This window comes from Triturus cristatus, chromosome 3_1, assembly GCF_964204655.1.
Source record: "Triturus cristatus chromosome 3_1, aTriCri1.1, whole genome shotgun sequence".
Classification (NCBI taxonomy): Eukaryota; Metazoa; Chordata; class Amphibia; order Caudata; family Salamandridae; genus Triturus; species Triturus cristatus.
Window position 1 is genome coordinate 448,975,620 of NC_140583.1, and position 1,071,842 is coordinate 450,047,461.

At 46.2% G+C, this 1,071,842-nt stretch overlaps 1 protein-coding gene across 1 annotated transcript; it reads right to left on the bottom strand.

Moving 5' to 3' along the window:
• Window positions 1–228,317: 228,317 nt before the first annotated feature.
• USP8 (ubiquitin specific peptidase 8) lies at window positions 228,318–952,602 on the bottom strand. Its single transcript, XM_085644251.1, has 19 exons — window positions 952,081–952,602; window positions 878,107–878,251; window positions 822,294–822,367; window positions 785,408–785,561; window positions 748,048–748,096; window positions 742,511–742,673; window positions 701,462–701,624; window positions 675,929–676,073; window positions 648,595–648,821; window positions 607,314–607,862; window positions 569,939–570,016; window positions 531,532–531,603; window positions 530,754–531,016; window positions 452,585–452,797; window positions 392,706–392,916; window positions 360,070–360,306; window positions 316,436–316,578; window positions 231,521–231,650; window positions 228,318–229,544 (listed from the first exon to the last, which is right to left on the bottom strand). The coding sequence occupies exons 1-19, from the start codon at window positions 952,182–952,184 to the stop codon at window positions 229,359–229,361; spliced, it is 3,306 nt and encodes a 1,101-aa protein (XP_085500377.1). The 5' UTR covers window positions 952,185–952,602; the 3' UTR covers window positions 228,318–229,358.
• Window positions 952,603–1,071,842: the final 119,240 nt, after the last annotated feature.

Consider the following 1,071,842-nt stretch of genomic DNA (forward strand, 5'->3'; position numbering starts at 1 on the left):
CATTTCTACTGTTGAGCGGGGATGGCTCCTTCGTTGGAGAGGAGGAGCGTCACCCCAATTAAAATCTCTCCAAAGCCCTCAGAGAAGAAAAATAAGATGTTAATTTATTACCATTTTATTTTTCATCCCTTGTTCAAAACAGAGCATCAGGGGGTGGGTGGGGGCGGCGGCACTGCAGAGTGACAGCAGCAGGGGGAAGGGTGGACTGTCTGTGCACTGTTTAAAGTGTGCATGTCTTTTTGTCTGGCCGCCTTGTGATATCCAGCTACACATGCGCACTTTAAACATTTCTAACCAAGCTGTCTTGCTCATCCACTTCCTGTGGAAAGAACAGAACCAGAGCGGAGTTTATTGCGTTCCGTAAGTTTTATTTATTTAAATTTTATTTTGCTCTTGCACCCATAGATGCCAGCTACCACTGCTGTCACACGTCCTAATGTGATCACACTATCATAAAAACCACCCATTTCTTGAAATTCTTTGCAACAATAAGTCTCATTTTGATCCAGTTCTTCTAAACTCTCTCTCTATTTCATTGGTTTTCTTCTATATCTTATCTCTGCAACTATTTATTGCTATTTGTTTGCTTCATAAACTACTTCTTTCTCCTCACTCAGCCTCCATTTTGCTCTCACTTGCCTAACCTTTTTGTTTCAACTGGTTGTACATCCACCCCTGTCATAAGCAATCTTTCTTTCAGCATTCCCTCTTGAATTCTTGAATTCTCTGACCAGTCTAGCAGTTTTGATCGATTGTACTTCCTCCTGCGTTTTTGCAGTTTCTCTTTCAATCATTCTTCTTGATAGGCACTGAAGTTTTGATTTTTATAACTGTTGCTCATTTGTATCTCTAAAGTTATACTCTTTACACTCTGTTCTATAAAATCATGTCCTCTCGGAAGAATTTCCTGAACGATAACCGCAAGATAACTCAATTTTATCCTTGTTATCTCATTCCATATTAGAATCCTTTTCATAGTAGAGTTAGTTATTCTGTGCAGCGCTTTTATACTATGCAGTGGTAAAATATACAATAACCATTTACATGACTAAAAAAATGAAAAGTAAATTATGTTGAGTCCTAGTCAAAAAAGTTAATTTTAGATACACAGATTTACTCACACACCTTGGGGTAAATCTACACTTTTTTACTATACAGCATTCCCGAGTGTAGATTTACACTTAAGTGTAGGCTCACATGTCTTCCATGTCTCCACCCCTGAAACCAGGGATTGGAGACACCTAAGGCTGAATTTACAAATATAAAGTTACTGCAAGTAACTTTTCATTCTTCGAGATCTTCAACACAAGAGTGGAGTTTTCCCAATTGCAAAGTATTGTGAAAAATAATATAGTTTATTATTTATTGAAAAAATAAATGAACAACAAAAATGTAAATTACATTTAAATACGTATTATTCACCTATAAACAATACAATAAAATGTTACAGCAGATTAAGATTAACTTTACATTAACATGACAGCAGACTAACATAAATGTAATAATTAATAATTACAATATATTATTCTAATTCATAAATATTATTTCTTTAAAAAAAAAAATTAAAATCTCAGCCACATCAGCATTTATGATGCACCTAATATTTAGTGCAAGAGAAGATCTTACTGGAGATACGAGTTGGTGATCGTCACAGTGGATGAGTCTTAGCATAAGCTGGCCAGTTTGTAGCCGTGACAAGCCCAAACTCTAGGATTCTCACCTTCTATCTCAAGAGGAGGTCTCCCTGATGCCAACCCGAGGGCACCTCTGAGGGATCAGGAGACACTCCATCAGAGACCAGCAGGAAGGCTTAGGCCTGTCCAGACAGATCCAGTTGCAGCTGGTCAGCTGGGAAGTTTCAGGAAAGCCTCTGGAAGCTTTTTGTCTCCCTGTAGCCTATGCAGGAGGTCAACCAGTTGAACTTTGGAGCCACTCTGAGTAGCTTGGACTCAAGGCAAGGAGGTCCAGTCTTCCTTCCTCAGACACCACGGCAGACCTTTAAGCAGCGTGGCAGTCTTTCTGGCAAAAGGGTAGTCTTTCCTCTGAATTTTCACAGGTCCAGGCATGTTCTGATGAGTGCTTCTCAAGGTCCCTTTTTATACCTGGTGGCAGTCTGTGTGGGAATTCACTGGCCTGTCCCCGAAACTGAGTGTGCTGTGGGCATGGTCCTTGAAATGAAATCGGGGGGAGGGGTGCAGCTCCTCCCCAGCCATCCTGCTAGTAAGATCCTCTCCCAGCTACACCCAGGTCCCATTGCTCACCGTCTAGACCCAATACAGAATCTTTTTTTATTTTTATTTATTTTTATTGAACTTATACATCGACATGCAATATACGAGACAGAGGAGACAAAGCGCACTTGTTTCAGCTGATACAGATTCAAATAGATTCGTGCCACAGTACATAGTGGAAACATTTTATGGGGTAGGGGATTCGTCCTGAGCATCACACTGCGGTGGGTTGCAGATGTTCCCTCGGTAGCTATTCCAAGGACTCCATATCCAGGCCCACTTCCTGGGGCAGCCCCGGGCAACATAAACTGCCTTTCCCTGAACATACACCAGTCTAGATCTTCTTTCCATACCTCTACTCTAGGCGGTTGTGAGACTCCCCACAGTTGCACAATATTCCTCTTTGCTAGCATTCATCCCAGTGTGACCCATTGTTTGTTGTAGGTAGTGAGGTCGGTGGATTCCCACACATTAAGAAGTCATCGCCGAGCCTCCAGGTGCAGGTCTAGTGTGAGCACTTCACTGAGAGTGTCGTGTACGCTACGCCAATATGCTTGTATGAGGTCACACTCCCATATTATGTGCATAAATGTTCCCTCCCTCCCACATTGTCACCTGCAATCTCCTACTTCTGCTCTACCCATGCGAACTAAACCAGGCCCTGTAATGTAGACTCTGTGGAGAATTTTAAGTTGGACTAGTCGCAGTCTAGCCTGAATGGCCACCTCTCACGGGGAAGACACTGCCTCCTGCCACTCCTCATCGTCCAGCTCGATCCCATCACGTATCCATTTTTCCCTGAGTGACTGAAGCGGGTCCTCCATACTGTTGATTAATTTTTTATAGGTCAAGGAGATGGCCCTCTCAGGCAGGTAGCCATCTAACAGTCTATCCTCTAGTGGCAAGGCTTCTGGGGGGAATGAGCCTCTTGGGAGATGGGACTTGATGGCATGGCAGATCTGGGTGTATCTTAAAAGTTCTGATTTGGCTAGTTCATGTTGTTGCAGCAAGGAGGCAAACGGAATCATTTCGCCTTTAACCCATACATCTCTAATATGTGAGATCCCATTTATCGAAACCCTTCATCCTCCACAGGTTCCCCAGTCTCTCAGAGTCCTACAAAGGAGTTGCCAACATGAGTTTTCGGTCCCAACCCAAATGCTTATTTACCACGTGCCAAATATGGACCGAGTGTTTAGTTGGCCCAGTTAATGAGTGTTTTCGGGGTCGCGAATAGAGTGCTCTGTTATAGTTCCCTCCCAATAGGAGCCACCGATCCATGGCATCCCCCGGATCGTCCGTGTGTCCATAGGTGCCCTGATTAATGGCTGCAAGATGTGTCGCCCAGTAGTATTTTTTTATATCTGGGAGGCTAATTCCTCCATCATACCAATTTAGTGTTAATTTGGTTAAGGCTATGCAAGGCTTACCATCCCACAATAATTCCCTCTGTAGGCCTTCGATTTCTTTGAGGTTAGTTGATGGAGGTTCGTACCCTTTGGTTATACAATGATTTGTTTAGGAAATAAATTTTCCACAAGATGTGTTGCGTTGAAAAATAAATAGTTCCTTTATTGTCTTGTATGCCCAGGTTAACAATGTCAAAGAAACAACCGACACGTGTTTCACTCAATTGCCAATCAGCCAGGGGCTTTTTCAAGGCTGATGATATGGAGCACAAGTGTCAGGTTCAGCAGATACAGCATATTACATCATATAACATGTGGGTGAGCCACAACCAGGTGCATGAGTGAAGAATAATAATATTAAAGATAAAGGTGCGAGTAAAAGAGTGGTAAGTAAAGATACAAGAGAGGCAGACCGGATACACTTAAGAGATCAGAGGTAAAGTCAGAACAGAGAAATGAGAATCATAGGCACAAATAAGAAGTGGGAAAAGTAAGTGAGAGGGTAGCAAGGGGAGAAGGAAAAAGGGAAAGGAAAAGAAAGGAAGATGTTTTATTTTATGTTTGATAAAGCTTTGGAGTTGTCCTCATGCCTCTAACTTTATTATTTGTTATCTCGCCATATTTTCCTATTCTTCCTTTATTTTCCTTTCCTTTTTTCCTTCTCCCCTTGCTACCCTCTCACTTACTTTTCCCACTTCTTCTTTGTGCCTATGATTCTCATTTCTCTCTGTTCTGACTTTACCTCTGATCTCTTAAATGTATCAGGTCTGCCTCTCTTGTATCTTTACTTACCACTCTTTTGCTCGCACCTTTATTTTAATATTATTATTCTTCACTCATGCACCTGGTTGTTGGTCACCCCACATGTTATATGATGTAATGTGCTGTATCTGCTGAACCTGACACTTGTGATTCATATCATCAGCCTTGAAAAAGCCCCTGGCCGATTGGCCACTAGGCGAAACACGTGTCAGCTGTTTCTTTAACATCGTTAACCTGTGCATACAAGACAATAAAGGAACTATATATTGTTCAACGCAACACATCTTGTAGACATTTTTTTTCCTAAACAAATCATTGCATAACCAAAGGGTACGAACCTCCATCAACTAACCACATTATCTCTCTTCCAATGGCTGTTGGGTGTAGCCATTTGTGAGGCACGTACCAGGAACATATTGGGTCTCAAAGACAAGGGGTGGAATCCCAGTTTTGCACACCCTGGTTATCCTGCACTTCGATTTCTTTGAAATATGATGCCGGAACTGGGTCTAGAGAGTTCTGCAATGCATATAAACAGCGTGGCAACGCCATCATTTTAAAAAGGGCCACCTTGCCCAGCAACGAAAGCGGAAGCTTTTTCCAGCTTGCTATGTCTTGTTTCAACCTTTGCATGGGATGAGCAGATTACAATTAAAACGGAGTGTCTGGTCTAGAGAGATAAAGATACCTAGATATTTAAAGCCTGTTGAACTGATTTGTATTGGGTGGATCCCCTTGTAAGACGTAGATGAGGGGCTTACCCCAATTAATAGAAAACCCAGCATATCTCCCAAATACGGCCAGTATATCCAATACCGCTATTAACGATGCCTTCGGGGAAGCCAGGTAGAGCAGAATGTCGTCTACGTAGAGCGAGATACGGTCCTCCCATTCAGAAGACCAACGCAGGCTTCGTATGAAAAGGTCCCTACGAATCCAGGCAACCAGAGATTCCAGGGTATGGGCGAATAGGAGAGGGGAAAGGGAACACCCTTGACGGGTCCCCCTACTCAGTTTAAACACCGTCGATTTCTTATTATTAACTACTACCTGTGCCAGGGGCTCTGAGTATAGAAGCCTTACCCATTGAATGAAACTCGGTCCAAACCACATTTTAGCAAGGACTGCAAAGAGATATGGCCACTCGATAGTGTCGAATGCCATAGTCGCATCTAAGGACACTATTATTGCTGCCTCTTGAATCAACGCTACTCATCCTAGCATTCCATGCACTCGTCGTAAATTTAGTGCGGTGTTTCGACGTGGCATGAAACCCGACTGATCGGGGTGTACCAGGTCGCCAATTACCTTCACCAGGCGATTTGCCAGGAGTTAAGCCAGGATTTTAGGCTCAGCGTTGAGCAGAGAGATCGGCCTATAGGAGGCGCAGTCAGTCTTTGGTTTACCCTCCTTATGAATGGTGATCAAAGTGGCCACCCTCTGATCTTCGGGTAGAACTCCCAGCTCCCTGCTTTCCACAAACATATTTCAGAGGTATGAGGCTAATCTATCGGGTCTAAGCTTGTACAACTCAATGGGAATACCGTTGGGTCCTAGGGCCTTGCCTGAGTGTAGAGACCTGATGGCTTGCACTATTTCGTCATTGAAGAACTCACATTTCATGAAGTGTCGGTTTTCTTCTGTCAGGGTGAGAAGTGTTATGTCTCGTATTAGAGATTGGGAGTCCTCCTCCATGAATGACCCACTGGTATGGTAAACCTCCCTGTAGTGGTTGGTGAATTGATTCGCTATGTCCTGTGGATCAAGTATGGATGTTTTGTCAGCACCCCTCAACTCCGTAACTATTCTACTAGCTCACTCCTTCTTGTCGAGCCATGCAATTAACTTCCCCGCTTTATCCCCGAGATCATATATTTGGCTCAGTTTTTCTCTCCCAAGGATTTGAGCCCTATTTGTGGCCAACGATCTATACTATTCCTGTTTGAGTTGTAGAGTGTGGAGTGCCTCGTTAGTGACCCCTATTTCAAGCCCCTCCTCCAGCTGGAGGACCACACCTTCAACCTCTACAATTTTTTTCTATCTTTTTTCTTGCCTGCAATTAATGACAGTGCCTCCCCTCGTATTACGGATTTTAACACTTCCCACAAGGTCTGGGCCGAGTCCACCATTCCCTCGTTTTCTTGGGAGTAATGATCTATAGCTTGGAGTAATGCTTTCCGGACTCCTGGGTCACAGAAATACCAGGAGTTAATGGGAGCAATTTTACCTACCCTCATCCGATCTGGGATTATACATGCCCATACCAGAGAGTTGTCGGAGATCCCCCTTGACAGATGTCTGATCTCTTGAATGTCGGACACCTGAGACGCAGGAACCAGGAGGTAGTTCATACGAGAAAGGCTATGGTGTGCCCCAGAGTGGAAGGTATGCTGAATTCAGTCAGGGTTGTATGTCCTCCACCCGTCCACCAACCCCATTGTTCCATAAAGTTAGACAGCCATCTATAAGAAGATCCAATCTCACGTGGCGGGTGGCGGTCTAGGGTGCCTGATACCACTGCATTGAATTCACCCCCCACTACCAGGAGACCCTCCGGGAGTGATAATAGGATTGTCCCCAAATCCTTAAAGGTCGGTCTGGAGGCCAGGAGGTACATAGACCAACATAAGCGTCAATACGTTCTCTCCCCAACGCCTCGAGACTCCTATGTATCGTCCCCTATCGTCCGTCCATGTGGAGTTTATGGATAGAGGGAATGAGTTTCTCACCATTATGCCTACACCTCGTGAGCTAGTCGTGAAGGCGGTGTGTGCTACTGATTTGTAGCCACATCTGTTTAACGCCTTACAGGAGTTGCCCACCCAATGAGTTTCTTGAAGCAGTATAATGTCTGGGGCCAGCCTCTTAATATATTGTAGGATTATGGCTACGCTTGACCTTATCCCCAAGCCCATTGACATTCCAATTTAGGATTTTGCCACTTTTATCCCACTGTGCACTCATTAGAACCTACGTGACTTCCTGTCTCCACTGTATCAAGGCCGATTTGATTTGTCAACATAAGAACTACAGCATTCAACCCAATACACAATCTTGATGGGAGAACCGACTTTACCATTAAAGGGGATTTTATATTACAGTTCATTTGAGTGCAAACAGAATTGATCTGTCAGCTCCCCAATCTGAAGTTAGCTCTCATTAATTGAAATAAGGTAACCCTGTTTTAACCTATAGGAGAGATTGGCCTTAAAACAGTGAAAAACTATTTTAGGAGTTTTTCATTGTCAGGACATGTAAAACATAAATACACTTGTCATGCTTGTTAAATACCATGCACCCCAATCTATTAGCTTGTAGGGTCTACCTTAGGTTTGGCTTGTAAATACTAAAAAGGAAGGATTATGCCTGACAAAAGGTTACTTTTTCCAGCTCAAAATGTGGATGCATTCAGCAATATGAATGAATAGGTTGAAGCAGGGTCTCACATGCTTGAATATGAATGAATAGGTGGCGACAGGGCTCTCGCATGCAGTAATATGAATGGCTAGATAGCACCAGGACTCTCGTATATGTAGGAATATGCATGGATAGGTAGCAGGAGGGCCTCGCAGAATTGAGTATTAATAAATATGTGTCAGTAATATGCATTGATAGGTAGGAGTAGGGCTCTCACATGCAAGAATATGCACGGATAGGTAGGAGCAGGGCTCTTACATGCAAGAATATGCACGGATAGGTAGGAGCAGGGCTCTTACATGCAGGAATATGCACGGATATGTAAGAGCAGGGCTCTCACATGCAGGAATATGAATGGATAGATGGCAGCGGGACTCTCGTATGTAGGAATATGCATGGATAGGTACCAGCAGGACCTCGCATACTTGAATATTAATCAATATGTGGCAGCAGTGCATCTTACACGCAAGAATATCACTGAATAGGTAACAGAAAGGTTCTATGTGTGGTAGTGTGAATGGATAGGTAGTAGCAGGGCTCTCACGTGCAGGAATATGCATTCATGCAGGAAGCAACAGGGCTCTCGCATGCAGGAATATGCATGTATATGGAGCAGCAGGGCTCTTGCAACGATATGTAATAGCAGGGCACACGCATACAGGAATGTGCACTGTTAGGTAGGAGTAGGGCTCTCACATGCAGGAATGTGCATGGATAGGTAGGAGCAGGGCTCTCACATGCAGGAATATGCACGGATATGTAAGATCAGGGCTCTCACATGCAGGAATATGCATGGACAGGTAGGAGCAGGGCTCTCAAATGCAGGGATATGCACGGATATGTAAGAGCAGGGCTCTCACATGCAGGAATATGCACGGACAGGTAGGCGCCGGGCTCTCATATGCAGGAATATGCACGGATATGTAAGAGCAGGGCTCTCACATGCAGGAATATGCATGGACAGGTAGGAGCAGGGCTCTGGCATGCATGAATATGCATGTATAGGGAGCAGCAGGTCTCTCACATGCAGGAATATGCACGGATGGATAGGAGCAGTGATAGCACGTTTCACTGCTGCAGGAATAATAAGTGATAGGATTCAGCTGGGTTCTACCATTGCAGTATTATTGAATATGTGACATTGGCGCCTTGATGCCTTTGGGCTTAGTCTGCGCGGTATAAATCGTCTTTCATTCATTCATTCATTGGGAGTCTGCATGTGCAGGAATAATAATGGCAAGTTGGCAGCAAATAGTAATCTTCAGCAAAGACAACTCACTCTGGGACTCCACCTTGAGCCCTTCTGAACTCGGACCCACACTCCTCCCAGGAATCCATGCAACACCTCAGAATAATCATTGACAGCTAACTCACCATGAACGGCCAAGTGAATGCTATTCCATCTCCTAATTCCTCACATTCAAAAATGGGGAAAACATCTTCAAATGGCTCCCCACCAACAATCATAGTACTGTCACTCAAGCCCTCATCACCAGCAAGCTGTCCTACAGCAATGCACTCTATGGTGGAATCAACGCTCAACTGACCAGAAGACTTCAAACCTTACAAAACTCAGTCACCAGCCTCAACCTACCAGCCTGCATGCTTAGCACATTACACCTCAAAGAGCTCCACTGACTCCTAATTTGCAAATTAACATTAGCCTTATGTACCTCAATGTGAGAAGGTGGCCTGATATATGCTGTCCACTAGTTCTAGTGGGCACCTTGAATCAGTCCAAACAACCCCTTATGGTGATAGGTTAAAGACAACCTTTATTGAAAGCTATCCTAGTGGTAGCTATGGAGAGCAGCCTTCAGGCTAAGTCTTAAAAGAATGTAAAGCAGCTTGTTTTACCAGTCTATAATCTCTTGAATGATCAAATTAAAAGATAACCACACCATGTATATATTTAAAATATATGTATTTAGTATAAAACACACCCCTCTAGCCTTTTTATGAGACTGGAGTTCGAAGTAATTAGTTTACAAGTCAGCAATTATCAGTAATTGCACAAATACATGTTTGGGCCCTATGGGCGCACCAAACCATATACCAAAAAAGTGATATAACACGACTGGGATAGACACTAGGCCTATAGCCTCTATAATCGCTGGGAGCCCAAGGAACCGCCCACGGTAGTGACACAGGGGATCCATGGGGACTTTATGCAGTGTGTAAACACAACCGCGGGTTCCCGTTATCTTCTATGGGCAATGTCGCGGTTGGAAATTTAAAGATTAGGGACACTTCTAATCGAGTCAGGACCAAACCCTTTTGTACTTAGGAAGTTCTAGGGCTAGCACCCACGTGAGCACCGGAGTACTCGAGTTAACTCACCCAGGGAAGCCGGGTGCATAGGTGTCTTTTGGTGTCGGGTCGCGTCGTCGATTTCAATGGGAGCCTGCAAAGAACTGCTGCTGCCGTGAAGAGGAGAAGTGTCCGCAGAGATCCAAGCCTGGATCTAAGATGTAAGGAACCTGAAAGCAGAGGAGACAGAGTCTGGGTCACTTGCCAGTTACCTAGTACAGGATGGACCAATGCCCACAGATGTCAGGTGCTTCAGGTGAGTTGGTGGGTGTCTTGACTCTTCAGCCACGAGGTCCAGGAGGCGTTGACGAAGTCCACGAGCCGGATTCGAGCAGTCTCACGAAGTCTGTCGAGTGCTGCGGTGTCGGCAACCAGAATGGACTCAACAAGCCTTGGCAACGGCAAGTCACTGGAATTTAGAGAAAGGACTGCGGTGCAGACCAGCAAGGTCTGAGGGACTCACCCAGCGAAGGTAAGTAAGGGCACGTCTGGAGCAACCAGGAAAGCCCAAGCAGAAAAGGAGTTGCCTTCGTGGGGACCTGTAGCCAACGAGCTAGTGATCGCGAAGAAGCCTCAAGTGGTCGCACTTGAAGCTGGCCCACGGGTCACTCGTGGAGTGGAGGCCAACAATCTTTGGTGCAGGAGATGCTGAAGGCTGGGGCTACTCGGAGCCCAAAGCACAACTTCGAGGAGGAACAGGAAGATAGTGTTGCTGCAAAAGTTCACGGTGTCCAGGGGTCACGGTTCCACATCACCCACGATAGCCACGGGCCTCAGCTTTGCTGTGGACTCAGGGTAACCTCGGGAAGTCTGGAAATCTACCTCTGGTGATGCAAAGACTTCGGCGTCCGGCGGGAGCTACAGCGATGCAGACCCGTCAGTTGCTTCTTTGGTGCCTGCCAAGCAGGGGACTCACTTCTTGACCCCAAGGGAGATTTCTTCAGTCTTCTAGTCAGGATAGAACGTCGAAGGTCCAGGATATATGTTGCAGAGTTTCGGCCAGGGTAATCTAAAGTCCTAGGGACTGGATTCCTATACTTATAGTAAGTTTAGGGGATGGACTAACTCTAAGGCCCCACCTATGGGTGGGCTTGGAAAGATGGGTGGTTACACCCATTTCCTTTGCCCAGTTTCGCTCCAGAGCAGGGGCAGGCAGCCCCTGCAACTAGTTTGAACTGGGCTATGCAAAGGGACAGCAAACGTGCCCCCAGTGCAGGACTTCAAAGCACCAGAGAGTGCTCCCGCCCAGCCCCAATACACATCTGCCTGTCTGAGGAGGTGATCACACCTCCCTTCGACAGGAAACCTATTGTCCAGGCCTCCCCTGCCGGAGTTTCGGTCAGCTGCAGGAGGCCAGACCCGTGTCTGTGGCAGAGGCATCCATTTTGTGATGCCATGGCTCAGGAAAGTCCTACCGGGTTTAGCCAGTGTGAACATGTCTCTCCCTCTAGAAGGGTGGAATGCTACCCCCGCCGCCAGAATTGGCGGGGGGTAGTATTCCAAAGCGTTCGACACCAAACACAACATGTTTTGATGCAGCCATCCCAAAGTTACCATTTACCGCAAGGTTATAATGCACTTAAGAGTATATGATATGGCTGTATCACAGAACAGAAAATGTTAAAATAGTCAGCGCACTCAAACTTAATACAAAAGAATCAATGGTTTAAGTACAAGAATCAAATATCTCACTTCATTATAGAAAAATCTAGCGTGCAAACCAGATGAGGTAGCCAACCTAAACAACAAAGGAAGAAGCAGGGGGCATATGTATCAAACTCCCGTTTAGCGAATCCCAATTTGCGATATTTTGCGATTAGCAAATTGAGATTCGCAAAACTGGATGTAAAAAATAAATCGCAAATATTTTGCGATTTCTTAAAAATCGCAAAATATTCTCAGAAACCCCATTTGCGATTTCCTAATAGCGAAATTCGCTAATTAAGAAATCGCAAAAACGGGAATCTGCAATCCAGGTGCAGCCTGATGACATCACAAACATGAAACTGTAGTGATTTCCTGCACCTGCTCACCTGAGCCACACCCAGAGGCTGCTTGGAGAGTGTGAGGAGGCATCCCAGGAGAGAGCAACCAGCAATGGCTTCCCACAAACAACAGGAGGGCAAGGATGCAGAGAAGAGGAAGAGGAAGCAGGAGGTCCTCATTGAGGAGATGGTGTGCAGCCATGAGCTCCTTTTTGGCAAGAAGGCACTGCGTGTCCTAGAGGCGAGGAAAAGGAAAATTTGGCTAGACATCCAAAATAAGGTGAATGCAGTGGGGGTGACCAATCGTACCATTGAAGAACTGCGCAAGCGGTGGTACGACATGCGCCAGAGGTCGAAGGAGAGGGTGGCAGCCAGACTGAAGGACGCAAATCAGACTGGAGGAGGACCATCCACAGCAGAACAGCCAACACCCCACGAGGAGCTTGTGGAGTCAACTCTCCTGCCTGAGAGCGTTCGTGGTGTGGCTGACATAGACAGCTCCGACCCTGCATCCAGCAGCCAAGGTAAGATGCATGCAAAATCAACCTGCACTCATCCCCATCCCATGCACACTTCCCCAAATGCGCATAGTAACCTCCCAAAATGTCATTCCAGTCCAAGTCTTACAGCACACCCAGCAATGCATCATGGGACTCGTAGTACTATGTCTGACAGTGTGTCCATGAGACAAAGGAAATTTAATGCAACATGTGGGTTGGGGATAAGCGAATGATACAGTGTCAGAGGTTAGCCAAAACAAACTGTAGGAACTTTATTGATTGCCAAATGCAGACAAAGACACAAACTCATGTAGTCCCCTTTACATCCACAGCACAATCCAGGGCACGGGAAGACAGCGCAGAGGGAGAAGAACCTGCACAGCCTGAGGACACCAGTGACGAGACTGAGCAGAATCCAATCCAGCGCAGGAAGCGCGCACATGTGCCCCCACTGCCTCCATTTGAGGACGAATTACCTGCCACAGGGGATGACAGTGACAGGAGAGAGGGGAGTCAGGGTGTGTCACACATGCCCATTCAGGACACAGAAAGGCCAAGGAGTAGACCACAGGACACACGCAGGTCAAGGCCCAGGAGCAGCACTGCGACTGAAGCCGAAGGATCCGTCTTCTCAGGCCTGGAACATAGCATGCTGCAGGAACAGCGCCTGCAAAGCAAAGCACTGAGGTCAATCAATAGGCAGCTATGCCGTATACACAAGGACCAGAAGAACATGGGGGAGGGCTTCATGGCCATGGCAGGGGCGATCCGTGAGCTATGTGACACTTTGAGGCACAACCAAGCTGCCAGTGATAGGGCTGGCCGACGTGCCAATGCACGCCTCAACAACTATACAAAGGCCGTGAACCGCCTCTGCACCACCACCAGCACCCTCACACGCAGAAGCGTCACTATGCAGGTCGAAATGGTGCACTGCTGCCAGGATATAGCCAGAGGACTGGCACAGGTAACCACTGCTGTGGAGCAGCTGCAGACGGCCAACGCAGGTGGCAGCGCACTCCTGGCCTCTGCCGAGAGTGAAGACACCGCCAGTAGGAGCAGCATCACTCCTACATTGCCAGGGGACAGACGACGCAGTGCCAGACAGGGTGCAGGACAAGGGAACACCATGGGGGACACTCAGCCTGGACGTCACCGAAGGAGGTGAACATGTGCGGTGACACTTACTGCAACACGGGTGAATGAACCCTACAATGCTGTTTGCACAGTTACTTGTGCCTTACCTGCACTGTGTGCATAACATGTGCTGGGGACAGCTACAATTTTCTTTATTGTGAAGTGTGAATAAACACTTCACACATTATCAAGCTTTTTTGTCTCATTTCATCATTACTCACCTAGAAGTAGTTTTGTGTGATCTCAGTCCGTCTCTGGCGTCCAGCAGCTGCCCCAACTCCTGATGCAGGTCTGGCAGGGGGAGCAGGGCGCTCGTCATCCGATGTGTCTGTATCGGTCACATCAATTGTGGTGCCTTTCCTCATTGCCATGTTATGTAGCATTGCACAGCTTGCCATGATTTTACAGCAGGTCTCAGGGCTGTATTGCAGTGCGCCTCCACTTTTATGCAGGCACCTGAAGCGGCTCTTCAGGATTCCAAAGGTACGCTCAATGACGCAGCGTGTAGATCTGTGTGCCCTGTTGTAGCTCCTCTCACTTGCATTTGCAGGATCCAGATATGGGGTCAGGATGAAGTCCCGCACTGCATAGGCACTGTCACCTGCAGGGACAGACACAATAGGTATTTCAATGTCCCCCCCCTCAAGTGATGTAGTGGATGTATTGATGTGTGCCATGTATTTACCTAGCAGGTATCCCTCCCCAAACTCTCCAGCACTCAGACGTCTGTGTATTCCACTGTGTCTGAAGATGAAAGAGTCATGTGTACTGCCGGGGTATTTTGGTACGATGTCATTGATGATATACTTTGCGTTGCTCACAATCTGTATATTGAGGGAATGGTAGCATTTCCGATATTTCTGTAGACATATTCAGTTGCTGATGGGGGTGTGATGGCCACATGGGTCCCATCGATGCAGTCAATGACGTGGGGTATATGTGATGTGAGAGCCTCTGTAGCATTGCATCTAGAAAAGCATGTAAAAGCGCGAAAGTGCACTCTGTGACACCCCACCAACCTCCGCTATTACCCGTTGAAAACTCCCTGACGCCAGGAGGTGCAGGGAGCACAGGACCTGCACATGTGTGGGAATTGTTTGTGTCCTGCGTGTAGGGTGCTCCAAGTAGGGTTTCAGCTCCTCAATCAGGTCCATTATGGTCTGTGGGTGCAGTCTGTACTTGTCATAGATGTCCTCTTCAGTGTGCTGGAACAGAGTGACGCGCAGCCTGAATATACGTTCCTGTCTCATTCTCCTCTGTGCAAGGGCCCGAATACGCAGCCTCCTGGCTATCACGAACATTGCTGCCATTGTGGGTGGGTCTGTTGCATTGTGGGGTGGTTTAAGTACCTTGCACCAGTTTACCACCTGCATGCAATTGGTGTTAATAGCGATTTCTTAATTTGGGAATGTCGTGAAATCGCAATTAGCGACTTTTTCATACATGTGTTAGCGAATTCTTATTTTGCGATATCATTTTTGCGATTTTCGCAAAGTTAAGAAATCGCAAATTTAGTATTCGCAAGGAAAATCGCGGTTTTCATGTTTCGCAGCCTAAGAAATCGCTAATTTAGCGATTTCTTAGTTTTCACTAGGGATGTGTGTCATACATATGAAATTGCAAAAAATCAGTCAAAAACGCTGTTTTTTGCGATTCGCAGTGTTTGCGACTAATATTTGCTTTCATACATATGCCCCCAGATGAACTATCACCTGTATACCGGATGCACAGCGATGAACAGAATTGTTATAAAAAAATTCACTCTCCTTAATGAAGAAAGGCAATCGTATCAACTATAATACAAATGGACAATATATTTATATTTCTGTGATTCAGAAGTATTCAAAGAATCAACAATTAATGAAAAGAATGATGTACATGAAAATAATGCTTGCGTACATCAACAAAATTACATGACTTCAATGAGTTTTATATACAAAACAACAACTTCAGCAATAACATAAATCACACAGCTTGTTGACTGTCTATTGGTTGTAGTCAGAAGTAGTCGCAACATCTCTGCACAGGCATACTACTTGAGTCTATTGTACACAATTTGTGACTTCAAGCAATGTCATCATCTAGTCTCAATAAACAGATGTGAAGATAATTTCTTCTTTCAGTAAATTTTCATCAATTGAACAGTAGCCACCGCATTTCGTCCACCAAGAACTTTCTTCAGGGCTCAGTACACATGTTGTCATCATTTATACTTCTTAGTTCGATGAGTATTGAAGTTGGTTGTTGTATATAAAAGTTTAAAGTGCAATTGCTCCAGCTGTTTGCCAGTGTGGCGTCCGGTTCAAGTAAAAGACCATGGAAATGAGGCAAACTTTTGCCATTGCATCCAAGCTGTATTACAGATGCAGTAAAAGAGGCAAAGGCATAGTAATTGTGCACTGTGAGAAATCAGGACCTGTTTGTAGTGTCCCCCACTTTTAGCGCCCATATTTCCTACTAGGTGCTCGTTTTCTGACTCTGACTGCTCCAGGGCTTTGCTAACCAGACCCAGGACCTCTGCTCTGATTACAAGTATATTGTAATTCCGTATAATTATAATTGGCAATGAGAGACCCCTGTAAGTCCCCAGTATATACTATGGTAAGGGGGATTCAAACTACCTATAAGTCCCTAGTCACCAGAATATAATGGAGAAGGGAGGTTTAGAGGCCCAGTAGATTTCCCACACAGGAGTGTGCACTGCTGTGTTGCCTGCTTTGCAGACTGTCTTTAAAAATAATTTAGATGCAACTTCGACTTTGGAATTAAAAGGTACTTCTAAAGGAGTGATCTACCATATTTATACATGTAAGTCACCCCTACGGTTTAGATGCCCCAGGGGTAGGGTGCCATGTAACTATAATCAGGGACATTATAAAAGATGTTTTAGAAGTCCTGGTGAGAGACAAACTGCCAAAAGTGTTTTCCCCATTGTAGATAACTGGCTCCATAGGCTAACATTGGAATATTTTATTTCAGCATCAATATTGATAAGAAGCTGGGGCGTGGGGTAGAATTTGGGGTCAGTGGAACACCTACCGAGGTAACATCTGTACGCCCCCTTTTGTGGATACCCCGGACATTTCTCTGTCCCCCTGATCCTGATGTTCCTGGAATACTGTACCCTTTTGGCTGATTGTTCTGACTTCCCCGCTGCCTCCCCCCCCCTGGTCATCTCTATTGTCCTCCTGATTCTCTACCTGATGTGGTGGGATCCCCCCATCGGCGCTCGACACAGTCTAGACTGTTTCTCGCCTTGAGTTTTGTTTTATTGTTTCTTTGTTTGTTCTTTTCTTTTAAAATTTAAAATATTTGTATCCTGCCTAGCTTCTGAGTTGCCGAGAATATCTCCTCTGGGGATCAGTTGTTGCTTCGTGATGTCACGCAATTGACATGCATATACTAGTGGCCGGCCCTGGTGGTTGTAGGCCCATATTTGTAATGATGCTATTTTGCACAATAAAGCATAAAAAAAAAAATATATATATTGATAAGAAGTTCAAAATGTCATTCAAGGACTTAAAATGATAGTAATGATAAATCCACAAACTTGTCACTTAGATTTATAATAACTATCACAGAAAATAAGTTATTACATTTTCTTTTCTGTAAGCCAAAATCCAGCCTTCCAGCTCCCTTTGCCTGATTGGCTAGCCTTGCCAGGGTGAACCAAGCTATCTTGCAGTGGCGGAAGTGAAAGAGAGGATCGGGTGAAGTAACCAGACTAGTCTTCAAAGGGAGAATGAGACTTTAGGGCAGCACAGGGTCACCCCCACATCCTGCAACCCCAGCCACACAGGAGCCCCTTAAATTAGATTAAATTAGATTAGGGAATGGGATGGAAGAGGAGTGTTAAGGAATATGAGCCACACCAGTGGGTTGGCTTAGACAGGTCTAACCTCCATGGAGAGATTTTCTCCATTTTGGATTTTGGAATAATAGTGCCTTCTGAGACAAGAATACGCCACACGTTGGAGGAAGTGCATCCCATTCTTCAGGAGTCCCCCCCGCTTCACACCCAGGACCACTGCATAAATATGGAAAAGCTGCATGACAACTCCAATCTGCTTCCTGAAACTACGAGAAGAAATTACAAAGGTCTGCACTCTAAGTACTATGCCTTCCTTCAAGAAGGATTAAGGAGTGGACCCTCTGCAAGCTACAGGTTACCTGAGCCCACCTGCATCATCTCCACCAAGATGTCCCTAGCTTGGAATGTGTCCAGTGGATGTTTAAGGATTTGGCCAGGTGCAATATGGGATTTTATGGCACGACACGCAGTACAATATTATGCAATCTCCTTTTATTGCCAGCTCACACAGCAGCAACAATTAGTAAGAATTTAGAACTTTCAAATCATTCTGAACATCTATATGGTCTAGCAACAGGCAGCCATCTTCCTTATTTTATTGCTGCTGCTCACCAGATAAGTAATCCTTATTTTGTCTCCTCTCAATTATTCTGATTAATGCTATTTAAGATTTACTACTAATATTTTATTATATGCCTAATTGACTATTTATGCTATTTGCTGTTATCTGTATGCCTATGAGATGGTGATCTAAACACTTTAGGGCTTTCCACATCTTTTGCACGTTTATTTTCCACCTTTCACCAGTCAACAACTTTACCGTCTCTTTCAGACACCAATTTTATTTTCCCTCACTGTTTGCCCCTTCAGGTTTCAAAGACGCACCGGGGCCTCGCTCCCCCTCTTCTTTGAAAGACGCGCCGAGACTAGGCGTGCACTGTCTCCGCTTTCGAGCTGATTCACGCACGCACTACACACTGGGGCCTCGCTCCCCCTCATTTTTCAAAGACGCGCCGAGGCCAGGCACGCACTATCGCCGCTTTCGCCCTGACTCACGCGACCGGCTCTGGGACTGCCGGCGCGTAGACCACATGGCCCGTAAATGTATCTAAATACATTAAAGTGTTAAAGGCTTACCTCGCACGATATTCCTCTCTCTCCCGGTGCGGTCGCTACCCCAAACGCGACCGCACAGGGGCCCTCATTTCGATATGCCCACCTCCCTACAAGTAGGAAATAAGCCTCGTTTTCAGCATCTTAGAGGACGGCCCTTCCTAAATCTTTGAGCACATTGTCAAACCCTGATTCCAACCGCGAACGACAGTTACAGCACCAAGGAAAGGATCTGCCTAACGCGGCTGCCCCCTACTGGCCTGCATTTTAACCAATAACTTATTGGCAGTTTTTTAACCCCTTATACTCCTTCTATATATATTTAATCTCTACCTAGCTACCTGCATTTAGTCATTTTAAATAATTATTAATTTAAAAAAAAGGGGGGGAATGTCTGAGCAACAGCTAGACTCATTAGTTGAGAATAGATTGGAAGATTTTGTAAATAGGGCTTTAGGCATACTGATGGGGTCGCTGGATAACACCATCAATAAAAATTTAGAAACCCTCTCCAATCAGCCTACTAACGAAGCCGGTTGCTCTTCTTGGCCTGATAAGTCTCACAAAAAAAGGCCATCGGGTGACCACCCTCATAAAAAGTCAAATAAAACTAAAGGGGTCATTGAGGGTCTAACCGATGGACTCAGTGTGTTCGACACTGCGGATGGGCATGACGGCCCGCTTGTCCCTATAGACAGTGAATCTGATGAGGACCAAACTTATGAGCCATAGCTGGATTTGTCCTGCTCTTCAGAGTTCAACTCTGATTATGAAGACACACCCACGACAAAAAAGGGACATCTGATGAGGCATCTTCGGCCTCTGGTTCTAAGATTCTTGACCCACTTGGGGATAATGTGTTTGACCCCCTCATGATAAAACATCCCCTGTCACCCAAATGGACCCCCTCACAACATGTGGCTAAATACATTACCTTCTGGTTGAGGAGAGAGATGCCTAAAGAGATCAGATCTCGTTTACGGTCCGAATGCCCTTGACCATAACTCCCAGATATGATAACTAAGACACCCGAACTCGACCCAAAGGTTGTGTCTTTGATTAACAAGGGAGAAAAAGACCCTAGAAGAGGCCTAGACAGAGGCTTAAAGTCCTGCCAGGACAGACTCCTGGACATTATTGGCTCGCTTACTAAAATCTTCGAGATGGCTGAGACAGCCTACCTAAGCGACAGTGAAGTAGACCCCAAAAAACTGCGAGAGTGGACGCAGAGAGCTGTTTGCCTTCTTGGCAACGCGAACACGGCCCTATTGAACAAAAGAAGAAAAAGCATCCTTTTAAAATTGGACCCCAAATTCATCAAGCTCGCCAATAAAGAAGGGGGACCTTCTTCTCAAGACCAACTTTTTGGCGATGACTTCATTAAAGGGATGGCGAAGTATGTGGGAATCTTCACTTCCATAAAGAAGTCCCAAAAAGAAATAAGAAAGGTGTTCCATGATAGAGTTTTTGCAAGGGCTGGGCGAACAAGGGGTCGGTTCCCCGGCCGCGGTATACCTTCCTCCAGACCCTACATGGCACGAGGCAATAGGTCCTTCCAAACCTATGGTTCATATGGCTATTCCAACTTCTATCCCCAAAGACAGAGAGGAGGTTTCTTCCAGAATACCAGAGGCGATAGAAGACAGAAAGGCTTTACTTTACTTTCCCCTATAAAGGTGGGAGGGAGACTAGCCCAATTCTCTGGAAACTGGAACTTAGTGACACAAGATCCGTGGGTACTACAAATGGTCAGGGGATACCGAATAGAGTTCATAGACACTCCCTTCCAGGACAAAATCCCAAGGGAAATCATTTTCTCTCAAGAACACTCAAAACACGAAGGAGATGCAAGACCTCCTAGCCAAAGGTGCCATCAGAGAGGCGACTCATCCAGGGTTTAGCTATATCAGCAACATTTTTTGGGTGGAGAAAAAGAACAAAGAGATGAGGCCAGTAATAAACCTCAAAGATTTGAACGAATGGGTGGTCTACCGCCACTTCAAAATGGAAGGCATATACCTCTTAAGGGACATCCTAAGGAAAGGAGATTGGTTAACAAGATTAGATCCCCATCTGGCCTCCACACCAAAAATACCTCCGCTTTACATGCCAAAACAGAATATGGGAATTCTCCAGTCTCCCGTTCGGACTATCTTCAGCACCCTGGTTCTTCACAAAGGTACTCCGGCCGGTAGTAGCATGGCTCAGGTCAAACGGCGTAAGGTTAATAATACACCTAGACGATATCCTAATAATGGGTCAGTCCAAAGACATAGTATCCCTACATACTCAGTGGGAGATAGAGATATTAGAAAAATTAGGATTTGTAGTAAACTTAAAAAGTCATGCCTAACTCCAGCACAAGACACTCAGTTCCTGGGGTTCATTGTAGACACCCTCCGCACAGAGCTGCGCATACCCAGACACAAACTAAAAAAAGTTACAGAAGGAAATAAAGAAGGTCTTATTAGGGAAGACTATTACACTAAAGGACTTAGCAAAAATCCTGTGTCTCCTATCCTCAACCATCCAAGCCATATTCCCGGGCCACTCTATTATCGAGCCCTCCAAAGACTAAAAAGAGATACCTTCGCACAAATCAATCATACTCTCAAATTTTCTCCCTAGATCAGGACTCAAGGGAGGAATTGGTGTGGTGGCTCAAGAACGCACAAGCGTGAAACGGGAGGGCAATCTTCGGGGAGGAACCCGAATTGGTGATAGATTCAGATGCAAGCCTAGAGGGTTGGGGAGCGAGATGCGGAAATTCTTCGACTGGGGGACGCTGGTCAGATCAAGAGAGGAACATGCACATCAACTGCTTAGAACTCCTAACGGGCTCCTTTGCAGTCCGCAGATTCACTCAAGAAAAGACGAAATGTTGTGTAATGCTTCGCATGGACAACATTTCAGCAGTCCAATATGTGAGCAAGATGGGAGGACCACACTCCAAAGACTTAGCGGAAGTAGTGAAGGACTTTTGGGGTTATTGTTAAAGCAAAGGAATTTCAGTTGTAGCACAACACATTCCTGGACTGAGCAATGGAGTAGCCGACTGGTTTTCCAGAAACTTCAAAGAGTCCAGCAACTGGAGACTGAACAGGGAGATATTCCTACACATCCATCACATATGGGGCCCTCTCAACATGGATCTCTTTGCCAGACAGGCTGAATACTCAACTGACACAGTTTTTCAGCTGGAAACCAGACCCTCAAGCAGCTGGGGTGGACGCTTTCCTACAAGACTGGAGAGGTCTAAGGCCTTATGCCTTCCCGCCATTTGTCATGCTACCCAGGTTCCTCTTACATACACGCAGATTCAGGTAAACAGTAGTAGTGGTAACTCCCCTTTGGAGATCCCAAGCATGGTTCCCTGTAATTCTAGAAATGTCAATAGACTTCCCCTTACTAATTCCCCACTTCCAGACCCTAGTTCTGGGCCCTTAAGGGGAAATACATCCTCTGATAGAAGAAGGCTCCCTCACACTGATCTCACAGAAGATTTCCGGAGACAGTGGGAAATCCCTGGCCTTTTGCCAGATGCTTTCAGACTCATATCTGAGTCATGGGCTTCCGGCACGAGAAAGGCATATAGACTGGCATGGAATAAATGGATTTGCTGTGTATTCAACGGGATATCAATCCCATTTCAACTGATGTAGTCTATGTAATAAATTACCTAACAGAATTATTTGAATCTGGTTTATCCTATAGGACAGTAAACATCTATAGATCAGCCATCTCTGCTGGTCATTCCTTGATAGACGGACTACCTGTCGGTCAGAATGCTTTGACAAGGAGGATTATGAGAAGCATTAGGGTCCTTAAAACACCGATACCTAAGTACACCTCGCTTTGGGATGTTAAACTGATCCTTCAAGTTTTACCGAACTGGGGTGATAATCACTATTTATCACTTAAAAAACTCTCTTGTAAACTCACAACCCTCCTATGTCTCGTTTCATTTAGACGTACATCTGATGTTAGAGCTTTAGATGTCACCAGTAAAGCGTATCAACCTGAAGGAGTATGCTTCTATATTAAAAGAAGAACTAAGATTCTTTCCTCAACCATTTTCTACTCTTACTTCTCTGGAAACCCTAGACTGTGTGTGGTGCAATGTTTGAGAGAATATGAAAGGAGAACCCTTATTCTGAGGAACGACGTCACACAACTTCTTATATCTCATAAAAGACCTCACAAAAGCCGTTTCCCCCCTACCATAGCTAGATGGGTGAAAGATGTCATGACTGAAGTGGGTGTGGGCACCTCTATTTTTGGAGCTCATTCACTTAGAGGCGCCTCAGCCTCCAAAGCTTTCACCTTGAGAGGGAGTTTACAGGACATTTTAAGTGCAGGCGACTGGTCTAACGAAATCATGTTTAAAAGCTGCTACTTTAAACCAATGTCTATTGTAATTGATAATGTATTGAATGCACTTTGAACTTGCCTAATATTGGCCTCCGTGTCGTGCCATAAAATGTAGATTTTCCACAGCCTGCTGAACAGAAAATCTAGATTTTATTAAGGACACAGAGGCTAAGATTATCCCACCACTAATACCCGCCCGGGTAGACTAACCTATTATTTACTCTCTTTCAGAGTGACGAAGTTTGGTCATGGAACCTTTCTTTTCCTGGAAATATTCATCAGGAATTTGTTTGGATTAAAGTTTATACCGTTCGCAGCGCAGAATAAAAGAAGGAAGATGGCTGCCTGTTGCTAGAGTATATAGATGTTCAGAATGTTTTGAAAGTTCTAACTTCTTACCAAATGTTGCTGCTGTGTGAGCTGGCAATAAAAGGAGATTGCATAATCTTAGCCTCCGTGTCCTTAATAAAATCCAGATTTTCTGTTCAGCTGGCTGTGGAAAATCTACATTTGTAGTACCAACATCCCAAGAACCATCTCAGAGACTCCAAACCACTGGAATGGTGTTGTGGACACTTTTAATCCTCATGGGGAACTTCTGCCGGCGACCAGGCCGGAATTTCAGATTCGTCCCGCTGAAAGCTCCGGAGCTGCAGACTTCCAGAATTGGGGCATCACAGAACACCTAGACGATGACTTTGATACTAATCTGTCCTGAAGAGGAACCTTGTTTGGCGTCGAGAGAAAAAGTTCCAGGAAAATGACTAAGTGAGAAGGTAAAATTTGGACTGAGGCCTCCAGCTTAAAGTATTGGGGATCCATCGTGGTTGATCTCAAACTTTGACTCTGTCCCGGCCAAGTGCGAGCAGATGTCCTAATTTGGCGCTATTGTTTTTGGGCACTAAAAAGTGTTTATTCTTTAAAAATTCATATCTCCAGTTCCCTACATTGGATTTTTGTTGGTTTGGTGTAAATTCCTTCATAAAAATACAAACTTTTTTTATAAATTAGTTTTGGATTTTTATTGTGTGTTGTGCCTTATTTGTTCAATGTATTGGTGTGTTTGAATGTATCACACACCTGTATACTGCCTGCTCATTGCCAGCTACCAAGGGTTCAACAAGGGATTCATTTATTGAGACCCTATCTGTACCTGTTATTTTGTTTGTGGACTTTATACTAGTGGTAAGTCACTACTTATCACTAATATTAAACCCCTTTCCAACAAAAACAAAATGTTTTTTTAAAAGTCTTTACCAGCCATCATATCTGACTCTACTGTCCTTCAAATAATTTGTGCATAGATGGGAACTGCCATGATAGCAGTTCCTGTCAATCTAGAGAGCTTTTCACAAGTCAACGGACAACTCTACATTTTCTGTAGGCGGAGGTCTCTCAGGATGTCAGTGGTATTGTCCTCATCCATCCTGACTGGGTTTACTCCGTCTTCGAAACTCTGAATCAAGCCCATAGTTGTTTTTTACTTCTGTCATGAGATTGGAACGAAGCCTCTTAAATATACTATGTAGGTCACTTCATAAGGAGCTCTATGCAATTGTTTAGATATTGATAAAATCATCCTAAATATTAGATGCCCCTATGTTACTGCGATACCAATTTTCCATTTCTGGTTATTACTTTTACAAATCATTGTTTAAGTGTTTTAGTCTGATTTGCTTACTTGAACTGAACCAGAATGAATAATTCCAAAATGCACAGATTTGCTGCAGAAAAAGAGATGTATCGGGCTCCTGTACATTCCCAAGGCTTTGTGATTAAAAGCGAGTGTATAGCTTTAGAAGAGTAAACAGCTTTAACTAGCCTTCCAAAGGTTCTGATCCTCTTCATTTTTAGTCGCATCTGCAGATAAATGTAAAGAAGTAAGAACATTTTTGGAACACTAGACAACTCTATGAAGGGCCTCCCAATTTGCCATGTCTTGGCCCACGGTGTAATAGAGTGGCATTCTGTGCCATGCCGTTTTCAAAATAACTTGGAAACCTTCAAATATTTGGGACTTTTAGACTTAAAGGGTAGTGCCTGCATCTGTCAGTTTTAGCACGAAGGGCTTCATGTTGCAAAAGCACACAGTTTGTGACCACACAAATACTTATCATTATGCTCAAAACCCTTTTTTATGAGTTGAAGATTTCTTTAGACTAGTAAAATGACATTTACGATTGTTTCTGAATTGCAAATAGGAGGGTTCATGAAAGAGGTTTCCTCCCTCCCTTTTCCAATTCAGAAAGGAATTGATTGATAATTTGTGACTGCAAAAGTTGTTGCAAACCATTGATGAGATAATGGCCCCTAGTTGGGGTGGCAACCAATTTGCAAAGGGGAAGGCATCCCTTTAGGACAGATGCCTCATGGAGGGAGAGCTTTTCCAAAAACTGCCAGCCAATCGTGCAGTATCTCTACTATTTTCACAGCTGCTGGACAAACAGGCAGAATCTCGACTTTTCAGCCAGCAGCCACGTAAATATTTAAGTTTTCCTGCTATTGGCACAGCTACCAGATGCTCAGTGCAGAATATCTACTATTTAACCAGCTGCAGGGTAAGAAGTGAAGTTTTTCTGCTATGTGCAAGGCCGCCAGCCACACAGTGCAGAATCTCTACTGTTTATCCAGCGGGTGAGTAAATAGTGACGTTTTCAGCTAATTGCATGGTTCCAGTGAGACAGAGCAAAATCTCTAAGATTTAGTCAGCAGTCATGTAAATATTTAGGTTTCCTGTTATTTGTACCGCCACCAGCAAGATAGTGTAGAGTCTCTACTGTTTAACCAATTGCTGGTTAAATTGTGATTTTTTTCTGCTATTTACACGGCTGTGAGCCAGACAGTTTAGAATCTCAACAGTTTAGCATGTGGATGGGTAAATGGTGAAGTTTCTCTGCTATTTGCACAGCTGTCTGCAAAACAGTCAGACTATTAGTTAGCCAGTGGCCAGGTAAATAGTGAAGTTTCTTTTCTATTTTCAAGGTTGCCAGCCAAATAGTAAATCATTTCTACTATTTAGCCAGTGGTTGAGTAAATAGCAGAAATTAAATCACCATTTACCTGAAGGCCTGGTAAATAGCCGCTAACATTTATTAATTATTGGGAAGCAGGAGGGACATGCTTGTGGGCACTGCTAGGCCTGATTATTAAGAGGTTCAGATTTTGCAGTTTAGTATTGATCACTGCCAAAGAACGTTCGGCAGTTTATACAGCAGTTATTTGCTTTTCAAGGATGTGTGTTTGTCGCAAAAGAGCTGGGGTCCTCATGTTCAATGCAGCTGTTATAATTTTCAAGCTACGCGATGTTTCATGTGAAATTATTAGATTTTTCTGAAATGATAATGATGTATAAATATGCATGAGAAGCTATAAATTCTTTTGTTTTAAAATATTGGTTTCATCTCATTCATTGTTTGATTGAAATGTTAAAACACTGCTAAGGGTTCTTCAGAAATCCGGTGCACAGTGCACAGTGTATACTACCTCGCCGGTTAGTAATTCCCTTTCTTGATAGTCGACGCTTGCACAGACAGCAAGCGTCACACTGTAGCACCATTGTTTTTAAAATACACTTTTTGGTTTACATATTGTAATAGGTGTGCGCCTCCCCTCCTTTCACATCTACTATAAATATTGGGACAGTTGTATGAAGCATCTGATTAGTGATTTGCTAATTGCGACAAATGGCACCTCGCAATTAGGAAATCGCCATTCGGAATGCATGATAATAGTTGCATCAACAATTTGCGAATCAGTATTTGTTTGGTGCGCTACTTAGGTAATTGCATTCTGCAATTTCCTAAATTGTGAATCCTGTCAGAATTAGTGGCCGTCGTATTTTGGCATAGCCTAATGACCACACAACCGAAAAGTGCTGCTCAATAGGAAATAGCAGAGTGTGCATGCTGGAGATTGTGGACAGAATCCAAACAACATCGTCCTGTGTGTGTGTGGCATCCACCCATTAAGACATCAAATGTCAAGAAAGGACACAGAAAGGACACAGAGAAGGAGGCTGGGGCCTGGAAATGCAAAATAAAATATTCAAGAAAAGAGCTGGAAATATTGAGAGAGTAGTGTGCTGGGCACCATGACAAACCTTTTGGGAAATCATCCCTCACAGTGCCTTTATCAAAAAAGTATTAAATATGGAAAGCAATACAGAAAAAACCCAACTCTGTTGGTGTGATGCAGAGATCCATTGAGGGAAATCAAAAAACGATGGCAAGATCTCAGATCATGGACAAACGAGAAGGTTGCAAACTGTCTAATTGAGGCGAGAGTTACTGGAGGAGGTTGTAGTATGGGTTAACCACTCCCTATGTACAACGCTAAGTTAGCATAACCTCGATGGCTGTTAGAAAGCCAGCTTGCCGCTTCTGCTGCTTTTGCATGCAACACTGTTGTTACATGTTATTCATTCGAGAACTGCTGACTCGACTTTGCTTCACATGAGAACCGTCTGTTTTTTAACATCCTTAACAGCGAGCTGTGACCTTGGTCTGTACACCGTGTAAAGAACGAGTCTGGGTCACTAGACGGTGCAGGTTGTTGTGTTCAGGTTGATCGTACCACTTCTTAGCCATAACATCCATACAGCTGCCAATACCTGAAAGACGAGCCCTTTAATATTACAGAGCAGCATGTTTTCTGTTATATTCGAAACGAAGAGCTGTTGCAGGAGAGAGCCTAGCTGATCCTGTGATGTGATTCCACTAAGCTGATCTATAAGGTATGGGGTCCCCCATGCAAGCCTTAGAGACCTTCTATCAGTCTAATAATACCTTATTAGTTGCTAGAGAAAGGAGGGTGGTTGCGTTCCACTGTCCTTATTATTATGATTGCTCCTTTCATTTTCTATGGTATTGTAACAATGCTGATGGTGCTGATCCTAACCATTTGTCTGCTTGTGTTAGCCAAAGTACTGCATCTTAGGAGGTTTATAAAATAAACTCTTTAAACTTTACTGTGTCTTTGTTATTCTGTTGTGGACTGATATATAGCTACCAACGGGTATTTCGGATTCCCACCACTCCTGAGAGTATCTAAGTCGCTTGTTCTGGGTTGTCTATACATTGGGACCGCCGAGCTAAATCTCGGATAACGAATGTGACACTAAGCTAGTCGGATAGGGGTTCTTGGTTCTGAGAGGAGTTTCTGGTACACCACAATTCTCTGAGGTCCTGGTTTCCTGCGCATAGTTCTGTGCATAAGCAGAATCCCTGCAACATGGCGCACCTAACGTTTGGTCTTTTGATCTGAGACGCCTTAGTAGTGCTTTTATTAGTCCACAACGCCCTCACTCTGGTTTCCGGACAACGGGAGTGACGGCTTAACCTACCTAGGTTTCAACTAAAGGTTCTTTCAAGCTTGATAATTAAAAAGGTTTTCTTTTTCTGAACCCCCAGTGCTACAGTAGAGCTCTTTGTTGTTCTTCTGAGTGTCCCGATGGCGGTCAATGTTGCCGCGCATAGTCGGGTTCCCCTTACGGGTCTATGGGGTCCCTGATGATGGCTTGGCTGTTATCTTTGTGGTAGGCGCTGATGCGGCGTTCCCGTATGAGTTGTTTTACTCTTGGGTGACGTTTGAGGCAGTGGATGCAAACGACAATTTGTTCCACGACTATACTCACACAGCGATGCCTGCAGCCTATGCCCCTTATCGGACACTTGAGATTCCTCTCACTGCCTGGCAGCATACTATTTGGTTTAATGGCGCCCTTCCCCATGCGGTAGTGCCGGCGAGAATGGGCCCGTTGTCTATTGAAGGGGCCACATGGCCGGTGCTGGCCGGTTATACACCCCATCCCTGCTACATGACTGTGGCGGTGGCGGAGTTACGAGTGCTACACACTGCCCTGATTACGGTCCATAGGGCGTTAGTGCAGTACGTGTCTCGCAATGTACAGGTGGGGGCACCTGCGGTTGCGGGCCACACGACTGACCATCACGCGATGGTCATCAGTCCTGTTATGGTTAATGCGGTTGTCGGCAAGCGCCCCCAAAATAGGGATGAATTTCCTTACTGGCTTGCTGAAAAATTTGATCAATTAGAAGCCGTGTTTCCACATACTTCTCCTGTGGATAAACACAGGATACTCACTATTACTTTGCCGAAAGATCTGGTCCCGGATATGGTCGACTGTGACAATTGGGGCAAGGTCTTTGCTGCGACCTATGCGAAGTGCTATGGCACTCCGTCTATGTCTGTACTGCCCCCAGTCATCAAGAAGGTCCAAGACAATCATGGTGCAGAGGCAGCAATTGAGTTGGGAATGAGGCTTGTAGACAGCTTCGATATTGTTTGTTCCATGGTTATGGGCAACCTCAAGGGAGATGCCATGCAATTCCAAGTGTGTAATATGTTGGCACTACTGGATCCGGGCGACAGGCCAAAGGAATTCGCTAAAATTATAGCGAAAGCCTACAGAATGGTGGGACGTAGCGCCTTGGGTGTGAAACCCACCGTGATCATTCCTACTGAGGTGCAGCAAACTAAAGTGAGTTCGTCTACCAAAGACGAGAAGCCCAACTTTCCAAAACAAAGTTGGCGAGCTAAAAAACAGGGGAAGCAGCAAGAGAAATGGAGGTCTCGTTCTGCGTCGCCGGTGCAGGTACAAAGTGAACGCACTTATGATTTGCGCGATCGTTCTAATATTAAGTCACCTGATAGATTTCAGGTTTCTGAACAACACTCTCCTCGTTCTTCACAGGAAACATCGGCTTTTCAATCCGGTGGCGGAGATCGTGGGAAGGGAAGGGGTGCTCAAGGTCGTGAGCAGCCCCGTCAGACTGACGGTAAAGGCAAGCAGGACGAGTCTGCAAGTCAGAGACCCCCGTTTCAAAAGAAGAAAGTTGCTGCTCTGACTGCGAGATATGCCTCAGATGGTACGGACACAGCTTCTGAACCAGACATGGGCGCTAACGCTGCTAGACAGCGTGGCGGAAGTTACAGTAGTGCGACAAGCGCTGCGTCCGTTTCTGGCGGCGACAGCAACTGATACATTTGTAAGTGTTGAAACTGCTGATACTCGCGTAGCTCCCCCTGAACGGATGTTTGAAATTGTCCTTTTAATTGAGGGTGACATCCAACGTAAAATGAAAGTGGTATTTTGGGATAATCTGACCACCACCTATGATATCCTTTTGGCGGAGGCAGATTGGCCCCCGGCTTTCGTGTTAGAGGCTCCTAGAGGGGAGGTAGTAATCCTCCCGTCCTTTGGGCACACAGTGCCACTGGAACATTCTAACAGGTTAGCCGGGGAGTGGGCGCAGGTGCTCGCACCTGCGTTGTACCGTACTCAGGTGGGCTGGGACAAATTTTCTCCCAATCATACGATTCCGTTGCGGTCGGAACCCCAGCCACAACCCCAATACCCCATGCGTCGCGAGGCTCTATCTCACGTCGCGTCCATCCTTGAGCAATTGGAATATCAGGGAGTAATTGAAACATGTGTGTCACCCATGAATAATCCTTTATTCACTGTGACGACGCCTGACGGATCGTACTGCCTAGTTTTGGATTACCGGCACTTAAATTCACACTGCCGGACATGTGCGGTCAGAATACACACAGTTCGGCTCTCGTCGATAGTCTCGTGAGAAAACGATTTAAAACTACTCTTGACATCTCCAATGGCTTTTATAGCCACAACCTGTCTCCTCATAGCTATGAGTGGACGGCGTTTACCTCGGGTGGCAAACAAAAGAGGTCAAAAAGGCTCCCGATGGGCTATAAAAACAGCCCCGGGGTCTTTGCTGCTCGTGTGGTCTCACTTTTGGAGATGATTGACCCGGAAGCATATTCGTATGTAGATGACATCTACCTGACGGACGACGAGTTGCTTCCACACCTTGCTCGCGTGGATAACATAATAACTATGTTTGCTGACTTTGGTTACAAGTTCAACTTTGCCAAGTCCCACATTGCCGAGTTCACAGTGTTGTTCTTGGGGTACGAACTCAATCATGAGGGTCGAGGCTTGGCACCGCAGTTCCTTGAGAAATGCGCACACCTTAGTACTCCTACGACACTGAAGAAATTACAATCTTTGCTGGGTTTTCTGAATTTCGGTCGTACCTACATTCCTGATTATGCCCAGCGTATCAAGTCGCTTTATGCCTTGGTACAACCTACTTTTACCAAATCTTGCTGGCTGCCTGAGCATTCAGCTGCATTGCAATCTTTGCAGTCTGATCTTCTTGCTTCAAAGTTCTTACAAACTCGTGATAACCACACTAACCTAGTCATTAGAATCGTACCGGGTGCAGTGGGTTTCACCTACTTAACGTTCAATGAGGGCGACACCGTCCCCATTGCTTACAAATCTCATCTGTACACTTCGGCTGAGCTGCGCTTCTCCGCTGTCGAGAAAGTACTGACAGCCGTTCAAATTGCGATCCTGAAAGAGCGAGCACTATCACAGGGGAAGCACATGCTGGTGGTAACACCGTACGCTGCCCTTGAGGCGGTCACTAAAGCCAGTGTACCCAATTCTAAGGCTTTGCATCCAAGGTGGATACAATGGGCAACCTCCTTGACTTCGCCAGACGTCACATATATTTTTGACGCGGCATTACAGACACAGGAGTTCTTGGAGTATGAATTTGTTCATCCGGCTCCTCTGACTTTGCGCCCGCTCGAGGAGTACCATTGTGTCATTTACACTGATGGGTCTGCGCAACCCGCAACTGGATCAAAGCACGCCTATTCAGTGGCCTGCGCAATTGTAGTGGGTACTTTCGTGAACGGTGAGTTCCAGTCTGATGTCGTGCATACGCAGTCATTGGGTGATTGTACCGCGCAGTTGGCAGAACTGAAAGCTCTGGTGCTTGCACTGGAGTTTGCTGATCCTCGAGTCACCACTCTTATAGTGAGTGCCTCGTTCTATTGTGTTCAATCATACGAGAATCTACACTTTTGGAGTCACAATGACTTTCGTGATTCGAAAGGCAGCACAGTAAAGCACAAAACGCTTTGGGTTCGAGTGGCAGAACTTAAAGAAGGTCTGCCCCTCGTGAATGTGATTCACACTCTTTGTCACCAACGTGTTGGTGTCCATGCTGTCGGTAACAGTTTGGCAGACTAGGCAGCAAAAACCGCAGTGGCGACATATTTAGTAGCAGCAGTTACAAGATCCAAAACTAGGATTGATGATGACATTTTGGCCGCTATTGCTGCGTCTGAGACAGGGACGGGCTTTCTGAAAGGATTCCCTTCCCGCTACCATTATCGTTTAAGTCCTGATAACGTCCTGTTAGTGAGGATTAACGACGTTGGTGACAGATTGATTCCCTACGCGGACTGCAGACCATCTCTGATTACAGCTGCCCACGAAGGTGTTGCGTCTGCGCACGCCGGCGTTTCGGCGACTGTATCTCTTTTGCAGCAACGTTACTGGTGGTACGGTTTGTACAAAAAAGCGTGAGCTTATGTTCTTTTATGTGACATTTGCCAGCAGATTAACCTTCTACTGTCGCGCGTCCACCACAAACGCAGCTGTATATATCTAATCAACCACTTGCGTGTGTTTATTTAGATCACTGTGGTCCTTTTTCCTCTGATACTGCATACAAGTACATCTTGGTTGCAGTGGATTCGTGCAAACATTTTCTGTGGGTGTGGCCGCAAAGGAGTACTGATGCCCGGACGGTCATCAAGGATTTGCATGTCTTTATTGGGAGTTTTGCATGTGGTACCCTTCATTCTGACCAGGGCCCTGCGTTTGCCTCTAGGGCTTACAAAGAAGCCATGAGAAGTTTGGGGGTCCAAGTCAAATTTTCGTCTCCATACCGACCTGAGGGCAATAGTGTTGTGGAGCGAATGAACCGTGACCTAAAGCAATCTTTGACAGCAAGGGTTTTAGGTACAGGCCGAAGCTAGCTAACCCACTTGTATGACGTGCAACGTGCACTTAATAATCTCCCTAGAAGGTCTCTGGGTGGGCGGACCCCATACATGATGCTCTTTGGAGTGCGAATGTTTGTTCCGGACCTTGAGGGTCTAGACATGGCGGCGGCTGCTGCACCTTTTGACCTAGATGATCACTGTGCTGTATTGCAGAATCTACAAGAAGCAAGAGACACTCTGGCAAAGGAACACGTACCCTCTACATGCGAAGCTGAGCTCCAGATTCCGGTAGTCGGCTGGCTACCTCGAGTTGGTGACCTGGTCCGTGAGAAGGTGGAGAACAAGAAAGAGTTTGGCCCCTCTTATCGTGCACCAGTCCCGGTGCTTGGAGTCCAGGGTACACGTACAGTTATTTTACCACCACTTCCTGGACGTAAGGATAACAGGTACATCTCGATTGACAATGTCAAGCTACAGCGAGTGGTGATACTTCATAGTATGACACCTTCAATTTCTTGCCCTTCCATTCTGCGAAATTCTGTTGTGATGCCGCCCTCGAACATCATGCCTGAGGTTGCCGTTGAGATGCATGCTGTTGCTGCCCCTCCTATGCCGCCTACTGATGGTGGTTTGCCTGATGATCCTGAGTATGCTTATCCTGCAAGTGTCCCGTTGCCTCTTTTACATTCAACAGCGATTAACCAGTCCCGTTCTTCCTTTGACACTGAATCAATGACTTCCACTGCCCCTTCCAAAATTGCATATTTTTTGCATGGTTCAAGAGACATTTTTTGGTGGCACCATGGACTTACATCTGGCTGGTACTAATATGTATTTTTTTGTTCATGACAATTGGCTTTGTGGTAGTGTTTTTTAAACTCATAAATGGACACTACCTGACTGAAAGATCTACGATTGGATTAATTGATGGATCTTTGGCCCCCCATTCCTCATCACACATTATGAAAAGGGACCAGACTTTTGTGAACATTACTGCCTGGCCTGTGCGTGATGGGATCGCTTGGGATGCTGTTAAATTTCAAATTCATGGACCTACCGAAGTGATTAATGTGCCTAATGTATTTCGTGTTTCTATGGGTGATGTAGTTAAACAGAATATCCGATCTGATGATTGGATGGACAAGCAATGGAAGCACTATTTTCTGATCTAAAATATTATGCTGCATTTGATGCTGAAGATTTGTATTTAAATTCTGCTAATTATGGTGAACAATTTTGTTATCAACATTATGGCACACATTTCCTACACAGAGCAAATACCTTTCGAAATTTTGTTAATTACACACAATGGGAACATTGTCCGGCCCCTTCTCATGGCAGTTCTGCCACGTTAGTGAACAAATTCACATACTTCTCGGATTTTAGTGTGTCTAAACCGGCCTCCTTTTATTTTAAAATGGCGTCTGAGACCGCCTCGAAGGTAAGGTTGACACATACCAAATTATTATATTCTAAGTCCTTTATGGACGAATTGGCTGCCGGAGGCTATGAGCTATGGAAAGCTACTATCGATCTTAAATCGGTTTGGGGTACTAAACCATGGCAGGTTCAGGGAACAGAAGCTTTGCATCGCGCCTGTCTTATCCCAAACCATATTTTATTTTTGAATTCATCTATTTTTCAGACGACTTGTTTTGGTTTGGCAACGTCTAAAAAATTGAATTCCCCCACAATCCCGGATCTGGGTGCGTACCCCGGCTGGGGTAATTACACAGATCTTTCCCTTACTAGGTTGCAGTCCCTCATTTCCAACACCACCTTTAATGTTTCGGGGTTTAATCCTGAGGGGTGGTTGGTATGGCAAACGGGTTCAGATTCTTGTCAACGTCAATTTTTAGCCTTGGCACCTGGGTACACTCAAGTCAGGGTAGATCCTCGTTTTGAATCATCACACACTGTAACTACCTACTCTGTGGGTAAGTTATGCCAGTCGTGGCTGCAACATTCCACATTAGCATCTGTTAAAATTCATTTGTCACGTTTAAACGACAAAATTGATTTGAATGATTTTATTAAAGGTCCTTCAATAGGCAGGCCCAAAAGATGGGTATATGCTATTTACAACGAAGTTTGGAAATTGTCACAAATTGAGGCTGCCTCCAGATTACGTGCTATTGAGGAGGCGAATATGGAAAAAGTGTTGGCTGTGATTGATAATAGTATAAATACCTTGTCTTCTAGAATTTACACTTTAGATAATATTGTTTCATCTGTCGTAGACATTGTGCAGGATGATTTGTCTGTGTTGTACCATGGCCAGAATCAGTTGCGTTCTGTTATGCAGTTTGCATGGACTTTACAAACGTTAAAGGCAGGGAAGGTCCCATGGGATTACATGAATGTTTCCTCTTTGTTCCTCCCTTTTAATTTAACTGCGAAACAACAGTTTATGTCTATGAAGGATGCGACTTATTCATTGCTGCACATTGAGAAATTAGAACCATTGATTTTCTCTATTGCTGAGTTAAATTCAGCCGTGTGGCTTATCCACGGCGTGATCACTTTACCTTTTTCGCTTTTTAAATTTAGTTTGTGCATGAAACATTATGCTCTTGGCAGATATGAACAACTTGGTAGTGCGTTCCTGCGCGAAGTTTGGTCGCTCCCGTTTACATATAGATGCATGCGGGAGGGCACAGAGGTTTATCTGAAGGGTGAGGAATGCACTTCTGCTCCTGATCATTCTGTAGTGTGTAGACACATACAATTACATGGTGCTTGCAATGTACACGCTCCTAATTTGGCTTGCGTTCTGAAAGGTGTACCGGTGCCAGTTATTACCCCTTCATTTACACTGCTTGCTAACGGTAGTTATTTGCTTTGAATAATGAGAATTGCTGTGGGATGCTAAAGGGCATACCATACATAGTCACTGTTTCACAGCGTGTAGTTTGCTGTAATAATGTCCTTTTCCCACCCCCGCATGGCCGGCTCGATGTTTCTATCTGGCCTTCGATTCCAACCTTGAGCGTAGAGTTCAACCAGATGAGCAGAATAAGGGCTCTTTTGTCTCAAAGGGAGGTCGCTTTAACTTCATCCCGTGAAACCTTTCTTCTTCACGTGGCAAACACCCGCACGGAGGTGCAGGCACTTTTGAATACTGACCTCCCCTTCCATTTTGGAACATTGATACAGACTATCTTTAATGCCTCGTCTACGACCGGCATAATTCATTTTTTTAAACTAGTGGGCTCCGGCCTCGTGACCTCCTTTCAGACTATTTTTGGTGTGATTCCCGCATTTTTTCATTCTATTTTTTCCAGCTTCTTCAGAGGTCTTCCTTTGCTTCTCGCCCTTATAGCTGGAATACTTCTGTTGGTTTGCGTCCTACGCAATGGCTGCGCGACTTGAGTACAGAGACAACATGCCCCTGGCGACTTTAAGTGTCGCGTATGGATTGTCCTTCCGGTTTCCCTTCTTTACTTGTGTGCAACCCGTCTTTCACTGCCTGGATTGTCCATTCCAGTGGGCTCTGGATTTATGCCTGTCAACCTCGGTGTCACCTGTACCGGATTTTGGTCAACTGATGGACCCCTTAACGGCTCATGAGTATGAATGTTCTGGTGTTGGGTTTATGGCCTTGGGTGCGGCACATGGAGTCCTTGGAAATTGGGCCATTGAAGAGGTTGCGATTGACTTTCTGGAACGAAGTTATATCGAGGAACCTTCCTGTTGTCCCCGTGTGGTGCTGGAAGCTCCGATTGTGAGTGAACACGTGTGTTCCTTTCCCTTGCTGAATTGGATGGCAGATACTTTTGCGGAACGCTCCAATGATTTCCTCTTGGAGGCTGTTGCAACTTATTGTGCCCATACCTTTATGGATTGACTTTTTGTCTTGGTCGACCCATGATGTATCCATCGATGTCGTTTTTTCCCCATTTTTTCATGGTTTGTTTCCACCTGACGACATCTTTTTCTGTTTTGAAATTTTTTTTTTTCCCTTTCGAACTTTACACTTACCTTATATGGGCTTATAGTTCATGCCCTTGGTTCCGTTCTTTCTAACTTGAACTCTACGTTCTTGATAAGTGCGCCCCTAGTGGTTAGTAGTCCGATCAAAGGGGGGTGTAGTATGGGTTAACCACTCCCTATGTACAACGCTAAGTTAGCATAACCTCGATGGCTGTTAGAAAGCCAGCTTGCCGCTTCTGCTGCTTTTGCACGCGACACTGTTGTTACATGTTATTCATTCGAGAACTGCTGACTCGACTTTGCTTCACATGAGAACCGTCTGTTGTTTAACATCCTTAACAGCGAGCTGTGACCTTGGTCTGTACACCGTGTAAAGAACGAGTCTGGGTCACTAGACGGTGCAGGTTGTGGTGTTCAGGTTGATCGTACCACTTCTTAGCCATAACATACATACAGCTGCCAATACCTGAAAGACGAGCCCTTTAATATTACAGAGCAGCATGTTTTCTGTTACATTCTAAACGAAGAGCTGTTGCAGGAGAGAGCCTAGCTGATCCTGTGATGTGATTCCACTAAGCTAATCTATAAGGTATGGGGTCCCCCATGCAAGCCTAAGAGACCTTCTATTAGTCTAATAATACCTTATTAGTTGCTAGAGAAAGGAGGGTGGTTGCGTTCCACTGTCATTATTATTATGATTGCTCCTTTCATTTTCTATGGTATTGTAACAATGCTGATGGTGCTGATCCTAACCATTTGTCTCCTTGTGTTAGCCAAAGTACTGCATCTTAGGACGCGAGGTTTAACTCTTTAAACTTTACCGTGTCTTTGTTATTCTGTTGTGGACTGATATATAGCTACCAACGGGTATTTCGGATTCCCACCACTCCTGAGAGTATCTAAGTTGCTTGTTCTGGGTTGTCTATACATTGGGACCGCCGAGCTAAATCTCGGATAACGAATGTGACACTAAGCTAGTCGGATAGGGGTTCTTGGTTCTGAGGGGAGTTTCTGGTACACCACAATTCTCTGAGGTCCTTGTTTCCTGCACATAGAACTGTGCATAAGCAGAATCCCTGCAACAAGGTCCGCCACTGCCCCGAACCAACTGCAATAGACGAACTGGTAAAAACTACTCTGAATTCAGAATCAGTCAATGGATTCAGTAAAATTGATGCACCTGACATTCCAGAAGCCCATCTAGGGAAGTATAAGATAGCATGGTTGCATTCAAAAATATATGTGGTTAGGCAGTGTCAAAACACTTATACATTATACAACCTTTTTAATTCTTGTGTATACATAAATAGGGAATGGAATCAGCATATTAGTGTACATTAAAAAAGCAGTGATTGTTCATAGTGTATCTTGGTAGATGTAGTGAAAACACATTAACACATTAGCTTGAGTACAACAAATTTATTCATCATGATTCCATTTTTTAACAGATATCCAGGCTCATGGAAGTAATGTGTCAGAAGCCGAGGGACATGTGAAATCTCACGGACCAATTACTCTTCATAGCCAGGGCACAGCACTCTAAGCGGAATATATAAATGACAGAGTCACAGACCATACACATTTAGTGCAAGAAGAGTGTGGAAGACACACACAGAGTGTCACCCAGGAAACTGTAGGGAGGCGAAGACAAATCCAGTCGATGTGGAGCTCGCACTCGCCATGTTGTCAACACACAATCCTAACAAATTCTGGGAACTGCTCATAGTGACGAAAATGTGCAATTCTTTGGAGGTTTGAAGGCATCAATGCTTAAGGATCAGTACCTGGAATGAAAAGACAAACATGAAGAAAATCATTACATTTGGTTTTCAAAACATTCGACATACTCATGCTTGAACCCAGATTTTCATGAAGGAAAAGCTAGACATTTTATTTGTCATTTGTTATTTTTGGTGTGTTTAGGGTAACAACACACATGTTATACCTTTTATTTTATATTATTATATAACACATATTATACCTTTTGTACCTTATTATTTACATTTTGTGTCTTAGAGTAATGTTATATTACTTTGCTTACATACGTTACCATATGTGAAAGTAAAGCGAGACTATGGTTTACCAACTACAAAGCATTTGTATTATTATGCTAAAATGATTTGGTATATTTATAACTTATCCTGTAAAACAATTATTTGTTACATTAGTCGGGCATACGCGACCTCGGGCTGTTCTTGAGTCATCATCTTGTTGAGGTGCTGATGGCTCTTTGCCCTCTTCATCTGACTCAGACATCCAAACTTCCAATTCTTTCAGAGTCACTATATTGTGTAGAATTGCACATGTTGACACCATTTTATGACTGATTTCTGTAGGATATTGTAAGACATCTCCACACCAATGGAGATATCAAACTTTACTTTTTAAAAGTCAAAAGGTCCTCTTGTACTTCTATGTGCAACATTGTGCCGACGCTCAATCCGTGTAGAAGAGTTCAGATACCAGTAATTATCCATGGGCTTAAGGCATAACCGCTATTACCTACAGCATCAATGTACATATTAGCACACCATGTTCTAGATATATGTGCCTTAAAAAATAGTTAAATACTTAAAGCTAATTTACCCAGCATATATCCATCTTCATTTGTGTCTTATGAAATTACTTTTTAAATGCAGGGCTTATCCTCCTTTTTTCTGTGGCTGATTTCCTTGATTTTCTACTGCAGCAAAATCCCCATCGTTTTTAGTCGGTTCATAGCTGCTTGTTGTTATACATGCAGAATAATTTGCCAAAGGCAATAAATTCCATTGTTGAGGTGGTTTATGGATCGTTCCTCAAAGGTCCAGGCATTTTCATGGGGGTTAGGTTGTTTTGTTTTTTTCCTCTTTGGTGTGCACTGTAGGCACACCGTTGGATAGGAATCAGGCTCCATGCACCAAATTAGAATGTCCCACTTGGCAAATGGTGATTTTCGTAACATAACGTAGTCAAACTCATGTTTGTATTTTAATACAATTGTGTTGATTTTTCTACATTTCTGTGCAGAAAAAAGATATATTTTATTGATTCTTCATAAAACATTGGGGAAATACGTCAGGAGACTGAAAATGTTGCTTTAGTTCAAGTATTCATGTGAATTCTAAAGTTCTATTAAGGTTCTAATAGTGTAACAAAAGTCTCAAGCTCTGGGCTTACAGCTGGTGGACTTGTTGAAAGGGTGTTGATTTTTCTTGGATTTTACCTATTGGGTGCTCCAGGGCCTGAGTGCTTCCACAGATTGCTTCCCTGTCTGGTGCTGTCAGTGTGCTAATCTTGCTGGTAGTTTGGAATCCTGTTTCCATCAAGGAGCTCGGAGATTCTCCATGCGCGTGGTATGAAGAGAGAGCGCTTTTTTTTGATGGACTGATGAGGATTGAGGTAGTGCTGGCGTATTTTGATGAAGGTTTTTCACACTAATGTCTATGGTTTCCTTGTGCTTTATAATAAGGATACCCTGTAGAGACTTATCGTTTGTTATGGAATTATTTATAGGAGGTCAACTTGACTCTTTTGTTTTAACGGTTGAGTTGCCTCGTCCTTTCTATTATGGGATCTTGTTGCTTGAGCTCATGTGGAAAGTCTTGTTCAAGTGTCAATGCTTTCTTACCTTTTCCAAATCATCCTGAAGATGCTGGTGGAGATTGGATGAGGAATATGTCAGCTCAATATCATGCTCCTCTGAAATTGTTAGATCACAACTATCAATGTGAGTAGTATATGAAGGTGGGTTGTGGCTCAGTTCCTATTGAAAGGAGAGAATAACAATTCATTTTGAGCCTAAGGCTGGGTGCTGTTGGATTTTATATCAAAAATGCATTCTTTGATTTTGAGTCATTTGCAAAAAAAATTTTAAATGCAAGGATTTCAAACTTTTTTTAATTTATCATTGTGGGGCTGGTTTCCTTGATTTTCTGCTTCAGCAAAATCCCCATCTTCTTTTATCTGTTTATATCTGCTTGCTGTCATTGTATTTGAAGACTCATTTGCCAAAGTCCGTTGTTGAGGTGGGTGATGAATCTAACCAGACAGGTCCAGGCATTTTCAGGGGGGTTTAATTTATTGATTTGTTTTTTGTGGTGCACTGTAGGCATATTGTTGGATAGTGATGAAGCTCAAGGTGCATAATTAGAATGCTCATCATGGCAAATGTTGATTTCATAATGCAGCCAATCTCAACTTTGTATTTTAGTACCATTGTTTTGATTTTTCTACTCTCTCTTTTCTGAGCAGAAAGAAAAGGCACATGTTTATTGATTGTTCAGAAAACATTTTTTGGGCATTCAAGGGATACTTCAGGAGTTAACAGAATCTTGCATTGTATCAAGTAAACATGTGCCCTCTAAAGCTGTATTGCGGTTCTAGTAGAATAACAAAAGTCTCAAGCTCTGGGTTACAGCTGGTGGACTTGCTCAAAGAGTGTTGATTTTTCTTCCATTTCACCTATTGGGTGCTGCTAGGCATGAGTGCTCAAACAGATTGTTTCCCTGCCTTTTGCTGTCAGTGTGCTAATCTTGCCGGTGGGTTGGGATGCTCCTTCCCTCAAAGAGCTTGGAGACTTGTACAAGTTAGGTCTATCCATGTGCGGGTGATGAAGAAAGGGCTCTACTCCAGATTTAGTTAGTGTTATTGATGGAATGGTGAGGACTGAGGACAGTGCTGGCATAGTTTGCTGAAGGTTTTTTCACTAACTTTTTAAAAAAAAATGTATACTTTATAATAGGGATTCCCTGCAGAACCTCATAATTTGCGATAGACATAGTTACAGGAGGTACCCTTGCCTCCTTTCTCTTAAGGTTGAATTGTCTCTTCCTTCCAATTTTAGGGTCTTGTTCCTTCTGTTCTTGTGATAAGTCTTCTTCAAATGTCAGTACTTTTTTTTTTATGAAATCAACCTGTAGATGCTGCTGGAGCTTGAATGAGGAATGTGTCTGTTCAATATCATGCTCATCTGAATTTGTTAGATCACAGTTTTCAATATGATTAGTATATATAGGGGGTTGGGGCTCAGATTCAATTTTTTTATTTCCTATAAAAAGGAGGGTGTAACATTTGGTTTTTGGCCTAAAATTGGGTACGGTTTGATTTCATATCAAGATTTCATTTCTTAGCTTTTTATTCATTTGTCTCATATGCAATTCTTTTTTTAAATGCAGGGCTTAAAGTCTTCTTTTAATGTTTCATTGTGCAACTGGTTTCCTTGATTTACTGCTGCAGCAAAGTCTTGAACTTCTTTTGTCTGTTTATAGCTGCTTGCTGTCGTTGTATTTGCAGACTCATTTGCCAAAGGCAATAAGTCGATTGTTGCGATGAGTGATGGATCTTCCACTAAAAGTCCAGACATTTTCATTGTATTTCGATAGTTTTTTGTTTTTTTGTGTTGCACTGTGGACATATTGTGGGAGAAAAATCAAGTTCCAGGTGTGAAATTAGTATGACCCACTTGGCAAAAGTTGAGTTTTGTATCATAATGCAGTCAACCTCATCTTTTAATACTATAGCTTTGGTTTTTCTACTTTCTCCTTTCTGTGCAAAAAAAAATAATGTTTTTATTGATTGTCTAGAAATTTTTTGGGACATTCTGGAGATACCTCAGGAGTTTGAGAATGTTGCCTGGGTTCAAGTAATCATGTGACCTCTAAAGTTGTATTGTCGTTTTAATAGAATAACAAAACTCCCAAGCTCTGGGTTATGGCTGGTGGACTTGCTGAAAGGGTGTTGATTTTTCTTTCATTTTACCGATTGGGTGCTGCCAGGCCTGAGTACTCACACAAATTGCTTTCCTGTATTGCACTGTCAGTAAACTAATCTTGCTGGTGGTTTGGGATACTCCTTACCTCAAAGGACGAGGAGACTTGTATAAGTTAGGCCTATCCATGTGCGGGGGATGAAGAGAGGGCTCTTCTTCAGATTAAGTCAGTGTTATTTGATGGACTGGTGTGGACTGAGGACAGTGCTGGCATAGTTTGACGAAGGTTTCTCACACTATTTTCTTTCGTTTTCTTGTGCTTTATAATAGGGAGTCCCTGCAGAACCTCATAGTTTGCAATGGCCATAGTTACAGGACGCCCACTTGGCTCTTTTGTTTTTAAAGTTGAGCTTTCTCTTCCTTCCTATTTGGGGTCTTGTTGCTTGTGTTCAGGTGAAAAGTTTTGTTCTAATGTCAATACTTTTTTACTTTTTTCGAAATCATCCTGTAGTTGCTGTTGGAGTTTGGATGAGGAATGTGTCTGTTCAATATCATGCTCTTCTGAAGTTGTTAGATCACAGCTTTCAATGTGATTAGTATATGAAGGGGGTTGTGGCTCAGCTTCTAATGTTTTATTTCCTATGGAAGGGAGGGGATAACATTTTGTTTTTGGCTTAATGTTGGGTGCAGTTTGATTTCATATAAAACTTGTATTTCTTTGCTTTTGAGTTGTTTATCTCTTATGCTGTTCTTTTTTTAAAGGCAAGGCTTAAGTTTGTCTTTTAATATATCATTGTGCAGCAGGTTTCCTTGATTTTCCGCTGCTGCAAAATCCTCATCTTCCTTTGTCTGTGTATAGTTGCTTTTTTGTCGTTGTGTTTGCAGATTCATTTGCCAAAGGCATTAAGTCCATTGTTGAGGTGGGTGATGGATCTTTCCCTAAAAGCCAGACATTTTCATTGAGTTTCGATCATTTTTTGTTTCTTTTTGCGATGCACTGTAGGCATATTGTTAGAGAGCGATCTGGCTTTAGGTGCGAAATTAGAATGCCCCTCTTGTCAAATTTTGGTTTTTGGATCGTAATGCAGTCAAACTCATTCTTTTATTTTTTTACCTTTGTTTTGGTTTTTCTACTTTCTTTTATCTATGCAGAAAGAAATGCAAGTTTTTTTATTGATCCTTCAGAAAACAAATTGGGACATTCTGGAAATATGTCAGGAGCTTGAAAATGTTGCCTTGTTCAAGTAATCATGTTCCCTCTAAAGTTGTATTGCGGTTCTAATTGAATAAAAAAAAAGACTCAAGCTCTGGGTTACAGCTGGTGGACTTGCTGAAAGAATGTTGATTTCCCCCCCCCCCCATTTTACCTATTGGGTGTTCCTTGGCCTGAGTGCTCGCACAGATACCTACCCTGTCATGTGCTGTCAGTGTGATAATCTTGCTGGTGGTTTGGGATACTCCCTATCTCAAAGAGCTTGGAGACATGTATAAGTCAGGTGCATCCATGTGCGGGAGATGAAGAGAGGACTCTTCCACAGATGTATTCTAGTGTTATTTGATGGACTGGTGAGGACTGAGGATAGTTTTGGCATAGTTTGTTGAGGCTTTATAATTACATTGCACCAGAACACAATGAGGACTATCGGTTAGATACCTGCATCTGCTCTGCTGGGCGAAAGGATGGAGGGACAAATGGTGACTGCAGGGAATGGGATGAGGGAGGACAAAGCTGAAAAGGTTCCCAGTACAGCTTCTGTGGCCTGAGAGGACACAACAGGCGAGTTGGGGAGGCCAAGTAGTTTTAAGCCCAGACAGCAAGGTAGCAGGGAGGGACAAGGAGATGGGGTGGTTCAGAGGGGAGTTATTCAAATAGCTGCTGTCATTGGTCTCAACTGAGAGCGTCCTCTCCATTGTCTCAGAGACTCCAGGAGACATGGGAAGCCAGACAACTGGGCAGTTCAAGAGCAAAGAAAAGCTTCTCACTGTGTATCTACACAAAGCATGCAGCGGAGGGGGCAAATTAACAGGTTGTCCTGGAATATAAATGGACTTGGGAACAAAACAAAGAGATGCATAGTGGTTCAGTATCTAAAACACTAGTGACATGAAGTGGAAATGTTACATGAAACACACCTGAAGGGAAACAACTTTGAGGCACTGAAAAGAGGGATATAAAGTGCTGGCGCATGTGGAACACACGTCTGACTCAAAGGGAGTAGAACTTCTAATTACGAAGTCAACGCTCATCATACGTGTGTCGACATCCAAGGGTTAAAAGTTGAAGAGAGGGGCTGCTAGGACAGCATACAAATCAACCTTTGCTCCCTATGCGTCCTACCTAAACTCCTTGCATAGACCTTGAAGACACTGGGCACCCTCCTATTGCACCTACCTGACTGGGTACTATTTTTAGGCAACTTCAATCTAGTGATGAGTGATGGGGAGGAAAGATACTCACAATGACAGGAAAGGGCAGGGGAGATTTCTTTGGTGGGATTCCTTTGGGCCAAAGGTCTATCTGACATCTAGACAACCAGCACCCCAGGGCATGACAAAAGACTTTCCACTCCAGAGCATGCAACAGTTTACCAAAAATCTATTATTATATTGGGAGATCCACTACAGTAGACTGATTGCGAACAGGACCTCAAATCACTCACAGATGTGGGCCAAGCTGCAGGACCCATATGGAGATAGAGACAGGGCCTGGGCTCAAGACCTATGGTACCTCAAAGATAGAAGCATCACTCAGGAGTTGAGAAAGGGCACTGTCCACTACTTTGAAGAAAACTTGGGTACCGTAACCTCAGAGCTCATAACATGGGAAGTCTACATGGGGGTCCAGAGGGGCAGGCTATCTGTCTATTAAGCGGGTTGAGGAAATGGAAGAGAAAACAAGCCGTTAAACTATGGTGTGGGATCCTACTCCTTGAACAGGGGTCTCAAAAGTATGTAAATAATAAAGTAGGCCATTACTGAGGCTACGATAGGAAGAGTAAGGGGACCTGGCTGATAATAAAGAGAGAACCACCGCCATGGCCTTGCAGTATCGACTAAACGAGGTAGGCAATAAACTAGGGAGGTTCCTGTATGACTGAACAACAGAGGGATAGAAATTTGGTATAGGAAATACGGAGGGAGAAGAAGCTGCTGTCAAGGGGCAAACAGAAATAGTGGCAGAAATTGCAAGTTACTATCAAGGCCTATATCGGTCAATCACGAGCAAGTTATTAAGTGACACAGGAGGCTTCCTCAAACATATATGCCTCCTGGTCCTCATGTCAGAGGAAACAAATTAACTAGATGAAGACATAGTATAATGTGAGATAATTAGGACCATCAAAGACATTCATCTGGGAAAGCTCCAGCACTGAACAAATTTCCAATAGAACTATATAAAAGCATGGCTTAGCGCCGCACAAGAGACCGATGTTCCTTGAAGCCAATGAAATAAGCCAGATACCCTATGACCAGCAGTTATCCATGATTGTGGCAGTCCTGAAAGACAGGAAACCAGCAGATTGTTGTGCCTTTCTATAGGCCTATATCACAGCTTAATCCAAGCAAAAGTACTGGGCACTCGACTAAGGCAGGTCATCTTTAAACTGGTGCATCTGGGCCAGTTGAGCTTCAGGCCTCATAGGGGCACTAAGCTGAACCTCAAACACCTATATGGCAACCTTACTAGATTGAGGATCACAGAGAAGACTCAGCCGTGCTATACCTTTACACTGCAAAAGTCTTCAACACTCTGGAGAGGACATACCTACCTGAAGTGTTGTAAAAAGTGGGTAAAAGGTCAATCTTCCGGCAGTGGATAAAGCTGCTATATCCTCAAGTAATGGCAAGGGTAAATGTTACTATATTGTACCGGACTGGAGAGAGGTATGAGGCACAGATGTCTGCTATCCCCATTGCTATTTAGGCTATCGCTGGAACCCCTGGCCTGCTCAATCTGGGAAGACATGCTGGTTTGGGGACTGGGAGGAGAGAAGCTCACTCTACGCTGATGAGATCCTCTTGTACATGTCGCACCCTAATGACATCATCCCCAGGCTCCTACACATTTTCCGCACATACTTAGAATATACCATCAACTGGGAGAAATCCCTATTCTATCCATTACAGGTTGTCCGTGGGAGGTGAGGTACAGAGAAACCAATTGTTCCGGAGGGATTTAAACATTTAGGGATATGTGTAACATTTATTCTAGGCCGGGCCACAATGTTGTAAATGGTCATCCTGTCCAAACACATACAGCAGCCTATACGTAGTTGAACCCACAGGAGAGGCCTCCTGATTGCCTTTTCCTCCTTGGCACTCATTCCCTGAACACATGATGACGACAGCCATCTTACAGCCTACTGAGTGATTGCTTAACTGAAAGAGAGAACATCGAGTAGACCTTTTGTCCGAAGATGCAAAAAAGGTGAATACAGCTAAATTAGCCTTGCAATCCCTAACCACAGAATACAAGAAGATCTGTGGGGACTTTTTTCTTTATATTCTTACCTCCCACATTTGAACTAAAGGACTTAGCAAACTAGATGTGAGCGGTTGCTCAGGTGCATTTGCCCCAAATGGGGCCTGTATAGTACGGATGCCTCCTTGTGCTTGCCTATGATGTCCTGTGGGCTTCATACCTTTGACTGATACTGCCCCTGAGATTTGGCTAAATCATTCTGGATTTCGTCCTGGATAATCCCTTCAAGGCAAGACTACTAATTTGTCGAATGCCAAGTAAGTCCGGGAGACAGAAGTGGCTTGGTGAGTACTGAGGATCCTCTGACCCTGCTGCAGACCAGCCCGCCAAAATTGCAATTCCGCTGCATTAAACTAAGGCCCCATGATGGCTAGCAACAAAGAAGAGTTGGGAACCCTCATAACAAATAAGAATCTAAACATTTGCCTAGGACACCAGAATGATAAACTTTCCAATATGATGACACAAATGCATAAGTCCTAAAGGACGGCTTCGATCTCTTATGAGTGACTAATGAAATAGAGGCATGGGTGACCTGGTGGCAAACAGCAAAGATGACATAATTGCCATGAGAAAAGAGGTCAAGAACATACTGGATTCCCAATCCAATAAGGTTGAAGAAATCAAGGCGCTCTTAGCAAATTGTACAGATTTGGTAGACAGATCACGGTGAGATAATATGCTGATCCGGAATGTTTCGGAACAAAGGATTGTGATGACAACATCCTGTACTATAAGTCTCTTTTCCAAATTGTATTAAAAGAGGGCCAACCACATGAGATTCCCATAATCCAGGCACAGCGAGTAAGAGCACCACAGGAAGCACCTGGGGGCATATTAACAAGCCCATTATCGCCACTTTATTGGCCGTTTTCGGCCGAAAAGCGGCGATAATGGCATCAGCAAGGACACGCTAGCGCATGTTTCCTTGTCGTAGCACTGGTTTTGCTTACGCCTTGCATCGCATCTCTAATGAGATGCAAAGTAGGCGTTCCCGAGCAAAACCACAGGGAATAGGTCGCTAACCGCACATTGCGATATTTACAAGGCCTGCCCTGACACCCATAGCGATGTCAAAACCTGTGCTAACCGCAGTTATTGCTGATAGCTAACGTCTGCAGAAATTCAGACTTAGCTATATGTGTAATGGGGGGTGGAATCTCAGGCTACAACCACCATGGGCTATTTACAAGTAATTCCCTATCGCTGCAGGAATATTGCTGGATTACCAGCGATATTCCTGCATTTTGCCGGTTATCGTTTGATTCTTATCTCCTGGGTGATAAGCGTTGTTGATAACGCGCTACCCGGGCGATAAAATCCAGCGGTAGCCGGCGATAAGTAAAATCGCGCTACTCGCGCATAGCGATATTTAGCACCCGTTGTTGGTAAAATGCCCCCTGGTGTCTGCCCTTGCAACATTATAGTTAAGCGGGCGTCCTCCCACCTACAGGACATTGTTAATGTGAGAAGTCAAAAAATGTAATCTGCTAATTTTTCGAGAATATTCAATAGGCAGATATTTCCCTTTGCATTGTGGTTTCAGCTACACTGTAAATCTGCACAGTAGAGGAGGTACAGAAATTGCTGGGTCTATGTAGAAGCAGCCCAAGTACCATTGAAAGGGCCAATGATAGCCCATCAAGGGAACAAAGAGAGAGCCCACCATCCTGTATAAAGGGGGGAGTGAATCGCCCCTGGAAATCGTAAGACAGTTTGAAGAATATTTCTGCTACCCACCAGACAGCTCGAAAATTGGACACACAAGGAAAGGGACTTTGAGGAGGGTCACAGGTGTGCTACAGGTGTATAGAGAGCAGAACTGGCTCTCACTGGGCATGTACTATTCTTCCTCCAACCTCTGGACCAAGAAAGGCTCACCAGACTAAAGATCTATTTCAGGATCCAACTGCAGAGTCACAAAGCCCAAGCCCTCAACTCTAGGTGCTTCTATCCGAGCGACAGTCCGAGTGCGGTGGACCAAACTGTTGAGCCGATGCACCCATCCAGCCCGGTGTGCTACTGTATGAATATGAGAGATGTAGCTTTGGCTTTGGCTGGAGGCAGCCGGGGGGCGTTCTGGGATGGGAGATGGCAGGCTACATTGCGCAAGAGGGATATGCTGGTTCCTCTTCCTATCGAGCTAGGGGTTTTTGAGGGAGAGGACGATGTTGGGGAGTTGGGGGTCGGGGGAGGGAAGGGAAGGGAGTCCAAGTTTTGAAATATGGTATTGTATCACAGGTGATACCAGGTCTGACCCAGTGCCCCTTTCAATTAGATTTGAATATCACATCAGGCACACATTATCCATTCTATTCTATTAATAAGGTATTGTAAATCACTTAGCTACCCAGAAGGGCGCTGAGACTAGTAACAGATGATGAAGCTGAATGAATAGAGTTAGTTGAAAAGATGGGTTGGCAACAATTTCTTGAGTTAGAGTTCAGACTCCATTTTCCTAATATGCTGGGGGAGTGCGTTCCATGGCTTGGGGGATATAAATGCAAAAGAGCTTCCTCTACTTCTGGTTCTTTTTACTCTGGGCATAGCAAATAGTTGCTGGTTGGTGGAACGCAGTCTTCTTGCGATGTTGTAAGGAGTGAGGAGCCTCTGGATTACCACTGCACCCTTTTTATACATGGCTCAGTGGGCATAGAGCCTTGAACTGTATTCTTTTAGTCACAGATAACCAGTGTAGGCTTGCCAGGACCGCAGTGGCAGAGTGAAATTTGAGGATTTTAAAAAGTATGCTGGCGGCGGAATTCTGGCTGCTTTTTGCAGTTCGATGACCACTCAAGGGGGCCTCTGCCGAGCTCAAGGTAATGAAACGTTGGCTAAAATGCTTACAAAAAGCATGGAAACAGTTCCAGTACTCACCTGATATACACTTACACATACTAGATGAACTACCCCAAGGGTTATACTGGCAGTAATTGTCACAGCAGACAGCTGCTGCCATAGCTTGAATAGGTACTTTATTTTGTGCAGATGAGTTACTCCCATTCTAAGACTTGAGACTAGAATTTGACCTCCTGAAGGGGCACGTTTTGCTCCATAGAGCAATGTCAGCAGCGACTAAGGAAAATTGGGGGGGTGGGAAAACGGGGAGCCTCCAACAATTCGGAGTTGCCAAATAACATGCATGCCCTCTGGCACCTTCAAAGCCATCTCCTGCTTTTATAGTATGATCAGGGCAGATATGCTGAAATCCCTGGATTGCCTTCAGGAACGACGGGAGGTTGACTGGGGGATGGGGGGTGGGGGGGTAATCAAACACTTATTGTTTGGGGGTGAGTGTTTTAATTAGCACTAAACTAACTAACTAGACACTAAGGTACCAGAATGCTTTACATGAGCACCAGTTGTGTTACAGACGGACACATTCACTTTTTGTTAGGCATGGGAGATTAAGTGATTTGCTGAGAATCACAGAGTGTTGAGCATCCCTACCGAGACTGGAACCTGGTTCCCCAGCTTCGAGGTGGACCACCCTAGCCGTTAGGCCACATCGTCTCCCTTGAGGGTGGCTGGGCAAAAAATACTAGAGCTAATCCTGAAAGTGTACAAAAATGGCTGATTTAAACTACACAGGACATACTTACCCCCGGCTAGATGAACAGATGCTTTCAGGCAGTAGGAGCCACATGCCCCAGTTGTGGAACAGTGGGAGCAAAGATATATCATATGGTGTGGCCCTGTCAGGCCCTAACGGAATACTGGGTAGAGGTTATGACAAATGTGGCAGATGTTACACAGATGAAGGTCCCTTGTTCACCAGGTGTCTGCTTTTTAAGCTGGTTAACTCATATAGCTAAAACTAAGGTTACGAGTTGGTTTCTGGACCTGGCTCTAATACTAACTGTAGGAACTCTGACTGGGATCTTGCTATATCTTGCTATTCAAGATCCCAGTCTCTGTGCTTTCTCCCCTAAATGGGACGGTGAGTTCTTAGGCACATCCCAGATTGGTTACTTGTGTACCCAAGTATGTCCCTAGTATATGGAACTGAGGTACACAGGGCATAGGTGCACCAGGGCCCCTCCATGGGCTGAAGCATGTATTATGCCACCCATGGGAGACCACTCAAACTGTGACCGCAGGCCTGCCATTGCAGAATGTGTAAGATGGTGTTACCACCACTTATGACAGATATACATTTCCTTATATCTGAGGTCACTGCACTTAAATCCTATAAGTCACCCCTCAGGCAGACCTTTCAATCCTGAAGGCATGGTGCTCAGTTCTAAGTGTGAGTGTGTCCGTGCTTGAGCAGGACACCCCGTCAACCTTCAGAGGTCATTCTCCCAGGTTGTAAGTGCATCCGCCATTACGATATATAGAGTGGCCATGCGTCATTACGCGATGACCATTTCTAAACTGGCTGTAACGAACTCAGTCATATTTGGTATCTAACATGTTGAATCATATCTCCCACACCATAAATGCAGTGGGAGGTATGATTCCAAGCACTGTAAAGCTCCTCCAGGAGGCCCTCAGTGCTTCTGGTACCAGTCTTCCAGAACCAGACATCAAGCTAGGGCTGCTGCCAACCAGAGACATGTTTCTGCCCTCCTGCTGAGCTAAGCTCGAGCAGGGGAAGGCAGAACAATAGATATCCTGACACAGGGAGGTGTGACCACCTCCACCTCCCAGACAGGGTTTAGGGTATTGGGGCAGGGTGGTAGTACTTGCCAGCGCCACTCAAACTGCAATAAGGGCTCACTTGGTGCCCTCCTTGCATACTCCAGTTCAAACCAGTCCAGGAAGCCGTTGGCTCCAGCTCCGGCTCGAAATTGGACAAAGGACATGAGAGTAACCTCTCCACCGACCAGCCCCTCCTCTGGGAGGGACCCCTGAATCGTCCCAACCCTTTCCTTAGGGTACTTAAGGGCTTACATGTGGGTGGGTCCCTAGATTCGTCGTGAAAACAAGATTCAGATCAAGACACCATCTTATCTTCAACCGTCTGGGCACTCTGGAGTTCACTGGACTTTGCTCTGGACCGAGACTCCTGCTGCTCCTGGTCTCGTCGTCCTGCAAGTCTGCTGAAACGTCTGTGCCTCTCCTCCATACAAGATCCTCACAAGGCCCGAGGACATCCAAGACACCTGAAGGAATCTCCCTTGAAGTGAAGGAGTCACTTCCCTGCATGTGCATGCACTGCAATGCAGATGACCGGTCTGCTGATCCTGAGCTTCCACGGACTCCGAAATGCTCAGCAACACAGGTGGTGGTTCTGCATCTCCCTCGAGACCTGCACTCTCTTCTCACCGAGTTTGAGGCCAGTATCCCTCGTCGGAACAGGTTGAACAGAACCCCTGTGCACCACATCGAAATATCGTTGCAAAGGCTTGTTGGTTCTCTTCGTCAGAGATCTTTAGGCTCCAAGAAGCTACAACCTCAAGCATCTCTGCAGCGAGATCTTTGTCCTCACCGCAACCTTTGCAACGTGGGCCTGCATTTTTTGTGAGCTGCCAGATGTCCTTTTGCGACTTCTGTGACTCCGGCCTGTGGGTACTCTTGAAGGTCTTCTTTGACTCCAGTGGGCTCCCCTGATTGTTTGGGGCCTACTTTGACTCCCCTGCTTGTGGTGAGTCACTTGGACCTTGCTGGTCCCGACACTGCACCTTTTTTGCTTGCCACATTGTTTGCAGTTGCCAAGGGTTGTTGGTGCTCCCGGCGGACACCGACCCCTCAACTCTTGACATCTGATGTGGGACCACTTGTGAACGGCTCCTGGTCTTCCACAGCGTCGCCTGGTCCACACAGCTGCAGCTCCAAGGTCACCTTCAATTCTCCTGCAACACAACATTGGTTGGCATTCACCTTCCATGCCTCCTGGTCACTCCTGAGTGTCCCCTCTGCTTGCAGATTTTTCTCATCTTGAATCCACCTTTGTGTTCCACCAGACACTTTCACCTTCTTAGCCAGCAGCAGCTTCCTGAAGTCCTCCATTTAATCCAAAGACGGTTTCTGACGCCACTTGGCACCTATGCACCCGGCTTCCCTGGGGTAGGTATCCTGGTTCCTAGTGTATCCACGGAAGTAACATCACGGCACGTGGCATTGCAGGAAGTGACATCACAGGAAGTGAGATCACTGCGCGTGACAGGTTTCTTTACCCAAGGATTGACAAACTAACTCTGCTGCCAGCCTACCCCACCAGGCGTAATGTTACATGTGCAGCACATTTCTATGTAGATATGATTGCTTTAGCTGTCTAGTGGTTAACACATTTGATGGAAAGATCTGTTTTTGTCTAGTCCTAGTTTTGACTTAAAGTAGCATACTGGGTAATGGGCCTCCTGCAAAGCATATCATGTAACATGCGGATGGCAGATTTTATTTTATGTAGATAGGTATGTGGGCTACTGCTTTGAACACAGAGATCCTTTTGTTACACACAGTTGCATTGTAATCCTTCTAGTATAGCAGAGTGAGCTCTGAAGGATGCTATGTGACTCCTACACCCAGTAGCACATCCTGTGCAATGATTTACAAACATGTGATTTATTGTCAAAATAATGTGTATGTTTGCTGTAAAGTGATATTACACCCTATATTGGGATGAATAGCGCTGTAAAACAAATAAATACTGGTATTTAAATTTTTATTTTGCACTGGGACAGAGTAACACATCTGACATTCTTACATGGGCGTACTTGCTATACAAATCCTCGAGGATATCGAAAAGACAGTAGAAGACAAGGTTATCCATCATTCTTCACCATGGGCAACTTCAATGGGAAAATATCAAATGAGCTACATCAAAAATGGCAAACTGGCACAGAGAAGAGGCCCTAGCAATCTCCATTCCACTATTTCCCAAAGAAAACCAAGCTGATAAAAGAGGGAAAATTCTATTAGCCTCACTCCCATTGTTAAGTGGAATAATACTACATGGCAATGTAGAAGGAGACATTCCCGCATCAAATACAAGGCAAGGGAATTGTAGCTCCTCACTTCTGGACTACATGATTTGTAGCTCGGATCTGTTCGGAACAGTTTCACACCTTAAAATTAATTTTGTACATGGCAGCGACCATGCTATCCTGCAAGCAGATCAGAGTGGAAGATACAACTTTCTTTTTCAAGCCATATTATGTACATTCATAGCACAGTTTTGGTAAATCAGGCCCAAAGACGGATTCAGTGGAATTCAATAACACTCAATAAAATTATTACCATAATCGATACAACACAACTATTACACATAACTCACTCTATAAATCCAATAACAAACTTCGAAACGGCCATTAAAAAGTTATTACAAAAATTACAGGAAAACCTAAAACAACAGGGTCCAACAAAGAATCAATACGAAAAAACAAATTTATTTACAAAAATAAGACAATTAAATAAATTGATAAGATTGCAGTTTCTGGAATACTCTGTATCAAAACAGCTAGAAATTAACAAATTGAAAAATCAACGCAGGAGAGAAAAGGCAAAAAACAAGGGAATACCCCAGGACAAAAACTGGGTAGACATTCAGACAGCAGCAAAACAAAATAACCAACGCGCCTATTGGAATATAATTGCTAAAGAAACAGGCACGAAAAAAGCATTACAAGCCATCCCGGTGCCTCTAGCTGAATGGGAATCATACCTTGCCAATCTATATAAACTAAATACTAATTCAGAAATGTCTAATAAACTGGCTAGCACCAAGTCCCTTTCCAATTGAGCTAAATATATAAAAAAAGGCGAGAACGACGGGAGCAACGGGTCCTGACCAAATTTCGATCAAGGTCCTCCAATGCAATCCTAAAGCATGGAGCAAGATGTTATCTCCCCTTTTTAACCATATCTTTACCACTGGGGAAATCCCCAAATCTTGGAAGGGGAGCATTGTAATACCTATACACAAAAAGGGTTCAAGGCTGCATCCTGGCAACTATAGGCAGATAGCCCTTCTAGATGCAACAGGAAAGATTTTTACAGCAGCAGTATTAGACCACCTTAAGGACTGGGCTTTTTCATCAGGACTAATCCCCCTATATCAAGTCGGATTTAGATCAAAGCACTTGGTCACTGACAATATTGCTGTTATGCAAACCATCTTAGACAAATATGTGGCTATAAAATCCCAAGTTGTTCATGCTGCTTTCATTGACTTCACCACCGCATTCGATAGAGTGGATAGAGGAACACTTTGGAAAAAACTCAGCAAAATGGTTATCCCGGATAAATTACTCCATATAATAACATTCAGTGACAGCTTTTGGGCAGTGCGAGCGGTGCCACCGCACCGGGTGCCAAGATCAGGGGGGCGCCATTCGTGCTCTGAAATCGGCACCAGTTGCATTGCCCAAAAGCCTGCACTGTCGAACACTGTTGTCTCTCTTTCTTTTCCACAATGTTAAACTTCGTTGAAATAGAAGAGAAAAAACGGAGTTAAATAGATCAGGAGGCACGCTTTTATGCCCACACATACGCTGCAGTTAAAGATTTGCGTTGCTTATGAATCATAAAATAAAATAAAAGGTTTTGCGTGAACGTTCGGGGTCTTTTATTTAATTGATCTAGGCACATAGAGCCGAGCTCCGCTCTCTACTTTCACTATCAGTATTTCTAAATTAAAACATGTAACTGTTAGGCAGGGCCGGCTCTGTGGAGGGGCAACATATATTATGGTTTATAAAGCACCTGCTGCTGCATTCTTTTCTTCCAGCAATTTTCATGTAACAATAAACATGTCACGGTAACTCCAGTGATTAAAATTCATTCTGGAGTGAGAGACATTGGAGCTTTGTTAAGTGGAAGTTTTGATTCATCGTAAGGTAGCACAGAGTGTTAAGATGCCTGCTGCAAAGAACATGTACCATGCACATCACAAAGACCCTATAATGTAAATAAGTCAGTAGGTTACTGCTTTTGTCAAAGAGATCCTATTGTTAGTTGCAGTTTGTAAGTTCAAATCCTAATGTAGAAGAGGGAGCTATTAACTGTCATCATACAGCTGCATGCAAACTACAAGTTATAGATTGCAGCGTTATGATTTTTCCCTGGTCTTTCCTTATCCTAATGTTGCAAAATGGGTTCATTTGGGCAGAAATCAATTCTTCTTATTAAAGAGAACCCCCAACCACGGTGTTACGTTTTATATTCGAAGTTTCTGCTTCTCCAGACCAAACACTCTTAAACTACACTGCCTACGAGTATGGATGACATGACTCCTTTGAAGTCCTCTGTCTTATGCAATGTTTCCCATACACTGATTTACACATGTATAATTGATTCAGTAGTGTAGCAAGGGGGGGCAAGGTGGGGTGGTCCTCCCCAGGCGGCACGAGTTTTGGTGGCAGCGGCCTCCCCCCACTCTTACCTGTCGTCTCGGTGCGGAAATCCCCACCACTCTTCAATCGCCCGCCGCGGTGTAGCAAATGCAGTGACTGCCACTGGCAGCCAAAGGGCTAGCTACGCCACTGGATTGATTGTCTCAGTTTAATATTTGTGATGTAAAAGGGTCTGACACACTAAACTGGTATGAGTGGCGCTATAAAACGAATTTAATGCATGTGTGAGAGAGTTGTTATGGAGAGTTGAGGGAAACTGTTGAAGAGTGGTAGTGAGGGAATCCCTGACAAAGGTGGTCATTGGGGGGCGGCAACAAACATTGTCGCATAGGGCGCCACCAGCGCTAAAGCCGGCCCTGATAACATCATTACATTCTGGAACCTGGTGTCAGGTTCAAATGGGGAGGGAAAAGGGTCTCACAAGCCCTATCCCAACCCCAAACGGCCTTAGGCAAGGATGCCTTCTTGCTCCCCTATTGTTTTCCCTTTGTATCAGCGACCTTCCTGAATGTTCTAATCAGATCTGCAACTTTCCACCTAAAATTGCCCTCCACAAAATTCACACCATGATGTATGCAGATGATGTAATCATTTTAGACCTAACACCATTCGGCCTGCAAAGAAGCCTGCAAGCACTCCACAATTATATGGAGGAAAGTTATTTAATACCGAACATCGCGAAAACGAAAACAGTTCCGTTTTCAGGAAGGAAACAGAGTGCCAAGTTCGACTGGACTCTAGGAGGAAAAATGTTGGAAGTGACAAATGAGTATACCTATTTAGGTCGAATCTTCACTAAGGGCCTCATGTAGGTAGCCAAATACCGGTCGGTAACGGCCGAAATTCGGTAAATTTCCCGTTACCGACCGGTATTTAGTCAAGTGAGATGTAGGAGGCCAAAAACCGAAAATCGGTAAATATGAAGCGATAAATACCGATTCATATTTACCGAGTTCTAAAATACGATTCATATTTACCGAATACATGTTTACCGATTCGGTAAATATGAAGTGGTAAATATGAAGTGGTAAAACGGAAAAAGACATGTAGGTAAATTCGGTATTTTAGAAATCGATGAAATTCGGTAATTAAGAGTCGGTAATTAACACAGATTGAAAGCAGGTGGTAATCATCAACAGTGCATAAAAGAAATCCCAAAATGCATCAGCGTGGGCAACATGGCCGCTCTGTATGTCATTGCAAGGCGTCTACGTCTACAGGCAGCAGGACTGAGGATTTGGAGACGGGAGGGACGCATTTACAGACAGCGTATCACACTATTCCAACTGACTGAGGATGAGATACATGAAAGGTACAGGCTACACCCCCAAACCATCATGGACCTGATAAGGGACCTGCACCCACTCCTGGACCAGCCAACACCAAGGGCGCATGCCATACCACCACATCTGCAGGTACTCTGCAGCCTACATCTCCACGCATCTGGCAGTTACCAGGGGGTGATAGCTGCGGTGGGCGGTGTATCCCAGAGTTGCCTGTCCCGTTTCTTCAGGAAGTTCCTGGATGCCATGATGCAGAGAATGCACCACTACATCAGCTTCCCAAACACACAGGCTGACCTGCAGAAAACTAAAACTGACTTTTATCGCATGGCACACTTCCCCCATGTAATTGGCTGTATTGATGGCACACACATCCCAATCTACCCACCAGCTGCCACTGAGCACATCTACAGAAACAGAAAGTCCACCCACTCCATCAATGTGCAGGTTATCTGCGATGCAGGGAACATCATCACTGACATTGTTGCCAAGTTTCCTGGGAGCACCCACGACTCCTACATCTTCCAGAACAGTGGGATCTACACACGACTGCTTGCCGGAGAATTTGGAGAGGGATACCTGCTAGGTAAGTAACAGTGACGCACCATGAAACTAGCAAATCAAAGTGTATTGAGGCATGTGACTGATGGTTCCCTTTCACTCACCCAGGCGACAGTGCATATGCCGTGCGCTCATTCATCCTCACTCCCTACCTACACCCATCAACCCACAGTGAGAGACGATACAACGTGGCACACAAATCTACTCGCAACGTGGTGGAGCGCACGTTTGGACTATTGAAAAGCAGGTTCCGCTGCCTCCACAAGAGCGGAGGCGCACGCCAGTACACACCCATCATCTGTTGCAAGATCATCGCCACTTGTGCAATGCTGCACAACCTTGCCACGAAGAGAGGTACAGAGGTGGAACTAACAGATTTTGAGGACAATGAGGATGATTCAGGACAGCCAGAGGCCAACGCAGATGGAGTGCCAACAGCAACAGATGGGAGAGTGAGACGGGCAGAGATCACATGCAACTATTTCTGAGTAAGTAAGGGGACACAGGCAGTTGTTGGTTGTCATGTAGTAGTTTAATAATGCGCCACTACGCCACGAAACCAAGATTATGCAATTCTGGTAACATTGCTCATTCACAAGTGTGAAGACCAGGGTTACGTCACCCAATAGTCTATTGCTACGCGGTGCAGCATCAAAGTTTGCGGCCACGCGCTACATTGGCACGGAATCAGCCTCCTCACTGGTGCCAGCCCCATGCCGCCTGCTGCTCCTGCGTGTTTCTGGGACAGGGGGGTGTGATGCTGCTCCTGCTGCTGGTGTCCATGCTTTCAGCAGCATCCCCTGCACCACTTGTGGCCGCTTGACTGGTCAATAGGACCTCCAGGGCACTGGTGACCTGCACCATCCCCCTAGTGACGTCGCTGCTGCAGTGTGTCAGGCCCTCCTGCATGTTCACTGAGCGCCGGCAGAGAAGTGATGTTGCAGTTGCCAGGCGGTTGAGTGCCCTGGTGTGCCTGTCTCCCCTCTGCCGTTCCCGGCGCCTTGCAGCTCTCTCTGCGTCCAACTTGCTGCACAACAGCTGCATGGACTGTGACACGTCCCGCAGGCCCGCTGCCATGTCAGAAATCCCCGCCGCCATTGCGCCGATGTTCCTGTCCATGTGTCTGAATGTTGTTCTGAGTCCCCGCACATGCCGCTGTACTGAAATGACTGCCTTTGTTTGCAGGCGCTGTTGTTTTAGCATGTTGGCCTCAAGGCCCCCAAAGATCCCATGGCTGAGATGGATTGGTGGTGGACTTTGCTCACGCGACCTGCGGCGCCGTCCTGCACCCGTGTCTTCTCCCTGTGAGGTGGAGGGCACAGTGGTATGTCTACCATCCTGGGGCATAGTATTTGGCTCCGGGCACCTGCTGTCATCAGATGATGTGTGTAACACGCGCAGCCTGGCAGCAGCACGCCTCCTCGACCTCACTATTGCAGGCGGTGATGTGGCCGGTGACTCCAGCATGAGTGGTGATGCTGGCTCAGGTACTGGGGATGCTGGCTCTGTTACTGGGGATGCAGGCTCAGGTACTGGGGATGCTGGCTCAGGTACTGGGGATGGTGGCAGTGGCAACGCTCTCTGGCCAGAACTTGTGCTGCCCGTAGCTGAACTGGATTGACGGTGTGCCCCCTCTCCTGTGCCATCTGCAGTCCTGCGCGATGTTACGTCTGTGGACAGAAATGCAACATCAGCTCAGTGTATCTGAAGGCATGCATTGCAAGCATGACAATAAATTGTTGTAACACTCTCACATTGTCCTCTGTCTGCTTTAGGCTAATGTCTGTACCATGCATCATTGTTCTGTGCTATTCTGTTCATGGTGGGGGATCCCTGACTACATCTCCCATAATGCATTGCCTGTCTGCAGTAACACATGGACTGGAGTGGGATACTCATTTCACAATGGGGGATGTGGGATAGGGGTAGGGGGGGCTACATTGCTGTGCATTCCTCTTACCTTGTTGGGTGGCGGCTCTGGCAGAGCTGTCGGCATCCCCAAGGCCCACGACACGATTGTCGACTGCACCAGCTCCTCCAGTTCGGTGAGGGCAGGTGCCCTGTTAGTTCCACCTCCTGTCCGGCTGGCCTCCTTCTGGATGTCCCCCATCTTCCTCTTAGTCACGATGCGCAGGTCGTACCAGCGTTTTTTTAGAACGTCAATGTCCCTGTGGGTCACTCCCACGGCATTTACCTGCGCCTGGATTGCCAGCCAAATGGTGCGCTTCTCGCACTCTGCCACTTGCAGGGATTGCCTCCCAAAAAGCTTCTGGTGCTGATTCACCACCTCCTCCACTAGCACCTGGAGTTCCTTGGGGCTGAATTTCACCTTGCGCCTCCTTTCCCCTCCTGTCCTCTGGCTGGACATAGTGTAGTTTGGTCTCAACAATCAGCCACTGGCTCCCTGCCTCTCCTCTGCACTCCAAGCCTCTCCTGAGTCTGTTGATTGAGTGCACCTGCCTGGGTGTGGCCACTTCCTACTTGGGTGGGGTTTGGTTGCACAGGATTGGCTGTTTCAAACAGTCATGTGATTTCGTTTTTCTGATTCGGTATTTTCCGATTCGGTATTTACCGATTCGGTAAATACCACCGCGGTATTTACCGATTCAGTAAATAACACCGCGGTATTTACCGATTCGGTAAATTCCGATTCGGAAAATACCGAATGTTACCGATTCGGTAAATGTTACCGACTTGTTACCTACATATAACTTACCGATTCTTAATTACCGATTCGGTACGGTTCGGTATTTAAGAATCGGTAAATTTTATTTACCTACATGAGGCCCAAAGTCTCTACAAAACGTGCTCCATACTCAGAACCGGACTCGTAAATCCGACGTTCATGTGGGGGCACTTTCACGCTTATATGCTTCAACTGGACAAAAACACTTTTCTTCACTGCGTCAGGTATACAGCGCCAAGAGTCCACCAGTGCTGTCATATGCTCTTGAATACATCCCAATAAGCCAATGGAACTATCTAGACCTAAAAGAAGGGAAGATCTTACGGAAACTAACAAAGCTGTCTCAAGCTGTACCGGTACAAGCTCGCCGTTTTGAGTTCTCATTAACCAGCTCCTATGCCAGAGGAATTACCAATATCATCAGATGGGCATATAACCTCCTCCATGCGGAAGAAGGAACGCTTCGATCTCTACTTAAAATAGAGACATTTGGAAAAGATACTTCGAAACATGTATTTTCAAGGAATGTTTTAACTGCTTTTAATTTATCTAATGTTAATACTAATTTGTTACCGTCATGGATTCCTGCTCAGCTGAAGCTCTTTTTAAAACACTTTACTCCAAGACTCAGCTTTGATCTTGACTCTCAACACTGCGCTAAATTGTCTTTATATAAAAAATTTGCAGAAACTATGGTCTTTAAGAAAACACAACAGTATATTAATTTTAACCTAAAGCATGGGGTCAGGAGATCGATTGTACTGCTTCGATTTGGGATACTTCCTTTAAAATCTTTTACATATAAGTGGCTACGAAAAGAAAAATCAAGTATTCTTTGTAACTTGTGTAATGGTGGGGAGCAGGACTTGGAACATTTGTTGTTCACTTGCCCAAATGCGACAGTGGTAAAGGCAAGAAAAAAGTTTTTACAACCAATTTATATAAAATGTAGAATTAATTCTGTCCAGGAGTTGATCACACTATGTAAGGCTCTGCCAAATGAGTTTGTCTGCTACAGATTATATACATTTTTAAAACCTATTTTTACTTTGTATGAGAATGAAAACTTTTCTTTTTTAATTAAACTATTTAAAATGTTATATTATGTATTGAATATTTGTGGTTCTCAGTTGAGAACTAAATCAAATAAATAAATAAACTTGAACTTGAAACATTGTTACAGTACATGAATATCTATTATATATGGAGGACCGAACAAAGTCAAAATCGTGCCTCTCTTATGCGCCTTTGAAGTGTTAACAAGCTGCTGCTTTTGTTTCCCTTCCTCTGCATTTACATCTAGGTGTAAGGCTACAGGCAGGCCCCAGCCTGGTTACTCAGACAAAAGAAGGCCAAATGGGCCCTTAAGTTCGGCCTTTGTTATGGCCCAGCTGGAGACTCAAATGACAAAACTCCCCTCCCCGTAGGCACGTTACTGCTCGGAAGGAGAGCAGATAACGAGCAGGCGCTATTGAATGTATCCTGGTGTCTCAAAATTACATCGGGAAGTGTTCAGCATATTTTACAGTGGGGCTCAACTTCTTGGCAGGGTGGACAGCATCCACCCTGTGAAAAGAGTGGGTGGACACCGTCCACCCGCGTGTACCCCCAACTTGAGCCCTGAATGTAGGTGAGACAAGTCTTGCAGACCAGGATCTGCTGTGGTTGAAGGGGCACAGATATTGTATGATTCTGCTCAGGGAGGAGGGTGGGACAGTTGAGGGAGAGAATATTGGGCACTGGGAGTTATTGATGTGGAAGTTATGAAACCAACAAATTGAAAGTATGGCTTGATATATATGTACGAATGTTAAGAACCAATAAAATTCTATTTAAAAAAATTGTTAAACTGGGTCATCCTGACCATTTGGGCTTCATGCCTTATAGGAGAACTACGCTGAACATCACACACCTTTTCAGTTGCCGGAGTAGATTGAGAGATCACACAGCTGTACTATCCCTTGACTCCACGAAAGTCTCCACCACTCTGAAGTGCACTTACCTGCATTGAGTATTGGAAAGAGTATGCATAGGCCCCTGCTTCTGGCAGTAGATAAAGCTCTTCAATAGTCAACCAATGGCCACGCTAAAAGTAAATGGTATTATATAGTGCCCTCTTCAGGTTGGAGAGGGGTATGAGGCAGGGATTGCACCTATCCCCAATGCTATTAGCGCTTTCGCTGGAACCCCTGGCCTGCTGGATCCGGGAAGACAGGCAGGTTCAGGGACTGGGAGGGGAGGGGAGGGGAGGGGAGGAAGAATGTGCGGCAGAATCTCTCTATACACCGATGATATCCATTTGTACGTTTCATGCCCTAATGACCAGACTCATACAGATTTTCGGAACATACTCAGGATCTACTTTCAACTGGGAAAAATGACTATTAAATCCATCAACAGGTTGACCCTGGGAGGTAACGTACAGAAAAAACCATATCAATTGTTCTTTAGGGATTTAAATATTTAGAGATACATGTAATGGATAAAAATGAAATCTTACTATTAAAAATCTGTACCCCATTTATGATCAGCTTCAGGAATGAGGGTAGGCATTGGAGGGCCCTGCACCAGCTACACTAGGCCAGGCCGAAATGTTCAAAAGGATCACCCTGTCCACCCACTTTTACGAGTTCCAAAATATCTCTTACAGGATCGTACTAGAATTCCTTCGAAAGCTTTAGGCAGGCAACCTGCGCTCGGACATGAAATATGTCTGATGAATGAGCTCCGGACTTGGGCTACCCATGTGATCTGTCTGAGGGGAATTGAAACCAACCCTGAGGCAGCACCCGCCAGACATGTCAGGCTGAATGTCTCAGACAGCACCCAATGTACTGTTTAACCCACCTGGGTGGCTTCCTTAACAGCCTTTCCTCCCAGGCACTCATTCCGCAAGCACATGAAGCCATATTGCAGCCTACTTTGATATTGTTGAATTGAACGAGAGGCTGACATCATGTAGACCTTTTGCCCTTAGACACGACAGAGGTGTATTCAGCTAAATAATCCTCATGACTGCTAATAACATAATATAAGGAGATCTGTGGGGACTGTTTCCTTTATACTTTTATCTCCTAACTTTCAATCAATCCATATGTGTAGGAAAGAAGGATCTGCTTTCATGGTAACACCCAATTTCTGCTGGTATCATTGTGGTTTACAGACTAGTCTGACTGCGATCATGCTAATCAGCACCCCAGTCTCTGTACTTCTTTCCTAAATCAGACATGGTGAGTACTTAGGTACCCCCGAGATAGGCTACTGATGTACCCTTGTAAGTCCCTAGTATATGGTACTATGGTACCCAGGGCCTAGGTACACCAGTGGTTCCCCTGGGCTAGTGCATGTATTATGTCATCCATGGGAAACCATTCAAATTGAGGCTACAGGCCTGCCATTGCAGCCTGTGTAAGCTGGTGCTACCACCACTTATGACAGATATACGTTTCCTTATATCTGATGTCGCTGCACTTAAAACCTATAAGTCACACCTAAGGCAGGCCTTTCAATCCTGAAAGCAGGGTGCTCAGTTATAAATGTGTGAGGGTGCCCCTGCACGACCAGGGCACCCCTAAAATCCACAGAGTCCATTCACCCGGGTTGTAACTGCATCAGCCATTACGATACATAGATTGGCCATGCGTCAGTACGCGATGACCATTTCTAAACTGCCTGTAACGAACCCAGTCATGTTTGGTATCAAACATGTTGAATCATACCTCCCACACCGTTGACGGTGTGGGAGGTATGATTCTATGCACTGTAAAGCTCCTCCGGGAGGCCCTCAGTCCTCCTGGTACCAGTTTTCCAGAACCGGACAGCAAGCTAGGGCTGCTGCCGACCAGAGACATATTTCTGCCCTCCTGCTGACCCAACCTCGAGCAGGGGAAGGCAGAACAATACATATACTGTCACAGCAAGGTGTGATCACCCCGTGGATAGGGTTTAGTGTATTGGGGCAGGGTGGGGGCGCTTGCCAGCGCAACTTAGACTGTATGAAGGGCACACTTGGTGCCCTCCTTGCATACTCCAGTTCAGACCAGTAAAGGGAACCATTGGTTCCTGCTCTGGCTCGAAACTTGACAAAGGACCTGGGAGTAACCTCCCCACTGTCCAGCCCCTCCTCTGGGAGGGACCCTTGAATCGTCCCAACCCTTTACTTAGGGTACATAAGGGCTTACCTGTGGGTGGGTCCCTAGATTGTGCATGGGACAAGATTCAGATCAGGATACCACTTCATCTTCAACCGTCTGGGCACTCTGGAATTCACTGGAATTTGCTCTGGGCACCGAGACTGCAACTGGGAAGACTCCTGCTGCTCCTGGTCTCATCATCCTGCAAGTCTGCTGCAACATATGTAAATGTGCTCCATAAAGGATCCTAACAAGGCCTGTTGAAATCCAAGACACCTGAAGGAATCTCCGTTGAAGTGAAGTAGTCAGTTCCCTGCCTTGCAGGCACTGCAATGCTGCTGAAAGGTCTGCTGATCCTGGGCTCCCACAGACTGAGAAAGGCTCAGCAACAAAGGTGGTGGTTCTGCAACAACCTTGTCGTAACCCGGGGCGTGGCCTGGCTTTTGGCAAGATGGCTGCACAGTAGTGTTGCTCTGCCGGCCGCCGAATTCATCCTTTCAGAATCCTGCTCCAACTGGGCTATTTATTGCTTTTACCTGCGCGGAGGTGCTTGCTGACACTGAGGGCGATCTGGCGATGTGTTTATCGGTGGTGGAGCTCCTTTCGGAGGTGGTGAAGGACTTGCGGCGCACCCCGGCTGGGATTGTAATGGCGGCCGCGAGGCTGAGGCCGTGAGGAATCCTGTGAATTCCTAGCAGCTACCGCGGTGTCGGAGAGGGTGATCGAGTGGGCCTAAAGAGCTGCGAGGACATCGGCGGCTGAATAGTAAGGCGCGTTATTGACTGCATGTGAGGGCCGGCGAAATTAAGTGAGCGCGGGCGGACGCTGGGACGCACTACGCAAGTGGCCGGCGTTGGCCTTTGATCGCGGAGGCTGGGTTCCGCTTGCGGTGGGGCTCCCTGCACCTGCTGGAGACTGCTGTGGCCCGAGTGGTATCTCGACGTGGGATCGGATACCGAAGCTCCCCATACAAGGAAGTGCCCCTTTGCTGAGTGCTATATAGCCTCAATTCTGCCTGTGAGAGGGGCTTGTTACACGGAGAGAAGATACGTGTCTAGTGAGACTGGACACCATCGGTGTCTTCGTCTGTGTGGGTCACGTGCTGGGAGCGTTTATAGTTGCATCTATTGTCCCTTCCTGAATACTACCTGGGCCCTGTTGCCGGCTTAGGAGCGAGTGATTGTGGTGATACGGTCACTATATTGAACTATACTACAGTGAAGGGGAGCACAAGACGCCACATTCTTCCTGTTACAGGATACTGGAAATAGGGGGCACAGGGACACAGTTGTTTGCCCTCGAATTGCGGGAGCGTCCTTATTTTGTGGAGAGTGTCATCATTGTTTTGCAAAACTCAATTACAATTGTCATCCACAATGTTCATCATAGCAGTGGCCTTCTCCCGCTTATAGAAACCGTTGCAGAGCACAATCTAAGCCACTCCCAACTACCAATGCGCTGTCCCCTAACACCCCCCTAAACAAATGCGCCCCCCCACCCACATGTCAGTGTGCCATACTGGCAGGTACCAGGATAAGTCTCTCTTGTAAGTAGCCGTGTTAGTGGCCGCGGGCTACTCACCAGTGGAGAGTGTCATCATTGTGCAGGTTTAGTGCGAAAGATAATCCAGCATCTACCTTACGGATCGAGGCACTTATTTTGTATGGCACACGCACAACTCCCTCTGCACCTGCCACAGGTGGTGACACATTTCATCTGGGCAGGTTTCTGTCTCCTGAGAGCATCATGGGCAAGCCTGATCGAAATCAGCCTCGGCTAACTTTCGAGCTGCGCAAAGGCGGTAAGTCTTCGCAGAATGCAGCCTCAGACTCAGAGCTGGAATCGACATCATAGGCCCCCACAGCACTAGAAAAGACATTATCTGCTATACAAGCCAGCCTAAAGGCCATTGACGGTAAGATAGAGGCCCTTAACGGCAGGATGAACCATTTCTCTGCAAAACTAGACAAACACGCGGCGCGGATCAGAGAGGCGGAGCAGCGTATATTGGATGCCGAAGATGGCCTTCAGCAAGTTGCTGCGAAAACCACTGACATCACGAAACTCTTGGCTGTCATCCAGGCAAAGAATGAGGACATTGAAGCTCGCTCTTGGCGCAAAAACGTGCGCATTTTGGGTTTGCCGGAGTCGACCAATGTTGGGCGCCTGGAAGACTATGTGGAAACTCTCTTGGGGGATATCTGTGGCGCTGACAACCTTTTGGCAATGTTTGCGGTGGAACGCACACATAGATCCCTGGCGACGCGCCCACCACCTGGCGCCTCCCCAAGACCAATCATCACTAGATTATTGAATTTTAGAGACCGAGACACCGTGTTGCGTATCACCCGCCAGAAGGGCACAATCACCTACCAGGCAAATGTGTTATCATTTTATCCGGATTTCACGGCTACAGTACAGGCAGCACGTAAGGAGTTTCAGGGAGTTAAGAAACTGCTTATGAAAGACCAGGTTCCATATGCCATGCTTTATCCGGCGCGACTGCGCATAGGCGAGTCTGACAACGCCAAGATTTTCACGAATCCGACAAAGGCAATGGAATACGCCAGGTCCCTCTGCCGCCGGCAGAACTCTCCGGCCCCCACATCAGACATTGACGACTGAGTAGTAAGGGGCCCTGGGCTCTGATTGTTGTTTCCTAGTGCACATGTTTGTATATTAGTGTACTATGTTGTATAACAGAGTTGAATTGCATGGCTGCTTTACGGCATGTGCGGAATGTAATGGTGCCACACTGTGCATTCGGGGGGGGGGGAGACCTCTAGGTTTGCTGTTTCATATTGAGTTTATGTCTTATCGTGCTTCACTGCTGGGTAAGAGTGGGTTAATATCTCATTCATAAAGCTAGTTGTGTTCCATATCTCTGTTGGGCTACGCCTCATGTGCCTTAAAGATGTGGAATTTCGTGTCCAGTGTCTTCCGTCATACCTTCGCCCACAGGTTAGGCAAGATGGCTAATGAGTAGGAGACCATCATGTCTTATCAGTGGCCCCATCCCTACTCGATCTGGGAGTGGACTTTGCCACTACGTCCCCCAATGGGTATACCCCACTTGCTGCATAGCATCACTTTGTTTCTGTTGGGATTGTTTATAATGGAGGGAATTGTCTTTGGCAAATTGGGGTTGCTAAAGTGGGTGAGGGGAGTTTTTTTCTTTCTTTTTTTAATCTTTTAAGTTGTAGGTACTGTGGTCAGACTTTAAGTCGTAAATGTGGTCTCTATCGCTATTTGTGCATCCTATCTGTAATCCAACATTCGGGGAAGCGGTTGGCCTGCCTGTATAGATAATAGGGGAAAAGTATAAATGCATAACTTGGACTATTCGTGGTTTGAACACCCCAAAAAAGGTCCGACAAGTGTTAGCACATCTAGATAGACACGTTGTGCAGATTGCTTTTTTACAGGAGACACACCTGAGCAAACAAGCAGAAGTCAGGATAGCACATAGATGGGCATCTTTCCGATTGGCCTCCTCGTACTCTACTTATTCCAGAGGAGTGCTTATCCTCATTAAAAAGGGAATACCATTTCAGCCTGTACATACCTGTACAGATACTGAGGGTCGGTGGGCCATGGTACAAGGCAAGCTGGGAATGGCATTAGTGACATTAGTAAACATGTATGGTACTGTGGTGGATGATCCGACTCCTTTTCTGCAAATATTTAATGTTTTGCGTGCATGGCCTGAATCTGCGGTCCTGTGGGGAGGCAACCTAAATACCCATCTTAATCCACAAGTGGACAAATCCAACCCTTCAGGCGCATGCACGAATAGGTTGCCGAGTGTATCAGGGATGCCATGGTGGAAATGGGATTGATTGACGTTTGGCGTTTGCGAACTGAGGGGACACTGGAGGGTACACATATCACCCCTGCGTTTAATAGTTGGTCTCGACTAGACTATTGGCTGCTGATCGACAACGCTAATGGGTGGGTGGAGGGGGGCCATACGACCCCGCGTACATTATCTGATCACAACCCTCTTGTCCTTACCATCTGCATTCCCATAAATCCTCATCGCCCTTTCACGTGGCGTTTTCGGGCGGAGGCATTACTTGATCTGATATATAACGAAGCCATCAGAAAAGCTATTGCACAATACTTTGACTTGAATGTGGGTTCAGTGGATAGTCAGGCCATATTGTGGGAGGCATTTAAAGTGACAATACGGGGGGCATGCATAGGTACCACGGCGGGGATCCTAAAGGACACTAGAGGTCAGCTGTCCAAAACGGAACGGGCTCTGGATGTGCTTGAGAGACAATATCTGCATTCGTCATCTTCAGACACGTTGGCGCGCATTCATGATTTACTAGCGGAATACAACAAACTATCTGATACTGAGGCGAGGTACATAGTTAAAAGGCGTGTGGCCCGAGCATATGGTGAAGGGGGAGACCGGGTAGAAATCTAGCCGAAAAGTTGCGTTCTAGGACTGACACTCCCTTAATTGACCACATTATTGACACTCACGGAATGGCGCACTACACACCACACGCTATAGTGGGTCTTTTTCAGCAGTTTTATTCATCTAGGCGGGATGGATGATGAAGCTATGGATGAATACCTAGCAGATACGGCCTGTGCGTGGCTTTCGGATGCCCACAGAGAATATTTGAGCCAGCTCATAGATGAAACTGACGTTAGGGAGGCTATTCTTTCTCTCCCTAATAATAAGGCCCCTGGGCCCGACGGCCTAACGGCGGAGTTCTACAAGGCTTACGCAGATCTCCTGGTACCCCACTTATTGGAGATGTACGCGGAGGCCCATGAGGCTGGGATACTTCTTCCTTCCTCACGCCAGGCCTTGATCATCACTCTCCTTAAAAAAGACAAATCGCCTACACGTTGTGACTCTTTTCGCCCCCTTTCGTTGATAAACCTTGACGCCAAAATACTGGCAAGATTCTGGCTACAAAATTCCAGCCTCTGATGCCTCTTCTGGCACTCCCGGACCAATCTGGGTTTATTCCAGAACGGTCCACTTCCCATAATCTGCGCACTATTTTTGCTATGATCCACGTTCTTAACCCTAACTTATCTTCTGCTGCGGTCATGCTAGATGCCGCTAAAGCATTTGACTCCATAGAGTGGAAGTATATGTTCCACATATTGCACAGAATGGGATTTCCTTTTATTTTGACACGCTGGATACAGGTTTTATATACGGACGCCTCAGCGAGAGTGCGTGTGGGTGGGCTCACATCAGAACCCTTTGGTATAGAATGTGGTAACAGACAGGGCTGTCCCTTGTTTTGGAACCTTTGGCTTGTAAAATCCGGCAATGTCACAGAGTCGCTGCTCTTAATTTTAATCACCGTCCGGTCGGGATCTTCATGTACACGGACGATATGGTCCTGTTTGTCCGCGATCCCCAGATTCATTTGTCTCCGATCATCCGGGAATATATTACATTTGGTCTATTCTCTGGACTTCGGATTAACTGGGAAAAATCGGTTATTATTCCGCTAGCGCTAATTACGTCTCCGCCCCAGTTAGAATACCCATTAATATGGTCTGAGGATCCAGTTAAATACCTGGGCGAATGGGTGCACCATGATCCTGATATTGTGATCAAAGAGAACTATGGCCAAGCATACAATACCTTGGTGCAACAAGTGGATAGGTGGTCCCACCTTCCATTGTCCCTGGCCGACCGAATTGCAGTAATTAAAATGGTCATACTACCTAGGTTTTTAGACCGGTTTTGTAATATTCCAATCAAGCTGACCAAGCATTTTTTTAAAAACAGTGCAAACTCAGTTATTGTGATTAGTATGGGGGAATAAGCAGCCTAGAATTAGTTGGCTCACATTAACGCTTGCATATGACAGAGGTGGATTCGCTGCTCCTGATTTCTATGTCTACTACCTCTGCGCACAGGCCCAATATGCTCATTATTGGTTTAGGTCCCATGACTATATTCCACACGTGGCTGTAGAGGATGGGGATGCTCAACCTGTATCTCTGATGAGTGTCCTCACATATACGCGTAGGCAGACGCCCAGGGCAGAGATCAACACAATTGATACCATAGTTGCGGCTTGGCAGGCGATTGGCAAGCGCACACACAAACTATCTTTATATGCTCCTGCGTTACCTCTTGTTGGGCACGCGGCTTTATCGGTCACTCAGGAAAGTGGGCCCATAACTGCGTTGAAGGAGGCTGGCATCACGCACATGAGCGATCTTTACCCGGGGGGGCAGTTATATTGCGGATGAGGACCTCCATTACATCCAAAATCCCACTCCGCTCTTTCAGTACACCTGCTATCGATTGAAGCGCGCGGTAAGAGATCATTATGTTGAGTTCCCCGCTGAGCCGAACACATTTAATTCGCTTCAGTTGTTACTGGTAGCCCCAACCAAGAAAAAACGAATTACTAAGCTATACAAGGCAGTGCAGGATGAAACGGTCCGTAGACCAGATAAAAGCTTGGAGCGATGGAATGCCATAGTGACTCCCCCGATTAATTCAAAAGAGTGGGAACAGATTTGCATGCTAACGGGTCGCCTTGCTCCGAATGGTAATTTGCAAATTATTCATTTTAAATTCATTCATCAAATGTATCATACTCCTGTTAAGCTACATAAAATGGGTCTTAGGGACACTGATCATTGTCGACGATGTGCGGATTTCCTCCATCTAGCATGGCAATGTGATCCTGTGTTCCCCTACTGGGAGAATGTTACCACACGCATACATACTATGACAGGTTAAGTGTTGCAATGCACGCCTCTGGAGTGCCTTATTGGGTATGTCCCTCACCTGAGGGCTGTCATGGGGAGGTTTGTGCGAGTGGCCCTCTTGCTTGCCAAGAGGCGAATTCTGTTCACGTGGGAGAGTAAACTGGCTCCGAAAGTAGATGACTGGGTTAAGGATTTGGTGTACTGCCGTGAGCAGTTGGACCTCTATGCTGAGGAGATGCCAACGACATCTAGACCCACGGACATTTGGGCTCCGTTGAGAGAGTATTTGCTAACTCAGACTGATTACGATTCTGTGTGATATTGTATGATAAACTATGCTTGATGTACCTCGGTATCACCCGAAATGTTCAACATCGCAGCAAGTACAGGATAATACAGATGCACATGTGACATCTTCTGATCACGGAAATGTACCTCGTATTGCTTATTGGTTTTGTTCCCATTCCTTTTTTTTAAAATTTATTTTTTTTAACATTTTTCTCTCTCTTCTTTCATATTGGTATTTTTCCTTGCAGTGCTTTTTGGTATGTTTATATGCTGTATATGTATGCAATAACTTTAATAAAAATAGAAAAAAAAAAAAATACCTTGTCGTTACCCCTGGTACAGAGCCCATGCGCACCACATCGAATTCTCTTTACAAAGGCTTTTTGGCTCTCTCCCTCAGAGATCTTCGGGTTTCAAGAAGCCTCAACCTCAAGCATCTCCTGCAGCCAAGATCTTTGTCCACTTCGCAACCCTAACACAGTGGAACTGCATTTTTGTTGAGCTGCTAGAGGTCCTTTTGCAACGTCTGTGCTTCCGGCTGGTGGGTCCTCTAGAGGGTCTCTTTGACTCCAGTGGGCTCCTCTGATTGCTTGCGGCCTACTCTGACTCCCCTGCTTGTGGTAATTCACTAGGACCTTCCTGGTCCCGAAACTGCACCTTTTTCGCTTGTCACGTTGTTTGCAGTTGCCAAGGCTTGTTGGTGCTCCCAGCGGACAACGATCCCTAAAATCTTGACCTCGTGAATTGCTCCTGGTCTTCAACAGTGTCGCCTGTTCCAAGTAGCTCCAAGGTGACCTTCAATTCTCCTGCAACACTCAACATTGGTTGGCATTAGACTTCCATGACTCCTGGTCACTCCTGAGTGGCATAGACTCTGTCCCCTCTGCATTCAGGTACTTCACATCTTGAATCCACCTTTGGGTTCCACCGGTCACTTTCACCTTCTTCACCAGTAGCATCTTTCTGAAGTCCTCCATGGAGTCTGACGGTAGTTCCTGATGCCACTTTGCACCTATACATCTGGCTTCCCTGGTGTAGATATCCTGGTTCCTAGGGTATCCACGGGTGGGGAGGCTCTCCAACCTTCTGTCTTCCATGGAATTTCTTCAGGAAGCTTCTCTCTTATTTAAAATTGCAACCACAACTTACCCATTGACTTAAATTTAGCACACGGTCATGTTCCCACACTGCAAACAGCCTCCGTGGGTTCCTGGTTACTCACCTTGGGTGGTTCTTTCGGTCCCCATGCCCTTCTACATCTTCTGGGTATAGTCTTGACTTGAGTCGTGGTTCGCTTCCCACTATTTTAGTATATGGTTTGGTCTCCCCATGGCAACCTCTGTGTATTTGTGCTCCTTACCTGTTTTATTTGCAAAGTATTGTGTGCATTGTGTTCTATCTATATAGGAGCTATATATATGTGTTAGTGAGTGTCTTATAATAAATACATATTTTGATAAATACACTGTGTGGTACTTTTTCACTTAATCTAATCCACTTACAGTCCGTTCTGGTAAAACAGGCTGATTGACAATCATTCTAGACAAAGCCTGAAGGCGGCTCTCCACAGCTACCACTTAGAGAGCTTTCTATGGTTGTCTAAGACCACTAAAATCACCTTAAGGGTTCTCTGGATCAGTGCAGGATGCTACACTTACATAAGTGAGCACCATATACTAAGCCAGCCTCCTACACTAACAAAGCGGGAAATTACTCAGAATTCTCTGGTGTAGGTATACAGGTTCCCAGGGTATCTATAGGTGGGGTGGCTCTCAAACCTTCTGTCTTCAATGGGATTTCTTCAGGGGATACTGGGAAGGGTCTTTCATCTTTAAAATTGTACCTACGACTTACCTATTGACTTGAATTGAGCATAAGTTGTGTTCCCACTCTGCAAATGGCCTCCTTGAAGATCCTGGTTACTTACCAAGGGTGGTTCCTTGAGTCACCTAACACTTCTACATTTTTCGGGTATAGTCTTGACTTGAGTTGAGGTTCGCATCCTACTATTTTAGCAAATGTTTTTGTCTCCCCCTGGCGACCACTGTGGATTTGTGCTACTTACCTGTTTTATTTGCAAAGTATTGTGTGCATTGTGTTCTATTTCCGGATGGGCGCTATATAGATATGTTAGTGAGTGTCTTATAATAAATCTATATTTTTATAAATACACTGTGTGGTTCTTTTTCACTTAATCTATACCAATAACATTCCGTACTGGTAAAACAAGCTGATTTACACTCCTCCTGGACTAAGCCTGAAGGCTGCTCTCCACAGCTATCACTTAGAGAGGTTTCTAAGGATGTCTAAGACCACTAAAGTCACCTTAAGGGTTCTCTGGATCAGTGCAGGATGCTACACTTACATAAGTGAGCACCATATACTAAGCCAGCCTCCTACACTAACAAAGCGGTAAATACTCAGAATTCTCTGGTGTAGGTATACAGGTTCCTAGGGTATCTATCGGTGGGGTGGCTCTCAAACCTTCTGTCTTCAGTGGGATTTCTTCAGGGGATACTGGGAAGGGTCTTTCATCTTTAAAATTGTACCTACGACTTACCTATTGACTTGAATTGAGCATAAGTTGTGTTCCCACTCTGCAAATGGCCTCCTTGAAGATCCTGGTTACTTACCAAGGGTGGTTCCTTGAGTCACCTAACACTTCTACATTTTTCGGGTATAGTCTTGACTTGAGTTGAGGTTCGCATCCTACTATTTTAGCAAATGTTTTTGTCTCCCCCTGGCGACCACTGTGGATTTGTGCTACTTACCTGTTTTATTTGCAAAGTATTGTGTGCATTGTGTTCTATTTCCGGATGGGCGCTATATAGATATGTTAGTGAGTGTCTTATAATAAATCTATATTTTTATAAATACACTGTGTGGTTCTTTTTCACTTAATCTATACCAATAACATTCCGTACTGGTAAAACAAGCTGATTTACACTCCTCCTGGACTAAGCCTGAAGGCTGCTCTCCACAGCTATCACTTAGAGAGGTTTCTAAGGATGTCTAAGACCACTAAAGTCACCTTAAGGGTTCTCTGGATCAGTGCAGGATGCTACACTTACATAAGTGAGCACCATATACTAAGCCAGCCTCCTACACTAACAAAGCGGTAAATACTCAGAATTCTCTGGTGTAGGTATACAGGTTCCTAGGGTATCTATCGGTGGAGTGGCTCTCAAACCTTCTGTCTTCAGTGGGATTTCTTCAGGGGATACTGGGAAGGGTCTTTCTTCCTTAAAATTGCAACTGCGACATACCCCTTGACTTTAATTGAGCACGCGGTTGTATTCCCACTCTGCAAAAGGCCTTTGTGGGGTTCCTGGGTACTTACCTAGGGTTGCTCCTCAGGTCCCTAAGCACTTCTACGTCTTCTGGGTATAGTTTTGACTAGAGTTATGGTTTGCATCCCACTATTTTAGTATATGGTTTGATCTTTCCCTGGCAACCACTGTGTATTTGTGCTACTTACCTGTTTTATTTGCAAAGTATTGTCTACATTGTGTTCTATCTCTGGATAGGAGCTATATATATGTGTATGTATGTATGTATGTATGTATGTATGTATGTATGTATGTATTTGACTCTTATTAAGCGCATCTGTCACCCCGAGGGTATCCTGGCGCTGAGACCCCAAATTAAACCACCGGAAGAATATTTACATTGCCCTAGGGAACAGATAGGTCTTAAGGTCCCTTTTAAAGGAGGTCAGATCTTGCTTACCCCTCAGCACTAGCGGGAGGGAATTCCATAATGAGGCGGCTGTGTGGCTAAAAGCTCGGCCACCTGATCTTAGGAACCCGCACCAGAAACGCCGATGAGGATCTCAAAGGCCGTGCAGCTTGATACCAAGAAAACAGGCCCTGGAGTGGTAATGGTCCAAGTCCATGCAGCGCCTTGAATACCAGGCATGCCGCCTTGAAGGCGATCCTCTGCTGAATCGGCAACCAATGTAGCTCAGCTAAAGCTGCCGAGGAGGAAGCAGAGCGTGGGCGCGATAAAGCCAGTTTTGCCGCCATGCTCTGAATCCTCTGCAACCTGTGGTAAATAATTGAATTACCGGGACTTAATTTGGTGCGGAAACATAATAAAACAGCTCAGTAAATAAGAGGCAGAATCCGTGGTATTAGAGGTTCGGAATGGGCTTTATTCCAATGATCGATTATAATCGGTTGCTCCAAGTTCCGTCACCACGAAGGTTCAGGAAGTGAAGTACATACATTATTGACAAGAAATGACTTTTATAGAACATACATTACAATGAAGCGAATGTGGTAGGCGTAACAATTGATAAGGAAAATGACGATTCACATGCGTAACCGAAAATAGGCGTAATGAGGAGTAAAAAGGAACATAATTGGTTATGATGTCATATATAGGTGGATCTATAAGATTATACTTGGCATAGATGCGTGCGCAGCAGCATGACGTGTGATTGACGTGCAGCTAGGGGGTGAAGGGGACTTGACATTTAGCTCTACATGTGGAGACAAGAAGTCTGGGGGGTCAAATCAACCTAATCCCAAATCATATCTAACATCCTATGTTTAAAGAACTATGTTATCCACAAAGGGAGGTCTCTTCGAGTAGAATCTTATTCTATACTGACTATACTGACCATTAGTGCGTGTACAAGCGTCTAAGTGTCTACACTAGATGCGAGGGCGGAAATCTTCCATAGCAATAGAGCTATGAATTACTTTCATAAAGACAGAGAAGCCGAGCCTTTGCTCGGTAGCTGGAAGAATGTTTACTTAAACTACTAGACAGGAATGCATCGGGCAGGGAACGGAGCAGATAATTTCGAAGGTGAAATACAGTTTTTGGCAGGCAGCAGGCTGATGTCAGGCTTCGTGAGCCGCGCAGAGAATGAGGCAAAGTTCATGGTCACAGTTGCAGGCTCAGACTGGAGCTTTCAGAGGCAGAAGGCAAGAAGAGTTTGATGACAGAATCAGGGCCTACTTGCCTGGACTGTAGAATGGCATAAGTGAACCATATAAAGCCGGTGGCCTTTCATACTTAGGAATGGAATATCCAGCCTATTCATGGCGGATCTGACAGAGGACAGGTTGACGGTGGACGCACATGTATTCGCGTCTTCATAACTGGAACTGGAGGGAACATACATGTACTTGTGATTCATACATGGAACCGTTGGGGTCCAAGATAGGGGACATAACTGATCAGAAAAATCCATATTTCCACATTCCCTCCTTGTCCCCTACTTGCCCGTTAAGAGATATCAATCTTCATCAATCCATTGATCTGTTCATATAACATCATTTGTTCTTCTTTCTTCTTCCGTGACGAATGAATTCTTGGTGGTGTAATACACGATGTGGCACACAGACCACAGATCGCTGGTCCACATTGTAGACATAGACAGCAACTGAATAGTATGAGAAGACCAATACCTAGGAAAGATAGGACCTTCCATCCAAAGGTAGATAATACACTCCAAAACCAACCGGACCAAGTCCAGGTGCCTGGGTTCTGGTGTATCTGGCTTACAATCTTATGAAGGCGAGTTATGGCCTTATATACAGATGGCGAATTTTCTGGTATGAAAATGCAACAGCTTGATCCGATGACCCTACAAGCTCCGCCCCTATCAGCCAGGATGACGTCAAGGACAAGACGATTTTGAAGCACAACAATCCGCATAGCAGACTGCTCTTCTGTTAAATTGCCTAAAGCGGAAATAGTTTCATTCACTACTGCTTCAAGGGTTCTAGTTAATCTACGTATCAGCTTACTATTAGTAACAGTACCTATATAGGGAAAGAGACCTTTATTGAAATCTGTGTATTTTTCCCATGCTGTTTCAGTGTAATCGACTATCGGGAGATCTCTCCTTACTCTACTATTTACTAAATGAATATTTCTGTGATAATCAAGAGGAGCTAAAAAAACAGGCGGCAAAAGGAATCCAATATAGCAAGTACCATCCCAGTCTAGAGGCAAACGTACATATGCCGTCTGACCACATATGAAATAGGAATGGCGGGAAGCTCTAAATGTGGACTTGCCTTGATCACTGAATTCTACTACAGTCGTGCATTTACTATGGCCCATATGTATGGAACCATTTTTCCTTACACATAGTTCACCCTTTACTGGAAATATTGACATAGCGGGCAAAACTGGAGTAGCTTCGGATTCGACATTTAGGATCATAAGATTAAGCGTGAAATTACCTAATCCATACACTTCATTTTCTAGATCAGTTCCTGTTCTCTGGGGAAGTCCCTCCTTGTTGGGGTAGCAGACCTTAAGCAAAATTAAGTTCAAATTTCCCCATACCCAGCTATCTTGATAAACTGCAGAATTCGAATCTAGAGAATTAATTAAACTAAACCATGCTCCACAGGAGCCATTGTGTGTGAACGGGTATGGAAAGAAAGATAAAATTCCTTTATAATTCTGATAGGGAGGGAGTCGGCCACATATCCAACAATTTGTAGCATTGCTAACCTGATGGGAATGATGTAACATACTGATAAACGTGTTATTTCGCAGCGCAAATCTATAAGACAACTCAAGCGGAGGTAATTCACTAAAAGAATGTTCAGCAGTAACATTGTAAACATGCCTAGAAATAGGATAATATATGTGCAACAATATACTTGCAGTAATTATTAAAAGACTTAAGAAAAACAAAATTAATAGCGTCATTATGCAATGGCTACGCAGTGATTTACAGTACGCATGTCGTTTCAACATTTTTCGCGATTTTCCATGATTCAGGTCTAAGGGATACATGTCGGAGACAGATTCAACCGCTTCACCTTGGAGAGGACTTAAACAATCAAATCATCCGACGGTTTAGGCCTGAGTTTCAGTTTATAAAGTTCCTGACTGTTGGCCTCAGCCAAAGGTAGTTTTGAGTCAATGGGTGAAGACACACGAGGTGGGCTATTTACATCTGAAAGAAGTCCATGAAATTTCTTGATATGACTTGAATGCACCCATCCTTTTCTGCCTTCGATCTTCACGGCTGTCCTTGTGGTGAGCAGGACCAATTTGGGTGCCTTCCACCTGGGCTCCAGCTGAGTCTTTCGGTCGAAATTCCTCACAAGAACGAGGTCTCCCGGAACTACGTCAAGGGGTTTCACCTCAGTGTTGTCGGGAAAGGCTGCAGCTACCTGTGAACGACAAGATTGTAGTGCAGACATCAAGGAAGCCAAGTAATCTGTCAGCATATTACAGTCAATATCAGTTATTTTTCGTGGCATAGGCGTCCCCCACATATTTGGTGGTCTGCCAAAGATCACTTCGTACGGGGATAGCCCTGTTCGAGAGTGTGCTACCATTCTCGTGTAAAAGAGTGCAACTGGTAGTGCTACTACCCAGTCGACCCCTTTCTCCCTGCATATTTTGGACAATCTAATTTTCAGGGTCTGATTATGTCTTTCTACGAGACCTGCTGCCTCAGGGTGTCGGACACAGTGGAATTTCCACTGATAACCTAACAAAAGTGAAACATGTTTCATTAATTCGGATGAGAACGGCTGGCCGTTATCTGAGTGAACAACACGTGGTAAACCGTATCGTGGGAAGAATTCTCGAACCAACTGTTTGGCAGTAGTCGGGGCAGTGTAATCTGAAACCGGGTATGCCTCCGTCCACCGGGAAAGAGCACAAACAACTACAAGAACATATTTGAATCCTCGACATCGTTCCATCTGGATATAATCCATCTGGAGGACTTCAAAAGGGTGATTAGGAGGATGAAATCCACCCTGTTCTACGGGAACGCTTTTTCCTGGGTTGAACTGGCAACAGATCATACAGGTACGGACCTTTTGTTTGGCTGCTGCTCGTAAATGTTTATTGAACCAAATGTGTTGAATGCTATCCAGCATAGCTTTTTCTCCTAGATGTGCTGGACTATGTATAGTGTTAATTATAACTTGGACCATTGAATCAGGAAGGAACCACACAGACTTTTCCTTCATCATCCATCCTTGATCCGTTTGGATCCCTCCTAATTCGGTCCATTTCTTTATTTCCTCTGGTGTAGCATGTGTCTGGATGTCAATTACGTCAAAAGTAGGGTCTTTAACTGTCATACAATGTGTCGGCATCGGGACTATTGTCTTTGTCATGTCGGATGTTTGTGTTTGAGCAGTCTGTTTAGCTGTTCTGTCGGCTAGATCATTGCCTTGAGAAATGATATCAGTGACTTTCGTATGAGCTTTACATTTCATAATTGATATTGCATTCGGTAGATGTATCGCATCTAATAAGGCATGAATGAGGGGTCCGTGCTGAATGTGGGCACCGTGGGAAGTTAAATAACCTCTCTCTCGCCACAGCACGCCGAAGTCATGTACAACTCCGAATGCATAACGTGAATCAGTGTATATGTTGACTTTTTTATTTGTGGCTTGAATACAGGCTTGTGTCAGAGCGATGAGCTCTGCGGCTTGAGCTGACAAAGTATTTATACGATTTGTTTCAATGACTTCAGTATCTGTTGTGACTGCGTAAGCAGCCACTAACTCTCCTGTATTTGTTCTCATACATGAACCATCTACATACAATGTCAGGTCTGGATCTGACAATGGGACATCGGTTAAGTCTTGTCTGGGTTTCGTCGTTATAGTAATAACTTCAATACAGTCATGGGCTAGTGGGTCTGTTCCGATTACTGGCAAAAGTGTGGCAGGATTCAATGTGTTACAGCGTCTGATTTCTATATGTGGCTGGAACAATGTAAGTTCGTACCCTGTAAGTCGCGCTATAGTCAAGTGTTGTGTTTGCGTTCTATTTACAAGAACCTCTACTGCATGTGGTACTTGAACTGTCAATGGATGTCCTAACACTATGGCATCGCTTTGTCTGATTGCTAAAGCTGTCGCTGCCACTGATTTCAGACACGCAGGCAAAGCCTGAGCTACTGGATCTAATGTACTAGAAAAATGAGCACATGGTTTGTGTGCTCCTGCTTGTTCCTGTGTGAGTACTGACAAGGCAGTACCTTCGCGTTCTGTAACAAAGAGTGTAAACTGTTTTCTGTAACATGGCGTTGCTAAAACAGGTGCTTGACATAAAGCTTTCTTTAGGCTTTCAAAAGCTTGTGTATGTTCCTGAGTCCAAGGGAGAACAGTTGATGTGGCTGCCTCCTGTGTTGTCAACTGAATGAGCGATTTTGCTAGAAATGCATATTGAGGGATCCACTGCCTACAGTATGAAGTGAGGCCTATGAAAGCCCGTACTTCCTTTTGTGTCTTGGGTATTGGCATGTTAGCTATTAACTGAATGCGGTCGGGTGTAAGCTGCCTTCCCTCCTTGGACAGCGAGTGTCCAAGATAAACAACTCGCTGGACACAGAATTGCAGCTTAGAAGGGGACACCTTGTGTCCCTTTTCAGCTAGGAATTGTAAAACTGTCAGTGATGCTTTCTCACATTCGGGTTCGCTTCTAGCGGTGATCAGCAGATCATCGACATATTGAAGCAAGGCAGTGTTAACTGGCATGTGGATACTGTCAAGTTCTCGTTTCAGTGCTTGGCTATAGATGCTGGGGCTTTCTGTAAATCCTTGAGGTGCGCGTGAGAATTTAAAGCTACGTTCATTTAAACTAAATCCGAACAAATATTGGCTTTCCGGATCTATTGGGACGCTGAAAAAGGCATTCTTGAGATCAATTACAGTAAAGAATGTTGCTTCGGAATCAATGGCCGTCAATAATGACGAGATATCTGGGACCACAGGAAATTGTGGCACAATGCACTTGTTTAATTCGCGCAGATCGATAACCAATCGGTATACTGGCGGGGCCTTTGGATCTGTTCGTTTAAGAATCGGAATTATTGGTGAATTACATACATTGGAGTCTGTTTCCACAACTACTCCTTGGGCAATGAGCTCGTCAATGATTTGTAGTAAAGCCACTACAGCATCTGGTGGTAACTTGTATTGTCGCATTCGTGGAAGTACCACTCCTGCCTTTAGTGTGACTCGATATGGTGTAATATTCATGCAACCAACATCAGTAGGGCCTTGTGCCCATAGATGTGTAGGTAAAGTCTGCAGTCGGGGATCCATGTCTCTAGATACATAGTGACCTTTAAAATCACGTAGAAACAATCTTACTCCTTCCGGAGAACAACATATTATAGCTCCTAGAGCTTTCAGTGTCTTTATTCCTAACAAATTTTCTGGACATGATTTAGTAAGCAATAAATCTGTAGTTCGGGTCAAAGGTCCTATCGTAAGTGGAAGAGGTTGTGACACTTCATTAACAATAGGTTTTCCTGAAAAACCAAGGGAAATATTCTGAGAGCCTGAGAGGGGTGCCCCTGGAACTTCACTACGTTTTATGGTTGTTCGACTTGCCCCTGTATCGAGTAAAAATTTTCTGTCTTGGCCTAATAATTCACTATGTACATAAGGTCCTTCTTGATCTACAGGGATCTCGATAAGGGGTAAGTCAACTTCCCTCTCTAGGCTGGTTCATGCGTATCGTTGGTAATCAGGATAGTCGTACTGTGCGGTCTGATACAGTTGTCGTGTCGTGGTTTGTGTGGCAGCAACGGGCAGCGCTGGTGCAGCTGGCACAAACTGTACAGACTGTGGTGGAGCTGGCATGGACTGTGCGTGCTGCGGGGCTCCTTGTTCATTCTGATCCTGTCTAGGTGGCCGTGGTCTTTCTTTTGTATTACCTATGGCGATATTATGTTTCAAAACTGGACAATCGTGTACGTAATGACCTGGCTTTTTACAATAATTGCATGTCCCTTTTACAGGTCCTGCTGAATCACCGGAATGTGTCATACCCTTTTTATGTCCTTCAGCTGGAACTGTCTGAGAAACTAGCATTTTCATTTTCGTGTCTTTCATGCGTCTGTGTTCATGTTCTTGTTCCTCTCTAATTCTATTGTGATGGTACTGTAACATTTGTAACATTTGTGATGGAGTGTTACCTTGCCAGGTACTCTCGAATTTTAATACTCTATTCTTTACTTGGGGCAGGGCATTTTCTACTAATTTTGTTACAAACAGATGTGGGTATGATTCGCTACTTGCTTTTATGCCACTATTTATACCAAAACATTTTTCAAATCGGGCATAGTAATCACTAGTGTCTTCATCTTGCTTCTGTTTACAGGCTGAAATTGTACCCCAATCTTCTTTTTTCGTAGTTAATAAACGTGGCAGTACCTGTACTAATAAACCTGGCAGTGCTTTAGTTCTATCCCCGAGTCCTGCTCCTGCAGTTCGGGCCTTTTCTTCTGCTTCTAATACGGACCATTCTATCTTTTGGTCTCCTACCTCCCACTCTTTTTCCCTGAGTTTCTCATAAATGCCAGCAGGCATCAATACCTTTAATATAGTCATAATGTCGGGATAGGTATACTCTCCCATGAGTAACATGTCTTTAATTTCTCGGTGAAAACCCGCTGGATCTTTGTCATGACTGGGTACCACTTTCTTCATTTCTAACAATTCTATTTTCGATATGGGCGTATATACAAATACGCGTTTAAACTCATTGTCCTCGCCCTTTATTGGGTGTACTTCTCGTAAAGGATTCTGTCTGTCCATGTAATACGTGGTTCTTTCCTTAATGGGTAGTGAAACATGTTCTGAACATACAAAAAGAATGTACTGCTTTCTTGATTCTAGTATTTCTTTAATTAACTTAGTACCTGAACCTCTCCATCTATTCATGAGTAATTCAGTCAATATATCAGGTAAGGGACCAGGGTCCGAATGCTGACTCTGATATAGTATAAGGAGTTGTTGAATCATATAAATCCCAGCTAAACGCTGTTCATCTGGGGTGAGATTCAAAAATGTGCGTGTTACTGTATCATCACTATACTTTCCGGGACTGTCAATCCGATGGACAGCTGACCTGGCTAATTCTTGTTCATCCATAGAATCGAGAAAATGATAACCCCTTTGTTCTCGGAGTAATTTGTCAGCGGCTTGAAACGAATGCTCGTTAGACCTTATATGGACTATGGGTGTTGGGAAACTCCTGTTATTGTCTGGACATATCGGACGTATCGGGTCAGTAAAACATCTATTACTATTACAAGATCTTCCTCTACCTACATAGGCTATGGTGTCTGACTGTCCTGTGGGCAGTCCTGATCCTTCTTCCTCGCTTTGCTCGAACTGGTCTACCGCTAATCTTTCTTCGTGTAGGCGTTCTATTTCTTTACGGATCTTTCGGCACATGGCTATTATACAATTTTGCTTATCATGTCTTCCTTCTGATATATTCTGACTCCATCTGGTAAGAATTTGCATTGCTTCCGGGTCTACCCCTGGTCGGTCTTGATTTCTGATCACACAATTTATGAGGAAACGTAACAGTTCCCCCTGTATCTCCACTTTCTGATATTCCATAGCTCTGTTAATACATTCAGAATCTCGCCCTGTTTGAACAAAATGATATATATTATCTAGATGCGCAGTCATTCCTGGTAACTTCACTAAATACACTGCGGCTCGCCTGATACGCAATGATGCCAGGATCATTTCGTCCTCTTTGCCGGGCACAGGGTCATATCTACAATCTACAAGAAGTTCCTTAAGCGTACGGGCGTTTATGAGTTTGGGTGTACGTGAATGTGCTGACTCTTGAAAAGTAAGTTTATTTATTCTGGGTGGCGTAGAAAAAATGTTGCTAGTACCTCCCGTAGCCCCATCTGGGGTGTCGGGTGTGAAAGGATTCGTTGAACGCGATACAGCAACTATAGGTGTGGACACAGCTATAGAAGTAGCTGTAGGAACAGATGTAGAAACAGATGTGCTTGCCGGAACTTGTTGCTGTAGAGATACGGGTACTGGATCTTGGCGTTGAACCTCCCTGGCAGGCGGTCTATGTGGGGCGGAATTAGCATATTCGGGAGCTGCGTCATCTAAATATGAGGAAAGAAAAACATCTTCTGCGGTTTTAGGATGCCCCTTAGGATGTACCTTTATTGGAAACAATGGGGTTGGCAAGTCTTTTGGTATCTCTGGAGTAGCCTTAGGTAATCCTTCGGCCAGAAGGGGATACATACCATTCATAAGGGCATTTCTTTGTCTGTCTACTTGTTCTGATTTCACTCGGATACCTTCTTCAATTAATAGATTTTCTCGAACTTTATTTGAACTCTCTTTATTCTTCTCTTCCTGTCGGAGTGCTTTTTCTGTACGTCTATGAGATTCTTTACGCCATAACTCAACGGCATCTTTCTGTGACTGTCTGACTTTCCTTTTCCATAACTCTTCCTCGACTTTCATGATGCACTCTGCATCCCAGGTCCCCGCTGCGGGCCACCTCTGACTCTCTGGTAATTCCTTGGTGTAGTCTACCCATAAATTAAGAAATAATATAGCGTCTAAGCCATGTTTATGATACATGAAGTACCCTGGAGTGTCCCTAGGAGGAATAGGAACGGCTTCTTCGAGTACCCCTTTTCTTGTTGTGATCTGTCTTAGTTTCGAAAAGAGCGGCATATTGAGAACTGATCTGATACTTGATTTTGAACAAACTTAATACAGTAAACACGATAATGAACAGTCATTCACACCACAATATGCAGAACGTACTTAAAACATTTAACATTTAACATTTACCTGAACAATCAATAATGATGACGATCTAAGGAAAACTTAAATCACTAAACATAATACTCGACATTAACTGAATCATTCTGAATTATATACTTGATATACTGCTAAACAGTACAGATACACTGCTGAAACAGTGCAGACCGGATTTGTGTACCCCAAACCCGTCTTGACCGGCACAAACTATGTGCACGTCAGAAAGCCTCCCCAGTAATGGTACTCACCGGGTAGCTCGGAAACGGAAGGCCTCGGAAACTGAACTGAACTTGAACCGGACTGGACTGGACTCGAACACTGCGGAGACTGGACTCAACCTGGGACTTCGGAAACTGGTGGGCTTCTGTATACCTCGGATCTTGCTCTCTCAGCTAGGCTCTGGTCGGGATACTTCGCACTTCTCACCGCCTCGTCTGGGTGTTGATCGCAGCCTCAGTCGCCCCCGCTTGACCGGAGGGAGATACAGGAAATCCTGCTGGTACGCGTTATTGTCCGTCCAGCTGTGGCAGGAGACCGGGCCTGCAACTCACCGCCGGCGCGTGAGATGAGAAAGTGTCCCTATTCGGGCGCCATTCATGTGGTAAATAATTGAATTACCGGGACTTAATTTGGTGCGGAAACATAATAAAACAGCTCAGTAAATAAGAGGCAGAATCCGTGGTATTAGAGGTTCGGAATGGGCTTTATTCCAATGATCGATTATAATCGGTTGCTCCAAGTTCCGTCACCACGAAGGTTCAGGAAGTGAAGTACATACATTATTGACAAGAAATGACTTTTATAGAACATACATTACAATGAAGCGAATGTGGTAGGCGTAACAATTGATAAGGAAAATGACGATTCACATGCGTAACCGAAAATAGGCGTAATGAGGAGTAAAAAGGAACATAATTGGTTATGATGTCATATATAGGTGGATCTATAAGATTATACTTGGCATAGATGCGTGCGCAGCAGCATGACGTGTGATTGACGTGCAGCTAGGGGGTGAAGGGGACTTGACATTTAGCTCTACATGTGGAGACAAGAAGTCTGGGGGGTCAAATCAACCTAATCCCAAATCATATCTAACATCCTATGTTTAAAGAACTATGTTATCCACAAAGGGAGGTCTCTTCGAGTAGAATCTTATTCTATACTGACTATACTGACCATTAGTGCGTGTACAAGCGTCTAAGTGTCTACACTAGATGCGAGGGCGGAAATCTTCCATAGCAATAGAGCTATGAATTACTTTCATAAAGACAGAGAAGCCGAGCCTTTGCTCGGTAGCTGGAAGAATGTTTACTTAAACTACTAGACAGGAATGCATCGGGCAGGGAACGGAGCAGATAATTTCGAAGGTGAAATACAGTTTTTGGCAGGCAGCAGGCTGATGTCAGGCTTCGTGAGCCGCGCAGAGAATGAGGCAAAGTTCATGGTCACAGTTGCAGGCTCAGACTGGAGATTTCAGAGGCAGAAGGCAAGAAGAGTTTGATGACAGAATCAGGGCCTACTTGCCTGGACTGTAGAATGGCATAAGTGAACCATATAAAGCCGGTGGCCTTTCATACTTAGGAATGGAATATCCAGCCTATTCATGGCGGATCTGACAGAGGACAGGTTGACGGTGGACGCACATGTATTCGCGTCTTCATAACTGGAACTGGAGGGAACATACATGTACTTGTGATTCATACATGGAACCGTTGGGGTCCAAGATAGGGGACATAACTGATCAGAAAAATCCATATTTCCACAAACCTAAGGATCAATTTTTTAGGAGCTCCTAAGAGCAGTGCGTTACAGTAGTCTAACCTACTGAGTATAATACTCCGCACCACCTCTGCTCTAAAGCCTTTGGGGAGAATAGGCAAAATTTTGCGTAGAGCGCGGAGCAGGCCCATACAAGTCGCTACGGTCTTATTAACTGAACCATCCAACTGTAGGTCCGGTTCAAACACCACTCCCAAATTACGGGCCGATTTAGCTCCTGCCACAGGGCCAAGTATGGAAGGTGGCCAAAAGTCATCAGGCAACGCCCGAGGAAGGCGGTCAGGAGAGCAATGGAGAACCTCCGTTTTAGCCCCATTAAACTGGAGTGAGTTGGTTCGCAGCCATTCAGCCGTGGCCGACATGCAGCTATGAAAGATATCTTTCGAAACCGACTCACTCCCCTCAAAAGAAAAAATCAATTGAGTGTCATCGGCATAATTGATGACTGATATGCCGAATGACTTAATCAATGCTATAAGGGGTCGAAGATATAAATTAAACAGGATCGGGCTGATCGCCGACCCTTGAGGAACTCCCTGCTTCACCTGTCAAGTGGCTGATTGAAAAGGTGGTAAAGCCACTGCTTGCTGTCTGTCACTGAGATAGGACGTTAACCAGTCTAAAGCTAGACTGGTTACACCCGCAATACGGAGACGCTCCAGGAGAACCGCATGGTCAACCGTGTCAAACGCGGCCGACATGTCCAGCAGTACCAGAAAAACTGAACTGCCCTTGTCGACACGCGTTCGCAGATCATCTAACACGGTGACCAATGCGGTCTCCGTGCCATGTGCCGGCCTAAAGCCATACTGAGCTGTATCCAGGCAGGAATTTAATTCCAGATAGCTGGACAAGGCTTTTGTGACCCATCTCTCAAGGACCTTTATTACAAAAGGCAAGAGCGAAATGGGCCTATAATTAGCTGGACAAGATGGATCTAAAGAAGCCTTTTTTAATAGTGGAGTTACTATTGCCACTTTCCAGCTATCTGGAACTGTCGCCGTCATCAATGACTGACAGCAGATGGAATAAAGTGGAGGGAACAGCTCATCCTGAAATGCCTTCCAGATCTTATGAGGCATTGGATCCAGCGGTGAGCCCGAGGACACTCCGTTGGCCAGTGAATCAAACTCCTCCGATGTAGGAATGGGAAAGCAAGGTAAACAGAAGGTATCCACCTCGTTATTATCCCGGAGCGATACCGAATGGCGAAGAAATTCCGGTGAAGGAGGAGGCGGCGATTCCAGTTGTCCGGGCACTGAAAGTCCATTCAAGATAGTTCTTATTTTCTCCTCAAAAGCAGCAGCCAACGAATCGCACAGCACCTGAGAGGCTGGAATGGTAGGAGCTGTACAGGACGGATTAGATAAATTGTTGACCAGCTTGAACAGGGTTTGCGATTTATTTGCGGCCCTATCCAAGGTATCTTCCAAGAACTTTGCCTTAGCACTTCTCAGCTGGTTCTTATATACCTGTAAGGCCACTCTATACGCTACCCTGTCCAACTCCTTATATCCTTTCCTCCAAGTACGCTCAGCCTGTTTACAGCGGATCTTATGCTGTCTCAGATCGTCGCTAAACCAGGCATTAGTCGCTCTAGGTCTGTCCCTCACCCTCCGCAGAGGAGCCAATTCTTCTAGGGAGGCCGAGATTTGCTGACAGAGTGCAGCATAGCTCTTATCTACACTGTCCTCCACCCAAAAACCCCTAGGCAGCAGAGTAGGACGAATTGGCTCTCTAAGCAGTCGGGCCCATTGGCGCTTAAACTTAAAGCCACTTGTAGTATTTGATTTTAACGGCCCAGGTACACCAATGGACATAGTGATCAAGAAATGATCTGTCCAATCCTGTTCCAGGATCTCATTCACCACCACCACCTCCGGCTCAGCAAAGATCAGATCTAACACGTGTCCCTTAACGTGCGTGGGTGATGAAATCAACTGTGTAAGTTGAATATTACCGCACGATTGGCAGAGCTCCCTATAGGCCAGGTCTTGAGGGCCGGACGGCCAGAGGTTAAAGTCTCCCAATATTAAAACTTTAGCATGGGAGTTTGAGAGATCGTAAATTAAATCAACCAATGGCTGAATAAAGGTTGTGGTCGAGGAAGGGGGCCTATAACATAGTAACCCTGTAATCAACGAACCACCCTGGGACATAATGGAAAAGCCCATAAGCTCAAACCCCATTACTTCCCTAACCTCTAGCTCCACCAGGGAAATCGAGTCTTTAAAGATGTAACCTACTCCACCTCCCCTACCAGAGGTACGAGGTACATGTCTGATCAGATAGCCCGGTGGGCAAGCCCAACCTAGTTCCAATCCACTATCTGCCGTGGCCCATGTTTCCGTAACGAATAGTATGTCCAATTGCGAGGACTCCAATAGCAGGGCAATCTCGGCATGATGCTTCACCAGAGAGCGAACGTTCAGTAGACCGCAGACAAGATTATTGGCCGCTAAAGAACGCGCTCGATGTTGAGCCACATCCCCAGTATGATACAATAAATTGTTGACAACCTCGTGGTTGTCGACCGGCAGAGTGGCCAGAGGCGCCCCCAGCGTGTTAGTGAGTGTCTTATAATAAATACATATTTTTATAAATACACTGTGTGGTCTTTTTTCACTTCATCTATACCAATAAGATCATTTTCTGGTAAAACAAGCTGCTTTACAGTCCTTCAGGACTAACTCGGAAGGTTGCTCACCACAGCTACCACTTAGAGAGCTTTCTAAAGTTGTCTAAGACCACTAAAATCACCTTAAGAGTTGTCTGTATCAGTTCAGGGTGCTACACGTACATAAGTGAGCACTATATACTAAGCCGGCCTCTTACACTAACAAAGCGGGAAATTACACAGAATTCTCTGGTGTAGGTATTCTGGTTCCTAGGCTATCCATAGGTGGGGTGGCTCTTCAACCTTCTGTCTTCAATGGGCTATCTTCAGGGTATACTGGGAGAGGGTCTTTCTTCTGTAGAATTGTAACTATGACTTACACATTGACTTGAATTGAGCATGCGTTGTGTTCCCACTCACCAAACGGCATCCGTGGGGTTCCTGGGTACTTACCTCGGGTGGTTCCTTCGGTCCCCATGCACTTCAATGTCTTCTGGGTATAGTCTTGTCTTGAGTTATGGTTCGCATCCCACTATTTTAGTAAATGGTTTGGTCTCCCACTGGCGAACACTATGTATTTGTGCTACTTACCTGTTTTATTTGCAAAGTATTTTGTGCACTGTGTTATATCTCCGGATAGAAGAGATATATATATATATATATGTTAGTGAGTGTCATATAATAAACACATATTTTATAAATACATTGTGTGGTTCTTTTTCACTTAATCTATACCAATAAGAGCACGTTCTGGTAAAACAAGCTGCGTTACACTCCTTTAGGACTAAGCCTGAAGGCTGCTCTCTACAGCTAACACTTTTTTTGTGTTTTTCAGGGTGCGCGCACTGTGCGCGCACCCCCGCGATTTTTAAAAAAAAAAAAAAATTTGTTTTGCCTTCGGGGTCCTTCAGGGACCCCCTGACAAAGGCTAGGGTGTCAGGAACTCTCTACCCTGCCCCCTTTTCACGTTCGCCACCTTCCTTTTTCACTCTCGCACTGAAAACAAACAAAATGGCGGCCGACACTTCCTGATTTCGACCGATTCGAACGTTGACTAACATGTAACCACCAATCAGAATTACGCTCGCGCACGTTAGGGTGCTCGCACGGTGCTCGCACGGTGCGCGCACCCTGCGCGCATATAGATATATATATGCTTTTAAATGCTATTTTCTCCGGAAATACTGAACAGATTTACACCAGACCTGCAAAAGGCACTTCCTTGACCTTATGGCTACCTCTCTGCCAAATTTCAAGTAATTCTGTTCAGCCGTTCGGGCTGTAGCTGTGTCTAAAGGTCCTATGGAAAAATGCATGGGAAAAACGCGTTTTGGGACCCCCCTTTTATCTCAGCCCCCGCTTGACAAATCCCCCCGAGACTTTCAGGGTAGGAGCGGAGCATAGCGCCCCACCTATTTTGAAAAATTCGCGAGGATTCGTTGACCGGCGCCAAAGTTATTCAAAATAGAATGTTGCGGATTTCCTATGGAAACGTGGTCCTAACTATAACTACCTACTGGCGACCGCCAGTAGGTAATATATATATATATGTATATATATATATATATTCGCAAAGGGCTCCATTTACTGGGGGCCCCCGACCCTGCAGGGCGGGCTCTTTGTGACAGGAACGGAGAAGCCTGGACCACATGACCACTAGGAGGCTACAAATTACACTCACCTGTGAACAAGGCGAGGTCGCCGAAACCGGTCAGGAAGTTAAAAAGAGTGTTTTGATGCTGCAGAGCACTTGACGAATAAATGTCTTCTTGCAAGCAAGTCGGAGTTGGGCTCTATTCTTTGATGCTTTGAAACTACAGGCTTCTCCGTTCCTGTCACAAAAAGCCCGCCCTGCAGGGTCGGGGGCCCCCAGTAAATGGAGCCCTTTGCGAATATTTGATGGAGGGGGCATGACCCGCTCGTGTAACGTGCCAGCCACAGGATTGCCGAGGATATTTGGCAACGTGAAGGAGAAAGGGAGATGAGAGAGACGTTTCTCTCTCTGGGACACCGCATTGCAAGTAAATTAATTTGTGCTTTGCAGCGAGGGGCACTGTGCCCGTGAATGATTTTGAACACTGTCTGCACTTGAATTGACATTTTCACTAAGACATTGATCTTCACACTATGGTGCATTCTGGGGCCTGCAGTATTTTACCGTGGACCACATGACCACTAGGAGGCTACAAATTACACTCACCTGTGAACAAGGCGAGGTCGCCGAAACCGGTCAGGAAGTTAAAAAGAGTGTTTTGATGCTGCAGAGCACTTGACGAATAAATGTCTTCTTGCAAGCAAGTCGGAGTTGGGCTCTATTCTTTGATGCTTTGAAACTACAGGCTTCTCCGTTCCTGTCACAAAGAGCCCGCCCTGCAGGGTCGGGGGCCCCCAGTAAATGGAGCCCTTTGCGAATATTTGATGGAGGAGGCATGACCCGCTCGTGTAACGTGCCAGCCACAGGATTGCCGAGGATATTTGGCAACGTGAAGGAGAAAGGGAGATGAGAGAGACGTTTCTCTCTCTGGGACACCGCATTGCAAGTAAATTAATTTGTGCTTTGCAGCGAGGGGCACTGTGCCCGTGATTGATTTTGAACACTGTCTGCACTTGAATTGACATTTTCACTAAGACATTGATCTTCACACTATGGTGCATTCTGGGGCCTGCAGTATTTTACCGTGGACCACATGACCACTAGGAGGCTACAAATTACACTCACCTGTGAACAAGGCGAGGTCGCCGAAACTGGTCAGGAAGTTAAAAAGAGTGTTTTGATGCTGCAGAGCACTTGACGAATAAATGTCTTCTTGCAAGCAAGTCGGAGTTGGGCTCTATTCTTTGATATATATATATATATATCTATGTTAATGAGTGTCTTATAATAAACACATATTTTTATAAATACATTGTATGGTTCTTTTTCATTTAATCTATACCAATAAGAGCATGTACTCCTACAGGACTAAGCCTGAAAGCTGCTCTCTACAGCTAACACTTAGAGAGCTTTCTAAGGTTGTCTAATACCACTAATATCACATTAACGGTTGTCTGGATTACTGCAAGGTGCTACACTTACATAAGTGAGCACCATATACTAAGCCAGCCTCCTACACTAACAAAGCAGAAAATAATCCGGAATTCCCTGGTGTAGGTATCCTGGTTCCCAGGGTATACACAGGTGGGGTAGCTCTCCAACCTTTTGTCTTCCACAGGATTTCTTCAGGGTCCACTAGGAAGGGTCTTTATTCCTTAAAATTGCAACTGCGACTTACCAATTGACTTGAATTGAGCGCGTGTGGTCGTGTTCCCACTCTGCAAACGGCCTCCTTGGAGATCCTGGGTACTTACCTAGGGTGGTTCCTTGGGTCCCCTAGCACTTCTACGTTTTTCGGGTATAGTCTTGGCTTGAGTTGAGGTTCGCATCCCACTATTTTAGTAAATGGTTTGGTCTCCCCTGGCGACCACTGTGTATTTGTGCTACTTACCTGTTTTGTTTGCAAAGTATTGTGCGCATTGTGTTATATCTAAAGATTGGAGATGTATATATATGTTAGTGAGTGTCTTATAATAAATACATATTTTTATAAATACGTTGTGTGGTTCTTTTTCACTTAATCTATACCAATAGGCTCACGTTCTGGTAAAACAATCTGCTTTACACACCTTCAGGACTAACTCTGAAAGCTGCTCTCCACAGCTACCACTTAGAGAGCTTTCTAAGGTTGTCTAAGACCACTAAAATCACCTTACGAGTTGTCTGGATCAGTGCAGGGTGCTACAATTACATAAGTGAGCACCATATACTAAGCCAGCCTCCTACACTAACAAAGCAGGAAATTACCCGGAATTCCCTGGTTTAGATATCTTGGTTCCTAGGGTATACACAGGTGGGGCAGCTCTCCAACCTTTTGTCTTCCACAGGATTTCTTCAGGGTCCACTGGGAAGGGTCTTTCTTCCTTAAAATTGCAACTGCGACTTACCGATTTACTTGAATTGAGCCCGCGGTAGTGTTCCCACTCTGCAAATGGCCTCCTTGGCGATCCTGGGGACTTACCTAGGGTGGTTCCTTGGGTCCCCTAGCACTTCTTTCTTTTTCCGGTTTAGTCTTGACTTGAGTTGAGGTTCGCATCCCACTATTTTAGTAAATGGTTTGGTCTCCCCCTGGCGACCACAGTGTATTTGTGCTACTTACCTGTTTTGTTTGCAAAGTATTGTGTGCATTGTGTTATATCTCAGGATTGGAGATGTATATATATGTTAGTGAGTGTCTTATAATAAATACATATTTTTATAAATACGTTGTGTGGTTCTTTTTCACGTAATCTATACCAATCAGATCACGTTTTGGTAAAATAAGCTGCTTTACACTCCTTCTGGACCAACTCTGAAGGCTGCTCTCCACAGCTACCACTTAGAGAGTTTTCTAAGATTGTCTAAGACCAATAAAATCACCTGAATGGTTGTCTCTATCAGTACAGGGTGCCAAACTTACATAAGTGAACACCATATACTAAGCCGCATTTTACACTAACAAAGCGGGAAATTACCCAGAAATCTCTGGTGTAGGTATCCTAGTTCCTAGGCTATCCATAGGTGGGGTGGCTCTCCAACCTTCTGTCTTCAATGGGATATCTTCAGGGTATACTGGGAAGGGTCTTTGGTCTGTAAAATTGTAACTACGACTTACCCATTGACTAGAATTGAGCATGCGTTGTGTTCCCACTCTGCAAACGGCATCCAGGGGTTCCTGGGTACTTACCTCGGGTGGTTCCTTCGATCTCCATGCACTTCTATGTCTTCTGGGTATAGTCTTGTCTTGAGTTGTGGTACGCATCCAACTATTTTAGTAAATGGTTTAGTCTCCCACTGGCTACCACTGTGTGTTTGTGCAACTTACCTGTTTTATTTGCAAAGTATTTTGTGCATTGTGTTATATCTACGGATAAGGAGGATATATATATATATTCCGGCAGAACATTCAAACGCACTTTAGAGGGGATATCTGCATCCCTCTGGAACTACAGGTACCAGCAGACAATGCGCAGTCTTATTTAAGCAGCCTATAGGGGGCGCGCAATTAAAGAAATCTCTCACCTGCAGTTCCGGACTGTGCGTGTTCCTTTCCACGAACAGCCTCTGAGGAAGATTATTGAAACGCGTCAGGCAGTGGTGGTTGGGCTGCCAAAGGTATCGGAAGTCCGGAGTTCCTGACACAAGATTGAGCTGCCGCTTGAGGCTCGTGTCTGCGCTCGAGTGCCTCTCACTGTGTTGGAAACAAGCCCGAGCTGGATCTATAGGCGGTTGCCAAGCCGCCGAGAGTGCACCACCCCGGGAACCTGGGGGCCGCAGAGGAGTACATTCAGCAGCCTCGTGATGTGGGGCGTAAGACACTAAATTGAGGGAACCCCCGACTTCTGAGGCTCATTGGGGGCTTATATATTCCGGCAGAACATTCAAACGCACTTTAGAGGGGATATCTGCATCCCTCTGGAACTACAGGTACCAGCAGACAATGCGCAGTCTTATTTAAGCAGCCTATAGGGGGCGCGCAATTAAAGAAATCTCTCACCTGCAGTTCCGGACTGTGCGTGTTCCTTTCCACGAACAGCCTCTGAGGAAGATTATTGAAACGCGTCAGGCAGTGGTGGTTGGGCTGCCAAAGGTATCGGAAGTCCGGAGTTCCTGACACAAGATTGAGCTGCCGCTTGAGGCTCGTGTCTGCGCTCGAGTGCCTCTCACTGTGTTGGAAACAAGCCCGAGCTGGATCTATAGGCGGTTGCCAAGCCGCCGAGAGTGCACCACCCCGGGAACCTGGGGGCCGCAGAGGAGTACATTCAGCAGCCTCGTGATGTGGGGCGTAAGACACTAAATTGAGGGAACCCCCGACTTCTGAGGCTCATTGGGGGCTTATATATTCCGGCAGAACATTCAAACGCACTTTAGAGGGGATATCTGCATCCCTCTGGAACTACAGGTACCAGCAGACAATGCGCAGTCTTATTTAAGCAGCCTATAGGGGGCGCGCAATTAAAGAAATCTCTCACCTGCAGTTCCGGACTGTGCGTGTTCCTTTCCACGAACAGCCTCTGAGGAAGATTATTGAAACGCGTCAGGCAGTGGTGGTTGGGCTGCCAAAGGTATCGGAAGTCCGGAGTTCCTGACACAAGATTGAGCTGCCGCTTGAGGCTCGTGTCTGCGCTCGAGTGCCTCTCACTGTGTTGGAAACAAGCCCGAGCTGGATCTATAGGCGGTTGCCAAGCCGCCGAGAGTGCACCACCCCGGGAACCTGGGGGCCGCAGAGGAGTACATTCAGCAGCCTCGTGATGTGGGGCGTAAGACACTAAATTGAGGGAACCCCCGACTTCTGAGGCTCATTGGGGGCTTATATATTCCGGCAGAACATTCAAACGCACTTTAGAGGGGATATCTGCATCCCTCTGGAACTACAGGTACCAGCAGACAATGCGCAGTCTTATTTAAGCAGCCTATAGGGGGCGCGCAATTAAAGAAATCTCTCACCTGCAGTTCCGGACTGTGCGTGTTCCTTTCCACGAACAGCCTCTGAGGAAGATTATTGAAACGCGTCAGGCAGTGGTGGTTGGGCTGCCAAAGGTATCGGAAGTCCGGAGTTCCTGACACAAGATTGAGCTGCCGCTTGAGGCTCGTGTCTGCGCTCGAGTGCCTCTCACTGTGTTGGAAACAAGCCCGAGCTGGATCTATAGGCGGTTGCCAAGCCGCCGAGAGTGCACCACCCCGGGAACCTGGGGGCCGCAGAGGAGTACATTCAGCAGCCTCGTGATGTGGGGCGTAAGACACTAAATTGAGGGAACCCCCGACTTCTGAGGCTCATTGGGGGCTTATATATTCCGGCAGAACATTCAAACGCACTTTAGAGGGGATATCTGCATCCCTCTGGAACTACAGGTACCAGCAGACAATGCGCAGTCTTATTTAAGCAGCCTATAGGGGGCGCGCAATTAAAGAAATCTCTCACCTGCAGTTCCGGACTGTGCGTGTTCCTTTCCACGAACAGCCTCTGAGGAAGATTATTGAAACGCGTCAGGCAGTGGTGGTTGGGCTGCCAAAGGTATCGGAAGTCCGGAGTTCCTGACACAAGATTGAGCTGCCGCTTGAGGCTCGTGTCTGCGCTCGAGTGCCTCTCACTGTGTTGGAAACAAGCCCGAGCTGGATCTATAGGCGGTTGCCAAGCCGCCGAGAGTGCACCACCCCGGGAACCTGGGGGCCGCAGAGGAGTACATTCAGCAGCCTCGTGATGTGGGGCGTAAGACACTAAATTGAGGGAACCCCCGACTTCTGAGGCTCATTGGGGGCTTATATATTCCGGCAGAACATTCAAACGCACTTTAGAGGGGATATCTGCATCCCTCTGGAACTACAGGTACCAGCAGACAATGCGCAGTCTTATTTAAGCAGCCTATAGGGGGCGCGCAATTAAAGAAATCTCTCACCTGCAGTTCCGGACTGTGCGTGTTCCTTTCCACGAACAGCCTCTGAGGAAGATTATTGAAACGCGTCAGGCAGTGGTGGTTGGGCTGCCAAAGGTATCGGAAGTCCGGAGTTCCTGACACAAGATTGAGCTGCCGCTTGAGGCTCGTGTCTGCGCTCGAGTGCCTCTCACTGTGTTGGAAACAAGCCCGAGCTGGATCTATAGGCGGTTGCCAAGCCGCCGAGAGTGCACCACCCCGGGAACCTGGGGGCCGCAGAGGAGTACATTCAGCAGCCTCGTGATGTGGGGCGTAAGACACTAAATTGAGGGAACCCCCGACTTCTGAGGCTCATTGGGGGCTTATATATTCCGGCAGAACATTCAAACGCACTTTAGAGGGGATATCTGCATCCCTCTGGAACTACAGGTACCAGCAGACAATGCGCAGTCTTATTTAAGCAGCCTATAGGGGGCGCGCAATTAAAGAAATCTCTCACCTGCAGTTCCAGACTGTGCGTGTTCCTTTCCACGAACAGCCTCTGAGGAAGATTATTGAAACGCGTCAGGCAGTGGTGGTTGGGCTGCCAAAGGTATCGGAAGTCCGGAGTTCCTGACACAAGATTGAGCTGCCGCTTGAGGCTCGTGTCTGCGCTCGAGTGCCTCTCACTGTGTTGGAAACAAGCCCGAGCTGGATCTATAGGCGGTTGCCAAGCCGCCGAGAGTGCACCACCCCGGGAACCTGGGGGCCGCAGAGGAGTACATTCAGCAGCCTCGTGATGTGGGGCGTAAGACACTAAATTGAGGGAACCCCCGACTTCTGAGGCTCATTGGGGGCTTATATATTCCGGCAGAACATTCAAACGCACTTTAGAGGGGATATCTGCATCCCTCTGGAACTACAGGTACCAGCAGACAATGCGCAGTCTTATTTAAGCAGCCTATAGGGGGCGCGCAATTAAAGAAATCTCTCACCTGCAGTTCCGGACTGTGCGTGTTCCTTTCCACGAACAGCCTCTGAGGAAGATTATTGAAACGCGTCAGGCAGTGGTGGTTGGGCTGCCAAAGGTATCGGAAGTCCGGAGTTCCTGACACAAGATTGAGCTGCCGCTTGAGGCTCGTGTCTGCGCTCGAGTGCCTCTCACTGTGTTGGAAACAAGCCCGAGCTGGTATATATATATATATATATATATATATATATATATATATATATATATATATATGTTAGTGAGTGTCTTATAATAAACACATATTTTTATAAATACATTGTGTGGTTGTTTTTCACTTAATCTATACCAATAAGAGCACGTTCTGGTAAAACAAGCAGTTTTACACTCCTTCAGGACTAAGCCTGAAGGCTATTCTCTACAGCTAACACTTCGAGAGCTTTCGGAGGTTGTATAATACCACTAAAATCACATTAACGGTTGTCTGGATTACTGCAGGGTGCTACACTAATACAAGTGAGCACCATATCCTAAGCCAGACTCCTACACTAACAAAGCAGGAAATTACCCGGAATTCCCTGGTTTAGGTACCTTGGTTCCTAGGGTATACACAGGTGGGGCAGCTCTCCAACCTTTTGTCTTCCACGGGATTTCTTCAGGGTCCACTGGGAAGGGTCCTTCTTCCTTAAAATTGCAACTGCGACTTAACGATTGACTTGAATTGAGCGCGCGGTCGTGTTCCCACACTTCAAACGGCCTCCTTGGAGATCCTGGGTACTTACCCAGGGTGGTTCCTTAGGTCACTAAGCACTTCTATGTCTTCTGGGTATAGTTTTGACTAGAGTTATGGTTCGCATCCCACTATTTTAGTATATGGTTTTGTCTCCCCCTGGCGACCACTGTGTATTTGTGCTACTTACCTGTTTTATTTGCAAATTATTGTGTGCATTGTGTTCTATCTCTGTATAGGAGCTATATATATATATATATATATATGTAAGTGGTGTCTTATAATAAATACATATTTTTATAAATACACTGTGTGGTTCTTTTTCACTTAATCTATACCAATAAAATCACGTTCTGGTAAAACAAGTTGCTTCACACTCCTTCTGGACTAAGCCTAAAGGCTGCTCTCCACAGCTACCACTTAGAGAGCTTTCTAAGGTTGTCTAAGACCAATAAAATCACCTGAATGGTTGTCTGGATCAGTACAGGGTGCTGCACTTACATAAGTGAGGACGATATACTAAGCCGCCTCTTACACTAATAAAGCGGGAAATTACTCAGAATTCTCTGGAGTAGGTATCCTGGTTCCTAGGCTATCCATAGGTGGTGTGGCTCTCCAACCCTCCGTCTTCAATGGGATATCTTCAGGGTATACTGGGAAGGGTCTGTCTTCTGTAAAATTGTAACTACGACTTACCCATTGACTTGAATCGAGCACACGTCCTTTTCCCACTCTGCAAACGGCATCCGTGGAGTTCCTGGGTACCTACCTCGCGTGGTTCCTTCGATCTCCATGCACTTCTATGTCTTCTGGGTATAGTCTCCTCTTGAGTTATGGTACGCATCCAACTATTTTAGTAAATGGTTTGGTCTCCCACTGGCGACCACTGTGTATTTGTGCTACTTACCTGTTTTATCTGCAAAGTATTTTGTGTATTGTGTTAGATCTTCGGAGAAGGATATATATATTGTGAGCAAGGGCCGAGTGGCCCGAAACGCGTCATGGACTGAGCACGTATCGTATATTGAATAAAGACGATTTGTAAGCATTGGCGAATTGGAGTTGTCTGTTCCTGTTGTTGTGCGCGACTGCACAGTTGGAAAGTTTCTTGTATATATATATATATATATATATATATATATATATATATATATATATATATATATATGTTAGTGAGTGTCTTATAATAAACACATATTTTTATAAATACATTGTGTGGTTCATTTTCACTTAATCTGTACCAATAAGAGCACGTTCTGGTAAAACAAGCTGTTTTACACTCCTTCAGGACTAAGCCTGAAGGCTTCTCTCTACATCTAACACTTGGAGAGCTTTCTAAGGTTGTCTAATACCACTAAAATCACATTAACGGTTGTCAAGATTACTGTAGGGTGCTACACTTACATAAGTGAGCACCATATACTAAGCCAGCCTCCTACATAAAGAAAGCGGGAAATTACCCAGAATTCTCTGGTGTAGGTATACTGGTTCCTAGGGTATCCATAGGTGGTGTGGCTCTCAACCCTTCTGTCTTCAATGGGATTTCTTCATGGTATACTGGAAAGGGTCTTTTTTCTTTAAAATTGTAACTACGACTTACCCATTGACTTGAATTGAGCATGCGTCGTGTCCCCACGGTCTCTATGGGATTCCTGGTGCTTACCTAGGATGGTTCGTTGGGTCTCCAAGCACTTCTATGTCTTCTGGGTATAGTTTTGACTAGAGTTATGGGTCGCATCCCACTATTTTAGTATATGGTTTGGTCTCCCGCTGCCGACCACTGAAGTATTTGTGCTACTTACCTGTTTTATTTGCATATTATGTGCATTGTGTTCTATTTCCGTTTAGGAGCTATATATATGTGTTAGTGAGTGTCTTATAATAAATATATCTTTTTATAAATACACCTTGTCGTTCTTTTTCACTTAATCTATACCAATAAGATTCCGTTCTGGTAAAACAAGCTGATTTACACTTCTTCTGAACTAAGCCTGAAGGATGCTCTCCACAGCTATCACTTAGAAAGGTTTCTAATGGTGTCTAAGACCACTAAAGTCACCTTAAGGGTTGTCTGGGTCAAGGCAGGGTGCTACACTTACATAAGTGATCACCATATACTAAGCCAGCCTCCTCCACTAACGAAGCGGGAAATTACCCGGAATTCGTTAGTGTAAGTATACTGATTCCTAGGGTATCCATAGGTGGGGTAGCTCTCGAACCTTTTGTCTTCCACGGGATTTCTTCAGGGTCCACTGGGAAGGGTCTTTCTTCCTTAAAATTGCAACTACGAGTTACCAATTGACTTGAATTGAGCTCGCGGTTGTGTTCCCACCCTGCAAACGGCCTCTTTGGAGATCCTGGGTACTTACCTAGGGTGGTTCCTTGGGTCCCCTAGCACTTCTACGTTTTTCTGCTATAGTCTTGACTTGAGGTTCGCATCCCACTATTTTAGTAAATGGTTTGGTCTCCCCCTGGCGACCACTATATATTTGTGCTACTTACCTGTTTTGTTTGCAAAGTATTGTGTGCATTGTGTTATAGCTCAGGATTTGAGCTATATATATATGTTAGTGAGTGTCTTATAATAAATACATATTTTTATAAATACATTGTGTTGTTCTTTTTCAGTTAATCTATACCAATAAGATCACATTCTGGTATAACAAGCTGCTTTACTCTCATTCAGGACAAAGCCTGAAGGCTGCTCTCCACAGCTACCACTTAGAGAGATTTCTAAGGTTGTCTAAGACCAATAATATCACATTAACAGTTGCCTGGATTAGTGCAGGGTGCTACACTTATATACGTGAGCAGCATATACTAAGCCAGCCTTCTACACTAACAAAGCAGGAAATTACCCAGAATTCCCTGGTGTAGGTATCCTGGCTCCTAGTGTATACACAGGTGGGGTGGCTCTCCAACCTTTTCTCTTCCACAGGATTTCTTGAGGGTCCACTGGGAAGGGTCTTTGTTCCGTAAAATTGCCTCTGCGACTTACCCATTGACTTGAATTGAGCACGCGGTTGTACTCCCACTCTGCAAATGGCCTCTGTGGGGTTCCTGGGAAAATAGTTTGGGTGGTTCCTTGGGTCCCCAAGCATTTCTACATATTCTGGGTATAGATTCAACTTGAGTTGTGGTTCGCATCCCACTATTGTAGTATATGGTTTGGTCTCCCCCGGCAACCTCTGTGTATTTGTGCTACTTACCTGTTTTATTTGCAGAGTATTGTGTGCATTGTGTTATATCTCCGGATAGGAGATATATATATATATATGTTAGTGAGTGTCTTATAATAAATACTTTGTTTTATAAATGACTTGTGTGGTTATTTTTCACTTAATCTTTACCAAGAAGATCACGTTCTGGTAAATCAAGCTGCTTTACACTCCTTCAGGACTAAGCCTGAAGGCTGACTTCCACAGCAACAACTTAGTGAGCTTTCTAAGGTTGTCTAAGACTACAAAAATCACATTAACGGGTGTGTGGATTAGCGCAGGGTTCTACACTTACATAATTAAGCAGTATATACTAAGCCAGCCTGCTACACTAACGAAACAGGAAATTACCCGGAAATCCCTGGTGTATGTATCCTGGTTCCTAGGGTATACACAGGTGGGGTGGCTCTCCAACCTTTTGTCTTCCACAGGATTTCTTCAGGGTCCACTGGGAAGGCTCTTTCTTCCTTAAAATTGCAACTGCGAGTTACCCATTGACTTGAACTAAGCATGTGGTTGTGTTCCCTCTGTGGGGTTCCTGGGTACTTACCTAGGGTGGTTCCTGGGGTCCCCAAGCACTTCTACGTCTTCTGGGTATAGTTTTGACTTGAGTTGTGGTTCGCATCCCAGTATTTTAGTTTATGGTTTGACTCCCCCTGGCGACCACTGTGTATTTGTGCTACTTACCTGTTTTATTTGGAAAGTATTGTGTGCTGTCTCCGGATAGGAGCTCTATATATGTGTTAGTTAGTGTGTTATAATAAATACATATTTTTATAAATATATTGTGTTGTTCTTTTTCACTTAATATATACCAATAAGATTCCGTTCTGGTAAAACAAGCTGCTTTACACTCCTTCTGGAGTAAGCCTGAAGCTACCACTTAGAGAGGATTCTAAGGTTGGCTAAGACCACTAAAATCACCTTAAGGTTTGTCTAGATTAGTGCAGGGTGCTACACTTAAATGAGTGAGCACCAGATACTAAGCCAGCCTCCCACACTAACACTAACAAAGCGGTAGATTATCCGAAATTAGTAGCCAGCTAAGGGGCCCAGAATAGAGGGCTGGTGCAGTGAGCTTGAGACGTGGGAAGGATATGAAAGTGGAGTGCTGTTTCGAGAGGCCAACTGAAGCCATAGCTCCCTTGAGGGAGCACGAGCACGGGAGGCTTTGGTGGGCTGTATGAGGGAACTGGACCCTACATCGGCAGTGGCATCACAATGGAATATGAGATAGCAGGAAGGGCATGGGACCTAAACGAAGGATCATGCTTATGACTGCTTAACACAAAATGTAAAAAGAAGCTACCTAACGATGTGGGACTATGAGAGTAGGTGAGATAAGTCTTGCAGGCTGGGATATGTTTTGGTTGAAGGGGCACAGATATTGTATGATGCGGCTGGGGGAGGAGGGGTGACAGTTGAGGTAGAGAAAGTTGGGCACTGTGAGAGTTTTTATTATGGGAGTAATGAAACTAACATATTGAAAGTTTGGCTTGATATATATGTACAAATGTTAAGAACCAATACAATTCTGTTTAAAAAAAATCTCTAAACTGGGTCATCCTGATCAGTTGTACTTCATGCCTCATAGAAAAACTACTCTGAACATCACACGCCTCTACAGCTGCCGGAGTAGATTGTGAGATCACACAGCTGCACTATCCTTTGACTCCATGAAAGTCTCCACCACTCTGAAGTGCACATACCTGCATTGAGTATTGAAAAGAGTATGCATAGGCCCCTGCTTCCGGCGGTGGATAAAGCTCTTCTATAGTCAACCAATGGCGACTGTACAAGTAACTTGTATTATATAGTGCCCTCTTCAGGTTGGAGAGGGGTACGAGGCAGGTATGGCACCTATCCCCAATGCTATATGCGCTTTCGCTGGAAACCCTGTCCTGCTGGATCCGGGAAGATCTTCAGTTTCACGGACTGGGAGGGGAGGAAGACTATGAGGACAGAATCTCTCTATACACTGATGATATCCTTTTGTACGTGTCATGCTCTAATAACCAGACTAATACAGATATTCGGCACATACACAGGATCTATATTTCAACTGGGAAACATTACTATTCTATTCATTAACACGTTGACCCTGGGAGGTAAAATACAGAAAAACCATATCAATATTTATTTAGGGATTTAAATATTTAGAGAAACATGTAATGGATAGAAATGAAGTCTTACTATTAAAAATCTGTACCCCATTTATGAACAGCTTCAGGAATAAGCATAGGCATTGGAGGGCCCTGCACTGGCTATACTAAGCCAGGCTGAAATGTTCAAAAGGATCACCATGTCTTTTACGCGTTCCAAAGTATCCCTTACAGGATCCAACCAGAATTACTTCGAAAGCTTTAGGCAGGCAACCTGCACTCGGACATGAAAGATGTCTGAAGGATGAGCTCCGGACTTCGGCTACCAATGCGATCTGACTGAGGGGAATTGAAACCCTCCCTGAGACAGTACGAACTAGACATGGCAGGCTGAATGTCTCAGACAGCATCTAATGTACAGTTTTACCCACCGGGGTGGCTTCCTCAACAGCCTTTCCTCCCCAGCACTCGTTCCCCAAGCAGATGCGGCCATATTTCAGCCTACTTTGGGATTGCTGAATTGAACGAGAGGCTAACATCATGTAGACCTTTTGCCCTTAGACACAACAGAGGTGTATTCAGCTAAATAATCCTCATGACTGCTAATAACATAATATAAGGAGATATGTGGGGACTGTTCCCTTTATACTGTTACCTCCTAACCTTCAATCAACCCATATGTGTAGGAAAGTAGGATCTGCTTTCATGGTAACTCCCACTTTTTGCTGGTGTCATTGTGGTTTACGGACTAGTCTGACTGGGATTCTGCTAATCAGGACCCCGGTCTCTACTTCTTCCCTAAATTGGACATACTTAGGTACCCCCCAGATTGACTACTGATGTACCCTTGTAAGTCCCTAGTATATGGTACTGAGGTACCCAGGGCATAGGTACACCAGTGGTTCCTCCTGGGCTGAAGCATGTATTGTCCCATCCATGGGAGATCATTCAAATTGAGGCTACAGGCCTGGCATTGCAGCCTGTGTAAGCTGGTGCTAGCACAACTTATTACAGATATACGTTTCCTTATATCTGAGGTCACTGCACGTAAAACCTATAAGTCAAACCTAAGGCAGGCTTTTCAATCCTAGGCAGGGTGCTCCGTTATAAATATGTGAGGGTGACCCTGCATGAGCAGGGCACCCCTGCAATCCATGGAGTCCATTCTCCCTGGCTGTAATGAACCCTGTCATGATTGGTATCAAACATGTTGGAATCATACCTCCCACACCATAAACAGTGTGGGAGGTAGGATTCCATGCACTGTTAAGCTCCTCCGGGAGGCCCTCAGTGCTCCTGGTACAAGTCTTACAGAACCGGACAGCTGCTGCCCACCGAAGACAAGTTTCTGCCCTCCTGCTGAGCCAAGCTTGAGCAGGGGAAGGCAGAACAATAGATATCCTATAACAGAGAGGTGTGACCACCTCCCGAACAGGGTTTAGTGCATTGGGCCACGGTGGGGGTGCTTGCCAGAGCAACTTAGACTGTATGAAGGGTACACTTGTTGCCCTCCTTGCATACTCCAGTTCATACCAGTGAAGGGAGCCATTGGTTCCTGCTCTGGCTTGAAACTGGACAAAATACCTGGGGAGTAACCTCCCCACTGTCCAGCTCTTCTTCTTGGAGGGACCCCTGAATCGTCCCAACCCTTTCCTTAGGGTACATAAGGGCTTACCTGTGGGAGGGTCCCTAGATTCTTCATGGGACAAGATTCAGAACAAGACACCACTTCATCTTCAACCGTCTGGGCACTCTGGAATTTGATATGGGCACAGAGACTGCAACTGGGAAGACTCCTGCTGATCCTGGGCTCATTGTCCTGCAAATCTGCTGCAAAGTATGTGAATGTGCTCCATAAAGGGTCCTAACAAGACCTGTTGACATCCAAGACACTGGAAGGAATCTCCTTTGAAGTGAAGTAGTCACTTTTCTGCCTTTGCAGGCACCTCAATGCTGCTGGAAGGTCTGCTGAACCTGGCCTCCCATGGACTAGAAAAGGCTCAGCAACACAGGTGGTGGTTCTGCAACTCCCTCGAGGCCTGCACTGTCTTATTCCTGAGAATGAGGCCAGTATCCCTTGTCGTAACCCCTGGAACAGAACCCCTATGCACCGCATAGAATTGTCTTTGCAAAGGCTTGTTGGCTCTCTCCCTCAGAGATCTTCAGGATCAAGAAGCTCCAACCTCAAGCATCGCCGGAAGCCAAGATCTTTCTCCTAAACGCAACCCTTACACCGTAGGCCTGCATCTTGGTTGAGATGCTCAAGGTCCTTTTGTGACTCCTGTGCCTCTGGCCGGTGGGTCCTCTTGAGGGTCACCTTTGACTCCAGTGGTCTCCTCTGATTGCTTGGGGCCTACTCTGACTCCACTGCTTGTGGTGAGTCACTTGGACCTTGCTGGTCCCGACACTGCGCCCTTTTTGCTTGCCAAGTTGTTTGCAGTTGCCAAAGCTTGTTGGTGCTCCCGGTAGACAACGACCCCTCAACTCTCGACATCCGACGTGCGACAGCTCGTGAACAGATCTTGGTCTGCCACAGCTTCGCCTGGTCCACACAGAGCTGCAGCTTCAAGTTCACCTTCAATTCTCCTGCAACACTCGATATTGGTTGGCATTCGCCTTCCATGCCTCCTGGTCACTCCTGAGAGGCATGGACTCTGTCCCCTCTGCTTGCAGGTATTTCTCATCTTGAATCGACCTTTGGATTCCACCGGACACTTTCACCTTCTTCGCCAGCAGCATCTTCCTGAAGTCCTCCATTGAGTCCGACGGCGGTTTCTGATGCCACTTCGCACTTATGCACCAGGATTCCCTGATGTTGGTATCCTGTATCCTAGTGTATCCATGGGTGGGGTGGCTCTCCAACCTTCTGTCTTTCATGGCATTTCTTCAGGGTCCCCTGGGAAGGTTCTCTCTTCTTTAAAATTGCAACTGCAATTTAAAATTGCAACTACAACTTACCCATTGACTTGAATTGAGTAAGCGGTCGTGTTCTCACACAGCAAGCGGCCTCCATGGGGTTCCTGGTTACTTACCTTGTGCGGTTCCTTGGGTCCCCATGCCCTTCTAGGTCTTTTGGGTATAGTCTTGACTTGAGTCGTGGTTCGCATCCCACTATTTTAGTGTATGGTTTGGTCTCCCCCTGGCGACCTCTGTGTATTTGTGTTTTATTTGTGTTTTATTTGCAAAGTATTGTGTGCATTGTGTTCTATCTCCGTATAGGCGCTATATATATGCGTCAGTGAGTGTCTTATAATAAATACATATTTTTATAAATACACTGTGTGGTTCTTTTCACTTAATCTATACCAATAAGATTCCGGTATGGTAAAACAAGCTGATTTACACTCCTTCTGGACTAAACCTGATGGCTGCTCTCCACAGCTACCACTAAAATCAGTATTTGTGCTACTTACCTGTTTTATTTGTTAAGTATTGTGTGCATTGTGTTATATCTCCGGATAGGATATGTATATATGGGGTGAAAAAGGTGCGCGTGTTGGAAAGGATTCGCGGTAATGGACTATTACCGACGATCGTGCTGGCAGGAAGACGCTTTTTTCAATCCATGTGGAAAGATGCTGCAACCTTGAAGATACTGACCTGGCTACCTGGTATTATTTCCAATATTAGTGTTGCACCACCATAAGGGTATGTAAAATGCACTTTGCCACAAACTTGAGGACTGCCTTAATATATTTGTTAAAAACGGTGCAGCATGGGAATTGTATTTTTCATCTGTAGGCATGTGACCAAAAGAATTTTTAAATGCACGCAGAAACGCACTTGGCATTCTGAAGTTATTCCTTCCACCTGTGAGCAAGGCCGACAGGGGCCAAAACGTTAGGATATTGGAAGGCTTTTACTGCGTTGGACGAGGTTGCAAGGTGTTGAATAAAAGAACAATCCTGCGCAGTATTGGGCCTCCAGTCTTTGGTGTATTTGATTGAGGGGCTCTCTCCGTGCTCATTGTTTAAAGGAGGCCGCCTTGAAGGGTCGGGGGCTCCGGTAACGGAGGACTTTTGTTTTGGATATATATATATATATATATATATATATATATATATATATATCGCTGCTCCGTTGGTCTTGCCTGTTACCGCACTTGTGAGCGGGTGCCCGGTCCAGCGGTGGCAGACCGCTATATATCCAGCTCCTTACTTTTTACAGTAAATTAGGGCCAGCACTCACGTTAGGTGTAATCCGTTATAGATTTATTCACGAGTTACAATCAATAGCAACAAACGCGTTTCGGCGTTAGCCTTCGTCGGTGTCGACGGGCGCCGTTGTCGTGGCAACTTAAATTACAAAACAATAGCATGCAACAAACAAAGGAAGCCAATAAATCTGAAACAGGGCTACAGAGATTACGTGGCTCTTTTCCCTGTGGCAGGTGCAGAGCATGTGCCACGAGCAAACGAGTCATGACATACAAAATTTGGAATGAATTGAGAGCGACATATTAACAAATTCATGACAAGTAGTACCCCATATGTGGTTTACTGCCTGGAATGTCCATGCAGTCTAAGATATATCGGGAACACTATAAATCCTGTGAAGATGAGAATTTTGGAACACCAAAGGGCAATAACTAGTAGAGACACGAATTATCCGGTTGCACGCCACTTTGCGAGTAAGCATAACAGTAACAGATCTCTGTTACAATTTTTCTGCTTGGATCATGTCCCGAAGAGTAGCAGGGGAGGTGATAGAAAGAGGAGTCTGAGGAGATTGGAATCTCGCTACATTATTGACCTCCAAACAAAATATCCAGGTGGTCTGAACAGTGGGGAGGAACTTGCAGTTCATTTATGATGAATAATAGGAATAGTAATTGGTAACCCTCATTTGGTATAATTTTGCATGCGATCACCAAACTGGAAACGATCTGGTAATACCATATAGTGATTTTAATGACAAATAATAGTCCTTGGACATATCCAAAAACACTAATATAGTAAGCCCATATAGGGCGCTATGTAGACATTAGTGGACTAGGTAACATGATTGATACCATATGCTGCGTGTTAGACTCATCACATATTGTAATATGTATGTAAACATGTTCAAAGATGGTGCTCTACCGGAACAACAGTCCCTTGTTCATTACATTGAATCATTCAAGTTATTCTGTAAAAGGCTTTCTGAGCAGTACTAAGATATGGTGGGAGTTTATGTCCATACTGCGCAAGCCCATCCAGGGCGACATCACGCTATTTAAAGAACGCATTTGAATAGTGCAATTTCAGTCAGGCGCTAATACTACTAGTCTTGTGAAATAGCCCGTTATTAATTGTGGCTATGATTAAATTACTGGATAATATGACCAGAAGAATGTATTCTGTTATAAGTTGAATCACTTTGCAAGGCACGATACGTGATTAGTAACATACTCCAAGATGGCGCTCAAAGCTGAGCATGAGTCCTTTGTTTGTTGCATGCTATTGTTTTGTAATTTAAGTTGCCACGACAACGGCGCCCGTCGACACCGACGAAGGCTAACGCCGAAACGCGTTTGTTGCTATTGATTGTAACTCGTGAATAAATCTATAACGGATTACAAAAAAAAAAAAAAAAATGTTGCTATTGATTGTAACTCGTGAATAAATCTATAACGGATTACACCCAACGTGAGTGCTGGCCCTAATTTACTGTAGAAAGTAAGGAGCTGGACATATATATATATATATATATATCTCATCATCATCATCATCATAGTCTTTATTCAAATAAAAAAAGATTCATACAAGACACAAACATGTACATAAAACAGAATTGTAAAGAATCCCATTTGCTAAAAAATGTATAAAATCTTTCTATAAATAGCTAAAATTTAAATTTAAGAAAAGAATTAAACATTTCAGTAGACTTTAGGATGAAGTGCAATACAGATATATAGTAAACCATTATATAAAACTAAAAATTTATGGGAAATAACATCCAAGGATGAAGCCCTACTAGAGTGCCTCCTCGGTACCCCGGAGGGCATTACATCTTAAAGACCATGCCCAACCCAAATATTTGGCTAAGGCAATTGAGTGGACTGGGAAAGTGCTTGTGCTTAAAACTCTAATAGCTGTAGCGGAACTCCTTGTGCCCAGTAATTTACACAAAGGAGAAAGCCAAAATCGTCTAGGTTTGGCGTATACGGGGCAGACAAACAGGAAATGGGCGACAGATTCTTCTTTAGCACCACAGACAGGGCAGGTACCTATACTTACACTAGACCACCCGTAAGTTAGAGCCCTAAGTGGGAGAGAGCCTGCTCTAAGTTGGAAATAGAGTTTCCTGTCTCTTGGTAAGGTAATCAAATCCCAATACGGTTCGAAAAGTGGGCTTGCCTTTGCCTCTAAGAATCAACTGGTCATCGTATAAGAGATAGAGTCGCTCCACACCCTGTAATTTACCCGCTCCCAGTAGAGCGTTTTCAAAAGCTTCTTAGCGGGAAACCCAGCAGCAACTGGGTCGTTCCATAGGCCTTCCAGTCCCAGGTCTAGCAGGGTTTCTCGGAGGTTCCTAAGCCACCCAATCTTGTGGAACTTGTCGGCTTGCATTACATCCATAATGCTCATTGCATAAGGCCTAAGCTCTGGTGTAACCCATAATCTCCTCCAGTATAAGACCGGGCGAAGTTTGGCCAAATCCTTAATGGCCTTTCTACCTAGGTCATAACGTAGTGGGACCAGGGGCGTGCTTTGTGGAAGACCAGTTATACAACGAAAATGTTTATTTTCGACGACTGTTAGGGATGATAATGCATCGAAGCCCCAAAGCTCAGCCCCATACAACACTGAGCCAAGGGCCTTTGCCTCGTATACTTGAAGCACGGGTTTTATTGGCTTGGTCAGGGATTTTTTGTGCTCGTTAACCAATGTTCCCGTGATCTGGGTAAGTTTCAGCGTAGACAGTTCCAAGTGTCTATTCCACTTATTATTTTGGGTCACGTTTATACCCAGATAAACAAAGTTTTTTACCTCCTCAAGAATTTGGCCATTCATTATAAGCTTGCCTGATCTATAACTAGGGTGCGGGTTCAATGTCATAAGTTTGGTCTTGGTCACATTGACCTCCAAGCCATGTTTTTTACAAAAATCTACGAAAACTATCAGGGCCCTTTGCATGCCACTCGGAGTTTTGGATACTATAAGAGTATCATCGGCAAACATTAATATTGGAGTAGAAACGCCGGCCAACTTGGGTGCGTCGGTGTTGACTTGAAGCATGTAATCGACCACTCCATTAATGTACAGGGAGAAGAGCGTGGGTGCCATGGCGCAACCTTGGCGCACACCTCGCTCGACCGGAAACTCAGGGGTTGTATCCCCCGGGCCTCCCCACTGTATTTTTGCAAAATTAGGCTCGTGGAGCCTCCTAATTAAGGTCAAGAGTTCCAAGGGAAGCCCATGCTTTTCGAGGACCCTCCAAAGTTGCTCTCGGGGGACAAGGTCAAAGGCAGCTCTTAAATCCACAAATGTGACATAGAGACTACCTTTGCCTAGCGTGACAACCTTCCAGAGGAGTTGCTTAAAACGAAACACCTGGTCCACCGTGCTGGTAAATTTACGGAAACCAGCTTGGAGACTAGAGAGAATCTGATTACCTTCAATCCAGACCAGTACCTCGTTCAATACCATCCTCCCAATGACTTTTTGAATTGTGTCGATTAGGCTGATGGGCCTATAGTTTCCTGGGAGGGTTTTATCACCCTTTTTAAATATTGGGATTATAATAGCGCCCCCCCAAGATTTAGGCACTGGGGCTCCTTCGGCCACAGCATTGGCCACTAAGGCGATATACTTGCTCCAGGAAGTCTTGTTGGTGAGGAAAAGGTCGGATGGAACTCCATCCAAACCTGGTGCCCGCCCAGCGGCTACACAGGCCAAAGCGGCTAGGACGTCCTTAGGGCAAAAGGGGCCAGACGAGTAGAAGACATACGAGGTTAGTTCCAAACTTCTATAAAGGGGGTCACAAGCATATTGGGGTTTGAAGTACCCGAGCCAATCTTCTTGGGTTACGTGGTTTGAAGGGTTTTCGGGCGAGCCACCTCTGTTCCATTTGATCACATTCCAGAACAGTCGGGAGTCCCGAGCATGGCAAGCTTCCTTCAGGTCAAGCCAATACGATTCGTCCCATCTTTTTTTTGCTTGGACAAGGCACTTCTTGTAGGAGGATCTGGCTAATTGGATATAAAGCTTGTTCCCACTAGAAAGGGCTTGTGCCAAAATTCCTCTCGCACATTTGCATTCTTTGTCATACCACCTCAATCGCTTACACAATGGCTTGTTGCCCTTTTTTGATTGTTTGAAAAAGAAGCCACGTAAACCCTCAAAGAAAGACTCGTGTAATCTAGTAACTTGATCATTATTTTCTTTAACCCTCAGAGCATCCTCCAGTCTCGCAATGATTACGGAGAGCTCGGTGTCAATACTAGCAATAGCTGTAGCATTGGACTTTACCTGGATCCACTTTAACCTCCGCATATCGTTGGTTGGAACGCAGCCAGTGGGAGCCAATATTGGTTCCTTGCTTGCCAAGCGGGGGTTCCCCCACCAGCTGTGGGAGACACAGATAGGGTTATGGTCGCTCTCTATTCTTGGCTTGACCACCATATCAATAGGTTGGTGCCACAGCCTCGAGGAACAAAGAACGTAGTCGATCCTGCTTGATGAGCGGCCATTATCGAAGGTGGGTGCTCCCAGCTTGTCCCCTAGAGTTCTGCCGTTCAAGGCCCTTAAACCTTTCTCGAGACAAAATGCGTTTATCTGCACTGCTACCGTGGACCACCTTTTGATGGGGGAAAGTGAGAGGGCTGGTATGCCCCAAAGTCGGTCCTCTTCGGGGTCTAGGCCCCATTCTGAGTCCGGGTCTAGAAGGGGTTCAAAAGTGACATTAAAGTCACCCGCAACAATCAGGTCCCTATTATAACGGATTACAAAAAAAAAAAAAAAAAATGTTGCTATTGATTGTAACTCGTGAATAAATCTATAACGGATTACACCTAACGTGAGTGCTGGCCCTAATTTACTGTAGAAAGTAAGGAGCTGGACATATATATATATATATATATATATATCGGAAAGTTCAAATTCCTGCTACTTCCACTCGGCGGCGGCGAAGAAGGAAACTCGGACCCCGCTGGACTTCAGGTAGGATGTTTATTGCAGTTCACAACCCACGCACGACGCGTTTCGGGCCTCAAGAGCCCTTGATCACATGCAAATTCACCATTGCCTTTCCACTTTTTAAGTGTATGTTAAGTGTACCACCCACTTCCCCTATTCTGTCACATGGTAATAGACATGGTAGAAAGACTTACGATCTATGCTGAGATAAGCTAAGTCCATTGTAGGAATATGTTGCCTGTAAGTCTTAATACAAGTGTATATATATTTTTTACATATTTGCCTTGTGCAATCAATACAATTTCAGGATAAATCCATAAAATTATAAAATGTAGCAGCAAGTCAAGATAAAAAACGAACTCATCAACTGGATAAATCCAGTACCATGGCAGAAAAAGAAAGTGCATAAGTGCAATAGCAGCAAGATAAAATTTAGAAGTGTTGATGTGCAAATGTGCAAAATGGTGCAAAATGTGCAAAATATTTCATTATACGGTGCAATAGGCAAAATACCTCATAAAACCAGTTACAATGTAATAAATATGTAAACAATCATGAATATTGATAACAGTAAAATTACATTTTAAAAAAATGTGTATATAAACTGCTAAAAAGCATATACTATGAGATTGCACATAAAGGAAAAACATATATTCTTTTTTACTCTAGAAGCTATTTTGTCATAGTTTTTTTGATTCCTTTTATGTGTGAATGGCGACAGGTTTTATTCTTTTATTTCTCTTTCTCCAACGCACATCTTTTTATATATACTGTGTTTAGATAATCTATAGTGTTGTTGTTGGTAATTTAAAAGTTAGAACATGGATCATGACCAGATTGTGTTATCATATGTTCCCATACCCTCTCCCATTTTGTCTTATGGGGTGGCTCTGTGTTACACATGCCGGGTATCATTATGTATCATTACTATATCTTTCTCAATGTACCCATTCATAGGAAGTTGTGCATATCCTCTGTGTTATTCAACCCATTTGGCCACTTACTGTCGAACTCCAAAATGATCCTGGTTTCCAACTGTCTTAATTTACGCTCCCTATTCCCACCCCTTCGTGACTTCGGGACAGCGTTAATAACAAAGTATGTTAGACAGTTGATATCGTTAGCATGGGTTCGCTTGAAATGCCGTGCCACCGGGTAAGCTGGATCACTATGTAAAATGGCCCTAATATGCTGCAATATCCTGACGTGCACCTGTAGCTTCGTACTACCGATGTAGTTAAGGCCACAAGTGCACGACAGGACATATACAGCATACTCGGTTTTGCAGTTGTAATGGCCACGTATTGGTATTGGAGATTCACTGAATGGAGTTGAGTAGTGGGTCTTATTACAGCCAAACTTGCAGGCTCTGCAAGTTGCACATTTTCTAAAACCGTTGCTGGGTTGTAACCAGCCAGCAGTTTTCCTGGTCTCTGGGGAACTTTTCTCTAAGATAGATCCCATGGTTTTACCTCTTCTGAATGTGATCATCGGAGTTTCTGTTAATCTGTTGAAAAGCACGTTATCAGTCATCACTATAGACCAATGTTTTTTGACTATAGCTCTAATTTTGCGTTCTTCATTGCTATAGGTTGTAATTAATCTTGGACCGTCAACCTTGAACGCTCTTGTATCTGATACACATTGAATCTCAATATTGGTGTTTTTAAAGAGACTCTGTCTCGGACGTGTGCTTGCTTTCCTGATAGCTTCACCAATGATCTTATCACTGTACCCTCTAGCTTTTAACCTTCCCACAATTTCATTAGTGCACACATTAAAATCTGACTCATTATTGCAGATCCGCTTAAGTCTCAGAATTTCTCCATAAGGGATGCTTGCAATTAGATGCCTGGGATGTGAACTTTTTGCATGTAACATGATATTTCCCGATGTTGGCTTCCTATATAGTGTGGTAGCAAGTTTCCCTTCCTTTATGTGCACTAATACATCCAAAAATTCAATTTGTGTCTTATGGATGTGGGATGTAAAAACAAGGTTCATGGTGTTTTTGTTGATGTCTTCAATAAATGCATGGGCTTCTGTCTCGTTCCCTTTCCATAGTATAAATACATCATCTATGTACCTCAAGTATGAAACTATGTGTGTCCCAACCACTGCCTGGTGTGCCTTGTTGAGAACCTGTTCCTCCCACCAGCCTACATGCAAGCATGCGTAGCTGGGGGAGAAACAGGCTCCCATCGCCACGCCTCGTTGCTGTTTGAAAATATCTTTATCAAAAAGAAAAAAATTGTTGTTGAGGCACCATGAGATGAGCTCCAGAATGGCTTTGTTGTGTTCATAGAATTCACTAGATCTTTGATCTAAAAAATGTTTTACCGCTTTTAGTCCCTGGATGTGGTCTATACTGGTATATAATGATTCTATGTCTAATGTGATAAGACACAGATCATCAGTCCAGGTTAGATTTTCAATTTTTTGTAGAAAATCGCCTGTATCTTTAACATAGCTAGGTAAATCTTTAACTATGTTCTGTAAGAAATAATCAATATATTGGCCAACTTTTTCACTTACGCTGTTAATGGCCGATATGATGGGCCTACCAGGAACGGGCATGACATTTTTATGTATTTTAGGAATTTAATATAACACCGGTAATACTGGAAACTCATTATACATAAACTTGTACTCCTCAGTGGATATGAGACCTTCACGTCTCCAATGTGCCAGCTTTTTTTGTAACACTGTCTTGGCTGTGTTGTATTCTTTAATGCTAGATTTAATGTAGCAACTTTCATTATTTAACTGTCTTTGTGCTTCTAAATGTAATCATTTCTCGGCCATAAAACCAAATTCCCACCTTTGTCCGATTTCTTTATAACCACATTATGATTTTCCCTTAGTTTTTTCATTAATTTCTCGTATTCTCTTTTTTTGAAAAATATATTTCTTTGTTTTCTAGTTTTATTAATTTTGTGGTTCAACTTTTTTAGATCATTGCTGACCATATCATGATATATGTCAACAGCATCTTTCGGCATTAGTGGTATAAAACATGATTTAGATTTAAAAGGACTGATCCCAGCCCCTTTCTGTATTTGGTTGATTTTTCTTAGCCTCTCTTGAGTGTTCAAGTCTGTGTCATCATTAGAAATTTCAGAGTCTGATTGTCCATGTAGATCTTGTAGTGTGAGCAAAGTAGGAATGTCCGAGGCTGCCAACATCGGACCTGGAGTAGTGTTCTGTTCTGAGGTTTTATCTTCTTGTTGTTTGCCTGATTGTAACGCAAAAAATTTCTTAAGTTTAAGCTTCCTAATGAAGCAGTAAACGTCAATGCGGGTGCGTGCATAATCAAAGCTATCACCTGGGCAGAAATTTAAACCGAGTGCCAGTAGTTGTTGCTCCGCTTTGGTTAGTTCTATTGAAGATAGATTGACTATACTGTTATCTTTTAGCGCCGTTTTCTTTGCCACTGTGTTTTCTTCTTCGTGTTTTTGTTTGCACCTTTTGCGCCTGTTGGCTCTTCTCTCTTTTCTGTGTTTTCTGTTGGCCTCTTTTGCTGCCTCGGTCGTAATGTTAACAGTCTTCCCTCCACTAAAAAATCAAGTTCTTGTTCCACATTTAGTTTAGTTTGTTGTTCATATGGACGGTCTATTTCCACACTCGATCCACTTGTCAACGAAACAGTGTCCGCGCTGGATGAATCTTTGTCATTGTCCACCTCGATATGTACACTTGCAGTGTTGCACTTCGCTTTTTCACTGTAATGTTGTCTTCTTACTGTGTCGAACTTGCGGGCAAAAGTAAAGATTTGGCCATTTTCATAGTCCGCTAGATCACGAGCGAACTTGTGTGACTTTCTAAATTTTATTTTTTCTTCATGTTTCTTTACTCTTTCTTTTATTGCCTCCTTTGTTTTAGTGATCAGTTCCGTTGTTTCAAATTTGCTCAATTGATTGTTTATTTCTTCAATTTCTTGTAGGATTTCCAGACGATCAATGTTGGCATATTTTACCAAAATATTAACCAGATTCATGGAAGCGGCTAAATTACTTTCTCCCCACTCGCGTAGCATGTGGGGGTTTGGTTTGTCGAAGCTGGGCGCCAAAAAAATACGTAATCCACGTGGGACCCTTCCTACTTCGGCATATTTTGAAAGTGACTTGTGCTCCCACCATTTAGTGGTCTCCAATTTCATTTTCTTTTCCAGGTTTTTTAATAGGGACTTGACATCCAAATCATGGTCACTCTCCCTGTTTGTCATTTGTGCTATGTTGTTTGAGGTGCTTGGAGAAATTCCAAACACCTCCTCTGCCGCCATTTCCCTCTCTCGCACCATTTCTGCCGACATTGTGGGTTGTGAAAATTCGTTGGGTTCGTGCAAGTCAATAGACTCTAGACTTGTCGTTACACAGCCTTAATGTACAGTCTCTCCCCACCTACAACATTTGCCAATAAAACTCACCGGCGAAGTACGTTTTCTTGCGGGTCCTCCGACCCAGCCGATCGCGTCCTCCAGCCGATGCTCGTTTTATTTCGCAATGGTAGGGGGCGGTCGCCAAAGTTCCACCACGGATCCTCGTTGCGTTTCGGTCGAGGGCGGCCGCCTGCTTTAAGGGGAGGGGGTCCGGTGACGGAGGCAACCGACCTCCGTAACGATATCGGAAAGTTCAAATTCCTGCTACTTCCACTCGGCGGCGGCGAAGAAGGAAACTCGGACCCCGCTGGACTTCAGGTAGGATGTTTATTGCAGTTCACAACCCACGCACGACGCGTTTCGGGCCTCAAGAGCCCTTGATCACATGCAAATTCACCATTGCCTTTCCACTTTTTAAGTGTATGTTAAGTGTACCACCCACTTCCCCTATTCTATGTCACATGGTAATAGCCATGGTAGAAAGACTTACGATATATGCTGAGATAAGCTAAGTCCATTGTAGGAATATGTTGCCTGTAAGTCTTAATACAAGTGTATATATATTTTTTACATATTTGCCTTGTGCAATCAATACAATTTCAGGATAAATCCATAAAATTATAAAATGTAGCAGCAAGTCAAGATAAAAAACGAACTCATTAACTGGATAAATCCAGTACCATGGCAGAAAAAGAAAGTGCATAAGTGCAATAGCAGCAAGATAAAATTTAGAAAAGTGTTGATGTGCAAATGTGCAAAATGGTGCAAAATGTGCAAAATATTTAATTATACGGTGCAATAGGCAAAATACATCATAAAACCAGTTACAATGTAATAAATATGTAAACAATCATGAATATTGATAACAGTAAAATTACATTTAAAAAAAATGTGTATATAAACTGTTAAAAAGCATATACTATGAGATTGCACATAAAGGAAAAACATATATTCTTTTTTACTCTAGAAGCTATTTTGTCATAGTTTTTTTTATTCCTTTTATGTGTGAATGGCGACAGGTTTTATTCTTTTATTTCTCTTTCTCCAACGCACATCTTTTTTATATATACTGTGTTTAGATAATCTATAGTGTTGTTGTTGGTAATTTAAAAATTAGAACATGGATCATGACCAGATTGTGTTATCATATGTTCCCATACCCTCTCCCATTTTGTCTTATATATATATATATATATATATATGTATATATGTTAATAAATACATATTTTTATAAATACATTGTGTGGTTCTTTTTCGCTAAATCTATACCAATAAGATCATGTTCTGGTAAAGCAAGCTGCTTTACGCTCCTTCAGGACTAAGCCTGGAGGCTGCTCTCCATAGCTACCACTTAGAGAGCTTTCTAAGGTTGTCTTGGACCACTAAAATCACATTAACAGTTGTCTGGATTAGTGCAGGGTGCTAGACTTACATAATTGAGCAGCATATACTAAGCCAGCCTCCTACACTAACAAAGCGGGAAATTACCCAGAACTCCCTGGTTCCTAGGGTATACATAGGTGGGGTATCGCTCCAAAATGTTGTCTTCCATTGGATTTCTTCAGGGCCCACTGGGGAGGGTCCTTCTTCCTTAAAATTGCAACTGCGACTTACCCATGGACTTGAATTGAGCAGCGGTGATATTCCCACTCTGAAAACAGGATCTATGGGGTTCCTGTGTACTTACCTCGGGTAGTTCTTTCGGTCCCCATGCACAGCTACGTCTTCTGGATATAATCTTGACTTGAGTTGTGGGTCGCATCCCACTATTTTAGTAATTAGTAATGGATTGGTCTCCCCCTGGCGACCACTGTGTATTTGTGCTACTTACCCGTTATATTTGCTAACTATTTTGTGCATTGTGCTATATCTCTGGATAGGGTATATATATATATGTATATATATATATATATATATGTTAGTGCGTGTCTTATAATAAATACATATATTTATAAATACATTGTGTGGTTCTTTTTCTCATCTTTACCAATAAGATCACGTTCTGGTAAATCATTCTACTTTACTCACCTTCAGGACTAAGCCTGAAGGCTGCTCTCCATAGCTACCACTTAGAGAGCTTTCTAAGGTTGTCTAAGACCACTAAAATCACATTAACAGTTGTCTGGATCAGTAGAGGGTGCTACACTTACATAAGTGAGCAGCATATACTAAGCCAGACTCCTACAATAAAACAGTGGGAAATTACCCGGAATTACCTGGTGTAGGTTTCCTGGTTCCTAGGGTATACACAGGTGGGGTGGCTCTCCACCTTTTGTCTTCCACGGGATTTCTTCAGGGTCCACTGGGAAAGGTCTTTCCACAGCTACCACTTAGAGAGCTTTCTAAGGTTGTCTAAGACCAATAAAATCACCTGAATGGTTGTCTGGACCAGTACAGGGTGCTACACTTACATACGTGAGCACCATATACTAAGCCAGTCTCCTACAACCAGGATTTATATATCGATGCTAATACCCAATACGGTATCCAGGGACTTGCAGGTCCCGGAAGGCTCAAACTAGTTCTCCTGACTGTCTTGAGGGTATTTCGGAATTCTGGAAGTGCGGTAATGGTGGAATGCGGACAAGTGATAGGGAGGTGGAGCCTAATCATCTCGACAGCTGGGGGAAGTTCAGACTGTGGTTAATGTAGGCACGTCCTTGGTTGTGAAGAGCCTTGTGTGCATGGGTCAGCAGCTTGAATTGGCATCTCTTCTGTAAGGGGAGTCAGTGGAGTTTCCTGAGTTGGGGTGTGATGTAAGTTCATCAGGGGAAGGTCAAATTTGACTTTGACTGCTGAGTTCTGTACGGTCTAAAGTCTCTGTAAGAGGTGTGCGGCAATTCCTACGTTGAGGGCGTTGCTGTAGTCTAGTCGGATGGTGTTGAGGGCCTGGTGCATCTCGGGTGTAGGGGTAGACACTTGAAGATCTTATGTAGCAAGAACAGAGTGAGGAAGTAGTTAGAGGAGATGGCGTTGATCTGTGATTTCACGGTGAGCTTGTTGTCAATGATGATTCCGAAGTTTCTGGTGTGGTTGGCGGGTGTGGATACGGGTCCTACGTCTGTAGGCCACCAGGAGTTGTTCCATGGGTTGCTCTTGTAATTGAGAGCAGGACTGCTGACTGCCACATATGTACAGGAGATGGACATGGATTGGGGATTACTGGTTATCCCCAGGGCCCAGGGCACAGAGGGCTACCCAATGCGACTATTTGACTGCATTAACAAATGCCCCACAATGGCTTGCAAGAATGGAGAGTTGAGGACTCCCATAACGAAGGGCAATCTAAGTAGTTGTCTCAGTGACCTGTATGATAATTCTTCCCATATGATGACAACATAAATGGTGCCCTGACAGCAAACTTAGCTTCCAGTCTCTCAGACATTACTAAGGAAAATCCAGGCACTGGGTGGCATGGTGACATTGTCAATATGAGTAAAGAGGTCGAGAAAATACTGGATTCTTAAACTAAGATGGAGGAAGAAATGAAGGCACTCTGGGATAAGTTTACAGATTCGTAAGACCTATCAAGGCAAGATAATTTGCGGATCTGGAAAGACCTGGAAACTGATGACATAATCCTGTACTGTAGGGCCCTTTCCCAATTTGTAATTACCCAGGGCATGAGATTCCCATAATCTGGCCACATATAGTGGGACCACCACGGGAAGCACTAGACTGTGTGACATAATAGTCGATCTAGGGTCCTCCCACTTAAAGGACAATATTATGTGAGACGCCGGAAAATGAGATCAGCTAATTTTCCAAGATCTCTTCCAGGATATTCCACAAGACCTTGACCGTGAACAGACAATCCATGATACCATCAGTGACTGCAGAGCTGCTTAGAAGGCAGATATGCTATAGGTAGATATTTCCCTTTATATTGTGGTTTCAGCTATCCGCACTGTAGAGGCGGCATAGGAAGCCTTGGGTCATTTTTACACAAATTTGTATTTAAAAAGTATACAACTTTTCTGTATTTGTTTTTTGTATTTGTATTCTTTCTTTTGATCAGTTCTTTGGGAATTATTTTGATTAATTTTTCAATTTATTTGTAAGAAGCCATTAGTTTGAGTTCTCAGAATTTGTTTTAAAATCATTACTATTTTTCCGTTTTGAAAAAATCCCATGTAGGCACTTTTACCCTATACAAAGAGGACAAAGACATTTTGGAGTATAAGTATCACACCTAAAGCCCCAGGGCTTTATATTACTTCAATGAACAAGAGTGAGGGGTGGGTTGGCCTGCAGTTGCTGCTTCTGTTTGTGGTGGATGGAAAGGACTCACTCTTTTTGCCCTGCTGTGGTATCCTGCTTGTGAAGAATCTACAAAGGCTTGTGTGTGCTGGCCTCCTGGGATACAAAAGACTTCAAGAAAGACACTGGCAGTTTGGAGCTGGGGGAAGGAGTGGATTGTTCTTCACCCTGTTATCATAAAGTGCATGGAGAGTGCTGTGAATTTGCCTGAAGAGCGCTTCCCCCCTTGTTTATTTTGGGCCAAAGAGAAGGAAACCTGGCCAAAGTGCTTTCTTCTTGTATGTGGAGCGCTTTGCTTTTCACTAAAGGCTGAGGAAGGCTAAAACTAAACGAGCCTTAAGAGGCACGTGGTGAGTGCTTCCCTTTCCTCATATTTCTTTTTTTTCTGTTCATCCTGCCCTGGGCCCAGCGCTCCCCCATGCCATCTTTCCTTAAGGTTTACAGCCGGGGCACTACCTTTGTGGCCCCGGGCTGTTAAAGATCACTGCGCCTGAGAAGCACAGGCCACAACGTCGAAGGCCCCTCTTGTGGGAATCCGTCCTCAGGAAAGCTTCACTATGGCCGGCGGGTTGCCGTAGCAACCAGGGTGCGTGCCCGGAGACACAGAGGGAGATTGTGCTGCCTTCAGCAGAGGAGAAATCTGCCGCTGCCTGTACGAAGTCAAGGAGTTCCTAGGGGCTTGCCCGAGTTGCTCCTGCACCACTGAGGAGATTGAGCGGCGCAGCTGCCAACGGGTAGTTAGCTCTGCTGTGGCGCCACTGGTGAAGAACAAGGGAGGACTCTTGAGGCCGCAGCAGGACACGCGGAGGCCTCCGATTTCACCACCCCAGAAGCGATAGGCGCTGCCGGCCAACAGGCATCGGATGACAAAGGCTGCACCGCGTGGTAGTTGGCTTCCCCATTTGCCTATGTGCATTGTGTAGCTGCACTGCACACGGGGGCAGCTGCCTGTGGATCATCTCATGAGCGCGGGGGGCTGGCTGAGTGTCCCCGCTGATGTGGTCTATGTCTCCCTCTTCATGTCTGAACTTACCTGGCAAGGCACCAAATCCTGACACGTGTACCGATTGCAGGGTGAGCGCAGGACAAGACCCATATCTGTAACTAGCATCGACGGAGGCGCCTGAGTGGGAACTTGCTGATAGGACCCCAAGTTACTGTTGTCCCCAGAATGGGCATGCAGTGCTTCTGGATCTGCACAAAGCCCACAAAATGAATGCATAGCCTGTGATAGGAACACAGGCTCAACGTTGTCATTAATTTCCTGGTGCCCAAGGCTATAAGAGTGATATCCAGTGAGTCGTGTTTCTCTCCCTACAAAACTGCTACACGTCATATTCTGATGTAATGATGTAGCTTTGGAGGGTAGGATATACACAGTAATTATGTCTTTCATGATATTCCCATGACGTGCAATTTATAAGTATTTGCTTTATTACACAAAATTAATTTTTATGACAATTGCCTAGTTGGCAAGGTGATTTGTGGTTCATGTAACTTATCTATGTAACGTCATGACAAGCGCCTAGTGGCGCAGTGAATTATATGATTGTGGTCTAAAGTGTTTTACCTATAATACAAAGTGATATTTTTATATAACATTTTGTGGAGTTTCTTTTTGTGGTGTGCTTAGTGTGCCACTGGTGTGGGTGTGTGTTGCGCAAATGCTTTACACATTGCCTCTGCGATAAGCCTGACTGCTTTGCCAAGCTACCATAGGGGTGAGCAGGGGTTATCTTTTGTGAGTAGCTCCCTTACGCTGACTAGAGTGTTGGGTTCTGCCTGGCTTAGGTGCATACCCGAGGCAACCAGAAACATCATTTCTAACAAGCATGTTTTGAAATATGGTGTAGTATTAAATGTGACATCCAGTTAGATTTGAAAAGTGCAACAGGCACATGATATCTCAACACTCCTATTATTTCATGGCTAAAGTAATCACATCAAACTTAAATGGATTAAATTCCCCGGTTAAGTGACAAAAAATTTGGAAGGTAATACAGGAAGCTCTCCCAGAGGTTGTGTGTCTTCAAGAGACCCATTTGAGAAACCTCTGACATATACTTTATGAAACACCGCTTATACACCACACAGTACTATGCGGCTATGGCTAGTAAGAAAGGGGGGTGTAATGTTTGGGATACATAAACACTTTCATTACTAAGTACTATGGGTCCAACATGACTCAGCAGATGGTCGCTTGATTCATTTGGGTGCAGACAACAGAGACTCCCAGTGGATGGATATACTCAACCTCTATATCCCCAATCAAGGTCAACAACAATATATTGTTAGCCTCATACTTAAGATAAAAAACTGGGCACCAAACAACCTTTTGTGGGTCGGGTACTTCAACATTGCGCCAGATGCTTTCCTGTATAGACACCACCATGACAGGTCTACTTAGGGAGTGCTCTCCCAGGAGACAAAGCAGGTACTGACAGACATAAGCCTCATCGATATTTGGAAAGCTAAAAAACCAGATGAGAAGGAATATAGTGTCTACCCTCATGTCCATAGATCCTATTCATGGACAGACTTAATGGGGCAGTCAGGCATTGGTCGACAACACAACCTCCATTGTGCACGGTACCATAGTGGTCTGTGACCACACAATGATTTTTCGGGAGTGAGAAATTCAGCAAGAGAAATGTAGAACAAATAGTTGGAAATTTGATAGAACATTCCATAAAGATTGACTAAGCCAGCAGACATTGAGGGATGCAATTAATAGGTACTTTGAGGAGAATGACCTGAGCAATCTCTTTCCTTACGTTATGGGACACATGTAAAGCTGTCTGTAGGAGCAACGGTGTAGTGGACAGGGCCCAGAAGAGTGAGACAGGAAAGTCTTACAAAAGATTGTTGGAAGCTGAGCTTAAAGTGGCGACTGAACAACATATACACATAGGTTCCCTGAAGGCTCAGCGGAATATCACCTTTGCTGAAAGTTCTGGTTGACCCATTGGCCACACAGAGAGTAAGAAAAGTTCTAAATTATACCTACAAGAAAGACTTATTAGTGCAAATGCAGCTAAAGCTGAAGATTATAGGGACTAATGCAGAGTCCTCTAGTGTGCAAACCCTGTCTCAGTGAATGACAAAGTCCTGTCTCAACGATAGTGGAAGTCAGTGGCGTAACGAAAGTTGAGGGGGGCCCCCTGCAAAGTACACGGAGGGGGCCCCCTCCCCGGACCACCACCTGCCACTTTTGCAGAGGAGGCCCCCTGGAGCTTGAGGCCCCACCCTGCATCGAGGGGGCTGCGGGGGCTTATCTTACGCCACTGTGAAGATGCCAGAAATGCCTCTTATTTCAGTTATGAACCTATCTCATTAGAAAAACAACAGACCTACAACTTCGGGCCATAAGACATCCACTTTAACACCAGGTAAAAAACAGAACTAATTGATTTTGCACTGACATAGCAACAATAATTAGCCCATAGTAAGCTTATTCTATTTTGGCCACAGCACAAAAATAGAAAAACGTTCAGAGGCCCCGGCAGTGAGGTCTGTGGGACTGGCAGGTTTCTGTGCCCGGGGAGGTCTGTGGGACTGGCAGGTTTCTGTGCCCGGGGAGGTCAATGGAACTGGCAGGTTTCTGTGCTTGGGGAGGTATGTGGGACTGGCAGGATTCTGTGCCTGGGGAGGTCTGTGTGGCTGGCAGGTTTCTCTGCCTGTGGAGGCATGTGGGACTGGCAGGTTTCTCTGCCTGGAGAGGTCTGTGGGACTTGCAGGTTTCTGTGCTCGGGGAGGTCTGTGGGGCTGACAGGTTTCTGTGCTTGGGGAGGTCTGTGGGGCTGGCAGGTTTCTGTGCCCGGGGAGGTCTGTGGGGCTGGCAGGTTTCTGTGCCCGGGGAGGTCTGTGGGACTGGCAGGTTTCTGTGCTCGGGGAGGTCTGTGGGACTGGCAGGATTCTGTGCTTGGGGAGGTCTGTGGGGCTGGCAGGTTTCTCTGCCTGGAGAGGTTCGTGGGGCTGGCGGGTTTCTGTGCAAGGTGAGGTCTGTGGGGCTGGCAGGTTTCTGTGCCCGGGGAGGTCTGTGGGGCTGGCAGATTCTGTGCCTGTGGAGGTCTGTGGGACTGCCAGGTTTCTGTGCTTGGGGAGGTCTGTCGGGCTGGCAGATTCTGTGCCTGTGGAGGTCTATGGGACTGGCAGGTTTCTGTGCTTGGGGAGGTCTGTGGGGCTGGCAGGTTTCTCTGCTTGATGAGGTCTGTGGGGCTGGCAGGTTTCTGTGCCCAGGGAGGTCTGTGGGACTGGCATGTTTCTGTGACCTGGGAGGTCTGTGGGGCTAACAGGTTTCTGTGCCTGGGGAGGTCAGTGGGACTGGACGGTTTCTCTGCCTGGAGAGGTCAGTGGGATTGGCAGGATTCTGTGCTTGGGGAGGTCAGTGGGACTGGCTGGTTTCTGTGCTCGGGGAGGTCTGAGGGACTGGCAGGATTCTCTGCCTGGAGATGTCTGTGGGACTGGCAGGTTTCTGTGCCCAGAGACAGTAGCGTAACGAAAGTTGAGGGGGCCCCCCTGCAAAGTACACGGAGGGGGCCCCCTCCCCGGACCACCACCTGCCACTTTTGCAGAGGAGGCCCCCTGGAGCTTGAGGCCCCACCCTGCATCGAGGGGGCTGCGGGGGCTTATCTTACGCCACTGTGAAGATGCCAGAAATGCCTCTTATTTCAGTTATGAACCTATCTCATTAGAAAAACAACAGACCTACAACTTCGGGCCATAAGACATCCACTTTAACACCAGGTAAAAAACAGAACTAATTGATTTTGCACTGACATAGCAACAATAATTAGCCCATAGTAAGCTTATTCTATTTTGGCCACAGCACAAAAATAGAAAAACGTTCTCAGAGGCCCCGGCAGTGAGGTCTGTGGGACTGGCAGGTTTCTGTGCCCGGGGAGGTCTGTGGGACTGGCAGGTTTCTGTGCCCGGGGAGGTCAATGGAACTGGCAGGTTTCTGTGCTTGGGGAGGTATGTGGGACTGGCAGGATTCTGTGCCTGGGGAGGTCTGTGTGGCTGGCAGGTTTCTCTGCCTGTGGAGGCATGTGGGACTGGCAGGTTTCTCTGCCTGGAGAGGTCTGTGGGACTTGCAGGTTTCTGTGCTCGGGGAGGTCTGTGGGGCTGACAGGTTTCTGTGCTTGGGGAGGTCTGTGGGGCTGGCAGGTTTCTGTGCCCGGGGAGGTCTGTGGGGCTGGCAGGTTTCTGTGCCCGGGGAGGTCTGTGGGACTGGCAGGTTTCTGTGCTCGGGGAGGTCTGTGGGACTGGCAGGATTCTGTGCTTGGGGAGGTCTGTGGGGCTGGCAGGTTTCTCTGCCTGGAGAGGTTCGTGGGGCTGGCGGGTTTCTGTGCAAGGTGAGGTCTGTGGGGCTGGCAGGTTTCTGTGCCCGGGGAGGTCTGTGGGGCTGGCAGATTCTGTGCCTGTGGAGGTCTGTGGGACTGCCAGGTTTCTGTGCTTGGGGAGGTCTGTCGGGCTGGCAGATTCTGTGCCTGTGGAGGTCTATGGGACTGGCAGGTTTCTGTGCTTGGGGAGGTCTGTGGGGCTGGCAGGTTTCTCTGCTTGATGAGGTCTGTGGGGCTGGCAGGTTTCTGTGCCCAGGGAGGTCTGTGGGACTGGCATGTTTCTGTGACCTGGGAGGTCTGTGGGGCTAACAGGTTTCTGTGCCTGGGGAGGTCAGTGGGACTGGACGGTTTCTCTGCCTGGAGAGGTCAGTGGGATTGGCAGGATTCTGTGCTTGGGGAGGTCAGTGGGACTGGCTGGTTTCTGTGCTCGGGGAGGTCTGAGGGACTGGCAGGATTCTCTGCCTGGAGATGTCTGTGGGACTGGCAGGTTTCTGTGCCCAGAGACAGTAGCGTAACGAAAGTTGAGGGGGCCCCCCTGCAAAGTACACGGAGGGGGCCCCCTCCCCGGACCACCACCTGCCACTTTTGCAGAGGAGGCCCCCTGGAGCTTGAGGCCCCACCCTGCATCGAGGGGGCTGCGGGGGCTTATCTTACGCCACTGTGAAGATGCCAGAAATGCCTCTTATTTCAGTTATGAACCTATCTCATTAGAAAAACAACAGACCTACAACTTCGGGCCATAAGACATCCACTTTAACACCAGGTAAAAAACAGAACTAATTGATTTTGCACTGACATAGCAACAATAATTAGCCCATAGTAAGCTTATTCTATTTTGGCCACAGCACAAAAATAGAAAAACGTTCTCAGAGGCCCCGGCAGTGAGGTCTGTGGGACTGGCAGGTTTCTGTGCCCGGGGAGGTCTGTGGGACTGGCAGGTTTCTGTGCCCGGGGAGGTCAATGGAACTGGCAGGTTTCTGTGCTTGGGGAGGTATGTGGGACTGGCAGGATTCTGTGCCTGGGGAGGTCTGTGTGGCTGGCAGGTTTCTCTGCCTGTGGAGGCATGTGGGACTGGCAGGTTTCTCTGCCTGGGGAGGTCTGTGGGACTTGCAGGTTTCTGTGCTCGGGGAGGTCTGTGGGGCTGGCAGGTTTCTGTGCCCGGGGAGGTCTGTGGGGCTGGCAGGTTTCTGTGCTCGGGAAGGTCTGTGGGACTGGCAGGATTCTGTGCTTGGGGAGGTCTGTGGGGCTGGCAGGTTTCTCTGCCTGGAGAGGTTCGTGGGGCTGGCAGGTTTCTGTGCAAGGTGAGGTCTGTGGGGCTGGCAGGTTTCTGTGCCCGGGGAGGTCTGTGGGGCTGGCAGATTCTGTGCCTGTGGAGGTCTGTGGGACTGCCAGGTTTCTGTGCTTGGGGAGGTCTGTGGGGCTGGCAGATTCTGTGCCTGTGGAGGTCTATGGGACTGGCAGGTTTCTGTGCTTGGGGAGGTCTGTGGGGCTGGCATGTTTCTCTGCTTGATGAGGTCTGTGGGGCTGGCAGGTTTCTGTGCCCAGGGAGGTCTGTGGGACTGGCAGGTTTCTGTGACCTGGGAGGTCTGTGGGGCTAACAGGTTTCTGTGCCTGGAGAGGTCAGTGGGACTGGACGGTTTCTGTGCCCTGGGAGGTCTGTGGGGCTAACAGGTTTCTCTGCCTGGAGAGGTCAGTGGGATTGGCAGGATTCTGTGCTTGGGGAGGTCAGTGGGACTGGCTGGTTTCTGTGCTCGGGGAGGTCTGAGGGACTGGCAGGATTCTCTGCCTGGAGATGTCTGTGGGACTGGCAGGTTTCTGTGCCCAGAGAGGTCTGTGGACTATCAGGTTTCTCTGCCTGGGGAGGTCTGTAGGACTGGCAGGTTTCTGTGCCCAGAGAGGTCTGTGGGACTGGCAGGTGTCTGTACCCTGAGAGGTCTGTGGGACTGGCAGGATTCTCTGCCTGGAGAGGTCTGTGGGACTGGCAGGTTTCTCTGCCTGGGGATGTCTGTGGGGCTGGGAGGTTTCTGTGCCTGGGGAGTTCTGTGGGGCTGGCAGGTTTCTCTGCCTGGAGAGGTATGTGGGACTGGCAGGATTATGTGCCTGGGGAGGTCTGTGTGGCTGGCAGGTTTCTCTGCCTGGGGAGGTCTGTGGGACTTGCAGGTTTCTGTGCTCGGGGAGGTCTGTGGGGCTGACAGGTTTCTGTGCTTGGGGAGGTCTGTGGGGCTGGCAGGTTTCTGTGCCCGGGGAGGTCTGTGGGGCTGGCAGGTTTCTGTGCCCGGGGAGGTCTGTGGGACTGGCAGGTTTCTGTGCTCGGGGAGGTCTGTGGGACTGGCAGGATTCTGTGCTTGGGGAGGTCTGTGGGGCTGGCAGGTTTCTCTGCCTGGAGAGGTTCGTGGGGCTGGCAGGTTTCTGTGCAAGGTGAGGTTTGTGGGGCTGGCAGGTTTCTGTGCCCGGGGAGGTCTGTGGGGCTGGCAGATTCTGTGCCTGTGGAGGTCTGTGGGACTGCCAGGTTTCTGTGCTTGGGGAGGTCTGTGGGGCTGGCAGATTCTGTGCCTGTGGAGGTCTATGGGACTGGCAGGTTTCTGTGCTTGGGGAGGTCTGTGGGGCTGGCATGTTTCTCTGCTTGATGAGGTCTGTGGGGCTGGCAGGTTTCTGTGCCCAGGGAGGTCTGTGGGACTGGCAGGTTTCTGTGACCTGGGAGGTCTGTGGGGCTAACAGGTTTCTGTGCCTGGGGAGGTCAGTGGGACTGGACGGTTTCTGTGCCCTGGGAGGTCTGTGGGGCTAACAGGTTTCTCTGCCTGGAGAGGTCAGTGGGATTGGCAGGATTCTGTGCTTGGGGAGGTCAGTGGGACTGGCTGGTTTCTGTGCTCGGGGAGGTCTGAGGGACTGGCAGGATTCTCTGCCTGGAGATGTCTGTGGGACTGGCAGGTTTCTGTGCCCAGAGAGGTCTGTGGACTATCAGGTTTCTCTGCCTGGGGAGGTCTGTGGGACTGGCAGGTTTCTGTGCCCAGAGAGGTCTGTGGGACTGGCAGGTGTCTGTACCCTGAGAGGTCTGTGGGACTGGCAGGATTCTCTGCCTGGAGAGGTCTGTGGGACTGGCAGGTTTCTCTGCCTGGGGATGTCTGTGGGGCTGGGAGGTTTCTGTGCCTGGGGAGTTCTGTGGGGCTGGCAGGTTTCTCTGCCTGGAGAGGTCTGTGGGGATGGCAGATTCTGTGCCTGTGGAGGTCTGTGGGACTGGCAGGTTTCTGTGCTTGGGGAGGTCTGTGGGTCTGGCAGGTTTCTGTGCCCGTGGAGGTCTGTGGGACTGGCAGGTTTCTGTGCCCTAGGAGGTCTGTTGGGCTAACCGGTTTCTGTGCCTGGGGAGGTCAGTGGGACTGGCTGATTTCTCTGCCTGAGGAGGTGTGTGGGTCTGGCAGGTTTCTGTGCCCGGGGAAGTCTGTTGGTCTGGCAGGTTTCTGTGCCCGGGGAGGTCTGTGGGGCTGGCAGGTTTCTCTGCCTGGAGTGGTCTGTGAGACTGGCAGGTTTCTGTGCCCGAGAGGGTCTGTGGGGCTGGCAGGTTTCTCTGCCTGGAGAGGTCTGTGAGACTGGCAGGAGTCTCTGCCTGGAGAGGTCTGTGGGACTGGCAGGTTTCTCTGCCTGGGGAGGTCTGTGGGGCTGGCAGGCTTCTCTGCCTGGAGAGGTTTGTGGGGATGGCAGATTCTGTGTCTGTAGAGGTCTGTGGGACTGGCAGGTTTCTGTGCTTGGGGAGGTCTGTGGGTATGGCAGGTTTCTGTGCCCGTGGAGGTCTGTGGGACTGGCAGTTTTCTGTGCCCTAGGAGGTTTGTTGGGCTAACAGGTTTCTGTGCCTGGGGAGGTCAGTAGGACTGGCTGATTTCTCTGCCTGAGGAGGTCTGTGGGTCTGGCAGGTTTCTGTCTCTGGGGAGGTCTGTGGGGCTGGCAGGTTTCCCTGCCTGGAGTGGTCTGTGGGGATGGCTGATTCTGTGCCTGGAGAGGTCAGTGGGGCTGGCAGGTTTCTCTGCCTGGGGAAGTATGTGGGACTGGCAGGTTTCTCTGTCTGGGTAGGTCTGTGGGACTGGCATGTTTCTCTGCTTGAGTTCTGTGGGACTGACAGGTTTCTGTGCTTGGAGAGGTCTGTGGAGCTGGCAGGTTTCTGTGCTTGGGGAGGTCTGTGGGGCTGGCCAGATTCTGTGCCTGTGGAGGTCTGTGGGACTGGCAGGTTTCTGTGCTTGGGGAGTTCTGTGGGTCTGGTAGATTTCTCTGCTTGATGAGGTCTGTGGAGCTGGCAGGTTTCTGTGCCCGGGGAGGTCTGTGGGACTGGCAGGTTTCTGTGACCTGTGAGGTCTGTGGGGCTAACAGGTTTCTGTGCCTGGGGAGGTCAGTGGGACTGGCAGGTTTCTGTGCCCTGGGAGGTCTGTGGGGCTAACAGGTTTCTCTGCCTGGAGAGGTCAGTAGGATTGGCAGGATTCTGTGCTTGGGGAGGTCAGTGGGAGTGGCTGGTTTCTGTGCCCGGGGAGGTCTGAGGGACTGGCAGGATTCTCTGCCTGGTGAAGTCTGTGGGACTGGCAGGTTTCTCTGCCTGGGGAGGTCTGTGAGGCTGGCAGGTTTCTGTGCCCGAGGAGGGCTTTGGGACTGGCAGGTTTCTGTGCCTGGGGAGGTCTGTGGTGCTGGCTGGTTGCTCTGCTTGGGGAGGTCTGTGAGTCTGGCAGGTTTCTGTGCCCGGAGAGGTCTGTGGGGCTGGCAGGTTTCTTTGCCCGGAGAGGTCTGTGGGGCTGGCAGGTTTCTCTGCCTGTAGAGGTCTGTGTGGCTGGCAGGTTTCTGGGGCAGGATGCTGGGTGATCTTGTCACATCCATAGAGTCAGGGATTTGGAGCCATTTATGGACCAGAAACATTGATCCTTTTACTGCTACTGAGTGGAGTACGACAGCTTCAGGGCAGAAAAGTGCACGGAGCGCCCCACAGTTCAAAGGTCGCAAGTGAGGTAGGTTGTGCTGGTGTTAAAAAAAAAAAAAAAGTCCAGAAAGAGAAGAGTTACACATGCTGGTGCCTGTTTCCACGGAAGTCACATGCAACCTCTGGTAGGACATGCATCCTGACGTAGAAAGGCTGTAAATGTTATTTTTTTCCTTTCATATCAATGGGGTAGGATTGGTGGCTCTTTGCGACAGCAGTAAACAGAGGGGAAGTACATGGTATGCAGTGCCATGAGAATGATGCTGCAGGTACTCAATTATGCAGCAGGAAAAGGCAAATTGTGTGGTCTAATGCCGCACATTTTGTGATACTTATACTTAATTTTTTGTAATTTTTGCACCTCTTAAGACTGTTCTGGCACATGTTTCACCTCAGTCTCAGTTTAACAACCAAACAGCAAAGAGTGGCCTGTCAATTTTAGCGAAGGGCATTCGACTGTGCAGCAATGCATGTTGCTGTATTTTAGTAACTTTTATCTGTTTCAGCTAGAAACCATTTTTTCTGCAAGCTGCAATTTATGTAGCACCACTGCCACCACAGCCCCAATCCTCCCCCTCTCTACCCCAACCCTCCCCCCCACTCCACCCACTCACACCCTGATGTCCAGTTCAGCTGGACCCGCCCCTTCAGAACCGACATCACTCGACAACTAGAAATCAGCGGCAAGAAATCGGGTCAGTTTTGCCTTGACAAAGTCGGGCGAAACCAGGAAACTTCTCCCAAAGTCACAGATGAATGTGTAAATTCATAGGTGAAGGGTACATTTTCTTGCGCAAACAAACTTCAATGACGATTTTTGTGTTTTCTGTAAAATCCGCAAATCAACATAAATCGCAGGTGAAACTGATGACACGCACTTTTAATCTTTAACGTGTAACATAACCGTCATCCCCTCTATTCCAAACAACCTTCATGTACCAAAGGCGCCTTTGTTTTACTAAATGCCTTCACTCTAAACTGGAGACCTTACGCACACAAGTGGTCGTCGCAATGAATTTTGGGTGGGGTGCACTTGTCTGCGGGGGGTAGCATAGACTGGGCGAACAGACAGACTCACCTGCGCGGGCCGCAGAAGACAGGGCAAACAAGGCTAGCCAGAGAAATAATTAAATTATGGCAGGTAGTCGCCGTCGCACGTTACCTCTCAATTGTCTCCACTCTGGCCTCTGGGATACCTCCTCGCTTCACCAGTCAGCAATGCGCATGACAATTGGTCACCAGCCCCACCCTAAGGGTTAAGAATAAAACCGCGCAGACGCAGCGGCGGCGGAGACATCTGCACGCTGCGCAGTGTGCACCATTACCATTTTTAAAATTTGACCATTTAAGTTATAAAGAAAAGTCTAGAGCGAGCGTAAGTTACATAACCTACCTATATGAATTAATTACCTATTCCAGACAGTCACGGATGTGTAGTGCTTGCTGGCACCGCTGAGGGGGCCTCTGGAGCACTGGGGCTCGCCAGCAACGCAGGAGCTGCGGAGGCCTGTGTTACGCCCCTGGGATCTGTGTTAAGCCCGTGCTTATAATTCCACACCACACAATTCAACTATAAATAATTTAACCCTACAACATTCCATACCACATAATTACAATCCTAAAAATACACATATTTCCACTTCACTCCATACCACATAATTCCACATCACAGAATAACATTCCACACAACTTAATACCACTCCCAACCACATAATTACACTCCACACAACTCAACTACACCTAATTCCACTTCAACCTATATAATTACACTTCACACATCATATTTACACTCAACTATAAAACATATAATTACCCTCCACAAAATACAACTCTGCAACATGTTGCATAATTCCACTCCGCATAATTATACACCACACCATGCCACATAATTCCACACGTAACACAATTCCACAATTCATCCCCACACAATTTATCACACAGCTTAATAACACTCCACATAATACCACTCAGCTCCACATAATTAACCTCCACATAATTATGCTTTACTCCATACTGCATACATACACTCCACATAAATCCATTTATGCCACGTAGCAACACTCCACATAGCTACACTTCACACCATGCCTCATAATACCACTCAACATAATTTCAACTCTACATATTTCCATTCCACACCACATAATTCACAACAAACTACATAATTCAGACTAACATCACAAATGCACAACACACTACATACACCCAATCTACACCACAAAATTCCCCATCATGCTACAATATTTAACAGCACACCACATAAGTAAATTCCACTACATACCACTCCACAACACAAAATACCATTCCAGATAATCCCACTCCAAAACACACAATCCCACTCCACTCAATACCACATAATTACACTGCACACCATACCACATTATTTCACTACACAGATCCAATCCACACAACACAATTCCATAACTAACAATTCCAATCCAATCCATATATGTCCACTTGACACCACACACATTCCCTCCACTCCAAACAGAAAACGCATAGGTAAAATACATTGTCCATTACAACATCAATAGCTCTAACTCTCACCTTCTAATGTGTCCCAGCAGATCCTGGTTCTGGAGCTGCAAACCTTCTGGCTGAAGTCAGCTCTGTGCTGCCTCAGAGGAGCAGTGCCCTCTGGTGAATGCTGTCTCTGGGGCCCCCACCCCCATCCTTTCCCCTGTCAGCTCTCCTCTGTGCTGCATCCTGCTGTCTCTGGGGCCCCCACCCCCATCCTTTTTCCGGCCTGGCTCGTGGCTCTGACTGAAGAGAAACAATGTAACTTGTTACTTTGTTTCTCTTCAGTCCTGGGTCAGCCCACGAGTAGCTCAGTGCAGGCTGCTTTAGAGGCACCTTTAGAGAGAGAGAGGCTTGCTTAAGAGCAAGCCTCTCTCTCACAGCTCTCACCGAAGAGCTGAGGGGGCCCTCTTCACACACTGAAGACTGGGGGCCCCCCGCACTGCGGGGGCTGCGGGGGTGTTTGTTACGCCCCTGGTGGAAGCTGGCAGGGAACTGGGGTGATGGGGCGTCAAACAAATCCCCCAAAAAACTGACCTTTTGCCGGCCACCATCTCTCCTCTGCTTTGGTCCCTTCCCATGCCGCCTTCTCCTCAGTTTCAGTGAAAGCAGGAAGCACACAGGCTCTCTTTCCTAAATCAATCACAACGCAGTAGTTTTATGAAAAGTCTGAGCGGTATATTCCTCACCAGGCTGTGTATTGCCCAAGAGGACAGGCCAAGCATTCATGCACACTTAGGGAGTGCAAACCATTCCTCCACCTGTGACCCCTTGCCCCGACCCGCCCTAACCCAGCCCAGTAATGAAAAATAAAATGATAATAACTGGGTTATCATTTTATTTTCCCTTTCTCCTGCTCTCAGAGCAGTGGGGCGACACTTCTCCACCTTAGCGGAGGAGCCGCCCCTGCTCAAAGAGGCCACTTATGTGTGACTGACCATGGTTAATGCAGCTATCTAAGAAAAAATACACCAGGAAAGAGGACTTGAATGCAATATTTACCATGATCCCTGACAAAGCCCAGGGACCGAATGGTCTCACTAATTGCTTTAACAAACATTTTGCGCCTGAACTAATCCCCACTTAGTAATACTGTTCCATACTTTCTGTGATCACGTATGTTTATGCCCTCAAGGTTGATATTACTCTCATTCATTAGCCTGGCAAACCAGCTGATAAATACAAGTCCTACAGGCCAATAGCTCTTTTGAATTCGGATATCAAGATTTTCACAAACGTGCTGACCAATAGATTCATACCTCATTGGCCCATTCCTTATTGACTCTGATCAGGTTTTTGGAGACAAGCTGCTGATAATATTTAGTGAGTTCCTCATCTGGTTGAAAAGGCTAAGTTCATGAAGATCTCCTACCCTTTGATATGGCCAGCTATACATTTCTTTATCAGGTGCTAGAAGCGATCAAGTTGGGCCCCAACATTCTCCCCTGGATAGCGGCTAGCCAAAAGCGAACTACACAAATGTACTGGTCAATGTGGCATACTGGACCACTCCCCTATCAAGAAGGATGAAACAGGGATGCCCCCCTTGCCTTTTAATTTTGTATTGGTATTAGAGACCTTAGCTGCCATTATGCACGTCAGTGATGACCAACATAAAATACACTTTTTCACGACAATCTCTTATTAACGCTGGTAGACCCTGAATGCTTGATCCCTAAAGTTATGGAAGTTTTGGAATCCTATGGGAAACTATCTGGATTCAAAGTCAATTTAGATAAATCTGAAATGCTCATCTAGGTATACTGCCAGAAGTCAAAACTAGACTCTTAGAGGTCACACCACGGAAGTGGGCTGCAAAGAAATGTGAATATTTAGAGGTCTACATTACTCCAAAACACCACTTAATGTGTGTAGCAAACTACCCATGCCTGCTTAATGGTATCACTAACTATTTGCACAAGTGGAGCAATCTCTTTCTTTTGTGAATGGGCAGGGTGGCAGCAATTGAATAGAATGTATTGCAGAGATTCCTTTACCTTTTTCTAGCACTCCCAGTGATTCTCCCCAAGTCTGAAATAGGGACTAGGAAAAAAGTGATCAATGCCTTTATAAGGGTGTGTAAACAGGCCAGGGTTTTGAGGAAAATATTGAAAGAGCACCAAAGTTCAGGTGGATTGGGGCTACCAGACATTAAGAAATACTATTAGGCCTCTCAGCTTACAATTCTTTTTTTAACGGTCCCTTGACAAAACTAATCGCCACTGAATCCATATGGATGCCACAGTGATGAATCATGCGCCATAGCTGTTCTGTGGTTGCCCAAGAAAGATAGACCATCAGTCTGCTATTAATCCAAACTTCTGAAACCAGCTAGGATAGTGTGATGGTAAAATCTGGCTTCCTTTCCATCTCCCTATACACCATTGGTGGGTAGCATAGATTTCACTATAGGTATTGGTAAGAGAGACTTTAAACGCTGGATGGAAGGGAGAGCTGGTTGCTATGAGACTTGTTTCATGGGTCTGCTATTAAACCTTTACATGTCAGCAAGATTACAAACTCAAAGAGACAGACTGCATCCACCAATTCAAGTTGCATCATTGGACTCTTAACCATGAGAATACAGCTGTAGCACATAGACCACTGACTGCCTGGGAAAAGTGTTATGCTACATATGATGGTCCTACAGGGGTCCTTTCTAATATATATGCTATTTTGCGAGATATGGGAAAAGCACCGGAGTGTTCTTATATGAAGTACTAGCACAAGTCCTTGGGAATACAACTCTCCTCATCTCAATGGCAAAAACTATAGGTGGCTATCCCATAGTTATGCAAGAGTTTGCAGAATAGAGAATTACTGTATACGATAATGATGGGATGGCATGCCACACCAGTGAAATTGAAACATGTGTACGATATGCCAGCTCTGCTGGCTGGGATGTGAGAATGTGGGGATACGCTATATATATATATATATATATATATATATATATATGCGGTGGGCTTACACTTGCCGTATGCTCTTTTGGAAGGAAATCCTAAGTCATATAGAGTAGTGGTTGGATATCCCTTACAAACAATCCCGGTGACGGTGGTACTTAATTTGAGGCTACCTGACATTAAATGCATATCGAAACAGGACACGAGACAGACATTTGCCATGAGTCTGGCACTTAAATGGAACTCTCCTCTTATTCCGGAAATGCAAGAATGGGCGGGAAACCTCTGGATATTGTTGGCAATGGAAACATTTATCTGGGGCATTCTTGAATTGGAGCATAAAAATAAAAAGATGTGGACTCTCCAGGTACATTTCTTGCAAGAAAGAGTTTGTGTATGGTTGTCTCAAGTTGCTGTGATCCCTACACCTGACATCGTAAACGAGCAGCTACTGTGTAACCTATGGTTGATTTATTGTTTAATTTATTAAGTGCCATATGTGGGACCATTTGTTTGACCTTCAATGCTAGGTAAGATAGTGAAGTCATATCCATGCGGTTCTACCTAGTGGGAAAGGGAGGGTCGAAGAGTGGGGGAGGGTCAGGGGAGTGCGGACAGAAATTTATTTTGGAAGTGTTTTGTATTCACTTTGACTGATGGTCCACACTGTTTTATCCTATTCTGGAGGAAGAAATCCCAATGTTACTGTGTGATGGAGGGGAGGTGTAGACAGCCTTGCCAAACACCCAAGGGGAGTCTATGACAGTGGAATTGTGCTACTGGATAGCTGGAAATACTACTCTGCATCACAATGAGCCATTCCTAAAAGTAGATACAGTGATTCTGGGATATAGGGGCTACCCAACAGCTTTGCATGGACCTGAGACAATGGCAGAACTAAAGGTACATACCAAGTCCATGATTTGAACATGGAAGGAGGCCACTAGATAACTGCATGGGAGAAGGCATTAGTGAATCAAACCCTGGTATGCGACAGTGTGGCACATACTGAAGTGCAGAAAACGCAGAGATCTGAGGGATGGGACTAGAGATGAATCAGAAAATTGGGAGCTGGTGCCAAGATGGGAGGCTGAAAAACCGGGGTTGTCCTTTGGGAGGACTGCCAGATAACTGAGACTGAGGACTTTTTCTAGTTCCAGACAGACCATGCTATGTCGACTCACATAGTAGTTGGAGTATAGGTTGCAAAGACGCCCCTGCTGAAAGACCACCCAGCTATCAGAGCCCCTTACCAAGAATCCATCGCACTTACTTATAGCTGCTCAACAATTACTGAATGCCCTAGAGAAGCTAAAGAGGAGGGTGGGATTAGGCACTTAGCACCCTCGAGAAATAGTGATCTGGGTTAGCTTTTGCCTGGTCCAGTTGCTCTTTCTACATACATCCTACTAAACAAAATCTAGCTTTTGTAAGATGGGGAAAATAGGGTCAGATCTCTGTGCCAGAGGATGCAGCCGATTGGGAACCTTTCTTCACACACAATGGGGCTGCCCAAAGCTAACTGGCTACTGAAGGCTGCATGGGAGTGCCAGAGCTATGTCACTCGATCCCAGTCAAAACAAACTGTCTCCCAGGCTAGAGGTACTCAACATTTGGAGAGATTGAACACACCTCCCACACACAGAACTATCACCACCTTGGGGCTGAAAATAGCAAAAAGGAACGGTGGCAAGAAATAAGGATCGGATATGCCTAAAAATATGACCTCTGGGTAAAAAGACATGGATTGGTGTATGTTTGTGGAAAAGCAGGTCTGAGTGGAGGGGCTGCCCCTATAAGTGAGAAAACATATGGCAGCAATGAAAAATGTAATAGGGACAATAGTGGTCTGGCCCTTGTCTAAGGCGAAAAACGGAAACCATCGACAGGATAGTGGAGTATGGAAACGACAATTTGGAGCTGCCAGAGCACAAAGGTTTGGTGTGCTAATCTTGCTGGGTGCATGAGGTACTCCTTCCCTCAAGAAGCTTGAGGACATACACAAGTGAGGCCTATTCATTTGCAGGGGATGAGGATAGGGCTCTTCCACAGATTTAGGTAGTGCTATTTAATGGACTGATAGAGCGGGAGTAGAGCTGGGGTGTTTTGATGGAGATTTTTGCACTATTTTTGTAGTTTTCTTGTGTCGAATAAAAAGGATGCATTGCAGTACCTGACAGATTGGGATGGATTTAGTTACAGGAGGTCCTGGTCACTCTTTTTTCTGTTAATTTGGCTCTTATTCCCTAATATGGGGTCTTATTGGTTTTCTCCATGAAAAAAGTGAATGCTTTCTCCATCTCAACCAGTAGAACTTGATGGAGGTGGGTGAGAATTGGGTGATCAAATATCATGCTCCACTGAAGTTGTTGGATCACAACTTTCAACATGATTACTATTTGAATATGATTGTTTTTTTAAATGTATGACAAATTTTTTTTTTATTTATCATTGTGCAGCTAGTGTCCTTGACTTTCTGCTGCAGCAAAGTCCCCCTCTTCTTTAGTCTGTTTGTTGCCAATGTATTTGCAGACTTGTTTGTCAAATGCAATAGATTCATTGTTGAGGTGGGCGATGAATCTACCCCTACAAGCTCAGGCTTTTTCACGGGGTTTGATTGTCTCATGCTGTAGGCAATACTGGACAGTGAGTCATCGCAAAACTTGTGAACATTGGTCTGCAGAGGGTTATGTTAGGTGAGCCGTAGCTTGGTATCTGTATCCTGTTAGTTGCTGTTGCAAATTGTGTCACATCAATGTCACTCAAATCTTGACTTTGCGCAAGATGGTAGTGGTCTCGGCGGAGTCTTCAACTTCCCTAGTTTGCTCTGATTTTGTCAATTTTGAATCAGCACAATAATGCTGCAGTTTTACAAATTTAAAGTCAATTGTTGGAGTGGAATTTGGCTGGTTGTGTGGGAGATTCAGTTTAAATGTGCCCAACACAGATTGGAATATTGATGGAACATTGCCAATGTGTAAAGTATTGGGGGGCAGGTACATGCCCATGGCACTGGTTGGCCTTATCTTGCAGCCAAATTATTAAGGAGTCTAGATTTTTGAGAACGTTCTGCCCTTAATGCAGTGGTTAGTTGAAAATGAGATGTCTGGACTCCGGCAGAACTCTAGAGAACTATAATGACAGGAGAAAGGTAAATACTGTAAGTTAATTTTAGTTAGTCACATTAACAAGAGTAAATACAACATTTAACAAGAGTAAATACAACACCTGCCCTGATTAACTGTATGAGTTTCTCATGGTGTGGACTGACAGGGTCAGTTAATTCACTCAAATATACACAATAATTAAGGCAATGTGCTCTAAGCCAAAGAAGAACACTGGTCCAGTTATAGATCCTGCAATATGCTGGCTTTTTACTGACCAATAGTAGCTGCTTCTATCTGAGAAATTATATGCCATAGGTGGCCACTTTCCCCAGGAAGGCAAATGCAGTCTCAGTCTTTGTGTAGGGAAGGAGCCAGTGGAGGACAGGAATGGCCATGTCAGTTTCGTATCAGTCTCTCACATACGATCTTACATTAATTTCAAGTTAATCTTGTGTATTACAATGTACCTTTAAACAGAAGAGCTACTTATTTAACCACATACGGCCTGATGTACAAAGCTTTTGTGAGGTCGCAAACGTCCCAAATCGCAGATTAGAGTCATTTGCGACCTCCAAATAAAAAATTTTAATGTACAAAGGCCCAATTTGAAATTCAGTAATCTATTACTGAATTGCAAATTGGGTTTGTGATTCGGTATTAGTAAGGGGCATGTTTTGTGTGTCCCTTCCTAATTCCCAATCGCAGTTGTATGTGTGAATGCTTTGCAACAGAAATGAGGTTGCAAAACATTCACATTTTTCTGCCTACTTCAAGTAGGTGGTAACCCATTTACAAATGGGAAGGGGTCCCCTCGGGACCCGTTCCCCTGTGAGAATGCAAAAACATTTTTTAAGAGCAGGCGGTGGTCCCACGCACCACTACCAACTCTTAAAAAATTAAAAGAAAGCTTTTCATTTTTATTTTTGAAACGCATCCCATTTTCATTTAAGGACAAAGGGCTACATTAAAAAAAAAATGGTTTATTGAAAAACAATCACAGACATAGTGGTCTGCTGGCCACCATCCCTGTGATTTTTGCAATACCCAATTGGTCGTAAACAGAGACCTACCTCATGAATATTAATGAGGCAGGTCTACTTGGGGAGACAGCGTTTACAACGCAGTCATTACATCGCAGTCCCTTAATGACCACGTTGTTGGAACGCGATGCCTCTACAACGCAAGTCATTAAATCCACTTGCTGTAGGGGGCGCTCTAACCTAAGGAATAGTATAATTTACTATTCCAACACCTTCCCTACTGTTACGCAGGCTGGAGTTGGAATATTAAATTATACTATTACTAAGTCCAGCGCGCCCCCTACAGCAAGTCGATCTAATGACTTGCGTTGTAAAGGTATCGCGTTCTAACAATGCTGTAGTTGTAACGACCGCGTTGTAAAGGAATGAGATGTAATAGCATGTGATGTAACATGCTATATTAATCCACTTGCGACCCACTTGGAATCGCTAAATGCATCTAAGACACGTTTGTACATTGGTGTTTGTGATTACCAAATAGCAAATCGGAAAAATTCACTATTTGGTAATTGCAAACTATACACAATCTACATCTGGAACTTAGACGCCCACTCTCAGGTGCAATTTCCTTCCTCCTCATATTCAAATATGCCCCTACTTACAATAGGAGATCTGCAGTAGAAATGTCAATGTATTACCTGACAACACTTAGAAATAGAGTGTGACCCTTTCAAAGCCTCATTCACAAGCAGCTACAAGAAGTGAGATTTGATTGCAAAGCATGCAAATAAATGATTCCATTAACTTAATGAACCCCTTCACTGCTAGGCCTTTTCCCACCCTGTGCTAAGCCTTTTTTTGGCTCTTTGGGGTGGTTTGCGCTTAGGCCCCTTTAACTTTTTGACCACATAAGGTATCCACGCCAAATTTGCGTCCTTTTTTCCAACATCATGGGGATTCTAAAGGTATCCAGGGTTTGTGGATTCCCCTGGAGGGGACCGAGAAATTAGCCAAAATACAGCAAAATTTTGTTTTTTGGGGGAAAAATGCGAAAAAAGGGCTACAGATGAAAGCGTCTGTTTATTTCCCTGCAAATGGTATCAAAAAAGGGGTTGTGGTGCTGAAATCACCATCTTCCCAACTGTAAGGGACAAGCAGACTTTTGTCAGAAAACCTACATTTTTTACACAGTTTTGGCATTTTTCTGGGACATTGCCTATTTTTGCTATTTTTGGTGCTTTCAACCTCCTTCCAGTTAATGGTAGAAATGGGTATGAAAGCAATAATGGATCCGGGAAAGCTATACATTTTGAAAAAGTAGAAAAAATTCTGAATTCAGCAAGGGGTAATTTGTGTAGATCCTTCAAGGTTTCTTTATAGAAACTAACAGTTAAATATAGGAAAAATTGAAAATTAGTTGGAAAAAAAAACAGCCTTTTGTGTCAACGTTTTCACATGTAACTTCTTCTAATTATGACAACTCTTTGCAAGCAATATACTGTTACATCCGCTGGACCTTACTGGTTGCGGGGATATATAGGACTTGTGGGTTCACCAAGAACCCGACGAACCCAGAGCCAAAAACTGAGCAGCGACATGCAATGGTTTTTTATTATGTACCGGGTATATAGCAATTATTCTGGGAAAATAGATACATGGAAAAATCGGTATGAAAGACACCTATGTATTTCTGAAATGGGAACAAAATAAAAAGTTTAGAAACAGTAGATATTTGCACATTTCCAAAATTGGGAATACTCATGATAGCATGAGAATTATTGATCAATTTTCAAAATTACTTCTTTTTTACACAATGTCTTTTATTTGGAAGGCAGGAATGCATCAAAAGTCAATAGGTAATAACAGTTGCTTTATAAATCTGAATTACCCTAAGTCTCCCGATACAAATGGTACCTCACTTGTGTGGGTAGGCTTAGTGTCCACGACAGGAAAATGGCTCACAACGCAACGTGGACACACCACATTTTCACAATGAAAAATTACCCTTTTTTTGCAAAGTGCCTAGCTGTAGTTTTTAACCCTAGCTCTGCCGGCACCTAGGGAAACCTAGCAAACCTATACATTTTTCAAAACTAGACACCCAGGGGAATCCAGGATTGGGTGACTTGACTGCATCTCACCAGGTTCTGTTACCCAGAATCCCTTGCAAACCTAAAACATTGTAAAACAAATAACACATTTTCCTCACATTTCTGTGGTGGAAAGTTCTGGAATCTGTGTGGATCCACAAATTTCCACCCACCCCACGTTTCCCAAAGTCTGCCAAGAAAAATGATACCTCACTTGTGTGGGTAGGCCTAGTGCCCGCGACAGGAAAAGGGGCAAAATGCAATGTGGACACACCATAATTTCACAGCGAAAAATGACCCTTTTTTGGCAAAGTACTTAGCTGTAGTTGTTTAACCCTAGCTCTGCCGGCACCTAGGGAACCCTAGCAAACCTATACATTTTTTAATACTAGACACTAGACACCCAGGGGAATCCAGGATGGGGTGACTTGACTGGCTCACACCAGGTTCTGTTACCCAGAATCCCTTGCAAACCTAAACAATTGTCAAAGAAAACACATTTTCCTCACCTTTCTGTGGTAGAAAGTTCTGGAATCTGCATGAATCCACAAATTTCCACCCACCCCGCATTCCCCAAAGTCTTCCGAGACAAATGGTATCTCACTTGTATGGGTAGGCCTAGTGGCCGCGTCAGGAAACGGCGCAAAACGCAACGTGGACACACCACATTTTCACAGTTAAATATGACCCTTTTTTGGAAAAGTACCTAGCTGTAGTTTATTAGCCCTAGCTCTGCCGGCACCTAGGGAAACCTAGCAAACCTATACATTATTGAAAACTAGACACCCAGGGGAATCCAGGATGGGGTGACTTGAGTGCCTCTCACCAGGTTCTGTTACCCAGAATCCCTTGCAAACCTAAAGAATTGTCAAACAAAACACATTTTCCTCACATTTCTGTGGTGGAAAGTTCTGGAATCTGCGTGGATCCACAAATTTCCACCCAGGCCGCATTCCCCAAAGTCTTCTGAGAAAAATGGTACCTCACTTGTGTGGGTGGGTCAAGTACCTACTGAGGCGACATCAAAATGACCTATCACAAAACAACCTGGTTTTGCAAGGGGGGTCCCATGAGTTTTTAGCCCCGGGCTCAGCCGCCACCTAGGGAAACCTACCAAACCAGCACATTTCTGAAAACTAGACGCCCGGGGAAGTCCAGTAAGGTATGACTTGCGTGGGTCCCCCCAAATTTCCCTACCCAAAATCCCCTGCAAACCTCACATTTTGTTGAAAAAATCAATTTTTCTCACATTTCTGTGTGTTAAAGTTGTAGAACCACTGGGCTGACACAAATTTCCTACCACCCCGCGTTCCCCCAGGTCTACCGATAAAAATGGCACCTCACTTGTGTGGGTAGGCATAGTGGCTGCAACCGGAAATGGCCCAAATCGTACTGTGGAGACTTCAAAATTACCTATAACAAAACTACCTGGTTTGGGGGGAGGCACCTGGGGTTTTGGCCCCGGGCTCGCAGCCATTTAGGGAAACCTACCAAACCCACACATTTCTGAAAACTAGACACCCGGAGGAGTCCAATGAGGTATGGGTTTTGTGGATCCCCCAACGTTTCCCTACCCAGAATCCCACTCAAACCTCAAATTTAGTTGAAAAAAACCAAATTTTCCACATATTTTTGTGTGGATTTACTGTGGAAGCGCAAATGTCCTACCCCACAGCGTTCTCCTCAGTGTCCCGAGTAAAATGACACCTCACTTGTGTGGGTATCCAATGCAGAATTGGCTAAAAACATATATATTTTTTAAAGTTAGCGCTTAGAATTTTCGGTGCTATACCCTTATTCCCTATGTTTTGGGCTCTTCCCAGTCACAGGCCCTTGACCCACCCACACAAGTGAGGTATCATTTTACTCGGGAGACTGAGGGGAACGCTGTGGGGTAGGACCTTTGTGGCGGCAAATGATTCCACCCAAAAATATGTGGGAAATGTGTGTTTTTTAGCTATGTGTGAGGTATGCAAGGCATTCTGGATAGGAAAACGTTGGGGTATCCACTCAAGCCATACCTCGCTGAACTCCTCCGGGTGTCTAGTTTTCAGAAATGTGTAAGTTTGGTAGTTTTCCAAGATGGCCACCGAGCCCGGGGCCAAAAACCCAGGTGACCCCCCTTGCAAAACCAGGTTGTTTTGTGATAGATCATTTTGAAGTCGCTTCAATAGGTTTTGGGCTCTTGCCTGTCGTGGGTACTTGACCCCTCCAACAAGTGAGGTACCATTCTTCTTGGGAGACCTGGAGGAATGCAGACTGGGTGGAATTTTGTGGATCCACACAGATTCCAAAACTTGCCACCACAGAAATGTGAGGAAAATGTGTTTTATTTTTACAAATTTTGAGGTTTGCAAGGGATTCTGGGTAACAGAACCTAGTGAGAGCCAGACAAGTCACCCCATCCTGGATTTCCCTAGTTGTCTAGTTTTCAAAATAGTATAGGTTTGCTAGGTTTCCCTTGGTGCAGGCAGAGCTAGGGTTCAAAATCTACAGCTAGGCACTCTGCAAAGAAAGGACCAGTTTTCACTGTGAAAATGTGGTGCGTCCACATTGCGTTTTGGGCTGTTTCCTGTCGTGGGCACTAGGCCTACCCACACAAGTGAGGTACCATTTTTCTCGGAAGAGATAGGGGAATGCAGAGTGGGTGGAATTTTGTGGATCCACGCAGATTCCAGAACATTCCACCACAAAAATGTGAAGAAAATGTGTTTTTTGGACAAATCTTTAGGTTTGCAAGGGATTCTGGGTGACAGAACCTGGTGAGAGCCAGTCAAGTCACCCCATTCTGGACTCCCCTGGGTGTTTAGTTTAAAAAAATGTATAGGTTTGCTAGGTTTCCCTAGGTGCTGGCAGAGTTAGGGTTCAAAATCTAGAGCTCGGCACTTTGCAAAAAAAGAGTCTGTTTTCACTGTGAAAATGTGGTGTTTCCATGTTGCGTTTTGGGCCCTTTCCTCTTGCGTGTCCTAGGCCTACCCACAAAAGTGAGGTACTATTTTTCTCTGAAGACGTTGGAGAACGCGAGGTAGGTGGAATTTTGTGGATCCACACAGATTCCAGAACTTTCCATCACAGAAATGGGAGGAAAATGTTTTTTTTTAAATATATTTTTAGGTTTGCAAGCGATTCTGGGTAAGAGAACCTGGTGAGAGCCAGTCAAGTCACCCCATCCTGGATTCCCCTGGGTGTCTAGTTTTCAAAAATGTATAGGTTTGCTAGGTTTCCCTAGGTGCCGGCAGAGCTAGGGTTCAAAATCTACAGCTAGGCACTTTACAAAAAAAGGGTCAGTTTTCACTGTAAAAATAAAGTGTGTCCACATTGCGTTTTTAGCCGTTTCCTGTCACGGGCACTAGGCCTACCCACACAAGTGAGGTACCATTTTTATTGGGAGACTTAGGTTGACACAGAATTGTAGAGCAAGTGTTATTACATATTGACTTTTGATGCATTTCTGCCTTCCAAATGAAAGACAATGTGTAAAAAATAAGTCATTTTGAAAAATGACCTATAATTCTCATGCTAGTATGGGTACTCACAATTTCGGAAATGTGCAAATATCTACCGTTTCTAAACTCTATATTTTGTTCCAATTTCAGAAATACATAGGTGTCTTTCATACCGATTTTTCGATGTATATATTTTCCCAAATTAATTGCTATATACCCGGTATATAATAAAAAACCATTGCAAGACGCTGCTCAGTAATTGGCTCTGGGTTCATCGGGTTCTTGGTGAAGAAGTCTTATATATCCCCACAACCAGAAAGGTCCCGCAGATGTAACGGTATATTGCTTTCGAACAGCTATCATAATTATAAGAAGTTACAGGTGAAAACGTTGACACAAATGGCTGTTTTTTTCAACTAATTTTCAATTTTTCCTATATTTAACTGTTAGTTTCTATAAAGAAACCTTGAAGGATCTACACAAATGACCCCTTGCTGAATTCAGAATTTTGTCTACTTTTCTAAAATGTATAGCTTTCTAGGATCCATTATTGCTTTCATACCCATTTCTACCATTAACTGGAAAGAGGTTGTAGCACAACAAACTAGCAAAAATAGGCTATGTCCCAGAAAAATGCCCAAACTGTGTAAAACATCTTGGTTTTCTGACAAAAGTCTGCTTGTCCCTGAAAGCTGGGAAAAAGGTGATTTCAGCACCACAACTCTTTTTTTGATACCATTTGCAGGGAAAAAAGCAGACGCTTTCACCTGTAGCCCTTTTTTCCACAAAAAAACAAACAAATTACCTGTAGCTTGGCTAATTTCTACAAACCCTGGGTACCTTTAGAATCCCCATGATGTTGGAAAAAAGGGACGCAAATTTGGCGTGGATACCTTATGTGGTCAAAAAGTTACAGGGGCCTAAGCGCGAACTACCCCACATAGCCAAAAAAAGGCTTAGCACGGGGGAGGTGGGGGGAGGACTGGCAGTGAAGGGGTTAATATATGTGTTAAGTTTTTAGCAGTTATAAAAAAAAAATTGCGCTTTTAGTTCGGTAGTGGGTCGTGGGTTTACAGGGGAATACAGTGGGAAGTAATTTAATTTAAAAAAAAAATGTTTAATATGAATTTTGTGCTTTTCATTCCATAGCGGGTTGTGGGTTTATAGGGGAATAGGGTGGAAAGTAATTTAATTATATTAAATGTATTACATTTTTAAATATGAATTTTGTGCTTTTAGTTCCATAGCGGGTTTTGGGTTTATAGGGGAATAGGGCGGAAAGTATTTTAATTATTTTAAATGTATTGATTAACATTTGTTTTATTGATAGTTTGTAGTGTTAAATGTGTTAATTAATTAATTATTTGATTGTTAATGACTTCTACTTAATTAATTATTAATTAATTATGGTAATTATGCAATTAATTTTAGGTGTGTTGTGTTTGTAGGTATAAATGGTGGGAAGTAATTTAATTTAAATTTATGAATTAATAATTGGTTGTTAATTACATTTAATTAATTGAATGTCAATTAATTATGGTAATTGACTAATTAATTTTAGCTGTGTGTTGTGGTGTTTGCAGTTGTAAATGGTTGGAGGTAATTTTTTTTAAATTTATGAATTAATAACGGTGTTCATTTTAATGAATTAATTGTTAATTATGGTAAGTGTGTAATTCATTTGAGGTGTGTGTTGTGGTGTTTATAAGTGTAAATGGTGGGAAGTAATTTGTGTTTAATTAATATATAGTTGTTAATTAATGGTAATTAATAGATATATATTTTGGGTAATTCTTAAATACTTTTTGGTATATTTATGTTTAAAAGGGGTACAGGGTGGGTATTAAATACATTTTAATAATTTAATTATTAGTTAATAGTACTTGATTGTAATTTTAAGATAAGTTTTAAATGTGTTTTATTATCTGATAGTTTAATTTAGTTTGTGTTGTGCAAATTATAGTGTTAAGTGTGTGTGGTAGATTAATGTTCATAATTGTTTTATTAGTAATAATGTTTTAATTGTTTATTAATTATGTAAAATATGTAAATACATTTGAGAAATTTGAAGTGTTTTATCATTGGTGTGAAAATTAAATACATATATTTTGTCATTATTTTAGTTTGTATATATTTTGTATTTTAAAATAAATATTTATTGGTAAATGCATTTATTATTTATTATATATAGTCTGTAAGTTTTGTTATATGCAATTACTATTGGTATATGTGTTCTTTTTATATGTTTTAAACATTTTATTTTAATTTTTAGAATATTGATTATTACTTTTATTATATTTTTGACTTTTTAATATATATATATATATTTTTTTTTAAGTGTTTCAGTGTGAATTGTAATGTTTTTTTACTACGTTATACAGCACTTTCCCTACTGTTACACTCATTGGAGTGGGAATAGTAATTTTTTCCCCTCCGCCATCAAACACTTTCCCTACTGTTGCACTGAATGGAATAGGAAAAGTAATGTTTACCCCCCCCCCCCCGCTGTCCAACACTTTCCCTACTGTTGCATTCTTTGGAGTGGGAATGGTAATTTTTACCCCTCCGCTATCCAGCACTTTCCCTACTGTTGCACACACTGGAGTTGTAATAGTCATTTTAACCACTCCGCTATCCAACAGTTTCCCTACTGTTGCATTCTTTGGAGCGGGAATAGAAATTTGTACCCCCCCTGCTATCGAGCACTTTCCCTACTGTTGCACTCACTGGAAGTGGGAATAATAATATTTATCCCTCCGATACCCAGCACGTTCCCTATTGTTGCACACACTGGAGTGGGAATAGTATTTTTACCCCAGCGCTATCCAGCACTTTCCCTACTGTTGCATTCACTGGAGTGTGAATAGTAAATTTTACCCATAGTAATTTATACCCACTCAGCTATCCAACACTTTACCTACTGCTGCACTTACTGGAGTGGGAAAATACATTTTACCCCCCCCCCCCCCCCCCCCCCGCTATCCAGCAGTTTCCCTACTGTTGAAATCACTGGAGTGGGAATGGAAATTTTTACCCCTCTGCTATCCAACATTTTCCCTATTGTTCCACACACTGGAGTAGGAATAGTAAGTAATTTTTACCCCTCCGCTATCCAACACTTTCCCTATTGTTGCATTCTTTGGAGTGGGAATAGAAATGTTTACCCCTCTGCTATCCAGCACTTTGCCTACTGTTTCACTCACTGGAGTGGGATTAATAATTTGTATCCCTCCAATATCCAGCACTTTCCCTATTGTTGCACACACTGGAGTGGGAATAGTAATTTGTACCCCTCCGCTATCCAGCACTTTCCCTACTGTTGTATACACTTGAGTGGGAATAGTACAATTTAACCATAGCAATTTTTACCCCTCCCACCAGCTATCCAACACTTTCCCTACTGTTGCAGTTACTGGAGTGGGAATATAAATTTTTACCCCTCCGCTATCCACCAGTTTCCCTACTGTTGCACTCACTGGAGTGGGAATAGAAATGTTTACCCCTCCGCTATCCAACACTTTCTCTATTGTTCCACACACTGGAGTGGGAAAAGTAAATTTTACCCCTCCGCTATCCAGCACTTTCCTTACTGTTGCACTCACTGGAGTGGAAATAGTAATTTTTACCCCTCCGCTATACAACACGTTATCTACTGTTTCATTCACTGAAGTAGAACATTTTATTTTAAAGACTTTTAAATACTTTAATGTTCTAATTTATAATATAAAGGTTTTTTATTAGATTTTATGTCATTGGTGTATATATATATATATAGTTATCTATGCATTTTTATGAATACAATTATAAAAGAAATTAAAATAAATAGTTTATTCATTGTTTTAAAGTAAATATATATTACATTTTATATACGTATGTTTACATTTTTTAAATTACATTTATTTGTTATATTTATTAAAATGTATATTAATTCTAATATTTATTGTTTAAGTTAATTTTATTTTTTATATATTTAATATTATTTGTTATATATATTAAAATCGATATTTTGTACAACTATATTTTTTACACTGATATCTTTTTCTCGATATTTTTGACATCGATATTAAAAAGTCGAAATTTGTTTATGGGGATATTTTGGGGATCAATATTCTGTCAGTGAACCCTATTTAACTCCCTCTTAAGACTCCGAAGCCAGGTCCACATGGATTTAAGGACTTCGTATGCTCTGAGATTGCTGTCCATCATATGTAAACTTTAAATGATTCCGAGATGGTTTGATAAGAGGCAACTGACCCTACATTCTGTTCAAAATATTCATCTATGGCCCGTCCCCTTTGCTCTAAATACTGAGTCCCTTAATGCTGATGATAGAAACACCCAAAGTTCATGTCTTTATAGTAAGTTGGGTAACATAATGGCAAGTGCAACGGTTAGTACTCAAGAGACTGGACCCTGGGGACCTCCTTGGGGGATTAAAGCAAGGAATCAGTCCTCAAATATGTGTTGTGGACAGCGGAGCACTACGAGTAGGCCTTTGCTTCCCCCCGCAGCTTACACCATACACCCAATAAACCATCTAGTCATGTATCTGTGTCTGCAATCGAGTTCTGAATTAAGAACTAGCTTAAAGTTTTAACCCCCAAATAACACTTATGTCACCATGTCTACGATAATGCTGCATAATGTCCTCAAAAAACTTTAGAAGTCGAAAGATAGGTGTGTAGGAGCTTTTGACTATGATGGCAAAGTCACAAAGTAAGCCAGCTAGATAAATAAATCTGTCCAAGGAGTCTCAATGAATATAATTAAATGAGAAAGGCAATGTTTAATGGATTAAGATTACAACTCTAGCTATAGGAAGCAAAGTAATGTGTGGTTCCCCAGTGATGCACAAAGTTAGCCCTGCCCCAAGATATCAGGGGGCATTGCTTGAAGAAAAGCCACTTCTGCCCCATGTATTTCCAAATATGCAAGTATCAATCTGCATTTTAAGGATTACCATTTTATTGTACATTACATGTCATACGCCTAATTATATTTGACTGATAACCTAACCATCAGTGACAACTGAAAAACTCAGCAACTCAGTTCAGAACAGCAAACTTGTGCTTAGCACAGGAGACTAGAAAGTTAGAGCCAGCTATCGACACACAGCTCAGTGCAGCACAACTGTGATTTGAGACTAAATACTTGGTGCATATTTACAAGCCCCTTGCGCCATAGGAGCATCATTTTGTTATGCTCCGGTGACGCACAGTGCAGGCCAATATCTACAAGGCTCCGTAAAGCCACTCTCCGTGGCTTTTCTTGGCTTTGTAGATAAGGTGAAAGACCACGCAGCACAAGTTGCTGCGTTGCCTTATATTCCTGAAGTTAGACGTGCCCATGCAACACCCATGGATTTTGACACTGCCCCAGATTTACAACATAGCGTAAATCTGGGGCAGTGCTAAAAAAACATATGCCTCCCCAGAGCAGACCTAGCGAGAAGAAATTATTACATTTTTCGTAGTTTTTTCCACTTTCTATAAGTGCTCCATTATGCAGCACACATAGAAAGAGGATAACACCTCTTGTGATTGTTTTTATGCAGGAAGGTGTCCCTTCCTGCACAAATATAATCATGCCAAGAACACAGACACCTTGCACCATGGTGAAAAAGTGCCTACGTTGGCGCACATCTGCAATTTATGATTTGGCACTGGCTGAAAGAATAGGAATGCACTGTATCTTCTAAATGCAGTACATTTCTGTCCTTTCGAATTTGCATAGGGCAGAGCATCAAAATGAGTTGCGTGCTGCCCTACGCTAATTCTTTGTAAATATGCCTGTTGAATTTTGCAAGAAATGACTATGGTAGGGTGGAAAATCACGTTGTCATAACTGTTATTGTGCGGACCAACTACAGGTGTATAGCTGAGACACGCTGCCCTTTATCACTGCCAGCACATCAGAGCTAAGTGTCTACTCCAGGTGACGTATTTTGATAAGGAATAGTTAAGGTTAGGCATGACTATGGGTCATTCCTGGTAAGAAAACAATCACTGATCGGCCACCAGCAAAAATACAGCCAAAACAAATAACTTCATCCCTGCAGTGGATTCTGGTGAAAGCAATCAATCTCAGCAAACGTGGTCAAACCTGAGACAGCACATGCAATGGACATATGTAACTGCTATAACTATATGAAAATAACCCAGTCTCATAAAATTACATCCCATATCCCACATACAGTGGAATCAGCCAACATAGAAATGTGTCAGACATTGCATCATCTCTCTACAATCAGAAAGCAAATATAGTGGACTTTCACAAGTAAGAAATTACTGTCCGGCAACGATTAGCATTAAAACGAACGTGCAGCACATTTTTACAAACGTAAACTTTCTAGCTATTTAAAAACCTTCAGGTAAGTAGTGTAACATCAGAAAGTCGTTCCTGATTAAAATCTTCGAAAACATACAATTTTCAGTTAGGTAAACATAACAGCCCACTTAACTTCTATCTTATCTTGTTCTGGGACAAACTCCTGATCAATAAAATTGATTTAAAACCTACCAATCAAATTTGTGATCTGAATCCGAAGAATCCAGCAACCTGCAACCTTGCTCTATGAAAAGCAGCGAGACACTGGTAACTTGAAGCACATTAACAGGTATTGTTACTGCTTATGCTGAATAGGTCACAATGAGGAACGCATCATTCATACTATGATATCATCAAACTTCACAGAGTTAAAGGCTAGCAGTGCAGGCTCCCTAATGCCATGGCAACAATGGAGCACTGGTACAAGAAAGTTCACCTATTTTTTATGAATTATTAGACGGATTTTCATTTCATATTTGTTGTCAATTTATAAATCACTGTCCACAACTCAATTCAATTTAGAATGTACCTTAAATAAATGCCCCTGGCACTTGTTAATATCAAATTAAAAATAATTTAGTAAAAGGAAGACCAGTGGATAAAAACAAAAAGATTCTAAGTGACTCATTTACAAACTTTTGATGCATGGCAGCACTGCAGGCCTTTATGCTGCACTTCCGTGCGTCAAAAGAAAATGGCAGGAATGTGCCGTATCTATAAGATACAGCGCATTCCTGTCCTCCCCTGCACCAGTGAACAAACAGCAGCCGTGCGCCAACGCAGACACCCTTGGGTCATGTTGCAAGAGTGCCTCCATTGCTGGTATTACTGGTTTTGTGCATGAAGGGACAACTTCCTGCAAAAAAACAATAATTCATGGCATTTTCCTCTTTCTATGCGTGCTGCAGAATGCATCAAGCATAGAAAGTGGAAAAAACTAGGAGTAAAAGTATTTCTCCTTGTTGTGCCACTCCCACGCCTCCCATGGGGAGATGTAGGATCATAACGCATTCCTAGGTTTGCGATTCCTTGTAAATATGGGAATGCTTCAGATTCCATGGGTGTTGCGTGGGAACACCCACAGCAACACACATGGAACTCACCTTCAGCGAAGTGTCCTGCATGAAAGGGGCACATATTTACAAGGGCATGAAAAGCCACGTATTGTGGCTTTGCGTGGCCTTGTAAATATGCTGTGGCACTTTGTGCCACCGGAGCATCAAAAATGTGATGCTCCAGCGGTGCAAAAGTGCCACTGGGGCCATGTAAATGAGGCCCCAAGTGTCCAACCAATACACCCACAGAAGATGTAATAATCACTTTTCATAAATGACACTATACACCACGGCTGTCATGGAAACATACCCAAGAAGAAGAAATCCTTACATTTGGAAGTGCTTCTTTTCATTCACAATTAACCACATGCGGATTTATGCTGCATTCAATGAAATACCTGATATATTTTTTGTTAACTATCGTGCAGCTGCCCGGTAGAACCGCAACAGCTTGACTTCTTAATCTGGTGCTCATGTAAAGCACACTAATCCCCCCCGGGCCAAGTTCGCACTATATAAAACTTCAAGAAGATAATGATAAAAATAAACATATTAGAAAATCCAACTTCAATGACTCAGTAGAAGCAAGTGGTGAGCAGTTGCACTCATTCCCACTCTGAACAAGCGGAACGTGCATCAGTACCCTAGACATTGGCACCACAGACTCCCAGGAAAGGCACCTATGTGCTGTCCCACATGCCACCTAGTTTCAATCTGTGATCTTGCCTAAGTCCCTGACAGACTGTGGGGCTTTGTCGGCTTACATACTACTGTCCACATAGGATCACTTGCAATTCTGCCATCTCTCAGTGGTCGCCAATAGGTTTCAGGCCTGCTAGTTACCACCCTCAGTTCATTAAGTGCCTGGTGGGTCTGTGAAATACCACAGCCACACCCTGGGAGAGGGGAGTATCGGGGGCTTCCGTTCTTTGTTTCCTCAAGCAATGAAGTACGTCAGAAGGACCTGGTACTATTAGTAATAATACCACCTGTCTGTCTACCAGTGCCTTGAACAAGTGAAGAGGTAGGAAGGTGAGAGCCGTAATGCACCCTAGTATCACATAAAAACGATAGGCATGAAATAGCAAAGAAAACATTGTGTGGTTGAAAATTTAGAAAAATAATGCTTAACATAGGTTTGGTTCAATTAGCATAACTAGGCCGCAACAAGTCGCATTACTGAATATTGGTTGTTTATTTATTGTGTATGAGCTGTGCGTATGCATGTTTTACATTGTCTTTCAGAAAAACATTGAAATTTAACTGCAACCAGAGTGTCTATCTTTGTGTTTTGAACTGTAAAACTGTACTTATTTCTACCTTCTACGGCTGAAGCTTTGTGATTTGCCACATTACAAGGCTTGGAGCTAAACGTCCATTGTTTTGTTGATGTCATAACAGTGCAGAAGCAGTCCACTGTATTCTATAGTTTTGCACTAATAAAATGTACAATTTATTCAGTGCAACACGTTTGTGTTTGCGAGCTGTGTGAGTGACAAGGTTTTGGCACTAACGTGCCAGCTCGTAGTCAGGAAGAGCCCAAGAACATCAATTCAAGTCTACTGAGGCCACATCAAGGGTCCAGGACCTGTAGGGCACCACTGGCCGGTCAGGGGCTGGCTCGATTGATTTTGGTGCTGGTTCAGGTGGTTGGGAGCCTCTTATGTCCCTGTGGCTCTGAACAGGATGCCAGCAGACTAGTTATTGGAGTCACTCTGGGAGTCCTGGGTTCAGATGAAGATCCAATCAGTCTGACTCACACAGGAGGGCAGCTGGGTAATTGGGCAGCAGTCCAACAAGGCAGTAGTCCAGCAGGGAAGCAATCTAGCAGAGTGGCAGTTCAATCAACAGCCCAGCATTCCTTCTTCTTGGCAGAGCCTCTACAGGTCCAAAAGAGTACTGAAGAGCTGGTGTCTGAGGTCCAATATTTATACCAGGTGCCTTTGAAGTGGGAAAAGCTTCAAGAGGTTTCCCTTTGAAGTGCAGAGGCTTCCTGCCTCCCCAGCCTTTGCTGCAAACTAGCTACAGGGGTATGTCGCTCCTTGTGTGGAGGCAGGCCACAGCATATTCAAGTGGATTTAGGGCTGTGCCCAGCTCCATCCTCCCATCGATGGCCCATCCAGGCACACCTAAGCTTTTTATTGTGTGTGGAGGAATACACAAAGCCCAACTGTCAGCTACACCCAGTCATGTGACCCAGAGACAGGCTGAGAAAACTAAATGGTTAATGCAGGAAAATGCAACTTTTCTAAAAGTGGCATTTTCAAAATTGTATTGTATGTAAGAGAGGATTTTTCATTTCAATTCCAAAGACACAAAACATGAACTGGATACCTGTTTCCATTTGGAAGTTACAGCTAATTAAATGTAATATGGTAACTCCAATGTTCTCCTATGAATTTAAGAGTTTTTTACTACCAGGACAAGCAAAATGTAAAAGTACATATCCAAATTTAAAACCTACTTCACCTTGCCCACTGAACTCTCCAGGGCCTACCCTAGTGGTGACTTATATGTAATAATAAGGAAGGTTTGGGCCTGGCAAGCAGTTTATTTTACCAGGTCGAAATGACAGTTTAAAACTGCTCACACAGGCTGTTATTGCAGGCCTGAGACAGGTTTGAAGGACTACTCAAGTGTTCCTGGGTGCATGTAATATCACTTTACTAGGGAATTACAAGTAAATTAAATATGCCAATTGGGGATAAGTCAATCTTACCATGTTCTGGGGAGAGAGCACAAGCACTTTAGCACTGGTTAGCAGTGTAAAGTGTACAGAATCCTGAGGCCAGCAAAACAAGATTAGCAAAAATGGAGGAGAAAGGCAAAACGGTTGGGGGTGATACTGCAGAGGGGGCCAGCTCCAACACTTTGTCTCGCCACGTTTTTCTCTGCCCCACCCATGTCGTTTCTGTACCCTTGTTGCTTCCCCTGTCTCCAGGTCGGTCTATCTCTCTATGAGCTTCTGTGCTCTCTCAGTGTCAGTGCTTCTCTGTCTTGCCGCGTCCTTCAGTGCTCTCCTCTATGTTTCAAGGTCTCATCATGTGCTTCTCTGTTCCTCCCATGTTGTATTTGTCCCCTTGTTGCTTCCCCTTTCTCCATGGTGCTCTATCTCTCTATGAGCTTGTGTGCTCCCTCAGTGTCTGTGTTGCTCTGTCTTGCCGTGTGCGTTAGTGCTCCCCTCAATGTTCCCTGGTCTCATCATGTGCTTCTCTGCCCCTCCCTTTATGTTTCCGTCCCCCAGGTTGCTTTCCCCTGCCCTCCCCAATTACACTTCTGCATCGGGTCCCCTGTTTGCTTCTCACCCCTCCCTGGCATTTTTAGTTACTGATACAACTCTGTAAACATCAAAAAAATCATTTTGTGGTATGCATACCTACAACATGACGTGGCTATCCACATCCAAAGTTTGCTTTGTTTTTTTAATATTTTCTTTATTTATTTATTCTTTAAAGTGCATCCACAGATTAAACTTAAATACCACAACAATCAATAATAAATAAATACAGTGAATTAAAAAATACATGTAATTAAAACAATACAAAACTTGATTAGAGCAAGCAAAATACATTTTAGTGAATACAAATAGGTCAATTTATTTCAAGAATGCACCCATAAACTTAACTAAATGATAACAAATATTAATGGTAGGAGGGTTTAAAAAAGTCAAGTGCTTCTTTGTGCGTTACTACAGAATACCTTAAAATCACAGGATTAAAAAAAAAAATCTGCAGATAAAAAAAAGGTCAGCACAGAATAAAATGCACATGGTTCAAATGATGTTTAACAACTCAACAATATTGACAGCATGGATGTGTGGAGACCCCATCCTTCTTGATCTACACATTATCACCCAAGGGCATCTGGTTAAATCTGAATTTCATGAAAAATCTACGCCCACTGGGACATATGATGGACTTTAAATTGCATCTCACCACTTCTTGTGAACATACAGACCAGCTGTAATCTTCTTATTTCTAAACAATGTTGCAACTCAAGCTGGAAACTTCCATTTCTACCATGCTTTTTTAAGTGACACTTTAAGGCGCTACTATGGAGACACAATAACACCCCATCATTATTTAAGGGAAACTGTGGTATACAATAGGAGTAAACAGCCCCAAATGTGTAAATCGTTTTAATATCCCACGCAAGTTCCCACCAAGTTACATTTTTTGATGCATTTGTGGGACTCCTGAATAAATATTGAAAATATGAAATTATTTGGCAGTAGGCACGGAAGGTAATACCCATCGAGCCCAGCTCAAGACACACCATTTCAGTAGAGCTCGAGGAGCTTACACCAAGGTAGCTCTTCCATAAAACAGATTCAATATTGGGGATAAATGAAGAAAGCGACCTTGCTTATATTCCATAGAAAGCAACAGGAACCACGTTAGGAATATACACATTTAACAGCAAAAACATTACCCTCCTTCTCTGTACATTAAAAAACTGTAAATGGCCAATTCTCATAGCCTTTGATTTTGCAGCCTGAGAGGTATTATATGGGACCCAAGAAACATTATTTGAGATGTTTGCACCTAAATATGTGTTTACTTTTACCACCTCCAATTTTTTTCAATGAAAGAAAAATCTGGGAGACTTTTTAAAAATCTGAGTCCCAAATCCGGTAGAACAGAAGAAGATATGTACAGGGTACAACAATGAAAATATAAAAGTAGGAGTTTTGATGTGATCTCTGCCCAAACGTCTGGTTATTATGAGTCAGAATTTATGCATATTGCGAGAAGAAACCGCAGACTGAAGATCAGACCATAACTTTGCGTCTTTGGTTGATTTATTAATTTTCCTTTCTAACTTAGAACATTTGGTAGCTTTAGATCTCTGAGAGATATCCAGATGCCTAGGAGTCCTGGCATACTTTTTTGTTTCATTACAAAGGTATCCTGGTGCAAGCACAGGAATGCCTCAAATTTAGTGACATCCAGAGACGTCTGGGGGTATTACTTGATCGGCACCTTAACTATAAGCCATATATGGTATCAAGGCAAGTAAAAGCAAAACAGTTGTTATTTGCATTTGAAATCTTACAAAAAAAACCTCAGAGACTGTTCAACAAATTATTTGCTGAAGGTCATAGCAGCTAAATTCTTGCCCACATTCTCGTACGGATCGGAACAGCTTAAAACGAATGATGCATCAGGTTTGAACACCGCTCAATCTAGCTTTTTCAAGAAATTATTTTTAGTCCCACGATACACATGACAAGCTCACATCAGGCTGGAGTTTGGATTAAAAAAACAGATTCAGGCAAAACAAGGCACCCTCATAAAATTTTACTGGAGAGTGAGGGCAGCAGAGGCAAACTCCCTCGCCCATTATTGTTGGCTGGAAATCAAAAAAACAATTTACACAAAAGAACTCAGCTCACTTTGTTCTACTGCAATCACTTTTATCTCTATAGTTAGAAGAGGCCTGGCACATAGTATCCGCCTACTTTGAGTTCAAACAAACTACTAACAAAGCCATCAGACTGCAATCACTGCTAATAGACAAAACAACCTTGATGAACAAAAGCAATGCGTGGGTGGTGATGCCAACATTTAAAACTCTTGGGGCCAGATGTACGCCCCTCTCATTTAGCGCCTTGCAATTTTCGACACATTGCGAGTCGCAAATTGCGAGGCGCTAAATGAAATGGAAAACAGTGTGTTTGCACTGTTTTGCGATTCCCAATGGAGTCGCAAATTGCAAGGCTCATTAATATTAATGAACCTCTCACAATTTACGAGCCCATTGTGAATGCCAGCTCTCCCAGGGATGGTAGCCTGCTGGGCACAGCAGACCACCATGTCTGGGACTGCTTTTTAATAAAGCAGCTTTAAAAAAAAAAATGCAGCCTGTTTTCCTTAAAAGAAAATGAGATGCATTTAAAATAAAAATAAAAAGAAATGAAACGTTTTAGTTTCATTTTTTAAGGGCAGCTTGCCCTTAAAAAATTATTTTGCATGCATTTGCAAAGGGGGAGTGGGTCCCCGGGGGACTCCTTCCCCTTTGCAAATGCATTACCACCTGCTTGATGTAGGTGGTAATTGCGAGTGTTTTGCAACAGCAATTGCGGTTGCAAAACATTTGTACATTGTTTTGAAAGCCCATTCCAAATAGTGAGTCGCAAAACCTATTTAGCGAGTCTCAAACAAATTGCGACTCGCTAAATAGGCTATGTACATGGCCCAATATGGTTTTGCATGCTTAAACCGGTACGCAAACCCGTTTGCGCATGCAAAAACGGGTCGTACTTCTGGCCCTTAAACCTCAACTGTACTTCCTGGACCACTTCTCAAGATCAAAAAAAGTTCAACCTGATGTTATTGAAGCTCGGAGTCTGCCCATCTAAAGATTTAACACCAAAGTGGAAACGGTCTTGGCCAACCCTGGACTGTCACCTCTGCGGTTATAGTAACAAATCATTGCTCTATCTATTGTGCACTTGCCCGGCGTTACTACCCATCCAGAAAACTCTTTTACTGCCAACATTGAAGTAACAACAAATAAGAACCTGCAGATCCGCCGTTATAAAATCATTAGGAGGATCGACTGTCCAACTGGCATGCAAGGCTGTGAAGGTTCTGAGATAAGCAGCAAAGGAACTAGAAAAGAGACACCGATGAATCAAGTCTGCCCGTTAGGGAACTTTTCTTCTCCCGTTTATTTTAAGCTATAGCTAGGACCAGCATTAAGCCTCGTAAAGCCATTTAAAGTTAGCAACCCGATAGTTACTGAATAGAAAAAGAAATGCAGAGGCGCACTGTTCACACAGCCAACATCAAACTTGAACAAACCCAAAGCGAAATTAGAGAACTTGCACAAGGACACAAGCAACCAACAGATAGGCACATTGTCTCCTTTGGACAAACATTGTCAGTCGATATGATTATTGCATCAGCACTTTATTCCTTATTTACGTCACGGTATCACCTGCTAGGTTTCACTTGGGTTACGATGTTGGACTGTGTGCGGTTGGATAAACTTGTACGCATTAGATGTTTTGTCTACTGACTTCAGGGCTGGTAGCCCTAGGTTTATAAGAAGTCATAGGAAAGTTGTTGCATTATCAGCTTTAGACCTTATGTTAACTAGATTGTAACATAATATTTTAAACCAGCACAAATGTCTAATTATTCTAAGTACATCTTTGGCTGTATCGCATTGCTTTTATGATTTTAAATGAAATTGAATAAAGCATATTGTTTCATCTTCTTCATGTCTTTCACCTCTTCTTTCACTTCAAACTGACTTTTCTTAGCCATTTGTATTGGGTCCTTTACTATTCTGTTGCCATTTTTCACCTGGCCATTAGGCGGAGAACTCTAAAGCTGTGTCCTCACATGTTTGATGAAATGCTAACCCAAGAAATCTCTCATCTGGTTGGAGATCAACTGTATTCCATTGTCCATAATCAAGTACTGGGGTACACAAATATATCCATGAGTACTTTGATAGTACTGGTGGTGGTGACAGTCCTCATAAAAACAAATCCCAGCAATTTGGAATGAATGTCTACAAAGACAGCAGCATAAAGTTGGTAATCCGACATGTAAACGGTTCAATGAAATCTAGAGATACCTTCACCCAGGGTGCACCCGGATCACCAAGATGTTGCTCCTCCCCACCGGTGGCTACATTTAAACTTTTCTCACTCTCTCTGCATACCAGATATCCAATCACATGTCTGAATACCTCTGTCCCCATCCACCAGAACCTCTCCTTCAGCTTGTTCTTTGTCATTGGCTGTCCCAAATGACCTTGATGTGCTAATTTAATCCTGAGGAGGCACAGATCTTTCTCCTCTCATGATCAGTTCTTCACCACATATTGTCAACTCCTCCACCACCTTGTGATATGGTTTGAGAGACACTGAACCATCTCTCCATATACCCTTGTGAATCGTCTTCCTGGCTTTATTCAAAATCTTGTTCTTATCCATCGCTGATGACCATTCAGCATTAGTGACAGCTTTATACACACCATCCTTTCCATCATCCAAACATGCCACAACCTCCTCAACCTCATAACCCCCAATCAATTCACTCTTATTATGTAGTCATGAAAGGCAATCTGCCATTGCATTTCCTTCACCCCAGAATGTATTCAATTAGACAGTTAAAAATCTGCAGTCTGACTGCAAATCTTGCTAACCTACCAGAACTTTGTCAGTGACTGCATGCCTCAGAATAATCAACAGAGCTTTGTGATTCGTCCTGAAGACTACATTGGTTCCCCATACCTACATTCTGAAATGTCCCATTCCCCGTCAATACCTCTCTCTCTCATTGGACAAATAGTTATTTTCTGAAGAATTCAAAGCTCTAGAGGCCAAGGCTACAGTCATGTCTCTGCCATTGTGTTTTTTGGAAAGAATGGCCCCAATCCCAGTAGTATCGGCATCCACCATAACTATGGATTGTCTGTTGATGTCAGAAGGTGTGAGCATGCCCGCTTCTGCTATCTCACGCTTGAGTCCTTGACTTGCCCAAATGTATTCTTTGCCCCAAGAAAATTGAACTTTTTTTTACTATCACCCTGAGATCCATTTGTTTATTTCTGCAAACTTTGAATTATATTATATTAAATCCATGAAAGATCTGAGCTGATCTTCGTTGCATTAAGTTTGGCCTCTTCAGCCTAGCAAAGAGTTTCCTATCACTGTCTCTTTGAATTTTTTTTTTTTAACTTCTTCCAAAGCATGCACTTCATCATCCTGGTCATACTAGATTTTAGTAGTGATATCTTTAAAAGCCGCATCCACTGATCCCACTCTGCCTCTGTTTTCATGACATATACAGGTGAAGTAACATTGTTTCCTACACTACCTGAATTCTTTTTCAAATTTGTTGATTCAGAACCATGATATGAGCTACCACGCCAATGACAGTTCCTTTGAATAGATATTTGATTTATACTCTGATGTGTTTTATGTCCGTTAGCTTCAGCACTAGGATTCTTGTACCATGCATTTGAGTGTGCTGCTTATTTGTGTGCCCTTAATTGCTTTGCTGTCATTCCTCAATTGAATGAGCAGGTGAACGAGCGTACGCTCGTGCTTTGTTTGTCACTTATATAGGGAAGTGGGTTTCTATTGCAGTAGCCCCCTCCCCCCCCCCCCCATTTTTTGCCTGCCTTGTGATAGAACTTTGATTGTAGAGCACTGGGATCCTGCTGCAGCCTGCTGTTTTTGGTGTAGATAAGAGTGAAGAGTCAACCTGGCGCACATCCCTGTGTGCAATGCCTGACAGCACTGCAAAAGGCATAGGTAAGTCACTTCTGCAGCAGACCTCACAGCCCTATAGAAGGCTGCACCATACCTCTTGTGAGGGTATAACTGCATGAGCAGATATGCCCTTATATAGTGTCTAAGTCCATTCTTAGACATTATAAGTGCACAGTGATGCCATACTGAGTGCATGAGCTGGAAGCTTGTCATTATGAGTTCCACAGCTCCATGATGGCTTCAATGGTATCAAACATCTCAGCTTAATAAACCCACACTGATGCCAGTGATGGATTTATTTTAAAAAAAAATGCACCCAGAGGGCACTTCAGAGGTACCCCCTGAAATCCGACCAACTCGCTAGTGTGTGCCTGACTGGTCTTTGCCAGCCTGCTACCTCTAGACATCTTTCTGACCCCCTCAGGTGGGAGCCATTTGGTCTCATGGGCCAGAATCAAGCCTGTTCTGGGTGGAGGTGCTTCACACATACCCCCAAGCAGGAAAAGCATAGAAAGGCAGTGAGCCTCAGAGGCTTCCTGCCCCTTGTTATGCTGACCAGGGCCTCTCCAGCCAGTGTAGATGCCCACGCCCCTAACCAAGGCCCTTTTGGTGGCGATGTTGGCGAGAAAATTACAAAGCATGAGATATATGTCTCCTCTCAGCCAAGACCACCCTACGGTGTCCTGAGATGAAGTGACCTACTCCTTTGAGAATCCTCCATCTTTCTCCTATCACGATCAGTTCATCACCACATATTGTCTACTCCTCCATCACCTTGCAATATGGTTTGACAGACACTGAATCCTGAATCCATATACCCTAGTGAATCGTCTTCCTGGCTTCTTTCAAAATCTTGTCCTTATACATCACTGCTAGCCATTCAGCATTTGTAACAGCTTTATACACGCCATCCTTTCCATCATCCAAACATGTTGTTTTGGAGGACTCTAGCCAAAAGGGTTAAGGGATATGCCCCTTCCCCAGGAGTGGACATGCAAAGGTTGTAAACACCCTAGAGGTAAGTAGCCCATTGGCTACTATCTCCTGATGCCGGTATTACCCCTAAAATTAGTATTTAATCCTGAGATTACTGATGACCTACGTAGAAGAGGACAAATGAGAACCATGCAGCAGCGAAGACTGAAGGCAATAACTGACTTGGCCCCAGGCCTACTGGCCTGCCTGCAGTCCTCAGAGACCCTATTAAAGAAGAGTGAATCATCATCCAGAACCCTGGGAGGGCTGCATGCCTTCTAAAAAGACTCCTAATCTCTTTTGCACAGCGGACCTGTCCAGAAGAAAAACAACTTTAAATACTAAGTGTTCTGCCTGCGGTACCACGAAACCGACTACCTCTGCACCAGACGCTCACAGCACAAGTTCCAGTGGCCCACCGATCCAGCAATGGTTCTCTAGCAATTAAGAGGAAGAGTCCACCATTGGTTGAACCCTTCCGAACTCCACTATGACACCTGCAGCCTCTGCACGACAACCCCCCCAACCATGACCTGCACTGGTAAGCTGATTTTCGACACAAATGACACCCATGCACCCGGAGCCCCTGGGCCTTGGGGAGATCATATGATGGTGTTCCGAATCTCCAGCACAACCAAACTTACCTGTGCAGCTGTAGGTTTCTGTTGATGGGTCTACTGGCCTAAGCCTGCAGCCTTTTTCCACATCGGGCGCATGAGACTGTGTTGGCCTTCTGCACCCAGCCGCCCCTGTGCCGCTGAGTCCCCCCGTGCTTAACTTAACCCTCAGAGACTAGGTTTCAAAACTGTGCTACTCACCTACACGTAGCACAACTTTGATTGCCCTTTATCCGTGGTATAACAATAGAACCAGGTCCCAAGTTTGACCTCAGCACCCGGTTGCCCCAGTGGTGCAGTTTTGTCACTAACCAGTACACTGCCTGGTTCTATCCATCATACAAAAGCTCAATAACGTACATCGTTTACTTACCTGCATATTGCGGATTGTGTTTCCTCTCATAGGATAAGACTATTGATTGAAAGATGCACCGTGCCCAGTTTTTACATTGAAAAACAGTGATATTGCAAAACATATTTCACTGCAACAAAGTATTATTGGTTCTAAGAAATAAATATATAAAAAGTAATATTTTTACAAACCATTGGTCTCGGATTTAGTCATGAAGTGTGTGTACTCATTTCTTGCCTGTGTGTGTACCACAAATGCTTAGCTTTGCCCTCTGATAAGCCTAACTGCTTGCCCACACTACCACAAAAAAGAGAGCATTAGTATTATCTCCGTGAGCCTCTGTAAAGCCTCTGGAGACCCACAGGACAATGTGCAAACTATACCTTACTTTGGCATAGTATATACAGACCCAGCTTCCAACATTAGTGGATCAGCTCTGGGGTCTATGACTTTGCATCTGCTGAACCACTCTGACAACAAGTGACCACATGACTACAATCCAACATTGCCTTTAGATTCAACTGCATTTTTGAATTGACAATTTTTTTCAAAATTTCCGAATTCTTGTTAGGCCTTGGTAAGGTCCCTTTCGCATTTTAAAAAGTTAAAAGTCTGCTTTATTAGTTATGGGATAAAAGTGCCTAGATGTTTTTAGTCCTTTATAAGGACCCAACTTTAGTAAAATAATGGGAGTTACAGATTATGTAGTTGTGGAACTCAAGCTGACACCTTACCTCCATCTTTAAAAAAAAAAAAAATCTTTTATTGATTTTTGAGCAATTAAACATACAGTTTCACAATTTTCATACATTGTGGGAGTGATGCTATTACAGTCCTATAAATACAGAAATGAATGCTCCCATCATTAGAATACAACAATATATACAGTGGTGACGTGTACCTTCATACATGTACAAAGTATTACTTTCTTCGTCTGACACCTTACCTCCAGCTTGGCATAAAAGCGCTAAAGACCTTCTGTAGACTCGCAAACCTCCTCCCAGAAGGAGAAAGTAGGGATGAGGGGGACCATTCCCAACCACCTCACCTAGACAGAGAAGATATGGTCCCTATATCCATCTTTTCAAAGAGTAGTGCAAAGAGTACCTAGCTCCCACACAGGTGGGTCATTCACTCCAAGCAGTGCTGAGGACAGCCTCAATGAGGAGGACATCCTTTTAGCAAGGATAGCTCGTAATATAGCCCTGGAGGAAAAACGCCTAGCTACAGAAAGAGAAAGAGCAGATATGGGCCTAGCACCCATAAATGGTGGCTGCAGCATAATTACTAGGGACAGAGTGAACCTTTATGACCTTAAAATCCCCAAAGGGATTGTCCCCAAATATGAGGAAGGTGATGACATCACAAAATGGTTAACAGCCTTTGGGAGGGCCTGTGTATGGAGACATTTAAAGAGGTTACACTGAGGAGCATTGCTTTGGGAACTGTTCACCGGGAAGCGCAAGGAAAGACTTCTAACACTCACTGTGACAGATGCTGAGTCCTATGACCACATGAAAGGTGCCCGGATTGAGGGGTTTGGACTCTGGAGAGTTTAGGAACAAGCTCGGGGGCTCAAAAAACCTCAGTCCAGGGTTGACTTTGTAGATAACTCAGTAAAAACACCAAATGGCTGGTTAACTGGAAGTAATGTGCATGACGATGATATGCTTTATAATTTCATAATGAAAGCACATCTAATGAGTAAATGTGTGCAGGAAAAGATGCATCAATACTTAGAAGACCTAGGGCCAGTCTCTCCCCAAGAGTTGGGGAAGAAGGCTCATCATTGGGCAAGGACCAGTGTCCAAAACTAGATATGGTGGGGGTGACCAAAAGACTGAGGTCAAGAAGACCCTCCTCCCCCCAGAAAAGACAGTAGGGCACTCTCAAAAAGATAAAAGTAAGGAGTCCCCTGTAACCTGTCCCCTTAAACCTGTCCAAGAGGGGACCCAGAGACAACTCACAAACTGAAAATGGATTCCAGGGTAAGAACTGGGGCCCAGGAAGACTTGGTGCCCTAACTGTAACAGGACAAGGCACCTAGCCAAGGACCCTTGCTGTCCTAAAAACCAAACTCCTAGTGTAACTTCAGGGGTTGCCAGTATAGCCTTTGGGGACGGTTCCTCTGATGAGGAAGTCCTCCTAGACTTTTACTGGGAAAGGGGCCCAAAAAGTGAATTGGAGATTCTTGAGGGTAGTAGAAACTTCCACCACCTACTGGTGAATGGAACTCCAGCCATTGCCCTGAAAGATACCTGTGCCAGTCACACTATGGTACATGACAGGTTGGTACTCTCAAACCAGTATGTCCCAGGGGAGACAAAAAGAGTAAGGGCTATTCCAGGGGAGGTCACTGTTAGGCCTGTTCCTGTAGTGCCCCTAGAAATAGCTGGGTCCCTTAGTTAGAGAAGGATGGTAGTCAGTAGAGACCTCCCCCTTTACTGTCTCCTTGGGAATGACCACCCACATGTTGGTCTGAGTCAAGGTGAGATACTGGTCTAGTTCCAGTTCTCACCCAAGGAATCTGGGGTTTGAATTTGCAACTAGTGTAGGTAGGCCCCAAAAGAAAAAGAGAAAGTGTAGGAAAGGTAGGCAACTGTTAGCCACAGTTCCAGTGAGGGAAGGAGAATCTACACCAGTAGGAAAGACCTCCAATGTTGGCACTGGTGAGGTCCTACCTGACCCACAAAAAGACCCGACTAGTCAGGCACCAGTCCAACCTGAGTTAGTGGCTCTTCAGCTGACAGAAAAGAGAGTGGAAGTAGGGTGCTCACTAACAGAAGTGGTGACACCCCCACTCTAAAACAGCAGACAGTCAACCTGAACCCAAAGAAGCCGGTAAATTTGCTCCTTCGCCTGTCAGTGAAGAGCTAAATGTGTGGTTCTGGGCACTGACAGCTGTCAATGGCCTCTGCTGGGTTTTAGCCTTAATGGCGGCACTATTCGTGACATGGTGGCCTGACCATATGCCAAATAGCAAGTTAGGGCTTCTGACCCTGTTTTGGTGGGGTTGATCAAGTTGTGGATGACCTCTTTGGGTAAGCTGGGTTTTGTCCTGGCTAAGTACTAATTTGCAGAGGTGGACATCTCTGACCCCAAACTAAAAAGAGTAAATACAGATACTAACAAGTTAGAAAAGGGGCATTGTAAGTTAGGTCCTGAAACTGTTGAGGTAGGCCAGCTCCCCACAGGAACTGACCTGGACTGAAGGATGTAAGGCAGAGTAGGCCCTGCAACATTCAGACCACTTCTTCTACTCTTCCTCGCCTGACAGATTAGTAAGACTATCCCAGGTTTGGCTGAGTCTCCTGGCCTATGGGCTTGTGTATGAAAAGGGGTTTCTGTTGCAGGCCCCCCCACACTTTTTGCCTGGCTTGTGATGCAACTTTGACTGTATAGTACTGGGTCCTTGCTAATCAGGTTCCCAGTACCAGTGTTCTTTCACCAAAATTGTACATTTGTTTCCACAATCGGCACACGTCTGACTCACATATAAGCACCGTGTAAAAGGCACCAATGGTACCAAGGGTCATCTGACCAAAGAGAGTCTACATGTGCTGTAGCATGTATTGTGACACCCTAAGAGACTCCTCACCAAACACAGACATACTGCCACTGCAGCCTGCGTGTTTTGGTGCAGGTAAACTTGAAGAGTCGACCTGGCACACATCTCCGCACTGCGCTTACACCACCTGAGGTTCCAGCATGTGCAATTCCAGTGCCCTACTGTAAGTCTACCGGCAGGTCACACTTAAAATATTTGTCGCGAATAATCATAGTCATGTTATGTCAATTGACAGGTCTGCCACAGTGTTGATGGCTCATGAAGCGTACTTAAATAAATTGTTTCTTACTTGTCTGATGATACAGCGGTTGGCATCAAACAGCAAATGGTCCGAAACACATTAGTGGCTTCACTCACTAACATCCCGAAGGTGATGCGCAGGCCTCACCATTGTTGCTAAAGTTCTATACCCAATAATCACACTATGCCGGTTATGAAGTTAAATGCCAACAGGACCTCTGTGATGCTCTCTGAAGGTCAATGCAACGCAACTGTTCTCCAAGGAACCACACATGCGATTCCAAGAATAATAGACATTCTATGATCTCTTAAAGACATAACAGCACCCTTGCCAAGTGAGCACCTTTTCAATCCCTTGATGGTGGCATCGATGCACAGCTCCAGTTGCTAAATGTGGTTCTGGCACTGTGCAGCAGGTGTGGTGAGGTAAGGTTGCAACCATTCTTCCAGTTCCATTATCTGGTGATTGTTACCGTGACGAAACCTTACAAGTGACTATTTACACATCCTCTCCCCTTTGGCAGTCATTATTATTCCCATTATTTCCAACTCCAGGCTAAATACGTTAGCGTTCAAAAGGATTAAAGAGGAAAGTTGATTGATTAAATGCGAGGCCAGAATGAGGTCGGATGTGTGGCATTTGAAAAGAAGGTGATCAACTAGAAGGATAGTGCACAACAGAGGTAATTTCAGCTGCTAAATCTGAATTCCACACACGCCACTCAACTAGAGAAGACAGTTATCCAGACAAATTTTACAAAACAACTAAGTCTCTGCAAGTCCAGTGCTCAAAAGATTTTAAGGAAGCCCAAATCTCTGACTACCTGAGTGTCCTATCCAATAAAAACTCACATCCCTACTACCTAAAGCTGGTAATGATCCTCTCACATGCCCAAACTATAGATCGATATCTCTCATTAACGTGGACATTAACATTCTTGCAAAGAGCTGATCTACTAGGCTTGGAAATGTCCTACCATTGGTAGGCCACAGATCACATGTTCGTTTCATACCTGGTAGGTTTTCCAGGAACCACCTTGCATGCTATCACATCTTTGTCATGATATCATGGACCTCTGGATAGAGGTTCTGGCCTCCTTGACTGATTCGAAGTGGGCTTTGGTAGGGTCGAGTGGGTATACCTTTTCCACACCTTCGAGAGGGCCACTGTGAACCATCATTTTATCTCTAAAGTGCATTAGTTGTATGTAGCACTGATGGCAGCTTCAATCATTCATTCATCAATGATATCAGATTTGCCCTCATCCACTGGAACTATTAAATCATTCATGTACGCCGGTGACATTCTCTTAACCATTGTGAACCCATTAGCCTTGCTGCCCAGAAAGATGCCCCTTATCCTGGAATGTTCCCAGTTTTCTGGATACAAACATAACTTGAATGGAATGTGACGCTCTATCCCCAACAAAGATCATAAATAAGGCGAGTATCCATGGTGATCTAGTGAGATGGATTTCCAGGGCCCTGACCTACCTGGAACTGCCTCAGTCCATCAATCAATCACTCAACAGCATGTGTAAAGCGCACATTGTCCCCATAAGGAGTACCTGGGTGCTGTGTCTTCATCAAAGAGCCAGGCCTTCAATCTCTTTCTGAAGTCTGCCAGTGAGGGGGCTTTGTTATATTATTGCTAGATGTGCCTAGAAGCCTTCACTGCATATCGTTTTTATTCTTTGGCTATATTGGTGCATCTTATAACTAGGTGGGATTGGCAGTACTCCTGACTGCCCCTCCCTTTTTGCCAACTTCTCCTTTCCAAGTAATCCCATCATCCCCTTCTTGCCCATGACTTCGTTATTTGTTTCCAACAAAGAGTTGTTAAAAAAAATAAAATAAAAACTGAAATTTTTGAACAGTACAGATCCTGACTCGTACGCGATAATGAAGAAAAAGGCGCTAAATAATTGACTAGCATCACACAATTTGGTGATGGGGGGAAACTGTGTTTGAGCCACGTTTTCTTATTTGACATTGTGCGATTCCTCCACTAGAAGGGCATCTCTTCTCTTTCCTGTTTTACATGAAAGGTTTGTTTCTGGTCTTTAATTCGTGGTGCATGAGGTTAGTGGATGGTTGTTAGGAACAAGCCACATAAAGGCTCAGCTCTTTGGATTGACGGGCTCAAGAGAACCACATGATTCCACCATCTAAGACTACTTTTTTTTCCTGTCCTATCAGTCATCACCACAGCTAGCCAGCCGGCCTAGCCTACCAGCCTAACCAACGAGCCTAGCAACTCGGCCTAGCCATCCAGCCTAGCCAACTAGCCTAGCCGGTCAGCCTAGTCCGTCAGCCTAGCCATCCGACTTAGCTAGCCAGCCAGCCAACTTAGCTCACCAGCCGGCCAGTCAGCTACAATACGTGATCTTAGCCAAAAGGCTAAGACTACCTCATCATGCACATCGCAAGCAGACTGGGTTTCTGTGGTGAAATCAGACAGATTGCAAGGGTGCACTTTTGTTCCGGCATTCCCCTATCAGTTGGAATGCAGTACTGGTGTTGACATTTTTCACCAAGGTATTCACTGTATCATATGTATAAACCAACATTTTGTACTCATTGTTCAGTCCAAACCTCAGTGTACAAATGCACCAGCGCAATACAAGATCCCAGAGCTCTTTGCCTTAATTTGCATAGTTCGTGATATGATTGCAAAGAATTGGCGCGAAATTCCCTGGGCGCACATACAGTCTAGTTACACCGACCCCTTTGCACTTTCAGTACCCGTTTTTTGATATTACCAAATGTACTGGTCCCCAGAAGATGTAAGGCAGAGCTTCCCATAGTGAGAGTCAAATCTGTGAGCTGCACATATGTTTACCTTAGCAGCAGGCACTCCAACCATTCGGCTATTTTAACATATGTATTGGTAAGGCAAACATTCACCCCTTGGGACATTTTGGCATTGAATAACAGACTTTTATTGATTCCATACTTAATCTTATTCATCTCATTGACCTTGGAAGGATGAAAAGCAGAGTGGACCTTCGAGGACCACGAGGCCAACGATATCTGGGTGGACGCAATAATTAAATGAGTAACCGGGCCGATTTTGCCGGGTTTTTGGATGCCATGCCTCTCAGCGCGGGTGCTGTTTATTCACGACCAAACCCAGTTTTCACTTTTGCCCGTGGTGGTCTCACTAGCGAAGGGGTGCCCCGTCTGCACAGCTCATAATCCAGACAAAGAGACCCAAAGGGTGTGTGCCTTGGGTATTTGAACTTGCAACGAAGGTGGCACAACAGCAGAGGACACTCCAGGCCTTTCTCTGGCTCGTGAACTTTCCTTTCTGCCTTAACTAGGAGACGCTCTGCCCTCCTTCCCTTATTCCAGTGACAAGGTGACCAGGGGCCCGCAGAAGCCTGGAATGCCCAGCAGAGGCGACCCTCCCTCGTTGGCATTTCATCCCCTTGTCCCTAAAGGCTGGTTGCACAAGATGTACAGCCTGTATCTGCGGATGTTCAAGCAAAGCCCTGGCTTCGGGCACTGGCATTGATCATGGCAACCGAGCACTGACTCAGCCTCCTGCCTCTGCTGAAGGAAGAAAAGCCTCCTGCCTCTGCCGAAGGAAGAAAAGCCTCCTGCCTCTGCTGAAGGAAGAAAAGCCTCCTGCCTCTGCCGAAGGAAGACAAGCCTCCTGCCTCTGCTGAAGGAAGAAAAGCCTCCTGCCTCTGCCGAAGGAAGAAAAGCCTCCTGCCTCTGCTGAAGGAAGAAAAGCCTCCTGCCTCTGCCGAAGGAAGACAAGCCTCCTGCCTCTGCTGAAGGAAGAAAAGCCTCCTGCCTCTGCTGAAGGAAGAAAAGCCTCCTGCCTCTGCCGAAGGAAGACAAGCCTCCTGCCTCTGCTGAAGGAAGAAAAGCCTCCTGCTTCTGCCGAAGGAAGAAAATGTCGGAACATCTATTAGATATGAAGGTCCCTGCACCTGTTCTACATTGTTAAAGGGGCAGAAGGAGGGAAACAGCTCGGGCACTGAGAGCTGTTTCAAAGTGCCCAGCTTCCAATGAGAATGGAAGCCTTGGCAGTCTCCAAAGCAGTGCTGCAGCCCGACACGTGAAAAATGGTTATTGTATCCAAGAGTTTTGTTCTATAGTCATATTTTATTTGCTAAACTCAATAGCATTTATCTTGTTACATATTAGGATGTTCTCACAGCAATCGCGCATGCTGATGGAAGGGAATACTTGAATTAATCTTAGTCACTGTTAAATACTCTAGCTGCCAGCTTGTCTGTGCCATTACAGACTGGAGTCATAAAGCGTTAGTTATAATGCACAGCACAGTTATAGGTAATACATGGTGGAAATCCTGTTTACAATCTTGAGACACCACACCTTTCTGTTCCCAACCCCACTAATGGAGTTGGCAGAGTCAGTAATCCCTGGCATCTAATCTTGGAGACTGCACTGATCAGGTACAGGCTCTGTTCACTCAGTTACTCCCAAAGCATATGCACCCAACAGTTCAGTTCCCTTTTCTGTTCGTGGATTTATTCTTAAACTTCGGTCTGCTGTTCAGTCTTTGTTCTCACATAGTTTTCAAGCCCCATGGTTACCTGCATTTGCCAAGTTTTGCTGCTCTGATGCAATTGTATTCCTCTATGAGAGCCTAACGCTCAGCAGACTTGAATCTGGCCTCCATACCCCATCAGAGAAGAGCCAGAGTGGCTGCAGTTCTTTCTCTGTCCTTGCTCCAGCACTATAGAACTCTTTGCCAGCTTCGCTAAGAAAGACTCAAAAGCACTTAATTTTTCAGAAGCAACTTAAGACCTGGTTGTTCTCCTACTTGGCCTAGCCTGCCTTCCTCTTCTGCTGTCGTCTTACTTGTGACTGGTACTAGAAAGCCCTCTTCTGGGGGCAGTCGTTTGCTTTAAAAAACCTTTTAACATAACATTTGCGTGTTGCAGTTTGGGCAGGAGTGTGATGCCTGCATGCTATGGTCCTGCTCTTGCAGCTTCTGAGCCTTTAGGGCTGAGATGGTGACCTCGCTTGGAACTTGCATACTTCAGGGATTTCAACACGTCATCTCTCTGAAGCAGCTCCCTGAGCATTCACTCCGGACCACCTACTGACCCCTGCCCGCCGCACATCTTCCACAGGGCCGCCATTGCACCTGTCAACATCCAGCTAGCACACTACATAGAAACTACCAACATCCTAGACATCTCTCAATCCGAATTACACAGCAACCACAGCACCATGACTGCCCTCATTGCTGCCACTGACGACATTCGCGCCCTTCTCGACCAAGGCCACACGGCGTTCCCTCGTCGTCCTGGACCTATCAGCAGCTTTCAACACCGTCTCCCACTGCACTCTAGCCACCAGGCTCCACGATGCCGCCATCCGAAGAATAGCCATAGACTGGATACGATCTTTCCTCTCAGGCAGAGCAGAGAATAAGACTACCGCCCTTCCTCTCAGAACCAATAGAGATCAGATGCGGAGTACCCCAAGGATCTACCCTCAGCCCCACACTCTTCAATGTCCACATGACCCCCCCTCACAATCATAGTCAGAAACCACAGACTCAACATCGTCTCCAACGCCGATGACACGCAGGTGGCCCCCGCCCTCGGAAATCCACCCACCCCAACAGACCATGCATGCAACCTCGGTATCATAATCGACTCTTCACTCACCATGAATCGGCAGGTCAATGCCGTATCCTCTGCATACTTCAACACCCTCCACATACTTTGCAAGACGTTCAAGTGGATCCCCCCACCTTGTCCTGGAAAACAGTCACCCACGCACTCATCACCAACAGACTGGACTACGGAAACGCTCTCTATGCCGGAATCAACAAAAAACTCCTCCGCAAACTACAAACCATCCAGAACGCCAGACTTTTCCTAGACCTCTCATGACATGACCACATCACCCAACACCTCTGCGACCTCCAATGGCTTACCGTCAAAAGAAGAATAACCGGAGCTCTTTACAACCCAAAAAGAGGCCGCGTTCAGGCGGGGCCCGCAGCCCATACCCTCCAGATATGGCACGCGGCGCAGCGGGCGATGGGCTGGGCTGGGAGGATTACCCAGGCAACGCCGCTTTGGGACACTAAGCAGCTCGGGGTACTTCGCACTACCAAGGGATTCCACCAGTGGGATCTTATTGGTATTTCCAGGGTTGGAGACCTCTGGCGTAAGGGAGCGGTGATCACTTTTGCCCAATTGCAGGCGGAGTACGACTTGGCGGACACCGAACACTTCCGATATTTACAAATCCATCACGCTCTTCGGACGGCGATTCCACATGAGACTCGGCTCCCTGAGTCATCGCCCTTGGAAGACCGGCTCCTCATGGAGCATCTGCTCCAGAGAGCGACGTCCCTAACGTACCGGAAGATAATAAATAACCGCCCGACCCTTTTTCCACCCTTAAGGGGAAATGGGAGGCAGAGCTTGGAGAATTCGATGAGACGGATTGGAATTCCGCGCTCTCGTCCCCCAGGGAGGTGGGCATATCTTCCAAGTTAAGACTGGTCCAACTTAAAATTCTGCACCGCACATACTATACCCGTACCCTCCTATTCAAACTCCACCGGGTGGAGTCCCCGCAGTGTCTCAGGAACTGTGGCCTCGAGGGGACCTTCCTGCATACCCTCTGGGAGTGCCCTATCATAGCGACTTATTGGAAAGGGGTGTTGCGTATTCTTTCCCAGGTAACCAAAATTCCCACGCGGCCGGAACCTCGGCTCTGTCTCCTTAATGTCTGGGAACAGACGGACCACAATAGAGTGACCCAGCTGTGGGTGACATTGGGGCTCATGCTTGCGAAACGTAATATAGCCCAGAGATGGGGATCGGGGCAGGTGCCTACCTTGGCGCATTAGATCCGGGATATGGACCTTGTAATGGTGACTGAAAAAACTGTGTATGTTCATAGAGGGTGCCCCAAGAAATGGTCCCAGGTCTGGGGTGGATGGAATGTTTACAGGGGGAACATCTGTGAGCCCCCACCGGATGCAGCAGATTCGGACCTCAGTGACCATGACTAGGGGCTCCACCGCCGGCGATGGGCGGGGAGGGGGACGACGGTACGATACCTGTGGGCTGTTTATTTCTCTCTGTGACACCTGTGCTGCCATTGCTGCGATAACTCGAAACCTCTGTATGCCATGCCTTGCACTATACGAGTGGTGTTTATTTTCTGTGTTGTTGAAAAACTCAATAAAAATATTTCAAAAAAAAAAAAAAAGAAGAATAACCTTCAAACTGCTCAAAAATGCTTACAAACCCCTCAACACCGGACCCCAATACATCAACGACAGAATCTCCTTCAAAGCCCCCAAGAGAAACCTCCGCTCAGCCGACCTCACCTTAGCCACTGTATCTCGTTTCTACAGGGCTAAAGCAGGTGAAAGATCCTTCTCCTACTTTGCAGCCAAGACCTGAAATGAACTCCCCCTTCACCTCCCACGAAGCCCGACACTACACCAATTCAGATAGAACCTAAAGACCTGGCTCTTCGAATGACCCCAACAGAGGCGCTCACACCCTCCTCCTTCAGCTCTTTGAGACCCTCACAGGTGAGTAGTGCGCTCTACAAAACCCTGATTGATTGATTAAGCTCTGGTCTTCCGCAGTTGCAGTCTCTCTAGGCCAGGTTGGAATGGGATGAGCTTGACTAAGTCAGCTGTGGCCTCACTTGGCCATATGCTGATGGAATAGTGGCCTCTGGCTGATGACAACTATTGTGGATGACTTCTGGTAGTTGGCCAATGAGTGTGCGCTTCTCAGCAAAGACAGAGCACACTGACTTCCAACATCAGCAGTGGGAGCAATAGCATTTTAGTCTCGGCAGACTGTAGGAGACACTTGATATTTGTAGAAGGCTTGATGCTGTTCTTGACCAAAACTATTTTGGGAGAAAGGGAGATCCCTCCACTCAAGGGTCACTCCTGCATTTGCTCCTGGTAGTCGCTCACTCTCTCTGGACTCTTCCATGCTCAAAACATGCTAGGTTTCTCCCCCTTGAAAGTTTATTCTCCTACAGTGCCAGGCGCACTCCATCCATTAATTAGCAAACAGGCAGAGTTCTACGTTCTAGGCAGACCCTCAAATCCTCTAGGAGTAAGTGCACCTTTCTGGTGATGTCCCCTCATCTCCCGGAGACTTGCCCTCATACAGAAAGTTCTTTGAGTACTCTGCAGAGCACTCCTTTCCAAGTTTTTCATTGGCCATGAAAAACTTGGAACAGGACCAAATTAGGGTGGATTGGATCACACTTTTGTGCACATCTTCTAGAACGAGATTGTGGATCCACTGGGTGAGGCTTTCATGATCGGTTTGGTTGGGTTCTCCTTTAAATGTGTTCGTCAGACACAGCCCTTGTGCAAGGATGTGGTTTTCACAGCAGGTGGCAATGATGCTCACTCCAAGCAGGAGTATCTAATACAATGGCACAATGAAGCATGAAATCTCTACCCCCGGCTGTCACCAATTTCTAAGGGGAGCTCTGTCTCCATCCTCCTTCACTTCAGGTTCACAGTCTTCGCACTCCAGTCAAAGAAATGCAGTCTGTAGTATACTGTCTGGGGAAGCTGTATCCACCATCCATATTGTACCATGGTAAGTCAGGGGTCAATCATAATGAATCCCAATGGTCCCAGTACTCAGAAGCCCACTATAAGCAGAGTCCTACTACCATACATGTGTCACACACTCACAACATGTGCACAACACACAGCTAGACAAACACACATACGCACGCACACACACGCTTTTGAAGCTTAAAATGCAGTGGGATAAAAAATATGTACTTGCTAGAGAACTGAAATATGAAAATATTTCACGGTTCCCAGTGAGATATGGGTTTCATCATCATAATAACAACCCTCAAACCACGCTGCATAGTTTGACCGCTCTCAGGGCTACTAGACATGTGTCATGGAGACCCAAATTATGCAACAAGGTGATGTAAAGTATAATGCATAAAGGCAAATTAAACCAGAACATTCTCTGCCAGTGTTATTTCCAGCCATTTAAGCTTGCAATTATTTTTGTGAAATCTGCAAATTATGCAAATCATATGGTAAGAGCGATACCCCCATAGTAATGTAGTAAATGCTGTAGCGGTACAAAAGGGGGTGGTGATGGACGGAGCATCAGAACCAATCAAACACTCACACCCAGTCAAAAGATCTGGGTTTGATCCATCACCGTTCTTTAGCCCACTCTGCCACCCCAGTTCCGACATGGGCATATGCAAATCAGTCTGACCCTGTGCCTCATGGGAACAGTCCAGCCCAAACTGCCAAGCCATGCCTTCCCTGGACCGGAAACAAGGTTCCTAGGACCGGTTTCTGGCATTTCAGCCGTCTTCAGCCAGGCTTGCTTGAATCCAGTGGCAAAGTGAGCAAGGGACTCACGTCTGAGCATGCCCTGCAACTTATGGCGAACAAAGCAGTACAAAAGGGGGTGGTGATGGATGGAGCATCAGAACCAATCAAACACTCACACCCAGTCAACAGATCTGGGTTTGATCCATCACCGTTCTTTAGCCCACTCTGCCACCCCAGTTCAGACATGGCCATATGCAAATCAGTCTGACACTGTGCCTCATGGGAACAGTCCAGCCCGAACTGCCAAGCCATGCCTTCCCTGGACCGGAAACAAGCTTCCTAGGACAGGTTTCTGGCATTTCAGCCGTCTTCAGCCAGGCTTGCTTGAATCCAGTGGCAAAGTGAGCAAGGGACTCATGTCTGAGCATACCCTGCCAACTTATGGCGAACAAAGGGGTACAAAAGGGGGTGGTGATGGACGGAGCATCAGAACCAATCAAACACTCACACCCAGTCAACAGATCTGGGTTTGATCCATCACCATTCTTTAGCCCACTCTGCCACCCCAGTTCAGACATGGCCATATGCAAATCAGTCTGACCCTGTGCCTCATGGGAACAGTCCAGCCCGAACTGCCAAGCCATGCCTTCCCTGGACCGGAAACAAGCTTCCTAGGACCGGTTTCTGGCATTTCAGCCGTCTTCAGCCAGGCTTGCTTGAATCCAGTGGCAAAGTGAGCAAGGGACTCGCGTCTGAGCATACCCTGCCAACTTGTGGCAAACAAAGCGGTACAAAAGGGGGTGGTGATGGACGGAGCATCAGAACCAATCAAACACTCACACCCAGTCAACAGATCTGGGTTTGATCCATCACCGTTCTTTAGCCCACTCTGCCACCCCAGTTCAGACATGGCCATATGCAAATCAGTCTGACCCTGTGCCTCATGGGAACAGTCCAGCCCGAACTGCCAAGCCATGCCTTCCCTGGACCGTAAACAAGCTTCCTAGGACCGGTTTCTGGCATTTCAGCCGTCTTCAGCCAGGCTTGCTTGAATCCAGTGGCAAAGTGAACAAGGGACTCACGTCACGTCTGAGCATACCCTGCCCCCTTAAGGGGCAAATTAAACCAGAACATTCTCTGCCAGTGTTATTTCCAGCCATTTAAGCTTGCAATTATTTTTGTGAAATCTGCAAATTATGCAAATCATATGGTAAGAGCGATACCCCCATAGTAACGTCACGTCTGAGCATACCCTGCCCCCTTAAGGGCAGGGTATGCTCAGACGTGACGTGAGTCCCTTGCTCACTTTGCCACTGGATTCAAGCAAGCCTGGCTGAAGAAGGCTGAAATGCCAGAAACCGGTCCTAGGAAGCTTGTTTCCGGTCCAGGGAAGGCATGGCTTGGCAGTTCGGGCTGGACTGTTCCCATGAGGCACAGGGTCAGACTGATTTGCATATGGCCATGTCTGAACTGGGGTGGCAGAGTGGGCTAAAGAACGGTGATGGCTCAAACCCAGATCTGTTGACTGGGTGTGAGTGTTTGATTGGTTCTGATGCTCCGTCCATCACCACCCCCTTTTGTACCGCTTTGTTCGCCATAAGTTGCCAGGGTATGCTCAGACGTGAGTCCCTTGCTCACTTTGCCACTGGATTCAAGCAAGCCTGGCTGAAGACGGCTGAAATGCCAGAAACCGGTCCTAGGAAGCTTGTTTCCGGTCCAGGGAAGGCATGGCTTGGCAGTTCGGGCTGGACTGTTCCCATGAGGCACAGGGTCAGACTGATTTGCATATGGCCATGTCTGAACTGGGGTGGCAGAGTGGGCTAAGGAACGGTGATGGATCAAACCCAGATCTGTTGACTGGGTGTGAGTGTTTGATTGGTTCTGATGCTCCGTCCATCACCACCCCCTTTTGTACCGTAAATGCTGTAGCCACAGACTCGTATAAAGCTGGCCATCACCTTTGCTATATCAACCTTTTATTTATGAAACCTAAACAAAGCTGTAGCATTCAAATTCCCATCAGTGAACATTTTGAGCTGCATTCTGAAGAAAACAGTCAAGCTAAACACCCAAAAAACACATGTTACATAAAAATACATAATGGGTAATGTGTAACATGGTCTTATATTGCCATCTCCAAGTTCTGGTGAGATTTGCAACGCATGTGGACTTTGCATCATGGTTTATGATGGCACCAGAACTCCTAAATGCAATCTTGGTTCTTAATACAAAGTTACCCGTTATCGCTCTTTCTCTCTCTGTAAATGCAGAAATGCAAAGAGTAATGAACAAGTTACTTACCTTTGGTAGCGATATATCTGTAAGAGACATATATCAGTTATAGATTCCTTACCTTAGAATTACCCCCAGGTGTCAGAATGGATCCAGAGAATTTTTTTTGTAGCAGTACTCTTGCATGTCGGGAGGTGGCGTCAGTCGACTCCGCGTTAGTAGTCAGCATAGTGATCGCCGGGATAACGTCGCGGTATCTACTTAGACGCCGACCCTGCGCGCTGATGTCAGTTTTTTACACGACATTCCACGCCAGAAGCGCAGAGCCATGCAAGACACTGACCGCTGGTGCACAAAACTAGGGTTCTGAAAGGGAGTGCATTACACTAAAAGTCAGTTCGCAGAACGGGGAGGATGGGTGGGGCGATAAGGAATCTATAACTAATATAGGTCTCTTACAGATATATCGTTACCGAAGTTAAGTAACTTGTTCATCTGAAATAGACTATTAGTTATAGATTCCTTACCTTAGAATAGATACCCTAGCAATATTTCCCCGGAGGTGGGTCTGTGAACCAAGTTCACACGAGAAAGTCCTGGAGAACTGAACGGCCAAAGAAGCCGTCCCTCCTGACTTGGCTGTCTAGGCAGTAGTGTTTTGTGAACCTGTGCAGGGATGCCCACGTGGCTGCCTGGCAGATGTCACTGAGGGGACTCCACGTCCCAATGCAGAAGTGGCTACCGTTGCCCTGGTAGAGTGGGAGCGTAGTCCTACCGGAGGCTCCTTTCTCGCCAAGGAATAACATATTATAATGCAAAGGATGACCCACCAAGAGATGGTCTGTTTTTGCATGGCCCAACCTTTCTTGGCGCCCACATTACCAACAAAGAGTTGATCATCCACCCGGAATTGTTTTGTGCGATCCAGATAAAAAGATAGCGCACGTTTTGGATCTAGACGGTGGAGTCTCCCTTTCTCCTTGGACGGGTGCGGGGGCATGAAGGTGGGCAAAGTGATGGTCTGTCCTATGTGGAAAGAGGTAACCACTTTGGGAAGGAAAGAAGGTCGAGTTCGAAGGACAACCTTGTCTGGATGAACAGCAAGGAAAAGAGGTTTAGAAAAAAAGAGCCTGAAGCTCACTCACCCTGCGAGCCGAGGTGAGGACAACCAGAAAAGCAGTCTTGAGAGTCAAGAATCTGAGAGGACAATTAAGTAATTGCTTGAAAGGAGCACACATAAGGTACGTTCGAACCAGATTCAAGTACAACTGGGGCATTACGAAGGGAATAGGAGGGAAGAGGTGAGTAATGTCCTTAAGAAATCTATTTACAATAGGGGACTTGAAAAGAGAAGGCTGATCAGGAAGCCGAAGAAAGGTCGAAATGGCCAAAAGATAGCCTTTGAGGGTGCCCAGAGCAGAGCCCTGCTGGGCAAAAGAAAGAATCAAGAGGAGAACCTCTGATAGAGGAGCAGAAAGGGAATCCACAGCCTTTGCTGTGCACCATGCCACAAATTTGTTCCATCTACAGGTGTATACCGTTTTAGTGGAGGGACGCCTGGCTGCCAAGATTACATTACAGACTACGGGAGGAAGGTCGAAAGCTGTCAACTGTCGCTGCTCAATCTCCACGCAAGGAGGTGGAGGCTGGACAGGTTCGGGTGGAGGACCATCTCCTGCTGCTGCGACAGAAGATCCTCCCGAAGAGGCAGTCTGATCGGAGGATCGATGGCAATGTGCAATAGCTCAAGATACCAGACTATTCGTGCCCAATCCGGAGCCACAAGAATGACTTGGGCCCGGTCGTGTTTGTTCTTCTTCAGCAGTCTGGGCAGGAGTGGTATAGGCGGAAAGGCATATAGAAGACTGCAACTCCACTCGGGACGAAAAGCTTCACTGAGAGAGTGCTGCCTTGGAAATGCCAACGTGCAGAACTGCTGACATTGCGCGTTCTCTTCAGTGGTGAACAGATCTAACCAAAGCTCTCCTCACTGCTGAAAGAGATCTTGCACCACCTCTGAGTGAAGATGCCATTCGTGATCCTTCATGCAATTGCGGCTGAGTTCGTCCGCCCTGGTGTTCAAGGAACCTGCCAGGTATTGAACCACCAGGGACAGGCCATGATGTTCCAGCCATGTCCAAAGGCGGAGAGCCTCTTGACATAGGGTCCACGACAGAACCCGCCCTGTTTGTTGCAGTACCAAATGGCGGTGGTGTTGTCCGTGAACACCTGTACTACTCTTTCCCGAATAGAGGGAAGGAATGCCTTCAGTGCAAGACGAATCGCCCGGCGCTCCAGAAGGTTGATGTGGAGCCCGGACTCCGCCGGAGGCCTCTGATGTCCGCCTCCCCCATGTGGCCAACGCACCCCAGAATTGATGCAGCTGTCACCACTATGAACTCTGGTTAGAGAAGGGAGAGGGATCTGCCGTTGACCCAATCCTGGTTCGTTAGCCACCACTGCAATTGGTGTGCAGTGCCCTCGGAGATCTGGACGCAATCGGAAAGATTCCCCTGGTGCTGTGCCCACTGGAATTTCAGGTCCATCTGCAGAGCCAGCATATGCCACCTGGCATGGTCTACTAACAGGATGCAGGAGGCCATGAGGCCCAGCAGCCTCAGGGTCATTCTGACCGAAACACGGGATAGAGGCTGAAAGATCGGAATCATAGCATGAATATCATACTCGCAGTTTGGGAGGAAAAGAACGAAACTGCGCTGTATCCAGAACCGCCCTGATGAAAAGGAGCTTCTGAGAGGGAATCGGTGTGACTTCGGCATGCTGATAGTGAACCCCAGAGAATGCAGGAGGTCCGCCGTAGTCTGGAGGTGGGAAGACCACAGCCTGGGGCGAACGGCCTTTAACAGCCAGTTGTCGAGATAGGGGAAGACTGGAACCGCTGATCTGCGCAGATGAGCTGTGACCACAGCCATTACTGTTGTGAACACCCGAGGGGCCCTGGTAAGGCCAAAGGGGAGCACGGTAAACGGAAAATGCTTGTGGCCTACAGTGAACCGTAGGTAATGCCGGTGGGACGGGGATGTGAAACTAGGCGTCCTGCTAGTCCAGCGCTACCATCCAATCCCCAGGGTCGAGGGCAGACAAGACCTGAGCTAATGTCAACATTTTTAACTTCTGCTTCCGGAGGAAGTGGTTAACGTCTCTGAGATCCAAGATAAGACACAGGCCTTTGTCCTTCTTGGGTACCAGGAAGAAGTGGGAATAACAAACTCGACCTACTTCTGGCACAGGGACTCGCTCAAAAGCTCCCTTGGCCAAGGGAGCCGTACCTTCCTGACAGAGAAGGGCCAAATGATCCTCCGACATGCGATGGAGTGTGGGTGGCATGGGGGGGAGGGGTAGTCTCGAAGGGGAGGGAGTAGCCCCTTCGGACTATCTGCAAAACCCACCTTTCCGACGTGATGTTGTGCCAATTGGGGAGGTGATGGGGAATCCTGCCGCCCACTGGCAACTGGTGGCCCTGAAAAGTCGGACTAGTAAGGTTTGGAGGCGGCTGCAGAGGGGGCGCTGATGGACTGGCCTGCACGCTGGCCCCCAGACCCACAACGCTGGGTCCCACATACCCGGCCGCGTAGAGGCTGGGCAGCTTGCGCAGGCCTGTGGTTCTGGGTGGAATGTGGTGGGGCACCCCTTCTGTAGCCAAGAAAGGGGCGAAAAGAAGACTGTGTGGGGCGAGAGATGGTAGAGAGAAGGATCTGGCCGTAGCCCTAGAATCCCCAAAGCGCTCAAGCGCGTTGTCCGCTTGTCGGCAAACAAGCGACGGCCATCAAAAGGCATGTCCAAAAGAGTCAAATGGACATCGCCCGAAAAGCCAGTGGACCTCAGCCAGGCGTGGCATCTCAGGGCTACTGACGTTGAAATCGTCCTGCCTAGTGAGTCGGCGGTGTCCAGCCCACATCGTATGGCAAACTTCGCTGCATCTCTACCGTCAGCAACTGCACAGGAGAGAGCGGCCCGGGCCTTCTCCAGACACTGTGGCAGCACCTGCACGACCGTGTCCCACAGAGAGTGGGTGTAACAGCCCAAGAGACATGCGGAGTTCACCCACCGCAGTTCTAAGATGATGGAAGAAAACATCTTCTTCCCAAGATGATCCCGCTTCTTGGATTTCCTATCTGGGGGAGCAGTAGGGAACGCGCCTTTGGAAGTCGAGTCTTGGACCACCAAGCTCTAAGGGGTAGGGTGTTGGGAGAGGAAAATGGGGTCGCCCAGGGAAGGGCAGTGGCGTCGGGCAATCCTCCTATCCCTGTGCTGGGCTTGGACCAAGTGCCCACAAGGATGTCCATGGGGGTCACATTGAACAGCAGCAGGGCTCCAAAGAGGCTGCTGCAGGTTGAAGCACCTCAGTCAGGAGGTTGGTCCTGACTGTCACCATAGGGAGCTCGAGGCCCAAGGCCTCAGTCGCTCTACGCAACAACACAGCGTAAGAGGCTCCCTCCTCCTTAGCCACGGTAGGGGGAGAAAGCATGCCAAGGTCTGGGGAGGTGTCCAGACCACTGGCCTCACCCAACTCCTCTCTCCAGTCCGGTTCATCCAACTGGTCTGCCAAAGGGTCAACAGACCCCTCCCAGTCCTCCTTACCCTCCTCTGGTTGCCACTCAGGGCGATAAAGAACACCAGGGTAAAACAGTGGTACAAAAGTACTAGACGGGGCCTATACCGGCGTCGGTCGGCGCAGGTACCGATGTCGGTCGATGCCTGTCCGGCTCTGTGTCCAAGTCGAGGAGGAGGCCGTGGTCGACACCGGTTGAGGACACAATGGGCAGAGGTGGCGGATGTGTCGTAAGGTCAACCGGTGCCGAACCGGATCCAGGCCTGGATCCCTAGGGGTCCACCAGCGCCAGGGCTGAAGCTGCTGACATCGAAGGCCTAGAGCCCCTAGCCGAGTCCAGGGGATCTGAATGCGCGCCGTCGGAGTCGGGCTGCCCAAAGATGGAGTGGAGGGCTTTGTAAAAACTACGAAGTTGGGCAGGGGTCGCTCCGGCTCCCAGGAAGCTTGGAGCCGACCCAGTAGGCTCCGTGGACGGAGCCGATGGACTACGACCTTCTGCATTCCGTGTCGCGTTGGCCAACGGACAGGGGGAACGTGAAGAGTGACAGTGCTTCTTCGCCTTCTTTTTTGTGCTTCGACTTACCCGAATACTTTGAAGAAGAGTGTTGGTGGTGACTCCGTGACAGGTCCCGTGACCTCCATCTCGACTGGGACCTCCATCTCAACCGGGACCTCGAGTGGCGCTGACTGCCAAGCCTCCAGAAGCTTTCGGGACCGCTCCAGCAAAGACTTCGAATTCATGGCCCGACAGTCGGAGCACGACTTCGGGTCGTGGTCGCGCTCCAGGCACCACAGGCACACAAGGTACAGGTCCATACCTGACATCAATTTATGACAGGAATCACAAGGTTTGAAGCCGGTCCGCCAACGTGACATCCCTGTGCACCTGGAGTCTAACTCCTCGAAAAAGATGTTGACAAAAAGTCGAAAAATGCTAGTCAAAAAGTGGCTAATGCACCGCTCTCTCCAGATCTCCACTGGCTGGCACGGAAAAAGAAAGAACTGATGTCAGCGCGCAGGGGCGGCGTCTAAGCAGATACTACGACGTCATCCCAGCGATCACAACACCGCCGACGAACGCGGAGTCGACTGACGCCACCTACGGACGTGCTAGGGTACTGCTATGAAAAAATGTCGCTGGTTCCAGTCTGACGCCTGGGGGTAATTCTAAGGTACGGAATCTATAATTACTAGTCTCTTTCAGATATGCTATTTACTACCAGTATTGAGTATTGTGAGGAGCAGTAATTTGTGGGCATCAAGCCTTGAGTGGGTCATGATGCCCCACCCCACCTCAATAGGTAATACAATATTACCACTGGTGAGTGTGGTGACGGGGAAATAAATCATGAGGCGAAGTCTCCTGTGGGTCACGATACCCCCCTCACCTCAACAATGGTACTAAATAGAACATTACACTCAAATGGATCTGCATATATGATTTATACCATGGCATTTTGTCCGTTGCTTCTTATTTCTAACACAGATGGCTATCAAACAGAACACAATGGGTTAAACAAGTGCAGTGAGGAAAAATCACAAAAACTAGACCTTGCGAGAGTGGCCTCGGGTGTGTATATATACACATGCATACACCTACAGATATTACAATTATTTAGGACTACAAAAAAGTGCACCCATCTTATTTTTATCTACCAATCTTTTCTAGGATGCAGATGTGTAATCAATTTCCAATTAGATTTGCCTGTGCAGTGGGAATAATACAGTATTCCTATCTTTCACCTCACACAATTCATTACATGCGCATTGAACATGCTCTTTATGAATGCAGGTAGAAACTTTTTCATTGATTACCGTCTGATATATACCTCTACCTGCAGATTCCACACATGCTGAATATCTCCAGGCAACAGATAGGATCCGGAAACTTTCACAACTCTCATGAGCCAGTAGTGGAGCACTAGCTCAATCACTATGGTTACATAACTGGAGCCTTATATAACACCCATGCAAGTACACTCATTTTCCTTTTTTCTGCGTACTTGGAAATGGATCTGAAGCTTTTCTTCAGAGATTTTTCTCAAACCTGACAAATTGGAGTACAGTGCTAGGGATGTTGCTTCTATAAAAGTCAGCACCCAATCCCTGTTGGGACTGGAATGGTGAAATGTCGATTTAGGACCTGCATGAAATGTCGCTATGGTGCCTGGGATTATGCATGATTCGAGATCATGTGACAAGTGTGGCTTCATGCACCCCAAGACCATAAAAGAGCACAAGCCCAAACGTTTTAGAGACCGCACCTGCGACAAGTGCAGATCTCAGCGCAGCTCGCACTCCAGGACTAATCCTGCTACCAGGTTTTCTCCTGTGTCAAAGTCTTGAAAGGAAAAAGAAAGTGCAAACAAAAAGCAAAATCATAGGTATTCCTCACCTAAGTGGTGTTCCTAATCTAAAGGCCACTTATCTTTACACACTCTGTCCTGTAGAGTCATCCTCTGAGCCAGAACTGGTGGAGATAATTCCTCCTGAGGAGTACCTTCCAGCGGAGCAGCTGGTGCCAGGGTTCATATTAGCCCCACAACTTTCAGCGCCTTTCAGAATGTCGCCTCAGACCAATCAAGACTTCAAAGTGCTGGGAGCCAATCCAACATTCTTTATGCACTCCGTCTTTGTGATATTTAAGCATGAAGCTGTCCACTATGGAATGCCTGCGGGGCCTATGGGACTTTTTGGGACTCCGCTTGAATTTCTGCCAGCAGGTATTCCATCTGCACCACTTGTCCTCTCTGTTACACACAGAACGTCCTCAACATCATGATGAAGTTTTTGGGCAAAGATATCTTCACCCGTTGACCTTTCCTAGGTACTGATGCAGATGCCGCAGATGCAGACACAAAGGTCTGCTATCAAGCCCCTGTCAAAGACATCTACAAAACTTCAGGAAGCAGGCGCAATGAATTGTGGAAGAGGTAACATACAGGGAGGAACAGCAGGACAAATCTTGCTACCACTACAATGTATGTTGCATTGGGGTCTGATTCCGAACAAATTTAAATGCCTTACCCACCACAACATGATACCTATGCTATAAGCGAAGCAGCCAATGTGGTTGCACCACATTGTGACACAGCAAACTACTGGAACTTACAACAGATTACATTGCTTTCTTGTCCATCAACCTATCTCTGGAAAGCTTGGTAGGGCAAGCGTCACCATGTACAAAACAAAACCTGGGCTCCTTCCATGCAGCCCTCCCCTGGACAGAGTCGAAGAATCTGGCGGTGCTCGGTAAGAGACCTTTCAGTCTGGCACACTTCATGCTCTCCTAATGTGGCTTGTTTATTTGGGAAGTATATGCACCCCTTTTGGAATACGGCGCAAATGATGGTACCAAACTTGCCTGACCACTTAAAAGACCACCATGTAGAGGTGAGTCGGTATGAGCAAGATGCCTCCAGGCTGGGCTGATTATTAGATCTGGCTGGGCAATGGGCTCCTCTGTGGCCCTAAGGAGGCATGCTTGGCTCTGATCAACCAGCTTTCCCCAGGAAAGCCCAGAACACCTTGATGGTCATGCCCTTTAATGAGATAGGCTTTTTAGGGATAAGGCCAATATTGTGTTTGAGAGATCAAAGGCAGGCACAATGATGACCCAATCTTTGGGCCTTCCAATTCCTGGCAAAAGGCTACTGTCAGGCTCAACTATTTCAGGGGGTGTTTAGAGGCTTTTATTTGCATTAGCCAGTCTGCCAGCAACAAACCAGCTCTTCAGGCGATACAGGGGCAGAGCTAAGGGCATGGGATGTTAGACCAACCAAAACTCCTCCTCTAGGCGCCACTTGGGAAGCCGCTTTAGATTTCTGTTGAAAGAGTATGCGCAGCCCATGGCAGGAGTGGTATCCCCCTTTATACATGCCATGTCTTCAAACCAATACACCCTCGAGATTGTAGAAAAGGGATATTTGCCTTACCCTTCTAACAGACCACTCCTCTTATGCTACCCCACCTTCCCCCCACAGTTCCTTTAGTCATGAGAACAATGAAAACAATTTTCCAATACTGCAGCAGGAGGTTACAGTAATGCTGCTGAACGGACGAGTGGAATTGGTGCTAGAGCCGGAAACTAGGCAGGAGTGTTATACTCTGTACTTCCTGGTTCCTAAGAAGGACTGCAGTCTTTGTCCAATCCTAGAACTCAGTCTCTTGAATTTTTACCAATTCAAGAAGCTATCCCTGGCTCAGGTTCCTCTGGCACTGGAAGACTGGATGGCGGCCCTCGACTTGCAAGATGCTATTTCCAAATATGGATCCTGCAGTTGCAAAGGAGGTATCTGTGTTTTTTTGGAGGGGTCTATTCACTACCAGTTCGCGGTCCTCTCGTTTGGACTAACATTGGCGCCTTGAGTCTTCACAAAGTGGATGGCGGTAGTTATTGCCAATCTCAGGAAACCAGGAATTTTGACATCCCCTACCTGGACAACTGGCTATTCCTTTGCAAAGGATCTGAGATATTCAGGATAAGATTCCAGTGTTTACGAAGGGAGGTCTGATTTCTAGCTGATGAATCTCTACCTGCTGGGAATGTGCTGTCTTCTTGCATCCTCCTGATCACATACACTGGCATACATGGGCTCTCCTGTGGTGGCAATGCAGGTTCCAGCATCGGAGAAATCTGTGGAACACCACTGTGTTCTCCCGGGATACTAAAACAAACTTGATTTGGTGGTTGGAGGAGGAACACCTATCTCAGAGGATGACCTTCAACTCCCCGCCAGCTATCGCCATAGAAGTGACTGACTTGTCCTTGTATGTACAAACAAGGTGCCCCCTAAAAAAGCACTTTGTAAGGTCTGGGACATTGGAAAAAACAACAACAGTTACAATGTACTATCCCACCCGACTTGTATTGCTTCCTATGGGGCCCTAATTAGCTCCCAAACTGGTCATATTGTGAACAAATCTATAAGATTAGACCCTTACTTCCTTGCACAAATTTCATTTTATTTCTTTTATGATTGTTGTCGACTTTTCTTATTTTAATTTTTAATTTCTTTATATATTATACTTTGCTCAATAGAAGAAATGAAAAGTGAATACAAACAATATATACAGTGCTGTACAATTCTACTTACAATGCAATACAATGTAGTACAATAGATCTATCAATTCATTTCATATACAAAGACCTTATTTGAGACACAAGAAACCATTTCCATATATACACATTTTTTCTTTGAAAAATACTTATTTCTGACAACATTACACCCCCACACTAACTGAACCACTCATTCTTTATACTCACACTCATTAATTCCCTCATTTCTACCATTCATGCTTGTTCCAACTCCTGTTTACAATCACTGTCTGGGAACAACGGGGAATAGACTATTTTTTCAGCCGCTGCTGTGTTATAGGTCATAATCTTGTATAGTTCGGTCTACGATCGTTTCGGTGGACAGTATGTTAAGACTCCACATTCTTCAGGACCACCTGAGATAGTACCACATGAAATGGCGGATCAACTAAAGGGGGTATTTTATAGAGCCTTCTCTTGTCTACAATGAGCTGTAGCTTTGGGTATGTCATAAACCAGAATCCGATTTTGGTCCACATTCAGAAGACTACAACTCTGCTTTTATTATTTTCTGTGCTTTGTGCACATTTAGTATATCCTGTGCAGGGTATGTTCTTTCTGTGTAGAAAACAACTTTAGACAACTTCGTTCCTAAACCCATCATCTTATTTAAGGCTGGCATCCGTTCCTTACACAGCAAAGGTCTGGCTCTCTAAAGCTTCAGTCTGTCGGATGGACCCTTATCCGAACAAAAAGGTGACTGATACATTCATCTTCAGGTGGGGGTGTTCATCTCAAAGAGCTTGAGCGCAGAGACCGTGGGTCTTCAGAAGTGCAGGTTCTGCACATGAAGCTGCTCAAACTGCGGGCAATTCAGCTGGCATTGAATACCTTCCTTCCTTTCATTTGCAATCAGTCTTTCAAAATCTTGACTAACACGACCACAATAGGGTATGTAACAGTAAGGAAACAGGGGGGCGCTAGAGAGCCCGGCAGCAAGTGGCCGCCTTCTGGTGAGGCTCTGCTGGCAGAGCAAAAAATCCATAATTTATCACCCATCCGCGGTCAGCATCATCGCCTGCAAGTGTATGTGGGGAACCCCTCTGAGTCTGACTGCTCGATTGATGCCTGGTTTCGAGGTCGGCATAACCCCAAACACGTACTGCTACCCGACTAGACGGCGGTGCAGCCTAGTTATGAAGCATGGCGTGATGGTGCTCTCTCCCTGGGAGGAAGCGCTGCTTTGTATCTGTGCTGAGCACAGCCCTGTGGGCGAGCCTTCCCTGCAGTGGCGAGCCTTCCCTGCAGTGGCAACCCGCACCGTGAGGACAGCTGCCGGTCCACGAAAACCGAGATCCGCCATGTTGGAGGTGTGAGAGACAAGGAGGAACCTGCGGCCACTGCTGTAAGAAGTGGGAAGACCCCCTGAAGCAGGTAGGCTGGATGCTACAGTAGCGGGAGAGAGGAGAGCCATGGGTGGCCGTGCTCAGGCTCTGATCCACCCATCCTACCCGACAAACTGCCTGCTCCGGCAACACCGATTTCATGACGCCCCTCGTGCGACGGAGGGACCAGCCTGCGGGATCGTACGTCCCAGCCCCATGCAAGTCTTAGAAGCCATCTGTGTATGGGGCAGGGACCCCAGAGAACTGCGCCATCGTTAGCCTAGATGGAGGGCGCCCCTCCCCCCATACGGCCTTACAGAGGCGCAGTGGCTTCCATCGGCACAGGAACACTGGGAGGCACCCTTGAACTGTCCTTGTGCGAACTGAGGGTAGAACTGGGGAGCAGCTCTCAGTATACTGTGGCCAGTGTTCTACCACCCATATGCCCATACAAACAGCACCAAACCCACTAATGAGATTAAGGGGCTGCCCGAGGCGCTTGTGGACAGCACACTATGCCCGCTCACCTGCTGTACGGTGTAACCGCCTCCCCCCCACTTCCCGAGGTAGGAAGGACGGAACAGCCTTGCAGGGGAGCTACCATTTTGTGGGCGATAATCCTTGGCTCACCCCACTGGATCCTGTGCTCATAACTGCGGGTGCACAGTGACCCCATCGCCTGGCCGTGAGCAAGATGAGGGTGTGTGGGGCGTGTGCCCCCTTCAGGTATCGGAGCATGTCCGTCCCCCTCCGGGACTGTTGTGAATAGTGCTATCCCCCCCTCGTGAACGTGTTGTGGTGCCCCCAGACTGTGGGGGAGCTGGTCCTGACCTGGCGGCCCCTCAGCTTGGAAACACTGGGGGACCGGCTGGCGGCACCAACCTGAGACCGAAGACAAGTACGACGGTGGGGGTGCAGCCTGGCTGGGCCTGGAGGCTCATCAGCAGATTAGGGAAAACCGATATCAAACAAGCAAAACTGGTCTTTGAACAGCGCAGGCCCGTCCGGGACCACCCTGCAGCGGAAGATGGCCAGCCAGACTTGAACTTGGATGGTGCAGCCTCTACCAAACCGTATATTTACTAAATGTTCCGTGACCTCAAGCAATCTCTAACCGCCATCGACAATAAAATGGACTCCCTTGCGGACAGATTCGATTGTCCCAAGGACAAAATCATCAACAAAGAAGAACGCCTTGTACAAGTCGAACAACGCACCTTGGCGCTGGAGGACGAAAGCGGGGATGCCAGGTAAAAACTCCTCAGAATGGAGAAGGTACTAGAGGTCGTAAAGAATAAAAGCGAAGATTTGGATGCCAGATCACCCCGCAATAATCTGCGTACCGTAGGATGGCCAGAGTCCACTGCAATGACATGAGTGGAGGATTATGTGGAGGAAATGCTGCGTGCTCTTTTTGGTGAATCACTCTTGCCGGTATGCATTGTGGAAAGAGCGCTTAGATCGCTGGTCCCCTGGCTCTCCCCAGGTGCGTCAGCCAGGCCATTCATAGTGCGCCTCTTGAACTACCGGGACACAAACACGGTGCTACAACTGGCGAGAAACCAACAGAACGTCGTGTACCAGGGGACTCCATTGTTCTTCTACCCGGACTTCACCTTAACAGTACAGGCGGCTAGAAGAGAATTTCACTCGGTGAAACGCTCCCTGCAAGAGCTGGACGGTAGATACTCCTTGTTGTACCCCGCAAAATTGCAAGTGTTCCACGCCGGAAAGACTACATTATTTACTGATCAGAAAAGTGCAGCCTGGTTCGTGAAGGATCTTCGGACCCTATCCAATCATTCCGCGGTGATACTCACGCTGGACATCCTTGAGTACCGTACCCGAGCATTCAGGTTGATGCTTCCTCTTGGGGCGTTACAGGATCAGGCGTTCCGGGAAACCATTAGAAATGCCGTATCTGAATACTTCGCAAACAACAGGGGATCTGTGAGTTTCCCCTCAACTCTATGGGAGGCATTTAAAACTGTCATAGCGGTGAATGCATCGCAGGGGTGCTCCGATCGGTGAGAGGGGACCTTAAGAGCTTGGAAAAAGAGATACAAGCCCTAGAACATGAGCTTGTCAGTAAAAACAGTACCCTGTTGGGCCAGATTAGAGTTAAATTGGACGACTTTCACGAGGCCGCCAAGCGCAAATCTCAACTCCTCAAAAGGGAGGTAAGAGCCCGTCGATATGGGGAGGGCGATCGCGCTGGACGGACTGTGGCGGGACTCCTCAGGAAACCGTGGGCCAGTGAATACATTCCCGAGCTACTCACCGATGATGATAAATTGGTAATGGGTCAATCAGCTGTTGAGTCTGAAATGATCTCCTTTACTCATCCCTCTATAGAGCCCATCTGAGTTAGCCCCTCCCCCCGGAGTTGCAATTGCTGTTGCTGGGGGAGGGGCAGAGAAGCCTACCATGACGAACCGTTCACCGAGGAGGTGGTAATCAGAACTATAGATCACTACCAGGGGATAAGACACCCAGTACTGATGTCCTAACTGCAGCTTTTTATAAAGAATATGCAGCATTGCTGGCCCCACACCTCATTGATATGTATGAGGACTCCCTGGAGTGCGGGGTACTTCCCCCATCATTAGGAGAAGCCCTCATTGTAACAATTCTTAAACCTGACAAAGATCACTTGAATTATGAATCATATCGGCCGCTGTCCATGATCAACGTTGACAACAAAATACTCGCTAAGCTCATAGCAGCGTGACTCTTACCCTTGCTGCCTCTGATGCTGCGGCCGGACCAATGCGGATTTGTTCCGGGCAGAGCTACGGCCCATAACCTGTGAACGCTCTTTGCCACAATGCAGGAAGATGACCCACAGCTGCAGGCAGCTGCAATTTTCCTGGATACCATCAAGGCATTTGATTCACTTGAGTAGCCTTACTTGTTTGCCCTCCTTGTCCGTATTAAGCTCACCCCTAAGTTTCTTAAGCTCATCGCCCTCTTATACACCCTCCCTACAGCGGGGATCAGAGTGAACAGTGTGATGTGATATCTCCTTTCCCAGTCTCACGAGGCACACGCAAAGGGTGACACCCTTATCACCCATACCTTTTGCAGTGGCCATGGAGCCTCTTGCGACTCGACTAAGACAACATCACGCCCATAGAGGGTTAGCATTCACCCCCAGGTGATCCTTGCCTTCATGTACACGGATGATGTCACGTTATATGTGAAACATCCTGAAAATAACTTTGATCCCTTGATCACAGAGTTTCTTAGGTTTGGTGGGCTCTTGGGGATATTCATAAACTTGGTTAAATTAATGATTTTTCCGCTGACAGAGGCCACAAACCAAATCCGTTCCGAATTCGCTCTGCAATGGGCCTGCGGCCTGGTGAAGTACCTGGGCATTTGGATCAGCTGCAACCCTGAAGAGCTGTGGCGATCAAATTATGGATGCCTTATGGACTGGCTTGAGCAGTGCATAAAGAGCTGGACTACCCTGCCTTTGTCCAAGACCGGACGGTTAGCCATCGCAAAAATGGTGGTTCTGCCCAAATTCCTTTATCTTTTTACAAACCTCTCGCTCCCTCTCACCACAGGCTTCAGGAGAACACTGCGCTCTAACATGATCACTCTGACATGGGCGGGCAAGCAGCCCAGAATTTCCTGGGAAACCCTCACCCTTCCTTTTGAACAGGGCAGACTTGGGGCACCCGACTTCGATTTATATTACTACTGTGCCCAAGCGCAGTTCAGCTTTCATTGGGTATATCCTACGCAATTCATGCCACACACTGCACCCGAATACGATCAAATGGCCCTCTGCATTTAGCTATGTACAGGACTCAGACTCACCCTTGTGCTAGGGTGAACATGGTGGGCTGCACGGTGTGGGCGTGGCACGAGCTGCGTCGCAGAACGCGACTGAAAGTAGTGCATGCTCCTTCAATCAGCCTAGTTAGACACCCGCACTATAATCCCTGGCAGATGAGGGCCCCTGTGCTCGCTTACGAAAACTCCAGCTCACCAAAATAGGGGACGTGTTCCTGGAGGGTAACTTTATTGAGCCACGACAGGTGCGGGAGGGGGAGGATCTCACCATACTAGAACAGATGACTTACTACCAACTGCGAGCTTCCATTAGCGCTTATCTCCCCACCTTCCCTAATGCCGCGCCACCCACGTTCCAGGCACATAAGCGCTTCTTGGGGAATCCTTCACGGCACAAACGCGTTGATATACAGATGCACAAGTTACTACTTGTGTAACGATATATCTGTAAGAGACATTAGTTAGTGATGGATTCCTTACCTTAGAATAATCCCCAGGCATCAGACTGGATCCGTAAAGTTTTGCTAGCAGTAGCTCTGCGCGTCAGTAGGTGGCATTGTGCGGCTCCGCGTCCGTCGCTGGCGTCGTAAGCGCTGACATTACATCATGGAGACTACTTAGGCGCCACCCATGCGTGCTGACGTCAGTTCTGTACATTACTTTCCGCACCAGGAACGCAGCGCCATGCAAGAAACTGACCACTGGTGCCAAGAAACTAGGACCCTGAAAGGGATGACCTTAACCCTAGAAATCAGTTTGCAGAACAGGGAGAATGGATGGGGCGGTAAGGAATCTTTCACTAACTAATGTCTCTTACAGATATATCGTTACACAAGTAGTAACTTGTGCATCTGAAAGACACGTTAGTGATAGATTCCTTACCTTAGAATAGATACCCCAGCAATACTAACCCTGGTGGTGGGTCTGTGAATGGATGACAACAGAAAGTCACGGAGAACAGTACGGCCAAAGAAGCAGTCTCTCCGGACTGGACTGTCAAGGCAGTAATGCTTGGTAAACATGTGCAACGAGGCCCACGTAGCTGCATGACAAATATCCTGCAAGGGAACGCCACGTCCCAAGGCAGTAGTGGCTGCAGTTGCCCTGGTAGAATGGGCACGCAGCCCCACAGGAGGCTCCTTCTTAGCCAAGGAGTAACATGCTTTGATGCACAGAACGACCCACTGCGAGATGGTGCGTTTGTGCACGGCCTGACCTTTCTTGGCGCCCACGTAGCCAACAAAGAGCTGGTCATCCACCCGGAACTGCTGTGTACGCTTCAGATAGAACGCGAGCGCACATTTGGGTCCAGACGGTGGAGCCTCTCCTCCTCCCTTGAAGGATGCGGAGGCGTAAAGAAGGTTGACAAAGTGATGGTCTGCCCGATGTGGAAGGTCGTGACAACCTTTGGCAAAAAAGAAGGATGGGTCCTTAACACCACCTTGTCCGGATGAACAGAAAGGAAAGGAGGTTTGGAAGAAAGAGCCTGGAGTTAACTCACTCTTCTGGCAGAGGTGATAGCTACCAGGAAAGCCGTCTTGAGAGTAAGAAGACGTAAAGGACAGTTATGAAGGGGCTCAAAAGGAGCGCACATCAGATAGGTCAAGACAAGATTTAAGTCCCACTGAGGCATTATGAATGGCACGGGAGGAAACGCGTGTGTAATGCCTTTCAGGAAACGGTTAACAACCGGGGACTTAAAGGGAGAAGGCTGATCTGGAAGTCTGAGAAAGGCAGAGATGGCCGAAAGATGGCCTTTGACAGTGCCCTGAGCAGAGCCCTGCTGGGCCAAAGAAAGAAGGAACAGAAGGACTTCGGAAAGAGGGGCAGAACGAGGATCCACAGCATTAGCTGTGCACCATGCCACAAACTTGTTCCACCTGCAGGCGTATACCGTTTTAGTGGAGGGACGCCTGGCTGCCAGAATGACATCACAGACTTCGAGAGGAAGATCGAAAGCTCTCAACTGTCGCCGCTCAATCTCCACGCATGGAGGTGGAGGCTGGACAGGTTCAGGTGGAGGACCGTCCCCTGCTGTTGCGACAGAAGATCCTCCCGAAGAGGCAGACAAATCGGGGGATTGATCGCCATGCCGAGTAGCTCGGGATACCAGTATCTTCGTGCCCAATCCGGAGGCACAAGGATGACTTGGGCCTGGTTGCGCCGAATCTTCTTCAGCACTCTGGGCAGAAGTGGTATAGGCGGAAAGGCGTACAGCAGACCGCAACTCCACTCGCGACCAAAGCGTCGCTTAGCGAGTGCCGCCTTGGAAATTCCAACTCGCAGAACTGAAGACATTGCGCGTTCTCTTCTGTGGCGAATAGATCTAACCAAGGCTCTCCCCACTGCTGAAAGAGACCTTGCACCACGTCCGAGTTCAGACGCCATTCATGATCCATCAAGCACCGGCGGCTGAGTTCGTCCACCCTGGCGTTCAGAGAACCTGCCAGGTGTTGAACCACCAAGGTAATGTCTTGATGTTCCAGCCATGTCCAGAGACACAGAGTCTCCTGACATAGGGTCCAGGAACCCACCCCGCCCTGTTTGTTGCAATACCACATGGCGGTGGTGTTATCCGTGAACACCTGCACCACACTTCAACAGACAGAGGGAAGGAACGCCTTCAGTGCAAGTCGGATCGCCCAAAGCTCCAAAAGGTTGATATGGAGACGGGACTCTGCCGGAGACCAGAGTCCTCTGATCTCCGCCTCTCCCAAGTGGCCTCCCCATCCCAGGAGGGACGCATCCGTCACCACTGTGTGCTTCGGTTGGGGAAGGGAGAGGAATCTGCCATTGACCCAATCTCGATTCGTGAGCCACCACTGCAATTGTCGTGCAGTGCCCTCCGAGATCTGGACATGATCGGACAGGTCGCCCTGAGCTTCTGAGGGGGAAACAGGTGCGACTTCGGCACGTTGATGGAGAACCCCAGTAAATGCAGGAGGTCGGCCGTAGTCTGAAGGTGGTTGACAACTGCCTGGGGCGAGCCCGCCTTCAACAACCAGTCATCGAGGTAAGGGAAGACTGATACCCCCGACCTGCGCAGGTGAGCTGCGACCACAACCATCACCTTTATGAACACCCGAGGGGCGCTGGTAAGGCTGTAGGGGAGCACGGCAAACTGAAAATGCTCCTGGCCTACCGTGAACCGCAGGTAACGCCGGCAGGACGGGGATGTGAAAATATGTGTCCTGCAAGTCCAACGCTACCATCCAGTCTCCAGGGTCGGGGGCAGCCAGGTCCTGAGCCAGAGTCAGCATTTTAAATGTTTCCTTCCGGAGGAAGCAATAGATGTTCTGGAGGTCCAAGATGGGGCGGAGGCCCCCCCCTTGTCCTTCTTGGGGACCAGAAAGTAGTGGGAATAACAACCACTCCCTATCTCCGGCCCAGGAACGCACTCGATGGGCCCCCCTTGTCCAAGAGGGATGTGACTTCCTGCTGGAGAAGTACCAAGTGATCCCCCGACATGAGGTGGCATGGCTGAAGGGTAGGACTGAAAGGGAAGGGAGTAAACCCTGCGGATGATCTGCAACACCCACTTGTCTGAGGTGATATCGCACAAGTGGGGTAGGTGGTGGCGGATCCTGCCACCCACCGGCGTGGGGTGCTCCACAAAGCTCGGATTAGGAAGGTTTGGAGGTAGAAGCAGCGGTGGGGGAGGTGGACTGACCCCAATGCTAATTCCCCAACCCGCCCCTGCGGAAGCTGCGGCCGCGCTGAGGTTGGTTCTGCACAGGCTTGCTGAAGGAACATGCCTGGGCGCCTCTGGCGTGGACATGAAAGGAACAAAAGCCAGGAGTGGCCGGACTCTTTGTAGAAAGACCCAAAGACTTGGCCGTGGCCCACGAGTTCTTAAAACGCTCTAGTGCACTGTCGGCCTTATCGCAAAACAGGCGAGTGCCATCAAAGGGCATGCCCATGAGCGAGCTTTGGACATCTGGCGAGAACCCAGTAGATCTCAACCAGGCGTGGCGACGAAGCGCCACAGTCGTAGAAATCGCCCTACCAAGTGTGTCCGCGGTGTCCAAACTACACCGAATGGCGAACTTAGCCGCATCCTTACCCTCAGCAACCGCTTGGGACAGCACAGCGTGGATCTCCTCAGGACACTGAGGCAACAATGGGAATAGCGGCCCAATAAGTAGGCGGTGTTCACTGACCGCAGCCCCAAGCTGGCCGAAGAAAACAGCCGCTTACCCAGCTTATTAGAGTCCTTATCAGGCGGAGCCGTGGGAAAGGCACTCTGCGACATCGAAGCTTGGATAACCAGGTTCTCAGGCATAGGATGAGTGGTCAGAAAAGCGGGGTCACAAGGTGCCGTTGGTGACGCCTGGCAACATTCTTATCCACAGGGGCCCCTGTGGCTGGCCGCGACCAAGTGCCCAACAAGACGTCTGTGAGGGCGTCGTTAAATGGGAGCAGGGGCTCCAACGAAGTGGACGCCATCTGGAGCACCTCAGTGAGGAGATTAGTTTTAAGTGCCACTGTAGGAAGATCAAGGTTTAGAACATCCGCTGCCCGACGGAGCACCAACGTGTAGGAGGCGCCCTACTCCATGGTAGGCAGGGGGGAAGACAAACCCCGGGTCAGAGGAGACGTCGAGGTCGTCGGCGTCCTCCAAGTCATCCACCCAGTCCTGCTCGGAGTCACACTGACGTGCAAGAGGGTCCTCAGACCCCTCCCAGTCATCCTCCACCTCTGTCGCATGGGGAACAGACCGCAGCGGCAGAGCTGGGGTCGGAGAAGGAACAAACAGCGTCGGAAATGGCACCGAGAAGGGTGCTGGCCGGGGCCAAGCCGACGCCGCGTCCCAGTGCAGATCCCAGGCCAGAACAAAATGGTCCTGGAATCCCACTGCGGCGCCGGGGGCGGAGCAGAGGGTGACGCTGGGGCCGAAGCCAGCAGCGCTTTTCCTAGTGGTGCCAGAGCCAACGGCGCAGGATCCTGTGGCGCCGAAGCTGGATCCACTGGCGGCGCCGGCTGCCCAACAGGATCCGGACATGGGATCGCGGGCCCGAGGCCTAAAGAGGCGGTCCATGGTAGCAAGAAACTCTTGCAACTGTTCGGGCGTCGCCAGCGGACCCGGGTAAGGCGGGTAGGCCGCAGGACTCCCAGGCTCCAAAGGAGCATAACCCCTGTCCCCCTCGTCCGCTTCCGGGGACCGACGGGGGGACATCAGAGAGTGAACTCGCTTCTTTGACTTCTTTTTGTGTCGTCTCTTACCCGAATCCGAGGGCGAAGACTTGGAGCCCGAGGAGCGACGACTGCGGCCCCGCGAGCATTCCCGGGAAGGGTCCCTGGACCTGAAACGGTGCTGGCACGAGTACCGGACCTCCAGCAGCTTCCGATGCCGCTCCCTCGAGGCCTTTCAGGGCCATGGCCCGACAGTCCCAGCAGGAACGGGAGTCGTGGTTGATCTCCAGGCAGTAGAGGCAAACATCGTGGGGGTCCGCCACCGACATAATCCGACGGCAGGCCCCACAAGACTTAAATCCAGGCATCCCTACGTGCACCAAGGAGAAAGGGAGACAAAAGTCTCAGAAAGGGTAGTCAAAAAGTGACTAAGGTACGTGCTCTAACCGGATCTGCCCTTGCTGGCACGGAAAAGAAAGAACTGACGTCAGCGCGCATGGGTGGCGCCTAAGTAGTCTCTGTGACGTCATCTCAGCGCTTACAATGCCAGCGACGGACGCGGAGCCGCATGACGCCACCTACTGACGCGCAGGGGTACTGCTAGCAAAACTTTCCAGATCCAGTCTGACGCCTGGGGATTATTCTAAGGTAAGGAATCTATTATTAACGTGTCTCTTTCAGATATGCAGCGCACGGCACCTATAAGTTCAGGAGTGGGAGCCCTCAATGGGAGTCACAATCACTCTAGAGCAATGGACCTTCTGCTGCGCGCAGTCACAGGCACTCTCCCCGAACTATCGTCTTTGTCTCATTCACTTCAAATTTCTCAATAGACTATATAGGACCCCAGTATGGCTTCATAAAGTGGGACAGATTGACGAGGCGAACTGCCAGAGATGCTGCACTCCCGCGGCCACCTTTTTACACTTAGCCTGGGAATGCCCCAAAATCCAGTACTATTGGATGGGTATCTTTGATGCTATAGAGCAGATGCTTGACACAAAACTTGAGAGATTCCCCCTGCTAGCACTGATTGGCTATGTGAAAGACCTGCCATCGAATGTCAAAAAACTGGCGGCGATGCTTGTCTTGCTTGCAAAGCGGCGTATTTTGAAGAACTGGAGGAGAGACCATGTTCCACATAGAGAGGAATGGCTCCGAGACGGGGCGTTCTGTCAGGAGCAACTGGCAGCGTACTGGAACCTCCTCCCCCCACAAATCAGACCCAGAGACATATGGGGACCGCTGCAGATTTATATGCGGTCTAAAGCTGAGACTGTGAAGCCCTCCTGGGCCCTTCCCTCATGTGACGGCGAGCAGCACGGGGAACATTAACTGAATGACCCCATGAGACCCGTATGCATTTGACATGCAGAAGAATAAGGCTGGTCGCCCCTCTCCTCTTTCTATCTCTGCTCCTTTTTCTCTTTCCCTCCATAGTCTATTTTGACACACAATTAGTTTGGTTGTTTCTCATAATGTTACACTGCACCTTACTCTGATGATCTGTGTAACACAATGGCGACACACACCTTTTGGACTTTGGCCCACGAGGAACTAAGTATGGATAATACATGGCAAGTCAGCAGACCGAATGTACAGGGACCAGATAAGTTGTTTTCTGTTATAGTGCAATGCAAGGTGCTTGTATACCTTTATTCTTGAAAATGTAGAATAACTTTTTTTTTTTTTTTAAACAGTAAGGAAATAGTAAGGATTGGGGTCTAACCTTTCCTATACAGAACCACAAGTTTCGGGAAATGGGAGCTATAGAATGGGAAACTGACTGGTTGCTGACCATCTGGCCAGCTCTTTGACCATCAGAGCCGATAGACTGAGCCAGCATTATCTTGCTAAACACGAGTGGCTTCTCCATCCGAAGTCTGCACACTGTATCTTTTCCCAGTGGGGGATCCCTCAGCTGGACTTCATTGTCACTCACAACAGTGCCCACTGCCATCGGTTCTGTGCCCTCTAGCACTGGGTGCAGGGAGCCCCTGGCGGATGCATTTAGATTAAGGTGGAACTTTCCACTTCCTTACATGTTTCCTCCCACATCCTTGGTTCTACAGGTGTTAAAGAAGATTCACCAGGGCCAAGCCATAGTCATTCTCATTACCTTGGACTGCCCAAGAAGGGTGACACCCGACAGAACCACTGTTTTGCCTATACCCGACAGAACCATTGTTTTGCTTTTACAAGAAGGGTGTGGATCGCAGACCTTCTGCACCACTCCCTGTGCCCCACGGTCTCTTCCCATCAGTGCAAACTTCCTCTCACAGTCAGAGGGGCAGGTTCTGCAACCCCAACCTCCAGAGTCTCCACATTTGTGCCTAGAGATTGAGCTGGGGGCACTTGTGAACCTTCTGACTGCTACCAGAGACAGTTGGACTTGATCTGTTTTGATAGTTATACCTCCGCTAAATTGGTCTATTCATGGAAGGAAGAACCGATTTGTCTTATGGTGTGCAGAGCATGAGGTGGATCTCTTGAGGGCTCATTTATCGGAGGCCTTCTGATTCACACTTGTGCTGGCCCACCACGGCTGTGCAGTTGGGACCATTAAAGGTTTGCAGCTCTCCTGTTTTCCTCTGACTTCCAGACCAGCCTTCCCTGGTCAAATCTCCAATAATGATGTGGGTTTTGAAGGGATTGGCAAATTAGTTTACACCCATTGCAGCGGTCCCTTTTTAAATCTCCAGTAATTATGAGGTTTTTGAAGGGGCTAACAAATTTGTATCCAACCACTCATCATGTTATTCCCCAATAGAACGTGAGTGTTATTTTGACTTTTCTGAAGGGTGCTCCTTTTGAGCGGTAGTGAAAAAAGTGCATGGCGAGAACCACTAATATGAAGTGAGTGATTGAACTAACTGTGGGCAGATCCCTTTACAGGACGAAATCCCTCACTCACCAAAGGTGACATGCTTCATCATATGGGATTCTCCTCCCAAAGGAAGCCCCTAGTTCCTTTGAGGGCTACAACCTCCTCTCTGAGAGGGAGGAGTTCTGGAATATTTTAAGAGTTTGAAGGGTATTCTAAACCCACATATGAAGAGAAATAGTGCGAGTGAGGGTGCAGCGCAAACAAAAAGAAAGTGTAAGAGAAGTGAAAGCTAAAACTAGCTAATGAGCACAAAACTTATCATTTATTCGGATATGCCCACTGCCAGGATTAAAAAACAGTGCACCAGCGGTATGGATTTAAACCGCTTTGGTGTGGTGGAAAATAAAGGTCAACATGTTTCAGCCTCAAAAGTCCAAACGTGGACAGGGCTTTCGTCAGGACCTAAAAAGATGCTGCTGCTATTGTGAAAGTGATTTAAACAAAAAAAGGATATAGAATGCAGACGAAATCACAGGTCCGTCTGTATCATGAGGAACTGTTACCTAATTAAAGAGAAAAGCCAGGAGTCAAATATCATAAGGCTATTCATTCAGATGTTTTAACATATTGATTCAAATAATGATTCTGCGGAAATGAAGAAAATATGAATTCCTTACCCGCAACTGCTGAGTAATGGACCTCACCTCAACCTGGCAACAGCTCAGAAAGGGAGCACCGCTCTGAAAAAAACAGTGCATGTGTCATTGTCACACCATGTATCACCATACAGGCCCAGGGGTATCGTAAGCCTTCAGAAGACCTGGGGTAGACATGAGAAATGGAGAATAATTAAAAACAAGGGAGCCTAGGGGGAGGTAAGGAAAGGCAAGGTAACCAGCATAAGAATGTTGAAAAGGGAATTTAACTCTCAGAGCCCTGAGAGATTACCCTTATAAATCCAGATGGATCATTCATCCAGAAGAGAACTGAACTTACTTCATAAGGGAATTATATAATAAAGGACATTAAGTACAAAGAGTACTGCCAAAAAACCCAAATCTCAGAGTTAGAAAAAGATTCCAAGGGACTTGTGCAGAACTGAAGCCAGATAATGAAGGCAGTGTCAAAAATAAATAAGTAATGAAAGACGCATAATGTCAGCCCCAGCACAACACTCACCTCTCCGTCGGTACTCCAGGTCCGTAGAGCCTGTAACCGGAGGTGAATGTCTCTGGTATTGCACACTCCTTTTATACTGTCAGGAGAACAAGTAAACGAGCCACAGGTGGAGCAGTGACTCGTGAAAATGAAGCCTTGGCGCACACTCCGTTATATGCATGCTATGTGTAATCGCATGTGCACACAAAGTCAAATGGCCTAAGTATCCCCACTCTGCTCCTCGATGTATAAAAAAGTGAGGAATCTGTGTCGCCCAGTAAAAGTGCAATACTGTGCTGTATGACTAGTATAATCGCTGAGTTTGACAAATATTAGGAACCTGAAAGTACACCAATCAAAATATTTTTGTGAGAAGAAAAGTGCGCATGCGCAAAAAATTCTGGTAACCAGGGAAACGTAAACGCCGAACAATAGCCTTGTGTTGCGCAAAAAGAGCAAGCGCCGTATAGACACACTCTCCGCAGGCGCATGTAGAAATGTAATAAAAATTGTCATGGATCAAAACCCGTGTGTTGCTTGTTGCACAAGTTCTAGAATAAGGACAGGTTTAGCCGAGCACCAAATCTGATCTTTCCACTTTACAGAGACACCCAAGAGATCTCATTGTTAAGGCCTGTGCTATCACCGTAAAGTTTGTGCACCCACCGCTGTTCTTTTCTAAACAGAAAAGTAGAAATATCCGTAATATGTGTTGGAATAAATGGTCTTTCTAACACTGTCCATTTCAGATCTTGCAGGGAGTGGTGGAGTGTAAGAAAATGGCTAGTCAGTTTTGTAGAAGCCTTTTTGCACCCGATGGTGCTCTTGTGTTCCAAAATCCGTGTTTTAACGCGACGTGTCGTCATGCCTTCATATCGGAGTGTACAGGGCAGGTGATTAAATAAATAAAGTTGTTGCTATTACAATTCGTATGACTGGTCAAGACCTAGGGTCTAGGCGTGCCAGTGTCAATCTCAGTTGTATGCATTGTATTCTCTGAGAGGGAGGAGCTCTGGGATGTTTTAAGAGTTTGAAGGGTAGAGCTCCTCCCTCTCAGAGAGGGGGTTGTAGCCCTCAAAGGAACTAGGGGTTTCCTTTGGGAGGATAATCCCATATGATGAAGCATGTCACATTTGGTGAGTGAGGGATTTCGTCCTGTAAAGGGATCTGCCCACAGTTAGTTCTGTGGGCATTAGCGAATGATTCTGTGCTGATTCAATCACTCACTTCATATTAGTGGTTCTCGCCATACATTTTTTTCACTACCATTTCTAGTTTAGACCCAAGGATTTCACACAGTTTTGTATCTATTTTTTGGGGGATATAATCCTATGCAGTCTTAAAATTGTCACTAGGACCCTCCTCTTAGAACTCTTTTGTTTATTAGTGCTCCTTTTGAGCCCCATCAGAGTTGTCATTCAAGGTTATTTACTTTTAAAACTGAGTTGCTTGTGAACATTTCTTTGGTGAGGCATGTCAGTGAACTGGAAGCACTGAGCGTCCACCCCTTAATAAACATGCTTCTTTCAGGGCAAACTGGTCCTTTGAACTAAAGCGCCTTTCCTTCCCAAGATACTGATTCCTTTGCATCTGGGGCAATCCATTACCATCCCCACCTTATGCCTCCACACCATCCCACAGAGACTACATTGACTTGACCCCAAAAAAGTGGCCAGTTTTTACATCAACTGCACTAAAGACTTCAGGTCTGACTGCCAGCTCTTTTGGGGTGTGCATAAGCAGCAAGAAAGAGTAAAACTGTCCAAAAGAGGACATTGTCTATAATATAGATAATCTGAAGCATCAAGATGTGCTATGCCCTTGCTAACAAGGAACCGCCACAAGAAATCTGAGCCAATTCCACTACGGCGAAAGCATCCCTTTCGACACTGGCCAGGGGCATTCTAGTGCCTGAGATACATCAGACACTGACATGAGCTTCCCTTCACACCTTCACCAAACCTTATAGCCAGGATTTGGAGGTGAGAAGGGCTGACCATTTTGTACAGTTGGTACTTCAGGACTTCCTGGTTGGACCACTCCCTCAGACCCTTCACCTAGTGAGGTAAAGCTTTGGAATCTTTTTAAAAGGAGTGGAATCTGCAGGTAGAAGTGTCCATCATAAGAAAAACTTACTAACCTTCAGTAAGAACATTTCTGGTGGGACCTGTATATACTTACAAATTTTTTACTGATCCAACCCAACTCCCCTGCTCTCAAGGATAGTAATAGGCTGCAGTAAAAAAGGTACAACCATTCAATATAATTCCTCACCTCAGGCTCAAAGGATACAGAAAAAACAGATGGGGAACAGACGTTGGTGCACCGAAGTGGGTGCCATATGCCCCCCCCCACCACCCCCATCATCCTGATGTCGCTTCCGGCGCCAAGCACCCATTTCTGGCGTAGGAGATCTATGAAAGTTTCTGGATCCAGTCTGATGCCTGAAGATATTTACCAGGTGAGGAATCTTCAGGTAGACAAGGAAACCAGCAGAAGGCAAATGATACTTACCAGTATGCATCTGTTCTTGGCATGTAGAGCTGCAGATCTACACACTGTGCATACATCGCCATCTGGTGTTGGGCCCGGATGTTTGCCGTTGTTTTTCCTCTTGGAAAGTCTTTGGAAGTCACAAGGTTTGTGACTCCTCCTTTGGATCGTATTGCGCATTTTGCTTTTTGCCAGCGGGGAAAGATGGAGCGTAGTAATAACATTGAAGATGCCCATGTGTGTTGTATCTAAATAAGATAAACTGGAACAGATAAAGGCTGCCGGGGAGGCGGGTGGGTGTGTGTAGATCTGCAGCTCTACATGCCAAGAACAGATGCATACTGGTAAGTAGCATTTTCCGTTCGAGGCATATGAGCTGCAGATTACACACTGTGCATAGATTAAATAACAGTACCCATCCTTAGCGGCGACCACCCGTATCTGTTGCAGTGGTTTGAAACAATGTCTTGAGTACAGCCTGGCCCACACTAGCCTGTTGCTTGGTTTGCACATCTACACAATAGTGTTTAGTGAAAGTGTGTGGTGTTGACCATGTAGCTGCTCTTCAGATATCATCTAAGGGAATGTTCCCTAAAAATGCCATGGAAGCCCCTAACTTACGTGTAGAGTGGGCTTTAGGGGGAACAGATAGCGTTCGTTTTGCTTTGTGGTAGCAAATCTGAATGCATTTGACAATCCATCTAGATATCCCTGATTTGGAGATGGGGTTGCCTTTATGTGTTGGTGAGAAAGACACAAACAGTTGTCTGGTCTTACGAAAGGGTTGTGTTCTCTCGATGTAGTAGAGCAAGGCTCGTTTGACATCTAATGTGTGGAGAGCTCTTTCTGCAACGGTCTGTGGTTGCGAGAAGAAAACTGGTAGTTCCACAGATTGGTTTAGGTGAAAGGGAGAAATGACTTTAGGGAGGAATTTTGGATTAGTACGGAGAAAAACCTAGTTATGGTGCATTTGGAGAAAAGGTTCTTGAATAGTAAGGGCTTGTATCTCGCTGACCCTTCTGAGGGAAGTGATGGCTACAAGAAAGGCAGTTTTCCATGTTAGGAATTGAAGTTCACATTTGTGTAGAGGTTCAAAGGGAGGCCCCATTAGTCTGGTGAGAACGATGTTTAGGTTCCACACCGGTAAGGGTGGCACTCTGGAGGGAATTATTCTTTTGAGGCCTTCCATGAAGGCTTTAATGGCAGGTACTCTAAAGAGTGATAGATGTTGCCTGTTTTGTAGATAAGCTGCTATGGCTGCAAGGTGCAGTCTAATAGACGTGTAGGCTAGATTGCATCTTTGATGGTGTAGTAAATAGCCTATGATGTGTTGAATGGTCACATCTAGGGGATTGAAGTTATTGTTGTTACAATAGAGCACAAAACATTTCCACTTGGCTGCGTAGCAAGCTCTAGTGGTGGGTCGCCTAGCATCTCTAATGACGTTCATACAGTCAGGGGGAAGATTTAGATAACCGAATTCTAGGATTTCAAGAGCCAGATCGCAAGGTTGAGCTGAGCTGGGTCCGGGTGCCTGATCTCTCCATGGTTCTGGGTTAAGAGGCGTGGAGAGAGGTGTAGCTTTTGGTGCGGTACTACAGATAGTTGCAGTAGTGTGGTGTACCACGGTTGTCTGGCCCAAGTTGGAGCTATTAGTATGAGAGTGAGGGAGTGCTGTTGTAGTTTGTGCATCACTAATGGAATGAGTGGGAGAGGCGGAAAAGCGTACGAAAATTTGCCTGACCAATTAATCGATATCGCATTGCCTTTGGACAATGGGTGTGGATATCTATTGGTGGTGAAGCTTGGGCATTTGGTGTTTCATGGGTGGCGAAGAGGTCTATCTGTGGATGCCCCCACCTTTGAAAGTAGGGGTGAAGAACTTGTGAATGGAGTTCCCACTCGTGAATTTGTTGTGTTTGTCTGCTCAGCAGATCTGCCATAGTGTTTTGGACTCCTGGGACATGTTAGGCTAGGAGAAAGATTTTTTGGGGTATGGCCCATCTCCATATGCTCTGTGCTAGGTGAGAGAGCTGCAGAGAGTGTGTGCCGCCTTGTTTCTATCGCACCCTTTTGTAGGAGGGAGATTACCTCCTGCTTTAGTAGTGCTAAATGTTCCCGTGACATGGGGCGTTGTTTGGGTGGAATGTTTGGGGGGGGGGGGGGGGGGGGGGAGTAGATGTTAGTTCGAGGCAGTATCCTTACCGAATTATTTGAATTACCCATTTGTCTGAGGTGATAGTAGTCCAGACAGGAAGGAAATTTTGGAGTCTGCCCCCGACCGGAGTGGGATGGTCTGGGGGGAGTGAAGGGAAGTCATTGGGTAGGGATGGAGGCAGAGCGGGAGGTGTTTATCTTGCCTCTGCCTTTGTTATTGTTGCCCCTGTAGCCACCTCTTTGGTAACCCCTTGTAAAGGTGGATTGGGTAGGGGCTTTATAGGAAGTGGAAGCGGTGTCAGAGGAGTAGCCTCTGGATGTGCTTCGAAAGTAGGAGCGGCGAAAAGAGCGCCTGTAAGGCTCCCATAGATTTCGCCGTATCAGTGTCTTTCTTCATTTCTTCCAGGGCCTCATCTACTTTTGGGCCGAACAGATGTTACTGGTCAAAAGGGTGGTTCAGAATGGAGGCTTGCACCTCTGGTTTGAAACCTGAAATCCTTAGCCAGCCATGTCGATGGAGGAGGATGCTGGTGTTAATAGCCCTAGAGGCGTGTCAGCTGCATCTAGGGCACAGTGGATGGAGGTATTGGTGATGGTTTTGCCCTCCTGAATTAACTCATTGGCTCTATTTTGATAGTTGTCAGGGAGGTGTTGCATTATGGCTTCTAGTTCATCATAATGTGCCCCGTCATATCTTGCCAGAAGCGCTTGTGTATTTGCAATGCGCCATATGTTGGCAGCTTGGGATGCAGTGCGCTTGCCCGATGCGTCCAAGAGTTTTGACTCTTTATCAGGTGGTGGTGCCTCGCCTGATGCTTGGGAGTTTGCTCGCATTCGTGCTGTAGACACTACTAGGGAATCTAGTGGTGCTGGCCCTCTGATGTAGGCGGGATCTGTAGGGGCGGCTTTATATTTTTTGTCTATGCGAGGGTTAATGACCCTGGCTCTGACTGGGTCTTTAAAGACCTCCGGTGCGTGTTTGATAACTCCTTTGAGCATGGGCAGTATGGAGATGGCCCTATGTGTGGTGTCGAAAGTATCAAGGAGGAAGTCCTCCTCCACAGCTTCGAGAAATGGGTGTCGGTGGCCTTGTGTATTTTGCTCGGTTCCAGGGACGGTGTCGGTACCGAGGAGCTGGTGCTGTTTTTCGGCGCAGAGTGTTTCGGTATGGAGCTTGGTGCCGAGGAGGAGGCCATTTTCTTTTTTGTCGTCGGTGCGGAGGAGTGTTTCTCGGCACAGACTGTGGGCTGGCTCGAGCCCGAGCCACCGGAAGGCTTAATAGGCTTCTTTACTGGTCCCAAAGGTGCGGTGCGGGAAGCAGTGTTCTTGGTCGTGCCTAGGCTCGGAGGCAAAGGCATGACCGAAGCCTTTTTCGGTGCTGTCGAGGGTGTGTGTGGGGGTTGGGAGGGGGGGAGTTGATTTTGGTACTCACGACCCTCTGTGCCGGAGTGATGTCCTCCACATCTGAATCGTCGGCTTCGGAGGCGCGTCAACCCCTTCCCCGGAGATGTCGTCTGGGATCGCCGTCGACGAGTGTGCCATAGTTCTTCGTGCCCTTCGGTCTCAAATGGTTTTCTTGGACCAGAAGGATTTGCACGCCGAATAGTCTCGAGCCTCGTGTTCAGGGGAGAGGCAGAGGTTGCATACTTCGTGAAGGTCGGTGTGGGGGAATTTGGACCCACATCAAGGCCACTTCTTGAAGGGACTCCTTTCCATTAGCCAGGACCGGAGCTTGGGTAGGCCCGAAGGCCGTCGTCGTCGACTGGAATCGAAGGTCTTGATCGATGAGAGCCGCGTCGAGTGTGGAGATCGCGATCGAAAACAATACCGCGAAAAGGGGTGAGGATTGCGCGTCGATTAGAGAACTGGAAACTGTTCAGAACCGGAGCGCGAAGATCACATCCGAGCCCGATGGCGGAAAAAAACAATCTGAGCATGGAGCCGAAGACCATGCGCAATACGATCCAAAGGAGGAGTCACAAACCTCGTGACTTCCAAAGACTTTTCAAGAGGAAAAACAACTGCAAACATTCAGGCCCAACACCAAATGGCGATCTATGCACAGTGTGTAATCTGCAGCTCATATGCCTCGAACAGATTGTTAACTTTACCTTTTAGGCTGTCTTTGTTCACCTTCTCTTCCTCTATTATGCTAAAATCATTAGTCCAAGATAGCACTCCAAAGATCTATATTAGGCATTTTAGCTTTTTTTTCCCCTCCATCTCATCTTGCCTCCAAGTAGTCTCACTTTGCGGCCATCTTTGCTTCCCTGATATATTTAGAAACTTTTGCATCAACTGATTGTAATAACAACAATAACAATGATACCAATAATAATGACAATTTAATGCTTTTTGCGGATTGCTTCTCGATCTGTAGAATTTATTTCATATGCTATTCGTTTTTGGACAGTACTCTGATGAATTTTCTGACATTGTGCTTTCAAACACTAAAATAGATTAAACACATACAAACACGGAAATCTTCCTTTGAATTCTCGCTTCCAAGTAATGTTTTCCTCTTTCACAATGCAATGTGGATGTTGTTTATGTGAATGATCAGGAATAACTCCAGTCATTAATTCCCACATTTTAATGACAGCAACCCTTTGATGCACTCCATTTATCATTGCAGGACTAGGATACACTTTTCTGACTAACAGAATTGCTCAAACATAAAAATAAAAATGTTTATGAGAGGCAAATAACGAATGAGTTACTTATGTTCAGTAATGCATTATATGGTAGAAACAAGATCTAGCCGCAGATTCCTTACCTTTGAATTTCCCAGGAGTCAGACTGGATCCATATGATTTTGGGTGAGCAATACCCCTGTGTGCTGGTAAGTTGCATAGGTCGGCTCCATGAGGCATCCACGCCGGAAGGGACGTCCGCGTCACCTATACAGGTGCCACCCCGGTGCACTGAGGTCAGTTACTTTTCACGACTTTCCATGCTAGGAGCGCACAGCCATGTAGTGCACCGACACTGGTGTGTCCTAACTAGGGCCCTGAAAAGGATCAGCCTGACCCTAGAAAGCTGTTCACAGAGCAGGGAGTATGATTGGGTGGGTAAGGAATCTGCAGCTAGATCTTTTCTCTACCAGATAATGTATTACCGAAGGTAGGCAACTTATTAATCTGATGGAAACATATAGCCTCAGACCCCTTACCTTTGAATAGATACACAAGCAATATCATCCACGGTGGTGGGCTGTCGACAAATAATAAACTAAAAAGTCCTACAGGACCGAACAGGTGAAGTGCCCATCCTTACGGATCCGACTGTCCAGGCAGTAGTGTTTGGTAAATGTGTACAGGGACGCCCATGTTGCCGCCTGGCAGATGCCCAGACCTGGGACTCCACGTGCTAATACAGTAGTAGCATCTTTATCCCTGGTGGAAGGAGACCTTTAGTCCTCAGGGGGCTGCTTCTTGGCCAGTGCGTAGCAGATTTTTATACATAGAACAAACTAGCTCAAAATGGTTTGTTTCTGTACCGCCCGATCCTTCCTTGCACCAACATACATCACAAGGAGTTGGTCATCCACCCGAAACTCTTGTGTGCGGTCAAGGTAAAACGACAACACCCTTTTTGGGTCTAGCTGGTGGAGCCGTTACTCTTCTTTTGATGGATGTGGAGGAGCGTAGACAGTGGCCAAGGTGGCAGATTGGCCCACATGAAATGGTGTTAACCACTTTCAACCAGAAAGAGGCCCGAGTGTGAAGCACTAGTTTGTCTGGAAACACAGACAGCAATGGAGGCTTGGAAGATAAAGGCTGCAGCTCACTCACCCTTTAGGCAGCTGTTATTGCCCCTAGAAAAGCAGTCTTGATGGTGAGCAGCTGGGGGGGACAATTATGAAGAGGCTTGAACGAGGCACAGTTTAGAAATGTGAGAACCAGATTAAGGTCCCACTGAGACATAATGAAGGGAGGGTGGGCATATTTACAAGACCTTTAAGAAACCTATTCACAATAGGGGATGTAAATAAAGAGGGTTGTTCAGGTAGCAGTAAAAAAGCAGACCGCCCAGAGCTGATCCCTGCTGGGCAAGAGTAAGAATAAAAAGAAGGACATCCGAAAGAGGGTCAATAGTCTTTACTGTACAATACAATACAAAATGTGATCCATCAGCAGGCGTACACCGTCTTGGTGGAGGGACGCCTGACTGCCAGAATAACATTGCAGACTTTGGGAGGAAGGTCAAAAGCTGCCAACTTCTGCCAATCAATCTCCACGCAAGGAGGCGGCGGGTTGACAGGTTGGAGGGGGGAAGGAGGACCCTTCCCTGATGCTGTGACGGAAGATCCTCCGGAAGGGGCAGCCTGATCAGAGGATTGATAAAAATGCTGAGAAGCTCGGGATACCATACTCTACATGCTCAGTCTGGAGCCACAAGGATGACTTGGTCCCGGTTGTTCCTGATCTTCTTGATAACTCTGGGCAGAAGTGATATGGGCGGAAAGGCGTACAGGAGGCCTGAGCTCCACTCAAGATGAAAAACATCTCAGAGCGAGTGCCGCCTTGGAAACCCCAACTTGCAAAATTGCTGACATTGGCGTTCTTAGCGGAGGCTAACAGATCTAACCAAGGCTCTCCCCACTGCTGAAAGAGACCTTGCACCACCTCCGGTGCCATTTGTGATCCGCTAGGCATCGACGGCTGAGTTTCGTCCAACCTGTCTTTCAGAAAACCTGCCAAGTTTAACCACCAGGGTTATGCCCTGCTGTTGCAGCCATTTCCAGTGATGCAGGGCCTCTTGACAAAGGGTCCATGACCCCACCCGCCCTGTTTGTTACAATGCCACATGGTGGTGGTGTTGCCTGTGCACACTTGTACCAACATTCCCTTGATGGAGGGTAAAAAGGCTTTCAATGGCAATCGGATCGCTCAGAGCTCAAGCATGTTGATGTAGAGTCTGGTTTCCACCAGAGACCAGAATCCTCTGATCTCCCCCTCTCCCAGATGGTCGCCCTATTCTAGGAGCGACGCAACTGACACTTCTTTGAGATCTGGTTGTGGAAGGGACAGAGTTCAGACTCTGATCCAATCGCATTCATTAACCACCACTGCAGGTTCTGTTCAGTTCCCTCTGAGATCTGGACCATGTCAGAGAGATTCCCCTGGTGCTGTGCCCACTGGAACTTCAGGTCCTAATACACAGCCCGCATATGCCATCTTGCATGTGTCACTAGTAGGATGCCGGAGGCCATGAGGTCCAGCAGTCTCAGAGTCATGCTCACCGAAATCCAGGATAGAGGCAGAAACATCTGTATCTTAGCGGTAATATCCTGGACTCGCTGCTCGGGAGGAGAAGCTCGAAACTGCACTGTGTCCAGAACAGCTCAGATGAAAGGGAGCGTCTGAATGCAGAAGGTTCACCATAGTCTGGAGGTGGGAGACGACAGCCTGGGGCTATCTCGCCTTAATCAGCCAGTAGTCAAGATAGGGGAAGACTGGCACCCTTGATCTGCGCAGATGACCTGTGCCTACAGCCATCAACTTGGTGAACACTCGAGAGGCGCTGGTAAGGTAAAAGGGGAGCACGATGAATTGAAAGTGCATGTGACCTACCATAAACCACAGATGAGCAGGCAGGGCAGGGCAGGAATATGAAAATGGATGTCATGCCAGTCCAAAGCTACCAGCCAGTCTCCTGGGTCCAGGGCAGACAATACCCGAGGCAAAGTGAGCATCTTGAACTTGTCCTTCGTGAGGAAGAAGATGAGGGTTTTCAGATCTAAAACAGGGTGAGGCTCCTTGTTCTTTTAGGGAACCATGAAAGTAGCAGTGTAGGAAAAGTAGGATCTGCTTTCATGGTCACCCCTACATTTTGCCTGGTGTCAGTATGTGTTTGCTGAGTTCCCGCTAATCATGACCCCAGCATCTGTGCTTTCTCTCCTAAATTGGCTTTGGTAAGTACATTGGTACATCCACAATTGGCTACTGGTGTATCCTTATAAGTTCCTAGTATATGGTACTGAGGTACCCAAGGCAGAGGTACACCAGTGGTCTCCCATGGGCCGCAGCATGTATTGTGCCACCCATGGGAGTCCACTTAACTTTTGACTAAAGGCCTGCCATTTCAGCCTGTGTCAGTTGGTGCTTGCACCTCTCACTACAGATATGTTTCCTTATATCTAAGGTCACTGCACTTACAACCTATAAGTCACCCCTATGGCAGGCTCTTCAGTCAGGACTGCAGGGTGCTTGACATAAGCAGGACACCCCTGAGTCGATTCTCCAGACTTTGTGAGTGCAGTCAGCCATTTTAAGCTATATAGAGGACTTCAGTCATTACGAGCTGTCTAACTGTATAATGGCTGCACCTAACCTGGTCCCGTTTGGTATCAAACATGTTGTAATCGTACCCCAACACCGATTCCGGTGCTGGAAGTATAATCCCATGTACTGGGGGGCTCCTCACCCTGGTAATAGCCTTCAGAGTCTGGAAGCAAGCTAGTCGTACCGCCGACCATAGACACAATTCTGCCCTTCTGCTACTGAGCTGAGCTTGACCATCTGGACACTTGGACCTCTTGGACTTCAACTGGAAACAAGACTTCATCAAGGAAGACTCCTGCTGCTCCTGGTCTCCCTGTTCAAGTCTTCTGCATTGTATGCGTCTGTGCTTCATCCAGGTTCTCCAGAATGCCAGAGGGAATCAAGGACATCCGAAGTAATCTCCCTTGGAGTGAAGAAGTCAATCCCCTGCATCTGTAGGCACTGCAACGAAGCTGGCTGTTCTGCTGCTTCTGTTGTCTCAATGACTTCCAAGGCCCAGCAACACAGGTGGTGAATCTGCAGCTCCCTTCGGGCCTGACCTACCTTCTGAGCCATTTTGAAGACAGTATCGCTCATCAGGACCACTGGGACCAAAACACTGTGCACAGCGGCAACTTGCCGTTGCCAAGGCTTGTTGGCTCTGCACTCTCGAGATCTTCAGGCTACAAGAAGCTCCAGAACCTCATCTTCCAGAAATCAGCATCCTCACTGCATCCTCTGCACCGTGGGCCTCCATCTTTGATGAGCTTCCTGACTTCTCTTGCGACACCTGTGCCTTCGGCCTCTGGGTCCTCCTGAGGGTCTTCTCCTGCTTCAGGGGGCTCCCATGTTTTCTCATGTTCTGCTCTGATGCACCTGAACCTGGTGTGTCCCTTGGACCTTGCTGGTCCCAACAACAGCATCTCTTCCCTTAACATGCCAGTTGCAGCTACCAAGGTTTGTTGGTGTTCCCGCCGGACACCGACCACCTGGACACCGACACCTGACGTGGGACAGCTCGTGCACGGCTCCTGGTCTTCCTCAGCGTCACCTGGTCCTTACAGCTGCAGCGACAAGGTCACGTTGTCTCTTCTGAATCTCTCAACATCTGTGGGCATTGTGCTTCCGTGCCTCCTGGTCACCCCCAAGTGGCATAGACTGTCCCCTCTGCTTGCAGGTTCTCCACTTCCAGAATCAACCCTTGGATTCCACTGGACTCCTTCACAGTCTTCTTCAGAGGCATCTTCTTCAAAGTATCCCATTGTCGTCTACGCAAGTTCCAATGTAACTTCACCCCTATGCACCCGACTTCCCTGGTGCAGGTAGCCTGGGGCATCCACAAGTGGGGTGAATCTCCAACTTTCTGTGTTCCAAAGGGTTTCTTTGGGGTCCTCCGGGAAGGGTCCTTCTTTATAACTGCAACCGTGACTTCTCCATTGAGATACATTTTTTTATTTTTTTTGTAAAATATGTTTATTAACATTATAAATCACTCAAGAACATTACAGTCAGGGGCCAGCACTTACGTAAAACATCTGAACATACAGCTTCCCTTATAGAGTCATGCCCACTGTTACCTGATGATATACTATCTGAATTATCGCTCCCCCAACAAACTTTGCAGTGTAGTCCCTAGTAATTCCACCATCAAATCTCCATGTAAAGTCCTACTGTAAACATATGAATAGAAGAGACTTCACTCAACAGTGCCATTACTTAATTAATGCAACTAATCCGAAATCTAGCATCTATACCATGGAACATCCCCTCCCCCCTCCCTCCATCCCCTTCCCACAACTCCTCCGGCATGACTTATTGGCTGGATATATATCAAGGCACTCAGTTCCTTATAAAGTACACCGTAATCTTTCCTACCACAGGACCTCTGATAACCCAAGTGAGATAGTATCTCATCCCCCAACACGCTTCTAACCAGATTCAGGGGAGGACAGGCTCTGCGCCTCTCCAATCTCCGAGACCCTATCAGAGTCTGCAGTTCAACAGTACTGCCAGTGCCCCCAGGCATGGGCTGATTCCAATGCCCTATCGCTATGGGCGCGGGTGGCCGTCTGCAACTGAATAACCGTTTCACAGTCTGCCCACCGAGTAAATTCCGCTCTCCACTTCCGAAATCTCGGCCCACGCTGCGCCTTCCAATTAGCAGTAATTTTCCGCTTGGCCAGTACAAGCCCTAGATCTATAAATTTACTGGTTATTTTAGTCTTTGAAGTGTGAGGGAACCAGTGTAACAAGCACAAACTCACACCAAATTCGAACTCCCGGTCCGTAATAGTGCAGAGTAGTGACCACACCTCCCACCAGTAATCCCTAATCCGAGGGCAGCTCCACAGCATATGGCAGAAGTCAGCTCCCTCTACTTGACACCGGGGACAGGACGCCGTGAGCGTGTGAAAGTAGCGTTGGATTTTGACTGGAGTAAGATAAGCCCTGTGCAAAATAAAAAATTGGATTTGTTGGAAACGAGCATTCCTGGAGCATTTCCAGGGGTGTTCAAGCAATTCCCCCCATACTTTATCAGGGATGTCCCGTTCGATATCCTCCTCCCAGCACTGTTTCAGCCTGTCGAGGGGAGCCAGCCTTTCGCAGGTCATTCGGCGATACAAACATGCAACCGCTTTAATGGTACCCGCCGCCAGCACGACATATTGGCAAGCCATGGATGTCCGTGGCTCAGACAGTCCTCCCTTCCACCGCCGCTGAATAGCCGACACCAAGGCCGCATGGAGCAGGTAGTCCCCACGAGGGAGGCCGAAACGCTCACAGATGGATTCGAAAGGCAACAGAACATTGTCTTCGTATAGATCCCCCACAACCAACAAGCCCGCATCACACCATCCCTCCAGCACCGACCAGTTGCCCCCATGCGGCAGCTGCTGGCACATTAATATTGGGATCTCTGGCGCATATGGACAGGAGATCCGCGCCCTTTGCTGACTTCTATTCCAACATAACCGAAAGGTCTGCACTTCGGCAGAGAGATCCCCAAGACGGAGCGGCTGTTGCAGAAAAATCCTGGCCAGTAGGCAGGCAGGGATCCGCCCCCCCACGGCGTCTCCTACTCCTCGAAACTCTCGAGCCACCGCCTGGGTCAGCCACTGCAGCTGAGCGGCTAAATAATAGGACTCCAGATCTGGAACCGCCAAACCTCCCTCTCCCCACGGTCTCATCAGCTTATGCAAAGCTACCCGGCGCCGGCCAGCATTCCATAGAAACCCAGTTATCATCTGTTGAAGTCTCTTAAACGTCAACGCGGGGATCCAAACCGGAAGCGTTCTAAAATAATACAACAACCTGGGGAGGGCCACCATCTTAAGAAGCGCCACCCTCCCCATCAAAGACAGCGGGAGTGACTGCCAAAATTCCATACTGCCCCAAAGACCTCGCACGGCCCTACCGATATTGCCCTCTACCAAGTCTTTGCGGTCGTGATAAATACGAATCCCCAAATATGTTATACAAGTATATTCCCACTGTACCTCCTCTGTGGACCGGGGGCCCTCCGCTACTTTGGAGGTGGGAAAAAGACACGATTTGGACCAATTCACCTTTAGACCTGCCAAGTCCTCGATACAACTAAGCAGCCTCTTAGCTCCCACAAGCTCCCCCTGAGTATTTTCTAAAAACAAGAGGAGGTCATCCACATATAGGGCTATATAGTGTTGTTCGTCATGTACCCGGAGTCCCCCGAACCACCTCCCCGTTCGGGCCTGGGCCGCCAACGGCTCCACGGCCAACGCGAACAGCAGCGGCGAGAGAGGGCACCCCTGACGCGTCCCCCTACCCACCGCACAGGGAGAAGATATCAGACCACCCGTTTTAGTGCGGGCCGTGGAATCATTATACAACAAGGCCGTCCAAGCCACGAAGCGGTCCCCCAGCCCAAAGGTACGTAGTACCTGAAATAAATATGGCCATTCCAGGCTGTCAAAGGCCTTTTCTATATCTACCGAGAAAACTGCAGCAGTATGCAATTTGTCCATCTCAGCCTCCAACACACGAAGCAGGCGTCTGACATTGCCTGCTGTATTTCTGTTTGGGTATAAACCCTGCTTGATCTCCATGAACCAGTTGGGGCATATACGGCAGGAGCCGAGAGGCCAGTATCCGACTCAAAATCTTATAGTCGGTGGTAAGCATAGACAGTGGACGGTAAGCAGTTACATCAGAGGGGGACTTCCCTGGCTTCAGCAACGGTATTATCAGCGCCTCCCACGTCATGGCAGGCAGTCTACCCACCTCCCACGACTTATTATAGAGGGTCACCAGCCTAGGAGCCAAGACATCCACATAAGCTGCGTAGAACTCAATCGGGAGCCCGTCTACCCCAGGAGCCTTTTTCCGCGCCATGTGTTTTATTGCGCTCCGGACTTCCCCCAGCGTGACGTCCTGCCCCAACAAATCCGCCTCCCCTGCGGTAAGGGCCGGTAGTTCCCCTCCAGCCAAAAAATCCCCCAGACGGTCCACATCTAAGTCTACTCTACTGGTATAAAGTCTCTCGTAGTACCCAGCAAAGAGACGATTAATGCCCTGCTGAGTGTAACACACATCCCCCGTTAGGCCATTTAGCGCTAATACACGGACCGACTGCTTCATAGGATTCGCAAGCCACGCCAGCAATGCACCAGATTTGTCGCGCTCCGCGTGGGCTCTAGTCAGATACCGCTTATAATCATAACATCGTAATTTCTCAACCTCCACTGCCACGGCCTCCCGGGCCGCCAATACGTCCCCCTGCCCCTCTGGGCGCTCCGGACGCTCACGTTTCAAGACGCGCAGTCGCTGGTCCGCGGCATCTATGTCCTGAAGGAGGACCCTCCGCACCCCAATCTTATGCGCAATGCTTAACCCCCTCACTACCACCTTAAAAGCGTCCCACTCTACCCCCAGCGAAGAGGCAGTGCCCGTGTTCTCCTGGAAGTACTGAGTTACCCCTTTTCCAATTGCCTCGTGGAATACCGGCAGCTCCGGGTCCAGCCGCCACGCAGGGATCACCGGACGCCGTGGGACCCAGCACAGCCTCAACAACAGGGGATTATGATCTGAAAGCGTTCTGGTCAAATACTCACTGTGCTGAACCGCCATGTGAATATCAGGGGAACAAAGGATTGCGTCTAATCGCACATGTAATTCATGAAGCGGGGAAAAAAAGGAATAGTCCCTTTCATCTGGATGATGTTCCCTCCAGGTGTCCAACAACCCCCAGTTGGCCTGCCATGTGCCACGAGCCCTGGCAACCACAGCAGTCGGCACCGTCAATAGCGGCGGGTGAGACCTATCCAGAGAAATGTCTACAACTGAATTAAAGTCACCCCCAAGCATGACTGAGCCAGTTAAGTACGAGGACAGTTTACCGGACAATAAATCAAAAAAGGCTTGCTGCTCAATGTTCGGGGCGTATACACTGCCCAGTGTGATGTCCCTCCCATTCAGCCTGCCCTGCACTAGTACATAACGCCCTTCTGGATCCACAACTTGCTGCACCATTTGAAAGTGGACTCCAGCTCTAATCAATACCAAGACTCCACGCGCAAAAGCAGAATACGAAGTATGGTATACCTGTCCCCTCCATCTGCGCCGGAGCGCCAGCCCTTCCCCACCTGCAATATGTGTCTCCTGTAGGAACGCTACCTGTATCCCTCTCCGCACCAAGTATGCATGTATCTTATGTCGCCGGCCCATGGTATGCAATCCCCGGACATTCCACGTGATACACTTTAAGTCACTCAATGTCCCCATGGTATATGATATGTCCAGTGCCTCAATAACAACTCACTATGGTCATGCCGGAGACCTCGATGAACATCCCCCAATTCCCAAACCCCCCTCCCAAGGACAGTTACCTCAAAACTAGTACCCATCCAAACAAAATGTAACTTAACAGATGAGCAAATTCCTCTGACTACTTCAGAGGTAGAGGTGAACACAGCTGACCCAGGGTCGGCTCTGCAGTCAGCCAGCCATCAGGAACCGCACATGAAAAGGCTACCCTCCAATGATCCCCCCCCACCCCACTCATAATCTATTTCCTGCAGCTAGGCACCCAATGCATTCCAACCATCCCATCACAATATCAGATTATCTCATCCACACTCTGAGGTGTGATCACCAGAAGTTTCATACTACTAGCCGAAGAATTGTCTGTTTCACTCTCTGCAGAATCCTCAGCTGAGCCCCCTTCCTCAGCCCGCACCGACGGACCTGGAGAGCCCGACACAGACTACACCGCTCTCAGAGCCGCCGCCCTCTCCAGCTCCGCCTTCACAGTGGGGGGCCCCGTCCGGGGACCCCGTCCCTGCCGCCGCACTCCAGTTCTGCCAGTCAATCTGCCTCGGGGCGTTGACCTCTCATGCCGATTCGCGGCTGTCAGACCACCTGTGTATTTTTCAAGCCACTCCCAAGCCCCCGTAGGAGAGTCAACAAAAATTAGATGTATCATCAAGGGTGACTCGTAGCCGCGCCGGAACGAAGAGGGAATACTGCAAGTGCTCCTTCCTCAGTGCTTTTTTGACCTCTAAATAAGAAGCCCGCCGGCGTTGAACCTCCAGTGTGTAATCTGGAAACAGTGTCACTTTACCGTTACCCACAATGAAGGGACCCACCGTTCTCGCCCTTTGTAACAGTAGGTCCCGATCACGGTAGTGTAGAAGTTGTGCAATCACCGGTCTCGGCGGTCTTCCCGGTTCAAGGGGTCGAGCCGGGACCCTATGGGCCCGCTCCAGCGTATAGAATCCAGTCAAACCCTCCGGAGCCACCACAGCTTTAAACCATGACTCTAGGTACTCCACCATGTCCGTCCCCTCCACTCCTTCCGGCAGCCCTACCACGTGAACGTTATTCCTCCTATTTCTCCCCTCCGCATCGTCCGCCCTTCGTTCCAAGATATTCACCCTCGCCGTAAGAGTGCGCAACTGTTGGGCCGTATCTGTATTAGCCGGTAGCAACTCCGCTATACTAGTTTCAACGTCCTTGACCCTCCCCGCCAGCTTCTTATGCTCGTCGCGCAGCAGCCCCAGCCCAACCGACACTGTAGCAATGTCCTGATGAAGGGTAGCCTTCGTGTCCGTTATGGCTGCTAGTATCTCCTGGAGCTGCCACTGTATAGGGTCTCCAGCGGCCACTTGCGACAAATTAGGGGGCACCTCCTCTGACCCACGACCCGAGTCAGCGTTCTTGGGCCTAGGCTTACCCATGGCGACAATCCAGCAAATCGGACTCCAGGAGAGGCACTACTCGTTCGGAGGGCAAGAGTTCCCAATCCGGGGGGCCTCGTCGCTCCCCTCGGCCCGCACCACGCGCGGACAACCAGGGGACCCAGCTGATAAGGGCCTCCGACCACCGCTCGTCCTTCCAGCACACAGTCCTCACCTGCCCGATCCAGAGAAGGGGGGCCCCCCCCCCCACAGCGCCCGCAGGGAACAGGCAAGCCACAGCAACCCGCAGACCGCACGTAGGGCCAATAATTTGCGCCGCCACGAGTGGCCCTGGACCAGGCGGAGCGCACCACCAGCTCCACAGCAGCCCCCAACTCCGCCGATCCAGCTAGTCCCTCAGCAGCCCACAGGACACCCCCAGCCTCGATATGTAGCCTCCACCGCCAGAAATCCAGGGGGAGCCGCACCAGCAGCCTACCCTCGCTGGTTCATCCAGAATCGGCCCTCCAGCACATATAACAGTCCTTAACCCTCTTCTCAGCGACGAAGGGTCACTCCACTCCGGGCTCCAAACAGCTACGAACCTCAGCAGTGCCTGTAGAGGGCAGCCGGCGCCCCGATCGCTCCACACCGCCACAGGGCCAGCGCCCGAGTCCCGGCGGCAACTCCCAGTGCACAGGCAGCACCGCTCCTACCACCAACAACACTGCCCGAGTGGCATCCTTCACAGTGCGGGCTGCGTCGCGGCGCCGCTCCCAAGATACCAGCCAGTCCGCAACACGGAATCCGGGAGCCTTCACCAGGAGCCACCCCGCAGCATCAACTTCGGCCCAGGGAATGCCACAGTAAGCCCTGTCTCTGTCCTACAGGCGGGATATCCCCCAGAGCCGTACTCAGCCGGGGCAACTGTGGCGCTCACCCCCCAGGTAAGGCAGGTCTCAGTCCGCAGCGGCCAACGACCCCTCAACGGTCTTCTCAGGCCAAGTCACCGCAGCGCAGCGCCGGACGCGCAGCCCTCCGTCTCACCAGTCGCCAGCAGGGTCAATCACAGGCAACAGCCAGGGCCTCCTCTCACTTATGCTAGCGGTGCATGCGCAGCAACCATCGGTAGTCTGCCCCAAAGGAGCTCCTCCAGCGCAGCCGTACCTCCACTCCGAGCACAGGACTCCCAGCTCCACTTCTCCAGCAGCGGCCCGCACGCGGGGACCACGACCTCTCGCGGCTTCTCGCGCCGATCTTCAGCTCCAGGCCAGATAGGCGGCGCCGCGGTCAAGATCCGCCGAGGGCGTTACTCCGGCATGCCTCGCTCCTCGCAACCCAGGATTTCAGCGAGGGTGTCAATAGTCTTTAGCTCCTTACGGTAGAAATTGGGAGGGAGCCACAGCCGTTAATCAGGAGTAATCAGCAGTATGATGTGCCGACCGGCAGGAGCCTCACCACTGCGTGGCCATCTTGTTCTAGCGTAAAAAAATATCCGTCTTCTCCATTGAGATCCATTGGGAACGCGGCTGTGTTTCCACTCAGCACACAGCCTCTGTGGGGTTTCTGGGTACATACCTTTGATGGCCCCTTGTGTCCCCAGCTCCTCTCAGTCTTCTGGTCCAAGTCCCATCCTCCTTTACAGTTCGCATTCCACTTTCTTAGTATATGGTTTGGTCTCCCCCTGGAGATCAGTGTATATGTGTGCTACTTACCTGATTATTTTGAAGTATTCTTGTATATTGTGTTGATATCTGTGGGTGGGAGATATACCATATATAAATAGACTTCTTTTTTTATAAAACACTGTGTGGTTCTTTTTCATCTAATCTACACTGACGATTAAACGTGGTAAAACAAGATGCTTTACACTCCATGATTAAACTGAAGGCTGCTCTCCACAGCTACCACTTTGAGAGCTTTCTATGGTTGTCAAAGACTGCTAAAATCACCATAAGTGAAATAAGTGTGCACCATATACTAAGCCAGCCTCCTATAAGTGGGAATAGCAACCACTGTCTACTTCTGACACCAGAGCTCTCTCTATGGCTCCCTTGGCCATGAGAGCCCTGACTTCCTCAGGGAGCAAGGCCAAATGATCCTCCGTCAGCCGATCGTGAGATGGAGGCAAAGTGGGTAGGCGAGGATTTGAAGCGAAATGAGTAGCCCCTTTGAATAATCTGTAAAACCCACCGGTCTGATGTTAAGGACTGTCAGTGGAGGAGATGATGGCTGATTCTCCCACCAACTGGCTGCCCATGCTTTTGTAGGACAAGATTAGGAGGGCTTAGAGGCTGCGGCTGTAGGGGGATTGGTGATTGTGGCAGACCTCTAGCTACCTGACCCACGAGATCGGTATGAACCTCATCCTCGCCCCAGCACGAACAGGGAAGCTTGCATAGGACAGTGCCTAGAGTAGGGCTGATGCAGTCGAAAACCTCCTCCTTAGCCACAAAAGGGGTGATAGGCAGGCTGGGGTTGACATGGGCAACTGAGAAGCCCAAGGACAGGGTCGTAGCCCGAGAGTGTCATAGCGCTCCAGCGCTGAGTCTGCCTTGTCTAGAGAGGGTTGCCATCATAGGGAATGTCCATGAGGGAAGCCTGGTCATCCCCTGATGAGCCAGATGTTATCAGCAAGGCGTGGCGTCTAAGCGCCAGCGTCGTCGAAACTGTTCTGCCCAGCGAGTTGGTCGTATCCAAACCATACCTAATGGTAAACTTTGCTGCATCTCTCCCATCTTTGACCACTTGGGAGAACACAGCCAGGGCCTCCCCTGGGACCTGTGGCACCACTTGCGCAATTGTGTCCCACAAAGTGTGGCAGTAGCAGCCCAATAATCATGCAGTATTTACAGACTGCAATGCAAGGCTGGATGGAGAAAACATCTTCTTCCCCAAGCTGTCCAGTCTTTTGGATTCCCTGTCCAGAGGTGCGGCAGGGAAAGCGCCATGGGAAGGAAGGGCTTGGGCTACCCAGATCTGAGGAAGCTCGGGTCTCCCGGTGTGGGGTGGCGGCAGGGGGCAATTGTCCTATTCACAGGAGCCCCTGTGCTGGGCTTGGACCAGTTTCCCAGTTTCCCAGTCATTAAGAGGGAGCAAGGGTTCTGAAGAGGAAGAACCCAGCTGTGGCACTTCTGTCAAGATGTTAGACTGGACTGCCACAGAGGGCAACTCGAGATCCAGGGCCTCAGCTGCCCTCTTCACCACCATTGAATATGATGCTCCCTTCCCTGTACCCAAAGTAGGGGAAGAAAGCATATCAGTATCTGGGGATGTGTCCATATCACTGGCATCCCATAGTTCCTCACAGTATTCGATTTTGTGGCCTTTTAATTGGTATTCTAAGGGGTCCAGTGACCTCTCTCATTCCTCCCTGAAGTCTATCCCTTTACAAAAGGCTCTGGCATCGACCTGTGACTCATGGGTTCTGCCAGCAATGATTGACGCTGTTCTGGTTCTGTGTCCAATTCGTTGATGTAAATGGGGCTTGAGCCGCCGATGGGCACTGACACCGTATGGAGCATCGGCGTCGGGCCGGGTCGCTGTGGCATGACCAGTGCCAGTCTGGGATTGGATCAACATGGGCCTGCCGAGGCCTGAGCCGTCTGCTCAGAACCTGATGAGACCTCCTCCGGCCGCCACGGGGCCTAAAGGCTCGCCGGTGGGTCGGCCCGCTCAAATATGTGGTGCATGGCCTCGTAAAATTCCATTATCTGAGCGGGGGTTGCTCTGGCTCCTGGAAAAGGTGGGAGGCTCGGAGTCGGCCCTGGCAACTATTCCGAGGAATGTCGATGCTCCCTCATCGTGCCAGCTAACGGACAAGGCAAAGCAATCTTCGACGACTTGTGCTTCTTCCCCGAATGTCCTGATGACCTGGAGTGGGACAAAGATACCCTGAGGCTCCTGGAGCATTTCTGCAGCTGCCCTCTCGACCGAGATCTCCACGGCGTTGCCAGCCAGGCCACAAGCAGCTTCAGGGACCTCTCCCTCAAAGCCTTCGATGCCATGGCCCAGCAGTCAGAGCACGACTTGGAGTCATGGTCGCGCTCGAGACACCACAGACACACTAGATGTGGGTCCGTAACCGACATGGCGGCATGACAGGCGCCACATGATTTGAAACCTGTCTTCCTCGAGGAAATCACCTTGACACACCAGGAGGAAAAATTCCTCAAAACAGAATTTGACAAAATGTTTTTAAAAAAGTCGGTTAAAAAGCGACAGAGGGGTAGCTGTTCTTCCGGATCAGCGCTAAATGGCGCAGAAAGAAAAGGACTGACATCAGTGCACTGAGGTGGCACCTATATAGGTGATGCAAACATCACTTTCAGCACGGACAACGATGCGTAGAGCCGACTGACACCACCTACCGGCACAAAGGGGTACTGCTCACGCAAAAATCTTTTGGATCCAGTCTGACGTCAGGGAAATTGAAAGGTAAGGAATCTGTGGCTTGATGCCTCTATCAGATATTGTCTCTATGAATTAAAGAAATTAAACAAAATAAACCAACTTTCAGGACTTTTTTTTTTGGCCTTGACTGTACACAGCGGCTACAGATACCAATTGCAGTCATTAGTTTCAGTGACAGTTGTAGGAACGCCAGGACTAAAAGGTCTTTACACAGCGGCTACAGATCCCGATTGCAGTCATTAGTTTCAGTGACAGTTGTAAGAACACAAGGACTAAAAGTTCAGTAAAATAAACACATCCTACCATCACCATTGTTCCTGAATTAAGTGGCCATACATTGTTCAGCAAAGACTATATTCAGTTATGGTTCCTGCTTCCAACTGGAATAAGTATATAAGTAAGAAGTTATAGTGTGAGGAACTATAGAAGTGCTTGCCTATGCCACTCCAAGAAATAACTTTACCTGATTTTGTTACTTTAGTGAAATATCGTTGTGAAATCTCTTGTAATGGCAGAAAATATCACACACACAACAATTTAAAAAGAGCAGCAGGCATAGATGATTTGATATTCTGTTTACTGATAAATATTAAGGCAGCATAACCGACAGGCTGAGATGCCATATGAGTGTGTTGTTATCTTCAAGAAGAAAGCAACATAAAATGTGCGCTGACCAGTTCTCAGATTCCTTAATATGACAAATGAAGATAACTGTATCACAAATTCAATCTGAAGAAAAGAAAATGCATAAATATTAGCAGACAGAAAAATACAGCTCTGGGGTTTTCTACAGTTAGAAGTCAAACAGGTCTAAGCGCATTAAAAAATTCCATGGCATTTCTGAATAAGAAGCATCCACAGAAAATGAGGTAACAGTGCAAACGGGGTTAAGAGTTTCAGATTATCCGAAGCAATGACAAAGTGACATACAACGGGTAGACCGGTTTAGTCTTGTTGGCTTCTTTGCATATGTGATCAATACATGGACATTAAGTTGCTTTCACTCTCCTCTCTCAAAAGGGACTTAAATGTGATCGATGTTTCAAATAGGATAGTATTTTACAAAAAGAAAACACTTTTCTGATTATATACAGTTTTTAAGTGCAATATGCAATCAATATGTACTCATACATTCCAACACGTTTACATCATTCTAGCGTATTCACAGTAGACAAAAGCATTAAGGTTATTAGCGTAAAAAGGCCTCGTATGTGGAAGGAATGTGTAAGTCAAATTACATTATGGTTTTAAGTTGAGAAGCTCAAAATTCTAGAAATGAAATAGTTAAATGGCTTACTCAATGAAATATTTGAGTTAGAAAGAATGGATGTCTTAAAACAAGAAGTGATCAATATTTGCTTTTCCACCTTAAACTGAAATATGGTACTGGATTACCATGACACCCATTTGACAGCATCAGTGTCACCTACTTGAAAAAAAGAGGGGCAGCTAAGCTACAGCATCTGTTTGGCATCCATTCCAATAACATCAGTTTCTCCAGTATTGCCCATACACCTGAAACCATCTATAGTAAAGTTAAGTTCTTTTGTATTCCTCCACTGTTTATGAATGAAATGGCTAGGTATTGGCCGTCATTTTCTTCATGTGGCCAGTTCAGCAGGCTGCAGCTTTACAGACGAGTAAAAGAGAATATACGCGGCAGAAGACTTCACAGATGATGTTGAAATTTCAGACACTTCATGGTCATCAAACTTGAACCAGTGATGCCTACTGGCGTTCTTGCTGTACGCAGTGTAGTGTCCACCATCCAACCCTCCATAGTGATTCTGTATGAAACAAAAATATCATCAATAAACACCTGACGCGCCTTTATACTTCTCAAGACACAGCCTTACCATCCTAGCATTGACCACCGTCGGCAGAGGATGACTGGAGGCGAACATTAACATCTCACTAGTATCTAATGCCTTTTCAGCTTGACCAGAACTAGTCCCATGCTGTTGTATGGGGGTTAGAGACATCGGCAGACATTTCCAAACTCTAGTGGGAATACTATAGACCACACTGACAGGGGACTGAATCTAATCAGAATAAAGAGAGAGCTCAACTCAAATTCAGCTTCATCAGGATGGAAGCAAGTCATTTATCACTGTTGACTCAAGTGAAACATTTTAACATAGTCGTCTCAAATGTCAATGTTCTAGCACAGGTGGCTCCGGTGATGTTTGGTCAAGGAACAGGAGATTTAGCACAATTGGATCAAATGCAAATATGTCAGCAGAGCTGGTTCGAATGAAATGTCTACCTTGAACATGTTCCAACCGACACCTTTCTGTAAACGGGAAATATCAAAGCTTTTTAACAATAAAAAGAAGATACCGCCACATTCATTAATGAGATGTTTTATCGGGAGAATGCTTGCCGGATCTAACTATTTTTGTTTCTTTTCCTTGAAATTCTGAAGACTAACATGTTTGACAAAAATTCCCTACAGGTATTGTGCAGCTTTACAAACATTGGAATATTGCTCTGCATCAGAAAGAGTCCTATACTTCAACAATTCTTGACGTACTTCATGAAGCCTATTAAAGTGAATGGAAACTCGAAACAACTGACGCTACTCTCGCGATCTCACTGTTGTGCCTCGTGCAGACCGTTGGACGTCAGACCATGGATTTTTCATGAAAGGGCAGAATGTTCTACATTTTTATCCTGAAGCAACCAAGTTGAACTGCTTTAGGTACACAAGGCTGCAACATTTATTCAACGCTGGAGAACACTACACTTTTCTACTTTTCTTCTCCCTTTAAGTGAGGGCTGTAGTAAAGACTTGAGCAATGCTTATTACTTGCAACCTTGTAGTTTGGCAAAATGTGTTGAAATGTATAGCGCACCTAGGGCCAGATGTACGACCATTTTTGCATGCGCAAACGGGTTTGCGAACCTGTTTGCGCATTCAAAAACAGCATGTGGAATGTACAAACCTTATTTTGCAAATCACAATTTTTTGTGACTCGCAAAATAGGGTTTTGCAACTCACTATTAGGAAGGGGCGTTCCCTTCCTAATAGCGAGCACAACCCTATGTAAGAATGTTTTATGTCCGCATTTGCGGGCCCCGAACACTCGCAAATTACCACCCTCCTCAAGAGGGTGTTAATGCACTCGCAAAAGGGAAAGGGACCCCAGGGGACCCCTTCCCCTTTATAAATGCAGGGGAAAATATTTAAGGGTAGGCAGTGGTCCCAGGGACCACTACCTGCCCTTAAAGAATGAAATGAAACGTTTCAAATTGTTTTATTTTATAAAACTGCTTTATTTAAAAGCAGTCAGAGACATAGTGGTCTGCTGAGTCCAGCAGTCCACCATACCTGGGAGGGCCTGCCATTCCCAATGGGGTCGCAAATTGCGAGAGGCTCATTAATATTCATGAGCCTCTCAATTTTGCAAACCCATTGGGAATCGCCAACAGTGTGAAATACACTGTATTACCATTTGCGAGACGCTATTTCCACGGTCGTACATCTGGCCCTTAGGCATGTTATCAGGAATTTGGATCATTTGTGACTAGAAACTTAAATACATGCAAGACAAATGGATCAGCTGGGAATTCTAATGCAATCAAAGCTACTGCAGAGTTGGTCACATTCTGGTAGTGTGCTGAATGCAATTATTGATAGGTTACTACTTCCTTATTTCTTACTGCAGCACGCTTAAAGCAGAATGTGGCATACGGATGATTTTGAATATTTTGTTGAAGCAATGCCTACTGAATTAGGTATTGTTTAGTGAATAGTACTTACCGACACTGCAAATAAGTTGTATTTGAGGTTATTCTTTGGGCCAATTACATACTGCGATAGGTCAAGACATTCCAGTGGGAAATCTACAAATGTTTGAAGCTTTTGTTTCCATCTTCCTTCAAAAGAAAATCTAAAAAAATAAAAATGAGGCACACGTTTATATTTTCCAATTCCAACAGCTTTATTCGATCATTAAAAGAAATAAGCATAAAGCACATCATCAATTCAATCATATAAAAAGACAATAAATAGCAAGTACAGATTGAGTTAATATGTATAAAAATAGGTTTAAAGTAGCTATCTAGCAATCTAAAACAAAGACTGTCTATGTTGAAGGGCAGATTTTAAAAAGTTGCAATGCATACACACACACCTCAGGTGTGGGGAGCATCTGTAAATATAATAACGCAGGGATGCATCTAGTCACCAGACCACTCCTAAGTAAGAATGAAAAACCTTTTGGTATAAATATGATACAGTTTACAAAACAATACCAAATATGCCATAGTTTGCAAGGAATGTTCATCGCAGACGCAAATTGGTCAAAGTGGCCCAAAAGAAAGGAGAGCCAGCATATAATTAAACCAAACCGAAATCTGGCCAGGAGTACCTTGTTCTAGGTATTAGGCACAATGTTGAGATACTGCTCCAGCTCTGGATGGGGTTTGGGTCAATAAGGACTCTGTTAGCAGGTTTACTAATTCAACCCGCTTTTTCCTCTTCCCTGGCTTCATAAAGCTAGTTGTCAGGATTTGAAAAAATAGAAGGTCTGTCTAGCTTATTACAGACCTACTAAATATATCTTACCTAAGAGATATAATGACCCCTATCGCATGAGAGGCAGTCCATTATGATCTCCTTAATAAAAGTAGCCTCTGGGTTACACCAGATGGAACACCACAACATTAAACCGACCACGTTAATACAATCCTCGACATAGGGTCCCACAGTTCTTAATGGACTACATACTTGGAGACCTAGGTGGAACACCAAGGATATGCTTGAATATTCTATTTTCCTCATCATGCAGGCATTTAGCAGCTTTATAGCCCCAAACCTCGAGCCATAGGTTAAAATAAGTTGGTACATTCTTTTATACATTTCTATGACGGGCGCAATAGTTTTTTTTCCCAATTTTAAAACCACGCTACATAAAAAACCAATGGAATTGCAAAACATCAGTCTTCTCTGAGCCAGGCAAGGCACCCAGGATTCCAGAGAGTCAATCGTGACTCCCCCCAAAGAGGGAAATGCATGTGCTCTTACAATAAGGGTACCCCAAAGCGCAATGCATCGCGACTTAAGATTTTTTGGACCAGAGACCATATCAAAGTTTTTAGTTAAATTAGTGGCCTGGCTGAAACCATCAATAAAACAAACAAAAGGTATCTAAAACTGTTGGGAGCCCACTGGGTGTTTTAGACATTAAAATGTCATCATGTGCATATGGGTTGGACTTTTACAATTGATAATATCACTGCCCCCACTGGTTAAGGTGGAGTCTAGCCCTTTAATATATAATAAAAATAAGATACATCCTTGTCAGACTCCTCGTCCCAAACCAAAACACTATGTGCATTCGCTGCAAGGCCCGAATATCACAGTGCTTTAAGATTTAAGTGGAGGGTTCGCAAAAAAGCCACCAAACTACTTTCAACCCCCAATAACTAACATTATTTGAATCTGACCCACACTGTCAAATGCACATAAGAGGCCCTTAAAGGGTAAATAAACATGGCAGCTTTTGGCTATTGTGCACTTACTTATTAAAAGATGCAAATTAAGGCACTGCTCCAGCATGTCTAGTCCAGCTCTAAATCCGTACAGCACAACATAAATTACACGTTTATCAGTAACCCACAATGACTTTCACAGAGGAATCCCAGAGGAAGATAGGCCTACAGTAACTAGGCGATGAGCGATTTCCTATTTTTAAAAACGGGAATGATGATGGCTGTGTGCCAGGACCCAGCTATGCCATTCTCGCAGGCCAAATTGGCATAGTTAGTGATTAAGGGTGTCCATAGATCCACCTCCAACCTGTATAGATTTATTGGCAACCCATCAGTGCTGGCTTAGGTAGCTTCAGCCAATCGAGAGAAAAATCAATACCAAGGGAAAGGGTTGGCACCACAAGTTCCATACCATCATTGACTAAGACAGCAAATTTTAGTAACATGGGCCACCCATTCATCGGGGCTGATTGACACCCACTAAGTTATGGGAAGCATTAAAACGTTTGTCATTAATGGTGTGTCAAAACAGACTAGTGTTTCTAGTCCTGCAAAAAGAAACCAAATTATTCCATGCTTCATCCTTCAGCTCTGATTTCTTCTTACTTATAACCTGCTTCTATAACCTTCCACATATGGCAACTGTCTCAATATTCCTTGGTATGGCCCACAGGGACCTAAGTAAACGTTTGTTAGCTTCCCTACAAGCTTTATCAAACCTACAAGATTTATAAAAATGCATTAGTATGTTTATGCACCTTTAAAAAGACGGCTCTGATGATGTGCACTAGGGTCACAAAGGTGTCCACGTGCAGATTAGGCCTGGGGCCTTTTTGAAAAAGTTATGCAACAGAAAAGTTGGTCACCTGTGAGAATAGATAGAAGTCTAAGTATGCTAGTGAGCTTAGTACTTGGTCACTGGTCTGGTCTAGACTTACAAAATGTTATTTATTTTCCTTTTAACAAAGTGAGTCCCCAAACTCCTAGGCAGGGGTTTAAAAAACAATGTATATACATATAACCATAAAAAATCACATATCTATTCACAATACAAAATAAGGCATATTTTTATCTATACATCACTCCTCGTTAAACACAAATCATAGACAAATACAGTGTAGCATAGCACACATATATTCAATGTCCCTATACCAATAGTAACCGTCTTCCTTCCAGGTTTTTTATATAAACAAATATATGGCTACGACTTCTAAATATTAAAGGCAATCCATATTAGAGGTAGTCCTTTGTGGTGACATCCATAAGGGAACGTCCTATCCTCGATGTTTTTTTAGATGTCCCTTGTGGTTGATGCGTTTCGGCCCTTTTATTCGGGCCTCTTCAGGACAAAGGAAGTGGAGAAACCTGTAATTAAATGCATATGCATGTTTTACTTATAAGTGTGATACTGCTCTAATCTTCAAAAATCAGTACCGGGGGTCCTAAATTCCAAACCTCAAAATTAACACCTCCAGAGGCGTATCGCAAATTTGTAATCACAGCCAGCCACCAGATACAGCAACCAAGTTGAGTAGTGCAAGAGAAATTAGTGCAACGGAAATTTAAGGATGCCACTGATTATAAGCTGTGGATCGTGCAGATTAATTCTGTGTAGTCACTACAGTGTCTATTAGATAGTGCAGTCTGCATGCTCAAACTCAGTAGGCAGTACTCACGTTACTCATGATAACTGGGGCTGCGCTGGAAAATTCCAGCCAGCTTACACATACAGTGCCTAGCCGCAAATGATCATGTGTCTGCTGATAATGTCGTGCGAATGGAACGTGTCCAAGTAGCGCGGTCCTCGTCAGAGCTCCGCAGTGCAGTCTACAAAGGGAAAGAAAAACCGCTTAATCTCGAGTCTACTGGCAACATATCGGCCAGGCACGGTGTCTCTATAATGCTGACCCAACCGGCCCGCATGTATGCTTGCCCTGCGCGGGGTTATTGTGCTTTGGGAATCCTCCTCGCGGACGTCCGTCTCGAGGCTCAGATCTGCCACAGTCGTTGGCGTATACTCTAGTGGCATAATATGTAAACGACCCGTTGGATATACAACAAATGATGGGTGGCTCTAAGTATAAATTCTACATTGTGCTGACATCAAGAATAAGTTCTAGATGGGGGGCGTGGCCAGGCGCCGGCGAAGATGGCCGCCTAGTAACCGAGCTCCGCCGGGACCGCTGTTGTCCCCACGAAATCCGGCACTAAATCCTAGTTGGCGCACACCCTGAACGAAGCGCCGACTCCCTTGGGCGAAGAGCTGGTGATCGGCGCTTTTGAGCGCAGTTGGAGCGCCCGGCGGGGGCTTATCGCGGCGATCGGCGGTGCCGCGGCGGGCCCGTGGACGCAGCGTGGAGCCTGAAGGCCGGGTGCGTTGCAAACGGAGGCCCCGGCTTGCGGCCTTTATCCTGTGCGGGGTCGGAGCGAGGCCCGATTTCCGGCGGCAGAGTGAGAATCTGCACTATCCGGGAGACGCCCCTGGGAAGGGGTGCTTCAGCCGGTGGAGGACTACGTGGACCTCGCCCTACGCCGCGGCCGGCCCGAGGATGCGACCGGCCTGCCTCTAGATGGGCCTCGCCGACCAAGCATGCAGAGCGGAAGACCCTCACCCCAAGCCAGTGAGTGGAGACACCTCCGGTCGTGAGTGAGGTTAATTGAGGCCTGGGGGCTATCGACTGTCTGGGTGCGGCGCCTTGGCGGTGGGCGCGACGGCGGCGCTGGTGACCTGGTGGCAGTGACGTTCGTGAGACGGGAGGACCCCCACGAAGGGTGAGAGAGCGGGTTGCGCGCCCGGCCCACACACCTGAGCCCCGGTCCGAGGGCACTGAACTGCATTTGGCGCAAGGCGAGCCCCTGGGCTGCTGGCTGGTGGCCTGTTGCGGCGCGCCCCGACTCCCCACACGGTGACGGAGCCAGCCTCCCGCACAGAATAACGGCCTGCCCAGCTGAGGAGGTGGTGACGGGGCGCGACTAGCGACTGCCGCCGCCCGGGCCGGTGCCCTGACCCCGGGGGTAGGGGAGCCTGTTTTCAACATGCGGCCCAAGGCGGGAACGACGACACAAACAAACAAACTGGATAAATACGCGGTGCCCACTGGTCCGACACAGTCTGGAGCGACGGTGGGACACGCCACGGACCAAACTGAGCCCTCCCTGACTTCTATAATGGCCGCAATACAGACGCTGGGCACGAATCTCGAGTCGAAAATGGACAAGATCTCCATTGAAGTAAACTTGCTGCGCACGGATCTGGGCAAGACCACGGAGAGATCGAGAACCAACGAGACAGCCATCAAGGCACTACAGGCCTCGGAAAAGCGGCTCGAGGGGCGAATAAACGAGCTCGTTCTCCAACATCGCCAGATGGCTCTGCGGCTCGAGGACCAGGAAGGGAGGGCGCGCCGGAGTAACATCCGCGTGGTTGGCGTGTCGGAAGGAACGGAGGGGCAAAGTGTGGAGTTATTCCTGGAAGACTTAATTCTCAAACATTTGAAGCCCAAGAGACTCTCTACGCTCTTCACAATCGAGCGTGCGCACCGTGCCCTGCTCCCTAGACCCAGGCCGGGGGCTCCGCCTAGAACAATAATCGCCAAGATATTGAATTATCGGGACCGGGACGCCATCCTCCAGGTGGCCAGGCAACAGGGGGACCTGCACTATGGCGGGGCAACTATCCGATTCTTCCCGGACTTCACGCTGCGAGTCCAGCAGGAACGTCGCTCCTTCATGGGAGTCAAGGCAGCACTCAGGGAACGGGGCATCAAGTACATGATGTTCTTCCCTGCAAAATTGAAGATCATTGCGGGGGGCAAGTCCCACTTCTTCACCTCGCCAGAAGCGGTACAGGAGTGGCTCGACGCGGCGACACCGGAAGAGCGGGTTGGGCACGACCGTGACCACTTGAGAGACGCCAGGGCCGCCTCCCCCGGTTCTGCGGCGGGGAGGCAAGCAGCAGCCGAACAGAGCCAAAGGTCATGGCGTTCAAGGTCGAACAGTCCCCGCTGGGACTCGCTCCCAGATACAGCGACGCGATGAGGATTCAGACGGTGGAACCATGCCTCGTCGAACTGTAATGTATAACACTGGCACCGGGTAATGGGTGGTGTCAAGGGTGTGGGAAGCAGACCCGTCTGTTCATTGCCTCCGAGACTTTGTTACTGATCCTATAGTGCACCATAAACTTAAGGGACTTATAGTCTGGGGCAACACTGGTACGGCGGCCGGAGTTGGAGCCGGCCCACGTTCTCCACACGGAATTTCCTCCGGGGGGGGGGCGGTTTACTCTCTCCGGGGCGGGGTCGGGCGACAGGCGCTCTGCTAATTGGGGTAGTGGGTAGTTTGAAACCTACAGAGCAGGGGGCAGGGTGGGGGGGGTTGGTTCGAAGGGGCGGGAGGGGATCTCCGAAAGGGATGACACTACAGAAGGTGTCGGGCCCACAACATGGGGCCCCAACCACTCTATGTATCGTATTGATTTGTTGGGAGGGGAGGTGGGTGGGGGGGGAAGTTGGAAGGTTTTTATGGTCACGTATTGTTGCTATGTACACAGTTTCGGACAACACCGATGCACAGGGACAGGCCAGCTCCTACAGTAGCGGATATGGCTAGTAGATGGGAGAAGAGTCTTAGGGTCCTCAGCTGGAATGTGAACGGGCTGGGTGATGGGCTCAAGCGTACCGTTGTCTTGCAGTTTGTTAAACGACACCTCCCTGATGTGGTCATCCTGCAAGAAACACACTTGATGGGTAACACATGCCAGGCCCTCAACAGAGGGGGATACACATTGGCGGTCCACTCCGGCTTCACCTCCGGTTCTAGGGGCGTAGGGATCCTGCTGCGCCGCTCCTTATCCCTCCACATTGACCACTTGGAAACAGACCCGCTGGGCCGCTTTGCGGCGCTGACAGGGCGGTGGGAGGGCCGTAGTTTAACTCTCCTTTCTGTTTATATCCCCCCTGGCCTTCAAACCCAATCCTATACCGACCTGGGCAAACTTCTACTCTCCCTCCCTGACGGGCCGGTGATCATTGGGGGAGACTTCAACGCAGTGGTCTCTGGGAACCAGGACAGACACCCTCCCAGGGACACACCCCAGGGCCAGCAGTGGCTGTCTGACTTCCTCGACGCCTTTGGGCTTACGGATGTGTGGCGGCTGAAGCATCCCGCGGATAGGCACTTTACCTTCTACTCCGGCCCGCACCACTCCTTCTCCCGCCTGGACTATATATTGACTCCACTACACCATGACATGGTCATACGGGAGGCCTCCCACCTGGCCCGCGGTATCTCCGACCATGCTCCGGTCTGGACGCACATCACGATGGGGAATGGCCGGGAGGGCTGTGTGCAACTCATAAACGCCTGGTATCTTAAAAACGAGGATCTTAGGAAAAAGCTTTCCAGCTCCATCACTCAATATTTTGAACACAACGTCGGGTCGGTGAGCTCCTCGGTCACTCTCTGGGAAGCCTTTAAAACGGTGCTCAGGGGAGAGGCCTTATCGGCCATCGCGGGCAGCCGTAAGGAACGGGTGGCACAGATTACCTCCGTGGAATCGGACCTAGGGGGGTTGGAGGAGTCGGCATGCGCTGACAGTGAGCCGGAGGCGCAGCACCGGCTGCGACTCAAAACTGCAGAGTACAGGGAGCTTGTCGCGCAGCCTGCCCAAGCGGCGGCCAGACACAGGGCGGGTAGGATCTACGACCAGGGCGACAAAGCAGGCAAACTAATAGCCTGGCTAGACAAAAAACAGCGGACTAACAAAGTGGTACCAGAAATACGAACGGCTACCGGGGACATGGTTACAGAGCCCAGGGAGATCACACCGGAATTCGCAAGGCACTTCCGGCAGGTCTATAGTAGAGGGTCCGACCGTCCGGAGGAGGACTCGGTCGCCCTGCTTACTGACATTCGTATGCCAAGCCTGTCGGACGCAGACCGGGATGCCCTGGAGGCTCCACTCGCCACGGCCGAACTGGAGCGTGCGATAACGGACCTTCGCTCGGGCAAAGCTTATGGACCTAATGGTCTCCCAATCGAGCTTTACAAGCTCAAACCTGACGCCCTTAGTCTACACCTCAAGCAGATGTTTGAGGAGAGCAGAGCGACGGGAAGACTGCCGCGGGACCAACGCCTGGCCACAATTGTGGCCATCCCCAAAGAGGGTAAACCGAGGGAGTCCTGTTCCTCATACAGACCCATCTCATTGCTTAATGCAGAGCCGAAAATACTGGCCAAAGCACTCGCCAACAGGCTCCATTCCGTCCTGCCCACGTTGGTCCATCCGGACCAGTCCGGCTTCATGCCCCAGCGCAACACGGCGCTTAACATTCGACGCCTGAATGGTGTACTGGGGAGGTGCCACATGATGCAAGAGGACGCGGTGGTGGTGTCGCTGGACGCCACCATGGCATTCGACACCCTAGAATGGCCCTACATGATGGCGGTTCTCCGCAAACTGGGCTTCGGGCCACACTTCATAGCCTGGATCCGTCTTCTCTACTCGGAGCCCCTGGCCCAGGTGGTTGTTAACAACAAGGTCTCCGAGGTCTTCGCCCTGGAGAGGGGTACCAGACAGGGCTGCCCGCTCTGACCCCTCTTATTTGCGCTCTCCCTCGAGCCGCTAGCGGCGTGGATCAGGCAGGATGTATACCTCACAGGGATACAATGGGCGGATGGCTGGGAGGACAAAATCTCCCTCTACGCAGACGACATCCTTCTCTACCTGTCCAAACCACGAAGGTCTATTGTGGTGGCAATGGATATTCTCACCAACTTCGGGAAGAACTCGGGGTTCCGCATCAACTGGAGCAAGTCTCTCCTATACGTCCTCCATGGCAGCCCCCCCAGGCTGCCTAGCGACTGCCCGCTCACCGTTGCGGAGGACGGATTCAAATACCTCGGAGTTTGCATCTCCACTGACAAGTCCATTCTGTATGAAAGGAATTCACTACCCCCTTTGCGCCGGCTCCAACGCGACTCAAGGACTTGGCAGAAGCTTCCTATATCCCTGCTGGGCCGTGCGGCCCTTTTCAAAATGATGGCACTCCCTCGGTTTATTTACGCCCTCCAAAACTATCCGGACCTAGTACCGAACTCTTACTTTACGGCAATAGAGGCGGCGCAGCGAGCCCTCCTCTGGTCCGGTACACCTAGAATAGCGTTGCATAAACTCACGCTGGGATGGTATGACGGAGGGATAGCACTCCCTGATATCCGCAAGTATTACTGGGCCGCTCACTTATCTGCGATAAACCAGGGGACGTACAGTGACGGTAACGACCCGGCTTACGGGATGGATAGATGGTTACTCCCGGGTGGGAACTATGAGGTTGCGCTCTATTCTAAACTTGGTAAACATCAGCTCACTGGGCCGACGAAACATTCTGTGCAAATATGGCATGCGGCACAGCGTAAACTAGGTTGGTCCGATACTCTTACCTTGGCCACTCCATTGTGGGCATCGGAGAGACTGGGCAGCTTGGGGCACACCAAGGGGTTCCGTAGCTGGGACCTTATTGGCATCTCCCAGGTCAAAGATTTGTGGCGGCCCGAGGGGATCAGACCCTTTTCGTACCTTCAGGACACATACGACCTGGCCCGCACTGAATACTTCAGATACATGCAGATTAGGCACTCCCTCCAGTCCCACATACCACCAGGAACTAAGCCCCCACAGGCCTCCCCACTCGAGGACAGGTTGTTGGGTGGTCACATGCCGGAGCACGCCATCTCCCTCACATATAAAAAACTAATCAATAATTCCCCTGACCCACTCGGGTCCCTAAAAGAGAAATGGGTGGCGGATGGACTTGAGATTGACGATGAGGAATGGGTATGGGCGCTGGCGTCCCCTAGAGAGGTGGCAATTTCGGCCAGATTCCGGCTCATACAACTGAAGATATTGCACAGAGTATACATCTCTTGCACTAGACTGCAGGCGATGGGACGGGGGGGGGGGGAGGGATTGTGCAGGCGGGGCTGCGGAGAGACCGGCTCCTTCTTCCATATCCTGTGGGACTGCCCGAGTGTGCGGAGGTACTGGAGGAGGGTGATGTCTTGCATGCAGGAGGTATGGGAGGTAGAGATACGCCCGGAGGCGAAGAGATGCCTCCTCAACATATGGGAACCCACGGACCTGCCGGTGAAAGGGAAACTCTGGGTCACACTGGGGCAAATGGTGGCTAAAAGGAACATTGCCCGCCTCTGGGGTGCACCCGCTCCGCCGAAATTGGCCGAATGGCAAAGAGACATGGACTGGTGTATGCTGCAGGAAAAGACTGTATACACGGCACGAGGGTGCCCCCGGAAGTGGGGGGAGGTGTGGTCCAAATGGAATGAATACAGAGGTTACATCTGTGAGCCCCCGCAGGCTCGCCGCTCCGGCTTAGAGGCCATAGACTAACATATTGACCGCTCCTAGCTAATTCACAGTAAACTCTAACTCATACTGTCTCTGTGTGTCACCGGTGTTCGAATGACGTTAATGCGATTCCATTGACCATGTTGTTGATTTGTTTATTTCTGCAAATAAAAAGAAATTTAAAAAAAAAAAGAATAAGTTCTAAACTGCTCGTAGATATATATTATAGAGTTCATAATCAATCCCATATAATTAACATGCAAAAGGACAATCTTGAGGGATTTGGAGAACAACATTGCTTGCAAATCATCACCACTCAAGTGTTTACATAGCAGTACCATATATATATATATATATATATATATATATATATATATATATATATATATATATATATATATATATATATATATATATATATATATATATATTACCTACTGGCGGTCGCCAGTAGGTAGTTATAGTTAGGACCACGTTTCCATAGGAAATCCGCAACATTCTATTTTGAATAACTTTGGCGCCGGTTGACGAATCCTCGCGAATTTTTCAAAATAGGTGGGGCGCTACGCTCTGCTCCTACCCTGAAAGTCTCGGGGGGATTCGTCAAGCGGGGGCTGAGATAAAAGGGGGGTCCCAAAACGCGTTTTTCCCATGCATTTTTCCATAGGACCTTTAGACACAGCTACAGCCCGAACGGCTGAACAGAATTACTTGAAATTTGGCAGAGAGGTAGTCCTCAAGTCAAGGAAGTGCCTTTTGTAGGTTTGGTGTAAATCTGTTCAGTAGATTCTGAGAAAATAGCCTTTAAATCAATATATATATCTGAGCCAGCTTACGGTGCGCTTACCGTACGCGTACGGTGACGTGCACGAGCGCGGTTCTGATTGGCCCTTAGATCTTAGTAAACATTCGAATCGGTCGAAACCAGGAAGCGGCGGCCGCCATTTTCTCTCTCGCACTCTGACAGGGGGTGGAAAAACAAAGCCCCAAAACATGTAAAGGGGCTGTTTAGACAGCTCCCAAGCACCTAGCCATGTCCATGGAGTCCCCAACGACCCCCCAAGGGAAAAAAGGCAATTTAAAATTTTTCGAAAATTTCGCCGATTACGCTTACCGTACGCGTACGGTAAAAAATTTAAAAAAAAAAAAAAATATCCACACTCTCCCCACCCCGTGTGCAAAAGGTGCCCGAAGGTCACCTTTTGTGCATGGCTTATTAGAGATAAAAATAACACATATTTTAAATATCACAGCGATGCTCATCATATTTCCACCATGTGCGCACGGTGCGCAAAGCGCATCGTGCGTTCATGGCCCATGTAGCGTAACGTGGGCACACGGTGCGCGAAGCGCACCGCGTGCTCACGGTGCGCGAAGCGCACCGTGCGCGCACGGAACGAACTGCGGTAAGTGGGCGCGCACGCCACAAATGGCGTAAAGTAACTTAGCATTTAAAAAACCGTACAAATTCACTGAAAAAACCATAGGTTTCACACACGTTATAGTTAGGAATTAGCATTTAAAAAACCTTGCAAATTCACTGAAAAAACCATAGGTTTCACACATGTTATAGTTAGCTGGACATTTTACTGATAAAAAACCAATGAAATTCCCCCGTTATAGTTACTGTAGGCAACTATAACTCACGCGACCGTAATCCTCTGCTGATGACATATGTGTCTTTATGAAAAAAAAATATTTGTAATATATGTATAGCTAAAATTTAATGGAAGAAGACATGGGCAAATAAGTGTCTAAATACAGTATTAGCAACAGCAGAGGATTACGGTCGCGTGAGTTATAGTTGCCTACAGTAACTATAACGGGGGAATTTCATTGGTTTTTTATCAGTAAAATGTCCAGCTAACTATAACATGTGTGAAACCTATGGTTTTTTCAGCGAATATATATATATATATACACACACATATATATATACATATATACACACACATATATATATATACATATATATACATATACACACACATATATATACATATATATATATATTACCTACTGGCAGTCGCCAGTAGGTACTTATAGTTAGGACCTATTTTCCATAGGAAATCCGCAACATTCTATTTGGAATAACATTGGCGTCGATTGATGAATCTTCGCGAAAGTTTCCAAACTTTTGGCCAGCTCCGGTCCGCTCCTATCCTGAAAATGTCACGGTGATTCGTCAAGCGGGGGCCGAGAAAAAAGGGGGGTCCCAAAACGCGTTTTCCCCATGCATTTTCCCATAGGACCTGTTGACGCAGCTACAGCCCAAAGTGCTGAACGGAATTACACCAAATGTGGCAAAGACATAGTCCTCAGTTCAGACTCGTGCCTTTTGCTTAAATGGTGTAAATCCGTTCAGTAGTTCCTGAGAAAATCAAAAGTAAAATCACATATTAATCTGGGCGGAGCCTAACCACACATCTCATCGTGAGATCTGATTGGCTGTCAGCACTTCATCCAAGAAGTGTTGGCAGCCATCTTGGGACCAATATACATGATAGCACCTCATTAAAAAGCATTGCAGTTAATAGAAGGTTTTAAGACTTTAGTTATATTATAAATCATTTGTTGATGGTACCATACTCATTTTAGGAATTGTGGTGTGTTCTAAGGTGATTTTACCATGTGAAAAAGCCTTCTGCTGTGATATCATGAATCATGTTTGAGAGTTTGAGAGAAAACTATTTTCTCATGCTTTTCCCACAGAGGTTTGGAAGGTGATCTATAAGCTAAACTGAGAGCATATTTTCTGTAAATTCACATTATCTTTCTCAGTCATGTGAGAATGAAATCTGACATTCTCAGTAAAACATGTACATCCAACAAGGGCAGAGACTGTCAGTTGATTCCTTTGTGTTCTACTGCAGCTTCTCAGAGTGTTCTAAAGAACAACTAGAGCACTAACAGTCCTACTTATGACAAACGTATGGCACACCTGAAGCCATCTTGGTTGGAATAAAGTGGTAACTCTTAAAACATTTAATTTAAAAAGGAACCAAATGAGGGGGTTCATTTTGGCATAGAAAGTATGATTAGTGCTGCAGAAAGAAAAATTAGGGCACATTTTGAGTGACTTCTCAAATCCTATTTTATTTCATTAAAAAATTCTGACATGCAGACTGAAACATGCACTTTCAATACCAGCAGCAGACTTCCCGGGTGAGCAGTAGCTTTACTACAGTGATCTAATAAGCAACTAGAGTGCTAACATTCTGAATTTATGGCAAATGTGTGACACATCTGAATGCCTTCTTTATGGAATCAAAGTAAAAAACTGAAAGTATTTCCTATTGAGGAGACTGTAGTAAATGAGGAAATTAGGAAACATCATAACAAATAAGTCTCCCAAAATGGCCACCAGAGACAAAAGAGCCCAAATGTAGCCCAAATATCACCCAGATGTAGCCCAAGTATAGCCCAATGACAGAATGTCCCAGAGTGTTCTAACGAACAACTTGAGCGCTAACAGTCCTACTTATGACAAAAGTATGGCACACCTGAGGCCATCTTGAATGGAATAAAGTGGTAACACTTAAAACATTCAATTTACAAAGGAACAAAATGAGGGGGTTAATTTCGCCATAGAAATTATGATTAGTGCTGCAGAAAGAAAAATTAGGGCACATTTTGACTTCTCAAATCCTCTTCTATTTCATAAAAAAATTCTGACATGCAGACTGAAACATGCACTTTGAATACCAGCAGCAGACTTCCCTGGTGAGCAGTAGCTTTACTACAGTGATCTAATGAGCAACTAGAGTGCTAACATTCAGAATTTATGGCAAATGTGTGACATATCTGAATACCTTCTTGATGGAATCAAAGTAAAAAACTGAAAGCATTTCCTACTGAGGAGACTGCAGTAAATGAGGAAATTAGGAAACTTCATAACAAATAAATCTCCCAAGATGGCCACCAGAGACAAAAGAGCCCAAATGCAGCACAAATATCACTCAGATGTAGCCCATATGTAGCCCAATGACAGAAGTGTGCAAAACACTTATTTTTTGTGTATTTGCAGTTTTATATAGTGCAGACTTGTCAGGTATTGGAGTACTTTACATGAGCATTGGTTACATCACACACGATCAAATTCATTTTGGTTGTAGACATGGGGAGATCAAGTGATTTGACCAGAATCACAGAATGTTGAGCTGAAGCAGAAACTCCAACCTGGTTCCCCAGTTGCAAAGTCTGCAGCTCTGGAAGTAACACCACATCCTCTCCCCTAGGTGCAACATTTAATCAAGTGGTCAACTGGATAAAAAAACAAAGATTACAAATAATGTAAAAGTTCTTTGTCGTTATTTGAAAACTCAAAAAATATGTCCTCATTTTAGTTTTTTAGAGCACTAACCATAATTTTGATGCAAATAAGACCCTCTCATATATGTAATGTCTAAAGGAAATACTGTAGGTATTACAGTTTTGATTACATCAAGATGACGTCGGGCGTTCCACACTTTTGTAATAAATATAGAATGTTAGCAATCTAGTTGTTCATTGGGATACTGTTGAGAGGCAGAGGCCAGGGGCACGGACTCTGAAAATTGAAGGCAGGTAGGAGAGTGCAGAGGCAACAATTTGACAACACTGGGCAGGCAGGAAGGGCAGTGGCAGCACAACAGACTATGGAGGGCAGTGGAAAGGGGGGCAGGGGCAACAAACCAACAATACAGGACTGGCAAGAGAGGCTGCGGCAATATAATAGACCATTGTGGGCAGAAGGAAGAGGCAGTGGTAGTACAACCATACATGCCAACAGACCCGTTTCAGCAAGGAAACGCCCAATGTTTTTAAGCTCAAATGAGCTTTACTTGATCTGTCTCCTGTCTACAATCTCTTCTTTTTCAATGTAACTCAAAGGGGAAAATCAATACCCCAGTTTTTTTCAAAATCTCCCTCTTACCAAGTTCAAAATGTTCGCAAGTATGGTACATTGGATCATGGTAGGCAGGAGGAATTGGGGTAGGGACATGGACTCGGATAACAGAGGACAGGAGGGACATGGAGAGGTGCACCAAACTGACCCTACAGGGCAGGCATCAGGGATAGCAGCAGCACAATACACCACACAGCGCATGCGGGACGGGAGTGCAGCACAACAATCCATAGAAAGCAATAGGGAGGGGACAGGACCATGCACATGGACAACAGAGAACAGAGGGGAAAGGGGCAATGGTAGCTAGCTGACCATAATGGACAGAAAGGAGAGAAAGCTGCAGCATAACAGACCATAAAGGGCAGGAGGGACGGATCAGGGGCATTAATATGGAACAGACAAGCCAGGAGGGAGGGAATAGGGGTCTGCACATGGAAACAGAGGGCTGGGGGCAAGGGGGCAGGGCAGGAGCAGCAAGATGACCATGGAGGTCAGGCAGGATGGGCACTAGAAACAAGACACACCATGGAGAGCAACAATGAGACTATGATGGCATACACACAGACCATGTAGGGAAGGTGGGAGGGGGTCAGGGGCTTCTAGCTTACCACACAGGGAAGGTGGAGGGGCCATGGCAGCACAGAAGACCATGCATGGCAAGCGGGAGGGTAAGTGGCAGCACAATGGCTATGATGGGCAAGAAGGAGGGTGCAGGGGCATGCACAAAGGACCATGGAGGATAGAAGGGAGGGTCAGGACCCGGGCACAGACAAGAGAGTTCAGGGGAAGGGGCCTCACAGCAGACCGTGCGGGGCAGGCAGGAGGAGCAGTTGCAGCACAACAGACCAGAGAGGGCAGAAGGGTGTGGCAGTAAAATGGACCATGGAGGACAGGAAGAAGTGGATAGGGGCACGGCATGTGGGCAGGCAGGGTGGAGGTGGCAGGGACAGGTTACAGTCATCTGACAATGCTAGGCAGGTGGGAGGGGAGTGGCAGCTCAACAGAACACTCAGAGTAGATAGGAGTGGTAGGTCCATGGAACATGGTGGGCAAAAAGGATGGAGCAGGGGCATGCACAAAGACATCGGAGGGCAGGGGGAAGGAGAATAGGGGTAGCAAGCTAAGTACAGAGGCTAAGCAGGAGGTCAATGATGGGCCATAGAATTGGGCAATGGAGGGCAGGATGAGTGGACTGGTACATCATGCTAAATGGAGGGCAGTGGCAGCACATCAGACCATGCATGGCAGGAGGGAGGAGGCTAGTCCATGGATTCAGAGAACAGAGGATAGGGAGGAGGTGAATGGGGCAGCAAGCTAACTGTTCAGAGAAGGTGGGTATTAGGAACTTTATTGTTTTTAAAATGTGTGTCTGTACGAACTACTTAAAATATGAACAAGTATGCAGCATAATCTCACTTTTATTCAGGAAGAAAAGGACGTTTGTGACTGTGACTCCGGGCTCACTTGGCAGAAACACTCCCTGACCCTCCACCCCCATCGCAAAATGTAATGCCCGTGAAAAGAGTAGGAGGACGCAGTGTTATATAGAACATAGTCCTGAGAGCACGATTGAAAATGAAAACTAGATATAGTATATGGTATAAACTATGCACCAAAACGTGTGATATAAGATGAACCGGGCATGAAATATAATATGCAATACATTGTGTGCAATGACAGATTCATTGGAGAGCACGAGATAGCACAGGCACTAGCGCGTGCTATGCGATATGCGCCTTGGAGTGTAACATGCACAGGTGTCAGGGACATAAGCAGCCCAATCACAAAAGACACGGAAACTCTTCCGTTTAGCGCCGTAAGACATAGAGACTACATCTCCCATGAACACTAGCGTTTCCGGCGTGCGCGCGCTGACGCGGAAGGGCTTCAAAGAGCCCTTCCGCGCTGGCGGCGTTGCCGATTATTCTGTGAACAGAGAAGACGCAGCGTGTTTCGGTTGCAGTCTTCTCCCCCCGTTTGTATCCTAAAGCAGTCCTTGGATTTTGGGTATTCCGCACTGAACTTTGCTCCAGTGATTTGGTTCTTGGTCCCTGTTCTTAAGCAGCCTGGTGACAGCGGACATTGTGTACAGCAGCCTGGTGGCAGCGGGCGACGCAGGTAACAGCCTGGTGACAGCGAACATTGTGTACACAGCCTGGTGGCAGCGGGCGACGCAGGCAGCAGCCTGGTGACAGCGGACATTGTGTACAGCAGCCTGGTGGCAGTGGGCGACGCGTGCAGACCTCTTCGTCCAGTTGTGGTATTGGTAAGGGTGCTGTGCACCGCCTCGTAGTTTAGCACCTATCACCGTTTTTGGTTACACTTGTAGCGATTCGTGGATACGCTTTACATTAACTGAACTAAGGTAGGCTTTGAGGGGTATATTCGCACCAGGTGTTCCTCCTTGTTGGAGGGCCACACGTTTGTAGGCTATTGCGAGTTGTAGGAATACCGGTGTAGGATACCCCATTTTTCTTCCACGAACAGTTAACTTTTGTGGACCCAATATCAAGACCGTGTGGAGTTAACACGGAACTTTGTCACGTATATTCGACACACAGGAGTGTGGAATTATTATTTGCTTGAGTTGTAATATCACTTTAAAGAAGATCATTGCACAACTGTTCCTATTGTGTTTTCCTTAATAGGGGTATGTGGATGACAGGTGAAGAGCTCATACTACCCCTGTGATGCAAAACGTCTATAACACAAGGGTACGTAGGGGATTAGAGCAGAAAAGTAGCGAATACTCGAAAGAGTGGTAGGGGCGTTTAATCCAGTCTGTGCTCTCTCTTTTGTAGTGGGACCTCATTGTTATTATTCGTACAAAACTGGTCATCCGGACCCTCGAGCTGAGGGTAAAAGACTGAAGGCTCCATTTGCTGAAGATTGTACTTCATTATTTTCCTTTACAGGTAGTGTGGATAGTGAGGGAACTACATGCACATACGACCTAGTAGTGGAGAGAGAAGGGGGAGGATCAGTGTTTAAACATATTGTTCTTATATCGTTTCAGATCTCCTTCCCCGCTGTCCCCTCCCTTTCCTTCCCTCACTCGACCACTTCGATAATCTGCGCTGTAATAGCTATCAGAATTGAAGCTGTCGAGGGGTGGACCATAACAAGCATCGTTCCGATCCTGAGGAGCTGAGTAACCCGACAGAATAATCGGCCCAAGGTGTTAGCTCCTCCTGATCGAAACCTCTGCTCTAGTATGGCTACCCTGGATGAAGTGGTGGCCGCCCTACAATCAGTACAACAGGAATTGGCTGCCTCCAGATTAGAGACGGCTAATTTACAAGCTAAAGTAGACCGTTTACAGAAAAATCCGTTCAACGCGGGGGGTTTTGCCATGTCTCATCCTTCCCCCATTACAGTGGAAGTCCCCACGCCTATACCCTTATCACCCCCGGAGAGATATTATGGAGACGCCAATAAAATCCAGGTCTTCTTGACGCAAGTCATGCTGCATTTTAATTGTAAAGCGAAGGCTTTCGCCACTAATAAAGCTAGAGTAGCTTTCCTTATCTCCTACTTAGCTGGAGATGCTGCATTGTGGGCCGTTCCATTAGTACAACGAGACGACCCCCTTCTTTACGATTGGGAGGGCTTTAGAGAGGAATTCGAGAACATCTTTGATCGTAGGTCGCATACCCTCTCAGCAGACCGTGAACTTTTGGAATTGCGCCAAGGCAGTAAGGAACTGGTGGTCTACCTTACTACTTTTAGGCGTTTGGTAGCTGAAGCTAAGTGGCCTGAAGAGAAACAGTTCGCTATTTATTATCAAGGGTTAAGAGATGAACTCAAGGACATAATTGCGCAAATTGATCCACAACCAATAACTTGTACGGATCTTATCAACTTAACCCTGCGATTAGAACATAGGTTGGGTGACAGAAAGAGTGACGTGCGGAGGAAGGAACGCATTCCCCTTCGAACTGACAGAGTCCGCTCCAGAGACACACCACCGAACCAAGTCGAACCAATGGAGATTGGAACAGTGAGAGCTCCTTTGACCAGCGAAGAGAAAAATTTGAGACGGAAAAATGGCCTATGCCTCTATTGCGGTAAAAAAGGACACTTTGTCCGAGATTGCCTCCAGAGACCCCAGAACTCTAGGGGAACCATGGGAAAAGGAACAAACACTTCAAAGGAGGCGGAAAACTAGATCGCTCGAGCGAATTAAGAGGGAAACCCTCGAGCGCTACCTATTTGCCCTCTTTGAATGCGGCGGAGGTGAAAAGGTTTTTTTACATCACCATTGAGGTTAAAATCGGCGAAGAATGGAAAGAGGCACAAGCACTAGTGGATTCCGGTGCAACAGGCACGTTCATGGATGAGGATGTGGCAGTACGGTTGGGAGTCGGTCTATTGAAGAAAGCGATACCAGAAGTCGTGGTAGCGTTCGACGGAAGGGTACTAGAATCTGGCCCTATCCGCTTTGTAACGGACAGGATTGAAGTCCGATGCAATCACCGACATGAAGAAGACTTGGAGTTCAGTATCATCCGGTCCCCCCAACATGGTATTATCTTGGGGCTTCCCTGGCTCCAAAAGCACGACCCTCATATAGGCTGGATCACGAAAACCATTAGCTTTGATTCAGAATATTGCAGCCAACATTGTTTCAAGGCAGTGGAAACTTCATCACAAGCTCTTTCAGCGCGACAGTGGATCGCAACTGCTGCAGAAAAAGACATCACCTTGCCCGCTAGTTACACAGCTTTTCAGGATGTTTTCAACGAAATCCAAGCAGAAACCCTACCCCCACACCGACAATACGATTGTCAAATCGATCTGATACCAGGAGCAGTAGTCCCTTGCGGTCGCATATACGCCTTAACAGAGAAAGAGAACGAACACCTAAGACAATACTTGGATAAGTATTTGGAGTTGGGATTCATCCGCCCGTCCAAGTCACCCGCGGCCTCGCCCTTGTTTTTTATTCCCAAGGCGAACGGAGAGCTCCGCACATGCATCGACTACCGAGCATTGAATGATATCACTATCAAAAATCGCTATCCCCTTCCTTTGATCCCGGTTCTCCTGGAACAGGTGAAGACTGCGACCATTTACACCAAATTGGATCTCAAGGGAGCTTACCACCTGGTTAGGATGCGAGCTGGGGATGAATGGAAAACCGCGTTTAAAATGCGATATGGCCTTTACGAATATAGGGTAATGCCTTTCGGCCTTTGCAACGCCCCAGCGGCATTCCAATTTTTCCTGAATTAAGTTTTACGCGAATTCATGGATAAATTTGTAGTCGTTTACATCGACGATATACTGATTTACTCCGCATCAGAAGAACAACATGTCCACCATGTGAGCTCAGTATTACAAGCTTTAAGAGAGAACAACTTGTACTGTAAGCTCCGAAAATGCGAGTTCCATGTGGACAATGTGGAATTTTTGGGAGTAATGCTTACTCCGAAGGGGCAAGTGATGGCGGAACGGAAGGTGCAAGCGGTTAAGTCCTGGCCGGAGCCACAAACAGTTCGCGATGTTCAATGTTTTTTGGGCTTCGCCAACTTTTACAGGCGCTTTATCCATCATTTCTCCAAAACAGTAACGCCCATAACGAAGTTGCTCAGAAAAGGAACGCCATTCAATTGGTCAACCGAAGCTCAAACAGCTTTTGAAGAATTAAAAACAGCGTTTGTCACGGCCCCCGTTTTGGCACATCCCAACCCGGAAAAACCATTCATTGTGGAAGCCGACGCCTCCGAAGCTGCAATAGGAGCGGTCCTATCACAGAGAAACGCCACGACCGGACAATTACATCCCATCGCATACATGTCCCAGAAATTAAACGAGGCGGAAAGAAACTATACAATCGCCGAGAAAGAGCTGTTAGCGATAAAAAAGGACTTTTCAGAATGGCGACACTTCCTCCTAGGGGCCAAAGAAAAAGTAACGGTATACACCGATCATCGGAACTTACAGTTCATGCGCTCAGCAAGGCATCTGACACCCAGGCAACTACGTTGGATGCTTTTCTTTGAAGAGTTCGACTACATGGTTTGCCTCATCGCATAGTGTCTGATAGGGGGACCCAATTTACTGCTAGATTTTGGAAAGTTTGGTGTGAGGGCCTACAAATTCAAGTAGCCTTGTCCACTAGTTTCCATCCCCAGACGGATGGACAGACAGAAAGAGTAAACCAAACTCTCAAACAATACCTAAGGTGTTATGTAGACTCCACGACAGAAACATGGGTAGATCAATTGGGGGTAGCAGAGGTAGCATATAATAGTGCTGTACATAGCTCCACAAAAGCAACCCCATTTTACAACACATATGGTTTCCATCCACGGTTTCTTCCCTTTGTGCATCCCGAGACTGGAAACAACATTCCTGAGGTACACGCTAGAGTCAAGCACATCAGAAACACACTAAAAAGAACCCAAAATCAGTTGCAGACCGCAAAAATGCGCTATAAAAGAGAAGCAGACAAACACCGTCGCAGTGGTCCCCAGTATAAAAAAGGTGACATGGTGTGGTTGTCCACAAAAAACATCCACTTCAAAAAGAGATCCATCTTCAACCCCAGATACATAGGGCCATATAGGATATTAAGGGTTTTAAGTCCTATTACGGTAAAACTTGCCTTGCCTTTGTCTCTTCGCATTCATCCAGTCTTCCATGTATCCCTCCTCAAACCTTCCGTAGCTCCAGTAACGAAAAGACCCAATCCTATTTGGATAAATAGTGAGCCCGAATACGAAATAGCTAAAATTCTCGACACAAAGACACGAGGAAGGAATAGATGGTACTTGATAGCTTGGAAGGGATATGGGCCAGAAGACAATTCCTGGGAACCCGCAAAGGCCATACACGCCCCCCGTTTACTTGCAGCATTCCACAAAAAACACCCGTTACCAAAGACCCGTTAGGAAGGTGCCTAAGAGGGAGAGGGGTGTACTGTCAGGGACATAAGCAGCCCCCTCACAAAAGACACGGAAACTCTTCCGTTTAGCGCCGTAAGACATAGAGACTACATCTCCCATGAACACTAGCGTTTCCGGCGTGCGCGCGCTGACGCGGAAGGGCTTCAAAGAGCCCTTCCGCGCTGGCGGCGTTGCCGATTATTCTGTGAACAGAGAAGACGCAGCGTGTTTCGGTTGCAGTCTTCTCCCCCCGTTTGTACCCTAAAGCAGTCCTTGGATTTTGGGTATTCCGCACGGAACTTTGCTCCAGTGATTTGGTTCTTGGTCCCTGTTCTTAAGCAGCCTGGTGACAGCGGACATTGTGTACAGCAGCCTGGTGGCAGCGGGCGACGCAGGTAACAGCCTGGTGACAGCGAACATTGTGTACACAGCCTGGTGGCAGCGGGCGACGCAGGCAGCAGCCTGGTGACAGCGGACATTGTGTACAGCAGCCTGGTGGCAGTGGGCGACGCGTGCAGACCTCTTCGTCCAGTTGTGGTATTGGTAAGGGTGCTGTGCACCGCCTCGAAGTTTAGCACCTATCACCGTTTTTGGTTACACTTGTAGCGATTCGTGGATACGCTTTACATTAACTGAACTAAGGTAGGCTTTGAGGGGTATATTCGCACCAGGTGTTCCTCCTTGTTGGAGGGCCACACGTTTGTAGGCTATTGCGAGTTGTAGGAATACCGGTGCAGGATACCCCATTTTTTTTCCACGAACAGTTAACTTTTGTGGACCCAATATCAAGACCGTGTGGAGTTAACACGGAACTTTGTCACGTTTATTCGACACACAGGAGTGTGGAATTATTATTTGCTTGAGTTGTAATATCACTTTAAAGAAGATCATTGCACAACTGTTCCTATTGTGTTTTCCTTAATAGGGGTATGTGGATGACAGGTGAAGAGCTCATACTACCCCTGTGATGCAAAACGTCTATAACACAAGGGTACGTAGGGGATTAGAGCAGAAAAGTAGCGAATACTCGAAAGAGTGGTAGGGGCGTTTAATCCAGTCTGTGCTCTCTCTTTTGTAGTGGGACCTCATTGTTATTATTCGTACAAAACTGGTCATCCGGACCCTCGAGCTGAGGGTAAAAGACTGAAGGCTCCATTTGCTGAACATTGTACTTCATTATTTTCCTTTACAGGTAGTGTGGATAGTGAGGGAACTACATGCACATACGACCTAGTAGTGGAGAGAGAAGGGGGAGGATCAGTGTTTAAACATGTTGTTCTTATATCGTTTCAGATCTCCTTCCCCGCTGTCCCCTCCCTTTCCTTCCCTCACTCGACCACTTCGATAATCTGCGCTGTAATAGCTATCAGAATTGAAGCTGTCGAGGGGTGGACCATAACAAGCATCGTTCCGATCCTGAGGAGCTGAGTAACCCGACAACAGGGCAGTGTTGTGTAACCTAACTAGCCTCTAACGTTGTAATATAAAATATGTGCTGAGGAGTGTAACGTTGCATATGCACTGTGACAAAGATATGGATCCCAGATTGTAATATGTATGGCATAGCGCTGTGCGTTATAACATAGGCATCGAGGAAGGCACGTTAGATGGGGCAATATAACACGTGTGAAGGCAAGTGTGGCATGACATATTCACGGGGTGGTGTTACAGTGCACATGGGCTAGAGAGTGTCATAGCATACGCACTAGCTGGTGGAATACAACACAGAGGTGTGAGGCACTCGGCGGGCACTGGTGGGTGTAACACAGCATTGGGCTCAGCCAGGAGCACGCTGTGACTCTCAAGTGAGGTTTGTTTCCTTTCCAGAGAGTAAAATAAAAAGTATTACACATCCGGCGGTGGATGTGTATTTTATTAACTGTGAGGGGGGTTTCTTGCATAGTTTGGTCGAATTTTTGTCGAATCCCCTTTGAATGGCTTAGTGTGCGTGTATATTAAATGTGCCCGTCAATAGCTACCCATGTTTGTATAAATAAACGACAAGGGTGTCTACTTGGAGAGTACCCACCGGCGGGGGCGCCGGGATTAGGCACGGTAGGGTATCAGACACGTCAGAGCTTCACTTGCGGTGTAAATGCATTCCATGTGGATTCATTCTATGCATAGTCGCCTTTTAATGAATATCACGCAAATCGTCATGGTGATAGGTACGTACGGTTTGTCCAGCATGTCCTAGGTGTTTCTATAAATATATATTTTTTTTAAATAATAAAAAACAAAGGCCGGCCCCAGGGGATGGGGTCCCCGGGGCCATTAGTGGCCTGAGGAGGGGGGCAACGCAGCCCCCTCCTAAAGATTTTTTTTTAAAAATGCCATGACCCGGGCTGGGGTTGGGGTCCCCGGGGCCGATTAAGGCCTTGGGAGGGCCAAATTAATTTTTTTCAACAAAAAAAATTAGGGTGCAGGGCCTGGGGGATGGGGTCCCCAGTGCCAGTAAATCAGAAAAAGAAGGGGGGGCAACACAGCCCTCCCTCTTAAAAAAATAAAATAAATAAAAGACTGTCATCGTGCCAAAGGCCACGCTCCCTCCTTGCAGCACTCTGCAAACGTGCCCCCTGGCCAGTTGTAAGTTGGGGAATTCATTCCCCTTCAATACTGAGGGTCCCTGAGGGCCAACTAGCCCAACAGGTATCTCCAGTATGCGCCAGGGAGCTGCGTTGCAGACAGGTGTTTTGAGGCCACGCCCCTTTTTACACCTCTATGCAACGCAGCTCTGTGGCGCTTACTGGAGGTACCTAGTGGGCTAGTTTGACCCTAGGGACCCTTAGGATTCAAGGGGACTTAATCTCTCAACTTAGAACGGCCACAGGGCGCGTTTACACAGTGGTGAAGGGAGGGGACGGGGCCTGAGGTGACGTGTGCAAACACGCCCTGTGGCGCGTTTTAAGTTGGGGAAATAATTCCCTTTCAATCCTGAGGGACCCTGGGGGCCAACTAGCCCACCAGGTGCTTCCAGTAAGCGCCACTGCTCTGCGTTGCAGAGAGGTAGTTCAGGACGTGCCCCTTTTTACACCTCTCTGCAATGGCGCTTACTGGACGTATCTAGTGGGCTATTTTGCCCCTAGGGATCCTCAGGATTCAAGGGGACTTAATCTCCCAACTTAAAAAACGGCCACAGGGCGTGTTTACACAGTGGGAAAGGGAGGGGACGGGGCCTGAGGTGACGTGTGCAAACACGCCCTATGGCGCGTTTTTTTGGGGAAATAATTCCCCTTCAATCCTAAGGGCCCCTGGGGGCTAACTAGCCCACCAGGTGCTTCCAGTAAGCGCCACTGAGCTGCGTTGCAGAGAGGTGGTCCAGGCCGTGCCACTTTTTACACCTCTCTGCAACGCAGCTCTGTTGCGCCTACTGGAGGTACCTAGTGGGTTAGTTGGACCCTAGGGACCCTCAGGATTCAAATGAACTTAATCTCCCAACTAAAAACGGCCACAGGGCGTGTTTACACAGTGGGGAAGTGAGGGGACGGGGCCTGAGGTGACATGTGCAAACAAGCCCTGTGGCGCGTTTTAAGAGGTAGTTTTAATCCCCTGCCCTATGATATACTAGGGGCTTACAGAAGAGGTCATGCTGATCACAGGGGGACCCCAACGCATAGTGTTCCCTAGTGTATGTAGGTGTTTTCACTGTATTCCAAGTGTCTTTTACCATAGCACTGGCTCTAGGACTGGTTATTCAGACTCAGTTACCACCAGTATCTGTCTGAAAAAGTGGAGGGTACAGGATGGTTTTGCAACAAGGCTTCTTTCTGCTCTTCTGTTTGTTCTTTATGCACGTTATCCTTCTTCCTACACTTTTCTTCGTCTTTGAGGACTTCTGGTGCTTCTTACTGCATTTCTTTTTTTCTTTCTGTGCGTTTTTTCTTCTTTCTTCACATGTCCTATCTCTGTAGGCATAGTTAGAAATTAGCATTTAAAAAACCTTTGAAATTCACTGAAAAAACCATAGGTTTCACACATGTTATAGTTAGCTGGACATTTCTCTCGTAAAAAACCAATGAAATTCCCCCGTTATAGTTAGTGCAGGCAACTATAACTCACGCGACCGCAATCCTCTGCTGATGACGTCAGATATTACATCACTGTATTTAGACACTTATTTACCCATGTCTTCTTCCATTAATCTTTAGCTATACATATATTACAAATATTTATTTTTCAGAAAGACACATATGTCATCAGTGATGTAATATCTGACGTCATCAGCAGAGGATTGCGGTCGCGTGAGTTATAGTTGCCTGCACTAACTATAATGGGGGAATTTCATTGGTTTTTTACAAGAGAAATGTCCAGCTATCCGGTATCCATTGCAGTAGTTTGAAACAGTGTCTTTAGTACAGCCTGGCCCACACTAGCTTGTTGTTTGGAGTGCTCATCTACACAGTAATGTTTTGTGAAGGTGTGCGGTGTTGACCATGTGGCTGCCTTGCAGATGTCATCTAAGGGTATGATCCCTAGAAAAGCCATAGAAGCCCCTATCTTTCTTGTAGAGAGGGCTTTAGGTGGAACAGATAATTTTCTTTTTGCTTTGTGATAGCAAATTTGTATACACTTTACAATCCACCTAGCTATCCCTGATTTTGAAATGGGGTTGCCTTTATGCGGTGGAGAAAAGGAGACGAACAACTGTTTAGTCTTTCTGAAAGGTTGCGTTCTTTGTATGTAGTACAGTAAGGCCCTTTTAACATCAAGTGTATGTAGAGCCCTTTCCGCAACAGATTGAGGTTGCGAGAAAAAAAACGGTAACTCCACCGATTGATTAAGATGGAAGGGGGAAATGACCTTGGGCAGAAATTTTGGATTTGTGGGAAGTATCACCTTGCTGTGATGTACTTGTAAAAAGGGTTCTTGTATAGTGAATGCTTGTATCTCGCTAACCCTTCTAAGGGAAGTGATAGCTACGAGGGAAACTGTTTTCCAAGTGAGGAACTGTAGCTCACATTTATGCATTGGTTCGAAAGGCGGACCCATTAGCCTTGTAAGAACTACGTTTAGATTCCATACAGGTGAGGGTGGTGCCCTGGGTGGCATTACTCTTTTAAGGCCTTCCATAAAGGCTTTAATAGCAGGCACTCTGAACAGTGATAAATGCTGTCTGTTTTGTAGGTAAGCAGCAATTGCTGCTAGGTGTAGACGGATGGATGAGTACGCCAGGTTACACCTTTGAAGATGGAGCAGATAGCATATGATGTGCTGTATGGATACATCTAAAGGGTTGATTGTATTGTTACGGCAGTAAACAACAAATCTCTTCCACTTTGCGGCATAGCATGCTCGAGTGGTAGGACGTCTGGCTTCCTTGATAATGTTCATGCAATCAGGGGGAAGGTTAAGGTATCCAAATTCAGGAGCCAGATCGCAAGGTTGAGCTGAGCTGGGTCCGGGTGCCTGATTTCTCCATGGTTCCGAGGCATGGGGACAGGTGCAGTTTTTGATGTGGTACCACCGATAGCTGTAGTAGTGTGGTGTACCACGGCTGCCTGGCCCATGTTGGGGCTACCAGAATGAGTGTGAGGGAGTGCTGTTGTAGCTTCCTTACCACTAACGGAATTAGTGGGAGAGGTGGAAAGGCGTATGCAAATCTGCATGACCAGTTCATCCATATCGCATTGCCTTTGGACAATGGGTGTGGATATCTGGCGGCGAAGTTTGGGCATTTTTTGTTTTCGCGGGTGGCGAAGAGGTCTATCTGAGGATGCCCCCACTTGTGAAAGAATGGGTGAAGAACTTGGGGATGCAGTTCCCATTCGTGCATTTGCTGCGTTTGTCTGCTGAGCAGATCTGCCATGGTGTTTTGTATGCCTGGGACGTGTTGTGCCAGGAGAAAGATTTTTTGTGGAATTGCCCATCTCCATATGCTCTGTGCTAAGCGGGCGAGCTGGGGAGAGTGTGTCCCCCCCTGTTTTTGAATATAATACATTGCAGTCATATTGTCTGTGCGAATGAGGACTGCCTTGGCTGAAATTTGTTTCTGAAACGATTTCAGGGCTAGAAAGATCGCCAATAACTCCAGATGGTTGATGTGGAGTAGCCTTTGTTGTGGCGTCCACAGACCTTGCACCGTGAGGTGTAAGAGATGCGCTCCCCAGCCGGAGAGCGATGCGTCCGTTGTTAGAATCACCTGAGGAACCGGGTCCAGGAACAGTCGCCCTTTGGAAAGGTTTGTGGTGTTCCACCACTGCAGAGATCGATGGGTGCGGCCGTCCACCAACACCAGATCCGTCAGCTGTCCCTGGGCCTGGTTCCACTGGCGTGCTAGGCACTCTTGGAGTGGACGCATGTGAAGTCTTGCATGGGGCACTATGAAAATGCAAGACGCCATCATCCCTATTAGTTTCATGAACACTCTTGCTGGGAGAGAGTGCTGAAGAAGGAACTTTTGGCGCAGGGCTTGCATGCTTGCGATTCTGGCTGAGTTGGGATAGGCTATAGCTTTTGAGGTGTCTATAGTGGCACCGAGGTATTGCTTTGTGTGAGACGGTATCAAGTGGGACTTTTGGTGGTTCACCGTAAAGCCTAGCTGGTGGAGTAGTTGGATGGTAGTGTTTGTATGTTGCACACACTGGTGGTAGGACGCAGCTTTTATGAGCCAGTCGTCCAGGTAGGGGAAGACGTGAATGTTTTGTCTTCTGAGGTGTGCTGCCACTACTGCCAGGCATTTGGTAAACACCCGTGGTGCGGTTGTGACCCCGAAGGGGAGAACCTTGAACTGATAATGTTGGCCGTCCACCACAAATCGGAGGTACTTTCTGTGAGCAGGGTGTAATGGAATATGAAAGTATGCGTCTTTCAGGTCCAGTGTAGTGAGAAAGTCGCCCTGACAGAGGAGTGGGAGAACTTGCTGAAGAGTTACCATATGAAAATGGTCTGAATGGATGTATGCATTTAGAGGCCGGAGGTCTAGAATGGGCCGTAGGGTCTCGTCTTTCTTTGGTTTGAGAAAGTACAGAGAGTAGACCCCTAAATTTTGCTGATTGACGTGTACCTGCTCTATAGCCTGTTTTTGCAGGAGGGAGAGTACCTCTTGTTTCAGAAGTGTGGTATGTTCTTGTGACATCGCACGGTGTCTGGGTGGAATATTTGGAGGGGTAGAAGTTAGTTCGAGACAGTACCTTGACCCAATAATTTGGGTCACACATTTGGCTGACGTTATGGTCTCCCAGTTTTGAAGGAAGTCTTGTAGTCTGCCCCCGACCGGAGTGGAATGGTCTGGGGGGAGCGGGGGAAAGTCATTGTGTGGGCGGTGTGGCAGAATGGGCAGTGTTGGTTTTGCCCCTGCCTTTATCATTGTTTCCTCGATATCCACCTCGTTGGTAGCCCTTCGTGAAGGTATTCTGAGGAGGGGACTTATAGGACGTGGAGGCGTTATCGGAAGAGTAACCTCTGCCAGAGCCTCGAAAGGAGGAACGGCGAAAAGAGCGTCTAGGGGTGTGCGATTGTAGGGCTCCCATAGACTTTGCCGTATCTGTATCCGTCTTCATTTTTTCCAGGGCTTCGTCTACTTTTGGGCCAAATAAGTGTTGTTGGTCAAAAGGGTGGTTTAATATAGATGCTTGGACCTCTGGTTTAAAGCCTGAGATCCTGAGCCATGCGTGGCGGCGAAGCAGAACACTGGTGTTTATAGCCCTGGACGCCGTGTCTGCTGCGTCAAGTGCACATTTAATAGAGGTGTTGGTAATAATCTTTCCCTCTTGTATCAGTTCATGAGCCTTATTCTTATATTTCTCTGGGAGATGTTGCATGAGAGCTTCCAGCTCATCATAGTGTGCTCCATCGTACCTCGCCAGCAGCGCCTGCGTGTTGGCGATGCGCCACATATTGGCAGCTTGCGAGGCAGTGCGTTTGCCTGACGCATCTAAGAGCTTGGACTCCTTATCAGGTGGTGGAGCCTCACCAGATGACTGAGAGTTGGAGCGCTTCCTAGCTGTGGAAACCACTAATGAGTCTAGGGGCGCAGGTCCTTTAATATAGACAGGATCCGTGGGGGCTGCCTTGTACTTCTTTTCTATTCTGGGGTTTAAGACCCTAGCTCTGACGGGGTCTTTGAAAACCTCTGTGGCATGCTTGGTCACCCCTTTAAGCATGGGTAATATAGCGGTGGATTTATCTGCTATGTCAAATGTGTCAAGTAGGAAGTCTTCCTCAACTGGATCACTGTGTAACTCCACCCCATGATAATGTGCCGCCTGTTGTAAGAGGTGGTGGAACCCCAGGGAGTCCTCTGGTGGAGATGGCCTGGATGGATAGAGATCATCCTGAGGCACATCTGGGACATCTGGATTGTGATAATCCTCCCATGGGTCAGGTGTTCCCGGAGGAGTGGGGTCCTGCGGGGCATCTGTGGGATCATAGAATGGATCTCCGTGGTCATCAGGGTCTGGAGACGGGGTTGGAGAGCGATGCGGCAAGGGTGGAGAAGGTGGGGGCGGAGATGGAGGGGGTGGAGGGGGTGGAGGGGGTGGAGGAGGTGGAGGTGGTGGGGAGGGTACTCTGAACGGGGATGTTGCAGAGTCCTTCCGTTTTGGTGATGGAGGAGGAGTTGGCTTGTGCAAAAGTCTTTTCTTGGAAGACAAAATTAAATGTCCAGTCCTTGGATCCTTTGTTAAAGTCTTTTGAAGAGGATCCGGTGTGAAAAGCTCCTCCGGCGCCAATTCCTCCATCGGTGCCGATGTTTTTGGAACCGAAGACTTCGTTGATTTATCCGCGCCATGCTTTCTCGGGGTGTCCGATTTTTTGGTCGGCGCTGAGGCAGGCTTCGACACGGAAGCGTCGGTGCCGAGGGATTTGTGTTTGGTCGGCACCGAGAGGCCAGGTTTCGACACCGATGGCTTCGGAACGGAGCTTGTTTTCTTCGGTGCCGAAGAATGTTTTTCGGCACCGCTAGGAGGCTGGCTCGAGCCCGAGCCGCCAGGAGACTTGTGATGCTTTTACACCGGGCCCGAAGGTGGGGTGATGGAAGCAGTATGCTTGGCTTTCCCTAGGCCCGGAGGCGAAGGGGTAACCGGAGTCTCTTTTGGTATGGGCGCGGGAGTGGGAGGGGCTAGAGTACTCACGACCCTCTGAGCCGGTGTGATCTCCTCCACGTCGGAGTCGTCGGCCTCGGAAGCGCTGACGACATCGTCCTCCTGCTCGGTGTGCTGCTGTCCCGAAGCTCCGGTGTCTTCTCCGAAGATGTCAGGTGGAGCCGAGGTCGATGAGTGCACCATGGTGCGTCGAGCTCGTCGATCCAGAATAGTCTTTTTCGAACGAAAAGACTTGCAGGCGGGGCAGTCTCGGGCCTCGTGTTCGGGAGAGAGCCAGAGGTTGCACACCTGATGGAGGTCGGTGTGGGGAAATTTAGACCCACATTTTGGGCACTTCTTGAAGGGAGTCCTTTCCATCGGCCGAGACCGGAGTCGAGATAGGCCCGAAGGCCGCTGACGATGCCTGGAATCGAAGAAGTGCCGAAGAGAGAGATGAAGAAGTTGATTTCTGTCTAAAGAATCTCGATGGCCGAGGATTTTTCGTCGAAGGTCGAACTGGAAAGGTTCGAAGCCGGAGCACGAAGTATTACATCCGAGCCCGATGGCGGAAAAAAACAATCTGAGGATGGAGCCGAAGCCCATGCGCAGTACAGACCGAAGGAGGAGTCACCGAACTCGTGACTTCCAAAGACTGTCCAACAAGAAAAACAAACTGCAAACATCCGGGCCGAACACCAGATGGCGATCTATGCACAGTGTATAATCTGCAGCTCATATGCCTCGAACTGTCTGTTTAGGAAACCTACTGATCGCAACACCCTGCTCCATTTCTATAGTAACCACTTGTGTTCCCTCAAAGAGAATTTGCCATATGGACAGTTTCTCAGAATCAAGAGAAACTGTACTAATAAAGATGACTACTTTGAAAATTCTGATATTCTGGTTAAAAAATGAATCAATAGAGGGTACCCCAAACAATTGGTTAAAAATGCCATGAAAAGGGCTTGGTTTACACTCAGAGTCATTATTGAGTTCTAAAATGCATACTGAAACCCACCCACAGACGTGTGTTTTGACATACAATCCTAAAGCCAGCAAAATCAAAAATATAATATTACGTCATTGGAATATCTTAGAACATCTTAATATTCCCAAACCCATGTTTTCATTCCAGAAGAAACCAAAAAAGACTTGAGAGGAATGCTCGGACTCCCGCCAGTCACTGGACATTACAAGTGTAATAACTGTGCAGCACGCCATTTAACAAAAAAACACAAAATGTACTGACATAAGAGGTTAAAGACCTATTCAAAGTGGGTTTTAAAGTTTTTAGTGTTGCAATTTGGTTTATTGTTTGCAATGCCCATGTGACAGGTCATGTATTGACCACACCACCCAATCAGTGAAGTCAAGAATTCTACAACATAGGTCCAGAATTAAATGCACAGTGCATGGTGCGCCTCTAGTCCAACATTACTTAGATCGTAAACATTCAAAGGATGCTATCAGTTGGACAGTGTTGTTTGTAATACAGAATAATCAAAGTGTGGGCAATGTTGATTCTGTACTTGACAGAATTGAAGCAAAAATGATTGAGAGATACGGAACAGCCATTCATGGCTTGAATGAATTTGATGAACGATGGGCACTATAGTAGAACTCTGAACAGTATTGATTTATTGCCTTCTGTGAACCATCTTGATGTCAAATTACAGTTACCAGTTGGTGTATAAGTTGGTTGCTAGGTGTGTATATATATATATATATATATTATATATATATATATATATATATATATTATCTACTGGCGGTCGCCAGTAGATAGTTATAGTTACAACCTAGTTTCCATAGGAAATCTCCAAATTCTATTTTGAATAACTTTGGCGCCGGTTGACGAATCCTCGCGAAATTTTCAAAACAAATGGGGTGCTCCGTTCAGCTCCTACCCTGAAAGTCTCGGGGTGATTCGTCAAGCGGGGGCCGAGAAAATGGGGGGGTCCCAAAACGCGTTTTCCCCATGCATTTTTCCATAGGACCTTTAGTCGCAGCTACAGCCCGAACGGCTGAACAGAATTACGTGAAATTTGGCAGAGAGGTAGCCATAAGGTCAAGGAAGTGCCTTTTGCAGGTCTGGTGTAAATCTGTTCAGTATTTCCTGAGAAAATAGCATTTAAAAGCATATCAATATATATACGCGCGCCCCGTGCGCGCACTGTGCGCGCACCCTGCCGTGCGCGAGCGCAATTCTGATTGGTTGTTAGATGTCGGTAAACATTCGAATCGGTCGAAACCAGGAAGTGTCGGCCGCCATTTTGTCTCTCGCAGTTTGAGGGGGTGAGAAAAAAAGGTACAGAACGTGAAAAGGGGGCAGAGTGGACAGTTCCTGACCCCCTAGCCTTGGTCAGGGGGTCACAGAAGGACCCCCAAGGGAGAAAAAAAAGATATATATATATTTTTTTTAAATCGCGAGGTGCGCGCACCGCGCGCGCACGGCACGCACTGCGAACCGTGGGTGCTCGGTGCGCGAAGCGCACCGAATGCCCACAGCGCGCACACGGTGAAAAATCTGAAAAAGAAAAAAAATTAATAAATACATAACTTAGCATTTAAAAAACCGTACAAATTCACTGTAAAAACCATAGGTTTCACACACGTTATAGTTACGAATTAGCATTTAATAAACCTTGCAAATTCACGTAAAAAACCATAGGTTTCACACATGTTATAGTTAGCTGGACATTTCACTTGTAAAAAAACAATGAAATTTCCCCGCTATAGTTAGTGCAGGCAACTATAACTCACGCGACCGCAATCCTCTGCTGATGACGTCAGATATTACATCACTGATGAACAAGTTACTTACCTTCGGTAGCGCTTTTCCTGGTGGATACAGTATCTGCCTGTGGATTCCTCACCTTATGAATATCCCCTGCGCCAGCATTCCACGGAACTTTTCTTTCCCAGCCCTCCACGTCGATGTGGGCGACGTCACAATGCATCAGCTCCGCACACGACTCCCTACGACATTATCGGAGCCATAAGAAGCCCACGTCGGCGTGATGACGTCAGTTCCACCCATTTTTTCCGTGCCTTCGAGGCGAACAGGTGAACCAACGACAACTCCAAGTATACACAGTATACAGAATACCAATACATATACATAGCATACAAAGCAAAGGAATGCTAATCAAACAAGCAAGTAAGCATACAAACATTTCAAACAAGACCTATTCCATGGTATACAAAGATGGACAACGGGGAGGCGGGTGGTTCAGTGAGGAATCCAGAGGCAGATACTGTATCCACCAGAAAAAGCGCTACCAAAGGTAAGTAACTTGTTCTTCTGATGGATACATCTGCCAGTGGATTCCTCACCTTGTGAATAGATTCCCACAGCAGTCCCCACTCCAGGAGGAGGGTGTCCACCTTCCTATACCAGAAAGTCTTGCAAGACAGAGCGCGCAAAGTGGCCCTCCCTCCTCATCTCAGAGTCCAAGCAATAATGCTTTGCGAAGGTATGGAGGGAGGCCCAAGTCGCGGCTTTACAAATGTCTGCCACAGGAACACCCTCGGGCCAAAGCAGATGTAGATGACTTAGCTCTAGTTGAATGAGCCCTAATACCCTCAGGAGGGGTCTTACCAGCCAGGGCGTAGCAGATCTTGATGGCAAGGATAATCCATCTCGACAACGTGCGCTTGTGCACCGCTCTCCCTTTGGAATGTCCAACATAACCCACGAAGAGCTGATCGTCCAGACGAAAGTCCTTCGTTCTGTCCAAGTAAAAGCTTACAGCTCTCTTTGGGTCCAGGCGATGAAGCCTTTCCTCTTCCTTGGAGGGATGAGAAGGCGGATAGAAAACAGGGAGAGTAATGGACTGCCCCAAATGAAACGGAGTGACAACTTTTGGCAGGAAAGCAGCCCTGGTCCTGAGAACCATCCTTTCAGCATGCAAGGTTAAAAACGGGGGTTTAGAACTAAGAACTTGAAGCTCACTCACCCTCCTTGCCGAGGTTATGGCTACAAGAAAAACCACCTTAAAGGACAACAGCCTCAAAGGATAGCTATGTAGAGGCTTAAAAGGAGACCCCATCAGAAAGGTTAAAACAAGATTAAGGGCCCACTGAGGCATTACAAATGGAGTGGGAGGAAACATGTTTGTAAGGCCCTTGATAAACCTCAGAGCAACCAGAGATTTAAATAATGATGGTTGATCTGGAAGGCATAGAAAAGCCGATAAGGCTGAAAGATAGCCCTTGACCGTGGCCACAGCACAGCCCTGCTGAGCCAGGGAAAGAGCAAACTGGAGCACATCAGAAAGATGGGCTTTTAAAGGATCAATGAATCTCTCTCCACACCATTTTACAAACTTGGACCACCGGTAGGTGTAAATGGACTTGGCGGAGTGTCGCCTGGCCGATAAAATAACATCCACAACATCTGGCGGGAGAGAGAATGAACTCAGGTTGCCCCGTTCAATCTGGCATGAGGCACAGGGTCAAGACTGATTTGCATATGGCCATGTCTGAACTGGGGTGGCGTAGTGGGCAAAAGAACGATGGATTTAACCCAGATCGCTTGACTGGGGGAGAATGTCTGCATTGTCAGCATTCCGTCCATCATTTGTTTGTTGTAACGCCGTTCAATCTCCAGGCATGAAGGTGTAAGCTCTGGAGGTGGGGGTGTAGAACCTGCCCCTCCGACTGCGAGAGGAGGTCTGCCCTCAGAGGGAGACGGAGCGGAGGGCACGAGGAGAGGTGGAGAAGATCTGTAAACCACACCCTTCTTGGCCAATCCGGGGCGATCAATATAACTTGGGCCCGGTCTTGGCGAATCTTCCTCAGAACCCGAGGAATAAAGGGTATGGGAGGAAATGCACAAAGGAGTCGTGAGTCCCAACTCAACTGAAACGCGTCTCCCAACACCCCCTGCATCGGATACTGGAGACTGCAGAATGACTGGCAGTGAGCGTTCTCGCGGGTGGCAAACAGGTCCACCCAAGGTGTCCCCCACGTCCGAAAGACATGACGAACCACCTCCGGATGGAGCCTCCACTCGTTATCGGCGGAGAACTGCCGACTGAGACTGTCCGCGCGCACGTTCAGCACCCCGGCCAGATGATTTGCCATCAGACAAATCCGATGGTCCTGAACCCACTCCTCCCTGCTTGTTGACATACCACATCGCAGTCGTGTTGTCTGTCAGGACTTGAATCGACTGACCGCAAAAGGAAGGGAGGAAGGCCTTGAGCGCCAAACGAATCGCCCGCAGTTCTAAAAGGTTGATGTGAAGCAACCTCTCCTCTGGAGACCAAAGTCCTTTGATCTCCAGATCCCCCAGATGCGCACCCCACCCTAAAGTGGATGCATCCGTTATCACTGTGGCCACCGATGGAGGCAGATGGAAGGGCTTTCCTTGAGACAGATTGCCCTCCACACTCCACCAAGACAGATCCGCTGCAGCTTCTCCGGAGATCTTGATCGACTCCCCGAGATCCCCGTTGTGCTGATACCACTGCTTGCGGAGACACCACTGGAGCGCCCTCATGTGCCAGCGTGCGTGGTTGACCAACAGAATGCAGGAGGCAAACAGACCGAGCAGGCGAAGGACCTTCAGAACTGGAACAACCGCTCCACTGTGGAATAAAGGGACCATCTCCTGAATGTCAAGAATCCTTTGAGAAGGAGGGAATGCTCGACACACAGTAGTGTCCAGTACTGCCCCTATGAACAGGTTGCGTTGAGAGGGCACCAGGTGAGATTTGGGCACATTGATTGAAAAACCCAAGTCGAATAACAGCTGAGATGTCACCTGCAGATGACGCTGCACTATCTCTGGGGACTCCGCCTTCAGAAGCCAGTCGTCCAGGTAAGGGAAAACCGGGATCCCTGACCTCCTGAGATGAGCAGCCACCACTGCCATCACCTTTGTGAAGACTCGAGGTGCGGTAGTAAGACCAAACGGGAGGACCGCAAATTGGTAGTGTTGCGACCCAACCGTAAAACGGAGATACTTCCTGTGCGACTTCAGGATTGGGACATGGAAGTACGCGTCCTGCAAGTCGAGCGACACCATCCAGTCTCCTTGCTGCAACGCTTGAAGAACCTGCGCAAGGGTCAGCATTTTGAATTTCTCCTGCCTCAGGTAAAAATTCAAAATTCTGAGGTCCAGAATCGGACGCAATCTGCCGTCCTTTTTGGGAATCAGAAAATACCGGGAGTAGCAACCCTGACCCCTTTCCTGCTCCGGAACCACCTCTATCGCACCCTTCTGAAGCAAAGCTAGAACCTCCTTCTGCAAAAGAAGCAGATGGTCCTCCGAGCAATAACCTTGGCAAGGAGGGTAAGGGGGAGGAAACTCCCGAAAGGGAAGGGCGTACCCAGTCTCTACGAGGTTCAAAACCCAAAGATCGGTTGTAACAGATTTCCAACCTCGTAGAAAGTAGGACACCCGGCCCCCCACAGGTCTTACATGATCCGGGATGGGGGATCTAGGGCTGCTTCCCTGAAGCCTCATTTGGAGCAGAGGAGGAGGAGGAAGAAGAGGGGTTGCGTCCAGAACCTCTCCGACCCCTTTGCTTCCCTCTATAGGACCTATAGGGATTCTGCTGCTGTTGTTGCTGCTGCTGCTGCTGGGGTTGTCGGAAGGAACGAAAGGATGATCTTCCGAATCCCCTAGCCTTTCGAAATGTTGAACCCCTAGCAGGAGCCTGCAGACCCAAGGACTTCGCCGTCCACCTACTGTCCTTAAATCGTTGAAGGGCAGAATCTGCCTTCTCCCCAAACAGCTTCTGTCCGTCAAAAGGCAGATCCACCAGCGTGGCCTGAACATCCGCTGAGAAACCAGAAGAACGGAACCGAGCCTGTCTCCTTGCGGCGATGGACGACCCCATAATTCTCGCCACCGAGTCCGCTGTATCCAGCCCAGACTGGATCACCTGCCTGGCAGCTGCCTGAGTGTCCGCAACAACTTCCAAGAAGGACGACTTATCCCCCTCAGGCAACTTAGGGGCCAAAGTTTTTATAGAGTCCATCAAGGCATGAACATAACGCCCCAGCAAGCATGTGGCATTAGATGACTTCAACGCCATACTTCCTGAGGAGAAGGTCTTCTTGGCCGCCTGATCAACTTTCTTTGACTCCCTATCAGCCGGAGACTGAGGGAAAGCACCCGAAGCATGTTTAGAACATGAAGCCTGCACCACTAGGCTATCCGGAGAAGGATGCGTGGACAAAAAATCCGGGTCTCCTGGTGCAACTCTGTACCTCCTTGCCACCTGTCTGCAAACCGCCGGAGCTGAAAGAGGCTTCCTCCACACCTCCAACACTGGTTCCAAGATAGCCTCATTGAAAGGCAACAAAGGCTCCGAAGCCGACGTCGGAGAGTGTAACACCTCCGTAAGCAGGTTTGACTTGTACTCCACAGAGGGCAGCTGCAGATCTAACAACTCTGCGGCCTTCTTAATCACCACATGGTAGGGTGCCAATTCCTGTGGAGGAGAAGACCTTGCAGAAGCATGCTCCCACTCAGGGGTGGTATCCAAACCACTTGCTTCCTCTATTCCTTCAAACTCATCCGAAGAAGAGTCGACCTCACCTTCTTCCATCTCTGCCCGATATCTTCCTTCCTCCAACACCCTTTGGGCCTCCCGCCTCGACCGGATCCAGGGAGCCGGCGTCGTCGACGTCGTACGCGGTGTCGGTGGAGCCAAAGGCACCGGAGTCGGAGGCGCCATAGGTGGAGTCGGCGGCGCTGGACGCGGCGCCGATGGAGTCGGCCTCGGCGTCGAAGAAGGCTCCGAAGACTGACGGTCCATCCGAGGTCGAGTCGGATCCCCAGCCGGCGCCGGAAACTGCCAAGAAGGCGCCATCGGCATAAAGGGCAGAAAAGGGGCCTGAGCGTAATGCTGCGGCACCCCCAGCGTAAACGCCATCGGACCCACGGGACCAGTTGGTGCTCCGGATGGGAAGGATGCCCTATTAAAAATACCATACATGGCATTCAGAAATCCAGAGGGATCCGTACCTGGAGCCGGGAATTGGGGATAAGGGACCGTCCCTGTATCCCCTTGTGGAGTCACCGGCGTCGGCTCCGCAGAATCATCCATCGGAGCCGCAGAGTAATCCGGCTCCAGAACAGCCTCCTCCTGTTCTTGCCCATCCAAAGGCACATCAGACTCCACTTGACCCGGAGTCGAAGCCTTGGACGGAGCCGTGACGGCGTCGGGGAACGAGCTGGAGCCCGCTTCGGCGAGGGAGATTTCGGAGACTTAGCAGGAGAAGGAGAAGGTGACAAGTCCTTGTTCCGACGTGGACGGGGCGAAGCCGACCTCGACCTCCTAGACTTCGAGGACCGACGCCGAGAAGAATGCTTCCTCTTCTTGTGGTGTTTCTTCGACTTCGACGACCTTGAAGTCGGTGACTCCCGCCTGGACTTCTCCTTTTTTCTCCCTCTCTTCTCCTCACCGATTTTCTTCATGAAGAGCTTGGTCTTCCTCTCCTTCAGCGCTTTAGGATTCATGCTCCTACAGCAACCGCATTCTTCCATGTCATGATCAGAAGAAAGACACCATAAGCAGTCCTGATGCGGATCCGTCATGGACATCAGGCCTCCGCATTCCCTACAGGACGTAAAGCCCGACTTCCTCGTCGAAGACATACTGAATTTAACACAGTAACACCGCTAAACTACAAAGTAGCTAGAGAGCACAGGAAAAAAACCGTTGCGCGTCGACGGCGCGGAAAAAAGGGAACTGACGTCATCACGCCGACGTGGGCCTCTTATGGCTCCGATGACGTCGTACGGAGTCGCGTGCAGAGCCGATGCATTGTGACGTCGCCCACGTCGACGTGGAGTGCTGGGAAAGAAAAGTTCCGTGGAATGTTGGCGCAAGGGATATTCACTAGGCCTGGGCGTAGTTCGCGAAGTAGCACTTCGCGAAGCTACGCAAAGTGAAGTTCGCACTACGCGAGCTACGCGTAGCACTTCGCGAACTGCGTAGTACCTTGTTCGCACTGTGCCAGATGTCGTTTTCAATGATTGCACAGTGCGGACAAGCAACCGGCACTGTGCAATCATTGAAAATGGCATCTTGCACAGTGCGAGCTGTAGTTTTCTGCTGCTCGAGTAGATTTTTACTCGAGCTTCAGCTTTCTCAACGCGAACTGGTAGTTTCTCATCGCGAGCGGTCGCGAGCATACGCGACCACTCGCAATGAGAAACCTGACCTCCTTGCGTTGGGAATCTCGCCAGGAGGTTTATTTTCCATGCTCGCGATCGGCAACTTGAAGTTGCTGATCGCGAACAACGATAAAGTCTCGCCGGGATGTCATTTTGCTTGCTCGCGGTCGCCAACTTGACGTTGAGGACCGCGAGCAAGCAAACAATTACCGCAGCACTACGCAACACTACGCTACGCGTGTTCGCACTGTGCTACGTGCAGTTCGCGTAGTGCGAAGTAGCGCGAACTTCGCAAACTACGCGAGCGTAGCGTAGTGCTTCGCCCAGGCTTAATATTCACAAGGTGAGGAATCCACTGGCAGATGTATCCATCAGAAGACATATGTGTCTTTATGAAAAATAAATATTTGTAATATATGTATAGCTAAAGATTAATGGAAGAAGACATGGGTAAATAAGTGTCTAAATACAGTGATGTAATATCTGACGTCATCAGCAGAGGATTGCGGTCGCGTGAGTTATAGTTGCCTGCACTAACTAGAACGGGGGGAATTTCAGTGTTTTTTTACGAGTGAAATGTCCAGCTAACTATAACATGTGTGAAACCTATGGTTTTTTAAGGGAATTTGTATATATATATATATATATATATATATATATATATATATATATATATATATATATATATATATATATATATATATATATATATATATATATATATATATATATATGCCCATTGTTACAGAGGTCGCCCTGTAGGGTTGGGGGCTCCTGTGCGCGGAGGATTGTTGTGTGGTACTATGAATCTGGAGCATGACCCACTTGCAGCAACATGCCTACAAAAGGAACGCTATTCAGCAAAACTGTTGGCCTGCGAGGAAGGGATTCAGCGCTGAGGAATCTCCGTGCTGATCGGTCCGGAAGGCAGGCGATGTCAAGGACAGTTACAAGATCTTACTTTGAGCACTCTGCATGAAAGCCGACTCACCTGACTGTTTTCCATTGGGATTTTACAAACAACGACAGTGCTTTGTGCAAGAAAAATAAGTAAGCACTATGCTAATTACAATGAGAACTTTTCGCACGTACTTTACATACAACAGCACAATGCACTTTGGGAAATGAAGTATTTGAACAGTCACGTGATTTATTTTGTGTTTTAAAGCGCACACGTAAGCACTTTGCAAAGGACTTCCACCTGTGAGCAAGGCGTCTGAACGCCGAAACGCGTAAGGGCAAAGGAAACAAGTCGTGCTGCTGTGTCCTTAATAAAGCCATGTCCCCGGAACTGGGCCTCTGAGTTGTGTTTATGGAGTTAAAGTGATGGGCTTCTCCGTGCCCATTGTTACAGAGGCCGCCCTGTAGGGTTGGGGGCTCCTGTGCGCGGAGGATTGTTGTGTGGTACTATGAATCTGGAGCATGACCCACTTGCAGCAACATGCCTACAAAAGGAACGCTATTCAGCAAAACTGTTGGCCTGCGAGGAAGGGATTCAGCGCTGAGGAATCTCCGTGCTGATCGGTCCGGAAGGCAGGCGATGTCAAGGACAGTTACAAGATCTTACTTTGAGCACTCTGCATGAAAGCCGACTCACCTGACTGTTTTCCATTGGGATTTTACAAACAACGAGAGTCTTTGTGCAAGAAAAATAAGTAAGCACTATGCTAATTACAATGAGAACTTTTCGCACGTACTTTACATACAAAAGCACAATGCACTTTGGGAAATGAAGTATTTGAACAGTCACGTGATTTATTTTGTGTTTTAAAGCGCGCACGTAAGCACTTTGCAAAGGACTTCCACCTGTGAGCAAGGCGTCTGAACGCCGAAACGCGTAAGGGAAAAGGAAACAAGTCGTGCTGCTGTGTCCTTAATAAAGCCATGTCCCCGGAACTGGGCCTCTGAGTTGTGTTTATGGAGTTAAAGTGATGGGCTTCTCCGTGCCCATTGTTACAGAGGCCGCCCTGTAGGGTTGGGGGCTCCTGTGCGCGGAGGATTGTTGTGTGGTAATATATATATATATATATATATATATATATATATATATATATATATATATATATATATATTACCTACTGGCGGTCGCCAGTAGGTAGTTATAGTTAGGACCCCTTTTCCATAGGAAAACCTCAACATTCTATTTTGAATAACTTTGGCGCCGGTCGATGAATCCTCGCGAATTTCTCAAAATAGGTGGGGCGCTACGCTCCGCTCCTACCCTGAAAGTCTCGGGGGGATTCGTCAAGTGGGGGCTGAGATAAAAGGGGGGTCCCAAAACGCGTTTTTCCCATGCATTTTTCCATAGGACCTTTAGAACGAGCTACAGCCCGAACGGCTGAACAGAATTACTAGAAATTTGGCAGAGAGGTAGTCCCTAGGTCAAGGAAGTGCCTTTTGTAGGTTTGGTGTAAATCTGTTCAGTAGATTCTGAGAAAATAGCCTTTAAATCAATATATATATCTGAGCCCGCTTAAGGTACGCTTACCGTACGCTTACCGTAAGCGTACGGTGGCGTGCGCGAGCGAGATTCTGATTGGCTCTTAGATCTTAGTAAACATTCGAATCGGCCGAAACCAGGAAGCGGCGGCCGCCATTTTGTCTCTCGCACTGAGTGTTGTTTATCAAACAAGATGGCCAAAAACATGTTACGGGGCTGTTTTGACAACTCCCTCCCATATAGTCATGTTGAGGGAGTCCCCAAACATCCCCCGAGAGCAAAAACGGTTTTATTTTTTTTTCGGCAATTTCGCCGAGTACGCTTACCGTACGCTTACCGTAAGCGTACGGTAAAAAAATAAAAATAAAAAAAAAACTATCCACACTTACCCCACCCCTAGGTAAAAAAAACTAAATTTTGGCAACATGAAATTATAAAATCGAAATAAAAAAAACACTATCCACATTGACCCCACCCCCTGTGCTTTTGGTGGCCGAAGGCCACCAAATGTACAGGGCTTATTAAAGTTGATAAAAACCGTGCACGGAACGAACTGCGTTAAGTGGGCGCGCACGCCCCGAATGGCGTAAAGTAACTTAGCATTTAAAAAAACGTACAAATTCACTGAAAAAACCATAGGTTTCACACACGTTATAGTTAGGAATTAGCATTTAAAAAACCTTGCAAATTCACTGAAAAAACCATAGGTTTCACACATGTTATAGTTAGCGGAAATTTTACTGATAAAAAAACAGTGAAATTGCCCCGTTATAGTTAGTGCTGGCAACTATAACTCACGCGACCGCAATCTTCTGCTGATGACATATGTGTCTTTATGAAAAAAAATATTTGTAATATATGTATAGCTAAAAATGTATGGAAGAAGACATGGGCAAATAAGTGTCTAAATACAGTATTAGCATCAGCAGAGGATTGCGGTCGCGTGAGTTATAGTTGCCAGCACTAACTATAACGGGGCAATTTCACTGGTTTTTTATCAGTAAAATTTCCGCTAACTATAACATGTGTGAAACCTATGGTTTTTTCAGTGAATATATATATATATATATGGTACTGCTATGTAAATACTTGAGTGGTGATGATTTGCAAGCAATGTTGTGCTCCAAATCCCTCAAGATTGTCCTTTTGCATGTTAATTTTATGGGATTGATTCAGAACTCTATTATATTTATCTATGAGGAGTTTAGAACTTATTCTCGATGTCAGCACTATGTAGCATTTATACTTAGAGCCACCCATCATTTGTTGAATTGATATGCACGGTCCATAGCTGATAATCAGCAGCATCTTTAATATAGAAAATTTCCCTTGCACTAATTTCTCTTGCACTACTCCACTTGGTTGCTGTATCTGGTGGCTGGCTGTGATTAAAAATGTTCGATACTCCTCTGGAGGTGTTAATTTTGAGGTCTGGAATTTGGGACCCCCAGTACTGATTTTTGAAGACTAGAGCAGTTTCACACTTATAAGTAAAACATGCCTATGTATTTAATTACAGGTTTCGCTACTTCCTTTGTCCCGAAGAGGCCTGAATACAAGGGCCGAAGCGCGTCAACCTCTTTTGATTGGAGTCCGATTTAAAAATTAAACCTGATATATGTTACAAGAGACATCTAAAAGATTTCGAGGATAGGACGTTCCCTCATGGATGTCACCACAAAGGACTACCTCTAATATGGATTGCTTTGACATTTAGAAGTCGCAGCCATATATTTGTTTATATAAAACACTTGGAAGAGAGATAGTTCATATTGGTATAGGGACATTGAATATATGTGTGCTATGCTACACTCTATTTGAATCTGTCTATGTTTTGTGTTTGACTAGGAGTGACGTATAGATAAAAATATGCCTTATTTTGTATTGTGAATAGATATGTGACTTGTTATTGTTAGATGTATATACACTGTTTTATGTACCCATGCCGAGGTGTTTGGGGACTCGCTGTGTTAAAAGGAAAATTAATAATATTTTGTAAGTCTAGATCAGACCAGTAACCAATTAATAAGTTCACTAGTATAGTTAGGCTTCTATCTATTCCCACGGGTGGCCAACTTTTCTGTTGCATAGATTCCCTGCCCAGGTCCTAGAGGGATTACAGAGCCAACCCCTATTGATACATACACATTTGAAAAAGTTAGTCAGCAAGTCCAGATGATGGACACAAAACTTGCGCTGAATTTCTCTCAAATTGTCTTCCTCCATGCTAGCCTACGGCCATAGTCCCCTGAATAAGCATGAGTACCCCCATACACCAATAGCCCGGGATTTAGCCTTCCCGAGTAATAGTAGGTTATGATCACTATAAATACTAGAGCATACAGTCCCATCCATATTGAGATTTTGAAAAATCCCTGGAGGAAAATATATAATCAATTGTTGATGTATGCGCTTCCCCAGTAAAAATATCCATCAAGAGACATCTAGGCGCAACCTGTTTGAAAACATTACAGAGGTCAAACTTGAGCAGGTTGATATATAACATTTTGCCTCTGCAGTCAGTAGGACAAACAGAACCATCCAGGGTATGTACCTTAAATATTTGTCCTCTACTGATACGTCCCAGGTACCATGTTTTGCATTGAAAGCCCCCCAAGAATAATGTTCATGTCAATACCTCTATTATTAGGGCTATGCTCTAATTCACCAATAAATTCAACAAGCATTTGCAATGCAATCGGTCTCGCCTTTGGGACCTCGTATGCATTTAGCGATGCAGCGCATCAGCCTGGGCGCTGAAACATCTACTGTTATTTAACATGGAGGGAAAGTAAGCACCAAACTGTAGAACATGCCAGATATGGTAACACATGGAGAGAAATACTGCCCATCAGTGGAAAATTGTATTGTCCAAAGCTCTGTTTTTAATATAAAATCAGCCCCTTCGGTGGTCATATCACTGAAAATACAAGATTTGAAAAAAATATTATCGTCTATGGGTGCTCGCTGAATACAAGTTTCTGTTGCCTGGAATAAAGGGAATGCTAAAGTGCGTCTGGTATTTTACTGACCTCTGATGGGACAATGAAGCAGCATACAGTGAAAAAACAGAAGGTAATAGTAGTTCCTGTTGGCATTGCAATATGCCCAGGTTAATCTATTTAAACACGCCCAGCGGAGCCATTTTTGCTGCCAGAGTTAAAAATATACAAAGCACCAATTTCTGTGCTGTTAACTTCTTCACCGACGAGGAAAAAAATGAGATTAAGAAACTCATTAGGGTCCCACAAAACTACATTCATGCCCTCCAGACAACCAGCACTATTGATCATATAGCTAACCTCAGAACTCCTTCAATGCCACATCCTATGAAGGTATCAACCCAACCCCAATAGTGAAATCCATCGCCCTTTGGGCCATGTTCGTGCCTTAAAAAACACTATCAATAAACAACCAGCAATAGAACTAGCAACCAGTTCTCCGGCGGTGGAAGAAAAAAAAGGAGAACGTGAGCAATGCAGAATGAAAGAACAGTGAGGGAAAGAGAATTAAATATTATACACATAGGCGGAGAGTGTGTGAGGGAGAGAGAATAAAAGAGTGAATGGGAGACCGAAATAAAGAGCGAGACACTGACGAGGATAGGTGAGAGGGAGGGAGGAGAGACTTGGGAGCCCAAGAGCAGGAGCAATTAGGGAACAGAGAGGGGCTTAAAGAGAATGAATAACCGTGAAGAACTGATCGAGGCACTTTATGAGAAGGAAAGAAAAGGTTCACTACTGAGAACCAGTCAGAGAGAAACTGAGGGAAACTAAGACAAGTGATAGACGTAGATAAAAAGAAAGAGACTGAGAATGTGAGAGACTTAGGGAGAAAAAGAAAGAGTAAGGCTGACCAAGATGGTGACAAAGAAAGAGAGCAAACATTGAGAGAGAGAAATAAAACAGACATTAAGTGAGGTGAAGAGAGAAGAGTTGGGCGGTAAGAAGAGAAGAGACACCGAGGGAGTGACTGGGACAGATAAAGAGTCAGGATGGGAGACAAAATAGAGAGGGGCGGACAGCTAGCAGAGGAGGCAGAAGAATGGAGTGGCAGCTTGAGAGAGATTGTGGGGCGCCCACTGAAATCAAGGGAGTGGAAAACATGTTTGTAGTGTGAGGAGAGTAATCGAGCAGTGCCCGAAGAGCGGTCTGTCTGGCGTCACAGGTTATTGAATGAGCTCATTTTGGGGGCTCTTTGTGCGCCTGTTTTGTGGTCTGCTGTGTCTGGTTTTACTGTTGATTTTCCTCACAATAAAAAATTCATTGCTTGCAGGCAGCTAAAATCAATCTTCCATACCTTTTAAAACACGTATACAGCAGGTTTTTACAGGTTTAAAGCTGGCCCAGTTTGCGAACATGGGACTTTTTTTTACCTATCTAATTCACTAATGCGGGACACTTATTGTGGTTCTCGGGTCTACTCTCTGTCCCAGATCCACCCCGGAGGCTCTCAGAGCAGGGGACCCCTTTGAAGTCTAATGGCTCGTCTAGCTTGTTAGGAGGGCGGAGATGAATGAGTTCATGGGGCGTAACACCATCTAAATGAGGCTGCGTTGAGACGCGTTCCCTTGGTGCAGAGATGGTATCAAAGCCCTACTCGCTGGTTGGAACCCGCTGCCCGGAGCACGCAGTGTGGAATCTACTGGGTACTTGAAGGAGCGGTGACACAATGTGTTTGAGTATGTGTGTGTGTGTGGGGGGGGGGGGGGGGGGGGGGCGGGTCTGGTCTGCTCAAGAATATTTGAAACACCAAACTTTGTGCTTACAAAAATGTAAAGTTAAAAAATACACAGTAAAAACAGCACTGTGACCTAGCCATGCCGATCTCAGGAGCAACGAAAAGACGCCTCAGCTTGTTACCCATACAATATACGGCCTCTCTGCTCACATCCGGAACTAGGTAGGCATGGAGTTAAAACACAATGCTGTAGGCCACCGCACCGGTTTCTCTCTTTCAGATGGTGGATGCAGTAATCTTTATACACTTGCATGTTGCCTACCTCACAAAGCTCATACATGCCCTGTGGATACATGCAGCGAGCTGTTCAAGTACCATGCAGTCCAGTGTGCCTTAAAAAGCACTTAGCACAGGGTTACGAAGTTAGACACATTGGCTTTGACACTGTTTGAAAGCAGGAAATGAAGTTTCAGTCCTACGCTATCCGGAGCCTGCACCGTTGCTTACAGCAGGGCACAATCTTCCATAAACAACTCTGCTGCATCCGCATAGGTGTCCAGAGGCTGTGAGCTGTTCGGTGCTGTTTGTGTTCACGTGCGCACAAGTCCAGGCGGGGCCGTCCAGTGGCAGACAGTCATTGGACACACACTCAATGACGTCAGCCTGAAACCAGTGTCTCTAACCCTGTCCTAATCACATGCGCAATAGAAACGGCTCTCTTACGCATGCGTGGGGATGTCTTTCTGTGTGTTCACGAAGCGTTAGGGCTTTACCGCTTTGTGAGCAGTGCACACAGAAAGACATCCCCACGCATGCGTATGAGAGCCGTTTCTAATGCGCATGTGATTAGGACAGGGTCAGGCAAAATATAGTGCAAAGTCACCCACCAATCACAGCCCAAACAAGCATTGAAAATGCAATAGGACTCGTATTTACGGGAGACCTATTGCATTTTCAACGGAAGTGCGGGCATCAGAGAAGGCACGAGGGGGAGGGGGTGGGGGGGTAGTTGTGGTCCAAGAAGGTACAGACTGTGGCAGGGTACAGGGAGAGGAAGGGGAACAAAAGGGTTTTTAAAGTAAAGGGGCTGATAGCCTCGGAGGAACAAAAATGACGACATGGCCATCAGGAGGTGGGACTACCAAGCGAAAAACCAATCATAATGCTGAATTTCTGACTAAAGCCAATCAAAAATAAGGCCGGAAAGTAGGCGGAGCTTCCCCCCATTATAGTGTATACTGCATGTCTCGCAAAGCGAACAGCGCGTTGCGCTGCAACGCTATGCGCGACCTAAAAAGGGATACAAAATTAGGATTATCATTGGTAAAGAAGCTATCATTATAACAAATATCAAGGAAACACTGAAATATTATTTATAGGGACAGGCAATGCTGTACAGTCAAGGGTAGTTTTAAACCAGACAGTTAATCCTGTGCAAGCCCTCCCAGCCTCAGAGGGCATAGCAGGGGCTGAAAAGCAAGTAAAGCCATCACAGAATATCTCGCTTATAGTCCATGTATCCTGAAGCATAAAAATATCAGAAAAGCTAATAAATCCCACCCAATTCTTCAATCGACATATAGCAGCAAGCCCTGCAATATTCCAACTCAGCAACTTAACATCTTTGGTAGGGCAGTTGGTTGCGGATTAGCTAAGGGGAAAAAACACATCCTCCACAACCACATCTGAGTCGGAAGACCTCAAATTCACCTTATGAGTGGTGGAAACACCACTGGAGACTTCAGAAATGGTGAGTGGAGTTGCCCCCTCCTATCAATCATTGCTGCACTCCCCAGCCAGAACGGAAAAGCGATTGTTGGCAAGCACAGGAAAGGGCACAACATATGGCAGCACAGGAATGGACAGCTCTGTTAAGACTCCGGACTTCTTTCTAAGGTCTCTATGTAAATAACCTAATGGAAGTAACTTAACTCCACTTTGTCTGTCAAGGCATGAATAGGATGACTGAATCAGTTCCCCTGCAGCAAATGGGTTAGCAAAATTGGCAATAATAAGGTCCCCCACATATTACTTTTTCATGGTTCCCACTCAACCCACTTGCCGCACAAACAATATATATGAAAGCAGTTGGACTTTACAGTGGATATTAGGGTGTCGCCAATGCTAGACCTGGTTTGTTAATTGTTCAGTACTCTCAGTCACCCAAGATGGCAGTCTAGGGACTTTTGGCCAAAAAAAACAACAAACGAGAATGCAGCTGGTGGTAGATTGCGTGTCGAAATTTCACCCTTAAGTCTGCTCAGGGCTGACATGCTTGATATATCAGCCTGTATGTTGTTTGGGAGGGCTGGGATCACAGTGACTCTGATGACACTCGGGTTACTGAGTGGGTTGTGATTGGCAAAGATCCGTAGGGTAGTGTCTTTAGAAATTGAAGGGAGAGTCTATGTTGAGGTGGTAGTGGTGATTATATTAGGAACTTCCCTGCAACAGGCCGCTGGCATATGCCCCAACACCTCTTTCGATTTGCTTTTGATGGCCTCTAATTACTGGAACAACAGGCGGAAGCCGTCAGACAAAATAGATTTAAATGTGTTGTACATCCAGATAAGAGATTCGTTAGTATCATTATCCGTCAGGAGAGGATCAAGGGGTTGTATCGCAGATTTATCTGTAACAATGTCCATCCATTTTAACTATTTCCCAAATATTTTACAATTGGTGATCTAGCAGCAGGAGGCAGGGTAGGTACCATTGGCAGAAGTAGTTTGGAGAATTTAAGCTATTAGTAAGGGTAGGTTCTGAGCAACAACTTTGAACCCCTCCTGCTAGAGCAAACAGATCACTGGGGCCAGAGAAAAAGGGCTGTCCACAGCTGTCTTATGTAAGGGAAAGAGTCCTTTCTTCTAGCTGTATGCTTTTGTCTATGACACCCAAGCCCGCTAAATAAAACCAGCCAGGGTAGAGTTCTTCGCTTTATTTGGGTTGGAAAGGTCCAACTTGAGCTTACCCATATTTGTAATACCATGAGAGCTGGCAATTTAAAAAATAAATTCAAGTCTCAATCAAAACTACCGCCTCAGTAGCTGCAAAAAATACTACGGCTCAGGGGCACATTACAGCCAAGATCCCAGGCCAGCCTTACTGTATCAGAGTTGAGCCTGGAGAGTGATGAGAAGCAGGAAGCCAAGGGGGGAGGGAAGTGGGGAGGAAATGTGACTCCTAGCTTCTCTGGTTAAGGACAGGCGAAGATGGCACACGCGACGGGAGTGTGAATCGTGTTTAATACGCTGTGGTCCTGCCTCCTTTACTCCCTTCCCTTCCAGGAAAGACCTGGGGGCCGTTGTCCTACAAATTCACTCCTGCAAGGTTCTGCGAGGTGGGAAAGCAATCTGCGCTTTATGCGCTGTGGTCTCACCTACTCCACTCCCTCCTCCTACTACTATTACAGGCAAGGCACTCAGTCCCTTAAATCTGCTCCTAGAAGGTCCCGCGTGGCAGGAGAGTGGAGTGGTCCGCGCTGTTTCCTGCCTCCTCCACTGCCTCCTCCTCCTCCTCCTCCTCCTCCTCCTCCTCTTACAGGCAAGACACTCAGTGGGCTGTAGTCCACCAAATCCGCTCCTGGAAGGTCGCCAAGTTTGTATTTGTGAATAAGAGGTGTAAAATACTTACACTTGTTAACTATAAACATTTTTAAAACTTTTATAAGGCAGACTACTAATGTTTCACATTAAAAAATACTAACCGCAAATAGTGATTTGCTTGTGACTTAAACCATCACGCCATTGAGGCTGAAGTATATCCAAGGAGGTCCCAAACTGAAGATCCTCAAGAGATCTAGGGTGAAGGCAAAGCTTTCCATGTACTGCTTTATGCTGCACCTCAATGATTTAGGTGAACAAAGACATGCTTGTTTGCCTACGACTCAGAGAGGACACATCCCAAAGTTTAGGCTTGATTCTCTCTTTTGAGGCAGGGTCAAGAAAGCTTTCCCTATGGTTGGTCCCTGTGTGTATAGGCACACTGAGGTTAAACAATGGAATGGAATGCGCCCCATCGCAATTAACAGGCCTTAATAATATTTCAAGCATGCTTACCACTAACTGTTTTTGTCAGTGAGTTGCCATAAATAACATGGGTTTTCCCAAATGTGGGTCCATTGATTGTTATGCCGTAAGGTTTCAAGAACGAATGTTAAACTGTATGGCTTGAGTACTATATTATGTACAAAATATTAGATAGAGTTATATGAATATTGTTTTTACATTTGAAAACTACGGTGGTAAGAATTTGTGGTGCAAGCAAAATTAGACTGTCTTAATAAGATTGCTGATTATTGTATACGCATAAAAGTTTTAAAATTACTGCTACGGAAGTGTACCTGGCAGGAATATAGGTCTTTTTTCCCGCATGGAATCTCAACGCGGTCGTTACAACGACCGCGTTGTGATTCCGCATACCATTACTCCACAAGTCAGAACAACAACTTGCGGGGGGGGGGGGATGAGGGGGCGCTGGATGTTGGAATAGTATAATTTACTATTCCAGTCTGTGCGGACACTAGGGAAGGTGTTGGATTTTAAATCCAACACTCCCTACCACCCCCCACCCCCCCTCCGCAAGTCGTTGTTCAGACTTGCGGAGAAATGGTATGCGTAATCACAACACAGTCATTGTAACGACCGCGTTGTGATTCCATGCGGGAAAAAGTTTCGTCAAACGCTGATTACCACCTGGCAGTCATGGTTTAACCCAAGTGCCCTCAACACGCTGTTTCTCCACATTCGTGCCCACGTGGCACCTTATGTGTGTATATACGTACGTGAGTGAGTGTGTATATGCTTGATTTGAAGATATCATGCTTTCCACTCTTTCTGAAATATAATATAAATTCTGTACTTTCTCCATACCCTCGAGGTTGTGTCCAGTATGTTTGCTTGGTCTTTTGGCAAATCATTCTGGGCAATTTATTTACGAATTAAGTATGTATTGGGAAATAGTATTGCTCTGAACACAAAGCTATTCATGTGATGCATGGTTTGCACCAAAGACTGTACTTGGCATTATGGGCCTTGTAGTTGTGTATATTTGGTAATCACTTTTCATCCAATTTGGGACGTCAGCGAAATGAAGCAATACAGTTAAGCTAGTCTGATAGCACTCCTCTGTGAGGCATCAGTTCACCATGGGTTTGCAGCATCTGTACCTACAAAACTAATATTTGCTCACCGGCGACTCCACAGCCTGCATTATCCTCGGTGATGTCAACTTTCACCTGGAAGACAGAAATCACCCGTTGCGCAGCACTCCTCAAAAGCTTGAGCAACAAAACCCAGCTCGCCACAGAACCAACGCACACTGGACCCGATCTTCACCACAAGCAACAGCATCAAATACAACTCCACCACATAGCTCACAGGGACCAACCACTCCACGATCCACTTCCAAATCAACATACCTCAAGTCAACACCCCTACCAGATTCAGCACTCCAAGCCGCAGCCTGGTGGCCGTTGGAGTTAGGACTAACACCTACAGACCACGCAGAAATCTAGAGATCATCCTAAATGAGAAGCTCAACATGAATGCTCAAGTCAACGCAGTGTGCGCCTCTTGCATCCACATCCTACGCATGCTGGGACAGATCTTCCAATGTTTGCCTCAGAACACAAGATGGACTGTCATGCAATGGACCCATGCCCCCACCTCATCTACAACCTGGGAACATTGCCAATCAGCACCACTCTGATCCACGTCATCAACACCTCCATCACGTCTGCCACTTTCCTGTATGAATAGAAATTTGCAGAAATCAATGAGGATTAAGAAAGAACCACAGCACAGAAACAGCACTCATAGTGGCCATCTACGACATTTGAAACATACTGGACTGAGGAGAAACAGCAACCCTCTTCCTGCTTGACCTCTCCATGGCCTTCGACACAGTCTTCCACAGCACCCTCATCAGAAGACTCCATACAATGATCCACTCTCAAATGGATCTGTTCCATCCTCGCGGAAAGAACTCAGGGGTCAGACTGCCACTCTTCACATCAGAGACCAAGAAACTGATATGCAGTGTCCCACAGGCATCATTACTAAGCCCCACTCTTTTCAAAGTATACATGACACCACTTGCCAACATCATCTGATCACAAGACATCTCGTATACCGATGACATCCAGTTCATCCTCTCCCTGACGGGCAAGACAAACACTACCAGAATCAACTTTACCAACTGCATGACCATGGTAGCAGACTGGATGCAAACCAACTGCCTGAAGCTCAACACTGACAAGACGAAGTACTTGTCTTCGGCAATATGACTTCCCCATTAGATTCCACCTGGTGGCAGTTGGATCTAGGACCAACACCCACAGACCATGCAGAAATCTAGGGGTCATGCTAGATGACAAGCCCAACAGGAAGGCTCAAATCAATGTTGTGTGCGCCGCCTGCTTCCACATCCTATGCATGCTGCAAAACATCTTCAAATGTTTGCCTCAGAAAACCAGATGGACCATCACGTAAGCACTCATCACCAAGGGGCTGGACTATAGCAACACTCTACGCCGGAATCTCCAAACAATTCCTATACAGACTCCAGACTATCCAGAACAAAGCCACAAGACTCATACTCTACCTCCCACGCAGAATCCACATCACACCGCACCTCAAGAAGCTTCACTGGCTCCCCATTCACAAGTGCTGTCAATTCAAGCTTCTCACGCACACATAGAAAGCCCTACACATTACAGGACCAGAATACATAAACAGCCGCATACACTTTCACCAATCCACCAGACACCTAACCTCTGCCTCACTCTCACTCGCACACATTCCCAACATCTGCAACAGCAATTCTGGAGGTCGCTCAGTCTCCTACATCACACATGGAACACATCACAGCCTCCTCCTCACTTGAGTTCCATGAGAAGCTGAAGACCTGGCTCTTCATATAAGCACCTCGGGACCACACACCTACACACCTTGCCCAAGCTCCTGGATACCCTCTTAGCTGATCAGTGAGCTATACAAATCAACGTAACATAACAATAATGTATGCCAACGTAAAGTCTGTATTACAAGTAATATGGAGGGATTGGGCTAGTAGCCAAAACTACAAGATGTCCCGTGATCGTGAGAACAATTTTCTGAGTTTCAAGGTGTCATAGTGTGTACATGAAGTGTGTGGCGTACCCCCTTTGGCAGACATACTCTGCATGTGGGGGCATTTTAAATGTTTATGGGGTGTGTAGGACAGGTCAGTCCTTGGTGGCACTAACTTATTTTTTGGAGGCCCCTTTGATGGTGGGCCACATGTGTGTGGGGAATCACTATGAATGAGTTCGAGTGGTTACGTGTGTGTGTGTGTGTGTGTGTGTGTGTGTGTGTGTGAGTGTGTGTGCCCCTGTCCTATGGGGACCCAATAGTTCATGACCATCTTCTCCTCTGTGCATCTGCCTTTATGTCCTTACTCTTACTAATTTACAAAGCAAGATTTACAGACCTGTTTTACAGGTCACAGTGCATACACTAGTATAATGCATACAGAACAAGGTACTTACCTTCAATAACACTTTTTCTGGTAGAGACTGTATTTAACCACAGGTCCTTTACCATAGAATATTCCTCCGGTGTCAGACTGGATCTGGAAAATCTTCAGCAGTACCTCTACGCACCGGTAGGTGGTGCTGATGGCTCCACCTCAATATCCTCTACGGTCGGAAGTGACGTGTGTGGTACCTACATAGGCACCACCCTAGCATGGTGACATCAGTTTCTTTTGTGACACATTCTGCACCCACAGAAGCGGAGCCACGTCAGAACAGTTGTGACCAGTATGCTGAAGCCAAGGTGGATTTTCCAGAGGAAGGAGTCCAGTTCGCAGGGTTGGGAGGGATGATGGGTTGATAAGGAATCTGCGGTTAGATAGACTCTCTACCAGAAATGAATTACCAAAGGTAACTAGTCCTTCTGGAAAAGAATTCTAACCGTAGATTCCTTATCCTAGAATAGATTCCACAGCAATAAACTTCCCGAAGGGGGGCCTGTGAACTGACTTAAACCAAAAGGCCTGGAGGACTGAGTGGGCAAAATGCCCATCTCGACGGACCTGACCATCGAGACAGTAGCGCTTCATGAACATGCGGAGGGTCATCTACAAAGTCCCAGTCAGATGTCGGGGACAGGTACCTGGAGTGTTAAGTCAGTAGTTGCAACCTTGACTCTGGTGGAATGAGTCCTAAATCTTTCTGGAAGCCGCTTTTTCACCAGTGCGTAGCGGATTTTTTATACAGAGTACGATCCCTCAATAAATTGTGCTTTTCTATACAGCCTTGCCCTTCTTTCCTCCGGTGAATCTAATGAAGGGCTACTCTGTGCTTTGGGTCTTGTGTCTCAGTGCTGCACAGCGGCAGTGGCAGCGGTTTGAAGACTTTGGGCTGCTACCTTGCCCCAACAGGCTTCTTTAGCTGTTGTGTCCAACTGCTGTAAACAGGAGGCCAGCCAGCTGGCTCTTGGATTTCTCTTGGCTTGACTCAGTTCAGGAGACAACTTCTCCTTGAGCAGGACGCAGCAGGAACATTTCCTCTGCTCACTACCCACCAGGTGCAGTCTTCATTGGTGCAGCCTTTCTTTGTTGGTCCCTTGCTGTAGTAGGGGAGTCCTACTTCGGTTCTTCTTCCAAGTTGATAAACATCTGAGGTTTGGGTGCCCTCTTTATGCTCGGTGAGTGCCCTCATGACAGGATGTGGTTGGTAGCAAATGGGCTACCAGGTTCCCTCCCACCTGTAACAACTTCCTACGGAGTGAGGCATCTGGCTTTCCCAGGATGCACCTGACTTCCCACTCCCAAGACAGCGAGACCCCTTTCTTGGTGTTCAGACCTCACTAGCCTACCCCCAGGGTGTGGCTACCTCAGGGCTAAACACTCCTGGAGAAATCAGTTTGGTAACTGGTTTCCCCTCTCTGCCTGCCATTCCAGTAATTGGTCAGCCCTCGCCCCTGGTGTCACACATCTTCCCTTCAAAGGTGGCTTCACCTTTGAAGTCGGGTTTTTGAGGCTAACACCAAAGTAGCTTCCTGCAGGTGGGAGGTGACACCTCCCTGATCTGTAGACCCTCACTATTCTCCTCCCTGAGAGTAATTAGCAGGTCTCTCCAGGAGAATGGAAAGCTGTCTCGTGGAGCAGGCTCCATGCGTGCTTGGGAAGACACAGAGTTGTAAAGGCAACAAAGCAGCAGCTTTGTTAAAGCTGCACACTGCAATAAGTTACATTAATTTGGCCTTGAGATACAAGTCGTGCTTACTGTAACAAGTTGTTCGATGCCTTGAGGTGCCTGCTTTGGTTGCACAGATCAGGAGTTAGCAAAGCTGATGGGCTAGCATGCAACTCTGTACCCGCCAACTGAGCTACCAGTCTTTTCACAGTAAAAATGGTGGTTTTGCGTGTTTTACTGTCAGGACATTTAAAGTACATGTCCTGCCTGTGTCATATGTTGCACCCAGCCTTTAGGGTTTTGTAGGCCTGCTGGAGGGGTGATATATGCACATGTCCAAAGGAAGTTGTGGGTTTGCTATTGCTTTCAATGGCAAAGTTGGGCTAGCAGTGCACGGCTACACTACCAGCCTGGGGTGGCAGACTGTGGGACTTGTTTTACTTGAGGGACCTCCAGGGAGGCACAATCAGTGCTGCAAGTCCTGGGGTACTCCTATGACTTAAATCCCCTGGGTACCAGGGTATCTTTAATAGGGACATATTGGTAAGTTAGACATTTCCAATAGGGTATTGCCATTTCGACATACAGTTTAGGGTCAGGGCATTGGCACTTAGGTCTCTTTAGCACTCTCAGAACCGAAAACCCAGCATCATCAGCCAAAAAACCTAGGGGGTGACCATACAAAAACAGGTATTTCCTCACAGTTGGTCAAATTGCTTGTCTGAACACCAAAGCACAAACTTGTTCCAACGCCAGGCATATACAGATTTAGACGAGGGACTCCTGACTGTCAAACATCAACCACTTCGGAAAGAAGATCGAAAACACTAACCTGCATCTCTCAATCACCAAGCACGAAGATGGGGCATTCACTGGTTCGGGTGCAGGACATGGCCCTGCTGCTGCAACGGGAGATCCTCCTGAAAGTCCAGCCTGATCAGAGGACAGATGCTCATGCCCAAGATTTCAGGATCCCATCCTCTCCATGCCCAATCTGGAGCCACTAGGATAAATAAGGCACGTGTCATGATCTTCATGAGGACTTAAGGCAGGAGAGATATTAGCAGAGAGGCGTGCAGGAGTACCTTGTTGCACTCCAAGCAGAAAATGTCTCAGAGAGAGCCACTTTGCAAACTCCAACAAGCAGAAGAGATGACACTGCGTGTTCTCGGCGGTGGCATATAGATCGAGCCAAGGTTCTCCTCATTCACGGAAGAGACCTTGCAACAACTCTGGGCGTAAACATCATTCGTGGTCCGCAAGGCACAGATGGCCGAGATTTTCTGCGTGGGTGTTAAGAGATCATGCCAGATGTTGTACAACCAGGAAGATGTCCTCAAGTTACAGCCATGTCAAGAGGCGCAGGGCCTCTTGGCACTGGGTTCACAACCCCGCCCTGCCCTGCTAGCTACTGTACCATATGGCTGTGGTGCTGTCCATAAACACCTGCACCAGCCTCCCCTTAATGGATGGCTGGAAGGTTTTCAACACCAAATGGATGGCCTGCAACTCCAAAAGTTTGATTTAGAGCTAGAGTCCTCTGGTCACCGCTTCTCCTAGGTGGCCACCCCATCGCAGAAGCCATGCATCGGTCACCATTGTCAGCTCTGGGAGGGTAGGGAGAGGGGTCTGCTGCTGAACAGATCGTGATTCAGTAGTGACCCCTAAGGATCTCTTGTAGTCTTTGACATCTGTACATGATTGGAGTGATTCCCCTGATGGGAGAGGTGTGGCGCAGCGGCCAGGGCGGCTGATTCCAGAGCACGGGGCTCACAGTTCGATCCCCAGAGCCAAGAGCAGCACAGCCCAGAACCATGCGACTCTGGGCAATAGCTTGCTTAATCTTTCTGACGGCTCCCAGCGCCTTGAGACCCTTAGGGGTGATTAGTTCATGCTTTACAAATACTGGGTTATTTATTTGTGCTGTACCCACAGAGCCTGTATGTGTAATCTGGCATACTGCACCTGCAGGATGCAGAAGGCCATCAGACCCAGCAGAAAATCAGGATCGCAGCCCAAATGTCCAGAACTCTCCATGCAGGAAGGTAGGCACAAAACTTGAACATGTCCAGATAGGGTCAGATGAAAAGAGGCTTTTGAGAAGGAGTCAGGTGTGACTTCAACAAATGAAGAAGGTTCATTATTGACAGGAGATGGGTGACTACTACCTGATGTGAGTCCACCTTCAACAGCCAGTCGTTAAGGTACGGAAAACTGGAACCCCGAACCTCCCAAGATTAGAAGCAACCACCACCATCACTTTCGTGAACACCTGAGGTACACTCGTAAGGCCAAAAGGCAGAACAGCAAACTGGAAATGCTCCAAGACCACTGTGAACAGCAGATAACATCTGTGTGCCGGGAAGATGGAAACATGAAAATAAGCGTTCTGCAGGTCCAACACTACCATCCATCCTCCAGGGAATACCGTACCTGGGAAGGGTTGAGATTCAAAACCTGTCTTTTTTCATGTAGGCATTAAGAGGATGAAGGTCACTCTAGGGCGACCCCTGAGCAGGGTTTGGACCAGGACCCGTGGAGGACATCTGTCAGGGCTTCGCAGAAGCAGGGGCTCAGCACTGGTGTGCCCTGGCTGAAGCACCTCAGCTAAAACATTAGTTCTATCCTCAACTGATGTGAGCTGGAGATCAAGGGCCTCAGCTGCCTTTCTCATGACCATGGCGAATGATGCACTCTTCTCAGTGGCCGGAACAGGTTGAGAGACTAAATCAGAGTCTGGAGTGTTGTCTAGCCCCTGGCATCATCTAACTCCTCATACCAGTTTTCCTCAGAGGAGGACTAAGCAATGTCATCAGTGGAGTCAAACTCTGCTTCATCCTCATTACCGCAAAAAGACAGAGAAACCGTATCTGGACATTGCCAGTCTCGACTTTCAACAGGGCTGTTGCAGCGCCATCTCAAAGTCTGACAGTGTAATAGGATAGCCCTTGTCATGCAGTGTTAGGTGTAGCGACATCGAGGGACCGAATTCTGAAGGAGTCATGTAGCTTGAATGGTGCTCGGGACTGGAGTCGGTTCGGATCCAGGAACAGATCCAGAGGGTCCAGGTGGCGTCGGGGAAAGACCAACCAATGGCAATCTGGGTGGAACACCACTAAGCTCCCCGGGTCCAGAAAGCGCGCTGGAGGGAGTCAGTTACCCAAAGATGATGGCCATAACCTCATGAAACTCGAAGTTGGGCAGGAGTCGCTCTGGCACCAAGAAACTCCGGGAGGCACAGATAAGTTGGTGCCGACTCTGAGGGTGGGGTTCAAAAATGGGCAAGAGGTACAATGACCCCCCCACCGCCCACCTTCCGGTGACTTGGAAGAGCACAGTTAAGTCGAGCAGTGCTTCAACTTCTTTTTTTGACGTACCCTATGAAGACTTTGAGGACAACTGGGCTCGGGAACGGCTCCGGGAGTGGGCCAGAGATCATCCACATGACAGAGACCATCCCCAAGAGCAGCATGGGGTCTTTGAGGGCAGTCGGAACAGAACTTGGGAGTTGTGGTGCCACCTCAAGCACCACAAACAGACCAAGTTGGGGATCAGTCACAGACCTCTGTCTGTGACATTCCCTGCAAGTCTTAAAACCCATAGGTTTTGGAGAGGACATGCCCGTAGCACACTGAGAACACCAGAGAAATGATTTGACAAAGGTTGAGAAAAGTTTGGTCAAAACGTGACCTCGGTAGCTCTCCCCGGATCCGCAACTGTTGGAGCAGAAGGAAAGGAACTGATGAACAAAAGTTACATTCCTGTAAACTGTGGTTCTTCAGTATTGGTATCTTTCATAGATTCACATGCTTGAATCATTCCCCGTCGTCGGAGTGGGAGTCCCACGGTACATAAAAATAGCAATAAAAATGCATAAAATAACCACATCATAGGTAAATAGAAGCAGGAAGTAAAATAGCTAGAAGTTAGTAGGAAAAAATCTTCCACTTTCATGACTCGTCCAAGTCATCATATATAGTCCAAACTACAGCCAATCAAGCGACAGCACCCACCAGAATGTTCTCCCCAGAGGCTCAGGCTCTCAGATTTTCCAGCACAAGTGTGATAAGAGTAAAAGAGCATAGGAGAGCCTCTGAGAGGAGGTGGGTGGGTCGGCCGCATGTGAATCTATGGAAGATACCAATACTAGAGAACCACAGTTTACAGGTAAGTAACTTTTGTTCTTCTCCAGTATTGGGATATCTTTCATAGATTCACATGCTTGAATCAGAGTAGAAAGCAGTAATTCCATAATAATGCTCGTGAGATCATCAAAGAAATATATATATATATATATCTAAAAAACACACACATACACACACACACACACACACACACACACACACATACATCAGTATCACATAAAATAAACGTATGTATATCTGTATAAATATACAAGATATGTACATAAGAATGCATCAAAGAGGAGGAGGGAAGAACAGAGGCTCACCTTATTTAAAAAGATTACGGAGTACCGATTGTCCCACAGACGTGTCAGCATTGCTGACAGCCTCCAGGCAGTAGTACTTGGTAAAGGTGTGCCTGCTGGACCATGTTGCAGCTCTGCAGATTTGATGAAGAGGCACACCAGCAAAGAGAGCAGTAGAAGAAGAGATTGCTCTAGTAGAATGTGCCTTCGGAGCGGCCTGTAGAGGTCTACCCGCTTGCTGATGACAGAAAGAGATCGCAGCAGAAATCCAACGAGCAATGGACTGTTTGGATATTGGGTGACCTTTACGCATTGTTTCATAGGCTATGAAAAGCTGATCAGATTTTCATATGGAGGATGTCCTTTGTAAATAAAATTTTAGACATCTTTTGACATCAAGTGTATGTAAAGTCCTTTCCGCAGGTGATTGAGAATTAGGAAAGAAAGTCTTTAAAATGACCGGTTCATTGAGATGGAAATCAGAAGGTACTTTAGGCATATAAATGGGGTTAGTGAGGAGCACTACCGAGTATCTGGTGAATTGAAGGAAAGGCGGTTTAATAGTGAAGGCTTGAATGTCGCTGACCCGCCTGGCTGATGTGAGAGCCAACAGCAGAGACATCTTCCACGAAACAAACTTCAAATCAGCCCTATGAATAGGTTCAAAGGGGTGATGCATGAGTTGTGAAAGAACAATGTTAAGATGCCAGGGTGGAGGTGGGCGGTGGATGGGAGGAAACATACGAAACAATCCTTTGAAGAATTGTTGAATGATCCTAGAGGAGTACAGAGTGTGTGAACCATCCTGTCGGAATCTTGAGCTAGCCGCTAAGAATACCTTAAGAGCAGCATGGGAAAGGCCTGACCTTGCCATATGTAACAAGAAAGGCAAAAGTTGTTCTGGTTTTGCATGGATTGGGTTAATGTTGGCAGCTTGACACTACAGGCAAAATCGCTTCCATTTGAGCATGTAGGTTTTGACTGTGGAGGGCACTCTAGCGTTAGCTAAGACCTCCCACCATTCTGAAGGAATGTCTAAGTGAGCAAATTCAAGGTGTTCAGGCGCGAGGCCGCTATGCACAGAGATGCAAGATCCGGAAGGCAGATCTGCCCGTTGTGGATGGATAGGAGATTCGGTATTGGTTGCAACTGAATGGGATCGCATTCGGATAGAAGGAGTTCGTAAACCAGAACTGGCGAGGCCACCTGGGAGCTATGAGAATTAGGCGACAAGGCTCTTTCTTCATTTTCCGGAGAACCCTGGGAACCAACGGTATCGGCGGAAAAGCGTAGGCATAGATCTGCGACTAGTTAATCAAAAACGCATTCCTGCACGAGTCTTGGTGGGGAAGCCAACTTGCATAAAATAGGCATTTGCGGTTCAGACTGGTCGCGAACAAGTCCAACTCGGGTCGACTCCACTTCTGAAATATACGATCCAACGTTGGTTGATGGAGCTCCCACTCGTGGTTGGACACTGTCGACCTGCCGAGGGAGTCCGCGAGGATGTTGGATACTCCCGGGACATGGACCGCTGCCAGAGATATTCGATGTCTGATCGCCCAATCCCAGATTTGCTGGGCTTGCTGGGACAGCAGAGTGGATCTCCTCCCTTCTTGTTTGTTTAGGTAGTGCATACTTGTTGTGTTGTCCGTCCGGATCAACACTGATGCTAAGACCTAGGACGCCAGTTGCTCCTGAGGCGGAAGCCGGGAGTTTAGTTAATTTTAACTTTGAAGCGCTTGTTGAACTTTACCTTGACCTTTTAATCAAATTGTATTAAATTGAATTTTTACCTGTTTTATTCGCGCTCACGCCCACCGCTCGACACCTTCATAGCGCTGTACCTCTGGGGCCATCCTAGCTCCTCGTATCGCTGTTTGTTTGGTGCCGGGACGGAGAGGGGCAAACTCATCACAGCGGCCATCTTGGGGAGGACGAGGTTGGCGCGCTAGTTGTTGGGGAGGTAGGGCGGGACACGCAGGCAGAAGGCACATAAATTGACTGCTACTGATCAGCCTGGTAAGACCTAGGACGCCAGTTGCTCCTGAGGCGGAAGCTGGGAGTTTAGTTAATTTTAACTTTGAAGCGCTTGTTGAACTTTACCTTGACCTTTTAATCAAATTGTATTAAATTGAATTTTTACCTGTTTTATTCGCGCTCACGCCCACCGCTCGACACCTTCATAGCGCTGTACCTCTGGGGCCATCCTAGCTCCTCGTATCGCTGTTTGTTTGGTGCCGGGACGGAGAGGGGCAAACTCATCACAGCGGCCATCTTGGGGAGGACGAGGTTGGCGCGCTAGTTGTTGGGGAGGTAGGGCGGGACACGCAGGCAGAAGGCACATAAATTGACTGCTACTGATCAGCCTGGTAAGACCTAGGACGCCAGTTGCTCCTGAGGCGGAAGCCGGGAGTTTAGTTAATTTTAACTTTGAAGCGCTTGTTGAACTTTACCTTGACCTTTTAATCAAATTGTATTAAATTGAATTTTTACCTGTTTTATTCGCGCTCACGCCCACCGCTCGACACCTTCATAGCGCTGTACCTCTGGGGCCATCCTAGCTCCTCGCATCGCTGTTTGTTTGGTGCCGGGACGGAGAGGGGCAAACTCATCACAGCGGCCATCTTGGGGAGGACGAGGTTGGCGCGCTAGTTGTTGGGGAGGTAGGGCGGGACACGCAGGCAGAAGGCACATAAATTGACTGCTAATGATCAGCCTGGTAAGACCTAGGACGCCAGTTGCTCCTGAGGCGGAAGCCGGGAGTTTAATTAATTTTAACTTTGAAGCGCTTGTTGAACTTTACCTTGACCTTTTAATCAAATTGTATTAAATTGAATTTTTACCTGTTTTATTCACGCTCACGCCCACCGCTCGACACCTTCATAGCGCTGTACCTCTGGGGCCATCCTAGCTCCTCGTATCGCTGTTTGTTTGGTGCCGGGACGGAGAGGGGCAAACTCATCACAGCGGCCATCTTGGGGAGGACGAGGTTGGCGCGCTAGTTGTTGGGGAGGTAGGGCGGGACACGCAGTCAGAAGGCACATAAATTGACTGCTACTGATCAGCCTGGTAAGACCTAGGACGCCAGTTGCTCCTGAGGCGGAAGCCGGGAGTTTAGTTAATTTTAACTTTGAAGCGCTTGTTGAACTTTACCTTGACCTTTTAATCAAATTGTATTAAATTGAATTTTTACCTGTTTTATTCGCGCTCACGCCCACCGCTCGACACCTTCATAGCGCTGTACCTCTGGGGCCATCCTAGCTCCTCGTATCGCTGTTTGTTTGGTGCCGGGACGGAGAGGGGCAAACTCATCACAGCGGCCATCTTGGGGAGGACGAGGTTGGCGCGCTAGTTGTTGGGGAGGTAGGGCGGGACACGCAGGCAGAAGGCACATAAATTGACTGCTACTGATCAGCCTGGTAAGACCTAGGACGCCAGTTGCTCCTGAGGCGGAAGCCGGGAGTTTAGTTAATTTTAACTTTGAAGCGCTTGTTGAACTTTACCTTGACCTTTTAATCAAATTGTATTAAATTGAATTTTTACCTGTTTTATTCGCGCTCACGCCCACCGCTCGACACCTTCATAGCGCTGTACCTCTGGGGCCATCCTAGCTCCTCGTATCGCTGTTTGTTTGGTGCCGGGACGGAGAGGGGCAAACTCATCACAGCGGCCATCTTGGGGAGGACGAGGTTGGCGCGCTAGTTGTTGGGGAGGTAGGGCGGGACACGCAGGCAGAAGGCACATAAATTGATACGGTCCACCTACGCGCTAGCGTACGCGTTTGCGGACGCGCCGTTGAGCGCCGAAGGAGCGCCTAAGGAAAGCCCGTCTGTGCCCGTCCGTGCCAGGCCGGACCAGGACGGGGCACAGGGCCAGCGCAATGGATTTTATCCTTCCCAAAACTATTATTTACAATGGTGAGCAGTTAAAGGCATTTAGTAAGACGGAGAGGCCCAATTTCCCGATAGAGGCTCTACCTGAAGATATTTGCACTGTCTGCCCCCACTGTAAGCCTATGAATCCTGGGAAAGCCAATAACGTTTGTTATTCATTTGCCCTGCTAAATTGTAGATCCCTTCCGAAGCACGCCCTGGAGATCCATCTTTTGTTAGAGGAATGTGATCCTGACATACTCTTCTTAACGGAGACATGGCTGACAGAGTCATCTGACCCAGATGTAGTCCAGGCGCTCCCGCCCAACTACTCTATCATCAGACAGGATCGCCTGTCAGGTCGGGGAGGCGGAGTTGCAATCATTCATAAAAACGCCGTCAGATGTAGAACCTATGAAAGCCCACTTATTGATTGCGAAAGTCTTGGTTTCTCCATTTCCCTTTCACCCACATGTACCTTTTCTGGGATCTTGGTTTATAGACCACCGGGCGCCCATCATAATTTCTGTCTCAACCTTGTAGACAAAATCTCTCACTCTATCAGTAACTCTCCCAACTTCTCCATTCTGGGTGACCTTAACATCCACCTTGATGACAGTGATGCTGCTGCCTCGCAATGCCTGCTTGATTCTTTGGGATTAGTACACTTGAAACAAATTGTGACAGAGCCTACACATGTTGCTGGTCACTTATTAGACCATTGTTTCACTAATCTCTCGAACTTGGGATGTGAACAGCCCCTCTTTGTCCCCTGGTCAGACCACGCCCTACTTTCTTTTAGGTGGTTGCCAGAAACACAATACCACAGAGTCACCCTCTCTAAGAAAGTTAGTCGAGTGTGGTCCAGACTCCCAGTTGGGGAGTGGGAGACTGCCTTGAAGAGCTGTCCGCCTTCTCCTCACGAGGATCCAGTGGTTGCGAATGAAGCCTTTGACAACTGGCTCAATTCCACCCTCGACACCACTCTCCCTAAGAAAGAGATACATCATCGGAAGGGCCAAAACAAACAACCTTGGTACTCCGATAAACTCAAGGAACTTAAGCGGGTGTGTAAACGTGCGGAAAGGAAGTGGAGAAAGGATTTTGCACCAGTTTTGAAAACCCAATACAAAGCCTCTCTCAGATCCTATAAAAACTTATTAAAATCTACTCAAGCAGCATACTATCAGGGTAAAATCTCAGAAGCAGCTAATGCTCCTAGAGAGATTTTTAAAATCTTCCAATCTCTGGTGACTACTCAGAGACCTACTTATCCAGCTTTGGATCCCCAAAAACATTGTGAGGATCTAGCCGCTTTTTTTGCATCTAAAGTCTCCAATATCTACTCGAGTTTTGCAACAACTTCACATAGTCTAGATGACTTGGAGATTAGCCCTGATACGTCGGCTGTGGCTACCACTAATTCAGCTGGAGCTCTCCAGATCTTTCCGCTGCTTGATTTGGCCAATGTTGAAAGGCTCCTTAACCACCTCAAATCGGGCTCTCCACAGGACGTTGCCCCGCCAACGGTTCTCAAACAGGTCTCTGAAACAGTATGCCCGGTGATAATGCAGGTCATCAATGCCTCTTTAGCTTCAGGAGTTGTGCCCCCCAATTGGAAGAAGGCAAAGGTTCGTGCCCTATTGAAAAAACCTAATTTAGACCCTGAAGATCTGGCGAATTACAGACCTATCTCGCTTCTCCCGAGCCTTGGTAAAATAGCCGAAAAACACGTTAACCAGGTTCTTTCCTCATTTGCTGAGGCCTCTGATGCATTACATTCATCCCAGACTGGATTCAGAGCGAAGCAAGGAACAGAAACTGCACTGGTGGCGGTAGTGGAGGCGACCAGGACTATTGTAGATGCGGGAGGCTGCGCTGCGGTGGTCCTATTGGACCTCAGCGCAGCCTTTGATACTGTAAACCACTCTCTTCTGCTGCATAGGCTTCGTCTTGCAGGGATTTCTGGTTTGGCTCTTAAATGGCTTCAATCCTTTCTATCAGATAGATACTTTTCCGTCTTTGAGGATGAGGTGGCATCAAGCCAGCTGCAACTGAGTCACGGCGTTCCCCAGGGTTCATCCCTCAGCCCTACTCTGTTTAATATCTATATGAGACCTTTGGCTGAGGTGGTGCTTCCTTGGGGAATTCAGCTTGTCACCTACGCCGATGACACGCAGCTGGTTGTTTCCCTGGTGAGAGACGATACCTCACATCAGGGGATTAACAATCTTACCCCTTGTCTCTCCAATGTACTTGATTGGATGACCTCGTCCTGTTTGAAGCTGAATGGAGCCAAGACAGACATCATGCTGCTGGGCTATAAAGCCCCAATCAACCTTGACCCTTGGTGGCCGCAGTGTCTTGGACCCCCTCCGAAGCCCAAGACCAAAATAAAAAGTCTAGGGGTCTGGCTGGACTCTGCCCTGAACTTCCAGCATCAGGGTAATAAAGTAGCCTCGACTTGCTATGGGCTCATGAGAGTTCTTAAAAAAATCCTAGACCTGCTCCCTTTTGAAGCCAGACGCATATTAGTACAGTCGCTGGTTCTCTCGCGACTGGACTATGCGAATGCTATCTATCTGGGGGCCCCTGCTACTACAATAAAAACTTTGCAAGCTGTACAGAATTGTGCAGCTCGCCTACTCATGAAAATCCCTAAACGTTCATCAGCTAAACCCTCAATCAGACTGCTACATTGGCTTCCAGTCCATGAAAGGATTGTGTTTAAGACTATGTGTTTGGCAAATAAGTCTATTCACAACCTTGGCCCATCCATTTTGGATCCTCTCTTTCGGCACTATCATTCGGTCAGATCTCTTAGATCTAACCAACGCAATCTGCTGGTTGTGTCAAAGGTCAGACTGGCCCGCATGGGTGGCCGTCGACTTTCGGTCCTAGCAGCTAAAGAATGGAATAAACTCCCATCAGGCATGAACTAAATCATACTGCCTTTAGGAAGCAACTAAAGACATTCTTGTTTAAGAACATCCTCTAATGCCTGACAGCGTCCTCGGTCTTTAACAGCGCTGGGATGCTCTAGGGTAGCCATGCGCTATATAAGTAGGTATTCATTCATTCATTCATTCATGCTCCGAGAATGATGGTGCGAAAAGATTTCAGAGCCAGGAAAATCGCTAGCATCTCCAAAAGGTTGATATGCCAAGTCCTTTGTTGAGCATTCCATTTGCCGTTGACTGCGAGTCCTTGAAGGTGCGCTCCCCACCCTTCGAGGGAGACGTCCGTGGTGATTACAAAGCTTGGAACTTCCACTAGGAATGAGAGGCCAGCTGCAACGTTCCTTTTGCAAGTCCTCCAGAGCAATGCTTTCCGTATCTGAGGATTGATGCGGATGAGATCATCAAAGGACCCTGAAACCTGTAGCCATTGTTTGTTGAGCTCCTCTTGCAAGGGTGTCATCTTAAGATGACAGTTGGGGAGCAGGGGAATGCAGGATGAGAGCATCCCCAGAAGTGACGAACTGTCAGACAGAAATGCACCCTCTTGATCGTAGTAGTTGGGCAAGCTTGCAAAGCTTTTGTTGTCTTTCGTTTGAGAAAAAGGCTTGTGTCTTTAGAGTGTCTATGGTGGCTCCTAAGAACGTTCTTGTTTGCGAAGGGATGAGTTGAGACTTGTCTAGATTGATGGAGAGACCCAGAGATTGGAAAAGTGACAGACATCTCTGAGTATGGGTGTTTGCGACTGTGAAAGAATTCGCCTTGATAAGGCAGTCGTCTAAATAAGGAAAAATTTGAATCCCCTGTAGTCGAAGGTGTGCAGCCACTGGTGCCAAGACCTTGGTGAAGACCTGGGGCGCTGAACATAGTCCGAAAGGAAGGACTTTGAACTGGAAGTCCCTGCCAGCCACTTGGAACCTCAAGAACTTTCTGTGTCTGGGTTAAATCGGGACATGAAAGTAAGCGTCTTGGAGGTCGAGGGTGGTCATGTGATCTTCCGCAGTGAGGAGTTGAAGGACTTGGAGAGTCAACATCCGGAAGGATTGCTTTTTGAGATATTTGTTCAGGGAACGAAGATCCAGAATGGGGGCCATTCTCCCGATTTCTATTTTATTAGAAAAAATCTGGAATAGAAACCGGTGCCTCTTTGTAATCTTGCAACTACTTCGCTCGCTCCCTTCCTTAACATCAAATTTATTTGGGAGAAAAGCCCTGTGAGATGAGCTGGAGGCGAGCCTTGGGGAGGAGAAGTCGGAGGAAGTTTGACAAACTTTAGAACATGGCCTCTGGCCACAATGTCCAAGACCCATTGGTCTGTGGTTATAGCAGACCAAGTTGAGTAAAAACGGGAGATCCTTCCTCCAACTTTGGTAGGAATGAGCGGTAGAGCAGGTGGCAGTTGTCACTGCTTCTTAGATGTGTCACGTCCACGGTAGGAGGACTTCCTTCTGTTCTGTGGATATGATGCAGTTGGTTGTTGCCTGAAGGATTGTTGTCTTTGAGAAGAGTAACGTTAGTTACCTTGATAGGACTGGTATTGTCTCGACTGGTTATAGCCTCCTCGACCGGAGAAGGATCCACGGACACTAGCGCCTCGAAAAGGCGCTTTCCGAAACTGAAGCGTACCGGGAGATCTTGCTGTCTCAGTATCTTGTTTAATGGCTTGGAGGGCATCAACAACATGCTGGCCAAAAAGAGACTCGCCGTCAAAAGGCATGTCAATTATTTTCGTCTGAACTTCCTGACGAAATTAGGTGGATTTCAACCAGCCCTGCCGACGCAGGACTGCAGCACCTGCCATTTGCCGAAAACCTGTAGACGCAACACCCACAGCAGAATCGATAATCTCAGCCGAGATTCGTTCTCCCTCCTGGAGGATTTTGAGCGCTTCTGACTTGGAGGGCTCAGGTAACATCTTGATGTAGGGAGATATGTCTGACCACATCTGCCTATCATAGCGGCCTAAGATGGCCAGCGAGTTAGCTGCACAGACAGTAGTGGCCGCCATGGTCGAAACTTTTTTCCCCAATGGAGTCTAGATGTCTCCCATCCTGATCAGGGGGAGCCGACATTGAAGAGGAGGGATACTGTGCTCGGCGTTGTGCTGCTTGAGAGATAACGGAATCTGCCTTAGGCTGACCTATTAGACATGCAGGTGAATTATTCGGGGCCTTGTATTTCATTTCTAGACGAGGCAGGACCGCAGGAATGGAGGCAGGAGTCTTCATGACCTTCAGACCTTCCCGCCAAATAAAGTCAATAATAGGAATTGTTGTACTTGTTTCCTCGGCTGGTCTTTAAAATCGTAGGAAACAATCATCCTTCTTGGTTTCCATAGGAAGGAAGAACCGTTGTGCCGCTCTCTCCATCAGAACATGAAAGTCTCCAATGTCAACTGGAGGTGAGTCAGCAGGAGTAGAAGGAGACTGAGTTTTTTATTCGATTGTCATCCCATTCCGTAAGGAGTGATCTGACATCCAATTCTCTTTCTTCCTTGTCATCGTCCATGGTGTGAGCTTCCTGAGGGTGATGGGACACCGAAGCCACCGGAGAAACTGGTCTGGGCAACCTCAGCACTGATGAAGAATGAGGAACTGGTGTTGGTGGGACAGAAGAAGCCAATTCAGATGGAGGAAATCAGCGATAGTAGTCGTCCAACATGTGCTGCAAATTGTTTAGAAGAGATATAGGCATTTGTGCAGTAGGGTTTGACTCTGGAGCTGAAAGCGCAGTCTCAGGGTAGTAGTCATCGTCTTGCTCTTCATCATGATATTTAATGAAGAGCTCTGAAGGGCTCCTGGCAGTACGAAATCTAACGTCCTCATCAGATTCTTCCTCATCGGCCCCATAATCCAACAACTGCTCGGGCAACGCAAGAGGAACTCTACTAGGGGAGGTGTGAACTGGAGAAAGGACCTCCAAGGAAAATTTGCGCCTTTGACGCCAGGAAGGCGCTGCTGTCGATGGTGGCAATTGTGTAGACGGTACCACAGATGACCTTGAGGATGCTGTGACTGTAGACGAAGACCAAATCTGAAGATCAGTGCATGAAGATAGCAACATCGACAAGGCAGCAGTCGACGAGGCAGTCATCGACGAGGCAATTGTCGACGAGGCAGTCGTGGACGAGGCAATCCTCAACGAGGCAATCCTCCATGAGGCAGCCGTCGACGAGGCTGATTTATTTTTCGTCGATGAAGGGACGTCGACGGCAGACTTCAACTTCTTCGTCGACGACGAGGAGAAAGATGTGACTGAAGAAGTTGGTCTCACGGAGACAGACACCAGCGTCGCCGGCGAGGAAGCCGACGACAGAATCTTTGAGGTTGACGTCGTCGTCGTGGCGACGGCAGGCTTCGTCGACGAAGACATCGTCGTCGAGCTTGTCGACGAGGGACCCCGTTTCTGATGTAAATCTCTGTCAGAATTGAGTTTAGAAGCCTGAGATTTCACAGTCTTTCTCGGGGGTGTAGAGGGCAGAGTTTTACCCTTACTAGTTGGAGGAGCCTTTTTTGAAGTGGAAGGCAACTCAGCACTTTTAGAGGTGTGCTGTTTTTTCAACACCTTAGCCCCAGGAGAAGTCAAATCCGTGTCGTTGGTCCTCTTCCTAGAGGAAGCAGTCCTGACAGAGGAAACACTTCCAACTTCAGACAAGGGGTTGTCTTGGTCCTTACTCTTCTGTAGTCACAGAAGTAAACGTCTCTCTCTGTCCCTCAAGATCTTTTGAGGGAAACTTCTGCAAATGTTGCAATCTCTCACCTGGTGGTCCGGATACAGGCAGTAAATGCACTTCTTGTGTGGGTCTTCAGAAAACAGCCAGAGATTCCCACAAGACTCACAAGGTCTATAGAGAGATTTCTCAGAAGAAGACATCATAAAATGAAGAAATTCTGAAGAAACCTGAGAAGTACTTAACAGAGCTCCGGGAGACTCCCTTCACACGACGTGCGGTAGAAACTCTGAGAGCCTGAGCCTCTGGGGAGAACATTCTGGAGGGTGCTGTCGCCTGATTGGCTGTAGTTTAGACTATATATAATGACATGGACGAGTCATGAAAGTGGAAGATATTTTCCTATTAACTTCTTGCTATTTTACTTCCTGGTTCTATTTACCTATGATATGGTTATTTTATGCATATTTATTGCTATTTTTATGTACTGTGGGACTCCCACTCCGACGACGGGGAAGGATTCAAGCATGTGAATCTATGAAAGATACCCCAATACTGGAGAAGTAAGCGTGCTGGAGTGGCGCCTGTATAGACACCATGCATGTCATATCCGATGTGGACGACATCAATGCGGAGTCACTGGCATCAACTACCAGCGCACAGAGGTACTGCTCAAGATTTTCCAGATTCACTCTGATGCCTGGGGAAAGTTCTAAGGTAAGGAATCTGCAGTTAGAAGTCTCTTCTAGAAAGGTAACTTAATTTTATAAAGAACATATTGTTACAGTGTCTCATCATGTAACTGCTCAGGGGAAGAAATTTGATAGCATTAGGTGAATCTCACCTCAAATGCCAAGTGACCAGAAGCCCAACCTCTTAGATAGTTCATGCTGAATAAATCACTCATTAACACTGCTTATTTTTAGATGTGACTTAATCGCACTTGCATCATTCACCTAAAATTATTTGAACGTGATATGCACATAGGGTTCTGATATGTGGAATTTCTGGACTGTGATTGGCTGGGCTAGAATAGGCAAGTTATAGACCTGAGGACTATAGTGTACTTTTTTGACAAGCTAGTACATTATTTTCATTGGGGGCCCACTGGTGCCAGTATAAACAAAAGTCTGTTACCTCTCCCATCCAAGTACAATAAAGGAAATTTTTATCAATGAAAAAAACTTTTAAAAAATTATTGTAGTCAAGCACAGCAAAATAATTATCAAGAATCTATGCATTTGCTTTTTTCCTTAATGTTGCCAATGCCACAATACATATAAATAATTTGAACTACATGTTTATTTCAACACAGCATATGAATGAAAAATAATGTGTGTAATATTTTATTCTTTTCCCATTGCTGACAAATGCCAAGTGATCTGTTTTTAAAACAAACAAAAGTAAAGCATTGTTATGAAAGTCTGCTTAACCGGACCTGGAGCCACGTTTTAGGGCTGAGCTTTCCATTGACAAATCTGTGAATTCTGGGAGTTGTAGCCTTCGCTTACTTTAATTGAGGCACCCACGCAACATAACAATCTGCACAGAGGAAGAAAGTGTAGGTCTGCACAGTTGTATTTCCAGCAATCTGGCAAGCGGATGAGCATCATATATTAGTGTTAATTAAATGAAGTTACTGAATTTCACTGCTTCTTATATTATGATTATACCAAAGCGGTCAAGGATATGCTCAGTATACAGGCATGGTTGCACTGTAAATCAGCCTAAGTATGTGGATCTGTGTACATGTGATCTATGCTCTCTCTGGCAAACTTCTTAACACTATACGATGGTTTCCTAAATCATCAAGCACCAGTTCCTTGCAGTTTGTTCCTCTTGCTTTTTTACGACCTCCTATATCATACTCCATTATTCTCTTGCTTGTTTCCTTCTTGCCACCCATTTGCTTAATGGTCAGGTGTATACTAATATTCTGTTTTGTAGATTGTATGATTTGCAATGCTATTTATTATTCCCTTTCTTGTACCCATGTACTCTCCTGGCAACTCCTAGCAGCCAACATAGCAGGTGTGTAAGCAACGGTACAACCAAGTCAGGTGGGATAAGTTACATCTACTTCAAATCCTGTTTTTCTCAGGCCTGTATGTGTTTTGGACTCTGTGTGCAAGAATGTCTGTAGGTATATTGATCTCTTTGCATATGTGCATGGATGGATGGATGTATGATGTACATCAATGTATGTGTCAAATAATTCAAGCGTACTTGTTTTGTCAGTGCTTCTTTTACACATAATTTCCAATGCACTCTCTGTAAAATAAAATCACAATGTTAAGGGTGTGGGTTACTGAATATGTGAGCTCCACAGGTGGTGGTGGGCCACATTACTAGGAAGTTGGCAAAAGTATTTAGCAAAACAGCAGAAACCACCTATTTAACAAAACTGGGCTACCAAAAATACCTACATTCACTCTGCTGGCAAACCTGAAAAACAGTCAGATTTTGATTGTGTCTGGTGGTTTGTGTACTTTATATGGTTCTATCCTTGAAAACGAGGTATAGGAGGAACCACGTGAACAGCCAATGAACCGGTGAGCTTGTAGATTGTAGGCAAGATGCCTCCCAGCTATTCACCTATTTCTGTGACAAATAGAAGCGAATTTCTGCACAATTTGCTTGCGCATACCGTAGAATAACTTTTCTTCTGCCCAGCCCTACACATAATGTGTATCTATTAGAGTAAATATCAAGTACAAGCAGAGTACAACTTTAAGTAATATCAAACTAAAGGGAATATTGTTCCTTTTCTGATAAAGGCAATATAAAACGACCTACAAACAAGGGTGCCTCCTCTGTTGGAGCTGAGGAGCGTCGCCCCACCTAAATGCCACCCAAAGCTCCGCTCATCCCCCTCTCCCCCGATGAAAAATAAAATGGTAATTCATTACCATTTTATTTTTCATAGTCCCGTCCTGAACCGAGCATCAGGATGGGGTGGGGCCAGCTGAGTGACAGCAGGGAGGAGTGGTGGGCAGAGGCTCTTTGCACAGTTTAAAGTGCGCCTGTCTCTTTGGTGGGTCATCTTGGGCCAGCCAGCCAGACATGAGCAATTTAAAGCTCTCAGCTGTCTTGAGACAGCTGGGCTGAGAGTAAATGCAGGCCTCTAGTACAATTTACAGCAATAATGACCGTCTGACCTACATTCCGACATTATAATGTAAGCCATTGAAACAAATCCCAAACTAACTATCCACCCTCCCTCCCCTGCTATTGTATAGATCCCTTAGAGAAAAGAAAATGTTTACGGCATAAAGGGTGTAAACAATCACCACAGCCACATGTCAACTCTCGACAGACCCCAATCCACCAACCTTCGTCATAGCGTTCTAGTGATTGCCGGGCACGTCTTAATTTTGCAGACATGCTTCGTGCGTACTTCTTCAGCTATCACCCATTCACACATATCTCTTAGCCAGTCCAAATATTTTGGGTGTTCTCCCCGAGCCATTTTATAGCTATGCAGCGTTTTGGTAACAGTTGGCCTAGCAACATAAATTTTGTACTAAGTTTCTTATTAGAAGGAGATGGGATCAACCCCAGCAGTACCTGGCTCATCGTGGGCTGTATAGTCCAACCAGTGGCTTTGTTAAGGTTTTCTAGCACCGTGTGCCAGTAGTATGTCAGGGACGGACAGGATCATTCCACGTGTAGAAAGTCCCCTGCCAAGCCCGTCCACATATTTTATATGGTATGTAACATTTTAGGAGAAAGATATGTTTGATGCAAGTAGTTGTACTGTAGCAGTTTAAATCTAGCGTTGGAGATTTCTCCAATTTTGCGTGGATACGAAATATTGTACCCGGAATATTCGCACACAGTGCCCTATAGATCTATCAGTTTGCGTCCCTTTGAAATGCCCAGCAGTGTCACCAAAGTACTGGAAGGTCAGCCACAGACCACACGCTGTTGCAGAGATCTTTGCATACTGTGGGTATTGACCTATTCCGGGTGTAAAGGAGTCTACGGCACCCTCCCTCGTGACAAACAATCTGTCATGATACAGGTGCCCCAGTGTCCCCAGTCTTTCCAATGTTGTATTGACATACACTAGACTATTGTAAGGAACGGCTGAAGGGACCACAGCAACATATTTGCGGCATATGGGTCTCCCCGTGGGCATATGTAGCACCTGTGAGACCACTCCAGTCCACAGACATGTCGTATAATATACGGTGTTCTCGGGGGGACCCTTGCACGCCCATCAACAAGACGAGCAGCAGCCTTCCATAGTGAGAACACTGCAGGAGTCTTTTTTTTCCTAGTTGTCATCGGGATCCAGCCAGTGGACTGCATGCTGTGTGCTGCCATATAGTATAGCTACATGTTGAGGACCTCTCACTCCCCCGATTCCAAGTTCTTTTGTTTGTGGACAATCCAATGCTTTTCCACTTGTTTACCTACAACAGGTAAATTTTAAATCTATCAATAATCTTAAAGTAGTGCCTGGGAATCACATATAGAGTGCCCTTAAGGGCATATAGACACCACAGAAGCATGATCATTTTATCTATGGCTATCCTACCCATCAATTGCTGGGGGAGATCTTTCCAGAGTCATACTGCTGCTCGCATCACTTTGACCACCCTCTCAATATTGAAATACAGGAACATCTGTTCTGTATGTGCCAGTCCGATTTCCAAGTACTGCACTGTGCCCAGCTCCCAGGGGAGCCCCGCCTACGGTAGTGCCCCAATTGGAACCCCAGCCAGGCGCCCAGTGGAAACAGTTTGGATTTAGCTTGGTTAACATAGAGTCCTGATATTTCCCTGAACTCTTGCATCACGTTTAGGATTATTGGTGCAGAATATTCTGGCTGCCTCAGATACATCAGGGCCAATTCCTCCAAAAATGGGAAATGGCATCTATCCTTCCCTTGCTCAAAAAACAGACCCTCGACCCCAAAGACCCGTTACAGACCTATCTCCCGCCTCCCACTACCTGCAAAAATTATCGAGAATGCCTTGAATTTGCAACTCAGCCGGTTCTTGCAGACCAATAACATTCTGGAACCAACGCAATTTGGATTCAGAGCTGAACACAGCACCGAGCTGGCTCTGATCAAGTCCACCGAGGAGGTTAGAGAGGCCTTGGACCAAGGAGGCGCTGCAATCTTGAACATGTTAAGATATTTCGGCGGCCTTCGACACGGTCAATCATAAAGTTTTGATGGACCAGTTATCAGAAAATGGAGTTCAAGGCACGACCTGGAACCGCCTTAAATCATTTCTCACTGACCGATCGCAATGAGTGGACCTGGACAAGGCTAGGTCTAAGCCCTTCTCCCTGCTGTTTGGGGTGCCTCAGGGGTCGTCCCTGAGTCCCACACTTTTTAATATATACGTGTCACCGCTGGGAGCCCTGATAAGGACATTCGGATTTCAACTGACGTCCTGTGCAGATGACACGCAAATAGTACTGTCTCTTCAGTGCGGCCATGAATCTGAAACCGGAAGGAAATGTCATGAAAGCCATCTCAGGTTGGATGGCGTCCAACTGCCTGAGACTGAATTCTGGAAAAACTGAATCTATCATTTTCGGGAATAATATGAATAACTGGACACCGGAATGGTGGCCAAAATTTGATTGATTTGATTTACAGACATATAGAGTGCACGTATGCCCGAGGGCGTCTTGGCGCTATAACCGACGGGTATGCTGACTTGCAGATTAACTATACTTCTGACCTTCATTTCTCAATTAACCATGTTTTCAGCAGCCCTCTGAATGACATTAGTGACTTGTTTTTTATCGACATAGGTAAAGAATTCCAGGTCTTTGCTGTTCCCAACATAAAGCTCCTGCCCCCCCAGCAGGCTTGCTTGTACCTGGGGATTGACAGTAGTTGTGCCTGAGCTGACCTTAAGTTTCTAACAGGCATATATTTCTTAAGATGTATTCTGAAGTACAGTGGCCCTTTTCCCTGTAGTGCCTTATATGCCAGGCATTGAGACTTAAATATAATTCTTTTACCCACTGGAAGCCAAAAGAACTGGGAACGCTTCCTGAACCAGTAGAAAAGTTGAAGAACTTAGGGGTGATTGTGGACAAGAAACTCACTTTCGGAGATCAGATTAATGGGGTTGTCTCTTCATGTTTCTATCTCCTCAGAATTATGAGGAAAATAAAGTTTCTTCTTTCCAATGACAGCCTGAGGACTATAGTTACGGCACTTATCATGGCACGCTTGGATTATTGTAATGGTCTCTACCTGAATATCCAAAAGAGACTCCTGAACAAACTCCAAGTAGTGTAGAACGCAGCTGCCAGGCTATTGACGGGCACACCTAGGTTTGTTTCAGTCAAGAGGGAACTAAGACAGCTTCATTGGCTCCCTGTGAAACAGAGGGCTCAGTTTAAAGCCCTTTGCAAAGTTTTCAAGGCACTAAATGGAAATGGTCCTGACTATTTGAAACAACAATTTCAATGGTATGTCCCTAGAAGAACTTTTTCGCTCTCTGACAGCAAAACAAGTGATCATTCCTTCAGTTTAAAAAGCTTCCTGGGGTGGCAGGAGTTTCACTACCTCCACCGCTAAGGTTTGGAATAGCCTACCTTTTCACCTAAGAAGTGCAACCGAGCTCCTCACCTTTAGACGGGAGCTGAAAACTTGGCTATTTACATTATAGCTGCCCCACTTTGCGGGAACTAATTAGGCAGTACTTAGCACCAGGACACCTTAGAGTAACAGTCGCGCTTTCGAAATTTTAATAACATAAAATTATCAGAAAACAGGGCGACCATGTACTGTAACCTCTAGAGGCCCAGCGCCCTTCACAACTTTTCTGCCATCGAATCCATTGCCAGCGCAAATAGGAGCAGTGCCAATGGGCACCCTGCCTGGTTCCTCTATGTAAGCGAAAACCTTCTGAGACCGCCCCTCCCATCTGCACTCTAGCACATGGTTCAGTGTACAGTAATCTGATCCACTATATATACTTAGGCCCTAACCCACCTTCTGGAGCACCTGCCAGAGATAGTTCTAATCCAAGGAGTCAAACGCCTGTTTGATGTAAGGCACTCCCTTTAGCTGTGGGACATGATATATGTGTGAGAGCCTCCTCACATTGTGGAGGGTACATCTCTTCAGAATGAAACCAGATTTGAATGTGTGTATTAAAGCCGCAAGACGAGGGAGCACTAATATGCCGCTAACGAGCTTCACATCTACATTTAATAGTGAGAGTGGCCTGTATGAGGGGGGCCTCCGTTGGGCCCTTCCCAGGTTTCAGCACCATCACAATCAGTGCTTTGTGCATTGTGTCTCCAAGATGACCCTTTTGGAGGGCCTCCTGGTAAAGTTCTAGCAAACAATCAGCTACCGAATCCACATAGCGGTGGTATAATTCCACAGGCTGACCCCGTTCCCCTCTGCCTGGTAGTTGTTCGAGGCCCTCCTCCACCCACAGGCTCCTGCCTGCGCCTCATCCCTGGTGGTCCAGTGGGAGAGCCTTGCTCTTCTGCTGGTCCGCTGTTGTCTGTCCTGTGTCTGTGCCCATTTTTCTGTCTTTTGTCTGTCTTATGTTAATTGCGCCTGTAAATTGTCTTTTCTGTATTCTGCTGATTATGCCTGTTTTATGACTTGTTTGTACTGTTGTTACGTGTGTCGTAGTTGTGCCTATTTCATCGCCCTTTTCTGCCGCTGTTGCCTCCGCGGCCCCTCCTTCCAGCCTGTTCCCGCCTCCCGGCTGCGCTTCCCTCCCCCTTCCATATTTAAAGGTGGGCGGGCGCGCGAAGCGGGCGCGCCGCTGGTGTGCCAAAGGCAAGCCCGTCTGCACCTGTCAGCGACCCGACCGCAACCAGCGCCAGGGACCCTGGATCTCCGACTACTCACTGCTATGACTCAGCTGCCCTCCCCGCACTCAACCCCGGAAGGAACACCAACTGCTAGCTATCCACGATGAACACCACCCACGGCCAGGTATCCTGCCGTCAATGTTGCCAGACCTTCACCACCCTCCGCACCCCAACTGCCACCGCCCCCACGTCAGACACAAACACCAAGGAAGCCCTGAGGTGCTTCATCCTCAACATGCACTCCCTGCACAAACCAGCTGTAGAGATCTGGGATCTCCTCGACACCCTCTCGCCAGACGTCACCTTCATAACAGAAACTTGGACCAACTCCAACTCCACCCCAACATCACCACCGCCATCCCCGATGGGTACAAGATCCAGAGGAAAAACCGCCCCAACCACCCAGGAGGAGGACTTGCCATCACACACAAGAGCTTCCTCCGACTCACGACCTCTAGCCTGAGCGACAGCCCGCCCACCACCGAACACCTCCATTTTCAGATCCAGACCAGCCCCAGAATGACCCTAAGAGGCACCCTCGCCTACAGACCCCCCGGACCTCGAACTGCGTTCACCACCACCATCGACATCCTCATCGCGCCCCATGTCATCAGCTCCATGGATTACATGCTCATCGGAGACCTGAACTTCCACCTCGACAACCTCTGCAACCTCAACTCCACCACCCTCCTGGACAACCTCAGACTGAAACAACTCGTCACCACCCCCACCCAAAAGGCAGGACACCCGCTCTACCCCATCTTCGCAGGAGGTAACAACATCCACTTCAGCCACACCACGCAATCCCCATGGACGGACCACCACTGCGTACACTTGCACGTCAACAAACCAGCGCCGCCCAAACCTGCACCCCACCCTCCACGAAGAAACTGGAGCAAGGTCACTTAGGAGCACCTCAATTCCACCCTCTGCCGATGGGCCCCCACTATCTCGACCAACGCCAACCTCGCAGCCAAATAATTCCACAGATGGATCACCAACTGCGCAGACACGCTTGCACCCCTACGTAGCCCTGACAGACAGCATCCCAGAAAGGCCACCTGGTTCACCGCCGACTTCCAAGAATTCAGACACACGTGCAGATGTCTCGAGCAGAACTGGAGAAACAGCAAATCCTCGGAAGACTGCACCACCTACAAGAACGCCATGACAGAATACCACCACTGCATCAGATCCACCAAAAAGACCTTCATCCAGAACAAAATCCTCGCCAACTTCAAGGAACTCTACAGCGTCATCCATGAATTCACCAAACCCCTTAGAGAAACAACGGACATCACCCCCCTCCCAGGACATCTGCAACAAGCTCGGCTCCTACTTCCATCTGAAAATCAAGGGCCTCAATGACAACTTCAACGACCAGACACCTGACTCCGAAACCACTCCATCCTCCAGCAACGCCAACCAGCCCACCATCTCCTCGTGGACCCCAGTCACCACCGAAGACACCGCATCGACCATGAAAGGCATCCACTCAGGAGCCCCACGAACCCCTACCCCCGCACATCTTCCACAGAGCCGCCGCCATCGCTCCGGAACTACGACCCACCATCAACGCCACCTTGAAACTGGCATCTTTCCCGACAACTGGTAACGAGTACAAGTCAGACCCCTACTCAAGCAGCCCTCATCAGATCCCACGGACCTCAAAAACTACCGACCCATCTCTCTCCTCCACTTCGCGTCCAAAGTCACCGAAAAGACCGTCAACGTCCAACTAACGAAATTCATCGAAGAAAACTCCATCCTCGACCCCTCCCAATCCGGATTCCACAACAACCACAGCACCAAGGCCGCTCTACTCGCCGCCACAGATGACATCCGCACCCTCATCGACCAATGACACACCGTAGCCCTGATCCTACTCTACATCTCTGCAGCCTTCAACACCGTCTTCCACCACACACTCACCGCCAGACTCCACGATGCCAGCATACAGGGAACCGCCCTCAACTGGCTCCGCTCCATCCTAACCCGGCAGAACCCTAAGAATCAGGCTGCCACCCTTCCTCTCCCAACCCACGGAAATCAACTGCGGAGTACCCCAAGGATCATTGCTCAGCCCCACCCTCTTCAACATCTACATGCCCCCCCCTCGCCACCATCATCAGACAGCACGGACTCAGCATAGTATTCTACGCCGACTACACCCAGCTCATCCCCTCCCTCACCAAGGACCCCATCACCGCCAGACTCAACTTCTAGGAAGGAATGAAGGACGTTGCATCCTGGATCAGCAGCAGCTGCCTGAAACTCAACTCGGAGAAGACAGAGGTCCTCGTCCTCACACTTCACCCTCTGCATGGGACAACACCTGGTGGCCCACCACCCTCAGCAATCCCCCCCTCCACGGACCATGCCCGAAACCTCAGCATCGTACTTTACTCCTCCCCCCTCCATGACCTGAAAGGTCAACGCCGTTGCCTCCACCTGCTTCAACACCCTCCGTATCCTCCGAAAGACCTTCAAATGGATCCCCCCCGAATCAAGGAAGACAGTCACCCATGCATTCATAACCAACAGACTGGACTACGGAAACACCCTCTATACCGGGATCAACAAGTCTCTGCTCTGCAAACTCCAGACCATACCGAACATCCCAGCCAGTCTCGTCCTCAGCATCCCTCGGCACATTCACATCACCCAACACCTGCGTAACCTCCACTGGCTCCCCGATGAGAAGAGAGTAACTTTCAAGATACTTACCCACACCAACAAATGCCTCCACAACACCAGACCCCAATATCTAAACGATAGAATCTCCTTCCAAGTACTCAAGAGGAACCTCCGACACCCGACCTCACCCTCGCGGAACCCTGTGCATCCCCAGAGCAAGAACGGGTGGAAGAACCTTCTCCTACATCGCGGCCAAGACCTGGAACGAGCTCCCGATTGACATCAGACGCACCCCCACCCTGCACAACTTCAGGAAGACCCTCAAGACATCTCTGGCTCTTCGACTGACCGTCGCTGCTCCCCCCCAGGTGAGTAGCGCGCTTTAAATGCTCCGATTGATAGGCAAAACCATCGCTCCCTAGAGTTTTTGCATTTTTACACCCCTTACTTGCTAAGAGAATCTCTTCATGAGTGATGGGACCATCCATAACTTCACGGTCCTCTGAGTCAAGTTTCAGAAGCGGTGTCCCCACTAGGAACTCCGCTTCCTGACCCTCTGGAGCATTCCTTCATGCAAAGTAAATCTGACTCAGATGGGTCCGGAATACCCCACTGATAGCTAATCAGGACCCCGTAGTATCGTATATCACCAGAACTGCTGTTTGTTGGTTCTCCTTTCTAGCAAATCAGGCAAGCATTATTCCGGTCTTGTCGCCCTCCGCAAGTAATCTTTGTCGGTACACGGTATAGGTGTATTTCTCGAGTCTGCACCAGTCTTCTAGCAATTTTTTGTGGCACTCACGCCAGTCCGTGAGTCAATCAGGGTGTGTAGGCAGTATTAACTCCAAGGTCTTCCTTGTGTTGTTTAAAATCTCATTCACGTTGGAACCTAACCCCATAAGTTATCTTGAGGCATACCCCTGGAGCACCGCCTTCATCGCCCTAGTGCCCGCGCTGCTCCAATTCTTATCAAAGTAGTGTGACAACGTCTCACTAACTGTCGCCTCAAACCGGGGGTCTGCCCGCAGTCTCCACAGCGGTATCGCCAGGCATCTACGCTCCCTCTCAAAACTCATTAAGGCAGGGGAATGGTCGAACAAATAGCAGGACTGTTAAGGAATGGTCCAGTTTTGGATGAATTACAACTACTTTAAGCTTAAAACAGTTTGTTGGACCTTGAGATCCCATGGCACTACTTTAGCCCACTTTTGACAATCCAGCCTAGGGCATACCGATAGTAAAAAAACACAAAAAACTGGGGCATAAAAACAGATGCTGCATTAACTTTACCAGACTAAGTGATGGCCTGGACCTCAACTACACTCACTTAAGTGAGTGATTCATCTATTTACACCATCTCAACAAAAACGTACATTTTAAATGTCTCCATAACCCAGTCGCTGGATTATTGTAACTTCATCTATTTAGGAGTGGTCCACTTTCCGAGCCATTCCCTTCCCGGGTCTCGCTTTAAATGGTACTATACTACCTCTTTATTACAAGGTCAGCTTTTCAAATGAACTTTGTAATCCCCAAATTTGCATCCAAAACAATTGGTGATAGGGCTTGCTTGGTTACAGCCGCTCAAAAGTGGAATATGTTTTCGGACACACTCAAAAACATGACTCTGATCTTTAGAAGTTCATGAGGAGTCTTAAGATCTGACGCTTTCGTCATATTTATTTTTGGACAATTGATAGCAGCGCTCGAAATGGGTTTAAATCTGTTATAGCTCCATGGTAACCTAATGGGGTGATAGATGAGCTTTAAAATTAAATGAACAAACATAAACAGGCTGTAAGCCACACATCTTTAACAACTTACATGGAATAAAATCACATTAGGTAACAGTCAGATCCAGTAAGAGACTGCAGGGAATAAGTTTTATTTCTAGTGGGTTGCTAGTTTTCTTTCTCCCCAAAAGATATGCACACACAAGAAATCCACAATGTTATTTTCAACGGCTTTATTTCCCTTTTTAGTCCACAATATATGAAAAAGTGTAATTGCAGATATACCTATTTTGGTGATTACTATGAAGGCATAACAGGTATACAATATGAAACTGAAAGCATAACAAGTGACAACCTTTGACTGAATCTCTGCTTCCTAGCCCAAGCTAATGTCAACTACATTTCTACCAAAATCTTGCCAAAAATAAAGGCTTCCCAGATGGAACCGCAGAAGCATACCCCCTCATCATTCATTTTTTTGAGTCTGTGGCATGAAAGTTTCGAATGCAATGGCGGCTGCCTTGGGATGAGAGTGGTGGGGTAGGGGGATGAAAAAAATTACAAATAAACTAACCTGCTGCTTTTTCGCCGCTGCCGCATGTCTCGCCTCCATCTTCTTCTCTGCTGCACTGGAAGCACCAAAGCTCCCGGACTCCTATTTGGCCACTCAGGTAGTACCTGGGAGGCAGGGTATGTTCTCCACAGGGCTGTGCAACACACCCCAGTGGAGAACATGCCGAGTGTGCATGACTGTTTGGCCGGACCCAGAGATCCGGCAAATCCGTCCTGTGCATTTAAGGAGGTAGTGCAAATCACTCCTGCTCCCTCTGATGACGGGGAGCCCAGCCCGGCCCGACCTGACTAGAGTCGCAAAGAAGATAAAATTTATAATACATTTCTTATTATCAGTTTATTTGTATTTTCCACTGCTCAACATGCAGTGGGGCAATGCTCCTCCACCTTAGCGGAGGAGCCACCACTGTTCAAAGGCAAAGTCGGTTTGTTTCATTTATGCACTTACTTGAGCAAGAATGAGCTAGTATGTGTGAGAAGAGACTACAGACTGCCGTAGATGCTCTTTCTGGAATGTATAAAACTTCTCTCTCCTGGACAGATCTGTGAACACATCTTATATAATATCTTCAGCTTTACTTTGGGAAAAACGAACCCCGTTTTCCGCAATGTATGAAAGGAATAGTAAAAAGTGAATTATTTTTCACCTTCGTTCAACTTCCATATGCTTTTTCTTAACTGTCAAATTTTATGAACATATGACATATTACCTAGAAATGCATGATACAATATTGCTATATGTACTAAAAGATTGTTATACTTTTGAAATAGCAGTCATACATGAGAAGATATATGTGAAGCCCGAGGCAACAATGGGTCTAGCAAACAAAAATATGTTGTGAGAGGGGCTCAAAGGCAGATAAAAGGCAAAGATTACAACACTTTCTTACCGTTTAAAATGCACCAAAAGAATAGGCGGCAGCTTCCAGATTTCTATTTTTTTAAGAGAATCCCTTCGAGTTTTGCAATGGCTGCAGTCAAATCTATTGTTGTCTGTAAGTTTTTCCTCTTTGGAGAATGATCTAAGGCAGTCCTACAAAAAGTGCATAGTTAAAATTAAATAGTTTTTACCAATTAAAGGCATCTTAGAGAAGATTGATGCAATCGAAAAATAGTTGCCATATATAAATGTTTTAGTTGACAAAACGCTTTAGGATGTGAAGAGTAATTCATTTTTTTTATTTTATATTTTTTCATAATATGATCAGGAACTGGTGAAGATAAACTTTACCAAATTGCAACTTAGGGACAAAATCAGAACTGGGGAAATTAAGCATACATATGAAGGTCGGTCCATGTAAAGGAAGATCACGAAACCACAACAAAATACGAGCCATCAGATGCCGAATGACACCCATAAAGTACCCCCCCACCCCCAAGAACACCTTACCTAACAAATATCAGTCAACCTGAGCGCACAGATAGTCTTTGTATTGTCCAAAATGTCCAACAAACTTTTGATCCAAGTTCAAATTCTTTATTCAAATATATCACGCCTCCAATGCAGCCAAGTAGCAATTTCAAAACACAGCTTGATCCTAAGTTCTAATTGCAGAGAGACAGCAAACACGTGTTTCGTTGTGCAGTATAATGCACAGTAGACTTCTTCACGCCGCCGAGAGGATAGGATTATCGGGAGGCGGTAATCCAAACAGGACTTTGGAGTTGTGTTTTTTTTTACCGGGGAATCCTAACGTATGGATTTTACGAGAAGGTTACGAACAGGCAGATTTGGAATATAGGCCCTGAAGAAGTCTACTGTGCATTATACTGCACGACAAAACACGTGTTGGCTGTCTCTCTGCAATTAGAATTTAAGATCAAGCTGTGTTTTTGAAATTCCTACTTGGCTACATTAGAGACGTGATATATTCGAATAAAGAATTTGAACTTGGATCAAGCGTTTGTTGGACATTTTGGACAATACAAAGACTATCTGTGTGCTCAGGGTGAATGCTATTTGTTTATATATCACCTCGGATGAGGTGAATAATGAGAGTGAATTGGTAACCAATCTATTCTCCCTTTGAAGCACCAAATATTTTGACAATTGATTATATACCTAGCCCTATTAAGTGTTGAGCACCCTTGGAACTGACTTTTTCTGGTTTCCAAATTTAAATTACCTTACCTAACAACACATTGCCTCATACATTATCAGCCCACAGATATGCCACTTGCTCCATGAACTGGCAGTTTGACAAAAATAAACACACAGATACAAAGGAAAGGCACCTATTCTAGAACATGAGGACTCGCCTCATACTCATGATAAGCGGTCAAACAAACAGGAAGAGGCGCTGCTGGTGTCAGCCCACACATGGTTCAGCACCGAAGCTAAGCCTTCAATAACACTGATTAAGCACCGCAAAAGCACATTCATATATACTACCTAAAAACAATAATAAAAGTGAGTTAAGTTTGACAAAAGTGTTAATGTGGGCTCCACTCATACCAATATTGCTATGTACAATGAAAAGAAGTTAAGGAAACGGCTCAACCTCATCTAACAACATTCAGTAATAACTTAACATTAATGACCATCTCAATCTCTTTTGGAAGACAGAAAGAAGACACAAATGAGTGACTGAGAATTTGGTGAAGTGAAAAAAGTTTGTACGATTGTGTGACTCAGTAGCTGGAGTGAGACAGATTAAAAATGGCAATTGTAGAATAATTCCTTACGAAGTGAACGTGTTCGTATTTTGTGAAAGTCTGACATGGAGGACACAATATCTTATTGTGCTGCTTTGGCTATGAGTTATTATATGTTATACATGTTATATGCCATTGTATGATATTAATTTGGGTATTATATACCTGTGTACTACATTTTACTTCTTATAAATGTAGACCTGATCAATACATAAACGAGTTTAGCTGTAATTTATATCATACAATGAGATCTGTTGAATTTTGTATGTGTATAAATGTTTAATGCTGGTAAGATTATATTCAGTGCTGGAGACTTACTGTATGTTTAACATATTTATTTGATGATAGTGTATTAATCTAATTTGGATATAGTATGAAGCAGTAATGTGCCTCTGGGTTTCCAATTTTTTATTACATCCACTACAATTTTGGATTACATCCATGGGTAGTGATTATCAATATTGTTCCTTAAATTGTACATTGTGCACTGTGTTACATAGTTTGTGACCACTTACCCTATAATGGCTGTACAACAGAGAGTACGAGTTAATGTTAAATTATTATGGTAATGTTGTTAGCCAAATTTGGGCATTACCTTAATTTGTTTTAATATCCTTAGCATTTTTGATATAATAGCAGAGCTCACATTAACACCGTAGTCAATTTTAACTCTCCCCAATCAATTTTGCGAAGGCCTGAATACCTTTTACAATTTACCTGCGCATGCTGGATAGGTGTTTTCAATCCCAATCAATTAAATGTTAATGATAAAACAGTTTTCTATGTAGAAGTTGAGGCTAGGTTGTTGCTGAGCAACAAGTACGTACAAGAAACCCCACAAGGCCTCTTTTAGAATAGTCTACATTATCTGTCATGCTAAAGTCTGCTCAGAGACAGAAGATGACACAGACAGGGAAAGGGTTATAACTGTGCCTCATATCTTTGACTCTCTTTAACATTACAGAGTCACAGAATGTTTGACAGGTCTGTTGGGTTTATATATAACATTTGAGGTGCACTTCAAAGAAGAGAAACAGAATACCAAAACACTTTGTGTGTATCCACTGTCTGGTTGCTGATAGCTCAGCTCTGACCTTTACAAGGTATCGGTTTCAGAGTTTGCTGGTGGTACAGAAGCTGCCTAAAACTGGATTTTAGTGTTACTTGTGAAATTACACCAAAGGTACTATAATACACCCTCACATATACCCCAAGCCCTCAGGGCTCAAATTTAGTGTCCATCTTGAAAATGCCCAAACCTATGGTGCCCGACACGTCAATGCTATTTGTGATTACATGAACACATAAAGCTACTTTAACAACAGTATCTAAACACTATGATGTTCCAAATAATTAATTTTGCTTGAAAAAGTCTAAAGGTTGGGTCACACCCGGCATAACCTACACTATTGCCCAAAACACTCAGAATTAACTCAACTTTCCCAATCCTGGAGTAGAACCAGTCTCCCAGTCAGCATTAGACTACCTCTGTGCATAAAGGATGCATTTTGCAGCTTTTCACTCAAGTTTGATACACATTGGTGAAATGGCCAAAAATATTAAGGGAGCCAAATTTAGATTCCGTTGGAGTGAGGTGGCATTCTTAAGTATAGAGGTGTGTCTGGCACTCCAGATTTATGCATATTCACCAAAGAAAAGCGCACTTGCCATGGGAAAACCTTAATAAACTCATAGAAAAATAACAGGTAACATGGAGTTATGGTTCTACAACAAAACCTGAAAATCCCTGCAATGCTCCAGTTACGGTCCACCACACAATTTGTTTTCTTTTTAAAAAAACATTAGGAGTGGGACACAGACTCGACAACTGTGTGCACAGATCGTAAGCCAGGCCCTTCACTAACTCACGTCTGCTTCCTAGCGGCTGCATGTTAATGTTAATGTTAGTGGTATTTGTAGAGCCCAACTGCTACCTGAAGGTGTCCTGGCGCTATGTGAAGGCCTGCTGTGGGCTAAAGAAGTGTGAGAGTTTTAGACAAGCCACGTTTTTAATGCTTTCCTGAAGGCCATGAGATTGGACATTTTTCTCCTGGATAACGGGAGAGAATTCCAGGATTTAGCCGCATTAACAACAAAGCTTCTGCCGCCCCAGTTAGCTTTTTTTACCCTGGGCACCCTCACTAGCTTTGAGTCCGAAGAGCGCAGTGCTCTGTTTGGTGTGTACCAGCCGAGACGTTGTTTTAGGAATTCAGGTCCGGTTCCCCATGCAGGGCCTGTAGTGAATATCTTAAAGTTCCTGAATTTGTGCTCATGACCTTTGGGCAAATTTGTAAGTTCAAATCTGTATGAAACCTTTTTTTTAATGCTCATTCAATAATGGTCTGGTGTGCTGTATGTATATTCACTTTTTGCTATGAATATGCAGCTAAATCCGAGAGCTCAGCCAGATGGGTCACCTTTCCCAATATAAAATGGTACCCACATCTTTGTGACTTTCCAGGAATTCAAGTTTGTCTGATTAAAAATGGATTTTAAAACATTTTTTGCAATACTTTTGCCACACCACTATTTATTTAGCGCTGATTAGGCACAGAAACAAATATGCCTGCCCTTCTGTCTGATTTTTTCCCACAGCGAGGAGCTTGTCAGCTTGGCATAACTTGACATCTTCAAAATAGGAGGATAATATTTCAAGCTCTTCATCAATCAAGCCCATCTCTAAAAATGCAAATGTGATTCACAGAAGGTGGTTTGAACGTGCAAAGTAAATCAACAGGATTCACATAGAAATTAAATCTTCAACATACGTCTAACACCTTTTTTCAAACTCAAATCTCAAAAGCTATTGTGAGGATTTACACCAAGCGACAAAAACCATGCTTTCGGAGTAAAGATCTATTTTCGTGTCACATGTACAAATATTCACAGGTTTGTACTGAAGCGGCAACCAAAATTTCCTGCAAGAACTAAAATCCAAAACATTTTTGACTCCTCCTTTCTCAATCTTGTTACCTTTGAATGAATCTGCATGAACACATGCATCCAAAACTTAACTGAATGCACCATTGAAGACCAAGAGGGCCATCCAGGAGCTTTAACCAACATGTCTGACCAACTATGGAATGCCGATCTAAGATCATACGATGCTGCTCTAGAATTAGGCCATTAAAAAATCCAGGCTACTAAAGACCCATATGAGATAATATATCCATATGAGATAACATATCCAAGAGGTTTCTGCACAGAATCAACACAAATGCACAGTCAAACTTTGAAACCAACTAGCACTAGATGAGATCATCAATGAAAAGGAGGCTCAATGAGTGGTGTGATGTTGGCCACCACCCAGCAAGCCTATTAAACTGTACCACAACACCTCTACCTTACTCAGTTTGCACAGGTGCACACGCTAGTCCCATATAAAAGACGATCTTCACTTTAGTATGTTTCACACTACTGAAACTACCTTGCAAATGGGAATAAGAAGCCAGTGATTCAGCTATCTATTCTTTTAGGACGCTGATGGATGCCGCTATCTGGGTATTCACATTTGCCACCCAAACAAGAACATCCTTTGCATCAACCATGCCGGCTCTTCTATAGTGCTTTGCCGGAACAGTACCAATTTGAAAAAGGTTCCCACTTTCCTTGATAGGCCATGTCTGACTAGTCAAAATGGTTATTCTCCTGCACCTCCTCCACATGTCTTATAATGACTCAAGTCCTCATTTGTGGCCTTGTGGCACATGATTATAGACCTGCTTTATGCAGGTTAGACCCTAAAGTTAAAATCTAAGACATTGCTACTCCAGTCATTTGAAGAGGGACTTATGCTTACTTGGCAAATTGGGTCGATCTAGTTTTCTGCTGCACCTTTTTTATCAGTTCAAAATTAATAGACAATGTTAGAACTGGGGGTCTCTAGTTGGCAGAGGTAGGTACCTTTGACCAAATAGGGACCCTTGCTTCTAAGTCAGGGAAAGGGGATTACACTACTAGATAACTCCTGGTCACCCCCTTGGTAGCTTGGCACGAGCAGACAGGCTTATCTCAGAGGCAGTGTGTTAAGCATTTGTGAACACATACAGTAATAACACTACAGATTGACACCACACAGGTTTTATAAACAATAAGTATTATTTATATAGACTTAACACAAGACCACAAACGACAAAAATCCACAATACTGTACTTTAAATTGGTTTCAAGATGGTAGAATTAGCTTAGTTCAGGTTGTTGGTAAATGCGACACAGTTCTCACAAAAGTACCTGGATGTGTAACGCAAAATAAACCAAAGGCTCGCAGCGTTGGAGATGCGTTGGTTCCTTGCTTCGGGGGAGAGGATGCGTCGCGCCTCAATGCTTGCACAGAGTAGGGGATGCGTCTTGATCCTTACCGGAGAATAGGTGATGCGTAGATTCTCGTGCTGCAACCCAGTTGCGATGCGTCGAGTTGGCGCCTCGATGCGATGCGACAATCTGGTGCGATGCAATAAGATGGCGCCCTTGATGTGACGACGTTGAGACTTTGCGACACGCCCTGGCAGCCTTGCGGCGACTCTGTACTTTGGAGCCGCGACAGGCCCTGCGACACGCTTCTCCGATGATGCGACGGCGACCCTCACGGTTGCGAGGCCCTTCTCCGGTGATGCGACAGCAGACAGCTGCGACAAAGGCACGCTTCTGGGAGATGCGGCGGCGGCATGCTTCTCCGGCGATGCGATGACTACAGCTGTGGTAATTCTTAGTTCCCCTGGTTTACCTGCCCGCATCCTATCTCAGGGGTCCCCCTTCTTAGTGGATATACAGCTGCGGCGGCGACACGTTTCTTCTTGTTGCGTCTCGCTTTCAGGTCCCAGAGACACGCAGGCTTCTGCAGATAGAATTCCCAGCAAGGAAATTCGGAAGGGAGCTGGTGGTGAAGTCTGTTGTCCCTGAGACTTCAGCAGGAGGCAAGCACAAGTTCAAGCCCTTGGAGAAATATTCTGCAAGATGATGAAGTACACACAAAGTTCCTTCTCCTCTCCTTGGCACTGAAAACACCACTGTAGGCCAACCCGGCAACACAGCACACTGGCAGAGGGGCAGTCCACTCCTACAGCTTCCTTTGGTTCTTCTCCTTGGCAGAGGTTTCTTCTTGTTGTTCCATTAGTGATCTAAAGTCTTGGGGTTTGGGTCCCCATATTTATACTACTTTTCTCTTTGTTCTCTGAAGGCAGAGAGGCCTTTGCCTAGTCCAAACGAATTCTGGTCAGTCCTGGAGCACTTTGTTTACATGACTCCTTCTTTCCTTTCAGAGTGCAGGGCAGAGACATCAGACACACCACAGGAGGTGGAGCCAGCATTGTGGAGGGAAGGCCCAGCCCTATTCAGGTCCCAGGTGCAACTCCTCCCTCCCATCTAGATGCAGATCTCTCTATTTGCCACTGGGCTGCCTCGCCCTGTCTCCTGGAATTCCCCAGCCCTGTCACTCAAACTCCAGACAAGGAATACACAACCTAGCAGAGGTAGGCTTGGACAGTGAAGCAAGAAAATACCTACTTTATAAAAGTGGTATTTTCAAACACAGAATGTTAAAACCAACTTCACTAAAAGATGTGTTTTATCATTCTGAGTTCAGGCATACTAAATTCGAATTTCTACCATGTTCCCTTAGTCAGTTAGGATTATAAGATGTAATAATCAAACTGCCCATTCTGGCCTATGGAGAACAGGTAGCCTTGCAATAGTGAAAAATGAAAATGGCTGTAATTCACTATTAGGACATGCCACACACACCAGGGCATATCCTACCTTATACATACAATGCACCCTGCTCTTGGGCCTACCATCGGGGTGTCTGATATGAAGATAAGGGAAGGTTTAGGGACATTAGCATGGCAGTACCAGACTGCACATAGGCGCTGCATTGGCAGGCCTGAGACACACTTTACAAGCTGCTTTTGTGGGTGGCACAACCAGTGCTTCAAGCCCACCAGCAGCATTTGATTTACAAGCCCTGGGCACACATGGTGCACTGTACTAGGGTCTGACAAGTAAATCAAATAGCCCAATCATGGAGACACTAATCAGTACATCAATTTAACATAGGGAGCACTTGCACTGTGCACTGAATAGCAGTGGCACAGTGACCAAAGCATCTAAACCAGCAAAACATATCAAAAACAGAGGAGGCAATCAGTAAAAAATGGAAGGGAGACTCAGGCCAATGGTATCAGATCTAACAGACAATCTTTCACAAAAGTGAAATGGGCCCATGGCATTGCCCTGTCTTCCACCTTAAGGTCCATCACTATTGGTGAACATGTCATGAGTACTCGTTTGAGTTGATGATCACGTGTACCACTATCCTGTCTCACACTGAGTAGCAGCTTATCATCACTTGCAATCAGATTTCACAGCTATCCATTCTTTTAGCTTTTCCGTTTTGCAGTCATTAATAGTGATGTCACCAGCCTATATTTCGAATACTGCCATAAAGACCGATTACAATACAAACCATCCATCCAGCAGACATCAATATGTACTATTGCTAATTTGACCTCTAGCACTATATGTTTAAGTGAACACCTCGAGTGAGATCTTTCTCCTATACTATATTTTTATACTTTAGTATTAATTTCTGTTTCTCAGAATAGTGAGGTGGTTAAAAGTCTTGTTCTATCAACTCCAATTCTTTCTCAAATTCAACTCTACCCAACACTGTGGTCCCATGAGCACCACAACTGGATACACCAACATAATATTATGGCCTGCTACAAGCCCACTCCTTCCTTAGCACTCTCCTTTACCTGTATGACACTAAAGGTGTAACAAGGGAAACAATATCTTTTTCTTATTCAACCAGACTCACTTGTACCTCTTAGCACTTCGTACGGTATGCGTCTCTTACAGCCTTGAAAAAGTCATAGTGGCAAAACACTTGGCAGCTGTATTGGTTGTTCTTCAGAAATCTACAGTGACCTCCCCTCAACTTATTACATCACTTAATATAAGGAGCAACTCCTTCGTAACACATCTATGTTATTTGTGTACACATATATTATAAATTAACTGTTTATTGCCATCAGGAGATCGACTGTAACAAATTTATCAATTGAAATTGTACAGAATAAACCACTATCCTTGGTTTAAACAAACAGCAAGTCAAATCATATTACTTTATAGACTGGACAGAGGCTAACTGTGTGCTAGACACTCATTGTTTTGTTATGTGGGGGATGCTCTTGCAATCATTGTTATTACGCTCTCTGCTATCAAACATGTCTGTTGAAGCAATAGCATAACTTGCTCTTCTTTCTTTTTTAGATACCAAACACTATTTAAATATTAGCCACTAACTAATAGGGATGTACACTTCACTGAAACCACTGCTACCATTGCAATTACCTTATTGTTTGGGATTGAAACTCTTTGGGTCCTCCCAATGGTTGTGGTTTCACCAAAATGCCAGTGGTCGCGGAAGTGACATCACTCACTCATTGACCTTAATGGCATCCTAGGACCTTAGACCCTGTGCCTTCCCAGGAAGTGAGGTCATATGACTTTACCTTGTTAAAATCACAATAATTACCATTGCTGAAATTCCATTATAACTACATGAATAACATAGCACAAAAATGACTATTTAAGACATCATTTATATGAGGGTGCCAAAATGATATTCTAAGGTTAGATTTACCTGAATTGTAGTGAGTAGTAAATTGTAGTGACCTCATCTAGGGAGAGATTAGTGAGAGGGGCGTCACCTCTGAAAAAATGGTGTCTAGCAGTGCATTGTAAGGGACAATTTCACGCAAATTAGCTAAAAAAAAACATAGGTTCAGAAAAGAAACTCCTTAAATATTCAGGTCCTTTCGTGGTGTGTCAAGCCAATGAAACCCGATGGTTCCCATTAGTTGTCCCTATTTTTAAAACGAATGTCCTATGCGTACCTCCATATATCAAAAAGTACCTCCAGTATCTGGTAATGGGAGCCAATGTATCCCAAGCTTTACACACAACATACCAGTGCCTGACTTTTGCCATTACTGCTGCCTAAATGGGTGACCCTTATGCCAACAGTTACCTCCTCGTATGTCACATACAGCACTTTGCAATGTATGTCCCCCACCCATATGCCGCCAGTATGTTTTTACAGGTGCCATAAGATAAGCTTTACCTCTAGTATGCCAATGCTAGTATTTTGCACTGGGTATCTTATATGTACGTATTGCCTCCAGTATGCCCGTATCAGCATTTTGCTCTGAGGGCCTCTATACACCAAAACTTTCCTTGACTCTGCAAGGTCTAACAGCATACTTGCAAGCATAAGAACACATGCTCACTTACATTCATTCTCGCTCATTTGTACTCATTCATTTTCAGTCACTCGCACTCACACTCTTACTCACTAATTTGCACTCACTCTAACGAACGAGTTAATTACCTTCGGTACTGCTCTTACTGGTGGATACTTTATCTAACCGCATATTTCTCACCTTGTGAATACCCGCAGGCACCAGAATGGATCAAGAGATTTTTCACGAGCTGATAAGTGTTGTCGTGCGGCTCTGTGTTGGATTCGTACAGCCCTGGAAGTGATGTTGGATGCAGGGCTCATAGTAATCTGATTGTGCAGGTTTTTTGATTGAAAACATTTTAGTTCATTCCACAGAAGTGGGAGGAGGTGATCCACCAGAAAGAGCATTGCCAAAGGTAAGCAGCTTGTTTTTCCGATGGATATGTTTAACTGCACATTAATCTCCTGGTCAAAAAATACCAAAGCAATAGCTGCGGAGGTGGTTGATCTGTGGAATGGCTCATACCAGGAAATACTGCAGGGCTGAACGGGCAAAGTGCCTCTCCTGTTGGACCTGGCTATCCAGGTAGTAGCCCTTCATGAGTGTGTGAACTTAAGTCCAATGTTAAAAGGCATTGCAAGATCTGGGAGGTTTACAGTTGCTAGACAGAAAGTGCTTGTTTTTCACTCACATGAATTCACAGCCATGAATCTGGTACTGCCATCTCACAAACCCTTTCCTGAGGGAGCAGGAGCTTCATGCTCTGTAGTGCACGGAGCTGGAACTTGCTTCCCTTGGAAATAAAATCTGCTTCCTCACTCCTGAGCTTTCGTAAGCTTCTAAAATCCTGGCTGTTCACTAAATGCTAATGTGGTCTGACTGATCTCTGTTTTTTGCGCCAAGATGCATCAGTGTATTTGTTCGCACTTTATAAAATGCAAATCAAACATGATGAGCAGACGTGATCACAACGAGGTACACATTATAACACAAGCAACCTTAGAGAAAAACTGTGCATTGTCCTGGAATGTGGTGCCCATCAAGAATGTGAGGACCAGATTGAGGGCCCACTAGGGCATCAGAAAAAGTTTGGACGGGAACGTTTAGGTCAACTCTTTAAAAAAACACATAAAAACAGGTGATTTAAAAAGAGGAGGGATCAGGCAAAAGTACAAAACCTGATAAGGCTGAAAAATAACCTTTACCTGTTGTTAGAGCTAGGCCTTGCAGAGCTAGAGACAGGGAGAAAAGGAGAACATTCAACAATTGGGAAAAACACCAAGCAATCAAACTCCCAGCATCCTGCAGAGGTGGTCTTACCAGAGGAACCCCAGCTTCCACTTCGGAAGCAAGACTGGAGGCAATTAACTGTCACCACTCAATCTCCAAGCATGGAGGTGCAACTTGAGCAGTTGCGGGTGCAAGACCCTGCTCTGCTGTTGTGACAGTCCGTCCTATCGAAAAGGAACTGAATAAGAGGACAGATGTTCATGGCCCAAGGTTCTGGATAACACAATCCCCTGCACTGTCTGGAGTCACTTGAATGACCTAGGTCTGGTCGCTCCGAATCTTCTTCAGAACTTTGGGCAGGAGAGGCAGGAAGGCGTACAGGTATCCCAAATCCCAGTACAACCGAATGGCATCTTCGAAGAAATGATTTTGGACGTTGGTGAAGTGTGTCGCTGCACACTAAGTCCTTCCACAAAAATGGGTGCTCTAATTTCCTGGGTTATTTGCATTTGTCAGGCTGGTAGTGCCCAGCTAAGAGAATCTGAATACATTGTGCTCTTATTTGAGGAAGGAACATGATGTGATGCAATGAGCAGCGTCTTGCCAGGGTGTTTATCTCCATGCCCCCACTAAAACGTTAGCTTTGTGGCTCTGCATGCCACTACCCTAAAAGGTGCATGAAAATATGTCAAGTCCTGTATTAGGCTTCTTTTCAAAATTGAGGTTCCAGATCCAAAGTATACAAATATAGAAGCAAATAGAAAGTAGTTGTGGATAAGGAGCCTTCAATATCAAGCCTAGACTATGAAAGTTCTCTTTTTGAGTAAGATATTGCAAGAGAACGATATATTGGCTGGAAAACCTTTGAAGGGAAAATCGACAAATGAAGTTGTCTTTCCACATGTCATCATAATTCCTTGATGCTATGACGGTCTAGAGTATCCCTGTGTCCGTCTTGTTTTTTGTGGTCTCCCCTGATTCCCGTGACCTAAAGTAACTTCTTCATTTAGAGACACATGCTGTTGGATGTTATTAACAAAAGTTATTAATGGACCAACCTTTCATGAAATCTGGACACTAGATGTCCGAAAATGAGACAAGGACATTTTTATTTGAGAAATGCCATTCCTCATGTCTGAGTACATGAGAACTGATGTGTTTCATTTAGCCCTGAAGAAGTCCCTTCTGTTCATTGGGACAAAACACATTGGGTGCATCTTTCACCCAGTTACGAAATGAAATTAAAGATATTTTTAGAAACATATTGAGTGTTCTGGACTACTGGCACTTTGGATCTATGTTGCCGAATTTTATGAATGGACTTATTATTCTGTTATTAATTATGTGGTGTGTCCTTTCCATTATTTTTCTTCTGAGAAATGCCTTTTGGAACTCAAAGTGCATTACCGGCAGTGACAAAAAGATCGATACAGGGTTCTTCTGAATGCTCAAAGTTGCCCTGTGCCACTTCTGTGTGTAGCCGCTATTCGTCATCCTCTAGGCAAGCCAGTTGAGTTTGTCTGCTCTGGTGTTTAAAGATCCTGCATGTTACCTTTTCCCAGCCTGAATGCGCTTATGACTTACACAGCTCCAAAGGCGAAGAGCCGCTAGCATAGGACCCACAAACCCAATCTGCTCTGCTTGTTGCAGAACCGCATGGCAGGAGCGTTGTCTGTAAGGATCTACTCTCGTTCCCCCTTGATGGACAGTAAGAAGGACTTTAGTGCCAAACAAATCACCTGCAACTTCGACAGGTTAATGTGGAAGAGGTGTGCGGCCAGAGACCAGGGTTCTTTGATCCCCCACCTCTCCTAGATAGTCTCCACAACACATCAATGATGCTTCCATCATGACCATTAGCTCTCGCTGGGGTTAGGAGAAGGGTCTGCCACTTGTCCAATTGCAGTCCAGCAACCACCACTGCAGATCTTTTGTAGTCTCCTCTGAAACCTCAATGGAAATTGAGAGGTTCTCTTGGTGCTGAGCCCACTGAGATTCAGATCCCACTGCAGGGCCCTCATGTGTCACCTGGTGTGGTTCACTATCAGAATGCAGGAGGCCAAGAAGCTTTAGGGCCGTTCTAAATGAGACACAGGTCAACGGTTTAAACATCAGGACCACAGCCCGAATGCCATGGACTTGTTGAGGCAGAGGAAAGGCTTGAAACCGCATTGTGTCCATAATGGCTCCAATGAAAGGGAGCCTCTGTAAATGAGATAGGTGTGACTTTGAAGCATTGATGGAGAATCCCAGCGATGTGAAGAGATTAGCTGTTGTCTGCTGGTGGCCAATGACTGACTGTTTAAGGGGAGCTCCCCTACAGCAACCAGTCTTCAAGGTAGAGAAAGACTGGTATGCTCAACTTTCAAAGATGGGCAACGGCCACCATCATTGCTTTCATGAACACCAGCGCTGGTAAGGCCAAATGGGACCACGAAGAACTGACAAAATCATGGCCTACTTGGCACCGCAAGTAGCAGCTGTGGGACGTCAGAACTGGAACATGGAAATAGGCGCACCTTCAGATCCAATGCCACCATCCAGTTGCCTGGATCCAGGGCAGACAGAACTTGAGTCAGAATGAGCATACTGAACTTATCCTTCTTTAGGAAGAAGTTCAGGGGAGGAGGTCTAGAATAGAATGAAGGCCTTTGTCCTTCTTTGACATCAGAAAGTAACAGGAGTAGCAACCACCCTGACTTCTGATGCTGGAACCCTCTCTGTAGCTCCCCTTTCATTGAGAGATTGAACTTCTTGTTGGAGAAAGGACAAGTTGCACTCCAGAAGCCATTGTGGTGTACCTGATATATTTGGAGGGGAGAAAAGGAAGGGTAGGGTGTAACCATGCTGTACAAGTGGAAGCACCCATCTGGCTGATATGATGCACTGCCATTCGTGGATGTAATAACTCATCAGATCTCCAACTGGGTGATAATGCGCTAGTTAGGGCAAACTAAAGGAATTTTTCAGTGGTGGCACCAGGAGTTTGGGTAGGTCATTGCCCCTGGGGGTCTGGACGCTAACGACCTGAACCCCAACCCCTCCCTCGAAAGTGTGGGAGGTGCTAGACAAACAAGTTACTTACCTTTGGTTGAAATATCTGTAAGAAACATCAGTTAGTTATAGATTCCTTACCTTAGAATTACCCCAGGCGTCAGACTGGATCCGGAAAGTTTTTCGTCAGCAGTACCTCTGCGCGTCGGAAGGTGGCATCGGTCGGCTCCGCGTTTTCATCGCTGGCGTCTTGTTGCCGGGATGACGTCGCGGCAGCTTCTTAGACGCCGCCCTCGCGCGCGGACGTCAGTCCTGTACACGACTTTCCGCACCAGAAACGCAGAGCCATGCAAGACACTGACCACTGGTGCACAAGACTAGGGCCCTGAAAGGATAACCTTAACCCTGGAAATCAGTTTGCAGAACGGGGAGGATGGGTGAGGCGGTAAGGAATCTATAACTAACTAATGTTTCTTACAGATACAACGTTACCGAAGGTAAGTAACTTGTTCATCTGAAAGAAACACGTTAGATTCCTTACCTTAGAATAGATACCCCAGCAATACCAACCCCGGAGGTGGGTATGAAAACCAAGTTCACACCAGAACATCCAAAGAAGCCATCTCTCCGGACTTGACTGTCCAGGCAGTAGTGCTTGATGAACATGTGTAGCGATGCCCACGTAGCCGCCTGAAAGATGTCATTCAGAGGAACGCCTCGTCCCAGAGCAGTAGTGGCTGCCGCCGCCCTGGTGGAGTGGGCGTGCAGCCCCACTGGAGGCTCCTTCTTTGCAAGAGAATAGCATGTTTTGATACACAAGACGACCCATCGGGAGACAGTCCGCTTGTGTACGGCCAGAACTTTCTTGGCGCTCACGTACCCAACAAAGAGCTGGTCATCTATCCGGAACTGTTTGGTGCGATCCAGATAAAAGGAAAACACCCGTTTTGGGTCCAGACGGTGGAGCCTCTCTTCCTCCTTTGAAGGAGGCGGAAAGAAGGTGGACAAAGTGATGGTCTGCCTGATGTGAAAGGCAGTGACAACCTTGGGCAAGAAGGATAGACGAGTCCTGAGGACAACTTTGTCTGGATGCACAGACAGAAAGGGAGGCTTGGAAGAAAGCGCCTGGAGCTCACTCGCCGGTCTGGTAGAGGTGATGGCCACCAGAAATGCAGTTTTAACAGTTAACAGCCTCAAAGGACAGTTGTGAAGTGGCTCAAAGGGAGCACACATTAAATAAGTTAAAACCAGGTTCAAGTCCCACTGAGGCATAACGAAGGGATTAGGAGGAAAGAGATGAGTTATGCCTTTCAAGAAACGATTTACAACTGGGGACTTGCAAAGGGAAGGCTGATCTGGAAGCCGAAGGAAGGCAGAGATGGCCGAGAGATAGCCCTTGATAGTACACAGAGCAGAGCCCTGCTGGGCCAAAGAAAGAAGGAATAAAAGAACCTCAGAAAGAGGGGCTGAAAGGGGAGCCACAGCCTTTGCTGTGCACCATGCCACAAATTTGTTCCACCGGCAGGCTTATACAGTCTTAGTGGAGGGACGCATGGCTGCCAGAATTAGATCACAGACTTCAGGAGGCAGGTCGAAAGAGGTCAACTGCCGGCGCTCAATCTCCATGCAAGGAGGTGGATGGCTGGACAGGTTTGGGTGGAGGACCGCCCCCTGTTGCTGCGACAGAAGATCCTCCCGAAAAGGCAGACGGGTCGGAGGATCGATGGCCATGTTGAGCAGCTCAGTATACCAGACCACCACTGCAGTTGTCGAGCAGTGCACTCCGAGATCTGAACGCAGTCAGACAGATTCCCCTGATGCTGCGCCCACTGGAAACTTCAGGTCCCACTGCAGAGCCCGCATATGCCACCTGGCATTATCTACCAGCAGGATGCAGGAGGCCACGAGGCCTAGCAGCCTCAGGGTCAGTCTGACCGAAACCCAGGATAAGGGCTGAAAGATCAGAATCATAGCCCGAATATCCCGGACTCGCTGTTCGGGAGGATAGACCCGAAACCTTATTGTGTCCAGAACCGCTCCGATGAAGAGGAGCTTCTGAGAGGGACTCAGGTGTGACTTCGGCACATTGATGGGGAACCCCAGCGAATGCAGAAGGTCGGACGTAGTCTGGAGGTGGGAGACGACTGCCTGGGGCGAGCCCGTCTTCAACAACCAGTCATCGAGATAGGGGAAGATTGAAACCCCTGATGTGCGCAGATGAGCTGCGACCACCGCCATTACTTTCGTGAACACCCGAGGGGCGCTGGTAAGGCCAAAGGGAAGCAGGATGAACTGAAAATGCTCGTGGCCTACCGTGAACCTCAGGTAACGGCGGTGGGCCGGCAGGACGGGGATGTGAAAATAGGCGTCCTACAAGTCCAACGCTACCATCCAGTCTTGCGGGTCGAGGGTAGACAAGACCTGAGCAAGCGTCAACATCTTGAACTTCTCCTTCAGGAGGAAGCGGTTGACATTCCTGAGATCCAAGATAGGACGCAGGCCCTTGTCCTTCTTGGGAACAAGAAAGTAGTGGGAATAACAACAACGACCTACTTCAGAACAGGAACGCATTTGATGGCTCCCTTGGCCAAGAGAGACGTAACTTCCTGCTGGAGAAGGGCCAGGTGATCCACCCCGGAACCACGATGGTTGTTTCCCACGTCCCTGGCCGCACAAAGGTTGGTTAACTTGCTGCGGCCTGTGGCCCATAGCGGGGTCGCCCCTTTCGTGGTTACTGGGCGGCTGGAGAGGCCCAAGGACTTAGCCGTGGCTTGTGAGTCCTTGATACGCTCTAAAGCGCTGTCCGTTTTGTCGCCGAAAAAGTCAGTGGATCTCATCCAGGCATAGCGTCTAAGAGCTACTGACATAGAAATAGTTCTACCCAGAGAGTCGGCAGTATCCAGTCCACAACGGATGGCAAACTTGGCCGTATCCCTCCCGGCAGCAACAGCCTGGGAGAGCACTGTCCGGGCCTCCCCTGGACACTGAGGCAGCACCTGCGCAACCGAATCCCACACAGAGTGGGAATGACGGCCCAATAGACATGCAGTGTTTACCGACCGCAGTCCCGAGCTGGCGGAAGAGAAAATCTTTTCTTTCCAATATGATTCAGCTTCTTGGATTCCCTTTGCAGCGGGGCGGTATGGAAAGCACTTTTGGAAGTAGAGGCTTGCGGTGGGGTGTTGGGAAAGCAAAGTAGGGTCGCCTGGGGCCGAGCGGTGGCGTCGGGCAATCATCCTATCCACGGGAGCCCCCATGTTGGGCCTGGTCCAAAAGGATGTCAGAAAGGACCAAGGTGAACGGAAGCAGAAGCTCCAAAGAGCTCACCGCCGGCTTAAGCACCTATGTCAGGAGGTTAGTCCTGATTGCCACGCTAGGGAGTTCGAGGTTGAGAGCCTCGGCTGCCCTACGCAACACCACTGCGTACAAAGCTATCTCCTACGCAGCCACAAAAGCGCGCCAGTGGGTCCAGGCCGCCCAAAGATGGCATGCATCACCTCGTAGAACGTACGAAGCTGGGCGGAAGTCGCTCTGGGTCCCGGAAAGTTAAGGAAACCTGGAGTCGAATCTAAAGGCTCCGCATGCGGAGCCGCGGTTGTGGCACCACCCGCATCCCTCGTTGGATCGGCCGACCGACAGGGAGAAGTCGAAGAGCGACAATGATTCTTCGACGACTTCTTATGCTTCGACCCTGAGCGCGAAGACTTCGATGACTTGGACGAATGGTGGTGGCTCCGCGACCGGTCTCTCAACCTCCCTTGCAACCTCGAACAGCGTGGAGCAGACTGCCGGTGCTCAAGCAGCTTTCTGGACCGCTACCGCAAACCCACTGGCAGTCGGAGCACGACTTGGGGTAGTAGTCGCTCTCAAGGCAAAAGAGGCACATGCGGTGTGGATCTGTCACCGACATCAGTCGGTTACAGGAACCGCAGGCCTTGAAACCAGGCATCCCTCGTGCACCAGGAGTCGAAGACTCAAACAAGAAGTCGAGAAAAGTCGAGAAAAAAGTCAGTCAAAAAGTGACTGGAGGTACCGCTCTTCCCAGATCTGCACTGGCTGGGGCGGAAAAAGAAAGAACCGACGTCAGCGCGCGAGGGCAGCGTCTAAGTAGCTGCTGCAACTTCATCCCGGCGACACGGCAACAATGACGAACGCGGAGCCGACCGATGCCACCTTCCGACGCGCAGAGGTACTCCTGACGAAAAACTTTCCGGATCCAGTCTGACGCCTGGGGGTAATTCTAAGGTAAGGAATCTATAACTCACATGTTTCTTTCAGATTGAGAGAACAAGCAGTTGTTTTGCTCTCTTTGAAGTACTACAACTCTGAGTCTGCTTTGTCTCAAAAGAGACAGGTGCTGTCAAGGGGCATGTCAATGTGTGATTTTTGGACATCACTCGAGAATGTCAGGATCGGTACACGGAGCGCCGCCCGGACTACGGGTCCCAGAATCCCATGGGCCTGAAGGGGAGGAGCCATGGGCATAAAACGCCCGGATCGCGCACATCAGGTGTGCGTAATTGATGTATTTCCGGATTTGGCGGGCGGAGTCCCGTAATCTAATTTCCCGCGGCTTTCGTGAGAGGCGAGGGGAGAGCTGCACCTTTGGCCGAGCGAGTTCGGCATCAGGGTCTCTAGGATAGGAGACTCAGAGTTAACGTTCCTGTTGCCATTAGTACTGGGGTTTCCCTGCGGCGGTTACGACGTGTTGGGTGGCGAGCCCCGGCATCTGAGTCGTCTTCCGGACAATTCCCAGGCGAGAGGCGAGATCCTCGACTTCACGCATTTTCCACGGCGGAGTTCCGGTCTACGCCGACAAACAGCAAGTATCTGAAGGGGTTCATTACCCAAGGAAGGAAGAGCGTGTACCACGGACACGTTTCTCATGGCCGGATGGCCATTGACAAAGTCTGTATTGATATGTAAAGACCCTCGTAAAGGTCTGGAGTAAGACCTAGGGATACTGATGTTTGAAATCATTTAGACCTCCGTTTCATAGCACAGAGGATTATTCTGTACCGAATTAGGTGGGGGTCATTCGTAATTCATTTCGGAGCCCGAGCTCCAGAGTATTTTGCAGATGTCGTGGTATAACATTCACAGCACACCGACATCATAAACTTCCAAAGAAATACGGAAGGGGAGGAGTCCCCGTTCTACTCGGTGCTGCTTCCATATGTGGAGCAACAACCAGGTGTCAAGATAGACGCCACATGTTACTTTCTTAATCTTTAGGCCACTACTAATACGGCAGAAAAGGAGACTGCCAATATTCTTTAGTTTTCCTCCATTTCAGGGGTACAAGATTACAACCCAGACTTGTGGGTTCTTTATGGTTTACCAGTTTGCAAGTTGTGTATGGATACGTCCCAGAGTGGTGGTATGAGTGGGATGCAGAAAGTAGAAGCTCTTTACCATATCGGTGCCCAGTAGCGAGAATTACTGAGAGTAGGTGTTTGGATAGCAACTGGTATTATTTATTGTTTGTGTATTAACTTTACTTTACAGGTTCTACTCCCCGCTGTTCCCATCCTTCCCTTCCCTCGCTTGACTGCTCCAGTCTTCCGTGCCTTTAGTGCAGGAAGTTGGTGACGTCGAGAGGTGGACCCCATATAGCGTCGCCCGAATCCTGAGGAGTGTTGGACCTGGGACGGATTCTTGACAGAATTACGCACCCACGTATTAAGACTCCTCCCGGTTCGGGGGGTGGTTAGAGACGCATTATGGAAGAGGTCTTAGTTGCACTTACCGCCGTACAGCGAGAGTTGGCAGCCTCTAGGGCAGAAACGGCGGATTCACGGGACAAGGTGGAGAGGTTATCAAGGAATCCTTTTGATGCCGGAGCAGGTGTACATCCGGTACAGGTCACAATACCGCCCCCTATTCCGTTAGCAAACCCCGAGAGGTATTCAGGAGATCCCCATAAGATACAGGTGTTCCTTACTCAGATCTTGATGCACTTCTCGTGTAGGCCTTCCTCCTTTCCTACCAATCATTCGAGGGTGGCATTTGCTATCTCATATCTGGCGGGAGATGCAGCCAATTGGGCTGTTCCCTTGGTACGCCATAATGATCCGGTCTTATCTGACTGGGACGAGTTCAGAATAGCTTTAGAGGGGGTTTTTGACCGAAGAACTACCACGTTCAGTGCTGATACAGAGCTTTTGGAATTAAAACAAGGAAGAACAGAGTTGGTAACTTATTTAACCACGTTTAACCGTTTGGTAGCGGAAGCGGCATGGCCTGAAGAGAAGAGAATGTCTCTTTTCTATCAGGGTCTATGCAACGACTTAAAAGACGTAATAGCCCGAATTGATCCCCAGCCCAGAACGTGTGAGGCTTTAATCAGTCTGGCCTTACGTTTGGATGGTAGGATTACAGACCGGGGGGGCGATCGGTTTAGGGGAGAAAGAATGAGTAAGGAAGCCGTGGGAAGTGGGGCGGCCTCTGAGCCTATGGAAGTAGGCGCAGTCCGTGCTCCATTGTCAAAGACTGAAAGAGAGTGCAGACGTACACAAGGCCTGTGTATGTACTGCGGTAAAAAAGGTCACTACGTCCGGGAATGTCCTGCCCGTCCCAAAAGACCTGGGGGGACTTATCGGAATAAAAAGGCGATTGCCACAGTGGCGGGAGGAAACGGTCATTCAAAGGGGGGTGAAGACTCCGAAGATACAGAGGTACACAGGTGGACGATTCCGTCCCTTGCAACCGCTCAACAGGGTGAGGTGGAAAAACATTTCGAACTGATTATGCGGCTGGAGACCAGTCGACAAACTCATCAGATCAAAGCTATGTTGGATTCGGGGGCAACTGGTAATTTCATCCATAGTGGCCTGGTGGACAGGTTAGAGATAGGAAAGATCGCTCGGAAAATACCAGAAGAAGTGTTAGCGGTGGATGGCAAACCTCTCACCTCAGGTCTCCTCCTCGAACAAACAGACCTACTAAGGTTAACTTGTAAAGTAGGTGAGATGTACCATATCGACTTCTTGGCCTTGAATATTATAGACGCTCCTCAGTACGACATAATTTTGGGAATGCCATGGTTCAGCCTTCACAATCCCACCATCGATTGGAGAGGTCGAACCGTTCAGTTTTTGTCGGAGGAATGTCAGGAGCATATGTTGGTAGGAGGGAGTTCGGGGGCCACAGCCGTGGCACACAAGTGGGTAGCAGCCACGGCCGCCGAAAAGAACATTAGCCTACCCGAGGAATACCGGGGTTTTGCGGACGTATTTAGCAAGGAACAGGCAGAGTCGCTTCCCCCACATCGGCCGTATGATTGCCAGATAGATCTGGTGGAAGGAGCGGTGATTCCTACGTGTAGGGTCAATGCTCTATCAGAACCAGAAACGAAGCATCTCCGAGAGTATCTTGATCATTTTTTGGAGATAGGGTTCATTCGACCATCCCGTTCACCAGCGGCCTCGCCTTTGTTTTTTATTGCGAAGGCTAATGGGGATTTGAGAGCCTGCTGTGACTATCGCATGCTCAACAAGAACACAGTCCGTAACCGGTATCCGCTACCCCTTATCCCAGTCCTGTTGGACCAAGTACGGGAAGCAAGGATCTACACGCGGTTGGATTTGCGCGGTGCGTACCATTTGGTGCGCATTCGTAGAGGGGACGAGTGGAAAACAGCATTTAAAACCCGCTATGGGTTGTTCGAGTATCTGGTAATGCCGTTCGGGTTGTGTAACGCCCCGGCGGCATTCCAGTACTTCTTGAATGACGTTCTTAAAGACTTCGTGGATAGAACAGTAGTCGTCTATATAGACAACATATTGATTTATTCTGAGTCGGTCAACCATCACCATGAACATGTGTCACAGGTTTTACAGGAGTTGAGAAAACAGACTGTATTGCAAACTAAGCAAGTGCGAGTTTGGGGTGACGGAAGTGGAATTCTTGGGAGTGATACTCCGTCCGGATGGTATGAGTATGTCAGAGCGAAAGGTTCAGGCGGTACAGGACTGGCCGGTTCCCCAAAATGTGAGGGATGTACAGTGCTTCCTGGGGTTTTCCAATTACTATCGGAGATTTATACAAGGATTCTCCCAACGGGCTATTCCTATTACCCGGCTTCTCAGAAAGGGCGTGGCATTTGCCTGGACCACCGAAGCTAACCAAGCCTTTGAGTACCTGAAGGAGGCGTTTACCTCTGCACCGGTCTTGAGGCACCCACAATTGGATGTGCCTTTCATAGTTGAGGCGGATGCGTCCAATGAAGCGATCGGGGCCATCCTTTCACAAAGAGACAAACACACAGGGCAGCTTCACCCGGTGGCCTATCTTTCACAGAAACTGTTACCGGCCGAGAGGAATTATAACATTGCGGAAAAAGAACTCCTCTCTATTAAAAAGGCATTTCAGGAATGGCGCCCGTATCTATGGGGGGCCAGGTTCCCGGTAACAGTGTATTCCGATCATCGGAATCTACAGTATCTCCGAACCGCCCGACGTCTGTCACCCAGACAGATGAGGTGGATGCTTTTCTTTGAAGAGTATAATTTCGTCATCACCTTCCGCCCCGGGGTCGATAACCGAAAGGCCGACTCTCTATCCCGAGTACTGGCAGTTGAAGGAAACGAGGAAGACATAAAAGAGGCTATTATACCGCCGTCAAAGGTGATATGTGCCATACGCGCTGAAGAATATCTGGACAGCATCAGAAACAACAGGAGTCAGGAGGCTTGGAGCAGCTGGGCGGACAAAGGCCCGGAACGCAAGATCCAGGCTGGGCTGCCCTTTCAAAACAAGACCTTGTTCCTACCCACACCAGCCCTTAGAAGACGAGCCTTTGAATGGTGTCACACCTCTCCTCTGGCAGGGCATCCGGGTATTCTAAAGACCACACGGTTGATGCAAAGATATTTTATATGGAAATCACTAGTCCAGGATGTAAAGGAGTGGGTGTCGCGGTGTGAGGAGTGCGCAAGGGGGAAGACGGACACCTCCACCCGCAGAGGCCAACTGGTTCCCTTAACAACACCACAGGCCCCCTGGCAAAACATCAGCCTGGACTTTATCACAGGCCTCCCGGTGGATCAAGGACATTCGGCCATCTTGGTAGTCATCGACAGCCTCACCAAGATGGGCCACTTTATTCCGTGCAAGACACTACCTACCGCTGGTCAAACAGCGCAGCTGTTATTACAAAACATAGTGAAGCTGCATGGAATTCCGCAAGTTATTGTGTCCGACAGAGGCCCTCAGTTTGTGGCACGCTTTTGGCAAGGGTGGTGTAAGGCTTTGCAGATCGAATCGGCGGTGTCCTCCAGTTTTCACCCACAAACTGACGGACAAACCGAAAGGTTAAACCAAACGGTGAAGAAATATCTGAGATGTTATGCTGAAAGTGCACACGAATCCTGGGTGGCTTTGTTATGGATGGCGGAGTTGGCGTATAACAACGCATCCCACAGCTCCATTGGGGTATCCCCTTTCAGGGCCAACTTCGGGTATGACGCTAGAATATTGCCGATAGTCATGCCAGGTAGGGTCTTGAATCAGCCTTTGCTACAAGCTCATATGAGAGAGGTTCGTCAAGGTCACTCCAGAGTGCAGAGACACTTGGTGGAGGCAAAAATTCGATATAAAAACTGGGCGGATAAACACAGAGTTGAGGGCCCACAGTACAAAACAGGGGACAGGGTGTGGTTGTCCACGAAGAACATCCACTTTAAACTGCGAAGTGTTTTCCACCCCAGATACATCGGGCCTTATCGGGTAGTGAAACAAGTGAATCCTGTGGCGTATAAATTACGGCTTCCGGGCTCCTTGCGCATTCACCCAGTGTTCCACTGTAGCCTGCTGAAGCCAGCTAAAGGTGGAGTGCGCCAACCTCCCCCTGCGGTTTCCACAGATATAGGTCAGGAGTATGAAGTGCGGAGTGTGTTGGATTCCAAGTACAGAGGGAGGAACTTGTGGTACCTGATCTCCTGGAAGGGGTACTCGGCTGAGGAGGATTCATGGGTGCCTAGTAGCAATGTACATGCGCCTGCAAAACTCAAGGTGTTCTATAGGAAGTTCCCTGATAAACCTGGTTCTAGGAGGCGCCTGGCGGGGGACCTACTGTCAGGATCGGTACACGGAGCGCCGCCCGGACTACGGGTCCCAGAATCCCATGGGCCTGAAGGGGAGGAGCCATGGGCATAAAACGCCCGGATCGCGCACATCAGGTGTGCGTAATTGATGTATTTCCGGATTTGGCGGGCGGAGTCCCGTAATCTAATTTCCCGCGGCTTTCGTGAGAGGCGAGGGGAGAGCTGCACCTTTTGGCCGAGCGAGTTCGGCATCAGGGTCTCTAGGATAGGAGACTCAGAGTTAACGTTCCTGTTGCCATTAGTACTGGGGTTTCCCTGCGGCGGTTACGACGTGTTGAGAGGCGAGCCCCGGCATCTGAGTCGTCTTCCGGACAATTCCCAGGCGAGAGGCGAGATCCTCGACTTCACGCATTTTCCACGGCGGAGTTCCGGTCTACGTCGACAAACAGCAAGTATCTGAAGGGGTTCATTACCCAAGGAAGGAAGAGCGTGTACCACGGACACGTTTCTCATGGCCGGATGGCCATTGACAAAGTCTGTATTGATATGTAAAGACCCTCGTAAAGGTCTGGAGTAAGACCTAGGGATACTGATGTTTGAAATCATTTAGACCTCCGTTTCATAGCACAGAGGATTATTCTGTACCGAATTAGGTGGGGGTCATTCGTAATTCATTTCGGAGCCCGAGCTCCAGAGTATTTTGCAGATGTCGTGGTATAACATTCACAGCACACCGACATCATAAACTTCCAAAGAAATACGGAAGGGGAGGAGTCCCCGTTCTACTCGGTGCTGCTTCCATATGTGGACCAACAACCAGGTGTCAAGATAGACGCCACATGTTACTTTCTTAATCTTTAGGCCACTACTAATACGGCAGAAAAGGAGACTGCCAATCTTCTTTAGTTTTCCTCCATTTCAGGGGTACAAGATTACAACCCAGACTTGTGGGTTCTTTATGGTTTACCAGTTTGCAAGTTGTGTATGGATACGCCCCAGAGTGGTGGTATGAGTGGGATGCAGAAAGTAGAATCTCTTAACCATATCGGTGCCCAGTAGCGAGAATTACTGAGAGTAGGTGTTTGGATAGCAACTGGTATTATTTATTGTTTGTGTATTAACTTTACTTTACAGGTTCTACTCCCCGCTGTTCCCATCCTTCCCTTCCCTCGCTTGACTGCTCCAGTCTTCCGTGCCTTTAATGCAGGAAGTTGGTGACGTCGAGAGGTGGACCCCATATAGCGTCGCCCGAATCCTGAGGAGTGTTGGACCTGGGACGGATTCTTGACAGAGAATCCTGGAGAAGGTATGCAGACGTGGCGCCAAAGCACCACACTGCTACCTACAGCCCTACCTAGACAGTTTGTAATTGACCAGACCAGGCCTAATTATGCATTTTGCTGCGCCTTGGCCATCTGGAATGATTGGTTAAAGGTTGGCATGAAGATCATCTGGGACCGCTAGCAAACTATCAGCCACCATGTACAAGAACGTATGCAAATAGAACCCTAGGAGCCAGCTTAAAATGACGTATCGGAGTGCAATGCTGGTAGATGAGAACATGCATTACGACTCTCAGACTGGCGGAGTGGACCTTGGTTTACGGAGTGGACCTTGGTTTACACCTCTACTGATGGCAACTGTAATTCAAAGACTTTTGCTGCCCTCCTGATGACCACTGCAAAAGAAGCAGATTCCTTCGAAGAGGGGCTAGGCAGAGAGTTGAGGCCAATGTCAGGGCATTTGTCCAGGCCACTGGCATCCTACAGGTCCAAAAACAGGTTTTCGTCATCATAAAGCTGGGATTCATCATCCCCGTCATTGTGGAGATCGGGATTAAAAAAAAATTCTGGGAAGGGAAGCGTTCTATCTGAATCCGTTTGAGGCGGTGGTCGAAGAGGGATTGACTTCATCCAAGGGCCTTGTGAATTTCGTTCCTCCTCTGCTTTGGGAGGCATCAGTGCTGGCATCGACACACGGGGAACCGGTGCGGTCTTCGTGCTGTGTGAGCAGTCGGGTATAGGCGTCAGCCCTGTAGTCGGGCACAGTCAGGAGGAACAGTCGGCATCAGTGACTGATCCGCTGGTGGAAATCCTAATGGAGGCCGTCTCGGGTCAGTGAGTCCAGAGGTATACCAGACACAGCTAGTACGGTTTTAAAATGCACAGCATGGCTTCTTGAAAAGCCCAGATCAGCTGCTGCTATACAGATGATCCCGGAAATTCAAGCTACATTGGGACCACCTCAGGAACCGGGTCCATGAGGGGAGGGATCAGGATCGAGACCGTGAAATACACTAACGTCTGCTTGACTTCTCCCGATTAGAGTGGCAAGAAGAGGGGTAGTTATGTTTTGACTTCTTGTGTTTCTTTTTGGATTTGGACTTACCTCAAGTGGGATGATGACCTCTCTCATGATTGGCTTCGGACTGAGCATGCAACTGCATCCTCAAATTCGACTGGGACTTCTTTGCTTTTCTATAATCCTCCATGACCCAGATTTTGGGGTCTAGGTCCTGGATGGCCTTTGTATTCATTTGAAAGCAGGCATCGCATGACTTTAAGTCATGCGAAGAGCCCAGGCACTAGACATTGACCTTGTAGGGGGAGGTCAGCCACTGATGTCTGTTTACAGCAATCCTTGCAGGGTTTAAACCCTGTAGTCCTGGTGGGGAGGGGTGGGACAGGAGGGACATGTCCCTGGCACACTGGAAACATTTTGGAAAAAAGTTTTCTGTCAAGTGACAGAAGGCTGGGCGCGAGCTCTGGATCTGCATCGGAAGGTGCAGAAGGAAAGGAACTGATGTTAATGCTTGGAGATTGGTATATTGTTAGCTGAGGTCACATCCGGGGCGGGATGGATCCAACCACCACCCGTATGATGCCACAGACCGGCGAGGGAATTGCTGAGAAAAATCGCATCCAGTCTGACACATGGGAATATTCGCAAGGTGAGGAATCTGCGGTTACAAGTATCCATCAGACTCACTCTTACTCTGATTAACTGACACTTACTTGCACTCACTCTTGGTCTCACTCATTCTCATTCACTCTCTCTTCCTCACTCAGTTATACTCCCACTTCCTCACACTCTTTAACACTGCCTCACACTCATTATTATTCATGCTCGTTAGAATTGGATTATTTTTTGGGGTGACAACCCACCTCAATGTATAGTCACAACCCTTGTCAGGGTAAACCCTCAAAGTCACTACATAAACCTCAGCTCTACTCCCGGTAGTTGACACAGAGGAGACAGGCTAAACCTAGGGTAATGTGTAAAATATTTATGCAGCACCAAAACAGTAATAAAATCAAAATGCAAGACAATAAACATCCCACAACAAATAAGATAAATAGAGTAACATTTAAGAAAAAGACACCAAAATGACAACAACAAAAAACTCGAAGAGGGACGAGAGAGATACATTTTCTAAATTTTAAGTAGAAAAAGCACAAAGCGCCAATGATAGACAAAGGGAGAGGTAAATCAGGTCATTTTGAATCTGACCGCAATGGAGCTCGGGCCAAATACACCAACCAGCAGTGCTTAATTTGTAAACTATTAAGTGCCAGGGCTCTGACCAGGAGGCCACTGCAGCTTGCACCACCCATTGTCCTGGTCATCGCTGCTAAAACAACTACTAACCATCTCTCTCGCATGTCTATTGCAAGTAAATGCGACAGTTCAGATTATTCCAGGTCCCCAAAGCTAAAGGAATTGCTGGGAAGGCAGGTATTAGCAATTTTAGTGTGTATTGTATTCCTAAACAACCGTTGTTCTGCTCATCTCTAAATTAGACGAGCAGCGCCACCATGTGGTAGACTGTTCTAAGTTTGGTGTTGAAAATTAGGTACCAGTGCCGAGCACCGGAAACCAATTAAGTGCCGGTGGTGAGCACCGGAAAGCACCGTCACAAATTAAGTACTGCCAACCAGGTTCATTCAAGTGAAAGAGTTTTGACTTACTCGTTTAAGTCCCAATCCACCACAGAAGTAAATTTCTAAAGCCCCCTGGACCTTAGGGTGGGAATGACTCCTGGCCAATATGGTCAAAGTTCCTGTGTCAACCCTACCAATTTTGGTAACTTTCAAGATTGCTAAAGTCTTCGGTCACACTAAACTTGAGCTCCGAGTGCTGGGGGAGTGTACTATGGTAATCCTAGTGTCCTCCCACATCTAACACCAAAATTCAGTTTGAAGCAGCCACTGCACCCAAAATAAACCCATAGACGGGCGTCTGGTAGGACAGAGGCAGAGTCTTTCAGCAACCAGGCAGCGGATCCACATGATTTGTCTTTGCATGTGTTCTCTCCCCATTCAAATGTGTTGCAAGTGTTATACGTGAACCCAGCTGATCTCTCAAGAAGATTTTGATACACTCAGGATTTTACACTGTATTGTCAAAAAGGATGCCCACACTCCCAACCCTGTAAATTCTGCACAGTTTTGGGGAGTCATCTCCGCAAATTGAGGTCAGCCTATTGTTTGCTCCTGGGAGACATTCTACACATGTTCACACCTATTCAAGGCTAACTGCTGGCTGGGAGCTGGCAGAGACTTATGTTAATTTAATTATGGCAGTCTCAATGGCGGAATTCTGGTATTAGAATATTGTATGTAATTCTTGACAAAAGGGTATTAATAACAAAATGCTGACATGGACACAATGAAGAGTATTCTTAATATATGGGGAACTCTAAAGTTATATTTTGGGAAAAATGGGGTGCACTCATGGCAAGTATAATTCCCCTCCACCAGCCACCAATGAATAAAAATGCCAATAAAATGGACTACATTAAAAAAAAAAGAAGCAAAAGAAAAAGTAGAACACAAAATAACACTGGTTTGCTGATTCAGAATATAGGCTCAAGCAATTCTAAATTACACATTTGTCTCTCACAGACTCCAAGTGTAGTTGTAGCGCATGTCACCTGGTCTTACTGTGAGTAGTCAGGGTTTTTGTAGGCCTTGCCATACATTTCAGATTTTTTTCTAACCATTTTTGAAAAATGTACCATATTAAAAAACTATTTTCCTTTAAGTTGGTTAGTGCAATTTTGTAATTTGAGACCCTGACAATATTTATATTTTGTTGTTCCACATTTACCATCACTTTATAGTTTGAATGGGTAAATCTGCCTCTAGGCATACAGGAGTAGAAAGTCACTATTCATCCAATAATTTCATTCCTATTTTTCCCATCTCGACCTTGAGAAGTTTTCCTTTGCAGTCTTATTTTCTCCATATATATCTTCAGCCTTCCAATTAACCAAGTTCAGTTCTGTATAGTTCCTTTTCCTGCGGTTCCTGGACATTCACTAACAGTAAGATCTATTGTTATCTCACCAGCCCAGTCACAGTAAGCAGTCTGGGCCTCCTTGTTCACAACCACTGGCATGCTGAGCAGCCTTCAGCTCTATCTGTCCAGTGCCCATGACAGGGTAGTTGAATGGGGATTAGAGAACTCTAGAATCTTCACTGAGACCTTTTCTTTCTGGATTGCATATTATAATTCTTTCAGTGGAAGGGGTGTGACCACAAGCCCTCCTGCCTGGTTTCCAAGCCTTGGGAACGGGCAGGTTCGCTTCAGCCATATTTCAGGCAGAACATTGCACTTCCTTTTGTCCCTTCTTGTATGTAGGACCTTTTGTGGTGGGCAACCCATTTGCTTCCCTGTACAGAACAGTTGCAGTAACTGTTTGTACTAAATTGGCATCACAATCTAAATTTTGTCTGGTTACTTAGGTGACAGGGAAAGGATTAACAAAGCACAGAAATACAATGTATAATTTCCTTTACTGAGCATCACAGAAGCTTGCATGGCTGAAGGAGGTTAACATCATTTATGATCAGTCAGTGTGGCAAGAATGATCAAACGTGCAGCGTGTGGAAAGCAAACATTCACTTACTGCTTAAGCTATGAGGCCAATGAGTGTGTCACAAGGTGGAATGATGTATACATTTCTCAAAGCAAAGGATCATCTAGTCATTACAATGTTGTAATGTTGCTTTTAGAAAGCAAACAATACAGTTGCCAGCAAATAGATTTACCCACATCTTTCACAGCCTACACCACCCAACAGATATGAGGTCATTCTGCATTTGCTGGCACTATCTAGTGGTTTCCAGAGATATTACCAATCAATGAAAACAAAAAATGGAGGGAATCTGCATTTTCTGCGTGGTACCCTGGATTTTTTGCCCTTTTGCTAGACCCTATATTTTTGCAGGCTTTACTACTCCGTGTACTTTACCCTGGCTAACCAGCAGTAAAGTGCATGTGCACCCCCCTTTAAACATGATCAAATTGGCATACAAATTGGTGAAAAAATGAGTTACTTACCTGTAACTATTGTTCTCCAGTATTGGTATCTTTCATAGATTTACACGCTTGAATCATCCCCGTCGTCGTACTGGAAGTCCCACGGTATACTTATAAAAGCAGTAGATAATACTACCATAGGCTACAATGCAACGAACAGTCACTGTAATAGCCATTCTACTTTCTTTTGTAAAAAAGAACCAAACTTAAGTAGCAGCCAATCAGGCGACAGCACCCTGGAGCACACTCCCAAGAGAGGCTAGGTTCCTCAGATTTTCAAGCACATGTGTAAAACGTTATACCATGAGGAAATAAGGAAGTCTCTAGGGGAGGGGGTCGCATGTGAATCTATGAAAGATACCAATACTGGAGAACTGTAGTTACAGGTAAGTAACTAATTTTCTTCTCCAGTATTGGATCTTTCATAGATTCACATGCTTGAATCAGAGTAGCTAGCAGTTACATGGACAAATGTGTATTGAAACAATCCAATATATACATAGCTACCCTTAGAGGATGGTGGGTAATAATATACATTCATATACTGAAACATATATAAAATACAATGTAGCTATTTACCATCAGTATATAAACCAAGTAACATGAAAAAAATAAAACAGCATACCATCATTTTAAACTGATAAAGACACTATGCCGAAGGAAAAAACACCTCTAAGAGTAGAGGCTTACCTTATTGAAACAGATGACGTAGAACAGCCTGTCCTACCGCTGCTTCGCTGTAAGTTGCCATATCCAGACAATAATGCCGTGTGAAAGTATGTGCACTCTTCCATGTAGTGGCACAGCAAATCTTGTCCAACGGGATTCCAGCAAAAAGAGCAGCAGAAGAGGAAACTGCTCTTGTAGAAGGTGCCTTGGCCTTGATTGTAAGTGGTTTACCCACTTTAGTATGACAGAGCTGAATAGTAGCAGAAATCTTTGTGGCAGCAGAATCCTACTTTGAGGCCCATAAGAGACCAGCAGTTGATCTGTTTTGCATAGCTGCTTAGTCCATTGCAAATAGAATTTGAGGCACCGTTTAAAACCCAAGCAGTGGAGAGGTTTTTCCGTTGGAGAAGGAGGATTTGGGAAAAAGGTGCGTAGGGCAACAGGTTCATTAACGTGAAACTGAGATGGAACCTTCGGGATGAATTTAGGATTTGTACTTAGTAAAGCATAGTCTTCTGTAAATTGTAAATAGGGTCCTCTTATGGTGAAAGCTTGAATTTCACTTACTCTCCTTGCGGAAGTAAGCGCGAGAAGCAATGCCACTTTCCAAGTGAGAAACCTAAGCTCAATTTTGTGAATTGGTTCAAACTGTGGTTTCATTAGTTGAGACAGGATCACATTGAGGCGCCACCCTGGCGGAGGAGGCCAAATGGAAGGAAAAGTCCTGAATAACCCTCTCATGAACTGTTTGATGATGCGAAAGGAACAAAGGAAAGAAGCGTCGGAAGTGGGTCTGTATCGGGAGATGGCTGTGAGGTGGACCCTCACTGACGCATACGCCAGTCCTGATTTTGCCAAAGAGAGTAGATAAGGCAAGATTTGTTCTGGAGATGAGAGAAGAGGGTGAATGTCGTTCCTAAGGCACCAATAGAAAAACGTTTCCATTTTAGTTTGTACGTCATAGTGGTTGACTCAGTTCCAGCCTTGGACAATATATCCCTACAGTACTGGGAAATGACTACGTTTTTGAACTCACTGAATTCAGGTGCCTAGCATGCAACTGAAGAGAAGCTGGGTGCGGATGTAGGATTTGTCTTTTGCTCATGGTCAGTAGAGTCGTTACTTGCAGGCAATAAGGCTTGGATTGCGATAGCAGAAGTAGCTGCATGAACCAATGCTGGCGGGGCCAACGTAGAGCACTGAGGATTAGCTGACACAGTTTCATTTTCATTTGAACTCTGGAGATGAGAGGGCAGGGGCGTAGCTAGAGCTTGTGGCGCCCGGGGCTAACCCTCAGATTGCCGCCCCTGGGGGGGGGGGGGGGTTGCTGGGGAAAAAGGACGGCAAGCACTTGAAAGAGGACCGAGAGACACGTAGTATCGCCGCTAATAGTTACCTCGATCATGCAAGTTACATGCACATACATGACACGGTCCAAGGCTACACAGTTGAATACACTGGTGACTGGCAGTGACTGGCAGTACAAAAGAGAACACACAGACTGCATGATCTATCTGGGGACTCAGAAAAACCGCATGTGACATCCATCAGAGAGCTGCGTGAACAATTACCTGGTAATCCCCTTCACACAATGCAAACATGCACATACATGACACTGTTCAGGGATCCACCATCTACAGCTGACATTAAATGACCATTCATCATGGTCCCCCCATTAAAGCAGTGCACTTTGTGATCTGCATGGTACATGTTCTTTGCAGCAGGCATATTAACCCTCTGTGCTACCTTTCCAGGAGTCAACCCTTCCACTAGACAAAACTCGGATCTCTCTCTAGGAAGAACATTAATCACCGAAGTTATCATGACATTTTTATTGTTTCTGAAAATTGCTGGAGGCCAGGAAGGTGGCAGCAAGTTTTTTTTAATCCATAATATACTTGCAAACACTACGCACCCACCCGAAATTGGTACCCAGTGCGGTCACACCGTTTGCACCGCCCTAACCTGCTCAAGGTTCATGTGACCTCAGTGACAGAGTCACAGTGACTGGATCACTGTTGCTCTAGGGTGTGCTGCTTCGTAGGCCTGCCCACAAGACTGGAGATGAACTTCAGTATGGATTGTGGTGGACAGGCCTTCAAGGTTAACTCACAATTAACACCACTAGGGTACACCTGCTTGTGCTAAGACATCAAGCCTTCTAAGATCTAGTGGGGCCTTGTAAGGTCTAGCATGGGAATATGCTCCCTCAGTAGAGTGGTCTGGTGGACTGGTCATGAAGGCTGAACTCAGTTCCCCAGTTCCAAATTCGACAGCTCTGGCCATAGTGCCACATCCTCTCCCCCACTGAACACCATACTGCCCCACTGAGAGAAACTCGCACTGCCTTCAGCTACAACCTAATTGTGCCCGCTATAAACACTTGGATGTGGCTCAATTCAAATTATGCACTTGATAAGAGTAATACGCTGCCTACAAAAAAAAAAGTAAAAGCAAACACTCATAGGGAATGCAAGATTAAGTAAAGCATGTGAAATGTAAGCAGACACAACATGGTTACCTTAACGATCTCTCACTCACTATTCAGAAATCAGTGAGTGGTTTTACCTGAAAAGTTAAGGACATTACTACAGGGCCCTGAAGGGAACCGTTTCAATGTCCATTGCTTATATCCTTAATAAACGTAAGCAGTATGGTTTAAAAGACCACATCCATTAACAGAGCCAAGGTACACATTTTGTTTTCCAATCCATCCATCAACCAGGTATTGCAGTACCTCCTGGAATGGTGCACTTCCCCACCTGGGGACAACAATGCTGTTCAAAGAAAGACGAGAAAACAAAAGTAGCGCTTCACTGCAAAGTCTGTAAAGTGAGGTTGATGAGTTTGGGTGTGAATAAAACCAAACTGGCCACTTTGCAATCACTCTGTCTTGCTTTATTTAGTTATGTATTTATTTTTCATATTTAAAACCTTCTATTTCTGTCCATCCCGCTGCACCTCTTTTTTGGATCCATTTCGCAGGGAAGCAACTAAATGAAAGAAGGAAAGAGGTTGTGAACCGTTTGTTCAAGTTATGGTTTTCAGTAAGTGAGGAGCAAGACAGAAAGAGAGGGAATAATAGGAAGATGGGGTGTGGGGGGACAGCTGCCAGCACAAAAAAGAAGAGGACATTGCCCGAGTCCTATTCCTTCTCTGCCCGTCCCCGAACGACCACGAAAGCAAGCCGAGCCTTATCTGAATGCCTTTGTCCGCCCCCAAAATGGTGCCGCCTGGGCCGGATGGTGCCGCCTGGGCCGGACTGCACCCCCCCCCCCAGCTACGCCACTGAAGCCAATTGGCAAAATGCCCTCTTACAATTTCATTTAAAAATCTCCCACTCCCCTCTTTGAAAACGTTGGCATGTATGCAGTGTTTAATTTGAGCCGATGGTGGTCGGTATGGGCCACGTTTTAAGAACTAGCACTTATTTTTCAGACATTGTGCGAGAGGTAGGGAGGGTAAAACACACACACACTGTAAGCAAAAAGGAAGAGAAAGATGGGAAAGCTGTAATTGATGTTTTGACTGATCATAAACTAGCTCAAAGGTTTATTATGCCTGCTGCAAAGAACTTATGTCATGCAGATCACAAAGTGCATATAATGTAAATAGGTCAGTGAGTTACTGCTATTAAAAGAGACATCCTTTCGTTACTTGAAGTTTATAAGTTAAAATCCTAAAATAGAGCAGTGAATTATTAATTGTCATCGAAGAACTGCATGCACACTGCAAAGTATAGGTTAGAGCATAGGTTAACGTTGCAAAAAGGATTCATTTGGGTTGAATCAATTCTTATTATTAAAGAGAACCCCTAACTTTGGTGTTCCGTTTTCAGTTTGCACTTCCCCAGACCAAGCACTCTTTAACTAAATGTCACTCATACACCTTGTAGTCCTCTGGCTTATGTAACATTTCCTATATGCTGATTAACACACGTATGATTGATTGTCCCTATGCAATGTGTGTGATGCAAAGTGCTCAGACACCCTACACAGGCATGAGTGGCACTATATAACTAATTAAATGCGTCTGAAAAAGATTGGTTATCGAGACTTGAGGGGCTCTGTTAAAAGGTGGTGGGGAGGAAATCCTTAGTGGAGGTGGAAATCACCTTCACCATGGATGGGGGAGACACCAACAAACATTGTCACACATGGTGCCACAAGCACTAAACCGGCCCTGGACACAGATCACACCTTCCCACATGGGTTTGAGCAATGTGAGATCATATCGGCCTCAGCAGTGAAATCTGTGCCCTCTGATTCAGTTCATGTAATCCTCACACACTCAAGGCAGGCGGTTACCCCGAGCCAGGATTAGATTAGGATAACAAATCGGCCAGGGCACAACCAAAAAAGTGGCCCACATTTACGTATTGCCTTTTCGCAAAACAGTGCTTCAGCTAAGTGTTGTGAAAAGAAAGAGGGCGGGTGGGGGGGCATGTTTTATTAACTTTACTTGGATAAAAAAAAATGCATAGTTTAGTTCACACTGCTGAGCGCCATACATCATTGCAAGTGAGACCACACTTCTGCTCAGGCCCCCTGCCCACCTCAATCAGCATACGTTAATGGGCCGGCCCAGCAGGAGAAAGGGAGGGATATCACCGCCCATCTGCCTCTTACCTCACTCGTGACTCGCTCCAGGGTCTCTATGGCAGGCAGGGGCGAGGTTGGTTCGAACTTCTTTAGCCGCCAGACCTGTCTCCAGAGCCATCAAATTACCCAGGTATCAGCACTGACTGCCCCAGGCCAGAATGAGCGCGAGAGCGCGTAGCGTGAAGTGCGTGACGCATCACTGCTACGTCGTTCTCATCGCGAGGGCAGGGCTGGCAAAAATAAATTCATATTTTTTTTTAATGTTTCCGACGGCCGTCATTGGTAGCGCTCGCGCTACAAGAGTGATTGACGGCCCTGGAGGCTGGTCAGTGCTAAGTGCGCTCAGCGCACACTTTCAAACTGGGCCGCGCGCGCGGCACTGGTGCCCGGTTGCGGCCGCGGCAGCCGTTATAATTTATTTGGGGACACAGTGTACCCAAATAAATTATAAAGGCCACCGCAACGGGCGACCAGTGCCGCGCGGCCACCCCCAAAATTGTGCCGCCTGGGGCAGACCGCCCCCCTCGCCCCCCCCTAGCTACGCCAGTGTGAGAGGGCATGGGGGAAAAGTGTATGCAAAGAGTCCTGGCCATCTTAACAAAAACGCATTCCCCCATGACCCCCTTTGAGGTCCCCTGCTGGCGAAGAACCAGCATTTCTGGTTCTCTTGAGATGCAAATAGGTCTAAGTTGGGTGTTCCCCATTTCTGGAAGATGGAGTTGAGAATTACCTGATCGAGTTCCCACTTGTGATTTGCTTGACCTAGTGTGCTCAAAGTGTCTGCCTGGTTGTTCCTTACACCTGGGAGATGTTCCGCCTTGATGGTTATGTGATGTTGTAGTGCCCATTCCCAGATCGTTTGAGCTTCCAAAGATAGAACTGAAGACCTCGTTCCTCCCTGCTTGTTGAGATGAACAAGTTACTTACCTTCGGTAAAGCCTTTTCTGGTGAATACAGTATCTGCCTGTGGATTCCTCACCTTTTGAACTACCCTTACGCCAGCATTCCACAGTGTCACAATAGCACAACTCCGCTTGTGACTCCGTAGGACGTCATCGGAGCCATAAGAAGACCTCATTGGCGTGCTGACAAATGGGTGAACCGACAACATTTTGGAAATATACACAGTAAACAATATAAGCAACAATATACAGAGTATATCTTACAAGGAAGAAAAGAGACTGAAAATGCTAGACATTTCATAGCCACAAGCTACATAGCATTTCAAAAGACAAAGAAATACTAGTCATGATATACTCAAAATTATTTTCGGTATAGGTAGGCAGACAATGGGGAGGCGGGTGGGTCAGTGAGGAATCCACAGGCAGATACTGTATCCACCAGAAAAAGCGTTACCGAAGGTAAGTAACTTGTTCTTCTGATGCATACATCTGCCTGTGGATTTCTCACCTTTTGAATTGAATTCCAAAGCAGTCCCGCTCCCGGAGGAGGGTGTCCACCAACCTATACCAAAAGTTCTTTCAGCACAGAACAAGCAAAATGACAGTCCCTCCTCACCTCTGAATCTAAGCAATAATGCTTTGCATAAGTGTGGAGGGGGGCCCAAGTTGCTGCCTTACAGAGGTCTACCACAGGGACACCTCTAGCCAAAGCGGTAGAAGTCGTCTTAGCTCTAGTAGAATGAGGTCTAATACCTTCAGGCAGCTCCTTTTTGGCCCAGGTGTAACAGATCTTGATGAGAAGATGATCCACCTAGAAAGTGTTCGCTTGTGGACACCCTTGTCCTTCATTCTTCTCACATAAGACTGGATGACCAGCTCTTCGTTGGTTAAGTCCCTGGTTCTGTCCAGGTAGAAGCTGACCGCCCTTTCAGGGTCCAGGCGGGGGAAGTCTCTCCTCCTCCTTAGAACGGTGAGGTGGAGGATAGAAAGTAGGTAAGTTGATTGACTGCCCTAAATGGAAACGAGTAACCACCTTAAGCAGGAAAGCAGCTCTGGTCCTGAGAACCATCTTATCCGCATGAATGTTTATAAAAGGAGGTTGACAACTAAGAGCCTGAAGCTCACTTACCCTCCTGGCATAGGTAATAGCAACCAGAAAAGGTCTCTTGAAAGTAAGCAGTCTCAAAGGACAACTATGAAGAGGCCCAAAAGGAGACCCCTTCAGGAAGGTAAGAACCAAATTTAAATTGCACTGAGGCATAATAAAGGGAGTGGGAGGGAATCTATTAGTAAGGCCCTTAATGAACCTCATGACTATGGGGGACTTAAATAATGAAGGTTGATCTGGCAAACAGAGGAAGGCTGATAAAGCCGACAAGTAGCCCTTAACAGTTGCCATAGAAAAACCCTGCTGGGCCAAGAAAAGTGAAAAACTAAGTACATCAGACAAATGGGCCTTCAAAGGATCAATTGAACACGCCACTTAACAAATCTGGCCCATCTACAGGAATAGATAGATTTGGTGGAGTGTCTCCTGGCTGATAATATAACATCCACCACATCCAGCGGGAGAGAGAAAAAGCTCAGGTTGTCCCTTTCAATCTCCAGGCATGAAGGTGCAGGCTCTGAAGCTGCAGGTGTAGAACCTGCCCCTGCGACTGCGAGAGGAGGTCTACCCTGACAGGGAGACGGAGTAGAAGGTGCGATGAGAGGTGAAGTAAGTCAGTGTACCACACCCTTCTTGGCCAATCCGGGGCGATCAAAATAACTTGGGCCCGGTCTTGGCAAATCTTCCTCAGAACCCGAGGAATCAAGGGTATGGGGGGGAAACGCATAAAGGAGGTCTGAGCCCCAATCCAACTGAAACGCGTCCCCCAATGCTCCCGGCATCGGATACTGGAGACTGCAGAACGGCGGGCAATGCGCGTTCTCGCGAGTGGCAAATAGTTCCAACGGAGGAAAGCCCCACATCCTGAAGATGCAATGGACCACCTATGGATGAAGCAGCCACTCGTGATCAGTCAAGAATTGCCCACTGCAACTATCTGCACGCACATTCAACACTTTGGCCAGATGATTTGCAACCACACAAATCTGATGGTCCTGAGCCCAGGACCAGAGATGCAGAGCCTCTCTGCAGAGACGATATGACCCTACGCCTCCCTGCTTGTTTATGTACCACATCACAGTGGTGTCGTCTGTAAGGACTGACCTTGTTGTTTCCATCTGGGCTGTCTGTAGTAAGCAGCCTTTGGCGGTGCACGAAAAGTTTGTTGGTGCTGGTAGGAAGGGCAAAATGAGGTGTAAGCCTGAGGTTGATATTTCTGGTAACCTCCTTGAAATGAATAAGCTTCACGAAAGGGGGTCTTCCTGTATTGGTGCGTTCCCAAAGCTTTAGCTGTTTCGGTATCCGCCTTAATGGTCTGTAAGGCATCATCAATGCGTTTGCCAAAAAGCGCATCGCCATCAAAAGGCATATCCAGTATTTTGCTTTGCACCTCAGGGGGAAATGTCATTGTTTTCAGCCACCCTTGACGCCTAAGGACAGCAGCTTCAGCGAGCTGACGAAAGGCTAGAGAAGCCACATCCATAGAAGCATCTATTATCTCAGATGCAGATGTCTCTCCTTCCAAAACAATTTTTCTTGCCTCAAGTTTTTGGTCCTCTGGGAGAAGGTCCACGTAGGGCGCGATATCGGACCACATTTGGCAATCATATCTTCCTAATATCGCCAGTGCGTTAGCCGCGGGAACAGTACTGCCTGAGGTGGTGGTAAACCTCTTGCCAATATTATCAAGGGGCCTTCCCTCCTGGTCAGGTGGTGCAGTGATAGTTGCTGAAGGATTTCTTGATCTTCGTTGGGCAGCATGTGAAATGACAGATTCCGGTTTCGGATGCCCTACCAAACAAGCTGGCGCATCATCAGGAGCTTTATATTTTTTGCCAATCCTCGGAAAGACTTGAATAACCGTAGCAGGTGTTTTCATGACTTTTACACCTTCCTCCCAAATATGATCTAAAATGGGTATCGCTCTCAGTCTTTCTAGATAAATCTCTAAAATCATAAAGAAAACAGTCAGACTGCTTGACTGTCATGGACAATTGAAAGTGAGCAGCTTCTCTTTTAGTGAGTGGAAGCCGCCAATGTCCTCCTGCGGAGAATCCGCTGTCTGAGGAGATGGAGAAGCAGGTGTTGAAATAACATAGTTTTCCCACTCATTACCTGTTTGACTTTCACCTCGAGGTTCACCCTCCTCAATGTACCCATCATCAGAGGTATCATGTTTTTTTTGACGGGTATAAAGGCATTAGTTGCAACGTCGACGGTCGTTTACAGCCAGGTTTAGGATACAGCGTTGTCAGTTTCGTGTACGGCAGCGGTGTCTGTGTCATCGACGAGGACTTGATAGGAGAAGAAGGTGAAATCGTCGTCATTATTGTCGATGACGCAGGAACGGTAGTCGTCGACGTGGACTTAGACGAGGCAGAGGTTGGCATCAATGGAACCAACGTTGTTGACGAGGATGTCGCTGTTGACGACGAAGTTGTCGTCGTCGTCCGAGTCTTCATCGACAAAGAAGTCGTTGGCAGAGATGGTATCTTGGCAGTCGCTGGAAGGCGTCGGCGGTGGGGCTGCAGTTGACGGCGCAGTTGTATCCGTAGTCGATGATGCAAATTTTGCCGATGAGATTTTCGATGACGATGCAGTAGAAACATGTTCCGATGGTGATTTTTGCGTCAACGGGGACCCAGAGGATAGTGCTGTCGACGATATAGGCTTTTTAGAGACTGTAATCTTAATGGATGGTTCTGAAGATGTTTTTTCTTGTTTAGATGTTACATGCCTTCTCTCCTTAGTAGGAATTGAATGCTTTCCATTTTTACGAGAGTTTTTGGAAGCTTTTTCCTAGAAACCTCAGGAGATTCAGGGGATCTCTTCTTTTAGATGTTTCCCGATAGGCTTGTGAGGTAGAGCTCTCCTCATCCTCAGAGATGACATCAGACTTATTTTTCAGTCTCTGAAACCAAATCAGCAACCTACACTCTCTATCTTTAAGGGGTTGGTTGAGAAGATTCTACAAATCTTGCAGTCCTTTACCTTATGCTTGGGGTAGAGACAGTAGACACATTTTTTATGGGGATCTTCAGTATGCAGTCTCTTCGTACTGCATGTTCCACACGACCTGAAGAGACTTTCCTTTGAAGAATCCGAAATTTTAAGCAGAATCTGGTGAATTGAAGAATAAACTGAGCAGAGCTCAAGGAGACTCCCTGTCACACGATGTGCAGTAGGAAATCTGAGGAACCTGGCCTCTCTTGGGAGTGTTCTACAGCGTGCTGTCGCCTGATTGGCTGCTACTTAAGTTTGGTTCTTTATTACAAAATAAAGTAGATGGGCTATTGCAGTGACTGTTCATTTCATTGTAGCCTATGGTAGTATTATCTACAGTATAGTATACAGTGGGACTCGCACTATGACAACAGGGATGATTCAAGCATGTGAATCTATGAAAGATCCAATGCTGGAGAAATTTATCTTGCTTGTAACTCCCAAGTATATGGTACAAAATGTACCCAGAGCCTAAAAATTAAATTCCACTAGTGGAATGCAGCATATATTGTAGCAAACAATACGGTGAAAACATGCTTCAGCTTTACCATTGTAGCATGACCATAGCAGCATATAAACTGCAATTCAATCTGTAAAAATAAAGCTTTTTGTCAGGTCAAAATCTCCTTTCTAAATATTAATAAGTCACCCCGCAAGGTAGGGTGCTTTGTATTTAAAATGATGACATGTAGAAATGTAAAGTTAATGTCCATACACTGACAAGCACCAAAAAGGTATTTTCTATGCAGGAAGGCTGGCTGGCCCACAGAGAAAACCAGAGGACAGATTAAAATACTAATTCTGTATCTCAGGAATAAGATTAGCTAGAAAGCTAATTAAACAATTATTGTTAATAGTCATTAAAATAAAATTCAATGGTAAAGTCTCATTTTTAACATAAAATTAAGAAAACGTAACTAAGAAAATTACCTTCTCCCAGCCTGAAATTCCTGAAGGTGGATTTGCATTTGCTCACCATTTTCTCCCAGCCAGTGATAAGCATTTGAATAGGTATGAAAAAGGGTGTGAAAATCCTTCCTGGAGCAAACAATAGGTTGATCGGAATGGGCAGACATGACTTTGCTGAACCTCACAGAATATATAGGGATGGGTCTTCGTTTGACAGTACAGAGTCAAATCCTGCTTGAGAGTCTGCTGAGGTACATATCAAACTTGAGGAACACTTGAAAAGAAGGACAGAGAATGCCAAGACAAATCTTCTGTATCCGCCACCTGGTTGCTGATGAATCCTGCTTTACCATACCAAAAGTTTGCTTCTGGGTTTGTTGCAGGTACAGTGGATGCCTTATACTGGATTTTAATATTAGATGTGGGAGGACAATAGGATTACCATAGTGCACGCCTCACACACACAGTCAGCCCCAAGCGCCCAGGTTTATAGAGGCTGAAGACTTTCGGCATCTTGAAAATGCCCAAAGTGGGTAGGGTTGAACCCCGTAGCTTATAATCTATTGGTTAGGGTTTTGTGTGCCCATGAGTCATTTCCACTCACTAGCTAATGCCAGCCGTAGATGTTGCATCCCCAGGCAGCCACTTCAGAAGACTCTAGGATCTGAGGAAGAACAGACCTGGGCGACGTTCTGCCCTCTGAGAGGCCTTGGCCTGAGAGCAGCCCTGAAGGACTAGACCTGCTCCCTCTTGTACCCAAGAAATATAAATGGCCTTCAAGGGTCATAGGTCAAGTAACAGAGATACAAAAAGCTAGAAGAGGCCTTTCCTGCAACAGCCCAGCTGACCAGTAGCAACTAGACCCAGAATGGATCCTGCTGTTGGCCTTTCCCTGACACCCTGTGAGTCTTGCATTGCCTCCCCTGAAGTCCTAAGATGCTTTAGAAGTGTACTTCTGTGATGGATTGGCACTTAAAAGACTAAGGTCATAAGGTAAAATCTTAGACCGGGATGAACCTGGTTGGTGTATCCAACACATGCTCCATCGCAATCAGTGTCAAATTGTGCCTAGGTCCCAGTCTAATGCGATCTTTGACCATCAATGGCCTTTTGCGCCATTCCGACCTAAAACTTAAAGAATTAATCAAACTAGTTCCCCTTATTGGAAGTTTTTTTTGTCATTTTGGGGTCATTTTGCTTATAAAATTTTACTCTATTTTTCTAATTTGGCTTGGGATTTTTATTATTGTGCATTTTGACTATATAATGTTTTGGTATTGCATACATACTTTACCCATTGCCCTAAGTTAAGCCTGTTTGCACTGTGCTATAGCTACGAGGGGGCTGAGCGCAGGTTAAGTTATTGATTGTGAGCGCTCAACCTGACTAGGGTTGTGATTATTCCTTGAGGTTAGTAGTCATTGAACACAAGTAATAATTCAATTTCTTACAAGAAGAAACATAAGAATCCAGTATTTCGATGAGGAGGCAGTTAGGCAAGCTTATGAGTCCAAATGGACAGTTTGCCCAACCGCAAAGGCTCCTTTCCTGAACCCAGTTTTCTCCTCAGCACAGGATGCCCTTACATAGAACCCAACACCACAATGTGACACTTAAGTTAATTTTGCTCAGATGGGGGTAGTTCTGTATGGTATCAATTCAGTGTCAGTTAGTATTACCTAAAAAACTGTCAGGACAAACAAATTTAATCTTTTGTGACCGGACAACACAGAATATTGATGCCAACACTGCAAATGGTTCAACACGCAATAAAAGAGTAATCAACTTTATGAACAAGATCAGGACATATTGTTGTTTTAAAATAGCATTAAAAAAGTACCTGCAGTGAGCATTTGTTTGTAGATGGAAGAGGTAAGGACAAATACATAAATGCCTCAAAAGTTCGAGATTTTTTCCGACAAGAAAGACACTCTACTGTAGACTTGAACTGGCCTTGGAAAAGCTTCACTATAATGGACTCATTGAGCTGCATGTGCTTCATCCAGGCTAACTCTGCTGCTTTGAAATCATCAAGATGATCAATGTTTTCTTCTTTATACCTCTTTCTGTTGTTTGCCTAGAAATAACCAAAACCATACTTGAATCCCTCAGACCATTGGATATACAGCGTATTTCACAACACAAACATAAAGTGGTACACATTACATTAAGTATTATTCTCCATCACTGCTCTTCATAAATAAGTGCCTCAGTTCTAGCGTAGATGTGCACAATTATAAAACTCAGGTACACACAGAACCTTACATTTCTAATGGCAAGGTGAGGTGAAGGGGGACCAAGAAAGAGACTGATTTCATGAGCCCAACACTGATAATCTAGGTAGAACCCACAAGGCAACTATAAATGTTTTATTATGAAAGACATTAATTGTTCCAGTTAAGGTCTACGAGTGGCCACTGTATAATTTTTACGCCTTGAAATTCATTTCCTAGAAGGAAAATGCCGACTTAATAGTCAGGGGGCATACCTCGTCCAAGACCTCGCAGCACGCAGCATTCACTCTCCAATACCATAGGGATTTCCACCCCATAACAGACTATCTCAATGAAAGGCATATAAAATACCAAAAATAAAATACCCGCCCTACTAGTCTCCCTAGATGTGAGAAGGCATTTGACAGGGTTAGCTGGGCCTTTCTAGAAGCAGTACTAGGAAACCTAGAGCACCCCTTCAGTCTTATAAAATAGTGAGTTCTCCTCACTCTTGCAGAAGCAAGGTAATTACTGTATATTTTCCCCATGATAAGGAACTCTTCCCCAACCTGAGGACCAACACCAAACACAGCTAAGTCAATGCCCGGAAAGGCAGAATTGCCAGCATGCAGACCTAAAAGATTTAGCTGATCCAAGGACAGACATCCGGCAGAAGGAAAAGCAGTTATTATTTCACACGTACTTAAAATGAAGCAGGAAACTTCAGTGGCATCTGCCAGCGCAACTCTTAATGCATTGGGTAGGGACTAAACTCCCTATGTCACCAATCACAAACTCCTGTAACAATCTCCACAGGGGTTAGAACAAGTGACCCGAGAACTGAGAACTGGACACTACCCCAATCTCTGGAACCTCTGTTCTACACACCTCCTTCTACTGAGATATTGAAATACCAAAACACCCTCCTCCCCCCTCGGTAAGACTGTTCCATCTATCTCAGCCACACCTGAGGGCCACATCTCTAATGGGGAATGACCATTACACCCACATCCTCGATGGCTCTGGAATATTAGACTGGTCCAATAGGCCTAGTAATTGTGTTGGTTTTAAGTAATTCCTCTACCCTCTCTTCCTACCCCGCCGAAAACTGGTCCACTTCACCACATGGCACCACTCACATAGGCAGACAACGATACACCATAAAATCTGTGCATGCATAGCCCTCACCGCAGATTCTACACAAGGTACGCCCTCTGATATGAACCCACACAACCAAAATCCTTTCTCTCAACATTAGGGGCCTCAACTCGCCCAACAAAAGACGCCCTGGCGATATCTCATTATCTCCTTCGACAAGACGCAGATACTGTTCTCCTGAAAGAGACCCACCTCCGTAGAGAGGACAAATAATGATTGTGCCACTCGTGCTATCCTGATCAATATTGTGCCTCTCCCTCCACACAAAAACAGTAGCTGTAGTGATCCTGTGCAAGGTATAACTTGGACAGAAACTCTGCCACGTCATTCGGGACCCCCAAGACCGCAATCTCAAACAAGTGCTCCCTAAAGGGTGAACTTCCCTTACACTATTGAACTGATAGACTCTGACCAGGTTGGATTCATTCACAATAGGCAGGGAGCAGATAATCTCAGACATCTAGCATACTTTGTGGTAAAAGTATATAAGATGGACATACATGCCCTACTAGTCACCCCAGATGAGAGAAGAAATTCGACAGGGTTAGCTGGGCCTTCCTAGAAGCAGTACTAGCAAAAATACAAGTAGATCACAGAATGACAGACAAAGAAATGGCAGCCTACATCCCCCAAATAATTAGCCACGGGCCCAAGACAGGGGTGCCCTCTCTATTCACTTCTATTTGCTCTAATGAGGGAACCCCTTACTACTAAAATTAGACAAAACAGAGATCGAGGGGATCCCATTGGGGGGTCAGGAACACAAAATTGCGCTGTTTGCAGATCATATTCTGCTTACACTAACTAACCCAATGATCTCTCTGCCTACCCTAACCTGCACACTAGACCAGTTTAAGTGAGTTTCGGACTTTAAAATAAATAAGACAAATCACATATTCTCCATCTCATGCTCAGAGCACAAGACATCTTGACTTTACGCACACAAGCTCCTTTTCAATGGGCCTCATCTTCCATATGCTATCTGGGCCTTCACATTAGCATGCATATTAAAAGATTTAACTGACTGGATCTGAAAGGAAATCATTCTAGAAGACCCACAGAGACCCAGACGACAATCATTACTCCTTTATCATTCATGTCCTACAGAGACCTAGATAACCACTATATATTTCCTGGCTGGGGTACATCAATGCTATTAAGATGAAGACCCTTCTCAGGCGCTTATATCTCTTCCAATGCCAATTCCTACGATAGACTTAACACAATTCCAATCTAACATCTTCTCCATCATATGGAACTGGAAACAGCCCTGCATATCACAACATCTGTTGATGCTCCATAGGGTCCGGGTGGGGGGGTTGGCCTGTCCTAATCTCTTACATTACCATTGGGCAGCTCACTTTCGTTATCAATTGGAATGGGTGTTGCAAGAAAGCAGAAAACACTGGTTTCACATGCACCGTGCAGTCGCCTGCTGTCCACTGTGGGACCTCACTTGGCTCCCAAAACAACACCTTCCAAAAATCGCTTACATAGCCACACCTACTAAAACGGTCCTTCACATATTGGTCCTCTTAACTATTAGGAGAGGCATCACGACATTCCTGTTCCCGAACATGCAAATAGAGAAAAACCCCTGACTTCACCCCAGCACTTTCCCCGAGTGGTCCAAAGGGGAATGCAGGACTTTGGCCAGACTCCAATACAGTCTACTCTGACACTTGGCCCTTCACCTGCCTAACTCAACTGCTGTCACACCACCCCTCACATTATTTGAAAACCTAGTTCGTCCATATACAGGCCCAATAGGTTTCTCCTGAACATGCAGAGTCCACAGGAGTCATGACCCAAGCTCCCTCATAAATATAAAACACGATGGAAGACAGAGTTACATAAAAATGACCCATCCAAAGTTTGGGACAATCCCTGGTAGGCTATCCCAAAAGCATTGTGTAGCATTCAACAAAGGGAATCAGCATACGAAGTCATGTACCAATGGTACTTGAATCTGACACGACTCCACAAAGTTTTTCCTGCCACCTCAAACCTATGCTGGTGTTGTGGCAAGGAGATGGGAACCTTCCTACATGTCCGGTGGACACGAGGCTATTCAGATGTTTTAGAAAGATATCCTAGGTCACTATAAGGAGAACAATGTTATGTTATGTTATAGCATTTATTGAGCGCACTGTTACCCATAGGTGTCCTGGCGCATGGGATATCCCGTCCCAGGTGACCCGCGTATAGTGCTCTTGGGCATAACACAATCAACTATGAGAGCCATGACATGCTCTGACAAAATTCTTAGGGCCTTATTATGACTTTGTAGGTGTGGCAGCGGGCTGCCATGCCAGGACCTCGCTCCCACACCAGCAATGCCATATTGCGACAGCCTGTCGGATTCCGACAGGAATCCAGGTCGGGCGGTCCTGTGGCAGCTGGCCCTTGGTGGTGCAGTAATAAGGCTCATACGAAATGTGAACGCCATTTCACATTCCTTCAGGGCATGGACTTGGCTGTCCATGCCCTGCAGGAATTGGGGGTGCAAGCATACCCCGCCTGCATAGTAGGGGCCTCAGACAGCTGCAAGACCGCCAGGGATCGCAGATCCCTGGCAGCAGCAGTGGTGGTCCCATGGCAGTCCGACCGCCCAACTTGTTATAGGGAAGCAGCACCACCACCACGCCAAAGTAAAAATAAGGCCCTTATTCATCACATTACGGGAGGCAGCCAAGTAACTGATATCTCTGAGCTGGAAAAACAAGGAGGTTCCACACACAACACTTTGGTTTCACAAGATGTGTGAAGTACGGGCCATGAAACAGATCACATGCACCCTAATGAACTCAGACCATAAATTCTCCAGAAACCACACCACAGAGCCACACCACAGAGCCTTCGCACATTGCACCTCTACAATTAACCTGCTGGACAGGAGGGACACCCTCACTGGTCACATCCATCCTTGTATGACCTCTACATACATCAATGGGAAGCTCTATTTACATGGATGGGCCCTCAAGCTTTTTCAGACCACTAGGGGAATATGCTTTTCAGACCTTGACAATCACCACTCTGCCAGAACAGCTGTCGCTGCATGCCGCCTCCTTCCACTCAATATATACTTCAACACCCAACCTAGAGAGGCAGCATCAGCTACCTGGATGGTTGGAGCAGCCACCTCTGGCGCAGGAGGGCGGTGTCGCCTTCCCTTAAATACACCGCTGTGTCGGACTGACAGACTTGCCCTAGTGCACAAAGGTCAGGATTTTCAGACACTAAGGGGACAATGGAAGAAGGGTCTGAACCCACATAAACTTGAGAGATTATTGAGAGACAGAGAGCTGCATCCTGGACAATGGGGAGACTTTGTGTGCTGAGAAGCTATTTCTTGACATTGTACGCCAGAACTCTGGAGGCTTTACAGCCTTTAAAAACAACAAATTGAGACTAGACCAGAACAACATGAAACCACAACCGCTGCGCGATCACAGAAGCAGGATGGCATACACAGGAGACTGCTATCAATAGAAAAAAATCAATAAACTATGCAGGACAAGATAGATGACCATGAGACCAGATGAAGGCAAAATAACCTATGGATCAGAGGCATCAATCCCAGCATATCAGACTCAGAATTGTCCTCACAGAACCGGTCTTCAGAACCATTCTGCAGGCATCAGATGACACTGAAGCACTACTAGACCAAACTCTGAGAGTTTACTCAGCCTTTCAAAAACAGAGGAATCTACGCCCAGACGTCCTAACATGAATCAACATTTTCCGGCTTAAAGAGGAAATCTTTGTAGCACAGACAATCAGAAACAATACAGTTTGAAGGGGACAATAGTTCCATTTTTGCAAAGAGGTTTCCATCTACCCACTGAACTGACAATGTGACTTTAAAGAGAGCACAACCCACCGCAGGAATGCAAAAACCCTTATTGGTGGGTATTTCCCTTCAGACTATCTTTTCTCTATTAAGGGAAACAACATTCCATTCCCACAAAACAGGAATCCCTTGAAATTTTTGGCTTTTCAACCTCGGGAGGAGGACCAATTAGTATCACAACAGAGTGAAGGGACTCAGCAACGCACGAATAAGGACAAAAGCAAAGCCAGATACTTACAGAGGCTGCAATCTAAGGTAGCCTGAGAGGCATCTGCAAAAGATGACTTATATAATGCTGGTCACATCCCGTTAATTGCTATGTGTACTCAAATACAATACCATGATTAACCTATTGTTAGCTCTCAGTCTTTAAGGTTCTAGGGCGGAACTATCTGATCATTACAATAAACCTATGTCATTTTTACAATGAAACTACCACAAGCCTATGGTACAGAACTTGCCAGCTGGGCCATGCCCAACTATCTGGCAGATGTTTATTCTTGCTGGTTAGATACTGGCATGGCATGATGATTGTGTTCTCTCCATGCCCTTTACCAAGACAATTTATTGTTGGTTTGTTGTCCAATTTTTATGTTTTTTTGGTATCATTTAAATGTATAGGAGACAATACTGTCTATTTAAGCTTTGCCTTACTTCTGCACACCACAAGAGAGGATACATTGATGTACACCATTGCATGCCTTAATTATATTGTTTCCATCATCTAGGATGGCCCCATTGACGATCTTATGTCTTAACATTCATGACTCAAATCTCCTGATAAAACACAAGTACTTTTAAAATGGTTCAATGCATAGGAAATAGGATTGCTGTTTTTGCAGGAAAACCATCTGCTAAAGCAAAGTGCACATAGATTTAAGTCTCTCCTCTAACCCCTACAATTTTACTCTACAGTTCCCACTAAAACTAGAGGGGGTAATCATCATCTGCAGGAGGGGCATACAGCTAAGATTCAAGAACCTACTGAGCAGCTGATGGACATGGCTCACTCTAACAGGGTAGACGGCAGGAAATGGAGGTAACTAAAGTATGTATTTATGCTCCTAATGATAAAGTGGTATTTTTTCTGACCCCTTTCCCCGCACTTCTAGCTTTAGTCACAGTCTGCTGATAATCTGGGTCGTTTTTAACAGTATATTCAATGCTGATGTAGATTGCATATGCCAGTCTCCCCTAACCATTAATCCCCCACCATCCTTACTGGAGGGTATAAAAGATCTGAGTCTATTAGACATTTGGAGATATTTCTGCCCAAAAGACCAGAATTGCAAATTTTTCTCAAATATCCATAGAATATCAACAAGAATAGATCATCTTTTTCTCCAACGCGTGACTCTACAGAGTGTCTAGTGAGATTGGTACCCAGATCTTAATTGGCCATGCCCTGAAAACATTATCGTACGACGAAACTGCATTCATGGTGTAGGAAGGTGGATATCTGACTATGGTTACCCCCAACTTTTTGCCTAGTGTCTAGCTGGTTTTTCGACTTAGTTGGCCTGAGATCCTGCCATTCAGGGTCTCAGGCTGTCTGCTCTCTCTTTAAAATGGACTCCATGTACCCTAGGTACAAACCCAATTGGTAAGGATCACCTTATTGGACCCTGTACAGTGTACCCTAGGTACCCAGGGCATAGGTGTACCCTAGGCCTCCCAGGGGCTGCAGCATGTATTATGCCACCCCTGGTCTGGCCTTCCAATCAGACACAACTGGCTGATCACTCAGCTGGGGCAAGGTCGTGTAATCACCCCTTGCTTAGATATAGTATACCTATATCTACCTTTAAAATAGACACATGTGTACCTGTCAGCCAATCCTATGGCAGGCCTTAACAATCCTGGAGGCAGAGTGCTTGGTAACATGTGAGATGGTGCTCTAGCATGAGCTGAGCCTGTCTGCAGCTTTCGGAACCATGTCCTTATAGCTGTTCTATGATATAGCCTACCATATACTCTTAAAGTGCCTTATAATCTTAAACGGTTATGGTAACTATGGTTTGGCTTTATCAAAACATGTCGTGTAAGGTGTCTAACACTTTGGAATAATACCCCCATACCATTTCTGGTGATGAGGATATTATTCCTCCCTTCTAGAGGGAGAGACATGTTAAAATCCTACTTTGCTGTTTAGCTCTAACCAAAGCCTCAGCATCACAAAATGGATGCTGCTGCCACAGACACAAGTCTGACCTCCTGCTGCTGGGAGTGATCCCGGCCAGGGAGGCTTGGACAATAGGTTTCCTGCTTGGGGAGGTGCTAGCACCTCCCCAGACAGACCTTAGTGTATTGGGGCAGGGAGGGATGAAAAGAATGAGACATGCCTGGGGCACACAAGGTGTCCCGTGCATAGTCCAGTTCAAACCGGTGCTGGGGCTCTCCAGCCCCAGTCCTGGCGCGAAACTGGACAAAGGGAAGGGGGTGTAACCACCCCCCTCCCAGGTCCCACCCATAAGGCGTGACCTAGCAGGTAACCCAGCCCCCCAGATTTGGATAAGAGTGGTAGCTGGGCCCCAGGAGATTAGATTATCCTGAACCTGCAACTTGAACAGAAACTCTGGACCTTCGACATTCGACGAAAGAAGAAGACTGAAGAATCTCCCTTGTGGCCAAGGAGTGGCTACCCTGTGCAAACAGGCACCATCAAGAGACTACCCTTTGCTTTGCTGAAGTTCTACGAGGGACCGACTGCAGAGCCCGACCAGAGCCTTGACTTCCAGACTTCTCCGACCCTGATCCACATCCACAGCCGAGCTGAGATCCGTGGAGGCGACGAGAGACGTGGGACCGGCTACCTGGGAAAAGTGGCGAGTATCTTCCAGCGCAGCTTCTGAGGCACCCTCGAAGTTGTGCACCGGGGATTGAGAAGCCCCAACCCCAAGCACCATCTGCACCGAAGATCAGCCCCCCACACTCCACGAGTCCTGCGTGTGGCCCTTCTGCATTTTCCTGCTTGCCGCGCTTGTCCGGTTGCTTGCCCGTTGGCTAGTGGCCTTTGTGACGACGCATCCAGAAATCTTCACCACTGGTTTGGCTCCTCCAGACTGGCTCCCGCTTCCTTGCAAAAGGGAAGCACCCCAGACCTTCCTGGTCTGCACCAGAAGCAAGTCCTCCGTTCTTCGTGGGTTCCGCTTGCCAAGGCTTGGTGAGTCCTAGTCCAACTTCGACGCCGCCGACAGCAAGAGCCTTCGTGGGACAGCTCGCCTCCTGGTCCTGCTCGACGTTCCCTGGTCCTCGTGGCTGCAACGACAAGCTTCACCTTCACCTGCAATCTTCACGACATCGCCTGGTTCCTTCCTGGTTCCACGTGGTCACTGGCTAGTGACCTTGACTCTGTCCCTTCTGCTTGCATGTCTCCTCTCTTCTTGATCCCAGCCTTGGGATCCACCGGACACTCTTCACTGACTGCTTGTCAGCAACTTTCCTTCAGGCATCCATAGAAGTCCACGACGAAACCCGACGCAAGTTCACACCTATGCACCCGCAGTCCGTGGGCTAGGTAACTTGGGTACTTCGGTGCTCACAAGGGTAGTGACTATCATAGGGTCTAGTTTCCGAGTCTCGACTCTCTAGCTGCTTCAGAAGTGTCCTTAAACTGTTAATTGCTAACAACTACTATTTCTATCGACTTTTATGCATTACGCGTGAGTGTTTCCACTCTGCACCTGAATCCCGTGGGCCTCCCACTTCCTAACTGTTGCTAGTGTAGTGTAGCCCCAGCGATTCCCTAGGCCTAGGCCTATCCTATTTCCGTGACAGTGGTCCTTAAACCACTTCTTTAGTATATGGTTTGCGTGGCCCCTAGGGCCTAACTGTATTACTTACCTGTGTGACTTAATGTATGCTTAAATAAGACTGTGTTGTACTTACCTCTAATCTCATAAAGAGTGCTGAGGGTTTGACTAGAATAAATACACTTTATGTTATATATATATCTGTTGTGGTGTCCTTTCATTTGGTATTCAAGGGATTATATATGGTATCACAGCTGGCTTCACATGCCATTCAGAGTTTAGCCTAAGACTGCTCTTGTCCATGCTACCACTAGGATAGCTGGTCTATAAGGTTGACTTTACAACCAATCACCATAAGGGTTGTTTGGACTGATATAAGGTGTACACTAGATCTAGTGACATCATACATCAGGCCAACTTCTCACACATGGTACATATATCTATCCGATAGTAGCACAAGAATTAAATCACTTTTTGGGACCCCGCTCTGTGCCAATCAATTAGAGAATTATTAGAACACATCTTCCAAGAAAATACAATGACAAGACTCCATTTGCAGCAGTGTTGAATGCCGCAAAGGCAGTTATCAGAGGTGATACGTCTACTTGCCTCCGACTAAAAAAAGCAAAGAAATTATAATTAGACTGAGAAACTTAAGAGCTCAATCTATAGCATTAGCATGAATGCTTGAGGCACGTATATATAGAGAAGATGGGTGCAAAAATCAAATGTACTATAAACCAAATGCACTATGCCTACAAACTGAGAACATAATTTTGCAACGTATTAAGTCACAGACAAATTGGACACTTTGTCAAATACCCTAGAGGAGATTGCTCAAAGATTGGTTGATTTCTACTCTATGTTATATAAAGGTGAACTTATACACGTTTCAATCCAAGTAGAATACTTGAGTGAATTAAAGTTACCTACAGTAGATCATGACCCTCTGGCACAAACTGAAAACCCTTAATGTCTGAAGAGGTCCGAGCTGTTTAGGTAATTTTAATAACAAGGCACGAGGCCAAGATGGCTTACGTCTCCTTTTACAAGGCCTTTAAGGATATACTTTGTGAGCATTGATGAAGGTCTTTCATTACTTTTCTACATCTGCCAAAGTCACCAAAATGATGATGGATTCAAACAAGATTCTTATACTAACAACCGATACAGTTCCAGAATGCTGCGATTCATATTACCCCATAGCTATGTTATACTCCGAAGTAAGGATTTATGCAAAAACAGTTTCAACTCGCCTGGAGAACCTATGGCCCACTCTTATTCATCTCGCCTAATTGGGTTTAATGTAAATAGGCAGGCAATGAATAAGGTGCCATTCACTTAGCTGAGACTGTAAGTAATTCTGAATCCCAGACACTCGTTTGCTTGCTTGACTGGGAAAAGGCCAGTGCTTTGGTTGTTGGTGGAGCCCACCAGTACTTGTTTTTGAGGGGTGGCATTTATTTTTTGTAATTAAACATTTACCGAGAGCTAGAGAGGAAAAAAACCTCAAAATGGGAAGACGAAGGAAGAGAAAAATAAAAAAACTGTCACAAAGGGAGAAAGCAGAAACCTGCAAGATAAAGGGAAAGGGGGTATCTGGTGGTGGATTAAAGAGGCATAACATGGATTTAAGACTACCTACCATTGGTATTTGGAGTGCTGATATCGGTTTGCATTTGTTACGGGTTTTTAAGCAGAACTCTGGGCACCGGCACTCATTCATTTACAAATTAAGCACTGGAGAAGCCATTTCACAAGGTATATTGGAAATTTCTCCAAAAAGCAATATGTAAAAAGGGGCAGGACCCAAATATCAATGTAGGGATGGAAAAGTCCACTGCATGATAAAGATGTGCACCCTTGCCCTGAGTGCCTAACTGTACTGCTGTTGGGATACCTAATGCTGATTTTTTTTTGTCACAGGCAAACACGGATCATGTGTGTTAGCCATGACAAAGGCCAGTCTTGTGGACGGTGGTCTTGTTGGTCGGAGAGGGGTGCCTAAAGTGCTACCTTCATAGTGGAGGGAGGCTACCACTTTCACTAGGAGTTGGGCAACACCAGTGTGGTGGTGGCAGCATACCAGTAGCGATCAGTATTACTAGGAAACAGAACCTTTTTACCCTGTGTCACTGAAGTGAGGTCTGCAGGCTCACTCACCTTTTTAAACGTTCTGCTGAGGTGTACTCAACTCACCCTTGGCCTACATCAGGTAGATGTAGAGTGCTACATAGCGCAGAAGTAGTGAATCTGCGTGGCTGTATGTGTGCCTGAGAAGGGTACAGTACAGGGACAGAGCAGTACTGTGTAATACTTGTGAGATTGGTGCAGGTACTGAGTGTATGTATGCCTGTGAGGAATACATGACATGAAAGTTGTAGTGCTGTGCGATGCATGCACAATGAGAGCATGTGCTGGGTGTATGTGTACTTGCCCGAGGTACAAAACATGAATGGGGAAGTGTTATGCAGCCCGCACATGGTGAGTGTATGTGTGCTGGCAGTGTGCGTGTTTTTAAAATGAGCACACCCTGTTTGAATATAGGAAAGCTTCAGTACTGAACAGTGTGAGCAGACTGAGTGTAAGTGCTAAATGCATGTGTACATGCAATGGTACAATGCATAGAGATATTGGAGATATTGGTGCTGGACAGTAAGTGTGCTATGAGTGTACACTGAGAGAATGTGCCTGCAAGGGTTCAATATATGGAGGAACCAGGGTTCCATTGTGGGCAGCCCAGGCTTGCCAGGTGAAGCTATGAGGAGAAGAGGAAACCCCTCCAGACAGATATTTGGATTGCTGCATTCCTGTGAGCTGGAAGGGAGACACACTTGGAGGAAAGGGAGAGACTTCCTTTGCACTTCAAGAGGTTGCTCTTTGATTCAGCGATAGACCACAAGGACACATCTCAGGAAGGGAGATGGGGCTTATAAAGAAATCATAAAGAGTTGGGCTGGAAGCCTGAGATTAACCTTTTGGTGAACATATCACTGTGGCTGACATCCAGGTCTGAACTCTGGACACTCCCAAGAATTGGGTTTTTGGAAGGGGTGGGGCAATCAGCTTTGGAGTCGTTCTTACTGTGACAAACATCTTTCATGAGGAAATAAGAAAGCGAGAAGTGTACACAATAGAAGCAGAACCCCAACATTAAACTTCAAAGGCTCAATTTGGTGTCTGGAAAAGGATTACAAGAAGGGGAGGATGAGTTCCCAAAAATGTGTCATCTGCCAAGCAGCCAGATGAGCTGTGTGAGAAGGGGCAGGCTCTGCAAAACCTCTGCCTGTGACCAGGACTGGGGGTCAAACCCTGCAAGTCTCCCTTCTGGGTGAGGGGACATCATCCAGGGAAAGCATAAACATCTGCCCTGAAGCACTAGTGCCTCCCTACTTGCCAAGACCAGTGTGCCTTGTGAGGAACAGGAGAGGGTTGGAGGGAGTGAGGTCCAGTGTGGTGACCTACCGTGAGGCATCCCTGTGTGAGGAGTGAGGATTCGGCTGTGCACCGGTCGGGCAGAAGCCTATGTGCAGGACTGCTTTCGGCGATCCCTGTATGCCAGGAAAGGACCGCCGTAGACTATCAAGTATTGGGCGCTGAGCAGTGGGCGCCGAGCCCACACAGCCTCATTCCGGTGACCGCGTATTCCAAAGGGGGCCACCAGAGAAGAGCTATGCGACCAGCATGCCAGGCCTCATGGACTTCTGAGCGGCGACTGGATATGACAGGTAGCTCTGTCGTGGTGTAGACGATTGCACCTGAGGAGTCTATACTGCGTCTAGAATACATGACAGAGCAGCTTTAGTGAAGACTCGGAATTTAAGACCAGCTACCCTAAATCGATGGGGCTGACATACCACATAGTCCTCCTCACTCTAATGCACGAGCTAATAACTGTAAGATTCACATTTCACCATTACCCCTCAACTACCTAGGGATCAAAATTACTGTTAACCTACTTATACGAGGCCAACATACGTCCCCTTCTGGATCAACTTTTCAAAGACTGATGGGGCAAGAAGAAATCTCATGGTTTGGTCGTTCCACAGCCATAAAGATGAACTTCCACCCTCGCCTGTTGTACGTGTCCCACACACTCCTCCTCACAATCTCGGCTGCAACCCTGAAAAGTATTCAGAATAAACTGATAGTGTTTACGTGGGGTAATAAGGTGGTCAGGGTATCTAAAAACACTGTTTAAGTACATCTATGAGAGAGGTTTAGCTTTCCCTCATTAGAAAAACTACATCCATGCTGCACAACTGAAATATGTCCCTGTCAACCCTCATAGTCACAGACACACTCTCCTATTGTTAACCCAGGAGCACGGGTCGTGGGACACCTCTAATACTACTATATGCCATTGTTTGCGTTTACTATGTTTCGGTTCCACTCATGAGACCATGGACTACTGTAGGAACAAGTGGTGGAGACCTCCTGAAGGTGGCTGCTACCCTTTCTGTCACTTAGTGGATGTGGGTGACTGCACAACTCTAAGCCTCGCAGACTCTGTACTGGCATGATAGCAGCTCCCGCTTAAGCAGCTCAACTCTACAGACTGGGGCTTAACGAGAGTAGGAAGCAAATGCCAGAGAGGTATCCCTGAGGTCGTAATAGCTGTGGCAACCTAAGCTCTGGGTGTTGCTGCATAGATTGCAGCAACCGAATGGAGCAAGTAGAATTTTCTCATACCTGTGATGTGACTATAGGGCCAGAGTGCTTCTAGTGAAGGTGTATGGCAGGGTCATTTCCAGACCTAATGCTGGCTCAAAAGAGAAAAACAGTGGCTTTCAAAGGCAAAAGGGAACTTCTCCCCAAAATCAGTGATGGCTACGAAAGAGCGGGAAGTGGGATCAGCCCTCAAAAATCCTGAAGTGAAGTGCATCAAGATTAGATTGTTGAGCTTTCCTGGACCTGGTCATGGTAGCAGGCTATAAATTGAGATTGCTCAAGTCTGTAGTCCTAGATATGGCTCTAAAGACATTATGCTCAATGGCACATGGTGATGAGCAAGGGTGCAAAGAAGCGATAGCTGGAGGTGAGTAGCGGAAAACGTTACATATTCGACGAGACATGTGACATTAACGCATAGAAAAGATCTCCAAACGGCGATAAATTATGGGATATGAGGCAGCTCTTTGGTTCCAGATAGCTTTAAAGTTCTTGAGGAAGGCAAGCTTTGTATGTTTTCGAATTCAAAGGCAGATATGTATTTTTGTGATTGAAAGAGAACTGTTGAGGGAAACTCCAAGATGGGGATACCACCTCACCTGAACAAGCAACAAGGTAGGATAGTTCAGACCACTAGAATGAATAAGCCAATTTGATGGACTAGATCACAGACAGGCAAAGTGGACCAATTCCAGCATTTATGAGTAAGCATGTAGTGAGACATGGTTGGAGATGCAAGATACTGGATGAGTCCGGACCTGAAAAATCTCTCAGATTTCTTGCACCTTTAAATTTCCTGGCCCCCCCATGCTCACTTAGAGTGTAGCTTCTAAAGACAGTGTGATTTTTTAGGAGGATATTTTTTAGCAATAGCTAAAAGAAAATGCTTACAAGGTGTTTGGTTTTGCAGAAGAGATTCCCCTAAGAAGTTCTCACTACAAACTTTACCAAGATGTGATAACAGTGCACTGAATTTCATTAGGAGGTCTTTCAGCAGTCCACGCTAAGTATGCAGAGCTACTGAGACGGCAAATACATTATGAATCAAAGTAGCGCTAAACCAAGCAGAGTGAAGAACCGCTCTAAGCTAATGCAAGGATGGAGGACAGTTCCCAAGAGGAGCAGCAGCATCTCCTGCTGATTATCATGCCTCTGGAGCCGGAATTACATTAAGCATTGAGGAAGAGAGGCTAAGCAAAAAAGGGAGACCCTCGGGTATCCAGAGAAGAAGTTAATAAAGTTAGTGAGGAAAGCAGTGCTTAATTTGAGCCAGTTGTTGCAAGTGAGGATCACTGACACTCAAAAGACTTTGATCTAGAGCAAGATAATGAAAAAAACAAAAGGGGGAAAGCAGAAGGAAGAGAAAGACAGAAAAACAGTGACAAAGGGAGAAACAGAGATTAAAAAGAACCTGTCAGAGTGGGGTAAAGTATCTGGTGGGGAACTAAGAGGTATGTGCTGGAACAAGACTATGTGGCTTCATTATTCGGTACCCTGGCCTTCAATACGACCGATCATTGGCTTCTGAGCAAAACCTTTGACACTGTCATTTACTCTTTCACAAATTATGCTCTGGAGGGAAATTATGAAAACTCAGTCACCTAATAATCATGGCTGTGCAAAGAAGAGATCCAAGGCTACTGGCCAGGAACGGACTAACACAAAGATCTCTATCAGAAAGAGTAGTGAAGTTACAAACACCTGCATAGGTAGTGTCCCAGACTACCAAAGAGCAAGTGAACCTCAGCAAAATACAGACTCTAGAGAACAGGAATCAGGTAGAAAGATGAGAGGTTAAGAATGTAATCTCATCAAGGGTGAAACAGTAAACTAATGGAATGAGATAGTGTGTGTATTGCAAAAATGACAGAGTTCTACAATGCACTAAAAATATATAAATTAACGGGAGAAGAGGCAAGCAAATGATGTTGTAGCTCTGCAGAAATGCAGTTGCGTGAATACAACATATCCTGTCAGAACAACACTCTCTCTCTCTCTCGCTCTCATTGTACTGCACTCTGATTGTACTGTACCACATTATCTACCTTGTACATGTCACTGAAGAAACGTACAAGTTACTTACCTCCGGTAATGATGTATCTGGTAGAGACGATTCTAGCTGCAGATTCCTTATTATTATTATCCCCAGGCGTGAGACTGGACCCGGAACACTTTCTTGCCCCAGCATCTCTGCGTGCCGGGGGGCAGTACCACGCGACTCCGCCCTGATGTTTTCCGCGGGCGTGACTTCAGCAAGGTCACATAAGCCCCACCCCGGCGCACTGACGTCAGTTTGCTTCGGAGAACTTCCGTGCCACAACGCGGAGCCATCACAACAAAACTGAGGAGAGCATGGGAACAGTGTGCGAAAAAATCAGAGAAACAAAACAGAGAGAAACAAAAGGTGAGGAACAGCACCAGTTGGCACCAAGGTACCAGAAGGCTATAGCAGCGAGGCTATAGTAGCGAAGCCATAGCAGGGAAAGAGCAGAGCACCACTCTGAGGAACAACTGTGCAAGCCAAGGCGATAGCAACAGTTGGCACTAAAGCACCAGAAGGCCATAGCAGCGAAGCCACTCCGAGGAACAACCGTGCAAGCCAAGGCGATAGACATCCTGGAGGCACAAGCATGTGAAAGCGCATTAACAGAGAGCGAGAGAGTCTGCAACCACAAACTACAAACCACACAGTGAAGGGCCACAAGACCGGAACAGAGGAGCAACAGCAATCTACCCCCAGACTACACCGTCAAGGAGGGCCACATCCCCTGAAAGGAGCAGGAGGCCAAAGGACAGGCAATAGAATCCCCAGCGTAGAAGACCGCAAGGGGATCAGAAACTCCAAACAACCAGAGGGAAAAAGAGCAAAAGTAGGTCCCTACACTGGAGAGAAACCAGCTGGAGGGATGCAAAGGCACGCAGAAACCAACCAACCCTGTATCAAAAGAAAAAGAGCGGGGGTGGAACAATCTAGCAGAACCGGACAGCCTGACCCGAAGAAAGCGAAGAGGACACCCACAGAAGACTAGCCACCCAGAGGGAGGCGAGTACAGAAAACCAAGCTGATGGTCCTCGCAGAACAGGGAGGAAGGGCGGGTCGTGAAGTAATCTGCAGCTAGAATCGTCTCTACCAGATACATCGTTACCGGAGGTAACTTATACATCTGATAGAGACTACTAGCCGCAGATTCCTTAACGTAAAATAGATACCCTAGCCATACCCAGAAGGGAGGAGGGCCTGCGAGAGATGCCTCCCCAGCAGGAGAGACACCGGGCCCCAGCAGGCGACGTGTCACAGGGACAAGAAGGGAAGGCCAGGAGATCCCAAGCCAACTGAGGGAGAACCGCCCTAACACCCCGGCAGGGGCAGACAGCGCCCTTAGAGCCTCAAGGAACAAAAGAACCACCTCAACCCCAGGGAGAAGAAGCAGAACCGGAGGCAGGGCCTGCCGCAAGAGGTGAGGTAGAAATGCTGCGAGTGCTTTTACAGGAGCCCCTGTGACATTGCGCCTCTTCAAAATGTATCTTGGGTCTGGTGTGATACTTCTAGCCCCTATTCCCGTCTTCTCACACCCAATGCATCCTTAAATGTTCCATGTACAGCCGGGTGGTGGTGGACGTGGTGGTGGTGGTGGACGTGGTGGTGGTGGTGGACGTGGTGGTGGTGGTGGTGGACGTGGTGGTGGTTGACGTGGTGGTGGTTGACGTGGTGGTGGTTGACGTGGTGGTGGTTGACGTGGTGGTGGTGGACGTGGTGGTGGTGGACGTGGTGGTGGTGGTGGATGTAGTGGTGGTGGACGTGATGGTGGTGGTGGACATGGTGGTAGACGTGGGTGCTCCCACAAAGAAAAACAAATCCATAACAAAAACGACAAGTAGATCACAACAATTATTCCAAGTACTTTGTATACCTCGGGTTTCAAAAAATAATAATAATAAATAAACCCTTAAAATTCAGTTCAAGTTAAAGACAAGTCGAATTGAAATACACACCAGAAATAGTGCTTGCTGGCCTCTAGCACTCAGCAAAGCTTCATTCAGATTAAATTTCGCCTGTCTGGTTTCATGTGTAAAGACTTGCCAACCCATGTAGGAGTTCGAGAACGACCTGCTGAAAACTAACATTTTGAAGATGCAACAGCCAATTGGTCGGTTGGGTTCTAGAAAAAGTAACAGCGAACTTTCCTGCCAATCATCTTTTTCACTGTAAGCCAGCATTGCTTAGATTGAGATATAATGATAAGTGCACTAACTCGCACCTGCAATCATAAGCACAGCTTGCAACCTTTACAGTTTACTTAATTATTTCATGAGAAATGCTATGTATCTGGAACACAGTAAACAATTGGTATTTACAGTTGTATGTTTTTAATAAAGTGCAACTTCGTTATTTAACACCTTTACTTGCTGGGTGTTGTAGCTGTGGACCGTCTTAGCAGTGTCATCTGCCTACAAGGAAGGGACCACATAGGGAAGATGGGGCTCATGGTTAGCAAAAAAGCAGCGGTTTCTAAGGTGGACTCCCGAATGAATAATCCCTTAACAAAATAAGGTCCAACAACTTTCCCGATACCAAGTTACAGCCCTATTATCACACACTTCCTCATCATTATCTGTACCTATTGATTTCTCAACCATTGCCATAAATACAGACGTATTACTCCTCAATACAATCAAGTCACGTAGTCACCCTGATCGAGTCCCTGCTAGCCACCGACTTCAGACAAACTGCCCCCTTTATTAATTTCTTGATTCGAGCAGCAAATAAACTAAATGTTCAACCGGCAGGATCTCCTTATAAATCCTTTTTCAAAGAGAACAGTCTTATTATTCCAGATATCGGCACTAATTTTATTTATTTTTTTACATTTTTGTATGCAATAGTTTTATTTACAGTGGGGTCTTCCGCAACTCTATTCCTGCATTTTCTTCTTAGAGACTTGGTTGTACAAATTTCTTTGGTAAGACATGTAGTTCCACAGGAGTTGCACTGACGTGAATTATTGTACCACTTTTAACGTTTTTGCATGCAATTGTTTTTATTAACTTTGCATGTACTAATAACGTTGAATGTCCAGGATTCTTATTGTAGAGCGTCATCCAAAGATATTTAGTTTGCAATGGCAAGGGTTCCCTATCTTATACTAAAGGAAAGGGAGGGACTAGCTCTATGACCACTCCTATGGGAGGGTCAGGGGAGTGGGTGGTTACACCCACTTCCCTTTGTACAGTTTCGCGCCAGAGCAGGGGCTAGTAGCCCCTGAACCGGTTTGAGCTGGCATATGAACAGAGGAGCCTACTGCTCCCCCAGTGCAGGACTTCAAAGCACTCTAGGAGTGCACCCACCCAGCCCCAATACACTAAATCCTGTCTGGAAGGTGGTTACACCTCCCTGTGACAGGAAGCAGATTGTTGGGCCTCCTCTACTGCGAGTTTCAGTCAGCAGCAGGAGGGCAGCCCAGTGTCTGTGCTGGTGGCATCCATTTTGTGATGCCAGGGCTCTTCAGGATTCTACTGTGTTTCCACAGTAGGTACATGTCTATCCCTCTAGAAGGGTGGGATTATACTCCCACACCAGTTACTGGTGTGGGGGTATGATTCCAAGGCGTTTGACACCAAACACGACATGTTTTGATGCAGCCATCCCAAAGTTAGCATTTACCGCTAGGTTATAATGCACTTAAGAGTATATGGTTTAACCGCATCTACAAACAGCCACAGAGAATAGACTCTGAGGGCTGCAGAGGGGTCCTGCTCAGGCAGAGGCACCCCCTCACATGTAAACCAAGCACCCTGCCCTCAGGATTGATAGGGCCTGCCTTAGGGGTGACTGATAGGTTTATATGTGTGTGCAAGGTGAGATATAGGGAACCTATACCTCAGTGAGGAGTGCTAACACTACCTCACCCAGGCAGCAGTCAAGAACTGGGTGAGCTCCCCAGAGGCCAGTGTCTAGCGACCATAGTCGCGATACACAAGGCAGGTAAGCCGTCGCAAGACTGTGCATCCTACAGACCAATCTCCCTCATGAATGCTGAGGCAAAAATACTGGCCAAGGCCCTAGCGCTGCGCCTCCAACCATACCTCACCACATTGATCCATCCGGATTAATCAGGCTCCATGCCCCACCGTAACACGGCCCTGAATCTCCGTAGGCTCCAGGGAATCATAGCTCGCAAGCCCACTATTGCTGAGGATGCAGTCATCCTCTCATTGGATGCCCACATGGCGTTTGACATGGTGGAATGGCCCTTCCTCTTTGCAGTGCTCCGACACCTGGGATTCGGCCCCAGGTTCTGTGACTGGGTGCATCTTCTCTATAATAAACCTATGGGGCATGTCGTGGCGAACGGCCGCACTTCGAAGGACTTCCCACTGGGTAAAGGTACAAGACAGGGGTGTCGACTTTCCCCTCTATTGTTCACGACAGTGCTGGAGCCATTGGCGGCGTGGATCCGTCAAGAGCCTGTCATCAGGGGGTTCAAGTGGACGATGGGATGGGAAGACCGCATATCACTATATGTAGACGATATCTTACTCTATATGGCGTCTCCCACCCGATCGCTAAATTGCCTCCTGGACATCTGTGCGGCCTATGGCAGAGCCTCTGGCTACACCATTAATTGGTCGAAATCACTGCTGTATATCCTCCACGGCCCCACCACAAAACTACAGCGCAACTGCGATATCCAGATAGCGGAACGGGGTTTCATGTACCTTGGCATATATATCACCCCCCAGATTGCACACTTCACAGACAAAAACCTCATGAAACCCGCCGAGATGTGAAGCACTGGCGTTCTCTCCCACTTACACTACTCGGCAGAGCGGCGCTCTTTAAAAGGATGGCACTGCCCAGATTTTTGTTATGTCCTACAAAATACCCCTTTTCATATTCCCCTCTCCTTTCTTACTCTGATAAATACTGAAGTAACCAAACTCTCTGGGACGGTGGGACACCTCGCATCGCCATGAATAAACTGGTTAAGGGGTGGTACGATGGTTGCATTGCTCTTCCGCATATACAGACTTATTATTGGGCATCGCAACTCACTGCAATAAACCAGTGGCTACATGTACCGCAGGATGAACCCGCGTTCCGCATGGATCGCCACCTCCTTGACACTGAGGGGATAATGGGAGCGCTATATGACACAAAAAAACTACATTACACGGTCCCCACAGCCCATACACTGCAAATCTGGCATGAGGCACATAGAGCGTTGGGATGGGAGGGGACTTTTACACAGGCGACACCTCTGTGGGACACCAGACAACTTGGGAGACTGAGAAACACTAAGGGATTCCACAAGTGGGACCTCATAGTATGTATGTATGTATAGATATACTTGTATAGCGCAATGACTGTCACCCAGCGGGCATCCTGGCGCTTAGACTGTTGATGAAACTAAGAGGAACCTGCACAATGAGAAACGATCCACTGCGTAACAAAATTACGCCACTCTTGGGAAAAGATGAGTTTTCAGGGCTTTCTTAAAGGAGGGGAGAGCTTCCATACTCCTCACTGCCCACGGCAGTGAGTTCCACAGGGTTGCTGCTGTGTAGCGGAAAGACCGGCCTCCCAATCGAGTCCTTAGGATTTTTGGGACTACCACCAAGCGAGCCGTAGCCGAGCGGAGAGACCTAGGTGGGACATACCATGAGAACATATTCCGTAGAGGAATGGGACCTTGATCACGAAGAGCTCTAAATACCATGCAGAGGGCCTTGAATTCGATCCGCTGAGGGACAGGCAACCAATGAAGGTCCCTGAGCGCAGTAGTGGAAGAATCCACGCGCCGACGTGACAGAGCCAGTTTAGCCGCCAAGTTCTGTACACGTTGCAGTTTACCCACCAAAGTCACCGGGGCTCCCAGAAGTAGTGCATTACAGTAGTCAAGTCTACTTAAGATGGTACCCCGCACTACCTCATAGGGATCTCCAAGGTGGGGGACCTATGGCAGAAGGGCGGGGTTGTGTCACTTACTCAGCTGCAAAACTCATATAAGCTTGCGCAAACCGAAACTTATCGATATGCCCAAATACGACATGCCTTACAGGCAACGATCCCGGCAGGCACACAGTTACCTGAGTCCTCCCTGTCAGAGGACAGATTAGTCACTGACCACCTCCAGATGAAAGCCATTTCCCTGACATATCGGAAAATAATAAACAATCAACAGGATCCCACAGTGGCCCTGAAAAGGAGGTGGGAGGCAGAGGTGGGCGACCTTGATGAGGAGGACTGGCAAACGGCCCTGATGTCCCCGAGGGAGGTGGCGATACCCTCCACCCTTAGGTTACTCCAATTAAAAGTCCTGCACCGCATTTATTACACAAGAACTCTATTGCACAGGATAGGTAAGGCGTACACTCCATTCTGCCTCCAACAATGTGGTGATAAAGGTACTTTCTGGCACATACTCTGGGACTGTCCGCGGGTCGCTCCTTTCTGGACCTCTGTTCTACGCACGATGTCCCAAGTCACCAATGTCACGATCCCACTCGCTCCAAAATGCTGCCTTCTTAACATCTGGGACCCCACAGACTTAACTCATGCAGACCAAGACTGGGTAACATTAGGGATGACATTAGCCAAACGTAACATAGCACAGCGTTGGGGTTCGGAACAGTCCCCGACGCTTCAGCAGTGGTGTCGTGACATGGACCACAAAATGGTGACCGAGAAATCTGTCTACATCCACAGAGGCTGCCCCAAGAAATGGACGCGAATCTGGGGCAAGTGGAATCATTATCGGGGCGATATCTACGAACCTCCCCCACCTGAGCAGGTATCAGACGATAGCGACTAACCTATTCGGAATGGTGAGGCAGGGCCTGCCACACCGTATCACATCCAAGGGGCGAGGAAGGGTGGATAAAACTGTTGTTCTTGTACATTACGTCAGGCCATATCTGCACGAACCCGGATTATTACTGATGTATGCCACTGATTGCTTAGTATTGTATTATATGTCTATGGATGTATGCCAAATGTTCAATAAAAACTTTCACACAAAAAATAAAAAAATAACAATGCCTTTTATATATGTGTTTGGTTTAAAACACATAAATTAAAGGCATTCTCATTTACAATGCCAATCACTTAAACGCTTGCAAAAGCGAGACCTATTGCATTGAAAATGCTTGTTTAGACTGCAGAGGGTTAAGAAACCAAGCAGAAGGAACAGAAACAGAAACCCAGTGCAAATACTTACTCAATAGGGTGCTCTATGTCATAGTAGTCCCTCATGTTCATCAGCCACAGGGAGGACAGTTTAACGTACTGGAGGAATTGTCCCCACCACTGCAAATGCCTCTCATGCCTCCTCAAAGGTAAGGAACGCCTCCCCTGGGTATAGATCACCCAGCGTTTCACACCCTCCCTCCCTTCATCTTCCATCCATCTCGCTACTGACATGTCTTCCCAAATATGTCTGAAAGGGAGCAGAGTGCATATAACTAGCTCCCTAGTGAAGGTTGGTCTTTGAACACCCTTGTGACCACTCGTTCCCACACTTCTGCAATTGTCTAACCAGATAAGGAGTATCGGTCTGCTTACGTGATCCACGCATGAGGAAGTCCATCAAGCAGTTCGCGCCATAGGTACAGCGCAGTAGCCTTGTCTCCCAGTTGTCATCCCATACACCCATTGAGCAGCATGTTGCGGCTTGAATGCATTAAAAATAAAGTTCTAGATCTTGCAGGCCCAATTCGTCCCTCAACTTGTCATGTTTGAGCTGCAGTAGTGCAACCCATTTTTTCTTCCCAGCCCACACAAGGAAGAAAATAAAGCTGTCCAGCGTCTTGAACAAACTGCAGAGTGCATAATAAAGAGCATTCTGGATTATGTATAAGCATCTGGGGAGGAACACCATTTTCGTGACCAAGACCCTCTCTGTCGTGGAAAGCGGCAACGTATTCCAGAAGCCAACAGACTTCTTTAGTCTGCCCACTAGTGGTTCAGTACAGTACTGTCGCTGGTTCTCTATTGTGTGTCCAACCTTTAATTTTTTAATGACACCATTTCAGCGGGAATTCGCACTCCCATTCAATGGTGCCCATCGTTAAAATGTGAGGAAAGCCTCTACTACCTGGAATGTTGGTGGAGCATCAGGGAACGTGTAATGCGCGAACGTCAGTGCACAATTAATAGTCTGTAAATGTATCCAGGAACGTGGCAGTGGCAGCACGCATGGTGCTATAAATATGTCATTGGGGTAGATTGCACCCATATTCGGGAGTCCAAGCTTGCATAATCTGGTGCACGTTCTGGGTCACTTGTAATGGGCAGTAGAGGATGGCCGGGTATCACCACCGATGGTGCAAAAAGATGTCCGACGTTAGTCCTGAGCAGCAACTTATCCCACGGCCAAACCGGACAAGAAACTGTGTCAACTCGACCCCGCCGACAAAACGGGGTCTGGAAAAGTGCCATCTGTAGGGGGGAGGGAGCCGCTAGATCACATTCAGGGGCCGTGTGTGCCATGAACTATGTTGAGAACAGCCAGTAATGTGAAAAGTGGGCTTGAGCGCTGAAGTAAAAGAGAAAAAAAATCAGAGGCACCAAACCCGCCCTGTTCAAAGGGAGAGTCAGTTTCTCCCAGGCAATGAGCGTTTGGGAGCCTGCCCAGGCAAGTATCGATCTGAGCTGTCGGTGAAAATGAAGGGGCAGAGGGAGAGACAAATTTGTAAATAAATAGAAAAACTTAGGCAGTATTATCATTTTAGCTATGGCGAGGCGAGCCGTTAATGATGATGGGGGGTTTTCCACCCTGCTATGCTATTGTAGAGCCAATTTAATAATAGTTATTCTTCCACAGTTCATCAATATTCCTACTAAGCCACACACCCAAATATTTGACGGTTCCCTCTGCCTATACAAATGGGAATTCCGAGTCAATTTGGGGGGTTACATTTGTCAAGGGAAAAACAATGGAATTCCAGATATCCCCCCGAATCTAGTGAATACCCAAATAAGCGGATGTAGGTGAGGGTCTCGAATAAGCGTGTCTAGGGTTAGTGTGAGGATCTCTGACATAAAGGGTGATGCCATCTGTGTATAGCGATACTAATATTGTGCGGGACTATAGCGCCAATCCCTGGTGTTGACATAGGCGAGCCGCGAGCTGTTCCATCGCAATCGGGTGACCACGAACGAGCCAGAGACGCACCCATTGATGCGCACTCGAGCCGTGGGTTCTGAGTATAGCAGGCCTATGGTGGAATTAAGAAAGGAGGAGCTCAGCCCAAAGTACCGCAGCAAAGCAAAGAGATAAGGACACTCGAGGGAATCGAACGCCTTAGTGACGTCTAAGAATACGGCTGAAGCATGCGGAGAGGGGTCAATGGTATGAAGTATTGCAAAGAGTTTTGCAAGTATTTTATTGTCAATATTAATTAACAAGAGTGGTCTGTATGGGTCACAGCAACAAGGATCCTTTCTGGGCTTTAATATAGTGAGAATAAGGGCCTCGCACATGGTGGGAGGAAGCACACCCGATGAGAGAGCCTCTGCATATACTTCCAGTAGGTGCAGGGCGAGTATGGTAGTAAATTCTTTATTAAAGGCAGCTGGGAGGCCATCACGACCATGCGCTTTATCGGCAGGCAGGGAGCGGATCACACCGATAACCTCCTCGATAGTAAAAGGCTTGATTAAATATTGCCTATAAGATAGAAACATATCTCAAGGTCACGGTTGTCTTGCTCAAAATGCCTCAAATCCCCCACAACGCACGGAGCACCCCCTCCTGATGGCAATGCAAGCATCAATAATACTGACCTTGAAGGCCTCCCAGAGGTTGGCCCTAGTAACGTCCTCCTTGTAATTAGGATCAAAATATTCCATGATTGCCGTTTTGATGTCCTTGCAAACACCTGGTCACGTAGCGCTCCAGCTGGGAGCCTCCAAGTAAAGGTCCGGGAGGGAATGTCTGGGAGCTGCAGTTCCAATAGCACTGTGGCGTGATCTGCTAGAGTGTAGGTGGCCGGTGTGACGCCTGTGCCGACCATGATGCCACATGCCTCGAAATTAGCCAAAAATCTGGTCACAACCAGGTTGCAAGCGCATTATTTATACAATTCCCTTCTCTCAGGTACGCATGTACTGCGCACCATTTATCAATGAAGTAGTGAGCCTGCATAAGGAGATGTAGTTGGGCAGCCACCCGTGGGTGTGGTCTCCTAGTTTCGGTGGCTCTGTCACTTTCAGGGTCAAGTATAATATTAAAGTCGTACACCCACAGTGTCGCACCAGGTCTTAATGCTTCTGCGGCTGCCATACCACTGCAAAGAATTCGGGGCCATCTACATAAGGCCAATAAACTGCAGAATCCTGACCACTCATCCAAGAGCGTCACCCGCCAACAACAATTACCTGCTCTGTTCGCCCAGTTTGACCCTGCGCATCCGCCATGCCACACCCTATCTTATCACAATCGCCACCCCACGGCTATAATTTGAATAAGCAGCCATGTAAGGCTCACTGAGCCAGCTTGACCTAAGTCTAGTGGTGGTACTTTCTGCAAGGTGGAGCTCTTGCAGCAGGCAGTTATCTATGGAATGTCTGTGTAAGTATGCAAAAACCTGATGTGCCTTTCAATACTGTACATGTGAATGTAGTGGACTAGTGGACTGACAAAGCACAGTAGCCCTCCTCCCATATATAGTGTGCCCTAGTGTGTTGAAATAGAAAAGTGCAGATGCTAAAACATGTGATAAAACCACCCTCCCCCGACCAACAACTCCCCAACTTGGTTGTGCACCATCCCTACCCTCTCCAACCAAACGTTGAGAACAACTCAGAAGAGGAATCATCGCTGGGGCAGAGAGAACAGGGCGAACACCCCTTACCGTGTACGGCAGGTGCCCAGTCTCAGATATTTTTTAGCAAATTTCAGTAACATGTAGCCTGTATAAGCGGACTGCATTATAAAAGAGTTGTTAAATGCGGACGTGTGATGCTTACCAATGGCAAGACGCAGGTGGGGGTGTCACAGACGGAGACATTATCCTACCAAGTAACTCTTAACATGGGAATTAAGTAGAGGAAACAGAAAATAGAGGGATATCAAGTCAGTCATTGTCACTCAGCGGATGTTCTTATGTTACCGCCAAGGAGCCCCTGGAAGGTCTTCGGTCCTTGGTGATGTGTTTGGCAAATTTCAGGGCTGTTGTGCCGTCTGAAGAACTGTCGTTTACCCTCCTAGGTCACCCTCAGCCGGGCTGGATAAATCAAGGCATATGGAATCTCTGCTTTCTGGAGCTTCCTTTAGCAGGGAGAAACTCCCGGTGGGCCGCCTGTGCCGCCACGGTGAAGTCAGGGTAGAAGAATACCCGATTGCTTGGTACTAAAGGGATCCCTGTTCCCAGGCCATACGCAGGGCCAAATCCGGGCCCCAGTAGTTCAGTAATCGTGCAACTATTGGCCTGGCCGCTGCTCCAGAAGGCGGCCTGGGGCCCAGCAATCTATACATGCATTCCACTATGAGCACACTAGATAGATTGTCAGCAAAGAGATATGGCAGAATGGACTCACTGTAGTCTTCCATTCTGGCAATATTTGTGGATTCCAGGTCTCCTGTGATCCGGAGATTATTGTGGCGAGAGCACGCCTCAAGATATTCAATTTTGGCCCTGATAAACTACAGCACCTTGTCCATTTTGAGTAGTTGCTGCCTTGCCTCAGCATGTAAATCATCAGCATCAGACACCAGTTGCTCAAGGCGGTCGTCGTGCTTGTCCACTCGCTGCTTGACCTGGTCTACGCGGCTTGGGAGCATGTCCAGATTTGTATCTATGTTTCTGAGGCTAGATTGTACTTTGACAAGAATTTCTTTAATGTCAAGATCCTACTGTGGCCCTGCATCAGAGCTCTCAGGGGATGCCCCAGAGCTTGAGCTCGCATCTCCCTATCTGGTGTTACGCCAGCTCTCAAGCTGCAGCTTCATTTGTTTGGCGCCATTCTTTCCCATATTGGAAGGTAAGAGACAGGGCCCACCATTGGTGATGGTGAATAATTCTGGAGTCTGATCAGGCCAAGCCGCCAATGAACAGGGCCTACGAATATGTTCTGTAGTAGATGTGCGTCACAGCTATGCCTGGCCTTATTTCTGGGCAGTGATGTCAGCACCACCAGTCTTCCAGCTTGATTGTCAGGCAGCCTCAAGGCTGGGAGAGCGTCAGTGAGGCACAGATCAGTCTAGCTCGTACAGTGCCACCAGTGAAGTGCCTCTCCCTTCACCTTACCCCCGCAGGATGAAAGTCTTACTTCCTTCAATGGCTCCAACAGCTGCTGTCACCCCGGTGGGGTCCTGTTAGAAAGCAAAGCTCTGTCCCCCACTCCACCGCCCCTTCAATGCATAGTTTAATCAAGGGTGGAGTGTGTCTATCATCCACCGCAATTCAGTGCATGTACCACCAGGGAAACCTTAATGGCAGGCTGAGAGGGCCAGGTGACTGGTGGTATGGGGGCGGTCTCACTTAGCACCGTGGGCTCCGGACTCCATGGTGGCCTGGCTAAATGCTACCAGAGCCGCAGTGGCCCCGATGATCTCATTCAGCAGTCACTTCACCTGTCGGGCTGGAGGGAGTGCCCAGATTCCGTAGGCCCACCCGCCTTTCCGCACCCCCAGGGAGATAGTCGTCTATTCGGGTGGGCCGGGAGGAAGATTCCCAACCAGTGTGCTTCCACTCCTACGGCCCTCGATTCAATCCGAGGGTCATTGCACCTCTCCCCAACTACACATTTTTTAGCCAATCTTCAGAGGCCCTGTTGGACACCGGTTCTTCCGTCCAAGGCCGTTCAGCAGTGACCTCCTCAGTGCGGTTTCCGGCCCACTCAAGCCTGCGGCATCAGTGTGTTCATGGACAGGCCTCACCACCTTCAGGCCAGCCTTCACCCCGCACCTCTCCACAGCAGGAGTCCCTCGGTGGGTTATAATCCCGCACCCACTCAAGTGAGCCCATAAACTGACCCGCTCTGAGGATCGGAAAGCTCGTATGAGCCAGCAAAGTTCTCTTAGTGAGCAGACATTTCGCAGCCTGGCAAAAGCTCCGCCCCCACAAAAAGATTGTTTAATGGTGTCAGAAGAGATGAGGTATAGGTCTTGTAAAATGTACGTGTGCTTTCCCCACTTTCAAACCTTGGATAGCGTTTAGTATTTCAGCTTGAGAGATGGGTTTGTTGAGGGGGTCTTTAGATTCACTGTTCAATTTTGGAAGTGAGAGTTAGTCAAGAAAGTCTTCACAGTTTTTAAATTAAAGGCTTTATTATTTTGGTATAATTTTTCATAGGAGTCTCTGAATACCTCTAGAATTTCTTTACAGGAGGTAAGGTTTAAGCTGGTGTGGTACGTTATAGAAGGGATAGTCATTTTACTTTTCACAAAATTGAAATACTTAGCGAGATATCTTCTAGCTTTGTTTTTTCCACTCGTTTTGTCTGCTTTTCTTATTGAACCCAACTTATATGCTCTACTACTTAAAATTTAGTTGAACTCTTACTAGAAGCTTTCCAGTTCAGGGAGAGCTGCAGAGCCATTCCTGTGATTTAGTGTGAATTCTAGCTCTTTAATCTTGGGATTTAATTAGTTTAAGCGCTGTTGGACCTTCTTGTTTTTGGCACTCATCTAATTAATCATAAAGCCTCTAATGGTGTCTTTAAGGGCATCCCAGAATGGTTTGGGTGGGGTATCCTTTATGTTATTATCATTTATATAATGATTGCTAATATCCTCCTGCATTGTCTGTCGCAATTCCTCGTTATCAGTGATGACATTTATTCGCTATTGTTTCAAAGGAGGTGAGGGAGTACCTAGTTTCAGCTCCAGTGAGATAGAGACATGATCAGATATTATTATTGGTTGAATTTTAGGGGAGAATGTTTGTTGAAGGAGCTGATCCTCTACTAAAGGATAGTCGATATTTGAGAAAGAATCGTGTAGTTGTGAATAAAAGATATTTTCATTTCAGGTCGGATAACAGGTCCTCCATACATCTATCAAACTGTGTGATTTGCACATGTCCAAATGTTCGGCATGAGACTTAGTGGGCCTGAATTCCACGTTTGACAACCTGTCAAATTACCATCTATTGGAAGACTGACATCTCCTCCTAGTAATATGCCAATGTTGTGTGACAAAACCGCCAATACTTTTTTTAAAGACCAAAATACAGGGTCCCCATTGTTTGGTGCATAAATGTTTATAATACAAAATTCAATATCATCTTTTTTTCCACTGAAATAATCAGCCATCTACCAAGATTGTCTCGCTGGTGCAGCAAAGCAGTGATAATAGAATTTTTAAGAGATCAAAACAGTAACCCCATTTTTTTTTTTATGAGCGGGTGATCCAACAACTGTTTAGCTGCGTATATAAGTTCAATGTAGCTCTAGGGCCAATACTAGTATATTGAAGGAAAATGATGTCTCCTTGGACTCTATGACAATAATCAACTATTTCTTCCTTTTGATACTGTGGCTCAAGCCCTTTCTATTCAATAAGAGCTCTTTCAGCATTTGAGTAGTGTTAGCGGTCATCAACTTTTGGTGTAACTACTAGTGTAGAGATCCCCACAATGTCCAAGTTAAAGTTACTATATAGAAATGTGCTGTGAAGGCTGCATACCAAAATGGGTATTGATACTGGATTGTGATCTAGAATCAGTCGTTGTGGAACGAGATGGGGAAATGGATAAGAAAGTATAGGAGAGTAAGAACAAGGTGATGAGAGAGCAAAAGACGAACAAATACACAACCAAATAAATCAAAACCTACCCAACATACCCGTTGAGAGCCCATAGACTATCCATACCCACACTTTGCTTACAACATGGATTGAGAGAGTGCTGCGAGAAGCCCCCTGAAGAGCATATATGTTAACAAAACTGCAATCAATTTTGAAACTGTGAAACATTTATCAACATTGAAATGAGTAGACATCACCAGCAAACTTGGAGAGAAATACTATTGTTGTTAGGAAAACATTGAACAGCAGTACAAGAAAATATGTAAACTTGGTCATTATTACTGGAGAGGCATGCCCTGGTTATGTCAAGTGCATGAAGAATGTCTCAGATAACAACAGATGAGGGTGGACCAGAGGAAACATCGCATTGTCACATAAACAGAATCTGTATCTATATCCTAGTTTGTAATAAAGCCCGGGACTAAGCGCCTTAAAGACCTAAAATTGTGCTATAGGAATAAGGCATGCAGAGACACAAAACAAGTTTATTTGCCAATACTTGCAATGGAATACATAAGAACTGACATGGCACAAGTAACCAAGGGCAATGGAGTGAAGAGCACCTACATGTTCTGTAGGTACCGATGTATACTGATCCATGGCAGTCTTTTATTTCTGATAAAAATGTCTGTAGATCATATGGATCTTTTTAGAGACTAGGCTTGTCATTGAAGGTGTTATTGAAGCAGGAGGGGAGCACAGAATAGTGAGGGATTGAAAGTCTTGAAGTTGTACACTCTAGATGAGAAAGTCTTTCTCAGGCTGTATTGTGTCTGTGGCAAAATCTGGAGTCATACTGATTTTTGCTCCATCCCAGGTTATGTATTGGTGTTTTCTCATATATTTCATGTTTTGAGTGAGTTTGCAGGATTTGTACCAGAAAGAACTCTGTGTGCTCTCTCAATTTAAAAGTATTTAGTGAAAGAGATGTTTAGTGTATGCGGGCTCTAACATTCAACAAACTTTGCACAAGAATTCGCTGCATTCTCTTACATTGCCTCTGTGATTTCTGCAGATTTTAACAAAAAAAAAAAAGCTTCTAGCTCAAATGGTTCAAAAGTTACTAACAACACAGCAACACATGTTGCTATGCAGTAGAACGCCCTTAGCAAAGCTTCATTGCTTACTGGCATATCTGGGTGTTAAACTGGAACTAATGAGGCACAACATATGTCCAGACAGTTTCAACAAGTGTGAAAATGACAGAGTAATGATTTATTACTATCACTAAATGTGCCACATTACGCTGCATAATTTGCCTTTTTCTACCGCATAATTTAGTCCACCCTGCCACATAATTTGGCCCTCCTCCCCTACCGCATAATTCTGGTGCCCTGGGCACTATGCTGCAAATTAGTTTGAGTCCTTAGCCTGTTGGAGTGCACAGGCTCTCTTGAGGTGTTCTGTAAATGTGCCCTGGAAATTCTGCTTCTGGTATTATATTACAGCAACAAATCATTTACTCTGCGAGCAGAGACTGTAAACAAAGGCAGAAATACATGACATGCATGGTGGTATAAACTGTGTACCTTTTTGGCTTAGTTTGTCATGGTCACCTCGCCAATTCATAAGGTTCTAAACCTAATAATTAAAAATCTGCCAAAGACATTCAGACAATATAATCCCAAAAATTCCAAAAACGTACCTCACGGGGGTGGACTGAAAGTTCTGTCCATCTTTAACAAGCTATGCAGATTTCTGCTGTACAGCAGTGCGGCTGCTGGGCTGTGCAGCATTGCTTTGCGTGCCTAACACAAACATATACAAAATAACATCTACACACCAATGAATGAATTATATATTACTAGAGGTAATGTATCCGGTAAAAACAATAAAATATGCTAACAGCGGACTTACAATTTCCAAGGTAGACTGTGGATATTTGAAGTCAGTGACATGTTCACACTCTCAGGCTACTGCTAGGGAATATTTGCTTTTGACAACTAACATTTTGATAACCTTTGCCTTGTGTACGTGCCTTTTAGATATCCCTCCCTAAGCCTGCAGAGAACAATGTAATAAACAAAGCAATTTTAGATTAGATATTGTGGTGAACTTTTTTGTCATATGGTCCTCACCTTATTAAGATCTTCATGAAGCCCATCCATTAAAAACAAGAGCAATTCTTGGGAATCCTGTTGGCTGTTTCCAGCAAATTGATCATTGATCCTCCCAATTGTGAATTTAAAATCTCTTGGACTAATATATCTGTACTGTCCTGTCCATAGAGCTTTCATTATTACGGCAAATTCCTCAGCCACATCACCTTTATGTCCCAACACATTAGACCTAAAATATAAAATGTGTTATATACTTGAAAATTAATTAATACAATGGTAACACTTATCTCTCGATTGCTAGATAATGCAATAGCCAGTCTAGTTAACACACATCCTACAAAAAGAGAGAAAACTCCAAAGTAGAAACAAACTAAATAAGAACATGTGATCTACGTCTTTTTTTAAAGGTTAATTCCTTAAAACATTGAAACACAAAACAGAGACATTACATTTTAACACTTTAAATCTACCATTACTAAATGCCTCCCTCCTGAGCAGTGCTTCCAAATCTGAACACTGTAGTTCCAATGTGATAGGATCCAAAATGGTAGCAAGTTGTTAGAGCCCTTTGGTCATTACTTTGGCCTGCCAGTGGCGCCCCACCCGGGGGCCGGACATACGCATTACAAACCTGGATGATGGAGTCTGCCAAAGTTCATACAAGGATGTAGGGCTGATCCATAGCTACTACTGGCAGGGGAGAGACCTATAAATCATGATAAGTAACCCGAGTGCTGCAATGTCAGAAGCATGAAGCCGACAGGATGCCTGGGAAGGGTGAACATGGCTTTTCTGAGACGGGCATGCAAGGAAGGACTTTGGAAATGTGTCAAGGGAGTACAAGTTCACCTGGGTAATCTGCATTTCACAAAATGGCTGCAACACTAGGGGATGGGAAGTGAAGGAACCACATCAACATACCTGAGGAACAAAACCAGCAGATACTTACCCACAAGGGCCTTCAATTCTAATAACATCAACTTTTAATTGTTCAAAACAGAATTCTCGTAAACTAATGGCAGTGAAGACCAGCTTAATGCCATTTTGTCTAATAAAGCAGAATGGTATTTTACAGTATTGTAAAAGGGGAAACAGGCCTGATAAACTGTTCACCTTCAAACCAAATAACAGAATTATGCATTGCATGACTCATAAAACTGAAAGTGACTCAGGAGATCAGTTATTCAAAGAAAAGGACACGGTTGAGGCCTTTCATCAATTCTGTCGAAAATCGTACAGTTTAGAGAAAGTAAATGGGATAAATAAAGCCATATCTGGATGATACTACTTTACCAAAGATGTTCATATGCGGCAGGGAGCGTATGGAAAAGTAAATAAGCACTTGCAATACAATTTGGTAACACATTTGTGAGTGTTAGAGGTATTGTCTGTAAATGACGTACAAGTTACTTACCTTCGGTAACGATGTATCTGGTAGAGACGATTCTAGCTGCAGATTCCTGAACGTAGAATCATCCCCAGGCGTGAGACTGGACCCGGAAAACTTTATTGCCCAGCATCTCTGCGAGCCGGGGGCGGCACCTCGTTACTCCGCCCGACATCCTCCGCAGGCGTGACGTCAGCGAGGTCACATAAGCCCCACCCCGGCGGGCTGATGTCAGTTTGCTTCGGAGAACCTTTCCGCGCCACAACGCGGAGTCATCACAACAAAAACTGAGGAGAGCATGTGAACAGTGTGCGAAAAACCCAAAGAAACAAAGGAAGAGAGACAAAAGGTGAGGAACAGCACCAGGTGGCACCGAAGCGCCAGGAGGCTACAACAGGAAAGCCAAAGCAGGAAAAGAGCAGTCCACCTCTGAGGAACAACTGTACAAGCCAGGTGATAGCACCAGTGAGCACCAAAGTACCAGAAGGCCACACCAGTAAAGCCACAGCAGGGAAAGCGTAAAGCACCCCTCTGTGGAACCACCGTGCAAGCCAGGGCGATAGCCCGGCTGGAGGCAGAAGCAGTGGAAAGCACTGTAAGAGAAAGAGAGAGACTGCAACCACAGACCACATAGCAAGGGGCCACAAGCCCGGAACAGAGGAGCAATAGCAATCCACCCCCAGACTACAGGCAACACTAAAGAACCGTGCACCCAGGACAAGGCAGACGCCCGCAGAAGGCAGAGGCCAGGGAGGGCCAGGCCAGGACACACCCCAAGGGAGGAGCCTAGGAACACAAACACACTGACCCACGAAGAAGTGGAGGAACCAGCAGAAGAGAAAGACGGAGGACGGGCCCAAGCCGGTCAAGAAAACCAAACCCTCTGGAGCAGCAGACAGAGGACCAGGCCAAAACACACGACAAAAGTGAGTAACTGCCACAGCCCGATGCCGCAGACAGCAGGCCAGACCGGCCGAGCGACATGGCGACAAGGAGGACGGACGGGCCCAGTGCAAGCTGCTCCAAGACAATTGGCAAGAAGATCGCACCAGTGACACACCGTGACGCCACGGAGAGCAAAGAACCCGAAAGGGTTACCACACCCCCCCAGCACATGACAGAGCTATGTAATAGCTACAAGTACCCCAAATAGGGTAGGTTACGTCCCAAGAACCATGGGAACACCTCTTAGAAAAAAAGTTCCGCAGCAGAGGACAAAACCGAAAGACCTGCAGAAAAAACCTGCAGACGGCTTATGAAGCAGCCAATAAAGAGACAGAAGGCCTATTCTCAGGGCCTACGGGGCTTACCAACAGCCAAAACCACAAGTCAACAAAGGGCCGGACCAGCAGCCAACAGCACCAAGGGCCCAGCAAAAGGACCCCCAAGGCACATCAACCAGACAGAACACACAACCTGGGCTACCCGTCACAAGGAGCCAGGAAAACAGCTGGAGAACACCTCCCAAAACACAGACCGACAGTCAGGTCACTGAGGGGGAGGAGGAGGAGGAGCAGGAGGACGAAGCCCCGCAATAAACCTCTGAATGGCAGAATCCGCAGGGGCGTGGAACAACAGAGCACCATCAAAGGGGAGGTCAACAAGCCGTTCTCTAAGGTTCTCAGGGAAAACACTGCCCCGGAGCCAGGCGACGAAGGGCCACCGAAGTAGCCATGGTACGACCAAGCACCTACGAAACGTCAAGAGCCGAGCAAAGAATAAACGCCGCCAGCTCTCGGCCATCCAACACATGGTGCCGCAGAACAACGCAGGACCCCTCCTGAGAAGCGGAAGACATAAGCGACTCCGCCAAGTCCCATAAGCAAGAAGTGGCTCTGGCCAATACACAAAGAGTGTTAAGGGCTAGCAAATCAGCACTGGAGGAGGCGAAGATGTTGCGCCCCCAGGAATCTAACCAGCGGGCCTCCCGTGACAGGGAGACAACACCGATGGCAAGGAGGGAAAGGCAGTCTGTAAAAGAGGGCCCCTGGTAGAAGGGTGGAGGGAAAGACCGACAGGATCATGCGGAGCAGGACCGTGGCAGTGCAAAAGAGGCTGGGGCACCGGGTCCCCCATGGCAGGACGCCCCCAGCCCCCCAAAAGAGAATTGTGGAGCGCAGTCTCGAAGGGAAGAAGCAGCTCCCGTCCACCAGAGCCCTGATGGAGGGCCTCCAGCAGATGATCCGTGGGGAAATGGGCAGCTGGATCGCCCATGCGCAAGATTCTCGCAGCCGTGGATCAGCCTGAGCGAAGGCAGCATTCGCCTCTGTAGGGCCCCGCGGTGGGGAAAGCAGTTCCTCCGTGGGCGACGGCTGCAAGCTAAGGCGGCCGTCCCCCAGCACAAGCGGAGGAAGGAAAGGCCAAGCTAGAAAAGGGGGAGGGTGGACCGATGAATGGGGAAGCTGAGGCGCCTCCGGCAAAGACTGCGGGCGCGGCGACGGTGAAGAGCCGTCCTTAGAAGACACTGGGGAAAAAGCTACGACGCGGTGACCCGTCTCCGGAGAAGATTAAACAAACAGCTGCCGAACCTCTGGAGAAGAGGGGGTGTCCGAAGACGAATCCACGACTTGACGTTGGCCCGGCACCGTAGAGTCCGCCACCGGCATCAGGTCAACGTCGACTGACGCCGAAGGTGGACACCGGAACAGCCTCCGCCACATCGCGTGGCGCGGGAGACCAGGGCTGGGTCGGAGCCGGGGCGGCTAAGGAACGGTGCCGAAAAGGCATCGACTCTACCTCCGACCAGGCAGCCGCCTGCCTGGAGGGACGAGGGGGGCCCGGGGACACACCCCGACCCCTAGCCGGCCCCTGCGGCGCCGCCAGGGCAAGCAGCCGCCGGCGCCTGAACGGCGTCACCTCGGCCTCCAACAAGGCCGCCGCCTGCCCAGAGGACCGAAGGGGACTCGAGGACGTGCCCCGAGACCCGGCAACCTCCCACGACACCACAGGGACCTCCGCGGGGGTTTGAGGTGAGGCAGAGGCGCTGTGTTCCGAAGGAGGAAACCCCAAAGGGCCGCACCCCGACGGCACCACATCCTCCAAACCTGGATCCGAACCAGTCGCCGGCGGCGACGCCGCAGGAGTCCCCGCACGCGGCAAGGGATCCGCAGACGTCCCAGGAAGGGAAGGAGAAAAGGGAAGAGCCAAAGATTCCTGCAAGGCTGCCGCATAGGCCTCCATCTGGGTTCTGGTCGCCGGGGAATGGCAGATAGGGTGATGACGCATGACACGCCTCGCAGTCCGTGGAGTCATCGTGCTCCCCCAAACACCACATACAGATGGGGTGAGGATCCGTCGCCGACATCTGGCACGCTCTAGATGAGCACGTCTTGAAGCCCGAAGGCATTCGCACACTGTACCCAAGAAAACGCTGAGCGTAAAAAGAAGGCCTGAAAACAGGCCAGCAACACGATCCGGGTCCGCGTTGCACGCGGTAAAGAAGAAAACTGACGTCAGCGCGCCGGGGTGGGGCTTATGTGACCTCGCTGATGTCACGCACGCGAAGGACGTCGGGGCAGAGTCGCGAGGTGCCTTCCCCAGCACGCAGAGATGCTGGGCAAGAAAGTTTTCCGGGTCCAGTCTCACGCCTTGAGATAATTCGACGTTTAGGAATCTGCGGCTAGTAGTCTCTATCAGATAATATATTTTACCTACAAAAGGAGTGAAAGAGGAAAGATAATGGAAACAGAAAGGATGCTAGAGAAAGGAGGAAAGTGAAATGGAGATGGAACTGTAGAACTTGGAGGAAGTCTACATGACTAAGGCAACTGAAACAAAAGTTGGACCAGTTTGCCTAATGGCTGCGTGCTGTAACGATAGACGTCAAACTTGGTGGCCATTACAGAATGGTAACTTCCTTGTTAACCTTAAAAATCCTGAGCCAATTACACAAGAAGACAGAGTCTAATCATTTATTTCAATCGAAACAGTCGCCGGGGAAGAAACATACCACAACAGAACTCGATGCAACATGAACAAAAAGGCCATGGGGGAAATGCATATTGACAAATGCCAGCGCTGACAAGGTCATGTGACACTGAGGACTCCCAATGGGAGAGCGAGTATGTTCTGTGATGTGAGGTGACTTGCACACAAGTAACGAAGGGACGACCAGGATAAACAATGAGTGAATACACCAGGGGAGGGAACCAAGCACATCAATGCGGGTGAATTCTCACCAATGCACCAATACTGTACAAAGCAATCCTAACGATTATTGTGAAAAGATCCTCGGGGGAAAATGTAACAGCCGCTTCCGAAACCAGAAAACAATGCCTCTGTTACAAAGCAGAAACACACAACTGCTCCCAACTGTGCAGCTGTTACTGTACAAAGCAGTTATGCTTATTATAATTAAAAGATCTTCGGGGTAAAAAAATTAAATAAAAATAAAAAACAACGCTCCGTAAGGTAGGTGCTGTGCGTGCAGCATTCATTAAAAGATCCTCGGAGGAAAATAAAAGCCACAGTCCATAAGGTGAGTGGCGTGTGTACAGTATGCTAATACACAAGCAATCGCTGCAGTCCGTAAGGTGGGTGCCTGCATGCAGCATGCCAATACACAAGCCATCACCTGCAGAAAAAAGGAGTGCGCACAAATACACAGTAATTAACGAAAGTGGAAAAACACAACTAGAAGGGCCAGTCCGCAGGGAGAATCTAAAACAACAAACGGCGGGAGTAATTAGATATTCTAACCATACAGAAGCATGCATTTATAAAAGGTGGGAACGGATGAAAAAGGGACAAGGGGGCTGCACAGGCCTAAAAACGAGATCCTGGCCGCAATTAAGGATGTAAGAATTCAACAAGGCACCACTCTCAGATGGCTTCACTTCTCATTTTAATAAGACAGTCCTGAAACTATCATTAAACACTCTACATGAGAAGCTTAATTGCTGTTTGGCTGAAGGCAGCATGTTCAGTTTCATGGGTGATCCCATAATATCGGTCACTCTCATCCCACGAAAACAGAAGTCCTGCCTCTTGTTCATTCTATAGGTCCATAGCCCTATTAAATACTGTAGCAAAATTGTGTACAACACATTTTGGCTAGAAGGCTAAAACAGCTGCTCCTGTAACTGTTTAACCTAGCTCAATAAACTTTTATTTCAGGTCAAAATTAGTAAGGTTGTCCAAAAGACACAGCCAATAGAAGAAAGACTAAATCAGTACTGATTTTACTCACTGTAGAAAAAGCTTTTGCTCAGGTTAAATACACCTTCTCATCTCATGTTCAACCTTGATTTGGATTTGGATTAATTAAAGAAATATTAGAGTAGTAGGATAAATATAAGGCTTTTAACCTATACTCATTTCTGTCACTGGAGTAGCAGAGGCGCAGAGTAGGACGCAAGCTATCCCCTTTGCTGCTTGCGTTATCAGTTGGACCTCTGCTACTTAGACCACCTAAGAGGCAGCAGAACAACAGGGATAGAATAAGATACCTATGTTCCCCAGTCACACTTTTATTACATTGGCAAGCCTGATACAATCTATTGCCTAACTCTTGCAAAAGATGACAACTATAGGAAGTAGTCTGGGTTGAAAGGTAATAGGGTTAAGAAAGGTGTTCAATAATGCAAAACTGCTACCATTTATCTTAAAGTAATTTTCACTGCAAAACTGGACCACTATCCTTCCATATAAAGCCAACTGTTCAGAGAAGTTCAGATGTGTTAAAGTAGTTATACATGTTTGGCATATTTGGCAATCTCACCATTAGGAAGAATAGCATCCCTTATACTGCTATACATATTCCAGATCATACCAGCCCAATAATGTGAAGTAAAGTACTTTGTCTGGAAGGTTGCAAAGGAGACTATGGTGAGGTCTACCATTATGTTTGCAAAGAGAGAAGTTGACTACATATCCTAATTTGATATATGCCACAAATATATTATTCTTAGTGAAATAAAGGTTTGAATGATCCCCAGGTCAACCCCTCAATGAAAAACCTTCAACGCTGCAGTTGTAAAGAAGAAACAAACAAGTTACTTAAATTTGGTAATGCTTTTTCTGGCATAGACTATGTGTAACTGCAGATCCCTAACCTTAGAATGTTCCCCAGGTGTCAGTCTAAAATCTTGAGCAGTATCTCTGCACGCTGGTGGGTGGCGTCGCCAGCTCAGTGTCGACACTGTCTGTGATAGAAGTGACGTGGTGGTGGCTATAAAGGCTCTATCCTGGTGCACAGACATCAGTTTCTTTCGTGAAAAACACAGAGCCACGTCAGACTGACTTTTGACCAATGTGCAGAGTCTAATAGAATTATTTAGGTGAAAACCCATTTCGCCGAACAAGGAAAATGGGAGGGTCAGTAAGGATCTTCGGTTAGATGGAGTCTCTATCTGAAAAAGCGCTACCGAAGGGAGGTAACTTGTTCTTCTGATACAGAATTCGAACTGCAGATTCCCCACCTTAGAATAGATACCAAAGCAATACCTCCCGGAAGGTGGGTCTGTAAACTGGCTCAAACCAAAAAGTCTTCGACGAATTTGACAATCCAGGCAGTAATGTTTCGTGAACGTGTAGACTGAAGGCCATGAAGCAGCCTAACATGCCAAGGACAGGCACTCCGGGAGCTAACACGGTAGGAGAAGCCTTATCTCTGATGGAATGAGGCTGCAATCCCTCAGGAGACTGCTTCTTAGCTAGCACATAGCAGATTTTGATGCATAGTACAATCCATTGAGAGATGGTACGTTTCTGCACCACCTTCCCTCTTTTCGCTTCAGCAAACCCAGTGACGATTTGATCTTCCACCCAGTGTTTTGTGGTGTGAAGAAGTTGCTCCTCTTCTTTGGAAGGTTGAGGTGGAGTGAAAAATGGCAGCAGCGTGATGCTTTGGCCCACAGGAAAGGGGCCAGCACCTTCGGCAGAAAGGACCCATGAGTCGGGGACGGACCTTGCGAGCGGCAAGATGGCTGCTTAGAATCCAGGCTCCGAGAAAACGCCACATAATCCGCCCATTATCCTTTAACTACGGCCTTCGCAAACCCATTCTTGCTGAGCTACTTAGCACTAAAGATGCTGGCACCAGTTTGAGCTAATCGGGACCACACTTGCGGACTGCTGTTGCTGATAGGCACTTGACGGAGGCCTGCACACAGCGCTGCTCTACCGGCCTGCAGTGAAGGCAGCCGGGAGCATTGCGGCGCGACGAGTGGGATCCACCGGAGCTACGCACGGAGCCTGCGGTCTGCCGAAGCCCGCTCCTTCTACCTGCGGCTATCTCGTCCGGCAGGGTGCCGTGCGGAGGCCTAGATGGCGCGCTGTGATCTCGGCCTAAGATACGGGCTGCCAGGCACATTGCGGAGTGCATTAAACGCCCGCTGCACTGCCCTCCGTTAGCCATCCGGAGGACTTCCAGCGACCAGGTACGAACGCCCACCTCGCGTGGCCGGGGTATGTTGCTTTGGCCCCGGCGCAGGCTGCTGTACTCCAGGGAGAGGAATCCAGGCTTGAGACCAGACCTCTGTCGGGCCCCTGCGGCGGTCGCTGCTGAGAAGACGCGGTGTGCGCGTTGCCGGGGGCACAAGTGGTTAAGTGCTGGAGATTGCGACGAGCTTAGAGGATCCTTGCTTCGGCAGCCTTGTGCTTGCGTGGGGTGCTCCTGCCTGGTGAGGAGACCGTAGTGGCTGGACTTTTTCTACTGTGTTCTACCGGACTGAAGCAGTGTAGATCGTTGTGCCACTGTAGTTTTGGACAGAGCTGTGGGAGAGGACAGTGAGGAGCTTATGAGTGCCAATTCTACCCTGTTATAGTCTTCTTACTACAAGTTAGGCTGATATATTGTTATTAAGCCTGAGTTTGCCTGTATAGTGCTACATACAATGGGTAGGCTTGACAGGAATCAACCTAAGCTCACGTTTGACCAGAGAAAGTCAAAAGGCTGCGACCCTCCTGTGGAGGATGAAGATACAGCTCTGGATCGCCCACCGGACATGGGGGAGGGCGACATCCGCTCCATGTTGATCGCAATGGAGAAGAACCTTCAGGGTATCCTGGCGGGCCTTGGAAATAAAATAGACGCACTTACTTACCACATGGACAGAATGTCCGAAAGAATTGACAAACATGCGGAGAGACTAGATATGGCGGAGCGCAGGATCACCGAGGTGGAAGAGGCACAAACATCACTGGATACGAGCCACTAAAAAGCGGAAACTCTCCAAGATAAGCCAGAAGATTTGGAAGAGCGCTCGCGCCGAAATAATCTGCGCATCATGGGGGTCCCTGAATCGACTCCAACGGGCAATATAGAAAAGTTTGTTGAGATGCTCCTGACCACTCTACTGAGCAGCGAAGTTTTCTCTAACATCTTTGTGGTGGAGAGGGCGCATAGATCGTTGGGCAAGCACCCCACTCCTGGAGCGACGCCTTGGCCCATAATAGCACGACCGCGACTCGGCATTGGCTACTGCTAGGTCCAAAGTATCTCTACAATTTGAGGGGTCTAGCATTTCCTTATATCCGGACTTCACGGCATGGGTGCAAGAAGCACGCAGACAATTTGCTCCATACAAGCGCCAAATGAGAGACGTCGATATAGACTACGCCATGATATACCCCGCCAAACTTCGAGTTAATAGAACAGGACTGAAATGGACATTGCGGTATTTTCTATAGATGTTGACTGAGGTGAAGAATGCTGCTTGAACGTGGGTGGGGGATGCGGGTCCAAACAATGAAGGGTTATTATGACGGGAGTCAGGTGGCTGGTTGCAGAGGTCTTCCTCTATACTGACAAGATGGGAAATCTGGGTGCAGCATGGGTGATTCTCTCAATAGCCTCAATGCATTTCGCACAATGTGAAAATGTGGATGACTTTTCGGATGTGAAGGCTAGTTTAAAATGGTGGTGGATTCCGCGGTGTGATGGGACTGATCATTGCATATATGTTTTTTTGTTGTGCGCAACATCTGCCCTCGTGTGAAATACACTGTTTTTGTTCAAGTTGGGGTGGGGTAAGTGGGGATAATCCAACCGGATTGCATGTAGCCGTACCAGTTCTTTTGTTTTTAGTTGGGGTGGAGTGGGGAACGAAGCGTCGACCAGGCGCTGTTGGGCACAGCCTGGCGTGGGTGGTGGGTGGAATTGTTTTGAGACTCTCATTGACACTTTTTTCTAATGTGTCATTTTGCGATGTGTTGTACACTAGAAGTATTAGACTGGTGATACGAAGTGTGGTGACTATGCACCGCACAGGCTCATGGCAGATATGACTAGGCCCCACAGGGAGGATTGTCTTGACACCATTACCACACTCACATGGAACGTATGTGGCTTAAATGACTATAGGAAAGTTCACAAGATTTTAAGTTATCTGCACAGACATGACATTGATGTTGCACTATTGCACACCTCCCGCAGGATAGCCCTATACTGCGCACTAGAGATTTGCAGGGCAACACACACACAGCTGGATTCACTACACATGCTAGGGGGGCGCTCACGTGGGTCAACCCTCGAACAGCGTTCAAGCTGGAGCCATTAGAGACTGCGGGGAGGGTAGATATGTAATCACTAGGTGCAGTGGGAAGGGGATAGATTTGCTGCTGGTGAATGTTTATGGCCCGAATTTTTATAACCCAGATTTTTACAGCAAATTATCGGACGTGGGGCTTCTGCACACGTTTGGGCAACTCTTATGGGGAGGGGATTTCAATTTTGTCAGAGACCCAACTTTGGACAGATCTGGAGGACAGGCGAGACACATATCGGCTTCGGCCAAAATTATGGTCTCCATACTAGTGAGGTTGGACATGTGCGATATCTGGTGCCACAGTCATCCGCGAACAGGGGGGTACACACACTACTCCGCGTATCACGATGTCCACACTAGGATTGATTATTGGTTTGCGGCTAGGCAGCTAATTACTAATATTAAGACTTGTAAGATTCTTCCTCGTACTTATTCTGACCATTCCCCCCTTTTATTGGTGCTTGCCTCTCCTAAGACGCGCATTCCTCCCTTTACCTGGCGCTTCCCCCCCATATTCCCTATTGGATGCTGTCTTTAAAGAGGAAATAGCCACAGCTTTTGAACTGTTCTTTGAGAAAAATGTGGGATCAGTCGACTCCTTTCAGACCGTATGGGAGGCACTCAAAGTGTATATAAGGGGTGTAGCGATCTCCAAGCAGGCAGGTGTCCTTAAGTTGATCCGTAATAGACAAGCGGATTTAGAGCGCAAGATAATGACATTGGAAACATCCCTGCTACACGGACCTGACAAAAAACTCACCCAAGAATTGAAACAGACTCTAGAGGAATATCACACAGAGGCAGATACAGAGATTAAACACCTGGGCAAATATCCCACTGCCAGAGTCTATGGGGAGGGTGAGTGCCCGGGAGCGGTACTTGCGCAGCTCCTCAAGCAGCGTAGGGACAAGACGGTGACCCCAGAACTCAGAACTCCGAATGGAGACAATATACTGACGGAAGCGGAGGTTGCGGAACAATTTCGTCAATACTATTCAGAATTATATACCTCGAGAGGCGGTGGCTCTGACGAGCACATTCTTGACTATCTTACCTATATTAAGTTACTGTGGCTGACTAATACGCATCGGGAATTCCTGATGCGACCCATTGAAAAGGAGGAAATACTGCTTGCCCTGTCTAACTTGAAGGCGGGAAGCGCACCTAGAGGGGATGGCCTAACAGTTGCCTTCTACAAGGCATCCCTAGACCTTTTGCTGCCGCACTTGACAATGCTTTTCGAAGATCTGTGCGTTGCTGGCATGATGCCACCTTCTATGAGGGAAGCGGTTATAGTTGCTATGCTCAAGCCGGGTAAAACTCTGGATAACTGTGCCTCGTATCGACTGCTCTCCCTAATGAATGTTGATTCACAAATGTTCGCGAAATTGCCGAGCCCCTGACTTGTGCACTTAGCGAGTATCATAATCACAAAGGAATCCGATTCCAACACTGAGACCAACCTGTCCCCAGTACTGCGAGAGGTTGTGCTCTTTGGCTCCCTGTCTGGCCTGCGTGTCAATTGAAATAAATCCATTATGTTCCCCCGAACGCCCGCCACGACGCTTTTTTAATCCGAATACCCACTGCAGTGGTCCACGGACGCGGTACAATATTTGGGGGTTAAATTACACACAGACTCTGATGTGGTTTTCAGTGAAAAATATGGGGTGGCAATTAGTAAGCTTGAGGACGGCATTGCGCGATGGGTCAGCCTCCCATTGTCCTTGATGGGCAGTGTCCCTTATGAAGATGGTTATACTGCCTCGCTTTCTTTTTCTTTTCACGAATATACCTATGGAATTACCACAAGTGTTTTTTCAACGCCTTCAGTCACTTATGATACATCTCGCTTGGGCGGGCAAACAACCTTGCGTCACTTGGAGAATACTTACACTCCCCGTATTCGATGCGGGGTCTGGGAGCTCCTGACTTGGACCTATACTATAGGGCTGCACAGAGTGCGCAGGCATATCATTGGATACATGGGCCGCACAATATTCCACATGTTCGTATAGAAACAATCGTTTTGGCTCCTAAATCTCTTCCGTCCTTACTGTTTACACCCCCTGATAGGCGTACAGGGACAGTGGCGTAACGAACATTGAGGGGGCCCCCTGCCTCCGGACTCAGTCAGGAGCTCTCAGGCCAGGGGTCCGCTGCCCGTGCACCAGTGGCGGCTGGTGGATCCTAAAAGTTGTGCGGCGAAAAGCGGAGATCTAAGTTGAAGGAGTTAGTGAATACAGCAAGCTCACCAAAATGAAAGAGGAGCGGGGTGCCGTTCGCCGTGGGAGCTTTGCGAATCCCTGGAAGCCTGCCCTGTTTTACTCATCTTTTTTATTGTGAGCTTTATTTGGGAAAGTGACTCCAGAACCTTTCTGTCAGCTGCTTGTGGGTGGACGCTGAGGCCGGGACTGCGAGGACCAGCAGCCCCGTAACCTGAACCAGCTGCATCCTCTTCCCGCCCACGTCATTTAACTGGTCGACACACCCGCTGCGCGGTCGCGCGCTTCGTGCGCCGGGAGAAGCCCGGGACAAGGGCGGGACCGTTTGTGGCCGTTAGTGGCCGGACAGGCCGGGTCGGGCCACCTTCATTGGTTGGGTTCACTTCTTGTTGTCTACTCTTATTTGTTTTGTGTGTCTCAGTTAGCGTAAATATGAGCAGGAGAAACCCCTCAGGCACTATACATGCCAAAAATCACATTGAGAACGCAAACAAACCTTTACCAAGCCTGACCGCCATCGACCGCATGTTGCAGAAAACAATAGGGGTGGTCGTCAATGCAATTGAAAACACTGAACGCCGCCTTTCTTTACCTGCTGGTACTTTACCTCCCCTACATGCGGCCAATACTTAGTTTCTAACTATTAATTCTCAAGATTCTATCTTGGCCCCGTCTTTTGTCGCCTTACCGGGACCCCATTCTATCCCCATCACCCAGTCAGCTATACCTATTTTGCCCATTGACTCCCCTGTTGTTAACCCAGACCTACCTAGACTATCACAGTCCCCCACTATTTTTTCTAATGAATCGCCTTCCAATTCTCTTCCCCATTCCCGGGCTGTTCCTCTAACCCCGATTTGTGAGTTACCAATCAATCCTTTCTCGGCGTCACCCCCGCCGTTAAGTTTACTACCTCATACACCGAGGGTAACAACAAGAGGGCAGAAAGCCAGGTCTATTTTAAAACATCCTAACAGGGACGGGCATACTACAAAAAACGTAAAGACTGCTAAAATGCCTAAATGTTCCTCCGGTGACAATAAACACAAAAAGGTCTCTATCACGAGAGGGAAAAAAGCTGCTAAAAACATACTTATGAGTGTAGCTACATCATTTCAGGATAGCGGACCGCATGATAAACTTCCTGATCAATTACTTACTCCAACTCCCTCTCTTCTACTAACTGAGAACCTTTTTGAAAGAATTGAACATCTTATGAAGTCCCTAATGACCCCACTTTTGGAAAGGGTAAAATGTTTAGGGGAAAAAATGGACAACATGGAAAAAATAATGAAAACCTTCTGTATCAGTCCCGACCAAGCGGAAGAAAATTTACACCTCAAGGGCAAACCAAATACCGACTCTCATTTAATTAAAAACAGATTAATACCAACTTGCCCTAGTACCATAGTACCGCTCACCCCGACTGCTACTAGTCTATCTCCTCCTTTGGGGCCGTTTGAATCCAGGGTAACAGGGGAAGCTGTCCCACATAGGGCTACTGACACTGTGAGTTGTGTAATTAACAATACCAACATCTCATGCCCCCCTAGAGAACGTTCTATACAATCTACCCCGAAACAGTCATTCCCACATATCGACTTACCCCCACAATCAATACCATATACTGTTGTCTTAGTTGGGGTTCCAGAACTATCACAGGGCAAAACAGAAGCATTTCCCGAGCTAAGAAATAAAGTTGCCCACTGGTTGAACATGAATAGACCGTTTCCCCCCACTATTTTTGGGGAAATATTATTTGCAAGAAGGCTAAGCTGGGTGGGTCGTAGGACAACGGATGTGATAGGAGACTGTATTGTCATAAACTTTAGGGATAGGCGAGTGATTCACCATATTTGTAACTCCTTCCAATATAGTGCCAACACTAAGATTCAAGTTAGGGATCTGACCTTTTTTTTACCCCCAACCTCCTTTCTATTTGTCAGACACCCAACTTCGAGTTTTACCAGACCTGGGCAGAAATGTAGGCCCCAGATTATGTTACAATATTCCGACCTCTAATTACTACGATCAGCTTTCTGAACTGGAGAGAGTAGACTGACTTAACCTGGAGGGTTTGTTACCTACGCTGACGCGTTACCCACCTACCCCCGGTGCACTGTCGGTTCACATGTCGGATCATATGTCTAGGGGTCTCGTAATCCAATCGGAGAGGGGTCTCGTAATGTCTGAAGTCCTTCCACCACCCATTATCCAGTGTCTTAATCAAGTGGATTCTTCGAGAACGAATACTGATGTTGAGATTTATAAAGATGACTCATTGCTTAAAATCCTCTTTTGGAATGTTGCCGGCCTTCGCCCAAAGGTTCTGAACGATATCTGGCTTGCTTTTATCCATGACTTTGATATTTTGTGTTTCCAGGAAACATGGGCCTCTGCCGAAATACATCTTGAGGATTTTAAAACATATTTTTTGCCAGCTTTACCTTCAGCCTCTGGTAGGGCTAAGGGGGGTTTGTCTATTTTTGTCTCTAATACCCTCCATTTTACATCAATAGTTCCTATAATGTTGAATGCAAACTTTCAAATTCTTGCCCTTCATTGGAACACGTGCCTTGGTTATAGTGAAGTTCTACAACAATCTTTCTGTGTTTGATTTGGCTAACGTAACCAAGGAAATACATTACTGTTTTCAAGATCTGCTCTTAAAAACCCACAAGGAGCTGGTTCTAATCTGGGGTGGGGATTTCAACCAAAACGTATGCACACATAACACAGTGTAGTATAGTGGATGAAAATAGTGCCCCGATAGATCATTTCTCACATACTCCACCTGGACAACTCTTGAACGAGATCTTGGGTGGTCTTGATCTTGTACTAGTTCATAATATGACAAATCCTCCCATACCGGTGCTACCAACCTTTAATGGAAGAGGCAGGCCTTCCACTATTGATTTCATATTCCGTTCTATGGCTGCAAGCAAAGACCTACTCACCTGTAAAACCCATGATATTGTTATTAGTGACCACTATCCAATTAGTCTTGCTCTAAAAAACCCCAAGACTCAAGAGAGGTTTAACATCAAGGCAACTTTAGCCCAAAACAATTTAACTTTAGACAGACTGAATGGATACTCATTAAGATGGGAAAAGGTAGACCTGTTGGTCACTACAATATCACTGGTTAAAAAAAATGGGCCCGGTGATTAATAAGTGTCTCGATCCAGGTACTTCCAATGAGGGAATTATGGATAATTTTGCAACATTATTGGTTGCAATAGAGGATTCCCTATCTGTAAATTTTAAAGATGGAAAGCCTAAGGGATGGTTTGACTCTTCTTGCACCAAGGCGTACAAGAATCTAAAAACTGTTCTTAACAACAAGGCAAGGAACAGCAAGGGATTTGCAGCCTCCAGAATTAATTATAAAAAAGCCTTAAGACGTAGGAAAAATGACCTAAATAAAGAACTTTGGGATCAATTACATAAAACATCTATCCTTGGGGACGCTGCTGCCTTTTGGAAGGTGGTGAAGTCCCCTTTTTTAACTGATACTACGCCTAAACCTACTGTTGAGGTCGCGATAGATGAACAAACGTGGCTGGGCCCCAGGCCCCGACGGGGTTCCAATTGACTTTTTAAAATTTACTATGGATTTATGTCTCCCAATCTTAACGAGGGTCCTCCAAGCTTCTTGTGCACTGGGCCCCATTGATTCTTGGACTAAATCAATCCTTGTCCCTATTTTTAAAAAAGGGGACCGCTACCTGCCATCTTGTTATCGACCTATCTCTTTGTTAGATTCACTTGGGAAAGTGGCTGGTCGAGTTATTCTAGAGCGTCTGCAGCAATGGGCACTGGACAACAAAGCTCTTTCTGATCTACAGTACGGGTTTCGTGAGGGTCTGGGAACTACAGAGCAAGCCCTTAACCTTTCCCTGCTGATAGACAAATATGTCAGTGCTAAAGATGGGGCCCTCTATCTGGCTTATGTGGACCTCTCCGCAGCATTTGACTGTGTTAACCACACCAAGCTGTGGAACATCCTAGAGAGCATGGGAATAGAGGAGCCCCTAATACTTTTCTTGCGAGGACTGTATTCAGATGCTACAGCCTGCGTGAGATATGGTGTGCGGGGAGAGGTGACAAAATCGTTTTGAGTGGAGCGCGGTTTTAGACGGGGATGTGTCCTGGCCCCATTTTTATTCAATCTATATACAAATGGCTTGGAGAAAGCCATGTTATTCGGGGCTAAGGACCTCCCCATTATAGATCATCGTCCTATACCGGCTCTACTCTATGCGGATGACGCAGTAATTCTAGCGCGAACTCCGCTTGAATTGCAGCGCTCCCTAGCAAAATATCACTAATTTATGGAGAATTTGGACCTGAGGATTAATATTAAAAAAACATTTTTAATGTCCCTCGGGTCATCGAAAAGGAACAAAATGACCTTTTTTGTAGACCACCAAAAACTTGAGAGCACTAACTGGGTATTGTTTTCAATCAGAAATGTTCCTGGAAAAGTGCCATTGACTCACCTTTGCTAGAACAACAGCTGCCTTGGTTAATTTTGCTAGCAAATTAGGTAGACGACCTACTGTCGAACTCCTGGATATTTATAAGGCAAAATGCATCGGCAGTGTAATCTATGGGGCCGGTGTTTGGGGCTATGCTAAGATGGAATAGCCAAAGGTTTCTACGTTTTCTTTTGGCAGTCCCGCGGACTACTTCGACCTACGCATGCCATCTAGAAGCAGGGCTGCCATTTGAATCAGATTTGATAAAGATTCAACCCCTGCTACTATGGCACTGCATTTGGACCTCCAAAGTTACCACCTTTACCCAAGGGTTTATTAAAGATTGTATTGCCCTAGACAGAGCACACAAGGTCAGATGGACTTCCTATGTAAAGAGTTTCTTAGGCGATCTGGGTATGACAGACTACTACCTTTCCCCCTCCGAAAATTGCTGAAATTCCTAGGAAGCAATTTAAAAAGCTGTGCCTTGCTCAGCTAGAATCTTTGAGGTTAGTCAGCGAAGCCCATAAACCTACAGTTCAATATTCTCTATTGACTCAAACAACTCTCTTAATTCAGCCTTACCTGACATTTAATTTTACAGACTATGAGAGATCTCTTCTAACAAGGCTAAGATTGAATGTTTTCCACCATTCGGTTACCTTCCCTATATCTAAACCTTGGGAAAAACATCCTCAATCTTGTCCCTGTGATATGACCTCCTCTCAATCCACACTGCATACAGTACTGTTTTGTAAATATTACCAGGAATTGAGAAAGCAGTGGTTAGTTCCGATCCTGAAAATTTGGGGCTTACGTAGATGCCGCCCTGCTTTCCTTGTTATTCAACTATTGGACACAGAGCTGTTTGCTAAACAGATTGTAATTTTTTTAAAATTGGTAGTGAAACACAGGCAGAATTTGTGACATGTTAATTTATTTGCCCTTTCTTACAAATTACATGTTAATATACCCATGTCGTCGCACACTATTCTACTGGCGAGGCACTTTTTGTACACGTTTGTACTAGTATTTTTGTTTCTTCTATGCTGAAAACTTTGAAGATGCCATTGCTAACTGTATTTTTATGTACTTTTATGGTTGCCTCTCAGGCGTCCGAATAAAGATTGATTTGATTCTGAAAGAGGAGCGTTCGGGTGAGGGCATTCCAGAGTGGGCCCTCCCCCAGCAAGAAATAACCCACAGCAAGAAACAAAACAAAAAGTTTAAAATGGTGCATTGCATTTACAACATACATTTCAAGAAATTTTGTAGTACAATTTTGAAAAACAAGAGTTTGAACCGTACATATTACAGCACAGAGTTCAAGAAATGTCATTAGAAACAAGTCGAAAGATACCCCTGGTATAATACTGAATAGCCTAGTTTGTAAAATCTTCATGGCTCAGTACAGAGCTCATTAATCACCAGCCGCCCTGCTCAATACTACTGAGCAACAGAGCCTCTTACTCATAGAGCACCCTTCTAAATACAAATCTCCGTCCCTACTTATTAGAAGACTCTCTATTGAGTGCAGAGCTCTAGTTAGGCATAAAGCTCACATCACAAGATATTCAGTATCGGTCTACTCTGCTAAGATGAATGAATGAAGTGGATTTATAAAGCACAAAACAGCTGCTCCAGCATGAGCGTCCCGGCATTAAGTATAGTGCTAAGTGCAGATCTATCTGTTCAGTACATGCTATATGTTAAGTTCAGAGCTCTCAACTCAGCAATTACCAGGGCTCATTGCTCAGCACAGAGCCCACTGAACAGTATAGGCCCCCCTCTTCTATAAAGACCCCCCATGCCCACTAAAGGGTTCATTGGTGAGTATAATGCTCCCCATCAGCTCATAAAGTTCTTCACAGCTGAGCTCCAATCACCATGCACACCATGCCTCTACATGTGCTAGTTGTTTCATCTCTTGAATGTACTACCTATTCATTAGGAAAGCTTCCAATATTTAGGAGAAATAGAGAAAAAACAATGAGACACTTCACACAAGTGACTTCTAACCTGACAAGAGACATACATGCGCGATGACATACAAACAGATAATAGAATATCTGTCTATGGAGTGAAGCAGCTTCCCAAAGGAGGTAGGGGACTTCAAAGGCCGCATTTGGAGGGATTCTGGCACAAGGAATATCTGTCTAGAAATGAGGGGACATGTTCAGAAATATCCGAAAGTTTTAGGTGACTGAAGTGTAGGGGCACACTGGCTCAAGTACAGGGGCATGCAGAGAGTAGCCGTCAAGATGCACTCTTGCAAAGAGAGGAAGGGAGAGTGTAAGTTCAATGGGAATGATGATGTCATATCAGACTGAGGGTGTTCTAGTGGAGAAGAGATCCTGTGACATGGGTGAAATAGCCAGGAAGGAGCATGTCCACATAAAAAGGCAGGACAGTCAGGCATAGAGAGAATATCCTATGATAAAAGCTGGATCCATAGAGACCATGCATTCTTGTGCAGAGGGAGAATGTTCTGATGGAGCTCTCAGGGTACATTTCCTTAGGGAGGGAATGGTTACAAGGCAAGTGAGGATATCTCGTGAATCAGAGCATGTCCAGTTAGTTCAACATTGGGAAGACACATGGATCAGATACAGTGAGATGCAATTTCAAGTATTACGGAACATGTCCAAGGAGAGGGAATGTGGCCAAATACATAAAAAGCATGTGTCTAGACACCTGTGGCGTCTCTGAAGACAACAGCGATGGGGTTTGTGTTTAAGCGTGCTAGTCATTTGCCTAGAAAATACATGGATTGGGAAGGGAGAGGACCAAACTGGATGAGGGCACAGAGGGTGGACAAGATTTCAAGCCCTAGGGTCTAGTTTCAACAGATGGCTGTAATCACATACTGCTCTTTAAAAAATGTGCTTCACACAATACACAAAGCTCTGCAAATGAACACACTCTATGCCAGTCTGTAAATATACCTCATCTTCACACATAGCTCTGTAAATACACTGCTGTCATGCTCTGCATCAGTACCACTGTTGCTCAAGTACTGAAACACTGGCATAGCTCATGTAAAGTACCTCAAAAAGCCCAAGGTGCACCATGTGGTACTAAGGCCCAGGCAAAGCTCAAGCAACTCATCTAAGTTTTGGCCCGTAGCACCCACTGATTTCAGAAAAACTCCTCCCTTCACATATAGACCTCCCAACATCTGGGAGCTCCCTTGCTATGAAGCACCTATTTTATTATACTTTTGGGAGTGAAGGTCACAGTTGTGCCGTGTGGGCCTTCACAGGAATGTGGTAGTGACTGTAAGTTACACATGTAGTGGGAGGAGAAGGAGAAGGATTGAGAGAGGTAAAGGAGTCACTGAAAATGGAAAGAGAAGTTAGGACGGTGAGGTAAAGGAGTTCTTTCTTTTACATATTTAGACAGCTACCCACAGACAGCTACACACGGACGGACATACCTCAGCCGTGACCACCTCATGTGTCACTAATCTATGATTTGGTCACTCCTGATTTACATTGATGTTTGGACTCCTCTACAAATCTCAGTCAGCATAGCAGGTGTCACGAAGGAAATCTGTTGAGCCTGCTGTAATCCCAGAGGGGGAAAGGGGTTTAGTTATATGTCAGAACTATAATCAGGGACGGGGCGGTTTTGGTGGGGAGACCTATTATATAGAAAGCTGCCAACCAGCAGTAAATTGTAATAAAATAATAATAACTTCTTTATTCTGCACTTCCTTCCAAACTTGAAGCATATTGCTTTCTGGGACTCTTTGGCTCATGGTTATGAAAAAAATGAAATACCAACCCCAGATATACAAAATGCTAACGGCTGAGCAGCCTGATAAAGATAAGGTATTGCAGGTGTCAAGAGATCAGTTTACATTTCTGTGTTGTAACATCGGATATAGAGATGGGTAGCTGTCTCTTGAAAATCTCATTTCAAACCTTAATACATACTTGTAAAGTAAAAAGTGTGAGCTTTCGTCAACAGCAAGTAACATTAGACCTCCTATTCTGTTTTTAACTGTGGACAATGGGGGGGGGGGCTCACATAGTGATAAAATAATTTCTCACCTGACTTCACACAGACATGCACCTGGAGTTCAAGATGCCACAGTGCCAGTTATGCACTGCTGGCAAGTGCCTAGTCAGTACGTGACGCAGGCCTGGGGTCAGAGGGCAGGCTTCAGCAGCTCTTAAAGTGAGATAAGGTTCTTATGGCGCTCTCCTACGGCTTGATCATGGGAAGTAAGGGAATGAAGGAGGTGCAACACTGTAAATCTTTGCTGCTTAACAGGGAACTTGGATTAGACCAGCAAAGTCGTGCACTTCCTAGGCAATTCACCCACGATAAATAAAAGACACCAAAGTGGCGGCGGAACAGGAGAAGCGTGCATATGCAAACGGCTCGGCTCTGATCAAGGGGCCGTACTACACGTGCGCATAGAAGTGGCTGCAGGACTCCTCCTTCAGCCTGCCCTCTCAACAACTAAACCATAAGGTGGGTGGACACTGCACCATCATTGTGTCTGTGGTTGCCACCCTTTACATTGACCTTCCTTGCCCTGCCTGTCGCTCTGCTGTATTTATCCCGCCCTGAGTCAAAACAGCCAATGCCCCAGTACGAGTCTTAGAACTTAGAGGCTGAAGGTGCTGCAGGCCTCGCTCTTACTGGTTACTGCGCGCCAATAAAAGCCTTCATAGATGATATCACACATTGGGTAATTCCTATGCGTCTGAAATGTTGAACAAACCGTAACATTAATATAACATGAATCCAGGGCTTTAAGTGGGATGAAAAAACTGGGGGGTCTCACAAAGGGGCGTGGCCAATGTAATTAAGGGTATGGCTTAAAAACACATAAGCTGTCTGTGCTTAGCATAGTGTGCCCCTGACTTGTATTTTGCTGTGTCTGTCATGGCATTCAGATATATGATACAACAATTAACATCATACCTACAAGTCAGGACTATTGGCTTTGTCAATGGTTTTTAGTCGCATGAGATAAATAAGCAGCAATATGGCTTGTTGCATATAATATTGAAAAAGCTTCCTCTTAAAGCCCTGGTGACACCACGACAATGTTGCTGCTCCTGAGTTTCAAAAAGAGAAGGGAAATTCAGAGAGAAAATGACTCTTTAAAGGATTTCCCTTCCCCTACAACGCTCACCTGGCATGACGTCATGCCGTAACTTCTCCACTAGTGAGAAGTGAGCCGTGTGAGCACGGGCTCATCGATGTGCCTGCTGCCACTCCAGTTCAAGGAAAAACTGGATCGCCTGTGCCAGGGCACAAAACAGAGCCCGATAGAGACCCGTTCCGAGGCCCCCTTTAAAAAACTGCCGGTGCTCAGACTCAGGGGCGTAACAAACACCCCCGCAGCCCCCAGTCTTCAGTGTGTGAAGGGGGCCCCCTCAGCTCTTCGGTGAGAGCTGTGAGAGAGAGGCTTGCTCTTAAGCAAGCCTCTCTCTCTCTAAAGGTGCCTCTAAAGCAGCCTGCACTGAGCTCCTTGTGGGCTGACCCAGGACTGAAGAGAAACAAAGTAACAAGTTACATTGTTTCTCTTCAGTCAGAGCCACGAGCCAGGCCGGAAAAAGGATGGGGGTGGGGGCCCCAGAGACAGCAGGATGCAGCACAGAGGAGAGCTGACAGGGTAAAGGATGGGGGTGGGGGCCCCAGAGACAGCATTCACCACAGGGCACTGCTCCTCTGAGGCAGCACAGAGCTGACTTCAGCCAGAAGGTTTGCAGCTCCAGAAACAGGATCTTCTGGGACACATTAGAAGGTGAGAGTTAGAGCTATTGATGTTGTAATGGACAATGTATTTTACCTATGCGTTTTCTGTTTGGAGTGGAGGGAATGTGTGTGGTGTCAAGTGGACATATATGGATTGGATTGGAATTGTTAGTTATGGAATTGTGTTGCGTGGATTGGATCTGTGTAGTGAAATAATGTGGTATGGTGTGCAGTGTAATTATGTGGTATTGAGTGGAGTGGGATTGTGTGTTTTGGAGTGGGATTATCTGGAATGGTATTTTGTGTTGTGGAGTGGTATGTAGTGGAATTTACTTATGTGGTGTGCTGTTAAATATTGTAGCATGATGGGGAATTTTGTGGTGTAGATTGGGTGTATGTAGTGTGTTGTGCATTTGTGATGTTAGTCTGAATTATGTAGTTTGTTGTGAATTATGTGGTGTGGAATGGAAATATGTAGAGTTGAAATTATGTTGAGTGGTATTATGAGGCATGGTGTGAAGTGTAGCTATGTGGAGTGTTGCTACGTGGCATAAATGGATTTATGTGGAGTGTATGTATGCAGTATGGAGTAAAGCATAATTATGTGGAGGTTAATTATGTGGAGCTGAGTGGTATTATGTGGAGTGTTATTAAGCTGTGTGATAAATTGTGTGGGGATGAATTGTGGAATTGTGTTACGTTTGGAATTATGTGGCATGGTGTGGTGTATAATTATGCGGAGTGGAATTATGCAACATGTTGCAGAGTTGTATTTTGTGGAGGGTAATTATATGTTTTATAGTTGAGTGTAAATATGATGTGTGAAGTGTAATTATATAGGTTGAAGTGGAATTAGGTGTAGTTGAGTTGTGTGGAGTGTAATTATGTGGTTGGGAGTGGTATTAAATTGTGTGGAATGTTATTCTGTGATGTGGAATTATGTGGTATGGAGTGAAGTGGAAATATGTGTATTTTTAGGATTGTAATTATGTGGTATGGAATGTTGTAGGGTTAAATTATTTATAGTTGAATTGTGTGGTGTGGAATTATAAGCATAGGGCTTAACACAGATCCCAGGGGCGTAACACAGGCCCCCGCAGCTCCTGCGTTGCTGGCGAGCCCCAGTGCTCCAGAGGCCCCCTCAGCGGTGCCAGCAAGCACTACACATCCGTGACTGTCTGGTATAGGTAAGTAATTCATATAGGTAGGTTATGTAACTTACGCTCGCTCTAGACTTTTCTTTATAACTTAAATGGTCAAATTTTAAAAATGGTAATGGTGCACACTGCGCAGCGTGCAGATGTCTCCGCCGCCGCGTCTGCGCGGTTTTATTCCTAACCCTTAGGGTGGGGCTGGTGACCAATTGTCATGCACATTGCTGACTGGTGAAGCGAGGAGGTATCCCAGAGGCCAGAGTGGAGACAATTGAGAGGTAACGTGCGACGGCGACTACCTGCCATAATTTAATTATTTCTCTGGCTAGCCTTGTTTGCCCTGTCTTCTGCGGCCCGCGCAGGTGAGTCTGTCTGTTCGCCCAGTCTATGCCACCCCCCGCAGACAAGTGCACCCCACCCAAAATTCATTGCGACGACCACTTGTGTGCGTAAGGTCTCCAGTTTAGAGTGAAGGCATTTAGTAAAACAAAGGCGCCTTTGGTACATGAAGGTTGTTTGGAATAGAGGGGGTGGCGGTTATGTTACACGTTAAAGATTAAAAGTGCGTGTCATCAGTTTCACCTGCGATTTATGTTGATTTGAGGATTTTACAGAAAACACAAAAATCGTCAATGAAGTTTGTTTGCGCAAGAAAATGTACCCTTCACCTGTGAATTTACACATTCGTCTGTGACTTTGGGAGAAGTTTCCCGGTTTCGCCCGACTTTGTCAAGGCAAAACTGACCCGATTTCTTGCCGCTGATTTCTAGTTGTCGAGTGATGTCGGTTCTGAAGGGGCGGGTCCAGCTGAACTGGACATCAGGGTGTGAGTGGGTGGAGTGGGGGGGAGGGTTGGGGTAGAGAGGGGGAGGATTGGGGCTGTGGTGGCAGTGGTGCTACATAAATTGCAGCTTGCAGAAAAAATGGTTTCTAGCTGAAACAGATAAAAGTTACTAAAATACAGCAACATGCATTGCTGCACAGTCGAATGCCCTTCGCTAAAATTGACAGGCCACTCTTTGCTGTTTGGTTGTTAAACTGAGACTGAGGTGAAACATGTGCCAGAACAGTCTTAAGAGGTGCAAAAATTACAAAAAATTAAGTATAAGTATCACAAAATGTGCGGCATTAGACCACACAATTTGCCTTTTCCTGCTGCATAATTGAGTACCTGCAGCATCATTCTCATGGCACTGCATACCATGTACTTCCCCTCTGTTTACTGCTGTCGCAAAGAGCCACCAATCCTACCCCATTGATATGAAAGGAAAAAAATAACATTTACAGCCTTTCTACGTCAGGATGCATGTCCTACCAGAGGTTGCATGTGACTTCCGTGGAAACAGGCACCAGCATGTGTAACTCTTCTCTTTCTTGACTTTTTTTTTTTTTTAACACCAGCACAACCTACCTCACTTGCGACCTTTGAACTGTGGGGCGCTCCGTGCACTTTTCTGCCCTGAAGCTGTCGTACTCCACTCAGTAGCAGTAAAAGGATCAATGTTTCTGGTCCATAGATGGCTCCAAATCCCTGACTCTATGGATGTGACAAGATCACCCAGCATCCTGCCCCAGAAACCTGCCAGCCCCACAGACCTCTACAGGCAGAGAAACCTGCCAGCCCCACAGACCTCTCCGGGCAAAGAAACCTGCCAGCCCCACAGACCTCTCCGGGCACAGAAACCTGCCAGACTCACAGACCTCCCCAAGCAGAGCAACCAGCCAGCACCACAGACCTCCCCAGGCACAGAAACCTGCCAGTCCCAAAGCCCTCCTCGGGCACAGAAACCTGCCAGCCTCACAGACCTCCCCAGGCAGAGAAACCTGCCAGTCCCACAGACTTCAACAGGCAGAGAATCCTGCCAGTCCCTCAGACCTCCCCGGGCACAGAAACCAGCCACTCCCACTGACCTCCCCAAGCACAGAATCCTGCCAATCCTACTGACCTCTCCAGGCAGAGAAACCTGTTAGCCCCACAGACCTCCCAGGGCACAGAAACCTGCCAATCCCACTGACCTCCCCAGGCACATAAACCTGTTAGCCCCACAGACCTCACAGGTAACAGAAACCTGCCAGTCCCACAGACCTACCAGGGCACAGAAACCTGCCAGGTCCACAGACCTCATCAAGCAGAGAAATCTACCAGACCCACAGACCTCCCCAAGCACAGAAACCTGCCAGTCCCACAGACCTCCACAGGCACAGAATCTGCCAGCCCCACAGACCTCCCCAAGCACAGAAACCTGCCAGCTCCACAGACCTCTCCAAGCACAGAAACCTGTCAGTCCCACAGAACTCAAGCAGAGAAACATGCCAGTCCCACAGACCTACCCAGACAGAGAAACCTGCCAGTCCCACATACCTCCCCAGGCAGAGAAACCTGCCAGCCCCACTGACCTCTCCAGGCACAGAATCAGCAATCCCCACAGACCACTCCAGGCAGGGAAACCTGCCAGCCCCACAGACCTCCCCAGAGACAGAAACCTGCCAGACCCACAGACCTAATCAGGCAGAGAAATCAGCCAGTCCTACTGACCTCCCCAGGCACAGAAACCTGTTAGCCCAACAAACCTCCTAGGGCACAGAAAACTGCCAGTCCCACAGACCTCCACGGGCACAGAAACCTGCCATACCCACAGACCTCCCCAAGCACAGAAACCTGCCAGTCCCACAGACCTCTACAGGCACAGAATCTGCCATCCCCACAAACCTCTCCAGGCAGAGAAGCCTGCCAGCCCCACAGACCTCCCCAGGCAGAGAAACCTGCCAGTCCCACAGACCTCTCCAGGCAGAGAATCCTGCCAGTCTCACAGACCTCTCCAGGCAGAGAAACCTGCCAGCCCCACAGACCCTCTCGGGCACAGAAACCTGCCAGTCTCACAGACCACTCCAGGCAGAGAAACCTGCCAGCCCCACAGACCTCCCCGGGCACAGAAACCTGCCAGACCAACAGACTTCCCCGGGCACAGAAACCTGCCAGACCCACACACCTCCTCAGGCAGAGAAATCAGCCAGTCCCACTGACCTCCCCAGGCACAGAAACCGGTTAGCCCAACAGACCTCCTAGGGCACAGAAACCTGCCAGTCCCACAGACCTCCACGGGCACAGAAACCTGCCAGACCCACAGACCTCCACAGGCACAGAATATGCCATCCCCACAGACCTCTCCAGGCAGAGAAACCTGCCAGCCCCACAGAACTCCCCAGGCACAGAAACCTCCCAGCCCCACAGACATCCCCAGGCAGAGAAACCTGCCAGTCCCACAGACCTCTCCAGGCAGAGAATCCTGCCAGTCCCACAGACCTCTCAGGGTACAGACACCTGCCAGTCCCACAGACCTCTCTGGGCACAGAAACCTGCCAGTCCCACAGACCTCCCCAGGCAGAGAAACCTGATAGTCCACAGACCTCTCTGGGCACAGAAACCTGCCAGTCCCACAGACATCTCCAGGCAGAGAATCCTGCCAGTCCCTCAGACCTCCCCGAGCACAGAAACCAGCCAGTCCCACTGACCTCCCCAAGCACAGAATCCTGCCAATCCCACTGACCTCTCCAGGCAGAGAAACCTGTTAGCCCCACAGACCTCCCAGGGCACAGAAACCGTCCAGTCCCACTGACCTCCCCAGGCACAGAAACCTGTTAGCCCCACAGACCTCCCAGGTCACAGAAACCTGCCAGTCCCACAGACCTCCCTGGGCACAGAAACCTGCCAGCCCCACAGACCTCATCAAGCAGAGAAACCTGCCAGCCCCACAGACCTCCCCAAGCACAGAAACCTGCCAGTCCCATAGACCTCCACAGGCACAGAATCTGCCAGCCCCACAGACCTCCCCAAGCACAGAAACCTGGCAGTCCCACAGACCTCCACAGGCACAGAATCTGCCAGCCCCACAGACCTCCCCGGGCACAGAAACCTGCCAGCCCCACAGACCTCACCTTGCACAGAAACCTGCCAGCCCCACGAACCTCTCCAGGCAGAGAAACCTGCCAGCCCCACAGACCTCCCCAAGCACAGAATCCTGCCAGTCCCACAGACCTCCCCGAGCACAGAAACCTGCCAGTCCCACAGACCTCCCCGGGCACAGAAACCTGCCAGCCCCACAGACCTCCCCGGGCACAGAAACCTGCCAGCCCCACAGACCTCCCCAAGCACAGAAACCTGTCAGCCCCACAGACCTCCCCGAGCACAGAAACCTGCAAGTCCCACAGACCTCTCCAGGCAGAGAAACCTGCCAGTCCCACATGCCTCCACAGGCAGAGAAACCTGCCAGCCACACAGACCTCCCCAGGCACAGAATCCTGCCAGTCCCACATACCTCCCCAAGCACAGAAACCTGCCAGTTCCATTGACCTCCCCGGGCACAGAAACCTGCCAGTCCCACAGACCTCCCCGGGCACAGAAACCTGCCAGTCCCACAGACCTCACTGCCGGGGCCTCTGAGAACGTTTTTCTATTTTTGTGCTGTGGCCAAAATAGAATAAGCTTACTATGGGCTAATTGTTGTTGCTATGTCAGTGCAAAATCAATTCGTTCTGTTTTTTACCTGGTGTTAAAGTGGATGTCTTATGGCCCGAAGTTGTAGGTCTGTTGTTTTTCTAATGAGATAGGTTCATAACTGAAATAAGAGGCATTTCTGGCATCTTCACAGTGGCGTAAGATAAGCCCCCGCAGCCCCCTCGATGCAGGGTGGGGCCTCAAGCTCCAGGGGGCCTCCTCTGCAAAAGTGGCAGGTGGTGGTCCGGGGAGGGGGCCCCCTCCGTGTACTTTGCAGGGGGGCCCCCTCAACTTTCGTTACGCCACTGGGCCCACTTAAGCCCTGCGAGCACTCCATGGGCGAGAGACCCTGTCCTGTGAGTTGTTGTGGCGCGAGGCTTAGTCTTATGTTTCCTGCTGTAAAGATTATCCTTCTCCTGAAGCCCATCCCTCCGTCTTCACCATGGCACTCTGGTGTGCTTCTCGGCTCTTCCTAATAGACTTGTCTCCTGGCGCTGCGAAAAACGACCTAAAAGGCTGTTCAGATTGCTTGCACTCGCCGCCTCAGAGTAAAAAAAATATGTGCAATGTTATATTTATAATGAGGCACATTTAAATGATAGCAAATGAGGAAGCAATTCATTCAATAGCTTGTTCTATGTTCATGTTACTTATTTCTGATTAAATAAGTTCCTGCTCGATTTATTTCATGCAACATGTTTAATCGGGAGTGCACGTTCATATAGAACCTGCAAGGCAAAACAGGATCTATGCTAAATATACATTCTAAAAAGGTTTATTAGCACTTACCTTAGTTTTCGTAGTTGGTTTTTTAAGTCTCCTCATTTGTGATCATTCAGAATTATCGTATTAGGAAGCTATCTCTTTACCTTCATTTTTTGACTAAGTCCAGCTACCACCAGGAGTGAAAGTGGATATCTGGACAGCCTCCGAGATTTTTTAGGCATTGCACTTATGTGTGTCAGGACCAGTGTCACAAAAGCTTTTTTTTGTTTTACACTTAAATTTGTATTATATATAAATATATATATATATATATATATATATATATATATATATATACACACATACACTCTTTGGTCCCCCTAGGAGTCCCACCAGAACCTCAGATTGTTGGCGAAAACATGATACCCTCAGCTTCCACCTGCAATCTGTTAATGAGCAGAGCTCCTGCCTCGCATGCCCTGGCGAAATCTGCAACGCGGCCTTTGTTTTCCTGACCTCTGGTTTGCCAACTGGCTAGTGTGGGCAGAGCCCATTGCTGGCTTGACTTTTTCGACTGAGCGTGCATTCGTTATATTTATTTTTCAGGTGGGGGCCCCCTGGAGCTTGGGGGCCCCCCCGCACTGCGAGGGCTGCGGGGGCCTGTGTTATGCCCCTGTACGGGGATTATTGACTCACTTAAAGTTACTCACGCATGGTACCACTTACTGAAACTACAGGCAGGGGTTATATTGAATTCCCCAGCGGCCCGTCTTGAATGGTGCCGATGGCTCACACCTTGTATGGACAAATGGGTTTTAACAGCTCTACACACAGTAGAGATTCACCACATCGGTGACCTCTTCATTGCTGGGGTGGCTCGGAGATGGGGAGACATAGTTGAGGATGAGGACACACCGGCACTTATTGCCAGATTCCAGTTGGACAGAGTTAGACATGCACTCACTGAACTACTAGGAGACGACATGGCAGAACCCCCTGAGGTGCTGGCCTTGACCACTCTCATTACGGCGCAAACACCCACTAGGATGGTGTCTAGGATTTATCACATCTCGATGTCTAGTAAGAAGTACGAATACACCAAAGCCAGACTTGCCTGGCAGCGAGACTTACAGAGCAACATTACAAATGAAATATGGATATACTGCTGCATGAGTACAAAACGTATATCCCTGAATGGGAGACATAGGCTACTACATTTAAAATTTCTTAACAGAATTTATTACACTCCGGAGCGACTGTATAGATATGGTTTAAGAGACGACTCCACATGTGACAGATGCAATGTGCAGTCTGCCGATTTCTTCCATTTGGTCTGGGTCTGTCCAGGGGTAGCTCATTTCTGGGGACTGATTTTTGTAGAATTGAACCGAGCTACAGAGCTGTCGCTCTTTCCGTATCCGAGGCTCGCTCTGCTTGGGTATTCTAAACCTATCCCTAAGGCGAAAAGAAGGCTCATGGATAGGGGCTTATTAATAGCAAGACGATTTGTGGCTATATGTTGGTCGCGCGGACCCCCTCCTATCCTAACCAAATGGTTGAGAGATATGCTGTATTGTTGCACCCAAACTCAAAATTATAATGATATGTTACCACCTCGTAATAGGCCCAAAAACTTCTTGGATTTGTATAAGTCATCTGTAGCGAACAAAGATGTTTCTGAGAAGTGCGCCGGTGCTATAGTGCATGATTCCACACCCTCTCGCCCTCACAGCGACTAGTAGAACTGAGACAGCCCTGTGTGTTTTACATGTTGTAAAACTGTTCACTCAAGCAGTGACGATACTGCGTATGGAATAATGTGTGCCACCAAGATGTAAAAGTACAACCATACGATCTGTACAGCTCTTTATTGATTTATGTATAATGCTGAACTGTGTAGATGCGAATTGCCACTGTAACAACGATGATGATGATGCATGTGTCTCTTGTTTGATTTGTATAAAATTAATAAATATATTTTAAAAAGACAAAAAAAAAAGACCCATGAGTCAAAGAACCAGTTTGTCTGGGAAGAATCTGCTGTACAGCGGTTAATAGTGAGACCATGAAGCTCACTCACTCGCTTGGCTGATGTAATTGCCACTAAAAAGACTGTCTTAAGTGTCAAAAGTCTCAGAGGGCACCTATACATGGCTTTGAATCGAGAACATACAAGCTGTTAAGATTCAATTAAGGACCCACTGGGGCATTAGAAAAGGGGAAGGTGGTAACAGATGCTGTAAGCCCTTAACCCCTTCCATGCTCATGACGGAACGATTCCGTCATGAGCATCGGTTGAGCTGTGCTCATGACGGAACCGTTCCGTCATGGCCCCGCCCGCGCTCGAACCCTTCAGCACCGCGGGGGAATCCGCGCAGCGCTGAAGGGGTTAAGAAAACGTGTCACAACCGCTGGCTTAAACAGAGAGGGCTGATCTGGCAAGCACAAAAAAGCTGAAATGTCAGAAAAGTAACTTTTAACAGTGCCAAGGGCAAGGCTCTGCTGGGCTAAAGACAACACAAACAATGGCACCTCCGACAGACAGGCAAAAAGTGGATCAACTTGTCATGAGGAGCACCAAGCCACAAACTTGTCCCAATGGCAGGCACATAGTTTTCACTGAGGGACGCTTGGCTGCAAGAGTAATGTTGCAGAAATCAGAAGGAAGACTGCAAACACTCAGCTGTCGCCGCTCAATCTCCAAGTATAAAGGTGGAGAGTGTGCAGGTTCGGGTGCAAGACACTGCCCTACTGCTGCATCAGGAGGAGGAGGAGGACGACATATGCTCGTGCCCAGGATTTCTCAGTACTACACAATACGTGCCCAGTCCAGAGCCACTAGGATGACTCGGGCACGGTCAGTTCTGTCCTTTTTGAGAACTCGGGAAAGGAGAGATATTGGCGGAAAGGCGTACAGGAGTCTACAGTTCTATTCTAACTGAAATACATTTCAGAGCAATAGTCATTTTGTAAGCTCCAACAAGCAGATGTGCTGATATTACGCTTTCTCTGCAGTGGCAAATAGTTAATGCCAAGGTTCTCCCCACTGTCGGAAGAGTCCGTCTGGCATTCTGAGTTGTTTTACAACCAGCTAAATGTTCTAGTGTTCCAGCCATGTCCAGAGTCACAGGTCATCCTGGCACAGGGTCCTACACGGCGTTGGGAGAGATACAGTCATAGTGATGGGCTCACCATGATTAATGTGTGACTATAAGGAGCAGTCCTCGCTCCCTTGCCTTTTCGAGCGTGAACTAGAGTGAAACTCGATTTTAATCAGAGTGTGATTACACGACCTACGTACTCATATAGGCCTAAACTTCGATCTACATATTAAGGTATTATTGAAGAGTATAAATATCGGGATCCAGTAGTCCTTATGAAAGTCGGGGAAGACACTAGGTCCGGCGGAAACATGTCTACAATTTTGCAGAGTGGAGGGGTAAACGGTTCATAACTTACCATTTTACAACCAACCACAGGTTTAGCAAAACCTTTTTTAACCCCAGCCTGGGAATACGCGAATAAAATAGGCATTTGAAATTCCTTTAGTTAGTTTTAACTTTGTTTGTCTGCACCTAATTCTTACTTGATCCCTACTCTTCTATGTGTTTTTTTATTGTCTCCCCAATCGTATTGCTCCACCTCGAGCGTTGGCTTGTGCAGAACAAGTTAATTACATTCGGTAAAGATATATCTGTAAGAAACATTAGTTAGTGATAGATTCCTTACCTTAGAATTACCCCCAGGCGTCAGACTGATTACAGAAAGTTTTCGTCAGCAGTACCCCTGCGTGTCAGAAGGTAGCGCTGTGAGGCTCCGCGTCCATCATTGGCGTTGTGGTCGCCGAGATGATGTCGCGGCAGCTACTTAGATGCCGCCCTCACGCGCTGATGTCAGTTCTGTACACGACTTTCCGCACCAGGAACGCAGAGCCATGCAAGATACTGACCTCTGGTGCATCTAGAAATCAGTTCGCAGAACAGGGAGGATGGATGGGGCGGTAAGGAATCTATCACTAACTAATGTTTCTTCCAGATATATTGTTACCGAAGGTAAGTAACTTGTTCATCTGAAAGAAACACATTAGTGATAGATTCCTTACCTTAGAATAGATACCCCAGCAATACCAACTCCGGTGGTGGGTCTGCGAACCAAGATCACACCAGGAAGTCCCGGAGAACAGAACGGCCAAGGAAGCCGTCTCTCCAGACTTGGCTGTCCACGAAATAGTGCTTAGTAAATGTGTGCAACGAGGCCCACGTAGCTGCCGGACAGATGTCATGTAAGGGGTCACCACGTCCCAATGCCGTAGTGGCAGCAGTCGCCCTGGTGGAACGGGCGCGCAGCCCCACCGGTGGACTCTTTTTGCCAGAGAATAACAGACTTTAATACACAAGCCGACCCATCGGGAGATAGTCCGCTTTTGTACGGCCAGACCTTTCTTGGCGCCCACATAGCCAACAAAGAGCTGGTCGTCCACCCGTAACTGTTGTGTGCGATTCGGGTAAAATGAGAGCGCACGTTTTGGGTCTAGACGGTGGAGCCTCTCTTCCTCTCTGGAAGGAGGCGGAAAGAAGGTGGGCAAAGTGATGGTCTGCCCGACGTGAAATGCAGTGACAACCTTCGGCAGAAAGGATGGACGTGTTCTTAGCACAACCTTGTCCGGCTGGACAGACAGAAAAGGAGGTTTGAAAGAAAGTGGTTGGAGTTCACTCTCTCTCCTAGCAAAGGTGATGGCAACCAGGAAAGCAGCCTTCAAAGTTAACAGACGAAGAGGACAGTTGTGAAGAGGCCCAAAGTGAGGGCACATTAAGTATGTCAGAACCAGGTTCAAGTCCCACTGTGGCATTACGAAGGATATTTTTGAGGGAAAAGTAATGCATTTGAGGAATCTATTTACAACAGGGGACTTGAAAATAGAGGCTGATCAGGAAGCCTAAGAAAGGCTGAAAGAGCAGAAAGGTAGCCCTTGATAGTGCCCAGAGCAGAACCCTGCTGAGCCAAAGAAAGAAGGAACAGAAGGACTTCTGAAAGAGGGGCAGACAGGGGATCCACAGCCTTTGCTGAGCACCATGCCACAAACTTGTTCCATCTGCAGGCGTATACCAACTTAGTGGAGGGACACCTGGCTGCCAGAATGACATCACAGAATTCAGGAGGCAAGTCGAAAGGAATCAACTGCCACCACTCAATCTCCACGCAAGGAGGTGGAGACAGGACAGGTTTGGGTGGAGGACCGTCCCCTGCTGCTGTGACAGAAGATCCTCCCAAAGAGGCAGTCGGATCGGGGGATCTGTGGTCATACTGAGTAGCTCAGGATACCAAACTCTTCGAGCCCAGTCCAGAGCCACAAGATTGACTTGGGCCCGGTCGCACCTGATTTTCTTCAGCACTCTGGCCAGAAGTGGTATAGGCGGAAAGGCGCATAACAGACCACAACTCCACTCGCGGCGAAAAGCGTTGGCTAGCGAGTGCCGCTTTGGAGATTCCAACGCACAGAACGGCTGACATTGCGCGTTCTCTTCGGTGGCGAATAGATCTAGCCAAGGCTCTCCCCACTGTTGGAAGAGACCTTGCGCCACCTGCGAGTGAAGATGCCATTTGTGATCCATCATGCACCTGCGGCTGAGTTAGTCCGCCCTGGCGTTCAGTGAACCTGCCAGGTGTTGAACCACCATGGAAATGTCCTGATGTTCCAGCCATGTACAGAGACGCAGGGCCTCCTGACATAGGGACCACGACCCCACCCGCCCTATTTGTTGCAGTACCACATAGCAGTGGTGTTGTCTGTGAACACCTGCACTACTATCCCCTTAACAGAGAGAACGAATGCCTTCAGTGCAAGTCTGATCACCCGGAGCTCCAGAAGGTTGATATGGAGCCTGAACTCCGCCGGAGACCAGAGGCCTCTGATCTCCGCCTCTCCCATGTGGCCGCCCCATCCCAGGAGGGACGCAACCGTCACCACTGTGTGCTCCGGTTGGGGAAGGGAGAGGGATCTGCCATTGACCCAATGCTGGTTCGTGAGCCACCACTGCAATTGTTGTGCAGTGCCCTCCGAGATCTGGACGTAATCAGACAGGTTCCCCTGACGCTGCGCCTGTAGGAGAGTAGGGTCTGCTTCCTATGGTCACCCCCACTTTTTGCTTTTGCTTCACTGGTTTTCGACTTAGATGGGGCTGTGGGCCTGCTAATCAGACCCACAGCCCAGCTGTTCTCTCTCTAAATTCATACTATGTACTTTAGGTACATAACCCAATTGGTAAGGATCACTTTATGGGGCGCTGTACAGTGTACCTTAGGTACCCAGGGCATAGGTGTTCCCTAGGCCTACCAGGGGCTGCAGCATGTATTATGCCACCCCTGGCTGGCCTCCCATCATGACACAACTGGCTGATCACTCAGCTGGGGCAAGGTCGTGTAATCACCCCTTGCTTAGGTATAGTATTCCTATACCTACCTTATATATAGACACATGGGTAACCTGTAAGCCACTGCTATGGCAGGCCTTAACAGTCCTGGAGGCAGAGTGCTTGGTAACATGTGAGATGGTGCTCTAGCATGAGCTGAGCCTGTCTGCAGCTTTCGGAACCATGTCCTTATAGCTGTTCTATGATATCGCCTACCATATATCTTAAAGTGCCTTATAATCCTCGCGGTTATGGTAACTATGGATTGGCTTTATCAAAACATGTTGTGTAAGGTGTCTAACACTTTGGAATACTACCCCCACGCCATTTCTGGCGATGAGGATAGTATTCCCCCCTCCTGGACGGAGAAGACATGTTAAAATCCTACTTACCCGGTTAAGGTTAACCAGTGCCCCAGCATCACAAAATGGATGCTGCTGCCACGGACACAAGTCTGACCTCCTGCTGCTGGGAGTCCTTCCAGCGAGGGAGGCTTGGACAATAGGTTTCCTGCCTTGGGAGGTGCTAGCACCACCCCAGACAGGACTTAGTGTATTGGGGCAGGGAGGGATGAAAGAAACGAGACATTGCTTGAGGCACACAAGGTGTCCCATGCATAGCCCGGTTCAAACCGGTGCTGGGGCACTCCAGCCCCAGCCCTGGCGTGAAACTGGACAAAGGTAAGGGGGTGTAACCACCCCGCTCCCTGGTCCCACCCATAGGAGGGACCTAGCAGGTAACCCAGCCCCCCCAGATTAGTATAAGTGTGGGAGCTGAGTCCCTAGGACTTTGGATTATCCTGAACTGAAACTAGACACGAAACTCTGGACAATCGACGACAAGAAGACTGAAGAATCTCCCTTGTGGCCAAGGAGTGGCCACCCTGTGCAAACAGGCACCAACAAGCGACCTGCCGTTTGCTTTGCCCAAGTTCTACGAGGAACCGACTGCAGAGCCCGACCAGCGCCTTGACTTCCAGACTTCTCCGACCCTGATCCACATCCACAGCCGAGCTGAGATCCGTGGAGGCGACGTGGGACGGGCTACCTGGGAAAATTGGCGAGTAGCTTCCAGCGCAGCTTCTGAGGCATCCTCGAAGTTGTGCTCTGGGGATTGAGAAGCCCCAACCCCGAGCACCATCTGCACCGAAGATCAGCCCTCCACGAGTTCTGCGCGGGGCCCTTCTGCATTTTCCTGCTCGACGCGTCTGTCCGGTTGCTGGCCCGTTGGCTAGTAGCCTCAGTGACGACGAACCCTTAACTTTCCACCGCTGGTTTGGCTCCTCCAGACTGGCCCTTGCTTCCCTGTGAAAGAGAAGCACCTCAGACCTTCCTGGTCTGCACCTGAAGCGAATTTCCATTTCCGCGTGGGTTGCCTTTGCCAAGGCTTGTTGACTCCAATCGGGACGTCGACTCCGCCATCAGCAAGATCCTTCGTGGGACAGCTTGTACCCTGGTCCTGGTCGTCCTCGACGCCTCCTGGTCCACGCAGCTGCAGAGACAAGCTTCAAGACATCACCTGTGTTCTGCACAACATCGCCTGGTTCCTTCCTGGTTCCACACGGTCACAGACTTTGTCCCCTGTGCTTGCAGGTGTTCTTCTTCCAAGATCCATCCTTGGGTCCACCGGACATCTTCCTCCTGGCCGCCTACCAGCATCTGTTCTTCCGGCATCCATAGGATCCAGCGACGACACCCGACACATCTTCACACCTATGCACCCGTCTCCTGTGGGTGAGGTAAAGCGAGTACTCCGGTGCTCCAGTGGATATTGACTATCCAAGTGTCTAAGTCTTTAGTTGCTTCCTCCTAGTTACTTCGGAAGTGTCCTTATTCTTCCTATTTCTAACTGTTACATGCCCATTGACTTTAATGTAACCCGCGTGTGTGTTTCCACACTGCACACGCTTCCCGTGGGCCTCCCACTTCCTAACTATTGGTAGGGTAGTGTAGCCCCAGCGATTCCCTAGGCCCTAGGCCTACTCCCTGTTCGTGACGTGGTACTTATACGACTTTCTTAGTATATGGTTTGCGTGGCCCCTGGGCCTAACTGTATTTTCCTGTGTAACTGAACGTATGCTACTTAAGAAATTGTTTGTACTTAGACCTCTGAACTCATAAAGAGTGCTGAGGGTATATGTTAGAATAAATACATTCTAATTTTATATATACCTGGTGTGGTGTCCTTTCATTTGGTATTCAAGGGATTGTAATGGTATAACAGCTGGCTTCACATGCCATACAGAGTTTAGCCTAAGACTGTTGTTGTCCATGCTACCACTAGGATAGCTGGTCTATAAGGTTGACTTTACAACCAATCACCTAAGGGTTGTTTGGACTGATACAGGGTGTACACTAGAACTAGTGACATCATATATCAGGACAACTTCTCACAGCGCCCACTGGAACTTCTGGTCCTACTGCAGAGCCCGCATATGCCACCTGGCATGATTGATCAGCAGGATGCAGGAGGCCATGAGGCCCAGCAACCTCAGGGTCATTCCGATTGAAACCCGGGACAAAGGCTGAAAGATCTGAATCATTTCCAGAATGTCCCGGACTCGCTGTTTGGGAGGATAGACCCGAAACTGCACCGTGTCCAGAACCGCTCTGATAAAGAGGAGTTTCTGAGAGGGAATCAGGTGCGATTTCGTCACATTGATGGAGAACTCCAGCAAATGCAGGAGGTCGGCCGTAGTCTGGAGGTGGGAGACGACTGCCTGGGGTGAGCCCACCTTCAACAGCCAGTCGTCGAGATATGGGAAGACTGAGACCCCTGATCTGTGCAGATGAGCTGCGATCACCGCCATCACTTTCATGAACACTCGAGGGGCACTGGTAAGGCCAAAGGGGAGCAGGGTAAACTGGAAATGCTTGTGGGCTACCGTGAACCGCAGGTAATGCCGGTGGGCTGGCAGGACGGGGATGTTGAAATATGCGTCCTGCAGGTCCAACGCTACCATCCAGTCTCCAGGGTCGAGGGCAGACAAGACATGAGCCAGAGTTAACATCTTGAACTTCTCCTTCCGGAGGAAGTGATTGACGCCCCTGAGGTCTAAGATAGGACGCAGGCCCTTGTCCTTCTTGGGCACCAGAAAGTAGTGGGAGTAACAACCACGACCTACTTGTGGCGCAGGAACGCGCTCGATGGCCCCCCAGGCCAAGAGAGCAGCGACTTCCTGTTGAAGAAGTGCAAAGTGATCCCCCGACATGCGGTGGTACTGGGGTGGGATGGCTGGAGGGGTAGTCTCGAAGGGGAGGGAATAGCCCCTTCGGACTATTAGTAAAACCCACTTGTCCAAAGTGATGGTGCGCCAGTGGGGGAGGTGATGGCGAAGCCTGCCGCCCACTGGCGTTTGATGGGCCTGAAAAACCGGACTAGGAAGGTTTGGAGGCAGTGCTGGCTGGGGTGAAGTTGGACTTACCCGCCCGCTGGCCCCCTGACCCGGCTCGGCGGGTCCCACGTCCACGGCCACGCTGAGGCTGTTGCTGCGCAGGCCTGTGGCTCTGAAATAAACGTGTCGGTGCGCCCCTTCCGTGGCCACGAAAGGAGCAAAAAGCAGAAGGCAGAGGAGGGCACGTGGCAAAAAGGCCCAAGGACCTGGCCGTAGCCAGCGATTCCTTAAAGCGCTCCAACGCACTATCTGCTTTGTCGCCGAAAAGGCGATAGCCGTCAAAAGGCATGTCCATCAAACTGTTCTGGACATCCCCAGAAAAAACAGTTGTCCTCAGCTAGGTGTGGCGATGGAGCACCACTGTCGTGGAAGTCGCCCTGCCCAGGGAGTCAGCGGTGTCAAGAACACAACGAATAGTGAACTTGGCAGCATCCCTCCCTTCAGCAACAGCTTGACAGAGCACTGTACGGGCCTCCTCCGGACATTGGGGCAGCACGCGAGTCACCGTAGTAAAAGTCTAGGACCCCCAGCCCTATGATGTAGCATGCCACAAACGTTTGTGAGGGCAGTATTTCTAACATTTCATTTTTGCCTGTCAACCTCTAATAATAGTGAACTTTCACCCTCCTTCTTCTCTCTGTGTGTTACGTCTAATATAAAGGATGTCGAAGTAGGAGTTCCCCTCCTACCCCTTAGTTTTGTGTGTGGCATAGGGTCTATGATCCCACTTCACCCTGCTTGTTGCAGCACCACATGATGGTGGTATTGTTCTGGACTAGCCTTCCCTTGATGGATGGTAGTATGGCTTTCAACGCCAAGCGGATTACCCTCTGTTCCAGAAGGTTGATGTGGAAGACTAGAGACCTCTGATCTCCACCTTCCCCTAAGAGGCCACCTCCTCTTAGGAGTGATTACCACCGACTGCTCTGGGGGAAGAAGGAAAGGCTGTCTATCGCTGACCCAAGCGCAGTTTGGCAACCACCACTGCAGATCTTCAGAAGTCTCTTCCAAAATTTGGACCAGATCAGAGACATTCCCCTGACGTTGAGCCAATTGGTACTTCAGATCACACTGTAGAGCTCGCATATGCTGCCTGGCGTGCTTTACCAGCAGGATGAAGGACGCCATCCGACCCTCCAGCTTCAGACTAAGGCAGAAACATCAGGATCATAGCACGAATGTACTGCACTCTCTTTCGTGGAGGGTAGGGGCAGAACTGCACCGTGTCCAAAATGGTTCAGATGAAGGAGCATCTGCGAAGGAGTCAGGTGTAACTACCACATGTTCATAGTGAATCCCAGCGAAAGCAGGCAGGGGCGGCACCTCCACGTGGGCGGAGGAGCGTCGCCCCACTGCTTTCTCGCAGTGCGAGAAGCAGAAACATAAAATGGTACAATGAATACCATTTTATATTTCTGCTTCTTGCACTGTGAGTAAGCAGAAGGGTTTGGTTGGGGGCAGGCGAGTGGGTTGGCGGTTCTGCTCTAGCCAGGGGAGGAGTGCCTTGCCCACTGTTGTGGATGCTGACTGTTTACCAGTAATACACACTCTCCCGTTTTCTCCATGTAGGTTGCATGCAGCCTGCAAAGAGAAAACGGCCTCCCCATAGACGCCTACGTGGTCGGCATCCCACCAATTACAATGCTGCCATTGCAGCGTTGTGATTGGCTTAGGGGAGGAGAGGGAGGCTGCTTGCTTCCTGTAAGGAGCAGAGAGAGGAGACAGGACGTGGGACCGTAGGCGAAAGTAAGTTAAAATTTTCTCTTTTTTTTTTTTTTATTAATCCCCCCACCCCCCTCTCCTCGCGCGCCCACCACCACCCGCGAGTCATGCCGGCTGCGACTGAATGCAGGAGGATTTGTGTAGTCTGAAGGTGGTTGACAGCTGTCTGTGGCGAACCCACCTTTAGGAGCCAGTCGTTGAGATAGGGGAATACAGGAACCTCTGACCTCCAAAGATGAGCTGCAACCACCGTCATCACTTTCATGAACATCTGAGGGGCACTTGTGATGCCACAAGGAGGCACAGCAAACTGAAAATTCTTGTGGCCTACCATGAACCGCAAACATCGCCCTATGGGAATGTGTTAATACGTGTACTTGGGATCCAACACTACCATCCAGTCTTCAGGATCCAGGTCAAACAAGACCTGGGCAAGGGTGAGCATTTTGAAATACTCCTTTCACAGAAAGGCATTGAGTGAGTGAAGATCTAGGATAAGGCGGAGGCCTCAGTCCTTTTTTGATACCAAAAAGTAGTGGGAATAGCAACCACGTGCTACTTCCGATGCTGGTGCCCTGTTGATGGCTCCTTTGGCCAAAAGGGTCTGCACCTCCTGTCGAAGCAAGGAGAGGAGAGGTGGTCATCCGTCAGCAGATCTGAGGATGGTGGCAAAGGTGGCAGGGTTTCCAGAAACAGCAGGGAGTAACCCCATTGAACAATTTTAAGCACCCACTTTTCTGATGTTACAGTTTGCCATTGGGGCAGGTGGTGCCTGATCCTACCACCAACAGGGTGGCCATTCAGTGTTAAGGGTCCAGCCAACTTGCATACCTGCAAACCCCTCGCATTAAATTGGCGCGGATGGGAGGGAAGGCGTTCTCCCATCTGGCACCTCATTACTGGAATCTCCTCCCTCTGCATCTACGTCAGTGTACCAACCTGGTGGCCTTTAGGAAATTGTTGAAAACAGAACTTTTCTGATCGTACTCTCTTTATTGGTCAACCGGCAGTCCTAAGCGCAGAGATACCCCGTATGGGGTGATTCAGGCGCTATATAAAACCCATAAATAAAATAAATAAATAAGGGCACGTTAAATAGGCTTGGAGGGCAGCCACAACGGTGAGGAACTGGAAGTACGCTGGCTCTGAATTCACAATCCTCTGTAGGAACTGCATCCACAGACACGAAAAGAATGTGAAGTCTGGTGGACTTGAGGCTATGCTTGGAATTGCGGACGCTGCTAGGATCCCCTACTGCAGTCACGCGGCAGATGAAAGGAGGACAGTGGTTGGCAAGGAACCAGGGAGGTCCCAATGACCTTGCAGTTACCTGACTCTTCTTGAAGAACTGAATCAGCCTTGTCGCCGAACATGTGGGAGCCATTAAAGAGTATATGGCCTGGGACCAGGCTATTTAAATAGTATGCAAAATGTGATGGATGGAATGCTTGAATTAATCTCAGCACTGGTTATCACTCGGGCAGCTTCTCAGTCCATTGTAATTTTGCACACCATGCCACCTAAGTTTGTACTCAGATATGTGCAAATCAGTTTTGACCCTGCTCCAATGGGAACAGTCTAGTCCGAACTCATAAGCTAGATCCTCCCTGAACCAGACCACAAGCAACCCAGGACCGGTTTTGCCCTAGTTAGGGCTAATCAGCAAGTTATAGCTTGGTTCCAGTGATACAGTGTGCACAGGACCCACGTCTGGGCATACCCATCCCACTTAGGGTGACACAATAAAGTAAATAAGAAGTGATGAATGGAATGCTTTACTTTTTCTAAGCCAATGACCTTGCAGTGACACGGCTCAACTTGACTATACCTGGCTGATGAGCCTCCAGTAGGGCTAAATCGGTGATACTAGGTTGCTTCTGTTCAGGTTCAGTGAGAACCTAGCTTGGCAATATGAGAGTTGTCTTTTTCTAGATTACTATACGAATACGTGGACTTTCCATGTCTGTGAAACAAAACTCTAAAAAAATGTTGCACCTCTCGGATGAGGAGCTTCAAGGGCCTTTGTGATGGGCTGTTTTTCAGTGAGGATTATACACAAACCCACTTATTCTTTGAATTGGTCTATTAGGTTCTGCTTCCGTTGGTATTGTAGGCAATAAGGTAGATGGTATATTTGCTAAGTGGGACTCGAGAGTGCGCAAATTTGTAAGAATGCTGACCGGTTTCATCACTGTGTTTGGTAATTGATCGGTGATGATACTTGTCCTTACTGCTAATGATAATTATAGTGACAAATAGCCTCTGCACTAAAGAATCACATGGTCATAACGTATTGCCTTTGCTGCACAGGTAATTTACCAAAGACTGTGCAAAGCACATATGCTAGTCAGTATGCCATTTGCAATCTCTCTGAAACGTGGGTTTGCTTTGCCATCAAAACCTTCACTGGATGGTTTAAAGCCAGTTTGCTTCCATTCAGTAGCACTTTCGTTTGCTTATCAACAGGAACTGGATGATGATAATCATTTATTCTCTATCATAACAAGTTGAGATCACTGTGGTGTTGGCTAATATGTCGTTATGAGATGCTGTAGAGGTCATGTTTAATATAGCACAATCTCCTTTTCCTTTTGCATGGTGAAAAGGAGAAGATAAAGACCATAATCAGAGGCTTCCTGAATGTTGCTGTATGCCACTAGAATTTTGCTAACTGGCTTCTTGCAGATGGGTGCCATGTCTGCCACCTTGTATCTCTTATGTGATCTTGGTTTAACTGATAGAAAGAAGCTAGACTTTAAAATACGCATCTCCCTTGATATCATATTATATGATACAAAATGAGGTTAAAGATGTGCTTGCCATTTGCAAAAAGAAACACTTGTGTTTCACACATTCCTTTAAAATGGCAAATCAAACGCTTGAGCAGCTCAAAGGATAACCTATCACCTGAGAGTGATATTCAGAGAAGATGTAGTGTCAGTTATTAGTAGAAAAGTAGGTGTGGCGAGGGAGGTAAGCAATGCACGTAACCTACCCATGCTTCATCATCCACCATCTGCGTCTTACCTTGCATAATGTAACCCTTCATCAATCTTTTGCTCTTTATCTGTGCAGAAAGATGGAATATGAGAATTTTCCTTAATGTATGGAATGGAAGCATGAAGTGATTGTTTTGCATATACTTCCAAAATCCTCCTCAATAATAAAACATGTGTTCCCTTTTGTCTGGTAAACAATTATCTCAGAAGCAACAGATGATGTTGTTAGTGGAATCAGATGTATAAAAATGCATTCCTTGTTGCTATCACTGGAAACCATCATCTCAGACACTCCTTAGCCCACAACCTCTTAGGATACAGGCACCTTGGTACAATCCAATATAGTGAGGTGGCTCAATTGGGTTTCTGGACAACTGAGTTAAATGGCAGAGTTTTTCTTTGACAGGTAGGCTGGCAAGGCAATTTACGCATGTCTGTCAAAGATGATCTAATAGTCAGCAAGGACTGTGGTGACGCAGACGGCACAACTCTTGACTACAACCACTAAAAGGTTTAATTAATTTGGCTAATGTTAATGTGTGCTGTGTTTTGTGAATATTAACAATTTCTTTGCATGAACGAAAGGCCTTATTAAAATGGCTCTTTAAAAACTTTACAAAGGTGAGTGCAAGATGATCTTTGTTATCTTAGGTAAGGTCTGGAAGTGCGGTTTCTGGAATAGTGAGGGTTTTATCCCAGTAATTATCCTCTAAATGTTGAGAAAAAACAGTGCCATTAATATTATACTGGAGTTTAAAAGGTGTCTTTTAGCTCAATAAGGATTATGTTACTTACCCTGTAAGTATCTGTTCATGGCATGTAGTGCTGTGGATTCACATGCCATGCATATTCCTGCCGTCTAGTGTTGGGTTTGGAGTTGTGCAAGTTGTTTTTCTTCAAAGCAGTTTTTCAAGGAACAACACAGTGACTCCTCCTCTCTGTGATATTTCGCAAGCGCATTGAATCCTTTGTTACATTTTTTTCCCACAGGCGGTTGAGAAAGTAGTGTAAAGTATGTGTAAAAAAGTGAGGTCATTGCTAAATGTAAGTGCATCACATAAATATATAACTACATCGACAACAGGTATCCGCGGAGGAGGGAGGGCTTTGTATGTATATCTACAGCACTACATGCCATAAACAGATACATACAGGGTAAGTAACATAATCCATTTGAAGGCATGTGTGGCTGTAGATACACATGTTCTGCATAGACTGTAAAACAGTCCCTCCTAAGAAGCAGTGGCTAGCCCGTGGGAGTTCCAGTAGTTTGAAAAAGGGTATGTAGCACTGCCTGACCTACACTTAGGCTTAGCAATAATCTTTCATAATTCTTTGAGGACAGGTTTCTGTGCCGTGGCGAATTCTTCTTGTGAGGCGCTTTCGTTTAGCCTCTCCCTGTCGGACCATTACACTTTCAAGGGTATTTTACTTTACAGACCCCCTGGGCCTATAAATATTTTTCTTCGATCGATTGGGAATATGCTTGAAGCGGACTTATGCCTCAATTCCTTTACGATCCTTGGTGATTATATTTACCATCATGAGGCTTCGGAGGATCCCGATACCAGGACTCTCGTGGAAACAATGAAGAGTGGGGATCTGACCCAAAGAGTGATTAAGCCTCCTCACTTAGCAGGCCACACTTTGGATGGCATTTTCTCTACTGATCCTCAGTTGATATTTTCAGGCGTGCTTCCTCTTACATGGACCGATCATTACGCGATGTCATTCGAACTCACCCCACCAAATTATGGGATCAACAAGGGGGACTCCAAGAGACAATACGAGAGTAGATCTTGGAATAAAACTGAGGGGAAAAATCTAGAGGTAGAATTGGAAGCAACGTTGCGTCCGCTTCCTACGGGGGCAGAGGAGGCAACATCCTTTTATACGAATTGGTTAGCAGCAGCCTGTGAGAAATTAGCCCCAAAAAAACAGTGTACTCCTAAAAGATTGCATCCTACAGCCCCCTGGTACACTGAAGAAATGAAAACCCAGAAACATATCTGTAAATCTCTAGAACGCAGTTGGAGAACGAAGTATGAGGAGGCAGACAGAAGAAGATACAAACAGAGTTTGGCATTATACAAGGGTTTAATTTTTAATGCCAAGAAATGTTTTTTCACAAATAAAATTGTTCAAGCAAAAAACTTGGCCAAAGAAATATTTCAAACAGTAGCTGAGCTGATCTCCCCTCGCACTGGCAAAATTGAATCTAGTCAGGAACTCTGCGATGATATCGTGAGTTTTTTCCTGAACAAGGTGGAGGTTATTTTCTCCGCGTTCAATTGTAGTAATGTAGATCATATTCCCCGTCAGGAGGGAGTAGAACTTTTAAAGGATTCCCCCCAGGTTTTTAATACATTTTATGGTATTTCCTCAACTGACACTATTAAACTCCTTTTGACAGTGAGATCTGGCTCGCCTTTTGACCCATGTCCGGTCGCAGTAGTTAAGTCTGCCCCAAACCCGGTATCTCAAGTCCTCACCCCTCTTCTTAACAGCATTTTTGACTCAGGGCTCTTCCCAAAAATGTGGAAAGTGGCTTCAGTGTTACCATTACTAAAAAAGGCGAATCTTGACTGTAAGGACGCTAATAACTTTCGCCCGATTTCTCACCTTCCTTTTCCAGCTAAAATGCTGGAGAAGGAAATGAATAGGCAATAAAGTGCCTTTCTACGGGATAACAAAGTGCTGGACCCCACGCAATACGGTTTTAGAGAGGGTCACAGCACGGAGTCAGCACTTATAAAATCAACAGTAGAGATCAGGGAGGCCTTAGATGGGGGACGAAGGCTGCCTTGGTTTTGCTGGACTTGTCGGCAGCTTTCAATACGGTCCACCATGGCTTATTGATGGACCGTCTGTCAGATTGTGGTATTCAAGGGAAAGCCTGGCTGCTTTTAAAGTCCTTTTTATCAGATCGCTCAAAGACAGTAGCATTGGCCAATTTTCACTCTAAGCCTTTCTCCTTGCCCTGTGGAGTGCCTCAAGGGTCATCTCATAGTCCCCTACTTTTTAATGTTTACGTTTCCTCTCTTGGCTCACTGATTAGTTCATTTGGTTTTAAACTGACCTCCTATGCCGATTATACACAGATTGTTGTGTCACTACAGCCAGGTCAGGATTTGGAAGTTGGAAAACAATTCCATGATTGCATGGAAGCGGTGGTACGTGAATGTCTCGCAACTGCCTTAAATTGAATGCAGGTAAAACAGAGGTCATCCTGTTTGGGAATGATGTAAACTTCTGGACTCCTAATTTATGGCCTACCACCCTCGGTTATCTTCCCACACCGTCTAAAAAGAACATAAAAAACTTAGGAATCTTGATAGATGCTAAGCTTAATTTTGGTGACCAGATTAACTCCATCTCATCAGCAAAAAATGTTATCCATAGGATGATCAAAAAGATCCTCCCTTTCTTACCGCCTGAGTGTCAACGTACAGTTGTTACTTCTCTTGTGATGGCCAAGATTGATTATTGTAATGGTCTATATTTGAGCCTACAGGAATGCCATATGAATAGACTGCAAACGCTTCAAAATGCGGCAGCTAGGCTACTGTCAGGTACAGCTAAGTTTGCGCCTATTTCCAAAGAAATTAGCAAACTGCACTGGCTTCCTGTGATGGAGCGGGTCTGTTTTAAAGCCCTTTGTATTGTGTTTAAGGCACTACAGGGCATGGGCCCAGAGTTCCTGAAACAAAACATCAAATGGTATCATCCTAAAAGGACGTTACGGTCAATGGAAGCCAGGTTGGTGATAGTCCCACGAATAAGGAAGGCTTCCTGGGGCGGAAGAAGCTTCATTTTGCGAGCCACCAAGGCATGGAACTCCCTTCCGCCCTATCTTAGAATCTGCCCTGATCTTCTGGCCTTCAGGAAGAGCTTGAAGACCTGGTTGTTTAATAGGTAGTGTGAAAGCTTCTGTCCCCTCCTTTAGGAATAATGGGTAGCGCCAGGACACCCTTGGGTAATCGTGCGCTTTATAAATCCCCGTAACATAACATAACATAACACTGGCTTGTTGGCGTGCTTAAACATCCAAGAAGTAGTGTTTTGCAAATGTGTGTGGTGTAGTTGCCTAAAATATGCAAGCTATGGGAATATTACCGTGAAAGGCCACAGTGGCTTTCTTTTTATAAGTGGGGTGTGCTCTGGGAGTAACAGGTAAAGGTCTTTTGGCCTTAATGTAGCAAGTTTGGATACATTTGACTATCCATCTGGCTATGCCTGATTTAGATATTGGGTTGCCTTTATGAGGTAGATGAAGCCTTGAAAAGTAAAAACTCCTGAAAGTTTTAGTTATATCTATGTAGAACATGAGTGCTCTTGTTACATCTACGTATGAAGAGCTCTTTTTACAATGGAATCTGGGTGAGGGAAAAAAACGGGATGTCAAAGGATTGATTGAGGTGAAATTGTGAAACTACCTTAGGTACGAATTTAGGATTGGTACGAAGAACCAGCTTGTCTCTATGTACTTGGAAGAATGGTTCTTCTAAGGTTAATGTCTGAAGCTCACAAACATGTCTAAGTGAGGTAATTGCAACTAAGAATGCCAATTTCCAAGAAAGAAATTGAAGGTGGCATGAGTAAAGAGGCTCAAAAGGGAGACCCTAGAGTCTAGTGAGAACAGTGTTAAGGTTCCAAGAGGGTGCTGGAGGAACCCTAGGTGAAATAACTCATTTGAGTCCTTCCATGAACACCTTGATGACAGGGATTTCGAATAGTGACAGATGTTGTCTATTTTGGAGATAGGAAGCCACTGCAGCGAGATGTAACTGTATGGAAGTGTAGCCTAAATTTGCTTTTTGCAAATGAAGTAGGTAGCATATAATGTCTTTTATAGGATTAATTTGTTTGGACTGGCAGTAACAAACAAAACGTTTCCATTTTGCAGCATAATAGCCTCTAGTTGTGGGTCTGTGTGCTTCTTTGGGAATTTCCATACATTCTGGTGCTAAATTAAAGTAGCCAAATTATGACCTCAGGAGACAAATTGCAAGGTTGGGCGTTTTGGGGTCTGGGCATCAGTTTTTGTCCTTGATTCTGAGTGAGAAGTTCTGGCCTGTTGATGAGCTTCTCGTGTGGAACTAATGAGATATCTAGTAGTGTTGTGAACCAGGGCTGACGTGCCCAAGTGGGAGCTACAAGGATCATGGTGAGAGAGGTTTGCCTGAGTTTCCGAACCAGAAACAGAATGAGAGGGAGAGGTGGAAAAGCACAGGCAAATATCTCTGTCCAACTCATCCATAGTGTGTTGCCCTTAGATAGTTGGTGTGGGTACCTGGTGGCGATGTTTGGGCATTTTGTGTTTTCTACTGTGGCGAAAAGATCTATCTGAGGAAACCCCCACCTTTGAAAGTAGCAAAGGAGGACTTGTAGGTAGAGTTCTCACTTGTGGCTCCGTTGCTGCACCCTGCTGAACAGGTTTGCAAAACTGTTGTCTGTCCCCAGCAGATATTCCGCCAACAGGTGAATATTATAGTGGAGAGCCCAGTTCCATATGGTCAGACAGGTGTGATAGTTGTGAAGTCCATGTCGCCCTTGTTTTTGTAGAAAATTATGGCTGTCCTATTGTCCATCCAGACGAGGACAACCTTGTGTGACAGGTAGGAACGCTTAGGAGCTACGTTTTCCGCCTGAAGCTCTAAGTAGTTGTGTAGAGATTGATGCAAGGCATCCCAATGAATAAATAAGTTACTTACCTGAAACTGCAGTTATCCAGCATTGGTATCTTTCATAGATTGACATGCTTGAATCATTCCCCGTAGTCAACGTAAGAGTCCCACGATAACATCAATAAAGCAGTAAGATAACAATTTCCATAGGCTATCACGGAGGCACCATGCATTTAATAGCCTATCTACCTCCTTTTCTATAAAAGTGCCAAACCTAAATACAACCAATCAGTAACCAGCACCCTCTAGAAGCTTCCCAGGACAGACTGAATCCCTCAGATTTTCAAGCACAAGTGTGCATAGTAATACCAGAGTGTAAGGGGAGCCTCTCCGGGGAGGAGGGCAGGTCGCCTGTGAATCTATGTAAGATACTAATAATGTATAATTGCAGTTACAGGTAAGTAACTTATTTCTTATCCAGTATTGAGGTAGATTTCATAGATTCACATGCTTGAATCAGAATAGCAAGCAGTAGTGTAAAACAAATAAGCACCCTTAGTGGATGGTGGGTAGTGCCAATAATATTTCAAAATGTATTCACAAAAGGAGTGTCTCGTTGAAAGTATTGGTGTAAAAGTAAGTGCATATAAAGGCATTGGCATGTGAAACAAACATCTCTATCATCAGCGTAAACAAGTATACCGTCTTCCATAACCAATAAAGGTACATTTTAGTACTGTCTTTCCCACTGCTGCATCAGCACACTGTGTTTACTCCAGGCAGTAGTGCTGCGTGAATGTATGAGTCGTCTTCCACGTCCCAGCTCTGCAGATTTTGTCCAGTGGCACCCCTGCAAACATGGCAGCTGATGTAGAGACTGCTCTTGTGGAGTGCGCTTTCACTGTTTTTGATAAGGACTTTCCTGCTTTATCGTGGCAAAACTGAATTGGGGCTGCTATCCATCTTGCGATGGTGACTTTAGAAATAGCACTGCCCTGAAGACCTTGCCCACAGGCTCCCAACAGTTGAACTGTTTTGTGGAAATACTTCGTTTTTTGCAGGTAAAATTTAGGACAAGTCTAGAGTGTGTAGTGTTCGTTCCACCCGTGTAGAAGGCTCAGGGAAGAAAGTTCTGAGAATGATAGATTTGTTTAAATGGAATTGCGAAGGACGTTAGGGATGAATTTGGGATTCGTCCTGAGGATAACCATTTCATCTGTAAAACGTAGAAAAGCATGTTTTATGGTGAAAGCTTGTATTTCACTAACCCTTCTAGTAGATGTTAGGGCGAGCAAGAGAGCTAATTTCCACGTCAGGTATTTAATGTCCGCTCTATGGATGGGTTCAAAGAGTTGCTTCTTCAACTGCGATAGGACTACATTTAAATGCCACTCAGAGGGCGGGGCTTGAACAGGTGGATACGTTCAAAACAGGCCTTTCATGAGTTGCTGTACAACTCTGGTAGAGCAGAGAGATAGACGATCTGGGGAGCGTCTGTATCGAGAGATAGCTGCTAGATGAACCTGGACTGAAGAGTATACCAGCCCAAATTTTGCCAGAGACAGTAAATACAGTAGGATTTGCTCTGGAGCAGAGAAATACAGATTTATTTTGTTTTGACGACACCAAAGGCAGAACCGCTTCCATTTAAGTATGCATGTCTTGTTGGTGCTATCCGAACAAGATTTGGCGATAATGTCTTTACACTCTAGCTCAATAGTCAAATCCTTAAATTCAAACAATTCAGGAGCCATGCACGCAATCGAAGAGATGCTGGGTTCCGGATGACACATCTGACCTTGGTTCCTGGTCAACAGAGTTGGTGTCGGCAGCAGACAGATGGGCTGGATGAGGGACGAGGACCATTTTCCCCGAATCTGAAGGTCTTGAAGATGACGCCCCAGCCTTCCATGGAAGCATTGGTGGTGACTATGAATTTCGGCATCAGAGGCAGAAACAAGAGGCCCTGATAGGTGTGACTTCAAAGTCCACCATTCGAACGCTTCCCACATGCGTGGAGTGATAGTTATGACGTTGTCGAAAGATCCCATAGTTTGAATCCATTGACATTGAAGTTCCTCTTGCAACTGTCTCATGTGAAGATGAGTTAGTGGCACTAGTTCGATTGCTGAGGAAAGCATGCCCAGTAGAGATTTGTACGTCATCACTGAAGTGGACTTTCTTTTTGATAGCCTGAGAGCCAAGGTTTGTAACCGCTCCTGCCTTTCCTGTGAAAGCAAAGCTTTGTTCTGAACAGTGTCCATATCGGCCTTCAGGAACGTCATTGTCTGCCTTGGAAAAACCAATGATTTTTGTTGATTTATAGTAAGGCCTAATTAGTGGAACAGATCTGTGCAATCTCTAATAGCTGCAGCAGCTAGACAAGTCGATGGAGCTTTCAGGAGCCACTCGTCCAAATATGGAAACACTTGGTGACCGTGGTTGCGCAAGGCGGATGCCACTGGGGCAGAAACTTGGTGAAAATCCGCAGAGCAAATTTGAGGCCGAAAGGTAGGACTCGGAATTGATAATGGGTACCAGCCACTGCGAATCAGCAGAACTACCTGTGTTTGTGGTGTTTAGGCAAATGGAAATAAGCATCCTCTAAATCCAGCAATGTCATGTAATCTCCACTGTAGAGGCGCTGAAGGATGTCTGAGAGGGTAACCATTGTGAAGGTCTGATTCTTGAGGAATTTGTTTAGTTGTCTGAGGTCGAAAAAAGATCGCCACTCTCCTGATTTCTTGCGTATCAGGAAGAAACAGGAGTAAAATACTTTTCTTCTTTGTGCTACTTGAACTCGCTCTATTACCCCTTTCAATAGTATGTTCTTCGCTTCCTGTATGAGTAAGTGAAGACGAGGGGGATGCGATCCCCTGGGTGGTGTGTTTGGTGGGCGCTGTGTAAATTCTAGAGTATGGCAATAAGATATCAAGTCAAAGTCCTAGCTGGCCGTTGTATTATTACTCCATTGATGGATATGCCTGGAAACGTTCGCACCAGTTAGAGGGAGAAAAGTAGTAGCTGGTACCCTGATGTGGTCACTGCTTGCGAGTCGAGTGCCTGCGATGTTGGTTTCCTGCGTGAGCCTTGCCTGGAGAAAACAGCTGTTGTTGGCTGTCGATAGGTTTGCTATTGGTAACCCTGACGAAATTGCGGTTGAAAGGACTGATAATTTTGAGTGCACTGGAAAGTACCTCTATAGCCTGAAAATCCACATCCTTGTGCTCCCCGAAAGGGCATCTTATGATACTGAAGGGTACCCAATGCTTTGGCTGTGTCTGCATCAGTTTTGATGGCTAGTTGAGCTTCGTCTATATGTTTTCCAAATAAACTGGCTCCATCGTACGCCATGTCCAGTATCTTTGATTGCACTCTGGGCCAAAAGAGGATGCCCTAAGCCATACCTGGCATCTTAAAACAGCTGCACTAGCTAGTTGTCGAAAACCTGTATGTCCATGACTCAGTTTATAATTTCGGCCGCTGTGCACTCTCCCTCAACCAGGACTTTACGAAATTGCTGTTTATTCTCATCAGGTATAGACTCCAGCATGGCCCCGATATCGGACCACATTTGCTGATCATAGCAGCCCAGAACAGCTAGTGTATTAGCAGCCCTGACAAAGATTGAGGACATAGATGAGAATCTCTACCCAAAGGAATCCAAATGACGCCCTTCCTTGTCCGGTCGAGACGTGATGGGAGTGGGAGGATTTTTTGATCTCCTCTGAGCCACTTGGGAAATCACCAAGTCCGGTTTGGGATGCCTTTAAGGCATGCAGGGGAATCCTCAGGAGCCCTGTATTTTTTGTCTAATCTTGGCAGTACCCACACTACAGTGGCAGGTGATTTAATTACTTTTAGACATTCCTGCCAGATATGGTCTAGAATGGGTATAGATCTTACAGACTTTGATTGCTCTTTAAATTCATAAAGGAAACAATCTGATTGCTTAAGTATCATGGGTAGATTAAATCTGGACGTAGCCCTGTCTATCAGATTATGAAAACCCCCAATGTCCTCTGAAGGTGAGTCAGAAGAACGACAAGGAGGAGGGTTTGGTGTGGGTATGATATAGTTATCCCAGTCATCAGTGGGTGGAGGAGGATTGTGAATTTCTCCCTCTTCAGCTTCTTCTTCAGAAGAGGATGGATATTCCCTAGGAGGAACAGGGATGATGGGTCGTGGTGTCATTCTAGGAGTAGGAGGAGGAGGCAGTATTGGTGCAAGTGGCATCACAGGTAGTGCTGTTTAAGGCGGAGGCACAATAATGTGTTCCTCATGGGGCGGGAAGCTTTTTCTGTAGCCCGTGATCATGGCCTGTAAATCTTGTATTAAGGAGGAAGGCAATTGAGCAGGTTCCTACCTTGGTGGATCAACATAATATCTGAATTGCGGATATTGTTTCGGAGGAGCTGCATAGTAGTGTTGATAGTATATGCCCCTCGTCATAATAGTCCTCATCCTCCTCCTGACACTTGACATTGAGTTCAGAAGGACAATGAGGGACCATCATCATTGGCTTCCTCTTTATCAAGAAGGTGGCTTGGGAGTAAAGGCGAAATCCTGCCTGGCGATTGGAAATCAGGCCAGAGATGTTTTGGACAATCTGGATGGCGTGGACTGTATTTGCGGTGGGACCGTCGGTGACACTGATTTTCTCGTCGACGTCAAAATCGCCGTTGACGTCGTCGTTGATACCCTCAACGGTGTGCTCGTCAACAGTGGAACCGTCGTCGACGAAGATGGGGTCGTCGTCGCTGCAGGCGTCGACAGTGGCAACCTCGTCCCTGAAGTCTTCGCAGATTGTAAAGATAGTGTCGACGGTACTGGGGCGTAGATGGCCGCCGTCGATATCGTAGGTGCGTCGACAGTCTAGACGACGAGAGAGTAGTCGTCATTGCAGAATCAGGCTTCGTCGGGGAACCTGACGGCGAGAGGGATCTGTGACGGGATTTATGCCTGGACGGACCTGAAGAGGCGGCAGACTCTAGTTTAGTTTTAGAAGTCCCAGAATGATGTGGCAAGACTAGCTCTGAGGAGACTTTAGGTTCTTTCTCCTTTTTTCGAGCTTCTTTGGTCTGATGAGAGGTTTTAAGGTGGTTCTTGACCTCCTCAGACGGACCCTCAGGCGACCTGGGCCTCTTTTGGGATTTAAAGGAAGTGTCGCTCTCCTTGTCGGAAGATGAAGATGCTACCTGTGTCTTCTTCAGTCAAAACAAAAGTCTGTCCTCTCTATCTCTAAGAGTCTTAGATGAAAAAGTGTGGCAGATTTTGCATTGTTTTGCCTCATGATGAGGATAGAGGCAATAGATGCAATCCTTGTGCATCATCAATATGAACCTGCTTCTTCCGCGAGGATTTATCAAGGGCAAAATAGTCCTTTCCTGTCAGACATTATAATATCCAGAAGAAAATTAGACTTATCTGAGAACAATCGTGAAGAATTGAGCAGAGTTCAGGGAGACTTCCTTCACACACAGCATGCAGTAAAAATCTGAGGGATTCAGCCTCTCTTGGGAAGGTTCTAGAGGGTGCTGGTTACTGATTAGTTGTATTTAAGTTTGGTCCTTTTTTAGAAAAGGAGGTAGATAGGCTATCATGGAGGCAACCATGCATTTAATAGCCTATGTAAATTTTGTAATTACTGCTTTATTTATGGTACTGTGGGACTCCCACTTTGACGACGGGGAATGATTCAAGCATGTGAATCTATGAAAGATATCCGAATACTGGATAACTTGTACTGTCAAGTCTTGAAGATTGGCACCTGATCCCGCGTTTGATGTGTCTGTGGTGAGAGTGATGTGAACAGGGTCCAGAAAAGGCCACCCCTTTAACACATTGTTGGTGTTCCATCGTTACAGATAACAGTGAATTTGCCGATCTGTCAAACAATAGATTTTCGAGGTGATCCTGTGATTCAGACCACTAGTGAGCTAGACATTACTGTAGAGAGCTCATGTGTTACCTTAGGTGGTGAACTATGGCATGCAAGAAACCATCATTCCTAGCAGACGCATGACAGTACTTACTGTGAGTGTTTTGTGTGGTTGGAACTGGGGTAGAGTTACCTGAAAGTTCTGAATTCGAGTGGAATTGGAGTAGGCTAATCCTAACTGTGGGTTTAGGATTGCTACTGAGTAAGGCTGAACTTGTAGAGGTTGAAGGTGAGACTTGGGGATATTGATAGAAAACCCTAGGTTGTGAAGTAGATCCATTGTCAACTGAGTGTGCTGTTGGCATGTTTTGTGAGAGCTGGCCTTCATGATTCAATTATCCAGATATGGAAATACATGGATAATTTGTCTTCACAGATGTGCTGCGAACACTGCCAAGCATTTGGTGAAAACCTGAGGTTCGGTAGTCCCTTCTAACGGATGTACTTTGAATTGGTAGTGCTTGACTACTATAACAAATCTGAGGTATTTGTAGTGAGCAGGGTGTATTGGCAGGTGAAAGTAGGCATCCTTTAGGTCCAGTGTGGCCATAAAGTAAACCTGTTGAACAACATCCTGTAGAGTGACCATATGAGAGTGTTCCGATATGATGTAGTGGTTTAGATGTCTGAGATCTAAGAGTGGTCTTAGCGATCCATCTGTATTTGGGGATCAGAAAGTATAGAGAATATACCCCAGAGCCTTGTTGAAAGGGACAGGTTATATGGGTCCCTTGAGAAGTAGGGCTTGGACCTCTTGTTTGAGAAATGTTAGATGTTCGTGTGATAACCTGTGAGAACTAGGTGGAATGGTGGGCGGTGTCGTAATGAGCTCCAGACAATAGCCATGTTGGATAAAGGCTAGTACCCACTTTACTGTGGTAATAAAATCCCAGACTGGATAGATGAACTGTAGCCTGCCCCCGACAGGTGTTGTATGGTCGGTGGGAAGATTAGGAAGCCACTGCTTAGCAGTGGGTGTTGCTCTGCGTGCGGAGGCAACCCTGGCCCTTCCCTTGTTGCTCCCTTCTCTAAATGAATCTCTGAAATAACCCTTACTGTAGGTGGACTGGGTTTGTTTTTGTTAGAAAGTGGATGCGTCTGTGGAGGTGGATTTATATGCACCCGTGTAGCTTGAGCAACAAAAGGAGCCTCTAGGAGTGGCAGTTTGTAACACCCCCATGGCTTTAGCTGTGTCGGCGTCCTTTTTCATTTTGTCAAGGGTAGTATCTACCTGTGGTCCAAAAAGATACTCTTTATCAAAGGGCATATTTAAGACTGACTCCTGTGCCTCTGGTTTAAATCCAGAATATCTAAGCCATGCATGTCTTTTAAGAATGCTGGTATTAATACCTCTAGCCACTGTTTGTGCTGTGTCTAGGATGCAGTGGATGGAATTGTTGATAATTGCCTGCCCTTCTATGACAATCTGTTGGCCTCTTTTGCAGTATCCCTCAAGGAGGTACTGCAATAGTTCTTCCATTTCATCCCAATGGGCTCCATCATAGCGGGCTAGAAGGGTTTGTGAATTGGCAATATACCAATGATTGGCTACTTGTGCTGCTATCCTTTTGCCAGCCGCATTCATACGTTTGCTTTCTTTCTCAGGAGAAGGAGTGTTCCCAGTAGCCTGACTGTTTGCCCTTATATGAGCAGTAGTTGTAACAATGGAGTCCAGTGGAACCGCTTTGCATTTTTTGTCCACCCTTTGGGTGAAGAACCAGCCACGAACTGGCTCTTTGAAAATGTTCTGGGCATGTCTCATCATGCCAGGAATCATGAACAAATACTGGGTGTCCTTGTGAGTGTTAGAGGGGGGGGGGGGGGGGGGGCAGAAAAAAAATCCTGCTCTAGTGGTTCTTTATGCAGCTCAACACTTTGAAAAGTTGTTGTTTTAGCGATAACCTGATGAAAGAAAGTGACATCTTCAGGAGGGGAAGGAAAAGCCGGTAATAAATCGGGATCATTGGGAGTAGTGAGATCAGGGTCATAAATATTCCAAGGGTCAGGATCTCCTAATGGTCCTACTAAACTCCCAGTGTCTTAATGTGGTGACCCTTGAAGTGAAGACTCAAGTGAGTCATGTGCTGTAGACAGTGGTACAGGAGAGGGAGGTGGGGATTCGAGGTGTTGTTGGTGGCGGTGATGATGGAAGACGAGGATAGTGAGAAGGACTGGTGGCTTTATCCTTTGCCTCCTTTTTAGGACTAACAGGAATGTCTAGTGCTTCCTCAAGTGTTAATTTCTGACCAGTTTCTTCTTGAATTTGAATCTTTCTCTGCGGGATGTCCATCTTTTTCAGAATGGGTTCAACAGGAGAGATGGAAGCCGATTAAGGTCTTGAGTCTTTTGGCTCAGAAGGTTTCGGTACGGATTGTTTTGACTTGGATCTGTGTTGCTTGCTCGGCACCGAGGTTGATGGGCTCACTTGCTGGGTCTGACCGAAAGGTTGGGTCGATCACAAAGCATGACCTCGGTCCGAAGAGGTCGATGCAAAAGGTTTAACCCTGGAATCATTTTTCAGTGCCAGGCCCAAGGGCAGCGCATCTGAAACAGATTTTCAAATCAGACCATGGCCCAAAGGCAGTGGTAGTCCGGCCACCTCAAATAGCACGAGCGGGGAATATTTTTTGGCTGACTTGGATGGAGGAGCACGGGCTGGGGCCACAGTACTCACTTGTTGGCAGGATGGGAGTTTGAGCATCTCCAGATCTAGCTTTACATCGGAGCCAGATCTTTCATCAATAGAGACAGACCTCCTCTTCTTCTGTGGTTGGCTCTTCCTGTGCATGTTTGTCGCCAAAGAGGTCTGGAGTGTCATCGCTGCTCCTTCAAGACATTTCCAACAGACGTGCCCTTCGATCCCAAAGGGTTTTCTTGGACCAAAACGATTTATATGCGTCGCAGTCAGCTTCTTTATAGTCGGGCAAAAGGCACAGGTTGCACTCAAGTTGTTGATCGTAGAAAGGGTATTTTGCATGGCAACTCGGGCGAAATCTTAATGGTGTACGTTCACTAGAAACACATCTTTGATGGAGGCGGTGACACCACGCGGGAAGGTAGGGCCAAGACGGGCGGTTGGTCGATGTCCGAACTGACAAAATTTGAGTGCCACGCAGAGGTAAAGAAGCACGAATAAAAACAGTACAGTTGGAGACAGTAAAGAAACCAAAGAATCATACTGAACGGTTTTGAAACACAGAGCAGGAGTACACATGTCCGAACCAGACTGCCAAGAGAAAATAATCTAACAAAAGAGCCAATGCCCATGCGCAGTATCACCAAGAGAAGGAGTCACTCAGTCCCATGACTTGAAAGACTTTTTGGATGAAAAACAACTTACACAACTCCAGACCCAACACTAGATGGAAGGAGTATGCAGAGCATGTTTATCTACAGCCAGACATACCATTGAGCATATTGCTTCTGAATGATAAATCCCAAAATCTTTTAAAGTAATGATCCTCTGGTCACATGAGTTTTAGTTTCAACATCGATATTTACATATCTGTGCTTGCATGATAAAAACAAAAACTGCAAGCAAAGACTGAAAATTACAGTGAGTTCAGCTGCTAAAAAAACGAAACCACCTATAACACTGACAGAATTTGGGAAAATGGGTTTAAGCAGGACACAATTATTTTCTCAAAAATCAGTTTTAAAAATCAAGCAAATGCTTCAGAAATAAGACGGTAAAATGTGTGCTAGGAAGGGTGTAAGGGTTGCCTACAAATCCAGCGCCAACATCACAAATGGTACAAGGGAGCGATACGTTGCTAATATGAAAATAGGAATTTGAAGTTATTGAGGATTATCAGTAAAATATATGCTAAAAAATCTGAATGTCTCACCAACCTACTGTACATTGAATTAATTTATCTGACTCTACTGAGATGTAAATGAGGACATAAACATTTTTTACTTTACACATGAGTTTGTTTCTCTAACTTTGTGGCAATCAAACAGAAGTAATGTAAAAAATATCAACTAGCTAAGACAACATTTGTTCCTCTAAAGGCACACTGTGTTTTATAGAGCACTAATATCACTGAATGTTAATGTTCTATTACCTTCAAATAGCAAATCTATGATCATTTTTACAAAAATATTTAAAGAGATATGCTACAGTGGGCACTATGAGACTTGGTTCATACCTGTTAATATCACTCTGATAACAGTTATTCTGAAAATATTGATTAAGAAATGGTGTGTTACATAGACACTGTAATATAGAATTCATATAGCAGGTGTTTCCCAAGTTACGAAGTCCGGTCAGTGCTGGCCCTACACCTCCAAACACAGGGTTCAAATTCTGAATCCGTTTTGCAGAAAGCCTGGAGATTTCAGTTTTATGTTGAATTGCAGGCCTGAAAGAAAAATTATATGGCATTTGAGTTTTTACTGTCAATAAAACTTCTCATTTGTAAATCTGTTCAGTGATTTGATAGCAGACTGAATAATTACAGCTGGGCAAGAAAAGTTGGAAACCACAGCAGACAAAAAAAACATTTTCAGAGTCAGTACTACAGTGGCAAATTATGGCTATCCAAGAGATTGCAAATTTACAAAGGAAAAGGTGTCCATGTGTTGTTTACCTTTCTTAAGTACAGATCCCGTTTGATCTATTTTCCTTCGCAGATACTTGAAAAACTCAAATATCTCCATTTGTCAGGTTGGATCTGTGAAAACATATTCCAAAAGCGGCAGGAAGCAGATTGTCCTACAATGCAATGGAGCACCTTCCCTATGTGACTACACGCACAATATATCTAATGATGTTACACTCAGAATGTCAATTCTTCAGCTGCTTCCCTCGACAAAGTATAAGGAAAATTTTGAGGAAAGGAAAGACGGAGACTAATGATAATTTGCCACAGCGTTTTTCGAACATGATGAAACAGAAAAATATGTTCTACTCTCAGATGAGCTGGACCAAAGATTCTAAAAAGGGCATTTTATCCACTGTCCAATCAAAATATAAATGCGTAAGCACCTCCTTACCAGAGATGAGACTGCATCATGTGCTGCTCATACAAGCCAAGCTTAGACATAACTGTTATATACTCCCTGCTCCAGGGTCTTCACCAACTTCCACTTACACCAACTTGACAATTTACCTCACACATAACTTCCTATACCAACTACTTTCTGGGGCAATAAATGAATGACCAACTTAGTTGAAGGGGTTTAAAACGAATTACTTTATTTTTTCCAACACAACTGTTCTCAAATAACTGGGATATTCCTTAGTTGTAATATAATATTCATTTTGGCATTTTAGCGCTTTGTTACACAGAAGGAAAATTAAAATCGGATGTTCATTCACGTAACCTCCAATGCTTACTTAAGCCTCCATATAAGCCTGCCTTTACCCAAGAATAGTCTTCATTATCAAAATTGATACACGAGGTGTATTTTTAGCTGAAGTAGAAATTGGTACACTCTCGTTTAAAACAGTTTCCGTAAAAGTGTCTGTAGCACTAGCATCTTGACCACATTGTATTGTATTCGGCACAATGTTCCACTCAGAAGACAGTATGTCTTTATATTATATGGTCCAATTTACTTGATAGCTTTTCTCCCATTTCCATACATCATAAGGCGCCCAGTCATCTGATGATTAACTACACGTATGTAGGCCAAACCTGTAATCTCCTTTGACATTTGAGCTCACAACATGGTTGTAGTGAAGACGTCTCTAACAGACTCTGCTTCCTATCTGACAGACACTGAGTTGCAGCTAAAGGCTTTGCTAAATACAACTAGCTATTGGCTCTCAGTTCCTAAGGTCTTCCTCTGTTTTGGAACAATTTTTTCACTCTGCTCAGAAATCAGACAAGCATTTGCAATGCAATAGGTCTCGCATTTTGCAAACTTTGACCTATTGGCATTGCAAATAACAATGTTTTTTATCATGTGCACTTTGTACTTATAAGCCTGCAGGTTTTGAGAAGACATAAATAAAAGCCACAGTCATTTAAAATGCCAATAGCTCAAAATCATGCTAATGCGAGACCTATTGCATTGCAAATGCTTGTTATATTTTGCCTGGATGTTGAGATCTAAATACTTGTCCCTTGCACAGCGAGAATTTTGCTTAATAGTGCTGGCACGACTGTAGTTGTGGCTATGGAAATGCACATTGTACTTTATTACATTTTAATGCAATGACAGTTTGTATGGTAACCTATGGCATTTGAGGTTTTTACAAATTTATGGTATTATAGTATTGTACGAGGTTTTCAATTTTATTATGCTGTGCCTAAACATTTTTAAATGATCTACATATGTATTATTTGCTCCGTTTTATGGGAAATGTACCCGAAATAAACAGCTATTTAGTGATAGTGCTGCATTTAAATTAGGGGAGGACTCCGGTGGAAATAAAGAAAGAAAAAAACATATATATATATATATATATATTACCTACTGGCGGTCGCCAGTAGGTAGTTATAGTTAGGACCACGTTTCCATAGGAAATCCGCAACATTCTATTTTGAATAACTTTGGCGCCGGTTGACGAATCCTCGCGAATTTTTCAAAATAGGTGGGGCGCTACGCTCCGCTCCTACCCTGAAAGTCTCGGGGGGATTCGTCAAGCGGGGGCTGAGATAAAAGGGGGGTCCCAAAACGCGTTTTTCCCATGCATTTTTCCATAGGACCTTTAGACACAGCTACAGCCCGAACGGCTGAACAGAATTACTTGAAATTTGGCAGAGAGGTAGTCCTCAGGTCAAGGAAGTGCCTTTTGTAGGTTTGGTGTAAATCTGTTCAGTAGATTCTGAGAAAATAGCCTTTAAATAAATATATATATATATCTGAGCCAGCTTACGGTACGCGTACCGTAAGCTTACCGTACGAGTACGGTGGCGTGCGCGAGCGCGATTCTGATTGGCTGTTAGATCTTAGTAAACATTCGAATCGGCCGAAACCAGGAAGCGGCGGCCGCCATTTTGTGTGTTTCACTCAGAAAAAAAAAGAGTGAAAACAAGAAAAGGGGGCAAGGAGGAGAGTTACAGACCCCCTTACATTTGTGAGGGGGTCAAAGAAGGACTGTAAAGTTCAAAGAAAACATTTATTGATTTTTAAAAAAATCACGGGGTACGCGTACGGTAAGCTTACGGTAAGCGTACGGAAGAAAAAATAAATTAAAAAAGAAATGAAATGCAGATTTAAGAGTTTAGATATTAGGGAGCTCTAAAAAGAGCCGTTGTGTTTATGAAGTCATTTTTTTAGTGGTACCTACAAGTAAGTACCGATGCAGAGTCTAAGGTTCAAGAGGAAGACTCTGTTCCCTTCATCATTGAAGTGCACACCATCTCCTCTATAAATGTCTTGCATGTCATAACGCAAGTTGTTGTGGTAAATGGCACCCATACCATAGTCACGGAGGAAAGCAGAAACAGATTTGTTGACGTGCTTTCTTGCTTTGTCAATCTGCGGACAGAAATGATTGGACCAGTTCCATTTTTGCCTTTGGCATATGTTGGAAAACACAAAGGCAGTTACGAACTGCGTTAAGTGGGCGCGCACGCCACGAATGGCGTAAAGTAACTTAGCATTTAAAAAAACGTACAAATTCACTGAAAAAACCATAGGTTTCACACACGTTATAGTTAGGAATTAGCATTTAAAAAACCTTGCAAATTCACTGAAAAAACCATAGGTTTCACACATGTTATAGTTAGCGGAAATTTTACTGATAAAAAACCAATGAAATTCCCCCGTTATAGTTAGTGCAGGCAACTATAACTCACGCGACCGCAATCTTCTGCTGATGACATATGTGTCTTTATGAAAAAAAATATTTGTAATATATGTATAGCTAAAATTTAATGGAAGAAGACATGGGCAAATAAGTGTCTAAATACAGTATTAGCATCAGCAGAGGATTGCGGTCGCGTGAGTTATAGTTGCCTACAGTAACTATAACGGGGGAATTTCATTGGTTTTTTATCAGTAAAATTTCCGCTAACTATAACATGTGTGAAACCTATGGTTTTTTCAGTGAATTTATATATATATATATAGACCCTTACCCGACCAGTCCATAAAAGCATTCCTACAAAGCAAGAACCAATCTGAAGATTCTGTAAAGTAGCCCCCGGAGCCGGAAGTGGGCACTAGTTGTTCTGAAAGAATAAGTGTTGCGTTTCAAAATGTGGTAGCATCAAACTCTTTGCTCTTCTTTATTGGAATATCTGAGTTTTGCACAGGGGCAAACTCTGCTACTGCAAAGTTGCGGAACACAAACGAATAAGTATTAGCTTCCGTACTACACGACTCTTTCCTATAAAAAAATGTAAATCTGAATCCAATTAAATAGCCGATTGCAACGTGGAAACATTAAAATGCGGATCCCACTAATACTGTAACCTAAGAAGATTCATGGCGGTTTAATATAAGTCTAAAATACTTTCTTGCTGCAGTCACTCGCTGCTTTCGTGCAAAATTTGGAAACAAGTAATAATTGTACTGTAAATCAAAGCTCCACTGAGCATCTAAAGGAACCCAGATATAGAAGAGTCATGCCTAGGCATGTCTGTCGGGTTCTGCACTGGAGATCACCCAGAGGGCTTCTGCCTGCTGTTCTACTTGGATTAACAAGTGTTTTCTCCAAGAAGCACACATCAGGAATGCGGATGTATACAAAAGCGCACAAGAACTGACGCCACCGTTTGGCTCCTCATCTAGAATCACTTAAAACACCCACTAAAACAAATGCGATAAATTGTGTTGACGATTGAAAAGGTACTTTAGACACTCCAACTGAGTGCACAATTTGTACAGAAGCACGATACATGTGCGTGTGTGTGTGTGGGGTGGTGGGGCGGTGGTTATGGTGGTGGGGGGGGTATTTTAAATGTGGACCATAGAGACCAGAACATGTTTAACAAGAGAAGCCCGGCGGAGAGTGGCGCGTGCGCTTGGTGGGGGCGGGGGAGCAGACCCTTTGAAGTGCTCCCAAAAAGCGGAGCGTGGCGCGCGCGCTTGGCGGGGGCGGGGGAGCGGACCCTTTGAAGTGCTCCCAAAAAGGGGATTGCATGGCGGCACGATGCGCGTGGTTGTGCGCGTGCTAGCCATGCAATCCGCTTTTTGGGAGCACTTTTAAAACCCGCTTACAATAGTCTCACTTTGCGATCGCTTACGCGATAGCAGGGCGAGACCTAAAAAAGAAGAGGTCACCCGTAAGTTTGCAGGGATCAATGCTACTGCTCAAAATGAAATGTTTTGTCTTTACATTTAATATAGAAAAAAGTTAATAAAATGCCTCTTTTGTTAAATCAATGAGGCGAGATTGTTTACTTTGCTTTTGTTGCTAGTGGAGTTAACATCAAGTGTGATGTGGTTTCAATGGTTACTTAACTGAACGGGTATTTGTATCAAACCACACTGGATACAAAAAAATTTATTAACGTAAACGGGCCACACTCGTATGTTTTGGTGAACCTATTTACTGGGAGAACAATTTATTTTAAAAGTGGGATTTGGGCATGCTTGCCCAATGTGAGGCAAAATAATCGTCCATAGGGACTTAGGGACATAGGGATTTAGGCTTAATGTTCGCAGATAACATGCTTTTAACTTTGACTGCTATATAAAAGAAACTTAACTGAACGTTAACAGGAGGCATAAAGTTAATCTTTAAACCAGGGCAAAAATAATGTCCTAAACAAGCATTTGCAATGCAATAGGTCTCGCATCTACGGGAGTTTAAGCTTTTGGGACTGTAAATGACAATGCTTTTTATTAACACATAAACAAAAGGCATTGTCATTTACAATGCCAATAGGTCAAACTCTTGTAAATGTGAGACCTATTTTATTTTAAAGAAGTAGCTGCCATTGTCCCGGGCTGCCTGGAAAGTGAAAGCACGAATGGCACATTCAAGGTTGCAGGAAAGCATGTCGTGCCTGCAGTAGGAGGAACGTATCAAATAAAATAGTGCTTACATAGATGTACTGTGAAACAACCGAAGTAAAAGGGCCAGTCCTCATGGGAGGTTACAAATGACAAGGCGGTAGTAAGGAGGGACTAACAAGCCTATTAACGAATCAGAAGCCAGCATTTACGAAGGTCAATGACACAAGCCAATGACAAATATGGGCACATACTCTAATACAGCATGCCTCGCAGCGCATGCGCTGCCCAGGCTCGACCTAAAAAGGCATCCCTCACCAGCTCTCAAGTCAAGCTCATTGTACATCTCCATTGAATTTTCAGGCAAGGTATAAATTAGGCATTATGAGTATCTAAGATAATAATTAGCGTAATGTCTGCATTTACCCATCTCAATAATTAGTAGGGTTTTCGGCCCCTATAAAAGAGAATCGCTTATTTGACGTGTGGGGAAGCAGGGGCTGACCTCCCGCATATGTCATAGGAACACAGGTGCCACTCGGGAGACAACTGTAAAAGCTTCTAATTAAGGAAGTGATAGGGAAGAATGTTCTCACTTCTCCACTGATAGCTTGGGTCCACAAATACTCGAAGTGTATGTCGATGACAGCACATTTTATGAAGGATTATGGAGGTGTGTTAGGCAAACCTCATTGCCATACTACCCGGAAAAACACCTTAAGAGGCTGGGGAATGGGAGCTGTGCACGGTGCCCCCTCGCCTCGCATGCTGCCTGCGTTGAACCTCTAATAGCTGACCTCTCATGCTCTGAGGTGCTGCCCTCACTCTGGGCTCATCTGCCTGTCGCTTCCTTCCCTGGCTGCATGTGACTCACTCAATTACTCACTCCCGATGCACAAAATAAATGGCTGAGAGGAACAGCAAAGATGCACTTGCAGCCTGGACTGCCATCCTCTGTTCTAAAAACTGAAGGGACTGGTGTGGGAGAGACGGAGTGAGCGAGACCACAGGCAAAAAATGATGGTCTCAAAAGCAAAAAGAGTTCTGCCAAAAGAACAGAAGAGCAATGCAAGCATAACAAAACAGCACTTGGCTGGTGTTCCTGCGAGGAAAAACAGTAATGAGGTATTGCTGTCTGAACCAGTTAGGTGACAGCAAATAAGAGCCACACTGGCCTGAACCAGTTAGGAGCAGGAGGCGGGAGTAAGGCAGGAGTAAAGTCCTTTATTGACCACAACAGGTCTTTCAGACAACGCATGCGCTGTAGGCTCGACCTAAAATCATGTGGACAAGCTCATCTCATAAAACTGAGATTAATCGAACAGCAAGCTGACAGACATATTGTGTGTGTGTATTTAAAGTGATTTCCTAAAAACAAAATGACTTACTTGAAAAAAGATAAGTAGCTAATGGTGATTGAGTCATATAATTATACCAGTGTCACCTCTCATAGGCAACATGAGACGCACGGCAGTAGGGCTGAGCGAAGCAAAAGATGCACATACATAAGCACAGCATTTAGTTTACATCTGTAGTAATTCAACACAAAATGCATAATGTGCCCAGAACATTATACTTTACCTTGAATGCTTTCTAAACAGATTATTATTATTGTGATAATAATAATAATAGAACTTACTTTTCTGCTTCAGTGCGCCGGGCCTTCCACAGAGGATCTCAGGTGACAGATGTCGGCCGACATGAATGCTTTCTGAAGACTTATATACAAAGAGCTTGGTAAAACAGTCTGAATTTTGCTCCCGCAGATTGGGTTTGTGTAACTCGAACAATTTTCTGATACAGGATTCCTAAAGTACCCCGCGAATAATTTTCCTCTAGTTGGTGACCTAAATATATGAATCATTGTGACACACATGCATTAGGACGTGTACGTTTCTTATTCTCGCATGAAATATGGGCATGCTCCTTTACCATCCTGGAATTGAACTTATTCTTGCTACTGACAGTAGCAAATTTACGTGTTTTCAGAATGGGAAAATAGATGGAAGGGTTATGTGAATGAGTGCTTAATTTGAGCCGGTAGTTTCCGGTACTCAGCATTGCACTTAATCATCAACACTAGCTGCCTTTCATGTGAGATCAAGTGATTTGCGCAGAATCACAGGATGTTGAGCCGACACGGAGACTCGCACCTGGTTCCCTCGTGTGGTCTGGATATGAGAAAGTTATGTATTTACACCAAAGAGAGAATAGTCATTATGATCAGATCAGTTACAGAAGGCCATCACTAGATGAGGTGCTAGGCTAGCCCTTTATTTGTTGCTGTGTGTGAACAGCTAAGCACACAGCGAGGCAAAGTCTTGTTTTTATATTACCGGTACTGCCATTTGAATTGTTTTGCAATTATGTCACTTTGTTACTGTTTTTGTCTGCTGATCTTACTTTGATGTAAAACTGAATTCAATTTTGTTTATAAGAGAAACCCTCACACTGCGCTTTATGAAACCTTCCTTTTGACATCAACATCTCAGAAGAATAGTTCATTCATTTGAAGACCTTCTCTGCAGACATGCCCTGCTGTCTCTGGTTGGACGGCGTGAAGCAGCACGTGGCGCTTGTTTTCACCACACAACGGGCAGCGCGTGAGAGCAGCTTTAGGCCAAGGCGACCTGCAGACTAGAGCCCTCCCAATAAAAGGAAGCGCCCTGGCCGTTTTTGTTAGGTCTCGCCTGAGACAGCGCCTTAGCGCTGCTCTCGCGAGAGCTTTTGTAAATGGGGGATCTGGAAGTGCAAGCGAGTGCTTTCAGGCCTCCAAATACAGTGCATGTGCGCCGGGCACGCGCACCATTTGGCAGCCTGCACACCATTTGCTTTCACTTTCGCTTTGATGTTTGAGCGCGATCGCGATCACTTTCACTTTCGCGGCCGCACGCCCGCTTGTTCATCATCTTGACTCAGAAATCAATTTACGTAAATAAATAGCCTCACACCCGCCCCACGTTTGTGCTCTGTCTTCAGATGTGTGTACATATCTCGGGCGGGGGGCACCGGGGTGCACGAGTTAACTGTGAACAGTCCTAAAGAGGATTTGCGGGGACTGTAGCATCTCGCAAACGATAAAACATGCTTTTGAACTGCCCGAATGCTTTCACTTTAACCCACTAAATCCTCTTCCAGCCCCAATGCCCTCACTCTTCAAGTGAACACATGTGCGGTACTTACCCGATGTTCAGCCTTATAGCTGCTGTTGATATTTTAACAGACTCATTTGGCCATTACTTTAGAACTAACGAGTCGTTAATAACCAATCTTGAGGTGGAACATATTCTACGAGTTGTCTTGGAACGGGAGGTTTGGCAAATCTGTAAAATTACCTCGGATTGGAGAATCGGGGGCCCCCTCATCTAATCATAGGGCGCTACTCACAATTCCCTCATGTTCTCATTACAGCTCAGTTAGACAGTCGACCTCATTCCATCCATGCGAGAAGTATTATAATGACCTAGTAAAGGGCTTAGTCACGGCCGACATATGTGCCCAACAAAATCCAGCAATATATACACACGAGGTCATAATTGACACAAATTGCATACTGGAGGGTGCGCCTCAAAATGGTTAAATCTGTCACCATCCTAAGATTCAAAACTCTGGGGCCACATTCATCACCCCAAAAACCCTGCCCCTACACTCTCTCGCATTAACGTAAACAAAACACTAGCCACAAAGAAAATCTTTCATGCGTATCTGTCAAATGGCTGTTTACGTTCTGCTGGATTGTTGTTTAAGTATAAATGAAAATACTATATAAAAATTTATTTCATGGTGGTACATGGAATGCATTTTTATTAAGCTTTTTCATTTGTACTTAAAAAACGAAACAGCAATTCATTCCTGTTTCAACACAAGTGCAGAAAGAATGCTCACAAAAAAATCCTGAGCCGAGGCAGGAAATGATCAACAGGCTTTGGGAATCAATGATGTGCAACTGCCTAAGAGAGCCTCATGAATGATTGGAACGGAGGGGGAGGGACAGCAGAGAGAGTGGGGTGGAGGAGCGAGGGGAGAGAGACGGCATGGAAATCAAAACCAGGGCTGCCTTCTTGAAAGGGCACCGGAACTTGCCATTCTCTGTAGAAACCTGAGCCAGTCCACGGTCACCACAGCTGCGAGGAGCAGGGCAGGCACAGAGAGCAGTGCCCCCTGCCCTGAGGCCTGGCTCTGCTGTGAGGCAGCTGGAGCCCCGTGACTGATTGGGAGGTGGGAGGGAGAGCAGAGAAAGTGGAGCCAGGCTATACACAATAACAAGCATTGACATAGCCAATAGGTCTCGCCTTTGGGACCTTATAAGTATTTAGCCATGCAACAGTTGCATAACTAAATACTTATAAGGTCCCAAAAGTGAGACCTATTGGCTATGCCAAGCGGCTGTGTGGCCGCGAAAGTGAAAGTGATCGCGCACATGCACTGTAGGTCTAGGCTGGCCTGGTAGCACTTTTTTGAGCCCTCTCAATAAGTCTCGCCAGACCAGCGCATGTGCTGGGTCAGGCGAGACCTAAAAACGAAACCAGCACAGTGCTGGTGAAATACTAGCAGTGCTGATAGATAATTCTGATTTATAATGTTAACAATCATTAACAAGCAACCAAGTGGGAGGCAGGGCAGGGGAGGGAGCAGTAAAACAACTGTGGTGTTAAGAGGAGGTGGGAGGAAGAATGCTATATTTAAATGTAAGCAGCTCACGCGCTGAACCTGAACACAGACAAACACCAACGGAGCAGGAAACCAAGAAAGAAAAGAGTCCCCCAGAGAACAGATAAAGAACCATAGTGGAATGAGACAGTACTTAGTCCCTGCTGCATGGGAGAAGAGAGAAATGAGGGACAAAGAGGCAGGACTGACCACTGGCAAGCAAGGATTTTTGAAGGACACTGACATAGACAAATGAAATGCTGGGGGAAGGCTTTAACACAACATAAGAAATTACAATGGGTCTCGAATACTCGACCTAAAAATTATATTTTAAGGAGAAACCTGGATTTTCTCCAAAATGTTTGAACGTCAGGAAAAATACTGGTTAGGTACAACTATAAATGTAATGTTACAGGTTATCTAGTTTGCCAAAAGATATTATTACACCTCTTTGAATAGAGTAAAGATTCCGTTTAAAGCTAGAGCACAAGTAACTAAGGGCCTCTGATTTATCATTTCTCTTTAGTGGTCTGCTAGGAAACTATTTATTCATTTTTGGCAGAACACTATTACAGCTGACTATGAGAAAACATGATAGTGATTATCTAAAACTGTCATAATCTCAAAGCTAGCATGACACCTACGTGACATCACAGAGTAGCTCAATATACTATGAAAAACACAGCATCTGAAAGAGACTGTTAGTTATAGATTCCTTACCTTAGAATTACCCCCAGGCGTCAGACTGGATCCGGAGAATTTTTTCTCAGCCGTACCCCTGTGCGTCGGTAGGTGGCGTCGGTCAACTCAGAGTCCGTCTATATAGACGCCACCCCTGCGTGCTGACGTCAGTTCTTTCTTTTTCCGCGCCAGCCTTGCGCAGATCCGGAGAAAGCTTGCCCCTTAGTTATTTTTTGACTAAACGTTTTCGACTTTTGTCGACATCTTTTTTGAGTCTTCGAGGGATGTTCATCGACTGAGCGGCTTCAAGAGTTGCGAGGCCTGTCACAAGCTGATGTCTGTAATGGACATGCACCTAGTGTGCCTCTGGTGCCTGAGCCCGACCATGACCCAAGTCATGCTCCGACTGTCGAGCCATTAATCCCAAGTCTTTGCGGGAGTGGTGCTGAAAGCTTCTGGAGGCCCGGCAGTTGGCTTCGCCTCGCTCCCGGTCTCGCTCGAGAGCAAGGTCTCGAGACCAGTCGCGGGGGCATCCACACCTCATCGCATTCTAAGTCATTCAGGTTGTCGGGTAGTCCAAGCAGAAGAAGAAGGCAAAGAAGCACAGTCTCTCTTTGCCTTCTACCCGTCAGTCAGCTGATGCGACGCGGGACCCGGAGCGTCATCGCTCAACGGCTCCATCTTCGGTGCCTATGACTCCGCGCCACCATCCCTTTCCGTGAGCTGGAGCATCCCCTGCCCAGCTTTGTGCATTTTACGAATCCCTCCATTCTATCTTTGGGCAGCCTGACTTCGCTGGCATGCCTTCGGGCCCCACAGAGCCTGATGGGGGTCCTGGGCTGTCGATGCCGGTGGCTCCAGCTCCTGCGGCAGAGGGTCCCTGTGAATCCAGGCTTGGATCCGGATTGACACTGGTCCACCTGACTCGACCTCGGTGCAGATCCTGGTGACAATGTCCCCTTCCTCCCCCCCGAGATGGACAGGAAGCCGGATCGACGTCGACCAACGAAGAATCCGATGCCGAAGGGTACTTTTGTTCCCCTGTTCATCCCTGGTGATCCCTATCACCCAGAAGGTGGTGATGAGGACTGGGAGGGGTCTTCAGACCCTTTAGCAGACCAGCTGGAAGAGCCGGACTGGAGAGAGGACCTGACTGACGCCAGTGGTCTGGACACTTCTCCTGACCTTGGCATGCTTTCTCCCCCTATCGTGGCTACGGAGGAGAGAGCGTCCTATGGTGTGGTGGTGAGAAGGGCAGCTGAGGCCCTGGGCCTGCAGCTCCCTTTGGTGGCAGTCAGGACTAATCTCCTGAAGGAGGTGCTTCAATCGGTGGCGACTTCATCTGAACCCCTTTTGACATACAATGAAGCCCTCACTGACATCCTTCTGGGCACCTGGTCCAAGCCCAGCACAGGGGCTCCTGTGGAACGGACGATCGCCTGCCGCCACCTGGCTCCGGAAGACCCAGTTTTCCTCACCCAACACCCTTCCCCAGAGAGCTTGGTGGTTCAAGCCTCTTCATCTAAGGGCGCATTTCCTTCTGCCCCCTCAGATAGGGAATCCAAGAGGCTGGCATTGAGGTCCGTGAATAACGCATGCCTCTAGGGCTGATCCTCGCATACCATCTGGGATTCGGTTGCGCAGGTGCTGCCACAGTGCCTGGAGGAGTCCCGGGCCATTCTCTACCGAGCAGTGGCATACGGGAGAGACGGAGCCAAATTCACGATTGGCTGTGGCCGACTCCAAACCTTCCTAGTCTAACCTTCCAGGGCCATCAGAAGCCAGTGGGTGGCAGGATTCATCATCACCTACCCCACTGGCAGACCATCATGTCGGACAGGTGGGTTTTTCAGATAGTCCGAAGGGCTACTCCTTCCCCTTTGAAACTACCTCTCCCTCCATGCCACCATCTGTCGATCACATGTCGGAGGATCATATGGCGCTTCTCAGCCAGGAAGTTGTGGCTCTCTTGGCTAAGAGAGCCATCAAGAGGGTTACTATGCCAGAAGTAGGTTGTGGTTGTAATTCCCGCTACTTTCTGGTGCCAAAGAAGGACATAGGCCTGCGTCCTATTCTAGACCACAGGAACCTCAACTGCTTCCTCCGGAAGAAGTTCAAAATGCTAACCCTGGCTCAGGTCCTGTCTGCCCTCGACCCTGGAGACTGGATGGTTGCGTTGGACTTAAAGGACGCTTATTTTCACATCCCCGTCCTGCCAGCCCACAGACGTTACCTGCGGTTTACGGCAGGCCACGAGCATTTTCAATTCACTGCGCTCCCCTTTCGCCTTACAAGCACCCCTCGGATGTTCACGAAAGTGATGGAGGTGTTCCAAGCTCATCTGCGCAGACAAGTGGTTCTAGTCTTTCCCTTTCTTGACAACTCGCTGTAAAAGACGGGCTCGCCCCAGGCGGTCGTCTCTCACCTTCAGACTACGGCGGACCTCCTGCACTCAGTGGGGTTCACTATCAATGTGTCGAGGTCACATCTGACTCCCTCTCAAGCGCTCTCTTACATCGGGGCGGTTCTGGACACAGTGCAGTTTCGGGCCTATCCTCCCGAGCAGCGAGTCTGGGATATTCGGACTATGATACCCATGTTTCATCCTCTATCCCCGATTTTGGTGAGAGTGACCCTGAGGCTGCTGGGCCTCATGGCCTCCTGCATCCTGCTGCTGGATCATACCAGATGGGATATACGGGCTCTGCAGTGGGACCTGAAGTTCCAGTGGGCGCAACATCAGGGGAATCTTTCCGACTACCTCCAGATCTCGGAGGAGACTGCACAACAACTGTAGATGGCTAACGAACCAAGCTTGGGTCCAAGGCAGATCTCACTTCCCCAACCAGACATCACAGTGGTGACAGATGCGTCACTGCTGGGATGGGCCAGCTATCTCGGAGAGGCAGAGATCAGAGGCATTTAGTCTCCGGCGGAGTCCGGGCTCCATATCAACCTGCTGAAGCTTCGGGCGATTTGACTGGCACTGAAAGTATTCCTTCCCTCTCTCAAATGGAAAGTGGTGCAGGTGTTCACAGACACCACTACCACCGGCGGGCCAGGGTGGGGTCCTGGACCCTATGCCAAGAGGCTCCTTGTCTCTGGTCATGGCTGGAACATCAGGGCATGACCCTGATGGTTCAACACCTTGCAGGTTCTCTGAACGCCAGGGCATACGAACTCAGCTGCTGGTGCCTGTTGGATCACGAATGACGTCTTCACTCAGAGGTGGTATAAGGTCCCTTTCAGCAGTGGGGAGAGCCTTGGTTAGATCTGTTCACCGCCGAAGAGAACGCGCAATGTCAGCAATACTGCGCTTTGGAATTTCCAAGGCAGCACTCGCTTGGCGATGCTTTTCGTTGTGAGTGGAACTGTGGACTCCTGTACGCCTTTCAGCCTGTACCACTTTTGCCCAGACTGCTGAAGAAGATCATGCGTGACCAGGCCCAAGCCATTCTTGTGGCTCATGACTGGGCATTAAGAGTCTGGTACCCAGAGCTCCTGAGCATGACTAGCGATCCTCCACTCAGACTGCCTCTTCGGGAGGATCTTCTGTCGCAGAAGCAGGAGAGGGTTCTGCACCCAAACCTGTCCAGCCTCCAACTCCTTGTGTGGAGATTGAGCGGCGACAGTTGACAGCTTCTGACCTTCCTCCCGAAGTCTGTAACGTCATCTTGGCAGCCAGGCATCCCTCCACTAAGACTGTAAACGCCCGTCGATGGAACAAGTTTGTGGCACGGTGCAGAGCAAAGGCTGTGGATCCCCTTTCTGCCCCTCTTTCAGAGATCCTATTGTACATACTTTCTTTGGCCCAGCAGGTCTCTGCTCTGGGCACTCTTAAGGGATATCTTTCAGCCATCTCTGCTTTCCTTCGGCTTCCAGATCAGCCATCTTTATTCAAGTCCCCTATTGTACAGATATTTCTCAAGGGCATTGCTCATCTCTTTCCTCCTCCTTTCGTAATGCCCCAGTGGGACTTGAACCTGGTCTTAACCTACCTTATGTGTGCTCCCTTCGAGCCTCTTCATAATTGTCCTCTCTGGCTCCTCACTCTGAAGACAGATTTCCTTGTTTCAATCACCTCTGCTCGCAGAGTGAGTGAGCTCCAAGGTCTTTCTTCTAAGGTCCCTTTCTTCTCTGTGCATCTGGATACAGGCCCACGGTGCAGAGGATGTGATGAGGACGAAGATCTTGGCAGGACGAGATGCTGGAGGCTGGAGCTTCTTGTAGCCCAAAGATCTCTCGAGTACAAAGCCAACAAGCCTTGGCAAAGGCAAGTCGGTGCATTGCACAGGGGTTCTGTTCCAGCGGTTTAAACGAGGAAAACTGGCCTCAAACCTGCTGAGTGGGCAGGCCAGGCCTCGGGGAGTTGCAGAACTACCACCTGTGTTTCTGAGCCTTTTGCAGTCTGTAAGACGTCAGGAGCATCAGACCGGTCAGTTTTGTTGCGATGCCTGCAGATGCAGGGGAGTGGCTCCTTCACTCCAAGGGAGATTTCTTCGGGTGTCTTTGATGCCCACAGGCTTGAAGAGGAACCTGGATGAAGCACAGGCAGATGACAAAGAAGACTTGAAGAACAGTGAGACCAGGAACAGCAGGAGTGTTCCTTGATGCAGTCTCAGTTCCAGGCGAAGTCCAAGGTGCCCAGACGGTCGAAGTGGTTTTGGGTTTGAATCTTGTCCCACAACGAATCTGCAGAGCCACTCACAGGTAAGCACATAAGTACACTAGGGAAAGGGTTGGGACGATTGAAGGGTCCCTCCCAGAGGAAGTGCTGGACAGAGGGGAGGCTGGACAGAGGGGAGGATACTCCCATGTCCTTTGCCCAGTTTCGCGCCAGAGCGGGAGCCAAGGGCTCCCAGAACTGGTTCAAACTGGAGTATGCAAGGAGGGCACCAAGTGTGCCCTTCAAAGAAGTCTGGTGGTGCTGGCAAGCGCCCCCACTCCAGCCCAATATACGAAGTCCTGTCTGGGAGTTGGCTACACCTCCCTGCAACAGGAAACGTATTTTCTACCATCCCCTACTTGAGCTCGCTCAGCAGCAGAAGGGCAGAATCGTGCCTTGTGTCGGCTGGAGCACTTGGTTGCTGGCAGACCCTGGAAGGCTGCTACCGAGAGCACTGGGGGCTTCCCAGAGGGGCCCTCTGGTGCATGGAATTGGTAACGGTGTTGGGGTATTATTCCAACATGTTTGATACCAAACATGCCCAGGTTCGGCAAAGCTAATATATAGTAAGCCATTGCGTAATGACGCATGGCCACTATATGTATCAGAATGGCTAACCGCACTAACAAAGCCTGGAGAATTGACTCTCGGGTTTGAAGAGGGTGTCCTGCTCATGCAGGGCACCCTCATACTTGGAACTTAGCACCCTGCCTTCAGGATTGAAAGGCCTACCTTAGGGGTGACTTGTAGGTTTTAAGTGCAGTGACCTCAGATATAAGAAAACTTAGACCTGCTGTAAGTGGTGCAAGCACCAGCTTACACAGGATGCTAAGGCAGGCCTGTGGTCATAGATTGTGTGGTCTCTAATGGGTGGCATAATACATGCTGCAGCCCATTGGGAGATGCCTGGTGAACGTATGCCCTGGGTAACTCAGTACCATATTCTAGGAACCTACATTGGTACCTTCCCAATTGGCTACTGGTGTACCTAATTACTTACCACTGTCAAATGTAGGGAGGATGCACAGAGACTGGGGTCCTGATTAGCAGGATCCTAGTCAGACTAGTCATAGAATAGAATAACACCAGCAAAAAGTGGTGGTACCATTACAGCCGATCCTGGTTTCCTACAACCGATAAACTGGAACTCCAACTCCAGATACTGGTTTAACCCAAGCTCTTGACAAAAGGTTATATAGATACTCATTATAAGGGAGTAAAAGCTCCACCCCGTCTCACCTTGGTGAAGAACATCCAAAGGATCAAGGACAATTCCACTGAGGGAAGCTGGCAACCTAAAACTACAGCTGCTCTCCTAAATATCACAGCATAAGAGGAACTCACCTCTGTTGCCATACCAGGTGGAGAAAGCAAATCTGAAACTGGAGCAGACCAAGTCCATTAGTGTAACCCAGTTTAGTCAGTCAAATTTCATTGTCCAAAGGGATTTGAGACTCTATATTCTCTCCTTCACCTGCAAAACTGTGCATTCCTGTAGGAGAAGCAGAAACAGGCTGCATAAGGGCAGATGGAGAGTTGCATAAAACAGATGGCTCCATCGGCACCACATCTGACGCTGTTGAGGCGTTCTATCTACATAGGAAAGAGTAGTGGGTTCGACGTTGACCTGCACCGCCGTCATTGGCTGCCCAGACACCAAAGTGTGAACCCTGAAGGGCTGTACACTGGCACTACCTTGAATCCGATAATGGATTCTGAGGGCCCAACTGTCTATGAGGTCAAACCCGCTGGCGAGGATGCAGTTGGGACACTTCTCCCTCCTTAGGGTTCGAATGCGTGCCAGAGGGGGGCCCCAAAGACTTCTTGCAGAGTAATGTAATATTCCCACATTTGAGCTAGAGTCACCTCGGCTCCAGGATATTTAGCTCCTGTGAAAGCTCCGCAACCAAAGGTTGAGAAATGGCATCAAAAAGTAGCTTACTTTTCAACCATTGGTGCTTCTGAGCTTTCTTTGACGAGACGGCCCCTCACCGGAAAGGCTCCTATACAGGTCTCTGGACTTCGACGAAGACTGACGCCGGAGCGGTTCCTCAGATAGTCACGCCACCAGAAGTTTCATACGGCGCTCTCTCAATGCCTTGGGTGAAAGATGACAATAGGAACCGCAGTCCTCCAAGTCATTATGTTCTTCAAGGCACCACAAACAGATGGTATGAGGATCTGTGAACGACATCTGTCTGACACAAGATCCACAGGATTTAAACCCCTAAGACAACACAAAAAGCACACTGTTTCCTCGAACAATGGTGAAAAGGGCCGAAAAACGCCTTCCTACTGCTCTGAATCCACGTTGTAAGCGTAGAAAAGAAGGAACTGACGTCGGCACATCGGCAAGGGAGTTATATGAACTCTGTTGACGTCACATTCAGCGGATGACTGATACGGAGTTGTGTGGCACCTTCTACAGACGCATGTACGTGCTTTGGGGGAAAATAATTCCAGATCCAGTCTCACGCCTGGGGAGGATTCTAATGTAAGGAATCTGCAACTAGATGTCTCTATCAGATAGGAAACTTACATGGTGAAACTATAACAATAATGAGCGTGTAAGCTTCACCTCCTGTATCAGAGGCCTTCCATAGTGGGTGGTGACTTCAATGCACTCATGATTAAAACAGTAGATGAACATATTTTCACATTACAGCTTCAGAGGGCCAATTGCTCAAAGCAGCTTTTATAGCTTCTGTGACACATGGTGACATCACCACCCAGCAGAGTGAGATAAGACTTTCTCAGAGGCACATAGGTGAGAAATGCTTTTTCTACCTGGACTCGGGAAACAATGTACCATACAGGACCCAGTTTCTCCAGGGGGTCTGTGTTGTTATTCCACACCTGGGGAGCAATCTTTTAATTGGATGTATGTGTAAGAATACCAGCCAGAATGTGAATTCCAGCCCTCCAGCGTCCTCACACCAAAATCCGCTGAACATGTACAGACGACCTAGAAACAAATGGCCTAAATAAAGTATCTTTCTAATAAAGGGAATAGTACAGGTTGGAGAGTGGACCTTGCATTCCAGTATGAAGGCTATCCACAGTTTTAAATAATAAATATGAGCGGAAATATCTCCCAATGCTTGATTCCTATCCCTACACCTCTCTGTGCGTGAATACCTATTCCTATATCTCCCCGTGCTTGATCCCTGCAAAGGGACCTTCTTCAATAGATTATGCTTACCTGGTACCATTTGAGCAGAATAGCAATAATTAGAATGCTAACACTGTCAATGTATCCTAAAAAAAACTACCCATTTCAGAAAATTTCTCTCATGCTTTAAACACATCACCTGCCTATTGTGTATTTTTTAGGGAAAATGGGATACAAAGGGTTGCAATGAACAAATTCTGCAAGATGACCTTTGACACAGGATTAGGCATGATGTGGCAGACTTCACTTCCTACTACTGAGTGGCACACCTCAGCATGACTAATAACTGGTTATTCGGACATAGCCCAGTCTATAAAACCAAGCTTTGAGCTTTAGGAACCAGATCTCCACTGCATTTTCTATAGGGTGGACCCCTTCTAGAGTATTCACTCTTGAGACTCTAGCAGAGTTTAAGGTATACAAGGGCACATTGACTTACCTGAAATGGTGTGGTGTGGGAAACTAACAAGAGAGACTATGTTGTGGATGGGTTTACAGCTTTCCCAGTTGTCCGTCCTCCCACGTTTTGAGAGGTGGGATAGGGTGTGGATGTCTACACTCCGGTTATGGAGGCCTTTAACCAAATCAGTGAGGGGATTAATGGTGGGTTGACCATCAACCAGAACAGAGGGGTTAGGAAAACCCAAGGATGGTTTGATTATGCCTGTACTCAGGCACACAAAAAACGAAAGAGGGTCCTGAAAGAGATACCTAGGAATCTTACAGAAGTACAGAATTGCAGGCGGGCCTACAGGCTAGCATTAAAAAAACGCAAAAAGGGTCTCAAGGAGGTGGCATGGGATAACCTGCACAAGGCGATCCTTAATAAAGACTCCATGGCATTCTGGCATGTCAAACTCTACCTTCTTTAGTGATGGTGATAGGCCCAGAATTGAGGTCACCATTACAGAAGAAGAATGGGTAGCTCATTTTGCCAAATTATGTACGGGTTTAACTGAAAACGGTCAAAATAGCTTAGCGTCTGTGGTGGAAAATGTACCCTCTGGGCCTACTTTTTTGTCGAAATACTGGAGGAGGTGAATCGGGCACTTGGTTCAAGCAAAGAAGGAAAAGGACCAGGCCCGGATGGGATCCTAATTGATATTTTCAAAAATAATACTGATCTCTGGGGCCCTCTCTTGACTTGGTTTTTAAATCTTGCCGGAACGCTGGGTTCCCGAGGTCCTGGTCCGAATTCCATATTGTGCCAATATTTAAAAAGGGAGATCGTAACTGCCCCGCACACTACAGACCCATCTCTTTGCTGGATTCTCTAGTCAAGGTGGTGGGTCGCATTGTGCTGGGCAGATTACAGGAGTGGGCAGACCGTGACAACATCATGTCCGACTTTTTAAATATGGCTTCCGCCAGGGAATTGGGACCGCTGAGCAGGCCATTAACCTAAATGTATTGGTGAGCAAGTATACACATATAAAAAGGGGCAATCTGTTTTTGGTGTTTGTGGATTTTACCTCCGCATTTGACTGTGTTGGTAATGATAAACTTTGGTCTATCATGACATCAATGGGTGTCGATTGCGCCATTGTTCATTTCCTTAAATACTTGTACTTAACGAGCTCTGCAAAGATTCGCTTTGGTACGAGAGGTGAATGCACAAGCTCGATTGACATTAACAAGGGAGTCCGTCAGGTGTGCGCATTGGCCCCGTTTTCATTTAAGTTATACATCAACATCTTGGGCAGCACTCTTACGGACTCTTGTATCGACTTGCCCGTACCAGCACTGCTATACGCGGACGACGCGGTGCTCATGGCCCGCACGCACCACCGCACCTTTTAGATAAATTTGTGCTTTTTTGGAGAACTTGGGTTTATATAAGCAAAACTTATGTTATGAAAGCTGGCCAAAAGTTATCTAAGGGGCGCAATATTTTAATAAGAAATGTAATTTTACCTCAAACGCCTACTTTTTCGTGCAGTAAAATAGAGAAGGATGCAGTTTTCTAGATCAATCAGGGGCCTGTACAACTTCTTAAGGAAACTGGGTCGCAAACACCCTAAACACCTTAATGAAATGCTGAACATTTATGAAGCTAAATGTCGATCAATTGCGATGTATGGTTCCGAGCTTTGGGGGCACGTAAATGTGGATTCATTACAGCTGCTAGAAAATGTGTTTTTTTTATTTTTTAATCTTCTTGGGCTCCCAATTAGTTGTTCCAATTTTGTGTGTCATGCGGAATTGGGTGCAACTTATTTAGAAGATCTGATAAGGGTGCAGCCAGTCCTTCTCTGGCATAAACTATGGACATCGGACCATACGGGTTTTAATTGCGCGATTGCACAGGACTGTTGTGGCTCGGAGTATGCTTTGAAAATACCATGGCAAAAAAATTATTAAGAATTTTATGTCTGATACTTGCCACCCAGAATATTATGATAATCCCGAAACCTTGATGCATACCTCGAGGAAAGTACTAAAGAGAGAATGTTCAAATATCTTAGAGGAAAAGAGATTGACGTTGGAACTTGTCGAGCCTAGTGTACAGCATAATCAATCTGTTTTGACAAGCTTCACGATGCAACCGTATTTAATCAGTGTTTTATATGCCCAACACAGGTTTGTTCTGACGCGCTTCAGGTTAGACATCTTCCATCGTCTGACTAGTTTCTCCAGCACTTATAACTTGTCCCGTCAATTAATTTGTTGTCCCTCTGATAAGATATCTAGTCAATCGACCATCCATGTACTGTTTTTCTCTCAATTTTATACTAACTTAAGGATCATTTTTATTAAGCCTTTACTGAAATCACTAAATTTTAGACGATTTAGATGAGCTTATTTATTTTTACAATTGCTTCCAAATTTGCTTACATGTGTGGCACTGGCAAGATTCTTGAGGGCTTTTATTACTAGGAGGAAGATATTTACGGACGTATTTTAAACTGTGTTTGTACTTATACTACCTGTTTTTAAATGCTGACAAATTTTTATCGTATTGTAATGTATACATTTATGATTCTCCATTTGAATCGAATAAAGATTATTTGATTTGATACATTCTGGACAGTGACTACCAAAACTCCATGTGGAGGCTGGCCACCTTCAGAGGCAGTTCTGCAGAGGTTTACAGCTCAGGCAAGCCCTGTTCCTTACCTAACCAACATTGATGCACTACCAGACTTTAACCCACTAGAGGTGACATTGGTCATCCTAGTGTTATCGGGGGTTGGGGGGACTTCTATGTTATATAGGTCTATAATTATTTACACTCCTGAATTGTTTCATACCCTGCGTCAAGCCTGAAAATTAGATCCAGGCCCCTTGAGACACAGCTTAGGAGGACACTCTCATGTTGTCCAGGGAAATAGCCATTTCAGCGAGATTCCTACTTATACAATTCAAATTTCTCCATCAAGTCTATTTTATGAGGGGAACAGCTATGTCACAAGATCAGACTCTTCTTCTACTTCCCCTTAGATGTTGAACAGGATAGAGGTATTTTTACGACACAATATGGAGTTCTAGTATTTTGAAGAACTTGTGGGAAGAACACTCCTTGATTGAGGTGCTCGGAAGACATATCAAGCTTACCTCACAGATAGGATTGTTAAATAGTCTCAAAGAGCTGGGACTTAATAGGGCTGAGAAAACATTCTAGGGATTTGGGCTTGTCTTGGCTAAACAAGTCAAGCATTCTGTACCCTGCCTAATTTGTCATCATCCACGGGGAATCTGCATCAGTCATAGTGATATTTATGCCTCTTTGGTACACTAGTTCTGTACAGCAATTCCAAGCTGATTTGTGTATCCGAGGCAGTGACACTGTGGTGTTTGTAGCAGTCAATGTTTACTGTATTGGGATGGTGTTGTCGCACCCAATGTTTATTATTGTTCAACAAATTGTAGTGACCAATGATTATTTTAACCTAATTGTAGTGACCAATGCTTATTTGTAATCCTGCACGATATATTTCCTACACGCGGCATTGTTGCTGTGTTTCAATGACAACCGCACGTTATGGGAAACTCCCGAGTCATGTGCGGCTGTCACTGGCTTCGTGCTCATTCCCTTTGCAAGTTCCTGGGTCACGGGTATAGCGACGCATTCTGCAACAGCTTTTCGGTTGGCTTATAAAAAGCCGGTCCCCCTGCACTCTCTGCTTGGCTTTTTCTTCAGAATTCGACATAGTCATCCTTGCTGATTGGCCTTCCTATGAGCAGGCTCCAACGCTTCCACTTCGACGCAATGACAGGACATCGGATTCAACCGATAACCTCAACTAAGTGCTCCCATTGATAAATGTGCTGAAAGCAAGTTTTGGTTGCTTGGGTGACTGAAAATCCGACAACGACGATCTTCCAAACAGTCTGCCCAACAGTCTGAACACCTCAACGTGTCTCACCAAAACCCTCCCACAAGGCACCTCAATTATACCCAAAAACCCAAATGTCCAGCCCACACGTGTCTAAACGAAGGGTTATTCTACATTTGATTGGTTAAGGAAGGGGGTGTTTTGTCACACCACTCACGGCAACGTGATAATTTGTATTGGTGGGTCTTTTGGTGATGGCTCAAAACACCATCAAAGGGGGGATTGATGGAGCACGGTTTTTGTGAAATAAAACCTGCTCAAATTGAACCCTCAGTAACATTTAACAACAGTGTGCAGTGAAAATTAATGCGGTAAAGGGGACTAACGCGAGGGAAAATGCTATTGCGCAAGCGCTTACTACAGCACTGTACTAGGCCGCAAATGCTTTTGGACAAAACGAAAATAAAAAGACTAATGCTGCTTTAGTGCACGTTATTAATGTTTGCTAGGAAAATAATATTTAACATGGGTTGCGCATAGATAGATGCAGTATTGGGTTGGTGCGTAGTGAAAAAGCATTACAAGTGAATAATAATGCCTGTGTTTGTTTTCCATAGAAGCATGGTTTTCTGCTTTGCATGGAGTTATGGGGTTAATGGAATAAAAGAATAAGTGCTTGAAAAATAAAAATTCAAAGGGGAAGGTGGACAACGATTGCCCTTCAAGAATCCTGAGTGCCTGCCAAGATGTTTGCATGAAAAGGCGATTTGATTAATCAAGCGGAGGAAATGCTTCCTCTGGAAAGGCACGAGCGGCACAAATGATATACAAAGTTTGCTACATAACCGGCAGGAAGGAAGAGAACATTTTGATAGTGGCTTGAATTGTATTTTCCGGGGTGGAAGCTGACGTGTTGAATAAATGAAACAATGGAACATTTAGTGAGATGGACATGCCGAGAGTGGTGTGACAATACACCCCCTTCCTTAACCAATGAAATGTAGAATAACCCTTGGTTTAGACACAAGTGTGAGTTGGACATTTGGGTTTTAGGGTATAATTGAGGTGCCTGGTGGGAGGGGTTTGGTGAGACTCGTTGAGGTGTTCAGACTGTTGGGCAGACTGGGAGATTGTCGCTGTCGTCTGTTTGCGGTCTTGTTTCAAATTCTTCTTAAGGGGCCTTGCTGCTCTCGTGGCCAAAGAGTACATCTCCTATTCCTATTTGGGTTAATATAGACTGAAATCTGAATTTACATAATCATTTGCAAATGTATTTTGTCTCTGAAACTTTTGTCTCTTCGCCTTTCCACTCCTTCATGTACTGTAATTGATATGAATTTGACATTTTCTCTTCTAATGTTGTGTGCCTTGTGACGATCAATAATTTGTGCTGTATTTTTGGTACTGATTAACATTATTTTGATAAACATTATAAATATACAAATTAGTCTGTCTATTATTAGAGGTGTTTATTTAGTTCATGAGTTTTTTTAACTAAAAATTAGTTTGCCAAACCCTGTCAACTATAAAAAGATTTCATCGCCATTATTGGTCTACTAGAATGAACATTTTCAAATTGGAGATTGGTAAGTTTGATATAGTTTTAGAAATCCACTAACCCAGTGTGAAGGGACTTCGTGGGAAATGAAATTGGGCCCTGTTTGTAGAAATGTATTCGTCCTAGATCGCTGGATTTGTTTTGGTAGCAGCCTGATGGTTAGTATTGATTATTTTGGCAAATTAATGGTTGAATTATTGATTTTGGTTACTAATATGAAAAGTTAGCGTCTTTGTTTTATGTTGTCTGGAAGTACGGGTACGGGGTTACCTAAGATCCCGGGATGTTAATTTAGTCTCAGGGGCAGAGGAATAGTGTGGAAAAGTATCATACTGCAGAAGCACTTTGTCTGTTGTTGTAATATCGAACAGTGAAATGCTGTTGATGTTATTCTAAGGGACCTATTCTGTTGAAAGAAAATTGTATGAAACAGTGAAAGTCCGCTTCCGAAACTTTGGCCAGTGCATCCCCGAAGGAGTATCAAGACCTCTTTTACTAAAAGTCCTCTTCCGAATCTTTGGCTAGTATCCCCAAAGGAATACCAAGACCTCTTTCACTTGATTGAGAGCAGAATGGCGCTTGTCAGTATTTTACTGGAAGTAAAAGGAATCTTTTTGAGCAACTGAACTATCTGTTTATTAGTGGAGCAGACAAAGTAGCAGAGTTTTGTGTTGTTTCTAACTAGAATTTGTTTGGAAAAACTTTGTAGTATAATGCCATATTATTTTGTGAAGGGAGGGTCAGTCGTATGAGTTATACTGACGTCAAGAAAAGCCGCGCTGGCATTGGTCAGAACAGCGGGTGTGTATTGTGCTGTGATTGGTTGGTTACTGTGAGTTGCGCTGGTATTGGACGAGTGCGAGCCAACAGAGTAGGCGGAATTATGGAAGGATTTCCTTGATTACTAAAAATCTGGCGAAAAGAGAGAGTTGAAAATGAAGTTGATAAAAGTGATTCAGGATTTCTTTAAAAAGGATAAGCTGATAGTTACTAGAGAGGGAATTCCTGTACCTCCTGCAAGATCGCCTGCTTCTTTTATGATGTTAGAGCGTGGGTATCATACGTGTACATGGTTGGAGTACTGGGTAAGGTATACAGAGGATGATGGAGTTTTAGGCTTTCCAGAACATGGTACTTTTAATGTGAGAATTTAGGAGAATTTGAGCAGACAAATTCTCTGAAACCGAATCCTAGACCTTTGCAGTATGAGGCGCATGTAGAATGGGAACATGAGGCATACAGAAGGGTGAGAGATGGTAATGGAATGAAATACAGGAATACAATGAGATGGTATTCAGAGTCTAAGTGGGATGCTCAGATGAAAAGATGGAGGAAAGAAATGAGCATATATTGATTATACCCAGTAATGGTTGCTGAGGATCAGACTGGTGTAAAGTGTAAAGAGAAGAAGAAAAATGTAGAGATTTCAGAACTAGATATGGATCCGAACAAAATTGATGAGGAGTTATTAGAAGGGATGTTATTGAAAAGACCTCCATCGTATCAGGAAAGTCCGGATGGGATTACTCCAAGTGCACCATTAATTGAAATAGAAGCTTCACAAGTTGCATTAGTTATAACTTCACAGGTTACTCAAGTATTACAGGGAAAAGAGATTGAGATGCTTAATAGAGCAAAAGAAGAGTTGACTCATCTTAATCACTTAATCAGATGAGCCTAAATGCAGAAGCGTAGTCAGTTCCAGTGACAATTGGTCCTATAGTTCCACTGTATAGTAAGGGTCAAAATATTTCAGGAGTGCATGCATTGACGGTTCCAGTGAATGTTGTTAGGAATGTTAATGGATCAGAGACAAATGAGATGGGTACGTCATTGATTGATCTTCCAGTAAATGGAAATGTGACAAACACCAACAAGCATTTGCAATGCAATAGGTCTCGCATTAGGAAAGATTGAGCTTTTTGTATTGTAAATTGACTAATTTTTTATTTATGTGTTGGTATTGAAAATATTGAAATTACCAGCTTTCTCATGTACAATGTCAATAGTTTTAACTGTTGCAAATGTGACACCTATAGCATTTGTAATGCAATATGTGTTGTATTTACGTGACTTAGATGTATTGATATTACAAATAACAATGGCTTTTAATTTTTGCTAATACTTAAATAAAAGTTAATGTAAATTATAATGGCAATCGTTTAAACTTTTGTTAATAACTCTTGTGAAGATTATGTTTAGTGTATTAAATTGCGCCTAAAATCCAAGAACAGAAGTTAAATATTATCATTTTTTTCTGCCATTTGTAATAAAGCCTAAATATTTAGAGAACATATTAGAGCCAGTTGTTGTTGAATGGTTGTACAGATTGATACTGTGGTGGCGGTGAGTGATGTTGTGGTGGTGTCGAGTGATGCTGTGGCGTTAATTGATGCTGTGGTAGCGCATAGTGATGTAGTGGTGCCCTTGAGTGATGCTGTGGTGGTGCTAAGTGATGCTGTGGTGATGCGATAGATAGAGTGCAATAGTTAGATAGATAGATAGATAGATAGATAGATAGATAGATAGATAGATAGATAGATAGATAGATAGATAGATAGATAGATAGATAGATAGTAATTATGTAGAATATAAATATGTGGCACGGAGTGGTTTTGTGTGGAGTGTATGTTGATTTTAGTGGCGTGTAATTATGTGGCATTGAGTGTTATTTTGAGTGTATCTTGCATTGTAATTAATTGGCACTGAGTGTTATTTGGAGTGCATGTGGCATTGAGTGTAGTGTAATTATGTGGTGTGTAATTATGTGGCGCTGAGTGGTATTTGAAGTGTATGTGGCATTGAGCGCTGTGTAATTATGTGGTGTGTAACTATGTGGCACGGATTGGTTTTTGGAGTGTCTGTTGTATTGAGTGCATTGTAGTTATGTGGCATGTAATTATGTGGCTCTGAGTGGCATTCGGTACATGGTAAAACCAAGCAGGTTTGCATTGCATAATTTGCATATTATGGGCATGCAATAGATATGCGCGCCCCCCACCCTTCGTTTCGAACACTAACTCTGTCCAAAGCACTTATTGTTTCCCATAAATGCATTAGTGTAGTGAAAAGCAAACACAACATGAACATAAAACTAAGCCAGGGCGCAAGGTCGCTCTTATTGTCCTTCTAAAGGTGTTTGCTCTCCACTACAGTAGGTCATTGCACCCATTTGTTGATTAAATGAACCCGATATACGCATGCCACATGCAAGCGGAGAATCCACACGTTTAAAACTTGGTGAAAAACGAAGAGGTTCGGCAATTGCATTAAAAAGCAGCTGGGATTGCAGAAAACCTATTTGATGGTCACCGAGTGTTTTAAGGGTAAAATCGCTATGTTGCAAAATCAGCTTCTTTTAACTTTGACTCCGTGGGGTGCAGGCGTTCTTCCTTTCAATGGAGGAGCTGTACTGTCTCTAAGGGCAGCATTTGCATCCCGGAAATCAGTGATGCACGAGGCGGATGATGCATCGAGATCGAAAAGGCGACGTTTGAAGCACAATCGTGAGAAGGTAGGATTTATTCACGAGAGCCTGCGCCGAAGATCTTCACTCACAGCGAATAGCAGAATATACATCCTCACACCCCCAGTCTTCATGGCCGTGTAAGGTGGAATTGAATAATAATAAAACATCTTTGGTAAGTCTGCGAGTGAAAAGCACACTGGAATAATAGCTCAAAAGTGCGTAATATATATACATACATATATGCACACACTTTTACGCTTTACTTGTTGTCTGAAACTACAAAAGCAAACTTTGTTTTCGGGCAGGACTTAGTAAGGGCTCCGATTCTGGAAATGTAATGTGGCAAGCTGAAGAGAATTGTTGCATTACACACGAAAACAGAAAGTACCCCTATTCTATTCACAATTTAAATTTAAAACTTTAGTTAAAGAATTGTGGGTATTTGAAGACAATATTCTGGGCATGGTGAGCAGATGCAATTAGAGCACAAGCATGTCAAAAACGTCTTGGGCTGTTGTATAATATTACTTCCTGCTATTCCATTTCAGAAATTAAGCCTTTCTCCACATCATTCAGCCAGCTGAATTGATCTTTGAATCTGCCCCTCGTTTTTGGGGGGTTATATTTGTCAGACAGATCTGCACTGGCCATCAGTACGTCTTGGGTCTTCTGCAGTCACCTTGGGGACGAGTTAGATAAAAGACTTCTGTGCCTACACATAAAAGGAATTGGAGGTAGCTGTGAATGCACAAAGGTTTCCCTCAACAACGACCATCCTTTGTGGCAGTGTGCGTTATTTTCCTGAATCCCAGAAAGAATAATGATTTTAAAAAATGACGTGTTCTGTGAGAACACAGTTTAATGGGTAACGTATGTAATCTCTATGAGATACGTAAACGTTCTGATGCGTGAAGAACCATTTGCCGCAGGCAGGAATGGGTCACAAAATGTGACTATCCTAACGTTTACAAAGAGACGCGAACCTGGAGCTCTGCATATCTTTTAAAGCAGTACCTTTAATTCGCGTGTGATGCTCTCAAGTGAATACCAATATAAAGAAATGTGTAGCATCAGCACCGGCATTGTTATGGCAACAGACTATCGGAAAGGTAAACTTAAACAATAAAGATATAAAGGAACGTAGCAGACAATTATAGAGTTTGCATTGTTTCTGCAGCCGTGACGAGTCATGCTCTATGGTATTTCCTGCTAGAGGAACTACTACAAAGAAGCATGTGGAAGCGATACAAAGTTGGAGCAGGGTGTGGGGAAACACCGTTGAAGCTTGAGAGCACTTACACAAGCATCCAACAGCAAGGTATTCTACTTGCTCCTCAATCAGCTGAGGGATGCAAAACCAACCTCCCCTCGTCCGTGAGACTAGCCCTGTGGTGGGGGAGGGACAGTTGTGAGAGGCGCCCTAAGGAAACAATCTCTCGGTATGCTGTGGCGGGGAAGCGCATTCCAGGCGGGGGAGTGGACCCTTTGAAGTATGATGCCGAGGCTGTGGCTACACGTGCACGCGCCAGTGGGCTGAGGCGCTTCCCCAAACGGATTGCATGGCGGCACGATGCACGTGATTCTACGCGTGCTCGCCATGCAATCCACTTTTGGGAGCACTTTGAAATGCCCCTCTTACTAGAATCTCGCATAGCGATTGCGTAAATGCAATAGCTAGGCGAGACCTAAAAAGGAGTATACATATAGATCCTAGAAAATTGTCGAATGTGCGAGAAACAACTTCGCTATCAGGAGGTTAAGGTTCAGTGGGACCTTCGCCAGACGAGTTGGATGAATGGATAAGAGGAATGGCATCTCATAAATCTAAACTGAGTATAGAATTAGGTAGATTGAGAATAGATCTGGAAGAACGGAGTATTGTTACAATTAGTCCTGAGAGATTGAGTAAGTATCAAGATGAAGAGTTGTTATTCTTGTGTAAGAATATTACAGTGAAAGCGAAAACTTAGCATGAGAAGCTGGCTGAAGCTGCACAAGAGTATGGAGTGGATATAGAAAAATCCAAGGCTTTGCAAAAGACATATAGGTTGGATTTTAGTGATAAGGATCTGGAGAGTTTGAATGCATCTGGTAAACATTTACAAATAAAAGAGTTTATAAATACTCTGAAAAGGTGGGGTGATTTAAAACGATGGAAAGGTAGATGGGCGAAAAAGAAAGATGTAATGGCTGCAAGTAAGGGTGTGACGGCATCTTCTTTACTTTCGTTAAAGGAGACAGAGTCTGCTGAAATGATAAATCCAATGAGAGAAGTTCCGGGTGTTAGAAATCTTCAGATACCTTGGTCAAGACAGGATTTATGGTCTTTTACAAATGAATTTCCCAGGTTGAGAGAAAAGCCTGTTGAATGGCACAAACAGGTAGAGAGATTGTTAAGTTTTCACAGGTCTTGTTAAAAGACTTGGATGGTTTGTTTGATATTGTGGATCCAGCTGATTTAGGGACTGAGTGTAAGATTGCAATTGATTGGCCAAAAGAAGACTATCCTAGAGATGTTAAAACTGGAGCGCCATCAGAAGAAGTGATGAAGAAATATAATAAAGTGATTACATTTTTGAAGAGTAAGATTTCCCCAAAAGAAACGGATTGGGTAAAATGGATAGGACGACACAGGAGTTGAAAGAATCAGTACATGCTTATTATGAAAGACTTTTAAAAGTATTTAAACGGTATAGTGGATTCGAAAGTATAACTGACAAAGACGGGACATTTTGTCTATAAGTTTGTATTTGGTTTAAAACCGGAAATTAGTAATATGATTCAGCAGCATTTAATTTATTGGTAGAATAAGACAGTGGACGAAATTTTGAGATATGCAAAGAACTGTAGTGATGATACTGAATCGAGACATAAAAAATTGAAAGAGAAAATGATGTGGGCACAAGTGAAAGTGGCACAGCAGAAAACTGGGAATTTGCTTGATGGTTCGCAAACAGGCTTTTAGATGAAAGGGCAGAATCAGAATTTTCAAAAATCATCAGGTACCTATAAATATTTTACTGAATGGTGGTGTTCACGTGCAACTTTCGGGAAAATGTAGAGGTAAGCGTAAAAAAGAAGAGATGAAAAAGAAATATCTGTTTCATGGATGCTGCAGGTTAGGACATTGGAAGAATGAGTGCAAGTCATTATTAGGAAATAATGGAATGGTTCAAAATTTCAATCAACAGATGCAGAATGAGGTGGTTGTGAATCAACAACATCTGCAGCAGAAACAGGTAGTTACACCACAGGCACAACAGGTACAAGTGCCTCAAGCTCCCATGCCAAATAATGTGAATGCTCAGGTACAGAGATACAGTGCGGATGCTGGTTTTCACGTGGGTGAACAAGTTGGTAAGAATAAAAATGTGCAAATTATTTCACAATATTGGTTGCAGTGTCCTGAGATTGATTCAGATTCATCTCAATGACGATGCCTGAGGGGGGAGGAAGAGTGCGTGCTTGGCGCATCTCTAGTGGTAGATCAGTCAGGTCCTTTTGTGGATGGGAAAGTGGAAGGTAATGATATTACATTCCTTGTGGACACTGGTGCTACCCGTTCTACTGTAAGAGCAGCAGAAATTCCGAACCTACCCCTCTCGGGATATACTATCCAAGTTGTAGGAGTCTCAAATAAGCATATTAACACTCCAGCGACCAAACCAACAGAGGTTCATATTGGAAAGTTCAGAGATTTGCATCAGCTTGTGGTGTGTAACACAAGTCCGGTGAACCTTTTAGGTAGGAACTTACAATGTAAAATAAATTGCACCATCTATTCTACACCGGATGGTATTGCTTTTCAAACACCAGATGAGGATGTTGCTTTCAAAGTGATGTTAGCAAAGCAAGGGACAGAGGTGAATGATTTGTATCCTTTATTTACAGCGAATGATTTGCCTGTTGAATTGAGAGACAGTGACTGTTGATGTGTGGGATTTCTCAGGGAAAGACATCGGATTGATGAAGGTTGTCGATCCTATCCAAATGGTGCAGAGTTACTCAAGGTAACACAGAGAGTCCTTCCATTTTTAATCAGATTCTAAAAAAGTGTCTGGAGTCATTGGTTATGCCAGAAGACTCACTTTTGGTGTAATATATTGATGACCTATTGGTGGAATCTAAGACACGAGAAGCATGTGCAACAGATACGATTGCTCTAGTGAACCATGTGCCAGTAGGTGGGCAGAAAGTGTCACCAGCAAAATTGCAGTTTTGTCAAAAAGAAGTTCAATACTTGGGACATAAAATTGAAAAGGGAGTCAGAAAAGTATAACAAGATCGAATTACTGTGATCTTGCAAATGGGTCCTCCCAGAACACAGAAAGAAATTTGAATGTTTCTGGGCATGGTTGGATACTGTAGACAGTGGATTAGTGGTTTTTCACTGATTGCCAAGCCATTGCAGAGATTGACTCACAAAGATTTAGTCGATCCAATCCAACTGGATGAAGAAAGCATGAAGGCTTTTGTTGAGTTGCGAGATAAGTCTTTGTCGAGCACCTGCATTGGGTATACCAGATTATAGTAAAGAATTTGCATAGTTCTGTTATGAAAGAGATGGGTGTGCACTTTCAGTCCTGACACAGACACATGGAATGGCACGTCGTCCAGTGGCATATTTTTCTGCTACTTTGGACGAAGTGGCTGCAGCGTTGCCAGGTTGTTTGAAAGCAGTGGCTGCTAATTGTGTAAGTCTAGAGCAGAGTGAATCAATTGTGATGGGACATCCAGTGAGAGTGTATGTACCACATTCTGTTGAAATTTTGTTGACACGAACGAGAATTCAGCACATGACGAGTAGTCGGTAGACTAGATGTGAGAGTGATTTTGGGTGCTGAAAATGTGACCGTAACAAGATGTATGACACTGAATCCAGCGACTTTATTGCAGAGTTCGAGTTGTGAAGGAGTAAAAGATAAAGCAGAACATGATAGTTTGTATGCGACAGAGTTGTGTACAAAACCGAGGTCTGACATAAAAGATGTACCATTGTCAGTCAGATTGTGTTATATTTGTAGATTGTTCTTGTCTGAGAGACGAGAAGGGTGTTTTGTGTACTTCATATGCTGTATGCACAGTGGCCATGGTTCTCGAAGCATCTAGTCTAAAAGGGAAACATTTAGCGCAAATTTCGGAGTTGGTTGCTTTGACCAGGGCTTGCATAATTAGCAAAAATGTGAGAGTAACCATATTTACAGATAGTCAATATGGTTTTGGGGTGGTGCATGATTTTGGTCAATTGTGGATGCAACGTGGATTTCTGACTTCTTCAGGATCCCTAATTAGAAATAGTAAAGATGTGAAAGATTTGCTGAATGCAATACAATTGCCCAAACCGATTGCAGTGGTCAAATGTCCGGCACATAAATCAGGAAATTATTATATGACCAGTGAGAACAGATACGCAGACCAAGTGGCTTGTTTCTGTGCACAAAATTCAGTTTCAATTAATAAAGGAACAGAGAAAAAGAATACAAATTGCCACTTGATGTTCTCTACTGTTGAAACATGGGATGAAATTAGACAGTTGCAGGAAGAAGCCAGTGAGGAAAAGAAAGAACTTTGGATAAAATCAGGTTGAACAAATAGACCTGAAGATGAAATATGGGTGTATGTGGATGATAGGCCAGTGATGCCAGACTGTTTACTTTCACAGAAGGCATGAATGTACCATGGAATAACTCATGAAGGAAGAGATATTATGATTAATCTTTTTAAACAGACATGGGACAATCCAGCGTTTAGGGTTATTGCAGAGAGTCTATGCCAGAGGTGTGTAATGTGCCAGCTGCAAAATCTAGGTAGAAAGACTGTTGTTAGTTGGGGACACATTGGAAAAGCAGCAGGATCTTTCACTAGGTTACAAGCAGTTTTCATTGAGCTCTTTCCTTGTAATGGACTAAAATATGTGTTGGTTGTGGTTTGCCTTTTTTCTCGTTGGGTAGAAGCATATCCAACAAAAAGAAATGATAGTCTAACAGTTGATTAATTGCTCCAAGATTTGGATTTCTAGTCTCTTTAGAAACGGATTGAGGTACAAATTTTAATAATGCAATAATTAGAATGATTTGTGCAGCATTACAAATGGAACAAAAGCTGCGTTGTGCCTATCGGCCAGATGCCTCTGGAATGGTCGAGCAAATTAATGACACTATCAAATCCAGACTTTCAAAGGTGTGTCCATACACAACGCTGAAATGGCCAGACGATTCACCCCTGGTATTGAGGAGTCTGAGATGCATTCCTGATAAAAAAAACTGGATTATCACCACATGAAGTTATAATAGGGAGAGCAATGGACAGCCGGTTGTGCCAGCAAATCAACTAATGAATATTATTGATGATCTAGTGCTTGATTATTGCAAAGGATTGGCTGATGTAGTGCGTTCTGTGTCTCATCAGGTTGGAGAAATTGCAACCACAACACAGCAGGAGCAAGCACATGATTTAAGTTCAGGTGAGTGGATCCTGGAAAAGAAGCATGTGAGAAAGTCGTGTCTGGAACCTAGGTCGCATGGCCCTTACCAGGTATACTGGTGACGATAACAGCAGTGAAATGTGGTGGCTTGCCGAATTGGATACACGTAAGTCATATAAGAAGAGTCCCAAGTCCACTTGAAAGACAAGAAGAAGAGCAGCAACTGGTGGAGAGACGAGAAAAGCCAGAAGCTGTAGAAAGTGAAGCCACAGGGTCTGAAGTTACAGATTCTGAAGTTGTTGAACACGTGGATGAGCAGAGAAAGAGTCTAATAAAGTGGGCAGCAGCTACTGGGTCTCGTAAGACTGCTGTTGAAGGAAACAATGGAGAAGTGTTGAGTGAAAACCAAGAGCAAGTGCAACAGAGAAAGACTGAGTAAGAGAACTTGTGAACTTGACAATGAAGCAGAAGAAGCAGTGCAAATTAAGAAAGCAAGAAAGGGTGATGTGTGGCCTAAAGGAGCGAAAAGACTGAAATACACTCTTAAACAAAAATCACCAGACACGATAATTGAAGTACCAGATCAGAATGAGCAAAGTGAGTCAGAAGAAGAATCAGTCCGCAAAACAAAAAGAAAAAGGGTTCCAAACAAGAAATACACAACTCCAGAATGGACATATGTGGCGTTGGAAGAAGTTGAACACACCAGTCAGATCAAAGAAAACGCTGGTACTGAACAAAGTGAAGGAAACGGTTTTGAACCACCTTAAAGAACTGTGTAAATTAAAGTGCAGACATTTGAGAATTCATTGAAAGAATTGCAGAAAATCAGAGCAGAGATCTAAAGAAGATCTAAAAATAAAAAGAGGGGGTAAAGAACAAAAGGCATAAAGTGTGAGGATACACTACTTTGGATAGATCTTACAGATTTATTAGTTTTCATTACTTTAAAAAAAAAAATGATTTTTAGAATTGATACAAATTGTTCTCTATAAAATGGCAAATACGGCAGAGACTGGACATCAAAATCGTAGATGTATTCATGCTTGCTTATTTTGTATTTTACTATTAATGTTGGTGTTGATAACACTAATTGTTGTCGTGCCTGTCTTAATGGTAACTAATCATACAAATAATATTAATGGTGTGATGAGTGAAAAAGTAGATTCTAAAAGTCTTAAAGAAGACTAATACTAATATAGAAAAAAATAAAAGATGACAGCATCTATCATCATGATAAATCGATTAATGACTTTTCGTTAAATTTCTTTATTAGGACTATGTCGACACAATGGATGCGAGAGATTGTTATGTGTCCATGCAATTACCGTTGTCGGTCTCAGAGGGGGTGACCTATCACCACCTACCTTTAACATATGGAGTGTCTTGTAGAGTGTTGACTAGTCTGTTTTACAAGAAGAGTAGCCTATAATATTTCTATTCTAACATGGATTTAGTATTTTCAGAAATTTCCATTAGAAAGAACATGAATAGAATATATAGTGGTAGAAATGCAGAATATATGGGAGAATTTTTTCATACTACACAGACAATAGATACAGTATATGCACATAACCTCACTTGTAGTTTACGGTTTGAAGAGATAGAATTCATTAACATTGTAGAAGATAGAAGGCAAGATTTTCAGAGAAAAGCTGCTGAGCAAAAGTCTCATGTACCTCCATGGGCTCCCAGAGAAGGCGATTATAAAAAAGGCGAGACTAACGCTGACATGACCCTAGACTGGTATCATAGAGGGAAGCTTTGTTTTCTTAGAAAAAAGACTGAATATAATAGTTATTTCATTGCTTCTAGTGAATGTGATCATACCTTTCTAATTACGGGAGGATGGGGACTAAAAAGAGGGACTGATACGGTTTTCCCTGTAATCTATTATGTGTGTGGAAAGAATGCCTATTATAGGTTGCCTGCACATTGGTATGGGTGTTGTTATATGGGTATTGTTTTCCCAAAGGTTTTTCATTTGGATAAGAATGATAGAATCAACAAAATAAAGAATGGATTAATATGTGCTAAAACAGGAGCAAGTTTTTCAGTGATAGTGGGAGATATTTTTGGAGCATTGATACCTTCAGTTTGAGTTATTCTGAATTCGCATAAAATTAGAAAATTGTCCACTGTGGTTTATCATTTATCAACAGACACTGCTGGTAGGTTTTTAATGATTGATACTGAGATGGTTGTGATTAGATCTATGGTTTTACAAAATCGACTTGCCCTTGATGTGTTATTGGCTAAAGAGGGTGGAGTCTGGAATATGTTAAAAATACAACAATGTTGCACTTATATTCCTGATAAAAGTAAGAGTCTTGAGGGGTATATTAAGAAAATTACAAACCTTCATCAAGATTTGGCTGAATTGAAGATTGATGGTTCTTGGGAGAAACTTGGTAAGAGTTGATAATTGGTTTTCTTCCTTTGGAAATAGTGTATTAGGGAGAATACGAACACCTATCATTGCAGTGGCTATAGTGATACTAATGATGATTTATCTGTTCTATAAGTGTTGTAGATGCAAGAGAGATTTGTCTGATATTAAACGAAGGGCAAGAAAGAGAAAGAGAGGCGATAGAATTAGAGGACATGAAAGGAAATTATTATGAAGTCATTCAAGACTTTGATGGAATAATGATAAAACAAGCGAGAACAACTGCTTTTTAAAAGAGATAATGAAACATTTCCTAGCTATCGTAACGGAAAGTTTCAATTCTATTAAGGACTCGGAGGCGAGGATTATGCCTTCTTTCTTCACTTTATTCACACAGCAGCACCGAAAGAGCAAACAAGACTACGTTTCCCATGAACCATAGGGAAAAACAGTAGTCATTAACATTGTGTTAACCACCAATCAAAGAAAAGAACATCGTCCAATCAGTGCCCCTCCAGCTCCATATAGTCCTTTGTTGGTGTCCTGATCTCCTCTTTCGGAGCGCGAAGACAGCCCAGCTCTCAACTTCAGGAGTCCTGTTTGTGGGTATCCGAACCTGCAACAAACAAGGCAGCATTACCAGGGGAAAACACTACCCTAGGTATCATTTAGCAAGAGAAAAAATACGGAATAGGTAAACCATTTCATCAATACATGGGAACAGCCAAGCACCACGACCTTTGACATAAGCATGACGTAAATAACTTACTTCCATACGGGGAGGGATTTCCTCGGAGATCACAGGGCGGGATAATCCTCGCCTCCGAGTCCTTAATAGAATTGAAACTTTCCGTTACGATAGCTAGGAAATTTTTCATTCTATGTCAGGACTGGAGGCGAGGATTATGCTGGTTTAAAGCTTGCCCACAACCAGATGAGCCATATTTAGGATTGGCTTAAAGTAAAACCGTTTAAAGGTGGAATCCGAGGACCAGTCCGCCGCATTGAGGATATCCTTTAAGCGGGCACCCAGACCGAACGCCTGGAAGCCATAGCCCCTCTGGTGGAGTGCGCTCCAAAGTGTCTGAGGCTAATGCCAGCCTCTTGCATCACCCACCGAACTCATCGAGCGATGGTGGGTGAGGAAATGGCCTTAAAGGGTTTCCGGAGCGCAATGAGAAGCGGACGCTCTCCCGGAGGACTGTAATCTTCCGGCATTTCCTCGTATGCCTTGAGGCAACGGACCACACAGTTTCGGAGAATCCGAGAATGCCGGATAAGATACTACTCTCGTATGACACTTTGTCCGACGTGAAAGGGTAAACGTCACCCCATCCGGAGTGAACATCCGACCCGAGATATCCAGAGCGCGCACATCCGACACTCGACGGCAAGACAACAAACATAGAAGCATTGCAAGCTTTGCTGACTACTCCTTACGGGATAGAAACCTATTGGGTTGCCATGAGAGGAACAGATTCAAGACCTGATTAACATCCCATAAGGCCGAATACCGCGGTTCCGGCGGTAAGGAAAGTCGAATACCCCTTAGGAGCCTGCAAACCAAAGGGTGTTCTCCCACAGCCGAGCCTCCAACCGGGACATGACCCGAGGAAATGGCAGACCTGAAAGTATTGATAGACCAATAGGCGAAGCCGTTGGGATGCCAAATGCGCCAGAAAATTCACAACGTGGACCACATCCGCGACCACGGGATCGAAATCCCGTCGCAATCACCAACGGGACCATCTGCCCCACACAGATTTGTATCATTTAACGGTGCTATCCGCCCAGGCTTTAGAGATGAGCTCTTCAGCTGTTCGCGAAAGGCCCGGGGCTTGACATCTACCCCGGAAATCCTCCACGCCATGAGCCACAGTGAGTTCGTGGACACTAGAGGATGAGGAGTGCCGTACGGATCCGTGAGGAGATCCGGTACCCGGGGGAGTAGGATTGGAAAATCCCATGAAAGTTCCAGAAGAACTGGAAACCATACTTGAGACCTCCACAGAGGGGTGATTAGAACCAAGTCTGCTTGCTGTCTGCGGACTTGAGCCGTTGTCCGAATGATCATCGCAAAAGGAGGAAACGCGTAGCCGCGCTCCTGGCTCCAATCCTGGAGAAACGCATCCGTGGCCGCTGCCTGAGGATCTGGCCTCCAGCTGAAAAATCTGGGAAGTTGGTGGTCCAGGTGTGATGCAAACAGATCCACCGTAAACGGACCCCAGAGATCGCTGAGGGAGGCAAAGACCGACAGATCCAACCTCCAAAGGCTGGAGTCGCGGAAGTGGCGCGATTGATAATCCGCCTCCACGTTGTCCCGGCCCGGTAGGTACTCCGCTGTGACTGACACCTGAGAGTCCAGGCAATACTGCCAAATGCTCGCCGCTAGGTCCGAGAGAGCTTTTGACTTGGTGCCTCCAAGATGGTTGATATATCGGACAGCCGACACGTTGTCCATTTTTAAAAGTACACAAGATTGTACTGAGTCTCTCGTCCAACATTTCACAGCAAACGAGCCGGCCAGAAGCTCGAGACAATTTATATGTAATTTCTGTTCGTCGGGAGACCACAAGACCCCCGTGGAAAGATCTCCGCAGCGAGCGCCCCAAACAAGCCGGCTGGTGTCCGATTCGATGACCAAATCCGGAACGGAACCGAAGATCGCTCTTCCGTTCCATGCCTCCATGTGTGTTAGCCACCAGTGGATCTCGCTCCGAGCTTCGTCGGATAAGCGGACCTTGTGGGAATATGAATACCCCTTCCGAAGAAAATACGCCTTGAGACGTTGAAGAGCCCTGTAGTGGAGTGGACCCGGAAAAATCGCCTGGATAGAAGCAGACAGAAGCCCTACCACACGGGCCAGCTGGCGAAGAGACACGCGCTGTTGAGCCAGAACTAGTCGCAACTCGTGGCGAATTTTTGCAAGCTTCCTGGTCGGCAGACTTAGAGTGGAAGCAATGGAGTTGATGACGAACCCCAAAAAGGTAACGGACTGCGCCGGCTGAAGAAGGGACTTTTTCCCGTTGATCACAAAACCGAGATCCTGGAGCAAAGTCACTGTCATCTGAAGATGATCCGTCAAAAGACGAGGGCAAGAAGCCATCAAGAGGAGGTCGTCTAGATAAACGATCAACCTGACCCCCCGAGCTCTCAGGAACTCCACCACCGGTTTGAGCACCTTGGTGAAGCACCAGGGCGCGGAAGAGAGCCCGAAAAGGAGAGACATGAACTCGTAGATCCGATGACGCCAAGCGAATTGAAGAAAACGGCGATGTGGTTGATAGATTGTGATCACCAAATAAGCGTCCTTCAGGTCCAACCGAACCATCCAGTCGTGAGGACGAAGAACATCTCGAAGGAGGTGAATACCTTCCATTTTGAAATGGCGGTAAACCAACCACCCGTTGAACTCGCTGAGGTTTATGACTGGGCGCTTGCCTCCGTCGGACTTGTCGACCAAAAAGAGATTGCTGAGAAACCCCCGCGGGTGGAGCGTTGTCAGCGAGATGGCGCCCTTGCGAAGAAGGGAAGCCACCTCCTCGTCCACCAAGAGAGCATCGTGAACAGAAAACTGAAGGGGACGTGGAGGAAACTGTTGAACAGGGTTTCCAAAATACTCTATGTGGAACCCCCTTATTGTCTGAAGAACCCAGGCATCGCTGGTGATAACTGACCATGCCCCATAACAACTTGCCAGGCGCCCCCCTATGTTTTGTGGGGAAAAAGGGAGAACACTCACCAGAGTTTGTGTTAGACGTTCCTCCCCTGTGTCCTCTGCCTTTTCCACGGCGTCCTCTTGTGGGGTAGAAATTCCAAAACTTCGACTTGTCTTGGTACTGACCGGAGCCTCTCTGGTTGGTTTGATGATTTTGCCGACCGGTCGAGCGGCCCCTTCCTCGACCGGCCCCTCAAAAAACACGAGGGAACACCTTCTTAATAGTGGATTGCGCCCTGTCCAATGAAGTAAAGGTGTTTACGAATTTGCCCAGTTCTTTAATGAAGGGTTCTCCAAAGAGTCCCCCTTGGGCAACTGCCCCCGCCTCTGAATCCGCCAAGTCGCCGAGTTTTGGGTCGACTTTAATAAGGAGGGACCTCCGCCGCTCGGTGGAGAGAGCGCAGTTAGCGTTACCTAGAAATATTACTACGCGCTTAGCCCAGCCTGATAGTGTCTCGGGAGAAATCATAGATCCCGAAGCCTTGGCTTCCTCTGCCATATCTAGAATTTTTGTGGCGGGCCCCAGGACGTCCAAGAGCTTATCTTGGCAGGCCCTACAAGACCTGTCAATGCCCTTTTTGGGATCTCGAATAAATTTCTGCAGGAACGTTGACATTCTCGGGTCAATTTCCAGGTTAAGGGCGACTTTTCCCTCTAGGGAAGGGCGGGGACACTAGCTCGGAGACAATTGCGAGCCTCCTTTTCGAGCAGGCGTCTAATATGTTCCGCGACCTTCTCGGCTGGGACCCAGTCTGAAGAGCGTGGGTGGACAAGGTCATTGGGGTCCAACATGTCGGAAGGCGTTGGGGGCGGTTGCAAATCAGAGGGCACTGAAGGGATCTGAGGAACCTGCGAGGGACGGGAGCCAAGACCTGGACGGGCTAGAGTCGGGATCCCCTGACGGGCCTGGTAATCCTGGGGAGGGGGTGAGGTTAAGAGATAGCGGGTCACCAGAACCTCTAATAGGTTGGCTATCAATAAAAGCCTGTTTGAGGCGCTCAAAAGCGTCCACATCTACCCCCAGGGCACAGGGGCGTTTAGAAGGCGGTGGGCCCGGGAGTTCCTGGGCGCTAGAAGACAGAGCCGATCTACGCTCTAGACGCAAGAACGCCTGTTCTATTTTCTGCGTCAGCCTATCCTCCAGAGGGGAAATGGCCTGGTCCACTGCCCTATAAATAGAGGTGTCTACAGCCTCGTAAAAAGCATCACCCCATGGCATGTCCGCCACAGGGTCTTCCACCCCTTCGTGATAATCCTCGTAAAACTCCATTTAAGGTGAGGAAGGGCTAGTGAAAACCTTTGCGCTGCAATTCGCAAACAATCAATGAAAGCTGGGTGTCAGCTTGAAATGTTCACACGTGGCCGAAACCACACTCTCTTGCAGGGTAACTGGCCCTGAGGGGACAAAGGCTGGCAAAATCCAATTTTAAATTAATGCAGGTGACCTGGGCTGGAACTGTCCCCCAAAGAAAGCCTGATGGCCGGTACGAGACCTCCAGGGAGCCGTCAGCGCTAATATGCCAAAAGTACAGACTCAAATCCCTTTATTAACATATGAAGGGAAACGAGCGTCAAGTATGCTGAAAAGAGGTCCGCGAGCGAAGTGACAGGCTCGCGGACCGATACAGACCGTAAAAACGGCGTGATGTCACAGCCCAGTGCTCCGTGTAAACCGAACGCGTGCGCGTCCTGCCACAGCCTCTCGCGCCCCCAGGCGGCGGGAGGACCGGAGTGCGCCAGACACCACCGCGTAGGAGCGAGAGAAAACTCTCGGTCCCGCGGTCGGTAAGGAATTCAGACCAAAACCCCCCCGCAAGAAAGCGGGCGGAAAAAACAGCAACTCACACAGAGTACTCGGGTCCAACGTGAAGTGAAACCTAAATAAGCGACGCACCATAATCTAGCCGAATATCGGCACATGTAAATGAAAATCAGCAACGCGCCATAACGTAGCGGGATATATATACAATATAGACATCAAATACAGTCCCAAAGAACATTTACAAAAGCATAACAAAGCCCCCCCAAAGCGTATAAGACTCTGAGTAGACTTAACTGGCTGCGCAGCAGCGAAGAAAGAGGAGATCAGGACACTAACAAAGAACTATATGGAGCTGGAGAGGCTCCGATTGGACGATGTTCTTTTCTTTGATTTGTGGTTAACACAATGTTAATGACTACTGTTTTTCCCTATTGCTCATGGGAAACGCAGTCTTGTTTGTTCTTTCGATGCTGCTGTATGAATAAAGTGAAGAAAGAAGGCATAATCCTCGCCTCCAGTCCTGACATAGAATTTGTATTGGTGGGTATTTTGGTGAAGGCTCAAAACGCCATCAAAGGGGGCATTGATGGAGCAGGGTTTTTGTGAAATAAAACCTGCACGATTTGAACCCTCAGTAACATTTATTAACAGTGTGAGGTAAAGGGGACTAAGGCGGGAGAAAATGCTATTGCGCAAGTGCGTACTAAAGCACTGGACTAGGCCGCAAATGGTTTTGGACAAAACTAAAATAAAAAGACGAATGCTGCTTTTGTGCACGTTATTATTGTATGCTAAGAAAATAATAATCAACATGGGTTGTGCATGAATAGATGCAGTATTGGGTTGGTGCGTAGTGAAAAAGCATTACAAATGAATAATAATGCCTTTGTTTGATAATGTTAAAAATGATTTATTAAGCGCACGTACACCGGGTTGTTTCATGGCACTGTAAAGGCTCTGTATGCTATCGGCGAAGACATTAATTGTAGGCTTGTGCAAATAGCCATGTTTTAAGGGACTTCCTGAATTGCAGAAGGTCAGTGCAGGACCGTATTTCCAACGGGAGGGAGTTCCACAGTTTGGGGGCGAGGGTAGCAAATCTGCGGCCTCCCCGACATACCCGCTTGAATGCAGGGGTGGTGAGGAGTGTCAGGTGAGCAGAGCGTAGGTTACGTGAGGGAGTGTGCCTGAATATCAGGCTGTTCTTGAATTTGGGACTATTGCCATGCATGGATATGAAGATGAGGCAGCCTGTTTTAAAGGTGCAACGTTGAGGAATGGGGAGCCAATGCAGTTTCCTCAGCAAGGGGGTTGCTGGTTGCCATCTAGGTTGGCGAAAAGCCAATCTGGCTGCATGGTTTTGGGCCATCTGCAACCGTTTGAGGAGGTAGAAGCATGTTTTTCTGCTCTGCATGGAGTTATGCAGTTAATGGAATAAAAGAATAAGTGCTTGAAAAATAAAAATTCGATAGCGAAGGGGAAGATGGACAATGATTGTGCCTGCCAAGATGTTTGCATGAAAAGGCGATTTGATTCATCAAGAGGAGGAAATGCTTCCTCTGAAAAGCACTAGTGGCACAAATTATATACAAAGTTTGCAGCATGAAGGAAGAGAACATTTTGATAGTGGCTTGAATTGTAATTTATGGGTTGGAAGTGACGAATAAATGATCGTCGCTGTCGTCGGTTTGCTGTCTTGTTTCCCGTCTGCTGATCCCGACTTAATCTTTGCCTCTTCAAAATCTTCTTGAGGGGCCTTGCTGCTCTCGTGGCCAGAGAGTAGATTTCCTATTCGGGTTAGTATAGACTGAAATCTGAATTTACAAATGTATTTTGTCTCTGAAACTTTCCACTCCTTCATGTATTGTCATTGATATGAATTTGACATTTTCTCTTCTAATGTTGTTTGCCTTGTGACGATCAATAATTTGTGTGGTATGAGCATTATTTCATATTATTTTGATAAACATTATAAATATACAAATTAGTCTATTACTAGAGGTGTTTATTTAGTTCATGAGTATTTTCGAACGGAAAATTAGTTTGCCAAACCCTGTCAACTATAAAAAGATTTCATCGCCATTATTGGTATACTAGAATTAAAATTACAAACTAGAGCTTGGTAAGTTTGGTATAGTTTTAGAAATGCACTAACCCAGCGTGAAGGGACTTCATGGGTAATGAAATTGGGCCTTGTTTGTAGAAATTTATTAGTCATAGATCGCTGGATCAAAGACAGTGAAACTCTGGCGTCTAGCAGCCAATGTTTACTGTCTTGGGATAGTGTTGTAGCAGTCAACGTTTATTATTGTTAAACAAATTGTAGTGATCAATGTTTATTTTAACTTAATTGTAGTGACCAATGCTTATTTGTAATCCTGCACGATGTATTTCCTACTTGCTGCATTGTTGCTGTGTTTCTATGACAACCGCACGTTGTGGGAAATTCCTAAGTCATGTGCAGCTGTCACTGGCTTGGTACTCATTCCCTTTGCAGGTTCCTGGGTCACACGTATAGCGACGCACACTGCAACAGCTTTTCCACTGGCTTATAAAAAGCCGGTGCTCCTGCACTCTCTGCTTGGCTTTTTCTTCAGGATTCAGTGCATAGCCATCCTTGCTGATTGGCCTTCCTATGAGCCAGCTCCAACGCTTCCTCTTCGACGTGATGACAAGGCATCAGATTCAACCGATAACCCAAGTGCTCCCATTGATAAATGTGCTGAAAGCAAGTTTTGGTTGCTTGAGTGACTGAAAATCCTGTGGTGCAATTTGATCCAGTATCAGAGGAAGATATCGGACTTGCACTTTTCTCTGTGCCTATTTGTTTTATGCAACGTTTTGCTGAGAACTTTTCTTTGTTTGCTTCCATATTCGTGCATGGCTGACTAAGAAGTGTAACCCCAAGCAAAGGGCACAGGTAAAAGCGCGTGAAAAACACAGTTTATTTTTGTTTAAAGAACGCTGATGTTATTGTTGACAATTAAAGTGAGACGTGTCTTTGTGTATTATGCAAGTAGCACAATTATCTGAAGACAATACAATTGAGCATCTTGGATGTGTTGCTAGTGAGAGAACCAGTTCCTTGATTACTGGCAGATACTCGTTGCCTGCAGAACCACGTGTTATCCTTATTTATCTAAGGTGACTACATTTTGAAGCTTACATTTGGTGTATGTTTCTTGTGTGACTGTCTTATCAGGAGAGTGCCTCTGTAATACGACCTTTCTTCTATCATACTAACGGTTTGCAGGACAGGCGAAGCTGTCCGAAGAATTGGAAACCGGGCTGGACCAAGTGGCAGACGCAGCTGTGTTGCTTTTCTCATCCAATTCCCCTCTCACCTCAGGTGCTCCAATAAATTGTATGCAAAATTTTAATGGTCCAGGAATTGACTGCTACTTAACTTGGATTGGAGATCAGCAGCACAGATTTTATCTGACAAGGTTAAGACTAAATTTGGTTCATCATTTAATTGCCTTTCCTTTGGCCGGCTCTAGGGTCGCCTTGGGCAAGAAAGGTCCATGTGATATTGTCTCCACTCAGTCCACAGCGCACTTTATGCTGTTTTGCACATTGTATGACCCAATAAGATCTCTATTTTTACGTCCAGCACTTTTGCAGTCACTTACCTCATATAAAGACTGTTTATGGTTTTTACAATCCCTTCCCTTCTCCGAAATTTGCCTTGCAACACTTAGCTTTATAATTGCTGCTATAAAACTTAGGCAATCCTATCCAATGTAGACCAGTCTGTTTTAATTGTGATATCCGTGGTGTTGTGATTTTAAGTTTTTAACAATTGAATTTGTTATAATTTGAATATGAACTTTGTATTTATTCTGTGACTTTTATGACCAGTTGATGGTCGAATGGAGATCTTTTGACTGACTCATCCAATTCCTCTTCCCTTTTGGGAAACCTGCTGGGACTTCTGTCCTCTTTAGTAGTGACAAGAGATATTCTAGGAGGTTAGAGGACCTATTCCTTCGCCCCTGCAGATGGCCTGATCTTCAGGTGAAACTGGACGCTGAACAAAACTGAAGCAAGCCAGAAGCCTCAAGTGAACCCAAATGGAGATCTGACACACACACACTTGTACGGGATAAAAGGGTGCAAATCTACAAAGCCAGAGAATGTCCCCCCAAATATGGGGGAACTTCAATGCAGTAGAACGGTCTCATAGAGGAAATAGGGATCTACACAGAACAATAGCGCTTGAAAGACACAGGCAGAATGTATCTCTTTGATATTTTTGTATGCCTTGCAATAACTGCTGGATTAACTACTATCCTTGGCCTCCAGGGTTGTTTGCCATCGAGACAAATCGCTTTAACGCCACTACAGGGGTAGTAAGAGATATATAAATGCAATTAAAATTACAACTGATGAGCAAATACAGAAGTGGAGCTAATTATTAGCTTGTTTGTACGGACCGACAGTTTATTTTTTATAAAACATTTTATTAGTATTTATAATAAACTGCCTCCAGGGAGTGCAAATAGGAATTATATTTACTAGGACAAAGGGAGATGCCCCCTACAAATGATGGCCTAGATGCCTAGGGTTAATTACACTTTTAGTTGATGATTACTAAAAATTTCAGTAACGGGATCACCACACAGTACCAGTCAACAAATTATGACAAAATCAATGTGGGTGCCCAAACCCGAGGGTCAACTGCCAGAAAACCAAGCATTTGCAATGCAACAGGTCTCGCATTTTGAGAATTTGAGCTATTGCCATTGTAAATGAGAATGTCTTTTATTTATGTGTTTTGAAACCTGCAAGCGGTACCTAAACACACACTTTGTGCTTATAGTCCTTGCTAATGAACAGCAACGCTGGCATTAAAATAGGCACAGTTACTGCCAGTCTTGCTTCTCATAAGCAATGACAAGAAGTACAAAGTACAAATACAAATACAATTAGTCGCTTTAAAATGTGACAAAATAATTATTATATTAATTCCAGATTACGTTGTACTCTATGTGGAGCTGATGAAAGGAAATCTATAGAAGGTCTAATACAGGGGTACTCACAAACTTTCTCTTGGGGGCCAAATTTACAGTGTGGTTTGTGGCCGAGGGTCGCACCTTGGGGGCGGGGTCATAGGGGCGGGGCTAGAGCAACAAAAAAAACCGTGACCATGAGGTGGAACACAGGTCCCTGCAGCGGACACCTTCGTCCACTGAGCCACCGGACCCGGCATACACATATCTCTCTATCTCCCTCCCTCCCTCCTCCGTCTCCCTCCGTCTCCCTCCGTCTCCCTCTCTCTCCCTCCCTCTGTCTCCGTCCCTCTCCCTCCCTCTGTCTCCGTCCCTCTCCCTCCCTCTGTCTCCGTCCCTCTCCCTCCCTCTGTCTCCCTCCCTCTCCCTCCGTCTCCCTCCCTCATCCGTCTCCCTCCTTCATCAGTCTCCCTCCCTCCTCCATCTCCCTCCCTCCTCCATCTCCCTCCCTCCTCCATCTCCCTCCCTCCTCCGTCTCCCTCCCTCCTCCGTCTCTCTCCCTCTCTCCTTCTATCCATCTCTCTCCCTCTCCGTCTCTCTCTGCCTCCCCCTCTCTGTCTCCCTCCCCCCTCTGTCTCCCTCTCCCCTCTGTCTCCCTCTCCCCTCTGTCTCCCTCCCCATCTGTCTCCCTCCCTCCCTGTCTCCCTCCCTCCCTGTCTCCCCCTCTCTGTCTCCCCCTCTCTGTCTCCCCCTCTCTGTCACCCTCTCCCTCCCTCTCCGTCTCCCTCCCTCTCCCCGTCTCCCTCCCTCTCAGTCATGGTTACCTTTTTCCTTTTACACTCATTATTCTGAAATTAGTGAGTGCTTTTGCATGAAAAGGTAAGGCCATGACTACAGGGCCCGGAAGGGACCCGTTTCAGTGCCCATTGCTTATATTCTTTCAAAACATAGGCAGTATGAAAGACCACATTCGTAAACACACAGTCGTTGTACACATTTTGTTTTCCAATTCACCCATCAAGCAGGTATTTCAGTACCTCCAGGCAAGGTGCACTTTCCCACACAGGGAAAACTATGTTGTTCAAAGAGAGAGGAGTAAACAAAAGTATCACTTCACTGGCAAACACTGTAAAGTGGCGCTAATGTGTTTAGGTGTAAATAAATCAATCTGGACATCTTGCAATCACTCTGTCTTGCTTTAATTAGTTTATTTATTTTTCACATTTGGAATGTTTTATTTCTCTCCACCCGGAGGCTGCACTTGTGTCAGAGAAAGACAACGTTTCCAGCAAAAATGTTATTCTTTTTTGGATCCATTTCACAGGGGAGCAAATAAACGAAAGGAGGAAAGAGAGGGTAATACCCGTTTCTTGAAGTCTCAGCTTTCACTAACTGAGGAGCGAGACAGAATGAGAGGGAAGACTCTGAGGCTTAGATGCCGTCACCGTGGTGTGCGCGCACAGTTTAATTTATGGGGACTTGGGAAGGCTGAAGAGGATTGCTTCCAGGCGCAGCCATCTCCCTCGCTTAGAGTGAGGGGGCCCCTGGAGCATGGGGGGGCCCCGCACCGCGGGGACTGCGTTATGCCCCTGGCAGCTGAGGCAGCTTCCCTTCCAGGGCACAAACACAGCCCCACCCGAGTACTTCACAGGTCTTTAAGAGACCATTTGCATGATAACGAGGCTTTGTTGTATTTCACCTCTTAGCGCCCCAGCAGCTCCACGTGTTTGCTGACACTGTTAAACAAACACCGGTACGATGTCTTCAAGGTCCGCGGGCCGCCAAGAAAGGCTTGCCGGGCCGCGGGCCGTACTATGAGTACCCCTGGTCTAATACAAATGAGATGTGGTAGGTGCAGTACAGCAAGATGCCCCTAGATGTCCCTAGTGAGCAAGGCACCAGCACTGCTTGTCTAGGTGCAGTAGCACAAGTGGGCCTAGAGGTCCCTAGTGAGCATCATAAACTTTGAAAAAATGGTAAATCTACCCTACCCATAATGCATTGCATGCAAGACAGTGCCACAAGTAAATTCAAATAGCTATGTCCATGTATACAATTAGTAGCTTTGAAATGTGACAAAATAATTATTATATTAATTCCAGATTAGGTTGTACTCCATGTGGAGCTGATGAAGGGAAATTTATAGAAGGTCTAATATAAATGTGAGATGGGCTAGCGAGTAAATTAATCACTGGCAATCTAGTTTAGGACTAAGTGAGTGTCCTATCTGAAGGCCTTTAAGTACGTAGTGTCCTGAGGCTGTAATTAAAACCTAGGGTGTAACAACACATGTAACAGGGGGTGTCCTCATGTGAGGTTACAAGAAGAGACAAGGCGGTACTAAGGAGGGACTGCAAAGCCTAATTACCAATGAAAACCCACCATTTACAAAGGACGGGGACAGGAGCCATTTAAAAAGATGGGTGGGAAGTAAGTGGAGCTTTATCCACATATCCTGAATACAGCATGTCTCGAAGGGACAGCGCAAGCGCTGCCTAGGCAAGACCTAAAAACCTCAATAGTCCATCATAATAAACACACAAAAGTGAGACACTCCAAAATATAAAGTAGTCCAAAGTTCTTTAATCATTCAGAAGTAATATTGTCTTCCAAGATTCAGAAGACGTATTATCTTTTCCAATGTCAGTGGTTTTATAAAGGCATCACATTTTTATCTTTGAATTCATCTGGTTAGGAAAGATAATATCTATGTTTATTCCCCAATTTCCTCAACAAGAAATACACCATGTCAGCGCAGCCAACACTTTTCTTCCCCACAGGGGACTTCATCAAGGAATGTTTCTGGGTGAAGAATAATAAAGTTTATCCCCAGCATTAATTCTTCCATTCCAGTTCTGCAAGAAGCTCGTAAAATCCATCCATTCACTATTCCAACTAGAAGCATTGCCATCCAGAAACTTTCCCTAGTAAATTCAGAATCTTAGAAGAGAAAACTACTTCATGATGATAACAGAATGTTGGACTACTTTAAATTATGGAGTGCCTCCTCTTTGTGTGTTTATTTTAGTTGAGGATATCTACACCTATTAACAAAAAACAAACAATACTGGGAAAGTGAGCTTGAATGCATGCATTATAAGAGGTTACTGACCTATTTGTCAAGTTTAAAGAACTAAGTATATTTCTGCTGCTTCTATATATAAAGGTGATGAGGATTAGGTTGTTGGATGATGGGAAATGCTGGAGCTGTAACATATACCAAGCTGGACCGCTCCTGAAGTATATCATAATCTTGGATTGGTGATGGGCTGAGGACAACAAAGGAGGCACTTGGTATAGTTCTGATATGTCATCAACCAATGCATTTATGTTCCCGAAGTACTGTATCATCTCAGACTGGTGGAAGGAAAAAGGATAAGAAATTAGATACTTACCTGTAACTCCAGTTGACATGCCTGAATCAATACACATCATTTGCGTAAGAATCCCCAGTACTTCTAAAATCTCAATACCAATAAACAGTGTTAAAGTGGTCACAGGTCCAACAACAGTGTTTGAATAGTAGTACATCTACCTTGTTAGCAACACCCAAACTTCAGCCAAATGAGGTAGAAGTGCTGAACTCGCTACTCCCATTAGAGGCCACCACAGCTCAAATTTCGTAGCACAAGTGAAATGGATAGTCAGGATAGTTAATGAGCCTCTAACCAAGGAGAAAGGTTCCATGTGAATTTATGAAAGGTAACATTGGAGAACTGGAGTTACAGGTTAAGTAACTCATTTGTTCTCCAGCATTGAATGTTTCATAGGTTCATATGCTTGAATCAGAATAGCTAGTCATATATCATATATAAAGAAAGCAGGAATCAGGCTCACCTTAACTGAAACAGCTTGCGTTGATCTGGTTGGCCAATGAAGAGTTGACGGCTGCATTAACATCCAGGCAACAGGGCTTGGTGAAAGTGTGCCTGCTTTTCCACGCAGCTGCAGCACAGATATCCAAGAGAGGTATTCCTCCACAAAGCACAGCTGTCATTGCCATGATTATCGAGAAATTAACTATCCCACTGCTCTGAAGCAGATGCTTAGCTTTACTGTGGCAAAAAAGTGATGAAGGCTGTCAGCCTGACGTAACGTCCTGTTTGGATAGAGGGTGACCAAATAAGGCAATAGTTTGTCTGAAGTGCACATTTTGTTTTTAGTTCTGACTGTATAAAACCCGATGCACCCACTTACATCCAACAAATGTAAGGAACTTCCAGACAACATAGTTCAGGAAAGAGGAATGGAGAATCACAGGTTTGTTTAAATGAATGTCATGGGGAACTTGGGCATGAACCTCAAGTTGATGTTTGATGTGCAATGTGACTTAATCTCTTGCAAAGTGAATTTGTAGCTCCTTTGTGAATGCCTGGAGCTCTCCATCTCTCCTAGCTGAGGCGACAGACAGTTGTAGCACAGTTTTCTATGAGAGGTATTTGAAATGCATCCTATTGATAAGCTCAGAGGGCCACACCAGCTGTTGACCAAGCCCTGTATTAAGTTCCTATGGTTCTGACTGTGTTACAGGTATAAAAGCGAGAAAAAGCAAACATTAAGCACTAGTAGTCTTAATTCTCAATAATTGAGCAAATGTCCTCTGACCGAGGAGTATTTGAGACCATCTTGAACTAGGAGCAGTAATTATGAGAGCAACTGATGCAGCTGAATCGAGACAGAATATATGTTGTGCACCTAACACAGAAGTGTTTCTATCTAGCATTTTCACTATACTAAGATCTTTCTTCAGTTCATTGGGATATCAAGATGGCGGAAAACCAAGTTGTCAGGTGATTTCATCTTGTGGTGGAGGACTGGACCGTAATTCCTAGAGAGAAGAATGGGGTGGCTCTTGAAATGAATCGGTTGGTATCAGTAAAGTCGCACTAAGACGATCATGCTGGGGCAATCGGCATCAGTGAGCACTGTGGAAAGGCAAAAGCAACAATACCCTCTGACCCCCGAATAGCCAGTGCCTGCTTGCATAGTACAGGAATTTTTGCTCTGCCGGCGAGCAAACAGGTCTATAGCCAGATGACCTCACTTTCCAAAGAAATGCTGCAGCTGACCTTTATGGCGTTCCTACTCATGATACTCTGATAGGGCAGGAATGAGTGTGCTCACTGCTCGATTTGGACGCGTGGCAGGAGTTTTTAAGTCTTTAGTCCTTACCGCCCAGAGCCACAGCATTCGAAACTCATCCAACAGAACGAGACCTCTTGCCTCCCAGTTTACCGATGTAGTACACTGAGGTTATACTGTCTGTCTTGACCAAGACTGTGTGGTCTGCCTGATAGTTTTACGATGTGAAGGTGAAGTTTCTTCCCCTCTTCCGACCAGAAGCCCATAGTTAATAGCCTACACGTGAGGTCCTCAGTCTTCTATGGAAGCATCTATTGTCATAATAGGTTTCTCAAAAGTGGACTGAAAAGAAGGCCTGCACTGGGGTACAGAGGATGTCTGGGAACATCCACCATAGCAAAGTTTTTTTGAGGCATCTGAACGCCACACCAATATGTCATTCCAAGACCCTGTTAATTGTCACAATTGCTGGAATAGCTATTTCAGGATCAGCCTCTCCCGAAGACAGCAGAAATGCACTAGTCCTATAAGGAATGACATTAGGCCCAGTAATGGCTGACAATTGTAAGTCCTACTGAGTCCACAGAGGTCTAGGACAGACCTTCATTCTCCTGTTTTCTAACTGGCAATGACGAACTTGGAATAAAAACCCAGATTTCTTTGGAATATCTTTTTGACCGGTTCTTTAAGAAGGAGAATAATGTCCTTTTGTTATTTCGGTAGGTGCAGATAATGTTCTTTCCTGCAGGATGATTTGGAGGTTTTTCCAAGGAGTTCCAGTGTGTGTCCAGACTGCACGATTTGGAGCACAAGCAATCAATGGTAATCTGTCGTCATAAAGCAAAACAGGACATTTTCCACCCTAAGGCTTGTATGGTAGGTAGCAGGGGTCAGCAATAAGATTGGGATTGAGAAGTGACATTTTTCCTCTCTGCAGGCTTGTGGTAACATTCACAGCCTTGGTGTCTGCTTCAAGAGTAACCATGATTAGATCTGGAATGTCTGGAGGGGAAATGAATATGCTACATACCAGTATGCATCTGTTCTTGGCATGTAGGGCTGCTGACATTCATATCTGTGCATAGATCGCCGCCTAGTGTTGGGTCCGGATGTTTGCACGTTGTTGTCCTGGAAGAGTATTCGAAGTATCCTGAGATAGGTGACTCCTCCCCTGGACCACAGTGCGCATGGGCATCCTCTCCATCCTCAGATTGTTTTTCGCCATTGTGGCAGTGATGGAGTAGATACAGAAAGTGATGACCATGCTATACAGTAATTCTGAGAGCTGCAGCTGCTAAGGGCGCCGGGGAGGAGGGTGGGCGATATGAATGTCAGCAGCCCTACATGCCAAGAACAGATGCATACTGGTAAGTAGCATATTCAGTTCGAGGCATGTGGGCTGCTGAATTCATATCTGTGCATAGAATACATAGCAGTACCTCCTGTTAGCGGCGGCCACCAGTGCCAGCTGCAGCGGTCTGAAAAAGAGTTTTGAGAACAGCCTGTCCTACAGCTGCCTGCTGTTTTGAGTGTACATCTACACAGTAGTGTTTGGTAAATGTATGTATAGTGGACCATGTGGCTGCTCTACATATTTCCTGTAAAGGAATGTTTCCCAGGAAAGACATGGACGCCCCTAACTTACGTGTTGAATGGGCTCGTGGGGGAATCGTTAATGTGCGTTTAGCCTTTTGATAGCAAATTTGAATACATTTAACGATCCATCTGGCTATACCTGCTTTGGAAATTGCGTTGCCCTTGTGTTGTGGAGAAAAGGCAACGAAAAGTTGTTTTGTCTTCCTAAAGACTTTAGTTCTGTCTATATAGTACATGAGGGCTCTTTTTACATCCAGTGTATGGAGCATTCTCTCTGCTACATTTTGTGGATTTTGAAAGAAAACAGGCAGTTCTATAGTTTGATTCATGTGGAACTGTGATATTACTTTAGGCATGAATTTGGGGTTGGTACGAAGTACGACCCTGTTCGCGTGAACCTGTATGAATGGCTCTTGAATGGTTAGTGCCTGGAGTTCACTAACTCTTCTTAACGAAGTGATTGCCACTAGGAAAGCTACTTTCCAGGTGAGGAATTGAATCTCACATGAGTGGAGAGGTTCGAAGGGTGGACCCAATAGTCGGGTGAGGACCAAGTTGAGGTTCCACACCGGTGCTGGTGGGTGTCTTGGGGGAATTACTCGTTTAAGTCCCTCCAAGAAAGCTTTGATGGCAGGCACTCTGAACAAGGAGAGGTGCTGCCTGTTTTGGAGATAGGCTGCTATTGCGGTCAAATGGATACGTATTGAGGTGTATGCAAGATTGCATCGGTATAGGTGTAAGAGGTAACAGATTATATTTTGAATGGATGCGTCTAGCGGGTTAATGTCATTGTTGTTGCAGTAGATGACAAACCTCTTCCATTTAGCTGCATAGCAGGCTCTGGTAGTGGGTCTCCTGGCCTCCTTAATGATCTCCATACAGTCAGGTGGCAGGTTTAGGTAGCCAAACTCTAAGACTTCAGGAGCCAGATTGCCAGGTTCAGCTGTTGCGGATCTGGGTGCTGAATTTCGCCATGGTTCTGCGTTAAGAGTGCAGGTTTGATCCGCAGCCTTTGATGCGGCACCACGGAAAGTTCTAGAAAGGTGGTGTACCATGGCTGGCGCGCCCATGTGGGAGCAACTAGGATGAGTGTCAGTGAGTGCTGTCGTAGTTTGCGTGCCACCAGCGGTATCAATGGCGCTGGGGGAAAAGCGTACGCAAATCTGCCGGACCAGTTCATCCATATCGCATTGCCCTGCGACTGTGGATGTGGGAACCTGGCGGCAAAGCTTTGGCATTTTGCGTTTTCGTGTGTGGCGAATAGGTCTATCTCTGGATGACCCCACTGTTGGAAGTACGGTTGGAGTACTGACGGATGTAGCTCCCACTCGTGCATCTGGTGGCTGTGTCTGCTGAGCAGATCCGCCATCTGGTTGTCCTTGCCGGGGAGGTGTTCCGCCATGAGGAATATGTTCCTCTGAATGGCCCACTTCCACATGCTCTGAGCCAGATGAGACAACTGTGGAGAGTGTGTTCCTCCCTGCTTCTGTAGGTAGTACATGGCAGTCATGTTGTCCGTCCGGATCAACACGACTTTGTTGCACAAGTGTACTTTGAATGCCTTCATTGCCAGGAAGATTGCCATCAGTTCTAGAAGGTTGATGTGCATCTTCTTTTGTTGTATTGTCCATAGTCCCTGCACTGTGTAATTGAGTACATGAGCTCCCCATCCCTGGAGAGACGCGTCCGCCGTCAGTATTATTTGTGGAACAGGCTCTTGGAACGGTCGGCCCTTGCAAAGGTTTTGTGGATTCCACCAATGCAGAGAGTTGTATGCCCGACCGCTCACTAACACTAGGTCTTTTAATTGCCCGTGAGCCTGATTCCATTGACGTGCCAAGCACTCCTGAAGCGGGCGCATATGTAGTCTCGCGTGTGGGACTATGAAAATGCAGGAGGCCATCATGCCTATCAACTGCATGAACACTCGCGCAGGAATGGAGTGTTGAGGTTTGAACTTTGAAATCAGCATCTGCATGCTGTTGATCCTCACTAAATTTGGCTGAGCTGTGGCTGCCAGAGTGTCTATGGTCGCACCTAGGTACTGTTGTACGTGTGCGGGTTGGAGATGTGATTTTGGGTAATTTAGTGAGAATCCCAGACTGTGAAGGAGGTGAATGGTGAGGGACATGTGGTTGGCACATTGCTGGGCTGACGTTGCCTGAACAAGCCAGTCGTCCAGGTAAGGGTAGACGTGAATGTATTGTCTCCGTAGATGTGCAGCCACTGTAGCTAGGCACTTGGTGAAAACTCTGGGTGCTGTCGTCACACCGAAGGGGAGGACTTTGAATTGGTAGTGCTGCCCCTGAATAGTGAACCTGAGATATTTCCTGTGTGCCGGGTGTATGGGGATGTGGAAGTATGCATCTTTGAGGTCTAGTGTGGCTAGGAAGTCTCCCTGTTTGAGCAGCGGGAGAACCTGCTGTAGGGTGAGCATATGGAAATGCTCTGAGAGAATGTAGTGGTTGAGGGGTCTCAGGTCTAGTATAGGTCTGAGTGACCCGTCCTTCTTTGGTATTAAGAAGTACAGAGAGTACACCCCTGTCCCTTGCTGGTGGACGGGCACGACCTCTATTGCACCTTTTTGTAGCATACTTAGCACTTCCTGCTGCAATAATGCTAAGTGCTCTGAGGACATAGGACGGTGCTTTGGCGGTATTGTGGGTGGAGTGGAGGTTAATTCGAGACAGTAACCGTGCTGGATAACATCCCTGACCCACCTGTCCGTGGTGATGGTATTCCACGTGGACAGGAACCGCTGGAGTCTCCCCCCGACAGGTGTGATGTGGTCAGGGGGAAGGGAGAGGGCGTCACTGTTTGTTGTTGGGTGAGGACCTGGTGTTGCCGTAACCGCGTCCTCTGCCCTTGGTGCTGGAGCCACGATATCCACCTCTGGTGTTTTTATCGTAGGTACTCTGTGTGCCCCCTTTATTGTATGTTTGCTGTGACCCCTGTCCTCTAGCCGCTCCCCTATTTCCGGGGCGACGAAAGGAGCCACTACGAAATGTCTGCGTTTGCAGAGCCCCCATTGACTTTGCAGTGTCAGTGTCCTTTTTGATCTTTTCTAAGGTGGTGTTAACTTCTGGTCCGAATAAGTAGTCGGGGTTGACAGGCTGATTTAGGATGTTATTTTGAATCTCAGGTTTGAATCCGGAGATTCTTAACCAAGCGTGTCGGCGTAACATGACGCTGGTGTTTATCGCCCTCGCAGCTGTGTCGGCAGCATCTAGTGCACACTTAATGGATGCGTTTGTAAGAAGTTGTCCCTCTCTGATGAGGAGCTCCGCTGCCTCTTTGTACTCGTCTGGTAGATGTGGGAGTAGTGACTCTAGCGTGTCATAGTGAGCGATCGTAGCGAGCCAGGAGTGCCTGTGTATTGGCAATGCGCCAGATGTTTGCTGCTTGTGCTGCAATCCTTTTGCCGGAGGTCTCCAGCACCTTGGACTCTTTGTCCGGGGGAGGAGCATCACCAGTTGATTGCGAGTGCGCTCGTTTGCGAGCGTTAGCAACCACCATGGAGTCCAGAGGTAACTGACCTCTAATGTACATAGGGTCCCCGGGCGCAGGTTTGTATTTTTTTTCAATCCTGGGGTTTATCACCCGTGCCATGGTTGTTTCCTTGAAAATGTCCTTTGCCGGCTTGAGAACACCTTTTAACATGGGCAGAGTCTTGACAGTCCTCTCTGAGGAGGCGAAAGTGTCCACCAAGAAATCGTCCTCAACTGTGTCCGAGTGGAGTTGCACTCCATGATTGGCTGCAGCACGTTCAATGAGGGCATTGAAGGCAGCAGTGTCCTCTGTGGGAGATGTTTTTGCGCCGTAAAGCTGCGTGTCCTGGGTATCTGTTGTGGCACCCGGGTCTGCAGGGTCATCCCAAGCTTGATCTGGGTCCTGCTGCTCCTCAGGATCTATATCCCTGGGGTAGGTGGTATCATCACCCATGTAATCCTCCATTGCGTCCGTGTCGGAGGGCGTCGGAGAAAAGGACTGGGGATCTGGATAGGAGGTGTGCAGGCGTTCATATAGAACCGGTTCCGATTCTGCTGGCAGTTTCTGCTTTAGAGGGATTCTGTAAGAGTCCAAAGCCTGGTTTGATGTGACCTTCCGTTTTCGGAGCATGAGTCTGCCGGTGTCGGCGTCGATGAATTGGGACGGTGAAGGCCCAGTAGGAGAGTGTCCAGTAGATGGGGACCTTGTCTGGGTGACACGTGTTCGGATCTCGAACATTTTTGGCGCCGTGGACGGCGGCAAACCAAAAGTGATGTTGGTTGGTGCCGAAGGTGCCTTTGGAGCCTTTTTCGGGTCGGAGCCCGACGTGGACTGGAGGGCTGCCTGTTCCCTGATGCGTTGCAATGACGCTGCAACTTGTCGCACCGAGAACGCCGAAGGTTCTTTGGTGCCGAGTGGTTCTGTAGAGGTAGGCGTGGACTTCTTCGGAGCCACAGGGTCATCGAGTCGAGGAGAGGTAGTAGCGGTCGACGGCGTCGATGACTGGACCCTAGTCGCTGCCTTCGAAGTGGACTCCGATGGAGCGGCCATTTTAACCTTGGTGGTCGGGGCAGATTGCTTCGGTGCCGGGGGCCGAGGCGCTTTGGTGGTACCGATGGCCTTCCTTTTCGGGTCGGTGCCGACATCCGCCGCAGCGAGTTCGGCTCCGAAATCCCTTTATGTGCGTTCGGAGCCGATGGTTTTGGCTGGTGTCGAAGGAGTGGAGGTCTTCTAGCCGACCACTGCCAGTTTTACTTTCGGTTTCTGTTGAACCGGTGCGACGATTGGTTTCGGTTTCGTTGAAGGGAAACCAGTCTTTTTCGGTAATAATGGCTCTCGCTGGAAGTTCGAGGCCGGGCCAGAAGGCGGGGCCGAAGAACTGCGGGATTGATCTCGGGTAAGGCCCGAAGGCGATCCCTCGACCGGAGCCTTAGACTGACGAACTTTGATAGCCTCCGTTTGGACGGGTAGGCCCTGCTCTTCACCAGAGCTATCTTCTTCGGCCCCAAAGGCCTCATCGTAGTCTCCTACCTCATCGTCGGCTTCTTCCCTGTGAAAAAGCGCTTCATCGGCGTCCTCCGATCGGGAATCGTGTTCGGAAGCGGGGCTGGAGTTTATGTCTTCCACGCTTTCAATATCTTCGTCCTCGGTGCTGAAGATGTTGGTCGGGGCCGGTGCCGATTGCTGCGCTTCTAATCTCGCTGCCCGTCGATTCCGGAGAGTCTTCTTGGATCGGAATCGGGCACAGGCCATACATTTCGATTCGTCGTGATCCGGCGAGAGGCATTTGTTGCACACCGGGTGGACGTCGATATGTGGATATTTGGCGTGGCAAACAGGACACCGTTTGAATGGGGTCCTCGATTCCATCGTCGATGTAAGGTCGATGGTCGGATTAAACGGATCCGAAAAAACTTAATAAGTTTGCTAAACTAGCAAGTAAGCTGTCGATACCGAGCGGGAACAGTACCAACGAAAACTAAAGGCCTTTTGGCCTTAAACTAAATTTTCCTAACTTGAGTCAAGATAAGCACATCCAAACCCAATGGCGGAAAAAAACAATCTGAGGATGGAGAGGATGCCCCTGCGCACGGTGGTCCAGGGGAGGAGTCACCTATCTCAGGATACTTCGAAGACTCTTCCAGGACAACAACGTGCAAACATCCGGACCCAACACTAGGCGGCGATCTATGCACAGATATGAATTCAGCAGCCCACATGCCTCGAACATATTGGTGACCATGTGTACTGGCTGTAACCTCTCCTGTCACCTAGGAACATCTGGAGGATGCGCAAGGTGGACACCTGTACAGCAAGGTTCCTAGCGAGCTTGCCTTATCGGTATTAATACTTTTTAAGGCATCATTTACATGCTTGCCAATTAGGGTGTGCCCATTAAAAAAGAAGTCAAGTATTTTCGCTTGCATCTCAACGAGATGGATCGGAGACAAATCAGTATCCTGGACACTGCTGCGCCTGAATGCGTTTTGGAAACCAGCATTAGGGACACTCATTGCAGTATCAATGATGGGAGTAGAGACACTGGCTTTGTGTTTCACAATGGCTTTGGCCTCCTCTCTTCTGTCTACACAGGCAAAATATTGTACAATTGTTTTTGGTCGAGTCAGCCTAAGTTAAGGGCATTTGCACCCTTTTTGGATGTAGCTGCCATGGAATTGCCTCTGCAGTCCAAGATATCAATACGCCTCCAAATATCATCTTGGGGCAGGACTAGTTATGATTGGATTTTTCTAATACCTCTGCTACGATGAAAGAATCCAGTGTCTTGTGGCCAATTAAACATACTAATGTGGTGTTGGGTGCCCTGAATTTCTTCTAGCAACATAACACCACTGCATGTATCATTGCTGCTGTTGCATGAGTTTTAGACCTTTTTTCAAAAATTATCTAGAATAGGGATGGATTTCAACATCTTTCTGGGTTGTGCTTTGAAGTTGCACAAAAAACACTTAAACACACCCTTGAGATCCTGGCTCAATAAAGACCTCAACACTGAAAGACGAGGGAAGGGAGGAGCCAAGATGGCGACCGGGATGGCAGCGTAGGCTCCGTGAACCTCCGCACCCCGCACAGATATCCTGCACGAGATCCTTAGCCTGCGCTATCTACCCGTGTTGGTGAACGCGAGCGGCAACCGGCCGTGTGACCCCGAAGTTTCTGGCAGCGGTACCGCCGGAGAAATGTCCGTCTGAAGTTTGCGGCCTGTGCAGCCCCGGAGCCGGGACCTCGAGTGAACGCCGTGGCCGAGCGGTAGTGCAACAACAACGGCCTTTGGTGACTGGGTGGGGTCGGACTGCCGGAGTGGTGCGAATGTCGGACTGCGCTTTGCCGTGGTCGCTCCTACCACTAAGCGTAGCTGAACGAGTGCGTGCCCGAGGTGGCGACTCCAAGACTCTCCGGTGATTGCTTCAGCCTTCGCCGGTGAGCTGCCCGGACGCCGCCCGTACCGTGTCCCGATTCTTGCGGGCTGCTCCCGGATTTTCGCGGGCGCTGGTCCGTGATGGGGACGACTGTGGCCCGTGACCACACACCGGACACATTGTTTGCCTGCCCTCGGAACCCAGTTACCAGTGCCATGGAACCCGAGGCGCTTGTGTCTGAGCCCCGGTCCCTATCTGGGATGGACCTACCCAGCGGCCATTTTGGTATGCCAGAGTCCACCATCCTGTACACCGGGTTGCAGCAGGATTGGGAGGGTGCGACTCTGAGGAGCGTAGCGGAGCGAGCGCCGGGAGCTGTACTGGGGTACGGTGACCTTCTCGAGGCTCTCGGTGCCCTTCACTCCACCCTGATTCACGGAGCCTGGGTGTTGGGGAGCAAGCTCGATGGAGTGACATCAGCGTCGGAACAGTTGCCGCCTGCCTATCCCCAGGTGCACTGGGACTTCTCACGCCGCGCACGAGGGGACAGTGTCGTGGCCGCCCCTGTGAATAGTGCACGCCTGGACTCTCCGGACAGTATATTAAAGTGCGATCAGCTGGCTGTGGATTTGGTCTGTTCCGGAGGTTTCGGACCTGAGTGGGGGGTGGTGGCCTTGTCCCGTGCGCGGTCTCCGACGACCCAGGCAACGTCCAAGCAACGGTCGCCCGCCCTGGCTGATTCCGCCTTCCTGGGCCTGGTGTGCAGTGTAAATCCTGGCTCGGCATCGGGAAAGACGATCCTCCCTAGAGCTGACTGTGTCGATCTTCAGAGCCCTCTACCCTACCTGTGTGTGTCGCTTCCTGAGTTTTATTGGACACTTCTCTTCCTGGTAACATTGGACATGGCACTGGGACGAGGGGTATGCATGGGTGGGTTTGCAAAGAGTGGTCAAGGATGATGCTGACCCTTCCGAGGTGGTCACCTACTAGGCGGGCGGGCTCGGGAGTTGTGTGCTCTCACGGCATAACTGTTAGTGTACCAAGTGCGTAATGCTCCTTACTCCTCTTTGACAGGGTAGATCTTGTGTTCTTTATTGTATGCTTTATGGGTAACCGTGTGGTGCGGGAGGGAGAAGCCGGGGGCGTGTTTTGCAGGCCCTCCTCCAGTTTATTAATACTCTCTCTACCCCCCCGTCTGGTGGGGGCTCCTTTCCTACTTCTTTTCTCTGTTTCTTCTATATTTCGGGTCTGGTTACGGGGCGACAGGCACACTGCTGGGGGGAGGGGCCGTACTCATCTGCAGAGGTGCAGGGTGGGGGGTTGGGGGGGGGATCCTTTAGTCTTTCACCTCCTTTTTCTATGGCCTCCTTTTCTTCTCTTATTCTTCTTTGTCTTTTTCTGGGATCAGCATGGTAGTACTCCTTTGTTGTTAATCACTGCTGTTTCCGGAGTGCCATAATTTCCGTGGAGTTTCCTGGGTCTTGGGGCAGGGGGTTGCAGGCGCAAATGGCCGTGTCATTCCTCCATATCCTGAACTTCCTGTTTCAGCGCCATTGCTTAGATAGACTGCTGTGTATTGTTTACGTTCATCGTTCTGCCTGCCATTTTTCGCTGCTGGGAAACTGTTTGGCACCTGATCCTTCCATCCTTTTCTATTATAAAATGTAAACCTTTATTATCCTGGTCTCCTACTTGGGCTGTTCAGAGACTGAGATTATGCTAGCGTCGAGATTTTGCTCCCCGAGGTACTGACTGGATAGACCTGCTTTCTGTTATTCTGATTGTTTAGCGGCCGGCCCCGGGGGTTGTAGGCCCATATGTGTAATTGATTGAAATGTCAATAAAGGTTTTCAAAAAAAAAAAAAAAAAAAAAAAAACACTGAAAGACGACAGCCTGGTGCGACAGACTCTGGTGAACTAATCCATCCACAGCCCACCTAGATCAGCTCAGCTCAGGAAGGAATGTAGAAATTACAAACAACATCACGAAAAAAAAGCCATCTTCTTTCCAAGCGCTCTAAATAAAACCAAAAAATCACCCAAAAGAGCTTTTCAATTTCATCAAACAACAAACATCTAAGACATCCCTAAAAAAAACCTCAGATCCCTAAAGAACGAAGTGACAACTTCGCCCATTTCTTCCATGAGAAAATCACAATAATCGAGCTTTCCCTTGAAGATCCCAACCCCCCCCCCATCCATCAATCATAAGCTTTATTCGATTTGGCAAACAAATCATAAAAGTACATAAATTACAGTACATTCAATATAAAATGTGTCATGAAGTAAAAAACACATCCAGCTGGAACCCTCCTCCCAGGAAGGTAGATATTAACCCACCTTCTCTCTCCACGTCCAACTTATCAACGATCACTCCACGGACACGATCGAATCAGCTGGAAGGTATTCAACCCACTTTCGGAGGAGGACATATTTGTTCTGTGGGCAAAGTTCAATCCCTCCTCCAGCCTTGCGGATCCCCTCCCAGCATCGCAGGCAAAAAAAAATTTAACCAAGCTCTAATCCCTCCCCCTCGACTAAGATTATTAACAGCTCCCTGATGACTGGAGTGAGGCCAGTCTGTCTGAAACTCGGCCAAGTCACACCACAGCTAAAAAACACAGGGGTAGACCCGAACGACCTAAAAACTTCAGACCTGTCTCCAATCTCCCCTTCCTATCCAAAACATTAGAAAGAGGTGTTCTCTCACAACTATCTCATACATATCGAGAAATACAATCTCCTGGATCCTCATCAATCAGGCTTTAAAAAGGCTGCAGCACATAAAAAGGATATTCTGTACATAAAACATGACCTTCACAAATCCCTGGATACAGACTGATGCTACGTGCTAACACTCCTATATCTATCGGCGGCCTTTGAAACAGTCGACCACAAGCTTCACTTGGATTCCCTCCAAAAGAGGATCACCGTAGAAGGGATGGTCCTAAACTGGCTCTCAACAAATAAAAGTAAGCAATCTGACTTCTGACAAAATGACAATTACTTGGGGTGTCCACCTAGGCTCTGCCCTCTTGCCTACACTATTTAATATCTACATGGAGCCCCTCATCGTCATTCTCAATCAAACAAACATCCCCTTCCATCTATGCGCAGATGACACCCAGGTCTACTTAAAAATCTCCTCACCAACTAAACAACACCCTCAAAGTAGTACAACACTGGCTATCGAAAACCACCTACAACTCAAACAAGATAAGACAGAAATTCTGCTCATATCATACACAGAGCACTTCCCCATATGCAATAATGGAGAAACTCCATAGACGCCCTTATCTCACCCTACCTGACTCCGCTAAATCTCTAGGAATCACACTGAACCCCAAATTGACCATGAAGGATGATATAAAGAACAGTGCAAAGAGTGCCCTCTACAACCTGAAACCTCTGAACAAAATCAAACCCCACCTACAGCCAAACAACCCCAAATCTGCCACTCAAGCGCTGGTGTTGTCTAGATTAGACTATAGGAACATCACCCTCACAGGTACTGCGGAATCCCACCTTGCACCTCTTAGAAACCATCTCAACGCAGCAGCCGGAATAGTTACTGTAATTAAAAACTATGACCACATCTACCCTACCATGAAAGAACTGAAATGGCTCCCAATTGACGCTTGCTGCAGCTTCAGAACTGTGTCTCACTCATAAAGCCCTTCATAGTGAGAAACCAGCTTACCTCGCCTCAAAGTTCAAAAAGGCAGGGCAGTCAAGAAACCTAAGAAGCTCAAATACCCTACTCCTCATTCCGCCTAGAGCCCACAAACAAAAAACCCTGGCACACTCCTTTTCGAGCAGTGACCCCAAAATCTGGAACTCCATCCCAGCACACACTCCTTCTTGACCTACAAGAGACAGCTAAAGGATCTCCTTCACAACCACCATCTCAGCTAAACAGAAGATCAATTGGCCATCAAGACATGAACTTAACGCACAAGTTACTTACTTGTGTAACTATATATCTGTAAGAGACATTAGTTAGTGATAGATTCCTTACCTTAGAATATCCCCAGGCGTCAGACTGGATCCGGAAAGTTTTCGTCAGCAGTACCCAACTTTTCTGTGCCAGGAGCGCAGAGCCATGCCAGAGACCGACTTCTGGTGCAATAGAACTAGGGCCTTGAAAGGGATGACCTGAACCCTAGAGAACAGTTCGCTGAACGGGGAGGCTGGGCGGACGGTAAGGAATCTATCACTAACTAATGTCTCTTACAGATATATCGTATCAAGTAAGTAACTTGTGTATCTGAAAGAGACACGTTCGTGATAGATTCCTTACCTTAGAATACATACCCAAGCAATACCAACTCCGGTGGTGGGTCTGCGAAGTGAGATTATGCCAAAAAGTCACGGAGAACCGAACAGCCAAAGAAGCCGTCTCTCCGGACCGGACTGTCAAGGCAATAGTGCTTAGTGAAAGTATGCAACGAGGCCCAAGTGGCCGCCTGATAGATGTCTTGCAGGGGGAAAGGCGGAGGTGATGGCCACCAGGAAGACAGATTTCAAAGTTAATAATCGCAAAGGACAGTTATGAAGAGGCTCAAAGGGAGCACACATCAAGTATGTGAGAACCAGGTTCAAGTCCCAATGAAGCATCACAAAAGGAATAGGAGGGAAAAGGGAGTAATGCCTTTGAGAAATCTAGTGACAAGAGAGGGCTGAACAGGCAGCCTAGGAAAGGCTGATAGAGCAGAAAGGTAGCCCATGATAGTGCCCAGAGCAGAGCTCTGCAGGGCCAGAGAGAAGGAACAATAGGACCTCAAGGGGCAGCAAGAGGATCTACAGCTTTCGCTGTGCACCATGCCACAAATTGTTTCCACCGACAGGCGTATACCGTTTTAGTGGAGGGACGCCTGGCTGCCAGAATCACATTACAGACTTCAGGAGGCAAGTCAAATGGAATCAGCTGTCGCCGCTCAATCTCCACGCAAGGAGGTGGAGGCTGGACAGGTTCGGGTGGAGGACCGTTCCCTGTTGCTGCGAAAGGAGATCCTCCCGAAGAGGCAGTCGGATCGGGGGATCCACGCTCATACTGAGTAGCTCGGGATACCAAACTCTTCGAGCCCAGTCCGGTGCCACAAGAATGACTTGGGCCTGGTCGCGTCTGATCTTCTTCAGCACTATTGGCAGAAGTGGTATAGGCGGAAAGGCGTACAATAGACTGCAACTCCTCTCGTGACGAAAAGCGTCTCCGACGAGTGCCACCTTGGAAATTCCAACTCGCAGAACTGCTGACATTGCGCGTTCTCTTCGGTGGCAAATATATCTAACCAAGGTTCTCCCCAGTGCTGAAAGAGACCTTATGCCACCTCTGAGTGAAGACACCATTTGTGATCCAGGTGTTGAACCACCAAGGAAATGCCTTGACGTTCCAGCCACATCCAGAGACGTAGAGCCTCCTGAGATAGGGTCCACCACCCCACCCCGCCTTGCTTGTTGCATTACCACATGGCGGTGGTATTTGTGAACACCTGCACTACTCTACCCTTGCCAGAGGGAAGGAATGCTTTCAGTGCAAGTAGGATCGCCCTGAGCTCCAAAAGGTTGATATGGAGCTTTGACTCCGCCAGAGACCAGAGGCCTCTAATCTCTGCCTCTCCCATGTGGCCACCCCATCCCAGGAACGACGAGTCCGTCACTACTGTGTGCTCCGGTTGGGAAAAGGAGAGGGATCTGCCGCTGACCCAACGCTGGTTCGTGAGCCACCACTGCAAGTTCTGTGCAGTGCCCTCTGAGATCTGGACGTAGTTGGACAGGTTCCCACAATGCTGCGTCCACTGGAATTTCAGGTCCTACTGCAGAGCCCGCATATGCCATCTGGCATGATAGATCAGCAGGATGCAGGAGGCCATGACGCCCTGCAGCCTCAGGGTCGTCCTGACCGAAATCCAGGGCCGAAAGATTGGAATCATAGCCCGAATGTCCCGGACTCGCTGTTCGGGAGGATAAACCTGAAACTGCGCTGTATCCAGAACCGCTCCGATGAAGAGGAGCTTCTGAGAGGGAATCAGGTGCGACTTCTGCACGTTGATGGAAAACCCCAGCAAATGCAGGAGGTCGGCCATAGTCTGGAGATGGGAGACGACAGCCTGGGGCGAGCCCGCCTTAAGCAACCAGTCGTCGAGATAGGGAAAGACTGAAACCCCCTGATCTGCACAGATGAGCTGCGACCACCGCCATCACTTTCGTGAACACCCGAGGGGCGCTGGTAAGGCCGAAAGGGAGCACGGTGAACTGAAAGTGCTCATGGCCTACCGTGAACCGTAGGTAACGCCGGTGGGCCGGCAGGATGGGTAAATGAAAATAAGCATCCTGCAAGTACAACGCTACAAGCCAGTCTTGCGGGTCCAGGGCAGACAAGACCTGAGCAAGCGTGAGCATCTTTAACTTCTCCTTCCGGAGGAAGCTGTTGACGTTCCGGAGGTCCAAGATAGAACGCAGGCCCTTCTCCTTCTTTGGAACCGCGAAGTAGTGGGAATAACAACCACGACCTACTTCTGGTGTCGGAACGCGCTCAATGGCCCCCTTGGCCAAGAGGGCCGCAACTTCCTGCTGGAGAAGTGACAAGTGATCCCCCGACATGCGGTGGAACGGAGGTGGCATGGCTGGAAGGGTAGACTTGAAGGGGAGGGAGTAGCCCCTTCGGACTATTTGCAGAACCCACCTGTCCGAAGTGATGGTGCGCCAGTGGGGAAGGTGATGGCGAATCCTGCCACCCACTGGCGTCTGGTGAGCCTGAAACACCGGACTAGGAAGGTTTTGAGGCAGCGGCAGCAGGAGCGGTGGTGGACTGACCCGCACGCTGTCCTCGGGTCCCACGTCTGCGGCTGCGCAGAGACTGCAGCTGCGCAAGCTTGCGGGTCTGAAAGGAACGTGCCTGGGCGCCTCGACCTTGACATCGAAAGGAGCGAAAAGCGGACCCCGAGGGAGTACGCGTGGTGGCGAGACCAAAGGACTGGACCGTAGCTCGAGAGTTCTTGAAGCGTTCCAGGGTGCTATCCGCCTTGTCACCAAAGAGGCATGTGCCATCAAAAGGCATGTCCAGCAGGGTGTTCTGGACATCCCCAGAGAAGCCAGTAGTTCTAAGCCAAGCATAATGGTGCAGTGCCACCGTTGTGGATAGTGCACTGCCGAGAGAATCGGCCGTGTCAAGCCCACAACGGATGGAAAATTTAGCAGCATCTTTCCCCTCGGTAATGGCCTGGGAGAAAACCGCCCATGAGTCCACAGGGCACTGAGGCAGCGCCTTTGGCACGGTATCCCACACAGAATGGGAATAGCGGGCCAACAGGCACGCAGTATTCACCTTTCGCAGCGTGCCACACCCTTGTCTACAGGAACTCCTGTGTTAGGTTTGTTGCAGGTGCTCAACAAGATATCATTAAGAGCCTCATTGAAGGGCAACAATGGCTCAACAGAGGAGGACTGTGGCTGCAGCACCTCAGTCAGGAGATTGGTCCTGATAGGTACAGAAAGGAGCTCGAGCTTAAGGGCCTCAGCCGCCCGACGCAACACCACTGAAAAAGTTCCAACCTCCTCCGTAGCCACGGAAGAAGGGGACAGTGTACCAGGGTGAGGAGAAAAATCCCGATCTAGTGGACCCTCCACATCCCCTTCTCATTCAATCTCATCCTTGCACTGAGCTGCAAGAGGGTCCTCAGAGCCCTCCCAGTACTCCCCTTCGTCCACTGGTTATTGAAGAGGCTGGTAAGGACGAGGTGACCGGGGAAATGGGACAAATTCCCCACCAAGAAATGGAATGGGGGGAGGGGGGGGGAAGGGGGTAAGATACCAGTCCCGGTTCGGTGCCGCCCGGCGCCGAGGCCGGATCCAGACACGGCGCCGAGGCCGGAGCCGGTGGCGCTGCAGGACATGGTGTCGGCGTAGCAGAGGCCAAAGGTGGCGGCACGGAGGCAGACCATCCCAACGGATCCGCGGGGCCCGAAGGCGCTCCAGAGGGACTCGATGGGGCGAACAAATGGCGCAAGGCGACACGAAGGCCTGCACCTCAGCCGAAGTCGGGTGCGGCCCCGGAAAGGGGGGGTAGGCCGCAGGCAACGACGGAGGCTTCAAAAGAGCCGCGGGGAAGTGACCACCCGCCCCTCCACGCGTCCCACGACCGGTGAGGGGTAGAAGAGGAGCGACATCGCTTCTTCGACTTCTTATGGCGCCTAGACTTACCTGTCCCCGATTCCGGCGAGCGAAGCTGATGGCTCCGCGACCAGTACCTTGACCTCCCACCGGAGCGGGACCTCAATCGGCACGGAATCGATTGCCAGACCTCCAACAACTTTCGGGGAACGCTCCCGCAAAGCTTTTGGCGCCATGGACCCGACAATCGGGGCACGCCTCGGGGTCATGGGCGTGCCCCAAGCAGAAGAGACACACTTCATGCGGGTCCGCCACCAACATGTTTCCGCGGCAGGCCCTACAGAACTTAAACCCAGCCAGTCCTGCTGCACCAGGAGTCAAGTACTAGACAAAACAAGTTGTCAGAATCCAAATTAAAACTTTTAACTAGGGGTACCGCTCTCTCTCGGATTTGCGCTGCTGCGCGGAAGACGAAGGAATGGACGTCAGAGCGCGTGGGTGCGTCTAAGTAGCCCCGACGTCATCTCGGCGTCTACGACGGCAGCGACGTACGCAGAGCCGTACGACGACGCCTACTGATGCGCAGGGGTACTGCTGACGAAAACTTTCCGGATCCTGTCTGACGCCTGGGGATATTCTACGGTAAGGAATCTATCACTAACGTGTCTCTTTCAGATCTTTAGTTCTCTCTGTATCCCTCCTCCATTTCCTCACTCATATACAACCATTGACTTATTTTGATCTTATCTCAGATGTGTGATTATACTCACTATTTGTAATGAACATGCAATGCTGTAAAGCACTCTGAAACCCTCGGGTCTTGCCAGCGGTATATAAAACACCTAAATAAAAAAGCAATTTACGCCGTTCGTTACAACACAGCAAGAAACATGGCTATGTTGTCCGATGGAGAGTCTAGATGATTGGGATTTTGGTCTCCTTTAGGTAGAATGAAACCCTTCATTCTTCCTTGTCCTTGCAGTCACCAAAATCCTTCTGCTCCTATGCCATAATATCCTCTTACTCCTGATCATGGTCTGTGTCTACTATCAGGAATGTCTTCATCTCTCTTATCCCAGGCACTGTTGGAACTGGCCAAGAGGGCATCGGTGGACTTGACGGAGTTAGAAGTTGTGGTAATGGTGGAATATGTTGCAGCAGTGGTTCTATTGGAGGCTTCTATGGGGGCATAATGATGTTGTGGTTGAGGAACCATTCTTTCCTCGTGCTGTAGAGTGGTCATGAAAGAAATTGGCACCAGCTTCACAGAGTGGTCAACTATAAGGATATCTGGCCACAAACAAATCTAAACTGCCCACAGACAAATGTACTTCTAGTGATGAGGTAGCCAGTGGTATTATCGATGGCACTATTCTAAATGCTGTATAAGTAGGCATAGTTCCAGGGGATGTGGTTGTCATCAAAGTGGTTAGCTAGAGTAATGCTGCAGGACTAATCGTTGACATTGATGCTGTTAATGAAATTCAAGGGGTCATAGTCAATAGGATCTTCTTCGGTGCCAAAGTGATGGACTACACCAACCAGGTGGTCGTCAACAGAAGGGTCGTCAACTAAGGCTGCTTCTTGATCTTTGGTTGCAATAGAGTCTTCGTCATTGGCTTATAAAGGAATGCTGAAAGGGCATCTATAGACCTGGATTTTCAGGCCATTTTTTGCACAGGCTGGTCCTCGGTCTTTTTCAGCTGCTTATCGGATTACGGTTTGGTCTTGCCTTTTACGGAGGTAATTTCCAGGATGAGGAAGCACAATATGCTTCCTCTTTTGTGCTGCCTTCAAGGAAGTGGAAGTCACTGGATGAACACTTTTGTTAGAATCAACCCCAGACAAGGGGACATCCCCACTAGAGGAGTATATCTCCTCTCAAGAAGATAAAAGACCAGCCTCTTTTCCCTGTCCTGAATTGTTCTTGAGGAACAGGTTTTGCAGATGTCACAGCAAGGTCTTGGAGACGGATAAATACAATACATGCACTGAATGAGTGCATCAACTGCAAAAATGTTTCCCTGTCTGCAATCTGAGTAGGACTGATAGAGTATGGAGGGGCTCCTTGGGCCAGAAGGTCTAAGAATCAAAAAACCTAGAAACAACTCATAGTGTGCCAAATCTGAATCTATTGCTGGCTAAAGACAAGGGAAGTCCAAGTTGAAGGCAAAGTCTTGCAATTGTAAGGTTTGACATAGGTAGGGTTCTGTCCGGAAACTCCCTCACACATGATGTGTGGTAGAAATCTGATCTCTATGGCATCTAAGAGGGGTGGGAACTCAGCACTGCCACCTCAGTCGCTGATGTTTTGGTTGTTTCAAATGAGGCGGAAGTGTTACGATACAAACACTGTTGTTGGGCCTATAACCATTTAGGAAAATACTACTTACCCAGTATGCATCTGTTCTTGGCATATAAAGCTGTTGATTCATATGCTTTAGCATAGGTCGCCATCTGGTGTTGGGCTCGGATGTTTGCACTTTGTTTTACCTTTGAAGAAGTGTTTGTAGTCACGAGGTAGGTGACTCCTCCTTACGGTGATAGTGCGCATGGGCATCGACTCCATCCCCAGATTGTTTTCGCCATAAAGGGTGATGATGGAGTTAGTACGAATAGAAACAGAGGTCTATGTGTATCTAAGTAAGATAATACTGCATCAGATAAAGGAACCCAGGGAGGCGGGTGGCAACCTATGAATCTACAGATTTATATGCCAAGAACAGATGCATGCTAGGTAAGTAGCATTTTCCGTTCGAGGCATATGAGCGGTAGATCATATGCTTTAGCATAGACTATAGATCAGTTATTTTTTGTAGGGGTGGTTAACCTGTATCTGTTGCAGTAGTTTGAAAAAGTGTTCTTAAGACAGCCTGGCCCACACTAGCTTGTTGCTTTGCATTCATATCTACACAGTAGTGTTTTGTGAATGTGTGAGGTGTAGACCAAGTTTCAGCCTTGCATATGTCATCTAAGGGTATATTCCCTAAGAATGCCATAGAAGCCCCTAGTTTGCGTGTGGAATGCGCTCTAGGGGGAATAGTTAATGTGCGTTTAGCCTTAATGTATCATATTTGGATACATTTAACTATCCAGCGTGCAATACCAGTTTCTGAAATGGGATTGGCTTTATGCGGTAGGGAAAAAGCAAGAAAGAGTTGTTTGGTTTTCCTAAAAGATTTAGTTCTTTCAATGTAATAAAGTATTGCTCTTTTGACATCTAGTGTGTGAAGAGCACGTTCTGCCACTGAGTCTGGTTGGGGGAAAAACACTGGTAGTTCAACAGACTGATTGAAGTGAAAGACTGAAACAACTTTAGCTAAACATTTTGGATTAGTCCTAAGAACCACTTTGTTGTGATGAATTTGTAAAAACGGTACTTGTATGGTTAGTGCCTGGAGCTCACCAACTCTTCTAAGTAATGTGATGGCTATAAGGAAGGCTACCTTCCAAGTGAGGAACTGCAGTTCACATTTGTGCAGTGGTTCGAAAGGTAGACCCATACGTCTTGTAAGGACAATATTAAGGTTCTAAACTGGAGAGGGTGGAACTCTAGAGCGGATGATTCTTTTGAGTCCTTCCATAAATGCTTTGATAGCGGGCACTCTAAACAAAGACAAGTGCTGTCTGTTTTGTGAGGTGCAATCGTATAGATGTGTATGCTAAGTTACAGCGTTGTAGGTGTAATAGATAGCAAATTATGTTTTGAATGGAAGTATCTAGTGGATTGATTTGATTGTTTGTCCAGTAAATTACAAATCGTTTCCACTTTGCTGAATAGCATGCTCTTGTGGTAGGACGTTTAGCCTCTTTAATGACGTTCATGCAGTCTGGTGGGAGATTAAGGTAGCCAAACTCTATGATTTCAGGTGCCAGATCGCAAGGTTGAGTCGACTGGGATCTGGAAGTCTTATCTCTCCATGGTTCTGAGTGAGACGCTTGGGTGAGAGGTGTAGTTTTTGATGAGGAACTACAGATAGTTCCAACAGGGTTGTGAACCCATGTTGTCGAGGCCATGTGGGAGCAACCAGGATCATTGTGCGTGAATTCTGTTGGAGCTTCCGAACCACTAATGAAATGAGTTGGAGAGGCGGAAAAGCGTAAACAAATGTTCCTGACCAGTTCATCCATAGTGCATTGCCTTTGGACAATGGGTTTGGATACCTGGACGCAAAGATTGGGCATTTTTGCGTTTTGGTGTGTGGCAAACAGATCTATTTCTGGGTAGCCCCACATGTGAAAGAATGGAAGGAGAACTCGGGGATGTAATTCCCATTCGTAAATATGTTGTCATTGACGACTGATCAGATCTCCAATGTGAATGTCTACTCCTGGAAGGTGTTCCGCAAGGAGATTTATTTTTTGATGGCCCATTTCCATATGCTTTGAGCTAGACGCGAGACCTGTACGAAGTGTGTCCCTCTCTGTTTTTGTATATAGTACATTGCTGTCATGTCCGTACGGACTAGGACAGCTTTGCGGACTAGATGTACTTGAAAGGCTTTTAATGCTAGAAAAATTGCCAGTAGTTCCAGATGATTTATATGGAACTGTTTTTGTTGTAGAGTCCCCATGCCCTGAATGGTATGATTTTGAAGATGAGCTCCCCAGCCGGTGAGCAATGCGTCTGCCGTTAGCACTTTCTGTGAAACCGGGTTGAGGAACGGCCGCCCTTTGGAAAGGTTTTCTGTGTTGCACCACTGCAGCGAGCGATGTGTACGGTCGTCTACCAACACCAGATCTGTTAACAGACCTTAAGCCTGGTTCCACTGACATGCTAAGCATTCCTGTAGAGGACGCATTTGGAGTCTTGCATAAGGTATGATTAGAATGCAAGAGCCCATCATCCTGATTAACTGCATGAACACCTGAGCTGGTAATGAGTATTGAGGTCGGAATTGTGATATTAGAGACTGAATATTGCATATCCTGAGTGGGTTGGGGTACGCTAGAGCTTTGCAAGTGTCTATTGTAGCTCCTAAATATATTTGTGTTTTGGACGGTTGGAGGTGGGACTTGGTGAGGTTTACAGTGAATTCCAAGTGGTGAAGCAACTGAATTGAACACAGCTCTGTTGTGAGTTGGCCTTTATGAGCCAATCATCCAGATAAGGGACACGTGAATGTGTTGTCTTCTGAAGTGAGCTGCAACTACTGCTAGACACTTGATGAAAACTCTGGGTGCTGTGGTTACCCTGAACGGGAGAGTTTGGACTGGTAGTGTTGACCGTCCACCATGGTCCTGAGGTATTTTCTGTGAGCAGGGTGAATGGGAATGTGGAAGTAGGCGACCTTTAAATCCAAAGTGAAAAGAAAGTCGACCTGCTGAAGCAATGGTAGCACCTGTTGGAGGGTGACCATGTGGAAATGTTCTGACTGAATGTAGAGGTTGAGCTGTCTGAGGTCTAATATTGGCCTGAGAAAGCCGTCCGTTTTTGTAATTAGAAAATAGAGCGAGTAAACCCATGTGCCCTGATGATTCACGGGGACTGGTTCTACTGCATGTTTTTATAACAGGGAGAGTACCTCTTGTTTTTAGGAGCATGAGATGTTCTGAGGACATTGCACGATGTTTGGGAGGAATAGTTGGGGGAGTGGATGTAAGTTCCAGTCAATAACCATACTGGATAATTTGTCTTACCCACTTGTCTATTGTGATGGAGTTCCAGACAGGTAGGAACTGTGAGAGACGTCCCCCAACAGAAGTGGAATGATCGGGGGTAATGGAGGGAAGTCATTGTTTGGTGGCAGGGGAAGTGCAGTTGGAGTTAACTCTGCCTCTACCCCTATTGTTATTTCCTCTGTATCCTCCCCGAAAATATCCTCTGGAGGAGGAAGATTGATTGGGAATAAGCTGTGCAAATCCAATATTGTCATCAGGGGGCGATGGTCTTGAGGGATATAGATCGGGGTCATTATTATGATCTGGATCCTTATCGTAATCATCCCAGGGGTCTGTGTCCTGTGGTATGTTGTCCTCATCATCATCCCTATCCCCATCATTGTCATCCTGTTTCTCAGGTGAGAAAGGTGGTGGTGGTGGTGAGTTTGAATGGTGAAATTAATAAGTTTGGGTTAAGAGGTGGGGGAGAGGGAGGTATGTAAGGGGGAGAGGGGTTAGTACCCATTTTTGTTTTTCTTCAGAGGTATAGGATAGTCCTCTGGAAGATCCAGCTTCCGTTATTTAGGAAGTGACACTAGATGGTGTCCGGTTTTAGGGTCGATATGCAACTGTTTTTGTTTTGGATCCAAAGGGTCTGGTGGAGGAAGTTCTTTGGATGGGGTCTCTTTGTCCTTTTCTCTTGATTGAGGTTTTTTTTTTAACAGGGTTAATGTCTGAAGCTTTAGGAGGAGCTGTATGCTTTTTGGGCTTCGAGCCTTTCTGTGCAGAATGTTTCGGCTCCGAAGGTTTCAATTTTAGCAGTTTTGGCTCCGAAGCTTTGTCTTTAGATGGTTTCGGCTCCGAAGGTTTATCTTTAGTTTGTTTCGGCTCCGAAGCTTTGGGTTTAGCTGGTGTCGGTTCCGAAGCTTTGGGTTTGACTAGTGTCGGCTCCGAAGCTTTGCAGTTTCGGATCCGAGTCTTTTGGTGCCAAAGATGTTTTCGGTGCCGATAGGGAAGCATCAGGCACGTGCTTGGTCTTGGGTTTCGGTGCCGAAGATGTGGGTTCGGCACTGGAATGCAGCCGGCTCGATCCAGAGATGGAATGTTTATTCCTATGTTTCATCTGAAATGTTTTCATGGTGCCGACCTAGGCCTGAGGGCGAACGTGATACCGGAGCCTATGTTGGTTTTGTAGGAAGTCGGGGCTCGTTACTCACTGTTCGTTGTACCGGAGTGACGTTCGAGTCGTTTTCAATGTCGGAGTCGCCGGCTTCAGACACGGAGATTTGTTCTTCTTCTTCTTCGGCACCAGGCTGTTGGAATTCAGACTCTTCCCCGAAGACTAATGCGGCGTGTCATTTTGTGACGTCAAGCCAGACGGTCACAAATGGCTTTCTTCGATGGGAATGATCGACAGGCCTTGTAGTTGATTTCTTCGTGCTCCGGGGATAGCAGAGGTTACAGACCTCGTGCAGGTCCGTGTGTGGGAACTTAGCACCCCACCCGGGACATTTCTTAAATGGAGTCCGTTCCACTGACTGCTGGCGTGGTCGGCGCGGGTGGGCCTCACAGCCCGCATCGAAGCTACCGATGGAAGTTGTTGGATTTTACGATACCCGTCGAGAGGGAAACCGCGATCACAAACAATACCGTCGAGTGGTAAGGATTGCACGTCAAAAGGGTTCGAAGACGATACTGAACTGGAGCGCAGCAATACACATCCGAACCCGATGGCAGAAAAAAACAATCTGGGAATGGAGTCGATTCCCATGCGCACTATCACCGTAAGGAGGAGACACCTACCTTGTGACTACAAACACTTCTTCAAAGAAAAACAAAGTGCAAACATCCGAGCCCAACACCAGATGGTGATCTATGCTAAAGCATATGATCTACAGCTCATATTCCTCGAACACACGGTTTAGTACGATTTTAAAAGTACTGGAGATTCCCAGCCTGACAATTGGGAGTGATTCAAGCATGTGAACCTTTGAAAGATCTGATGCTGGAGAATAAAGGATACTTTGATATGGGACTCAAATTCACCAACCAATTTACATATGATTTAAGATCTCAGGAACTTGTTGATTTAAAAACTGGCAAAATCTGTCAACAAGGGATGTTGTTGGTCAATAACATCTTTCTGAAGTACCCACAGTCGACATATGGATAATGGGCACAAATATAAAAGATCCTCAAATGTATTTATCTGAACAAAATGTAAACACTGGTGACTTAACATCTAGCAACTTCCTCATTCGGTTTTAAATCCTCCATCATGACCTTTCTGTTTTTTAAGTGTCTTGACTTTTATTTTGTAAGTACCATTTAATGTAATCTGATTTTGCTTTATTTACACTGTATATTCAAAAGTAGCTAGTTCTTACAGAAGTCAGATTAACCAATATTTAAAACCATTCTCACATTATTATGAAACTAGTATCTGCAAATTACTTTGGACACAATCTAGGTACACTTTTCACTACTCACAATCAGAATGTGCTGTAGCGTTGTAAAACATATATAGTTTTCTACACTTAATAAGACGTTTGATCGTCAAAAAACGTGCTTTAACTTGTAGAGCATTTTAATGAAGGCAATCTTGTTTGGGTAAACACTCGTGTTTGAGAACATTTTCATTTGGTAATAACGTCAGAGAGCGTAATCAAATATTCACTGACTAGCTCAAACCAAGTAGCTGTGCTGTGATCGTAGATAACACATTTAATGTCATCACATGTCTATGGTCCCTTATTGAAACCTAGATGCACATCCCTAGCTCATGTGTATTCATCTGAATATCCGACAGGCTTTGGTCGATCAATGGGCAATAGAAATTGGGGAAATCATGAATTAAGTTTTTTTCGTTGTAATTGATGATCAGCAGACTCAAGCTCATATCGTCACCTGCTTTTCCAGATTTATCTATTATAAAGAACTCGGAAGGGGATCCCGCCCTTGAATTAAGTCAATGCGCTTACATTGAAAAAGTCTCATACTGGTCTAAAGACAGGATATATCTGTTAAACCAGGTCAATTATACTTTCATGTCTTAAAGGCATATGGCCTTGGATGTCATACCTCAGCAAGCATTGCAAATGTGAACAATTGTGTTGTGTTCTTACACCATGTGGTGATTCAAAACTTAATTGAAGCTTGCATTTTGAGTGTGTTTGGTAAAGAACATTTCAAATTAGCTTTAGTATATAACTCACATATCTGGTTCTGGAGACCTGCTGCCACTAACATGTAGAAGCAATTTAAAAAAGGGTAGGTTAGCACCAAATACAGTCTCATGTGCTGAGATGTCCAATAGCACCATACACTGTATGGAGGACAGACTGTAATATGTGTGTTATTACCCAGCACCAAAGCAACATGAAAAATATCTGCATAAGAAAATCTGCAGAGGAAAAGGTACTCATTAGAAAGTTACACTGTGAAATATTAAAACATAATCAAAAGAAATGCTTAAGGTACTTACTTATTTTCACGATTAATAGTAGGTATTGGCAGTATTTTTTTCCTTTCTTCCTCTTTTAAAGCTTGGGTTATATCAGGGGATGAGTAGGAGCGCTTCAATTTGGAAACATCTCTGTCCATATCAGTAGCGGCCGGTGGCTTTACTTTATGAGTCGGGGGTGTAGAGGGAGGCGTAGTTGTAGAAGTCACCTCAGGAATATACATATGGACAGTGTGTGTTGGCGAGTGGTAGTACCGATATGTGCCAGTTACTGGATCAAGGAACTAGATAGACATAGAAAAACATTTCTTAAAAAGCATAACTATACTGCAGTCCACTAATAAACAAAAATACACTTCCATGCAGGACTTGTTATTTTTGTTTGAATGTCAGGAGTTTAAAAAGGAAAGCACTGGAAAAAGCAGAATACTGTTCTGAACTTAACAAAAATTACTATGGAGGCACATCTGCTTGAAATGCTGTTATGCAACAAAGCTTTTGCCACTGTTTAGAAAATGATTTTTAAACATGCAACCTGGCACTCACTGAAGCTCCTGTTTCCATGAAAATGCAATAAAGGATTCTAAATGCACAAGACCCCAGCTTTGCAATGTATGATTTGATACATATATTTTTAATATCACATTGCCGTCCACATCCCCAAAAATATAGCTTTTTCCCATTTATTTTTCATTTGTCTACATTTAAAAAAGTTAATGCTGTTTAACTTTATTGTGTCTAGGAAATACCACCAAACTTTCACACTGTAATTTTTAAATTTACAAAGACAGGAGCTTACCTTAACCCAACCAGGCATTCCTGGCACCATCCTTCCAGTTTCCTCACTTCGTGCTCTCATCAAAGGCTCTCTCTGAAGGGAGAACAAACAATCATCAAAAACGTTTTATGTTATTGTTTTAACTCTGAATTGTCACTTTTACATACAAAATGCCTTAGAACAGGGGAAATCAACACTTCTCTTTATGCAGCGCATCACATAAGCATCGCCCTTAAACTAGAGTCAATTATACTTTATTTTGTGTGCTAAGCTAATAATAGCCCAACTGCTGTATTTTGTGATCTCTGCAATCGATCGTTCTGGGTAGTTGGAAAAGACCCAATAAAGGCAGTTTTGATCATTATATCGCTCACTAAAGACCTATGGGTACTGGAAACAAGTGGTGCAAGTGGCCTGACACTGACCAATTGAAGAAATAACGGCTTAACACAGATTTCACCTGGCAAGCTAGCATTCATCCTTAAACCGTACTCACGGTTTGTTAAAGAAGGTGAACAGGTGATAAATTCCACAGAACAAAGGAAACCTCGATGTAAGTCTTGATCAGAGGGCTACATAAATGTGGAAATCAGCAGCTGAATAAGAAATACCTTCAGGATGCTACAAGATGAAGAGACCTCTTAGGATCGAAGGTGCTCAGAGACCATTAAACTGCACTGAGAAAGAAATTAACTGAATAACTGAATGGCATTTTGGTCTGCATTTGTGACCTTTGAAAGTCTGTTTAGCAAGGTAAAATAAGTAACTAAATATGGGACTACCTCTTATGTGCCTTACCGAAAGAAACTGCACAGCAAGGTACGTATTATAAAGGTCTCCAGTATACATGCCACAGTTCCAGCATTAAAAGAAGACATAGAACCCAGACATCAATAAATCAAATGTCATTGTCCCAAAAACCGACTTCTGATGCCATGTTTCAATTGGAAAGCAGACTACAGTAGATGACAGGAAACCAATATCCAGATAGGAGTAGAGTTGCTTAACCACAATTATCATCAGGTTCTTAGGTGACGAGTGCAGGTTGGAGTTGGAAGTTGACCTAAAATTGGAAAGCATGGTGGAGTCAACCTTATTTTTTTAAAGAAAGTCATGACAAGGGTTTTGTAAGCTATCTGGTATGGTACTCGTGCTAACAGAGGTGATAATAAGCCAACGTATTAGGGGAGAAAAGAGAGGCTTGTTCTTGGAGGAGCCATGCTGGAACTGAATTAAGGGTGTTATTAAGTAGCTTACAAAATACCAAAATGGATAGACTGCATGAGGGGTAAGCTATGTAACCACCTGGCCTACATTTATGAAAGAAACCCACTGGAAGAATCTAAATGATGACATCCTTAATCATCAGTGCAAAGTGTTGATGTGTGGAGCAAAAGACATTTCACATGCAACTTTTAGTACCAACAGCAGTATGGATACAAAGGAGTCATCTTTTTGACAATGCTCAGTTTTGAAGCGCCTTAACTCCATCACTTAGCACTGTCCAGATATAAACGATGAGAAAGCAAGTGTTGTGCAATACTTGCTCAGCCAAGAAAGAGTGGTGGTGTTGTAAAGAACAAGTTACTTACATTCGGTAATGCTGTTTCTGGTAGAGACTCTAGCCACAGATTCCTCACCTTATATTTCCCAGGCAGCAGACTGGATCTGGAAACTTTTCAGCAGTACCTCTGTGCGCAGGTGGGTGGCACCTTGCAGACTCGCACTGACGCCGTTCCACTCTGGAAACGATGTGTGGAGCCTATATAGGCGCCACCGCTGTACGACAACGTCAGTAGCTTTTGAGAGCACCGGTGCTTTCAGACAGAGTCCCAAAAGTAAATTAGTGTGGCCAGTGTGTAGATTTCTGGACGTGGGCCCTTATTAATGTGTAGAATACAATCACACAGCAGTGAGGAATCTGCCACTAGATGGAGTCTCTACTATAAACAGTGTTAGCTAAGCAACTTGTTCTTCTGATAGAGACTTCTAGCCGCAGATTCCTCACCTTTTGAATAGATACCAAAGCAGTACCCATTAGGAGGTGGGAATGTTGATGTACTCACACCAGAAAATCCTGCAGGACAGAGCGGGCAAAATGCCCCTCTCAGCAAACCTGTCTAGACAATAGCTACTAAATGTACCTCTCAAGCAGAAAGGCACCCGCACCAGGAGACAAGCAGTGCTAGCCTGTTTAAACCCAGAAAATACACAATTGAATTGTAGATTTGTAAAATTTCTTATACTGGCAGAACAGAAAATGCCCAAAATACCAAAAACTTGAAATACCAATCACAACGCTCTGACGCTGCAGGTCGTCCTGAAGACGGGTAGAGGCCTTTGTGAGACTACACTAAGGACAGATCATCTGCACTATAATGGAAACTTCGCAAGAAGTTCAGATAACCGGAACAACATACATAACACGATCTTGGTTAATGGGCAGGCACGGCTGGAGCAAATAATCTGTGATTGTAGTACCCAGCAATCTAATGACATTTATTAATACCACTAATATTAATACTGATTTTAGATTGCAAGGAACCTTCCCTACCACTGGTAGCACCCAGCGAACTAAGGATACCACTATTAATAATTCTGATCTTAGATTGTAAGGACCCTCCCACCTCTGGGTTTTAACCGGTTTTACTAGAAGATTTTCGTTTTATAATTACAGTGCTTAAAAAGGTAGCAAAGCTGGATGAAATTACATTGAATGTTCAGCTAAATTTTTTTATTATTCTTTAAGTGTTAATATTGCAATGGTTTTAGTTAACTATGCAAAAATAAAGAAACTGAAACTGTCTAGACAATAGTGCTTCATATACGTGTGGAGAGACACCGTTGTAGCTGCCTAGGACAGGGACTCATCGTGCTAACGCAGTGTTAGCAGCTTTGGCTCTGGTAAAACGAGCACCCAGATCTTCCGGAAGCTGCTTTTTGGGCAGTGCGTAGCAGATCCTAATGCAGAGCACAATATAGCAGTTGATGCCCTTCTGCACAGCCTTGCCTTATTTTGCTCCAGCGAATTCTACAAAGAGTTGAACATCCACCCAGTGTTCATTGGTGCGATTTATGTAAAATCATGTCCAATTAATACAGCCTCCTTCTCAGTGGGGTGAGGAGGAACATAAATAGCAGGTAGGGTTATGGTTTGATGTGGAACGGTGTCACAACCTTTGGCAGAAAGACTGCCCGACACAGAAGAACTAGCTTGTTTGGAAAGGTGGTGGTGTATGATGGGTTGACACAGAGAGCCTGAAGCTCACTCACATGCTGCGTCGATGTTATGACAATCAGGAAGACCGTCTCAAGTGTGAGAAGCAATAATGGACAGCTGTGAGGCAGGCCAAATGAAGTGCAAATCAGAAAGGTGAGGATAGAGGTCCCACTGTGGCATGATCAAGGGAGTGGGAATAAATAATGGTTGTAGCCCTTTCTATTATCCCATCATTAACGGTGACTTTAACAAGGAGGGCTGATCAGGCAACTGTAATAAAGCTGAAAGGGCTGAAAGATAACCCTTAACCATGCCCAAGGCAAGATGTTGCAGGGCAAGAGACAAAACAGACAGTTAGATAATGTGGCTTGGAGTTGGTCATTCTGGGGACTGCCGCACCAAACCAGAATTTTTTCCAACGACAGACATATACAACTTTTGTTGTGGGACACCTGGCTGCCAAGATGACATCAACCACCTCCAAGGGAAGATCGAGGGTGTGTAGCTGTCACCGCTCAATCTCCAAGCATGAAGGTGGAGATTGCGAAGGCCCAGGTGCAAAACACTGCCCTGTTGTTTCGACAGCAGATTCTCCCAGATAGGCAGGCTTATTGGAGGAAGATGCTCAAGCCCAGGAGTTCTGGTGCCCAATCTGGAGTCACCAGGATGACTTGAGCCCTGTTGGTCCTGATATGCTTGAGAAATTCAAGGAAGGAGTGGTATTGGTGTTAAGGCATACTCACAGAAATGCTGACACGGAGCATTCTCTGCAGTGGTAAATAGATCGAGCAAAGGTTCCCTACGCTCGCTGAAAAAACTTGCGCCACTTCCGGATGTAACTGCCACTTGTGATCTAGTATGCATCGACAAGCTAGACTACCCTGGTATTTAGTGAGCCTGCCATGTGCGTCACCACTAGGAAGATTCCTTGGTGGTCCAGGCATTTTTAGAGATTGAGTGCTTCCTGGCAAAAGGTCCATGAACCCATCCGCCCTTTTCGTTGCAGTACCACACAGTGATGTTGTCCGTGACCACCTGTACCAGCCTCCCCTTGATGGACAGTAAAAAGGCCCTCAGCTCCGGAAGGTTGTTAAGGGGCCGGGACTCCGGCGGAGACTAGAGCCCTTAGAACTCCACCTCTACCAGATGGCCACCCCAACCCAGAAGTGATGCATCAGTCACCACTGTCAGCTTTGAGTGAGGAAAGAAGAGACCCAATAGTGCTTCAGTAGCCACCAGTATAGATCTTTTGCAGTCTCCTCTGAAATCTGAATCTAGTTGTTGTTGGAGAGGTCCACTGATGTCGGCCACTGAAATTTGAGATCCCACTGCTGAGCCTGCATATGCCACATGGCGTGCTCGACCGGCAGGATGCAGGAGGACATCAGTCCCAGCAGCCTCATAGTGGACCTTACTGAAATCCAGGAACAAGGCTGAAAGAACAGGATCATAACATGAACATCCTGGACTCTCTTTTCCGTGAAAAAAAGCACAAAACTGATAAGTGTCCAGATGGCTCAGATGAAGTGGAGCATATGAGAAGAGTCCGGGGTGACTAAAGCACGTTGATAGTGAACCCCAAATGTGACAGGCTTGTCACAGTCTGGAGGGAGTTGACAACTGCCTGGGGTGAACCCGCCTTCAACAAACAGTCAGTCGCCGAGGTAGCGGAAGCCACCACTTTTGTGAACACCCGAGGGCCACTGGTGAGATCAAAGGGGAGCACAGTGACCTGAAAATGCTCCTGTTCCACCATGTCCCACAGATCGTGCTAATGTGCCGGTAGGACATATATATGGAAATAGGTGTTGTGCACATCCAATGCCACCATCCAGTCTCCAGGGTCGAAGGCAGACAAGACCTGGGCTAGGGTGAGCATTTTACATTTCTCATCCCAAAGGAAGGCATTGAGAGGACGCAGATCTAAAATTGTAATGATAACAACCACAACCTACATCTTGCACAGGTTGGCATGTGAGGATGTACATGGAAGGGTGGACTAAGCAGATCCGATGAACTAGGCAGCAGAGGCACTGGGTGCCATATCCTGAGCCACAAAACTGCTGGGTTCACTGTGGGGCTGAACAGGCTGGCGGCACAGTGTGCCTCTGCCAAAATCAAAAAGGGGAGACGTGAATTGATGCTGTTAGCGAGGCAGGCAGACAGGCCCAGAGAGTGAGCTATTGACCTGCTCTCTCTGAAGAGCTCCAGAACAGGGGAGTCCCGTTGTTCATTAGTGAGGACTGGACATTGCCAGAGAACCCATGCATGGCGGCGAGCGTCAACAGTGGTGCAGATGGCCCGCTAAATTAAATCAGACGTGTCCAAGTTACAATAAAAATTGTGAACTTGGCCCCATCACAACCATCTTGTATTGCCGGAGCAAGAGCAGGGCGAAAATTGCTAGGTACACCAGATAGAACTTGTGCCACAGAGTCCCAAAGTGCTTGGGGATAGCCTCCCAACAAGCAGCTGGCATTAACAGATCGGAGTGCCATAATGGTGGAAGAAAAGTAGTCACTTTCCAAATGTATCCATCCGCTTAGATTCTCTATCTAGAGGAGTGATTAGCCTGATTCGTGAAGGCTTGTACCACTAAACTTTCAGAGGAAGGTGTGCTGTGACAACATGTCACGGTTGCCCAGAGAAGAGCGATGGCGCCTAGCAATTTGTCAATTGACCAGGGGCCAGAACAAGGTTTGGCTCAGGCCCCCAATAAGGTATCAGTCAGTGCCTCATTAAATTAAGGAGGGGCTCCGAAGATGCCTGCCCCAGCCACTGGACCTCTTTTGACCTTTATGGTGGGAAACCAGAGATCAAGCACTTCGGAAACGCTATGCATGACCATGGGAATGGGATAGAAAGCGGATTCTTCGGTGACTGGTGTAGGTAGTGAGAGGAGACCAGTTTACGAGGCAATATCAAGACCACTAGCATCGTTCATACCAATTATCATCGTGGTAGGGGTGTGCGATGTCATCTTCCAATTAAAAGTAATTATCAGAGTAACTTCTGAAAAAGGAATGCAAAGTAAACTGCTTTCCCTGAGAAGGTAGCAACGCAGATGTGGTAAGTGGCGCCTCATGTGTCATCGGGCATCACTTTGGCAGAGGTTGAACCAGCGCTGACTTGGTGTTGGAGAGGACTATGGGGCCTCCTCCTCCATATTCGATGGATTCAGCATAGATGTCGAAGAGCCCGGGACTGGCATCAGCGGTGACACCAAATGAACAGCTGGGTAGTGGCGCCAGAGGTAAGATGGGCTTGGAGGGTTCAACTGGTGCACAGGGCGAAACTTCCACCAAAATCTCAGATGGAGGGTCTCTTGGCTCGTTGGGGCCCGAAGGCTCACTAGAGTGAATCAGAAGGGAGTATAGTTGCGCGGAGTGGAGTAGATGGGAGTAAAGTGTGGTAGACTTTTATAGAGTGGAGGTATACAGAGTGGGGCAGCGTCTCAAAGTGGAGTAGCGTAGCGTGGAGTGGCGTACAATGTAGTTGTATAGAGTGAATAGCTGTAAAGTGGAGTACCATACAGTGGAATAACGTACAGTGGAGTGTAGAAGAGTGAAGTGGCATAGATTGAAATAGCGTACAGTGCAGTGGTATACGGTAAAGTGGCGTAGAGTGGAGTAGGGTACAGTGGATTAGCGTAGAGTAGGGTGGTGTACATTGTAGTAGAGTCGAGGAAACTGTTACAAATTGCAGTGGCGTTTCATACAGTAGAGTGGAGTACTGTGTTATACAGTGTAGAAACTGTCAGAGTGGAGTAGAGTGTTGTGCATTAGAGTGTATGGGCATAACGTTGAGTAAAAATGTGTACAGTGGAGTGGATACCATGCGTGATAGAAGGGTACCACACAATTCAATAACACAGCTAGGCCTTAGTTACATCTTGGGCTGTGGTATACCGCTGTAACTTTGCAGTATACCGTGGTACATGGTGATGGCAAACTAGTATATAATTGGGTAATGGCTGTTTTTAGAGGATGAGAAGGCAGCCATATTGTTTTTAATAAACGTTGGCTGTGTTATGGCCCCAGATACAGGTAAATAGTAGGTCCCTAAAGTAGTAATAGGTAGGGAAATGTATTTATATTTGTTTTTTTACATATTTTTAAATAAGTTTACAGCCACGTACAGCGAAAGTTACACAATATTTCGTGAAATTTCGTAACCGTACCGCAGTGACAGAAACACTGAGTATACATGCCTTTTAACTTAAAAGATACTTACCCTACTTCACTGTAGTACCGAAAAAGCATCATCAGTGGACCATAATATATAATCCTACAATGTTCTACGGAAAACGCATTGGTGGAAAAACGCATTTTGGGACCACCCCATTTATCTGTGCACCCCTTTAACGGTTCACCATAAAAGTTTACATCATCTCAAAATGTAGAAAATGCCATAAATGGTGTTTCGTCAAACAGGTGGAAAGTTATTAGGAAGCTGATCGGAGGAATTCCAATCTCTGGGAATCTTAACTATAACCACAGAGCGGCAAATACATTTATGAAATTTCTTTCTTTTTATCTTTTGCATTTGTTATGTATTTGTTTATACGTTTACACCTTCATGTGAACATACGTCTTTTAGTTGTTCATGTAGTAATTCTAAAACTTTACATATGCCGTCTAGTTTATTTTGTGGGCTTCCTTGTTACAACTAGTAGGATTGTTCTACATATGAAGCCAAAAGTGAATAAGTGTGCAATTATCATGATCTCCAAATAGTAGCTTATGTAGCTTACTGCTAGGTCACTAATTCATTTTTTTTGCACAGGGGTGCATCAGGAAGATCATTTTTATGTCAATTAATCAATCAGAGTTTTGTAGAGCACACTACTCACCCGTGAGGGTCTCAAGGCACTGTTGGGCACAGTTTTATTTTGAGAGCCAGAGAGCATGCTAAGAAAACTTATGTAGATTTAGATGTATTCTATTTGTTATGCATTTGTTTATAGGTTTCCATTAGCCTTTGGCCATAAATGGGTCTTTCAGTTCATGTAGTAAATCTGAAACTTTACATATGCAGTCTAGTTTACTTTTTGACCTTCTGTGTTACTTTTAGTAGTATTATGCTACACAAATATCACTAAGTTGTTGGCCCTTTTATCTTCATAACCACTTTATAAATCCACATGCAATAGCAAAAAGAATCATCTATTTAGTCTAATGTACATTGCTGTGAAATGTCATTACAATCCGTTCCGCTGTTTTGCCGCTATGTGAAATATAAAAGTCTAGGTAAATGCATTTAAATGAAAGTGTGTTTTGGGACCCCTCTTTTTTCTTTGCACCCACTTGACCAAACGCCGTCAAACTTTCAATGCTTCACCAATGTAATGGGTGCAATAGGTCGGCAAAGCTTTGCGAAAATTCGTCAAACGGGTACAAAGTTAAGAGAAAAAAATCTGAGGCATTCTTATTTCTGGTAATCCTAACTACAGAGTGGCTACTGCAATATATATACATACACATAATAATTTCTGTCACTTGTATTGCACAAACAAGCTCATAATCTGCACTAGTTGCTGAGACAGAGATTTATTCAAGCTAAACATACTTCAATGACCCGATGCATTTCTGTCCACCTAGACCACGGGAGGTTATGTGTATGTATGTATATGTAATTGTGAAAAAGGAGCAGAACGCTCCGCAACACGTAGAGTGACTTGGTTAATTTAAATAAATCTTCACGCTGAAAGAGGATTGTGGCCGTGGGGTATTGTTTTTCAAAGCGAAAACGATACTTGTTTGGACTCGCGACCCCGCACCGGCCTGCCATTGCAAGTGGCTTGGGTTCACGCGAAAACAAGGTTGTATATATATATATATATATATTATTAGTACTGTTTGATCATGTCATATAATGAATTGACTCTGATATAAGCATTCAAGCATTTAAGCAGTCCATGTTAAGAAAAACAGACTCATGATAACATTTACGTTTTGCAGTGTTTCTTCTATGTCTTCACACCACGTGGTGTTAGCACTCTAATCACTGTGAAGTATTTAAAAATAATGATGAGCATGCTTCAAACCGACTTGTGAGCAAGGGCTTCCGTAGCCCGAAACGCGTCAGGTTCGAGGTTCAAGAAAATAAACTCCATCTAACCTAATTTCGTTGGGTCCGCGTCTCTGTTCGCCATTGCTGTGGAGGTGCAGGGATACTATCGCATATATATATATATATATATATATATATATATGTATATATATATATATATATATATATATTACCTACTGGCGGTCGCCAGTAGGTAGTTATAGTTAGGACCACGTTTCCATAGGAAATCCGCAACATTCTATTTTGAATAACTTTGGCGCCGGTCGACGAATCCTCGTGAATTTTTCAAAATAGGTGGGGCGCTACGCTCCGCTCCTACCCTGAAAGTCTCGGGGGGATTCATCAAGCGGGGGCTGAGATAAAAGGGGGGTCCCAAAACGCGTTTTTCCCATGCATTTTTCCATAGGACCTTTAGACAGGGCTACAGCCCGAACGGCTGAACAGAATTACTTGAAATTTGGCAGAGAGGTAGTCCTCAGGTCAAGAAAGTGCCTTTTGTAGGTTTGGTGTAAATCTGTTCAGTAGATTCTGAGAAAATAGCCTTTAAATCAATATATATATCTGAGCCAGCTTACGGTGCGCTTACGGTACGCTTACCGTACGCGTACGGTGGCGTGCGCGAGCGCGATTCTGAATGGCTCTTAGATCTTAGTAAACATTCGAATCGGCCGAAACCAGGAAGTGGCGGCCGCCATTTTCTCTCTCGCACTGAGAGTGATGATGAAAATACAAAGCACAAAAACATGTAAAGGGGCTGTTTAAACAGCTCCCACACACATAGCCATGTTGAGGGAGTCCCCAAAGATCCCCCAAGGCCAAAAACTGAATTTTTTTTTTTCGCTAATTTTGCCGATTACGCTTACCGTACGCGTACGGTAAAAAATGATATAAAAAAAAAAATTATCCTCACTCTCCCCACCCCGTGTGCAATTGGTGGGCGAAGGCCACCAATTGTGCATGGATTATAACATATGAGATAAACTATAATATTTAAAAAAAAAAAATTAAAAAAAAAAAAAATTATCCACACTCTGTCCACCCCGTGTGCAAATGGTGCCCGAAGGGCACCATTTGTGCATGGCTTATAAAAATTACGAAAAAGTAAAATATTACCTTTCAAAACGAAGTGCATCATTTGTCCTCCATGTGCGCACGGTGCGCGAAGCGCATCGTGCGTACATGGCCCATCTAGCGTAACGTGGGCACGCGGTGCGCGTAGCGCACCGTGTGCCCACCGGGCGTGCACGGCACTAACTGCGTAAAGTGGGCGCGCGGTGCGCGAAGCGCACCATGCGCGCACGGAACGAACTGCGTTAAGTGGGCGCGCACGCCACGAATGGCGTAAAGTAACTTAGCATTTAAAAAACCGTACAAATTCACTGAAAAAACCATAGGTTTCACACACGTTATAGTTAGGAATTAGCATTTAAAAAACCTTGCAAATTCACTGAAAAAACCATAGGTTTCACACATGTTATAGTTAGCGGAAATTTTACTGATAAAAAACCAATGAAATTCCCCCGTTATAGTTAGTGCAGGCAACTATAACTCACGCGACCGCAATCTTCTGCTGATGACATATGTGTCTTTATGAAAAAAAAATATTTGTAATATATGTATAGCTAAAAATGTATGGAAGAAGACATGGGCAAATAAGTGTCTAAATACAGTATTAGCATCAGCAGAGGATTGCGGTCGCGTGAGTTATAGTTGCCTGCACTAACTATAACGGGGGAATTTCATTGGTTTTTTATCAGTAAAATTTCCGCTAACTATAACATGTGTGAAACCTATGGTTTTTTCAGTGAATTTGCAAGGTTTTTTAAATGCTAATTCCTAACTATAACGTGTGTGAAACCTATGGTTTTTTCAGTGAATATATATATATATATATATATATATATATATATATATATATATATATAGTTATAGTTAGGACCGTGTTTCCATAGGAAATCCGCAACATTCTATTTTGAATAACTTTGGCGCCGATTGACGAATCCTCGCGAAATTTTCAAAATAGGTGGGGCGCTCCGCTCCGCTCCTTCCCTGAAAGTCTCGGGGGGATTCGTCAAGCGGGGGCTGAGAAAAAGGGGGGGGTCCCAAAACGCGTTTTCCTCATGCATTTTTCCATAGGACCTTTAGTCCAAGCTGCAGCCTGAACGGCTGAACAGAATTACTTGACATTTGGCAGAGAGGTAGTCCTCAGGTCAGGGATGTGCCTTTTGCAGGTCTGGTGTAAATCTGTTCAGTATTTCCTGAGAAAATAGCATTTAAATCAATATATATATCTATAGGCGCTCTCCGAGCGCGTACCGTAAGCTTACCGTACGCGCACGCTGCCGTGCGCGAGCGCGATTCAGATTAGTTGTTTGATCTTAGTAAACATTCGAATCGGTCGAAACCAGGAAGTGTCGGCCGCCATTTTGTCTCTCGCAGTCTGAGGGGGTGAAAAACAAAGGTGGATAACGTGAAAAGGGGGCAGGCTGGACAGTTCCTGACCCCCTAGCCTTGGTCAGGGGGTCCCAGAAGGACCCCCAAGGGCAAAAATGTAATTTAATTTTTTTACGAAAAATCGCGGAGTGCGCGTAGCGTACGCGCACGGTAGAAACGGAAAAATTCCGCGAACTACGTAACGTGGGCGCGCGGTGCGCGAAGTGCACCGTGCGCGCACGGTGAAAAAACTTTTAAAAAATAAATAAGTAAATAAATACATAAATTAGCATTTAAAAAACCGTACAAATTCACTGAAAAAACCATAGGTTTCACACACGTTATAGTTAGGAATTAGCATTTAAAAAACCTTGCAAATTCACTTAAAAAACCATAGGTTTCCCACATGTTATAGTTAGCTGGGCATTTCACTCGTGAAAAAGCAATGAAATTCCCCCGTTATAGTTAGGTCAGATAACTATAACTCGCGCGTCCGCAATCCAGTGCTCATGACGTCACATATTACATCACTCATCACATGGTCAGTGGCATTACTCATGACATCATCCTTGTGATAGAGTGGCGGTCGCGCGAGTTATAGTTATCTGACCTAACTATAACGGGGGAATTTCATTGGTTTTTCATGAGTGAAATGCCCAGCTAACTATAACATGTGTGAAACCTATGGTTTTTTAAGTGAATTTGCAAGGTTTTTTAAATGCTAATTCCTAACTATAACGTGTGTGAAACCTATGTTTTTTTCAGTGAATATATATATATATATATATATATATATATATATATATATATATATATATATATATAGGCACGCAGTATTCATCAGTTTCTCCACAAACAAGAATACACGAACTCCTCTTCGTCGGTGAACACTCTTTATTTGAAAAAGTATAAGAGTCTCCCTTCTGTCATGACGCGTTTCGCCACCAGAGTGGCTTGATCACATGGGACAAACTTTGCGTATGACGCTATTTAAAAAGGCAAACACCCCTATCACATGACGGAGAGGAAATGGAAGACATACTATCATTTTACAATTTCAACTTCCTGCTGAAAAGACAGACTCTTAATAAATGCACGTAATATACATGTAAACATAATCAAATGTAGATATGACCCAATCTACCGAGTTTAACACTTTATACAAAGTCTGAATACGTATTGTTGTAGTGAACTCGGAACACATAAATAAATAAATTTTTCATCATCTGTGCTGAAATAGGATCATATGCAATATATATATATATCTCTTAAGTGTTAGCTGTAAATCCAATTTGATCAGAGGAGAGGACGCTCAAGAGTGGGATATTTCAAGGATCACCTTTGAGTCATGGATCTGTATATGTATATATCTATATACATATATAAATAATGTATAGAGATATATAGCTATATCACTCAAAGCTGATCCTTAGGGGAAATCACTCTTGAGCTTCCTCTCCTATGATCAAAAGGGCTTTACAGGTACCACTTGAGAGCTACCCGTCAGGTAAATATAAAATATTTTAGTGCCTGATCACAGACTACCATCTCTGCCAGTCTATAAAATCTCTTAAAAGCTTTGTGCATCTTTTATTTATTTGAAAAGTTTTATATAGCGCTGGCTAGACCCGGAGGTATCAGAGCGCTTTACATGAGAATCAGCGAGTTACAGGTTTCATAGTTACATCAATTAAATCAAAGAATCATGGAGGGAGGAGGGGAGGGAAGGAAGCACAACAGGAAAACGAGGAAAGCAATGTCAGATGACCGGCTGGGTAGGTGACGGCCGAGGGGGTGAAACCAGGGTCAGACTCCTCTATAGTTGCATATGACAGCTCCACCGGGCATTAGCCATGGTTGCTTGTGCACAGAGGTATCAGGGCGCTTTACATGGGGATCAGCGAGTTACAGGTTAACATAGTTACATCAATTAAATCAAAGAATCTTTGCATGTACATTTTGTAGGGGCATATGATAAAAGAAACAGATGGTCGTATGACTATTGACCTATTTCAACCTACCAAATATTGTGTGTAGGAATTATGAATTATGACATACCCAAGTCTAAAACGTGTGATTGACCTATCTCTTTTCTGTAATTAGTGTGTGAATTCAAGGGACACCACACCCTCCTTGACTAGATAACTGGTATCCCCTAAAACATAGGGTAAGGAGTAGTTGCTTAGTATTCATTTGTGATAACTTAATGAGTTGATATGAAAGATGACATAACAGTAATACTGCTTACTTAACGTTGCATGTGGTTTCAAGAGGCATGATTAGCCTTTCACCCATCACACATGACATTTGGAAGTGTTTTACAGTGACATTCACCTGCTTGCTCACACGTGGATTCTTAATTATCCACATTAGGCTAGTGTTAGAAAACGGTCTGTCCTGTTTTTTTTTTTTTATTACATCGTTTCTCTTGAAAAAATAAATCTGTACATTCATGTTGAATTAGTCCAATATTATGCTGTTGGTTATGATCTTTCCCAAATAGGTTCACCTACTAAGACAGTTTTAGACTCCGGCAGGATCACATGGGCTTTTGAAAAATTTGGTGTGGTGCCACATAATGCAAATTGAGCCTGTATTCTATGTGTGGGGACCCCAGAGCCCTGACTAATGCCCCAGAGCAGACAGGCTAGTTATTGTGTGCAGAAACATTTTGTCTAGTATAAGAAGGGTTTGAGCCATTGTTCTCTGTTTTCCACGCCCGGTATAGTGTTTTTAGATATACCTAGAGTCCTCACTAATAGAGGTGACAACCGAGGAACTTTCAGAAATGGTTAAATTAGCTGTATCCTGCTTGTGTGGAGTAGTTTTATTCAAGAACTCCCTCCTACTGCCAAGTCTTCGAGAAGGTTGAGTCTGTCCTGATGGCATTATCCTACCGGGGTGGGGAGAGGATCCAAATGATGAAGCATGACACTATTAGGTTGTGTGAGGCATCCTCTTCCATAAAGGAAGGCTTTCCGACTCAGCTTAACAGAATCCTGTTATGTCTGTTTGGCACAAGTGCTAACCACTTTCCTGAAGTTTAGGAAGTTGTGTTCCTTGTGACCTTCTGCTTTCTTGTACCTTGGTGAACCCGTACCTTTTTGTGATGTGCTGAATTTCCAGCATGCTCCACATGCTAAATGCCACTTGTCGGAACTCACTTTTATACACGGTTCTTAACAGATATATCACAAGTGGCGTGTACTGATCGCTATCTTATAATGCTTTAGATTTAAGCTCCGTTTAAGCACCTGCTTATCAGCAAAACTTCAGCCGATCCTGCTTGGGCATTGTTCAAAATCAATGTATTAGGAACATCAAAATCATGAAGGGATCTAACCAGAGAAGGCACCGTTAAACCTGTTCATTTGAGAAGTCAAAAAGTCAAACACATTTGGTTGTCAGAAAAACTAAAAAACAAACAACTTTAGAGTAGCTTGAAAGGAGGTAGCATAGAACCTATACTGATGAAGATGGAAATCTGTACATGAAACAGTTGAGTTGCGATCTTATAAGACTACACTTGCCACACACACATATTAAGGCAGCAGTTAATACTTCCCACCAAATCTTCCGTATTATAAATATTTTAGAATTCCAAACATGAAAGCACGAAAGTGGAAACTTCCAAACATTTTTGTGATTACATTGCACTGTTTTTCATGTAAAAAAAATCCTAGATTCATATCAAAGAACAGGAAGCATACAAACATTCATTAGCCTAACTCCTATGACTTCCTTCTCCAAAGGCTCTTGCAAGTAATTCTTTTCTCAGCTATCTGCTGATAAGTTCTCAAGTGTCTTTAAAGAACTAAGCCAGGGTCTCCAAATGGCACATACTTTATCACGTTTGAAACCTCTAGCACAAGTAATAATCAAAAGAACTAAAAATGTCAATCTCTTCACTATCCACCAGATGGAGTTTGTCTTATTGGAAAGCTCAAGTTATCTCTCACCCATCCTTAAGTAAGACAGTTTGAACATCACTATAGGTGATAATTACCACCCATTAATTTTGGTATTGGGGAAAATCTTAGAATAGCAGCCAAATCACTGCTCTTTTACCTGGAGTATGAAGGGATACTAGAAGTTGGGTTTTCCCCCAAGCAGATGCACTGAGAGTGCTCCATTACTCGCTGTGGTTGAATTGACAATGAGAATTAATGCCAGGCCATTGAAGGCCTGATTTAGTTAGATCTGTCTGTTAGGGCGCGAAACTGTAAGCCATACTTCTTTAATAAGAACACTTGGCAAGGCAGGTATATCGGAAATTATGGCAAATTAGCTCTCAGCCTCTTTGTCAAATTGAAGACAATCTTTATTTCTGTAATATCGCTCCAAGAGTTTTGACGTCCCATGTGGGCTGCCCACAAGAAGGTTCACTTTGAGTATTACTGTTTAATGTTAAAGTTAGGTCTTGCTGCAGCTGATCAAATGTTAAGAATGCATTACATTAATATTTACAGACGTCCAGCTCTTTATTCAGTTAAATAAAGATGATTCAAAATTGTGATGTCATCTCAGTAATTTCCTTGTTGACATCCACAGCGGTCTGAGGGCCAACCTCTTGAAACTTAACAGAAGCAAAATCAAACTGTTACTAGTGGGGCGGAAAAACACCGTTGTCTGGAATCCATCTGGCTCTCTTTCCTTGTATAGTTTACCTAACTGAGCATCCATAGTCAATTCATTAGAAGTTTGGATTGATGAAAAGCTGGCCCAGGAATATCAAAGTTATTTGGTGGCCTTGTTCTTTTTCTATTAGTATTGGCTGTTTGGTACACTCCTGCTTTTTACCATCCCAGATGATGGATGTCAGCCACAGGGATATAATCATCCAAGAGTTATCTCTCTCTGCGCCCTATTGCAGATTGATTATTGAAATGGTCTCTGCCGTGGGAAACCTGACTGAGCAAGTCAGGTCCAGCCATACTGAAGCAGTTGCAATGTTTTCACTTAAATCACATGAGTGGGCATTCTCTGTGACACACTGGTCAAATCAGCATAACTATCTTTCCTTTAGAAACACTTTTAGGTTTTTTTTCTGCAGAATCTTCTAGCTTGAGCGACTAAGAACTTTACAAGCACTAAATAATATAGATAGATGGTATGCTGTAGCTGATTGGGGCGAATCCTTCAGTGTGAGAGGAGTGATTTGCGGGCTTTGCGCAAGAGCAATTGCCAGCAGCTGGGGGCCTCTTCCCGACCCCTCCCCCGCACGGATTATAACGCCTCGCGGCCCCCGCTTCGCGGGAGCCGCTCGTAGGCTTGGACAACTGGTCTGTGGAATCTTCGTTCCTGGTATGCTGTAGCTGATTGGGGCGAATCCTTCAGTGTGAAAGGAGTGATTTTTATCGCTACAACTATCTTCGGGACTACAAGGTCCAGCGGGCTTTGCGCAAGAGCAATTGCCAGCAGCTAGGGGCGTCTTCCGGATCCCTCCGCCTGACTATTTAACATACACCCAGTACCGCGCGAGCGGGACAAAGACCGGGGCGAAGCCCGGGCAAAGGGCGGGCCCGTTTAAGCCGTTCAAGCACGGGCAAGACCGGACCGGGCCCCCCCTCTTGGCCCACGCTCAGTACACAGGTAGAGGAACGAGGTAATGTCATTAAGGGACATGCGGAAAAAAACACGCCATCATCTCCTATGGTTCCAGGTACTTTGGAAAGCTTCCTCATTAGGGCTAACTCTGTGGTCAATAATGAGTTAAATATTTTAGAAAGACGCCTCTCAGAGGGGATCGAAAGCACTAGAAGATCCTCTTTGGGTCTACTTGCATCTGCTAGATTCCCAGATAATTTGGATGATTCACATACTGCACTAATGGATAGTATTGACCAAACGATTGAATCAGTCTTGCAGGAGCTTAGGACTAGCATATCCTCACGTCGAGACTCGTTCCAGCCCATCCCCGAGTGTGTATCTGCCCCCACATCGGAAGTTGTTTCTGATGTGGGGAGTGATTCTAAGTTATTATGGGCACGAGGCCCACGCGAGGGTGCTGTTCCTAAAAGGAAATGTGTGAGGAAGTTCAAGGGGGGAAAAAAGGCTAAAATAGATTGTCCTCTTGAAGATTTAGCGGCCACACCACCTGTAGCGGATACTCAGCTAATTGAAATACCAAACGTAACACCCATCTCAATTATCCCCCCACAAACACTCCCCCAATTGCAGCCTCTTTCTTTTATTTCTGGAATGGGGTCTGGAGGGGGGGGAGGAGGATTGTTTAAAAATGCCCTTACCAATGTTCTGAAGGGATTCTTCGACCCCCTGATGGCTAGATTTGATATTATTGATGCCAGGCTAAAGGATATAGAAACGGCTACCGGGGCTATCGAGAATTGCATGAGGACTAATGGTATGACCCAAAGTGTTGCTCCAATGAATATGGCCGAACCCCTTTTGTTTACTTCTACTAATTCTGCTGGCTTGTTAAAACCTGTAACAGCAACCCAACCGATGCCAACAGGAGTACTCCCACTTTTTTCCAATCTTCCACCCCCCACTACCGCAACGCCGCCACTCCCACAGGGTCAACCATCTTCCCCTGTAAAGTCTTCCTACCGGTCACCTAAACTAAATTTAACTAAACCAGGGAAGACTTCTAATAAGATCGGCGACACTATCAACCAAGATTTGGATAGTTTAAGATGGAAAAACGTAGTGAATCTCCCCCCAGAGGCAGCTCCCTATGTAATAATCCTAAGTGGTGTCCCAGAGCTTACCAATTCCGCCTTAGAAACTTATGATTCCTTAAAAAAATAAAGTGATCAGTTGGCTGAATATTCACAGACCCCTCCCTCCGAATATGAGAAGTGATGTCCTGATGGTTAGGAGGGTCACCTGGCTGGGAAATACTATGAAGAAAACTAAGGGTGACTGCATTCTGGTGAATTTTAGAAACCCACAGATTGTGTCACATATTTGCAATTGGATGGGTAATATGAGAGGTTCATCAATTCAACCCCTCCCATTTTCTATCCACCACGAAATACCCATACCCATTCAGGGAATGCTGAAGAATGGATAAGGGTGGGATCCAGCCCGCAAAGCAGAAGGCATAGGCACATTCGGTATAATGCGCCCACTCTAGGTGACTATTCTTGCTTAAATAGGTATAGCTGCCTCGAGGAGGTTGACTGACTGTGTCGGGAGAATGGTATCAGGGGGGATGTAGGAGGGCTTTCTCACTTTGTACACCCGCAGCCGGTGGCTTCTGCCCCTGACAGTGGGCATCCAATACAAATGGTGAATCTAATTAATGAAGATCCCTGTAAAAATCCCCCTGTTACTTTAAATGGCCCATCCCTATTAAAACTTCTTTCCTGGAACATAGCTGGTCTTCCTAATAAGCTTATTTGTCCTGAATGGGGCTCATCTATAGACCTTCATGACATATGCTGCTTCCAGGAAACATGGGCAAGGGAAGAGCAACTTTTGGGGTTTGCTTCGTTTTCAGTCCCAGCCAGGTGGGGAGGAAGGGGCCGACCGTCAGGGGGTTTAACAATCTGGGTCGCTACCCATTTGGGTTGCGGTGTCAGTGTTTTAGAAACAGGGTCTGACGATGTTCAGTATGTGTTCTTGGACTGGCGGACCGGCTCTGGTTTAGCTGTGATTAATGTTTACTCCAGACCTATGAGTCTTTCCGCCGAGGCAAGGGTTATTGAAGAGCTATCTACTGTTCTGACTAAGATTCCTGAGGGTACTACGTTTGTGGTGGGAGGAGATTTTAATTCTCACTTTGAACCACTTGAGGGGTTGCTGGATGCCATAAATCAGGAGGAGGATGATTTATGGAAAATTCCACCTGTGGTAGGCCCAACAGTAAGATCTTGGGCACCCTTGGCTGTCCAAATTACATCCCTGGCATTGGCTCATTCGATTAGGGCATGTAATGGTCGAGCAAAATCTGACAACCCCTCTAGGCCTATTTTTAAATAAACCAGGGAGGGAGGCTCGATTGATTATATTTTTGTCCAATGTAAGGACTGGAATAGAGTCCAAGATTTCAGGGTGGTATCCAGGGGAGAGAGTGATCATAATTCCCTGATCCTGAATTTTTCATTACCAGGCCTGCGCAAGGGCGATCCTTCATTGAAATCTGATAAATCCAATAGGGCTATCCTGTCTAATAATAGACGTAGGGTAAGATGGGACAAATTGGCTAATAACCCAGAGGAACTATCTGAAGTATACGCTAGGGTTAGTACAGTATTGGATGATATGGCCGCTCTTATTGGGCAACAACCCTTGTCTGATTGTTATGAAAAATTGGGAGAACTCAATAAGGCATTATTCCTTAGTCTAACAGATATTTTAAATCCCCCAGCCCCTTGTGGGAGAAGGGCACGAAGAAAGCAGCCCTGGTATAATAGGGCATGTAGACTGGCGAAGAGCGAATTGTTGGATGCATTAAAAGACAATGTAAACAGGGATGTTATCCAACATAGGAGACGAGTATATCGACGGTTAATCCACCACGCCAAGCTTGAGTGGGGGAATGAGAATTGGGCTAGGTTAACAACTCCCTTAGCGGGTAGGGATGCGAGGAAGTTTTGGCATATTGTGACCACTGGCTCAGCTGAACCTGATCCAGCAGTGAACCCGAACATGGCTCCAGAAGTATGGGAAGACCATTTCAGCTCCCTGTATAAGGGGGACTATTCCTGCATGGAGGCCCCATCGGGCGAATTGTTGACGAGTGATGCTGCTGGTAAAGTGGAGATTAGCTTTACCCTGGGTGAGGTTCAGACTGCTATATCCATGCTTCCTGCGGGCAAAGCTCCAGGGTTGGATAGGGTTCCCGGAGACCTTTATAAACATGAACCTAGAGTGTGGGCGCCCTATCTTCTAACAATATTTAATGCAATCTCTGGGGGTATGACGGTCCCTTATACTTGGCTGGGAGCAGAGGTAGTCCCTATTTTCAAGAAAGGGTCGCCCCTGCTCCCAGTCAACTATAGGCCCATCAGCCTAATAGATGTAGCCCAGAAACTTTTTGCAAGGCTGATCCTAGACAGCCTCTTGGATTGGATGGAGGAATTTGAGATTCTGAGCCACTACCAGGCGGGTTTTAGAAAGAGTGTATAGACTACTGATCAGATTTTTAGACTGAGTATGCTCTTCTGGAAGACGGCTAAGGTTGAGGGCGGCTCCCTATACACTGTCTTTGTAGATCTGCGTGCGGCCTTTGATTTGGTCCCACGTAGGAAGCTTTGGATTGTTCTACGGGATTTAGGAATGCCACCCGCCCTTTTGGATATTATAATACGACTCCACACTCATAATTTTGCAAGGGTCAGGTGTGGGAGAGAAGGTAATTTGTCATCTAGCTTCCCCGTTGATAGGGGGGTCAGGCAGGGTTGTGTCTTGGCGCCAACCCTGTTCTGCCTCTATGTAAATGGAGTAATCTCCCATTTGAATGCGGTCCCCCAACAGAGACGCACCAAAGCTTGGTGGTACAGGGATATCAGCGATTATGTTCGCTGATGACACCTTGCTACTCGCCAAGACTCCAATGGGTATCCAGCGAGTTTTGGATGGTTTTGTCTCTTTTTGTTATGATCGGGGGCTGGAAATAAACACGGCCAAAACAAAGTTCATGATTTTTAATCCTCCAAAGACATCTCGCCCAAATCCGGTTATAGATGGTGTCAGCCTGGAAAGAGTTCAGACGTTCGAATATTTGGGATTTACTCTAAATGAAAATCTGGCTTGGGTTCAACACCAGATCAAATCCCAATTAAAGCTAACGCAAAAGGCGGGGGGGATTATTAAATTATGGAATAAATCTCAGACAAAACCTATTGGACCGCCACTCGAGATTTACAAAATGCAGGCACGTGGGGCAGTAATCTATGGCGGCAAATTGTGGGGACACAATTGTGCCCCTGCAATCATTGCCACGGAAAACAAGTTTCTTAGAAATCTAGTCTCCCTACCTACTAGCTCTCCCCTTCTTCCTCTCAGGCTTGACTTGGGAATAAGATCTATAAAGGAGGAACTAGGCTTGAAGCCCTTAACTTTTTGGAGGCGTCTTTGGGTAACCCCTGAACTCTACATTTACAGGCAAGAATTTTTGGAATTATTGAAATATCCAAATATACGGAAACTCCCATGGTTAAAATATATAAAGGATGAGTTTGAGAGGCTGGGTTGCTCTGTTTTGTGGTCAAATCCGGAAGAGGCTTGTAGATATATATCCCGCAAAGACCTGGTCAGTATGTACTATGATTGTATCCTGTCTGCTTGGTTATTGACTGACAAAATGGGGTCAATGTCAAGTACATTTCTATTAATGAAAGATCACTATAAGATGGAGACTGTTCTGGATGATATCAACCCCATCGGTCTCAGAAAATTATTTCTCCAATGGAGACACAACTCCTTACCAATTAGAGCCCTTACGAGTAGATGGTACCCACCAACCTCTAAAAACTGTCCTGCCTGTACTGAGGAGTTGGAGAATGATATTCATGTAATGTTTTTCTGCCCTACTTATATGAAGCCTAGGAAAAAGTGGATTGTTCCCTTTTGCAGAAAATGGGGGTTTAGGCAGCATTTGCATGCCTATCGAATATTAAAATCTGATCTATCCCCATTAACTGTTTCTGCTGTAAGTAAATTCTTAGCTACAATGTGGAATATTAGAAGAAGTTTCGTGGTAAAATGAGACTTTGTCCACTGTAGATGACTATTCAAATGATGACCGAGACCCTCTGTTGATAATTTCTACAGGCAATGAAGATGTTTTTACGATTAATATTTCTATTTTGAAGATGTATTTTTTACACTGGAAATTTTATACTATATTCTGTAATGATCTGTTTATATTGTGTTGATCTCTTTTATGACATTCTTACAGTCGAAATAAAGATAATGAAATGAAAAGGTATCCATCTGTACCCAGATGAGTTTGTGATGACAAAGATCTGTGGGCATGTTAGGCAGTGACTTTAAAGGGGGCAATGGGAAACTGCTAGTTATTGCCTTTATTAATCACTGACACCAACCAGGAGCCATTTGACAATTTAGGTCCAGATAAATGAGAAGGGAAAGTCTATTCACTAGAGGGCTTACATTCCCACTGGAGAGGCCCACGTCCCTACGGTGGTGAGGAGAGGACCAGGGGAAAGTTAATTGGACGTATTTACCATGAGGTCCTTGAAAATCAGCTTCTTCTGGTCACTGTCCTCCTTTCCAAGGTGAGTACAGACTTCTTTTTATCCTGTACATGTATGGGGAAAAGGGCAACAGAGTGGGCAATTTGGAGCAAGAGATGTAAACAGCAGCTTACTCTAGAGGAAGTGATGTTAGCATATCTAAGGTAGGGATAACCAGAATGGTAAATGTTCTACCATAGTCTGAAAAATGTCTCCTAGTTAATGTAGGAAGCCTTTCTCAGGGAGGCGTCAACAGACATGGGCTAGGGCACATAACCTCAGAGATAGCACAAGAGATGACGGCACCAACAAGGCATGGGCTAGCAGGTGGCGCTTCTGCCGAAGCCTCTGGAGGTACCAGGTTGGCAAGACAGTCCACTCTGGGAATAAGACCACTGTTTCTTTGACAAATGTGACATTTTTTATAGGAGGTAATTGTCAGAACTCAGATAGAAGCCACGGGGCAAGCGAGAGTTACTTTGCCAAACTGTGAGTTTTTAGACCTTTAGCTCCTGAAGTCCCATGGCCCAACCTACTATGGATACTGAGCAACTAGGCTACAGAACAAACGGCACAGCAGTAATCTTCATGGACGCCCAACCTGGTATATATGGTGTCGCCGACTTCCCTTTGCACACAGGCTACAACTAGATCATGCAGAAAACGTTTCTTGACAACTTGCTTTAGAGATCCAATCACCAGGATCTCCCACTGGACCTTGCACTCTCCAGCACCCTCCTCTTACTCACGTGGCACACCAGTCTGGGAAAATAAGCAGGCATTGGTGGTTCTGGGTGGTCTTGGGCTCCCTGGGTGATGTTCTATCAACCAGATGGGATACTGGCAGGCCTTAGCCTCCAGTTCTGGTCAAACGCAGAAGTCTTGAAAAGCTTCTCCTCCTTGTACAGCCCGACTGGGTGCTTCACAGCTGACCATTTGGGGACCTCGAGCTCCCCTTCTTATAATCCATTTCCAGACACCAAATGTGAGTTAGGGACTGAGTCTTTGAAGTTCATGTTCAGGGGTCTACCTCCTTTTGCCACAGTAAGAGTGACTCCAACTCTGATAGCCCCACAACACAGGCCATGGGAGTGGCTAGAAGTTCACACCTGGATGCCAGCCACAGTGATCTGTGTATCAAAAGGTTAGCCCAGGGCCTCAACCCTACTGTTTATGATTCTCTTATCAGCTCTATATATTTCCTGAGATGTGCATAGTCCCCTTTCCAGTGGCCTCTCTCTGAATAAAGAGCACCCTTTGAAGTGAACTGATGAGGCTGTCTTTCCTTCCTCCTGTGTGTCCCACTGAGCTAACAGGAATGCAGCAATCAACAAATCTTTCTAGGGGGGTTCATCTAACTCCTCATACTTCTCCAATCAGCCCTGAGTATCCAAAAAATGGAACCCAGAATCATCCATGTTTTAAATCATTCATAGGCACACGCACACATTACCAATACGCACTGCACAGCACTACATATTCCAAATATTGTACCATACACATACACCCAGCACACGCATATTACACACATGCACTGTACAGCACTACATAATAACCTGATGTAGGCAAAGGGTGAGTTAAGCACACAGCAGCAGAAGCACAAGTTACTTACTTGTGTAAAGATATATCTGTAAGAGACATTAGTTAGTGATAGATTCCTTACCTTAGAATATCCCCAGGCATCAGACTGGATCCGGAAAGTTTCGTCAGCAGTACCCCTGCGCGTCGGTAGGCGTCGTCGCACGGCTCCGCGTACATCGCTGGCATCGTAGCCACCGAGATGACGTCGTCAGAGCTACTTAGACGCGCCCACACTCGCTGACGTCAGTTCTGTACACAACTTTTCCACGCCAGAAGCGCAGAGCCATGCCAGAGACCGACTACTGGTGCAATAGAACTAGGGCCCTGAAAGGGATGACCTGAACCCTAGAGAACAATTCGCAGAATGGGGAGAATGGGTGGGAGGTAAGGAATCTATCACTACCTAATGTCTCTTACAGATATATCATTACACAAATAAGTAACTTGTGCATCTGAAAGAGACATGTTAGTGATAGATTCCTTACCTTAGATTACATACCCAAGCGATACCAACCCCAGTGGTGGGTCTGCGAAGTGAGATTACACCAGAAAGTCACAGAGAACTGAACGGCCAAAGAAGCCGTCTTCCGGACCCGACTGTCAAGGCAATAGTGCCAAGTGAAAGTATGCAACGAGGCCCAAGTGGCCACCTGACAGATGTCTTGCACGGAGACACCACGTCCCAACGCTGTAGTAGCTGCTGTCGCCCTGGTAGAATGGGCGCGCAGGCAAACCGGAGGTTCCTTTCAGCCAGAGAGTAACAGGCTTTAATGCACAAGACAACCCATCGGGAGATCCTTCGCTTGTGCACAGCCCGGCCTTTCTTTGCGCCCATGTAGCCGACAAAGAGCTGGTCATCCACCCGGACTTGTTATGTGCGGTTGAGATAAAACGAGAGCGCACTTTTGGGTCCAGACGGTGGAGCCTCTCCTCTTCTCTTGAAGGGTGCGGAGGCGGAAAGAAAGTGGGCAGAGTTACAGTTTGCCCGAGATGAAAGGTAGAGACTACTTTTGGTAGGAAGGAGGGACGTGGTCGAAGCACAACCTTGTCCGGATGAATTGCCAGGAAAGGAGGTTTGCAGGAAAGAGCCTGGAGCTCACTCACCCGCCAAGCCGAGGTGATGGCCACCAGGAAGACAGTTTTCAGAGTCAATAACCGCAAAGGGCAGTTATGAAGAGGCTCAAATGGAGCGCACATCAGATATGTGAGAACAAGTTTCAAGTCCCATTGAGGCATCACAAAAGGAATAGGAGGGAAAAGGTGAGTAATGCCTTTGAGAAATCTATTGACAACCGGGGACTTGAAAAGAGAGGGCAACCTAAGAACGGCTGAAAGAGCAGAGAGGTAGCCCTTGATAGTGCCAAAAGCAGAGCCCTGCTGGGCCAAAGAAAAGAGGAACAATAGGACCTCAGAAAGAGGGTCAGTAAGAGGATCAACAGATTTTGCTGTGCACCATGCCGCAAATTTTTTCCACCGACAGGCGTACACCATTTTAGTGGCTGGACGCCTGGCTGCCAAAATCACATTACAGACTTCGGGAGGCAAGTCAAATGGAATCAGCTGTCGCCGCTTAATCTCCACGCAAGGAGGTGGAGGCTGGACAGGTTCGGATGGAGGACCGTCCCCTGTTGCTGAGACAGGAGATCCTCCCGAAGAGGCAGTCCGATCGGGGGATCCACTCTTATACTGAGTAGCTCGGGATACCAAACTCTTCAAGCCCAGTCCGGTGCCACAAAAATGACTTGGGCCCGGTCGCGCCTGATCTTCTTCAGCACTCTGGGCAGAAGTGGTATAGGTGGAAAGGCATAAAACAGACCGCAACTCCACTTGTGACGAAAAGCGTCACCTAGCGAGTGCTGCCTTGGAAACTCCAACGCACAGAACTGCTGACATTGCGCGTTCTCTTCAGTGGCGAATAGATCTAACCAAGGTTCTCCCCACGGCTGAAAGAGACATTGCACCACCTCCGAGTGAAGACGCCATTCGTGATCCTACATGCAACGTCGGCAGAGTTCGTCCACCCAGGCGTTCAGTGAACCTGCCAGGTGTTGAACCACCAACGAAATGCCTTGACATTCCAGCCACGTCCAGAGACGTAGAGCCTCCTGATATAGGGTCCACGACCCCACCCCGCCTTGCTTGTTGCAGTACCATATGGCGGTGGTGTTGTCTGTGAGCACCTGCACTACTCTCCCCTTGACAGATGGAAGGAATGCTTTGAGTGCAAGTAGGATCGCCCTGAGCTCCAAAAGGTTGATATGGAGCTTGGACTCCGCCAGAGACCAGAGGCCTCTCCCATGTGGCCGCCCAATCCCAGGAGGGACGAGTCTGTAACTACTGTGTGCTCCTGTTGCAGAAGGGAGAGGGATCTGCCGCTGACCCAACACTGGTTCGTGAGCCACCACTGCAAATCCTGTGCAGTGCCCTCAGATCTGGACGTAGTCGGGCAGGTCCCCCCGATGCTGCGTCCACTGGTATTTCAAGTTCCACTGCAGAGCCCGCATATGCCATCTGGCATGGTCGATCAGCAGGATGCAGGAGGCCATGAGGCCCAGCAGCCTCAGTGTCTTCCTGACCGAAACCCAGGACCAGGGCTGAAAGATCAGAATCATAGCCCGAATGTCCCGGACACGCTGTTCGAGAGGATAAACCCGAAACTGCTCCGTATCCAGAACTTCTCCGATGAAGAGGAGCTTCTGAGAGGGAATCAGGTGCAACTTCGGCACGTTGATGGAAAACCCCAGCAAATGCAGGAGGTCGGCCGTAGTCTGGAGGTGGGACACGACTGCCTGGGGCGAGCCCGCTTTCAACAGCCAGTCGTCGAGATAGGGGAAGACTGAAACCCCTGATCTGCGCAGATGTGCTGCGACCACTGCCATCACTTTCGTGAACACCCGAGGGGCGCTGGTAAGGCCATAAGGGAGCACGGAGAACTGAAAGTGCTCATGGCCCACCGTGAACCGTAGGTAACGCCGGTGGGCTGGCAAGATTGGAATATGAAAATAAGCATCCTGCAAGTCCAACGCTACCAGCCAGTCTTGCGGGTCTAGAGCAGACAAGACCTGAGCTAGCGTGAGCATCTTGAACTTCTACTCCGGAGGAAGAGATTGACGTTCCGGAGGTCTAAGATAGGGCGCAGACCTTTGTCCTTCTTCGGAACCAAGAAGTAGTGGGAGTAACAACCACGACCTACTTCTGGCGTCGGGAACGATGAAGGTGATGGCGAATCCTGCCACCCACTGGCGTCAGGTGGACCTGAAACACCGACAGGGGAGGTGGTGGACTGACCCGTCTGCTGTCCCTGGGATCCACCATGGCGGGTTCCACGTCTGCAGCTGCACTGAGACTGTGGCTGCGCAGACTTGCGGGTCTGAAAAGAACGCGCCAGGGCGCTCCGACCTTGGCCTCGAAAGGACCGAAAAGCAGACCCCGAAAGGGTACGCGTGGTGGCGAGACCCAAAGACTGGGCCGTAGCCCGAGAGTCCTTAAAGCGTTCCAGGGTGCTATCCGCCTTATCACCAAAGAGGTGTGTACCGTCAAAGGGCATGTCCAACAGGGTGTTCTGGACATCCCCAGAGAAGCCAGTAGTGCGGAGCCAAGCATAACGACAGAGCGCCACAGTTGTGGAAAGTGCCCTACCGAGAGAATCGGCCGTGTCAAGCCCACAACGAATAGTACATTTCGCAGCATCTCTCCCCTCGGTAATGGCTTGGGAGAGAACCGCCCCTGCTTCCACAGGGATCTGAGGTAGCACCTGTGCAACAGTGTCCCACACAGAATGGGACTAGCGGCCTAGCAGGCACGCAGTATTCACCGCCCGCAACCCAGAGCTGGCAGATGTGAAAATCTTTTCATAAATTGCTCCAGTTTCCTAGATTCCTTGTCTGGAGGAGCAGAAGGGAACGCACTCGGCGAGGCAGAAGTCTGGACAACCAGACTCTCAAGCGTCGGGTGTTGTGTGAGAAAGCTGGGGTCGCCACACCCTTGTCCACAGAGACTTCTGTGTTAGGTTTAATCCAGGTGCCCAACAGGATATCAGTAAGCGCTTCATTGAAGGGCAGTAACGGCTCTGCACAGGAGGACTGCGGCTGCAGGACCTCAGTCAGGAGATTGGTCATGATAGGTACAGAAGGGAGCTTGAGGTTAAGAGTCTCAGCTGCCCCACATAAAACCATTGAAAAAGTCCCAACATCCTCCGTGGCCACAGAAGAGGGGGACAGAGTGTCAGGGTGTGGAGAGAAATCCAGATCCACTGGACCCTCCTCATTGCCTTCCCACTCAGGCTCGTCCTCGCATTGAGCTGCAAGAGGGCCCTCAGACCCCTCCCAGTATTCCCCTTCGTCCACCGGTTGCTGAAGGGGCCGGTAAGGACGAGGTGCCCTGGAAAACTGGATAAACTCCCCTCCAAGAAATGGAATGGGAGGGTAAGATACCAGTCCCGGGTCGGCGCCGTCCGGCATCAGCGGCGGCGCCACACCCAGTGCCGGATCCAGGGCCGGCGCAGAGCCCTGAGTCAGCGCTGAGGCCGGAGCTGGTGGCGCCGAAGGTATGGTGCCGGCGTAGCCAAGGCCAGAGGCGGCGGCACGGGGGCAAACCCTTCTGACGGATCCGCAGGGCCCGAAGGTGCTCCGGAGGGACCCGGCGGGGCAAACAAATGGTGCAAGGCCGACAAAAAGGCCAGCACCTCGTCCGAAGTCACATGTGGCCCCGGAAGGCGAGGGTAGGCCGCAAGCAACAACGAAGGCTCCAACGGAGCCGCGGGTGAGTTACCGCCCGCCCCCTCCACCGCGTCCGGCGACCGGTGAGGGGTAGAAAAAGAGCGACTACGCTTCTTTGACTTTTTATGGCGCCGAGACTTACCTGTCCCCGATTCCGACGAGCGATGCTGATGGCTCCGAGATCGGTCCCTTGACCTCCCACGGGACCGGCACCTTGATCAGCGCGGAACCGATTGCCGGACGTCCAACAACTTACGGGAACGCTCCTGCAAAGCTTTCAGCGCCATGGCCCTGCAATCGGGGCATGCCTCAGGGTCATGGAAGTTCCCCAAGCAGAAGAGATACACGTTGTGAGGGTCCGACACCGACATGCTGCGACGGCAGGCCCTACAGGACTTAAACCCGGGCATCTCCATTGCACCAGGAGTCAAGCACACGCAAAAGAAGTTGTCAGAAACCAAGTTAAACTTTTAACTAGGGGTATCGCTCTCTCTCGGATCTGCGCTGCTGCGCAGAAAAAGAACGGACGTCAGCGCGCGTGGGCGAGTCTAAGTAGCTCTGACAAAGTCATCTCGGCGGCTACTACGCCAGTGACATACGCGGAGCCGTACGACGTCGCCTACCGACACGCAGGGGTACTGCTGATGAAAACTTTCCGGATCAAGTCTGACGCATGGGGATATTCTAAGGTAAGGAATCTATCACTTACGTGTCTCTTTCAGATCTTTACATTAGTGAGCCTGTAGGCCTCACTTCAGTGACATAGGTAAAAAGGCACATTCACTTGTATGGATCGCGCTGCTTAACTCCTGGCAAAGGCAGTAGCCTTTCGTCCCCATGAGGGTAGCGCTTTAGGTGCCCCTACCAGTCCAAAAATACCAAAACTCATGAGAAACGCTCATGTCATGGCACACAGGCATGATCCATCTTCACCCATGACCACAAAAAACAGCACCGGGTTTCCAAATTATATTCCCATTTGGGGCACTCAGGGACAGGGTACAAGTCCATAATCATGCAAGGGACTTTTTCGTCCCAACAGTAATAGTCTCACTAGTTGAAATCCACATTACAATCTAGTAACCTAATCTTTCCTGTTCGAATTGGAGAGGATTTTGGGAAGTTTATTAAGTACCTTTTATGTTAAATGGTCTATTGCCTACAGCCAGACTTGATGCAGCAAACTTTTTAGAGGATGCAATTACTATGCACTCGTCCAGACAGAGGTAGCAACAGATATTTTTCAGTAGCAGCAATGCTCATACTGGACTCACAGTACAGCATTGATGCCAAATGCTAATACCTTGAACTAATAATGCCAGTCCCATGGGGAGTCTGGGCAAATGGTACTTGAAAGTAGGTACTTCCAGAGCATAAACAGTCATTGTGCTGAACCACGTGCAGAACATAAGCTCAGATTAGTATTTTGAATATCTGTAGAATGAGAGAGAGACTCGATTACATATTGTAAGATCAGTACGGAGTGGAGCGAAAATCTCAGGTACTGGGAATGTTAGTCCTACCACTTTGTGAAGAGTGGCACAAACACTACAGCCTCAAACAGCGACTGGCAAGCTTATCCACATATGTTTGACTGAGCCAAAGTGACTTTAAAGGGGGCAATGGGAAACTGCTGGCTATTGACTATATTAAACGCTGACACCAACCAGGAGCCATTTGACAATTTAGGTCCAGATAAATGAGAAGGGAAAGTCTATTCCCTGGAGGGCCATACATTCCCACTGGAGAGACCCACGTCCCTACGGTGGTGAGGAGAGAACCAGGGGAAAGTTAACTGGACGTATTTACCATGAGGTCCTTGAACATCAGCTTCTTCTGGTCACTGGCCTCCTTTCCAAGGTGAGTACAGACTTCTTTTTATCCTGTACATGTATGGGGAAAAGGGCAACAGAGTGGGCAATTTGGAGCAAGAGATGTAAACAGCAGCTCACTCTAGAGGAAGTGGTGTTAGCATATCTAAGGTAGAGATAACCAGAATTGTAAATGTTCTACCACAGTCTGAAAAATGTCTCCTAGTTAATGTAGGAAGACTTTTTCATCAGTGAGGCGACCAGGACCTCCAGTGTCTTATATGGGGAATTACCCATAACAAAGGGGACGTTGTTGTCATGCCCCGCGGTTAAGCCCCTACAGGTAGTGAGTATATAAGGGGCGAAGAGCGTGTAAACGCCGCTTCGCGTTCTAGCATTGAGCCCCATTTCCGTCCCAAGTGCTGTTGCCTGACTTCCTGTAGCTGTAGTTCCGGTTTCCTGTTGTGAGTCGCGGACGATTCCCGGCTCCGGTGGTTGTTGCGTTGTGGATCCTGTTGATACATGGTGCTGACGGGGTTCTCTCTCTCCAGGACATTTGGCGAGGGTTACCCGTTTCCTCTGGTTGTAGCATCTTCATTCAAGTAAGGTCTGCTGGGTGTTTGGATGTACAGGAGTTTCCTGTCTCGCGTCGCTCCGTACCTAAGATTTAGAAAGAGATTGGCGGAGCGCTTTCCCCCTTGCCAGCGCTTCCTGTCGGGGTGTCTTCAGACCAACGCCTTGCTTCTTAAAGAGTTATACTTGAAGCCTTATTAATCGTGTGTATAGTGGTAGTATTACCTGCTGTTAAGGTAATTCCAAGGTTGAGCATATTTGGAGTCTTTTCCTTTGTGTATGTAGCACGCCCCCAGTATCATTTACTCCCCTTCACCTTTACCCGGTTTATATCCATCCCCTACGTCATCCTGAGCTGCTATCAGGAATCCGGTGGTGATAAATTGCGAGGACCATTGAGCAGGGGGTTAGGTTTCCCACTCTTCTTCACAAGAAGCAAGGTATTTGATCTCCCCACTCCTCTCCTATGAACTAGAGGAATACTCTACCTCCCTGGGTTTACGATCTTTATATACCTATTCCCCGCAGCTGCCCGCAAAAGAACTACTACTTAGAACACACCTGCTTGTTCCCACAGACTCATACATAGCAGCTGACGATATTCCCGGTAGGTGTTGGGGAAGTACAGAATTGAAGGAGCACAGGTGGCGATACAGAGATATTCCACTAACCATCTTTATATTACAGCTGGGAGACCCTCTTGTTTGTCCTGTTAAGATTCATCACGCTCCTGCTGTTCCTCCTGCCAGAATCACCCTTCAAGACCTACCGGATCCCCCCACCTATCCTTGTTTTGTTTCCCTGTTTTCCCCCGTGGGTTCTCCGCACTCTAGAGTTTGATAGAGTCGGAGGAACACGGGGGACGACTGTGGACTTTTCTTCACGACTCCAGACGCTCCTGCAGAACATCCGCGATCCTTACAGAACGCGAAGCCTTATATAGAATATTCTGCCCGAGCGTCATGGAGCTAGGTGTGGTTACGCTGGCAGATGTCGCCGGCATGCTCGGCAACCTGCAGGCGGAAACCCAGGCATTATCCGCCCGAATAGATTCCCTCCTGCATCGACAGGAGACGGGGGCCGCGGGAGGAAGAATTGATCCAACCAACCCAGTGATACAGGTTACCACTCCTACATCCATCCCGTTAGCTCCTCCAGAAAGGTTTTCGGGGGATGCTTCGCGGTGTGCCGCCTTTCTTAGCCACTGCCAGCTGCATTTTTCTTGTAAAGCCACCTGCTTCCCCACAGATCAGGCCCGGGTTGCATTCATGGTTTCCTACCTTAGTGGGGCGGCAGCGGACTGGGCTATACCTCTAGTGGACCGGGATGACCCTTTATTGTATAATTACATCGAGTTTAAAAGAGAGTTTCGCAAGCTTTTTGATAGACACACATATACACACTCTGCAGACTCTGAGTTATTGGCCTTGAAACAAGGCAATCAAGACCTGGTTTCACTACATTTCAGAGATTGGTAGTTGAATCCAATTGACCCGAAGAAAAGCGGGGTACACTGTTTTACAGAGGGCTACGTGACGATTTAAAGGATGCCCTTTCACAGATAGTGGACCTTCCTGCAGCCTGTCCTGAGTTGATAGACCTTGTGGTGAAAATTGAACACCGTATCCAGGAAAGGAAGCAGGAAAAGGGGAAAGGAGATCCGCGATATGTTCCCACCAAGGCAAAAGGAGTTGAGGTGGTTAAAGTTCCCTATGATAGTGAACCTATGCAAATAGGAATAGTGAGAGGGCCCCTAACTCCTGAAGAACGACAGAGGCGACGAACCAACAGACTGTGCCTCTACTGCGGGAAGGCCGGTCATTTCCTGCGGTCATGCCCCGTGAAACCCATACCTCCAAAGAGTTCGGGAAACTAGAAAGCCTGGGAAACGTGGAGACAGGACTCCTGGGCAATTCTGACCTTACAGTCTCCTTCTCTGACCCTGAATCTAGATCAGTCACTCATCTCTATGTGTCAGCTTACCTCTCAGTAGAACACCTGGGTTTGCATGTGGCCATCATGATCGATTCTGGGGCCTCTGGTAATTTTATGGATGAGAAGTGGGCAACCGACAATGTAATTCCCTGCGTCAAAAAGGAGGTGCCCAATGCGGTCATCACTATTGATGGCCGTTCTCTCGTTTCAGGCCCCGTAACTCACAGGACATGCAGTCTCCATATGCATATAGACCCGAACCATCATGAGACTATCGAATTCGACTTGATCCACTCACCTCAGATACCGGTACTCTTAGGCATCCCTTGGTTGCAAACACACAACCCAATCATTGACTGGAAGGCATCCACACTCCAGTTTCGTCCTGTCAATCCTCTTGATACTAGGGTACCAGTAGCCCTTGCAACCTCTATGGTAGACCAGACTGACCCCGGATCCGAGCTGCCCGATTGTTACAGTGATTTGAGCGCAGTATTCGATCCCAAGGAGGCAGACGTCCTTCCCCCGCATAGGGTATACGACTGCCGCATAGATTTAGAGGCGGGTGCTCGAATCCCTTGCAGTAGGGTGTACGCCCTTACCGAGAAGGAGAATACATACCTACGAGAATACCTGGACGCTATGCTAGAGAAAGGGTTTATTAGGCCTTCCAGATCCCCTGCCTCCTCATCACTGTTTTTTATTCCTAAGCGTGAAGGGGGTCTTCGATGTTGCATCGATTATCGGAGATTGAATGAGGTCACTATTAAAAACAGGTATCCCTTGCCTTTGATCTCCTCCCTCCTTGACAGAGTACGCAATGCCAACTATTTCACCAAATTGGACTTACGAGGCGCCTACCATCTAGTGCGTGTCAAGGAGGGAGATGAATGGAAAACTGCTTTCTGTACTAAATACGGATTGTTTGAATATTTAGTAATGCCCTTCGGGCTTTGTAACGCTCCAGCTGCGTTCCAGTTTTTCATTAATGAAGTCCTCTGGGATATGCTGGACCTTCATGTCATCGCCTACATAGATGATTTACTGATATTCTCTTCATCCATGACCGAACATGTGGGCCACGTCCGACGAGTGTTGGAACGCTTACATGCTCACGATTTGTACTGCAAGCTGGAAAAATGTACTTTCCATACTCGAGAAGTGCCTTTTTTGGGCTTTATTGTTTCCCCACTCGGACTTCGTATGGATCCTGTTAAGGTCGAGGCTGTCCTCGCCTGGCCACCCCCTCATACCGTGAAGGACCTGCAGAAGTTCTTGGGGTTCGCCAATTTTTATCGGCGTTTTATTCAAGGGTACTCGGAGTTGGCGACTCCCCTCACACTCCTATTGCGGAAAGGAGTCCCGTATACCTGGTCGGCTGCTGCTGACTAATCTTTTCGGAGTTTGAAGGAGGCCTTTACGCGTGCCCCGGTTTTGCGTCATCCGGATCCGGCCTTGCCCTATGTGGTGGAGGTGGACGCATCTCAAGTGGCAGTGGGAGGGGTGCTGAGTCAAGCAGATCCTGACACCGGGGTGTGCCATCCCATTGCTTATTTTTCTCACAAGTTCTCTCCCGCGGAATACAACTATGCGGTGGGGGACAAAGAACTCCTAGCGATCAAGAAGGCCTTTGAGGAGTGGCGGCAATACCTCTTGGGTGCACGTTTTTCGGTGGTGGTTTACACCGACCATCGCAATCTCCAGTACCTTAAATCCACCAAGGCACTGTCCATGAGACAACTCAGATGGACCCAGTTTTTCTGTGCATATGACTTCACTATTAGGTTCCGCCCTGGGAGGAAAAATGGCAAGGCCGATGCCCTGTCCCGGTTAGGATTTCAGCTTCCCGATGTGCCTGAGGTCGCGCCCCCTGTCATCCCTGAAGGGCACGTCATAGGGGGAGTGTTCGGGGAGGAAGATTTCAGGGCTCAGATGCGGCAGAGTCAACTTTCGATGGCCATGCCAGACTTTGTGGGGGCAGAGGAGTGGGTTAGTACAGATGGATTGGTGTGTGTCCGAGGGGGGGTGGTGTTGCCCACTCCTGCTTTACAAACACAGGTCTTGGACTGGTATCACTCGCACCCTTTGTCGGGACACCCTGGTATTAAGAAAACCATCCAGATTATAAGAGAGCGGTTCTGGTGGCCCACTATGTTGCAGGACATAGAACAGTATGTGAAGTCATGTCATGTCTGTGCGCAAACTAAGAGTTCCCATCAAAATCCGGTGGGCCTTCTGCTCCCTCTTGCTTCACCTCCCGGCCCGTGGCACACAGTATCACTTGACTTCATAGTGGAACTACCAGTCACCAAGCGATTGAATAACACCTTGCTTGTGGTGGTGGACCACTTTACGAAGACAGCTCATTTCATTCCTTTAACGGGGTTACCCACAGCAGCAGCATTAGCCTCTATCTTTTTGCAACATGTTGTACGGCTACATGGCCTTCCCTCGGTCTTGATTTCTGATAGGGGGGCCCAGTTTGTGTCTCGATTTTGGAAATGCCTCTGTACCATGCTGCAGATTGACGTTAGACTCTCTTCCAGTCATCACCCCCAGTCTGACGGCCAAACCGAGAGAGTCAATCAGTGCTTTGAACAATATGTACGGAACCAAGCTCTGCACTCAGCCGCAGAGTGGGATGAGTGGGTGTGGGTGGCAGAAATATCATATAACAACAGCCCACATTCTTCCACCCTCCATACTCCTTTCTTTTGTTCACACGGTTTTCACCCCAAGCTGTTGCCTATAGGGATTTCCATGAGCAGCCCAACTCCTGCCGCCAATGATCTAGTGCAGAGATTACACGACATACAGAAACAGACGTTAGTCAACCTTGATTTGGCTAAAGTGAGATACAAGGAGGGGGCTGATCTACACCGGATGTTGGAACCCATATATGCTCCTGGGGATGAGGTGTGGCTTTCCACTAAACACATCAGACTCAGTGGTCCTCGCAAGTTCATGCCCAAGTACATTGGTCCTTATAAGGTGGTGAGACTGATCAATCCGGTGGCGGTGAAGATCGAACTGCCTGCATCTCTTAAGATCCATCCAGTATTCCATATTTCATTGCTCAAACCTGTTGTACCTGGTACACGACTCCCTAAGAGACCCGCGCCAGTTACCATACAAGACACTGAAGAATATGAAGTGGACACCATTGTAGACTCCCGCTACGTGGGTAAAACACTTCAGTATCTGCTACATTGGAAAGGTTATGGGGTGGAGGAACGGTCTTGGGTGTCTGCGGGTGAAGTACATGCTCCCCGGTTGGTGCGGTTGTTTCATCAGAGGTACCCCCATAAACCTAAGCCAGGGGAGGGGCGTTGTGAGGGGAGAGTACTGTCATGCCCCGCGGTTAAGCCCCTACAGGTAGTGAGTATATAAGGGGCGAAGAGCGTGTAAACGCTGCTTCGCGTTCTAGCATTGAGCCCCATTTCCGTCCCAAGTGCTGTTGCCTGACTTCCTGTAGCTGTAGTTCCGGTTTCCTGTTGTGAGTCGCGGACGATTCCCGGCTCCGGTGGTTGTTGCGTTGTGGATCCTGTTGATACATGGTGCTGACGGGGTTCTCTCTCTCCAGGACATTTGGCGAGGGTTACCCGTTTCCTCTGGTTGTAGCATCTTCATTCAAGTAAGGTCTGCTGGGTGTTTGGATGTACAGGAGTTTCCTGTCTCGCGTCGCTCCGTAACTAAGATTTAGAAAGAGATTGGCCGAGCGCTTTCCCCCTTGCCAGCGCTTCCTGTCGGGGTGTCTTCAGACCAACGCCTTGCTTCTTAAAGAGTTATACTTGAAGCCTTATTAATCGTGTGTATAGTGGTAGTATTACCTGCTGTTAAGGTAATTCCAAGGTTGAGCATATTTGGAGTCTTTTCCTTTGTGTATGTAGCACGCCCCCAGTATCATTTACTCCCCTTCACCTTTACCCGGTTTATATCCATCCCCTACGTCATCCTGAGCTGCTATCAGGAATCCGGTGGTGATAAATTGCGAGGACCATTGAGCAGGGGGTTAGGTTTTCCACTCTTCTTCACAAGAAGCAAGGTATTTGATCTCCCCACTCCTCTCCTATGAACTAGAGGAATACTCTACCTCCCTGGGTTTACGATCTTTATATACCTATTCCCCGCGGCTGCCCGCAAAAGAACTACTACTTAGAACACACCTGCTTGTTCCCACAGACTCATACATAGCAGCTGACGATATTCCCGGTAGGTGTTGGGGAAGTACAGAATTGAAGGAGCACAGGTGGCGATACAGAGATATTCCACTAACCATCTTTATATTACAGCTGGGAGACCCTCTTGTTTGTCCTGTTACGATTCATCACGCTTCTGCTGTTCCTCCTGCCAGAATCACCCTTCAAGACCTACCGGATCCCCCCACCTATCCTTGTTTTGTTTCCCTGTTTTCCCCGGTGGGTTCTCCGCACTCTAGAGTTTGATAGAGTCGGAGGAACACGGGGGACGACTGTGGACTTTTCTTCACGACTCCAGACGCTCCTGCAGAACATCCGCGATCCTTACAGTTGTTGACAAGAGATTTTGAGATGCAAGCCTTAGAAGTTTGAACTACGTCTGCTCAAGAACCAGGGACTCAAAAGCAAGAAAAGGCTTTGACAGGAGAGCAGAGGCAGTCACAACAGCACAGACACTCTAGTTATGCAATAGAGAGACTGGTGTTTCAAAGGACAGACCCCATGATTTCTTTTTTTAAACTGTGTTATCATTTATCAAAATAGTGATCATTTTAAACTAAAGTTTATTCTCCATTGACTCCATGTACGAGTGCCAAGAAGGTTCTCAACTTCAAACTTAGTCAGGATTTTCCTATCAGAAATACATTGTGCAGAAGTTTATAGTTATGCCTGACACGGCCAGTCACTGGATTGGAACTAATATAAAGTGTAACTTTACTTTGGGTCTTTCAGTATCATCTTCATTAATGTCCATCTTTCCAGTCTTATTTTCTTGAACTCCTTCAGCTCCAGTACCCTGCAAAACCAAGAATTACACATATCATCTGGGAAATAGAAAACTATGCAATATATTAAACAATTCAACCTTTGGCCACATGGGTAATTATTTCTCCAGAACTACTCACTGTCATTATTGGACCATATTACACAGTAATTGAACAAAATACAGTGATACACAAGCCCATATTTCACATAGAACAGTCAAACATTGGAAACATTTCCTAGTTCATTGTGTGATATGGATTTGATCTTTATAATGACAGACCCCAAACCACTCTGCAGAGCAATTAGGATTATGTAACCTGGAGGGCCAGATTATGTGGAAATATGGCAACTATGTAGCATTTGAAGAAAACAGCTTTTTTTAAGCTAAGTACCCCAAATATAAACATGCAATATAAAAATACATAATGGGTAACCTTTAAATATGATCATATATTACCTTCTTGGGGTTTTAGTGACATTTACAAACCACTTGGCCTTCAGCCTGATGGTTTATGAGGTCACCAGCACCCCATGATTGCAATATTGGATCATACACACACATTATATCATCATAGCACAGAAAATAAATATGTTTCAGTACCATACATTATTTAATGTAACTCTAAAATAGATTACTAGTGTGCACGATTACCAAAGTACAGCAAACCTGACAAGAAAAGAACAAGTTACTTACATAACTGCAGATTCCTCAAGTTTTGAATATCCGCAGATCAAACTGGATCTGGAAATTTCCATAGCAATGCCCTCCAGCATTGGCAGGTTGCGCCGTGCAACGGGGTGCTACCTTGTGCCGCTCCATTTCATATGGAGATTACTTCATGACCAATATATATACATGTCACCTGCTCGTGCTGGCATCACTTTTTTTCTGGATTCTGTTCCTACCAATAGACTTGAAGGCCACAAAAACCAATACCAGAACGGGAAGGCGTGAAGGCAGGTGAGGAATCTGCGGTTACATAGTCGCTACCAGAAAAGGTGTTATTGAGGGTAAGCAACTTGTTCTTCTTATAAATTCTTCTAACCGCAGATCTCGCGGAGCACTGGAGCACACATGCGCTCCTCGCTCTGAAAACTTATTGTAATCTAGCAGATTTCCGAAGTGGAGTGGAAGCCCCGCCCATGATTCTCATTGGCTGCTGTCATTCTTTATGCTGAACGCTAGCCTCAGATTGAAAATGAGGCTTATTTGTTCCCGCCCTATCTCTTTTTGGCCCCGCCCATCTGGACTCGATCATGTACTGGCGGCGTTAGACTGTCTCCTTTAATTACTGGGTAAGCACTTTTTGTTTCCCCTTCCCTCTGTCTCTCTCCCTGAGCAGATGGAGATATGCAGAGACACAGCTACTTGCACCGCCTTTATGCACTAGAGGTTTCTAATTACTTTCAACATCCTGCGCTTGCTTAAAGTGAAAGCGCAATTATGTTTCAGTTTAAGAAAAGCGACACGCGCCTTTCTTTCAACACAGCTTGGGTTTTTTAAAATGTGTAACAGTCGCTCACTATTGCCATGGCTTTTAATGTATTTATTTAATAACACATTTAATAATACATTACATTTGACAGCCGTAATGCTTTCCTGCAAATAATACCTCTCCCACCTCCCAAACAGCATCGAAGAGCAATCGGGCGCGTCGGCGGGTAAGCAGTGCGCAAATGCACAATATATAGATGTTCGTGTTGTTTATTTGCGCTTTCACCTCTTCCAAATCTCATGTATAAATTGTGCAAATTTGATGCGAAAATATAGTTAAAGAACATTAAGCGCAATAAAGGCTGCTCTGCATTGATCACAGCCCCAGGTAATTTAGTCACTGCCGACCGGGTTTGAACTCGTTGCAACGATGACTGTACCAGGAGGGTGTGTCACTCAAAACAAACATCAGTAAGTGCCGGCCAGCTCCTGTGGACCCGTTGCCTCCTGTTCCTTTCCGGTAACGCTGCAGTTGATTGGTTTCAGGAGGCAGCAATTCTATAATTCTCTCTACCTATGCTGCACAGTGGACTGTGTGGTGGTCCAGACAATAAGATTTGTGGGCTTAGTCTCCCCTGCTTTCTGCCACTTTACTACAGTGTCCTGATGATTATCTTGGTGCCCTGTACAAGGTGAGCAGCCTTTACTTCAGTTTTTCCCTCCACTCTAATAGTCTCCACACTACAGCAGACCGACCTGTCCCAGGCATGGAAAGAGTCGGACTGCTCCAGCATACAAGCAAATACATTACTTAAGTGAATCCTTTGCACTCGGGAAAAAGCAGGGGAATTGGATTAAAAAGAGGATGTGGCATTACTGCCAGAGCTGCAGAATTTGGAACTGGGGAACCAGTTCAAGTGTCAGCGTCGGCAAAGTGCCAAAAGTGACCCGAGGCGCTCTTACAGCACAATGTAGCAGCTAAAACCAACCTGGTCTGATAATCTCAAATTCACCCCCTGTGCCTTACCACAGTGAGGCACTGGAGACTGTCTGTCTAGCTCCTAGAATTCCGTTGAACCTATTATTTGTAAATACAACAAAGAACCTATCATTTTTAAATACAACAAAGCCTGCTTACTGAGGCCAGCCTGCCTCCCTCAGCACAGTCTGCTCTCTGTGTCATCACTACTAAAAGATTGAGACAGAGGTTTGACTTCTCCCAGAGCTTTAATGGGTTTACTGCAGCCAATGCCTGGCTACAATTCAAAGTACAAAAAACACAAGTGTGTGTGTTGGGCAATGACATGGTGGGTTTAGAGACAAGTAAAGCTGCGCTGCGTGGAGGCACGTTTCTGGGGAGACGGTGAATCCCAAAAAGATTTTTAAATGAACAAAATTAATGTAAATGTTCTTCTTTTCGCTGCCATCAGACTTATAATTTAAGCCCATCCTGTTTCCCTTGATTCGCTGTTCTCTTTGTGTGGGTCTTCCACGGCATACTTTACTTTCACTAATTCTTCAGGTGCATGTTCAAATTCTATGTGGTCATGAAAACTCATCATTTTGCTGCTTACTTATCAGAGCTTTGTTGGCTTCCTATTTTTTTTGTTTCCAGTTTTATAATATGTATACAAGATGTGGCCTAATGACCTGATCTGTAGACTTTGCAACCAGGAAGCCAGATTAGAGTTCTGATGTTAACTCGCCATCCTGGGATTCTGGGAAAAATCACAAAAGCTACCCGTGAATAACAAACATGATCTTGTGAAATGTAACTGGTGCTCGTTAAGCACTTCAGTACCTTTGGGTCGGGTTCATGCTAAGTAAAACTACAAAACAAGTGGCTTTTAAAAGATTCTCTGTTCTGCAGTAGGAAAGGACATAATTCAGCATCGAAATGCTGACATTTACACAGACACTGTCGGACATAGACCTAGATTACATCATCAGCAATGAAAAACTTCCTTCATCCTCCCCGAAAAAGTATAGGAGGCCATTTTTGCGGTATCATACAAATGATATAGTTCAAAGCAATATGGCATGCAAACAGTAAACTCGCATTTTACTTTGAAATGTGAATGTTTTCGTGACACGCTGTAAACTTGCCTGCATGTTTAACATTCTAATAGGTATAATTAGCATAATAATTAGCACCCTTGGTTTATTAAGGGCTAAGAGTCATCCTTTATTGATTATGAGCAGGCGACAAAGAGAGGCGCGATGAGAGAGAAAATGAGCAGTGGGTGGGACAAAAGAAGATAGGAATACGTGTGGACAGAGGAAAACGAGCATTTGCAATACAATAGGTCTCGCTTTAAGAAAGTTAAAACTATTGGCATTGTAAATGACAATGCCTTTTACTTAAGTTTTAAAAACCAAAACATAAATAAAAGCATTGTAATTTACAATGCCACTACCTCAAACTCGGGTAAATGCAAGACCTATTGCATTGCAAATGCTTGTTGAAAAGATGCCAGAGCAGTAAGTCCCCGGGTGTTGAGTCTGTGGAATGACTCAGACCAAAAACACTTTCAGTACAATTCGGGCGAAGTGTCCATCTCACCGGACCTGGCTGCAGAGGCAGCAGTGCTTTGTGAACATATGGAGGGACACTCACATAGAAGCTTGGCAAATGTCCAAAACTGGTACACCGTATGCTAGTGCAGCGATAGCAGCCGTTGCTCTCGGTAGTGTGAGCAGGTAAACCCTCTTTGGAAGGCTTTTTGGCCAACCCTTAGCAGATCTAAATACATAAGATAGTTAATCTAGAGATGATTCTTTTGATTAGCAGAAAACCTTTTGTGTACCTTTGTTCCAGAAATCCAGACAAACAGTCTGTCATCCTTTCAAAATTCCTTGGTCCTATTGATGTAAAAACGAAGGGCCCTCAGGATCGACACAGTGTAGTCGTTCCTCTTCCTTTGAAGGATGAGGTGTTGCTTAAAATGTTTACACCTTAATTGATTGCCCCACATGAAAGGATATGACCATGCTGCCTTTGTTGGAAGGACAACTTTGTCCAGAAAAAAGGAAATAAATGGCAGAAGAGATGACAAGGCCTGATGTTCACTCTACATGTGCCTTGTAGATGTAGCAATGAATAACACTGGTTTGAGTGCAAGTGGGCATAAATGACAATTGTGCATAGGTTCAAAGGGTAAGCACATCAGGAAGGTCAAGACAAGATTTAGATCCTACTACAGCATTATAAAAGGAGTAGGGGGAAAAATATGACTCAGCGCCCTCACAAAACGCATCACCACAGGTGACCTAAAGGGGATGGCTTATGCAGTAAATATAAAAAGGCCAAAAGGACCAATAAGAAGCTTGTAGGGTTTCAATCTGGCAAGAAGAAAACCTAACAACAAACTTGTCCCAGCATCCTGCATAAGGAAAATGCTACTTACCCGTATGCATCTGTTCTTGGCATGTAGAGCTGTAGATCCGCATACTATTGCATAGATCGCCATCTGGTGTCGGATCTTTACACTTTGTTATCGTGGAAGTCTTTGTAGTCACGAGATAGGTGACTCCTCCTTTGGTTAGTAGTGCGCATGGGCATCGACTCCATCTCCAGATTGTTTTCGCCATAAAGGGTGATGATGGAGTAGTTAGAAATAGAAGAAAAAAAAGATGTCCATGTGTAATGTATCTAAGTAAGATAGTACTGCAACACATATAGGTGTCCGGGGAGGCGGGTGCGCGTATGCGAAGCTACAGCTCTACATGCCAAGAACAGATGCATACTGGTAAGTAGCATTTTCTGTTCGACGCATATGAGCTGTAGATCGCATACTTTTGCATAGACTATACAGCAGTTACGCCGTTAGCGGTGGCTACCTGTATGTGCTGCAGTAGTTTGAAAAAGTGTTCTGAGTACAGCCTGGCCCACACTAGCTTGTTGTTTTGCCCGCACATCTACACAGTAGTGTTTTGTGAAAGTGTGCGGTGTAGACCATGTTGCAGATTTGCAAATGTAATCCATGGAAATGTTTCCTAAGAATGCCATGGATGCCCCTAGCTTGCGTGTGGAATGCGCTGTAGGGAGAATGGATAATGTATGCTTTGCTTTTTGGTAGCATATTTGAATGCATTTAACGATCCACCTGGCAATTCCTGCTTTTTCTATAGGATAGGATAGCCCTTATGTGGTGGTGAGAAATCTAAGAAAAGTTGTTTAGTTTTCCTGAAACTTTGCGTCCTTTCAATGTAGTAAAGAATAGCTCTTTTGATGTCAAGCGTATGAAGAGCCCGTTCAGCCATGGAGTCTGGTTGAGGAAAAAAAACTGAGAGCTCAACAGACTGGTTAAGGTGAAAGGTAGAAATTACTTTCGGTAAGAGTTTAGGATTTGTCCTAAGAAACACTTTGTTGTGATGGATTTGCAAAAATGGTTCCTGTACGGTTAATGCCAAGAGTTCACTTTCTCTTCTGAGAGATGTGAATGCCACAAGGAAGGCTACCTTCCATGTGAGGAACTGTAGTTCACATTTATGTAAAGGTTCAAATGGGGGACCCATGAGCCTTGTTAGGACAATGTTTAGATTCCATACTGGAGAGGGTGGAACTCTGGGTGGAATTATCCGTTTAAAGCCTTCCATGAAAGCTTTGATGGGAGGCACTCTAAACAATTACAACTGTTGTCTGTTTTGTAAGTAAGCTGCTATGGCAGCAAGATGTAATCGTATGGATGTATATGCCAGATTACATCTTTATAAATGGAGGAGATAAATAATGATTTGAGTTGAAGCGTCTAGTGGATTGATGGTGTTGTTATTGCAATAGACGACGAATGTCTTCCATTTAGCTGCGTAGCATGCTCTAGTGGTAGGGCGTCTAGCTTCTCCAATGACGTTCATACAGTGTGGTGGGAGATAGAGGTAACCAAACTCTAAGACTTCAGGAGCCAGATCGCTAGGTTCAGTTGAGCTGGTTCTGGATGTCTTATGTCTCCATGGTTCTGTGTGAGAAGCTTTGGGGAAATGTGCAACTTTTGGTGTGGGACTACTGAGAGTTCCAGCAGTGTTGTGAATCATGGTTGATGGGACCATGTTGGCGCAACTAGGATCATTGTGAGAGACTGTTGTTTGAGCTTGCGCACCAGTAATGGAAAGAGCGGGAGAGGCGGAAAAGCGTACGCAAATCTGCCTGACCAGTTCATCCATATCGCATTGCCTTTGGACAGTGGGTGTGGATATCAGGAGGCGAGGCTTGGGCATTTTGTGTTTAAATGAGTGGCAAATAGATCTATGTCTGGGTGGCCCCACATTTGAAAAAACGGACGAAGGACTTGTGGATGAAGTTCCCATTCTTGAATCTGCTGTTGTTGACGACTGAGCAGATCCACAATTTGATTGTGTATCCCAGGTAGGTGCTCTGATAAGAGGTATATCTTTTGAGGAATGGCCCATCTCCAAATGCTTTGTGCTACGCGTGAAAGCTGCAGAGAGTGTGTCTGTGAGAGATTGCGGGGCGAACTCACGAGTATGGCACCATGGAAGGGCTCTGGTCGGAACATACAAAGCAATCCCAGCCATCAGGAAGAGCCGGTCTGTAGCGAACTACGATACCCATACCCCTCTCCTGTCTATCCACAGACGGGAACCGAGGACCCGGAAGGGGGCGGGGTTGACCCCGGAAGTTCAATCCAATATCCAATCAAAGGAGAAGGAGAAGGGACGCCGTCGTCGCGGACCAAAGGCGGGAGAGCAGAAGGGAATCAGGACGAGCGGAAAGAAGAAGACGGATCCGGAACAAGGACGACGGAAGGAGAGGACGCGAACGAGGACACACGGAAAGAAGATAGAGAGGATGCAGAGTCGGAGGAACGGTGGTGTGAGGAGTGGTGGTGCCCGCCGGAGGATGCTGGGGAGCAGCCGCAACTCTGGAGAGTTGCAGCGGAGCCGGTGAGTGAAAGCGTCCCAAGGGGCTGAGGGGCTCTCCGTGGAAGGTGGGAGGGAAGTGACTATAAGAAGAGGTTTGAGTGGGAGGCTGAAGGGACAAGAAAGCGGATCTTTTTGGTACCCTCAGTATTGGTTGCACGGCGCTTGCCCTACTCAGTATACTCTTGCTAGACCTTGTTAGAAACCCAGGACCTCATTGATTCCTCACACCGCTAATCTAGGTATAGCGTATTCACAGATAGAAACAGGACCAGATAAAACGTCAGACGAGTCTTGCTGGCTTTTGCATCCTCTGCCCCCTTTTTCTACCCTTCCCCTTCACGACCCTTCAGATGATAGATGCTGAACAACCCTTCGTGGTGTGGTGACGGTGATACTAAAATTTGAAACACAATTTAAAGTCATAACTGACGGCTCCCTCTCTTTTCCTCCTATGAGCCTCCGGGAAGACGGCCGCGACAAGGACGAGGAAATACCTGGCACGTCAAGTTCTACATCCCCATCGGACTCGGCCAGAGCACTCGCAGGAGGGGAACAAGAAGGGACACTATCATCCAGAACTCTCTTGTCCAACAAACAAAATAAAACTCTTTCTTTTGGCAAATACATACAGCCTCCTCGCCTGTTTATCAAGCCTGCCCTCCCACAGTGTCCCACCCTGCTTTTGTATGTAGTACATTGCGGTCATGTTGTCCGCTCGGACTAGGACCCGCTTGCCTAGGAGATGCTTCTGAAATGATTTTAGGGCGAGAAATATGGCCAGTAACTCCGGGTGGTTGATATGAAGGAGTTTCTGTTGATGGGTCCACATGCTTTGAATGGTGTGGTTTAAGAGATGAGCTCCCCAGCTCGTGAGCGACGAGTCCGCTGTCAGCACTATTTGTGCAACCGGGTCTGAGAACGGCCGCCCTTTGGAAATATTTTTTGTGCTCCACCATTGCAGAGAGCAATATGTGCGGCTGTCTACCAACACCAGATCTGTAAGTTGACCAGGAGCTTGGTTCCACTGTTGTGCTAGACATTCCTGTAGTGGACGCATTTGGAGTCTTGCATAAGGGCCGATTAAGATGCAAGAGGCAATCATCCCCATTAGCTGAATGAACACTCGTGCTGGTAGTGAGCGTTGTGGTTGAAATTTTGTTATGAGGGCTTGCATACTGGCTATCCTGATTGGGTTGGGATATGCAAGAGCTTTGGAAGTATCTATTCTTGCACCAACATACTGCTGGTTGTAGGATGGCTGGAGATTTGAGTTGGTGAGATTTATTGTAAATCTTAAGTTGTGTAGCAGCTGGATTGCGTTGTGTGTGTTTTGCACACAATCGGTTTGTGACTTGGCTTTCATGAGCCAGTCGTCTAAGTAAGGAAACACCTGAATGTGTTGCCTTCGTAAGTGGGCTGCTACCACAGCGAGGCATTTTGTAAAGACTCTATGGTGCTGTTGCGACTCAGAATGGAAAGAATTTGAACTGGTAATGTTGTCCTTCTAGTACAAACCGTAGGTATTTCCTGTGAGCAGGGTTAATAGGAATGTGGAAGTAGGCGTCCTTGAGATCTAGAGTGGCAAGGAAGTCGCCTTGTTGGAGCAGCGGGAGTATCTGTTGTAAAGTGACCATGTGGAAGTGGTTGGATTGTATGTACACGTTTAACGGTCTGAGGTCTAATATTGGCCTGAGAGTGCCGTCCTTTTTGGGAATGAGGAAATAAAGGGAGTAAACCCCTGTACCTTGCTGGTGTAGGGGAACTGGTTCTATTGCATGTTTTTGCAAGAGAGAACCTCCTGCTTGAGAAACGTTAGATGTCCTGTAGACATTGGATGTTGTCTGGGAGGTATGTGGGGGGTTGGGTAGAAGTAAGTTCCAGGCAGTAAACGTACTGGATAATTTGTCTTACCCATCTGTCTGTGGTGATGGAATTCCAGACAGGTAGGAACTGCGATAGTCTTCCCCCAACTGGAGTGGTTTGGTCTGGGGGAGTGGAGGGAAGTCACTGTTTTGTGGTGGGGGAGTTACGGGTGTTAGAACCACGTCCTCTACCTCTGTTGTTATTGCCTCTGTAAGTCCCTCTAAAATATCCTCTGCTAGGGGAAGTTTGAGTGGGGCTTTTGTATGTGGAAGAGGTGTTTTCTGTTCCAGTTGTTTTGGAGGTGCCCCTATAAGACGAGCAACGAAAGGAACCTCTACTAGTTGTTGCTTGTAAAGCCCCCATAGATTTGGCTGTATCTGTGTCCTTTTCCATCTTTTCTAAAGATGTGTCCACAGTGGGTCCAAACAAGTGTTCCTGATCCAAGGGTTGATTGAGGATGGTAGACTGCACCTCTTGCTTAAAACCAGATATGCGTAACCACGCATGTCTGCGTAGCAACACACTTGTATTAATTGTGCAAGATGCTGTATCTGCTGCAACCAGATCACATTTAATAGAGGTATTTGTAATGAACTTTCCCTCCTGTATAAGATTGTTTGCCTTGGTCTTATATTGTTCTGGAAGATGTTGCATGAGCTTTTCAAGCTCATCGTAGTGAGCCCTGTCATACCTTGCTAGCAATGCTTGTGAGTTGGCAATACGCCAGACATTTGCCGCCTGGGACGCAACTCTTTTACCTGATGCGTCCAGTAGTTTAGATTTTTTGTCTGGCGGAGGTGCATCACCTGTGGTTTGGGAATTTTCAGTGTACGGGCATTTGCCACTACTAATGAGTCCAGAGGAAGTTGACCTTCAATGTAGGCTGGATCACTTCGAGCTGGTTTGTATTTTTTCTCAGTTCTAGGATTGAGTACCCTAGCTCTGACCGGGTCTTTAAAAACCTCAGGGGCATGTTTAATCATACCTTTGAGCATATGGAGAGTGTTTGTTGTTTTTTGAGGCTGCGAGAATGTGTCTAATAAAAACGTCCTCTTCCATGGGGTCTGAATGTAGTTGAACCCCATGGTATTGTGCAGCTCTATTTATTAGTTGTGCAAACCCTACGTTGTCGTCTGGAGGGGTATAAATCTGGCTCTGGTACATCTGGGACATTATAATCGTTCATGATGTGGTGGATCCATGTCTTCATCCCCACCCCCTAAATCCTCATCATCATCTTGTGGTGTAGGTGAAAGAGGAGGTAATGGAGAGTGTGCTGGAGAAAGTATAATGGTTGGAAGCTGTGGAGGTGGAGAAAAAGGCCTCATTGGTGAGGTGACTGAGTCTTTTTTCTTTGAGGGTATCTCAGGTATTTCTGAGGTGTCCAATTTCCTCCCTTTTAGGTAGTCTAGAGGTGACCAGTCCGATAATTTGGTCAATATGGAGTGTCTTTTGCTTAGGATCCGGTGGATCTGGATAGAAAAGTTCCTTGGATCCATTGTCTTTTTTTGGCGCCGAGGATCCGGACTCAGAGTGGTGTTTTGGCCTATCTTCCTGGGCTTTAGGAGGTGTTTGAGTGTCCTTCTGCTTAGGTGGAGTTTTCGACTCTGAAGATTTAGGCGGTTGTTTCGGATCCGAAGTCTTGGGTTGAATTTGCTTCGGTGCTAAAGAGTCTGGTACCATGGGTTTCAGTGCCGAAGATTCTGGTGTCGACTGTACCTTGGGCTTATGTTTTGATGGCGAAGACGGTTTTTCGGTACCGTGATGTGGCTGGCTCGATCCAGAGCTGCTTGAAGGCTTTGTGGGCTTTGGAGGCGGGCCTAGAGGCGGGGCTTCTGAAGTATTATCACGGTGTCGACCCAGACCCGAAGGTGAAGGTGTCACCAGAGCCTTTTGTTTTTTCGGGGCAGGGGCATCGACGTCAGTACTCACGCTCTGTTGACCTGGAGTTATCGACTGGTCTTCTGGTTCCGATTCATCAGCTTCGGAGACGCCGCCTTGTTCATCTCCTGTCTCCAGTTCCGGATCGTCCGGGCCTGCCTCGAAGATGCTGCCCAGCGCCTAAACCGTTGATCTAGACATTTCGTGACGTCGAGCCCGGTGATCACATATAGTCTTCTTGGAACTGGAAGAATCACAGGCCTGGCAGTATCTACTCTCGTGTTCTGGAGAGAGACAAAGGTTGCAGGCCTTGTGGAGATCCGTGTGTGGGAATTTACCCCACATTTGCATTTTTTAAATGGAGTCCTTTCCATATGTTGGTTGATGGCGCCGATCGGCCTACAGGCCCACGTCGACGACTAGGCTCGAAAATCTTTTTTGGAAGTGGATGCAGGTCGAGAGATCGCGATCGAAACAATACCGTCAAGCGGTGAGAGCTTTGCACGTCGAAGGGGAATTGAAGCGACACCGACCAGAGCGCAGCAAATCACATCCAAACTCGATGGTGGAAAAAAACAATCTGGAGATGGAGTCGATGCCCATGCGCACTACTAACCAAAGGAGGAGTCTCCTATCTTGTGACTACAAAGACTTCCACAATAACAAAGGGCAAACATGCGAGCCCAACACCAGATGGCGATCTATGCAAAAGTATGCGATCTACAGCTCATATGCCTCGAACATAGTTTTTTTGGGGGAGGATGCCCGCTGCCAGAATAACATCTAATACTTTGTGAGAAAGATCGAATGCCATCAACTTTCATCGCTCAATTTCCACGCACGGAGGAGTACTTTGTGCATGCTCAGGTATAGGACTCTGCTCTGTTGCTGCTATAGGAAATCCTCCCAAAGAGATAAGCCAGATTGGAGGACCGATGCTCATGGCCATAAGTTTTGGGTACCACATTCTACTCGCCCAGTCCGGAGTCATGAGCATGACTTGGCTCCAGTCTTTCTTGATCTTTTTCTGCAGTCTGAGCAGGAGAGGTAGGGGTGAAAAAGGCTTACCAGAGTCTTATGACCTTGTGCAGGATAAAGGCATCTCCTAAGGAAGACTGTCTTGGGAACTCAAATGTGCAAAAGTTGTGTGAATGCGCATTCTCTGCAGTGGCAAATAGATTGAACTAGGGTTCTCCCCATTCCTGGAAGATTTCTAGCGCCACATATGAGCAATCGCCATTTGTGTTCCACTAGGTCTCATCGGCCCAATTTGTATGGCCTGGCGTTTAAAGATCTCCTGGGTGATCAGAGATAGGCTCAGAACATTCAACCACATTGAGAGACGAATGCCTCCTGGCACAGGGCCCACAAGCTCATTTCACCCTGCTTGCTAAAATACCACTTGATTGTCATGTTGTCTGTGAGAATCTGTACCCGTTACCCTCTGATAGTTCGGTGGAATGGCCTTAGTGCCAAGCGAATCACATTTTTCCACAGACAGATAATGGGTGAAATCCTTTGTTACATCAGCCCCCTTTTCTAGTGAGTCACTATTGATTGTAAGTGAATTGCTTTAAACATTCAATGCAAGATGTAGTGACAGGTATATGTGAAAAGAATGTCACCAAGCATCTGAGATAGTGGTGGAAACATGACAGCAGATGTCTGGTAAACATGGAACGCAGTGTCACATGGAATGCTGCTGAAAAAAGCTCCCACCAAGTTCAATAAAGAATGGAGTGATCTTGTTTGCATTTGCAGTAATTCAGCTACGTATATGAAAATGTTGTATGATGGCCTGTCAAAATTTATACCTGAACTGAAGTGGTTCCTTGAAAGATATCCTTGTCACTTGCTAGATGGTTTACTGAAAGCATCTTTGCAATCTTCAGAGACAATGAAGAATGCTATTTACTTTACAGTCCATTCTGGTGAAGTAAAAACTTATTTGGACCTCATATACCCTGTGCGCACACACATGCACTATCAGCGCAGAAGGCAAGCAATAATTAAATTAAAATTCCATAATCACCGGAAAAACACTGGTTCTGCTGTTTTTAATTGCTTGAAAATGTGTAACCAATGATAATCACTGTTTTTTTAAGTATTGAAAAAAACTGAAAAAAAACCCACCAGAATTTACCAAAAATAGAAACTGAAAACAGGAAAGCCTACACATCAGTCACTTTACTCCCCAAAGCTTGGTACAATTTAATCGGATCCTCAACCCGCGTCTGTGATATCCATATCAGCGCCAGTGATGCTGGACGAGGCAACCACCACATTAGGCTATCTGTACTCCTAGCCTCCTCTACATAAGCTGTTTATGAACTGTTTCCGATAGCCTTTTCCTACGCTCAATTTCTTTAGCTACCTGTCTTCCTTCCTGATCTCCCCACCTTCCTCTTTGTTCTGTCTGGGTGAAACTTCCTCCTGCCTTTCCATCACACTCTCACACCTTTCACCACCTCTGTCATTCTTCACAGTACTCTTATCTACTTCTTTTCACCACATTTTGTTTCTCCTTACTGTTGGTTCACCTTGCACACTCCTTATATTGTTCTTCACTTTCCACTTTGCTCTCTCTTATTCAATTAAAGCTCGGAGTTCCAAAAGGTGTCAGTTTCCTGTGCCTTGCTCTATATTCAGATTTACAAATCACAATAGTCTTCCATCAAACTATTGTTAACTGTTTAACTACCCAATTCTTGGGGTTTTATGTACAGTTATAATTTATTTAACAATTGCTACACTTCTCTTTCCACCTAACTCACTCCAGTTTTACACTTTTATGTAATTTGACCATCTCCCATTCTTGGCTTGGCCTAAGATTTCCTTTTTTCTACTGTTTTCTGTAAGATGCCAAAACACTGCCTAAAATGTTTCTTTAGAGTTGGTTATTGGAGCAAACACTGCATTAAAATTGTTATTGTGGGGCCCTTGTCCAAACACAAATCAAACTGGCTCTTGGTAAATTGTCAATATTTAGATAGAAGAGCAACCATGGACGAGGCGTGGCCAGACAAGCTGGCCGTACAGACGCTCCTTTCGTAGCTCCTGTCGAGGCCAGTGAAATCCTTTACTAATCCTAGCTGATTCTGCCTAACTGTGCGGCTCATCCTTGACTCCTATGCGGCTGCTAGACAGGATGTCGACCTACAGTTGACTTTCAAGTTGCTCTGTAGGGCTGCGCTGACTGCTGCCTTTTTTCAGCGTACCGGCACCATTTTGCCTTGGGGGCGCTGCTCCTACTCTGAGACTGGCGTAAGGGCCCTACCTATCATTGCGGGAGCTGATTTGTCAGATCCCAAGCGGAAATGACGACACCTGAGGTGTAGTGTGGGCCTCCACCATTGCTTAATTGTGAAGGCGGAGGTGGGTGAGTGGGGCCGGACTAGCCCACCAGCACTGATGGTCCACGCTCATGCAGCGCCAGCCTGTGGAGGCGGTGGTGGCTGCTATTCGTGGCAAGAAGTAAAACCTGTGGCTCCCCACACCCCCACCGCCCCAGGGGTATTTGGAGTCGCAGCGGGTGTGTCACGGAACACCAGTGCTGATCAATGACTTACTGGCCCGTGTGGTACAGGGCCCCTCCCCGGACTCAAATAATAGGTCAGTGGCTTGTGTGTGGGCCTCGGCTCGGCTGTGCCTATGGCACCTGGGCGAGGGAATTGAGTGCGTTGGGCCACTCCCTCTAAGTTTCCTTTGCCCAGCATTGTTCTGTCTGCTGGCGGTGTGCCCCCATCGCTCTCTGCGTCCAAATGGGGGGGACAATAACTGTTCAGAACACTGCTCAGAGGGGCTGTGACGGATGCTGGGGATACCCGGCTGCGGGGAGATAATTGCTGCTTTGGGTCCTCAAGATCACGGGGACCCAGCCAGTCTGGGTTGTGGGGACACGTCTGCTCTCCTGTGTTAGTCCCCCACAAATCTGTTTGTAACTGTGGTGGTGTAGAGGAGCCTACTAGACCCCATCTTAGAAATACCCCTTTTGAACAAGAGCGTGGGGTGGGTACCGCACTCTCCTTCCAGCAGCTCACACTATACCCTAGCTGGTTGGTGAAAGGCATATCTTCATAACGGACAAAGACAGGGGTACTAAACCCGCCCAACAGAATAAAATCATCATTCATTTGTAGCCTGTTCCCCAGGGGGCTAATCTCAGGAGAGGCCCATGTCTAGCGCTGCAGAGATAGGAGATGGAACGGCAAGAGCGGCTATGTCGATAGCGAACTTACTAGCGGCAATCCAAAACTCGCGAGACGGTCCATAAAACTAACTCTGTTGCCACTGTTGTTAACTTGCTGCATACCGACCTACATAAGGTGGCAAAGCTAGTAAGATCTGTGGAACAGAACGTGGACTCCTGCAATGGGAGGTCCACACTCTTCATGATCCAGTCATCAATTTACAGAAACTGACGACCCACCTAGATGATCGAATGGAAGGCTCAGAGGGGCACTCTAAAAGAAACAATCTAGGGTTTGTGGGGTTCCCAGAGGGGCAGTATACCGAACATTTTTTGGAGGACTGGATAACTTCTGTCCTACTGCCCAAGAGACTCTCAAAGTTTTTTTTTTACTGTGGAGTGGGCACCTAGAGCCCTGGCCCCTCCTCCAAGGCTTGCCGCCCGAGCAATTATAACCCATTTGTTTAACTTCAGCAACCGAGAACTCATCCTTCAAAGCTCTCGCACAGTAGGTCTGCTGTTATGCAAATGGCATCTTATCTCTATATTACCTGAATACACACAAAGAGTGCAGGACCAGGGGAAAACCTTTCTTTCGGTCAAGAAGATGCTCTGGGATGTCATTCTGAAGCACAGTTTTAAGTTCCAAGCAAAATTGAGGTTAGCATGAGGGAAAAGCCTTGTTCTTCTTCAATCACGTAGACACTAGCGACTGGCTAGACACACTGGCTTGCTCATCCAGCCGGGACCCCAGTCAACAGAATGAAGCTGGACCAGATACACAATGGCAATCAGCACATATCCGTCAACGGGGGGGGGGGGGGGGCATTGGAAGATGACCGCAAGATAGAGAGGATCGTGGTCTTCTCAGACGGCCCTCTACAAACTGTGGCGGTGATCCCAGACTAGAGGGAGGACTCACTGGGGCGGAGAATAGAGCGTGGCTCGGTCAACGACAACTTAACCTGCATCTGAACCACAGGAAACCAGTGACTCATTGAGTGGGTGGAAGAACATGTGTGGCTAGTTGCCCCTGTGGCGGTGGCCATTTCCGTTCTAGAGCCCCGGGCATGCGTGGGGCACCTTGCCATATGGGTGGGGTGCTGCTTGGAGATTGACAGAGAAGAGGAAATCACTTTTTATCACAACTGTCAAAAAACCAGACGGTCTACCTCCGGGTGGAAATAGGAGATGACTTAGAGAACCCAGTGTTCGAGTGATAAAAGACCCAATGATGAGGCTATTCACATAGCCAACAAGGTGGAGAACCAAAATATACTGCGCCACTTGTTGCATGTGAATGTGGATCTTCGATATACCAGAACCCCAGACCCTCGTAATAACAGATTCTGTGATTCATTCTCCTCTGGTTTCTTCTATACCTAACGGAAGCCGAATGAATCTTTGCTTCTCCCTACTCCTTTGATTAAACAAGACGAGCTTAGAGATTGGCAGCATGAGGTACTGTAATCTATTTGACCCTAGAGGAACTTAATTATGGGCACTCTTTGGTCATTATTGCTACAGATTTTCAACAATTATGGTGAGAGTGTATGCAATTCAGAGGCTAGTAGCCACAGAGGGGGAAGGTAACCTTCAGAAAAGCACCAAGTTTGGGGCGGAGATGTTGGTTTCGCTCTTGTGCATGTGAGTCCTACCTGCTGGTCAGCTAATATCCTGGTGCGAGTGGTGTGTATGAGGGACAGTGCCAACTCCGAGGCGGAATATGTGGTGTTTATGACATATGGCTGCACCCGCAATAACACTTGTTACCTGGAATGTTAGGGGAATTGCCTCATTTGAGAATTGCAGACGTGTGCATGCCTATCTGAAAAGCTATAAATTGTTGATTGCATTTCTGCAAGAAACACACGTGTGGGGGGACTCGGAGAGGAGTTGGCCTAATGGCTAGGGCGCTCGACCTCGGACCTGGGTTCAAGTCTCGGTAATGACGCTGAACATCCTGTCATTCTGGGCAAATCACTTAATCTCCCTGTGCCTAACAAAAAATGAATGTGTGCCCTCATGTAACGTAACTGGTGCTATGTAAAGCACTCTGATACCCGATTCGGATTTGGGTCAAGTTCGCGCTATATAAAACTCTGCAATAAATAAATAAATGTTGGAGAGGGCAGATATACACTACTTCATAATCGGTGTACAACCTTGGGGTACTTTTCTGGGTGGCTCCATGAGTTCTGTACTGTTACAGGAGTCATGGTGACTCTGAGGGATGGTATGTCATCTTGCTTGGGACCCTAGACGACCAGGAGATATGTTTCATAAATTTCAAGATCTGACAGTGGATGTGTAAAATAAACATGTAGTCCGAGTTGATGTATTTTTATCATGCTGATTCATGCTGATTATGTCTCAGATTAATTGATAGATCCTTCAACGTAGGATAAAAATTACTTGTCAATCTTATATAAACAACATTAATTGACAACTGAATTAGAGTGGCCTCTGCACCAGGTTATCACAAGAGTTCCTGCCAGACTGCTGCAACATCCATACTTATGCTGAACGTTGATACGGAGAGGAAAGAGGCTGAGCCCAGCAAATGTTTTTTCCTTCCGAGGTAACAGACTCTCCTGGCTAAAGTCTGATTATCACTGCTGATCCGTTGTGAGCAGATAAGCAGTGTTCTGAGTCCCAAGACTCTCTAGAGGCAAGTTAGCTACTCAGTGCTCTCATAGTGTAGTGCATAGAAGTAGTCCTGAGGGTGTTAGGCTGCTAAAAGCATTCCAATTATGTTATAACGATTCATAATATTCTTGCTGGTAGCAACATACATTAGTGCTGTTTTAATTCTATTCTGTGTGGTTATAACTCATGTACTAAACAAGAGGATGAGACTGTTGAAATAAAACACTTTTAAATGTATATAGTATTTTTTCTTAGTATAGCGTCTCTGACGTTAGGTGGCTCCAGCCTGCGCCAATCCTCCACCTCCTCTATTTTGGCCTCAAGCCACGCAGGCATATGCTGTGGATGAGTAGTAAGCAAGGCCTCCAATTTCTCTAGTCGCTTTTCGCGTTTATTAATGTTGCTGTCCAGCTGACGGCGAACCCCATAAGACGCTTTGTTACAGACCCCTCGAAGGGCAGCCTTCATCGCATCCCAGTCCATGGTCATAGTGTTCGCAGAGCCCCAGTTTTCGGCAACGTAATGCACTCTGAAAAATGGGGTCAGTCAATGCCTAACTGTGAAGGTGCCAGAGAGGCATCGCCGGATGACTGGTCTGACCGCCACAACTCATTAGGACCAGAGAATGGTGTGAAAGGTATCGGGCCAAGTAGAAGACCTCTGTAACAGTGGGTGCCAGACCTGCAGAGACGAAACAGTAATCAAGCCGACTGTTTGCATCAGTCTCAGGGATGTAACAGAAGAACACGCTTTCAGTTTCTCCAGACATCACGCACGTGTAAACCCTGAACGGCATCACGGACCGCTTTCTTGAGGCATAGTTTTGTGTGATCTCGTGGGGGCTCCTGATCTAGCATACTGTCCAAAGCACGTTTACAGTCCTCTCCTAGCACCACGACCGCATCCAGATTGGGGGCTGTTGTAACCCCAGTGTAAAAATCGGGGCAGTTGATATTTGGAGTGTAGACATGTAGGTATAATGTAGTGTGAAGCAGACTTGTGTCTCCTTATGTGTTAGCAAGGTAATTTTTGGGATAAATTGATACTTTCACGAGTTCTGCGCAAGACAATGAAGTGCTAAATATGCACCAAAATGGGTACAAATAGAGGTGCACCACACTTGGTATTTTCATAAAGAAAAAAGTCCCATTCAAATTCCAAAATATTCCAGTTCATCTTTTTATTTTCACTTGATTAAAAACTTCAAACATTACAGCAAAGACAGCCAACGCATTTCGTCCACAAAAATGGACTTCAAGGCGTATTCATTTGTATTCTAATAATCCTCAAAGACCTATGGCCATTCAGCATCCAAACATCACCATGTGGATTCCCTTACATAGGTGGGTGAAATAATATCCAGGCTGGAACTTAAGATCTCGTGTAGTTTGGGCCAATCAGCCCCCCGTAGTTGGCACCTTGATAAGCACCAGAAAGCAGCACACTTGTCTTTCCTCACATCACATAGAGTGCAATGAATTGTTTACATTCATTTGCATTGAGGACAAGGGGTAGGTGTGCTTCCTTTTGGCCTGCTGCCCTGTTTGTTTGTTAAAATGGACCAAAATGGAGCCTGGCATTGGCAGTTTACGTATATCCTTCCGGAGGAAGGTATTCAGAGGGAGCACATCTAAAATAGACAAAGACTTCCGTCCTTCTTCAGCACGAGTGGTAGCAGGAGTAGCAACCAATCCTTACTTCCAATATAGGGACGTCTCAATGACCCCTTTGGCCAAGAGAGCCTCCACCTTTAGTAGCAAGATGGACAGGTGCTTCTACGAAAGCTGCTCTCGTTTGAGAGGACGTTGAGGTAGGTCGGAAAGGAATGGTAAGGCATAACTTTGTTGGATAATCTGAGCATTCATCTGCCAGATGTGGTGGTCTGTCCCCTATTAGAAAATGCCTGAACTTGCGTCCCCAAAGGTGGTGGTGTGCAACAAAAGGCAAGTTAAAGCGGCTTGGAGAACTGAGTGGAGCCCTGTCTCTGGTGGCCTTCACAATTTCTGCCCGATCTCTGCCACAGCCAGAAAGGGCCCTGCATTGTTACTGAATCTGCTCGAGGGAGTACAATAAGGCAGACCACAGTATCGTCAGGTGCTTTATACTTTTTGTACAACCTTGGAGAAACACCTGCTAATGCAGCTGCTTCCTCATGGTTTTTAAACCCTCCTGCCATATGTGGACTATTATGGTGGCTGAACTGACAGATTTTCTGGTTGGCTTTATAAAATCATATAAAAACAATCTGTTTCTTTGGTTGGTTTGGGGAGTTCAAGTCTTTTAGAGGCTGTTTTTATGAGGGTGTGAAAATCTTCAATGTCATCTTAAGGAAAGCTGATTGAGTTTACACACTGTTCTCTTCAACCAGAGTGATATACTGGCCCAAGGAGTACTAGGAGGGGAAATGGATAGAGGTTCCCCGTTCTCGTGTGCATCATCTATACAGCCATCATCAGGTTGACTTGGTTGGAGAACTTAGAATGTTAGATGCTACCGGTGTGACCAATCTGAATGGTACTCCCAAAGGTGTTCCCAGAGTAGTGGGTTGGGTGGTGAAGCTGGCAGAGGTACTTGTTTCCCTTGAAGTAGCGATGTTGGTTCAGGGAATCGAGAGTGGTAGTCAGGTAACATTAAATGTAAGTCCATAAGAAGATTTAATGAAACTTGCATCATGGGTTGATGTACGACCTGTGCACTACTCTCAGAAGGTTCTTTTTGATGCCATTCTTGTTCTTAATTTTCCCGGAAAGTTTGGAAAGGAACTGTGGGTTTTGGAGTGGATATTGAGAATGACCATCGTTGTAACTGACATCCTCCCGATTTTGATGCGTTATATTAAGTTGAGTGCTGATATAAACTGACCCAACCATACTATCATCTTTAGATTCTTCAGGTTCAAAAACACGCTGTGGAGGGCTTGGGAATACCTGCTGGGATACGGAATTCTGGAATTTTAGCAGATGTAGTTTCCTGAAGCAAAGTAGATATGGTGCCTTTTTCAGATATATGCAAAATCTTTGGTGTCGTTTGTGTTTTTTTTTTTTAGATTACAGTATTTTTATCATTGACAGTGGGATCATCGAAGGTAGAGTAGATTTCAATGGCGTTGTCTGTGATTTTGAGGACGGTGGTAACGCTGGCGGTATGGTTGTAGGTAGTGGAACCATCGGCAACGGTGTGGTAGAAAAGGGCTGTCTAGATGAAGATGTAGTAGACTTCTTGGTGGTCATTGACACTATTACACTAGCCTTTTCCTTCCTCATGATGAGAACTCTGTCAAAGACAACTTCATCAATGGTATCGCTGTTGGTCCAGACAACTATGGTCTTGTCATCAATGAGTCTTTCGTTTCCTGTCAGTGGTTCAGACTTTGATTAGGTCTTGATTTGCCAATGTCGATAATCTTCTCAGAGAAAATACTTTCATCTCTTCACTTCCTCTGAATCCTTTTTTGAGGCTCTTTTGGGGTAACTGGTTCTAACCATGAAGCTTCAGGTTGCTTCTCCTTAAAATGACCACGTTTGTGTTTTGTTAGGCTTTTTTGAAGTGCTATTACAATTTTTCCCAGAAGATTGTGCTTCTGCAGCCAAATTAAAGGTCTTCCTTCTCGATCTTTTAAGATCTTAGTTGAGAAGGTGCAGTATATTTTGCACTCTTTAGCTTCATGGCTACAGTAAAGGCAATAAATAAACTTATGCGGATCCTCAGAATGTAATCTTACCTTGCCTCAAGTCCTATAAGGTCTGAAGAGACATTTTTTGTGGAGGTAGCAGACATTTTCAATACTAAGATGGTAATACCAGAAAGATGTGAAGAGATCTTCACTCCTAGTAATAGTTGATTTTGAAATAAAATCTCTAACCTAACTGAGGAAATGAGTAGAGCTCAGAGGACTCCCTTTACACACAATGTGCGGTAGAAATCTGAAGCATCCTGGCCTCTCAGCATGTGATCTTCAGGCTGATTATCTCCGATTGATTTAAGTTCGGTTCTTTTCAAATGATGTGACTAGACTACTAAAATGTATGTGTTTTAGCTTTAGCTAACCATTAGTAAGGAACTACTATTGAGGGGTTACTGTTGGACTCCCATCTCGACAATGAAAATGATTCAAGCATATGCTTCTATGAAAGATCCAATTCTGGAAAAATGCATTTTAAATATGTTTTCAATATGGCTTCTAGAGTAAATGCTTAATAGAAGTATCATAATCCTAGCCTCCATTTCTGAAATAGAATAGAAATTCTAGCTATCTGTAAGCACAGATTCAATTAAAGGCATGGAAGTGAGGAATATTGACATACGGTATAGTCTTGTTCGACAATGTTGAATGTTCATTATAACCGTCTATGCGGACTCTATTTATTGCTGTGTTAACTTATTTAATTGCAAAACATGATGTAAAGGTGTTTATAATGCATGGCATGTTTGTTTTGAAATATTTTCTTAGGAAACTAACAAAATCAACAATAAAGCTAAGCAATTTACAGAAGAAGCAAAGAGAAGTCTCCAAACAAAGAAAGTTAAAATGGACCTGCTGCTTGAAGATATTGTTGTTGCGGTCATGTGATATATAGTTTCACTCTAAAAGCCTGATGGGCTTTGAAGTTTTTATTGTTAATGAAGTTTTAAAGCTGCCGTTCTACAGCAAAGGGAGATGCAAGGATGATTAATACTCACCTCCTTGTGCTAAACCTTTCTGCCACAAAGTCAAAGATATTTCATAATCCCACTCGTCATTGAACCTTGGAGTCAGTAGATAACCGAAAAACCACCAAACCACCAACTAAATGAGCACATACTTTTATAATACTTGCAGAGAAGGGAAAGCTGCTCACGGTGACAAAAGATAGATGGCAGATAATTCATAAGATATTAGAATTGGGAGAACCTCTTATGAAGAAATATTCCTGTAGACGAAGAGTGACAGTGAAATAATTTGATGACACTACTGACATTCTTGGTAGCGAGAATTTTCGGCATACAGCAATGGCTCTTGAAAATTAACGCTCTCTATAGATATGGATCTTCGATAAAGTGAAATGCTGAATACCAATATGGCAAGAGGTGTCAACGTTTTGCTTCCTGGTCCTTGTAAGGCAGGTGAAAAAATTTAGCAGCACAAATTGCCCACTGTGTGGAATGTTGCTATTCAAAAGGTGGGATCTTTTGGTATAATACTTTTATTGCTTGTACCAGAAAGGCTACCAATCTGAATCATATATGTGAGGCTTACACCACACAGGAAAATGAAACAGCTACTAAACTAACGAGAAGACAATGCTATTTCTGACATTCATGCTGACTTTAGGTCTGGCTAGAAGACAGGCACTTAATCTATATTGGTTTTCGAAGAGGAAGAAAGTTTCAAAAACAAAAAGCTGTATATGGCACCTATGGACGTCCATAAATAAGTGGATCAGAATTCAAGCTAGCCGATTCAATTGAAGTGTGTATGGTAACACGCACAGGATGTATCCTAACATATCTCATGTTTAATCCATATTTTAATACTGTTCTGCACGAACTGCTGGAACTGAATGCGTATATTGCCCTAAGGTTCAGGGTTCGCATGTATTCCTTCTCATATTTGTAGATAAAATGGCCCTACTGATCCCTTTAAAAACCATAGCCTCCATTTACTATATCATGCATTGCTTAATTATTGCTTAGTCTAGGATTTTATTCAGAATCCAACCAAACTAATTATGATAAGAGGCAATATCATCCAAAGGACTTTGTTCAGGTTCAACTAGACAAATTACAAGGTATTAGCTCCTAGGATTATCTGAGTTTGCACTGCATTTTTCATCACAATTAACCTGGTCTCATTAGGTCTTAAATGAAATTAGTGATCAATATGTGAGGGTCAGTGGTCAATATGTAATGCTAAACTAGTACTTTAGGTCAACATGCTTAAGTTATGTTGCATTTCAGTTAAGCTATTCATCCAGGTGGCTAAAGGATTATGGTACTTACCTAGTAAGCTTCTGTTATTGGCATGTAGAGCTGTAGATTCACATGCTTTGCATACTCCAGATATCTAATGTTTGATCCAGATGTTTGCAAGTTGTTTTTCTTCGAAGAAGTCTTTCCAGTCCCGAGGTAAGGCGACTCCTCCTTTCAGTGATAGCGTGCATGGGCATAGACTCCATTGCTAGATTGTTTTCCCTCAAGAGGGTGAGAATGGAGTAAGTGAGTGTAGTAAAGATATGTCCATGTGTATATAATGTAAATAGGAAGAACTGCAACAACTACAGGTGACGGTGGAGGGCACATGTGAATCTACAGCTATACATGCCAAGATTAGATGCTTACTGGGTAAGTAACATCATCAGTCGAGGCATGTGTGATGTAGATGCACATGCTTTGCATAGACTATATAGCAGTATTCTCACAAAGCAGTGACTAACCAGTAGATGTTGCAGTTGTCTGAAAAAGTGTCTTTAGCACTGCTTGCCCTATATTGGCCTGTTGGCGTGCTAATGCATCCGCACAATAGTGTTTGGTAAATGTGTGTGGTGTAGACCATGTCGCTGTCTTACATATCTCAGCTATAGGAATGTTACCTAAAAAGGCCATAGATGCCCCTATTTTACGAGTGGAATGCGCTCTAGGGGGTATAAAGTTCTTTTAGCTTTTATATAGCAAGTTTGAATGCATTTAATAATCCATCTTGAAATGCCAGATTTAGAGATTGGATTGCCCTAGTGAAGTAGTGCAAATGCGACAAACAGTTGCTTTGTTTTACAAAAATCTTTTGCCCTTTGGATGTAATGCAATAACGCTCTTCTGACATCAAGAGTGAGAAGAGCTCGTTCTGCGAGCTTGTTCTGCTACAGAATCGGGTTGGGGGAAGAAAACAGGTAACTCAACTGATTGGTTAAGATGAAAAGCAGAGACTACTTTAGGGATGAATTTTGGGTTGGTGCGAAGAACTACCCTATCTTTATGAAGCTGAAAGAAGGGTTCTTCTAAGGTTAATTTCTGCAGCTCACAAACTCTCCTTAATGAAGTGATTGCAATGAGGAAGGCAACCTTCCATGAAAGGAACTGTAAAGGACAATTGTTTAATGGTTCAAAGGGTGAACCCAGGACTCTTGTAAGTACCATGTTGAGATTACATACTAGTGTCAGAGGTATTCTGGGTGGTATTATTCTTTTTAAGCCTACCATAAAGCCTTTAATCACAGGGACTTTGAATGTTGTCTGTTTCGCAGATATGCAGCCACTGCTGCAAGGTGCAATCGAATAGATGTATAAGCTAAATTTGATTGCTGTAGGTGCAGAAGGTAACAATGTTTTGAACAGAAGCATCCAGAGGGTTAATGTTGCTGTTATTACAATAGATTACGAATTGTTTCCATTTTGCTGCACAACAAGCTCTAGTAGTGAGCTTTCTTGCTTCTTTTAGAATAGTTATACTGTTTGGTGGCAAATTTAAGTATCCAAACTCTATGACTTCAGGAGCAAGATCGCGGAGTTAAGATCCTTGGGGTCTGGGGGTCTGATTTCTCCATGGGTCTGAGTGAGAAGGCTGGAACTGAGGTGTAATTTGTGATGTGGAACTACTGAGAGTTCCAGAAGTGTGGTGTACCATGGTTGACGGGCCCATGTGGGAGCTACCAAATTCAGTGTAAGCGATGCTTGCCTGAGCTTTCGAATCATAAACGGAAGGAGTGGGAGAGGCAGAAAAGCATAGGCAACTATCTTTGACCAATTGATCCATAGGGCATTGCCTTTGGAGCGAGGGTGTAGGAGCCTGGCGGCAAAGTTTGGGCAGTTTGCGTTATCCACTGTGGCGAACAGATTTATTTGTGGGAATCCCCATTTTTGAAAGTATGAAGGGAGAACTTGGGGATGATGTTCCCACTCGTATATCTGCTGTCTACTTCTGCAGTGGAGATCGGCAATTTGATTGTTGACTCCTGGAAACTGTTCTGCCAGAAAAAGAATTTTCGTGATGAATTGCCTAGCTCCAGATGGTCTGAGAGAGGCGTGACAGCTGGAGAGAGTGTCCCTCCCTTGTTTTTGTATATAGTACATGGCTGTCATGTTGTCTGTGCGGACTACGACAACTTTGCCTATGAGATGAGACTGAAAAGCTTTGAGTGCTAGAAATACTGCTAGAAGCTCTAGATAGTTGATGTGGAGATGTTTTTTGCTTGTTGTCCCAGAGACCCTGAATCTTGTAATTGTGGAGATGGGTACCCCAACCTGTGAGAGATGAATCTGCTGCTAGCACGATCTGTGGAGTAGGGTCGATGAAAAACCGCCCTTTTGGTAAGTTTCATGGGTTCCTTCACTGCAGAGCGATGGGTGCGGCAGTCTACCAACACTAGATCTGTTAATTGACCATGTGACTGATTCCACTGACGTGCTAAGCATTCTTGTAGCGGGCGCATGTGTAGTCTTGTATGAGGCAATATTGCAATGCATGAGGCCATCATGCCTAGCAGTTACATAAAGGTTTTGGCTGGCAAGGTTTGATTGGCTTGAAACTGTCGTAACAGTTTGAATGTTGCGAATTCTGGTTGTACTTGGAGAGGCTAGAGCCATGTGAGTGTTCAGAGTCGCTCCCAAATAAGATTGTATTTTTAAAGGCTGTAGATGAGACTTTTTTGTATTGACAGTAGCTCAATTGATGCAGTAGGTTTAGCATGGTCTGAGTGTGTTCTAAACACTTTTGATGTGTGCTGGCTTTGATGAGCCAGTCGTCTAAGTATGGGAAGACGTGGATTTGTTGTCTTTCTAGATGAGCTGCCACTACTGCTAGATATTTGGTAAACCCTCTGGGAGCAGCAGTTACTCCGAATGGGAGTACTTTTAACTGATACTGTGCGCCTGCTATCAGAAATCTGAGATATTTCTGATGAGCTGGATGGGTTGGAATGTGGAAGTATCCATTTTTTAAGTCCATTGTGGACGTAAAATCGCTTTGTTGTAGAAGTGGAAGCACTTGTTGAAGCATTACCCTATGGAAATGTTCTGACAGTATGTACTGGTTTAACTGTCCCAGACCCAAAATTGGTCTCAGGGAGCCGTCCTTCTTGGGGATTAGAAAGTAGAGAGAGTAAACCCCTGAACCTTGGTACTGTAATGGATCTGGTTCTATGGCTCCCGTTTCTAAGAGAGATTGCACCTCTTGTTCGAGAAACTGTAAGCGGTCTGACGACAGTTTGTGACTGCGAGGTGGAATATTTGGAGGATTGGTGGTAAGCTCCAGCCAATAACCATGTAAGATATATCACTCATTTATCAGATGTTATGGATTGCCAACTGGGGAGAAATAGTTGAAGTCTTCCCCCGACAAGTGTTGAATAATCGGGGGAGGTGTGGGCAAGTTGGTGTTTGTTGGGAAAAGGGGAGTTATGCGCCGAGGTACCTCTGACCCTACCTTTGGAATTGTTTCCTCTATAAGCTCCTCTATAAAAACATCTAGAGAGAGAGAGAGAGGGGATTGGTTGTTGCCTTTATAAAAGGAAGCATTTGGGTCTGAGGATGTGGTTTTGGATCCTCCTCTGTAAAAGGAACGACAAAAGCAGCCTTTATAAGTTGGGGATTGGAGTGCTCCCACCGGACTTTGATACTTCTGTCCTTTTTTCATGTTTTCTAAAGCCTGATCGACTTGAGGACCAAACAAGTGTTGTTTATCAAAAAGGGTATTTAAAATGGACTGCTGAACCTCAGGTTTAAACCCTGAAATCCTAAGCAGGAGGAGAATGTTGGTATTTATCTCCGTAGCCGTGGTGTCAGCAGCATCTAGAGAACATCGGATGGAAGAGTTAGAAATGAATTTGCCCTCCTGAACGAACTCTTGTGCTTTGCTTTTGTCTTCCTCTGGGAGATATTGGAGCAATTGCTCCATCTCATCCCAGTGTGCCCTGTCGTACCTAGCTAGTAGGCCCTGTGTGTTTGCAATGCGTCAGTGATTAGCGGCTTGAGCGGCTACTCGCTTTCCCGAGGCATCTATAAGTTTAGATTCCTTGTCTGGGGGAGGTGCATCACCAGAGGTTTGTGAATTCGCTTTTTTGCGAGCATTGGACACTACTAGGGAGTCAAACGTTAATTGTCCTTTGATAAACACAGGATCAGATGGGGAAGGTTTATATTTTTTTAATCGACTCTGGGAGTTAAAATACGTGCTTGCACAGCTGTCATCTGCATGCCTCATCATAACTCAATCGGGAAGACTCCTGCTTACCTGCTGGGGACACCGCTGTTGCTGCTGCATTCTGTCATCGACGCTGCAGCTCCTGGGCTCCCTTCTGCTCCGTGTCTCCCCCGCCACCGCCACTTTGCATCGCGGTCGAGTGCGGGGGGAGACTACAGCCCCCAGACTACCTTGCGGCCGCTGACGCCGCCAAACGCGCCCGGAGGCGCTTAAAAGTGCACGGCTCCCTCGGGGGAGCGGATAACTCAATCGGGAAGACTCCTGCTTACCTGCTGGGGACACCGCTGTTGCTGCTGCATTCTGTCATCGACGCTGCAGCTCCTGGGCTCCCTTCTGCTCCGTGTCTCCCCCGCCACCGCCACTTTGCATCGCGGTCGAGTGCGGGGGGAGACTACAGCCCCCAGACTACCTTGCGGCCGCTGACGCCGCCAAACGCGCCCGGAGGCGCTTAAAAGTGCACGGCTCCCTCGGGGGAGCGGATAACTCAATCGGGAAGACTCCTGCTTACCTGCTGGGGACACCGCTGTTGCTGCTGCATTCTGTCATCGACGCTGCAGCTCCTGGGCTCCCTTCTGCTCCGTGTCTCCCCCGCCACCGCCACTTTGCATCGCGGTCGAGTGCGGGGGGAGACTACAGCCCCCAGACTACCTTGCGGCCGCTGACGCCGCCAAACGCGCCCGGAGGCGCTTAAAAGTGCACGGCTCCCTCGGGGGAGCGGATAACTCAATCGGGAAGACTCCTGCTTACCTGCTGGGGACACCGCTGTTGCTGCTGCATTCTGTCATCGACGCTGCAGCTCCTGGGCTCCCTTCTGCTCCGTGTCTCCCCCGCCACCGCCACTTTGCATCGCGGTCGAGTGCGGGGGGAGACTACAGCCCCCAGACTACCTTGCGGCCGCTGACGCCGCCAAACGCGCCCGGAGGCGCTTAAAAGTGCACGGCTCTCTCCGCGTCGCGGGACGCGCGCGGGCGGCGCCGGGCTAAGCCCGGGCAAAGGGCGGGCCCTCTGTGGCCCTCCGAGGACCGACGAGACCGGCCCCGGCACAGCACCCTGTATAGACGCTGAGAACTAGGAATACATCTCATTGTAAGTTGTATTCACTCTTCTTTTCTTGGTTTATTTTTTTATTGTGGCATTTTGAGCATCTGATATATTTATCACCATGACTACAAGCATGCCGAGTCCATTTCCTGCCATGGCTGATAGACTGGGAACTGTAAAGAATGGTACCTTGGATAATTTTCTAATCAAGACTCCATTTACAGGAACAACCGAGTCTTCTCTAGCAGAGCGAAGGCTTGAACGCAGACGCTCTATTGAAATTATTAAAAGCAGGGCACTGTTTGAGCACAATTCCACAGCTACCCCTGCAAATGATTGTATTCCTGTACCTGCCCTTGTTGATGATACTCTAAGTACAGAAGGTGTACCTTTCCTGTTGAGAGAATGTGTAGCACCCTGTACTTCCTCTACTGGATCAGTTATTATTGAATCGTCACTTGATCTACCCAGCTCTCCAGGAACTTCGAAAATTGTGTCACCTACCTCAAATAAGTCTAAGAAACCTAAGAAAGCTGTCCAACCAGCAAGGCAACTTCCACCACCTGCTAAGAGGAGACGTAAAGGGATGGAATATATAAAACAAAGGATGAGTCACACCGTCTTTGGGAAGAAGGCGACCCCCTCCAGTTCTAAAGTTATATCCACTGCAACTACTAAGGACGTGCCAGGATCAGACACTGTTCCCATACTAGCGCCAACCTCTGCACATACAGAGGTGGCACACAGCATCGAACATTGTCCTAAAGATAATGGGTCCAATATCGAAATCACTAGTAATCTTGTGGACACTTTCGAACTGATATTGCGTTCTTATACCTTAGCAATTGTAGAAAGGTTGGAAAAAATTGAGAACCGACTAGGGAAAATTGAAGCAGACCTTGATAGGAAGTCTTGTCCTTTACAATTAAAAGCTCAATCAGAACCCAATCAGGCCCAAGCCCACTCATCTGGGGGAAATCCTGTTGTTACAATTCGACCACCACCAAGTGATATTGGGTTAGCTGTAAACATAGTTTCCACCAATCCGTCATTAGGCGACCTGTCCCCTGGTAGTAACTTAATAAAAGTGCCAGTCCCGATTTCTAATCTTACTGCGAGTAACAGTATTACTAACCAGCCAAATGTTCCTGTGTGTAACGCGTCAGGCACTACAACTTCCCATCCCACAATCCCTGAAAACAATATCACTAATGACACGGGTAATTGTTCAGATGGGTTACAGAGACATGAGGAGGGAGGCCGGAAGCAGATCCAAGGAAGTCAGTCTAGGGGTCCCCTACCGGATCTCCCACCTGAGGCTGTCCCCTATGTAGTGATTTTAACGGGGGTTCCTGAGCTTCCAGTAAATAAGATAGAAGGTTTCTTCCAATTAAAGAATAAAATTGTACATTGGCTGGCACTACATAGGCCGATTACTAGTAACATTAATGGCGAAATAATCCATGTACGCCGGCTTCAATGGTTGGGGGGTAGACCTAAAGATATTAGGGGGGATGTGGTTGTGATAAACTTTAGAGACCGAAATGCAGTACGTCACGTCCTGAGCTGGCCAGGGGTCAACCCAGGTAGCTGCATTACTCCACGTCCCCTGACGTATTTCTACCCACGATCTGCTGTATTTTCCCACCAGACTAGGGGCCACACACTACCTAGTATTAAACTTTCCGATGTGTCGAATTTCAGGAACTTAGTCATAACGTCAGAAGACCTTGAGTGGAATATGGTACCTACTAGGCCAGGTTTCCCTGTACATAGGAGTTGGGATCACTCGGCACCTTTCACCCCACTGGAGGTTTCTAACCGGTTTAACATTCTTAGTGGTTTGGATACTTGTGATTGAAGTTTACAGCCACTCGGGGAGGAGCCAGTGGGTATGGCTGAGACTTTGGATAGGTTTTCACCCACTGATTTAAGTATACCCGATAGAGGTTTCATTCCGGCTGGTGTCACTATCAATGTATCAATTAACCTTGCTCGTAGCATAAAACTAACTACTCAAGGAGACCGCTTAAATGACACACTTAATCATGGTCTAAATAATCACGAGATTTATGCTGGGGCTACAGGCTCTTCCATGCTAAGCAACCCCCAAGATAAATTTTGCTATGTTGATCATTCGGGAGAGGGTAACGGAAATAAGTCTTGTGAAAAGTGGAATATCAATGGCACAGGAGTTTCTGTAACTGTCCCAAATGATACAACTTGTAATGTGGAGAGCCAGTTTCTAGTTTCATGGAATGTGGCTGGTTTAAAAAATAAGTTGACCTCCAGTGACTGGGCTGTTTTCATTGACAATTTTATGATCGTAAACATGCAAGAAACATGGGCTTTAGAACCCCAACACAGAACTGGGTATCTCCACTTTGCAATACCTGCAACGAAAACAAACAGAGGGAGACCCAAGGGGGGACTGACTACCTGGGTAAAACAGGACGATGGTTTTACTATTTCACAACTTGAAATTGACTCAAGGGATATCCTGGCGGTTAAGCTGAAATCTTCACTGTTTGGCGAGCTCATTATTTTCAATGTATATGCCAGAGGAAAGCCAGGAGGGAAGCCTTCAGAAGTTGTAACGACACTGGGACACTATGTCAATATCTGGAAGGGACGGGCTAATATGCTAATTTGTGGGGATTTCAACTGCTCCTATGAGCCCCTGGATCAAACTGACCTGGAGCTTACGGAGGCAGAGGATGTCTGCTGGCAGATTCCCAGTCTTAGCCTTGCCCCTATCAAACGGTGGACCCAGGCCGCCCTACAACTCAAGACTTTTAGTCTTGAGTATGGTTTGAGAGCAGTGAATGGTAGGACCCGAGGTGACAAGCAGGGCAACCCTACTTTTAATAACGGATTGTGTACCAGTAGAATAGATTATATACTGGCTAATCTTGAATTTTGGTCTAACATACTTGACATGATAGTTATAGAACGTATAGAAAGTGACCATAATCCTTTAAGCCTTGAGCTGCAGTTATACAAAGGGCAGGGGTCAATACATGCAGATTTGATAGGCGATATCATTTTGACAAATGATACTCGGCGGCTTAGATGGGCAGAGTGTCTGTGCAAGCCTGAATTGATTAATAAAATGAATGAAATGGTAAATGAAGCAACCATTGAAATGCTGGGGCAGCTGGACTTTGAGGACAGCTGCAGTAGGGTAATTCACACTCATTCGACCCTTTTTCTTAAACTTAGCTCTTTTTTTAATATTCCCAAGAAAAAGCACCCTGGCAAGGGGAATAAAAAACAAGCATCATGGTATGATAAAAATTGTAGGCTCGCTTACAAATCCTTAGTTGATGCTGTGCGATCCACCGATAGGGAAGTTATAAGGGTGGCTAGGATCCACTACAAAAAGACACAAAATGAGGCGAAAAAAACTTGGGACACTAAATACTGGGACGAATTATTGGCAGCCAGTCAGTCCAGAGATTCAACGGACTTCTGGCATCTTGTGAGGTGGGGCATGGGAAACCAAAAACCAGCCCCGGTTAACCATGTCCCACCAGAAAAATGGGTAAAGCACTTCAAATCCCAGTTTGCAAATATGAATAATGTCCCGCCACCCGTACCAGCTTCTCTGAGCCCCCTTCTGCCAGTTACTACATTAGTGTTCACCAAAAAAGATGTCGAATGTGCCCTCAATTTAATTCCTAAAGGCAGGGCTCCGGGCCTAGACAAAATTCCTGCAGATGTGTTTTTGCATAGTAGATCAGTCTGGGTCCCTTATATCGAAATATTGGCGAACACCCTGGCTAAAGGCACCACGGTGCCGGATCTATGGCGGGGAGCGGAAATCGTACCAATTTATAAGAAGGGTGACCGAGCTGACCCGGGAAACTACAGGCCAATTAGTTTAATAGCCTGTATTCAAAAAGTGGTGGCCAGAATGGTCCTTCTCAGGGTACAGACCTGGATTGAGGAATCAGGAATTATGTCCACTTTACAGGCTGGTTTTCGACCCCTGACCAGCACGGTGGACCAAGTTTTTAGATTTTCCACAATATACTGGAAATGGGTGATTCTGGGGGGAGGCACACTGTATGCAGCCTTTGTTGATTTAAAGGCTGCTTTTGATTTAGTACCGAGAGACAGGCTGTGGAGAGCGCTTCGTGATCAGGGCATCCCACCCGAATTACTTGCAATTTTGATTACATTACATGAAAATAATTATGCGCAGGTTAGGTGGGGTAACCAGAGCCAAGTGACTGACAGTTTCCCAACTGAAAGGGGTGTCCGGCAAGGATGTGTGCTGGCACCCACATTATTTACATTGTATATAAATAAAGTTATTGAATACTACCAAGACTCTACAACCGATCCACCTAAACAGAATGGCATCCCCGTCCCCCTTCTGATGTTTGCCGATGATACCCTCCTATTATCTAAAACACAGGAAGGGTTACAGAAGGCAATAGTCTGCTTTGAAAAGTTTTGTAAAGATTTCGGCCTTTCTGTTAATGTCTCCAAAACTAAATTTATGACAATGCATAGGCACCGGATCATCAAGGGCAGAGTTTTTATGAAAGGGGAATTACTAGAGCAGACTGACCGCTTTAATTATCTGGGCATCACATTGGGCTCCAGGTTACAGTGGAAGCCACATGTGGCCCATTTAATCTCTAAGCATGCGCAACTTTCAGGCGCATTGCTCAGAGAATTTAAGCTGTCAGCCACCAAACCCATAGCCCCAGTATTAAAAATCTATGACTCGAGAGTAAGATCTTCCATGCTGTATGGAGCTGAATTGTGGGGGATGTCTGATATAGCAGGTTTACAAAAAGCACATAATAGGTTCCTTCGCTGTATCACAGGCCTCCCACAATCTACACCATTAATACCTCTTCGCATGGATTTGGGGTGTCAGAGTCTAGAAAATATTTGTAGATTTAGACCAATTGCTTATTGGAGAAGACTGTGGGTCACCCCTGAACTGAACCACTATGCGTTGGCACTTTTGGAGACGCGTAATATGGATACAGGGGAAAAAATTCCCTGGTTCAGAAAGGTAAAAATCCTTTTAAAGTCCTTAGGAATGGGGGATCTATGGGACAATCCACAGGGAACAATAATCCCCACTAAACAGGAGTTGAAAGAGGCCTACTGGACATATATATCCTTGGTGGAATTCCAGTCACATACAAATCCTTCACATACCAAGGTTTTTTTGGAGTTGAAACATTCAATCAGGTATGAGGAGTACTGGGATCTGATCACACTGCCTCAAGATAGGAAATTATATCACCAGTTCAGGGTAGGTACTCTTCCATTGAACTCGATTACCTGCAAATGGGCATCTAACAAAAATGATCAAATGTGCCCTTTCTGTAAGATATTTCGAGAAACCATAGCACATATTTTGTTTATTTGCCCTGTATATAAGGCCCCCCGCCTAAGATGGATCAGAGCAGTTTGCATTCAGAAGGGTATAAAGACGGGGATTTCTGCACTAAGAATATTTCAATCCGATAGCTCTGAAATAATAGTGATTGCCATAGCTAAATTTCTGAAATGGATGTGGTTAATCAGAGCCGGGAAACTGAAAGCCCTTCAGTTGCCCTAAATGAAACCCGTATAATGATGGAACTTTTTTATACTCTTTTAGTATTGTTTTTATGGAAAGCAGATATTTATTTTTTTAACTGGTCGATTAGGAATACCACTTATGCAGTAAAACAAATCATGTTGCTCCTAGCATTAGTACCATGAATTCTATATGTACAGTCCAAAAAAAATTAGAATTGTTTAATGATGAAATGTTTTTTAAATGTGTTTTTGTAAATATTGATGAGTTTTGTTTTTAAATTGTCTTTTATGACTTGAAGTCGAAATAAAGACTGTTTGATTGATTGATTGATTGGTATTTATCTCCGTAGCCGTGGTGTCAGCAGCATCTAGAGAACATCGGATGGAAGAGTTAGAAATGAATTTGCCCTCCTGAACGAACTCTTGTGCTTTGCTTTTGTCTTCCTCTGGGAGATATTGGAGCAATTGCTCCATCTCATCCCAGTGTGCCCTGTCGTACCTAGCTAGTAGGCCCTGTGTGTTTGCAATGCGTCAGTGATTAGCGGCTTGAGCGGCTACTCGCTTTCCCGAGGCATCTATAAGTTTAGATTCCTTGTCTGGGGGAGGTGCATCACCAGAGGTTTGTGAATTCGCTTTTTTGCGAGCATTGGACACTACTAGGGAGTCAAACGTTAATTGTCCTTTGATAAACACAGGATCAGATGGGGAAGGTTTATATTTTTTTAATCGACTCTGGGAGTTAAAATACGTGCTTGCACAGCTGTCATCTGCATGCCTCATCATGCCCTTTAGCATAGTGAGTGTTTGATTTGACCTGTGTGTAGCCCTAAGTGTTTCAAATAAAACATCTTCTTCTAGGGACTCTATGTAAGGCCACCCCATGATACTCTGATGCTCTAGCAATAAGTTCTTGATAAGCCACATTATCATCTGGTGGTGATAGCTTTGCAGGGTAAAGTTCCGGGTCAGTATCCCCTGGAGAGTTAATGGTGTAATCATCCAATTAGGTCTAGAGGCAAATGAGTGTCTTTTTCATCAATATCATCCCCTTCAGGCTGTGTATGTGGAGATCCCTAAAGCGTTGTGTAAGGGATCTTGAATTGGTAAATCTGGAGAAGATGGTGGTGGAGAGGATTGCAGGGCAGAATAAACAGGGCTGTTAGCCATGTCCTTTTTTTTTTTTTCAGAGGGATTTTTTCTGCAGGGTCCTCTGAAGGAAGTTTGTGTTTGACTGATGTTTTGGCAGAAATATGTCCTATATCAGGATGGATATAAATCTTCTTCTGTTTAGGATCCAAATTTGCTCGGAGAGGCTGTCCTTTGATTTCGATGCCCAAATAGGTTTGCTGTTGGGAGTGGAAGGTTTCAACTTCGAAGCATATTTTTGTTTCGAAGCGGAGGGTTGCGGCTCCAAACCAGATTTGTACTTCGAACCGGAGGGTTTCAGATTTGAAGATGATTTCGTCCGATTCGATCCCGAGCCACGAGGTGAAGCCGTAGCCTTATTTTTTTGTGAAACGGCTTTAGGGGGCAAGGGGTCTTTGGTACTCACGGCATCCTGTCACAGAGGCATGTCTTCGGACTCCAAATCGATCTTGAGATCTGAATCCGACTCTGGGACGGAGAAGGCCTCTTCTTCTGCTGCTTCAACCTCATCATGGTCAGATTCTTCGCCGAAGATATCCAGAGTGTTTTGAATGCTTTGGTGTTGCATTTCTCCTCGTCGTGCCCAGCGATCACGCAGAGTTTTCTTCAACCGAAACAACAGATGTTGCTGTCTTCCTCCTTGTGCTACGGTGAGAGGCACAAGTTACAAACTTGATGTAGGTCGGTGCGAGGGTAGTTGGCACAGCACCAAGGACAGAATTGGAATGGAGTTTGTTCCATCAGCGGAAGGGTGAACCGAGGGCTGCCCCCGATATTTCAGACTGAAGTTAGGGTGTTTCCTGATCGATTTGATAACCGGAGAACAGGGAAACGCATACGAGAACAATACCGTCGAGGGTAGAGTAGATTGAAGACCAAGGGGAACCCGAAGAATGGTTTCGAACCAGAGCGCAGCGATGCACACCCAAACCTGATGGCAGAAAAAAACTATTTAACAATAGTGAATGCCCATGCGCACTATCACCAAAAGGAGGAGTCACTTTACCTCGTGACTGGAAAGACTTCTTCAAAGAAAAACAACTTGCAAACATCCGGACCCAACACTAGATGCCCGGAGTATGCAAAGCATGTGTACCTACAGCACGCGTGCCTCGATATATTTCTTGAACACTTGTTCAGGTTTATAATTCAACTAACAATGAGACAGCTAATTGAGATCTGGACCTTTCACCATTTATTTACAAAATCACAACCATGTTTATTTTTTAAACATGGTAAAGCTGGACCTGAAATATAAATTTGCTATTAATTCATGCCCGATTAGCTTAAAATAATAAGTAATTAGGGTAGCAGTCATTGTTTCAATAGTGTGTAAGAGAATGCATTATGTTAATTAATTGCCATTATACAAGAAACCCACAACAAGCAAAACCTATTTGATTTTAAAAAGCCTCTCAGCTTTATCTTTACTTTTGCCTTTAGTAAAATATTCTGACTGAACAGTTTATTTGAAAATATTTAAACTTTACAAGTTTGAACATGGTACCACAAACCTTGCTGCAACTGAGATCTTCATTGGCTCCGGTGTGTGATACATCTCTAAAACTCTTCATATTGATATCTGGTAATGGAGATCCAGTTTCTTTCTCGGATTTAGGATGTAAGCTTCTGTTTTCATTTTGGTCTTGTTCTTTGTTTTCTTTTTCTATCATGTCATTTTGCTTTCGCTCTGCTTCCTCCTGTTCCCTTCTAGCTTGTTCTTTTTTTGCAGCCTCTTCTATTGCTAGAAGTTGTATTTTCTTAATTTCCCTTTCTCTCACTTCACGTTCCTCCTTTGCATTTTGTTCTGCATGTTCTCTCTTGAGCTTTTCTTTCTGTTCTTCTAGAATTTTATCAATGCTTTCTTTATCCAGGTTACCTTTTTCTTGCACTTTCCCAGATTTTTCATCCTCCCTCACATGAACCTTTGGGTCAAATGGTGGCTTTTTTGTACGATCAGGAATAACTCTTCCATTCTGCATAGACTGTTTGTCAGTGACTTTATGTTCACCTTTTATTTCACTACCGGCAACCTTCAGTGAAGGCTTCTTAGTACGATCAACCTGGAACGAACAAATAATGAATTAGGAATGTCAGATTTTAAGATGTAAAGACAACATAAGGATCCCTAAAGAATGAATGGGAAAAGGAGAACATCCAAAGGTTGTAAAGAAACTCAAGTACATTTTAAAAAGCTAAGAAAGAAGGGGAACCGTACACATTAAATACTCTGAAATCACCAAGAGAGGCTACAGGTTGTGTTTGATTTCTTATTTACACAAAGATGTATCTCTTCCTGCTTACGGGGTACAAACCTCGGTGGCTGTAGGCCATTAACAATTAGACATTGTCAGTCAGAGGTAAAAGGGCAATATGTATAAGGGGTGAATTATTTAGCATGCAATGGTTACCCTGGGATTTAGATAGTATTGTACTCCAATTAGAAGACAAAATGAATCTATTTGACTCCAGCAAAGGCATCAAGTATAGCAGTTACAGCTTATTCACAGGTGTCTGGGACTTTGTACCACATGTAATAACACTTAATAAACTAAATGGACAGAAAGATATATTATATTGGCTATTCTTTACCTACAGGAAAAGGAAGGGCTATGGGAATACAATTAAAGATGTACATATAAATCCAGAAAAAAAGTTGCTAGTGTTTCGTAACGAACAAGTTACTTACCTTCGGTAACGCTTTTTCTGGTGGATACAGTATCTGCCTGTGGATTCCTCACCTTGTGAATATCCCCTGTGCCAGCAATCCACGGAATTTTTTCCCCAGCTCTCCACACCGACGTGGACGTCATAATACTACGGCTCCGCTCGAGACTCCGTATGACGTCACTGGAGCCATAAGAGAGCCACGTCGGCGTGATGACGTCAGTTCCACCCATTTTTTCCGTGCCTCCGAGGCGAACAGGTGAACCGACAACAGATTCAAAGTATACATAGTATACAACATTCTAACAAATATACATAGTACATATACAAAAAGGAAAGCTAAAGAACATAAGCATTCTCTATAAGTGTACCAGAAAGATAGAAGATGCAATATAAAACAACATGTCAAACAAAGCATCCCTTAAGGTATACAAAGGTGGACAACAGGGAGGCGGGTGGGCAAGTAAGGAATCCACAGGCAGATACTGCATCCACCAGAAAAAGCGTTACCGAAGGTAAGTAACTTGTTCTTCTGATGGATACATCTGCCAGTGGATTCCTCAACTTGTGAATAGATTCCCACAGCAGTCCCACTCCCGGAGGAGGGTGTCCACCTTCCTATACCAAAAAGTCATGCAAGACAGAGCGCGCAAAATGGCCCTCCCTCCTCATCTCAGAGTCTAAGCAATAATGCTTTGCGAAAGTATGGAGGGAGACCCAAGTCACGGCCTTACAAATGTCTGCAACTGGAACACCCCTGGCCAAAGCAGAGGTAGAAGACTTAGCTCTAGTTGAATGAGCTCTAATACCCTCAGGAGGAACCTTACCAGCGAGGGCGTAGCAGATCTTGATGGTTAGGATGACCCACCTGGACAAAGTGCGCTTGTGTACAGCTTTGCCTTTAGAGTGTCCAATATAGCCCACGAAGAGCTGATCATTCAAACGAAAATCCTTTGTTCTGTCCAAATAAAAGCTCACAGCTCTTTTAGGGTCCAATCGGCGAAGTCTCTCCTCCTCCTTGGAAGGGTGAGGGGGAGGATAAAACACAGGGAGAGTAATGGACTGCCCCAGATGAAAGGGAGTAACTACCTTAGGAAGGAAAGCAGCCCTGGTCCTGAGGACCATCCTTTCAGCATGTAAGGATAAAAACGGGGGTTTCGAACTAAGGGCTTGACGCTCACTCACCCTCCTTGCCGAGGTTATGGCTACAAGAAAGACCGTTTTAAAGGACAACAGTCTCAAAAGACAGCTATGAAGGGGCTCAAAAGGGGACCCATCAAAAAAGTTAAGACAAGATTAAGGTCCAACTGTGGCATCACAAAGGGAGTAGGTGGAAACCTGTTAGTAAGACCTTTGATAAATCTTAATACAATAGGAGATTTAAATAACGACGGCTGATCTGGAAGACACAGAGAAGCCGATAAGGCTGATAAATAGCCCTTAACTGTGGCCACAGTACAACCTTGCTGAGCCAAGGAAAGAGCAAACTGAAGCACATTAGAAAGATGGGCTTTGAAAGGGTCGATGGATCTCTTTCCACACCATCTAACAAATTTCGACCACCTGTAGGAGTAAATAGACTTGGTGGAGTGTCGCCTGGCCGATAAAATAACATCCACCACATCAGGCGGGAGAGAGAAAGAACTCAGGTTGCCCCGTTCAATCTCCAGGCAAGAAGGTGCAGGCTCTGGAGGTGGGGGTGTAGAACCTGCCCCTCCGACTGAGAGAGGAGGTCTGCCCTGAGAGAGAGACGGAGCAGAGGGTGCGACGAAAGGTGAAGTAGATCTGAGTACGACACCCTTCTTGGCCAATCAATATAACTTGGGCCCGGTCTTGGCGAATCTTCCTCAGAACCCCAGGAATCAAGGGTATGAGAGGAAACGCGTAAAGGAGTTGTGAGCCCCAACTCAACTGAAATACGTCCCCCAACGCCCCGTGCATCGGAAACTGGAGACTGCAGAATGACGGGCAATGCGCGTTCTCTTGAGTGGCAAACAGGTCCACCCGAGGAGTCCCCCACGTCTGGAAGACGTGCTGAACTACCTCTGGATGAAGCCTCCACTTCTGGTCGGCGGAGAACTGCCGACTGAGACTGTCCGCACGAACGTTCAGCACCCCTGCCAGATGATTCACCATCGAACAAATCCGATGGTCCTGAGCCCAGGACCAGAGTCGCAACGCCTCTCTGCAGAGACGGTACGACCCTACTCCCCCCTGCTTGTTGACATACCACATCGCGGTAGTGTTGTCCGTCAGGACTTGTACCGACTGACCGCGAAGTGAAGGGAGAAAGACCTTGAGCGCCAAACGTATTGCCCGCAATTCTAGAAGACTGATATGAGACAATCTTTCCTCTAGAGACCAAAGACCCTTGATCTCCAGATCCCCCAGATGAGCACCCCACCCCAGGGTGGAGGCATCCGTTATCACTGTGGCCACCGCTGGTGGAAGATGAAAGGGATTCCCTTGAGACAGGTTGCCCTCCACGCTCCACCAAGACAGATCCGCTGCAGCTTCTCTGGAAATCCTGATTGACTCCCTGAGATCTCCGTTGTGCTGATACCACTGCCTGAGGAGACACCACTGGAGCACCCTCATGTGCCAGCGTGCACGGTTGACCAACAGAACGCAGGAGGCAAACAGACCGAGCAGGCGAAGGACCTTCAGAACTGGAACAACCGCTCCATTGTGGAATAAAGGGATCATCTGTTGAATGACGAGAATTCTTTGCGGAGGAGGAAATACTCGACACACAGTAGTGTCCAGTACCGCCCCTATGAACAGGTTGCGCTGAGAGGGCACCAGGTGAGATTTGGGCACATTGATTGAAAAACCCAAGTTGAATAACAGCTGAGAGGTTACCTGTAGATGAAGTTGCACCATCCCTGGAGACTCTGCTTTCAGAAGCCAGTCGTCCAGGTAGGGGAAAACCGGAATCCCCGACCTCCTGAGATGGGCAGCCACCACCGCCATCACCTTGGTGAAGACTCGAGGTGCAGTAGTAAGACCAAACGGGAGGACCGCAAACTGGTAGTGTTGCGACCCAACCGTAAAACAGATACTTCCTGTGCGACTTCAGGATTGGGATGTGGAAATACGCATCCTGCAAGTCGATCGACACAATCCAGTCTTCTTGCTGCAACGCTTGAAGAACCTGTGCAAGAGTTAGCATCTTGAATTTCTACTGTTTCAGGTAAAAATTCAAGACTCTGAGATCCAGGATTGGACGCAATCTGCCGTCCTTTTTGGGAATCAGAAAATACCAGAGTAGCATCCCTGACCCCTTTCCTGCTCCGGAACCACCTCTATCGCACCTTTTTGTAGCAATGCAATAACCTCCTTTTGCAGAAGAAGCAGATGGTCCTCTGAGCAAAATCCTTGGCAAGGAGGGTAAGGGGGAGGAAATTCCCGAAAGGGAAGGGCGTACCCATTCTCCACAAGGTTTAAAACCCAAAGGTCCGTCGTGACGGATTTCCAACCTTGCAGAAAGTGGGACACCCGACCCCCAACAGGCCTCACATGATCCAGGATGGGGGATCTAGGGCTGCTTCCCTGTAGCCTCATTGGGAGCAGAGGAGGCTGAAGAGGAGGAGGGATTGCGACCAGAACCATGCCGACCCCTTTGTCTTCCTTTATAGGATTTGTAGAGAGGATTTTGTTGCTGCTGTTGAGGTGGACGGAAGGAACGAAAGGATGACCTCCCAAATCCCCTATACTTCCTGAAGCCAAACCCCTTTGACTGCGTCTGCAAACCTAAAGATTTAGCAGAAGCTCTGCTATCCTTGAATCTTTGTAGGGCGGAATCCGCTTTTTCCCCAAAAAGATTTTCCCCATCAAAGGGTAAGTCGACCAAAGTGGCCTGAACATTCGCAGAGAAGCCGAAAGAACAAAGCCAAGCCTGCCTTCTAGTGGCTATAGAAGATCCCATAATTCTGGCCACGGAATCAGCCGTATTTAGGCCCGAATTAATAACTTGCCTAGCGGCAGCTTGAGTGTCTACAGCCACCTCCATAAAAGAGCCCTTCTCCTCATCAGGCAGTTTAGGAGCTAAATGCTTCTCAGAGTCCATCAAAGCATGAACGTAGCAGCCCAATAAGCAAGTGGCATTCGTTGATTTAAGCGCCATACTTCCAGAAGAGAAGACCTTTTTAGCCGACTGCTCGGTCTTCTTTGAGTTCCTGTCAGCTGGAGCCTGTGGAAAAGCACCTGAAGATTGTTTCGAACAGGATGCCTGCACAACAAGACTCCCTGGAGAAGGGTGCGAGGAAAGGAAGCTTGGATCCCCCGGAGCCACTCTATACCTCCACGCCATAGTGCTGGAAACCACAGGTGAAGAAAGTGGCTTGTGCCAAACGTCCATAACAGGCTCTAAGATAGCCTCATTAAAGGGCAACAGAGGCTCAACAATGGAAGAAGGAGAGTGAAGGACTTCAGTCAAAGGTTTGGCTTGTATTCCTCAGAAGGCAACTTTAAGTCCAACAACTTCGCAGCCTTCCTGATGACCAAATGGTAAGGAGCCAACTCTTGAGGAGGAGAAGACCTGGAAGAAGAATGCTCCCATTCAGGAGTAGTGTCCAATTCACTTGCCTCCTGAATACCTTCAAATTCATCAGTGGAGTCACACACTTCACCTTCCTCCACTTCCTCTGCCCGATATTGCTCTTCTTCTATAATCCTCTGAGCCTCTCTTCGAGAGCGGATCCGAGGACACGGCGTCAGCGGCGCCGTACACGGAGTGGGCGGCACCGAACGTGGAGTTGGCGGCGCCGGAGTCGGCGGCGTCAGACACGGTGCAGCTGGAGTCGGCGCCGGCGTCGAAGAAGGCTCCGATGAAGGCATGCGATCCAGTCGAGGCCGGGAGGAAGGCTCTCCAGACGGCGCCGGGAACTGCCATGATGGAGCCATCGGCAAGAAGGGCATAAAAGGTGCCTGAGCGTAGTGTTGCGGCACGCCCAAATTGAACGCCATTGGACCCACGGGATCTGAAGGTGCACCGGATGGGAAGGCTGCTCTTTGGAAAACACCCTACATAGCATTAAGGAAATGCATCAGATCTGCACCCGGAGTCGCAAAATGCAGGTATGGGTTCGAACCTTAATCCAGCCGAGGAGTAGCTGGACCCAGAGCCGAAGAATCCTCTACTGGAGCCACAGGTTCACCTTCTGGCACTGGCGAAAGATCAACAACCTGCTCCGGCTTGGCGTAGGAAGCTGGAGAATCCACCGGCGCCGGAGACTGCGCCGGAGTTAACTTGGGCGAAGATGACTTCTCCAGAATAACACGAGGAGAAGGCGAAGGAGAGACGAAATCCTTACTTCGACGTCGAGGCGACGGCGACGGCGACCTCGAAGCCTTACTCTTCGACGATCGGTGCCGAGAGCTATGCTTCCTCTTCTTCTTGTGTCTTCTAGACTTCGAGGAGTGCGCAGTCGACAACTCCGGCTTCGAATTGTCTCTTTTCCTACCTCTGCCCTCTTCTTCGCCTTAGCCATGAAAAGCTTCACTTCTCTCTCTTTCAGTCCCTTAGGATTCATTTTCCTGCAGCAGGAACAGTCCTCCACGTCGTGGTCCGACGAAAGACACCATAAGCATTCTTCATAGGGGTCAGTACTGGACATGTGACCCCCACATTCCCTACACGGCTTGAATCCTGACTTCCTCGACAAATACATGATTAATCCAGAAACAGTAACTCACAAGGAGACTACAAAGTAACAGGAGAGTGCTGGGAAACCATTACGCATCGACGGCGCGTAAAAAAGGAAACTGACGTGGCTCTCTTATGGCTCCGGTGACGTCATACGGAGTCGCGAGCGGAGCCGTGGTATTATGACGTCCACGTCGGCGTGTAGAGCTGGGGAAAAATTTCCGTGGAATGCTGGCGCAGGGGATATTCACAAGGTGAGGAATCCTCTGGCAGATGTATCCATCAGAAAATTATTTTAGTGTATACTATATCTTCAATCAGATTCTTCAAGGTTTAAGATACTCTAGGTTTTCAACAATACCTTCAGCCACCTGGATACGGAGCATGCTACAAATCCATCAACTCATAAATAACATAGGACTGTTCAATAATTGTTTACCCCGGTCTTGTGTACAGTCTTTTCATGCTCCAGAGAAAAGGATAAAAAGAAAGAGCCAAACAGTAAAAACCTTGATATTCAAAATCAAGCACTCCCTCAGTAACGTTTATATGGGAGTCAGGTGAGGAAAGCTAATCAAGGTAGGTAATATGTGTAGGAAAGTGCCCCTTTTTAGGTCTCGCACCTAGCGTTGCAGTGCGTAGCACTGCTCGCACAGCGAGACACCTCTTGTACGGGGTTTTAAAATCGCTCTAGGAATCGCACACGCTCATGCGTGTGCTTTTCCTTTTGGGCCATGCCATTGGCCTCTGTGTGCGTCTTTTTATTAAAGACAGCGCGCATTTGGCCAAAGGCGGGCGCATTGCTCCGCCCATGGCATATTGGTGTCTATTACGCGCACTAAAGGCAATGTGGTTTCAATTATCGTGCCCAGACACGGGTGCGATAATTGAAACCACATGGCTCACTGTGGCATGCACGACTCGCAGGCTTCTGCTCTTTTGGATCCATTTCACACGGAAGCAACATCTCTGGTACCCGCGGCGAGCATACCCGTCTGGGTCCCAGTCAGTGGAGGGCGTGGCAAGCCCACGCCACAGGTACTGGCCAAGGGTACTGGCAGGCTCCCTGGTTTTCTGCATGCGAAATAACGTTATACTATCAGAAGCCTTATTTTGTCCAGCAATGTGACGGGCTACGTTAAAGAAATACTGTAGACAACGCATTCTCGCAATCTTTGGTAGACTGCTCTAAACACATGTTTGTTCCATAAATATCATTATAGTGTACTGTTTCTTGACTCTGGGGTCCTTGAAACGAGGCGCTCCGGGGTTTTTGGGACGTCTCTAAAAAAGCGCAGCAGCTGAACCGCCACTCCTTGAGTTGCATCCCAATAAAATTAAAAAATTAAGCAACTCAAATGTCTTAGTGGCAGCGGTCTTTATTCCCGCCGTGGACCGACTCCTCAGGTAATGCTGTTGCATGCTTCAGTGGTACTGCCGCAACAGACACGCCGGATATAAAAACTATGAAAGAAAACCCCATTTGAGCGCAGCGCACATTGCGGATTCAGGTGCCAGGGGTGGTCAGTGACTGGGCATTGCTGTCTCGTTCGCAGTGTAGTGGCCCCTTGCTGCTTGACAGGCCGACAGCAGGTTCCCAAGAGACTCCTACCGCAAGAATGGCCCAGTCGGGTCCAGTCCCACCGGCTCTTTCGGCGCTGTTTCGGGGCAATGCCGTGCGAGGATTGGTGAGGGTCAGATGGCTGCACACCTCACACCAAGCCCTCGTGCAGTGCGCAGTTAACCCTCTGTGCGCGGGCAACTTCCAAGGAGTCGCCGCTCTTCGCCCTCGCCTCTGCCAGGGCTAACCAGAAAGTAGTGCTTGGACGCCCTAACACTGTGCGCTTCCAACAAGCTGCGTGATGTACCCTAATTGGTTTTCCTGGGTAGTGTAAATGCATTCCTTTATTTTGTGGACAAACGACGCATGTGTTGTGTGGACTTTTGAGATGTGTCCAAGTGAAATCTTGCACACTTGCACCAGAGCACTGTGGGGGACATGCTAGCTTAACTAAACTGATCAAACGATTCTGCGGTGTAACCTGGCAGATAGGATCGGCTTCTCCCTGAATCCAGCTTGGGCATATCATCGATGTGGTGCTGAAAGGAAGCGCACAGGATCACACGGGGCGGCGAACCTCGCCTGCATTCTTACACGACATGTTTCTGCGCGCAGGCAGTTCAGTAACGAAAGGCGTCCATTAAACGTTCCCAAAACCCTGTCGCGATATCTCCGTTTTAAGCACCCATTCACTACTGTGGCAAGAACACAAAACAGATCTCCATGTCGAAACAAGTAATTTGTGGGTACACAAACTGTACACAACGCATACACGCTCACATGGTTTGGACGAGGTACATACACCACTTCCACAGTTTTATTCAATAATCTGACCCATTGGGGGAATTGCCCTCCCGGACATCCGCAAATACTATTGGGCAGCCCACCTGTCGGCGATAAACCAAGGGACATATAGGGACGGCAACAACCCTGGTTACGGGATGGATAGATGGTTACTCCCGGGTGGGAACTATGAAGTTGCACTCTACTCTAAGCCCGGTAAATACTTGCTTACGGGGCCGACAAAACACTCGTGCAGATATGGCACGCGGCGCACCGCAAGCTCGGTTGGGCTAACACTCTGACAATGGCAACTCCACTGTGGGCTTCTGAAAGACTGGGCAGCCTAGGACATACAAAGGGGTTCCGGGGATGGGACCTTATCGGTATCTCGCAGGTCAAAGACCTGTAGGGGCCCGCAGGGGGTTAGATCCTTTGCCTACCTACAGGACACGTATGAGTTGGCGCCCACTGAATATTTCAGATATCTGCAGATTAGGCACTCCCTTCAGGCCAATATACCACTAGGGACCAGGCCCCCACAGGCATCCCCACTCGAGACCAGGCTGCTTGATGGCTACATGCCGGAACATGCCATTTCACTCACATACAAGAAATTGATCAATAATCCTCCTGATCCCCTTGAGTCCCTCAAGGAGAAATGGATAGCGCATGGCCTCGAAATAGACGATGAGGAGTGGGTGGAGGCGCTGGCGTCCCCGAGGGAGGTGGCGATATCGGCAAGACTTCAACTCATACAACTTAAAATACTGCATAGAGTGTATATATCATGCACGAGACTGCAGGCGATGGGAAGGGGCTCGGCAGGCGGGGCTGCGGGGAGGCTGGCTCTTTCTTCCACATACTGTGGGAATTACCGGGTGTGCGGAGGTACTGGAGGCGTGTGATGTCTTGTATGCAGGAGGTGTGGGAGGTGGACATATGCCCAGAGGCCAAGCGATGCCTTCTGAACATTTGGGAACCCACAAACTTACCTGCAAGGGGGAAACTCTGGGTCGCACTTGGGCAAATGGTGGCAAAGAGAAACATCGCGCGCCTGTGGGGGGCATCGGCTCCACCGAAACTGGCAGATTGGCAAAGAGACATGGACTGGTGTATGCTGCAGGAGAAGACTGTGTATACGGTGCGGGGGTGCCCTCGAAAATGGGGTGAAGTGTGGTCAAAATGGAACACATTCAGAGGGGACATATGTGAGCCTCCGCAGGCCCGCCGGTCCGGCCTGGGAACCGAAGACTGAACGGACACTGCTCTACAGTGTTAATCAAGTCATATTGGCCTTAATCTGTCGACACCTGTAACCAGAGATTTACTGAATGTGATGTATATGAAGTGACCAATTTGTTCTTTTGTTGCTGCAAAATAAAAAAGATTTAAAAAAAAATAATAATCTGACCCATTGTGCGCTGTTGGTTTGCTGCTTGACAATCGAGAGTAGTGTTGCAACTAATGTGTATTGTAAGGGACAGGGAGCGTAGTAGGGGAGAGATTCGAACCCCCACTGCGCAATAAACAAGCAGACCCAGTCCTACTGTCTAACAGCTCACAAGAGCGCGTGCAGCTTCGTGAAAAGAAATCCCTGCGAGCTGGACCGAACTGCAGGTTTCATGCAAGGTGTGAGTGTGGAACTCTTGCCGCAGATCACACAGTAGAAGGCTGCGCGCCGGGCTTGGAAGAGGCACACAGCACGGGTGTGTCCGGCTGTGTGGGGTGGACCCCCGGCATTATGTAGATAAATATTAGGGGCGACAGACACAACGTCACTGAAAATCATTTTATGCCGATTCGATGGCGAATTTAAGCGGGATTGCTTCTGATTTCTATGGCTCTTCTAGGACGGAAGAGTTGTTTTTTGGCAACTCATATTTTGATTTATGGTTGTCCGAGGACAGGGCTGCATCTCCCACCCTCACCTGGCTCCCTCCGTTAACGGTCAATCCTATAACATTCATGTCTGTAGCCCTTTATTGTATAGTCCAGAGACTTTGTGTCGCTGTTACAGGTAATTTAGTTGTCCAGCTCACTGAAACTCTGCTGTTCCACATATTTTCATGATGCGACGCTCTGGGCTCACTCTGGCCTGGCTTCTTTCCACCTCTCACAACTCGTCTATCGCTCTTTTTTTCCTCTTCATGTTTTTCATTACAGTTACATGAAGATTGCAGAAATCCTGCCTTTTGAGCCATTTTTCCAACCTAGCGCTGGCGACGAACGGTCGCTGCCCGAAGGCCTGGGCCGGTGGCAGTGCGCGCTTCAGCCGTCGCTGCTGTGCAGTGCCGCAGTGTTCGCGCCCCACTTGTTTAGTGTTGGGCGTGCACCAATGGACCCCACCCGCGTCTTTCTTTTGGAAGCGATTGCTCCGCTGTAGGGCACTGCGGTGGGTTATTGCGCGCCGTGCGTGCGGTGCTTCTGCAGAATGTGGAATGTGGCGTGTTGCACACGAGGAGACCATTCAGTGCAGCGATGATGTAGCGTGTCACCGTGCACTGATGGACAGTGGTGCTGTACAAATTACCCTGCACTTTGTGGCGCTGTAACGTTTGTTGATGCACATTAAGCTGCTGAACACCGCACTGCCACAATTTATGCTGGGTACGCATGCCATGTGGCGCTGCGCCACATGGCATGTGGCGCAGCGCTTTGTGTTTGCTGATGTGATGTGTACCGCTTAGTAGCATGGCGGGCGCTGCATGTTTTGCTGCTGTACATCAGGGCGCTATACAAGACGGCTTTTGTCAAGGGTCGTGATGTTTGTGGTGCTAAATGGCGGTACTTATGATGCAGTGCAGCTACGCGCTTTATAATATTGCGCTGCACTTTGTGGTACCACACTTGGTGGTGAGAACTGCGGCCAGTGCTCAGTTGCTAAGGGACATATCTTAAAGCTCCTGATTCAGCATTATGGTGAATTTGCATTCTGGGAGCATGAGAAGGACATGTCTCGAATGCTGTACGGATCTTATACCAAACGGAAAGTATGAATTCCCTGAGGTGGGGTTTCAAACAGGGTTACACATGAAATGTCTGCCCGTCTTATGAATCTGGCTCCACTTCATCAGTAAAACATGCTTTTTTTCCTTTAAATAATAATCACTCCACTGCAAAGAAAAACATAAATACACAACATTGCCATTTACAATACAAATAGCTCCAACTCCGACAAATGCGAGACCTATTGCATTGCAAATGCTTGTTTGACATGGTCACCCCCACGCTTTGCCTGATATTTGCTGCATGTTTGACTGAATTGCACTGAGTTCCTGCTAACCAGGTCCCCAGTGCAAGTGCATGCTTTTTCCATTAAACAAGGTAACTGCTCAATTGCTCACCAATTAGCACCTCAGTAAGTCCCTGGTACCCCTGGTACCTAGGGCATGGGTACTAATGAGGGTCCCTAAGGACTGCAGCATGCATCATGCCACTCTAAGGAAACCACCACCAAACTAATGCAGACTGCCATTGCAGGCTGCCTGAAATGGTACAAATAAATATGAATACACGACATGCCACATACCCTGTGCGCCATGTCCACAGACACTGGAAGTAATATATGTAGTTCACCCCAACAGCAGGCCTTAAAGCCCTAAGGCAGAGTGCATTATATTACATGTGAGAACATATCTGCATGAGCAGATATGCCCCTGTTCTGTCTAGTTCAATTACTAGAGAGTACAAGTGACAAGGGAAGCCATCTTAAGTATATGTACTGGGCACAGGTCATTACGAATTCCCCGGCTACATTGTGGCTTCACTGAAACCTATGGTGTTTGGTATCAAATACTTTGTCTTAATAAATTCATACTGATGTCAGAAGTGGATTTATTAAGATATGCAACCAGTGGTACTTTAGAGGTGCCCCCTGAAACTCTTAGTATGCTGGCTTACTGGTATCATCTAGCCTGCCACCACAGACAAGTTTCTGACCTCTTGGAGATGAGAGCCAACATTCTCAGAGGTCAGAAACAATGCCTGCTTGGGCAGGAGGTGTTTACTCCTCCAGCTGGATGGCTAGTGAATCTGCATATCAAGGCCAGAGACTTCAAAGCCTCTGCCGCCTTCGATTTGCCCGGCTTTCCAGAGAACTGGGAGATGCCACCCCCTGCCCTGTGGCCCAATTGGCACCAGGACAGGCAAGAAATTTGAATTGCAAGTAGGCATGTTGCACTACCATGCTAATGTCATCCCTAAGGTGGGTTGCTTGATGTGCTCCACAAAGGAAGGATTACACCATCTCATTTGTTGTGTTAAACAAATGCTCAACACTACCCTCTGATAAGCCTAAACTGTTCGCCCAGCCTACACTGTTCTCCCACACTACCACAAAAGAGAGCTTTGGGGATTATTTATTTAAGCCCAGTAAACCAATAAAGGTTGTCTTGACTTTCTACATAGTGTACCTCATTAAGGTACACTACATAAAAAGCCAGCTTCCTAAAATATGTTCTTCTACGTTGTACTTATTTCTGCAGATTATCATCCTTGACAGATTGATACAGATATGGTCACATTAGCAGGCTAGCCAGAGAAATGCAACAGGTGTGTCCTAGACAAAGACATTTTTAACTCCACCTTGTAAAGTGTTTAATTTCTTGCATCATACTGTAGGCATTCAGTGAACTTATGGAGCAAAATATGGCTGGCACTCCCATTGAGACTGCAGGCATCTATGTTTTGCCTCTTGTGGGACGGTTTCCAGTGCCTTCACGAGGCTCCTCATTAGACATTTCATAGTAAAGTTTGATAAAGTGCCTAACCCCTCTGAATGTTGTTAATTTCGGTTTACTATTTTAGTCCCAACAAATCCAACAATGTGTTAATCTTCCAAAGTTTTAAGGACAGAGGACGTGCAGTTGCTCTTTGTACCGTGACAGGTGAACAAGTGGAAAAAATATAGCTAGTAATATTGGGTGAATTGGTGAACCCACTCTAGGAAGAACCAATGGTCACACTCCAAGAATGGCTTTGTTTGACAATTTTTTTTTCATATGGTAGCTCTCCTCCATCCTCCTCGCCAATAGTACGCGAGGGCAGGTGGAAACCAGAATTCAAGGTGTCAGAAATGAGACAACACTGTGTGTAATATACTCAGACTTACTGGACTAGCACATCCCACAAAAGTATACCTCCATGGGCCACACTGTAGAACATGTATATCCCTCATGGGACTTGGTGGCTATAACAAAGTCCTTTCTTGTTTGTAGCAAACTTCAGCGCTTTCTAACCCTTACCAAAGCCACATAGCCACATCGCACATATATGTGACAGTGTTGCATAATGGAGGAACCTAAGGGACAGATGGGGATAGGGAAAAGCTGATCGAAAGAAAATGAGTGAGCTATCTTTAAGGGTCTGGATCCAGCCTGCCCTTTATGAACTTTGGATTGAGAGGTGGTCCAATTTGTACTGAACAATTTTGTCATCCAATGTAGTAAAGAGTGGTGGAAGAAAGGGAGGAGATTAAGAGGGGGGGTCATTTGTAATGGAGAGACGCCTGGTGAGTTATGGGTTTAAATAGACAGTGAATTCAAAGAAATCTATAACTTCTGGACTATGTTACATAATGACTGTCATGCCAGGGCCAAGAAAACAGTCTTTAGTGTCTATAGGCACTGTGTTGATGGACATATGGAATTCAATAGGCCCATCATAAAGAACAATGAATAGTTTAGATACATTTGCCAGCACTTCCAAGAAAGATGAAACTAAAAGGATTTTAATAAATGAGATGTGATTCTTCAGCCTAGGAAGGCTGGAATACCAGCAAATAACCATTGGTCCACTTTCCATGAGCTAATGTAAAATGGATAAAATATATTTATGATAATAACTGAGTGCAGATTTATTTATCCCATGGAATATGGGATCTCTCTCAATTGTAAAATGGAAACGCTCTAGTGAAGATCTGAACTAAAGTGGCACTGTGGAATTAAAATCTATACCTAATCCCCAACGAGTTGTTAGACCCTACTCAATCGGGCTTTAGAGCCACTTTCTCCATCAAATCTGCCCTTCTCCTATCGGAGGAACTATTGAGAGAGAATGCAGACAAGGGTCAGACTTCGGCTCTGATATTACTTGACCTGAGTGCAGCCTTTGACACGGTGTCGCATGATATACTAATCTATAGGCTTCAGGAGGCCGGAATCAGAGGCAATGCCTTAATTGGTGCAGCTCATTCCTAGAGGACAGATCGTTTTAAGTTACACTTAAATCCTTTGTGTCAGATCAGTTCTATTCTACGAAAGGGGTCCCCTCAGGGCTCTATTCTGAGCCCCACCCTATTTAATATATCCATGAAACCCCTAGCTGACATCATTAAAAGGCATATGGTTCAACTGGTGTCGTATGCCGACGACACCCAACTAATAGTAAATTTGTCGGACCCCACTGCCATCACGGCCGATAGGTTTAAGGTCTGCTTATCTGAGGTTGCAGTTTGGATGATCGACAATTGCTTAAAACTGAACGCTAACTAGGACACAGCTCTTTGACTTACATCATACACATGTTCTGCGCACACCCTGGGCCACACTATGCTCTACCCGCTTATGGCTTTATCTCCTCTCCCACCCGCCGTGAAGTCAGACTTGGCTACTCCAATAGCCTCTGACACTGACTTGACCCCGGTGCAGCCCCTCTCCTTACTGACCTGGAATGTACGGGGTTTAGGAGACAAAATCAAACGAGGTCTGGTCCTGCATAGTATTAAACGGTGCGCCCCGGCGCTGGTCTTGCTTCAGGAGACCCATCTCACCGGCACGGCTACTAAAGCGCTGGACAGATGGGGATATAAGATGGTGGTCCACTCTGAGTTTACTTCTGGGTCCCGAGGGGTTGGCATCTGGCTGCGCAAACAGTCCCAATTAATAGTGCTTGATGTACACACGGACTGAGCCGGGCGGTTTGCCGCGGCTCACATACAATGGGAAGGGCATCTTTATAATGTAGTGTCGGTCTATATCCCTCCTGGGTTGCATGCCACGGCGTTCCCGGCACTTAGTGAATTTCTCCTTACCCTACCGGAGGGAGAGGTGCTGCTTGGGGGTGACTTTAATGCGGTGATGAACGATCACATTGACCGGTCTCCGCCTCGGGCACAGGGTAGCGGCGCAACGCGACTAGCAGGCTTCGTGGCGGCGCTAGGGTTCACAGATCTTTGGCGCTGGCACCACCCAGAGACACGCTCCTATACATTCCATTCCGGGGTGCACAACAGTCTAACCCGCATTGATCACTTTCTGGGCTCCCCCGGATGCCTCCATAACGTTGAAAGTATTGACATTAGACCCAGAGGCATCTCTGACCATTCCCCGATCCTTCTGCACTACCACAGTTCCCACCTGATGCGCCGCCGCGTTTACCCGATACGCCCCAGCTATCTGCGTCTCCCGAAGATTAGTAAATCCATCACACAGGGGTCGAAACTCTACTTCCACGAGAACGCCGCTTCGGTTGACTCTCCCACAATTCTTTGGGAAGCGTACAAAACGGTGCTGCGAGGCCAGGCGATGGCGGCCATCACAGGACATAAGCGCATGCAAACGTCTGAGTTGCAGACGCTGGAGCTTGAGCTCCGGGCTGCGGAGGCTCGTCAGGCCGAAACCCCCTCCCGTGAAACCTCCCATGACCTACGAGTGGCTCAAGTTAAACACAGGGAGCACCTGGCAGACCGTGTTAAACAGCGACTTGAGGCCTCACGGCATACGGTCTACGATGTCGGCGATAAAACCGGCAGGCTACTGGCGTGGTTGGACAGGCGAGACAGCGGAGCCCGATGGATCGCGCAGTTGGCTACGGCCGAGGGGTCGACAACGTCAGACCCACGAGAAATAGTGCGCACCCTGGCGGGGCATTTTCGTGGTGTGTATTCCTCCAACTCCTCCATGTCGGAGGAGGTGGCGCTGACATACATTAGTGACCTGCAGATGCCTAAGCTCTCCCCTGAAGCCAGGGAGTCCCTGGAGGCCGATCTTACGGTCGAGGAGCTGCAGGTGGCTATTGCGGCATTACAACCTGGCAAGGCACTGGGTCCTAATGGCGTTCCGATTGAGCTGTATCAAAGGCTGCCCGAGATGCTGACCCCACACTTGCTGAATATGTACAAACATGGCCTGGAGATGGGGGAGCTCCCCGCGGACCAACGGACGGCCACCATCGTGGTACTGCCAAAGCCGGGTAAGCCGGCGGACCAATGCGCCTCCTATCGCCCCATCTCTCTGCTTAATGCAGAGGCCAAGATCCTTGCGAAACTGTTGGCCCTCCGACTTACGCCACACTTGACTGACATAGTGCACCCGGAACAGTCGGGCTTTATGCCCGGGAGGAGTACCTCCCACAATCTGAGGCGCTTACATAGCGTGCTGGACCGAGTGGACCGAATTCAAGAACCCGCTGTTATTCTCTCCCTTGATGCCCGTATGGCATTCGATATGGTGGAGTGGCCCTTTCTCTTCGCAGTACTGTCTCATCTGGGGTTTGGGCCGAAATTCTGTGCCTGGATCCGACTCCTGTATACCAAACCACTGGCCCATGTCGCGGCCAACGGGCACATGTCGGAGGATTTCCCCCTGGGGCGAGGTACGCGACAGGGCTGCCCGCTCTCGCCGCTGCTTTTCGCCCTAGTACTCGAGCCCCTCGCGACATGGATACGGTGGGAACCTATGATGAGAGGCCTTCGATGGTCGGCGAACTGGGAAGACCGCGTCTCCCTATACGCGGATGACATACTGCTTTACTTGTCATCTCCGAGGCGATCCATCCTTACATTACTTAATATTTGCGAGGTGTTTGGCCAGGCATCCGGCTATACGATCAATTGGTCGAAGTCGGTCCTCATGGTGCTGAGGGCCCCCCCCCCTCGACTGTCGGAGGGCTGCCAGATACAGGTGGCGAAGGGGTCGTTCAAATACCTGGGGATACATGTTGCCTTGGATCAGATGGAATTTTTCAGGTGTAACTTAAGCCCTCAACTGGACCGCCTCAAGCAGGATGTGCGGCACTGGGGAACGTTGCCCTTGACCCTGGTGGGGAGGGCGGCGCTCTTTAAAATGATGGCCCTGCCGAGGTTTCTCTATGTGTTGGAAAATACTCCTTATCCGGTGCCACCGGCTTATTTCCGAGCGGTTGCAGCGCAAGTCTCTAATTTACTCTGGGGCAACAAACCAGCACGCATTGCACAGGCGAAACTGGTCTGTGGGTGGTACGATGGGGGAATTGCTCTCCCAGATATCCAGTTGTATTATTGGGCGGCGCAGCTCAAGGTGATCAACCAGTGGCTCCATGCGCCGCAGTCAGATCCAGCGTATAAGGCAGATAGGGATATACTGGGCGAAAGGGGTATGCTTGCCCCATTGTATGATGCCCGGCTGGCCTCGCAGCTGATTGGCCCTCTGCGACAGACTGTGTCTCTCTGGCACGTGGCACAGGCCAGGCTGGGGTGGCGCGGAGTCCTGACGCAGCTTACGCCTCTCTGGGACACGAAGCGACTGGGACGGCTCAGGGGCAGCAAGGGCTTTGCCGCTTGGGACGCTATCGGGATCTCGGTGATAGGCGACGTGTGGCACAAAGGGGAGGTTGTTCAATTCGCTCGTTTGCAACAACAGTATGAGCTGGCTCCCTCAGAATGGTTCCGATACCTGCAGATGAAACACGCCCTAACGACACAATTAACCCCAGGTGTGCAGGTTCCAGAGGCATCTCCACTGGAAGACAGGCTGCTGACCGAATACATGCCTAAGCGGGCCACATCTTTCACATACCGCAAACTGATCAACAATTTGCCGGACCCTATGGGGGTCTTGCGGGAGAAATGGGCTGACGAGGTCGGCGATTTCGATGACCCAGATTGGCGGGAGGCGCTGGCGTCACCGCGCGAGGCGGGTATACCCTCACGGCTGCGTCTTGTGCAACTTCGTATTCTACATCGCTCATATTTCACCAGAAGCCTATTGCACAAACTGGGCAGAGCACCACATCCCTTCTGCCTGCGGGGTTGCGGGGAGGAGGGGACCTTCTATCACCTGCTCTGGGACTGTCCGGTTCTTCAACTCTTCTGGAGGCGAGTGCTGCGAACGATGTCGCAGGTGTGCGGGGTATCACTGCTGCCAGAACCCAGACGCTGTCTGTTGAATGTGTGGGAGCCCACAGATCTTAATCGCCAGGCGCAGGGCTGGGTGACGGTAGGGAACATGATGGCTAAACGGATCATAGCCCAAAAATGGGGAGCGGTGGAGACACCGCTACTGTCGATGTGGAAAAAGGACATGGATGGGGCTATGTTTGCTGAACGTTTTGTATTTATCAGGCGGGGTTGTCCTCGAAAATGGGTCAGAGTGTGGGGAGCATGGAACAAATATAGGGGCAACATATGTGATCCACCACCTCTTTCTGATGAGGAGTCTTCTGACTCAGATGACTAGAGAAACTGTAGGGAAGAAGGGGAGGGTGGCTGATAATGATGACCTCAGGGGGCCCGATCTAGGTCTACTTGGAGAAATGATGATTATGTATGGTGTTTTGTCTATTTTAATGTGTATACGGTCTGATTTCGTGTCCTTTGTTATAACTTTTGTGAAAACAATAAAAATTTCTTTTAAAAAAAAAAAAAAAAAGAAAAAACTGAACGCTAACAAAACTGAGATCTTACCCCCCAGCTCCTAACCTCAAGAAAAAGAACCTGGGCGTAATCTTTGATTCAACATTAACTTTTGAAGGCCAAATCAGGAAAACGGCAGGGAAATGCTTTGGCACCCTTGAGATTCTAGGTAAAATCCCACCAGATGTCGCAAAACCATAGTTCATGTACTTATCACCTCCCAGCTGGACTACTGGAATGTACTTTGCCTAAGCGCCCCCAAAAGGAGTCTCAGACTGTTGCAACAAGTTCAGAATGCAGCAGCTAGACTAATTCTTAATCTCCTGAAAAGATGGTCAGCTTCCAGCGCCCTTAACTTGTTATATTGGCTTCCAGTTACAAAAAGAATCTGCTTCAAAGCTTTATGCATATGTTGCCGCATTTTAAAGAATCTGGGCCCCAGCAATCTACACTCCTTAGTTCAAAAATATGTTCCTACTCGCTATCTCAGATCCTCTGATGCCAATCTGGCAATTGTGCCTAAGGTCAGGAGGGCTAGAATGGGAGCTTAATCTTTTGCCTATATAGTGCCCAACATTTGGAACTCCCTTCCTATGGTTTTCAGAGACTCCCCCTCGGAAACTGACTTTAGGACAAAATTAAAAACGTCTTTCAAATTTAATTAATTCTGTTTAGGGCATTCCCTCTTAATATTGAAGAATCTTTACAATTTTTTTCTCCAATGAGAATTTAGGGTTCAGAGCGGCGACACACCATCTGGTGGAATCATGCGCTTTATATATGGTCGTATTATTAATTACCAAAATTAATTCACTCAAATCGGACAGTCTTCTCAACTCAATTGTATTGCTTTAGTCCTCATCTCAAAACAACAATATATGGAATGTAGCATACATCCAATAAAACCATTTTTTGTGCACATATGAAAAAGTGCAACCGTGTAATAAAATCTTAGTTCAAAAAAGCTTTTAAAACTTTTAAAGAATTTATATATACAATAACACAATCTTTAATTTTTAGGAGATAGAAGCAAGGATAAAATGTCACTAGCTTAAAATACATTATAATGCCGAAAACAGGAATCTAAATATTTTGCACAATACTGTCCAAGACAGGTACATGTAAAAAGAATAAGATTAAAATTCAGCATTGATTTGATACAGAGTGGAAATATGTGTTGATCATAGGAGATACCACTTCAAGCTCCTAGTACTGCCATAATTGGTCATCTTTCTGCTATTAGTAACAAGCATTTGCAATGCAATAGGTCTCGCATTAGGAAAGTTTGAGCTTTTTGTATTGTAAATTGACAAATTTTTTATTTATATGTTGGTATTGAAAATATTGATATTACCAGCTTTCTCATGTACAATAGTTTTAACTGTTGCAAATGTGACACCTATAGCATTTGTAATGCAATATGTGTTGTATTTACGTGACTTAGATGTATTGATATTACAAATAACAATGGCTTTTAATTTTTGCAAATAATTAATACTTAAATAAAAGTTAATGTTAATTATAATGGCAATCGTTTAAACTTTTGTTAATAACTCTTGTGAAGATTATGTTTAGTGCATTTAATTGCACCTAAAATCCAAAAACAGAAGTTAAATATTATCATTTTTTTGTGCCATTTGTAATAAAGCCTAAATATTGAGAGAACATATTAGAGCCAGTTGTTGTTGAATGGTTGTACAGACTGATACTGTGGTGGCGGTGAGTGATGTTGTGGTGGTGTCGAGTGATGCTGTGGCGTTAATTGATGCTGTGGTAGCGCATAGTGATGTAGTGGTGCCCTTGAGTGATGCTGTGGTGGTGCTAAGTGATGCTGTGGTGATGCGATAGATAGATAGATAGATAGATAGAGTGCAATAGTCCGATAGATAAGACAGATAAGACAGATAAGACAGATAAGACAGATAAGACAGATAAGACAGATAAGACAGATAGATAGATAGATAGATAGATAGATAGATAGATAGATAGATAGATAGATAGATAGATAGATAGATAGATAGATAGATAGATAGAGTGTAAATATGTAGAATATAATTATGTGGCACTGAGTGGTTTTGTGTGGAGTGTATATTGATTTTAGTGGCGTGTAATTATGTGGCATTGAGTGTTATTTTGAGTGTATCTTGCATTGTTTGCATTGTAATTAATTGGCACTGAGTGTTATTTGGAGTGCATGTGGCATTGAGTGTAGTGTAATTATGTGGTGTGTAATTATGTGGCGCTGAGTGGTTTTTGGAGTGTCTGTTGTATTGAGTGCATTGTAGTTATGTGGCATGTAATTATGTGGCTCTGAGTGGCCTTCGGTACATGGTAAAACCAAGCAGGTTTGCATTGCATAATTTTCATATTATGGGCGTGCAATAGATATGCGCGCCCCCCCACCCTTCGTTTCGAACACAAACTCTGTCCAAAGCACTCATCGTTTCCCATAAATGCATTAGTGTAATGAAAAGCAAACACAACATTAACATAAAACTGAGCCAGGGCGCGAGGTCGCTCTTATTGTCCTTCTAAAGGTGTTTGCTCTCCACTACAGTAGGTCATTACACCCATTTGTTGATTAAATGAACCCGATATACGCATGCCACATGCAAGCGGAGAACCCACACGTTTAAAACTTGGTGAAAAACGAAGAGGTTCGGCAATTGCATTAAAAAGCCGCTGGGATTGCAGAAAACCTATTTGATTGTCACCGAGTGTTTTAAGGGTAAAATCGCTCTGTTGCAAAATCAGCTTCTTTTAACTTTGACTCCGTGGGGTGCAGGCGTTCTTCCTTTCAATGGAGGCGCTGTACTGTCTCTAAGGGCAGCATTTGCATTCCGGGAATCAGAGATGCACGAGGCGGCTGATGCATCGAGATTGACAAGGAGACGTTTGAAGCACAATCGCGAGAAGGTAGGATTTATTCACGAGAGCCTGCGCCGAAGATCTTCACTCACAGCGAATAGCAGAATATACATCCTCACACCCCCAGTCTTCATGGCCGTGTAACGTGGAATTGAATAATAATAAAACATCTTTGGTAAGCCTGCGAGTGAAAAGCACACTGGAATAATAGCTCAAAAGTGCGTAATATATATACATACATATATGCACACACTTTTACGCTTTACTTGTTGTCTGATACTACAAAAGCAAACTTTGTTTTCGGGCAGGACTTAGTAAGGGCTCCGATTCTGGAAATGTAACGTGTCAATGTGGCAAGCTGAAGAGGATTGTTGCATTACACACGGAAACAGAAAGTACCCCAATTCTATTCACAATTTAAATTTAAAACTTTAGTTAAAGAATTGTGGGTATTTGAAGACAATATTCTGGGCATGGTGAGCAGATGCAATTAGAGCACAAGCATGTCAAAAACGTCTTGGGCTGTTGTATAATATTACTTCCTGCTATTCCATTTCAGTAATTAAGCCTTTCTCCACATCATTCAGCCAGCTGAATTGATCTTTGAATCTGCCCCTCGTTTTCGGGGGTTATCTTTGTCAGACAGATCTGCACTGGCCATCAGTACGTCTTGGGTCTTCTGCAGTCACCTTGGGGACGAGTTAGATAAAAGACCTCTGTGCCTACACATAAAAGGAATTGGAGGTAGCTGTGAATGCACAAAGGTTTCCCTCAACAACGACCATCCTTTGTGGCAGTGCACGTTATTTTCCTGAATCCCAGAAAGAATAATGATTTTTAAAAATGACGTGTTCTGTGAGAACACAGTTTAATGGGCAACGTATGTAATCTCTATGAGATAGGTAAACGTTCTGATGCGTGAAGAACCATTTGCCGCAGGCAGGAATGGGTCATAAAATGTGACTATCCTAACGTTTACAAAGAGACGCGAACCTGGAGCTTGGCATATCTTTTAAAGCGGTACCTTAAATAGGTGTGTGATGCTCTCAAGTGAATTCCAATATAAAGAAATGTGTAGCATCGGCACCGGCATTGTTACAGCAACAGACTATCGGAGAGGTAAACTCAAATAATAAAGATATAAAGGAACGTAGCAGACAATTATAGAGTTTGCATTGTTTCTGCAGCCGTGACGACTCCTGCTTTATGGTATTTCCTGCTAGAGGAACTACTACAAAGAAGCATGTGGAAGCGATACAAAGTTGGAGCAGGGTGTGGGGAAACACCGTTGAAGCTTGAGAGCACTTACACAAGCATCCAACAGAAAGGTATTCTACTTGCTCCTCAATCAGCTGAGGGATGCAAAACCAACCTCCCCACGTCCGTGAGACTAGCCCTGTGGTGGGGTAGGGACAGTTGTGAGAGGCGCCATAAGGAAACAATCTCTTGGCATGCTGTGGCGGGGAAGCGCATTCCAGGCGGGGGAGTGGAACCTTTGAAGTATGATGCCGAGGCTGTGGCTACACGTGCACGCGCCAGTGGGCTGAAGCGCTTCCCCAAACGGATTGCACGGCGGCACGATGCACGTGATTGTGAGCGTGCTCGCCATGCAATCCACTTTTGGGAGCACTTTGAAAGGCCCCTCTTACTAGAGTCTCGCATAGCGATTGCGTAAACGTAATAGCTAGGCGAGACCTAAAAACATGGTGCTTCTAATGTGATGATCGGAGGCCATGAATAAATATGATTGCACCTTCCCTACTATGACCATTAGTCAGTATATTGTTGCAACTTTTCAAAGGAATAATAATTCTTTCTTTATGCGCAAGCAAAAGCGACCGTAAAAGATACAAGCAAACATTAAAAACTAGGAAAGACACATCCCAGTTTAAAATAATAATTAGATCTATTGCACAACCCGTTTTTAAAAAGTTGAGTAAATCAAGCCACCTCACAGATTCATAAACAGTACACACTGTAGATCTAAAAGGTACCGCATAGGCACAGGACAAACACAGTTCAATCGGATCTAGAAAGCCTAGATCTGTAAGCTGCCCACAGAAAACTTGTCAGTGCACATAGGGTAAAAGCATTTGGCAACAGCTGTAAATATAAAAGTGCCACTCTGGCATGCCTTAACTTCAGACTCTTTAAAAGGGGACGGAGGAATTGCCTTCTTGGCAAGGAAAAGAATTTGCACAATAGTACAAACTGGAACCTGTCCTGTTGAGATCTAGTATCGCAACCACAGGGTCCTCTTTGATTTGGCGGTAAAAAAGCTTCCAGGGATGCTAAAATAAAATGAAGATAATTAAATCTAAAATGAGTGATTAAAAATCTATTGTGAGGACTAGTAAGGCAGAAAAGATAATGTTCCATACCCAGGACTGACTTTAACATAACATAAGCCCTCACTGAAGGTTTTCTTAGCTCAGTATTTTCGCGATTAGCAGAAGAATATTTATGATGAGTCTTTTATAATGTTAAAATCCCTGGAGCTTATAGTATCATGTGCAAGAAAAATATCTGGCCTCCCTAGAACATGAAAAGACTCCTTTACATAGCAAACCCAGGGGATTTTATTACCATGCACCAGAGAAAGGCAGTCTGAGAGAATCAAACAATTTAGATCTGGGACCTCCTTGACACCCTCTCGCCAGACATCGCCTTCTTTACAGAAACCTGGATCAATGCCCCCTCCGCCCCCGACATCGCCACCGCCATACCCAACGGATACAAGATCCGGAGGAAGGACCGCCCCAACCGCCCAGGAGGAGGACTCGCCATTGTACACAAGATCTACCTCCGACTCTCTACCACGAAGGACTCCTTCCACACCACCGAACACCAGACCAGCCCTAGAACCACACTCTGTTGCACCCTCGCCTTCAGACCCCCCAGGACCCTGCGCTTTGTTCATAACTACCGTCTCCGACCTCACCACACCCCACGCCATCGCCTCTATGGACTACATACTCGTCCGAGACCTGACCTTCCACCTCAACAACCCCAGCAACCCAAACTCCACCATCCTCCTGGACAACCTCACCAACATCGGACTGAAACAGCTCGTCACCATGCCCACCCACAAGTGATGACACACCCTCGACCCCATCTTCGCAGGAGGTAACAACATCCACTGCAGCCACACCACGCAACCCCCATGGACAGACCACCACTGCGTACACTTCCACGTCGACAAACCCACGCTGCCCAAACCTGCACCGCGCCCCCCATGAAGGAACTGGAGCAAAGCCACTGTAACAACTCAACTCAACTCCACCCTCAACCGCGACGCCCCCACACCTCGACCGACGCCAACCTCGCAGCCAAAGGACTCCACAGATGAATCTCCAACTGCGCAGACAAGCTTGCACCCCTACACAACCCCGATGGATAGCGCCCCAGGAAAGCCACCAGGTCCACCGCCAACCTCCATGAATCCTGACGTCTCGAAAAGAACTGGAGAAACAGCAAAACGTCAGACAATCGCACCACCTACAAAAACGCCATGACGGAATACCACCAACGCATCAGATCCACCAAAAGGACCTTCATTCAAAACAAGATCCTCGCCAACGCCTGCAACTCTAAGCAACTCTTCAGCGTCATCCAGGAATTCAACAAGCCCCCAGCGAAACCACAGACATCACACCTTCCCAGGACCTCTGCAACAAGCTTGAATCCTACTTCCATCTAAAGATCAAGGGACTCTACGAAAACTTCAACGACCAGACACCCAACTCCGAAACCACTTCCTTCTCCAGCAACGACATCCAGCCCACCATCTCCTCCTGGACCCTAGTCACCACGGACCACTTCCGACCATGAAAGGCATCAACTCAGGAGCCACCACTGACCCCTTCCCCCTGCACATTTTCCACAGAGCCGCCACAGCCATCACTCCCGAACTATGACGCACCATCAACGCCACCTTTAAAAACCGGCATCTTTCCAGACTACTGGAAACATGCAGAAGTCAGACCCTGCTCAAGAAGCCTTCCGCAGACCCCACCCAACTCAAAACTACAGACCAATCTCCCTCCTCCCCTTCACGGCCAAAGTCACCGAGAAGACCGTCAATGCACAAGTAACCAAATTCATCGAAGAAAACTCCACCCTCGACCCCTTCCAATCCGGATTCCACAGCAACCACAGCACCGAGAACGCTCTACTCGCCGCCACAGACTACATCCGCACCATCTGCGACCTAGGACACACAGCAGCCCTGATCCTACTCGACCTCTCTGCAGCATTCAACACCATCTCCCACCACACACTCACCACCAGACTCCATGATGCCGGCATACAAGGAACTGCCCTCGACTGGATCTGCTCGTTCCTCATCGGCAGACCCCAAAGAATCAGACTGCCACCTTTCCTCTCCGAACCTACGGAAATCAACTGCGGAGTGCCCCAAGGATCATTATTCAGCCCCTCGCTCTTCATCATCTACATGGTCCCCCTCGCCGCCATCGTCAGACAACATAGTAGCCTATGCTGACGACACCCAACTCAACCTCTCCCTCACCAAGGACCCAATCACCACCAGACTCAACTTCCAGGAAGGAATGAAGGACGTGGCATTCTGGATGAGCAGAAACTGCCTGAAGCTTAACTCGGAGAAGACAGAAGTCCTCGCCGTGGGACCCTCCCCCTCAGCATGGGAGAACACCTGGTGGCCCACCGCCCGCAGCAGCTCCTCCACCCCCACGAACCACGCCCGAAACCTCGGCATTGTACTCAACTTCTCCCTCTCCATGACCCGACAGGTCAACGCCTTCGCCTCCAGCTGCTTCAACACCCTCCGAATCCTCTGAAAGACCTTCAAGTGGATCCCCTCCGAATCAAGGAAGGCAGTCACCCACGCACTCATAACCAGCAGACTGGACTACGGAAACGCCCTCTACACCGGGATCAACAAGTCTCTGCTCCGCAAGCTCCAGACCATACAGAACACCGCAGCCAGACTCGTCCTCCGCATTCCTCGACACAAGCACACCACCAAACACCTACGGAACCTCCACTGGCTCCCCGTTGAGAAGAGAGTCACTTTCAAGATACTCACCCACGCCTACAAATGCCTCCACAACACCGGACCCCAATACCTCAACAAAAGAATCTCCTTCCATGTACCCAAGAGAAACCTCCGATCCGCCAACCTCGCCCTCGCTGAAACCACGCGCATCCGCAGAGCCAGAACAGGTGGAAGAACCTTCTCTTACATCGCTACCTAAAGCAAGAGAGAGTGCATTGAAAATTGACCGCTAGAGGGAGCTAACGGAGCACTTTGAACAAGGATTCGCCATTCTGACCTGGTCGGTTGGACGCGGCCCGTCTGGGCTGACTGTGCGGGGGCCCGAGGCTGGGTGAGCTGCTGCTGTTGCTGGTCTGAGTCAGGGAGTCCGGGGTTGTTGCGGCCTGCTGCGGCCTCTGCCCCTGCCCCTGTGCCCCTGTGCCGAGCGCCTGGAGGATTGACCGTCACCGCCACTGCCTCCACCGCACCGAGCTTCACGCATTTGGCGGACGAGGTGGTTCTGCGGCGGCCGAGGTTGCTGGGGTTTCTCCGGTTCCTGGTTCCTGGGTGTTCAGGAGGACGCCGGAAGGTGGGAAAAAAAAAACACGAATAGGAGGCTGCAGCGCTAAGGAGTAAATTCTCTCTTCCATTCTCACAATTCTTACAAAAAAAACGGCTGGAACCTGATGCATTTTGTTGCATAACCGGCAAAATAAACGGAAGAAAAAAAAAATAGCTGTAAAGGGAGCTAGTATTGCGACAACAGAGCCAGGGAGCCAGGGAGCTGGAGAGTCAACTCCCCCTTCGCCTGGTGCTCGTTTGGTGCTCGCCTGGTGCTCGTTTGGTGCTCGCTTGGTGCTCTCCTCCTCTCCTCCTCTCTTGGTGCTCTCCTCCTCACAACAGTCTCAAATTCAGTGAGCACAATTGGAGGTGACTGGGTTTTGTGAACTGTGAACGACTGACTGAGAATTTGCGAACTGTGAACGGTGAACTGCATACTATGTACTGTTGGAGCAAGGTTGGGAGCTGAAGGGGAGGAGAAAGGTTTCGGAAAATCACGGAAAGTTCTTATGAACAGCATAGATAACCTGTATAACCTGGTCCAGGCGAGCTAGGTGGAGATAGCAAAGGGTGCCCTCTATCACCAACAATTTATTGAGGTCCTGTGCTACAATTGCTACATTGTTCGGCTTCTCTATTCTGCCCTTGTCTCTGCTCCTCCCTCCCGGAAGGCAGCTGTCAATTATTATAGGGCAGTTGAGCCTGGTAGGGTGAGCGCTGAAGGGTGAATGAGAGGTGGTGAGTGGTATATAATCTGAGCGGTAAACAGAGGAGAACATATATACCACCCAGTTTATTGTATATTGGGGAAGCGAACTTGTGCATACCGCCCTCGCCAAAATCAAAGCTCTCTATAGGAAGAAAATAAGGAAATATGCGTTCTGGCAGAGTGAGAACAACGGGAACAACGGTCAGACGTATAAAGAAAATACAACAGCCAAAGGTAAAAGCGAAGATTGCAGGAGCAAATCAAACTTTAATTTCCCCAATAGCCAGAATGTTTGCGAAATCTGGAAAAATCCCCAATAAGTTTGAATTTATGAAAGATCCTGCTGGTGCTCTTATCACTATGCATAAGGATATGGAAAACGATAAACTACAAACTCCAATAAAGCCGATAAGTACGGAAAGATACAGTAGGCAAATCATCCAAAGTACTCCTCAAAACGGAGATTGCAACCTGCAAAGGAAGGAGCAGGAATTCCAAATCTCAGACCAGGATATCCTAAATATAACCATCCATCCTGATACAAAAAATGAAAAATCAATTGGATTAGATGATTTGGAAATATTGGATATACAGGAGATTAAAAGTGGCATGATGAGATTAAAAGTGGCATGATGGGATCAAGGCGACCAGTAATACCGATAGAAGCAAATGTGGAAATTATGAAAAAACCTCAGTCATCAGTTGAAGAAATTAAGACCAGATCAACTAATAAAATAACTGATAATGTATACACAAAAGCAAATACCATCCATATATCGGATTATCCACTAAGAACGGAACAAAAAAACGGAAGGTTAAATGATAGTGATAGTGATCTGAAAGAGAAAATAATCCCGGATGTTGGAATAAATTGGGACATATTCTATCAAACATCGACACTAACTCTAGAAGCATTAAAATATCAATCGAACAAGATGGACATTCAGATAGACCTACTAACAATGATGGCAAATGCAGTCTCAGGGATAGATAACAAACTTGCACAGCTAAATAATCTGATAATTAGAGTTCAGAAAGAACAACAAAAAAATGTCATTGAATGTATTTGTACTCCCCTTATGGATAATCTTGTAGCAATACCTGATGTTTTGCATACCATAATAGAAGACACAAAAAAGGCTATAAAAAGAGAAAATGGCCAGGAAGGGAATATAAGGAAATTTAAATGGGAAAATACGGAAATAGAAAAAAAGGAAGAAAAGAATTGTATGTTAAAAGTGGATAACGAAGAGATAACAACATTGAGGATCCCCCAGAAAAAAGAAAATATACATGATGAAAGAGATATGTCAAAAGAAATCCTACAAAGGGATGCCTCACAAGAGGAAATAACTAATACAGAAACAAAGGCAGACTATGACTGTAAAGAGCAAGACCCAAACGGTTATATTATGTCAAAACGACAAAAGAAAAAACTACGCAAAGCAAGGAAAAATCAAAAGCCTAATAATCATAAGTATGAGGAATCAACAAAAATGGATGGTACATCAAAAAACAATGAATTGCAACAAGAAAAAGCAATTGAAGAAAGAACTTCTCTAATAACGAAAAATGAACCAAAAAAAGTATTTCCAATATTTGTAAAAGAATCATTACTGGAACAAACAACCATAAAAGGACAAGATGTGATGATAAAGAAACAAATTACTACAATCCAAGAGGACAATCTAAAATACGATCATAATAATAGAATAAATGACGATATGCCATTAAAAACAACTATAAATCCACGTGATCAACAACATCAGTATCACAATGTGAATATAGAAGCAGGTTTGAAAGTCAAAAGAAATGAGGTAGCAAGTTTGAGTTTAGAAAGAACAGTAGAGCCTAAAACTAAATTACCATACTGGGACCACCTGATAATTGAAAAACGGGAAGGAGAAAAACTAATTAGACATAGAACAAATTATATAATGGAAGATATACACAAAGAAAAACTACTGACAGTCGAGAAAATACAACTCATATTTAAACCAGAATACGAATCCAGAGGTAGATATGACACATTGAACAGAGGGCATATCCTTAGATTATTTAAATCAATTCCAGCTTTAGTCAACATCAAGAACGATGATATTAATTCCATTGAATTTATTGCCGATAAGAACAGTACCAAAGAACTGACCCTGGTCACATTAAAATCTATGACAATAGCAGAGAAAATATTAAAAGAGTTTTCAACATTTAAGGCCTGGGGAATAATTATCAAAAAGCAGGAGCCGAAAGTCTATCCTACTCCACTTATTAGTGAATCAAATCTGCTCCAAATAGAAAAAAATATCAATCAAAAAGGAACAGTATTAAGGAATGCCCGGGGGAGATCCATTAGTACATCAAGAGAGGCATCACCACCTTCCATAATAGAAACATCCATACGAATTAACGAAAAATGGATTGCACAGGCCTTGCATAGTAATATAGAACAATGAAGGAATAATATTTCAATCCCCTCAACTAAAGTAACAGAGTTGAGAATGTTTTCATGGAATATAAACGGAGTAGGGACAAAGATTACCAATGCACAAATAAGGTCTATTCCATTACTCTGTCACATTCTATTCCTTCAGGAAACTTGGGAAACAAACCCTTTTGTATTAGAGGGTTATGTTGGACACTTTGAAAATGCAAGTAAAACTCATAGGTATGGACGCCCAAGTGGGGGGTTAGCAACCTTTATTTCTAGTTCCATAAAAGCTGAACACGAGCAACTTGCTACACATAGTAAAAACATACTTATAGTCAAACTAAAATATAAAAGCTCAGATCAAAAGGATAGGTCATTGATTATGATCAATGTATATATCCATCTAACAAAAACAAGTAGAGCAACCATATGTGCAACCCTTAATACCATATTACTGGAACTAATCCTAGAAAATCCATTGGTGGACTATGTGATGACTGGAGATTTTAATCTTAACTTGTTAATACCGTTCAATAGGGATGATGTCTCACAATTACAAGACCTTCAGTGGTCAATCCCACAGCAGGACTATCAAGGAGTCACATATAGCCAAGCACGAAATCAAATTGGTAGAACATTCATCAAGGACATAGAAGCATTGGGATTGCGAGTCCTTAATGGCCGATTTAAAGAGGATACACCCCCCGCACATACATATATCGCACACAATGCAAGTACTAGGATCGATTATACAATGGTTTCACTCAATTTATTTCAAAACATAAATTTGTATAGATTAGTTAAAGTTGGAGATAGTGATCACTGTCAGCAGATAATAAATACTAACATTAGGCACAATATTAACCAACCGTACCATACTGTGCCGGGGTATATTGGAACTATAAACTATAAAAAACTAATTTGGACTAAACTGAATAAGGATAGTATGAATGAAAAAAAATTGAGAATATTATTAAGACCTGTTTTACTGAAAATACCACAGAAACAACAATTGAACAGTGGGTGGAATTCACTAAGAAAATAGTGAAACCCCAAACCCAGGTTAACTTCAATAAAAGGATTGTAAAAAGGAAAGAAGAAGGAAAGGACTCATATATGAATCTTCTGTATACAATAGCAAAGTTAAAACGAGATTGAAACAAGATACGAAGACAAATAAAAACCACAGTAACAAATGATGAAATTTTGAACAATCTTAAAGCTTTAAATCAATCCTTGAAGAAGCTAATATGGAATGAGAAATACCAAGCAAAACAAGAAATGTGGTCTAAATTATTTCATGCAAGTAAACAAGCAAACGCAAGAGAATTTAGGAATATTATAAACAAATTAGTACGGCCGAGCAAATTGGTAGTCTCATCAACCCTAACTGAGCAAGAATGGGTTACTTTTCTTGAAAAACATCTAAACAGCAAGGGAGCTACTAAAATGATTGAGAACGTAATAGAGAGCTCTACAGCATGGGATGAGATACAAGAACAATTTACAATTTCGAAAGAACAATTAGTAAAACTACTAAAGAAGCAGAAAGATGGGGCACCAGGCACCAATGGGATACCATTTGCCCTTTTTAAAGAAAACCCAGTCTTTTGGTCGAGCTATTTGGAAAAGGTATTCAACAAAATTATAGAAACAGGTAACATCCCGGAGTCTTGGCGAGGATCTCTAATTTCCTCCATATTTAAGAAAGGCAATTGGGCGATTGCGGAGAACTATAGACTCATCACTCTACAAGATACAGACGCTAAGCTTTTTACAGGAATATTATTAATTAGACTAAATGAATGGGTAGCAGAAAACAAGATTTTGCCATTGAATCAAACTGGTTTTTATTAAGGGACTTGGAACAATGACAAATATTATGGCGTTAGCACTATTAATTGAAAAATCTCTGAGAGAAAAAATGCCCCTCTATCTGTGCTTTGTAGATTTTAAATCTGCTTTTGACTGTGTGCAAAGGAATTTATTGTGGAAAAAACTTATTGAAAAAAACATTCCATTTGAACTATTAAGACTGATTCAACTGTTACACAATAAAACCTGGGTAAAAGTAAGGATGGGGGATGGCAGATCACTAACTAAGGAGATTCCTGCAACAAAAGGGTTAAAGCAGGGATGTGTGTTGGCTCCCCTACTTTTTAATCTATTTCTAGGAGATTTATCAGGATACCTCGATGAACTCAATGCACATCCTCCGAAGCTAGGGGACAAGCTGATAACTAACCTAATGTATGCAGATGACGCCATTCTTCTAAGCCATACTAAAATAGGTCTTCGGCGCTTAATTGACAGAACAGTTTTGTATGCACAAGAAAATGGAATGGTAATAAATGAATCGAAAACAAAAATCATGGTGGTCACTAGGAATATAAAACTGAGACAAAAAAATAAATGGTATATGTAAAGTACCCAACTGGAACAAATAGAAGTGTACAAGTATCTGGGTGTACTATTTGACCAGAACGGAAACTATCAATTACAAAAAAAAAACATACAAAGGAAAGCTAACTCGCTAACTGCAGCATTCAAGATAGCACAGAAATCGCTTGGAACTCTGACGTATCGGCCGCTTTTGAAAATTATAGGGGCTAAATTGCTCCCAACAATAACATATGGTAGTGAGGCATTAATGGGGACGGATGCAGAACTGTTAAATAAGGTTCTTTCAAAAACATATAAATCTCTCTTCTATCTCCCAAATAATGCTTCCCCAGCACAGATTAGACTGGAGTTCGGGTTAAATAATCAAGTTATTGCAAGAAAAGGCCAATTTATTAAAACGTGGTATAGGATCAAAAATGACCATGATAATCATATATCTCAGTTACTTTGGCAAGAAATAAATAAGAATACCAAATCAGTTGTAAGGAAATATCTCAACGATGCATTAGAAGAGTTTGCATTAATGCCAATCTGGAATAATATGATAAGCAATGGACCCTTTAAAAAAAAAATTAGTAAATCGAACAACAAACCACCTTTCACTTGTACACGACAAAGATACACTAGCAAAAAGAAAACACTCGTGGGCAGTAATAAATGGATACGAAAAGAAGAAAGTACAAGAATACTTGGAGACACCTTTGTCTGAAAAAAGTAAACAATGTCTTATGAGAGCAAGATTTGGAATTTTACCAGGCCTTAGTCATGTCCCTCCGTGGAAAAAAACTAGTAGCAGCACATTGTGCAGACTTTGTAAAAGTGGAGAAGAGAATATTGTCCACCTTCTATGTATTTGTCCAGGACTCCGAAATGAAAGATGCACGTTACTGAAACCTCATTTTAACTTGCGTGGAACAAGGACATGTAGACAGGCTTTCAAAGTCTGTCTTCATTCGAACGATATAGTCATGAACGTTGCCTTTGTAAAGTTCCTAAAGATTGCATCTATAAAACTGGGAGTATAAAATAGAAAAAATGTTTTTATGAATAATTTTTAAAGTAATTTTTTAGGTTATAATTGTTTTTTATTTTTAAATGTATTATATTTATTAAATATGTCTTTGTATTGGAAATATTGTAAGATTTTAACTAATCAAACAATAAAGAATTACTTACTTACTTACTTCTCTTACATCGCGGCCAAGACCTGGAACGAGCTCCCGATCGACATCAGATGCACCACCTCCCTGAACATCTTCAGGAAGACGCTCAATCTACTAGCAAAACTGGTTATAGCTCCCGTAGTTTTATTCAAATCACTCAGCGATCTTCACTGTAGTTGGTCATCAAACAACACTCCCAGGTAGGGAAAAACTGGGACCTTTGCTAGGGTATGTCAGCTTTAAAACGTTTCTATCTAAGACCCCGGGGACCTTCAATCAGGACATAAGACTTAGTAAAATTACCGGAAAAATCCAACCTGTCCATAAAAGCAACAAACCCATCTATTAAAACCTGCATGCCCGAGCCATATGGGACATGAGCACCGCTTCGTAAGCATAAAGTAAAACTGGCAAAGATCTCCTGCCCACTCTGGGGGAATCGGACATCAGAATTTGATGGCGAAGCGATTCAATTTGAGGGGGATGCAGCCAAACCCTGGTCATTGGAGATTGATGATAATATATCAGTTGAAAGCCAAGAGTCCATGCTTCCTGTGTCGACGAAGAGCCGCCTCTAGCCCAATCTATTTCCTTGGGGATGGCCCCCACAGTATTAGCCAAGAACGAGTCAATGGTTAAACAAGGCTGACGAGAGGGTGTCGAGGGTTGTGCCTTCCTCTTTCCCATGATGGTAAATATATTGCCAAGATTCCTTCACGTAGAATTATCCCCAGTTGCTTGAGACTGTATCCGGAAACTTTTTGCCACAGCATCCCTGCGCGCCGGGGGGCGGGGCGACATCACGCGACTCCACCCAGGCGTTGTCCGCGTACGTGACGTCAGCGAGGTCACATAAGACCCGCCCCAGAGCGCCCACGTCAGTTTTCTTCGGAGAACTTTTCCGCACCACAACGCGGAACCACCAGATAAACTGTGGAAGCATGGGAACAGTGTGCGAAGTGCAGAAAAATTGGAAAGAAACGGTGACTAACAACACCACCCAAGTAGTGCCAACAACGCAGAACCCAAGCAGAAACCTGCGCAGTCACCCTACCAGCACATAGACAACCACCCATCCCTGTGCCCCGGAGGCAAGAGCATGCGTAAAAGTCATGGCACACGAAGGTAAACCACCTCCCCCTTCCTAAGCAAGGAATGGGACCAGTTCCAAGACAGACAGGGACAACAAACCTCCAAGCCAGCCCAACCTATAGGGCAACCACCCACAAGGGACAAGGGCAAGACAAGGCCAGAGGACCCTTAAGCAGAGGATAGCAATGGAAGGAAGGGAGGGGAGGGAGGACAGGGATAGAAAGCAATCCCCCCCAAAACCTGGAGTAGCCAGAGCAACAAGGCACCGGAGCACCGGAACCACATCCTCCAAAGGACCAAAGGAGGAATGAACCGCCCCAGACAGAGCCACCCGTCAAGAACAAGGAAGGCACTCACAGGAGAGACTGCCCCCCAGAGGGGGGCGAGTACCGAAGACCAACCCAAAGGTCCTCGCAGAATAAGGGAGGAAGGGTGGGCCGTGAAGGAATCTGCGGCTAGAATCGTCTCTACCAGATACATTGTTACCGAAGGTAAGTACCTCGTACATTTCATAGAGACTACTAGGCGCAGATTCCTTCACGAAGAATAGAAAGCCAAGCAATGCCCCCTGGGAAGAAAGGTCTGCGAAAGGACCCCACCAGCCATGCAGAACAGAGGGCCCCACAGGGGACGAGATCTGTGTACCAGGTAGAACCTTGCCCCTGCCAGGCCAAGGGAACCCCACAAGCAGGACCCCACCGACCCCGTAGGAGGGAAAGAAGGCTGAAGAGGCTCGTACACTTACAGCAGAGGAACCAAGGGCAAGGACTGAGAGGCCGAAGCACCCCATTCCCCCACGAGGCAACATAGCTTCCGCCCAAAGCCAGGACAGGAAAAGCGGAAGAACAGAAGAAGAAGCCTAGAGGGCCCAAGGAAACCAGAGGAAAGAGTGCAAACCCATTCCAGATGTAGAGCATCCTGTCAGCCAGAACAGCGCCGGCAGTCAAACCCAGAAGCAAGAACAGCCCGAGGCCCCAGGAAGACCGAGTAGGCGACGCCTAGCAAGGGAGACACAGGATCATCCCAGACCTCAGGACAGGAGCAGCAAGAGGAGGAGATACCGCGGCCACCACTACAAGTGGCCACGCACACGACCTCAGGAAGCAAAAGCAACCTAACTAAACGCCATGGAGAACAGGTACCCGAAGGAGACTGGAACCCTCCAGCAGAGTGCAAGCCATATGACAGCTACCACTACCCCATATAGGGTACGTTAAGTCCCAAGAAATGGGAACCCTCTTTGGAAGAACTTCCGCAGCAGAGGAAAAAACAAAAGAGCCACGGGGAAAAAAGCACCCCCGCGGAAGGCTTGACAAGCAGCCCAAGCAAAGCAGAAGGCCCAATCTCAGGGCCAAGCCTGTGCAACAACTCATGCAGAACCACACACAATCAACACAAGGGCCGTCCAGAAGCCAACAAGGCCAAAATCCCAAGGAAGGACGTAACGGCCAGAAAACACATTGCACAGCCAGCTTAAGAAGGCCTAGAATCGACCCAACTCAGAAGTCACGGAGGAGGAGAAGGATAAGGCGGAGGAGGAGGACGGAACCCTGCCAAGAGCCTTTGGATGGCGTTGTCGGACAGGGCATGGAACAACAGGCTGACATCAAACGGAAGGTCGATGAGTCGCTTCCGAATATTCTCAGGGAAAATACTCCGTCCCGAAGCCAAGCATGGAGACGGAGAGCGACTGAGGAAGCCATGGCCCGGCACCTCTGAGATGTCCGGAGCGGAGAATAAACGCCGCAAGCTCCCGGCCATCCAATGCATGATGTCGTAAGTCCACCAGGCCCGACTCCTGGGACGCTGCAGATCCCAGAGACTTAGCCGAGTCCCACAAACAGGAGGAGGCCCGAGCCAGCACACACAAGGTGTTAAGGGCCCGCAGGCAAACATGTTGCGTCCCCAAGTGTCAAGCCAGCGGGCCTCTCGGGACAGCGGAGTCAACAGTGGTGGCAGGGAGGGAAAAGCAGTCTGCAAAAGGGGGCTGGTGGGTGAGGGGTGAAGGGAAATACACGCTGGGTCACGCGGCACTGGGAGGTGCCAGTGCAGAAGATGTTGAGGCACCGGGTCCCCTGAGACAGGACGTCTCCAAGCCCCTGTCAGGGAAGAAAGGAGCGAACCTTCAAAGGCAAGTAAGATTTCTCTCCCACCAGAGCCCTGGTGGAGGACCTCCAATATATGGTCCGCCGGAAAGTGAGCCACCGGGACACCCATGCGCAGAATGTCCACAGCCGTGGACACCGCGTGAGCGAAGGCCGCACCCACCTCCGTAGGGCCCGCGGTGGAGAAAGCAGCTCCTCTGTGAGCGACGGCTGCAAACTAAGCTGGCCATCCCCGAGGCAAAGCGGGGCGGGCAAGGGCCAGAACTGGAAGTCAGAAGGAGCCGAAGAATGAGGGACCTGCCGCTCCTCCTACGTACACCTCTGCCTCAGGAAGGGCGCCGCCCTTCGACGCAGCTGAAAAAGACACCACACGGCGACCAGTCTCCGGGGAGGACGACACCAATATACAGCCTGCCTCCGGAGAAGAAGGAGCGTCCGAAGACGAATCCGCGGTACGACCCCTGCGCGGAGCCATAGAGTCCGCTGCCTGAGGTAGGACTTCGGCCCCAGCCAGCGTCGCCGGAGAAGGGACCTCCAAAGTCACCCGCACCGGGGACCGGAGCGGAGACCGGAGTAGAGGTGGAGCTGCACCAGCTCCGTGGTGGCGCCGGGGTGACGCCGACCCGACCCCCGCCGAGGCAGCCACCTGTGCGGGGGAACAGGACGGGCCAGGGGAGTGGCACAAAGCCCTCCGACAGCCGCGGCCCAGAATGAGGCGAAGATCACTTGGCAACCCATGTGGCAGTGCCAGGGACGATTCAACCTCTGACTCGCCCTCCGACGAGGCATCCACCTGTGGAGAGGGACAGGGGCCCAGAGAGGGACCAGGGGTCTTCCCTCGGCCTCGACCCGGAGCGGGACGGGGAGGGTCTACCGACCCCTGTGGCTTCGCACGGTCCAGCTGCTGCCGGCGCTGTAGGGGCGTCACCACGGCCTTAGACAGAACCACCCTGTCAAAGGACCGAGAGGGGCTCGGGGATGCGACCCGAGCCCCGGCGACCTCCCGCGACACCACAGGGACCCCCGTGGGAGTTTGCGGCGAGACAGAGACGCCGTGGCCTGAAGGAGGTGCCCTAGAGGAGCCGCACCCCAACAGTACCACATCCTCCAAGCCTGGATCCGAACCAGTCGACGCCAGGGCCAGAGCCACCAGCAGCGCCGCAGAGGGCCCTGCGCAGAGTGAGTGATCCGCCGACGCCCCAGGAGGGGAAGGAGGAGGAGACGCCAGCGAGGCCTGCAAAGCCGCCACGTATGTCTCCATTTGGACTCTCGACGCTCCAACACCGGGAAACGCTGGATAGGACGACATGCGGGGCCGCATCACCCTCAGAGAGTCCACGCCCCCGTGAGGCCGGAAACCAGTCCCCGGGGACAAACTGCGACACTCAACCCACCGGGGAGAGATGCTCACGTGACATTGGAGAAAAGCGAGGACGATGACCACGGCAGAGTCTGAAGCTATCTGTCAAAGCAGACCGAGGGGAGGACGTCGACCTGGAGAGACGTGCCGAGAGAAGTTCCATCCGGCGCTCCCGCCGCGACTTCGGCTTCAACTGTTGCCACTGCGTACAGTCTGGTACCGTGATCCTCCCCCAATCACCACATGCAAATGAGGTGAGGGTCCGTCGCCGACATAAGATGCCCACAAGACGTGCAAGTCTTAAAGCCCGAAGGCATTCGCACGCTGTTCCACAAAAAAATGGAACAAAAAAGGGGCCTAACAGGCCCGTAGCAAGGATCGGATCCGTGTTGCACGCGGAAAAGGAAAAAACTGACGTTGGGCGCGCCGGGACGGGTCTTATGTGACCTCGCTGACGTCACGTACGCAGACGACGACTGGGCAGAGTCCAGTGATGTCGCCCCGCCCCCGGAGCGCAGGGATGCTGTGGCAAAAAGTTTCCGGATCCAGTCTCATGCCTGGGGATAATTCTACGTGAAGGAATCTGCTGCTAGTAGTCTCTATCAGATCAACCAGCCAAGAGGGCAGGCCCAGCACAGCCTCGGCCAGATGCGGATGGGCCTGCTCATAGCCTGGTCTTCGCCCGGGCACGTCCCACGCTGCGGGAGCCCTACTGGGCTTTTTACCTGTGCCTCCTGACGCGCAAGCAGCTTCCTGCGGCTTCCTGTCGCGGCGTCAGCTGGGGCTTGCAGTCCGCCCCCTCCTTGGTGAGAACAACGGCTTTTCAAAGTAATGCAGTGCTATGTATCCAATTTAAAACTAATGGTGGAAAATAGTCTTTTTAGTGCAAACTGCATGTGGCTATATTACCAACTGTTTGAAAAATCAAGTGGAATTTCCAAAGTGGATAGTGTTATACATTACATTAGAAATTAATAAATATCTCAGCAATATTAACTCATGTTTGTTTAAAACAGCTGTATAGATAAATGAATCCACTTCAAAGGGAAATTTAACTGCCTTGTTTTACAAGTAAACATTACAATCAGCTAATAAATTAGTAACAATCTTATTCCCAGATATTTAGTTTGATTACCTTAATACTCAATTTTGCTCATATGCACGCATCAAGTCTACCAACTAATTTCATAATAGCATAAGGTCTTGTCAGGTGCGACTGAACCTTGAATAGTCAGAATGATCAACCCTTTGGAATATCATAACAGAATGAAGCATGTCAAAATGCATTTATTGATTTCCTCCTGCATACCAATCTTCATGAATTCTAATCTTTTTTTTTGTTATTTGTATAATACCTGATTGCCACAAGCAACTTTCTATACGATAAATAGCCAAATCACGCACGTTTATAGATCTACAATCAAGACCTGCAGTTTCTAAGAATTCTAGATTTTATTATTTACAATTGAAATTGGTGGGAAGGAACGCCCACATTGCCATCAATAACACCAGTTTGAATGACAGCAGACTTTATTTTGCCGACATTATCCTTAGGAAATCTATGCAAATAAAAAAAATAAAACAATTATATTACCTTGTGATTCAATTAGTGAATGATACTGACAGATTACCAATTTGGAAACATTTAAATATAATGTTATGAGCATAGTGAGTGTATTTGCTTTGAAACACATTTCATGAACACAACGAACAAAGAACAAAAAGTAGTCAAAAACGAACAAGAAAAAAGATTGAAGAACATGTGAGCGGTTGTCGAGATTAATATTATTGGGACAAAAGTTGACAGAAAGAGAAAACATACCTGTGGAATGACTTTAACAGATACATTTTGCTGAACTTCAGCAAGACTGTCAGTTGCAGCAACTGCAGCCATTGGTACACTCGGAGGTGGTATGTTTGGCAAGCTTACTCCGTCATCCACTTTCATCATTACTTCTTCGGATCTGTTTGTTTCCACATGAATGGGTTGTTCCTGGGATGGAACTGGAGGAGGGGATGGTTCGTCCAACGAAGGGTAACTGAAATTCACTGAAAATTCACAGATAGAAGAGTTTATTAACAGAAAAAATGCCTTACACATGCTTAAATTATTTAATAAATTAAATGTATACAAATAACATTTATTTCGAACATTCCCGTAATTTTCCATACTGTAGTGTGATGATGTAGCCACATCTACAGTTATAGGATCAACAAAAAGTAAACATATAGGGAGCTTTAAACAAGAGCATACCTATAATCTTTAAGTGCTGGGTGGATTACATTTGGAACACACACCAAAAACACAACTAAACATCTAAAATACAGTATGTGGGATATTGAACCCCCAAATGTACACTATAAGGATATTGCAAGTAACCCAGGAGTTTCATGACCATGTACATGTACGAGCCAAGGGCCAAGTGCCCTTATAAGTGCATGGAACTCCGAGGTGCCTTGCTATACCCTTGGATTGCATCCATTTGGTAGCAGTTATTCCATGATCCAGGGCCAACACGCTAGAGGTGGCTGGGCCAATATGTACTGCCTTTAACTGTTGCATGGCTGCACTGGGTACCCTGGCTGGCACTGAGGAGCATGACTTCTCCGGAGGCAGCTGGCACCCCATGTGCCGCCTCTCCCGTGTGTGAACAGGATTAGTATATGTGCCTCTCCTTACTGAGAGATTGCAGCTTGGCCGGGCCACTATGCACCATCGTTTCCATCAAGCAGAAACAGCATCCGTGTTTAGATGGGCTTCCCACTCCCACTGGTCATGATGTGGTGGAGGATAGCTGGGGATCACCACACCAGTGGCACGATCCATGCTAGTGCCGCTACACAGCACTAACATGTCTCACCATCAGAAACGCAACAAAACCAGCTCAAACTAATCACTAACAAAAATATAGTAAAACCAAGTAGTTATGCTACACAGGCTCCTTTTTGTGTCAGAACGTACCTATAAATAGAAAATAAAGAATGGGAAGGTATAGGGAAAATATCATCTACCACAAATTATATAACAAATGATGCACAGTCGCAACATGTCTTTTAACATTAACTGCACTAGTACAGCCACTGGCCTGAATCAACAAATCTTTTGATATTAAAGAGAAAAAAAGGAAATTAAACTCAAGATCGGAAATCATAGCCTCCAGCACATTGATCTTATTCCTGAATGGCCTTCTGTGACTCGTCAATGCTGGATTTGATTCCCCTAACTGCACATCCAGGCAGGCGACTTACACTATATAATTTGAGTCATCAACTGTCGGTCCTCATGAGAAGACGAGTGTCTGTAACAGTTGCTTCGGGTCCCTCGAACATGAGCTCTTCTCCTTTGCAGTGGCTCCTGCTCAATGGAGGGGGTGTGCTTGTTGGGATGGGGGGCTCCGGAGTCTATCTGCTGGTTGGCGCTATAAAGTGTGTCATCAGCTTCACTGCTGCCTTCGTGCAAGACTCCGCTCCAGACCTGCAGCAACGGTACAACTGCTGAAGCTCAAGCCCCGATGACAGCGGCCGTTCCAGGGACCATTTTTCTCACTCCCTGGCATAAAGACTAATGTAAAAACGAAAAACCTCTAAAATAGATGAAACGGCACCTGTTTTTGAGTAATGGAGATATCGCCACGGTTAAGTCAGAAAAGAGTTTAAAGCCTAACCTAAAGGCTGAAGGAAAAAATGGCTTTCAAAAATCGGAACAAAATGAACTTGCCAAAATGCCATTTGAACATGGTGCACTTTCTTTAAAAACCATCAATTATGGAAGCTCAAAAGGATTTACCTAGGTTGTGAAAAACTTCCACTGCCTTGGAGGCTCACGTCTTTTAGTCTTCTAGATTTCAAAACGTTATTTTTTTTTTACCAATAGATTATTCTGAATCAATTCAAAATCACAACGATGTAAGAAATGCGAAATTTCATGGAAACGGAAGGAAGTACTTTTTTATGTTTTACAAAGCAGGGATAGTTAGCAGATGTTTCAAGAAAGCAATTTAATAAACAGGCAAGCTACTGGGTTTAAAATTTACATTTTATGTATGTTCTTACTGCGTATTCTGTAATTCTGGTCACACTAACCCAGTGCCTGCAGGAGCGCCGAGGCAGCCCGCTCCAGCCAATCCTTGCGCTGCTGTCATGCTGCTTAACATTATCAGCAGCATGACAGCAGCGTCTGGATTGGTGTGGTGAATTGCTGCGACAAGAGCCGACGGACTGAAGGCGCACGAGGACCGAAATAGACGAGCCAGCTCGTGGGTGGGACATTTTTATTTCTGGCATGTGAGAAATGGGTGTGTGGACATGTGGGGGGGCAGCCCTCTCGGAGAGGGGTCAAGGGGATGTGCCTGGACGTGTCCTTTTTGGTCATTACTGATCTTAGTGCGTGAAAAGCGGCAGTGGGCCGGAGTTAAAGATACTTAATCTGACCGAACCCGATCAGGCAGCTGGAAGAGCTGCAGACTCCCTTTCGGACACTTCATGTGAGACAATTATTGAAGCGGTGTGAAGCGAGGCCTGCAGAGCCGCGCTGTAAATTTAGCGTGCACTGAACGACATCGATTACTCTCCACAAATAATACGGAAACATATTCCTCTCAAACCAACCTGCCTGGCCGGATGTGCTCCTATTTTCAGTCTTTCTTGGATTACCGACTCCGAGGGACCTCCACCAGAAGAGGTTTCGAGATGTTCGGTTCCTTCTTCCTTTTCAGCCGGAGCTATTAAGCGCCCCAATGTCTGCTGCTGTGGCATTTAAAAGGCCTCATAAATATGCCAAATCAATTGGCCTCATTTGAACAATTGTAGTGTAACGAGAGGTTGTTGGAGGCAAAATATCCAGAGAGCGCATACTACGCGATCCATCAACCACGTCAGTTTATACTCTGCCGATTACTTTAAGTCGTGACGTCACAAAAACTGAAGTTGTACAACGGATTGGTTCTCTTTATACGTCTGCTTTAGAGTATTGTTTCATAGTATCATATACAGTTGTGCATTACTGGGAACTTTCAAGTCATCATTGGACAGAGTGGACTTTCAATCTCGGTTTTTAACCAACAGCACAAAGCAGCCTGGGGTTTGTAGTTTCATTTTTTCCAATCATGAATACGTGTATGTTCCACACACACAGTGCTGTCGGCTAAAAATAGACAGCACCTGCTGCTAGTTACCCAAATACCCACCCTCGTGACATTGGGGTAGTTCACGGCAAGGAGTGAACATTGGCTTTATTCTTTGTTGAAATTTTTTTATTAGCATTTCAGAATCATTAAACAAAAACAAGAAAACTCAAATACAAGTAATAAGGGTAAGGATCATATGATAGAGATTAAAAAGTAAATTCATATATAAAACAATATTTAATATTATACTATCTAGGACAATAAATATATATAACAATATATAAAGGAAAGAGTGAAAAAGCATACACAATCAAGTTTTAAAAACGAAATGATAAATACAAACATGTTAAGAAAGTAAAAAAGGATTCCATATCTGTGAAAATAACTCTAGTTGATCTTGAATATTATATATAATCCTTTCATGCGAAGCATTTTGAATCATAGCAGATAACCAGGACTCTTGAGATGGTGGAGTGGAAGATTTCCATTGTCTTAATATACAGATTTTAGCAGTTGCAAGAGCGGTATGTAGGAAACGAGATTGTGGTTTAGAAAGAGTGGGAACATTTCTGAAATCATGTAATATAATATTAGCTGTGGAGAGGGGTAAATGCAGTGAGATAGACTTATGTAAGGTCTGACCTATGTAAGACCAATAATGTTTAACCAATGGACACGTGCAAAGAATATGAACAATATCACATCCAGAAGCATTACATCTCCAACAATTGGAATGCGGTAACAAGCCTGCCTTATATAATCTAACCGGAGACCAATGCCAGTCATGTAGAATTTTAAATAAGCAAAACTTTAAACGAGCTTCTCGAGCTCCCTTATCCAAAGGCTTTATTGTTAATGAATATTTTGGAGCATTTTCCCCAGTTCGACATTAGATATGGTGACTTTAAAACTCATACTCAAATGTGTTCCTGCAGAAATCTGTGCGCCCTGACGAGCAGCGATGGCACTTGGTTCCCGAGAAGAACAAAGCATGGAACGACAGATAAAATACTATATTACATTACTCAACCTACTGTCTCTGAGAATATATTTTACTAGGAATGTCCAATGTTAACGAGGAGTCCCTAGACACTGAGCACAAATAACCAAAGGAATGAGGTGTCTGTTATGATTGCTCCTCTGCTGTACCGTGTCTATAAATACATAAACAGAGAGAGAGATAGTTTTCAAGTTGCAGTTCCTCCGGTTCCAGGTGCCGTAATTGATAGGTCATTGGCAAATAAAACAGGGTGAGTAGTTGTACGGTTTCGAAACTTACAAAAACATTGCTCCCACCTTGGCCCGCACCCAGCATAGGTGGTCAGTGGTTGCCCCACCAAATATTTTGGCAACCAGCCATCAGTACTAAGACTGCATAGCTGCAAAGTTTTGAATTGGGGACCCACAAAATGTCATTCAAGCTAAGTAGGGAGAGGATGTAGCCTTATGGCTAGAGCGGTCGACCTCGAAGCTGGGGACTGGGTTCGAGTCTCAGCAACAAAGCTCAACATCCTGTGATTCTGGGCAAATCACTTAATCTCCCCGTGCCTAACAAAAATGAATGTGTCCATCTGTAACAAAACTTGTGCTCATGTAAAGCGCTCTGATACCTGATATCCTCGGGTCTAATTCGCACTATATAAAACTCTTTAAAAAAAAAAAAAAAAAGATGAGGTATGTCTTGGAGAGATCTTGTTCTACAAGTCATTTAAGTATCTAGCCAGTACAGGCAACACGAAAAAGGATCCTTGGTAGAAGAAACTATATAATCCAAAATGTCGCCAAATAGCATTTCACCATACCTGCACTAAGGCCTCCCTCTACCAAGTAAATTACAAATTGTAAACATCTGTACTCTCTGAGCATGCAAAGGGTCAATGGACCAAGTTGAACAGAAAGAGATCCGCTCCAAGAGGGTCCACCAGAGCAACTTACCGAGAACAGAATAGATGGGACAACAAGTTCTACCTTGTGACAACAACGCCCACCTATGGTATTTGAAAAAACTCAGGCAAGCATCATCTGGTTGAATATGCCATTTGTGGTTTATCAAGGAAAACCTACTCCAAACCTCAGCTGATGAGCTGCTGACTGACCAATTTCTGAGTTGTCTGCCAATGGCCAAAGCTGTAGAGCTTCCTTATGCATGAAGTGAGATCTCATGCCTCTGTCTATGTAGATACCACTTTGTACAAGCGTTATCTGTTAGAATTTGGACTTGTCTGCCGAGCAGTAGCTGAGGAAATAGTGAGACCAAAGACCACTGAAAGAGTGGTCTTGTGAATGCCCATGAGAGCCAAGAAGAGAGACATCTGATATCACAATCAAGTGTACTGCACTGTTTGCCAGTGTGGCCTGATTTATGTGGGTAGTACAATCAGGCCGCTTAAAGAAAGAATACAGGAACATATTAGAGCTTTCCGTAATGGCAACACTAACTATCAATTGTCAGTCCAGTACAATAGTATGCATGCTGCGTCTGAAATTATAAAACTGAGTTTCCATGGTATTTCAATAGCAGTTGACAACATACAAGGTGGAGACAGAACTCTGGCATTGAGAAAGTTTGAAACAAAGTGGCTAATAAAACTAAGATCTGTAGATCTAGGACTCAATTTAGATAGAGAGTTAAATGTCTTTTTACGTGACAGATTTGTTTATGTAAACTGATTTTGCATTATGCTGTTTTACATGCCTTATGTCTTGACAAAGCTCAGTAGGATGGAATTACATACTGTCCTGTGACATGAACCTCCCTCTCTGTATTATTCATCACGCTCCTTGATCTGTTGAGCATCTCTACTTTTGAATTATGCACAAGTAGTTGGAACAATGTGGGAATGGAAGGTGACAAACTTAACTTAGTGCTATCAGCGATTATGGAAACATAATTTACAGGTGTGCACAAGGACCAACCGCAACTGATTTTTGAGGATATCTGTATAATATACAGCACTTTGTAGATCATACAAAATGGCGCTGCCAATGACTACATAAATACTAAGAGAGTAGTAGATACCCATTTCGGACCAAGTCACGTGAACGGGTAACTATGATAGCTGCATACGACATTATGCAACACGTAGATCTCTAAGACTTATACATAAACTCTAGTCTTTTTAGACCGCCTAAGTATTAAGATCACAATTATAGTGGCTTTCGGTTAACTCGGACCCTGCTCTGTCCGTTTTGCTGCTTTTCTGGTTACCCTGTGCCTGGTGTAATTGCAACCCTGCCGTAATCCCTGGTGGGACAGGAGTCCCAGGGAATCAATGTGTCTGCACTTGTCTTGCCTTCAACACCTTGGTAGGGGACTACTAGCCCCAGGGTGCAACGCTTCCTACTCAGGTGCCGCTAGCGAAGGGGAGATGCTAGAATCAACATCGCTCATAAAGCGCTGCCTCTCCCCCACGGCGTGGGCCACGCCTGGGCCAAGGGCGGGACCGTCATTGCCAGTCATAGACCGGATGAGGGCGGGCTGGGCCTACTCCCTTGGATCTGAAATGTGGAGCCACGTGAAGTATCAGAAGTCACAGCATCATAGTGCGGGTGAGCCCTTCTTGTTATGATAAGTTGAATTAGTACATATTAGTTTGAATTCCGGGACACTGACGCCATAGAAAGTGGTTTAAATCCAACAACTGGATTAACAGGTTATAGTTTCCTTTAACAATTTAGATTGGAGTAAATACTCTGTGGACCTCGCTGCCTGCCTGATAACTTACTGTCACTAACCGATTCAGCCTGACTAAAGGTAGTGCTGGAAATTGTCAGGCATGATGGGTAAAAGGAAAATCAATTACCTCACAGACTAAACCACAGCGAAAAGTAGGGGGTGAACCGCGATTGACGCTGCTGAATTATTTAACGGGAGCTATGGGGGCAACTGAACAGAAAATTATATCTGTTGAAGAAGCCATGAACCCGGATAAATCTGCTATTCTTCCCAATCAAATTACTGAGAAAGCAACCGAACCTGCAAATGCCCCCGTTGTGGAAATATCTAATAGCAAAACCATAGCAAATAAATGTATATTTAATGTTTCAGATTATATTTCAATGAGTGATCAGGAGAGCGATTCCCAACCACCAAATAAACGCTCTAGAAACCCAGATGCTATTAGTGGAATAACCGATGTATTACAGTCAGAGCCAAGGGCGATACCCCATAAAACCAGAAAAAAAGTACAAAAGTACAAAAGAAAGATCAAATTCAACCTCTAAGTAAGCAAGGTAATAAAGAAAAACTAACGCCTAATATTAAAGGGTGCACCCAAAATGATTGTCTCAAATTAAATGCTAAATTGGAAACTATGGATATTTTTATTAGAGAAACCTTGACGAATGGATTAAATAGATGTGTGAAATTTTCACAGTTATCCACAGAAAACACGGCTACTAGCTGCCAAATAGATGCGGGTTACCCAGTACCCATTAGTTAGGCACATACTCGGACTCAACCCATAGCACCATGTCACAAGGATAATAACAGAGAATCTAGGGCAGATAATTATACATCCCTTTATCCTGTTGTATTGACAGCCCCAGTGAGTATTTCACATACCCATTTGCTCCTGGAAAAATCCAGTTTGCAAATGGCAGAGTACAGAAACCGGCGAGGGCCCCCCGCAGAACAGGTGCAGCACCACCAAGGTTGTCCACTACTCAGAATAGACAAGTACCAGATACGAATATTCTGGACCTTCCCCAGCAGTAACTCCATACACGGTGGTGCTTGCTAATGTTCCTAGGCTTCCGATAGGAGGGGTAGAGTCATGGGACACTTTACGGAATAAATCCCTATTTTGGTTGGGAACCAAAATGGGTCTAACTGAAAAGCTCTTTGCCGAGTTTAAAATGGCCAGACGAATAGGCTGGATAGGGAGAGGACGTAACACCCTCTCCGGAGACTGTGTGGTTTTAACTTTTAAAACCCCGCAGCTCATACATTCCCTTTTATCAAGAACAGGCAACCACTTCTTTATTGAGCAGGGCATTAACTTAGTCCCACTGGGATATTTTTTATCAGCCTAACTGTATAAACAACTACGAGAATTTGGCTAGCAGGCACTTCCCAGCAAATTTTTATCAGCCTAATAGTTTAAACAACTATGAGAATTTGGCTAGTAGGCACTTTTCAGGTACTCAAGGCCCCGCTTATAATCTCCCAACTTATAATTGTTTTGATATTCTGCCTTGCCTGGATGAAGTGGACTGACTACAACTAGATGATATTAGGTCGGCCCTGGTGAAGAAAAATGGGCAAAATTATATTTACACATCTCACCAAGTTAACCAAGTTAACTTATCTAGTAGTCTTGTTATTAATCGATTTTCCAATCTTCAGTCAGTACATACCATAGAGGCAATAGATAACTCACCTAAGCCAGGAGATATAGAGATAGGGAGTGACCACTCCTTTTCCTTAATACAATCTGCTGACCTAATACCGTCCTATGTGAGTGAAAATAAGGAACCAGTTAATATATGCAAGAGAAAGGGTACTTATCAGGCCTTGTTTTGGAACTTGGCAGGCTTTAAAACTAAGGTGACTAACCAGTTGTGGATTGATTTTATTGGGAAATATGATATAATTAGCATTCAAGAAACATGGGCGGTTGAGCCGAAACATATTAATGGCTATAAAACATTCCAAGCAAAACCAAAGGAAATGATGGACGGAGTGTTGAACATTGCAAGCACTCACCCCCAGTCAAGCAAGCCTGGCTGAAGACGGCTGAAATGCCAGAAACCGGTCCTAGGAAGCATGTATCCGGTCCAGGGAAGACATGGCTTGGCAGTTCGGGCTGGACTGTTCCCATGTGGCACAGGGTCAGACTGATTTGCATATGGCCATGTCTGAACTGGGGTGGCAGAGTGGGCTAAAGAACGGTGATGGATTAAACCCAGATCAGTTGACTGGGGGTGAGTGCTTGCAATGTTCAACACTCCGTCCATCATTTCCTTTGGTTTTTGCTTTGTTCGCCATAAGTTGGCAGGGCATGCTCAGACGTGAGTCCCTTGCTCACTTTGCCACTGGATTCAAGCAAGCCTGGCTGAAGACGGCTGAAATGCCAGAAAACGGTCCTAGGAAGCTTGTTTCCGGTCCAGGGAAGACATGGCTTGGCAGTTCGGGCTGGACTGTTCCCATGAGGCACAGGGTCAGACTGATTTGCATATGGCCATGTCTGAACTGGGGTGGCAGAGTGGGCTAAAGAACGGTGATGGATTAAACCCAGATCAGTTGACTGGGGGTGAGTGCTTGCAATGTTCAACACTCCGTCCATCATTTCCTTTGGTTTTTGCTATAAAACATTCCACACAGCAGCAATACCTTCAACTCATGGGAGAGCTAAGGGAAGTCTTTGCACTTATGTCTCAAATCTTATAATTTTAAGTAGGATTGTTTCGAATGCTGGAAGTAGGTACTTCCAATCTTTCGTGATAGAGGTTGATAAATCATTCAGCATTGTTCTGATAAACTTCTATAATAATATTCCCCATGATAGGATGGAGGGGGAACTTAAGAAACTGTGTCGTTGCCTACAAAGCATTTAGACCTCCCCGACAAGAGAAGTATTTACCATATGGGGAGGAGATTTTAACTCGGCCTAATGACACACGCGCGGAAAAAAGGTGTTTGTGGGATTATGTTAGAGGAAGACTTGGGTTTGTCACACTTCCCTCATACGCCTCTTGGGGACTTTTTAAATGATATCATCTTTACAACATATTTGGAATTTGCAAACAAGCTATGTACACCACCAATTTCTTTTAATCCTACTTTTAATGGTCGAGCTACCTTTTCAATTATTGATTTTTTTTTATATCAAATAGACACTCTTCCAGAGTTTATGATTCCCGCACCCACTCGATTTCTCTGAGTGATCATTTCCTTCTGAGTATAAGTCTAATAGTACCTAGCAATATGATAAACATTAGAGATAGCCAAACTCACATTGTGGATAATATAACCTTGAGTAGGCTAAATGGGTATGCACTCAGATAGGAAAAACAGGACCCTGTCACGTTCATCAAAAAGGTTGCGGTACACTTTAAGGACGCCATTCAAGTGTGTCTCGATGAGTCCACCCCAATAGTGAAATTATTAAATTTTTTAGTATAATCTCAGAGTACATCAAAAAAGCTCTTTGTTAAGATTAATAAAAAAGCCGCTCAGAAAAAAGGATGGTTCGACTCCAAGTGCACTAAGACCTAAACAAAATTAAAATATGCCTCACATAACATTAATAAAAATCAAGACGAAATTAAAAAGGCCAGAAAAGATTATCGGTAGGCAATAAAGGAACGGAAAGACGCCTTAAAAGACTAGGCTTGGCATGCCCTACATATAGCTACAGAAAACAGAGACTCTTCAACTTTTTGGAAAGCAGTTAATGCACCCTTCTTGGCTAATAAACATTCAGCCAAGTTGAAGATAGCTATTACCGGTGCTGAATAGGTAGATCACTTTGTTAACTTGAATAGTGATCCAGCGGGCAACGTAGCTGAAATTAATACCTTAATAGATGAACCCGAGCTCGCGCTAATTGGGCTAGATCTACGTTTCGAACTGTCAGAAGTTAATCGAGCTATTGAGTCAAGTATACAAGGGAAAGCCCCCGGTCCTGACGGTATCCCTGTGGATCTTTTTATATCTAATATTCCATTATGGGGACCGTTTTTAACTCAAGTCATTAATGCAAGCTGCTCGGCCCACTTTCCATCAATTTGGGCAGAATCGACATTGGTACCGATATTTTAAAAAGGGGACAGAGAGAACCCTATGTGCTATAGGCCAATTTCCTTAATGGACTCTACAGTCAAAATTGCGGTCCCAATTATTCTAAATAGACTACAAGAATGAGCTAATGATAACACTATTATTAGCGACTTACAATATGGCTTTCGCAAAGGAATGGGCACGGTGGAACAGGGACTCAATCTGTCAATTCTGTTAGGCAAGTACACTAAGGCCAAAAAAGGAAGGTTATTTTTAGCATTCGTTGATTTAACTGCGGCTTTTGATTGCGTTATTCAAAAGAAACTCTGGATACTTTTAGAGGGATTGGGGGTGGACAAATCACTTTTACTATTTTTGAAGCAGCTCTACTCAGAGGCAAAGGCAAGAGTCCGTTATGGGGTAGGGGGGGAGTGCACAAAGTCCTTCGACATTAAGAGAGTTGTGAGGCAGAGATGTGTCCTGGCACCCTTCCTCTTTACTTTGTATGTAAATAACTTAGGGCAGGTATTACAGGAAGGATGCCAGGACCTACCGCTGGTGGACAAACATCCCATTCCAGCATTAATGTATGCGGACGATGCGGTCCTTATGGCCCGCACCCCATTGGGGCTCCAAAGTGTAGCATCTAGCTTTGCCAAATTCATGAGCGATTTGGGTCGCTACGTTAACACTTCAAAAACTTTTATAATAAAATGTGGGGCAGGAAGTAATAAGAGTAGAGATTTTTATATTGATTCAAAAAAAGATAGAATGCACAAAAACCTTTTCTTATTTAGGGATTTTAGTTGATCAAGGGAGGACATGGAAACAGGCCATTAAAACGAGGAGACTATTATTTACCAAGACACCTGCAGCCCTTTCAAACTTTAGTAGAAAACTAGGTAAAAGATCGCCAGTTGAATTGCTAAAAATATACAAAGCAAAGTGTGTTTCTATTGCTACGTATGGCGCCGAAGTTTGGGGACACGCCAACGTTAAATTCTTGCAGGTAGCCGAGAACTCTTTTCTTAGGTTTTTGTTGACCGTCCCCTCCAGTACTCCTACACATATATGTCACACAGAATTAGGTCTGCCATATTTGACGGACATTATTCAAATGCAGCCAGTATTACTCTGGCACCGGAGCTGGACCACAGAGGAAAAATGTGCTAAATTGACAAATAATGAAGGCTAGGTGTGGGTTAGACGGTGCCTTGCATATTAAGTGCCTAAATTATATAAAACAATTTACATGCAATCTTGGTTACCCTGAATACTACACTGATCCAATTTCCATGTGCACTGTTTCTAGAAAATAACTTAAAACTAGCTGTTTCTGTCTGCTTGAAGCAAACAGAAACAGTTCTATTATGATTAAACCAACTGTCCAGGCGCATTATCTCACCCTGACGTCAACTATCATTCAGCCTTACTTGAGGATTGTTACTGGAGATTATGATAGATTCTTGCTAGTGCACTTTAGATTAAACACTATTCATAGAACAATTAGTTTCCCCGAGTTGAATGATTAGGCCAGATCATCAAGTAATTGTCCATGTGACATTTTATTCTGTGCAGCGAAAGAGATGGATTCGTCCAATCCTAAGGTCCCTTGGCCTTAGACAATGTCGGCCAGCATTATTGAATCTACAATTGTTAGAGAATGTCTTTGTTATTACCTATATTTTACAGTTCTTAAAAAATGTTTTTAAATGCAAGAAAACCATATTGCTATTAGATTATTTTATTGGTGAATAAGTAAATATACAAATTCATGTGCATATAAGGACCTTTAGGATTGTATATCTTACACCTTTTGAGACTGCTCCTGCAAAGACTTCGGATTCATGGCCTGGCAGTCGGAGCACTACTTTGGGACGTGGTCGCGCTCCAGGCACCAGAGGCACACGAGATGCGGATCCGTGACGGACATCAATTTGTGACAGGAGTCACAAAGCTTGAAGCCGGTCCGACGATGGGCCATCCCTCGTACAAACAGGAGTCGAAGAGTCAAAAAAAGAGGTTGAAAAAAGTTTAGTCAAAAATGACTAATGGGCAAGCTCTCTCCAGATCTGCGCTGTCGGCACGGAAAAAGACAACTGACAGCAAGCAGGGGCGGCATCTAAGTAGACACCACAACGTCATCCCGGCGACCACGACGGGCGCGGAGTCGATCGACACCCAGGGGTACTGCTACAGAAAAATTCTCCGGGTCCAGTCTGATGTCTGGGGGTAACTCTAAGGTAAGGAATCTATAACTAATGGCTTCTTTCAGATTCAGACATTCCCCTCGAGACAGCTTGAAGGACATGCTTTGTATAAGTCTGCAGGACTAGATCTGGTTTTGGCAGGCCTGGAGTTTGATCCCTCACTTATATCACTACAGTGGAGATATCTAGAGAATATGGATTCACTTCAGAATCCAATCACTTTATGTTTTTATAGCACTGACCTTGCCTGACTCATCTAGGAGTCTCTCAGGAGTGTGGAGAACAAGTCTGGTAATTAGACAAAAAGCACCTTCAACCGTCTAACTTGGGACATGCAAACCTTTTCTTTTAACGCTTGGTCTTAGAGGTCATGTTGAGACAGGCATCACAAGTCCATCTATCTTGAGAATAACCTTTTTCAATACATCATATTTGCTACACCATCCTCAAGTTAATGAAATACACCTGTAGATCTGATAGTATCCCCATGGCAATAGAATTGACACTGTCTATGTAAATAGGTTTTATACATGCACCAGGTCATTGTAAATATTTTAAAATTCAAAAATAGTATAGGAGAGTATGCACAGAGAATGGGATGAAATGATTACACTGACCACACAATCACAGGGGGAAGTTTCTTCTGCTACACAGAACCATAGAGTACTGAGTGTGAGCTTATTGACAACTACTTCTGAATCATAACGGATGAGTTATTTCTGAAAAGAAAGGCTGAGCAGAGAGGTGTAGGAAATATACGTGATGAACAGGCTTGCAACACTATGGACGGCTTCTGGGAGATTGATGAACATGTTAAGGGGTTTGGGAGTGCTTCTTTTATATTGTATCCTGTATCATTGATAGTGCTAAATTGACAAACAGACTATACAAAGTTGTGTTTATTTTTTTATATCGTTTACTAATCAGTTCTTATGGCTTATTTATAGATCAAAAGGACATGTTTATGTATGTCAGAGATTCGCTATCTTGTACTGCACTTGTTCTGGGCATCTCTCTGTATAATGCCTAAAACAGAATTTACACAAAAAAAAACCAAAAACAGATTATCTGTCAAACATGCAAAGATAATTTTGACATGGGACTGAACACTTGTGCAGTTTGGTACAAACGAAGCAAAACTGCACACAAATAATCTGGAGTGCAGCATATGAAGGTGAAGGCAGCAAATATGAAAAACGCTTACCTCCAAAACTTGAATGTGTCCACAGGCAACAGCTCGCAATAGCTACGTACACCACCAACTGTAAAACGTTTGACCACCAAAGTAGGCCTGTGATGGGACAATCACTTTGAAGGGTGTCTGGATCAGAATATGGCTCTATTTATCAGAGAAGTCAAATAGACTCCTTTATATTATGAGGCATCTCCACCAGAACAATAAGAGTAACTTGTCATTGGTGACAATTCTCTAGTAACAAATCCAGCAGTAAGTTCTAGCCAGAGCAGGTCAGCTTCAGTTTTAAGTCCCTCATGTATACCCTCTTACCACCTGTAAAATATAAACTGAGAGGAATAAATGTAAACTGGTTGGACTTCTGTTAAAAAATCAAACTCTACTCTTGGGTCCAATGAGTTAAACAAACACACAATAAGCTAAGAAACACTTTCTCGAAACCCATGATTTAATCATTAACAACCTCATATTCTATATTTCATCAAGTGCCTCACTGAATTCTGGTTCACTGAGCTCCGTAACCATCTTAAATTAAACTATTGTTCCAAATAACAACATTATCCAAAAGGGGAGAAAGAGCAGAAGAGAGTGCTCAGTGGTCATCATGAGATAACAACAAATGGGATACACACCATATTAAATGTACTCCTGCACAATGTATGATCAATGCCAGCTCATACATAGTCCATAGTGGCCCTGATTTACCATTTCTCAGGGCACAATGGATCCCCCTGAGGTGAGTTCCACTAGCTAGCCCTACCCTGCAAAATCCTGACACGAAAATATTGATGACATTAGATGCAAATCTATAGGTGGCAACTCATACGTATAAAAGGAAGAAAAACTGCAAACATCACTCGGTTTTGCTAAAATACTCAATGGAATTCAAAATACACACAGCAAGTCATTGAATGGAGTTGATCTTGATGATGATCATCAGAAGAGCAAATCTAGCTATGCTACGCAGACAAGGTTAGACTATCCATCACAGAATACAATGCATACCCGCTGGATAAAATCCAGTGTCTTCAGGCACATAAGACATATTATGAAGGTAGACGGATCAGAGTTCCAAATTCCACCCTCTACTGATGGGATCAAACAGCTTTGAAATAATCCGATGTGGCATTTACTATAATCAATCAAAAACTACAGAGCGAGTCACACTTCTAAAAAGGGTAACAGTTAATTTGGAAGCAAATTAATCAAACATGATTCAATGCTAGCCCCAAGTGCACCAATAAGATACTGATAAATTGGGTCTAGTGCAAAATACATGGATTGGTTCAAAAGAGCTAAAATGCACTTCTAATCTTATGAATTCACCGAGTAATTAATCAGAAGACAGAAATCTTCAGCATTTTAGATATACTCTGAACCCAACACCAAAACCATTCCTCTCAATTCTGGACTCAAAAACTGCAAATATAGGGAACCACATATTAAAGACTTATACCCACCCTTACCTCTCGTCAGCTTTTACATGACTAGACCCATGGAGGTATACAAAAAATTGATGAATGGAATGCCACTGGTAAGCACTCGGGCCGCATCCCAGTCCATCGTTATTTTACACACTAAGCCACCTCAGTTGAACCCAGCCATAGGCAAATCAGTCTTCTGTCACCTATGCCACAAAAAAACAAGAAAGAAAAATTGCCAACACCTAAACGTGGTGGCCATATTCCTGCAATAAACAAATAAAACGTAAACATCTTTGCAAGCAGGTGTACTTAGAAGAGGTACATTCTAGTTTTAAATCGCACCACAGGAAAATATTAATCTTATTGGGCCAAATAAAGTTACTACTAACTTTAAATTACTCTACTTGAAGACATAATTAAAACACACAATGGTGACTAACAAAATAACAAAGCATAAAGAACGGAAAGGAAAAAACACTGGCAAAGTAATTTATAGGGCACTAGCTTTGACATTGAAGTCCACTTCTTAAGGAAGACATGCACACCTGATGGTGAAAAATGTTGTCACACTCAGTGCTTGAGAATGAATGGCAGAAGTGAACTAACCCCTCTTCCCGTGCTATATGCTATGGTGGATGAGAGTGGAAGCATACAGCAAGCAAAATAAATGCAATGTTACATTTGCTATTGCTTCCTCAGTAGAGACCTCAAACAGGTCAGCTTTGAATCTTCCTAAGGTGTTTGTGCTACTTAGAAGGAAATATTCTCTGGGCTCATGCCCCTTGACTGCAAACTGCATTAATTTTACAGCTAATTATTTTACCTTTGTTAAAGCTATTAAAATGTATTCATGAAATAAGTCATGAAATCGATATGATATTTCTCTGAAGCTACTCTTTATTAAACTTAAATTCATCTTGTAAGTTACCGATGCAAATGTCAACAAACTCAGTTACCTCCTCTCTTCACACTCTTCAAATTCTAAATTGTATTGTTTCTCAAAACATGGAGTACTAACAAGTGTCTGTAACGTCCTTGGCACTAGTCCTGCATATTCGAGTAGAGGATGACACAGACACAGCTTCTATGCTTGCTTAACTGGCCAAGAGCATGTGTGCCCAATCCCTTTTATTGGCAGGGTCACCTGACTGGTGACTCCTGTGATGGATGGAAATAGGGTGGGTATTAGTGATGCCTCAGGGGAGGGGCTACTTCATTAGGTGTCAAGCAGGACACTACATTCCCCCCAAAATCCAAACAAAAGGAGAACATGTCCTACTTGTAGAAACAAAACAAAATAAACTAGACATCACTGAGTCTACAGAAATCTAGAGATAATGAGGACAGCAGTTGATGCATGGACTGAAGATGCTGGCTGTAACAGGACATCTCTGCTCGAATTGATAATTTAACCTGTGTGAGACAGGACACAAACACTGGTTCCAAAAAGGCCAAGACCCTCTGGAAGCATACCGGAAGGAGTTATGTCCATAGTATAGAGTTGGTCTACTCTGCTTGTGCTCAAAATGATTTGTTGTTGGTGTCTACAATTCAAAAGGAGTGCATCGGGAGCCTACTTGGAGCGCATTGCAAAGCTTGACTAATGGTGTAGCTTGACTCACTGTAGACGGTCTTGTAGTGGGTGGAAGACAGTCTGCAACCTGTTGGAGTCTCTGTTTCGAGGTTCCACTACCCACTGGCATAAGTTGGTGGGCAAATATCAGGTTCATTTCTCGCTTGTGGAGCTCCCTTTGATGGGTTGCAGCAGGCCTGCATGTTGTCTGTGCCTCGTCTGGGTCACTGCAACAACACCGCTGAGGAGCCACAGTCTAGTTTCTTGTACAACTGCAGGGGTAGATACAGCATAGGCAAGCTGTGCTGTCGCCACAGGGATCAAGATGCAGGCGGGGTGAGCAGGTACAGGTGGTCGACTGATTCTTAAGAGTGCCACTGGTACTTCTAGCATGTGAGTATAATGACGTTGTTGGACTCCACTCTGGTTGTTCGATGCTCAAGGAGTGGCAATGATGATGCTGTAGACATGGACAGACATGATGGAGTCATGTGGTGAACCTGTATGATAGATGGGGATCACTTGCCTTGATGGTTGTAGAATTCCTTCTTTGGTCGATTAACTTGGAGTAATGGCAGCCAGGTGCTTGCATCCTTTATTTGTGGAGGCATCTGCATCCTTTAGCTTGTTTTCTGTGGTCACTGAGCTGCCGGTGACTGTGTCTGGACGGTGCCTTGGAAGCGTAGGGCAGAGACTCTGTCCGTGTGCGCTTGCAGCTTACTCTTAGTGCTCCTGCTATGCTGTCCCCAGGTGATCCTCGTTTCACTTTGGTGGTTTGTTAGTGTGCATAAATGTGCTCTGTCAGCGGTCCAACTCTCCTTGAGCGAGCCTTTTAGGCCTGACCACTCTTTATCTTCCATCCTCCTGGGCTTAGTTGTTTATCAGGTTTCCCAGTGTGAATCAGCAGGTCACGGTCTTCTACTCATTAGTTTATTTTCCTGTTGTTCTCTTGGTGAGACGTATGCACTTTCTTCGGGACTGCTCAACTGGGCTTCTCAGTGGTCGACTATCTCTGTAGTCCGGCCACCAGCTTCGGGTGTTGAGTCTCCCTGTTTTCTTGGGTGCTGTGTTGCACCTTTCTACACGTTGCGTGCTCCCTCTTCCAGGAAACTCTATGAGCTGTGGTTCTGCCTCCTCGTGTCTGGGTGGTGTAGGACTCTTGCATTGAGGCTCTGCTGTTATCAGGCATGGTTGGCAAGGGTGCGGCACAGTGAGTCTTGTGGTTGTGGTGTCTCTGGGGTTGTGGGAACTAAGTCTCTTTAGTGGGTGGCACTCAGTGGGCTGCACCTCATGCTCTGGATATCCTCCTGTGATGCCTCCACTCTTGTGTCACACAAAAGTCAGGGTCAGAGCGCTCCCCTCCACTTTCGCTGCTCGGCTCCTCTAATCATCTCCTTAACTTGTTGGGGAAACAGGCTTCTCTCTGTCCATCGCTGAAGCCGGCCCCTCTCTGGAGTCAGCTCCCTGGTGGTGTCGCAATGCAGTATTAGCCTCTCCTTTGGGCTTGGCAGACCAAAACTGGGCGCCTCGGAGGTCGACCACTGCTGTTGGCTCTTGGCTGGGGTGGGATTGCAGGCTTAGCCACCCTGGTTCACTTGTGCCATTTTCTGTTTGGCAGTGTCCCTACTTCTGTTTTTACTTTTGGCAAGTGAGGACCTGGTGCATTTGATACTACATCTGTTTGCCTTTGCTGAGGGCATATCAGGTGGATATCCAGCTCAAACGGTGTACCTCCAGTGCACCGATCCTTACGCCTTACACTGCCTCAGATTTCTACCTGTGGCGAGTTGCTGGTGGAGCAGGGCCCTTGCAGGAGACAGTTTCATTTCTTCCTCACAGCACTGACAGGCAGCTATCAGGTGACATAGGGTGTCTTCCATTCCCGTCTGGCATTAGATACTCACAGCTCTTGTCCCGAGGACTACGAGGAAGGCAGGGAGCTGCTCCTGTAGATACTTTGGCTACTATGGGTAAGTGCAGTCTTTTGCGTATCAGCGGCGTTGTGCCGAAGCCGTTCAGCTGGAGCCCGCTCTCACCAAGTCCAGCCTCTCTGTACTCAGGCCACCTGGGTTCCCCTCTTCCCCAAGCTGCTTGAAGGACACATGCCCTATTTACTCTGGATTGATGGCACTGCTGCTCTTCCTTCATGTTGGGGCTGAAAACCATGCAGCGCTATCTTCTTGTTGCGGCGCCTGGTCGCGCTCCTTGCTTAATCCTCATTGGTGGTGCTACTTCTCACCCTCCTCAACAGGATGAATGTTGGCCTTCTTGATGTAAGGAAGGCATCAGCCAGTCGGAACTGGTCATGGCGCGGGACACAACTGGTGACTGCCCACCTCTCAGTCAATGTAATGTCGTGGGCACTAGGCCCACACAATAAAGTAGAGAACGACACAAACACTGCTTCTGTGTGTCCTCAACTGGCCACACGCACATGCATCCCACCCTTTTTATTGGCAGGGTCACATAATTGGTAACACCTGTGATAGATGGGCGTGGGGTGAGTGTTAGTGCAGCCTCGTGGGATGGGCTGCTTTATTACAGGTCCAGCAGGACACCACAGAACTGTGTTGTTTCTTGAACAGTAAACATGCAGATTGACCCTGAGATAACAGACAGTGCAATGATTATTTATATCACATAGAGAACACACACAATCCTAGAAGCAGGACGGCTCAGTCAAATAAATGTTTTCCTCCCCAGTACACAAATTCAAATCCTGCCATCTCTAGAGTATGTAATTTGTATATATATTTTATATGTTATTTTCAGTTTGGTCTAAGGTAGTGGAAAAAAAACCACGGTGACTCAAAACAGAAAAACAATTGTCAGATTCAAAACTTAAACAAGCATTAAAAAATTGGACACAGGGAAAGCTTCTCGTGTTTAAGTGCACATTGTGAAACAGCAGAATTTCGCTACTGTCAGAAAGGTAGTTAAATAGCAAAAGTGAGCAGACCCTGTGCCGCGCGCCGTATGCCAAGGTGCGTGGAATAAAAATGTGTATGACAACAGATCAATGGAGGAAAAGTCCTGGCTCAAAGCCCCCATAAGTAAGTACAATATAAATATGCGTTAAGCAAAATCAAAATGTCTTGGCTAAAGTAAGACCTAGAAAGCATGACCCCCACAACACCTGTCTTAAATGCCCCCCCATGGCTTCCAGGATTACATTTAAAATCCAGTGTACAATATCATGCACACGTCCTACATGTGCAAAGTTGTCGTGTGCTTATAGAAAGCAGATACTTTAATTCAGAGTCTTCAGATGAGGAATCTACCAAAAAATTATCTCGAAGGCTCAATAAAAAGAGCAGCAGCATACAGGTAAAGTCCTCGGTGTTTCAAGGCTCCAACAGTACACTGCCTTAAACTTAGAATAGGCAAAGCTTCCATGCTTCAGCAAACTCGTTAGGCAAGAATTTGACTAAGGACCGTCAGCAAACAACTGCCACGGGCTGTTACAAAAAGAATAGACCAGAAGAATGTCCTTGCATCTGAGCACTACAGTTCTACAAGGTATTGACACATCAGGCAATGAACACTGATATCCCAGAAGGTCACCTATGCACAACTGTAAAGGATGTTATACACCACCTAATCTCAGTGGGATGTCTTTGTGCCAAGTTTCATCCACCTCCATATCTAAATCAACAAATGCATCTAGATGCTATTGTTCGGATTGGACGTGGTGGAGCTCAATCCTACTAAAACAGAATGCCTGTTATTTGCCAAGAACAATAAACAAGATGTAGTACAAACCATAGTTCAATGATAAGAAGCTTAACTGCTCCGCATTCCAACTTTCACCGATAGTCAAGTCACTTGGATTCACTCTGAACACCAACCTCACAATCAAGGAATACATTATATTAGAGAATGGTTCTGCCACTATAAGACACAAAGAACACTGATTGTCAGATGATTATCTGACACCAATATTTTGTGGGCCTCCCTCATTTTCACTCAAAACTTATGGAGGCAAATCCTTCATGGGGCTGGGGTCCAAAATGTGAAGCCTACTTCCCACATCTCTCTGCTTCATTGAAACTGAGGCAAAATGTTAAAAATTGCTTAAAGCCTGGTTCTTTCTTGCACCAGATGCACTTTGTTCTTCTCTCATATAATTCCACCACCCTTTCTATTTTAGATTCATATACTGTTACTTAGGCATCTGTGTTTTGCCTAGCATAGCGCCAGGATGCTCAACTGCGAGTGACACCTGCGCTCTGCAAGTATCAAATTCATTCATTCACTCATAAAACAACAAAGAGGGCCTGGTATCAGCTCTCTCTTCTAAAGAAAGTCAAACTATTTCTTCTAGAAAGTGACCTGATAAGTGCTGTGCAAGCCCTAGTCACATCTGGATGGTGGTAATGCTACTACTAATGACCTCCCAAACTCCACATTGGCACCCCTTAAGGGCATCCTACGTGCCACAGCATATGTCAGACACGTCTTGAAGTAGTATGATCACATCACCCCATCCTGATGGAACTCAATTGGCTTTTCTTGCTGGCCTGCACCATCTTCTAAACCAGCTCTATCATTTACAAAGCTTTCACAACCAGCACACCTGCTTATCTTGCAGACAAGTTTACCATCTGTGGTGGATATTGGCGCAGCCGCAGCGGGGCACCATCATAATACAGACTGAGAAAGTTCAACAAGAAAAAAAACAAGACAGTAGGCCTCGTCAATATAAACAGCTAGGATCTGGAACAACCTTTGCTCTTGTCGACTTTATGCTGGTCTTTGATCAAAAACAGCTCTCCACTGCTTTTTGGCTAGCTTTGTGCTATAAAAATATCATGTACACTCATACATGCTTACTAGAGCTAAGAATACTTCTTTAGCCTGATCTCTTATGATTTAGAGAGTGCCACGTTCATGTAAATTTCGGCTTACACTAGGATTTTTTTTTCTTAGTATGAGTGGAACTAGACTTTCACAGTAGAAACTAGTGCTGTGACAGAGGTGAGTTGCAATCTATTGCAGACATGATCTCCGAATCTCTAGGTGGACTAAGATATAAAATATTAACAGAAAATAATAATATTATTGACAAAAATGCCCTTTGTGAATGTGATCATCGTAAAAACATTTTAAACTGTTGTATGAAATAAGAGGCACAAAACAGAATAAAACACCCTGTTAAAAGCTCCAGACTATCAGTAGATGTCCATGATTAAAAAAAAGTATCAGTGTCACCGCCAGAAATACTAAACTTTTGGGTGTCATTTTGGCTGTATGCAGCCACTAAAAAGTTTGATTAGAAAAATCCCTAAACTGGGGTAAGTACTTTAAACAGGATAAAGAGTTAGGCAAACAAGTAAAAAATCTTGGGAAAACTGAATCAAAGAAGATGACATTTACTTATTTATTTAGTTGGACATTTGGTATCGCCCACAACTCACTCCCGGGGGAGTATCTCGGCCCTGCACAGCTCAAAAGAGGATAAAACATTGTAAAACAGTCAAGTCTTCAAACCTTCTAAAAGGAGGTGAAGTCTGAGCAAGAGCGAAGACTAAGAGCGAGTTTGTTCCAGTGATACGGAGCAGTGTAAGAGACTGCTTTTAACTAACGTGTGCTGCGCCGCGTCACGGACTGAATTGGTGACACGAGAGCGCAATTGTGATCTCTGTACTGTACTGTCTGTGGGGTTTTTAGCGGGGCTGGGAGAATTTGTGACGAACTGTATTGGATTTGGAAATGTTTTAGTTAAAAAATTGCAATAGACTTTTAAAACAATTTTGCTCTTACCCGCACTTTAAAACTTGACCCATCCTCGCGCTTGCGAAGGATTGAGCTTTAGTAACGTCCGGTTGAGAAGTATTTTTCCTCACTTCCGGGTGCCATTTTAGCGCCGCCATCATTGTTGACGCTCTAGTGGTTCATATTGGCACAGCTGACCCTCTATTTAGGAGGGGCCATGCAAGCGCGCAGTCCTAAGACTGCTTTTAACTAACGTGTGTTGCGCCGCGTCACGGACTGAATTGGTGACACGAGAGCGCGATTGTGATCTCTGTGCTGTACTGTCTGTGGGTTTTTTAGCAGGGCTGGGAGAATTTGTGACGAACTGTATTGGATTTGGAAATGTTTTAGTTAAAAAATTGCAATAGACTTTTAAAACAATTTTGCACTTACCCGCACTTTAAAACTTGACCCATCCTCGCGCTTGCGAAGGATTGAGCTTTAGTAATGTCCGGTTGAGAAGTATTTTTCCTCACCTCCGGGTGCCATTTTAGCGCCGCCATCATTGTTGACGCTCTAGTGGCTCATACTGGCACAGCTGACCCTCTATTTAAGAGGGGCCATGCAAGCGCGCAGCGCGCAGCGGGCGCGCCAGAGGCAAGCCCGTCTGCGCCCGTCCGCGCCTCGGTCGCACCTAGCATCAGCCAAGATGCTAGAACCGGGGTAAGTCTAGTGAAATACACTAGGGAGCAACTATTAGACCATAGGGAACAAGGTCAGTGGGGGGAAGAAAGTTATTGTGACGCCACAGCCTAGCCTGGTCCTTGAGTGTGGCTTGATTAACTGCCGCTCCTTAGCAAAACATCATCAGGAAGTCTCTAATATGGTGGAAGATCTGCACTTGGATGTGTTATTCCTCACGGAGACGTGGTGTAGTGATGACTCCTCGGTGGAACTAGGGTTTGCCTGCCCGGAGGGCTATAAGATCTTCCACAAGCCCAGAGCTACTGGACGGGGGGGGGAGGGGTCGGGGTGATGTTTAAAGATACGTGGGGCTTTGCCCCATTTAAGGTTGATGAGGTGGCGGGCATTGAGTTACTAGGATTCTCCCTACAAGAACAGAGAGGGAGGCTCCTTACAGGGATGGTTAGTTACAGACCCCCAAGTTCTAACACACAGTACCAAACGCTTCTGGATGTCATTGCGGCTCAGTCGCGGACTCATTCAAGAATGCTGCTTCTGGGGGATTTCAATATGTGGGAGAATGGTACTTTAGACGGCCACCTAAGAGATCTTAGGGAAACATGTGAGAGTTTTAGCCTGCATCAGCTGGTCCAGCAACCTACCCATCAAGGAGGGCACATTTTGGATCTCCTGTTTGCTGATCTCAATGAAACTGAGGTGGTCAACATTCTACCCCAGACCTGGACTGACCATTCGTTGATCCAGTTTCGGATCTGTATACCTGAGGGAAAAACAACTAGAATACCTCCTGTCACATATCGTATGGGAAGAGATTGGGCAAAACTCGTGAGGAGTAGGGCTGAGCCACTTTTTCACAATTTGCCGCCTTTTGATCCCCATGAGTCAGTGGCTGAGAATTACCGTCTGTACCAGAAGTACATCCTTGAGGTATTAGATCAGCATGTGCCTCTGAAACGCTTGAAGGCCAGATTAAAACACTCTGCACCGTGGTACACTGAAGAGCTGAGTATCACACGTAGATCCTGTCGACAGGCAGAAAGGAAATGGCGCAGGCATTATGCTGAGCATGATAAAGTGGCTCTAAAAAATGTACAAGCTCAGTATAAAGAGTTGATGGCTAAGGCTAAGGCGGACTTTATCAACTCCATCCTGTCAGCACCAAATAGCACCAGAGCCCTTTTTAAGATCATTAGGGACCTCCTTTGATCCCACTAGTGTGGGAAATAAAGTTGTTGCGTCTCAGGCGCTATGCGATAAAATCGCCTCTCACTTTCAGGAGAAAATTGCAAAAATTGTAGGAGGATTAAATATGTGCGACCCCTCTCCTCTAAATGATAATGGACATACGTCCCCGGAAGAACTAGAGAGAGTATCCTCACTGGAGTATTTTATACCACTCACTAATGAGCTGCTTAACAACTGTGCACAGAATGGGAGGTCAGGGTCTCCACTAGACCCCCTACCCAATAAGATCTGGAAGGAACATGCTTCAGCTTTGCTCCCTCGGCTGTGGCAGATATGCTGCCAATCTTTGGAGGAAGGGGTGGTGCCTGAAACATGGAAGCTGGCAGTAGGTAGTCCATTATTAAAGAAGCCCTCTCTGGACCCAGGAGATCCTGCCAGTTTTAGACCCATTTCTCTGCTGCCTTTTCCTATAAAAATAATTGAAAAGGTAGTGAGTAGATCTCTCTCTGGGTATCTGGAGGAGTTCCATCTCCTGGATAAGAGCCAGTTTGGCTTTAGACCAGGTCACGGAACGGAGACAGCTCTGGTCACGGTGTTGGATAACCCGCGGATGCGGGCGGACAGAGGCCTTTCGTCAGTACTGGTCCTCTTAGACATGTCAGCCGCATTCGACACGGTTAACCACCGAATTCTGTTGAATAGGTTGGAGCATCTGGGAGTGAAGGGACGTGCCTTGAGATGGATACAATCCTATCTCACAGGGAGACAACAGGTGGTCTCCCTGCCCCCTTTTACCTCCAGTAGGACCCTGGTGGAACATGGGGTCCCCCAGGGATCGGCCATCAGCCCCATCCTTTTCAATATTTATTTGCAGCCTTTAATTCCGATTATCAAAGCGTATGGGATCGATCTCATTAACTACGCGGATGATACCCAACTAGTGTTCTCACTGGAGGGAAAAGGCGCCTTGACCATGGATGACTTCCAGAATTGTATGTGTCAACCATCGGACTGGCTCAGGGCTAACTCACTGCAATTCAATGGAGGCAAGACCGAGGTGATCTATTGCCCCCCGGCAGGAGTAAGAGATTTGCCTTTTGACTTTAGAATGGCCCCAGAAGTGGAACCCATTATCCCAGTGACAAAGGTGCGGAATCTGGGGGTCATGTTTGACAATGACCTCCAAATGGCTTCTCAAGCTAAAAAAACAGTGGGGGTGTGCTTTGCTCTTATGAAAGCCCTACGGCAGATTCTACCTGTCTTGCCTGTGGAGAAAAGACCTTTGGTGGTCCGTAGTATCATCCTGAGTAGGCTGGACTACTGCAATTCTCTGTATCTAGGAGCTCCTCTTTACATCTACCAGAGTTTGCAGAGGGTCCAGTCTATGGCAGCCAAACTGGCGCTGAACAGGAAACGTGGTTCGTCAACCACGCTGGCGCTTCAAGAGCTTCACTGGCTTCCTATGAGGGAAAGGGTTACGTTTAAATCCCTGTGTATTGTCTACAGAACGGTACATGGTCTTGGCCCTATCTCTCTACAAGAGAAAATATCCTGGTACAAACCTCAAAGGACTCTCCGTTCATCGAATGCCTTCTTGCTAAACACCGGTAGGATCAAGAAGGCCAGGATGGGAGGAAGGGCCTTTAGTACAGTGGCCCCGCGACATTGGAATGAACTTCCCCTGACTATTAGACAGGCTAACTCCTTGATGGATTTCAGGCGAAGTTTGAAGACTTGGCTCTTTCCTAGGGAGGGGCACATGGTCTCTTAATTCTCCTTCTCCTGATCGGCATCGGCTTTCCATCTCCCCTCTTCTCTTCCGTTTCTGATGCCACACATTTTGTTGGTCTAGAAGTCTCTTTCCATCACAGTCCGAGCTCCAAGATACCCGTTGGGTGATAGCTGCGCGGTATAAGTACAAAATACAAATACAAAATCTGCCCCATATCTCAAGGTACGGATGCGTGGGATCAGCATAAGTGCTGTATCTGAAAATCTTAAACATCTAGGAGGCAGGTAGGGATATAGTCAAGTCGACTGATAGGCAGGACAAGACTTGTGGAGTGCCTTATGTGTCAGACAAGCATCATTTGAAAATAAACACTTTTTAATCAGCAGCCAGTGAGCAGCGAGCAAGAGAAAAGATTACATATTAGCCGTGCAGCGGTATTCTGGACCACCTGCAGTTTGGACATATTACATTTAGTTTTTCAGTTCTTACACAAAGGAAACCTAAATTATTGCATTAATTATTTTAAACGTTTCTTTCAAACGATCCAACACGAACTACGATAAAGAAAGAGTACTGAAAGTAAACTTACATGAGATGGGCATCGCTTCACTACTTCCTCTCTGAGGTGGAATTACTTTAGCATGTGTTGTGTACATTGGATAACAAAGCAGCCAGCTCTCATAACCACCTTCTAAAACTAAGGGTTCGCTCTGCAGTATTGTTTTACTTTCCCACTGTAAAAAAGAAAATAAAAGTTTGAATATAACATTTATATAATATATATATATATATATATATATATATATATATATATATATATATATATAGATAAATATACACACACACACACACACAATTACCTTGACTGATTTATTAATTACCTTGCATCTCTTAAACAGACCACCTTGAATAAGCATTTGACACTTTCTGGGAGAATGCACCCCCAAGAACTTGCAACCATTTTGAACATTCTCTCATTCGTGTTCCACATGTTGGAGAATGTGACCAGGAGTGCAAATCCCCAAAGCATTCTGAGTACTGGCAACCTGAGGTGTTCACACCACAATAGCAAGCCTTTTCCCGAGATTTTTACCGTCACCCATGAGCCATATTGAAATCTGCTTTACTCAACGCTAGTCTTTTTTTCATAGGACTCAAATAGAGCTAGTCTTATTTTTCATAGGACTCAAATAGATCACGTAACATTTAATTTCAAGTGGCCAAAAAACATCCTCCGGTTTATGTGGCAGTATTGCCGGGTGAGGCAATTGGAGCATGACCACATCTTGGACTGGGGTAAGACCTCCGATACACTGACAGATGAACTTGCTGGATTGGATCATTGGTTTATGGAGCAACTTGAGAGCCTGTTGAACATCAGCATTGGGATATAACCAAGGGTTGAGCAGAAACGTTTCTCACTTTCTCTTACATTTTAGAGCCAGTATGGAGAGGCATTTAAGCAAAAATGCAGGTCCTCCTATGGGTACACTCCTATGGTTACACTGATTATGTAGTTGCTAGGGGCTGAGATAACAGGGTTGCTCTTGGTCCCCCTAAAAGACTTCTACGACCATACATAAGGAAGATGAAGCAGTCATTAGGCACATTATATCAGAGATAACTGCAGAGGTTCACCGTGATATAGACAACTTGAAGAGGTGTCAGGGCTATCTCTACAGGGAGGCATGTCTATCTCCTCCATAATCCAGCCCCCACTTCAGCCATTCCACGATCTCACAGAAGGGATTTCATCGAATATAGTGAATTTCTGAGTACTATCAACAATTTGTTTTCTCAGTTTCAGAGGCCTGCGACCCACAACCCACCCTTCTCCGAAAAGAAAACACCTATTAGAAACTTACTTTTCTGTGAATGAGATCTATAATTACAATGCTAAAGTATACCGCAATGAACATAAAGATATTTTTAGAAGGTGCATGCCAATTCTATGTACGTTAATTTGGTAGATTACTTGTAGATAATTTCTACAGCCATATAATTTTCCATTAATTTAATAGGGAATTCTGAGAACTACCAACCATTTTACTTTCAATGTAGGGTTTTCACAAAGATGCTGACTCTAGTGGTGTGCCACTTAGCCTTCCTATAGCCCCACAGAGTTCTTGGCTTCAGGTCCAGGGAGACATGGTAAGGTTGATACAAGTCATCACCAGTATAAAAATGGTTTGGCAAGCTCTTGATCACAGACTTAATTTTCTTTGCTCCTTTTCTGTGAGGAGTGCACAGCATTGTTTGTGGTGCTTTGGGTGTGGCTACAACTGAACAAACAGGATATGACTGAGAAGTGACTCTGGTGGACCTTTCAGTTCAAGGTAATTGGTCTCCTCTGGACATCAGCTGGCAAGTGACTAGGAAGAAGCTGTCAACGGTGCTCTTGACTAAAGTTATCTGCAAAGGGCCAGTTGGTGATTATATAAATATACAATATATAGACCAATCCATATCTTATCCAGCACAAGTAGACTATCTGAGAGTTTAGTGTAAAAAGTTTTTAAAACATCTGTGAGCGGAAAATGGGCTCCTCCTTTTGCTGGTCACCATATTAGATGGATACACAAAGTGGTAGTGGATAGCTGTTTTAGCTACCCAGAGAGAAGTTCAGAGAGTTGCCTCAGAGGTTAGGAGTCCCTCTTTTGACCCATTAGACTTTTTTTTGGATTCTTGTTTGCAATGTTTCTGTCAGAGTTGTTATCTCAGTGTCAATCTTGTTCTAAATCTGCATGTTTACTGTTCAAGAAACAACACAGACTTTATCTATGCGCTCAGTGCTTTCTCCTTCATTCCACGTCTATGGGCTCTTTTCATAAAGGAGATGGTGCTGGTTTTGACAGCAGTGCAATACTGAAGCTTACTAAAAATATTTAATGTAGCTACTGCTTTGTCACTGTTGTGCAAAATGTTTGTCTAACATTAGCCATGACGCTTATGACTCATCACTAAGACACCCTGAAGCCCACAATGCATCAGAAAAATAGTTTGTTTTTCCCAGTATGGCTTGATATTGTGATTCCAAAAAAAGAAGTATGACGTGTTATATATACTCTGCAGCAGGTAGAGTATAATACATAAGAAGAAGAAGAATTACAAAAGAATTAGAACCAATTTAATAGTTTCACATAAGTAATGTTTTCCATTTGGTGCGTGTATGGACTACATGGACTGTAAAGCAGAACAATCAGCTCCCAACAAGTGGTGCTGGGCATATAGCATAATTAGTGGATTGCAACAAGAAGTTTAAAACTGCTTTACGCACTACTAGAACCTCTCTTTAAGCCTCAATATTCAGCGTTGAATATACATTTAATATAGTCCAGGTGTATCCTACAGCAGGTGAATCAGTACTTTACCTTTCATTCCACCTCTACTGACTGCTACTATAAATGCATGATAGTATGCATTTTGTAAGGCCAGATTTGGAGGTGGATTTTCCTTGCTATAGTGAGGTAAACATAATAAATAGCTGGGTTGCAGTTCAAGAGCCTTTGGAGCAATCACTGTTAAATGTAGTGGCTCTTACTACTTCCGAAGTGTGCAATGAACTAGGCAACAACATTGTCCCAGCCATCTGCATAGACTGACTTTGTGGAAGAGCATCTGGCGGTAGAAATTACATTACCCACCTCAGTTGAGAAATGAAACGCATTAAGCTAGCACTGCGCAATTGCCTCGCATGAAGCTGTAGGGTGTGGAGGCTCTGATGCAGGACCCTGTTCTCGACAGGGGTGAATAGATCCAGTTAGGGCATACCGCATTGCTTTCCCACTTTGGTACAGGTGTCGGCTAATGGACAATACCAACACTACCTCACCTGTGCATGTGTCGGCCAATGGCTGACACAGAGGAGGTGTACAAAGGCCCCTCTGGTGAAATGCACCAAATGGAGTCCTTTATTTTATCTTAACCTTGGGCTGCTCGGAAAGAACTTCCCACGCAGCCTCAATTTTTTTTTCTGTAATGACGATCAGTGTGCACTGACGTCATTACACTAAAGCAAAAGTAAAACGAGACAATGGGCTCATTTTATTTTCACTGCATTAGTGCTTGTGGGACATATCTCAATCCCCCGAGCAGTGATCGCTTTGGAAGAGGTATTGTTGGAGAGAAGGTAATCTCCAATTTTCAATGGTATCTCTGCCCAGCAGATCCCTGCTTGTGGATCATGCCAGAGAGTGATCCCCAAGCAGGGATCCACCCAGTAGGCCCCAAGGACATGGGGGAGCCGTGCCTTAGGCAAGGGCTGGTGCTCCCCCTACCACCACTGAAACTCTCAGTCTTTTTGTGCTCCCCCCACAAACTAGGCGTAGCCACCCAAGTGGCGCAGCATTTTTAGCAACACAAGTGTGGGTGTTGCTGGGTGGAAGGAATTAGTTACAGGGTAAATTTAACTAAAACTGAAGTTTTGTTTATAATGCATATACTAAATTCTTTCCAAATTCATCGTGGGAAAGATACAACGCAAAACTAAGAGATAGTTCCGAATTTGTGTTTCAGAGTATTAGAACGAGATCTCTGACTTCAATTATGGATCACTTATCAAGAAAGTAAAGGCATTGGTAGAAAGGTGGAATCTTGTACCACTATCCATAATAGGTAGAGTATTATTGATAAAAACAAATACATTTCAGTTCTTTCCCAAGGCGTCATGGCATATTATACAAGCAGTTTTTAAGCAAATTGAGTTTCAGTTTGTCAGCTTTCTTTTGGAAAGTAAGCACGCTAGAATTAGCCTGAATTAACCTAATTTTGCAAAAGATAAAAGTGTTTGGCATTGGGGATCTTATTGTGCATCAGCACATGCATTAACATATATCCGTTTTTGTGGTACACTATAGGAGCACACTTTTGATATTTTTGTTTTTTCGTTATTATATGTAAAATCAGAATGGAATCTAAATATCATAAAAGAAATCAAAAATCGATAATCCAAAACTAGTTTGCTATCGAACCATAATACAAGGTGTTGTATCTGAAGTGTCGATAATACATGCAGAGACAAAGTTGGGCGGATGTTTACCCTAAATGGTATTAAGGTCAGGCGGCATAGCAAGGTGAAGAAAGACTGGATTAGGGACATCCAGGGATCAGCCAGGTAGATTATAGCATGGCAATCAATAAGGGTAAGATTAGAAAGAAATGAGGAATGGTTTTTCTTCTCTTAGTGTCACATTATAGGCACACCTCAGGACCTCCATCTAGGAATTTTGGAAGGTACTAGAGTAATAATTAGCAAATAATTAAAGGAACAATCTTCTTTTAAAGGCATTGAATAACTGGCAATGTATATTAGGAATGTGCAAACGAACAAGTGACTTACCTTTGGTAATACTCTTTCTGGTCAATACTCCAACAGCAGATTCCAGACCTTAGAAAGAACCCTAGGTACCAAACTGGACGGGTAAAACTTTCCCACACAAGGGCTCCTGAGCACCACTATGTGACATTGCGTAGCTCCGTGCTGACTTCAAACCGCCCTGGACACAGAGCATGAACTAATGTAGCTAACAGTATGCTAAATACTAACTTGAGACCTTTTTAAATGTTAAGCACAGACCACTTTACAGATTAGGAAGATGGCAGGACAGCATTTCCAAAGATAAGTAAATTGTTCTTCTGATGAATACTTTTACTCGAAGATCCATCACCTTTGAACAGATAACAAAGACGGTTCTCCCAGTTGGAGTGTCTGTGGAGTGGGCTCATACCAAAAAGTCTTGCACGACCGAAAGGTCAAAATGCTATTCCCCCCTGATGTAGCTATCAAGGCAGCAGTGCTTCGTGAACGCATGCACCGACACCCACATTGCAGATTTCAAAGACAGGCACTCTGTGTACCAATGCAGAGGTATCAGCCTTAGGCCTGGTGGAATGGGTTCTCAGACCTTCCGGAAGCTGTTTTGTGACCTGAGAATAGCATGTCTTAATGGAGAGAACCATCCACTTCGCCACGGTCTTTTCCGGCACAGCCTTCCCTTTCTCTGCTCCAAAAAAACCCACAAAAAGCTGATCATCCAGCATTGGTCCTTAGTACGATTACTGTAAAAATTTAAAGCTCATTTGGGGTCAAGCTGATGGGCACTCTCTTCATCTTTCAAGAGGTGATGGAGAGCAAGGAACATTGGTAAAGTGATGAATCACCTAATGTGGAAGGGAGGCATGACTTTTGGTAAGAATGTCGCACCAACTTGTCTGTGGAAAAGGTAGTGTAGGATGAATGCATTAAAAGTGCCTAAAGTTCACTCAAGACAAGGTGATGTAATTACAATGAGGAAGACGGTTTTTTAAAGTCAACAGATGCAGCAAACAGCTATGTATCTGCTTGAAGGGTGTACACATGAGAAACAGTAAAACCAAAGTTATGGTCCCACTGTGGCACCACAAACAGCTTGGGAGGGAACATGCATGTAAAGTCTTTAATAAATCTCATCATAATAAGTGATTTAAACAAGGACGATTGGTCCTCAAACACATAGAAAGGCCAAAAGGGCAGACAAATAACCTTTAACAGTGCCCCCTGCAAGGCCTTGCTGGGCCAAAGATGAGAAAAACAAAAGCATGTCTTGAAACTCTACTTTTTAAGGCATCAGTATTGCAAGCGCCACACCAGGCCACAAGTTATTACCAGCTCATAGATAAAATGCAGTCAGTTGCCGCTGCTTAATCTCTATGGATGTAGATGTAGTTTGCACAGATTCAGGTGGAGGACCCAGCACTGTTGCTAAAGCAGAAGGTCCTGGCAAAGTGGCAGCCTGAGAGGACAGATACTTATGCCTACAAGGTCCTAGTACCACACTCTCCGAACCCAGAGCCAATTGGATTACTTCGCCCATTTGTTCCTGGCCTTTTTCAGAACTTTGGACAGAGGCGAGAAGCCATGCAGGGGCCCAGTGTTCCATTCCAGACAGAACATATCTAACAAGTGTTCTTGCGGAAACGCCATTGCACAAACCTATAAACACTGCGGAATCTCGGTGCTGGTGAAAATTTCTAGCCAGGGTTCTCCCTAATATTGGAAAATGCCCTGCCTGACTTAAGAATACAGATGCCTCTTTTGATTTGCCAGGCACTGCCTGCTCGTTTAATCTGCTGTTGCATTCAGGGAGCTGGCCAGGTGGCTGGGAATCAGAAAAATTCCATGGCACTCCAACAACCTCCTGAGGAGCAGAGCCTTCAGACACAAGACCCAGGACCCTACATCAACATACTTGTTGCAGTACTACATGGCGGTGGTGTTGTCCATGAGAACCTGCAACAGTTTCTCCTTGATTGACATCAGCAAAGCTTCAGAGTCAGATGTATGTCCCTCAACTCCTCCCAAGCCCCCCAAGTCCATCACCACCATCATCTCTGGGTGAAGATGGGAGAGGGGCCTGCGCTGGACCAATTGCATCTGAACAGCTACCATTGCATATCTTGAACCGTCTCCTCCAAGACCTAGATGGCAATGGTTAGATTGCCTTGATGCTTGGCCCACTGGAACTTCTAAGTCCATTGCAGAGCATGCATATGCCATCAAGCACAGCTTATGAGGAGGATGCAGTAAAATAAAAAGCCAAGAACCTGGCTTTTTTCGCAGATCTCAGTTTAAGCATGCCGGCTCGTCTGCCTACAAGTTCCGTAATAGCACCTTGACGCCATTGGGCTAAGTTTTAGCACTTTATACATTTTATATTCATTCATTCATTCAGAAGTCTCAGGGCTGCTCTCACTGTGTTCAAGTAATGAGACTGAAAAATCATGATCATAACTGGAATGTTCTGGACTCATTGCGGAGGGAAAGCACTGAACTCTACTGTGTCCAAAATTACTCCAATGAATAAAGCATTTTCGAAGGAGTGAGGTGGGACAAAAATGTCTAAAGGTTCAAGATTGTCTGGAGGTGGTCCCCTACTGACTGTGGCGAGCCCGCCTGCAACAGCCAGTCATAGCGGTGGAGAAATATTGGTTCTCCGAACATGGGTAGTGACCATTTCCATCTCTTTCGTAAACAGCCAAGGTGTGCTTAATAAGGCTGAAAAGAAGTACAGCAAACTGAAAAAGCTCCTGGTCTATGTTGAAAAACAGACAATATTTGTATATGCAAATGTACACCAATCATGGTGGTCGCAAGATAAACCTGCTCCGTGAAACCACCTGGCAAAACCCTTACTCATACTGCTTCCCCACGACTCTTCGAACTTCAACCTACGGGATATGAAGAGGGGCTCTGACGGCAGAGAAAAGTGCAAGAGAGGGCAATGTGGAACAGATCAAGGTAAAGGTGAGTAGCAGCCTGGTGCCACAGAGCCCGGCTAAAGCCCCCAGATGCGAGGGTAGTGCCTACCAGTCAGTCTCTTGTAACCAGGTGCCAGCGTAGGTGGAGGTGGTCAAGAGTGGAGGCCTGAAACTTTTCCACAAGTGGTGCAAGCCCCCTAAACTCCCACCCGTTGTGGAGGAGTGCAGGCTTGGGAACCCACTTCTCTCTGGCCTGGCCACATAGAGGAAGCCTCAAAAGAAGACACCGATGGCAACTGGAGAGCACAGAAAGTATAACATGAACAGGAAGCCAAAGTGACATACCGACTGTGCGGGGAGCCGGATTAGTGACTCCTGCTGAGACCCATATAGTCTCCCCACCATTGAGTGACAGAGTGAGGTGAGAACTTGGTCAAGCCTCCTCTAACCGGCCAGATCACACAGAGAGCAGTCAGAGGGCTGGGGGCTGTAGAATGGGCTGGAACGAGTGTCTGCGGGCCCCATTGGCCACAGAAGGGTCAGAGAGAAGGCACAGACAATTGTTTGCGGCAGACAGTAGAGGAGAGGGGAGGCATGACTGACGAGTGTAGCAGCAGGTGAGAGGCCCCAAAATAGGGTGAATGCTGGCATCCGAGCAAAGCACATTTGGCTGTCTCCCCGCTGAAGCCTTTGGCTCGGAGAAAGTGCAGATATTGGGGGCGAGACTGGAGCCTGCCATACAGACCCATAAGATGTCAGAGAATGTTTGAAGACACTTCTGAACACAACAAATTTGAAGGAGAAGCGGGGTTCTTGTGTTTAGCCCAGTTATTGGCAGGAGTATTCCCATTCATTTCCAATGGTATGTGGCAGGGAGTGTGTTTGTCATGTAGAAAAAAATATTACAATATTCTTTGTGGTGGTGGTTAAATGGGGCTTTATGCATGTTAACTAATATCGGTAATGGTTCACTTGGGGTGTTGATTTAGAGCATGTATGTTTATCTATCTCTGGGTCTGATCCTTTGGAGGTGGTGGGTACACAAGTGGTAGAAGGGGTCTTAACACTGGTCTTTTTTTTTTTAAAGATTTTTGATTCCTTTGTATCTTTGTTCATCATGGTCCATTGTGTTTTCTAGGAAATTTGGCCACCTCACTAGTCACCTGCACTTGTTCTTAAGGTGAGCGCTGATTTTCTGCGCCCTGAGAAAGGTGTATGGCGTTTGCCGGGTTTCACTGAAAAGCACGTCGACACAAGTTTGAAGCCGTTATAGGGCCTTAAGAGGACAACAGCAAATGGTAAACAGGTCCAACATCAGGTGTGAAGGACTAAGGAGCATTGAAATACACTAATACTGTTGATGGGAGTTAATTGTTAGGAGGTAAAATAAAAAAAATAAAAAATCTATATAATACATAGTAAGGATGAATTTGATACAAGGTTTTTCCTATTTTGAACAAAAGAATATATTGACAATTAATCAACACTGTTGGGGTACAGCCTTTTTATGTCAAGGTGTGTATGTGAGGTATGAATGAGAATGTGTTTTTTAGGGTGATGGTTGTGTGTGATGTGAGGAGGAGCTCATGAATGTGGATTTTGTAACTACATTGATTTGTGTAAGAAATTAACATATATAATTAAAGTATAATGTTTAAGAAAGATGCACTCTTTTTGAAATAATGAAATTATGACCTAATAAGGGAAGTGGAATCATGTTTTTGATACATATAGTGAACTACACATGAGTTGTGTTTATTGAAAGAGCATTTTGATAATGTTGAGTGACTATATAGTGATTTTCCATTAATAAGGGGAGGCGGTGTATTTTCTGGTTGGCCCACTGAGTAACTTACTGCCTGACTTGCACTTGGAACCTATTCACACAGCCTCTACAGCTGATTGGAGGAAAGCAGCACTGATACCCTGAGAGGAACTTTGCAACCTGAATATTTGCTATATGCTTTCTTGGCCAAACTTAAGGTCACCTTTCAGCCTCAAACCCACTTCTTTGAGACGGCTGAAGAGGTACTTCGGTAGGCAGAGAAGGGGATCGCAGCTCCACATCCGCACTCTCAGGGGATGCCCGGACAGTCCCAGAACCACTCTCGCAACATAAGTTGCACCCGATCATCATGCTGTGGTAGGCCAAGGGCACGTAGGGCCAGAAGGAAAGCCATTGGAGCGAGACAGAAGACAGGGAGATGGTGGTAGAAGGAGCAGAATGAGACCCCAAACTGTTAACTTTTTGTCATCATGAATCAGAAATCCTCCCAGTTGTTCAGATTGGTGTTGTCCTTTTTTCTCTACTTCTCCCCTCCTAAATAGAAAACATTATGTATGCCAGTATGCCAAATGAAGTGGCAAAAAGGAAGAAGTACAGTGAATTGAACAATGGAGGAGCGGGCTGATGAGGAGTCTGTGTCAGAGGTTCGCCCCCAGTGTTTGCTTCCTTTCCCTTTTCTTTCATTATGGATGGGTTTCTCCGTTCAACAATCGCCCAGGCTGGGCATCATGCGGTTCTTATCTGCCAGTTGGAGAGTATTTTATGGTAAGGAATCTGCATTTAATGCGTTTACAAGTATTTATCAGAATGTAACTGCTCAAATGATTATCCAAATCCTAGAAAGAGGTCTGCAATACAACTAAAAGGTTCCAGGAGGTGCCAACTATCGTAGGACATAGCTCTTTGTCGCATGGATAGTTTCTAAACATAATCAGAATAAAGCCAACTGATGACCAAGATGCAAAGGAGTAGGTGACTGGATGCATATGATGTGTTATGTTCCATCAATCATTGTAGGATAAAAGCATTAATGTTACCCATTGGTACTGGGGTGTTGGCAATGGAACCAGTGCTAATTGGTCCTTTTATTTATCTGGTGATTATATATTTTTAACTGAAGCTGGAGACCTGTGACTACACAGGTATAGACATTTTGCACAAATATAGTTAGCAAGGTGGGGGGATTCCTTTAACATCAAGCATAGTTATATCTTTTTTACAGTAAAATTGACTCAATAAATGTTCCCCCTTTAGCTTGTTCAAGTGAACCTAACCTTTAAAGTTATTTTGGGCATCTTATTCCAGTATAACGTTAGGTTTTAGGGTGTGGTTAAGTATGGTGCTAGAACTAATATACACACTATAGACAAACCGGAAGAAAAATATATATAGATAAACATAGTCCCGGTAATATGGGCTCTAGATACCTCATATATTTTTTAGCACATAGCTTATGAAACCTAAAGCATGTCAATAATTTTATGGGGTCAGAATATGCAAAGATGGCCGCTGTAAAACATCCATAGCGTAGTAACAGAGACTTCGGTGAATCACGAGTGAAATTAATTTACGCTCATGATTCCGTGTTGATATTAAATAACACTAAAAGGACTAGCCTGCCTCTTTAGTATCCGGGTGAATAGATTAAATATTGGCCCGACACAAGGTTTAGTCTCTTTTCTTATAAATTACTTTAGTCGACATTCAAAGATGCCCGCCAGACATGCGCGGTAGCGTCGTCTAACAACGACCGGAAGGAAGTGTTGTTCCACGCTTATCAGCCGGGACTAACTATAAAAAAGAAGAGAATATGATAGTAAAGATCGAATAAATTTGGGATGTGGACGCGCCGTCAGGAAGGTAGGAATCGGGGTTTGATGCTTGTCTATGTGCGAGGCAATAAATATGACGGGGTCCCAAAGAGGGTGATCCCATAAGAGAGATGCAGTCACTCGGGAAGGGAGGAGGAAGTATCATGTAAAATTAGTCCCCTACCATAGCGCTGTATTTTAATAGCAGCACCGTGTAATCTTTTAAAGTTGAACTTTTACCTCAATATCGACAACGCTAAAGAGTCTTTTTGACCTATGACGAGAGTTGTAGTATTTTCCCCACAGAATAAGAGAATTATACTGCCATATTTCCATGTTTAGGAAATTATAATAGGTTTTGTTTTGTGTTTTTCTTGTCGCAGTAACTTAATTCTACAGCAGGAGCGGAGGCGAGGATTATGCATTACTTTCCTCACTTTATTTCAACAGCACGTTAAAAGATATAGTAAAAAAACAACACAAGACCACAACTCCCATGAAGCTCGGGAGTAACCGTGGCAACCAGTAGTCCAATCATAACACCAAGAGTCCCATAAACAGTAGCAGTCTCCGTAGTCCTTCCTCTTTCTTCACTGCTGGCCCGTCAGTTAAGTCCCTTCTCTCCTTACTGTGGGTTTGGGTCTTGGCTGCGTGGGCTTTCTGTGCAACTTTGAGAGTGTTTTCCTAATTGGATTGTGTTAGTTGAGCTACGCTATCGTAGCGGGTCGTTCACGGTGTTGGCAGCGCGCGGTAGGCTTCGGCCCGAGCGCGTACATTTTATATTCGGAGCGGGTCCTTTAGGTGGCGCTGTTTCGCGCGTCTCGCTAACGCTCCGTTTCAGGCGCCTGTGAAGCGTCGTGTGTGAGGCTTCTGCCTCAGTGTGTTGAGCGCTCGCTCTTGGTGATTCCCCTCGCCTGACACCGCCTTGGCGGTAGGAGTGACGGGCTTAGACCCAGGACATGATTTATTAAGCTGACTCCTCCTCATGTGTCCTACAACCACGTGCATTTAAGTTATCTGGAGAGTTTTCAGCGCAGGGGCACCGGCGAGGGGGGAGCCCCCCTTAATTTAGTTGGGGCGTTTCACACATTGGGTGCCCTCACCTCCTTTATTATGCAAGCTCAGAAGGAGCACGACTATACCCCACCTTTATCCTCTCCAGAGGACCGGCTCTCCCAGGTGCGCAGACATGCGGAGGTGGACAGGCTCCTATCTTCGGCCATCGCCCAGGCGCTTGCCCCCCTGCAGGAGAGCGTTAACCGTCTGTCCGCCCATGTGTTTAGAAGCACAGGCATCTTGGGGGACGGGGAGGCCGGGCCTAGCGGGCCACAGGTTGCTTTACCGCGCAAGGCCTACAAGCGCGACGCGGGGCACCTTGAGGGCTTCAGCCGTCTGGCGGAGGCCTTTCAGAAGAGTGCGCGCACGCTTCGGGATGCACCCTACCGGGAGGAAGTTGTACCCGGAGAAAACGGCGACGAAGGTGCCACGGACTATGACCCCGAAGAGGGGTTTCCCGAATTGGGGGAGGTGGACTTTGAGGATGATGGGGAGTCCTCGGATGGGGACCAGGAGCAGGACAGATCTTGGCGTCCTCAGTCTTCTGCATCTTCAGTGGGCAAAGGGGACGGTCCCTCTAATGATGTGTTTAATCCCACGTGCATTTACAGACCCCGGTCCACGAAATGGGTTCCCGACAAAAAGGTGGCTGATTACGTGGCCGACAAAGTTAGGCGTCCGCTCGATAAGGTGGGTAGGGCCCGCCTGCGGTCGGAATGTCCCAGACCTTCCCTACCCAATGGTGTCACTTTGACCCCCGAGATTGACCCCCAGATTGTGCACCTTCTTTGCTAAATATATGAAAGATCCCAAGAAAGGGATAGATAGATCATGGCGGGCTTGCCAGGACAAGCTCTTAGATGTAGTTGGCCCTTTGACTAAAGTGATAAAGTTGGCGGAGAGGTCCCGGGTTTCTGGAGAACCCATGTCGGCGGACGAGGTTACAGGCTGGGCGCAGAGAGCAATGTGCCTGCAGGGCAACGCGAATTGCGCCCTCTCGGCCGAACGCCGCCGTTCTTTACTCCTAAAGATAGACCCCAAACTTGGAGAGCTCTCTTCCTCGGAGGCGGGCCCGATTGCTCAAGGTTCCCTGTTTGGTGATCCTTTTGTTAAGGAGTTAGGGAGGTTTGTCGCCACTTTTTCAGCCCTGGACAAGGCGCAAGCCTTGATGAAAAAGATTTTCCCGGGGAAGGTTTTCGGTGGGGCCGGACGAGGCAGGGGTCGCTCCTCCGGCCGGCAGTCGCAGCAAGGCCCTAATAGAGCCCAGGCCAAGCGTAATAATGGATGGCAGGATGGTCGCCAAGGGACCTTCTACCCCTCCCGGGGCGGCAGAGGAAAGACCAACCGAGGCCGAGGAGGCGCCCACAGCAACTCAGGAGGATATAACGGTAAGCGTACCTTTGTTAACCCCGGTCCGGTTGGGAGGGAGAATCGCCCTGTTCTACCACAGGTGGCCGGAGATTACTCACGATCCATGGGTGCTGGAGACTGTCAAAGGGTTTCACATAGAGTTCTACGGAACCCCGATTCAAGGGGCCAGGGCCAGGCCCAGGCCCTTGGTTTTTTTCTTCGCAGGACGAGTCTCTCATAGACCGAGAGGTTCAGGAGCTGTTAGCCAAAGGGGCCATTGGTCCTTCAGAGCTTCACCCCACGGGGTTTCTGAGCAACATTTTCCTGGTGGAAAAGAAGGACAAGGGTTACCGTCCCGTTATCAATCTCAGGGATTTCAACGAGTGGCTGATCTACCGCCACTTCAAGATGGAGGGGATCCATCTTCTCAGAGACCTCTTGTTGCAGGACGATTGGCTGGTGCGTCTGGACCTCAAGGACGCCTACCTTTCGGTCCCCATTTTTCCACCATATCGCAGGTTCCTCCAGTTTCGGTGGCGGACACAGGTTTTCGAGTTTCTGACTCTTCCCTTCGGCCTGTCTTCAGCTCCGCGGTGCTTTACGAAGCTCCTCAAACCGGTGATGGAACACCTCCGGACTCTGGGCATTCGATTGATCATTTATTTGGACGATATCCTGATAATGGATCAGTCCAGAACACATCTTCTCTCCCACCTACAGACTGTAGTCTCCCTCCTCCAGAGCTTGGGGTTTACCATCAATCAGGTGAAGTCGGACCTGGTCCCGCAGCAATGCATGACCTTTTTGGGGTTCAGGATAGACTCCAGAACGGCGACCCTTCACCTCCCGGAACAGAAGGTCGGGAAAATCAAGAAGGAATTGAGGAAAGTCCTGCGGAGGGACAGGATCTCCTTGCGGCAGTTGGCCAGGATTGTCGGCCTGTTATCTTCATCGATCCAGGCCATTTTTCCGGGCCCCCTGCACTACCGGGCCCTCCAGAGATTGAAGGCGTCCCATCTAAGGAGGGGACTTACCTACTCCCAACTGATTTCTCTGAATCAGGAATCCAGGAGGGAGCTCCAGTGGTGGATCGACCACATGGAGGCGTGGAATGGCCGAGCGATCTTCGGCTCACAACCGGATCTGGTGATAGAATCGTTCGCCAGTCGCCTCGGTTGGGGAGCCCGTTGCGGCTCAACCTCAGTGGGGGGCAGGTGGACGGAGGAGGAGCTTTCCCTGCATATAAACTGTTTGGAACTTCTGGCGGGGTCCTTTGCTATTCGATCCTTCACGACGGACAGAGTGTCTTGTTGTGTGCTCCTCCGGATGGACAACACGACAGCGGTGCAATACATCAACCGCTTGGGCGGTACGCGGTCGAGGGTCCTGGTGGACCTAGCCAAGGACTTCTGGCATTATTGCCTTCAGCGTCAGATTTCGGTGACGGCCGAATACCTCCCGGGAGCTCAGAATGCGGTGGCGGACTGGAACTCCAGACACTTCCGGGACTCCAGCGACTGGAAACTGGATTCGACAGTCTTCAGCTCGCTGATGCGCTTCTGGGGTCCTTGCCAAGTGGACCTCTTCGCTTCCAGATGGAACGCCCAGCTTCCCAGGTACTTCAGCTGGAAACCGGATCCCGGGGCGGCGGCGGTGGACGCTTTTCTCCAGGACTGGTCTTCAATGACAGCTTATGCCTTCCCACCTTTCTTGTTCATCCAGAGGGTGGCGGCCCAGGTTCGGCGACAGTCAGCCTCTCTGATCCTGGTGACTCCGATCTGGCGCTCTCAAGCGTGGTTCCCTTCTCTGCTAGAGCTGAGCTGGGACCTTCCTATCCGTCTGCCTGTATTCAACGAGGTCGTGGTGGACCCCTTGGGCAACCCTCATCCCCTAGTTCTTCAGGGCCATCTTCGGCTTATGGCATGGAGGATTTCAGGCGACGTTGGTCGGACGGAACTCTTTCGCGCGAGGCTGAATTCCTCATCCAGCAGGCATGGGCCCCGGCAACCATCAAAAGGTACAGATCAGCTTGGAGGCGATGGGTACGTTGGTGTGTGGCGAAACACCTGGATCCCGTGGGCTCCGGAGTTTCAGAGGTCATCAACTTCTTAACAGAACTCTTTCAGGAGGGGCTGGCTTATTGTACCATCAACTCTTTTAGATCGGCGATTTCGGCAGGCCACGTGCCCATTGACAACATCCAGGTGGGAGAGCATCCCTGGGTGTGTAAACTTTTAAAGGGCATTAGGATTTCTCGCCCCCCTGAGGCCCGTTATTCGGGCCTCTGGGACGTCAACCTAGTTTTACGGTTACTGATGTCCTGGCAAGACAACCAGTACCTGTCTAGGAAGGAGATATCAGCGAAACTGGCTATGTTGTTATGCCTTATTTCATGCAAGAGGGCATCAGATGTTAGAGCTTTGGATCTCACAGCACGGATTTTTACCCCGGAAGGGGTCACTTTTACTGTATCCAGGAGAACCAAGACGAGTACAAGGTCGGTATCCTACCCTGCTTTTCCAGACTCCCCGAAATTGTGTGTAGTGAGATGTCTCAAGGCCTATGAGGATATGACATTGGAGGTACGGCCTCCGGGAGAACGGCAACTTCTGATTGCCATTAAGAAACCGTTTAAAGCGGTGTCTTCCCCGGCCATTGCCAGGTGGGTCAGGTGGATTATGAATGAGGCCGGTAAAAAAGTTTTACTTTAAACCAATCCATTAGGCAGCCGCTTTGGTGGTAAGGAGGCTTTGAACATGCATAATCCTCGCCTCCGCTCCTGCTGTAGAATGAGAAATTTCCTAGTTAGCACGAAGGAAAGTTTCAATTCTAATAAGGAGGCGGAGGCGAGGATTATCCCACCCGGGCATGTTTCTCTTATGCCTTCCCGCCCGTGGGGAATTCTGCTCTGCGATTTAGGTGTGGCGTGATGAAGAATTCCGTATCTTTTATGTTTTTCTGGTCAATGTTTATTGCTGCTGTTCAGTAATTTGTTTTGCATCTGTGTGGATATTTTATCTCACTGTGGTACTCTCGAATCATATATCAGGTTATGATTGTTTGACAAAAGTTCGCAATTGCATTGGTTGCTGTCGTAACAGTTGTACCTTGAAGACGGTTGAGGTGTAGTAGCAGGCTTCACTATTTTTGTTTTTTGCTGTCCTAGGTTCTGAATCCAAGGCGGACTAGAACCCACAGGGCTTAACTTCCTGCAGCAGAGAAAGAGGAAGGACTACGGAGACTGCTACTGTTTATGGGACTCTTGGTGTTATGATTGGACTACTGGTTGCCACGGTTACTCCCGAGCTTCATGGGAGTTGTGGTCTTGTGTTGTTTTTTTACTATATCTTTTAACGTGCTGTTGAAATAAAGAGAGGAAAGTAATGCATAATCCTCGCCTCCGCCTCCTTATTAGAATTGAAACTTTCCTTCGTGCTAACTAGGAAATTTCTCATTACCAGTTACACAGTGTCATATCCAATCTGGACGTATTGTCGTGGTGTAGCAGCTTAGACCAGGATAATCAGTCTCCCTGCAGTCTAAATAAAAGAGAGGGCTAGAAACCATAAAAAAATACCCTCCTTTGATGTACAGAATGACAACAGATGGGAGGTAAGAAATACAGAAAACCCAACATAGATTAATGGCTAGTATTGTAGTGAGTGAGTCCTACAGTATCTATCAAATACATATTTTTCTCTTATATAACAGAGATGTCACATATGAGTGACAACTAGAGTGACTCCGGAGAAATCAGATATCAGGAACTACATCGTGAGCGACTTTTGCGATCAACCAATAAAGTTGCACGCTCTTTCTTCGTGATACACTACACCAATAGTGGTGAGTGTTACAATTTTCCTTGGTCTTCCCTTTCCCCTCTTCGCCCAATTTCCTTTTCCGGTTTGAGACAATGAATGAATGAGGATGAAAGTAAGGCTTACTAGAAGTATGAAAGCGTGTAGTAGGAGCAAAAAACGGGCAGATCATGGATGTAGCAACAAAGGGTAGATATAGAGCACAAAAGGATTATTGTTTCAATAACGGAATAAATGAAGAGAATTCCATTGTTTTCACTTGGTGGATACAATAACAGGGGACAATGCAGTTACAAGGGGGGAGGTGTACTGGATTGACAGGGGTGAAGGAATATGCTACTTACCAGTATGCATCTGTTCTTGGCATGTAGAGCTGCAGAGTTGTACACTTAGCATAGATCGCCATCTGGTGTTGGGCCCGGATGTTTGCAGTTTGTTTTTGTTCTTTGGACAGTCTTTGGAAGTCACGAGTTCGGTGACTCCTCCTTCGGTCCGTACTGCGCATGGGCTTCGGCTCCATCCTCAGATTGTTTTTCACCAACAGGGAAATGATGGAGCGTAGTAATAACAGTGAGAAACCCATGTGTGTTGTATCTAAATAGGATGGTCTGGAACGGATAACGGTAGCTGGGGAGGCGGGTGGGCGTGTACAACTCTGCAGCTCTACATGCCAAGAACAGATGCATACTGGTAAGTAGCATATTCCGTTCGAGGCATATGAGCTGCAGATTGTACACTTAGCATAGATTATATAGCAGTACCCAACCCTAGCGGCGACCACCGGTATCCGTTGCAGCGGTTTGAAAAAGTGTCTTTAGTACAGCCTGGCCCACACTAGCTTGTTGCTTGGAATGCACGTCTACACAGTAATGTTTTGTGAAGGTGTGCGGTGTTGACCATGTGGCTGCTTTGCAGATGTCATCTAAGGGTATGTTCCCTAGAAAAGCCATAGAAGCCCCTAACTTTCTAGTAGAGTGGGCTTTAGGTGGAACAGATAATGTTCTTTTTGCCTTTTGATAGCAAATTTGTATGCACTTTACAATCCACCTAGCTATCCCTGATTTAGAGATGGGGTTGCCTTTATGTGGTGGAGAGAAGGAAACGAACAATTGTTTAGTCTTCCTGAAAGGTTGCGTTCTTTGTATGTAGTACAGCAAAGCCCTCTTAACATCAAGTGTGTGTAAGGCCCTTTCTGCAACAGATTGAGGTTGCGAGAAAAAGACAGGTAATTCCACCGATTGATTGAGATGGAAGGGGGAAATGACCTTGGGCAGAAACTTCGGATTTGTACGAAGTAGGACCTTGCTGTGATGTATTTGTAGGAAGGGTTCCTGTATAGTGAACGCTTGTATTTCACCAACCGTTCTAAGGGAAGTGATAGCTACGGGGAAAGCTGTTTTCCAGGTGAGGAACTGTAGCTCACATTTATGCATTGGTTCGAAGGGTGGACCCATTAGCCGTGTAAGAACTACATTTAGATTCCATACAGGGGAAGGTGGTGCCCTGGGAGGAATTACTCGTTTAAGGCCTTCCATAAAGGCTTTAATTGCGGGCACTCTGAACAGTGATAAATGCTGTCTGTTTTGTAGATAAGCAGCGATCGCTGCTAGGTGTAGGCGTATGGATGAATATGCCATGTTACACCTGTGCAGATGGAGCAGATAGCATATGATGTGCTGTATGGATGCATCTAAAGGGTTGATTGTATTGTTACGGCAGTAAATTACAAATCTTTTCCACTTTGCGGCATAGCATGCTCTAGTGGTAGGACGTCTGGCTTCCATGATGATGTTCATGCAATCAGGGGGAAGGTTAAGGTATCCAAATTCTAAGATTTCAGGAGCCAGATCGCAAGGTTGAGCTGAGCTGGGTCCGGGTGCCTGATTTCTCCATGGTTCTGGGTTAGGAGGCATGGGGACAGGTGCAGTTTTTGATGTGGTACCACCGATAGCTGTAGTAGTGTGGTGTACCACGGCTGCCTGGCCCATGTTGGGGCTACCAGAATGAGTGTGAGGGAGTGCTGCTGTAGCTTCCTTACCACTAATGGAATTAGCGGGAGAGGTGGAAAGGCGTATGCAAATCTGCCTGACCAGTTCATCCATATCGCATTGCCCTTGGACAATGGGTGTGGGTATCTGGCGGCGAAGCTTGGGCATTTTTTGTTTTCGTGGGTGGCGAATAGGTCTATCTGAGGATGCCCCCACTGTTGGAAGAATGGGTGAAGAACTTGTGGATGCAGTTCCCATTCGTGTAGTTGTTGCGTTTGTCTGCTGAGCAGATCTGCCACGGTGTTTTGTACGCCTGGAACGTGCTGTGCCAGGAGAAAGATGTTTTGGGGAATTGCCCATCTCCATATGCTCTGGGCTAAGCGGGAGAGCTGGGGAGAGTGTGTCCCCCCCTGTTTTTGGATATAATACATTGCAGTCATGTTGTCTGTGCGAATGAGGACTGCTTTGCCCGAAATCTGTTTTTGAAAGGATTTTAGGGCTAGAAAGATCGCCAAGAGCTCCAGATGGTTGATGTGGAGCGATTTTTGCTGTGGCGTCCATAGACCTTGCATTGTGAGGTGTAAGATGTGCGCTCCCCAGCCGGAGAGCGATGCGTCCGCTGTTAGAATCACCTGAGGAACCGGGTCCAGGAACGGCCGCCCTTTGGAAAGGTTTGTGGTGTTCCACCACTGCAGAGAGTGATGGGTGCGGCCGTCCACCAACACCAGATCCGTCAGCTGACCCTGGGCCTGGTTCCACTGTTGTGCTAGGCACTTTTGAAGTGGACGCATGTGGAGTCTTGCATGGGGCACTATGAAAATGCAGGACGCCATCATTCCTATGAGCTTCATAAACACTCTTGCTGGAAGAGAGTGTTGAGGAAGGAATGTTTTGCGCAAGGCTTGTATGCTTGCGATTCTGGGTGAATTTGGATAGGCAATACCTTTGGAGGTGTCTATAGTTGCCCCGAGATATTGCTTTGTGTGAGATGGTAAGAGGTGGGACTTTTGGTAGTTCACCGTGAAGCCTAGCCGGTGGAGTAGTTGAATGGTGCTGTTGGTATGTTGCACACATTGATTGTAGGACGCGGCTTTTATTAGCCAGTCGTCTAGATAAGGGAAGACGTGAATTTGTTGACGCCTGAGGTGTGCTGCTACAACTGCTAGGCATTTGGTAAACACCCGTGGTGCGGTGGTGACCCCGAAGGGGAGAACTGTGAATTGGTAATGCTGACCGTCCACCACGAACCTGAGGTACTTCCTGTGAGAAGGGTGTATTGGAATGTGAAAGTATGCGTCCTTCAGATCCAAGGTAGTGAGAAAGTCTCCCTGACAGAGGAGCGGGAGGACTTGTTGTAGGGTGACCATGTGGAAATGGTCTGAATGTATGTACGCATTTAGAGGCCGGAGGTCCAGAATGGGTCTCAGGGTCCCGTCTTTCTTTGGTATAAGGAAATACAGGGAGTAGACCCCTAGATTTTGCTGATTGACGGGGACCTGCTCTATAGCGTGTTTTTGGAGGAGGGAGAGCACCTCCTGTTTGAGCAGTGTGGAATGTTCTTGAAACATTGGACGGTGTCGTGGTGGGATATTGGGTGGGGTAGATGTTAGCTCGAGACAGTACCCTGACCGAATAATTTGGTTCACCCATTTGTCCGATGTTATGGATTCCCATGCGTGGATAAATTGTTGTAGTCTGCCCCCGACCGGAGTGGGATGGTCTGGGGGGAGGGAAGGGAAGTCATTGTGCGGGCGGGGTTGCGGAACGGGTGGTGTTAGTTTTGCCCCTGCCCTTATTGTTGTTGCCTCTGTAGCCACCCCTTTGGTTGCCCTTTGAAAAGGTATTTTGAGGAGGGGACTTGTAGGAGGTAGAGGCGCTATCGGTGGAGAAGCCTCTGCCTGTGCTACGAAAGGATGAGCGTCGAAAGGAACGTTTAGGGGCCTGTGATTGGAGTGCCCCCATAGACTTTGCTGTGTCTGTTTCCTTTTTCATCTTTTCCAACGCTTCGTCCACCTTTGGCCCAAAGAGAGTTTGTTGGTCAAAAGGGTGATTTAGTATGGACGCCTGGACTTCAGGCTTGAACCCTGAGATCCTGAGCCAGGCATGATGACGAAGCAGGACACTGGTATTTATGGCTCTAGAAGCAGTGTCGGCTGCATCGAGGGCACACTTAATGGAGGTGTTTGTAATTAGTTTACCCTCCTGTATCAGGTCATGAGCCTTGCGCTTGTGTTTTTCGGGGAGGTGCTGCATAAGAGCCTCAAGTTCGTCGTAGTGTGCTCTGTCATAGCACGCAAGTAGCGCTTGTGTATTTGCAATGCGCCACATGTTTGCAGCTTGGGAGGCGGTGCGTTTGCCAGATGCGTCTAAAAGTTTCGATTCCTTGTCTGGCGGTGGGGCTTCTCCTGAGGACTGGGAGTTAGCCCGCTTTCTAGCTGTGGAGACAACTAGGGAATCTAAGGGAGCAGGGCCCTTAATGTATGCAGGGTCTGTGGGTGCCGCCTTGTACTTTTTTTCTATTCTAGGGTTCAGTACCCTGGCCCTGACAGGGTCTTTGAACACCTCTGCAGCATGCTTGGTGACACCTTTAAGCATGGGCAAAATAGACGTGGACTTGTCCTGAATGTCAAATGTGTCCAGTAGGAAGTCGTCTTCCACTGGTTCGCTATGCATGTCCACCCCATGGTAGTGTGCTGCTCTCTGCACTAAGTGGTGAAACCCTAAGGAGTCCTCTGGAGGAGACGGCCTGGATGGGTATAGGTCGTCCTGAGGCATATCAGGTATGTCAGGGTTGTGGTAGTCTTCCTATGGGTCTGGGGTCCCCGGTGGAGTGGGGTCCATTGGGGCGTCCGCCGGGTCATAATCTGGATCCCCGTAATCCGGATCTGGGGACGGGGTCGGGGAGTGATGAGGTAAGGGTGGCGGAGACCTGGGAGGGGGAGGGGGTGGAGGAGGTGGAGGAGGAGGTAGTGGGGAGGGCATTCTGAGAGGAGAAGTAGCAGAGTCCTTCCGCTTGGGCGGTGGAGGAGGAGCCGGTGTGTCAAGACGTCTTTTCTTGACAACTAAAGTCAATAGCCCAGTCTTTGGATCTTTAAATAGAGTATTTTGCAAAGGGTCTGGTGTAAAGAGATCCAGTGGTGCCGAATCGTCCGCTGGCGCCGATGTTTTCGGAGCCGAGGGTTTCGATGGTTTCTGTGCGCCATGCTTTTTTGGAACCTCCGGTTTTTTCGGCGTCGAAGGAGTTTTCGGCGCCGGAGCGTCGGTGCCGACAGATTTGTGTTTGTGTTTTGTCTGCACTGAGAGTCCAGGCTTTGGCACCGGTGGCTTCGGAGTCGAGCTGGGTATCACTTTCTTCGGTGCCGGATGGTGTTTTTCGGCACCAGGCGTCGGCTGGCTGGAGCCCGAGCTGCCGTGAGACTTCTGAGGCTTCGACACCGGGCCCGAAGGTGGGGTGATAGAAGCTGTGTGCTTGGTTTTGCCCAGGCCTGCAGGCGAGGGTGTAACCGGAGTCTCTTTGGTTTTGGGCGCGGGGGTGGGTGGGGGTACAGTACTCACGACCCGCTGCGCCGGTGTGATGTCCTCCACGTCGGAGTCGTCGGCCTCGGAAGCGCTGACGACGTCGTCCTCCTGCTCGGTGTGTAGTTGCCCCGAAGCTTCGGCGTCGTCTCCGAAGATGTCCGGTGGAGCCGCGGTCGAGGAGTGCGCCATGGTGCGTCAAGCTCTTCGATCCCGGATGGTCTTTTTAGATCGAAAAGACTTACAGGCGGGGCAGTCTCTAGCCTCGTGTTCTGGAGAGAGGCAAAGGTTACACACCTGATGGAGGTCGGTGTGGGGAAATTTAGACCCACATTTTGGGCACTTTTTGAACGGAGTCCTTTCCATCGGCCGGGACCGGAGTCAAGGAGGGTCCGAAGGCCGGTGCCGATGTATGGGATGGAGAAAAGTGCCGCTTCGAGAGATGAAGATTGATGAAGAAAACTCGAAGAACGAGGATTTTCCGTCGAGGCTGGAACCGTAGAAGTTCGAAGCCGGAGCACGAAGTATCACATCCGAGCCCGATGGCGGAAAAAAACAATCTGAGGATGGAGCCGAAGCCCATGCGCAGTACGGACCGAAGGAGGAGTCACCGAACTCGTGACTTCCAAAGACTGTCCAAAGAACAAAAACAAACTGCAAACATCCGGGCCCAACACCAGATGGCGATCTATGCTAAGTGTACAATCTGCAGCTCATATGCCTCGAACACTAAAATCCCTGTCCCATGCATTTTCTCTCCTTTATAGATCACAAATTGTTACAGGCCCTTAAAAACCTGTATCCTGAAGAAGGTGGCTTTAATTATTTGATGCTCCACCAAAACGCGTCGACGCAAACTAAGCCTGAATTCAACCACATGACTTTCTGGGAAGGAATCAATGACAACACCTACCAGAATAACTGTTGGATGTTTTGTGTTGAATCAATTCATACAACAGTCACTTTTTTCACTGTGTAATCAGGGTCTCTTGCATTTTTTATTGCACTTTTTATTGTTTTTAATTTTATGCGCATGTTTGTCATTTAATTCTGCCGGATTTTAACCTAAAGCAGACAATGTAAAGTATATGCTATTCTCTGATTAAATACTGCATGCCGTGTTTGAATTGTATGAAAAGTATCTTGGTGTTTTTATGCCTAAAATTCACTTTTTCTTGTGTATTTTGAAAAAAAGTAAAAAAGAAAACCAAAAGTAAAATTGAGTGAAACCAAGGTTTTGAGATTTGAAATAAATAATCTTGAAGCGCGATATCTCTAGTCTGGTGGTGATACATTTTTAAGGGTTTCAATCATAGTATTCTTGCATTTTTAGCAAATTATGTTGGACAATCGATAGTGAGTGAGTGAATGTAGGAGTGATATATAAGTATATTACCAAAGGGATATCTCCTTTATTTACTGCTTAGGAGTGCCCTGTTCCCTTTGATAAGTGGGGCCACCTCTCTTGTATTCAACACATATGTTCCACATTGGAACAATATTGGCAATCTGCAATTTCTTTTCTTAGCAACTGTTCAAGACTTAAAATAAGCCCCTTAATCTCAATGTTGGATGGTGATACACATATTAGATTTCTCCCAACCGAAGTATGTAATTTGTGGTTTGCAGCCATGGTGACAGACCAGTAATCACCGATTTATGCAATGCTAAGGAGCCACTAGAATTTGAAACATAGATTAAAAAAAAAGAAAAATATGTTTTTGAAAATAAAAGGTATAGAACAAAAGTGTTAAAAGGTACCTGTGTGGCTTGCAAAATTGCTAAACTATTGCCCAAAAGATATTTCAAGTGGTGAAGTGTGCCGAATATCAGGCACTAGACAGAGACATGCTGAATTGAAGACACAATATATGATGTACCTGGGACAAATTTTATTTTTGGGAAACATTTTATTATTTACCATTGAAGAACTCTTTGCTGAAAAAGAAAAAATCAAAAAGTTAAAAAAACACCAGGTCACACCAAACCATACAAACCACAGAACACACTTCAGAATATAATGGAAAGCCCCCTCTTCACAAACATACACCACTCAGGCACCATCATACACACTGAGAGGAAGGCCTGCTCATTTGCTGCCTTTGTTATGTATATGTGAGAGAATGTTGCCCATCTGCTGCACCATATGGGGTAGTAATGGTATAATACAATACCTGTGCTATATGTATGGTTATGTGTGATAAAGTATGTGCTGGTACTACCTGTGCTGTACCTTGTGTGTTTGAGTGAAAGAATCTTTTAATGCCGCTGCTGCCACACACACACACACACACACACACACACATGTTCCTCATGGTACGGAAGCTTGTACCCTTTGCTGCCAACACTGTAACCGTATTGTAAAAACGTTTCACTATGCCAAAACAAGTTGCTTTGCCAATGCTTGCTTGAATTACATTTCAGTTGACAGCGAAGCTCCAGTATGATATGTTCATAAAGAACAATATATACATCAGTCTATATCACATACAACAGTACCATAATGTCACGTGATTCCACTGAAGAGACTACGAATTAAATAAGAATTTTTCTCTTACTAACCTTGAACAGAGCATCTTTCAGACTTTGAAGAGTTGTTCCAACCTTTAAATCATTTATGGTACTGAACCAATCAAACAAAATAATATAATCCACATGTCCTCTTGTATGCCACACTTTTTTGGACTCCTCTGGCAGTTTATCTTCAATCCATCGTGCAGTGACTCTAAAAATATGTATGTACAGTTATATCGCTGCATTACAAAAATGTCCAGAACACTCAATAAAAACAATAAAACCATTCAATAAACTTTAAAAAAAGCAATACAAAGTCAACTAGATAAAATATATATATATATATATATATATATATATATATATATATATATATATATATATATATATATATATATTACCTACTGACAGTCGCCAGTAGGTAGTTATAGTTAGGACCACGTTTCCATAGGAAATCCGCAACATTCTATTTTGAATAACTTTGGCGCCGGTCGACGAATCCTCGCGAATTTCTCAAAATAGGTGGGGCGCTACGCTCCGCTCCTACCCTGAAAGTCTCGGGGGGATTCGTCAAGCGGGGGCTGAGATAAAAGGGGGGTCCCAAAACGCGTTTTTCCCATGCATTTTTCCATAGGACCTTTAGACAGGGCTACAGCCCGAACGGCTGAACAGAATTACTAGAAATTTGGCAGAGAGGTAGTCCTCAGGTCAAGGAAGTGCCTTTTGTAGGTTTGGTGTAAATCTGTTCAGTAGATTCTGAGAAAATAGCCTTTAAATCGATATATATATCTGAGCCAGCTTACGGTACGCTTACGGTACGCTTACCGTACGCGTACGGTGGCGTGCGCGAGCGCGATTCTGATTGGCTCTTAGATCTTAGTAAACATTCGAATCGGCCGAAACCAGGAAGCGGCGGCCGCCATTTCGTGTGTTTCACTCAGAAAAAAAAGAGTGATAACAAGAAAAGGGGGCAAGGAGGAGAGTTACAGACCCCCTTACATTTGTGAGGGGGTCAAAGAAGGACAGAAAAGTACAAAGAAAACATTTATTGATTTTAAAAAAAATCACGGGGTACGCGTACGGTAAGCGTACGGTAACAAAAAAAAAAAAAAAAAGAAATGAAATGCAGATTTAAGAGTTTAGATATTAGGGGGCTCTAAAAAGAGCCGTTGTGTTTATGAAGTTATTTTTTAGTGGTACCTACAAGTAAGTACCGATGCAGAGTCTAAGGTTCAAGAGGAAGACTCTGTTCCCTTCATCATTGAAGTGCACACCATCTCCTCTATACATGTCTTGCATGTCGTAACGCAAGTTGTTGTGGTAAATGGAACCCATACCATAGTCACGGAGGAAAGCAGAAACAGATTTGTTGACGTGCTTTCTTGCTTTGTCAATCTGCGGACAGAAATGATTGGACCAGTTCCATTTTTGCCTTTGGCATATGTTGGAAAACACAAAGGCAGTTTTAGGGAAAAGTGAAAACAGTTGTGCAAAGGTGTCCTTCATAAGCATTTCCAGACCTACCCCAGTCAAAGTGCCTAGGTCATTGCCACCACAGTGCACTATTATGAGGTCAGGGTGTTGGATTTGCATGAAGGATTTCACCAATGGCATCAATTGGTGCCACTTTAACCCTCTCTGACCAATCCATTTAATGTCTACATTTGGCAAAGCAAGGTCTCTCACAATACCTGTTTTCTCTGCAAACTTTTCACTCCAGAAGACATAGCTGTGTCCTACAATCCACACTGTGAACATCTTCAAAGGAGATCTGGATGCACTCAGGAGGTGTAATTCAGTAGAATGGTAAAAAGAAATGAAAGACAGTTTGGAAATGGAGGCATACATATTTTTTTATAAAAAAAAAGAACTGATTGGCTGTTTCATACCATTCTACACTAAAAACTAGGCTGTATGTGTAAATTTATAGAAGCATGTTTTGTATTGGTACAGAAAAATGTGTTACCAAAGAACAGTACTATGGATTTGCTGTAAGGGTTGAAAAGTCAAGCACTCTTGCTCTGTGGAATTGAAACATTGTCTGCTGAACTTCTGACCTAACTCCACACAGCAGTGTTCCATGAGCTGTTGCTATGGTAGCAGGCAGAAGTCAAGTTGGGGGAAGGGTACTAGGCAGAAGTCAAGTTGGGGGAAGGGTACTTTTGGAAAAGGTTTTTTTTTCAACCAATAGAAATGTGTGATTACATTTGAAAAAAAGGGGGAAGCACTGAGATTTGAAACTTACATGTATATGTGTGGAAAAATAGAGGGAAACTTTGCCATTATCTGGTTCTGCTGAGAGGAGAGAGGTGTAGAGAACAGAGATCCTGGCTCTGATAATCTGCTGTTTGAGTGCCACATTTCTTTCACAACTAACTAATTTTAAAGGTGAGTTTAGAGTTTGAGAGGAGATGTATATGGTAAATTAAGAAATGAATAATAGAAATGTAATTCTTTTTGTTGAAGTTGTGTTTATTATTTTCTGTTTTGGGAGAAATTTAAATGTGAGGAACATGTAAAATAATATGGACTATGTTTTCACGATAAATTAAGGTGTATTGGTATAAAAAAAGAATAGTTTAAGGGTTTGAGGTTGGACTCAGTAATGCAAATACATTCAGCATCACTAAGGCTGGTTGCCCTTGCTGGAATGTAGGCAGTCACCCAGGTTACACATGTTGGGAAATATAGGCAGAGATTTATTGTGTACAACTCTGGTAATTTTATATTTGCATTAGTAGGAAAAAGGGGGAGCGATTTTTTGGTGCAGAAGCAGACTCTTAGCACACACCCAGCTGCTTTCCATGTATAATCATGCACAGTATTTACAAGCGAGTGGGGTTTGAGGTTTCAGTCTGTAATGCAAATACATTCAGCATCACTAAGGCTGGTTGCCCTTGCTGGTATGTAGGCAGTCACCCAGGATACACATGGTGGTGGTCTGAAAAAGCAGTCTGGACATGGGCTTTTTAAAAAATCTGAAAAGTGGATTCATAATGTGTCAGTCTGTAAAAGTGATTATCACTTGCCAAAAAAAAAGAGCAGTAAGTGTGCTTTCAAATTGGCAAAGAAATTTCGTTTTGTGACTAATGTGAAAACATGACTCTGTGTGCAAATAGGAATTACAGGCAGAGATTTATTGCGTTTTGCTCTGGTGATTTCACAGTTGCATTAGTAGGAAAAAGGGGGAGCGATTTTTTGGTGCAGAAGCAGACTCTTAGCACACACCCAGCTGCTTTCCATGTATAATCATGCACAGTATTTACAAGCGAGTGGGGTTTGAGGTTTCAGTCTGTAATGCAAATACATTCAGCATCACTAAGGCTGGTTGCCCTTGCTGGTATGTAGGCAGTCACCCAGGATACACATGGTGGTGGTCTGAAAAAGCAGTCTGGACATGGGCTTTTTAAAAAATCTGAAAAGTGGATTCATAATGTGTCAGTCTGTAAAAGTGATTATCACTTGCCAAAAAAAAAGAGCAGTAAGTGTGCTTTCAAATTGGCAAAGAAATTTCGTTTTGTGACTAATGTGAAAACATGACTGTGTGCAAATAGGAATTACAGGCAGAGATTTATTGCGTTTTGCTCTGGTGATTTCACAGTTGCATTAGTAGGAAAAAGGGGGAGCCATTTTTTGGTGCAGAAGCAGACTCTTAGCACACACCCAGCTGCTTTCCATGTAGAATCATGCACAGTATTTACAAGCGAGTGGGGTTTGAGGTTTCAGTCTGTAATGCAAATACATTCAGCATCACTAAGGCTGGTTGCCCTTGCTGGAGTGTAGGCAGTCACCCAGGATACACATGGTGGTGGTCTGAAAAAGCAGTCTGGACATGGGCTTTTTAAAAAATCTGAAAAGTGGATTCATAATGTGTCAGTCTGTAAAAGTGATTATCACTTGCCAAAAAAAAGAGCAGTAAGTGTACTTTCAAATTGGCAAAGAAATTTCGTTTTGTGACTAATGTGAAAACATGACTCTGTGTGCATATAGGAATTACAGGCAGAGATGTCATGATTGAGATAGATAATTTTCGAAAACTAGAACCATTTTTAATGCAATTAAAAAAAAATTTAAATGAATAAATATTTTTTTGAGTGGGTATGGTAAGTCAAAAATATCATGGTCCCTTTTTTCCACTTCTCCACAATCACATTTTCAGTTTTTAATTGTAGTCTCTCATGGACCTTGTAATGTGATAATTGATTTTTAGTGTTTTTTAAAAAAAAATAATAATAATTACGCATATGGTAAAAAAATAAAAAAAAAGTTTTTAAAAACATATATAAAAAAAAGATGAAAGATAAGGTTGGCTCTTAAAAGAGCCGTTGTGTTCATGCAGGGACAGAGGAAAGAAAGATTGGGAAAATTAGTCTCTGCGACAAGTGTGCTGATCTATTTTGTTGTTCACTAGGGAAACACTGGTCTCCCTATGACAAATTAGATCATGACAAGAGGCGCATCGAATATCAACCCTCAGAAATCGAGGGTTAATTTCCAGAGGGCCAGCAAAAGGAGATGCTCCCCCCACAGATGAAGGGCTCACCTGACCTGCAGAAGAAGGACTCGGCCCTGCAGATGATGGTCCAGGCTGAGCTGCTGTGGATGTGCTTGGTTGACTTTCTGAAGGGTTACCTCCAGTAAGTCGAGCATGTGTCCTTCTGTGTACATCCTTGAGGTGTCTCATCATGGTATGATTCCCAAAGGAATACTTCCTGTCAGGATTACCTCTTGAAAGTACACGCTTACACAGCTTACAAGTTACTAAGGGTGCATTTACCTTTTGCTGGCCTTCAGGAAAAGTAAAATAATCCCATACATAAGAGGTCTTTTGTTTCCTCGCTCTCTGCCTCAAGGTAGTGCTGCTAGTGCTAGCCTCACTCTCAGAAGGGCTCTGCTGTTCTGCCATCGTATCACAAAGACAACCCAGCTCCTTCTCCTAAGGGATCACAAGCAGAAATGAGGGGAATGAGTGTGGTGTAGGAGAGTTCTAGAACTGAAAGTAGTTTCAACCAATCAAAAGTTGTGATTCATGATCACATGACCTACCGTACGCTTACGGTACGCTTACGGCAAAAGTACGCATGCGCGTAAAAAAGACACGCGCTTGCGCGCATAACAGTCACTCCCCGACACTTCCGCGTAACGTGCGCGTGTAGCGTACACGTCCCACGCGGAGTACGCGCGGCTACGCAAATTGCGTAACTATACGCAAACAGCGTAGATAAATTACGGACATTGCATAAACCGTACGCTTACCGTAAGCTTACGGTACGCGTACTAAAAAAAAAATTTAAAAAAAAAGGAAAAAATGTATTGCTAATAAATTTTACCTGTTTATTTTATAAAATATATTTAAAAAAACATATTATAGAATTTTAAAAATTTAACCATAGTCTTTAAAAAAGGATAGAAAATTAAAATAAAAAAATGTTAAAAAAAATAGAAGAAAAAAAAAATTAGCATTTAAAAAACCTTGCAAATTCACTGAAAAAACCATGGGTTTCACACACGTTATAGTTAGGAATTAGCATTTAAAAAACCTTGAAAATTCACTGAAAAAACCATGGGTTTCACACACGTTATAGTTAGGAATTAGCATTTAAAAAACCTTAGAAATTCAATGAAAAAACCAAAGGTTTCACACATGTTATAGTTAGCTGGACATTTCACTCGTAAAAAACCAATGAAATTCCCCCGTTATAGTTAGTTCAGCTAACTATAACTCGCGCGCCCGCAATGCACTGCTGATGACGTCACATATTACATCACTCATGACATGGTCAGTGACATCACTCATGACATCACTGATGACATCTCAAATGACATCACTGATGACATCACTGATGACATCATCCTTGTGATAGAGTGGCAGACCTCCTCTTCCCCTAATATAACCTTTGATACACACATTCAAAAATAGAAATTAAAATTTTAAAAACAATGGACATACCAATACCAGTTACAACAACCTATACAGTAATTCTAAGATCCACATACACATCCACTCATTCACCAACAGTCCTATACAGTCACTCATACATGTACTCACTCATCATATGTACTCATACACCTATACATCCTGTTACACAATGCCACTCATCCATAGAGGTACTCACACACATAGTCACTCATGCTAAAAAAGAATCAAACATACATTTACTTGCATATACAGTTATACACACACCACCACACTTACTTCTACGGAAACTTACACATACTTAGTCTTTTAAACAATCACTTATAGAAACACATACTTATTTATACAGGAACTCTTTCAATCTCTCACTCTCACATATACTCGCTTATATACAACAATAGTCACATATACTAGTTTAAAACATATGTAGTTACTCATAAAGACACTATTGAGACAGTCATTCACTCACTAACACACCCATACACTCACTCATCCACCCATAGAGTCCTGCACACATGCTGTCTTCAACACATACAAAGAGTGAGTCATTCATTCATGCACCTATGCACTACGTAATACCCCCACCGAACCATGCAGACACTCAGACTGATACTCATAAAACCAACTAATAACCTATATAGACACCCATGTAGCTACTCACCAACCCATATTATATTTAAATATATTTTTATTGCAGAAATCAGTAAATCGTTACATAATCGACCAGCATTATATAACAAGCAAGATCAATGAGACACACCCCTCCGTCCCACCGCCGTAAGTTTCTTACACAGCCATTCAGCCCACAACCCTAGGGTCGGGCGGCGAAATTCAATGGGGGCTCAGAAGGATGTCGAGGCTGGTCCGGATGATCCACTGTCCGTCATCTGCTTTTCCAAACAAGCCTATAAACCCAGAAAGAAAAACCCCACCCTCAAAAACGCTACGAACCAAGGAGAACCCACCCACCCCCGCCATCAGCGCACGGCAACAACCTCAACAGGATCTGCTAAAGGACCCATGGGGAAAGCAACAGAGCTGAAAAGTGCAATCGTCTATCGGGACTTGGGGCGAGCTGCTTCCTCACTTTCAGAGTCGCTGGGGGCGCAATAATCCCTAAGGGCCTGCACTAACGTCTCCCACTCCAGCGCTGCCTCCTGTGCCTTCTCATTACGCTGCCTCCAAGCTAGCTGGTATCTTAGCGTGCTCTCCCCCACCGCCCACTTCAAAAGTTCGCTGTGCCACCGGCTTCCTGTCGGACCAGCTCGTGCCTTCCAGTTCCTGGTCACCTCTCGTTTAGCAAGGAGCAGCCCTAAATCAATGAACTTGCTAGATATTTTGTTCTTGGGGGTATGAGGGAACCAGTGCAGGAGTCCCACCGCCGCGTCAAACGATAAGGATCTCCCCGTCGTCTCCTCCAGGGTCTTCCCCACTTCTACCCAATAGGATGACAATCCCGGGCAGGCCCACAGCATGTGAAGAAGGTCCGCCTCCTGGGCCGGGCACCTGGGGCATTCCGCCGAATTCGTAGCAAAATATCGCCTGATTTTCACCGGGGTCAGATATGCTCTATGGAGCACGTAGTAGTGGACCAATTGAAAGCGGGCGTGGCGTGTGCCCTTCCAGGCTCGCCGCACCAGCAGGGACCAGGTCGTCTCCGGGATCTCCTTGCCAATGTCCTCCTCCCAACGGTTTCTCAGAGTAGTGAGGGGAGCCAGCCCCTCATTGATCAGTCTGCCGTAAAGGCAAGTGACCGCCTTCACCGTGCCCGCAGACATCATCACGTATTGGCATACCGGGGATAAAGGAGGTTCCTCCTGCCCGCATTTCCAGTGCGCCTGGATCGCTCGGACAAGGGCCGAGTGCAGCAGAAAGTCGCCGCGGGGAATCCCGAAGCGATCAATGAGCTCCTGAAAGGGCAAGAGCGCCCCGTCCTCGTATAGGTCACCTATTAGCTGTAGGCCGGCGTCCTCCCAGTTCGCCAACCGTGACCAATCGCCACCATGGGGCAAAGCCGTTAGCATCCCCAGAGGTATTTCGGGCGCATACGGTGTTCTCAGGTGGCCCCGGGCGTGAGCTCGGTTCCAGCACAGGCGAACGGTCCGCTCCTCCATCGACAAGTCCTGCAAGGCCAACCGTTGTCGCATCGCTATGAAGGAGAGAACATGCCTGGCCATACCCGTTCCCCTCCTGTCTTCTGGGCCCCGGAATTCCCGGGCGATCTCCTGGGTGAAGGTCTGGAGCTGCGCCGCTAAATAATACTTTTCGAAGTCCGGCACCGCAAGCCCACCCTCAGCCTTCGGCCGCATCAGGGTCTTGAGGGCCACCCGCCGGCGGCCCGAGCCCCAGAGGAATCCGACTATCATTGATCGTTATAGTCGAAACGTGGCCGGTGGGACCCAGATCGGTAGTGTCCGGAAATAATATAACAGCCGGGGAAGCGCCACCATTTTAAGCAAAGCAATCCGCCCTGCCACCGAGAGCGGTAGCGTGGCCCAGAAGTCCATACTGCCTCGAAGTGCTCGAGTGCCGCGGGCAATGGTCCCATCCAGGAGGTCAGAAGGTTCATGATAGACGTACACCCCCAGGTACTTAAAGCAGTCGGGTTCCCATCTAATCTCCCTACTTAGAGCAGGGGTAGGGGTGCCCCTGCGAACCGGGAAAAGACAGGTCTTAGTCCAATTCACTCGGAGGCCCGAGACCTCCCCAAACTCCGTGAGCGCCGTCGCAGCTCCATGTAAGGCAGCGAGCAGGTCCTCTAGGAAGAGCAGCAGGTCGTCTGCATACAGCGAAATGTAGTGCGGGCCCGAAGGAGTCCACAGGCCCGTGTAATGGGCTCCCGACCGGAGATGCAGCGCAAGTGGCTCCACCGCCAGCGCAAAGAGAAGTGGGGATAACGAACATCCCTGCCTCGTGCCTCGCTCCACCGGATATTGTGAGGAAATCAGCGGTCCCGCCCGAACCCTGGCCGATGCCGAGGCGTACAGAACCCTGGTCCATCTGATGAAGCCCTCACCGAGGCCGAACCTCCGTAGCACAGTGCAAAGGTAGTCCCATTCCAGGCTATCAAAAGCCTTCTCTAAGTCTACCGATAAGACAACCGGGCACGGGGCGTCCACAAGCGGTTCCCCTAGCAAGCGGAACAACCTGCGAATGTTCATGGTCGTGTTACGCCTGGGGATAAAGCCAGCCTGGTCCTCATGTACCAAGGAGCTCATGTGTCCTAGTAGCCTCGAGGCCAAGATGCTGCTCAGTATTTTATAGTCAACCGTCAGCATTGATAAGGGACGGTAAGACCCCGGATCGGATGAGTCCCTTCCGGGCTTGAGGAGCGGGACCACCAATGCCTCGCACATCGAGCCCGGGAGTCGCCCAAGCCTCTTCGCCTCTCTGTATACTATCAACAACCTAGGGGCTAGGAGATCAGCATAAGCTGCATAGAACTCCACAGGAAGGCCGTCCAGGCCCGGGGTCTTATTCCTCGCCATCTTTTTAATGGCGCTACGGATCTCTCCCAGTTCTATGTCGGACCCCAGGGCTTTCGCCACGTCCTGCTCCACTGTTCGGATCTCTAGAGGCCGTAGATAATTATCGAGCAGGTCAGGGTCTCGGGCAGAGCGACTGCGGTACAAGCGTTCGTAATATTGCCGGTAGCAGCTCAGAATCGCAGGCTGAGTGTACACCTCGGTTCCGTCTGCCTTGCGCATGGACGTCGTCAGTGAGGACTGACGCGTAGGGTTGGCCAGGCTACTCACCAACCCATGCAGCCACTTATACACAAAGTGAGAGACTAATACAGATATTTACATATTTAAACATTACTCACTAAGCCATGTATTCACTATGATACACTTAATCAGTCAGTTACACAATCAATTTTTCAAAAACAAATCATCCATTTAGACACTTATATACCCATTTATTCTTCCATCGACCTTGAGATATACATATATAAAACATATTTAATTTTCAGAAACACACACATTCACTGGATGATGTCATCAGTGATGTCATCAGTGATGTCATTTGAGATGTCATCAGTGATGTCATGAGTGATGTCACTGACCATGTCATGAGTGATGTAATATGTGACGTCATCAGCAGTGCATTGCGGGCGCGCGAGTTATAGTTAGCTGAACTAACTATAACGGGGGAATTTCATTGGTTTTTTACGAGTGAAATGTCCAGCTAACTATAACATGTGTGAAACCTATGTTTTTTTCATTGAATTTCTAAGGTTTTTTAAATGCTAATTCCTAACTATAACGTGTGTGAAACCCATGGTTTTTTCAGTGAATATATATATATATATATTCTAACACACATATACATACCTATGTGTGTTACACCTGTCAGCCTTAGGGTGGCCTTCCCATAAAACCTTTGACCTTAATCCTCCTGTTTTTGCTGAATTGGTTTTTATTGACCTTAGGACCCTTCACACTTTTCCACTGCTAACCAGTGCTAAAGTACTTGTGCTCTCTCCTCCATTAAACCTGGTGAAATTGGCTTATACCCAACTGGCACATTTAACTTACTTATAAACCCCTACTAAATTGGTACTGCATGTACCCGGGCCTGTAAAGTAAATGCTACTAGTGGATCTGCAGAACTGATTGTTCCACCCACTTAAGTGGCCATTTAAACCTGCCTCAGGCCTGCCATTGCAGCATTTGTGTGCAGTTTTTAATTGCCTTTTCAACAAGGCAAAATAAACCTTTTGCAAACCTTCCTTTTTAATACATATAAGTCACGTCTAGCACAGATCCTAAACAGCTCATAGGGCTAAAAGTAGTGTATTTAAAATGCTGGACATGTACTTTTACCTTAAATATGTCCTACTACTGCAAGGCCTGCCTCCATAGGATAGCAATACCTTTTTTACATTTAATAACAATTGGGGACAAACAGACAGACACCCACCTCAAGAAAATACCCTTTCAGCCTCAGAGGGCCACATACATTTTGCAAAAATGGAAGCAGAGAACTTTGGGTCATTGCCAAGTTTAGGCGGAGAGCAGCTCTTTTATATGGAGCAACCTACAGCAACACACTGAATCTGCTCACCTCAAATGTTTGTTTTTCTAGCAAACTTTTTAAGCATAAGATTAGCACAGTGCCATCCAAGACCTGATAAATGACAAAAGCCTTTTACCACTCTAGGCTTTGTATTACAGCTTTGGATTGCTAAAATATCATCCAAGCCAACCTGGAATGAATAAAAGCAACCTCTGAAGCATGTCTTTTGCTCTAGTTAGAGTTCTTCAGAGAGATATAGCTTTGTGCAGACAAAAGGGAGCACCCTTTTTTCAAAATCTATGTGGCACTCCAAGTCTGAAAGTGTACTATCTTGAGATATAGATAGACAGATAGATAGACAGATAAGATAGATGTATTGAGGAACTTGGAAGCTTCCGGTCTGTCAATGAACTCATCAGCTTGGGGGTTGGAGTGAGCATCATGAGTCCCCTGTAGTCCACACAGACTTGCGTTCTGGGGTGGCACCCGGTGGGGCGGTCTTGGATAACAGTACAACTGGGCTTGATCTGGTACTCTTAGAGGGCTCAATCACCCCTAACACCATAATCCCAGAGACCTCCTCCTTGATACTGGCTCTCACCTTATCCAAAAACGTGTACATTTTGTTTTTTAACAGGCATACCGTCTCCAGTGTCTACGTCATGGGTACACAATGTGCCCCAGCAAATTGAGATAGTCACAGCTGCTCCAGGGTCAGAGTTGGGGAGAAGTTTACTTCCACTACTGACTCATTGTGCTCCTGGGTAGCCAGGAGGTTAGGGAGAGGTTCACTCTCCTCTTTTACTCCGTTATCTGTCACCAAGAGCATGGTGACATCCGACTACTCAAAGTGCGGTTTGAGGTGGTTTATATGGTGCACCCTTAGAGGGTTCCTAGGGGCTTGGAGACCCACTAGGTAGGTGGCCTCCCCCTTCGGCTTATTCACCTCATGTGGGCTGTCCAACGGTCTTGGTGAGCTCTTGGTTCTATAGGATCCATTACCCGCATCTTCTGACGAGGATGCTGAAACTCCATCAGAGTAGCATTCTGTTTGTACCATGCCCTTCAGGGTCTGTAGACTCTCTCAATAAGTCTATTGGTTTGAGGGTGATAGGGTGTGGAGCACTTGTAGCTTACCCCACACTCATCCCATATGGACTTCATTTACACTGGCATGAGGTTGATGGCTTTGTCAGACACTGTCAGACACCACTTCCTTAGGGAATGCTATGCTATACAGGTCAAAATCAACCAAGGAAGCCTTTAGCTTTCTCCCCTGTTTTCCCGCTGACCTGGCAGATGGAGCAGAACGTGTCTGTGGCTATCTTCTTCCGGGGCCATTGAGATGGGGGCAAGCCTGACAAAGATCATTTTCTAACCCAAATGTCCTGGCAGAGGTTTATCATGAGCCAACCTCAGTAAGAAGACCATGTAATACTGGGGAAGCACTAGCACACAGGCTGCACTAGGCCCAGGAACCTTAGTCTCACTGTATAGGAGGTTATTCTCCAAGAGATAAGGTGATCTCCAGGGGTATTACCTGCTTTGTGGGTCACAACTTTTCACCAAGCTCCCTCTACAGTTGGGCACTCTTTCTGCACCTTGCAGAGTTCCTACCCAACTTGCAATTAAGCAAGCTCAGGCAGCTCTCCTCAGGCAGCAATTTCCTTCATGATAGGCTCAGGGACTTCTTCATCAGGTGACGACAACAGGCCCTGACAACCTAGACTGTTAACTTCAGGGGCTGGTTTTACATACCCTTGCCCTTCCTCTTTTTGGCAGCAGCCCGGGTCACTCTTTAAGAATTCCTTGACTCTCCTCTTGGGCGGCTATGGAAATTGTGGTCATACAGCCCCTTTTAAGTAAACCTAACATCTCTAGGTGTGACCTGAGCTGCACTTCCTTTCAGTGTGCTCTAGGTCCTTGCCCAATAGACAATCTACAGGCACAGCATGGCTTACAGCTATCTTTGGAGAACTTGAGACCCCCCCACCCCCCACTCAAAGGGAACCACAGCCACAGGGTAGTTGCTCTCACTGTTGTATGTGACTGTGACCTGGTGGAATGTATGAGGAATGACCTATTCTAAGGATACCAGATGACACCTCAATGTAGTCACACTGGCTCCTGTGTCTCTCAGAGCCTCCACCCTTCGCCCACTGATGGTGACCCACTGCCTATACTTAAAAGTATTAGAAGGCATAATGGTTTTTGGCACCATCACTCTATCCCCCAGGGACATTAAAGTATACTCTTCTCTCCCCCATGCTAACTGGGGGCACCTCCTCGCCAAGTGTTACACTGGCTGACCCAGGTATCTGCTCACCCGGTGGTGGGTTGTGCCTTCTTGGGGCATTTGGTGTCTCCCATGGAGTGCCCATATTTGTAACACTCAGTACACACTGGGGGGGAAGGTGAACCTCCTTCTCCGTTTGTAAAATAACCCCTTTCGTTTAGGGACAGACTGGGACTGATTACTGTTGTTCCCATGGGAATTATTTTCAGAGCCTTTAGAGAAATCCTTATTTGTAAGTTTTCTCCCCCTCTTTTTTATGATGGGGCCCCTGCCCACCCTTCTGTTGATTCCCCCAGATACCCTTTTGAACACTCAAGTGCTGACCCAGAGGCCCATCTCCTTAGAAATCTTCCTGGGGTTAGTGAGCTTACCATCAATCAGGTGCTGACACAGATCGGTAAAACAGATATTGAACATGTGCTCTTAGTATCAGATTAAGCAATCCAGTAAAATCATCAACTTGGCTGCCCCGTACCCAACCATTCAGTGCCTTGCTGGCGTAATCTATGAAATCTACTCAAAAGTGGCTCTGGAACTTTTGGATATCCTGGAACCTAATCTAGTATTTCTCTAGGTGGAGCCCAAACTTGGGGACAAGGATGGTTTTCATGGGAGTGTACCTCATCAGGTACCGCACATCCAGTGTAAGGTGTCCCTCGTCACTGTAGGCATGTGTTTCCAGAGTGATCCCCCCACCCCATATTCTTCTGGGACACTTTGCAATATAAGGGCGAGCAGATAGGTAGAAAACCATTTGTCAATATCATCCCATACCACACTGGGCACTAGATCTTTAGGTATGTGGACTGTCCTGTGTCCCTCAGGCACTGCTGCCACCATGGTTGCTGGGCTCTGCTTTCCTAGTTCTCTTTTCATGAGCCATTTTTCTCTACTCTGCCTCCATGGTCAGTTTCTTTTCCTTTATCTTAAGCTTAGCCATCTGCAGCCTAAACTCCTGATCAACATTATGGCCTGCCAGCTCCTTTGGGGACAGGCCTAGGAAGGTCACACTGCTTTCTGCTCTGGAAGGGAATTCCAATTCAGGAGACCAGCAATTCCCCTCTCATGTGTGCTGGATCTCTGGGCCTGCACCCAGATCCTGGTCCTGCTCCTCCACACCTCCCTCGCCTGGGCCCTCAGGAACTGGTGAGCCTCCACACAGGCCCTAAGAGCAGCTTTCTGAAGCTCCAACTTCTTGATGCCTTTATTCGTTTGAAGTTCCAGGCCCTTCCCTTACAGAACTCCTTGAGCTCAACCACAGTGTAGCTCTCCAGGTTGATTCGCTCGAATTCCATTTCTGCAGGTATGGTCACAGACAGTCGGGTAGAATGAGAAAGAATTTGGAAAAAGTAAAATGCCAATCAAGTAGAATTATAAAAACTTGAACTGGTTTGAAATTATTTATCTGGGATTTTAGAGTAACACAAAATCACTGTAAGGCACAAACAAGTCCTAATCCAACCTCTGAATACTATTGTAGGAATTTGGGTTACTGGTTGAGGGAGGTTAAAACCCTACTCAACTAGCAACCACAATTCTTGTCAGGTTGAAACATAAGCAAACCCCTGGTAGCTGGGCACAAAAGAAGTCAGGCTGAACTTAGAGGCAATGTGTAAAGAAGTTATGCAGTTCTTTAAACAGTAATAAAGTGAAAACACAACGCAAGAAAAATTCCACACCAATTTAGAAAAATATAGAATAATTTATTACATTATTTTAAACCAAAACATTAAAACTCCAGTCAGTAGAATTGGAAATAGGCAATTTTAAAGATTTAAGTCAAAACTGTGCTGAGAAGCACAAAGCACTAACTGCAGTTATCTGGTTGCATCGGACCGGACAGAGTCAAAAGATAAGGTCGACCGATGAAGCGCAGGGCGGTTATAGGGACCAAGTTAGGTCCGCTGAACAAAGTACCTTAAATCCTGGTTGCAGAGTGCTGCGTGATCCTGTATTGAGTATGCACCGCACAGCAGTGGTACAGAGGGACTGCGGGTAGAGATGAGAAGTCCTGCGTCGGAGATGATTCTTGCAGGGGTGGGTCTGACAGAGCCGTTGATGGGGCTTGCAATGCGATGTCTTCGTCGAGGTTGCTATGGACAAGAGCTTGCGATGCAAAGTCCTGCATGGTAGATTTGTCACACAGCAACATTTTCGAGAAGCTGCATGCTGCGTAGTCCGCTCCGTGTCGTAGATGTAGTGGCAGTTTCGATGCAGAGCTGCCAGGAGATGAATCACGATGTGTTAGTTCTGCCCAAAAGACCACAGTTAAGCAGGCAGTGCACCTTCAAGCCCCCTTTCAAGGGTCCAGGACTGGGATGGCAGCACTTGGGAGGGGAAGACTCACAACATGCATGGTCCAGGTGCTGGGTTCAGGACACATGGAACCTTTTCTGGCTCTGAGGCTCTGAGCGGGGCACCAACTAGCCCTTGGTGTCAGTCCGGGAGTCCTAGGTTCAAGATGCAGATCCAGTCCTCATCAGGCAGCAGAGTAGTATTCCTTCTTGCAGAGCAGCACACCAGTCATTCTGAGTCTTCCATAGGCCCAGAGGTGTGCTAAGGAGTCAGGTCTGAGGGTCCAATATTTATACTAGGTGTCAACTTTGAAGTGGGAGAACCTTCTATGCCCTCTCTCCCTACAGAGGTGTCGAGAATTTCCTGCCTTCCTGCCCGACCACAGCTTGTCTGTTGGCAAAATAGACTGGTACAAAACAGTTTGTGAGTATGCTGTGACAGAGACTTTGTGATATGCAAGTGTGGTTGGTGATAACTTCTCACCTCATCCTGCCAGATGTGGCCCATCCTACCAACACCTATTCTCCCTTTGATTTCACAATATACAAAGTCCAACTGCCAGCTACACTAGTAATGTGATACAGGCAACAGATGTTTAGGACAAGAGAATGCCAACTTTCTAAAAGTGCTGCAGCAACAAATGATAGACGGAATGCCGAATGAATCAAACGTTCAACTTAGTCAAGGGATATGGGATAAATCCATTTTTTTTTTTGCTTACTACACTACCCCAGTTTGGACCCAGACAAATGCAAATCAGTCTTGACCCTGCTCCTCATGGGAACAGTCCAGCCTGAACTGCCAAGCTGGGTCTTCACTGTACCAGAAGCAAGCATCCTTGACCGGTTTCGGGGTAACACCCCTCTTCAGACAGGCTCACTTGAATCCAGTGGCACAGAGAGAAAGGGGCCCACATCTTGGCATACCCATCCCGCTTAGGGTGAAAAGTGCTGCAGCAACAAATGATGGGTTGAATGAGTCAAACATACCCCCAGTCAATAGATCTGGGTTAAATCCATCGCTCTTTTGCTCACTAAGCCAGCCCAGTTTGACCCAGCCATATGCAAATCAGCCTTGACCCTGTTCCTCATGGGAACAGTCCAGCCCGAACTGCCAAGCCGGGTCCTCCCTAGATTGGAAACAAGCATCCTGGGACCAGTTTCGGGGTAATACCCCTCATCAGCCAGGCTAGCTTGAATCCAGAGGCACAGCGAGCAAAGGAACCCACAACTGGGCATACCCATCCCACTTGGTCAAAAAGTGCTGCAGCAACAAATGATGGACAGAATGCTGAATGAATCAAACATGCGCCGCAGTCAAGAGATTCGGGTTAAATCCATTGTTCTTTCTAAAAGTGGCATTTTCAGAACTGGGACTTAAAATCATACTTTACTATTAAAGAGGGTTTTAAATTACAATTCTTTAGGGACCAAACCAGACTCCCCTACCTGCTCCCAATTGAAAGTTAGCACTTATTAAATGCAATGTAGCAATACAATGTTATCCTATAGGGGAGGTAGGCCTTGCTTGCAGTAGCGAAAAAAGAATTTAAGAGTGTTTCACTACCAGGACATGTAAAACTTAAAAGTACATGTCTAACCTTTTAAATACACTGCACCCAGTCCTACGGGTTCCCCGAGGGCTACCCTAGGGGTGACGTATATGTATTAAAAAGGAAGGGTTAGGCCTCACAAAAAGATTTAATTTACCAGGTTGAAATGGCAGTTTAAAACTGCACACACCGGCTGCACTAGTGAGCCTGATACATGAAGGCTACTTAAGAGGGTTGCACAATGTGTGCTGCAGGCCCACTTGCAGCCATTAATGTACGAGCCCTGGGTAAGTGTAGTACCACTTTATAAGGGACTTACAAGTAAATTAAATGTGGCAACTGGATGTAAGCAATTCTTACCAAGTTTTAGCGAGGAAGCACCCTTACTTTAGTACTGTCCTAAGGCCAACATAAAACAAGATCAGCAAAAATGGAGGAGTAAGGCAAAAGGTTAGTGGCAAGACCACCCAAAAGCTGACAGGTCTAACACTTTGCATTAAAAAAAACTTTAGAAATGCACAGAAAATACCGAAGGTTAAAGGGACATTATAGCAAGGTGAAAATTTCAGTTAAAACATACTATTTTGAACAAACAAAACTACTGAAATTCACCCAGATATAGTTCTCAAGTAACTAATCCTCGAGCCCTAAAGTAGCTATAACTCACATCCTTGCTATGCACTGCTTATGACTTCATATGTGACATCACTCATGACACGTTCTATTACATCACTGATCGCATGACTGCAACATGTGAAATTACATCATTGATGAGAACATTATGCACAGCGGGGTTATTCTAATGTAATCCAACATCATATTGAAAAATCATCAAATTTAAAGCAGCGTTGAGATACATAATAAAACACAATCTACATACAGAGCAAGCTCTGTGTTTAATCTAGGGTAAGTTCCAATAAATTACCTAGATATATCCCTCTCTCTTTCTCTTGGGGAACATAGTTGTAAGAAACTGCCCTCTTTTTGCATGGTTGTCCCCACTTTTTGCTGAACTGCTGATGTACTTTGACTGAGTGTGCCCTGGGCTTCTGTCAAATTACCAGACTCTTCCTGCTATTGGAAGTGCATGTTTTAGTCTATCATTCACAGTGTAAACCCAAAAGTTAAAATCAGTATAGGAGGAACTGAGAAGCTTATTAAAACAAACAAAGAATTCTATTTATGTCACATTACCCTGTGGGTGTAATACAAGGGAAAAATTGGTAAAGCAATGAGCAGATGTGGAAATATTGGCAAGGAAAACGTTCAGCAGGTAGTTTGCCCAGACCTGAAGTGTAGAAACAGAGAGCATCTATGTTCATGATGATTACTCTAATACTACTTTTAATAGAGCACTTAAGGGAGAGATTTTATAGCCGGTAGGAATGGCTACGACGAGGTCTGATCTGGAAGAGTACTGTAGCCAAGTTGCAAAAAGTAGATCAATAGTATTATTAATCATTATGGGCCTGATTTAGTAATTGGCAGGCACACTTCCAGCCTGCGGCGGTTGGGAAAACGCCGACAAGCAAGCAGCATCCAGACCGCCAGATTGAGATATCATCGACGGGGCTGGTGTTGTGCCTGCACGCAGTCATGGCGGCAGAATGCTGCGTCTCTAGTTAAACGCCTCAGCCAATGCCGGCCATGCTGAAATGCAACAGGGCCGTCGGGCGCACTGAATCCCTGCAGCACGGTCTGCAGGAGCAACAGAGCGCGCAACCGTGCAGATGGCATGGGGGCACGCATGTCACCATGCCACTCGCTCTGGAGACATGTTTTCACCCTGAAAACATGCCTTTCCGCCGTACTTTTAATGGTGGGGAGCCCACCATAAAAAGGTCGGCGGAAAGGCAGGTCGTAATGGCCACGGCAGTGCAGAGGCCAGAAGCGCTGCCATTCACCTACGCCGTGAGAGATCAGCTCTTGGTGGAGGAGGCGGTCTGACCAACCACATCGAAATCCGGCAGTCGGGCCACCTGGTATGCAGGCGGTCAGACTGACAATAAACAATGGCAGTCCCGGGACTACCAACATCTAAATAAGGCCCAATATCTCTTAAATCAGTTTCTGGATATATTGGTTGTTTAGCACAGGGGAACAGAAAGTAGAAGACATGCTACTGCTTAGAGGACTTTTCAATTTGTCAAAATAACTTCTTCATGGCATTCTCAACAATAATCCTTACGTTTTTTCTGGTATAAAGGATCCTTGGTCCTAGGCTGATGAGCCACGGCTTGTTTCCATATGCCTTGCTGTCACATGCACAGGTGCAAATGAGCTGGCCTTTGGAGCACCAGCTATAGTCCGAGAAAGACCAGTGTTATCAGTAGGAAGGTGAGCGGTAGCACTGCTAGGACAGCAAGCTGGCCCTATTCAAATGAAATTAAAGAAACATAGATCCAGGCAACCAAATAAAAAGTTGCAAAGCCAAGCCCTTCCACGCCTGCGAGGGAGACAGCTCTCAAATGACTAATTTAAATAAAAAATGAGAAACACAAAAGAAACAAGCCAATATCACAACATTCCCTTGTCCCTGAATGAAATTAAATTAAGAGAAAGAGAGGCCAGAAAAGTTTTAAAGTACAAAGTGACTCTGAGATGAGCAGAAGTTAAAGAGGGAAAATTCTTTGATCTCTCGGTCTGCTTATGTATGCCTTCAATGTTACCAATGGGGTGGAACCAAAGCAAAAAAAAAAGCTCTAATGCCAGAAAAAGCAGTAGCAAGATGGGTCCAATCTCGCTAGGTCCATCAGCCAAACATGAACGGATCTAGTAAGGGGTCCCACGCAAATTATGTTAGCCGATTAAGCATTATTAAACAATTTAATTTGGACAAACATTACTAGGGCTAATATAGACTCTCTGAGGCACTTTGAAGCTTTCATCCCTATTACTACAAGGATCATCATCACAACAAGGAATAGAGCGAATATCAAAGATTGGAAATTCCTTTCCTGGTATGTTTCGGGAAGTGCCACTCCTACCATAACAGGAGCATTGGCGGGCACATGTTCCTTGCTGAGAAACCCAGGACAAAAGTGATGGCAAACTGTGTACCACTTCTGAAATAACTTTGGAATGAGTGATGCAGGCACTACAATGCAGGATAACTAGAGAGGTTTCAATCGTCATGGAATAATTAACATAACAGCAGAACCGCAACTGATTCAGATGTTGGAGAACTCAATAAGGAGGCTATTTTGCCCAAGGGTCTTGTGCATAAGGATATATTGCAGTGTCTGCTTGAGTCCCAATAAGTCCGAGATAGTTTCAGCTAACTTAGTTAGTTGGATATTTCACTCATGAAGTTGCAGTTTGGGGGTGGGTCAACAACAGTCAGTAAGTAGTCCACAGCATTGTACAGTATGACATAGAATTTTAAACTACCATCAAAATCTAAGTGGACTTAATTTTTTTCCTACCATATAGCCTCCTCATGGTACACTACTCATATTTATGTTCTGGTTTTATTGTATTTATTTAAGCAAAACCATCAAAGACTCCGGCAACCTAATGCATATGTCGTTTACGTCTCATCTCGCCCCTGTTAACTTGTCAAGGGAGTTTGTTATGTGGGGGATTAGATAAATTAGCTTACGTAAACTTTAATTTGAATATGTAATACAGTCAGCAGGGTTTTTGATATTTTCTTATCCCTAGAGGTACTTTGACCATTTCACCCATAGTGTGGTGCTTACCAACATGAAATATTTTTAACAAAGGACTGTGGCCCTCTCCTCTCCCTCCACTCTTTCGTAGCTGTATGAAGGTGTTGGAGGGAGCAAGAAGAAAATAAGGATATAATGTGTTGCCAGTTAATCTGGGAATATGAATTAAAGTTAACTTTCTGGATAAAGCAATCTGAGATGTCAGTGTGTAAAAGAGGCTAAATGCATGTAGGTGATAGAGTGTTTCTGATGTTATTACTTAACGTTTAGTAGTACTGAATGTGTATTAACTGCTTTTCTTTTCTCTTTTTGTTAGCTAGCTGACAAAGGAAGCCATACCCCCATTCAACTAGTTAGTAAATGAAAACAACTAAACCTGCTTAACCTTTAAATTTATAAACTTATAATTGTTTACTTTTTTCTGCTTTTAGACATTTGTCTCTTTTCACTACAAAATGTTAAAGGCAATTAGTTATACTCTTTATACTCTTTACCACTATTTATACACAGTGGAAAGTCATTTTGTCATTTGTCATTTTGTTAGTCTCAATCCATTTCTCCATTTTAAATTTATGTATTTCTGAACATTTTCTTATAAAAGGACTCTCGAAGGACAAAGTGCTGACAAACTAAAAGGAAAACTGCCTATGATAGGAAACAGAGGGTCTGTGCCTTTTTTTACTCATCAGTTCAAACGTTACATTTTAATACTTCTCAGAACAGAAAAGTCTTTAGAAAAGTCTGTGGAATAGGTCTTGAAATCTCTGGTGCAATCACTTTTAATCCAGTGACTCAGAGACTGCACAACTATTGAGCAACTCAATCCATATTGCATGCAGGAAATGTGCTATATAAGAATGCTGTTAAGTAGTGCTCACTCAGTCATCTAAAACAGATAGCATATTTAAAACGTATCAAAAGGCTGAAGATTTAGATACTCAGTATGTACAATGATCTCGGAAGATAGGGAGTTGCCATCCTTAATGGATTGTTATCCAGTCACTGTAATCATCGTAGATGACTGGCCACATGCGCAGTGATGAGTAGGTAACTTATCTCTACAGACAAATTCTTTTTTTTTGCCTTCTTTAACTGCGCTTGACAATGGTTAATTTATTTAATGACAATTATTAATGATTGTACTTTCACAGTTTTAATCTGACAAATATTTAAAGAAAGCCTTTTTAAATAAAATTAATTGTTACAAATTCATAGGGCAATGCATTGATGTTTAAAAAAAATATTTTTATTACAGATTTTAGTATGAAAAACAACATAAGAGAACTGTACCACTAAAAGATACAGGAAAGTGTGTTAAAAAAGACAGTACTATTGAAGGAGAGGGAAGGGAGGCCTCCTAAAAAATCATCATACATAGGAGCCTCAGTCCATTCCATATATTCTTTTACATACAGCCCATACACTAAAGTGCATACAGTGCATAAATGAGCAACCCTCCCCGAGAGTCCATAGGCCTTAAACCACCCACACAGTAACGTACATACATGCAAATCCTTTTATTAACTGATGTTATTACGAACTGCATTCTATAATTTCATCATACCAGCTAACCAGCACAGCTGCAAGACCCTATGTAGATGAAAATATAGGAGACCAAGCCTTAAAATATATGCGTGCATGAGAAAATACCCATGATTGTGCTCCCTGGAACCTACAAATCCCCACCATAAGCCAATTGACCTTAACCAAAGGTAATCCTGGAGAAGTTGGTGTTGCCCTTCGGCCGACAGGGTAATCCTAAAATTGGCTCTGGCGCTATTCTAAACGAGGCACCCAAAGCCATTTCCCCTTCATGCTGGCCTTTTTGCCTCGCCGTGAGTGCAGATTCGTTTTCAGATTATACATAGCCAGCAGGCACACCAGCCAGTGATGGAAGGTCAGGGGGACCACAGCCATGGCAACAAAGGTAAACAGCTGAAAGGGCCCTGGTAACACTTCGCTATGTACACCCAGTAAGACAAGTTGGGGGGCAAAGGTGATTCTAGTTCCTACCCCGATATCAAAAAACCTAGTGATCTCATTCCTCAGCAGTTCTAATGCAGAACAGCTACAAAGCATATATATCAGGTTGGCTCCAGGGTATTGACAGCGTGGGCAGCAAATGACCCCCGAATCCCCCCGAACCACGACCCCCCCCATGGCAATTTTCCCAGGTGTTTAGTAAAGATCGAAAATATGTTTTGTAATGTTGTGCTTGGAGGTTAGCCTGGAGTAATAAGGTTTGGGCTAAATCTAGGGATTCTAAAAAGGAACATTCTGGGTACCTCTGCTTTTTTCCTACAAGTTAGCTTAGCTCAAGGTTGTCTTGCGAGAGGGAGTTCAGAACTCTTTAGAGTTGGCTAATAATGCACTGAGGGCCATCAGATCCATTTTCTCAAAGCTCTTTCTTGTACTCCAGTGGGATTGCCCGAAGGAAGAATAAGATCTTGGGTACAAATACCATCTTAACGACGTTACTGCGCTTAACTATGGAAAGATGTAGCTTATCCATCCTGTGAAATTCTCTTCTTGCTTTCCCAAAGACAGGGCTAAGTTATTTTCTACGATCTGGTCCACCTCGGCCACCACATTGACTCTGATACACAGCCTTGTCGACTACCCGATTAGCCCTGAGCTGAGCGTGCTTGTTAAGGACTATTTGGGTTTCATTCTGGTTCAGTAGATACCCGGAAAACCTCCAGAAGGCATCTCAATTTCCCTTAATGCGATCCCAGGGCTGGATGTGACTATTGCGACATCGTCTACATAGATAAGGACTTTAGTGTCCCAGCCATGATAGCGCATAGGGACAGTCAAGGGGATAGCATTGAGCCTCCAAATTAAGGGGTTGATACAGAACGCAAAAAGCAGGGGAGGACAAGGACACCCTTGTCTGGTACCCCTTTAGATTTTAATTTTCCCTGACTGATTCCGAACCTCCGCCCCCCTTGCCCCCCAGGGATAAAACCATGCTGTCTTGGAGAAACAACATTACCTACGATGTGGCTCAGGCTCGTGGCGAATACTTTAGAATATTTCTTCATGTCTCTGTTAAGCACGGTAATCAGCTTGTATGACCCTCACTCTTGCAGAAGTTTTCCTTTTTTTAAGAAACAACAATATTTGCTGAAGAGCACGAGGCTGGGGCCGGCTGGCCCTCTTGTATCTCCAAGAATGTATACAGCAGAACTACGTCTAGCTGGGTGAAAAACGCTTTATAAAACTCTAGGGCAGAGGTCTTCAATCTGTGGGGTGTGACCCCGCGCGGGGGGTGGGGTGGGGGGAGGACGTGGAATCATGGAAAGGGGGGGCGCGCATTCCCCGGCCTCACTTCTGGCTGGAATCTGGAAAATGACAGCCGTTTTCAAGTGGTGAATTACAATAGTTAAGGTGCTCTCCTGGAGTGTCATTTAGGGAGTGTCCGCTACGGTGAAACAGAAGTTGATCAGACAGATAAACAAGGTTTCTTGCCAGGGTGCCTGCTTACTTAAAAGAAATGCAATTGTGCATTACGAGTTAATCTGCAAATGTAAAGGATGCTTAGGGGCCAGCACTGGCTTTAATATATCGCATCTTGATCTGGAAGCTTTGTGATGACAAAGATTTTTGAATGGTAGTGCAAAGAGTTAACAACTGAGCTGTGAAGTGTGTGCTTTTAATCATAATTGTATTTACATAGCGCTTACTATACCGGAGGGGTGTTGAAGGCGAGTAAGAAGCAAGAAATAGCAAAAGCCTGAGCTAGGGCGGGCAGGCTGGAAAAAATATTGTGGCGAAATGTTTTGGAAGAATAGGAGTGTTTTAATTACGACATTTGGGGGATTTTGATGTTAAAGAAAGGGAGGCTAGACTGCTGGGGAGGGCAATATTAGGCATGGGGATGGGTTAGTCAATTGTAAAGAACCAGTATGTGCAGCCGGACAGAAGGTTCTTGTTAGCTCTGCATGCTCCTAAATAACTCAACCTTTTCCACAAATTTTAAGCAAGAGAGAAGAGTCAGTCATTTCCCAAGGTGGCAAATCTGTTTTCTGAATTAGCCAAAGGGTTTCAAAGGAAGCAACTTATGACTATAAGAGACACAAAGACAAACCCAGAGAAGTGCCCAAACACCTGGTAATATGCATTACAGATTACTGCTGTAGACTTTCACTTACCTGGCAGGCACATTACAAATTCCTGTTTTGACTTTCCTGCTGACATTTTTCATCAGAGGATCAGTAGCCCTGATGCGTTTTATGGGAGCGGATTATTAGTTAAAACGTTGGAGTACTTAAGTTTCATATTCAATTACATTTTCAGAAAAAGTATCAATTTACCAAAAGACAAGTGTTTTTTAAATGGACAACTGAGCTCTGAAGGACATGCTTTTAATTGTAATTGTATTTAGATAGCGCTTACTATCCCTGAGTAGGAGTTGAAGGGACAGATATGTAAAAATATATGGATTACATGCGGTCTGGTTATTAACGAAATCTATATTTTGAAAGCACCATTTTATTGTAAAACTTTTTGTGCAGTTTATATCATACTGTATGTAATGCAAGTATAAAATAATGACTTACATATTCACAGTGCTTTCTGTCACAGGCTGTTACCACATAACACTAAAAATAAGCAAATCACTATTCTCCATTGCACCCACTAAGATTTAATTCAGTGGCTCTCTAGTTACACCCAGACCTTTGCAGTGGATTAACTAATAGCAGTTTCATAATGTGCTATGTTGCATTTTCCACTGAGTAACAAGTTTACTTATTTATTTTTCATTTAAGCTGCCCATTATTTTATATGTAGCTACCTGACGGTGAAAGACCTAAAAAACGTACAGAATATTTTGTGTTGAGCCACATCTTTGACCCCACGCTCAGACTTTCAAGGCCCTCCAGCCCCTCCCCACCCCCAAAACATGGCTGAGGTCAACAGCAGCAGCAAACTAATATTACCAGGAGTCAACTTGTGCCAAAATAGAAGTGTCTGCTTTCATAATGTTACAAATAAAAACCTTTTTTAGAAAAACAATGTGAAAGAGGATTAAGGGACTACTTCCTCCCCTGTAATTGGATAAAGCATCCTTCTTAAACCTTACAGTTCATCATTAATGATTGTAAATAGTGCGTTATAATTATGATGAATGATGTTCAGCAGCCTCCAGTTCCATGTAGTTGTAAAAGCCAAGCTGTCAGCATCCCATGAAATTTAGTATGGTTCTCCTCGGGTGCTGTGCACTTAATTTGCAGCCCATGCATTACAGCCATTATACCAAGGGCCACTGGGATTTTGCGATTGTGAAGTAGCGCCGATTTTTGCATAATCATAGATTTGCTGCACTAGCCACATAATCTGCTACATAATCTGCTGATTTTAACAAAATAAATTTTTGTTTATAGCTCATCCGGTTCAAAAGTTACTAAAAAGCAGTTACATGTTGCCGCACAGCAGAGGGTCCTTTTGCAAAACTTGACTGGTCACCTTTTTTATTGCTTATTGCTATGTTTGGGTGTTAAACTGGTACTAATGAGGTGCATCCACAGATTGACCATCTCTCTGGAGAAAAACAGGCACACCCATCACATTAGTTCAGAAGGGTGTTAGCATTCAAATACGTTTTGTCAATTTGTGTTTTTTTTTTTTTTGATAATTTTATTGAACAATAAATCAATTACAAGCATGGGCCTACAACCACCAGGGCCGGCCGCTAGATTCAGAAAGGATCATACAGATGTTAAGGCAGTAGTCGACTCCCGGGGCCCAGCCCCGTACATGGCTCCGGATAGTCCTAGGGAAGCAGGATACATAGGTTTAACATAAATAACAAATAAAAACAAAAGGCGAGGCGTAAGGGCAAAAAATGTGGGTCAGGCTACATCCGGGGGACTCTACTTCTGACCTTCAAATAGCTATCAAGAGGAAGGAGTAATGATAGGTCGGGGGGGGGGGGGGGTCACGGGAGAGGAACGTCTATATTCGGTTATTCCAAAAGTCGCAAGGAACCATCAAGGGTCAGGGGGACAAAGCAATATCGGTGTCCACTAGGGGGGGAATACAGATACCCCCACGATACGCGTTCCATTGCCCCCAGATTCTACCCCATGCCCCCGGTTTACCACGAGCCACATACACAGTCTTCTCCCTGAACATGCACCAGTCCATGTTCTCCTTCCATACGGACACGGTGGGAGGCCGCTGGGAACCCCAAAGCTGCGCTATATCTCTCTTGGCAATCATGTTCCCCAGGGCCGCCCACCGAGTCTGAGCCGCGTTATAGTCATTGGGCTCCCACACATTCAGGACACAGCGACGCACCTCCGGCAGCAGCACAACCCCGGTGACTTGTCCCATGACCACATGAACCCGGCGCCAGTATTCCGCCACCTCGCGACACTCCCAAAGGATATGGAGAAAGGTGGCTCTGAGTCCACATCCCCGCTTACAGAGCCCGTCTTCAGAAAATCCCATCGAGACCAAACGGGGACCCGTCACATACACCCGGTGGAGAATCTTAAGTTGGACCAGGCGGAGACGGGCTGGAATGGCCACTTCCTTGGGGGACGACAGTGCGGACTGCCAGTCCTCGTCGTCCAGTTCCACCCCATCCCCCGTCCACGCCTCCCGGAGGCGCACCAAGAGGTCAGCCCGATTATTGATAAGTTTTTTATAAATTAATTAAATAGTACTGTCGGGGACATGACCATCGAGTATGCGGTCCTCGAGGGGCGAAGAAGCCGGGATCTTGGTCCCCTCCCCAAAAACAGAGAGCAGGGCATGCCGAATCTGGGCGTAGCGGAAGAACTCCCTTTCCGTAAGTTCGTATTCGCTCTGGAGCGCCGCGAATGTTTTAACAGCACCCTTAATCCATAAGTCTCCCACTCTACTAATACCAATCGTGTCCCAACGTTCAAACCCCTTCGTTGTCCAGAGGCTTCCCAGGCGGTCGGAGGCAAACAGAGGAGTAGCACATGTTAATCGCTCACTCCAGCCCAAGGCTACATTGGCCGCCTTCCAGATCCGTACCGCAATCTTAGTAGGGCCCGTAAGGGTCCGTCCAGCCGAGCTGGAGTAAAGTGCCCTGTTATAGTTTCCGCCGGGAAGCAGGAATTTATCCATCTCATACGCCGGATTCAAGCCAGGCGCATACGTGGCATGGTTAATGGCCGATAGCTGTGAGGCCCAATAATACCTGCGAATGTCGGGAAGCGCGATGCCCCCGTCGTACCAGGGGAGAGTAAGCTTTGCCAGAGCGATACGCGCCCGTCCGTCCCACACCAGTCTCCTCTGCAGGCTCTCCACCTCCCGAAAGTAGGACACAGGAATAACATCGAAGGAGTTCTGAAGCGCATAGAGAAATCTGGGAAGGGACATCATTTTAAACAGTGCTGCCCGACCCAGCGGGGACAAGGGCAGCTTACACCACCGAGCCGTGTCCTCCCTCAAACGCCGAAGTGGAAGCAGGAGATTCTGCTCATAGCGAGCCACCGGGTCCATCGAGACGTATATTCCCAAGTATTTAAAGCCGGACAGAGATAATTGGATCGGAAGCCGAGGCGGCAAGAGAGGAGGGTCACCGGAGATAGGATAGACACAGGATTTAGACCAGTTGATCGTTAGACCCGAATTTCTCCCAAAGGAAGTCAGAACATCAAAGAGAACATTAAGCGACTGCCGCGGCGAGGTGAGATACAGGAGAATATCGTCCGCATACAACGAGACCCGATCCTCGAAGCCCGGGGCCCACCGGATCCCTCTGATCGAGGGCTCCCAGCGGAGCCAAGCAGCGAGCGGCTCCAAGGCAAGAGCAAAGAGCAGAGGGGACAACGGGCACCCCTGCCTCGTACCCCTACCGAGAGCGAAGGGCCGAGAGACCCGCCCATTAACTACCACCTGAGCCATGGGTCCCGTGTAAAGAAGCTTCACCCAGCCAAGAAATCCCTCCCCAAAGCCGAATTTGGTCAAGACAGCCCAGAGGAATGGCCACTCGATGGTGTCAAAGGCCATCGTGGCGTCTAAAGAAACCAGCACGGCTGGTTCGGAGAGGTACTCCGCCCTGGCGAGGGCGCCGTGAAGACGCCGCAAGTTAAGAGCGGTGTTACGGTGAGGGATGAAGCCGCATTGATCAGGATGAATCAAATCGCAGATGACGCTCAACAAACGATTGGCAAGGACTTTAGCCAGGATTTTAGGCTCTGCATTTAGCAGCGAAATAGGCCTGTAGGAGGCACAGCGATCTCGTGGCTTACTGTCCTTGGGGATCACGACTATCGTAGCCAGACGCTGGTCGCCAGGAAGGGAGCCTGCCTCAAGGGACTCCTGAAACATACGACGGAGGAAGGGCGCGAGTTTATCCGGGCGCAACTTATATAATTCAATAGGCAGCCCGTTGGGACCCATCGCCTTGCCCGAACGAAGGGACCGAATCGCAGTTGCAATTTCATCTACAGACAAGGGGGCGTCCAGCTGCTCACGGTCTTCGACGGACAGGCCGGGCAAAGCAATATCCCTCAGCAGAAGGCAAGAGTCTTCTTCATCCCTATCAGTCACCGGGGAGTACACGGCCCGGAGGTGGTCAGCGAAACATTCCACAATCTCACCAGGCTCAGTCACACACACTCCATCCGAGACACACAGCTCCGGGACCACACGATTCACTCTCTCCTTCTTATCCAGCCACGCAATCAACTTTCCCGCCTTGTCCCCGGCATCATACAATCGACCCTGCTGCTCCCTATACATCGTTTTGGCAGCGTCAGTGACAAGAGACCTGTATTCAAACTGTTTCAGGCTGAGGGCATGGAGCCCGTCCGGAGTGACACCCGTCTCCAAGGCCGACTCCCGCCCCGAGATGTCAGTCTCCAGCTTCACCACTGCCTCACTCTTGAGCTTCTTAGCCACCACTATCTGGGAGAGGGCGTGTCCGCGGATTACGGTTTTAAAGGCTTCCCACAGGGACATTGCGGACGACACCGACCCCTCGTTTTCAAGGAAGTATTGATCCATAGCCTTAACCAGGCTGTCGCGAGTCATAGGGTCTCGCAGGTACCACGGGTTAATGGGAGCAATCCGCCCTGCAGACCGCGACTCGGTGTCAAAGAGCAGCCACAGCGGGGAATGATCGAAAATACCCCGCGCCAGGTGCCTAACTTCCCGAATCCGACCAGTCTGTGCCGCGGGCATAAGGAAATAGTCCAACCTAGAAAGACTCCCATGCGCCCCAGAGTGAAAGGTGTACTGACATTGGGTCGGATGCATTAATCTCCAACTATCCACCAGGCCGAAGGTCTCCAGCAGGCCACCAAGCCATGACTGGGCAGCAGGGAGGGCCCTGGGTGGGTGACGATCGTCAATTTGTGTTTTGTTTGTGAAAAAGAAAGTACCATTGTGCATTTTTGGGTAATTCTTTTTGAATACTTTTTGTTTGAACTGTGAGATAAGCCTCAGACTCCGAAAAACAATCACCCACAAACCTTTGTTTTGCTAAACACGATTTAGTTTTATTTCCCCACCGGAAAAATGATTTGCATGAAAATTGGGAATGCTTATGGTTGTCGATGAGGAGTACCAGGTTCTGGAACTTTTCGTCAGGAGGGGGTCCTTACGCCTAAAAGATTTTGAAGGGAGGTCTTGGCAGCAAAAAGTTTAAAGACCTCTGCTCTGGGTGGGATCTTGACCGTCCCTACCGCTTTCCCTGAAGCAGACATTTTATAGCAACCTGAATTCCCACCCATGACAGAGAAGTATCCAAGAAATCCCGATCTTTGGCACCGAGCCTCCCAAATTGGACAAACTCCAAGTAGTGCAATAAATCCCCATCATCTTGTCCTTTTTCCTCTCTATGGAGCCTCTTGTAATACCCAGAAAAACCTCTCGTATTCCTTCTGGGTCAGTGACTAGGCCACCCCACGAATCCCAATGCCGTGTGTTGAGGCTCTTCAATATTTTATTTCAGACGCCACCAGAATTAGTTGAGCTTCAGCTTTTTCCAGGGCCCTATAGAGCTCCCTCAACTGCAACCTCTCTTTTTGCTGGTTCAGGCTATAACCAACTATTTCACCCCGCACACTAACCTTGAAAGTATCCCACCCTGCCCCAACTGGGGCACTCCCACTGTTATACTCCATGGATTATGAAATTCAAATGTTCATATGCCAGATATATTCTTTGTCAGTGAATAATACCTGCTCGAAGGATCAATTCTGTGTATTTGAACCCAACCCTGCCTCAGTTATCCCTAATACCAGCGGGTTGTGATCAGACATGGCCTGTGGGAACTTTTTGATTTTTGAACCATGTAGCACACTATGTGAGATTAAAAAAAAAGTAATCAAGGCAGGCATGTTATCTATGTGGGGCAGAAAAATAGGTATAGCCGGGGTCTGAGATTTTAATCTTAGACCAACCATCAGCACGCCTGTGATCCTTCCCCAAGCGTAGCAAAGATCTGTTTACTTTGGGTTTCCGACCAGAATAAGATTCTGTCCCATCTTCTAACAGACCCCCCCCCACCCCCACTATATTAACGTTAAAATCCCCACAGATTGTATTCAGGGTCGGTATCGAGTCAGTCAAAGACTGTGGGATCATCAGTTATCGACCCATACACAGAGCAGAGGGTGAGGCCACCACTAGCACGATAACATTCGGTGATCACCCATGTTCCAAGTCTGTCAGCCTAAGAATGGCTAAATCTGCAAACATGTCTTCGCGACATACCAGCCAAACCTCCCCCACCCAGAGTTCTTACTCCTTGAGTGTTGCAGCCTATCAGTTGAAAACCCAAAGATTCAAGCAGGTGCATCTTTTCCCCCTCTATATGTGTTTCCTGCATGCAAAGTATATCTGCAATCAACACGTAGCTGCAAGAGGCAAAAGGTAGCCCAGGATCTATCGTTCAGCCCACACATATTCAAAGTCACAATGCAAAGCTTACTCATGACCAATATACCAAAACAATACCTGCCACAAGGGCCTTACTCATTTTCGTGACTGACCTTCCCCACCACTTGCTGATGCGAAACATGCATTGCAATTGCCTCTCCTCTCCCCAACTCGGCAGCGCCCCTCCAACCTAGCCCCAGAATCCCCATGAACCAAGCTCTCGTCTGCCCCCTTGCACTGCCTTCCCATTCAACACTCTGTCCTCCACCACCACCTTGGAGCAATTAGGCCACCCATAAGCTGAGTGATGACTCCCAAGACCACCCCCCAGCTTGAGAATAGTGAATACGAGAGAAGAAAAAAAAAATAGTATAGGTAAAAAATGCGGATACATCCCAAAAATGGGATGGATGTGAAAATGCACCCCTCTTAATAGCGTATATAGTTTCCCACCTACGGCAACCCAACCATACCTGCTAGACACTATAGTGAGCAGTGAGAGAATTTTTTTTTTAATTATCAATGAGCACCAGAGACAACATTAGGTTAACAACTTGTCCTGACAAAAAGAAAAGCCCTCCCAACTAAGAGATCTTTCCAGTCTCAGAAGAAATGTAATTCGGATAATCCGTAGCCTTAATCTCAGTCGTGAAAGTCCTTGTCTTGCCTTTTGGGATAAACGTCAGCTTGGCTGGGTTCAGCAAAAAAGCCTCACTGCCAAAATCCTGATAGATTAGATTAGCTGCCAGAGAGGTATCAGGCCAGACAAAAAAAGTATGTCCGTTGTAGCTCTACTTGGCGTCAGGCCGTGCCTTTTCGAAAATTGCCTGCTGAAGTAAGAAGCTCCCAAAGTATACTAAAACAGCTTTGGGTCTTTCGACTTGCTCGACGCAATGTTTTTTGAGCATCAATGGAAAGCGCTGTACATGCTGCACCTCCAAATCCCAATTCCAGGTGGTTAGGTCAGGAAAGGCCTCCTTCAGTAGATTTAACAGAAAGGCCCCAATATCGCTACCTTCATTTCCCTCTGCAAGACCCAGGAATCTAAAGTTATTGCTGCGTCCTCCATCTTCCATAATAGGTCACACATCTGGGATTGCTGAGCATCAGCTTGACCTCTAATTTATTTATTTATTTGAAAAGTTTGATAAAACGCGAACATAACCCGAATGGGTATCATGAGGTAAAAGCATGAATACCACAGCATAGTGGAACATGTGAGGTACATGAAAAGCAACAAAGTCATAGGGGAGCACTGGGGAAAAACAAAATTACAATGGTGAACCAAGGTAACATCTCATTTTATGTGAGGAGACAAAAATAGAACTTTTGAAGTTAAAGTATAAAAGAGTGTCAACAGGAGATGGAAGTAGGTTAAGATGACTCCAGGACTTTTGTTGTAGATCTAACAGGTACATGCCTCAATGTAGGCTTTTGCGATTCATTAATTGCGATTATTAAGGAATCGCAAAGCATATGCATGTAGGAATTGCTATAAAATTAGCGATTCCCAAACATTCCCTAATTGCGGGTCGCAATTAAGGAATGCCTTCCCATTCATTCCTATGGGCCTACAGGCCCATAGGAATGAATGGGAGATTGCACGCGCAATTTGCGAGTATCAACAGGTACTCGCAAATTGCGCATGCAATTTCAAAGGTGGAAGGGTGTCAAAAGGACACCTTGTTGCACCCTGAAATTGATCTGTGCACACATGTTGCGCGCACACATGCCCCAAGGGCATGTGTGTGTAACCTACAACTTTGAAAAATGCACTTAAGTGCATTTTTCAAAGTTTTTGCAAATTACCATTAAGTACAAATTGATGGCAATTTGGCCCCCTATTAGCAAAATCGCAGTTTTCGATTCAATCATGCATTGCATTGAAGGAATCGCAATTTGCAATTCCTTAAATGCAATCGTAATTTAAGAAATCTCAATTTGCGATTTCTTAAATTGCGAGCGGCTGACAGGTTGATGCATCTCAGATGCCCTTTTTGCAGGGGCAAATGTCCAATTTTTGCAAATCGCACCGTTTGCGCTCGCAAAAAGGGTTGATGCATGTACCTGTAAGTGTCTCTACATCGAACTCCAGAGCGGCATCATGCTATTTCACAGAGGAGATTCTATCACCAATTTCTACACACGTTTGTTGACTTTCTCGATAGCCCTTGTAATTTTTACTAGATCTAGTGGGGACCTGCGGCTCTCCGTTTCAGATAGGCCCAAGTGAAGGCTCTCCGTCTGAAGGGGTCGGATGATTACTATCTCGATATGATGAGGCAGTTTGTTGGATGGGACCCTCTAGATAAAATTGACTGGTTGCGGAATAGCCCCACTTCAGAGCCCTGGGCACATGAGCTTCATTTGCAAATTCAGGCACCTTCTTTTGGCTCCCCCCTCTTGACTTTTTCCGGTGTTTCTTCTGCTTTGTTGTGGTACAGGGGTCAATGAGTGTACTCATCATCGTCCACATCACTGAGACTTGCGCTGGAGAATTCTGAATCGTTTGTGAGAAAAAATAATTTATCCCCACGGTCTGCAGGGTGTACCAGGTTTTTAGTCCTCCCGTGCCCTTTTGGTGGAGAAAAGAATCTGTATGCATGGAAGGGATTATTGCAGAACTTGAAGAGGGTATTCTAGTGTCCGTACTCTATATACCTGTGTTCAATTCACGCTCAAGTTCAAGCTCCAAAAACTTTGCAGGGTTAGTGGTAAATATAGGCGCTGTATTGCAGGAGACCACCCCCACCCGTCCTGTCCCAAATTCACTATAGACCTTAGCAGCATGCATGATTCCATCAGACCAAACAATGTTCATAGCTGTCGTTATGGGACACCCCTCCTCTGCCAAGGACTCCACACCAGCCAATAGGGCAGCTACTGAGTCCTGCACCAACAGTCCCTCTTATATACCATCAAGGCACCTCTCTATATTCTCGCCCTCATTGGAGGAGCATTAGAATAGAGCTCTTTCGGATGCAGTCCAACTGGGAACCAACCCTGGTACGCCCCCCACAATAATCCATTGTTCCAGCAGCTGTTTCTTTTCCAATTAATGGGAACTGCTCCATCACAAAGTGAGTGTTAATGGGAACCATGGCAAAGAACTGCAACAGAGGGTTATAGTTGGCCAGTAAGACCCCGCTGCTAGTCTACTTGATTCAAAGCTTTCCTGAAGTGCAGCTGATTGGAGATGAGCATCTAAATCCTTGCAGGAGTTTAAATCAACTTTCCTCGCCCGTGTGCTTCTCCGGTCCGTTTTTGGGAGGGCTTGCCTAACAACACGCTGCAGGGCCAGTGCTGCTTCTGAATGTTCCCAGGCCAGTCTCGATCCTTTGGGCGGCATGTTCTGCACTGAAGAGCGCTGAGAGAGAATGCGGCAGAGAGCTCCAACTGCCAGACGTGCGGTCTGCTACAAGAACGTGGCAGTGACGAGCAAAATCCAGACGTCTGTCTCCCCGATGTTCTGTGAGGTCGGACGTGATTTCTATCTTTCTAGCTTCACTTTCTTGGTCTCGGGTAGCAGTCAGCTAGAGCTGGAAGGGAGCTGGAAGGAAGGCATGTTACATGGTCGCCATCTTGATTCCAACCGACAGACAATTTCAGTCAGAGAAATCATAATAAAGTCGGGGAAGATGGCCGCTTAGAGAGAGCTCCTAGCAGAAGCTCCAGAGCTTGGGATCAAACATCTAGGAATATCCCCGTCTTTGCCCTGCCATCCTGCACTCTAAGATAACTCGCTTGAAGTGCAAAGTCTTAGGAACGAATATAATTGGTACGGGATCGTTCACATACCTGCCTCAGCTACAGAGAGACAATGTGTCCGCGAAGCAGTGAACGGACGATGAAGCGACCTTCGGATCGGGCGCCCAGCACCGACGGCTTCTGCCACATCACCGTTGCACCTGACTGGGCTTTTCTGTGAAGAAAGTTTGTGGCGGCTCTCCGTCCGATGCGCAGACTGGCCCCAGTGGTGGTCTGGCTCAATGCTGCCTTCGGCCCAGCGTAATGACTGTTGTGGCGAATGGCTGGCGGAGGAGGGAGGGCCTTGGGTGCGCGTTAGACTGGGTGAGTGGCACCTGCACGGTCCTGGCGGGCTCCCTCCTCCCACAGCCCGACCAACTCTCTGAGAAGTGCCTGCTGGTCGGATAGGAGGGTTCTAGATGACACAGACTCTTGGGGGGTGCTTGTGACTTCTCCATGCGCCTCTCCGTGAGCCCCGGAGGCTGGGGACTAGAATGCCTCTCCCCCCCCATGCTTTGCATTGGGCAACATCCAGCAAGGATGGATTTCCATTAGTGGATGGGACTTGGCGGTATGTGGCTATATGCTTTTCCTGTATGATTTCTTTGGGGGTGACCTAACCTCCATTTTAGGGGTGCCTCAGCTTGCTCCGCATTTCCCTGGTCCCCACATGGAAGTGGGTCAAGATGGCCGCTCGGGGATGTGGAAATTAACATAGGACTCTATCCTAGTAAAGTTTTCAGGAAACAGTAATAGGACTATGACTTCCTCCAGCGTCCTAGAAACTCTGGTGTCAAAGGGAGCAGCCATCTTGGAAAGGTGCCAGCTCCTACTCCATAATCCATGAGCTTCTTTTGGTTACACACGTTTCCTTTGTAACACTGATGCCTCCCTGGTTTTTCTTCATCCCAGCGGTCTAGTCTAGAGCAGTCAGGAACAGGTACTGTAACCTTATTCTGTCTGCAGCCTCTGTCTGCAGCCTCTCTTATGGTGTTCGGATCGTCTTCCTAACACATAGCAAGGGAGGGGAGTGAGAACTGTGCTACCGCCCCACTGTACATTTCAAGTGCTCTCCTTTAATCTGACTACTTTACCTCTTCTATTTCTGAATGCTCTCCTCTAGGACTACTTTACCCCCTATATTCCTAACACATAGCTAGGGAGGAGAGTGAGAACTACAATTCCGTCCCTCTGTACACTTCAAAGTGCTCTCCTTTAATCGGACTACTCTACCTCATCTATTTCTATATGCTCTCTATATGCTCTCCTCTTGACTACTTTACCCCCTCTATTCTAAGTGCTCTCTTCTAATTGGACAATTTCACCTCCTCTTTCTGATCGCTACCCACATCATGGCTCAGCACACCTTTCTCTTCTCTGACCTTCTTGCTCACAATTTAAACACAATAGCCTCAAACGATGTACTGAAACGCTTATCTTGGACACTTGTATTTCCAATAAGGACTCTGTGGTGACAGACCTCATTTTCTACACTAACCGAAGAGCCCAGTGGAGAAAGACTAACTTTTGCACTGCACTCCAGACAGCTGACCAAAACACCACATGGTTTTCCGTTTAACCACACTACCCTCCCTTGCCCCTTAGGCAGATTTGACCATTTCCTTATACAATAATGGGAACATCCTTATTCAAGCCTCTGACCTGAACCTCAAGCGCTTTGACAGTATCTTCTTGAAGATTATAAATACATTTAATTTCTCGAACAAGGCCACTCTCCATCATAACAGTCTACCCTCAATATCTGCACCCTCTGTGCCTTACACCTCTTCGTCCTCCAATTCTGCATCCCCATCTGTACCTATTTGCCTACCCTCAATATCTGCACCCTCTGTACCTTACACCTCTTCTTTCCCCAATTCTGCGTTCCCATCTTTACCTATTTACCGCTCTGTTCTCTCCAACAACTCAGAGGATATGTATATCACCCACACTACTATCACGGACATCCCGGTTATTCCTCCCTTGGGCTATGGTAGTTCCGACTCGAGGGCCCTCCACCAAGTGGCTGCCCCTAGTTCTTCTCCTCTTACCCACTCCTTCCGTCAAATGTCACTTCACCCTCTTTACCCACATGCTGTTAGCTCCTTCAACTTGGGGGTTGAGCGTTCCACCCGCACAACTAACCATGACAACCCTGCTAATCTTTCCCTAGATTCAGGTACTACCAACTCAAGGGTCTTGGACCTAGGTGCTGTCTCCAGTATTTCTCCTTGCAACCCACACCCACATACCTCTGCCTCCTGCGCGTCTCCTATCGCCTTTGTTAAAACCACCTTACCCGCTACTAAGCCCACAATAGGGTTGGCGGAGGCACCCCCTTACACCTAATCTTACTCCACTTCAGGCCAATCCTCCTCCCTTGGTGGATGGTGAGACCACTCTAAAGCGGGATTCTATCTCACCCTCTCAAAATTAGGTCATACCCACTGTCTCCTTCTGGGGTGGCTGAGGAGGGCATTAACAGCCCTGACATTGAGGAGAAGATTGCTGACCTCAAGCAGGATCTCCTTTTAAGTGCCAGTTTTTAACCATGAGTTGAGAATCATTCTGCCCCCCCCCCACCCCCATTGATGACAATGCTGTTAATGAACTGAGGCAGGTCAGCGGTCATGTGTATCCTATATGTGGCTAGATTTGTTTTATATATGGAGCAAAAGTTTAGTCTATTAAACCAAACAAGAGTTTTCTGTACAGCAGACATGCTGGACTCACGTATTTGAAGGTGCTCTCATATGTGACAAAGACATTTTATCTGTATTTATCCATATTTATTTTGTGTTTTGTGTATAAATGAAGTTGTAAAACTGTACATTTCCATATTTATTTAACTGATAGACACATACTCGTACTCTGATGTCTGGTGTGATTTAGCTATTTAAGCTGCCAAATATTACGTAACAATACATCCACTAAATATTAGCATTACACCGCAAATGTATGTTGACATGTCATTATTTGAAAAAATTTCATCCTGTTTTTTAATTTCCAATGCTGCTCAGCTGTTGGGCTACAATTTATGAAAAACAGCACAGAGAGTCACTTAGAAGAAGCACAATTATCTGCATTTACCCACTTTTAAAAATAAATGCAGACAGAAAGCACATTGTTTTCGGTCTGTATGTATCTGTAAAAATCTGTAAAAACGGAAAACAGGGAGCCTTAATTATAATTAGGTCGAGAAGTTTATTTAAGTCTCTATACCTGCAGGTCGAGTAAGATTTTTAGGATTTTTCAAGCCCTGTAGGAGCTGACAAACTCACAAGGCTGACCACACCTTGCACTTCCCAAATTCCCCCGTCATGCATTTACTCTTAATTAATTTTATTAGTCAATGATTACATTAACGTTGGAAAATCGAACTAATACTTGGTATCCTTTGGTGACTACCTAGTAGGCATAAATCCAGCCATTTTTCAACTTATGTTAACAGATAAAAAGGCCTTTGTGAATTGGGCGCAAAGATTTTGTGTTGAAAAAAGTTTGATAAACTAGGATTTTTGGTCGACTCGGAGAGTGGTAGTATTATGGTCTTATTAGACCTGCTGGCAGCATTAACCACTGTTTATCAAGTAATCCTGCAACTGAAGCTTCGTGAGATAGGAAATGAAGGTACGACTTTCAGGATTGAATTATGCATTATTCAGACAACAAATAAAATATTCTAGAAGTAAATTTACTTAACTCTTCTCGGGCATTACTTTCCTTCAAAGAATGAGTTTTGGCCATTAATGCATTGGGCATAACATACTTAAACTTATTAAAATTAGGATTGTTGGCAATACCTTAGATGATATCAATGACTTCTGTAGAGGGAATTGCTTCTTAGATAGAAAAACAGTGATTTGAATCTAGTTCCTTCTTATGGAGTTGAGTCATATACAACATTCCTGAAACGCCGGATTTATTTGGTCTTCCCAAAACATTTAAAAAATAGATAGACATCAAGGGGGTAAGGGATGCAAACCTACATTTTGATGTACAGATAGAGATAGTAAAGGGCTCAGCCTTACTCTGACATTTCAAACAAATACTACCTTACCTGGATGTTAAGAACCATAAATCAATCATAGGGGCAGTAAGATGCCAGATGGCTTTGCCTCTGAAAAAAAAGTGTTTTTCTAGTGCTGGTTCAGGCACTCAAGAAAATTAGGTAGGATGGTAAAGTAATAAGAAAGACCACACCATGGTTTGGTAACTGGCTATTCCAACCGGCAACAATACTGAAATTCAAAGGACAGATTAGTATCAGCAGCTCCACCACTGGAGTTAAATGGAAGGGTGAACATATCAAATAAATCCCCAAACTGACCAATGAATAAGAGCTACACAATTCACAACTCTATGAACACCTACAGCTGCAGCATGTGCTGTGCTCCCATTTGCCTACAACTTATACGGTCCCTGAGTCTATCTAAGTTGACTATTGGAGGTCTTGAAGCCAAATGTAAGTATACAACATTAATCATAAATGACTCTGATGGTCATGACTCACTTGGGGTGAATAAGAAACTGGATGTAGATGCCTTGATGTAGGAAGAATGGACCAAGGCCAAAATGATGGGCTGGGAGGTGGCCATTTCGGCAAGACTGCCAGTTACAGTTCATATACATACATATGGTTTACTACATCCCCAAACATCTGTAGCAAATGCAATGTAGTATCTCTCCTAGTTGCCTTGCCTGTGATACACAATGGATGATTTCTTCCAAGTGGTAATGAGGGCCTGGTTTTTCAGAAGTACTGGGAGGAGGTATCACACACCCTCTCTGGAGTGACAGGGTTTCCTGTTGAACTACAATCACAAAGCAGGCCCTCTGGGCCTAGTTGAGTCTTGGATCTTGCAAGGCGAGCTACGATGTTAAATAAACCTGACTTTCCGGTTAGCAAAACACTACATAGCCAGGCACTTGTTTGCCATTGTGGCATCACAGTTTTAAGAATGGATGAGAGGCATGGACAACTGCTCTTTGGAACCTCCTTTGCGAACATCAGAAGACATGGAGTCCTGGTGGGATTACTTTGGTATAATGCTTCTTAATTTCATGAACAGCAATGTTTCTAATGCTATCTCTGCTTCCTATCAGTAGCAGCACCAGCGACTCTTATGCTGTTGGCATATGTGATTCCAGACCGACATGCAGCTTCAATATGAATATGCTTTTACAGATGTAAACAATGTTTTGGTAGGAATGTCTCCCGCAGTTTTTATGACCTTGTTGTTTAAACATTGACTCAAAACCAGTAAAATATGTAATAAAACAAAAATAATTATAAGAGCAGTTATAATCCTAAAACTAGACTACACTAACCTCTTACTGGGAGGCCTACCAGCTGGAATCGTTTTAAAGCTGGCCCATCCCTTGCTTCATTGGCGACCAGTAACCAAGTTTATCCCTCTTAAACATTCATTTGTGCTGTTTAAGATTCCTTAAACGGAACGTGCCAGCCTATCTAAGGGGCAAACCATCACGATATCGGCCAGAGTTTGAAAAAGGTGACATGATGCTTCTGAAAATTCCAAGAATGAGGCTCTGCAGGTGTTCTTATCTTGGTCCACAGATCTGTTAACTTTTAGAATACAATCAAATTACTTTGGTTTAATTCTTAAGCTTCTGTGGGCACATCAGTAATGAAATACTGCAATTGGTACACATTAATACTTAATAAGAGTAGCTATGCAATGTATGTATGTAAAAATTAAAGCAGTACCCAGGAATGATGGCCTCTTCTGGAATGCTGATAGAATTGGAGATATGAGACTCACGGAAGTCTTCCAATTTTCGGGCATCCATCATAATCACACGAATGTTCTCATCATTCAACATTGAAAACAGCTTTTCAGCAGTAATGGATTTTTGTGATGTGGAAGAGGCTGTATGAAAAAAGTGAAGATAAAAACCTAGTGAAATACACACTAGAGATAGCAAGAAAGGTGACATTTGGAGTGAGCTAAAGTTATTAAATAAGTCCTAGTAGTACACTTAAAAATGCATGGCAGCAATTCAATGAAATTAATCAATTTCTATGAAATTTCACAGGCAAGTCACTAGTGTAGGGTCCTTTGCAGTTCAAGTGTGCCAGTTCATTTCTGCATGCCAAATGTGGTGCACTATGTTCAGTCATTTTACATTTCTATGAGATCTGTCTATCTACAAAGGTTCAACATGGAAACAGTTTGTTTAACACACATCAAAAATCAAAAGTAACAATGCAAAGTCAAGCACAACTGTATTTTGTTGAAATGGTATAACAAGCATTGGCATAGACAATAGGTCTCGCCTTTGGGACCTTATAAGTATTTTATTTATGCAGCACAATATCCTTACTGCAACAACATTAACTGATGCATGGCTAAACACTTTAGTAAAACATTAGTAAATGGTAGCATTTTAAAACGCTTTCATTGGCTGAGCCAATCTCAGTATTCCATTCAGAGTGCCTGTATGACGGTAAGTCCTAACTTATTTTAATAAATGAACTGGATGCCGGAGGTACCGCAGTGCACAAATGAAGGGCTTTATGACAGCATTGATACAGGCGCAGTGCTCTTCAAGGTCAAACCCAAGGTGAACTTCAGTTTCCTTTCCATTAATGTTTTTAGAAATAGTCTTAGAAACTGCAGGTGGTGACAAGGTTATTTGATATGAAGCTACATCTTAAATCCTGTGAGGGCATTTCTTTAGTTGACAGAGCTGTCAGGGAGTGTGGCTGATAAGGCCTACTGTCCTCTCCAAGCTGACTGATCATCTTGGCAAGACATAACCAGGTTACAAAAGAGCCAAAATGACATCACATCAACTCAGTCACATCCTGTAGACACCGGTGCCTATCTCTCCTCCACGCCGCTAACATACCAAAAACACAAATGGTATTTTCAGTCTCCGTTACCCTGCTTTTACCCTTTGTCTGTCACTCTGAGGTAAATCACCAGCACATTTGTCGCAAGATATAAAGCGTTGCTGCCTCGTGCACGCTTTGTCAGACGGAGAATCATTTCCGGCACACCACTGCTAATCCAACTGCTCACGCCATTTGCATAGCACTGTGTTTGGAAGGATCTGCCATGAAGGGTAGCGCCGCGCGCCATTAATGCCTTGTGCGCCCGCAGTGGCGAGCATTGGACTGTTGCTTTAAATCTTGGAGAGCTGTTCACATCAATAATGGATCCCGAGTAATGTATTCACTTCAGGAGGGAGTGGCTGCCATTCATTCGGTGAAGCTGGTTTGTTGAGATAATTGATTTCTATATAGTTGAAAGATGGGAAAAGGAAACGTGCGACAAGTACAGTGGGATTTGTGGCAATTTTGATTGACATATCAGTTTAATTATAGCACCCGCTTGAGGTGCACTGGCCCTCTGCTGCTGGAATTCAAAACATGCCTACAACCTGAAATGCAACAAAGATGAGTTTCTCATGTACACCGTACTATGAATGCTAGCTTAGGGCACTTTTATGAGCCCTCTTCCATTTACCTCAACAGACAGTAGACGTGACGTGGTAGACTCCTCTGCACGATGCAGATAAGTGCTAGGAAAGACAACACGGTAAATGAGATGCATTAATAGCTGCTTGTGAACAGGGGATAGACAAGTTCCCAGAACTTCTCGTTTAATTTACAGGGACAGGCAGTTTCCCCAGCATAGGCTTTCATTATGGTAAGCACAAGCAGGAAATTAGATGTTCCACTTCAGGTGTGATTATCAATATGCAACAAAAGATCACTAAACACTTGTAGGACTCACTAGTGTCTCCTGTGTGTCTAATATGTATCTATGGTGATAAGCCCAAGCTATAATCCTTCTCTACAGGTCTGACACTGTGCAAGAGTGCCTCTTGCCTGCAGTTCATGGGCACCTGGCTGTTGCTGGCTGGTGATGTCAGATGGGCAGATACTCTCGTTATATAGAAACTGCCTACTTCCTTTTGGAACTAAATGACCCCCAATATACTGAGTCAGGGGCTTCGTGAGGTTTGGGAAAAGTCAGTGGCATAACAAAGGCCCCCGCAGCCTCCGGGGTGCCCCAAGCTCCAGGGGACCCCTCAGCACGGTACTCTGGCAGAGAGCTCCTGATTGATTCAGAGGGGGACCTCCACATGCCTTGCAGGCCACCCCCCCCCCCCCACTCTGGTTTCGTTACATCAGTGGGAAAAGTGCATAGGAAGCATTGGCAATGTCGATAAGTCTAGCTTTAATGATCTGCACCCTTCACTCACCCAGGAAATAATTCTCACACCGCAACCATAGATTTGAAACCCCACCCTGCACACGCACACACACTCACCCCCTCCCATTGTGACCAGTTACAATTAGCAACTAACAGCAGCAGTACCCTGCACTCCAGTGATGTGTCAATTATTTCTAGGATAGGTGAAAATTATTTAAAGGCAACCTAGCTGCATAGATTCCCTCATTTAGGGCCTCACTACAACGCCGGGCGGTCGGACCGCCAACCGCCATAGTATCAGGCAGGTCATCGTACGACAATGAGTTGGCAGTCCCACCCGACCTATTACGATTAGACTGCCATGCAGGCCGTCCAAAAGTGCCTTTTTCTACTATGGCCCAGGAAAAGGGCTGCAGCACAAGCTGCAGTAAAATAAGGAACTTTGTGCACATCCATGTTCTGTGTGCTAGGCACCATGTGCTGCCTGGCACATGTTGCATGGATGTGTGGGAGGGCACTTCATATGCCCCCAGGCCACTTAGCAGTGGCCCATGGGAGATAGGGGACCTGTTTGGAGCTCCCAAAGTTTGTTTCCGTCTGCCTTTTCATGGCGGTGGGACCGCCATGAAAAGGCATTCGAAAGGGACATCCTAATCCCTATGGCGGTGCCTCCTATTGTAGGGATAGGATTCCAACCGCCACCTCGCTGGGATCTTGGATCCTATCGAAGGTGGTGGTCTTTCCTTCTGACCTCTGGGCTCCGACTGCCTGTATTGTAATCCAGAGGTCTGACTGATGGCCTGGATGTCAGGCGGACTGCAACAGACGGCCCGTCAATGGCAGTCCACCTGCAATCGTAATGAGGCCCTCAATGGTTAACTGAACAAATAAAAGAATAGCAATATTTAAAAAAATTGGACTGCAGTCTTAAAAAGTTGTGACACAGCTAATAAGTAACAAGATGAGTTCACACGTCACATCAGGCCTCGCCCCCTCCCTACACCACTGTGCAAACGCGCCCAGTGGCCTGTTTTAAGTTGGGAGATTAAGTCCGATTGAATCCTGAGGGTCCCTGGGGGCCAACTAGCCCATCAGGTACCTCCAGTATGCACCAGGGAGCTGCACTGCAGAGAGGTGTTCAGAGGCCACGCCCCTTTTTACACCTCTCTGCAGCGCAGCTCTGTGGCACTTACTGGAGGTAGATGGTGGGCTAGTTGGCCCCCAGGGACCCTCAGGACTCAAGGAGACTTAATCCCCCAATTTACAACGCACCAGGGGGTGCGTTTACACAGTGGTGCAGGGAGGGGCCTGATGTGACAAGTGTGCAAAGGCGCCCTGTGGCCCGTTTTAAGTTGGGGAATTAAGTCCCCTTGAATCCGGAGGTTCCCTGGGGGCCAACTAGCCCACCAGGTACGTCCAGTAAGCGCCACAGAGTTGCGTTGCAGAGCGGTGTAAAAAGGGGCGTGGCCTCGGACCACCTCTCTGCAACGCAGCTCTGTGGCACTTACTAGAGGTACATGGTGGGCTAGTTGGCCCTCAGGATTCAAGGGGAATTAATGCCCCAAATTAAAACCCGCCAGGGGGCGCGTTTGCACAGTGGTGAAAGGAAGGGGGCGTGGCCAGATGGGACATGTGTGTACTTATCCAATCACTCCACCAAACCCATGCACTTATAAATTCACCATGCACTCTCTTTGCAGCAATGACCCATGCACTAACTCATGCACTGCTACAATACTCTGAGCAGTACCCATGCAGTCCAGCCATTGCCCTGTCACTACCCATGCACTCCTCCAATCACCCAGCGAGCACCATGTACTTATCCAATCACTCCGCCAAAACCAAGGCACTTATAAATTCACCATGCACTCTCCTTGCAGTACTCTAATCTTCCAGTCAGTACCCATGTACTCATGGAGTGACCCAGGCACTAACACATGCACTGCTACAATCTACTGTGCACTACCCATGCAGACCTCTAAAAACCTACACCGTACTGATTCACTCCTCCAATTACCCAGTTTTTACCCATGCATTCCAGAAATCTCTCTGTCACTACCCATGCACTCCTCCAATCACCCATCCAGCATCATGTACTTATCCAATCACTCCGCCAAAACCCAAGCAGTTATAAAATCACTGTGCACTGTCCTTGCAGCACTCTAATTATCCAGTCACTACCCATGTACTCATGCAATGACCCAGGCACTAACTCATGGCAAATACAGAGGTCATGCTCATTACAGGGGTACCCCAACGCATAGTGTTCCCTAGTGTATGTAGGTGTTTTCACTGTATTCTAAGTGTCTTTTAGCATAGCACTGGCTCCGGTCCTGGTTAGTCAGAGTCAGTTACCACCAATACCCATCACTAAAAAGTTGGGGGCATAGGAGGACTTTCTGCTCCTCTGTTGGTTCTTTCTGCACATCTCTTGCTTCTTCCTGCACTTTTCTTCGTCTTTCTGGACTTCTGTTGCCTCTTTCTGAATTTGTCTTGCTTCTTTCTGCACTTTTTTTCCTTTTCTTCACATGTCCTACCTTTGTAGGCATAGTTAGAAATTAGCATTTGAAAAACCATTGAAATTCACTGACAAAACCATAGGTTTCAGGCACGTTATAGTTAGAAATTAGCATTTAAAAAACCATTGATATATATATATATATATATATATATATATATATATATGCTCTTTTGCAAATGAAGGTGAAAAAAAAAAATATGTTACCTGTCAGATAACTTGCAGCATCCAATGTGGTTAAAATCACTTGAATCACATAAATTTGCTTGAGCATTTAATGCACTCTATATTTTACATATGTAACAGAGGGATGAAGTTTCAAAATTTCTCTGTAAGATTGTGAATCTGCTCATAGGTAAACATTTTTACATCTAGATGCATTGCATGGGTGGAAGAAGTGGATAGGATAAGTAGAAGGGCAGCAAGCAGTTTGTTAATTTTCCAAACGAACACATCACTTACTTCTGCAACATCTTACAACTACATTACTAAACTAAACAACATTTTCTAACACTAATTCACACAAAATAAAGAGGAAATATATACTTTTACATAACTTACCATTAAGTTTCTCATTTTTCTCCATAACATCCTTCTTCTCTCCATTTATCTATAACATTATGGAAATAGGTATCAGGCATTTAGAGTAAAGAAAATACACTTGTATCCCAAACGGAGTTTGAAAATATATGTGAAGCACTCGAACAACCATGTAGCACTATAAAACTATTTTTTTATTTAAGCAACTTTATTACACAGCAAGTACATTCCACATCATAGATAATAAGAGCTGTGCATTGAGAAACACACAAAGGAAATGTCAGAATCTCAGAAAGTGGAATCAAATACATTACATTGACAAACCATAGAAGGAACACCATTACCGCCACACCTTTTCATGTTTATGAGGGCAGCCACGGGCACTGTAGATAGGCTCTTGTTGTGCATACCAATCTACCCCCCCTGCACCAGCATTGGAGCGAGGGGGGAGTTGGCCGCTTTCATGCACGGGCCAGGTCTCTTTTGGCCACTGGGCAGGCCATTCCAATGAGATTTTGTTCACCACAGGGTCTCCCAGTTCCTCCATCAGTCCCATGGAGGAACATGGAGTCAGTTCAAGAGGGCGTCCAAGGCCCGCGGAAAGCATTTTTTGTTTTGCTAATAACTTTGCCGCCATTTGACAAATCTTCACAGAAATTTCAAAACTAGTTTGCCACTCATTTCAGGTACTGTTGGGAAAGTTTTGGGGTGATTTGTCAAATGGGGGCCAAGAAAAAGGAGGAGGGTCCCAAAAAAGCGAATTTCCTATTTAATTTTCTATAGGGATTATGAACAGGACTACAGCCGGAACCACTTAACAGAAATACACCAAATTTGGCAAAAAAGATAGCTCTTGCTAGAGAAATATCTCTTTTCGTAATTTGGTATAAATCCATACGGTAGTTTTGGAGTGATTAAGGAAAAAAGATTTATGTATATCTTGGGACAATAATCCTCAGCAGATCTGACAGATCTCTTGATGAGATCTGAATGGCTGCCAGCACTTCAACTAAGAAGTGTTGGCAGTCATCTTGTGAATCAGGACTCAGTCTGAGTCCCAAAAAAAAGGGGGCAAGGTGGGAATATCCTGACCCCCTAGGCCTGGTAGTGGGGCTCAAAGACCCCACCAGGGGCCAAACATTAAAAAAGAACAAGTTACTTACCTTCGGTAACGCTTTTTCTGGTGGATACAGTATCTGCCAGTGGATTCCTCACCTTGTGAATATCCCCTGCACCAGCATTCCATGGAATTTTTTCCCCAGCTCTCCACGCCGACGTGGACGTCATTATACCTCGGCTCCGCTCGCGACTCCGTACGACGTCACCGGAGCCATAAGAGAGCCACGTCGGCGTGATGACGTCAGTTCCACCCATTTTTTCCGTGCCTCCGAGGCGAACAGGTGGATCGACAATAGATTCAAAGTATACACAGTATACAACATTCGAACAAATATACATAGCACATATACAAAAGGAAAGCTAAAGAACATAAGCATTTCCTATAAGTGTACTAGATAGAAAGAAGATACAATGTAAAACAACATGTCAAGCAAGGCATCCTTTAAGGTATACAAAAGGTGGACAACGGGGGGGCGGGTAGGCCAGAGAGGAATCCACAGGCAGATACTGTATCCATCAGAAAAAGCGTTACCGAAGGTAAGTAACTTGTTCTTCTGATGGATACATCTACCAGTGGATTCCTCACCTTGTGAATAGATTCCCACAGCAGTCCCACTCCTGGGGGAGGGTGTCCACCTTCCTATACAAAAATATCCTGCAAGACAGAGTGCGCAAAGTGGTCCTCCCTCCTCATCTCAGAGTCTAAGCAATAATGCTTTGCGAAAGTATGGAGGGAGGCCCAAATCGCGGCTTTACAAATGTCTGCAACAGGAACACCCCTGGCCAAAGCAAGGTAGAAGACTTAGCTCTAGTTTAATGAGCTCTAATACCCTCAGGAGGAACCTTACCAGCAAGGGCGTAGCAGATCTTGATGGCTAGGATGATCCACCTGGACAGAGTGCGCTTGTGCACAGCCTTGCCTTTAGAGTGTCCAATATAGCCCACGAAGAGCTGATCTTACAAAAGAAAATCCTTAGTTCTGTCCAAATAAAAGCTCGCAGCTCTTTTAGGGTCCAATCGGTGAAGTCTCTCCTCCTCCTTGGAAGGGTGAGGGGGGAGGATAAAACACAGGGAGAGTAATGGACGGCCCCAGATGAAAGGGAGTAACTACCTTAGGTAGGAAAGCAGCCCTGGTCCTGAGGACCATCCTTTCAGCATGTAAGGATAAAAACGGGGGTTTTGAACTAAGAGCTTGAAGCTCACTCACCCTCCTTGCCGAGGTAATGGCTACAAGAAAGACCTTTTTAAAGGACAACAGCCTCAAAGGACAGCTATGAAGGGGCTCAAAAGGGGACACCATCAAAAAAGTTAAGACAAGATTAAGGTCCCACTGTGGCATTAAAAAGGGAGTAGGTGGAAACATATTAGTAAGACCTTTGATAAATCTTAAAACAATAGGAGACTTAAAAAATAACGACGGCTGATCTGGAAGACTCAGAAAAAAGCTGATAAGGCTGATAAATAGCCCTTAACCGTGGCCACAGCACAACCTTGCTGAGCCAAGGAAAGAGCAAACTGAAGCACATTGGAAAGATGGGCTTTTAAAGGGTCAATGGATCTCTCTCCACACCATTTTACAAACTTAGGCCACCTGTAGGAGTAAACAGACTTAGTGGAGTGTCGCCTGGCCGATAAAATAACATCCACCACATCAGGCGGGAGAGATAAAGAACTCAGGTTGCCCCGTTCAATCTCCAGGCATGAAGGTGCAGGCTCTGGTTGTGGGGGTGAAGAACCTGCCCCTCCGACTGCGAGAGGAGGTCTGCCCAGAGACAGAGCGGAGGGAGCAAAGAAAGGTGAAGTAGATCTGTGTACCACACCCTTCTTGGCCAATCCGGGGCGATCAATATAACTTGGGCCCGGTCTTGGCGAATCCTCCTCAGAACCCGAGGAATCAAGGGTATGGGAGGAAACGCGTAAGGTGCGGAGAGGCTCCTGGAACGCTTTGGAAGAGTGTCTGGTCTCCGTGTTAACTGGAGCAAGACCTGCCTGTTCCCCCTGCGGCACGCGGAGGCGCAGCCCCCCGCTTGCCAGTCGATTAGATGGGAGCCTCGCTGCCTCGTCTATCTGGGGGTGCACATTTATCATGATGCCCCGGACTTGCTGGAGGGCAACATAGGGCGTTGCATCCGGGCCCTACAGGGGTGCATGTCTTTCTGGGCTACCCTGCCACTGTCAGTGGCGGGCCGCATATCTCTACTGAAGATGATCGCCTTGCCCCGCTTGCTATATTTCTTCCGGACCCTTCCAGTGTGGGTGCCTGGAGCGATTTTTAAACACCTCAGGTCTCTAATAATATCCTTTCTGTGGGGCTCAGGCAGACGCAGAGTAGCGCTCACGACGCTGACCCGTCCAAAGGACGACGGGGGCCTGGCGGTCCCAAACTTCGAGCTCTACTACTTGGCCGCGCAGCTGCAGTCTTTCACGCAGGAAATAGCGAGAGTATACCGTGGCCCGGAGAGTGAGAGGGACGCTGGAACTCCCCGCCATATCCTAGCTTACATCGCCCTCCAGCAGAGGCTGGCACCTGGGGATCTGACCCAAGAAGAGCGCACCTTCCGTCTATGCTGGAATAGCTCGCAGCGGAGAGCTGGAGTCAGACACCCATATGCGCCCGAAATCCCACTGGGCATGGTGACGGCACTCCCTCATGGGGGTGATTGGTCGAGGCTGCAGTTATGGGAGGAGGCGGGCCTGCAGATGTTGGGGGACCTGTATGACGATGGCGTGCTGTCCCCGTTCCAGACTCTGCGGGATCGCTACGACCTCCCGAGAGGGGATTACCTCTTGCATGCGGCGGTGGTGAGGGCTATACAGGCGCACTGGGGCGAGGGCCTAGTTGAACCTACAACGACACAGGTGTGCCAATATACGATGATGTCGGCTGGCACCTTTAAGGCAGTGACGTGCCTTTACTCGCGGATGGTGAGGGAGACACTCCAGCCCCTAACTGCATTAAAAAACAAGTGGGAGCTGGATCTGCAGGTGGACATCCCTGACACCACTTGGGCGCAATTGGTGCGCAGAGCCAGAAAAAGCACGAGAAATGCGCGATTCCAATTGATACACTTTTATGTGCTCCATAGGGCATACCTTACCCCAGGAAAAATTAGGAAATATTTTGGAGCCGCGGAAGGTGCGTGCCCTAGATGTAATAGAGTGGGAGCGGACCTGGTCCATATGCTGAGGACCTGCCCAAACCTGCAGGAGTACTGGGAGGGGGTCGGCGACACGTTGAATGACGTAGCAGATAGGGACCTACAATACGACGCGGCCGTTTGTATACTCCACTGGTTCCCGCACACGCCCAAGAATAAAATGTCCAGCAAGTTTATAGACATGGGCCTTCTCCTAGCTAAGCGAGAGGTGACGAAAGGGTGGAAGTCGAAGGCGGGGCCTACACACCGGCGATGGCTCAATGAATTTCTCAAATGGGCGGCTAGCGAGAGCACACTCAGGTACCAACTAGCTCACCGAAAACCGGACGACCGGGCTCAGGCGGCGGCAATGGCATGGGAGGTGATGGTGCAGGCCCTGCGAGATAGCCCAGCCAGTGGGGAGGAGGGTGAGAGCTCTGGGGAAGCAGCGGACGAAGTCGTACCACTGGCCCCCCTGCCAAGCACGCACGATTAGGGATTACTCCATTTTTCCTGTTACCCGCCACACATGCTATATGTTCCTGACTAGGCGCAATCGGGAGGGCACTAGGGAGGGGTGGGTGGAGGGGGAGTTTTCAAGTTTAAGGTTTGCTGAAAGTAGGTTGTAAGTTCTGTAGGTAGTTAGGGGAGCAGAGGGACAGCGATCAAAAGCGGGCAGCGGGGTTCTTCACCGGAAGTATGCTCCTGACAGTTTCGTATTAATGTGCCATGTTTCTATATGACGCCGCCCGGCCTCTGGGATGTGGGCAGTACGGCTGTGTATACTACACGGATTAATGATTAAGGGGAGGATGGGAAACCTGCATTATTGACATGCATCCTGGTTGCTGTAAGCTGTACTTGGTCCTGCAATAAAAATGGTTTGACAAAAAAAAAAAAAATGGGAGGAAACGCGTAAAGGAGTTGTGAGCCCCAACTCAACTGAAACGCGTCCCCCAACGCCCCCTGCATCGAAAACTGGAGACTGCAGAATGACGGGCAATGTGCGTTCTTGTGAATGGCAAACAGGTCCACCCGAGGAGTCCCCCACGTCCGGAAGATGTGCTGAACTACCTCTGGATGAAGTCTCCACTCGTGGTCGGCGGAAAACTGTCGACTGAGACTGTCCGCACGTACGTACAGCACCCCGGCCAGATGATTCACCATCAAGCAAATCAGATGGTCCTGAGCCTAGGACCAGAGCCGCAGTGCCACTCTGCAGAGACGGTACGACCCTACTCCTCCCTGCTTGTTGACATACCACATCGCGGTAGTGTTGTCCGTCAGGACTTGTACCGACTGTCCGCAAAGGGAAGGGAGGAAGTCCTTGAGCGCCAAACGTATCGCCCGCAATTCTAGAAGATTGATATGAGACAACCTTTCCTCTGGAGACCAAAGACCCTTGATCTCCAGATGAGCACCCCACCCTAGGGTGGAGGCATCCGATATTACTGTGGCCACCGTTGGAGGAAGATGAAAGGGCTTTCCTTGAGACAGGTTGCCCTCCACGCTCCACCAAGACAGATCCGCTGCAGCTTCTCTGGAGATCCTGATCGACTCCCTGAGATCTGCGTTGTGCTGATACTACTGCCTGCGGAGACAACACTGGAGTGCCCTCATGTGCCAGCGTGCATGGTTGCCCAACAGAATGCAGGAGGCGAACAGACCGAGCAGGCGAAGGACCTTCAGAACTGAAACAACTGCTCTATTGTGGAATAAAGGGATCATCTCCTGAATGTCAAGAATTCTTTGTGGAGGAGGAAATGCTCGACACACAGTAGTGTCCAGTACCGCTCCTATAAACAGGTTTCGCTGAGAGGGCACCAGGTGAGATTTGGGCACATTGATCGAAAAAAACAAGTCGAATAACAGCTGAGATGTTACCTGCAGATGATGTTGCACCATCTCCGGGGACTCTGCTTTCAGAAGCCAGTCGTCCAGGTAGGTGAAAACCGGAATCCCCGACCTCCTGAGATGGGCAGGCACCACCGCCATCACCTTGGTGAAGACTTGAGGTGCAGTAGTAAGACCAAACGGGAGGACCACAAACTGGTAGTGTTGCAACCCAACCGTAAAACGGAGATACTTCCTGTGCGACTTCAGGATTGGGATGTGGAAATACGCATCCTGCAAGTCGATCGACACCATCCAGTCTTCTTGCTGCAACGCTTGAAGAACCTGTGCGAGGGTTAGCATCTTGAATTTCTCCTGTTTCAGGTAAAAATTCCAGACTCTGAGATCCAGGATTGATTGCAATCTGCCGTCCATTATGGGAATCAGAAAATACCGGGAGTAGCATCCCTGACCCCTTTCCTGCTCCGGAACCACCTCTATCGCACCTTTTTGTAGCAATGCAATAACCTCCTTCTGCAGAAGAAGCAGATGGTCCTCTGAGCAAAAACCTTAGCAAGGAGGGTAAGGGGGAGGAAATTCCTGAAAGTGAAGGGCGTACCCATTCACCACAAGGTCTAAACCCCAAAGGTCCGTCGTAGCGGATTTGCAACCTTGCAGAAAGTGGGACACCCGACCCCCAACAGGTCTCACATGATCCAGGATGGGGAATCTAGGGCTGCTTCCCTGAAGCTTCATTGGGAGCAGAGGAGGCTGAGGAGGAGGAGGGATTGCGGCCAGAACCACGCCGACCCCTTTGTCTTCCTCTATATGATCTATAGAGAGGATTTTGCTGCTGCTGTTGCTGCTGCTGCTGAGGTTGGCGGAAGGAACGAAAGGATGACCTCCCAAATCCTCTATACTTCCGGAAGCCAAACCCTTTTGACTGCATCTGCAAACCTAGAGATTTCACAGTAGCTCTGCTATCCTTAAGCGGATTGCAGGGCGGAATCCGCGTTTTCCCCAAAAAGGTTTTCCCCATCAAAGGGTAAGTCAACCAAGGTAGGGGGGGCGCTAGAGGGCGCCAAACCAAGATGGCCGCACAAGAGTGAGGCTCCCGCCGGACCGGGCGCTTTCACAATCCTTTCCGATATCCTGACCGCGCTATCCTTTGCCTCACCCTCATGGATGTTTCCACTGTGCCCTGCGCAACGCCCCGATGCCCGCCACGTCTCTAGAGCCGGCCGGAGTGCCGAGATATCCGCTGTTGTTCCCCCGGACGGGGGGGCAGGAAGGGGGGGGGGGGGGGGAGAGAGTGCTCGTCTGCGGCCGGCACATTGTGGGAGACGCGCTTTACGAGAGCCCGGTGCTGAGAGGCCTGCGCGACGCTAGAGAGCTCCGACCAGCGAGGCTGAACTTGGCGCCGGACGACCAGCGGCTGTCCCTGCTTGGGCTGAGAAGTCTGCAAGAGGTAGGCGGGGACGCCTCTGGGATCGGTGACGCTCTGGGTGGCCTTTCGCCCGCTCGTCCTCCGCCTGATGAGGCCTGCGCCCGGGACTCGGGCTTGCAGGCTACCACTCTCGCCAGCACACTGGACTCGCCTCGATATACTGAAACAGGCTTAGGTGCCATCCTATCCCCTCTGGCTTCCCCGGGCGAAGAGACACTTGCCTGAGGCCTGGCACCTGGCTGCGGGGCCGCGCTGGGAGAGGCCGGGGATTTACGGCCTGAGTGACGCACGCTGTCCCCCCCCCTGACCGGCGAGGCGGACTGTGAGGCCAGGACGGCTGCTGCCCCCGCCTCGGCGGCGGGAGCTGCGGAGAGGTGGAGGTTTGCGACTCCGGGGACGGGGTTTGTGCGGAGACCTTCGCCCGGCCCTGCGCTGCCAGTTGAGGACCTTGACCTGCGGACTATCGACCGCGCCGAGCCCTGCTGCGGTGGGCCTCTCTGGGGGGCCGCCTGGGTCGGGCAGACTGCGCCCGGACGTCCCCCGTTACCCTGCGGGCGCTTGCTGCGACCTACGGAGCCCTGGGGCTGCTGCCTCGTCTGGATCGCCCCCCCCCGTCCTCTGGTGGCGTGCCCGGGCTGACCTGCTGGCGGTGGAGTCGCCCCCCGCCCTCCCTGGGTGACCGGCCGCGTGTGGGGTGCCCCTGGACCGGCCGGCGGGGCCGCTTCCCTCGGTTCCGCATTCCTCGAGGTGGGCCTGGGAGCTGCACCGGCCCTATCTACCCACGCGGCTGCGGCTGGACCTGGGCGGAACCCTCGTCGGTCGAGGTGGTGCGGCCCCTCTCCTTGCCCGAACTGTCTGCGGGGTGAGGTGGGCAGGATCGTCTTCCTGGCATCATGGGGCGCAACGACGCACGGCAGTCCAAGTTACCGTTTGACACCAAGAAGGCCCCCGCGACGACATCCGAGCCTGGCCCCTCCGCCGCCAGTCCTCCGGACGAGGACTGGAAATCTCTCCTGCTGGGATTGAAACAAAGCCTGACGACCATAGATTCCAAGATTGACACCATCACTACCAGGCTGGATGGCGTGGTGGCCAAACTGGAGCATCACGATGCCCGCATAAAAGAGACTGAGGATAGGATCTCCACATTGGAAGACGGCGCCACATCTACAGACCGGCATGTAACCCAAATGGACCGTCTCCTCAAGATAATTGCAGATAAGAATGAGGACCTAGAAGCGAGGTCCCGTCGCAACAACGTCCGCATCCTGGGCCTTGCGGAGACCACCAACACCGGGAAAATGGAGGTCTTCATTGAGAACCTGGTGGCTGAACTGTTCGGACGGGAGTCCTTCTCCCCACACTTCATCGTGGAGAGAGCCCACAGGTCCCTTGCTGCCCGCCCCCCCCCTGGCGCCCAGCCACGGCCCATCATTGCGCGCTTCCTTAATTATCGGGACCGGGATGTGGTGCTCAGACGCTCGCGGGAGATGGGAACAGTGCGATACTGCAACACTACGCTTCTTCCCCGATTTCACTGCATCTGTGCAGGAAGCCCGTCGGAAATTTGCTGGGGTTAAAAAGAAACTGCAGGCCCGGGAGATTCCATAAGCAATGCTATACCCTGCGAAACTGAAGGTCTCGCACCAAGGCAAACAACTGTTTTTCCAGCAGCCGCAACAGGTGGAGGACTTCCTCAAGCGGCATAGGAGGGACTCGGCCAGGGAGGACGCGGGGCCACGGCTCTCTCGATCGCCCTCACCGATGGAACAACAGGACTGAACGTATCGAGGGGATGCCCCCCCTGAGTCACTTTGCTGCCATGGCTGCACTTGCCCGACTGGGCCACCGTCATTCCTGGTGAGGTACCTCTCTTTTTTTCACGAAAATGACACTTGACTTGGTCGCTGTTATACTCTGTGCCCGGTCGCCCACCTCCGTCCCACACTGAGGGCCTGGTGTAAGTCTGGGTTCCTGTGGGTGTAAGTAGGGAGGTGGTTGGCAGGTCTGGCGCCCCTAGAGTTCGATCCCCCAATGGGCGCACCCCAATACACCCCTTTCCTCATCAAGGCAGGGGTGGTTACTGTATTTTTTCTGTTTGTTGGGTTGGGTTTGATGGGGGGGGAGGGGATGGGTGGGCAGTGTGTACCTGGCCAGTTGGGGTTGCCGGCGTGGGTGGGCGGATACTCCGACCTTCATCTGGGTTTTTTGACTCCTCAGTACAAGGTGCGGGAAGTCGGGTGGGTGGGGTAGTTAACTGGGGTTTTGGTTTGGAATCCGATACTGAGTGCTACGTGCAATTGCAAGTTATGAGAACAGGCCACATATGCCTTTATCCGGGTGAATGGGGGACTTAGCTGACACGCGCCCTGCGCTGAACTTTCAGTTAATCTCATGGAACGTACGCGGGTTAAACAACCCAAGAAAGAAGAGGCAAGTCCTGAGCTACCTGTCTAGGCAGGGAGTGTCCGTGGCCATGCTCCAGGAGACGCACTTACACCCGGGGGTAGCCCCCCCATTTGCATCACGGTGGGCTACTAGTAGGGTGTTCTCGTCTTACTCGAGTTACGCAAGAGGAGTGACCATTCTAGTGAGACGCGGGATGGGGTTTACACTGGCGGGCACCGAAGTGGACTCTGGAGGGAGGTACTGCATGGCTTGGGGGACATTGCACTCACATACAATACTGTTTGCTTGTTACTATGGCCCCAATACGGATGACCCGTCCGCGCTCCTCAATATGTGGGGTAAGATTCAGTCCCTAGGTATCTCCCACATCATACTGGGGGGGGATTTCAACACTGCACTCAAACCTGAGATAGACAGGTCACACCCGCAGGCGTCGCATTACACACACACACAGCGCGCGTTGTTGAACATAGTGGACGAGCACCACTTAATCGATGCTTGGAGGCACTACCACCCCTCGCTTCGGCAGGGCACCCACTACTCGGCAGTACATTCCACTTGGGCACGTATTGATTACGTATTCCTGTCGCCGGGCCTCTCTCCATGGCTGGGTGGAGCGCTTCATCTTGCTCGCACATTCTCTGATCACTCTCCAGTCCTGCTGTCCCTACGTATTCCCCTTGAGGTCTCCCCGTACCCGAGTTGGCGACTAAATCCTGCGCACCTCACAGATTCAGTGTTTCAGGCGGAGCTAGAGCAAGACATAAGGGACTTTTTTGAGCGTAATATTGATCCCGTATCCAGCCTCACTACAGTCTGGGAGGCGTTTAAAGTTACCGTGAGAGGTTGGTGCATAGCTAAGGGGGGAGGTGTCCTTAAGTTTCTGCGCGGAGATTTACGCAGGCTGGAGGCTGAACTCCGTAAGTTAGAGAGCGAAATGGAGCGGAATGGGCGGGAGCCTAGCACTGCGGCGCAGATTCGAGAGAAGCTAAATGAATACACGGAGGCTGCAGCCAAAGAATGAAAGTTTCTGGGGAGACCCTTTGTCTCTCGAGTGTATGGCGAGGGTGACAGGCCTGGCAGGGCATTGGCCACCGCAGTTCGCCCCCCTAGGTACAGTAACTACGTAACTTCCTTGCTAGATGAGCATGGCACCCCGCAGCGGGATCTTGCTGACCAACTCAGAGTCCTCACAAACCACTACACTAAACTTTACACCTCCCACAGGACCACACCGATTGTATTGCATGAGTACCTCGACGACACTGCGCTTGCATGGTTGGGCCCCTCCCAGCAGCAGTTCCTCCATCATTCACTGGAACTAGATGAAATAACAGATGCAATAATGTCCATGAAGTCGGGAAAGGCGCCGGGATCGGACGGGTTACCGATTGGCTTCTACAAAGCCTTCAAGCATGTGCTGGCCCCCATTCTACAGCAGGTGTACTACTCTGCATTAGAGGAGGGCTCCCTGCCTGCCACGATGCGAGAAGCCCTCATAACGTCTCTGTTAAAACCTGGTAAACCGCCAGAACATTGTGACTCATACATGCCCCTTTCACTGTTAAATACAGACGTTAAAATATTAGCGAAGGTCCTAGCCACACGCCTTAACCTCCTGATGGAGCGCCTCGTCCTCCCGGACCAGGCCGGATTTGTTCCCAATCGTGCAACTTCCCACAACTTGCGCACGCTACAGGCGGTGATACAGGATATTGACCCTGCGAGCGAGGCTGCCGCGGTCTTTCTCGACGCCACTAAGGCGTTCGATTCCCTTGAGTGGGATTACCTTCTGGCCTTGCTGGAACGGATGGGCATGCCATTCAATTTCCTGGACTGGATCCGGCTGTTGTACTGCCAGCCTCGAGCAATGGTTCTGCTCAATGGTGCCCGCTCCCCCCCCCTTTGCGATCCACAGGGGTACCCGGCAGGGGTGTCCCCTCTCCCCGGTTCTGTTCGCACTCGCCATAGAGCCCTTGGCGGCCAAACTTCGGCAGCATCACAAACACCGATCACCGATCTCTCATCTATCCAGAGCGCCAACTACTCATTGCACTATATGCGGATGACATGACTCTTTATGTGCATAAACCGCGTGAACACCTGAACCCTCTGCTGCTTGAGGTCACTAAATTCGGCGCCATCTCGGGGATTCAAATAAACTGGACGAAGTCGGCCCTGTTCCCCTTGACTGACAAAACTACGCAGTTCCCTCTGGATTACCCCCTGGTGTGGGAACCTGATGAGATCAAATACCTGGGCATTCAAGTGACCAGAAATCGGGAAGCCCTGATTAGAGCCAACTACGGGACTGTTATAGACAAACTCACGGACAAAGTCACCCAGTGGATCCGTCTACCGCTGTCAATGGCGGGTCGGATCTCGCTGATTAAGATGGTGGTCCTTCCCAAATTGCTGTACCTTTTTACAAATATACCATACAGCCCTGGCGCATATTTTTTCCGTGCCCTCAACTCCCAGTTGTCACGACTTGTCTGGGGGGGGGGGGGGAAAGCAGGCCCGACTTGGGCTGCGGACCCTTATGTTACCTTATCACCAAGGGGGGTTTGATGTACCCAACTTTCAACGATACTATGACTGCGCACATGGTCACTTCGCCGCCTATTGGTTCCACCCCCCTCCCTTTATGGCGCACCTGGCAGTTGAAGATGGATATATGAGGCCGGAACAACCTTCCGGATATTTATACACGACAGCCCGAATAGAACATAGGGACCCCACCACGATCGACTGCACTGTCAGTGCCATGAAACGATTGGCGGAGCACATGGAAGTGAAAATCCTATACTCTCCTCGCATGGCTTTGGCACATGATCCCAGAGTGAGTGTTGCCCGTGAGGAGATTGGCCGTAAAATGCTCACAAAACTTGCGATTCACACCTGGGGGGATCTATACCACCAGGGGAGTTTTCGCACGGCGACACACTTCTTCGGGGACAATACTCCTTCAGTTATGGATACCTTTCTTTACATTCGGCTCCGGCAAAATATCAAGGCGGTCACGCCCGACTTTCCGGTTGAGCCGGATACCGTGGCGCCCCTCCATGCCCTGTTGCAGAAGGGAACTCCGACACATGTGGTCTCCATGTTATATAACCACGCTCAGGCGGCTCCATCCCCCCCCCCCTCTCCGAGCGCGCACTGACTGGGACGGTGATCTGGGGGAACCACTGTCGGATGCTCAGTGGGAAGAGAGTTGCTCTCATACCAACGCGGTGACAGGTAATGCCCGCCTTCGACTGGTTCACTTTAAATTTCTGCATCGCCTCTACTTTACCCCTGCCAAATTGCACCGCTTCGGACTCCGGGACAATGATCGCTGCCTACGGTGCAGGAGGCCAGGGGCGGACTTCATGCACCTGGCATGGTCGTGCCAGGCCGTAGCCGCTTATTGGGTGGAGGTGTTTGCGGCTCTCTCTGAAATGATTGGGGTAAGCATGGCGCCTTGTCCTAAGATTGCCCTGCTGGGCCACTCCAACCCCGCTGTTAAGACGCACCGGAAATTTTTCGCGCTGGGACTTCTGTTGGCAAAGCACCACGTCGCATGCAGATGGGGGCGAGGGCGAGCGCCTAAATTCAAAACTTGGCTGGATACGATGACAACTTGGCAGGAACAACTGCACAGTTATTCGGACCTTTTACCTCACAAATCGCGCCCCAGGGACCTTTGGGGTCCCCTTACTGCGTATCTCCTACGGGCGCAGGTCCCAGACGCATCCACGACCGGCGCGAATGAAGACGTGGCGGTGGAGGGCCGGTCCACCATGCTAGCTCCAGCACCTATGCCACTAGCAACTGAAACTGATTGATCCCCTCCCCTCCCACACTCCTTAAGCTTCACATACATACTACGCATGCGTTCTTGGTACATCCGGCAGGGCTACACACATCCCGTGGGATCGCCCACCATCCATAGGCTACACGGGTGGGGAGAGCTGCGGGCCTATCGTCCCCCCCGGGACCAGGGGGGGGGTGGAGTCTACCCCACGACGGCATAGAATGCACGGCACTACAGGAAGTAGCATCATGTCACGTTCTCTACTTGGGACATTGCCATATCCTCCCAGATCACTTGATGGGGCTTTGGGGCGCAGGGCGTCACCGTTCCGGTTACTGACTGCACTCCATAGTGGGATGCATTGCCCTCACAGCCCTGCGCCGCACTACCTTATATGCCTTATACTGGGTATGGAGGATATCTTCTGGGAGGGCACAGTTCATGTAGCACTTTTTGGTTAGTTACTAAAGTTGAAAGAAACCTCATGTTCCTCATACTTGATTACCTCTTGCTGCTATGATTGCTTACTACTGCATACTTAAACAGCTCAAATTCCAATACTACGCGGCCGGCCCGTCTGGGTTGTAGGCGACATGCTGTGTAACCCAGTTGATGCTTTTCAACCTGCGCTTATTGATGCCTCCACTGCATGTTGTCGCTGCCGGCCTGTTCATTCAGGATGTAGGCGTACAGCTGTGTACTATTTCTTCATGATCAATAAAGGTTTTGGAAAAAAAAAAAAAAAAAAGTCAACCAAGGTAGCCTGAACATCAGCAGAGAAGACGGAAGAACGAAGCCAATCCTGCCTTCTAGTGGCTATAGAAGATCCCAAAATCCTAGCCACGGACTCAGCCGTATCTAGTCCCGACTGAATAACTTGCCTAGCAGCTTGAGTGTTTGCAGCAACCTCCATAAAAGAGCCCTTCTCCTCATCAGGCAGTTTAGTGGCTAACTGCTTCACAGAGTCCATCAAAGCATGAACGTAGCGTCCCAGTAAGCAAGTGGCATTTGTTGACTTAAGCGCCATACTTCCAGAAGAGAAGACCTTTTTAGCTGAGTGTTCGATCTTTTTAGAGTCCCTGTCAGCTAGAGCCTGTGGAAAAGCACCTGAAGATTGTTTCGAACAGGATGCCTGCACTACAAGACTCTCAGGAGAAGGGTGCGAGGAAAGGAAGCTCGGATCCCCCGGAGCCACTCTATACCTCCTTGCCACAGTTCTGGAAACCGCAGGTGAAGAAAGTGGCTTGTGCCAAACGTCCATAACAGGCTCTAAGATAGCCTCATTAAAGGGCAACAGAGGCTCAACGATGGAAGAAGGCGAATATAGGACTTCAGTCAAAAGGTTTGGCTTGTATTCTGCAGAAGGCAACTGTAAATCCAACAACTCCGCAGCCTTCCTGATGACCAAATGGTATGGAGCCAACTCTTGAGGAGGAGACGATCTGGAAGAAGAATGCTCCCATTCAGGTGTAGTGTCCAACCCACTTGCCTCCTGAATGCCCTCCGTGGTCACCCACTTCACCTTCCTCTGCCCGGACTTGGCTGTCCAGGCAGTAGTGCTTGGTAAATGTGTGCAGTGAGGCCCACGTAGCTGCCTGACAGATGTCATGCAAGGGAACTCCCTGTCCCCAAGCAGTAGTGGCTGCCATCGCCCTGGTAAAATAGGCGTGCAGCCCCACCGGAGGACCTTTTTTAGCCAAAAAATTACAAGCCTTTATGCATAGAACAACCCACCAAGAGATGGTCCGCATGTGTACGGCCCGACCTTTCTTGGCGCCCACGTAGCCAACAAAGAGCTGGTCATCCACCCGGAGCTGTTGTGTGCGGTTTTGGTAGTATGAGAGCGCACGTTTTGGGTCCAGACGGTGGAGCCTCTCTTCCTCTTTCGAGGGATGCGGAAAGAACGTAGGCAAAGTGATGGTTTGCCCGATGTGAAAGGCAGTGACAAACTTAGGCAGAAAATATGGACGGGTCCTTTGAACCACTTTTTCCGGATGGACAGAGAGAAAAGGAGCTTTAGAAGAAAGAGCCTGGAGCTCACTCGCTCTTCTGGCAGAGTTGATGGCCACCAGGAAAGCTGTCCTTAAAGTGAGAAGACGAAGAGGACAGTTGTGAAGTGGCTCAAAGGGAGCACACATCAGAAATGTCAGGACCAGGTTCAAGTCCCACTGAGGCATTATGAAAGGAACAGGAGGGAAAAGATGAGTAATGCCTTTTAAGAGTCTATTTATAACAGGGGACTTGAAAAGGGAAGGCTGACCTGGAAGCTGTAAAAAGGCTGAAATGGCCGAGAGATAGCCCTTGATAGTGCCCAGAGCAGAGCCCTGCTGGGCCAAAGAAAAAAGGAATAGAAGGATCTCTGAAATACGGGCAGAAAGGGGATCCACAGCCTTTGCTGTGCACCATGTCACAAACTTATTTCACCTACAGGCGTATACCGTCTTAGTGGAGGGATGCCTGGCTGCCAAGATTACATCACAAACTTCGGGAGGCAGGTCAAAAGACGTCAACTGCCACTGCTCAATCCCCACGCAAGGAGGTGGAGGCTGGATAGGTTCGGGTGAAAGACCGCCCCTGTTGCTGCAACAGAAGATCCTCCCGAAGAGGCAGTCAGATCAGGGAATCGATAGCCATGCTGAGTAGCTCGGGATACCATACTCTTCGAACCCAGTCCGGAGCCACAAAAATGACTTGGGCCCGGTTGCGCTTGATCTTCTTCAGCACTCTGGGTAGAAGTGGTATAGGCGGAAAGGCGTATAGTAGATTGCAACTCCACTCGTGACGAAAAGCGTCTTTCCTAGTGAGTGCCGCCTTGGAAATTCCAACGTGCAGACCTGATGACATTGCGCGTTCTCTTCGGTGGTGAATAGATCTAACCAAGGCTCTCCCCACTGCTGAAAGCGACCTAGCGCCACGTCCGAGTGCAGATGCCACTCTTGATCCATCATGCACCGGCAGCTGAGTTTGCCCGTCCTGGTGTTCAGAGAACCTGGCAGGTGTTGAACCACCAGGAAAATGCCCTGATGTTCCAGCCATGTCCAGAGACGCAGAGCCTCCTGACATAAGGTCCATGACCCCACCCGGCCCTGTTTGTTGCAGTACCACATGGCGGTGGTGTTGTCTGTGAACACCTGCACTACTCTCCCCTTGACAGAAGGAAGGAATGCTTTCAGTGCAAGTCGGATCGCCCGAAGCTCCAGAAGGTTGATATGGAGCTGGGACTCCGCCGGAGACCAGAGGCCTCTGATCTCTGCCTACCCCATGTGGCCGCCCCATCCCAGAAGGGACGCGTCCATCACCACTCTGTGTTCCGGTTGGGGAAGGGAGAGGGATCTGTCATTGACCCAATCGCGATTCATGAGCCACCACTGCAATTGTTGTGCAGTGCCCTCCGAGATCTGGACATGATCGGACAGGTTGCCCTGATGTTGTGCCCATTGGAACTTCAGGTCCCACTGCAGAGCCCGCATATGACATCTGGCAAGATCCACCAACAGGATGCAGGAGGCCATCAGGCCCATTAGCTGGAGGGTCATCCTGACCTAAACCAGGGATAAAGGCTGAAAGATCGGAATCATAGCCTGAATATCCAGTACTCACTGCTCGGGAGGATAAACCCGAAACTGCGCCGAATCCAGAACTGCTCCGATGAAGAGGAGCTTCTGAGAGGGAATCAGGTGCGACTTTGGCACGTTGATGGAGAACACCAGCAAATGCAGGAGGTCGGCCATAGTCTGGAGGTGGGAGACGACTGCCTGGGGCGAGCCCGCCTTCAACAACCAGTCGTCGAGATAGGGCCCTTGATCTGCGCAGATGAGCTGCTACCACTGCCATCACTTTCGTGAACACCCGAGGGGCGCTGGTAAGGCCGCAAGGGAGCATGGTGAACTGTAAATGCTTGTGGGCTACCGTGAACCGCAGGCAACGCCGGTGGGCCGGCAGGACGGGAATATGAAAGTAAGCATCTTGCAAGTCCAACGCTAGCATCCAATCTTGTGGGTCTAGGGCAGACAAGCCCTGAGCAAGTGTTAGCATCTTAAACTAAGCCTTCCGGAGTTAGCGATTGACGTTCCCAAGGTCTAAGATAGGATGCAGACACTTGTCCTTCTTGGGGACCAACAAGTAGTGGGAATAACAACCACGACCTACTTCTGGCCCAGGAACGAGCTCGATGACCACCTTGGCCAAGAGGGCCGTGACTTCCTGCTGAAGAAGTGCAAGATGGTCCCCTGACATGTGGGGGTATTGAGGTGGCATGGTTGGAGGGGAAGTCTCGAAGGGGAGGTAGTAGCCCCTTCGGACAATTTGCAGCACCCACTTGTCCAAAGTGATGTTGTGCCAGTGGGGGAGATGATGGCGAATTCTGCTGCCCACTGGCGTTTGATGGGCCTGAAAGCTTGAACTAGGAAGGCTTTTGCAGTGGAACTGCCTCGACGGTTCCCACATCCGCGCTGTTGTTGTTGCTGCTGCTGCACCAGCCTGTGGCCCTGTGAACATAGTGGGGCACCCCTTCCATGGCCACGAAAGGAGTGAAAGGCAGAAGGCAGAGGAGGCAGAGTGGCCAACAGGCCCAAGGACTTGGCCATAGCCTGTGAGTCCTTAAAGCGCTCCAACGCACTATCTGCCTTCTTGGCAAAAAGGCGAATGCCATCAAAGGGCATGTCCATCAGAGTGTTCTGGGCATACCCCGAGAAGCCAGTTGTTCTCAGCCAGGCATGGCGCCTAAGCGCCACCGTCGTGGATATCGCCCTGCCCAGCGATATCAAGCCCACAACAGATGGTGAACTTAGCTGCGTCTCTACCAGCAGCAATAGCTTGGGCGAGTACTGTCTGGGCCTTCTCCGTCAGCTAGGCAGGACCTGCGCAACCGTGTCCCACACAGAGTGGCAATAACGGCCCAAGAGGCATGCGGTGTTCACCGACCGCAGCCCTAAGCTGGCAGATGAAAACAGCTTCTTGCCAAGCTGCTCCAGCTTCTTGGATTCCCTATCCAGAGGTGCGGAAGGGAACGCGCTCTGGGACGCAGAGGCTTGGACAACCAAGCTCTCAGGAGTGGGGTTTTGGGAGAGGAAGAGGGGGTCGCCCAGAGCCGGGCGATGGTGTCGGGCCACGTTCCTGTTCACAGGAGCCCCTTTGTTGGGCCTGGACCAGGTGCCCAAAAGAACGTCAGACAGTACTTCATTAAAGGGCAGAAAGGGCTCTGAAGAGGTTGCCGCCAGCTGGAGCACTTCTGTCAGGAGGTTAGTCCTGATGGCCACTGTAGGGAGTTCGAGGTGGAGGGCCTCGGCCGCCCTACGGAACACCACTGTGTAACTGGCTCCCTCCTCCGTGGCCACGGTAAGAGGAGACAGCATACCAAAGTCAGGTGAGGTGTCAAGACCACTGGCATCCCCCAAATCCACTGCCCAGTCTGGGTCATAAGCACAGTCTTCTGCGTGAGGGTCCTCAGACCCCTCCCAGTCCTCCCCTTCCTCCGAAGTCTGTGGAACAGGCTGAAAATACAGAGGACGGCTATAGGGAAAATGTGGCCCCATCGGCGTGAGAATCGGCACCAATCCGGCGCCGTGGCCGGTTCAGAGCTGAAACTGGGGATGACGCCGTCCCGAGGAGCGGGCGACGTTGGAGGTGGTGCCGGTGGGGTCGACGTCGGTGGAGGCGTTATAAGGTCAACCGGCATCCGATCCCGGATCCCAGGGGGTCCTGCGGCACCGGAGCCACCGGCGACGCCAGGGCCGGAGCCGCTGGCGATGGAAGGACAGGACCCCAAGTAGGGCCCGCGGAGCTCATAGGCGCACCGGCGGGGCAGACAGCCCAAAGAGTCGGGCCAGGGCAGCAAGAAACTCTTGCATCTGGGCAGGCATAGTCGACGGACCCGGGAAGGGCAGGTAGACCAGCGGCGACATTGCAGGCTCTGCCGGAGCCGCGGAGGTGGCACCACCCGCACCCTCAGCCATGTCGCACGGCGGGCGAGGGGAAGTCGAGGAGCGACGCAGCTTCTTCGACTTCTTTTTGTAATGCTTCGACTTACCTCACCCCGAGTGCGAAGACATAGATCCAGAAGAATGATGGTGACGCTCCGCAACCGGTCCCTCCACCTCCCACGGCACCGGGACCTTGAGCGGCGGTATTTGGGTGCCAAGGATATTTTTAGGGCGGGTAAATGTATTTGGGTGACAAGGGGGGTTTAGGGTGGGTAGAGGTATTTTGGTGGCAAGGGTGTTTTTAGCGGTTAGGGTGCGTTAGGGCATTTGGGTGGCAAGGGTGTTTTTAGGGTATAGGGTAGGTAAGGCTATATGGATGGCAAGGATATTTTTAGGGTGGGCGATGGTATTTGGGTTGCAAGGGTATTTTTAGGGTTTAGGGTGGGTAAGGGTATTAGTGTGGCAAGGGTGTGTTGAGGGTGGGTAGGGGTATTGGGTGGTAAGGGTATATTTAGGTTTTAGTGGTGGTTGAGTTTAGGAGTTCGGGTCGATAAGTTAAAATATTGAAAATGCTACTTACCCAGTATGCATCTGTTCTTGGCATATAGAGCTGTATTGTCATATGCTTTAGCATAGATCGCCATCTGATGTTGGGTCCGGAAATTTGCACTTTGTTTTTTTCGAAGAAGTCTTGGTAGTCACGAGGTAGATGACTCCTCCTTTCCATGATAGTGCGCATGGGCATCGACTCCATCCCCAGATTCTTTTGCCGTAAGGGTGATAATGGAGTTAGTAAGTGTAGGAAGAGATGTCCATGTATATTGAATCTAAGTAAGATAATACTGCAACAGATAAAGGTACCCGGAGAGGCGGGTGGGCACATATGACTCTACAGCTTTATATGCCAAGAACAGATGCATACTTGGTAAGTAGCATTTTCTGTTCGAGGCATATGAGCTGTAGATCATATGCTTTAGCATAGACTATACAGCAATTACTCTCAAGCGGTGGCTAACCTGTATCTGTTGCAGTGGTCTGAAATAGTATTCTTAAAACAGCCTGGCCCACACTAGCTTGTTGTCTCGCTAATACATCCACACAGTAGTGTTTTGTGAATGTGTATTGTGTAGACCATGTTACAGCTTTGCAAGTATCATCTAAGGGTATGTTCCCTTAGAATGCCATGGAGCCCCTAACTTGCGTGTAGAGTGTGCTCTAGGGTGAATTGTTAAAGTGCGTTTAGCCTTAAGGTAGCATATTTGTATGCACTTAACTATCTACCTTGTAATACCCGCTTTCGATATAGGATTGCCTTTATGCGGAGGTGAAAAAGCAACAAAAAGTTGTTTGGTTTTCCTAAAAGATTTAGTTCTTTCAATGTAATAAAGTAATGCTCTCTTAACCTCTAATGTGTGAAGAGCCCGTTCTGCAGCTGAGTCTGGTTGAGGAAAAACACGGGTAACTCAACAGACTGGTTGAGATGAAAGGCAGAAACAACTTTGGGTAAAAATTTGGGGTTAGTCCTAAGAACAACTTTATTTTGGTGAATTTGTAAAAAAGGTTCTTGTATGGTTAGTGCCTGGAGCTCACCAACTCTCCGAAGAGATGTGATGGCTATGAGCAAGCCTACATTCCAAGTTGGAAATTGTAGTTCACATTTGTGCAACGGCTCAAATGGTGGGCCCATGAGTCTTGTAAGGACTATATTAAGATTCCACACAGGAGAAGGTGGAAGTCTAGAATGAATGATTCTCTTGAGTCCTTTCATAAATGCTTTGATAGAAGGTACAAGGACAAGGGTTGTCTGTTTTGTAGGTAAGCTGCTATTGCAGCAAGATGCAGTCTTATTGATGTATATGCTAGTTAGCCCGCTGTAGGTGTGACAGGTAGCAAATAATGTTTTGAATTGAAGCATCAAACAGATTGATTTGATTGTTATTACAATAAATGACAAATTGTTTCCATTTTGCTGCATAGCATGCTCTTGTGGTAGGGCGTCTAGCCTCTTTAATGACGTTCATGCAGTCTGCGGTTGATTAAGGTAGCCAAACTCTATGATTTCAGGTGCCAGATCGCAAGGTTGAGTTGACTGGGATCTGGATGCCTTATCCCTCCATGGTTCTGAGTGAGAAGCTTGGGGAAGAGGTGTAGTTTTTGATGAGGAACTACTGATAGTTCCAACAGGGTTGTGAACCAGGGTTGTCAAGCCCATGTGGGAGCAACTAGGATCATTGTGGGGCAATGTTGCTTGAGCTTCTGAACCACTAATGGAATTAGCGGGAGAGGTGGAAAAAGCGTAAGCAAATATCCCTGACCAATTGATCCATAGTGCATTGCCTTTGGACAATGGGTGTGGATACCTGGACGCGAAGTTTGGGTATTTTGCATTGAGGTGTGTGGCGAATAGATCTATCTCTGGGTAGCCCCACATTTGAAAGAATGGGAGAAGAACTTGAGGGTGTAGTTCCTATTCGTGGATCTGTTGTCTGCGATGACTGAGCAGATCTGCAATTTGATAGTTTACTCCTGGGAGGTGTTCTGGAAGGAGATGTTTTCTTTGAGGCATGGCCCAGCTCCATATGCTTTGAGCTACTGTGAAAGCTGTAGAGTGTGTGTCCCCTCCCTGTTTTTGTATGTAGTACATTGCTGTCATGTTGTCTGTACGAACTAGAACAGCTTTGCCTACTAGATGTATCTGAAAAGCTTTCAATGCTAGAAAAATTGCTAGCAGCTCCAGATGGTTTATGTGGAGTTGTTTTTGTTGTAGAGTCCACATGCCCTGAATGGTATGTTTTTGAAGATGAGCTCCCCAACCAGTGAGTAATGCGTCTGCTGTGAGCACTATCCGAGGAACCGGGTCGACAAATGGCCGCCCCTTGGAAATGTTTTCTGTATTCCACCACTGCAGAGAGCGATGAGAGCGGCTGTCCACCACCACCAGGTCGGTTAACTAACCTTGAGCCTGGTTCCACGGACGTGCTAAGCATTCCTGTAGTGGAAGCATTTGGAGTCTTGCGTAGGGAACAATTAGAATGCAAGACGACATCATTCCGATCAATTGCATTAACAATTGAGCTGCGGTTGAAACTGTGATATTAGGGTTTGCATGTTGCATATTCTGACTGGCTTGGGATACGCTAGAGCTTTGCAAGTGTCTATTGTGGCTCCTAGGTACGCTTGCGTGTTGGAAGGTTGAAGATGAGACTTGGTGAGGTTGAAAGTGAATCCCAAGTCGTGACGCAGCTGAACTGTTTTGTGAGTGTGGTGTATGCAGCTGTGTTGCGACTTTGCTTTTATTAGCCAGTCGTCTAAGTACGGGAAGACGTGAATGTTTTGTCTTCTTAAATGAGCTGCGACTACTGCTAGACACTTGGTGAAGACTCTTGGTGCAGTAGTAACCCCGAATGGGAGGACTTTGAACTGGTAATGTTGTCCATCCACTACAAACCTGAGATATTTCATGTGAGCTGGGTGAATGGGAATATGGAAGTAGGTGTCCTTTAAATCTTGAGTGGAAAGGAAGTCGCCTAGCTGAAGCAATGGGAGCACCTGTTGACGGGTGATCATGTGAAAGTGGTCTTATTGAATGTAGAGGTTTAGTTGTCTGAGGTCCAGTATGGGCCTGAGGGAGCCGTCTTTTTTTGGAATCAAAAAGTATAGGGAGTACATTTCCGCCCCTTGATGATGTAATGGGACCGGTTCTATTGCATGTTTGTCTAACAGAGAGAGGACCTCTTGTTTTAACAGGGTGAGATGTTCTGGTGACATTGCACGCTGTCTCGGAGGGATTGCTGGTGGAGTGCTGGTAAGTTCCAGGCAATAACCATGTTGGATAATTTGTATTACCCACTTGTCTGAGGTGATTGAATGCCAGACAGGTAGGAACTGTGAGAGGCATCCCCCGACAGGAGTGGAGTGTTCGGGGGGTAGTGGAGGGAAGTCACTGTTTATTGGCAGGGGAAGTGCGGGTGGAATTACCTCTGCCTCTTCCCTCACTATTTCCTCTGTAACCTCCTCGAAAATGGCCTCTGGAGGAGTTAGATTGGTTGTTACCTTTGTAAGAGGAGGAGGGATTTTTTGAAAACGTTTTTGAGCCACACTTGTAAAAGGAGCGACGAAAGGAACCCCTGCTAGAAGGTAATATATAGGGCTCCCATGGATTTAGCAGTTTTGTTGTCTTTTTTCATTTTTTCTAATGAAGTATCTACTGTTGGCCCGAAACAATGCTCTTTATCAAAGGGCTGATTATGTATGGAGGATTGTACCTCCTGCTTGAATCCAGAGATTCGAACCCAAGCCTGTCTCTGAAACAGTATGCTAGTGTTAATAGCATGAGAAGCTGTGTCTGCTGCATCTAGGGCGCATTTAATGGAAGTGTTGGTGATGAGCTTCCCTTCCTGAATGAGGTCATTAGCCATGGTTTTATATTCCTCTGGCAAATGCTGCATGAGTTTTTCCAACTCATCATAATGAGCCCTGTTGAAGCATGCTAAGAAAGCCTGAGCATTGGCAATCCGCCAATAATTGGCGGCCTGCGAAGATACTCTCTTGCCAGAGGTATCAATAAGTTTAGACTCCTTATCAGGAGGAGGTGTGTCGCCTGTAGTTTGAGAGTTAGCTCTCTTGCGGGTGTTAGATACAACAAGAGAGTCTAACGGTAACTGGCCTTTTATGTATACAGGGTATGTAGGAGCAGGCTTGTATTTTGTATCCACCATGGGTGCCAGTATTCTGGCTCTAAATGGGTCCTTGAATACCTTGCCGGTATGTTTTAACATGCCCTTTAGTATGGGTACAGTGTTAGAAGACCTATGTGAGTGTGTGAATGTTTCTACAAGGAAATCCTCTTCTAGAGGGTCTGTATGTAGTTCCACCCTGTGATGTTGGGCAGTCCTGTTGATAAGTTGTGTAAAGCCAATGTTGTCATCAGGTGGGGAAGGTCAGGAGGGATACAGGTCAGGGTCATTAGGATGATCTGGATCCTTATCATAATCATCCCAGGGATCAGGGTCATGTGGTATGTCCGGATCTTGTGGGGTATGATGATAGACATACCCATTCCCATCCCCCAAATCGTCATCCTGTGAGTCAGGTGACATTAGAGGTGGTGAATTTGAAGGTGTAATGTGTAGATTGGGAATACGAGGAGGAGAGGGAGGTATATAAGGGGGAGAAGGGTTAGTACCCATATCTCTATTTTTCTTCATAGGTATAGGGACATCTTGTGGGAGGTCTAACTTCCGTTTTTTAGGAAGATTAGGTGTCCCGTTTTTGGATCAATACTAAGTCTTTTCTGTTTTGGATCCAGAGGTGTGTCTTCGGATGGAAGTTCCTTGGCAGGAGTACCTGTTCCCTTAGGAGTGGATTTCGGCATCGAAGATTTGGGCTCAGTGTCTTTGGGTGCTGAGTGTTTGAAATGCGAATGCTTAGTTTTAGCCGCTTTAGGTTGTAGAGTTTTCAGAGTTGTATGTTTCGGCTCCGAACTTTTCGGGGCGGAGGGTGTCGGCTCCAAGCTTTTAGGTGTAGAGTGTTTCGGCTCCGAGGCTTTAGACTTGGACGATTTGGGTTCCTCGTCTTTTATTTTGGAGGGTTTCGGCTCCGTGTTTTTCGTGTCAAAGGTGTCTTCGGTGCCGACGGTGTTGGTTCGGCAACGGAATGGGGCCGGCTCGAACCCGAGCCGGAATGCGGGGCATCTGAAACTTTTTCTCGGTGTCGACTGGAGGCTGAGGGCGAGGGTGATACCGGAGCCTTATCTTTTGTTTGAGTGGGCACATGGGGATCTGTACTCATAATACGTGGACCCAGAGTGACGTTCAGGTCTTCCTCCAAGTCGAAGTCAGCTTCGGACATGGAGACCAGTTCTTCTTTTTCTTCTTCGGCTTCTGCGGCAGGACGGTGTTCTTCTTCTTCGCCGAAGATGTATGGTACGGAGCATATGTAGGTTTGTGGTACAGATCAGGTACAAATTTGAGTTCATAAATGGTAAGTACAACATCCAGAAAAGGGAGTTGGGTGTGTCTGTAGTTGAATTTATTGGTTGGATGGATATTGTTGACATAGGATGTAATTCTTCCAATTATCTACTTTTTGCATTCCATACTATAAATATATAATCAATGTATCTTAGACATACTAGTGATCTGATGCTAGAAGTAGCAAGTATAAGTTTCTCTTATTTGCCCACAAAAATATTCGTATAGGATTGAGCCATCAATGTGCTCATGGAAGTCCCTTGTATCTGCAGATACTATTTACCATTGAAAGTAAAATTGTTGGAACATAGGTAAAGCCGCTATTACATGGGGTGATAACGACAGAATACTTAAGATCTAATGTTGCTCCCAGGGGCCTCGTAGTGAACAATGCCCCGAGAATTTTTCAAGAGGATTCTACATTTAGACAGGAGTAGTCACTAATAGCCTGGCACTGCACCTGTGATTGGCTGGTGCTTATTATAAAAACAGCCAAGATGCTTTCAGAAGCTCTGACCATAAAAATGCAGATGACTGATAATCAACTCAAGACCACGGTACAGGTTAAGGCATACAAGAAAAGATTAGAAGAAATCAATCAAGAAATGACACACTTTAGGGATTTCCTCTCACAGTTGAAAGCACAGAAACTTCAGATGGACATGAAAAGGTTCTCCCACGAGAAAGTATATCCATACTGCACCAGAATACAAACCCCAGTTTGAAAAGGACAATGATAGGGAGGATTACCTTGGATGAAGTGGAGCAAGAAGGAAAACGGGGAGGCAGAGGGAAAAGAAAACTCTGGTAAAGTGGAGGGACCGCATACAACAGCTTTTAATGACCCTCTTACCAACCACCCCTCCCACCTCTACCAGAACAGTACATGGGCTGAATGAACCAGTATACCCTAGTAACTTCCTTCAGGCCTCCTTTCTACAACAGAGAACCTTTTTTAGGGATAGGTCAAGGGCAACAAAAAGGAAAGAAGAAAAGGGACGCCCGGGTCCAATGGGAAGAGAACAACCAGAGCATGCAAACTCAGAACACAAACAAGAAACCTCCACCTGCACAGAGTACCAGTACAACCTAGCGGTGAAATGAAGCAATAAGGAGTTGAAAGTTTTGAATGAGGGATTGGGCTTTGTACCATCTCCTATATTGGACAAATTCAAACTCCATTGCTAATTGGCCGTGTTTTTCAGGCGCCTGAAACTGAGAGCCTTTTTTGGACAAGTAAAGGCAGACTGTGACAGGTCTTCGTAAGAAATCAAAATTCTGCCCCAGGCATATAAGACTGTAGTTCGAGGGTGTGGGGTAGCGACGGTCGCAGGCCATAAAAAAAAGAGAACCGTAAGCGGTTAGAAGATATAGAACTGGAGGTGGTGGATCTTGAACGCAACCTCATCGCGTGCGACTCACCGGACACTCCCCATAGGCTTGCAGTGAAACAGAGGGAATATCATGATATAGCTAGAGAGTCGACCCAAGCGCTCTACCGCTCTACTCAATAAAGGGTCTACGAAATAGGAGACAAGGCCAGTAAATTATTGGCGTGGCTGGATAAGCGAGTAACCGACAGCAGGTGGGTGGCAGAAATTGTGGCCCCTGACGGAGAGAGGCGAAGTGACCGGAATGGAATTGCAGAACTTTTTGCTGACCACTTTGAGCGCCTCTACATCCCTACGTCCACTTCCACACAGGAAGAGGCCGCCAATTTACTTTCTACCCTCCCTCTACCGAGGTTAGACCCTCAGGATGTAGCAGACCTTGACGCCCCACTTGATCCAGAGGAAGTGTCTAAAGCTACTGGGGCACTGCGCTCTGGGAAGGACATGGGTCCTAGTGGCCTCCCGATTGAGCTATATAAAGCGGTCTCATCGACACTGGCTCCATACCTAGTACGAATGTATGATGAAAGTGCAGAACAGGGGAGTTTGCCGGAGACTCAGCGATTGGCTAATATCGCTGTCATATACAAAGAAGGGAAACCCCGAGATCAATGCAGTTCCTATCCACCAATCTCCCTCCTTGACCCAGAGGTCAAAATCCTAGCTAAACTCTTGGCCGTTCGCCTATCGCCCCACCTCCATAAATTGGTACACTCGGATCAATCCGGTTTCATGCCAACAAAAAACACAGCGCTTAACCTCCGTCGCCTCTTTGTAGTGTTGGGCAGGGCCTCCACCTTACAAGAAGACGCAGTGTTAGTGTCCTTGAGCACTAAAATGGCGTTTGATATGATGGAGTGGCCCTTTTTATTTGCCTCTATGGAAAAATACGGTTTTGGCCCACGCTTGGCCTGGGTGCATTTATTGTATACCAAACCTTTGGCCCGAGTTTCTGTTAATGGTGGCAGATCAACAATTTTTGAGCTGGGGAAGGGCACGAGGCAGGATTGCACCCCTGTCGCCGTTGCTCTTCGCTCTGGCGCTAGAGCCCCTGGCGCTGTGGATTAGAGGAGACCCGTCTACCCGTGGGCTGAACTGGGCCCCGGATTGGTCGGATAGAATATCACGCCGATGATATTCTTTTATATTTGGCCAAACCTCGGTTTTCGCTCCATATAGTGCTCCACATTCTAGCCCTTTTTCGGAAATACTCGGGCTATACTATCAACTGGGACAAGTCCTTGGTACATGTCCTTAGTGGAGCTTCCTCCAGGGCGGTACTGCCAGTATTGTTACGGATGGCTTCCGCTACTTGGGTGTTTATGCCACAAAGAATTCAGAGGTCTTCTACAGAAGCAATCTCCTCCCTCCCCTGCAATGCCTCCAGGCAGACGTGCAGCATTGGAGGACGCTGCCTCTCACCCTACTTGGTAGAGCTGCCCTCTTCCAAATGATGGCGCTTCCCCGCTTTTAATACGCCCTACAAAATGCACCTTACCCTATCCCACCACAATCATTTTTAATGATTGATTCCGAGGTTCGTTCATTGCTATGGGATGGCGGTACTCCCCGCATCGCCTTAACAAAACTTTTACGTAGTTGGTATGATGGTGGTATTGCACTTCCTGCAATCAAAACTTATTACTGGGCCTCGCAATTGGTGGCCCTTAATCACTGGGCCCACCTCCCCACCACGGACCCATCGTATAGAATGGATCGGTTCAATATGGCGGCGGGCAACTATAAGAGAGCGCTATATATAGGGCCCAAGCACCTACCATTATGTCCGCCCACTTCTACCAGGGTCTCACTCTAGCATACGGTCACCGCCGCGTTAGGTTGGAAGGGTAAAATCTCGCGAGCTACTCCACTGCTGGAATTCTAACATCTGGGGATGCTGTCGAGTCCACCCGGATTTGATAAATGGGATTTGATCGGCCTTTCTGCGGTAGGGGACATGTGGGTTGGGGGTGCGGTGGTTCCATTCAATGACTTATGGGCGAAATATCAAGTGCACGAAGGGGAGACATTCCGCTATCTACAAGCATGCAGTACGCTAAATAAAGCCATTCCCAAGGGCTCCGATCTGCCGGTTTCATCACATCACCTCTAGAGGACCGACTACTTGACGACTATCTCCCAGACAAGGCCATTTCCCTAACTTACCGCAAGATAATAAACAACTTACCTGAACCACTTGACAAACTCCGCATGAAACGGGTTGACGATCTAGGGGACATACCGGACGAAGACTGGAGGGAGGCCCTGGCATCTCCTAGGGAGGTAGCAATTCGGTCCCGCTTTAAGCTTATACAACTTAAAGTCCTTCATAGGGCATATTACACCTCCACGGCTCTAGTCAAAATGGGTTTAATTACCTCCCCACTTTGTCCTCGTGGCTGCGGCTCCTTGGGTACCTTCCTACATCATTGGTGGGACTGTCCGATTTTCCAACACTATTGGACTGAGGTTCTATCTACCATGTCCCGAATATGCCAGAAATTGATAGTTCCCTCCCCTAGGCTCTGTCTCCTGAACATTTGGGATGCCACCGATCTTAATCGTAACGAACAACTGTGGGTCTTCTTGGGCTGTATTGTTGCAAAACGAAATATTGCCAGAACATGGAAGGGGGGAGTGATACCAAAACGTTCAGACTGGGCTGGGGACATGGACTGGTGCATGCAGGCCGAAAGGGTGATATATGAAAGTAGAGGCTGCCCAGGCAAATGGACAAAGATGTGGGGGCCCTTGGAACGAAGATAGAGGATTTCTATGTACCCCCGTTTCTGCTGACACCACATACAATGTGGACAGGGAGTCACCTTAAGGATTATTGTCATTCTGTGCTCGTATTGTCACTGTTGTAATTTATTTTCATTTTTTCAGTCGTAAATGAGATATGTTTATCCTAGATGATGTGCTATTCCTGGAGATTGCTCCTTTTTAGTTTGTTTTCTTTGCTGTATTGTTGGTTTAGGTTTTCTTAACAAAAAAGATTTATAAAAATAAAAATTCTGCCCCCTACTTTGAAATTCTGACCTTTGAACGGGTAGTTACAAGGGAAGTGGAAATGATTGATCCAATGAAAATCAGAACCTTCCACAACATGTCAAAAGAAGAACACACACAACTGTCTGAATTGAGATCGGACCTAGAGATCACAATCAAACCTGCAAACAAGGGAGGTGGGATTATGATCCAGAACACCAAATTCTACAGACAAGAATGTCTTTGCCTACTAGAGGACAGGAAGAATTTTGTAGTTCTCGAACCACATTCAACCCCTTCAATTCTGGGATAAATGAATAACATGGTAGAGGAGGGTGAAACAGGATCGCAAAAAAACAAAGCTCAATTACTAGTGAATACAGATCCAATAATTCTGCATTTCTTTATCCTGTCCAAAATGCATAAGAAAAAAAGTCCTCCCCCGGGCCATCCAATAGTTTAAGGGATAGTCTTTGTATTAGAGCCATTATCAAGGTTTTGTGATCGCTTTCTACGTCCCATGGTACAGTATACACCAACATACCTGAAGGATACTAAGGATCTTTTGAACCTGCTCAAGGATATAAGGTTCAATGCAGAGAATAACCTCTTCATAAGTTTGAACATAAGAGTCTGCACATCAATTTGCCTCAAGGGAATATCATAACAGTTTTGGAGGAACTCCTATACTTTAGAGATTAGAATTATTCCACCCCATGACATTTTGTCATGGAATGCGCAAAGATTGCCTTGACAAACAATTACTTTGAATTTTAGGAAACGTTGTTTCAACAAGTACACGGAACATCAATGGGCAGCACATTTGCCCCATGAGTGATAGGCCTGTATGTACACCATTGGGAACAGGAGAGAATAGTCACCAGTAATCCTTTTGTCAACCAAATAAAACTATGGAAGGAGTACGTGGATGATATTTTAATTGTGTGGGAAGGTGACCAAGATTCATTGTCCCCTTTCCTTCCATGGCTGAACTCCTTGTACCCCAATTTTAAATTCACCCACACAGCCAACAAAAAGGAAATGGTATTCCTTGATGTAAGAATGTCAGTGGAACATGGAACGCTACATACAGGAACGTATTACAAACCACCAGTCAAAAACAACCTGCTTATTTTTGACATTTTCCTTCCCAGATTATTAAAAGAAAACCTACCATGGAGAGTTTCAACATCTTCATAGAAACTGCAGCACAACAGGAGACTTCCAAAAACAGCAGATACATTAACAAAGAAACTTAAAGCAAGAAACTATCCAAAGAAGAACATACAGAGGTCGAGGAAAAGAGCACGTAATCAAGATAGGGAAGCTCTTTTAGAAAACATACAGAGGAACCATGAAGAGGAGAGAATGATTTGTCACCATGTTTAACAAAGCCTCGAATCTTAGAGAGCCCTATATGAGAAAGAACAAAGGTGGAGCTACCGTTTGTCATCTCATACAACAGGATTAAATGATGAGATCCCATGGATGTCACTACATAGAATCCCGACTCATCCTTACACATAAATTGGAGATTATAGGCCATTCCTAGAAACCCAGCATCAGAATAACATAAAGTACAAGAGTGTAGCATATGAGTACCCACATCACAAGGTTCCTCCCCCTTTTTTTTATATTTTCACTAGATGATAATTATATCCCTTAAAAACAGAGTCTGTGTACAAAATCAAATATGAACACGGACAATAAAAGAAAGACAGAGCCTTGGAGAGAATTAATACCAGAGTCGAGTTTATATAAGACAGAATCCTAGGAAGTCTTAGACATGGGAATCTCTATGCAGCAAAGTTAGAATATTTGCACCATTGTTTACATATAACAAATCCAGTAGGCAGTAAACTAGAGTCTCCCAATTGAGAACATTTGGGTGACTGTCTATACAAAACGAGAAAACCTAGCAGCAGAACAGCCTCCAGTGGCACTCACCTAATGGTACAGCAGCACGTCATCATGTGAGGACGCACCTAAGTCACACGACTCAGAGAAACATTGAGTACTTAAGGCCAGGCAAATATACCCATGCTAAGATCCTGGGGAATGAGGAACCAAATAGCTTCACAGCCAGCAAAGGACCTTTGAGTAAGTCGGGCATAAGGGGAGGGTTTGATGGGCCCTATGAATAGGAAAACCTAGGCCATGAAACTCTTATGGATGTTCTTTTACCTATTTGTTAACAGAGTTTGACTACAAGGTCCACCTGCCGCCTTACCCTTATTAAGCTCTAAATAGGGTGCAACTAAGTAAAGGGAATGAACAAAAATCACACTTTATAAGCATGATGAGCATAGCACATACAATAGCTTGGTAATTTCAAGGTTAATACTTGCACACTGCATACCAACCTAGTGCATGCAAAATATGTATGCACATGTTTTTGGAGTAACTGTGATGGAGAGTCACACTTTGTACTGCTTACACACTGGTCCCACTTGATGTCAAAAAATCACAGGGATTACTTGGACCCTTGTATAAGGATACACACAGATATTGTTATAATGTTGTGCTTGATTAAATATTTCTTTCTCTCCCATACCTACAGAGAAATGTGAACTTCGAGACAAAATGGGCTGGTATGTATGGCATGTACTAGTATGGTGGAAGGAAGTTTTGCAATTGAATGCACACGAACAGGATACTAACGGGATCCTAGTAAGGTCCTGGTAAAAGCCAACTAGCCTGGTGAGCTATTGGTGTGATGGCTGAAACATACTGACCCACGGATACAGAGAATAGCAATTTCCTTAGTGCATCCACACCTGTTTTTAACTTCCTCAGGGTACCCTTTCAAAATAAAATGAATCCTCAGGACACCCTAGACTATTTTAAATCTAGGATTACATCCAATAACCAAAGAGCTCCCTTGGCTACCAAGGTTGAGCCCATTCAGATACACTAGCTATCTGGACGAGGACACTATGATGAAGCATGCCACTTGGAAACCCAGTGGGTGAGAGTCCTTTCAATACCATAGGGTGATCCCTGACTGGTTGGGAGAGATAGGCTAAGCACAGTAGGGCTTCCCTCCTGTTGTTTTTATAGGATTTATGGATAACTTTTGCAAAGTTGGTAAGAGCTGTGGTTAAAGGTTTTTCACAGACGAGCTTCAGTAAATGCATTAAGACCATCTGCATCTGGTATGCTGCTGTATAACAACGCAACGTCAAATGTAGCTTGCAGAGTGTCATCTTTAAATGTACAGGTTTGGTTTATCTTTTCAAAAATCTGAAGGAAGTGACTGAAACCCTTAACAGATGATGGTAGTTCCTGGACAACGGCCTGAAGTTGCAGATCAACAAACAAAGATAGTCTCTCAGTGACAGTATCATTACCAGAGATGATGGGACGTTCAGGATTGGGAATTTTGGGAAGCATATAAAATCCCCAAGGTCTTGGTTTAGGACGAACCAGTACATCTGCAGTTTCAATAACGAGATTTAAACTCCTGTACTTTACAACCATGCCCGATTCCCTTCTTAATATAATAACTTACTTTCATGACAACTACTACAACACTTTCGCCTGCCAGTTTCATATTGACATCCATTCTCTGAAGAAAGAGCAGTAGAGCTTTTCTTTCTTCACTGGAAATGCTATCAAAAATTATTTTTGGTGTTGATTCCTTGAGGAGTTTATTAATGGATAAAATGTTTGTATCAAGAACTTTCCTTGGTGAAGGCTACTAAAAGTTTATTAGACTTGCAAAAAGGCTTTGGTCTATCGATGTGTACATGAGTGCCCTCTTTACATACAGAGTGTGACAGGTGCTTTCCACTACAGACTCTGGTTGTAAGAAGAAGCCTGGCAGCTCAACGGTCTAGTTCCTGTGAAAAAACAAAACCACCTTGGGCAGAACTTTGGGGTTGGTCTTAAGAACTACCCTATTTTTGTGAACCTGGTTGAATGGATCTTGTCCCGTAAGAGCTTGGACCTCACTAATGCATCTAAGAAAGGTCATTGTGACTAGGAAAGACACCTTCTAAAACAAGAAATATATTTCACAGAAGACTAGGGCCTCAAAGAGAGGGCCCTTGAGTCATGTAAGGACTAAACTGAGGTTTCACACAGATGCAGGTGCCCTCCATGTAGGGTTTATTGACTGGGACTCTAAAAAGTTTTGAAGGTATGCCGCAACTGCGGTTAAGTGTAAGTGTACAGAAGTGTAGGCCAAGGCCATTCTTGTATAAAAGTGGGAGGTAAGAAACCATATCCTGCACAAAAAACGTAAAGGGGTCCAACTATTTAGAGATGCAGAAGTGCATGAACCTTTTCCACATCGCCATTTAACTGGTTTGATTAGTGCTTTTCATGCTTCCCATGGGATAAACATACCTTCTTCTGGGAGATGGAGGCAGCCAAACTCTAGAAACTTAGGTGCCAGATTTGGAGGTTCAGCTGTTTGGGATCTGGGTGTGTGAGCCTACCCTGTTGCTGAGTGAGAAGGTCTGGCCTGAGCGGGAATTTGTTGTGGGGAATTCAATACCAGGGCTGTTTCACCCAAATTGGTGCCACTAAGATGATGGTCATAGATACCTGCTTCATTTTCCTCATCACATACAGGATGATGGGGAGAGGTGGAAAAGGGTACGCAAAAATGACAGACCAGCTCATCCATATGGTGCACTGCCCAAGGACTGTGGGTGTGGGTACCTGGACGAGAGGTTTTGGCATTTTGCATTTTCAGGTGTGGTGAAAAAGTCTATGGCTGGAGGTCCCCCACTGCTAAAAGTATTAGTGAAGTACTTATGTGTGGAGTTCCCACTCGAGGACTTGTTGACACATCCTGCTGAGCAGGTCGCAAAGCCAGTCTCATCTCCAGGCAAATGCTCCATGAACAGATTAATATTGTTCCAGGTTGCCCAGTGCCAAATTTACTGAGCAAGAGCAGAGGAGCTATGGGGAGTAGGCAACTGTCTGCTTATGGATGTAGAACATGGCTGTCATGGTGTTCATCCTTATTTGTACTGTTTTTCCCCGTACAAGTGAAAGAATTGCTTTCAGTGTTAACCTGGTGGCTGGAAGTTCCAGGTAGCTTATATGGTGTTCGTGGTGTTGAAGGGATTCAGTGCCTTGAACAGTCATTTCGTGTAGGTAATCTTCCCATCCCAAGAAAGATGCATAGGTGGTGATGGTCACCTGTGGAAGGGATTCTAGAAAGGGCATGCCCAGCAACAGGATGCTGCTGCTGAACCAAAGCAGCTGAGCCCTGGTCGTTACCAACAGTAGATCGTCCCAATGCCCTTATAGCAGGCACATGTGTAACCTGGCATATTGTACAATCGCTATGCAAGAAAACATCAATTCCCAACATCTTCATTAGGGTTTCAATCGCGATGGGACAGTATTCCTGAAATAAAGGCAGAAGCTGTTAGAATACTTTCATACTCCATTTGTTGGGGTATGCTTTTCCTGTTACTGCTTTTGGAATGGAGTCGAGGACGGGCTGTACCTGCTGCGGATGAAGATGCAACTTTATTGCACTGATGGTGAAACCTAGGTTGTGAAGTAGGGACACTGCTGTTTGAGTGTGTGTACTAGGCATTATTGTTTGCCGCTGCTCTTGATCTGCCAATCTTCTATGTATGGAAAGGCTGTATTGAATTTCTGCCCAGGTGAACGACCACTATCGCTAGGCACTTTGCAAACAATCCTAGAGCTGTTGTGACCATGAAGGCTAACACTTGCAACTGGTGGTGTTACCCTCTTACCGCAAACCAAAGTTACTGGTGATATACTGAGTAGATCAGAATGTGAACGTACACGTCTTTCAGATCCAGCGATCTTGGTGTAGTAGCAGGATGACATCCAGGAGAGGGGCTGAACCTGCTCAATGGTTGGAGATCGTGCATCGGTTCCCGCAAACTGTTCTTTATGGGTATCAAAAAGTACAGAGAGAAGACCCCGTCCTGTGTTGGTCTACAGGTACTTGTACTACGGTGCCCTTTGCTAGAAGAACATGACATTTTTTCTCCAGAAGGTGAAGGTGGTCTGCACTTAATCTGTGGCAGTGGGGCAAATGTTGGGAGGAGTTTTGTGGAATCTGAGGCAGTAACCCTTCCTGTATAATGAAAAGGACTCATTTGTCTAATGTGATATTTTACCACTGAGCAAGGAAGTGCTTCAGTCTTCCCCTGGCAGGTGTGATGTTGTCGAGGGGAAGGGAGGGAGAGTCACTGTTTGCCAGCAAAGGCTCCCCTTGCTGAGCCACTTCTTTAGGCCTCTCTTTCGAAGATCTTGGGCTGCTGAGGGTCCTGAAAGGATTGTTGGTGTTGTTGGTATGAGAATGGGGGTCTCTGAACGGAGTCCATTGATTTTGGACCACCTCCGTTTTGTTGCCTGCAAAAAGGCAAATCTGAAATTGGGGGTCTATAGGACGTCCACAGATTTGGAAGACTGTATCCTTTCTGACTTTGAGCACATGGTGTCTCAACAGAAACTCTACATCAACAAGGGATATTCAAGATGTGCTATTGCACCTCAGGGCAAAACCCTAAAACCCTATCCAGATATGCCTGCAGAGGAGGGGGTGCTGGTATTCACACCTTCTGCTGCTGTATTCACTGCGTCAAGGTGACACAATGTTTGTGGTGGGCCTCGGAGGTGATTTACCAGCTACTCCATTATTCCAGTTCCTCCCAGTGGTACTGGTCATGCCTGTCTTTGTTTTTTTTTTTTACTGATCCATGTGTGTTTAAATGTGCCTTCAGGTTGCAGTATTTCCAAGTCAATAGTACCTTTCCTTTGAACCAGTATGAATCACATTTTCCAGTAGTCTGCATTAAAACGAAAAAGGGTTTCTAAAACTGTTCTATGTTTATATGCCAGCTGGTAAGGACACACATATACTGTTCTATTAAAATTGGATAATTTATTTTTAGACTTTTTAAATGCAATTGCAAGCTTATGACTGAAACGTTTAGGTAGTGGCAATGTGCTTTTTATTTTGTGTGCTTGCATTGCAATAAAAAAAGTATTAATCATTGTACCAAATTGCCAAGACCAGACCTATTGCCTTTGCAATGCTTGTTTCTATAGTTGTGCATGTCTTGTCCTTCCCAGAGCATCACAGCATCAAATAAGAGAATCTTGTGAGGCGAAGTATGAGGTAACGCATCAACTATGTGATGTCATAGACAGTCACTTTCATTACACCTGGCATTTTGGGAAAATGGCGCTCATTATCCCAACTATGTATTGAGGTCTCAAACGTTTGATCAGATGGGCAGCTTAATATAGCACAATAGCTAAAGAGTGAGCTGGTTCTGATTTTAAAATCCTTTATCAGGACAAATATGTACAGTGCACTTTCACAAAAATCAGGAAATAATTATGAATTGACCATACCTTCAGGGTCTTAGCCTTAGAATTTGGGGCTTCGTCTACACGTTTAATGGCCAAGACACTTGCATCACGCTTGGCTGCTTCTTGCTTTTTCTGGAGTTCTTCCTCCTGTCTTTCTCTTTCTTCCAGCTTTTTCCGAACCTCAGCTTCTTCATATCTAGTTTAAAATTAAATTTTTCTAGTTTTAATCAAATGACTTCACTAAGAAGAGCTTAAATTTCCCTTCATCGAATTAGCCAGAAATATGCATTTTTACCAAATACTGAAACAGCGTACTGACAAGTTTAAAACAAACTCTTAACTGCTTTCGAGATTAAAATATTTGTAAGGATTGGAAGCCCCATGGCAATAGCAGTTTTATACTGCAAATTCTTTAGGATTCATGTGTAATACAATAAAAAGATGGTTACATTCTCATGGCAACTACCTAGCACAAAGGTTTCAAAGAAAAGAATCTCTTGAGGACCTAAATACAGAAGTAAGAAAAGAGTATGTTTTAATGTAAAAAGAAAAATGTCATATTTAGTGTTTTTGATACAGTATTATCATTAAACATGTAGTTACCTTTCATGTATTATGTGTTTCTTTCATACGACAAAAGACAAGGACTACATTTTTTAACATCATAAAACAAATCGTGATTTTCACATTTGCAACTTTAAAGTAGGACAAATTTCCAACTAATGTAATTAGAACTAAGCAACTGAACATATGTTTTATAATATTAATATCTAATTTTTTTATGGTTCCTAATAAAACTCTTCTGAAATTGTTTATTAGAGTTACTGTTGCTAAACAGTTGCTACTATTAATGTTACTCAATTTATAGACCTTTAGAAAGATTAGTCTGCCTTCCCAGTATTCAAACTTGAGACTTGAAGATATATGTTAGATGATCACTTTTAAACTCACTGACCATTCTGCCAAATTTGAAAGCAATTCACTTTAACGTAGTAATATGCATCTATCCGATCAGTTAAAGTCCTTAATTTTTGGACGGCAGCCCATGCCATCGCACAAGGCTATACAAGGCTGAGGAGTTTAGAGTACAGCACCAAAAGGTTATTTTCCGCACAGAAACCTTGTTATTTTTTCTTATTTACCAACAGCTACCACATCTTTCTTCGACCGAATGAAGGACTTAGAAACAATCTTTTGCATACACACACTGGTGGAAACTGGAGCTGAGCACATTGATAGATTTACAGCTAAGAGTTTCATGGGTAGGTAAGCTTTAAATTGTCCCTCCAAAGACGGTGTTTCATACAAAAGATAGAGGTTAATTTTACACGTCATTACGGACTCCCATAGGAGTTAAATATTTTGAAACAGTGTAAGAAAATTGCTTTTATGTTGGGATACAAGGCGATATTATGGTTAAAGGGGAACAAAAGTGGCAGTACCAAGTGAGCAGCAGAAAGGATGTTTATTTGTGCGCTCCATGAGGGCCCAAATTTCCAAGCTCATCCTCTGCTTGAAGCATTTTTGACTGTTTGGTGCGCGAGAAGAAGCCTCACCACCCTCTATTACAGGAGCCTTTGAGTTGGAGGACCAAAATCTATTACAGGATGCTTTGAGTTGAAGGTGGCAAGCATATGTGAGATAGAAGGGCTTAACAGGAACTATTGTTCGTGGTAGGCCTATCAGTCAAAGAGATATTAAATTAACTTCAAATGAACATCAATCTTATATCCTGAGTCATATGGCAAAAAAAAAAATAATAATTAAATGGGAGGGCAAATATGGGGCGGGACACATATGAACATTGCAAGTCAATTAATTTATTTTAAAATATTCAAAAATATAAGGATACGGTGCTCACAGATAAGTGAAAAGGAAGCATGCTGTGATAAGTGAAGGAGGGATTTATAAAAACATACATCGTAGTGACAACATAAGAAAACTCCTTATACACAATTTACACAAATTAGGAGTTCAAGTGCAGCTGCCTATTTTGGGAGACACGTACTCATGGTGTGCACTTGGATGCCAGTAGTGTCATGACCCAGATGCATAACAGAGTTGTAGTCTCCCCCATGGCCATCGGCCCCAAATGAGTCTTTTAATAGGAGGTTGGGCAGCCCCTGTAATGTACCTTCAATGAATGTAGGAGGAGCATAAACGCTTCCTATAGCCCAGGAGAACCCCTCTATTTGCCTGGATATATTAACCCTGTGTGCAAGGGCAACATGCTGAACCTTTCCCATTGCCACAGGAAAGGATTTGTGCAATAAAATGCTCGCCCCTCTGGAGCCAGATCTCTGTACTGGGGTGAATGTATGACATTGTTCTGCATTCTGTCCATTAACTGTTGTTTTTGCATTTGTCACCCAGAGTGGGACGGGTATGCCTAGACATAGGTCCCGTGCTCTCCATGTCATTGGAATCAAGCTATCCTGGCTGAAGAGTGGTGAAACCCCAAAACCCGTCCTAGGATGCTTGTTTCCAGTCCAGGGAGGACCTGGCTTGGCAGTTCGGGCTGGACTGTTCCCATGAGGCACAGGGTCAAGACTAATTTGCATATGGCTGGGTTCAAATTGGAATGGCATGGTGAGCAAAAAAACGATGGATTTAGGCCCAGATCTCTGTGCTAGGGTGAATGTATGACATTGTTCTGCATTCTGTCCATCAACTGTTGTTTTTGCATTGGTCATAGGCAAGTTGCAAACCCACAACTGAACCATTAAATGACCCAAAATCGGGGGGCGGAGCTTGCCTGGCCTCAAGATCGCCGCTTAGCTAAAGAGCTCCGTGAGAACCGTCACAACTATCCTGAAGGAATCCTGGTTACAGACTGAGGACACTTAATATATTGATGCGCTTCTAATCACGCTGTGCAGCAGAGCAAGAAAAACGTTTTTGAGTGCTTTTTGCTTGCTGGACCGCAGAGCATGACAACGAAGCAGATATGGGCGGGGGTGCGGCCTGGCTGTGGTTGTGTAGGCATGCCCGGACCAGTGTAGCGGAGGTGAGCTGAGACGACTGTTAAGCTAAAGTCGCCGAGGTCGTTGTCGGCCACGCCGAAAGTGAGGAGCGATTGGCTGACCGAACTCGGCAGCTGGAAACCTGCCTACAGAGTTGCGCTGCGATGCAGATTAGGCCCGTGCAGCTGAGTCACTAGCGAAGCCTCTGTGAAAGTGAGGAGCGGCCTGGGCTGAGGCCTGAACTGCGGCCAGAGCAGGTGTGCGGCCCTGAGGGCGGGCGGTAACTATCCAAGACTGCCAGCTGACCAAAGTTCCTGCTGGGCCCTCCAGCCCAAAGAACGCTGTACGAAGGGTCCGGGCAGCTGCGAGGACTGAGACCTTTGGATCAGCTTCACGTGGAGAGTGACTAAAATTCTGAGGTGAGGTGTGGGCTAAAGATGGAGGTATGCTGATTGCGTGCTGTGCTGGGACACTTAGCTCACCCAATTCGCTAGAGGCAGACAGAGCCAGAACAATTTAATTGCAAAAACAGCAGAGAGGGTACAGGTGAGGTGCTGCCATAGATACCATAGGAGGCCCGACCACTGCTGGGGCACCCCCTCAGAAGTCCTCTCAACGGGCATAGAAGCTGGAAGAACAATGCGCGAGTGCCCAACGTTTGGCATTGGGTGAAATGGTGGTCACTCTGGCACCGGCGCCTGTGGGGTTAAGCACTAAGTGCCTCCGGAGCCAAAATGGGGAAGCCTGACAAAACACAATCTAGGTTGCTTTTTGAACAACGCAAATCAGTCAGAAACAGAGCAGAGAAGACGACGCTGAAAATGAGACAGAAGTGCGAGAGGCTTCAGGGTCAGAACTGGGGGATGACCTGCGCAAAATACTTTAATCAATGCAGCAAAGCCTCTCAACCATTAATGGAAAAATCGATTCACTCTCGTACCGCATGGATCACATGACGAACTGAATAGACAAGCATGTCGAGACAATCGACATGGTGGGGCGCAGGGTCTCAGAAATTGAGGAGCTACAGATTGAAACCACAAATGCTCGGAAGCACAATGGGAAGCTAATGGATACTCTACAGCTCAAGACCGAGGACTTGGAGGCACGCTCTCGGCGTAATAACTTGTGTATAGTTGGCTTGCCAGAGTCCACCCCACAGTCAACATGGAGCCATTTGTGGAGAAATTGCTTAGGACACTACTGGGCTGAGACACCTTCTCCAACATCTTTGTTCTAGAGCAGACGCATCATTCTTTGGCACCTAAGCCACCAACTGGGGCTTCCCCACGTCTGCTCATTGCTAGAATATTAAACTACAGAGACAGGTACTCAGCACTACGAAAGGCAAGAGAGTTGAAGGCACTTAGCTAGGATGGATCCGAAATATCACTTTATCCGAATTTCACTATAAAAGTACAAGAGGCGATGCAAAGATTCGCCCCAGTGAAGAGGAAGATAAGAGACTTAAACTTTGAATACGCAATGCTTTATCCGGCTCGTCTGAAGGACACATTCGACGGCAAAAGAAGATATATGCAGACCCTAACAACCTGCAGCAGGCTCTCGAACATATAACACAGCCCAATCACGGCAGACAGACGCCCGTAGTGGACAAAACCGAGGAGCTGAGCACTAACTCACTGGATCGAAATGACTGACTGAGTTGAGCCTTCTACCCGGACAACACTAATGGTGCTAGAACTGAAATACAGAAGTCAGCCTGCGGAATATGGTGGTATGTGTATAACCTCGAAAGTGAGGCGGAGCCCCAGTCCCTCTAAGTTTAAGACTAAAATACATTATGGTTAAGTGTGGAGGGCATAGAAGTATCTAAACGCATAATGATCTGATGGACAGAAAATAGAACTGGAGGAGATATACGTGTACATGTGATGTTAAAGTATGCTTAATGTATTGATTAAGTCAAAGTTAAGGTAACAGTCTAGATATAAGTAACTTGATGGGTGAATGCACCTGGGCCATTATAAGCGGTCGGGCACTTTCCTACCCGATGTGCATCACACAGTTAAATGGGACGTTAAGAGGGGGTTCGTTCACAGGGGGGGGTGAATAAGGGCGGGCACAAGCAAAGCATGTCAAATTTGGGGAGCATGCCATGGAGGGGACGAGGGGGGTATAGAAGATGTAAATAGTACATGAGATAAGTAGCCCAGGGAGTATGATCAGGAAAGAATTTGATAAACAGCAAAGGTACGGTGAAAATGGTTATACACTATGAGCGGAGACAAAGAAAGAGACCTGCCTAGTGATGCACGAGGGACAATGCTAAATTTTTTAACATGATATTTTACCGGGTTGAATGATACATGCAAAATAAGTAAGGTGGTATCATATTTACATAGACACCAAATTGATGTAGCAATACTGCAGGAAACCCACCTCACGCCTCACACTGGGCTGCTTACGCAGAAAAGAATGAAGGGAGATTGTGTAGCAGTTGGTTTCACTTCACACACGCGAGGAGTGTTATCATGGGTTAAACAGTGCTCCAATATTAAACTACAGACATTAGAAGTGGACCCGGGAGGTAGATATATAGTGGCTCACTGCCGCAGAGGCCCCTTCTGTGTGAGGCTGGTGAGAATATATGGACCTAATTATAATGATCCACAATTCTATCGAAATCTGCATAACAAAATTGCTACATACACTGTGATGCCCACACTCTGGGGGGGCGATTTCAATTGTGTTCAATCCCCCTAGCTAGATATGTCAAGAGGGCCAGTCCAGCAATGTTCAGCCGCAGCTAAGGCCATGGCTGCAATAGCGGAAGCAGACGATCTACAAGATGTATGGCGTCATTGTGACCCCCAGAGGGGAGAGAGTATACTCATTAATCATCTGCCTACGATATCCATATGCGCATTGACTAGTGGTATGCCTCACGAGAACTGATCCCAAACATAACAGATTGCAAGCACCTGGCCTGTGCATTTTCAGATCACTTGCCGGCAAGAATACGGATAGAAATAGATGAGATAATATGCAGGGCCCGGATGTGGCACTTTCCACAGTACTCGCTGCTGGATACAGCGCTTAGAGAAAAGCTCTCACAGGAAATAGAGCACTATTTTAATAGCAACCTTGTCAGCGTCCGTAAGATGGCAACTATCTGGGAAGCAATTAAGAGCTATATTCGCGGGGTGGTCATATCGAAACATTCTGGGGTGCTACGTTCCATTAGGGAAAGACTACAAAAATGTGAAGCGGAAATAGCAAAGCTAGATAAGGAAACGCCGAGAATCTTCACTCCGGAGGTGCTGGGCTTCATTAGAAGCAAGATATACCAATGCAACAAAGAAGCGCGAGCAGAGGTGAACCACCTGGACAAGTATGTGACTGCTATGGTATATGGGGAAGGCGAAAGACCCAGCAGCACCCTGGCAGCAATAAAGATAATGGACAGCCAATGAGCGTCGATACACAACACAACAAAAATAGCAGATAGATTTTGTGAGCATTATACAGAACTATTTACATCCCGTCCCGAGTGCGGAGGAAACGGCAGAAGAATACTCCGCATACATTAAATTGAGCTGGTTGACGGCCGCAGACAGGGAGAGGCTGCTGGACCCCCCTACTCCCGACAGAGATTATTGCCGCGCTAAAAGATATGCCCAGCAAAAAAGCCCCGGGCTCGGATGGGCTCACTGGTGCCTTTTACAAGGAGTATCAGGACCAGTTAATACCGCACCTGGTAAACCTATTTGAAGAAATGGCCAGGGACAGTGTTATGCCACCCACAATGAGGTAAGCAATATTCATTACTTTGCCAAAGCCAGGAAAACCTGCTGAAGTGTTCATCATTTAGGCCTTTGTCTTTGCTGAACACTGACATGAAATTATACGCAAAAGTGTTGGCAAACAGAGTTGCTCCTCTGCTCCTCCTAGTCGTAGCCCCTGAACAATCAGGATTCGAACCGGGTCGGTCGCTTACTAGTAATTTGCAAACGATATTTTACACAATTTATCACCTTGATCCAACAATCAGAGCTGCAGCAGTATTTTTGGATACCGAAAAAGCTTTTGATTCAGTGGAGTGGGGGTTCGTGATGGCAGTGCTTAGACGAATAGGGGCTGGGGAGGTGTTCCATTCAACTTGTCCAGGATACACGTGAATGGACTGTTTTCTCGCCCAATAAAGATTACCAGCCGTACAGAGGTACCAGACAGGGATGTCCCCTCTCCCCCCTGTTGTATGCCCTAACAGCAGAACCACTAGCATGCGCCCTTAGGCAGTATCATGGCCACCTTCAATTAAGGTTCCCTCTATACACACTAATACTATCTGCTTACGCAGACAATACGTTATTATATGTGCGTAATCCTGAACGGACCCCAACGCCTATTCTACAGGAAGTGGAGCGATTCGGGCAACAATCAGGCCTTAGAATAAACTGGAATAAGTCACTACTGTATCCACTAACTGCAAATATCACCCCACACCAGGCGGATTATCCAATAGCATGGACTACAGATTCCATACAATACCTGGGAATGCAGATCCATACAGACACGGAAGAGGTGGTCCATGCGAACTACGGCCGGGCCATACAAAAACTCACTGATGTGATCGAGAGGTAGATTAGGCTACCGTCGTCCATATTGGGGGACATATCGTTTATGAAAATGATTGTTCTCCCAAGGCTGCTGTTTTACTTTGTAAATATCCCAATCCCATTACCAAAAACATTCTTCCGCATGTTGCGCACCCTAATGATAAGGCTTGCTTGGGCTGGAAAGCAATCGCGAGTGCAATGGGAGACACTAACGAAATCATACGCAACTGGGGGGCTAAATGCACCAGATTTTGAAATATAATACTGTGCAGCGCAACAAATGCATGCTCTGCATTGGATACATGGTCCCCACGACGCCCCACACTTGTATATAGAAAAAGAAGAAGTGAGCCCGATGACACTTCCGCAGCACTTGATGGAGAAGGCACAAAGAAAATACCATGTCATAGACCCCGTAGGGACTACACGATTCCAGTTTCATAGAGCTGCAAGACTGCAGAAAACCAAGTTGTTATATTCCCCGAAAATGCCTATAGAGTGGTGTGTATGGCTGCAGAATCAAAGGGATAAGGCATTTATTCACGCAATGCACAAGCTAAAAATAAGTAATATGGGAGACTACTTCACGGAGGGTTCCTCTGAGGCGGAAGCCGGAGGACTGTGTTCCCACTGATTTTTTAAAACTGCACTGTTTCACTTGTGTTTATTTTAAAAAATATAACTTAGAGCTCACCTGCTTGGAAGCGCCGACCCGAAACGCGCTCTCACAGCCCTCCCCGACCACACCTGACACAGCGATCAGCGCTGACTCAGGGAACGCCCAAGGCGGTAGCCACGCCCACTGCGAGGTCACGCCCACCCACAGAGACTATAAAATACGCGAATCACAAGCGGACTGGACTTCTGACTTGTGTATCCTCTGAGGCGGAAGCCGGAGGACTGTGTTCCCACTGATTTTTTAAAACTGCACTGTTTCACTTGTGTTTATTTTAAAAAATATAACTTAGAGCTCACCTGCTTGGAAGCGCCGACCCGAAACGCGCTCTCACAGCCCTCCCCGACCACACCTGACACAGCGATCAGCGCTGACTCAGGGAACGCCCAAGGCGGTAGCCACGCCCACTGCGAGGCCACACCCACCCACACAGACTACATATGGGCCGGCCATACCAGCGCAGCGGACGAGCGCAGCGGGAGCGCCGTTTGCGCGCCGAAGCCGCGCCAAAGCCAAGCCCGTCTGCGCCCGTCCGCGCACGACCGGGCCTAGGGCCAGAACTCCTGCCCGATTCATTTTACCCTAACATAAGGTACTCTCGTAGAGAACTACTGAGCCTCAGACCCCCCCCACCCTCCTGTGATTACACCTATGATCTCAAGGGACCTTTCACTTGCTGCTCCTTATGCTCCTTATGCAAGCCAGTCCAGCTCACGCTCCCCACTAAACCTATCAAACCCGCCATCCTTAACCTTGCCTCTCTAAACTGTCGTTCACTTCCAAAACATGCGACACAGATTACCGACATCATAGAAGATCATGAAATTGATATACTCTTCCTCACGGAAACGTGGCTCGGCCCTCACTCGCAATCAGACATGGTACTAGCAACACCACAGGGCTACTGTATCCAATCCCTACCCCGCCCTCTAGGTAGAGGAGGCGGTGTAGCTATCATCCATCGAGAACACCTCCACTGCAAAACCCACGACGCACAGATTACCGACGCAGAAAGTCTGCATTTTACCGTTACACTCAACCCAACCATTTCTCTAACAGGACTCCTTGTTTACCGCCCCCCTGGCCTCCCAGGCCCCTTCACCTGCTCTCTTCTAGACCTAGTCACAACTCAGGCCCACTCCCTATCAAACTATATGATAGTTGGGGACCTGAACATCCACCTAGAAGATCCGGCCGACTCGGTAGCCAATGATCTGATTCAAGACCTAGCGGCTTTTGACATCCGCCTATTAAACTCCGGAGCCACCCACACCAAGGGCCACCTATTAGACCCTGTGTTTACCAGCTCGCCCTTGATGCTAGCGAAGGAGGCCCTTCCCCTCCCTTGGACAGACCACTTCCTTGTCCCCTTCCAATTACCTGGAACCTTCAGGAAAAACCGAATACCCCCCACCTTCAGTAAGGACAGGACCTGGTCCAGACTCCCCACGGATGAATGGGCTAAGACCCTTGAAAAAAACATCCCTGCTCACGCTGGAGATCCAACTACGGCAGACAGAAGATTCAGGGACTGGATTACCGCCTCCCTAGACCTAGTACTCCCACTCAGAAATAGGGAAGACAAAAACGGCAAACATGGCTCAGCACCATGGTATTCCGCAGATCTAAGAATACTTCGTAAAAACTGCAAAAAAGCCGAACGACTCTGGAGAAAAAATTGGCAACATGCCAACAAAGAAGCCTACCAGTCTACGGTCAAACTCTATAAAGAGGCCATTAAATCAGCTAAAGCTTCATACTATGATACGCGAATACAAGAAGCATCTAATTCAGCCCGAGAATCCTTTTTAATCGTCAAAGAGCTGATCAAGGTCCCCACCACCTCCCCCTCCAACACCCCCAAAGTTGACAGAAGTAATGAGCTAGCGAACTTCTTCAACGATAAAATCACCCGCATCCTGGCCTCCCTCCCCCCCCCCCAGCTCCCCCAGCCTCACGGAAAGCCGTACTCCCCTCGAACAGACTGAAAGCATCTGTCGCCCCACGCTACAGACATTCCGACCTGTCACCCCCCTAGAGGTTGAGCGAACCCTAACAAAAATGAAAAGTGGATCACCCTTGGACCCAGCCCCTATCAGGTTCCTCAAGACCGTAGCCTCAGTAATTGTACCTACCATCACGGATCTCATCAACTGCTCGTTCGCCCACGGAACTGTTCCCGACAGCTGGAAGAGTGCTGTGGTCAAAGCACTCTTAAAAAAACCTCAGCTAGATCCATCGGACCTGTCCAACTACAGACCAATATCCCTACTCCCTGGCATCAGCAAAGTCACTGAGAAACTGGTAAACATCCAACTATCCCAGTTCCTTGAAACTAATAACCTGCTCAGACAATCCCAAACCGGATTTCGCCCGGGCCATGGAACGGACACCGCACTCCTCGCAGTCATTGAAGAGGCAAGGGGCTTACTGGATTCAGGAGGATCAGTGGCAGTGATCCTCCTGGATCTAAGTGCAGCCTTTGACACGGTCAACCACCGTGTCCTTCTGCATAGACTGGCGAATGCAGGACTTACCGGGACAGCAATCAAATGGATCGAATCCTTTCTTACAGGACGCACTTTTCAAGTGTGGGACGATAACCATCACTCATCCACCCTCCTACTCACCAGCGGCGTCCCCCAGGGCTCTTCCCTGAGCCCGACGCTTTTTAATGTCTATATGGCCCCCCTCGAGGACGTGGTAACACCATTTAACATAAAAATGGTGAGTTACGCTGACGACACCCAACTAGTCGTCTCCTTGTCCCAGTTGATCGACCATCCTGAAAATTTGACTAACTGCCTCATAGGTATCCACAACTGGATGAATGACTCATCACTAAAATTGAATGGGACAAAGACAGAAGTAATGCTACTTGGCAAGCAATGGACAACTATCCCTCCTACACTATGGCCCGATGTGTTCGGAGAAATTCCCCCCCCAAAACGCGAAATCAAGACACTCGGGGTGTGGCTTGAGCCACAACTCACGATGAAAACCCAAGCAACCAAAACCTCGGGCACATGCTTCGGGCTCATGCGCACGACCCGTAAAATCCTGCCCTTACTCCCACCTATGTCCAGGAAGCTCCTTATCCAGGGACTAGTGCTGTCCCGCCTGGACTACAGCAACCTGGTCTACTTGGGAGCCCCCGAGTCTACTATCACGAAACTCCAGCGGACACAGAACGCGGCAGCACGCATGATTACTAACACTCCCTCCAGAATGTCCGCCAAGCCAGCCCTCAAAGCCCTGCACTGGCTCCCCGTGCGCCAAAGGGTGCACTTTAAAGCAATGTGTACTACACACAAGCTTTACAACGGATCTGGTCCAGCGATCCTTAGTAAAATGATCACACCTTACACAGCAACCAGATCCCTACGATCTCAAAATGAGAATTTAGTCAGCACCCCCAGATTCAAAAGAACCCGCACAGGGGAGGAGCCTAGCGCGCAACCAAGATGGCCGCGTAGGTGCGAGGCTCCCGAGGACCTCCGCGACCTCCTGAATTAATCCTGGCGATATCCTGTCCTTGTTGAGGGGACTGTGTTGGGGAACCGGAGCTGAGGCGCCACCCGTTTTTTGGGCTCGAATCGGACCCCGAACGCCGGTGGGAGCATCGATCGAAGGTTGCGGCCTTCTCCTCGCCGGCCCCCCGGATTGGAGTAGTGGGGCGATCCGGGGACAAAGTGAATAACAGCGGCGAGAGGGGCTGGGCGACTGGCGTACCCCGCACTTTCACTTTCGCTTTTGCGCCCTCCTAGCTCTCAAGCCGGGTCGGGCTGCGGAGCGGGGTGCGGTGGCCTTGTCCGGGAGCCCGGCTGACCCGCCGGTGGTGGGTTGACCCGCGGTTCGGTGGTCGCCCCTGCCCCCCCCCTGGCACCCGTGTCTTGGTATAGCGGCCCGTTTGGGGAGCTTGGCACGACGGTGGAAGAGCCAGCATGTCCACCAAACAAGATGGCGACCGGGCGAAGGTGAAGACGACCCGCCGTGGCACGGCGCACCAGGCCAACAGTATGGACCGCTACACGCTTCAGAAGGGTTCTCCGGAGACATCGCGTGCATCCCCGGTGGGCCCGACGGAGGCATCTGCTCATCCGGTGGATCTGACCCTCCGGGACGTCATGGGCGCCATCGCAGAGATGAAGGCCTCGGTGGACCAGCGTTTCGACACCTTAGCGCAAAAAATAGACTCGGTCCTTGTGGATGTGAGCCTTGTGAGGGCAGACTTGTCCAAAACAAACGACCGAGTCGACTCCCTGGCCCACACCACAACGAGCCTCACGACAGACGTGGTGGCCCTCCAGAAGGAGGTGCGCCGGCTTGGCCAGGCGAGCGCCCTGATGGACCGGCGACTGGAGGACTCCGAGGGTCGGGCCCGGAGGAATAATGTCCGTATTGTGGGGGTCCCGGAGGGACGAGAGGCGGAGGCGGCGGATCTTTTCGTGGAAGATCTGATCCTGACCCATCTCCAGCCCCGGGGGCTGAGTAAGCTTTTTGCGGTGGAGCGTGCTCATCGGGTCCCCGGGGGCAGACCTAAGACTGGTGGCCCGCCGCGGCCGCTCATCGCCCGGATTTTTAATTTTCGGGACAGAGATGCTATCCTCCAGGCCTCCAGGCAACAGGGACCGGTCAAGCTTGACAACATGCAGATACATTTCTACCCAGACTTTACTCCGGCGGTCCAGAAGCAGCGACAGAGCTTTCTTGGGGTTAAACGTCGCCTAAGGGACCTGAACCTCAAGTACTCAATGCTCTTTCCAGCCAAGCTGAGGGTAGAGGTGGATGGTCGCACGCACTTCTTCGACCGGCCCGAGGCGGCTGGGGACTGGCTGGACACTCTGCCTGGAGATCGGGGCCGGGGGGGCGGGGGGGGCGCGGCTGGCGAGGAGGGCCCGCCGGATCAGAATTGAGGGGTGACTGAATAGGCCTTGCTCTGGACGTTGTTCCTTCACCATTTATTGATTGCGTATGTTCCCCTCCTATGGAGGTTGCGTGGGGTCTGATGGGGGCTTCCCTCCTCCTCTGGGGGATTAGTTAGTATTTTAGCGATGGGGCGACAGGCACACTGCACTTTGGGGGGGCTGTCTGGGCTCATGCAGGGGTGCAGGGAGGGGGGAGTTCTGTTGGGACCGGGGGGTGGGGGGGGTGTGTTGTTTGTTAGCACCGCAGGGCAAACCCGCTACTATGTTGTTGTTATTAGGATGCTCGATGGGGGACGACCGATTGATTCGACGTATGATGGGGGGTAGGGATTTGACTGTGTTGTCATGGAATGTTAACGGCCTGGGGGATAGGATTAAGCGTGGTGTGGTCCTGCAGTATTTAAAACGTATTTCACCAGATGTTGTCTTCCTGCAGGAGACGCACCTTATAGGTAACTCCTTTCATGCAATGAATCGGCGGGGATATCGTTAGGTGGCACATTCCGGCTTCACCTCGGGCTCGCGGGGGGTGGGTATTATGATCAAGAACTCGCTCCCGTTGGAGATTGATGAGGTGCGCCATGATGAGAGGGGACGCTACACGGTTCTGGTGGGAAGAATGGAGGGTAGAGTGTTTATCTTTATATCAGTGTATGTCCCGCCTGGGTTACAAGCCACCACATTCGCGGACCTGGGGCGCCTCCTTCTGGACCTTCCGAGTGGCCTGCTGGTGGTTGGAGGGGACTTTAATGCGGTAGCCTCTGGGTCTATGGATCGCCATCCCCCTAGGGACCTCCCCCGGGCACAGGCGTGGCTGCCCGGCCTTCTGGACACGCTGGGCCTGGTGGATTGCTGGCGATTAAAGCATCCCGCATTGCGACGGTACACCTTCCACTCGGGGGCCCATGGTAGCCTCTCGCGGCTTGATTACATCCTTGTCCCGGCGGCCCATGCAGGGAGGGTGGGGGAGGTGCGCCATCTAGCGCGGGGTATCTCAGACCACTCCCCATTGTTGTTGCATTTCGATGTCTTCCCGAGGGGGGATGGCAGGGTGGCCCCAATCAATGCATGGTATTTGCGCGACCCCACCATTCGTGCCGATTTGATCAAATCCTTACAGCGATATTTCGACGAGAATGTGGGGTCGGTCTCTTCCGCCATCTCCCTGTGGGAGGCTTTCAAGGTAGTCCTTAGAGGGGAGGCCCTCTCCTTTATCTCCCATGCCCGGCGGCTCGAGCGGGAGGAGGTGACCCGGGTAGAGGCCGAGATTGCAGAACTGGAGGGTGACCTGGGGAGCGGGGTAACAGACGCCAAGTTGCATGTTCTACACCTAAAGCAGGCGGCCTATCGGGCCCTCGTCACGGAGGCGGCCAGGGGCCTCAGTAGAGAGCAGCAGGGGCGATTGTATGATGTGGGTGATAAGGCTGGCAAATTGATTGCGTGGTTGGATAAGAGGGAGAGAGCGAGCCGCGTGGTGCCTTTGATTGAGAGTGTTGATGGTGCGTGTGTCACCGAGCCGGAAGCCATTGTCTCCTGCTTCGCGGATTATTTCCGCGAAGTCTACTCCCCGGTTTCCCCCTGCTCGGAGGAAGATTCCCATGCCCTGCTTCGGGACATCGCACTGCCCTCCCTAACGGTGGAGGACAGGGATTCGCTGGACGCCCCTCCCACCTCGGACGAAATTGCCTTGGCTATTCGCTCGGTTGCATCCGGCAAGGCCATGGGCCCCAATGGTATTCCCATCGAGCTCTACAAGCTACGCCCGGATGTGTTGGCGCCCCACCTGCGCGCGATGTTCCTGGCGGCCCACTCGCAGGGTTCCCTCCCGCCGGACCAGCGCCTGGCCACAATTGTGGTGATCCACAAGGAGGGGAAGCCCCGTGAACGGGTCACATCCTATAGGCCGATTTCGCTTTTGAACGCGGAGCCCAAAATCCTGGCCAAGGTGTTGGCCAACCGGTTGGTTGGCGTGGTGGGCGACCTGGTCCACCAAGACCAATCTGGCTTTATACCGCACCGCAACACGGCGCTCAATCTGCGGCGCTTGCACGGGGTGCTCGCGCGTGTCCCGTTTGTGCGGGAGCCGGCCATCTTGGCGTCCTTGGACGCCACCATGGCGTTTGATACGCTTGAATGGCCATACATCTGGGCGATGCTGGCGAAATTCGGGTTCGGCCCGGGTTTCATTAGCTGGGTCAAATTGCTATATTCGGGCCCATTGGCGCAGGTGGTAGTGAATGGGCGAGTCTCGGCCCCATTCGCGTTGGGGAGGGGTACGCGACAGGGTTGCCCCCTGTCGCCTCTCCTGTTTGCCCTGGCCCTGGAGCCCCTGGCGGAGTGGCTGCGGTGGCACCCTTCTATCCGTGGTCTCCGCTGGACCCCCGAGCATGAGGACCGTGTGTCCCTCTACGCTGACGACATCCTTCTGTATCTCGCCTCCCCGCGTAAATCACTGATCGTCCTGGTTGATGTTTTGCGCTCATTCGGTCGCAACTCAGGCCTGGTCATCAACTGGGCGAAATCCTGTGTCTATATGCTTTCCGGGGAGGCTCCGGCCCTACCACGGGACTGTCCGATCCAGATTGCCTCCCAAGGTTTTCGGTACCTGGGTATCTATATCACACTTGACCCGGAGGCCCGCTATGAGCGGAATTTGCTGCCCCCCCTCCAGCGCTTGAGGGAGGACGTGGTGCGCTGGCGGCGTCTGCCGCTCTCGCCGCTCGGCCGAGCGGCTTTGTTCAAAATGATGTCCCTGCCGCGATTCCTCTACGCCCTCCAGAATACTATGGATTTGGTCCCGGCACGCTATTTCCGTGAGGTGGAGGGCCTCCAGCGGCGCCTGTTCTGGGACGGGAGGCCGCGTATCGCTCTGGCTAAATTGACGCTCCCGTGGTACGATGGGGGGGTCGCCCTCCCGGACATTAAACGGTATTACTGGGCCTCCCAACTAGCTGCAATTAATCATGGCCTTTATGGGCCCGCCTTGAACCCGGCATTTGAGATGGATAAAATGCTCCTACCCGGTGGCGATTACAATCGCGCGCTCTACTCTGGCGCGCCCGACTCCCGTTTGACGGGACCGACGCGTGTTATGGTGCGTGTCTGGCACGCGGCTAATGCAGCTATGGGGTGGAAGGACCGTTTGACCCGGGCGTCACCGCTGTATGCGTCTGAGAGGTTGGGCTCCCTATGGACGTCGAAGGGCTTCGAGAAGTGGGACACGATCGGAATCAGCACGGTGGGAGATCTCTGGACGAGGGGGGGATTCAAAACTTTTGAGACGCTGCAGGCGGAGTTTCAGCTGCAGGGCAGTGAGTACTTTCGGTACCTACAAGTCCGCCATGCGCTGGGCTCCGTCTTCCCGGACGTCGCATCCATTCCGGAGTCTTCCCCCCTGGAGGACAGAGTGCTGGACGGCCATGTACCGGACAGCACGATCTCCCTCATATACAAAAAACTGATCAACGATAGATCGTGCCTGCTGACTAGTCTCCGCGAGGCCTGGGTTGCCGACGGGCTGGAGCTGGACGACGAGGATTGGATCTCCGCGGTGGCCTCTCCGAAAGAGGTGGCCATCCCGGCTCGCCTTCGTTTCGTCCAGCTCAAGATCCTTCACCGGGTTTACGTGACGGGGCCAAGGCTTCTGCGTATGGGTTTTGCTGGTGACGGACTGTGTAAGCGTGGCTGTGGTGCGCTGGCGACTTTCATGCATATACTGTGGGAGTGCCCGGAGGTGGAGCGATTCTGGCGTGGTGTGCATGAGGTCCTGCGTGTGGTTACGCGTGTCGCGCTGCTGCCTGAAGCGAGGAGATGCTTGCTGAATGTATGGGAACCGAATGACTATTCGGTCCCGCAGACGCGGTGGGTGACTCTGGGATACATGATAGCTAAGCGTGACATTGCTCAATTGTGGGGATCCCAGAGGCCCCCTGCGGTGTCGGCCTGGAAAGAGCATATGGATTGGTGTATGTTTCGTGAAAAGGTGGTGTATGTGGCAAGGGGTAAGCCTGGGGCGTGGGTGAAACTCTGGGGCCCCTGGAACGCCTACCGCGGGGGTATTTGTGAGCCACCTCTGCTACCGGCTGCCTCGCCTGCTCCGTCTCCCTAGACGGCCCCCCTCCCTCGGCCGCGGGCGCGCGGTCCCCCAGTCCCTGGCCTACTCCCATTCCCCTCCACAGAGTTCTGCTGCTGGTTTGGATCCCCCACTTATGGAGCACGTGCTGTCACTTTGGATCGCGGGTTGCCTTGCGGGTGTGGTTTTTTGGTGTTGTATTGTTTCAAGAAAAGGGAACCGTACTGTGGGCTTGGAGCTGTGTGGCCTGCACCATTGATTACTCCTGTTTCACTGCTCTGCACTGCCGAGAGACTTTTACTGTATGTATGCAATATGCTTTTGTCATTCTAGCGGCCGGCCGGGTGGTTGTAGGCCCATACCTGTAACTTTTGCAACCTGCAATAAACGGTTTCAAAAAAAAAAAAAAAAAAAAAAAAAAAAAAGAACCCGCACAGGAGGTCGACAATTCTCCGTTCAAGCGGCTAAGGGCTGGAACGCACTCCCTCGCGCCCTCAGACTAGAATCCAACTACCTTGCTTTTCGCAAAAAACTAAAGACCCATCTGTTTCCTAAATAACACCCTTCGGTCGCCTTCCCCCCTCTCTCCCCCTCACTAGGATTTCAAGTTACATAGCGCGGGGATGCCCTTGGGTCACCAGGCGCTTTAGAAATCGCTAAAATAAAATAAAATAAATAAATAAAATAAGGGTGTGGTTAAGAAATGAGATCAACTGCAGGGCACTACATCGGTAGTCACCCAACTCGAGAGATATCATTTCCATAGGGCAAGACACGCGCTACGAGAGGTGCTGGGAGATAGTATGCAGGAGCCGCTGGAATAAACAATATTAACATATCTACTATTAACATATCTACTACAAACACGCTCTCTACAGAGGAAAATCTCGGTGCTTTAGCTGCTCATAAGATCGGGCAATAACCCCGCAAAGGCCCTACAGGAATGGCGAGTCGAACTGGGGATGGTTATAACAGAAGACCAGTTGCTGTACTGCTGCGCAAGCACTAAAACTATCGCAGAACAGCAGACATTGCCTTATTCATTTTAAATTCTTGCAGACAGTGTACTACCAACCCGCTAGGTTGCATAGGTATGGGCTGAGAGAGGACGACAACTGTGATGAATGCAGAGAGGCAGGGGCGCATTTCACACATCTGGCATGGAACTGCCCAGCAATCCAAAAGTATTGATCAGAAGTTATAGGGGCGCTACAGGACATGACGGAGACTCACATACCCAAGACACCGCTAGTGGCGCTGCTAAGCATCAAGGCATTACACAAAAGCGTTAGGAAGCGGATTGTACTGGGAATATTAATAGCCAAAAGAAGGTTAGCCATGAGATGGATAGGAGGGCCAATGCCCACATTCACTGAATGGTTTACCGATCTATCACATTGTTAACACTCAATACGATAATTATAACGCTCTCATACCAACACATTGTAGACCAAAGAATATTTGGGAACCGTACCAAACTAACCTACCTCGTAGAGCCGCTGCAGAAACTAACACTGAGAGCCAAGATAGTACAGGGATCGGCTAGACTTTTCGTAGCCGGGTGTTCTGGTCTAGATGTGCATCCGAATGTGGGTACACAAAGTCCAATAGAATGTAATTAGAGGAAAATGTGAGATGAAACTAGTGGGGGCAACAAGTGTGGGACTGCTGCCAGCAAGGAACAGGATTGTCCAAGTGTATTATGTTAAGGCGGGCTATACTGCTTTTTAATCTAAGTATTAACTGTATTGCAATGTCTCAGAAAGTACCAAGTAATGTTGAATGCTGTACATGGATAAATGTGTAAAGGAGGAGTGCTACTGAACGAATTGTTTTTTTTTCTCCCAAAAAAAAGTTTAAAAAAAATAAAAGTCCCAAAATCAATTCCTCCCACCCTACACCTTGTGAAAATAATTATCTATCAACCTTATAACTTAACTAGGTGAACATTCTTGAGGTACAGACTGCCACTTACCTTACATTGCCAGCATAAGTTACTCTGTCACATGGGTAAGACCGTAGATACCACCCTCCTAGCTGGAATCTATTAGGATAATCCATGAACCAATTTTACATGCACAATATCTCCTCTGGGATCACTCCCCTTCACGTGTTCCAACTCGATATAGTCATTGAGCCAAAATATCAGTCAAAAAGTCAATCAAACAGTATGTGTCCTAGGGTTTTTATTGATGCTAGTTGCTGATGAGGAAGCTGCCACCTCGTCCCGCTCCACCACTCTCATGCAAGATGCAGTGAATTTTATGTGCTGACAAGATGTTTTTATGAATAATATAAAAAGCTTATGCTTATTAAAATATAAGCTAAATGCACACTTTGTAGTAGATTCTCAAACCTAAATGTTATAAGCCTGCTAATAAATAAAGTGCTAGTTTAAATTAGCTTAACTGTCGATGCCATGTTAACTGAAAAAATAATGCATTAACATTGAAAGGCCTTGTTTCCACATTGAATGGTTGTTTGCGCACGTTTTTCTTTTTATTACAAATGTTGCATTTTTCCAGAAGCCTTTTGTTAGCTAGTGATTAGGCATATGTTATGCATTAGACAACTGATAGTGAGTTCTGTAGGAAGCTGGCTCTGTATATTACTATACCAAGGCAAGATATAGTGTGCATAGAGTGCAAGGAGTCCCCAGAGGTATAGCAGTGGCTAAATCATACAAGTACTAACAGCTCTCTTTGTGGTAGTGTGGGTGAGCAGTTAGGCTTATCCAGAGGGTGTGTCAAGCATTTATTGTATTCACTCACTCAAGGACCGATTACACACACTCAGAGACAGAATCCAGACCAATTGGTTAAGTATAAAAACAGTATACTTGTATTTTATTTCTAGAACCAAGCAGGGCTTGGAACAAGTAGGTAGAATGCCCTTTCAATTGTAAACCTTTACACAGACATGCAATTGGGAATGGATTTTCAATTGTTACAGGTTGGTATGATTTTAAAAAAACAGGTTATATTACACTGTAATTACTTTTCGAATACTTTTCGATTACTTTCATATTATATTGATTACTGGGGTGGTATGCCTAGATACCACACCCAAAGATCTCATAATACAAGGTAAGTAACAATTTTCTTGGTTTGAGTTTTAGCTACTGTTTTCCCCATACAAAACAACAGTTCAATACTTAAAACATTTTAGGCCCAAAATCTCATAACATGGGTTCCTATAGGAAAAAATGGTTATCGGTTTAATAGGTAAGTAAACGTCTTACAAGTGGGAGTTTTGGGGGTTAGGACCAAGGTTCCCCAAGGTCTAGGTAGGAACGCCATTTGAACCACCAGCGGCACTGAGGCGGCAGAGTGCAGGGGCCAAATGTTAGCTAATGGGACCTTCGGTTAGGGGCTGCTTACTTGCAGGTCAATCGGTTGTGGGAGCAAAGATCCTAAGGTTAAGACCAGCACTGCTGGGGCCAGAAATCAGCCCAGATGCTGCACCACCAGCTGCACAGGGGCGGCTGGGTGCAAACTGCCACAGTGACATTGGGGACACTGTGGATATTAATGGAGATCTTAGGTCTGGCAAAGAGGCTGCAGGCTCAGACAGGGAGACTTCCTGTAGGCGACCACTGGCTGGAGAGATAAGCTGGGATCTTAAGAGATGTCTGGACACTGTCGGTTGGGCCACCCAAGGCCGTGGGGCGTCGGGTACATGGTTGTCTTTTGGCATCAAATTCTTCTGACCGCCTCCGGTTGGGCTCTTCAGACCGCTTCACTCGCTGTCGGGGTCTTCTTACCGCAGTCGTTCGCGGTTGGGGAACCCTTCAGGTTGAGGTTGCAGGTTGCGTCTTGAAGCTTGAGGAAGCTCGGGGGTCACCGGTTCCTGGGTCAGGATCGCCGGGGAGACTATCTTTGGGATGTTGGGCCACTCAAACTCAGGCTGTGGCGGCTGGGTGCAGAGTGGTGCGGAACCGTGGAACTGCCTGGATCCGCGTTCCGGTCTTGGGAGTCTTTGGTTGAGGAAATCCAGTGCTCACCGGAGAAAAAGTTTGCAAGATGAGGGGAGGGCAGATCCTCCAGGCTCCGGGGGGCTGCTGGCTGTTGAACATGCTGGTTTCTTTGCTGTGGGCAGGTCGGAGTTGGGACAGGTCGGTAGGGCTATGGCCAAAGCAGTAGGTGTCCTCTTCGTTGTGGGTCAGCATGGCTCTTCAATCCTTCTTTCTTCCTCGAATCTCAGAAGGCAAGTGCCATGCCTACAACCCACTGCCTGAGGCCTAGGTAAGCCACCAAATGCAAAGGGAGAAACAGGACCATTCGACAATGGGATTGTCGCCCATGGTTTGAAGAAACTTCAGAAAATAAAAGTGAGGGAGAAACAGAGAGACCACCTACTAGCCAAGAAAGAGCGAGATCCTTGGATGCAACAAAATTAAAGGAGGAGCTAGAAGAAATTATTAGAGGTTGTCTAGACATTTTACATTTGAATCAATACCAGGAGAATACATTGATAAATCTGAGTAAAGAAATCACAAGAGGTGCGGCTGCCACACACATGACAAATTACCTGAATTGGCAGAAGAATATGAGGTGGATGTTTCTAAGAGCGTACCCTTTACAGAAAAGCTTCAGGGCACAATTGAATGATGAAGCAATTGTGACAATGCGGTCTTCGGGGATGAGATTACACATTCCAGAATAAGTTAAGTGTCTCCACAAATGTAGCAATTTTGATAAATTAGAGACTAAGTGGTGAAAGAAGCAGGGAAAGAAAAAGAAACAATTAGAAGAGAATGGTAAGCCACCAGCAGCACTTCCAGATGAAGAAGAGGCTTTAGCTTTTCATACAAGGGAAAAACAAGGTGGAGGGTATGTTCATGTTCCGTGGAGTAGAGATAATCTCGCAACATTTTCGGACAACTTTCCAAAGCTGAGAGAGAATCCTGCTCAGTGGTATACTCAACTGGACAGATTTGTAAAGATTTTAAAGGTTTTGTGTACAGGCTTGAATACTTTCTTTGATATTGTAGTATTGAGAGACCTGTGGTCTGAATGCAACATAGCTGTGCAATGGGCACATACTGAACCCCCAAGAGATGCGCGTACTTGAGCACCTTGACCTGTGGAAAAGACCAAGTATGAGGAGATGATTACCTTTTCTCACCAGGTTGGAGCGGTCACTGCCAGTCCAAATCAGGAGCAGTACCACGTCTTAACTCAGGCGATTGCCTTTTGTTGTACAAATGTGTTAAAATCTTTCTTGGAGATGAGGTGGAAAGGCTCCCCATCAACATCACTATCAAATATGCCGGGATACCAAATGGAGTGCATGCCTCGCCCACTCGAGAGTAAGGTGCCCTTATAGAGAATTTGTGTTCTTTGAGCCAAAACCAACATCTCCAGCACCTGTACAGACCAGGGGAGGGCAAAATTCCAGAAATCTTGCAAAGTGGTGTGGAAGCACAAGCTGTAGAGGAAGAATTGAGAGCTGAGAATAAAGGAACTGCTGAAGCATCACAAGAGCAATTAAGTGATCCAGATGAAGGGACAAGTGTGAGAAGAGAAAGACCCTGTGGAGATCGGAATGGTCAAATGGTAGGAGGAAACTGAGATCAAATGTGTCAGTTAAGATTATACCACAAATCATCATCGAAGAAACAATCTTGTGGTATTAGTAAAACTGAAGAAGATCAACAGACGCCAGGGAGATCCTAAAGAGCACCTTAGAATAGGTATTATGCACTTGAATGGATTTACTATGCAGAGAATGTGCCAAATGAGTCATGTCAAAATCCTAATGAACAAAGATCAGACATTTCAATATCCATGATATGCCACACTGAGAAAAAGCACTGATTAAAATAATATTTCCAAAACAAATATTACAATCAAGAATTAGACAAGCACTATTTGGTAAATTCAAAACTGAATTAACAGAGGACAATGACAAACCATGTTTAAAGCACGAAAATAAAGGACTGAAATAAAATGAAAATTTACAATAAACCATTAAAAAAAGTGAATAAAAAGAATTAAGAAGTATTCCCTGGGGCAAAGGTTGCAGTAGAATAGTAAGGATAACACATTTACAAGAAGGAGTAGGGCTAGGGATGTCTCACAAATCTTTTGGTACATAAGCTGAATGAACTACAAATCGATCATCAAACGTTTTACATGTTTGTTCAAGTAGAAGTCAACACAGAATATTGACTCTGCCTGCAGCTATATTCTTCTTAAGGTCTTACTGTAGATACACATGTGTAACCTTACCAAGGCTAAGTGTAGAGTAGTGATTATTGTCACACTAATAGTTGTTATATTAGCTATTATAACCTTTTTAGTTTAAATGAGTTTTACACCAGAGATAGAAACACTTAGGTCTACACCAGCAGTTACAACACCTGCACACACAATAGAGGAGATGAATTTAAAGGCTTCATTTGTAGAATATTCAAAAGAAGATTTTCAACTAAATGTCTATTCTAGATTAGTTCAGGAATAAACTCAACCTCTAGATACTAAATGTTTCCACACACTTATTGTTAGACCTGGCATCCTTGGTGTGGTTTTTGCCCTGTGACCTTCTGCTTTGCTGCCTTCGTTTTTGTTGGCTTTAGGATTCTGGGCACTTTACCACTGCTGACCAGTGCTTAAGTGCAGATTCTCTTTCCCTAAAACAAGGTAACAGGGGCTTACTAACAATTGGCATATTTAATTTACTTATAAGTGCTTAGAAAAGTGCACTACATGTGCCCAGGGCATGTAAATTAAATGCACTAATTGCGCCACCCACTTCAGTAGCCCTTTAACCCCTTCCCCGCTCATGACGGAACCGTTCCGTCATGAGCCACGGTTGCCGTGTGCTCATGACGGAACGGTTCCGTCATGACAATCCTGTTGGCGGCCGCTCCGCCTGCGCGGCGCTGTTTCCCCGCCTGTGCGGGGCGACAACGCAAATGGGCGGAGTCATGACGGAACCGTTCCGTCATGAGCACAGCTCAACTGTGGCTCATGACGGAGCGGCTCCGTCATGAGCACAGGCCCACCGCGCTGCCCCCTGCCCCCCCCCAGCGCTGCAGCGGAATGTCCGCGGCAGCGAAGGGGTTAAACTGTAGAGCCTTTGTGTGGTTTTAAACTTAACATTTCAACTTGGCAAGTTAACCCAGTTGCCAGGCCCAAACCTTCCTTTTTAATTCGTATAAGTCACCCCTACGGTAGGCCCTAGACAGCCCCAAGGGCAGGGCGCAGTGTATTTAAAAAGTTGGACATGTAATTTTAAGTTCTACATGTCTAGATAGTAAAAAAACTCTTACATTTGTTTTTCACTAAGGCAAGGCCAATCTTGCCCATAGGTTTGCATTAGGATTGCCTTATTACATGTTACACATTTAATTTCCACTTGGGACAAGATAGATATTTCGAGTTTGGTGTCTCTGGACTCACAAATGAAAATCACAACTTATAGTAAAGTTGACTTTTAAGTTGTAAGTCTGAAAATGCCTTTTTTAGAAAATTGGCATTTTCTTACTCTAACCATTCTGTGCCACTGTCCGTCTCTGAATACACGTCTGGGGTGGGTGACAGATGGACTTTGGCCATTCTCTCTAGACAGACACAAAGGGAGTTGAGGTGTGCCATTCACACCCTGATGGCCCATTACCAGGCTGATGGATCTTCCTGGGCTAGGTTGGAGGGAGGAGCTGATATTTGCACTGGAATAGAGCTGCGCTTGTCCCCACAAAAAGCGCTGCATACGCCCCTGTAGTGAGTCTAGTGCCAGAGCAAGAAGGACAGGGACCTTGTGTACTTTAAAGGCCTCTCTTTGAAGCACCCCCTAATTTAAAGACACAATTGGGTACAAGTACTGGACCACTGATATCACTAACTCAGTATACTCTGGTTCTGAGGACACTCTGCCAGGAAGAAGGACTGCTGTGCTGCTGAAAGGACTGACGCTCTGCTTGGACTCTGCTGGATGTGGTGGACTCCTGCTCTGCTGTTCTTCCCCTGCTGCCCCTTGCCTGGTTGTGAAAAGGACTGGACCTGAATCTCTACATCCTCAGAACCAAGCGACTCCAAGGGCTTGCCTCCTGTTCTGAAGTCTCAGGGACATCAAAGACTTCAATCGTCCCTGCTATAGCTTCTGGACTCAGCCACCAGTGAGTCCTGCCCTGCCAAGTGGTGCCAAACCAGTCCTGGGCCCTTGGAGGTGGGTTATCCTGGCTGTTTTGTAAAAATCCACGCATCACCTGCTTTGTGCTAGTCAGAACTGATGCATTCATCTTCAAGGCCCCTGCATTGTGTGAGAATCAAGTTAAGGTCCCACAGAGGCATACTGAAGTGGGAAAAGGGTAACAAATGTACAGGACCTTTCAAAAACCTATTTACAACAGGGGACTTGAAAAGGGAGGGTTGGTCTGGCAGCGCAAGAAGGCAGAAAGAACAGAAAGATAGGTCTTGAGAGTGTCCAGAGCAGAGCCCTCCTGGGCAAGGGAAAAAATGAATAACAGTACCTCAGAAAGAGGGGCAGAAAGGGGATCAATTCATTTGGATAAATACCATGCCACAAATTTCTTCCAACGACAGGCGTATACCTGTCTTGGTGGAGGGATGCCTGGCTGCAAGAATAATGCTGCAGGCTTCGGGAGTAAGGTCGAAAGCTGTAAACTGCCGTTGCTCAATCACCTCGCAAGAAGATGAGTGGACAGGTTCGGGTGGTGAAGACAGAAGATCCTCTCGAAGGGGCAACCTGATTGGAGGATCGACACTCATGTTCAGAAGCTCTGGATATTAGACTGGCCATGCCCAGTCCGGAGCCACAAGGATGACTTGGGACCGGTGGTTCTTGATCTTCTTGAGAACTATGGGCAGGAGTGGTATGGGTGGAAAGGCGTACAGGAAGTCTGAGCTCCACTCGAGACAAAAAGCATCTGAGTCAGAGCCACCTTGGAAACTCCAACGCACAAAACTGCTGGCATTGCGCATTCTCTGCGGAGGCGAACAGATTTAACAAGGGCTCTCCACACTGCTGAAAGAGACCTTGTGCCACCTCCAGGTGGAGACGCCATTTGTGATCTCCTAGGCATCAACTGCTGTTTTGTCCACCCTGGTGTTCAGGGAACCTGCCAGATGTTGAACCACCAGGGATATGCCCTGCTGTTCCAACGATGTCCAGAGACGTAGGGCCTCTTGGTAAAGGGTCCATGACCACACCCTGACCTGTTTGTTGCAGTACCATATGGCAGTGGCGTTGTCCATGAACACCTGCACGAACCTTCCCTTGATGGAGGATAGAAAGGCCTTCAATGCCAGTTGGATCGCATGGAGCTCCAGCAAGTTGATGTGGAGTCCGACTTCTGATTTCCACCTCTTCCAGGTGGTTGCCCCATCCCAGGAGTGATGCATCTGCCACTAGTGCAAGATCTGGTTGGGGAAGGGAGAGGTTCCGCTAATGCTGTGTTCACTGGAACTTCGCATATGACATCTGGCATGTGTCGTAGAAATCACTTTAGGGTCACTGTTCCTATAGAGGGGTGCTTGCCTAATTGGCCACGAAGAGTATAGATACAGAAAATGATTGGTGGCGATCCATCTAAACAGATGAATGTCAGGTTGGATACAAAACAATATGTGTAGCAGGGAGATTCCTCAAATTCGAAGAGTTGCCCTTACACGCCCATTAAGGTATCATGCTTCATCATAGGGCGTTTTACTCCTTGTGGGGTTGGCACTGCAGTCCCCCACGGGCCTCGCGAGAGGGCTCTTTAGCGGAGATCTTTTAAGAGGATAGCCGTAGTAGTGAATGCGGGTGCGAGGGGAAAGTGAAGGTGAATTAAAAATAACGTAACGGTACCCCTAGTAATATTTATCATTGGGTCCGTTCAGTATGATTAAAAACAGGAAAAAGAAACTCTTAATACCTTATTACAGGGAGGGGGTTCAGTTCAATTTCCAGAAGGTGAGTGGTGATAAAGGTCATGGGGTCGACATGTTTCACACCCTAGTGGTCCATACTGGATCATTAGTGTTTGGTCAGGACTGAAAAACCAGTGATAACTGCAGAGTAAAAAACAGAGGTAAAAAAAAGATAATACACCCGGTTATATAAACCGGAGTCAGGTGAGTGGTTGGTGGTTTCTCTAAACAGTCATTTAGAACCACTCCTACATGTCAATCCAACCTGTAATAATAACATTAGACATGATTCATATTTAGTTAGAAACCTACATCCTATGAAGAACTATACATAAATTGAGATATGGCGCATAAATGCGAAAGCATAGCATGATGGTGCTTTCAAGTATCATAGTAAAGCGTTATAGAGATAAATTGCAAAGAATTTACCAGAACTACCCCATGAGTTAAGGGTGCCATGGATCATACATGATGGTAGTGAAAAATGCTCAGCGCTTACCCCAAACAGTACACGGGGAAGCCTCATCGGGGAAAGCAGGCGTCAGAAAAGGTTACCTAGGTTGAGAACGCAAATTGAAAATGTATTTCAGTGTAAGGGGCCACATCTCTTTCGTAGTCGGACAGGCAGTGTCTCACTAGTAGCTAGCGGTGAGTGGAGTAAAGATTATAGTACTCACATTGACCTTCTGCAGTATTGCATTCAAACCTGGCTTCGTTTGCTCACCACCGGAGTGGGAGTGGCGGGAGGTGCCGGTTTAAAAGGTGAAAAGGAGGAAGGAAGTAAAGGAAACTGATGAGGTCCCCACAACTGGATGACTGGTGGAAGTGACGTGACCTGGAGGAGTCACAGGGCCGCTCACTGTTGATTTTGGCAGCCATCTTGAAAGGGCTAGAATCGCCATTATGATAACATCGTGAATGGCTGATTATAAAAAACAAGCATTGGCATAGCCAATAGGTCTCGCTTTTGGGACCGTATAAGTATTTAGTTATGCAGCACAATATCTTTGGTGCAACAACATCCACTGTTGCATGGCTAAACACTTATACGGTCCCAAAGGCGAGACCTATTGGCTATGTCAATGCTTGTTTATTTACTTAAGAGCCTTCTGTTGCATTGCAGTAAATAATTATTGTGCTTATGGGGAGGAGACACAACATATAGTGTTGCGAGGGCTTGGCACAGGATGAAGGCGCTATAGAAGCCAGAGAAAGTGTAGGTGGGAAAGACAGATCAGCTGAAGGAGTGAGTGTGCGATAGCAAGAAAAGGAGGGAGAAGAATAAACTAATGAGATAGAAATCAGAGCGGCTAAGCTTAGGTTTACCATGGTGAAAACTGAGTAATGGTTCTGAGCTTATTTTTGCCATGGTGAAGTCTGTTATTGTTCTGAGTCAGTAGATACAATTGATCCAACAAGCCTAAAAACAATGTTTTCAAAATAATATAAAAAAATAACAGAGGTCTGGGTGATGCAACCGGAAGCAGGCTTGCAAGCAAATTGGATGAAACAACAACAAAGGGAAAAGTCACAAGAAGCACACCATAAGACTTTCGGCGTAGTAGCTCTCCATCCCAATTTACTTACGAAAGAGGAGAGCAGCATTTTAAAAAGGTTGCAGAAAAAAGGCTGACACCAGCAGCCAGGCACAGATTTTCCTCATGTTCCATGCTGCTTGCTATACAGCACGCACACTGAAAAAAAGGCCAGTAGAGTGGGTGCCTGCTTTTGCCTGGGGGGACCATAGAGTGCATGTTGTTACGGGAGCACTTTAGTCGGTCCCTACTTATGTCCTGGGCACTGTAAAGTGCACGCTCGATCGGAGCAAAGGAATGGACAAAAGAATGCTAATATATTAAGCGTGGCGTCCCTGAAGCAGGCGCAGCACTCAGCTTTTGTCAATGTTCACTCCCCAGTTTTATAGGACTGCTTGTGGACTGTAAATTAGTTGCTCAAGAACTCTGATGGAAGCGGAAGGCACACCTATGCAGCCAATAGAAAAACACTGATGCCAAAATATTCCTCAGGCTAAACCAACGGGTGAATGACAATATCAGCAAGCCAATGGCTGAAGGTACGAAAGCAAATACGTCCCTAGCTTAGAGAGATGGACCCCAACCCCCTTAAGGTGTAGAATAAAATATGTTCACCTTGAATAGTGCAAGCACAAAACATAGAAAACCTAAAAAAAAAAGGGGACAGCGGATAAAAGTAACACACGAATTCGTCCTCATTCTATGATTCCTGGTCCTCGGTCCTCAACAAATTTCTCCTCTGGCCACAGAATAGAGGCATTCTTTACAGATATATGAGGAGTAAATTCTGGAAGACTGTACTTTGAGTCCTTAATAAGGTACAGTCCGTATGCTATATAAATGCATTGAGACAAGTCAGTATGTCAGTTCTGACATATTTGACTCACCAAACGTGACATGTACAAGTACTGATTGGGAAGCCTGAAGTGTAAAAAAAACAAGCATTGGCATAACCAACAGGTCTCGCTTTTGGGACCTTATAAGTGTTTAGCCATGCAACAGTGGATGTTGTTGCACCAAGGATATTGTGCTGGATAACCAAACACTTATACGGTCCCAAAGGCGAGACCTATTGGCTATGCCAATGCTTGTTTTATGGGGTCGTAGTTTCCTCTCCACTGTCTTTCAAACCTTCAACAGAATTGTTTTTGTGCTCTTAGTTTGTCAGAGAACCATGGTTCTGATGGATTTTTCCGCCTGGAGAGGAAGGTCTTCACTGGAGCTAAAGGATCTACTGCGGTTTTAATCCAAGTGGAAATCCTGTGGGCAGCAGTGTTAGCGTCGGTGGTGAAGTCTGGCTTTGTGCAAAGTAGGGACACTTTTAGAGTGAGAGGGTTGCTATTACCCCAGTCCCGACATTTGACTAAGGGGGGGGGGGGTTTAAAGGGTTAACGCTGGCAGCAGCATCTGTGTGTGTACTGCAGGGCGCCATGGTCAATCTTTAAGTTGATAAATTACTATAATTAATTTGGTTAATAGGAACACCTGTTTTGATGAGGAGAAGAAACGTCAAACGGCAGCATTAGGCGATATATAAAATACAAGGTCTTGGTGTTATTATAACTTCTCCCTAGCGCTAAACTATACTGTTGTAGCCGCCACACATTTTGGTACGCGGACTCTTATCAATTATGTGATCACGCGTAAGCCTGTGCCAGTCCCAACAACCACCCTCCGACTTCCGGACCTCAAGCGACTATTCGCCCCCACCCTTATGTCTGTTCTCCCCGGCCCTGCCTGTGTGCACGGTGCTTTCCACCACCTGCTCCAGCGTTGTACTCTGACACACACACTGCCAAGGGCCAGGGAAGGGCATGAAAAGTAAACACGGACGAGTGCAGTTAGGTAGACAACCAGCAACTTGAGTGCCGGACGTCCTCGCACCTGCGGAAAAGCCTCTATCGCTGTTACACGCCACCCTGTTCTTCGTAGGGGCTGAAATGCGGGTACCATCCCCACCGCCGCTCAGATAGTTGCACTGGGCTGGAAGCCGCGCCTTCCTGCACCTCCAGCAAAGCTTTGGAAGCATTTACCAACAGAGTTGTCTCACAGCTACCCAAAGGCATCTTGAAATGCAAAGCCGCCGGTATCTTTTTGAAGACCAAGAACACCGGCTATTTGGCTGGGCAAGGAGATGAGGGATGCAGGGCAGGAGATTCTCAGAGTGTGTTAACAGGCCACGCCCCCAAACGCTAGGAACACCACTGTCCCTGTTCAGCAGCATTCCCCGACTCACCAGTTCATACCCCAAGCAAGATATCAGCAGCAACTTAATAGCAATAGTATAGAGGCCAGTCTGACCCTACACAGAGCCAAAAACGTCCAGAGTCACTGCACAGAGTCTAAAACGGCCCCGCTTGAAACTAAACCGATGCCTCTGAAAATGCAAGATGTTTCTATGCACGTTACATTTAAAAGTTTTACTGTTGGTTTTCTGCCTCAATCCGTGGAATCTTATTGGACTGAAAATGTAACCAATAAACCATAATCTGTCTAAAGGGCCACCAGCTGCCAACCCATACCCCCCTACCCCCCCACCCACACACACACCTCCACGAAGTACTCAGAACAGCATTCCTAGATGAGGGAATTAAACAACACAGCATTGTACAGAAATAGTCACTGTCCTGCACAGAAACGTTAGTCACAAAAATGCCTACCGTGACAACAACGGGATTCAGGCCGCGGTTGTGGAACCGTTTTTAGGTCTCGTCTGAGACAGCGCTTTAGCGCTGCTCTGGCGAGACTTATAGGAAGCGAGTTTTGGAAGTGCAAACAGTGCTTTTCAGGCCGCCAAATACAATGCATGTGCCCCGGGCGCGCGCACCATTTGGCAGCCTGAAAAGCACTGCCTGATCACTTCGCGGCCCCTTTGATGTCCTCAGTGAGCCGTGCGGCCACTGAAGACATCAAAGTGCACACCATTTGCACTGTGCCCGCCCCCACTCCCCCCTCCCACTCCCTCCTCGTCAACTTCAGTACGCGCTAGTTTTAATTGGCACCGCTCAACAAACTCTGTTGGGCATTCAGCATGCCTCGCCTCACAGCTGCAGCCTGAAGGTTTCACCCGATGCCAGCGCTCACAGAACACAGCCCGCACAGGAGACGGCACTCACAAAACATCCGAGAAAAGGTCTTTTGTTATTACCTTATATTTTGCACATCTTCTCTCCTCGGTCGACTTCTGTTGCCTCCTGCTACTCTTGTTCTCCTCGCACCCCCTTCTCCCTCCCACAGCTCCTCTTCTCCCACTCGGCGCACAGCCTAATTGTTGTAAATTTGACACGCCTCAGGCTGTAAGCGCACTATTACACACACACTGTGCTTTGCCTACTATAAAACATTTCTTTTAATGTTTCTTCCTTTTTTAATGTACGTCTTACTGCACCTTAACATACTTATACGCTTCTACAAATGTTCAAGTGTCCAGCTACGAATATTTGTTGTGCCATTCTAGTCCCGAGATGTGATTGCACTAGAATACGCGTTCGCCATATAACAGTGTTTAATCAAGTTACAGTGCGTACCGGCTCTTTAATGTTATCCCTGTTGAACCAAATGTCACTTACATTTTTTAAGGAACATCGTCCTCCGATTACTGCATTTACAGAATTCTAATTTCTATCTAGTGTTACCAGCGCAACATCAATACACTCCACCAGCTACAAATCACTGACGATAATTAATTTCTTTTCATATTTTTATTCTTCGAAAATGTAATGCATTTTAATTGTGCAGCTGCAAACTTCCCAGAGTCAGCGCGTCAGCTCTGCAGCAGGTACGGGCCCAAGGAGAAGCCGTCTGCGGCCACCCCCAGGACACCCATGACTGTTGCTCTTTCACACTCAGGATTGCCATCCACGTTCACAGGCGCTGCCCCTCTCCCAGAACATATCCCCACCCTACGGCAGTATATTTCAGAAGCAATACGGTGCTTCCTGCAGCTTTTGGTGTCTGCATCAAGTACCAATGTCACCCCTCCATTCCCGCCCCACCCGGCAGAAAGTCACCTCGCCTCCCCGTCTCACCCTGCAGAAGGCGTTGATTTGCCACACAGGCTCAAAACAAATTGCGCTCTGTTGTCTCGGGCTCCAGAATCAATTACACCCCCTGGCCGACCCGTGTGGGTCACCCTCCTGCGGATTTACGAGGCACTGCTCATTTCCACATCAAGCGTGGAACAGGCCCGGTGGCAAATGAAAGCAAAATGAAGAGATGGTCTCTAGTCCGTCCGCGGGGCATAAATCAGGCCAACCCTTCAGGGCAGTGATGCACGCAGCTTTATCTTCCTTTGCCTGGGCACACTTGTGTGTTCTTTACTGCCCTTCTGTTGACACTGTCTGTCTCAGGTTGTCACAAACTGTTTACTCTGTCCATGACCCATTAAACAATTTCCCAGACTTTTAATTTCTGCACTGGTTTAAACCAGAAAATATGCGGCATGTGTTATTATGCCAACATATGGAACGCTCTCTAAAACAGACCCCATAAAGCTAATTTTAGAAAGCAAATAATTCATTCACCCGTCAATCCTAACAGTTTCACTATAGTGCCACTAATATTTATATATATTCTTCCTTCAATGTCTTACATTGAAAAGAATGCTTTCTGCCCTAAACACTCTACAGTGAGCGCAACTATCAACGACAAACGTTCTGCACTCAAACATCGCATTTTAACATGTAGAATCCATATTTAGACAATCCATTTTCCTCAAAATATGAGGTATTGTCTACGAGCCCCAGCTCGTGGACAATACTTTCACTTTTGCAAAAGGCCAGTTCACCTCTGCTCACTACCCCGACCCCAGCTGCGCTCACACATCTGCTCCTCGTCTCTTTTTTTTTTATGGATATGTTGCCACAACTCTTTGTGCACGGATTAGTTCAGTGATGAACCACACCTGATTGGAAGTGGGGCCACTTCTGCTGAGGCCCACTGTTCAATCTGCATACGTTAATGGGCGAGCTCCTCTTCCCCCCTCCCCCCCCCCCCCCCCCCCCCCAATAGAAACCCATCTGCCTGGGAAAGGCCGCCCAGCCCCCCACTGGGCCAGTGGCGGCATCTGAGACAGCCCAAATTGGCCACCACTCTGGCCAAAAGGCAACTTAGGGCTGCATCTCCGATACACGCCCATTGACAATCGCTCCTGTTTTGCAAGTGAGCTGTGGTCCAACTTTTTTCTTTTTTTTTTTACAACCGGTGTTGCTTTTTGACCAAAATGGCAATAAAGAAATGTAAACAAAGTATGTGCTTTACAAGGCATGGGAGAAGGCATCGTGCAGGCAATGTTGGTTCTAAGATTCGGGGAATCCACAGTAAAACCCGGCCCACTCGCCCACAAACAGTCAGACAAGCATTTACAATGCAATAAGTTTCGCATTTATACGAGTTCGAGCTATTGCCATTGTAAATGACAATGCTTTTTTTTAAGTTTGTTTTTTTTAAAACATAAATAAAAGGCACTGTCATTTACAATGCCAATAGCTCAAACTTGTATAAATGCGAGACCTATTGCATTGCAAATGCTTGTTTAATTAAAGTCCCCAGAATTCTGTGTGTGCTTCGAAAAGGTCGAAAACACCCGGCGTGAGCGAAAAAATTAGTAAAGTAAAAACCAACCACAAAACGTGTTTTACCAGATCTAGCTCAAGCAAAAGAACAGCTGCTTAAGACGTTCGAGCTCGGAGGAAACGCGTTGTTGCTGAGACTGCGGCGCTCACATGAGGGACACATACAGGGCAGGCCTGCCTTTACCAGCAGTGTTTGCGCATGTGCCGCACCTGCTGTACACACAGCTCAGATGCACTTGGCGCGCTCTGCCTTTTATCGGCTCCACCGTTCTTGGTCTTGTATAGCGCAGCCCGAACTCCTCCATACGGGTTTGAGATCACTGTTCAGTCGAGGCAGAGATTCATAATAGCGCGGTGCGGGAGCAGATCAAGGCACTGGGGTGACAGCAGGCCTGAAGGTTGCAGGATAGACAGTTTAAAATAAGTAAGAGCAACAAAAACGCACTGTTGCCAGATTAAGTCGCAATGCGATAGGAACTGAAATAGTGCCACAGTAGAATGATATGAAGCCAGGACCCGTTGTTTGAAAGTGTTCAGAGCAGTGACAGCGGAGAGTGAAACAATGGTTACCAACACCATACTAACAGGTTAGTAACAAGACAAGCCCGGCTTCTAAAGTGGTCCGGACGCGAGCGAGCGCCCGCCGCGCGAAAGTGAAAGCAAATTTGTCAAGAGATGCGGCAGAGCGTGGCGCGCTCGCTTGGCGGGGGTGGGGGAGCGCATTCCAGGCAGGGGAGCGGACCCTTTGAAGTACGATGCCGAGGGCGCCAGTGGGCTGAAGCGCTTCCCCAAACGGATTGCATGGCGGCACGATGCACGTGATTGTGCGCGTGCTCTCCTTTTTGAGAGAGGGTGTGTCACACCTCTAGTAATTGTATTCATGAGCCATCTCTTGCATATTAAAGTGCGGAGGTGGAAGTGCCCGAGTAAGCATTCCAATGGATTGGAAGGTTATGTAATAAACTCGGCCTATGGTATATCATTGTTGAGACCTTGCGTGTGTGACCTCCATCGAAGCACCCACCGCTGTTTATGTGCAAAGAGGGTGCTGGCTATCCACCTCCGATTGCTTTCAATGATGGTTGAACGTAGGCGGTCGGGCGTGTGGTTGATCTCGGAGAAATGCAAACACATCTTGGTATTGGTTTTTTTGCAGCGTATCATGCTGCGGTGTTCACTGATTTGCGCCTTTATAGGTCTTGTAGTCATGCCCACATAGCGGAGGTGGCATGGGCATGTAATCAAGTAAACACAGTTCCTGGTGTTGCAATTAGTGTGTCGTCTCTGCTCCCATGGTTTTTGAAGGCCCAGGTCTATACTCTCTGTGGTTTCTGTGAATGGACATACTGTGCATGATCCACACGGGCTCGTAAGCAGCACCCAACTGACGGCACCCTAGCCCGATTGGCTAATATTAGGGTTCTGCACCCGCCCGCCCTAGTGCCGCTGGTGGTGCGATTTGAGTGCCTAACTAAACCTCGTTTCTAAATCCCAAAAGCTATCCTTGCAGTTCATTTACTTACCTACCTGCAAACCGATAACAGTCTTTTCTTCCATAGGAGCCCATGTGTACTCTATATGTGGGCTAAATTTGTATTTTAAATAGAGCAATGTTTAGCCTATTAAAATAAACACTTTTTTTTTTTTTTTTTAATAACAGACATGTTGAACTCATATTTAAAGGTGCTCTCAAACGTGATAATGAAGAAAAAAACGACTCCGTGAAATAAAATGTTTGTATAGCATCACACAATTTGAGACACATGTATCGCTCAAGTGCATTATAATTGGGTCGTGTACATTATTCAAGTCACTAGACCTGCAGGTCTGGTAATATTTTTCTGATTTTTTTGAGGCCCGTTACAGCACCCCAAGAGGAGTTGTTTTATGCCGGGGCAAATGTCTCACAACCTAGAGAAACTTTTCCATTTACTGGCTAATGTCCCCAAGGACCACACTCAATCGGTAGTTAGTGGCATTTCTATGTATGGAAAACGCCTGCGATAATATTGAGAGCAACCATTTTTCTGCTGTTCTGAAGGACACCGGTTTCAGAGTCTAGATCATGGTTTGGATTAAGTTGCTTTATCAAGACCCAACTGCACAAGGCTGCACAGATCGAGTGATGTTGGATGTTTGGTCGATGGGAAAAGGCACTACACACAACTGCACCCCCCTCCCCCATATGATTTGCTTAGTGGAAGGAATCACTGTCCGCAGAGCGATGGTGGAAGGACTCCACAGGGTAGTGAAACTGGTTAGGTACCGACATTAACTCACGACATGCAGATGATGTGCAGCTATATCATAGAGATGTGTATAGAAGTTTGGAGCCCATTATGGGAATTGTTTACCAATTTAATGTTAGGTATGGAAGTCAATAAGATCAAGTCCTACTTGTTCCCCTTCACGCCCATGGGATGAGAGACCCTGCTGAAACCCCAGAGATTCCCTCTTTAATGAGGGACAACCAACGTAAAGCCCTCACAAACTTTCAGATTCGTAAAACCACAATATATGCAACAGCAAAACAGCCTTTTGGAATGTATGAAACCCACTTTGCGATCCATTTCTAAAGGCAATTATTTGGGGATGTGAATGGGGCGTCTCCTTAATTGCAAGCCGCACTTATATCTATCAATTGGTTGCGTCCCACTGACCGGTTATGCATATAATCTTGACAAAAAAAAAATCAATTAATGTTCATATTCTCAGCATACCTATTCTTAAGGCTTGAAGATAGTTTTTCAGCTTCTTCAAGAGCTTTTTTCACAGTAGATGGGCCAAAGAATTCCTGTGGAGAAAACACATACAGGTTAACAAAGGCATATAAACAAAACAGCAGAAACAGCATCACAATAAATGGCATACTGATGGAGATCGAATACCAACTACTCATGACTCTCACAGCCATAAAGCTAGTGTTAGGAATTCACTATCATACCAACAGACGCGCCGCCCTGATTCTGCCTTCATTGTTGTAAAATGCTTGTATTCTCCCTCACAGGCTTTCTGCACAATTTCCAACCAAATTCTTTCCATGTTCCTTTACAAAGTTTAACTTTTTCCTTTGCTGCATTCTCATATGTGCGAGTCCACACTTTTCAAAAGTTTCAGCATTGCAGAGCTGCCTACAACATCAGAGGCCGACAGGCTACATTACCGACAGGTTCCACACTGTGTACCACACCCCTTCGTGAGAGTTGGACCACCAGAGTCAAGACTCCATTCGAACTCCAGCTCCCTAAACTCATTGCTCACGGGGCACCACTGTATGAACTTCTCATAGCCCACGAGCCCTCACTAACCTGACGACACAACACGGAATGGGAGAGTGCACTGGGAATCCAGGTGCATCTAACGATAGTCAGACGTGGGGATGTTCTTGAGCGAGGCCTTCTCTATTAGGTTGATGGCCGTCTGGATGTTGATGTGGGACGGCCGTCCGGGAATGAGCCCACTGTGGTCTGGGTGTTCCAGCGTACAAAGCACGTCACTGAGGCGAGTGACCAGGATTTCCCTGCAAAGCTTGGCGCCAATGTTTAGTTAGGCGATTAGAGGCACATCTTTTAACGGCTTTATAAGGGTTGGGTAGAACAGCGACCATGGCTGCGCCAATTGTTGACGATACTTCATCTTCGGTAGCTCAGAAATTGAATAGGGAAGCGAGTTTGGGGACAAAGTGGGAAGGAAAGGTTTTGTAGAATTGGGCTGTGTGAGGCCATCGTGACCCAGGGTTTTATTGGCTTTAGAGCTTTGATGGCTAATCTGACCTCTTCTAAGAGCACTGGGCTTTCCAGGAAGTCTCTATGAGCCTCTGCGAGTTTCATGAGCCGAGTGTTCTGTAGGAATACTTTCCCACCTGTTAGACTGTAGCGTTGCTCTCCTGTAGAAGTTTTCGTAAAGGTTGGGGAATTCCTCCACTTTCCCTGTGTCCCCACTATCTGAGCCCTGGAGTCATCTACCAATTCTTTTACATACTCTCTCTCTTTTGCCTCTTTGGGTTCGATCGAGAAGAGTGGCTATTTTGGAGCCTGCCATGTATGTTCGGTTTTTAAGATGAAGTAAAGAGAGCTCTGCTTTGTCAGTGTAGTGCTTGCGTAACTGGCCTCTGGGTCATCGTGAGGGCGCATGATGCGACTGGGGGTTGCCGTTCCCGCTGCTCTTCTAGATCTCTGATCTCTTTCTCCAGTTTCTGCACCTCTAACTTGCGGATCCATGTGCGTTCTGCGGCGGCCGCTTGGGAATGCCCTCGAATGACCGATTTAATCGCATCCCAGACCCCTTCTACAGACACCTCCCCATCTACGTTGTGCTCATTTATTCATCAATGTGTTGCCCTATTTCATCTTTCGTGACTGGATCCCTGAGCAGCGATGGGTGGAGTGGGTGCAGGGTATGTGCGAGTAAAAGGCAAAAGCTTTGGCTGCAGTGTTCATTTCCTGCTAAGCATCCCTTAGACCCAACTCCTCAAAGGTCTTTTTTAGTTTGTAAGGGAATGCCCCTGCACAGGTTGCCCGTCCTCCCTCCCGGTCTTTGTGTGGGTCTCATATCATGTTAAAGCCTCCAGTTAAGATTATCTTGCCACAGCCCACTCCAGCCAACCAGTCCAGAAAGACAAGAAATGACTTTGTGAGCGGGGATCCTCTAGTGGCCCCACTAGGATGAGAAATCCGCCCTCTGTCATTATGCTCCTGGGAGACCGCCAGAGGGAGGCTGCTCCACAGATATAAAGTCACTCCTCTTTGTTAAGTGTTTGACGCAGAGTGGTATGACGTTGGGTATATGGCATGCTTGCATTTCCCCTGATCAGGGCATAAAAGAGATGGGTTCCTTGAAGGCATATTATGTCCGTCTTTAGATTCTCTAAGCGTACGCCAGACTTCACAGAGTTTTTGGGGGGGATTTCAGTCCCTGTGTCTTTAGTGAGATTATCTGTATCACTGTCGTGTGCGGGGTGTCAGTCAAAAAGTGTGAGAGGGTTTTAGATTGGTTGAGAAGAAATGTCGGTGGTGGACAGAATATTGGCCCCTCCCCCCAGACTGATATGCACTCAATTAAATTCAAACACGCTTTATTCGATTATTTCACATGATAATCATAAAAGCACAGTAAAAAAACATTCCTGTAAAAAAGAATCAGAACATGCTTGTAGTCAGTCACTATTAAAAGGAGATCGTTTCAATAGATTCTATCGTAAATTACAATAACATTGATTTCCTACTTTTAAAAACATTCTTTAAAAACGATAAAACAGATGTAATTATAAATTCATCTTCCAATGATTGTAAAACCAGGAAAGCGGGACGACATTGCCTTAGACCAATTTTCCTTAAAAGAGGAAGAATCCATCTCTTTCTTTCAAACAGATAAAATATACAAAAGATAATACAGGGATGGTCGACTGGTTCGACTGGTCGTCACATGGACATTTACACAAATCCCTGGACCAGTCATTCTGTTCTGGGAATTAAATTGATCTATAAATAGTTCCCAATCGAAAGTGTGTGAACAGGAATCTACTATAATCTCCTATGAACATCCCAAAATAGGGCTGAATTTTGAAGGTCGTTAAAATGGAATAATGGGCTTGAACTGTAGCCTTTTTTAGTTCTACCCCTCTTCTGAAATCTTCCACAAAAGACAAACATTTATTTTTAAAATCCTTCCTTGATATAGTGCATATTGTGGTCGGCTCAGGATGACCTATGTGGAGCATAAACCTTATAATACATTCCAGCCATTTTATATTCTAAACCCCCCTCGAACTTGAGACAGTTGTTTAGAATTTGTTGGTTTAACATTGTCTGGTCTGTAGTCCAAATCCTATACCACAATAATGCTGGCTGAATTTTTATAACATCCATAAGATAGGAAATGCCTAGTTCCGTATGGCAAATAAAAGAGGAGGTACTAACTGGGAGAGTCAATAAGTATCTCGGAAACCTGTTCTTTATAATCTGTAGGGCTGCCACGTCCTCATAACCCCATATACCTGCTCTATAAGCCGCAATTGCGACACACTTAGCATTATATATTTGTGGTAATTCTGTTGGGGCCATTTTGCCTATTTTCCTACTAAAATTGGTTAAGGCGGCTTCGGCTTTTAAAAATAATAACTTCCTCGCTATAACCGCCTGAGACCACGTCTCCCTTCTGTCAAATAAAATTCCAAGTTAAGAGAATGTATCAGAACTTTTAATTTTGTTGGAATTTAGAACAAAAGGCCGGGTTTTACTACTACCGACCCCGCACTTCATCACGTAGGTCTTTGGCATGTTAACATTCAGGCCTAAGTTATACATGTAATTAGCAAAACTACAGATGACCCTCTGTAGGGCCATCGGAGTACGGGCCATTAGCACCGCATCATCTGCATACATCAATGCGGGAATTGGGCGGTTACCTATTAGGGGTAGATCATGACACTCTTCCACAATCGACCTTCCCAGATAGTTTATGTATAAGGTAAATAAAAAGGGGGCGAGAACGCAGCCTTGCCGCACTCCTCGCCTCACATCGAAGTGTTTGGTGCATTCCCCGCCTTCCCCAAACCGGACAGCTGCGTTGGCCCCTTGATAAAACTGCATTAAGGAAAGAATTATAGGAGGATCCACTCCCAAATTTTCAAAAAATTTCTAAAGCTTTTCGTGGATAACGCAATCAAACGCAGCGGTTAAATCCACGAAAGCCAGGGAAAGTCTACCCCTTTTTGCCCTTATATATTTGCTAATCATAATGTTTAGATTCAGACCTTGCTCTACCGTACCTAGTCCCTTACGAAAGCCGTATTGTAGATCACTGATGATCGAATGCTCCTCCGCCCAATCTTGAAGCCTGGTTAAGAGAACTCTACAGATTACTTTAACTGTAGAGTCGAGCATTGATATCAGCCTGTAATTGGCTGGGTTGGACCTGTCCCCTTTTTTAAAAATAGGGACAAGTATAGATTCCAGCCAGGATGGAACAGGACCCATCTTGCTACAAGCGTTAATAACTTTGATTAGGATGGGGGCATACAATTCCGTATTAAATTAAAAAAGATCCACGGGGATGCCATCGGGCTCTGGTGCCTTCCCCCCGCAGCTTAGGGAAATGGCCGATATAACTTCATCAAGATCGAATCTTAGATTAGAGGAGTTAGTTAACAGAACTTGGCCTGAGCTTAATGCAGGGTTTCCTTCGTTAGGGGAAGCAGAATGTGGTTTATCATATAGTTTTGAATAATGGTCTACCCACTCTGCCTCACTGATGGCAATCTCTATAGAGGCCCTAACTCCACTCGCCAGAAATGGTGAATTAACTGCCATCCAGAAGGCAGAACTATCTTTAAATTCTGAGGCTGCATGTAAAGTGCGTCACGCCTCGTTTTTGAACTCCTTCTCTCTTTCTTTCAGGGCGCGACTATATTCTCTTCGGGCCCCTGCAATCTCCGTGCGTTTTTTAATAGTTTTGTGAAGGCAATTTTTTTATTTGGAATGGGCTTTAGTGCAATTTGTATCAAACCACCTACGCTTGTGACCCAGATTTCTATTGGAGTTTATTGATAATGCTTTTTGGATATGCCCTGCGATGGTTAAGAAGCCCTCTAAGACATCTTTGTTTGTTGCAGTTTCGTCTAAGCATACCAAAATCTCCGGATTACAGTTTTTGATTATCGTATTTATAAATTTTTCAGGAACCAATTTATCACAACGTAGGGCAAACCCATTTTGCTTAGACAGGGTGATATTTTTAACAATATGAGTTGGATGATCACCCTGCACAGCTTGCCTTGTCTTTTACCAGTAAGGACGGGCTCAGAGCGAAATGATCGCTTAGGGCGATCTTGTGAGTACGAAAATCTGCCACTCTAGAAGCATGTCTACTCGTCACTAAAATAAAATCAATTGTCGAAAAAGTACCGCGCCCATTGAACGTTGGTTTGAAAGGAACCAGGGAAGAGCATAGATCGTTAGCAAAATCTAAATCAATTTCAAACAAATTATTTATCAAATCACCGTAATGGGTATGAACAAAGTGCCTAAAATAGGTATTTTTATTGAATCCAATACCACAAGGACCCCGTCCGCATAATTACATATCATACAGTTAAAATCCCCATCCCAAACGATAATCAATCCTTTGAAACAGAGGCCTGAATATTCTGTAAGTCATACCTTAATAACCTTAAACCCCCTTCTATCTGGTCATGGGGGATATTATTATAAAAATTCGCTAAAGCGATGCATAATGATTTATCTGTGTCAAATAACAAAATTTGTACAAACTGATTAACACTAAACAACTCTATTCTGTTAAAATTCACGCAATTTGAAATATATGTACATAGTCCCCCCTTTGAGCGACCATGGGATGCATTTATAGCAGGGGTATGAAATGTTTTTAAACCGTTAATATGGATAGGCTCAATCGCCCATGTCTCCTGCAAACTAATAATATCAAATCTTTTCACGAACGCATATCATAGATGATTTTCAGCCGTAATTTTTAATCCTGCTACATTCCAGAATAACATTTAATTCAAATATGGCTTCTGGTATCCGTCAACTACCTCGTTAATTAATCCTTCCATAGTTGTATTTGGTGTGACTACAGTAGTTGGAGGTGTTGTTAACATACCCACGCTACTAAAATTGTGCGAAGGGTCCCTGATAACTGGAACCAGGTCGTTTGTATCATCAGGTAAACTGTCCGTCCCAGTTGGCATATATTTTTCTTTGCTCGTAAAAGATCTAAAACAGTTATAATTTATAATACCACCCTGCGGTACCCGCTGCGTCTGGGGACTCCTGAAATCTGACTTTAGTCAGTCAACAGGTTCTAAATCATTGAATAAATCAAACCTGTTAAACACTGGGATATTGAACATATGACCATGGAAAACATTTTGGGCCTCGGGCCTCAAGTTGGGCTGATGGTTAAATAATAGTTGATAGAAATATCCCAATGGGACTATATTAATGTCTTGGCTCGAGATCGTCTGGTTACCTACTCTGCTAAGGATGGTTTGTACAAGTTGTGGAGTACTAAAAGTCAGTCGCCATATAACTTCTTCGGGCCTCTCCCTACCCAGCTATTCCTTCTAGCCATTTTGAATTCAGCTAACAACCTTTCAGTTTGCCCTATTTTTGAGCCTAACCAACAAAGGGATTCATTTCTAAGGGAGTCCCAGGTCTCCTCCACCCCAATGAGAATCTTGGGACATTGGCTAAGACAACCGTATATGGTGTGACCGCAGGGGGCAGGTCTAATCTCGTTAGGCTTCCCTGACCTTCCTGAGTGGATCGTACATTTTGTGCCCTTCCAGCTCTCCTATCTATGCTAATTAGCGGTAGGGATCCTGTACTAAGCCTCTCGCTGTCAGCCATAAAATTTGTGGCAACGGAGTCAATTGAGTCTTTAACCAGGAGTTGGGCTGATGTCATAGTAGACAAGCATTGGCATAGCCAATAGGTCTCGCCTTTGGGACCTTATAAGTGTTTAGCCATGCAACAGTTGCATAACTAAATACTTATAAGGTCACAAAAGCGAGACCTATTGGCTATGCCAAGCGGCTGTGCGGCCGCGAAAGTGAAAGTAATCGTGGTAAAGCGCTGCGCGCGCGCCCGCACTCATGCACTGTAGCTCTAGGCTAGCCTTGTAGCACTTTTTGGAGCCCTCTCAATAAGTCTCGCCAGACCAGCGCATGCACTGGGTCAGGCGAGACCTAAAAAAGGGGCGGGGGCAGGATTTAGCTGTACGAATGGAATAACTAGGTCTTTCGCACAAGTAATCTCTCGCCTCTCAGACTGTTCACCTCTACGAGCATACTCGCTAAGGGTTATCTGTCTGACCGTGTTACCAACGCAATCTAGTCTACTTCTTGGTAGACTTGAAGTCACTAGACGAAGGGGAGGTACATATTTTAAAAGTGTGATCTCTAATGACTCCATTCTATTAATTAGAGAATTCAACTTTTCTCTAAGGTATGAGTCTAACTCATCTAATCTGTTGTTTAGTTTATCAAGCTCTAAAGAGGTGTTAGGCTGGGTTCGTACTAGGGGTTTATCTTTAGGCTTATGTGTGAGTGTGGGCTGGTATATGGGCTTAACGTTTTCAGTTGTTTTTTAGTTGTTTTTTTAATATCTCTATGTATTTCTATCAGAGGCATAGTTGTAGCTTTAGGCGGGTCTAAATTTCTTGCACGCTTGACTGGGGGTTGGAACATGCTCTCGTGATCGCTTACGGAAATATGGTCGGACTCGTTGGATACACATCCGTTACTAATTGCCGTATTAGCTAGAGCAACTTTCTGGAGTGAAGAGGGAGCACTTAGACCTAGAAGCACCATAGATAAACGATTATCCCCACTACCCCCACTAGGGGTTATCTGTTCGGTGTTTAAGGCTTCTTCCACCGAGTTAATCTGTTGTTCGATTGCCCCCATTGCACCCGTCAGGTAATTCAGTAATGATTGCTGTGAGGCCCCCCCTGGGCTATTCTTCAGTGTAGTGGTTGTTTTTCTCTTTCCAATAGCACTTCTATCTTAGGTGGCGTTGTGCTCCCAAGCTGGACAAAAAAAAAAAAAAGGACTTTATACAAACTTAATGGGACGACCGTAGTGACACGTATCAGCACTGTAATGGAAATAGTCAATATAATAACAATCCTTTAGAGTTAATTAGTGCAGTCCCGTGCTCACCAACGCGCGCTCCGACTACCCTGGGAGAAGGAGAAGGCTGCTCCAGTTGAGAGTTCAACGACCAAGTAGCGTGGCCCAGCCCAGCCTATTCCTGGCTATGATGGGCTAAGACGGGTCCGTCTTGGCCCGGTCTTCGTCCGGGCCGCGCAGTACGCGTTCCCGCGCGCGTCCCGTGCTGCGGGACCTTCTGGTGGATTTTGAAGCAGGATTTACTCCAGGGAACGCGTGTAAAGTGCAGGTGCAGCTGGTCTCTGGGGTCCAAGGTCCGGGCTAAAGTGCAGACGTGACAGGTTCTCTAAGGTCTCCCTGAAATACACTCATTAACAAACCAAAACATAGAAATTAACTAACAGCATAAGAAGATTAACTCTGATAGATGCATAACCAGGGGTGATATTCATACACCCCCAGTAGTTCGGTGGGAAAGAGCCTTAATTGCAACCCCCAACAAACGTTGTGGGAAAAGGAGGCCCTTGTCTCCAGCCTGGTCGGAGCTCCCCAGACTGGGACAGTATGAGTCGGGTGAAGCCAGTCTGCCAGAGAGAATTCTATGGGTCTCCCTCCTGCTCTCGATGGGCCATGCTCAAGGACAATTTCTCATGGTATCCGTGTTCAGGGAGTTTATGGCGCCATGGTCTGATCAGTAATTGGGGGTCTCATTTTTCAAATGGGGGTCTCCGTCGTGTTTTTCTCAAGTTGCTGGGTGTCACAAATCCCTACCTTGTGAAATCAGTCTTGGGACCTGCCCTGGCTCTCAGGCCCACCTCCAAACCATGCCGCCCCAGGCAGATTTAGGGGACCTATGAGTTCAGATTACAGTTTGGGGCAAGTAAGGTGTCATGACTATTCCATTTCCAAGTGATGAATCATGATAGGGGCAGAGACGTTCTTGATATCCTAGGGCGTGTTTCTGCACTGCTCCTGTGCACCTCTCCGGGCGGCTCCAAGCCCCAGGTGCCACATGTCCATGTCCTAGTTGGTACTTCGTGGGAGCAACAGAGGAACACGTCCTAGAGGATCAAGAACGGCGCTGCCCGAATCAAGGCCAGTGACTTGTTCATGGAACAGCCGGTATCCACAAGCCTAGTACGGTACACCCTAACCTGAAGGGGAGTGTGGGGAGTCCATGAAGTACCAGTTCCGACATGTCCATGTGGTGTCTACTATGGGCTGGAATGTTTTCCTCAGTGCACGACCCCCTACCCCCCCACAGATGCAATAGCATTACTGTACCTGTTATCGTTTGAGTAGATAGACCTGGGTACTACGTGCATCCTAGGTGGGCAGAGGCAGGGTCATCACTAATCTGTGAGCCATCTGTCTCCAAGCTCCAAGGAAAGCCCAAAGGGATATGTCCATCTGTATCGTATGCCATCAACATGCAGTTTCCTAGTTAATGGCAGGAATGCCTCGTGACGCTAAAGAGGCAGTTGAGAAATATTTTGGAAGACTGTGCATGAATAGTCCTTAAAGCTCACCTCCCCTGCTTTTGTGGTAGATTGTAGGACTTTGTCTTTTTGGAGAAATAGTGAAATTTAGTACGTTCATCTCTGGATCGTTGCTGCTGGGACTTTTTCCTGGTCCTATCCTATATACCCTGGCGATCCATACCACCTGCGGTGCCCAGGAGGGAGGAGAACATTCTGACCATGAAGTGTTCCAGACTGTCTTCTAAGTCATAGGGTTTCCCTCCTTGATCGTTTTTCTTGGTCTTTTAGTTTGTTGACGGCCCCTCCAATGACATGCACTTCTCTGCTGTGGATGTCTGACCTGTTGCGACTTTCTCCAAACAAGAAACGTCTCCAGTATCCATTGTCCCACTGAGTCCACATTGAATCAGAGGTCGTTGATTTTTGCAGAGAAGTCTGATCAGAGTTCTGCAAGGCCACTGGACAGGTCTTGCCATAGATCCTCACAAAGTTCAGACCTGAAGGTGTGGAGGCTACCCAGCAGATTGGATTTAATGAGTGCCATGGCTGCACGTGGTGTGCTGTTCTCTGGGGCTGGTGGGCTAGCTCTAGCTCTAAAGAAATAGGCGAGGAGTGTGCCACAAGCAGGGTTTTTTGGGGGAGGTATGGAGGGACTCCCCCATCCCCCACGGTCAATTTCCCATTTTGGTGTAGCTGAGGAATTAGATGTAAAGCTCCCGGTGGAGCTCACTGGTGTAGTACGCTGTGTCAGGGTTTAGTCCTTCCCCCACTGGCGGATCTCCCCAGGGCCACCGGTGCTGCCCTGGTGAATTGTCGGGGCTTCATGGTCACTTAAACATCAGCTCTGGCATGGATGCGTTCCTGTGCCCAGGTAGCCATTATTGTGGTGGGTGACTCCCCTGTGCTTCATTTACTGCTTCCCCTGTCCCTTACTGTGGATTGGAATATTTTCCTCAGTGCACCCCCCCACAGATCGGACAACATTACTGCACCTTGTGTCGGTTGAATAGATAGCCCTGGGTCCTACATTCAGTCCCATGTAGGCAGAGGTGGGGCCATCAGCTCCCATCTCAGGGCAGTCTTTCCAGTTTGCCACAAAGGTCAGCCGCCATCCATGCCGCTCAGGGCTCTACGCGGCACTAGTTGGACCCGAGAGGAGAGGTCTTTATAGACTCCAGCCGTCAGGCCCCACACTCATTTGGCTGGGCCCATCTGCAAAAGCTCCAGAATGGTGAGGAAGCACCCCCCCCCCCCCCCCCCACGACTAAAGTATATCGCCGGGGCCAACTCTCATCATCGCCACAACAGCCAAACCCACCGCATCCCAAGTGCCACTGCGCTCCGTTGATCCTGAGGCCACGGCACTGCACGTACACTGCCCAGCGTCCAGTTCGGTCCCTAGGGGCTAGCCTCCAGACCCCCGAACTGTAGGCGTTTGAATGCGTGGTTCCTGTCACCTGGATGGATAAGGTAAAGGCTGGTTGAGCAGTTGGCCCTCGGGAGAGACAGCTACGAGCATCTCACCGCTGCACCATCTTGGTCACACTCCCCTATGCTTATTTATTTGCAAAGGATGGTTGGGGTGGCAGGATTGCCACTATTAAGCTCTAAAGCGAAGAAAAATTTCCCAACCCTGAAAAGTAAGATAACGCCAGAAGGAGAAGTGCATCTTCATGCAGACCGTGGGCAAGAGATGCTGGTGGCCTTTTGTCCCTTTTTAGGTCTCGCCTGACCCAGCGCATGCGCTGGTCTGGCGAGACTTTCACTTTCACTTTCACGGCCGCAGTGGATCGACTCCTGAATTGGTTGCCATGGTAAAGCCAGACCAGTACCTCGGTTCAGGCTCGGCTCTTGTGGCTTGTAAACCTCTACTTTAAATGTACACGTGTTTGCATATTTGTTTTCATTTTTTTAAGGTATTTTCATGCGTCGTCTTTCTTCTTAGGCTGGGGATGTGAATTTGGGAACTTAAAATCTGAATCTATATTTGCGCTAGACAGTACGATCAATTGCAACAGTTCGGCAAAAATGAACTTTTTTATGTAAAACAAAAGATATTGCGCCACCTACTGGTTTTAAGGGTATTTCTTTTCTTGATCCTTCCAAAAGGAGAAATTCACAGGCTGCAACTCGTGCAAAATGCTTTTACTTCACCCCCCACATACAGTATCTATCTCACCAGCTCACCGGTAAATATTCAAGTCTCTATTTCTTGCAAAATAACTCATCATTTAAGTGGTAGCATACAGGCTGCTGGTGGTTGAAATGCGGTACCAATATAAGCTGCAAGTTCACTCCTTCAAACGGGATTGGATGGAAGAGGGAGTCTTTTCTGCAAGTGCAACACGGCTATGAAACCAGCTCCCTTTTGAGTTACCCAGAGAAGTCGGTTTATAGCAATACAGAGAAAGTCTAAAAAACGGGTATTTCCTGCAGCATCAGCATGATGTGTTGTGTCACCCGTCAGAAGTTCAATGACAAGTGTGTAGATTGCTTTGTAGCCTATGGGCGAAAGCAGCGCTCTATAAAACCCAATACTTTTAGATATGGCACGACCCTTTAATCTCCCAATATCTCAGCAAGGCGTATTAGGGTTAAAGCAACAGACGGGCGCAGGACCCCTGGACCAGTGCAAATTACTATACTCACACGAGGCACCCCGGCTCAAAAACCAAGCACGTGGCAACGATCCTTCAAAAACTGGAAACCATATCTATCTAATCTGCAAAAAAATAAAAACAAGCATTTGCAATTCAATAGGTCTTGCATTTGAGAGTTTGAGCTGTTGACATTGCAAATAATGTCTTTTATTTTTGTTTTCGTTTTATAAATAAAAGGCATTCTCATTTACAATGCTAATAGCTTAAACTCGCGTAACTGCGAGACCTATTGCATTGCAAATGCTTGTTTGTTGTGGATGGGAGTCTGTCCAATGACTTTCAATGATGGGTGTTGGCTTCCAGTCCCTTGGTGCTCCTGGTAGGATCCCGCACCTTTAGCAGGGACAGCTGGTGAGGAAGTGAGCCACAAAATTACTAGAGAACTGCTCATTGATCTTAGGCGAGCCATGAATATGCAATATAGGGCAACCATCAATTATCCACCAGAGCCTAAAGAGCCGTACAGCCATAAGAAATGGTAAATATTTGCTAGTAGTAATGGGAGTCGGTGTGGAGCAGGTGTCTCTTCCTTACCTGCAGCCATTCCTGCTACATGTTTTCATTGTGGTCGAGTGATGAAGGCTAAGAGAAAGGGTAAGACCCCTGGACACACTGATGGTTTTTTAGGTATAAGCCACAAGAAAGTGGTGGAGGAAATCTCCTCAAAGGGCTCCTGCAAGTCCTGCCATGCTGGGTCTCTTCATATGCTCGTATGACACAATTAAGCAAGGGTTTCCATCACTGAGGATTAACTGTGAAAGGAGAGTGGCCAATAGTGATGCAATTAGGGAACGAAATGGCTTAAGAAACACAACGGATGCTTTAAATTATACCTATCGTAGAGAACTATATTCCTTCAAGATGCAGCGAGAATCAAGAGAAATACAATCCTACATGGACAAGGTAATATTAGCCTAGACATAAAGTTAGTAAATGTGAATTATAGGCAGGGTGTACATTTAAGTTTCTACTTGGTACATTGCTTTTGCTGTCACTCTTGTGTCAGAGGGTAAACACAATGGTAGTTTGCAAGAGAATTAGATTGCCATGAAACAGACAGTCTTGTCTTTTAAAAGTTGTTTTTGCAGGTTGACAAAATGTAATGATATCCTTTGACACACTGAACAGTGCCAATGAAGCAAGAGGGCAGATGTTTAGACGAATCTCTGACTTCTCAAGATAGATGATCAGAGAAATTCTACCAAGGCTATTTATAAATACATTTAAAACACGGATAAAGATTGGATGACAAGTATAAAGCAGGTGAGGGATGACAAAGTACTGTCTAAGACCCACAGAATGCACCTGAAGAGGATAAACGTGGTTTTGCAACACTTCTCTTCAGATATGGATCTACACTTTTAGCATCAAAGAACATTGCTACGTATGTTTTGGACACCTGTTAAGATGTTGAAGCCAGGAATCCGTAAGGATAACCCGAATTGGAATATTGGACAGGCAATAGGTAATATGAAAGACCTGCTCTGCAGCTGAGACATGCTTTTCTAGTTTGGAAAGGAGTTAAAAAAAGACACTTTTGCTGATGCCTATTCCCAGCTCTAAAGGGATAGCTATTGCTGGCAATGTTGTGAGTCCAAATACTTCCTAGTGAGAAACGGTTAGTTCTTCGATGAATGTATATTGCCTGGTAATCAAACCTATGGGTCTACAGTCATCCAAATGTAACAGTAAACCATGGACTGCAGATTTAAGGAGACAATCTGCAAACATTATGCATAACGCACAGATACAAATTTCAGCTCAACTGCTGAATCAATGTAAATGGTTTTAAAGAATGGTTCCTCGAGGCAAGTAAATGTTATGATTGTTGTAGAGGTTGTGTGGTTAAGTATAATATGATGATGTGCAATGCATGGTTTTGTTGCACTGGGGCCGTAAGCCCTGTTGTCCAACCGTAGCATCCAATTTCAGCACACTCACCACAACACATCACTAGGACTCTTTAAAAACTTTTAGCAAAAATAAGTCTCTGCCTAGCTTTGTTTCAAAGCATTCAGCAGCGTATATGCCCCCTCCCCTCCAAAAGTGGCTAGACAAATGTTGTCACTATTCCTGTCAAAGCCCCAAACTTGGCCTCCTCAGCATGGACAACTGAGAATATATATACAGTTTTGGAAATCAAATCTTTGTGGAGCCAGCGGTGTGGAACACTTATCACCTGACAACGAGGACAAGTTGTATGGGGTCAGGGGCAAGAAATGTAAATGTGTCTTTGTCCACTGGCCAAGCATGCCCAACGTCCTCTAGCACAAACCCCATTGGCTGCCAAGTAACAGTCCCACGAAAAAACACAATAACTCCCATTAGCCATAAATTCATGAGCAAATTATTATTACTAACAGGGATTTTATTTAATGTGTTACTGCTTTTGGGACATCATTTGCATAATCTTTCAACATTAGCGCTTACATAAGTAAAAAAACAATTAAAAACACATACGACTTTTAGGAAGACATGCGAAGACATAAAATCTCATTATCACAAATATGACATTTATATTTGACAAATCTTCAATGTCCGCAAATATATTATACAGAACTGTCCTGAATCTTGTTAGTACAAACAAATGATTCTTCCAAAACCTATAAAATGCAATTTGTGCCATCCCTTATGATGGGGCAGTATTTCATTATCTGGAAACCCTTTGCATACTGATTTCCCCACAGGTTTAATGTTAATTTATTGATTTCATGCACCTCATAAATTGTGACTTGACAATGCATTTGGACCTCTGCTGTAGGGGGATAAAATTCAATTTAGGTCTTCCTCAGGGCCAGTCCAAGTTACCTTTCAGGACACTTTGCACAATACAAGATTTAAAACTATAGTGAATACATATACCAATGAGTGAGGATTGAGAATGGTGATCCAAATGTTATAAAATCCTACAGATGACAGTCCCTTTACAGGAGGAACACTGTGGGGAGAAGGAGAAATGATGTTAGGGGTGTAATCTGTTCTTTAAATAAAGTGCGAGACCCACCATTGTGCATCACATAGGATTCCCATGTGTGGTCTCACCGGCACCAACATCTGTACTGGTTCTGAGTCGTGATGGCTGGAAGCAAACAATGTATAAACATGCTGAAAAAATACCTTATAGTACTTAAAATACAACCAGTAAGGAGAGGCTCTCATGTGTACCTGTACAAATCTTCTTCTGCTAGTCTCTCGGATTCTGGGGTGATAGCAGGTAATTTGGTCCTACACACCTTTGTTATTGACCAATATCCTTTTAACAGCATACAATGCAGCTGCAGTGGAGGTAGGTTGCATATTACTTTCCCCTGTTTGTTGAGCGTAGAGACCAGGCGCCCTTGCCTTCCCGGCCCAGTCCAGGGAGCCCTTAATCTTCCTCAATGCCTTTGGCGCAGCAGTCGTCCATGTGCTGCAAGTACATGCCGTCAGGTTAGCAGGAGTCTTCTACAAGGTTGCGTGCTATTGCAGTATGCATTAGAAGTTTTTATTTGCATGCACTCTGGACAGTGCTCACTTGATTTGACTGTAACCGTGGTTAGGCGTGCTTGGGAATGTATTTTTCAGAGGAGCCCATAGAATACATGATCCCAATGGCAACTGCGCCTATTAATTCTCTTTGGTAGTGTAACTATTGATCTGGTTTCCCTGCAAAGGTCATCATCTTACAGAGCAAGGAAGATGGAAAGCTGGAAGATGTAGTCGTGAAGAGATGTGTGCATGGCTAAAGTAGAATTTTTTACTGTGGAGTTATCTGGTATTATTGTTACGTGAACATATAGTTTTCATACAGCATTGGGTGTAACACTCTGAATTGCTATTGCTGAATACTACTAAATAGTACATTGAAAATCCACAGCTCCTACTGGCCAAAAAAGATTGGTCCTCAAACATATGATTTAACCAAATTTCAGTAGCTGTGCAACCAAGTAGTTATTTACAAAGGGTGCATTTTGTTTGCATCTTATCCTTTATTTATGTTGAACAATCACATTACGTATCTATTGGGATCTTTATCCAATATATGCCTTGTCATGTAGTGAAGACAGGGTTCTGTTTGCACACATTGCTATGTTAGCATAAGCGTATTGGAAGTTTAAATGCCATTTTGCCACTTAGTCGCTTTTGCACACGACACTACGTGTAACTGTTATTGTAAGTTAAACTGCTTGAGAACGGTCTGTTTTTCACATCCCTAGACTTACAACGCAACCTTAGTCTGTACACTGCGTGCAGAAGTCTTCAAGGTCAGATAACAATGTATGCTGTTGCTTCAGGTTGATCGGCCCACGCTCTAGACACAACCCACACCCAGCTGCAAATATCTGAAACTCGGGTGCCTTTAATATTGCATTGCATGCATGATGCTGGCATAGTTCCCTCTAAGCTGTGCCCCGGAGCCCGCGGGCACACTTGCATTTCTCTCCACGCAGAGACCTTCAAACACCGCGCACCACAAAGGATTCCTCTGCACGTTTAAAGTGCTTAATTCAAGCCTTTGAAATGCGGCTGTAGTGATTGAGCTGCGCTGCTAAATACATTTTTAAAGACGTGTTTTTGTCTTTAAAAATGCTAATAGAGAAGTTTCAACACCTGCAAATATGGGAAGTCCAGAAGCAGCAGGAGAGCAGCCACAGCCTTCAGAGCAGTCCAAGAGTCCAATCTGAAGCATACATTGGGAATTGTACCAGTTCGCAGATATTAACATACTCCGGAAGTTGGGGCATACATTCACCTTTCAGGTGTCAGCCACCAGTGACATTCCAGAGGCTGACACTTCATTACGTATTGAGAGCCATCAGTTTTGGACGCTTATAGTTTTAAACCTCACTAGCTGCCAGGACTGTGCATTTTCATTGCTCAAACTTCTCTTGTTTTAAAGAGCGACATGGAGAGAAATTGTGCAGCAGGTGCAGTGGTACCAGGTACCAGGTCTGTAAAGTAGCATCTGGTAGCTCCTCAGTTAATGTGTGATTAAAAACTCCTCTGATTTTCACTGCTGCAGATTTTCATAGTTTAAAAAATAATCAGTAAAATGAATCCTCACAATCCTATTGCTTAGATAATTCTGTTTTCATGGCCTTCTATTCAAACTAACAGATAGGTTACTGAGAGGAGTACCTCATCACTATTTTCTTATGGTCAGGGCCACTAGAATTGTGGCCAAGGAAGACCAAATTATGTGTCAAGGTTGACTCAATTATGCGGCAATAAACTCAAATTATGCTGTACAATGCAGCACATTTAGTGATAGTATTGCTTCATATTTTGGTATTTTTGCACAGGTAAACACTGTCTTGAAAAAGGGATCACCTTATCAGTACCAGTTCAACACCCAAATATAGCAATAAATAACAGAAGAGGACGAGTCCACCTTTGCAAAGGTCCCTCTGCTGTGTGACAATGTGCGTTGTCGCATTTCTAGTAACTTATTATCTGTTTACGCTAGAAACAATTTTTTTTGCTAAACTCTGCAGATTATGCAGCAGATGATGGATTATGTGGCAAATGCGGAAAATCCATAAATATTCAGAAAATGCTACAGCCGCAAAAATCGCATAATTCCAGTGGCCCTGCTTGTAGTCTGCAAATGTGCAGGAAAACTCCAAGTACCAGAACCTTTTGCAATGGTCTTTCTGATTTCTAATGAAATTGACTACTGTGAGAGAGAATCAGACATTTTAATCACATTTATAATTCTATAACTTTATGCACACTGGTTATGAGCTTTTGCACAATGCACCGGTTATGGTGTGAAACCAAGGGAAATTACTATAGACCTGATTTACTGGGAAACGTCATGTCTGATGTCATATGTCTGATCTGTTTATCACTGAGGTTACTGTGGGGAATTGACCACTCGCTAGGTGCCAAGCCACTGTTTTTGAACCAGTATTTTAGATTAACTTGAAGTTCTTAGCACCTTATTTTTTTAAAATTGGCATTGATTACTGTGTCGGGGGAGCTGTGCTTAAAGCTCTGGGGGGAAGTTGTGTTTATCTTCTGTTACTGCACACACACTTTCGAGCAACCATTGTTCCAGGTCAGCGCTCTAGTGGCTGAACCCCTGCTCTGCTTCGGCTTCTTAAACGCCAAATTACGCTACCGCGCAGCGGTTACTGAGGGGAATTGACCACTCGCTAGGCGCCAAGCCACTGTTTTTAGACCAGTATTTTAGATTAACTTGAAGCCCTTAGCACCTTATTTTTTAAAATTAGCATTGATTACTGTGCTGGGGGAGCTGGGTTTAAAGGTCTGGGGGGAAGTTGTGCTTTTCTACTGTGCTCTGGTGGCTGAACCCCTGTTCTGCTTTCGGCTTCTTAAACGCTGAAGGCGCCCCAAAGGCAAGCCTGTCCATGCTCAGCCGGGGCCAGGGGCCAGACCCCCTGTACCATCTCCCCAAAATAATCTTCACTATACTGCTGAGCAGCTGAGACAACTAAATGGAAATTTAGGAGGGAATTGTCCCCATTCCATCTACCTCGGTAAGCTTGCCCTTGGCTGTTCTTATTGTCTGTTTAAGTTTCTGCCCCCTCTGCTCACCCCCCTCCCGCCGCCCAGAAAGCATATAATATGCTGCTATTAAATTGCATGTCTCTGCCCTACCACACTGTGGAGATCTCTCTTCTCATAAAGGATTTTGGCCCAGAAGTGTTGTTTCTCAATTAAACTTGGCTTAATACAGCCTCGCAGCCTGATATTGTTCAAGCTCTCCCCCCGGGGTATCTTATTCAGAGACTGGACAGACCGACAGGCAAGGGCGGCGGTATCGCTATCATTCATAAACATTCCCTTACCTGCCACTTGTTCGGCAGTCTGGTAGAAGACTGCGAGAACCTCCATTTTTCAATTGGGTTCACTCCCACCCTCTGCCTTTCAGGTATTCTTATCTACCGTCCGCCCGGTCCTAATGGCCAATTCTGCAAATCACTACTGGAATTAGCTGCAAACCTTGCCAGCACCGCTGTGAATCTTACTCGGAGATTTTAATCTGCACTTTGACGACCTCACTTCCCTAGCCGCAACAGAATTGTCCCAGGATCTTGCGGCATATCAGCTCTCTCAGAAGGTTCTGTCCGCGACTCACGTTAAAGGACACCTCCTTGACCCTATATTCTCTGATCTGGAGGATATATCTAGAAAAGAGCCCATTCCCCTTCCCTGGTTGATTCAGTTTTCATGGAACCCTACAAGTAGGACTCTCCATACGCGAGCTTTGTCCCGTCTTTGGACTAAACTCCCCTTAGACAAGTGGGTCCGGGAACTGGAAAGGTCAAAGCCAACCCTGAATATCAATCTGGCTGTCGCATATGAAAGTTTCAACAGCTGGATAGAGGGCACTCTCGACCGGGTCCTTCTGAAAAAGCCGATTCAGATGAAAGGAGGGCCAAATAAGACGGCCTGGTATTCGCCCAAACTTCGGGAGTTAAAACAGAATTGTAAAAAAACTCGAAAGAGCATGGAGGAAAGACTTCTACCCCAGCAAGAAATTGGATCATAGGGAGGCAGTTAGAACCTATAAGGCAGAAATCAAAAGGGCTCAGGCTTCGTACTATGAGGAGAGGATTTCACTGGCTTCCAACTCTCCACGGGAAACCTTTTGCATTGCGAAAAAATTACTTAAAGCCCCTTTCCCTCCAGACATTCCTGATGTGTTAGACCATCGATGCAATGAACACGCAGATTATTTTTTATCATAAAATCCAATCCATATACTCCTCCTTCCCCTCGGTTGAGAACTATTCTAACCTCCATCAGGTGGATATCGGTCAGCCGGATCTGGGACATTCCTTAGAAGTCTTCCCCCCCCTATTAACCAGGAATCATTCCAGGCTATTTCAACACTGGTTAAGAGTGGATCGCCATGTGATCCGGCTCCACCCAATATTCTGAAGCAGGTAGCGAATATAGTTGCTCCAACCATTTTTGACATGATTAATGCCTCACTCTCCAGGGGTATAGTCCTTCCCCAGTGGAAAAGGGCTATGGTAAAATCTCTCCTGACGAAAACTAATTTGGATCCGGACTCCTTGAGCAACTATCGTCCTATCTCGCTTCTTCCGGGGATCAGCAAGATAGCGGAGAAACATGTTAACCTCACACTCTCTACTTACCTGGAATCCCAAACTTCTCCACTCCTCTCAAACTGGCTTTTGACCGTGCCAAGGCACAGAAACTGCGTTATTATCAGTAGTCGAGGAATCCAGAAAGATCCTTGATGCAGGAGGATCCTCTGCTGGGATTCTCTTAGATTTGAGTGCAGCTTTCGATACGGTCAACCACCAAATCTTGGTTCACCGACTTAGAGGTCTGGGGGTAACCGGTACAGCCCCATTGTGGCTGCAGTCTTTCTTGCAGGAAAGATCTTTCCAGGTGTTTGAGGGAAAAGCTATCTCAAAAGTTCTGCCTCTTCATTGTGGAGTTCCTCAGGGATCATCCCTGAGCCCCACTCTTTTTAATGCTTACATGGCTCCGCTGGCGGATACTGTGCTTCCTTTTGGGGTTCACATAGTTACCTATGCTGATGACACTCAATTGGTTGTGGCACTGAATCATCCCGACCAGATGTCTATGGGCCTTCGCCCCTGCCTCGAGGAAGTCGCCAAGTGGATGAACCTGTCGCATTTGAAATTGAATGTCGACAAGACTCAGCTTATGGTTCTTGGAGATCATATCAATTTTAAAGCAAGCACTATGTGGCCAGTCTGTATGTGCCCGGCCCCGGTTCCAAAGACAGAGATAAAGAGTCCGGGAGTCTGGCTGGACCCAGACCTCAGTTTCAAAGTTCAGGCCAGGAAGGTTGCAGCCTCTTGTTACGGCATTCTTAGGATGCTCCGTAAAGTGCTCCCCCTTCTTCCCTTCCTGGCTAGAAAGCTGATGATTCAGGCACTCGTTTTGTCTCGGATTGACTATGGAAACGCCTTATATTTAGGCGCGCCAAGCTCTGCAATCGTAAAACTTCAGATAGTGCAGAACTGTGCAGTAAGAATGATCATGGGGATCCCGTGTCGTCACTCTGCAAGGCCCGCCTTGCGGTCCCTCCACTGGCTTCCTGTTCAGGACAGAATCCGCTTCAAGGCCCTGTGCATTGCTCACAGGTCGCTTAGAGGGAATGGTCCTCCAATTAATCTCTCCTTGGTCCGGCACTATCGGGCTAATAGGCCACTGCGTTCAGACAAGCTTTTTCTAGCAGTTGTTCCCAGGATCTACAAGGCCGGGCGGCTCTTTTCTTACAATGCCGCTAGACTGTGGAACTCGCTCCCTCTGCCCTTGCAGAAGGAACACAACCATTTGGCCTTCCGCAAACAGCTAAAGACGTGACTTTTCCCCTAGGTGCTCCCTTCTCCCTCTATTAACTGCCTCAGCGCTGGGATGCCTCCAGGAATCTACACACTTTAAAAGTGCTATTTCTTTAATTCATTTCATTCATTCATTAAAAAAAGATATGACAAAGGCAGTAGGCCTAGCTTGATTATTGTGAAAAGCATGTTTTAAAGCCAATAGGATTATACTGGGGATTGTTATAGTACTTAAATGGAATTTAACAGAATGCTGTGGCAGGCAAGGGTTTTGGTATTCGTGACCAACTCAAATAAACTGTAGGCATAGAAGATTTGCACTAAAATAATCCTTGTTAGGCCTTCTTAGGGAAGGGGTTTCAATTTTCTTGACAACTTTAATCTTGTATATATTTGCAATTTTACTGAAGGTTGGCTTGTAGTAAAGTTTATGCACAGTACAGTAAGCCTGCCTCTATTACAGTGATGAGCCAATGACAAATGCTATGGACCGGATTGGTTCAATGGGAAAAGTTATTTCATATGCCATATGTCTGATCTATCTCTTATGAAAAGTTCTGACATAGGTTATAGGCCTGATTTATTTATTATGAAACACACCTGTGAAAGCCAATAGGCCTTTAAGGGTGAATTGTTATTACACTTGTTAAAGCCTGCAGAAGTAATTTATTACATGAAATCTCACAGATTCATTTTTAGGCAAGACTTTATGTTTATTACCTTTTGGACAAACCTTAGATGTACACGATTTGCACTGCAACAATTCTTTCTAGAATCTCTTCAGAAGGTTTGACAGGCTTAAATGTCTGCCAGGATCTTGTAATAAAAACATATATACCACTTTTATATATACCAATGCTATATAAACCACTTCAGTCATTGACTCTCTTGCCCTGTGAGTGACATTTGTCTAACCACATGTGCATAGCCATCTGAAAATTAGTGCATTTAAGTGCCAAGGTTGGTGGGCCAGTCCTTTAGTTTTACATGTTCTAGTAATTTGGCCCTTTCATTTCTTCCCCTCTTCTCTTTATTTTCATGATTAAAGCCTGCTACACCTCCAGAGACAGTTCTAACTCGCTGCTTGCTTGCCGCTCATTGCAGTGTACTGCAGCATGTACAGCCATTGCATCTAAACCACCTGACCACCATGGAACAATATTGTCCAGAGGGTTTCATTACTTTTAACATTGCAAAATGGTCAACATGTTGGTTCCAAACGTGACAATGCGATGCAACTATAAAACAATACACTATGCACAGTACCATTGCAAGAGGACCACTTGCTGCTTTATTTAATTTTGTTACTGTGAGCATATGTCTGTCATTTTTAGGCTATATGTTTTATTAACTGTTCAATTAATTAAAATCTTTACAGTAAAAAAGATCAGTACAAAAAGGCTAAAAACTGTGATTCAAAACCTTAATACTGGTTAAAATTTTGACACCCCTCCCAGAGACCCGTATGGTCTTTCCCCAGCGTGTGAGCACGTGTTCTTGATGCCCCATTTGTGCCCTGAAGATGATCTGGTTTGTGGGGCTCTTGGACTACCCTTTGTGGCGCGCTAAGTGTCTCTCAATGGGCACTGTTGATGCAACACTGGTTCGTCGTTGAGAAAACCGATTAGCTTTCCTCCACGGAGATTACCATGCTCTTCCCCAGGGTATCGCTACTTTCGTCAGCGGCTTTTAAGGCTATCCTTATTTGGTGGATGAGTTTCACCAGCCTCGCTAGTGTCATAGTGTTGGTAGTTGAAAAACACAGGGCTGATGCTTCGCTGCATGACTTTATACCATTTTTAATGCAGATCGGGCGCAGGAGTCGCCGACGTTCATTGTCAAAATTGGGGCAGCAGCATAGGAGATGCAGCCAAGATTCCCTCTTGTAGTGGAACAGTCTGCAAGTTGTGAGTTCCCCTCTTCGAGCCCATGCAGGGTTGAATTCCGCAATCCCTAGCATGGTCAGCCTCATGAATAAAATTTAGCTTCGAGCCGGTGTGGTGAGGGCCTCGCTTAGGTAAGGTTGTGCTTTACCTGCCGCGTAGGAGTTGTTCAACGGGTCTAAGTGAGCGCTTCGGCGGAGAGATTTAAAATCTCGTTTGAAGGAGATTACACGCACTTGTTTGTGGACTGCTCTCTTCCAGGCATTCAGTGGGATGTCCGGCCGCTTGATGCTTTCTTCCTCGATCTTCGAAGCTTCAATTGCGTTAGCAAGGCTGGAGTGCCTGGCCGAGCCTGGCCCCTCAAAGATTGGTTTCAGCTGATTTTTTAGGGAGTTAGCCGGTGCCCTTAAAATCCTTAAATATGACTTTATAATCTCCCCCTGGCACATCAGGTCTGGGCTTGCTAGACCTAACTCCAATCTTAGCCTTGTTTTTCTGGCTGTCCTCGGAATCGAAAGCACTGCCTTATGCGCCTTAGCTTCGGCTGTGTTAAGGAGGGCGTCCAATTTCCCCGGAAAGGCAAGATGACCATAATTAATTGCTGGAAGCAGCTTCGCTCTTAAGACTGTGAGAATTGGGCTGGCGGATGGGCTGATCAGATGCAGGTTTAGTTGTTTTAGTAGGTGTATAACCTTGCTGGCCTTGGCACTCTGCTGTTTTAGGTGTACATTTGCCTTAGCCCGTTCCGTTAATCAAACGCCCAAGTAGTTGTATGAGGCCGCCGAGTTGATTTGCACGATGCCCAGTTGCCACTGTGCATTCTTTTTCAGGTGGTAGGATCCAAAAATGATGACCTTGGTTTTTCCTTGGTTGACTGTCAAGTTATTGGTGATGTTAAAGTTGTTTAGTGCGTTTAGGGCTCTTTGTAGGCCCACCTTCGTGTGGTCGATTATGATTGTGTCATCAGCATACTGTAACACTGGGAGCCTCACACTTCCTCGTCTTGGGGCTACTAAACTGGCTCCTTTTAAGGCCTCTCCCGAATCCACCATATATAGGTTGAAGAGGATGGGGGCCAGCACGCATCCTTGCTTCAGCCCGTTCTCCGTGCTCATCTTGGGAGATACTGTGCTGGCACTTGTTGTAACCCGCACCCAGGTGTCCTCATATAAAAATCTTATTGCCCTCAGAAGATTTGGTGGCATACCCCAGGTTTCCAATTTCCACCATAGTCTTTTTCTAACTACTTTGTCGAAAGCTGTACTGTAGTCCACAAAGCAGCAGAGGAGTGGGGGGTGATTCTTCAGGCTTGCCTGGGCTGAAAGGTAAGCTATCGCCAGAACGTTGTCCATGGTTGATGCCTGTGGCCTGAAGCCAGTCTGGTGCAAAGGTATTATGTTTCTCTCTTCAACCCACTTCTCCAGGTCTGTCAGTAGTAGACGGGTGTATGCCTTAGCTTCCAAGTCAAGCAGGGCAATGAACCTATAATTAGACGGCTTTAGGCGGTCCCCTTTTTGAAAATGGGGACCAGTATGGAACCCCTTCAGGACTCCGGGGTTGAGGCAGTCCAGTAGATGTGATTTAAGAGCGGGGTTAGGAGTGACGTCCAGAATTCTGGTGCCAGTTTGAAGACCGGTGCAGGAATCCCGTTGGGCCAAGGGGCTCCATCGTTTTTCATGCTCTTGATGATTTCGATGACCTGTTGGACTTTTATCTGGGCTGATGAAGGGCCATGGGCCTTGGCCGGAGGTCTAATGTCCATAGAGAACTTGCCTGGGCTTAGGATCATGACTCCTGAGTTTATGTTAGCTGGATCGGCTTGCCTGGTAGGGTCCACCTTGCCACATGATAAATCTCTATTGGAAGGCGCTGTTACGTATAGCTGTTTCACGTGTAGCAACCAATCTTTTTCAGACACTCCGTTTTCTCTTGAGGGTCCTTGGTTGCTCCGCTGGTTTATGTATTTCCAGAGTTGTGCTGTATTCCTTTGTTTAAGCAGGGAGAAGACTTTGAGCCATTCGTTTTCCATAGTGTCTTTATGTTCCCATAGTTTCTTCCTAAAAGATGACCTCAGCGATGTGATTGATGGTCCCTCTATTTGACTACCCCCTCTTTTCTTTTCTGCAAGGGCCTTGCGCATAAGCCTTTTACATTCTCGTATGTCGTTGTTTGGGCAGGTACTTCCTGGTCTCCGTTGCTTATTCTGTCTCGGGTTGTGGGTCTTGAGGTTCCCGCACTGGATTTGTAGATCCTCGAGAATGTTCTCCAGTCCTTTTATGGGTGAAGGGTCGGCGGGCGGACTCCCTTCCTGTTTCTGAGCCAACCAAGCTTGAAATAAATACCCGGTCTTGTTTGACCACTTGATCCACCTCAGGACGCTATGTATTTCCTCCCCACTGGTCTCCCCAATAGGTTGGTAGATGATGGCAGGCGGAACTTCTAGCTGAAATGCAGCTCTTAGTGGCCTATGATCGCTTTCCTTCCGGTCTGCGACTTCGAAGTCTTCCATTCTAGCCGCCAGCTCTTCGCTGGCCATGATGTAATCAATTCTTGACGTGTCCCGGAAGGTGGGCTGAGATTGAAATCCCCCGCTAAGATAACCTGGTGCGATTTATATCTGTTTAACAAGTCTTCGAGGTTCTGTACCATTGCTTCTAGCTGGCCTTTCATGAGGGTATGTGCTGGGATGATGTAGCAGTTAGTTAATAACAGGCGCATTGGATGTTTATTGAGATTCAGGCCTCCGATCTGTAGGGCTTGTAGTCCAGGAGAATTAGAGTTGATTGGTGTAGCTGCAAGGGCACATTCGTGTTTTATAAAGAGTGATAAACCACCAGCTGGGCGGCCAAAGAGGTTCCGTTTGATAGCGGGGACTTGATGTTCATAGTACCCTGCCAGAGGAGTGCTGGACAGGACCCATGTCTCCTGGAAGCAGATTATATCCCCGTTTTCCAGGAACTGCTTCAAATTTTCGTTTTTACAGATTTTGCTAATCCCTGCTATATTCCAGGAGATTATAGTTAATTGCTGTTTATGGTTTAGATCTGGCCCAGTCTCTCCTCTGACCGGCTGGCTTTTGTCGTGGTTAGGAACACTGTGGCCTCCTTCTTGCAAGTCCCTTTTGGTCTATATTAGGGGAGGTGGTACGTATAACCAGATGATTATTTTGACAAGAGATCCTAATCCTTAGGTCCCTTTGGTCAGTCTGGCTTCTATTCGAGGGTCCTGAGCTTTTTGTCCCTTGCAGGACCGACCATTTGGCCTTGCCCCCTGGGTCTGGGGCTAAGACGTGTGGGTACTTTGGGTGCGGTAACACCTGAACTTCGATGCCCCACTCAGCGAGTTGGGTGGAGTTATTCATGACAACTTGTTGTATTTCTTTATTCTTCAATCCAACCACTGATGAGTCGCCGTGTGTGTCTCCCTTCATGCTCAGGAATTTCACCCACTCTAGGTCTCCTGTTTGTATCTTATCTAGGGTATCCAGATGTTTGAAGAGACGTAGAATATTGCTTCGATTCAGGATGTCATGCTGTCCCGTGCTAAGGAATCGCGGTGTGAGGACCACCTCGTGTACAACTGCTGGTGCACCCACAGTTAGGATCCTTTCTCCCCTTTCTGTGACTGTCTCTGCTGGTGTTGGTGGTATGCTGGTGCTTCCTTGGTGAGTTGGAGCAGGTCCTGCTTGAGGCCGCTTGTTTTGGCCATGATTGCTCCTGATGGCGGGCTGAAGCCCCTGACTTAATTGTGGTAGATTTAAAGTGGCCGGCTGTGGTGACTGTGTTGCCGAGGCTGTCTGGGTAAGGGATTCTGCAGTAGATGGACTTATTCCGGCTGTTGAGTCGTTGTCTGTTGGGTGATTCGCCCTTTCTAATGACATTTGGCCCTTCACACTGAAGGTGCTTGGTGGTAGGGTTGAGTTGTGCTGGATTTCCAAAGACATGGGACTGAAAGGGCATTTTTGCCCCAATTTTTGTCAGTAAAGATTGGGTAAAGCTGAGTGACTTTTGTGTCCCCTTGAAAGGGCGGTGGATGATCTTTGATGACTGCAATCGTCTCACTTTTAGCTTTGACTTTTTCTGTTGCTTCTTCAGTTTTTTTTTTTGCTCTCCTGGATAGGGAGGGTTCATGTGTGTCTGTTAAGAGCGAGGTATGTTCCTGCAAGTCTGTTCCAACAGCGTCACTAGCCCTAAAGTTAGGGCTTTGTGTGTCTAGGTGTTTCGGGTGTGCTGGCAGGAATGATGGTCGTGTGCACTGCACTTTTGACGTTGTCACCTGTGATCTTCTGTTCTGTTGAAGCCCCTACTGGCTGTATTGCCGATTGAGTGCGACTGTTGGGCTTCGCCCGATCGTCTGTGTTAATTAAAGTTGGTGCCTCCGTGCGCCCTTTTGCTATCTTAACTATATCCGCTAGAACCTCTGGAAAGGAGGCCCACTTCTCAATGAAATTTGAGCAGCTACAGGAGCATTCACCCCGGTTGGAAGCCACTTGCTGGGAGTTCCTTTTCTCTAGGTCCTCCACCTTAGAGCTTATGTTAACTAGACACCCTGCGATTGCTTGTAGGAGATCTATTTGCACTTCCATCTTGGCTGATTACCACAAAAGGGCTTTATTTGTGGCGCTGTTTGTCTCAGACGAGAGTGATTTCTCTAAATCCACTTCAGCACTGAAATTGTGTGACAGATATTCGATTTTTGAGTGGGGGACCCATGGGGACGCTGAAGGCCATTGCAAGTTTGGTGTTAAATCGAGAGAGTTCTTTCAATCTTTTGTTCTAGATTAGAAAGGAACGAGGATGTGAGCACCCCCACCACTGGAGACACTGGGGCCGAGGGAGCTGATTGAGATCGGGAGATCATTGGTTTTGGCACTTGGGCCTCACTGATCTCCATGGTCAAAAGATCTAGACCGAAGGCGTTGGGCTGGTGGATTTGTGCGGTCGTCGTTGCTGTAGAGCTGCCTTTGGGTGGGGCTGTAGCAAGGATCTTGCTAATTGTGGTGTCCTGCCCATTATCTTCAATGAGAAGTGAAGGGGTTCCGCCCCCGGATGGGCCTTTTAGTTGCTTTGGAGGGGTATACTTGTGTGCTATCCTAGTCGTTTCCTGCTTGGTCCTGAGTTCCTCGCAGGGGGAGATCTTGTCCTTCAGTGTGCAGATGTGATCGGACGATCGTCGACTATGTTCTTTGGTACTGCTGACTTGAGCTGAGCTTGGGCCAAAGGGAGGAGTGTTTAGTGATATACCATTGTCACTGCTGGGGGGGATCGTTTTTCTTAATGAGAAATTTTCTAATCGAGCCCCTCTGATCTCCCTCTTGTGACATTTCTTTTAAGCGATCAGTTAATGATTTGCTCCTCATAATCCTTTTGGTCCCTTTGTTGGGCGGGTTGCTTATAAGGATTTCTTCCGGGGTCGTGTGCAGTCAGCCCTTCCTTTTGGGCCCCATATGCCCGATGGATCTCTGGGGTCAGCTGGAGTTGGCCACCGTCTGCTGGGCGTCTGGGCCAAATACAAGCTTAAGTCCCTGATTGCCCTTTCGTCCCTTTTGTCTCTTTGTCGCTTTTATCACTTGTCTCCTTTGGCTCTTTTTTGGCTCTCTCCAATCTCTCCACTCTTTCCTTGTGGGAGAAACTGGGCTGCTGCTACTCCTTTGGATGGTGATTGGGTTAGTGGCAAAGGTTGTGTCACTTGGGTCTTTAGTGCTGCCTTGATGATGCCAAATTCCCCCTTCCTCCCGCTGTTGCGGGGGAGGTCAAGGCAGAAGTGGAGGTGGTGGGGAGCAGATGGGTCTGTCTGACGGAGGACAATTTGGGCAAGCGGGGCTCTCCAGGCAGGTCATGGGCTCCCCCTGACCCAATCGGGCCGCCTCCGCGCCCGCAGTACGCACTCACTTGCTGCAGCCACCTATGTGTAGCCGCACTTGCCGCTGCTATTAGCCCCCTTCTGTGCAGATACCTGTCGAGGGGTTGCTAAGGCTCGCTTGCCGGTGGTCCCCCACTCCGACCCTTCCTCTGATGAGGTTATGGGTATTAGATGTTGCTGTGGGATTAATCTCCCCAGGTGCTGATACTGAGGGGGCTACAGGGGGTGCCCGGCTTACCGCGTGTTGGCCTTGAGCTGGTCCAGGTGCAGGTGCTGAGGGCGGCCGTTGAATGCTAGGGCTTTGCCGAGCCCACCATAGCTTGGAGGCACGAAGGCTGCGCTCTGTGAGGGGCGGGAGTGCGAGCTTCCTCGGCTGTGCTTTGTTCCCCGGCCAGCCGCCCTTTGCTTGCAGATCGTTTTTGATGAAATTCTCACGGTATGGAGATCAGCCGGGTACCACGGATCGGAATGCACTGCGATGACCACAAGCAGAGGCTGCCAATTACTGCCGCCTCAGGTAATACCCTTGCAGCTCCTGCCGTGTCACAAGGATGCCCCCGCGGCTCCTGCCGCGTTTCAGAAATGCCGCCGCAGCTCCTGCCACGGTACAAGGATGCCCCCGCGGCTCCTGCCGCGGTACAAGGATGCCCCCGCGGCTCCGGCCGTGGTACAAGGATGCCCCCACGGCTCCTGCCGCATTTAGAAATGCTCGCGGCTCCTGCCGCGTTGCAAAAACGCCCTCGCAGCTCCTGCCGCGTTGCAAAAACGCCCTCGCGGCTCCACCGCTGTCTGGACTCCTCAGCGGACTGAACGGTCTCGGCTGTCTGAACTCCGGAAGGCTATATTACGTTTTCTTTTTTCTGGTTTTATTTTTTTAATTTCCTGTTGCTGAGTTTGTCCATGCACTTTATTGTGGTTGTGTAAATGAGTGAATATAAGAGTTACTCAGTGATGTATAGATGCATGAGTAACAGAATACTTTTATATATAAGCTAGACCTTCCAGTGGTAGCTACTCGATTTTCCTAGTTGCACATCTCATCACTCGGTTGCGCACACAAGCTAGAAATGTGTGCACGCAAACATTCTGTTACTGCACACGAGGAAGAATAATTAGAGGGAACACTGGATGCTGGCACTTGGAGGAAACCTTTCCATCTACAGAGAGCGTTGATAATCCTGTGATGTGATTCACCTAAGCTGACCTTGGAGGTATGGGGTTCACCATTCAAACCTAGAGTCCTTCTTTTTTTATAAAACTAGCTTCTAGCCAGGGGAGGGTGGTACACAAGGTGCTATAAAACCTGTTTCCACTATCATTATAACATGATTTCTTCCTTTGTGTTTTTTGGAATTGTAACAATGCTGATTGTTTTATTTCTAATCATTTGTCTGCTTATGTTAACCAAAATACTGCATCTCAGAGCACGTTGTTAAAAATAAACATTTTAAACTTTTCCGTGTCTCTGATTACTCACGTTGTGGACTTGTATGAGAATAAAAACGAAAGAGTGTTCTTGATTCCCACTATTCCTGAGTCGCTTGTTCTGGGTTGTCTAATCATTGGTAGCTTCGCCGTAGTACGGAGAACGAATGAGACACTGATGCTAATCGGATAGGGGTTCTGGGTATTGAGGTGAGTTTTTTGGTACACAACAATTCACTGAGGTCCTGGTTTCCTGCGCATAGTTCGTGCATGAGCAGAATCCCCCGCAACATGGCGCACCTAACGTTTGGTCTTGTATTCAAGACGCTTTAGTAGTAGTGCTTATGTTAGTCCAAAGCACCCTCACTCCTGTTTTCAGTTGACAGAAGTGACGGATTAACCTACCTATATGGATAAATTATAGGTTCATTCAAACTTGACAATTAAAAAGGTTTGAATTTTGAATTACTAACCTTTTTTTTGTGCTACATTTCAAATAGATTGTTTTTCTTCCCTGTGTCCTTATGGGTATCATCACTATAGCACCGCATAGTCGCAAAGCGCTTCGGCATCATCTGACGCAGTTTGGGGTGCCCGACGATGGTATGTCTGTAATCTTTGTGGTGAGTGCCGATGCAGCGTTCCCCTTTGAGCTTTCCTACTCTTCGGTTACGTTTCCTGCAGTAGATGGGGATGATAAAACATTCCATTCTTACACTCCCACCGCAATACCTGTGAATTACACACCATATAGGACACAAGAGATTCCGATTTCGGCATGGCAGCATCGTATTTGGTTTAATGCCGCCCACACCCCACGCTGTAACTCCGGTTCGGTTAGGTCCCTAGTCTATCCCTGGGGCCACTCGGCCAGTCTTGGACGGTTTCACACCACATCCACGTTATTTGCAAGCCCCAGTGGACGACGTACGTCAGCTACATACCGCCTTGATAGCGGTATACTGGGTTTTAGTGCCATACGTCTCACGCAACCTCCAGGTGGGGGCACCAGGGGTTGCGACGCAACCAGTTGGGCCGGCCTGGATTTCTATTAGTCCTGTCATGGTTAATTCGGTAATGGGCAAGCGCCCCCAGAATAAGGACGATATGTCTTATTGGCTTGCTGAGAAATTTGACCAGCTGGAAGCGGTATTTCCTAATACGACTCCTGTGGAAAAACACAGGATTCTCACGATTAGTTTGCAGAAAGACTTAGTACCCGAGGTGACAGATTGTGAGAACTGGGGTAAAGTATTTGCAGCAGTCTATGCGAAGTGCTTCAGCACACCGTCTATGACTGTACTGCCGTCTCCGTGATTAAGCGTGTTCAGGATGAGCACGGTCCGGAGGTGGTGGACGAGTTGGGAATGAGGCTGGTCGGCATGTTTGACGTAGTTGCTGATCTCATCCTTGCTAATGTCAAGGGAGATACTTTCAAGTGTCGAATGAGTTGCGTCTCGTCGCTGTCGCCGATAAACCCCGGCAGTTACCAAAGATTATTGTGGAGGCTTATAAGACCATTGGCCGCAATAGTTTAGGTGTTAAGCCTTTTGCTAAAATAGCAGCACAACCGCAAACTCAGACGGTTAAGCCTAATAAAGACTACCGTCCTGTTTTTCCTAAACAAAATTGGAAAAATAAAAAGCAGGGGAAGCAGCAACAGAAACAAGGGTTACATCCTGCATCACCAATACCAGTGTCTACTGAACGCACATATGAGTTGCGCGATCACGCGAGAATTAGGTCTTCTGATAGGTTTCAGGTTCCTGATCAATGTTCTTCACAGGAAACATCGGTCTCACAAGCCGGTGAAGGAGAACGCGGCAGAGGTCGGGGTGCCCCACAAGAATGTGAGCAGCCCCGCACGGTTGATCGTAAAGGCAAGCAAGACTACTTTCCACGTCAACGCCCTCCGTTTCAGAAAAATTAAGTTGCTGCATTAAGGCAAGGTATGCCACAGATAGTGAGAACACAGCTTCAGAACCCCACATGGGCGCTAAAGCTGCTAAACAGCGCAGCGGAGGTTACAATAGTGCGGCAAGCACTGCGTCTGTATCTGAAGGCGACAGCAACTGACACGTTCATTACAGTAGAAACTGCTGACACTAGAGTGGCTCCCCCTGACAGACTTTATGAAATAGTCCTTTTAATTGAAGGTGACATACAAGGTACAATAAGAGGGATTTTTTTGGGAAAATCTGACCTCTACATATGACATTTTGTTAGCGGAGGCGGACTGGCCCCCACCTTTCGTTTTGGCTGCTCCGAGAGGAGAGGAGGTAATCCTCCCTTCTTTCGCACACACTGTGCCAAAGGAGCAGGCGCAGAGCTTTGCAGAAGAGTGGGCTCAGGTGCTTGCACCGGCGTTATACCGTACTCAAGTCGGTTGGGATAAACATTCGCCCCACCATGAGATACCTTTGCGGTCAATGCCACGGCCACCACCCCAATATCCCATGCGGCGAGAAGCGAAAGCTCCCGTTGCAGAGATCCTTGAACAATTGGAATATCAAGGCGTAATTGAGACATGTGTGTCACCCATGAATAATCCTCTATTCACTGTGACCAAACCTGATGGGTCGTACTGCCTAGTTTTGGATTATCGACATTTGAACTCTCATTGTCGGAAGTGTGCGGTACAGAATACCCACAGTTCAGCCCTGATCGATAGTCTCGTGAGAAAAAGGTTTAAGACCACAATTGACATTTCCAATGGCTTTTATAGTCATAACCTGTCCTCTATTAGTAGTCAATGGACAACCTTTACTTCTGGCGGCTAACAAAAACAGTTTAAAAGATTAGCCATGGGCTATAAAAACAGCCCGCGCGTCTTTGCCGCATATGTTGTCTCTCTGTTAGAGAGCATTGACCCTGATGCGTACTCGTATGTTGATGATATTTATCTCACAGACGACGAATTATGGCCGCATCTGTGTCGCGTTGACCGCATCATTGTCATGTTTGCGGACTTCGGTTACAAATTTAACTTTGCAAAATCACACATTGCAGAGTACACAGTGTTATTTTTGAGCTATGAGCTCAACAACGAAGGACATGGGCTAGCTACTCACTTCCTGGAGAAATGCACGCTTCAACAACTCTGAAAAAGCTACAGTCTTTGCTGTTTTTTTTTTTATTTCGGGCATACTTACATTCCCGATTATGCCCAGCGTATCAAGCCGCTATATGCCTTGATACAACCTACTTTTACCAAATCTTGCTGGCTTCCAGAACATTCAGCTATACTGCAATCTTTGCAGGCTGATCTTCTTGCATCTAAATACTTACTGACTCGTGTCAACCACACTAACCTGGTAATAAGAATTGTGCCAGGGGCACTGGGCTTCACGTATTTAACATTTAATGAGGGTGATACAGTCCCTATTGCTTACAAGTCACACTTGTACACTTCGGCTGAAATGTGCTTTTCTTCTGTGGAGGAAGTATTGACTGCTGTGCAGATGGCGATTCTAAAAGAGAGAGCGCTGTCGCAGGGGAAACGCATGTTGGTTGTCACACCGTATCCTGCCCTTGAGGCAGTGACGAGAGCCAGTGTACCGAATTCTAAAGCTTTACATGCATATTGGATACAATGGGTCACTTCCTTGACGTCTCCGGATGTCACGTTTATCCTCATTGCAAACTCAAGAGTACTTGCAGTATGAATTTGTTCATTCAGCCCCTCAGTCCATGTGCCCGCTTGAGGATTACCATTGTATCATTTACACTGACGGTTCAGCGCAACCGGCGACAGAATCAAAGCATGCTTATTTAGCAGGCTGCGCAATAGTTGCAGGTACCATGGTGAATGGAGAATTCAAGTCCGATGTTGTGCATACGCAGATATTAGGGGACTGTACCGCCCAGTTGGCAGAGCTACGTGCTCTGGTGCTTGCACTAGAGTTTGTTGATCCCCGTGTGACTACTCCTTTTGTAAGTGACTCTTACTACTGTGTACAGTCTTTCAATGAAAATCTATTATTTTGGCCTCAGAATACATTTCGTGATTCCAAAGGTAGCACAATCAAACATAAAATTAACCCCGGGCGTAGCACTACGCTTCGCCCACGTAGTGTACGTAGCGCTGCCTGCTTCGCACTTTCCGAAGTAGGCGAAGCAGGGCAGCGCTACGCACACGCCGAGGGCGAAGCGTAGCTGCTTGCCACCCACCACCCACCTCCCGCCCGCCCTTCTTTTAAATATATGAGCAATGAAAAATAAAGTAAAGTAAGTCGACTTACCCGTAAGCGCGGCGTCTCCGGGGCTCCCTCTTTCAGTTTCTAATTTCTTCTGGCAAATGCGCATGCGCGGACACCCGCGCATGCGCATTTCTCGCGAGAAATGCGCATGCGCGGGCGTCCGCGCATGCGCATTTGCCAGAAGAAATTAGAAACTGAAAGAGGGAGCCCCGGAGACGCCGCGCTTACGGGTAAGTCGACTTACTTTTACTTTATTTTTCATTGCTTATAATATTTAAAAGAATGGCGGGTGGGAGGTGGGTGGCACGTAGTGGGGCTACGCGAAGCGCGTAGTGTGCGTAGATTTGGGCACACTACGTGCTGCTTCACGTAGCCCCACTACGCCCACTACGCCCACCCTTACATAAAATGCTTTGGGTTCGAGTTGCAGAACTTAAAGAACGTCTGCCTCCCGTGAATGTACTTCATACTCTTGGTTACCAGCGCGTAGGTAAACACACTGTTGGTAACAGTTTAGCTGACGAAGCAGTGACAACTGCAGTGGCGACATATCTAGTAGCAGCAATTACAAGATCCAAAAGTAAGATTGATGATGACATCTTGGCAGCTGTTTCTGCGATCGAGAAGGGAGATAATTACCCTAAAGTTTTCCCTTCTAAATACTCTTATAATTTAAGTCCTGATAAAGTTCCCTATATGAGAATTAACGTCGTTGGTGACAGACTGATTGCCAACGCGGACCGCAGGCTTTACTTGATAACAGCCGCTCACGAGGACATGGCCTCGGCTCATGCAGGCGTTTCAGCGACTGTCACTATCTTGCAGCAACGTTACTGGTGGCGCGGATTGTACTAACAGACTCATGATTATGTCCTTACTTGTGACATTTGCCAGCAGATTAATCCTTCGACTGCTGCGCGTCCACCACAAACACAGTTGTACATATCTAATAAACCACTTGGGCGTGTTTATCTAGATCACTGCGGTCGTTTCTCCTCTGATACAGCGTACAAGTTCATCTTAGATGTGTGGATTCGTGCACAGGCTTTCTATGGGTTTGGCCACAAAGGAGTGCTGATGCTCGAACTGTCATCAGGGATTTGCGCATCTTTGTGGGAATTTTTGCATGTGGTACTCTCCATTCGGACCAGAGTCCGGCGTTCGCCTCTAGGACGTACAAAGAAGCCATGAGGTCTTTGGGAGTCCAAGTCAAATTTTTGTCTCCATACCGGCCTGAAGGCAATTCTGTTGTGGAGGGAATGAGCTGTGACTTAAAGGAATCATTGACAGCTAGGGGTTTAGGTACTGGCAGAAACTGGTTGGCCCATTTGTATAGCGTACAACGTGCACTTAATAATCTCCCTAGAAGGTCTCTGCGTGGGCAAAGCCCATACGAAATGCTCTTTGGCATAAAAATGTTTGCCCCGGACCTTGATGGTCTAGACATGGCGGCGTCGGCCGCACCCTTTGACGTAGATGATCATTCTGCTGTGTTATAGAAGCTTCAAGAGGCTCGAGACAGTCTTGCAAAGAAACACTTGCCATCCACAACTGATGCTGCACTTCAGATTCCGATAGTTGGCTGGCTACCACGAGTTGGTGACCTGGTCCGTGAGAAGGTGGTGAACAAGGAGGAGTTTGGCCCCTCTTATCGTGCACCTGTTCCAGTGCTTGGCGTGCAGGGTACAAGAACAGTCATTCTACCTCCATTCCTGGTCTCAAGGATAACAGGTACATCTAAATTGACAATGTCAAACTACAATGAGTGGCCAATTCTTCTTAGTATGACTCCAGCGGTCTCTTGTCCAGCAATGCTGAGAAATTCTGTTTTGGCCTCGGCAAATACGAACAGGCCTGACATTGCCATCGAGATGCATACAGTTACTAATGCATTGTTGAATCCACCAGCTGGTGATCCCCGTGAAGATACTGAGTATACCTATTCCACATATGTGTAGTTACCTGGTGTGCAGACAAGTGCAGTTAACCGGTCACGTTTTTCATTTGACACTAACTCTACAACATCGAGTGCCCCATCGAAAATGTCTAATTTTAGTGTTTGATTTAAAAGACATTTTTAAATTCCCCCTTGGACTTACATTTGGTTGGTGTTAATCTCTATTTTTTTGTTCATGTCAATTGGATTTGTGGTTGTCTTTTTTCGTCTAGTGAATGGACATTATCTTACAGAAAGATCTGCAATTAGATTAATTGTTGGAACTTTGGCACCCCACTCCTCATCACACATCATGAAGAGGGACCAGACTTTTGTCAATATTACTGCTTGGCCTGGGTTAGATGGGATTGTATGGGATGCTGTAAAATTTCAAATTCATTGCCCTACAGAGGTGATTAATGTCCCCAATGTACTTCGTGTTTCTATGGGGGATGTTGTGAAACAAAACATACGCTCTGATGATTGAGATGTCCATGCCTTTGAGGCTCTTTTTTCTGATTTGAAATATTATGCTGCTTTTGGTGCTGAAGATTTGTACTTAAATTCAGCGAGTTATGCAGAGTTATTTTGTTACCAGCACTAGGGCAATCATTTCCTGCATAAAGCCAATACATTTAGAAATGTGGTGAATTATACACAAGGGGAACACTGCCCAGCTCCCATTGGCGGTAGTTCAAAAACTCTATTGAAAACAATTTACATATTTTACTTGATCCAATTCTGAAGCCTTTTATTTCAAAGTGACTGCTAGGTCCACTTCCAAAGTTAGACTCACACACACTAAATTATTGTATTTAAAGTCCTTTATGGATCAATTAGCTATAGGGGGCTACGGGCTGTGGAAAGATACAATTGATCTTAAATCTGTTTGGGGTTCTAAAAGCTGGCATGTGCAAGGCATAGAACATTTACATCGTGCGTGCCTCATTCCTAACCATACGTTGTTTTTGAATTCTACTATTTCACAAACTACTTGCTTAGGATTAGCTACTGCTAAATAAATGATTGCCCCTACCATTCCTGATCTGGGTGCTTATCCTACATGGGACAATCGCACAGATATGTCCCTTGATGAATTGCAGTCCCTAATTACTAATGACTCTACCAATATTTCCAACTTGGATTCCCAAGGATGGTTATTATGCAAAAAAGTTCGGATCCATGCCAACATCGTTTACTGGGTCTTGCCCCTGGCTATACACAGGTTAGGGTGGACCCCCGTTTTGCAATCTCCCATTCGGTTACTACCTATTCAGTAGGCAAATTATATCAAAACTGGCTTAAACACTGCACCTTAGCGTCAGTTGAACTTCATTTGTCCCAATTGACTGACGATGTTGATTTGAATGACTTTCTTAAAGGCCCTGTAGGAAGCAGGTCCAAAAGATGGGTATATGCTATTTACAACGAAGTATGAAAATTATCTCAAATTGAGGCTGCTTCTAGATTAAGGGCTATTGATCAAGCTAATTTGGGAAAAGTGCTTGCTGTAATTGATAATAGTATTAATACTCTTTCTTCCAGAATTTACACATTAGATAATATGGTTTCATCTGTTGTGGACATTGTACAGGATGACGTGACTGTTTTATACCATGGTCAAAATCTATTGCGTTCTATAATGCAATTTGCGTGGACTTTACAAACTTTAAAGTCTGGGAAAGTTCCCTGGGACTACATCAATACCTCATCTCTGCTTTTACCGTTTAATCTGAGTGATAAACAACAGTTCATGTGCATGAAGGATGCAACATATTCGCTTTTGCATATTGAAAAGTTGGAACCTTTACCATTTTCTGTGGCCAAATCTAACTCGGCTGTATGGCTCATTCATCGTGTTAATAGCACTACCTTTTCCCTTGTTTAAGTTCAGTTCATGTAGAGCACTAGGTGGCGCTGGTCCAACATGGCCACTCCGCGGTGAGGCTCTGGACGCCTGACCCCGCAAATCCTTCACCGATCCTTGACGAGCTGCCCTAGCCGACTCTTCTTGGGCGCAACTGAACGCTGACCTGCCACACCGCTCAGGGTCCGAAATTGGAAGGATTCAGCCCGGCCCGAGATCTGCGGCTTGGAGGCAGGCTGTCTGCTGGAGGTGGCGATCCTGGTGCCGGAAACCGGGCGGGCTGCTAATTGAGCCCGCGGCGCCCGCAAGGAATCTAGGCCCGGTCTTGCTGGGACATCTGAGGTCTCGCGGAGGTGCTTTGAATGCTGCTGCTGGCCCCCCCCCACGAGAGCAGAGGTGTTCCTGCCAACTGACTGCCGGCGATGGATGCGGAGCGGGCCCTGGGGGGCCGAGCTGTGGTGGACGGCGGACGGTGGGTGCGGCGCTGAGTGAGGCGTGGTGCAACTGGGGCTGCCTTGGCTGTTGAGGTGGCCCGAGAGTGGTGGGGGCCCCCCCTTCGGGCCGGGTGTCGACAGCCGGGGACCGGCTTTCCCCCTCTCCCCCCCCCACCCGCTTTCGCTTCTGAATCCGGACCTGGTCCCTCGCGGCCTGCTAGGGGCTGCTGAGTGGCGCGGAGCGGGCATCCGCCTTTGCTGATCGGGCCGCGGGCCGGCGGTCAGTGTGTGAGGCTCTCCCCACCCCCCCCACCCTTGGCTACAGGACGTACGCTGTTGGCTGTGAAGGCATTACAATCCCGGGGAGGGCAACCTGATTTTTGCTCCCGCGGCCTGGGCTGAGTGCTGACATCAGTGGCTGGAGATCCACCATGAGGCGCCTGGAGTGGGGGCGGTCCTTCCTGCCTGTGTACCAGGGACCACCTTGATATGCTTTGACGTCTGAACGGAGTGCCCGGGTTCTGTGACTTCGCAGGTGGCAGCGTGGATCTAGCCTTGGCTGTGCTGTGCGGTAGGAGGCGGCGGAGGGGGACGGCCATGGGCGGCTGGACAGTGGTTCTGCCCCGTGCCGCCTGAACTGGGAGCCCTTTGGAGTGGTTCCTGGTCGGGCAGCCCGGGGTCGGGGCCGATTGGGGGATACGGAGACTACGTGCCTACCCGGCCCTACGGGAGCGCTTGTGAACGTCTGTGCCCCGGGAACCCTGGGGCGGACACGGGCGGTGGCTTCGGTGTTGCCGCCGAGCGTGCCGCACTGGACGGTGTTCGGGGAAGGAGAATTCAGCTGTAGCTGCCGTGGGAGACCCTTGCCGCCCTGGGTACCGGTTGGCCACGGGTCTGCGGATACAGTTCGGTGGCAGGCCTTGAGGGACACTCGGCTGTCTCATCGGGCGGCGCGCGGGGCCGTGATCTGACGGTGCCAGTTGCCTTTGGCCTCCCGGACGGGCGGGGTGCCCTGGCCGCACCCCCTCCCCCCTGTTGTTCGCCTCCCCGGTCCCTGTGAGGTCTCCAGAGGGTACCCACGTTGCTCACTGTCTGGCTTTGATGTCCCCCGTTGACCGTGGTGCGGCCATCATGGGTAAGGACAGGGCTCCCAAACAGACACCCGCAGCCACCCAAACCAGGATGGACCAGTTTACAACCTCCGAGAGGGGGGCGGGCCCGACCGGGGAGGCAGCTTCGGCCCCCAACACGGATCTTGCAGCCATTTTGCAGGCCATCAACGCATCCCGCTCCTCCCTGGAGGGTATAGTTGGGGAGGTCAAGGTCGATGTTGCCCTTCTCCGGCAGGACCTGCGTAACGCCACCGCCCGCATCACCGAAACCGAATCAAGAATCGCGACGGCCGAGGACGACATCCGTCAGTTACAGGACCAAGTGCGAGAACTGACCACCCAATCTAAGGAACTGCACCGCCGGGCCGAAGATGCTGAAAACCGAGCCCGGCGTAGTAACCTTTGCCTGGTGGGATTCCCGGAGGGGGCTGAATCGGGCCGTGCGGATGATTTCCTGGAACGCTGGTTTAAGTTCTGGATGCCGGCAGACAGCCTGTCAACCTGGTTTGTAGTGGAGAGGGCCCACCGCTCGCTGGCTCCCAGGCCTCCAGGGGCGCCCCACCGTCCTTTCATCTTAAAGATCCTCAACTTCAGAGACAGGGACGCGATTCTACGTGAGGCCAGGCGCAAAGGGACTCTCACATACCAAAATCACACAATAATGATCTTCCCGAACTACACCCGGGAGGTCCAAGAGCAAAGGCGATCCTACATGGAGGTGAAGCAGAAGATGCGGGCTATGGGCCTCCAGTACCAGCTTCAGTTCCCGGCCTGCCTCCGGGTCATTTTTCAAAACAAAACAATATTTTTTGACGCGCCGAGAGCAGCCTGGACCTGGCTGACAGAGGAGCGTCCTCTGCACCGATCAGGGATGCAGGGATCACCGGCGGCTGGGCATCGGGGGCAGGAAGCGCCCCGGCCGTCCAGAACCCAGCGACGGAGACGCACGCAGCCCCAAAGTCGCGCAGAAGGAGAGGCGGTAGTCACACGCTCCATGAGCCGGCCGCGCCGGGCGTCTGGGGACACATCTGCCTCTTCGGCTGCACCTACAAGTCCCGCTGATACTGGACGTCACAATGAGTTCCTCCCACGGGCAGGCTCTGCAGCCCAGCCGGACACACAAATGGACCTCACGGATCTCTCCTTGCAGTCCAGTCATTTGATATCCTTTTACTGCATGTGGATTTGTGGGGGGGGGGGGGGTCTGCTTTACCAGGCTGACGATGCGAGGGGCTGGGCTTCGGTGTTCCACTATAATCGCAGCTCTCGGCCGCTCTACTGAGGGGTCCACTATGTGCTCAAGCCCGAGCGTTTTAGCTTGGTTGTTGTTATATACCGTTAGGGCGACAGATGCTTCTGTTTTTGAAGTATAGGGTGGGGGGCTGGGGTTGGTTTTGGGTTGTTTCTTCCTCCTAAGGGGGATTTTGTTGGTGGGGGATGATTTCCTCGCTGTTGTTGTTCTATGGCATCACGATACTGTTGACCTGGTCTCCTGTCCGCTCTCCCGATGTCTCTCCCTCCGGGGGGGCCATGCACCTGCACCCCCTTCAGTTCTGGTGTGGGTGTCGTGCCCAACGGGGGGCCCTTTTCTGCGCGTTCCCCAGCCCTCCTTGCGATCGACTCCGGGGTCACCCGCTCCTCACAAGGGATGTGCTTCTTACAGTGGCGCCCGTTCACACCTCACGCAGGGGTGGCGTCGTATTCTGCTCCTTGCTCCGGGCTTGCTCCCCTTAGCTTGTGGAGTTCCCTGCGGACTGAGGGATGCGTCCCCTCAACTCCGGAAGACGAGAACTCGTTAGGCCTGCCCCCGACAATAGTTATGGCTGACACACCCATTCCCAGGGCCGCTATGCGCATACTATCCTGGAATGTAAATGGTCTTTTGAACCGTTTCAAACGCATGGCAGTCCTAAAATATGCACAGCGTATGGGAATCAACATGCTTCTCCTTCAGGAGACCCATCTTCTCGGTAACAAATGTCCCTTTCTCGCCCGCTACGGGTATGATAGGGTTAGGCACTCAGGCTTTGCTAGGGGCTCCCGGGGGGTGGCTATCCTGATCAGACGGTCTCTTACCTTTGTACTGGCCCAGGTGCACTTAGATCCCCAGGGTATGGCTGTTGCAGTTTGTGGCACTCTCGAGGGGCGACCACTCACCTTGCTGTCCCTGTACGCGGCGCCGTCCCTGTTGCAAGCTGCCCTTTCCTACGCTGCAGATTTGTTGCCCATGCTTCCGGCGGGCTCGCTCGTTCTAGGGGGGGGAATTCAATGCCGTCTACACGCCCCGTATGGACTCGACGGGCCCGATCTCTCTCGCCAGAGCCGCTCGCGCGAAGCAGCTGTCGAGTTGGGCTGAAGCCCAGGGCCTGTGCGACGTCTGGAGGGTTTGGCATCCACATGCTCGACAGTAAACTCACACCTCGGCGGCGCACCAGTCGCACGCCCGGATCGACTTAATTTTTGTCCCGTCTATGGAATGTGCGGTTGTTCAGGACACCTGCATTCTTCCAAGGGGCCTTTCGGACCACTCACCGATGCTTATTGCTCTCGGCCCGCCTCCTTTCTCCGCCCGCCCGATGTGGCGCCTGAATGCCTGGTTCCTTCAGGACAAAGTATTCCAGAAGACAGTGAGAGACGAGATTACCAATTATTATCTTCATAATGCTGGCTCTGTCTCCTCCTCGGCCATCCTCTGGGAGGCCGGGAAGGCGACTATTAGGGGGGCCGCCAGGGGGCACGTGCAACAGCAACGCCGGGCACAGCTCCAGCGACTCACGGCTTGCCAAGCACAGGCCTTGGAACTTGAACGGGTCCAGGAGGCGTTGGGTGACAATGCGCGGGCGCGACGGCTGGCCTTTCTGAGGGAGGAGATACGTATGCAATCTATGGAGGCGGCTAAGACTCTTTGGCGCTCCTCGGTGACCCGGGTGTACGGGTGGGGAGACAAAAACGGTACGCTCCTCCATCGGCTGGCTACTTACCCTCGGGCAAAGCGGATTATTCCTGCCATTGTGAACTCCACTGGCGTGACTCACACTGTCTCCATGGCAGCGGCACAGACCTTTGCAGGTTATTACTCCCAACTGTACCGGGCTCGGGCACCGGGGATCTCTCTTGCGGAGATGATGGGGGCGAGCGGGGTCGGTCTTGGGCGGTTGGGACGGGAGGCTGGTGAGACTTTAGACCTGCCCATCACGCTGCAGGAAATTGGTGAAGCGATCAGTCACTTGGCATCCGGGAAGACCCCGGGGCCGGATGGCTTCCCGCAGGAATATTACGCCCATTACCGTGAAACCCTCGCCCCGAGGCTTCTGGGTCTCTATGCTGAAGTGGTGGGGAAGGGCTCGGTCCCGCCGGAAACGGACACGGCCACGATAGTAGTCCTTCCCAAAACACAACCCCCATCACAATCTTGCTCGAATTACCGGCCGATATCTCTCATTAATACCGAACTTAAGATATACGCTACCATCCTGGCGCAACGGCTTCACCCGCATCTTGTCTCACTGGTCCACCAGTCAGAGGAGAAAGGGAATCCAAAGGGGAAGCTCTGTACAAGGGAATAAGAGAGTTAAGGCTCAGAAAGGACAGGCATTCAAGAGGCAATGTGGCATTCAGGATAAATACACCCAGGGCAAAAGTGCAAGACATATGTGTATATATTACAGCATTAACAATGAAGGAAATGTGGGGTAAAGCACTCGAGAGCTCCACACGGTACGACTGTAGCTAAGTAAATTCTTCACCCACAATTGCGGTTACAGATACTGACTGCGAATGCCCACATATTAAATATACATGCAAAGGCAGGGTCTGTGGAGCGGATACCTATGGGGATGTTAAAAAAGTAACTCGAAGACAAAACTCACAGTGGACAAAAAACACCACCTAGGTTGTCAGCTGAGCACAGGGATCATACCGATCAGACAGGAACACGCAAGGGGACAACAGCAAGGGTGTAGAGCTAAATACACAACCACAAGAGACAAGGAGCTAGCAAGAAGGAGTGCTTAACAGGAAAATAAGGAAAATAAAGGGCACACTTGGCAGAAAGCAACAACAAACATACCAGGAAACTAGAATCAAGACAGCATGAATAGGATTGCAGCAAACTAGGGACTGGTACAAAGGTCATAGGAAGAAAGGCAGGGACTGGGAAAAAGTAATACAGAAGGAGAGAGGCTAAAGGGAGCACTACAGTAGTACTGGATACGGAATTAATGAAACAAAGTAGCACTGCAGGCAGTGCTAGTTCAGATACAAGGAATTACCGAAGCTCAGGAATCAAGGTAGCACTGGCAGGCAGTGCTATTCAGGAACAATACATAGCTACAGCTCCGGAATCAAGAAGTCAAGACAGCACTGCAAGCAGTGCTAATCAGGAACAAGGAATAGTTGCAGCTCAGGAACAAGGAATAACTATAGCTCAGGAACTCAGGATAATAAGAATAGCAATAGTTCAGGAACAAGTGTCAGTCTCACAGGAACACAGCTACAATGATCAACACTTGACTGAAGGGGGCTGGCGCTTAAAAGAGCTCACGGTAATCACATTCACCAGGTGTGAGCAGGTTTACTGCTGCCAGCCACAGGTGTGCTGAATTCCTCCACCCATCCTTGGTCTGCCAGGTTGGAGACGAAGCAGTGATCAGGGGATTATAGGTAATGGAGTTTCAAGTATGAGCAGACTGGTTTCTAAACAACCAGGCATGGAACGGGAATGGATGGCAATTTACAAATAGTGTCCAAATAGCTGGAAGTCAGGATATGCATGCAGGGGAGTGTCCGGAAGCTTTTTTGAACACTGGAAAGTACCTCAATTCGCCCCCCAGTGGAGGGCTTGAGAGCGCAGGAATCGAATCACGACAAGCAATATCGTTTTAGTCAAGAGCACATTTATTTATTTATGGTATTTGTAGAGCGCGACACTCATCCCAAGGGATATCACGGCGCTGAGACCAGGTGAAAACAGCTGACGGTTAGAAGGGTTTTTAATGAGAGGAAGGAAACAGGTAAGTCTTAAGCTTTTTCCGAAACAACAGATAGTTGGTTGTATGTCTGAGATCGTTGGGCAACTCGTTCCATCTCTTGGCCGCTAGGTAGGAGAAAGAACGGCCGCCCGTTCTTACTTTATATATGCGCTTAGTCCTAGCCAGAGCCAAATTAGTGGAACGTAGGTTCCTGGTAGGAACATAGAATTCCACATTCAGGGGGTTAAGACTCCCATTCCTGGTCTCTGCATAAAAGAGAGGCTCAGCTTGAAGAAAAAGTTTCCAGTGGCTGCAAACTATCTGGATCTAGATAGTGCCGTTAAATTGCCTTTATCAGTAATAATATTGTATCCATTTCTCCTGCTGAATGAGTTCGTGAAACAAAGATGTTACAGTAAAGAACGCTATGAGATGCTGTTTAGAGAGACACAGAGTAAGAGATTGGTATTGGTGGCCATTAATGGATGGAATAGCGACTTAAAAGTTGAAAGGTGTGCAGAGTATTTAATCAGCGATAAACATAATAAACAAAAAAAACATTGCTACAAGCCAAACAAAACATGGAGGAAATTGGCCATATATTTTTTGCCCTTCAAGGACACTATCAAAACAAAAAATTACGCCATAGTTCTTGGTCGATAATTTCTCCAAGTGGGTGGAAATTAAGTTTACAGCTAAGGCTCGTACTGATGTGATTGATTTCATCTCTGAAATTTTCAGTACAGAAGATTTTCCTTCTTAATTAGTTTCAGACACTGGTGTACAGGCCATCTCAATAAAAAGTTTGCTTTCTTGGAAAGGAGATTCTCGCTTTATCCCCCCAATCTAATGGGTTAGCCAAAAGAGTTAATCGTTTGGTTTCAGAATGTGTTCCAGTAGATTATTGCTTGTGGTATGCCTCTACTGAAATCTATCACATCTATGTTGTGTTGGTATAGAAGCACCAAACAAACAAGTTACTTACCATTGGTAACGCTTTTACTGGTGGATACAGTATCTGGCTGTGGATTCTTCACCTTTTGAATACCCCCTGCACCAGCATTCCACGGAAATTCTTTCCTAGCTCTCCCACGTCGAGGAGGACGTCAAAATAGCACGGCTCCGCTCGTGACTTCGTATGACATCATCGGAGCTATAAGAAGACCTTGTCGACGTGCTGACGCCAGTTCCACCCATTTGTTCCGTGTCCCCGAGGCAAACTGGCAGACCGACACATTTTCACATGTATACACAGTATACAAAATATATATATATATACAAATGCATAACCAATAAAAGCATGGAAAAAAGAGCAACAGACCAAGCATTTCCCACTATTAAAACATAAGCATTAAAAAGTCATATTAAAAACATTCATGTCAAACAGTTAAAGAATTTTTGGGTAGAAACAGGTGGACAACGGGGAAGCGGGTGGGACAGTGAGGAATCCACAGGCAGATACTGTATCCACCAGAAAAAGCGTTACAGAAGGTAAGTAACTTGTTCTTCTGATGAATACTTCTGCCTGTGGATTCCTCACCTTTTGAATAGAATCTCAAAGCTGTACCTCTCCCGGAAGAGGGTGTCCACCTGACTAGACCAAAAAATCTTGCAAAACAGAATGAGCAAAATGGCCATCCCTCCTAACCTCCGAATCCAAGCAGTAATGCTTTGCAAAAGTATGGAGGGAGGCCCAAGTTGCTGCTTTACAAATATCAATAACAGGAACACCTCTAGCCAAAGCAGAAGAAGATGATTTAGCTCTGGTAGAATGAGCTCTGATACCTTCTTGGCCAAGGCGTAGCAGATCTTGATGCACAAGATGATCCACCTGGAGAGAGTCCGTTTGTGCACAGCCTTGCCTTTCATTCGTAGCCCACAAAGAGCTGATCGTCCAGTCTCAGATCCTTTGTTCTGTCCAAATAAAAGCTGACAGCTCTCTTAGGGTCCAAACGATGAAGTCTCTCCTCCTCCTTGGAAGGGTGAGGGGGAGGATAGAAAGAAGGTAAGGTAACGGACTGTCCCAAATGGAAAAAGAGTAACCACCTTAGAAAGGAAAGCAGCCCTGGTCCTTGGAACCAACTTATCTGCATGAATGGTCAAGAATGGAGGTTTAGAGCTAAGAGCCTGAAGCTCACTTACCCACATAGCCGAGTAATGGCAATCAAGAAAACCATTTTAAAATAGAGAAGCCTCAACGGACAACTATGAAGAGGCTCAAATGGAGAACCCAATAAAAAGGTAAGAACAAGATTTAAATCCCATTGAGGCATAATGAAAAGAGTGGGAGGAAACGTATTTTGAAGGCCCTTAATGAACCTCATAACGGCAGGAGATTTGAATAACGACGGCTGACCAGGCAAACAAATAAAAGCCGATAAAGCCGACAAAAAACCTTTAACCATAGCCACAGCACAACCCTGCTGGGCTAAGAAAAGAGAGAAACTCAATACGTCAGACAAAAGAGCCTTTAAAGGATCAATGGTCCTCTCTCCACACCACTTAACACATTTGGACCACCTGGAGGAATACACAAATTTGGTGGAGGGCCTTCTGGAAGATAAAATGACATCCACCACATCCGGTGGGAAAGAAAAAGAACTCAGGTTGGCCCGTTCAATCTCCAGGCAAGAAGGTGCAGGCTCTGGAGGTGGGGGTGTAGAACCTGCCCCTGCGACTGCGAGAGGAGGTCAGCCCTGAGAGGGAGACAGAGCGGAGGGTGCGATGAGAGGTAAAGAAGATCTGTGTACCACACCCTTCTTGGCCAATCCGGGGCGATCAATATGATTTGGGCACGGTCTTGGTGAATTTTCCTCAGAACCTGAGGAATCAAGGGTATGGGAGGAAACGCGTAAAGGAGTTGCGACCTCCAATCCAATTGAAACGCGTCCCCCAGGTGTTCCCTGCATCGGATACTGGAGACTGCATAACAACGTGCAGTGCGTGTTCTTGTGAGTGGCAAATAGGTCCAACCGAGGAAACCCCCTCATCTCGAAGATGCGACGGACCACCTCCGGATGAAGTCGCCACTTGTGATCAGCTAAGTAACGCAGACTGAGACTGTCCACACAAACATTCAGCATACCGGCTAGATGATTTGCAAACACACAAATCTGATGGCCCTGAGCCCAGGACCAGAGTCGTAGAGCCTCTCGACAGAGGCGATACGACCCTACACCTCCCTGTTTGTTGATGTACCACATCGCGGTAGTGTTGTCCATCAGGACCTGAACTGACTGACCGCGAAGGAAGGAAAGCTTTTAGTGCCAAATGTATCACCCGCAATTCCAGAAGGTTGATGTGAAGCAACCTTTCCTCTGGAGGCCAAAGACCTTTGACCTCCAGATCCCCCAGATGAGCACCCCACCCTAGAGTGGAGGCATCCGTGATCACTGTGGCCACCGGCAGAGGAGGCTGAAAAGGCTTTCCCTGAGACAGGTTGCCCTGCACACCCCACCAAGTCCGCTCCACTGCAGAGTCTCTGGAGATTCTGACCTTCTCCCCGGGATCTCCGTTATATTGATACCACTGCCTGCGGAGGCACCACTGGAGTGCCCTCTTGTGCCAGCGTGCATGACTGACCAACAGAACGCAGGAAGCGAACAGACCGAGCAGACGAAGAACCTTCTGGACTAGAACAACAGCTCCATCGTTAAATAAAGGAATCATCTCCTGTATGTCGAGAATCCTCTGCGGAGGCGGGTATGCCTGTCACACAGTAGTGTCCAGTATTGCCCCTATGAACAGGCTGTGCTGAGAAGGCACCAGGTGAGATTTGGGTACATTTATCGAGAAACCCAAGTTGAACAACAGTTGCGTTGTCGCTTGCAAGTGGCACAACTCCAACTCCGGAGACTCCGCTTTCAACAGACAGTCGTCCAGATAGGGAAAAACAGTAACCCCTGACCTTCTGAGATGTGCCGCTACCACCACCATCACCTTTGTAAAGACCCGAGGTGTGGAAATCAGACCACACAGAAGAACCGCAAACTGATAGTGTTGCGAACCCACCTTGAACCGGAGATACTTCCGATGAAAATACGCATCCTGTAGATCGATAGACACCATCCAGTCTTCCTGTTGCAGCGCAAGAAGAACCTGAGCCAAGGTCATGATTTTGAACTTTTCCTGCATGAGGTAAAGATTCAAAATCCTGAGGTCCAAGATCGGCCTCAATCGACCGTCCTTTTTGGGGATCAGGAAATACTGGGAGTACCACCCCTGACCCCTTTCTTGCTCTGGAACCACCTCTATCGCACCTTTCTGTAACAAGGTAAGAACCTCCTGCTGCAAAAGCAGCAAGTGGTCTTCTGAACACCAACCCTGGCGAGGAGGGTAAGGAGGAGGAAACTCTAAACAAGCATTTGCAATGCAAATAGGTCTCGCATTTGTGAGTTAGAGCTATTGACATTGTAAATGGCAATGTTTTTTACCTACGTGTTTTATTTTTGGAGTGAATGTATATAGTGTGCATAATCCCTTGGAAAGGTCCTGCACTTTGTAATAAATATATTGAAAAAGACGCAAAGTGTAGATTGTGTCAACAATTGCTTGGCACGTACCTCATGGGTGAAGTGTCGCCACACATGAACACCGTGTGCTTTACTAATGCGAAACTCATTAATAAAAGTAGTGCTTACAGACTAACCAACGCGATCGGAGCATGTGAATCCGAATCCCGGCTTCTCTTTCATTTTCTAGACTATTTGACTCACTCTCCTGCGTCTTGGTTATCCTCCAAACACTGGGAGGCAATAAAGTTTGCCAAGGGGGCGGGGGGGCTTCGGTGGTACATGAAAATGCATTCATTGCCTAGTTGTCAAAGGTCGCCCGGTGCTATTAGTTAAAAGTGTGCAGATTTCATTAAGATATTAAGAGTACTTTTCTCGCATCTATGAGAAAATCGACATTAACTAAACAAAAAGCCAGAATGCGTGTCAGTTTTCACAGTGTTTTAGACAGTACTGGTTGCTTAGTTTCATTGCATTAACTTTTGTATTTACTCTTTTAAACAGCATCCAAAGTAGGTTACCTAACCCCAAAGCCCAGAGTTGTTAAATGACCCATAGAAGGGAGTGTTTTACAGTTGAGCAAATGTGTCCAAATGGGTAATTTTGGTACTGCCATGGAATGATCAGCCAATGAGGTACTCGATGAGAGGTATTTAACTACACGTTCAAAAAGAACGGTATTGTGGCTGTTTGTTTGTACACAACCACCTCTCCGAATGTGTTTATTAACATAGAGCTTCATCTACCAGACACTGCTCACAGAGGGGCGACTAAAGCACAGAACAAAATGTATTAATTTATCCTGAGTGTGAAGGCACCCAGAAGGCTTAGGTGCCCGCCCGGAGAGGCTAGGGATCCCAGCGCTTCAACAGACTCTGCCGTGCTCCTCTGCACCAGCAGGGCACAGCTCAGAATCTGCCGCTTCTGCTAAGAATAGGTGAGGAGAATGAGGTTGGGGCATGTGGGAGTTGCCGGCAGATTTCCAGGTTATTGAAAGTGATGATTCTGACGCGAGGAAATGGAGACTGACTTTGTCTGTTTGTCTGCACCAGTCTATTTCTCTACCATCTACCAGCCTCACTGTCATGTATCCATTCATCTCTCTTTGTTAGAGGTGCATGAGCCAATATATTAATTAACAGGTAGAGCCAGCCGGAGACGAGCCAAGCGTATACGAGCCAGTGGGCGAGCCGTGAAAATGATCGGCATGTTAATCATCCAGTAAACATTATGTAAATGTGCAATAATGTCTCTTAAGAATTCAAAAAAGTGCATTTCTTTAGCGTGTCACCTCAGTACACAAGATTATAGCACTGAATTGAGAGGAAATTATTATAAGTGCTCGTTTTAAGCATGAGTTAAAACACTGCCGCTCCTCCCACCTGACAACAATGCCATTTGTGAACTAGGAGGTGTCAGTTGCCATGCATACCCTGAATGTTGCCTAGAGTCTTATTATATTTAGAGTAACATTAAAATCTAGTTCATTAAACACGAGAACTTTTTGTACAACACGCATCTTAAAATCGCATATTTCAAGGTGGCAATAATAAAGAAGAAAACGGAAGTGCCGGCAAGCAAGAAAACACGAACAGGAGGGGGGGGTGAGAAATCACAGACTGAGGGAGGGTGCGGTGGGGAGAAAAGGAAGAAAATAGTGTTAGGAGTAAAGGGGCCAATAGCCGTGGAAGGATACAAATGATGAATGAGGAGGGACTAACAAGCCTCAAACCAATCGGAAGGCAGCATTTAAGACAAAAGCCAATGAGCAGAGCGTGGGCGGAGCTTCCACGAAGCTTCCACACTACAGTATATACTGCATGCCTCGCAAAGCGATGGCAGCGCAGTCGCGCTGCAACGCTAGGCGAGACCTATAAAGGGAGGGTGTACCCATTATCTACAAGATTTAAACCCCAACGGTCTGAAGTAATCAATTTACAATCTTGTAGAAAGTGGGACACCCGACCCCCTATAGGACCAACATTTTCTAAGATGGTGGATCTATAACTGCTTTCCTGAGGCACCAACAGTGGGGGGAGGAGAAGAGGAGGAGGACTGCTGTCGAGAAGCTCCTTTAAGACGGCCCCCGTTTTTACCCCTGTACGATTTGTACAAAGGATTCTGCTACTGGCTCTGTTGAGGTTGTTGGCGGCCACGAAAGGAAGCAGCCTGTCCAAATCCACGATACTCCTTGTAGCTGTATCCTCTAGACTGCGTTTGAAGGCCCGGATATCTTGCAGTCGCTCTGCTATCCTTAAAGCGTTGTAAGGCAGAGTCGGCTTTAGTGCGAAACAGTTTTGAAACATCAAAGGGCAAATCAAACAGGGTTGCCTGAACATCAGGAGAAAATCTAGATGACCTCAGCCAAGCTGGTCTTCTTGTTGCTACAGAAGACCTCATTACACGAGCCACCGAGTCAGCCGTGTCCAAAACCGACTGTATAACTTGACAGGCCGCGGCCTGAGAGTCAGAAAGAGCCTCCAGGAAATTATTCCGATCATCTTCAGGCAGCTTCTGAGGTAGCTGTTGGACAGAGTCAATAAGAGCATGGATATATCTCCCAAGTAAACAGGTAGCATTAGTGGGTTTTAATGCCATACTCGCAGATGAAAATACTTTCTTTGCCGCCTGCTCCAGTTTTTTAGAATCCCTATCCCCCGGAATGGTAGGGAATGAATCAGAAGATTGTTTTGAGCAAGAAGCCTGGACCACCAAGCTTTCAGGTGACGGATGTGATGAAAGAAACGCAGGATCCCCAGGAGCTGGCCTGTACCTTCTCGCAATGGACCTGGAAACTGCTGGAGCTGTCAAAGGTTTTTGCCAGACTTCTAAAATAGGCTCTGTCAAGGCCTCATTGAAGGGCAGAAGAGGCTCAGAAACTGCAGAAGATGTATTTAGAACCTCAGTCAGAATGTTAGATTTTACCTCTGCTGAAGGTAACTGCAGATCAAGTAACTCAGCTGCTTTCCTTATTACAACATGATAAGGAGCGACATCCTGTAATACCCCAGCCTTTGGAGATGAGAGTTCATACTCAGGGGAAGTATCCAATCCACTGGCCTCCTGTAAACCTTCAAACTCGTCCACCGATTCAATAATTCCTCCTTCCTCCTGTTCCTGTCTATATTCCTCCTCTTCAAGCAGCCTCTGTGCATCCCTCCTAGAGTGCTGCTTCAGAATCGGCGTCCGCAGATGCGGCGCCGGTGACGACAGCTTTGGCGTCGATGGAGGACCTTCAGTTTCAAACCTCGCGTCGATCGAATCCGAGGCGGTGCGGACTCGACAGCCAAAGGAGTCCGAGGAACCGGAGTGGAAGACCTCGGCGCCGGAAAATGCCACGCCAGAGTCGTCGGCAAGAGTGGCACGAAGGGCGCCTGGGCATACTGGTGAGGTACACCCAAATTAAAGGCCAAAGGACCCAAGGGGTCCGAAGGTGCACCAGTTGGATTAGAGGCGCCGGCAAACATGCCAAACATCGCATTTAAAAATTGCACATGGTCCGTTCCAGGACCAGGAAAGGGAGGATATGGATCCGTGCCTTCCTGAACAGGTATCACCTGAGGCTGATCTGGAATTTGCGGACCCGGTGAAGACGGCGCCCATACAGGCAAAGCCACACGAACAGGAGACAACTCCCTGGCCGGAGACTTACTGGGAGCCAGAGAACCTTTAGGCGTCGAAGAGCCCCTCGACACTGGCGACCTCGGAGCTGGAGATTGAATCGGCGTCACCTGTGGAGAAGAAGTATGAGATGGAGACACAAAGTCTTTCCTCCGAAGCCGCTGAGCTGGAGAAGGCGACCTTGAAGCCTTGTTCTTCGACGAACAGCGCCGAGAACCACGCCTCTTCTTCGACTTCTTGCATTTTTTTGATCTAGTAGTGTGAGAGGATGACTACTTTCGACCCCTCTTCTCCTTTTAGGCTTTGGCCATAAAGAGTTTAGCCTCACGTTCTTTTAGAGCTTTCGGATTCATCTTCCTGCAGCTTCGATACCCTTTGACGTCGTGATCGGAAGATAAGCACCAAAGGCAATCATCAAGGGGATCAGCTATCGACATGTGACCGCCAGACTCCCTGCAGGGCTTGAATGCGGACTTCTTAGAAGTAGCCATATCTGAATACTTCAAGGAAACAAAGTAATCACAAAGAAAATGGAGAGTCCCTTGAAAAACGGTTACGTGTCGACGGCGTGGAAAAAGGGGAACAGACGACAGCACGCCGACGAGGTCTTCTTATGGTTCCGATGACATCATACGGAGTCGCGAGCGGAGCCGTGCTATTATGACGTCCTCGTCGACGTGGGAGAGCTAGGAAAGAATTTCAACGGAACGCTGGTGCAGGGCCTATTAAAAAAGGTGAGGAATCCACAGGCAGAAGCATCCATCAGAAATAGTGCTACTGGTTCCCTCCATCTTTTTCTCTTGAAGGGTATTCTGAGTTAAATCAGTTGTGGATAAGGGATTGGAAAAAGAGAGAAAGTGATATGGAAAAAAGTGAATGAGTATGTTTCTAGTACTGTCAATGTAATTTGGTCCCAGAGGAAAGAATGAAAAAGCTGGTGGAAGTATAGTAAAGGTGGGTGGAAAATGGTGGCATAAAATCTTTTTGAACAGGGATATCGAAGGTAAAACCTTGCAGAACTAGGAAACCGAGTCGGCGAGTTTGGATTGAAAATTATATAAAGTAACGTTTCACATTTACAGATGGTGTGACACAGTTTTCACAGAATTACACTGCTACATATTGGTTCCATTCAGGCCCTGTATCCTTACACACGTTGTATTTCCTTTTACTCACTACTATAGTTTGTTCATTTCTTTTTATATAAGATGTTTGTTTATACAAGAATGTGATATGTGTCATATCCGTATAGCATATTACTTTGTATTTTCCACATGATGCAAACCAGTGATTAGAACATGGTTCTATCCTTTCCCCTCGAAGTCCTGGCTCAATCAGCATGCTGACAGAAGAGAGGCAAGTTGTGTGCCGAACAGCTTAACCGCAGGAAATATATACTAATGCTTCAATTTAATAGGTTTCTTGAAATAATTACTACAATATTTCAGAAAAAGAAGCTTTTAAGCTCCTGTTTGGGCCTCTTCCAAGAACATCACCACAGACTTCATTATAGCTAATGCTATCATCACTTCCATTAAACCTGATTTTGTATGAAAAATGTTAATTGAAATATTCAGCACCAGAAATAGACAATTTTCTTTCATTTGCATTGTCAGTGCTGAACGTAAATGGGCAGGGCTTAAAAAGACTTAATGATCATCTCAGCTTGTGTAACAGCTCACTGTTTGATGGGGGCTGTGCTTTCATATTGTGCCTAATGACGTACTCAAGCACTTGCTTTTAACCTAGATGCCACCACTACACGCAGTAGCCCAGCTAGGCTTTAAGGTGAAAGTACCTTTCTGCAGCCTTTTTCCATCTATACAGTCTCTCCGTTTTGGCCTACTTTAGTGGCATAATAGCAACAGGAACACAGAGAAAGTGTTATGCCAGCAAATCCCACCTGCAACATTGTACCCTCTTGTTTTGTATACTGGAAGGCAGAATGTACTTTTGCTGGATATGGAGGCACAGTTATGGGATTGGAAGAAATATTCATACTCACACTTGCTCCCCCTATCTTATGAAACTGCACACATTATTCTCAGGTTTGCAATTGCAGTAGGAAGTCACAAAAATGGACAGATGCAAGAACACGTAAGAGAAGTGGCCATCTACATGCAAGACTGACCTCACAAACTCGTTTTAAGATTTAAGACTGGATTTTCAGAATAAACAAATGCAACTATCAAACTTCTTCATGATAAAGGAATATTTTCAGACAAATAATAACATTTCTTAACATATCATAGGGTAACATGTCATAGGGTATTTTATTATGTGTGTTATTACTACAATGCACACCTTTCATTCCCATCCATCACTCTATAGATCTGTGAAGTCATTTAAGAATTGCAAAAAAAACTATTTAATTAAATGTGTATCATTAAACAAAGAAACCATGCAATTGAAAAGATCTTGTGACATATAGAAATACCACAGACTAATGATGAAGAAACAATGTTGTTATCAACCAAGATTGTTTACGCCTTTAAGTCGCTAACAAGGTCTAAACTATTTGTATTGTTCTCTAAGAGTTAATAAGGTAAATATTGATTTCATAGTAAATTGTAAATAAATATATAATGGTACATCAAAATGTAACTGTTGAAATTGCACACTCAAGAGTAAGCACATCTGTACCTGGTAATGTTTGAAATCCGGTCTTGATTTGATTTGTTCTAAAACAGACAAGTACTTCATATAGAAGATATACGCCTTTTCTTCATCTCGGTCCAACCTGCATTCCTCAGCCGTCTTAAAAATCTTAGAGGCAGTATTTGCATAGCTGATAAGGGAGAAAGCATGGAAAACCAAATAATTAACAGTCACTTGGCAAGTATACATGGCATAAGACACAGATAAATAAAATCGGCAATATAAAGTTATATATGCTTCTTGAAAAGCTCATTCAAAATCTCCAAGAAACAAATTCACAATTATGTGTAAACATCGGTTAGGTTTTTCAAGGCAGTGTTACAGACTAGGATACTTCTGGGTCACAGAAAACTGCTAGAGATGATTGTCTCAGACTAAAATGGCACCCACACCCAGCCCAAGGATCCTTTCTAAGCCAAGAAAGGGACCTCATATGCAATCATTGTTAAGGATTTCGTACAAGACAAGATGACCTTTCAATCTGCACTAAATCAAAAATCCATCCCAAGCCAAAACTTCTGCCCCATATACATTCATCCCACAGACTTATCCCAAGCCAAGATGGCCACCCGATTTATAGAAAGTCTAATCTTGCAAACTTAAGATACTAGAGGCAGCTTATTATGCATCACTCAAACAAGGGTCTGACATCACCCCAATTCTAAAACCTAACATGTATATAGTTTTGTTTCACTATTGGTTCTGAACAGGGACTTAACACGTTTTGACTCCTCCTGGACCTAGTGCAGCCAAAAGACCTGGAAGCTACAGATTAATTCAATTGGCATTTAGCCCTGTTCCGTCCACTCACTTTTTTTTTTTTTAATCTTCTGGGTTGCTGTACCTTCTAGTGCTTCCACACATCCCCCAGAACTCCTTGTACCCATTGTATTCGCCTTCTTCCTCCGATTTTCTCCTGCACTGTTTTCATGCACTTTTTAACCATATTTATTTCCATTTATCAGTATCACATACATATGTGTCACACCAGGATTAAGATTCATGCACATTAACGACATGCCCATCTTGTCACTTGTATTGACATTTCATCAAACTTTCTTCGAGTTCAAAAGATGTTATTGATTCTGCATGAATAATAAAAGTTTGAGGAAGAGTGAAATGTCGGTACTCTATGAGCTCGTTCTAGTTCCAGGTCTTTGTTGAATTTTATAGCTGTGATTTGAGGGATCCAAGCCTCTAGGAAGGATATGCATGAGTTGTTGGGATCTTCTGTGCCTTCGGGAACTGCAAACTTTCTTATGTTCCTTCGTCTATTGCGATCTTCAAGCACTGCAAAGACATGTTTGCATATTTCTGGTGACATTTAGCAATGTTTTAATGTCTTTGCTGGATCCAGCGGTGGAGTCCTCCACTTCGCTTATTCTATGCTCAGCCTCTGCGACTCTTGTGTTGATTGTATTGATGTCAGAGCAAATGGCCGTCATTTCTAGTTGCATGGCACCGGTATTTTGTTTAGTTGACTTTGCCAGATCGTGAACATCTCCAAGTTTTTCAGTATCATTTCTATAGTGCTGTTTATATCTGCCTTGGATTTGATAGGAGAGTCTGGTGGAGGAGGTTCCGCCTTTGAGCGCTTGCAGTGTGGGTTGGGTTCTTTTTCTGCCATATTAATTGAGGTTGTAGAGAGGCTAGCTTTAGAAGCAGATAGTGGCAGTGGTCACACCGCATTATTTGTGAAGCGTCTGGGCCAGAACTGTCGTGAAGCCAAAGGAAAGGCGATGGGATGCCGGAAAGATAGGGTAACTCTTTAAAGTGCGTCTTTTGGTGGAGCATCTTCGTGGGGGTCTTGGTGTCAGCGTAAACGGGGTAGCAAGATTAGTTACTTTCTGATTCAGTGACACACTTGAAAGGCCCAAGTTGTTTTTGTCTTCCAAGGTGCTACTTAGGGCTTTCACCTATGACAGTAGGTGATAATTAACTAATGTCGCTGTTGTGTATGTCTGTATCCGGTCCTTCAGGAGTGCTTCACATTTGATGCTTGATCTGGTACCTCTTTAAGATGACTTAGGTGGGGGAGATAGTTTGATCTCACTCGAATCGTGCTTCTCTGGGTTGCGTCAGCTGCCACTCATGCTGTTCTTAACTAGTTTGCTCTATTTATACTGTTCTACATAGTTTACGCAGTTTGCTCGGCCCCACATACATTGAGTTTGCTCTATTTGCACTGTACTGCGTACTGTATTCGTACTGTTCGACGTCGATTATGTAGTTTGTTGGGTCCCACGCACCAGATTAACTCCACTCACAGCACTGCCGGCACATCGATTCCACAAAATAGCCACAAGATAGGGGTGATCACAGGGTGGTGTACAGGACGCACAGAGGCGGTTGAGTTAGTATGATCTCACTCAAGTAGAGCTTGTTCTGTAATACGCGGTATGTTGTGTCCCGCGCTTCCTGTCCCTCTCCACTCACATTACTGCCTGATCGTTGATACTTAGGCAGATAAGAGGTGAGACTCTGCTGGTCTTGGTGTGCAGGAATACAGAGACTGGGAACACAAGACAGAAGTGCTCACAGGTTGCGTGCAGACTAGAAGGCCTTCTTGTCCCCCGTTTGCGCCACATGGGACTGATCAGAGACCCATTGTTAGAATAGCCGGCGCCATTTTGGAGACAGGCAATGTAGGTAGCTGCTTGCATAGAGTTGGTAGGATGTTTGTGCATGTGTTGTTCTTACAGCAGCAGCAGCAGCAGTAGCAGAGACCCTGTGGACCTCTGTGGACGGGGGTATCGGAGAATCGTGCAAGTTAGGAGACTAGACTGAGGGCCGCCATCTCAGGGTCAGGCAATGCACTGCAGAAAGGAGCAAGAAGCTGCTACATACCTCTGGTTGTTGGAAGTTGGCAAGTTGTATCGCGGGGGATCGTACCTGCCGGTAGGATACTGTAGGCATCAGAAAACAACTGTTCCGGTAAGGTTTTAGGGTAGCTTGCGCTTCAGTAACTAGCTGCAGTGGATGCTGCCATTTTGTTGAGGAGCTCAGCCGGGTAGCTTTATCGTCTTAACTCGTCTTGTCTGCTCATTTTTGTCTTTTTTTGGCTCTTCAAAGATGATGGTTGAGAAGCAAAGTCGTAATCCAGGACTGGACGACGCTTACATTTGTTTCGTATAAGGAATATTGCCACTCAGTGGTCCGCGCTGGTCGGAAAGACAGAATCAAGCAGCCATTAGCACTGCCGTCCAAGACACGCCCCTTACAAACAATTAGAACAATAAACAACAGGTCATGTAGTGGCATTATCATATCTATTACTATATTGATTGTTTGTACAAAACCCATCCAACTCTGATACGCATCGTCCTCACTTGGGCCTGGCAATCAAATATGGAATACCAGCAGAAACTGCTATAGAGGGACATAGTGTAACCAGAATGAGCAAAAAGGGGTAGGGCGTGAATGCACGTTTGGGACAGAGGGGGAAGGGAGGCAAGGAGGAAGGGGAGTGGTGGGAATAGGGTGGAGAGGGGGGCAGGTATGGGGGAGCAAATAGAGAAATAAAGGAAATAGGACACTGGTGGGGAGAGGGGAGGTTACAGAATTCCAAATCTTTAAGGATTGCACCTATTTGTAATCATAGGCGCAAATGTTATATCAGGATATATGGCAATCATATGTTTGTCAGATTTTTGTTATTTCCCATTCTGTAGTCAATCTGAGGATAAAATCTCCAGCCCCAAAATGCAATATTTTGGTGATAATACTAGCGGGGTCCTCCCCCATGAGGAAGTGGTGGCACCAAAGTACCTGAGCCTGCTCCACTACAAAGAACTCGAAGAGACCCGGTGGCTCCAACAGTTGCTTTACCCATTATTCCAGGGAGTGTTCCACTGAGAAGCCCTCCACTCACTCAAGAACACCAAGAAACAGAGGTTACTACTGTGGGAGCAGCCCTCAACGTCCTCCATTTTGGCCTCCAAGTCCCTCATAACTGTTGTCATTTTGACCATTTGTTGCTTAAGTGTGGATATTCGCTCTGCAGAGTTCAGGGATGTGGGATTCGTATAGCCCGACACCCGGGATATATTGTTTAAGGTCAAGGGCAACAAGTTCTCATGTGTATTTTGTCCTTGGGACAAGTAGGCCCAACCCCCTACAGCACAAACCCCTTGGCTGCCAGTTTACAGTAAGGGCATTGTCTACAGTTAAGGTAACGTGTGTCCATGCTGTTCAAACTTGTATTTATGGTTCATTAATACAAACCCTTTATTATTAGGGTGTGCACTAAAACTAAATGTTGTAAGCTCGGCCTGCACTACTGACGGTGGTTCCAGTATAAATGTGTACACATGTCTTCAAAGTTTAGTGATATGAGGCTATGTATAATGCTCCCAGAATACTCTGATTGTATGCAAATATTTGCAGAAGCTTGAAAGCAAGAGTGATGATTCTTTGCTTTCAAAATAAAATGTTCACAAAAAAATGCAAGTAGGAAAAAAACATTTTGCTAAACTACTGTAAGATTTTATGTACCATATCTTTGCAGCATCATTTAGTAACATGTTGATGTATGCTTGTATTTCCGATAAATATTCATTTTTGTTTTATGGGAAACAAAAACAAGCATTGGCAAAGCCAGTAGGTCTGAAATTGGTGGTCAGCCTTTTGGTTTTGACAATGCGTGACATGTTTAGGCATGGTTTCTGTAAAACCTTATCGGTGTGTGGGAGCTGCTGGGCCCTCACCATTTTTAAAAGCAAAAAGAATTTAGTCTCAAAAAGCACTCATTGCCACAGCAGTTCCGGGCACTGAACAAAACTCTTTATGTGCCTATATGCTCCTTGTAAAAGAGCAGAATTCTGTGTGAGTGAGTGAGAGAGAGAGGAAGAGAGAGAGGAAGAGAGAGAGGAAGAGAGAGAGGAGGAGAGAGAGAGAGGAGGTGAGAGGAGGAGAGAGGGAAAGAGAGAGGAGGAGAGAGAGAGAGAGGAGGAGAGAGAGGGAAAGAGAGAGAGGGAAAGAGAGAGAGGAGGAGAGAGAGAGGGAAAGAGAGAGAGGGAAAGAGAGAGAGGAGGAGAGAGAGAGAGAGAGAGAGAAAGAGAAAGAGAAAGAGAGAGAGAGAGGGAAAGGGAAAGTGAAAGAGAGAGAGAGAGAGAGAGAGAGAGAGAAAGAGAGAGAGAAAGAGAGAGAGAAAGAGAGAGAAAGAGAAAAGAGAGAGAGAGAGAGAGAGAGAGAGAGAGAGAGAGAGAGAGAGAGAGAGAGAGAGAGAGAGAGAGAGAGAGAGAGAGAGAGAGAGAGAGAGAGAGAGAGAGAGAGAGAGAGAGAGAGAGAAAGAGAGAAAGAGAGAAAGAGAGAGAAAGAGAAAGAAAGAGAAAGAGAGAGAAAGAGAGAGAGAGAGAGAGAGAGAGAGAGAGAGAGAGAGAGAGAGAGAGAGAGAGAGAGAGAGAGAGAGAGAGAGAGAGAAAGAGAGAGAGAATATTTTATTAAACACAAAAGGTCAAGGTTAACGTCAGGCCTAATTAGAGGCCCAATTATTAATGAAAGTCTCAAAAGTGCATCCATGGTATATATACCCTGCATTAAGTGCATATATACAGTTTCCGTGAATTCACAGGAATTTACAGAAGTAGGCCTAGAAATTGTACTGCTAGAAAATATTTTTGAACTGCATTTTAGCATGAGCAAATGTGCATGCGTACATTTGCTCATGTGAACATCTGAATGTTTCAAGTTCACTTTTCCTCCAATCACTTTTTTCCCAACCCTGTAAAAAGTTTTATGTCTGCCAATGTCAGGAGTAAATTTCCAACCTTTTTCAATATGGGAAAAGATTAGAAGAGTTGGTGAAAACCCTTAAAACAAGCAAGTTAGTAGGTTTGCACTGACTCAAAAGGTCATTCCAACCCTTGAACTATTGCTTACCACTACCTTCAGCCCCAGTATGTAGACCTGCAGAAACATAGCAACATAAGGGGATTGCTAGTATACTATGGTACGAGCCCTGGCATAATTAGAGAGGCTATATCAGAACTCATATAATGAGATTGCTGCCATAATTTGTCGCCGCATTACAGGGCACAAAAGGGACAAGTGGATTTTGTCACAGGACAGGTAGATTTATGAAGCATACTGCCCCATGGACAAGTAGATATTTTATTAAATTCCACACCCCTGAGAGTTTCTATATTATTGTAAGTGTCTGTTACTTTGTTAGCCACCTTTCTCAAATCAGTGCGAAGCAAGTTAACATCTATGGAAACTGCCTCGATTTTGTGTTCCAGAGTTGTACGGGAGCCGTGAATGACTGCCAAGAGCTTGGCGCGAGAGGAACCCTCATCTCGCTCCAGTGAGGTAGACCTTGAGTCCGCTCCCCCCATCTGACCAGCCACTGGGTTAGCAGACTGAGTGTGGCAGGCTGTGTAATAGTGTTGGTGGACGGTGTCTTCAGATGTTTTTCTTTGACCATTATGGCTCAAACACACTGCCCGATACCTCCCCGCAGTGCAGTCGCAACCCTTCCACACAGGCTGGCTGAAACCCAGTAGTTCAGGCCAGGTACTGCCCTCTACCAGCTTCCATCTGGCAACTACCATTTCATGTTGCCTGCTTTTGGCAGGTCCCTGGGAGGAGCACCACGAGCCCGACACATGTAAAGTGCCCCCCCCTCTATTCTGCCCCCCCCAGGCACCCCACTCCTGCCATCGGGGCTGGACTCACCTGTGCCACCATGGGCATACCTCCTAAACACCAGTCAAGACCGTAAACGTTGTTCCAGTAGGTATACCGGGCCCCCAGGGGAGTCTCAAAATATTCCAAAGTCCCAATGTCCACCAGAATATGGCTGGGCCAGCCAACACAACCAGTGTTACAGGTAGCCTCCCAGACATGTGTGCAAGGTCCCCAGCCCCCAAGTGGCCCATCATAGGACTCTTCCTCGCTTGCAATAAAGCTGGGCGCCTCCACCTCAGCTGTCAAGGGCAAAGCCACACTCCTCATGCCCCTCCTATGCCCAGCTGGTCGTCCCCAATCGCCAAGTAAGTCCTGCGAAGATTCTCAATGGGTCCATCCTACATCCTAAACCTCAAAGGGGGCAGCAGAGACATCCACTGCAGCCCCACAATGAACAGCCACAAGCAGCAAGGCTCACTGGCTAGGTGTCCACGCTAGTTAAAGGCCACCCAGCCACTCCTCTCTGACCCCGGGAGATAAAATGCCCTCCAAGCCCCCACTCTTCTTTAATATGGCGTCACGGTCCCTCCGCCACACTGGACAGTTCCTATGCTACCCTGAGGACCTGCAGTTGCCCTTCTCAGGGCCAACTGTCCAAGCTCAAGCTGAACGGTCAAGATGGGGCTGTCAAGCCGCAGAACTGCTCACAGAGCCCAAGTCTGCACCAGACCCCGGAACCCCACTCAGCTCCCCACTGTCCTCACAGCGATCCAGGGAACACCGGAGCATTCTGCTTGGCGAGGCCCGGGCACGGCCACATTTCCAGGCCCAGATAGGCAACCATTAAGTAGCCGGCCAACTCCTTGCTCAATTGGACACCCCCGCCACACAGTATTCCGGCCAGTCGGCCCACACAGGTGGCACCTGGCTCCGACACAGATAGGGAGCTCAGTATGGTTCAGAAGTGATCAGTATAGCAGGATTATTTAGCATAGTAAACGGGCCGTGAGCAGGAGAAACTATGTCCTGTTGGCCATCTTGTTAGGCCACCGGAGAATTCAATTTTATTTCTTGGTAATATCCAAAATAAGACTTAGCCATTTCAGCCCATGTCTCACTAAATAGGCAGTTCAGTGTCTGCAATAAACTTCCAGATTGTGCCTTCCTCCCCCCACCCTTTTATTGGAAGACTCAATTTATAGACATAAAGATGTTCAAAATGAGACTGTCGAATTTCTTACAGAAGTTATTGATCAGATGTGTTGGGGACCCAGTGATGAAGAAGTTCACCAAAGGTAAAATCATAATTTTTATGGTTTCAATCCAACCCCGACAGGTGATAAATTTGAGTGACTACTTGTCCAGATGGTGTTTGGCAATTGCTAGAGTTTCATTTTTATCAAGTTGTATGAATGTGGTTATATTGGATTTGAACCAGATTTGGAGACATTTTATTTTGGATTACTCTCATCTCAATCTTGGATTATCAACAAGAGAGCTCTGGAGGAGGTTATTTATGAGGAGGATGTTTCCTTTATCTTTAATACTTTAACATAGTTCTCTACTATTTTACTGTTGCAAAGTTTGTGTTTACTGCCTGTTCTGCGCAAATTAGGTAATTAGCATACGGTGCAGCATTTAATTTTTTTTAAATAGGATTGTTAGACCTGCCAACTTTTGGCGTGTTTCCGCTGTCTTTTTATGCTTTCTGACCTCCTGTTTTTATGGTATGTTGGACTTTGTTTTGCTGGTTTAGTGCCTCTGCGCACTTTCTCCCTGCTGTTCAGTGTTAAAGTGCAAGTGCTCCTACTGTAAATTGTGTTTATGGGTTGGTGTTTCCATGTTTGGCTTATTTGATTTACTACTAAGTCCCTAGTATAGTGCACTGTGTGTGCCCGGGGCCTGTATATCAAATGCCGCTAGTGGGCCTGCAGCAATGATTGTGCCACCCACACAAGCAGCCTTTCAAATGGTTCTCAGACCTGCCACTGCAGTGTCTGCACACAGTTTCTACTGCCATGGCAACTTGGCAAGTACACCCACTTGCCAGTCCCTAACCTTCTGTCTTCTTACATGTAAGGCACCCCTTAGGTAGGCCCAAGGTACCCCTGTGGGCAGGGTGAAGTGTATGTGAAAGGTTGGACATGCCCTGGTGTCTGTGACATGTTCTGATACTGAAATAAAATAGGTTTTTCACTATTGAAAGGCTATCTGTCCCATAGACTAACATGGGAGTTGCTTTGTAACATCTTACAAGTCTTATTTTCCATTGGGACACAATAGAGATATGGAGTTTAGGCTCTATGAACTAAGAACTTATTAACACATCTTTTCAGGGACATGGTTTTTAAATTGTGTGTTTGGAAAATGCCCCTTTTAGAAAGTAAAAAGAACAAGTGATGGACAGAATGCAGAACAATGTCATACATTCACCCCAGTACAGAGATCTGGGTATAAAATCTATCGTTTGTTTGCTCCCCATGCCATTCCAGTTTGAACCCAGCCATATGCAAATCAGTCTTGACCCTGTGCCCAATGGGAACAGTCCAGCCCAATTTGCCAGGCCAGGTTCTCTCTGGACTAGAAACAAGAATCCTAGGATGGGCTTCAGGGTTTCATCCCTCATCAGCCAGGATAACTTGACTCCAGTAGAATGGAGAGCACGGGACCCACGTCTAGGCATACCCATCCCACTCGGGGTGACACATGTAAAAAAAGATCAATTTATGGACAGAATGCAGAACAATGTCACACATTCTCCCCAGTACAGAGATCTGGGCCTAAATCCATATTTTTTGTTTTTCTCCTTATGCCATTCCAGTTTGAACCCGGCCATATGCAAATCCGTCCTGACCCTGCGCCCAATGGGAACTGTCCAGCCCAAACTCGGTCCCAGGATGCTTGTTTCCGGTCCAGGGAGGACCTGGCTTGGCAGTTTGGGCAGGACTGTTCCCATGAGGCACAGGGTCAAGACTGATTTGCATATGGCTGGGTCTAAACTGGGGTGGCATGGTGAGCAAAAGAACAATGGATTTAACCCAGATCTTTTGACAGGGGTTGAATGTTTGATTTGCTCTGCATTCCGTCCATCATCTGTGTGTCTTGCTTTATCGCCCCAAATGCGCCGGGTATGCTCAGACATGGGTCCCGGGCTCACTGTGCCACTGGATTCAAGCTAGCCTGGCTGATGAAGGGTGATGCGCCGAAACCGGTCCCAGGATGCCTGTTACCGATCCAGGGAAGACCTGGCTTAGCATGTTCAGGCTGGACTGTTTACAACAAATGAAGGACACTGTTCCAAAGGCGGGGTCCAATAAGTCACCCATATGCCTCATAATAATAAAAGACAAAAAAGAGAGAGTCCAAAGAAGGGCAGGCCCATCAAACAGGGGAAAGAGCATGTCTTGCCTCTTGTTGCCCTCACACACCCCGAGAGGTGTCATGCTTCATCATCTGGCATTTGCTCCTCGTTGGGCCAGCGCTGCAATTCCCAACGGGTCACCCGAAGGGTCGCTTTATCGGAGATCTTTTAAGGTATGCCGGGATTGTGCATGAGGGTGCGTGGGTCCTATATGAGGGTAACAAAGTGCGTGCATAGTGAATTAAAACTGACAAGGAGTAACCTATAGAAGGTTATATTGATGTTATATTGATGTAGTAGCCCTCTTTGAAGAATAAAAACTCTTAATCAGAGTATAATCCCAAATGGCACATTATGCCTAGGTATCATAAAAACGGTCAACATGTTTCGCGCCTAGGTCATTGTCGCTTCTTCAGGACCAGGATATAAGAAGAATAGTGAAGTGCACGTGAATAAAAGATAAAAGGTAAATACCCAAAATACTTGTCAGGGTGGGCCATTATGCTGCTCCTGATCAAAACCTCCCGTTTGAACGAGAGTCGCTCCAATGGCTGTAAGCGTTAGACACCCGCACCTTGTCGGGCTATCTTGTAACTGGTGCCCGCACCCTTCCACCTACTGCGTCCAACCGCCAGCCAGTAATGCTGGACTGTTCCCATGAGGCACAGGGTCAAGACTGATTTGCATATGGCTGGTTCTAAACTGGGGTGGCATGGTGAGCAAAAGAACAATGGATTTAACCCATATCTTTTGACTGGGGGTGAATGTTTGATTTGCTCTGCATTCCATCCATCATCTGTGTCTCCTTTGCTTTCTCACCCTAAGTGCGCCGGGTATGCCAAGACGTGGGTCCCTGGCTCACTGTGCCACTGAATTCAAGCTATCCTGGCTGATATGGGGTGATGCCTCAAAACCGGTCCCAGGATGCTTGTTTCTGGTCCAGGAAGGACCTGGCTTGACAGTTCGGGCTAGACTGTTCCCATGAAGCACAGGGTCAAGACTGATTTGCATATAGCTGGGTCTAAACTGGGGTGGCATGGTGAGCAAAAGAACGATGGATTTAACCCTGATCTTTTGACTGGGGGTGAATATTTGATTTGCTCTGCATTCCGTCCATCATCTGTATGTCTTTTAATTTTAGAAAGTAGGCATGTGCTTGTCTACCAATTATGTGTGCCTCTGCTGGTTTATGTATTGACTGGCTGGTTTTGGAGTGACAGGGGCTGGGGATGTGAATTTACTGTAGATAGCCACAGAGGGGTTGAGTTGTGTCCTGCTTTTCCTGACTGACTCGTTGTTGGGCGAATAGGCCTAGTCTGCATTTAGAGTAGTGGGAGGAGTTTTCACTAGCACATGAATAGGCAGCATCTCCTCTGTGCAATGCTGTCTCTACCTCCTGTAGTGAAGCTGGGCCAGAGAGGGCAGAACTAATTTGAACTGTGCTCAGAGACCCTTGCCACAAAGAGAAAATATGGTTTAAATATTGGGGCCCTGACCGCAGAACTTTAGAACTCTTTTGGATCAAGGAACCTGCCAAGAAGAAGAGCTGGAGTAGCTGTAAGAAGAGACTACAACTTTGCTTTGTGCTTTGCTGTGTTAGCCTGCAGTAGCTGCTTCTGTCTTGGGCAGAGAAAGGATTGGACTGAACTTTCTGCAATCTTCTTTCTGAGCGTCTCCAAGGGCTTGAAGGAGAGTTTGACTCCTGTTCAAGACATCTCAGGAACAGCAAAGACTTCACCGTCCTCTGGGTACCGCCTCTGGGACCGCGTGTCTCAGTTGCCACAGAGGGAAACTGCAACCCAACGCCGTCACCAAGGCTGCTGGCGGTTCCGTGACCTAAAGGCACCGCAGATGGCACCACCGCACTTCACACCACAACCCTGGTCTCAGGATGACCGCCACCACTGAGCCACTGCTTGCACCGTGATCTGTAGGCACCGCACTACGTACCGCCTCACTTGGCTTCACTCTGCCGCCCTGGTCTCACCAACAACGATACTGCCAGCTGACTGCTACCGTGGTCTGGGGGCCCTGCTCAATCTACACGAAGCACCGCCCCATCCTACACCGCAGCCTCAGCCCACCAACGCCAGCCCCATTGACAGCAGATCTTCGACGGACACCGTGACAGTCAGGACCGCAACGAGCACCGCCCAACTTTGCACTGCAGCCCTGGTCTCACCAATGCCGCTGGACAACTGCCACAGAGCTGCTGCCTGCACCGCGACCTGAGGCCAATGCACGCCACACTGCTCTGATTCACACCGCCGCCTTGATGCCCGTCGCCACCGGCCCACACCGCCACGGTCGGCCTGGACAAAAAGGTACTGTTTAAATGGGGGGGGCGCTAGAGGGCGCACGACCGCAATGGCCGCACGCCTGTCAGGCTCCGGCTACCTGGTGTTAGGATCCTTCAATTATTTGCTGCCACTGCCATGTGAATGGAACCAGGCTGCCGGGTATCGGTGGGGCTACGCCTGGTGCTGGCTCCGGAGGACTTCTGAGCTGGCATACCCGCGGGAGGCGTGGGTCGGAGCCTGCCGGCACGATCGCGGACCGGCGCAGAGGGAGGCTCGGAGCTCCCATCGGCCGCCGGAATCACTCGAGTGCCGAGGCCCTCCACGTGTGCACTAGGCCGCCCGACTGGACTCGAGGCGGCGGAGGGAGCCTGTGCACGGGCAATCTGGAGCTCATCGCTGGCCGAAGGATCCTGACGGCGACGCGCCTGACCGGTGAGGTGCGGTCATCATTGGAGTGACGGAGGGAGGCCGGCGATTGTGGGCGGTGAGCAGCGCATGGCGGACTGACGGTGGGGGCTTGCGAGTGCCGTGACAGTGATTGCGGCCTTGTATTCTCACGCATGGAGCTGCGGCCAGAGAGCGGTGACTAGCAAAAGGACGGAGGGAGTTTGAGAGTACCGGGAGTGCTGCCTTATATTCGCTGCATGGTGCCTAGGGTGTGCGGCTGTGTCACAGACTACACTGAGAGGCGCAGAGATCCACCTTGCTGCAGGGTCTTAGGCCCAGCTCTCTGCTAACGGCCTGGGGTGCACTGGAGGAGTTGCGGTGAACTTTGGGTGCTGAGAGACTGCACGGCCGGGGGGCTTGTCCTCCCCCCCCCCAGGCTTTGGTGGTAGGAGCGGTGGACTTGCGGGCGGCGCCTGACGATCGGCGGCGCTTCGACCTCTATGGTGGGGGCGGCAGGTTGAGGTGCCCGTACTAATCGTTGTTTGCATGCTGGGCAGCCTGGCGGCAGTGTAGCCGGGCTGGTGCGACTTACGGACATTCTCGGGACCCCCGCACTTGGGTCGGATTCCGCGGGAGGCGCAGCCCCCCCCTCCCCACCGCTGCTATTGTGACTGCTGTGGACTGTGTGTGGGTGATATCTGCTGTGCTCGCTTAGAGTGGTAGCCGCGCATCTTGTACCATGGGCAAGCCGGACGGAAGGTAGCCGAAGCTGGTCTTCGACAATAAGAAAGTGGCTACGCGCTCCACTGCTGACGATGCATCCCAGGCGGGCAGGGACATGGTGCATTCGCAGCCCACATCGCATGGCGATGAGGTTAAATCCTTACTGCTGGCCCTGCAACATAGCATATTAGATTTGTCCGGCAAGATGGACACCATGAACACGCGCCTCGATTTTCTGGTGCAGAAAGTCGACTAACACGACGGTCAGCTGAAGGAAGCGGAGCGTCGCATCTCGGAAACTTAGGACTCCACCGCGCAGCTGCAGCAGCAGGTCTCGCAAATGGACAGACTACTTAAGGTCATAGCGGCTAAGAATGAGGATTTGGAGGCCCGCAGTCGCAGAAATAACATCCGCATTATGGGTGTTCCGGAGAGTACCAACACTGGCCGGATGGAGGAGTACGTAGAAAAGCTGCTGCTGGGTGCCTGCGTTGAAAATCCTCTCTCCTCAGTTTATCGTGGAGCGGGCGCATCCTTCACTGGGCCCTCGACCTCCTCCAGGGGGTTCGCCTCGGCCGTTCGTGGCGAGGCTTCTTAACTATCGGGACCGCGATGCTGCTCTGCGGCTGGCCAGAGCACAAGAATTTACAATATGACGGAGTGGAATTCACCATCTTTCCCGACTACACAGTAGCCGTCCAAGAAGCCCGCCGCAAGTTCGTGGGCGTGAAGCAGAGATTGAATATGCGCTTCACTACCTGGCGCGACTGCGAGTCAGTCACAAAGGCAAGAGCAGCGTCATCATGAACCCGCACCAGGTGGAAGAGTTTCTAAAAACACTTCATCGTCCCTCTCCTGGGAGATCATCAATCTCGAGATCACCCTCCCCTCAAACGGCCTGACTCACCGAATTCACTGTGCCAGACTCACATGGCTGAATGGTTCATGTTGCTATGGTGGCTATAGCCTAACAGGTTGTGAGATTGGTGGAAATGATCTGAGTTGGCAAACGCGTTTGCTCTGGAAGTCTTCAGATAAGTGACTTCATAGATAGCCTGATGTGCTTTTGGTTGTTATGCATTTTGGCAATTTTTATTACTCCTCACTGGCAGATGGTTGTGATACACGATGAGCCAGGTGACCCCTCTCCCCTTGCCTCCGTTGGCCGACTCACTGCTTGTGGTGTCCTTAGTCGCTTGGCCTTTGACGGGGCGGGGAGTGGGGTTGCTCTTGTGTGACCCTGGCGACCTCCTCTATGGGAGTTCCCCCTGAGTGCTCAATTGTTTTGTCTCCCCCACAGTGCAGGACTGTGTTCGTATTTTATGTCCTTGTACCATTTATAGGGGGCTGGGGTGGGTGGGTAGTTCCCGGCACGATTGGGGTGCCGTGGTGGGTGGGGGTGGACATGGGGTTGTTAAGTTCTGCTAGATGGTCCAGCGCAGCACATCACTGTTTGCATACCACGTCACATATGACTATCCGTGGAGATGAGTCTCCCAGCATGATGCATGTTACCTCTTATTTGTACCCTTGTCATGGCGTCGGACAATAATCCCCAGCGGATAAATCTGTTAACATGGAATGTCAGGGGGTTGGGAACCCAACGTAAGTGTCGGCAGCTGTTGGCCTACCTCGACAGACACCAAATACACATTGCGGCATTGCAGGAAACGCACACTGCTTCCCATGGGAGACTCTGTTTTGGGAATAGGTGGGCGTCCATCAGAATCTTCTCCTCCTATTCGTCCTACTCCAGAGGCACGGTGGTCCTTATCAAGCGAGGCACTCCCTTTGTTTTGGGTGGTTCGGTGAGTGATACCCTGGGCAGACATTGCTTGCTGTGGGGCCAATTGGGCGCGCAATCTCTCACACTGGTGTGCTACTACGGCCTAACATAGATGACCCCGGCTACTACACGTCCCTTTGGGGGCAGATCCTCCAACTTGGGTCCACACATATTATTTGGGGAGGGGATTTGAACACGTCCTTGAGTCCCGCTCTAGATAGGTCCCATCCTCAGCCGCATCACTATACTCGGACGCAGGAGACCCTATCACAACTCCTCAGCGATCATGGCCTGATAGACGCATGGAGGCATTTTCACCCAGGGGACACTGAGGGCACGTATTGCACCACTGCTCGTGCCGCGTGGTCGCGCCTAGATTATTGACTGGTCAGTAGAGGAGTGGTCCCTTGGATACACTCACATTTGGCCAGAACCCTCTCTGACCATGCACCCGTATTGCTGCAACTGACGCTCCCCTGCACCGTTGCCCCCCCGTTCAGCTGGAGACTGATACCAGAGGCACTGATGGATTTAGTTTTCCAGACCGAGCTGAGGGAGGAGATTTCAGATTTTTTTGCTCGTAATAAAGGCTCTGTGAATAGTATAAGCACGCTGTGGGAAGCTTTTAAAGTAACAATGTGAGGCTTTTGCATGGCGAAAAGTTTTGGGGTGCTCAGGGACATTAGGCGCACTTTGCGTAAGTTGGAGGGTGAGCTGAAGCAATTAGAAACTGACATGTGGCGAGATTCATCGGGGGGCTGCAGGGTGGCATTCAGGAACAAGCTCACGGAATACACAGACGCTGCAGAGCGGGAGTCCCGTTTTCGGGGGAAATATTACAGTGCGCGCCGTTATGGGGAGGGAGAGAGGCCCGGCAAAGCACTAGCCCAGGACATACAGAAGCCGAAATTTTTCAAATACGTGCTAGACATTTTGGAGGCGTCAGGTGCGCGTCATAAAGAGAGCCAGGCTGTCCTGGAAGTGTTTGCCGATTTCTATAAGAAACTATATACCTCTCGGCGCACGGAGCCCCAAGATTTCGCTCCCTTTTTTCAGGATATTACCCTGGGTTGGCTGGGGGATGTTCAACAGCAATTTTTAGCTGAACCCTTCCAGATGGACGAAATTAGGGAAGCGGTGATGCAAATGAAATCCGGTAAGGCACCGAGATCAGATGGATTGCCGGTGGAATTCTATAAGACATACCTAGCTCAGCTAATGCCGGTTCTGTGCGAGGTTTATGAGCAAGCTCTGGAGTCCAAGCTGTTGCCGCCCTCGATGAGGGAAGCACTTATCTCATTGCCTAAGCCAGATAAACCCGCGGATCAATGTGATTCGTACAGACCATTGTCCTCAATTAATACGGACGTGAAGATCCTTGCCAAGCTTCTGGCTAATAGGCTTAGCCTGATAATGGAGAAGCTGGTGCTGCCAGATCAGGCAGGCTTTATACCTGGGAGGGCAACCTCTCATAACCTGCAAACACTGTTCTCAGTGATGCACAGAGTTGATCCGAAGCTGGCGCTCGTGGCAGTCTTGTTGGATGCCACAAAAGCCTTTGATTCTGTGGAGTGGGATTATTTGTTTGCGGCACTGCGATGCATGGGCTTTCCGGTCAAATTTGTGAACTGGATCCGGATTTTATACACTTCACCTACGGCTCGGTGCAGATTAATGGGCGCATCACCGCATCCATTCCGCTCTCGAGAGGCACCAGGCAGGGTTGCCCTCTTTCCCCACTCCTCTTCGCTTTAGCTATCGAACCCCTGGCAGCGAGAATCCGTCATCATTCGGAGAAGGGCCGTAGATGCTTCCTGCGACCGATACTAGTGTCTTTATATGCGGATGATGTCACCCTGTATGTTAAGGACCCGGTGCATAATCTCAACCCGATCTTGCGGGAGGTTATACGATTTGGCGGGCTGTCGAGCATAGAGATTAACTGGTCCAAGTCGCAGGTATTCCCGATCACTCCCGCGGCGCAACCTTCTCCCATTGACTACCCCATAGAGTGGTGTGATGGCGGGGTGAAATATCTGGGGATATACATCACCAATGATCGTGATGACTTGCTGCGTAGTAATTATGGCAAGGCATTGGAACATGTTACAAACTGTATCACCAGGTGGATTGCTCTCCCGCTTACCATGGCAGGACGCATCTCACTCATTAAGATGGTTATTCTCCCTAAGTTTTTATATCTTTTTTTAAATATCCCGCAGTATCCAGGACGCCCCTTTTTTAATATGCTTAGGTCTGAACTCATTCAACTAGTCTGGGGCGGTAAGCAGCCCGATTACAAAGGGAGATATTAGTTAGGCCTTATTCCCAAGGTGGCTTTGAAGTGCCAAATTTTGAACTGTATTATCTCTGCGCCCAGGCTCATTTTGCCCATTATTGGTTTCACCCCCCAGATATACACCTCAGGTCGCAACTGAGTATTGGCTGGCCCACCCTATCCCGCTAGACGGGGTCATCCTTTCGGTGTTGGAGAGTAGTCCAGAGGGCCCTTCCTCGGTGGATTGCACTGCAAGAGCCTGGCAGTGCCTACTTCGTATCCTTAAAGTTCCGGTGCTCTATTCACCGTTGCTCCCTCTCACATACCACCCGCACATGCCTGTAGTCGCGGAGGGGTTTTTTTCCGCAACCAAATCCAAATTTCGCATTAATACCTGGGGAGACCTCTATCTAAATGGGGAGACGCAGCGGCAGCAGCGGGGCCCAGCAGACTACGGACCACACAACCCAGGAGACAGCGGGTCTCACGGCAACCTGAGGACACTCCTCCTGACACCGGGGCTGCATTTAAACTCCTCGCGACTCCCGCCTTGCGGGACGCGCGCGGGCGGGTGCCGGGCTAAGCCCGGGCAAAGGGCGGGCCGTCTGTGGCCAAAGGAGGCCAGGCCGGGCCAATTCTCTTTCCTGCACACCGGAAGATCCAAGGATGGGTAAGCGGAAACTACTTAATACCCAGGATCAGGGGGGAGCTAAAGCTAAAGTGCCCAGAAAGTCGGGAACTATTATTTCATACTTAACTTCAGCTGTGGGGGTACTAACTTCAGAAATAGCGCAAGCTGAGAGGGTATTAGGCCTTGATCCCACCCAAAACCAACAGTCTGGCCCTCCGCAGCCGTTAAGGAGAACCCCTATCCCACTGGAGCCGGTTGTTGTGATTGGTCCTCCAGTTCATTCACTGGATCATCCTGCTGTTCCCGGAGACATTATGACCACTATCCTACCCTTGATTTCTCCTCAATCTACGCCTCAGCAGGCTGCTGTAAGAAAAAGGCCAACTAAACCTCATTTTAAGGGCACTAAGAGACCGAGCAAAAAGCAAAATAAGCGGGACCTTGCACCCATTTGTACTGTACCAGACGGTAGCCTTGTGACCATGGCTTCTCTTTATTCCACTATTCGGGACATGGTGGAGAAACTTTTTTCTAGTCGACTTGAGGAGACTCTTACTAGCATAGCAAAAGACATTGTTGACACCTTGAACTTGTGTGTTGCTAGCCTACTAGAAAAATGTGCTAAGATTGACTCTGCCCTTTCAGCATTAAATAAGGTCCGCCTTTCCCCTTATAACAGTACCTCACCTATTTTGACCAATGTCCCAATAGAAGGCCGAAATAGTTCATTAGCGAGGAGTCCCTCCAGTATTGTGACTACAGTTGTGCCCCCTAATTTGAGTAATGAACTGACAATTTTAAAAACAACAGACGCTGAGGATCAGTCGAACGGGCGGATTAAGACTGTAAAACAAACTAGGCCTCAGGTCAAGCCCGTTAGTGGCCATATCCCAATTAACTCGCCCACCTTACCTTGCATTAATCTCCCTCCCGAGGCTGGCCCGTTGTTGGTCATTTTGGTCAAGGTCCCACCTTTGGCACCTGGTAAGGTTGAATCAACCAAGGAATTATTGTCGGTCACTAGGAAATGGTGTGACCAGAATTCTTCCGGTTACGACAATACATCTCTCCATATTTTAACAGCTAGGCGGGTTGGTTGGATTGGAGGCACCCTGAAAAAGCTTAAAGGGGACTGTGTAGTTGTAAACTTTAATAGTTCCTATGTCGTACCACGTATGTTATGGGATGCCTCAGATATGGATAGGGAGATTGGTAATATTAGGGCTGTCCCTTTAGGCTTTTTCTACCCACCGCCCCCAAGATTGCCTGGACCATGTGGGAGTACCCGCCATCCATTATGCCCAGAGGCCACTTTGGTTCCCATGCCTTGCGCTGTATCTAGCAAAGAGGCTGCCCCTTGGTGTTTCCCTAAAGTATTAGCTAAGGTCAACCCCGGAAATAACTGGAGAGATAGGCCCTTAGAGGCTGTCGTTACATCTAACAGGTTCTCACCCCTGTCCCAGCTAGATCTAAATGATTGACTAGATCTTGCAGCACCAACAATTAGTTGTACTGTAAAGGAAAGTGCTATCACAGTAGATTCTGGAGTCCTTATTAGGATCATGAGTTGGAATATAGCTGGGTTACGTTCCAAGCAAGAAGACGAAAATTGGCTAAAGTATGTTGCAGGTTTTGATATTATTGCTCTTCAGGAGACATGGGCTAGGGACAACAACCTGTGAATTGACGGATTTAAATCCTATTGCCTGCCTGCTTTACCATCAGTAGCTGGCAGGGCAAAGGGAGGGCTGTTGTTCCTTTTCTCCACAAAACTTAAGGCGGAGATAAACCAGTTAGTCACTGCCTCATCAAACTGTCAATTTATGGAATTCATTACTGAGTCCCAACCTAAAACATTGTTTATCAATTTTTACAATGCAGGGGATTGTGTACCTGTGAATGCGCACCTTAGTTTTTTAACAAATTTTGTAGAATTGTATAATGCACGTCAAACCACATTTGTACATATTATTTTTATGGGTGATTTTAATATTCATCTCTGCGATTTTAATTGTAAGATCGTTGATCCCTTTGGCCCGCCACACTCGGCCCCCCCACACTTTGAACATTCAACTAAGGGTGAGGCACTTGAAGAGCTCCTCCTAACGGCGGATCTCTTTGAGCCATGTTTTTTATCCAAGGTTGAACGGGTAGCGACGTTTGAGGCAAGGGACAGTGAATCAATTATTGATTATATCTTCTTATCCCCTGCACTTTTGAGGTGGGTCCACAGGTATAGTGTCTTTCGCCTTCCTTTTAGTGATCACAACCCAGTGATCTTACAACTCGACAAGGCTTTTTGCTCTAAATTGGCCCCACTGGCGATAGTTCCCTCTGCTACCCTGGTCACTAGTGAAAAGGGCAGGAAAGTAAAGTGGACCAGAGTAGTACCAGAGGACTTTTTGGATAGCTTAATGGCAAAGAGAAATGATGATTTTAGGAAGTGCATGGACCCTTCTAATATGGGTGGTGAGACAATAGTTGCTTTTGACTCAATCTGTAAACAGGTCTCCTCTGACTTAACCATACCTAGCATTCCGCGCAGTCAACAGGGAAACAAGTGGTTTGATGCTAGTTGTTCCAGGGCTCACCGAAGCCTATTAACTGCCCTAAAAACACTGCCCCGCGATAAGGCCTCAATAGCCAGCCTTAGGAGAGACTATAAATCTATAATTCAGCGCCGGAAAAACGATTTAAAACAAGAGGCTTGGGATGCCTTGTCCTCGATTGAAGTCCTTAAGGATAGCGCAAAATTCTGGAACATAGTGAACAGCCCTTTTCTAACAGGGAACGATAACGCCCTACTCGACATTAACATCCCAGAGGGGGAGTGGCTGATTCACTTCGAAGGAATTTATGCGAGTAACCTGTCCCCCGAGCCTTTTAAGGTCCCTGATTCCTTCTTTCCCCTCAACCAGTTGATATTTAACAAGAAAGATGTGGGGAAGGCTATAAAAGACTCTGCCTCGAATAAGGCCCCGGGACCAGATGGTGTCCCATTGGATCTTTATAAAGGGAATATTGAGATCTGGAGTACCATTTTAACAAATGTTTTTAATGATAGTGTTGAGAATGGGTTCCCGGTATCTTGGTCCAAATCAACTATTGTACCGGTTTTTAAAAAGGGGGATAGGGGTGACCTGAGATGTTATCGGCCCATCTCTCTAATTGACTCAGCGGTCAAAATATTGGGCAAAGTGGTTTTAAACAAAATCTCGGATTGGGTGGCGGAGAAGGGGATTCTATCAGAGATACAATATGGCTTTAGGTCAGGCAGAGGTACTATGGACCAGTGCCTCGACCTGTACCTGTTAATTAATAAATATACTAAAGCCTCTAAAGGGTCCCTATATTTAGCATTCATGGATTTATCCACAGCCTTTGATCTGGTGAACAGATCGAGGCTGTGGACGATCCTGTTGGATCTAGGGTTAGACCCCTGCCTGGTGCATTTCTTAGCGGAACTGCACCAAGATCTATATGCTGCAGTGAGGGTCTCCCACGAGGGAAAATGCACACGTCACTTTAAATCGGGCAGAGGGGTACGCCAAGGATGTATCCTGGCCCCCCTGCTCTTTACCCTATATATCAATAGACTAGATGTAATTCTAGGTAAAGCCAGTTTGGACACTCCGCGTATAGGGAGCAATACTCTACCTGCTCTTCTATACGCGGATGATGCTGTCCTTCTGGCCCGTACCCCTTTGGGTCTACAGAGATTATTGAACTCATTCAGGGATTTTATGAGCTCATTGGACCTCGTGGTGAATAGTTCTAAATCACATGTGATGTCCCTGGGCAGCCAGAAAAATAAAGTGAAAAAATTTTACTGCAAGGGAGTGGAGGTCACTAGAGTTAAGGTATTCACCTACTTGGGGGTCATATTTGACGATAGAGGTTCGTGGGCCCCTCAGCTTACTGCTAAAAAGAATAGTGTGGGCAGAGCATCTTCAGCCATATTAAGTTTTGCACAACGCTTGGGTGGAAAACCTTGTGACGCAGTTCTTGCTATTTATAGGGCGAAGTGTTTAGCTATAGCAGCCTATGGTGCTGCCATCTGGGGGTTTAAAAAGGCGGAGGGAATTCAGATTGCAGAAAATAAATTTTTCCGTTCACTTCTCTCCGTCCCCCAATCATCTCCAACTTTCTCAATTCACCAAGAACTAGGGATGGGTTTTGTTTCTGATCATTTAAGTTTGGCCCCCCTTACATTTTGGTTGAAAACTTGTTTGAATCCTGAACTTTCCCTTAATAGACTGATTCTAAAAGATTGCATGGGTTTAGATAGAATGGCCGACATCCCCTGGCTCTTGTACGTCAAGAAAATGTTTTATAAACTAGGTCGCCCGGAGATCTATGAGAACCCAGAATCTATTATTAAGGGGGACATTGGCTGGGTTAAAGTTCAGTTTTTAAATTTAAGAACTCAAGAGCGGGAAGATGAGGAGCTCACAAAAACATCGGTAAGGGCTCATTTTTTATTGATATCCTCTCCCCAGATCGAGCCCTACCTTAATCTGGTCAGGAATCACTATCATCGTTGGTTGTTGACCAGATTTCGTTTCAACCAAATTCATTTTGTTTTAGGGAGCATTGAGGGATGGAGCAAACCTACAGATGCAGCTTTTTGTAATTGCGACGGCCACTCATTTCAAGATACTGCGCACTTTACCTTTTTTTGTAAATATTATGTTGAAAGCAGAAGGAAGTATATCATACCATTGTTGCGAGGGAGGGGTTTTTATCAAGTTAAACCTGCTTTGATGTATTTGCAATTATTAAATTTCCCTTGGATTACCTTTAACATTGCTAACTTCCTGGTTGCTGCAGCTCGGGCAAGGAAAAAACTAGATGTACAGTCTATTTTATGATCTTAGTGGTATTTGTATTTGTCGGGATGAATTTTTATAATGTTGCTATTGTATTGTACCTGTGTTTTTTAACAATTTGTAATATTGTGATGTACTTTTGTGATTTTAATTAATCGATTAAAGTGGTTTTGATGATGATGATGATGAAATGGTAAATTTAAAGACTTGGCGCAGCTCTATCAAGGCCCATCAGCATCCTCTATGTTTATATTTTTATATGTACGGCTGAGGCAGGGATTGAAGGAACATATGCCGTCCTACCCGCTGGAACCTCCTACGTTCCCCCCATTACATCGTATGTTATGTGCTCCTGATGCCTCGCATCTGGTATCGACCCTCTATCGAAGCTTGTACACAGGGACTGAATACAGGGCATGCCCTGCCCGTGCAAAGTGGAGTGAGGAGTTGGGATGGGAACTCACGGATGGGAACTCACGGACCAGCAGTGGAGCTACTGCTGTAAACAGACTGAGCTTGTCTCCTCGAATGCCCGACTCCGTATTACACACTACAAATTCTTACACTGCCTGTACTATACCCCTGCTCGGCTAGTCCGTTACAGGCTACGTGATAATGCAAGGTTCGGTAGATGGGGCGGACTTTCTGCACCTGGCATGGTCTTGTGAAGCGGTGTGGGTGTACTGGCGGCAAGTGTTTGAGGCGCTAGCGCTGATGACTTTGCTGGAAATTCAGGCGTCCCCTATAGTTGCTTAGCTAGGGTTTGTGGAGGAGATCCCGACTGCCCATCGCAGATTTGTGGCCTTTGGGGTTGCACTGGCTAGGCGTAGAGTGGCGTGCAGATGAGCCAGGGGGCGGGCACCGAAATTTAAGGAGTGGTTGGGTGACTTGATCTTGTGGCAGAAGTTGAACGCATATGCTGAGTTACTTCCGATCCCCTCCCGACCCAGGGATATATGGGCGCCTCTCACTCATTACCTTCTGAATCATCCGCTTACGTAGCTCATGGACACTTGTTATAATTTGACTGGGAGGCTGCTATTATATTGTATTCGGTAGCCATTCGGGAATTGGGCACAGCATATGAGTAGGTTGGGATGGGGGTACAACTGCTCCCTAAATTTTATTTAACGTTTTTGCACATTACAACTTTTCCACGACACAGCAGGAGTAAATCAAGTGACGAATACATCTAGCAAGTAAACACAGAGCACAACACCATCTTGCCATGTATTCCCATCAGGGAGTTCCGCACTCATCCAGTTCTATACAAAATTAATATCCTACCCTGTCCCATGGGCCCCCTTTATTGGGATAACTTGATATTATTGTACAGCACAAAGAAAGCATTTATCATGTAGACTTCACACTCTATCCCTGCATCTCTGAGAGGCAGCTCCGATCCCCCTTTAGTTATGTACCGGTGCCAAAGGCTACCTCCGGTGGTGGCACAGACCCCCACCGAGAAGAGTCTGTATCACATGGGAACGGACCCCAAACACCATCCATATTGAACAAATTGTGTGTCGACAGGAACCCCAGAGGAAGCAAGCCTCCCCCCTAGACCCCCGCCTCCTGTTCCTAAGCGGGGGAGTCCGCCACCTCCGCAGCAGTCGATAAAAGATAGTTCTGAAGGGGTCCCCAAATATCCTTCGGTCTGGACATTGTCGGAAGAGTCTCTGTGTATATTGCCAACTGTCCCTGGCAATAGGTCAGGTCATCTATCCACTCTTTGTATTTAGAGCCCTTCCCCTACCCCACCTACAAGCCACCCTGCGCCTGGCCAAGAGCAAAACCATACCAGTGAATTTGCGATGCGCCTGAGGGAGGTGTGCAGTGTAACCTATTAGTGCCAATACGGGGTCCCTCTCCACTGATGCACCCACCATCTTCCAAAGAGCCTGGAAAACCTGTGTCCTGTATTCTCGGGCATTCCCATGCTAAGTGTAAAAAACCTGCTCCTGATCGGTGACACCTCTCACACCTATCATTATCCGCCAGTGCAAATCGAAACTATTTAGCAGGCGTGTAGTAGAGGCGCTGTAAGAACTTGTTGTGGATAACTCGCAGTCTGCTGCTAACAGAAACCCTTGCAATTTGAAGGCAGCAATATTCCCATTGCTCTTCAGTCACTTTCCTTCCCAGCTCCTCACTCCATTGGGTCCTCGCCGTGCAGTGGGGTCCCGAATAATGTGTGCGTATATTATGATAAAGTCGGGATACTAGGTGTCTACCATCAGCCGATCCCAGCATCTGGTGCAGTGGTGCAAAGATCTTGGGCTCCTGCGGAAACCCTGGAAGGAAAGAACGAAGGCCCTGCTGCAGCCGGATATATAGAAATGTATCTAAGGCCGAAGGAGAGGCCTCGCCAAATATTTGTGTAAGCGAGCAAAACCTGCCGCTCCGAAAGGGATCTCCCCAAGTGACAATCTGTACCCGTGCGCACATTTGATGGAAGACCCGTTCCTGCAACAGCGGCATACAGGGATGATAGGAGAGCGGAAGCTTCGGGGAGTACAAGAATGGGGAACCACAGAGTCCGACTACGTCATGCCACGCGTCTACTGGGCACGTTACAGTGGTGGGAGGGATTTCTCGGGTGCGCCTTGGGGCCAATATCATTCCATCCAATGGGATAGGGTCTGCCAACCAGTGTTCCGCGGCCAGCTGTGGCATGTACGGAGGACGACGAATCCAGTAATACGCTTAGTGCGCTTGCGCACTAAGATAATATATTTCGAAATCTGGAATTTCGAATCCTCCGCGAGCATAAGGTGGGGTTAGGATGGACCATTTGAGCCTGGGCTGTTTACCACCCCAGAGCAGCCTAATAAGTTCAGATCGGAGGGTCTTAAAAAAGTATCGCCCAGGGTGATGAGGTATACTTAAGAACAGATGCAGAAATTGCGGAAGCACCACCATCTTTATCAAGGACGCCCGTCCAGCAAGTGAAAGAGGCAGGGAAATCCAACGGGTGACAGCATCAGAGAGGCGCTGCACCGCGGTGCCATAATTAAGGCGAATCAACTCATCGCGATCCCTAGAGAGCTATATCCCGAGATACCAAAGATCAGAGTCGCACCAAGCCAGTGGGTAGTCTAGATCGAACCTGGTGGCTGCCGCAGTCAGCGGGAATACCTGTGATTCCCCCCAATAAATATGTACCCCGGATAATCTACCAAAGGTGATAAATTCACGGAGCAATGGATTAATATTCTGCTGAGGGTCCCGCACATACAATGTAATGTCATCTGCGTACAGGGATACCTGTATCTGACGCTGGATACATCGGAACGTTTTTTCACCATGGTGCTGTCTCAACCTGGAGGCTAAGGGCTCCATCGCTATGGCAAACAGCAGGGGGGAAAGCGGGCACCCCTGGCGCGTACCCCGGGTTATGGGGAAGGCTTCAGATAGGTGCCCATTAATTAACACCCTAGCAGTGGGTTTGTAATACAACAGCCGAATACAAGATATAAAGAGAGGGGGGGGAACCCCATCCGTCCCAGTATCCCAAACAGATAGTCCCACTCCACAGAATTGAATGCTTTCATAGCATCTAGGAACACCGCAGCCAGTGGTAACTCCGGAGCAACATTTTGCAACAGGGAGAAGAAGGTACGCAGGTTGTGAGAAGTATCGCGTCCCGGCACAAATCCCGACTGGTCGGGGAGTATGAGCCTTTCCAGTAGCAGCGACACCCTGTTGGCAATGACTTTTGCCAGGATTTTCATGTTGCAGTTGATAAGAGATAACGGCCTATACGAGTCACACGAGTCGCTAGGTTTGCCCGGCTTCAAAAGTGAAATTATAAGTGCTTCACGCATCGATCGAGGAAGCTCCCCAGCCTCCAGCAACTCTTCGTATACTTCCTTGAGTACCGGAGCCATTATGTCTATGTATGTTTTATAGAATTCAATAGGGATGCCATCTAGGCCCGGCGCTTTACTCGATTACGTTTTCATAATTGCCTCTCGTATTTCGTCAAGTTCGAACGGTAAGCAAAGAAACCCGCGATGTGTATCGGAGAGCCAGCCCAACGCAACATCTCCCAGAAGATCTTCAAGCACCAGCAAGCCACTGCGTTGTGTAGTGTAGAGGTTGGTATAGTGTGTGGTAAACGTCCCTAGTATGTGTGCAGTGTCCCTGTGTCTCTGCTCCGCAGGGCCCAGAATTTCCAAAATGTAATTAGAGAAGCGGGGTCGTCCGATCATCTCCGCCAGGGCCCTCCCAGGTCTCTCGCCCTCACCATACCTGCGAGCCTCCCAGTACCACCCCCGGAATTTTGCCTCGCACTGTGCAGTTTCCTCATAATCTGACAGTACCGCCCGAAAGTCGGCCTGCACCTTTCCCGTTTCACCCAATTCCATGCGGTGTTCCAATGCCTTAAGGTTTGTCTCCAGGGTCTTTAACGTCCCTTGTATATCCCGGAGCACTCTTTTGGAAATACAGAACCCCCCTATTGTTACCTTAAAGGCCTCCCAGATAGTTTCCACGCCATCCACCGAGCCCCTGTTCCGTTGAAAAAAGTCTAGTATCTCATCCCCCAATTCGTGCTGAAACACTGAATCTAGCAGCGCTGTGGGCTCCAATCGCCAACTAGGCCTGGGTTTGTCATATCCTGGTGGGTGAAGTGTTATCCTCACTGGACAGTGATTGGAGAGTGTTCTAGCAGGCTGTGTCGCTGCGCTTAGCGTCGGCGCCAGCCCCCTTGTAAGGAAAATGTAGTCTATTCTCGCCCAGGTAGCCGCATGTGTCATGAAATGTGTGCCTTCCTTGGTCTGAGGATGAAAGTGGCGCCAGGCGTCCACTAGGCCTCCCTCCTTCAATATGTCCTGTAGCACCCCTTGGGTGCGACTATAATGGTTGGGATTAGGGTTAGATTTGTCCAGTGCAGGGTTAATCACAGCATTGAAGTCTCTGCCCCATATGATACGAGTTGATCCTATGTCTACTATTTTACCCCAGAGTGTGGTGAAGAAGTCGGGTGTATCCGAGTTAGGGCCATAACAGCAGACCAATGTAACCGAGTCTGCTCCCAATCTGCCCCAAACAATAACAAAGCGCCCCTGTGAGTCCGCTACAGATCCTGCCAATGCAAATGGCGTCTGTCTCTTTAATCGCTACGCCACGTGCATAGGAGGAGTATGAGGAGAACAGCCTATGCTCCGCCCATTTAGCCGCAAACGTATTGGAGAGTGTAGGATTGATATGCGTTTCATGTAACATAGCGAAATTGATCTGGTGACGATCCAAATATGCCAACACCTGCCGCTTCTTTCTGGGGTCTCCCAGGCCCCGGACATTCCATGATATGACCCCTAGTTGGGAAGTGGAGATCCTAGCGCTCATGTCCCCTATGTGTGGTGAGCTAAGAAAAAAATTATTGCTCCCTCCCTAGCAGTTGGGTAGGGGGCCGGAAGAGTCCTCTCTCGGATATCTGCCTGTGTTGTGATTGTGCTCTCGACGTCTGATATGTACCTGCCCCTCAAGGCGCGTCGCTGTGTCGTGTACTCCCCACCCTGTGTTGAACCCCTGTGATGCCCCCCCTCCCACTGAAGCAGCCCCAACTTGCCAGAATAACATTTCCCCCCCCCTCTTCTCCCTCCGAACCACAACTTTATAACTGCATTGCGTAACATGCAAACTCGAACCAAAGGGAGTTGCCCGCTGGGGGGAAACCCTAGGTGGCAATCCGGAAACAACCCGCCCCCAGAGTCCATGGGTGATGAAGTAGACAATCCCTGTAGGGGACTGGGGGGGGGTGCCCAGCGCAAACCTGAATACCAGGCCCACAGGTACGCCATATCCAAATCAAGGTGCAGTGCCAGGCCACCCATGTCTATCACTGCAAATTTTACTAGCAGTCCTCTGCCCTTGTCCATCGCGTCTCTTCTCTGTCCCCCGCTCAGGGCATAACCGGTGGGGGTATACATCAGTCTGGCGAGGTGGAGCGCCGCGAGGCAGATGGAGAGCCACACCCGCCACCAGTGCGTTTGAGGTGCTTGAGAAAGTCTTCCACCTGCTGCAGGTTAGTAAAAAAGCGTTGTTTGCCCTGGTGGGTGATCCTGAGGCCTGCCGGGTATAGCAATGCGTAGTCTATCTGCGCCTGTCGTCGCTTGTTTTTAACTGCCATGAATTTACACCTGTCCTCTTGCACCGCGGCTGTGAAATCCGGATATATGGAACAGGTAACTCCCTCACAATTGAGTTGCTGTTTGCTTCTAGCCACGCGGAGCACAGCGTCACGGTCCCTGTAGTTGAGAAGCCTAGCGATTATGGGGCGAGGCGTACCCCCCGGCGGCGGGCGAGGCACCAGAGATCGATGAGCGCGCTCCACAATTAATTGAGAGGAGAGGTGTTCCGCACCGATGGCCGAGATCAGCAGGTTCTCCACGTACTCTTCCATCCTGCCCGTGTTGGTGGTCTCCGGTACACCAAGAACGCGGATATTATTTCGCCTACTCCTCGCTTCCAAATCCTCGTTCTTGGCTGCTATAATTTTCAGTAATTTGTCCATTTGTGCTACCTGTGTGGAGACCCGGGTGGAGGTGTCCTCGGCATCCGAAATGCGACGCTCCGCCTCCCATAGGCGATCTTCGTGTTTGTCCAATTTGTGCACAATGGCATCCATGCGAGTGGACATGCCATCCATCTTGTCAGCCATAGTCGCAAAGCCCTGCCTGACCTCCTGGCGGACTGATGTCAGCTCCCCTGTCCTCTCAGCTGGGCCATCAGTAGGAAGCAGTTCTTCCGAGGCAGCACGTTCTTCTGGTGGGGCGCGATTTATCTTTTTCGCCTCAAACGTGAGGCGAGATCGTTTGGCATCCGATTTCCCCATCTCGGGCACTAGCTGGGAGTCTGTGCAAGTCGCCGTGGGCTCAATCCTCCGGTATGCGGCGAAGTTGAACTCAGTTGAATGCAGCCACCCACCTCCGCTCATCCAGCGTGTCGGAGCCACAGTCTGATCCCTCTGACAGTCTGTGCTTTTGGGCACCCCTCGCCGGGGGGCACCCAACGATATCTATCTTTGGGTTTTTGCGCCCTGGGCGATCAGGGGTACGCCTCTCGAGGCACTAGCCGATCAAGCCACACTCTTCCCCGACGAGCGGAGGCCACAGGCGCGCATGGTACAGACATGCATGTCCCTTTCCACTTATGCAGTACCCCCAGGACGAACCAGACCCACCAGATGCAAGGGGGGGCAGCGGAGACCCAGGGAGCGCCGCACCGAATCCAATTGTCCACTCCCCTCCGTCTGCAACACCCAGGCGGGGAGCTTCGCACTGTTGCCTCCGCCGCCTTCTCTCCGATAGGCGGGTCGGGTAGCTTCACGGCAGGCCCCAAGGGGGAATTCGCAGTGCCGGGTGCCTCCTTCTTCCCACGCCAATCACTCTCCCCCAGGGAGCCGGGTCCAGCCTGACCAAATCCGCTGTTTATCGCCTCCTCCCGACTCCGAGGCCTAGCCGCCACGTGTGCGGCCACGGGCTCACGTAAGTCCGTCTGCCGGGCCCCGCGCGGCTCACGACCTCCTGGGAACAGCAGTGCAGCGTCGGCAGCCTTTTCTCCGCCGCGGGAACCCTCCAGCCGCCCGAAACTTCTCCCGGCGGCTCCCGCAGTGCCGGGCCATAGGCACAGGCGCAGGCCCGTCCTCAGCAGCGCCTGTGGGCAGGATAAATTTGCGGATGTAGGCGCCGGGCGGCAGGAGCCTCACGTCCGTGCGGCCATCTTGCGCGGCGCCACCTAGCACCCCCCCGCCTGCATTCTTGTATTGTATAGGATCCGACTAATTTGTATCATGCTGTTTTTCTTTCTTTCTTAGGTGCATTGCCGCGCCTGCCTACGGCACTTGGAGACTTGTAAATAGGATGTTATGTATTTTCTTGTTTTCTCTGATAAAGATTAGAAGGGGCTTAATCATTAGTAAAATATCATGGGCATAGGAGACAGTCGAGACTTGTCTCCTGTTAGAGTGACACTGTTGGATACGTTTCGATTGAAGTTAAATCTTACACAGGGATTTTTGTAAAGTGCTAAAGTATCTGAGTGCATTTATATCCTAGCGAGACTCTGTCCATTACTGCCTGCAGAAACGTCCAAGACACCATGTCAAAATCTTTTTTAAAGCCCAGTGCAACAGCCACAGCTGGGGTGCATGACACGTTGGCTTTTTTCAATGACATGACCAAGAGTTTGTTATTAACTGTGGAAAAACTGCCTTTTATAAAATAAAACGGTTTGGGTTAGGTAGATTATGCAGTTTCCAAATGTCATACTGATAAGGGATAATTTGCTGCATGTTGAATTGTTAAAATCATGAACACCATCTCCTTTTGTAAATGATTATGTATTTGTGACTCCCTGATGAAAGATTAAGATCCCCACACTTCATCCGACAGATAGCTTTCAAAACTTTGGTATTAAAGCCAGATTGGTGAAGAAGTGAAAGACTAACATAACTATTCCATGCTGTGATGCATGTCAAGCTATTAGGAATGAGGGAGCATGAGTTTGAAGATGTTGAGTAAATGCAGGAGATGTGAAACTCTGAAAGTCGAAATAGTTGCAGTACATGGTAAACATTGGCAGACTATATGAAAATGTAATTTGAGGTGGAGTTCAAAGACACCTAAGACTCTAGAGTTATCGTAGATCATGAGTCAGCACAGCTGGCAATCAAGAGGTGCAGAAAGGTATGGGATTGAATAGTAGTAGTTAAAAAGAACAAAGTGAGGAGTACTGTGGGAGGGCTGTGCAACAGTGAGATACCAAGGTTCTCTATACATTTCTGAATCCACAACCCATGGAGAAAGTAAGCCAGAGAAGCGACAGAGTCTTTCGAGCATTAGAAATGTTAGGAACAGGGCATACTATTCTGCACAGAAGACTTGTATATAGAGAGACAAACAGACCATCCTGAAATGCCCACAAAATAAATGAGTGTATTAACATAGATTAACCTACTGAAGATACAGGATTGCCAAGTTGATTAAAAAGTAAGAGAATATAGTGGTGCTCCTGTGGGAAATGCAGGAACGAGACAAATGTAAATAAGAAAACAGAGGGAAAAAGTAAGCTGACCAAAAGATTTTAACTTGTATGTAAGTTGGCAAAACAACCAAGACAGCAAGTTGCGTTAAACTGTAAGACCTCGAGTCGGAGCTAACCTGTAGAGAAGGTAAACTCCTTTCATATCAGTTGTATAACTAGTACAGATGAACAAGCGGTACATACATGGAAAGTTAGATAACAACGTGCCAAGGATAAGCAGCGTATGCTGTGATTTATTATACACAATATACAGCCTAAGAATGGATCTTAGCTAAGGCGAAACTAAAGAGCAAATGCTAGCTCATGAAGGAAGACTTTATTAATACATCTAGGTATGCCTACCTCCAATAGCAAATTTAGGAAGATGGCTTTGCAGCCTACTAGACATTCCCGCTAAATTAAAAGCCAAACCACCCAGGAAGATACATATTTGCTCAGTGTGGAAGAAGTTGCAGGCAATTACAAAATGGAAAGAAAATGGTGAAGATACTCTAGATAGAAAGTAAATTGGAGTGCAAGACTGATGTTTTTAAATCTGAGGGAAGGCAAACATTTGGGCCTGCGAAGGGCAAATCATGCCCGAAAGACTTAGGAAAAGACTATGTGGACGGAATTAATTAACTAGGCATGTGATCTGATATGAAAAAGGTAATGGGGAGTTGTAGCATGTAGACAGTCATACTTCACTCACTGTTTTTGATGCAGCGGGATACAAAAAAAGGTGTACAGGAAAAATTGTAAAACATGACTTCATTTCCATTGTTTTTAATTTTTGTCTTCTATCAAGCATAGTGAATATTTTTAGCTGGAGCTCACATGATACATTTTTGTGAAACCCCTGGAAACCCCTTAACACAAAAAGGTCCCCTAAAGCTTTTATTTATGGATTTGATAGACCTTTAGTGGGTTACCCTTCAAGGGAGCAAAAACAAGGAGTCGCAATTTGCAGTCAATCCAACTTACTGTTTAATCCTGAAAAAAGTAATTGCTTAAGCAGTAAGCTACAGTAATAACAAAATAAGATCATCAAATCTTGTCAATAGCTAGGTCATGCAGCCAAAATTACGATTGCTTGGTCTCATAACATTTTTTGGCCAAAGAACTGATCTTATACCGTGCCACCAAAAATATTTGCTAAAAATGAAGCAAGATTTGAGAGGTATCATGAATACATTTGATTAGACATAATGCAGAGTCAATATTAACACCAAGTCCTGGCCAAATTTCTGTCCTTGTTTTCCCCACGTTACTCACTCTAAAGGTACCCAGGGTTTGTGGATTCCCTTGGACAGAACGAAGAAAATAAACCTATTATAGCAAAATTGTGTTTTTTTGTTTTTTATTTAAATATGAAAATGTGCTGTGCAAGGTAGGGAATTCTTTTTTGAACAGGAAATCAACAATAGGTTTGCTGTTCTATGATCAACATCTTTCTAGCTTTCAGGATCAAGCAGAGTTGTAAAAGAAAAACACATTTTTTACCACAGTATTTGCAATTTTTTTGAACTGGTAGTCCATTTTTGCTATAGTTGATGGCTTCAACCTACTTGTTGTTTGGGATAGAAACAAGTGTGAAACCCATGGGTGAACACGGAAAGGTGGGCATTTCTGAAAACTATACCACATTCTAAATTTAGCAAGGGGTAATCTCTGAAGTCTGCTCATGATTTTCCAAAATAAACTAATTGTTGATAAATAAAAAAACTATGAAAATAAGTTGGAAAAAACAGCAACTGGTAACAAAGTTTTCATATGCAATTTTTGCCCTGAAGGTTGCTTTACAAAAGTAACATAACATTATATCCGTCAGACCCTTCTGGTCATAAGGATATATAATGTTAGTAGTTTGCCAAAAAACATTCGATATTCAGAGCCAGCAACTGAACTGCAGCTTAAAATTATTTTTCACTGTGTATCAGCCAAGTAGCAATTCACATGGTAAAATCTAATGAATGAAAAATAGATATGCAGGATGCCAATGTACTTTTGAAATGCCCCAACAAATTGAGTTTAGAAATAATAGTTATTTATACACCTCTGAATTCAGGGTTTCTAACATACTATAAGGTGGCATTATTCAAAATGTGTTCTTTCTTTCACACTGGCTTACATTTGGAAGCCAAAAAGGAAGATGAATACAATTGGTAAAAACAAATGTTATACTATTATGTTTTCCTAAACTTCACTCGATAAAAACAGCAACCAACTTCTGTGGGGGGCCTATTGCTCGAGACCGAAAAGGCATGGAGAAATCAGATTTTTGGCATGGAAAAACAAAACTCCACTTGGCGATAGCTGCACAATTTGGATCCGGACTTGGCCACGACCCTGGGACACCTACCAAACCAGGATATTTCTGAAAACTAGACACCATGGGGAGTCCAGGAAGAGTAGCTTGCCTGGATCCCTCTACCTTTCTTACCCGCAATACCCTGCAAACCTCAACCTTTGAGCAAGGAAGCCCACACACAGCTACAATATGTGTGTCAAAGGAGTGTGTTTACAGACTGAATGTGCAAGTCTCCCAAACATACAATATAACGCAAAGTATGCACAGGGTCTAAAGCCAATATACAAATGATGGGTATTCTCAATGTCTGCCTTATTAGTGGCAATAAAATCCTTTGTTACAGTCAAGAACCCTCACCCCCATGAGCAGCCATGCTTTATCATAGATGTTTCTCCTCACACCACTCACCGAGTGGTGTGGGCTATAACTCACCCAAAAACGGAAAGGAGCATTTGGTAAAATAATTTGGAGTGGAGACCCTACGCGAGTTTGCGTGTGTAGGTGAGGGGTGCAGAGTGCTAGAGTGAGGGTATCTAAGCTAAAATTACTTCTGGATGGATTTATTCGATACTTTATGAGTTAGATGTTTTATTTTTGTCCCCAGTGGTTAGGATAAAATTAAGAGGGGAGTGATACTTCAATCCAATTACGAAGGGGGGGTCAACACATTTCGGGTTGAGGCTTGTACACTTTGCGACTGTGGATGAAGACAATGGTGAATTCAGCCAAAGCAATTTTGGAGCGTTTGTTTTTATACACCTTTTTGCACATTTCAGACCCCATAATTGGCAGAGTGACGACCAAGATGGCCCTGAAGAAATCTATACACCTCATTGGAGGGTTTGAGATGGACAGAAATATGGAGACAAATATAAAGTATCTCACAAGTTCACCAAAATGTAGTTTTAGCTTAGATACCCTCACCCTAGCAATTGCCGCCCCTCACCCACACACACAAACTCACTTACTGTTTCCACTCCGAATTATTCCACCAAGTGTTCCTTCTCCGTTTGGGGGGGAAGAGAGGGGAGTTGTAGCTGACACCACTTACTTCGATGAGTGGTGCGAGGAGGAACACAAAGATGAAGCATGCCAGATTATGGTTAGGGAGAGTTGAAGGAATTTGTCGCCACTAGTAAGACAGACATTGAGAACACCCATCGTTTGTGATTGGGCTTTAGACCGTGTGCATACTTAGTGTTGTATTAAAGCACCCACCCATATCACACTCTTGCCACAGACTTTCTTTTAGTCAGAAAAAAACACATAAATAATACACTCCTCGTGCATTTGCGGATAACCATTAACTTGTCACAGTTTTTTGTTAATGAAGAACTGGCTTTTGACGGATAACCACTTTGTGGCACTGGTGGTTACAGTAGTATGACTTTATTCGCAGTTTCTCCACGCACATATAAAACCTCTCAGTGTTGCACTTCATTATATTTTAGCATTTATTTAGGGCTCTGTACTCCTGATAGGGTTGTGAACATTTTGGAATTGGAACAGGGTGCATGGTTAGGAAGGGTATTTCTTCCACATCAGCCTATGTGGGAAATAATGATTAAGGAAGGTCTGGTTTGTATACATGCTGCAAACATGGTTTGCAGGGCTTCGGCATTAAGTGTGGCCGGGATTGTGAAAATAGACAGTAGCTTACTCAGAGACTTTTTTCATTTTCAATAATTACAGAGAAAATAATAAAAACAGGCAGTTCAGGTTTGTTTACAACAACAGTCACATTTTGAAATATACTATACATTATATCATCAGTCTGGAGCAGTTATCGTTGCACAAATGTGTTGTAATAAGCAGCAGGTTTTGACCAATCAACATTTCCCAAGTCTGAGCAAGCATATACACAACGGTATACAAAAAACTCTCACATGTGCACTTTTAGCTCCGCATCTGTCCTCTGCTCTAGCTCTCTACTTTGGACCATATTGAGGGGGACATTTCTTAGTGGATCCCACATACCTTTGTGGTGAGAGGAGTGTGCATCAGCAAGACAAAAGTGTCCATGGTATTGTTACATAACGCCAAATCAGTCAGCAATTGTTTGGTGGTCATTTTACTTTGCGTTCTATAACACAAGGAGACTCAGTGCTTGGCGAGGACCAATGCTAGAGAAGAGTACTTTCGTTTATTAGTGGGTATTTCCAAAACCCACCACAGAGCCATTTGCAGCGACGGAGACAGGGCAATTTCTATCATCTGCCTAAGCAGATAAAAATGTCGCCATATACTTAACTATAGCCTGACACTTTCACGCGAGATGTATTAAATCTGCTCCACCTCGACAAATCTGCAGCATTTGCCATCATCGGAGTCCCAGATTACATAATAATACATCTGGTGTATTAAGTTAAAGGGAATTAATTGGTGTATGCAGGGAACAGCCGAACAACCATTGATCTTCAATAATTTTGCAGCTTACAGATCTCTCACACAATCTGCGAGGGTAAAACGTAGCAGGTCTCCCATCCTTGGAGACATCTCTTTACAAGTCTGCGATCCATATCACTGCGTCTTGTACTTGTATGATCTCAGTAAAGTCAATGATTCTGGTCACTGGGATACCATGCCCCATCAGATCTGATGGTGTGCAATATCCGAAAGTAGAGGCATAACTAAAATGGACATCTCATTGATATTCTTGAACTCCTACAGGGACAAAAACCCACCATTTGAATATAGCTCACCGACCCTCGTGAGGCCAAGTCTACCCAACTGCGATATAGCTTTAGGTACACATGATACCTAGATCTGGAGGTTGCGAGTAAAACGGAGCACATCGCTTCAACGTTATTGTATTGCGCCAATGTGTGCCATGCCCAAACAGTACATTCAGCCGGGTTTTGCCCAGTAAGCCTAGGGTGTCCACCATGTGGTCTATCGAGACCAGATCTGCTATCCCTGGCGCCACTCGCAAATGTAGAAAGACATTCCCTGTGCTGGTCCAGTATTGACTATGTATCACTTGTGCCATATAGTAATACAGATTCATATTTGGTACAGGCTTTCTCTTACGGTGGTTTCAGTACTTTCTATCCAACCCTAGGTAGCCTGTCTGTCCTGACCAATCTTATCAGAGTAGTTCTAACCAGCTTAAGGAAAATCGGCGTCAATCGTAGTGGTATGCTACAAATCAGATATATGACATGAGGTAGACCAATCATCTTAATAAGGGCTAATCTGCCCGCCATGGACAGCGGTAGCTTATTCATTTCTCAACTTGGGTCTGAAGTTTCTGAAGCAGACTGCCGTAATTATCTTACATGACTACCTGCAGTATTCTGTGCATTCAGATACTCAGACATATCGCCCAGAGTCTTTCCTCCACAGCAGCAGGTGATGAAGGATTGTTTGCATTATGCCTGGTATGAGGGAAATATTTCAGATATATTTCTAATACCAGGAGTCAAATTCTTGTCTGGGTGTTTTACACAAAATAAAATATCATCCGTATATAATGAAATTAAAATTTGGCAGCCCTTGATGTTTATACCTTTGTCCACATAGATACAAGCCTGGAGTTTCATGATGATTGCAAAAAGTAGGGGTGACAGCAGACAACTCTGTCTGGTGCACCTTACTACTGGAAGTGATGTGGATTCTAACCTGTTCACCCTAACGCTAGCAGATGGTCCAACATAGAACAGTCTGACTCAATCAATAGTATTCCTTTACACACCAAGTCACTCCAGTACCGTAAACATATTACTTCAATCTACTGAGTCAAACCCTTTTTCAGCGCCATGATAAATATCCATCCCAGGCAGCCCCGGATCAGTGCGATGCATCAGACCAAATACTAATCTTATTTTGTGCATTGTTTTTCTCCCTGGAATAAAACTTGTTTGATCTGGCAATATTATGCAGCACCTATTCAGTAATAAATGTAAGAATAACATCTAAGCCAATATTTTAGATTCTAAGTTAAGGAAAGCAGCCCATATGGAGGTACACTGTGCTGGGGATTTGCCTGCTTTCAATAAGAGCTTCACGTGGCAAAGGATGTAGCACATCAATCCGACTATATTCTTCATACATCTTCAGAAAATGTGGCACTACTGTATCGATGTATGCTTTATAGAAATCGGCTGTTATTCAATTCCTAGGGCTTCCCCCCCAGCTAATTCCCTAATGGCTCCTTTAAATGCAGTTACTATTAATGGTGCATCAGGGGTGTGGAATTTTCAAAATAATCTACTTGTCCATGGGACAAAATGCCACTGAGATCTACATGTCCTGTAAAATCCACTTGTCCCACCTACTCCCGTCCACACATCAAACATATGTAGAATTCATTGCTCTTTATTTTGAGGTTGACAGGCTAAGAGGGGCCCAGTTGTAGCCCTCACTCCCTCTTCCAGCTGACAGAGCGAGGGGGTGGGGGAAGGTTCAGCACACCACTGAGTTACAGATAAGAAGGTGAGGAAAAAACAGCTTCAACCTTTTGAAATGGAAATAGAGCCATTGCGCTGCCTGTTCTCGCCTGGGTCAAGTTTCGCCTTTTCTGTTGCTGTGTGCAGATATTGTGGAAATACCCGTGGGCGGTGAGGCTTGCAGAAATGTCCCTAATGCAGACCCCCTGTGCGGTTCTCTCACCTTGGGGCACAATAAAGGAGGGAAAGAATGTCTTGCTTTTAATGGGGTATCCATGCTCTGAGCAGATGGCCTGTGCCCACAGCCACTTGCACGGTTAGGTTGTGCGCACGCACTTAAAAAATGCAGGACATTCATTTTCTTCACCCGATGGATCAATGTGAATTTTAATATGGCCTGAATACGCTTGCATAAGACTTTGAGTGCTAATAAAAGAATGGCATTTTTTTGCGGTTTTATAGAGCGCGAATTCGATCTGAAGGTATTGGAGCGCTTTACATGAGCGCCAGTTACATTTACACAAGGACTGTCACATTCATTTATTTTTCTTATTAAGTAGCACTATTAAATTGGCGCCACTGCACTGTAAATCAAATGTGTTATGCAGAGGGGACATTTGGTTGTAGAGTCCGAAAATGCGCATTCTAATCCAAGCTCACGTCCCCGCTTTACCAACGTGGTATAATCTGGACAACCTCTTTACCTATTAATTATCCAGTGTCCTTTTACAGTTAAAGTTAGCATTTAAGCAATCCTGGCAGCTCAAGAAAGAAACTGCAGCGCTGCGGCAGCTTAAATGAAATGCGTACAACGGACTTAATTATACACACTAAAATACTAGGCACCGGCCAATTGAGCATTTTCTCTCACAAATGGGAAAGATATCGCCCATTTGTGAGGGAAATTGCCCAGTATGGCAATTCTGTGTCACACATCTGGTGTGAAAGGGGGTCCCCGGGGGTTCTAATCAGCTCTCTGCATAGCAATGGAAACGTGCGCAGTTGGCATGACTTACAGCACGGCTACAATAGCAACGGTTGGTCACATCTGTTGGTACTTCAGGTGTGGAATTAACTGAATTCTGGGGCTCCCGGAGCTAGGGCACTGACGCCGAACAGCATGGGCAACAAAGACACTCTTTCTTGACATGTTATCAACAGCACAAAACGGGAGGGGGGGAAGGGAAGTTGAAATGTAAGGCCGAAAGTGCTGCTAACAGCTATATATTAATATTCAAAACCCTACAAACTGAGGCAGCGTAGTGCTGGGAGGATTTGGTAAAAGGTCACAAGCCATAGTAAACACGCAGTGACTGGGCCCCAATAATAGGAACTCAGTGGGTTCATGGTCAAGCCAGGCTTGAAACCCGATAATCTTTGAAGTGCAGGCGCGCAACACCCATTGGACTCACAGGGCTTCAGCCCCCCCCCCCCCCGTCGCGTGTGGCAGCCCGGGATGAGACAGCTTCCCGGGCAGTCACACAGCCGCACCCGAGCAATTCACAGGTCTTTAAAAGACCATTTCCATGTTAATGAGGCCTGTTGCTGTTGTTTCACCCCTTCTACGAGCCCCTGCAGCTCCACTCTGCCTATTGCTTAAAGTTTCAGCCCCCCCCGAAATTTTTTCTTAGCCCCCCCCCCCGAAATTTGGCTCTAGTTGCGCCTCTGTTGAAGTGCAATATCCACCAGGTGGAAGAGGGGGTTGGGGGGACAGGGGGTAGGGCTGCAGCCTCAAAGCACACAGATGGAACTTTCCTACCTGAACCGATAAGACAGGAGCAGCAGCGTGAAGAGCTGTAGGCTGGAAAGGCCGATCCGACTTCCCACCTTACCGTGGTTGATGCAAATGCCGCGTAAACCGGATCCTTTGGCGGGCTTCTCTGGAAGTGGAAACCAGTGATGTTTACAGTGGTCTCTGCTAGCGCTTCGGCCACAGCCCCTCCAAAACCCCACAGTCGGCTCTCGCTCACTCAACCCCGAAGCAATGAGGATCGGAAGCCGGTGGCAGCAGTGATCTCCGGGTGCCCATGGGACAGGAGGACTAGGTAGAGGCGGCGGCAGGGTCCTGCAACATAACGGGGGCCTCGTGTAAACAAGTGGGGGCAGAATGTCAATTTATTTGCGGATACCCCGGTACTGCGGCACTGCTTTACAGTGCCCCTCTGCTTCAGCGCCCCCACGTTTTATGCTCCGTCTCACGCTCCAATAGCAGGGATGAGAGCCCGCGCTTTCTGGAACCACAAGGTTACACACGGTCTCTCACAGCAGGCACACCGGTTCTATTCTAATTATGGAGCGATCTGCAAGCTGAGCAATATATAACCCTTTTGAACACTCTACGAGTGCTATGGCGGGCATTATGCTATTGCGCCTTATTTTACCTCGCGGCGGCCACAAACTCCTACTTGCAGAGACTGAGTGACGTTTCACTCCCTCAGCCAATCACTGTCTAGAGCCCAGTTATGGGCTGCCAGCCAATCAGAAGCCTCCAAAGGCTCCCGGCACGCTTCTCTGATTGGCTGTGAGCCCCATAGTGCTCACAGCCTGTTTCATTTACGTGATTTAATGTCTACTTGTCCGTCGGACGAAATAGACATTAAATCTTCTTGCCCACCGATAAAAACAACTTGGTTCGGGCGTCGGGCGATATGATTCCCCCACCCCTGTTGCATATAGGGTGTCCCTCTCTGATCATTCTAACCATGCTATTGTGGCCCTGTCTAATTACTCAGGTCTTATACAATTGCCTATATTTGTGCAGTGTACAATTTGGAATTCTCTGAATTTGGCAACAATCTTTTCGTCTGTCCAAACTGCACTGCCTTCCGCAGTTTCTGTTTACATTCTGAGCCTTCCATAGTAAGGTTTGCCAAGGTTCTGCCCAGGCGATCGCTGTAAGAAAGTGCCCTCTTTTTGCATGGTTGCCCCCATTTTTTGCTGAATTGCTGATGTACTTTGACTGAGTGTGCCCTGGGCTCCTGCCAAACAGGTACCCAGGGCGTATGTTCTTTCCCTAAAACTGCATTGAAAACAAAACCCAATTAGCACTCTTTGGCCACATGTCAGCCCCTGCTAAATGGTACCACAGGTACCCAGGGCACTGTGACCAGAGAAGGCCTCTAAGGGCTGCAGCACTTACTGTGCCCTTAGAGGCCCTGTACCTTTACACACACACACTGCCTTTGCAGGCTGTGTGTTTTGGTGCAGAACAAAGTGAAGAGTTGACATCGCACACATCCCTGTGTGCCATGCCTACAAGCCACTGCCTTGGCATAGATCAGCCACCCCTCTAGCTGGGTGCACTATACCAGTGGTGAGGGTACAGGTGCATGAGCTCTGTAACCCTACAATGTCTAAGCCAATTCTTAGGCATTGTAAGTGCAGTAATGCCATTAAGAGTATAAGGTGCTGGGAGTTTGTCAGTATGAACTCCACAGTACCATAATGGCTTTACTAAAAACTGAGAAGTTTGGTATCAAACTTCTCAGCACATTAAACCCACACTGATGCCAATGTGGGATTTAATGGAAAATGCACACAGAGGACATCTTAGAGATGCCCCCTGAAAAATGCCCTAACACTAGTGTCCAGGCTGAGTGGCTGCTCCCCAGCTGCCACCACCAGACATGTTTCTAGACCCCTGGGTCGAGAGCCTGCTGCTCTCGGGGGTCTGAAACAATGCACATCCTGGGACGAGGTTCCAAACCTCCTCCCTCAGGATGGGCAGGGTCCACGAAGGGGAAGCTTCAAAGGCTTGGCACCTTTGTGAGCTTCCCCAGGCCGTTTGCTGCTTCCAGCAACTGGGCCCCACCGGTTCTGACCCCCACTCTGGGCGGGAGAACCGGCGGGAAAACCAAGTGAGGAAGGGAGGTGTGCCCACCTTTGCTAACACCACCCCTCAGGTGGTGGAGGTGAGGTGAAACACAACTCTCAGTCCCCACCATCTTGCAGAAGGGGGGACCCAGCCAACCAGAGTGAGGCATATGCCCCCCTCACACTGGAGGGTGGCATAATATGGGGTGTACCCACCCCAAGGAAGGTACCCATTGGTCCCAACCTTTACTTAACAGTACCGCCCCTAAATCTAGTATTTATGGGCACCCCCGAACCTTGCCTCCTCAGACAAGAAACGACCAAGAAGAAAAGAAGAAGAAGGACCGAACAGCCGTGCCAAAGCTAAGAAGAGGAGGACACCCATTGACTTGGCCCCAGCCGTACTGACTTGGCCCCAGCCGTACTGGCCTGTCCCCACCTCGAACCTGCAGAAGCAAAACTATTGTGTGTCCTGCAGTTAGCAACCTCAAGAACCCTGTGGCCCGGCCCTGCCCTGCCTTCCAAAGAAAAGACTTTGTCTCCCGTGAACACCGGATTTGTTCACTCACAGACTCTGGCTACGGCCAAATCCGCGAGTCTGCACCACTATGCACCCGTTGCTCATGGCCCGAGTTCGAGTGGCCCAACACCACGAGGCGGTCTCCCCGGCGATTTTGACCCAAGATCTGGTGATCTCTGACCTGCCTCCAAACTCCCAGCGAAGCCTGCAGCCTCTTTCTGGAGACTCCCCCCTAACCGCGACCAGAGATAGTAAGAGAAACCCGACGCCTAAAGACACCCCTACACCCGGAGCCCGATGGCCTTGGGTGGCCCAACAGATGGTGATATTTAGCCATCTGTTGGTATCGCTACATCGGATAACACGATTAGTAATTCGAATTATATGCACTACGAGATTGAAATGCTTTTATACTCTATTACACGTTGTTTTATTACACACCCACTGTTTCCACTATTTTGCCTGGAACTTTATTTAATCTATTTAACCCCAACCACACCGTCCACCATCACTCATTAAATTGAGACCGCAAGTCATAACCGTTCATAATTGATCTTCACCCCCAACATGTCGGGCCACTGCACGACGTCAGGATAGATGCACTTTCTAGTGTCCACACGTGTGGGAACGTATAAATTTACTTCCAGGTCATCTCTGCAACAGTATCCGGTTTACAAGAGACCTCGAGAATACGTGGGACGCTGGGTGCACTCGCCACTGGTAAGCGTTAGGAAGCAATCTATGCATTGAGGTCATATACCCTTTCTTTTTTGCCGCGATAACCAGTCTGGGTCTAGGGAACTGCCAGTAACCTAGGTTTCCGTTTTGTTTATTTTACAGACCTTGGGTTTGATATCCATACGGCTTACTTTGCCGTTCCCAATATTATTCAGCACTTGATGATTTGAAGCGCCGCAATCGGCGAACACGGAGCGTAAAGGCTCATACCAGCCATTCGCTCTGGATCTGCGGTAAGGAGAAGCTTGTGAGCGGCTGGATTTTAATTAATGTTGTCACCTTACTATAGAGATGGCATTGAGTTACACTTAAGGGGTCTCAATAACAGCCAGTGACAGGGACGGGTTTTCCCTACAGACCCGCAGTACATGAGAGTTTAAGAATCACACCGGCGCAACCTTATTTGTCATGACCCACCGGGTCGGAATTATCACCGGTATAGAGGTGAGCTGGTTGGCATTACTCATTGTGCTCTGTATAATGATGTGGCTATATTATTGTAGAGGTCTTTATTATTTTTGATGACTGGCTAAAATTAGAACACTTGGTTTCTGTCTCCAATAGGTCTAAGCACCTACTTTGCTTACAGCAGGTAGGTGTTGTTTTGCATTTGAGCACAATTATACGGATATCCCCTTCCTTTTAATCCTTTAAAGCACTATTATAGTTTCACTTGATACTGCCCCACACGAAACCTCAACTATATACATTACCACACGGATGTTTTAAACATCTAACGCGTTCTCACTTGCAAGCACATCACCCGCTCTTCACGGGGTCTTACTACAATCACACGCGACTCTGGCATATGTCACGCACAACGGCATCTCGGGTTCTTTTCCTTTTCTGCCCTCTTTTCCCTTCATGTCCTTTCATCTTCTTTTTGCATATAAATTAAAACTAAAAAAACATTAATTTAAAAATTAAGAACTGTGGTATACGTAATGGCCATTATCGCACGATCTTTTGTGTGCTTTCCTTATTAATTGTTAACTTATTTGGCACACCTGGTACTGCAACGGTTTATACAGGTGTGTCTCATATTGTCTGTACATTCGGCATCATAACTGACGCTTGTATGACACAATATATTTTCCATGTTGTCTCCAGCCCTGAAGTAGTCAAGGGTTTTACAACTCACTGACGAAACACGTGTTGGCTGGTTTGCTCAGGAACACTGCATTAAAAATGAACTACACCGGTTTAGGACGACTTCATCATCATTTGTGAACAAACGGAACTGTGTTGTACTGCTTTCTGTACTCTCTTGCGTGTGCATAGGATTTGTTGTATTTGCCCAACAGACTGAGTCCCAGCATCCCCAGGCATCACAACTTACCTCTCCAAGCAGTGGTCACCTCCAGAAAATCTTCGTCCTGGAGCCTGCAGTCTTTGTTGAAATCGAAGAATCCCCATTGAAATCAACAGGGCACCCAACGCCAAAACAGCACCCTGCACCAAGGCGCCCCTGTACCACTGTGGGTGTACTTTGGGTGCGAACTCGGATCCCCCTTTGCCCTGAGCCTAACACCAGGAGCTTTGGTCCCACAACCCAGTGGCCTGCTTGTAAGCAGCCACAAACCAGAGGCCCCCATTGGATAACAATGGGCCTCAGCACTCTGCACCCAGCCGCCCTAGTGCTGCTGGGGGTGTATCGAGAGTGCATACTTGACCCTGGGGGAACCGCTGTTCTAACCCCAGAAACTCAACCCCAAAAACAGAGTACTTACCTGGGAACCGTTAACTTCATTTCTCTCGATAGGAACCTATTGACTGTTTTTTTCTGAAAGTGTTGAGTTGATTTGTATGGAAACCTGAAAAATTAGAATGATTTTACTTACCTTTTGTCTAGGAAATGTCCCAGTGTTATATCTAGGCATATCACACTAAGTAGAAAAAGTTATTTAAAAAGTAATCTAAAAAGTAACGTAAAAGCAATCTGTACAGTAAGTTCAATAACTTGATTTACCTGTATTTCTAACAACTGCATTTGAACTTGCATTCACTTGTAAACACTGCATAATATTCTGCAAAGCATTTATTTCACTTACCTGTGCCAGGCTTGGTTTGGTTCTAGAAATAAAATAACTTAACAATATTTTTATACAAACAAAATTGGTCTGAGTTTAGTCTTTGAGTATGTGACATAATTTGCTGATTGAGTGTGAACAACAAATACTTAACACTACCCTCTGATAAAGCCTTACTGCTCGGCCACACTACCACAAATAGAGAGTAAGGTTCTATCTACTTTTACCTCTGCCTACCTGTGGGGTTCCACTGGACTCTGTGCACACTATACCTCATTTTGGTATAGTATATACAGGGCCAGCTTCCTACAATCACTCTCACCATATCAGTGTGCCACCACATATTTTCCATTAATTATGCCTCTGATTCCGCTACATCATTATCCCCTGCACTTTTTTTTTTTACTAAATGTTACCTTTACTCCTGGCTTTGATCAATCTCAGCCAACACATTTCGATTGTAGCCTCTTCAAAGTGCCTTGAAGCACCTTTAGCACACCGGACTGCTTAGCTATGCTCATCCTTCTTACGTAGGCCTTGAAGGCCTTCCAGATAACATCTGTACTACTGACTAATCTCTCAGTGAACTGAAAATGGCGAGAAGTTGCTTGTATCATGTATCATCCTAAAGACAGAGTCCAACAGGGCTTCAGATGAAAACCACCACTGTCTAGCTTAGGTTGAGACTTGACATCTGTAGGTCGTCTGATAGAGAAGGAGAAGCCACCACTGAGGTTGATTAGTGGAATCCACATATTCATGCTGTAATGGTCTAGTCAAGGATAACTACGTACAGCACAGCAGTGGGTCTATTGGGTTCCACCCAAAGCTAATCAGACTCATCCCAGGGTGGTGGTTACTATTAAAAAACAAAAAAGGACAAAGTGATAAGCTGTAGTACTGTGGACGGAAGTGAAAATAAGATTCAGGCAATGAGAGGTGAGGTAGGAGTGGGTAGATGGAATGGGATGCAGGCGAGAAGGTCAAGTGTTTGTGAGCTATGCCCTTTCAAGGTCCAATAGGGAAGACACCTTTACCTCTCTGTCCAATACCTGGATGCCAAGGAAACATGAGTCAAGTAGATGAGGCGAGGGGCAGGAGCAAAAATGGTTGACTTCAAAGTGATAATAAAAATAGAGCAGAAGACTAGCTCAAATAGTTTGGTAAATGCTGGAAGTTGAAACATGCTTCCAATGTGAAGCTTACATGGCTAAGCAAATGACTGAAAAAGACAACACTCAGTGAGAAAGTACAAAAAGCATTGGAAATGCAATCGGTCTCGCGTTTGCTTGAATTAGAGCTATTGGCGTTGTAAATAACAGTGTCTTTTGTCCATGTTTTATGGAGTGTATGTATTTGGTGTGTAGTATAAGTATGTGGGTTGGATTGAAATTGTTAGTTGGGGAATTGAGTGGTATGGAGTGGATTTGTGTAGTGAAATTATGCGGCATTGTGTGAACTGGAATAATGTGTATAGAATTTATGTCATATTGAGAATCTATGTAACCAATAATTTCTCAGGACTAGGTTGTTGGTTTTCTTTGATCTGAAGTTAATTAGACATGTCACTGCGGTTTGTTCTACACAGAACAGAAAAATATGACAATAGAAAACAAGCATTTGCAATGCAATAGGTCTCGCATTTACGCGAGTTTCAGCTATTGACATTGCAAATAACAATGCCTTTTATTTTTGTTTTTGTTTTTAAAACATAAATAAAAGGCATTGTCATTTACAATGCCATTAGCTTAAGCTTGCATAAACTCGAGACCTATTGCAGATAGACGATATTGGAGCCCTTTACATGACTGAGCACAAGTTTTGTTGGTAAACATGGAGAGATTAAGTGATTTGCCCAGAATCACAGGATGTTGAGCGACGCCGAGACTCGAACCTGCTTCCCCAGCTACAAAGTGGGGAGCTCGGGTCGTAATGCCACACCCTCTTTCTTACCTTCTTGCAAAGTTTTGTCAGAGGGCGGATTTCTGTCCATGCTCAAGTCACTTTTTAATGACTAAAAAGTGTTATTGATATTTTTTGGATGCCAGAATAAATAATTAACACAGGCTGTTCCTTCTTGTGCCGCCCATTCAACCCTGTGTGACCTCTCTACCTGTTGCTGCTGGCCTTCCAGAGCTCCTGAGGCCTGGAGGTGAAAACCCGCCGTGATTTGCATGAGTAGATAAACCCCAGGTTCTGTACTGTGCCCGGATGTGCGCGCTCGGCTCTGCACGAATTTGCAAATGTGCCAGCGGAGGATAATCCTGGCAGGCCGTGTACAGGTCGCTGTTTGCTCTGCTTTGCATTCGCCTCTGTGTGGACCTTGAAGCTTGGCACTCCTTAAGATAGCTCCGAGGCTGCGCGCCTGCTGCGGAGATGTTGTCTTCGCGTCTGCCTTAAACCACTGAGTTACACGGGAGTAACACAAACTCCTGCATCCCCTGTGGCGCGAAGTAAGCCATCCCTCAAGAACCCACACATGCATCTTGAGGCCTACCTAAACTATGAGACAGGAGTCCAATAGGCTCCTCCCCACATCCTGTGTATGGGGGGGTCACTTTGCATTCACGGCGTGCTTGAACAATCATCCTTCCAAAGTCGATGGATTATTGTACAATAACAACAACTTTAGTGTGCTGCGGGATACATTTATCGGCAAAATATATATTGTAGTGGAGTTGTGCGAAACCAGGTTATTAATTTTAAAATCTATATTTAACTCTGTGAAACATAGGGTTCTACTCTATATGCAGATTTACGGACGTTCCCTGACCAAATCAATGTGGGAGTATTCAGGCTTTGAAACTGCGAATTAGCATGAGGAATGCATACTCAGCTTCTCACAGTGACGACATCAGTGTAAATGACATCATGTCAGTCAGGAAGAAGTCCCCCCCGCCCTACACACATGAGGGGCTGTCACTGACAACAGACGCTCTGCCCACACTGTTCTAACCAGTGTGTGTTTGCAATGCTAGAAGATAAATGAAAGAGCACTGCACTAAGCTAAATTATGATAAAGTGTTTTCAAAGTTAAGAAAAAATTAGATGGTCGAGCCACCTCATGCAGATGAAAATAAAGACGGGCCGCCGTTCTTACAGATTAGGCGCAGCATCGTGATGTGCCGAGTCGGAAGTGCTTGAGACGCAGCAAGCCACGGAATGTACTAGCCGAGACCTTCCGTTATTAAATGCACCCTCTTTTGCCATGAAAATAAAAGTTCATGCCATCCTTTATCTCTGTAATCATCCCGTTTGCTTGTGTCTGTGGTTTCTTTTCTTCACGGAAAGCACAAAACCCCAGCAGCATCTTTGCTTTATTCAGTGGCATTTTGGGTTGTACAGTATAAAAAAAAAGCGAAACAACGAAGAGAGAAAAAAAGGAAAGTTAAACAAAGTTTGCAATGCTAGAAGAGAAATGAAAGAGCACCGCACAAAGCTAAATTATGATAGTGTTTTCAAAGTCAAGAAAAAATTAGGCGGGCGAGCCACCTCATGCAGATGAAAATAAAGACGGGGCCGCCGTTCTTACAGATTAGGCGCAGCATCGTGATGTGCCGAGTCGGAAGTGCTTGAGACGCAGCAAGCCACGGAATGTACTAGCCGAGACCTATTGAAACAAGACAAGCCCGGCGGAGCGTGGCGCGCGTGCTTGGCGGGGGCGGGGGAGCGCATTCCAGGCGGGGGAGCGGACCCTTTGAAGTATGATGCCGAGGGCGCCAGTGGGCTGAAGCGCTTCCCCAAACGGATTGCATGGCGGCACGATGCACGTGATTGTGCGCGTGCTTTGAAATGCCCCTTTACTAGAGTCTCGCGAGTCTAGGCGAGACCTAAAAAACAGCATGCTTATAACAATTTTCACTACACTTTGCATGAAACAGTGGAACTTTAATTTGTAAAGCCTTTTAAGGATATTGAAGCACATTTTCATAAAATGAGTTACAGAATGCAAAGCTAGCAAAAACGACAGGCAGAAAGAAATTAGGGATGAGCAATATGTAAATTCATCATGGTTTAGTGAGGTAACCACTCACGGATGATATCTGTAAAGACCTGCATGTCAACATTTCAAATGCTGGCTCCGACGACTCAGCCTTTCATCTTTCTGAGGTCGAAAATGGAGTACTATTACATTGTGTAATAGCAGCACTTTAAAATTAACACATTACTCTTGGCAGGTTTGCATGTGCTACCTCAAATTCTACATAAAAAAATTGACATACTTGTGGTGGATGGAATTCCACTGAAATTAATCAAATGTAAATCATAGTATTAAGAATATTTGAAACAATTTAAGAATTCTTGTAACCTGGCCCATTATGTTGAGATTATGCAGCAGCACAGAAGACCAGCTGGACCAGGCCTACAGTTGCAAACCATTTTGCAGGTGTCTTTCCAAGCTGGAAAAATCTAAGACTCTATTCCATTCTCATCTTTGAGCAAATGAACAGATCCCATGATGGATTATGTCAGGAAGTTAAATGTGCAGGTGAAACATTTGCCTTTATAGCCGAATGTTGGCGCTATAGTCCCTGGAGAAAACGTAGGTTGGATATATTCCAGATTAGGTGGGCTGTTTACTACATATCATTGGAACCCAGCAACTGACTGTCATAAAACCAACCATCACAAAGCCTAATTTCAGATGTAGTTTAGAGGTTAAGAGGGGCATATGTATACAGCTGAAATGTAAAGATCATGTTTAGTATTTAGTAAGTGGTATTCTGGACAATCAACATGGTTTCTTGTATGCGAGAGAGAAAATGGTGTTAACATATTAAAAGGAAGTAATAGAAATTTAGACCCGTTATCAAAAATATGGTGCCAACGTTGCCCCTTTCCGCATTTTGTACTCGTATGAGCACAAGCTATATTTTCGGGAATATGACAAATTCCCATTGTGGTTATGCTATTACTGAAAAGTAGTATTAAGACCCCCTCCCTTATTTGTTAGTTGTAACACAAATGTTCCTGGGCTGTACCCCAGTTTTTGCACATTGTGTGATCTGCAACAAATCATTAGGCTCCCCCATTAGTTTGCCTAGCCTCCAGTTCTGATGTAATTTAACAGAAATCCGCTGCTTCTGGAGTAAACCTGGGTAAAATGAAAGATCAGCGGGCATCGATGAGAATTGGGAGCAAAAACCAAGGTCTACAGAATAGTGTTGTCAGGGTGCTCAGTGCCTTGAGACCCTCACGGGTGAGTTGTGCGCTCTGCAAATGATTGATTGATTGGGAGGGACGTATGAGATTGCTCTCATTGCAAAAAGAGTGCCAGGAAGCCTTGTTGAAGCAGGCACAAACAGTTGCCTAAGATCGCCAAACTGATTTCTGTTACATACCTCCAATGCAGGAGGACCTTATTTTAAAGCAACAACCGTGGAGATGTAACCACTTCGAATACTCATTCAGAATAGACGCCATTAGGAAACACTTTTCTTCCCCTTTCTTTGTCCTCTCCATCTATTGTACAGTAACCTAGTGCTTTGTACTGACCTTTCTGATACATAAATACCCATAAATGTCTATACATAGATCATTAGAAATTTTTCGGGGCGTTTTATATAGCGCGAACTAGACCCGAAGCGCTTTATATGACAGGGATGTGGAATTCCTATAGCCCGACACCCAGGACATATTGTTTGGGGTCAAGGGCAACAAGTTTTAATGTGCATTTTGTCCTTGGGACAAGCAGGCCCAACCCCTTGCAATACAAACCCTCTGGCTGCCAGTTTGCAGTATCCCCATTAAGGATCAGGGAAGGGCACTGCCTGCAGTTAAGTTAATATTTGTGTGCATATGTTAATGCGGTTCAAACTTGTATTTATGGTTCATTAATTGAAAGCCTTTATTATTAGGGTGAGCGCTCTCAGTAAATGTAAGTTCTGACTGCACTACTGACAGTGGTTCCAGTATAAAAATGTGTACTAACGGTTTCAAAGTTTAGCAATGTGAGCCTATGCATAATGCTCCCAGAATGCTCTCTGATTGGATGTAAATTTTTGCAGAAGCTTGAAAGCAAGATTAGTGATTTTTTGCTTTCAATATAAAATGTTACTAAAAAAAGAAAGTAGGAAACTTTTTTTTTTTGTCTAAACTACTGTAAAATTTCAGCTACCATTTCTTTGAAGCATCATTTAGTAAAACGTGTTGATGCATGCAAGTATTTCCCCAAAATATTCATATAAAGAATATCAGTGTAACCAGTTTCAAAAACATTTTGGGAAACATAAAAAAAAAACAAGCACTGGCAAAGCCAATAGGGCTGAAATGGTGGTCAGCTTTTTAGTTTTGGCAATGCGTGACTTGTTTTTGCATGGTTTTTGTAAAACCTTATTGATGTGAGAGCTGCCGGACCCTCACCATTATAACAAACATTGGCTAAAGCAAAAATTGATTTTGGTCTCAAAAAAGCACACACTGCCACATTAGTTACTGGCACTGAACAAAACTAATTTGTGTGCAGATATGGTCCTTGTGAAAGAGCAGAATGCTGTCACTCACCGTGAAGCCAGCCGATACAGAGAGAGAGAGAGAATTTTAATAAACACAAAAGGTCATGGTTAACGCAAGACCAAATTAGGGGCCCAATTATTAAAGAAAGTCTCAAAAGTGCACCCTTGGTGTATATGTCCTTGCATTAAGGGCAGCAATATGGCTTTCGTGAATTCACAAGAATTTACAGCAGTAGGGCAAGAGATAGTACTTCTAGAAAATATTTGTGAACTGCATTTTAGCATGAGCATATATGCATGTGTAGATTTGCTCATGCGAAAACCTGAGGGTTTGCAAGTTTATTTTCCCTTCAACCACTTTTTTCCCAACTCTGGAAGAAGGTTTACTTCTGCCATTGTCAGGAGTAAATTTACAACATTTCTCAGTATTGGAAAAGATTAGAGAAGAGTTGTTGAAAACCTTTAAAACATCCAACCCTGGAATTATTGTTTACCACTACCTTCAGTCCCAGTATGTAGATCTGCGTAAACGTAGCAACATAAAGGGATTGCTAGTATTCAAACACTACTATGGTATGAGCCCTGGCATAATCAGAGAGGCTATATAAGAGCTCCTATATAATGAATTGCTGCCGTTATCTGTCGCTGCACAACATGGCACCAAAGGGACAAGTGGATTTTGTTACAGGACAAGTAGATTTATGAAGCAACCTGCCCGATGGACAAGTAGATATTTTAATAAATTCCACACCCCTGATATGAGCACCAGTTGTGTTACAGACGGACACACATTTGCAAGATCAATATTGAAATCAAAGGCATTTGACGACCAGAAGGGACATTCTCTCCCATCTTTCTTTCTCACAGAACCAACGGCGTATAGAGATTTACTGTAATGCAACTGCTGCATTACTTTATGCCTCACTGCAGTCTCCTACACCACAACCCCCACCTTTGCATGATCATTCTGTTTTCAATACACTCATCGCCGAGATTACAAGTACAATGTAACTGCATTAAGATAGCGCTTTGAACACCAATTGCTTGGCTGTACTTGACGTAAACCCCATGAGAGAAGCGCTTTTGTGTCACTTGTGAGTGAACCCTGCGCCGTGGCTACCGTGTCCTAGGCCGCAGCGCATAGTGGTAAGAGACAGACAAGATAACGAGACGGGGCGTGGTCAGATTACATGGGCGGACTGTTACCATGCTCTCTGCAGGCTCTCCAACTGCAAGGAGACTTAAGAATTTTCAGTTTATCTCTGTTTTGTCCAGCGCTCAAATAATAAACACTAATTCTAGCTCTGCTCTATAGATTAAACAATGACTTCCTTATGTTCACCCACTGTGCCTGGTGTTCTAGCACTTGTGTAACAGTGCTGTTTATGGCCTGACAAACAAGCGCATTCTCGCACGGCGAGCGAGCAATTGCGAATTTGGTGAGCCGCCCACAATGAGACGTGCGGCCGCCATTTAAGTATGTGAATATGACACTAAATTTTGTAAATTAAGACAGTGCCCGCCTTGCGGGCGTTTGTGAGGGGGGCTGGGGGATTTGGAACAGAGCTATTTAAAATGATAGCTCAACGCTCTGGTTAAAAAACAAAACAAAGTCATACAAAGGACATAGAAGGGGGGGAGGGAGGAGGAACAAAGGAGGAGGCCTCTAAGCAGCTTTACATGCAAGGACCGTGTTTAAAAGAAATCCAAACGCAAAGAAGCAGCCGCCTAATGAAAAAAAAAGTGCTTACAGACTAATGAAGGAGACAGTGTAACGCTGCACGTAAAAGATCCAGTCCTGATGGGCGGTCCCAAAGGGAGACAGGGAGGTAACAAGGGTGCCTATTCCACTTACCATACACTCTGGGCAAGCTACACCTTCCCCTAGTCATCAAGTTCTCAAACGACAAATGTGGGGGGGGGGGGGGGGGGGGTGAGAGAATGGGAATAGACTGGGTGTTCCCGTACATTCTGTTTTTTGGAATTATTCTTAATAGTTTATATGCTTGTTTTTTGCTTTCCATGTACTATATTGTTGATTACTCCGTGACCACAATTGCACTAGGAGTAAGGAAACAATCTGGTACTCGCACACCAAAAGAGTAGAAAGCCATTAGCTAGGCTCTCGCATCAGACATTGCCAAACTATGGCTTTTACCAATCGAAGCTACCTGAAATGCTATACAATACATTTGCATCTCAGGACATTGCACGTACATTAATGTTACACCATGGTGCAAAACTCCTCATCACTAAAAGTGATCTCACTAAACACCAAGGGCTTGAACCACCCTATCAAGAGTAAGGAAATACTAGATTATACTTGTGAACTACACTATGATATCGTCCTACAACAGAAATGCCAACTTAACCAAGACTTAGCTCTTTCTCTTAAACTCTTACAACAACTCTGCGATAAGCTTAACCTAAAGAACGCCTGGAAGCTTCAACACCCTACACAAAGGGACTGTATATTTTTTTAATCCACCCACTCAACGTACTCCAATGTGGATTATATTTTGATCTCAGGTGATCACTCTCATAACATTGACCAGATAACAGTCGAATCGAGACTGGTCTCTGATAGAGACAAAAACACCTGTCCCCGAACATATCAAACAAGTAGAAACAGTGATTCAAAATTTACTCACTGACATTCCCGAACCCAATTGTTCACCTCTAACTAGATGGGAAGCACTAAAAGCCACAATTAGAGGCACACTTACACAAATAAGGTCAAAAATGAACAAAGAGGCTAACTCAAACCTGCTATCCCTAGAAACTGAGATAAAGAAAATCTAGAACATCTCAATATATGCTCCAACAACAAGTCCTGCCTCGCTTCTCTAACTACTAAAAAAATACAAATATACTCAAATACTAACTACACAAGCAGGGATTTGTATTCACATAAGAGCATAAGATTATGAGATGCAAATAGGGTAGGGAAGATGTTGGCAGCCTATCTCCAATACAAGCAGAAGAGTTGTTTCACAGCTATCAAAGATACAAATAGTCAAACATAAAGCAACCCGGCAAAAAATTACAGAAACCTTTAAAGATTACACTGACTATGCGACCCTCTATTCCCCAAATGAGAAAATTAAAGAGATTAATTGTGAAAAATACTTAGATAACTACCCCTCCCCTCGCTCAACGAAGAAGAGGAGCACGCAATCGACTCCCCCCCCCATCTACCCAAACAATTGTAAGAGTTATTAAAAGCCTCAAAACTAGTAAAGCCTCTAGCCTAGACGGCTTCTCAGCCCTATTATACAACACATATGGGTAATTACTTTGCGGCACCCATCTCCAACTATAAAACCAATTTGCTAACTAGGGCATTATCTCTGGTACCCCTTACGAGGCTATACTCGCTGTCATACCCAAAGAAGGGAAAGACCCACTAATGAATAAAAATTACAGACCAATATCCATGATCAATATAGATTTTAAAATCTATGTTAAAATACTAGCCATCAGAATCAAACAGAACATTCCTAAATTAATCCATCCCTCCCAAGTAAAATTCCTAAAAGAATTCTTTCCACTGACAACACCAGGTTAGTTTGCCACATGACTAATAAAGCCCAGACTTTATTAACATCAACGGTTGCCATCACGTTAGACGCTGAAAAGTGTTTAACAAAGTGGACTCGAGATACCTTAAAGTAGTGTTACACAAATTCAACCTTGGCACCACTTTCCACTTTCATTCGAATGGTAATGGCTCTATACTCTACCCCCTGTGCCAGAGTGAGAGCTGGTGGCTTCCTCTATGAAGCTTTTTCACTGCAACAATGCCTCCATCAAGGATATAAGATAGGATATATGTTTATAGAGCGCTCGAATGCCGAGGCGTCTTGGCGCTAGTGTAAATGGAAGTGATGCAGCCTACGTTACAAAGACTATGTTAAGGCGAACAGCCAGGTCTTTAGTTCTTTCCTAAAGGATTGTCTGTTAGACTGGAATCGCATGGCTGTTGGCATTTTATTCCACTGTCCCCTTCACTCTTTCTCTCAGCACTTGAACCACTACTATTTAATTACAGAAACAATGAAGCCACGACAGGAATCAGATTTGAATTTGCTAAAATCTCAGGATACACTCTCAACAGAGAAAAGTTTGAGGTCATCCTATTAACTTAGGCTCCAAAGAATTATTGGGAGACGTGTCTAACCTGGCAACCACACCACATTTAAATACCTCAGACTGGAATTCTCCAACAATATTATATTGTCGGAGACTAGAATTCTCCGACAACTGGCACAGTCATAATGAAGCATTAACTTTCAAGAAAGTAACTAATTTGTTGGATGGCTGGTCACCTACATTTTTAACATGGTGGGGAAAGACAGACAGTGAAAATCACGATTGCGCCCCAGAATAAATTATTTCATCAGAATTTTACCACTCATCCTCTCTGACGATTTCTTAGGGAAAACAGACCACCTCATCAATAAATTCCTCTGGCAAGGGAAAAAACCTTGACTCTCTTTAAAAAGTTAAGACTGCTCAAATCCAAGGGAGGAGTTAACTTACCTAATTTTAAAACATATCAAAATGCCTTCCTGTTCATTGGCTAATCCAGAGAGAGGACTATACGCCAGTATGGCGGGAAATCAAAGCTACTATTATTCCCTGTGGGACTCTTCTCATTTATTTTGATGGGAAAACTGAACCTGTTACCGTCAAAATTTAGCATAAATAGGGCTACTGGTTTTATGTTTTTATTTTTTTTTAACATTTCCATCTGTATCTATCCATATTTAATTTTGGGCTATATTTTTGGAATTTATACATATTTATTTTGTGTTTCAAGAATAAATGTAGCTGTAAAATGGTATATTTCAGTGTTTATAGAACTCATCGATGTGCACTCAAACATGGAACCCTGTCACGTTTTAGCAAACTAAGCAGCCACGTATAACAAAAGAATACACTCACAGGTACGTATCAGCATCATACTACAAATATATGTTCACATATGCCTGTATTTAAGGAAATGTCATCCTGCCTGCTCATCTGGAAGCCTTAATCATAAACAACACAAAAGTGCCCATACCACAAGTTGACTCTCTCCTAGATAACCACTATTCTGGCTTCCATATGGAGCAATCCTAGGATCAAACTGAACGATCATCCGATCCGGTGACAAGAGTGGGCATTGCAAGGAATTTTTACTATCAATCAATTAGGTTTAAACAAACTCCCCTTAACCTTTGCTAACTTGCAACTAACATATTTCCAATCGAATTTAGATTTTTATAACTTCCTGAAACTTTAGACATGAATTCGGAAACTAAGCTACTCAGACAAAACCTCATCAATGCCTCCTTTCGGTAGTACCATAGACACAAAATCTATAAATATTGAAGGTCAACTTGCTCTAAACTTCTAAAAAGCACTAATGAAAAATAAGTATGGGAGGGCCTGCCACCTCGGAATATCAATCACTGGACTAAAATCCTACACTCCCCCTTTTTGCACACGATCACCCCAGTCAAGGCTTAAACTAAATTCATGTAAATCCACAGAACATTTTGAACCCTATCCCGGCTACACAAACTGAAACTTCTAGCAACACCCACTTGCTGGAACTGCAACCAAGGGGCTGGTTATCTCTCACATATGATTTTCTACTGCCCATCCTTAACAAAATTCTGGGAGGACATCTTTGAGTTTATCAGAACACTTTTCTGAATTCTTCCCCCAAGAGAATTCCTGTTCCTACTAACGGGTCCCATGGATCCGAAACCTAAAAAATCAGGATGATGGAAATGTATTAGATCTTTTACTCACACTAGCGTGTAAACTCATTCCTAATAACTGGAAAAATACTGCTACTTTTACATAAACCATCTGGAGGAACTAGATCTCTTTCATCACTTCAGATCACACCCTGGAAAGCATATTCAAGAGCAATCCGGTCTATGCTAGACAATTTTATGGCTAACACGAAACCCCAGTGAACAACTTCCTCTTAAGTATACCATGACTCCGGGAGCTCATAATAGTAACGCGAGTGGTAACAAGAATACACACTACATTAAACGCTCCAGATATCTATATACCAATCCAACTAGTGCAATCTACTGCTACGGTGCATTTCGGAATTTTAGCATGCATTATTTGTGATAGGAGTACCTTTTTCACTGTTATTTTATTATTATCACTGCTATGATTTTTTATTGTTTGGTATCGAATGAACTTCTACATAAATGATCCTGATCCCACTGAATGATTGTCCATATAGCAGAGAACTAGTATTAATTTTGTACGACAGACATGTGACAAGTCTTAATGAAGCCATAACTTCCTTTTACCCATCTATTATTTCCTTTATGCATTATTTACTGGTCAACTATAAAATCTAATAAAGGTTTTTTAAATTAAAAAAACTGTAATGTTGATACAATGCTAGAATACACAACCATAACTAAACACTACGACAAGCTAATAACAGTATGATTTCAGGGTCTAAGTGCCTGTACTCCATCAGGTCTTACTTGCCTTGCAAGGTTATGGTCATAGAGCACTTCTATAGTGTCATAAAAGCACAACAAAAACATATGGTTCCAAGCCTCTCAACTCTACAACTTGCTGGGGATTTCTCGTTTTGCAACACCACTGACAATCAAATCCTCACTCCAGTGTCTATCACATAAAACAAAACAAGGTAACATCACACCTGTAGTGGATAATCCTACTCTGTAACTGGTCATGAACTGCTTGCCCTACCACAGGCATGGGAGGCACTTATCCCTACTTAAACCTCAAACAACAATGGCAAGGCACACTCTTTTACCCCCTGGGATCCACTTGTTCCTGATTGACACCTGAAAAATATGAAAATATTCCTAATTCACAGACATTGCAAGACACATTCTACATACCTCATACTTGACAACATTCACAGATGCACACAAACAAATTGCGCTACAAACACTCTTAACACCTATAAGCCAGGCTACTAACATTTGCGTCAAAGCAGAACACTTCAACAATAAACATGTTACCATAAACAGTGCTATCCAATTTCACTCTTCCCCTACATCAGAGGTCTTCAAACTTTTGTAGGTTGAGGCCCCCCTGCTGAATCTTTTTAGATGTTGGGCTCCCCTCACCGCCTAACATAAATTTCAGGAACCTGGCACACTACACAATTGGCCGCAACGCACTTATCATAGGCCATATCCGGCAAATAATGTTCAACACAATAAGAGTGTTTAGGACACTAAGGTTTGTGAGTGGGAGTGGTGAAATGACAGAGGCTTATTACACAGCTCAAAACACAATTTTCCAAGATAAAATGTGCGCAAATTGTTTTTACTAGGATGCTTTGTTTTACACATGACATAGATTATTAATAACACCACCAACATAAATGTGACGGTGTGCCTGCTTTTCGCCACAGAGACGGTCAATCTGTGGATGCATTTTTACTACTGCCCTCCTCAGGTTGTGCTCCACATCCAGTCTTGAACGGTACTTAGTCTTTAACCCCTTCCATGCTCATGACGGAACGGTTCCGTCATGAGCCACGGTTGAGCTGTGCTCATGACGGAACCGTTCCGTCATGAGCCCGCCCGCGCTCGAACCCTTCAGCACCGCGGCGGAATTCGCCCAGCGCTGAAGGGGTTAATACCGCAAGTGCTGAGAACCCAATGTCACATAAATAGGACGTGCTGAAAGGCAAGAGAGTTTTGATAGCAGTTTCTCTCAAAGCTGAATATTCTGCAGACATTTTCAGCCAAAACAGTGACTGTAAATTCTAAAAGTGTTTACATCTAATATTCAGAGATAGTGATGTGTGGTTTCACTGTTGTAACAAAGCAGCAGCCCACTCATTTTACAGCGAATATCTGTGATATCTTCCAATATCTCATAGACGAGGACCCATTTTGATCTAAACTTTTTTTATGGTTGTTACAAGAAATAAAAAACACTTCTCTGCAAATAGTAATAGACTCTCTCACATCAATCACATTAAACAGAAATGAAACAAAACGGTATTTACAAGAATCTGTTTAGGAATTATTCCAGGCCATCAGGGCAAAACAAAGTTGCCTCTATCAAGGGGCCCCCTGAAAGCTCGGATTGCAGTGCATGTAAATGTTTCCTTTTGTAATTTAGGACAAAAACCTTGATGGGGCGCGACATACCCATACTTGTGTACAGGGGCGCAACTAGACCCGAACTTCAGGTGGAGGCTAAGACTTCCAGCCAAGGCTGGCTCTAGCACTTATCGCACACAGTGCAACAGTCTGTTTTGGTGCCCCTCCTCCATTTCCTCCTTCTCCATGAATTCTTTCATTACCACTCACTAACAATGCACCTCATCTCTCTATAACACCTTTCTGGCAAACATTTCATTTTTTTATAGCACAACTCATTGTTTACTCACACTCAGTTCTTTGATCTGCATTGTACACATTCTTTGTAGCAGGCACATTAACCCTCTGCGCTGTGTGGGTGGCAGGACTACCCATGTGAGTGCACAGTGAGCCAGGGTAAGTAGGATAAGAGGAGTGACTGCAGGGTGAGTGAGGTGACCATATGAATTTGGGTGTGGATGTAAGTGCAGAGTGGGACGAATGAATGTATGGGTAATGATGGGCTTATTTGAGTGAGATTCCAGATTGAGCAGGGGGACAGGTGAGTGAAGTGTCATATGAGCACAGGTTGAGTAGTGTGCTTGTGTGACTGCAGGGTGAGGTACAGGGTGAACAGCGCAAATGAGTGCAGAGTGATCTCTGTGAGTGCAGAGTGAGCGGTGTGCTCATGTGACTGCAGGGTAAGTGAAGGGAGATTGGTGTGAGTTCGGGGCGAGTGGCATACGCGCAGTGTGGTCACTGTGAGGGCAGGGTAAGTGGGTCAATGGTGTGAGCGCATGGTGATCAGTGTGAGTGTATTGTGATCGCTGTGAGTGCAGGGTGAGCAAGAAAGTGAAGGGCGAGAATGAGGAGCGAGTTGTTTGAATGCATGGTGCATTCCCAGACACTTGAAGTAACTCAGCAGGTTATTGACGGCAGTGTAGGGTTTCAGATATGTTAAACTATTGCTATTATGGCATTAACCAGGGTTCAGGGTGGAGGAAATAAATGTGCTGATCTTGCAAAAAACTTCCAGTTTTATAATTAGGGTTGCCAGCTCATTATTTTGATGTCCCAGGAGGTATAAAAATAAAATAAATTATCTTCTAGGGCTGCTTGAATGATCCATGACTGATAATAAAAGGGAAGAAAGACAGAAACCCCCCTCCTGGGACGATTAAAAACAACTGTTCGCTCTAAACATGACAAAGCATGAGCCCCATTTAATTCCCTCTCGCCCCCCTCCAACCCTCTGTTACCAGAGTTCTGCCCAACAAATATTTCCATTTGAATTGGGGGAAGACTTGCGACGCGGGACAGGAAAAGACAAACAAAGGTAAGATTTCAGGGTGGAGTGCGCGCCCCCCTGAGATGGTGTTGCGCCCCCCTGGGGGGGCGCGCCCCACAGATTGAAGAACTCTGCCCTACATGCCTAAGGCTGCGAAGGAGACTGTGGTTCATTCTTTAATTCTCTCGCGCCTCGACTATGCTAACGCATTGTACGCTGGCATTCCGGGTTACCTGTTGGATAAATTGCAGGTGATTCAAAATTCAGCCGCCCGACTCCTGCCAGGTCCTTCCAGCAGGTGCAGTGTGCGTGCTCATCTGCGATCTCTGCATTGGCTCCCGGCGAAGGCTCGGATAAAATTCAAAATGTTATCCATTGCTCAAAAAGCCCTTTATGGGCTGGGTCCCATCTCTCTACAGAATAGGTTGGCTTTCTATACTCCGGCAAGACAGCTGCGTTCGTCCTCAACTTTTGGCAGAGATTCCTCGATTCAAACATAACATAACATGCACTTAATATGACCAGACCTTACTACTATCTTACTTTGGAGTTGGATACGGCCTGCTGTATTGGACTATACAGACACTGGCTTTTTCATTGCCTTGCAGCTTGTGCTCCCGCCGTATGAAGGAGGATTGCAGTGGTTAACAGGGAGCGGGGCCTAGACCGCTCTTGTCTCCTATTGACTTGTGGAAATAGGAAGGGGCTTTAGCACTTCCATCCCACATCAATTGCAAGAGGACCATTGAACAGCCAGGTCTTGAGTGTCTTCCTGAAGGTGTTCATGGAGGGGGTGCCTCTGATGTTTGCCAGGAGCTGGTTCCAGGTTTGGGCCGCGATGTGAGAGATGATCTTCCGCCTTTCCTGGCTCTGTGGATGCGCGGGGTTTCGGCTAGTGCAAGGTTGGAGGATCAGAGGTTTCTCTTGGGTACGTGGAAGTTGACTCTGCCGTTGAGATATTTGGGTCAGGTGTTGTGTAGGCATTTGTAGGCGTGGGTGAGGATTTCGAAGGTGACTCTTTACTCTGGCAGCGGTGTTCTGTATTGTCTGGAGTTTGCGGCGTAGGGACTTGTTTATGCCGGCGTAGAGTGCGTTTCCATAGTCCAGTCTGCTTGTGATGAGTGCGTTGGTGACGGCCTTCCTTGACTCGGGGGGGGGGGGGAATCCATTTGAAGGTCTTGCAGAGGATGCAGAGGGTGCTGAAGCAGCTGGAGGTGACAGCATTGACCTGTCGGCTCATGGTGAGAGATTAGTCGAGTACGATACAGAGGTTTCTGGCGTGGTTCGAGGGGGTTGGTGGGTTACCGAGGGCGGTCGGCCACCAGGTGTTGTCCCATGCTGAGGGGGTTGCTCCGAGGACTTCTGTCTTCTCGGCGTTGAGCTTTAGGCAGCTGTTGGTCATCCAGACTGTGACGTCCTGCATTCCCTTCTGGAATTTTAGTCTGGCGGTGGTGGGGTCTTTGGTGAGGGAGAGGATGAGCTGGGTGTCGTCAGAGTAGGATACGATGTTGGGGCCGTGTCTTCAGACGATGGCGGCAAGGGGGACCATGGTTGAAGAGCGCAGGTGGGAACAGGGCTGCGGAGGGAGGTCACGGCGGGGCCCTCTCTCTCGGGCTGAATGCTAGCAGGGGTTTGTCCGGAGCTGGGACGTCTCAGGCCATAGGGCCAGATGGAAGGTGGCTGATGAGGGGTTACTGCGGGCACACTGACTGGGGGGGTGGGGGTAGAGGGGGCAGTGGGTGGGGGATGTAGGGTGGGAATGCAGTGGAACGGATTTCTCCTGATGCGTATTTTGAGGGGGGATTCTTCGTCTGCTGGTCATATGTGTAATGTTGGTCTGCAGGACCCTGGGTGTGAAAAATTAATAAAAATCTTTTACAAAAAAAAAAAAAGGGGGACCATGTAGCTGTTGAAGAGGGTGGGGCTCAGTGATGACCCCTGTGGGACTCCGCAGGTGATTTCCATGGCGTCGGAGACGAAGGGTGGCAGCCTCATTCTTTGGCTTCTTCCAGTGAGGAAGGATCGGATCCAGTCTAGGGCTGTTCCTTGTATGCCGGTGTCGTGTAGTCTGGTGAGTAGAGTGGGGTGGGAGACACTGTCGAAGGCTGCTGAGTGGTCGAGTAGGATCAGGGCTGCGGAGTGGCCTTGGTCAAGGATGTGGCATATGTCGTCTGTGGCGGCAAGTAGGGTGGTTTCGGGGCTGTGGTTGCTTCGGAATCCGGATTGGGACGGGTCAAATATGGCGATGTCTTCGATGAAGCATGTCAGTTCCCTGTTGACTGTTTTCTCTGCAACTTTGGCCGCTGAGGGGAGGAGCAAGATGGGCCTGTCCTTTTTTAGGTCTGTGGGGTCAGCTGTGGGCTTCTTGAGCAGGGGTCTGACTTCTGCGCGTTTCCACTCGTCTGGGAAGGTGCCTGTTTCGAAGGTGGTGTTGCTGGTGGTTTGTAGTTCGGGTGCGATGGCGGCAGCAGCTCTGTGGTAGATGTGTGGCGGGCAAGGGTCAGTGGGGGCCCCCGAGTGGATGCCTTTCAGGGTTGAGGCAGTGTCTTCAGCCGTGATAGGCGTCCAGGTGGAGATGGTGGGCTACTGGTGTGTCTAGGGGGCGGGCCTACTGGTGTCTGGTCGATAAAATTGTCATAGAGGTTTTTGATTTCGAGGTGGAAGCATGTTCCGAGCTTGTCGCAGACGTCTAGGGATAGCGTGGTTCGCTGCGAAGATTGGTGAATTCTTGGATGACACTGAAGAGTTCCTTGGAGTTGGCGAGGATCTTGTTGTGGATGAAATTCCTCTTGGTGGTTATGATCAAAATGTACGGGTTTGGACTAGAGCCATGGTCCACATGGTACTGTGACCTATGGTGAATGAGATGCAGAGTACTTGCCCTGATCTCTAATGGTTTTAGTGCTGCATATTGAAACTTAATTTCTGCTGGACACATCTAAACAGCCATAGGGACTGCATTGCATTCCCATTATTTGCCTGTGCCTAAAAGTAGCTTGATTAACATATCCAGTGTGGTGTACTTTCTAACTGATCAAATTACAGAATAGGGTTGATCATTCCTATTAGGTTCAACCTGGGTCTTAAGGATAGGGCTTACCCAGGCCATTTGGGTATTGTTTAAATCTGACTGGTGATAATTGCCCCTGCTTGTCCTTCCTAACTGGAGGAGTGACACTTTGTGTGTGCTTGGTGGTGATGTCCATGGCGGCTCACCACACCTTCAACCAATGACCCCCTCCAGTGGCCCCGCCACAATCATTTATTGCCAAAATCCTTACATTATAAAGACAGCAACTACATCGTTAAAACTGTCTGCAACATTTATCTACCCCGGGACACTCTCCACGTTCGAAAGCAAACAAGTTGGAGGGCTAAAACAAAAGCTATGGGCCATGGTCATTTCATACATCTTCCTGTTCACTGCAGAGCTCCAATTCCTTTTTAACTCATGGTGGCTCATCTTCAGAACACATAAGAAAGCCTGGAAAAGATTAGGTAGCTTTGAATGATCTTAACAGTAAACATGAGACACAGTCTCAGTCTGGGTCTCAGACCAGCTTTGAGGAGGCTACGCCAGAGGATGACCAGCACAGGCAAAAGTAGGGAATAATCTGGTACTTTCTCATCTGGCCTGGATGACAGGGACAACCACAGACATCATTTTACCCCTTGCATCCCCTGACACTGCTTTTGCGACACCTGGCATCAGAGGTGACAAGATAAATGCCAAGTACACTGGAGTAGCTCACCCTTATTGGTGCTGGGCTCCATCCTCCTTTTAGGTCAATTATTTATTATGTCAATAGTTAATAATGGTGTTTTATTCAGTATTAGCATTATAAATAAGCTTTGGCAAAGCCAATAGATCTCGGCAATGCACATCTGCTGTTCAGCTTGGCTGAAAGTCACTGAAAGCTAAGAATCACAGGATGTTGAGCTGACACCTTCGCCGCCCAAGTTGAGTTTATTGTCCTGCCCCTCCTAACACAGAAAAATGATTTGACTTGGCCTGCACTGGCCGCATCAGAGCACTTTTTCAGTGACTTTCAGCCATGCTGAACAGCACACGTGCTGTTAGAAAACATGGCTAAAAGACATTCATGTTGACAGGGCCAATAGCTTGGGCATTCCTGAGATCTATTGGCTTTGCCAATGCTTGTTCGTGTTGACGGGGTCTTTCTGAACAAATGTGGGAGAGATAGTGAGAAACAGTTGAGGAGCGTTGAAGTGAAGCGAAGATGAGGCTTAACGACCAGAGCTGCCGATAGAGGAACTAGAGAACCAGGTTTGAATCTCGGGGTTGCTGAACAGTTTGTGATTATGGGCAAATCACTTACGCTTGCCCCTGCATACAACAATGAATGTGTCATTGTGTAATGTAACTAGTGAGCACTTAAAGTGCTACAGTTCCATTGCTCGTGTTTGCACTATGGCAAGACAGAGGATGGAGCGAGCTCTCTGATACCATTGGATCAAGCAACAAAAATAGACAAGTGCTGTTCATGTTTTAACAACTGTTTAAGAAATGCATTTGTTAATGTATACACGTTCATGCATTTTAGTGGTGTATGTATGTGTACAAGGAATACTATGGCAGAACGAGCACTCCAATACCATCGGATGGTACAAAAAAAATTAAAATAATAAAAATAAAAGCAGCAGCGATGAGGGAGGTGGTGGGGGAACAGGTCAAGCAGGGAAGCAGGAGGGGTATGGGCAAGCAACAACGGGTGAGCACGTAAAGCGCTCCAATACCATCACCTCATATTCACGCTATGGCGAGACAGAGCGAGCGCTCCAATACCATTGGATCGTGCAAAAAAATATAAACAAGTGCTGTTCGTGTTTTAATAACTTTTTAAGAAATGCATTCATTTATGTACATGATCATGCATTTTAGTGGTATGTATACAAAGGAGACTGTCTGAAAAAACAAGTACTACTATGGAGAAAACAAAAAAAATAGCTGCACCTACCGGAAGCAGTGTTAAGAGACATGTACTTGGGCCATGCGCTACGGGAGTGCCAAACACAAGAAGAGGGCATGACGCATGCATGCCATGACGAATGGCAAAAGAAACTAGAGCGACGCTGAAGTTTATCAATGGTAGTGGATGGGCGGCCCATAAGTCCACAGACAGAACACAACACTTCTCTTCGAGATAGCACCTGCGCTGTCTAGCAGAGCAGCGCATACACTATCTAGCCAAGACCTAAAAACAATAGATTTTGCACAGGCAAAACCTACTGGCTTTGCCAATGCTTGTTGCATTTAGAAACGGGGCGATTAAGTGATTTATCCGTAATCACAAAATGTGGAACTGAGGCGGAGGCTAGGAAGAGGATATGGTGTCCGTTCGGGAGAGGATGTGGTGTAAGGGCCAGAGCTGCTGACTACAGAGCGGGTGAACAGAGTAAGAGTTTCAGCATCTGCTTAACGTCCTTGATTTTGGGCAAATCAATAAATATCACGGTGCCTACAAAATATGGCGTTGTGTAAAGCATCTGGTGCTAATATAAAGCGGACAGCCACAGGGAGATTAAGTGATTTTCCCAGCAAATCACAAAATGTGGAACTGAGGCCAAGGCTAGGGGAAGGAAATGGCGTCCTCTGGGGAGAGGATGTGGTGTAAGGGCCAGAGCTGCCAACTATGGAGCTGGGAAATTTGGTTTGAGTTTTGGTGTCGGCTTATCATACTTGTATCTGGGAAAATAACTTAATCTCCCCGTGCCTTTAAAATGAATGTGTCTTTGTGTGAATTAACTGGTGTTACTGTAAAGCACTCCAATACCTTTGGTGGTGTTGGCGCTATATAAAACTGTACAAAAAACCCCAGAAAGAATCTAAGTGTTAGGCTGGTTCACAGTCGTGAACATGAAGAAACACATTGCGTATGCAACCACATTAAAAGAACTACCTTTGCCATGGACACAGAGGGGCAGGCTGACCTTGATGACATCAAGACTCAACCTGGCTATTTTTAAGCGAATTCAAGTTAAGCAACAATGGCACGGAAACACTTCACTGGTGAATGCGGAAAAAGTAAGAAAGTGTCCAGATGGGAGAAATTTGAGGAAATAGAGTCCCACCATATGAAATGAGACGTAATAAGGAGCGACATGAACAGTTCAATCATTTTGCACATGAGAAACGTGGCTATGCAATTAAAGCAGAAGACACAGGTACTTTAGAAGCTCTGACATGTCCTGTGATAACACATATCTGATTCACTTGAGGTCTGACTTTCCAGCTATAAACACCATTGTCGACCAACCACAAATGGTGTAAAACACACACACACACACACACACACACACACACACACACACACACACAGACAGACAAAATAAACAGAGACTACAATTGTGCCAAGTAGGAGCAGCCTTGCACACATGCTCCAATCAGCACGTCAGCTATACGCTAACAGGACATTAAAAGGCAGAATACAACCATTCACAAGAACGAAACAGCCTACAATGGGGGTTTAATGCAGTGGCGGGGTCAGGGGATGCGGTGATCTGGGGACGGGGCAAGCACTGGGATGTGCGAGGGAGAAAGCAGAGACAGGAGAAGGACATGGGGAACGAAAAGCAGCAATAAAGGGAAAAGCAGTGACGGGGTGATCTGTGGACAGGACATGAGGGCGGGTGGGTGAAGATGGAGCTGATAAAAGCGCAAGAACTGTATAGAGTGCTAAAAAAGAAAGAAAAAAGTGGGTCCTAAAATGGCTGTAAAAACGGGAGCAGGGGATGTTTACAAGTACTTAGTATATGCTGAGAGGGGCTAGGATGGGGGGCCTAAACACTAGAAGAAGCATGTCCATGCATGCCAGGGACAGATGGTGACAAAGAATATTAGACAGACAATGGAGCCAGCAAATGGGAAGCCTGTGGCGGGCTCAAGCTGAAAGATTAAACATAACATGTCTCTTTGAGAGAGTGCCTGCGCTGTCAAGCCGAGATCTACAAATAAAGCAGCAGGAGCTGGAACTGGGAATTTTCTGTCACCCAAACATGGATTCTTTAGTGTCTAAATACAGCGGTCTGAATGAAGTTTCAATACGGCTGCGGTAAGTGAAATAAAATTATTTTACATGTATGTTGTGCGCATGCAGGTGAGAGCTTGAGTATGTGTGTGCATGTGACCGTGTGTGTGCAAGAAAGTGAGAGTGAGTGACAGGTAGTGAAAATGACTGAGATTGAGGGCAGGTAGAGGTGTTGAATTCCTATATCTGGAAGCCCAGGAGATATTGTTTGGGGTCAAGGACAACAAGTTTTGATGTTTATTTTGTACTTGGGATAAGTAGGCCAAAAACCCAGCAGCATAAACCCTTGGCTGCCAGTCTACGCTACCACATTATGGATAGGTGAAGGGCATTGTAAATTAAGGTAAGATTTGCATCAATGTGTTAATGCTGTTTTAAACACATTTTTATGGTTCATTAATGCAAGGTATTTATTATTAGGGCCAGCGCTGCAAGCACGGAAGGCACTACCTACCGACAGTGGTTCTAGTTTAAAAATGTGTACACACAATTTGCAGTGCTTAACAATATTAGGCAACATATAATGCTCCCAGAATGCTCTCCAATTAGATGCAAATATGCTTTTAAAATAAAATGTTCACAAAAAAAATATGCAACTAGAAAGAAAAATGCTTTGATCATCCACTGTTAAATTTTAGGTACCATTTATTTAGAGCATCATTTAGTAAAATGTGTTTGATACACGCTAATATTTCCAAAAATATTCATAATGGAACATCATTGTAACCAGTATCAACAAGATTATGAGAAACATGAAACTACACAATCATTAGCAAAGCCTATAGGTTTGACGTTGGTGGTCAACCTTTCAGTTGTGTCAATGCATGTCTTGCTTTGACATGGTTTTTGTAAAAGTTTTTTGTTGTGAAACTGCCGAGCCCTCACTATTATAACAAAAACATTGGCTAAAAGCAAAACAATATTTTGATCTAAAAAAACATAAGTTGCTACAGTAAACATTAGCACTGAAATAAACTTTTTTGTGGACATATGCTCCTGTGAAAGAGCAGAATGCTCTGATTAGATAGACAGAGACCAATTTAATTAAAACAAAAGGGTCTTGGTTACTGTCAGACCTAATTAGGGGCCCAATTCTTTAAGAAAGTTGCAAAAGGCCACCCACTGTATATGTCCTTGCCTTAGTGCAGATTTACAGCTTTCATTAATTGACAAGAATTTACATAAGTAGGCCAGGAAATTGTACTCCTAGAAAATATTATAAACTGCATTTTAGCATCAACAGATATGCATGTGTAGATTTACTCATGCGAAAATGTGCTGTTTCCAAGTTCATTTTCCCTCCAACCTCTTTTACCCTAGCCCAGGGAAGACATTTTATTTCAGCCTATGCCAGGATTAAATTTCAAACCTTTCGAAGTATGGGAAATGTTTAGAGAAGATCTGGTGAAATCTTCTAAACCATATAAGTTTGTAGGTTGGCACAGACTCAAAAGGGCATTCCAACCCTTGAACTATTGCTTACCGGTACCTCCAGCCACAATATGCAGATCTGAGGAAAGGTGGCATGAGAAGGGAATTACTAGTATTAAAATCCTACTATATGGTATGAGCCCTGGCACAGAGCTCTTACATAACGAGATTGCTGCCATAATTTGTCACCACATTGCATAACAATAAAGAGAAAAGTGTTTTTTTTTACTGGATGAATAGGTATATGAAGCATACTGCCCCATGGAAAAATAGAGATTGTTAAATTCACCACCCCTGAAAGATTTATCAAGAATTTGTGCCCATAGAAAAGTCACGCCAAGTGACACAAACTGGCACAAAGTCTTTATGAACTATTTACTTTCCTGTGCAAAGAATTTACACTGAATACCAGCCCTAAAGTAATGGGGGCATGTCCACGCTACAACCCAAGATTTTTTTATTCAAAGTCCTAGCTACTAAAAACGTCAGCAAGGGTTTTGCAACAAAAAGTAACACATTCTTGAGGCAGGTGTTAAGTTGGAGAAATGTTTTAATTTTTTCTAACTTTGCATGTGTGCTGTTTCATACAACACACGTTGTGTAAAAAGTTTCAAAGTTTGTGTGGCCCTAGTATTTGGTACTTGAAGACTACCCTTCAAGTACAAAACCTATGCTATATATCTTGCACGCACCTTTGCACCATGGTGCAACGAAATGTGTGTGAGGGGCTAGGCAGCATGTGTGTGCAACAGCGCTGGGGAAGAGAGCAGTAGTGTCATATCTTCGGATATATAAATCTGAAATGCTCTCTTCCCTTAGTAATACCAGCTTAGCAACTTTCGTTGATACGCTACCTGGTGCTATTTTTTTTTTTTAAATAACTATGACCCTAAGTGTCACAGAGTATGAGTGAGAATAAGTGAGAGAAAGAGTGGCTGCAAAAGGTTAGAGTATTTCAATGAATGAGTGTGAGGAACTGTTAGAGTGTGAAGGAGTGTGAGCAGAATGAATGCGAGGGAGTGGCAAGGAGTGACTTAACTTCGAGTGAGAATGAAAGAGTGAATGCAAGGGAGTGTGAATGAATGAATGAGAATGTGAGTGTGAATTAGTGAATAGAAGTGAGCATGAGTGAGACTGGCGTACTGGCGGCAGTTATTCACAAGACAGGCGTCTGTGACAAAATGCTAGCAAACGAGAGCACACTAGATGTTATAGTTGGTATATGGGGATATCCATGACAAAATGCTGGCACTGGTATACTGGATATAAATCTTAGCAAAGTGACACCTGTGGAAAACTGCTGGAGCAGGCGTTCTGGAGGAAATTATTGGAATGGGGGTAACAGTGGCAAAATGCTGCCTCTGGCACACGGAAGGTGATTTGTAGCAAAAGTTGGCCGTTCTTGGTATATAGGAGAAGGTAATCGTGACAAAATGATGGCACGAACATGCTAGGGTGTTTTGCCATAAGGGTCAACTACAGTTTATGAATGGCACTAATGGCAAAATAAATTCTGGCAGTACCATACTATAAGTAATTTTTTTAACTTAAGGTGCACCCATGGCATATGGGGAGCACCCATGACAAAATAATGGACCTGGCAAAATGGAGACCATTTTTGGCAAATAGGGACACCGCTAGCATAATGTGGAAAACATAGGGGCAACTCGTGGGGAGTGTAAGGTTAAAATGCCCTGTCACACTGTGAAAGACTTGAATATTTAAGGATTTCTTTTTCAGAGCATGTGGAATTTTAGCACATTTATGTGAAAACTGGGCTTCAAAATGCACTTCCAAATTTTATTGCGCAACACCACCCTCCTGGCCCCAATCTCCACACAACTTTCCCTAGAAAATGTCAGGCTCAATCGCTTGGACATTCCGTTAGGTTTTGTAGAGTTAATAAATTCTACAGTGCAATATGCACTTTTCTGATAAAATAAATGAATCAACTAAAACAAAAAAATGTACAAAGTTTTTGCCACGTTTCATTATTATGATACATGAACAATGAGGTGTCTGAATTCAACCTTCAACTCTTTGCTTCAAACGAGTGATGGAGCCTTGCACATCATCTTAAATCAACATATATTAACAGTAGGGAATAATTTAGGTCAATAATATAGTTCAGAATCAATATATGGTCTACATCTATTAAAACATAATTACTATTATTTTATTTGAATCTAGTTTCTCTGACTAGGATTTATTCAATATATTTCTCATTGCAGTATACAGTAGGAGAACTAATATATTGTAACACTTTGTGGCATAAAAAATGTATGTACCCAGTGTTGCTGTGTGTTTTGTAGCAGTGTATTCTCTTAAGATGAACACGTTTCATGCAATAATAAGAGAAACAAATAATGATCCCCTTGCGTGTCACATCAGCACCCTAATAAATGTAGTATCTAAAAGAGACATTAGTCCATTTTCTTCTATTAGTAGTACATTTATTATGAAACTTCAACTATGTGATGTCATAAGGGTTAAGGTCAAGTGGCATTACTTCATATGACAGTACTTCCCATACTTTTACGACGCACAAGCCACTTTATAGAACGACAAAATTTCGCAACTCACCTAGCTTTAATGGACATGAGGCAGGCGATTTTTCGTGTAACTAAAGCATTGTGTGCTACTACACTGTCATTTACAGACATCACTTTTTCCCTTGAAATGGACACAAAATCTTCACAGACATACAGATTTACTGATATAACTGTATTGGACAGAAATGATAATGTGTGGAAATCGGGTTTCAGTGAATGTTTATATTTGTGCACTACCAAGTAAAGTGTCTTGAGCCTATTAAAATCTCTGTTTCCATTGCATTTCAGACTTACAATAAAAGTGCCTTTTACTTTTTGCTTTTCCAACTGCTGAATGCGTGTAGTTAATTTAGACATATTTACATTTTGATGTGGGTTAAAAAAAATGTGACATCCTGCAGCCTTTCCTTTTAATACTCCCTGTACCCAGAAAGATTGTTACAAATTCACTGAACTTTTTTTCTCTGACTATAAAGTGAGAGGAGTGTGTAAACAACACGTGTGTAAACACCCCGTGTTTAAAAAAACGTAAGCAGCAATTTGTCATAAGATACAGCCTGACATCTGACCTTGGTCTTTAAAGCGGAGCACATGTGACTAGATAAATATAGAATTTAAAGGCACTTTTATTTATTGTGTGGACTTTCGTGAGCTACCAAAAATCACTGTGGGAAACACTGTCCTAGGAAGATTGGGGGTTAACGGTCATGAAGTCCTGTCCTGTGATGTCTTTAAGGTCAAGGATGTGTGATGTCACTTTTGCTACCCCTGGTATTTTTGGAGAATCGTCGTCCATGAGGACAGCCCGAGCAGGCTGCTAACTCTGACAGCGACTCTTGCCCATGACTCCGCTAGCTAGTTGGGCGTTCATTCTTGTACGTTATTCGCTTTTCTTTTCTTCTGTCTTTCAATGGTGGGCTCAGCTCAAGGGACCTAAAAGCCCATGCAACTGCAGGTTGCTGGCTGGCCTCATGTCTGTGGCAAGGGTGGGACTTATAGTCAACTTCACGTTACTGTTGTGGGATATTTATGGGAAGGCGGGGGGGCTTCGCCCATGTGGTACGTGGATGACGTGCCTTTTGGTTTTAATGAAGGAATTGGGATTACGATCATTAAATGGCCAAAATGTTTTTCTAGTTAGCTGTAAAGATGTATCACAATGGGCACTTAGTGGTGTTCCCTATGTTTTAGTTTGAATACTGCATTACGAAAGAATAACAAGAAGCCAACTGTTATACAGTTACACGCGTATTCACGAACCAATACGGAATAAATAGATGATTTCATTTTAAACAACGGCCACACAAACGTTAGAGTAAAAAGGGAAAGGTCGTACTGTTTGGTGCTCGGTTTGTCAAGCTTCACTTCTGCCTTCTTGTTTAGATCTCCCAAAGAGTTGGATACATAGAGGTCCTTAGGTGTTGGAAGTACAGCAGGCATGTCGGCCTCCAAGGGACAGCTCTTCAACCAAACGCTCGATCGTCACATCAGCCGGTTGCGTACACGTCTGGCTTTAAGCAAAAGAGTCCCCATCAACGCGAAATAATATACAGACTAAAACATTATTTGATAAGCAAGTGAGCACTTGATAAACACGCCGCGAGTTTGCCGGACACAAGATTTACTCCCCGTCTCCTTAAAGAGACCTATAAAAATCCGATTGCCTCTGTTTTACTTCCGACTCAAACCACAACAGGAAAAACAGCAGGCAGTGAGACCTAATGGTAACGCTAGTCTATAGTGACTGACAGACTAGGGGCGGTAGAAGGAGGTGCCGAGTGGCCTGTATCAGCTGTTGAGGCCTGCGATTGGTTAGAAAGAGAAAGGACAGCCTCGAGAACAGCCGCCTCAGTCACGCCGGAAGTGTTCAACTCAAGCTTCCCAGAAGAGACAGCCTCTAGCGCCCCGGAAATGATAGTGACTAGTTCCTATAACACCAACGCTTACGGCTGGAGTACGAGTAGGTGGAGGGGCTTTTGCATCAGCGGTTTGCGGAGTGTGATAGAAGGGTAAAGAGGCTCATTTATTTTATTTTTGTTCTGTTTGATATAGCACGGACCTGACCCAGAGGCATCAGAGCGCTTCAAAATAAAGCCAGAGCATAGCAATAACAAGTATAGTAAAAATATACATGCACATTAAAGGTAAATTGAACTCCGGGTTTATTTAATGCATTTTTATATAGCGCGAACTTTACAAAAAGGTGTCCAAGCGCTTCACAATAGAACCAAGTACGTTACAGGAGAATTTTACATATTTACATGTTACAGAAACAAACGAGAAAGAAGAACAAGCATTGAAAATGCAATTGGTCGCGCCTTTTATTAAGTTAAAGCCATTTGCTTTGCTAATGGTATAGCAAAGCAAATGGCTTTAACTTAATTAATGCCGAGACCTATTGCATTTTTAATGCTCGTTTTAAATATTGCCTTTAAGAGGGCAAACATTGAAATAACAGGTGCATAAGGACCAGAGGCGCAACTAGAGCCAAATTTCGGGGGGGCTAAAACAAAAATTCGGGGGGGGCTGAATCTTTAAGCAATAGGCAGCGTGGAGCTGCAGGGGCTCTTAGAAGGGGTGAAACAACAGCGAGGCCTCATCAACATGCAAATGGTCTTTTAAAGACCTGTGAAGTGCTCGGGTGCGGCTGTGTCTGTGCCCGGGAAGCTGTCCCATCCCGGGCTGCCACACATGACGGGGGGGGTGGGGGAGGGCTGAAGCCCATTGAGTCCAATGGGTGTTGCGCCCCTGATAAGGACCCTTTGTTCAAGAAGCTTCTCAGGAAGCATATGCCAGGACCCTGGCAGGCAGCAACTGGGAGCACCTGTGAAAACAGTCAGGCCACATTCTTTAATTGTGGAGGGTACGCAGCCCAGTGGAGCAATTCGGTGGGCCCAACACCATCGCCATAACTTGGTGCATTCTATCTCTGAGAGGCAGCTCTTCCCAGCCGGTCAATTTCATCCTTAGCTGCACTAGCGCGTGCCTGACGTGAAGGCTACAGGGCGGCGCAGGAGAGGTGTGCGGCGCATGTCGGCAAACGTACAGCGAAGCACTCAGATGGGGTTGTGAAGAGCCTATGGCTGGGAGGTGTTCGGCCTGCACGCACGCACGGGAACACTCACGACGAGGCGGGCTATGAAGCGGGAAGGAATGTCTGAGGCCCAACAAGCAACGAGTGCAGACGAGACCGGGGGCATCAGGAGATGACGTCCCATGACGTAGGTAGAGGCCGCGTAGCTCTGATCAGGGGAAAGAGTCAGGGAGGCCGCTGCGAAGCTGGGTTTGAATGAAGACCGACCGAGTTTGCCTCTCGTACCAGTCACAGTTGTCTTCCTGCTGGCTTGAAGTCTGTCACACTGACGGACAGGCTAGATTTCGGGCCCGCAGTTAACAACCCAGAACAGATTAGTTATTCAGTACCGAGTTCCCCTCCGCACTGACATAGTTCAGCCCACCCGCACTCGGGAGACGGGGCCGCGTTGTAAAAGGACTGCAATTCTAAAGGAGCACAATTTTGTTCTGCGCGCGTTGAGCAGTGGTGCAGCCGAGCGTCACGGGAGCGCACCGTTGCCATGGCTGTCGGTCCGAGGAGGCCACAAGGGTGAGTGTTCTATTGATTTTTGTGAAGCAAGCTGCATACGGGAAGCAGCATTTTCATTGCTATGACAACGAAAGCTTCTTCGTAAGATGGCGTCAGACTGTCCACAGTCCGCATGGACACGCGCATGCTGTCTGCTGTGGACAAATGGCAAGAGCAGCCATGTTTGTCCATGCTGACGCGTGCACGAAACCTCTCGCCAGAATCGATTACAAAAGGTACTCGCAATAGCGAGGCAGCGCATGCGCTGCTTTCGCCAGGCAAGACCTAAAAAGTAGAATGAAACAATTGATGGCAGTCACAAAAAACATATTAGGATGAAGGTCGTACAGGCATAGATTACAAATTTACAATATTGAAAGAACTTCCTTGAGGGACATGACAAGGGATGTATTAGTTCTGGAAGTGCCTTTGGAGGAGAAGAGATTTCCGGGTAGAGGTAGTGGTACGGAGTAGTGGAGGAAGTGAGTTCCAGATTCTAACCGCATTGCCTGAGAAGGATTGAGCTATCGATCTTTCCCTTTTAAAGGTGGGGGGCTCAAGCAGTAGATTTTCCGCAATACAAGAAGGTCTAGAGTCTCCAGAGATTTTAAGTTTAATTGCCAGGTATTGAGGGGCGGATGTGTGCAAGGCTTTGTGGGTGATACAGGCAGTCTTGTAGATTGATCTTGCCTCAATGGGAAACCACCAAAGAGAAGACAAAATGGGTGTAATGTGGTCACTTCTTTTGGCCCCAAAGACAAAACAAGCCGCTAAATGGAGATCTGATTTACGAGGGGAAAGATGAGTTTTGGGGAGGACAGCAATAAGAGAATTTCAATAATCCAATCTAGAGAGAACCAGAGATTGGACCAAGGTTTTTAGGTCTTGCTCCGGAAAGAAACGTTGAATCCCCCAGAGAAGGCGCAGTTGGTATTGTGCATTCTTTGCAATTGAATTGATGTGGGAGAATAGATTGAGCCTTTTGTCACGTATGACACCAAGGGATTTTGCGCTGTCGACAATGATAGGTTTATTGTTGAGTAAATTCAGCTGATCCATCCACAATTGAACAGGAGGAGAGTGCGGTAGAGAGGAAGAGGAATTCAGTTTTGGAAGGATTCAGAATGAGTTGATGAGCTAACATCCAGTTTTGAATGGAGTTGAGAGTAGAGTTGAGGATTGAGATATTGTGTACGGAAGAAACCTTAAGGTAGATTTGAGTGTCATCCGCATAGAGATGGTAAAGGATCCCAGATTTACTTAGGAGATTTCCCAATGGTTCCAAATAAAGATTGAACAAAGGATAGAACCTTGAGGGATGCCTTGACCTACCGCCAATGAAGACGAAAGACTGTTCACTATTTTGATCATTTGGGATCTGTCCGAGAGGAATGAGGCAAACCATTTAAGCACTGTGCCGTCCAAGCCCATTCTCTGTTGAAGAGTGTTGTGATTAACAGTGTCAAAGGCTGCAGAAAGGTCTAGAAGAATCAGAAGACAAGACTCCCCCCAAATCGAGTACACACAGCGCATCGTCGATCACTTGCAGTAGGGTTGTTTCGGTGCTGCAGTTTTGAGTGAAACCAGACTGGAAATTGTCAAGAAGGGTTAGCCTCTCCCGGAAGGTAGAGCACTTCACACGTATTACTAGCAAAACACATCAATGAAAAACAAGTGGTACGGTACTCCATGTGGATCATCAATAGTTTGTGCAGGGTGAGGTTGGCGTGGAAAGAAAGAATGACGGCTCCAGAACTGTTAGGTATTTTTCCGTTTTTGTTCGTAGTTAATGATACCCACGACCGAGAGCTCCCCATGCATGCAAAGGTCTCTGCCAACTGACTCAACGTCCACAGAGTCTTCCCACACCTCGTTCTAGGGTTGGTCGTGGAGCAGTAGTTAATTGATACAATCAGTGCATGGCACGAAGCACCCATTCGCCACTGTGGAGCACGGGGTGCCTTCATAACACAACTTCTCCCTCCTTTCGGATGCAACAGCCTCAAATAATACCATAAGCAAAAACTGGTATAAGCTGCAAGAACGTAACATAGGTATAATTGAAAATTAGCATTTTAACTCAAAACATTGTCTTCAAACTTGGAAGGCAATTTCCTCTGGCGGCTACAAATACCAACATTTTGCAGAGAACCAACATCCCTTTGAACACACTCCTTTGTGACAGGAATGGTGTCCGTACCACCAGGTGGGGTGACGCACTGACAACCAGTGATTTCCCCAGTGCCATCTTTATATGCAGACAGTGACAAACCTGAAGTTGGATCCTGCAACCAGTTGGACAAATCACATCTTCAACCTCCCGTTTTTTTCATCAAGGAGCATGCCTGAGAGTTTGAAAGACTCGCAAGCGACCTCTTGTTCCAGCAGGCCTTATTCCCAAGGAGTGCTGAGCCTTTGCTTACATTTGTCACTTGAACTGGAGAGGAAAACGTTGACAAACCTTTAGAAACTTTTTTAGGATCTTTGATAAGGACCCAATCATTTATTCCCAGAAAAATATTTTTAAAATATTTGCCATCATCCAGCCTCAACTTCATGGCCTGTTGTTTCTGCATCACCTGAGACGTAAGACCTTTACTTTCACTACTTGCACTCTCAACACAATGTTTGTTCTGCAATCATTTAGGGCATAGATCTGTGTGTACTTTCCTTCCTCTTAAGAGAGTAAAAGGTGGCACCCCCGTATTGCAATGAGGTGAAATGTTATACTACCCCACCTTGGCATCAACAAATTCTTGAACACCCTGGCATGACGACAGAGCTGCCTGTATCCCTTCCTTCACTAATCTGTTTGCCCTCTCAACCAACCCATTTGAAGATGGGAAATACAAGGCAACTTTGAAGTGCCTTACGTCGTTACCTGCCACATCTTGTGAGACACAAAGTGTGTGCTGTTGTCTGTCACAATAATGGAGGGCGAACCCTCAGTTGCAAAAACCCTCTTCAAGAACATGATCGCATTGCCAGTTCTAGGTGCATCACAAAACATGGTATATCCATTTTGAATGATAATCGATCAGCAAGATGAGAAACCTGATATTATCAGGTAAAATATCATATGGACTTAAAAACTCCAACCCAACCTTGATCCAAGGTTTCTCCGGAAAGGGAACAGGGTGTAGGGGAGTATCCATTAACTTCCACATTTTGTCAAGACACGCGACATACAGCACAAGAGTCAAACCAAAACTTAACCTGAGCTTTTAAATAAGGCCACCAATAGTACAACTTAATAAGTTGAGATGTCTTAGAAATACCTAAGTGGCCGCGATGCGCTGACTTGATAATGTCTCCTCTGAGACTTTCTGGAGGGACAAACAAAACATGACGCATAACCATGTCACTGACCTGGGACAACTCAGGAGCCATCATCGAAAAATCCCTTATTTCACCAGTGCTAACTTTCTACTCTCCGGCCACTCCTTTACAATGAACTCTTTGATCTGCTTGAGATTGGTGTCCTTCTCATAAGCTGCCAACCAAAATTGCTCCTTTACAGCACCACACTCTGTGACCACATCCAAGGCTGCCACTACGCATTAGTTGTCTTGAACATCACCTGCATCACACTCCTCAGGTAAAGCCGTGCGTGACAAGCAGTCCGCCCTAAAATATTGCCCTCCAGATATGTGCTTAATAAAAAAGTGAAACTCTTGTAGTTAAGACAACAACCTCACAAGCCTAGCTGACGCCTCTCCTAAACCAGTTTCATTCAGTATGTGTATTAGGGGTTTGTGGTCAGTATTAACTTCAAACTCTCAACCCCAAATGTAACTTCTAAATTTGTCAAGCGCCCAAACACAAGCCAGAGCCTCGTGCTTGATTGTGCTATAATGTGTTTCCGGACTGTCTAAGCCTCCTGGAGACAAAGGCTGTGGTGTGTTCCTTACCGGCAACCCACTGTCCTAGAATTGCACCTAATCCAGGGAGACTTGCATCCACCATGAGGAAGCATTTCCTGGAAAGCATGCAAAGCAAGTGCTTTAAAATTAATGTCTTGACTTGGTCAAAGGTCTTAAAAAGTTAATCAGAACAACCAAACTGTGAACCCTTCCGCAGCAGGGAACGCAAGAGCTCAACAGTTTGAGCATAACCGTTTACGAACCGTGCGTAGTACTCTGCTAATCCCCAAAAAGAACAAAGGGCATCCTTATCCTTGGGACATGCAGTATCTTTAATCAAGGATAACTTAGGTTTGATTCCCTCTGAGGGTACAGTGTGTCCCAACAGTCTGATTGCTGAGTCCCAAACTTGCACTTATCCATCCTAATGGTCATAACTGCCTTGTCCAACTCACCTAAAACCTTAGTCAAATTCTTCAAATGTGTTTCCCAATCGTCTGCAAACACCAAAATGTCTTCCTGATAGGCCTGGACCCCCGGGATGTCTCCAAAAAGATTGTCCATCAATTTTTGGAAGACACTGGCCGCAGATGCCAGACTAAAATGCAATCAGAGATATTTTAAAACTCCAATAGGAGTCACAAATGTGGTGAATTCCTGAGAAACCAGCATTAGGGGTATTTGATGGTATGCTGAACGTAAGTCGATGACAGAAAAGAAATTAGCAACCCCCAAACTAGCAAGGAGTTCTTGAATTTTGAGAAGAGGGTGACAATCAGTCAAGATATTTTTGTTCAAAGAACGCAAATCAGCACATAACCTGACTTCCCCAGACTTTTTCCTAGCTACGACAATGGGGGAAACCCACTCCGAGGAGTCACACGTTGCAATGACACCTTCATCACACAGGGATCTAAGAACTGACTTAAGTTTGTCTCTCGCCCTCAGGGACTTGGGCGTTGGCTTTAAATCGGATTTTGATGCTGAAAACCCTTAACAGTTCCTTGTTTATCAGAAAACAGGCTTGGGAAACGGCCTAGCACCTTCTTGATGTCCAAAGTGAATTCTTCGACCGCTTGACAACCCACCTGAGTTTCTTCATCAAAATAGTCAACCTCAGTATAACCATCAGATACCTCTCCTACAGCGATGGGATGATCTGAACCTGCAACTAAGTATGAGCTCATTCTTACTAGATCTTGCCTCCCAATTATGTTGCGTCTTTGACAGCAACGCAAACCTTTGTACAAGTAGATTTTCCCAAACATTCCAACCTGGACATGAAGTATCCCGACATGGCTATATCGGATTCACCGAATGCTTTGGGATTTACATTGGTGTGAGTTAGAGCAACAGTGCCTTTCCTCTTGTCAAGAAAACACATTTCTGATAAGATTATAATAGGCGATCCAGAATCTGCCATGACTTAAACCTCTATTCTACCCAACAATGCATTACACCAAGGTCCTTTGACGTTCATAGTATCTTAAGTAGCATTGCACTCCACAGTCAACAACACATCATGCAATTGCTCTGCGCACCCTTCCACAGCCTCAGCGATCTCAATGCTGTTCGCCTTGTGGTTCTTCTCCCAGATCTACACACCCCTGAAAATAGCTAATTTTCTTGCAAAGCATGCATCTCTTGCCTAAGGCAGAGAGCAAGTGGGATTATTGCTAAGATGCGATTTGACCCACACCTAAAACAACTGGTTGTACCTTTCCTAAAAGGTTGCTTAACTGGTTTAGATACATTCCCTATATTCACACAGTCTGCTTTCTCATTCCCAGGAATATTCACCACATTAACAAAATGTCCATTTAGAAGTGCCTTAAAAGTGATCATAGAGCGCTCAATGCTCTTCACAATATCAATCGTTTTCACGAGTGTGGGTTTTCTGCTGCTAAGTAGGCGTTCCTGAAACTTCTTGTAAAAACAAGCAAAGAAAATTGATCCTGAATGTGAATATTAGTGTGAGCCTCAAACTTGCATGAGGATGCTAAAACTCGTAACGCTGAAATATATTCGTCCACACTTTCATCTGCACTTTGCCTCCTCCTGAAAAAGTTATGTTTTTCCAACATTATGCTTGGCTCTTGGTCATATTGTTTTCCAATGCGGGCCAGTGCCTCCCTGAAGGCATTCCAGTGTTCACTATAGCCAGCACTTCCTTTGGGAGGGCAATGAAGGGTATGTTTTCAAAAACTTGCTGAGCTGCAAGCACTAGGCAACCATAAAAAATTGCTACTTTGCGAACAGGAGGAAACTTGACAGCGTCAATAGCTACCAGATGACTTTCAAATGTTTTGACCCATTGCCGCCACCTAATGTTGGGTTTTCCCGGATGTTGTAAAAAGGAGGAAGCTGCTCAAACTGCTGTGAAATCGCCATAATACAAAGCAGAAAATACAACCAATATTACAATATGGATGAAAATTATAAATTGCAAGTAATACTAATGCGAAGATTTCCAGTACATAAACTGTAAACCAGTTATTAAATTTGCAGACACAGCAGTCGACTAATAGTGAGCCTGTCACCAAAAGTCCACACTTACAGGCGGAAGACTCATAAGAGATGTGAGAAAGGTGTGCCTGTCACTGAGATGACAGGTAATTAAACTATAAGAATGAGCCTGTCACCGAGGATTGCAAGTAGTTAAATTATTTTAAGGTGAGCCTGTCACCGAAAGTGCGGGCTCCAAGCTTGAAAGAAATAAGAATTTTAGTTGAGCCTGTCACCAACATAGCAGGCTCAAAACTTGAAAGCAGTGAGAAAACAGTCACTCAAAGTAAGTATGAAAGGTGTGCCTGTCACTGAGAGTGCAGGCAGGCTTGGATCCTGCCTTAATTTGCAGCCGTCAGCAGTGAGAGTGAAGCAAGGGCCTATACCTGAAGCCCAATCCAAGATGGAAACGTACATAGGGATGCTAACGTTTAGGTGTGATGATGTCACGATGCTTTGAGTTGCAGGCTGCTCCCATAGGATGACGTCACATTGCGATCAGGCAGGCGCCTGGCCGAAGACTAGAAAATCAATCTTGAAGATGCCGGGCGTAGGATCCGGGAACCAGCAGGAAACGAGGTGGAGTGCAGACACTCCCAGAAGAAAAACGAAGGGCCCTATGAATCTGCCACGACATGAAGCGGATGCAGGCCGGTGGGTGTCAGGCGCGTGGGTAGTTCGGGTCGTCGCTAAGATGTGAAAAGAAAGAATGACGGCTCCAGAACAGGTTGATATTTTTCAGTTTTTAATCGTAGTTAATGACACCCACGACCGAGGGCTCCAGATGTGTGTGTAGGTCTCTGCAAACAGTTGGTATGCGATTGAAGGGAGTGTGAGGAGATAGTAGGAGCGGTTTAGGCCAGTGTTGTATCCCTTTAATAGTGCCATGGTATTGTGTTTGTATATGACTGAATATCGTGAGTGTTCTCATTCTGTTTCCCTGCTGTCCACTGTTGTTCAGTTGGGCATTCTTTCTTGGAATCCCTACTGAACAGCAGTGTCTCCAGTTGTTTTTGCTTGCACTTCGTAGGTTTTTCTTTACCACTAATTTATTGGAATAAAATCCTTTCTTCTGGACCTCGTCTCTTCATCCTTGTTTTCTATTGCCTGGAAATACAACATAAATTTGGTGACGAGGATGGGATCATCTAAAGAGAATTCAGTCCAGCCACCACCAGCTCCAACCACTTCACCCCCACATTCTACATGACATTGCCAATGAGATAGCAACAATTCCATTACAGTTCCATTCTAATAATAACATACTGATTACCTACCACAAGACAACAAGTACTTATACCACATATCCCTTTTTAAAAAAAGTTTAAAAAAAAGGACATAAATAAAAAAATAAGAGAAAACTATAGAACATAAACAAAAGTAAAATAAGAGAAAGAGCTGGAGAAAAAAACAATTCCAAAATATAATCCTTCTACTTCTTAGGCATCCTCACCACCCTATTTTGTAAGGGGGTATTCATCACATCAGAATCCTCCTCACCAGCGGTTTCACTCTGTTAATCCACTTATTTATTTATTTAGAAAGCTTTAAATAGCGCGAACTTGACCATCGAGGGTATCAGAGGGCTTTACAGATTATGCATCACCAGGTAGAAAGCATACAAAACAGAATGGCCAAAACGACAAATTCAAAGTCAAAATTGTCCAGCAATCTCGTGGAGACACAGCAGAACATATCATAAACAACAGAGGGCGCAAAAAGATCACAGTCTAGAATTGTCCGACCAACTCATGAACAAGGTGGCTGGGGAACAGAACAACGGGTATGAGCCCCGAATCAGAGGAAGGTGCCAGGCTAAGGCAGAAGTTTCTTCATCAGTAACCCTTTGACTTCTTTTCTGAAGAAGACAGTAGACGGGTTCACCTTGACTTCAGGGGGAAGGGAGTTCCAGATCCTCAGAGCCATCCCTGAGAAGGCTCGGTCATAGGTCTTTTTTTGTTGTTGAATTTTTGAGGTTTAAGCAAAAGGGAGCTGGCGCCTCTGGAGGCTCTAGAACCACAGGAGAATTCCAGTTTCTGCGCAAGGTACAACAGCGTCTTGAAGTGGATGGCTTTGTGAGCCATGCATGCAATTTTTAGCTATATCCGAGCTTCATATGGCAGCCAATTCAGTTCCCGCAGGTCCGGGGAGATGTGGTGGTATTTTTTTGTTCCAGTTAAGAGCCTTGCAGCGGAGTTGAGGGTAGCCCTAAGAGGAGCCGTCCTAACTCTGGGCAGGCCACAAAGTGTTGCACTACCATAGTCCAGCTTTGAGATCACCAATGCTTGAACTGCAACCTTTAGGTAATGAGCAGGGAGGAAGGGTTTGAGCTTCCTAAGTAAGCTGAGTTGGAAGTTCGCTCCTTTGGTGAGGGAACTGATGTGCTTCTGCATGTTCAGGCTTTTGTCTAGAATGATGCGCAGAGATGATGCCGAATCTACCAGGTGCGGTCTGCAGTTCAGGACAGTCAGCTGTTTCAACCATTGTTCCATGACAAGCGATTGGTTGTGGGGTGAGATAAGTAGGAATTCCGTTTTAAGAGGATTTAGCTTCAAGTGATTGCATGTCAGCCATCTTTGTGTTTCCTGCAGGACTGATGTCTTCGGGGGAGGCGATCTTCAGGTATAGTTGGGTATCGTCCGCATACATATGATAGCGAATGCTGGATGATTTTAAGATTTCTGTCAGAGGCACCATAAACAGGTTAAAGAGCATGGGTGACAATGCTGACCCTTGTGGCACCCCCAAGGTGACTGGAGCAGGGTGGGACAAGGATTGGTTCACCTTGAAGCTTTGGGATCTGTTCTGAAGGAAGGATGAGAACCAGCTTAATACTGGCCCAGACAGCCCCATCCTGTGCTCTCGGAGGTCAATTAGGTGATCAAGTTTGACAGTATCAAATGCTAACGAAAGGTTCAGAAGGATCAGTAAGCACGACTCATTGTGATCCAGCATTCTAAGCACATCATCCACGATGTGCGTTAGCGCCGACTCTGTACTATGACCTGGGCGGAAACCAGATTGCCATTGATCCAGGAGTTGGAAATGGTCAATGTGATGGCAAAGTTGGGTAAGCACACATTTCTCCAAGAGTTTTGCCAAGGTGGGGATGTTAGTGATTGGGCGAAAGTTAATAAGGTCAGTGGGATCCGCATTTGGTTTCTTTAGGATCGGGGTAACTTGACCTGCTTTAAGGCAATCCGGAATAGCCCCTTGCATAAGAGAAGCATTGACGACTGTCGTCCAAAGAGTTAGTAAGGCGGATCTTACTTCCGGGAACAAGATCGATGGCAGGGGGTTGTTGTAACGATTGGAAGGTTTCAAGGTCACTAGCATTTTGTGTATAGTGTATTCATCCACGGTTTGGAACAGATTCCCGGATGCATTGTTTTTGAGGCGGCAGGGCTGTGAGAGTTCAGTGATAAACGACTCTGAGGGACAAAGGGTGATCAGCGGCCCGCTCAAGATGTGATCATGGGCCGAGCGTAGTTCAGATTCGATATTAATAGTCTTCTCCGTGAAGAAAACAGCAAATTCTTCACAGTTCGGCAATGACCCTTGACCCGGCGCCGAGAGGTTAGGATGATTATTAGATTGGGACTTGATGATTTCGAACAGTTTTTTCGGACGGTTTTTTGCTTGGTCTAGTTGAGTTCTGAAGAAGGTAGTCTTTGAGCATCTGATGCGTTTGTTGTATATGCTTCGCAAGGATCTCAATTGACCAAGATGTTCAAGGGAGGGATACGATCGCCACTTCCTTTCTGCAAGTCTTAAATTCCTTTTTTCGGCATTAAGACTATCATTGAACCATGGTTTGGAGAGCTTAGCAGAACACTACTTGTTCTACTCTCTCAGTGTCCCTTAGAGTTATACTATGATGTTCCAGTACCTGATCCAGTCTCTCAGTGCCATTATTAAACAGTATACCGTCACCATCATCTATTCCTTGCTCACATATATTCTCCTACCCTAGTTTAAGTACCACAACTGCGCTCTTGTTCCACCAACCTTTGTTCTTCAATAAATCAGCTGAACCAGTTACTCTTTCCACCTGAACCGTGAAGGAAAATATAGATACCCCTTTGCTATGTACCACTGGTTTGATGACTCATACCTAATCACCTACTTCAATCATCTTAGGTTTGGCTCTATGGCATGCATCATAATGTGTCTTCCCTTTAACCCGAGCTTTACACAAATTGTTTCTTGCCTTAGCTATACCACACAAGAGTATCTCCTTTCATGCCTCTCCCAAAAATAGGTGTCACATTCATCATGCACTGTCTACCCCTCATCCCAAAATATGGAGACACACCAGTAAGTGAATGTGGAATAATATAACTCCACATTTTTTTTTTTTTTTTTTAATTAACGCATCCAGATTATTTTCTATGGTTGACTGAATCCCCTCCTTAATAAACCTGTTAGCCCTTTCTACTTGACCATTGGCCTTTGGACAATGTAACGGCGCTAGAGATTTTCGACCAAGGTTCCTTTGGATCATCTTGAACACCTAACTGCTCAGTTGAAACCCTCCAGTTTTGTCAGAACAAATGCATACTTTACACCTATCCACATACAACTCAACCCCTGCATCCATTCCAGGCCACCAATAATGTTGCTTAAGAAGCTTCTTGGTACCATACTCCCCAGGATGTCCTGAATTAACCACATCGATAATTTTCTCCCTAATGCCCAAAGCAGAAATAAATAAATCCTATCTCATCAAAATATCCTTTTCAATAATCAACTCACTGGAAACTTGTGCATAACTCTGCAGACATGGATCAAGATTCCTATTGGGTGGCCACCCATTCACCACATACTGTATGACTTTGACCAACAACTCATCCTTGCCTGCCTTATCACTCCATCCACTCTCCGAAATAATGGTATTTAAAACGTCCACCATGGTGACCATACACTCCTGCTGGTCAACAACCTCCCCTTCAAACATATGCTTGGGTGGCAACCTAGATAAACAATTAGCTGTGATGTTCCTTCCCCCAGCAATATGCATAATCTCAAAATTGAATTCCTGTAATCTCACAATAAATCTCACTAATCTTGATGAAGCATTACCAGATCTTACTCCATCTAACATATACACTAGAGGTTTGTGGCCTGTAACCAGAACAAACGGTCTTCTCCACAAAAAATGAATAAACGTTTCTACTGCCCATACACAAGCCAATGCCTCCTTTTCGATGGTACTAAAATGAGGTTCAGCTCCTATGATAGCTCTGCAAATGAACGAAATCACCATTTCCTTACCCTCAACCAATTGAGTAAATACAGCTCCCAAACCAATGGCACTAGAATCCACTGTCACAAATGATTTTCCAATAGTATCAAAAGTATTAAGACCTGGAGCTTGCACAATAAGTTTCTTAGTTTGGTCAAAGGGCTCATCATGCTTCAAGGTCCACACAAAAGATGCACCTTTTTAGGTCTCGGCCTAGGAAGCGCATGCGCTGTCTCGTTGAGAGATGCTGTATACAGTATAGTGGGGGAAGCTCCGCCCACTTTCCGGCTATCTTTTTAATTGGCCAAAATCGTAAATGCCGTATTCTGATTGGTGTTCGGCACGTTAGTCCCGCCTCCTGACGGCCATGACGTCATTTTTGTCCCTCCATGGCTATCGACCCCTTTACTTTCAAAACAGTTCTGTACCCCTGCCTCCCCCCTTCCCTCCCGCAGTCCGTCACTTCTTAGCCCACCCCAACCCCCCACCCACTCCCATTCCTGCCTTCTTGCAGTTTTGTTTACAATGCAATAGGCCTCGCGTAAATACGAGTTCTATTGCATTTGTAAATGCTTGTCTTCTCCTCTGATTGGCTGAGTGGATTTGCACTCTTTTTTGCCTGACCTGTCCAGTCTCTTTTAAGTCGTGATTCTCACGGCTCTGTTACCCGGAAGCGGAAGCATGGCGGCTGTAATGAAAATGCGCATCCTGCTTTACCGAGGGCAGGCAGGAGCTCGCGGCGCTCTCCATTACAAGGACCTCAAAGGCAGCTGTAATGCAAATGCGCTTTACCGAGGGCAGGGTACGTGTATGTTATTTTATGTCCTCTTTGTGTCTGTCTCCACAGTGCAACACGTGCATAGTTCCAGATGATTGCTGACGCGTTATAATATGTTGGGTGGGATTTCCACGCACGTCTGACTTTAAAGCTGAGTGAACCGGGTTCGAGTCTAGCGGGAGGCTCATGCTTAGGCTGTGATTTTGGGCAAATCACTACGTGCCTAAAAATTAATGTGTTCATCTGTAACGCAACTAGTGCTTATGCATACATGGAGCACTTGTTACCTGAAGGATCGGCATCCGATCTGTGAAGGTTCAGTGCTTACACACAAACCTGGCTTTGCTTTTGTTTGACTTGTCAGGAAGCACAGTGCCTCTTTAGCAACTGTGCCCTGGTGGCTGTCACAGATGGCCACTATCTTGTTATAAAAGCAATACAGGTGTACTGCTTAGGGTGAAAAGTCGGTCTAATGGAGTAAATGTGATATTAGCAAGCTCTATAATCGCCGTGTCAGCCATGCAGCACACCATTGTGAAGCATGGTGGTGCCGCTGCTTGTACACGATCACATTAATGAAAACTCATCCCACCGCGCAGGCATTTGATAAATCTGCTGGGGATGCCAGATCTGGTTAAACCAATAGCGTGAAATGCGACTGTACCGCTCACAACGCCCCTCTGCTTATTGCAGTTCATAGCAATAATTACTGGAATCATGCTTTCATGTCACATCGATGGAAACTCATATCGCGGGAAAATTTGGAGAACACTATTTTTATATGGATATGTCGTGTCTTCGAGAGAGGCGGGACGTCGTGCTGACCTCCAAACCAACCCTTCAGCAGGGAGGAAGCCTGCAGGCATGTCTGAGTGTGCAGCCAATCCAGCGTGTCACATTCCTTCGCATGGACAATGTCAAACGCTACGGCCATTCTGGATCTCATGCCCTGTGAGTAAATCATATTAAAAGAGTTCATCAGTAAGGCAACACGCATCGCGATGCACAAACTAGTGAAGGGTTGGTATGATGGAGGAATAGGGCTCCCCAACATTAGGGTCTATTACTGGGCCGCACACCTGTCGGTAATTAACCAATGGCTTCACGCGGACCAGGCAGACCCGGCCTATCGCATGGATAGACATTTGCTGGGGGCTGACAATCTCATGGGGATACTATACAACACCAATCAACACAAACATCTCGTAGGACCAACAGCTCACACAGTCAGGATCTGGCATGAAGTTCAGAGGGCTTTGGGGTGGGAGGGAGTCATCACGCGGGTGACACCGCTCTGGGATACCAACAAACTAGGAAGGCTAAAGAACACGAAGGGCTTCCGACAATGGGACCTGATCGGTATTTCGAGGGTGGGGGACCTGTGGAAAAAGGGGGAGATCATCACATTCACGCAGCTGCAGGAGAGCTATGGCCTGGCGGACTCGGAGAAGTTCAGATACTTACAGATAAGGCATGCATTGACAGCACTCGTACCCCAAGGCACAAAATTACCTGAATCCTCTCCCCTCGAGGACAGGCTCCTTACTGACCATATGACTAAGAAAGCCATATCACTCACTTACAAAAAAATCATAAATAACCAGCCAGACCCTACGCAAGCCCTAAAAGCCAGATGGGAGACTGACGTGGGGGAGTTGGACGAGGCGGATTGGCAGGAAGCGTTAGCGTCCCCCAGGGAGGTGGCGATTTCGGCCCGATTTAAACTGATACAACTAAAGATACTGCATCGCACCTACTACACAAGGACGCTACTACACAAACTACACAGAGCCGATACGCCGCTTTGCGTCAGACAGTGCGGGGAACAGGGCACGTTCTGGCACATACTATGGGAATGTGTCGCCATCCAGAACTATTGGAAAGCAACAGTGCGCACAATGGCGCAGGTGACGGGAGTAACCCTGGTTCCCGAACCGCGGGGCTGCATCCTGAATGTCTGGGAGGCAGCTGACATTACTCAGACAGTACAAACATGGGTAGCACTAGGGGTGACCTTAGCAAAAAGGGAAATAGCGCAGCAGTGGGGAGCCAGGCAAGCCCCGACACTCCGAAAATGGTGCAGTGGTATGGATGAACTGATGGTAACCGAAAGAGCAGTATACGTACATAGAGGCTGCCCCAAAAAATGGAACAAGATATGGGGGAAGTGGAATGTATATCGGGGCAACATCTGCGATCCCCCACAGGACGACTCACAATCAGACACTTCCGACTAGTAGGGGAGCGAGCAGAGAGATCGGGGGAGGGAGATGGGGGAGTGTTGAAGGAGACAGGTGTCAAGATAATGAAGAACCTGACAGGGGTCCTTAATGTAGAATACACATGTAATCGCAAAAGATGTGATGTACGTTGTGAAACACGATATGGTAATGCAGTAAAGGTTGGAAGTGAAAATGTTAATAAAAAGATTTACACAAAAAAAAAAGAGTTCATCAGCACCGAACAACTTTTGATAGCACAGTAATGTAAACTGTTATTTCACAGGCTAACAAATCAAATTGGCATTTCCCAACCACCACGGCTCAACGTTTCTTCTCCTACGCGATCCGACTCCAGCCCGAGGCGCTGTGCGGAGTGAATGCATGAATGAGTAATTGGCATAGTCCACTCGCGCTGCACCAACAGCTTCAGATATTTATTTGACAGTCTGCTTGTGGGCAAATCTTAATGCGGCTTGACTGCGACTGCACACGAGAGTCCCAGGTGCCTGGACGCTTTTGTCGGGCTGACTTTCCTTTTTTTTCATATACTTAAATTTCAAAAGCAGAATTGGGGGGCAGGCAGCGCATAACGTGCTTCAAAAAATCTGAAGCTATTAAAAAAGTCGGGGAAAGAGTTAAAAGGCAGGAAATGGTGCCTCGCTGTTTAGTGCAGGGGCTAAAAATTTAACAAAAGCAAATCTAGAGTAATGCATCGGATACATCAATTTATATAAAGGCATAATACGTTTGGGTAACTACAATTCTAATGGATTTTAGAGTTGTGCTGGTTTTTGAGTCCTAGTGTTTTCTTACAGCATAATTGGTACAAATCAAATTGGTACGAATCTGCTTTATTGTGCGGTTTGCAGGGCGAATGTTAATGGCCTGGGGGGTGGGGTAAAATAAAAACCTAACTGCAGAATTACAGAAATAGCTGGCTTGGGGAAAGAGTGTCCTTTTGATACACCTTGCATTCACATTTGTGCCCCAGGGTGCTTGTTTACCAGGTGTATTGCTTTCTGATGAGGAACTCTAGCTAATCACTTTAGCATTCTCTAGATTCCAGTCCATAGAACTTCTCTTCCACAAGCACCCGTAAACAATAATATTTTTTTCACATCATGTATTTTCAGCGATATAACCACCAAAGGCCCTGATATTATATTGAAAACAGCGCTTTGGACTTTACCATTTCCTGCTAAAAGGCAATATTTCTCTCCATGTGTTCCCATACCTGGCATGTCACACAGTTTGGTGCTTACTTTCCCTGCATGTTGAAAAACAGTAGATGTTTCACCACCCAGGCTAAGGTACTGCATAGCTAAATACATAGAAGGTCCCAAAGCCGAGACCGTTTGCATTGCAAATGCTTGTTTTAAAAGCTGCCTCAAAGGTGCCATCACTAGGGCATACCCTCTCACAATTCTTACATAATATTCTCCAAGACCTAAAAATGACCGAAGAGAATCCTTGTCATAAGGATTACTAGCCTTGTCTAAAACACTAATCAAATCAGCTTTAGGAAAAATACCATCACTAGTTATTCTGTGACCTAAATAATCAATCTCTTTTGCCATCAATCTACACTTGTCCATACTCACCGTCATAACTTTGGTTTTCAACACACTTAACCCTGAATCCAATAAATTGTCATATTCCTCACAAGTCTCTGCAAAAATAAGAATGTCATCTTCAAAGGCCTGAACTCCTTTCAACCCCTGAAATAAAGCCTCAATCAATTTCTGAAAAAACACTGGCTGCTGAAGCCAGCCCAAACGGCATCCTCAAGAACCTATAAACTCCAAACGGAGTAATGAAAGCTGTAAGATCTTTTGATGCCTCATCAAGTACCACCTGGTGATATGCAGACTTGAGATTAAACACCGAAAAATATTTAGCTCTATTGACCGCTGCTAGTAACTCCTGTCTGTATCTTTGGTAAAGGATATGTATCAATGACAATATTCTTGTTCAAAGACTTCAGGTCCACACATAATCTCAACTCTTTATTCCTCTTAAGAGTGATAACAATAGCCAAAACCCATTCCGAGCTGTCTGTCAGCTCAATGATGCCATCAGCACACAAAGCATCCAAATGAGACTTCAAATTTTAATGCACTCCTATAGGTAACATACTTTATGCTGCACTGGTATAGCACCCTTCTTGAGTTTGATCTTATGGGTAAAACCTTTTACTTGTCCAACCTTGTTCTTGAACACTGCATTGTGTTTAGCAACAATTCTTTCGACATTTTACCTTTGCACATTCACATTATTGACATATATCTCCCTCAACCTAATGGGACAGTCAGTTCCTGGACACAAAATAATACCTAACTTCCCAAGATCGTACCACCCCACAATATTTTTTCCATTCACGGCCACGTAGAGTTTTGTGGCCACATTGCGTCCTTTAAGTTCTAGGTTCTCCTCAAAATAGCCCATCATGTCTATGTCAAACTTTCCAAATGCTTTGGGATTAACATCCGTGTTCTTCAATTTGACATGACAACAATTTTCTTTAAAAAAAAGTGACAAAATAGTGATTGGAGATCTTGAATCTGCCATAATTTCTAAATCCACATCCCCAATATGTACCTTGCCCAAAGGTGCTTTGAACGCCACCCCAATATTGTTGACCCCAAACTGCACCAACGGATCACACAAAGTAAGAACCAAATTTTCTAAATCTTCCTGAACATTAGTAACCACATTCACAGTGGCATTCAAAGGTGCTCGTGGTGCTCTGCAGACGTTTTGAAAGTGACCATACTCATTACACTTTATACATTTCCTTATTAATGCTGGACAATCCCCACTATTGGCTAAATGCATTTTTGAACACCTGTAGCAGCTAGGTTTATTCCCTTAAATAAGCTTCTTCTGATGTTAGTGCTTTAGCTGACTGAATAGATTTTTCTATGCCTTTCACCTGATCCAAAACTTCAGCCACTGTAGGATTACGACATGCTAAAAGTCTTTGACTCGCATTTGAAGACAAATTGATCTCTGATGCAATTATCAACCTTGGCTCCAAATTCACAGTTAGCTGCTAATACTCTGAGTGCCGCTACATACTCTTCAACTGACTCCTCAGAATATTATTTTCTTTTATGAACACTGTTTTTTTCAATCATCACGTTGGGTTCATCTACAAACTGCTTTCCCAATCTTGCTACCGCTTCTTTAAAAATATTCCAACCATCACCTTGACCCCTAGGTGAGGTCAAAGTATTTTACGTTTTCAAAAATTTAAATGGCTGCCGTGCCTAGACAACTAAATAAAATAGTTTTTTTCCTTTCCGCAGAAAACCCATTTCCATCAATTCCTAAATAATAGTTCTCGAAAGTTTTAAACCATTTCTTCCATATTAACTTTGGTTTACCGGGTACCTGTAAAACAAATTGCAGGTTGATTACATAACTGGGAGGTAGCCATGACCCCTTTTATACAATAATACACACTATACAAGTGTAAGTTAAGAATATGAAAACCTAAACAGAAACCACAAATCAACCAAAATGAGGAATAATTCTTGCTGTAAGAGAATTCACAATATGCACATCTTCAGTGTGCACATCACTGTGTAATCGGTGTGCATACCATACCCCAATTTAGGGTGCACGTCACTGCGTGTTCAGTTTGCAGTCCATGCACCAACTTAGTGTGCACGTCACTGCTTGAAGAGGTCCAACATGAAGAGCGAGAATTTTTTTTAAAAAACAATGAAAAATTGTCTAGCAAGCGCGACAAAGAATTTTCAATTCTATTAAGGACACGGAGGCGAGGATTATGCTTCTCTTTGCTTTACTGCAAAAACACAGCAGCCAATTAAAACAACTTTAAACTTTCAGCATACCCCAGAAGTACAACCCCCTCCATAGTATGCACCAATCACTATCAGTACTTAGTATATAAAGTCTGAACTCGCGACATCACTTCCTCTTTCTTTGCGTAAAGTCTTAAACACAGTCCACAAACTTGATTGTCGAACACCGGACCACCGATTTCCTCATCGACGTGCGTCCAAACTTGAACCCCGAACTTCATCTCCGGCAGATGTTGTCATCTGTCTTATGTCCACCAGGAAACATCACCCTGGCAAGCCGTGTCATTTTTGCCGATGCCAAAACTCCAGAACCTCAAGATTGCTTGGTCTGTTCACCTGGAATGGAAACTGACATCGTAATGTCCATACAAACTGGCGTTGAAGTCAATGTACAGAAATACAGGGTGGGTACAACGTTATAGCAATTACACAATAATGTTATCAATCTTGAAGCTTGGGTGGGATAATCCTCGCCTCCGTGTCCTTAATAGAATTGAAAATTCTTTGTCGCGCTTGCTGGACAATTTTTCATTCTATGTCAGTCCACGGAGGCTCTGATTATGCTAGTTTAAAGTTGATTCACCACCACCGAAGCTACATCCACAATAGGTTTATGATAAAACGTTTTGAATGTGGAATCAGCCGACCAGTCCGCCACAGTCATGATGTCTTGCAACCGGGAACCCGCCCCAAAAGACTTAGAGGCCATAGCTCCCCTAACAGAATGAGCTCCAAAAATGGAAATATCCACCCCCGCAAGACCCAGTAACCAAGTGACCCACCTGGCCAGGGTTGCAGATGTGACCGGGCGAAAAGGTCGCTGAAGAGCAATCAACAATTGTCCTGAAACATCAGATCTAAACTCCCTAGTACAATCTTCATAAACCTTCAAACACTTGACCACACACAATTTGCTGTGATGAGGAAATGCAGGGTATGTAATACATTGAGAATGCGTCTTAGTACGTCTGGAAATCGTAAAGGAAACTCCCGAAGGAGTAAATACTCTACCTGCCAAATCCAATGCTCGCACATCCGACACTCGTCTACAAGAAATTAGACACAGTAGGACTGTCAACTTTGCCGATAATTGTTTCCGAGACAGGGCTTCATTATTCGGCCAATTCCTCAAAAAACGCAAAACCACCGACACATCCCAAAGTGCGGTGTACCTAGGTTGAGGAGGATTCACTAATCGAATCCCTCGCACCACCTTGCAAACCAAGGGATGTTCCCCCACCGGTCTGCCCTCCACATGCGGATGGCCCGCTGAAATAGCCGATCTAAAGTTATTCACCGTCCGGTACGCCAAACCGGACTTGGCTAATTCCGACAAGAAATTCACGATTAGATGAATATCGGATCCCACAGGATCACTCTGTCGCTCACCACACCAACTAACCCATCGCTTCCAAGCCGATTCATATCGCTTGTGTGTGGAGGGTGCCCAAGCCTGGGATAAGAAGAAGAGAGTGTCTTGCGAAACTCCCGGCACCTGCCAGCGACGCCTGAAAGTCTCCAGGCCATGAGAACCAGCTGGTTCTGCAACACTAACGGGTGGCGCAGCCCCTGAGGATCCGTGAGAATGTCCGGAAACGACCGAAGACGCACTGGAGGCGCACAGGCCAAGGTCAAGGCGGTTGGAAACCAAGCTTGCGCTTTCCAACAAGGTGTAACTAGGACTAGTTCTGCTGCCTGTCTGCGAACGTGAGCCAACACTCTCTGAATCATGGCAAATGGTGGAAAGGCATATAGAATGCCCGTCGTCCACGAGTGAAGAAAGGCGTCCGAGCCGACCGCTAGAGGATCCGGCCGCCAACTGTAGAACCGTGGAAGCTGACTGTTGAGTCTGGACGCAAACAGGTCCAACACACAGGGTCCCCACTTGAGATTCAACGCTGCGAAACTGCTGGGATGCAGTTTCCAGTCGCTGCTGTCCCGCAAATGACGTGAATTCCAATCGGCAATCACGTTGGACGACCCGGGAATATACTCCGCCGTCACCACCAGACGATGGTCCAGGCAATAATGCCAGAAGTCCTTGGCTATCTCTGCCAAGAGCCGAGATCGGGTCCCTCCGAGTCGATTTATGTATCTCACCGCGGACACATTGTCCATGCGTAGAAGAATGCAACAAGACATCTTCTGCGGGGCCAGAGTTCGAATCGCAAACGCTCCCGCCAGAATTTCCAAGCAGTTGATATGCAATTTTAGCTCCTCCTGAGACCAACGACCCCCTGTCTCCATGGTGCCGCACCGCGCTCCCCAGCCCCAGCGACTCGCATCTGACTCTCTCACTACATCCGGACTGGAGGAGAAAATGGCTCTGCCGTTGCAGGCATCCATATGGTCTAACCACCAATTGATCTCCGTACAAGCCTCCGCTGAGGGGGCTATCTGTTGTGCATACGAGAGACCCTTGCGTAAATGCAAAATTTTCAATCTCTGAAGGGCCCTGTAATGCAAGGGTCCCGGGAATATCGCCTGAATGGACGCCGCCAACAGACCTACGAGGCGAGCTAGTGTCCGTAATGATATTGTCGGAGCGGCAAGCGCTCTCCTCAACTCCTTCCTGATAGCCACTCTCTTCCTCAAGGGGAGAAGTAACTGGCACGTGAGAGAATTGATCTGAAAGCCCAAAAATTCCATCGATTGCGATGGAGTCAGGACCGACTTCTCCAGATTCAAAAGGAAGCCCAGATCTTGTAACAGTTGGAGAGTCCAAGACAGGTGACTCATCAAGAGTTCCCTCGACTGTGCCATGATTAGAATGTCGTCGAGGTAAATTATCAGGCGTACCCCTCGTTCTCTCAACCATTGGACCACCGGTCTCATGAGTTTGGTGAAACACCAAGGGGCGGAAGACAGACCAAAGGGCATCGCGGAAAACTCGAACCACTGGTCGCGCCAGAGAAACTGGAGAAATCTCCTGTGTGGCGGGAAAATAGGAACCGCCAGATAGGCGTCCTTCAGATCTAAGCGAACGAGCAAATCCTGTTCTAGGAGGATGTCCCTCAGTAAATGGATGCCCTCCATCTTGAAATGGCGATACACCACCCAGGCGTTGAACTCTCTGAGATTTAAAACTAAACGGAACCCTTTGTCCTTCTTCGGGACCAAGAAAATCGTGCTTACAAAACCCCGAGGATGGGGAATAGACCTCACTATTGCACCCTTTTGGAGTAGTGCTTCCACTTCCCTGTCGATGAAACTCTGTTCTTGTAGGGAAAAATGCAGGGAGCCGGGCACCTGACTCTGAGTCGGAGTGGCGTAGAACTCTATGTGGAAGCCCTGCACTGTTTGTAACACCCAGGGATCGACCGTAATCTCCTGCCACCTGTGAAGGAACAAAGCAATCCGACCGCCCACCATGCATTCTGTGGTACTCAAAATCGTTGCCTGAATAGGAGTTATCTCCGGAATTTTGCTGTCCTCTATAGGTTCCTCTGTGGCCTCGACCTCGTCCACCCCTATTGCGGGAGGGGTAAAACTGCGACCTCTGACCACCTCTGCCTCTTTGTTCCGCACCTCGGGAGGTCTGGTTATAGCCTCGGCCGGACCCTCGACCTCTAGCGCGTCCGGCCCTATCAAAAACACCAGTGTGGAACACCTTCTTGATGTTAGCCTGCGCCTTGTCTAGAGCTGAGAAAGTGGCCACGTATTTGCCCATCTCTTTGACAAATTTGTCGCCAAACAGCATGCCATTGGCCAAGGAACCCGGTTCGGTAGTGGCCATCTCCGCTAATTGAGAATCTATTCTCATTAAGAAGGAGCGCCTCCTTTCAGTTGACAGCGCCACATTGGCATTTCCTAAAAAACATAGGGCCCGCTGAGCCCACTCCATAATATCAGAGGTGTCCAATGGGGTGTTCTGGTTCTTGGCGTTGACCGCCGCGTCTAAAATTTTTGTAAGGGGACCTGACACATCCAACAGTTTGTCCTGGCACCCCCGCCAGGCTCTATCCAGACCCTTTTTAGGGTCCTTCGCGAATTTTCGCATAAACGTAGCCATGTTCGGATCCAATTCTGGTGTGTCAGCCACCTTGCCCGTCAGAGAGGGTCTGGGACACTCGGACCTTAAAGTGGCGCGCACCTCTTTTTCAAAACCCTGTCGTAGGTTTGTCCCCACATAATGGGCCACTTCCGGACACGGTACCCATTCAGTGGACCGAGGGTGTATAAGGCTCTGAGGGTCAAATAATAGATTTTTGGGAGCCTGGCTGTCATCAGGTTTATATGCCGTATGTTTTGACTTTTTAGATTTCTTCTTGGGCCTTACCGACTCCACCTCCGAGTCCGAAGTGTCTGCGGTAGAGGGAAAGGAGTCGTCTGAGGTACAGGCAGCCATGGAGCCATGGTCTTTCATGACGTTTCTGGCCATGCGTGCCAAGACCTTGGCTGAAGAATGTGAACTCTCTGCACCACTATGATGAATTTTCATCTTCCTCTTGCCGTAATTATGGAGAGGTTTAGTAAAAGGCTTCAATGCTTTTATTAAGGCTTTGTTAACAGAACCCTGGACGTGGGTATCCAGGGCTTCAACTAAATTCTCCTCCAATTGCTCAGGCTCTTCATATTCCTCATATTCCTCGCACTCTACCCACTGATTACCCTCTTCGGCGTAGTACGCCATTGCTGTAAGCAGAGAGGTCTGGAGGAGACTCAGGGGTCTGACAGAACTTTCCTCACAAAACTACACCAAAAATGAAACTCAAGCCCAAGTTCTGCAAAACTGGTCAAGGTGGAAGGAGAAAACCCCTTTTATACTCCCCTAGAGCAGAGCTCTATTCCGGAACAACGCTCCGGTCAGCGTTCGTTTAACGAGGCCAGAGATGTATGCAGTCAGAATACGAGATGCGTGAAGGGCCGTTAACTCGTAATGGGAGAAAAAACGGCTCTCTGCGCACTCGTACAGCGTCTGGGGCAACGACGCGACCGCTCTCCGAGCACGAGCGTGTCGTGTCTGCCTCCTCCTTCTCCACCGCCCCCTAGCGTCGCCCGCGCAACCTAAGTAAACACCCGAGCGCGCACCGCCTCACGCATCATCACCTGAAGAACCGCGACCGAAAAACAATGCGGAAATTCTCCCAAAGGATCACAAAGGCATAACCATGGAAATAAAGCACAAATACTCGCAACACAATATCGTTACCAACGATAAAGCGATCGTACATATAAACCTCCCCACAATTTTACCACAAACGATAAAAGTAAATGGAAAGGCACTTATCTGCTGCTGCAGCAGCAAAGAAAGAGGAAGTGATGTCGCGAGTTCAGACTTTATATACTAAGTACTGATAGTGATTGGTGCATACTATGGAGGGGGTTGTACTTCCGGGGTATGCTGAAAGTTTAAAGTTGTTTTAATTGGCTGCTGTGTTTTTGCAGTAAAGCAAAGAGAAGCATAATCCTCGCCTCCGTGGACTGACATAGAATTTAATTCCCAGTATGCGTGTCACTGACACGCAAATAGCTAGGAGAATTCTCACGAGGCAAGTGTGCGTATCACTGATACGCGCTGGTAATTACACACCCAAAACTCTCAGACGAAGCTCTGAAACTCCCGAAACCTTCCTAAAGAATTCCAAGATGGCCGCCAAGGAGCGTTGTGTGCGTGCTTTTTTTATGGGCAGTGGAGCTTGATGCCGTAATCCACAACACTAGGTAGCACGTCATGTAATGTCGCAAAAGGGCATCATCAAACTCTGACACGCCAGGAGAAGCAAGCTGCTGAACCGGGTGCGCGTGCAGACATCCACCAAGCACAAGATTTCAAATGGCACGGTTGTGTGCAGTCTCCAACCGCTTCAACGGTAAGCACTAACCTAGCTCTCACTTTCTCCCAACCTGTACCTTACACGATCTGCCAGCAGGCATCCGTGACATCCAGCCGGAAGTACCAAAACACCGCATTCTTTATGGTCCACTGCTCCCTCCACGCAATATCCATCAGCTGCTCCTCCAGTGATCCAGATTTTACTAGTCAATCGCCTCCCGATCTCTCCACAACAAAATCAAATAAAAGGCAACTCCAAACAGTGGGCCAGCACTAGTAACGCGTCGCCATTGTAATGAAGTGATGGAGTCAATAAGTATAAAATAAAGTTTATTTTAGTGCCAATTACTAGGACCACTGGTGAGGAGGAGAAACATGTCCAGCCCCCACCAGATCCAACCGCTTCACCCCCAGCATTCTACATGGTATTGTCAATGACATAGCAATGATTCCAGATAATACCATACAGAATACCTAGCATAAGACAACAAGTACCCATACCACAGAGAGATGTGGATGTGATGTGATGCGCAGCTCCAGACAATTAACCTCTGTACTTTATTTGATGTCCTGTCATTTGTACACAACAAACTTTCACCGAGCGTCTGGAGCCGGACCCACGCGATCATTTAAAGATTTGTACGGCCACAGTCTACTTCTTTATGTTGCATTGAAACGAGCACCCATCGTAAGGGATTAATTTAGCAGAAGTTCAGGAAATAGAATACGGTGTCCATTAGAGCTTTTGCACCTCTGTGGATACATTTTATTGTAACATCTGTGAGAGACGTCTATTCCGTTCATAAAATTTCTCAGCTGTGGAAGTTGGAAGTATAAAATGAAAGGAAGAGGTACAGAAATTATACTTTGGAGCCTGTGGATACTCGACTTCTGTGTGGAGATCTCAGCTTAAATTATGTTTACTGTTAACCAGTGTGGAAGTACGATTTAACCAGTAGAGTACTCATCTTTTTAAAAGGTCAACACTGGTTAATGCATCAGTAATGGTTTGAACTCCAACAAGCGGCATCCTACATTTCTGTCGTGTTAGAGTTCCCGTGTCTTCTGCACTGATGTTCCAGCAACGCCTTCCTTCACACTGCCGACCAGGTGTTCCAGAGTCGTCTTCGTTGGAGTATGTCAGCAATGTCAGGCGTAGAAAAGCGTAGCACACGTTTGACCTTACGCAAGGTTAATATGTACATGAGCTTTCGTGACGCCATTTTTTTTTACAATCAGCTGTTTCTTCACTGCAGCATTTCTCCATTCTGGAGAACAGCAGTGCCATAATTTCTTAAAGTGGTTATGCTTAATTATACAGTTGATCTCAATTCCGGAGTGTCGGAGTGCTGCATTCTATTGAAAAATGATTGGAAGAGGTGTAAGTGACAAAATACATTTTTTTTAATTCTGAGGAGTACAGTGCGGCAAGAGCACTGAACATAATTTGTTTTGACTTCACATCGTAAGGATAGCATATCAGTACAGTGTATAAAGAATACATTATCTGCACAGTCAGTACTTCACCAGTTAATTCTATTTTCCATTTGATTTGGGAGGAAACTAATGACCACACAGAATTTCTACACCTCATGCTTGCTGGCCGTCAGAATCTGAACCCACTCTTAAGTGGCCAGAATGAAAGATTATTTCCTAAACTATATTACTGCTATAGATGAATCAGAAAAACATGTCAGCTGTACAAAAGAAGAACATTTTATTACATTCCCTAGGTCCATATGGTTTGAAAGTGTATAATCAAATGTCTAAAGCTCCAGTGGTAGGAGATAGCAATGTGTTCTTAGCAGCTTTAAAAGATCTTGATGTGTTTTTTGCACCTAAAGTGTGTATAGGAATAACAAGGTATACTTTTTTTTCAATGCAAGTAAAGCGAGGGAGAGTCTGTGGATCAGTATGTTGCTGAGCTTAAAAAGTTGGCTTCATATTGTAAGTTTAGTACAGGGCAATCAGGTTAGGGACCAGTTAGTTATGCATACTAATAACCAAGCTATACAAGAAAAGGTTACGGGTTCATGGTGGTTCCCCCCTGTAACAATGTCATTAACATTGTGAGCAAGGGTGAACTATCGGGAAGGTGTGCTTAAGAACTTTTGGTTAAAGGTAAAGAAACAGAAGTTATTGCAAAGGTGAATGCAAAATCCACAAAGAGTTCCATTGCCCATCCTAAACAGGGTGTTAATATCAGAGGGAGGTGTTAGGATCATTAGGCATATAGCAAGAAATGCCCTGCTTTGAAATAACATGCAGCAATTGTGGGATTACTGGGCACTTTGCCAATGTATGTAAGAGAAGGAAAAGTGGTGTGAAATGTGTACTTGAGGACGATAAGCAAAGTGTTGAAGACGATATTATGTATATTGATAATGGACATGATAACATTCTCAAACTTTCCAATAAACTAGTCCTCAACATAGTAGAAGATGCTATTATGAATAAGCCTGAGTGCATACTAAGTGTGGGTGAAGGTGAAATCAAAATTTTTGCGGATTCAGGTTCACCCTATACTATAATAAACAAAAGTCTGTGGAAAAGCAAATTTGTTGGAAAGGTTGGAAATGAACCGTATATACAACCTCAGGGTTATTTAGGAGAAAAAAATCAAGATATTGGGATACAGATGCTTCACATTTAAATTCAGAGGGAGGAGTGCTGGCTCAAAGCCATATATAGCTAAGAAAGGTCCACCTGTTTTACGTTGGGTAGACCAGGGCAATTTACCTATTATTTTGGACCCCAACAGCAATGACCAGGTTAAGGTTGTGGATGAAGGATTGAATGTTGCAAATATGTTATTGGGAGAATTCCCAAGTGTTCATTGCAACATAAGGAAATCTGAAGGGTTTTGAACACCAAATTGTCCTTAAAAGCAGTGCGGAACTCAAAGTACATAAAGTTAGGAACATTCTGCTAAGAGAAGAAGTTTCCACTTAATCGGACAAGCTATTATCTAGTGGAGTCATCAAGCCTATTGAATGTTCAGAATGGATTTCTCCAATGGTTGTGGCAGACATAGTAACGGAAAGATCCGCCTATGTGTTGATTTACCCCATCTAAATAACAATATTGTAATTGACCATTTTCCATTACCTAAGATTAATGAGATGATGAGTGGTTTAAAAGGGGCCAAAATATTTTCCACCATTGATTTGTCAGCTGCACACTACCAGATTTCCCTACCAGTAGATTCAATTAAATACACTGCTTTTATTACACCATTCGGGTGTTAACAATTCAGAAGGATGCCATGTGGCTTGGCATCAGCCGCCACAGTCTGTCAAAGACTAATGTCCAATCTCTTTAGCAAGGATCTGGGGATTCGATTTTGTCAGGATGATATTCTGGTATTTGAAAAGACTAGAAATGTTCACGATGCCAGATTAAGGAGAGTCTTGAATATTTTAGGCAATAATGGCCTCACTGTTGAGCTGTCAAAATGCAAATTTGCTGAGGAAAAGGTATCATATTTAGAACATGAAACTAGTGTTGAAGGTGTGAAACCTAAGGCTTCTTTAGTCAATGCTATCAAAGAAGCTCCAACTCCAAGTTGCAAGGATGAGTTGAGGTCTTTTTTTGGCCTGGTGGAATACTGTTCAAAATGTATTCCAAATGTAGCAGGAGCTTCCACTTGAGACAATTGTTACCAAATAAAGTAAAATCTGAATGGTCTGCTGCCTGCCAAGAGGAATTTAAAGTGATCATTTCAACTATTGACAAGGTGCAACCTTTGGAATATTTGGACCCTCATTTGGACAGTAAAAATACCCTACAATTGAGAGGGAAGCACTTGCATGTTCCTAAGCGGTGAACCATTTTAGAGCTTTTGTATGGGGCAAACCTGTTACTATAATATCTGATCATAAACCTTACTTCAACTTCTTACTACAGAAGTGATGGTTGGGGCATCAGCAAGAATTGCTAGACTGTGCGTGCGTATGCAAGATTACATACAAAAAGTGGTATACTTACCTGGAAAGGACAACATTTTGGCTGATTGTTTTTCCAGGTTACCTACAAAACTGGAGGAGTGTGAAGATGAAGCATGGAACAATTTTCAAGTGGATTTTGTTTGTGGTAATAGCGATTATGCTACGAGCTAAGAGGAGTGGTTAGCTGAGTGTGGAAAATATGAAGTATTGAAACATGTTAACCGGTTCCGTGCCATGAACATAGCGGTTACGTCCATGGCTGCAGCCCTGGTGTGCCATGGACGTAACTGTTACAACCTTGGCACACCACCGCATATTCACTCTGCTGTTTTCAGCAGAGAGATTTCCTTTCTTTTGTTTTTGGCCTCGGGAGGTGGGGAAGAGCTTTCCCAATCTGTATTTTTCCATATGTAATGACGATCGAACGCAAGGCGCGCTGACGTCATTACATATGATTACAGGGGATGATGGACGGAGCGCTTGAGCAAATCAAACACTCACCCCCAGTCAACTGATCTGTGTTTAATCCACCATCATTCTTTAGCTCACTCCACCACCCCAGTTCAGACATGGCCATATGCAAATCAGTCTGACCCTGTGCCTCATGGGAACAGTCCAGGCCGAACTGCCAAGCCATGTCTTCCCTGGACCGGAAACAAGCATCCTGGGACCGGTTTCGGGTTCATAACCCTCATCAGCCAGGCTATCTTGAATCCAGTGGCAAAGTGAGCAAGGGACCCACGTCTGGGCATACCCTGCCAACTTAGGGCAAACAAAGCGATACCAAAGGGGATGATGGACAGAGCGCTTGAGCAAATCAAACACTCACCCTCAGTCAACTGATCTGGGTTTAATCCATCATCATTCTTTAGCTCACTCCACCACCCCAGTTCAGACATGGCCATATGCAAATCAGTCTGGCCCTGTGCCTCATGGGAACAGTCCAGCCCGAACTGCCAAGCCATGTCTTCCCTGGACCGGAAACAAGCATCCTGGGACCGGTTTCGGGTTCATAACCCTCATCACCAGGCTATCTTGAATCCAGTGGCAAAGTGAGCAAGGGACCCACGTCTGGGCATACCCTGCCAACTTACGGCGAACAAAGCGATACCAAAGGGGATGATGGACGGAGCGCATTACATATGAAGCTGAAATGAGCCAATTGGCTTGTTTCAGTTTCATTGCCTCTTTGCTTGTGCGACTATCGCAGCCCCCCGAGCATCGAATCACAAAGGAGAGATATCGTTGGTTCCCTAGTGGATCCCTGCTTGGGGATCGCCAAAGGAGGGCGATCCCCAAGCAGGGATCCACCCACTAGACACTAGGGAGATGGGAGCAGCCCCTAGGGCAAGGGTTTTTGCTCCCCTGTAATAATTTGGGGATAGTGAGTCTTTCTGCCCCGCTGGGAGGCAGATGGGGGCAGTAGCACACTAGACACCAGGGATTCTTTTTTTTAGGGGAGGGGTAGGCCCTAAATGGGCACTAGAATGCCCCTTCCTCCCCCCCAAAAAAATGAACAACAGCTTTTCTGCCCTCTCTGGGGTGCAGATGGGGGCAATAGCCCCCGATCTGCCACCTGGGGTTGGGGGGGCAGAAAGACCACTAGGCACCAGGGATGTCTATTTTTTAATTTTTTTTATAAAAGAGGGCTGAGGGCTGGCCACAATGAGCATACCAATGCTCCCACCCTCAACAGAAAAAGGACAGTCTTTCTGCCCCCTCCCCTGGAGGTGGATGGGGGTTATTACCCCCGATATGCCCCCCATGGGGGCAGAAGCCCACTAGACACCAGAGACTTTATTTATTTTTATACTTAGGGGTGGGGGCTGCCCTAAATGGGCACTATAATGCCCCCACCCCTCCCAAATATGTACCAGTCTTTCTACCCACAAGATACGAGGGATGGTCCTTTTTTCTTTTATAAAAGAGGGGTGGGGGCTTCCCACATGGGCATGCCAATGCCCCCACCCCAACACAAAAGGGATAGTCTTTAAGCCCCACACCGGGAGGCAGATGGAGTTATCGACCCGATCTGCCGCCCTTTGGTGGACAGAAAGCACACTAGACTCTAGGGATTCTTTTTTTTACTTAAGGGTTGGGGCTGCCCTAAATGGGCATTATAATGCCCTCACCCCTCAGAAATTGGCAGTCTTTCAGCTCCCTGGGTGCGAATGGGGCAATAGACCCCGTCCTGTCCCCCGGGGGGACAGAAAGCCCACTAGCCACCAGGCATAAAAGAGGGGTGGGGGCTGCCCACAATGGGCATGCCAAGCACAAAAGGGACAGTCTTTCTGCTCCCCCACGGGAGGCAGGTGGAGGTTATCAGCCCCGATCTGCCCTTAGACACCAAGGATTCTTTTATTATGAAAACATAGGGGTGGGGGCTGCTCTAAATGGGCATTATGGTGCCCCAACTCTCCCAAAAATTGGCACAGTCTTTCTGCCTCCCCCTGTGGAAATCCGAAATAATTTCCGTTAGCATAAGCTGAAGCCATCTTGGTTGTGGCATCCATTTTGTTAGCTATGAAATTCTTCCGTCTTCACTGTTGCTTACTCTTCTATTCTGCTTGTGTCATCAGCTTTAGTTAACTCCTTCTGTACTGAGTCAAAGCAATGTACGTGCTGGGAAAAGGCCCGTAGCTGCTAAAATGCACCTGGTTAAAGATGTAACTGTCGATCATTTGTGCTGTTGTAAACAGTACTGTTCTCCCTCCCACTTTGCTGACTAAGTGATTACCCATCTGCCCATGTCTGGCTGTAACTATTCCTGTGTAGGCTTGTACCTTCTATTTGTAACTACATGCTTACTCGCAACAAACTCTGTATATAAGCACCATGGTCTGTGTATTCAATGTACTACCTCAAGAAGCACTTGAGAGTGCTGTGTGGACGTAGTCCCATTCATGAGTGATTAATAAACTTGTTATTTGAATTCCAGCTTCAGTGCCAATCTCTATTTTGTTGGTATATGGACCCGTGGACAGAGAAGGGTGACCCTTGCACCGGTGTGCTCATTAAAAGGCACATTTCCACAGTTGACGCCCGACACGTGGGGCCTCATCGAGGATGTAGCCGTCCGAAGGAGTGGTCTTGACAGAATAGTGGAATATTGCAGAGGAGACGTCCTGCATGAGGAGACCCTTGTCTTTGCAGCTGAAGTGATTTTTCAGGTTTTCTCGATTTGACCCTCCAGGTGTTGGCCGGTCCCGACTGAGGTATCCTGTGGCGTTATTTTTGCAGTGAACATTAGGTCGACCAAGAGATTGGCAGTTGGAGGTTGGAGACACTTGTTTGGTAAGGTCTCTGAAGCGGCACTCTTGATTTGCTTGGCAAAGATTCTGGTTTTGTTTGTTTGATTTATTTTTTGCAAAAGATAAAGGCAGGTAATGTGGAGATTTTTCTCCACTTTTGAATATTTTGGAAAAGTAATATTTTACAAAAACTTGGTAGCATGCCTGTTTCCAGCACACTCCTTAGTTTGTGTTGCTCTCTTGGTGGTACCAATATGGATTTAGAAAGAAGTCAGCCGGCTCCCCCAGAGGGGACACCTAATAGACATATGTTTATTAAATACGGTATTTCTTCCATAATGTATAGTACACTGTGGAACAAATATACGAAAAAGGATCCTGATCTACAATGGCCTGTGAATGGGTCATTTGACTTTAAAAAGATTCAGTATGTAGAGCAGTGTTTGTTTAAAAGGAAAAGTCGACAAGATATGTTTGATTGTGACAATGATCTTTCCGACGAAGAACATCTTTCTTCGGACGATAAAGACAAAGATAAGTCAGATGGGTGACAGACTCGCTCTACTCTAACTATTGACGAAAAAGTTACTATCAGATCCAATGTTCGTAAAGAAGCCCATTGGATTACCTCTGCTCCAGATCTTGTAACGATGGTTCAACAGTGGAAAGATTTAGAGCAGTTATATTTTGCAGATAAGTTTACTTAGGAAGTAATACTTAATTTTAGAAACCTTTCTACAAACTTAGAGCCCACTGATATAAATTCTGATTATAAACAATTAAGTGATGGAACTTTTCTTTGCTCAAAAATACCTGATCTAATTAGGCGAGTGGTTAAATCACGAGATGATACATTTCGCTTAAAAGCGGAGAAAAAATCAGCTGGTAAAACTAAAACTGTACAAGTAGCCCAGCCCTCAGAATAGATAGGAGAAGTTCCAGAAACAGATAATGGATTTAGTAGTACTGAAGTTAATATATGACCAATGCGCGAAGCTGCGCCTTTGTATGTTCCTCTGAAGGGTACGGGAACAGATGAAGATAAAACTTCAGATGATGCAAAAGGATAGTTTATTTATAATTGGGTTAATACTCCTTGGAGTAGAGCGGATGTTATGGCTCTTAAAGCCGCCATGTCCGATCCACGGAAAAATCCTGCCACTTTCTATGAAGAAGTAGAAGGAGCCATTAGCTCCTGCACTATGACCTTGCCAGATATCGATATGTTTTTTGGACTTATTTTGCCCCTGATATGTGGAGAACGATTCGGAAAATAGATGACAATGTAGCATATGGTGATACTTGGGTGCATTTAGAAGAAATAGATGCGGAAAGGGAGCCTGCGCAGAAACCACAGCAGGAGATATTAGATCTTCCCAAAGCTATTGTGACTAAGTAGAAAACTCTTATTCCCCCTAAGAAAATAGATTGGACTACGTTAGCGTCTTGTAAACAGAAAGCGGATGAGTCAGTTTCAGATTTCTTTACACGATTTGAAGAGACATTCCATGATTTTAGTGGGCAGTCATTGACAGATGACACGGGTAAGCATTGTTCATTGACAAATTTGTCGCTAACATGTTGCCAGAAATAGTTAGTCGCCTAAAGGCCAGCGAGAGTCTCCCTTTTGACTATGGCCCAGTATTATGAGTGTCAGGAATTGGAAGCAAAAGGCAAAGAGGATAAGAAGGTAAAGGATTTAAAAACGAAAGTTATGTTGGCTCAAGTATATGGTCCACCATTCAAAGGGGTGGTAGAGGCGGACATGTACTATATACCCAGGCGTACCCCCTTACTCTCGATCAACTTTGTCTTCTGATCAGTGTGCTTATTGTTAAGAAATTGGACATTGGCGTTCTGAATGCCCCTTTTTGCGAGGTCAGCAGTATCAACGGCGTAGGGGAACTATGAGAGGACGCCCAGGGAATTTTGGGAACAGTGGCGGCACAGGAACTCGCCCTAGATTTGAGGCAGTTGAGCATGGACCAAATTACTGTAATACCTTTGATAGACGAAACCAATATCAAATGTCGGACTTTCCTGCTGACGGTCTTGCAGATTCTGATCATGCCTAGGATGGGGTAAGGAACTGGTTGAGGTGCCAGTAGATCAGAAAGGTCCTTATGTTGATGCAAATGTCTTGGGCTCTACTGATCGGTTTCTGGTTGATACAGGAGCTACTCATAGTGCTCTGTCTAAAAAATTGGTTCCTAGGGCTCCCCTGTCTGGCGCAATGATAACATAAATAGGATTCGATGGAACACCTACATCTAGCCCACTGTCACAGCCACTTGCATTTAGTCTTGATAAATTCACTGCAGCTTGTCCATTTTTGCTTTCCTCTAACACGCCGGATAACATTGTGGGTATCGATATGCTCAAATATTTTCGTGCTACAATACGTTGTTCCCCAGAAGGTGTGCGTGTTATCTTAAATGATAACTATCCAATGGTTGAGAGGTCTTGTCTCATTAAAGAGGATATTGCTCTGGCATCCTTACCTAGTACTTTGTGGGATAAATCAGATACACCAGTTCATATTCAAGTGAAGGAAGGTGCTTCATTGCCTTGATTGCCCCAATATAAAATATCTTGGGATGGCAAAGAAGCATTAACACACATTGTTCAGGATTTGATCAAGGTGGGGGTTGTGGAAGAAGTTCCTTATAACATTTGTAATAGCCCTATCCTTCCTATTTTGTAAAGAGACACTGATACTGAAATTTACAAATTCATTTTTGATTTACGAGAGATTAACAAGATTGTGGTGCCCCAATACCCGGTAGTCTCTGACATTACGACACTTCTAACTATGGTTCCTCCTACTGCCACTACATTTAGTGTAATAGATTTGAAGAATGCTTTCTTTTCAATACCTATTCACTCTGACAGCCGTTATTTGTTTGGCTTCACTTTGAACAATAGATCATTCAGGTTCTGTAGAGCTCCACAAGGGTATACAGAGAGTCCTAGCATTTATAGCCAGGCATTGAAAAGGCAGCTTGATTCCTTTCCTGTACCAAAAGGAGTGGCTCTTATTCAATATGTTGACGACATCTTGTTGGCAGCCGATACCCCTGAACAGTGTGAAGAAGGAACACTGTTGTTGTTATCATTCCTTGCCTCTCAACATCATAAAGTCTCCCGGAAGAAATTGCAATATTGTAGACAGCAGGTTACCTATTTAGGTCACCTCTTGTCTAAGGAGGGACGTGCACTCACACCAGATCGCATTCAGACCATTTTAGATACTCCTGTGCCCCGTACTCAGAAGGACGTCCGTGCATTGACTGGCCTTACTTCCGTCTGTAGGCAGTGGATCCCTAGCTTTTCATACATTATTAAATCCTTGTTGGCCCTTTTGACTAAAGACACTCCGATGCCTCTCCCATGGACTACTGAATGCCTTCCAACAGCTACGTCAAGCTCTTTGTTCTGCACCAGTATTAGCAATTCCAGACTACTCTAAGACTTGCACACTCTATGTACACAAGAGGGATGGTTGTGCCCTCTCGGTTTTAACACAGACACACGGTAATAAACAACATCCTTGTGCATATTTTTCGCTGTCCTTGATCCAGTTGCTCGTGTGCTGCCTGGTTGTTTCCACGCGGTGGCGGTTGTGTCCATACGTCAGAGTGAGGGAATAGTCTTGTCACATAGATTGTTTGTGTTAGTACCTCATTCAGTTGATGCCTTGTTAAATCAAACAAAAACACAGCATCTGACTAGTGCCCGCTTGGCACTAGTTGGCCCCTCATATCACGTTGAAAAGAGGTTTGACTTTGAATCCTGCTACATTATTGCCACTTCCAGCAACTCCATCTCAGTCACAAGAGTTACATGACTGTATATCCCTTACTGAAGAACAAACAAAGGGTCGTGTTGACCTGCAAGATACGCCTCTCTCTAATGTTGATGGAGAACTATGGGTTGATGGTTCTTGCCTGATGACACTACATCTGCTGCTTATGCGATTACAACACTTCAGACAGTAGTTGAGACAGCTTGCATTCCACAGAAGTCAGCTCAAGCAGCCGAATTGATAGCACTGACAAGAGCATGTGAGATTAGTACAGATTTGCTTGTTAATATTTACACTGATAGCCAATACGCCTTCAGCGTGGTGCATAACTTCAGGAAACTTTGGAAAGAAAGTAGCTTTCTTACTTCACATGGAACACAGATAATGCATGGGGAATTAGTTAATAATCTCCTTACTGCTTTGACCTATCCTAAGAAAGTAGCAATTGTTAAGTGTAGCGCACACAAGAAAGTGACCGATAAAATAGGAGCAGGCAATCCATTTGCGGATTACACAGCTTGTGAGACTGCAATGAAGCGGAGTACCATATCTATGTATGTAGTTAAGTCACAGACTGAGCGTTGGCATGATGCCAGGCAAGAGGTGCTGGACATGCAACAATCTGCTTCTGTTGATAAATTAGACCAATGGTCCATGGAGGGAACATTGGATGATGAGGGCCCACTCCGCATCTGGACAGCTGTCTTTTGCCGCCGAAGGACCTGAAGCAGGCACACAGATATGTGCAACCCCAGCAACAGAGGCAAAAGATAAGAAGAGCTACCGTCTGGCACGCCACCATACAGTAGTAGTGCACAGCATTTGCAAAAGGCCCTGACAGTCAAGGCCAACCTGTGAGGACTGATTTAACTCAAGAGTGGTAAGAAATTGATCTGAGGCTGTGCTCACATTATATTTGGGGGTGACTAATTTGCATCTGAGCTGTTTTACATAACTACTGCATCTCTCAATAGAGAGAGGGGGACTACCCAGAATCGTGGAGAGAGCCTGGACGAGGATCAGTGAAGAAGCGAATGAAGGCACAGTAGCAGCCTACATAGCTCCGGAGACACTAAATTGTTTTAGGTTACTAGTGGTGTGTAGTATCATGATCTACTGTGTAATAAAGTACATTTTATCTTGAAAATTCAGTTTTACTCCCTGGGCTGGACATTCATTTACTTAATTGTTGATTGATTGTTGTTGATTCATTAACTTAGTTGTTGATTGAGTGTTGTTATTTTTGATTGATTGTTTAGCTCTGACATCTGACTGCTCACCGTCGTTACCACTGAGAGTCAAGTATGGAATGGGCTGTACCTAACTCAGTTTGCAGAGCCATAGTAGCATGTACTCCAGGGCATCTGAAGCAAACATCCTCAAACACCACTGTTGAGTCCCAGTAGCCCCTGCTTGTTCCAGTATGGTTTAGTAGTAGTGTAAATTCTCAGGCAACTATCCTTATAATGTTACGTTCTATATTTCTCACAATAAGGCTCAAACCACACAATTATAAAATATATATAAAAAAATTCATCAATTTTATTAATGGACTCTACAACCTATATAAATATGTAATAAAATCTTACACCTTTCACTCAATCACACCACTCATAACCCATACTCTTCACAACAGTTCCATGCTGTAAAACATCTGTGTCTTATTGTTGAAACATATAACATACATAGACTGGACGTCTGATTGACATGACCAATGAACAGATAAAGCATTACAGTTGAGATACCAAACAAAGCATCATAAATACAAATCTTATGCCTTCCATTATTTAGTACTCTCCAATAGTCAGAGAATAGAAGATGCTCCAGCTTTTCTTCATCTATTTACTATATTTAGTTTGTGAAGAGTACTCCATTGATTTCCTATTCTGTGGAAAAGCTTTTAATGTCCAAAATTTCAGATGTCTAACTGTCTGGTATAGATTAAAGGATTTTTTCATTGTCATTGGATGTATCATTTATTTAAATGACATATATCCTATGCAGAGTGATGCTTCCAACTAGGTGATAACCTCTGTGCAGCTTTTTGAGGGAGTTAGCTCATGGCTATACCCTGTTCTATATCCAATACTCGGAATCAGGAAGACACATCGTGTATTGCAGATAGTGTGAAAATGCACAATGGTTTAGACCAGAGGTTCTTAACCTGTGGTCTGGTGACCCCTGAAGTGACAGCTGCTCGGATTGGTTAGTGGTGGGCCGGGGGGGACAATCAAAATGGAAGACAATTAAAATTATTAAAATTGCACTTACCTGCCGCTCCGACGGCTGTCCGCCTTGCTCCGACTGCACACTGCGCAGGCTCCCAGATGCCAATCCAGTCACTACTCTCATGCTGGAATACTGTTCCCAGCATGAGAGAAGCGTTGGGATTGGTCTGCACTGCCTGGTTTTCCACTCATACAGTAGCCTGTGGCATTTCTCATACCCGGCTGTGCAGTACAGCTGGGTTGGTGAAACCTAAGTGTGCATGTCTGTTTGGCTGGTCTACGATGGCTTGCCAAACTGAGATGCACACTTGAAAGTGCTCACCAATCCTCCCCCTGCCATGCCTATCGCACAGGATTGCCTGGCCCCGCCCCTCTGAAGACTTGCGTTGTCGGCTGTTAGTAAGGCAAAAAATAAAATGATCATAAAGTCCTTTTATTATCATTTTATTTTTTCTCTTTTAGCAAAGAGTGAGCTCCTCTGCCATCACGGAGGAGGTGTCCCTGGATCTCTAGGGGTCTGCAAAGTCTACTCTGGGGTTCCGCGACTGCTTAGAAAAATAAGTATTAACATATAATAAAGTGTATATAAATAAAGAAGCAAATTCTACTACTGGCAATTTTAAAAGGATCTGCAAATGTGAAGGAATTTGAAATTGGAGGCTTCAAAGTAAATTAGTGATTGATTTGTGTGGACAATGCAAGTACATCATACAGAATATAGTATGGACATTGAGTGGCCTGAATTGTATTTAGAAAATCTCCAACCTTCCCATTAAATTTTTTTTTGATTTTTGTACATTACCTAAAACATTTAATCATTTGTGTATTTGTTTGATGAATGCTTGTTTCATTATTTTGTGTATATTATGTTGTGGCTTAAATCATTGAAAATGCTTAGCCGGGGTCCCGGGCTTCCAATAATGACTTGGTGGGGGTCCCCGGCTTCCAATAATGACTCTATGGGGGTTCCCTAGTTCCAGTAATGATTACATGGGGATCCACAGTAGTCGAAAGGTTAAGAATCACTAGTTTAGACAGCGCATGTGAACTTAGTCATCCAGAGAAGCAAATTCATGCCCAGGTCATTCAGGGTTACAACTCAGCAAATCTGTGAAGGTTACTTTTCAGAGAACTTTCAAATATGCTTACTCTAAGTGTTGTCATGAATCCTCTGAATCATTGACTCACGACTAGATGCCTCAGTAGCCATGCACCCAGTGAAGAGAATCTGTGGAATCAGTGAGTGAAATCAGCATGGGTATGAGAAAACGGACAGTCAACAAAAACTGTTGCTATCCGGTAGCTCTTTTCCCATAACTCAACTTGTCCAGCAAAGTTAAATCATTCCCTGGTTGTGACAAGGCCACTTAACTTGCACAAAGTATAATGATCATTTACATTACCTTGGTCCATCAAATGTAGTAAGTTCCTGCCACACAAAGGACAGTCAAAGGATACGAAGTGAAGAGTATGACATCTCTGCTCGTGTTTCTCCTGACCTGTGGCATTTCACAGCATCAAAAGTATTCTTAAGTTGCCTTAGAGATGTTTGTCTGTTCTCATCAGTATTTGCGATTACATTTTTCTACATGCTACTTCCTTCGACTGTACCACTCCAGACTACAATCTGTTCCTAACAGAACCCAGGAAACCGCTCTGACTCTACATCACATAAACAGTGGAGGGTGGTATATAACGGTGGTAGGGGGTCGGGTCGTGGGGCCAGGGGTTGGGGTGGGGGCTCAGGGAATGAAGAAAAACTAAACACTTACCTGTCTGTCACCGCCTCCTCTCCCTCTTGGCCCACTTCCAGGGCAGGAAGCACCCGGTTCCTAGCCTCCCGATAGCCAATCCCAAAGCTGCAATGCAGCGTTGTGATTGGTCTGAGGGCCGTTGATCGGCGCTCAGTACAGAATGGGAGGGTGGGCATGTTCACCATGCAGACTGCATTACAGAGCATGCAAAGTGCACATGACGGTTTGACCTGCCCGGCATGGCCGGCCAAAGTGTCCTGCGCACTTGGAGTGGGCAAACCACTTATCCCCTTCCCTGCACTGTGAGCAGAGCAGGGCCCCCCTACCCAGCTGAGCAAGGGTAAAAATAAAATGATAACAATGAGTTATCATTTTATTTTTTCCTCTTTGACATGCTTAGTGGGGCAACGCTCCTCCGCCGTAGCGGCGGAGCCACCAATTTCTGAAGCATGAAAGTGAATTCTTTGGATAAGGATTCCCTGCATACGGTGTTGCATCAGACACAATGATACTCTATGCATTATGACTTCAGCACCTACCTCTTCAAGCCATCTGTAAGGTTCGTAGTTCTAGAAAAAACCTCACAAGACCATTGAGAGACCTAATCAGCCCCTATGCCACACGGGCTTTGTCCAAAGAACCAATATGGATCAGCATTTCAATATACCCCAGATGCATTATCAGGACACTTGACTGTGAAATTTTGTGACCCCCATTTGAACCACAGAACTCGCCATGGATGCCAGTATGACTGGAATAGAAGTTGTACTACTACAAAGACAAGACGGTGACCCCTGGGCATCAATAGTATATGGAAGCTGAGCTTTGACAGAGACAGAACATCGTTACTGGCATATAGAAAAGGAAGCAATAGCCTTCCTATAGAGCTGATGCCATTGAGAAAAATGACCACATATTTAGAAATCAACATATTTGATCATATTAGAAATGCAATGTAGTACATTTTTAAATGCAAATGAAATGCCAGTTTTAGAAATGACTCACAAAATGTGTGAATACCTTTAGGAAAACAAATAAATAAACCCAAAATATATTGTAGAGTGACAAACGTAGATGTGTAAGATGTTACTGGAAATGCTTCATTTATAATTGCATGTTTTTCAAAATTTTGCACTAAGCAACTATACTTTAGCCTTTGCAGTGACTAAGCCCAAAGCTTTCTTTTCAACCACTGCTCATAGTAAGATATTCTGTACAACAACCTAATATTGATGTCATCCTAGAAATGTGCTGACTTTAATATTATGTTCATTTAGTTCCTCTCACCCCATGTTAGATCAGTTTCACTAAGAATAATAGACCTATTGAAACTGTAAAGAACAATGGTGATGTAGACTTATATAATATTGGTTCAATATTAACTTGAAATATGTTTTCACATTTGCTGACTAGCCTTTGCTCTGCGCTGAAGTTCATAGTGCGTCTTTAGCTTAGGTAAGAGTGTTCTCATGGAAACTTTCCCTCATGTAACAATTATGCTAGAAAACTGTATCAGTCCAGATGACAAGAGTGCAGACTGTGGGAATCGGGAGAAGATGCATCGTATGATTGACACCCACCTTACAAACTGTTCTTATTGAACATCGAGTAAAGACGTCTTCAAAAACTGATACTTGTATGGGAAAACTATAATAAGGAGTGTTCCTAGCTAGTTAGTTACCACACCACACCTCTACTTTCCCTTTACCCGTCTGGTGGTATTGCAGCTGGATTTCTCCTCTCCCCAACACTCTTCTTCATGGAGAGTTGATTTCTTTTAGATATCTTAAGGCGATTCCTTTATAATTTGTGACCGATGCTACTGCACAGATCGCTATTATTAACAGCTGCTACTGCAATTGTGAGGAACTCCGCTGAGTTTTCCAGAACTACTCTTTATGAGAAGTTTGTCCTTTATTTACCGCTCTTCTCCAACTGAACTCTTTATGAGTTCTTATGTTGAATAGGTCCCTTAGCTAGCTTATTGAGTTTCTTTATGGAACACGTCTTGATTGCTGATTTCTAATCTCTTTTGTTATTTCTGTAAATTACTAAACTAAATAAAGATTTTGAGATTTTAACCTTATAGATAAAAATAAAGCATTTAAAACTAAAGTTAGCCTCTCGTCATTGACTCATCACAAATTATAAATGTCCATGATGTTTTGATGACTTTATTACTTAGGGAGCTCGAATTCTCCACACGGTGGAAAGGGCCCTCGACCTCCTCGGAGCCTGGAAGATTCCTCATGGCGGCATTTGTAAGTGGGCATATGTAAGGGGCTAAAGTATCGAGGAGAGTCATTTCTGGCTCCAGCGTCATTTCCCTATTTACTTTTATGGTTACCAATTTAAACCCTGCACTGACCCCTGGTGCCTGTTTTTTTCATGAGTTGGCATCCAAACCGTCACCGCCTATAAAAAAATGTATTTAACTCCTACAAAGTTCAATAAATACCTGGAACTGGCAGCCATTCTAAATATATTTCATGCCACTTAAGAAATGCATCATTAGTTGAAGAGGCCTTGGCAGATACAACACTGACTGTATGTTAGTTGGAGACTCCTGAACACACCCACTTGCTCTTGTAGATATGTTAACTGCCACAGTTGCTGGGTAATATTTGGCCATTGCCAAGTTCACAATACAAAATAATAAATGGGTAACTGTTTTGTAAAGACAGTCTTGTCTCATCGCACTGAAGGAGCAAGCAAACTCTAGAAAGGTATTGTGTACATGATGAACTACATGTGATGGAGGGGGGCTTGCAAAGGAAATGTCATAGCATTGTGGGTCCCCTTTTCTAGTTCCACGCATTTTAAGATTGGTTCATACCAGACCTCAATGAATTGTAAAGACGGAGACACAAATATGACAAAGTCTGTTGCCCAATATTGATAATAAAACACTCTGGTAGCTGTTCCTGAAGGAGGATCCAGCCAATTAGGTGTCGTAAAACAGAAGGGGGAAGAAGGTGTCTCAAGATGGATGTTTAGGTTGGGGGGAATTCCTTTATTTGGAAAAGTTGCCCTCACACACCCGTGAAGGTGTCATGCTTCATCATTGGGCATTTTTGCTCCTCGTGGGGTCAGTGCTGCAATACCCCCTGGGTCCCACAAGAGGGCTCTTTGGCAGAGATCTTTTAAAGTAAAAAACACCGTATTAGTGTGTGCAAGTGTGGTGCACTGGTGTGATAGTGAGTTAAACATTTCAGGGTGGTGCCCAATAAAAGAAGGTTTTTATTTGTGGGCCCACCAGATAGAGTGAAAACGGAAGCCAAGCTTCTATTTTCCACTAATGAGGAAAGAGGTGAGACCCAAAGGAAGTGTGGGGGCCTATATATACCAGACTGCCTGCTCCCGCCTGACTGGGGTGGCCAGATCTGCTGTGGCCCGTGCTATGTGTCTAGTGCACAGTGGGAGCCAAATACGGGAGCTAAGCTGTACGCAGGGGCACGTACCGCTGAAGGTTTAGCTGGTCTCTACCGCTGGAATTGGATTGCCGCCTCTATAGCTTTTCGCTAATGCTCCACAGGCCAAGATCTGCTTCTGTCAATGTTTCCGAATTAGACGCCTGGCCACCTCCATGTACCTGGTGGGTTTTCTGGCCTCTGGCTACCCTCGTGAAGGCGCACCCCAAATATTTCCTAAACAGTTTTTTTATTTTCTCTTACAGTGAATAGTCGCCGAGTTGTTCTTAAGATGGGGTCTTGGGTCCTTCATATTGGAATGGCTTTAGCAGAGTTCTGATGCTAAAGTGGGGGTGGAGGTTGGAATGTTGGTTTGTTTTCTGAGATCCCAGCTCAACACAATGGCACATATCAAGATTCAATGCTACACTGCGAGTACAATTCCACGCACAATACAACAGATTTGACTACGGTCACAATGGTTCAGCCCATAGGACAGTTTAATTTTTATCACGTGGAATGTGCAGGGCCTAAACAACCCCAAAAACGTTTGGCAGGCCTTTGCCTAGCTAGATCGCCAGGCTATACAAGTACCATTCCTGTAAGAGACAAACCTTACAGCACAGGGCGGCCAAAGGGGTAGGCTCTAAATGGGCGGACATACGGATAGCATCATCATACTCTATAATTCCAGGGGCGTACTCCTCCTGATCAAGAAAGGCACTCCCTTCAACATGACACTTGCAGAGGCAGACAATCAGGGCAGATATGTGATTGCACAAGGAAATCTGGGTGGTACACATATCACACTTATAAATCTATATGTTCCTAATGTAGATGACCCTGATTTTTTAATAGAGCTGTGGACTAGGCTGCAAGGACTGCCTCCTTCTGCTGTAGTGTGGGGAGGGTACTTCATTGTTTATCTAGACCCCATTATGGATAGATCCGCTATTGCAGACGGACAGATTAAGCAATCTGCTCGTACGTTGCAGGAGGGCATGGAGGAGTATGGCCTGCTGGATGCCTGGAGGGTTCCGCATTGAAACACAAGGGAGGGCACATTTATTTCATCAGTTCATAACATGTGGACGCAGCTAAATTACTGGCTAGTAATGAAAGAGGTGAGCACATGGATAGCTGAGGTCCAGCACTAGTCAATTCCTTTCCGGTAATGATGTCAGCTGTGATCCCCACACAAAAACCTCAGCAGTTCCAGTGGAGACTGCAGGCCACAGCGCTGCTGGATGCTGTGCACATTGTGGGAGGCCTTTAAAGCTACCATTAGAGGAATCTGTATTGGGCTCCAGACCAGATTAGTAAGATCCATTTGTGCTCAGCTTAGCTCTTTGTAAACCACTATATGAGACCTTGAGACGGGGTACCAGGCCCGACCAGACTCCAAAACGTTAGTCGATATTCAAACTCAAATTGCAGAGTACAGTGACACAGCAGACCAAGAAATATGCTTCATATCCAAACAGTGGGTGGCATGGGTGTATGGGGAAGGAGAGTGACCTGGCCTAAAACTCTAGCAGTTAAAATAAGGGCGGCACCCAGGGGGCCCAAACAGTTGGTGAGCATAGACTCTCCAGAAGGTAGCACATACCACAACACTCCCTCCATTGCTATTGCTTTTGTAGACTTTTATGCAAAATCATATAGCGCTCATGCCTCTGCTACAGAACAAGAAGCAGCACTATATTTAGATGACATTGCGCTTGCCTGGTTGTCCTTGGGGCAAAGGGAATTTTTGATACAGCCCATCACGGAGGAGGAAATAAAAGACGCAGTCCACATGCTCCCAAATATGAAGGCCTCCGGTAACAATGGCCTTCTGTTACAAAATACAAACTATATCTGGAATTGCTGGCACCCCATCGATGAGACCTTTATCAGGAGGCATATGATAAAGGTATGCTACCAACAACGTTGAGGGAAGCCCTGATAATAACACTCTTAAAACCAAGTAAACCACCTGGGAAATGTGACTCATACCGCCCGCTGATGACTATGGATGTCAAAATACTTGCCAAGATTGTAGCAACTTTCCTTCAACCTTTATTGCACTCACTGGTGCTGCCTGACCAATCAGGCTTTGTGCCCTCTCAATTCACCACTCATAACTTACGTACGCTGTTTACAGATCTTCATCAACTAGATCCCTCGCTCCAAGCTTTTGATTCTATACAGTGGCCCTACATGTGCCAAATTCTATCCCGCATGGGTATGCCTCTGGTATTCCTCTGCTGAATTTGTGTCCTCTATACCAACCAGGTGGCAAGAGTAAGAGTTAATGGGATCGCATCAAAGACTATAGGAATATACAGGGGAACACGTCAGGTTTGCCCGTTGTCTCCAATTCCATTTGTTCTGGCGCTTGAGCCCTTAGTGTGTGTAATAAGACAGAGACATGCGGCAGCTGCCTTGCGTTTCTGACGACCACCCTTGGTCTTATCTCTTTACGCAGATTATATGGTGCTATACGTCCATGACCCTGCCACTAATTTAGCACCAGTCATCTGAGAGTACATAAAATATGAATGGTAATCCGGTCTGAGTATTAACGACCATATTTCCATTGACCAATTGCACTGAACCATTGACCTAGGAGATTCCCTAGAATGGAGTGTTGAGCCAGTGAAATACATGGGGGTGTGGGTACACAGGGACCCTAAAACTGTCATCTGCGGAAACTGTGGCACCGCCATTACAAAGTTGGGAGATCATGTATCTCGCTGGATACACCTTCCCCTGTCCCTGGCTGATAGACTGGTCAATATGAAGATAGTCGTGCTTCCCAAGTTTTTATATATGTTTGTGAATATTCCCATACCATTAACTCAGGCCTTTTTCCAAACTCTCCAGTCCTATATGATAACCCTTGCTTGGGGTGGGCAAAGAGCCCAGCCTACACTGGCAAACACTCACGGTCCCGTACAGGTGGGAGGATTTGGCAGCCCTGAATTTTATCTCTACTATTTATGCGCACAGGCTCACTTTGCACATTACTAGTATCACCCCTCAATATATACCCCACACATCGCAATTGGAAGTGATGATGCCCACCCCACTCCTCTCAAAGCTATAATGCCTCATGCACACAGTTATTCCAATCACAGAATTAAACTTAATCCATAGCACTGCATGTGTCTGGCATTCGCTGGCCACCTGCACTAAGAAGCTCCCCCAGTACGCCCCGGCATTACCACTACTACATCACACAGCAATATTGATCACACAGGAACCTAGGGCACTCAACCAGTTGAATTCGCTGTGGGACCTTTACCCTGGGGGGACATTCCTTGAGCTGACTGACTTTGTAGGTGCACAGAAACAAACCCCACTTTTACAGTTCACATACCATTGGCTGTGACTGGCAATGCGGGCCTCGTTTCCCTCCTTTCCACAGGAACCGGCGACACTAAGGTCCTTACAGATTCTCCTTACTTGTACTGACCGGAAAAAGTTGATGACTAAGTTATATAATGCCTCACAGTGCGAACTGCCCAAGTACCCAAGTGCCGCTCTGGATCGTTGGAGTGTGATTTTAGTATTAAATCTATTTTTATTGCGGAACAACAGTGATACAACTGTTAGATGCCTACAACCCAGTGGGCCGGCGTGGTATGGAATAGGTTTAACAAAGCAGCGAGTCAGGACCAATCGTGGAGCAGGCACAGTTTTGTATAGTTTACACAGCATGCATCCTACAACCCAGATGGGCCGGCCACGTCTGAAAAGGGGCAGAGGTGGGAGCTGCTATGCAAGTCTGGGGTCGTCAGGCGGCCAGGCTGGATATACTGAAGCTGGGCCTCGGGAAAAGGGCCCACTGTGGTGGATCTGCTCCAAAAGGCACTCCATGTTAAAAACAAGAAACTGAAGGATAACAGGAACTAAAGGAACCCCACAACTACCCATGGGACACATTGCAAGGAAGGGACCGCCGCGCGCTGGGAGGAAACCGTAATCGACCGGGGTAGTCTATGAAGCGAGTGCAGTGGTGTCAGGAACCAGCTTCAGGATGCGGAGTTATTGTGGGCAGGTCAGTTCCCAAAACTCCGCCGAGAGAATAGACAAAAAGGGCGCCCAGAGTTTGGGATAGTTCTGGTCTTTCCCCAGCGCAACCATGGAGAGCCTCTCCTTCGCTAGCAGTTGGTGTAGCCAGTGTGAGTGGTCAGGGACTTTATCAGTTCTCCACCTTGCCAGTATCACTCTATGCGCACCGTTCAGCGTCAGGGCCATCTGGCGCCCCCTTAGCGAGCGCAGAGGGAAGGTGAGCGAGTTGGGAAGGCACAGAAGCGTGTACGCGGGAAGCCGGGGCATGGAAGTATTAAAAGCGGAGTCAACATCGTCTAAGATATGCTCCCAATACCGGGTCAGTTTGGGGCAATGCCTGAACAAGTGCACAAGTGACCCAGGATTCCCTCACCCCCACCAGCAGAGGCCCGAACCCTGGGGTTGCCACTTGGAGAGCTGCTCTGGGGTATGATACCAATAAGTAGCAATTTTAAAAGCTGTCTTGGTGTGGGTGGCGGAGTACGTTGTGTGGTGTGCGCGATAAAAAATGTCTTCCCACTCCTTGTCCGATAATTCGCGCCCCAACTCCCTCTCCCAGTGCCTCTGGCCGGCCGTACGTGGTCTTGGGGTCGTAGTATTGAGGAAGGAGTAGAGTTCCGAGATGAGGCTCTTATCGTCCTTCTTAGTAAGTAACCACTTCTCAAACGGTTTCATGGGCCGATGAGCGAGAGGGCGAGTCCCGGGCACCGAGATCCAGTGGATCATCTGGGAGTGTAAGTAGAAATCAGAGTCAGGTAAGTAGTAGTCCTTCTGTAGTTTGGGATAGTTCTGGTCTTTCCCCAGCGCAACCATGGCGAGCCTCTCCATCGCTAGCAGTTGGTGTAGCCAGTGTGAGTGGTCAGGGACTTTATCAGTTCTCCACCTCGCCAGTATCACTCTATGCGCACCGTTCAGCGTCAGGGCCATCTGGCGCCCCCTTAGCGAGCGCAGAGGGAAGGTGAGCGAGTTGGGAAGGCCCAGAAGCGTGTACGCGGGAAGCCGGGGCATGGAAGTATTAAACCCCCACCAGCAGAGGCCCGAACCCTGGGGTTGCCACTTGGAGAGCTGCTCTGGGGTATGATACCAATAAGTAGCAATTTTAAAAGCTGTCCTGGTGTGGGTGGCGGAGTACGTCATGTGGAGTGCGCAGAAGTCAGGGTCAGGTAAGTTGTAGTCCTTCTGTAGTTCCTTGAAGGAAATAAGGCCCTTGATGTCATATAAGTGGCCTATTTGCTTGCATCCCTCCACGGGCCAACGCACGGCCGCCGCGCTGTCCATCCCCGGTGGGAAAGCGGGGTTCGAGAACAGCGGGGTCAGAGGAGAAGGGAAAGAGGTCTTGTCCGCTCCCCGTGATACTCTATCCCATGCCAACATCGTATGTCTTGTGACCGGTGAGGAGTAAAGTCCCCAAGCGCGAGCCGACTTCGGCAACCAGGTGTCACGCCAGATATGGTGGCCAGCCACCGATTGGACCATGAAGACCCAATCTTTCTCCGTCAGAGGATGGTTCCATTCGACGATATAGCGGATGAGGGAAGCAAGATAGTATCGGGTGATATTGGGGAGCGCTAGACTTCCAAGATTATTAGCCCTGGGTTCATGACAGCCGTGGGGAGACTGAGCCCCAAACAAAGCCCTCAATCGCCCGTTGTAATTGGAAGAGCGCATTGGGTGGGGGAGCCAACGGTAGGGTCTGGAACAGAAAAAGCGCCCGCGGCAGGACATTAATTTTAATTGCGGATAACCTACTGAACCATGTCAGAGGCAGGCGACGCCGTCGCTGGAGATCCGCGCAAATTCGGGAGAGCAGAGTTGAGTAGTTCCCCTCCGCAGTTTTCGATAGGCTCTTGTGGAGGGTCAGACCTAGATAAAGGAGCCCAGTGGCCACCCACTCAAAAGGGAAGTTTACCCAAAGGGCATCCTCCGTGTGGTGGTTAACAGTGACGTTGAGAACCTGGAATTTTTGTGTGTTAATTTTTAAAGCCGGAAAACCGACTGAACATCTGCAGGTCCGGCATGATGGCCGGTAGCGTAATTAGTGGGTGAGCGACTGTGAAAACGATGTCATCTGCATACAGACTAATTAGGTGGTGGTCCTGACCGAAGGGAATTCTCTGTGCAAGAGGATTGTCCCGGAGTCGCTGAGCTAAAGGCTCTATATAAAGCGCGAAAAGTAGAGGAGACAGGGGGCACCCCTGTCTCGTCCCTCGCCCCACTGCAAAGTACTCAGAGAGTATACCATTGACCCATACCGCTGCCTGTGGGGCATTGTAGATACTCTCCACCCAGCCTCAAAATCGGGGCCCCAGCCCGAAACACTCCAAGGCGGCAAAGAGATATGGCCAGTGGACACGATCAAAGGCCTTTTCCGCATCTATCACCAAGAAGAGGGCCTCCTCCTTTGAGCGCTGAACTTTGTCGATGAGATGACAGAGGCGCTTAGTATTGTCCCCGCATTGCCTCCCGGGGATAAAGCCGGACTGGTCCGGGTCGACCAAGCCAGGTATATGGGGGTTTAACCGGTGTGCCAGTATGCTGGAAAACAGTTTGGCATCAACGTTCAACAGGGAGATCGGCCGGTAGGAACCGCAGGATTCCGGATCCTTGCCCGGCTTGAGAATGATGGAGATAGTCGCCGGGAGCATGGAGGGGGCAAGGGATCCCGAGTTCGAAAAGGAATTAAAAAGACAAGTAAGCAGCGGGGCAGGTTTTATAAAAAAGGGTGCAGAAGCCATCTGGACCCGGGGCCTTTTGCAACTTCAACCTGGAAATTGCTGAGATGACTTCATTTATGCGTATAGGCGAGTCCAGGACTGCGGCCTTGGCCTCTGGCAGGGGCGTCACTGCCACCTCGCTCAAATACGCGGAGGACACAGGGAGGGGTCTGCCCTATACAGCGTATGATAGAAAGAGCGGAAGGACGAAGCTATCTGGGTGTCGTCCGTGAGAAGACGGCCGGACCCATCCCGTAATGTTCTTACCGCGTGTGTTTCTTGTTGGCTACGTAAACAATGTGTCAGCATGCGGCCCCCTTTGTTGGAGCCAATGAAATATTTGTGCTTTAGGCGGAGCACTGCGTGCTCAGCCCGATCAAGGTCCACCCAGCACAGCTGTAGGCGCGCTTTCTCCAGCTGTTGCCAGATGCGATGTGGCCCGGTCCGTTTGTGTATTGCCTCCAGTTCCACGACGGAGGCCTCAAGCTCCGCACGCTTCGCCCGTCTAGTCTTATTGTCGTACGCGACCTTGGCGATGAGGGCACTACGCACTACCATTGTTATTGATAAAGTCCGTAATACACCGTTTGATGTCTGAGACCACCCCTGGGGAACGAAGTAAGGATTCACGCAGGCGTAGAACGGATGACGAGGCCGCTGTGGGGAAGCGCATTGTTAAAGAGATATGCACGTGATCAGAGAGGGACCGGGCTGCAATTGCAGAGTCCGTGACCAACGCCCATGCAGCCGAGGTGACTAGAAAGTGGTCAAGGCGGGCATATGTTTTGTGTGCAGCTGAAAAGTAGGAGTAGTCAGTCTCATTCGGGTGCAAGCAGTGCCAAGCATCCCTCATCCCCGCCTCCCGGAGCCAATCCCCACCCTTTGCCGATAGCGCACCGATACTACTGATGCTTGAGCCAGAATGGTCAAGGTTCCCATCCATCACGAGGTTGAGGTCACCCCCTATGACAACAGTATGATCCGGGGATTGCAACACCGCAGCGCAAGCCTCTAACAAGAACCTCTCGGGGTGATCATTAGGAGAGTAGATGGAAGCCACTGTGCAAGAGGTATGCCCTACGCGTAATTGCAGCGCTAGAAGGTGTACCTTGATTTCAGAAACCGTCCCCACTACCGACCCCTTAAAGTGTTTGGTCACAAGAATGGCCACCCCTCCCTTCTTACTATGGGCAGAGGACCAGTATTGGTGGGGGAAGTGACCATGCCGCATTCGATGGGTGTCTGTTTGTAAGAGGTGAGTTTCCTGGAGAAGGCAGACATCGCCCTCTGAGTGCTCTAGTAGGGACAGGACCGCCTTCCGCTTCACTGGACATTGAGGCTGACTATTGTGAAATCAAAAGTGAAAAGTGGTATGTCAGAGCACCGTGTGGGGGTGCGTGTCGTGTACTCGGAGGAGGAAAGGACAAGGGGGTCCGTGCGCGCGGGCAGCACATGTAGCAACAGCCGAGGGGCTCACCGAGGAGAGAACCCACCCAAACCCAACAAACATGAGAAGAAGGAAAAAATAACATGACGAAAGTCTGTCAAAGGGTAACAGAGAACATGACCAAAGTCCGTCTCAGGAGGCGAGGTGCAGGGGATCACGGCCACGACTGATGTCCAGCCCGAGGGGAGAACAACCAGCGTCCTCTACGACGATGGAAAGGTGTCTGAACACTGGTCCGGATCCAGATCCGCCTCCCCACCCCCCCGACACCCCACTAAAGACCACACCAGGACAACCAGGCGGCCACTTCATGGAGTATCCGGGCGCTCTGTGGCTTTTGTGACGGAGGAAAGCACAGCTTCTTTCTCCCTGTCTTTGGTGGCCTGGTCAGATTTCTTGATCGGGGTTGACCTGCTCACTCGCTGCCACCCAGAGGAGCGGCGTGCACGCCGTGGGGTCGACTGTCCCGCATCGTCGGGGGGGAGGCATGTTCAAGTCCCAGGATGGTCAGCGCCTCTTCCAGCGAACGGAGCTGCAGTAGCTTGCCCTGATGTTTGAACACCAAGCGAAAGGGGTGGCCCCAGGAGTAAGGTATCTTGTTCTCCCAAAGGTGGGAAGTCACAGGTTTGAATGCCCATCGCTTGATGAGGGTGGAGGCCACCAAATCCTGATAAATAGCTGGTAGGTGGCCCTGAAATAGTATGGGCTGGGCCTCGCGTGATTTCTGTATTATACGCTCCTTTAATTGGAAGTCGTGCATGCATACCAGTATGTCCGGAGGGGGAGCCTTGGAACCCCAGGGGAAGCCCACTCTATGGGCCCGATCCATTTGTATGTCTAAGCTTTCGTCCTCTCCCAGGATGTGCCGAAAGAGCGCTGAGACATAGGCCCGAAGGTCCTCGCCCTCCTCCTTCCAAGGGACCGCCCTGATGCACACATTGTTCCACCTGGAGCGGTTCTCCAAATCCTCAGCTTGGGCCTGGAGGTCGAGGTTCTGCTCCCGGAGGCGCAACACATCCTGCTGCAGGTGGTGTAGCTCTTCATCTCTACTGAGGTCGTGTTCCTCAAAGGTCGCCACCCGCTCCCAGATCTCATCCCGCCGAACCTCCTTGAGATCAGAGGCTAACTGGGATCGCAGATCCTGTATATCTTCTTTTATGGCCGAAAAGAGTTCCACCATGAAGGCCTTGGTGGCCAGGGAGTCATCACCCTCCGGCGTTGTCAGCATTTCTGTCCCCCTGGGACACGGAGGCACCGCTCTGTTTCTGTAGCAGTTCTTTGAGCGATTTTTCCCTGCGAGCCCTTGCCGTCGCCATGGTGCAATCCACCCCACCACCACTTAGTAGGCCACGGCAGGGACCGCCGGGCTGCCGTCAGGATGCGGGCCCCTCACCGCCACGCCAGGCCCCTTGCCTTCGAGTGTATGAGCTCTTCACCTGCTACCGACACCAGGGCAGCGCGGGGGCCAGCCGGCCGTAAGGTCCCACGGGGGCCACCAGCATCCAACACACGGCCTCAGGTGACAGCGACCAAGGTGCCCTCCTCACAGCACCAGGCTGTCCTCCGATCCGTGGACCGAGCGCGCCTCCGGCGCGGCCCCTCCGCAGCACGCTACACTCGGGCTCCCAACCGGGAAATCCCCTCGCCGGGCCGCTGCTCACAAAGGCCCACTGCTTCCAGACCGCCGGGGCACAAGGGGAGCAGCCGTCCTCACTCCCTCCGGGCTCCACAGTCGCCCCAGCTAGTCACTGCACTCCCAGTCTCTTATCCACAGCCATCCAGGTCGGGAGGGGGAGGAGACAACCCCGTCCGCCACCAGTAGGTCCCCACGGCCGCCGAGCCCCACCCGGAGCGCCGCAGTCCAGTCTTTGCCAGAGGGAGAACCCGCACGGATTCCCAGCTAAGCCTGAAGCAACACTGCATCCCCCGAGGCCTGGACCTGCCTCAGCAATACCGCCTACCAGAGCCCACCGTCCGCCGATCCACAGACCGACCACAGCTGCACCAGGTCGCCCCACTCACGCTAGGCCAGCTCGCTCCTCACCTCAGTCGTCTCGTTCGTTCCGGCCGGGGTTCAGGCCGGAGCCCACTCCACCGCCGTCCCCGGCTCCCCAGGAGCAGCGCCACAGGCCCCTTCTGGGGGGGCAGGCGGGATCAGCTCCAAGCACTACACGGGGCGCCACACATCTGCTCTGCCGCTCCCTCAGGTCTTCAGGTAGTGCCGCGGGTGCAGGGCCTCAAGATGGTGTCTGCTGGGAATCTTCCGCCGTGACCACATCAACGGCCATCACGTCGCCGCCCTACAGCTGTATTGAGTGCGGAAGCGCACCACGGCAGTCCGCACAGCCCCACTCAGTCACCGGGAAGCCGTACCGCAACAGCCAAGGAAGCCCAGGCGGGGCCGCACTCCAAACCAGGCCCGGCAGGCCGCCGTCGCCACTCCACCCCGCCGGGGACCGCAAATAGGGGATTGCGGTCAGCCAGAGTCGCCCCAGCCAGAACAGTTGGCAGAGTCGCTCCGGTTCTGCAGGCTGCCGGATGGCACCGGAGGTAGGTGCCAAATCAAAGCTTAATCGTAGCGACGCCGGAGGGACAGGGATCCACGTCCAATCACGCCGCCATCTTGGCCATGCCCCCCGGAGTGCGATTTTAGAGCAACTAATTGCATTAACTGACTGGCAGTTTTGCTGTGATTAGATGAGCACACTCACTTTGAATTGTAACCTGAGGATTATCCATTTTAAATATTTACAGCAGATGTACTACTCTTCCCTCCAGTTGCCAAAATATGGATTGCGGGCAGATGCACTAACACAACCCTGTGGTGGGGTTTCTTCACTTAGCTAGGTATTGCCTTTTATCAATACTGGTGGGAGGTGACGCAGGCCCTCTCAGACATGGTAATGGAAAGAGTGGATTGCCGTCCTGATGTGTCTCCTGGGCTTTGTTAATCTCCTCCAGGGAGTAAACTGTAAAGTTGTGGCTGTGGCACTGTTGCTTGCAAAATGGATGGTGTCTACATCCTGGGGCGGGAAGAGGATCCCCAAATTTGACACATGGAAGATACTGCAAGGCACAGTTCGACTGTTATGAAGAGGAACTGCCACGTGCCTCACAACCTAAAGACATTTGGGCCTCTTATGTGTCATATTTGTTGATGTCAGATGCTGCTGGAAAAACAAAAAACTTTGATTTAACATGAACACCGGACAAAATGGGCCATGTGGGTCACTGATGTGATGTACTGTTTACTCGCTGAAACGCGATAATGCTGGAATCACCAATATATTTGTCTTTTCCTTTTTTTCTGTATTCTGTAACTTAAATTTCTGTACTGTCCACACACAAGCTAATACCTCTCTATCCTGCTATAATGTATGCCTGAATCTTTTAGTGATCTTGAAGCATAATCTACCTTGCTTTCTTTACCATTCACAAATTAGCCTAATACTGCCCCCAAACCATGCATGCTAGCATCAACCCTAATGACACATTTACTACCTCCAGCAAAAGGTTACGAAGCAGCTGTCTCAATAACTATTTTTTTTTAACCTCTTTGAAGGCATTATTTATAGGGGATGACCATTCAAACTTAATACCTTTCTCTAACAGTGATCTTAACAGTTGTACTACTACTGCATACCCAGGCACAAATTGTGCAAAATAATCACATAAACCTAAGAAGCGTAAGGCATCCTTATCAGATGGTGGAGGAGCCTTCTTTTTGCGTCAAGATTACTGAATTTTGGACAAATACTTTCTGATGATATAGTGTGTCTGAGATAGTCAGCTTCTGTGGTGAATAGTTTACAATTTTCAGGCCTGACTGTCATACCTTTGTTTTTAAGAATATTCAGAACTCGTTCAAAGATTACTAACTGTTGTTCGAGATCTTCAGTATAAATCTAAATATCATACTGAAAAGCTTGAACATTCAACACATTGTTAAATTGTGCCACCATAATTTTTTTGAAACACGCTTGCATATAAGGCAAGCCCAAATGGTAATCATAAGTACTTGTAGGCACCAAAAGGTGTGACAAGCGTGGTGAGACCTTGTGATTACTCTTAAATTCGTTTTTCACTACTTCAAGGCCTATATCTCCCAAAGGATAACATTAGCATTACCTTATTGCATTTTATTAGTGTAATTTCCAAATGGGAAGATATTATACATTCAAGTTTGGTGTCTCTGGAATCACAGTTTAAAATCCAAATGTATGGTTAAGTCAGATTTTCAATTGCAATTCGGAAAATGCCACTTTTACAAAGCTGGCATTTTCTCACGTTTGCCAATTGTGCCTGCTGCCTGTCTCAAATCACATATCTGGGGTAGGTGACAGCTAGGCTTTGTGTATTCCCCCATACAGTCACACACAATGGAAGCTTAGGTGTGACTTGATGGGCTATCCTGGCATGATGGATGGGAGGGAGGAGCTGGGCCACTTCAAAGGCACCACTGGGTATACGTACTGGACCTCAGACACCACCACTTCAGCACACTTCTGGACCTGTGACTACTCTGCTAGGAAAAAGGACTGATGTGCTGCTGAAGGACTGCAACTCTGCTGATCTGGAGGAACTGCTGCCCTGCTCTGTTGACCTGCGTGCCTGGGTGAGAAGGACTGGACCTGCTTCACTTGAACCCAGAACACAGAGTTACTACAAGGGCTAGTCGGCTGGCCTCCTGATCTGAAGCCTCAGGGACATAACAGGCTTCCAGCAATCTTGCATCTGCATGTGGACTCTACCATCTGTGAGTATACCCTGCCAAGGGGTGCCACCCCAGTCCTGGACCCTTGGAAGTGGGCCTAAGGTGATGGCCAGCATAACTGACACATCTTCTCTGCTGAGCAGCACATCTTAGAGCAGAACCTACACATTTTCTGAACTAAGCAGCACATCCTCGACGAAAACCAACACATTGCTGCTGCTGCGCGGATTGGGCCCAGCGTAGAAGGTCCGCATCAACCTTGCATCTTCAAAAACCAACGTACTGGTGACCACGCATGCATCTACAACCCAGGTCCTCGCATCCCTCACCAACGTCAGCTCAAAGATGACGCCGGCCTTCACATTGCAAACTCGCAACTCCTCAGAACCGATGCATCGTCTCAGCTGCGTTTCGCATCTTTGGTGCCCGGACTTCACATTGCAAGCCTAGTCGACCAGATCCTCAACATCGACGCAAAAAGGGCCTTGCACCGCAGCCTCCCCGCATCTCGGAACCAACACATTGCTTCAGCTGCGTGACACTTCTTTGTATCGGATCCACACAATGCTCCACAACCAGGATTTAAGGTACTTTGTTCAGCAGGCCTAACTGGGTCCCTGTAGCTGGCCCGTTCTCCATCCTGGTCGACCTGAACTTGTGACTTTGTCCTGATCCAGCACGACCAGATGTTCCTTGTTGGCGCATTGTGGTTTTTGGTGCTATTTTAATCTAAAACTTTGAAATTCAATATCTTTGTTTTCCCTGTTTGGATTTTTGTCATTTTTTATAGTTTTATATATCACGCTCACTCTCCGTCTTGTTTCCCTCACACTCGCGATCGGGTGCTTTCATGCGCGGTGACGGACACCGCGCGGATTTCAATCCACAGCTCACGGTATTCAGAATTATACCAGCACTCGCAGGAACGTATCAATTCCGAAATTTATTCGGATGAAATATACACATTTAGACGCGTTTCGGCTTGCCGCCTTTGTCAATAGAGGCCGGCGCCGCCATGCCACAGATTTAAATACAGTGATATCAATTGACATAGACAGAGGACACCTAGACTTACTTCAGTCAAGGTGTCAGCCATTATTAAACGGGTAACTCAATACGGGTTACATACAAAATTAATCAAACCTCAAATTAGCTATCTCACTGAGAGTCCTATACTTTGAACTCCCATGGCATGCATTGTTATTTTGCCCTGAATGGGCATTAGTAATATATTAATTATACATAAATTTTTGCCAACATGACTGGAGGTACTGGACAATACATCAATCTCGCCCTGGATGGGCTAGTCCTCTATCTACGACCTCTAAAATTAAAGGTCTATTCCCTCCCTCGTATTTGAGTCCCTCAATAGCTTTCCACTCATTTAATTGTCACAATACCGCTCAAGCTTCAAGAATCACATTACTACAGAAAAACAACATTATAAATGCACAGCCATTTCTTCCCCACTGTTGAGACCACCTGGCTGCTTGGTCTGATTGTCAATGATATATCGTGAATCCAGTCTGCGTAACTGTAATTGCCTGTTACTCCCTCTAACATTCATGGGCACTTGGTCCATACAGAAGAAACTCAAAAGATCTCTTAAGTTTTATATATATATACTTTATTATTCTAAACTGGCACGGGTTCTTCTTGGGTGATGTTTTCACTGTTTTTCCTTTTAAGGTGTTGCAACAATACTTTACACATTGCCTTCAAGTTAAGCCTGACTGCTCTGTGCCAAGTTACCAGAGGGCGAGCTCAGGTTAATTTGGGGTTGCTGGTGCCTTACCCTGACTAGGATTGTGGTTACTGCTTGACCAGTGCTCACACCCCAGTCAACCAGTTACCCAAGTGCTGACAGTAAGTCAACACATAAACGCAAATGTCTTGACCATTTGTATGTCAGTACAACTGGAGACACCCATTCAGAGGAGTTAGTAGGTTCAATTACCCCTTCTGTGCACTATTTGTCCAATAAAAACCTCAAGGTAATTTCTCACACTCAAAGACACTGGTCTAACTTTATTCACAATCGGTATGGCATTCACCAGGTACAAAATATTTGACCATGCCCACACAATTGCCAAACACTCGTCATAACATTCTGTGAAAAATTCTCATTAATATTCATATCCAACATAGGATTTTTACCCAAAACAATGCGATTGTCTGAGTCAGGTTTTAGATAAAGTCCCCAATCTTTTCAAATCCATCCATACAATTATATCACATCCTTTAACTGCTGCATATACTTTAGTTTCAATCTTCCTTCTTAAACATTCAACAAGACTTTTAAAGAAATAAGCTTTTCAAAGTCATGATCTCCAAAGGCATTTGGCTTAAAGTCTGTGCATTGTAAATTTGGCCTTGTTGGCCAATGTTTGAAATACGTTGTGTTAGCAATAATAGTTATAGGCACAGTATAATCAACCATAACTTTAAGTGCTATGCCTCTAATGCGTGCATCATATATATGTTCTTTAATGTTTTTGTTGAAAGGTTCTATAAAATTTGCACCAGGGTCAACAGTTAAAACAATGCTGTTCAGTCTGTCTTCACACTCATCAATTTCCATTATGCTAATTTGTGTATTGCTCTTGCTAGCTCTACATACTGACTGGACTGAAAATGTCCAGTTTTCCTACACTTTATAAACTTCCTGCCCATAGATGGGCATGTGGCACTGTTCCCAAGTTGATCGCTGGATCCACATCTGTAACAATTGGTTAACTCCTTTCTATTGCCATATTTTTGTGTGTTGCACTTTGTATTTAACACACACACAGCTTCTTCATCACTCACACAGCTTACTGGTGACAGTACTTAACCCATTAACCTCCTGATACTTTTTGCAATATCAGTTGTTTTGTTCAAAGCAGGATTTCTGCACGTGAGAAGACGTGCTTTTGTTTTCTTTGAGAAACAATTGACAACAAATTGATCTCTTATATTAGCACCTATAGATTTTTCAAAATCATATGAAGAAGCTAATATACATAAGCCAGCTATGTATTACTCAACACTTTCATCGCTGCCTTGCTTTCTTTCTAGTTGTCCACTTGGTTCTTCCAAAATTGTCTTCTCATTCTTTCTTTAGCTTCTGTAAAAACATCCTAAATACAGAATTGTCCTTGTGGTGCTACCACCTCTGGTTAGTTATCAAACACCCTTTGTCCAGCGTCACCAAGATGATTAAAGATTAGTGCTGTTTTTATTGAAGCATCATACTTTGTGGCATTAATGGCCACCAAAGATACGTAGCCATCCGTTCCATTTAATGTCTGTTTTTTTTGGCTGTTGTAAAATGGGTAGAGGTTGCAGGAATTGTTGAACAAAAACCATGATTAATAAACAAACAGCATGATAAATGTAATGTATTATAATTTATTTTCTCAGTTCATCGGGCTTAAAATAAATATAGCTAATGGTACTACAACACTATGTGGAGACTTCAAACTTTCCAACACTTTTTAATTGAAAATAATTATAGTCAATAATACTGTATATCTTTAACAATACACTGTTTCATGTGGTTTCCATAATAATTACCTTTTTTCTTAAAAATTGTAACAATTTAACTTATGTTATAAATTGCTAGTATTTAAATCTGGTAAATAGGGAAACAAACATAGTTAACTGAGTGTGACGTGTTGCGCTCTCCCTACTGCACTCTGAGAGATACAGGGAATTCTGGTAGAGAGAGCTAAGATCACGTGAGCCTACAACAGTAAGGAAGTTCTAGCTCTCTACCTTGAAAAGGATGACAGCACTGTTGAATATAAATATTTGACACTCACCTGTGTCTGCAATATTTTTGAAAGCATTCCTGGTAACCAAGGAATAGCATTTTTTCAAGTAATCAGCCAGCAGATCAGTTTAGCACATAGCATTCAATTCAAATAAGTGTTGAATTGAACATCCGTCAGTGGGATCCTCAGTTAACCCTTTCGTCACCAGAGCGCGATGTGTAGATGAAACCCCAAGACTGGCAATGTGGTTTATTCATGGAGAAGGTACCTATGACACCTCCAGCAATCTGAAGAGTCACCAGTAACTGACTATGGTGTGCAGGAAACACTTCAGAACTTCCAGATAGATTCCATTGTGAAGACAGTACAATATTAGAAAAAGAACAAGTTAATACAAGAAAATTAATGCATCTGGCAAGAGTTAGTGATGTTAGGAAAGTGGAAAAGGCAACATTGTATCTGATAAAAAACAATGAGTACTATAGGAATGTGTATGTAGGAGAAGAAGAAATAGATTTAGTAGAAGATACTGAAACGTCAAGTGGACAAATTGAAAAAGTGGACATGTCCAGATGTGAAGAAATCTATGAACATTACAGTGTACATCCACTTCATTCCAAAGAAGTGATGGGGAATACTATTGAGTTATTCCAAATGAAAAAAGCAGAGGGAAGTCCCATGAGTGTATGGGAAAAAAGCTTGGAAGCTCGTTGTTTTCCGCAGTTGTTCCCAACAGGAAAAGGAGGATGATATGATGAACGACCTTTGCAGATTCCTGCATCTGAATATCGGACAACAAGATTGTATGCAGAAGATCCAAGATTTCGACAATGTATTCCATATATATTTCATCTTTTGTTTGAAAGTGACTTGTCTGGACTTTCCTATGCAGTCAATCACATATTGAAAACAGGAGTACATCTGCAAAATGTTTCTGCATAGGAATTTATGTATAAAGTACATCAGAGAAATGATCATTTAGAATCTCAGCTGATTAATCTGATGGCATGTCAGCGTGGTACTAATGAGTATTGGTACCATCATCATGGAGAACTTAAATGTATGCTAAGGAACTTAGGAACTCCTACATGGTTCCTTACCATAAGCTGTGCTGAATACGCTTGGGATGATTTCTTCGAGAGGCAAATTCGAATATAAAAAATATTGAATAGCTGGACATGGAGCAGCTGTACCACCTATGGAGCGTCATATGGACACTTACGGCCGGGGACACCCTGCAGTTACTAGTTATTGTATGGTTATAACTGTGCACTGATAATGATGCTACGAAAATCAATAAAAATGATTGGTATAAAAAAAATATTGAATACAAGACAACTGGGGAATTGTGCTCTTTGGATTCAGTTAATGTATGCAGGAATTTCAATCATAGATGGTGTCTTTTATCTGCAATAAAAAAAATCCTCCTCTTGGAGAAGTTGTGGATTTCTTTTGGAGAAAGGAGTATCAAGCAAGAGGTGCTCCTCATATACATATGCTGATATGGATCAAGGATGCCCCTAAATTCGGAACCGATTCAGATGATACTGGCTTGTCTTTTATTGAACAATATGCTACATGTGCTATACCCAAAAGCACAGAAGAAAACAAGTTAAGACAACAAGTCTTACGATTCCAAAGCCATTGTTGTGGAAAATTCTGTCAACTAAAGTACAAGTCTAAGGAAAGGTTTTATACAAAATGTTGTTTTGAATTTCCACGTCCTGTAATATCAAAAGGAAGAGTAAACAGTTTATGTCAGCTATGCGACATACCATCACAAGAAAGTCTCCAAAAAAATACCTACAATTTAGAAGAAGCGAAGTGTCAAAATACATAAATGATTACAATCCGGTTATTCTATTCATGTGGAATGCTAACATGGATATTCAGTATGTTGCGGACAATTCCATTGCTGTTGCTCGTTATGTAACATCCTACATTACAAAATCAGAAAAGACGGAATTGAAAGAAATGTGGGAAGAGATTTCTCACGAGAAGAGTCTAAGTAAGAAATTATACAGTTTCAGTTTGAAGATGTTATCCCATAGAGAAATCGGAGCGTATGAATGCTCAGATCGGTTATCATCTGCAAGTCTATACTCCAAATCAAGAAGAATCATTTGGGTGAGTCTAGGTCTTGCTGCAACGCGAAATCGAGTACTTAAATCTGTACAAGAAATTGAATATTTAGCAGAAAAAGATCCGGAAAGTATAGATATTGTGAAAACAAATATGTTGGACACATATTATCCAAATTGAAGTCATCATCTTGAGAACATATGTCTCTATGAAGTGCTGCAAAACTACACTTTTAAACGGAATACTACAGAAAACATCAATGAAGGAAAATATGCAATCATTGGTTCCAAAGGATGTTTGGTGAAACAAAGGAAAGGAAATTTGATTAATCACAGAAAACTGAGTTGCGATACTCTTAATAAAAGGGAATTTTTCTATTTAGCACTTTTGCAACTGTTCAAACCGTGGCGTTCAGAAGTGGAATTACTTGGAGATTTTCACAGCTATGAAGATTCCTTCAATGCTTGTTAAGATACCATAGAATGTACTGTTTTTGCAAATTATGTGAAAATGTTGAACGATTAAATTGATCAAGAAGCTACTATTGCAGCTTAGATTGCTAGAGACAGTTCTCAAGAAAGTCAAATTTCTGCTCTACTGAGTCAAGATCCACTAGGACAACCAATTGTTGAAAATGAAGCAGCAATCGCCATGAATGAGGTGGAAACAGCAATGCATCAAGCTCAAGAAGATATTATGGACTTAGCCAACTTGGAAGAACAACTAAATATTGAGTAGAAAGAAATATATCAGCAAGTGAGACAACAGATTGACCATGGATTTCTTCATGAAAACAAAGTATGCACATGCACCTCATTTCAACCTATACAAATGTATGTAAGTGGACAAGCTGGAACAGGAAAAAATTTCTTAATTAAAGTAATCACCAGATATCTACAGAAAACAACGGACTCACATTTGTCTTGTGTTGTAACTGCTCCAACTGGGTTGGCAGCACACAACATTAAAGGAATTACATTGCATCGTTTACTTATGCTACCTGTGGAGGATGAAAACAAATTGGAATATCACAAGCTATCTGGAGAACCTTGTTATGAAGTTTCAAGAGTGCTGAAGAAAATGAAACTTCTGATTATTGCTTGCTTTTGTGCACTTAAGAATGCAGCAAATTCTTAAAACAGAGTACAACGTGTTATTTGGAGGAAAACATGTCATAGATTTTGGAGATCTACTGCAATTTACTCCCGTAAAAGGACAACCAGTATTTAAAACACTTGCGCATGAAAATACCAGAAAGTCTCTGGGTAGTGTTGGAAATGTTAACATTTGGTCATATTTTGAGTGCACTGAACTCATTACAAATATGCGACAGGCAAATGATGTTAATTATGGAACTATTCTTCAAGATATAAGAATTGGAGTACTGACAGAACATGGCAAACAAGCTTTGCAGAGTCGGTTACTTTGCAATTTGCTTCCAAATGAAAATATAGTTCCTGAGAAAATATATATGAAAATTGCAGAAAACAAATCTGTAATCTGCATAATGCCAACACTGTGCGAGTGTTCTATATTCAACGAACAACTTTTGAAGCTGAAAAATGAAGAAATAATAAAAATGGAAGCCATTGATAAAATACAGCATGAAGGAATCACTATTATTTTGACACAAAAGTTGAAAACGAAGTTGGATTCTTGAGAAGAATCAATATCTAAAACTGCTGGTTTAGAAAAGAATCTATATGCATGTATAAACTATCGGGTAATTTTAGGGGGGAAATTGGGTGTAGAAAAAGGTTTAGTTAATGGAGCAATGGGCAAAGTTGTGGATTTTGTTAATTATCAGAATAAAGATGGTATTGAATTTTTAAAAATTAAATTTGATCAGATTGAAGAAGTGAAACAAATTGCTCGTTGTTCAGTTTGTTTTTTGCTTGTTAAAGATTTATATGTCCGTAGAAAACAGTTTCCAGTTTCTATTCATAAATCTCAAGGTTAAAGTGTAGACAGTGCTTTGGTGAACATTGGAAGTACCGTGTTTAAAGAGGGTGTTATAATCTCCATCTGTGTCATATGGTATAGCCCAAACCCCCTCCCACTGTTGTCCCAGTTGGTACGCCCCGCAGTGGAAGCTCACCTTAGAATGTTGGTAACGTAGGTTCTGTGTTCAGTGTGGAGAGCGGATGACCAGAATAAAGAGAGTCACACTTACCTCGTGTGTGGTCTATCCTTTTATAACACTGGCGACGACTGCGGAGGGGGCAGCTGGTCATCTCCCCTTTTTACGTGTTCTCTCCTGATAACTGCCCAAGTACTAGGCAGTCTTGGGTAGGAGTTTTTCTGCTTCCTGTGGTGGTGACTGGTGACGCTGTGTCAGCTGGCGTCTTTGCTTCAGGCGGAAGGAGGACGATTCCTGTCAAGTGAAGAGTGACGATACTCGCCTCAGCTTTTCCGTGTGGTATCGTGATCGTGGTGGTGACTTGTGCGAACGTGGAGCTGTCCCATCAAAGTGAGGTGACGCTGTGTCAGCCGGCATCATCGCTCCAGGCGGAAGGTGAAGGATTCCTGTCAAGAGGAGAATTACGTCATCCGCCTCAGCGTTTCAGTGACGGATCGGGAGTAGCTCCGTGTGCCGATCCCTGGTGCCAGCAGTTCAATTCGAAGCTACTTTGGTGTGGGGTTGCTGCGCTCTACCCCTGAAGGAAGTTTCGCCATCGACATCGTGGGAACAACTGCCTGTGTGGCGTGTCAGCTCTGGCATCCGACTCCGCCCGGCAACAGCTGTTCCTGTGAGGCTGCCTTCCTGAGGGGGCGTTCTGCTCCGCCCCGTTGTGCCGTCTAGCGGCGCACCAGTATTCCCAGGGCCGGTCAGCTGTCTCTTGTGGTTCGCAGTGAAACCCTTCCACCGGCGCTCCAGTCCGTTTTGCCTGTCTGAAGCCTCCGGATCTAAAAGTAAGGTCCAACCAGTTTTCTTTATTCGTTGCTTGCACGCACATAGTCGTGTGGCAATCTCTTCATGGCCATATCCTTTGCGTGAATATCCTCCTCTGTGATATGCACACAGTTGCTGTGCATCTCAAATATCGTGTATAACGTTTTCTAACTGTGGCACGCACACATTCTGGTCAGTCTATGCCTTACTTAAAGCAAAAGTACCTCCCATGGTGACTCGCACACCTTTGTGTGTTTGATTTGACGTGACTTCTCTGGCTTGTGTGTGGAGGTGTAATCCTGCTTTCTTTTGCTTTCCCTCCTGCATAAGCTGTGCTGCCTATAAACTGCACTTCCTTTATTTTGGTCAAAGTTGCAAGTAATATAGTGTTTCATCTCAGTGAACCTCACGTAATGGGCACTCCTGGCATGAGTCAACCTCCATCTTTCCTCAATGACTGTGGTGATCCAGAGATACATTGGAAAGACTGGACAAAGCTATTTGAGTCCTATTTAATCGCCATGGGGGGTGAAAGATTCTCTCCTCTGCGCAAACAACACATTTTGTTACACAATTTGGGCGTGCATGGACGGAAAGTCTATGAAACTTTACCTGAACCAGAGTTGGAAGAGGAGGAAAATTTTGATGTGTATGACATTACAATGATGAAATTGGAGTCACATTTTGGTGACAAGGTCAATGTGGTGCTTGAACGCCATAAGTTTTTCAGTCGCACCCAAGGAAAGGGGGAGTCGATTAATAATTACATAGCTGCCCTGAGAGACCTTACACAATTGTGCGATTTTGGTGACTTGAACGATTCCCTTATAAGAGATCAACTTGTAAGGTGTACTAATAGTGGAAAAGTACAAGAGAAACTGTTGGCGAAAAACCCATCCCTAAAGGATGCTGTTTCTATTGCACAATCGGTGGAGCACACCGCCAAGTGTGTCAGAGAAATGAAAATTAAAGAGGATGTTGTGGCAGCCATTCAGAGTGAAGGGCATGAGAGAGAAGTTTTTAAGGTTAACAAGAGAGAGGATTGTAAAAGCACACCATACAGTAATCCTGGAAGGGAGACCCAAGGGTTAAAATGTTTTAGGTGTGGCAGCAATAACCACCTGGCCAACAGCCCCTATTGTACTGCACGGGGGGTATTATGTAAAAAATGTAATAGAAGAGGACATTTAGCCAGGGTGTGCAGGGAAGGTTCTAGTTCAAGTAGCCCTGCTAAGAATGAAAACACCAGTGGGGAATCGCAAGCTAGATTTATTTTTCAGGTGAAAGATAGCCAAGAAGTGGAAAGGACAAATTATCCAAAATGTGTCATTCTCATTGACAACAAACCTCTTGAGGTGTATGCAGACTCGTGCTCACCGTTTACGTTGGTTAACCTGGCTGATTTTGAGAATTCCCTGGGGTGTGACAAGAGTATGCTGGTTCCCCCTGATATATCGCCTGAGGGATACACTAGAGACCCTATCCCTTTGGTGGGAATGGTTAGTAGTCACATAGACTTCAAGGGTAGAACCATTGTGGGCAAGGTGTACGTAGTGGAGAGGGGTGCGAACCTGTTGGGGTGGAAACACCAGAAAGATCTGGGTATCATCCTGGACCCCAACAATGAGAACCAGGTCATCTTAGTAGACATTCCCAATAGCAATAATCTTATACAAGAGGCGTTCCCCAATCTTTTCACCGAGAAATTGGGAAAGTTGAATGATTTCCAACACAGAATAAAAGTCAAGAGGAGCGCTAAACCAGTGGTCCACAGAGCGCGACCAGTTCCCTTCCGGTTGAGAGAAGTCCTCAAAAGCGAGTTAGATAAATTGTGCGACATGGGTGTCATTCAACCAATAGAGGCGTCAGAATGGTTGGCCCCGTTAGTTATTGCTTCTAAAGCCAATGGTAGTGGTATTCGCGTTTGTGTAGACTTGCGCAGTCTCAATGACAATATCTGGGTGGAGAGGTTCCCACTTCCCAACATAAATGAGATGCTGAGCACTATGGGGAAAGGGTGTTACTTCTCTGTCATAGACTTATCGATGGCGTACCATCAGGTTGAGTTACATCCTGAGTCAAGACCCCTAACGGCATTTTCATCACCGTTTGGGGCCTACATGTTCATCAGGATGCCCTCGGGCTGGCTTCGGCCGCATCTGTTTTTCAAAAAGTCATGCAAAAGGTATTGGAGGGTACAAAAAACACGCTGTGTTTCCAGGATGACATACTGATGTATGGGGCAACGGAGGAGGAACATGATGAAACCCTCAACACAGTGTGCCAGAGATTGTCTAAAGCTGGTTTAACGGTCAAACTGGATAAGTGCAAGATCAAAGTGACCTCTGTGGATTATTTGGGTCACACCATATCTAAGGAGGGGTTTAAACCAAAGCACAGTCTGATTCAAGCGGTCAGGGATGCGGCAAACCCTTCAAGCAAAGAGGAGCTTAAATCCTTCCTAGGCCTTGTTGAATACATGTCAAAGTATGTGAAAAACTTTGCGGATCTGTGTGAGGGCCTACGTGAACTTTTAAAGAAAGACAGAGAATTTGTGTGGGAAGAGAGACACAGTATGATAGTGAAGTCCATAAAAGAGAGTATCCTTGGTTCACCTGCACTAGGGTCTTTCGACCCGCGGAAAAAAACTATCCTCACCACGGATGCATCCAATAAAGGGTTGGGTGCGATGCTGTCACAAAAGGATAAAGGCCAAGATACAATTATAGCTTTTGCATCACGAACCCTCAATTCAGCGGAAAAAAACTATTCAGTCATCGAGAGGGAGGCGTTGGCGTGCTACTGGGCCGTCAACCATTTTAAGTTTTTCCTGTGGGGAATGCAATTTGTTATACATACAGACCACAAGCCTCTGACATTTATGTTCTCGTCTAAAAGTGTACATAACAATTCCCCGAGAATTTCTAAATGGGTCCTGGGTTTAGAAAACTACTGCTTTAAGGTGGAGTACCTCCCAGGTCCAGAGAATGTGATCGCGGACTATTTATCTAGGGCACCACTGGTGGATTATTATAGTGAGGAACAGTTGGATGTCCCCATTTTAGCCATACATCTCCCTGCTTTACGAAAAGAAGAATGGGACGCCAGTGTGAGGGAAGACAGTGTAATGAGCATTCTAAAACAGTTTATCCTCAATGGGTGGCCTGAGACTCGCTCACAAGTTCCAGATTCTATCAAGGACTTTTGGGAGGTGAGGTATGAATTGTCTATACTGTCGGAAGTGGTACATCGAGGGAACAGAGCGGTTCCTCCCATGAGTTTGAGGAACAAAATTATCGACTTGGCACACGAGGGTCATTTAGGGAGGAGCCTCACTAAGAACAAAGTTAGGAGCTGTTTCTGGTTCCCAAAAATGGACACTATGGTTGAACAAAAAGTAAGGGAGTGCATTAGCTGTGCAAATAGTGATAAAAGCAAAATCACACGCAATACTCCCTTATCCCCAGTTGAAGTTCCGGAGGTTCCTTGGACAAAACTAGCTGTTGACATTATTGGTCCTATGGAAATCCTGGGTACACAAAGGAGGTTCATGTTTGTTCTTGTTGATTATACCTCTCATTGGGTAAATTTTAAATTTACTTCATCTACCACGACAAGCAACCTTATCTCATTCTTAAAGAGTGTCTTTGTATATGAGGGCATCCCAACAACATTGGTGACAGACAATGGGGTGCAGTTTACTTCAGACACAATGAGGTTGTTCTTAGAGAATCTCAATATTAAGCATGAAAAAACTGCTCTCTATTGCCCAAGAGCCAATGGGTTGGTAGAGAGGGCCAATCGGCTTATCAAAGAGCACATCCAATTGGCCATCACCAGTGGATTCGATGTGGAAGATTCGTTAAGAGAGTGCATCTGGTCGTACCATACCACTCCCAATCTTGTCACAGGGGTGTCTCCTTTTGTGTGTTTAAGAGGGAGGGAACCCTGCACCAAAATGAACCCTGGGTGGTTGGGAGGAGGAAGAAGGGCAGTCCCCGACCTGGGTAAGAGCAGGTTGAAGATTTCGCAACACCAACGTAAGTACAAAGGATGGTACGACCAGAAGCATGGCGTTAAAGCCCAGGAGTACAAGGTTGGCACCACTGTACAGGTTAAGATGCCCACTCATGTTCCCCCAGGACGCAGCAAGTACCATACACACCAGGGTGTGGTTAAGTGTGGTCGCAATGTAGTTCGCCTGGAGAATGGACAAACATGGAGCAAAGACAGAGTGGTGAACTCACCCCAACCGTGAAGCCTTTCCATTGTTTCCCCACATAAGGAGATGTGTTATAATCTCCATCTGTGTCATATGGTATAGCCCAAACCCCCTCCCACTGTTGTCCCAGTTGGTACGCCCCGCAGTGGAAGCTCACCTTAGAATGTTGGTAACGTAGGTTCTGTGTTCAGTGTGGAGAGCGGATGACCAGAATAAAGAGAGTCACACTTACCTCGTGTGTGGTCTATCTTTTTATAACAGAGGGTATGGCATATGTTGCTTTGTCCCGAATCAGTACTTTATCTGGTTTGTTTTTGATTGATTTTGATGACACAAAGGTTACTGCAGATGCAAACTGTGTAGAAGAGTATAATAGGTTAAGAAGAGTGTATGCTCCCAATTTAGGTCAGTATCCTGTATTTGAAAAGCGTGTGACAGGTCGAAAAAGAAGGTATGAGTATATCTGTAGTGAAGGTATAGAGAAGGGAAAAAAACAAGATAATGTTGTGATTGCAAGTAAAAAGAAAAAAGACACTGTTGAAGAGATTGTTGGTTATCAGTTTGAAAATAGTTCAGGTGTCAACTGTTATGCTAATGTAGTGGTCAATGTTGTTTTTTTTCTTGAAGGTTTGCAACAGCAAATTATGGAGAATCGGGAAAAAAGATTTTGTTCCTTGTTGTATTGTGTGTTTATGAAAAATTGAGAACTGATAAAAGTAAAATACAAAGCGTTTGTGATATTCGTAATCTTTTGGATGTATGTTCTGGTTCTACACAATTTACGCAGAATATCCAACAAGATGCTCAGGAATTTCTAATGTATATACTTACCATATGCTTACCATATTGGAAAATGAAGGCATAGAAATTGAAAATCTTTTTGGACTTTGTTATAAATGGGAACATTATTGTGAAAATTGTATGTTTACATGTAGCACTAACATAGACACTGAAAGATTTATATATTTGACATTACCAGACTGTAAATCAGTGTCTTTCAACAAATTAGTTAAAGCAGCAAATCAGAACATGGAGTGTAGGCAATGCAACTCAGAAATGTTATCAACATTATTTATACAAAGATATGGACAATATATAATTTTAATGATGCAACGTTGTACAGCTGATGGAAGAAAATTGAACACTTTAATAAAAACATTTTGTAGCAAGTCAACTATCAATATCAGGAAGGACTTTTGTAGCAGTAGCAATAATTTTCCATGATGGTCCTTCCACAACATCTGGACATTACACTGCCTATTTAAAATGTGATAAAGGCTGGACATATTGTAATGATGCTCACTTGGTTTTTAAACAACGTTTCCCAATCGATTTGCCAAATTCCTACCTAATATTTTTAAAGCCAAAGTTTTAGGAACATAATTCGGCCTCTGAGGAATTTATTAATATGTATTATTACGATTGCTGTTGGACAATTTAAATTAAAAGGATTTCAATAATACCATTTGGACTCGAGGAAAGGTGTATCTTTGAATGACGGACTTTTTCTTGCACATTCTCTCAGCGTATATTTTTAAGTAACAACATTTACAGTGTTTATAAATTTAAGTTAGAACAATTTCTTAGTAGTAAGCATTTTATATATTTGTGATTTGTATTATAGGGTATGTTATTGAGGATGTAGTCTTGTTTTTTTTTAAACAATCATATTGATTGGGTTTTTTTTGCCCGCTGTTATGTGATGAGAACGATTGAAATCACTGTTTCTAGTGAAATTCAATATATTCTGAGAACAGCAAAAAAGGCAAAGAAAATAATTTGTAAAATGTTAAAATTATGCTGTGTTGTAAATAATATATTTTTATATATTATAACTATATTTTTTCTTCTCTTTCACAGATCCTAATTCTAAAATATGAAATTTTCAGAAATTTAGATTATTAAAAAAACTGAAAAAACGTATAGCATTTTTTATTTCTATTACTGTGAAGGTAAATTTAACTAAGTATTAAAATGCACAATGGCCTGTGTTTGCACACAGGTGAAGAAAGGAGAGAGTGACGGAGTAGATATGTGTGGAAAGATGCTCTGTGGACGTTTTAAGTTTCAGGATAAAGTTAACATGAATACTGAGTGTCACTGGGAGCAAAGTAACCCACCAGATATGTGCAGAAAGTGCCAGAGAGTTCCATTGCAGAGAGGTATAAAATAGGACATGGCTTCAGAACACCTCTCTGCAACGCACCTGTATGGTATACAATAGAGAGACATGGTGGCTAGTAGGACCCAGGGACTTTCAGGATTAAAACAGACAAAATTCCTTAACTTAAAACACGTCACAGGGTGTGTTTGCACATGTCACATCAGGCCCCATCCCTTCCCTTCACTAATCTATAAACGTGCAGCAAACGGGAACAGTGAGCACGAGGAGGAGAGAGGTGGCAACTTCGGCCCCGGCTTCAACGGCTCCTGTGCCACAACTGAGCGCCGCAGAGACTACAGAGACCACGAGCCGCCGCAGGTGCCACGAATTTGCAGGTGCCGCGAGTGCCGCGAATTCGTGAGTGCCGCGCATTCGCGGGTGCTGCGAATTTGTGGGTGCCACGAGTGCTCCGCCTGATTTCTCGCACGGAGTCATTGTTGCCGCACAGGAACCATGAAACCACAGGAACCGGGAGCAGTGAATTTGCGAGTGCCGTGGGTGCCTCTTCTGACTTCTGATTTCTTGCCACAGAGTTGCAAGGCCCGCCTGACCTCCGCTTAGACATCTAATCGGCCATTAAGCTGCCAAATCCACAACATACCCCAATTCCTGGAAGAGACGAATTTGGACTGGTTTTGCCGGTGGCCTACTGACTGGCCTATTGACTGCCACCTGACACCCGCCGCATCCCTGCCCTGAATCTGAGTGCTGGCGACCTTGGGACTGGGAGTGAGCTCTCCTAACTTCGCTGTTTTGGAGCTTGGTCCTTGAGAGGGGTTGTTGTTGGTCGGGGCTCCTCAGAGACTGGGGGAGCTCTTGGAACTTGCCACTTGCTATAAGCCTTACTGGTGAACCAGGGGGCACTATGTTGTTGCTGGGTGCCGACCACTGCCCATTGCGAGTTGGGGGGACTACACTTCCCAGCATTCTGTGTGGCACGCCTGCCGCTGACGACATCCTACGTGCCAGGAGACGCATAAGAATAGGCGAGGGCTCCCGCAGCGCGGGAGGGCCCGTCGTAGCCCGGAAGAGGCTGGGCTGGGCAAATCCTTTAACACTCTGTCTTGGGAACTACGGATCGGACACTTGCAGGTGCAGGAAGGTACTGTAAATTCAGGATCCTATATATACTGTTGCTCTGTCCCTGTTGTCTCTTGTCATACATATTAACAACTAAGGAATGGAGAAACGTAAGGGAGCAGTGGGGACATTAGATGCCTACTTGGTAAGGGCAGAATCACTATTGATTCACGAGATTGAACTAACTGAGCGACGTCTTTCTTTGGATCCATTAACCCAAAGAGGTAACCATTCAGCGGACACTCAAGAAGTTGGCATAGGTGTTAGAGTGGACGATGGCTTGTTTACTAAGTGCCCCATTAATGCTTTATCCCTGTCCCACTCTCCTTTTTCTGCTTCAACCCTAGAACCAGAGCCAAAAGTGGTGGTGGGCAGAGGTACCAGGACTAGGGAATTGAAAAACGTGGTAGCACGAAAAACCGAAGTTTTGCCTGCAAAAAGAAAACGGGGACCACCTACAAAGAAATCTCAATATTTGCAAAGGCCCCCCAAGCAACAGACAGGTTAGATATAGAACACAATGTAACTAGATGTCAAACCAAAAGTATTTCCGTTGGCACACAGACAGACACGGTTCATGTGTTCCATGATCATAGCTGGGGTAACACCAGGGAAGTTGCTACAGGAATCGATGCCACCATCAATAGTGCAACTGCTGGTGTAATGGTCAGTGATGTTCAAGACTCTTTTAAGAAGGGCTTCACACAGCTTTGGGACAAATTGAACCTTCTGGAAGAAGCAATTAAAAACTTAAGCCATAGTAAGGAGGGCAGAATGGTGGAAGAGCTAAACAGGGGAATTCATGAGAGGGAGGACAAAACCACACACCACAATAGGGAAGCACAAGGTGGGGAATCCATTGAACCAACACATGTTAGTATGGGAGATAGGTCCCAGGATGCACCAATTGGTTCCAATCCCTTAGGCACACAGAGCAATTGTACAGTACGCTCTAATGCAGACAGGGAGCAAGACATACGGACCCCTAGGACGATGTAAAACTCTAGCAAAACTGCCATTAATGATCAACTAAAGCCCAATTTGGACATCTTAAACCTTCCCCCTGCTTCATGCCCATATACGCTAATATTAGCTGGTGTCCCCGCTCTTAGAATGACTGAGAGTGAAAGTTGGGAAGACCTATGGAACAAAACTATAGATTGGCTAGCCAAATACAAATGTTTTCAGCTAGCAGATACTAAGGAGATACTAATGGTCCGTAGGGTACGCTGGATCGGTTACTCCAGTAAAAATATAAATGGAGATTGTATAGTGGTATATTTTCGTAGGCCCCAGTTGGTTCGCCACATTTTGAATAAAACTGAGAAGACACACTTGACGAATACTAACATCTGTACACTTCCATTAGGGTTTTTTTTTATAGATCACAGCCATGGTATTCAAATACTAGGCAGTATCATGTGCCACTGACAAATAGATACCATGCATTGTCAGACTTGGACGGCCAAGACTGACAACCATTTATACCTCAAGTATCAGGATCACTGGCAGCTGGGTTACAAGCTCAAGAGAAGGGGCTTGTTCTGGTCAATGCCATTAAATTGAATACCAATCATGGAGAGCCACCAAAGAATAACAGAAGGGACATTAGAAACCATCATATTAAGAACAATTTTGGTATAAAAAACAGATGTAAGGAACAAAGTGAGGTGAGCTGTGTGGGAGAGATAAAATTGATCTCTTGGAACATTGCAGGGCTTAGAAAGAACATAGAAGATGTTGTGTGGCAGGAATACATTGGGCAGAATGACATAATCATGCTTCAAGAAACTTGGGCCTTAGAACCCTTTTATAAAGTAGGCTACAACACCTTTAGTAAAGATGCTATCTCCTCAGCTAGAGGGAGGCCCTCAGGAGGCCTCTCTATCTGGGTAAAGGTGACTTTAGGCATTGATGTTAAACTAGTCGAAACTTGCTCGCAGGACATTTTGGGAGTAACATTTTACACACCAGACAAAAAGGGAGTTTATATATTAAATATATATTCCAGACCATATCCCACAAGCAAGGAATCGAAGGTCATTGAGCAGCTAGACAATTTTTTAAGCTCGACCGAACCAAGGGCCCTGATAATTGTGGGGGGCGATTTTAATAGCAAATACGAACCTACGGTTGCTCTAGAAAATACCTTTGAGGAAGAAGATCTGGCCAATAATATCCCGCCTTTGGAAATCATCTCGGCAGTGCCCTGTACAATACCAGTTGCACAGCTATTAAGACTTGTCTCGGGGTACTGCTTACGAGCCTGTAATGGCCGCTTGCCCTCTGATAGTTCAAAAGCCCCCACATTTACTAGAGGTAATCTAAAGAGCCACATAGACTACATATTAATTTCGATCGAGTTGTGGTCGATGGCCCTTGATAGAACAGAGAGTGACCATTACCCTTTATGCCTGACATTGGCGGCCCATCTTTTCCAGTCGATAACCCCAAGGCCCAGAGAAGTGGAGGGTTCTAATATTGATCCTCTATTAAGTAATAACCGGAGCGCTCTAAAATGGCCCTCGATAGGGGGAAATGAAGCGGCAATTAAGCAGATCTATGAAACGTTTGCAGATAGGGTCTCCCTGTATGTAGATCGACCTGTTTCAGAAATTCCGATTGTGGAAATTCACAGTAAATTCGTCAAAGACCTGTTACCCATATTGAGTAAAATCCCCCAAAAATGTAAAAATGGGATCACAGCCCTTGGTATAATAAAGAATGCCGTATTGCAAAAAACGAGCTTATCTTGGCTTCTAAAACCAAAAATATAGTGGCCTTAAGGGAAAAAAGGGCTGAATATATGCAATTACTAGGTCTCTACTCCGCTTCCGCAAATGATATTGATTATTGCCCGCTAGATTATGAAATTACCCCAATTGTAGCCCAATTATCTTTTAGCTTGAAGGAAACACTGGCAGCTATACATACATTAAAATCAGGAAAGGCTCCTGGTCCTGACAAAATACCCGGAGACCTATGGAAACATGATAAAGGTGTTTGGGGCCCCTATAATTAATCTGTTGTGTAACTCTGTTGCCTCGGGTGCACCCCTACCAGAATCTTGGAAAGGGGCAGAGATTACCACCATTTTTAAGAAGGGCGATCGCCATAATCCCTCACACTATCGACCAATTAGTCTTATTGATGTTTTACAGAAGATATACGCCAGGCAAATTTTAAATAAATTGATCAATTGGATTGAGGAATACAATATTTTATCACAATATCAGGCAGGTTTTAGAGCAAAGACCGGCACGATTGACCAGGTTTTTAGATTTCTTTGCATAGCCTGGAAATAAATAAAATTTAGGAAGGGTCACTTGTATATCGCCTTTGTGGACTTAAAAGCAGCGTTCGACCTTATTCCCAGAAATCTCCTGTGGAAGTCCCTAAAGAATCAGGGGGTTCCCGGGGAAATTCTTCTACAAATAATAAGGTTACATAAAGACAACTGGGCAAGGGTTAGATGGGGCCCACTAGGTGAATTAACTGAACCAATTAAGGTTAATAGGGGTGTAAAACAGGGGTGCGTTTTAGCTCCCACTCTATTTTCATTGTACGTCAATGACATCCCTGAATACCTCTTGGGTTGTGATCATGATTCCCCCAGGCTAGGGGGAGTGCCTGTGCCGGCACTCCTCTTTGCCGACGACACAATTTTAATTTCACAAACACCGAAAGGATTGCAAAATTTAATAAATCTATTTGGGATATACTGCAAAGCCAAGGGGCTAGAAATAAATTCTAGTAAAACCAAATATATGGCAGTTAACCCACATAAAACCTTTAGGGAAAACTTAACTGTGAATAACCAGAAGATGGAGTATGTGCATGATTTTAACTACTTAGGTATTACTTTGGATTCAAAAATGACTTGGAGACCACAGCTAGAAAAAAGGAAAACTTTACTACTCCAGAACACTTTCCCATTAATTAGGAAAATGTAGATTTTCATAAGTCATGATGGACAGAAAATCTGTATTTTATTACAGACACGGAGGCTAATATTATGCAATCCTCTTTATTGCGCCACCCACAGCAGCATCATCCAAGAACATAGAATCACAAAGAACTTAGAACATTCCACCAAGAACCGGAACCTCCATGCCTCTTTCTTCTTTTGCGCTGCATAAATAAATTCCAACATTTCTTTTTTTTTTTTCTTAGTCCATTAAACATATAATCCCAATCGAATTAGATTCTTCTTTCTGCATTTTTTCTATCCACGACCTGAAAAATAATATAAACATTAGGGCTGGGAGAGGAGGGATAATATTAGCCTCCGTGTCTTTAATAAAATCCAGATTTTCTGTCCATCATGACTTATGAAAAGCTGCATTTTATGGCAAGACCGGAGGCTCATATTATGCAAATTCAAAGCCTCTTTAACAACAAAGAACTTGCATTTAAAATAGGTTTAAAATAAAAATTTCTGAAAACAGAATCATTTGACTAATCTGCACATCTCAGAATATCATTCAACGCACCCCCTAGCATAAATGCTTTAGATGCAGATGCACCCCTCACAGAATGCGCCCCAAATCTACTCACATCCACTCCAGCATTCCTCATCACTTCCTTCACCCATCTTGATAAAGTTGGGCTTGAAACAGCTTTGTGAGGTTTCCTTTAAGAAATCAACAACTGCTTCTCATTCAATTGACGAACACCTGAAGTTCTTTTTTCGTATTCCTTCAAACAACGAACAACACAAAGATGTTCATGATCATCAAAATATGGATAAAAAATACTATCTGAATTTGTCTTAGTTCTTCTACACAAATAAAAACAAACACCCTCTGGATTACAAATCCTTGTTCCTACATCTAATGCTTTAACATCTGATACCCTTCTGAATGACAGTAAACATAAAAGCATTGTCAATTTTCCACTTAAAACCCTTAAATCCAAACCACTGTTGCTGTCATAAACTTTCTAAATACACAAGATCTTTATTAACATCCCACAAAGATGGATATCTCTCTACGGGTGGTTTTGCAACCCTCACACTCCTCATCAATCTCTTAACCAAAACATTCTGACCAATTGAAACTCCATTTACCAAATCATGCCCAGCCGCAATTGCCGATCTATGTAAATTGATTGTTCTATATGCCAAGCCAGAGGCGAACAAAGATGCCAAATAATTCACCACTAAAACTACATCCACTGAAACGGGATCGTAACCCCTCTCCAAACACCAGCGATACCATTTCTTCCATGCCAGTCTATACATCTTCCTTGTTCCCGGAGCCCATGATTCTTTCATAAGATCTGAAGCCTCATCTGAAAGTCCAGGCACTTCCCAGACTCTCCTGAAATTTTCCATGCCATCAACCTCAGCTGACCTGTCAAAACCAAGTCGTGAAACTCCCCTGACGCATCTCTCAAAATTTCTGGAAATTCTGGAAGCAAAATTGGATAATCTATCGACATCTCCAGAAGGATGGGATACCATACTTGGGACTTCCATAAAGGAGTTATCAGAACCACCGTCTCCCTCCACTTGCGAACCATTAAGGTTACCCTGGTTATCATCACAAATGGAGGGAAAGCATATCCCCGAAGATTCCTCCAATCTAGTCTGAAAGCATCTATCCCAGCTGATTCCGGATCCGCCCGCCAACTGAAAAACTTCTAGTGCTGAGTGTTCCATCTGTTTGCAAACAGATCCACATAACACGGGCCCCACAACTCCATTATCCTCCAAAATACACTTTTGTCGATCATCCAATCGCTCGAATCCGACTGATTCCTCGATTGCCAATCTGGTTGGACATTCTTCTGTCCAGGTATATACTCTGCTTCCACCAAAATATTCTGATTCAAACAATAATCCCAAAAAACTCTTGCCAGATCCGCTAGATCCCTTTATCTTGGTCCCCCAAGTTTGTTCACATATCTCACTACTGAGACATTGTCCATCCTCAACAGAACTGAACATCTGACCCTTTCTTTTGTGAAACTCTTTATAGCAAACGAACCCGCCAACAGTTCCAGACAATTTATATGCATTTGACTCTCTTCCACTGTCCACAATCCTCCTGTCGAAACTGCACCACAACGTGCTCCCCAAACAAGTAAGCTTGCATCTGACTCTATTGTTAATTCCGGATTCACTCCGAAAATCACTTTCCCATTCCAAGCCTCCATATTCTTCAGCCACCACAATAGTTCTGATCTTGCCTCTCCAGAAAGAGAAATCTCCTGAGAATATTTCATGCCACGTCTTAAATGACTGCCCTTCAATCTCTGAAGAGCTCGATAATTCAATGGACCTGGAAAAATAGCCTGAATCGTTGAAGACAACAGACCAATTATACGTGCCAACATTCTTAAAGAAATTACATCTAAAGACAAAACCCTTCTGATTTCCTTCCGAATTTTCTTTATTTTGTCCAATGGTAGTCTCAATTGACCCTGAATTGTGTTTACCACAAACCCCAAAAACTGAATCTCCTGACATGGTCTTAAACATGATTTTTCCTTGTTGACGACAAAACCTAGACCCTCCAATAGATCCACTGCTAGCCTTGTATGTTCCTCCACTTTTCCTTTCTCCTGATCCATTATCAAAATGTCGTCTAGGTAAACTATTACACAAATTCCCCTTTCTCTCAGAAAAGCAACAACTGGACGAAGCATTTTCGTAAAACACCACAGGGCTGAGGATAGTCCGAAGGGGAGACAAACAAACTTCCACATCTTCCCTTTCCACCTGAACCTGAGAAATCTCTGGTGTTCTATCCATATTGGTATTGTCAGATATGCATCCTTCAAATCCAAACGAGTCAACCAATCTCCCGTCTGAAGCCCATCCCTCAACATATGTATGCATACCCTCCATTTTGAAGTGATGATACACTACCCAATCGTTCAAACTCTTGAGATTTATCACAGGTCTCATTCCTTTTCCTTTATTTTCCACTAGAAATATGTTGCTTACAAACCCTGCACATGTATCTTCCACAACCGCTCCTTTCCAAATCAACTCTCCCACTTCTTTTTCAACCATTTCCGACAAATCTGCACTGAACCTTATTATTTGAGGCCACTGATCCTGAAACGGTTCTTCCCTGAAATCTATGCGATAACCCAAAACTGTCTGAAGAACCCATGGATCTCCCGTTAGCATGCACCAACTCTTGTAAAACCGGGCAAGTCTGCCGCCCAACTTTACATGGGTAACAAAACGGTCTTCTCTTACCTGGCCTTCTTGAACGTCTATTTCCTCTAGAATTTCCTCTTTCTTTCTGGGGGTAGAAATTCCCTGGTTGATAACCATACTGCTGGTAACCATAATTGTATGGTCTAAATCCTCTCGTAAATGAGGTTCTTGAAATTCCTTGTCCTCGGCCGGGAAAACAACCTCTGCTTCTCCCGGCCATTCCAAAAACACGCCTATCAAAAACTTTCTTTATCTCCCTCTGAGATTTTTGTAAAGAACTAAATGCACCCATATATTTACTCATTTATTTTATGAATGCTTCTCCAAAAAGCATACCATTTGCTTCTGATCCTCCCTCATTATTTGCAAGTTCCTCAAGCTTAGGATCAATTTTTAGTAATAAACTCTTTCTCCTTTCTACAGAAATTGCTGTATTAGCATTGCCCAACAAGCAAACAGCTCTTTGAACCCATTCCCTGAGTTCTTCAATATCCAAATTCTTCTTTTCAAGATACGCTTCCTCAGCCATATCAAATATTTCTGTAAGCGGCCCAGTTAGGTCAAGCAACCTGTCCTGGCACATCCTTAATCCTTTATCTAATCCTTTTTTAGGGTCTCTTCCCCCTTTCCCAATAAACGCAATTATTTTTGCGTCCAATTCAGGCGTCATAGCAACCTTATTTATTAAGTTCGGTCTTGGACACCCTGAACGGAGTCTCAACCTCACGTCCTTCGGTATCTGTTTTCTCAACCACATTTGGACATACTCCGCAACATGTGGATCCGGGCTCCATTCTGGTGATAATGGGTGTTTCAGCAACATTGGGTCAAACATTGACTCACCCAAAGGGTCTTTAACCCCTCCATCTTCTGATCTTTCCTTATTTTTATCCTCATTTTTTGACTCTTTCACCACCAACTCATCCTCTGAGTTAAACTCTGACGAACAACTCAACTCTATTTCAGCACTACCCGAAGACTCTTCACATAAGATTGTAGTGTGTCTTCTACTACCTTGGCTCCTCCCTAGGCCACCTTTTGTGTCCTCGACACATCCCTGTTTCGCACGATCGCGAAATAATTCATAGCTTGGGTAGGCTTTTTTCGCTTTTTTACTCCTCATCTCATCATTTTCAACATTTTTTCTTTTCCTATTCACCTTTCCTCCCTTTTTCCCCAATGCTGGTCCCTCACCTGCAGACCAAATATTCTCCTCCTGACCATAATTCCCTTCTCTTTTAAATTCCTCTAATTTTTTATCCATTTTTTCATCCAGATCCTTTGCAAATTTATTCAGCATGAGAGTTAACCTCTCTTCCACAGTCAAATTTTCCTGAGTACTCGCATTTACTTCAGACATATTTATTTATTTATTTTCTAAATTTTTCCCAAACTTATAATCTGCTTAAAATACAAATGTTCTATTACTTTTATCCTGTCAACAATCCACAAGAATCTACTTCTTCTCCTACTTTTAATTCTCTCCTTAAGCCTCCCCTTTCTATTTAAAATGCTCCTCTTAACCAATTCCTCACACACTCCACTTCCTACTAGTTCGCTCGTCAATTTCCTCTCAGGGAATGACGCGCGACTCACTAAACACTCAAAGTATCTTCTGCGCATGCGTGATTAAACGCTTCCTGCGCATGAACTTGAAAACATCACTCAAAATAACCTTCTGCGCATGCGCGATGTAACGCTTCCTGCACACGAACGACAAATATATTCCTCCTCGCATGCGCGATTCAACACTTCCTCCGCATGCGCGTTGAAACACTTCCTGCCTGAACCTGTCCGAGCTCCACGCCTGACAAACAATGGCCTCCCTATGCTCGCGCACCTCGCAATGGCTTTCCTATGCTCGCGCTCCTCGCGCATAACGGTAATCTAACTGACTTCAAATTTTAACCTTTTCCTTTAAACTCAAATTGCCTTATACTGTCATCGTTATATCATTTTAATGTTTTAACATGTTTTACTCGTAGCGCGACCCATCTACTAACCTATTTCCATACCAATATTTTCTTTTGTCAATTATCATCCTTTAATCAAATAATCTTATAGTTAAAACTATTTCCACATGCAACCACTCCTTCTACCTTATGTAAATTTTAGCACACAAACATTATACTAGCTTATAATCACACATTGAATATTTAAAATGAAGAGCCAAACAAAATAGTACTTATCTCTGGGGCAGGAGCAAAAAAGAAGGAAGAGTCATGGAGGTTCCGGTTCTTGGTGGAATGTTCTAAGTACTTTGTGATTCTATGTTCTTGGATGATGCTGCTGTGGGTGGCACAATAAAGAGGATTGCATAATATGAGCCTCCGGTCTTGCCATAAAATAGAAAGTAGTTTATCCAAAGCAGTTTCACCCGCTCTCGAAGTACACAAATACAAGGCGCAATCGGCTTCACTGTACGGGGCAGAGCTGTGGGGCCCCCAGACGAATGATACATTCAAGGTGGGTGAAAATAAGTTTCTCAGGAAAGTACTAAGCCTCCCGATACGTACAGCTCTGACCCCTGTTCTGATGGATTTAAACTTTCACCGTGTGGATGACCAGGCTAACCTAAGACCATTGCTGTTCTGGGTTCGCCTGTGGTGCACGGATGAGCTTGCACATTATAGAGTGGGGCTTGAGGAAATCCTAGGTCTTAATAAAGGTATAGGCCTGACCTGGCTAAAGCATATACACGACTGGTTTTTGAAACTGGGACTTAGGCAATTTTGGGATAAGCCGTCTGGCCAGACTATGGCCTCAAAAAAGCTTTTAAAGGAGACCTACTGGTCTTTTATACACGACTTTTCGTCCCATTCTTCTACTGTGGGATCATTGACATCATGGTTCCTCCATATTAAAACAGTTTGGAAATTTGAGCCCTTCCTAGATGAAATACAGCCGCAGCTAGCTAAATCCTTATACCTTAAATATCGTTATGGTATTTTACAGATAAAGGGAAATACCGTGAAATGGGTGTCAGGCGAAGCGGAGGAGGGCAGATGTGTATTATGCGATTCAGGTGCAATAGAGAATTAATTACACCTATTGTTTTTCTGTCCAGCCTATTCGCGATGTAGGAAGAAATGGATTAAACCCATTTGTCGTCTGCTTGGTATCAGATCCTGCCACGAAGCAGAAAGATTATTACGATCCGATACCACGCAAACAGTGGTTTTTAGTGTTAGTAGGTATTTGTTTGGTGTAAGCTTGGTAAGGAAAAGGGAAGGCTTGAAACACTAGGCTGAAAAATGTAAAATCATAATGAACTTGGCACGTGCACTTTATGATTACAACATGAATTATATATTGACTTATACACCAGTTTAATTTTTTTTTTTTTATTGATGTAAGTTTTAATATACTTGTTTAGAGGTATTTATTTAATTGAACAGACTAATTATTTTTAATGTCCAGATATGTTTATTCCTCAAACCTGTTTTTTATTAACTTTTTAATAACTCTGTAAAATTGCATAAATTGATATACTTGTTCTAACATCTCAAAATTGGTTGTTTATTCCATGTAGAATTCAGTTAAATTAATAGTATTGTATTCTATGCTCAATACGATGTATTGTGGAAATTCTTGTGTTTTTTTTGGGGGGGGGGAACCTTTTATGGTTCGTTTTACCAAAATAAAGATTAAATGAAATGAAATGAAATAAACGTGTCCTATCAGTTTACCAAAACGTAAGTACTTACAATTTTATCTTGTTCTCTGTTTGCAGTACTGAAATTACTCTACTTATTACTCATATAGTTAAGGATTGGCCTAGCCATTAACTCTAGTACAAATTAATTTCTTTATATACCATGCAAGCAGTTCTGCAAGAAGCTAGAAAGTATTAATTCAGTCTTGAAAACACCCAGTGTATACCTATGTAGTTTTGGAATCTCACTGTCATAGGATATCGTGTGACATGAAAAAAAAAGATTTGATTAGTTCATAAAATTTCCCATTGTACCTATTGAAGAACAACAATCAATTCAATCATTCTTCTTTGAGCATCTTTGGAGACATAACTCTGTGCTTACCTCCCATCACTCTCGTACAATTTTTCAAACAATGAACTAGCAATATGTTCTTATTGTAACAGTCTGTCAATACCTAAGCCCTTATGGGGCAAATTTACAAGCATCCTGTGTCAACAATATGTCACTTTTTGTAACATAGTTATGGTGCAAGATACTCTTACATATTTACAAAGACAGGAAAAGGCAGTCTGTGTACCTTTTCTTCTCCATGTAAATACGACATCATCATACATACCACTTTGCGTTGAAAGGGCGTTCTATAGGTGTTGCTGTGTGTGTTTGCACAGAAGACTCATAGAACAAGACCCATCTCTATATTTATCAGAAATTATAAATCTGCACGTGTGTGAATATTGCAGCATCCTCCAACTGGTGTAGCAAGGCACAACAAAGAGAATTATTTTCATTTCGCCTTTTTTTTTCTCTTTCAATGCATGCTGCATTCCACGGCACAACAAACAATTGATGGACGGAATGCTGACAATGCCAACATTCTCCCCCAGTCAAGAGATCTGGGTTAAATCCATCGTTCTTTTGCCCACTACACCACCCCAGTTTAGACATGGCCATATGCAAATCAGTCTTGACCCTGTGCCTCATGGGAACAGTCCAGCCCGAACTGCCAAGCCATGTCTTCCCTGGACTGGAATCAAGCATCCTAGGACCGGTTTCTGGCTATCAGCCGTCATCAGCCAGGATAGCTTGACTCCAGTGGTGTAGTGAGCACGGGTCCCACGTCTGGGAATACCCATCCCACTTAGGGCGAAAAGCGTTACAACAAACAATTGATGGACGGAATGCTGACAATGCCAACATTCTCCCCCAGTCAAGAGATCTGGGTTAAATCCATCGTTCTTTTGCCCACTACACCACCCCAGTTTAGACATGGCCATATGCAAATCAGTCTTGACCCTGTGCCTCATGGGAACAGTCCAGCCCGAACTGCCAAGCCATGTCTTCCCTGGACTGGAATCAAGCATCCTAGGACCGGTTTCTGGCTATCAGCCGTCATCAGCCAGGATAGCTTGACTCCAGTGGCGTAGTGAGCACGGGTCCCACGTCTGGGAATACCCATCCCACTTAGGGCGAAAAGCGTTACAACAAACAATTGATGGACGGAATGCTGACAATGCCAACATTCTCCCCCAGTCAAGAGATCTGGGTTAAATCCATCGTTCTTTTGCCCACTACACCACCCCAGTTTAGACATGGCCATATGCAAATCAGTCTTGACCCTGTGCCTCATGGGAACAGTCCAGCCCGAACTGCCAAGCCATGTCTTCCCTGGACTGGAATCAAGCATCCTAGGACCGGTTTCTGGCTATCAGCCGTCATCAGCCAGGATAGCTTGACTCCAGTGGCGTAGTGAGCACGGGTCCCACGTCTGGGAATACCCATCCCACTTAGGGCGAAAAGCGTTACAACAAACAATTGATGGACGGAATGCTGACAATGCCAACATTCTCCCCCAGTCAAGAGATCTGGGTTAAATCCATCGTTCTTTTGCCCACTACACCACCCCAGTTTAGACATGGCCATATGCAAATCAGTCTTGACCCTGTGCCTCATGGGAACAGTCCAGCCCGAACTGCCAAGCCATGTCTTCCCTGGACTGGAATCAAGCATCCTAGGACCGGTTTCTGGCTATCAGCCGTCATCAGCCAGGATAGCTTGACTCCAGTGGCGTAGTGAGCACGGGTCCCACGTCTGGGAATACCCATCCCACTTAGGGCGAAAAGCGTTACAACAAACAATTGATGGACGGAATGCTGACAATGCCAACATTCTCCCCCAGTCAAGAGATCTGGGTTAAATCCATCGTTCTTTTGCCCACTACACCACCCCAGTTTAGACATGGCCATATGCAAATCAGTCTTGACCCTGTGCCTCATGGGAACAGTCCAGCCCGAACTGCCAAGCCATGTCTTCCCTGGACTGGAATCAAGCATCCTAGGACCGGTTTCTGGGTATCAGCCGTCATCAGCCAGGATAGCTTGACTCCAGTGGCGTAGTGAGCACGGGTCCCACGTCTGGGAATACCCATCCCACTTAGGGCGAAAAGCGTTACAACAAACAATTGATGGACGGAATGCTGACAATGCCAACATTCTCCCCCTAGCAAGAGATCTGGGTTAAATCCATCGTTCTTTTGCCCACTACACCACCCCAGTTTAGACATGGCCATATGCAAATCAGTCTTGACCCTGTGCCTCATGGGAACAGTCCAGCCCGAACTGCCAAGCCATGTCTTCCCTGGACTGGAATCAAGCATCCTAGGACCGGTTTCTGGCTATCAGCCGTCATCAGCCAGGATAGCTTGACTCCAGTGGCGTAGTGAGCACATTGAAAGAGGAAAATGCCTTTACTGATTGTTTTTGTGCAGGAAGGGACACCTTCTTGCTCAAAAACAATCTCCACATGACACAGACATCCTTGCTCCGAGCTACGAATAACATGAATACTTTAAACAAAAGCACACAATGTGCCCACAGCCGCACTTAGGTAACAAAAGAAATTCAGCAAGTCTACAAACATGGCGTGAAAAGCACACGTCGTGTTTGTAGACTTGCTGAATTAATCTTCTTAACAGAGCTGGGCTGTGGTTGATTGTTTGACTTTGTTAAAGTTTTCAGGTTAATTGCAGCTCCAGACGGGCGCTGCGATTAACCTGAAATCTTTAACAAAGCCCACAATCACCCCGCAGCCCAGCTCTATTAAGGAAAGCAATGCAGCAACTCTACAAACACGGCGTGAAAAGCACACGTCCTGTTTGTAGACTTTCTGAATTTCTCTTCTTCATAGAGCGCAGCTGTGGGGTGATTTACACTTTTCTGTGCTTGGCATAGTGTGCCACCCTACTTGTATTTTCCTGTTTCTGTCATTGCATCCAGATACATGATACAACAAGTAACATCATATCCAGGGCTTTAAGTGAGATGAAAAAACTGGGGGGGGGGGGGAGCTCACAAAGGGGCGTGGCCAGAGTAATTAAGGGCGTGGCTTAAAACACATAACCTAAAAATCTGTACTTAGCATAGTGTACCGTCCGACTTGTATTTTGATGTTTCCGTCATTGCATCCAGATATATGATACAACAAGTAACATCATACCTACAAGTCAGGACTATTGGCTTTGTCAATGGTTTTTAGTTGCATAAGATAAGTAAGCAGCCACTATGGCTTTTATATAATATTGAAAAAGCTTCCACTTAAAGCCCTGGTGACACCACAACAATGTTGCTGCCCCTGAGTTTCAAAAAGAGAAGGGAAGCAAGTGTTAGTGAAGAGAATACTCCGAACAGATGGATCAGTCATGTACACACTTGCTGCTGCCATCTGCTCAGACCTGCACCCTTCTTAGTTCGTTCAGGTGAGCACGGTTACATAGAGCAAGCGTTTAGAAATGACAAGATGGCGAAAAAGGCTCCTTATAGAACGCCCCCAACGTCGATATGCAGAGACGCTACTTCTGAAACATTGCCATACCTCACTCGCTGTCTTCTCTGACATATCTTTTGTCCTTTTTTCTTCCACTCCCCAGCTGCTCTCGCCGTCTCCTTCTCTTCTTTTTCTTCTTCCTCATATCAGTCCCGCTCCACGTTTACCCACTTTCCCCTTTTCCCCATCCCATTCTTGTCTCCATTTCCCTCTCACTGCCTGTTCTTTGCTTTCTCTCTTACCGGTTTTCCATTCTCCGTTCTCCCTACCAGTTCTCCAAAGCCTCTGGCTGCCTTTCTCTTTCCGTCCCTCTCTTACCAATTTCTCCATTACCCCCTTCCCCATTTCTCGTCTTTGCGCCCTGACTTTTTTCTACTTTGTTCCTCTCTCCCTCTTTCTCCGCCACTAAATTCTATTTCTCACTAGTCTCCTCTCCTTTTCCTTCAGGATATGTTACAATTTTGAAAACACATACCACTATCCCTGAATATTAGATGGAAGCACATTTAGAATTTGGACCAGTGTGCCTCTGCATTGTCGGTGACCTGGCCAAAAAGGACATGAAAAAGCTGAAATTGGATCACAAATCCAAAGCTGTTCTAATCAAGGGCCCCAGAAATAAGTTTGGCCCAGGGCACTCAAAATCCTTAAGATGTCCCTGTGCATTTGTTAAGTTTTCATGTTAATCGTAGCACCCATCATGAGCTGCAATTAACAAGAAAACCTTTACCAATGCACACAATCACGCCGAAGCCCAACACTATTAAGAAAATAAATGCAGCAACATAGCTGCCAAGGTTTCAAATTGAAATGTGGGATGTTTTCATAATTTCACTGTAATTAGTAGTGCCATTTGAACAGGGCCGGCTTTAGTGCTGGTGGCGCCTGGTGTGACAATGTTTGTTGGCGCCCCAATGACCACCTCTGCCACGGACACTCTCATTACCAACCTTTAACAGAGTCCCTCAAGTCTCCATAACCCCTCTCTCTTTCATATTTATTTTGTTTAATAGCGCCACTCATACCAGTGTAAGGTGTTAAGCACTTTACATCGCATACACATTACACAGAGACACTGAATCATAGTGTGTAAATCAATGTATAGGAAATGTTGCTCAGACAGAAGAATAAAATTACTCTTCTTAACAGAGTTGAGCTGCTAGGGTTTTAGGCAAAAGTTTGGAATGATATTTGGCGCTGCACACACGCACGGTCTGGTTCCAGGAGCACATAGCCATGCCGGCAGCACACAGAGACCCTACTCTGCCGCACACAGAGGAAAAGAATTAGAGGGAACATTGGTCTTGACACCAAGCCCTTAGTTAATGTTGTCCAAACAATGTGCAGATCCTACAGATCGGTAGGAACTACACGACATGGTGCTGCCAACCTTGGTTAGCCTCTTATTTAACAGTCAAATCAAAGTAGTTCAGTGGTGCTTTCTCAGAGACCCCTACTCACATTTAAACCGGAGATGTCCGTAGTGGGAAGGTAAAAAATCTGCCTCCGCTGAGTAGGTATACCCTATGTATTGGCTGTAGGTTAATCAATCTTTGGAGGATCAGAAGTTCCCACATTGTGTATACCATATCTCTGTAAGATTTTAGCTAAAATACTACTGCTCTAATAATGACCGAACAAGCTGAGGACATTGAAGAACAGATAGTCGGATTAAATATTTCAGAAAATTGCAGACAGACAGTTACCATGAAATTATTACAACATGGCCTCCCGGCAACAGGTGGAGAGGTTTTCTTCGTGGTTGAGCCACACGAAGCATTCAGAACAGAGGTATTTTATTATTCTTGGGTTAAATTCCCACCTCCAGATGCCCACACACAGTTATTTCATGAACACATTGAATTTGAACCACCTGATGAGTATTTCCCATACGTGGACTTAGAAGTACCGTGTCGGACTTTACCCCGTCTTACCGTGGCCTCACCTCGGGGCGCTCTTGGCCCCTCCACTCTCTCTCCATTTCAGCCATCGGATACCCGCGATCACATCGTGGTACACGAAGAGGAATATGACGACTGGCCCTTTAACCCCGGCCCAACCCTATGGGAGGCGGAGTTACAGTTCAATGAGCCGGATAAGGGGAGACAGCTCCAGGAAGAGGGCGGAACCAGGAAGAAGGAAGCGGAGAAGCGGACACTGTGTACGGAGACGCCGAAGATCCCGGGACTGACAGCTCGAGACACCGGACCTGTGCTGGGAGAGCCGAGAGGCCAACCGGAGGACGCAGCGCCCAGCCACGGCCCTGGAGGGTCGTGGCTTGAACAGGTGCGTGCTCGGGTGTGGGGGCTTGGGAGCGGGGTGGGGACATGGAAGCCGGTGGGGTAAACGGGTACAGACTCACCCATCTCTGCCGTAAGCACTTGAAAACAAAACTACGCCGGCCTAGGTCTGTTCCTCGTCTTCTCTGGTGACGGTGTCTTCCTTCCGCTCCCGCTTTTCCCTCACCCGCCGCTCTGAGAATCCAGCTCAGATCTTTCACCCCTTTATCGAGTGGATTGGCTCCACAAGCACTAACCAGTGCCTTTTCTTCTTTTGTTTTGTTCCTTTTTTTTCCAGCCCCCTTGCCTCAACACGAACAACGAGGGATGCCCAGCCCGACATCGTTAAAGAAAGGAGAGGGAACCTTTCCTGAGGAGAGCGACGCCGGGACTGTATCACTACTGTCTCTTGCTTTCTTGTGAACTTCCTTAATAAATACGGGGACCTACCCCTTCACAAAGTGCCTTGTAGTCTGCCTACCTCTCTGACGTACCCCTACATACTGTTAACATACCAAGAGTACATTAATTGGTTTAAAGGTGCCCTACCCCATACCACAGAACATGTGAGACTCGGTCCACTTAGCAGAGAAGGAGGGGCTTGGCCGGTCTTAGCTTCTTATATACCGCATCCAGATGTTGCTACCTAAACAGCAGCAGAAATGCGAAAACTTAACAGAGATCTAGTAAACGTTTACATTAATCTTACACAATATGTAATGAGAACATTTACAGTCCAACCCACAGGGGCTGCTCAGGCTACACAACCACACATGGTTACTACAGGTATTAGTACACAAATACTAAATGCCGTTATGGGAAAGGTTACCACCAGCCAGGAGCAAATCCTGTTCTGGATAGCACAAACACCAGCACAGCTTTAAGCAGTTTTTCCCCATACGGAACCGCAGGATAAACAAAGAATACTGACCATTTGCTTGCCAATGGGGATGGCAACCCCAATAGAAGAGTGTGTCACTTGGGGTACAATCTTCATTGCTCTATATACCAGAACACATCATACCCCTTCGATAGCAGTCATAACAGATGTAATGAAGCAAATACAGAACGAGTACAGGGCAGATCCTGCCTTAGATCTGGGGATGAAACTGATGGGTAATTTTGCCCAGGTATCACCCATTATGTTGAGTAACATAAAAGGGGAGGCAGCAGCAGTGGCAATACGCCAATGCCTGAGGGAATTCACTCCTGCACAACAGTAGAAAGAATTGCCTAAGATTATCAAAGCTACATATGCCTCACTTAACAGAAATAATCTGGGAGCCAGACCTGGAAAACCAACAGTTAAGAGCAGTTCAGAAAAGTATAACTCTAAGCAAGCATCTGATTCTTCAAAGACGAAATAGGATAATAAACAAAAAAATAAACAAAACACAGTCATGGTGTGGGTCTCCACAACAGGAACATACCGAAAATAAATACAATCTGAGAAACCGTAACAATATTAGAAAACCTGGCAGTGACGATGCTGGACAGCGCAGCAGAAGTCACAATAGCTCGCCAGAACCTGATGGATTATCTGGGGGTAGTAGCGCTGAGTGAGCATATTACGTTGGCAACACCTGATACAAGGGTAAGTGTCCCACATTGTTTATATGACATAACGCTCCAAATGGAGGGGTACATACCCAGGAAGGTAAAAGGTCTCTTTTGGGAGAACCTGACCTATAGTTACCATATTTTTGGGGTCGAAAATGATTGGCCACCTGAGTTCATAGCGGATTGCCTAATGGGAGAAGAAGTTATTTTACCTGCTTTCTCCGACATCGTACCGGACTAAGTTTAAAATTCATACGCGCAGAAGTGGGCGTTAGCATTAGCCCCTGCACTTTACTGCAGTCATGTTGGGTGGAATGATGAGTCACCTCATCACGAAATCCCATTAAAATCAATTCCTCAACCACAGAGACAATACCTGATTAAACATGAGGCAAAGAAACAAGTCAGGGAGATCCTAGATCAACTTGAATACCAGGGGGTGATAGAGAATTGCACCTCACCTATGAATAATCTCTTGTTTCCCATAATGAAACCAGATAATTCATATTGTCTAGTCTTAGATTTTAGACATTTAAACGCATCCACACGCACATTTGCCATACAAAATGCACACAGTGCCACACTAATGAATAAATTTGGGCGGAAAAAATACAAAACAACACAACATCTCAAATCGATTTTTCTTCTAAAATATAGCGCCTGGGAGCAGATATTTGGCAGCATTCTCAGCGCAGGGCTCGCAACGCCAATTCTGTTGATTACCCTAGGAGTATAAGAATAGCCCCTGGTTGTTTTCAGCCAGGGTAACAGAGTTACTTAAAAAGTTTTATGAAGAGGCATTGCCTATGTAGATGACATCTATCTGACGGACGATTAATGATTGGAACACTTATCTAGGGTGAACCACATAATTCTTGGATTCGTTCACGTGGGATTCAAATTGTATTTTTTTCAATCTAAAATTGCCCACCTCAGTGTCTTATTTTTAGGGTATGAATTGTCAAGTGAAGGCAAAAGCCTGGCAGAAAAATGTTTAGAAAAATGTGCACTGCTCCAACCTCTGTCGACTCTGAAAAGACTACAATCCATTTTAAGATTCTTGAATTTTGGCAGGACATTCATTTTGGATCACGCAGAAGGGGTGAAACATTTCTACGACTTAATTAGACCTGATTTTTCAGTGCACTGTTGGACACAGGAAGCGACTGATATCCTACATTCCACACAAGCTGACATGATAGCTTCCAAACATTTACACACATGTCAACACAACTAACCTGGTGATCCGCGTGGTCGCTGGACCAACCGGGTACACCTGCATCACTTTCAATGAAGTTGATCAGTACCTATTGCTTACAAATCACATTTGTACACAAAGACTGAAATGTGTTTTGCACCAACAGAAAAAATACAGCAATACAGACTGCTGTAGTGAGAGAGAGACCACTAGCGCTGGGGAAACGCATAATTGCCGGTAGAGGCCGTTACAAAGGCAAGCATCTCGAATGCTAAAGTATTGCATCCAAGATGGATTCAATGGGCTAATTCTCTCACTACAACAGATGTAGATTACAGATTCGATTCTACATTACAAGCACAAGTATTCCTGCAGTACGAACAAGAATATCCTCTTCCAAATAAAATAGTGCCTCTATATCGATATGAATGTATCATTTATACCGAAGGATCTGCCTAGCTGGCCGTATGTACGAAACAACAATATTCTGTGGTATGCGTAATTGTAAAAGGGCGCATGCAGGACGGAAAGTTCCTTCCTGGGAAAACACAAACTCAGTCTCTAGGAGACTGTACGGCACAGCTGGTGGAACTAAAAGCCCTGATACTGGCACTACAGAATACGGATCATGAATTCCTTACACTCATAGTGTGTGATTCATTTTACGGTGTCCAGTCCTATAATGAATATTTACATTATTGGGGACAGAATGGATTTAGGGAATCCAAAAGTTGCACAATAAAGCACAAGATGCTTTGGGAAAAAGTGCAAAGCTGAAGGAAGGCCTGCCACGGGCTCATGTCATTCATACATTGAGTCAGCAACTTGTTGGCGTTCACGTTAAAGGAAATTCAATGACGGATGAAGCCACCAAGGCAACAGTACACACTGCTGCTGTTGCTCCAATAACTCGCTCCAGTACAATAATAGACGGAACAACAATAAGCTGTCAATGTCCCATGCAGCAGCGCGGCCCTCCCGACAGGCTTTCCACTCAAGTACTCCTACAAGTTAGATGCACAAAATATTCCGTATGCTCAAATTCCAGGAGAGGGGGATAGAGTAATACCAAACATAGATCGCAGATTGGGATTGATACTAGTTGCAAACGAGTGTATGGGTTTAGCACATGTAGGGATCTCTGCAACAGTTTCACTACTAAAGCAGTGCTATTGGTGGCCAGGTCTTACTAAGCAGACTAAGGACTTTGTCCTCGAATGCAACATCTGCCAGCAGATGTCCAATACAAATACCTTTTTTGATCTCAGACAAACCTCTTGCGTGTGTATATTTGGTTCACTACGGCCCCTTACACTCTGACGGGCTTACAAGTATATCTTGGTAGCAGTAGATTCATGCTCTAGATTCCTGCGGGTATGGCCCAAGCGCTCAGCTGACGATCGAACTGTTAGAGAGGATCTGCGAGTCTTTATGGGCACATACGCAAGTGGCACACTACATTCCGACCAAAGTCCGGCGTTTAGCTCTTGGGTTTACAAAGAAGCCATGGGAAGTTTGGGTGTGGCCTTGCGGTACTCCTTCCCCTATCATCCTGAGGGAAATTCGGTAGTCGAGAGGAAAAACCGTGACTTAAAGCAATCCTTAACAGCAAGGGTATTAGGCTTGAGTGGCCGTTGGGTCAATCACCTATATGGGGTCCAGAGGGCACTTCATAACATGCCAAAAAAATCCCTGGTGGGTCATACATCTTATGAGCTGCTGTTTGGGATAAGAATGTGGGTAGCTGACCTTGATAGTGTCAGCAAAGTTGAGTGCTTAAACCCCATTTGACCTCAATGATCTTTTGGATGTTTTACAGGACCTTCAAGAATACCAAGCTTTACAAAGTAACATCAAAGTAAAATGCACCTCCACTGGGGAACTGAAACCAGTATCAGCAAGACCTGCCTGTGTCGTGGAGACTGAGGACCTGGTCAGTGAGAAAAGTGTCAACAACAAAGAATTTGGGCCATCTTACAGAGGACCTATACCTGTCCTAGCTGTCATAGGAGCCGGAACGGTCCTTCTTCCGCCCCTTGCCGGCTGCCGAGACAAAAGGTTTGTCTCAACTAATCTGATCAAACCACAATGTGGCCGCTTCTCAACAGCAGGCAAGGTGGGCTCCTGGGTAGCCGCCGCACTCCTCTCACTACCGTACAGGAAGTTCAGATGGAGGCAAAGTAACGACTGAGGACTCCACTTTTTTAAAGAGAAGCTGTGAACGACAATGAAATGATGCTTCTCTCTTTTGAAACATCTACAACAGTACAATCAACTGAAATGTCAATTAAAAAAAATTGACGACGTCTATGTCAACATGCCACAGATCGAGTCATCTGCCAGTTTTACAAAACCTGCTGAGCTGCCAAGAATAGACCAGACGGCGTCTGGATACTTCGTGCATTATGACGATTTCTCATCAGATCCAAGTGAACCTGAGCTGCCAACAACGCCTCTCCCTTTAAAGCTACGAGTTTATGCTTTCTATCTTTGGCTGAAAATTACTTACTTCGTTGTTCCCTGGATACATCTCTGGATTACAATTGGATTACTATTCCTGGTACTTTGGATTAGTATAGTAACTGTCCTTTTTCTACTTCTGAATGGACATTTTCTCCCAGTGTGCTCCGCAGTACAACTCATGAACTTGGTTCTTAAACCACATGCATCATACCGTGAACTAAGAGACTTGTCCCTGGTAAACATTACAGCGGTTCTAGTTCCTGAAGGAATTGTATGGGACAGGGTATCGTATGATGTATATAGTCTCACCTCTAGTACTTTCTCTGATGATTGAGATATTGAAACTGTGCATAATTTGCTTTCAGATTTAGAGCAATCAGCTGCATTTTCTAATGATAAATTGTATGCTGGTACAAGTAATTTTGGAGACATGTTCTATTACAGCATTATGGTCAATGGGAACACTGCCCAACACCACTGAAAGGTAGTTCAAAGACTTTTGACCAGAATGTTGTTTATTTTTCAGGTTTTAAAACATCAGACCCAGCCTCCAATTATTATAGGCTTGCACCTACACCTGAAAAGAAAAATATGCTAACAAACACCAAGCGATATACTCTGCTTTCTTTATTTCCCAACTGTCTATACAGGGTTTCGACTTTTGGAATGACACGATAGACACAAAGTCTATCTGGGGGACAAAAGATTGGCAGGTTCAGGGACAGAGGCATTATTTAGAGCATGCCTCATACCACATCAAATGATTTTCCAGAACAAGATAGTGCAAAAAACTTCATGTCTGGGAATCGCAAAAACTAAGGATTTAATCGCACCACGTATTCCCACATTCACGTTTTGAGAAATGGGAGCACTTTACACACTTTAGTGAGGATACACTAGATACCATGATACAAAATGATTCTTTCAATTCATCAGACCCCAAATGAAAGGGTTGGTTGGTTTGGCCTGTGGACACTAATGGGTGCCAATCTAGAATCCTGAGTAACACAGAAGAGTTCAGGATCAATAGACCTGATCAACGATATGTACAAACAGAACACTCGGGTGGTCACGTCATATACTGTTGGGAAGTTATGCCTAGATTAGCTACAAACCTCAATACTCTCCCAGGTGAAGCAACACTTGTCCCTTCTTTCTGATGACATGGATCTCAGGGAATTTTTACTAGGTCCCCGAAACCCACGTCAAAAGCGCATTTTGTATGGAATATACAATGAGCTGTTGAAGATTTCTCAACAGGGATCTGCTGAGAGGTTACACGATATTGATAGGGTTAATGTAGAAAAGGCTTTGGCTGTGGTTGACAACGGTATGACCACATTATCATCCAGAATGTATTTACTGGTCAACATAGTGTCTTCCGCAATTGACATAATACAGCAAGACGTGTCTATATTACAACATGGACATCACAATTACGGTCAATAGTAATACTGAGCTGGATGTTACAAACATTACGTTCTGGCCACGTGCCTTGGCATTACATAAACAGTCCAAATCTGTTTTCAGCATACGATCTAACAGAAAGACAGAAAACAATGTAGAAATGCTGAATATACCATGTTGCAAATAGAAAAATTAGACCAATTACTTTTCACCGTGGCTGAGACAGCATCCACTGACTGGATAATCCATGGTTACATCCCCCTACCAGTCAGGACCTTTCAATTCCAATATTGTCTCCAATACCAACAGGTAGGCATTTTGGGGAGCTGGTCCATCGTATCTTCAACATGTCTGATATGAAAGGAATAGTGGCATTTTTTTAATGTATCGCCTCTGGTTTGGTTAGCACCTTTCAGACGATATTCAGAGTTATACCATCTTTCATACACTCTATGTTAAGAAGCATTTCTGGAGGGCTCCCGCTTGTCCTGCTACTTGTAGCGGGAATACTGATTTTATTCTATCTTCTCCGCAATGGACGTCCCAGTTCAACTCGGAATATAGACAGCACTGCTAGTGCTGCGTTGCCGTGAGCGCATGATACACTGCTTCGGCACACCTCGGCTTCAAGAACTAAATGAGCACTGGTTCTTGTCGTTCAGGCTGGTCTGGCTTGACTGCATACAACCTGTCTTCCGCTGCCAGCTTTGCAGCCACAAATGCGTCCTGGATGTATGTCTTGGTTCAGAATTGGTTGCGCCACCGGACATTGTACTGATGGCCCCCTTAAAGGCCAATGTGTATTGCTGTCCCCAGTGCATTCCATTGATGATGAATGCATTTTTAGGGCCACCCTGGGATGCTTCAGCTCCTAGCGATGTGAACACACCTCTGCGGACAACTTGTGGGAATTGACGCCTCCCTCAGAGGCAGCTGTGGGAACTGGATGGAATCCCCTTTTCTCCATAAACATGCTACAAGGTGCACCTCTTGAAACGTCCGCGGATGTGGGCAACAACAATGTGGCGTTTACCACTCGGAACACATAAACAATTGGCCTTTTCCTTGTGGGAACAATTTGGTCTCTTTTTAAAAAAAGAAAAATGTACCAAAACAGCTTTTTTCTTTTTCTAGGCACCGTGGCTTTCTGAGTGCTTGGGATCTCAAATAATAAAATGGCTTTAAGACTTTTTAATACATATTTTTATTGGGAAACCTGCTTTTAGATACTTTTTAAGGGTAGTTTTTAATGTTTTCAAAATTGTCTGCTGGCTTTTTAGATAGCTTTTCAGATAACGACCCTTAGTATGAGGAGTGGGTGTTATATTCCTGAGTTAGGCCCAAGTTGCAAAGTAGCTTATTTCTTACATTGTCCTCACAAATACCATTTCCAGCCCTGACCTTTTGCACACATTTGGACGCCTGACAACGTTGGAATTGTTTCTCTGAAACTAAACTAATTTTTACATCTAGCGTCGCACAACATTATCACAATGCCCTGAACATCATGCACAATGTCTCGTTTTGCACTACGTACAAATGTCATCACTATCTTCATCCACTGGGTGACAGGGCTATCTATATATCCATAACATCACTAACGCGTGTTGATACTATGAAGATCCATCACTAAATCAAAAGCCAGCCAATTGTACTTTTTGAATTATTGTATTTTTGATTTTTCATCTGTTTCTTTTTACTTTCACAAAATTATAATTAGTTTATTTTCCTGATTGACTGTATAAATATTCCTATATGAAATATATGTATATGATATATGGATTTGTTCGTTGTATGCATTTATCATTGTCATTATTGTTGGTTATGTTGTGATGTAATTGTCTTTATATATGTTTTTTCAAAAAGTACCACAGAACCTATAATGGTCATTTTAAACAATTTTGTATGAATAAAATGATTTTTTACTGATAATTGCTGTACACTGAGACTTTAAACGTCATGTTAAAAAAAGGTTTTATATATTTCATAGACCAACTGTTGCCTAGGGATTTTTTCTTCAATAAATGTTTCTTGTCATAAGACAGTCCCTATACCAAATTCTGGAGGGTGTGAGTTTGAAGGATAAAGGGCTTTCTAAAATCAGCAGATTGTAACACTGTTTTGGAAGCAATGACAATTTTCAACTGACTAAAGGCTTCACTGGTCTTTAGAGAGGGACATGTGAACTCTTTATTATTGGCATTCTTAAGAAGATCAGTTAAAGATTCTGATAGTTTTGAATATTGTGGATAGGTCCTCATTTCCTTTTTGTTGGTAGGGAGGGGGTTCAGTAATAGCCTTAAACGTTTCCTCTGCTGGTTCTATCAATACCTCTCCTAATACATATCCCAAATATTTAACTTTACCATAGGCAAAGCAAGACTTCTTGGCATTTATATGTAGTCTGGCTGACCTTAGCTCCTTCACTACCACCTGTAGGAGGTTAAGAGGACTCTCCCAATTATCACTAAATATAAATGTCATCCAGATATGCTGAAGCATACTGGCGATGTTGTTTGAGGAGAGGATTCATTATTCTCTAAAAGGTAGAATGAGGCCCATGTAAACCAAGAGGTAGGACCCTAAATTGACAGTCCAGATGGGGTAAAGAAGACTGTCTTCTCTTTGTATTCAGGTCTCAAGTATACTTGCCAATACCCTTTAGCGAGATCGAAAGTGGTTATATATTGGGCATGTCCAAGTCTCTCTATTTGTTCATCGATTCACGGTAAAGTGTAACTATCAAAATTCTAAATTTTATTAACGGCTCTGAAATCAATGTAGACTTCTATCGGGTTTGGGTGCTAAAAGGCTAGGTGAACACCACTCCACTTTTAACATTTGGTCAATTTCAGATTGTACAGCTTCTCACCTTGCATGCTGGGATATGGTAGGTCGTTGTTTCACCCCTACTCCATTTTTAGTATGGATAGCGTGGGCGGCTACTTTGGTCTTTTCAGGGATATCATAAAAAACCCGAGAAAAGGGTTCTAATGATTGTAGGCGTTTGCCCCTTTGTACCTCAGTCGGGCAGCCTTTTATTGAAATCTTTCCTAATGTATTTACATTTTTGTCAACTCAATAGTAAGAGTTATGTGCACTTTGGTGGAGAGAGATCCTAGCCATTTCTTTAACAGATAAATATAGTAAATTTGTTCTCGATTTTTAGATAGTTTAAGTTTATAAGTAACTTACCCAATGTTTTCAATACTTTTGAACAATCCCTGCCATTCAAATTTCCTTTTACTCTGAGAGGTCGGAAATAAAACTAAAACCTGATCACCAACAAAAAATTCTCCCCACTTTTTCCCTTTATCATCATAATATTTCTGACGTCACTGGATTTTTTCTACATTAGTAAGATCCCATGCTTCCCTTGTCTCATCATTTTCCAGGCTTCTTTAGTGATTTCTGATAACGTAGGAGCTTTTCTCCCTAAAAGCAATTCAAAGGGAGAACACCCTAGACTATTTGAGTTTGTCCTCTAAACACATATATGGCTACGGGTAATAAGTGATCCCATCTTTTTTCCCCTTCACAGGCTAACATTTTTTTCAGCATGAGTTTTAGTGTTCCATTATATCTCTCTACAAATCCATCCAGCTGGGGATGGTAAACAGACATCTTTAGGTGTTTCATATCTAGTTGTTTGCAAATTTGTTTCATGACCCGAGAGGCAAAAGGGGTACCCTGATTAGTCCGTATTTCTTTTGGAAATCCCATACAGGAAAAAAAAATTCAATCAGTATTTGAACTATCATTTTAGTGATGATTTCCCTCAAAGGTACTGCCTCAAGATATTGGGTACCTATATAAGTTCATACTTATATCATTTTGAGGCATCAGGTAAGGGTCCTATTAAATCTATTCCCACCCTTTCAAAAGGCTTCCCGATTATAGGTTAGGGTTGTAAAGGAACCTTAGTGGGTTGGTAGGGGTTTCACATTGCCACAGTTCACATTTTTTTTTTTTTTTGAAACCGTTTATTACAATCTCAAGAATATACAGGTATGGGCCTACAACCTTCCGGCCGGCCGCTAGAATGACAGGAGCATATGACATACATATAAAAAACACTTGGCGTTGCAGAGGAGCAAAATCAGGAGGTATCAGCGTCGTGGGCCACATCACTCCGACCCCACAATACGGTTTCATTTTACACAAACAACACAAAAACCACACCCGCAAGGCGACCTGCAATCAACAGTAACAGCACGTGCTCCCCAAATGGGGGACCCCAGCCATCCACAGGAGTCTAAAGAGGGGAAGGGGAACAGATCGAGGACTGGGGGAATTCCGTGCTCGGGGCTAGGAAAGGAGTCAGCTAAGGGGACGGGGCTGGTGAGACCGCAGGCAGCAGTGGTGGCGCGCAGATACCCCCGCGGTAGGCGTTCCAGGGGCCCCATACTTTTACCCATGCCCCAGGCTTACCCCTCGCCACATACACCACCTTTTCTCGGAACATGCACCAATCCATGTGTTCTTTCCAGGCCGACACCGCCGGGGGCCTCTGGGATCCCCACAGTTGGGCAATGTCACGCTTAGCTATCATATATCCCAGAGTCACCCATCGCGTCTGCGGAACCGAGTAGTCAGTTGGTTCCCACACATTCAGCAGGCATCTCCTCGCTTCAGGCAGCAGCGCGACATGCGTGACCACTCGCAGGACCTCATGCACACCACGCCAGAATCGCTCCACCTTCGGGCATTCCCACAAAATATGCAAAAAAGTCGCCAAAGCACCACACCCACGCTTACACAACCCATCCTCCGCATAGCCCATACGCAGAAGCCTTGGCCCCGTCATGTAAACCCGATGGAGTATCTTAAGCTGGACGAAGCGAAGGCGAGCCGGTATGGCCACCTCCTTCGGAGAGGCCACCGCGGAAATCCAGTCTTCGTCGTCCAACTCCAGCCCGTCGGCAACCCAAGCCTCGCGGAGGCCAGTCAGCAAGCCCGAGCGATCATTAATCAATTTTTTGTAAATGAGGGAGATCGTGCTGTCCGGAACATGGCCATCCAGCACTCTATCCTCCAGGGGGGAAGACTCAGGGATGGAGGCGACGTCTGGGAAGACTGAGCCCAGCGCGTGACGGACCTGCAAGTACCGAAAGTATTCACTGCCCTGCAGCTGAAACTCCGTCTGCAGCGTCTCGAATGTTTTAAATCCCCCCCTCGTCCAGAGGTCCCCCACTTTACTGATGCCGATCGTGTCCCACTTCTCGAAGCCCTTCGAGGTCCACAGGGAGCCCAATCTCTCAGACGCGTACAACGGTGATGCCCGGGTCAAACGGTCCTTCCACCCCATAGCTGCGTTAGCCGCGTGCCATACTCGTACCATGACACGCGTAGGTCCCGTCAGGCGGGGTCCGAGCGCGCCAGAGTAGAGCGCTCGATTATAGTCGCCACCAGGCAGGAGCATCTTATCCATTTAAAATGCCGGGTTTAAGGCGGGCCCGTAAAGGCCATGATTAATTGCAGCTAGCTGGGAGGCCCAGTAATACCGTTTAATATCCGGGAGGGCAATCCCCCCGTCGTACCATGGGAGCGTCAACTTCGCCAGGGCAATACGCGGCCTCCCGTCCCAGAACAGGCGGCGCTGTAGACTCTCCACCTCACGGAAGTAGCGCGCCGGGACTAAATCCATAGTATTCTGGAGAGCGTACAGGAAGCGTGGCAACGACATCATCTTAAACAATGCCACCCGGCCGAGCGGCGAAAGCGGCAGGCGCCGCCAGCGCGCGACGTCCTCCTTCAAGCGCTGGAGGGGGGGAAGCAAATTCCGCTCGTAGCGGGCCTCTGGGTCAAGAGTAATGTAAACCCCCAGGTACCGAAACCCCTGCGAGGCAATCTGGATCGGACAGCCCCGCGGGAGGACGGGAGCCTCCCCGGAAAGCACATACACACATGATTTAGCCCAGTTGATGACAAGGCCTGAGTTGCGGCCGAATGAGCGCAAAACATCAACCAGGACAATCAGTGATTTACGCGGGGAGGCTAGGTACAAAAGGATATCGTCAGCGTATAGGGACACGCGGTCCTCATATTCGGGGGTCCAACGGAGACCACGGATGGAAGGGTGCCACCGCAGCCACTCCGCCAGGGGTTCCAAGGCCAGCGCGAACAGGAGCGGCGACAAGGGACAGCCCTGTCGTGTGCCCCGTCCCAGCTCGAATGGGACCGATACTCTTCCATTCACCACCACCTGCGCCAATGGGCCCGAATACAACAATTTGACCCAGCTGATGAACCCCGGGCCAAATCCAAACTTCGCCAGCATGGCCCAGATGTATGGCCACTCGAGCGTGTCAAACGCCATGGTGGCGTCTAAGGACGCCAATATGGCCGGCTCCCGCACAAACGGGACACGCGCGAGCACCCCGTGCAAGCGCCGCAGATTAAGGGCCGTGTTGCGATGGGGAATAAAGCCGGACTGGTCTTGGTGGACCAGGTCGCCCACCACGCCGACCAGCCGGTTGGCTAGCACCTTGGCGAGGATTTTGGGCTCCGCATTCAAGAGCGAGATAGGCCGGTAGGATGTAACCCGGTCTCGAGGTCTCCCCTCCTTGTGGATCACCACGATTGTAGCCAGACGTTGGTCCGGCGGGAGGGAGCCCAGGGAGTGGGCCGCCAGGAACATCGCACGGAGGTGGGGTGCCAGTACATCCGGTCGCAGCTTATACAACTCGATAGGAATGCCATTCGGGCCCATGGCCTTGCCGGATGCGACCGAGCGTATGGCAAGGGCAATTTCGTCGGAGGTAGGAGCGGCATCTAACGACACCCTGTCCGCCACCGAAAGGGAAGGCAGCGCGATATCCCGAAGCAGGGCATGGGAATCCTCCTCCGAGCAGGGAGAAACCGGGGAATACACCTCGCGAAAATAATCCGCGAAACAAGAGACAATGTCTTCTGGCTCGGTGACACGCACACCATCCATCCTCTCAATCAACGGGACCACACGACTCGCTCTCTCCTTTTTATCCAACCATGCAAGCAGTTTACCAGCCTTATCACCCACATCATACAGTCGCCCCTGTTGCTCTCTATAGAGGCCCCTGGCCGCCTCCGTGACGAGGGCCCTGTAGGCCGCCTGCTTAAGTTGTAGGACGTGTAGTGCAGCATCCGTCACCCCACCCTCTAGATCACCCTCCAGTTCAGCGATTTCGGCCTCCACCCGGGTCACCTCCTCCTGCTCGCGCCTCCGGGCATGGGAAATAAAGGAGAGGGCCTCCCCTCTAAGAACTGTTTTGAAAGCTTCCCACAGGGAGATAGCTGAAGGGACGGACCCCACGTTCTCATCGAAATACCGCTGCAAGGATTTAATCAAATCAGCGCGAATGGTGGGGTCGCGCAGGTACCAGGCATTCATTGGAGCTACTCTGCCCTCCCCCCTCGGGAAGACATCAACGTGCAACAGGAGCGGGGAATGATCTGAAATACCCCGCGCCAAATGGCGCACCTCTCCTACCCTCCCAACATAGGCCGCAGGGACAAGGACATAATCAAGCCGTGAGAGGCTACCATGGGCACCCGAGTGGAAAGTGTACTGCAGCTGCGTGGGATGTTTTAAGCGCCAGCAGTCCACCAATCCCAGTGTATCTAAGAAGCCGGACAGCCACGCCTGCGCCCGGGGGAGGTCCCTAGGGGGGTGACGATCCACAGTCCCAGAAACCACCGCATTGAAGTCCCCCCCAACCACCAGAAGCCCCCCCGGAAGGTCAAGGAGGAGGCGCCCTAGGTCTGCAAAAGTCGTGGACTGTAACCCCGGTGGGACGTACACTGATACAAAGACAACTACTTTACCCTCCATTCTCCCCACTAAGACAGTGTAGCGTCCCCTCTCATCATGGCGCACCTCGTCTATTTTCAACGGGAGTGAATTCTTCACCATGATGCCCACCCCCCGTGAGCCCGACGTGAAGCCCGAGTGGGCCACCAAACGATAGCCACGCCGATTCATGGCACAAAAGGAATTACCAATAAGGTGTGTCTCCTGCAGAAAGACCACATCTGGCGAAAGTCGTTTCAAATACTGCAGGACCACACCTCGCTTAATCCTATCCCCCAGTCCGTTAACGTTCCAGGACAATAAAGTCAGGTCCCTACCCCCCATCACATACAGAAGCCATCATTCGTCCCCCGGAGAGCACCTTAAAAACACAAATACAATAAAGGGTTTGCCTTGCGGTAAAAACAAACAACACCCCACCCCAACCCACCCATCCCAACAGAACTCCCCCCTCCCTGCACCCCTGCATGAGCCCAAACAGCCCCCCCAAAGTGCAGTGTGCCTGTCGCCCCATGAATGATTAAACTAACTAGTCCCCCAGAGGAGGAGGGAGAGCCCCCAAGAGACCCCGTACCACCTCCACAGGAGGGAGACTTAACGAACAGTCAAAAATGACGACAATGTTGTCCAGAGCAAGGCCTACTATTAGTCCCTCAGTCCTGATCCGGCGAGCCCTCCCCTCCAACCGCGCTCCCCCCACCCCCCCGGCCCCGATCCCCGGGCAAGGAGTCCAACCAGTCCCCGGCTGCCTCGGGACGATCAAAAAAGTGCGTGCGGCCATCCACCTCCACCCGCAACTTAGCTGGAAAAAGCATCGCATACTTGAGGTTCAGGTCCCGTAGACGACGTTTGACTCCGAGAAAGCTCAGTCTCTGCTTCTGGACCGCTGGGGTGAAATCAGGATAGAAGTTCACATCCATATTGTCAAGTCTGACCGGTCCTTGTTGCCTAGAAGTCTGAAGGATAGCGTCTCTGTCCCGAAAATTGAAAATCCGGGCAATGAGAGGCCTCGGAGGGGCTCCGGCCTTAGGTCTTCCTCCGGGAACCCTGTGGGCACGTTCCACCGCAAAGAATTTACTCAGCCCCCGGGGCTGGAGATGGGTGAGAATCAGGTCCTCCACAAACAGGTCCGCCGCCGCCTACTCACGTCCCTCCGGCACCCCGACAATGCGGACATTGTTCCTCCGGGCCCGACCCTCGGAATCCTCCAGTCGACGATCCATCAGGGCGCTCGCCTGGCCGAGCCGGCGCACCTCCTTTTGGAGGGCCGCCACGTCCGCCGTAAGGCCCGAAGTGGTGTGGGCCAAAGAATCGACCCGGTCATTGGTCTTGGATAAGTCGGCCCGGACCAGGCCAACATCCACGTGGACCGAGTCAATCTTTTGCGCCAGTGTGTCAAAGCGCTGGTCAACCGAGGCCTTCATCTCGGCGATAGCGCCCATAACATCTCGCAGGGTCAGATCCGCGGGCAGCGTAGGAGCATCAGTCGGGCCCTCAGGGGACCTATGCGGCACCTCGGGAGATCCCTTCTGGAGGGTGTAGCGGTCCATGTTGTTGGACTGATGGGCCGCGCCACGGCGGGTCGATTTCACCTTTGCCCGGTCGCCATCTTGCTTTGTGGACATGGTTTCAGTCCCCAAATCGTGCCAATCACCTCGGAAAAGGCCAACAAACCAGTTCACGGGCTCCGGGGGGGGGCCACCACAGGTCCGCAGGACGGATCACAGCCGGCGGGCCAGCAGGGCACCCCAACAAGGCCACACCACCGCACACCGCCCCGCAACCCAACCTCGCCCGAGCAGCAAGGAGGGTGCAAAAGCGAAAGTGAAAGTGCGGGGTACGCGAGTCGCCCAGCCCTGCCCGCCGCTGTTGATCACTTTGTCTCCGGATCGCCCCACAACTCCAATCCGGGGGGCCGGCGTGGAGAAGGCCGCAAACCTCAATCGGTGCTCCCGCCGGTGTCCGAGGTCCAATTTGGAAACGGAAAACGTGTGACACCTCAGCTCGGGCTCACCAACACAGTCCCCTCATCTAGGACAGGATATTTTCAGGATTTATGTAGGAGGTCACGGAGGTCCTCGGGAGCCTCGCACCTACGCGGCCATCTTGGTTGCGCGCTAGGCTCCTTCCACAGTTCACATTTCTGAAAGTATTTTTCTCTTTGAGCCAATAGAAATGCCTCAAAATGGCCCGGGATGTTTTCTGTTTCACTGTGTCCTGCTAGCAGGTGGGAATGAGCATAAAATAGGATTTGTTCGCTGAATTATTTGGGCACTAATAGTTGGGGTGACTCATGAACTACCCCTATCCGATATAACAATCCAATACGTATTTGAGACTGGGGATATGTTTGTTGGATCTTCCCTTAATTTCTTTTTGCGGACTGCCAGGCATTTAGAAGAGAAGAGTCGTTTATCTGTGCTGCTCTAAAATTGTGGTCTAAAACCCAGGGTTCTTGGGTGATTTATGTATTTTAAGTATGTTTCCGAATTTGAGAATCTGTTTTTCCTCTTCTGAATTTGGGAGCAGGGGCATTTAACTCCTCTCCTTCAATAGTCTTTCCATCTCTATGGCTTGGCTTCCCCTACCTTTTATTGTTTTTTGTAATAAAGTAAGAAACTGGGGATTGCCAGCACTGAGATTTATATCTTCAGGGAGACTCCTAAGTACCCCTACTTCAAATAAGATTTCTTGTCCTCCCAATGGCTTTACTTCTACCTTAGCTAGAGGGTATGTTTTAGTATCACCATGTACACACTGAATACATACATGTTTGTTTGGCATTTTTTGATGAGGAAGAACTAAATCACCCTTAATTACAGAATGACGACATCCCGTATCTGACAAAGCTGTCACCCACTTCTGGTTTACTTGTAAACTCTTAGTAGCTGGGTCACATCTCCTGGGTGAAATAAATGGAGCATGATACATAATTGACTTCCATTGTTCAGCGCTGATTTTTTCACTTTTTTTGCACAACTTCGCAATATGACCCAACTCTCCACACTCATAACATGTGGTCGGTTTTGTGGGGTTGTTTCTCCCTTTTGATAACACTGCTTTTGGTTTTCAATGGAATCCTTAGGAGGTTTTCTTAATATTACGATGAGAGAGAGAGAGAACTGTAGCTGGTGTTTCTTTTATCAATCTCCATAAATGAGTGTAGAGGTTGAGCTCTAGAGAAGGTGTTTGCCATGGTGACAGCTTGCTCTAAAGTTAAACCAGGATGTTGACGTAACCACCTCTGCGTATTCAAGGGTAAGGCTTCCAGATACTGTTCCAAATACATTTTTGCCATTATTTACTCCTAGGTGGATTTCTGTGGTTTCATCTTTAAAAAAAAACGTTTTGAGGAGTCTCTCCTGGTGTACCCCTCTCCTTTCTAAAACGTACTCAATAGGTTTCTGCATCCCCGCCCAGTCAAATGAGTTTAGATTTTTTTTTTCAATATATATGATATATCTTGAAGTATTGGTAGGCTTGGGCATCTCCTGTCAACAAGGAGGCCAAATAATATGGCCTCCTTTCCACAAGCCCCGACCTGGCTCGAGCAGCTCTTTCAAAGATCAATAAATGATCTTCAGGATCTTCACCCGATATATACTTCTGTTGAGAAATGGTTTGTCCCACTGGGGCTACTCCCTTACTTTGGGCGATACCAGATGCTAGATGTAGTTGGCTCTCCGATACTTTCGTCAACTGTTCAGCCTCCGATTTTAGAGTGTCACAAAAAACACTAGCCTCTTTTTCAGCAATTGGCATATATGGCTCCAATACCCATTCTAATTTGCACTGGCCATCAGCTAATTGTTGTATCAGATTCTCCATCTTGTGTCAGACTGTTCAATTGCCCACATTCTCCACCACGTGTCAAATTGTACCACTTTTAATTAAGGAGAGTCTTGACCAAGCTAGTGGGCTTGAACTCTTTTATTTTATTTGGTTGGTCTTTACAGTTTTTTAGTGACAGGGCAATTAAAGTTGATATGAATGAGTTTATCAGATACAGTTCATTGTTGGACTGTTAATCTGTAGAATTGATTGATTGAGTCTCTTCAGAGAAGAAAAAAACAATCTTCTTAGTGGCTCTTCTCGCTTTTCTTCCTTCTAAATGGATCAGGCTCTTTCCCAGCTGGTGCTCCCAAAGAGAAGGCCAGAGGTTAAGTATTGTGTTCCGTGCTAAAGTTCTTGTTTATCTCCTTTCTTTCTTATCTGTAGTCTCTACTTTACTACAGTTTCTCTGTAGTCTTTATCTAGTTTTCTCTCCTTTTCAGAAAGACTAATTTAACTACACGACAATCATTTAGTTATTTGCGTGTATACTGTTCTGTTTCAGGTCCTTCCTCTCTGTGACATGTTTTATTATTTTGTTTATCACTTTTCTTAACAATTAAAGAAAGAATGAAAATAAAATCAACAAATAAACCACCACGCTGTTCTGACTTTACCTAATATCTCTTCATGCACTTTTCATGTAAGTCAGACCAAACTCCAAAAGGAAAAGAAAGAAGAGAAACAAAATACTTTTGCACAGTAAATACTGTTTTGCTTTTCCTTATTGTCTATACAACGCTCTGTCAGTTTAAGACTTTCTTCCTTAAGGTTCCCAGCCTTGCTAACCATTACTGCCACCCCTTACCTTTCCATTCAGAAACAGGAGCACACACCTGACTTAACCACGCTCCTCCGGGAGCGTGGTGGGGTGGAATGCTTCTCCGGCTGGGTCCGCCTGTCTTGACAGTTGCGAGTTCAGCATCACATCTCTGTCGGGCGTCTGGAGTCGGGAAGTCATTTCTCCTATTCGGGGTCGGGAATCTTCCTCTCGGGTTTAACTCCAATTCGTCCTTCCGTGTTCCTGCAGCTTCCCTGGTCCGGAGGTTGTATCAGGTCCTTGCTGTTGGGATCCACAAGACTCCTTGTCTTCTCAACGTTCTCCACTTTTGCCATTTCCATACACCTCTCTCTCTCCTCATCGGTCTCCTTCCCCTCTTGCAGTCTTCTTGGTCCATTTTCTCTTTTTCCTCTTTTTTCCCAGTTCCCATTAAAATGAAAATGTTCTTCTTTCTTTTCAACTGCTCCTTCATTAACTTTCAGTTCACTCTGATGTTCAAGTATTTTTAACTTCTTGTTTCTTTCTTTTGCAGATGCCAATGTCATCATGGACTATTGCTTAATTTCAGGTAAGTTGTCTATGTCCTTATTTACATTCTCACTATTCTGACATGGTCATGCATTAACATCCAAAATTATTAGAGGGAAATTGTCTTACAAATCAAAACATCCACCTTGCCTCCCCTAGTGATACTGTGAAAGTGGAAATAGAATTTTATAAGTTATATACATCATCAAAATGTTTCTAAATGTTCTGTAGATACACAGGATGGACGCTGGTGAAGTAAGATGAGTGTGGTGCTCGCAAACAAAAAAGGTGCTCAGAAATATGTGACTGAGTGTAGTGCAAAGCACCTCAAGTAATGTGATGGAGTCTGCAGACTGTAATATGATGGTGTGGGTATGGTAGATGGTGTTATTCCAATTCAAGATGATCAGATTTGGTTGTTTGGTAGAATGGGGGTGGAGGACACATTCTGTGGATAGTTCATAATCTACAAGTGAATTGTCTTTCGACAGTCATGATGTTGCTTCTGGATCATCAGCAGAATTTCCTGGCTTGACTGAGGCACCTGACTGCAGTCATAGTGTTTCAGCTGAAAATAATGAAAATGCTGCTTGGACCTAGTAGAGGGGAGACAGACCAGATTGAGAGGCGCTCAAAGTCATTTGTGTGATTTTGTAGGTTATTAATTTTTGCTGTACTGTTTAATTGTTTGGGGGGAGGAGTGGTGTATTGACAATTTAGGATGTTTATAGTTCTGTCCCGGGCACAGCCCGCGAGCGACTTCACGTGCTGTGCTTGAATGCATATTTTAATCTGGCATTCTTGCTCGATATGGGGCTGTTGACCAGTTGAGGATTTGAGCTCTGTTGTCGACATGGCCAGGCTTCATAGTATCTTTATCTCAAATAAAGAAGAGTTTGATTATCTACCTTGTTTGGATCTTCTATTTTTCTCAGCAAGAGATCTCGTGGATAATTAATGTTGTGCCTTGGGGATCGATCTGGGGTGAATTTGTGTGGCCAATTTGTAGACACTATGCTTCATGTCTCACAGATTCTGTTCTATGCCAAATAACTAATAAAGAAATGTTGCAAAACAAGAATTGAAATGCCAATCCACCAGACAGGGTACACTTGTATAGATTCCTTCAAATGATAGGAAGAGCTGCTGTTCACACCCCTGAGTCCTCTCCACTACCTTTTTAACCCATCAACCTACTTTTTTAAGCCACCCGTCTAGTTTACTGAGATAGAGGACTTTTGATTTTTTGTTTCTTGAGTCACAGTCATCTTTATGTAACTTTAAGTTGACAGTGGCTGCTTCCGAATTTCAGAACGTTGGAACTGGAATCAGATAGCTGCTGCAGGGGAGGTTGTATGCTCTTGCTGTGTGGATGTTTTGGTATGGAATAAACTTGTATTTAAAAACGGGTTTGGGTCTTTATAACGTGGCAACGAACAAGGGATGCCAAAACATTGCCAGAACCTATGTGTGACTGCAGAAGAATTCGTTATTTGCCAAGGAAGAATTGTTTTCTACTGAGCTGATCACCTGTTGACATTATGTCAGTCAGGCAAGGAGCTGATAATTTTTGCAAAATTATGTCTCTCAGGAAACTGGTGAGAGTATGTGCATAAAATTCCAGCATACCTACCCCTGAACCGTTCGGCACAGCAACGACCGACACAATGGAGCTTGATTTTCCACCTCTCCTGCGCGACGTCCTCCAATTTACCAAGCACAGTCGCATGACATTGAACTCACTGTTTCACATGCAGCTCTATCCGCCTCTGCTGTGATGTATGTTACTCCAAGGAGGCTCCAGGAAGTTAGGTGACTTGCTGAGTACGACAGGAAAGGTCACGCAATGTGACATGACGTACCGCCATCTTGACTACGGATCCACATGGTATTTTAATTGAATCTTGTAGCAATATCCAATAGCATAAGCAAATGATATGAGTACGCTTTGCATTCACGCAGTAAGCAATCAGCAGTTGGCCTGCAGAGAAACATTTTACCCGTTTGGTATGCATAGAGGACGTTTACCATCACACAAAAGATTTATTGTTTGGTTACTGTCTTTTGGCACATTTATCGACTCTGATGTAGTTTGATTGTTTTTTTTGCATATTTATGGATATTGACTTCATTAGCATAGGTGCACAGAATTTCTCTCTATACCCGCCTCAGGCAGTTTGGACTTCAAAGGGCAATCCCAGCATGTAGTGGCCAGAATGGAAGGCGTGGTTTTTAAACTACATTGCCACCATTGAGGAAGAAGAGAAAATGTCAACAGAACAAAACTCTTACATTTTGTGGGTCCAGAGGGCTTAAAAGTATACTATCACTAAGAATGGCTAAGGATACTGGGGAGGTGGTGATGTGAATGTATTAGATAAAGTGATTAGTGATTTTGAAAGTTATTTTGCCCCAAATGAATGCATGGATATAATACGACATACGTTTTTCCAAAGGAAACAAGAACCTGATGAATCAATTGATGAGTATGCAGCAGCCCTTAAAAGGTTATCTTTGGATTGCAAGTTTGGGAATTTGCAGGAAGCGTTAACAAGGGACCAAGTTGTCATGCACGTTAGAGATCATGCCATACTTGAATGATTGTGGGAAAATGGAGATGCAGAGTTGAAGGACATTTTGGATATAGTCAGAAAAGCAGAACTGTCAAGTAGCTAGTGATAAACATGAGGAAACTGTTGGTACAGTGAAGGGTAAAGCAAGTTCAAAGAGTACCAATACCCAGAGAGATAATGCAAAGTTTTCTGGGAAGAATAGAGATGGTATGAGATGTTATCACTGTGATAGCATTTCATATTTAGCATACAGTAAAACGTGTCCTGAATTATGGCAGAAATGCTTCACACATGGCATTGTGGGCCATTTCCTAAAAGTTTGTAAAAGAAAGAAAAACTTGAAAGTTAAACATGTGGAGGGTAACAATTCTAGTGAAGAAGAGTCTACATCATGTGGGCCTGCACAACTCAATAATGTGAATGAAGGCTTAGGGTCTTTTGTGCTAAACATCAGTGACCAAATATTATGGAAAGAAATAATTTGTAATATGTCTGTAATATGGGCTGGAATGAGACCGGAACGGCTGAGATATCCAAGATGGCGCCTGGCTGGGCGCCCTCCGAGGTGAGAGTGAGCAGTCTAGAATCCCGGCACAGGAAGGGCGTGACGTCGCGGGAAGGGAAGGTAGGCGACGGTTGGCCCAGCTGCGAGGAGGCGAGTGATTGCGGGGTGGAGCGAGAGGAGCGGTGGGAAAGGACGAGGACGGAGGAAGTGGACCACGGCGGGAGTCCGAGGACCAGAGGAGACGAGCAGGAGAGCGGACAACGTCGGAGCGACGCCAAAGAGGGAGAGTTCCCCACCAAACACCGCGCTAGTATCCGGTAGTCCCCCGAGGAAACAGGACACCGAGATACCCAACGCTACGGTCCAGGGGGACCGTAGCTCTAGGCAAGAAGGAGGGATGGGTGGAGGAGTAGGTTGGCGGGAAAGGGCTTTTTGGGACTGTGGCACAAGTAGAACACTTATAAATGAACGAGTGGTAAACCCTGCACAGAACCCTTCACTTATCCAGCCCTGCAAACGTTCTCTTTTATTCCTCACTAATTTCGGTGACCTAAGAATGATGGTGACAGGGAGCACACTATAAAATTATAAGTATACAGGATAGACAGTGACGGTTATGTTATGTTATTTTCCACTTATAGCGCGCTCGGCTACTCAGGAGTGTCCAGGCGCGAACCAGAGGGAAACAATGCCAATCAAGCGAAGAGAAATTTTTAAGCTTCCTTTTGAAGACTGCGAGCTCCTGAGTGAGGCGTAAATCAAGAGGGAGGGCATTCCATGCCCTGCTGGCCCTTACCACCAGAGAGCAGCCCCCAATCCTCAAAAGTTTGTAGCGCGGAATCAGCGCCAGGCCTAAAGAAGTAGTGTCCTTTTCTGTTTTCCTTTTGGGGAGCGCCGGCCCTGGCTGCAGTACTGGAGGAATAAAGCTTGAAGAAGAAGGCCTTCCACTAAATGACTGTATTTCAGGACTGCGTAGTTCCTCCCTTGTGTTGTGGTGCACTTAAACTGTCGGACTGTTGTTATTGAATAAAAATCCTACATTGCGGTATTCTCAAGGGCCACGTGTTTTCTCCTAATTGAACGACTTTTAACTCAGGGCCCACCCTAAGTGAAAGAGAGGGGTAAAACCATCACAGTGGTGTCAGAAGTGGGATACTATCATCTGAAACAAGATGACGCAACCCGTAACAGTACAGGACATGATCACTCAATTACCAGAAGGACAGAGACATTTGCAATTGGTGTTGGAGTAACTGAATCATAATGCTCAAAAAGAAAGGGAATCCTTCCACACTGCAATGAAGGAACAGGCAGTTCTCTTTACCAGCAATCAGAAAGTGCAAGATACGGCAATTTTGCAACTCACAGATGCTATTTCTAATGCCCGAGTACATCTTAATAGACCCGGCAGTGTTTTACAAAAGTTTCAGATCCAGATTTCTTCTTTACAAACTTTGAAAGGGTGGCTACCACCGCTACTTGGCCTCCTGAGAGATAGGGTCAATATATAGCTGCATTGGTATCTGGGGAGCTACAGGCGGCCTACCAAGCTGCCAATCCAGCAGGAGTAACTCCCTATCAAGATATAAAGAAAGCCATTTTAGAAAGACTGGGATGTGACCATGGGTATTACAGAACCCGCTTTCGGAAGGAAAAATGGGTCACTGGAGATAATCCCCGAGCGTTGTTTTATTGGGTTATTGGGTTCGAGACTTAGGGAACCAGTGGCTTCAGCCTCATTCTTCCTCAATGGAAGAGGTCACTGAACAGATTTTCCTAGAGCAATATCTGGAGGCATTACCTAGCAACACCAGGGCATGGCTAAAACAACATCCCGGACTCACTATTCAATCTGCTATTGAATTAGCTTGTGCTTATCATAGATCTCCTGATTTCAAAGCCCCAACAGGGAGAGCTCCTATTATTTTTCCCAAACCTACCACGAGAACCTCCACAGAGGGTGGGGGAAAACAACCCTTTTCTACTCCTAGACCGACTTCTAAACCATTTACAAAGGTTACCACACCAGCTCAAATGGGACCCCAGTGTTTTAGGTGTGCAGAGTGGGGGCACATATCGCGTAATTGTCCTTTAAACACTGACAGTTCAGAACCAATGGAGGTGGGTTGGTCCCGAGGTAGGGTACTGGTAACCGGAGTCCGTAGAAAGAGGTACAAAAAGGCCATTAGACTCAACAGTCGACCTATTGAGGCTCTACTCGATACGGGATGTCATCACACCGTGGTAGCCCAGGAACTAGTCCCGTTAAACTCTATCTGCGAAGGAGAAACAGTCCTAGTTTCCTGTGTAAATGGAGGCGTTAAGTCATATCCCTTAGCAGAAGTATTGCTTGAAATAGATGGGTATCCTCAAGTAAGAAAGGTGGGGGTAGTTCAAAACTTCCAGAAAACATTCTCTTACGTACCAACTTAACCCAGTTTCATGAGTATCTGATAGAGGTATTCAAACAAGATGATGAGGTTGAATGGCTACAAGAAGCCCCCTTTTCTAGTGAGAGCATAACTAGCCCTAGAGATAGAGAAAGGAAGTCCAAAAATGAGAAAAGAGAATAAGAGAGATACACGTATGCTTGCCAATCTGTTGCCTCATGTCTACTCTCTTCTCCAGAAAATGGAAATACTCCGGCTTGGAGTTTTCGTGCAGCCCAGAATGATGACAGCACCCTTACGAATGCCTAGAATCAAGTACAGGAAGTCAACCCAGAGAAGGTAGGACCCTATTTTTTCATTAAAAAGGACTCTTATACAGAGCAAGTGAGGGGCAGAGTGGTAAGATGGAACAGTTACTAGTACCAATGGCTTTTAGGGAACAAGCCTTAAAGTTAGCCCACAACCAAGCGGGAGGGGGTCACTATGGACAGTAATTGACATTGAAGTATCTACTAGAAAGGTTCTATTGGCCAGGGGTCTATCGAGAAACTGCCAAGTTCTGTGCTGCTTGTCCCAAATGTCAGTTAGTCAATCCCTCCAAAGACAAAAAGGTACCATTACATCCCTTACCGGTTAATGATGTTCCCTTTCAACATGTAGGGATTGACCTCGTAGGACCATTACTTCCCTCAGCCCGGAGACATCAATATATATTAGTTCTAGTAGACTACGCCACACGATACCCCGAAGCAATACCCCTCGCTAGTATGACCATGATAGCAGTCGCCCAAGCAATGGTGTCTTTTTTCTCCAGAGTAGGTTTCCCTTTGGAACTCCTGACAGACCAGGGAACTCCTTTTATGGCTAAGCTTATGAAAGAGATATGTAAACTTTTAGGAGTACACCAAATTCGGACGGCAGTGTATCACCCCCAGACGGATGGTCTGGTGGAGAGGTACAATAAAACTATTAAAACTATCCTAAAGAAACTGATAGGGGAGACAGGAAAGGATTGGGACCGGAAACTACCACTGGTTCTGTTTGCAATTCGAACACATGAGCAGAAGTCTACGGGATTCTGCCCTTTTGAGCTTCTGTTCGGAAGGAAACCACGCACTCTGCTAGCCATGGCGGCCGAACAGTGGACAGAAGAAGAAGACGAGGGAAAGCCACTTCTGGGGTACATGCAGACCTTAAAGGAGATGCTAGCCACACTCTGGGACACTGTCCACCAAGACACGGACAAATCCCAAACTAGACAGAAAGAGCATTATGACTGTACTAGTCACATGAGAGAATTGACTGTTGGGGACAAGGTTTTAATACTTCTTCCCTCCTCTGACAAGAAACTGTTAGCTACATGGCAAGGACCATATACGATGACTCAAAAAGTGACCCCTGTTTCCTATCGGGTCGCCGTTCCTCATACTAATAAAGTTGGACAGACTTATCACATCAACCTTCTTAAGAAATGGGAAGAGCCCAATGCTATACCCCAGGACCAGAATGTAGTCCAAACGATTAATCACGTGACCATCCATAAAACCTTAGACCTACCCCAGGGTCTCGGGATAGTGGAAAAGGAGAACAACTTTTAATGGGATCTAAACTATCTCTAGAACAAAAAACAACAGAACAACTGCTAGAACAGTACCCGGGCCTCAGTTCAGGTAGCCCTGGGCAGACATCTTTGGTAGTTCATGATATTGTCACTCAACCCAGAAAGGTGGTTAATGTAAAACCCTATCGAATACCTGAGGCCAGAAGAGAGGCAGTAGAACAAGAAATAGAAAAGATGCTCCAGGCAGGTATAATTGAACCCTCCAAGAGTAATTGGCACTCTCCCATTGTGTTAATGCCCAAACCGCATTCGATTTTGCATAGACTTCAGACAAGTGTACGCCCACTCCAAATTTGATAATTACCCTATGCCCCGAGTGGACGAACTGATAGAGAGGTTGGGGGAAGCTCGGGTCACGTCCACGATTGACTTAACCAAAGGGTATTGGCAAATCCCTCTGACAAACTCAGCTCAGGAAAGACAGCCTTTTCAACACCATCTGGGTTGTACCACTTTAAAGTCATGCCCTTTGGGCTACATGGAGCCCCAGCTACTTTTCAAAGGCTTATGGACATCCTACTACGGCACACCAAAAATATGCAGTTGCATATTTGGATGATATTGTGGTGTACAGCCCTGACTGGCAGACTCATTGGGGAACCCCTTAAGATCCTGTTTGACACGTTGGCTCAGGCAGGATTGACCATGAACCCAAAGAAGACAACACTGGGCACACATCAAATAAACTATTTAGGATATACTATAAGTGAGGGAACCCTTAAACCACAAATCAATAAGTTAGAGGCGATTCAAAACATTCCCAGACCTACCACTAGAAAAGAAGTACGAGCCTTTTTAGGATCAGAAGTAACCCACTACGTAATATTGGGACTGCAGGCCTTCTCTTCGCATGCAAGAACCTAGAAGTAATGAAGAAAAATGATAACCATCCGCACTCTCTTTCAAGGTTTAAAGAAACTTTCATGCCAGGTAAACAGATATTTTCATGCATACCACAAAACAAAGGGAATTTGAATAAGGGCATTTTCTCCTTCACCATCCAGAAAAGTTGCTTTAGGATTTGATGGTTCAAATATTTCACCAAAATATCAAGAACTGCACTTCCGCCAATGCAGTAATAATACAGGATATACTGGACTTCGTAATTAAACAAATGTCATAGTCAAGATAGCAACCCTGTTGTTATACTACATAGTCATATTTTCCAATTGACAAGGCACAGAGGTACTATATTCCAAATGATATTCCCAGGTAATGTCACTGAGTCACTTGCCCAAAAGATAACATCCCTGAAAATTGCCAGATAATTGATACAGTTCCCATGTGAAGCGCTACAAGTCCCAAACGTATGCAAAGTACTTCAGTAAACAAAACAGACAAACTCAGCCAGCGGTTACTCTAGCGCTGAATATGGGAAAAAAACTGAGACAGATTAGCAGCAGACTTTAGTTCAAACCCCCACCTCCAGTAGCGTAGCCCTTCGTCCATCAGACAGAACGCCGCTGGAGTAATTAAGGCAGGCACATCTTCAAGCAAGCTTACCCGTGTTACACGTCGGGCTACCTGTGCCTTATCACTATTCCCTATAAACACACTACCACTCCCATAATGCATTATTCCAGGAGGCAGGGTTGTGTACCTACCCATATGGCACTAAGAAGAGCTCGTTGGTTAATGGGATTTTTTTTAAAGGAAGCTCCTCCCTGAGTTCTTTGCTTGGCTTACTTGACTCTAGTGGACCACGCCGTTCTACCTGACTTGGATTTCCTCGACCCTGTGTCTCTGTGCTCCGTGTCATGGCCCCTTGGATTCTGTGGGAGACTTGTGGTGCACGATGAAAAAGTGCTGTTGAACTCACCGCTGTAAAATAACTCTGTCGTACTCCCTGAGGACCTTATATTTTGGTATCTGGATCTCTGCCTTTTTTGTATTCCCCGCGGACCCTGGAAAAATCCACACGCATTGTTGGCGTGTTCATTCTCTTCATTGTTACGAGGAGAGACCGAGAATAAGCCTCGTACCGCGCTATGTACTTCCGCACTCGTGGCGGAGCGCGGAGAACCGGAGCTTTTACAAGCGCGGCTCGCTCGTTCTCCATTCTCAGTAGAGCTCTTCACCCTGAACCTTCCAACGCCATCAGGCCACGTCCTTCGCCGACCTCGCTGGTAGCAAGGAAAAAAGCTCCACCCAGATTTATTTTTTCTTCGCTTGTGATCGGAACGGGCTCCTT

Excerpts from the sequence above, each read along its gene's own strand:
- USP8 (XM_085644251.1), bottom strand. The coding sequence starts at position 952,184 with ATGCCTGCTGTACTTCCAACACCTAAGGACCTCTATGTATCCAACTCT. Across the intron at positions 452,798-530,753 it reads ACTATTAATCGTGAAAATAA|GCCTGCAATTCAACATAAAA; the intron begins GTAAGTACCTTA and ends TTTTTCTTTCAG. Across the intron at positions 231,651-316,435 it reads CTTTTGGTGCATTTTAAACG|ATTTTCTTTTGAAGGAAGAT; the intron begins GTAAGAAAGTGT and ends TTATTTTTTTAG.